This window comes from Aricia agestis, chromosome 11 (genome assembly GCF_905147365.1).
Source record: "Aricia agestis chromosome 11, ilAriAges1.1, whole genome shotgun sequence".
In the NCBI taxonomy this organism is placed as follows: Eukaryota; Metazoa; Arthropoda; class Insecta; order Lepidoptera; family Lycaenidae; genus Aricia; species Aricia agestis.
The window spans coordinates 14,434,593-15,533,527 of record NC_056416.1 but is presented as its reverse complement, the minus strand read 5'-3'; the positions used below and the strand labels follow the sequence as shown (position 1 = coordinate 15,533,527).

At 37.6% G+C, this 1,098,935-nt stretch overlaps 50 protein-coding genes and 9 long non-coding RNA genes across 95 annotated transcripts; 29 read left to right on the top strand and 30 right to left on the bottom strand.

The window, feature by feature from the left end:
- The first annotated feature begins 3,277 nt into the window (after nt 1-3,277).
- Nucleotides 3,278-21,171, top strand: LOC121731954 (E3 ubiquitin-protein ligase RNF185-like). The gene is made up of 4 exons (XM_042121666.1): nt 3,278-3,713; nt 12,490-12,628; nt 18,692-18,854; nt 20,681-21,171. The coding sequence occupies exons 1-4, from the start codon at nt 3,559-3,561 to the stop codon at nt 20,776-20,778; spliced, it is 555 nt and encodes a 184-aa protein (XP_041977600.1). The 5' UTR covers nt 3,278-3,558; the 3' UTR covers nt 20,779-21,171.
- A 1,865-nt stretch (nt 21,172-23,036) lies between these two features.
- LOC121731961 lies at nt 23,037-29,748 on the top strand. The gene is made up of 3 exons (XR_006036309.1): nt 23,037-23,225; nt 27,929-27,930; nt 29,729-29,748. It is a non-coding gene; the product is annotated as an uncharacterized LOC121731961 (long non-coding RNA).
- LOC121731945 (pre-mRNA-processing factor 19) lies at nt 27,080-32,439 on the bottom strand. The gene is made up of 8 exons (XM_042121649.1): nt 32,312-32,439; nt 31,940-32,089; nt 30,656-30,789; nt 30,128-30,268; nt 29,506-29,679; nt 28,903-29,144; nt 28,075-28,219; nt 27,080-27,742 (listed from the first exon to the last, which is right to left on the bottom strand). The coding sequence occupies exons 1-8, from the start codon at nt 32,328-32,330 to the stop codon at nt 27,257-27,259; spliced, it is 1,491 nt and encodes a 496-aa protein (XP_041977583.1). The 5' UTR covers nt 32,331-32,439; the 3' UTR covers nt 27,080-27,256.
- Nucleotides 32,440-45,015: 12,576 nt separating this feature from the next.
- On the bottom strand, nt 45,016-64,081 carry LOC121731934 (lethal(3)malignant brain tumor-like protein 3). 2 transcript variants are annotated; one of them, XM_042121634.1, is made up of 13 exons: nt 63,814-64,081; nt 63,313-63,537; nt 62,997-63,239; nt 62,448-62,738; nt 59,065-61,209; nt 57,692-57,905; nt 50,331-50,467; nt 48,459-48,630; nt 47,425-47,578; nt 46,882-46,947; nt 46,722-46,782; nt 46,277-46,423; nt 45,016-45,914 (listed from the first exon to the last, which is right to left on the bottom strand). In XM_042121634.1, exons 2-13 carry the CDS (start codon nt 63,463-63,465, stop codon nt 45,723-45,725), a joined length of 3,975 nt encoding a protein of 1,324 aa, XP_041977568.1. In that variant the 5' UTR covers nt 63,466-63,537; nt 63,814-64,081; the 3' UTR covers nt 45,016-45,722. The 2 variants fall into 2 exon arrangements, with proteins under 2 accessions (XP_041977568.1, XP_041977567.1); XM_042121633.1 differs by having other exon boundaries at nt 62,448-63,239.
- A 5,286-nt stretch (nt 64,082-69,367) lies between these two features.
- Nucleotides 69,368-90,323, bottom strand: LOC121731948 (GTP-binding protein 10 homolog). 2 transcript variants are annotated; one of them, XM_042121661.1, is made up of 3 exons: nt 89,097-90,323; nt 77,180-77,191; nt 69,368-69,378 (listed from the first exon to the last, which is right to left on the bottom strand). In XM_042121661.1, the coding sequence occupies exons 1-2, from the start codon at nt 90,201-90,203 to the stop codon at nt 77,186-77,188; spliced, it is 1,113 nt and encodes a 370-aa protein (XP_041977595.1). In that variant the 5' UTR covers nt 90,204-90,323; the 3' UTR covers nt 69,368-69,378; nt 77,180-77,185. The 2 variants fall into 2 exon arrangements, with proteins under 2 accessions (XP_041977595.1, XP_041977594.1); XM_042121660.1 differs by lacking the exons at nt 69,368-69,378; nt 77,180-77,191 and having other exon boundaries at nt 89,012-90,322.
- LOC121731940 (BTB/POZ domain-containing protein 9) lies at nt 73,973-88,170 on the top strand. Its single transcript, XM_042121639.1, has 16 exons — nt 73,973-74,162; nt 75,635-75,731; nt 76,116-76,279; nt 76,364-76,427; nt 76,966-77,122; nt 78,802-78,901; nt 79,288-79,416; nt 81,664-81,823; nt 82,610-82,826; nt 83,115-83,274; nt 84,156-84,283; nt 85,172-85,411; nt 85,594-85,672; nt 85,751-85,901; nt 86,315-86,533; nt 86,858-88,170. The coding sequence occupies exons 2-15, from the start codon at nt 75,659-75,661 to the stop codon at nt 86,467-86,469; spliced, it is 1,977 nt and encodes a 658-aa protein (XP_041977573.1). The 5' UTR covers nt 73,973-74,162; nt 75,635-75,658; the 3' UTR covers nt 86,470-86,533; nt 86,858-88,170.
- A 387-nt stretch (nt 90,324-90,710) lies between the features above and the next one.
- Nucleotides 90,711-94,425, top strand: LOC121731950 (post-GPI attachment to proteins factor 3). The gene is made up of 7 exons (XM_042121663.1): nt 90,711-90,932; nt 91,018-91,160; nt 91,378-91,533; nt 91,758-91,882; nt 92,744-92,877; nt 93,359-93,566; nt 94,065-94,425. Exons 1-7 carry the CDS (start codon nt 90,809-90,811, stop codon nt 94,135-94,137), a joined length of 963 nt encoding a protein of 320 aa, XP_041977597.1. The 5' UTR covers nt 90,711-90,808; the 3' UTR covers nt 94,138-94,425.
- Nucleotides 94,426-94,533: 108 nt separating this feature from the next.
- LOC121731938 lies at nt 94,534-97,399 on the bottom strand. The gene is made up of 3 exons (XM_042121637.1): nt 97,221-97,399; nt 95,185-97,079; nt 94,534-95,058 (listed from the first exon to the last, which is right to left on the bottom strand). The coding sequence occupies exons 1-3, from the start codon at nt 97,294-97,296 to the stop codon at nt 94,534-94,536; spliced, it is 2,496 nt and encodes an 831-aa protein (XP_041977571.1). The 5' UTR covers nt 97,297-97,399.
- Nucleotides 97,400-97,805: 406 nt separating this feature from the next.
- On the bottom strand, nt 97,806-101,266 carry LOC121731937 (uncharacterized protein DDB_G0283697-like). Its single transcript, XM_042121636.1, has 4 exons — nt 101,146-101,266; nt 100,848-100,961; nt 98,749-100,730; nt 97,806-98,674 (listed from the first exon to the last, which is right to left on the bottom strand). The coding sequence occupies exons 2-4, from the start codon at nt 100,939-100,941 to the stop codon at nt 97,895-97,897; spliced, it is 2,856 nt and encodes a 951-aa protein (XP_041977570.1). The 5' UTR covers nt 100,942-100,961; nt 101,146-101,266; the 3' UTR covers nt 97,806-97,894.
- Nucleotides 101,267-101,559: 293 nt separating this feature from the next.
- LOC121731956 lies at nt 101,560-108,319 on the top strand. Its single transcript, XM_042121668.1, has 2 exons — nt 101,560-101,859; nt 108,058-108,319. The coding sequence occupies exons 1-2, from the start codon at nt 101,638-101,640 to the stop codon at nt 108,229-108,231; spliced, it is 396 nt and encodes a 131-aa protein (XP_041977602.1). The 5' UTR covers nt 101,560-101,637; the 3' UTR covers nt 108,232-108,319.
- Nucleotides 108,320-114,487: 6,168 nt separating this feature from the next.
- Nucleotides 114,488-123,846, bottom strand: LOC121731942 (D-glucuronyl C5-epimerase). Of its 2 annotated transcripts, none has more exons than XM_042121641.1 (8): nt 123,623-123,846; nt 122,244-122,361; nt 121,157-121,290; nt 118,840-119,415; nt 118,480-118,614; nt 117,880-118,064; nt 116,103-116,267; nt 114,488-115,720 (listed from the first exon to the last, which is right to left on the bottom strand). In XM_042121641.1, the coding sequence occupies exons 2-8, from the start codon at nt 122,350-122,352 to the stop codon at nt 115,363-115,365; spliced, it is 1,662 nt and encodes a 553-aa protein (XP_041977575.1). In that variant the 5' UTR covers nt 122,353-122,361; nt 123,623-123,846; the 3' UTR covers nt 114,488-115,362. The 2 variants fall into 2 exon arrangements, with proteins under 2 accessions (XP_041977575.1, XP_041977576.1); XM_042121642.1 differs by having other exon boundaries at nt 121,157-121,287.
- A 1,009-nt stretch (nt 123,847-124,855) lies between these two features.
- LOC121731887 lies at nt 124,856-132,040 on the top strand. Its single transcript, XM_042121563.1, has 8 exons — nt 124,856-125,060; nt 125,172-125,260; nt 125,673-125,724; nt 125,813-125,911; nt 126,036-126,134; nt 126,297-126,359; nt 126,444-126,585; nt 131,841-132,040. The coding sequence occupies exons 2-8, from the start codon at nt 125,175-125,177 to the stop codon at nt 132,038-132,040; spliced, it is 741 nt and encodes a 246-aa protein (XP_041977497.1). The 5' UTR covers nt 124,856-125,060; nt 125,172-125,174.
- LOC121731946 lies at nt 132,004-152,367 on the top strand. 9 transcript variants are annotated; one of them, XM_042121655.1, is made up of 5 exons: nt 132,004-132,086; nt 146,302-146,383; nt 147,062-147,158; nt 149,021-149,194; nt 149,277-152,367. In XM_042121655.1, exons 2-5 carry the CDS (start codon nt 146,363-146,365, stop codon nt 150,203-150,205), a joined length of 1,221 nt encoding a protein of 406 aa, XP_041977589.1. In that variant the 5' UTR covers nt 132,004-132,086; nt 146,302-146,362; the 3' UTR covers nt 150,206-152,367. The 9 variants fall into 9 exon arrangements, with proteins under 9 accessions (XP_041977589.1, XP_041977585.1, XP_041977588.1 ...); XM_042121651.1 differs by having other exon boundaries at nt 145,766-146,383; XM_042121654.1 differs by having other exon boundaries at nt 132,004-132,154.
- A 6,790-nt stretch (nt 152,368-159,157) lies between these two features.
- On the top strand, nt 159,158-163,164 carry LOC121731949. The gene is made up of 7 exons (XM_042121662.1): nt 159,158-159,448; nt 160,216-160,436; nt 160,640-160,782; nt 160,865-161,030; nt 161,248-161,413; nt 161,853-162,184; nt 162,518-163,164. The coding sequence occupies exons 1-6, from the start codon at nt 159,315-159,317 to the stop codon at nt 162,172-162,174; spliced, it is 1,152 nt and encodes a 383-aa protein (XP_041977596.1). The 5' UTR covers nt 159,158-159,314; the 3' UTR covers nt 162,175-162,184; nt 162,518-163,164.
- A 2,030-nt stretch (nt 163,165-165,194) lies between these two features.
- LOC121731939 (probable elongator complex protein 2) lies at nt 165,195-178,151 on the bottom strand. Its single transcript, XM_042121638.1, has 13 exons — nt 177,633-178,151; nt 177,227-177,515; nt 176,575-176,787; nt 175,934-176,143; nt 174,725-174,939; nt 173,681-173,828; nt 172,373-172,564; nt 171,921-172,037; nt 168,449-168,614; nt 166,420-166,684; nt 166,171-166,234; nt 165,760-165,916; nt 165,195-165,324 (listed from the first exon to the last, which is right to left on the bottom strand). Exons 1-13 carry the CDS (start codon nt 177,879-177,881, stop codon nt 165,213-165,215), a joined length of 2,397 nt encoding a protein of 798 aa, XP_041977572.1. The 5' UTR covers nt 177,882-178,151; the 3' UTR covers nt 165,195-165,212.
- A 37,850-nt stretch (nt 178,152-216,001) lies between these two features.
- Nucleotides 216,002-219,108, top strand: LOC121731936 (regulator of telomere elongation helicase 1 homolog). Its single transcript, XM_042121635.1, has one exon. The coding sequence runs from the start codon at nt 216,172-216,174 to the stop codon at nt 219,106-219,108; it is 2,937 nt and encodes a 978-aa protein (XP_041977569.1). The 5' UTR covers nt 216,002-216,171.
- Nucleotides 219,109-219,223: 115 nt separating this feature from the next.
- On the bottom strand, nt 219,224-220,064 carry LOC121731955 (39S ribosomal protein L21, mitochondrial). The gene is made up of 2 exons (XM_042121667.1): nt 219,884-220,064; nt 219,224-219,752 (listed from the first exon to the last, which is right to left on the bottom strand). Exons 1-2 carry the CDS (start codon nt 219,939-219,941, stop codon nt 219,277-219,279), a joined length of 534 nt encoding a protein of 177 aa, XP_041977601.1. The 5' UTR covers nt 219,942-220,064; the 3' UTR covers nt 219,224-219,276.
- A 4,738-nt stretch (nt 220,065-224,802) lies between these two features.
- LOC121731886 lies at nt 224,803-225,459 on the top strand. Its single transcript, XM_042121562.1, has 2 exons — nt 224,803-224,839; nt 224,888-225,459. Exons 1-2 carry the CDS (start codon nt 224,803-224,805, stop codon nt 225,457-225,459), a joined length of 609 nt encoding a protein of 202 aa, XP_041977496.1.
- Nucleotides 225,460-226,383: 924 nt separating this feature from the next.
- Nucleotides 226,384-310,845, top strand: LOC121731960. The gene is made up of 3 exons (XR_006036308.1): nt 226,384-226,541; nt 266,171-266,230; nt 310,799-310,845. It is a non-coding gene; the product is annotated as an uncharacterized LOC121731960 (long non-coding RNA).
- Nucleotides 283,110-284,001, bottom strand: LOC121731959. The gene is made up of 3 exons (XR_006036307.1): nt 283,838-284,001; nt 283,279-283,713; nt 283,110-283,138 (listed from the first exon to the last, which is right to left on the bottom strand). It is a non-coding gene; the product is annotated as an uncharacterized LOC121731959 (long non-coding RNA).
- Nucleotides 293,414-294,294, bottom strand: LOC121731957. The gene has a single exon (XM_042121670.1). It carries the CDS (start codon nt 294,280-294,282, stop codon nt 293,449-293,451), a length of 834 nt encoding a protein of 277 aa, XP_041977604.1. The 5' UTR covers nt 294,283-294,294; the 3' UTR covers nt 293,414-293,448.
- Nucleotides 310,846-338,730: 27,885 nt separating the features above from the next.
- LOC121731885 lies at nt 338,731-344,525 on the bottom strand. The gene is made up of 3 exons (XM_042121561.1): nt 344,354-344,525; nt 343,856-344,009; nt 338,731-339,058 (listed from the first exon to the last, which is right to left on the bottom strand). Exons 1-3 carry the CDS (start codon nt 344,523-344,525, stop codon nt 338,731-338,733), a joined length of 654 nt encoding a protein of 217 aa, XP_041977495.1.
- Nucleotides 344,526-359,624: 15,099 nt separating this feature from the next.
- On the bottom strand, nt 359,625-360,786 carry LOC121731739. 2 transcript variants are annotated; one of them, XR_006036278.1, is made up of 4 exons: nt 360,588-360,786; nt 360,291-360,508; nt 359,985-360,062; nt 359,625-359,766 (listed from the first exon to the last, which is right to left on the bottom strand). It is a non-coding gene; the product is annotated as an uncharacterized LOC121731739 (long non-coding RNA). The 2 variants fall into 2 exon arrangements; XR_006036277.1 differs by having other exon boundaries at nt 360,306-360,508.
- Nucleotides 360,787-389,147: 28,361 nt separating this feature from the next.
- LOC121731844 (disintegrin and metalloproteinase domain-containing protein 11) lies at nt 389,148-692,885 on the top strand. Of its 8 annotated transcripts, XM_042121518.1 has the most exons (26): nt 389,148-389,216; nt 514,536-514,586; nt 544,112-544,260; nt 554,470-554,520; nt 581,360-581,439; nt 606,583-606,652; nt 620,904-621,050; nt 659,432-659,571; nt 668,350-668,563; nt 670,841-671,013; nt 674,177-674,325; nt 675,360-675,544; nt 677,356-677,523; nt 677,762-678,066; nt 678,865-678,984; nt 680,076-680,259; nt 685,501-685,654; nt 686,966-687,104; nt 688,724-688,873; nt 689,063-689,074; nt 689,384-689,458; nt 689,722-689,780; nt 689,868-690,070; nt 690,279-690,643; nt 690,958-691,182; nt 692,536-692,885. In XM_042121518.1, exons 3-26 carry the CDS (start codon nt 544,225-544,227, stop codon nt 692,708-692,710), a joined length of 3,579 nt encoding a protein of 1,192 aa, XP_041977452.1. In that variant the 5' UTR covers nt 389,148-389,216; nt 514,536-514,586; nt 544,112-544,224; the 3' UTR covers nt 692,711-692,885. The 8 variants fall into 8 exon arrangements, with proteins under 8 accessions (XP_041977452.1, XP_041977446.1, XP_041977445.1 ...); XM_042121512.1 differs by lacking the exons at nt 389,148-389,216; nt 514,536-514,586 and having other exon boundaries at nt 544,145-544,260; nt 686,966-687,065; XM_042121511.1 differs by lacking the exons at nt 389,148-389,216; nt 514,536-514,586; nt 686,966-687,104 and adding an exon at nt 686,684-686,789 and having other exon boundaries at nt 544,145-544,260.
- A 5,123-nt stretch (nt 692,886-698,008) lies between these two features.
- Nucleotides 698,009-699,547, bottom strand: LOC121731846 (dynein axonemal assembly factor 3 homolog). The gene has a single exon (XM_042121519.1). It carries the CDS (start codon nt 699,425-699,427, stop codon nt 698,048-698,050), a length of 1,380 nt encoding a protein of 459 aa, XP_041977453.1. The 5' UTR covers nt 699,428-699,547; the 3' UTR covers nt 698,009-698,047.
- A 7,310-nt stretch (nt 699,548-706,857) lies between these two features.
- Nucleotides 706,858-745,883, bottom strand: LOC121731843. 2 transcript variants are annotated; one of them, XM_042121508.1, is made up of 11 exons: nt 745,768-745,883; nt 717,887-717,949; nt 713,914-714,681; nt 713,656-713,828; nt 712,692-713,308; nt 711,750-711,877; nt 711,062-711,397; nt 710,452-710,550; nt 709,350-709,575; nt 708,703-708,902; nt 706,858-708,506 (listed from the first exon to the last, which is right to left on the bottom strand). In XM_042121508.1, the coding sequence occupies exons 3-11, from the start codon at nt 714,679-714,681 to the stop codon at nt 707,343-707,345; spliced, it is 3,711 nt and encodes a 1,236-aa protein (XP_041977442.1). In that variant the 5' UTR covers nt 717,887-717,949; nt 745,768-745,883; the 3' UTR covers nt 706,858-707,342. The 2 variants fall into 2 exon arrangements, with proteins under 2 accessions (XP_041977442.1, XP_041977443.1); XM_042121509.1 differs by lacking the exon at nt 711,062-711,397.
- A 5,876-nt stretch (nt 745,884-751,759) lies between these two features.
- On the bottom strand, nt 751,760-755,852 carry LOC121731884. Its single transcript, XM_042121560.1, has one exon. The coding sequence runs from the start codon at nt 754,784-754,786 to the stop codon at nt 751,760-751,762; it is 3,027 nt and encodes a 1,008-aa protein (XP_041977494.1). The 5' UTR covers nt 754,787-755,852.
- A 3,056-nt stretch (nt 755,853-758,908) lies between these two features.
- LOC121731847 lies at nt 758,909-759,484 on the top strand. Its single transcript, XM_042121520.1, has one exon. It carries the CDS (start codon nt 758,951-758,953, stop codon nt 759,482-759,484), a length of 534 nt encoding a protein of 177 aa, XP_041977454.1. The 5' UTR covers nt 758,909-758,950.
- Nucleotides 759,485-760,546: 1,062 nt separating this feature from the next.
- On the bottom strand, nt 760,547-762,405 carry LOC121731848. Its single transcript, XR_006036296.1, has 3 exons — nt 761,820-762,405; nt 761,128-761,414; nt 760,547-760,846 (listed from the first exon to the last, which is right to left on the bottom strand). It is a non-coding gene; the product is annotated as an uncharacterized LOC121731848 (long non-coding RNA).
- A 5,616-nt stretch (nt 762,406-768,021) lies between these two features.
- Nucleotides 768,022-783,794, top strand: LOC121731738 (E3 ubiquitin-protein ligase rififylin). The gene is made up of 7 exons (XM_042121330.1): nt 768,022-768,407; nt 770,370-770,552; nt 771,373-771,483; nt 779,151-779,321; nt 779,689-779,931; nt 780,322-780,498; nt 782,117-783,794. The coding sequence occupies exons 1-7, from the start codon at nt 768,143-768,145 to the stop codon at nt 782,290-782,292; spliced, it is 1,326 nt and encodes a 441-aa protein (XP_041977264.1). The 5' UTR covers nt 768,022-768,142; the 3' UTR covers nt 782,293-783,794.
- A 3,157-nt stretch (nt 783,795-786,951) lies between these two features.
- Nucleotides 786,952-792,743, bottom strand: LOC121731760 (ester hydrolase C11orf54 homolog). Of its 4 annotated transcripts, XM_042121359.1 has the most exons (9): nt 792,646-792,738; nt 792,501-792,561; nt 791,823-791,902; nt 790,702-790,800; nt 789,636-789,811; nt 789,099-789,278; nt 788,548-788,644; nt 787,863-788,029; nt 786,952-787,447 (listed from the first exon to the last, which is right to left on the bottom strand). In XM_042121359.1, the coding sequence occupies exons 3-9, from the start codon at nt 791,899-791,901 to the stop codon at nt 787,274-787,276; spliced, it is 972 nt and encodes a 323-aa protein (XP_041977293.1). In that variant the 5' UTR covers nt 791,902; nt 792,501-792,561; nt 792,646-792,738; the 3' UTR covers nt 786,952-787,273. The 4 variants fall into 4 exon arrangements, with proteins under 4 accessions (XP_041977293.1, XP_041977294.1, XP_041977292.1 ...); XM_042121360.1 differs by lacking the exon at nt 792,501-792,561 and having other exon boundaries at nt 792,646-792,743; XM_042121358.1 differs by lacking the exon at nt 792,646-792,738 and having other exon boundaries at nt 792,501-792,631.
- A 1,616-nt stretch (nt 792,744-794,359) lies between these two features.
- LOC121731759 (vacuolar protein sorting-associated protein 13D) lies at nt 794,360-854,627 on the bottom strand. Its single transcript, XM_042121357.1, has 59 exons — nt 854,308-854,627; nt 854,000-854,190; nt 853,555-853,734; nt 852,373-852,621; nt 850,696-850,863; nt 848,852-849,005; nt 848,376-848,557; nt 847,952-848,283; nt 847,416-847,739; nt 846,965-847,136; nt 846,495-846,678; nt 845,960-846,083; nt 845,453-845,576; nt 845,001-845,315; nt 844,554-844,732; nt 843,970-844,394; nt 843,746-843,882; nt 843,435-843,573; nt 843,025-843,249; nt 842,381-842,669; nt 841,976-842,138; nt 841,180-841,579; nt 840,823-840,959; nt 822,804-823,166; nt 822,487-822,625; nt 821,849-822,110; nt 821,392-821,554; nt 820,919-821,120; nt 820,473-820,643; nt 819,634-819,788; nt 819,070-819,374; nt 818,706-818,843; nt 818,217-818,373; nt 817,643-817,813; nt 815,880-815,982; nt 815,563-815,753; nt 814,479-814,577; nt 813,238-813,594; nt 812,935-813,062; nt 812,580-812,823; nt 812,163-812,307; nt 811,782-812,016; nt 809,571-809,751; nt 809,159-809,344; nt 808,597-808,800; nt 808,050-808,268; nt 807,370-807,599; nt 806,873-807,211; nt 806,544-806,657; nt 806,152-806,263; nt 805,663-805,843; nt 805,389-805,555; nt 805,073-805,294; nt 804,759-804,934; nt 804,360-804,519; nt 803,844-804,026; nt 803,437-803,604; nt 795,570-795,708; nt 794,360-795,420 (listed from the first exon to the last, which is right to left on the bottom strand). The coding sequence occupies exons 1-59, from the start codon at nt 854,402-854,404 to the stop codon at nt 794,771-794,773; spliced, it is 12,249 nt and encodes a 4,082-aa protein (XP_041977291.1). The 5' UTR covers nt 854,405-854,627; the 3' UTR covers nt 794,360-794,770.
- LOC121731763 lies at nt 826,256-840,688 on the top strand. Of its 2 annotated transcripts, XR_006036287.1 has the most exons (5): nt 826,256-826,268; nt 839,250-839,289; nt 839,719-839,795; nt 840,162-840,467; nt 840,674-840,688. It is a non-coding gene; the product is annotated as an uncharacterized LOC121731763 (long non-coding RNA). The 2 variants fall into 2 exon arrangements; XR_006036286.1 differs by lacking the exon at nt 826,256-826,268 and having other exon boundaries at nt 839,105-839,289.
- LOC121731764 lies at nt 830,759-831,933 on the bottom strand. Its single transcript, XR_006036288.1, has 2 exons — nt 831,510-831,933; nt 830,759-831,405 (listed from the first exon to the last, which is right to left on the bottom strand). It is a non-coding gene; the product is annotated as an uncharacterized LOC121731764 (long non-coding RNA).
- Nucleotides 835,953-837,160, bottom strand: LOC121731762. Of its 3 annotated transcripts, none has more exons than XM_042121362.1 (3): nt 837,000-837,155; nt 836,696-836,898; nt 835,953-836,374 (listed from the first exon to the last, which is right to left on the bottom strand). In XM_042121362.1, the coding sequence occupies exons 1-3, from the start codon at nt 837,063-837,065 to the stop codon at nt 836,026-836,028; spliced, it is 618 nt and encodes a 205-aa protein (XP_041977296.1). In that variant the 5' UTR covers nt 837,066-837,155; the 3' UTR covers nt 835,953-836,025. The 3 variants fall into 3 exon arrangements, 2 of the variants coding, with proteins under 2 accessions (XP_041977296.1, XP_041977297.1); XM_042121363.1 differs by having other exon boundaries at nt 835,954-836,374; nt 836,696-836,896; nt 836,984-837,153; XR_006036285.1 differs by having other exon boundaries at nt 836,159-836,374; nt 836,696-836,896; nt 836,980-837,160.
- Nucleotides 854,628-855,034: 407 nt separating the features above from the next.
- On the top strand, nt 855,035-861,927 carry LOC121731463. The gene is made up of 6 exons (XM_042120878.1): nt 855,035-855,459; nt 855,531-855,656; nt 856,652-856,693; nt 856,885-856,952; nt 860,022-860,225; nt 861,772-861,927. Exons 1-6 carry the CDS (start codon nt 855,129-855,131, stop codon nt 861,862-861,864), a joined length of 864 nt encoding a protein of 287 aa, XP_041976812.1. The 5' UTR covers nt 855,035-855,128; the 3' UTR covers nt 861,865-861,927.
- LOC121731462 lies at nt 861,481-877,205 on the top strand. Of its 2 annotated transcripts, XM_042120876.1 has the most exons (9): nt 861,481-861,491; nt 874,432-875,004; nt 875,097-875,289; nt 875,435-875,617; nt 875,701-875,802; nt 876,037-876,096; nt 876,234-876,317; nt 876,422-876,503; nt 876,888-877,205. In XM_042120876.1, the coding sequence occupies exons 2-9, from the start codon at nt 874,997-874,999 to the stop codon at nt 877,148-877,150; spliced, it is 975 nt and encodes a 324-aa protein (XP_041976810.1). In that variant the 5' UTR covers nt 861,481-861,491; nt 874,432-874,996; the 3' UTR covers nt 877,151-877,205. The 2 variants fall into 2 exon arrangements, with proteins under 2 accessions (XP_041976810.1, XP_041976811.1); XM_042120877.1 differs by lacking the exon at nt 875,435-875,617.
- On the bottom strand, nt 867,344-886,822 carry LOC121731461. Its single transcript, XM_042120875.1, has 5 exons — nt 886,401-886,822; nt 885,856-886,098; nt 885,492-885,605; nt 868,815-869,127; nt 867,344-868,691 (listed from the first exon to the last, which is right to left on the bottom strand). Exons 1-5 carry the CDS (start codon nt 886,536-886,538, stop codon nt 868,435-868,437), a joined length of 1,065 nt encoding a protein of 354 aa, XP_041976809.1. The 5' UTR covers nt 886,539-886,822; the 3' UTR covers nt 867,344-868,434.
- Nucleotides 877,452-879,835, bottom strand: LOC121731460 (putative nuclease HARBI1). Its single transcript, XM_042120874.1, has 6 exons — nt 879,495-879,835; nt 879,000-879,227; nt 878,575-878,771; nt 878,292-878,424; nt 878,065-878,206; nt 877,452-877,939 (listed from the first exon to the last, which is right to left on the bottom strand). Exons 2-6 carry the CDS (start codon nt 879,225-879,227, stop codon nt 877,539-877,541), a joined length of 1,101 nt encoding a protein of 366 aa, XP_041976808.1. The 5' UTR covers nt 879,495-879,835; the 3' UTR covers nt 877,452-877,538.
- A 1,683-nt stretch (nt 886,823-888,505) lies between the features above and the next one.
- Nucleotides 888,506-891,534, top strand: LOC121731459 (protein CNPPD1). The gene is made up of 5 exons (XM_042120873.1): nt 888,506-888,662; nt 889,530-889,626; nt 889,901-890,106; nt 890,208-890,336; nt 890,425-891,534. The coding sequence occupies exons 1-5, from the start codon at nt 888,612-888,614 to the stop codon at nt 891,067-891,069; spliced, it is 1,128 nt and encodes a 375-aa protein (XP_041976807.1). The 5' UTR covers nt 888,506-888,611; the 3' UTR covers nt 891,070-891,534.
- Nucleotides 891,535-896,467: 4,933 nt separating this feature from the next.
- LOC121731458 (caspase-3) lies at nt 896,468-900,571 on the top strand. The gene is made up of 6 exons (XM_042120872.1): nt 896,468-896,742; nt 897,152-897,326; nt 897,444-897,524; nt 898,622-898,741; nt 899,269-899,456; nt 899,817-900,571. Exons 1-6 carry the CDS (start codon nt 896,611-896,613, stop codon nt 900,456-900,458), a joined length of 1,338 nt encoding a protein of 445 aa, XP_041976806.1. The 5' UTR covers nt 896,468-896,610; the 3' UTR covers nt 900,459-900,571.
- Nucleotides 900,572-905,291: 4,720 nt separating this feature from the next.
- On the top strand, nt 905,292-914,290 carry LOC121731827 (zinc finger protein 888-like). The gene is made up of 15 exons (XM_042121492.1): nt 905,292-905,390; nt 905,478-905,542; nt 905,637-905,675; nt 905,834-905,926; nt 906,027-906,158; nt 906,442-906,710; nt 906,984-907,194; nt 909,134-909,264; nt 910,234-910,308; nt 910,402-910,540; nt 911,414-911,520; nt 912,373-912,466; nt 912,683-912,811; nt 913,325-913,522; nt 914,047-914,290. Exons 1-15 carry the CDS (start codon nt 905,345-905,347, stop codon nt 914,248-914,250), a joined length of 1,932 nt encoding a protein of 643 aa, XP_041977426.1. The 5' UTR covers nt 905,292-905,344; the 3' UTR covers nt 914,251-914,290.
- Nucleotides 914,291-921,962: 7,672 nt separating this feature from the next.
- On the top strand, nt 921,963-923,487 carry LOC121731658. Its single transcript, XR_006036268.1, has 3 exons — nt 921,963-922,051; nt 922,957-923,154; nt 923,326-923,487. It is a non-coding gene; the product is annotated as an uncharacterized LOC121731658 (long non-coding RNA).
- A 141-nt stretch (nt 923,488-923,628) lies between these two features.
- Nucleotides 923,629-925,605, top strand: LOC121731657. Its single transcript, XR_006036267.1, has 4 exons — nt 923,629-923,758; nt 924,169-924,395; nt 924,520-924,679; nt 925,489-925,605. It is a non-coding gene; the product is annotated as an uncharacterized LOC121731657 (long non-coding RNA).
- Nucleotides 925,606-931,622: 6,017 nt separating this feature from the next.
- LOC121731656 (zinc finger and BTB domain-containing protein 41-like) lies at nt 931,623-954,581 on the top strand. 5 transcript variants are annotated; one of them, XM_042121211.1, is made up of 18 exons: nt 931,623-931,953; nt 932,204-932,481; nt 932,620-932,784; nt 934,041-934,090; nt 934,946-935,038; nt 935,121-935,255; nt 938,130-938,467; nt 938,760-938,831; nt 941,015-941,225; nt 942,055-942,185; nt 942,989-943,063; nt 943,557-943,692; nt 943,927-944,036; nt 944,595-944,733; nt 945,085-945,213; nt 947,501-947,665; nt 947,926-948,100; nt 954,463-954,578. In XM_042121211.1, exons 1-18 carry the CDS (start codon nt 931,877-931,879, stop codon nt 954,507-954,509), a joined length of 2,526 nt encoding a protein of 841 aa, XP_041977145.1. In that variant the 5' UTR covers nt 931,623-931,876; the 3' UTR covers nt 954,510-954,578. The 5 variants fall into 5 exon arrangements, with proteins under 5 accessions (XP_041977145.1, XP_041977142.1, XP_041977143.1 ...); XM_042121208.1 differs by having other exon boundaries at nt 932,204-932,784; nt 954,463-954,579; XM_042121209.1 differs by having other exon boundaries at nt 932,204-932,784; nt 947,926-948,082.
- Nucleotides 954,582-955,425: 844 nt separating this feature from the next.
- LOC121732101 (ATP-dependent RNA helicase DHX8) lies at nt 955,426-973,297 on the bottom strand. The gene is made up of 12 exons (XM_042121890.1): nt 973,124-973,297; nt 972,015-972,859; nt 971,354-971,515; nt 968,376-968,480; nt 967,849-967,995; nt 966,658-967,170; nt 966,025-966,272; nt 965,122-965,929; nt 963,405-963,557; nt 959,061-959,386; nt 958,088-958,267; nt 955,426-955,684 (listed from the first exon to the last, which is right to left on the bottom strand). The coding sequence occupies exons 1-12, from the start codon at nt 973,215-973,217 to the stop codon at nt 955,462-955,464; spliced, it is 3,804 nt and encodes a 1,267-aa protein (XP_041977824.1). The 5' UTR covers nt 973,218-973,297; the 3' UTR covers nt 955,426-955,461.
- A 3,725-nt stretch (nt 973,298-977,022) lies between these two features.
- Nucleotides 977,023-978,132, top strand: LOC121732103 (mediator of RNA polymerase II transcription subunit 9). The gene is made up of 3 exons (XM_042121896.1): nt 977,023-977,362; nt 977,440-977,545; nt 977,780-978,132. The coding sequence occupies exons 1-3, from the start codon at nt 977,259-977,261 to the stop codon at nt 977,903-977,905; spliced, it is 336 nt and encodes a 111-aa protein (XP_041977830.1). The 5' UTR covers nt 977,023-977,258; the 3' UTR covers nt 977,906-978,132.
- LOC121732104 (protein NCBP2AS2 homolog) lies at nt 977,915-978,227 on the top strand. The gene has a single exon (XM_042121897.1). The coding sequence runs from the start codon at nt 977,915-977,917 to the stop codon at nt 978,152-978,154; it is 240 nt and encodes a 79-aa protein (XP_041977831.1). The 3' UTR covers nt 978,155-978,227.
- A 1,824-nt stretch (nt 978,228-980,051) lies between these two features.
- LOC121732102 (GTP-binding protein 1) lies at nt 980,052-1,001,922 on the bottom strand. Of its 4 annotated transcripts, none has more exons than XM_042121893.1 (13): nt 1,001,680-1,001,922; nt 1,001,451-1,001,598; nt 1,000,186-1,000,297; nt 999,758-999,932; nt 996,500-996,678; nt 995,900-996,063; nt 994,789-995,027; nt 993,262-993,421; nt 992,657-992,827; nt 988,516-988,651; nt 987,976-988,109; nt 984,462-984,563; nt 980,052-980,203 (listed from the first exon to the last, which is right to left on the bottom strand). In XM_042121893.1, the coding sequence occupies exons 2-13, from the start codon at nt 1,001,535-1,001,537 to the stop codon at nt 980,072-980,074; spliced, it is 1,791 nt and encodes a 596-aa protein (XP_041977827.1). In that variant the 5' UTR covers nt 1,001,538-1,001,598; nt 1,001,680-1,001,922; the 3' UTR covers nt 980,052-980,071. The 4 variants fall into 4 exon arrangements, with proteins under 4 accessions (XP_041977827.1, XP_041977826.1, XP_041977828.1 ...); XM_042121892.1 differs by having other exon boundaries at nt 1,001,700-1,001,922; XM_042121894.1 differs by having other exon boundaries at nt 980,052-980,200; nt 1,001,700-1,001,922.
- Nucleotides 1,001,923-1,006,674: 4,752 nt separating this feature from the next.
- On the top strand, nt 1,006,675-1,007,755 carry LOC121732010 (uncharacterized protein C05D11.13-like). The gene has a single exon (XM_042121748.1). The coding sequence runs from the start codon at nt 1,006,813-1,006,815 to the stop codon at nt 1,007,497-1,007,499; it is 687 nt and encodes a 228-aa protein (XP_041977682.1). The 5' UTR covers nt 1,006,675-1,006,812; the 3' UTR covers nt 1,007,500-1,007,755.
- Nucleotides 1,007,756-1,010,006: 2,251 nt separating this feature from the next.
- On the bottom strand, nt 1,010,007-1,023,725 carry LOC121732005 (E3 ubiquitin ligase Rnf157). 3 transcript variants are annotated; one of them, XM_042121742.1, is made up of 16 exons: nt 1,023,562-1,023,725; nt 1,023,281-1,023,399; nt 1,022,933-1,023,201; nt 1,019,197-1,019,384; nt 1,018,898-1,019,052; nt 1,018,339-1,018,596; nt 1,017,533-1,017,658; nt 1,016,937-1,017,041; nt 1,016,240-1,016,347; nt 1,015,016-1,015,183; nt 1,013,036-1,013,108; nt 1,012,183-1,012,283; nt 1,011,758-1,011,814; nt 1,011,381-1,011,450; nt 1,010,995-1,011,106; nt 1,010,007-1,010,845 (listed from the first exon to the last, which is right to left on the bottom strand). In XM_042121742.1, exons 1-16 carry the CDS (start codon nt 1,023,647-1,023,649, stop codon nt 1,010,842-1,010,844), a joined length of 2,001 nt encoding a protein of 666 aa, XP_041977676.1. In that variant the 5' UTR covers nt 1,023,650-1,023,725; the 3' UTR covers nt 1,010,007-1,010,841. The 3 variants fall into 3 exon arrangements, with proteins under 3 accessions (XP_041977676.1, XP_041977677.1, XP_041977678.1); XM_042121743.1 differs by lacking the exon at nt 1,011,758-1,011,814 and having other exon boundaries at nt 1,010,008-1,010,845; XM_042121744.1 differs by lacking the exons at nt 1,010,007-1,010,845; nt 1,010,995-1,011,106; nt 1,011,758-1,011,814; nt 1,012,183-1,012,283 and having other exon boundaries at nt 1,011,380-1,011,450; nt 1,023,562-1,023,724.
- A 2,384-nt stretch (nt 1,023,726-1,026,109) lies between these two features.
- Nucleotides 1,026,110-1,030,719, top strand: LOC121732011 (60S ribosomal protein L10). The gene is made up of 5 exons (XM_042121749.1): nt 1,026,110-1,026,188; nt 1,026,313-1,026,341; nt 1,026,432-1,026,737; nt 1,028,636-1,028,798; nt 1,030,520-1,030,719. Exons 2-5 carry the CDS (start codon nt 1,026,319-1,026,321, stop codon nt 1,030,685-1,030,687), a joined length of 660 nt encoding a protein of 219 aa, XP_041977683.1. The 5' UTR covers nt 1,026,110-1,026,188; nt 1,026,313-1,026,318; the 3' UTR covers nt 1,030,688-1,030,719.
- A 369-nt stretch (nt 1,030,720-1,031,088) lies between these two features.
- On the bottom strand, nt 1,031,089-1,039,471 carry LOC121732004 (DNApol-eta). The gene is made up of 8 exons (XM_042121741.1): nt 1,039,204-1,039,471; nt 1,038,794-1,038,928; nt 1,038,378-1,038,480; nt 1,033,660-1,033,873; nt 1,033,285-1,033,402; nt 1,032,998-1,033,138; nt 1,032,464-1,032,825; nt 1,031,089-1,032,352 (listed from the first exon to the last, which is right to left on the bottom strand). Exons 1-8 carry the CDS (start codon nt 1,039,335-1,039,337, stop codon nt 1,031,169-1,031,171), a joined length of 2,391 nt encoding a protein of 796 aa, XP_041977675.1. The 5' UTR covers nt 1,039,338-1,039,471; the 3' UTR covers nt 1,031,089-1,031,168.
- Nucleotides 1,039,472-1,041,286: 1,815 nt separating this feature from the next.
- On the bottom strand, nt 1,041,287-1,049,052 carry LOC121732006 (fidgetin-like protein 1). Its single transcript, XM_042121745.1, has 10 exons — nt 1,048,890-1,049,052; nt 1,048,589-1,048,747; nt 1,047,894-1,048,337; nt 1,047,641-1,047,759; nt 1,047,093-1,047,248; nt 1,046,549-1,046,682; nt 1,042,583-1,042,697; nt 1,042,277-1,042,389; nt 1,041,555-1,041,746; nt 1,041,287-1,041,464 (listed from the first exon to the last, which is right to left on the bottom strand). The coding sequence occupies exons 1-10, from the start codon at nt 1,048,976-1,048,978 to the stop codon at nt 1,041,345-1,041,347; spliced, it is 1,641 nt and encodes a 546-aa protein (XP_041977679.1). The 5' UTR covers nt 1,048,979-1,049,052; the 3' UTR covers nt 1,041,287-1,041,344.
- Nucleotides 1,049,053-1,050,222: 1,170 nt separating this feature from the next.
- On the top strand, nt 1,050,223-1,052,105 carry LOC121732008 (josephin-1). Its single transcript, XM_042121747.1, has 4 exons — nt 1,050,223-1,050,354; nt 1,050,467-1,050,639; nt 1,050,790-1,050,970; nt 1,051,099-1,052,105. Exons 1-4 carry the CDS (start codon nt 1,050,274-1,050,276, stop codon nt 1,051,537-1,051,539), a joined length of 876 nt encoding a protein of 291 aa, XP_041977681.1. The 5' UTR covers nt 1,050,223-1,050,273; the 3' UTR covers nt 1,051,540-1,052,105.
- A 3,037-nt stretch (nt 1,052,106-1,055,142) lies between these two features.
- On the bottom strand, nt 1,055,143-1,061,610 carry LOC121731883 (apolipoprotein D-like). The gene is made up of 4 exons (XM_042121559.1): nt 1,061,345-1,061,610; nt 1,056,560-1,056,690; nt 1,055,863-1,056,065; nt 1,055,143-1,055,324 (listed from the first exon to the last, which is right to left on the bottom strand). Exons 1-4 carry the CDS (start codon nt 1,061,477-1,061,479, stop codon nt 1,055,143-1,055,145), a joined length of 651 nt encoding a protein of 216 aa, XP_041977493.1. The 5' UTR covers nt 1,061,480-1,061,610.
- Nucleotides 1,061,611-1,062,610: 1,000 nt separating this feature from the next.
- Nucleotides 1,062,611-1,068,458, bottom strand: LOC121732007 (probable cytosolic Fe-S cluster assembly factor GL21135). The gene is made up of 8 exons (XM_042121746.1): nt 1,068,266-1,068,458; nt 1,067,849-1,068,063; nt 1,067,589-1,067,734; nt 1,067,171-1,067,329; nt 1,065,644-1,065,892; nt 1,064,946-1,065,150; nt 1,063,884-1,064,041; nt 1,062,611-1,063,332 (listed from the first exon to the last, which is right to left on the bottom strand). The coding sequence occupies exons 1-8, from the start codon at nt 1,068,329-1,068,331 to the stop codon at nt 1,063,100-1,063,102; spliced, it is 1,431 nt and encodes a 476-aa protein (XP_041977680.1). The 5' UTR covers nt 1,068,332-1,068,458; the 3' UTR covers nt 1,062,611-1,063,099.
- Nucleotides 1,068,459-1,077,943: 9,485 nt separating this feature from the next.
- Nucleotides 1,077,944-1,083,078, top strand: LOC121731724 (dynein axonemal light chain 4). The gene is made up of 2 exons (XM_042121312.1): nt 1,077,944-1,078,131; nt 1,082,467-1,083,078. The coding sequence occupies exons 1-2, from the start codon at nt 1,078,063-1,078,065 to the stop codon at nt 1,082,713-1,082,715; spliced, it is 318 nt and encodes a 105-aa protein (XP_041977246.1). The 5' UTR covers nt 1,077,944-1,078,062; the 3' UTR covers nt 1,082,716-1,083,078.
- Nucleotides 1,083,079-1,090,979: 7,901 nt separating this feature from the next.
- LOC121731882 (ARF GTPase-activating protein GIT2) lies at nt 1,090,980-1,096,624 on the bottom strand. Its single transcript, XM_042121558.1, has 11 exons — nt 1,096,454-1,096,624; nt 1,096,237-1,096,370; nt 1,096,049-1,096,161; nt 1,095,725-1,095,905; nt 1,095,157-1,095,287; nt 1,094,606-1,094,795; nt 1,094,454-1,094,526; nt 1,093,945-1,094,139; nt 1,093,347-1,093,468; nt 1,091,797-1,092,219; nt 1,090,980-1,091,414 (listed from the first exon to the last, which is right to left on the bottom strand). Exons 1-11 carry the CDS (start codon nt 1,096,515-1,096,517, stop codon nt 1,090,980-1,090,982), a joined length of 2,061 nt encoding a protein of 686 aa, XP_041977492.1. The 5' UTR covers nt 1,096,518-1,096,624.
- Between the last annotated feature and the right edge of the window lie 2,311 nt (nt 1,096,625-1,098,935).

Sequence of the window (1,098,935 nt, the reverse complement as noted above, 5' to 3'; positions counted from 1 at the left end):
CGCAGACAACTGGTTAAAATAGCCGTTCAATCAAACAACTAGCCGTTTGACTAAACGCCATTCAATCACACGCCTAGCTTTTTAATTGAATATTTCAGTCACTCAAAACGTTCAACACTACAGCTGATTCAAAAGCAGCCGTTTGATTGAATTAGTTTTTTCACCACCGCGACGCTAGGTGCCTTTTAGTTTACAATATGGCGTCAACTAGCCGGTGTTTTGTGATTGTATTAAGATATTAAATATACTTTACAAGTGTTATTAAAGTGGCAGAAATTATGGGGGCAGATACGAGTGAATCGAAATTTAAACAAATATTCGAGATTACGGGATTATGAAATGCATCACCAAGGTATTTATTGCAATTGTGTTCAAAATGAGTTAGAATACAATTTATTCTGCTTGTTATCATTGCGCTTGTGTACATAATAATAGCACTAAACTAATTGTCACCTTAGTTACTTTGTCATTTAACCAGTGTTAACTTCCTTGATATATATATATATATATATATATATATATATATATATATATATATATATATATATATATATATATATAATAATAACAAGGGAAACTCGTGACGCTCGGGCCCTTGCCCATACAAAAGTGCAAAAAAATTTTCGTCTTTCAGCGCTGCTACTTTCACAGTAAACTCTCTACAAGGAACACGTACATACCCTAAAGTATTATCACTTATTTTTGTTACACCCTGTATATATATATATATATATATATATATATATATATATATATATATATATATATATATATACATATATATATATAACATTATTCCTTGTTATATTTTATAATAAAACAACAAGATGAACACACACTAATTTTATTAGGATCACTTCACTGTACCAAAACACAACACAGAATGAATCTCTTGAGAAGGACTCTGCTCTCCCTCTATTTTCCCCTCTACTTCGACCACCTAAAATGGCGGTTGCTCCTGATTGGTCAAAATATTTGACCAATAGAAGAGCAGTTTCCTGTTCAAGAAAATCATTATACATATTACAAATTATAAATTAAAATATTCCAAATATCTCATAAAATATTATACATTTTAATATAAATAATAACAATATTAATCAATTTTTAGAATCATGTTAAATAGTTTATAAAGGTACCGGAAATTGACAAATATTTTAAGTGCATAATTATAATTCCTATAAAATATAATAATACTCAGTAACATTACACCAGTTAGCTAAGCGTCGTCTAGCTGTAGTGTTGAACGATGCAGTCTGTTAGTCGGCTAAACGATGAATAGCAACAAAATAAATAATAAAATGTGATTGAATGGCGTTGTTCAGTCAAAGGGCTAGCTGTTTGATTGAACGGCTATTTTAACCAGTGGCCTGCGACATATATACTTGCATTGCGGCGTTATTATCGCAGCACTCAGCAGTGTGTAACCATCAGTTTAAATAGAAGTCTTTGTGTGTAACTACATGACCATCCTAATTTACAAAATGTACTGAAAAGTGAAAACAGATATCGCAATAACGCATGCGTTATTATCGACCGATAATAACGCGCCTGTGTGCGGGAGCCTTATAAATCATAAATGTATGATCTCTGAGTGCCTGACAGACATACGAAATTAAAGTAAGTGGGTTTTAAGTTTGCGAACTTACTCAGCTCGCGTCGGTAATAGACGTACGAACTTTAAGTACGCGGGTTTTAAGTCCGCGACTCTCGGCTCGCGTCGCGTCGGTGACACACGAGTTCACTGGGTTACCATGTCGTAGACGGAGGAAGCTTTGTGTTATTTAGGAATAATATCATATTACGTTTTAAAACTAATAAGAAAAAACTAAATCGAAAAGTTTAAGTGTATACGTACGTACATATTTTTCACACAGATGAAAACCAATTTCGGTTTCGTTTCCACTTTGTATATTCCGCTAGGTATATTCACTTCATGGTACCAAGGAGATTTATAGTTTGGGCAATGAATTTTCTACGTCTACATATTGTAAGTACATCAGCAGCATCAGCTATCGATGAACACCAATAAATTAATATTTTGTTTGATAACATAAAATAAATTGAGATTTTGTTGATTATTAAAGATATAAAATTAAAAAACGTTTTATTTGACTGAGAAATGTTAGCATAATTTTTAGCATTAATTACAGTAAATTTTAACAGTAGCTTAGCAAATTTTGTATCAGTCGTATTGGCAGCACTGCCTGACGGCTCGCGGCTCGCGACTCGAAGTGCTGCCAGACGTACGAGCTACGAGTAAAATTCCAAGACGGCGAACTTACGCGGCAATCTTAAGTACGCGAACTTTAGGTGACACACAGGCACAGTATAGCAATATGACGGGACTAATATTGCTATACTGTGACACAGGCGAGTAAGGTCGTCGAGTCATAAGTCCGCGTACTTACTCGCGTGTCTGTCACCCCCAAAAACGAAAAAAATAGACTTATTTAAAAGGCCGTATACACGATCGGTTCCAACCACCAACAGAGGTCACCTTGTTTGGGTCAACAAAGTTGAATCTCTATCTACACGATCAACTCGTATATTGTCTTGGCTAGGCTGTGGAAAAGTGAACAATGGGTAGTAGTATCACCTCAAAAGACCGCAATAGCGCTGGCTTGTATATATGTATAGCTATATGTGATGAAAAAAAACGTAAATAAAGACGGTTGTAGATAAAACAGTGGTTAAAAGAAAGAAAAACATTGAGCCATTTAATCATTTTAAAAATATTGTGATCTGATGATTTTCTCAAATATTTTAGAATGGACGAAAATTCTTTCAACGAATTATTAGAAATGGTGCGACCCTTAATTACAAAACAAGACCTGTGTCTTGTTTTGTAATTAAGGGTTCATTAATTACTGTTGATGCGAAAAGCTGTGTCTGTGGAAGAACATTTAATAGCAACGTTAAGATTTTTGGCTAATGGCACTACACACCACATGCAACGCATCTGACGATCAATGTGCGACTGAGCGCCAATAAGCGTCTACACGGTTGCGTTTCAACTCAATGTTCTCTATTTGACATTGGTCGTGAGGGATGCGCTCACTACCAAGGTTATTGAAGGTTATTTGTTTGGTTAACCAAAAACAAGCGTCTACACGGTTGATTTTTGTTCCAACACTACCAAGGTGACCTCTGTTGGTGGTTGGAACCGATCGTGTATACGGCCTTTAAATACTGTTGTATTCTTGACAGGTTATAGCTTGACAATGACAAAATAGAAGTCAAAAGACAATTGACAGTTTGACAGTCTCATTGACACTCGTGAGGTCGTCGGACATGTCAAAACTCAAATTTCAGGATTAGATAGCAATTTATTTTGGAAAGTTCATTAATTTTATGTTATCGTGCGGTAATTTGGTTTAGAAGCTGTTTACAGTTATATTCCCTTGGTTAAGTTTATCGTACCATCAAATATTCGCATAAAAACATCGTAGTGCAGATTTTTTCGGACGTCATCTAATTGTGTTTTGATAAGTATTGTGAATATAAAGTGATTTGTGACGTAATAAAAGGTAATTTGCGTTAATTGATTCAATAAGAATGGCAGAAACGAGCGAGGCAAAGGCGAGCCCCTCGGCGCCTGGTGGAGATGCCGGGGGTGAGGAAGACAAGCGGGACGAACGTATGCTGGAGTGCAACATCTGCCTCGACACGGCGCGGGACGCTGTCGTCAGCATGTGCGGACACCTCTTCTGGTGAGTGTTGGCCCGCACAAACCAGTGGGACAAAGACCAAAACAGAACCTGATTTTAGACATGTAGTTGTGTCACATGATCATACATTGGCTTATTGCAGAACCTTTAACTTACTGTAGACCTGCAGTTATTGGCACTGTGCTCTTTGTATTACACTTCACTCTATAAACTACTATCAATGTCAAGCAAATTAATTAGTACTGTACGTCCAACAGTGTTTATAGACATCCCAAACAAATGTTACTTAGTCTGCTAATTAGTTGGTATGAGTTGTTGGCAAAGAATTTTCTGTACCCATTGCATGTATTAATTTGCTCTATGAGTGTCCAAACCAAAAGGCTAGTCATAAAACTTCATATTATATTTAAAAAATTATGGCATATTCCAACTAGCCTCATTTGGATAATAGATTTCCTTATTACAACTGCATGTGCAAATGTATAATTAAAACATTTGTATGTAGTTTTTCTGCAAGGAAAAAACATAATTGTCAAAATGTTACTTGTTACTTGCCTGGGTTCCCACTGATTGTCTTAAATATCAATTTATTTGAAACTATACACATAAAAACTTTGAAATAGGGATGATGACAAGGTCAAAGATTAGCAAATTTTGTTAATAAAATAAAGAAATCAAGGTAAAAAATAAGTGTTCCCAAAATTTCAGCTTGATAGCATTTGTATTTTTTTTGTTATGCGCCTTCAAAGTTGGATATTTAAGTTGATTTTTTTTTCAATTAAATTTCTTAATATTTGTATACAGTTTGTTAACTTATGCAATTAAAAGCAACTTTTGTTATGAAACCACTTTCATAAACGCAATATTTAATATACCTGTCAAACAAAGTTGTCTCCCGATGCGTACAAACTACGAAAGACTGACGTCATACTTTCGTAGCACTTTGTATGGAGCGTTTCGGGCAGGTTTTTTTTATGAGATATTTGAATTGTCATATCTTGGTGAATTTATAAGCTATCAGAGTCATTCTTTCAACGATGTTTCTATTTTTTAAGTGTCTTTCAATTACCGATAAGAAAAAAAAAATAGTCATCATGCCTATTGTTATAAATTTTCAGATAAAGACAGGTAGTTAGTGATACAATAAGAACCATTGAGGTACTATTATAGCCTGGAGAGAGCCTTATATCGGTGTATAAGCGTCAAAAGCGTGTAATATTATGTCCTACTTAGTAGGACATAACAAAGGAGTCGGTCTGCATATTTCATGTAATAAGTATTAATAAAGGTTTTTAGTGAACATTTAGTGCTAGATATTGTTGAGTTTTGTGGTTCCGCTAAATAATAAACCATAAGAATGGTCAAAGAATGCCACAAACACGTGGATTTAACATTAAATATGTAAGTTTTGAACAACGTTTTTTGGGCTTTTCAATCAGTATTTTTGTAAGCTAAAAAGATAATTTATAAGTTTATTAATCTCTTATTTGTGCTATGTAAGGCATTAGTGCTAAAAATGTCACATCAATTAATAATTTGGCTATAAAAATTGCATAGCTTTTTACTTGAACTATAGTTAATCGATATCATGAACTAATTGACTTTCTTTCCTGTATCATAATGTGCTTCGAAATAATCGACAAATAGAAATATTCCAGAAAATAAACGCACACTACTTGTATGAAAATAAGCACAAAATGGCCACGCGATGACAGGCTAAGACTACATCTATACTATAATACTTTATCTATGATAAGAACAATAATCTGCCATTTGAAACATAATATTTTAATGAATTTAAAATCATTTATTATGTACAAGGTAATAAAAATTGTACAAAATGTGTGTTTATTGAATTTAAATTATTAATGAAAATAGCTCAAGATCATAGAATGACTTTGTAACTATTTTAATGTATTATTTTATTATATTTAGCTTATTGTTTTTAAGCCAAACTACCATTTATTTTTAAATTCCTATTATTCATTAAATCTTAAATGAAGAATGTTTATTTAATCTTAAACAAAAAAAAAATAGTAATAATATACACTTTTCATGCACTTTTTCCACTTTTATACTATTATATATATTTATATTATTACTGTGAAACATGAATTTCCACCAAGAAGTTACGGTACATTCAATATCATATAAAAAAAAAATAAACAATCAACATTAAGTTTGTTGATAACTAATCTAATCAAATTCAGATGACGTATTAAATATTTTCCTTGTTGCTATCTTTTATTTTCATATATATATTACTTTAAAACAACTAGATTGTAATTGTTAGTCCCCGGTGACAATGGTGGTGTTTTTATTTAAAATCTTTTTACTTTTATTACAAAACCAGTCCAATAACTTCTTGACAATAACAGAGGTTTTAAATTACATTATTTAAATTGTGGTAACAAGCGTTTTATCCTCAAGAGAAACCTCTGCATTGGAATCAGGCTTCCACATTTCATTGTTTTGTACAGATGTTTATTATTATATTATGTAAAAGTCTGTCAGCACATTGTAGGTATTAAAACTACTATGGGACTTTGCTCTTAGTTTGAGTGTCGTCAACAAGCGTTTTTTTCTATTTTTGTTTTTATTTGTGATTTTTAGGATTAGAGGAGATTTTTTGTTCAACTGTTGATTTATCTTACGTATACTTTGTGTTGTCTATTATAATTTGTTTTTGTGGAGTAGTAAGTAAGTATTTAGTTTTTAGTCATTGTTTGTTTTTTAGGTTAGGTAGTTTTTTTAGGTTTTAAGATGGATCTGGACACAGATCCTCCTGACCCTGGTGGAGGTAACAGAAAAAGACCCAATAATGATGTTTCTGAGCCAGTGGCTAAAAAAATTAGTAGTAATGCACATTCAGTACCCTCTATTCAGCTTCACTATGTGAACCCTGAGTTTGCTGATAAAAAATTATATGGTTCCGATGATGCTGCGCCGTACATTGTACAAGTGTCAAAGCCAGAGACTGATTCCATCCTAAGTCCAATACTATTTGGCCAATTTTTGTTCAAAAACAATGTTCATAGCGTTAAAATGGACGGAATTAAGAGGATTGGACGTAATCGTATCTCCATCGAATTTGTCTCGACCATCGATGGTCTGGAAAAATATAAGAAGATTTCGGGGTTCATTAGAAAGCAATTACCAACAGTCTAATGACCCAACTGAGTGGATAGATGCATTTTCTCAAAAACTGGCACCACCGTCAGTTCCATCTTTTGACGAATGTCAGTTTTATGTATCTTCCAGTCCATCAACATCTTATTTAGATAGTCCATTTACTCAGGAGGAGTTTCAATTGGTTTTAGGTTCATTAAAGGATACTAGTCCAGGTAGTGATGGAATACCTTACTCCTTTATAGGCAACAGTGGTCCGATTACGCAAGAAGTATGCCTAAATGTTCTTAATCGTATTTTCCAATCTGAGATTCCTCCTGAGGAGTGGAGGACGCAAATAATCATACCTATACTTAAACCGGGAAAGCTTAGTAATGATCCATCTAGCTACAGACCCATTGCTTTATCTATAACTCTGGCAAAAATTTTGGAACACTTAATTAAGAATAGGTTGGAATGGTTTATAGAAAGCAAGGGCATTTTATCCAAAACACAGTTCGGTTTTCGAAAGGGCTATAGCACTATGGACAGTCTCCCCCCTTTATGATCTATACACCCATGACCTAGATTTATCTGTGTTAAGTTTTTGTGAGATCCTACAGTTTGCGGATGATTTGACAATTTACATTGCTTCCAAGGATATTACCGAATGTGCTGCCCGCCTTAACTCTGCCATTCTTTACCTTACAGAGTGGATGGATAGACACGGTCTAAGTATCTCGGTTCCCAAAAGTTCAGTGGTGGTGTTCTCCCGATCTAGAATTATACCTCAGGTTGATATACGTATTCAACAACAAGTGTTTCCGGTTAGTGATAAAGTGAAAATTTTAGGTGTCTATCTGGACTCAAGACTGACTGGCGCCTACCAGGTTGCTCATATTTCGCAGAAATGCGAAAAAAATATTAATGTTTTGCGATCTCTCAGTGGTGTATGGTGGGGTTCTCACCCTTCTACTCAGAAACTTTTGTATAATGCTCTTATCCGCAGTCACATGGATTATGGATCTTTCTTGCTGGAACCGTGTTATAAAGCTCCGTTAAAGGAGCTAGACAAAATCCAAGCCAAGTCTTTGAGGATAGTAGTGGGAGCAATGAAGTCAACACCAATCAACGCTCTTCAAGTTGAGTGTGTTGATCCTCCACTCAATATTAGACGGCAATATCTTGCAGATAGGTTCCTTTATAAAGCTTTTCAAAATTCTTCTCACCCCCTTTTAGGCAAACTACATATTCTAAATCAATTGACCTCTTCATCTAATTATTGGCTAAATAAAGATCCCCCTTGTCTTTTGGTTAGTTACCGTAAGATTACTCAAGTTCCTTGTCCAATTTTCCAGTGTAGACTTAATCCTCTCTATTCCATTCCGTATCATGCCTTAACAATCTCTCCAGACATAACTCTTGACCTCCCCATAGTTAAAGGTTCCTCACTAGCTAAGACTCAATTTAAACAGGTTATTGATTTGCACTATAGGGATTGGCTGCTTATTTTTACAGATGCATCTAAACTTTCAGTGGATGGTTGTGTTGGAGTAGCTGTCTGGATACCGAGAGTTAATGTGATCTTGAACTTTAAATTACCACCCATTACTTCAGTATTTACAGGTGAGGCACTTGCCATCTTTGAGGCACTTTCGTTTGTTGAGTCCCATGGCCTGAATAGATCACTTATTCTTTCGGATTCCAGAAGCGTTTTAGAGGGTATTTCAGCCAACCAGTTCCGCTCTAAGTCTAGATTTCCATTGATACTGAAAATAAGACAGTTACTCCTTAAGTGTCGTGTTCAAAATATTCAAGTTAAATTAGCATGGATTCCTGGTCATAGTGGAATTACTGGCAATGAGAGTGTAGACGCTTATGCCAAAGCCGCCATAACATCAGGTGCACTTAGTCATTATCAACTCTATTGCCATGACTTAATTCCAGTAGCAAAATTTCACCTTTCTAGCAATTGGAATACAGAATGGACCAGTTCAAGTACCACCAAAGGTAAACACTACTTTGATATTCAGGGTAGTGTACCTGTTAGACCATGGTTTTTTAAATACTTAAAATGTAGTAAACCAGTATGCTCGACAATTTGTCGTGCTAGGCTTGGACATTACTGTTCACCAGTGTTCCTTGCCAAAATTAGGGTTAGGGATAATTCTCTTTGTGAGTGTGGTTTAGATGAGGGGACCTTAGATCACATTTTCTTTTGTTGTCCTAGAAACCAATCATCCCTATATGACTATCTTCCCAAATCCATTCCTCGCCCTATCAATTTTAAATCGGTTTTATGTTATGTAAATACATCTTTTATCGAGATTTTGTGTACATATATTCGTGATAACAATATTAAATTTTGATGTCTTTATTAACACTTGTTTTTGTTTTAGGTAAATCAATTTGTAAATAATTATAATTCACGTAACTGTACCCTTGTTGCTTTACCAGACCTGCATTATAGAGCAAAGTCTTTCTAAACCACTCTGACATTGGCAACTCACAGAGCTAGCCATTAAAAAAGAAGAAGAACTACTATGGATAGTAAGACATAATATGCTTCTGTATTCTTCTCTTTCTTTCATTTTACTTAAATCAGGAAGTTATTGATAGTCAATCTAAGGGCATGTTAATATATTCTCAGAATGTTAATATTAATGATTTGTAAGGAGGCTCAAAACCAGCTCATACAAAGTTCAACCAGAAAAAAATATTGCTTAATTTTCATTTTATTAACCTTCGATTCTTCGATCGATTTGGTCGAATTCAAATTCGATCTTGTTTATGATACATAGTAATGTGTGATGGTTATTATGTAGTGTATATAGACGCCTCCGTGGTCTAGTGGTATAGAGCGCGGCTCTTGACTCGGAGGTCGTGGGTTCGATTCCCGCGTTGGAAACATGTTATTTCCAAGTTTGGTTAGGACAATGCAGGCTGATCACCTGATTGTCTGACAAGTAAGATGATCCATGCGTCGGATGGGCATGTAAAAAGTCGGTCCTGCGCCTGATCTCTCGCCAGTCGTGTCGGTCGTCCGTCCCACTGGGTTATGAGAGTAAAGGAATAGAGAGTGCTCTTGTGTACTGCGCACACACTTGGTCACTATAAAAGTTACTCCTGCGTAGCTGGCCTGGTTTCAATGAAACCGGCCACCGTCACCGAAACCGGTGTGGGAGCTATTATTATTATTAGTGTATATATATAAAGGTTTCCTTTGAAAATTATGTGTTTAAAAAGTATGTTTCAACTTGAATCACATAAAAATGTTTTTTAAAATGTAACCATTTAATTTTATTTGTAACTTATTTTTTGTGGTGTTTTTCATTTTAAATGATGTATTAATAAAATCATATCTTGTGCCAATGTCAAGATTGTAGGACAATATTTAACAAATATGAACTAAATGAAAAGCCATTAATAATATATATATAGCCATAAAAGAAGAAGAAGAATGAAACATTTACTACATATTATAATAATTATGCACATATACATTGTATATCTGTCATTACATTGACCTCAAAGTCTGTCAGTCCTCACCACAGATTACTAGTATATATTTGGTCCTCACAGTGTACGAGCTCCACTGGGGTTAGGATTGCCAGGCTATTTGATAGCCTGCCCGGCCAAAATTAAAGGGATCCCGACTTTTGTAGTGCTTTAAATCTATAATTTTGTATGAAAATACTACAAATTTTAGACGGCTTAGTGGAAAATTTTAGGTGTAAGCCTAATAAGATGTAAAATTGTATCTTGAAGATGATAAACTGTTTTAATAAAACAGAAAATTGTACACGCGTTGCCCAACGCGCAACGTATTGTCATACCGTACTGAGAGTTCGGATTCTAGGTACTAGATAGCAGGTGTTCCGACTTTTTTGTACAAATGTCCGACTAAGCTGACTGATTTGTTCGGCTTCTTGTTTTAACGACCTGGCAACCCTAGCTGGGGTTGCCACTTGCCAGGTCGCTAAACCAAATATTCACATTTGGGTATTCACCTTTGGACGATGAGACATAGTCTCTGCGTCATAGAAAGTTTTTGTTTACCTATACTTTAATTATGTAGGTCCCAAAGAGGTGAATGCAAACATGTGTCACACCACAGTGAGCTGTAGTCTTCACATTTGAATTATTTATTGAAAGTTGTGTTTAGCGCCACTCACAGCGCATACGTCGCGGCTGGATCTTGGTTCACTTTTAAATACATATATGATAATAAAAGTGTCTGTCTGTCTGTCAAAAAAGGAAGTAATTAAAAAGTGGCAACATCGTAGTGTCATCACTTTTTTCTTAGATTGATTTGAAAGGGATGACACTACGATGTTGCCACTTTTTAATTTCTTCACTTTTTTGACAGACTTTATATTATGCTAGTCATTAGTGTATATTCTGTCACCTCTTCAGGCTTCAGCCCCGATTCCCGAAACATCATGACGATCTTATGCACGTACGAAGTCGCTGGAATTTTTTTTTATTGCATTAAATCAATGTTAATAGAATTATATTTTCACATCCATACTATGTTGTTGTTTACGTGTCTTATCAACCTTATACATAGATATCAACATTGCTATTAGTTGTAGTTGTTTTACATTTTATTTTTAAGGCTTGATCTATGTTACATCTTTAAACCCTGATCAACATCCATTACGAGATGAAGTTTAAGTTCTTAAAACTTTAGGCTGTTATATTAAGTGTCCTCAAAACTATTATAAGTGTAAAGTAAATTAGATATTTCACAGATAAATTAGTCCACAAAAATAGCTTATAATCCTTTCCGTGGTCTACTTCTTATGTGTACCAAATAACAGAAAAATTGCTCCAGTAGTTCGTGAGATAAGCCCTTTCAAATAATTTCCCCCGTTTTTTCCACATTTTCCTCTATTTCTTCGCTCCTATTAGTCGTAGCGTGATAAAATATAACCTATAGCCTCTCTCAATGAATGAACTATTTAACACTGAAAGAATTTTTCAAATCGGACCAGTAGTTCCTGAGATTAGCGCGTTCAAATAAGCCCTTTCAAATAATTTTCTCCCGTCTTTTCAACATTTTCTTCTATTTCTTCGCTCCTATTAGTTGTAGTATGATAAAATATAGCCTTTCTCGATAAATGGACTATCTAACACTGAAATAATTTTTTAATCGGACCAGAAGTTCCTGAGATTAGCGCGTTCAAATAAGCCCTTTCAAATAATTTCTTCCTGTTTTTTCAACATGTCCTCTATTTCTTAGCTCCTATTAGTCGTGGCGTGATAAAATATAGCCTATGGCCGGCCTTTCTCAATAAATGGACTATCTAACACTGAAATAATTTTTCAAATCCGACCAGTAGTTCCTGAGATTAGGGGGTTCAAATAAGTTCAAAATATCCTTAAACCTCAGAACAGATTTTGTTAAACTTTCGTATGGAGATACTTTGAGCTCCAGAAAATAACAGTCGACAGTATTTAGAAATTAAATCAGTAAAGTTTAAGATTTCCGTTTTGTCTCTTGAATTTCTGCTGAAGCGTGAAGCGATGTTGCGGACAACTTGCATACCGAAGAGTTTGACAGATAATGCATGGGGCTTATGTCAAGATTTTGAATTATTTACATTTAAGTAATTAATGTTCCACTTTGAGTGCGGCTGTAATTCTTCCAAAATACCCAGATAATTTAAATTAATTGCAATTAATTTTATAATCGTAATTTCCACAGCTGGCCATGCCTTCATCAGTGGCTGGAGACGCGGCCGAGTCGCCAGGTGTGTCCGGTCTGCAAGGCCGCCATCAGCCGAGAGAAGGTCATCCCCCTGTACGGCAGGGGAAACACAAAACAAGAGGATCCTAGAACAAAGGTGAGCTAAGACTAGGGCCCTGATTCACAATCCATAACTCGAGTCGGATTCCGAAACTTCACCGCGTGACATCCAATAAACGCTTACCGCGCTACGCATTGACCAATAATAATAATAATAATATCTATGGACGCTTCACACCACGTCAGTCTGGCCCCGTGCTATTAGTACCTGAAGGACTTGTGTTACAGGTACCAGACAACGGAAATATATTTAATACTTTTATACTATACGTATATTTAAGATTTTTATTATATCATACACATATTTAATACACATCCAGACCCGGGAACATTGAAAAACTTTTTGTTCCGTCGGCGGGATTCGAACCCGCGACCCCCGGCTTGAGCTGCCACACACTCAACCAATTGAGCCACAGAGGTCGTCAATGACCGCACGGTAAAGTTTCCGAATCCGTGTCGAAACTCGAACAGAGGGGTTAGTGCGAGTTTTATTCGATCATACGCATCGAGCACGTAAACGCGAATTTATATGTGATCAAAGCAGCACCATCTACTGGCTAACGTGGATACTGCTTTTATCCCATATAAATTCGCGTTTACGCGCTCGATGCGTATGATCGAATAAAACTCGCACTAACCCCTCAGGAATCGTGAATTGCATGAATCGCACTGCTAGCCCACTAGCTCATAGGGTTGTCTAAATATTATAATACGGTACCTTAGCGAAGAATGAAGAGGGTAACATAATCTACAATAAACTACTACGGATGTTCAGTCTGTATACAGTGTACCACAGTCTACAGCTACGCCTTGAAACTGCTGAAACAATCCATACTAATATTATAAATGCGAAAGTGTGTCTGTCTGTCGGTCTGTTACCTCTTCACGATCAAACCGCTGAACCGATTTAGTGGAATTTGCTATGAGATACTTTGAGTCACGGGAAAGGACATAGGATACTACACCACCCTTTACTAAGCAAACACAAGGTCTGCTTCTCTTAGGGCTTACTTCACCAATTACATATTAAGTGCCGGATGGGCTATCCACAACTTATCTGATAGATTCCCCATACTCTATCTGTCAGATAAGTTGTGGATAGCCTATCCGGAACTTATCAGGAAGTGGTAAAGCAGGCCCTAAGTCTTGTATATTGGAAAAGTCACATGACAAATAAGGAAAACGAACCTTTAGGTTGGGTTGCACCAGAGGCGTGGTTAAAGTTAAATTCTGGTTATATTTATTTATGGTTATAGTTAAGGCAAATTTAACTTTAACCTTAACTTTGACCTGAGAAATTGACAGATGACAGCTGGTCCAACAAGGTTATAAATGAACGTGGGCGGGGGCGCTGCTGGTAAAGGAGAACTGTCAAAAATTGCGTTTTATGTATGATGACAGCGTTAGTTCCTTTTTGGCCACGTGCATTTAAAACCTTGTCGAGATCTATGGTTATGGTTAAATATGGCGTCTTGATGGCGTCCATTTTTAACTTTAACCAAAGATTTGACATTTTGCATTGTAGTTAAAGTTACAGGTATAGTTAAAGTTAGTTGGTGCAACCCAACCTTAGTAAAGGAAAAAGATAAAAGAATGTTGTATTTTAATAATTATTTAAAACGATTTTGCGGTTAGAGTAGGTACTAAAGCGGGGTCGTTGACTCCTAGTTTTAGACGTTGTAAGTCAATGTGTTTGTGACCTATGTAGGTGGGTTTGTCTGAAATTATTAGGTATTTTTAATGTTAGACTTTGGGCTTTTCAGACTTAACTTGGGGTAAATGATTCATTAAACAAAACTTTCAAATATTATACAACGAATAAATGTGTTGACTTGGACACACAAACGCAGCTTAGCACGTTTTAGGTTCACTCAGTTCAAAACCTAAGTTATGGCCGCGCATAACTTTAAGATCGTTCGACGAAACTTGAGGGCGCAATAGGCGCATGTATATGTTAAATGTATATAATATCTAATATCAACCAATAACGTGTTAGCGTCTGATCGCGATCTACCAATAACGATCCGTCTGAGCACTGATCTCCCAATAGGGTGTTACGTCCCGCTCACAAGGGGTGAGTGGGGTGGGAGTGGGACACTCTATTTCTACTCATCCTATTTTTTTGTCTAAAACGGTATTTTAGACTGTAATTTCCATAATGAGTGTACAAATAATTACCTACGGGAATGTTTCGTTTTGTTGTATGTTCGGATAGGACCACGTCATATGAGGCGAGCGTCACCAGCCACTTATTATTAATGCGGCAAACGACATTGTACAGTAATCGATAGGTTTATAAACGAGAGGACTAATGACCTGTAGTGCTAGCACGGCGACCAGCGGAAATGCGAAAGTATGGACAAACTGTGGAAATAAACCTAAGGTGGCGTTCCGATCTTTTTTCGTTCCGAAAAATTTAATTAAAATGCCACTTTATGACACACTATAGTATATGTCATAATGTAGGATATTATTTGAATTTTTAGAACTATAGTCTGTCATAAAGTGGCTTTTTAATTGAATTATTCGGAACTAAAAAAGATCGGAACGGCACCTTAAGTTCATCTCCACAGTTTGTGACTATAGTCTGTCATAAAGTGGCATTTTAATTGAATTTTTCGGAACGAAAAAAGATCGGAACGGCACCTTAGGTTTATTTCCACAGTTTGTCCATACTTTCGCATTTCCGCTGGTCGCCGTGCTAGCACTACTGATGGTAGGCGAATATCGCCGCCGATGGACGTTTCTCGGCGTTTACCCCGAAATCGCACCAGTTACGCATTTATTTTTATACTACCCGAGTGTGTGAGCAATACACAGGAACATATTCTGCACTGCCGTTATTTCAGGGTAATATAACAAAACACGATGGACGCAAAAACTATTTGATATTCCTTGCCGATACTTGAATTTTTGCCAGAAATTCTGGTGATTAGTCTATATAATATTTTCCTGAGCAAATGACACATTTTATGCGCTATATTATAATAATTTACAAAGTAGATACCTATTATTATAGTTCATGTCCGCATTTCCAATCTCTCTGCAAAAAATATAGAAAGACAGACAAATTAACACACTTTCTCGTTATTTATGTTCAAAATTGGTAGGAAACCTGTTGGATTGCTCCTAGAACTGACGCCAGTAACCCACTGACCAAAAACGGGGCTAATATTGGATATGGATACCTACGTATATTTAATTTTTATTGTATTATTGTATACTTGGAAATGGAAGAATTACTTATGGCCTGTTTCACCACTTCCTGATAAGGCTATCCACCAATTAACTTGAAAGATCAAGTATGGAGAATCTGTCAAAAAAGTTGTGAATAGTTTATTAGGCACTTTATCAGAAAGTGGTGAAACAGGCCCTTAGTCTTCCCTTTGTCGCTGAAAAATGTAGGGTATTATTAAGGTAACGCTTAGGTCACAAATCACAATAGTTAGACGAAATTACCTACTTAATAATGTTAGAATTTAATTATTAATAAACTAGATGACGCCTACGCCAAAATTCGTTTATCTCGCGGGAACCGTACATTTTTCCGGGATAAAAAGTATCCTATGTCCTTCCCCGGGACTCGACGTATCTCCATACCTCGTACTATTATCTATTCTGTGTCCATACCAAATTTCAGCAAACCCCTGAACCATCAGCGGTTTGGCCGTGAAGAGGTAACAGATAGACAGACAGACACACTTTCGCATTTATAATATTAGAATGGATGAATTTTATAAATAAAAAAGTTAAAAATTAAGTTCATAATGTTATTTGTACAGTCAATGAAATATTTAGGTTATGTTTCACCACTTCCTGATAAGTGACGAATAGGCTATCCACCAATTATCTTGACGGATCAAGTATGGAGAATCTGTCAAAAAAGTTGTGTATAGCCTATTCGGCACTTTATCAGAAAGTGGTGAAACAGGCCCTTAATGTTATAAGAATATTCCGTGGTGCAATGACACGCAATCATTAAATTAACAAATCAATGAAATTGCAGAAAGACCGACGCGATGATGCAAAAACCATGAAAGAAATGTAGACGTGGAGCGCTTTGTTCATTAAGACACCGCGACACGGTGGTGCTAAATAGGACAGATTGCTGCAATGTGGCAAAGGCAGCACAGCCTATACAGTAAGGGCTCCCACACATAACTGCGAATTCGCATCGCATCGCAAATATCTGCGACAAAACTCATACTAAAAATGACATTACCATGCGATTGTGTGGGAGCCCTAAATGGCAAAAGTCGTTCGAGTTTTGCCAACGTTTCTGCTTATATTCTGCAACATGTCCGATTTTGGTCGAATTTTTACTGTATTTTTTTTATAAAATAAGGGACCAAACGAGCAAACAGGTCACCTGATGGAAAGCATCTTCAGTCACCCATGGACGCTCTCAGCAGTCGCAGCATCAGAAGAGCTGCAGGTGCGTTGCCGGCCTTTTAAGAGGGAATAGGGTAAAAGGGGAGGGAAGGGAAAGGAATAGGGGAGGATAGGGAAGGGAATAGGGTAGGGGATTGGGCCTCCGGTAAACTCATTCACTCGGCGAAACACAGCGCAAGTGCTGTTTCACGCCGGATTTCTGTGAGAACGTGGTATGTGCTAGTAGCGCCCTCTGCTCCGATGTGCGTAATTTTAATTCCCTATTCTCATGTTTTATGCAGTATGTATGTACGTTTGTATAATTGTTTGGCACGCTCTATAGCCGGCTTAATGGATTTAGGCTGGAGAGGCTAGGTTAGGTTCTATTTTAGGAGTGTTCCATTTTTCTCGATCCAGCGCCACCGTTGTCCAGCCCGGCTGGTATGCCATTTTTTCCTTGGCCGGCGGTTGCAAAAGTAACTTTACTTGCTGTTTTTTTTTTTTTTTTTGCGATGTAACACTGTAACCTATAGGTTATGGTCGCAATAAAGGCCACAGACTCTCGATTTCTTTTTAAAAGGCAAAAACGAGTCAAAACTGGTACACCGCCAAACTTGTTCCGAAGTACCGTATGTGCCACTTACCATTTCGGACTTATTTTCCCTTTCACAGGACCTTAATGCTAATGAATTAAGGATCATTATTCTAAAAACAACTGAACGGACACAGCAAAGCAAATGTTTATATTCGTTAATAGTTGAATTAATATTTGTTTAAAAAAATATACTTCAGACCTTGCTCTCGACATCGCTCCGTATTTAGACGCAAAAAAATAGCCAAACAGTGGAAATTTATTTTAGAAGTCGGTGGACTTAGATGCCCCCTGTGACCCCCCCCCCCTTCGCACCGCGCCTGAGTTAAAATTAGTGTTTTTTGTTCCAAACTTCTAACGCCTTAACCGATTGTGAATAAGGTGTCACTAGATTTCGTAACAATGTTTTGGATAATATTAGCTATACAGCTACTTGAAAGCTATTTAGTTCTTAAGAGGGAACGCGGGTGCAGTAGAATTTAAACGAAGAAAATATTGCCATCACGCTTCATTCTGCACCGGCACGTGTATTGTGATAGAGACAGATACAGTAAATCGAGGTAACGTAATCCTCTGATTCCTCCTTCAAAATAGAGCCTATCTAATTATTATTCTTTAAATATCTTCCTGCCTATTAAATATATGCCTATAATAATCCCAAATAAACATATTTTTATACTTACTTCAATTAAGTACACATATTTATTTTGTGGAAATTAAGGTAGAAGCTAGTCTTTTTTTTATAAAATAAGGGGACAAACGAGCAAACGGGTCGTCTGATGGAAAGCAACTACTGTTGTCCATGGATACTCGCAATATTAAAATTGCTATAGATGCGTTGCCGGCTTTTTAAAAGATTATTCGCTCTCTTCTTGAAGGTTTGCAGGTCGTATTAGTCCAGAAATACTGCTGGTGACAGTTCGTTTCAGAGTTTTAGCCCGGGCGCGCACTAGCGGCCAAGCCGCGGCGGCCATCGAGATAGACGACGCGCACCTGGCCGCAACGCGACCTGCGGCCACACGATACTTTCGATGGCCGCCGCGGCCTGGCCGCTAGTGCGCGCCCGGGCATACAGTTTACACGTGGAACAACATAATTTCCCCAGTCGGCTTACATTTTAATCTTTTCACCAATCAGGTACCACCGCGGCCGGCCGGTCAGCGCACGGAGCCGGAGAGCGGGGGCGGATTCCCGGGCTTCGGCTTCGGCGAGGGCTTCCACATGTCATTCGGCATCGGCGCCTTCCCCTTCGGCGTCTTCACATCCACCTTCAACTTTGGCGACCCACGGCCTAGCGCAGGTAATTGTTACAGCCATCTCTAATTATCATAAATCTATATATATATATATTAAACTCAAAGGTGACTGACTGATTGACATAGTGATCTATCAACGCACAGCCCAAACCACAGGACGGAGTGGGCTGAAATTTGGCATGCAGTTAGATGTTATGACGTAGGCATCCGCTAAGAAAGGATTTTGATAAATTCCAACCCCAAGGGGTTCAAATAGGGGGTGAAAGTTTGTACATAATAATACTTCTTAACGCGAGCGAAGCCGCGGGCAAAAGCTCGTATTATTATAGTCTGATTAAGGTCCAATAAGGTCCAATAAGTCAGTCTCTTTTTTTATGAAATAAGGGGGCAAACGAGCAAACGGGTCACCTGATGGAAAGCAACTTCCGTCGCCCATGGACACTCGCAGCATCAGAAGAGCTGCAAGTGCGTTGCCGGCCTTTTAAGAGGGAATAGGGTAATAGGGGAGGGTAAAGAAGGGAATAGAGTAGGGGATTGGGGCTCCGGTAAACTCACTCACTCGGCGAAACACAGCGCAAGCGCTGTTTCACGCCGGTTTTCTGTGAGAACGTGGTATTTCTCCGGTCGAGCCGGCCCATTCGTGCCGAAGCATGGCTCTCCCACGTATAAAAGTCTGATAAAAGTCATCAACGACTTTTAAAGTTATTGCTCAAATTAGTATCACGCTACCTCTTTCGTTTTTCATATGAATAAAAGAGAAGACGTGACATTTGGAAGCTTAAATCACTCTCCTCTGTTGGCAATATTAGAATCACTGTTTTTATAGAGGTCTTTTTCATTAATTATTCTGTGTTATAAAAGTTCACCAATCGTGTTATGCTATGGGTAATTCAAAGATAAAGACATGATGAATACTGACAATGAACTTTAATTACTTAGCTTTAGTCATTGTTGAGAAAAGTCGATATCGCTGCAGCCAAATTATCAAGGCGTCACCGTAAAAGCAAATCCTTAAGTATAATGGGGTTTTGTAGAGGGTTATAGATCTCAACATTCATTCATTATTCTGTACGAACGATAAGAGAACATAATATACTAGACTAGATTATTTTTAGGAACCTTAAACCTCATTCATTAAGCAGCATCTAGGACAATAATAATATTTATATTATGTTTATACATTTAAAATTTGGCGACCGGTGTCATTATTTATTATAATATTATCTATCTACTTCAGCTACATGATATAAACTAGAGCTGAGAAAACTTTTTATAAAACTATAAATCATATTTATTTTATACTACAATAAATAATTATTAATTACTCATTGACATAAGTTTTATTATGGATAATGGAATTAAAAGATTGTAATAATTTATATTAAGAGTACACGTTGTTAATTATTAACAAGTTCTAGGTTAATTATTAATGCAAGCCAATTATTTTTCTCGATGCCCACACGAGAGAGAGTTTAACTATGGCTATTTATAAATGTTATGGGTTTCAGAAGCCCAATATAAATTATTTTATTTTATATTTTTATAAATACATAGGTAATTGGTCGTTTGTTGTAAAATTTTGAATGCGGTCTTGTTCTAAATCGTCTAAAGAACTTAACTGCAATCTGCATTCATAACTCAATACGTATTTTTTTTGTGAGCTAGTACACGAATGCTTAACAGCGTCCAATTATAATAAATCGTTATCGCACTCATTAGACAGGGTGTAACAAAATTAAGTGATCATCAAAAAAGTTGCTCTTTCAGCGCCTTTTTTTTAAGGGACACATACACATCCTAAAGTATTATCACTTAAGTTTTGTTACACATTTTTCCCATAATAAACTAAACTACACAATGTTAATTCCAGCGCCGCGCGGCACGGCGCAGTACGAGGAGGAGCAGTTCCTGTCGAAGATATTCCTGTGGGTGGCCATCCTGTTCGTGCTGTGGCTCATCTTCGCGTGACCGGCCGGGTTGGTGGGCTGGCGGGCGCTGTGTGCGGACTGCTCGCGAGACTAGTTGACCACCGTGTTGGGTAGTCGACCGACGTGCGGACTGCTCGCTTGTTGACCAACATATTGAGTAGTCGACCGACTCGTTGACTGATTGAGGTTGATGTACCATCCAGGAAATTGATTCCTAGGCAGTTGACAGACCTTATTTGGTCGGATCATGTCAATTCAATCACCGAAACTCTAAATCACTAGGTTTGTTAACATCGAAGATAAAGGGGGTGAGAAATAGCCGCGAACCGCTTCGAGAAAAGTATGGTACGGCCATGCCTTTGCTCCATCCTAAAAAGCTTGGATGGGGCACTGCCGTGCCCCCAGAATATTATGTTAATTGTGGCTGCATTTGACATAACTCGACCAAATTACTTAGGTCCGCCATCTGCCAAGGAATCTATTTCTCTGATAGTATATTGTAGGGTTGTTCAGTTAATTTGCATTGCTTGGCAAACTCGGATACTCCCATGGTTCAGCCGACCAGGGTAATTTAGAAAGAAAAGTGTAGTCGATAATTTCGAAAGCGATATCAGACGTTAAAAAATTGTATGGGATTTGTCGTAAGCATCTCCATGTTACTGAGCGATGCATTATGTCCAATTACATACATTTTTTTATTTCTAACTTCGCTGTCGAAATTATCGAATCCAAGTTACTTGGCGGCATGGCGATATCAAATCTATTGAAAAACAGACAGAATTTAATAGCATTCGTAGCAAAATAGTTCTTATTGTAAGTCAGCTAGGCCGAAGCACCGTGTACAAAGTACAAGCCATAAAGTTAATATACCTAGCGGAATAGAGAAACAAAGGCCCGAGCAAGCGAGATGTCACTATCAGTAACACTGCGTGGTAAAAAGAGACGTGTGATACATGACAGCAGCACTCTTTTTTTGACGTCCATTCGGCACTTATCGGCACGTTGACAATTTAATCTCATAGAATTCATGTTCAATCATGCTTGTGGTAGTGTATACGTACACATTTTTTTACACACAGATGTAAACCAATTTCGGTTTCGTTTGTCTAAAGTGTATAAACTCTAATGTCTTAATTTCTTGGCCATTTCCAGATGGATAACATTTTGGATGGACAAAGAACTATTTTGGATAGAAATAAATAACGATTAATAAGTTCTCCATCTTGGTTGCCTGAGCCACAACATAGTTATTTGTCTATTGGTCAACTGGTCGGTCGACTCGTCTGCAGACTGGTCGACGAACCGCGCATTTGTACTCGTGAACCCCGCACTATGAATGTATTTGAGGCAGTAAACTGGAGTGTGACTGGTGAGCTTGTTGGTAACGTCGGGCTAAAGATAAAATGATATTCGCATTGTCTGTGATTTTTTATGACAGAAAAATCAAACGAACACGTTATATCGGTTTATCGATTACTTATGTATAGTTTCCATATCACTTTAGATAATTAAACACAATCTTAACAGGTGTATTTCTAAACACTGTCAAAATTTTCAAAAGTGCAACATTTACTATAGGTCTACTTTTATTTTCCTGTTCTGAGGGTCTACCAGAATCTGATGGCAAAAAGTGAGAAAATAAATTGACTCTAGCAATACCGGGGTAAAAGGAATAAAACATTTTGATCCTTTTTTTCCTTTAGCGGCTTATTCTTTATGTGAAACATGCAAATATAAAAAATTATCCAATCATCAAGTATATTTTTTGAAAATCTGCTGTCAAAATTGCCATCAGATTCTGGTAGACCTATAATAAGCAAGTTTCTTCTTTGCCCACTGGATTTCTTTTTCGAGGAAATAAATTCTTTTTTTTCTATTCTATTCATACTAAGGAGCTAAGGTCTTTTGCATAGCTTAATAACAGCTGATTAATGATTATATTCATTAACTTCAGGTTTATACTGTTTAAAAAACACCATGTAAATATCATCGACAAATTAAAAAAAAACAGGATAGCTAAGTTAATAATAAGTTTTTATCGACAAAATTAGCAGAGTGAAGTCTATATCAGGTTTCGCGATATGTGCGATTTAATTAAATCTAAATATATGAACATTAACAAATTTCACTACAAATTGCTATTTAGGCGCAGCGCAGACGACAGACTATCCGTGACGCACTTTTCAGTCCGTGGAAATAGAACCTATGCAATTATATGCAGTAAGTAGTAACGCACACGACGCGCAGCGAAGACATGTGCGTTACTGCATTTAATTGCATAGGTTCTATTTCCACAGACTAAAAAGTGCGTCACGGATAGTCTGTCGTCTGCGCTGCGCCTTAAGCTTTCCTTATTTATCACCGTTATAGTGTCGTATTTGCGCAGTGTGTGAATCTGTAGTCGAAATATACATAAATTAAACAGACAATGCCTAATAATGTATTATCTTTAAGTCGGGGAATGGAGAATGAATTTTGAGGTTTACAGTTATACATTTGATAATGTATAGCGATTTCAATATTCATTCTTTAGTTAATGTGTCTTGGAGAGTATCAGGGGTCAAAGACTTTCTCAGAAAAGGTTGATGACTCCTGGTATTTTGGGAATGACGTCATCCTCCAGTATTTGTAGACTAGACGCTTAGCTTAAGTCAGAATAGTGTATGTATTCCAACGGTAATATTAGAGATAGTTAAATAAAAATATTTTCTCTACGCTTATAATTTATGTTGCTGTCGCCTGTCTCTGTCTGGTGCATTGGCAGAGCCACTTTACAAAGACAGAAAATTAAGCGTGTTGTAAATATTTTTGTTAAGAAGAAATGTGATCAATAGGTAAGTGTTAATTTTTTCGATGTTCACTTCAGGGGCAGTAATAGACAACATTTTTGGATAATCTTTCTGTCATACTCATATGTCCCGTCAGATTGTGATCTACCAATAACGGCCCGGCTGATGACTGATCTACCAATAGCGAGTCCCCGTGCGCGCATCCGCCCCTCTCACTCCTCCCATCAAAGTCAATTTCGCCAAGCGATACTAAAATGTGATTCTCCGATGCTCGCGAAAATTCAATTAAAATACCACTTTATGACCTAGGCCGTGTGTTCCCAATCTTTTTCAGCCTGCGGCGTGCGGCTACCTAGCTGTTAGAAAAAGATACATATATACAATAAATACATTTAATGATTACAGTTAGGTTAAGCAGGTAAATAGTAATAAATAAATATATATTTAATCATCTACCTGCTTTACATAATTAATATTATAATTTAAAATAATATTTGTGGTTTCGGATAGTGATAAAGGATCGAGTCACGGCGCCCCCCTTGCCTTTCCACGGCGCACCAGGGCGCCGCGGCGCACAGTTTTGGGAACCCCTGACTTAAGCTATATTTTTAGTAGGTTTGATCTTGCTCGACGCCACTACAAAGCAGCAGCGGCGTGAGTTACTAGACCAATGTCGGTGGAAAATTTAAGCTGTAGCCTAGGTTATAAAGTGGCATTCTATTTGAATTTTCGTCGGTCGCGATCGCTTGACGCGAGGCTCGGAAAGCTACAGTCTGTCAAAAAAGTCATGAAATTAAAAAGTAGCAACATCCTAGTGTCATCCCTTTTTTCTTAGATTGATTTGAAAGGGATGACACTACGATGTTGCCACGGAATTTATAACACTACAGGAAAGGGCAAATTGGCGTGGCCCGCGTGCCATAGTTATGTCCGGCTGGACATAACTCGCACGCAAAAGGAAATTCGTGAGTACGGATTTAAACCTTATAATAGTTGACGTAAGGTGTAAAATTGCGTACAACTTCAAGTCTTATCATATTTAGCTGTCAAGCGCCATCTAGCGTTGAATAACTGAACTCGGTAGTCAGAGCTGGTATTGCTAAATTTAAATTCTTCTTTATTTCAAAAGGGTTAGGGTTGTTTTTACGACATTGTATTTAAAAAAGAAATCACTTTGTGATTGGTTATTTCTTTTGTGTGCGTAAAATGTTACTGTGTGAGTTTGGCGACAGCAGTTTCAATGAAACTTACTTGCTATGGCCCTTCCTTTAGTGTTATATATTCCGTGGATGTTGCCACTTTTTAATTTCATGACTTTTTTGACAGACTGTACCATAAAGTTGCGAGCGGCCTACACTATTTATAAAATCATACTGAGGTCAAGTACAGAGCACTTCATTAACCTCGCCTATTGATCACGCTGTAGACTGTATTTATTAATTTAACGCGTTAAACGTTATTGTATATTGTGATTATAAATTATAATTTAAAATTATAGCGACACCACTATAGTTCGGCTCATTAAATTATATTAACGCAGATCACCATTGGACTCTTGTGTATCCATTTTGAAATATTTATTTTATAGCGAGGTTTTTTGTGATGATTGTGGTTTCTTATCTTTATTTTGTATTTAAAGTTGGTTTTGTGAATGCAAGATGCATTTAAATACAATTTTAACAGAACTTTTAGGGTCATAGGCATCTTTAGGCTTTCATACTTATACTCGGTCTTGATTTCTTTGAATAAAGTCTGTGATTATAAAATGCAAAAAAAATAAATTAGAAAATTTTGCCACTGGGAAACTTGAACATTTTATAGAACTCTTTACATACTTTTCGTCTATGTCCTTTGCATTTCTTGTTAAAATTTGTCGAATATAATATCGAGTATCGACATACTTAATTTTGTCCGTGTGAAATTTTCATAGGACATTACCATGGTATTGGTTGAAAATTCCTTGTTATTGTAATAATCTGGTTGCGATGGCTTTTATCTCGTAAAATTATCAATGTATGGAGATATTTCAAGACTATCTTTGTATGGCTAGATGGGGCATAACATAATAATAATTAATATAATATCAGATATGCGACGTAACTCTAAAAGGTCTTCACGGGTACTTGAATCTGATAATACTATAACATTGGACGCCGTCTCTATCTTAGAGGTCATATTAAGCCATCTTGCTCCATCTGACTGCAAAATTAATTAAAGCTTACACATAGTATATTGCATATTTAAAGAAATTTGAACAAAAAAATCAAGTGTGATATCTGACATGAATGAGCCCTTCGGCGATGAGCACAGGTGCATATTTGAAAGATCATTTTGTTCGTACTTAATTTTACATGTGCAGTAAATCATGTGCAGAAAATTTCTGTAAAAGTTTACGAAATATTACAATATAATTTATCATAACTGGAAATTGGAAGTCTAATATTCGAAAATCATAACTTTACATAATTATGTTGGTGAAAAATTACTTTAATTTGGCCACAACAGACAGATTATGGCTATTAATGTTTCTGTACGATAGATGTATATAATTGCTATTTTGCTGTAAATTATAAAATAAATAATATAAACGAAAACCTTTGAGTTCTAGTGTATTTTTCAACCCTTAAAAATAAATTGAGAGTGAATAGAAAATATGTTAAATAAAACTAAAAGTAAATAATAAAAGTCACTCGTTTATTTCCCTATTTAAATTTTAAATCATACAAACTACTTAACTGTAAACTTACCTAAATATGAGCTGAATTTCAATCTTCTGAATTCTGATAGGTATCAGAAAATAGTTCAAATGTTTTGTATTTGTCACTGTGAGAGAGTGGCTAAATATGTGAATAAATTGTCTGAAGATTGAAAATTCGGCCCCGAGTATGTAAATATAAAAAAATATTTCTTTAAAACTATCTATTTTATAGTCCAGCAGAATTACTTAAAATAACATTTTATACAAATAGTTGTTATTGAACTGAGAAGAAATTGTTTTGTTTTATTCCATGCATTCCATATTTGAATTTATCATAAAAAATTAATTAATCTTAACTCTTTACATAATTACCGAAATATCAAAGATACAGAAAAATTAACTAAACATTTATTTTGTCTGTGTTCAAAGATACATAATATTATAATAAGACGCTATTAAGCATTATCCCACAAAAAAATTATGTACTACTCAAGCCCCAAGCGGCACCCAGCTGTCGCCTAACAATTGAAAATCAATTGTGTCTGCAATTCACAAGATCGAGGTATTAACAGAGGGGTCACCAAATGGCGGACCGCGGTCCGTATGTGGGCCGCCGGCGCATTGTGTTCGGTCTCGACATACTTACTGATGAACATGTAGCAACAAAAATTCTCAATGATATAAATATATAATTTCCGTTATTACATTTGTTTACAATTTTTTTTATTGTGCGGACCGCGAAGATTATTTTGTTTCTTAAAACGGACCCCGAGCTAAACTAATTGGTGACCCCTGTATCAAGATATGAATGCAGTCATGTTTTTTAGATCATTTAGAACAAGACTATTTTTTTGGGTTAATACACAAATGCTTGACAGCGACCTTATAAAGGGAACATAATATTCATACTACCTGAAGGGGAAAAGCTATCATCATATAAGTTGATGGTCACTGAGACGGGAGAAAATCTGTATATTCCCTGACTACTATTCAAACTTTCTAGCAAATCAACTCAACTTATATCACTTCACTTACTCGAGTCCATACAGTTTGAGCGTGCGGTCCATACTGGTGGAGGCGAGGTAGTTAGCCCGCGCGCCGAACCGCACACCTGTCGCCGTCGCCGTGTGGTCGTTCAACAGCAGCAGCTGCTGCCACTGTCTACACAGGAACACTCTCACATCTGACCCGGCGACCGCCAGGTACGTCCCGCTCTGGTCGAAGCATAGCTCCTTGATCTGGTAGCCCTCCTCCAGTTGAATAGTCTTGAAGTTCTTCAGTTTCCGCAGATCCCACAGCTTCACGCAGGCGTCTTCAGCAGCTGTGGCCAAATAGTAACCATTCTCGGAGAATGATATGGACGTTACAGGACCGACGTGACCAGGGAAGTTGGCGACGTTGCTCTGCTCCTTGAGGTCCCAGATTTTGACTTGCGAGTTCTCGGTACCCGTGCCGAAGATCAGACCGTCAGGATGGAACTGCGCGGTCGTGAGGCTCACGCCGGAGGCATCGCTGACCTGAAATTTTCAAATGTAACTTACATTCTGAGATACTCGTAGTTATTGTTTTATTCAAAGTTAGACAAAGCCGCCAGCAGCCATGGTCCTATATTTTTAGAGGATCCTTGGGAAGAGTACCCACGACCACAAGGTTTGAGTGATGCAGGTAAAATGATTGTATTATACTGGACATAAATAGACAAGTGGTCATAATATACTTCAACAACAGCAAAAAAACAAGCAATTGTGTAGATTTCCAGCCTTTTAAAAGAGAAATCCCTCTTATCTTGAAGTTTCGCAGGCTATAATCTAGGAATTAATAAATGGGTTATCATAAAAAAATATTATACCTTAGTGAGCAGTTGTCCGGTGCGGATATCAGCAAAGGCCCAGTGCTGGTCAGCGGAGGTGGATAGCACATAGTCGCCGGCCGGGTGCAGCGACAGCCCAGTTACCGCACCGCTGTGCACGCGCAGCAGGCAGCTTGTCGACGAACTGAAATTATAATGTTGTAAATATAAGCACAAAGATAAACAGTCTTAGAAATGTTGTAGATGTCAGTGGATATTGGATATACGCAACAAGTTGCACTGGAAATCAAAACGCTTGTTTGAAACTCATTTTACCAATTATTGTCAACACGAAATTTTATAGTGGACCATAATTACTATTATGGAAATTCAATAAATGGCATGACATTTTGTAACAAGATTCTTTGTATTATTTAATGCAGGCCCTACACTCGCTTCGCGAAAGCCCGCGAACCGCGAGTGTGGAGGGTTCCACGGCGTTCGCGCTTCGCGGCTGTCCGCTATCGGTTTTTTGGCCCGCGACAAAGGGCTCGCGAAGCACGAACGCGAACATCATCCAAACTCGCTTTTATTCGCTGTCGCACACAATGCCAGCGCAGCAGCGTTTGAGTAAAATGGATGTTGAAGTCACTGCTTCAACGTCCATATTACTCAAATGCGCGAACGTAAATGCGAAGATTGCGAGTGTAGAGGGCCGTATTTATTCGCGTCGTATTCATTTCATCCGTGAATCGCGGCCGCAATTCGCGCCGCGAGTGTGGAGCCCGCATTACATGTCACGCAACGAACGGATAAACGATTAATCTGTAAGTCGCTTTTCGCAATGTACTCATTATGTAAACAACCTTAAACATGAACAAAACTCACGTGGGCACATTCCAAACGCGAATGGTGTGGTCGGGAGACGCAGTGATGACGGTATCTTCGTCCGGATGGTAGATAACTCGGGTCACCTTCTTCGTGTGACCCTTGAGTATAGCGACCACCTGTTCTGTGTCCTTGTTGAACACCGTCGCGTTCTTGTCGTTACCACCAGTCAACAAGCGGCTGTGGTCGGACGGGTTGATGTCCAGCGCTAAAATACCAGGCACACTGGCTGAGTGTAGACCCTGAAATAGTTATCATGTTAAGTTATAATATTATAAGCCACTTAAATTGTGTTTTTAACAGGCAATAGGTTTTGGCTTTGCTTTTTCTTTCCTTAAAAAAGCTATTCATAGTGCTGCTAAGCTAAGACGATGCGCCCATCAGGGCCTCTTTTCCTGGTCAGACAATTTATATGTGTACATGAGACAGGAGTTTCAGAGACAACAACTTCAGTTTACAAAAATTAATTAAAAGTAACTAATTCGTAGTTACTCTTTATTTGCCACTAGGGTCGCTATTACGATTCCATACAAATAATATTTTATGTCCTCCTGGTGACAATTGACAAAGGCTTAATTATCAATACAGCCTAAAAATACATACGGGATGCGAGGCGAGCGTGATGAAGGACTTGATCTGGTCGGCGCCGAGCAGCCCCTCGGGCACGGTGCGGCCGCGGCGCTTGCGCTCCTGCGTCAGCGCCGTCGCGCGCTCCTGCAGCCGCGACACCACCTCCGCCGACATGCCCACCGCCGCCGCCCCCGCGCCGGCCTCCGCCTGGTACATTTTAATATCTTTTAAAATATGTATGATCAAAAATCCATAGTACTATCAGAGAAATTTATTGAGAGCCAAGCTGTTATTTGATCACGCTCACAAGAAACATTAATGTCAAAGTCACAAGAAACATTAACTTAAAATATCAGTCAAATAATGCTTAAAAAGGTCCAAAATCTGACTATGAATCTATAAATAAATGTACAGAATGTGTTATATGTTATGAAGAGATAGGAAAAAATGTAACTTATTTATTAGCTCCCACACTGGTTTCGGTGACGATGGCCGGTTTTATTGAAACCAAATAAAAAAATCTTATTAGAACAACTAAAATAACACAGTGGTGGTGTCACAAAAGCAATGATTTATGATTATAATTTATAACAAAGGTAATATACTTACAGCAGACAGAAAAAAAAAATATTTTAAAAAGGTTGCCAAGTCTTACCACTTGTGCTGGCTGTGGAGCAGTAATGCCGGCCTGTGGCTTGAGTGTGGCCAAAGCTTCACGAGCAGCTGTAACCTCCTTTGTCAAACGAGCGATCACACGACAAGCAGCGTCGTGCTGATACAAGGCGTGACTTAATTCCTGTAATATGATAATATTATGACAATGAAATAAAGTTGAACAAGTTGTAGATTTATTTACTAAAATTCTGAGAAAAGTTTGATAAGTTTAGTCAGGAAATGAAAAATATATTTGTTTTTTTATTGTTGTTATTGAAAGCTGTTGGTCTTCCTTTCAAAATAAAATGAATAAACTTGACACAAAGAACTTTACAAATATGTTTTTAAAGTTACAGAGTACAGACTGTTAAACAAGAAACAATGGAAAGACACAGTGAAATTTTTTGATTGGGAGAAGTATATCCTCCAAATTGAAATATCAATTAATATGCATGCAATAATATCTAGTTTTCGAAAATTAAAATAAAATGTTTTAACCACTAAATGAATTATGTACACAACAACTTGCCTGTCTCGCTGTCTGCAGCTGCTGTCGCTGAGTAAATGTGTGCAGCATGAGAGCATCCCACTCATCTTGCATACTCTTCAAAGTAGCAGGAATAGAAGTGGCACTTGGAGGTTTTGGCTTGACTATTGGTGGAGCTGATAAAAGAAACAAGTACATTCGTACTAGTGTTGAAAATTTCGGAAAGTTTCCGAAACTTTGGAAAGTTTCAGGAACATTTGCGATTTTTTAAAAAATGGTTTTTCTTCTATAAAATAGTAATTTTTACCGACGAAAACAGATGAGGTACTCAATTCAATACGTAATTTTTTTATATGTATAAGTATTAGTAAGATCAAATCAGCTGATTGACTTTAGACTGATTGACTTTGAAGTTTAGCCGCTAATTCGACCCTTAATAGAGACACTTATACTTAAAAAAATGTTATTTTCTGTATTACTATTAGAAAACTATTCTAGTTTTTATTTAAAAAAATACAATTTTATATGTTTAAAAAAAAAATATACTTAATATAAAAAATCGAAAAGCGTAAAGCAAAGTCAATCCTGAGCAATATATGTTTGAAAATAATGTTATCTTAGATAAATATTTATATTAAAAAAGATCTAAATCATGGGACTGAATAATAAAGTAGACAAATCTGCTTTCATATCACATATTTTATACCTATAGTATGTTCAATTTAATCAAAACTATAAAAAGTACCTAATTTTAGTGTTATTTGCATTTAAAAATAAACGTCAAAACTGTCTTTATAAGATAAATGACAGTTTTCAAAACTTCCAAATTTGGAAGTTTTCAGGAAATATTCCTTAGAAATGGAAACTTTCCGTGGAATTTTCATCTCTAATTTGTACCTACATCATAAATTCAAAATTGTGAATGTCCTTCACTTTTAACAGGTGAATTTTATTATGATTATGAAGAAAGACACTAATCTATGAAGGTTCCTGTAATAAAGCATTTTTTTTATAATTAAGAAATTAAAGTACTGTTAGCATGCCAGTAAAGGATATTAAAATAGCAAAGTTGCAGTAATATAAAATCTCTATAATATCCCATCAATCCCCAGGCGGCAGCCGGCTGTCGCATAACTATTGAAAATCTATTGTGTCTGTGATACCCATGATGGAGGTGCTACTGTTTAAAGGTCTTGGAGCCCCATACGGTCACCGGTGACCGAGACACGGAATGACAGCGAAGATTTCGAGCATGGTGATTGGTCAATTCGGCACCGCTAAGCTCCACTCCGCTTCAGTTGAAACGCAGCCTTAAGTACCACTTACTCTTTATCTCAATAAGATCTTCCACTCTCAAGTCTTTGCCACTTATAGGGTCAACTCCATTTTCGATTATATATTTCTCTATTATTCTTTTTTCAAATACGGCTCCGGATGACGGTGATACGACTGGAACCTCAGGGACCTCATTTGATACTACAAACAAATTAGGTTACTTCATGTAAAGTTGCAATATTACTCTTTTTAACATTTGTCAGAATTATTGTAATAAATACTAAGTACAATGCTACTATGTTAAAGCAACGAAGATGTTTAAATAGCGCTTATAAACGTGTTACATGACAAAATCTATTGCAAAGCCGGCGAAGAGCGTGTGTACATAAAGGACTTAGATCTTTAACTATTTCGTTAACTTACTTGCGCAGTACAAAGCCATTTTAACTATTGTTGATAAACTAATACTTTCACATTCAAAACTTTTAATACAACACTGAAATAAAATAAAATTTGTTACAAATTCCCTCCGCTAATGTTTGACAGTTGACATTTGGTTATTTGACAGCTCTGCGCATACAAAAGATTTTTTTAAAGTGCCATAGTGTAGGTTACAGCTTACAGCATACAGCTACAAACTAACAATTTATATTGGAACAGTCAAGGAAAAGGCGGAAAATCAATGGAACTCAAAGCGGAAAATTGAAAATTTCTTACTTTGCCATTTGGTCCTGCTTTGGTGATTGGTCCTTAGTCTTTAGTCCTTACTATCAATAAAGTGATTTTTTTCGTTAGTTACAAGTGTACCTATCCAAAGCTTGTAGGGTGAACATGACTAATGATTGGACAGAGCACAAAAACACTATATTAATTAAGGTTGCTTTAAAAACTACCTATTTTTCTTTCAAATCAGGCATTCTATTACTTTGAAAATGTATGTAATACAGTAGTACTGTCCAATGACTAATCATTTACCCTATCCTACTTAGTACAGTTTGTGTCGACACTCGACATACATACTATAAAATATGCGAAATGCGAATGTGTGTCTGTCTGTCTGTTACCTCTTCACGTTGAACCGATTTTATTGAAATTTGATATGGAGGTCCCAGGAAAGGACAATATAATATAATAGGATAATTTTTATCCCGTAAAAATGTACGGTTCTCGCACGATAAATGAATTTTAGCGCAAAGGAGTTGCGGGTGTCATCTAGTTAACTGTCATAGCCATCGCTGTGTTGTGGAAATTATGTAATTATTATGTATTTATATTTACTAGAGATCGCCCAATCGTCGAAATTCGACCTTAGTTTTAACGACATTAGGACTACTACACGGTGTGTACATTTTGTAAAAAAAATATTGACATTAACATATTTTTTTCAACTCTTGTCTCTGGAACTCAGCTGATCTCAGGACTCAGACTGGCCGTGTAAGCCATAGACTTGTGTAAGCATTGTCTAAAGCCGGCGCCAGACGTGGGCTTCAAAGTTTAAGCAAACTTTGCACAAATAGGAAAATGCCAGCAATTAATTTGCACAAATAGGCAAATGTCAGTGCCACACTTGGCGAATTTGCGTATTTGATCACAATATGTCTGGCACCCGCCTAGTATCTAAGATTCAATAAAAAAAATATATGATCCATTCCAGTCAACAGACTTCAACCATAAATAAAAGAGTATAACGCGGGGTTTTAAAAATCGGGTACATCCCTATTGCATCACCAGGATCCATCCCTATAACACCTCCCCTCCCGCGCCTCGAACGCCGCGGACCGCTCCGGCGCCCGCGCGGGGTCCGCTGGCCAGTCAGTGCGATTTTGACAATCAAGCGGCGCGCTGTGAAAATCGCGCCTCTCCGATCACGCGATCCTCCGCGCCTCACTCAAACGGTCATACCAGCGATGTTTATGTTCCCGCTGGCCTCTTGTGATTGCTTATTTTTAATTGTTAACGTAAATGTGCTAATCTTGGTTAATGAATAAACGATTTTTTCAGTACAGAAGCGTTAAACTGGCGCCCAACGTGGGGCTCGAATCCCGCGGCTCGGACATTTTTACGTACATAATTACGTAAAATCGTGTAGGTAAATACCTAACCCGCTTGTGTGGCAGAAGCACGGACCTCCTACGTGATTATCCGTTCGCGTTTGGTTCGCGTACGATGACGAGAACACGGCAGGACGCGCTCCGGCATCGTCAACAAGATGGCGACGGCACGCCAACCGAGACCGGCGACGAAGACACTACCGGCGAGTTCGGCCGCGCTGAGCAACCTGCGGAAGGCACGAGACAACCGCAGGCACCAGCATACCAACTCCCCGAGCAATTTCTATCTATGCTGGTAGATAGCATCACACGCGCTCAAGCTGAAGCGAACAGAACCCTTATCAGCTCACTGATGACATCCGCCGGAGACTTCAGGGCTTCTACTCCGGTGGCGTCGACGTCATCAGCATGTGCGCCCGGCGGAAACTTCACGAAGTGCACCGCCAGATTCGACGGGTCATCCCATGACGGCGAAGTATTGGAGGCATTCCTCGACGCCGTCGAGATATTCAAGGACTGCGCAGCCGTCAGCGACGAGCATGCTCTCCGTGGATTACCAATGCTCCTGGAAGGCGACGCAGCGATATGGTGGAGAGGCGTCAAGTCGTCGGTCGCGACGTGGCACGACGCGCTCGCACGACTCCGCGCAATCTACGGCGTCGCTCAACCGGCATACAAAATATTTAGACAGATTTTCGCGTCCGAACAACAAGATAACGAACGCGCCGAAGTTATGTTGTGTAAAGTGCGCGCTCTATTCGCTAAGTTGCCCTATAAAGTAGACGAAGTTATGCAAGTAGATATGTGTTACGGTTTGTTATGTAATAGACTTAAGAAAAGAGTGCCCCGCGAGTCTGTAAGTAGTTTAGATGAGTTACTGTGTAACACGAGGATCGCGGAGGATAACATGAAGGAATATCAAGTAAGTCCCGATATTATTAAAACACGTAAGTCGCAAACTATACCTACTTCTACTGGCCAGCACCCCGCGCGATCCAATTCGCCTTGCACGAGTACTGTCGCTACGCGTAATAAAAACAGGCCGCGTTGCAGCTATTGTAGAGCTTTCGGTCATATTAGTGATGAGTGTCGTAATCGCGAGAAAACTTCCCAAATAGGTAATAAGGGTAACGACCCCAGTTATAGTTCACCTAAAGTTGTCCGATGTTATGGTTGCGGTAAGACTGGTGTCGTGAGGGCGAAATGTGATGTTTGTAACCCGGGAACGTCGACTTCGATGCCGGCGAAAAAAGAGGGGACGGGGCTCAATAGTGCGACATTTAATTATACCGACTCGAATAGGGATGTTACGTCGAGTCGCGATTTTTGTTATTGTTCCGATAAAGGTAGTGACACACATGTACACTTAGGTAGTACAGTCGCGTGCGAAAATTCATCGCACCCTATGGTGAATATTCGTGTTATGGGTCGTAACGGTGTGGCAATAGTCGACACGGGTGCTACACACTGCATCGCGAGTCCTATGTTGCACCGAATTTTAGTCGACGCGGGAGTACAATTTATCGAATCCCGCCGCGCTGTACGTTTGGCTGACGGGTCTCAGATGTTGCGGGACTTGTTGTCAGCTGAGGTCACAGTCACGATTGAAGGTCATGAGGTAACGAGTGAGTTCCTGGTACTGCCCGGGGACGAGACTAGAACACTATTGGGTGTCGAGTTCTTATCCCGGGCCGGTATGGTACTGGATGTTGCTCGAGGTAAGTGGATGTTCGCGGATGATCCCGAACTTTCGTATGACCTTGTGTATACCTACTCCCTTAGCCCAGCTGACACGGAGCTGTTGCGCGCCGACACCGCGCAGCTCTCGTTGCGCGAAGATGAAGGAACGAAGTTGTCAGTGGAGGAAAGGCGCACTCTCAACGAATTCATCAGTGACAGAACGGCCCAATTTGCGCCCCACGGTCCTGCCACGGAGTTCGCCACCCACCGTATAAAGGTGAGTCCAGACCAGGAGCCCATTGCTAACCCGCCGTACAAGATGTCCCAGAAACGGAAGGAGGCGTTGCAGAGGGAACTAGACAAGTTGCTACGTGACGACGTAATCGAGGAATGCGAGTCTCCTTGGGCCTCGAATGTCGTCCTCGTGGCCAAGAAAGATGGAAGCTTGAGGATGTGTGTGGATTACCGGAGGCTCAACGCGGTAACCGAGCCAGACCGTTATCCACTCCCGCGCATTGAGGACATCCTACACGCGGCCAAATCCAGTGAATACATGACAACCCTTGACCTGAGGTCAGGGTACCATCAGGTCAGCCTTTGCCCTGAGGACCAGGACAAGTCGGCGTTCACGACGCCGCTCGGAACCTTCAGATTCAAGCGGATGCCGATGGGCCTACGGAATTCCGGGGCCACTTTTCAAAGGTTGATGGACAGGTTCCGTTCAAACCTGAAGGGAGTAGAACTGCTGTCCTACTTGGATGACCTGGTCCTCCTGTCACCAGGTCCCTTCGAGAGGCACCTGGCGGACTTGAAGGCCGTCTTCGACCGGCTGGCCTTATTTAAGCTACGAGTCAATAGAGACAAGAGTCATTTCGCCCGAGAGTCGGTCAAGTTCCTGGGCCATGTTATCGCACCAGGCGGAATCCAGGTGGATCCGGACAAAACCGCGGCGGTAGATAACATGCTAGTGCCCACAAATGTGAAACACCTCAAGTGTTTTCTGCAAACGTCGAGTTGGTTCCGACGTTTTATACCGAATTACGCAGAGATTGCACGGCCCCTCACTAACCTCCTGAAGAAGACGAACGTTTGGCGATGGGACGCCGAGCAACAGGAGGCGTTCGAGCGCATTAAATCTCTCCTCGTATCCGCTCCCATATTGCGTCAGGCAGATGAGGCAAGGCCATTCATTCTCTGCACTGACAGTAGTGGATATTGCCTCGGGGCCGTTCTCATGCAGGGGGAGGGCTCCGATGAGAGGCCGATCGAGTACGCAAGCCGACTTCTCACCAGTGCCGAGAGGAATTACTCGACGACTGAGCGGGAGGCTCTCGCTGTCGTGTGGGCTTTGTGTAAGTTCCGCGGTTATGTGGAAACCGCGAAGGTTATTGTTAGAACGGATCATCAGCCCTTGCGTTGGCTGATGAGTCAGAGGTCACCTAGCGGCCGACTGGCCAGGTGGGCCCTAACTCTGCAAGAGTTCGACCTAAGTATTGAATACACACCCGGACGTTCAAATGTGGTCGCAGACACGCTTTCGCGGCCCGTTTGTTCGCAGGACCCGGTATGCGACATATGTCTCACCGTTGTTGATCTGCCGAAACGGAGCAGTGGTGACGTCCGTGACAATCAACTGATGGACCCAGAGGTTCGCAAGATTATTGAGGACTTGGAGTCCGACGAACCCTCTAGGGGGAGACCATGGTCCGACCGCGGATATACACTTTCCGACGGAATCCTTTATAGGTACAGTTTGGAGTCCGACGACGGAGAAGACGCATGTTTGGTTGTGCCCGAGCACGAACGCAGGCAAGTGATGGCTGACCTCCATGATGCACCTACAGCAGGTCACTTCGGAGTGGAACGCACCTTGAGCCGCGTTCGGTCTCGCTACTATTGGCCTGGCATGCGCACGTTCGTGACTAATTATATTAAAGAATGTGTGCCCTGCCAGAGGTATAAGGCCGACAATCGGAAACCAGCGGGGCTGCTGCAAACCCCTGCCGTATCGAGAAGATTCGAAGTTGTCTCGGTGGACCTATTCGGTCCATTGGTTGAGACCCCAAGGAGAAACAAGTGGATCCTGATCGTGGAGGACGTCTGCTCGCGCTGGGTGGAATTGTTTCCACTCGAGAATGCCACCAGCGTCGAGTGTGCGCAGACGTTAGCCAACGAGGTTTTCCTCAGGTATGGTGTGCCACGCCGCCTCATCAGTGACAACGGCGTGCAATTTGTGAGCGAGGTCATGCAGCAGGTATGTCATGTTTTAGGGATCAGCCAGTCGCTCACGCCATTCTACCATCCGGAGGCCAACCCGATCGAGCGCAAGAACAGGGATCTCAAGGCTCAACTTGCTATTCTTGTGGGCCAGGATCATGACACCTGGGATTTACACCTCGCTGCGGTAAGGTTCGCGATGAATTCCGCCGTTACCAGCAGTACAGGGTACTCGCCGGCGCAATTAACTTTTGGAAGAGAGCTGCGAGCTCCTTATGACTCCGCCACGGACATGAGGGCTATCTTGGAGGTGGATAACTTCGTCCCAGGTATCACTCCCTACTTAAAGAAAATGGCCGCGACCCTGGATGACGCCAGAGACACTCACGAGAGGGCTCAGGCCGTCCAGAAGGATAATGCTGACAAGAAGCGCAGGACGCCTCCAGACTATCAGGTAGGGGATCTTGTCCTTCTGAAGACTCACGGGCCAAACGATGCAGGGCGCGGACAATCCGCAAAGTTCATACCACGCCGTGACGGCCCATATCAAATCGGTAGTATTGCCAGCCCAACAACTTATATGTTGAAGAACGTTCAGACCGGGGGGGACGTGGGTAAATATCACGTTTCGCATCTCACGCCCTTCTCAGGCCAGGTAGAACCTCCCGTCCGGGAGAAACGTAAACGTGGAAGGCCACGTAGATACTTAGATAACTAGCCCAACGGCGAGGCGCCTAGTTAGGCTAGAGGGGGAGGATATAACGCGGGGTTTTAAAAATCGGGTACATCCCTATTGCATCACCAGGATCCATCCCTATAACACCTCCCCTCCCGCGCCTCGAACGCCGCGGACCGCTCCGGCGCCCGCGCGGGGTCCGCTGGCCAGTCAGTGCGATTTTGACAATCAAGCGGCGCGCTGTGAAAATCGCGCCTCTCCGATCACGCGATCCTCCGCGCCTCACTCAAACGGTCATACCAGCGATGTTTATGTTCCCGCTGGCCTCTTGTGATTGCTTATTTTTAATTGTTAACGTAAATGTGCTAATCTTGGTTAATGAATAAACGATTTTTTCAGTACAGAAGCGTTAAAAGAGTATAATTCGTATGTGTTGTAGTGTGTGTAATGTTTTATTTGTAAAAAAAATATATGATAAAAGCATAAATTCAAAATAATATTAGCTCGATGCACTCCTTCACCATGTAAACTATGGCTGTGTTCGTCGGCGTATTTTTGGACAAACCTTTTATTGCGCATGTCCGAAAGATGTCATGGCAACGCCATAACAAATATACAGGTTGTAACAAAAACAAGTGATAATACTTTAGGGTGTGTACGTGTTCCTTGTAGAGAGTTCACTGTGAAAGTAGCAGCGCTGAAAGACCAACATTTTTTTTCACTTTTGTATGAGGAAACTCGTGACGCTCGGGCCCTTGCCCATACAAAAGTGAAAAAAAAATTCGTCTTTCAGAGCAGCTACTTTCACAGTGAATTCTCTACAAGGAACATGTACACACCCTAAAGTATTATCACTAGTTTTTGTTACACACTGTATACTAGTAATCTGTGGCCATAACAAGTTGCTGGTCAAGTCGTAAACAACGTCACAGTATAGCATTGCTATACTGTGACAACGTATTAATTAATTGTTTATAGTATCATACAGTAGTATGATTAAAATAATAAAAGCTAAACATAAATACATAAGCCTCTAAAATAATTTATTTAACACTATGATAGTGTTTGATTATTTTATTATGGAAAATATGGATATGGATCACTTGGAAAATTAAAAAAAAAAAATTTTTATGAAACAAGAGGGCTAACGAGTAAACGGGTCACCTGATGGAATGCTATGCAATTTCCGTCTCCCATGGACACTCGCAGCATCAGAAGAGATGCAGTTGCGTTGCCGGCCTTTTAAGAGGGAATAGGGTACCTAACAAGGGGAGGGTAGGGATGGGAAGGGAATAGGGGAGGGTAGGGAAGGGAATAGGGTAGGGGTTTGGGCCTCCGGTAAACTCACTCACTCGGCGAAACACAGCGCAAGCGCTGTTTCACGCCGGTTTTCTGTGAAAACGTGGTAGGTGGTAGGTAGGTAGGTAACGGTCGAGCCGGCCCATTCGTGCCCAAGCATAGCTCTCCCACTGGTTTGTTCATTGCAACGCCAGCAACAAATTTGGCAACAAATTGCAATTGGGTTAATTGTCAAGTCGTAAACAGTTGTCGTTGCCATGGCATGACATGATTTAGACATGCGCATTAACTAGGTTTTGCAGCGAATGCGCTAAAAATTACGCCGACGAACACGGCCTATAACTGTGAAAAATTTCATTCACCTACGTTTCCCCATTTTTCGTAAAAAGGGTTACAAAGTTTTTGGCTCACGTATCTTATATCTTTAAACGAGCAATTCTTGTATATATATATATTTACTAGATGTCCCGCGCGGCTTCGCCCGCGTAAATTAGAAATTTTACAGAATCCGTAGGTACATTTTCCCATAAAAAATATTTCCCCCGTTTTTCCCACATTTTCCTGAGTTTCTTCTGTCGTATTAGTCTTAGAGTAATAATATAATATAACCTTCTCGATAAATGATGAGTCTTACTCGATAAATGATCTATCTAACACTGAGATAAGTTTTTAAATCGGACCTGTAGTTTCTGAGATTGACGCGTTCAAGCAAACATACTCTTCAGGTTTATAATATTAAGTAGATATAGATTTTTTTTAATTATCGCTTGACAAACTCGAGTCTCGATCTAAAAGACTATGAAATGGTATAATATGGTAGTGATGATGATGATGATGAATGTAATTTGTATAGTAGCATATGCTTTCTGTTCTTAAAACAACGCCGAAACTCCCAAACTTGTATCTATAAAGAATCAGGAATTCTCTCAGCACCTTCCGAACCACGGTATACCAGGTATATCTCGTTGCAAAATCTTACTTGTTGGTAGCATATGCTTAGAATACTTCTCACGAAACCGAAGTCACCATATGTTTCCCTATAAGTTTTGAGGAGTTCCCTCGATTACTTATGGATCCTTCATCAGATCACCACTTTTCTGAATATAATACCAAATTGGAATGATACCCTATATACCAAAAGAAAAATTTTGAAAATCGGTTAACAAACGGCGGAGTAATCGTTGAATATAAGAAAACGAACATCCCCCATTTTGAAAGTCGGTTAAAATTGTAGCCTATGTGTTATTTATTTAATATTTTAATCAGCACATGAATTGAATAACAAAATTTTTTTCAAATTAATCGTAGCACCATCTGTCAGGACAAACTAAAATTGAAATAGAATAATATTGAATGCGATGATAGCGCCGTCCGCCGGATCTAATGTAAAACATTCCAAAATCAACAACTCCTTATAAATAAGAAATTAATTGAAAAAACATTTTCCAGTAGACCAAACTGTAAATCTAAACCATTCTCGAATCTCCACGAACACACACAAAAAATTTCATCAAAATTGGTCCAGTCGTTTAGGAGGAGTTCAGTCACATACACACGCACACAAGAAATATATATATTAAGATAATTGGAATCTCGGAATCGGCTCCAACGATTTTCATGAAATTTAGTATATAGGGGGTTTCAGGGGCGATAAATCGATCTAGCTAGGAATCATTTTTAGAAAACGTCATTTTATTCGTGTTTTATTGAATACCGAGCAAAGCTCGGTCAAATAGTTAATATATAGAAAGAGAAGATACAAGTGGAAGGGAAAGAGACAAACGACCTGTCAAGGCCGAATTTCATATACCATCAAAAAAAAAGATACATACAGCCGAACGTATAACCTCCTCCTTTTTGGAAGTCGGTAAAAAGACGACTTTACAGGAGGAGAGTTTGAAGTTTCAAACTTGAACGACTTCATTTTTTAAGTCCTTTATATAAGATTGTGATGTCTCTACTAACATTTGTGTTTGTTTTAGGTTAATCAACTCCTGTAAATATGTAATTTTGTTTTGTAACCGTACACGTCTTGTTACTTCACCAGACCTTCGCTACATAGAGCAAAGTCCTTTAAGCCACTCTGACATTGGCAACTCACCGAGGCGGCCATTTTTAAAAGAAGAAGAAGAACCGAATGTTATATTGGCATGAGATCATAGAGACAAATAAACATATCATGAGATTCAATTAATAAACACGTAACATTTTGGAAAAGTTTTATTTAATTAGAACAACAGTTTAGAATAGATTGAGCCAGTAAATGGCACACTTTAGCACAAGACGTGTAAAAACTTACTTTATCTTCTAGTTTTGTACATGGCCACTGCAAAAATAGCATTGAATATATGTACACAATTATATATTCTATTTACAAATAACAAAAATAAGTAACAATTCCTAATATAAAGTGGCTTTCATAGTCTTAAATTGATACATTAGAAGTATACTATTCTAAAACATGGAAGAAATAACTATTTACAATGTTCTAAAGTTTAAACAAGACAATTATTATCAATAATTCATCTAGGTTATTAATTTCACAATTTGTATCTTCTGGCCCTCCAGAATCCAGATTGATACACCAAGATACATATCTAATAGTCTGTCAAAAAAGTGAAGAAAATAAAAAGTGGAAATATCATCGTAGTGTCATCCCTTTTTTAACCGACTTCCAAAAAACGAGGAGGTTATATATTCGGCTGTGGATATTTTTATTTTTCTTAGATTGATTTGAAATGGATGACACTACAATGTTGCCACTTTTTAATTTCTTCACTTTTGTGACAGACTATAGATGCATGAATCATGATACAAGTAAAAAATCTTACAAATCACAATGTTAGTAATTAATGTAAAGACCTGTGAATGGTATTTTTCTCTCTCTATTTTTTCCTACAATTACAGCACATCCTTCGCAATATTTCTTGTAATTCCTCCGAATTAGCGCAAGGTATAGTGTAGGATTCTTCAAATAGGTAAATCATTTTATAGTAATAAATATTATGGTACTTCTGTATACTTTCTTTTACTCAAATTTGATTTTGCTTATTATATTTTTATATAGCACAATATATTTTATTACACAATATATTACATGATATTACTGTGTTTAATATGAAATTTAGATAAACTGTTATAAATGAAAAATACGTAACCAATTAATCATTACCAAATAAGAATTTATTCTTGATAACTATCTAAACAAACATGTTTTTAATATTGATGAAACCAAAAGGCTTTCATTCTAAAATCTAAATAATATGATTAAGAGCATAGTGACTAAAATTCGATTCATAATAATATATTACTATGTAAGTATGTACAAAAGTCCTATCTAAATCTAATGTATTTAACTATTTACAAATTTACATTTCTTTGGTTTTGCATATTCATTGTAATTATATGGTTGTATTGTGTTGAATTAGCACAATATTAAAAGTGGCGGTATTCTAGAAATAAATTACAATATTTAAAAATATTGCTAATTTGTTGATCAAATTATTGATAATTATGATTCTCCAAAAACACAATCTTTATTAATTATTACAAAAAAGTGATGCTACATAAATGATGATTGATGAACTACACAAGAGTGATTAAAATGAACACTTATTTAACAGGGTGGTGGTGTTTTATATTCTATTAGGAAAATCTCTATTATTATTTAGAAAAATCATGTTAAGAGATCTTTTTCATTAACATCAAATCAGATTCTCGTACAAAAAAAAATATTCATTGATAATAATAGATATTGATTTTATGTTTTATGATTTATCACTTTAAAGGCAAAACATGATATAAGGAATTACGACTACATCACAACCACAATGGTGACTAATTTTGTGCTTTGGGCAAGCAGTTATGGAAAATCACTAATATTAATAATATTGTCTATATTTGACACACATTGCTTTAGAGTTTTTAAACTATAATTTTATAAAAAAAAATAGCAACAGCTGCATAAAAGGCCCCCGTTCGGCGCAGGAAAATCTTTGCTTGGGCTAAGTTCCCCAAAAAAGTTTTCGTGCAGAGCCCTTAGTTTGGTATCATGGATATGGCTAACCTAATGCAACCATTTAGTGAATAATTCTTGCAATAGCAAACTTAATATAAGTTGCTGAGTGACGGAAATTAGCATATAAACAATTTTATATTGCACTTAATTATAATAAACATACCTATTTATAATATAAACATAATGCTAATATTTTTGAAGATCATTTCATTTACTTAATTACTTAATATTGAAATAATTGCAACAACCAAAGAATGTTTTTTCCAGAGAGTCTAATCGAAAAAGATCAATATTTAAGATTTCTTAGGGCCTAGACAAGATGATAGGGATAATCGCTTACTACGGTAAGCGATTATCATAAACGCCCAACACCACAAAATGTATGGGATTTGTATTCGCTAGCGAAGGTCAAATCGCATATATTTTGTTAGCGTTTACGATAATCACTTGCCACTTGTCTTCCAGGGCTTATGTATGAAATTAAACCTGCATTGTCATTTTCTTTGAGAATTTAAATTAATTAAACTAAAACAGTTCAACATAACATTCTTTTTTTTTGCAATGTACAGATGAGCACCAAAAGAGTTTAAATAAAAATAAATTAATTAGTATTCATATTTTGGGTTCAATTTCATACAATTTCGGTTGTCCTATTCAAATGTAGACTGACTAGAAGGATACTAACTACTATAAACTAACCTAACGTGTAGTTTACTATGAGGTAAAAATAATATCTACTTACAAAATATACAGTAAAATATTTTTGAAATTGGCAATGTCTAAAAAAAGACAATATTCAAAAACTTCTCAATACATATTTACTAGCAGTGGAAAGTCCACTACATATTTTGTAAATAATAGTGGCAGAAACATAATTGATTTTACAAATCGAGCATCACTGCATCACGCAATAATAATCATTATTACTAACACCCTTAGTACATACTTGCTAACAAATCCACATTGTGTATACAGAAGTCTAATGCTAAGTACTCACATGCGGTTTTGCTCGATAGTTTTACTCCAAATCGAGTAATAGTTACTGTGTGGACCGCAAAACTCACAGCTCGAAGGCTCGCATCGAGCCGCTCGAAGGCTAGCATCGAGCCGGCTCGATGGAATTAAATATATCGATTTAGAATACAACTATCGAGCAATGCTGAATGTGTGGACGAAATCTCGAGCCGTGGGTTTTGCTCGATCGAGCAAAACTGTATGCAAGTACTTAGACATAGACAGCTGGTTTTCTCCTTTTCTATTCTGCTAGAAAATTAGCTTGACAGACAGGGGCAAATATCTAATAACTAGCATTTGTTTACGCAGTACTAAACTTTGTGTTAGCAAATAATATTCACAAATCTAAACTTGATAATTTATATTGTAAAACTGTACAAACACATTTAAGTTAAAATGTGAAATTTCAACCATCTTAAGGTTGTTAAGATTTAAAAGACAAAATTAAAATATTTACAAGTTATGAAAAATAACTGAACACTACATTAGAACATATTCACATAGTGAATATATTAACACTTATGGCAAAGCGGTGTATTCATAAATTCGCAGTAGGTTTATTACATGTCACGTCCAAAAACACAAAAACTAAAGTAAATTATGTCTGTTTCATTCTCTATTTACATTTTTGGCGCTAAGGACTATTAACATTTCTTTTGCTCATTCTAAGAGCGCACAGAATAATCACAACTATCGAAGATCCGCGTATGATAATGTTCATGATTTATTTACTTAAGCTCTGTTCACACGTATTTTCGCTATAACTGTTGCTGTCACACGATCTTGTTATATTCTTGCGGCGTATATCCAGGAGGCGAGCGCATCGGTGAGCGCGCGCAGGCGGGGTAGGCGGGGCAGGCGGGGGAGGGGCGGGAGGCGTCACGTGAGCCGGCGACGCAAGTGGCGCACGAGCGCGTGCACCTTCACCGCAGGGCCGAGCCGCAGCCGCAGGCATGCTACCAGCTCGTCGCATGATGCCATCAGCAGCTCCGCGCCCGATAGCCGCGCCGCCGCCGCCGCTGCGCCCGCGCCCGCACCGCCGAGACGACCCACCAGCGCCGCCGTCTCTTTCTGTTGGCAAATCAAATTGTTATAGTCGACGACTATATTCTATAAATAAAAAAACATATCGTTATGCTGAAGTAAAAATCATGATAATTACTTACAAATTACGGAGTGTAGCATAAAGTGGGGACTATGCGCAACGAAATACGTTGCAGAAGCAATAATTTTTCCCGCAATTCCGTCGCATAGTAACAACGCAAAGGTCATATAATGAATGTTTATATTCGTAGCAGAAAGGGCTGTCTGCACTGCCAATTTTAATCGCGCGAGTTTTTTTCGCACTTGTGTAACACTTTAAATCCGCACTTGCGGACAACTTAAAATTCGCAGTGCGGACAGTCCCTACATCATAATAATATTATGTTGACCTGTGACCAAAGCACGGGGTTGTCCGGCAGGTCGAGCTCGGCCATGTGTCGGGCGAGCACGGCGCGCGCGGGGGAGGGCGGGTCGCGCGGTGCGGGGGATCCCCGCCACCGCTTACCGCCACTGGATAGTGACTCATCATCGGAGCCCTGTAACGAAAGCTCAGCATTTATGGGCGATTCATAAGCTATATCGCTTCTTGTATTTATTTGATATATTCGCACAAATATCGCTCGAGTTGCATCCATAATTTATAAGTTTGTCTATTCTGTATTTTAATTTGAAATTCTAAAAATCAGTACTTTCACTTAATTACTTGATTTAGTTTAATTGTGACGGAAAGTACAAACAGCCGTACACCAAACTGGTCTAAAATGTCTTATGACTACTATTTATAAACATATTTGGAATGAGTACAATCAATTAACATAATATGGTTACACATACTGGGTCATTCTTAATGACTTCCTCCACTCGTTTATGCTTCGGTGGCCGTCCTCTCGGTAATCTGTAAAAAATTAAGTATTAGTAATAGAAGGAAAGAAATACATGTATTTGCTATACTTAAACAGCAAATTATCATAGTAATATGCTAGTGTGAACTTACTTTTCTCTCTGTGTATCACTTGTCGGGGTACTCGACTGTATAGGTTTAGGCGGTTTGCTTGGTGGCCTGAGAAAAGAAAAACAAAATTTTGCTGATCTGGATAGTACACTAAAAACGAGTTTTACTAAACCACTTGTTATTAGAAAGTTGAACAATCAACAGTTAAATCAACCTTTAGCGATATAACACAAGGAAGAAGATAATAATAAGACAAGCTTAATTTATGTCTGTCAATTGGATATTTTATTTATTTATGCTAATAGAGTATGTTCAAGTTTGCTGCGCGTCCACCAGGTCGGAATCGGGGCGTACGGTGCGGACGAAGCGTGATTTATAATTTGTCTGGAACGTCATTTCTGCGCCTGACAAATTATAAATAACGCTTCGTCCGCACCGTACGCTCCGATTCCGACTGCATACTCTGGAACTTCCAGTGTATGCAGTGCCTTAGAAATCAATACAAAGCAACAAATCTGTCCGCTACGTACGCTCCGATTCCGATCCGATGGACTCTCTAATCAGAATCTTGTAGTGTTTACTGACCTCGGCTGCAGGCGGTCGGAGCGCGTTGGCGGCGGCGCGCGGTAGGGGCAGGCGGCGGGCACGGCGTGCTGCTTGTTGGCCCCGCCCCGCACCGAGCCCAGCCCCCGGCATCCGCCCACGCCGCACGGGCCAGCTATACGCAGCTCCTCCGCCGCTGTAACGTTATACAAATTGTTGTAACAAGGAACTGTCGAAGCGCATACTTTATTAACACTTTCATTACCACTACGATTTTCACGATGTTTTCTCCGATGCCGCCAACATTTTACGTTGGACTCGCTAGGCGATTGAAGTCATTAAACTTCAACATGGCATCTTACACTTATAGAAAGTCTGCGATGCTGTCATAATTTTATCCTCTCATCTGTCAAGCGCCCAAAATGGGCGCCAAAAAAATATAAGCCAGCTTATATTGTTTCACTCCTTGTTACATTTCTTACAACGTAAACAATAATACAGAGATGGAAATAAAAAGCCGCTAACACATTAGTGTGGGGCGATATGTCAAGTGTAAACATAAACCATTTTTTGTGACGATTTTTAATGAGTAATTAGAAATTTAAAAAAAATCAAAAATGGCGTGACGGTTAAGCTATTTTTTTTTATGAAATAAGGGGGCAAACGAGCATTCGTGTCACCTGATGGAAAGCAACTGCCGTCGCCCATGGACACTCGCAGCATCAGAAGAGCTGCAGGTGAATTGCCGGCATTTTAAGAGGGAATAGGGTAATAGGGGAGGGTAGGGATGGGAAGGGAAGGGAATAGGGGAGGGTAGGGAAGGGAATAGGGTAGGGGATTGGGCCTCCGGTAAACTCACTCACTCGGCGAAACACAGCGCAAGCGCTGTTTCACGCCGGTTTTCTGTGAGAACGTGAGAAATTTCTCTGGTCGAGCCGGCCCGTTCGTGCCTAAACACTGGCTCTTATTATATCATTTTTAGTACAGTTTTTTTTTGATACGATAGAATACGAATCTCGTTCGTCCATCTTAGTCGACATGAATATGTATGGACTATGGAATAGAAAGCTACTCACTTAGCGGCGGCTCCAGCGGATGTCCGGTCTTGAGGCACCAGCCGACGGGGTGTATGTCGGGCGAGTCGTCGTCCAGCCAGCACGACAACTCGTCCGGCCAACCGTCGAACGACACTCGCACCCGGTGGCCGCGCACCGCGCTAACCGTCGCCACGCGAATAAGGAACGGCACCTGGGACAACACTTCTTTAGTACAGCAAGTTAACTTATTTTTTACCCAGGAATGAAACAATAATTTAGTAGATATACAAGTATAGCTCGACTTGTGCGGCACCTGTCACAAACCTTATAAATTATAAGTTATAACCCTAGTTGGACATATACAAGAATGTCCAAATAGTTCAACACATTTGTGCATGCTGTCTCTATTATATTTTACGTTCCTGTCACTTTTAGGAGACCCCGTCACTATCAAACGAGTTGAACCTGTTAAAACAATTATTATTTAATGTCTGCTAACTTGTATCATAAGGCTTTTTGTGGCGCTTAGTGATTCAGGGTAATAAAGCTTTTTAAAGCACACACGACGACCAACATTACATTAAAAAGGCGAAACTGCAGCGCTATTTTGCGCTTATTAATAGGACATTGCTTTATGGTACCAATCATCAAACATGACTCACATAAGGGTGCCAAATTAATATATTTATTCAACACCGAACTTCAAATCTACCTCGGTCGTGGGAAATCGAGACACAATAGATAATATTTAATTGCTACGCGGCCGCAGCGCCGGTGGCCGCTTGGGGCTTGATGGGTTAAAGTATGGCTTGTACACACTTTTTGTGAGTCAACTATTTGGAATTTGATATTGTAGTCAGTGTGCAGCACAAGACTGCAGCACTACTTTTGGATCGTCATATTAATGAAGTCGAAAGTAGTCAACCATCTGTAAACTGTACTTCCAGGATAATATTTGTCCATCAGTTATATAATGTTATCGTAAAATACTTTAGTTAGCAAGTTGTTGTAGAGAACTTACGAAGGCTTGTAGACTACCTTGTAGAAACCTTATTAGTCGTTACACGATAATATTCGATACGTAAGATATTTTCGCTAATCCGTTAAGTTATTGAATATTAATATATTTATTATTATGTAATATGTATCGTTGTATTTTTTGTAGTACACTTGCGTCAAACACGACAAAGATACTATAATATACTACCTTATCTTAAGATAAAATATGGTATCTTAAATCTTTTCCCCGTGTAATACGATTTCTAAGGATTTTTTCCCTTTTATAAGCGTACGAAAACCTTATACATACATAGAAAGAATTTAGGTCTAGTACTAAGGCATTAAAGTAACTGTGACCTTTCGACATGAAAATCAGGTTTGAGCAAACCTTGGCCCTAATTTCATTTGAAACTTGCTTTCATCGCTCGTTGCAACCCTTCGTGGAAATTGTTTAGTATTTTAGTTACAAAGGTTCGTATTATAATGACCGTAATGCCTGTTACTTTTTATCATTAAGCTGTAATTTTTTATTTTATGAACTAAACAGAAATGACTTCATTTTAAAAGCTTTTACTTTTAACAACATAGCACAAGAATATAAATAATTAAGTATTTATATTTATTATTATTAATTTCTTATCGTGAGAACAACGCTTTGTATGCCACATCTGCGTTGCGTGGCTGCGACAAGTGACAACGAGAGAAATAACAAATCACGTTTCTGCTAAAAAATGACCGCAGTCTGCACCAATACTAGCTGTGTACACACTAGGCATATCCTGAAACATATATTATGTGAAACAACGCAGCGGAGCTATTTGACTTCCCTTTAAATTGATGGGAGTATTCCTGTTTGCTGAAGCTTTGCCCTAAGGAGCTCCAGTATTACAAAATATCCTATAGATAACTCACCCTCTTATCAACAACTTCCAACTTCATGCCGGGTTTGAAGCCGACGGGCGCGCGGGTCTTGAACGCGCGGGGCGGCGCCGCCGTCGACATCGTTTCCGCCAGGTACGCCTCCCACGAGAACACCTCCTCCTTGTAGCCTGTGGGACAGAGATAGATTATAGAGTAGTTTGTGGGAAAGAGACGGCGTTCTGTGGGACTTATACCTTCCACGAGAACATCTCCTCCTTGTAGCCTGTGGGACAGAGATAGATTATAGAGATAGCGTTTGTGGGAAAGAGATGGCGTTCTGTGGGACTTATGCCTCCCACGAGAACACCTCCTCCTATAAGCCTGTGGGACAGAGATAGAGTATACAGATAGCATTTGAGGGAGAGAGACGGCGTTCTATGGGACTTATGCCTCCCACAAGAATACCTCCTCCTTGTAGCCTGTGGGACAGAGAGCGGCTTAGTGGGAAAAAGAGTATAGAGATAGCGTTTGTTTAAGACATAGTGTTCTGTGGGACTACATAGCACAATGCCTACATAGTAACTATGTATTTATTTTTCTGTGACACTGCAGTGGTAATGGATCACTAACAGTCTAGCAACTCTGTGCCTTGTTTCCCCACCCAGGCCCCCAACTATAGTTGGGGGCCTGGGTGTAAGACGACGTACAAGCAATAGGGCCTGAGGCCGTACCACGAAACCGTTTTGAGATTCAAACAATCGCACGAAAATGACGCGTCATACTCTAAGAAATGAGAAATTACGCTGTTAGAGCAGGACGCGGCATCCTCGTCCGAATGTTTGAGTCTCAAAACGGTTTCGTAGTAGGCCTACTGATTACACCTACCGAGTAGAGTGGCAATACAGTGCTTTTAGCCAATCAAATTGGTGAAATCATACCGAGTTCTCGGCCGAGAACACCGTCTATTGCTAGTGGGTCGTCTCATCGTAATTAAGGCATTAACATGATTCGAAGCTCTTGCTTTTTACTCTTTCGTGAAAGACTATAGAATCCTTATTCGTGACGTCTACTTGCCAATTTTCCGCTACCTCGCGGCGCCAATATGGGCAATATAGTATATAAAATATAGGCCGATCGCAACATTTAAATCACTAAGCAAGAATGCGCACTGCGCGGTGTTCCATTATTTGGTGGGTAATGTTTTACTCACTAACTTTAATTCTTTCTTTCTTATAAGACCTTACCTTCGTATTATAAATAATTGTTTACATTATTATGATAACGTAGAGACAGTGAATCAAAATAAATATTTTAATACAGATGGTTGAACTCTACCAAAACAAAAAAAAAATATAAATATCAGTTCACAAAATTACTGTAAAACCTTAAAAACATATTATTGTAAAAAGCTTCAAGAGTCCTTCAGACGCCATCGTTGGCAAACAATTCGGTTATCATGTGACCCACGCAAGTGCCAACTGGGGACGAATTGTATGCTAATTATTGTATGACTGTATGAAATTATATTTGACGGTCGAGTAATAAATGTACTTAACTGAATACTAATGAAGGAAATAACAGGTAAAATAAATAGGGTAACTCATACAAGGTTGGTGTCTCTATAAAGTGATTTTCTTACATAACAGACAAAAGAAAGACAACAGTATTTAGATGTTAGTGTCCATTTTGTAAATATATTTTTTAATAAATTAAAATGTGTTTGTCCTGAATCCTGAAAAGTTTTTATTAATTTTTAGTAAAGTTCATTAAATAAGCTAAAATTCTTCGATTTGTATATTTATCATCTTCGAATATCCCTGACAGATTTTAAGATATTTCATAAACTAGCCACATCTAGATCTCTACAGTCTACACTATGTAGTATGTTTGATTTGTCTTTCGGTGTAAAAAACAAAGTACTTATCTAATTTGGTAAAATTAGACACTTTGTTTTTTTTTTTTTGTAGATACTTGTGTCTTAAAAGTAATGGCACTTTCAACAATAGTACTAAAATAGGCGTTTAACACACGCGTACCACAACTAAAATTATTTGAAGCATGCGTCATTACCTCACAACTTGTATTTTAAAGTCATAATAATTATAACATCAAGGTTGGTGTTAATCACTTGGCCATTTAATTCGGCGAATAGAGTAAATTCAAAAGCGATGTGAAGACGTTTCGCTTTTAGGGTTCCTTTTTCGAAGAGTAAAATCGGGTACGAGTCAATGATTGTTGATAATGAAGAATTTTATTTACAACACGCATTTTATATTTATACACAGGGCCGTCTCTAGCCCATGTGGCGCCCGTGTGCAAACGTTACCCTAGCGCCCCCTAACAAGCGCGCGCGGGGTCAAATTAAATGGGTACAAAGTAAAAGTACAGTTTGTCCGGCCGCTTAAATATTTATAATTATTTTAGAGTTGGAAGATAATAATTAAAGACGACTTTGGATTGTAGAAGCATTTCCAGTTAAAGTCTGGTCGCCTAATACACACGCGCACAAAAATATTGGCATTCTTGCATAAGGCGTACGTGGAAAAGAGATACCAATATTATGTTCAGTGAAAGTAAAAAAAGTAAAAGAAGCAGTCAATGGCCGAAAGTACTGTCCTGCGCCCGGACTATAGTTTAGGTAAAATTAATTTCCGCAATTGAACCGGAAAGCATAATATATTTGAGGATAATATTTATTAATGCATTAATTTACTATTATTGGCTACAAAATATTTACCACAGAATAAATTCATTTGAAAACAACAGTACCTATGTGTACATTAAAAGCTAAATTAGATGGCTGATAGAGGGTAGAGTGGTAAATCCATGAATTGGGAATAATCCATACTATGCAAAATCTTAACATAGAGATAACATAAATCCAAAAGAGATTCCGAGACCGATTTTAATCATATCGTTTAGTAAAAACTTCTATTGTATGCACCTACAATAATACAAAACAATGATTATAAAATAAATGTGCAGGTTTTCATTATTCTCTTTTATGGTTTATAATTCGCATTACTGATGTATATACGTATTGAATGCGATGCCATTTCGAGCTATCATGTACAATAATTATTATTATACCTACATGCGAAATTAATTAATTGTTGGATAGCTACATACCTATTAGGTATGCGCTAGTAAAATATGCCGATAGAACCTAGAACTCTACGTCTTTCTTACATCTAAATTTGTATATAAATTCCACTAGATTACGCCTGTAACTCCGTCACGCTGAAAATCGTTTATCGCACGGGAACCGTACATTTTTCCGGGATAAAAGTGCCAAATTTCCTTTCCCGGCACTCGGAACTATCTCTATACCAAAAACATCACAATCGATTCAGCAGCTTAAGCATGTAGAGGTAACAGACATACTATTGTATTTATAATATTGGTATCGATATAATATTAATAGGAATACACGTAGATGAAACAAGTAACTGCTTATCAATCATATAAATGGAAATATTTTAAAACTAGTTATCCGAAGGTATAAGCATTAAAAATTGTATGCATTGTGGTTTGATATTATTATCGCTTATCTCCTTAAATATAAATAGTAAAAGTCGACCGCAACTTTTATTCAACACAAACACAAATGTCTTTAGATTGTACATAAACTGAATTCACATCACATTATAAACTTCGACTACGACGGTCATTTTAAATTACAAACAAAACGAGTTATTTAGTAGTTCTACATATTTATGCGATAATGTATTATCTAGCAAGTATCAAGATCGTTCAGACCTCGGGGACATCCAGTCGGCAGGTCGTCGCGACGTCGACTGTGTGATGTAATTCGTAAACAAGCGCCGATAATATTATCCTGCTGCGTTAAATATACCTCGTTTAATATCTCCGAGTGATCGGTTGGGAGCGTTTTAAAATAATCGAACTACAATCATTGTAAACGTCCTCTACGATCGGTGGGCGGGATTTCGACATTCCGAATTCGAATTATGACAGGCGCTTATTTTTTTAATTTCGTGACCGTGGCCAAGTGCACACGCGTGTGCTACCGTGCCCTCAATAACTGCATTTGTAATGTACAATTAGCAAAATATCTGTAGCAGCGGTGAAGTTGTCTTACAAATTAACTTGTCGACACACTGGCCCGCTATAGTAAGTAGGTCAAGTAGGCACGACTCGCGACTACTTATTTATAATCAGCTATTTATACAACTCGCTGAACCGACGCCTGCTTCTGTACAAAAAAAAATGTCCTGGTGGTGGCTGCCTAGAATCGACCACATTGTTATAAAAACAAAATTTTTATGACAACGTGAAAACTTTGAGTCCCGTGATAGCCTAGTAAACGAATGATTCTGCTTGGAAAAGTCGAAAGCAGAAATTTTGACTTTGGTACCTTATTTAGACTAGTTAGGAGATAAACATACAAAAAGTCCTGACCCCTGAAGAAGGTCCCGTTTTTTGGCTTTTTGCTTACTCATCAGAAACGGTGCGTCGTACGAAATTCTCTTGTACTACATGATAAAATATAATTAAATTCTCTACAACTTTGTCCTTTATACTAATCTAATCATTGCCTCGCTATGAGCTTCTAAAATTGGCCGAGTGTGTTTTTTAGGGTTTCGTACCCAAAGGGTAAAAACGGGACCCTATACTGAGACTTTAATGTCTGTCCATCTTCTTGACCGTCTGTCTGTCCATCTGTCTGTCCGTCTCTTTGTCTGTCCGTCTGTCTGTCCTTCTGTCTGTCCGTCTGTCTGTCCGTCTGTCTGTCCTTCTGTATGTCCGTCTGTCTGTCTCCGGCTGTAACTCAAGAACGATAATAGCTAGAGAGTTGAAATTTTCAGAGATTATGTCTAAACAAGGTACCAAAGTCAAAATTTCTGCTTTCGACTTTTCCAAGCAGAATCATTCGTTTACTAGGCTATCACGGGACTCAAAGTTTTCACGTTGTCCTAAGAAATAAAAAAACACCCTTTATTATTGCATCATGCGCTAGTTTTGGTAATTATAAACAATTTCTCCAAAGTGATATTAAGCGAAAAAATCAGGCAAAGGTTCGATATTCAACATTTAATTGCTTTTTGTATGAGAAAAATCAAGTTTGTTGTATACTAGGCTATGAAAGGACATAGGATACTTATTAGTCCGGAAAAATGTACGGGTCTCGCGCGATAAACAAATTTTGGCGCAACGGAGTTGCGTGCGTCATCTATAATATAATTGTTTAAACATTGCATCGATCAATGCCCAAGGATAGACTCTAACGATGACATTTCAATGGTTTAGTAAAAGGCTGATAAAGACGAACACAACAATTTGGATAGCGCGGTTACGAAACCATGGTTAAGACTTAAGTCAACGATACCTGATAAGATATTTAATTGGGGATGGGGCTCAAATTTCGTTTCCTGGTTTTAAGGAAAATTCTTACTCAATATTCATTGAATAGTTACAATCAAATATCTACTTATTTAGATTTAAATTAATTTCTTATTATTTCTGAATAGATTATTATTATTTATTCAATAACACTTTCAGAATGGTCATATTGGGTGTCTACCTTTAATACTACCAGCCGGAAACTACTATCCATTATGTAAAAGAATTTCTATTTTTATAGTTTTCTCGGTTTAGCATTGACATGTCGTTTCACATCATTGTCGCACTCGTCACAACCTGAGATTAGCTCAACAAAATGCTAAGTTTTACATACTTATCAGCAATATTTTGGACATGTGGCTTTGTTGAAATGGCTTATTCGTGCTGAAGCATGGCTAAACAATTTTGGCATTACTTAATATACCTAAAAATTAATACAGCAACCATAATAATATACGAAGAGTAAAGTTTATAGGGTCCTGCTGTAGGAGCCGCAATATAACAATTATAATTGTTATTACATACCCCATGGCTCAGGCTACAGACACAGAGGCGCCGAAAATTCGCAAAAAAAATATTGTAATGCAGTGTTAACTTTTTACGTGGATTGGCGCAATTGGGCCTAAGACTAGGGTTACACGGTCAGTCCAGCATCAGTTCAGTCCATCAGTCTCAGACTGACGCCAGAATGATGGTTGGAAAGTTCGTAATAAAAAAATTATCACTCCATCAGTCACACGGTTACTCAATCATTCTTTCTCAGTCTGGATCAGACTGATACCCAGTGTAACCCAGAGTTTCCCAAACCTATTTTGTCTAACTTTGAGAACAAAATATTGTTTTAGTGCCTCCATTGTTTCAATTTAAAATGCATCCAGATGAAATAAATCACCCGCCAACAATTCTTGATCCTAAACCCCCTTTAGACCTTCAGCGCCACGGAATATATAACACTAAAGGAAGGGGCATAGCAAGTAAGTTTCATTGAAACTGCTGTCGCCAAACTCACACAGTAACATTTTACGCACACAAAAGAAATAACCAATCACAAAGAGATTTCTTTCTTAAATACAATGTCGTAAAAACAGCCCTAACCCTTTTGAAATAAAGAAGAATTTAAATTTAGCAATACCGGCTCTGACTACCGAGTTCAGTTATTCAACGCTAGATGGCGCTTGACAGCTAAATATGATAAGGCTTGAAGTTGTACGCAATTTTACACCTTACGTCAACTAATGTAAGGTTTTAATCCGTACTCACGAATTTCCTTTTGTGTGCGAGTTATGTCCAGCTGGACATAACTATGGCACGCGGGCCACGCCCATATGCCCTTTCCTGTAGTGTTATATATTCCGTGTTCAGCGCCCACACGGTGGCGTTATCGCCCACTTTGGGAAAGGTTGGTGTAACCCTATTCCAACTGCCGCACTCAGTTTTTTGACATAAGCCTCATACATTATCTGTCAAACTCTTCATTAAATTGAAGATTAATCATCATTAAATTTCTCTGAGTGCGGCGGTTACTCAATAGGCGGGTCCATACAGAGCGAGCAGCCTCGCGAGGCATTCGGCGTAGTTTTTTTTTAAATGAAATAAGGGGGTAAACTAGCAAACGGGTCACCTGATGGAAAGCAACTTCCGTTGCCCATGGACACTCGCAGCATCAGAAGAGCTGCATGTGTGTTGCCGGCTTTTTAAGAGGGAATAGGGTAATAGGGGAGGGTAGGGAAGGGAAGGGATAGGGGAGGGTAAGAAAGGGAATAGGGTAGGGGATTGGGCCTCCGGTAAACTCACTCACTCGGCGAAACACAGCGCAAGCGCTGTTTCACGCCGGTTTTCTGTGAGAACGTGATATTTATCCGGTCGAGCCGGCCCATTCGTGCCGAAGCATGGCTCTCCCACGTATAAAGTATGGACGTGACTCGCCCAAGGTACGCACGCTTGTCTCGGGCGAGGCACGTCGACACTAACCGAGCTGCTTCGTGCGGCGAATGCCTCGCGAGGCTGCTCGCTCTGTGTGGATACGCCTATTAAATAGTGGTACTCACATTTGGGCGGGGTCAGCGCGGCGCCGTGCTCGTCGGCCCAGCCCACCGGGTGTATGTACGGGCAGGCGGGGTCCGCCCAGAAGTCCGCACCACCGTCGGGCCGCACCAGCACGCGTCCGTCCATCATGTCCGCCACCGTCGCCACGCGTAACGTGCCGCCACGCTCCTCCGCCTCCAACTTCATGCCCACGCGGAAGCTGTTCGGCTTCATATTCTAGGGAAAATAATGAGGGTTAATGAATATATGACATAAAACATGTTTGCCACTGTAATCTACATACCCATTTTAAGTAAAATGTGTTATAAAATCTATACATAAGCAAGTATGCAACTTAATGTGCTGGGTATAGAGCAGGGTTTCTCAAAGTGGGGGTTCGCCATGCGACGGCAAGGGGTTCGCGACAAAATTTACGTAATGGTGGCTTGATAATTGGGCTGGAAAAGATGGCTGGATTCGTAACCCGTTTGCGGTCACGAACGAGAGCATAATTTCTAGTTTGAGTGTCAAGCAACTGGAGTTACTATTAGAAATGCCTATAGAACTCTTCAAGCTGATTTCAAAGGATGTCTTTGATAGATTTTTGGGCAGCTAGACAGGTAGAGTATTTCAAAAAATCACACAAATCGGTGAATTTCCTATTTCCCTTTGCTACAAAATACTTATGTGAGAGTGGGGTTTCACACGGTCATGATAAAAACTAAAATACTTATTATAACTATTTAAGGAAGGATGAGGCAATATGGTAGGGGATTTTACCGTAGGCCTAATCCCCTCCCTATTTCCTTCCCTACCCTCCCCTATTCCCTTCCCTTCCCTCCCCTATTACACTGTTCCCTCTTAAAAGGCAGGCAACGCACTTGCAGCTCTTCTGATGCTGCGAGTGTCTATGGGCGACGGAAGTTGTTTTCCATCAGGTGACCCATTTGCTCGTTTGCCCACTTATTTCATAAAAAAAATATATACAGAAATCTACTTGTTACCGAGTCAGAATTAAGGCTAAAATTGTCTAAAATTACTCTTAACATTGATTCCATTTGCGACAAGTAACAAGCACACCCATCACATTAATATTAGAAAGACATTTCTTTTGGCACTTTATGTAAAACCGTTTATTCAAATAAAAACCTTCCATTAGTTAGTAAAGGGTTCGCTGTCACCTGGAAATTTTAACAGGGGTTCGTGGAGCCGAAAGTTTGAGAAACTCTGGTCTAGAGACTCCAGACTGGAGACTAATACCCTTCTGTGGCTGTAGCTGTAGTGACTAATCTTGCTTATCATAAGAAAATGTCATAGTCAGAACTCAGAAAGATTTTTTTAAACAATCGAAACCTTGTTATTCTGTAAAGAAATGTGAATGTATCAAAATACTTACTGTAGCTGTAATATGTGGAAACAACTGTCTTGGAGCTGCTATAGCGCGCATTTGTTTCAGGTACATCGGCCATGAGAATGTTGTATTCACATAACTAGCTGGCGGCTTGAGCGTGCGGCCATTCTTGTCGCACCAGCCTGGAGGGAAGATATCTACGGAGTCAGCATTCACCCAGAAGTCATACATGTCTGGATATTCATCAAAGTGCAACCTCATCCTGTATCCTTGCACTTCAGCAACGGAAACCACACAGAACATTGCTGGATGCTCCGGGTCTATTGCCTCCAAACGCATGCCCAACTTAAAACCATTTTTGCTGTACGGAAACGGATCTTTGAATAACTTTACTGGAGCTGCTTTGGCCTTGCAAACGTCTAAATAGCGCATCCAAGAGAATCCATTCTTGCCACACATCCATGGATACTTTTCATTTTCGACCATGTCTTCAGCCATCTTCACTAAGTTGGCATCTGATAGCTGACTGTCACTAGCAGCTGAATCGTACTGCTTAAGAGCTACTTTATCATCTTTGTTTTCTTGACCAATTTCAGCCTCCAATGTTTGTTTTCTCATGAGCAGCTTTTTCATTTTATTTCTCTTTTTAGTCATTTCAATCCTTTCCCTGTCCTTCTTTTTCTGCAACATCTTTTGATTTTCTGTTTGACAAGTCACACTGCAGAAGTTTGGAGTTATAAACTCTGCAGCCATACCGTGGCAACCGCAACCATCACAGCGGTATAAATCTTCAGGGGAAGTTGGTTTCTTGTCCCTGCTTCTTTCAATCCTCTGCTTTAAAGGTGTATGATACTTAGCACTTGGGTTGGTAAGATGATCCAAATCGTTTTCATTTTGGATTAAATCAATCATGCCAAACTCATTAGTTTGAAACTGAAGATCACTTCCCCTCAGTTGTGCTACTCCATTGATCCAAACCAGTCCTGGGGGATCCTCTTCTGTTACGGATTCGGAAAATTCTTTGCCGTCATCTTTATCATATTCACTGTCTTTGTGACTATACATGTTATTTTTGACACATTCTATTTTTTCCCTGTACTCCTCAGTGTCAGAATCTTCTAGCACAACCTTCGATTCCAAGTCCTTATCAAGTTTCTCATTACAAAAGAGGGAAGGAACTTTGTGATCATCATTACCATCAGTTTCAAGGGTACTGATAGCTTTGGAGTTTGGCAATGACAACCTGAAAGTCTTATTGGACATATTCTCCGCACACAGGGAAATACGACGTTTTACATTATTGTGATTGATGGTCTTCCTATCACTGTTGTCAGAGTAGGAGCGGCGAAGAATCGCCGGTGCTGCTACAGTTACTGGCCCCATGTCATTCCTATCAATTAAGTTCTTATTCAAAAGACTTTTACCCTTCTCTGGTATAGCCAATGTGAATGATTTCTCTGTTGTCTGTCCATCCTCTTCGTCGGCTATGGACACAGTGTAAATGTCATCATTCATTGAAGCATTTGTTTCTGGAATTGAGAGAGTGTACTCCCCTTGCTCACCGGTGGGCTCGGCCCTTGAACCTAAAATGGATGTGGCATACTTCTCAGCCTTCGGGCTTTGGGGTACAGATGATTCTTTACCATTTATAGACACTATCTTTTGCAGAGGCTGCAAGGGTGGCATATCTGAGGTTTCCACATTACCTGTGTCTCTCATTACGGTAATATTTCCTTGGGGATCATTTTGTATTTGACCATTTGCAATTTGGAGATTTATTATGGGGCCCTTAGATGCCATGGTCGCTGGAAGGGTTACTGGTAAAATAAACTTTGTATTCTGAATTTTTGGCATGTTCATGGGAGTTAAGAAAAGCTTTTGATTGTTTGAATTTACAGAATTAACGTTATTCTGATTGCTTGAAATTAGAATTGATTGGTTTTCAACATTTTTCACAGTCGGTTTCTTCACAGTGCTGAGGTAAGCTATTGCCTGCTTCCCTTGGTTACCAGCAGCAATGCTCACAGGAACAATCACTTTATCGCTGGCTTTCGGTTTCTGTATAACAATGGGCTGGACGGGGTTTGCCGGTGCCAATATTGAAGATTTGTTTGGCCCTTGAACCTTTGGAGCAATGTTAGGTTTCTGTCCAACATTTGAAATCAAATTAATATTTGAATTGCTTGTAACCTGCAAAGTATTAAACTCTTAATGTGTAAAATATAAGTTTTAATTAATTAACAAATAATAATCAGCAGTTTGTTAGTTCTAATCACCAACTGGTCACTTAAATGGTTAACCCATACATGTAACATAGAAATGTTAAAAGACAAAGCTCAAATAAATATTAAAATGATTATGATGAGGTTACTAAAATTTTCTATAGTTGTTAAATGGTATTATTTTTTTTGGTTTAATTCATCAAGCCCCATGCGTCTCAGTCACCGGTGACCGAGACACAATAGAAATTCTATTGTGTCTTGTTTTTCCACGATCGAAGGGTTAATGTAAACTGATGGTCATTTTATTATTTAGATGACTAATGAGTGTAATGAAAAAAAGCGGAAGAAACAAGCAAAAGCACAGAACAATAGCTTGCACTAAATTAATCATTCTATCAAAGAGTCTGTTTTGCAAGTTTTTACTATTTTTGTTTTTAAAAAGAAACAAATCATGTAATTTGTCTGATATTTATTAATTAGAAACTGGCCAAATATAATCCCTCTACTTTATCGAGTCAGACTACAAATCAATAAGAAAAATCTAATGTAAAACAAGGACGCAAATTGTAATATTATATTATATCTTTAAAGAGCAATTCTTGTATATATATATATATACATATATATATAATTGGAATCTCGGAATCGGCTCCAACGATTTTCATGAAAGTTTCGGGGGCTATAAATCGATCTAGCTAGGAATCATTTTCAGAAAATGTCTTTTTATTCGTGTTTTATCGATAATCGATAAACTGAAAAATATGACTCTTCCTGACATCTATTGGCAAATAATAATACTATTTTGTTAGCAACTAATTGTTTTAACGACCAGCAGATGGCGTTAATAAGTAACACAAAGTCAATGAGTGTTTGCTATACCGAGCAAAGCTCGGTCATCCAGGTACTTATTTTTAAATTATAAAACATAACATAACATCTTTCATTTTCCTTACATTATTGCAAAATATATAAATCGATATATTGGTATATATAAAAGAATTACAAATAAATAATAATAATATAATGACTGTATCCCTTCTTTTTTGTGACTAATAAAATATATAAAAGGTTTGGTATCTATGATAAAAAAGTTATTGATTCTAAAAAATAATATGCTAAAAATCTTTATTTAACAAAGGATGTTATATTTGATAATTAACCTAACTTTACACTTACTAATTACTAATGAAAATAAGAAATACTCACAGGTCTGCGCACAATGATTTGTGGAGGATTTCCACTTGTACTGGCTTGGCTGATGACATCAGTACTCGTAAAAGATTTCAGTCCAGTCGGAGTTTGTAAATAAACAACATGAGGGACCGGTCTCTGAGCACCTCTTAAATGTACAGCTCCCTGCCCTCCAGAGTTTGGCAAGGTCAGCTGTATTGAGTTGCTGGATGAATTGGGTATCTGTACAATCGTGGAGTTACTTCCCACTTGCACCTGCGACACTGGAGCTTGGCTCATCTTCATTTGTACCCCCTGGTCTTGCATCTGCAGTTGCCCAGAATTGTTCATTTCAGAACCTCCGTCCATGTTACTAGCCCGCGGATTAGAACCCATGTGCACATGAATAATGGAGTTATGAAGCGGTTGAGTAGTGTTTTGTAAGAGAGGCATAGATGGCAATGTGGGGCCTGCGAGTTGGATATTTTGGCTTGCGGGAATTTGGAGGGGAACATTAATAGTCTCTCCGGCGGGCAGCTGGACTGGGACGTTAGTAGTAGCCGATACTTGAATGGGAAGACTTACTGGTGCGATCTGTAAGGGCACACTACTCGTGGCCCCCGACAGCTGGACCGGCACGTTAATGTTGGACGTCGACCCAGGGATCTGCACCGGCACATGGACCGTAGACAGCTGAAGTGGGTAGTGGGAATTGTTCGCGTGAATTTTAACAGGAGCGATAGAGTGAGTGACGAGATTGTGAGTAATAGGCATCGAGCTCTGCGGCGCTTGCACCGAGGACACGAGCATGCTGCTCGATATGGGCGCCTGAAACATGGTAAACAATGTCATTGAGGGCGAACTATTCTCTCATTTAACTCTATCGTGATTCGTAACTCACGCGCAACGTATTCAATAGCACATTATTCTGCGAGTTGTTCTGTGTAAAATTGGCCGTGGCGGAAGCACTTGTCGCTTTCAATAATCTTTTTTTCAATATTTCTGATTTCGGATCGTCGAAGTTTTGAAGTAAATTAGACTGCTGCCTTTCCATTTCTCGCGTTGGGAAATGTTAGCGAATTCATAACAAATATTTTGTGATCATATAAAATTCATTACAGGTGACCTGCAACGCACATAAAAATAAAAAATGTAAAGTTAAAATTATCAAGGCGTAATGCATTCAAAATGTTTATCTCATGGCGAAAAGTCTCTATATGTGATAAGATTATTTTTAATTATGTTTAATAAGCAGTTTAATATTTTTAAAACATCGTTCACTGAAATTATTCATATTTTGCAAGTATCGCACTCTATCAATTATTGTGCAGCTACTTTTGCAGATCCGAACCTTATAAAAAGAAAAGTTCTGTAAACACTTAAACATCAATATAATGCTTACCTTTAATTACATCGTTAGAAATATTATCTTCAAAGATACGATTTTGCATAAAACAATATAAAGTTCGTTGTGAGAACCACTGAAGAAAAATAAATTTTATTCAGTAGCGACGAATTTTACCTGCCTACACAACTGGTTTCGTTCTGCCAACATAGCCGAATTGATAAAGTTACGTTCATAATGTTGGTACTTTCAAATTTTTCAACCAATAGCGAGCAAGCGTTTCCGACAGATTCCGTGACGAAGCTTTCGCGCCCGATTATTCAGCTAAAATGGAGAATTGAACAAATTCATATTTTCCTTCGAAATACAAATTAGGTTTTTTCATCATGTTCGAAGATACAAAAAAATAATGTACATATAATTTGTATATTTTTCGCCAAAAATCTTTCCCTATTATGCCACACATGTTTTTGGAATTTGGAGTTCTATTTTTTCTCATCTAAGATATGTAGTTTTATTATTGAAATATCTTCGGGCACTTTTCTTATTTTTTGTAATTTTTACTTAATAGTAATTATTCATAAAGTTAATATACCTAGCGGAATAGAGAAACAAAGGCCTGTGCAAGAGAGATGTCATTATCAGTAACAAAGCGTGGTAAAAAGAGACGTGTGATACATGACAGCAGCACTCTTTTTTTGACGTCCAGTCGGTACGTGCCGCACGTTGACAATTTATTCTCATAGAAATCATGTTCAATCATGCTTGTGTAAGTGTATACGTACACATCTTTTTACACACAGATGAAACCAATTTCGGTTTCATTTGATAGCTCGAGATTGTTGCTCTATTCCGCTAGGTATATTAACTTTATGGGGTTATTACTTATTTACATTGTCTTTCAAGCAGTTTTGAGAAACAAATAGGCAAAGAATTCAAAATCAAAAATTCTAATTCGAAAATTCTAATTCGAAATTCGAAATAAATATATTGTACTTAAATAAGATAATTAATGTAAATCATGTACATAGATATACGCTATTTTATAGTTTTTATTTTTAAATTATAAATAATTTAAAGGTAACCAAAGAATAAAGGTATATTTTTACAAAGAACTTTTCATGCTATCACGCTCGCTCCTTGTTCCTTCTTTGAATTTCCGATTGACCTAACCTGTTATTTAGAATAAGTTCGTACCAGCAATCTTTATAATTTTTAACTTTTCCCTTTGGTTTGCTTGCGCCTTGATAGCTATATTTTTACAAACATTTTCAATTTCTTTAAATTTAATGGATCGTGGTATAGCACTGATCTCCATTAAACAAGTAGCTGTACGCTGGATCTATGATACCCACTTTTTTTTGTGCCATTTGAAACGGAATCAGCGCCCCCATTATTAGGACCGAGAACTAAATTTGACGTAGGTAACCATTGGTAACCATGTATCATGTATGTGTTTTAATTCTCTATGGCTTAATCGTTCGAATTGTTTTTGTGTTTTTAAAGTGTTTTAAAAGGTTTTACGCGATTAAGTAATATATAAATAAGTGGTGGTAAATCATAGTTAAACTATGAAAGGGTGTATGTTATGTAAAACACGGTACAAAAAGGTACACTTCACGGTACATTTCACAAGTAAGAGATTTTAACGGCTCATTTCTACGATATTAAACTTTTATTGATAATATAGGCACTTAAAAATGTGGCACTAATCTTATTATACCGTATTCACCACATATTTACCTTTCTTTTACCGATTTTGATAAACAATAAAATTTAATAGTGCTGCAGTTTTCTGTCGATAAAACTTATCGATATCTATAATACTTAATTGTATTGAAATCTCCAATAACCGATTTTTATTATCAAATACATATTATGCTCTTAAAATAATTGACAGGTTTCCGTCTGACGAAGGAAGACTGGAATTATGGTTGAAAAAAATTTAAAAGCCTGGTTGGCGTCCGAAAATTGCTGCTACCGCTTGCCGTTACTATTTGAAGTGTACAAACGTTCTCTGTGAAAATACAAGGCGCAAAACTACCATTTGATCGTGATTATGTTTGGAAAATTAATTCAGCGTCTACTCTTTCTTGACAGACTGTAACTGTGTAACGGTAACTAGTAAAATATAATGTTAAAGTATCGCACATATATTTTTATAATTTATAAATACCTTACCTACTTCACCACAATAAAAAATGTATCCCCTTCCCCTCGGACATCGAAAGTGATCGGACGTGCATTTTGTTAAAAGTTTCTAAAAATATAAGATTAATTTTGCACAAATTCATCCATTTAAATTCCGTCAAGTACCAGGAGCGCATAAGTTGACTAGAGCTGTACGGCAGGACTGCAAGAAAAGGACAACAACAGCTGAGAAGGTACGAGTATCACAGCTACGCAGCGCACGCACAGGAGACCGGTCCTGACGTACGTAATACGTCACGCGCATACGTCATCTTGCGTGCTTGGCCCAAGTTATAAGCGGAGCGGATAGCGATTAACGATTGGCCCAAGTTTAAAATACTTACCACATAAAATAAACAAAAATGTCTCTTGCGAGGACACCGCCGAAGAGTGGCGGTAAGAAATCTACTCCGGTTCACTACGGATCCGACTCAGCGTTACATACACCAGAAAATCGTGACCAAATGGACCCTCATTATAGCAGAAGATCTAAAAGGAAATTAGAAGACAGTCCAGACTGTACAAAGATATCCTTGTTTGAACTGAAAAAAATATTCGACGAGTTTCAAACTAAGCAGGAGACAAAACTGGAGGCTCTAATATCTGCTATGGATGCTATTAAAATTCAGAATGAGGAGATAAAAACTTCTATAAATTTTTTGTCTGAGAAATATGATGAGATTACTTTGAATTTAAAAAAACTACAGCAAGATAACACCAAAAACGAAAATTATATTAAATTACTAGAGGCAAAACTGGAAATGATGGACAAAAAATCTCGTTCCAGCACGGTCGAAATCCGCAATATACCGAAACTAGAGTCAGAATCGAAGCAAAGTCTTGTTGAAATAGTAAAGAATATTGCAGAAACTATTAACTCACCAATACAAGACTCAGACATCTATGATATATATAGACTGAGAATAAAAGATAAGCAGAATGCTCCCATAATTGCCAATTTCACGTCAACTTTCACTAAAGAAAAAATAATAAAATCGACCATTATGTACAATAAACAGAAACCATCTGATAAAAAACTAAACACCACAATCTTGAAAATGCATGGACCTTCTAAGCCCATCTATATTTCTGAATCCCTTACGAAAAAAGATAAACACCTGCATTATTTGGCCAGAGTGTTTGCTAAGGACAACAATTATGACAGCTGCTGGACTTCCTATGGCAGCGTTTTCCTGAGACGCACCAAGAACGATCAGCGAATTCGCGTGAACAGTGAAGACCATCTGGTAAAACTGAAAAATATTCTGTGACTACCTATTATCTTATATATTTATCTATTTTTCTGCTGTTACTAAATTTTAATGCATGCAAATTAGCTTTTAAAATGATTCCCTATTTCGTAAACTACTTTTTCAAATGTTTAGATACCTTTCTTATGTATAGTGACCATAAGCCCTACTCTACACATAATTTACTAACTCACGTACACTATTATAGATATTTCCTAATTACAGTTAAGTCTATTCACAATATGCCTGAAAAACACATCCATTTCAAAACATCACACTATATCTTCATAATATCAATACTCTATAGGTGGTCTGTTGTCTGTAAGGATAATACGACTCAGTCTTGTTCCAATTCTGTACTGAAAATCCTACTGATAGCTTCGATATAACAATTCAATGAGATCAATGAAATACAAAATGAACTTGACTCTTTTAGTATAGCGGATTCTATCCTATGTTCAGTCGACGACTGTCGAAACTTTGTGTCCGGTTTTATCAATGGTTTTAACCTACTGCACCAGAATATAAGAAGTATAAAACGGAACATGGACGGGTTGTTTCCTTTAATAACTCGTAGTGGTATTAATTGGGACTGCATTGTTTTAACTGAGTGCTGGTTACCATCAAACCCTAATATTCCATCCATCGATGGATATAACTCGTTTAATACTACCAATAATTACACCCAAAACGAAGGTGTGGTAATATACTTTAGGAGCGACTTTGTCATATCCGTTGAAGAACCTCAACTATTAGAAGCAAACTGCCTGGTTTTTAGACCAAATGTCAATACAATGGTTCTAGCTATTTATCGTCCACCTGGATATAAAATTATTGATAACTTCGTTCAATCTCTAAATAGCTTACTAAATAAATTCGCTAATGTCCAAAATATTATCATAGTAGGAGATATTAATATTGATATTTCTACTGAAAGTTCCGACCCTTATGCTTCACAATACTTGGACATGCTCGCATTTCATGGAATACTACCTGCCCACACATATGCAACTCATGGTAAAACTTGTCTTGACCATGTTCTTATGAAAACTAAGTTAACAGCTAGTTGTCTTGTACTTACAACGTCTCTTACAGACCACTATAGTGTTACCCTCAGCGTTGATGCAAAACGATGTATTAAGCCGGCAAAGAAACTAAGCCGAATTAATTATGCAAATCTAGCTTCTGACTTAACAAAATTTGATTTTAGTCCATTGTATGCCATCAAAGACGCGGACACAGCTACTGACTATTTTTTAAATACTCTTAAATCGACTATAAAAGCTAATACCAAAGAAATTAAAATATCTACTCGGAACAGACTGATTAAGCCTTGGATTTCTTCTGGAATACTGAAATGTTTAAAAAATCGGGACAACCTATATAAAAAATTTAAAAAAGATCCTAATAATGATATTATAAATGCGACCTATAAGAGGTATAGAAACTTTTGTTCATCCTTAGTTAAAAAACTAAAACACAATTACGAAAAAACACAGCTGCAAAACGCGAACAACAATAATAAAAAATTATGGAAAGCCATTAAAGATATTACGTATACAAAAAAAGCTCAGGATACACCACATGAACTTATAAATACTTCCAACCCTACAGAATCTATAAATGCTATCAATAATTATTTTGCAAACATAGGAAAGTCTTTAGCTGAAAAAATCACAAGGCCAGACGAGGATATGCTCACTAATTCCTTAAGATCTTGCCCCAACTCTTTTGTTCTCTTGCCAACGGACGAAGAAGAGATCAAATCCTTGATTTGCAACCTTAAGAGTGACTGTGCTACTGGCTTGGATATGATATCTTCCGACATTCTTAAAGCGAATTCCAAATATTTAGTAAAACCTCTAACATATATATGTAATTTATCTCTATCAACTGGTATATTCCCACATGCTCTCAAAAAGTCTCGAATTTATCCTATCCACAAAAATGGAGATAGAGATCGTATCGATAACTACAGACCTATTTCCATTCTATCAGCCATATCTAAAATCCTAGAGCGAATAATTAATAAAAGATTAGTAAAATATTTAGAAGATAATAATCTACTTTCAAAAGCGCAATTTGGTTTTAGGTCTAAGAAATCTACCTCAAATGCAGTTCATGAATTAATTAGCTTTATTGTTAGTAACCTAGATAGTAAAAATAAATCAATAGCAATATTCTTGGACCTCGCAAAGGCCTTCGATACGGTCTCTATTCCGATATTATTAAGAAAATTGGAGTGCTTGGGAATTAGGGATATACAGTTAAGTCTCTTTAAAAGTTACTTATCCAAAAGAACACAGTGTGTAAAAATTGAGGACCTGAAAAGCGATGACCTGCCAATTTGTTTCGGAGTGCCCCAGGGTAGTATATTAGGCCCCACACTATTCCTGGTATATATTAATGACCTGTGTCAATTAACTATACCACATGCAAAAATTATAACCTTTGCCGATGACACAGTTTTACTTTTTAGCGGTAAAAATTGGACTGATGTTTACACGTATGCACAAAATGGTTTTAATATAGTAACAGAATGGCTACGATTAAATGTCCTAACTTTAAACACAAGTAAAACTAAATACATTACGTTCTCGTTAAGAAATAAAAAAGATAATAACGTGCATTACAATATAATATCTCATGAATGCTTCGAGTACAGCAACCGAGGCTGTGATTGTGAAAAAATTGAGAAGACCGACGAAATTAAATACCTAGGAATAATAATTGATAAAAACCTATCTTTCCGTGAACATATTAATTGTTTAGCAGCAAGAACACGCAAACTTATGTATATGATCAAAAACCTTCGTCACGTTGCCTCTAAGGAGCTTGTAAGATCTGTTTACCTTGCGCTGGTCCAATCACAGCTGAGCTACTGTATTTCTGCTTGGGGAGGTGCTGCAAAGAACCATATGATAAAACTTGAAAGAGCTCAGAGAGCAGTACTAAAAGTAGGCTTTTTCTTTTCCTTCTTCCACCCAACAAACGAGGCTTATAAAACAAGTAAAGTACTTACCGTTCGCCAGCTTTATGTCCTTCAGACTATACTTAAAAAACACTGCATTCACACCTTCGATCCTAATATAACGGCAATACGGCGCAGAAAAGATAGAGTTTTTAACTTACCACAATGCAATACCTCATTCGCTCAACGCTTCTTCGATTACCAGGGTTGTTATTTATATAATAAAATCAATAAGTGTCTAAAAATTTACCCCTTGACAAAACACAAATGTAAGTCTGTAGTGAGTCAATGGCTACAAAATTTGGAATACGGTCCTACGGAAAACTTACTTCACTAACTTCCATTGCATCCATCCATGTTCAGACCCTCGCATTGATGTATGCACATCGCACACACTGACATACACATGCACACACACACGCACACACACACACACAAACACACACACACACACAGAAACACACATACACACACACACACGCGCACGCACACACACACGCACGCACAGACAGACAGACACACACACACACATATATACATTCACGTGCACGCAAGCACACACACACACACACTTATGTTTTAAAGGGCATTTATTATTGTACTGATTTAATTTACTTTTGTTAAAAACATATACTTATAAAATATTTTATCTTCTCATAATGCTGTAACATGATTGTAAACTAGAATCTAACCTAAATAACTAAAATGTTCCTTGGGGTGAGGACCTGGTGATCTGTAATACAGGCATGACCTATAATGGACACCAGCTCCTTACAACTTCACCTGACTGTCAAAAATTCTGTTAATATTAGATACTACTTGAACTTGTATTGTGAGGAGAAAATAAAGATTATTATTATTATTATTATTATTATTCAAACGTTCCATATTTATTTATGGATCGCATTATCCATTTAGTTATTTCCCTCGCACTTCTGCAATCAGCGCCAAAATGGCGAAAATCAAATGAGATAAAGTAAATCGATAAAAATTGGCTTGCTAGATCCATAAATAAATAGGGAACTTTTATATTATTACTAGACTTTCCACGCGGCTTCTCCCACGTAAATATCTAATTACACAGACAAATTGATCCACAAAAAATAGCCTATATAATCCTTCACGTTATACATTTCCCCGCTTTTTCCACATTTTCCTCTATTTCTTATTAGTCTCAGCGTGATAAAATATATAAAATGGGCTGTCTAACACTGAAATAATTCAAATTGGACCAGCAGTTCTTGAGATTAGAGCTTTCAAACAAACAAACTCTTCCGCTTTATAATATTATATGATGAGATTAGTTAGGGTCTAATCACACAGAACACTTATTCAGCTTTGTTCAGCTTTAATACGATACACTGTAGCACTACTTTGATAATATTAGAATTTAGAAATGAAATTAGAAAATACAATTATTACAACAAAGTTTTCGTTAGAAGCTTATCTTCAGTTTTGTTTTCAATTTTTCGTAGTGCTAACTGGTAAAAATAAATGAATTATAGATAGGTACTGCTACTTCACGTTATCTACGTATGAAATCGTTGTTAATTTATTACGCCTATATTAGTAACGGAGATTAGGTCTGTAATCTTTAATGCGTTTGTATTATTTAATTTCATATTTTTGTCCTAATGGTCGACATTATCTGAATCTGGAAACATTTCATCGATAATAGAAAAGACAGTTGTAAATCACTAGTATTAGTTCCAAATACTCCCACTACTGCTATCAGCGCCAATATGACGACATGATGGCGACTTTCAAACGTCATTTTTACGTCAAATTTAGTTCCTATCCCTAATAATGGGGGAACTGATTCCGCTTCAAATAGGCACAAAAAATAGCTGTCATTTCAAAGGGTATCATCAGTCCAGCGTACTTGTATAATGGAGGTCAGTGTGGTATAGACTATAGTTTCTACAAAGGTTGTAAATTGTTGGATTTATATTTTTGTCGAGTTTGCTTTTCGTCCAAAGAAGTAGTAAAAAAATTCACGTCTGTAAAAAAAAAACTGTCAGGTCAGCTGTCAAAGTTGAGAGATTTTCGGCAGTGTTGCCAACTTAGCATATTTTATGCTAAATTTAGCATATTTTTACGTTCTTTAGCATATTTATTTGTTGTTTAGAATATAGCATATTTTTAAGCATATTATTATTTTATAAAAATTGAACCATGAAACAAACGATCCGACTTAATTACTACAGCGTGTGTTTTAAAACAGAGTAATAAAAATTGCTCTGACAAAAGTATTTATTACTCATTAATATCACTACCACATTGTAATGCCGAAATCAAACGCGTTTTCAGCCAAATTAATGTTAAAACCAAAATTCGCAACCGTTTGACGATGAAAACTGTAAATGCCATTTTATACATCAGATTCGGCCTAAGTACGCGTTCAGACGTGCGCGTTTTCTACTATAGCGTATGGGAAAACACGCGCGCCGCACGCGCTGAACTCGCGCAGAATCTGCGCGCAGGCCGCGCGCGTGTTTTCCCATGCGCCATAGTAGAACACGCGCACGTCTGAACGCGCCCTAAAGAGGACAGGGAAATGCTGTTATTCTTACTCAGTTCATAGGTACCAAGGAGAGTTATAGTTTGGACAATGAATCTTCTATGTCTACATGTAAAGTCTCTCAAAAAGGTGAAGAAATATTGCTATTGTAGCAGTACCTACGTTCGTTCGCCGATGAAACAAAGAAAACAACGCGTTCTGAAAAGAACGCACGCCGTCTTTGTATACGTTCGTTATAGAAGTTGAAACACAGAAGAAAATCGCTCTGCAAAGAACGTACGTTCGCAATGACGAGAGAAACTGTCCGTGTAATAATACCGGACATGAACCGGCCTTGAAAAAGGCATTTTTCTAATAAGAATTCTTCGCAACACTACACTACGCGTCTTCACATCGCGGCTACGTCGAGCGAGGGATCTTCGCAGCGTGGCTACGGTCTTCATGGCGTTTGCAGAGCTTCCATCTTCACAAAATGGCGGCACTACAATTATTACCGGCACGGCGGCGACCGGCAGCGAGACGTCGTCGGTATGGAATGCGCGCGCGGACTGAATTCGCGGCCCGCGAGAGCCCATATTTATACTCGGGCGATGCCAGCGCCGCGAGCCGCGGTGCGTCCAGCTCCAGTTTCCCGCGCGGCAATCGTGAAACCGTGTAAATATTTCTTATTCAATTTTTTTCCCTTTCTAATTTTTGTAAATGTTTTTATCCCTTTCTGTACATCTCTTTCTAATTGTAATAGCCAATCACAATCAATCTTTTAACCTTTGTACATTTTGTAATAATAATAATTAACTCATTTTTTTGTATATAAGCAGCGCATTTTTGTAAATAAATCACTTCAGTTCACCACAGTAAATCGAGTTTTACTCTTTACTCCTCCGACCTCTAGTGAACTCTTAGAGTGACCAACCAGTCCTCTAAACTATATTTCTTCACTTTTTTGAGAGCATCAGCTGCTATCGATGAAGACAAAGATATTAATATGTTGTTCGATAACGCAATTGATTAAAACATAAAATAAATTGAGATTTCGTTGATTATGAAAGATTTGAAACAAACCTACCAACACCTAAGCGGTTGAATTCGACCGCGATAACAATAGAATAACGATAGATTTCTAAGAATCTGCAATCGAGAGATTAAATAACGTTTTATTTGACTTTGAAAAATGTTAGCATAATTTTTTAGCATAATTTTATAGTAATTGGCATAATTTTGGCAAAATTTTAACAGCAGTTTAGCAAATTTTTTATTTTGTATTAGTCGTGTTGGCAACACTGATTTTCGGGCTGCGTTGCATTGTTTGCAAATAAATACATATAAATAAAAGGAAAAAAATAGTATAAAACTGTTAAAAACGTGTGCATGAAATATAATTTAGCCATTTTATTACAGCTCTACTTACGAGTTACGAGCATAGGCTTCCCAGGCTTCCGTGTGCGTAGTTCATAGGACATTATAGTTTTCCACGGTACGTGTGTAACCTTAGGAAATATATAATATTATATTTGGTACCGTAACACTTTCTTGTTGTTGAGTTGTTGTTCTAACTTTTAACGTAAAATAAGAATTTGAGTCAGCTAAGGCTCAAAGCATAGCTCAAAGGTATAATATTTTGCATTGTAGGTAAGTAATGAAAGTCATGTCATGTTGCATGGTCAAATATAGTAAACTTTTATATTCTAGTCCAGTTGTGCCAGTCCACCTAAAAGTTAATTTTTGTTTACATATCTTGTTGCCTCTTACATTCTTCGTATTTAGTCCGGGTGCCATCGCAGTTCTCATACAAACGTAATATCAAGAAAATTTCCCATACGAGAATATTTACTATATTTGAGTTATTATTCAGCTTAAGATAGTAATTACCTAGGTTCCTGTACAAATATTCACCACACAATATTTACATACCAAAAATATGAATGATTACAATATTTACATACTTACTAAATTCTAATACATAATTACGTAATTCGGTAAAAAAAGGTTCACTATTTATAATTTAAATAACTTATGTGTCACCAAATTTGATACCTAGGAAAAACCAATATTTTCATTATTTATTACCCTAATTATATTTGTGAAATAGCTTAAAAATATCAAATTATGCCAAGAATTTATGGATGTGGGAGAGCCATGCTTCGGCACGAATGGATCGGCTCGACCGGAGAAATAAACTCAAAAAATCTCAAACTCAATTTTTTTTATTAAGAATATTTTTTTGCAAATGTTCTCTGAACGTCGGGTCTACACTGGTGCCTAATACGGTTTCAGAAACTAACCCGGCGAGAAGAACCGGCGTAAGAAACTCGCACGGAGCCCACTTTATTTACCAAAATAAGTGAGAAAAAAATTAATATTTTAAAATAACATAATTGTGAGTCCTAAAATAATGTAGAAGCAGCCTTGCAAGCAGCCATCCTACTCCCAAGATGTGCCATCGCTTATGAAATCATTGACCATATAATACACTTTGGCACACAAATGTTCTTTGACTACTTTTTTAAATTTATTAATGGAAAGATTTTGAACGTTTTCTGGCGTTTAAATGAACTCAAACTCAAAATTTTTTATTCAGAATAAATTTTTTCAAATATTCTCTGAACGTTGGGTCTACGCTGCTCACAGATACCACCACGGGCTCACAGAAAACCGGAACCGGACCGGAAAAAAATAATCAATAATAATAATAATTAAATTTATTTTTGTTTGTAAACTTCTTGTTACTGCTACTTACAATACTTTGTAGGGTTCCTTACCTGAAGGGTAAAAACAGGATCCTATTACTAAGACTTCTTTCATTGTCTATCCGTCTGTCCATCTGTCTGTCTCCAGGCTGTATCTAAAGAACCGCTATAGATAGATTTCTGAAATTTTCACAGATTGTGTATATCTGATGCCACACTTGTGTATATCTGTACAGTTGAATTATTATTTTATTTACAGGGAAAATATTAATGGTTATGAAGAATGAGCAGCCAACACCAATATATGCCGGTGAACAAACCCTCGGGTCCCAGAGTAGGGGACATAGAACACATCAGTAAGTATAATAACCATACTAAAGTGTGTCTGTCTATCTGTCTGTCTGTTACCTCTTTACGCCCAAATAGCTGTATCGATTTTGCTGAAATTTGATATGGAGAGACTTTGAGTCCCGTGAAAGGACATAGACACTATTTATCCCGGAAAAATATATGTTTCCCGCGTTCAGATGTGCACATCTAAACGCGCCATAAGCTTAAACTGCTGAACTGATGAAATTTAGTATTAAGATTCTTTCCCAGGAAAGAACATCTTCTTTATTATCTCTAAAAAATGTTGCTAATGCCAATATTATAGTTCTGCATTTTAACAGCCTTTGTGTGTTTGCAACTTTTTTGACTTCTAAAAATGTTGATTCCCAGTATAAAATTCTTTGTTTTAGATCATTTATCTGAGCACATTGGGTCTCTGTGCTTATCATCAGAGTACTCGGATGTGACCTTAATCGTGGAGGGCCAATGCATTCCAGCACATAAGGTCATCTTGGCAGCAAGCAGCGATTACTTCAGAGCCCTGTTGTATGGCGGGATGCGTGAAGCTAATCAGGTAACTAAAATTTTTAATCTGCATTAATTTTTGCTTGGTTTTGTTTCAGATTATCTATGGAATATAATATGTTTTTTGTTTTAGGCTGAAGTAGAACTTCAAGCACCATTGCTTGCATTCAAAGCTCTTCTACGCTATGTGTACTCTGGTAAGTTGAATTCAAACTAGAGAACAACTATTGCTTAGTAACACTACAACAGTTTCACTGTCCGGTGATCGCACATTTATCAGCACGCACGCGTCGCTTTTTAGAATTTGTTGTATGAAAATATGATGTGTGACCTAGCACATTCGTCCGCACCGTATGAGCCGCATTTCGTGTACTATGCGGAGCGTTCGACGTGTACGGCGCGTACGGTGCGATCAGCTTTAAGTGCCTGATAGACGTACGAACTTAAAGTATGCGGGTTTTAAGTTCACGAACTTACTCGGCTCGCGTCGGTGACACACGAGAATCGCTCACATTGGATTACCAGGTCACCAGGCTCGCGGCTCTTTGCTGACACACAGGCGATTAAGATCGTCGAGCCATAAATCCGCGTACTTACTCGTACGTCTGTCACCCCTTTATATGTCACACGACAATGCGTTAAGACTTCTGTTGCATCTCTCTCTATCCGACATCCTATTCTCTTCTACAAAACTCTTTGCTCAACTGTGCAGCCTCTAAAGCTATTCTTCTCCAGGGCACATGGGTCTATCCCTTCTGCGTGAGGACACGGTACTGGACATGCTGGGTCTGGCCCACCAGTTCAACTTCCCCGAGTTGGAGGCTGCCATCTCCGACTACCTGCGCCAGGTGCTAGCTCTGAGGAACGTGTGCGCGGTGCTGGATGCGGCCAGGTATACCTATGCTATAGAACCAGACAGAACTGGATAAAAACAAGGAGTAATTGTAACCCTTTTTTAATCCTATTATTACTCTCTTGGTACATCCTACTTATATATATATATATATATATATATATATATATATATATATATATAAAAATGGATTTTCAATTGTGTTAGTAACGCTAAAACAGCTGAACGGATTAGGCTTATTTTAGTCTTAAAATATTCGTAGAAGTCCAGGGAAGGTTTTAAAGTGACACGAAGTTAACTGGGACAGCTAGTAATATTATAAAGGCGAAAGTTTGTTTGGATGTATAGATGTATGGATGTTTCTTACTCTTTCACGCAAAAACTACTGAACGGATTTTAATGAAACTTTACAATAATATAGCTTACACATCAGAATAACACATAGGCTTCAATTTTAACCGACTTTTAAAATGGGGAAGGTGTTATGATTTTTTTTTTATGTTCAACGATTACTCCGCCGTTTATTAACGGATTTTCAAACTTTTTCTTTTGGTATATAGGGTATCATCCCAATTTGGTATTATATTCACAAAGTGGTGATCTGATGAAGGATCCATAAGTAATCGGGGGAACTCCTCAAAATTTATAGGGAAAAATGTGGTGACTTCGGTTTCGTGAGAACTATTCTCAGCATATGCTACCAACAAGTAAGATTTTGCACCGAGGTATACCTGGTATACCGTGGTTCGGAAGGTGCTGAGAGAACTCCTGATTCTTTATAGATTCAAGTTTGGGAGTTTCGGCGTTGTTTTAAGAACGGAAAGCATATGCTACTATGCAAATTACATTCATCATCATCATCATCACTACCATATTACAACCATGCATCGTCCCATGATTATAAGCCTAATATGACCCTGCTATTGGTACTTTTCATAGTCTTTTAGATCAAGACTCGAGTTTGTCAAGCGATAATTTAAAAAATCTATACATAATAGTATAAACCTAAAGAGTATGTTTGCTTGAACGCGCTTTTCTCAGGAATTCCAATCCCCTACCCTATTCCCTTTCCTACCCTCCCCTATTCCCTTCCCTTCCCATCCCTACCCTCCCCTATTACCCTATTCCCTCTTAAAAGGCCGGCAACGCACATGCAGCTCTTCTGATGCTGCGAGTGTCCATGGGCGACGGAAGTTGCTTTCCATCAGGTGACCCGTTTGCTCGTTTGCCCCCTTATTTCATAAAAAAAGGAACTACAGGTCCGATTTAAAAACTTATTTCAGTGTTAGATAGCTCATTTATCGAGTAAGGCTATAGGCTTTATATTATCACGCTAAGTCTAATACGACCGGAGAAACTCAGGAAAATGTGGGAAAAACGGGGGAAATATTAGAAAGGATTTATCTCACGAACTACTGAAGCAATTTTTATGGCAATATTTGGCACAGATATAGAGTAGACCACGTGAAGGGAGTATATAGCTATTTTTTATGGCAAAATGTATGTTTTGGATTCCTAATTTACGCGGGCGAAGCCGCGCGGGACGTCGAGTATATTATAAAGGCGAATGTTTGTTACTTCATGTAAAAATTACTTCAGGGATTTTAGCAAGGTTATAGTTTAACCTCTGAATTAACGCATAGGCAACTTATATTCTGATAAAGTAAGTACAATATTCTCGTGGAACATTATATAAAAAAAAAACATTTTTTGTTTAGATTATATGGACTGCAGGCACTCATGGACTATTGCTACAACTTCTTGGACAGGAATGCCGAGGAGGTGCTCCATCATGACACATTCATACAGCTGTCCGTAGTAAGTAATAATTCACATATATAGCTTGTCAAGAAAGTGAAGAAATAAAAAAGTGGCGACATCGTAGTGTCATCCCTTTCAAATCAATCTAAGAAAAAAGGGATGACACGACGTTGTTGCCACTTTTTAATTTCTTCACTTTCTTGACAGACTATAAGTAAGGTGTGAAATCAGAAATTAATAGGATTTGAATGCCTAACATCTCAGTCCTTCTAAATTCGGTCGAATTTTGTGTTTACATTGGTATCTTAATAGAATCGAACAGAGTATAAAGAAAAAAGCATGTCTTGTGACAAGGTAAATTTGGTGATCGCGCCACTTTAGTCTTGTCATTTTGTATGAAGTCACCATTAGTTGTATTCTTGACCCCGTTGACATATTCGCAGGAGGCACTGCAGGGCCTGCTGGAGCGCGACTCGTTCTTCGCGCACGAGGTGGACATCTTCAAGGCGGTGTATCGCTGGTTCAACGCCAACCAGCAGTGGGTCAACACGGAAACGGGCCGCGCGCAGGCGGTATGTACTAACAGAGAAGTTGATTCCTAGGCAGATGGGGGACCTACGTAGTTTGGTCGCGTTATGTCAAACCCAGCCGACAGATCACAATTAACATTAAATTTACATGATCCGACCAAATGACGTTGGTCCGTCAACTGCCTAGGAATCAATTTCCTCGATGGTACATTGTACTATAGGCCTCAATCATTTTGTTTTCTCACTCTCTCAAATGTTTCTATTTTGTATTTAAAAAAAGTTGAAAACATTTTTTTAAGGTACCCTAATAGCTGATATATATAGTACATTGTATACATGTACCATCTATTTTCTACCGTCTGGGAATGAACTAAGTTTTATTGTTGTTTCAATTTCTTTACGTCTTGGTTAAAAGTAGAAATCCAAATACATAGAAATGCCGGCCAATCGTTATGTGACAAAATTGCAGCAACACTATAAAAATAGGATGTGAAGGTTAAATCTCAAGTAATTGATCTTTCAATTCAGTTTCGTGAATAGTACTCGTTCATACAATAGCAAGGATTTGTCTAGTCCATCTTCAAGTATGATTGTGTAAATATGTAAGTGGATGTTATTGGTAATAGTGGTATAACTACGCTTAGATATAATTTGATCAAAACTATTTTTGCTCTTTTTCGTTTCTATCATTTGAATGACGTAAATCTATTTTATTTTTCCTGTGTTTGTTCCTTTAAGGTGATTGCATATTTATCAGCAACGTACGCGCCGCACGCGCCTCATTTTAGAATGTGTTGTGAGCAGTGATAATATTATGAACCTCGCACATTCATCCGCACCGTTGCGGCGCGTACATTACTGACAAATGTGCGATCACCTCTATTATTTTAACTAGAGATCGCCCAGTGGTCGAAATTCGACCTTAGTTTCAACGACATTAGGACTACTATCTATATTTTGTAAAAAAATTATGACTATCATATTTTTTTCAACTCTTGTCTCTGAGACTTAGCTGATCTCAGACTGGCCGTGTACAAGCATTGTCTAATAGTAGCTTAGATTCAATAAAAAAAAACTATAATCCATTTTCAATTTGTCACCTTGTTGTCAACAGACTTCAACCATAAATAAAAGAGTATAATTAGTATGTATAGGCTTGTCACTCAAAAATCTGTCATTTTTCCTAGTGTGTGTGGCGGTACCCACAAACACAATTCGCCTAACATTCCTGCATCGCGCTATCGAAGTTTTCTGAGCGCGTCGGTATATATACGACAGCTGAAATGTATCACGTGGGCTCCGGCCTGACCGAGCATAACACCTCGCTCGGTCGGAAGTTCTTCCTTTGGCCACCACACGCACAAATTCCCACATTGGTGACCCTCGACAGAACACGCCTCCTTCATTATCATCACTCCCCGCCCCTCCGCACCATGCCAGCCAGCATATCGCCTCATCGGGTACCTCGTCCACTTGCCGCAATATACCGCGGCCTGGGCGGACTCCGCATCGGTATCATCGGGCTTTCTCACTACACGACCGGTCAGCAAGCAGAGCACATCTCTTCTGGTCAACACGTAGCATCGGCCCCGCACGGCAGCTTATCCGACTCACTGGATCCCGTGCAGCAGCTTACAGTTCCGACTCACTGGGACTCACTGCAACAGTTCCGACTCACTGGGACTCACTGGCACTGGGCAACTCAAGCGACAAGACTTTAAGATTCGACCTCCGGTCTTCGGGGGGGAGTGATGTGGCGGTACCCACAATTCGCCTAACATTCCTGCATCGCGCTATCGAAGTTTTCTGAGCGCGTCGGTATATATACGACAGCTGAAATGTATCACGTGGGCTCCGGCCTGACCGAGCATAACACCTCGCTCGGTCGGAAGTTCTTCCTTTGGCCACCACACGCACAAATTCCCACATGTGTGTGTTGTAGTGTGTGTAATGTTTTATTTGTTAAAAATATATGAGTAAAGGCTTAATTTCAAAATAATATTGGCTCGATGCACTCCTTCACCATGTAAACTATAACTGTGCAAAATTTCATTCACCTACGTTTCCCCGTTTTTCGTCAAAAGGGATACAAAGTTTTTGGCTCACGTATTAATATATAGATTTTTCCTCTGATTGTAATGTGTGTATCGTTGCTTTCCCTTTATATTTTGTGTCCTTTTCCTGTAACTCTGATGTATTAATTCTATCCGACTTTACACTTCTTGATGCACCATTATGTTTCTCAGATATCTCATGCCTCATTAACACTATAACTATGCGTGTGCGCAGGACAAGATCCTGTCGGGCGTCCGTCTGACGCTGATGAGCCTGGAGGAGCTGCTGGGCGTGGTGCGGCCGTTCTGGCTGGTGACTGCCGACGCGCTGCTCGACGCCATACACGACAAGACGCGCACGCGCTCCAGCGACCTGCCCCACAGAGGGTGCCTCGGTAAGTTTACAGACTAACACTTTAATGACAGGAATTAGTAATGAAGATTGTGTTAAAATGTGCTCTTAAATATTTAACATACATATTATAACAATATTTAACAATACATACAATGCTCCCAAAGTGATAATGCGCATAGAAATTTTCGTAATTTTTCGGCAACGGGCGTATTTCCCGAGCGTCGGAAGACGTCGCTGCAAGAGCTGTTTTAAACTTAACTTTAAGAAAAACAGCGCTTTGCAGCGATTTAGAGGCGCCTGACGTTGCTTGGACGTTACCATGGTAACGCCGCGATGGCTTTCCGGTGAGTTATATAGCCTCAGGTCATATTAGCACTTATTGACGGACCGGCGACAGCCGACAGCCACCGGCTATATGATAATTAATACTTCTATTGCCTTTGAATTGCCTTTTTATACGTAGGAGAGCCATGCTTCGGCACGAATGAGCCGGCTCGACCGGAGAAATACCACGTTCTCACAGAAAACCGGCGTGAAATAGCGCTTGCGCTGTGTTTCGCCGAGTGAGTGAGTTTACCGGAGGCCCAATCCCCTACCCTATTCCCTTTTCTACCTTCCCATATTCCCTTCCCTACCCTACCCTCCCCTATTACCCTATTCCCTCTTAAAAGGCCGGCAACGCACATGCAGCTCTTCTGATGCTGCGAGTGTCCATGGGCGATGAAAGTTATTTCATAAAAAAAAAGAACAAGGTGCAAAACGCTAGTGCATTGTTTGGGACTCACGATGTTGCAACGTGAATTTACCGTAAATGTTTATGTCGTAGTGCCCGAAGAGAACATAGCGACACCGAAGCGCGGCGCGCGCGTCATCACCGGCGACAACCGCGCCGTGCTGCTCGACGGCGACACCGACAACTACGACATGGAGAACGGCTACACGCGACACACCATCTGCGACGACAGCCCCGGCATCGTAGTGCGCCTCGCCGCCTATACCATCATCAACCACATCCGCCTGCTGCTGTGGGACAGGGACAACAGGTGAGCGCGCCGCGGGTGCGACAGAGACGGAGCTACACGCGACACACCATCTGCGACGACAGCCCCGGCATCGTGGTGGACCTCGCCGCCTATACCATCATCAACCACATCCGCCTGCTGCTGTGGGACAGGGACAACAGGTGAGCGCGCCGCGGGTGCGACAGAGACGGAATCAGGGACAAGGGATTTTGTTCATCATATCAAAATATATGTCGAGACACAGGAGATACAGTAGTGGGAATGTGTAGTGGACCAAGAGACCACACATAACAGTCAATCTCATTCCAGGTCGTATACTTACTATATCGAGGTGTCGGTGGACCAGCAGGACTGGGTGCGCGTGGTCGACCACAGCGGGTACTTCTGCCGCTCCTGGCAGAACCTGTACTTCGCGCCGCGCGTCGTCCAGTTCATACGCATTGTGGGCACCAGCAATACTGTTAATAAGGTACGCTATAGTTGCAAGAAAACATTACTTTGATTCGCGTCTAAATTATGTTGGCTATTGTAATTTGTAACACAATTCTGCTTCTAAATACAGAAGTGGCCAATGATATCTTAAAAGTTGACAAAATTAGTTTGAAGGATCATAATCGTATTTTCTTTTCTTTTTTTTTATGAAATAAGGGGGCAAACGAGCAAATGGGTCACATGATGGAAAGCAACTTCCGTTGCCCATGGACACTCGCAGCATCATAAGAGCTGCAAGAGCGTTGCCGGCCTTTTAAGAGGGAATAGGGTAATAGGGGAGGGTAGGGAAGGAAATAGAGTAGGGGATTGGGCCTCCGGTAAACTCACTCACTCGGCAAAACACAGCGCAAGCGCTATTTCAGGCCGGTTTTCTGTGAGAACGTGGCATTTCTCCGGTCAAACCGGCCCATTCGTGCCGAAGAATGGCTCTCCCACGTATAAAAATGTTTTGTTTCTTTCTAATTTTGTTCTTCTCAAGAAACTGTTACTGAGCGACATATTATTCATTATTGAAGAAGCTCATTAAATAAAGATAAAAAAGGTACGCTATAATGGCAATACTATCGAGTACTAGCTTTAGAAATATTTCCAGTAGAAACTAAAGTATGGTCGTAAACTCTACGACCACGCTTGATTCATACTGAACAAATTTCTACTTATTTTACGACGTAGAGTATGTAGAAATTTCACGCCAAAAGAACCGAAATTTTTAATTTAACCTACCTTGTCCACATGGATTTAGATTGTAGACTCCTTTAAATAAACGGTTTCAATATTACCCTTTGTAACAACAACGAAACTCGTGGGGAACTAAACTCTATGCTAATAGCATAGGCTACTTTAGTAAATACGTTTCAGGTGTTCCACGCGGTGGCGTTAGAGGCGATGCACACCGCGCGCGTGCCGCCGCTGCGGGACGGGCTCGTGGCGCCGCGGCACAACGTCGCTACCGTCGAACTGTCTGCCGTCGTCATCGAGGGCATCAGGTATAGTTTGTGACGTCCTAAGTCAGTAATAGAGCAGTGATGTCATAATAATTAAGTGTAGAGATTTGTCGTCATAACAGTAGATACAGAACTATGACGTCGTATAACTCAGTGTAAGTTTGATGTCTTGACTCAGTAGTCAGTACACAGCTGTGACATCATAAGTAAGTGTAAAGATGTGACATCACAACATTAAATACCGAGTCATGATGTCGTAACTCAATTACAAAGCTACTACAGTGCTGTGACGTCATAACTCAGTACAAAGCTGAGCTGCGACGCCACCTTGAATTGTCTGCAGAGCTGTGACGTCTATAACTCACTTACGGCCGTTCCCAATATTTGATCTATCTCTGGTTTTGCCCTACTAGAGATAGGAATAGCTCACAATTGACGTAAAATATATGTCTCTAATGTCTAATGTGAGCTTTTCCTATCTCTAGTAGGGCAAAACCAGAGATAGATGAAATATTGGGAACGGCCGTTAGTACAGAGTTGTAACATCATAGCTGAGTAAAAAACAGCTGTGTCGTCATAGCTTATTAAACATTGTACAGGGCAGCGACGTCATAACTTATTGAGCACAGAGCTGTGACGTCATAACTCAGCGCAAATTACAAATCTATAATGTCGCGTGACTTTTATGTTACTCCGTTGCGATTGTTTCTAATTATTACGTTAAAGCAGTGTTTCCTACCTGTCGTCCACGGATCCCTGGGAGTATGCGAGTATACACATTTATGGGGGTCCGCGGTGTCATCTCTGGACCATACATAATATGATTTTTATTTGCTATTTATTTTCTTTAGGAAGTCCGTGAAAACTGTGCTAGATTTCCTAAGGGTCCGTGGCTGAAAAACGCTATGTTAAAAAATGTGTACTATACAGTCGTACCCGTAACGCCCTGCTGAACGGCGACACGGAGCGCTACGACTGGGAGCAGGGCTACACGTGCCACCAGCTCGGCTCGGGCGCCATCGTGGTGCAGCTGGCCCAGCCCTATCTGCTGGGCTCCCTGCGTCTGCTGCTGTGGGACTGCGACTACCGCCACTACTCGTATTATGTCGAGGTCTCGCTCGATAACTGGCACTGGGACCTAGTGGCTGATAGGACGCGCGACGCGTGCAGGTATTGCCGTCTCTTTCTGAGTGTAGTCAAACCACTGACTCGTTTTGATAGTAGAACATTTCTGTTTAGTGATTATTAGGCCCATCTAATCATGGATCTTCATAACGTCCGACAATTTCAATTCGATTAATTGTATTGGAATACAAAACATACACTATAGATTATTACATCAACATTTTTAGGTCGTGGCAAGTGATTTACTTCCCTCCGCGTCCAGTCTCCATCATACGTATCGTCGGCACCAACAACTCCGTCAATGAGGTACGTAGGTCTCTATATACGCGGGTACGACATACAATAACTCATCTTTGGATATTAAACATTTTCTCTGGTGTGCAGGTGTTCCACCTGGTGCACTTGGAGTGTCCCGCGCAGGTGGAGGAGGGACGAGAGGACCCCGCTGCTAAGAAGCAGAAGCCCGACCCTCGTGCCCCCGCCGCGCCGCGTGCCCCGCCCAGCGCCGGCTCCAGCGACAGAGATAGCAGCAGAGGTGAGTTGTACTGTGTGAGCGAGACAGCATGACCCGCCGCCAAGAAGCAAAAGCCCGACCCACGTGCCCCCGCCCCGCCCAGCGCCGGCCCCAGCGACAGAGATAGCAGCAGAGGTGAGTGTACTGTATGAGCGAGACAAAAAAACTCGCCTGACCTTGATCTTTCACAGATCAATGACCGAATTTCCACTCGATTATTTAATTTTCACCAAAGTACTCGACCCATTTCAAGTCATCAAACTCATAGTTAATCATCAGCTATTGAAGTGACGTGCCGCTGTTTCTTTTAATCACTCGCGTAGAAATACTTTGATGATAGAAAATGAACTTTATGCTCATAACAATAAACTATAATATGATGTTATTATTTACTGTAATTTCATATTATATAACAATTGTTTTATGTCACACAGGCAACAGCACAGAGCGTCCGCGTTCCCCATCAGTATGCTCGGACGGGGGCGAGGTGGGCGCGGCGGGTGCGGGGGGTGCGGGCGGCGCAGGGGGTGCGGGGGGAGCGCGGCGCTCGCTGCCGCCCGCCGAGACCGCCACGGAGGCGGAGGAATGAACGTGCACGTGCGCCGCGTACGCCGTGCGACTGTGTCGCGCGCCGCTGACCGCGTCATTGGCCGGTGAGATATAATAATATAGTAATGCACAAGTTTATATAAAGTTGCTGTAAATGTTTAAAAAAAATACTGCGAGTTGAAATGGATTGAAACTAACATAAGTTGCCAACTTCATATTATAGTTGCTGGACTCAAATAAAGCTATTGTAGACTTGATATTGGCGTTTATAAAAATAGTCACTATGTTATATTGCTGCCTCCTAGAAAATTTCATATGCAACTGCGCTTAAACATTGTTAATTACTTTTTTACTTATTAGATTTATTTTTGAATTACTATAAGAGTTTGTGCGACTGTAAAACTTGTAATTTTTTTCTTTCTTTTCAGATTACATTAGGAATCTTTTCTAAATTCACCACAACTAGTGCTTTTAGAAAGAAGTTATGTAGTAGGTAGCGTCTATTATTTAGTTTGTAAGCATTAGTGTTATCTAGTCCTATTCGTTACGTTTTATTTTTAAAAGTTCTTAATTTTCTCTTGATCAATGATGATTGTTTTAAAAGACGCACTTTGCTTCTGTTAGAGACTGTTAAAGAATTAAGTGTATACGACAATTTTAAGTAGACTTGTGGAGTAAACTTTTGCCTCTTAGATGCGATTCTCTTTCTCGGGAGCTTTAAAAATCTATTTTTTACAGTTATTGCTAAATGTAGGTACTGCACAAAATATATTTTTCTATTTTGTACTTAGTAATTTTCCAAATGTAGGTGTATCTACTTGAAAGCACAGCTTTTCATGATATTAAATGTAAAATAATGTAAAAGTTGCGATCTAAAAAAAAGTATTCTAATGTAAAATTCTAAAGTTCAGTTTAAAATCATGCCGATACACGACACGACGCAGCGGTGTTTTTAGATGTATGCTACATCGCTGCGTCGAGTTAATATCGATTTAGTATCGTTCTAAGGGTCGAAATACACAACGCCAAAATCGGTTACAAAAACATCAAAAACCCGTAATGAAAAAAAACTAGTAGGCGATTATGTATTGGTCTAAAAGTGGAAAGCATTGTCTCTTGGCTGGGTTTGACTAACCCTAATACTATTTCTCTGCATTTACTTTACTGCTAAATGGAGAGCCTATTGCTACATATCAGCGAGTTGTGTTATTGTTGTGATAAAATTACTTTTTATGTTTATTATAATAAGTAGTTATGTCGGCATAATGGGTAGTAGGTAGTAATTTTTTTTCCTCATGATATTAATAATTTTATTTCAAGACTAAATATTTTAATTTCAAACTTTTATGATATAAAAAATAATTTTCATTTTGATTTAATCAAAGCAATCAGGCTTGTAATAATCTAATCTTATTCACAAAATATATTGCTTACCTGCAAAGTGCATAGGTAATTTTTACTTGTTACTTTGACTAAGACAAGGGAAAGTGTAAAACAAACTTTAATGGGACATGATGATCATGAAATATGGTGATGACGATGTTGATTTTGGATGCCTGCTTTAAAAATGTAAAATATGATCACCAAAAGCTTCCATGATCATTTTAGAAAAAAGTAAAAAAAGTGTACTGTGATAATTTGATTGACTCGAAATGTGGAAGGTTATTTCATTAAAGAGAAAATATATTTTAAGCAATTGTAACAAAACTGTATTTAGTGGTTTATGAATAAACATCTTCAAGGGTAATAGCTGTGTTTTTATTATGTCTATGTTGCCCGGCCAACCACACAACTTTTTACTTTAGCCTCCTTACTAATAAAATATTTAAAGTTTAATTCATGGCTGAGACATTGGAAAAGACACGTCTTGATAGACATGGACAAAATATTGAATAGCAAATTTTTGCGGTGGCGTTGGAGCGAGACAGATGGAAGACCTTGGGGTAGGGCCTTTGCCCAGCAGTGGGATAGTATAGACCAGCCTTTCTCAAAATGGGCGTAGTGTAGAGCCTTGGTTTTATCCGGATGCATTTTAAATTTAAAGTTTAAACAATGGGGGCACTTAGACATAATTTGTTCTCAAAAATCGGCCAAGTGCGAGATGGACTCGCGCACAAAGGGTTCCATACCACAATAGAGCAAAAATAGGCTGAAAATTATGTTTTTTGTATGGGAGCCCCCCTTCCTTATTTCATTTATTTACATTTTATTATATATTATTAAACTACAAATAAAACTGAGTATTTCGTGGATATTTCAAGAACCTATGTATTGCCGTTATTGATATCGAGCAAAAAAATCACATTTGTTGTATGGGAGCCCCCCTTAAATATTTAATTTATTTTGTTTTTAGTATTTGTTGTTATAGCGCGAGTGGCAACAGATATACACAATCTGTAAAAATTTAGGAAGTCTAGCTATAGCAGTTCTTGAGAGTTGAGTTACAGCCTCAAACATCAAAGTCTTAGTAATAGGGTCCCGTTTTTACCCTTTGGGTACGGAACCCTAAAAATTGTGTAACTATTTTATTAGTAAAGGAGTTGAGTTGAGTCTTTAGTTTTAAATTATAGTCAAAGACAAAATTTCCTATAGCAATTTATTAAAAATATTAAATTAAGTTATTTTTGGTCCTCTCTCTGTCATCATAGCTTTATGTCTTCGTGTAACCACAGCTGGGTCTTGAATTTCTGGGTTGTTCTCATCGGCAAAGTTGTCCAATCGCTTCCTCAAGAGGTGTTTCAAGCCCTCCACACCTTCCCCAGTTAAGGCCGATATGCCGACTATGTCCTCAAACTCAATTGGTGTTTCAGGTCTCACATCCTCTGCTACAGAACCAACAATTTGATTTACATTTGAAAATGCCTTTTTTATTTCTTTAAACTTTTCTTCAGCCCCTTCAGTGTCTAATTTGTTTACTGCTAAGATAGCTGGCTTCTGTAATAGCTCTGGATCATAAAGTTCCAACTCTTTGTTTAAAAGCAGTACAGTTTCTAGACATGACCTCATTGGATATTTGGGGCTCAATTGAAAACCATTGATGTCAGCAATGAAAAGTAGTAGCTTAGTCCTCTCCACATGCTTGAGAAATTTGTGTCCTAGACCAATATTGTTGTGGGCTCCTTCTATCAGCCCTGGAAGATCTGCTATGGATATAGTTCTTAGGTCTTGGAATTGGATAATGCCTTTATTAGGCTTAATAGTCGTGAATGGATAGTTTGCAATTCGCGGTTTGGCTCTCGATATCGACTTCAATAGCGAACTTTTTCCTGCGTTTGGGAAGCCAACCAAACCGATATCAGCAATCAGTTTAAGGTCTAATCTTATATGATGGGCCTGACCAAAGTGTCCCAGAAAGCTGTTTTCGGGCGTGCCTCCGGGGCCGCCTCGAGCAACTATCACAGTTTCGTCTTCTTTGTCTATGGAGCCTAACACTTGGCCATCTTCTCTGTAAATGGTTATACCGAGCGGGACTTCCAGTTTTAAGTCTGCTCCAGGAGTGCCGACTATTTTTGTTTTCCGGCTGTCTTCGCCGTGTCCCGCGACTATTGACTTGGCTCGATGTTTAGTCATTATGTTCCTTAGGTTGGCGTTCTCCTTACCCACGCAATATACGCAGCCGCCTTGGCCGCCTCGACCTCCATACTTAGGCAGACCGGTCCCACCAGTTCCACCTTTAACGTGTAGTCTCACAGTGTCTATAAATTTACTTCGAAGGTATTTCCGCGGTAACCTGATTTCTTTTGAGGTTAGAAATATTTTTGTAAGAAAAACCATTTTTAACTTGTTATTTGAGAAAATAGTTCAAGCACCATTTACTTATCTACGAATATATTATGTACAGATTAATTTTTTATTGTTATTTTTCATATAAAACTACACAGACAATTTGACATCACATATCTGCGATCCATTTCATGTTTGACATTTGGTTTGACATTGACGTAAAACAGCTTATTAGTATATTTTTTATGTAATCTTACAGGGACTATGAACTTTTTAGTTTATGTTTATCGTTACATTACATTCTTCTGATGATTCTGAATCGTCTTAACATTCTTTAACTTCAACTTATTTATTTTTGTAATGAATTAAATCACTGAAATAGCTTAAGCTTAACTTATGCCCCATGCAAACTTTGCATGGGGCATAAGTTAAGCTCGGATGCGCCTTTGCAATTATTGCAAAGGCGCATCCGAGCTCTTGGCAATTTGTAAGTCAGCAGCTAAACTGAAGTAGAAGAAGAAGAACCGGCTTCCTTGTAAATATTTATCGTCGACGAAAAGCAAAAAATAAATTGTATGAAAAATGCGTTTCAATCAAATATAAAAACATTAAAACAAAACTTTTAAGTTACCTCTGAGTACAAATTGTTTACAAGAATGGTACAAACAGAGATACTTTTATTTTTATCTTTGTTTTCATATGGTTTGTGCAGTGAGGGTGATAGATCTCCCTATTATCAGAACTGCTTGAGAGAATGTGTTAAGAATCGTTGTACTTCAGGTGACTAAACAATTAGTACTTAAGTATTCATATTATGAAATACATCTACAGATAATGTAGATAATGTTTTCAAATTTATTTGCAGGTGTAGTCAAAAAGGCTACAAAAGATATACCACCAATACCAGCGTTATGGAGTTGCGGAGATAATTGCCGCTATTATTGTATGTTCGATACAGTGGATCGCTTCGAAGAAAGAGGCTTCCAGATACCAAAATTCCACGGGAAAGTAAGCAATATGTATTTAGGTTTTGTTAATACTACTGCTCATTTTATTGACTACATCAAGCATAATTTGCTAATAATTATGACTTAATAAGTTGTCTTTCATAGTCAGACACTAGCAGCATTTGAAACAACAATACCATCTGAAATAAAAATAGAAGCTAAAATACATCCTAAATTGTCTTAATTTTTCCATTATCCTTTAATTTATGTGTTTCTAGTGGCCAATCAGAAGAGTATTTGGTATTCAAGAACCAGCCTCTGTGTTTGGATCGATACTTAACTTGGTGGCAAATGCGTACATGTACTCTAAGATGAGGAGTAAATTTCCAGTCCGTACCATGCCAGTTGTATTATTCTGGCATGCCTTTGCTTGGGTTTGTTATAAAACTTAATTTTTATATCATTTAGAAATAATTGTGTTAATTATATAGGAATAATTGTCTTATAATTGCTTACAACATTTCATGTAACTTCAAAAGATCTTGGGAGTGTGTGCTGTTTTATTGCAGTTAAGTTTAAAGTAACTTGTCTATGAACATTGTGTGTAAGCTCAATGCACATAGACTACTCATTTTACTAAATTAATCCTCTGTTTCAGATATGTATGAATGCCTGGGTATGGTCCATAGTGTTTCACACAAGAGATGTATACTTCACAGAGTTTATGGATTATGCCGGTGCCCTGTCCATGGTTATGAGTTTGTTTGTTGCAGCTGTGATAAGGTATATTCCTATATCATTAATATTATAAATGTGAAAGTGTGTCTGTCTGTCTGCTCGCTCTTCACCCTCAATCTTTATGCCAACATAATATGCACCACTCATAGAAAATGCAAAGAAAAATATTTTTTATTACACTGTAAACAATAAATTTCTGAAGAAATATTTAAAATGTCTATTTGTGACCAACATTTGAAAAAGAAGTAAAAACTGTGTCAAAATAATTCACCTGTTTAGGACATAAATTTAATATACCTAGCGGAATAGATAAACAAAGGCCTGAGCAAGCGAGAAGTCACTATCAGTAACACTGCATGGTAAAAAGAGATGTGTGATACATGACAGCGGAACCAATTTTTTAAATTTGTTTGATGTCTAGTTGGCACTTATCGGCACGTTGACAATTTGATCTCTTAAGAAGCGCTTACACGGGTAATAATTACGGCAATAATTGCTCGGCGACATGAATGGAGCAATATGGAGCAATATGGAGCCATTTAATTCATATCGCTCGATGTCATATCGCTCAAATATTCGATGGCCACATCACTCAATATTGTATTGCGCAATATTGCTGCTTATTGCCGCAAATTGCTTGATGTAGTCGTGACGTCAAAGTTGACGAGAATTGACTGGAGTTGAGCAATTTTAGTTGCCTGTATATAAGCACACCATTAGGAAGTTGTTATTTACAGTAAACAAATTTTTACACAGACGTAAATCAATTTCGGTTTCATTTGACAGCTCGAGATTGTTGTTTTATTTCGCTAGGTATAGGAGCCCTAATCCCAGAGAGAAACACAACAAAATTATTTGTTTGGTCGTTACACAGTTACTTAATATGTACCCTGTTTATATTTTTAGGGCCTTCTACAGAGCTAAGAAGCTGGTGACAGTAATAATATTAGCGACATTGCTGTACTATGCGGAGCACGTCAGATATCTGTACTCTGGCCGTATTGACTATGACTACAACATGCATGTCAATTTATTCTTTGGTACGAATTTTCTCATAATGATATTATCATATTTTAAAAGATATTCGTTAAACAGCTTTAAAGTGCAAAACGTTTACCGATATTATTTGCGTATTTTTAAACATAATATTATGACTTTTTTTTAATCTAGAAAAGAAAGGACATTATCGTAGAACGATAATCCTTTTACTATGATAATGCCGTCCTTGCATTTCAAAGATATATTTTAACCTGGTTATAATATTGCCTACGTATTTTATATTAAGGTAATAAAATAAATTGTACTAAGCTTGTTTTAGAATCGCCTATAGTATCGAGCAAGCTCTTTTTAAAGCTTCGTCAACACGTAACGCAAAAAAAACCTGATAACAATTACTAGGTAGATGACCTGGCAATTATTATCAGAATATTTTGAAACAGACAATTTAATTACACACTTTACGGTATTATGGAAGAAGATATCAATCAATCAACTGTGCCCGCTAACACCTTTAACTTGCAGGTGTTGTTGGCTCATTAATCTGGATATTGTGGGCGGGGCGCGAGTGGGCGGCGGGGCGGCGACACGCGTGGTGGCTGCTGGCGTTCACGGCGCTGTCGGCGGCGGCGCTCACGCTAGAGGTGTTTGACTTCCCGCCAAAATACTACGCGTGGGACGCGCATGCGCTCTGGCATTTAAGCACCGCGCCGCTGCCGCTGCTGTTCTATAGGTATCCTCTATTTTGGTTTTTAGGCCGCGTTGCCACTGACGCGGAGCGGAGCTTAGCGGTGCCGAATTGACCAATCACCATGATCGAAATCTTCGCTCCGCTTTGCTGTCATTCCGCTGAATAGCATGATTGGTAATTTCGGGCACCGCTTAACTCCTCTCCGCGTCAGTGGAAACGCACCCTTAAAACTGTTTCATGAACGAAGCGAAGCGTGATTGTGTAGCCAAGACGCGCGCTATAAAATAAATAATTTTCATTGCTCCGCTCCTTTTACTTTATTGTCATTAAAAATGAATAAAGGAAAGACGAAGATAGCAACTTCCACGTCGGTTTTTCTCTTATAGAGTTTTAATTTTCTGGTGAAATACCAGGAATAACATGTTTTATCAATTTAACAAAATATGTTTTTCATAGAATAAACAGATTTCCACTTAGAGTTGGTATGGTTGGACGTTAAACTCTAGAAGTTACATAATAATGTTTCTTTGTTGATTTCAGATTCGTTATCGACGACCTCAACTACATACGCACCTCGTCGTCTATTGAAAAGAGCAATATTAAGTTGCCGTAACACATTCCTGTAATATACTGGACTCAAACTTCGCCTCAATTGATGCAATTCAGGAGATTGAAAAGCGGAAGGGTAAACGGCAAGACAAAACATGCATCTTTCGATGAAGTGCTTAGCTTCGGTATGTAGATTTGATTACACTGTAATGGCATTTATTTTAAAAAAGCTGCTTATAAGGCATTATGTAAATAATTATTATCATCTCAAGCAATACTGACTTTTTTAAATTATACACTTCAAAATTGTTTATTGTTCAGCTAAATATTGTTGAGTGGGTAATCGCATATTGTATTTAGTTTTTATCGAATAAGTCTAGTTTTTAAATGGACAATAAATATTTATTCGTTAAAAATATTTTTATTTACATAACATTTACAAAATTTAATAACATAATATCTAGGACTCCATGATGAATTTCTTCCAATCTCTTCCACAACGCATTAACTTCGCGTTCTTTAGGTACGAAATTTTCTTTCTTCCTATTGGTAATCTACACATTTTATTTGCATTCTCATATTTGGGCCGATTCGGTATATAATAATTATAATTACGATTTGGTACCACAATTGCCGCTCTCGCTTCATAATCTCTACCATACACTGCTTTCGGGTAGGACTTGAAAGATTGCGTATTGTTTTTGGGAGCGTAATATCTGCTTTGTTCGTTCAACAACTCGTCTATCCACTGTTTTCTGCATTCCTCCTTTGACCTACGTTTGTTCTTGTTACGACTCGGTGGTACCCTAATGTTGATTCCAACAGGTCTTCTTATTTTGGGCGTGTTATTCGCCTTATCTGTATAGACAGTGTATACAGTCTCGTAGTCGTCTGTATCACTAATTTCTGTTTCTTCGTCTCTATTACTTTTGTTTTTCTTGAAAACGGATAGCATTTTTGCTAGAACACCAGTTTTCTTTGGAACCTGTAAAAATCATAGTAATAGGTAGGATGTCAGTATTTGATCCGATTAAATGAATAATGTATACGTTTGCTGGTGTCATACCCCGTGTATTATTATAATAATGTTATTTATAAAATAAATGATTACCTTAGTGCTTCCCGTTACATAGCTACTTGAAACAACTGTCTCAGTATATTCATCTTCTTCAGATATATCATCATGTTTGGTAAACCTATGAGCATCATTTTCTTTAACACCGAATCCAGATTTTGGAGCTATAGCAGTGCATACCACATTGCTGGCTGTGTAAGAAGTCAGACAGGATAATAGAGCTTCCACTTGCGCATCTTTTTTCACATTCGAAACATTCAGGCTTACATCTCTACACGTACGATTAATCTTTGTGTTTGATGTAGAATCGTTGGTGGCAGCTATTATTTCATCATTGCTAGATCCAGCATTACTTGGATTATCCGCGCTTGTCTTGATTGATTTATAAATTTCTTTTATAAGTTCACCTGTTTCTTTATTATCTGGTTTGATAATCTCTACATTATCTGTATTTGTAGATCGAGTAGTAGCAGATTTGGGGCATAGAGCACTTTGTGGTGCTTCTTTCGTGGGACATTTTATAGGCTGCAAAGGCATGTTTGAAAAACAGTACTGTGTTAAAGGTACTTGTCCTGTGAATGGCAAGAGATAGGGATTTGTGCAATAATTTGAGGTGTTGTACATAAAGCTATGGAGAAACGTCGAGCGTTGCATATCGTTACCGGAGGAATCGTTTTGAATCACAGCGTCTCTCTTCCTTTCGTCATCTTTGATATAACGAGTTTCAGTGTTAGTTTTTATTTCATTTAAGACTGTTCGTAACATCTTCTTTATTTCGTTCAACATAGCCTCTGTTTTGGTGCAGTCGCAGATAGCGGTTTTTATTTGGATACTTGAAATGTTTTCTTTTAAACTTTTCTCAACTTTATTTTTATGTATTTTTACAGGTGTGCATGACCCTTTGTAAATGTTTGTTGCCTCGCGATGTCCAGCTTTACTGTGTATAGTATGTTTTTGACATGTATTCTTACATTTGGTTTGTTTAGAAACTTTGAATTCTCTATTATTGTCTATTGCATAATTGTAGCAGTGCGTATGTTGAGTATCATGTTGTAGCGACCATTCCGCGTTGTTAATGTTGTAATGTATTTTTAATTTATTATCGTTTCTTGAATTAGGCTTCTTTTTAGTAGATCTCTCTTTAACAGGAAGTAAATCAACTATGCTTGGTTCATTTTTAACCTTTTCTGTTTTTTTAAGTGGGAAGACTGCTGCGTCACTTTTATCCTCATCGTTCATATAAATATCAACGTTTTGAAATCTACCGTGACAACATGAACATACCTCAGAGTCATATGGCACTGATTTTTTGCTGTGACTTAAATCCCTGCAAACTGGTTCAGAGAAGTGGCTCGTGTCTGAACACTCCCGTAGCACCAGTTTAGGATCATAGTGTTTTCGGAACACATCAGACAAGTACGAGTAGCTCAGTTTGTTCATTTCAGGTAAATTCGGCCCGTAATCTGTATGTGCATAGTACACGAATTGAGTCTGTCCCCTATTCTGTGTTTGTTTTTTCCGTTTTCTGAAAATGTTCTTTACGCATTTGTTGGCGTTGAACTTGCGTTTGTCCCATTTGGATTTCATGGTTTGTTCCGACATGGCTCGCTCGTATATCGCTTCAATGAGAGGTTTCGAGTGAGAAGATAATTCGGTAGTCACGTTCGAGAAATTTTGATCCAAAGTGTAGTCGAGAGACGGGCTATTGTCGCACTGGGAGATGGCTACAGACTGGTTTGCTGCTGATGAGTCATATATTACTCTTCTATCTAATCTATTGCAATCGATTTTGATTTTATGTTTAGCTGCACTTTTTTGTTTTTTGGCATCACTTAATTCTTTTTCCAGCAATAGTATTTTCTGTTGAAGATCGGTGACATCTATTGGTATACACGAGATTATTTTTACTTCCGTCTGGGATGGAGAGTTACCTAAAAAGCATGTGATAAGTATATGAATCTTTCTCCTCGTTTACATAATACATTATTATAAATTCCTATAAATTATAATACGTAAGTTGTTGCCGACAGGACAATAGATAATTTAAAATTTATTTATTTATCTTGTTTTACCTAAATTAAAAGCTATGCGTCGTAAGAAATTTTCAATGCCTTTAAATCTTGGTTTACAAGTATCTTCTTGGCTCATCTTGATTTCTTCATCGGTAGTTTGTACACTTTTTAAATTTTATTCAGTGTTAGCTTGCAAATCTTGACTCCAATATTCTTATTTTGTTTACTTTTAATATCACTTTTAAATTTATTTTGAACGAAACCGAAAGCAAAAAATTACAACAACAAATTGTCATTTTTGATCGACGATTTTTTCTGTCGGTAGTGGCAAAGCATTGGCAAAAAGTACAATAATTAAAAGTGTTGATCATAGATTTATTGAGGTAGCTATACTATGGCTATACTCAATTTATATGTAAGCATCGAATTAGCATTGTATTTCTATGCCTGTAGTACACAAAATTAAACAAAAATATCACGCACCTAAATATTCTGCTTCCAATTTTTATTACGGATAACTTGGAAGAAGTTTCTTAAAGTAGGGTATCAACTATCAACCCATTTCACTGCAATATTAGTGGAAGGAATGTTTGCAAAATAGAAACATAATGTTATTGTAGGAGCCCAACAAAAATTTGAAAAACATTTTGCATTTTCAAAATATATTTTTCGAAAAGAATGTACACTAAACATAAAACTGAACACATGTTTAACGGAAACCAATTCTGTTACACTTAAATGAAATATTTAGGTTTAATCAACTTAGGTGGATTACCATAACTAGATGGGTCGTTCCCTAGGAGCGTTTTGACTATGAGATTCCTTGGCGAAAAAGGATTTCTTTTGTAAAACAATTTTTTTATTAGTGCATTCTTCATCTTGGTATCTCCTTGTGCGAGCTGCTGTTGGGTTTTAAAAGTAAAATCTTTTGGAATAGCTCCAGTTTTGGCGCTCTCCTTCAATGTTTTCCAGTTAAAAATACCAGATTTGGTTTTAGCCGGTGGTTTACTTTTCTCCGATGGTTCGCTCGCTACTTTAACTTTCTTAGGAACTAGTAACTTTTTGAACAGGGACATTTTTCTCTCGCTTTGTGTCCCTGCACTTTTTACTTCTATTTCTTTAAGGCATAATGGGACTTGCGGCATGGGACCTTCGGGGTGGTAACGTTGGTAGGGAGGAGTTTGGGGGTTGTCGTGATAGTACGGAGGAATGTTTGGATGATCGGGATAGTATGGAGAGTGGTTTCTTGCAGTGTTACGAGGAGTAAAGCGTGGACTCGCCATTGGAGTGCTATGCTTCATAGTTTTGTATGGTTGACGTTTTATTGGAGGTGGGTGATAATATTCTTGACTGTACATAGCATAGTTTGTGATGTTCTGCCTGAAAGGAGGCGGCCTTTCTTCAATATCTTCTTCTATGATATCTTCACCCTCGCTTATCTCGTCTAAGACGTCATTCTTCTTTTTTCCCCATTTCCAAGGAGTGAAGATATCCTTCAGCTTGTTAGTTTTTATCTGAAAAAATAGTGCATTAAAATATAAAAATACATAACATCAATACATAGCCCAAATGTTAAGCAAGTACTCACTTCTCTTATTTCAAATGTGGGGTTGAAATCAGTTGTGGAACGCGTTGCTTCAACGCTAAACCTTTCGAGCGCTGTATCAGAGAAACTTGTATTAGAGTAGATATTACAGGAGTCCCCACGTCCAATAGCCTCGCAACTTTTGGATACGCATCTTTTCGTATTCATATATTTTTTATTGTAATTCGAAGCAATAGAACTGTCCCCAACACTTCTAGTTACAAAATATTGTCGGTGCTTTGATTTTAAGTCTTCCTTCTTATTGACTGTTATGGGATTTTGTGTAACAAAGTTATGAATTTCTTTGAGAAGCTCGTGAGTTTCGCTACTGCTATTACTTTCATGTTTATGATCACACGTAGATGAACTTCGTTTGGGTTGTTTAGAAGCCTTAGCACTTGAATTGCAGGTGTTACTGACATTAGGAAACAGATATCCGTTTTGTAAATAGTTGACTGGATAAATAGGCATTACAGGATAGCAGCAATTGTTGGGGAAAATTGGCATAACTGGTGGTACGTTATAGTGAGGGTAGGTATTTCCTATATTGGTATTATTAAGATTTGTAGTTGCATTTGCTTGATAGTTACTTGTGTCGGATAACCCGTGTAAGTTGTTATTGTTTGATGATAGTTTAGTATTGTTGCCGCCATGTGCCGAATTTTCGTTTATTACTGTTATAAAACTCTGTAGTAAATCTTTAATTTCAGCAAGGTTTCTGTCCGTATCAGTGCTTTGTTTACTTTCGTTTACATTCTCGTCATGCGACTCAATATTTCGAAATAAAAGGGTAGACATTCCTCTTCTTAAATTATTATTTTTCTCCGTACGGTTGTCAGATGTACCGTTAATTTCATCCTGGCTTTGATTTTTATTATGAAAACTTGTACTATGACTGATTCCATCACTTTCATCATACATTTTTGCCTGTAGATTTAATCGAGGTCGTAGAGTTCTCGGTGATGGACGTACTTCATTATATTTGTTGCTTGCAATCGAAGCATATTCAATTTTCTTCCTAGCTTTGGGGCTCGATTTTTCCTTGACTGGAATAAGATCATAAAGGTCAGCATTGTTGAAATCATTTAAACCTTTAGAATGACCATGATATCGACTTCTTTTTTTCGAACTGTATAAACGAGCGTCGCAAACGCTTCTCATATCACTGACATTGCTGTTAATCTTTTTGTAGTCATGTCTTTTCGGTTGATCAAAACAGCAGGAACATAAATCGTAGTCGTAACAAATTTTGTCTCGCATGGAATATTCTTTATCTCGACACACAGGCGCAGATAATTGACTCATATTAGAGTGTTGCACATCAAACATTTTGGTTGGTTTGTATTGTTTTTTTATGATACTAGAAATAAAGTCTTCGTCTACCACGGTACGGCGTCTGATCTTTTTCGAATTTGAAGACGAAGGGTCTAAATATCTAGTTTCGTTTTTGTGCGGCTGCTTATATTGCTTTTCTGTTTTGATTGCTCTCTGGTATTCTTTAATTGCACGTTTCTTTTTGCGTTCTTTGATAGTGTTTTGATTATATGCAAGATGTCGCGCAGTTAATTTCTTACAATGATCGAATTCATCTTCTTGTTGCCACATTTCACGAACTTTAGGTCGTTTAGATTTCTTTTCCTCATATTTAGTCTCTGATGTATCGTGTATCATAATATCATTGTTTTTCATTTTACGTCTTGATGTCTCGCTAGCATCGGTTTTTTCGTAATGACTACTTGTTGCTCTGTACAAAACTTTAGTTTCATTAGTATTTGAATGTCTATGAGATGCTCTATCACTCGTTTTACTTTCGGGTAAAGTTTGTTTGTTCCGATGGTCTGAACAATCGTTTATCTGTGTCGAGCTATAACAATGCTTGCTTATTTTGTTGAGTTGGGTTTCGAGGCTGCTTATCTTTTCTTTAAGGTCGGAGATGCTTATTTGAGGAGACGATTGGTTTTTGTTGTTTGTGTCTGATTTAGTATCTGCAAAAGAACTGACGGTTAAATGGTTGACTTAGCATACGTTTGTAACGAATGGTTGCCTTTAATCTTAACAAATAGGGAGAAGAAATTTAGTATAATATTTACAAATCGGCGTACTCAGTGCTTTGCAGAAGAAGTTTTTGATGTTGCGACAACGCTTTTTAGTGCGAGACGATATCCGACGGCGCGGGCGAGGCGTCGTTATCGTCATAACTTATTCATCAACTGAAACTAATGATATGTATGATGTAAATTAATGATTTAGTATGAGAGTAAGATATGGAACCAGTATCATTTTAGCAGAAGCTCCATGCTTATAATAATAGTCGGATGGAAGATTATGAAAGCGCCATTCTACATTACTAGCAACGATTGGGTCGATTCAGATTGCCATTGCGATCACGCTGTATCTTACCAAGGTCACGGATTACAGTAAATTTCGATCATTACACGCCAAAACAAAAGTAAGGAAGCTTTTTTCTTCTAAAATTTAACTTATGAGTAAATATCTCAAAAAATATCTAATTTATTTGACTTTTTAATTTCATTTATTGAAGTTTCGCATTGATTAATTTGATAGTAGGGATCAAATATTTTTTTAAATATCGACAGGATATAAGTAATCTTCATGGTCTGGTCTCGATACTTGATTACTAGTAAACGATTCTCTCGATAATGATTATCTTTTTCAGAGATTGCACCACAATGTTTAAACCACCACTTCATTTCGGATTCGAGTTTGTTGGAATCCCTAATAGGTTCAAATTGCAGAATTCACGTTCAAGTTTTTTGTCACCACTGCCCCGTGTATTATTTTTCTCTTTGGTCACCACCCAATAGTTGTCAATAGTAATCAACGTCAAACAATAATTTTATTTAAGTACGGTACACAAAATTTCCGTTCGAAATGTTCTCAAAGCTCAAACCCCTCACGCGGTTGATGCGCGTAGCAATAACACCAGTACGTAAGGCGTACTTACCTCCCACGCAGTACGATCAGCCGCTGCCGAAGAGACTCCACCTGGGTTACGTACTGCGGGTGTACTGGGAGACGGTGCCACTGTTCGCTGTGACGTGCGTCAGTCTTGGATGCATGTTCGCGTCTATCGCCTGGGCGTGTAAGCACAAGGTAACGTTCGGTTCTGAACATTAGCTACAGTACCTCAGGTAATGTTTTTAGACAATCAGTTTTGTTTTGAAATGAACACGATAACGAGCAGACACATCGCCTGATAATAAGGGAACGGGAAGGGACGACCTCTGTGGCTCAATTGGTTGAGTGTGTGGCAGCTCAAGCCGGGGGTCGCGGGTTCGAATCCCGCCGACGGAACAAAAAGATTTCAATGTTCCCGGGTCTGGATGTGTATTAAATAAAAACCTTAATATATGTATAGTATAAAAATATTAAGTATATTTCCGTTGTCTGGTACCTGTGACACAAGTCCTTCAGGTACTTAGCACGGGGCCAGACTGACGTGGTGTGAAGCGTCCATAGATATTATTATTATATTATAACTCCGTCGAACATCTGGAACACAGGAGGGGTCGCAAATATGCAGCCAGAAAACGGCAAGTGGTTTCTCCTTATTGAATATGCATACGAGGGCTGCTATTTATGTATCCGGAATTAAAAAAAGAAACAAACATATATCATTTAATATGGTTTTATTGCTTTTCAAAATATTCGCCGCGATGATCGACACACTTTTGCATACGCTGGAACCAATTTTCATAGCACTTTTTCCATTCTGATTGAGGTATCTCCAAAACGTGCATTTTGAACGCATCAACAGCCTCTTCGCGGCTCGAAAAACGTTGACCACGTAATTTGTTCTTCGCGTATGGAAATAAAAAGAAATCGTTAGGTGCCAAATCAGGGCTGTACGGCGGATGACCAGTCAATTCGATCTTTTGAACCTCCAAAAACTGAGTTGTTTCAGCTGAGGTGTGACAGCTAGCATTGTCGTGATGTAATATGATTCTGCGTTGTCGGTTGTCCTTTCTTATTTCTTCAAAGACTTCTGGTAAACAAATGGTCGTATACCATTCAGAATTAACCGTTTTACGATTCTCTAATGGCACTGTAGCCACATGTCCATTAATTCCAAAAAAACAGGCGATCATTTGCTTCAAAGTACTTTTTGCACGAGTAACTTTTGTTGGTTTCGGCTCATCTTGGAACACCCACACCGTTGACTGTTGTTTAGTTTCGGGGTCATATGCCGTCCAGACCGTCCAGGTTTAATTCATGTAGGATTGTCAAATATAATCGAAACCGAAATCTGGGTGAAGGCTGCAAAAAAGCAGCCTATTACCGTAAATAATCTAATTGATGCCGCCTCTGCATTAGAGAAGAATAATTCTACAGTTCGAATTAGAAAAGCCCTTTCCAAAAGCAATAAAACATTGTTGTGGCAGGCGCAGCAAAAACTTCGGCCAACGTTCAAGCACGTATGGTTTCAAGATGGAAAGGTCCTTGCTCGTACAGATGACGGTGGGAAGCCCTACGTTGCGAGATGTGAGGAAGACATCGACACGATACTTGAACAAGTAGCTACTATGAATCGGTAAAAGTAGACCCAGTTGGGCATGATTTATCATCGAGTCACTGTGAGTTACAAAATTGTTTTAATATTAATGACTTTAGAAAGAAATTTTCTTACATAAATTCGAAGATGATTAAACTTACGTTATTGCATGTTAATATAAGATCGCTTAAGAAAAATTTTTCTAGTTTACTGCAGTTTGTTATGTCATCTAAATTATGTATTGATGTATTAATATTGTCTGAGGTAAATATATCGCATGAACTTATAAATATGTATCAAATAAACGGATATAGATTGCACAGCGAGCTACGTAAAAACCGAAAAGGTGGAGGACTATTTGTTTACATTAAAAATTGTCATACATTTTCTAGATACGACCATGTTACTCTTACTCACTGTGAATCGATAATAGGTAAAATCAGCACGTCCTCCAATTATTCGTCAGTAATCTGTGCAATATATAGACCGCCGTCTGAGAGTAAGCACTTATATATTAATGAGATTAAGCATATACTAAATAACTCCTCGTTTACTAATATTGATGTATACTTGCTAGGGGACATAAATATTGACCTCAAACAAAGAAATAACATGTGTGATTATTATATGAATAAAATGTCCGGCTGTGGTCTAACGAGTGTTATATCTGACTATACTAGATTAGAAAAATTAAAAGATAAAATAACCAGATCTTGCTTAGATCATATTTTTGTTAAAACACACTCATTAGACGTTTACTCGGCTGCGTTGGGCTCTTGTCTAGCTGATCACCGCGCTGTAGTTATGTCATGCATAGATAAGGCGACGTCTTACATACAGGATGATACAAAATATACACAGTTAATTGATAATAATAAAATGAAGTCGTTACTGTCAGAAATAGATTTTGGTAATATACTTACTGCAGATTGTCCCTTAAAGATATATGACACTTTGAAAAATACATTTAATGAGTGCTATAATTCAGCCACATTCTACAAAAAAGTTAATTGCAATAGCAAAAGGAATAAAAACCCATGGATTACTAACAAAATTAATGAGATGTGTGTACAGCGAGATAAACTATTTATTCAGTTAAAAAAGGACTCAACTAATGCCGTGTTAAGAATTGAGTATAATAAATTCAGAAATAAAACACGTAAATTAATAGAAAAATCTAGAAACAGGTATTACATTGATCTGATAAACAAAAATAAAATGGACACACAAAAGCTATGGCAAACTCTTAATAATCTAACGGGGCGTTCTAAGATGTCTATAGAAGAAACAATATTAAAATCATTTAAAAATAAAATTAGCATTAAAGAAATTTCGTGAAAGTGTAAAGAAAATCTTGCCAAATTGTAGTAAATTCATCTTAAATAAATCAGATTACGAAGTTCCCGTAAATAAATCAATATTTTTTAAGAAAGCAACATATAAAGACGTTCTCAAAATTATACAAGGACTTAATGACAATAAATCTCCCGGAATTGATAGGATTCGATGTATAGATATTAAAAGTGTCGCTCATAAAATAATAAATGTGATAGTAAAATTAATTAATACAAGCGTGAGAAGTGGAATATATCCGCAGCAACTCAAAACAGGAATCGTAAGACCAATTTATAAGAGTGGTAGTCACATTGAATATAGCAACTATAGGCCTATAACTATATTGCCAGTTATTGACAAAATAGTAGAAAAGTTTGTGTGCTCTCAAATACAAAATTTCTATACTAAAAATGATATACTATCAGCTAACCAATATGGATTTCAACCTAAGAAATCGACCGGACAGTTATTATCCAAGTTTACAAACGAGGTAAATAAATGTTTAGATAACAAAAAACACGTACTACTACTTTTTATAGATTTTAGCAAAGCCTTTGATACTTTAAAACACAGTACACTACTGCAAAAACTAGACAATTCTGGAATTAGGGGTCACATATTAAAATGGTGCAAAAATTACTTATCAGGTCGAAAATATAAAGTAAAAATAGGAAATGAATTTAGTGATGATGTTGATATTGAAGATGGAACAGCTCAGGGGTCCGTGATCGGTCCAAAGCACTATCTCTCGTATGTTAATAACATGGAAAATGTAGTAAAGAATTGTCCTCTATTCCAGTTCGCAGATGACACCTGTCTGATGGCTGTTAGTGAAAATATTAGTAGGGCAGCTAAACTTTTGCAAGAAGACTTTACGCGGATTGCTAAATGGGCCCATGATGCTAACCTTGTAATAAATGCAAAAAAAACAAAAATAATACATGTTCACTCATCACATGTTAAAGATTCTCGTCCGTTTAATATCATTGCGCACGATCACAAGTGCTTACATGATGAAAAAGAATGTAAAGACACAATATGTATGAAAATTGAACAAGTGACACATCATAAGTATCTAGGACTAATTGTGGACAATAGATTTAACTGGTCATATCATGTAGATGCTGTTTGTGATAAGTTGAGGGCAATTCTAGTCAAATTCAAACTGATAAAAAGTAAAGTTCCATACCGCATCTTATTAAATATGTATGTGGCCCTAGCAGAGTCAGTTATCTCCTACGGGTTAACAAGTTATGGGAGAACATTTAACACCTACTTAAACAGAGTATATAAGTTACAATTAAGACTTTTAAAAACAATAATACCATCAAAATTAAGACACAAGTACGATGATACCTCATACTTATTTAAGTTATGTAAGGTATTACCTATTTTTGAAAAATTTAAACTATTATTACTATGTGAACAGTATTTAAATAAAAATCTACTGATGCCTACATATCACAGATGTACGACTAGAAAAGTATCTGATGGCATATTTGAAATACCGAAATTTAAAAATTACTATGGCAAAAGAACTGTGGAATATTTGCTACCATCTCTAATAAATAGCATCCCACAAAGTGTAAAAAGTAAATTTAAAGAAAATAATTATAGAAAATTATTAAAAAACTATTACTATGATATTATGGTGAGGCTGTGAAGGACCAAAATTAACATAATAATATTATGTTAATTGTGGTCTTTTTTGGCTTCACTATCTATATTATATACTGATAGTACATACTATATACAATACGCATGCATCCTAGTGGTATGAGTCATCGACCGATCCCAAGATATTATTTTATGTCGCAGGGCTAGGGCGCAATAGGGTATAAATACCTTTTTATTTAAAAGTGGCAACAATACATAAAAATAACTTGTAACACATGATCATAAAAATTAAAAAGGGGGAGAAGATCAGTTCATTAATACTCGGTGAATTTATATAATATTATTATGGTATACATCCATGCATGCACCCTAGTGGTATGAGCAATCTACCGACCCCAAGATATAATATTGTATCGTAGGGCTAGGGTACATAGCATAATAACTGCTCGTGTACCTAACAACAGCTAACCATATCCTAAAATGATAGATGTATTAATATTCTGTTAATACGAGTATTACATTTAAAATAAAACCAATAAATCAGTGTGTACACAAAGTAATGATAACATCCTGTATGTGAAGGGTCGATGCTTACGACAAAAACCGGTCCAGTCGCAGTCCGCAGTTCACAGCTGACACTATATTGTTATACTTACTGATAAGTGATGTAGTTTAGCAAATTAAATTGTAATAATGTTTTTATTTGCAACTGCAAAAATACATCATATTTAGTTTATACTACACTATATTTGTTATTAGCTGTACTTCCCCGTGAAGGATGAATAACTTTAGTCAATAGATTATTGGATAAGTTTATTTGTTTATTAGTTTCTTACTAGATTATAGTGATAAAATGTTGCGCGTGGTGAACTTTCTAAGCTGTACCAGACAAACCTTGCAGGTTTATGGTACACTCTCAATTAGACATAAGTTATAATTTGTATTACTTAAATAAATAAATAAATAAATGCATAGATCCAAGATTCATCGTGTAGATATTATAAACGGCTTTTGACGTACCACGGTTGTATTTTTTTATCATTTTTTTGCAGCAATCGACACGAGCCCGTTTTTGATCGATTGTCAAGTTGTGCGGAATCCAACGCGAACATATTTTTTTTACAGCCAAATGTTCGTGTAATATCTTATGTATGCTCGTCATACTTATGCCTAAGGACGCCTCTATCTCGCGATATGTAACATGACGATCACGCATTATTAGTTCCCGCACAGCATCTATATTTTGTGGGACAACAGCTGTTTTTGGGCGACCTTCTTTATTTTCATCCGTGAGCATAGACCGCCCACGATTAAACTCACTGTACCAGTGATAAACAGTGGTTTTTGATGGTGCTTCATCTCCAAAAGTTGCGGTGAGTTGAATAAAGCACTGTTGTTGATTTAGCCCACGCCGAAAATCGTAGTAAATCATTGCACGAAAATGTTCACGCGTTAAATCCATGGCAAATGAAGACACGCAATTTTCAAAATGACGCCACAATGGAAAAATAATTGACAGTCACATGAAACAAAATGTATTCTTCAACCAAAGAGTTCTATTTTCAAATGTTGTAATTACTTTTTAAATATTGTTCTTGTAAGTGGCCAGTTCCGGATACATAAATAGCAGCCCTCGTAATTTTGCCATATTTCTCCGTCAGCACTTTTTATATCGGTCCCTAGCTTTTCCTATATTTATCAGCTTCGGTTGCATTTTCATTCTGCAAAATACATCTGCGTCTGCTTAAAAATTCAGCTTTTTTAAAACTGTGTTCTAATAGTACATAAATTTTTTCGTGTGTTTCGGAGTGCCTGCACATCCTTATTATATCCCAAAACCTCCCCAGGTGGACGTAGTATTCACCAACTCCGGCGGCAGTATCTCCCGCACGATGGACCTGCGGAACCCCACCGTCCACAAAATGGTCCTCATCAACCAGTACTACGAGCCCTGGCCCGAGATGCAGGACGTATTGGACAAGATGGCCAGAGCGGAGGAGAGGCTGATGGAGGGTCAATGACGTCACGATATTATTTGGATTAAACTTTTAATTTGTATTTGTCTGACGGCATACTGAGCTATGACGTAAGGACTTTGAATTAAAAATTTTGATTTCTAGAATTTGGTTTCAATTCTAATACCTTCTAAATAGCTTGTCCGCTGTATATCAGGATTCGGAAGCGCATTTTTTAAAAGTTATACAAAATTGGAATGGCGCGTGTCTTTCTATGCTACACTCACATACTTACAGCTTAATTAGACATTGAGTTGTATTGGTATTAACAAAAAATTAAAACCGACTTCCAAGGTAAAAACAATAATAACATCCTTATAATATGAACTAAAAAGTATTAAATAATTTTTCCTAATAGTGCCTTTTTCCGAATTCGCCTAAACCTCAACTATTTCTGTACTCAATCTTCATCATTTTGAAGTCGGTACCAGATAGCTGAACCTTTAGTTCTCTGACAGAATATTTGAAACTTTTGGAACTGGCACCGACTTCAAAATTATGAAGATTGAGTACAGAAATAGTTGAGGTTTAGCCGAATTCGGAAAAAGGCACTATTAGATAGGAAAAATTATTTAATACTTTTTAGTTCATATTATAAGGATGTTATTATTGTTTTTACCTTGGAAGTCGGTTTTAATTTTTTGTTAAAAATAATAATTTCACTCTTTTTAGTTACCTACTAACCATCGCGTAAGAAAATACTTCAACCCCTTAATATTATCTTAATCTTGGTAAATGTTTACAAACCTACCCCAATTTATTTGACAAACTACTACAAAAGAAAGTCGACGGAGCCCCGCTACGCGGGGCACCTATATTATCTGGGTGTTGTGGTCTAAGTTCCAACCTAACCTACTTTTGGACTTTCTAGATTGTTTGTTTTTTTTTGGCTTTAATTGACGTAGGTTCCTAAAACTTAGCCAAATTTTTCTAAGTATTTTCGCCATAGTAACAAGGGTCACATTTCGGCCTGTCATTCGACAGGGGTTGATTTTTGAGAAAAGTTTATCTGAGCTTTTTTGCTTCCCTTGACGCCCCCTATCGATTGGTATAATAAAAAGGGGTGGTCATAGGGGGTTGTATTTTTGTCGTCAAAAATTTTCTAAGTATTTTCGCCATACTAACGAGGTTCGTATATCGGCCTGTATCTGGCCGGGGGTTGATTTTTGAGAAAAGTTTATTTGAGCTTTCTTACTCCCCTTGGCGCCCCCTATCGACTGGTGTATTCAAAAAGGGTGGTTATAAGAGGTTAAGTATTTTTTCCATAGTGCCCCGTTTCCTTCAGTCCAACCCAAATGTGTGCCTTACGGTCTGGAGTAAAGGTTGAATTTGTTACTTATGTTCAATTTTGTGGTACTTGAAATATTATGTATTTTGAAACAGCATTATGAAACAACATTAAGTATATTTTTTTATATTAAAATCACTTTGAAATATACCAAATAAATAAGGACATAACGTGATGACTGATGATATTTTATGGTGTAGTGTGTTTATTGTATCCATATACAACCATGTGAGTTGTGACATTGGTGACCCTGACATGGTAGTGATGATGATGATGATGATGAATGTAATTTGCATAGTAGCATATGCTTTCAGTTCTTAAAACACCGCCTAAACCCCCAAACTTGTATCTATAAGGAATCCGGAGTTCTCTTAGTATCTTCGGAACCATAGTATACCTTGGTGCAAAATCTTGCGTTTTGGTAGCATATGCTTAGGATGCTTCTCATAAAACCAAAATCACCATTTGTTTCCATATAAATTTTGAGGAGTTTCCTCGATTACTCATGGATCCCATCATCAGATCACCACTTTTGTGAAAATGGGACCAAATTGGAATGAAACCTAATATAACAAAACAAAAATTTTGAAAATCGGTTCACAAACGGCGGAGTAGTGGTCGAACATACAAAAAAAAATCCACAGCCGAATATATAACCTCCTCGTTTTTTGGAAGTCGGTTAATAAAATGAAGGGTAGGTATTATAAGTTGCGCACAGCATTAAGATTGCTTGGTAAAAAAGTAAAGAGATTTGTTAGTTTTTTGTTAGGTATGGTGAGGAGTAAGCACCAAGCGGAGGAGTGGTACTGGTAGACGTAAGGCTGTATACACACACGCCGCAGCGGCAGCGGCACCCCCACCGCGGCGGTGCCGCTGCAATACTCATCTGTATTTCTATGGGTCCTTACACGCACGTCGCAGCGGCACCGCCGTGGTGGCGGCGGCGGTGGCGGTGCTGCTGCGGCGTGTGTGTAAACAGCCTAAAACATGCGCCGATTGCCTCATCTAGTTATCCCAAGCAATCTTAAAATGCTGCGCGACCTATCACTGTTAAAATAATTAAAAAACCCACATTATCGGAGACGTTTATTGTCATTCACATGTGCATTCTAGTTCTACCTCTACCCATTCATCCAGAACAGATAACGAATTATTTACATTAAGGCCCGCACACTTTTAGCGTTGGAGACTATGTCTTATTTAGGACCGTTCTGTATTCGCCAATGCTAAAACTATTACAGGACCTTACAATTCCAGTTACTAATGAAAATATTTACTTAGCGAATTACAAGATCTGCTTGTCTCTATCTGGCATATATTGGAAACGTTAGGCGACAGATAAAGACAGCGGATTAAATTATACTCTGCGTAAATATTTTAAATAGTAAGATGGAATAAGTACAGAGTTGGCAATTAAAATGTCTTTTCATTTGTCTATGAAGTTAACAATTATCTTAAACAATATAAAGGTGGTACAGGCAAGTTCTGTGTTTACAATTTCATCAATGTATATTGGCATTATTTTTATTTCGCTACAAATAACAGTCAGTTTAATTTCGAATAAAACGAATAACAATGTTATATAAAAACAACACACAATTATAATAATTTATATGGCCTAAAATTGGAATGTACGCGAAAAAATATACAAAATCACTAGTACCTATAAAAGTACTGAACCGATAGGGAATATTACACAAAGGTACGGAGCAAAGGGCGCTACTAGCATATATACAGCATGACTGGTGAGACATGATAAATACTTAAGGAGAGTACTCGGTACTCGATTCTCATTATAATTATGTAATAAAATTAGGTACTTAATTTTTGACCCCCTTTAAATAAATGAATCATGGACGCTTAGTAAATTACTTTGCGGCTGGCGCGGCGGCGTGCGTCCCACGCCGCGCGCAACCCCTCCCGCGCGAGGTGTCCATGCGTTGGGTAAATAATAATTTAACTTAAAGCTACATTTACTCAGTGATCAATTGATATATTTTTTTATTTTTGTTTCAACGAATATAATAGCCAAATATCACGTCCTCGATTGAACATGTCTCACCAGTCATGCTGTACAGTAAACAATCCCAAAATCCGATATGTTGCAGACGGCATATGAGTCAATTTACAGAAACGTTGTTAAACTTTGAACAAAAGTTTTTGTTTACTGACTTTGCTGGAGCTGCCTCTAGAGTGAAAACATATTGCAGTAATATGTCCTACTTCTCTAATAGAATCATAGGCTGAGGGCGGGCCTACGTAATTTAGTCGGGTTAAGACGAGACCGCACTAGGCGTAACTACACTGCAGCGTAGCGATGCGACAGTATACGGCCTTATTTAATTAAATATTCTTTTAATTATTATAAATATTTTTGAACGAAATCGTATAAGATAAGCCGCACTACGCGGCAGCAGCACTTTGCGACACAAAACGTCAGTTGTATGGAACGTGAAGTGTTGCGTCGCCTGCTGCTGCGTATTATCGCCTAGTGTGGTCTTGCCTTAAATTTCTTTTTTTATGCGACAGTATCAATGTATAATTTAAAAATTATTCATATAAAATAACTTAGAATATTCTTAATTATGGTATAGTCCAAAACTCGAGACGAGTATAAAAAATGACAAAATTTGTATGTGTAAGCCTCATTGTTTGGACAAGATATACTCACAGCTAAACGTGTTATTAGCAAATTGTGGGATAACTGTTTGTGTTAGCGATGAAAATTATTCGTTGAAATTCGGAATTATAAAAGTTAGTGTTGTTTAGTGATGATAGTACTGAGTACTTATCAAATAATATCATGTGTAACACAATGATATTATTTGATAAGTACTCAGTACTCTCTCTCATGTACAAGCTATGTAGTAAGTACAAGTCGAATGTGATACGGTGCGCTTGTGTTAGAATATTAAATTATTTATACATATTTTTTACAAATATTATTTTAGGGTAAGTTATACACCTAAACGCGACGCAACGTAGCATGGAGGCTCCTTTTCGTATCTAAGTGTGATCGGACCCTCATAATATGCAGCATGAAAATTGACAACATTTCAAATTTTTTAAGCCTTAAAATAAAAAATACCGTTTCTTTAGTTTCTTCTCCTGATATAAAAAAAACATTTTTTTATTTTGCTTATTTACTGAGAAAATAAAGAAAAACTGAAAAATACGCTGTGACGTCATACGTACGGCATAATATCATACATTTTATTTGCCTGGTGTGAAATAGTTTAAAAAAAAAACAACATGAAGCATAAAAAAAAACCGTCACTGTCAACCACCTGTCAACAATGACATTTCTAAAAAATAACGTTACCTCATTGGTTACCTATCCTCCAGGTTGACGATGACATTGACAGACGTCCTAATAAACGTAACAAACTTACATTGACAGTTTTTTTCTTTTGTAAAGTGCAATGGAATTAACCGTTCAGACATAAGTATGACGTCACTTGGCGCTTACGTCTCTTTAGAATACGAAGGATTAAAATCTATTTTTTAGGTATAATAAAAACATAATTTTGAAAAAGCAAGAAACACGTGTCGCCTTATTTTAAGTCTACTTTCATATAAAACAATAAAAAAGCCATGTTAAAAATTTGAAATGTTGTCAATTGATAAAAACCTAACGTTACGATTATAATAATATTAATATGTTGTTATAACATCTATTTAAAAGTCAGGACAGCTTTATTTGAGAAAATTACGTTGCTTTAAGAAGGATATGTATAAATTGACCTTGGAAATTTTCTAATACACAATCCATTATTTGGAATAAGCATGCCCAATGCCCATCCTACGTATATTGTGCTACTCGATTACATAATATTCTACTAATTTAAATTCGCTTTCAATCTACTCTAAGTATCGGGCAAGCCTTATTAATCAATAATATTATTAAGCAGTATATAAATCAGTTCTTTATACATTTACAGATATATAGTGATTCTTTGTGAAGGCTGTAATATTGTCTTTTGAAATTGAGAGCATCGATTATGGTAAAATGATATTTTGGAACCAATGAAATCGATATTTAATCGAAAATTTATTCAAATGTGAAAATTTTGATAAATAGATAAATATTTGGTCTAAAAAGGTATTTTACAGCTCTCTTGGTAAGCAAAGACAGATATGAAGACACGAGTATGAGTATTTACTATTTAGGTTAAGTTTCTTCATATTATGAAATTTCAGCTAATTGCAATGTAAATCGTGTAGTGTGAAAGAACACGAACCAAACTTGTTATTTAATGGTCCCATTATATATGTTTTAAACTTTTATTTTGCAATTTACTAGGTTCTTACAATTTTAATTTTACAATTCGATTTTTAATTGAAAATGTAATATTAATACAAGCTGCAAAACCATGCAGATGTAGTGCAACAAGATAGTTCCGAATTATATGGAAAGTTTACGGATTAGTGAAAAAATATAGGTAAGTATATTATTGTGTACTCTCCTACTAAGATTAATAAAGTTATTTATATACACTGTACAGTTAACATGTTATATTTATGTCATTAAAACGCTTTTGTTAAATTAAGACACTGTTAAAACATTAACCCGTGAACTAATAAAAATACAAACAGCGATTAACTATGCAAGGTTTGCTCTTTGACATACCTTGAAAAGTTATACGTTGTGTAAATTATTAGTAGGTTAACTATTTTAAGTGTTAAATAAATACAAATAAAAAATCCTTACGCTACGCGTAGTCAAAGTAGAATAAAATAAGTGGCAAAAATATTTTTAACAACCTAAAAAGTAATTTTCAATGAGTTGCACAAGGTAAGACCGCACTAACGGCCGTTCCCAATATTTGATCTATCTCTGGTTTTGCCCTACTAGAGATAGGAATAGCTCACATTAGACATTAGAGACATACATTTTATGTCAATTGTGAGCTATTCCTATCTCTAGTAGGGCAAAACCAGAGATAGATCAAATATTGGGAACGGCCGTAAAGCGACACTGCGCGACACTTTACTTCCATTACAATTTACAACTGACGTTCGTAAAACGTCAGACTCACTCAATTCTATGGAAGTGAAGTGTCGCGCCGTGTCGTGTCGTTCTAGTGCGGTTTCACTTTTATAATCAATATCATATACTATCCAATCTAAAATATATAATATCAAAGGATATATTTGCAATTTAAAAAAAGCTTGTGCTTCAATTCTAAAGGAAATAGTACAACTCATTGACTAACAATAATCACCATATTTTCTGAGCGATTACATTTTCGCTCGTCACATAGGCGTTTTCAGGTACATATTTCAGTCAACTACAACCATGCTACATATCGAGTAGATAAACTACAGTCAGGCCGTAGCCCTACGACCTACCAAGCCAATTATATAGGACTTAAAATTGGAATCGGACCTTCGAAAGAGCTAACAATATTGCCATATAAAATCTTTTTTTAAACTTCAACGCCAGCATCGATATTTAAAAAGGTTTTGCCCGAACCGACAAGGGTCAGAACCGAAGAATCTTAGACCAGATTCGACAACTAATCACAGACCAAGGGCCTGATTCACAACGCGAAATTCGAATCGGATTCGACAACCATGTGCAACAGCTAGTAAACGCTTACTGCGTTGAACAATACCAACGTAGTAAGTTTCCGAAACAAATGGAAATTGTGCATCACTCAGCAAGTATGACCAGCCACGTAGTCAGGCACAGACAACCATAATATCACGGAACAATCTCCAAGAATCTGCCGCAATTATAAATCAACCAGTAGATTCAAGGACAAACCACAGAAGACCATAGGATCCACCAATCTCCAAGAATCGGCTCAGCCAGAGAATAATTTCTACCGAGTTCCAGCTCGATTTCAATTATGCGCGGCTCGTTTCCCGCTCATGTAGTTCTCCCATCGTTTCGCCGTGCTTAGCAATATCGGATCGGGATCCAACCCCGCTAGGAGGTATAGCTGGTTCACATGGGTAGCATGGTAGTCCCACCTGGCGATGTTGGGGCTGACTCCGAGTGTGAAATGCCGGAGGTCGTAGAAGCTTCCGCTGCCGGTGTCGAAGAGAGGCAGCAGCGCTTTCAGTGACGCCATGCCGTCGTCGAACATGTGCTTGGCGTCGCGGTCGCCGGCTATCGCGTGTAGGTCGTATAACCCGAGTAGGGTGTATATGAAACCGTTGAGCACGAAGAGCGGAGGCGTGGTGGGGTATTCTTCGTACCTGGAAAATGGTGGTATATCTTTAGGCTGCGTTTCAACCAGAGATGTGTTGCGAGGAATGTGTTTTTGTGAACTACAAGAATCGCTTCATTGAGGTGAGCTTGCCGTGACCTCGCTCAGCGCGGCGATGCTATTGGATCTTGAAAACACATTCAGTGAGAATCTTTTCTAAAGAAAAGAGCTTTTCTATTGTTATGCGGCACCCGGGTGCCGCTTGGGAGTTGATGGGTTAAAGTAAACCTTAGTTAAACATTATGTTATTTTTCTCCTTTCTCGTATTTATGATGTGAAAGACAAGACATTTTATCACTTAACTTTCCACATTGTACTATGCTATTGGCGCTAGTGGGAACATGAAGGTCATAGTTTGATTCGATACTCACCACACATGTTTATCCATGAACACAGCTCGCACGCCGCCCGCGCCGCTCGGCAGCCGCAGCACGCGGAGCGCGCGCCGCGCCGCTCGCAGGAACGCCGCGTCGCCGCTGCGGTAGTGGGCGCGGGCGAGCACAGAGATACCGTGACCTTGACTCATCGCCGAGTGCCTAAGGACAACACATTAGAAAAATAATAACTTTGTAAGAAACATAATATGATAAAGTGAAATATGTGCAAGAAAACTGTATAAATATTGAATAGAGCACATTAATCTTGCAAGAGTTTAGGGGTGATCGCACATTTATCAGCACGCACGCGCTGAACATGCCGCTTTTTAGAATTCATTATATGAAATGATGTGAAACCTCGCACATTCGTCCGCACCGCGTGCGCCATATTTCTTGTACTATGTGGTGCGTTCGACGCGTTTGCGGTGCTGACATGTGCGATCAGCTTTAGGGAATCCTAAAAAAACGTGGAATATTTTTTGTCATCGCCGTGTTCGTCTTTTTTTTTGATGGATCGTCTTCGTTTCCTAATAATGAGATATAAAATATAATATGTAACAATCAATTATGCATGTTGAATCTGAACAGAGCATAAAATTAAGACTTGGGTATTCTTAGAGCATGGCCATTCTTATCGAAAGGAGAAAAAACTGAAACAACTGCGACATAATTTACTTGCTTAATATTTATTAAGTATGTAATGCGCGTTTAATTGCCTTCACTAGTACCTAATCCTTAAGCAGATGACCTGCTATGCGCGCGCGCATGTTATAACCATAATTGGCACACTAGATACGATCTATTCGCTCGGTTAGCTTTTATTAGGTTAAATGTTGTTCTTATATCATTTGGAACAGCTATAAATAGTTTTATCTTCATAACTTGTGTTGTGAATAATAGACCTAATATTTATTGAGTAGATAGATGTTTGAATATGTTTGTTGAAATTGTCAAAATACAGATTAACTTATTTACTATGGAATAAGGAAATATACACAATATTAATTGTAACCATAATATTATGTAATTCCAACAAAGTTTAGTGTTAATATTTTATATAGAGGTTCCCATAAAATTGATCCTTATGAAATTGAAATAAGGTCCTTTCAGAGGCAAATTAATTCCGCATGAATTGTTACAAGTTGTTTTTGTGTTGAGTGAGAGCGCTCGATTGATGTGCGTCAAATGTCAATTCTACTTAATGCTCGTTAAGGGCATGATTATTCAATGAAGCAGCGAGTCTGCGATATAAATAATCATTATTCATTCAATGTCAAGTAGAATCGTATGTTGACAGCCCTCGGCAGTCATTGTTTTAAAATAACCAACTTATATAATATAATAATACAAGCTCATAAAAACAAATTCTCAAATCAACAAGATGATCTACATTCCTTGTAAATTCAAATAAAATATTATTCTTTGTACGGAAAGTTCAATATGACCACTCTTCTTACCAGCCATGCGTGAGATTCGGTACGTGCGGTGCAATGCGTCGTCTTGCGAGTGCGGGCCAGCCGCCGTTACGTCGCTGGGAGCGTACCTACCAGCGTGCGGCCGGCGGCCGCGTAAAAATGCCCCGTATGAGAATTTCAACTTTATACGTCATACATAAAGCTGTAAATAGTACTCACCAGCCAAGCGTAGCCATGGGTACAGCCCAGCCGACGTTGGGGCACTGTGAGCGAACCGGACAGTGTGCGGCCACACAGAAATACGGTATGTGCAAATTTCAACCTTATTCCTCCCACATAAAGTATAAAAAACTCACCAGCCAGGCGTAAGGTCTGGGACGTGCGGCGCGACGCGACGTCTTGCGGGTACGGGCCACCCGCCATTGGGACGCTGCGAGCGTACCAGCCAGCGTGCGGCCGCGTAGAAATGCGCAGTGTGCGCGCTTGTCGCCAACTGTGCTGAACCCAGTGACCCTGAGCCGCGCAGGATTATGCTCGATATCTACAAATAGATATGAAAGGTTTATAGGACATACACTTGTAATGTCATTAGGATAAATTAGTAGAAGAATTGCGTTAAGAGACATTCTCTTAACGCAATTCTACTAATTTCTCCTTTTTTATCTATGGACACGGTCTGCATGGTTAGTAGAGGAGTTACAAACAAATAACCACCATACTACAGTTACACAATAAGAAGAACAACTGTTATATTATATACTTATAAACCGAAGAAGAAAATAATATTACAAAAGAAATGCGCTATTTGGATTATATTGGATTTGCAGCAAGATTTTCTGTTTAATACAAAGGCATAAAAGTTCAACATAAACCCCACGACTTTATCCAACGTTCAACTTTTTACGTAGAATTTTATTATATTAGGCTTTTTAATATTAATTATTTTTTTATTGTACCTTAAACTTATTCCTTGGCGATTTCCTCTTGGGTCTGTCGAGAAGCTGCCAGCCCTTCTGCATGTCGACTATGAGATCTCGCGTCACGCGCCGCCACGCGCTCTCCTCGCCCACGCCGTAGAATATGTGATCGTCCTGAATTAAATATTTCCTTTAAAATCATGCTACAAACACCGCATTTAAATCTGTATCCAAAGGATAAAAGGGGACTCTACAATTGAGTACTAAAACTTCCGCCTGTCAGCCGTGCAATCGCCAATCGGCTAGGCTTGATAAAAACCAGCCAAATGACGTGAGTCCGCAGACTAATTTCTCATTCACACATACATGCCTAAATTCAGTTTTATAAAAAGCAATTACCAATGCGCTGATGAGCTGGTTGTTGAACACATAATGCAGATACACCGTCTCCTTCTTATCCTTGTTCTGTAGCACAACGGTCATCGAGGAGTTTGGCTTCAAAAGCAGGTCCATGGTCAACACAAAATCCTGAGCGATATCTAACTTCAACCACACCTGACTTGATGCATGATCGGTCGTCGCAAAACTTAGGACTTTCATTTTTAACTCCGGATCAAACTCTCTACTCATAACCGCATCTTTGCTGATAATCCAGTTCTGGGATATTTTGTCCCCATCCTCCAAAATTTTGACCCTCGGCTCTGGCTCAGTAATATTCTTGCTGTAGTGAGCTAGTCCAAACTGGGCGATTTGGGTGGGGTAAAAGAAGCCTTTTGGGTCCCATTGCGTGGACACCGGAACTCCTTCGACGCCGCTGATGCATTTAACCCTGTCTCGGACCTCGACATTGTAGTTCTCGAAGGTGGTGAAGGTACCGCGAGGATCGTACGTCTTCTTTGGATGGTATACCTTGCTGTAGCTATGGGACCACTCGAATCTCTCTACACCGTTCACAGTTGTCAGCTTTCCGTATACCTGAAAGAAAGAGTGGGTAAGTCTCGGAAACTAGTAGATGTATGAAAAGGTAAGTTTAGGTTAGCTTAGGAAAGAGTAGGTTTCTATTTTTTACTTTTTTTAGAGGCTTTTTACACTCAGGTTTATAGTTTAAAGTACGGTAATAAAGCAAGAGCGAACATCTGTGGAAGCGCGGCGTATTAGACAGCTTGGCAATGTGTAGCCAGATAGGCTTTGTAGCTTGAAATACAAGCCATTAAGCTGTTGTAGCATTCAATATAATTATCTGATTAAGCATGTAACTGACCGCCCTTGTAGCCATTATATTCATGCAGGTGCAGCAAGTATTTAAAATGTTGAAAATAAAGAATAAGCACGGCGAAACAAAACAAAAACGGTTTGACAAGTAAATTTTATGATGCATTATTAGATTTTAGAATTTAGATTAGTCACTTTGTTTAAGTAACACCTTGTACGCAATCATTTGCTGTATTCTTCTGTAATAAATTGAAATACAGACATGAAGTAGAACGCTCAAAGCTGATGCCAAACATAGACTAATTTATCCAGTGGCATACATGAAAACCTGTAGAAGTTGCATAAACATTTGTTCATATAAATATGAGTCTTATCTTGACATAATAGAGTTAAAACTCGCATGTAGGTCGTCTCAATTGGCTTTGTTTAAGTGATTGGCTATTACGTGTAATAACGTAAAAGCACCGGACCTGCGGGATCCGGCCTGTTTTCAACGTTGCAAAGTATAATGTAATTATTGTTAAAATCATTTTACTATATAAAATGAAATAAAATAATATTTATTTATTTATAAATTCTTTATTTGCATTATAAACAATATAAAATAACAAAAACAACATTAGGCAAGGAACATAGCAAATAGGCGACCTTACCGCTTTCAGCGGTTTCTTCCAGGCAACCAAAATATGGTGGCAGAAAATAATGTTAAAGTGCTAAACTTAAACAAAGAAAAAAAATATCCTCATATACAGTAACATATAGAAGAAATATCCTAATGGCGATTGAGCTCCAATTTTAAAATTCTAAATGATCAATAGGAAAATAGTTCTTAAAGTTTTGTAACTTTTATAAATACCTACAAGCGAGCCAGCGGAAAAATGACCAAATACCGGCAACATCGAAGCCGTTGTAAAGGCGTTGCTGGTCTTAAAATGGGAGATAGATTTGGAATTAAAATATTATGTAATAGTAAAAAAAAAAAACTAAAAAAACATGCTTTTCTCTTGAAAATGTTAATAAATTATTGCATTGTCGTTGGCCCTAATACGCATGTAATGTTCCGAATTAATTAGACGACCGAAGCTAGGTAAAAATCATTTTTATGAAATAAGGGGGCAAACGAGCAAACGGGTCACCTGATGGAAAGCAACTTCCGTCGCCCATGGACACTCGCAGCATCAGAAGAGCTGCAGGTGCGTTGCCGGTCTTTTAAGAGGAAATAGGGTAATAGGGGAGGGTAGGGAAGGGAATAGGGGAGGGTAGGGAAAGGAAAAGGGTAGCCTCCGGCAAACTCACTCACTCGGCGAAACACAGCGCAAGCGCTGTTTCACGCCGGTTTTCTGTGAGAACGTGGTATTTCTCCGGTCGAGCCGGCCCATTATTGCCGAAGCATAGCTCTCCCGCGTTAAACGTCCCACGTCTCCCACGTGCTCAAAGATTCCGTTACATACATACAGCCCAAGCTAATAAAAGCGTTTTAAAAAGGGGAGGACTATAAACACACCTCAAAGTACTTCTTAATGAAGGAGAACGGCAGATATAGCTGGTCGGCGTCACGGCGGCAGGCGACCGAGTACTCGCCGTTGATGCTGCACTCGATGGCCACGAACCGCTCCGCAGCCGGCGCCGCTGCACCTACTGTAGGGAACTTAGTTGAGGAAACTGCTATAGTCCGGTAGAAGGAGTTATACAGAGGAGTTGATCCATAGGCAGATGGCGGACCTATGTTGTTTAGCGTTATGTACGCTTCTAGTACACCAACGTTGAGAAAAAAAATGCGAAACTGTAATAGAGCGAGATGCAATATAACGCATTGTCGTGTGGCGGATGAGACAGTAAATCGGTTCGCCGCTGTTTCGCAGTTCGCAGCGTCGGTGGACTAGAGGCTTTAAAACCCAGACGAGTGACGACAGACCACAAATAACATTAAATTGACATGATCCGACCATATGACGTAGGTCTGTCAACTGCCTATGAATCAATTTCTTAGATAGTACAAATTCGTACATTAACCGCTTGTGGGAATACTGCTATAGATTGGCCGCGAAGCACATTGAAATTCGTGTACCTATCGTTTCTTTAGGGTCTTTCCTTTGGTCACGCAAGTGTATTAGTGGAAACGAGACAGCAAGATATTCGTGCGGGAAAGAGACAAGTATCGATGGGTCCATAGAGATACCGTTTGTTTCTGATATTTATGGATGGGTCCCAATGTACGAATTTCTATTTGTTCCACTGTGTGAGGAATGCACTTTAGTGATGCTTACAGAATAATGAGCATTGAAAAATACCTCCTCAAATAAATTGTGGCGGTACCCACAATTAGCCTAACATTCCTGCATCGCGCTATCGAAGTTTTCTAAGTGCGTCGGTATATATACGACAGATAAAATGTATCACGTTGGGGTCACCAATGTGGGACACACGCAATATTCCATAAAATGTTACTATTTTTGTCCATATCTGTCATATATTCATTTATTACAACATATTAGACAAGGTACACAACCTCACAAAGCCAGAGTAAACAGCGCAGATATTATTACTATAAAGAATAGTGTTTACTCAAATCATCATGAGACAGTACATACTGGGCTTGTGTCTGTCGTCGGTGCAGTGCGCCCAGTACAGCATCAGCAGCAACGCGACAGCGCACAGCGCCGCCAGCGCCAGCTTCATGTTCAGCCGCACCATCATCATTGCCCCCACCTGTGTATAATATATAGTCATATACTATTAGAGAAGTATATTCATAGGCAGATGGCGGAACTATGCAGATTGGTCGCGTTATGTCAAACCCAGCCTACAGATCAAAACAAATATTATATTGACATAGTCTGACCAAAAATAAGCATGATTTACATAATTCCTTCAATTGATAAAACTTATTATCCAGTATCAATTTAAGGTTTACATCTAGAAATAAATATTACTTCATGAAATGACGTCTTCCAACTTCTATTCTGCTGCTATTGGTATTGCCTATTTATTTTGCTCTACTTACTTACTTTTGTCCATTTCATAAGTACATTATTTGATCAAAGTTAATGCCTAAGCTTGTGTAAATGTTTAATCATCAATTTGAATTGAATACAATGTGTAAACTTATTAATTAATTCAGCTATATTATTGAAGCTATTATTTAAATTCATGTTAAGGAAAAGCAAATATTACTTAAAGATAATATTAGTATAGTAGTAGTTGGAAATGCTTATTTTTAACGTTAAATATCTTTATTTTATCTTTAAAAAATCTGCTCATCTTTGACCTTGGCAACGTCATAAATTCACAGTATCAGCACAAGATATTTTTATAATTTGCAATGATCCATTGTACACTAAACACATTTTGGCTGTAATAAAACGCAGAAATCTTGTACTATTTACTATTTTTACTGGACTACTACTATTTACTATTTTTGCAAAGTAGAAAAGGCAAAAGTAAGCATGATGATTTTCAATAATTTGATTTTTAATACATTTTTGTAAATTGGTCTTAAAAATCACTCTAAGCTATGTATTAATGCTTCAACTCCCAAGTGGTCACATTCGACTGCGATAACAATAGATTTCCACGAATCCACAATCATGGGATTAAAAGTTAAAATACCAGAGGATATGATTTTATCACAAAAACTTTGTTATTTAAAACTCAATTTTATTGTTTGATTTACAATAACATACAATAATTTAGAAAGAACAGTAACTAGTTAGACAAAAGTAAAGCAATAAGACTCGACATTTTAAACGTGTAATGTTAGAATGTTTTTAGAGCTGTTAGACCAAAGTTAGTCGCCGCTTGGTGAAAGTAAATAGTGAGATTGTTCAAACAATATTTACGTGGGTGTCAGCTGGCGCGTCAGACGCTGAGATGCAACTATTACTGCCCTGATCTACTATTATCCATCACACGGATTTATGATAGCACCGGTATGTCTAAAAATATCACGGGTTCATAAAATTTTACATACTTGTCGCCCTCCGGTCCATTCGTTAAATATTAATCGATGGATGCCGTTCTCCCAGACATTTTCATGTCCACGAACGCACTATTAACGTATAAACATCACATATTCTTTCACTACGCTCGGAATTAGATGAACATTTACACAACAAACGCTATATTTTCCTTATTTGTTACCGAATTGTATTTGTGCACATCAGATGCAGTTTTCAAGTTTTGTAATTTATTTTCGAATTTCGACTTTTGACATTCACAATATGACAATTGACAGCGGCCTGCGGCAGTAATTTTTTTTGACAATTTTGACATTTAATTTGACACTTTTCTCTTCATCTACTTTTTTGTGTAAAAATCCGTATGAATGACCAAAAAAAACCAGCCAAGTGCGTGTCGGGCCACGCGCAATATAGGGTTCCGTAGTACCGCTAGTGTTTGAAAATTTTTGTATGGTCAATGAATGTACATTTATTACGTGTTTTACACTACTAACAACATCATCTCAGTTACTTTCAAAGAAATTTGACCGAAAAATTCTTTTATAAGTACTTCGCAGAATACATTTTTTTTAGTATTTAGATTATTACTCAATAACTTGTGAAGTCGTCTGAGCCGTGATAGTTTTCCTTTTAATTTCAGCACACTCCCGTGAATTTTTCACATTTCCAGAAACAACCGTATAGAATTTAGCTGGTACAAGGCGGGGACACTGGATTCTAGCGATTTTTTCCACTTTAAGAGCCAGTTCGCAAAAATCGGTGGATATCTGCGCAATAGCTTAATTTTGGAGACGAAAATCTCAGCATTTAATGCAAAATTTTTAATTTTATTACTTGTATATGATATATCAACCTTTGAATTTGAATCATAATGAATTGAAATTTTGATTTATTTCTTGCGTTAACATATATTAATGTTTTCCTTAGCCGTGTTTTTCATGAAATGATCGAAATGAACAGTTTGAAGCCCTAATTCTCCGTAACCAAATGCTTGAACTTACTGGAAAAAATTTCGTGACACGTCAAATATGTTCTTGTTGAATCATAGTGAAGAATTTTTTCCATAAATATGTCCGTTGAGCCTTAATAAAATTTTAAAATTACGAATTTTTTTCAAAAAACAACAATTTTTAGAGTGTTGTTTTTCATTAAAAACTAAGAAATTACGGGAATCTATTTATACCATAATAATTTTACATTATTTGGGAACCTATAAAAAAATAATTGAAAATTGTAATTTTTTCCGTTACAAGCTTATAAATAAAATAAATCGTAGTATATAATACCGCGCACCGAAGAAAGAAATCAGTCGCTCGGAAGAGCTCTTCGAGGTTAGACCTTTGTCAAATTTTGCGTCTGCAGTTGTCTCTTTCTTTCATATCGGTCTGTCGCTCTCACGCGCATATACAGTGTTGGTATAGTGCGGCACACGGAATTTGATACTTTCACGTAAGTTGCACAAATATTTAATATGTTTTGAATTGTTTAAGTACATGTATTACATGTAGTACATGTATTACATGTAGTACATGTATTTTATATATTGTATTATGTTTTTAGGTAATGGGTCGAAACAAGTCAGCTTATCAGTGCATAAAAAAAAGGAAACGTAAAAACAATGACGCTTTACGTAAAGCAACACAGGCAAGGTGTGTATATATTTCATGTAGGTTTATTTATTTCTTATTAATTTAACTTTATGCACACATTTACATTGGCGGACGTTGGGTATTATGTACCAGTCTACCTTCAGGTGGTTAAGCGCGCGGAGGCGATTTTTTTCGGCGAAGGAATACAAGTTTACCAACTACAGTAAATTTTGCTTATAACGACGGCGGAGGGACCTCTTTAATGCCGTCACTATATCCGGAGGTCTCTATATCCGAAATAATAAAAAGTCATGTACATATTTATTTATATAATTTATTATGTACCTATTATTCAATTTTTTTTCAAAACTCCAAATTGTTTTAACTACTTAAATCCACTGTAGTTAAAATATAAACTTGAATACTACCCACAGAGGCCATATTGTGTTAATAATAATAACATCTTTTTCAGACTAGCACTATTAGCAGCCAGAAAATACGAATCAGAGAAGAAACCTGAAGAGGTAATTTTCTGGTCAATATTGTGTCAATATCGTAAAACCTTGGTCTGCTTTACCAACCATTTTTTATTTAATTTTTTAATGTTTTTAGGAACATGAGTTAGCATTAGCACCTGCTACCACATCGGACTGTATACACACAAAATATTCTATTTCTGATGACAATATGTCTTTTGAATCTAATTTACAGGTAATAATTATTCTAAAACATGCATTTTATCAAGTTATTAAGCAATAAAAGACTTACTTTTTTCGAAAATTGCAATACTCTTTTATATACCTATATTTTTTCATTTATTTCTTTAATGTTTCAGGAACATGAGTTAGCGTTAGCACCTCCTACAACATCGGACTTTACACATACCGAAAATTCGATTTCTGATGGCAATATATCACTGCAATCGAATGTACAGGTAATTGTTCTAAAACATGCACTTTATCAAATAAATAAGCAATTAATGACTGACTTTAAATTTTTCAAACGTTGCAATACTTCACTGTGTTTTCAACTTATTTTCAAGTTTTCTTTGAACTGTTTCTAAGACTTGATCATTCACATATTTTTTTTATTACAGGACGAAGATTCTGATTCATCTATTTTAGTTGAAACAGGAAATGCATCTAGTTTAAAAGAAATTGTAAGTATTTAATTTCCCTTCGTTTTTAATTTCGTTTTGTTTTTAAGTTCATTAAGTTTTATGATCTTTAATTGCTTTTTGCAGGTAGACGTAATAGACACTATTGTTGGAAACAGAATAATTAACTTCCGATATTTTTGGAAACAAATAATGACAATAGCTGAACATGGCGAGAAATTCAACTGTAAACTAAACTATCTTAAAATAGTCAAAGAAAAACAAATAGGTATTGTATCTACGTTTGAGCTGAAATGTGCATTATGTAGATCTAAATTTGTTATTAAAACCGAGGAAACTCAGCAGTCAAATTTCGACCTTAACGCTAAAACTGTTTCGGGTACAATCATGATAGGAATTGGGCTCTCCAATTTAAACGAGTTAATTGCGTCTATGGATTTACCTACGTTATCATTTAGGTTATACAGCAAGGTACATGATTCTGTCTCTGATATGTGGAAAGCTGCTGCCGAAGAGACAATGTTAAATGCGGCTAAGGATGAAATAGAAGCAGCAAAATTACGTGGCGACGTAAGTAAAGCTGGAATAGCTATGATTGCGGTTGAAGCTGACGCATGCTGGAGTAAACGCTCTTATAAAAAATAATTACTCTGCTCTTTCTGGTGTTGCTGCTATTATCGGGGAATACACTGGTAAAGTGTTACACATTGGAGTCCGAAACAAATTTTGTATGATTTGCACCCGAGCAAGTAAAAAAGAAGAAACACCACGTACACACAAGTGTACTAAAAATCATTCAGGGTCATCTACCAGTATGGAGCAGACAATACTAGTCGAGGGTTTTAAAAAGTCTATTAATGAAAAAAGTCTTATTTACAAGACATTGATTGCAGATGGTGATTCATCAACTTACAAAAGTATTTTAGAAAGCCGACCGTATGCTGATGTACCAATCCAAAAAATTGAGTGCACAAATCACTTGTTAAGAAATTATAATGGTAAAAATTTGCTTCTTCAAAAAGACACCACCGTTCCGCTAGCCGAACGAAAGCTTTTGACTAATGACCGTTTGACTAGATTGAGAACTGCAGTGCGTAGTGCAATCAAATTTAGAAAAGATGAAAATAAAACTATAGACAACAAAATTGAAAGTCTACAAAAAGATATTATTAACAGTCCTCGACACATCTTTGGCGATCACACGCAATGTGATGATTACTACTGTACCGAAGAAAGAAAAAATGAACCCAATTTAGTTCCTCAAGCTCAAACACTTATGCTGAAATTACAAAGAAATGCATCTCAACTTGCTTTTAACTCTCGCAGTCTGTTACACTGCTTTACAAACAACCGAGCAGAGCAGTTCAATAGTATCGTGGCTAAAATGGTGGGTGGTAAAAGAGTCAACTTTTCAATCAAAGACTCTTACACGACTCGGTGTTACGCAGCGGTCGTTGCCTTTAATACTGGTAAACCGCAATATGTATTGTATAAAAGTGCAATCAATAAAAGTCCTGGCAAATCGCTAAAAAGACTAGAAGCTCGAAGAAATGCTAAAAACTGTCGGGAAGTGAAAGCAAGGGCAAAAATGAGCCGAAAAAAATTACACTATGCCAAAGTAGATAAGGATTATGGTGTTGCTTGTGAGAGGCCAGACATGAGTGATGAAGATTTTGAGGGCGCTAAAAAAGCTTTTTTGGATAATTTAAAAGAACAGGCCTCAAATCGTCACCAAATAGAGAGATCTACAATACTGCAGGCAGAGAGTTCATTATGGCTTGAACTCAGAAGGTGCCTACTCACAGCGTCTACTTTTGGCAAATTTGCAAACGTAGACCCAACCAAAATTCAGCCCCACTTGTGAAAGCTCTTCTATATAGTTACGATTTAAGCAATATTGCTTCTGTGAAGCATGGGAAAGAGAATGAAGAAAAAGCGTTGCTCCAACTCAGTGTGCAAGAAAACATTCACATAAATAAATGTGGTTTATTTATCCACAAAGACTACTGCTTTTTGGGAGCTACGCCAGACGGAGTTTTCGACAACGGCATAGTTGAAATTAAATGCCCAAGCTCTGCATTTGGGGTAGATCCTGAAACTGCGTTGAAACAAAAAAAACTTAAATGCTTTAAATTAAATGAAAAAAATGAATATATTCTAAACCCTTAACAATGACTGGTTTTACCAAGTCCAGGGACAATTAAATGTAGCAGATAAACATGTCTGTTTATTTGCTGTGTGGACTGGTGCCGAGTTTCCTCTTAAAGTTGTAAGAGTTTATAGGGACGAGGAATTTTGGAGGCAAAAAATGTTGCCAAAATTAATTCAGTTTTATGATAAATGTATATTACCTGAATTGATTGACCCACGAAAAGCAAGATCAATGCAGCTTAGAGAATTTTTTTTGTAAAACTCGGACGCAATTAGCTCGTTTTAGCTCGTTAACGCAATTATCTGAGTATAATAAGTTCGTTATTTTAATGAATAACCCATTTATCTATCTATCTATTTGTCAAAGACGAACGGCAGCTCCAGTACCACTTTTCATTTCAATTGGCTGTAATATAAAAAATTGTTATTTTTTATATGTATAATAATGTAAAAAATGTTCATAAAAATGTCTAAATATTAATGCGAAATAATAAAATGATCAATATTAGAAACGTTGTATTATTTAAAATCATTATTTTCATTGTACCAATCACTCACATTTAAAATAAAATCGTAACAGTACATTTATTTATAAAAGGATCAAGATGATTTGTTATGCTTACGCACTATACTGACCAGCACGGATCACGCCGCGCGTCTTGCGCGCTACACAAATTTACCTAAACTTGAGTAGCGCAAAAATGTGAAATGGCTCTTAAAACTTAATATTTCACAAATGGATAACTTAATTTAGAAAATGATCTATAAATACTAGAGATGTTGACGACTGACTGACTATGACTAACGACTATTTGGCCACTTTTGTAGTCAGCGAATAGTCGGCAAAAAGAGCCGACTATCCGGCTAACAACAAATTAGGTAAGTATGTATTATTAACATTGAGGTACTATAAACGGGAGAGAGCCTTTTATCGGTGTATAAGCGTCAAAAGCGTGTAATGTTATGTCCTACTTACTAGGACATAACAAAGGAGTTGGTCTGCATATTTCATGTAATAAAAGTGTTAATAAAGGTTTTTAGTGAACATTTAATGCTAGATATTGTTGAGTTTTGTGGTTTCGCTAAATAATAAACCATAAAAATGGTCAAAGAATGCCTCAAACACGTGGATTTAACATAAAATACGTAAGTTTTGAAAAACGTTTTTTGGGCTTATCAATCGGTATTTTTGTAAGCTAAAAAGATAATTTATAAGTAAAATAATCCCATATTCGTGTTATATAAGGCATTAGTGCTAAAAATGTCACATCAATTAATAATTTGGCTATAAAAATTGCATAGCTTTTTACATGTGTTTACGGATTCTCATCACTTGACCTATAGTTAATCGATATCATGAACTAATTGACTTTTTTTCCTGTATCTTTGTGTGCTTGGAAATAATCGACAAATAGAAATATTCAAGAAAATAAACGCACACTACTTGTATGAAAATAAGCACAAAATGGCCACGCGATGACGGGCTAAGACTACATCTATACTATAATACTTTATATCTATGATTATTAAATCAAGATTGCATGTATTTATTGTATGTGTACATGAAATATTTCCTGAAAACCATGAACTGTATAATGTACTTAACATAAAAAAGGAAGTTGGTTAAAAAAAAGTACGCGAAGTAAGGCAGATCGCAGACGGCGCCCGCGCCATGCCGACTGTATGTGCGCCGCAGACTCGATCACACAAAAAGTGTGCCGTCTGCGATCTCCCTAAACATGACACGTCACACGATCCGACACGTTCGCAGGCGCGTGTGTGACTTACCCGCGAATCAGCAGTAAAAAAAAGCGTTACGGAAACTTCCGAAACCATGATCGGTTGGCCGACTAGTCGGCCGATTAGTCGGCTCCTTTGCAGCCGACTAATCGGCTAGTCGGCTAGTCGGCCAAAGTTATGATTGTGCGCATCTCTAATAAATACCCATAATATTTTAAAAAAATCTATCCAACGACACCCCATTCGATGGGGTGGGCGCGAAATAAAAAATCATTTCCGCTTGATGTGTAGGGGAGGTACCATAAAAAAATATTTTTTAAAGAATTTTCATTTTATGTACCATTTTGTCGGCGCCATTAATATGTGTATGAATCATGCCAAATTACAGCTTATTAGGTCCTATGGTTTCCGAGCAAAACCGCGGACAGATACAGACAGACAGACGGACAGACGGATAGACGGACAGACGGACGGACAGACCGAAACTATAATAAGGGTTCCTTGTTGCTAAAAAAAACAATGGACACTTTTTTGTTCTACTAGTAATAATTGTTGTGACATTAAGATAAAGGAAACACAAAGTCCCTCAGCCGGTTTTAGAACGGTACTACCAGCGCCCTGGGCGAGATTTAACTTTGGCGCCCAGGGTGCTGGCAGTGCTTTTTCTCTGCCTTCGGTGCCCCCTTTTTATCTGGCGCCCTGGGCGGTCGCCTAGCGTTAGTAGAACGTTAACATGTCCGATATATCTTCCCGTGACCTACTCTAAATCTGTAGAAGTTTCACCAAAATCGGATCGGATGAGAAATAATAATTATTGTTTATCAATAATTTGAAGCTTTATCAAATAAATACCAAGTATTTAGTTATACATCATTATAATATATAAATAATATTAATAATTGCTAAAATATATTACACAGATAAATAATAATAAAAGTAAAAATACTTTGATTTAGATAATCTAGCGATGCATTATAAAAAGCGATAATTTTAGTACGACCACTATGTATTTAATATCTAACAATTTCCAGGTATCTGACCATTGAGAAAATATAATAATAATTATGTATTTGAACGAGCTTCGCTCGGTATTCGGTATAACACGAATAAAATTACATTTTCTAGAAATGATACCTAGCTAGATCGATTTATCGCCCCCGAAACTCCCTATATTTCATGAAAATCGTTGGAGCCGATTCCGAATATAGATAAGTATTTTAATAGATTATAGAATACAACCCTATTCTTTAAATACAAACGCTATTGAAAGCATCTTAAATCCGATAAGAATTGATTACTGAACTCATAACATTATTTTAGCAGTCGGCGTGTAAAATAAACGCGGCCCGAGTTTGCTTTTATTTCACAGTTCGTTATTCATTGTTTGCTTTCCCAGCGTATAAATACTACATATAAATATAACTTATCATGCTGCCTTAACAGTGCAATGGATGGAGTCAAAACGCACTCCCCCACGAAGGTTACTAAAGCAGAGCAAATCTGTGCAGGGCGATACATGCTCTCCGCCGCGATAATAAGGGGGTGAATCGGGTGCGCGAGGTCGGAAGGGAACGGGCGGCCGCGGCGCGCACCGTGCATCGCATCCGAACGATTCGCTCCTCGCTCCATTAGAAGTGCGGAGAAGGAGGTCAGTGTGCGCGGAAAGTGGGTCAGGGCGGATGCATCGCGCTCGGCGGCGCTCGGGCGGGCTCGGGCGCGCTCGGGGGCGCATGCGCGCTCGCGCATCGATCGCCGCCCACGCGGCGCAGCGCGGAGTGCTGTGCGAGTTGCGAGCGAGTCCCGGGCTGTGCCCCTCGAAGATGGCGGCGTGAGCGCGCGCCCGCGGCCTCCGGCGGTCATGCCGCGATGGCCAGAGAGGTAACCGCGTCGGTCCGGCGCCGCCGCCGCCGCGCGTAACCGGCGGCCCCGCCTCGCCCGGAGACATGGTACACCGCCCCGGCCGACCGTCACCACCGGCAGCTGCAGGAGGAGCGGGCACTGCCGCAGCCGCCGTCCCGCTCCCTCGCGCCGCGGCCGTATGCGCGCGTCCCTCTCGCTCTATCGTAGTCCATGCACGGGAACCCTAGTCCGAGTGCCGTGTCGGGGCCCCCGTTTCGGCCCCGATGCCCTAGAATTGAGCTCGTTGAGGAGCACCGTCGAGATCGGTCGTTCATGATGTGCATTTAACGTAGTGGTGATTGGCTATACAGTCGTAAAGTTACGTAAATAAAGTAGGCGTATCTCTGCGACAGTTTTGGATGTCAAAATTGGAGATGGTTTCGCTAAATACTACAATATCCTAGCATTTTCCATGTCTTATTATTTTAACGACTACTGTCGATGTATGGTGTCTGAACTCTGACTATAGAGCCATAAACCAAGTCGAATCGATATAGAATGGCCTCAGTTATACACGTAGCTCTCATAATGTACTAGTCTTATATTATTATGTATGGTGCCGTCCACCGTAGCTCGTAGCGCTAGTAGCCCGTAGCGCCGCCCGTAGCACTCGCGTAGCACTCGCGTAGCACCCGCACAGCGCTCCGAAACTCCGAAGCATAAAAATAAACATGAGGTGCTCATTACAAAATGAAAAATACTGGGTAACAGTTATTAATATACTAGAGTAGATAAAATGAAAAATGCGACAAATATTGCAAACATACATATGGAAAAGCTATAACATGAGATCAATACGATAGTCGTAAAATACTTGAATATCTGTCTAGGGAGTAACGCGTTTTATTTACTATATTTTTGTATATTAGAAACATATTTTGCATAAATATAACCGCAAGATTAGAATTGCCTCGTCTTAAATTTTAAAACTACAAAGTGCATTAACATAAGCTTTTGAAATTATTATATTAACTGTATAATTTGAGGTTTTAAGTTAAGATATTTTAATTTTTCTAAAACAATTAATGTTGATTACAGGTTTGTATGTCTTAGTTGACGTTTTTGTAAATTTTTCTTACTAATTTAATACTATACTTTACTATATAATAAGGATTCCTCGCGTCATTTCCACTTACTTTCAAAAGATATTTGTTACATTTTTTTTTTGGTCTAGTCAATATTTTTTTGTATGTACAACGGTCACTTCGTTTTGGATATATTTTCTAAATTATTCATTTCTATTCGTCGACTTTTATCTGAGATGTAGCAAAATAAGTTCTGGCATCAATATTAAACTGAAAATATTAAGAGGTAGTTAAATTAAGATAAAAAACAACGCGTTGTACGAGTGTATGAAGAAGAGAAAAAGAAACAGAGAGAAGGCATTCATTTTCGTCCCGGTGTAGAAAGTGACGGAATATATTTCTTCACTGTACTCTCTCTCACTCTCCGCTGGCGAGCTCCATTCGTCTTACGATTTTTCTATCAGGTCCCATGACCTGGCGGAACTTTAACATTATTTACCTATTTTAAAAAGTACGCAACGCCGCTAAATAAGTTTACAATTCCAAAATTGTTAAGGAACTGTGTGATGTGTCATATTTTCAGAATTGCTCTTCATCTAAAAAAGGATTTTACGAACTTCGGTATTAGTACAGGTTCCCTAGAACATGTTTTCCATTTGATTACTATCGCTTATTTTTGGTGAGTAGCTTCATTTTGATGAGATGAACAACAATTTCCTCTGCGAAAATTCTGAAAGTGGTAGCTAACAGAGATAGATAGGATATATGGGAAAAAATTAACATTTTCAATTTCAATTTCTTTCGGTGTAAAATGTTTGTTAATTAGTAATAATAATATAATATCTATGGACGCTTCACACCACGTCAGTCTGGCCCCGTGGTAAGTACCTGATGGACTTGTGTTACAGGTACCAGACAACGGAAATATATTTAATACTTTTATACTATACATACTCGTATATTTAAGATTTTTATTATATCATACACATATTTAATACACATCCAGACCCGGGAACATTGAAAACTTTTTGTTCCGTCGGCGGGATTCGAATCCGCGACCCCCGGCTTGAGCTACCAACGCGCTCACCACTGAGCCACAGAGGTCGTCCAGTAATGTTTGAGGTTATAATAACATGCTTATTTACATTGATACAGCAGCAAACGCCAGTACGGTTCCGTCGTTCAGCAATGAATCATGGATACTGGGCTGCTGGCTATAATTAGCTCTAGATTTATGTATACTGCCTATAGGCAGTATAGACCATGGCCAGTGGCCTAATGACGGCAGCCTATGGCGTCCTAGGAGGAGAGGCAGCGTCCTAGGATGGCGGTAGAGTTTCGGCCGTCCGGACCTGGCTATAATAAAAAAAAAAAGTAGCTGATTCTGCAAGCGTTGTTTTGCCATAATAATATACGTTATTTAATCTATGGTTTATCGTATGATATATAAAAAATGCATGTTTATATATATTATTTAATGCCTTATCATTAAAAGTAAACATTGTTAAAAAAAATTACAAAAAGGTGGCCACCACAGATTTTAGAAGGTGGCCACTCATAACTTTTTTTTAATGAAAGAAGGGGGAAAACGAGCAAACGGGTCACCTGATGGAAAGCAACTTCCGTCGCCCATGGACACTCGCAGCATCAGAAGAGCTGCATGTGCGTTGCCGTCCTTTTAAGAGGGAATAGGGTAATAGGGGAGGGTAGGAAAGGGAAGGGAATAGGGGAGGGTAGAAAAGGGAATAGGGTAGGGGATTGGGCCTCCGGTAAACTCACTCACTCGGCGAAACACAGCGCAAGCGCTGTTTCACGCCGGTTTTCTGTGAGAACGTGGTATTTATCCGGTCGAGCCGGCCCATTCGTGCCGAAGCATGGCTCTCCCACTATAAATAACTTGGCCACTCTTAAAAATTAAGTATATGACAATAGATGTATATAATGTATATAATAGACGTATGTAGGCTGATCTCAGAACTACCCGATTAGGGCACAAAATGTCATTTAAGTTGGTCGGTTTGCCAACAAGCCCTGTGTCACAACTGTGGCAAATTTTTGTCATTTTATAAAAGATGAAAGTTCTTCTGTACACGGTATAGAGTTGAGAACGACCACCAACCTATAAGTTTCGGTCGCGGTTATTTCAAGAGGTACCCAAGTTCTGAAGAACCTTCGTTAAAATAAAAAGCTCATTTTTTATCTAACCTTCATACTTACATACATAGAAACCAGTTCTGCTGGCGGTTGCTACTGTATTAGTGTAAATAATGTAAACACAAACTTACAAAAGTGTACTTGTCTTATCAATGTAAAAAGAAAGATAATTATTATTTATGTATAAAAACGGCATTCACAAATTAATTTTAAATTAAGCAAAATTATTATGTTTTATGACAAAAGTTTGATTTTAAAAAGGACTATATTTTTAACCGACTTCCAAAAAACGAGGAGGCAGCTTTTTGAATGGCGATTATTACTTATCCGCATTCAACCGAACATTATGAAACATTGCACATATTTTTATCAGAAAATTTTACACTTTTATTAAATAAAATATTATTTCTCAATCGAAAATCAATATAAATTCATTACGTCCGCAACCAAGGCAAAAAATATGAATACGTAAGGAGATAATATAGTTAACGATAATACGTTACGTTTTCCAGGAATCCTACTTCGCACGGTCGTATTTGCGGAAAAAATTATACATTTTCCGTATCAAAGAAAATGTTGTAATTTCAAACTAACTACTACTTAATTACTATTTAGTAGTAAAGTAAAAGTAATTCTTACTTCTTCATAGTAATTAAAAGTAGTACTTACTTCAGTACAAATAATACTCAAGGGCGTCGCCAGGGGGGGCAGGGAGGGGCAGCTGCCCCCCCCTAGAGACTCTAAAAAACGTTGCCAAATATAATGCAAAAGCAACGACCACTATAATATTAAAATCTGGTAATAGATGTAAGGCTCGTAGTACAAGTGAAAAGTTTCATGTGCTGTCGACTTTACCTACAATTCATACCTACTTTTCTCATTTATAGAGAGTGAGTAAAGTATGAATTGTAGACTGTAGTAGGTAAAGTCAACTTGCCCCTCCCTGCGCCATCGGCTGGCGACGCTCTTGATAATACTTATTACTTACTACTGAATAGTAAAGTACAGTTATAGGCTATCATTGACATGATACATCAGATTAAAAAAATTATAATGGCCATACGTCCAACATAACTTGCAGGTCATTGCGCTGATGGTGGAGCACACTAACCCTTTCCTTGACACAATTACTCAAACTTATTCAAATGTACGTTATAGTGTCCGTCGTGTTAGCAGTAACGTGATCAGAGGCCCGTCGGCCCGCCGCCCCTGGCCTGCCGCCCCCGGCCTGCCGGCACTCATTCGATTAGCACAACAATTCCCCTTATTCGCGGGCACTAGCAACAGGCGTATGCAAATTAAAGTTTTTTAATACAATACTAACGAAATGAATTCAAAACTTCGTTTGAGCAAAATTCGAAATTTTGCTGCAATAAAAACTGTCCTTGCCACGTCTTAGTTTATTTATGAAAAAAGAATAAATAAAGAGATTTGAGACATTTCTCAACAATACAAATTATAAGAAAATGTTCTTGCTTCTCTCTAAGGTTTGGCTAAAACAAAATGTAATGATACATTTAGCCTACCTTTGTACCAAAGATTGCATAAGTTAAAATAATGTTACAATAATAATTAAAGTTTAAACCTCAATACATACACCTAAGTGTGTGGCGTGTTTCACTACTACCTGATAAGTGACAAATTATAGGCTATCCACCAATTAACTTGACAGATGAAGTATGGAGAATCTGTCCAAAAAGTTGTGAATAGCCTATTCGGCACTTTATCAGAAAGTGGTGAAACAGGCCCTTAGTATCTTAAAAACAATAGATAAATAAAATAATGGTAGAATAATTAAACCACAGATATATTTGTATCGTCAACTTAAGAATTACTTTTCATTAAAAATTGACTTAATGCTCAAGACTATGCATAAGACTGCAAATATTTTATATATGAACTTTACCTTGTGTCTTGGATTATTAGCCCACTTCCCACCCGTGGGCGGCCATATAAGCATATTCCCGTGTTTTGAGACATTTAGCCCACGCGCCACACCCGGATAAGCCGGAAAATTATTTGTGCCCCTAAATAGCCTGCAAAGTGAAACACACGCAATAAAACCTGTAAAATAAGTGCGGCCAAAGACGTGGGAATTAGTATGTTTTTTTTTTATGAAATAAGGGGGCAAACGAGCAAACGGGTCACCTGATGGCTCTCCCATGTATAGCCATGCTTATATATTTTTATTTTATGATATTTCTATATTTTTTATTTTACAATGAAACAAATAACTTATTAACTAGCATGCTACTGGTCCATTAGACTCTTCAAAGAGAAAATGATTGATGAAAAGTTTATTAGCGCGCATTATCTTTGAAATCAAATAATCACTAAGAATAATAGCAATTTAAAAAAAAAGTAAGAACTTCTTAGTCTCACTGACAAATCAGTCTGAATTAAATCCACCGTGTTTAATATCTCATTCTCTCTCTCATATTCCTGTTATGGAGGAGGCGATATATTTTGTTAAACGATTAGCGTTAACCTAGACTGATGTAAGTCTCTTTGTCTTCGCTATAATTTATAATACTTCCATAACTTAAAAAAAAAAAATAGAACTTTACGCGAAACAGAACGCATGCCTATGCGTACACTCACTCATTTACTTACAGCTTGAGGTTTATTTCGCGGAATATTGCTAAAAATAACAACATACTAAATTTTAAGCTATGGATTTCCGCAAAGTAACCGCCTGATTCTATTAACTATTTAGAATACAACGTAGCAATTCTACTACGTATTTCAATATACCCTAGTAGCTAAGGCGAAGCAGAGCTACAGTCTTCTAACTAGTCGTAGCACTATGCTACGTCGTAGCAGTGCTACAGTCTTCTAACTAGTCGTAGCACTATGCTACGTCGTAGCAGTGCTACAGTCTTCTAACTAGTCGTAGCACTATGCTACGTCGTAGCAGTGCTACAGTCTTCTAACTAGACGTAGCACTATGCTACGTCGTAGCAGTGCTACAGTCTTCTAACTAGTCGTAGCACTATGCTACGTCGTAGCAGTGCTACAGTCTTCTAACTAGTCGTAGAACTATGCTACGTCGTAGCAGTGCTACAGTCTTCTAACTAGTCGTAGCACTATGCTACGTCGTAGCAGTGCTACAGTCTTCTAACTAGACGTAGCACTATGCTACGTCGTAGCAGTGCTACAGTCTTCTAACTAGTCGTAGCACTATGCTACGTCGTAGCAGTGCTACAGTCTTCTAACTAGTCGTAGCACTATGCTACGTCGTAGCAGTGCTACAGTCTTCTAACTAGTCGTAGCACTATGCTACGTCGTAGCAGTGCTACAGTCTTCTAACTAGTCGTAGCACTATGCTACGTCGTAGCAGTGCTACAGTCTTCTAACTAGTCGTAGCACTATGCTACGTCGTAGCAGTGCTACAGTCTTCTAACTAGTCGTAGCACTATGCTACGTCGTAGCAGTGCTACAGTCTTCTAACTAGTCGTAGCACTATGCTACGTCGTAGCAGTGCTACAGTCTTCTAACTAGTCGTAGCACTATGCTACGTCGTAGCAGTGCTACAGTCTTCTAACTCACAACTTCTAACCGGTTTCAACAAAATCATCATCAGGTGTAGTCCTACATATTTTTACCATTACCAACGACTTAATTTGCATTCCGGAATTATCTCCAATCCCGGAATTCCGGTATTTTTGTTTAACAAAATATTAAATTCTAAGAAGTCTCCTCCAAAACTTGCTGGCCAAAACTTGAAAGGAATGTTAGGGAATAGATGCATTTAATTTAAAATGCATCCTGATGAAATGAAATTACAAATCAGCCCTGAAGTCTCTACCCAACGACCCCATTTTTTCTGAGTACCACACCCCCCCTTAGGCCTTCAGCGCTCACAGGGGGGCGTTATCGCCTACTTTGGGAAAGGCTGCGCTAGTCTCACGGAATTCCGAATATGGAAAACGTGCGTTTGCGGTCAGCCTAAAACTGTTTAATTGGGCAATAAAAATTAAAATTTGTCAAAAAATATATATTTTTACTTCTTTGACAATTCGCAGGAAATGCTAATTTCAACTTTAAATTAATAAAGATTTAAAGTTGGTAGTATAGGTTCGACGTATACACTTTATATACGTCGAACCTATTAGTTTAAATGTCTAGTACCGGTTCGGGAACTAGCCCGGCGAGTAGAACTGGCCCAAAGGTGGCTTTCGGATTTTTGCCGCGAGCGACCGCGACCGATGAAAATTCAAACGAAATGCCACTTTATGACATAGGCGATAGGTTTCATTTTACTCTGCCTACTAGCTTTTACGCCGCCCCCGGCGGCAGCGTGGGTCGCCACCAAAATGTCAGTAGAAAATGACACTTATATTCTATGTCATAAAGTAGCATTTTATTTGAATTTTCACCGGTCGCGGTCACTCGCGGCAAAGATCCGAAAGCCACCTTTAGAATCTCGTTCGCGACCACTGTTTATCGACTAGGTCAGCTATACTCAAAATGCGGCCCGCCGGGACTTTATCAGTGGCCCACGTCAAGTAAAACCCTTTCGAAATTTTCGTACCACCGGCAAAATAGTGCAAAGTCGTCGTGAAACTCGTGAATTCTTCCACTTAAATCGTTAATTTTGAAGAACGTTATTTTTTTAGCCTAAAAATTAAAATATTTGGTTGTGGCCCGCAACACGAAGCCCAAGGCTTGTGGGCCGTTTGAAAGAGGGTTGAGTACTACTGGACTAGGTATTCTAATTGCATTGCAAATATATATTCTTACAAAAAGTAATATTCACGATGGAAACCTATTTCCGTCGTCAAAGTGGCCTATGTCAGCGCTAATAGTTTCCGTCTTCAAACGACTCATAATTTTTTATTTCTTATGTGGTTTGCAGATCAATATTCCAGTGTTCTGGCTTAGTCAGTTATACAAGTACATCTATACATCTATACATACATACGAGTACATACATACATACATATAAATAAAATTGGAGTGTCTGTTTGTAATATTGAAAAAACCGTTTTTTATTAAATGCCTATGAATGTATATAGGGTACAGACACCAAAACAACATTTTTTACAATTTTTGTCTGTATGTCTGTCTGTCTGTTTGTTCCGGCTAATCTCTGAAATGGCTGGAGCGATTTTGACGGGACTTCTTTAGGCACATAGCTGATGTAGTAAGGAATAACTTAGGCTACTTTTTAACCGACTTCCGAAAAGGAGGAGGATTTTTTTATAAATGAACCAAGGGTTTTTTTATCTTTTTTATTATCTTTGTTATCTCATTTTGCTGATGCGGACGAAGTCGCGGGCAACAGCTAGTATTATATACATTTTAAAACACTGTTATTTCTTATACTTTAGCTACACAACATCACTTCGATTGAAGCTATTTAATATTTATATTATTCGCTTGTAACAATAATTTATGTAGTTGTGAATGTTACCGCAATAATGTTGTTGGTATATCTTTAATAAACAATTTAATTAATTGTAACGGAAACCATACGTGTTTAAGGTATATACATTACACCATTTCAGTATGTTATTATGGCCCCAGATTAAGACTGAATACAAAGATAATATTGACGATTCTTTTGCGGCGGTAACTTTTAATTTTGCAAAAGCCCCTTTTGCAAAATTAAATCCACCTTGGAATCACAATATTTTTCATATTTTAAAAACATAAATATAAAAAAGATACTGACGTATCCTTTAATACTCTATTGATATTCAAATCCCACCTCTTTTGATATACACATCCCACTTATCCGTACATTTTGCGAGCGATATACACGGGCCACTACACTTGGCATTGCCACGGGAGACAGCACTCGAGGAGCCTTGAACTCTCTTTGTTACGTGACAATACATGAGGCTGCCAGAGCGAAGGTCGCGAGTAGCAGTAGGCCTTGACAATTAAGCCATAGTATAGCTATACTATCACTATACTGCATATACTCTTTACTGTGGTATAGTAGCCTCAGCAGTAGCCAGTAGGCCTTGATAATTATGCCATAGTATAGCTAATAGCTATACTATCACTATACTGCATATACTCTTTACTGTGGTATAGTAGCCTCAGCAGTAGCCAGTAGGCCTTGATAATTATGCCATAGTATAGCTAATAGCTATACTATCACTATACTGCGTAATATACTCTTTACTGTGGTATAGTAGCCTCGGCTGTAGGCCTTGACAATTATGCCATAATATAGCTATAATAGCACTATTATACTAGTTTTTTTTTTTTTTTTTATGAAATAAGGGGGCAAACGAGCAAACGGGTCACCTGATGGAAAGCAACTTCCGTCGCCCATGGACACTCGCAGCATCATAAGAGCTGCAGGTGCGTTGCCGGCCTTTTGAGAGGGAATAGGGTAATAGGGAGGGTAGGGATGGGAAGGGAAGGGAATAAGGGAGGGTAGGGAAGGGATTAGGGTAGGGGATTGGGCCTCCGGTAAACTCACTCACTCGGCGAAACACAGCGCAAGCACTGTTTCACAGCGGTTTTCTGTGAGAACGTGGTATTTCTCCGGTCGAGCCGGCCCATTCGTGCGGAAGCATGGCTCTCCCACGTATATTATAGAAGATCATTTCTGTTTGATTATGTCAATCAAACAGAAATATGATCTTCTTACGAAAAAAGAAAAAAAGTCAATCTATTTAACCCGTTACTCAAAGCAGAAATCCATTTGTAACAAGGAAATTTTTGTTTATTCAAAAGTAAAAGATTTGGAGTCCAAAACTTCACGTTAAACTTTATTACAATTTAGATGAGTTACACATCAAATTGGCCAGCCAGAATCTGAATCTGAGGACACACAAGCAAACAACCTGTTTTTAGGTCTCAATTAATTCTTGTATCATTTTAATTTAGTAGCTTTGCAATAAAAGAGTGGTAGACACCTGCTGACATACATAAGCGTGTATTTTTTCGCACGTACACGCAAGACAAGAATTCTAAGGGTCAGATCCCACTGCTAACGTCGCGAAGCGTTGCGCGGTTGCGATGTATTTTAAAATGAGCCATTCCAAATTGAAATCTTAACACTTTTACAGTCCACGTGACAGAAAACGTGGTTACCGTGTAGTCCATGTATCCAAAAGAATGCATTGGCACTAAAAAAAGCATAGAAAAATAAGAGCATAGAAACATAACATAACATCTATACATCTATACATATAAATAAAATTGAAGTGTCTGTTTGTAATATTGAAAGAACCGTTTTTTACTACATGCATATGAATCTATATACGATACATACACCAAAACAACATTTTTTACAATTTTTGTCTGTCTGTCTGTCTGTCTGTCTGTTTGTTCCGGCTAATCTCTGAAACGGCTGGAGCTATTTTGCCAGGACTTTTTTTGGTAGATAACTGATGTAGTAAGGTGTAACTTAGGCTACTTTTTAACCGACTTCCAAAAAGGGGGAGGTTATATTTTACTTTTTTCATATTTATTAGCGGACTATACATCTTTGTTATTATACTATGTTAACGCGGACGAAGTCGCGGGCAACAGCTAGTTACTTAATAAAATAATAATCCTTATAACCCATTCTAAATAAACACTTTACAATAAATATTAGAGTAGACTTGAGGAACTAGATTTGGTTTTTGTATGGTGGACTGTGAAAGTGTTAATCTATACATCTATACATATAAATAAAATTGGAGTGTCTGTTTGTAATATTAAAATAACCGTTTTTTACTACATGCATATGAATATTTAGATGGTACTTACACCAAATTAACAATTTTTAGAATTTTTGTCTGTCTGTATGTCTGTCTGTTTGTTCCCGCTAATCTCCGAAATGGCTGGACAGATTTTGACGGGACTTTTATTGCCAGATAGCTGATGTAATAAGGAGTAACTTAGGCTACTTTTTAACCGACTTCCAAAAAGGAGGCGGACATATTTTTACTTTTTTTTTTTACCTATGTATTTTACATTTTGTTGACGCGGATGAAGTCGCGGGTAACAGCTTGTTATAAATAAAGTTTATATTAGTAAACTTCTCATTTACAAAAGTGATCAGAAAGTAGAAATCGATGAATACAATATATTTAATCGTATTTAGTGCTGAACGTCAAATGAAATGCATTCAAAACATTAATAACTATTATTTAAAATATTCAAAACATACAATTTTACTAGGAAAACTATGTATCTTTTCCATTTTTCAAAATATGAAAGTTTAAGTTGCAACTTTACTGAAAACTATTTTATTAGGTTTTCTTTTTAAAAGATCCGACAAATCTTTTTTATAATTACTATTATATTTTTAAGTACGTAGTACTTATATCTCAATGTTTTTTATTTATTTTTACGCTAAATAATAATATACTATTTGTAGCTCGATCGATTTTGATCGACACTTAGACTTTATACCTCTATACACGGGGCAGGAATTGCGATCATTTTAAATAGGGCGTATAAGTACGTGAAATTTGTTTACGGTACTTAACGGTCTCGATTTATTTACAAAAGTTTTTTTTTTTATAATTTGAGCTGTAATTGGCTTTTGTTTTTTTATGTTTTGCAAAAAAAATCCTATCCTTCATTTTTAAATCTGTCTACTAACTCTACGCAACTATGTCTCAATTTCTTTCCCGCAAGAAGATGCACAATATCTAATATACACGGTGCACACGGCTGTATAGCGAAGACGTCCAGGCTCTCGTGTGTAATTGGAGCGGGCGTAGTTGCCACTCCACCGCACGGACGTCGCTCATTACCTCCGCCGGTGACACTTTGTTTTTTTATTTTTTTCTTAATTTTAAAAAGCCATGGCGTACCACAAAAGGGTTGAGCACACCACGCTGAGTGTTATGTAATTTTCAATGTGGTATTTAAAACGTTTTTAAACAGTAATTTATTGTGACAAGTTAACTATTAATGGTATATTTTATCTTACGTACGTCGTTAATGGTCAAGTGTTTTAGAGCTTAGTAATTAAATAAACGTAAAAGGAGGTACTTAAAAATAATGATATTCAATAGAAAATATTCATTCCAAACTCTAAAGCAACGATTACGATATCTGTGAATTTCAGGTTTAGTTACTACCCAGATGCCAAACAACAAATACATATAGTCTTGCAAACAATATAGATTAATTAAGAGTAGGCTACATGTGACATTTTTATAAAACATCAGAAAAGCCATAAAAAACTGTTTACATAACCAGATGTCGCGTTGGTCACATTTCACAAACAACATCAAACTAGCCAGCCGGCCGCTTGCTATCTAGATTGCAATTTTATTCGCTGTCAATGCATTTCCTTTGCAAACATAATCTAAAACTGAACGGGGTCGCCATTAGAACTCGAAAATCTCTTATTGGGTCAGCTGTAGAGTCCATTTACTGTCGGGGGCCCAGGGGACAGGGCCTAAGCGGGGCACACTAACTGGGCCCCTAACAGGGCCAAACGGGGCCCCTCTAACAGGGGCACTAGAAGCGGGGCACTGGCCAAAGCCTGTCGATCCGCGAACGAGGCCACTCCTTACATAATTTATCCGCTCCGACCACACGAGATCCTGACACACGATTATCATCCTTAGCGCACTGTAATAGAGCTCAAAGGAGATAACCCTTTCGTTTGCTTAACCTGCTCGCGAGCTTTAATTTAAATGTGATAACATCTGTCATTTTTATTTTTAGATAATGTTAGGTCCAGGTTTAGACGTTATCTAGATAGTGCTTTTGTCGGCTTCTCTATCTACTGAAACATTAAAATACTAAGTTGTTTGAATGGCCTACTGCAGTCTAAACATATTTTTTACTTGTGAATAATTTACATCAATGCTTTAAAATGTAATCATTATGTTTAAGTACTTAGCACTAGACGGAAATTGTTTAGAAATTATTACACATTACAAGGTTTTATTATACTAACCCACAAAAAATTACGTGTTAAGTTATGAATGTAGTTATGTTCCTTAGATGATTTAGAAAAGACTGCATTCAAAAGTTTGCAACAAACAATTTTGTGGATTAGGACACAAATGCCTAACAGCGACATCTGATATGTTTAGCGTAGACCCTCAACCATAGACCGGAAAACATTAGTCGTAATGAAATGTTTGTTACAAAACATTTATGTATTATACCAGAAAATGTTATACAAAGTTACAGAATAAATTTGTAATTCCGATTCAATTCAAACTTTATCGGGTCATCTAAGGGCGCCTCCCTGAGCGGTCAAAAAGTGCATTATCGGCGGAGCTAATTTCGAAGATGTTACGGCATCGACTACGGGCCGGCGCTGCACTGCGGGCCGGGGCCGCGCGGGTTAGAGGGGTCGCCCTCCGCGTCCCGCCCCTCGCGCCCGCGGCTTGCGGGGGCGGGGGTGGGGCGGGGCGCGGGGGGAAGCAGGCCGCGACCCGGTCACGAATCACAAATCGCAAGCCGACAGTGCGGCCCGGCGCTCGCCGGCGCTGCGCCGCCAGTACTGAGCCTAACCTAAAACAAATTCGTCTATTATCAAATTAATGGTTACAGTGAGTTGTGACAGTGACAGTCGCTAGTGGTGTACAGGGTTACGTTGCCGTTGGACTTGTTAAAATGAAACAGCGAACGGTAAAAATTGATTTCGCTTTGAGTTCTTTTGTTTTACAAGACTTTATTTTTGATTGACGTCTACTTTAGTTTGTGATACACACTTCGATATTTTCTTGATTCTCCTCATTTTGTTTGGTTGGAGGGTAGGACAACTATAGGTATTACTTTTGTTTTTGCTTTAGTTAGTGCACTAGTATTTATTTCATTAAATTCAGTTGAAATAAGAAAACTAAGCTCAGGAAGATGGACTGGAATATGAACGTTAGCACTTATTAGTTATTAGCTTTACTTAGCTGCTATTCATATTATTATCCGTATCTTAGTTTGTCGTTTGCATAGTAAAAATGGCTAGGTATTTACTTTCGGAAAAGTTATTTTTTGTACGTTACTTTCTCAACAGGTGTCACTAATTGTTTTGCTGACGTTTTTTATCATTATCATTACTAACCAACCAGTAAATAATGATATTTTAACAGGGTTCTCTTAGCGATACTAAAAAAGTGAAAACATAAAGTGGACATTTTTGTGGTCGTCAATATGATTGTGGAAATACAAGAGGTAACTGTAGAACGTAGTCGCATCATCACTCGCGATCATACCACGCATGTTCCCCGCTCACCTGCGTGACCTTCGATCAGCTGGTGGTGGTGCTTTGCCTAACGCTGGGAAAGTGCAGGCGGGATTAAAGATTGTGCAGAGCGATGTCAGTAGGTCGACGCACAGTGCGTGCGGTGAGGGGCGTGCCGGGCGAGCGCGGGGCGGGTGCGGCGGGAGGGGGGGCGAGGCGGGGGGGAGGGGAGGGCAGCGGGTCGTTGGGGCGTTGCACCGCTGCATCTAGTGCGCCACGCCGGTTACGCTACGTAGACGGGCTACGGCGTAGCCCGTAGCTTGCATGTTCCGATGCTTGTATGAGTTGTAGCTCAACTCGACCATGAGTTTACATGACATTCATATAATATCATTATCGATGTAGAATTTTTCAAAATGATTTTCGCTTTGTTATTCAGTAAAAACATTTTTTACGTATTATTTTAAATTATTGATGTTTAAACTTTAAATATAGATGTCACATATATAACTAAGATACAGTTGCCACAAAAAAATATGATTTTGTTTTTTTAAAATATTTATTGAACCTTTATGTTCAAAAGATCTTTACGTATTTTACACATTACTTTGCTACATTATCCACAATGTTGTTGGTAAACTGTTGAGTACATGCTATGATATTTTCAGGAGGTTAGAGGGAAGAGGCCTTTTAAGATATGGGACAGCTCGAGGAGCGTGAGGAAGGGGTTGGTTGTGACTAGCTTCGAAGAGTTAATTCACAGAGGTAAGCTAATTTAGTCCTTATTATATTCAAAACTCATATTCGAAAGGTAAAATTTGCATGAAGTAGGTCCATTTGAATTGAATTGATTTTGATGAAATGTGAAAACGACATGGCACTTTAAAACTTTTTAATCGGGACTTAACTCGACTTATTCAAGTAGTAATGCTACTACGAATACATACTTTTTCTTGACGTTTCGGCCGTGTTGCAACGGCCGTGGTCACGAGGGGACTGCGTATGTATTCTTAGTAGACTAGTATGTATTCGTAGTAGCATTACTACTTGAATAAGTCGCGTTAAGTCCCGATTAAAAAGTTTTAATTATAATACAACGCGAAAGTTGAAAATGACATGTCACTTTATTAAGACACAAGTAGCGAACGGTCATTGTATGAATTTCTATGTTCCTTAAAAATTCCAAAAATTTGTAAACTGCTCTTTAGCACTTTTCCTTTTTCTAATAATTATTAGTTAATAATAATTAGAAAAAGGAAAAGTGTATTTGTATGCAACACGTGTTAGAACTATTAGATATATATTTATACCGATCGGACTGAAACTTTGATACCTAATTAACTACTTCTTAACGCGAGCAAAGCCGTGGGCAAAAGCTAGTTTAATATATGGATTGTAGTGGAGATTATTTACTGAATCTATTACTAAGTATAGTTTTCACAGAGCCAGTACTGGCTGCCAATAAGACTGGCAGCCAGTATTGGCTTGGTATATATGCCGCGTGTGAACAGTTTTTCAAGCCAGGCCAAACTGTTCGCACGCGGCATATACCTTGGTATCAATACCAATGGTACCAATACTGGCTGCCAGTCTTATTGGCAGCCAGTACTGGCTCTGTGAAAACTATACTTTAGACAAAAGAAAACAAATAAACTAACAATTATTAAAAGTTTATTCACTGGTTTTTACAAATATCATATAAAACCAAAATAATTACAAATATAACAGAAAAATAATAAACATATTAAATACAACTGAGACCGGCGGGCCCCGGTCAAGTACCTCAAAGATGGCGGCCGTGAAAAAAAATGTGTCACTTCTTAAAATTCGACGTGGGCGCGTTCAGTTACAGAATTATAATTTTTAAAGGTTCAAACAGAAGTTATTCCATAATTAATGTATTTATTCATAGTAATTTTTTTCTATGACTTTGGATCGTAATTTCCTGTTTTTATATTTAACGTACGTAAATTATTATTGCTTCGCGTCGGTTAAATATTGAACTAGGCTAATTGGTTTGTGTAAAGAACTTATTGATTTGTAGTTTTGTACTTACCGTCAGTCCCTGATCGCTGTAACCTCGTGGTCAATGTGACGGCCTTGATACTTCACTCGTATGCGGATATTTAAAGATATATCGACGCTCATTCTCGACAGAAGTATGCTTCTGTAGAGCTACAATATATGGGAGCTATCAAAAGTTCTCAATGTTTGGATAACAACTTTTTTACTTATGTTGAATACAAAAGTATTCAACATATTATTCGCAATAATATGCACAATGTACTCGTATATTATGATACTATGTGCTTAGTCTTCGATGACGATAATATCGTTATATTATTTACACGTCGGTATATTATATGCATAATCTTAAATGATCTAATTTTTAAAATCTATACCGATACTCAGATGGAGCTTCACTACTCATGAGTTTATAAATAGTAGTCGGTTTCATATGGTCTGATTTCTGAATCTGAATACGAATCTCAGAAGATAAACAAAAGATCGTTACGTAATAAATATTTACAAGTGCTATCAAACAAGTGATTAGAATAGTAAGCACAGTCCACACATAATTTGTAACAGCAATCGAATGTTAAGATTGAACATTGCTACTGTTCCAGGTAAGGAGAAGTTGTCAGTAGCGGCGAGCGAGCCCGTGCGGCTGGTGCTAGAGAGCGACGGCACACAGGTGGAGGACGGCGACTACTGGCGCACCCTCCCCCCCAACACCGTGCTTTTGCTGCTGCGGCCCGGCGAGAGATGGTACCCCACCGGCGTCGATGTCATCAAGGCCGGTGAGTCGCCGCGACACATCGCTAACTGAACTCCCCGTTAGGAGATAGACACGCGACTGACACATTACTTCTCTCTCCGCAGCGATCTCGGCGATCCCCAAGATAGTGTGCGAGACGATACACGCGCTCGAGCTCCACGATGAGACTCCCTCGTGGAAGATCATGGACAACAAGGGGCGCGTCACCGTGGTGTTGCACTGGGACCAGCGACCCGCCGCATCGCCGGCCGCGCGCTCGCCGTCGCGCCAGGCCAAGCCCGACCGCCGGCCCTCGCTCGTCATTCAGACCTCGCTGGACCGGCCGCAGCCGCCACCGCCGCACATCACCGTCGTCAACCACGACGAGCCCGGCCCGTCGCGCGCGCGCCTCTCCCGCGCGCCCTCCTCGCTAGACCACCACGTGCACACGGCTGAGTGCCGCGCCGCGCCCGCGCCGCCGCACACGCACGCGCCGCGCCAGCCGCCCGACGAGTGCGATTTCCACTGCTGCGCGCTGCACGAGGAGGGCCGCCGCATCGCCGTGCACAAGAACGTAGCCACCTCGCCCATCCAGGACGCGCAGCCGCGCGCCTCGCCACAGGGCCGCCCCAAGGGTCACGTGCGCTTCCTCGACGCCGAGTCCGCGCGCCGCGGCGACCGCGACTCCTCCGAGAGCGAGACCGAGAACACGCTCGTCGAGGAGGAATCAGGCACCTCCAACAAGTTCCTGCTGCTGATCGACCAGCTCAACGTCGAGCAGAAGCGCCACCTCACCATCAAGGACATCGGCATCATCCTCGAGCGGCTCAGCTCCAAGATCGTCGACGTGGAGCGGCTCGACCGCGAGACCGAGTCCGACGACTGCTTCAACTGGACGATCAAGGCGACGATCCGCGGCGAGGCGCTGCGCGAGCTAGGCGTCATCTACAACGGCAACTACTACGCCATCTGCGAGCACCCTGGCTACCGGGAGGAGAACGAGGAGGCCGGTGATGAGGGCGAGGAGGAGGAGGAGGAGGAGGACCGGCTCTGATCGGGTCTGTGCGGCGCCGCCGTGCCCGCCGCCGCCGTGCTGCGCCTGGCGCTGTGCCGCGTCGCCGCGCGCTGAGCGCCGCACTCCCGCCACTCGTGACGACACACCCGCCGCTGGGCTCGACCGCGCGGACCGCGCGCGCGGTGTCGGTAGCCAGCGGACCCGAGGAGCGATCTCTCCATCGCGACTAGAGACATTTATAAAATCGGGAGCGGCGGGCCGAGCCGCGCGACCGCCGGCCGGCGCCGAGCCATAGGTAATAAATAGCGGAATTTATTGTAAGTAAATTGACTTCCTATCGATTTCTAAGGTGACGTACCCTCGCGACGTGCGTCCCGGCGCCCGTGGCCCGAGGCGCGCGCGGCGGGCGAGCCCGCGCGGAGGCAGCACAAATATTCATCATCGACGTTACTCGTAATATAATAGGATAATAAATAGCTCACGTTTAGCACGGAGGACGGAGAACTTTTGCGAGCGAAAACTCGACTTTCGATCGTTCCGTTTATAGATTCGGTCGGCCATACCCGACGAGCGATCGCCGCCGCAACGTTACGAACGGTTCGGCCTAATGACACTGATATTTTCTAAATCGTAAACCGCGGGTCTCCGGCCGCGAAGTCCCCGCTCACTTGAGACTTATGAAACAATAAACGCGTAGCAGCTACTGGGTTACGCCGGCCGCGGGCGGGGGGCGCGGGCCGGCTGCGTGTTGTGCGAGGTCGGAGGTAGACTGACGAGCATCAGCTCCTGTATTTTATCGGATTTTGTAAGAGTGCGAGTCTGCGGTCCGCACGCGGACGCGGCGGCCGCCGGAGTGACGCCCTACAAGGTGTCCTCGTAATAAACTCGATAGTTATAAATTATAATAATAAATTGAATGTTGAAAAAGGTTGTAATAAAATACGATTATACCGTCGTCGCATCGTACCGGGAGGTATTTGGTAGGAGTAAGTCGATTCTTGTATTACTAAGCTCTATGATATCGTAGAATTATTGTAATGTTTTTAATTTTTGTATAGTACTATACGTGAAAGAGGTGTATGATATACTTATTGAGGTTCGACTAATTTTACCGGCCGTCGGGCTGGAGGTGTATAGTTATGTAAGGTGTAACGGACAACGGTAACGAGGCGTTATTTTACTATCGATAAGTTTCACATTTGTGATTTGTAACGTTGTTTCGTGTTGTACTTTTTTTGATTTATTTTCGATTGTTGTCTATAATTCACGGGAATAGGTTTTTTTCTCGAAATTCTGGGCTGTTTTTGAGTACTATGCGGCGGATTGGAGATTATTTTTCTTTTTCCTACCGATACTTCAAATTTAATAACGACTTCAGCAAAACAATAGTAATAAGCAGACATTTTAGTTTTCAAGGATCCAAAAAAAAACTATTTCCATGAATAATGCGTTTGGATGTTTCGTGAAATCTAGTCATTTTGTTTAATGTTTTGATATTGTGTCCTAAATTAATTAATTTTCATCGATTGAATCGCTCTTATTTCTAGGGTAAAGCTAATATATAATAACCATCGTCTAAGTTGTAGGGGGATTTTGAGAGGTTTTATTAAATCAAACGTTTTAAACAAAGTATAAATATTCGTTGTTTTGTACTTGATTAGTATTCGTGTAAGCTTAATTTAAATTATTTGACCAAAATCCACAAGAATGGAGAATCGTCGTTTTCGTGACACAAATGTTCTGTCGTTTCCCACTCCCCATAATTATACTGTGAATAGTTATTTTGTAACTCTTTATAGGTTTCATAAATTAGGAACACGGCATAGTTAAAAACATTTTATTGTGTCCAAGAGGAAATTGTGGGTTTTAATCATTGACATAAATTTAAAATAATAGATTATTCACAGTTGACTCCTAACGCTAGTAGCGGGGTAATTTTCGATTTGCTGGATTAATGCCATTATACCAGAAGCGTAACAAGAGCAGCAGTTGAGAGCTAAGTGTGAATCACTTATCATCAGGCTTTCTAATTTCCTGATACATATAATTGAAAAAAGTTTACCAATGGGTTAAGATACAGTTAGTGTACAGGTAGATGGTACGCACAATATCATAAATTATAACACCGGCGCGAACCAGCGATATAAATAGAGCCTTGTATTACCTATTCGTTTTAAATGATACCCAGACCCAGGCGATTTATCGCCAAAGACGGGCCAATTCTTAGAAACAGTTTCTAAGAATTGGTCCGTCACCCAGCGCATAGCAGGAACGCACGTTATTGACTTACTAAGGGTGGGTTGCGACAACTTACTTTAACTATAACTTTATCCTTAACAAAATGTCAAATGAACTGTCAAATCCCTAGTAAAATGATGTCCATAATGGACGCCATATTTGACGATAACCTTAACGTTAACTACGCCTCTGGTGCAACCCACCCTAAGATAAATTACTGTCTTAGCAACAAAACTATTAATAAATATGTTTAAAAAGCCACTCACATATTTACACAATGGAAAACTTATAAAACGTTTTATCATTGCCCGATACGTTGGAAAAGATTGACAGATAAAGACTATTGATGTTTACTTACGGGTTAAGTGTGTTCGTAGTAGGGTGTGTGATTACTTATCACGCGGGCCAAGGGAGTTAGAACCATTGTCCGTAAAGGCCCGCATACACGGCGAGGCCGATCAATTTGTGCATTCGATCAATTCAACCAGACGATCGGCCATCCCGTGTATCACGTATGGGGGATTTAATAATTATTGATTTATATGACGTAGGACTTGATCTCTGTTAAAATGTTCATAATTTTCACTATGTTATTGTTTTAAGTGTTTATTACATGTTCGATAATTATATCTTTATCCGAAGTGCCAATGTTATTCTTGTGCCAACATTGCTTAAGGCAGGATTGTCAATAGATACTAATTACATTTAGTTTTATAATACTCAAAGGCTCTATGTAAGGACCTGTTTAACGGCTCGCGAATTGGGAGATTCTGAAATTAAGTGGCGTTTGAGTATTCGAGGTTAATAAATGAAAATGGCAAATAACTGCTAATATTAGTAGCCATTCATTAACAGCAAATCCGTATTAATAATAATAGGGCTATAACTTTTTTTAATTCGTTTTAAGTCCAGGTTTAAGATTATCTTCTAGAAGATCAAGAAACATGAAAAAGTGTTTAGTGCCAATGCATATTGTATTAAAGTATATTTGTGTTAGGTTTGCAGTGAATATGAAGTGATATTGTCTACAACAATGATACTGCGTTGAAGCAAATGTGTGGATGTTAATGTGTGGTCGATTTTGTCGCACTGATGTTTCTTTGTAAACTTGACGCGGATGGAAAAGCTGTTGCAAACTGTTAGAGAGTTACAAAAGTCAAAGTCTGAACTGAATTTTAGGCTGTCCCTAAAGTATTTAGATGTATTATTTGTATGTTACATATAAGTAGATATAAACTTGGATTTTACAAAGCAGTTGAAGATGTATTCGATGTGATCGGAGGTATTTTGTCTCGAATTTTTCATTGGGGTGGTCCTTATGCCATTGGAATGAAAGTCCTAGGGGAAATTCTGAAAGTACTTTACGTAGAGAGATTATTGCGAACACACCTCAGATATATTTAATAAATCGTTTTAAACAAAAATGTGTCGAGTTTATGCCAAAATCTTTGTTAAACTAAAATAATTTAATCATTAAATCTTTCTGAGTTAGGCATCGGGGGTTTTCACATTGCACGGCGCGGTATCGTAATTCGTATAACGCAGCGATTATACAAAAATATAAGGGTAGAGACTTAGGTACCTCTTTACTAATATAAATATTATTGTATATAAGTATACAAGGCCCTGTAGCCATGACGTTTTCTTTATCGCTTATTTATAGAATCGCCGAATAAAAATGTATGAAATTGATATAACATGAGTCGAATTTCGAACTCATACTGTCGAACATATTCTATTTCATACATTTTGATCGGCGATTCTTTAAATAAGTGATAAAGAAAACGTCTTGGATAAAGGGCAAGGTCTGCATGTTGGCATGTTGGAAACACCATAATATGGCAGTTATAGACTACGGAACTTTAATTTATTACGCTGCGTGCCAATATCGGTAAAATATTTTGTTATGAAATACATATTATTAAGTAGGTACCTTAGAACTTTGTCATTATCTGTGCGATGTTGTACCTAATAATGTTGTACATGGTTGTACCTATAAGATTTAAGACAATTCACAATGCGATTTCATTCCAAGGGCATAATGACGATTGATCGCATGATATGAACTCTCTACGTGTAACTTCTACATTGGAAAACAGTCGTTAAGTAATTTATTTTGAATCGCAATAATTCTAGTCGTAATGTATGTGCCAAATCCTATTTCGTTGAGATAAGCATTAAGTTTTTCTGTATTTTATGATGGCAAATGTGTTTTCAGAATTTTCATCAGTGAACTATATTATACTGAACGGATTGTCATGCTAAAATACGTAATGCACATCTGTAAGGTTCACATTTTCCGTTTGAAAAACGTTAAGCCTTCTCTTACCAGTAAAGATACGCAGCGTATAAGTATTTTAGATCTATATCTTTGTCTATAGCTTAATGGAAACTTTACACGATGAACAAAGATAGCCAACCTTGTAAGTTATACGCTGCGTAAATATATTTTATTAGTAAGGATGGTGATTGGAACAGTTCAGTCGTTTAACACCTTTACCTTTTCTACAAAACATTCGTTGGATTATTATACATAATGATAATGAAAAGTGGTCAAGTAAAGTTTGTATAATATTATGCTTGTATTAAACCTGATTTTATAGGGTATAATTTGTTTTGTATGAAATTATAAGACGTGAATGTAAGTATGTAATTATTCATTTTCGCAAGTAGGTGGAGTGAAATGTGACATTTGTTTTAGAATATTCGATAATCAATGATGACTGTGCGAACCGTTTTTTGTTTGAAATCCCAACAAAACTTCACTGCCACTAATTTAAAATAAAATTATTGGAAATTGTAATGTGTTTTTATTACTGCATGTTTTTTAATCAGTTTCATCGTTAGTTCGGGTTCCCTAGAACATTTTTTTTATTACTTACTTACTATATCAGATCACCAATATGAAGCTACTGAGTAGCTTCATATTGGTGATCTGCAGGACAGGCTCTGCAGCCTAGTGCAGACATCAAAGAATCACAGTGGAAGTCAAATGTCTGTGATCTTAAAAAACTGCATAGTGTTATATTGTTACCTGTTTTTAACCGACTTCCAGAACGAGGAGGTTATACGTTCGGCTGTGGATATGTTTTTTTTATGTATGTTCAATGATTACTCCGCCGTTTGTAGACTGATTTTCAAAATTTTTGTTTTGTTATATTAGGTTTCACTCCAATTTGGTCCCATTTTCACAAAAGTGGTGACCTGATGATGGGATCCATGAGTAATCGAGGGAACTCCTCAAAATTCAAATGGAAACATATAGTTTTTTTGGTTTCATATGAAGTATTTCAGGCATATGTTACCAAAAAGTAAGATTTTGCACCAGGATACACCATGGTTCGAAGGTGGTGAACAGAACTCCTTACTCCTTATAGATACATATTTGGGGGTTTCGGCGTTGTCTTAAGAACTGAAAGCATATACTACTATGCAAATTTAATTAATCATCATCATCATCACCACTATTCCACCATACATCCATGAGTAATCGAGGGAACTTCTCAAATTTTTATGTAGAAACATATAGTGATTTCGATTATATGAGAAGTATCCTAAGCATACTCGTATGCTACCAAAAAGCAAGATTTTGCAATTAGATAATATACCATGGTTCCGAAGGTGCTAAGAGAATTCCGGATTCCTTATAAATACAAGTTTGCGGCTTTCGGAGTTGGTTTAAGAACTGAAAGCATATGCTACTATGCAAGTTACATTCATCATCATCATCATCATCTCTACCACCAGTCACCAGACCATGAATTATCTAATTATAACCATATTATTGGTACTTTTAATCGTCTTTAAGATCGAAACCCGAATTGGTCGAACGATTAAAAAAATTATAATGTTAATTCAATGTAAATGATTCGACCTTGGTGTTTAGGTTACCAAGTTAGCAATTCGATCATGAGATCTTTGAGGTATGCTTATCTCCTTAAAATTTATACGGACGATTATAGTTATATTTGAGCATAATATTATATTATGTTGAGCTGATGAGTTTTTATTAGTGTAATGATAGAAAGAAAGTCACTGAACAGAACTTTAAAGCCTTTAAAGACAGGCGTATGAATATTAATTTTATCATTGCTTGATTAATCAAGCAATGTATAATAAGCCAAGCATATTATACATTCAACATTGGTATATAATGCTTGGAGTTGCTTAAGCAATTCTGAAGTGGTAGTGATCTCAGACAATGAGTTTTCACATCATGAAAGTGTATCCTGGATCCAAAGTCACTAAGCATGTTAACATTAGTCTGTACAGGAAACCTTATAAATGACTAAAAAGAGTGAAATTATTATTTTTAACAAAAAATTAAAACCGACTTCCAGGGTAAAATCATTAATAATTTATACTTAATGAACAAAAAAGTATATAAAATAATTTAATAATTCATACTCTTTGAAGTGCCTTAGGCATAATTCTCCTAAACCTCAACTATTTCTGTACACAATATATTTTGAAGTCGGTACCAGTTTTAAATATTATAAAAAATATTTTGTCATAGAACTCAGTATTATTAGCTTATTTAAAATGTAATAAGCGTTCTCTGTGAAAATGCAAAGAAAAAAATACACATTTTAAGCGTGATTACTTTTAGAAAATTTTCCCGCTTCAAGTCATGACTTTCTTGACGCACTAATAACTACTATTCATACAGTTGTAACATCAGCTGCTAGTTTACGTAGCATCAGCACAGTAATTGTTGGTCGTAACATCTAATCTTTTATTCGCTGACGATGCCGCTTTTGTTGCCACATCACCTCACGAACTCCAAGCTATTATGGATCAATTTTCTCGTGCTTGTAGGCTCTTCTCCATGAGTATCAACGCCAGGAAAACTGTAGTACTTACACAGGGGTCACCAGAAAAACCAGTCATATCATTAGACGGATCCCCTTTAGAAGTTGTTGACAAGTTTTGCTATCTTGGTTCGACGGTTACGAGCAACCTTTCACTTGATGCAGAAATTGACATACGCATTGGTAAAGCAGCGACCTTGTTTGGAAAGCTTCGTGCAAGAGTATGGGACAATAATAACCTCACGGTCAGAACGAAAATATTAGTATATCAGGCCTGTATTCTCAGTGTACTCTTGTACGGAGCTGAAACATGGACTACGTATGCAAAACAAGAGCGACGACTTAATACATTTCACATGCGATGCGTACGCGGCATTCTTGGAATTAAGTGGGAGGATAGAGTCACGAACGAGGACGTCCTTGCTAAGGCACAGTTAGCTAGTGTAGCGGCTATACTCAAACAGCGAAGACTGCGTTGGCTTGGACATGTGCATCGCATGCCGACGTACAGGCTGCCGAGACAGGTTTTGTTGGGGGTGGTAGCGGATGCAAAGAGGGGCATTGGGCGTCCGAAACTACGTTTCAAAGATTGTATTAAACGTGACCTTGCCTCCTTCAACATCAAGCAGAATGCATGGGACGAGCTCGCCGAAGACAGAAACAGGTGGAGACAAAGTATAGCTCAGGGAGTCCGGTACCATGATCGAAAATGGTTCGACAGGTTGGCTGAAAGGCGTGTCAAAGCTAGCGATAATTCACAACCTCATCCATCAAACAATGCTCTCTTGTGCATAAGTTGCGGACGGTCTTGTCGATCGAGAATTGGACTCTATAGTCATCAAAAGAAGTGTCTGAAACAGAAGCTTGCAGTTTGCACCCATAATATGACCCCTACCTATTTAGGTAGGGGTCATATTATGGGTAATTACTGATGACCCCTACCTATTTAGGTAGGGGTCATCAGTAATTGATGAAGAGGCCAATGATGATGATGATGATTGTGATTCTGATCCAGTAGGAGTATAAGTGTTCTGTGTTCTGATCCCTCTTGATCCCAGAAAAGGATTATGATTTCACATTTGTAGTCCAGCGTAAATTTAATAAAAAAATATTCTCATTTCTGACGTGACCAGAGGACAGGGAATTTTGCCGGGAATGTTGTTTTTTTGTATTCTCTATTATATATTTTTTTGCGTATCCAAAATTAGAAAAGAAAAATAAAATTAGGTATAACCGCATCTTACAAAACTAATAACAATTATTATCTATTAATACTCACTTATGTAATACCAAATGTAGAAATAACTATTGTGTTGTTTTTGTATTATTTTCCAAAATTGTGTTATCTGAGTTTTTAATGTGTAATATTGGTAGGATATTGACCATTAGATATTCGTTATCGTGCACAAGTGTAGGAAAGTGATGCAATATCCAGAAACGTGCCTATTTTGTGTTCCATCCAAAACTCTATCGAGTGTTTCAGTAAAGCGTAGACGCTTTACTGAAACGACCGACTTGACTTCTTGACTGTATTGATTTTTACTTAGAGTTTGACTAGACTTTAGACCTGACAATATAGAAAAACGATGCTGAAAATTATTGTATTATGCTCGGGCCACACTAACGAGAAACGCCGTTGATTCTAAAACATGTTATAGCATTATCGCCTTTACATGCCACTAATTAAAGGCGATAATGCTTTAAAAAGTTTTAGCATTATCGCGATAATTAACGGCATTTCTCGTTAGTGTGGCCCGAGCATTATAGAGTATTGTTTTCCCGCCATAATATACTCGACACTAGCCATGGTTAAATAGCCGAAGTGCCATAATAAGAACAAAAAAACAGAGGCCAGCTGTCAAAAATTAAAATCAGAATATTATGTCAAACTTATGTCAAAACTAGTCAAAACCATTGGTCAAAACTCAAAAGTTTCGACTTGCGAGTTGCGAACTTTGTTAAAAAACAGCTAAAAAAACTGTTTTTTACTAAATAAGACTCATTTAAAGTAAACTATTTACTTTTACTAATTTTATTTCAACCAATTTTGAAATGAGTGCAGATAGGTATACAAATTATTAGGTAATGAGGTTTCCAAAATGAATTGTGATCAAGCAGTATTGGAAGCTTCTCTTTCGCTTCTCTCTGTTGAATCTCGTAATTTACTATCTTCCTTACTGAATACTAAAAAAGTGTTAACGCATGTAGGACCAGATGGGATAACCAGGCAAAGGTATGTTGACTATACAAAACATTTTAAATTTAAAATTAGGGTTCCATACCCAAAGGGTAAAAACGGGACCCTATTACTGAGACTTCGATGTCCGTCTGTCTCCAGGCTGTATCACAAGAACCGCTATAGCTAGACTTCTGAAATTTTCACAGATTGTGTATATCTGTTGCCGCTATAACAGCAAATACTAAAAACAAAATAAAATTAATATTTAACGGGGGCTCTCAGACTAACAAATGCGATTTCTTTGGCCTTTTTTGCTCCTAATCAATAATGGCAACAGGTAGGCCCTTGAATCATTCACAAAATCCTTAATTAAATATTTGTTCTTTTTGACTTGCACTTGGCCAACTTTTTTTTATTTACTATAATGTAGTGATGGAATTGCCTGTAACTGGTACTTATTTTCTTCGAAATATGAAAGTTGATCATTAACGTACAAAAGGTGGGTACAGACTACAGGAAGACCTTCATGCTTGTTTTGACTAAATTTATTTTTGACTTGCAACAACTTCAGTTGTTTACACTTCTCAGTAAGTCTTGTTTGTGTGTGTGTGTTGAGTCATATTCGGATAATATAATTTATAACAAAAATATGATATTTACATTTAAAGTTGGTATTATTTTACTCATTCCAATTTGTAAACAATGCGCTAAAAAGTTTGTCTAAGTACATACTATACAAATACTATAAAGTTTAGTTTGATAGTTTGCATTGAAGAGGCTTCAAAAGTACTGCCTGTTTAAAGTTCTTATTTATTTCACAGAGATTGGAGAGGGCTAGCATCATTAGCAAATATAACAAATGAACTGAAATTGAGCATCGACACACAATGCAAGGACAAAGTTGGCAAGGTTTTGGAGCTATGGATAGACATGAACGATGGGACAGCCACTGTCCAGAATTTACTCAAACACTTGGAACTTATTGATAGATTTGACGTACAAGATGACCTTAAGACTTTAGCTATTGAAGATAAATTATTAGGTACATTTCCATACTCTTTGATTTATCAAGTTTATTCGTTACATGATGCCTAAAAAAGTGAAGTTCATTTTTATTTATTAAGAAAAGTTTGCTATTACACCCACATATTTTGCACTTCAACAGGAAGAAATTGTGGTAAGGTAATTTAGGAATCTATTTTATTAAGTGAAATAAATCTTGTGGTAAATGTAAATGTTTTACAGATGATGTAGAAAGTGATATCATCACAGTAGAAGATAAAACGTTTGGGGCGCCACAGCAATACCATGCATATGTCCTGTATGCTCAAGAGGACAGAGAATTCTTTGAGAAGTTGCGAAAAAATGTGACAGATGAAGGTTTTAGTGTGAGTTTTAAATTCATCAGTAATCCTACAATTCATATTTCAGTTAAATAATATTATTTGTATGTTCTATTTTTGTTCTCAGGTATGTTCAGAAGACAATCTCCTTCCAGGCTATGCTTCGCGGTACCAGCCATTAAGTCGGCTTATGCTGTTGAGGTGCAGACATATAATACTTATCTATTCTCCAGACTTCTTAAGAACTCCGGCCCTCAAATTCTTTATGAATCTGGCACAGGCTGATGGAATTAGTGAGTATACCCTAAAGTATCATCAATTTGGTTTCTTACACCCTGTATATTGTACTTCATAGAGATTTTACTGATATAAAATGCTTTTTCTAAGTTTAACATAATGTGACAATGCTTTCTAGAATTTCTTTCATAACAGCAAGAGTATGAAGTTAATGAGACTATTTTCTTTAATGAACATAATGTGTAATTTTTTTTAAATTTTATTTGTTTCCAGCAAATAGGAAAAATCTCAAGTTAATTCCTGTGATGTTCAGAGAATGTGTATTGCCGGAACATTTGAGGTTCTACCATAACCTCCGTTATACATATCCAGAAGATAAGGCGCCTTTTAACTTCTGGAAGAAGCTTAACGATACTTTGGGACCTGTAGATCTTAATTCGTATGTATTTATTCTAGATTCTAGATTAAATGACGTCCGCAACTCCGATTTTCGCGCGGGAACATACATTTTTCTGGATTAAAAAGTTACTTTATGTCCTTTCTCGGGACTTAAAATCTCCATACCAAATTTCAGCAAAATCAGTTCAGCGGTTTGGGCGTGAAGAGGTAACAGACAGACTGACAGACACATTTTCGCATTTATAATATTAGCTTGGAAGTAAGGATGCTTCCCGCAATTTGTACCCTTAAAAATATCCAAAGAAACTGTACATTTGGCTACAAATAGAAGTAGTTTATTTATTTACCTGTGGTCTGATCTATATTTGTATCAATAATATGAATCTATTATTTTAGATCCAGTTCAGTACAAAAAACAATGTTATCAAATAACCAAAATTCTCCTAAGCAGTAAAATGAATTCTATAATTTTTTTTCAGAGACCAAACACAAATTACTACTGCATCTTCAGAAGTGATCTCAGAACTGACAAACGAAACGAATGGGTTCACACCAGTAAAACAATTGCATCCGAACGGAATCAATATGAATACTCTTACACTACCCAGCATTCCCAACGAATCCGTCTCACTCGGTGATCTCCGAATAGACATGAAACCGGAGGTGACATCCCTGAGTCATTCCAGCTTGGGAGGCAGAAAAAAGAAGTTGAAAAGTATAAAAAACTTTTTCTTTACGCCGTTAAAACCGTTCAGGAGATCAAAAGCAGAGAAGCAAAAGGAAATTGTTGTTGATAACTGATATACTCTAATCCAGGGGTTCCCAAACTGTGCGCCGCGGCGCCCTGGTGCTCCGTAGCAAGGCAAGAGGGGCGCCGTGAGTCGATCCTCCATCCCTATCCAAAGCCAGTATATTATAAAATAAAATTATAATATTATATGTGTTAGCAGATAGATGATTAAATATTTGTATTTTATTATTAACCTTATTTAGGTACCTGCTCAACCTAACTATACTCATTAAAGATGTTTATTGATGTATATTTTTCCAATAGCCAGGTAGAGTAGGGCGCCGTGACAAAAATATATTGCGACGTGTAAGTGCGCCGCAGGCTGAAAAAGATTGGGAACCCCTGCTTTAATCCTTCGCTAAGGGTTCCTCAAATACTTGATAGTGGTTTATGTTTAAGATTGGTGGCAGTGTCATAGTAGCTTACATTAGGGTGTGTCGGGTTATTTTAACATATAGGTTACACAATCTTAGATTGGATGGCTTAGAAATTGTTTGTGTGACTCGTCACAACATTTGTTTACAAATACATCACATAATTATGATTGTTCACATACAGTACTGTAAGTACACTCGTGAAATTTCACAGTCACAATCATGCCCAGAGATCTAGACGCACCTCTATGTCATTGTATAACTAGACTATGTTTATATGGATAAAGAAAACGAATTCAAAATGTGTGCCTGCATTTAAGATTTGTTTAATTTTTATAATAATACAATAATAATATTTAGTTAAATAAACTAAGTGCTTGATGTCTTGTGTGTTGCCTAACGAATGTTTGACAACTCGAAAATTGTGGTAGTCATATAGTACTAAGTATGTTAATGTTGAAAAAACGCAAGTAAAATGTAGGTATAAAATTATATAGGTATGTAATGTGTATGTTTACTAGTAAGCCCTCAATTAAAAGATCCATACTGCGTTATAGATGTTATGTTCCTGTATGACATGTAAAGGCGCAGCGCAGACGACAGACAATCCGTGACGCACTTTTTAGTCCGTGGAAATATAACCTATGCAATTATATGCAGTCAGTACCGGACACGTCTGCGCTGCGCGTCGTGTGCGTTACTGCATATAACTAAAAAGTGCGTCAAGGATAGTCTTTCGTCTGCGCAGCGTCATAAAAGTAGCAGGACAGACGAGGACAAAACATTGTAAAGTTATGTGTCTGTATAAATAGTATGGTTCTTTTTATTAGTAAGGATGAAGATTTTTGAAGCCTTAAATTTTTCGATTGAAGATATTTTGATGGTATTATGATTTAGAAATTGCGAATTTTGATAAGTTTTTGTATCTTTATTAGGAGATATATCTATAAGAGACTTAAAATTGTGCCTTATATCTTAAGACTTTATTAAATATTATATCTTGTTTATACAGGGTCATTTTTCTAAAGATTTGAACGATGTTACCATGTATTGTTATTAAAAATGCATAATTATATAAAATTATAATAATTGTTTACTATTTATAACAATAATAGCTGATATAAACTTATTTTACTGCTGTGCCCTGCGGTGTAACCGGCGGTTTATAATAAATTATGATATTTTCCCATAGCAAAAAGTAGCCTATGTTCTAATCCACGATATCAGCTATAACTCTATACCAGGAGTCACCAATTAGTTTCGCTCAGGGTCCATTTTAAGAAATGAAATGACCTTCGCGTTGTACAAAAAAATATTACGAAACAAAGGTAACTACGGTTACAAAGTTATTTACATTATCAATGAGAAAAATGTAATATTTTGTAGCTAATTATTATCTCTCTGATGTTTAGAGTGAAATTGGTGCAAGCTATTGACATTAAATCCTGGAGATGTTCATCAGTAAGTCGAGACCGAAATTTATTTTTAACGAAGTTCATCTTCGAAAATGCTCGGTCCGCACACAATGGGTCGGCGGTCCCGATGCGGACCGCGGTCCGCCATTTGGTGACCCCTGCTCTATACCATCAACATACAAACTTTCGCATTTATAATATTAGTGTGATGTTGTGTATATGTTTATACATGTTGTGTATAAGTTTTAAAATGCAATTATATGTACTCCGATTTACAATTTCAATGATGATCAAAATAAGTTTTTATGCAACTATGACAAGTAACTTAAAACAAAAAGAATGGAATTCAAATTTTATGTTACCATTAAAAAAACTTTGATACAATTGGAGCATATTGTTAAAAATAAAATGTTACTTGTGAAAATATATTTTATAAATAAAGTTCTATGTATATTTTATAATAAACTACGTACCTCGTTAAATTTGCTTAATTCTTATCTGTATTCCATTATCAGTTCTTCAAATATTCAAATATTACTTTTCCATAAGTACTTGTTTTTTTCCTCAAAAATGTTATTGAACTAAGCATACCTACTCGTACTCTAATGACCTACGACCTATACTATCTACTCTAGTAAACATAAACATTCGACGGTTTCAATTTTGTTAGTCTCGCTCTCGCATCAACTCCAGCACCCGTAGCATCCACAAATATTTTAAGACTAAAATTAGACAAATCTATTGAGCAGTTCAGCACCCGTAGCATGGCTACAGTAGAAATACGAAAGTACTATACTTTAGACAAACAGCGGAGATAAACTGAAGGTGCCATGCCGCACCTTCAGTTTATTAAAAATTCAATTAAGATGCCGCTTTATGACATGGAATATAGTCTATGTCATAAAGTTGAATTTTATTTGAATTTTTAGGACTATAGTCTATGTCATAAAGTGGCATTATATTTGATTTTTTTGTTGATCGCGGCTAGCCAATGCGATCGGAGCGGCACCTTCAGTTTATCTCCGCTTTTTGTCTATATTTTCGTATTTCTACTGTAGCCATGCTGAAAGGTACTGGACGGCTAAATATGTCTAATTAATAATAATTAAATAATGTCTAATTTTAGTCTTAAAATATTTGTGGAAGCCCAGGGAAGGTTTGTATACCGAAAAAATATATTAGGGGGAAGTGATGATCACAGGGTCATCTAATTACATATTATAAGATTGATATAAACAAGTATGAGTGTATAAAATATATTTACAAAGCAATAGAATATATTCGGACGAGGTGGTCGCTGCCGCAGCTCGCCAGCCAGGTGTCGTCGCCGGGGCGGAAACACAACCGCCGCACTGTCAGGTGGTGAGCAGCACTGAAATATACAAAAAGTTATTTAGGCCTTAATTCTACTAAGTTACGTAACGTCAATGTTTAATGGCATGTTCGATTCTAAAGTTACCCAAAAGCAAAAATAAATCTGAATATACAAACATTTTAAACAAAAAACGAATCTGTAAACTGCCCTATGTCCTTTTCAGGAACTAAAAGTATCTCTATACCAAATTTCGCCAAACGGTTGAATGGTTTAAGAGGTAAGAGGCAGGCAAACATACACACTTTCATGTTTAATTAATTTAAAATAATGGATGGATTTATCGATTTATAGATAAGGATGAATTTCGTTTTAAAACGTAACTTTTTCATCAGTGGAAACTTGTTATTGGCATTTTAAATTATTGTTTAAATAATTGTTTGTATGGTGTAAATCTTCCAAATAAAATAAAAAATGAGGTTTGAAAAGGTTTACCTATTATCCAGTTCAATCTTCAGCGACCAGTCGCCGTCGAAGCCGTATATCCGTATCCGGCCGGAGTCGAAGCCCACCGCTAGTATCCGCGACGCCGCGTCTCTCGGTGCAAAATCTAATGCTGTCACTGACTCCTTGGGTATTTCTAGCGGTGTTCCTGGAAATTAAATGTTATACTTTTTAGTTTTATTAATTGAAATTAACTTTATAATTATGTTAATTAAATTTAAAAATAGAAACAATTGAAATACAGTTAGCCCACGTAAACATAGTAACTCAGCTTAATTTAAAATTGGTGGTAATTTTTTAGGTAAATGTTGTCCTTTTCTTGCTACTTGAATAGACCCGACTCAACAATTTCGTTTTAATTTATTTAAATCTAAGAATGATGGTATTCTATAAAATATTTACCAAATAAGCCATAATCCTCTAGAGATGTTTCAGACATAGACCCTGTTTTTGACCATAGACAAACCTGAAAAAAAAATTAAACGATATATTTTTTCTTTTTCAGATACTAGAGAATAATTTATTTTTATTTTCTATCAACTATTTGGCTATCTATATTGAATATGGAAAATTGCCTGATCGCTTCAGACATTTACAGGCCTTTTGCACTTCTATATTATTTATTGTTATATTTGTCAAGCATGTAATTACCTTTCCATCCCTTGATCCAGTACCAAAGACCTGTCCATCGTGTGACCAGGCACAACACCAAATGATTCTTGTGTGTACTCCATTGGTCTTATCCGTGCAAGCTTCCAGGTCAAACAAATTTGAACCTTCCCGCCTCTTGAATATGGTCCATCTTCGGTCGCGCGACACTGACAGCAGTCTTTGACTGTCTGGTGAGAACGCTAGCTGTGTCACTGTAAGATTATGAGAAGGCAGCTTCTGTATTTGTTGCCAGTTCTCTGTCTCCCTAAAAAGAGATAATTTAAAAATTACTGTTATTCTGTTCATGTGATTCATTAGCGTGAGTGTCCAGTATGGGCATCCAAAATGCATTTCTGTGATGGTATCAAACATGCTGATTAAATACATTAAGGTATTTTATTTTATTTACACGGCAGGCGATGCTATCTATTAGTACCGTAAAGCCCAGCCGAGGGATTTCATTGACTTGATATAACTCGATTTAATTAAACATAATGGACAAGATGAAAATGTGTCGGCTAGGGACTCTGCTTTTTTTCTGTGAAGTGTGATCTTTGGTAGTATGTACGTCACCTTCCAATATAAAGGAGCATGGATTTCATCGAATTCGAAGCTATAGCCCATTCGCTTTAATGATATTTTGCGTGGCCTGTTATTCATATGAAATAACTAGCTTTTGCCTGCGGCTTCGCTCGCGTGGAATTCGAAAATCGTGTACAATACGAATATTCTTGCAAACTTCTTTAGAAACATACCCCATACCCCATAGCAGCTACCCCAAGTAGGGGCAGGGGTCTTTACCCACTCCCACATATTATTCAAACGACACGCAAAATCTGTATGTTTAGTTTTGGTTAGATTAATTTCATTTTTAATAAATAACTTAGTTTGTTTTAAAAGAAGAAGAACTAAAACTCAACACTAACGACGCAACACCAATTTGCTTAGCAACATTACCAGGAAGGGGGCTAAGGGCAAAGTCTCCCCGCATATTAATCCAATGACACTTGAAAACTGTATCTTTGGCTTCGGTTATAATAAATTCACTTTTAATTAATAAGTTACTTTGTTCCTAAAAAAGGAGAATTAAAACTCAACACTGATTAATATGCGGGGAGGCTATTTGAGGGGTGGGGGGGAACATTTTATAAACCAGATATGAAGTTGTAAGAAGACAAATATATCTGCGAAAACCATATTCAAATCGGATCAGTAGTTTTCATGTTAAAAAAAAAGTTTGGTACAATATCTGACCCCCTCTTCAGCCTCCTTTAAGGGGTGGGGGAAAAGTTTTATACACCAGATGTTAAATTGGAAAATACAGTTAATAATATAAAGTTAGTCCATTGAAGAAAAAAGTTTGATACAAAATTTGACCCCCTCTTTGGCCCTCTTTTAGGGGTGGGGGGAAAAATGTATGCACCAGATGTTAAGTTGGAAGAAGATAAATATATCTGCGAAAACCGTATTCAAATCGGATCAGTTGTTTTCGTGTTAAAGAAAAAAGTTTGGTACAAAATCTTACCCCCTCTTTTGACCCCTAGAGAGGCAGGGGGAAAATTTTTTGTACACCAGATGTTAAGTTGGAAGAAGACAAATACGAGTATATCTGCGAAAAACCATATTCAAATCGGATCAGTAGTTTTCGTGTGATGCTGGAACAAACATACAGACAGACAGACAAACAAAAAACTAACCACAGTTTTGGCTTCTATAGCGATGTAGTAACAGCCCCCGCTTATTATTTTTTGGATATCTGTAATGTACAGAATTGTCATTTCTACAGTTTTATTATATGTATAGATTTATTTGGTAATACCTCGATTGTGGGAATTGCAGACACAATAGATTTTCAATTGTTATGCAACACCCGGGTGCCGCTTGGGTATTGATGGGTTAATGGAGTGGATGGTGGTGGGTGGATGGGTGGATGGAGTTCTAAAAGTGTTAACTTTGTTAACCTATTTAGAAATAAATATTTTCATTTCATAAATTCTGTAGTAACCTGTTCAGTAGTTTGAAAACTGACCAAAGTATAACGGCTGCGTGTTCAACATTGGTAGCGCGGCAGGCGGACGCGAGCAAGCTGCCGTCGGCTGCGGCGGCGAGGCAGTGGACTTCGTACCCGTGACCGTACAGCTTGTGCGTCTCCGGCCAGAGAGTGTTTTGCATGAGGGTCTCCTCTGTAGGTGGAGCTGGGAAGAATAACGATGTAATTTTATTCCACCTTAATAAAATTAGAAACCCTAATTATGATCCTAAAAAGAAGACTAATTAGAAGCTTCTGATTCCACCAATTAGAAGCTTCTGATTCCACCAATCAGAAGCCACACTTCCTCTGATTTAGTACGCTAATTAGGATGTTAACTTTCTAAATGCTATTTCACTAGACTAAATTTAGTTACTGAATCAATTTAGACGTCCAAATTTAGTAAGGTGGAATAAGCCCGGCCCATTAGGCCGTGTTCAGACGACACGCGCCCGCCCCGCCCACGCCACGCGCTTCTGCACCAGCGTCAAACTCGCTTTGAAATTTGCTGATTTTATTTGAGTCTTTAGGCACATCAATAGATCTCAAATTGCATTTATCGAATTCCACCCGCGCACACCACGCACACGCCACGCGCCCGCCCTGCGCCCGCTTTGCGCTCACCCCGCATACGCGCTGCACATGCCTTGCGCCCGCGCTGTGGCTAGTCTATTGAACGAAGTAGTCCAGTCACTAGTAGTTTATGCGTGCGCGGGACGTGCGCGAGGCGAGCGCGGGTGTAATGCGGGCACAACGCGTGTGCGGCTCCTGCGCGTAGTCGACGCGCTTGTAGATACACTTTTATTACACACAAGAAAGGCACAAATTTTTCTTTTGTTGTGTTTGTACATTTCAGTTTACGTGTATTGGTTTTAAAAAAGGTTCTGATGCTTAGTATGGTTCGCGCGTTTTATAAGATAATTTTAAAATATCAAACAATTCATTTTATAACATAATTTTAGGATCTCTAATAAATATTATTATTGTCCTCTATTCCTATATTTTCCTACTAGCTGTTGCCCGCGACTTCGTCCGCGTGGACTTTAGTTTATAGCGCGCGGTGTCAACAAAATTTGTGTCAAATTTAAAAACTTTTTAAAACCCTGGTAAGTGGTACCCCTCTTAGGGCCGCGCTACACCGGAATGGCAACGCTGAAAGTGCTCGCCTCGCCGCTGCCATTCCGGTGTAGCGCGGCCCTTAATTAATCAAAATACCCAAAAACAGCTGTGCAGTGTGTACATAATCTATACTAATATTATAAATGAGAAAGTATCTCTGTCTGTCTGTCTGTCTGTCAGTCTCGCTTTCACGCCAAACGCCAAAACTACCGAACCGATTGTAATGAAATTTTGTATACAGATAGTCTAAAGCCTGAGAAAGGACATAGGCTACTTTTTTACTGGAAAAAAGGGTTGTCAGGGGGTGAAAATGCGTAAATTTGTTCAAATTAAGTTAGTTCCAAAAATTCATAATAGATGGCGCCGTGCGTCTTCTACATCGCGCTGACGCTTGCTCAAAAGTCTTTCTATAAGAGGTGGTATCATCTTACCAGTGTTCCCAACTTAGGGGTTTTCCCCCCAGATTTAGGAGCTAAATAAGTGAGATGGGGTTTTTTTAGGGGTCTGAAATTTTTAGGGGTATTTTCAGGGATTTATTTACTTTTTAATATTTTTAAATTGTTGATATTAATATTAATTATTTCTTGACCTAGCGACTTCTAGCGACATCTATTACGTAATTCTATGACCACTCTGTGGTGACTGGCGGCACCACTGATGGTCCGATTTACATTAAATCGTAATGATGTCACTTGTGCAACATTTAATCCAACAAATAAAATGTTGAATTTATTCAATAATAAGATGTACGACTTCAAAACATCTGAATCTTCAGATGAAGATGAAATATTTAACATATTAAATCAATTATTATAATAGAAATATTTTAAAACATATTTCAGTATATTATTTCTAAACTATTATACATTTATATATATATATATATATATATATATATATATATATATATATATATATATATATATATATATATATATATATATATATATATGCATATTTTAAGGGGAAAACAGAAAAATTAAGGCGATTTTAGGGGTTTTTGACACCAATTTAGGGATAAATATTTTTGAGAGGTGGTAACACTGCATCTTACATTTAAGTTTCGATTTTTTTCGATTGTTATATCTATTCTACGGTATTAAATAACTCAGCACTTTATCTGTGCAGTGACGTAACCTTAAACCTATCAATGATAAATAGTTTATGGGTAAAGTTGTGTGAATAAGCTTTAAAATTTGGCATAAAATATAAAGTTTAATATAAAAAAATTAAATACTTTTTGTGTGCACATTGGACAGCTGTATTGATTTAAGGGGTACCAGGGTTTTTTTATAAAAGCTTTTGACACCAATTTTGTTGACATCGCGCTTTATAAACTGTACGTGGGAGAGCCATGCTTCGGCACGAATGGGCCGGCTCGACCGGAGAAATACCACGTCCTCACAGAAAACCGGCGTGAAACAGCGCTTGCGCTGTGTTTCGCCGAGTGAGTGAGTTTACCGGAGGCCCAATCACCTACCCTATTCCTTTCCATACCCTCCCCTATTCCCTTCCCTTCTCTTCCCTACCCTCCCCTATTACCCTATTCCCTATTAAAAGTCCGGCAACGCACCTGCAGCTCTTCTGATGCTGCGAGTGTCCATGGGCGACGGAAGTTGCTTTCCATCAGGTGACCCGTTTGCTCGTTTGCCCCCTTATATTATAATAAAAAAAATAAAAAAAAAACTGAAGTCCACGCGGACGAAGTCGCGGGCAACAGCTAGTAACTAATAAGTATGATTAGTTCTATGTTACAATGAAGTAAAAAATAAAACGCCATCTGTTGAATCGTATTAGAACTAAAATGTTCATTGCATCGATGTATTTCTGGATTTTTATAATATTATACATAAAATATATTTAAGATTTTTGAAATTTTATTTTAATACACATCCAAGACCCAGGAACATTTAAAACTTTTTGTTCCGCCTGCGGGACTCGAACCCAGGACCCCCGGGATGAGCGCTGGCCACGCGTAATGCGAATTCATTTTCATCGATATTTTCATGGAAATAAGATATTTTCCCACATCAAAATGTAGCCTATGTCCTTTCTCAGACTCTAGAATAACTGTGTACAAAATTTCATTGCAATCGGTTCAGTAGTTTTTTTTTAGTAAAAGCGAGACAGACAGACAGACAGACAGACAGACAGAGATACTTTCGCATTTATAATATTAGTATGGATTCAGACAGTATACTTTTAATTATATAGCAGTCGTTTTCGGCTTATTACACCAGTCTGTCACCTTCTGACTTAACAATACCACAAAAGAAAAAAATGACACGACAAAAATCTACAGTAATTAACTTAAGTCTTTGCCTCACGTTGCCGTTTTTTTACATTGCCTTACCAGTTAATTCTATAGGTACGAAGTAGCCGTCGTTGTCATCGCCATTTTTCTGATCACCTTCACTGAAAACCGCCTTGTTTGATAGTCCTAGAGACGGCACTGACGCTCCTTCGGGTCCTGAAAATGTTTGTTGAAATAAATTCAATAATTTTAATAAATACAATAAATTAAGTTCGCTATTATTTAAATTTATGAAGCTATGAGGCTAAACTATTTTGCCTCAATATTTGCCGTAACACAATGACGAAAAAGTTTATTACCCTGTTCACCAGAATTAAAAGCGGACGTTAGACCCTCCACTTGGCTTGCCTTAAGTCCAGTCGAATTGTCTTTCTTTGAATATACGATATAATTTTTCGGTCGCTCTATATTGACGTTACCAAAAAACCTCGTTATTTAAAATCGCCGAGCCCCGAAATTTCCGCCAACGAATTTTAAAAAGTTTCACTCACCTGCTATAGCGTCCTCCAGCGTATCCCCCACGATATTCCTATAGTTGAGCAGGAAGTTGTTTGGTGCCCGGAACACCCTGATAACTTTCTCCTCAGCAGCGGACACGAGCGTTGTGGGCGACACCAGTACGAGCGCGGACAGGTCGTAGCCGTGGACTTGCGGGCGGGCGATCTCGTGCCAACGGGTCACACCTGGATGATAAACCATTGACTTTCCTAATTTAAATTTCGAATTAAGGCCCAACTCACACGTACCACAACCACACCACGTGGTGGAACGTATATTTTGTATTGTAAATGAATAAGACTGTTCACTCGTACCACATTTTGCATTCGTTGTCGACCGCGTGCGTGATGCCGACCACATCGCAACCACAACTTTGCGATGCAACAACAGTGCGCGCAAACCGCCCGCGCTCTCGCAAGGATAGCAATAATAAAAAAGTTTCCTCCTAGAATTTCACGAGTTTAGTCAGCACGTGTTTCCGCTATAAAAGCCGGAGTCGAACTATGTCTGCACACGACGTAATCACATCGCAACTACTGGCGACAACGCAACCACGTCGACATGTTGTCGATACCACAACGCAACTACAAAAAGCTGCAGCGACGCTATTCACACGTAACAACTGCTTGACGGCATTTTGTCGTTGCGACGTGGTGTGTTTGTGGTACGTGTGCGTTGGCCCTAACTATTCAATCCACACCGAACTTTTTATCTGTCTTGAGTAAAAATATGAGGCTGTCTTCGATTCTTCTACGCATAAAAAGTCGAAGCCTGGCATAAAATAGTTTTGTCAAGGCATAATTAAAGATTATCGCACAATATGCGAAATTCTGCAAAAAGAAGTTACGGGTAAAAGTAAAGAGTAATACACATTGTAAAGTGTCAGCCGCTTTGTAAGATTTTAAGTATGTAAATCGAAAACACATTATTAGCAGTAAAAAAATACATACACAAACTAAATATGTACTGCATATTTAGTTTGTGTATGCTATCAGGGAAGTTGATTCCTAGGCAGATGGGGAACCAACGTAGTTTGGTCGCGTTACGTCAAACCCAGCCGACAGATCACAATTAATATTGAATTGACATGATCCGACCAAATGACGTTGGTCTGTCAACTGCCTAGGAATGAATTTCCTCGATGGTACATTAAAGTTACAAAATAGAAGGTAAACAAATATAGCTTACCAAAATATAGTGGTTCTTTCCTCAAGATTATTTTTTTCATCATTAAAATATTATTGGTAATAGGCTAAATCTATGTGGAATTGTGTGAACGGTCTTGAATTATAGGTACTCACTGCCCTTGCGTCGCCACGGCGCATGCACACGCGTGGTCTGATCCAGCGCGGTGCTGGCGAGGTACCGCCCTCGCCCCTCCCACCGCACCTCCTCCGCGCCGCCGAAGTGCCCGCCCGCCACCACACTCGGAACCCACGAGTTGCTGCTCTGAAAAGTTATAAGAAAGATAAATAAGGACCAATTCCTCCAACGTCTGTTAGTGTTAACAGCTTGTTAGAATGTCATGTCATCTCTTTCATTCATAATATGAAAAACGAAAGAGTTAACGTGACAGGAATTCAAGCATTAATTACTTTAGTAGTCGTTGGTGAAGTCGGCCTAAAGATAACACTTTAAAGTCTTGCTTACTAGCTTGCTAGACCTAAAGATTATAAAGGTTGAAAATATAATTAATCAACAGAAACAAGTTAATGTTATATCACACTTATATGTATTATAAAGGCGAGAGTTTGGGACAGTGTACGTTTGTAACATTTCATGCAGAAACTACAAACAGATTCTGATGAAATTGGCATGTCAATTGTTTAGGTTCTGAATTTACATAGGGTCCTTTTTATCCCAAAAAAGTGCAGTGTCCCTGTGGTCTACTCTAATATGCAAGTTTTACTTTAATGAACCAAGTACTAATAAAATTCTTTATTCATATTTTTACACTGACCTCCATTATACAATTGCGCTGGACTTATGATACCCACCTGCTTTGTGTGCCTATTTGAAGCGGAATCAGCGCCCCCAATGCGGGGGAAGAGAACTAAATCTGACGTAACTTGCAAGTGGCCGCTTAATCGCTTTTGGTTGTAGAAACTAGTATTAGTTCCAAGTACTCCCACTACTGCTATCAGCGCCAATATGGCGACTTTCAAACGTCATTTTTACGTCAAATTTAGTTCTCTTCCCCCGCATTGGGGGCGCTGATTCCGATTCAAATAGGCACAAAAACCAGCAGTCATTTCAAAGGGTCTCGTAAGTCCAGCGTACTTGTATAATGGAGGTCAGTGTATTTCTAGGTCCTGATAAATTATTATAAAACATTGTTTTTTTACCTTATGTTCCCATATATGCAAAGATCCGTTGTAGCCATGTGCTAGGATTGAGTTTGGACCGAATCTGCTGCCGTAGAAGCCCAGTCCATTACCACCCACTTCTCCGACCCTCACTTTCTCCACCCATGCCCCACCCTGGTTATCAGTTTCCCAGATAATGAGGGTTTTGTCCAGGGAGGATGTTAGAATTCTGTAGCTGGACTGGCCATTGCTATCTGTAAATAAGAGCTATAATTAATAGTATGTAGAACGTTTTTGTGTCATTTTATAAAATAAAAAAATACAGATGTAATTGTAACAAACTCTGCAAACCAAGACATAACAGTCAATGACTACAAACTAGAATATGTCGAAAACTATACTTACCTTGGACAGATAATTTCCTTCGAGGACCAAATGACCAAAGAAATAGAAAAACAAATAGCACATGGTTGGAACAAATTTTGGTCACTAAAAGAGATTCTTAAAAGCAAAGACCTAAGCTTGCGTATAAAAAGCAAGACTTTTAATACATGTGTTCTTCCCTGCCTTACTTATTGCTCTGAAACATGGTCCCTTTCCTAAGCGCATAGAGAAAAACTAGCAAAATGACAGAGAACCATGGAGCGCAGCATGATGGGGTGCAAATTGCAAGACCGACAGCTTAGCCTAACAATCAGGATGAAAACTAAAGTAGTCGACATCCTCAGACAAATATGCTAAAATGGAGATGGGCAGGTCACACTGTACAATGCAAATGAAGTAAATGGAGTCAGAGAGTCATTATGTGGTATCCAAGAGATGGCAAAAGGACAAGAGGTCGACCCGCCATGAGATGGGAAGACTTAGATACTGATTAGGTATTTCATCGACTAATTGAGGAGATACTTAGAAATTGAGGGGACTGTTTTTTCAACTACTGCTGGACCCTACTGGACAAGAGTAGTACAGGATAGAAAATACTGGAAAGAGCTGATGGAGGCCTGTGCCAACCAAATTAAGAGACTATATTATACTGCAAAACAGATAATTCGGAAAAAAAAGGCTAAATAAAAATAAATTGTAACATTATTGATATTTATACTTACATAAATTATACACACCATTTTGGATTAACATATTAAAGCCACTGTTTATTCCAGGAAAGTGCTTCCATGGGATGCTGTTTTAGCACACAGGCTTATTATAGTGACTTGAACAAACGCAGCCCAGTATGCACAGAAGTCTCACCTTTAATTGATTGCCACTGCACCCCATACACCCAACCTTCGTGACCAGCCAGCACTGCATCAAGTTTCACTGACCAGTCTATGTTGTATGCATTAAAAACTTTCTGTTCAACTTTGATACCATGAGTGGTCTCTTCTATGTGCTTCTGTATTTTCCAAACACGAATGTATGTGTCTTGCGAGGCAGATGCGAGCATTATACATTCATTATCTGAAAATAATTTAAAAATGTTATGTTAAAAAAAAATATATAAATTATAGTTTTATAAATTACATAAATAGCCCATCCAACAGGGCTAGCCTAACAGTAGACATGAAAAAGAATCGACATACTAACAGATTTTATCGACAAAATGGCGGATTTCCATTGTCTAACTGTCACTTTGTCTTGTCTAACTGTCATTTTGTCCACCACTTCCATAGAAAGAAACTGTTTCTATTCTGACCATGCTACGCCTGCTGGACATTATAACAAACAAATTAACGAGTCAATTGGGATCAATTGCTTAGAATTAACATTGGAAGAAATATACTTAAAACATACAAAGGAGGAATCTTTATAGTTCCTTTTGGTTTTACTTTTTTTTTTAACTTTTTGTGGTGATACAGATAATGAAAACATAGTTATAATACCATACATGCCTAATTTCAAAACATCAAGTCCCCGAACCCAATCTTCATGTCCAATAAGCATGTGGACTCTGTGGTACTCGTCTATTTTAGCAAACACATGTATCTTGTGGTCATCCAGTGCACAGAACAAGAGTGGTTGGTTGGATATAGGTAGCAGAGCCGCATGTAATGTCAGACACAAGCCTGAGTGCAAGTTTATTGTCTGAGTCAGTGTTGCTACACCTGAAAAAATAGATTGAAATGTGAATTAGTCTTTGATAACCCTTCCATTAAACATACATAATAAAAAAGAGTTAAAGTCATATCTCTTAGCTCGTAAAGAAAGTAAGTAACACAATAGAATATAAGCTATGTTACATTGTCTGTGTCCTCTTCTATATTGTGATTTGTGACTAATCCAATGCTAGTTGAGGACAAAACACTATTTAATAAATTTTGAAACTACTTACAAGTCAATAATTGCCACTTTAAATGAATTTTTACTTTTAAACTTGTTACAAAAATTACTTGCTAGCAAAGTTACTTACTTAAGCAAAGAGACTAATATAGATAGATCCGTGTCCGATCCGATGATAGATCCAAGAATCCGCGATCAATGGATTATGTGACAAACTATTTTGTTTATTCAATAAAAAAATAAAAAACACAATTTGAACCACACCTTCTGTTCTTTCCCACACTCTGACAGATGAATCTATTGATCCTGAGAACACTATCAAACAATTTCCTGTATATAATCCATGTATGCAATTGACTCCTTCTTCATGCCCTTTCAAGACACTGGTGACCTTCCATAACCCATCACTTAACGTCCAGATAGCAGCAGTTTTATCGGCAGAACAGGATAACAACTCTGTACATGTGCCATCCTCTTTACGGACCCATTTAACAGAGTTTACTTTAGATGTGTGATGACTGAGAACTATTAGAGGATCTTCATCTTTAGAATTCTGAAAATTATGAACAGATAATTAGTTTCTAGTCTAATCTTGCAATATATAGACTTTTGATATAATAAATTCTATTTAATAATAAATAATTCTGAAATATTATAGTTTAATGCTTACCCTATCGTAAATAACCACTGCGTTTGTTGCTCCAAAACATATGAGTCCCTGTTCATTCCAATCGACTACTTCTGGGGTACGGTTACATGCGACCGATGTGTATATATGTTTTACTGATGTCTTCATGTTAAAGTTTATTAAAAACGAATAACTTTCATAACAATAACTCGATCTCCTTTTAACACAAAAACATGTGATTTCGGAATATTTTGTTATGATAATTGACAAATGACATGTGACAACTGACATTCGACAAACGACAAATGACAATTGGTTTGAGTATTTTTTTATTGGAGAGAGTCCATGAAACCATGAACTGAAGCATCATGAAGCATCATGAAGCATCATCAAGCATGTAACAGTAGTTAGAATATGCATTTCATTAACATTGTCGGCATCATTAATATATGCATTCATGCCAATTACAGCTTTGTAGATCTTATACTCTCTGAGCAAAAAAGCTTACAGACAAACAGACAGACGGACGGACGGACAGACCGAAACTAAAAGGGTTCCTTGCTGACTACGGAACCCTAAAACTGATCGATACTACCACAAACCTGAAACCCGTCCACCAGCGTAGCTAGCACGCGGTTTCCCAGTCGATTCTTCGGAAGAAAGTAATGGCAGTTTCTTTCCCATGTCTACATATCTTATTCCCGAGCATGGCACCACCCATCGACTTGAGTTTCAGTGGACAAAGACAAGAAACTTTTTCCATAGCAACCATTAAAGCAACGGCAATTATTATTTTTTGACATTTAGTTTCTTGGTTCTTTTTTTTTAATTATGGCACCTCGGCTATAAAAGCATGGCCAGTGTCGAGTAAATGGCGGCAAATTAAAAAAATCGACGTGTAGCAAGTAGCAACCTTGTCTATAGCCAGAATTATAGTTTTGATCTACGAAATACGAAAAATAAAAACTAAGTAACTTTATTATTCGTAGTTTGTAGATCATAACTGTAATTCCGGCTATAGACAGGGTTGCTATACATCGATTTTTTTAATTTGCCGCCATTTACTCGACACTAGCCATGGTTTTATAGCCAAGTGCCATAATAAAAATAAAAAAAGAATCAAGAAACTAAATGTCAAAAGCGGTTCGTCATGCTTGACTTATAGATTTTCAAAAGCGGAAGATATCGAGATACGAAAGAAACTTTTTCTCCAATGTTTTTCCGGTAAAACTGTCAAAATTTAGTTTCTTTCGTTTGTCTACGTGCTTGTGCTAGCTATGCTGCACCAGTGCTTAAACGACGCCCGCGCCCTCTGCCGGCCGCGCTGCATTATTATAATTTGTAGCACGCTCAAAAATCGACAGACGTTCGATTTTTCAGCATGCTCGAAATAGGCATGCTTATTTTGAGAAATGTATACAGTATACGTGCTCAAAAGCTGCAGCAACTGCTCAGTGCTCGGTTGAAACTTGAAGGAGTTGAAGGCTGAAGGCGGGCTGAAGCATGCTTTAGTAGTGGATATGTCGCAGGGAAATGAAGATATCAGGGATTTCACGAAATCCCAGTAGATGCCAAATATTCTTGCATATTACGTCTTCTTACTAAAAATATCTAGTGATGTGTCAATTCACTAGACGGGCCTGTTTCACCACTTTCTGATAAAGTGCCGAATAGGCTATTTACGACTTTTTTGACAGATTCTCCATACTTCATCTGTCAAGTTAAGTGGTAGATAGCCTATTCGGCACTTATCAGGAAGTGGTGAAACAGGCCCTAAATCTAGTGAAATGTCAGAAAAGCGGATACCGCTGAATAAAAATCGAGCTACGCATATTCTCTAGCTCGCTCCAGCACACGGCCATGACTAGTGGGAGTGAAACAAAGTATGCGTCGCTTGAGCTGGCGCGGCTCGTCTAGCTATAGCGGTTCTTGAAATACAGCCTAGAGACAGACGGAGAGACAGTTTTACCCTTTGGGTACGGAACCGTAATAATATTACAAAAAAATATTCTACTTGGTGGGCCGCTTCATTTGACGTCAAAAATCAAAGGTCTGAAGCACAATAAAGCAATATATGTATATATTTACCCTACAGTAGTGAAATAGTCCATTGAAATGTTACAATTTTAGGACCGAATATTGCATTATTTTATTAGAGGACGCGATTTTAATTTTGGAATATGTTGGGGGGGTCAATGTTGGGGGAAGCACCTCAAGTTTGTGGGATCGCCAGTCGCCACTCTTGTCCTCTGGCCGCCATCTTGAATAAAAGGGTAACAACACTATTTTCGTGATATCTCAGAAACTATAAGTCTTACAAAAAAAAATTTAGAACATAATTTGTTGCAAATTATTTTGCCTACAAATATGTTCATATAACTTTTTACCCTAAATTAAAAATTTAAAAAGTTATAACTTATAAGCAAAAAAGTGATATTTTTTTGAAAAGGTTTATTATCGCTCTTTAACAGACCAACCTTGTAGATGATCTTTTCAGAAAAAGATCCCCCAATCCCCCCGATAGTGGAGTCACTGAAGGTTTTCACCTCCGATTTCGTGGAACCTTCATCGATTTTCATGAAAATTGGTGAGTAGGTGAGGGATACCCTAAGAAACAAAAGTGACATAGTGCCAACTTGCGCTTTTGCCCTGGGGGTGGATGCCAAGTTGCCAACCTTCTCAGGGGTGAAATATTTTTAAATAATAAAAACCGCAAAAATCGATAAACAGACAAATTTTAAGCAAAATTTGTTGTATAAAGTTTTTGGAATAAATCAATACTTTCTGAGTAATTAAAGATCGAAGATTGTGATTTTTCGAGATAAAACTACATGTTTTAAAACGGTTTTTCATAAATAACTCAAAAACTAAACGTTTTTACGAAAAATGTGTTATAACCTAAATTAAAGTCAATAAAATAACAAATAACTGCCTAATTTTAATAACCTTCTAATTTTAATCTAAAGTGAAATATAGGTGATTATATGTATACTTTTTTTCGGCGAGTACTTTAATCTAAACATTCATACACAAATAACGGAAAATTTATGCATTTTATGACATATACTTCCTGAACACTTTTTAAAGTACTTAAAATTATCTTTCTATTGATTACTGTAAAAAGTTAATAGCATTAAAATTGAGCAAGTTATAATAAAAATAAGATGACACTTTCGAATTTTTTTTGGAAAAAACGAAAAATAAAACGTTCACCATTTCTACAATATCTCAAATTTATGGTTATCCTTAAAGGTTTTTCTTTATTTTAGCATAAGTTATGATCTCAAAAAATTAACCTGCTTTAGAATGCTTACTTTTGAAAAAAAAAAATTTCATAAAATTTTAATTTTTCAAATTTTCGTAAATTTAATTTTGTTTTGGATATAACTTTTAAAATATTGGATATTCGTAAAAAAACATAAAGAACAAAATTTGAGTTCGTTTCCTAAAAAAGCTTTTGGTTTCCTTTTTATTTTTGTAAGATGAAAAATAGCCAAGATAGAGACGTATAAAGCCTAACTTTTACTGCGATAACCACGTAACCACAGTTTCCTGATTTTCCCAGTGAAATGACAATGATCGACGACAGTGTGATCAGTTGATAATAATGGTTGTACACAAATATGTCAGAAAGAGTTGTTGTACTAATGTGGAAAAATCAATGTTTCTATCGTAATCAATCAGAACTAAATATTATGTCCGCTATAACACTAGCGTCATTATAAATATTATCAACAAACTTTTGTACACAATCATGACCTTGATATACTTACAATTAATTTTGACAGTGATTCATTATAGTTACAATGTTACATAAAATACTTAACTAAAACTACAAGGAACGTGATCTCGGTGTTCATGGGTACAATAAGTAGTTTTCAAATTATATTCATTTTTGTGAATTGATGACTAACATTTTTAAAACGTAAAATGTTATCAGTGATGGAGGGCAGCTCAATGAGAGCCTTATTACACCCAATTTTTTTCGTGAATTTACGTTTAACACGTTTCTTTTTTTCATCAACACCATACACATTCACTTTAATTTGCTTTAAAACTTCAAAGCGTTTAATTCCCTTCAAACTGACTGGTAACTGAATACCTTCCGTTTTAAATACAGTCAGGTATGAATGGTATGATGGATAAGAGGATGTCCGATCTGAAATCTGAATTGCTGTCTGTCGGATATAAGGCGCTCACCAGAGCCTAGAAAAAGCAAGCGTCGTCCTCGTTTTTCACATTTACACAAGCTTTCTTTCGTTGAATCCAATCAGGAAGTGGTAGGTACATAAAAGCCTCCTTTCATGAGATCCAACTTGTTGATGTTCACTTCTAAAAACTCGATCTTTTCCAAAGCCCATCCACTATCTCTCTCTTGAAATCGTTCACATTTTCGTAAAATTTTAGAACAAAAATTTTGATACAGTTCATATAAATCCGGTGAGAGGTGTTGTGGTTGTTGCTGCTGCTGTTGGAGACCTACAAACTCAAACTCAAACTCAAACTCAAATTTTTTTATTCAGAATAATTTTTTTCAAATATTCTCTGAACGTCGGGGCTACACAGATGCCTACCACCGGTTAGGGAACTAACCCGGCGAGAAGAACCGGCGTAAGAAACTCGCACGGGGCCATCTTTTTCTAAAAAGATGGAAAATTACAAAAAATATATTATAAAATAACAGTGTCATTATGACTAAATAAAATACAACGAATGTACAATTATTATACATATTATAATGAAACAGCTCTGCAGGGGGCGACCTTATTCCCATGGTGTACTATCATTCATGAAATCAGTAACTTTATAGTACGCTTTGGTACACAAACGTTCTTTAACAACTTTTTTAAATCTATTAATTGAGAGATTTTGAACGCTTTCTGGGATCTTATTATAAAGGCGTATACATTGACCTTTAAAAGAATTTTTGACTTTAGTAAGTCTAGTCACCGGAATTTCAAGCTTATGTTTATTACGAGTATTTCTCCCATGGGTAAGTATCACATTTTTTCGTGAATTGATATATATTCTTTTTAACATATAATACATTTGATAGGACATATTGAGAAGCAACAGTTAAGATTCCAGTTTCCTTAAATTTTTCTCTAAGTGAAGTATTACGGGCCAACTTGTAGATTGCCCGCACAGCTCGCTTCTGCAGCACAAAAATTGTATTTATATCTGCAGCATTGCCCCACAGCAAAATGCCGTAGGACATAATACTATGAAAGTAACTAAAATACACTAGACGTGCTGTTGTTTCATCTGAAAATTGTCTAATCTTACTTACTACATATGCTGCTGAACTGAGTCTGTCGGCCAACCCAGCAATATGAGGGCCCCACTGAAGCTTGGAGTCTAGTGTAATACCTAAAAAGATAATGTAATACCTACATTTTTCACATTGAAAGATTTCAAATCACTTACTACTTTATCGTCTTTTATGACGATGTACCTATGTGCAGAAAAGTTCCATATTGACTTTGATGATCTTTTTCCAGTTGCATCTTGAGTAACTGAACAACCTTATCTTTCGCTCCATTCAGATATATTTCCGGGTCTATAATATCGGAGGAGTTCACAACATAAGTGAATATTCACCCCATAAAGTTAATATTACCTATCGGATAGATAATATTAACTTTATGATTCACCCCCATCTTGTTTAGGAACACAGTAACTTGTGTACTAGGAAATGTTACAAAAAGGACACTGATATTTCGACACCATCTCGATACAGTGAACAAGTATTTCGACTAAATACACAAAACTTATTCACTTTCACATATTACTAGTATATTATATTGTTCACTTTACTATAAATTCATAGGTAGTTTTTATTTTATAAAGCCACGTTTTCACTAGGGGGAGACATGTTGCGTGGATGGTGGTGGCAAGCCGTCCGATATTCACATAGTTTACCCCTGCAATTTTGTCTGAGGGACAAACAGGGGTGAATCAAAAACTTCTATTATATGCTATAGGGGTGAATATGTATGCGTATGACTTGTTCACAGTCTAGTCCACAGGATACAAATTACTCACGGAGGTGGTGAACAGTATGTCCTCCTTGTGAGTATAGTATTCGTTGAGTATGTAATCTGTGGTTGAGTATGTCACGCACGACGACAAGACGTCACGCAACCTGTAAATGTCAAGTGTCCCCTAGACCCTAGTGAAATCGTTGCTTTATGGTTATCTGCTTGTGGTGAACTTATAGAAACCGGAAATTTTAATTGTCGTTAGACACTTAAGTATAAAATAAAAACAGGAAAACTTTTATTAATTGCTATATTTTATGTACAACATCATTATATTAAACATGAGCAAAATTATCTTTGAATTATAGGCCTCTTGGATATCGTTGCTAAGCTACGGCAACGCCGCGGGTCGGTTGACGGCGGAAACACGTGACCGCTTTTCTCATAATATGATTCTCATACAAGTCACTGCACTTTTTTGGTAATTGTTTATATTTTTAGCACAATAAAAAGTAATGAGCCAAATTACTATTAAGTTTGGATTTCAGAATATTTCCACAGACTTTTTCCGCGGAAAATCTGTATCGAAAGCTATATTTACTTAAATATACACGATCATGAAATATTCTTTCAAATTCATTGAATATGATTTTTTACTGTGTATTTATTTATTTGTAAGATCATCTTATTAGTTACCTATTACTTATTAGATATTACTAATTACAGGTTGTTTACCTAATTAAAAATTATAGGGCGCAAACTAATTCCAAAGCAATCATGTTCATGAGGTCTTCGAAATCCATGATGATGGAGAACGAATCATCCGTTTAAAAGTAATACCACAGACGAGTAGGTAATCGACTATACGACGTGAAAGTGGAGCTATGTATTAATTTGAAAATTAATTAATAGTTGAATAATGTAAACAAATATATTTTCAGCAACTATTCAACCGTACATGCAAAATAAAAATGGAAAATGAAAATTTTAATATGTAATAATATATTATACATATTTACTAGATGACGCCCGCAACTCCGTTGTGCCATAACTCTTGCACAACGGAGTAACCGCGCGGGATTCGGGAACCGTACATTTTCCCGAGACAAAAAGTATCCTATGTCCAGTGGCGTAAATATAGGGCTGGCAAAATGCCACGGGCCTCCGGCCCAAAAGGACAACATTTTTTTAAGTACATATTGTTTTATTATTAACGTGACGATTTTTACTGATAGAGCCCCATCAATTTGCCACGGGCCCCGGATCTTATAGTTACGCCACTGCCTATGTCCTTTTTCGGGACTCTTAAGTATATACAGGGTGTAACAAAAATAAGTGATAATACTTTAGGGTGTGTACGTGTTCCTTGTAGAGAGTTCACTGTGAAAGTAGCAGCGATGAAAGACCAAAAATTTTTTTCACTTTTGTATGGGGAAACTCGTGACGCTCGGGCCGTTGCCCATACAAAAGTGAAAATTTTTTTTCGTCTTTCAGCACTGCTACTTTCACAGTGAACTCTCTACAAGGAACACGTACACACCCTAAAGTATTATCACTTATTTTTGTTACACTCTGTATGGAGTTATCCATGCCAAATTTCAGCAAAATCTGTTCAGCAGTTTAGGCGTTAAGAGGTAACAGACAGACACACTTTCGCACTTATAATATTATTAGTAAATTAGTAATATCAGTAATTAGTATATTAGTATGATAGGGAATAGTATAAATGCAAAAGTGAATATTGAAGGAATAAGTATTGTTCTGAAATATTGAACCGACAATAATTTTATTTGTTAGGTATTTTTTATTACCTACATCGTTTTTTAAATTACAATATATTATTATACATAATGAAACAATGATATTAAAAATAACTTGCACGTGATATTTTAGAAATATTCGTGCGAGATTTAGATTTAAGCATGATTAATAATCGGCATGTTGATTTCGATACGTTTCCCAATTCCGTCTCAGAAACTTTCGAATTTTTGCACCCTACAACACAACAGTACTTCGTACCGCCCATATTTTCCTATTTCAGAGCATTTTTTAACGTTTTCAACGTGTTTTCATTAAAACTAGTAAACCGTATTTTACAACTGATCGCACTCTGACGGACACGTGTTGCCTGAATCTGCCACTCGCCGCGCCACTAGAGATATCCAAGAGCCCTATATCAACGTTGGCCTTCAACCACGTACCAAATGCTTCCACCTAAACCCCGCTGCAGTGACAATAAATTACTTCTCTCTGATGTTGGAGAGAAGTTGGTGTGGTGATTGCAGTTTGATGTTTTTGAATAATTATTACTATCCCACATCAACTCTGCCATCACCTTCTCCACTTTGGGCAACCAAACAATTCAATGTTTACATATCTGAAGCCCAACGATGACAATTTTTTTTTTCTACTTACCTCCCTTACAAGCCCATAAATATTCTTTGTATCTAGGGAGTGCAAAAACCCCACTAAATCCTCATGGGTTATGTCCCCATCGAAATAATTTCTGAATGACGTTGACGTTCACAGAATGTAATTGCCTTACTCTTTCTCTGGAGAAACCTGGAGAAATCTGGGAAGCCATCAATGTCGATAACATATCTAATATCAACCCCCATACTTCTCGACCTTGTGGCAAACACAGACTTAAAACACTTATATCAATACCTACTGTCTTCTTAAAACTACTTACTTATAAAAAAAAAATATTATATCGCATACAGTTCGACAAGGCTGTTTATGAACGTGGCGAGAAAAGGAACTAACGCTTCTATCATACAAAAACGTAATTTTTGACAGTTCTCCTTTACCAGCAGCGCCCATTGACACATTCATTTAAAGCCTTGGAATACTTTAGCTAATTATTATATCACACAGCTAATAATTATATCGCACAGTCTATACCAGTGGTCCCCAACCTTTTTTCATGCGGGCCACAAACATGTTTTGGTCTTGGTGTCGCGGGCTGCAACAAAAATTTTAGACTTAAAATATAAAATTCTTTAAAACTAACGATTTAAAAGTGAAAAAAATTTAACGAATATCACGTAGACTACGTTATTTTGCCGGTGGGCATGAATTTAAAAATTGTTTAACATCACGCGGGCCACAAATAAAGTCCTAGCGGGCCGCGGGTTGGGGATAGCGGGTCTATACCATAGTTGGCACTAATGACACATAATAATAAATAGTTCAAAAGTTCGCTAGTCAATTTACAGATTTGTAGCTAAAATAAAAAAAATCAAACTCCTGTGTGCAAGTGTCACAGAACACTAAATACTCCTACCGGAGGCAAGTGTTCTTAACTGGACTGTGATAAGCAGTAGCATGTTAACCTATAAAAATATATCAGGCATTGAGTTGTAAATATGCCGTCTTGTTCTTAAGATCTAAAGAACAAGACTACATTCATAACTCGATACCAATAATTTTTTGAGTATTAAGAGGATTCCACACCGCCGTTTTTCCATACAAACGCTGTCCCCTGTTTCCTCCCTGGATAATGCCGGTAGAGTTATGATTTTTTTCCTGAATATCTATGGTCACTATTAGCATATCCCTATGTTTTCTTTTTTTTCATAATTTAATTATTAAAAAAGATAAGAACGTCCAAAAACCCAAAAAAATGGCCAGATTTTCCTCTGCGTTCAAACACCCAGAAAACAAAACTGGCTAGAATATTACAAAAAAAACAAAACATAGTAACCCAGCTCAAGCCTTGCTTTAATTCTTAATGAAAAAATTACATAAATCGGTTAAGTTTTGGAGAAGGAATCAGCGGACAACGAATCGAAGTTTTACTGTTCTTTTATTTCAACTTTTGTCGTGTTGTCTCTATCGCGCTCTGCGGTGGGAGACTTGAGATTGGCGAGACAGCAATACATTTTCAAATACCTATTTTCAATTTCTCTCGCCCCTAGTGTATCCTCTTAACACACTAATGTTTATCAGCGTCTTTTATTTTCTGTATGTTTAGTAAAATGTGTATTTGTCAAGTGTTACTGTCGAGTGTGATGTGACTCAAAGCAGGTGAATACGCACAGTGCTACATTACACGCTTTGCAATAGGCATTTGTACGCTTTTTGCATACAACACACTATCGCGGTCGCCTCGTGCGGTCGGCTGATTTCCGGGCAGAAAGCCATACTGAGCTGGAACATGTAGCCCTGTCGGAACTGCTGAGGGTGAATGTGGTTTGTGTGCACTCACTCACTGTGCAGCAATCAAATCTTTTACTAAAGACTCACGGAATTTTCGGTGTGTAACCGTCTGCTGCTGTGAGCGGAGAAAAATGAACGCGTTCAGAACACTTGCACTCAGAACATTTGATTTTTTTTTATATTAAATGCGAGATCTCTGCCGTTCAATAGGGTTTGATCTATTCGATCAACTCCCCCCATGCACACATTGTAATCGGCAACAACACTCGGCTTTACTACCGTGCGGCACTTCACCGCTGCCATCCCATGGTACGTCGAGATAAGGGCGACTAGGTTCTTATCTCGCCATACCATGAGATCGACATCGCCGGAAGTGCAGCCTCGCATCTCACCGACTGTCAAGTCTCTTTTGGTTAAATTAGTCAATTCTGTTGGTACAAACTGGCGGTCCAAGCGAAGGGTTCCGACGCAGTCATAGCTCTGTACTTTTAGTTCCCGCGCAAGCGCAGGGCTATCCATACTAATATTATAAATGCGAAAGTATCTCTGTCTGTCTGTCTCGCTTTCACGCCAAAACTACTGAACCGATTGCGATGAAATTTTTTACACAGTTATTCTAGAGTCTGAGAAAGGACATAGGCTACATTTTGATGTGGGAAAATATCTTATTTCCATGAAAATATCGATGAAAATTAATTCGCATTGCGCGTGGGCAGCGCTCATCCCGGGGGTCCTGGACAAAAAGTTTTCAATGTTCCTGGGTCTTGGATGTGTATTAAAATAAAATTTCAAAAATCTTAAACATATTTTAGTAGTGGATATATGTACGTTCTGGCGCACTGATAGACCACTGTAAGAAGATCTCTCTGTTGTGTGTATATGTAATGTGAGTGGTGTTTCATGTTATGTTGGTGGTAGTATAAAATAGGTTGATTTTTAATGATCACTATCACCCTGACCAGGTGTATGTGTGTTTGTGGACTGCGGCGGGCGGTGCTGCGGCGGCCGGTGCCGCGGCGACGGCTGTGGTGTTGGTGCTGCGACCTCATGAGCGCTGTGTTGGTGGTTGGTTGTGTGGTAAGGAGGTGTCACGAGGGTGTTGCGTGATGAATAATTCAAGAAAACATCTTGAATTATTTTAATTAGGCAACCGGAGACTGCTTGTGAGGTATTGGACGGCGGCGGCGGGGGGAGGGGGTGGCGGGGGGGGGGGGGGGGGGAGGGGCTACGTCAGCGGGGCTCGGTGTGTTCTCGAATTATCACACACAATCAACAGTGTGAGGACATCACAGCGAAGGTCAATCATTTTCAAGAAATATTACGAAAAAATTTAAAAACCCCACCGGAAGTGAATTCTAAACCTCAAATAAATAAAAATCCCAAAAAGACATCTAATAATCCTCAAGAATCACCATTATCAACATCCTCGTCATCATCGTCGTTGTCGTCATCATCGTTGTCCTCACGTAAAAACTTCAAGACCTCTAAGGAAGTCAATTCTAAATCTCAAACAGCTCAAAATCCCAAGAAGAAAAACGTCTACAAACCTGAAGAAGATCAATCACATAATTTAACCAATTAACCGACGACAACACTCTAAAACCTAGTTATAAAGTAGTATAATAAAAATATTATGAGTTTAAAATGGCAGGTCGTTAAGGAAATTCATAAGAATGCTAACAAAAAGTTTCCAAGGAGACGATTCGTACAAAAAGGTCTCGATGACACCTGGCAGATTGATTTGATAGATATGCAAAAGTATTCAAAATATAACAAGGGTTTTAAGTACATTTTAGCGTGTATTGATACCTTTTCCAAATACGCGTGGGCTCAACCGGTGAAAAGTAAATCGGCTGAGGATGTAACACGAGCCATGCAAGCTCTACTCAACAACAATCTCAATAGAAAACCGAAAAATATTCAATCAGACGATGGACGTGAGTTTTTCAATGGGAAATTTCAAGCGCTGGGAAAGTTTGGTATACATCACTAATCTACATACAGCCCTATGAAAGCGTCTATTGTGGAGAGATTTATTAGAACTATTAAGAATTGGATTTGGCAACAATTTACTTTTAATGGTTCTTATACATGGATTGATCATGTACTACTTACTTTTTTTACGTCCGTGGTACTACTATACGATGTCATGAAAAAATATAACAACAAAATACATCGCACAATCGGGCTTGCCCCAGTGAATGTGAATCATACTAATGCCAATGCCTTATTATCTAATGTTTACAATTTTATCAAGGTTCGTGGTAAAGCTAAATTTAAATGTCACGATTATGTAAGAATTAGTAAATATAAATCGTGTTTTTCCAAAGGATACACTGGCAATTGGAGTTCGGAAATATTTCAAATTGTGAAAGTGAATAACACCAACCCAGTTACCTATCAGTTGCAAGATGACCAAAAGCAACCTATACTGGGTTCATTCTATGAAAAAGAACTACAAAAAGTTAAATATCCCGATGTATATCTAGTGGAGAAAGTGTTGAAGAAAAAAGGTGATAAAGTACTCGTGAAATGGTTCGGTTTGAATACAACTAGTTGGATCAATAAAGAAAACAAAATAAATTAATAACGTTTTATTATTTTATATTTTTAAAAGCACACGTACCTACTACATTAACCTACCCCACACAATATTATAATAATCATTTTCAATATACAATTATTAAAAACAAAAAAGGATATAATAATCATTTTTTTTCAATGCTTACACATTTTTTATTATTTTCTTTTTTACAACAATTACAATAATCTTTATCCTAGTACATTTTATTAAAGTTACCCACCCCAATTTTAACCTACTTTCACAATTATGTTTTATTAATAGACTACAATTTTTTTCTTAATCCTATTATTAAGTACATTTTATTAAAGTTACCCACCCCCAATTTTAACCTACTTTCACAATTATGTTTTATTAATAGACTACAATTTTTTTCTTAATCCTAATAATAATAAGTATTATATTTTTTTAACTTTATCAACATTGGTCTTTAGCCACATACCGAAAGCATCAACCTCAACCCCGCTGCAGTGACAACTTCTCTTTGATGAATGATGATTGATGAGTGATGACGCAGAATATGGTGAGAACTTGGTATGACGATTACAGTTTGTTAATTTTGGATAATTACCATACCGTATTAATTCTGCAATCACCATCTCCACTTTGGGGCAGCCGAATGTTTCGATGTTTATATGTCTAAAACCCAATGCTGATAATAATTGTTTTTCCACTGTGCCCCCCTTATACGCCCATAAATGCTCTTTATTTGGATCTAGGGTGTGCAAACGCTCCACTAAATCTTCCTTGGTTATATCCCCGTTAACATTTCGTTCACTCCGATATAGGTTATATCTTGGAAGTAGATCTAGAGTATCCGCACCACCTTCACGATTTACACAATGACTACTACCCCTTTTGCGCTGAAACAAAAAAAACACCTAATGGTATAACTAAAAAACTTTCACTCACATTAGAAAACAAATCAAACTACATCATTCACTACATAAACTTAAAACAATGCATCGTCAATGGTTTAATTTGCAAAAGGATCCATAGAATCCTATCTTTCCATCAATCTAAATGGCTCAAATCCTATATAGATTTAAACACAGTCAAAAGAACCGAAGCAACAAACTCTTTTGAAAAAGATTTCTATAAACTCATGAATAACGCTATTTTTGGTAAAACAATAGAGAATGTGGGTAAAAGAACTGATGTTAAACTTTGCACCACTTTTAAAGATGTGAAAACAAAAACTAAACCTAGTTTTGGTGCTGTGCGTTACATGTCTCGCCCCAATTTTCATAGTTTTAAGATGTTCACCGAAGATTTTGTAGCAGTACAAATGAATAAAACAAAAATACTCTACAACAAACCACTCTATGTTGGTTTCACTGTACTCGAACTCTCCAAATATGTCATGTACGATTTTCACTACTCTTACATGTTACCAAAATATAAAGAAAACGTACAGCTATTGTACACCGATACTGACTCTTTCATCTATCACATTAAAACCAAAAATTTTTACGAAGATATCAGAAACGATTTACCATACAAATTTGACACCTCTGATTTTCCCCAAAACAATGTATACAATCTACCTTTACTCAACAAAAAAGTTATCGGTCTAATGAAAGACGAGAGTAATGGTTGCATCATCAGAGAGTTTATTGGACTACGCTCCAAAATGTATAGCTATATCCTAGATAATGATAAAGTTGTAAAAAAAAATAAAGGCACCTCCGCTGCCATTGTGAGAAACCTACACTTTAAGAACTATTATAAGGCCCTTAATCGTAGCTATGAAAAATATGATGATATGCGTACATTTTGTAGTGATAAACATAATGTTTACACACAAATCAAAATAAAAAAGTTTTATGTGGTAAAGATGATAAAAGATACATCTGTCCAAACGATGGTGTTAGCACTTTAGCTTGGGGGCATTATAAAATAAAATAAAAAAACATTATTTTCAGACAACAGTGTTTTTTATTTCCTTAGTATATTTTCCCCCTTTATCGTCATCACCATTATCAACCTGTATCCCCCTCTCACTCACACTTTTATCATCATCATCACTATGGTTGATGTACTTTTTTTGTATGTAAGCACACTGACTAAACCATCGCGCGTGCTCCCGCCAAGGACAATCATCATCTTCCCAATCCTTTAAACCACCACCACAACAGAAACAAACGGTCCTATCTCCTCGACCCGTATAGAAGAAACCAGCATCCGCAAGTTGCTCCGCCGTCTGACGCATACGCTTCGGCCAGTCTTCAAAACTTCTCAATCGTTGCCATTTTGAACGGAAAATTGGAAATTCCACTCTCTCAAACACACCATCACGAAGTTCATTAATTATCGACTGTAACAACAATGATTCCCTTCCACACGTATCCATATTCATATTAAAACTAACATCTCTCACAACAATAATATTATAAAACTTTATTAATAGCACACACGTCATACCTTATCATACCAGATAAGAAAAACCACTATAAAATGTTACACTGCTAGCGCAACCTAATTATGATGTCATAGAAAACATTAAACTACATTAATAAAAAATACAGTACCTCACAAGGTCACACACAACCAGTCTCCGGTTGTCTAATTAACATAATTCGAGAACACACCGAGCCCCGCTGACGTAGCCCCTAAAGATTATGTTTAATAATATAATCACTTGGTATAATAATAATCAATCTATCTTATCTTATAGAACTCCTACTGCATTTCTAATATATGTGACAAGTTGACAACAGAAGGCGCTCTATTTTTTTTTTTTTTTTTTCGAAAGGGTCTAAGCTACTGGTCTGGTTAAGACCATAGTAGTTTAATCGTGGCTATAACTAGTCTAATCTAAACAATGAGGGGGGCCTGGCCCCCTCCCCTAAAGTCACACGTGTGACATTCTAGACGGGCAATATTGGGGAAAGCTACGAAAATAAGCTATTTTTATCTGACGTGGGGGAGGCGCTCTAAAATAAAGGAGTACGAGTGTACCGTGTTGGCCTATATTCCATCCAGAAAATATATCAATGCAATCAAAATTTTAATTCTAATATATGAAAACAGATGGCGTTTTATTTTTTACTTTATTATTGTAACAGAACTAATCATACCTACTTTACTATATAATATTGTTTTTATTCATAACTAGCTGTTGCCCGCGACTTCGTCCGCGTGGACTTCAGTTTATAGCACGCGGTGTCAATAAAATTGGTGTCAAAAGCTTTTTAAAACCCTGGTACCCCTTAAATCAAAATACCCAAAACAGCCGTGTAGTGTGCACATAATATGATTTTTTTAAATTAAACTTTTTTATACCTTTTAAAGCTTATTTAGCGGTACACAACTTAGCTGCATAATGCATTACACAACTTTAGCTTTGCCCAATAGCCAATACCCATAGGCCATAAACTATTTAGTATTTATTATTGGTAGACTGTTGTTTCTGATGTCTATGTTGGTACGTGAGTTATTTAATAACATGTATAACAATCGAAAGAATCGAAATATTAACTCAACATGGTACCACCTCTTATAGAAATACATATGAGCAAGCAATAGCGCGATCTAGGCGACTCTTGGCGCCATCTGTTCCAGTTTTTGGAACTAACTTAATTTGAACAAATTTACGCATAAACACCCCCTTATAACCCCTTTTTCCAGTAAGAAGTAGCCTATGTCCTTTCTCAGGCTTTAGACTATCTGTGTACAAAATTTCATTACAATCGGTTCAGTAGTTTTGGCGCTGTTATTTTTGAATTTGATATCTAATCTAAGTTGGTAGGTGAGTTCTTAGTCAATAACGTGTATAACAATCAAAAGAATCGAAAAACCTAACTTAACATGGTACCACCTCTTATAGAAATACGCATGAGCAAGCAATAGCGCGATCTAGGGGACTCTTGGTGCCATCTATTTTGAGTTTTTGGAACTAACTTAATTTGACCAAATTTACGCATTTTCACCCCCTTACAACCCCCTTTTCCAGTTAAAAAGTAGCCTATGTCCTTTCTCAAGCTTTAGACTATCTGTGTACAAAATTTCATTACAATCGGTTCAGTAGTTTTGGCGTGAAAGCGAGACAGACAGACAGACAGAGATACTTTCGCATTTATAATATTAGTATAGATAGCTGTTGCCCACGACTTCGTCCGCGTGGACTTTAGTTTATAGCGCGCGGTGTCAACAAAATTTGTGTCAAATTTAAAAACTTTTTAAAACCCTGGTAAGTGCTCACCTCGCCGCTGCCATTCCGGTGTAGCGCGGCCCTTAATTAATCAAAATACCCAAAAACAGCTGTGCAGTGTGCACATAATCTATACTAATATTATAAATGCGAAAGTATCTCTGTCTGTCTGTCTGTCAGTCTCGCTTTCACGCCAAACGCCAAAAGTATCTCTGTCTGTCTGTCTGTCAGTCTCGCTTTCACGCCAAACGCCAAAACTACCGAACCGATTGTAATGAAATTTTGTATACAGATAGTCTAAAGCCTGAGAAAGGACATAGGCTACTTTTTTACTGGAAAAAAGGGTTGTAAGGGGGTGAAAATGCGTAAATTTGTTCAAATTCAGTTAGTTCCAACAATTCATAATAGATGGCGCCGTGCGTCTTCTACATCGCGCTGACGCTTGCTCAAAAGTCTTTCTATAAGACGTGGTATCATCTTACATTTAAGTTTCGATTTTTTTCGATTGTTATATCTATTCTACGGTATTAAATAACTCAGTACATTATCTGTGCAGTGACGTAACCTTAAATCTATCAATGATAAATAGTTTATGGGTAAAGTTGTGTAATTGGAGGGCTAAATAAGCTTTAAAATTTGGCATAAAATATAAAGTTTAATATAAAAAAATGAAATACTTATTGTGTGCACACTGCACAGCTGTATTGATAACTGTATTGGTACCAGGTTTTTTTTATAAAAGCTTTTGACACCAATTTTGTTGACATCGCGCGCTATAAACTGAAGTCCACGCGGACGAAGTCGCGGGCAACAGCTAGTTATAAAATATATTAAAATTGTCCATCCAGACAGTGCTCAAGACCGTTAAGCAGTTTGAGGACCAGGTTCGACACTGTCCCAGACAATGGAGTGTCAATAGGAGGCAATTCGTGCCCCGCGTGGACCTCGAACCTCCATAAGTAGCCAGTCTTGGACTCGCATACTTCGTAGGTTTTGATACCCACTGAAGCTGCTTTGTTCCGGATGAATTGTCTAACTCAATGGAAGGGTTGGTTAGACATAAAAATGTCTAACCAACCCTTCCATTTCTCTCTGAACTCTCTTTCTTCTCTTCTTTCTTGACTTTCGTCAAGGTCTATATTTTGAGATAGTCTATATAGACTGGAAATTTTGTGATTTAAGTGAGCAATGATGGGTCGAATTTTAAAAAGTCTTGCTTTTGATCGCGTCATTTCGTTGGGGTTACAATTATTATTGTCGCTGAAATGTAGGCATTTTGACAAAAGCTGGAACCTATTGTAGCTCATCGCTGAAGCAAAACCTGGCGACGAAAGGAAGCTCTGGTCAGAGCTCCAATAGGTATCTATATGTGATTTCACCATAATCCCGGTCGCCAAGAAGCGGCTTCTTGGGGGCAAGGGAATCCCCGTGCAACATAGCCGTCAGCCCGTCACTACCTGTTGCGCGTACCGGTTTGTTTCAACGGCTATGTGCTCCATAATTTGGCGATCCCATATCGCCGTAAATGCCTCATATGGGCTGGTAAATTCTAATGTGGGACCACTATTGAGGCCACAGAAGGGTTCCCGCCTTACCTCAGGAAAGTTGACTGAAGAAAACCCTCTCCACCTAAAGTCAAATTTATTGACCGGTCCTATTTCGGCGCTGCTGGGTTCAGGCTCGCGTTCGACCCTGGGCTCGGGCTGGAGGAAAGTGGAAGGAAGAGGTGGCCAATCAAAACTGATGTTTACATCGGCTGACGGCAACACCTCCTGGGCCTCATTTTCCTCCGACATAAAAATCCTCGTAGCCCGGGGCACGAGCACTGGCTGCTGAGCTATGTCTTCCTCGCCGTCATCGTCGGACATTTCATCGTCACTGCCTGTGTCATTAATTAGCATATTACAGGCTTATTCCCCTTTACACGTAAAAGAGACTGAGGCGACCAAAAAAATTTTTAATTGTACGGTTTCGTTAAATTGTGTGGTTTTTGAAAGTTAAGAATGCTTTAGAATACACACGAGAGAAAAAGATCTAAAAGAAAAATTATGACTTACCAAAATTAACAAAAAAATTGATTTGTTCTTCTGACAGGGCGACCAAATGTGACGACGAAGGCCCGGCGACAGATGAAGTCCTGAGAAGAAAAAAATAGTAAAATAGTAATATTATAGGTAATATGACTAATGCATAGTTTACATGAAGCTAATACTGGCGGCCAATACGACAGGCGGCCAATACGACAGGCGGCCAGTGCTGGCTCAATATTGGCCTTATGTGAAAAGTTTTCCAAGCTGTAAGCCAGTGCTGGCTGCATGCAAACGTCTTAAAGAATAAACCGAATTTCGCTTATTTTTAAACTCACAAGCACCGCTTAGATGCCTGAGCCGAGACGGTATTCCCGTAATAACAAGCAGTATAATATAATGCTTATATTTTTCTCCTGCCATAACAGAATTTTAGAAACAAATAATAATATAAAAACTCACGCAGGTCGCTTTTCAGCTGCGTTACTGCGGGGTGTTAAGTGGCCACTTTCCGCCGCCGCCACCATCGTTAAACATTCAACATATCTGCAAATACAAGTACACAATATTATTTCATATTTTAATTTTTACAGCAGATAATTAATTGCTTAAATGTTAAAAAATAAGGCTGGAGGATTCTACCGACACTGGTGGGACACTTGTACCTTAATTTCAGTATGTGTGACTAATTTATGTGAATTGTATCAATGATATCAAACTGGTTTATATAAGAAATAACAAAATATTTTATATACTTTCATAGTTATATTGGGATAACACCGTGTAAAATTAAATCAAAATGACAGTGAATGTTTGCCACGGGTGGGACAAAAAATGGACATTCTTGTTACACATGAATCATATTCAATAAAACTCTGCTTTCTTATTAAACTTTTTAATGTAAACTACAATATTTGTTTGAAACAATAAACTGAACATAACATTCACTGTCATTAACCGACATCCAAAAAACGAGAAGGTTATATATTCGGCTGTGGATATTTTTTTATTTTTTTTTATTTTTGTATGTTCGTCCACTACTCCGCCGTTTGTGAACCGATTTTCAAAAATTTTTTGATTTAATTTTACACGGTGTTATCCCCGCCTCCAATATAACTATGAAAGTATATAAAATATTTTGTTATTTATATAAACCAGTTTGATATCATTAAAACAATTCGCATAAATTAGTCACACATACTGAAATTAAGGTACAAGTGTCCCACCAGTGTCGGTAGAATCTCCCAGCCTTATTTTTTAACATTTAAGCAATTAATTATCTGCGAAAATCGTTGGAGCCGATTCCGAGATTCCAATTATATATATACAGCCTTTGCGTGCCAACTCCAGCCGCACCACTCCCACGCCCTCGAGTGAGGCCCCTGTGGCCAAAACCACTGGGACGACCACGCGTGGCCCTTCTACCACCACCCAATGATCGACCGCCCAATCTCTAATATCCCAAGTCACACGTCAGCCACGTAGTTGTTGCCTTATATATATTTATATCTTTAATACCGACGCCCCCACCGAATAATCAGACAATGTGCTATTGTGGGGTTTTTGCTGTTATGCGATTTTTGGCATCTAGAAGTCAAAATACATCATGTGAATTTTTTTTAGATTTTTTCTCTGGATATTTACAAAGATATAAAAAATTACATGTTTATTCCATAACAATACTTAAAATTGTATGTTACACCAAAAACTGGGCAATAGGCTATTGCGAAAAAATATGTCAAAACAATTTGACGATAAACGACTATTACATGATTATTCGGGTAAATACATTGCTGCCTACTGCACACTTCCACTCCTGCACATCTCACTTTCACACTCCTTCCACTCAGGTAGCCGCTGATCACCCGCCTCAGGTTCCCCAGACACTTAACTTCAGCTAACCGAACCTTTACAGCCGGCCACCAAGCATTGTCGAAGGCCCCCTCTGTGTCCAGCGATACCACAAAAGAAATTTTGTCCTTCTCTCTTTTCTTTCTGATGTGGTTCACTAACCTATAGAGGGCGGTCTTCGGTGCACCTTTGGGGCATAAAGGCATATTGGTTGGGTTTTATTTCGGACAACTTGTAGAATCTGTGTCGGACGACCATCATATCGCGGTGATCATCTCAGTCCACTCACTTCCAGCTTCCAGTCTCAGACCAGTCATCGCAGAGGTTTACACAGGACTTAAGAGTCAGGAATCAGACTTTCTTCATTAAAAAAAATTGTATGTCTGACTGTCCCTGGCTAGCTTTTTTGGATGTCTTAAGTCGTCATAGACGTAAGAACGACCAGCAGTCGTTTTGGAAGACATCAAGTGGTAAAGTCCTTCCTAACATTCGTTAAATTATGTACATTGCTAATATTTTTATTTTATACTTCAAGGTTATTGTAGGAATTTTCAGTTTTCAGGATATATAATCATAATCTGTTTCGATTTTTGTAATCCACATACGGGTTTTCTCACAAACAAGGATGTATGGGCAATACTTTCTACAAAATATTATTATTATTATTATTATAAAATAAACTAATCGTGACCGATAAGCAGCGAGATCTGTTACAAATTAACAAAAACGTATTTAGATATTTTCTTCTTTCGCAAAGACTCCTAAGAAGTGCTTAAAACTGTCACGACAGCACTTGTTAGAGTTTCACGCCTGCAAGCAGCTGTCTTCGATTGCTAGCTACTATAAGATGTGCTGTTATAATGTGTTGTGTGAATATGGTATTGTATTGTAACTTGAGAAGTTTTTAACACTTTTTGATCCTGATTACATTGAACTGTATTACGATGTAGATAGAAGTCGACGATTAAAGCACCGTCATATAAGAAAGGCCTACGATGCTCTCGCAAGACTGTCTAAAGCAATTTCCTGCCATCATCATTCATTTTATTAGAACATAATTTGATTTTGATTATTGTGACACCAACTCTGGTGGCAATGAGGGTTATGATTAACATTTTAATTAACTGCAATGATTACAAGTACTATTAAAATGATAGAGCCAGCCTCCAGAGGTACTTTTTTTGAACCTAGAGCTGTTTCGATTGCACGAATGTCATTCATGTCATCAAATGAATGTATTAAAACAAAAATACATATTATTTTTATTTTACTTATAGTAGAAAATCATTGGAATAAACGACAATGACTATAATAATTATAAAGTGTACAATATTTTTTTATCACCAAATAGTAAAATAATAGGTGTTTACCAATATTCTTATCCCAAACAATTTCCCCGAATAACATTGCAATGAGATATTATATGTGCATTTTATTGCAAACGCAAAATTACCCGAATAATCATGCAATAGACAATAATGTTCAGAGTTTGACCTACTCCAGAACGATAAGTTGCGTTTTGCTTTATTTTAAAAAAACCTTCGGTGGTAATTAAATATTGTTAAGATAGCAAGATAGGCAAAAAATTAGCTTTCATTTGAGATATAAAAACTCTTTGATGCTTTTTTCTTTGACGGAGTTATTAACAAAAATCAATCGTTTTTCGGCTCTCCTGAACATTTTCATTTTTACGATTGTCCGATTATTCGGTGGGGGCGTCGATACTAACTTATTCTTTTGTTTAGCTTATTATTTATACTATCAAAATATAAGAATTAAATGTTATTTATGTATATAATATATTAAATATAATATTATTTTAACAATAAATGTATAATATATTTCAGTGTGACAACCGGAACTCTAGAGAGTCAGGAGCAGGTGCAGCCAGTTGAGAGGCCACTCCACGAAAGAAGGAAAAGATATGTGCCGGCCTCAAGGCCACCACCTGATGGGTATTTTTATTTTATTTTAAGTAAATAATAATTCTAGTACTTATTTATTTATTATACAGTAGGGCCTCGTTAATCCGGAGAGGCAAAAACAAGACCCTTTGCGAATTATCGAGGCGTACGGATTATAGTATCCAATATTTAATGTTAATAAAACACATGTTTAAACTAAGTTTCTTTAATAAATTTTAAAATTATATCAAAAGACAAAATGTACATGTTTTTTTTTTTTATTAAATAAGGGGGCAAACGAGCAAACTGGTCACCTGACGGTAAGCAACTACCGTCGCCCATGGACACTCGCAACATCAGAAGAGCTGCAGGTGCGTTGCCGGCCTCTTAAGAGGGAATACGCTCTTTTCTTGAAGGTTTGCAGGTCGTATAGGTCCGGAAATACTGCTGGTGACAGTTCGCCAAGTGCCAAGTGGTGACAGTGCCAACTCCAGCCGCACCACTCCCACGCCCTCGAGTGAGGCCCCTGTGGCCAAAACCACTGGCACGCCCACGCGTGGCCCTTCTACCACCACCCGATTATCGATTGTTAAAAAGTCACACGTCAGCCACGTAGTTGTTGCCTTATATATATATATATATATATATATATTTAAACGATTTAATTCTTGTATATAATACATATATAATTGGAATCTCGGAAAAACCGTGCTGTTGTTTCGGAATTACTTTGTATCTACTAAAGAAATTTCTAATGTGCTTTACTATAATTTTCTCCATCACTTTGCATACGACGCTAGTCAGGCTGATAGGCCTATAGTTAGCAGGTTCTAGTTTGTTTCCTTTTTTGAAGATTGGCGCCACTAGCCGTTTTCCAACTATCTGGTAGCGTTCCAGTATCGTACGACTTTTGCATTATTATGGCCAGGTGTTCGGCGACGTCGCAATTTTTTAATATTGCCACAGGGACTTCATCTGGTCCAGGTGAAGAGTCAGTTTTAAATTCCTTTATCACTTGACGAATTTTGTTTTGGGTAAATTGGATATCCTCGATTGAGTCCTCGATTCTAAGTTTAGGGTCTAGAATAGGCAGCTGGTTATCTGGTTCTATTTGCAAAACATTTGCAAACTGCTCTGCAAACACGTTGGCAATTTCACAGGGCTGAGTTACATTTTTGCCTTGTTTGTTGTGTAATGTGTAGTATAGCCGGTATGCTAACCTTGGATGTAACCTGTTGTCTCAAGTATGAATAAAATTTCTTAGGGCCGGCATTTAGAATGTTTTGTTCATAAATTTTGCGAGCATTTTTGATTTTATTAACTAGGCGATTGTTTGCCTCTCTGTACTCTTTATAGTTTTTGTCAAGTCCTGTTAATTTGTATTTTTTCCACAGTGTTAATTTGTTGTTGATCAAGTGCTTTATCTCTTTTGTTACCCATGGTTTGCTTTTACTGTCATAATTAATTTTGGTGTGCGGCACATAATTATTAATTGCCTCTCTTAAGGCATTTAAGAAACTGTCGTATTGATTTTTAACGCAATCTAGTACCTTCATACTTTCAGGGGTCATAGTAGAATGAACCTGTTCATTTATTTTTGTAAAGAAATTTTTGAAAGTTTTTGAAAGTCTTTATGAAAGTTTAGTCTGTATTTAACTTCAGTATTTTTGTTGTTAAAATTCCGGAGACTTTTGTTGAGAGAAATCCAACTTTTCAGCCAGGCAGCAATAAACGAAAGATAAAAACTCGCTAAGCATACATACTTTCTTTCTTCTTTGATCAAAATCAAGTACGATTTCAAGGTCTTAAGTTAATCAAATTTTTACAAATTTTTGTTGTAAAAATTGGGACGTAATAGTAGGTAAATAGTTTTTAATGGGTGTCTGGGGAAATAGACATATTTCGGCCAAATGTCCGGGATTTTTGTCGTGCTAGACCGGCGACGGCAACAAAGGTGATGGCAACCCTACCCATAGTTAGCATCCGAGAATTTCGAGAAACACGGATGACGGAGGTCAATGGCATCTCAACGGGACAATGGCCCATGTATTCTGTGCAATGGCCGCCTGTAAATGTCAACCATAGGCAGTGAGATCGTATTTCATTGAAATATAAACTTGTATGATTGAAATAAATCTTACTTTGTCTTAAATCTAACACCTTCTTACGTTTTCATTGAAATACGACGGCAATAAAATCACGTTCGCGGTTTGTCAGTTGATAATTTTACCGTCACATACATAATATTTTTATCGAATTTTAATAAAATATGGCATAATGAGTATAAATAATTAATCATTACTTACGCTTTCATCGTTTTTAACTTTCTTTACTGCGAAACACTGCGTAACCGCTGAAATTTTTCACATAGAGTTCGACTGCTTCGAGCCTTCGACAATACTGTTCACAGATTACTAGTATATATACTGTTTATGAACGTGGCGAGAAAAGGAACTAACCACAGATTACTAGTATTGGGAACTAACGCTTCTATCCATAGAGCATACATTATAGCAAGCTATAGATACTTCTAACAAGGTATGAACTGTAAGCACGAGTGTGAACATATTTTCCTATAAGCGTCAAACGATGGCGAATGGAACATCACTAGACATAGAGTATACATTATAGCAAGTTGCTAACCAGTAACCAGTTAACCACTGACCTCTCTTCTCTTCTCGAACTTGTATAAAGACAGTGACTAACGTCATTCAATGGTCATTCGATAGCCGTGTTCGTTTCATTTTTTCGCAGTTTGGCAGCTGACTGTCAACTTCATAATTGAGTGTCATGTTCAATAACATCCTAACAGTTCTGACAGAAATTGTTAGGATTTTAAAGGCCGTATACACGATCGGTTCCAACCACCAACAGAGGTCACCTTGGTAGGGTTGAAACAAAAATCTACCGTGTAGACGTTTGTTTTTGGTTGACCATCCAAATAACCTTGGTAGTGAGCGCATCCCTCACTACCAATGTCAAATGGAGAACATTGAGTTCAAACGCGACCGTGTACGAGTAGACGCTTGTTGGCCGTTGGGCGTTGGCGTTCAGTCGCACATTGATCGTCGGATGCGTTGCATGTGGTGTGTAGCGCCAGTAGCCAAAAATCTTAAATGTTATTCCACAGACACAGCTTTTCGCATCAACAGTGAACCCTTAATTACAAAACAAGACACAGATCTTGTTTTGTAATTAAGGGTCGCACCATCTATATCTATACGTATATATACGTATACGTGGGAGAGCCATGAGCCGGCTCGACCGGAGAAATATCACGTTCTCACAGAAAACCGGCGTGAAACAGCGCTTGCGCTGTGTTTCGCCGAGTGAGTGAGTTTACCGGAGGCCCAATACCCTACCCTATTCCCTTCCCTATCTTTTGCTATTCCCTTCTCTTCCCTACCCTCCCCTATTACCCTAATTCCTCTTAAAATGCCGGCACCGCACCTGCAGCTCTTCTGATGCTGCGAGTGTCCATGGGCGACGAAAGTTGCTTTCCATCAGGTGACCCGTTTGCTCGTTTGCCCCCATAATTTCATAAAAAAAAAAAACATTACATTATTATTTTTTAACAAAAAATTAAAACTATTTCTGTACTCAATCTTCGTACTTTTGAAGTCGCTACCAGCCCGGAAAAGTTCTGAGATCCTTGACCTGATAGAACTGACGCTAAGGTACGCTGGTACCGACTTCAAAAGCATGAAGATTGAGTACAGAAATAGTTGAGGTTTAGGCGAAGTCTGAAGACGGCACTATAATAAGGAATAAGAATTATTTGATTCTTTTTAGATTATTTTTCAGAATATTACTTTTTTTTACCTTGGAAGTCGGTTTTAATTTTTTGTTAGAAAATAATAACTTTACCCTTTTTAGTTACCTATGAGACCACAAGGATTTATTACTTATAGCTTGTTGTCTTAGAGTTGTACATAATATTATTACTAGCGGTCGCCCGCGGCTCCGCCCGCGTGGATGTCGGTTACGGCTGCAAAAAGCCTACCCAGGAAAGACTCGGTCAGCAAAATGATTCCCAGGTCAATTCACAAACTCCAACACTGACATCGACGACGCGGACGCAGTCATTGTTCGAAGGGATGCATATAGTGCACACTGCACAGATTGTCTTCCTCCCGCAGCGCACCCCCGCTTGGTGACGCCCACTATCGTTATATTTTCATTTCGCCATAATTTTAAAACTAAACGTCCAATTTTAATCATTCAAAGACCAAATGTTATCTATATAAACTGTACTTAGTGATGAAAGAATTTATTTTCTTAAGGATTAATAGCATACGTAATAAACGCGTTTAAATGTAGTCCAAAAAAAATTCAAGATTTTTAAATAAAAAAATGGTTATTGTGCCTTACTCGACATAGATGAGTATAGTGCTTCGCGGGCTTTTTTGTAGATATTTATAAGATCTACAATTACTTAAAACATTTTATGGTTCTATCTTTTATAGTTTCGGCAGCGTACGCAAAATAAGTAACTTTTCTGGTTGATTTTACATCTGGCGTCCGAAAAACCCAAATATCTTACGAAACCCAATTTTTTCCAAAATAAAATTTAGCCTATGTTCAGCAGCAATAATGTAGAATTCATTGGCTTTTACTTGGAGTAGTATAAATAAAGCCAAAATCCTCGAACTTGTATCTATAAGGATTCAAAAGTTCTGTTGGGTACCTTCGGAACCAGGGTACACCCTGATACAAAATCTTACATTTTGGTAGTATATGCCTGAAACACTTCAGAAAAAATTAAAATCACTTTATGTTTCCATACAAATTTCAAGGAGTCCCCTCGATTCCTCAGGGATCCCATCATCAGATCACCATTTTTGTGAACATGGTACCAACCTCGGATTTAACCCTGTACAACAACAAAATAATCATGAATATCGGTCCACGAACGGCGAAGTTATGGTTGAACATACAAAAAAAAAACAGACGAACGTATAATGTGGCGGTATTGACGCGGTTTGAAGGAAAGATTAACGGTAATCACGCCAATTCGTCACATTGGGACGAGGAATAGAGATTCCTCGACGTTACACACAACAATGAGCAACCAAAAACAACGAGCACTCACCAGATTTGCTGGAAGACGCCGTTGAGTGGGTTCAGTAGCTCCTCGATACGTCTGTTGGTTCTGTGGATGTCTGGGTAAATTCAGCTGGCCAGCTATCACGTTAGGATTTAGGATTCCAATGTACACACACGATTCACCAGTAATTTTGGTGGAACTCGCGATCGCGGTAATGTGCAATTAATTAGATGCACGCGTTACAAAGTCTTGAGACGCTCTCGGCGAGAGGCGGAAAGCGAATATGGCGACTCCCGCGCCAAACAGCGTCACAGGATCGTGTCTCGCACGTCATTGGCTACTATCGTTGTGTGCGTTAACAGGTGACAAGTTGACGCGCGGTAAATATGAATTTTGAATTATTGTAGAAACGATACATTCCGCCCACCAAAATACCAACTGGGATTTTCTTAAACTGATAAAAGAAACGATAAAGTATGAATAACTTACGATACTAAGCTTAAACTGCTAGGTTGCTACTAAAACTAAGCGGTAATTGATTCTATTTGTCATTCCATAGGAAGAGGACACAATTTGACCAGGGGTCGTTTGAGCAAATGATCATGACGAGTTCGTATAGTTGCCACCCGAACCACTCCATCTGGTCCAGGATGTAGTGATACTACGCGTCCCAGCGGCCAGTGGAGAGGAGGTCGATTGGTATCTTTAATCAACACGATAGAATTTATTGTTAATGGTTTTGAATCTTTGGTCCATTTCGCTCGCTGAGTTAAGCCATGTAAGTACTCATGCCTCCAACGTTTCCAAAACTGCTGTTGATAAGATTGAATCAGTTGCCACCGGTTCAATCGATGAATTTTAACGTTAGTGTAATCTAGATCCGGAACTGTGGTTAAGGGTTCCAACGTTAAAAAATGACCCGGGGTCAAAACGCTTAAATCGTTAGGATCCGAACTCAGTGGACACAAAGGTCTGGAATTCAAAACGGATTCGATTTGAGTAAAGAGCGTGGCAAGCTCTTCAAATGTCAAAGCTTGATCCCCAACGATACGATACAAATGTGTTTTTGCGGCTTTAATTTGGATTTCCCATGCTCCTCCGAAATGGGGGGCAGAAGGGGGATTAAATTTAAAAGAAATTCGCTCTGCTTGCGAGGCTTGTTCTACATGTGATGCGAGTTGTGCGCTCGCGCCTACGAAATTGGTACCGCAATCAGAATGGATTACGTTACATCGACCGCGGCGAGAAATGAATCGGCGCAATGCCGCGATAAAACCATCGGTCGATAAGGTAGATACTACTTCAAGATGCACGGCTTTTGTACTTAGGCACACGAACAAGCATAAATAGGCCTTATCTAGCTTAGCGCCCCTATGGGTACCTAATTTAATTCGAAAAGGCCCTCCGAAATCAACACCTACCTCTGAAAACGGTTTCGTTTGATTAACGCGAAAGGCAGGCAAATCACTCATAAACGGTTGTAAAGGTTTCGGGTTAAGACGATAACATCGTATACATTTCGAAAGTTGATTTCGAATTGCACGTTTTGCCGCAAATATCCAAAATTGTTGTAAAACTAAATAATGAGTCGTATTTAGACCTGGATGAAAGTTGTTTCGGTGAACAGATTCGATTACGGCTGTTGTAAGAACACACTTCCTTGGTAACAAGGCAGGGTGCTTATGTTCAAATTCTAGGCCTGAGTGAGCGAGACGTCCGCCCACCCTGAGAATACCTAAATTATCGATAAATGGACTCAGCTTTCGAAAACTTCGCGGTAATGATTTTCCATGTTTCAAGTTTGAAATTTCTAATGAAAAATAGCGATTTTGAAAATGTTTTACGATAATAAGTAGCGCACGATGACGCTCGACTTCGTTAATAAAATTAGTTTCGTACGATATGCCTGTGCGGCGCGCTTTATTAGCAAATCTAAAAATATAGGCTAGAATGCGACAAATTTTGTCAAGAGATGAATATTTCTCGAACATTTGATCGATAATGGACGGTTGTTGATCGGTATTGCGTTTGTCGATTACGAGAGCTACGCGACGTTGCTCAGATAAGACCACATCATTGTTAGCATGGGTCCTCGATCTGTCCTCTGGCCAATGAGAAGGTGATTGGGACAGCCAGTGAGGCCCCGCCCACCATAGTGAATTATTCAATAGATCGCTGGGTAATTGGCCACGTGAACAGACGTCTCCGGGATTCGTAGCAGAAGGAACGTACCTCCAACACTCGGTAGGTACGATATCCTGGATGTGACTGACACGATTTGCGATAAAAGTCGCCCATCGCGACGAAGGCGATCGCAACCAAGCCAGGGTAACAGTGGAGTCACACCAAAGGAAAATCTCATGTATGGGAATCCGTAAGGTATCCCTGACGAACTTCATGAGATCGGCGAGTAGAACGGCTCCACACAACTCTAAGCGAGGCAGCGATTGCTTCTTAAGAGGAGCAACGCGAGCTTTTGCACAGACGATAAAAACACGTATAGAACCGTCAGACAAGGTCACACGTAGATAAATGACAGCGCCATACGCTAATTCAGAACTATCGCAGAAACCATGTAATTGATACGATAAAGCGTTTTTACTAAAGAATTTACGTGGAATCTTTAGGTTCTTAATTAAAGAAAGCTGACGAGAGAAATTGTTCCATTGGGAAACAATTTCCGGTGGAGGAGTTTCATCCCACGACGAACCGATAATCCAAAGTTTTTGAATTAAAACCTTGGCAAGAATTGTTAAAGGGGACAAAAAACCTAAAGGGTCAAAGATTCTAGCCACCTCACTTAGAATCGTTCGTTTGGTGCAGGAATTGTTTGTCGGTTGAACGGTAAAAACGAACGAATCCGAGGCAGGCTCCCATTTGAGGCCTAAAACCTTGACAGTTGTGTCTGTCGCTTCGGTAAAAGTTCTAGATTCCGATAGACAAACCTCTGAGGGAAGATCACTCAGAAGTTCAGGGCAGTTACTTACCCATTTTCGCAGCTCAAAGGAACCACGACCAAGAAGAGCGATAACCTGTGATTTTATGTCACGTGCCTCCTCCAGCGAAAAACTTCCGGTAATGACGTCATCGACATATATATCGGAAGTTAGAACGGTTTTAGCCTTCGGGTACTCGTGACCTTCATCGTTGGCTAATTGCTGGATGACGCGACATGCAAGAAATGGAGCAGAAGAAACTCCGTACGTTACGGTATTCAAGATGTACTCTTGAAGGGGCTCATTTGGATGAGCACGCCAGAAAATACGCTGATAATTGCGATGATGAGGAACTAAATTAATTTGACGATACATTTGACGAACATCACACATAAAAACTACTTCATGTTCGCGATAACGAAGAAGGATTTCAACAATATTGGACTGCAACTTTGGACCAGTCAGTAGTGTGTCGTTTAGCGATTTGCCGGTAGCATCCTTGGCAGACGCATCGAAGACGACACGAAGCTTAGTCGTCGCGCTATCCGGTCGCAGAATGCAATGATGCGGTATATAATACCTTCCCTGTCCGACTTGTTTAGGAGACACTAATGACATATGCCCACTTTCGTTATAATCGGTCATAAAATCGATATATTGTTGTTTAAGATCCGAATCACGAGAGAGACGTCTTTCAATAGCATGAAAGCGTCGAAGAGCTATATCTCTAGAGCCTTCAAAAATTGGCTCTCCGTTATCCTTGAAAAGAAGAGAAACGAAATATCTACCTGTCTCGTCACGGTAGTGATTATTGGTGAAAGTACTTTCACACAATTGATCTTCTGGAGAAAGACGAGAGGAAGATGGAACGGTATCTATTTCCCAGAAACGTTGAACGATAGTATTTAAATTATTGTCAAGAGCCTGAGAAGCAGGCATACCTAACAAACACGAAGAAGCGAGTTTACTTTTACCTAGGAGAAGCCATCCGAAAATAGAATTGAACGCTTGTGGTTGAGAAGCGCTAGCCTTTATACGTTGCTCAAGAAGCGACTCAGCGAAAACATCGGCACCCAACAAAACGTCGATAGGACCAGGAATGTCAAAACCAGGATCAGCAAGCGGTAATGTTTTAACTTCCCACCCATTCGTGTTGAGCTTCGCTATCGGTTGCTCGCCGCATATGCTTGGAACAACGAACATATCAAGACGGAACTTATCGTTATTGTTAACACCTATATCGCAAGTAATCACGCCGCCCACCGCAGCAGGATTACTTCCTAGGCCAAGAATTTTGACGGAAGTAGCGATAGGCTGCAAGCGCAGCTGTTGTACAGCTCGAGCCGTTATAAAGTTATTTTGACTTCCGGTATCAAAAAGCGCGCGAAAACTATAAAAATCGCCGGATGCGTCGCGAATCTGTATTATGGCGGTCGCTAGTAACACCGTCGTCGGAGACGGAGAAGAAATTTCCTTCGATACTAAGGTCGTTGAACTTGACTTGTCATCGGATGACATGGAATTAGTTTTCGGTAACTCGCGATGCAGAAGAGTGTGATGTTTACGTTTACATTGTTTACACGCAAATATTGAAGTGCACTGTTGCACGGAATGTGACGCGTTCAAACAGTTGTAACACCATTTCCTGTCAGTGGCCACGGCCATACGTTCATCCGTCGATTTTGAAAGAAAAGATTGACAAGCCATTATGCTATGTTTATCGCCGCAATAAGAGCATTTACGACCAGGCGGTAATGTAGACGATACCTTAGTAGGGCTGCCGTTCCGTGCAGCGCCAGTACTAGTACGAGAAGAAACTAGTGTGACATTTTGTCGCTTCGATCTCAACGAATTTATCGGAAACTCTTTAGACAATGGCGCGGATTTGTTATTAACAGTGCGGTCGGTAAAATGAGTATCACGAATCAAAGCTTCACATTTCGAACGCAAAAAATCTTTAATTTGAATATAGGATGGAAGATCCACATCACTATGTTTTTCTTCTAATTCGCGTCTTAATTTAGGATCGAGCTTCGCTAAAATGTGATAACTAAGAACAAAATCCCACTGCTCGACAGGTAAACTTAATTGTTTCAATATAGTTAAGTTTTCTTCGATAGTATCAAGGGAGTTTCGAAAATCGTGAGCGTTACCTATTTTAAAATTAACTTCTAAAATGTCACGCCAACATGTAAAAGCTAGTTCGCGTTTATTCTCGTATCGATTTCTGAGCGCATCGTATGCACTATTATAATGCTCCGCCGCGACAGGAAACGTCCGAATTAACGATAAGGCATCACCGCGTAAAACGGAAACTAAATAATGAAATTTCTCAATATTAGTTAATTGAGAGCACTCGTGAATCAATGCGTTATAAGTTGAAATGAATTCCGGCCACGATTTTATAGCCCCTGAAAATGTAGGTAACGATATCTTCGGTAAACGTATGTTGCTACCCGGCGCAGCTGCGACTGAGTAACGCCGCGACCGCAAGTCATCCGGTTGAGAAGATGAACTCGGTTCATATTTACGTTGCAGCGTAACCACTTGAAAATACATGTCGTCGAACATCTCCTGAATCTCGTTATCTTTGTCGTCGACGTCATCCTTTAAAAGATCTAAAATTATAAAATGCGCCTCTTGAAAGTCGTTAGCAATAGATTTTAATTCTTGACAATATGAAAGAAATAACTCGACCTTTGATTGGTCAGACTGAGCCGAGTTCCCGACGTCCAAGGCTCTCGCTATACGATTATATGCGATAGTGCGTTTACGACGCAAACTAGGTAAATTATTAATCGTATAAGACGATTCGATACATTTCTTAACCGTAGGTTTAGATTTACGCCTCGCTAGATAAGACATAATTATAAATCACCACAACAGACGATAAGGTTAAGTTCGTTTCAATCGATAATAATAATTGAAAATGAATTTTAAAAATACGTAAACAACTATGCAAGTTCGAGGAATGTGACTTGATATAAATCTAAGCCACTGAAATAGACACTGCACTATTATAGAAATTATTTAATGTCTATGCAAGAATGTTTTACGAAAACTATTACGATATACTACTAATCGTTTGAAAATATCGATAAGAATATTGTTTAGTAGAAAATAAATTATTAACTTCACAATAATTAATTTATGAAGTGAAAAGTTCCAATCGTTACGTGCGATATGCGCATCTACTGTAATACATCGATGGCCTGAAGTTGCGTAAACAACTTGAAGTACCTAATATGCCTCGGTGCGTTCGGTACGGTGCGTTGCTAAGTTCACTCGATACGATATTATTTGCAATAATGCTAACTGCAAATTGTTAAGAAAAAAAGAACATGCAACATTGAAATAGAAATATCACTAGGCAAAATTAGGGTTTTTTAAGTTGGAACATTTAACCTTGAATAGAAGTTGCGAGAACGTTCGATAACTTTTTATGAAAATGAAATGCGGTAGTTGTGAAAAGAAATGGAGCAAAGATTATGCTTATTTTTCGTTAATTTGGAATCCTAAACTATGTTTGTAGGTATGATTACGAATGAATAAATCGGTATTTGGCAGGCTGAATGCATTTTTACCTAGAAATCCCTGGTTTCGGCACCAGAAGAATGTGGCGGTATTGACGCGGTTTGAAGGAAAGATTAACGGTAATCACGCCAATTCGTCACATTGGGACGAGGAATAGAGATTCCTCGACGTTACACACAACAATGAGCAACCAAAAACAACGAGCACTCACCAGATTTGCTGGAAGACGCCGTTGAGTGGGTTCAGTAGCTCCTCGATACGTCTGTTGGTTCTGTGGATGTCTGGGTAAATTCAGCTGGCCAGCTATCACGTTAGGATTTAGGATTCCAATGTACACACACGATTCACCAGTAATTTTGGTGGAACTCGCGATCGCGGTAATGTGCAATTAATTAGATGCACGCGTTACAAAGTCTTGAGACGCTCTCGGCGAGAGGCGGAAAGCGAATATGGCGACTCCCGCGCCAAACAGCGTCACAGGATCGTGTCTCGCACGTCATTGGCTACTATCGTTGTGTGCGTTAACAGGTGACAAGTTGACGCGCGGTAAATATGAATTTTGAATTATTGTAGAAACGATACATATAACCTCCTCCTTTTTGGAAGTCGGTTAAAAACAAAGTCGCTTTTTTCCATCAGTCCCTTTGTTCCCTTTAATCTTTAAAACTACGCAACGGATTTTGATGATTCTTTCAGTGTTAGATAGTACATTTACTGAGGAGGGCTATAGGCTATACGAGGGCTGCTATTTATGTATCCGGAATTAAAAAAAGAAACAAACATATATCATTTAATATGGTTTTATTGCTTTTCAAAATATTCGCCGCGATGATCGACACACTTTTGCATACGCTGGAACCAATTTTCATAGCACTTTTTCCATTCCGATTGAGGTATCTCCAAAACGTGCATTTTGAACGCATTAACAGCCTCTTCGCGGCTCGAAAAACGTTGACCACGTAATTTGTTCTTCGCGTATGGAAATAAAAAGAAATCGTTAGGTGCCAAATCAGGGCTGTACGGCGGATGACCAGTCAATTCGATCTTTTGACCCTCCAAAAACTAAGTTGTTTCAGCTGAGGTGTGACAGCTAGCATTGTCGTGATGTAATATGATTCTGCGTTGTCGGTTGTCCTTTCTTATTTCTTCAAAGACTTCTGGTAAACAAATGGTCGTATACCATTCAGAATTAACCGTTTTACGATTCTCTAATGGCACTGTAGCCACATGTCCATTAATTCCAAAAAAACAGGCGACCATTTGCTTCAAAGTACTTTTTGCACGAGTAACTTTTGTTGGTTTCGGCTCATCTTGGAACACCCACACCGTTGACTGTTGTTTAGTTTCGGGGTCATATGCATAGATCCAAGATTCATCACCTGTGTAGATATTATAAACGGCTTTTGACGTACCACGGTTGTATTTTTTTATCATTTTTTTGCACCAATCGACACGAGCCCGTTTTTGATCGATTGTCAAGTTGTGCGGAATCCAACGCGAACATATTTTTTTTACAGCCAAATGTTCGTGTAATATCTTATGTATGCTCGTCATACTTATGCCTAAGGACGCCTCTATCTCGCGATATGTAACATGACGATCACGCATTATTAGTTCCCGCACAGCATCTATATTTTGTGGGACAACAGCTGTTTTTGGGAGACCTTCTTTATTTTCATCCGTGAGCATAGACCGCCCACGATTAAACTCACTGTACCAGTGATAAACAGTGGTTTTTGATGGTGCTTCATCTCCAAAAGTTGCGGTGAGTTGAATAAAGCACTGTTGTTGATTTAGCCCACGCCGAAAATCGTAGTAAATCATTGCACGAAAATGTTCACGCGTTAAATCCATGGCAAATGAAGACACGCAATTTTCAAAATGACGCCACAATGGAAAAATAATTGACAGTCACATGAAACAAAATGTATTCTTCAACCAAAGAGTTCTATTTTCAAATGTTGTAATTACTTTTTAAATATTGTTCTTGTAAGTGGCCAGTTCCGGATACATAAATAGCAGCCCTCGTATTTTATCACGCTAAGACTAATAGGAGAATGTAGAAAAAACGGGGGAAATTATTTGAAAGGACTTATCTCGCGAACTACTGGAGCAATTTTTATTTTATTTGGCACAGATAAGAAGTAGACCACGTGAAGGATCATAGGCTATCAATTTTAATCATTTTTTCAGTGGCCATATATTTTATACCCGTGTGACTAGTTAGTCGCTAGTTTCTAATAATTCGTTGAAAGTATTTTCGTCCATTCTAAAATAATTGAGAAAATCATCAGAGTCCAATATTTTTAAAATGTTTAAATGACTCAACGTTTTTCTTTATTTTAACCACCGTTTCATCTACAACCGTCTTTTTTACGTTTTTTTCATCACATATAGCTATACAAGCCAGCGCTATTGCGGTCTTTTGAGGTTTAGATACAGGTCCCATTGTTCACTTTTCCACAGCCTAGCCAAGACAGACGATGAGTTGATTTACGTGTAGATAGAGATTCAACTTTGTTGACCCAACCAAGGTGACCTCTGTTGGTGGTTGGAACCGATCGTGTATACGGCCTTTTACAGTTCGACAAGGCTTTATTTGAACGTTTGTGACATTGACAGGAGCGCTGCTGGTAAAGGAGAACTGTCATGTCAAACACATGTCAAAAATGACGTTTTTGTATGATGGAAGCGTTTAGTAATTAGTTCCTTTTCTCGCCACGTTCAAATAAAGCCTTGTCGAACTGCTAAGTGCTAACTGCTACGAGACGATACCAGAGTAGACAGAATGATAGAGTATACCGACTTAGAACTGATGTTGAAATTTTTAAATTTGACGTATTATGACGAAAATCGTCGCTAGGGTTGTTAACTTGTTACCTACGAATTTAAAACTATGACATATTCGATGGACGTGTTCCTCTTTGGTCGTATTGTTGTTTGTGTTTTGGCACATGTGATTAAAATTGTCAGAATCCAATTTTGAAATCTTTATTTTAAATATTTAAATATAAATTATATCAGCCAGCGCGAGGCACATTCCGTTCATAATCCTAGTGAAACCCGACGAATTTGACAGATATTGAAACCTGTCCGTCTCTTTGCAGTTGAACTACTGGTCGTTATGTCTATTGTGACGATACTGTCTAATAGTATTGGTCTTATGGCTGGTTTACACGTATTAAGTAGATAAGTATTTAACTAAATTTTAACTAAATTTTAAGTTATTTATTGCATGTAAACAAAAAATTTAGTAGCAAGTAGTAAGTTAAAATTTAGTTAAGTACTAAACAAGGAAATTAGAATTTTGACTATTTTCTATAAGGTTGGCAGGCGGGGCTTGTCACTTAACACATTTCCGGCAGGCACTTCAAATTTAGTTAAAATTTAGTTACTACTTATCTACTTAATACGTGTAAACCAGCCCTTAATTATGCGGCCGCGGCAATCGTCCGAAGCTTCGTGCTACAAGACGATACTATTGGACGATACACGCAGATCGTCCAATAGTATCGGTTTTAGCGCGAAGCACTACGCATATATGCGGCCGCGGCATCGGATCATTGGAATACTGTACCTACTTGCAACTTGCAAGCAGGAAAAGTCTTCCTATCATGCCGCGGCCGCATACGCGTAGTGCTTCGCGCTAAAAACGATACTATTGGACGATCTGCGTGTATCATCCAATAGTATCGTCTCATAGCACGAAGCTTCGGATGATAGAAGCAGGTGCGGCCGGGCCGTCATCAAAGCAAAATTTGATATGGGAGTTTTGCCGGGAATGTGAAAGAGTGATGTTGGGTTTTTGTATTATTTTCCTACAATTGTGTTATACTGGGTTTTTAATGTGTAATATTGGTAGGATATTAACCATTAGATATTCGTTAACGTGCACTAGTGTAGGAAAGTGATGTAATAATCAGAAACGTGCTCTTTTGTGTTCCCTTCAAAACTCCATCGAAAGTTTCAGTAAAGCGTCTACCACTTTACTGAATCGACGGACTTGACTACTTGACTGTATCGACTCTTACTTAGACTTTGACTAGACTTTAGACCTGACGATATAGAAAAAAATTGCAATATTGTTTTCCCGCCATAATATTATATTCGTAACTGGCCATGGTTATAGCCGAAGTGCCATATAAAAAAAAATTGACATTGACATTTGACATTCTTAATATGTATTTTGTGATGCGGGATTCCGCGGGAAAATAATAAAAGTAATCTGTGATAATAAAAGGATCCGATAAAACGTAGTGATTACGGTATATATTCTCTTTGGGATCCGAAATCGCAAACAAAGTTTATTTTAGCATTATTTATACGCTTTCATATAAAATTTAAACACAAAATAATATTGCAGTGTTAATCTTCTTTGACTACTCCAAGTTTTCTTAATATTCAAAATGCCCGAGATCATGATACATGGAATACCCGTAAATTTTCCATTTGAACCTTACGATGTGCAAAAAGCATACATGGAAAGAGTTATTTTATGTTTGCAAAATAACACAAATGCATTACTAGAATCACCTACTGGAACTGGTAAAACTTTAAGTTTACTTTGTTCCTCCCTAGCGTGGCTACTGGTGAAGAAGGCACAGTTACAGATGAATGCACAAGTAGGTAACTTTTCTGAACATGGCGGCTTCAGTGGTAACTTAAAAGAAAATCTTAAATCTGGTGCAGGAAAGTCAAAAGATAGTACATCATGGGGTATGCCTAAAATAATTTATTCATCCCGGACCCATTCCCAACTGACACAAGCAATGCAGGAATTAAAAAGGTCTAGTTACAGACATGTGAAAGCAGCAGTCCTAGGATCTAGAGATCAAATGTGTATCCACCCAGAAGTATCAAAGGAATCAAATAATATGAACAAAGTTCACATGTGTCAATTAAAAGTAAAATCAAGAACATGCTATTTTTATAATAATGTTGAATCTAAGAAAGAAGACAGATCTGTAAAAGGGGATGATATATTAGACATAGAGGACTTAGTATCTGCAGGAAAGAAATTAAAGTGCTGTCCATATTATTTATCAAAAGAATTGAAGCAAGATGCTGACATTATTTTTATGCCGTACAATTATATTTTGGACCCAAAATCTAGGAAAGCAAATGGTGTGGATCTTTTAAACAATATTGTTATTCTTGATGAGGCCCACAATGTTGAAAAAATGTGTGAAGAATCTGCATCTCTGCAGATCCGGACAACTGATGTAGCTTTATGCATAGATGACATAACTCATGTTATGAAATCTTTCAGTGAGACTAGTGAGGAGCAAATAGATGTCACTATTGATAATAATCAGCCAAAAGACTTCACATGTGAGGACCTCTGTGTTTTAAAAGAAATGATGTTGGCATTTGAAAAGACTTTGGATGGAATTGATGTTGGTTCCGAGGGTTCTACATTTCCTGGTGGCTACATATTTGAGCTACTTTCCATGGCAGAAATCAAAGATCACAATCAGTTGTCAGTTATAACATTAATGGAAAACCTAATTCAGTTCCTTTCCACATCAAGTGCATCACCTTTTCAAAGAAAGGGACTTGGAATTCAGAAGATTGTAGATTTGCTAAATGTTGTCTTTAGTGGTACAACCCATACATACAAAGAAAGAGTTAAAATGTGTTACAAAGTACATGTTCAAATTGAAGACAAAAAGAATAACAAGAAGACAGATAGTTGGGGTGCTTTGAAAACTTCAAACAGTAAAACAGCTGAAAGAGTTCTCAGTTACTGGTGTTTTAGTCCTGGTTTTGGAATGAAGCAACTCGTTGACCAGAATGTAAGGAGTGTTATATTAACAAGTGGTACCCTAGCTCCTTTGAAGCCACTCATATCTGAACTGGGAATCCCCATTGGAGTACAATTAGAAAACCCTCATATTGTAAAATCAAATCAAATTTGTGTGAAAATCATTCCTCAAGGTCCAGATTCCGAGCCCCTCAATTCTAATTATCAGAATAGAGATAATCCTAAATATATTTCATCATTAGGCAGAACTATCTTAAGTTTTAGTCGAGTGGTTCCAGATGGTCTTTTAGTATTCTTCCCATCATATCCTATTATGACAAAATGTCAGGAAGCTTGGCAATCTGATGGAATATGGTCTAGTATAAGTAACATCAAACCAATATTTGTGGAGCCCCAGCGAAAGGACACATTTAATTCTATTATTAGTGAATATTATAGCAAAATAAATGATCCTAATACAAAAGGAGCATGCTTTATGGCTGTATGTAGAGGAAAAGTATCCGAAGGTCTTGATTTTGCAGACATGAATGGAAGAGCTGTAATTATAACTGGCTTACCATTCCCACCACTAAAGGATCCAAGAATAATTTTGAAGAAAAAATATTTGGAAGAGCTTAGAGCGAAAGAAAAAGACTTTCTATCTGGTGATGAATGGTATTCATTGGAAGCTACAAGAGCAGTTAACCAAGCTATTGGAAGAGTAATAAGACATCAGAATGACTATGGTGCAATTTTGTTATGTGATAGTAGGTTCAATAGTCCCAAATTAAAATCACAGCTATCAGCATGGTTGAGAGATCACATTAAAGTTTCTAATAGATTTGGAGAGACTGTTAGTGAAATATGTAGATTTTTCAAGAATGCAGAAACATCTTTACCAGCCCCTAGGCTAAAACCACTGCTCCCCGAGGAAGCTAATATTAGTACACATGACTACAAAACAGTTAATCCAACAGGTGTGTCCTTTCCCACTACAAATGCCAGGGTTGTCGCTAAATCCTCCAACAGAAAATCAGTAAGCCAGTATCCTAATTCCAATGAGGTATATGCAGATTTTTCAATAGATTTTTACAAAAATGCACAATCATCAGCTTATGTTAATGAATTTAGACCAAGAGAAACTAGAGATTTATTTAGTGCCCTCGATAAAGTTAATGATACAACAGTCCAGCCAATATCACAATCGTTGGTGACTATTCACAAGAGAAATGCTGACAGTGTAAGTGCAAGTGCAGTGACCAAAAAGAAGAAATTAAAAATAAAGTCATTTGGTTTTGAAGAAAATTTAGAAAGTGGGGGTGACATAAATGAAAATCATAAGGAAGAGAGAACTGCACCAACATCGTTAATTGATTTTGTCAAAGAACTTAAAGCACTCCTTGATGCTGAAAAATATAAAAAATTTCAATCATCTATTTCTGCATACAAAAAAGAAGGAGATTATACTTTGTTTTTACAAACCATGTCCGAATTACTGCAAAATAAAAGACTTTTTTATTTGTTTAAAGGAATGAAAAGATTTTTGCTTGATGATCATAAAAATATGTTTCAAGAATACTGTGATAATGTTAAATTATAATAAATAAAATAGGTGATTAATATGTATTGTGAGTAGTTTAATTATAAATTATATTGTATTTAAATATTCAATTTAATATAATTTTTTATGAATGTAATAAAATAAAAGAAGAGTATATTATGATTGTGTTTTATTCTAAAGTACTATGTTATCACTTCTACTTTAATATTAAAAAACATTACTTTTATTAGGTTCATTAATTTTGTTAGCAATTTCAACCGAGTTAATTCTTAATATAGTTTGTTGTGCTCTTTGGAAGTTGATTCTCATAAACTGCTTCCTTCTCTTTTTCTTGAAGTGTGTTCTGGTGTGGGATAGTCCCTTGGAAATTACGGTTGCAGTTACATTTACCAAACCTGGCTGTACAAGAGGTCTTCCAATTAGAGAGAAATCTTTTGAGGCAGCAAGTAGTACTTTATCTAAGGATATTTTATCTCCAATGTTTGGTGGCCAATATCCTTCAACAACTAGCAAATCTCCGTCACTAACTCTCCACTGCTTTCCCAATAGATGTACAATAGCAAAATTACGAGATGATTTATCTTCGATTAGTTTGTTGCAAGTGGCAATAACATTCTTGGTTACCTCCGGTGCTTGCGTCTGTGTGCTTGGCTGACTTGTTATAAATCTAGACAATACACCAGCTGAAATAAAAAAAAATTACAATGGTACCAAGTACCAAGCATTGTTTTTAAAATAACTGTATTAAAGTACAGGACTTAATTTACATATAAAAAATTGACATTAACAAATGTAAACAAAAAAGTAATTTCACCTTGTCCAGTAGTGAAGAGGTTTGTGAGTTTTTGGAAGCCAGTTCTAAACATTGCCATCTTTTTAATATCTTGATATTACGAGTGGAATAAAATCATAACAAGTTTAGAAATCCATTTGTATCGAATAATATTCTCAACATATTACGAAATAACCTCAAAATATAACCATTAGCTTGAGAGTGTTATGTCAATGTCAACTGTCAACTGTCAATTGGTAGCTTTTTTTTCATAAATGGCACCTCGGCAATAGCCGAGGTGCCATTTATGAAAAAAATTAATTATATAATAATATAATAATATTATATCAGTGTCGTGAAAATATTATGGCGGGAAACAATATTCTTTACAATAAACTTTCACCATCGTTTTTCTAAATCGTCATGTCCGTCAGGTCTTATGTCTAGTCTATAAAGTATACATAGCTTGCACACAGCCGCGATTTTGTCGACAGATATTTCTTACGAGAGAGCGCCGCGCTCGAAAATTTGTTGGAATTTTTGTTGGGTTTGAAGGAATCGATTGTTTATGAAGTTAAACCGATTGTTTAACTTCATAAACAATCGAACACAATCGAAAACAATTTTTTTTTTGTATCGATTATACAAAAAAAAAACAAGAAACTGTCAAAAATATGATTACCAGTTTACGAATCATAATATGATCATAATATTATGATGATAATATGAATCATAATACGAATCACAATATGATTCACAATATAAATCATAATATGATTCACAATATGATTCATGATAAGAATCAAATTATGAATCATAATATGAATCATAATATGATTCATAATATGATTCACAATACGAATCAAATTATGAATCATAATACGAATCATAATATGATTCACAATATGATTCATAATATAATTCACAATATGAATCATAACATGATTCACAATATGATTCATAATATGCATCATAATTCGAATCATAATATGAATCGTAATACGAATCTTTATATGATTTATAATATGAATCATAATATGTATCATAATGCGAATAATAATATGATTCACAATATGCATCATTATATGAATCATAATACGAATCACTATATGATTCACAATATAAATCATAATATGATTCACAATATGATTCATAATAAGAATCAAATTATGAATCATAATACTAATCATAATATGATTCATAATATGATTCACAATATGATTCATAATATGTATCATGATTCGAATTATAATATGAATCGTAATACGAATCATAATATGATTCATAATATGATTTATAATATGAATCATAATATGAATAAATTTTTTAAATCGCAAAATATTTGCGATTTAAAAAATTGACTCTGCTTATTCATGTCTAGTAATTCTAAAGTCTACTAATTTGACATAATTATTTTGTCAGTTTGACAGTTTAGACAATTCATTTGCTGAATTGATTGGGAAGAATTGCTAAATGTGACCATTTTAGATAAACTTCTCAGTTTTTATCTAGTGATAATAGCTGACAATTTACATAATTAAGACGTCTTCTCACACGTCTTAATCATGTCAATTTATTGTCAGCTTAATACAAACAAAAAGAACTAACTAGCAGACAGCCGCGATTTTATCGACCGATATTTCTTACGAGAGAGCGCTGCGCCGCGACCTATGTTGCCAACTCTTCAAAAAATTTTCTCCTAAAGCATCTTTTAAACAGGGACTGTATACCGGTATTTTAATTTTACCTATATTTTCCTTAAAATATCGATTCATGTATCGATATCACTCGAAAATATTGATATTTCAAAGGGTATCTTAATATTAAGTCCAGAGTACTTGTTTATTGGAGGTCAGTGTTTAACACCCACCCACAAATTTCGAAAAAAACTTACCAAAATATAAATTTATAATATTTAATTTATCAATTTGGGATACGTTCCCCAAAATTATCAATGACGTCATTATTTTTGCTTATGCAATTTTCAAAATGACCTAAAAGATGGGTCGAAGTGGACTTTTTTACATATTATGCAAAATAATTCGTTCATTTGAATTTGAACAATAATAATAATAAAATAATCTCTAATTATTATACTAAAATATGATTATATTATAACAATAAAAATGATAATAGTAGTTCTAAAAACGAAATAAATATTATATATTTAAGCTGTAAAAAATTTACTTCCAAAAACATTCCCAAAAAATGTTAGCCCCTAAAAACCCACAATATTTATTTTTTCCCACTAAATAAAAAAAAAATCGTACATCTGGCAATACTGCGTTCTTGCGCTAACTTCCATTGCGGCGTTATTATCGCAGCAGTGTGTACTGTGTAACTATATGAGCGTCCTCATACAAAATATATCTTGCCGTTCTCCGAAACTTTGATAGCGCGATGCAGGAATGTTAGGCGAATTGTGGTTGCGTACCGCCACAGTTTTATATCTAACACCCATTTTTAAAGCTTATGACGATTAATGAAAAAAAATGCACCAGGTTTTTTAAACATAGTTCGCACTGAATTAAAATTGAATAAGCTTGGTGCGAATACCAGGTCTTGATTTGTAGGCCTGGTAGCCGCACTGAGCGGGCGAGGGGCGTGTGCGCCGCGGCTAGTGCTGTCAAATGCTTTGTTTGTTGTCGATGTTTTCAGTTGTGATATTTACGTTTTAATCGCGTGGAAAATATTAAAGTGTTATGAAATGGCGTCAAATAATATTGTATCGAGTAGTGACACAGTCTTTGATATATTTCCCGTTAGACCTGTTATTAAGCCAAAAAAATCGAAAAGAAAAATTCAGCTCGAGAAAATTAAGCATCAGCTCAGCATTGAATCAGTTTTTTCTTATCATTATCCGTACTAATATTATAAAATATGCGAAAGTGTGTCTATCTGGCTGTCTGTTACCCCTTCACGCCCAAACCGATTTTGCTGAAATATTATTATGGAGATACTCTGATTCCCGGGAAAAGACATAGGATAGTTTTCATCTTGGAAAAACGTACGGTTTCGGCGCAATAAACTAGTTTTGGCACAACGGAGTTGCGTGCGTCATCTAGTTTAAAAAAAATTGTCGATATGATGCATTTGTTTTACTGTCCCATCCCTATTATTATATCTTTGTAGTGCTTGAACAGGTCTGGTAAACCTGGTATCTCTTTTTTTAAAAAAGGGCATCGAGTTTCTGTCCAATTCCCGGGCGAAGGTAGTTTCAAATAACACTAATGAACTTTATACACGCAAAATTTGATTTATTCAATCCTAGCCTTGTTGATCCTGGGTTCATATTTCTATGAACGACTTTAAACAGGCTATTAAAACCTCGTTCGCATACGATGAAAACTTACTACCAGATCGAAAATACCTGGTATCGCATGGTATTCTAGGTACAAAAAATCAGTCTCGCACCTTAACTGCGAGACTGATTTTTTGACTGTTAATGCCGCGGCCACATATGCGTAGTGCTTCGCGCTAAAACCGATACTAATGGACGATCTGCGTGTGTCGTCCAATAGTATCGTCTCATAGCACGAAGCTTCGTTCGATAGACGCAGGTGCGTCATCCCTTTTTTATTTGAAAGGGCACTACGATGTTGCCGCTTTTTAAGTAATTTCTTCACTTTTTTGACAGACTATACAAATTCGCGCAAAAAAGTAATTTTGGCGGCATATTTGAAACGAGCTATGAAAAAAATTCTATTAAATTTCTTAATATTTGTATACCATTCGATAACTTATGCAATTAAAAACAACTTTTGTTATGAAACCACTTTCATAAACGCAATATTTATATACCTATAGAACAAAGTTATCTCCCGATGCGTACAAACTACGAAAGAGTGACGTCATACTTTCGCAGCACTTTGTATGGAGCGTTTCGGGCAGATCTATTTTATGAGATGTTTGTATTGTCATATCTTGGTGAATTTTTAAGCTATTAGAGTCATTCTTTCAGCGATGTTTCTATTTTTAAGGGTCTTTCAATTACCAATAAGAAAAAAAATTGTCATCATGCCTATTAGGTTCCTTGCCTTTGATAATCTGCAAAATACCTTGTTAATCTGCAGCCTAACTGGTTTACACACATTAATGGTTACATAAAGACAAAGCAGGGTAGGTAAAGCCCTACCCTTTTTTGTTTATAGGTTAACAAGGTATTCTGCAGATTATCTGCATGAGTCAGTTAAAGTGCAAAAAGTTAATTGTATTCTCATTAAATTACATAAAACAGGTTCTTGTTTGAATAAAATATGTTATTTAGTTGTAGATAATAATTATAATATATTTTTTTGGACACAAACAAAGGAATAAATTATTAAATTTTAAGTAAAATGTTAAGGTGTCCATACGCGGCACAATTTGTCGTTTCGATCGATCGTCAAGAAAATCGTCCAATCGATCTTTTGAACGTAAAATCGTTTGCGATATTGCTGCACACTCACAATTTGTCGTTCGATTTTAACATCGAGGAGATAAATCGTTACGATAATTGTCCCGTGTTTGGCCACCTTTACTCCACTCATAAAATATAACAGATCGTATCAACTAGAAAGAAATCAATCAAAACAACAAAAGTCTTCAGGTGGCCATACACGGGACAATTATCGTAACGATTTATCTCCTCGATGTTAAAATCGAACGACAAATTGTGCGTGTGTAGCAATATCGCAAACGATTTTACGTACCTTTAGGTTGACAAGCTTATTAAGTCAAAGTTTTTAGAACTTTTAGTAAGGAAGAGAATGCAAACTAACTAAGTTAGGGTCAATGCAGACCACAACCAACGATGCGAGGCAAGGCGTGGCATAAATTAGTATGGATTTGACAGATTTCAATTGTGTGAGACGTCTTGCGAATCAGTCAAATCCTTATAACTTTGGAAATGCATCTACGCGTCGCGTTGCGGTCTGAATTAATAAGCTTTTTTATTTAAAAATTTAACACTTTAACGTCGGATGGTATCAGGGAATCTGCATTCTGCAGATTCTCCAGGTAACGTTAACATATTCTGCATTCTAACGGTAACATAAATAAGCTCAGACTACGTCGTAGACGCTCGTAGCTCAGACTACGTCGTAGACGCTCCTAGCTCAGACTACGTCTTAGACGCTCCTAGCTCAGACTACGTCGTAGAAGCTTGTAGCTCAGACTTCGGCGTAGACGCTCGTAGCTCAGACTACGGCGTAGACGCTCGTAGCTCAGACTTCGGCGTAGACGCTCGTAGCTCAGACTACGGCGTAGACGCTCGTAGCTCAGACTTCGGCGTAGACGCTCGTAGCTCAGACTACGGCGTAGACGCTCGTAGCTCAGACTTCGGCGTAGACGCTCGTAGCTCAGACTACGGCGTAGACGCTCCTAGCTCAGACTACGTCTTAGACGCTCCTAGCTCAGACTACGTCGTAGACGCTTGTAGCTCAGATTTCGGCGTAGACGCTCGTAGCTCAGACTTCGGCGTAGACGCTCGTAGCTCAGACTACGGCGTAGACGCTCGTAGCTCAGACTTCGGCGTAGACGCTCGTAGCTCAGACTACGGCGTAGACGCTCGTAGCTCAGACTTCGGCGTAGACGCTCGTAGCTCAGATTACGTCATAGACGCTCGTAGCTCAGACTAGAGATTTTACTACGACGGCACTCGATAAAAATACTTACTTATTCGAGTCTTAAATAAAATCCTTATTCTGTCTGCAGACAATGTATCGGTATTGAAAATAAAATCTGTAGTAGTTCGGGAGGCGGTAAAATGTTAGCGGAGGTCTTCAACTTTATAGTTTATTCGAATTGTGGCAAACGGAAGTTACATCAAGAATTTATGTTTTGAAGACCTGTATTGATATATCAATTTAATAAGATCGTTTTAAAATAAAAATTATCGTAATTATTTCGCTAAATTATTATCTTTACTGAAATGTTTCATATAAGTCGATACGTCCTAAAATTTATTATGAAGTATAATTAAGAAAATAAGATTTCGAAAAAGTAGTAATTTGGTTGTCTAATTATAATGTTGGTGCAGGCCAGCCATTACATTATTTAAATAGTACACGGATACGGAGGTCAACAGACTCGGGGCAAATGAATCTCCCGATCCCGCCTCCAGGTGATCATCTAAAGTATGGCCAAAATCAGGTGGCCCCGGGCTCGGGCCCGCTCGGGCGGGCTCGGGCGAGCTCGGCGGCGTCTGGGGCGCGTTGCCATGCCGACGGCCGCACGCCAGCCCGCGCCCGCCGCCGCCGAAAATAAACACGGGAGCCTCCATTACGCCACGAGGTAGGCGCTGGCTTCGGATCCCGCATGCTTTCAGATAAAATCCGACCTCAGCTCTAGGGCGAGCCCGGCTACACTAGGATCTTCAGGCGCTCCGGAGGTCTCGGAGTAGCGCCAGCGATTTCGAGAGATTTTAGGAGAAAGTTGCGGGAGGCTGTTTGCTCTGTAGGGCGCGGGCCAGAGCGGGCTGGCGCGGGCGCGGGGCCGGGGGCGCGGCGCGGGGGGTGCGGTGCGCGCGCAGGGCTCGCGCGTCAGTCGCTGGGCGGCGCGGGCCGGCGGACGGTCGATAGTGCCGGGCTCGGGCGGCCATGTTGCGCGATTGCACGCGCCGCACGCCTGCACGCGCCGAGTGAGTGCTGTGTGGACGCTCCGTGCTGCGTGCTCGACGCTCGTGCCATGCGCGCCCGCCGCCACTGACGTATGGGCTCAGGTAATACCGCGCGCTGATCCTGATGATTTGTGTCCGTTCCGATTGATAACACGATCCGGATCGCCGGACCGATGTATACAGAGCGAACGGAACGGACGCTGCAGCTGGAAAATACGAAAGGCGCGTGACATAATATTGAGGTTAAGATGAGAAATGTTCGGTCGGTATGAGCGCAAAAAGTCGTTCGTATTACCCGGGTAAATAGGAGATTTTTATAAACGCCCAAATGCGAGAGGCTGTCACGTAAGCGCGAAGTAAGGTTATACGGGGAATATTAATTTGTACGAGTAATGTACGAGACATAATGAGGAGCTTAGAGTGAAATTGAAATCCTACTCGACGTCAAAGCTCTCTAGCTCTCTTCGCCGTACTATACTGAGGTATTTGCTGCTATTAATTAATACTTGACGAGTTTGAACTTTGAAGATAAGCTCACCGAAAGCTCGTAATAAGTAAGGCATGTCAAAAGATAATTTCTAGGATGCTAGCTCGGACGTTATTACGAAAGGCATTCTTAAGACATAAAAGAGGTTGTTTGTGCTGCACAACATTATATTAGCTATCTTTAGTATAACATGGAGATATAATTTTAATATAAAATGATGCTGCTTGATGTTCAGATGACTTTACTTCTTAATATAGTATTCTGGTAATTTACTTTTAAGTATTTATAACTATTTGCTGTTGCAGGCAATGGTAATTTAGTTTCTTATCACTTAAACGGTTATGGGAAACCTGCATATAAATAAGGTTCCGTAGCACGAAAATACCACGTTGCCAATGCCTTTCGAGAGTGGTCGTATTTGATACATCATCTATGATTCTCATCGTCTGTTACTTGCCGAGAGTAATTAGTTGAACTGCTACTGTAGCCGAGACGTTTTCTTTATCGAATCGGCAATAGAAATGTCTGGAATTGACATTAGAAGAGTCGAACGTCAACGTCATATTAACAAACAAACAAACGCTTATGTCAATTCCATACATTTTGATCGGCGATTCTATGAAGAAGCGATAAAGAAATCTTGGCTAAAAGGTCTGGACCCCGATTCTCGAAACTTTCAAATTACTGTCATTGAATCCCAAACGAATCTTATTGATAATTATCGTTTTGATGCTATAGTCTGAATTCTGGAGTTTCGAATAAACCTTTGGATGTAAGTTTGTCATTTCATATATGAATACCATTTGTTGTTTTATCAAGAGAGAAGAAGGGATCGAAATCATATTAAAACTGTAATATTGTAACTGTAATCCAAACTAATATTATAAATACAAAAGCATGTCTGTTTGCATGTTACTTCTTCACGCCCAAATCGCTGAACCGATTTTGCTGAAAATTGGTATGGATATGCTATGCTTCACACCACTTTATAATTATAATACTTTATATCCATACCAATTTTCAGTAAAAGTATTGCGTTACGCGAGAGTGCATAGGTTATTATTTTCCCGTAAAAATGTACGTTTTTGCAAATTTTGGCGCAAAAGAGTTGCGTCTAGTATTTTATACTACTAATAATATTATTAAGACTACCTCTGTGGCTTTGTGGTTGAGCGCTTGTTCAGCGCTCAAGCCGGGAGCAAGAGCAAAACGTTTTCTATGATCGTAGGTCATGGATGTGTTTTAATATGTATGTTATATAATAAAAATCTTAAATATATGTAAATTATTAAATATATTTCCGTTGTTTGGTACCCGTAACACAACTCCTAGGTACTTAGCACGGGGCCAGACTGACGTGGTGTGAAGTATCCATAGATACATTACAAGATGACGCCTGAAACTCTGTTGTGCAACAATTAGTTAATCGCGCGGGAACCGTACATTTTTGCGGGATAAAAAGTTTCCTATGTACTTTACAGGGACTCAAAGTATCTTCATACCAAATTTCAGCAAAATCGGTTCAGCGGTTTGGACGTGAAGAGGTAACAGACAGACACACTTTCGAATTTATAATGTTAGTATGGATATTAGTATGGAAGTATCGATCTGGATTATTACTATACTATACTATTCTCGAACCAGTGGTAGGCACCATGTGGGACATAAAACAATTTTGATTTTGATTTTTTTGATTTACTAAGCAGAATCGATGTACAGATTGTCAATTCCCGTCGTTTACAAGTGGATGCAAGTCCCGACGTCTCGGAACGTAGTTAGACGTAATTTGCACATGAAATGCGGCGATTACGTCTTGTATGATGTATCTACGGACTGTTTGTACAGTTACTGTGGGATATGTATGAATGCAGAAGTAAATGATGTTGATGTGTAATGTGGGCGAGTCTAGGCACTTGAAATTTTCACAAAATCCTTAATTGTATTTGTACTTTAATAATTAATAATACAATTAAAATAAAATAAACATTTAAGGGGGGCTCCCGCATCCCATACAAAATACACAATTTTTTGTCTACTTTCGCTCTATACCGGTACGGGACCCATCGTGCGCGAGTCCGACTCGCACTTGGCCGAATTGTGATGAATTGTATTTTGAGAATATTTAAAGTACTTATCTGTAGCCATTATAATTATTGATATCGAGAAAAATATGCCAGAAAAATTATTTTTAATAGCTATGTCCACACTATGCGCTTTCGTCTTCAATTTTCGTCATTAAATGTGTCAACGCACGCAACGCCAACATTGTCATTTTTGTTTTTTGGATGTGGTCAGAGGGCATGCGTCGCGGGCATGCCTCACGTTCGCTGTTGACTGCGCTATAACGCATGCCCTTGACGAACAGAAAACGGCACAGTGTGGACAAAGCTATTGGATGGGACTGCGTTACTACAAGGCATTGCACAGGCATTTTGAACGTCAAAATACTTGTAAATTATTGTTTGGTCCATTTGATAAAGCGGGACAGTTTCGGCCTCGCGGGGGACACCGGGACAGACTGCCTGAAAGCGGGACTGTCACGCCCAAAGCGAGACATCACGTTAAGCATGACCCCTATAAAAGTCAGAACGACCAGGCAACTATGGAGTTCCGGTAGCGGTTACTTTAGGAGGTATCCAGTTCTAATGCTCTACATGAACCAAGTTAAAAATCTATAAAGAGTTAAGCTCAATTTTTTAACTTATTTTCTTCTGAATAACTTAGGAATCTCACAGATAAACTTTCAGCTTTTATAAAATGACAAAAGTCTGGCTGTCGCTGACTCGTGGGTTACATGTGACAGGAATTATCTTTCGTGCCTAAACCACTCCACGTATTATAATGCTTGATACAAAATATTAAATTATCTTGAAAACAGCCTAGGCCGTTTTTTTTTTAACAACAAAGTGTGCGGTTATTATACAGGGTGTAACAAAAATAAGTGATAATACTTTAGGGTGTGTACGTGGTCCTTGTAAAGAGTTCACTGTGAAAGTAGCAGCACTGAAAGACCAAATTTTTTTTTCACTTTTGTATGGGGAAACTCGTGACGCTCGGCCTTGCCCATACAAAAGTGAAAAAAAAATTTCGTCTTTCAGCGCTGCTACTTTCACAGTAAACTTTCTACAAGGAACATGTACACACCCTAAAGTATTATCACTTATTTTTGTTACACACTGTATAATTTATGGCTAATGAAATAGCGACTAATCTAGCTTAGGGTACATAATGATAATTACTTCTTTACTTCATTACATACACCTATAATAATCTTTATAAATATATTTTGCTATGTTTTTTCCAAAAGAGATTCTAAGTAAAGACCTATAGGTATATAAATGGTACGTTTTTCTCATAAGAGATGCTGAAAAGGGTCCAATGAGTACAAAAGAGATTATTTTCTAATCCTTCTGGTAATGAGGAAGCTCAGAATAAGATGTTCATTAGGAACATAGATTAGTGCAAGTTACGGATAGAGTCGTTAACTACACGCCACGTGGTGTAGCCATTTGCCATTTGTGCCATTAATGGTACATGAGGGAAGAAGTGAAAAATGCACTATTGGCCACATTCATTCAATTAATGATTGCTTAGTTAAATGAAGACTAGACGATGCCCGCAATTTTGTTGCACCGAAATTCGTTAATCGCGCAGAAACCGTACACTTTTCCGGTATAAAAATATCCTATGTCCTTTCCCAGGACTCAAAGTATCCATAACCAGCAAAATCGGTTCTGCGGTTTGACCGTGAACAGATAACATACAGATGGACAGACACACTCTCGCACTCTTTAAGTACGAGTATATCATAAAATTTTTCTGAACGCGGCAGTTTTTGGAACGCCTTATCGCGCGTTGCGAAAGGGGGCTAGACACAAAAATGTTGTAGCGACAACACAAAAGTGTCGGTATATTACAACTAGAGCAAACATACTATAGTTGTAAGCCGTGCGGTAGCACGTGTTTCTCTCTCTCTCTTTGTTTTTTTTATAACTTCATTCCATCTGGGTGTCCCTTGACACCTCTCAAGTTTTTTTAATAATTGTAATTTTTTAAGATTTAACTTTAGAAGTTTGTCAATATACAGTTTATAGAAGCAGTGGCTGCCATGAACTTTTTTCACGCTGAGTTAAACCCGAATTTTCACTCTCATAATGGATTACACAAAGTTTTCTGGCATAAAAACGAGCGTTAAAGCTAAAAAAATATTTTTTTGCTACTTTTTACTCAAAGCTACCATGACGGAGTCAAATTGGAGGGCTTTTTTTTTTAAATAAAATAAGGGGGCAAACGAGCAAACGGGTCACCTGATGGAAAGTAACTTCCGTCGCCCATGGACACTCGCAGCATCAGAAGAGCTGCAGGTGCGTTGCCGGCCTTTAAGAGGGAATAGGGTAATAGGGGAGGGTAGGGATGGGAGGGGAAGGGAATAGGGGAGGGGATTAGGCCTCCGGTAAACTCACTCACTCGGCGAAACACAGCGTAAGCGCTGTTTCACGCCGCTTTTCTGTGAGAACGTGGTATTTCTCCGGTCGAGCCGGCCCATTCGTGCCGAAGCATGGCTCTCCCACGTATATTTTAATAATACACCATTTATTTCAGACTAAGTCCATAATTTGTTAGTAGATACAATACTTTAAAAACTCTTAGTAGATATAATAATAAAATTCAATCAAGATTCAATCAATTTAAATACATATCTATTTGGTCTGTTTGCGGCATATGCTTTTAATGTCAAGTAAAATGTATAATCCATGCTAATATGAAAGTGTGTCTGTCTGTCTATTTCTGTCTGTTACCTCTTCACCCAAACCACAGAACCGATTTGGCTGAAATTTGCTATGAAGATACTTTGAGTCCCGAGAAATTTGTCCTGGAAAAATGTACGGTTCCCGCGCGATATAATAATTTTGGCACAACGGAGCTGCGGGCGTCGTCTAGTAATATAAAAATATGTTTTATTTTGTTATCTGTAGTGATCGTATGTGTGAGTTTAGGCACTACAACACACATTCTATTGCAGCATCTTTTTATACGAGGTTCTGCATAGCATTAAACTTTTGCGTCAAAAATAAATTTAAAGACAGACAGACAAACACGTTTTCGCCTTAACAATAGTAAATATTTTACGTTTAATCCCCTTTAATATGTGGATAAGTCTATTGACAATTTAACAATTCGTATAGATATCGTCTCATTAGGTTTTACGAAGTCAGAGCGATAAAATTATATGTAATTTTTGCCCTCGCGTATATTAAACCCTTTTATTGTCCTTTTATGTTATTGTCCACCGTAATTTTTATCTTATTACATACCAGACGAGGGCCGTATATCATACCTTTATTGTGCTGCTGTATGAGTCTATAAATTAACGAGAAAATTAATTAATTTGGCAACACACGTAATGTTAAAACACCATAATAAATGTTTGTTTTGAGTAGGTGATGTGTGTAAATGTGTAAAACAAACATTGTTGTTGTACACTTTTGTGACACTTACATGGTCGTGTGATTTTTTAAAGGACATCATCCAACGCCCATACAATTTTGGACTAATTTTAAAAGTGCCGGCCAATGCAAATAAACCCATTATTTGAATAGAATATACTATATGGAATATTTTTAGTACTACACCAAAGTTCTAATTGTGTGTGATACAGAAGAGAGCCATTAAATTTCAAGTTTTTAGTAATCGGTGATCATTACTAATTTGAATTGGTTATTTTTGAGCTGTTAAAGATAATACTATAAGTACCAATATACGGACTGATATCAAGTGATCTAAGTATTACTGTCAATGAACGAGAAATGTGGAGTAATATTTTTACCAGAAGGAGTAGCACATTTAATGGTTTTCCTATTGAGCGATTTCATATCAAAGAGAGTGAAAAGAAGTGTATTGATCTTATGATGTCACAAATAAATGCACTAGGTTTCCAGCTTTAACTGATTTTGGTATTACGACCGGAAATGATATACACCTACATGTTATAGTCTTACTACGATATATTTTGCGGTGCTAATGTGCCGCGCGATTCGCGAAAATATTAATTAATTAGATAATTATGATAAAACCATAAAGTTAATATACCTAGCGGAATAGAGAAACAAAGGCCTGAGCAAGAGAGATGTCACTATCAGTAACACTGCGTGGTAAAGAGAGACGTGTGATATAAATAGAAATATAAAGAGATAGAAATCATGTTCAATCATGCCTGTGTAGGTGTATACGTACACATATATTTCACACAGATTTTCATCTGTTACGTTTGATAGCTCGAGATTGTTTCTCTATTCCGCTAGGTATATTAACTTTATGGATAAAACCAACTTTAAAGTAGTACGCAATTAAATTAAAAATAAAATCTAAAACTACTGAACCGAATGAAACTTGTAGTATTCCCAGAGTTGAACAATACCTAGTACTTGTAGGACTTATAGTTTCAGAGATATTCGAACACAAACATAAAAACATACATACATACACTTTTGAAATTTGGCACATCTGTTAAGACACTGATAATAGACCAACATTATATTATTATACGAAAATTGGGCAGTTCTGGAAATATTCCATACTTACATACGATTCAAATTTATAACCTCCTTTTTTTGACCCCAGTTAAATAAATATTGTTAGTCTCGCTAAAAGTCGAGAACGACTGATCAGATTTTGCTAATTTTAAACTTAAAACATTTATGGAAGATTTTTGCGGTAGAAAATTTAAGAGTTAAGTGATACGAAGTGCAAGCCATCTTGTATTTTCTTTCACGAAAACTGCTCTACCGATCAACATAAAACTTTTAACACAGGCTAAGTTGGGTAAACCTTGTTGCGTATATTTTTAAAAGATACAGGTTCCACCAAAATAATTATGAGTATCGTGCGACAGATGTCGCCATCGTGCAGATTATGTTAAACAGATAAGAGTGACGTGCGATTACAATTTCTGGCCACAGTTCAATTTATGCAGCCTCCGTGTTGTTTTTAATTAAACACTGAATAAAAATTTTCCTCTCGACTGTTTCTAAAAAGTTGTTTATATTAATTAAGTGCGATTTAATTATACGCGGTTTTAATATCCCATTTTACCATTTTAAATTATGGAACGATTCGGCGGGCCGGTGGCACTAGCCGGAAAACCTTTTAATTTTTAAACGTATTTAGACCTTGGTTAACGAGTTTTTAAAAACCACAAATAAATGGTGCTAGTACTTTTTATGTATCATCCAGTGAATTTTTGATTAGTGATTAGCTAATGCGTGTTGAATATATCTATGAGGCTTTTTAATTAAATATTTAATTCAAAAGATTATTTTTTGATTGGCTGTTGGCGATTTGACATTAAAACAGTTAACCATTAACCAATCAACAAAACTATTGATATGATAAACTCCTGTCAAAGAAGAGTCAGAAAGTAGGTAGTAGGTAATTTTCGAAATATCAAACCGTCCACTAAGTAAATGCATAAACATTTTTTTGACGTTTAGGTTAGGTTCACACGGCACAATCCTGCACGTTTCCTGCACGTTTTTTGCAGTATACGTCACAGTGGCGCATTCAATATATAATGACACACAACAAATCGTGCAGTACAATCGACGTGTGAATGGTTCTATATTATATACATTGTATGCGCCACTATTTATTCTGCAAAAAAACGTGCAGGAAACGTGCAGGATTGTGCCGTGTGAAACTAGTCTAGCTCACGTAAGCAGATGTCTAGCACGTTCTACTTATGTTTCGCAAAATTTAAATTTTGTACACGTTAAATGTAAGTGCAATCACCGAATGCACGATATTAACTAGTTATCACAGGATTCATACAAATGCCATGCAAACTCCACGTTAAGCCGCACTTGCACAATCCTTCAATACAACGCGATACGAGTAGCATCTCTAATCCGAGTACATAATAACAAGATATAGAATAATAAAGCCGGGCACTCCGACATGATTGAGTCGCGCGCCTCAATAGGAATCGAATGAAACGGGAAATATTCTGCAGCGGACGAGCTGTACGTGGCCGACAAGCTGTGTACAGTCGGGGAAATATTCAGTAGCGAACAAGCTGTAGCCTGTACGTGGCCGACAAGCTGTGTACAGTTGTGGAAATGTGTTGTTGATAATTTGTTGGTTTATGTGTTAGTCACCACCAGGGAAACCTTATCAGATGATAGCTATGACCTGGAATTTGCATTTGGATTATCATTACTAATATTACAAATGTGAAAGTCTGTCTGTCTGTCTCTAAACAGATCTATAAACAAAAAGTTTGTAAATACCTCTTTAGATAGACTACTAGCCATAATATTGTTGATCTTGGTAAGAACGTCCATAAATAACCAGCTAAGCCAGCTAAACCTTAATAAAATGTGACCTTATAATGTCTTATTTTTAATTTTATGGCCTCATTGATATAGGGTCGCCAGTCCCCGGCGTCGTAAAATAACATATAAAATAATATATAATTGACACGAGAGGATGAAGTGGGTAACTAATATTTTACAACTTCAGAGCAATTACTCATTTTTCCCTTATAATTTGAACAAACCTTGTAACTCACCTCCATATCATATCTGGCTTATATATCTAGCTATACATATTTTTATCCACATTTATAAATTTCAAATAATTTTCCCGGTCTTGAAGCCTTCATTTATGCAACAATTACAGTTTTAACATTGTTAGTTACCCACTTCATCTCATATCTTCAATTTAGAAGTCAAAGTTTATGTAATTGTGCCATAAAATGCAAACAGACCTCGTCAGCTGGTAGACCGATCCTATTACCATTCTAATGACAGATCTAAACGTATCTCATTTTGTATGGTCGAGTATTCTAGCGTTTATGCTTAGATTTAGTAGCTTGATTTTGCCAAAATACAGTTTTCTTGGCTAAGTGAAAAATGTTTTATTTTTCTCTTAAAATGTTTTCTTTTAAATATTCGATATTTTTAATGTTTGCTAACCTTTAGGGAGAAGCTAGTTAATATGGGAATACTGTATGAACCTTTAATGAAATGCCCATATTATGTCAAATCAGAGTACTAGCGTACTAGATTTGATCGAAATTAGTTAAGTGGTATTAGGAAGTAATAAAACACATACACAAACTATCTATCGCCTGTTCGTAAAATAGTAGTAGTTAAATATTAATAGGATAAAGTCATTTGTCGTTTGTCGTCTTTCCACTGTTGATCCTATATAACTGCTCAAAATTTTTTGATACGATGATAATACGACAAAACAAGATTTGCCGGGTGAGCTCGTTAATTAAAACAATACTTTATCGAAAGGCCGGCAACGCACCTGCAATTCTTCGAATGTTGCGAGTGTCTATGGGCGACAGTAGCTCTTTCCATCAGGTGACGATTGCCTGTTTGCCTCCAATTTTATAAAAGAAATACCAATATATTGAAATTCGAGTAAGAACTCAAAGCCGAATCTTTAAAATCGGAACCGAGGATATAAGCACTTAAAATCTCGCAATTTTATGTGCCTGCAGTTCCAACAAGTTTATAGCCACTTGAAAATCAAGACCTGTATAGAGGCAATATCCAACTGATACGGTCAAGGCTTTGGATTAGTTTTATGATGGTTGTTTACGCGCGGAAATAAACGTGTTGCTGGAGCGCTAAGGTAATTCTGACGAGAAGCGCTTTGAACTATAACAGTCTTGATGTCAGCAACTTTGATGGCGTAAAACTTCGCGCAGAAACCTAAAATTTTGCAAGTATAAAAACTATCATAAATGCCCTTTTCTGGGATTCATAGTTATATATATAGCTCCATACCAATTATGTATACCATAATTTTATTTAAGATAGCGTCGCGTCAGGTAAGTTTAATTTATACTGGTGGTAGCCCACATATAAAAGTTCTAAAAGTGTATGTTTTTAACCTTTTTAGAAATCTGGGGGCACGGGAGTGCCCCCGCCAAGATGAGCCAAGCGAAGCGCGCAAGGCCACTACCTACCTTTTCTCGAAACGTTTCGTCGTATTTTTGAACCCTCGTAACTTTGGTTTGAATGATGACAGATAGTTGACATTTTTAAGATATAATGACATGGGTATATTTATTAAATGCGCAAATTTTGAATATCGTAGCTATTATACTTTAGATTTTATAGGTGTCCAAAAATCCACAATTTGGTCACTGACTCACCGATCATCAAAACTGTTAGGGTACTTCCTGAAGTCTTAGAAAGCTGAAATTTGGTATGTAACATTTTTAGTACTGAAACAACATAAAAATTATCAAACCCAACTTAACCTATGTCCGTACCATTATAGAGCAAAATTAGGCAAAAAATTGTGTTTTTTGTATGGAAGCCCCCCTTAATTTTTTATTTTATTTTATTATTATTATTAAATATTAAAGTAGACATATAACTAAGGACTTTGAGAAAAATTCAAGTACCTATCTTTTGCCATTATTGATATAGAGCAAAAAAGGCCAAAAAAATCACGTTTGTTGTATGGGAGCCCCCCTTAAATATAAATTTCATTTTGTTTTTAGTATTTGTTGTTACAGCGGCAACAGATATACATAATCTGTGAAAATTTCAACTCTCTAGCTATTACCGTTCTTGAGTTACAGCCTGGAGACAGACAGACGGACAGACATCGAAGTCTTAGTAATAGGGTCCCGTTTCTACCCTATGGGTACGGAACCCTAAAAAATGAACTTGAAGAAAAAACAACGTAAACCAGCTTATAAAAATAAATGAAATCCCACCAAAAACATGTTCCTGTAAAAATGTTGCCAAGATGAGAACATAATATTATAGTTCGTCGTGTCAAAAAGTAGTGAGATCTCATGTAGAGCCAAGTTTCTAACCTTACATACTCAACCCTAAATCTAAAAACCTTAATTTTACCCTAAAGCGCGGCAAAATATTTGATAATAATATTATAATGTGTCAGCTGCACGAGAAGAATCTAAAAACTCTACACATTAGTCAAAATAGGTGGCTTGGCCATTTTGTTATTCGCCAGGGCTTTGAACTGAATATACAGTAATGATAAATGGCCAGGCCACCGATTTTGACTAATGTAGAGTTTATTGATTCTCCTCGTGCGGCTGACACATTATAATATTATTATCAAATATTTTGCCGCGCTTTAGGGTAAAATTAAGGTTTTTAGATTTAGGGTTGAGTATGTAAGGTTAGAAACTTGGCTCTACATGAGATCTCGCTACTTTTTGACACGACGAACTATAATATTATGTTCTCATCTTGGCAACATTTTTACATGAAAATGTTTTTGGTGGGATAAACATTTTTTATTTCCATATTCATATAGCAATGATAAGAGATGCATTTCTAAATGAGCCATACAAAATAAAAATAGGCAATACCGCGGCCAGCAAGTTACTCAATTCAATGTTTATCTTCTTGTGTATTAAATAATTTCAGTTTTTGCCTCATTACGTTGACGTGAAATGGCCATAAAACCCTGCTTCTTCTTCTTCAAATAGTCGATACTCGAGGATGCAGTAATAAATGTGTATTTAAAATTTAACCTCAGTAATAATAAACCACGTTAACTACGTCCCCGGGGCCGCAGTAAAAACGTTTAATGTACCTCTAATTTGTTTATCAACCAGGTACCGTCCGCAATGTTTAACTACGCTCAGCTTACTGCACTAAACTCGGGTTACTTTAATATTCACTTTAAGAGATATTTGTCCGATATTTTATTGTTCATAAAAGAAGCGTTTATTTCATTTGGGAGCTAAGTGGTGCAAAATGAAACTGTGAACTCTTCCGAAATAAAAACTATCCTTTTCGGGAGACAAATCATCTCTATAACTTAATCAACGTCGATCCTGGGAATACAGGATATGCAAGGATAGAAATATAGTAATAGAAAATAGTTTATTAACAACTTTACATCTGTTACATAATATAGCAAGTACAGTACAAATTGTGTGTATTTTCAGTTAAGTAACAGATTTTTTTTCAGGTATTGCGTTACATTGGCGCCTGCACTAGGCTGAGCAGGTCCTGCACAATATATGGTCAAAGTCCATTAAAAATAATTTCATCAAAACAGGTTCATCAGTTAAAAGTGTTACGTGGGAGAGCCATGCTTCGGCATGAATGGGCCGGCTCGACCGGAGAAATACCACGTTCTCACAGAAAACCGGCGTGAAACAGCGCTTGCGCTATGATTCGCCGAGTGAGTGAGTTTACCGGAGGCCCAATCCCCTACCCTTCCCTACCCTCCCCTATTACCCTATTCCCTCTTAAAAGGCCGGCAACGCACTAGCAGCTCTTCTGATGCTGCGAGTGTCCATGGGCGACGGAAGTTGCTTTCCATCAGGTGACCCGTTTGCTCGTTTGCCCCCTTATTTCATTAAAAAAAAAAGTTACAAAAAGTGGCAAGCACTTTCGCATTTAAAATAGAGGTATATATTATTTTCCTGCCTTTTGTTACTAAAGTTAATTTAATATACGTAGTCTACTCAAATCATAATTCTTTTGATTTCACGTTAGAGTTTACACTGAGAGATTACACTGCAACGACACGAGGCTATGATTGATATACAGTCTGATGTATTTTAAAATGAGCAAAGCAAAAAAAATTAAAGTATATTTTCTTGTGTAGAAAAGTTCAGTTTAGAAGGCGAACTGAAAAATTTATCGTATAGCAACCTCGTCACGATGTTATATGAATTGAACCTTAGTCGTGTATCGACTTATTGCATAAAATTATTTCAAACTATTACAAGTAATTTGCACATAAAATATTATTGTAAATTAGCCGTACCAATTTACATTGGCTCCCGAGAGTAACGATAATCCACAGTTTATACCCCGAAGATTGGTTAATACAATCGCAACATTTGTAATTCCGAAGTCCGAACGGCTAACTCGCTATCAAATTCCAATGACCGGCCCAATTATAACTGTTCAGAACGATGTTAATGTCAATAAAGAGCTAATATAATGCTACAAATTTAAATGCTACTTACTTATCGGGAAATAAAAAAAATTGACAGATCAATTTGGCCACAGTTATATAAGTAGGATTTAGGTGATAGAGATAGGCCTCACATAAAACTGGCGTAATTTAGCAGCCTGCCCTGGCTCTGTTCAATTACGGTGCTGGTGTTAATAAATAGTATTTTGAGTATCGTAGTTGGACGCTGTTAAGTATTCGTGTACTAACCCACAAAAATTACGTATTGAGTTATGAATGCTTTCCATAGATGATTTAGAACAAGACTGCATTCAAAATTTAACAAAAATGTGTGCCTAATTATAATTACAACAAAACTTTCTCTTGAATCACTCAGTACATTAGACAGTCAAACACACTTTCGCATTTATAATATTAGCATGGATACTTTAAGCGTTCCATGACTGTAGTCATGGTCGTGTCCAGTCTGCGCTGGGCCTAATTCGCTATCAAATTCCAATAGCCTGCCAATTATGGCCTCTGTCGAGTCTTGTTAGCGCTGCGAGATTAAATTTACATGTTGGACTCCCCCGCCCAAGACAATCTCAGTCCTTTGCCGAAATCACATTAAACCTTCTTTTACTGAGGAAATTAAGCTGCACTTACATAGATATTCTGTTGCCTACTTACGATTATTTTTACGACTTTATAAAAAGACGTAGACATAATATTATGATAATATGTGGGAATTAAAAAGGAGCTCCGCCTGTGATATAACCGGTAGATATTTTGTAACCGACTACTTCTTTTCTTACTTCGAAGCCAAAAGGCTAATGGTTTTGACAGTAATTTATGTTTGCTATATTAATAAACATAATATAATGATAATGTCTATCAAGCACATGGGGAACGTGCAGGGACTATAGGTAGCACATATCGAGTAAATATATACTACACGAATTACGTATATTTTGTGATCTTGATATAATATATGCAACACTTTCGTTGCATTCTCGATAGCACACGATTCCCATAGACCTTTTTTTTATGAAATAAGGGGGCAAACGAGCAAACGGGTCACCTGATGGAAAGCAACTTCTGTCGCCCATGGACACTCGCAGCGTCAGAAGAGCTGCAGGTGCGTTGCCGGCCTTTTAAGAGGTAATAAGGTAATAGGGGAGGGTAGGGAAGGGAATAGGTTAGGGGATTGGGCCTCCGGTAAGCTCACTCACTCGGTGAAACACAGCGCAAGCGCTGTTTCACGCCGGTTTTCTGTGAGAACGTGGTATTTCTCCGGTCGTGCCGGCCCATACGTGCAGAAGTATGGCTCTCCCACGTATGACCTGTCTTACTAAACCCACTTAGGATGTATTTTGTGCAAAATTAACTGCATTTACCGCAATTTGAGTAAACTTATATCACAGCAGAACATTTTCAACAAACTTGTTAAATTAATCATCGCAAATCACGTCAGTGTCAGGAGATTAAGAAATAAAACGTAATTAAAGGTTAGGTTTAGCGTTAACGATCTCAAGTTTGGCACTTTAAGTTTGATATCCAGCTTGTACAGGAATTTGCATACGAGAGGCGACAATATAATGAGGGATTCGAGTTTATGTTTTACGACTTTAGAGTCATATGAGAAGTTCGAGATTATCATGTAATTGGTAATGTTTGATGATCCTTCACACATACTCAACTTAATATCCCAAGAGTGTTACTTGAAATCTTCGTTTTAAATTATAAGTTCAGCAGATGCCGAGTGGCGTAGAAACAAGGTATTTATGATTCATAAGAAGAAGTGTAAGTCTAAACAATTCTGCGGACTACTCCATGTGATAATATATCAGTAGATATTTTAACCCGACTACGTGCTTCGCCAAGCGAAAGGGAATTTTTGGAGTTTATTTGTGGGATCTTGTTGTGGCCAACCAACTAGCTATGTCCACACTGTACACTTTCATCTTCAATTTTCGTCATCAACTTTCATATTGGCGCATCCAATAATTGAATGCGTCAAGGAACGCAACGCCATTATTGTCATTTTTGAAGTTTTGGATACAGTCAGAGGACATGCGTCGCGGGCATGCCTCACGTTCGCTGTTGACTGTGCTATAACGCATGTCCTTGACGAACAGAAAAAGGCCAAGGCACAGTGTGGACAAAGCTAATGAGGTGTTATTAATAAGTTATCATGCCACAAGTGACGTAGGCCAGATTTGATTAAAAAATTTATTTTTAATGTAATAATGTATTCGGGTTATAGTTTCTTAAAATGACTTGTATTTCAACATGTTGTGTTCGTAATCTCGCATAAAACTTTTTTTTTGAACGGGCTTTGGCCCACCACACATTACACCACTGTATCTCCTGTGTCACCAGGATCGACAGCAGTATCCAATCACGAAAGCTGTTTAATATGATTTCAGGGAGCCCGAGGGACATACTAAAGCTGTCTTGGGACCCGCAAGGAAATTAATCAGAAAAAGATAGGAGTAGCAAATATACTCGTATATGACATAAAACTCGCTGAAGTTATAGCCTTTTAGTACGTGCATCAAATATATTTAATTGCAACCTTGGAGTATCAATCCCGTGACGGTGAATGCGCCCTGCACCGCGGCTGTGCGGTCGGCGTGCTATTTCCGTGAGCCGTGACGTCAGTCTGACGCAGAGCTTTTTATACGCTTTGACCCTGTTTTAGTTTAGGGATGGGGTGATGCTGCGTTGATTTATACGATAGGGAGTGAGACTTAAGCGTAGCTGTCATAGCTTTGTGGATGTGATGTCAACGGTTGATATTTTTATTTTAGTTTGAATTTAAATGTTGCGAATGTAGGGAAATTATTTAAAAATATTAATAAAATCAGCATCTTTTTAGACTTGCCAACAAGGACGCGGAAGGCATAATAATATATTATGCACGCCAGTGCAATTAAAATACATTTGAGAGTAAAAAGATACTTTATTTGGTAAAACAATAAAATAAGTACAATACAAAATAATCAAAAACATTTCAAATACAAGTCTTACCAGTTCAATAATTTTGAAGATGATTTTGAAGTACCTAAATAAAATCCTTCCCACTGTTCACTTCTTTGTTTGCGCTTTTAGGTGGATGGAGCCATTTTTTTTTTCTATTGACTCTTTTCTTACAATAAAATTTTTTTAGAGGGATTTGTTTCCCATTTTTTTACAATAATTAAAATGTTTATCGAGTATTTTATTGCCCTTCACTAGTTCGGCTCGCGGTGGCCTGGACTTGTTTACTGAAAGCCCAACTCGATTGAGTGCGGGGTTTTTCTATGCGTCGCTAGACACTGCGGCCTCATAATTGAGTTATTGCATCACTACGAGTAAGGCGCTTCAAATTTTAGTGACGTGAATATATTAATATCGCGGTATTATCAGGTTTTATTTACTATATTACATTTGGTTGGAACATTAGTTATGTTAGAACAAAATCAGAGTAATAATAAAGAAAAATTATATTTGTATTTTCTATGTAACTTTCAAATGTATTGCTAGTAAAAATAATTACATAAGATTAGTGATCTTAGATCAATAAATGTATGTAATACATAAATTCTTATTATTTTAAATTTAATATTTCAAGCCATCTTTAAATCGCAGAGTGGGACTAACGTAAGAAAGTTACGATCGGTGTAGGCTGTTCAGGAATAGAGCCACTTTCACTCTCACGTGAGGCTATTTCTGAACGGTTTCCTGAAGATATTTTTACCTCCGTATAGCCTTGTGATATCTTACTAGATACAGTTACTAGATAGTATTAAGAGATTTAGTTTAAACTGATTGTTTATAAGGCAAAAAAATGTATTAAAGAATATAAAGAATTTTAAAGAATATTATGAGTATATCTGAGCTGTCTCGAAATTCAATTTGAACTTGAATTTCGAAAAAAAGACTCACTTGATGCTTAACATTATAAACGTGAAACTGTTTGTCACCTCTTTACGTTTAATTGGAAGGAATTCAATATGGATATTGCATATATTTTAATTCCTGAGTATTTTAAAGTTTTACTTTAATAAATACGGTGTCTATAGCATAATGTTAGATGCGAACAATGTTGCCGGTATCGTTTGGTATACTTTAAAATATCTTATAATATGATAATAGTTATTGGTTGGGGCGTATACTTTTTTTGCGTTGGGGGAATGCCTTTATGCATCCTCATGACAGACGTAGGAACTTAAAGCACGCGGGTTTAAAGTTCGTGAACTTACTCGGCTCGACGTCGGTGACACACGAGAATGGCTCACACTAGATTACCACGTCCCCAGGCTCGAGGCTCGCGGCCCACGGCTCGCGGCTCGTGGCCTCGCGGCTCGCAGTGTTGATAGACGTACGAGTTAAATTCCAAGAAGGCGAACTTGCGCGGCAATCTTTAGGTACGCGGTTTTTAGGTGACACACGATTAAGATCGTCGAGCCATAAGTCCGCGTATTTACTCGCATGTCTATCACCCCTTTAAGATCCGCACCCGGGACTACTTACTAAACCCTAACGGTGTTCCTGCTCCTGAAGGTGGAACTACGGGAAACGCGCGATACACGACCGCAGTGGAGCGTATACTGAACAGTATAATTAACGATATATGACGTCACGTGCTGAGGTGTTAGCCGCTGATTACAGAGCACAAGCTGACAGTTGACACACCTGATAGCGCTCATTACCGATACTATAATTGCCCGCCGACGGTAAATAGTACAAATTAGCCCCTCAAGTATGTAATGTGTTTGTTAATTGGGTAATTAGAGGGTAATCATTGAACGTTTGGAGGTTGTAAATATTGTTGTTATGTTAGAATATTATGGACTAGTTTTTTTCTGCGGTTTCGATCGCCTAAGTTACTATCAGGTAGCAAACTTTAAAATTCCACTTAGAGGTGTAATTTTTGGAAATCTATGTATAGTGATTTCTTTTAAGTGTATTTTGATATTTTTTGTTATATAGGATGTAGTGTTAAATCAAAATTTAGTTAATAGTTAGTAAAGGCTAGTCAAGAATCTAAATCATTGTATGATTTAGATTCTTGACTAGCCTTTACGTTTAGTTTGCTTCGTCCATATTGACAGTTCCGCGTAGCTTTGGCGTAGTCAGCGCTACGCGCGTAGCAGCGAGCTACGAGACGCGTAGCAACACGCTACGCGGTGCGTAGTGGCATCTACGAACCGCGTAGCAGCTAGCTACGAGGAACGTAGCAGCCGGCTACGAGGCACATAAGCAAGAGTTACGATTTACTAAAGATGAAAAATATAATATAATAATGTTGAGTTTTAGAAAATGTACATAAGTGAGATCTACATTAAGGGTATGAAAATACGTCTGCTTTCAAATTTTTAACTGTAAAAACAATTTTACTTTTGCAACACAAAAATAAATCCTTCTGATTAGTATCTACAAAACTGCCATTCCTTTCAATGTACGAAATGAAAACGTAAGCAAAACATAAAAAGGCCATTTCCTAGCTGTTTTAAGGTACACAGATTGGCTCGGGGACGCGAGAATCCCCCACAATGAAACTACGGCATAGTTTTAATTCCGAGTATCTGCGATGGTATAACGTGATTTACATAAAAAGGGCTTTTACGGTAGTACATTTTAAAATAAAAGCTTTTAAAAGAATGAATCAAAACACAATAGTTTGTGTTATCTGTGCCGTGCTAATTAGTTCATTAGTACGCGTCGATGCGCCGAGAACAGAGCGCTGCGTCGAGCACTGCGTGATCATCATCACTCCTCACACAGTCAAACAATAGCTCGTAATTAATAAAAAATATAATAGTGAAAGTAAGCCAAATTGCGTTCGTCATTATAGCTCTAGGGCACTTAAAATCGCTCTTTGGATTTATTGCTATTTATCTTTTCAACATACGCAAAAATATCGCTATCGCACTTCTATCGCATATCAGTGGAAACAATAGTTAGCTCATAAAAGTTACAGAATGCATGAGCTATACTATGTTCCGTCTCCTTCTTTCGTGCGACCATTATATTCGTACGTGTCCTAGTGGATTGTGTTTAGTTCTATAATATTAATATTATTACTAGCTAAAAGCCGGGCTTTGTGAGGGCTCGCGTCGTCACACCTTGACTGATGATAACACATCTATATATAAATAAAAAATTACTATGTTAAAGCACAAATGTAGCCGTGATAATTTTTCCGTAAAGTGTACCACAAGATGTTTAGATTGTGGGATATACTTAGACTAATCGTAAAAAATATGGATTTCCTGGAGCCTTTACCGAACATGCATAAATAATCCCCATAAACTCGAGCCTACGGGGGCATAAATTAAAAAATTAGCTAGTTACTGCGGAGTCTCGGCGCAGATTTACACGATAAAACTCCGCGCGAATCTCGGGATAATATTTTTACGCCAACTTGCCAACTTCTTGGCCGGAGATAATAAATTTACTTTTATCTTTTACATATTAATGGCGGTACCTGCGTGAACGTGCTCTCGTTATCGGGGAAACAAAATGGCGGACGAAAACAATGTTTTTTAATTGTGACGGCTTCCTTAAATTGCGTTTGATATAATCTTATTGCAAGTTTTAGGACTTTATCGAGCATAACTTTTTGTTAAAAATGTAACATCACACTGTTAAACTAAGCTTCTTCCTTCAGTCTCTCCCTACGTATCTTAAAAACTATGCAACGCATTTCGATGCGGTTTTGGTTCATAGATAGATCAATCCAAGAAAAAGGTGTGTAACACAGGTTTTTTTTATAAAATAATATACAATGACATAACAAAAAAATTGCCGGTCAACTAGTTTAAAATAAAAAGACAATGACTTCTTAAAAACACATTGATGAGATAATATAATAATTCACTTACTTGTTCATAACAAATCACACATACACTAGGGCCGGTATAAAAAGTCAGTACTCAAGATGCATCTCGGTCTCAAGACACGATTCAGGCTCTGTGATTGGTTGGCTGTCAAAATTTTGACCAATCACAGAGCCGAACTGCGTCTTGAGACCGGGTCACATCTTAAGTACTGACTATTTATACCGGCCTAGAAAACAAAACGTTATAAGGAATGGTAAAAGAATAAGACGATAACAATGTTCATGATGGATTCGTAGTCTGCGAGTTACATTTGCGATCAGAATGCAGCGCGCGCGAAATTGCACGTGTCCCGATCAAACAAAACGTTCATAGACTAATTGCCGATACGTGCCCCGATGTGGGCCCCGCGAGGCCCCGCGCCCCGAGGCCCCGCGGTGGGGCCTTCTTGTTGCTTCAATCGTTTCCGTTACAATCTAGCCTTAAGTGAAAATATTTCCAATTGGAAGTTGCAACTAATAGAGATATAACAACGAACAATACAATGTTCATTTTTGATTGGCTACGTACACGATTTATTACTTTAGCTTCTATCACTTCCATAGTTAAACCATATTTTCTAACTAGGCTTAATTTTGACAGGGTCATAATTCCATTATAATAACTACGAATAATAAAAACTAAGGAAGAGTAATTGTGTCAAAAATTTTGTTCGCGAGTCTACAAAATGTGACCCGAATACATGCATACTTTATGCATGTATTCGGTACACAATTTTGTGTTTTTATACACAGAATAATAATAAATTAAGAACCAAATTCAAAACGGTTCAAGTATAGAAGTTACGTTTCCTTAGTTTTTATTATTCGCAGCATAATAAACATTAAATATAACGTCAATTTATAACACGCCTAATAAATATTAAGATAAAATTTAAAATATTTTTTATCATTGGTATTTTTTTACGAATGTTCGGTCTGCAACATTATTTTAGAAAGAAAAAATTGAATAAATTGCATGCAAGTTGTCATATTTTGCAAATTGCAAACAAAGTAGGCAAGATGGCCGCTCACACGTTAAACACGTTAACTGGAAAACTGCGGCTGCCTTAGCAGTTAAAAATATTTTATTAGCTCCCACACCGAGATCTCCACGGGAGGCAAAGTTGAAAATAACTTCTTCTACGTGCAACGTAAGAAATATTATGTCCGCGTGACTAATAACTTAATTAACTGAATGTGCACAAATACTTTTATAGCTTTAGTTAATATTCATTAAAATAATTGCAGAAACTGTAGTTCATGCTTCCATTCGTAGGTTATTGAGGAAGTAAACTATTGCACTTGATCAGTCGTTTGTTTTTTAGTAAAATGAAATAAATATTTTAATATAAGATTGAGTTACGGATTTACGCTTGATGTACATTTAATAAACAGAGCAAACCGTCGTTGGTAAATCTCTAACATATAATTAATATTGTAAAAATGTCACGAACTAGAATAAAATATAAAACCCATCAAACGACTTCAAGTTGCTAACGGCCTTTAATGAACCAGAGAACCCTGATTGTCCAGCACTGAGCAGGTCTATGATGATAAATTATAGCTAAGATCACTCTCGATCATGTCAGCTTTCAAACAAAAAAAAAACTAGATCAAAATCGGTCCACCCGTTTGGATGCTACGAAGCCACGGACTGATACACACACAGACAAACAGACAGACAGACACGTCAAACACCCTTCTTTTTTGTCGGGGGTTAAAAAGAAAAGAAAGTAAGAAATAATTGTTATTTCCTTAGACTTTTGAAAAATATTCCAATGATATAATTTTTCGTAGTACAATCAGTCTTCAAGTGCATTAAATAAATAAATCCTGTTGTGTATGCTGTGTTTGATTTTTGAAAATTTACTAATACTTTAAACTGGTATAATTACAGTAATATATTTGAGAATTACGTGTTATCAATTATTGAACAACGAAGTAAAATAAATAAAACAATAAAGTGAAAGCTATTGGCCAATATGATACGAGTAATATATTCAAATAAAAATAATATGAAACAATTAAAAATATAATACAATTTAAAAAACCGGATTAACACTACAAAACTACTCTGCTGCAAGTCAACGAATGCACCTTTAATTAAGTTTGTCTATTCCCTTTCGTATCTATACTAGTTATGATCCGACGCTCTAACTAGTTAGACAGATTAATTGAGGGGCCGTCAAAGAAACCGACTGCATAAGTTACCCTTTACAGTCGCACTAATTTAACTTATTAGGTATTCGACAGGAACCCGCCATAATGCGATTTACGGACACAGACGCTGAAAACGTTTTAAATTGTATTGATTTGTGCACTATAGTGTTAAGCTGCGTCGGACTCATTTATCGGTTTGTATGGTTTTTTGACTGGAGTTTTTCTATTCGCTAACTCTTTTGATTGGTGTGAGAATATTCAGGAATTAATGAAGCTGTTGATTAGATAAATTTCTGTTAAGAAACCTCAGATATCGGGCATTTATTTTAAAATAACCTTTTGATAATTGTCTTTATGATTTATATAAATACATTTTGCATTATAAAATAGTTGGAGCAGAATAAATTACGAAAATTTATTAAACACGAAACTATAATTATTAATGAATTCGCAACTTAAAATATAATATCAAATCACAGCAATAAAATAGCATCATTGATATAAAATCAATTCGAAGCGTATTGCTTCGAGTGCTTTTGAAGCCGTATCGACAATTTTAAAAGCGCCGTCACTATATCTAAACCTGAAGCATGGTTACACTGCACTTACGTGTGAGGCAAGTGAAATCGTTTTGGGAAATGCAAATTGGATCAATTTTTCGTGCGAAATTGTTTCCATTTCGAGGAGGGAAAACGTAAAGACTTCTAAACGCGCGACAAATTGCTGCGATTTATCGGTTAAGGATGTTCGATGTTTTTGTCGATATTTTCGATAGCATTTTATGATTGCGTGCTCTCGAGGGCTTGGATCTCGATGGCCTGTTTGTTTTATTAATTGAATTCGAATGAAAGTTAAAGAATATGTATTTGGTTGCTATAGTCGATTCTTCCAACTGGGCTAGTTCCCGAACTGAAGCGGCGGTAAGCACCAAGTTGCACTATCTTGTAAATATGATTAGTAGAACTATTTAGATTTAAAAATAATATTTTTTTGAATTTTTAATTTTGAGGGCCTGTTTCTATTATTAAGTAGGGAATGTTGATGAAAGTTTGAGTGATGAAATGAAAGTTTGAGATAAAAAATAAAATATACATTTTTGATGGCTGTAAGAGCTTAATAATTGTACTCTTGCTGTCTTCTTTTTTCTAAGTATACTGTGTCTGTCTACTTAGAAATGTTTTAGCTCTATAATGTGAAATGTTACACAGAAACACGATAATCTGATAGCAACAACGTATATTTGTTATTGCTTACTTGAAGATCCATATTACGTGGATGATTCGATAATGCATATTGTGAGACTTGAGAACAATTAGATTGGATGAAACTTAAATCCAATTTTGTATCGCGTATAATCTTTATTCTGTTACCTACTTCTGCGCCATATCATATTTACTACTTTAGCGCCAAGGAATTCATATACAAAATATTTTTAAAATTAATTTGCATAATATGGATGTGAAAACTAGCGACGACTGGTACTGGTAGTATTAGCCATAATGCATAATATTAGAGTTCTGTACCCAAAGGGTAAAAAACGGAACCCTAATACAAAGACTTCGTTGTCTGTCCGTCTGTCTGTCTCCAGGCTGTATCTCAAGAACCGCTACAGCTAGACTTCTAAAATTTTAACAAATTGTGTATATCTATTGCCGCTATTACAACAAATACTGAAAATAAAATAAAAATTAATATTTATGGGGGCCTCCCATACAACAAACGTGATTTTTTCGGCCTTTTTCGCTCTATATCAATAATGGCAAGAGATAGGCACTTAAATTTTTCACACATTCACAATAATATCAAAATAAAATAAAAATTTAAGGGATTTCCTATACAAAAAACACAATTTGTAGCCTATTTTTGCTCTTGTATGGGTACGGAACCCTTCGTGCGCGAGTCCGACTCGCACTTGGCCGATTGTTTATGATTCTTTGCGATTTGCAAGTTTTGATCGAAAAATATAGCAACATGAAAATATAAAGATGTTACATGCGATAGCTAAAATCGTCAGTGGGCGGGGAGCCTTAAAGTTTGCAGGCGACATGTGAAGTCGGAAGTTAATATGTCAGTAGTAATCCAAGTCGTTTGTACGACGGATTTAGATTTACGTACTCGTACCACTCAGGATGTGGACTGTCAAACTCGGATTAAAATATAGGAAATAATCTTGTATTCACGTGAAATAAATGTAGATTTTCTGAATTTGTTGAATGTCATAGCAATCGTTCGTTTTAAGAAAGTATTTGAATGTAAATATTTAATAGTAACTAGGAGTATATAAAATCAAATTAAAAATGTCTTCTACCAAACATATTTACTATCGTTTGGTGTAAAGTAGTTATAAGCCCAAACCCGAAAGTGCGATAGTTTTCCCGTGAAGAGTACCACAAGAGCCCAAAGAGTTTAAAACATCACTCAATGGCATTTTATTCGATTAAAGTATTACGTTTATTCGGAAATTCCCCCGAAAAATAGTGAAACAAACTTAAATTGGCGCAGACATATCAAATAGTGGATTGTCACTGTGTGGGGCGACGCGGGGGTGAGGCGGTGCAGGGGGAGGGAGAGATGTGACCGGAATTTCTAAACTGTGTCCCCAGCAATATTCTCATTATTGCAGACTCAAAACTTTGATTGCACTGTTTTGTCTCGTTAGCAACCTGGATGGCGCTTATAGAGAGCTGAGAAAAACCGAATTTTTTGGCACCCTCTATACTCAGATGCGCTTTGTTATACGATTTTTTTTATTTTTTAAGGACACAATAAAATACTTTGATGTCTTTTTTAATTACTCTAATATTATAAATGGGGAAGTGTCTGTCCGTTATGCATTTAGACTTAATCCGCTGAACCGATTTTGATAAAAAGTAGAGTTTAAAAAAACGTAGGAAGAGTATAAGTTATTTCTTCCTTTTTCTCTAAAGTAAGAAAAGTAGTAATCTCTTTATGTTATTATCGTCTCGGCAATATTTTACAAGAATTTTGTGGGACTATATAACGCTAAAGTACTTCAAATATAAAATAACTCGATACTAAAACTTTCCACCCTCTAAAACAAGTTACGACGAACGATGTATTTTCAATAGAATCTATTTAAATTTTAAACTGTCAATGAAGTTGAACCTTCGTATTTCTAAAAGTGGCCTAAGCGTTATTCTTTCCCTGGGGAGCGTGCGTCGAGTGTTTTATCTACTCCTTTGTCGAGGCGAGTCTTTGACAGTACCGTGTAGTCAAAGACTTATATTTTTACATCGTAACGAGTTTAAAAGTCGAGATGATTGTCGATATACTTTTTGATGTTGCTGTATATTTTAATTAAAGAACGAACCCATGTTTTGCTCTCTTATGTTGTGATTGTATAATTTTTGCAGTGTAACATATAAAATAATTATAACAACGTTTTTACAAATTCATCGAAGTTTATCTGAATGTTGTAGGTTCTTAAATGAGTTATGGTTATAATGACAGAAATTAAGTATTTTCGCAAAGTCCGAATATCCCCCTTTATTAAATTCTACACTCTTCATCATATTTACAAATCATAAAATAATGTTATAAAAATAATAAGTCAGTGTTATTCTTGAAAGGCGAGAAGCTTAACTATTATTTGTATTCGGTATTTAATACACTAGGTGAATAGATTTTGTCTATCCACCTAGTGCACAAACACATACATGCAAATGCTATTAAATATGAAATACATTGGCGTATAGAGTCACAAATTACACGGAACGACATTATTGGGTTAGTTCAACTCCATTATAAGCGAGTGCATAGAACACTGGATACTATTATTCCATTTTAAGGCGTAACTCAAACGAGCGACTGGCCACTGCGACAGATATAATTTCTCGCTACACAATATTTTGAAGTGTAAATTTTTTAGCGACATTGTGCACTTTTTTGGATGTTAATTTTTAACTGTCGTCAGAACATATGAACTAATACTATCACATGCAGGGAATAATCCGACAAAATCTGTTGCACACGTGATATTGAAGGGAAATGTTGTTCAACGTCGAACAAAATATTTTGTTAACTGCATCTATGTTGGTGCCGCCTTTAGCGTGATAACATTGCAGTAATAATATACTCTATTGAAAAATTATGGCGATCTTGTGTAAAATCACTTTGTATTGTGGCACATAACGAACAATAGTTATTATTATTAAATTTTATTCGCAGTATTTATGAGTTAAAATAAGAAAAAAAAAATCCACAGCCGAACATATTATAACCTCCTCGTTTTTTGGAAGTCGGTTAAAAAGTTAATAAGGGAGTTCGTACAATATTTAGGAAACTCGTACATGTATTATACATCCAAATTATCATATAAATGAGGGTTCTTGTCTGTCGCGTATGTATGTCATCTGCAAAGTCAGAATATTGAAGGGAACTCGAGGAATGAGAGCTGATCGAGATTTTGAATAATAAAGCAGTTGTCTATTCTTAAGTTCAGAATTAATTACTCATCTGACTTAATATAAGCACGTTTGAATAGACTGAGTTCCTCTCTAAATGCAGTTCTTGTTTGTGAAATCCGTATTAGAAACTTTGCATTCATAATCTTATATATAAAATTCTCGTGTCACAATGTTAGGCCGCGTACTCCTCCGAAACGGCTTTACTGATTTTAACCAAATTTTATATGCATACTAGCTGTCCCGGTGAACTTCGTGTCACTTTAAAACGTTCCCTGGACTTCTACGAATATTTTAAGACTAAAATTAGCCCAATCCGTTCAGTCGTTTTCGAGTTTTAGCGTTACTAACACAATTGAAAATCCATTTTTATATATACAGGTTCAGTGGGTCTGAGAATCGGCTACTGGGTACTTTTTATATTGATAGGTGCATTTGTTGAATAAGTAATAGTAAATTATTACAACTCGAGACTGACGGCGACCATTGTTTGTGCGACGGGATAGCGATGGACGTTGCCATGGTGACATACTTATTCAGTCACTTCAATAAAATAATTCGGGCGAAATACTTTATATGGCAAAGAAACGTTTGCCGGGACAGCTAGTATTAATATAGATGTGAAAGTTTATGTCTCGTTTCCGTTTTTAAAAAGGTGTAAAGCCTGCTGTGAAGCTCTTTTGAGTCATGGGAAAGGACAAATAACTTTCCCCGAATTACGTTTCCTGCGCGATAAACAAATCTCGGCACAGCGAAATTGTAGATAAGTGGGCCTCTAGAGTTTAGAGGATCAATTTTATTATGCAATATCATTATTGCACCATGAAAATAGTATTCAACAATAGTATTGAACAATTTATTTGACAATAAGATTGAAAATCAACCTTAGACGGTCAATAATATTGCTTGATACGTGATATTGCACAATAAAATTGATCGTCTAGGGGCCCGCTTACATACTGAGGTAAATACTTTTACAGACATTAAAACTATACAACAACAAAAAAGTCTTTGAAGTGTTAAAATAAGTTTAAAACATTTTCTTTATAACAGCTATAAAACATAAAATTAGTGAGACAAAATTCAGTAATCGGACGCATATTATTATAATATTATCATCTTCCTAGTCAAACTTATCAATCAGCCAGTAATGCAAGCTTTGGTAACGACATCCCAACATTTGCAATCGATCCCACTACCTCTACGAGTCAACAGGACTATAGGTCAAGATGCATTACACATAATTTATGGCGACAACGAAATGTTAAATTAATAATAAAATTACACAAAATGTAACGTTTCCTCGCCAATTAGGGCGGCCAGACTGGGCGGCTGGGCGGCTAGGGCGGGCGTGATTTATCTCCGAACAGTTAAGTAATGGCCCGGTAATTGTGTATTAATTATTTTATTACCGCGCAGATATTGTTTATTGTGATTTATCGGCGAAGTTCTTTCCGATCGTCATGCCACCTGTTCCCGCGCCTAAACTGCCCAAAAGTAATAATTATTAATAATAAATTATTTGAATTCTCTCTCCCGAAGGGCATGAAAATGATAACAAACAAAAATGTTCAATATTATTACCATTAACATTTTTCTAACTTATTTGTTTTGATTTCCTCTGTAAAGACTTGAAAATTATAGTGACTAAAAAGAAAATAACTATTCTGATTTTCTGGGAGGGATTTCATATTATCTATTTGATAAATTGAGTTTCATTTCTATAAAGTTAAAAAAGACGTTTGTCATAGTAGCTGTGAAGAAATAACTGATTTTTATCCCGAAGAAAAATAAATACATATATATTATCGTCTTTAATTCATAATATTATTAGAATTTCGTAGCAGCTCTTTGTCGTTTCGTAGCAGCGCTAAAATCAGTGACAAATGTAAGAAAATATTATATAATAATATTATTTAACCGGAAATTCGGTTTGTAGAAAAAATAAAATAATAATAACTCTTTATTTCACACCAAAATACAGTACATAATACGAAAGATACATTTAATAAATATTACTAATAGTACTAATTGATGTACAAAAGGCGAAATTATTGCTACTAAGGAATCTCTTCCAGTTAACTTTTTGACCTTTTGAAATTATTATTTGCAAAGAAAAATACACACAAAGGGTGTAAAAAAAAAGCGACAACACTGTATATTGTCATATTGTGCGAGTTTATATAGTACTAGATGACGCCCGCAACTCCGTTGCGCCAAAACTCGTTTATCGCGCAGGAACCGTACCTTTTTCCGGGACAAAAAGTATCCTGTGTGCTTTCCCGGGACTCAAAGTATCTCCATGCTAAATTTCAGCAAAATCGGTTCAGCGGTTTGAGCGTGAAGAGGTAACAGACAGACAGACAAACAGACAGACAGACAAACAGACAGACAGACAGACAGACAAACAGACAGACAGACAGACAGACGGATGGACAAACAGACAGACAGACAGACGGACAGACAGACAGATACACTTTCGCATTTATAATATTGGTACATGGATAAGGATATCCCTTGTACCTCTATAGTTTACTGTCAAAGTAGCAGCGCTAAAAAAGTTGTCGTTATCGAAAAAATCGATTATAATGAAACTCATGTTATGGAGATACTTTCGATCCTAGTTAATATATAATAATAAGTAAGATTTTATTCTAATATAATATTATTATGAGTATGCTGTTTGCACCTTGGATGTTTATTAATAATAATTAATTATAATTATCGAGTAAGCACCTTAACAAGCAATTCACAGTTAAATTAGCTAAACAAATTAAACTAACAACACGTCGGCGATATTTCACTCACATAAATTCCCGTTAGTCAACACTTAATTAAAGTCAGCCGGAATGAAATACTGCTGTCCTGCTCTCACACCATCAAACATGTTACTTACCTGTTATATTTTATACTTATTATTATATTTAAACTTAGAAATAAATTGTATTAAAATCAGTTCGTTTATTACATAGAGTATAGAAATAATGATAAGACTACCAAACTATTGGAATTTTGGACTCTTAATTAAAGGCTTAGGATGTAACCTTTAAGGAAAGCTTGAACCTTTTACACAGGCAAAATGTTCGTTACCTAAATTACAAAGTCGCAGAAAACATTTACTAATAATTAATAAAACAAATTATATTGAAATGTTAAATAATTTTATCGTCTTTAATGAATATTCGTCGAGACCGGCCTTAATTCGGAGATAACGAATTGCCTCGTCGTAAATCTTGTTTTAAGTCTGACCTCCGAGCCAAAGGCTAATTTAGTACCGGCGAAAGTGATCCAAACTTAGCTTAGACTTAGAGTCCAAGTTCACTGCACTTTCCGTTTTAGTGTTGCCATAAATATTTTAAAAGCAGATGCGAGCGCCGTTAAAAACTTGAGTAAACAACGTTTTTATAGCTTTCAGTTTTTGCGTCTCACGATGAGCGATTTAAAATGCAAACAATTGTCTTAACTTTTTTCTAATTTTTTTTAACTTTTTAATCTTTATTTAGTTCGTTCTTTTTTTTTTTATTTCACATTTTTTAAATCACACGAGGCACACTGTGTCTAAAGAACACTTTGTGAATATGGACTCTTAATTTACAAGTTATGTTGTGTTGACTGCTATAATATTCAATCGCTGAATCTAGTACCTGCCATGGAAATAAAGTGTAAGCTAAATCGTTCGAATCTGTGAGCATAGCGGATGGAACTACGAATAAAGTTAAGAATTTAACGCAGAGATTGGCCGGGTTAATGTATTCAGGTGAGGAAATAACTTGTTTTGTTTATATTATACCTTTCCCTCTGCTTTCCTCTCGGCCCTCTAGGGCTATTTTAGGGATAGCCTTCCGGACCACGTGGTTTTACTTATACACTAGTTGTTTATTTTCAAAGTTAAATATTAGTACTCTACGGGCTAAGACAGTGCCGTTAAACTACGTAGAATACAAAAGATTTGTTTTAAAAACTACTTAAGGGGGCGATTAACCCAAAATTGACGTTATTTTAATTTATTTTTATACTTGAAAATAAGCCCTGAATTGTTTCGTATTCTAAAATTAGAAACACGATATCTTAAAGTTTTCTCGATAGAAAAAATCACAAAGATGCATCTAATTTTCACTATTTTTGCATTTATTGCCATAACCGTGCATAGAACTAAGTTAATATTTAAACACATTGTATAAAACTCTATCATTCAGAAACCGACCTAGCGGATTTTTAAAATGTTGCATATTTATCGAGTTATTGAGAAAATACTAATTTGGCGATGAATCCGCGTCGTCATTTTTCACCTGGCACCTCTTTCATAAAAGACGGGCGTGAGCGTGAAGAGAGAAGGACGATGTTTGATTTTTTGGGTTAGTCGCCCTCTTATGAGATATAATGTTATATCCTGTTTTTTTCGTGTCAAGCATTAAAAGTGGTAAGCTTATGGCTTTTAGTAAGGTACTTATAATTTGCAGATTTAGGTCTCCAAACAATAAACGGTGATAGGCTGATGATGATAGCTCTATTAGCTTCCCAACGCTTCCGTGGTCTAGTGGTATAGAGCGCGGCTCTTGACTCGGAGGTCGTGGGTTCGATTCCTGCGTTGGAAACATGTTATTTCCAAGATTGGTTAGGACAATGCAGGCTGATCACCTGATTGTCTGATAAGTAAGATGATCCATGCGTCGGATGGGCATGTAAAAAGTCGGTCCTGCGCCTGATCTCTCGCCGGTCGTGTCGGTCTTTCGTCCCACTGGGTTATGAGAGTAAAGGAATAGAGAGTGCTCTTGTGTACTGCGCACACACTTGGGCACTGTAAAATTACTCCTGCGTAGCTGGCCTGGTTTCACTGGAACAGGCCACCGTCACCGAAACCGGTGTGGGAGCTATTATTATTAGCTTCCCGAAATCCACTCGCAGTCTCTTAGCCTCGGAATCCTGCGTCGACTTTATTCCAGCAACAAAAAAGTTATAATACAACCAATAGGAAATGAAATATGTATAATATGTACGTGCCAATTTGCCTCAACTCCATAAACAAGATCTAGTTACACAGTTTCTGTGCGTTTCGACGCCGGATAGACATTTTATGTGTGCGTTAGACATGGCCATTTTGTTGGTGAAAAATGTCGCGTAGTTGTCGTTGTAAATGGTTAATATGTGGGTGTGACATGCCACGGAATCGCGAGGGCTGGATGTGGTTTCTGAATTTGTTACACGGTATGTTCGTATTCGGTATTATAATTTCTATGGAATAAGCAGTTCATTTGAGTACAAATATAGATATTTGACATGTGTACTAAAATGAACTGCTTAAATCTTAATGCTTATGTGGTTTCTGATTTTGTTACATGGTATATGACGTATTATTAACTCTATGGAATAAGCAGTTTATTTGAGTACACATATCTATGACTTAATAACTCAGAAATTATGATGATGCATACACTTTCAGATTTACTATTGTATATCTCATAGACAAAACTGTCATAAAACGTTTCGTTCATTGTAACGAAATACTAATTGTAAATCTATCTGTGCAAACAATTTGTTGTAAGACTAAATTAAAAGAAAAAATTCAAAATCTATGTAAACCAAGATAATACAAGAAACCTCTTCATCCTATCCGATATAAACATTTATTAACATGCTGCGGACTTAAATTATTCCAATTCAGTGATCGAATCAAGTATTCCCGCTGGCGCTGGATTGCTACTGGAATAATGAAAATGGGCTCTGGAATTCACTGAAATGCATCATCAATGTAAGCCCGTTATCTTATATATAAAATTCTCGTGTCACAATGTTAGTTACCGTACTCCTCCGAAACGGCTTTACTGATTTTTACCAAATTTTATATGCATATTCAATAGCTCTGAGAATTGGCTACTGCGTACTTTTTAAATTGAGAAGTGCATTTGTTGAATAAATAATAGTAAATTATTACAACTCGAGACTGACGGCCACCATTGTTTGTGCGACGGGATAGCGATGGACGTTGCCATGGTGCCATATTTATTTAGTCACTTCAATAAAATAATATGGGCGAAATACTTTATATATGGCAAAACAGCGTTTGCCGGGACAGCTGCTAGTAAAGTGATAAAAATTCAACTGAAGGTAGTTATCAAATCATCGAATCAGATGTCACGTCCATTTCGCGGCTGAGTGTCAAGGAAGCGATCAATCATCCGCCGGCGCTGAAATAATAACCCGCTGTCTTCACACTCGACACGCCGAAATTGTTCAGAACAATGGCGGTAATGCGCTTTTGTTGTTACAATTAATGGCGCCCATTTAATACACTGTAATTTTGCCGTTAATTATTTTTTGAAAAATCCTTTTTTTTGTCCGTTGATAGATGACGGTGAGCGTCCGTGGCCTAATGGGTAGCCCTTCGGTTCGCACTCCTGGAGAGTGCAGGTTCGAACCCGGGTGGAGGCGTGTACCTATGAGACATTTTCTGATCTCAAGTACATAATACGGACGCTCGTACGGTGAAGGAAAACATCGTGAGGAAACCCGCACATAGTTAGTCCCAGACGTATTGACTAGTTCTTTCCTCTGGACTAGGCCGACTATGATGCGAGAATGCCGTATGCGCTTGGGCAACCATACGGACATTTAAAAATCTTGTCCCAGGCACTACTATTATATTTGAGGAGTGGTTACTTCGCTCTGAAAAATACTGTATAAATCATCCACAACGGATGTAAAGGCCTAGTTTAGATGACGGTGGAGTGCGAATAATGGATGTGGTGGTTACTGTGTGCCTGCGGCTTTGTCTGCGTAGAACAATCATATAAAGGTGCACACTTAGCCGAACCGAACGAAACGAATTCCACAAGTCCTTTCTGGGGTCATTTTCCTTCCTTTCGTCGACCTTATTCGACCGATTCGACGCGGGCAAATGTGCGAGGTTTCATAGGATTTCATATAAAGAATTCTAAAATTCGTTTCTTTCGGCTCGTTCCATTCTTTCGGCTCCGATAAGTGTGCGTTCACCTTTATTGTAACGTGGTAACAGTCATCGCATCAATGTACTTATGTACCATCAGGAAAATTGATTTGTAGGCACATGATAGTGGACATACGTTATTTGTTAGTATCGAGTATTTGGTAGTGTCAAGTCAATGTTAGCCGGGATCTGTCGGATGAGTTTTATATAACGCGACCAAAATACGTAGGTCCATCTGCTAAATACTGCCATATTGTAGGTACTATCAGTAAAGTTGATTTCTAGGCAGATGGGGGACCTACGTAGTTACTAGTTTGGTAGCGTTACGTCAAACCCAGCCGACAGATCACAATTATTATGAATTAAGTATAATTAACATTGAATTGACACGATCCGTCCAAATAACGTTGGTCTGTCAACTGCCTAGGAATTAATTTCCTCGATAGTACATACGTATATAGGTCATGATGCCTTTTCGAAACACTCGACAATCCTACAAGCTTTCAATCTACGTAAATTGTATACAATCTTGAAGAAGTTGACAAAAGTTTCCATTTCGGTCGCGTATCCGTCTTGCGACCTTCAGGGTATAAATAACACTAGTGCGGGCCGGCCGTGAACACTGGAACAATATGCATTACGCTGCTAAGTGCTTAATACTTAAGCTCTTTTGGACGGAGGCCAACTGATGCTTTTTTTTGAGTTAAGACTTTCGCCAGCCATTATAAGGTACAGGCTTCTCGCGCGATTTTATTCGTCCAGTTTTGACTTATGCACCACGAATAATAAAAACTAAGGAAAAGTAACTCCGTCAAAAAACATGCTCTACAATTATACTTGTCAAAATTTAGGTTCATTACATTTGCAATATTTAGGTGGCCTTGAGCGGTATCAGGCTGACGTTACATGACAGTTCGAAAGGAACCTTTAAAACGGTAATAGTATGGGAGTTACGTTTCCTTAGTTTTTATTATTCGTAGCTTATGCAGCATACTAAATTAAGTAAAATTGAACCTATTTAATACACTACACACAGTATGTCTGTACTGTGGCTTCATCACATCAGGCTTACATCACTGAAACGATTTTGAGGAGTCTAAAGATTAAAGACTAGCTGTCCCGGCAAACGTTGTTTTGCCATATAAAGTATTTCTCCCATTTCATCAAAATGGATTGAATAGTTTAAGCGAAAATCATAAAAGTTTATTGTGCGGGAACCGTACATTTTCCGGGACAAAAAGTATCCCTTGTCCTTTCCCGAGACTCAAAGTATCTCCACACCAAAATTCATCAAAATCAATTGAATAGTTTACACGCAAATAGTATATTGTGCAGTAACGGTACATTTTTCAGGGACAAAATATATCCTATGTTCGTCTTCGGGACTCAAAGTATCTCTATGCCAAATTTTAGTAAAATCGGTCCAGCCGCTTACGCGTGATGTCGTGACCACGCGAAAATGGATTCATTTTTATACTGTCACGCCATTTTCGAAAATTTTTCAATTTCTACTTACTCTCATTAAAAATCGTCACAAAAAATGGTTTATGTTTACACTTGACATATCGGGCCACACTAATGTTTTTTATTTCCATCTCTGTATTATTGTTTACGTTGTAAGAAATGTAACAAGGAGAGAAACAATATCTATATGTATAAAAATGGATTTTCAATTGTGTTAGTCGCGCTAAAACTCGAAAACGGCTGAACGGATTGGGCTGATTTCTTAAAATATTCATAGAAGTCCAGGGAAGGTTTTAAAGTGACAAGAAGTTCACCGGGACAGCTAGTAAATCAATAAATAAATAATATCTATGGACGCTTCACACCACGTCAGTCTGGCCCCGTGCTAAGTACCTAAAAGACTTGTGTTACAGGTACCAGACAACGGAAATATATTTAATACTTTTATACTATACATATATTTAAGATTTTTATTATATCATACACATATTTAATACACATCCAGACCCGGGAACATTGAAAACTTTTTTGTTCCGTCGGCGGGATTCGATCCCGCGACCCCCGGCTTGAGTTACCAATGCGCTCACCACTGAGCCACAGAGGTCGTCATAAGCTGGCTTATATTTTTTTGGCGCCCATTTTAAAGGTTACATAGCTTAGATACGATGATGGTTCGGTGAACTTCCCATCACTTTCCTCCTAGTACTAATCTTCCTCTACTTCCACAAACATAAAAGACTAAAATGAGTCAAATCGGTTCAGCCGTTCTCGAGTTCTAGCATGACTAACAAAATTTTAAATTATAAATATTTATGTAGATGAACTGCGTATTATTAATATCTATAAACTTATAATTTTATAACTAACGTAGACAATGCCTTTTGCTAGAATAATACCTAGTGATATCATGACCTTGGTTAGGGGTGATTTTTGTGATTTGGCAACACTGAAGCTAGTTATTATTCCGCATACGTGAAGGGCACTTCTCATCTTGCTGTATCAGCCTCCGCAGTCATAATCGTCGATCAGTTACATTGCCACTCAGAATAAAATTACATGTAATTTTTTTATGTATGTTTTTAAGGTACTCGATTGATCTTTTTTAAGGCAAGAATTGATCCATGCCTAGATTCGAAAGCAAAGCAAAGTTTCTGTGAGAAAATTTTCCCTAAGGCCTCAGCCTCGAATTTTGCGGGCAGTGGGGCGGGAGCGGTGGCGGCGGCGCGGGTAGCCGTCTAGTATGCAGCGCGCCGTTCGCTGCGAAACTGTTTTCGAGAACCAGGGCCTGTAGACAAGTGTCAAAGCTCTAACGCTAACGCTAGCGTTACAAAATGTATGCGATTTGACATAAGTCATCGCTTCGCTAGCGAATACTAATGTCAACTCTATACATTTTGTAGCGCTAGCGTTAGCGTTAGCGTTTTGCCACTTGTCTACGGGGGCAGGGTATTTAGCCGAAACTTTTTCGTTTTCACTTCGTTATAGAATCGCCGATCAAAATGTATGACATAAGACGAGTCGAACGTCAACGTCATATTAACGAAAGCTTATGTCAATTCCATACACTTTCATCGGCGACTTTAGAACGAAGCGAAAACGAAAAGATTTTTGCTCACCCCCTAGTCCATATAAATCTATACAGTGGAACGCGCCGCTCCCACGCCGCGCTGCCGCTGCTACCGCTCCACTGCCTGCTGATTTCGAGGCAGAGGCCTAATATCCTCAAAAATCTATATTAGAATGCTGTCTTACAAAAAGCAGTGTTAAATAAAACTTAATATTATTGTCGTCAAATATCTAATTATGAAAAGATGAATAAATATACATAAACGAGCTTATGCCCGCGGCTTCGCTCGCGTTAAGAAGTATTATTATATGCAAACTTTCATCCCCTATTTTAACCCCTTGGGGTTGAGATTTATCTAAATCCTTTCTTAGCGGATGCCTACGTCATAACATCTACCTGCATGCAAAATTTCAGCCCGATCCATCCAGTGGTTTGGGCTGTGCGTTGATAGATCACCATGTCAGTCAGTCACCTTTGAGTTTTATATATAAAGAAGAAGAAGAAGATTAGTGTGTCTGTAGGTCTACCTATTTTACTCATGTTGAGATACACATGTGTTTGGAAAACTATAATGCCCGTAGACATGCACGTTCGTATATAACCTTGTAAATTCAGATCCTACTATACGGTAAACTTTGATGAATATTCGTAAAATAAAGAGGGCACGTTGGCGCGGAGTTGATGGCTTACAAGTTGTAAAACACGTGTACGCGCCATTTTATGGCGGGAAATTTTAAGTCGCAGCCGTTAATGTCAATGACACGCCGCCATGACACATGACCGTTAACATGTCAAACAGGTTGCCTGCCCAGGATTCTTGGCAACATAGTTTTTAGTGTCATGGAAATATGTTTGCTCAGATTGGTATTTATTACAATAAGGATTTTATATACCTTACATAAAATATGTAACATAATTTAAACCTGCTTAGACGCTATTATTTAAAAATTTAAAATTTGAATTTGTAAGTTGAACGACTGGTTATCGATCTCATCTAGATCTTCCAAATATGCTGCAGAGATGATAGTGCCTAAATGTGCGGGGAATACAGAAAGTACTGACGAAGGACTGACTGTTTTGCAGGCCCATGTAACGAAGTTCGCGGAGTCAAGTTGTTCTTAAAAATTTCTACATTTTAGGACACTTACGTACCACCACAGCCTTTGTTGACATGAAAAATTGAGATTAGTATTTATTAGATTAATTATTCAAAAGCAGTCTTCTTCATCCGAGATTTTCTCTGATCCATTGTGGTATTTAAATAGCATTTTAGACATTATTTTTGGGAATTATGTCACTATTTCATAATGTGAGTAAATCTTTATGTTTGTTGCCTACCTGCTTAATAGCAAAATGCCAAGAAAGTCTGGCTTTATTGCGGCTACTAGTCACCAAATCGCAAAACCATGAAAAATACGATAAATAAATAAAAAAATATATTTTTTTATTTATTTTTTTATTTATTTAGGTTTTTGTTGGCACATGTCATTATATACATACATATTTTTTTTTTTTGTTTAGTTAATTTATGTTATGCCATCAAAAAGTCAACAAAATGGTGTTGGTAATAATTTTTAATTTCAATGTTTTAAGTAAGTTTTCATTTCGGATGAAACTTTGATTTTCCGAATTATTTAAATCATAAGAAATGTTTAGTATTTTCATACGTACATTGTTTTTACGTTTTATTTGACAGAAGTCCATAAAACTATTCTCTTTCTTTAAATTGTGGTCGTTTTTGTTGGTAATTTCTACATGCGACATATTTTTAAATTAACAGTTATCACTTAACAATGACGTAAATGCCACTTCCGACAAGCAATCGTCGATTTTCTACAAGCAACAATGTCGGTTCTCGCACTTCCGACAAATCAGCATTACTCGTACCCCGTTAAAAAGGTCAGAAGTGACTTTTCTCATATTTAGGCATAAAATACGAGATACTCATAATATCATCAAACGTAAATAACTTTGTTTAGTATTACCCTGAAATTTCATGATCCTACTTGAAATAAGTAAAAAGTTATGCACAATTTAGACTTTAAATCGCTCTCCTGTAAAGTTGTCGTTTTTCACATCCGACATTGTTAATAGTCATGGGCGAATTATATCAAGCTGTTTTAAATACCGCTGGAGAAATATTCTTTACCCATATATTTGTCATTTACTAAATATAACACTCTAGCATCCCAATCCTTCAGAGACACTAAAACTTTCAGCATATACAAATTTAACATAAAATATTACAACCAAAATGTATCCTACAAGCTTTGAAACAAAATCCAGATGGTATCCTTGCTGCTTAAACATTTATTCCCAGTCCAAATATTGTGATCTAATTTAGTTTTTACTGCATCTGGAGTGCGTCGGGATTCGAGGGGGCAGCTAGGAGAGGGGGTTAGTTGGAGGGGGTTGGTAAAAAGGGGGTTAGAAAAGGGGTTTCCAGCTGCGTCGAGCCGCTGACTAGCTGACTACAACCTAATAACCTTTATCCATGTAAAACATGTTCCTAAAACTTTGGAAACAGAATTTACAAATTTAATTTGGCGAGTTCAAATAATTATAATTGGGTTATGAAGTTTTAATTCGATTAAACATTTAAATATATATTTGTGATCGTGGAAAATGGTTTGGGCTAATGGAGTCTCTGGTTTTGGTTACGATATTAACTTGTTATTTTAATTCAAACCTAAATTGTGTAGGCCTTGTACAGGTCTGTATATTATTATACCTTGCTTTAGAAACTTTATATGAGACTTTATGTTCTTTATAATAATTTTGGCAGCTAAACAATAATTAACATCTTAATAACTAAGTACACATTGGAAGATTGTGTCGCGTCAGCCTTTTTCGCCGTTGCAATGCCCAACCTAAGCATGCTAAGGTGTATTATTTATTTGTTTCAGGATTTGGTTTTCAATAATGCGGTAACCCAATGGACCCTAGCTTCAGTGGGAAGAAAGCCGGTAAGCTATTTTTTGTCTTCCCCCCTCAGTCGCCCTAGCCTCGCAGTCTCGTAGGGCCTCGGTAAATCAACACATACAATAGCAGTGCGACGTTGATGGATTGATGTATGAAACACGGCGCTACTAATGCCGATCTAAGATTTGTACGAAGATTTCCCCTTGACGTTTATGATAAAGAATGTTACAATTCATTTGAAAGCTTTTATTTATAGAATGTGTTTCGTATGTGATGTGTTTTGTGACGAGAATGATATCTCAATATCACGTCATGTAACTATTGTAGCATCCCCATGTTGGCCAGTGATGGACTACAAACAAGTAAAAATAATATATAATAAAACACAATATAGGATTACAAACGAGAGGATATTATACTCGTCAATGATTGCCTAATAATCGACGTCGACTGTACATGCTTTACATAGGTGCAAGATTAAAAGCTCCCACTCCGAAGTGAAAAAAAAATAATAATTTTATAATAATCATATACAATTTGCTTTCATTTATTTAGTTTACTTTAGAAAGTTCACAAAATCGGCCAAGTGCAAGTTGGGCTCGCGCATGAAGGGTTCCGTACCACAATAGAGCAAAAATAGGCTGAAAATTGTGTTTTTTGTATAGGATTTATTATCTTATTATATTTTAATATTATAAATTATTAAATTACAAATAAAACTAATTATTACGTGAATATTTAAAGTGCCTATGTATTGCCGTTATCGATATCAAGAAAAAAAAATGCAATAAAATCACGTTTGTTGTATGGGAGCCCCCCTTAAATATTAAATTTATTTTGTTTTTAGTATTTTTTATTATAGCGGTAACAGATATACACAATTCGTGAAAATTTCAGAAGTCTAGCTATAGTAGTTCTTGAGTTACAGTGTCTATCTGTGAGTCTGGAGACACACAGACAGACAGACGAACAGACGGACAGACATCGAAATTTTTGTAATTGGGTTCCGTTTTTATCCTTTGGGTACGGAACCCTAAAAACGATGAGAGATTATGCTGCGTGGGTGCATCTCAAAAAAGGGGAATAAACTTTATTATTATTAAATTATTATTAGTGTATGGTCCGTGTCTTCTATCTTTCGAAAATTACTTTTTAATCGTCTGTCCATGTAAAATACCAAACGTATAGCCTTAAGCATGGCATCTTGGCTTAAAAGCTTAGGTTACATGTTTTAAAATGTACGCAATTTCTATTTTAATTACACACTTCTAATCATAACGACTCCCCCGTTTTAATACCGCACTAAATTACGAATGCACAAGTAAGAGTAACGTAAACCGTCGACTTTATAAAGTTTTTTACTTGTGCTGTTAAAAAATATTTCTTTTTATACGAGCACCGCACTCAACACGGATCGGTTGTAAATTCTCAAACTTAAAAAAGTTGTAAACGGAAAAAATAATGTATGAATTTCTTTATAAATTACTTTCTTGAATATATACCCAATATATTACTATCGAACAAATCATCAGCCCAAGTAGACAAGTGGCAAGCGATTATCGTAAACGCTAACAAAATGTATGCGATTTGACATAAGTCATCGCTTCGCTAGCTAATTCTAATGTCAAATCCCATACATTTTGTGGCGTTGGCGTTGGCGTTTACGATAATCGCTTGCCGCTTGTCTAGGCCCTCAGATTTACGTCATTCGGAAGACTTACCGTACGTCAATACAGTCGTGATCATTCGGCTGGGTTTGACGCAACCAAATTAAGTTAGCCCGCCATGATCTGTCTATGAATCAATTTCTCAGATTTTAACCTTTACTAAATTGTCCAAAATAGTTTTGCGCTTAAAGCATGAAATTTTTGTCACACAAAAACAAACATACTTTAAGATGAACAAACATATAAACGAACATACTAACATATGAATAGTATGGTCTATGGATTGGTTTTGCGTCTTTGAAATGACTATATCTAGTAATTATGACTACTAGTAAAATATGACTATGAGTAGTATTTTTTCATTTTCATAAAATCAGGCTTCTATTTAGGCGGCTCAACTATAGGCTCAACGAATCAGACCGGACTGACCGCAGGCTAACCTAACCGGACTCGTGCACACTCACGAGGATTCACCAAACGAGTCCAGTCACGTCAGTCCGACCGGATTCGATCTGCCTACCCCTACGTATATGGGGACCTTTATTGAGAATTACACCTCACAAAAGTATTGGACAAAATTGGAAACCTCTGTTGCATGATATTGCAATCGTCAAACAGAGGTCATGTATAAAGGTCACATGCTTCAAAGGTCATTGCCTAAATCTGCCCACATCACGTATCACATGCCGGCTGCACCAGTTCGGCCGTCATGTATGAAGTTCGCAACTGTGTACAGTGGCCATAAGTTACAGAAAAATGGGATGTTGAATTTTAGTGCACTGATATTTTAAGCCGTACTTTTTGTGTGATCTAATCTTGAAAATCAGAGTCCCTATTATATTAGTGCAATATCGATGAAGGTATCCGTGTTTGTTCCATTCGGTTTCTTATTAAACTACAAAATGGTATTCATGGAATGTCAATATCAATAGCATTTCATGAGAATATCATTTTGCTATTCGATAGGAAACAGACTTGATAGAAGACAGAGCATAGCGACAATAATGTTGCTCAAAATAGTAAAATTACTGATTTAAGCAACACCATTGCGGCTTAAGAAGATTTTAATAGATAAAGGGTTACATAAAGGTTTCAAAGTCAAAGTCAAGTCAGTTCAAAACAAATGCTTTTCAAAACTACTTAACTACAATTTTAAGATTACCCGCAGATTCATACTAGATAACTACACACAACTTACTTCAGTTAAAACTTATTCTAGTTAACTATCATAGGGGCAAGACGTGATAGCAAGTGCCCTTCAAGCCGTGCCAAATTCTAACTCGAACGGGACTGTCTCTCGCAGTACGTGAAGTATGGTCCCATTGTGAACTTTTGCGGTATTGGCGAAGTGAGTACCGAGTTCTGAACGCTGCCAAGCCAATCTATACGTCTCTGGCACAGTGTAAATTATATATTATGGTAGATTAACTCCGTACTAGGTAGAATCGTGCGCACGCACCTTGTGTAAGCTTGATTTTAGATTTAGAGAATAAAACATTACGGTATTAGTCATATTGCTACGTGATAAGATGTGTAAAAACTCAACTTCATTTACTACATGCGATAGTCGATACACATTGAATTGACGGACATGCTGCCCTTTGTGTTAGGATGCCTATTTAAAATTTAAATGGCTCACTTTTATGAAATAAGGGGGCTTAAAAATAATATGTACCCGTCACCTCGTCACGTTGTAATGCGAACCGAATCAGTAGTGTCTATGAATGGCACGAATTCGATTTTAACAACACAGTTACGTTACTGTATACATTTATATTATGTCTCTAGTTTAGCCGTTGCATAATATTATTAGGTGCACGTACTATAAGTGACATCGCAGGATTCAAAATGCACTGCACGTAGACTCTATTGAATCCCATTATCATTATCCTGTCGCAGACCGGTTTAATTTGTTTTGTCATCAAAAATGTCTGGTCTAATTTTAGAGCTGGTTAATGAGGATCTCGTTGCTTTAGAAAAAAGGTAATAGATACCTACCTACTGAATAAAATCTAACCTTCAACGGCTAGTTACACGAGATAATCTTACCCTCAGGTCGGGGACTTACACCATCACCCACGCGTGGATCTGGACAACATGGCGTGATGCGCGCAAGACAGGACGAACATCTAAGAAATGATAGGATGCGGGTAGGGAATGAAATCCCGCAGGATAATTTCAATCCCGGTATTTGCGGGACTGAACCATCACAATCCCGCTGGATCCCGGTATTTGCGGGATCCCGCAGGGTGGACTTAAACTTTTAAAATAAATCGTTATAATGACTTTACTTGATAGCCCCCCTTTTATTCTTAGAAACATAAATAAAACAAATTTTGTCGGACAATTTTTTACAAGGGTTTATTTAATACCTTTAGATATATAAATACTAAATAACTAAACTTTTTTTGGAAATGGCTACGTAAAAAAATAATAAAAAAAAAACAACTAAAAAACCTTTTTTTAACAAACTTATAATATAAAAGTATGTTAAAAAAGTTAAGGTATTAATTGTGTCGTCTGTCAAACGGCTCCTGATATTCAACACAAGGTAGCCAGCAGCTGAAAAAAATCGCACAACTTCCGCGCTGGTTGGTACAATTGTCATTTAAACTGAATTATAGGTGAATCGAAGGTAAATTGTTTAGTGGGCTGTGGTCACACGTATGAATTACGCTATTTTGTAATCCCGCCAGTCCCGCGGGATCCCGCTAAATTTTAGACGGGGATTCACGGTATTTCGGGATCCCGGTATTGCATTCCCTAGATGCGGGCAACTTGCATGCGGACCAGATCCGAGCGCAGGCCATGACGTACATGACAGGAAAAACGCCCTTGCATTACATTAGCTTTTATAGACATAGTCTCATACATTAAATTAGTTTAGCAGTGCTAAGCGCATATCATCCATAATATCTGGTAACTGGTGTGTCTACAATAATAATAAACGTGGGAGCGATTCATCCCCAGATCGTGTCCGGTCACAGTTCTACACTCTTAAACGTATTATCCAGCTTTATAGGATTACCTCAATTAGTGTCTGTCACGGTACATTAGCATGTTCAGTTTTTAATTTGGGCCGCAGCCGATCAATCATTGGGCTGCGATGACGTCATCCATTATCAATTACCGGCTCCTCCAGGGCTGGCGCTGGCCTATCGCTCATCCGCTCCTGTTTATTTTGTCTGATGCGTGGAACTTTCGAGACTTTGTATTAGTTTGAAAGTCGATTTATGTTTCGACCCTACAGCGAATAAATTCAGAAGATATTATTGTGTCACACTCGTGAAGTTGTTTATACTTACACGCTATTTTAGTTGCTGATTTATTGTTGAATATCATGAAGAGTGAGCTGATTGTGAATAATAGAAGTCGCGTTTTTTTGGTGGGAAGAGATTTGGTAATTGAATTTATATACCTTCTTAAAAGACCGGCAACGCATCTGCAGCTCTTCTGATGTTGCGAGTGTCCATGGGCGACGGTAATTGCTTTTCATCACATGACCCGTTTGCTCGTTTTGGTATTTTATAAAAAAAAAATTGTTCGGATTGACAGCTTGAACATCATTTCACTGCACGGGTACATTACGTGCGTGCACACATGATAGAAGATGACACGTGCACATTTATACTTGTAGCCTACGAATAATAAAAACTAAGGAAACGTAACTCCCATACTATTACTGTTTTAAAGGTTCCTTTCGAACTGTTATGTAACGTCAGCCTGATACCGCTCAAGGTCACCTAAATATTGCAAATGTATTGAAAATGTGTACCTAAGGTACACATTTTTGACAAGTATTGTAGAACACGTTTTTTGCCGAGTTACTTTTCCTTAGTTTTCATTATTCTTAGCTTGTAGCAGTGCAATCAAATTGACATTGTTTAGATATTTATCAGATTGGCAAAGTTGAGATACCCTCGTCCCGTGACAGTCTCATTCAAATACCACAAGATCAAAATTGTTTTATTTCTGAATAAATGTTTTCAGAATGTCCTACATGGTGGTAGGCACCTGTTCAGGAACTAACCCGGCGAGAAGAACCGGCGTAAGAAACTCGCACGGAGCTCACTTTTTTCTATAGTAATATGATATATTATCAAGATCCTTGTAAACAAGTCAAAAATTACGTCAGTCAATTCAACTCGTATGTTAAATTACATTTAACAATGTTAAAATGTCACAGTGTTACCGGAAAGTTTTTATGAAACATCCATCTAGGTGCTTGACAATTAAACTGCATGACGCTCCAAAGTTTTATCCGACAGCGCTCACAACTTGTCATGTTTTAATTTAATTAGAATGCCATTATGATTTTACATTTCGTGTCGCTAAATACAGCTTTTAGTAGTAACAGAAATTGTTTGCTTTACAGAACCAGCTCGTAGATAGCGTCATAGATTTTGTTGATTAACATTTGTAAAAAGTTTATCTAAATTACTTGATTAAAATGAGATACATATAGATTAAAAATGTGACAGCGAAATTACTCGATTAAGGTTATTATTTTCATCTACCAATAATAAAAAATAAGGAAACGTAGCACTCATAAGCTTTGTCCACATTGCGCCTTTTTCTGTTCATCAAGGGCATACCTTATAGCGCAGTCAACAGCGAACGTGAGGCATGCCCGTGACGCGCGTTGAAATCGTAGCGCGCGCTATGACACTTTTCTTTCAACGCGGGTGGAAACGACGCGCGTCATGGGCATGCCAAATCTTCGCTGTGGACTGCGCTATAACGCATGCCCTTGTTGAACAAAAAAAGGCACAATGTGGACAAAGCTATACTTCAACCGTTTTGAATTTTGTTCCTTTTCGCACACTAGAAGATGACAATAGCTACGAAACACTAACACTCACGAAATAAAGCCGTTGACATTAATTGTCACTTTTATATTTACACAAAATTGTGTACCGAATACATGCATAAAGTATGCATGTATTCGGGTCACATTTTGTAGACTCGGGTTGGTACTACTAATATTGGTACTACTAATATATTCTGTGACTCGGGGACAAATTTTTTGACACATTCACTCTTCCTTAGTTTTTATTATTCGTAGATTTTCATGTAGGTATATTTTGGGGTAAATGTTGTCATAAGATGCAAAGTAGCTGACACTCAAAATGTCTATTTCGTTTAAAATAAAATCACAATTATTTTGCATATTGTGGCCTATTTGTAAATTATCGTTGCTAGACAGCAATATGCAAAATGATTATGATTTTATTTTATACGACAAAATAACATCATATGCAGTAGGATTGTATTGCTACTCGCGTTAAGACCCTAGTGCCCCATTCTATAAATAGAAAAAAGAAAAATTGTGTGTCAACCCTACATCCATCGCGATGGCTGCCCATTCGATCATACTAACTAGTGGATCCTTTGTGCTGAGCAATTTATTACCGCGCGGATCATTTTTAACCGAGACACTCACTTATCGTATATTTAACGCGGTGGGTATAAAATGAATAGCGGGATTAGGTTTGGATATAGAGCTCAAAATATTGGCTAAGTTATAGCTTGTAGCCAACCTGCAGAGTTGGCTACAAGGTTTATAATATGATAGTATAAGTAATCCGTATAGCTGTAAGCTGTATATAAGCTGTGGCGTTACCCACACTTCGTCTAACATTCTTGTATCGCGCTATCGAAGTTTTCTGCGTCGATATAAATACGACAGCTGAATTGTATCACCTGGGCTCCGGCCTGACCGAGCATAACACCTCGCTCGGTTAGAAGATCTTCCCTTTTCGGCCGCCACGCTGTTCCCACAAAGCTATATGATTACGTATTTTGCGAGAGGTAAGCAGGTAAGCAGATATTGCATTATGGTATCAAACAGTGTTCGCTTACCTGTCGCAAGATACGTTATCACTTAGTCGATTTGGCTACTTCACAAAATACAGCCTTATCAGAGGCTTCAGAGGCTATAAGCCAAGCCAAACAGCTACTTATGTTTGTGGAGGTTTGTAGAGTATGCCACACGTGTAAGCGTACCATCACGATAACTCATTATGTGGTATATAATTATTTTAAAAGCAACAGGCATGTTTCCTTTCCGCATTCGCATTAAGCCCCGACTAATGGGTTCCGATATATCGCGACCTATGTACCGGGACCGAAAAACCTCAAAGGTCAAGGGTTATTGTAACCGGTTGACGCTGGGCGGTTACGCCGATGGGTTAACTCGTAATGTACCTGTTGAAGTTACACAAGATTTCAGAGTTAACCTGTGTAGACTTTATTATGCTTAAAGGATAGAGTAAGGAATGTACGTGTAGTATGCTCATCTATACACCAGTCTATACGAATATTATAATAGGCATGATGACAATTTTTTTTTCTTATTGGTAATTGAAAGACCCTTAAAACATAGAAACATCGCTGAAGTAATGACTCTGATAGCTTGAAAATTTACCAAGATATGACAATTCAAACATCTTATAAAATAGACCTGCCCGAAACGCTTCATACAAAGTGCTACGAAAGTATGACGTCACTCTTTCGTAGTTTGTTCGCATCGGAAGAGAACTTTGTTCGATAGGTATATTAAATATTGCGTTTATGAAAGTGGTTTCATAATAAAAGTGGCTTTTAATTGCATAAGTTATCGAATGTCGAATGGTATACAAATATTAATAAATTTAATTGAAAAAAAATTCTACTTGAATATCCAACTTTGAAGGCGCATAGCAAAAAATATACAAATGCTATCAAGCTGAAATTTTGGGGACACTTATTTTTTAACGCGATTTCTTTATTTGATTAACAAAATTTGCTAATATTTGACCTTGTCATCATTTTTTTTATGAAATAAGGGGGCACACGAGCAAACGGGTCACCTGATGGAAAGCAACTTCCGTCGCCCATGGACACTCGCAGCATCAGAAGAGCTGCAGGTGCGTTGCCGGCCTTTTAAGAGGGAATAGTGTAATAGGGGCGGGTAGGGATGGGAAGGGAAGGGAAAAGGGGAGGATAGGGAAGGGAATTGGGCCTCCGGTAAACTTACTCACTCGGCAAAACACAGCACAAGCGCTGTTTCACGCCGGTTTTCTGTGAGAACGTGGTATTTCTCCGGTCGAGCCGGCCCATTCGTGCCAAAGCATGGCTCTCCCACGTATGAACAACGGAGTTGCGTGCGTCTTTTAGTAATGTAATAAATTCTAATTAAATGTATTTTTAAACTGGTGAATTACACATTTAAGATAGTTTCAAGATAGAGATCATAAAAACCGAGGTACATTTTTATTAATTAAAAACTAGCGACCCGCCCCGGCGTCGCAAGGGTATAAAATATATAGTCATTAAAAAAATGATTAAAATCGATAGCCTATGATCCTTCACGTGGTCTACTTCTTATCTGTGCCAAATAACATAAAAATTGCTCTAGTAGTTCGCGAGATAAGCCCTTTCAAATAATTTCCCCCGTTTTTTCTTTCCCGTTTAGTCTTAGCGTGATAAAATATAGCCTATAGCCTTCCTCAACGATTGGGCTATCTAACACTGAAATAATTTTTCAAATCGGACCAGTAGTTCCTGAGATTAGCGCGTTCAATTGAGCCCTTTCAAATAATTTTCCCCGTTTTTTCCCCATTTTCCTCTATTTCTTCGCTGCTATTAGTCATAGCGTGATAAAATATAGCCTATAGCCTTCCTCGATAAATGGGCTATCTAACACTGAAAGAATCATCAAAATCGGTTGCGTAGTTTTAAAGATTAAAGGGGACAAAGGGACATGAGGGAAAAAAAGTGACTTTGTTTTTAACCGACTTCCAAAAAACGAGGAGGTTATTAATTCGGCTTCGGATATTTTTTTAATTTTTGTATGTCCGACCACTACTCCGCCGTTTGTGAACTGATTTTCAAAATTTTTATTTTGTTATATTAGGTTTCACTCCAATTTGGTCCCATTTTCACAAAAGTGGTGATCTGATGATGGGATCCATGAGTAATCGAGGGAAATCCTCAAAATTTATATGGAAACATATGGTGATTTTGGTTTTATGAGAAGCATCCTAAGCATATGCTACCAAAACGCAAGATTTTGCACCAAGGTATACTATGGTTCCGAAGATACTAAGAGAACTCCGGATTCCTTATAGATACAAGTTTGAGGGTTTAGGCGTTGTTTTAAGAACTGAAAGCATATGCTACTATGCAAATTACATTCTTCATCATCATCATCATCATCACTACCATGTCAGGGTCACCAATGTCACAACTCACATGGTTGTATGTGGATACAATATACACACAACACCATAAAATATCATCAGTCATCACGTTATGTCCTTATTTATTTGGTATATTTCAAAGCGATTTTAATATAAAAAAATACAATTAATGTTGTTTCATAATGTTGTTTCAAAATACATAATATTTCAAGTACCACAAAATTGAACATAAGTAACAAATTCAACCTTTACTCCAGAGCGTAAGGCACACATTTGGGTTGGACTGAAGGAAACGGGGCACTATGGAAAAAATACTTAGAAAAATTTTTCGCAGCCCCCCGCCAAAACAAAAACAAACACAATCTAGAAAGTCCAAAAGTAGGTTAAGTAAGTCGGTGCCAGTTCCAAAAGTTTCAAATATTCTGTCAGAGAACTAAAGATTCAGCTATCTGGTACCGACTTCAAAATTATGAAGATTGAGTACAGAAATAGTTGAGGTTTAGCCGAATTCGGAAAAAGGCACTATTAGATAGGAAAAATTATTTAATACTTTTTAGTTCATATTATAAGGATGCTATTATTGTTTTTACCTTGGAAGTCGGTTTTAATTTTTTGTTAAAAATAATAATATAATATGTATAGATATAGATTTCCCTCAAACGGTAAAGTTCAAGCGTCGATTACAATTTACACCTACGGATCTGAAAAACACTTTTAATTTACCGCACCCACACTGCGTACTAGGAAATACAATTTTGATTACTTTGTAGCTTGTATTTCATCAGAACACTTTGTGTAAAATGATGCTGTTAAGTGCGCTTGTTTTTATTTGGGGCCACATTTTCTGTACAAAATGAGGTTCTTCATAAAATATAACTTGAAGCTTTATTTTACTACACAATAGATTTTTAACAGTCCATGCGAAGTGCTGGTTAGGTAGTAGGTAGAGGCAATTCACATTGCACAAATACATATTATCTTTATAAATGACACATACCCATGGGCGTACCCAGGTAGGCAGCGGCCCCCCCTTCTAGAAGATAAAATAAACGTCAATTTTCCTGGCAAGTGGAAATTAAAAACGTGTTACCTGCGCTGCGCAAAATGAAGTGCTGGAAACAAAATAAAGTCAATTTTCATGATTTTTTGTTTCAATATATCAGACCGACCATCTTCTCGAAACAGGTATGCTGCCCTCCCCTAGCTCCTGGGTACGCCCATGCTGACATACCTATAAAAGAACCTAAAAACTTTATTGCTTTCATCTGTTTCCTTCTTTTTCAATTCTGAAACAAAAGATCTATCTAAACTGAATCCCGTCACCAAAGATGCTGATAGCCACTTTCTATGATACACAGATTCCCCGAAATCTATTGACGACCAAAACGGTTTTGTTTTTATTTCATTATGTGCGTTTGAACAAAGTGTCATCGACGCTGACCCAGTGTTTGTAGATTTTTGGAAAGAATGGAAAAAAAACGGAACCCTTATAGATTCTTCATGTCTGTCTGTCTGTCTGTCCGTCCGTATGTTACAGCCACTTTTCTCCGAAACATAAAAATAAACCAAAAACCTTTTAATTTCATAAAAAATAAACTTTATTTTTGCTGCGGAACCCTTCATGGGCGAGTCCAACTTGCACTTGGCCGGTATTTTCATTTACATCCAAGAAATTTTCACGAATGATGAAAAAGCTGTTTTTAGGGTTTCGTAGCCAAATGGCAAAAAACGGAACCCTTATAGATTCGTCATGTCTGTCTGTCTGTCCGTCCGTATGTCATAGCCACTTTTCTCCGCAACTATATTTCTATCGAGCAGAATTTTTCAAATTGTGTACTGATATACCTTTGCGTATAGGAAATTTTCTCAATTTTAAAACGGTACTTATTTTATACTTAAATAATGACATTTCCTTTACTAAAACGTGTTTAAAAAAAACCATTTTACGTAGTTGCAACAACCACAGCGCCTTAAGTCTGAAGTTCGTAGTTTTAGTGCGCACCGCAAGTTAGCAGCAAAACATGTTTACTAGACGCGAACCTTTGTAACTCACGAGATTTTCGCTTTCTGCTCCAGTGCGTTTAAAAACTTACCCACTTGAAGGTTCCTATGAGCCCCTGGTACACGGTAGTGCTTCGAGAGGACTTAGCCTTAAAACGTCGCTGAAAGACAGAAGGAAGTATTGCGTGCAATTATACTTGAAAATTTAGTTCCATATTTTAGAGCGAATAGCTTTAAATACGAAAAAAATAAATTCCTTTTTAGTTTCCGTACCTAAAATCTGACTACGTAATAGCTTACGTTTTCAGGTTTTAGGTACTCCTAAAACAGGATTATATGATTACCGACGCGTTGCTGTCTGCCCATGTGTTCGCCGTCCGTCTGTCGGCCGCTTGATTTTTACTCGATATGAATAAATGGTACGACTTTTTAAAATTTTAAATCACTGTTAGTAGAGCACCTACGGATATTCAAAGACTCTAACAAGGTATAAACTATACATGGCATGGAATAATACATAATATTATGTAGTCCATGCATCAGCTAGCATGTACGGAGCTCGGACGGGCGTGATGCGCGGTAATTTATACCACAGCGAAGACAATGGACGCGGATTAGGGACGTGCACCGCCCGATAACACTTCACTAGGGCTGTCAATCAAATAAAATATGGCTAAGTATTGTGGAAAGCCGAAAATATGATGTTTTAAGACCTCCATACACGGGAAGACTGTAGTGACTAGTGAACGTAAGTATGCGACGACCGGTTAACATTGACCTAGGGATGTCACCACTAGAAAAAAAATATCGCTAGGTAGCCTGGAGAGCCCCAAATATGTTGTTTACGGGCCACCGTACCTATTAATAAAACTGACATAGGATTGTCGTTGTCAAAATAAAAGATCGCTAAGTAGCCTGAAAAGCCCAAAATAAGATATTTACGTTAAGGTTCCATATGCGGTTGGAACGGATCGGTCGGACTGACGTAGGCTGACATGACCGAACTCGTTTTGTGCACACCCGCGTATGTGCACGAGTGAGATCAGATCAGGGCCTAGACAAGTAGCAAGCGATTATCGTAAACGCCAACAAAATGTATAGGATTTGACATTAGTATTCGCTAGCGAAGCGATGACTTATGTCAAATCGCATACATTTTGTTGGCGTTTGCGATAATCGCTTTCCACTTGTCTACTAGGACAGCCAAGAATCCAGATCAGTCCGTCCAAAATCGGTCGACCTCTCCGTATATGACGGGCTTTATAGAATTTCAATGCTTTCATCATTCATTTAAGTAGGAAGTATTATATTATCTCTTTAATTCTGAGTATTTATAATAGGTAGACTATCCATTGCTCATAGATATGGTTAAATAATCCATATAAATTCAGTCAGTAGACTATAACTGTTGCTTGCCGTTCGATATTTCAGCAGAACAGCGGGGTACAAGTTAAAGCCGGCGCTATGAAAATTTTCCGCATTTTTTGCGGATTACGCCGAGCGGACGGCACAATGCTTTTCGGTTTTTTCAGCAAGACAAGCATTAATTTATAATCCTATTAAATGCATTTTCGTTTTTTACACAATATGCGCGGGTCGGGTTGTGTTAAGTGGTTTTAATATCGACAATTTTAACGACACGTTAACGTTTTTCGTTCCTGTAAATTATGTGTCAGTGTTTCAATTCAAGATTAAAAGTGAATAGCTGAATGTGTTGCTAAGCGCAAATCTGGAGAGCAGCTGAACAGATTTGTTAATGCCGGAGGAAAGTACTTGGGAAAAAAATGTGTGGAAATTATAAAATTTAAGAGACCAGTTACCACCTTATAGAATTATTTCTGATGTCGTAACTTTGAAGGGGACACCGTCTATGTGGCCCACTAGTTATAAATAAAACAGTGTCTTGGAGTTTATTCTTGGGTAAGCGTTATACATTCGATAGTCGATACTGACATTTTCAATTTAAGCACGAAGTTTTCGCGCCAAGCCGAGACAAGATGGCCGACTGACAGCATCACGTGCATAAGTGAAAATATTTATCGATGTGCTCGGAACACGTACGGTGGACGTGTACTGTGTAGTGCCATCACAACGCCGTTTTACAGTATTATTTACGATTCTTCGTACGGTTCTACACTCCTTCAATATCGTTAAATATTTAGAATAGAATTGTACTGAAACTATGTTCAAACCATAGACTTATTTATATACTGTCGTATAGGCCACCTGACAATTAGAAAATGCGTGACGATTTTCGATCTGTCAATGTGTGCGTGTGCTAGTGATGTATCTTTTACTATCGATAGTATAGTCCGCTCGAGTTATTATTCCTGAGTTTCTATGAGAAATAAATAATAAATAAGCAACGTTGACAGATTTTATATTTCAAATTAGTTATCATATATTTTATTTGGCAGAACAAAGGTGACGATTGAAAAGTAGATACACATTTTGGTTTGGGGTGATTTTTCAATCATCGGATATGTTATGACATTTCTTATAAGGGTAAATAATATAAACATTATAAAGTTACTTATTTATTACTCAGGTAAAAGCTCTCTGACAAATCAGCCCTTACATTAATAGAAATGCAAATATGATGTTGAAAGTAAACAACACACATTGTATATTTAATATTATTTATTCTTAAATGAAATACAAGCAGCTAGTGTTATTGTTAAATACCGATAGGCATATCGATAAATTTGATTCAAGCACTAGCGTATATGTACAAAATTTTGATGAAAAATTTTTCTTCAAAAATTGTGTAATTTAAGAACAATAGTACCTTTACTTACGCAAAATATGGAAGTAAAAGGGAGGATTATTTATCAATATTTTATTTGAAATAAAGAACTAAAGACAGAATATTAGCAAAAATAAACACGTCGTAGCAATTAGGACATGAAGATTAATTACCTGTGAAATGCATATTTTTCAGGATTATTCTTATGATTTACACTGCAATCACTCACAGAACAAGTTATTATTGTTATATATAATAGTATTTGTTGAAAATAACAAACGATTTAAATAATAAATTGCAAATACCGAAAGGGCATAAAAACGGGTGTCGAGTTGTGACGACGTGTCAAATAAAAGTGGTCACAGTTCACATTACACTACCTCTCTCTTTTCATCTTGTTATAATTCCATAGATCCATAGCCCGGAGATTCTTAGCACCCCTCGCAGTGCCGTTACCATGGCCGCTACCGTGGCCAGGAATAGTACCGCTACCGGGAACTAGGGGCCATCTTTTTCTGGTGCGTTTCATAAGAGGCATTTGCTCATAATTGCCACGCGGAGCACGCGGATTGGCAATCTGACAGGGGGCCAATGAATCAAACCATCAATGCTGCAGCCCATTGATGACCATGGATTTCTTCACTGACCCTATCGATGATGGTTTTACCGCCATCCTTCGGTTGACTAACTGCGCTTGATGTTAGATCTATCCCACACTAAGTATTGTGAGACAGAACTACCATCAGGCGGGCGGTGGGGTCGTCACATCCCTACGCCTAATCTCGCTTAGTTGCAGGCCCATGTTGGATGCGAGTAGCAGGAGATCGGTCATCTTGGCGTTCATTGAGAGAGGCCTATGTCCAGCAGTGGACGACTATAGGCTGATATGATAATTCCATAAAAGATTTTCTTCTCTCTCGCACTCTTTGTTGGTATAGACAAATGCATAGGCATTATAAGTTTATTTCAAACCGTTCAAATAGGTCGTCATAATTAAACGTTAAGTCGGAATATAACCATTTGTAAATGTAGATTTTTCATGTTCTGTGTAGGTATACAGTGCATACTGCGACTATATAGTGTCGCAAAAAGTAGTGCGAACAGAAAAACATACTAACTAAATATTTTGTTGAATTGATGTAGACGTTTTCACGTGTTGAATTTGTATGATTAGAAATTTAACTTATCCGTAAGTTAAAGGCTCCAAAGTAAGTTAAAGACGCCAAGACAATGTGAGAATTGATTTTATACGTCCGGAGTCCGGACCTAATACATTATATTATCCCCTTATCTGTCAGCTGTCACAATTTACATTTTTTCTACATGTCAAACCATTTCCCGGTATGCGTAACAGACCGGGTTTGACAGGACATGTTTTGAGATAGAATTTGATACTAATTAGATTTTTTCAGATTCTAATTGGAATAATGCTAATTCACTATTACAATTTTAAAGTATATTAAATATTCTTTATTTTAGTCGAACATTGTGTATGCATTAATTTATTAATGAATTAGAACGACCACTTTCAAAATACGGTACGTAGAAATCAAAATTTCGATCTCTAATAACTTTTATTTATAGAAGCAGAACATTCTCACTTACCATTTAGTTAACGGCTCAATACGTTTCATAACATAAACACTTCTGATCACACGTGCCACCATATCACTTTTTTAAACAACACTTGTTTATAATTAGTAGGTACGCCGTGGGCGGCCACTTGACACTTCTGAAGTGAGTGTCGTATTTTAACAAAAACATAAACGACGCATGACGTTATGGTCACAGATGTTTTGTTTTTATTAACTTGACTTTATCCGTTTAATTAATATGACTACAGATAACGAAAACATTACAAGCTTCATAGATTATAAATATTGACTACCAGATGAAAAAAGAAAACATTTTTCAAATTTGGCGCCAAAACTGGATATTCAAAAATACGTTGTTTTTAGTGAACCTATAATTACTACAAGAATTATAATACATTTTCTAAAATAAAGATAGATAAGAGTATCAAAACAAATTAACAGAATAATATAGTTCTAAGAAAAAACAAAAGATTTATGTTGTTAAAAGTAGTCAGCTAATGGTCATTTTTCCAAAAACATTTTCCCTTATTATTTACCAAAGCTGCGTGAGTAATTTACATCACTGGGTTGCTACATTAATTTACTTTATGATTGAAATCTGTTCTATGAGGTTAATCACTTAAAAGCACGTTAATTTGTTCGGGGACCGGGAGCCGGCCGCCGAACCATATCCCGGTATAGGTGACATGCGCTATAATACCGGGACCCGGTATTCGTGACAGACAATTATATGTCTTTCCTCTTAGTGTTTGATGAGAATCTTATATATAAAAATGGATTTTCAAATGTGTTAGTCGCGCTAAAACTCGAAAACGGCTGAACAGATTGGGCTGATTTTAGTCTTAAAATATTCGTAGAAGTCCAGGGAAGGTTTTAAAGTAACACGAAGTTCGCCGGGACAGCTAGTACTATATATTTTAGGAAAACCAACATGTTTAGCGTGAACATAAGTGGAATTGAAACTGCACCTACTCAGGCGGAGACCATAAGTAAATTATAAATGAGGTTTCTATTTCCTTCTAACACTGCAGTCTCACTTCGGACTCCGGACTTGGCGGATTAAATAAATTACTCGCTGCAAGACACTGAGCTGCATTAAAAAGAAACGTTTCACTGAATCGGTCATTAATCAACAGAAAAAGAAAATACAGAGGAGATTGTACTGAACCCTAATTAGCTTTACAAATCTGTTGTCGAACCTTCGGCGGTGAAAAATCTCCAGACGCTGCATGCGCTCGAAAATCGAATTCGTTCTCGCCCGCGTATATTTTACCTGCCGCCATTTTTCATCTTCTCCTTCTTCTCCACATCTTCAGCTTACAAATTTGCCTTACTCTACACATAGACAAACGGTATCTCTTAATCTTTTAATAATTTTGCGTCAAAATAATTGAAGAAAACTCATTTGTTCATATAATCAATCAGATACATTTCATTTTAATAAAGTCAATTCTTCTACCATAAAACCTTTTTCACATGTATGTTTACTTTAATTATTATTCATTGGTTTATGGCAGTTAGGTCCAATCGTTTCCCCGTCTCGTCCGTCTACTCTCCGAATACCAAATACTTACGGTCCCTCGGGTCCGCCAACTTCTAAATAGAAAAACTTGCGTCGTTAGCGCCGCCGTCAAATTGTACACAATTTCACTTTTTATTTATGGCGCCAATTACACATGTTTTATGGAGGCAATTACGTTTAAGGTCAGTGAACATTTGAACGTGACGAAGCATTGTGATTCTTTTTTAAATGAGCCATTCAAAATTGGAAGTGACTGCCCGCCGCGGCGAGTTTATCCAACCAAGTTGTATCTTTTTGAGCATTAAGTATAATAATAAGTACCTGGATGACCGAGCTTTGCTCGGTATAGCAAACACTCATTGACTTTGTGTTACTTAATAACGCCATCTACTGGTCGTTAAAACAATTAGTTGCCAACAAAATAGTATTATTATTCACCAATAGATGTCAGGAAGAGTCATATTTTTCAGTTAATCCATTATCGATAAAACACGAATAAAAAGACATTTTCTGAAAATGATTCCTAGCTAGATCGATTTATCGTCCCCGAAACCCCCTATATACTAAATTTCATGAAAATCGTTGGAGCCGATTCCGAGATTCCAATTATATATACATATATACAAGAATTGCTCGTTTAAAGATATAACTAGCTATTTGACCGAGCTTCGCTCGGTATTCGATAAAACACGAATAAAATGACATTTTCTAGAAATTATTCCTAGCTAGATCGATTTATCGCCCCCCAAACCCCCTATATACTAAATTTCATGAAAATCGTTGGAGCCGATTCCGAGATCCCAATACAAGAATTGCTCGTTTAAAGATATAAAATTAATCAATAATTGCTCAATCAATATTCTGCGCTAATTTTTATCGTCTCTACTCTCTATAGTCAAATGTTGTCTTTAAATCCATCCATCATCCAATAATGTTATTATCAGATTTTGTTGAGCCAGGCTTTTTGGTTAGGACAGTTAACTATAATAATAGAATAGTAATATCAATGGACGCTTCACACCACGTCAGTCTGGCCCCTTGCTAAGTGCCTGAAGGACTTGTGTTACAGGTACCAGACAACGCAAATACCTATATTTATTACTTTTATACTATACTTACATATATTTAAGATGTTTATTATAATTATCATTCAGAGCCGGGAATATTAAAAACTTTTTTGTTTTCAAAATGCGAAGGGATTCGTACCCGCGACCCCCGGCTTGAGCTGCCACACACTCAACCAATTGAGCCACAGAGGTCGTCACTGTCAACTGGCAAATAAATGGTTGTTACAGCTTTAACCTGCACAAGTCTGTCAATGAAATCGTTACTAGTTACGGGGTGTGGCCCGTGTGGCAGGGTCTATACTAAATAATAACAAGGTAATAACTGTCGATAAGTTTTAACGAGCTAGCCCTGTGACGGCCGGCGCCGGCTCCTGAACTTTGCCGCTTGCAGTTTCCACATTATGTACATTGTATGTACTGTCGGAGAAATTGATTCATAGGTAGATGGCGGATCTACGTAATTTGGTCAGATTGTAAGATTTGTAACTTACATTACTTACTTATTTAAATTATTTTGAAGAAGACCTAATAAAATAAGGGCGAAGCCAAACGAGCGTAATTTTGTGAGTCGTAATTTGTATGAAAAATATTCTGCCCGGCAGAAATTCTGCGGCTCACGACTCACAAATTACGCTCTTTTGGCTTCGCCCTAAGTCTTTCATCTGCCAATAGCTTTGTCCACACTGTGCCTTTTTTTGTTCATCAAGGGCATGCGTCATAGCGCATTCAACAGCGTGGGCATGCCCGCGATGCACGCGCTCTGACCGTATCCAAAACTTTCGCTTAGTTCTATTTTTCTGGATTTTTTATGACCAAATAAGCCACACATATTCCACCCAGTAAAACGTTCTTGTCGCACATGTTACAAAGCTGACAGACACTGCAACTGAACAAAAATGACAATGTTGGTATTGCGTTCGTTAAAGCATTCAATTACTGAAATCGCCAAACGAAAGTTAAATACAAAGAAGATAGCGAAAATTGAAGACGAAAGTGTGGACATAGCGTATGATCGATTCCTCTGACGGTACTATCGATAAAGGTCTCTGTAGCGCCGTGAAATGACGTGCACACACGTATACGTACGTACACGTAGATCATGCAACAAAAACAGGTTTTATCTGAATTCATTTTTATTGTATTTTTGTCTACTTATATTGTGAAAACATTAGACCCACTTGCTCCTGTTTATATTTTATTAATGTGGTTTACGTATATATTATGGGCATGATATTTTAATAAAGAGTTAACCTCCTTTTAGTAAAGGCCCAACAAAACCACTGGCACTACACTAAAAGCTGCAGTTGCTATTTAGTAATCTGTAATAGTTCTAGTAACTTTAACGTCTCTTGCTTTTGCTGGCTCTAGAAGCTCTTTGACCGTCTTCAAAAGCGTCAAAAACTTTAGGCCCGTGATCTTATCAATTCCCCTCTCAATTTTCTCCGAAATCAGAATGAATAGATTCACGACTCGCGAAAATTGAAAAACATTTTCAATAATCGTTACGAACTTACGCAGTTTACAAAAAATAATAATTCTTACCATCAGAGAAATTGTTTAAAAGGTTGGTGATCTACGTTATTTGGTCGGAGTGTATCAAACTGACAGATCACGCCTACGGGCTAACATTATTAATGAAATAACCCGGTCAAATAACGTAGGTTTGTGTATGAATCAACTTGATGGTACTCAACGATAGAAATAGAAATAGAAATAGAAATCATTTATTTGCTGAAATAAGGTACAATATGATGTTAAAGTAATATGATCAAGCTCTCTTATTTTGCCTTTGGGTGGCGTGCAAATTTTATACATTCTAATTTATAATTTATTTACTTATACTAATACTACTTATAATTATTTATCCTCTTATCTTATTATATTTTCAAGTATACTATTTCTAATACTTAAATAATTATTATAAAGAACTTAATACAATAATATTATGTCAATTTGTGCTTTTTTTTACATAAACAATTTAAATTTTAGATAATGAACAATATTTATGTCATGAATTATCATCTTATTTTATTTCGATATGATTATTATTATTATATTCTAATATAGATATTAATATGTCAATAAATTAATTAGCATTTATGGTTTCAAAGTCAATGTCACTTGTTACTTGTTATAACGCACTTGTCAATAATAACCATATAGTTTGCTCTGAAATAATATTATTATTTTTAACTCTACAAAGGACTTTCAAATATGTAGCGAAGACTTGTATATTATAAACTACTAGCTGTCCCGGCAAACGTTGTTTGCCATAAAATGATTTTCCCTGTTTTCCTGCTTTTCTCTTGAAGTTTTTTCAGATTTTTTTTAAAGAATTCACGGAGCTCGAGACCTTTCCAACGAATGCAAAACCGTGGAAATCGGTTCGTGCGTTCTGGAGTTGTAGCGTCAGGAAGGAAAACCCGATTTATTTTTATATATTAGAATATTTTCGATTCTTTAATATATTATTATAACATCGAATTGTAGTGTGCATAATATAAATACACACAAGTTTTTGCAGTGAAAACTTTTTTAGCGGCATTGTGCACCTTTTTGAAAGGGTTAAAATTAACTGGACTTTATCTATCCAAAAGTTTCTACGGCGTTTCATAATCGTTAAACCAAAACGTCCAAAATCTTAACATTAAAAATAACTGCCGGCGTTCATAATTGAAATCTTATTTGGTTTTATGAAGCGCCTTAATAAAATATACTCCCTAATGAACACTTGGTGAAGTTCGGTCTAAGTCAAAGTTTACCTTGCATTAGGTAGGATGAAATTTTAACGCAACCCCGAGCTCGTCCGCTAACTTTGTACAGTTAAAAGTTAATTAATCGGCAAGTTAAAGACGCTGTCTTTTCAATCAACCGATACGAGTTTCGAAAGTTATAGCCGTGCAATGAACTGAAAACTTTTAAAGTTTTTTTACAATATTTTACATAAACATTTTCTTTAGGGTTCCGTACCCGAAGGGTGAAAACGGAATCCCATTACTGAGACTTCGTTGTCTGTCCGTCCGTCTGTCTGTCTCCAGGCTTCTAGGTATCTCAAGAACCGCTATAGCTAGACTTCTGAAAAATACTGTATAAATCATCCATAACGGACGTAAAGGCATAGTTTTATATCAAAAAAATAAAATAAAAATAATAATAAAGGGGAGCTTCCATGCAAAAAACGCAATTTTTGGCTTATTTATGCTCTGTAACGGTATAGAACTTTTCGTGCGCGAGTGCAGACTCGCACTTGGTCGTTTATTTAATGTCGTACAGTTCTATAATAAATTGATTCATAGGCAGCCCTACGTAAAGTCGGGTTTTTCCCAGCCTGTCGGCTGGATCACGCCTTATCTTCAATTGAGATAATCCTAACAGCGGCCCTCTGTCTGCCTCTGATGATACGTTCATTCTTTCAATAAATAAATTTCGCTGATGGTACATTATAAATTATTGTAGTTCAAGACATTGTATTTGACTGTGAAGAATAGAAGAAAAAGTCACTCTTCAGCCTTGCCAAAAATATCATTATTTGAAGGCACAAAATATATTATTCGGGTGTAGAGAGCCAACACCGCTCATATTAGAGTAACAAAAACTTGCCACTCATGCAATATTTAAGAGAACGTAACACGCGAGTAATCACTTAGGCGTGCGGCTGTCAAGTGATACATGCAGAATTAATGGTCCGAAACAACATGCAGTATTGCCCGCCCCCCTCCCATACCCACCCCCACCTTTGTCCGTAGAAATGTAACTACCCGCAAACGTATTATAATATATTAATAACTTGTTCAAGCCGCTTTACACTTTTTGGTATGTTATTTCGACTTCTGTAATGTCGGCACTACATATAGGCGAACGCGTTGGCCGACGCGTTCGCGTTCGCGCGTTGGCGGTAGGTGTTACAACCTGTTCTACACATTGGGCCAGCGCGCCGGCCAACGCGTCGGCCAACGCGTTCGCCTATATGTACAAAGGTTTTTAGTAACTCTCTTTTAATCAAAGACAGAGCGGGATTTTGGTTATATTTTGAAATAATAAAATCCTTGTCTCGTTTTATTACAATTACTATAAAATTAAGAAAAAGTTCCGCCTAAAATATTACATTACAATTGCACATATTGTACTGATTACAAAATTATTTTCGAAAGCACAATTTTTATTCAAGTCAATTTCTAGATAAACTAGTAAGTACATTCCGTTTTGACACTTACTTTTAGTAGATTGGCTTCATTTAGTGGAAATTTTATTTTACGGTCCTCATACGAATTTTATTGAACTAATAAATATACTCAATATGCTCGCTATAAAGTGAAGATAATAAAGCGTTGGTACTTAAACCAACTATAGTACAATATCATGCCGCTCAAGTCGGTCTAGTAATAAAATGTACTTGTAAGTTAAAATAATAGGTAGGTAAATATATTTTTTTGGGGTTTCGTTGTCAACAAGGAACCCTTATAGTTTTGGTCTATCTGCCCGTCTATGTCTGTCTGTCTGTCCATCTGTCTGTCCGTCTGTCTGTTCGTGGTTTTACTCAGAGACTATAAGACCTACAAAGTTGTAATTCGGTATAAATACAGATACTAATGACGCCGATAAAATAGTATATTATTTAAAGATTTAAAAAAATATATTTTGTTATGGTACCTCGCCTACACATCAAGCGGGGATGATATTTTTTTTCGCGTCCACCTTACTGTGTGGGGTGTCGTTGGATAGGTTTTTTAAAAATATTATGAGTATTCATAGATCATTTTCCGATTTAGGGATCCATTTGTGGAATTTGAAGTTTCAAAGCGGAAAAAATCGTCAAAGTCCAGTGTCCCCCCTTCTACCAGCTAAACGGTTGCTTTGGAAACGTGAAAAAATTCACAGGAGTAGGAAATATGCTGAATTTAAAAGGAAAATTATGACGGCTAAGAAGACTTCATAAGTTATTGAGTAATAGTCGATCAACTAAAAAAAAATATTTGGCGAAGTATAAAGGAACTTTTCGTTCAAATTCCTTTGAACGTAGCTGAGATGATGTTGTTAGTAGTGTAAACAGTTATAAATGTATATTCATTGACCATACAAAAATTATCAAAAACTAGCGGTACTACGGAACCCTATATTGCACGTGGCCCGACACGCATTTGGCCGGTTTTTTAATAAATTAGGGGGCAAACAAGGAAACGGGTCACCTGGAAGGCAACAACCGACGACCATGGAGAGTTGCTAGTACGTTGCCGGCCATTTAAGAGAGAATACGCTCTCTTTTTGAAGGTTTGCATCTCATCAGGTCCTGCAATACTGCTGGCGTTTTTCACGTAAAGCCCTCCCTGAAGTTTTTCCATCTCTTTCCTTCATTTTGTAATTTTAGATTTATCTAAAATTACAAAATGAAGGAAAGAGATGGATTCTAATTCAATTGTGATTAAAAACTTTAGTTTTTAATCACAATCATTGAATTAGCTATAAATTGATTGGAGTTAGTGTTTGTTTGAGCTGACCTGTCCGCCATTTTGTAAATACCTTTCAGCTGGAACATTCTGGACTCAGTTACAGTTGAGAAGTGGTCAACCGCGGCTCCGCTCCACTGATTGTGTTACTTTTGTCTGCTTATATTAACTGAAAGGAGTCGTTGACAACTAAAATGCAGCTGTGGAATTTAACATTTATAAGTTTTCACCGCTTTCTGATAAAGTGCCGAATAGGATATTTACAACTTTTTTGACAGATTCTCCATACTTGACCTATCAAGCTATTTGGTGGATAGCCTATTCGTCACTTATCAGGAAGTGATGAAACAGGCCGTTAATCAAATTATTCTGTATTTAATAATTTGTAATTATCGATCTCTTTTTAAAGGAAAAATTAATTATCAGGCTGGATTTTTAAGCGGCGGCGCGAACGCGCGGTTCGAATGTCAAAACATGTATGTAAATTACAGCGCGACCGCGCCGCTATTTAATTCAATTTGCTTAAAATAGTTTTAATTATTTTCAGTAGATATAATTACTAAGACCTACAAGGCTTGGCTCCAAAGTTATGTTGTTTACAGCTTTTTTAAGTGAGTAGTTTTCAGTCATAACATAATAAGAAATAATGACTAACAGCAAAACAGACACACTCAATTATACTTGAAGCGTGAAAACTACCGATTCTTCACGTTTAATATGAAGAACGCGTACCGACAGAAAATCTATTGACATTGTTTTCTTCATCAAACAATGTTCTTGCACAATTTTAGCCTTAATAACTATACATAATGGTATATAGGCTTAAAATACTCTAGGCTATTTGTTGAAAATCTTAATAATGCCCAAATGTAGTAGTATATTTTTATTGACTGTTTAGTAAATTAAGGCATACAAAATATGGGTGTTAAAAAATAATTATGAGCATAAAATAATAAACTATTCATAAGTAGAGCATATTATGCTGGGATGGAATTTGAACTTCATTACTTCCGGTACTGACCGATTGAACTTTGACTTCAGTCTGCAATAGAAATTGAACCTTTAAATTATTGTCAACTGTAGAGGAAATTCTAGGCTCCCGACTCAAATATATCTAATATTTGATTTATTATTATATTTTAATTGCTAGATATTTTAGTTACTACCCTATATTTTTAACTTAATCAACCTTTATAGCAAAATTCTTGTTCCCTGAGGTCTGTATTTGAACTTTTTTGGACTTTACTTATACCTATCTATATATAAAAACTATAGGTCTCTAGTATCTTGAGTTTTCAATCTTAGCAGTTGATTCGTTATTATCATCTATAGTCTGACCGGATACACACGTTTTTCATGTTCGTTTTCCGTATTCGGAAATCCGAATGCATGGAATCAGTAGAAAATATTATATTATTAACTGTGTGTAACGTGTGCGCACGTTCGATTTTTTCCGAACGGAACAAATTCAGCACGTACATATAAGCCATTGCGTTCGCGCGTAAAAAAACGAACGTTTGTGCTAGGAATTTTATTAGGAAATCGAATACGGAAAACGTAATATGTAGGCGGCCATCTTAAATAGCAGAAATGTTTGGCTATTAAAAATTTAACATAAAAAATATTTAAATGGCTTCTTCACGCTGCCGACCGTACCCAACAAGTGACGTTTGGCGACTGTAAAAATGTTTACGACTGCTTCAACCCTGTAACGCTTAAGGGAATTTCAATTTATGTCGTTATTCTAGTTGATGTAGTTTTTATTGCGTATTACATTTTTCCCACGTCCGCCCTAACTGTCCGCATCCGCATCCGCATACTGTATTCATGATCAACCGTACTCATATAAACATGTCAAACTAGTACCAGTTGACCAATAGATATAGTAATAAATACAATTTTATGTCTTCCTTATCTCATCTGGGTTTTCTGTTTCATGTTGTGTAAGGACTTATTTGCATTCGTTTCGATTCATTGAGTATGAATTGTATGGGAGTTTTTCATATTTTTGCTTTTATAAAACCGATTGATTGGTATCATCTGGTTTCTAGCTAGTAATATAACAGGTGATCATACTTGTTAACATGAGTACCAGATCGAAACGATTGATCGCAAATGAATGGCCGCCCTTATAACTAAATTTAAAATATAAATATACTTATAGTATGTTGGGTATTTTTTTGGATAACCAATTAGTTTATACTAGATGACGCCCGCAACTCCGTTGCGCCAAAATTAGTTTATCGCGGGGAACCGCACATTCTCCGGGATAAAAAGTATCCTATGTCCTTTCCCGGGACTCAAAGTATCTCCATACCCAGCAAGATCGGTTCAGCGGTTTGAGCGTGAAGAGGTAACAGACAGACAGACAAACAGACACACTTTCGCATTAATAAAATTAGTATGGATATGGTTTTTTTTTAAAGAAAAAGCAAATGACACAGAGGTTTTAAGAAATTATATCTTGTAACTTTCTATACGATTCATAAATTATTGGATTCGATTCTTAGCCACTATCAGCTTGGATTATACTTTGATTATATTACTGATATAACGTCATGACGTTATAATAAATCATGATTTATCCGGTAATCTTACTGATAATAATATTTTTCTGTAGATCTTTATTACACTTTTTCTAACTTATATAGTATCGGACTACTGTACTATGATGCTGATGATTTCGGTCGTGCTTAGATCTTATAATATCTTATCAATATAGATCTAGCTTATCACTAGATCATATGATTAGTATGATAAATATAAATCAGGTCAATATATGTGATTCTGATAAGGATTTATATTTTTACATAACAGGAGCAATAAATAGTGTACGTAAAACACAAAATATGTAGGTACTTATGAAATATAATGTTAGTAAATAATATATTATAGAAGTGTATTAAAAATATCGAGACTAGTTAAAACACAATACTATAGAGCATGTAATGTTAAGAATAGGTGCTACTGCAAATTAATTCAAACTAAACGTAATATTCGCAATTCACTGCACAGTCCCACCAAATGTTAATGTTGATCACACAGTAGTTACTTCAACATAGGGATCTCCGTTCCAAGGCATCACATTAAAGTTGCTCCACACGAAATTACCTTTTATAGTCAATGGCGCTTCCAGAGCCAGGTATAATATAGCGTTAGCTCCATTCTCAAACACTTTCACTGTCTTCCTGTCTTCTCGACTACTGATATCACCCGGGTTTACACAATTTATCACGATACCTCTATCCGACCATTCTCTGTGCTGTAAAAATGTGACGGCATTAAGAGCTACTTTGCTCACCGCCTGCACTTTGACTCCCCAACCTTCCGTTTTCTCGGAACCTCTTCTGACCGCTTCCTCATATTCTTGCATGATCGCTACCAATTCATCTTCTGTTAGTGTGGGATCACTGATTCTCGCCCTCTTTTCCTCACTTTCAATAGTCGCTAGAAGCCCTGCCGCTCCCGAGACATTAACTACTCTCGCGTTATCAGTCAGCAGAGGGTAAATGAGTTTACCGAAATTTATGTACCCGTAGAACGTCACACTCAGAATCCTTCGCACCTTCTCCGCATACGGGACCTTCTTCTCTTTCGACGTATAATCTGTTATATTTATCAGCAATTCTATTCTCTCGTCTAGATCCTGTATGTGGTGTCTAAAATTTATGATACTTTTTGTGTACGTCACGTCAACTCTGTAGTGTTCGAGGTTCGCGTGTTTGCTTCTGAGATTTTCGTATATTTGATATCCCGCCGCGTCGTCCTCGGTGGTGAAGTAGATTTTTCCATTGTACTTCTTGATGAGTTTCTTGAGCACGTGAAAGCCGAGGTTGCTCGCGGCCCCGACCACGACGGCTACGTTGTTCATAGCTGGTAGAACACTGGCGCTGGATACTATCGTTATCAGCGGCCATCGCATCCCGCGTTATCAGTGTTTGACGAGTGCGAAGATAAGTGCTCAAACAATGTACGAATTTTTGCACAGATTAGCAGATGCTGCGACTGAAAATACTCTGCAGATTAGTCTTCTAGATGTTCTCATTTCAAATAATGCATGGATTAAAATATTTTGAGTAATATCTCCAGTTGATCGAATAATTTTGACCATCATATTTACAGTATACACTCGTAATTTTATACTATGAAAACTAATAACATTGATTTTACTGTAACAAATATAAATAAATAATTTCTTTATCTGTGGAATTTAGTAATCTTATCATAATTACGTGTCTGTACTACTATTTAAAATGATTAATCGGAGAGATAATTTAACACGCCTTTGAGGATAAAAATAACTACTAGTCACAAAAATATAGTATTAATGACATAAAAAGATCGACTGAAACTTGTTTAAAAGTTACATTTTGTCATCTGCCTTTAAAATCATTTAACAAAGATAAAGAGTCATTAGTATGGATGAAATACGCTTAATTGTTCTTTTAAGAGCAAATGTAACGCAAAAGCAAGGTGTTAATGTAATATATAATAATATCTATAATTGCAAATAATATTTAAATGTGCTGAGAAAACATAACGTGCTGCAAAACTGCAAACATAATTCCCCGCACTCCACTGGGATACCAAAGTCTGTTTGCCACTGGGCAAGTTTTTCAATAAACCGAATTGACCGGTCACCTCGATAATGCTAATAACCGCGGTATTGATTCATCGCCAATTATTGCGAGTCACGTCTCACTGGGCAAAGGGCTAGTTAACAAGTTACGTAGACGGTGGGCCCTCAATCAGTTGAGTGGGCACTATCGATAAAATTTATATTCCTATTTTTAATAATATAGGAATATTTATATTTATTTTTTGTCCACTAGAATGATGTCAAAGTTAATTTACAAATATACCTGCTATAATATTATTGTATTTCCTAGACACGTACACTTTAAAGTGTTATGGCTGGTCCCATGGCTCGTACCATAGGCAAAATATGAAATGAATTCATAATTTTTAATCACTCGCCTTTGCGCTATAAGTTTCTTTTAGTAGCGTAGTTACTCGGTTTCCCTTTGTGCAATATTTAAAAATTGGTCAGTGATTTTATTCGTTCCGCTGGTAATTCATTTTAAAATGAGAATCTAGAAATGAGAAAGACAAAAAGATGCTGCATATTATAATAATCACGACTAAACGGCTGAACCGATTAGGCTGAAATTTGGTACAGAGATACTTTGAGTCCCGGGAAAGGACATAGGATACGTTTTATCCTGGAAAAATGTACGGTTCCTACGCGATAAACTAATTTTGGCGCAACGGAGTTGCGGGCGGCATCTAGTTAATAATATATTGTAAAAGTATTCTTCTACTGTCTACTATTTATAATTTTGTTACCAAACAAATGAAGTTTCAAAAACAAGATCTTGCCAAAGTAGATATATACAATTTATACACTCACATATACTCAAGTGATAAACACAATATACTTATGCTCTATTCAATCGATTCGATTTTTTAAACTCTGTAAACGTAAGTACAATTTGTGGGATAATGAGTGGTGGCCACAAAGGAAGATCTTCCGACCGAGCGAGGTGTTATGCTCGGTCAGGCCGAAGCCCACGTGCTATATTTCAGATGTCGTATAAATACCGACGCGCTTAGAAAACTTCCTTGTGAATTGTGGGTACCGCCACATCACTCCCCCTAACTCCACTAAGACCGGAGGTCGAATCTTGAAGTCTTGTCGCTTGAGTCGCCAGTGCTAGAGAGTTCCAGTGAGTCGGAACTGTTGCAGTGAGTCCCAGTGAGTCGGAACTGTGAAGCTGCTGCACGGGATCCAGTGAGTCGGATAGCTGCCGTGCGGGGCCGATGCTACGTGCTGACCAGGAGAGATGTGCTCTGACCGGTCGGTGTAGTGAGAAAGCCCGATGATGCCGATGCGGAGTCGCCCAGAATATATATGAATTTAAACAATCAGATAGATCCTTATCGGTAAGCGATAGTGATACCTCTAGGGGCTATGTAAAACTTTTTTAGTGTTGCGAGTTTTTTCCTTAAAATCCCTAGCTCCTTAGGCTAAGTTATGGTACACCGTGCGATACTGTTTACGGACGTTTCCCTTCCGAATTTATAGGGGTTTATGTATGTTTACGGCGTGTAAAGCCGCTATTACACACGAGAACAAGCTTTGTGGAATATTGCCAGTCGTGGTGACAAAAATAACCTCCTACAGTGGCTTTGTAGTTACAAGTGACAACTTTTATTGATGGTCCATAAGTAAGTTTAATCCATACTAATATTATAAATGCGAAAGTGTGTCTGTCTGTCCGTTACCCCTTCACGCCCAAACCGCTGAACCAATATTGATGGGTATGTAGATATTTGGTGTCCCGGGACATATAATAGTTTTTAGGGTTCCGTAGTCAACAAGGAACCCTTATAGTTTCGGTCTGTTCCGTCCGTCTGTCTGTCCGTCTGTCCGTCCGTCCGTCTGTCTTTCCGCGGTTTTTCTCAGAGACTATAGGACCTAAAAAGCTTTAATTTGGCAGGAATGCACATATTAATGATGCCGAAAAAACGATACATGAAATTTAAAAAAAAAAATAATTATGGTACCTTCCCTACACATCAACGATGAATTTTTTTGCGCGTCCACCCCATCATGTGGGGTGTCATTGGATACCTTTTTACAAATATTATGAGTATTCATAGATTATTTTTCGATTTAGGGATCCGTTTGTGAAATATTAAGTTTTAAAGTGGAAAAAATATACCAGCTAAACGGTTGCTTCTGGTAGTGTGAAAAAATTCACAGGAGTAAGAAATATGCTGAATTTAAAAGGAAAACTATCACGGTTAAGAAAACTTTATAAGTTTTTGAGTTATAGTCGGTCAACTAAAAAAAATGAATTCGGCGAAGTATAAAGGAACTTCATTTAATTCAAATTCTTTTGAACGTAACTTAGATGATGTTGTTAGTAGTGTACACCACGTAATAAATGTACATTTATTGACCATGCAAAAATTATCAAAAACTAGCGGTACTACGGAACCCTACATTGCGCCTGGCCTGACACGCACTTGGCCGGTTTTTATCCCAGGAAATGGTTCCCGCACGATAAACAAATGTATGCGGAGTTGCGGGAATCAAGTAGTGTAGTCGTAAGTCATAACTGAGCTCGTATCTTCGTTAGCGGTTATATTAGCAAGGTTTCTCTTCTCCGGTCTCGGCGTGTGTTTGCGCAGTTTTAATGAGAAGCTCGCACATTTTGCGGGTGCCGTGGGAATCTTAAGTTGCAAGAACAGTCGTTCTGAGAATAGATTTCATAATGTGCTAATTTGTAGCTTCTCGTAATGTTATGGTACATTCGCAACGCTGGTAGAGTACGTAGAAATACTAAGAAAATAGAAAAACATACTCATCTGTATTAGGTTTCTCCTACACGCACTCTGTACATACAATGATAATATCGATTCATTGGCATTTGGCACGTATTAATGGACCTTCGTAATTTGGTCGAGTTACGTCAATCTGAGCCGTCTCACTAGCTTGGCATAACGAAATCAAATTAATTTGGTTATGCCGAGTTGGTAAGAATTTATACTGTTGCAATTTCACAGAAAGAGAGATACAAGCAGTGATAGTTAATAGAATCAGGCGTTACTTTACGGAAATCCATAGCTTAAAATTCAGTAAGTTATAATTTTAGCAATATTCCGCGAAATATATCTCACCCTGTAAGTAAATGAGTGAGTGTGTAGTGTGTACGCATACCTTACAAGCACCTTTTCCACACTGCCTATGCGTCTACGAGCTTTTTTTTTTTTTTTTTTTTATTAAATAAGGGGGCAAACGAGCAAACGGGTCACCTGATGGTAAGCAACTACCGTCGCCCATGGACACTCGCAACATCAGAAGAGCTGCAGGTGCGTTGCCGGCCTTTAAAGCCTTTAAAGAGCTACGTACAATGTCCGTCAAGTTGAAGGACGTTGTTCGTAGAGTCCACATCCTGAGGTTGTTTCGGTGTTGAGGTTTTCAACTTGCATGGTGGTTAGAGGTCTTGCATGAATTTGCTAACATTATTGCTTGTATGGTGCTGTATGTTCTTGCATGCAAGTGTATGGCAAATGTACAAACTACGCTCTCCACGACCAAGCTAAGTATATTTAATTTTAAGATTACAATATGTACAAATTATGATTACTTTCTACGTATAAAAACTTCTACAATTATAGAACTAGCGTAGCTGTATTTATAACTAGTATTCCAGAATAATAAAACCTTAAAGACTGGTCTTAAGAACAATATACAGTAACCTATAGAAGACCGTCTTTGTTATTGTCAAGTTTTATATGAGAAATTGTGTTATAATTAAATACACGTTCGCCACAATATATTACGAGCTTTGTTAAGCTTTCGAAGGCTCGGTAAATAGGGGACGCTTAATAGCTCTGATAACGCAAGTGAGAGCGAGTGTACAATAGATATATGGGGCGTATAAAACTCTGTATCTGCGTGACAAATCAATTCACTTTACGACAATGTTTTGTCAAGAATCGTAATGGTTTCCTTTGGAAGTGCTGTACTGTGTTTTTGTGGAATTTCGGTAGAGTATATTTAGCGTCTTTTTTGTGTAACCGTTGATTTTTAAGGTTCCGTACCCAAAGGGTAAAAACGGGACCATATTACTAAGACTTCGTTGTTTGTCCGTCTGTCTCTCTCCAGGCTGTAACTCAAGAACGGCTATAGCTAGACTTCTGAAATTTTCACAGATTATGTATATCTGTTGCCGCTATAACAACAAATACTAAAGATAAAGTTAATATTTAAGGAGGGCTCCCATACAAGAAAAGTAATTTTTTGGCGTTTTTAGCTCGTAATCAATAATGGTAACAGCTAGGCACTTGAAATTTTCACAAAGTCCTTAATTATATTTGTACTTAGCTAGCAATGAGTCACGCGCGTTGCTTCATAAATAATACCTTTTATTTATTTGTTATTTTATTTTCATAATTTGATATCATCGTATTATGTAACTTTATAGAATGTATAATAATAATTATATAAGTAATATTTAAAATACATTGTTTTAGGTTAAAAGTTAACGCTGAATGCATATCTGTCACTATTTCTAGATGACTGTTATTAGGAACCACATAACACCAGGCACTGTGGTGTACACCACGGTAATAAGCCTGAGTGGTTTCCTTTTCTAAAATAGACATAACAATACACTACTCGTATGGCTGACCCATAAGCACTATGGGGATGTCCCCATAGTTTACGTCCTTACGTTATGCATACCTACTGTCTTATCACCGTGTCTCATGTATTATTCCTTCTTTTTTATTTTCTCTTTTTTTATAATTTTGTGTCTTTTGCGTAAGTATGTGATGTTTTTAATTTCCTTTCTTTGTATTGTAACGTGTAATTTATCATTGTAGTGTAATGCAGTGTCATATTGTAGAATAAACATTATTAATATTATTATTATTATGTTTGTGTAAGGTATTCCTTGCTCACGGGCAATTAAATCCCGGACCTTTGGAAGGCATGCGTGGGGCCGAAGCCAACACGTAGAGGCCCGTTACACAGTTTTAATCTAAACGTAGTAACGTAACTTTTACTCACGTAGCACGATGGTGGTGGGCATAGGACTCATACGGCAACTACGACTCGAGAAACTCTGACGGATCTTGGTCAGAGACAGAATACGAGCGTCTACGCCCCGGCATAGAAAAAAGCCCAGTACCTGCGACAGTGAGCAGGAGTGAGGCGGAGCGCCGTCTACGGTCACCGACGCAGTCAGTGGCCTCATTTTAAATGTTATGTGACACTGGCCGGCGACTCTCCCTGTCCGCACTATGGGAGTACAACCAAGGAGAGCCAGCGGCCAGTGTAGGACTATTACAGGGAATGGATATTAGAAATGATACCAGGCTATGGGGTGAGGTGCTAGTGGACTGGGTAACTGGAACTGTGGAAGGACTATGGCGTCTGCCGATACAACGTGGAAACATGTATCATAAAGTTGGCAGACGGTGACTCGCCAACTCTTTGAATGGGCCCCTCAAAATGGTCGCACGCATGCTGCACCGAGGCGGCAACATTGACAGAGCGGCTTGAGGCAGGAGAAGTGTCGCTGGACTTTAAACGCCGATCATTTGCACCCTCAGAGGGTCCCATCACGTCGCCCACTCGCCACTTACGCTTGACATCCTTCCTCCGAGTCGAAGCTCTTGCGACTCCACTCTGACCGGCCGGTTAAGGCAAGGCAGAACTAGGGCCTGATTCTCCGTCAGTGTTCACTCCGGCCGGCCGGTGAAGGCAAGCCGGAGATGGAGAACAGGGGCTTCCCTGGGAGCACTCGGGTTCGTGGGGTCGCTACTCCCCAACAGCTCGCCACAAGCTGCCCTGCGGGCTTATTATTATTATTATTATTACTTTAATAATTAATAATAAAATTAAAAAAAGTAAATATTTAAGGGGGGCTCCCATACACAATTTTTTGTGTTAATTATCGGTACGGAACCCTTCGTGTGCGAGTCCGACTCGCACTTGGCCGATTGTTTTAAAAACATGAATGCCATCCATCTTTATATAACACGAGATTATTCGGTGAACTTCGATGAACTCTTTCCTCCTAATTTCCACGAATATTTCAAGACTAAAAATTGGTGCAGCCGTTATCCAGTTTTACCGAGACTGACAAAATTTAAGTAAGTTTTTATTTATACAGTGTGTGACAAAAATAAGTAATGATAATTTAGGGTGTGTACATGTTCCTTGTAGAGAATTCACTGTGAAAGTAGCAGCGCTGAAAGACCAAATTTTTTTTCAATTTTGTATGGGCAAGATCCCCAGCGCCACGAGTATATCCATACAAAAGGTAAAAAAAAATTGGTCTTTCAGTGCTGCTACTTTCACAGTGAACTCTCTACAAGGAATACGTGCACACCCTAAAGTATTATCACTTATTTTTGTTACACGCTGTATAAATGAGTACTTCGGTAAACTGGATATGGCTGTTTTCATCCCAAAAAGTACAATGTTTCTATATCATTAAATTGATGTGAATAGTGGTTATTTTGTATTAATTACCTTAACGCTACAATTATAATTTTGTTAGAAACGCACATATTTTTTCAGCCCTAAAGTACACCGTGTGTTTTCATCAGACAAGTATCAGCCATCAATCAGGTCTAGCTCGTGCATTATTCAGGCGGGCATCAGAAGTGGGATCGGCGCATTCATTTTACACGTTACAAACACGATGGATAAGGAGACTTGAGGAGCATAATATTGTATTGAAACTGATGCTACAGCTTACGTTGTAAGGATGCGTGGATTTTGTCGTATTTTTTAACATGCTTTTATTAGCTTGGGCTATTATATACTGTCAGATTTATTCATTATATTATTACTAGCTGTCCCGGCAAACGCTGTTTTGCCATCTAAAGTATTTCGCCCAGTGATATTTTATGATAAAAAACATCATTGATTACGCCCATATTATTTTATTGAAGTGACTAAATAAGTATGACAATCATGGCAACGTCCATCGCTATCCCGTCGCACAAGCAATGGTCGTCGTCGGTCTCGAGTTGTAATAATTTACTATTATTTATTCAACAAATGCACTTATCAATATAAAAAGTAGCTAGTAGCCGATTCTCAGACCTACTGAATATGCATATTTAAAATAATATTTGGTAAAAATCGGTGAAGCCGTTTCGGAGGAGTACGGTGACTAACATTGTCACGCGAGAATTTTATGTATAAGATTAAGAAATTTAATTTGATCAATGTTAGTGCCGACCGGGCATGATATAAATCTGCCTATGATTTGAATTCTTTGATAGGATATTCAGATTACGTTCTCCAACCGTTTCGGGTGCTCACGCTAATGAGCGCTCGAATACATCACAAAAACTATTAACAATAAAGGCGGGCTCTCGGAAAATATTAGCACAATACAAATATTTTTGACATTAGCCCCCCGGGGCCGGGAAGGGCTAAGGTCGAGAGGGATCCACGAGATTTATTCGAAGAAGAAATAATAAAATATATCCCTCAAGCGGCGTATTAAAAATAAATAGGTGAGTTTTCTCGAGTGTACCCATAAATATCAAGTGCTCTCAAATATTGCGCTAGTTATCATGTATGATATAATATGTACACCGCTGAGGTAACGAATTTCCTTTCTAATATGAGCACTAGGTTATTGTGTCTACTCTGTTATGCCGTCTTCGACTATATTAATGCAAGATATCGAACGTGCAAAGCAAATTTGCTTATGTTGATCGATCGTCGGCTGTGTATGTTATAGACCAAGACTGTTCAACCCTTTGAACATCCCGGCCAAACTATGGATTCAGTCGTATCGACAAGTCAGTAGTTTTAGGAAAAGCTCAATAAAAACTCAATTATTAGGGCCGGTATAAATAGTTAGTACTCAAGATGCATCTCGGTCTCAAGACACGGTTCAGGCTCTGTGATTGGTTGGCTGTCTAAATTTGGACCAATCATAGAGCCGAACCGTGCCTTGAAACCGAGATGCATCTTGAGTACTGACTATTTATACCGGCCTTCGAAAGTAAAACTGAATTATTGTTTAGCAAGAAAGAGTATCTTTGCCACTTAGAATTCTTTCGCGGGCACACTGTGGCCCGCGAGCCTGGGGTTGGGAGGCTTAGTGACAGTTCTTCAATCAATCTGAAATATCAAAAATACACCTTTGCCCGACTACTGTCTCGCTCGCCACTCTTATACTTGTCTGGTCCATCAGGCCATCTGTCCTTCTGCAGACATGGCCGGTTCACCTTCACTTCATAATTCAATGAAAAATATTAGCCAATACAAAAAACTAAACTGAGGCCGTAGACAAAGTCCCTTTCGTTAAAAACGATGATGAAAAACGTTATCAAAATGTATGGGATTTGACATTAGTCAAATATCATTTATTAAAAACGATGAAGAAATTCGTTACCAAAATGTATGCGGTTTGACATAAGTCTTCGCTAAATGACATTTCGCTTGCGTCGCATCGTTTTTACCGAAAGGGACTTTGTCTACGGCCTCAGTTTAGTTTTTAGGGTTCCGTACCCAAAGGATAAAAACGGGACCCTATTACTGAGACTTCGATGTCTGTCCGTCTGCCTGTTTGTCTTCAGGCTGTAACTCAAAAACGGTAATAGCTAGGAGTTGAAATTTTCACAAATAATGTATATCTATTGCCGCTATAACAACAAATACTAAAAACAAAATAAACTTAATATTTAAGAGGGGCTCCCATACAACAAACGTGATTTTTTTGGCCTTTTTTGCTCTATATCAATAATGGCAACAGGTAGCTATTTGAATTTTTATCAAAGTCCTTAGTTATATGTGTTATTTAATATTTAATAATAGTATTAAAATGAAATAAAAAATAAGGGGGGGCTCCCATACAAAAAACACAATTTTTGGCCTAATTTTGCTCTATATTGGTACGGAACCCTTCGAGCGCGAGTCCGACTCGCACTTGGCCGATTATTTGTGAATTGAATTTTCCGCCAATGAAATTATAGGCAACATGTAGTATTGTTTAATATCGTCCTTTGTTCGACTACGCTCTTATTACGCTAGTGATATATTTTTCTTTGCACTGTCTGGTTTTTTATTCGAGAACTATATTCCTTTGTTGGAACACTAATTAAATAACTGAATAGCGTTGCTAGAATACCACTGAGAATAATTTAGCAAGCATAAGTTGTGTGTGTGTGTGTGGTCCATAAGTAGAATAGCATGCGTTTGTAATTAAGTGACTTCTTTATCGCCATTTATAGATCGCTGTTAATAATTAATTAATACTACAAACTACTCAGATCTCTTGAACTTTCTTTTTTTAATAATATTCAAACCACGTTAGTCTGGCCCCGTGCTAAGTACCTGAAGGACATTGTGTTACGGGTACCAGACAACGAAAATTATACCAGTGCAGCAAGCTTGCTTGCTGCGTATAGCTGAGCTGGGGCCAATTTTTGACATCACATAACATATACCTATAATTATAATTGTACATAGCTTAAGTCCTTTTTACTTTTTATTTTCTATTCTGTATATGTTGTGTGTTGGAAAAAATAAACGTATTCTATTCTAAAATATATTTAACACTTTTATACTTTACATAATATTCTACTAGCTGTGTGACCGAGCTTTGCTCGGTATTCAATAAATCACGAATAAAATGACATTTTGTAATATATATATATATATATATATATATATATATATATATATATATATATATATATATATATATATATATATATATATATAAGTTGAGTTGGAGAGCCTATCCATTATATTATTAAGTTTTTATTATATCATATAAATATTGAATGCACATTTCGTTGGTAAAATTCGAACCCCCGATCCCCGGCTCGAGCCGCCACATGCTCAACCATTACAATATTACCAAGCATTAAAACGATGTATACATAGTCGTAAACGAAACTCGCAACCCGCAAAAAGTACGCTAAAAGCAATAACAAATCCACAAATCTTCCGAGTTTTAGATTACGTTCATAACTGTTGAGCTGGATGTGATTTAGGTCTCGGTAATTAGACTATCGATTAGAGCTAGACTACACCCCGAGCTGGGATTAAGCGCTCCGATATGATTGCTTACTTTGGATACTTTATCTGCAATTCGTTTGACTCCATTTCGGTTATTAGTTTTGTTAGATTCAGCTTTTGGTCGTAGATCGGTTGTGATGAGAAATTAGATTGCTTTGGTAAGCTGATAGCGTTGATTAGCACCTAAAATCGACGCGTTTTTTTATTACGAATTTTTGATACCTCATAGATCTTTAAGTCATTTACTACAAGATCTTCAATTCATTTAAATACAATAATGTTGTACATGACATACTGTTGTACATGAAAATCTATATTATTATGTTATTTAATGTTAGTAACGATAACTGTACAGGCACTACGACAACTCTATAAGTGGTTATGAAAATAGTACTTGTGTCTACGGGGACTGTACAGGTCTCTACAAAAACTGTACAAGTCTCTACGAAAAATGGGCAAGCAGCTACGAGAACTATAGATCTATACAATTATTTCCGAGAACTGCGAGGCTAAAATGGTTTGGAGAATCACATTATGAATCATAATATGATTGAGTTTTTTTTAATCGCAATTGGTCACTCTGCTTGCAATTCATCCACACCAAATTTTAATAAAATCTGGTTAGCCGTTTGGGCGCGAAGAGAGAACAGACATACACACTTTTGCAGTTATAATATTAGTAAGGATATGAAACTTTTTATTTTTAAGCCGAAACCATACTATATAACAGTCGAACCATACTATAACAGTCGGTTAGGCCTGCGAATCTTGAGTTTATCACTTCACGCCACTTTTACGGCCTGCTAGATGCTGCTGGCCCCGACTAAAATAAATAAAACATGAAAGGGATTCGCGCCTAATTTAATGGAACCCATTGCATCGGCATGCGTGAATAACTATTTTTAATTATTCTATCCTATAACTCGTCCTTTTTAGGGTTTTACGTGATAGTCATTTTCATATTAATTATTTGATTTATAACATAATCACTATCTTCTTATACTTTCATAAGTAGTAGTTTTATAATATTTTTTTCATAGTTGTGTAACTATAGTCTGGATAAATGAAAAGGATAGTCCGATATCTTCCATCCATGCAAAATCGTCACTTTTCAAACTCAAGTTTACGAAAACGTAATGAATGAATGAATGAATGAAAATGAATGAAATGATTTTTTCAATGCATATCCTCAATCCTCATTGCTAAACACTACCCATATTCTAGTATTCTGCACAATACAATATTGTGTAGCAACAGAGCATACAAATATAAGATTTGAATTTCTGACCCAACTTTATTAAAGTCCATTTGAAACGATACTGAAGGAATGAAAGCCTATTTCTAACAATATACGTTTCAGAGCGATTCTAGATCAGTCGGCTGCGAGCGTTCAGCTGGATTAGAGATAATAAGAGCGACGATATCTCAGACTATCTCTTATTTATCTCTTATTTACCGAGGCTATAATATTGTACTTTTATAAAAGCAGGTCCTCTATCTTTGAATCATTTTTATTCTCCTTTAAAATTTTACCCTCAACAATACTTGTGTTTGTCTGCAATTTTTTGCACAGAATGTTGCGCGTTAACCGTACATTTTCTGCAATCCAAACTGTATTCAGTTGTTCGCGTTTCCACACCAAACTTCACTACCTAATGTAAAGGGGGTTTTAGGGTTTTAAGAGGCTGGGTACCATCGAAATTCTCATACATACGTAATACCAAAATCATTTTCTCATGCGAAAATATTTAATATGTTTGAGTTATTTTTAAGCTTAAAATAGAAAATAAATAATGTTAAAAATATTTTTTAGTAAATTTACTATTTATTTATATATATATTTTTAGTGTTTTACCATATTTTTTTTGTGTTTAAATATTTTGTAGTAAATTGACTGCAAGATATTTAAACACTAAAAATATTATTTAGTGTTTAAATATTTTGTAGTAATTTTTTACGCAGGAACCTAGGTAATTACTATTTTTAGCTGAAAAATAACTCAAACATGTTAAATTTTTTCGTATGAGAAAATGATTTTATTACGTATGTTTCGATGGCATTCGGCCCCTTAAGAATCATAATATTAATTATCTAATTTATTACCTATAATATACTTTGTACATAAATAAGTTAGAGCCTGTCCACACGGCGCGTTGCGTCGACGCAGCGCTGCTGTTTGACTTACTTCACATCAAGCACTCAGTATTGCTACCTTATAAATAAAAATCTTACTACATAATATCAAGAGATTCATTTGAAGATGCATCTTAAATAGAAACTGGAGCAGCGTACTCCTGTGTATACATTTTAATAGGATTAAAAAATATACAGCGATTTTAATATGTTGCTATTTATGTCTTAAAACTTAGTGGAAACAATTGATTTAAAATTTTATTAAAGTGGGCACTTATGATGCTGTTGTTCCAAGACTTAGAATGTCTATAACGTGTCAATATTTCTATTCGAATTGTGCAGAGCAGTATATTATTCTATATCTATTTATTTTGAATAATGTTTGCACTTATTTAGTGTAAGGAGTCTTGCTGGTTCATTGAAATCCATAAACATTTAATAATTACAATATTGCAATGCAACGTAGCTACACAGTATAAATGTCATAGAGTAGTCATAATATTTTACCAGTCATAATTAAACCGTTTCTTTGAAATTTCAAGGAATGTCGTTAGGCCTATCGAAGAAATGTTTGAAAAAATAGTTTCATTGGCAGATAGTGGTATGTTATTTTGTGGGGCTATAACAAGTTGAAGTTCGCCGATATCTATATCGACTGGGCTTAGCATAACTCGACCAAATTATGTAAGTCCGCCTGCTTATGATTTAATTTATTTATTAAAGTTTCGTCTTCAGACAAGCAAATATAAAGTTTGATGATGATACTGTATGATATTTTTTCTGTGGCAGGTAGTCGGGAGTAACAATATGCCGTCAGTTGCAATTGTTTTACACTCGAGTCGCGGGGTCGGTTTTAATCTCCTGGAGTTTTGCCAGGGAATTATGAAATGATAATGGACAAAACAAGCGCTCGGCTCGTTCTTTTGCACTATTGAACACCGCAATATTCCTCTAAGCCCGTAATCCCGGCCTTCGATTCGCAGTAATTCTATTTATGTTAATATACCGTAGCTCTCGCTTAATTGTGGTGTGAGACTACTCAGAGAATGTAGTTTTGGTTTAAGATCTTATGAGAAAATGTAGGGGCACTTTTGGTTATTCCACTTGGTTTAAGGATTTCCAAAAAAATTATAGAGTTTTTATTTTGTTAATTTACTAGATAATACCCACAACTCCGTTGCACTGAAATTCATTTATCGCGCATAAACCGTACATTTTTTCGGGATAAATAGTATGCTATGTCCTTTCCCGGGACTCAAAGTATCTGCATACCAAATTTAATCGAAATCGGTTCAGTGGTTTAAGGTAACAGCAGACCGACATACGGACACACTTTCGCGTTTATAGTATTAGTTAGGAATTAGTATGGATATGATAGAGAATTAATCTCTCGTCTAATTTTCGATCAGTAGCTCTACCATGAGTTTAAAGCTATAGCATTGATCGATACTCGATACAGACTACGTAAATATTTAGTATGGTGATTTTAGCTCCGCAAGTGACCGCTAGAGGCGCTGTAAAATTGGCCATACTAAAAATTTACGGTAGTCGGTATCGAATATCGAAAAATACTATAGCTTTAAACTCATGGTAGAGCTACTGGTCATGTATTTCGACGCGAGTTTACTATTTTTAAATCCCCAAGAAGTGCCCAACGCCGCTAAAGAAGTTTTCACTATGTTCATACGGTCAGGCTCAATATGAAGTTACATAAGACCAGGGAAGGTCACTCGGCCGGAGTCACGTAGCAATATCGGCCAGGAATAGACATTATATATTCGATTTAAATGCATGACCACCTGGACACCTTAAATATCTTTTGCTTTGGAAATAGCTTCCTTGGTAAGCAATTTCAAAGTGCCATTGCAGTTACTGGTAACAATGAAGGAGGCAAAATAGTTGTTACATAAAGGCCATAAAGACCCGTAAATTTATCCCGAAAAAAAGGAAGTCTAATATGGTTGCAAATGCATCTGAACTTATTTTTTTTTTAAATAATTGTGGCAGGCACACAAAATTATAGCTAGGTCTGTAAAATTTCCATTCCATTTTTCGTTTGCCGGGTCAGCTAGATCCATACTTCATATTATAAATGCGAAAGTGCGTTTTTCTGTCTGTCTGTCTGTTACCTCTTCACGGCCAAACCGCTGAATCGATTTTGCTGAATTTTGGTCTGAGTCTCGGTAAAGGACATAGTATACTTTTTATCCCGAGCAAAATATGCGGTTCCCGCGTTCCACAAACAATTTTTGCAACGGAGTTGTAGGCGTCATAATATATACGAGTAGTTTCTGCTTCAGCATAGAATATAAGGGGCTGCACGCGCCGTTCGGTCATTGAAGGCCGTGATATAAAGCTTCCTTATAGCATTTCACATGACCTATTCGACCAGACCTCATACTATCGTAAAAAATCTCTTTATACCAACCCAAAATAATCCAATATCTCTCATATTTATTCAAAGCTTACATCAAAGAAGGAAATAAAAATTTGTTGAGCTGAAAGGAATGGCGGCGGTGCGGGCTCGTTATGGGATGCGAATTTGTTTATGAGGTCTGAGGCCTCGGAGTCGGTTATACCGGAGTAATGTTTCTCCAGGGATAAGTATGAAGTGTACACGGTTTACTACAGACAATTAAAATTAGGTGGATCGAGAATGTTTTTTGGCTTGAATTATGAAATTGGTGGTTGTGTTTCGATCGTCGTATGTCAACAACTATCCAATTTTATTCATAGGCAGTTGAGCCTGACGGACGTACGTTATTTGGTCAGATTATTATGTGAATTGAACACAACGCGACCAAACTACGCAGGTCCACCATTTGACCATGATTCAACTTCGCTGATAGTACTAACTATCCCAATTTTAGGCAGCCCTCATCTAATTGCTACCTGTCATGCTCATTTGTCTGAAACTGTATGACTGCTAGATTGCTCAGCAGATTGTCTATAGGGTGCTGGCGTTTACTTAGATTGTCGAACAAAACCTTGATCTAAAAATAAAATGACACAGCGAATTCTTATATATTTATTAGGTTCTATTTCAAATGGCACTTGTTCAAGTTTTAATGTAAGCCGTAGGCAGCCTCGCGTGATATTAAGAAGGAGTTTACCGCCTACACTCTAGATTCCGCTTAGAATTTCCTGATGATCCTTATGTCGTCAGCGTAAGGATCACGTCGGCGGCAAAATAACTCTGAACGCAGTAACGCTTAGTACTGTCTACTGCCCGGCTAGACGCAAGTCCGAGACTGTCGAGACTAAATCGACGTAACGGCACCTATTATAAACGGCAACGCCGATCCATCCGATCGGAATGATCGTAGGCTGACTGGTAGGTATACAGATTTGTACGAAACAAGTCCGGTCAGGTTGGTACCGTCGATTGGCCTCTCCATAATATATTATAGGGCTGAGGCCCGCGAGATGATTTATTTATTTATTTATATAAATAAATAAATCATAAATTTATTTATTTATTTAAATAAATAAATAATCTTGGGGGCCTCACCCCTATATATTATGGGGAGGCCAATCGACAGTAGAGCAAGACGTAGAGTTTTTGGTAAAACATCTCATTGACAGATAAAGATAAGGTGATGAAAATGGTTGAGACCTATCTCTACAATTTCGATAACCGCATAAATTTTTGCCGTTTATTAACTGTTTTTTTTCTTTTCAGATTCATGTCTTGCGCTGCACCCATACGCTATGCTTTTTGACACATGTAAGTAGAACTACAATGTATTAACTACTAACTATTCTGCTACGGTTTTGTTGGGGTAAAACAAGTCATGGGAAAAAAGTTTAATCGCTTGGCACTGCGATACCAATTATTATTAAGACACTCCCCCTAAGGAGATGCCGTAATTTACCGTTTTTAGAGCCTTATTAACTCATAATTTCAAAAGGTACAAAATTGAATCAAAAATACAGCAATAATCTTCAGCATACGAACATTCCTTTCTCTATTATTAATTTCCAATTTTTGTTTATTATATTCATGATCATCTTCCAAAGTAGTACCAATTTTGAACTAAGATAATTAAAAAAAAAGGATTTTGGTGCGATCTCGGCAACGCGGCAAATGTATGGTCAAGGTCGTTTGCTCACGGGATGGCCTTAATATAACGACAAAAACAATTTGAAATTACCCGCATTTATAATTTTACTCTGGGACATTATGAATCTGATTTAGGGTCGCAATTTGACCATAAACAATCAGAGAACAATATCACGGCTATCGGCGGACGACACTCCATTGTTTCAAGTGAGTCAAAGATTAAAGAAACTTCGGCAGTTTAAGGTCCCGCACTTGCTATTATGAGCTCTGCGCTCGAGGTTCTAAAACACACTTTCTTCTGTAGTAGTTTCGCAACTTTTGATTCCTACAGTTGTTTAATTGTGACCGACTGAAGAATAGTCTGTTTCCTTATCTTCACCCGTATCCGACTTCGGAACGGCCAAGATGGCCGGCCAGTGCCTCGATAAATATTTGCTATTTTCCTCTATCTTGCCGGTCTATATTAATAAGTTTTAAAATTCATTAGCTTACTTGATCTGGAACAAAAACTGAGAAAAATAAGAGATTGTTAAGCTTTGTTTGTGTCTCCTAAATAGTGTGGTAGTCAGGTAGTTTGATAAATTGTAGCGCAAATATTATTATAATATTGATAATATAGCTAATTTAACCTTGTTCTTCTTAATTCTAACTTTTTAAATAAGAAGAATTAACATCTTTACACGTGTGTCTAAAACACTTTACTAAGTATACCTCAATTGAAACAACAAAATTTCAATCTTATTCTTTCGAAACAAAAATCCTTTTTAATAATAAGAACATTGTAACCAATTTCATGGAAATAAAGACTTACTTACTTACTTACATATTTGATTATATTGTAAACAGGTCTCGGTAAGGAAATTTTTCGTTGCCGCGCTAAGTAACTGTTTACTAATAGTTGTGTTTATTTAGGAAGGGTCTAGGTTTGTTTAAAATTGATGAGAATTTTGTTTCAGCGTCCAACGTTTTAATTGGCGCTCCTCGTTAATCAAGCTTTAATTAAGTTTTATAGAATGATGGACTAGAGTGGAGTGTGTAGGCGAAAAAATATTTTTATGAGATATTTTTTAACTTATTGTAAGCGGAAAATTTCTGGGTAATTTCCTCCCCCACCGGCAGCCTTAGGAATGAATGAAACCTGCACCATAATTGATATGAGAAATTGATTGGAACTGTTAAGCAAACGCCGGTATATTGCTGATTCAGAGCTATTTAATTTTTGTTTGTAAATAAAATACAAAAGTGTATTTCCGTTTCAAAGGCTAGTGAATATGCTTTTAAGTAGATGGGTGACTATGTCCTGAATCTTATTATTGTGTTTAATATATATTATTATGTTTACTAAGTCGTAGAATCTTTACATCCTGATAGACTTTTATAATAATTTATTATACCAATGTCAGTATAAAAATAGCAAAAATACTCTTCTGCCCAGGTTCACCTTTAATTTACAAGTCAGTGTTATTTAACTCGGCGGGGTCGGAAGATAAACAGCGCTCAATCCCTAGTTTATTTTCTGGAATACATCAAACGAAATTAAAATAACGTTTTAGTATTTTCCCGCTGAATTTGCGTATGTACATAAGAAAATTCTTATAAGCTCCGCAAACAACTAATGAAGGTTTGAATGTTTGCGCTCACAGCCGAGCGCGCCCGCCTCATGATTGCAGCGAGCACAGATTTTGCGTTAAAAATAAACTATTTTTCAATATTAAGTATTCGAATATTCAGTACGAGTAACCAGCATATGGCGCAGGTGTTGCTTTATTTAAATTCTTGGCTGAGCGGTAGCTCGTATGATTTAGATCCTAAGCAAATTTATATGCTATAATTTAAATATTGGGTTAAAAAATATTAAAAAATATAGAATTAAATAAACTGAAAAGCAGTTGTCTTTAAAACTCTGGAAATATTTGACTCTTATCGATAGGAAGAAGTTGTAGTGGACGTAGTAGTTTTTTTAAATTAATTAAGGGGGCAAACGAGCAAACGGGTCACCTGATGGTAAGCAACTACCGTCGCCCATGGACACTCGCAACATCAGAAGAGCTGTAGGTGCGTTGTCGGCCTTTTAAGAGGGAATACGCTCTTTTCTTGAGGGTTTGCAGGTCGTATAGGTCCGGAAATACTGCTGGTGACAGTTCGTTCCAGAGTTTTACAGTGTGCGGCAGAAAGTTACGCGAAAAACGCACGGTGGAAGACTGCCACTCATCAAGGTGATGAGAATGGTATGTTTTTCGCGTGGGACGATGGCGAAAAGTGGCAGGTGGTATGATTCCGAACAATTCGTCAGAGCACTCCCCAGTAGTTGTGATTTCGGGTTCACATCCGTAGCCATAAAATTAGATACTACTTTTTGTTTTTTAAAATGTACAACAGCAAACAAGCACTCGCGAAAGGTGACCATGGCTCCGAATATTAAATAACTCATCTTTTTGTTTTTCCCCATCGAAATTGAGGACTTGCAAGGATTTCCTTCGCAAATTTCCCCCGTAACATTTGCGCGGGAAACCCTTGAAGGAAATACCCAATATGGCGGACGGGGTGTGAGCATCTACATAATGTATTTATCAATAATATTTATTGACGATCAAGACGAAATACCCCGAATATGATGTTGTTTCTGTAGGGTAGATGGGGTGTTAACTGTTGACTAGCTTGTCCTATGCGATTGAGACTAAGCTAGACTAGAAGGGGCCAGTATGATCAAAATAGATCATCAGCTAGATAACTATTTGTTTCGGGTAGCTGTTCCTTAATTTGGTTGGTAATGAAAATTAATAATACTATCTATATCAGACATACATAAATCCAATGTAATGTATGTTACATGCAATTGCAATTAACAATAATATTATGATAACGCTATTTTTTAACAAATCTACCTATTCTACGAAACAAGGAACTAACTCTGTCATCATACAAAAACGTCATTTTTGACAGTTCTCCTTTACCAGCAGCGCCCCCGTCCACGTTCATATTTTATAACCTTATTCCCCGTCCACGTTCATATTTTATAACCTTGTTGGACCAGCTATCATCTGTCAATTTCTCCGGTCAATGTTAAGAAGTTAAATAAGTTAAAGCTAAATTTAGCCTTAACTACAACCATACCTTTAACCTTAACTTTAACCACGCCTTTGGTGCAACCCGCCCTAGGAATAACGTAATTACAAACTTCTGTAGGATAATATTATTATCTTAAAGTGCCAACAATTGTATGTTTACCAGACCAACGCGTCTCAGACAAGGTCTGTACTACTGTGGCGGTATCCACAACCATCGCCACAATCCTGCATCGCGCTATCAAAGTTTTTGAGAACAATAGACATAGGAAACGTCTTAAACGACGGTTCTGGGCTACGGCCTGGCCCTGCATACTATCTCGCTCGCTCGGAAGATCATTCTTTGGGGAAGTCATATCCTCACAATACAAAGATAGTTCACGTTGCAAATCCTTAACCCTATCGATAGCCCCACCTCGTCCCATAAACAAGTTATTTAAGCTTAATACGCGTTATCGTGTGTAAGCGGCCTTATCATATCGAGTTATCGATCACGAGGCACGAGGGGGCGATCTAATAAGGCGGTCGCAGGCTTTGTGCACATTGTCCCTCGCAGCACACTTCATTTAAGTACCAGTGAAAAGATCGTGAAGAAATAAATGGCTGCGATGATACTTTGGCCCATAAAAATGCGCCGCAACCGGAATTAAACTTTAAAGTCGACGCGGTAAGGTGCGTTTCGCAACAGCGTGGGAATTAATAAAACATTTTTTTTAACTTTATACTGTTATTTTATTCATTTTATGTCTCATTTAATAAATTTTGCTTTATCGCGTTCCGGCTTTGTTTTGGACTTTGGTAACATCTTTGAAAAAGGCCAAGAAATGGTTACCTAACTGTTTTCTTTTTCTTTGGGAGTTTGACTGTTTTTTTTAATTGTTCAATTAAAAAAAAACCTGTAGTTAAACTTCAAGTTTCTGAAAATTCGATTTTAAAAAGTCTTATTTTTTTATAATTATATATTTTGCTGTAAAAATTATGAACGCACTATGTTAATTAATTCACAAACAAATTCAGGATTTTAAAATAGAACAAAACACAACGAAAATGGACTCTTTCGCTAGAATAAAGAAATTCTTTTTAATAATCTAAAGCTAAATAAAAGCTGTTAGTTCATTTTGGAGATGAATTCAGTGTTTCAATCCATTTTCTTTTGGAGACGCCTTTGTTTTAATGTAAGTAGCATTTATAATGGTCTTGTGCTGCCATGTTTTGAATCTGGTATACGATTTTGTGTTCAATTAATGGAGATTGTCGGTTTCTTGGGGAAATTTTGACAGAAAAAGAACACGTCATGTAAAAACTTTGCAGGTTTTGCCTTATAATGATAATAATTTAAAGCAAGTAAAAGGATAGGGCAACCTTCTTTCCCAATACAATAATCGAGAGTTAATATACTTTTTCGTCTATTCCCGACATATGTCCCGTTCGTTACGCTGCGTGGCGTCACGCTGGGGAGAATCACGTAGCCTACAGCGGCTGACAAAATACGAAAGTACCCACATATATTATGCAGTTTTATTAATGCCGATGCGTGTGATTCGTGTGTGAGTGATGCTCCAGTTGTGGGTTTTTTAATAAAATAAGGGGGAAAACGAGCAAATTGGTCACCTGATGGAAAACAACTACCGTAAGACGGATGGACACTCGCAACAATACAAGAGCTGCCGGTGCGTTGTCGGTTTTTTAAGAGAGAATACGCCCTCTTCTTGAAGGTTTGCAGGTCGTATTGGTTCGAAAATACTGCTGGAAACAGTTCGTTCCAGAGTTGTACATTGCGCGGCAGAATATACGCGAAAAACGTACGATGGAAGACTGCCACTCATCAAGGTGAGCATGGTGGTACTGGTTTCTCTTTGACATAAATATTTTTATATTTTTTTAGCGGCATTGTGCCCTTTTTTGGATGATTGGTATATGAATGTAACATGTTAAGCTTGCGTCAGAACACGTCGCTTGATGGAAAAATTCGTAAGACAGAGGCCGAGTAATCCTCTTTGTAATGTCTGTACTCATGAACTTAAAACTTTTTTTCATAAAGTGAGTCTTGAACCCTTGTTTACTGACGTAACGAACAAATGTCGTAACAAAAGATTTGGTAAAAAGGGATGTTCTTGATATGTTTACCAAAATAATAATGAGTATTATGAAAAGAACTGAAAAATAATTCGGATTTATTGGAATAAATTGTCAATTTCGGCGAATGTTTACAACGCTTAATTATTACAATGTTTACAATATATTGAAGTATTTTTGATAGTTATCAAAAATTGATTTATTGAGTGATTTTGCATCAAAACAATTGAATAAATATGAGACGTATTGACAAAACGTTGTTAGTTTCAGCTCAACAAATAAAAAACTATATCGAACCTATTGATAGCTGAATGTTCTATTGACTTTAGGATTTGATTGAAATATAAATTATATTTTGTTTATGCAATATTACGTGTAGATAATATATTCTCTAGCAATTGTTGGTAGATACTTGTTCCTTTAACTTTGTGCTCCTATGATATACTTACTATCAAAACAGCATATTTTAAGATAGCACGAAAAAAAATTAAACTAAAATTGTTTTAATTTTTTTATCAAAAACTCATAACTCAAAATCAACTGTTATAATCATTGCTTAGGCTTTTTAGGTGAAAACTATTTACGAGACGTTGTACTCTTTTTTGGATTGGTAAAAAATGTGAACTCGCGTCAGGACACGTAGCCTGATCGGAAATTCGTAAGACGGAGTGAGAATAGGAGAGGAAGTAATATCCCCATTCATCCTCGCGCCTAAAATACATGCCCGCTCTGCTAAGGTAACTTTGATGTCTTACAATAATTATATACTAGTTAAAAGCCGAGCTTTGTGAGGGCTCACGTCGTTTTTCTGCGTGGTAATAATCTTTAAGGCAATTTTTTTTAATAGTAACGAAACCTTCACAGACTGATAATAACACATCTACATATAAATAAAAATTACTATGTTAAAGCACAAGTCAATTAATTATAGGCGTGATAGTTTTTTCCGTAAAGTGTACCACAAAAGTGCTCAGGTTTTAGGATATACTAGGATATTTTATATGCTACCAAGATCTTAGTTTTATTTGCTATCTTATTACCGTTATAAAAATACAAATTCTTTTAAAAGCTTGTATTCTCAACATAATTTCCAATCAAGTAAATTAATAGATCATAACCGCAAAATTCAATAACGATTCTTTTATAATTAAAAACATTTAATGAAAATTTGCGTAAATAAATATAGCACGTTCGATTTTAATTATAATATTAAAATTTTATAACATTTTAAACGATTCTCATTATATTAATTGACCAGTTAAATTACCTACAAACACCGCGTTCGTTTTACCGGTACGGTGTTTTGATGTTTGCTGTTAAAAAAAAGATATATATTTTTTTGATTAAAGAACCTCATTTCTTGGAAGCAGGTAGTAAGAGAACTGCGGTAATTTATTATTAATTAATTTATTCTTGGCTAAAAAAATATAATTTTCTATTCGCCGAATTGAAAATTATATTCCGGAAAGCAAATATGGGCTCGTATTCGCTTTCCGGAATTCACTTTAGAATTAAAAATGTTTTCATAGTACCATTATAAAATAAAGTTAATTATTCTTTACTCTTTTTATTGGATTATACCTTTTTAAATATATTATTTTCTCTAGAGGGCCAGAGGGGCTAAAATGGTCGCTTTGGAGAATCATATTAAGGATGCATACTATGATCCATTTTTTAAAAATCGCAAAATATTCACTCTGCTTGCAATTCATGTCTAATAAATTCATATTAATTTGACATTCGTCAGTTTGACAGTTTTGACAATTCATTTGCTGGATTGATTGAGAGAAATTGCTAAATGTGACCATTTTAGCCCCGCAGGGATCTGATTCGCGATATGCAATATATGCAATTAGGCTTGGATTCGGAAACTCCACCGCGCGTCATCCAATCAAAGCTCGCCGCGCTAAGCATTGACCAATGATCGCACGTAAATTTTCCGAATCCGTGTCGAACGGAAATCGTGATTCAGCCCGCTGGCTAAAATGCTAGTAATAAAATAAAACAAAAATAAATTAATAACACCTGGCTCATGACCAACAAACAGATTGCATTTTATATTCAATTATAATTATGGAAATTAATGGCATACAATTTGTAGTTTATTTTAATAAATAAAGTAATTATGTTTATTACTGGTCGAGCCGATGCCTGCTTGTTTATGTAGTAAGTTATTATTTTAAACGAGTTATTCTTAATTAAAAAAAAAAAGAAATCTTTATAAATAAGTTTATTATTAAATTATAATAAAATGAGTCCTTTTCGTGAGAGAAGATACTTATTTTTATCAACAAAAATATACTCATTTTATAATTTCCGTAGTGATCAAATCTACCAGTCATAAGCATCCGCCACATAAAGGTATATGTTGCTCTCTATTTCTTTTAGTATTTGGTTTTTGGCTATAGACTATAGAGGATATAAAATTTAGATAATACGGCCGCGGTCATAGAGATTAATGGTTAATTACTTTGTATAATATGATATTAAATGTAAGCTGTAACTTTTTGGCGGAAATTCATGTTTCACAGTAATAATTACGAGTAATATACATTTTCCATTCATTTGTTCCACTTTATTAATATATTTTGTTACAATTTTGATGTTTAACACAACCAGTTTCGATAAACTAAAACAATAACCTGAGGATGATTTTAACAAAACCGCGGGGCTAAAATGGTCGCTTTGGAGAATCATATAATTAATCATATTATGATTAATTTTTAAACTCCACTTTGAGTGCAATTCATATAGTGATTCACTTAGATTAATGATTGATCCCGCGAGCGGCGCTCGCGCGCGGATACCAATCATTAATCGATGCGAATCACTTTTAAACTCCACTTTGCGTGCAATTCATATAGTGATTCGCTTACATCAATGATTGGTCTCTCGCGCGGCGCTCGCGCGCGGCGACCAATCATTAATTGAAGCGAATCATTATATGAATCGCACGCAAAGTGGAGTTTAAAAATGAATCATATTATGATTCAATATATGATTCTCCAAAGCGACCATTTTAGCCCCGCAGGTCGTGTAAAAGGTTGTCGTGTAAATTGTATATTTATTACTATTTAACTTGAATTTATTGAAATATTTTAAAGTTAAGTTACCATTAAATATCTCTGAGTGCGGACATTAGATTGACAAAGCTATAGGTTGTGCAGATGAAGATAAGCAGTATTATCGTAATCCCAAAGGATGATATCCCGTGAACAGTTGATGAAATACATCACCTGTACATAATTAGGGCCGTAACGAGCGGTTAGCGTGACGGACGCAATGTCCCTTACCTCTGTATAGCTTCAAATTGCATACGGATTAAGGATTCTTGTCTTGTTGTTTTGGTCAGATTTGAATATATTATAATGGACGTAACGTCTAATATATAAAATTCTCGTATCACGGTGTGCGTAATTAAACTCCTCTGAAACGGCTCGACCGATTTTCGTGAATCTTAGCGAGCATATCGGCTAGGGTTGAGAATCGGACAAAATCTAATTTTTGTAACGATAAGTGTATTTGTTGAAAAAAATCCGTTTGTTTCTGATATTATCTATGAATAAAATATATTAGTAAATTTTTACAACTCGAGACTGACGGCGACCATTGTTTGCAAGACGGGATAGCGATGGACGTTGCCATGGTGACATACTTATTTAGTCACTTCAATAAAATAACACGGATGAAATACTTTATATATGAAAACAACGTTTGCCGGAACAGCTAGTGTTAATATAAATATTGGGCTGTTACGGTGTTTTACAGCCATTTTGACTTTAAAGTAAGATTGACGTGGTGTAATCTTTTCTTGCATTAAGTAATATTTTATCAAATAGCTAGTGGCTTCAAATCCTGAGTTTACAACAAACAAAATTTACAACTATGTAGATTTGTATTATCTCATTCATCTAATGCGATATTATTGATATGAAAATCACGAATGGTGATATTTAAATATTATGCTTTATTCGATTATTCTTTTCTGTAAGTTGTGTGCAAGGTTTTGGCTTAAGGTGATATTGATAATGTTATTATGAACGTAATAATATTGATGTTGAAATTAATTTCACGTAGACTGCCTCGTCGGAAAGTTACGGGGCTTCAAGTAAGTTTATGAGTTACTTACACTGTTAAAACTTATAATGTACTGTCAGCAAAAAATATATATAGAGATGAAATTGTTGTTACTTTGATCGGATCGACAATATTGTCCGAAATCGTTGTTACTTTGATCGGATCGACAATACTTGTATATAATTAAATAAAATTTATTTTAATACTGGTTAATCCGGAGAAACTAAGATTTAAATGCGTATAGTAGTTTTCATGAAGAAAAAGTATAACACTCTCAAACTTTCACCTTTATTATTATGATGTGTTCACTAGAAAAATATTTAATTTTAAATCAGCATCATTAAGGTCACTCTCAGATTTAGTATTCTTTTTCATCTCCAGACTTCAAGGTGGAAAAGACTTGTGCAAAACAAAACAAAATTCGGATAACACTTCTAGAGACGGCGTTGGGCGGTGCGTTGCCTCGAACTCATTACAGACTCTGTAAAGGGACGCCTTACAATAGAAACATCTTAAGACTTATTCTGTGAGATTTCATTATTTTACACTGAATTTTTGGTGCTGCAAACCAGTAGCGACCTTCGACACTGGTAGTAAGGTTTCTATTTATGTGACAAAACCTCCCCTTCTGATGGAGGCGATGACGCTTGCTCTGACTGGACATGTAACGGATCAGTTGTTGTTGTATCGACTGGAAATCATCTAATAATACACCAATTGCCTGCTAAGTTTTCGCTTTTTAAATTGAAAAATTTTAACTTTGGAACTTTTGTAAATGGACACCTTTTCGAAGTTTGAAATTTGTAAACGCGATGAAAAGGCAAGGAGTTTCACAAAAAAATGAATCGACTTCGATCTGTTTTGATTTTATTAAATTTTTATTTAAAAGCAATTAATGAACCTGTGTGAATTATTTACGTACTAGATTTTTAAAATGAAATAAGGGGGCAAACGAGCAAATGGGTCACCTGATGGAAAGCAACTTCCGTCGCCCATGGACACTCGCGGCATCAGAAGAGCTGCAAGTGCGTTGCCGACCTTTTAAGAGAGAATAGGGTAATAGGGGAGGGTAGGGATGGGAAGGGAAGGGAATAGGGGAGGATAGGGGGTCCCCACGTAGACGTGTCTGCCAACGACCAGGCAGACGCCCGCTGATAGAACTGCGGTGGCCCTACATTTCCCGCGGATCTGTCAGTAGCGGCGCAGAAAGGAACACGGTCGGGTTTTAGTGGGTAGAGCTGCGGCCACATCGGTCGCAGCGAGTCCCACATACCCCGGTTGTCCCCCCAGCACTGCCGGGGATGCATAATGGCAATGGCAAATCCCGACCCAAAAAAAAAAAAAGGGGAGGATAGGGAAGGGAATTGGGCCTCCGGTAAACTCACTCACTCGGTTTTCTGTGAGAACGTGGTATTTCTCCGGTCGAGCCGTCCCATTCGTGCCGAAGCATGACTCTCATACGTATAAAGTTGGCTCTCCCACGTAAAAGATGTTTTTCACAACTTCGTTGCACAGAAATGCATATTATTTTCGCGAAGAGAGTCAATTTTTTTAAAGCATTCATCCTATCATATAGTACTCTCCCGCGGCTGTATCTCCGTAATAAATATCTAAGTTTGAAAGATATTAACATGACTGAAAAGCAGGCGGACACTCTTCCGAATTCATAATGATATTAAAAAAATATCGATATCGATATGAAGTTTTTTAATTCAGTGACGTCTCTAGTAAAATCCGCCATTCTAGTCCACAAATTTTGAATCCAAAAGACCTATTAGGTTTTTTCCTTTACTATTATTTGGAAAAGTATCGATATCGATATTTTTTTATTATTCAGTGACATCTCTAGTAAAATCCGCCATTTTTAGTTTACAGATTTTGAAGGCAGGCGTCTTTCGTGGTTATTTCTCGTCCATTTAGCTTCATAAGTCGATGGTATTTACATATAAATCCGGGCCCTAGATATTAGTATGAATATTGAATAGTGCCGTAGAAAATCTTATTATGTATAGTGTAATTTGCAAAAAAAACTTTATTAATTAATATCACTAAGATCTAACATTACCGAAATTCACTAACTAACCAGATCCACCCATTACCTCAATCTGTGGCGAACATGAAATCACAGAATGCAAACATTAGTTCGACCCGATCTTGAAATGCAATGAGCGTATATACCTCGAATATGATTCCGTGTCGGGGCCAGGTGTCCACGCTCGCCGACTTCCATTTCCGCCCCTCCTCCCTTTTCCCCCACGCCCCTCTTTTCACCCCCTACTGCACCGCACAAATGAACAGCCCAATAGATTTAGGATTTGGAAAATTCATGTACCGCTGTAGATGTATGCGCGTTGTTTACGTGACAGTTACGCGTGTAAACGAGTCCATTCAGTGCGTAGATACGGTTAGCTGTGCAAATCAGTTTAACGTCGGTTCGCCTGGATATTTTCACACTATTTTGTAGAGGTTCTTGATAAGATAATAGCTAAATAATATACTACTATATCAATTAATTATTATAATTAGGGATTGCGGTGTAGGTACTATGCCGCGATCATCACCTGAGTGGGGTTCTTTTAGGCAGCACTCGCATTACACTACATTGTGTTTTGTACCCAAATTAAAAATACGTATTATAATGTCCGTTGGATTGTTTTTTTCTTTGTTTTTTTTTGCTATGTTCTGTTTGATTTTTGATTTCATTTGCTTATAGCTTTTTGCCCTTGCGTTATCTTTATTGTAATATGTTTACATGTTAAATGAATGTTTATTATTATTATTATTATTATTATTATTAATATAGCTTGATCTCTATGATTCCCATACTTACGTTGCCTATTGAGTATAGACAACGTAAGTTAACTAGAGAGTAAAAATATGTCTACCATAATTGTTATCCTTTTTTCCTTTAATGTTATCGCAGTTCTTTTAAGTCATTGTAAATCATAGTTTTACTGTGTGAGATTGAAATCTGTCGTGTGATCGAAAGTTCTAAGTTGCGGTAAAACATAGGCGGTAAGATAGTTATACTAAAGGCTTGTTACTAAAGAGAAAAAAAAAACGACTTTTTTGCTTTTGTAGATATATTGTGTAGTATTCCAAAATAAAAATAAAAAGCGCACAAAAAATGGCCTTAGGCGGGTCCACACCAAGCGAGCCGCCTCGGCCGCGGCCCGCCTCGCGTGGCACGCGCCGTACGCTCGCTTGGTGAGGACGTTGCTCGGGCGAGCGCGCGCGCGTCCGAGCCGAGCGGTGTCGGTTTTTTTAAATGCTCAAAGGCGCCTCAGTCTTTTGCCGCGCGCAGTGTGGACGTTACATGTTTTGGTACCATCGTGTCTTTGTGCTCAACTGAGCGGCTCGGGCTGTTCGAGCGAGGCAACCTTGCTGTGTACGCCCGTCCGCCTCGCCCTCGGCAAGCATGCCTCGGCCGCGGCTGCTCGCTTGTCACGCGCGGCGGGCATCGGCCGCGGCGGCTCGCTTGGTGTGGACCCGCCTATTTAGTTTTGCATACGATAAGGGAGCTAGATATACCAATATTTTTGTGCGGTTGTATATCTTTACCTGTGTTTAATAACCTATTTATTTTTTTATTTATTTATACACAATTTATGTAAATATTAAGTTGATAGCTTTGGTTTACAAGTGTAAATCCTTAAAACTTCCTGCAATAGCGTGTTAAGCGCTATATTCCCAACACTTCCAACACGTGGTCACACGCGTCGGTTTACGTGTTACAGGCATTTTTAGCGTTACACGTCGTGCGTGCCCCACGTGTAAACAAATTACCTTCAAGTACACGAAAATAACATTTGGTGTCGCTCACAAGTGCTTCACGGTCAACTCAGAGACATTCAACATGTGTTTGTTTTAAATATAATGAATATACCTCTTTGGCTCAAAACAATTGAGCCACAGAGGTTTTTGACGACCTCTGTGGCTAAATTGAGTGGGTGGCAGCTCAAGCCGGGGGTCACGGGTTTGAATCCCGCCAATGGAACAAAAAGTTTTTAATGTTCCCGGGTCTGGATATTTATTGTGTATGATATAATAAAAATCTTAAATATATGTATATTGTATAGTATAAAAGTATTAAATATATATCCGTTGTCTGGTTCCTGTAACACAAGCCCTTAAGGTACGTAGCACGGGGCCAGACTGACGTGGCGTGAAGCGTCCATAGATATTATAAAAATGAGCCTTTAATACACTTTAAGGTGCCTTTCCGAACTTTGCCGACAGCGACCGCGACAGTCATTGAAATAAGCTAACCGTCTTCTTTTTTTAAGTTTTTAAAGTTTAGGGGGCAAACGAGCAAACGGGTTACCTGATGGAAAGCAACTTCCGTCACCCATGGACACTCGCAGCATCAGAAGAGCTGCGGGTGCGTTGCCGGCCTTTTAAGAGGGAATATGGTAATAGGGGAGGGTAGGGATGGGAAGGGAAGGGAATAGGGGAGGGTAGAGAAGGGAATAGCTTGGGGGATTGGGCCTCCGGTAAACTCACTCACCCGGCGAAACACAGCGCAAGCGCTTTTTCACGCCGGTTTTCTGTGAGAACGTGGTATTTCTCCGATCGAGCCGGCCCATTCATGCCGAAGCATGGCTCTCCCACGTCTTACTTAATTTATTTTAATTATACATATATTATTATCATTGGAGGCTATTAACATTTTTTCGAGACTGGAGACTTGATGCACATGGATGATAATATAAAATCAATAGCGTCTGTAGTTTTGAATTTCCGCCGATCTCTTGAGTCAGGTAGCGTGGGCGTTCATTACGAATTCAGGAATCAAAATAAATAAAATAATAAGAAATAACAAAGCCTATTTCCAGTGATCCTCTAAACGTCCCCCTGCCGTCCACTCCACCACCGCTCGCTCCCCTGTCCCCTTGTTTTGTACGTATCATATTGTGTACTTAAGTCGTCAATTATCGTATTTTACATCGTTATAAACGAATTAATGAATAATTGGAAGAGTGATATTTATGAGTTTTGTTTTGTATATTTTTTTGTGTACAATTATCTGAAGGCCGCGTGCAACTTTTACATCGACAATGCAAAAGGCACCCGCGCCGCTAATTCCTTATTTTGCCAATAAGATCCTAAAACCAAGTTATCATTTTTGCTAATGTTTATATAGTTTTGTATTAAATGAAGTCACCTCCACCTATTCCGTGGCAGTTTAACAGCCCCACTAAAAATCACAAGTAATTGTGATCTCGCATCACATAAAATTTGCTTGTGATGTTGTGATGTAGCAGAACCTTAGAGTTTGACAAAAAATGTACAAGTTTATGTTAAAATCTTCATTGTGTGGCGGTACCCACAATTCGCCTAACATTCCTGCATCGCGCTATCGAAGTTTTCTGAGCGCGTCGGTATATATACGACAGCTGAAATGTATCACGTGGGCTTCGGCCTGACGGAGCACAACACCTCGCTCGGTCGGAGGATCTTCCTTTGGCCACCACACATATCCCACATTGGTGACCCTCGACAGAACACGCCTCCTTCATCATCATCACTCCCCGCCCCTCCGCACCGCGCCAGCCAGCATCGCCTCATCGGGTACATCGTCCACTAGCCGCAATGTACCGCGGCCTGGGCGACTCCGCATCGGCATCATCGGGCTTTCTCACTACACCGACCGGTCAGCAAGCAGAGCACATCTCTCCTGGTTAGCACGTAGCATCGGCCCGCACGGCAGCTATCCGACTCACTGGATCCCGTGCAGCAGCTTACAGTTCCGACTCACTGGGACTCACTGCAACAGTTCCGACTCACTGGAACTCACTGGCACTGGCGATTCAAGCGACAAGACTTCAAGATTCGACCTCCGGTCTTCGGAGGGGAGTGATGTGGCGGTACCCACAATTCGCCTAACATTCCTGCATCGCGCTATCGAAGTTTTCTGAGCGCGTCGGTATATATACGACAGCTGAAATGTATCACGTGGGCTTCGGCCTGACCGAGCACAACACCTCGCTCGACACATAATATCCCACAATTGTATTAAAGTCAAGTAAATACCAATTCTCTCAGAGTGCGACCGTGAGATTATAATTATACAAAAATATATTTTTTTTATCTAAAATGTCGACCTCTGTGGCTCAGTGGTGAGCGCGTCGGTAGCTCAAGCCGGGGGTCGCGGGTTCGAATCCCGCCGACGGAACAAAAAGTTTTCAATGTTCCCGGGTCTGGATGTGTATTAAATATGTGTATGATATAATAAAAATCTTAAATATATGTATAGTATAAAAGTATTAAATATATTTCCGTTGTCTGGTACCTGTAACACAAGTCCTTCAGGTACTTAGCACGGGGCCAGACTGACGTGGTGTGAAGTGTCCATAGATATTATAGATATTATTATTATTATTATATTATTATATCTAGAAAAAGAAAGAACTTTATCGTGTAACGATAATACCGTCCTTATAGGTATACAAATTATTTATAAATTGAAATTCAACAAATAAATCAACTTCATTTTAAACATAATAATATATCCTAAGCATCCCAGAGAATTTTTTGAGTGGAATAAGAGCAAGGAAAGTGTATAAGTATCGAATTTATTAAAAAATCGTCCACGGTGTACCGGACGTAACAAGTCGAAATGTCGTAATCACAACGGTATACAAATATTAATTCCGCACACAAGATTATATTAAAAGGTGGTTCGTTGTGTTTTTATTTTTTGTTAATTAAACAGGACTGAATAAATAAAATCGTTTCAATTGGTCGTTTTAACAAAGGCTCCGATATATTTTTAACCACCTTTGTTGGTAGTGATTTATTGTTTAATTACTGGCCGCGCTGGTATAGAATATACTATCGCAAAAAATAAACTTTTTTTTTCAATTAAATGCCATGTAAATGAATCTGTCCACGAGTTTCGCATTTATGCATCACAGTTTCATTTTAATGCAGTATTAATGCAGCTTTATTTTTTCCATTCGATCTAGGTTATATTTGTCAAGTCGTGTTTGATTTGGTATCGAATTAGGAAAAAAATAGTAGAATTAGGGAAATAGATTTCCACCTTCGCACAAGGTGTCAAAATGACAATATTATAGTTGACTGCCTATAACGTTTCTAACATATTTTTCAATAGCTTTATATTATACATTGTAAAAGTTTTGTTTGTATAAAACGCGTACACATGTAACATGGCAGTCAAAGTTTAAAAGCAATTACTTGTACGGCCCCGATACAGCCTCCGCGGCCTGCCGCTGACACTCTTATCGAGTGCGCCGGATTGACAGAAGTGCCAGACGCTGGTGCCAAGTCGGTGATCCAGCTGTCAGATTGGGTAACATGTGGAGCACATAATGTGATAGATTTTTGTGATCATTTCTTTTTCGTAAGGTATGTCAACTTAAGCTATGTAATGTATATGCCATAGTTATGGCTAAATTTCATTTAAAATTATAGTGATACAACTTTTGAGTAATGAATATCAATATGCGCCAATAGAAATTATTTAATTTCATTCATATTTGACAGATAATAAATGAACGAAATTATCAAATAGGACATTGAATGTTATGTAACAAAAAGGATAAAATTACTGGAAATTATTAATGTTATTTTTTTAAAGTTCGTCTATTTATTTCGAAGGGACTAAAAATAAGCGTAAGTAAAGTTATGTATCGGTCAGTTTAACTCGTAGAGGTGCTACGGACATCGGCTACGCTGTCCGTAGCACTGCTACGCGCTGAGTACTACCAGCTACGCTCTCTACACTCCTAGTGGACTCGTGCGAACGTACTTCCTTGATACTTCCTATTTTTGTTCATATTTTGTTTCAGTAAATCTGTAATTCAACATGAGTAATTTGTTATATTTTATATGCTTCAACGACCATTTTGAAAAAGTATTTTCTTTAAAAAATAATTTTATATTTTATAATAATAATAACGTTTATTTAACATAAGACATCACATTACTCTACCATAAGACAATACACATTACAATACATAAAGAAAAGTAAAAGAAAAATAATTACAAAAATAATAGCATAATAATATCATGAAGAACGGTACAAGTAGTGCATTGTCATGTCTACGGCCAAAAAGGACACCACTCAGGCGTATAATATGCAAATTATTAAAATCTACAAAAATGCGACTTTCAATTCGCCCCAGATATGGGAGTTTATGATTTTATTTGTCGGCCTGTCATCCAATTTCTGAAGTTGGAGTTAGTTCTCGTTTAAAGTTGTAAGTGCGAGCCCGGGAGGGCGCGGCCGCGCGCCTGCGCCCCGCGCGCCGCCCAGCTTTTTCCCAGAATTCCAGGGAGATGTTCCAAATTTAGATAATGGGAGTAATAATTACAAGTCCGCAAATAAATTATAATTTTTATTTAGCCCCATAATTCGAATTTCCACTATTTTAGTCGTGAGAATGTCTCAAAAAATTAACTGGTAAATTTTTCGTTTCAAGTTTGAAACTAATGTTCAAACTTAAATTCTATACGATAGGTTTTGTAAATTCGTCGTATGTGATATTGAAAAAAAATATTTTTTGCCAAGAAAAAATATTAAAATTTTATGATTAGTATTAACCGAGCCATAGAAATATTTTCTAAATTTTTAAGACAAATAATTTTCCCCCGCTTGTGGTTACGCAATTCGCGCACGTGGTGTGGCAACACCGGGGGCCGGGGCCGCGCGGCAGTGCCCACCAGTACGCGGCAGTGTGCGGCAGTACACGGCAGCGCGCGGCAGTACGCGGCAGTCGGGTGGCGGGTGTCGCGGGCGCGACGCGACGTGATGGATGACTAACACAGTGACAGTGCGCGAGCGTGACACACACCGCCAGCTGGACTATGTGTACCGTGTTTATGATTTTATAGTGATCATTGGTGAGTCTTATTAATTGTTTTTTTTTACACAGGGCGATGAATTAAAATAAAAAATGGGTTAAGGTATTTTTTTGATGTGTGATGTAAATGGTCATAAAATAAAATATGAAACGCAAACAAATTAAAAAAAAAGGTTTTAATATATTTGAAAATATATTTCACAATAATTTTATACAATACGCTAGAGTTACAACATCACTTAAAATATATATTTAAATCTGAAATTAAATTCGAGATGACATAAATGTAAAACATATCACATAGTAAATGTATTTTAATTTAATATTAAAGTTCCCACATTCATACGGCATTATGAAGACGGAGCGTGTGGGTCGCACCAATTAACCCAGGTCTTTAGCGTTCGTAGCGCCTCTACGAGCTGCGTAGCAATTAGTGCTACGACGTAGCAAATTTGTCATTATAATTATGTATATTCTAGCAGTAATGTGTTTCATTTTAGCATTATTTTGTGTTAGAAATAGAACTTGCTTGACGCATTTATTCTTGTTTCGATTCATAATTACATTACTCATTAGAATTTGAAAAATGTAATTTATATTAGTAATTTATATAATGTAGTTTCATATTTATGATAAAACGTCATATTTTCTGGTAAAATATCAGATCTTTATAAAACCGATTTTATTAAAAAAAGGTTTCCATAAATAAAGCCGCAAAAAATGCAGGTTCAGTAAAAGGATGTAAATTATTACATAATTCGATAGCTACAATAAAGTGCTACGCCGTAGCGCCGTAGCTCCGTAGTGCCGTAGCTCGTAGCTCGTAGCGCCGTAGCACTAATCGCTACGGATATTAGGTCCCGGGGCGGCGCGTGATTGTTTCGTCTCGAACTACTCACGAAATTTACTTACGATGTAACAAGTGTTGGCACTTCTCTTATATTTATGACGCCTTATGAAATAAAGTTATGAATTTGTTGTAGAGTGAGTAATATTGCTAAAAATTATGTAACATTACTTGATTTTGCGAATTAGAATTCACAGACGAATAGCTTTTTTTGTATCATTTGGTTTTTATTACTTTACATATTATTATCTGGTTAGTCACGTTAAACTTGTAACTAGCGCTTAAGATGATCAGACCGCATTACATCGGAAACAATCCTTTTTGGTCTAACGCCAAAATAAAAAAAAAAAGTTTAAAATTAAACGCCCACTTTCAGAGTCAACTTTTAAACCACACCACAGAGGTTCTAAAAAAACTTTAATAATCTAGGTACAGCGTCAAAATACCTACGTATTTGCGCATGTATTTTATTAAATATTTCAGCGAAGCCGGTATCGGTGAAGTTTCAAAAAACCTTTATTGCAAAATAAAATGCCGTTTAATAAATGATATTACTATTTTGCGTTTCACGAGGACTCTTTTATCTTTGCAATATTAAATTGAGAGGGTCCGCCGGCGGAGACAATTTTATTTCTTATTTGAATTGTTCCTACCACGCGCGATGATTTATACGAATGATAAAATCATCTGAATATGATTTACGCAAAAAATAATGCGACGTTTTGATTTATTCTGATTACCATATAATATGTGTCGTTTTCAAGAGTTATAATCGTTTATCAATTGGTAGCTATACACAGACTAAGGGCATGTTTCACCACTTTCTGATAAAGTGCTGAATAGGCTATTCACAACTTTTTTGACTTATTCTCCATACTTGATCTGTCAAGTTAATTGGTGGATTGCCTATTCGTCCCTTATCAGGAAGTGGTAAAACAGGCCCTTAATGTTAAAAACTATTCTATACAATCTAGCTTAGTAATACTGCCGTTGAATTTAGCGCTATTTCTATAATCTCTAAGTATTAGCTATTAAAGTTATCGCTTAAAACTAGCTTTATATACTAAGTCCTTAGAACTAGTGAAATGCTGTATTTTTACTAGTTCTAGAAATACAGCATTTTACTAGATCTAAGGATGCAAGAATATAGGCATGTGCGTACCCAGGTAGAGGCAGGGGGGGCCAGCTGCCCCCCCTTGGAAGTCAAGTCAAGTCAGAAATAAACGTCAATTTTCCTGGCAAATGGGAATTAGAAACGTGTTACCTACTCTGCGTAAAATGAAGTGTTGGAAACAAAATATATTTTCAGTCAGATTATAAAAGTCAATTTTCATGATTTTTTGTTTCAATATACCAGACAGACCATCTTCTCGAAACAGGTATGCTCCCCCCCCCTAGCTAAAATCCTGGGTACGCCCATGCATAACGAAAGAATCAACATATGAAAATGACTAGCCTACATCATTTCGAAATTAACTTTTCAATACACGTGCCCCGAAATGAAACGAAACTACGTTCTTGTAGCGACAATGTACTCGCACGGCGTCGAGAGTTTCCGCAAATGAAAAAAGGCATATTCGCGATAATGGTACGTAATAAATAATATTTTGCATGATGAATTTTTTCCATTATTTGCCACGGAATGTGGGCTACATGTTTTTTGTTGAATGAAAAGTGTATTTGGTTTCCTTATTGCGTACATTCGTCGTCACGTCAAAGTGTTTTTGGATGAGGACCATCCGTTTCTGTTGGAACGTTTTGTGTGTGACGTATATAAAATACGCTTCGTATTTTCTGAGACTACATCTTATATTAGATAAAAGTAATTGTTCTTCACTCCTCAGTATACTTTTGCTACAATCAAAATAGTTTGGCACAGAATTTTCTATATTTATCATGGAAATTTTTGACATTTTGTGTAAAGTTTTGTGCCTCAAACGCCGTTTAAAGTTTATGAAAAATTCATATTTTTATTTTTTGATTTTCCAACTTGGAAGCACGCACACACACAAGCATCACACACATGAAGTAAGTTTATTTGTTCCAAAATAAAATTACTTTTTTTATTTATGTCGGGTTAAAACAAATACAATTGAAAATTACTATTGTAAATAACGACTACAGGTATAAAGCAGTTTTGTCCTAATAATAATTAACTGTTAAGATCTTTATTGTTGTTACACAATAACTATATCACAATGTTCAGGAATATTCCCGTACCTCATTATACCCCATATCCCTGAGTACCCCATGTCCTTAAATAGGACGCACGCAGGTTTAATTATAGATGTATGAATATACGGATATGGTTTCCGAGACCAACACCTATTGTTCCCATCGTCCAATCAGTGTGATGTATGAGGCTTACGTTGTTTGGAAATATAAGCTTTGGAACAATGTTCCACTTATACAGTGTGAAACAAAAATAAGTGATAATACTTTAGGGTTTGTACGTATTCCTTGTAGAGAGTTCACTGTGAAAGTAACAGCGCTGAAAGACGAATTTTTTTTTCACTTTTGTATGAGCAAGCCGGGCCTGAGCGTCACGAGTTTCCCCATACAAAAGTGAAAAAATTTTTTGGGCTTTCAGCGCTGCTACTTTCAGAGTGAACTCTCTACAAGGAACACGTACACACCCTAAAGTATTATCACTTATTTTTTGTTACACCCTGTATAATTGAACTATTGATATTTTAGAAGTAAAATAATAAGTAGATTTTTTTTAAAAAACCTATATTTATATATTTTTGCCCAGATTCTAACGAATAGATAAATTTCAGCCAAAAACTGGACATTATTAAAATGATCAGTAGACTTTATATCAGTCACTTTTACTTTGATTTCTTTCATATTTTTTTAATGTAACATAAGTCAATATAAAGATTCAACATCATATTCATAAATAATTATGAATATGATGTTGAATCGTAACATAAAGGTAAGAAATAATTCTTACCTTTATGGAAGACAATGTTTTCGTTTGAGCTGACAAAAGCGCCTAAAATCACATTTTCCGGCAGTGAGGTCCCTCGGGCGGGAGGATCTGTTTACTCTCTCAAAATCTCTCTTAAACACACTCAAATGTACGAAAATATTACATTGTATATAAAATGTGAGTAGACAAATTGATACAAAAGTACCTTGCTCGTGTTTTACGTGTTTTGTGGCTGTTGTTACTATGTTTTTATATGTTTTCCTGGAGACAGTTTAAAAGTAGGAAATTGTAAAGACGCTAATAGATTATAAAGACCATAGAGTCAACCTGTTGCCTTCACGTCCACGCGGGAACTCTTTCGTCACAAGCAAATCCTAGGCTGTTAACAGCTTAGTTTTTAATCCTTACGTTGTCACGCCTAGACTTATAATTACTGCTTTGGAGCCCATAGCTTTAATGCCAAAACTAATGTCTATTTGAGATGACGAAGTTAAAAAACAAAGATGTACGGTATTAACGTATCGCTCGCTATTACTTACAGACCTAAGAACTTCTCTCCTCATTGGGAGGTAATGGTTAACCGTTATTGCTAAGCCATGTAATTTTGCAAGATCGACGGTTATCATTGGAATCTCATACTAGTATGTCTCACTACATATTAAAAGCCTGGTATTGGCTGGTCATAGGCCCCAACGTGAAGAATCAAGAAGCCCCTTTAGGCCAGGTTATTCCTAAATTAGCAGGTCGATGTCTGTCAGTGCGAATATCGACGTAAATTACATTAAAATAACATTCATATCAGCGCTCCTTGTACGGTGGTGGTTACGACGCTCGCCGCGTCCATGAGAGGGCGTAATAGGAGAAAAAACCTTTTTACTTAGATAAAAAACATTTTTTGATTGTCCTATAAAGTTTTATATTGTTTTTAAAATCTAGGTTGTTTCGGATTTCTTTTTATCGAATAAAATTATCTGTATTGTGTTTCTAACCAAAAAAGTCACTAGTTAAAAGATGTATCTAAACATGTATATATTTTTTTTGAATGACGCTTTCTTTAAAAATTACTCATTCTAGAAACGTGAATTTGGAATAACCTGCCCTTAATGACATTTTAGGCGTCATCGCAACAAAGAGAGCTAAGCTCTGATAGGCCTCACCATTTTAGCGGTTATAACATTTTTAGCTTTCAGAGTGCAGCTCAAACGTAGTTACATTCTGTGCACGAAACAAACGCAGCATATATTTTTAGTAGCAGCGTATTCAATAAGCTGAGGTCGGGGAATGGAAAGTGCATTTGTTGGGTACATAGAATTTCGCTTTACGTCCGGCCTTGGTTGCTCAGTGTGTTTATTTTGAGCGTGACAGTTATACGAGGTGACGTGCAGCGTGACGACTAGCGTGACGTGTGGCACGCGACCTGTTGAGTGTTTACAAATAGCTGCTGGTAGAATCATGTTTTGATGGCTTTATAAAACACTTAATAGAATATGTCACGCAATGTTAAAGTTTTCTAGACTTGATATCACAAGTTTACGTATAATTTACGCTTAAACCACATAGCTACGAATAATATAAACTAAGGAAACGTAGCTCCCATTAGTTTTTATTATTCGTAGCCACGTAGAGTATAAATATAGAGCAATGTTGGTTGTAAAAAGCTTATTGTTAAGCGTTTTTTATCAATAAAAGTTTACCGTTACTACTTAGTACTTAGCTATTAAACTTAAATAATTCCTTTGGAATATTTTCAGATATCATTTCTTTTTGATTTAATATTGACGAGTATGTGAGCTATTTTTTAACACGTGCGTCGTTACAGGCTCACCGCCCGCGGTCAGACAGCGACGACTATTTTGTCTTGTTACATTACAAGTTTGTCGTGTTCCATGTCATACAAGATATTGTTTATATGTAAAGACGTATGTGTAATAAGTACACATTTTATAAATATATTCGGTCTCATTATTTTTGCCGCAACAAAATATTGCCATTTTTATTACATATATTTTCCAAATTTAATCGACACTGGGTTAGTAAGGCAAACAGAAATTTATATTATAATTCCTCATTATAAACTTTATTACCACTTTTTAACATTTCTTCGTAGATATACTGCAGTGTAGGTCCAAAAAATTTGAACAAAATTATTTTAATTTTGTTTATACTTTTTCAAGTCATAAATATAAAAATTGTTTTGGCATGTGATTTGCTCTTCAGAGCCAGCGTTTTCCGCGAGCACCCACCGTTAAATTAAAATAATGATTTGCCACAAAAACTCGTTTCACACGTTTAGTTTATTGAATTAAAAAAAAAGTGAAAATTTTAACGATATGCACAAGAGAAAAAGTAATAAAAAGGGTTTATGGAAAATCACTTTTCGAATGTGTGAAATGTTGTGGTGCATAGCATCGGTCATTTTAAGTATACAGTTTACGAATGGTGCACGCCTGCGGCATTTTATTGACATAGTCAGCCCTGGCCAGAAAATAAGAGATGGCTAGTAAGCCTAGGACTAACTGAACTGAATTTGCGGGTTTCCTATCGACGTTTTGCACTCGCGGCAATTTAACTATTGAAAACTGAGTCTTCTTTTGGAACGAAATATTTATCACCTATTTATTGGCCCTCGCATTTTCGCTTCAAGGTAGTAATTCACCTGTAACTATTGCGCTTTCATTTTCTATTAAAATATTCAATTCAGATTAAACAATTCTAGTATAATATAGGTATAATTAAAACAAGGACATTCTTCAGATTTTCAGTGTCAGACGTGTCTGTTAAGGTGGGTGACCAACGTTATACCAATTACGCCTCGTAACGTTAGTCAGCAGCCAGTACAGTACACTTAAACGAGCTCCATGAGCTACCAAAAATTTGTCAAAAAAAAAAAAAATCTACTCTTACGGCCGCACACGAGACGATGATGATTGAACTTAAATTTAATGAAGAGTTTGATAAAGGTAAGAATAATGTATGGCTAATGTCTAAATATTCATTTAATTACAGCTGACTAACTAATATTCTACCTAGCTTTTATAATCTTATATATAAAATTCTCGTGTCACAATATATTTAGGCCGCGTACTCCTCCGAAACGGCTTTACTGATTTAAAAAAAAATTTATATGCATATTCAGTAGGTATGAGAATCGGCTACTGGGTACTTTTTATATTGATAAGTGCATTTGTTGAATAAATAATAGTAAATTATTACAACTCGAGACTGACGACGACCATTGTTTGTGCGACGGGATAGCGATGGACGTTGCCATGGTGACATACTTATTTAGTCACTTCAATAAAATAATACGGGCGAAATACTTTATATGGCAAAGAAACGTTTGCCGGGACAGCTAGTATTGTATATTTAAATAAGGAATTTGAATTCGTCTCTGAGTGCGGCAGTTACTCTCTCAAAAAAGCAAATCTGTAAGAAGAGAGCGTCTTAACAAGCCAGCAACGCACATGCAGATTTTCTGATGTTGCGAGTGTCCATGGGCGACGGTAGCTGCTTTCCGTCAGGTGACTGGTTTCACCTCTTATTTTATAAAAAAAAAGTATAGGCCCCACCCTCTAAGTCTAGCTACGCCACTGTTGATTAACACCCTACGGCCCCGCTGAAATTGATGTGTGCGTAGCCTTAAATCGCGCGTAATTTGATTTGGCCGCTTTCACGTGCGTAAATTTGTTCCGTCAGGAGCGATCTCGGCGTAATCACGTTTGTGCCAGGTGGACTCGCGCATACTCATTGCCTATATTTAGACGACATAAACAGATAGGGGTTCTTCACAAGGCAACGCTGTGTTTTAAGCTACAGATACAAAGTTTAATTTACGAATTGAAGCTTAAAGTAGAGAAGTATGGCATTTAAAAGTTTAAACCTTAAGACAAATGAAAACTAACTCTGGTATAAATGTATCTATCTCAAAAAGCAGCTGCCGGTGTCCATAAGCGATGGTAATGTTTGTCATCAGTTGATAATATGCTCGTTTACTTTCTGATTAAAAAAATAACTCTAACAAGGATTATGTTGTTCGCATTTATTCCATCAGGATCTTCTGAATAAATCATTTTATTTTCTTGTTTACCTCCTGATTAAAAAAAATACGTGTAGCACTCAGGGATTGCTGCGGTAAAGCTTGCAGTTAGGTCTGCAGCTAGTCTACACGCATACGTCACACGCACACAAACACCGTGCCGAAGTCTGCCGAACTGAAACGACGTTAGACGAATGTTAGGTTTATTTTCGTTACGGAATTTCTTGAGTCGGTTGTCGCACTCAAAGCCAGCGATAAAAAATTGTAACAAGGATTATATTGTTCGCCGAGTTTCGAGGTTCATACGTCCGATGTGCATTTGATCAGTGCTAAGTAAGACACATCAGCAGTTATTGAATTAGGCTGTTAGTGCTAATTAATAGAATTACGCCAGTGGCTCCTGATACATTCAATTTGCCCGAACACAGCCTAAACGCTAATGTACTAAACCCATTAAGACAGGAAGTATCAGCATAATGGCCGCGACTAGCAACATTTTATTATTACTATTTAGTAGTTTTGAAATAAAATTAGTTATCAGGCTTAGAAATGATTGTATTATAAATCATGCTAATAATGTTCATAGAAAATATTGCATAATAAATAATTAAGTCTGTTGTGAGCCTTAGGCCCGATTTGACCAAACTTGAAGTTACACGAGTATAACTATCATGAGAATAATTTTACTTCTTTAATTTACTCTAGGGTATTATCGTTTGCATTTTACCAAGTTACTCAAAGAGTATGAAATAAAATGTCAATTATAGTTCACAATGACGCCGACCGTGACAGTTGAACCAGAGTAGACAGAATGATAGAGTATGCCGACTTAGAACTGATGTTGAAATTTTTAAATTTGACGTATTGTGACGAAAATCGTCGCTAGGGTTGTTAACTTGTTACCTACGAATTTAACAATATGACATATTCGATGGACGTGTTCCTCTTTGGTCGCATTGTTGTTTGTGTTTTGGCACATGCGATTAAAATTGTCAGAATCCAATTTTGAAATCTTTATTTTAAATATTTAAAAATAAATTATATCAGCCAGCGCGAGGCACATTCCGTTCATAATCCTAGTGAAACCCGACGAATTTGACAGATATTGAAACCTGTCCGTTTCTTTGCAGTCGAACTACTGGTCGTTATGTCTATTGTGGTTGAACCCTGTTGTGCAACTATTCTCAGTTTAATATTTACTCCACCAAAATAGCCCGTGTAATTACCTCATTCTTGGATTAGAAGTTGGAAAAACGCAAAACCAGCTTACTCTTAGATTAGGAGACAGTTATACTCGAGTAAAATTTTATTCCAGTTTGGTCGAATCCGCCCTTAAAGTTTTATTGCTTGAACTGAGTAGGTAGTAAGCATTCCCCCAACGAAAAAAAAAAAAAAAAAAAAAGGTTACTACCTTTTTTTTTTTTTCTCTACTGAGCAGTGATTATTATTTTTAGAGTAACATTGAGTTAGATTAGAAAGGAATTGTGACTGATTTAAATAAATTTTAGGTATAGGTCTACCAGAATCTGATGGCAAAAAGTGAGAAAATAAATCGACTCTAGCAATATCGGGGTAAGTACTTACTTACTTACTTCCTGCGGCGCAGCGACCCAAATTGAGTCTTGGCCTCTGACACAAGCACACGCCATTTATTTCGATCCTGTGCGACATCTTGCCATGATCCGGCTCATAACGCCTTCAGGTCCTTTTCTACCTCATCCCTCCAGCGGTATCTGGGACGGCCTACCGGTCGTTTGCCAGTCATTTGCCCCACATACGCTTTTTTAGCCGCTCGGTCATCATTCATTCTTTCTACGTGATCGAGCCAGCGGATTCGGTGAGATTTGTATTCCCCGATAATATTGGGCATTGCCACGAGTTCTTCAATCTCAAGGTTTTTCCGTGGCCTCCAACTGCCATCTTCATCCCTCGTCGGTCCGAGAATCTTGCGCAGGATTTTTCTCTCAGCTACTAACAGCTTTGTTTCCTCCTTTTGAGTTAGGGTCCAAGTTTCACTGCCGTATAAGAGTATAGGTCGAATTACAGTTTCATATATTCGTATCTTCGTACCTCTACTTAGGATCTTGGACACTAAAATTCTATGGAGTGCCGCACTACACCGAAGAGCACTTTGGATTCGGATGTCGATCTCATCTACTCTAGAATTTGTGTCGGTTATAGTGCAACCTAGGTACTTAAACTTAGCTGTTCCTAATAATATCCTATCCTAATATATAATAAAATATAAAAAAGGATATGGACGAACAGTCTATAGACGGCCCCAATTTTATAATTAAAAAAAAAAAAAACTTAGCTGTTCCTGTGTATGAGATGTTATCTACTACAAGATCTTCAGGTGGTCGTCGTTTATCTTTGTATCTCCGCATGTGCAAGTATTCAGTTTTGCCATGATTGATTTTAAGTCCGACTTTATTGGGTTCCTTCTCAAGGGTCCTTACCATATCCACGACATCAGACTTTTTCTCACTCATGAGAGCCAGATCATCTGCATAGCCTATTACTTGATGTTTTCCATTAAGCTGGACGCCCCTGTCAAGGTCTGTTACTTTCCTTATTATGTATTCTAACGCTAGGTTAAATAACATTGGTGAGAGAGCATCCCCCTGTTTTAGTGCAGTCTCTATGTTAAATAAACTCGTATATGACCTGCCTACCCGTACCACCGCATTACTCTTACTCGTAGCTGTCTTGATCAAGTTAATAAGTTTCTCAGGGATTTGGAAATTCCTTAATATCGTGTATAGGGAAGCACGATCTATACTATCATATGCCTTAGCAAAATCTACAAATAGCACATGGATGTTCTGTGCATATTCCCATTTTTTCTCCATCAACTGCTTAAGTAGAAAGATCTGATCTACTGTACTACGGTTTCGCCTAAATCCGCATTGATAGTCCCCTAACAGATTCTCAGCATATGGTTCTAATCGCTTTACGAAAGGATCTTGTATGCTGTTGGCAATAGTGCAATTCCTCGGTAATTTGCACATTTCTTCCTCGAACCTTTCTTAAGTATGGGGCAGATAATGGCAGTGTTCCATTTAGTAGGTAGAACTTCATTATTCCAGATTTTACTTAGTAGGTCATATATCCTTAACTGTAACATCTCACCACCATATTTCTAGATCTCAGAGGGGATGTTGTCAATACCTGGTGACTTGTTATTTTTTAGTTTGGAGATTGCTTGCTTCACTTCATCAAATTACAGTGGTGGTATATCTGACATATTAAGGGCATCACTCTCCTGTATATGTTGGTCCGGGACAGCACAATTTAAAAGCTGCTTGAAATAATCTCTCCATGTATCTTGGATTTCATTCTCTGCAGTTATTAAATTTCCACTTTTATCTTCCATTAAGTTTGCTGTTGCTTGATATCCCTTTTTAACTGACTTAACTTCCTTATAAATTTTTCTAGACTCGTTGGCCTTTATTAGGTTTTCCATATTTTGTACCATATTTTCCATGTGTTGTCTTTTAGCGAACCTTAACATTATTTTTGTTTCCTTTCTTTTCTCTAAATAAATTGCTTTAAAATTTTCGTCCTTCTCAATTCTAAAATTTTTAGTTTTCTTCTATCCTCTATCATAGCTTTACATTCTTCCGTTAGCCACTTAGTCCTTCCCTTATTTTTCTTTTTTCCTAATACACTTATTCCAATTTCTTTTACTGTATTTTGTATCGTATTCCACGTCTCATCTACGCTCTCTTCGTTATCTAGTTCTTTGAATCTATTATTTAATTGCAGTTGAAACTCGTTTCTGATTTTCTCTACTTTGAGATTTTCTACGTTAGTGTCATCCGGATTTTTCTGTTTTTTATTTTTTTTTTGTTTTTTGATCCAATCGGGGTAAGTAATAGAATAAAACATTTTGATTCTTATTTCCTTTAACGGCTTATTCTGTATGTAAATATAAAAATGTATCCAATAAATAAGGTTATTTTTTGAAAATCTACTGCCATCAGATTCTGGTAGACATAACTTTAATAATGAATAATAAACACAGAAAAATAAAGATTCTAATTTCGAAAATTCGAAAATATACAATTTGAATAGCGTTTTCCAAGAATGAACAAAATATCTCGGTTTCACTTTGAGACAGCGAAATACGTTCAGGGTTAAATGATTATCTGCGCTGATACGGACGTTTCGCAGCGTAGCAAAATACAGAGGGCCAACATACAAAATATTGAAAATAATTTATTTTTAAAATAAAATCTTTTAAGCTATTTCGCGATAGATACGGTGGTTCCCAGTTTGGATGCCGGCCAAGAAGCGCCCTAACCGACCAGCGTAGCGCGACCCGTGGCTACCTTTCGATTCGTCTCGAGACGAACTCGTGACGGAGCACCCGGCGGTCAAGTTATGATGGTCGTGAATAGATAAACTGCAGCGGAAAAATAATTTATTTCACGAAGAATACAAGTTGAAAAAAGCAATTCCAAATCGATTCGAATCTGCATTATATCAGCAACATCAGTAGAACAAAATACTGCAAAACTTTCATTAAAGTAATTGCTATTTTCGAAAATTAGTGAAGTATTTTCATGTAAAAAGGGAAATGCTAAAAATGAGTCAACGCTTGACAGGTACAAATACGAACTAGTTAAAAATATTAAATAAGCGGGTTAACAGTTGAATATCTTATCTTATATCTTTAAACGAGCAATTCTTGTATATAAATATATAATTGGAATCTCGGAATCGGCTCCAACGATTTTCATGAAATTTAGTATATAGGGGGTTTCAGGGGCGATAAATCAATCTAGCTAGGAATCATTTTTAGAAAATGTCATTTTATTCGTGTTTTATCGATAATCGATAAACTGAAAAATATGACTCTTCCTGACATCTATTGGCGAATAATAATACTATTATGTGAGCAACTAATTGTATTAACTACCAGCAGATGGCGTTATTAAGTAACACGAAGTCAATGAGTGTTTGCTATACCAAGCAAAGCTCGGTCATCCAGGTACTAGTCATATTATATTAGTAATAATAGAGGTATTAAATAATACAGTACATCTTATAAGCCTCCCTTATCCAGATCCTCATGATTTGGATGCGGCATACCAAGGTGTTAAAGAAATTAGTTTTATGGAACCATAAAAAATGATTCAGAGGCAGATCCATGTTATTTGGTTGGCTTATAGCTTGTCAGTATTAGTTGTGATCTGCCCCGTTAGCTTGACTTAACCCATTTAAATTAGATATTATACTAGCTGTCCCGGCAAATGTTGTTTTTCCATAAAATGATTTTCCCTGTTTTCCTGCTTTTCTTTTGAATTTTTTTTTCTATAGACCTCACGGAGCCCGAGACCTTTCCAGCGAATGCAAAACCGTGGAAATCTGTTTGTGCGTTCTGAGCGTCAGGAAGGAAAACCCGACTTATTTTTTTATATATTAGATTATGTTCGTCATCTGCCTATGGATAAATTTCTCTAATGGTAGTTAAGACATATTATTGTCGTCCTGTGCATGAAGAAGAGAAGGGGCTATAACATACATACAATTTCAATTGTTGTTTTCAGTTAATCGTTTTTTGTATATAGAACTAAATAATGTAAATTAACTCTATTGCAGACAAAAGTCGCACACATTATAAAATTTGTCTATATACCTATTCAGTTTTAACACTGTAAACCTGGACGTTTTGGTGATAATATGACATTCGTTCTTTTAAGGGTTCCGTACCCAAAGGGTAAAAACGGGACCCTATCACTAAGACTTCAATGTCTGTCCGTCTGTCTCCAGGATGTAACTCAAGAACCGCTGTATCTTGACCTCTGAAAATTTCACAGATTGTGTATATCTGTTGCTGTAATAACAACTAATTCTAAAAACCAAATTTGCTCTGTAATGGTACGGAACCCTTCGTGCGTGAGTGCAACTCGCACTTGGCCGATTTTTTTATATCCGGATAAACGATTACTGTATTATGTAGCAATTATATCCATTAAGTAATTTTAAACATCGAGTAAATACAAAATTAAATTTCTGAAATAAAGTTTTTAATCGTTACTCTTAACTGTCGTTGAATGCTTTCCAATTTAAATATTTAATAACGGCAAAAATTAATTTCAAATACATGGGTAAAACTTTTAAATAAAATTCCCTTTGTACTTATTGTAACAAATATTACATTTTAATATCTAAGTATAAAGGACTCATTGTCCCGCGTGGGCTTTGAAGGTTTTTAATCTAGGCTAGAGTCTAGCATCTGAGAATGCATTAAATATAGACGCTAGATCCCACAATGGCGGCTATAAACACTATTATTTCTTTTTGTGGACTTTGGTACAGTGGGGGAAAAAGTTGTTTACAATGCATGGGCTACAGTGCTGCAATCATCCTTGAGATGCGACTTAACGCATAAGCGGTAGTCCTATTGCTTTTATAACATTCACATTATATAATATTATTGACTTCTTTTCGCCATGAAGTCTTTATAACTCCGAGCTAATAATTTTAGTACTCAGCCCTGGAACTTTTTTTTGATTACTATCAAGCTAATTTTTTGTGAGTAGGTTCATTTTGATAATAATAATAATAATAATAATAAATCTTTATTTCAACCCAACAGGTCATATTTTTAAATTACAATTAAATTTAACTAAGTATTATATTTTCAAATTAAAATACTTAATAATATTACGATTGAATTAAATATAGAATTATCAAAAGTAGACTTTGAGCATAAGAACCACCGCTCAACGATTCACATGCGCAAGGTAGTGACTTTACGCATATGAATCATCGAACAATTATTCATATACTCAAAGTCAAACCTATTTGCTAACACTTTTAGAATGGTGTTGTCGCTGCCCCTCACCCTGCGCGCCAGAGATGTGCACCGCTTCCGCATGGTCGTATAAAAACAATCCACGCGGGCGTCGGCAAACATCCCCGACGCGCTGCAGTACCGCGGCAGCGCCAGCAGCACTCTAAAAGCGTTATTATACTGTATGCGAAGAGAGCCCACAGGCTACACGTGTAGAAGCTGGTGCAGAAAGCCCTGAATAGAGTTAATTTAACTTCTGTTGTGCAGCACGCGAACCTGCGGGCGATCATATTTGCTCTCACAGACAACGCTCTTCGCTCTCGTTCTATGTCTACATTGTCTTTCAGGTCAAAGGTTAGCCAGTGTCCAAGATATTTAAATTGTTCCACTCTTTTAAGACATTTATTGTTCAAATAAATGTTTGGAACTTTATCCGGACGTCTCCCCTTGGCCTGAAATACCATGTATACACTTTTATCTATGTTATATAAGAGTCCATGCTCACTGGCGAATTTTTCGCATATTTTTAATAGTTTGTTCAGTCCGCAGATCGAGGCGCTGAGCAGCACCATATCGTCTGCGTAACTTAAATTATTAACATTAACTCCATCAATATGGCAGCCGACATGGGTGCTACTCAGCTCCTCGATCAGGGAGTCCACATACAGGTTAAACATCCTAGGCGAAGTTAACCCCCCCTGCCTCAAGCCGCATTCCAGTTTATAGGGTTCAGAAAAGGAGTTTGACCATTTCACTACATTTACTTGATGTGCATACCAGTATTTAAACAGGCTAAGAATTTCAGGAGGTACTTTACTGTATTCTAGCTTTTTCCACAGCTTTTCATAGCGAACAAGATCAAAAGCCTTGGAAAGATCCAGAAAACACCCAAAAACCGGGGTTTTGCGGCTTGTGTAGTACTTGATAGTTTGTTTAACTGATAGAACAACAGCTTCCGTGGAAAGACCCGAACGAAAACCAAATTGGTTGTCGTGTACTTTTATATAGTTATCCAAACGTTTATTCAACAAACTATCGAGAACTTTTGCCAATATCGTCGCCAGTGAGATGGGTCTATAATTACACTTATCGCTTATATCTCCTGTTTTATTCTTAACAATTGGTACAACTACCGTTTTCATCATTTCAATCGGCAGGTAGGAGTGTCCCATACAATGATAAGACTTACAACATTTTTATTTGCGAAAAATCTTGAAAGTGGTAGCTAACAGAAATAGAAAGGATTTCATACAGAGACTTAATGGTCCTAAAATATGGATTGTTCAATTTGTAGGACAATGTTACTCTTAAATTATATAACTATTAACCTATCAATATACAAAACATCAGATTGTTAGAGTTCCGTTGTAGTTTTTGGGGTTTAGTAGTCAACCAACTTTTGTTGATTACAGAACCCTATAAAGGAACTCTAAATTTTGCATCGAGTAAGGTCAAGGACCGTTGTTGCCGCGTCTTCCTAGATCGTCTGTAGATAAAGATAAATTTGACCATTAATTTGAATCTTAAATTTAATAAAACCATTGTTGCTTTATTTGTAAAGGTTAATTTTTGAATGTTTTGTTTTAGGAGGCTATGTTATCATAAAAATAATTCTAAATGTTTTCTGTTTACAAACAAAAAGCTTGTTAAGAAAATAGTCACAAAAATCATGCCAATTCGAACACATTGTGGTCTGAAATAGAACACAATAACACAAAGCAAAACACAAAAATAACAGCTCCATAAAGTACATAAATATACTGTCGTACGGCCTTATGAGGTTGTCGATAAATATTTATTAGATGTATTTTATTGAACTAAACCTATATCATGTGCGGACATAGAAGACAACTTGTTATGAAGAAGATATATCGGTCTGAATGTACAGATTGTTACTGTATATTCAAGCTGAAATTATGAAAATTTGAATAGTAAAATTGCTTTAATCACTATCCCAGCCCTCGACAAAGTCATCGCTAAATAACATTTCGCTTTCGAAGACTAATGTCAAATCCCATACATTTTGATAACAAATTTTGTCATCGTTTTTAACGAAAGGGATTTTGGTTACGGCCTTTTTGCAATTTCAATCGAAATTGATACATCTTCGATTTGGTTCCATGCATCTCGGTGTGATAAAAACCAAAATGGTATTTTCATAACGTATCTAAATAATATTTTTTGATTAGTCAAAACTCGGAAACTCTAAAAAGTAGAATTATTTTGCTGTTTTATAAGATCCGTACTGAATTTAAGATATCCATTGATTGCTCCATTGGATTCAAATAAAGATGACGAAGAAAAGAAGACGAAGAAAAGAAGACGCCGATTCTTCTCGCCGGGTTAGTTCCCGAACCGGTGGTAGGCACCATGTAGGACCTTCTGAAAATATTTATTTTAAATTTATTCAGTAATAAAACAATTTTGATTTTGAACTCCAACTTTCAACAGCAAAAAAACTAAATCTGTCCCGACCAGAGACTCAAGACAGATTTAATATAAACGATTAACTCTAAACTTAATCCTAAGCGTCTCGGAGTGTTTTTGTCAATACAAGACAAATGGTTCCGAAGTTATTGACCTAAATAGTTTGAGTCGGGCTTTAGCAATCTGTCCGCTGTCCCTTGTTTTGGCTGCGGTTTTATCCACTAAGTCTCGGCCGTGATAAATTTTATCCTAAGCAATGTTGATAACCTCTATTGTTTTAGGGCTTACCCTACCTTAGAGGGTAATAGACACATTATTGTAAATTTGTACTATCAGGGAAATCTATTCGAAGGCAGTTGACCTACGTATTTCAGTCGGGTTTTATTTACTCCCACCATCATATTAGTAGGAGTAGAGTATAAGAATATCTTTTTGATTTCCTAAAGATGGAATTGACCTGGTCAGCTTTGTTGACTTCACGAAAATATTTAAAAATACATTTTAGTTTTTATTTCCAGTATGTAATAAATCGCCTCCGTGGTCCAGTGGTTAAGAGCGTGGCTCTTGACTCGGAGGTCGTGGATTAGATTCCCACGTTGGAAACATATGTTATTTCCAAGTTTAGTTAGGAAAATGCAGGCTGATCACCTGATTGTCTGATAAGTAAGATGATTCATGCGTCGGATAGGCATGTAAAAAGTCGGTCCTGCGCCTGATCTCTCGCCAGTCGTGTCGGTCGTCCGTCCCACTGGGTTATGGGAGTAAAGGAATAGAGAGTGCTCTTGTGTACCGCACACACACTTGGGCACTATAAAATCACTCCTGTGTAACTGGCCTGGTTTCAATGAAACCGGCCACCGTCACTGAAAATCGGCGGGGAATAAACTCACTAACTGTAACTCTGTATTACTAAAATACTCAGATGTAAATATGTTAACATAAAATTACTCATTAATGATTGGTTGGGCTAACCTAACTTGTTTTTTTATAAATGGGCAAACGAGCAAACGGGTCACCTGATGGAAAGCGACTACCGTCGCCCATGGACACTTGTAACATCAGAAGAGCTGCAGGTGCGTTGCCGGCCTAATTAGGCTAGAATGAAATACCTTTACGTAATCAAAAAATTTCTAGGTTATATTCTCTTCCGCTTCTGACTTGCACCACCGCTAGGGAGAGTCGGCCGTTGATTGCGTTTGTACTAGAATTTTAAGGCGCGTGTTTTACATTACAGCGGAGAATTCATTAGGGACCCCCGAGCTAACACAGGCTGAGTTGTCGCTCGCGTCAATTTCCTCTACAGTCGGGGTAATAAACATTATTACCCCGACTGTAGAGGCAACATATTATGTACCTATACGTGACAAATGTTTATGACTTTTGAAAAAAAAAATCTATAACGCTGTACCAAAAATAATTTTGAAAATAGCTATAGAAATGGAATAATCGTTGATGATCTAAAAATTACGCTTAATACATAATATTAACTATTATTGGAAGTCAACTAAAATGAGTAACAATAAAAAATATACAGCGAATTTTTAAGGTAGAGGTAAGGCGAGATCTAACAAAATATTGTGTGAAAATAGAAAGTATTTGGTAAGTCCGAAATAAAGAATCAGAAGGGTTAGTCCTTTTGATAAATATAGCATGTTAAAACACCGTGTACCTGCAAGGATATAACGAAACGAATGGTATTAACAATTCAGTGATCTAAAAGCTGCAAACCGCAGAAATAAATCAACCCTTACAAAGTTGTGTGCATTCGTAAGCAGCTCGCTCCCATGAGGTGCGGTACTGTGATGGCTAGGGTCGACGTACATTTTAAATTGTAAAACTTGTATATACATGGGTACTATCGCCCAAGCTGTTGCTCAACCGGCAGGTAAATGGCCACTATGAGCTAATGAAGGAAGTTCCTCCACAGAAACTTCAATTAACAAAATTTATGTTTCATACGGAATACCCCATCTTACGTTGGTCGTTTTATGAAAGAGGCCACTTTTGACCCCAAGATATGAATTCGCTTTACAATGCCGACAGATAGGAGATCTAAAATAGAAGCAATTTTCTCGCTTAGCACCAAACTGTAATGCAAAATTTTGCCTAAACGCGGAAAACTACTTGAAATAATAAAGCCAACTTGATTTTAACGGCTACGTCCAAGAACACGAGCAATTTGTGATGAATGTGAATGCCACGGCCGCAGCCCGCATACATGAATACTAATCCCGCTGACAGCGCAGAGCAGCGCTTAGCAGCGCAGCGGTGTGCAGTGCAGCGATATGAAGCGCAGCGAAATGCAGCAATATGCATCGAGCGCTGCGAATCCTCTTGAAGAGCATTTAAATTTCATGACATGAGTGTTTTATTTATATCGCGATAAAAATAGAACGTTTATGATGGATGACTTTGAAACTAGTGCTTAAAGTTTTTTTACGTGTTTGTAAAATATAATATAAAAAATATTGTAACGGAACGTTCAGAAGTTAAATAATTGAAATACGTTATAACTTAAAAATGAAATAGCTGAATGATCATAGCAGAGAGGTCTTGGCTCAATCCGTAAAAAAATACCGACTTATTAGAACTACTTTTCTTCTCTAAGGACTTGTTACAAGATACACTCGAATAAAAACAATAAGGGGGTGGAATATTCCATATCAACCCACGCGAGGAGTTATTGCCTTATTTCAATATACAAATCAAACATCACAAACAAAGTTACACAACTTGTATCGATTCCACGAAATCCGAAGGTCCGTTTTGATTGGATATTCCAGGATACCTTGAGCTGGTTACGCTGATTACTGGCTGAAATCAGGGAGAGGGGGCTAGGGGTGGTGGGGGGAGGGAGGAAATTGAACGAGGTGGAAGGGCTGTCGTGAGCGTCAATTTAGATGGCTCGCGTTTGATGTGATAGTTGTACGAGCTATGAAGTTAACTGTGCCCTTTTGATATGGATATGTAGATAAAGGGTTAAGAATAGACTTAGGTCCCCAGGAAAATATATTTCGTGGAAAATTCTGAATTATATGTGCGGGGAACATATTTCTGTTGAAAAAGGTGGTGAATATATTATTATAATTATGATCAAACTACAGGATATTTCACTTTTTTAGTTCTCCGTGAAAACAGAGGGGGTGTTTTAATTTTGACGTGTCTGTCTATGTATCTCTGTCCGTGGCATGTTAGCATCCAGTTTTTCGTTTGAAAGTTTGCATTCTGAAACCAGACACTTATTAGGGTGCGTTCAGACGTGCGCGTTTTCGGCGCGTACGCGGTATAAATTGCTATAGCTTGTGGGATAACACGCGACGCGCGCTGAATCCGCGCGAACAGAACCCGTCTTTATGCTAAGTACTCACATGCGGTTTTGATCGATAGTTTTACTCCAAATTGAATAATAATTAATGTGTGGACCGCAAAACTCACCGCTCGAAGGCTCGCATCGAGCCGGCTCGATGGAATTAAATATATCGATTTAGAATAAAACTATCGAGCAATGCTGAATGTGTGGACGAAATCTCGAGCCGCGGGCTTTGCTCGACGTTATTGCTCGATCGAGCAAAACCGTATGAGTACTTAGCATTAGAGTTTTGAATCGAGGTTGTCAAGCTTCTCAATTTAACATTAAAGGGCTTTTCAGTAGATAATAATACAGCTATACGTCTGTCAGTCGGGTCGTGGACGAGGTGTTTGTGCCGTAATCAAGTGGGTGTCGCTAATCTGGTGTACGTGCTCGGGCATAATTTGACTGATGCACTTCATCAGCGCCAGCCTGTCCAAGTCCCAGAATCAATTAATTTGTCAATTTAGGTATTTGAATAAGTAGTGAATATTAAAAAATAATTAAATCAGAGTAATTAGAGCATAGATAATGGAGACATCAAAGAATTATGTAAACATATCACAGGGCTTAGCAAAAACGTTTTCTTTAACGCTTTTTTATCGAATCGCCATTAAAAATGTATGGAATTGACACTTAATAATGCAAAGTCGATGTTCAACTCATGTCAATTCCATACATTTTGATCGGCGTTTTTTATAAAGAAGCGATAAAGAACCACCTGTTAGCTATAGGGGCTTTGCTGACACTGTAATTTACCTATGGATGCTACTACAATTATATCAGTTACATTTCTATGAATTTTTAAAGATTAAAGGGAACAAAGGGACATGAGGGAAAAAAGCGACTTTGTTTTATAATATGTAGTGAAGCAGCTGTCAACTTACACGCAAGGAGATGATGATTACATAATTGTATGAAACACGGCACCTCCATTTAGCCGTGCACAATTAAGCAACTCCGGCGAAGTCATTAGCGAGCCGAATAAGAAACTAAGATTTATCAAACTTTAAGGTGTAGCGCTTACTCCGAATAAATTGTTTGCTACAACTAAGTGAATAGTGCGAAGTTCCGTGAATCCAATTAATACTTTATCTGCCGTTTATCAGCTTTTCAATAAGATTTTTCCTATAAAATATAATTATGAAAAAACTTTCAAAGTTAGCATCTAAATTTGTCATTATTTATTTCTGAGGAACCGAGAAAAAAATTTGAAATATTATTGCCCCAGATAAGGCGAGATGCATTTTGTAAACATATTAAAAAACATAATACTATACATTAAATAACTGCATTGTAACTGCAAAGAATTGAAAATGTATCGCATCGCATAGCCTCGTCACGACTCAATGTGAATTAATACTTAATATTAAAAGATCAATATTATTCAGTGTGGTATGGAGAGCAGCTTCATTCACTCTTGGAGAGCAATTATATGAGGTTTTGGTCACAAAGACTTCACTTAGACCCTCTAGTAACTTAGTGAAAGTGAAGGGATGGTGGCCCATAAGGTATGGCCATACGGTATGGCCCTACGGTATGGCCATAGCCTCACTTTCACTAATAGCAAGAACGAAAGAGGTTACAAGTTACCAATCAATTCCACGATTAGCTTAAACACAGACTAGCATAATCACTAATCAGGACTAAGTTTCTTTTTATATTTTTGTCAATTATTTACATTAACGTTGGTTTATTATGTAATTCATAACTTGTCTGTTTGTACGCTCCAAACTCGAAACTTCCTTATCGTTGTTTGAGTATTGTTTCCATTCGCCAATGAATTATAAAATTATCACAATAAACATCTTTGCGTTAGAGTGTGTAAAACAAACCGATAGATTCAAGGATAATTTTGAAATATTTTTACTTGAAACAGAATGAATTCTTTGTTTCTATAAAAAATGTTCCAACGTTATAAATTAACTCTTTTAACGCTGCTACTTTCGCAGTGAACTCTATACAAATAAATACGTGTCGTAAAGTATTATCACTTTGTTTTGTTACACCTTGCATACCGGTAACTGGTAAGTTCGCTCTCTATGATTATAGGGTTGTCGAATTTAAGTTTATAACTATGTTATGTTATTTATAGACGTTTATGGTTTGCTTACTCTGGCATTTGTAATTATAATAATAATAATATCTATGGACGCTTCACACTACGTTAGTCTGGCCCCGTGCTAAGTACCTGAAGGACTTGTGTTAAAGGTACCAGACAACGGAAATATATTTAATACTTTTATACTATACATAATATATTAAGATTTTTATTATATCATACACATATTTAATACACATCCGGACCCGGGAACATTGAAAACTTTTTGTTCCGTCGGCGGGATTCGAACCTGCGACCCCCGGATTGAGCTGCCACACACTGAACCAATTAAGCCACAGAGGTCGTCTTAATCTAATCTAATAAATAAATTAAGAAGACTTAATCAAGCTCACTCAAGCAGAGCTTAAGTTTTTCATAAAAGTTTGATCTCATTTGAGATTAAAAGTAAACAAGCATCATTATCATACAAAGTCAATACTCATGGATCAGAGTTATACTCGGTTTTAGTTCATTTTGATCTTATTTTAAACAAAATGTACTATAGGAGGCTATTAATACTCTCTAATGCTAAGTACTCACATGCGGTTTTACTTGATAGTTTTACTCCAAATCGAGTAATAATTACTGTGTGGACCGCAAAACTCACAGCTCGAAGGCTCGCATCGAGCCACTTGAAGGCACGATGGAATTAAATATATCGATTTAGAATAAAACTATCGAGCAATGCTGAATGTGTGGACAAAATCTCGAGCCACGGGTTTTACTCGACGTTATTGCTCGATCGAGCAAAACCGTATGTGAGTACTTAGCATGAGGCTCTCTATTTAAAATGTCATTGTACCTCGCAATAATGAAACATATTACCATTTTACTTAAGTCGAGCTTTTTGTTAACATTTGAATAAAATGTACTAAACGGAGCACAGTTAATCGTGGTACAATGTACTTGTAGTTAAGCTAAGATGAAGTTCAAAATCCTATAAATTCCAAGAACTAACCTAAAATGAACTTTCTAATAAACTGAGTTTGATTAAGCATACCAGAGATATCTTCGTAGTTAATAACTGGAGTTTATTGATACTGGCTGCCGCTTGTGGGTTTGTCCGCATCCTGAGATTCCTGACGTATGTTTAGTTTATGTTATTTCGAATTGTGTTATATTTTGGTAACACAAACGTTCATTTTTATAAATTTGAAGTGATGCAACGCACCGCTGCAATGCAGGTACGCTGAGTGTGGTCTCGAGTTTTTAGAGCAGTCACTTACAGCAATGATTGTTCCGCTGCGATTACAGTGCAGCACCGCAACCGCATCCCGACGCGACGTTTAACATAAGAAATCTAATATATAAAAATAAGTCGGGTTTTCCTTCCTGACGCTATAACTCCAGAACGTACTAACCAATTTCCACGGTTTTGCATTCGTTGGAAAGGTCTCGGGCTTCGCGAGATCTATAGAAAAAAAAAACAGAAAAAACTTCAAGAGAAAAGCAGGAAAACAGGGAAAATCATTAAAGATAAAACAACGGATTTAGTCATTGTGTTGACGTACGTTGTTGCAACCTTATACCTTATGGCGTCCGTTATGGCGACACAACGTATCCACAACGACACGTGTGGCCTTTCGTAATTGCCACGAAAAATATAAACCGAACTTACATCTTAAACTGTGATTACATTATGTCCGACAGACGGCGCTAGATTGTCCCCCGTGATTGATTAACCCTGTAATTGAGTTAGCGAGTGTTTGTGGACGTCGGTACACTTGTAAATTCTTATTTGGGCTTACTGCTGAGACGATTGATTTGGGAGCCCTTGATAATTATCACAGTAATAGGAGTAAGGATCAGTTGAAACAGAATAAACGAGGCGAATTCATTAAAGCAGTACAAAATTAGAAAGCCAATAGGCGTGTGATGTTGCTTCAATTTTGTATCATTATTACGGACTCGGATTTTAATTGTCTACATAAACCACTGAATCGATTTTATTGACATTTAATATGGAGATAGACGATAGTTTGAGTTCACGGAAAAAAAACCGTCTTCGTACCCATACAAATTGCTAATCCGGGCGTCCGTATGGGTATGAAGACGGCATTTTTTTGAGTTCCCAGCATTGTTCTCATAGAAAAAGTTCATTATGACGGGCCCATTTGATGGTTTCAAGGATAACGGTGTTTACACTAACGAACTGTAGTGTGTGAGAGAGAGAAAAAGTCAGAGCAATATATTATGAGGATGGTGATTAAAATCTCGATGTCTTTTAATTAAAAGGACTAAAACGTAAGCTATACTAACACTGTACTAAAAAAAACTAATTGAAATCAATCTAAAATAAAAAACAATTTTCACTTTAATGGCAACACATTTCCGTACCAATTTGTTAAACATTCTATCGGTATAAAACGTAAAGCTTTGGCCGTAAATGGTGACCGCGGTGATATATTCCGGTATTTGGTGACGTCAGGTATTCGGTGACGGGCTTTGTCGCCGAATAGTCGGTAGTAATCTAACGGATTGCGTTCGCGTGCGGCGGTTTCAGTGTTAAATACATTTAATTACACTACTGCGGTCAAAACTTTTAGGAGGGTAACAAATGGTAGTAATGATAAACCTTTTATTTCCTTTTAGTTCTTTGACATTTTTTGTTATAGCAACTTCTGATTGGAACAGGAAACTAAAAAACTTTCCACTCCTCTAATCTTTAGTCTGAATAATTTAATGGGAATGTGTGGAGGGCTAATTTACCCTTTAAAAAAATTAACGACAATGCCGGCAGTAAGCGATTGTTTTGTACAAAGTTTTTTGTAACTTTTACAAAAAATATCTTGATAATATTATGATTTTTGACCAACTTCCAAAAAGGAGGAGGTAATACGTTCGGCTGTATGTTTTTTTTATGTATTGTAGCCGTAACCCGGGCGGAGCCGCGGGTGACTGCTAGTAATAATATGTACAACTCTAAGATAACAAGCTTTAAGTAATATAGCCTTGTGGTCTCATAGGTTTAATATTTTGTTAAAAAATAATAATAGTTTATAAGAACGAAAAAAATAGTTCAGGGTTGTCACTCGTCAGCATAAAATAATTACGCGGTGAACATCAGATAGCGCGGCAAAAACTGCGACCCTCATAATATATTATCGCCCCGTAATGATAAGTGATTAATGACATCACGTCACAGATAGTAAAAACGGCACCGGTATTAGTTTGACCTACATAAGCACCGTGTAATGTCTTGTCACCGTCATTTTGTTTCATTGTGACAAACAACAGGACTTACCTTTTATTTTACTAAGGCCCAATTTCACCAACGACTGTTAAAGTTAATGCTGAATTAGTATCACGTTACCTCTTTCGTTTTTATATGAATTAAAGAGAAGACATGACATTTTAACATGCTGCTAATACTAACAGGCGTTGGTGAAATTGGGCCTTAATCTTTATTTATTTAAAAATAATTGATGTACAATCTGCAACAGAATAAGTTCAATTAAAATACAACTTAGTTAAGTTTATTTATTCCAATTAGAATATTTTCCAGTGTTTCTGTTATAAGTAATAAAAAAAGAGTAGCAAAATTACAATCGTCGATCACTATAGTGCATATTTAATAAAGATAATATATTTATTTGAAATAAGAAGCATGTTAAGCCTTTGTGTATCGGAGCTATAAAAAGTTATCAGTTACATAACATTTGACTGTAACTTGTGACATCCCTACTGTTAGCACCTATAACGTGCTACGTGACGTTTAATTAAATTTGCAATACCGAATACAATTGACACGTACACTCATCACCATGTTTTGGAAGGATTTACCTGGATTTACCTGTGTAAAACTAGGTAAAAAAGGATATTTTATAATAGAAAATTGTTTTTTTTCACGCAAGTTTATATTATATTGTATAATTTGTGCGTAAACGCATAAACATGAAGTGGTCTTATAGGCCAAGACTAGATTTGAACATTTTGATGACCGTTGATATTTAGAAAGACATTCCAACGTAATGTAATTCTAACATAATTTCTATCCAAAGTCCAAACGGACGCACATCTTTTTACTTACATTGACCAGGCTTTTGTTCGAATGGACGTACCGTCAATGCACACTCTTATATTTACCATAAAAATTCTATGACACCTATTAATTTTTCAATAAAATATTGACAGGCGTGGAGGACGCGTCGCACTGTACGGGGCTCATAAAACCGAGACACGTCCTCGACATAAACACGCTAAATCAACATCTCGTTCTCTCGCGTCAAATAAATTTAAACATCCATGATGTTGGCTCTCCGACTATATCGTACCGCGATTTTTATCGGTGCGATTTAATGGCCGTTATCATGAATGTTTCATGAAATAAATTGTATTTGAATGTTTAAGGTATTGTTTTATAATGGAGGTGTAGTTAAGAATGAAGTAGGAAAAGATTTTAGGAGGTAATCGGTCTCAGTGATTGCTAAATCACTAAAATAATGCTTGTTCGATACAGTCTTAGTAGATACAATTTACTAAAAAATTAAATAACACAAATTGTCAAACAAATTCTGATGGGTTACGGTCAAACAATCAACCGCTTGAGATTTGTTTTACTCTGTCTGATCGGCCTGGGGATCGTTAGCGCATATCCACCAGTTTTTTTAAATAATAGAATCAGGGTAATGTTTACAAAGTTGACGCCAGCCTTGTATATACAGATATAGTACAAGAGTTTGAGGCCAGCGTTGTATATACATATATAGAACAAGAGTTTGACGCCAGCGTTGTATATACAGATATAATACAAGAGTTGACGCCAGCGTTGCATATACAGATATAGCACAAGAGTTTGACGCCAGCGTTGCATATACAGATATAGTACAAGAGTTGACGCCAGCGTTGCATATACAGATATAGTACAAGAGTTGACGCCAGCGTTGCATATACAGATATAGTACAAGAGTTTGACGCCAGCGTTGCATATTATACAGATATAGTACTAGAGTTGACGCCAGCGTTGCATATACAGATATAGTACAAGAGTTTGACGCCAGCGTTGCATATACAGATATAGTACAAGAGTTGACGCCAGCGTTGCATATACAGATATAGTACAAGAGTTTGACGCCAGCGTTGCATATTATACAGATATAGTACTAGAGTTGACGCCAGCGTTGCATATACAGATATAGTACAAGAGTTTGACGCCAGCGTTGCATATTATACAGATATAGTACTAGAGTTGACGCCAGCGTTGCATATACAGATATAGTACAAGAGTTTGACGCCATCGTTGCATATACCGATACAGTAAATGAGCCCACTCGCTTTTAAACTTTCCCTCGAAAGCATGTATACACCTGATCCTCCTATCTATTACCCGTCTGGTGGAGCATTAATTATTCGGCTCAGGTGCCGGTCCGCGATAAATATATCTTCACCATCAATCAGAGCGTCGAAGTTTTCTAACTTCAATTGTTTATTACCACATAAATTAAAGTTATGCACTTTTAGCTATTCTAGGCTCTTTGTGGAATCTTGATTCATGTATATTGTTGTGTAGGTCATTTACCGTATACTTAAGTTGGGTAAAGTCTTAGGTATTTTCTGCTTTGTGTACCATCCAATTTCTCCAACTGATACATAGGCAAATGGCGGATTGAAGCTATTGGGCCGGATTATGTGAAGTCAATGGTAGTCGTGATCTGGCAGTGGCCTTGACATAACTTAATCAAAACACAGATATCCGCTATTTGCCTATAACTCAATTCCTCTCATAATACTTGCTACTTTTAAAAATTATTTCCTTAACTCCTGTAAGTTATCAAGTCATTTTGATATTATGCGTTAACTAGCTTTACTGTAATTCAATTGATATTTTAAGGATCTTACCTTGTAGTAAAAAATTGCAGCTACACCACAGATCCGCTGGGCTATCACGTATCTCGCGAAAGCAAAACGATAGCAAAAATTGTGCAAAAATTGCGCAAAAATCGCAATTTCGTATTATGTATCAGCAAAAACAATACGATTGCAATCGAGCGACAGTACTCCCTCTGCCGAACAATCAAGGAACTATAATTGCATTACAATCGCTAAATCTCCATACTTTTGCAATATATTTCGTATGAATCGTATCACGTAAGGCTTTTGACAGCAATGCGATCGCGATCGGCGAGCAATTTGAACTGTCAAATAGCGATCACAACAAAGGTGATTTTTTACCGATTGCTTGTTTATCGCTGAGAGGTTAGTTGTGTTTTGCGTCAATATTTAAACTGTAAAACGTATTTTTATAACATTGGCGCATACAGTGCTCATATTAGAAGCCATTCTTGAAGGAGAAACAAGAGATGTAGCCAGAAATACAGCTAAATAAGACCTCGCAATCTCGACCGAGCCCAGGCACTGGAACTGTCTGACTCTGAGTTTAAAACCCATTACAAGGGTTGAATAAGGAGCTGTTTGTGACGAGTTAAACACATTGACAAGAAAAATAACAATTAACACATGTGCTGTGTTGTTGCGAAACATCTGCAACAACTATCACGTCGCCTGCCAGTACGACGACTTCCAAGTGCTTCAACAAGTTTAGGACCACACTTAAGCCATTGCAGGATGTTACAGTTTCTTTGAAAAAGTGAGAACCAGCTTTTAGTGAGTGGCAGACCGCAAAGAACTTGCAGAGGTTGTGATCTTTATGAAGTGAAAAATAAAGCAGTAAAACAGTGTTACTTGTTTCATTTGCATGTAGTTTACTATTAAGTTATTGTTATTTATCTTCATGTAAGTAGAATTAAATGGAATAAGTACTTTTAAACATACATCAGAAATAAGGTTTATTTTTTAGTAAGTAAAACATTTTCTTTATGACTAATTATTTTATGCATAATCTCCAATATAATGAAATGTGCAACAATAAATAAAAGATTTAGTCTTGTATTATTTAATAATAACAGAAATATATTATAACCAATGTTAAAAAGGTTTATTAAAATCAGAATACTGCTTAAAACCTATCAATCCCCAAGCGGCAGCTGGCTGCCGCATAACAATTGAAAATTTATTGTCTGGGGTCTGCGATACATACGATGGAGGTGCTACAAGCTCTTATGAATAATGTTAATTTCTTTATTAGGCTGGTTTTACAGTCACGCGTTTCGGCAGCGCCGTCGGAGCGCCGCGCGTTCGAAGGTGTATGGGGGTAGTAGTAGCGTTTTAAAGTCGCGCGCTTGAGCAGCGTCGTTCGTCCATACGTTTGTTACAGCTTCGAACGCGCGCGCTCCAACGGCGCTGCGAAACGCTCTACTATAAAACCAGCCTTAGTGTTTTATCCTGATGTTTTAAATATCAATATTGTAAATATTAACATGTAGGTACTATAAGTATATTAAAATAAAAATACAACTATTATTTTTATTACAAATTGATTTAATACTTACAAAGTAAAGTTTTTATCAATTATGTACCTACTTATGTAAATTTATCAATATCACTCAATTCCTTCAGTATAGTCTATAACTCTATATACTTAGTCTTTAAAGTTGTTACTTTGCATTTGTTAATAATTAACAATTATAGTAACTCTATTAATAGCTGTATTCTGTTTAGTATTCCTAATAATCAATTACATATATTTTAATACTAATGTGGGTTTCTGAACCAAAAACAAAATTACATTCAAATTATTAAAGGTTTTTTATTGTATTCTCACTAAAATATGTTTTGTTAACAGTTAATAATTATTATCAGTACCTACATATCAGTTATATAATGTTATAAAATGTCAATTTACAAAATAAAGAAATAAAGTACATACAAAGTGAGATTTTTTATTTAATATAAACCCCAAACTATAGGTAACACTGTATATGACAACTTTTATTATAATTTTAATATGACAAAGTATAATATGTAGTTTCACACAGTCATCTATTTTAACACAAAGTTTTTCATTTTAAAATGATTTTAACAATAATAAATATTTGTTATAACTAATAAGACAAGTCAAATATTGTTGATTCAGCAGCACTCCGTAGTTTGTCATCGGTATGGTACTTTGAATCAGACAGCCCAGCTTCCATGAAATCCATATCTGCAAAATAAAGTTAATTTAATAAAAAATACTTATTTTTTTGTATAGTTTAAAACTTATTTAAAATTTACTGTAAGAAACAACTACTTCCACAGAAATCATCCGATAATATTGTATTGGATGGTTTGGCTTTTCAGCCTCACTGTATAAAGTCACTAATAAAAATATAGGTATTAAGTTTATGTTTTTAATAAGTTAGATAGAAATTGTATACTTACAGAGTATAATAAAAGCAATATTATTCAAATTACTCGTAGTTGAAGCAGACGGCCCAGTTTCAATGAAATCCATAATATCTGCAAAATAAAGTTATTTTAAGAAAAAATATTTACTTCTGCCTATAATTCAACACTAATGTAAAATTTACTGTAAGGAACAACTACTTTCACAGAAATCATCCAATAATATTGTATTGGATGGTTTGGCATTTCAGCCTCACTATATAAACTCACTTATCTAATAAAAATATAGGTAATTATTAAGATTATGTTTTTAATAGGTTAGTTAGAAATTGTAGAACTTACCTACTTAGTACTTACAGAGTATAATAAAATTCTATGTTCACCATCACCAAATACTAGTGCTCTGCGATGAAAGCCAAGACTTCATTGTCGACTTTGTTTATTGGTAAACCATATCATCATCTTTGATTACCAGCAGCATCAGCAGGCCCCAAAGTACCACCTCTGTTAGCCATAGCTTCATCTTGCTATTGCTTTTAACTTTTAAGGTCAGCCCAGTACTACAAAAATAGAAAAGTGTTATGAAAAGGCAAAAAAGGGATAAGTAACATCAGGAAAGTACAAATTAAGGATGCTTACCTTTTTCTATTGTTCTCAAGATTTTGTTGATCTAGATTCTAGAGCTTTAGGCTCATGGGCAAGATTATTCTACGGTTTTCAACATTTTCTTTTCAGATTGACCCAAGATCTACTCCTTTGGCTATTTCACAAGGAAATCCAGCTAATACATTGGTGAAATACCAAAGATTTTACATTTTAAAGTATTGTACTTGTATAATCTCGCTCACTTGTTATTTTGTTCACGAAACAATCACAACTAAAGCGAACGCAGAGCACTTTTGTATACATTAGAAACGTGAACACTTGTAAACATTGTCGAAGTTTGTTTGATTTGACATTCCAATAATAGTTCCTTTGATTGCTACTAAATTGTTTTTGGCGCTAGTGTACTCGCAAAAGTGCATTGAAACGATAAGCGAGCGATCCGCGAGCGATCGCTTACATGATACCATTTTTTTTTATACCCAGCAATCGATCGCGCGATCATCGCGCGATTTTTGCTGATGGTTTGTTAATCGCTATTTTTACGTGATAGCCTTGCCGTTTTGTTTCGTTGTCAATATAATCCTAAATTATGATGATTTCTGGTGGCCCAAGAGCCTTATTCTATAGGTTTATATGTCGAAACTGATGAAATAGTAGATAATATAATAGTTGCACCCGCAACTCCATTGTGTAGAAATAATTTTATCGCGCGGGACAATTTTTTGCAAGATGAAAAATAGCCTATGTCATTTCCCGGGGTTCGAAGCGGTTTAAGAGTGAGGTAACAGATAGACACAGTTTCGAATATGTGGGGGTTTTGCTAATGATGCCAAATGTGTTCCCGAGCATATGATTTTTATTTATTGTCCCACATAAGATTGATATTATAAAGGTGCACGCGCGGTGCTTACTGATTATGAACGCGTACTGACGGTAAAATGCATTGTTAAGTGAAAAATGCTACGGTGTGATTTATGACACCGTACAGAATACATACTACTATTATAAATGCAAAAGTATGTTTGTCTGTCTGTCTGTCTGTCCGTCTGTCCGTCTGTCTGTCCGTTACATCTTCACGCTCAAACCGCTGAACCGATTTTGCTCAAAGGTATAATAATAGCTCCCACACCGGTTTCGGTGACGGTGGCCGGTTTCATTGAAACCAGGCCAGCTATGCAGGAGCAATTTTATAGTGCCCAAGTGTGTGCTCAGTACACAAGAGCACTCTCTATTCCTTTACTCTCATAACCCAGTGGGACGGCAGACCGACACGACCGGCGAGAGATCAGGCGCAGGACTGACTTTTTACATGCCCATCCGATAGATCATCTTACTTGTCAGACAATCAGGTGATCAGCCTGCATTGTCCTAACCAAACTTGGAAATAACATGTTTCCAACGCGGGAATCGAACCCACGACCTCCGAAGAGCCGCGCTCTGTACCACTAGATCACGGAGGCGTCAAAGGTATGGAGATACTTTGAGTCCCGAGGAAGGACATAGGATACTTTTTATCCCGGAAAAATGTACGGTTCTTACGCGATAAACGAATTTTGGCGCTACGGAGTTGCGGGCAGCATCTTGTTAACAATATTAATATGGGTTTATGGATTTATCGAGAAACTTGTCAACCTGAAATCTAATAATGTGGGATATGCGGCAACGATTTATCTCGAGTGTTCGATGTTGTTTGATAAAATCCACTGCAATATCCGATGCGGTTTGGCAATTATACCACAAATTATCGCAGCCAGGGTATTCGGGACTTAATGGCTCATGTAATAAAGTAAAGTATCGATCGGTAGCCGGTGGCTATTTACTACAATAAACCATTTAAATTTACCTTTCGCCGGCTGGATTACTTGCGGGCCACTAAACACTTTAAGAAATGGCGTTTTAGACAACTGCTGAAATATTTTGATTTTTTTTTAAGTCCTGTTGTATATTTATTCATATAACCAGGGGGGTGAGCAAAAATCTTTTCGTTTTCGCTTCGTTATACAAGGTGTAACAAAAACAAGTGATAATACTTTAGGGTGTGTATGTGTTCCTTATAGAGAGTTCACTGTGAAAGTAGCAGCTCTGAAAGACCAAATTTCTTTTTCACTTTTGTATGGGGAAACTCGTAACGTTCGGGCGCTTGCCCATACAAAAGTGAAAAAGTTGTTTGGTCTTTCAGCGCTGCTACTTTCACAGTGAACTCTCTATAAGGAAAACATACACACCCTAAAGTATTATCACTTGTTTTTGTTACACCCTGTAGAATCGCTGATGAAAATGTATGGAATTGACATAAGCGTTCGTTAATATGACGTTGACGTTCGACTCGTCTTGTGTCAGTTGCATACATTTTCGTCTAAATGATCAAAAGTTTCGGCTAAATGACCTGATTTCTCAATTCCCAGGCTTCAAATTATCTTCAAAACAAATTTTAGCAAAATCGGTTCAGCGGTTTAGGCGTGAAGAGGTAACAGACAGACAGAAACACTTTTGCATTATTTAGTTTTAGTATGGAATTTCTTCATATAGTCCTGTCGTCAATATTAATTAAAAAAATAAGAGCTGGGATCTGTTTCTTTGGAGATACAAATTATTATCTCTTATATATAAAATTCTCGTGACAAAATGTTAGGCCGCGTACTCCTCCGAAACGGCTTTACTGATTTTAACCAAATTTTATATGCATATTCAGTGGGTCTGAGAACCGGCTACTGGGTACTTTACTAACATTGATAAGTGCATTTGTTGAATAAATAATAGTAAATTATTACAACTCGAGACTGACGGCGACCATTGTTTGTGCGACGGGATAGCGGTAGATGTTGCCATGTTGACATACTTATTTAGTCACTTCAATAAAATAATACGGGCGAAATACTTTAATTATGGCAAAGAGACGTTTGCCGGGACAGCTAGTAGTTACTATAAATCTACTGATGTGAAAAAGTTTCTTAAAAGAGTTTGTGTTAGCAGTTTTTGCTACGCAAAGAAACGATTATTTGCCGATGATCGATTACCCAAAAGGTAAAAGTTTTAAGATAATAATATTATTTACTCAATTGTGTTCAGAGAAAACAGAAAGTAAACATATCAGATCGCCCGAGGGACCCCACAGCCGGAAATGTGATTTTAGGCCCTTTCTGTACATTAACCGTCAAAAAAGTAACAAAGTTGATATACTGTTTTTAACAGTCACTTTGACATAGGTTGGTTGAAACAAGGATAGTTTGTTTTTGGTTTACAACAATATAGGTCAATACTGAGTGGTATAATTATTGTGATGCATCTTATAATAGCTCCCACACCGGTTTCGGTGACGGTGGCCGGTTTCATTGAAACCAGGCCAGCTACGCAGGAGTAATCTTATAGTGCCCAAGTGTGTGCGCAGTACACAAGAGCACTCGCTATTCCTTTACTCTCATAACCTAGTGGGACGGAAGACCGACACGACCGGCGAGAGATCAGGCGCAGGACCGACTTTTTACATGCCCATCCGACGCATGGATCATCTTACTCTACAGAAAATCAGGTGATCAGCCTGCTATCGTCCTAACCAAACTTGGAAATAACATGTTTCCAACGCGGGAATCGAACCCACGATCTCCGGGTCAAGAGCCGCGCTCTATACAACTAGACCATGGAGGCGTTTGCATCTTAAAATGAGATGAAAGGGTGAATTTCAACAAATGACCTTTTTTTTATCATATCGGTGAACTTTTTTATTTATACATATTTTATATATTTTTCAGGTTGTATGTATTCTTTAGGATACAAAATGTTCCCAAATTTAATATCATTAACGTATCGTTTAAGACTAAGGAGAAAGTTCAGTTTGAATTCTGGTTTCCACCGATATGATAAACCGGCACCGATTTTTATTTCTGTGCACCGATATGATAAGCTTAACCACCGAAATGACATACTAATCCAGCGATATGATAATATTACCTTTATAATATTATATTTATGTATTTATTTTGATCAAGAATAGAGTACTTAAAATAAAATTAAAACATTTTTAAAATGTTTTACAATATTTGAGTGGATTTCAACAACTTGCATTTTTATATAATTTTGGTAGAATTTTTTGTTTCCCCCAAAATTGGAGATTAGGTGTTTACGGGAAACTGGTACGACAACCACCACCTAGATGAAGAACGAAGTGAATGCGTATTTTTTATGCTTCAAGAATCAATGGTATTTTGTAAAAATAATGTTTTACACACCCTCTTACCCACCAAAATTAGAATTTGCGAGAAAAATAATCATTAAAAAAAACTACATGCACTAAAGTTATGGCACATTAACTTAACTATAAACAAACCAAAACTCTACCGTTATTCAAAATAACTACATGATATTATTGCCACAAGTAGGATAATTTACACCAAAATTGCATAAAATCGGAGGTTTTGTGATAAAACTGTTTTCTTTCATTTCTGGCTGGAAACTGGTACGACCCAGCCCACAGCCACCTCCTAAACTAGTTAGCGTGTGGCTGAATGAAGTAAATGCCGTATTTTTATGCTTAAGGGATCAATGGTATTTTTTAGAAACAACGTTTCGTAAATCCCACCAAAATTTAAAAATTCTCCGCGACAGACCTAAACTGTGTCATAAAAACTCAACTACAGAAGTTAGCACAATAAAATTGATATATTATTATGTCAACTATATAAAACGACTACATAAAAATAAAAATCTAATCCAGTATCAAGTTTTCTGTTAATCAGTCTAGATATTGAGTAAAATTGTTCGGCGACAAGCTACCAAAATTGGAAATCGCCTATTTATATTTTCTTGGAAAATAATTATTATTTTAAAAAATAAAGATAGGCCCAAATTATAAGCGTTATGTTTTACTTTTAAAATCAAAAATGAAAACGATATTTTGAAAAAACAAGATAGTTTTCAGCCTTGCCGCGCGAAAAAGCGGTTTGGGAAATCCAGGCATTTGATGTAGGGATATAGAATAAAAAAAAAGTTATCATCGTTGCCTTTATTAAAATGAACTAGATGTGAAAAGAAAAATAAAATAAAAACTTTTAATGGCCCATACATCCTTACATCCGTTTTTTTTACTATCATGCGCATTTGTAATTTCTTTGTATACTTAACGAAATACCACTAGATCAACCGATATGATAAAACAATTCACCGATATGGTAAAATTATCAACCGATATGATAAAGCAATCCACCGATGTGACAAAACTGTACGTTGGTCATGATTCTGAACACCGATATTAGATTTAAGACACCGATTCGTTTTTTCTTATAATTTCGGTGTAAATTATCATATCGGTGGTTAAAATGACCACCGATTACACCGATGTGAGAGCAGCGACGTGAGAAAAAACGCACTTTTTAGGAAATTATAAAAAATGCATTAGGTATATCTAAGATATTTTTTTTACAGATAATGAAGCTTAATCACTTATATATTCATTAGAACCAAACAACAATTTTAAAACTATTAATTACATAAAAAAAATTCAATCACCGATATTATAAAATTATTGTCCGAGAGCATTTTAATGGCATACTTATATTGTTGGCACGAATATGCAGCGGTTTGACGCAAATCTATCTTGACTGCGTGGAAGCACACACTAAGGAGTAAATTAAAATTGGGGTGGGGAGACTGCCCGACTCGTCGATGAAAAGTAATGCTCAAATTTCTTTTATCCAGCGATATGAGGAAAATTCTCAGGACAAGTACATTTGTGCCTCTAAGTAACTATAATCGTTAATTATATAATAAAATATGGTATATAATAATAGATTAACTAATATTCTACGAAATAATATATGTTATACCCTTAAATTATTCATATTTTCTAGTATGTAAGCGTTTTTGTTTGTAAAAAAAGTAGAGGGACAGCACCGATTTGATAAAAATAGATCTTTAAGTTTTTTTTTTTTTTTTTTTTTTTTTTATTTATTATGGTTACCAACAGCATATGCATTTAAAAAATTACAGTTGATAGTGTAGTACTAGAGTCGAATACCTGATGCACACACCTTTATAGGCAACACAACATTCATTAGTATAGTGTTAACAACAACATGCAAAATTACATTAAATAGTATTTAAAAACAATTATAAATTATATTATGAACATAAATTAGAAATAAATTACAATTTAAAATCTGATCGAATTACATATTATTAATAACATTTTAAGAGCAACACAAAATTGACTCAGGTAGTAATATTATGTATACAAATTATTCAAATATACAACAACAATTTTATATTATATTACATTGATTAATTGTTTAATTGATTTAAGAATATCTCTTATGTACGGGATATTGAATTAATTATTGGTGGGTAACTCAAAGCACTTTAGGACTTTTTTTATGAAAACATTAAAGTTGTCATGAAAAATGTCGACACTATTGTCCTTTGCACATGTGTAGCTGTATAAGTCACACATACGCTGTGGTGGGGCATGCTTCCCCACGTTTGTTCTCCAAGGAGGCCCACGCAAGATTTTAGTTATAGGGTGTCGTGGTCGATTATAAGGGACAGACAGTGAAAACAGTTCCAGAAAATCACAGCAAGACACCTTTCCATTCATAATTTTGTAGAGCATGGCAAGATCGTGGATTTTTCTCCGAACACTCAGTGGTATAATCTTGTAGAAATTTAGGCGCTGCTCGTATGGACTCCTATGTGAAATGCCTCTGTCTGAAAAGGCCAAGTGTCTGGTGAAGTGTCTTTGAATTTTTTCAATTCTCTGAGATGGTTGAGAATAGGAAGGACTCCATACAGAGCTTGCGTACTCGACGTGACTGCGTACTAACGAGTTAAAGAGCAGTATTTTTGTAGCTGGTTTGAAACCTATTGTGTTTCGCTTAATGAAACCCAGCATACTAAGAGATTTGTTAACGACCGAGTTGATGTGGTTATTGAATTTCAGCTTGCCATCCAACACAACGCCTAGATCTCGAACCTCGTTTACCTCGTCCAATTTCGTACCCTCTACGTGATAACAGGACGCGTGGGGTTGGCGTTTCTTAGTGAACCTGATGTAGACACATTTTTTAGGGTTTAAGGCCATGCCATTAAGAGCGCACCAACGACTTAAGGAGTCAAGGTCATGTTGCAGAAGAAGACTATCAGCATAAGAGGACACGAGTCTGTACAGTTTAAGATCGTCCGCGTACATCGAAGCTTCGCAATATCTTATGAAAGTTAAAATATCGTTGATAAATGCGGAAAACAAGATAGGGCCGACGTGGGATCCTTGGGGAATGCCAGAAGTTACGGCGTATACATATGAATCGTAACCATTCACTGAAACCACCTGGAATCTGTCCCTTAAGTACGAGGCGAGCCAGGACAATAGACGACCGTGGATTCCAAACGACTCCAACTTGCGTATCAATAAGACGTGATTGACTCTATCAAAAGCGCTGCTGAGATCGGTGTAAACAGCATCCACCTGCAATCCAGAGTCAACAGCCTGGGATATGGAAGACACGAAAGGCAGAAGGTTAGACTCAGTTGAGCGGTTCCGACGAAAGCCATGTTGCTTGTCACTTAGAGTAATTTCAATATGCCCTGCAATTGTGGGACACACTACTGATTCAAAGATTTTGGAGAAACACGACAAGATAGAGATTGGCCTATAATTATTAATAATATTCTTGTCCCCTTTCTTGTGAATAGGAGTGACTCGCGCTGTCTTCCATTTTTGTGGAAAGATGCCAGACTGCAGGGAATTATTGAAGATTATAAATAATGGCAGAATTAGGTGCTCGCCACACTTTTGAATAAATATAGGGGGAATGCCGTCAGGACCAGCACTTTTAGAGGTATCGAGACGTTTAATTATTTGATGGATTTGGTCTTTTGACACACAAAGTTGGCTTATCGTTTCCACATTCATAGTTGGCGCACAGGGAAGTGGTAAATTGATGTCAGGAGGTAAGTATGTAGAGCGGAAATGGTCGGCGAATAAGTTGGCGATTTCAGGACCAGTGTCGGCTTGACTGTCACGAAGAAACATTTGAGCGGGTATCAGGGAGTTGCCTCTACGTTTGTCCTTTATGTGTCTCCAGAATGATTTGGGATTTGAGATAATGTTATTTTCAAGTTTATGTTTGTACTCTACGTAGCACTTATGGGATTGGTTTTTAAAACGATTACGAAGTATATCGTATTCGAATTTGTCGCGGGGATTGCCGTATTTACGAAACCTATCCCTCAATTTGTCCCGTTCAGTTTTAAGTTTAGTCAGAGCTTGCGTGAACCACGGAGGCTTATTAACCTTTTGTAACTTGCGCTTAGGAACATGAGCGTCGACAATATTCATGATTGTACCGTAAAATGACTCGACCTGTTCATCGACACTGCGGTGTAGGAGTTTTCTTTCCCAGTTTGTGGCGCTTAACTCGCTCTGAATGCTATTGTAGTCAGCTTTGAAGTAATTGTAATCTGAACGCGATTTGGAGCATAGAGTCGAGACATTCGAGACATTTTGCAGTAAAAAAGATAAACTAGGATGTTTTGGATCTAATTTGCTTAACTCATTACACTGTTCAGACACGTTCGCGATACATAAAGTACTTAAAATTAAGTCCAGTATTCTGTTATCACAATTTTTGATGTTGTTATATTGGTGAATATTGTTAGAGTATAAGAAATCAATTAACTCGTATCCTAGAGCTGAATTGTTCAAATTATTGGGCATCATGTAGTCATTATAATGATCTTTTGTCCAATCTATAAAATTTAGGTTGAAGTCTCCTATAATAATTAAATCGTCTACATGGTTAAGAACGTTGCTGGCGTTGTTTAAAAATTTTGACAACAGGTTGGTTGATAGTGGTGGCGGGAGGTACACTGTACATATAGCGATCTTTTTACAGCTACGATTATTGTAAGTATTAATTAAAACCCATACTTCTTCGCAGTCGGTCTCCCAGGACTGCATACGTGTGGAATGGATGTCGCGTGAGATGGCGATCATAACGCCTCCTCCCTCGGATTTTAAGCTCGACGAAGAACAACGATCTCTACGATATACCGTGTACCTCTCGTCAACGAGCTCGCCATCGAAAATATTTGGATTGAGCCATGTTTCAGTAAACCCGATTATATCGTAGCTAGCATGAGCAATATTTAAGTATACGTCGTTTGTTTTGGTTCTCAGACCTCTTACATTTTGATAATATATATTAAACATACTTAACTAAACAGAAACCGCAAAGAATATTATCTAATTTAAAGACAGTTAAATATAAACTAAAATAAATAACAGAGCTTGGGGTCGCGGGGGTCTATTTGATTTTGTGCAGGCTTTCCAAATTATGTATGTGTATAGCTGGATACGTTTCATCTTTGCGTACATATATTCTGCCATTTCGTACCCACACATATTTGTATTTTGCATCCCTGGATTTCTGACGAGCAGCCGCGTGAAGGGATTTGAGGGTTGGCGACAGATGTTCTGTGACGTAAACTGGTTTAATGGTGCTCTCGAGACCCAGGTGACTAGTATTAAGTTTATTACTGGGGTTCTTTTTATTGTAAGTCGCGACTGCCGCAAGAAGTTCATCACGACGACGAGCACTATTAAGTTTTAGGATCACAGAGCGGGGACGATCGCTGTCTTTGTTCAGTTTTGCCACTCTGGTTACATTTAGCATCTCGTTACTCTGGTTACATTTAGCATCAAGTTATTTATTTCTACCTTTGTAATAGTCCTAGGCATATTATATTTTTGCTACAATCCTATAGCTAACCATTGAATAGTAAAACAAATAATTTACAACAATATTCCCTTTTTTTAATAGCAATTTCAACGAAGACAAAAAAAAAGCCGTTTGGGAAATTCACCCAAAATCAATATAAAGTCATCACTCACGCAACCGAGTTTTCTCGTTGTGGTTCTCGTAGAACACGTTACAACTTACATATATAATCGTATCTCAATGTATACAAAAATTGATTTTGATGCCAGTTTGACATTTGATAGTTTGAAAGCCAATTAATTAACGCTGAAGGCTGTCGCGAAGTTCAGTGTCGACGTGAGTTCGTGATGTGACGATGCCAGTTCAGTCAGTTACGTAAACTCATTTGGTTTGTACTAAAATTTTCTATGTATTATATTATACCTACTACTTATAATATGAGATTTTATCATAAAGTTAATAAAAAAAATATATACATAGCGGAATAGAGCAACAATCCCGAGCTGTCAAACGATACCGAAATTGGTTTCATCTGTGTGTAAAAATATGTGTACGTATACCAGTGTATACGTACACATATTTTACACAAGCATGATTGAACATGATTTCTATGAGATTAAATTGTCAACGTGTGGCACGTGCCGACTGGACGTCAAAAAAAGAGTGCTGCTATCACACGTCTCTTTTTACCACGCAGTGTTCCTGATAGTGAGTCTCTTGCTCAGTCTTTTGTTTCTCTATTCCGCTAGGTATATTAACTTTATGGATTTATTTATTGCACGACTTTGAAATTGATTTTGATGTAACTAGAGGTACCAGTTGGCAGCGGGTGACATGAAGAAACCGCAGACGACGTGTCGTCGCGACACTACTGGTTTCTATGTATTTCTATGCCCCGCAGCTAGCGACACGAAGCTAGCGACACTTTTCATAGAAATACATAGAAACCAGTAGTGTCGCGATGACACGTCGTCTGCTGCAATGTAGCCGGCTTACAACTTGTACCGTAAGGTGAATATTATATTCCGTTTCGAGATTCCCTCTATTATATCTTAGCCCAAAATTAATCGATAACTACAGCCACATAAATATCAGAAAGCTACGAATAAAACATAAATATAATTACATTATAATCGAAAATTAGCAAAGTAATAAAAACTCGGCCATAAGCTGATACTTAAAAAACCGCTTTACTCATGGCCCCGTAATCTCGGGCCTGAGCCTATTAAGACGTCGCCAGCAAAGATTGCTTTAATTCTATAAATGACTCGCTTTATTCCCAGCTATACTTCCCTTTGAATATAAACGGGTATAAATACTACTATTATACTGTACAACGGCTTCGTAATTCCATTTGGAGCCCTCAATTTTACTGGCAAGTAGTAATTGTGAATCAGATCTGGTTGACTAAATTAAAAAGTTTGCTATGTAATAGTTATTGCATACAATTTGGTGTAAAAATTTCTTACAATAATGTGGGTATCCAAAAATATTATCTATTTTGTCATCATAAAGTTTAAAACAATTTACGGAAATTTTTATGTTACTCATTTCATCCCCTCATGTCTTTAATAGGCATGATGACTATTTTTTTCTTATCGGTAATTGAAAGACACTTAAAAAATAGAAACATCGTTGAAAGAATGACTCTGATAGCTTAAAAATTCACCAAGATATGACAATTCAAATATCTCATGAAAAAAAGACCTGCCTGAAACGCTCCATACAAAGTGCTACGAAAGTATGACGTCAGTCTTTCGTAGTTTGTACGCAACGGGAGACAATTTTGTTCGACAGGTATATTAAATATTGCGTTTATGAAAGTGGTTTCATAACAAAAGTTGCTTTTAATTGCATAAGTTATCGAATTGTATACAAATATTAAGAAATTTTATTGAAAAAAAATTCGACTTGAATATCCAACTTTGAAGGCGCATAACAAAAAAAATACAAATGCTATCAAGCTGAAATTTTGGGAACACTTATTTTTTACCGCGATTTCTTTATTTTATTAACAAAATTCGCTAATCTTTGACCTTGTCATCATCCCTATTATTGTAATGTTAAGTCTGCTTTCGGTCGAATTGGCTTCGAACGATTTAACGTTTCACGGATTACAGGTTTACGATGTAATACGCTATATTCGTATCAAGAGCCATCAATCGCCAATTCCAATTGAAGTCCATTGAAATAGCCACGCTGGTGCATATTTCCCGATTTTTGCGGTAAAATTGAATCAAAACTGACGAACAAAAAGGTTCGAATTTTGTAAACGAAGTTGTTTTATTGAATTTTGCTTTGAAATTACGTATAGTCCGGTCACCGAAAATACATGTTCGGGATAAAACATGTATTATTTCTTTCATGCGTTAAAATATCGCTAATTCTATCATCTGTGGAAACGAGATAGCTAAGAAGAGAAAGCGAAAGAGTAGCGATGCCTGCTGATGAGTAGCTGCAGCAGAAGTGTTTTCACTTCTAACGTCACTCCTGGAGTGCAGCCTTAATTTTTTTAGATTTATAACATAGTCATTAGTCATTATTGTATAATTTAAATAATAAAACTTAAGAGGTGTCAAGGGTCACCCGAATGGAACGAAGTTATTTGTTATGTTCAAAAAACTTGTATGTACCATATTATACATTCAAATTTTTTTTATAAAAAACGCCATCTATAGACGCCCAGGAATACTAACAACGCGTCGCTGTTTATTTTCAAAATTCCGAAAACGCCATCTATTTAACGCACAGGAATACTATCAACGCCCTCTGCCCCTACTATGCAGGTACTAATAAAAAGTGTCGAGGTCAAATATCGTTCTGTCTAGCCTCCTTTACGCCGAACGCGCGATAAGGAACTTCGTTCCAATAATATGACTTATAAATTAACTCGGATAAACATTAAGCATACATCTCATGAATAACCCCGCTGATAGATTGTTTTGTAACTGAAGCGTGCACGTTGAATATTTACTGTATGTTAGAAAATTCTTTCACAGAACGCTTCGACACATAGTTTACGTACTTTACTGAATTGCAAATTATTTTAAACGTTTTGCATTTGAATTTTGATGTTTAGAACTTTAAGTCAATATTTTAATGGCTTTATTCAGGAAATGGTATCACGACAGTGTGATTTGGTGGGATAGACACATTTTGAAGGCAAAAGTTTGTGACTGTAGGTATGTAGTTATGTACCCCCAGTTAAAATTATGAAATTAGTAATATTATTGGAAGATTTCTATAGCAAAGGATTTTTTATTGATCTAAAAGTAAGTCTTCCAGTAGAATACAATATTATTTTTCTCATAGGATACGCGCGGGTGGAGTCTTAGTGGAAATTTACTAATGGCCTGACCAAATCTCCTAAATAATAATTGTTACCGAAGCTCGACAAACTCAACAATCAACACTAAAGTCGACAAAAGTAGCCTTAATTAATTAATATATTATAATATCTGCCCGGCTGATCGAAGCCCTGCTAATTGGGGATTAAAATTTAATAATCACATCAAACGGAAAGGTTTCCCTTTGCCTTACTTAATTTTAGAATCCCGATACTTTGTCTACTCGTGCGGAGAGTATTTTTTTAGTTGGTTAATAACGAGTTTGTTTTGTTAAAGATGACCGGGTACCAATATTTGCTGAAATTATGTATGGAAATATAATAATTTGAGTGTCAGAACGGACCTTTTTTATCCCAGAAAAATGTACGGTTCCCCCGCGATAATCGAAATTTGGCGCAATGAAGTCGCGGGCGTCATCTAGTAATATCACAAATGCGAAAGTGTGTCTGTCTATTGTCCCTTCAGTCTTCACACCCAAACCGTTGATCCGATATTGCTGACATTTGCCATCTAAACTTTTGAGTCCCGGGAATATTACCTACAGGATACTTTTTAGCTCGAAAAAAATTTACGGCCAGTAGCTCTATCATGCGTTTAAAGCTATAGTTTTTATTGATACTCGATACCGACTACGTAAATATTTAGTATGGTAAATTTTACAGCGCCTCTAGCTCGGTATCGGGTATCGATAAATACTATACATAGCTTTAAACTCATGGTAGAGCCACTGTTCTCGCTCGATAAACGTATTTTTGCACAACATTGCGCTATCTAGTAAAGAGATAGAGATCTAATTTCTCTCTATCCTAACCGGATATCTTCAATATAGTCAGACTTAATATGCATTCTGACGCGTCAAGCCGAAATCCGTTAGCACGTTAGCGGACGTGCACATCGAGTCAACTTTATAATATTAAAAGTTAGCGCGCAATGAATAGAAAACACCGACTCGATAACGTGCTCTCGGATTTTCATGACACGAACTTTCTCACTAGTACCTAACTACACTTATTATGTGGTTCCCGGTAAAGTTGGACATATAGGAGGGTTGTTAAGAATTTAAATTGACAACTAGAACAAGAGAACACCAGCAAGGCAGCTACTTTACCAGTTACCTTTATCTAAATCAAAGGTGACTGACTGACATAGTGATCTATAAACGCACAGCTCAAAACTACTGGACGGATCGGGCTGGTCATGAAGTCAAATCAAATCAAATCATTTATTCACAGAATGCAGTACATTTAAAACGGTGTTATCTTATTTATGTGATACTTCCATTCTACTATTAAAATGGTGTGTGAAACTTATTTATTATACATTAATTTTATTTTATCAGCATCAATTCAGTTATCTTTTAAATTAAAATATTATTAATTATAAGTCAATAATAACATAATAAATCAAAGTAAATAATTCGTCAAATAAAATAAAAAATAATCGATACAAAATATAAAATCCATCAAATAATAATAAATTAATTCATCTAAAATGTAATTAAGCCCTACAATAAATTACAATAATTCATCAACATATTATACAAGTCATACAAATAACAATACATCGATTAAATTATATTCATAAAATTGATAATATAATATAATAAAAAATAATAATTAAATCAGTCAAAGAATTCATCTTAATTATAATTACATTTACTAAGGAGCCACAATTTAAGTGTATATTTAAATTTGTTTAAAGGCAACTCTCTGATATTCTTTGGTACGCTATTATACATTTTTATGGCCATAAAATTACAATCTTTTTGAAACAAAGAACTGTTACAGATTGGCACCTTGAGTCTGGTTGGATCCCTAGACATGTATTTTCTATCCTCGTCATTTGCCGGAAAGAGGTCAATATGTTTTTTTACAAACACACAGCATTCTAATATGTATAGATCTATAACAGTCAGTATTTTATATTGTCCAAAATAAGGTTTGCATGTATCTAAAGGTCCGATTCCGCTGATGGCTCTAATGCATTTCTTTTGAGCTATCAAGACTCGACTTATTTCTGTGGTGTTGCCCCATAGAATTATGCCATACCGTAACAAAGATGCTACGTATCCATGGTAGGCAGTTAGAGCCGCTTCGCGACTAACTGTTTTCCTAATATTTCTAAGAGCGTAAACAAATTTGTTTATCCTTTTAGTTATGAAATCAGCATGCGCCTTCCAATTGCAATTGCTATCTAATATAATACCTAAAAATTTAATCTCATTTACTTGTTCAATAATCTCATTTTTATACTCTATCATTAAGTCGGGACGTCTGTTTTTATAGTTGTAAAATGGTATTATTTTCGTTTTGTTTAAATTAAGTTTTAATTCATTTTTGTCAAGCCACTCTTTCACAATACGTAATATGTTTTTAAGTATATCCTCATAAATAGTGTTGTCGTCAGTATCAGGTATTACAATGGATATGTCATCAGCAAATAAATTATTAGTATATTTTATTATTCTTGGTAAATCGTTAGTAAAAATGATGAATAGTAGTGGTCCCAATATGCTTCCCTGGGGAACTCCTCTATAATTATATTTAAATTTAGATCTAAACGTTTTTTGCTCATTTTCAATGAGACGTGTAATTTCGACACATTGCTTACGGTTTTTTATGTAGCTAGCGATCCACTTGAGGGGTTTTCCTCTTATACCATAGCGTTCGCATTTTTTTAAAAGTATTTTGTGATTAACACAGTCGAACGCTTTTGTCAAATCAAATAAAATAGCTGCTACTCTTTTTTTATTATCAATACATCTTAGCACATCACTAATTAAACGGTAGGAAGCTAGAGTTGTAGTTTTTTTTTTCTGAAATCCATCATTGTTCTTTGGCTATAATTTTAAATTTATCTAAATATGAAGTAATTCCACTATTCATCACCTTTTCAAATATCTTTGAAAATATTGGGACTAAAGTAATCGGTCTATAATTATTTGGATCGGCTTTGTTTCCTTTTTTGTAGAGGGGTTTTACAATAGATATCTTAAGTAGCTCAGGAAATGTACCTTCTTCAAAAGAAATATTTACTATATAGGCAATAATACTAGAAATATTTTTTGCACACTTTTTTAATATGTGAGTTGAGATCATATCAAACCCTACAGCATTGGTATTATTCAGGCTAAATATAGTTTTTGTTATTTCCTCCATTGTTGACGGACGTAAAAACAACGTGTTACATATATTATCTATATTATATTTCAATTCATTTTTACTAGATATGTCAACTTGATCTTTTAGAAAATAGTCATTAAAATGTTCAGCAATTTTTAAAGCATCAGTCACTTGTACTTCGTCTATATCTATATATTCTATGTTTCTATGTGTTTTTGAGTTTTTGTTATGATTAATAATGTTCCATGTCGCCTTGCATTTATTTCGAGCCTTATTAATAAATATGCTATTTATATTTCTCTTTGAATGCAAAATACATTTCTTGAAAATTCTTGTGTAGTCTAAATATTTCATTTTGTGTATGTAACTTTTGTTTTTAAAGTAGTCATATTTTAGCAACCTTTTCTTACGCGACGCAATCTTTATTCCCGTTGTAATCCATTTAGGAGACTTATTATCGTATTTGTTCTTGACTCTTATCATAGGGAAGCATAAATTATAAAATAATATAAATATTTCATGGAACTTTTGAAATGCATTGTTACACCCTAACTCTCCATATACTTCATTCCACGACAAATTAGATAGGCAGTCATTAAACTTCATTAAGTTCTCTTCGCTATAATCTCGTTTATAGGTATACCAAAATGTTGATGTTTTTTCACTTTGAGCATTTATACGGATAGCTTGCGCCGTTTCGTGATCGGATAGATAAAGATAGTGAACTTCTCCTTTTGCTTCTTGTATATTACTATAAATGTGATCATTGCATGAGTTTTGGCGTGTAGGTAAATTTATATGCGAGCGTATATTGTAATTATCCAATAAATCTAAAAGTCGTTTCCTATTCTTATCTTTGATTTGTAATAAATCTATATTAAAATCACCTAATATTATAATCTTTTTTATTAAAATTAAATAGTAATTTATTAAGTAATATATCTAACTTTTCCATTAAAATTGATACATTCGAATTAGGAATTCTATAAATGCATAATATAATACAGCGCCACGAGGGCACATATATTCCACAACACTCAAAATGAAGTTCAATTGAAATGTCACTACAAAAATGTATTGGTTCACTAACGATATTTTCTTTCATTAATATGCAAACACCTCCTCGTTTTTCATTTGCTCTAGAAAATGAGGATGCCATATAAAATTGTTTAAGTTGAATTAAATTTTCTTCTCCTGATTTTATAAAAGTTTCTGAGCAACACAATACTGATAGAGGCGTTTTGCGTTCAGCGAATACTTTTATACATATTTCTATTTGATCCTGCTTATTTATAAGTCCCGATATATTTTGATGTAATATGTAATGAACCGTATCAGATTTTAGAGTTTTGCTAACGAAAAAAAGACGTTTTCTTAAAATAATAGGGTATTGTACCTTTTTTTGGAGTTCTCAAATTATTGTCAATATGTATAACTTTACTATTAGACGTCTTAATATTTCTAAAATAGAACGGAATCGTACCTTTTTTGGGGTATGTGCCGTAGGTTCTGTATAATTTGGCGTAATACACTTTGATAGTTTTATAATGTCTTTTGGATGCAAAAATTTTTTTGCGTAATCATTACAATCAATAGCATAATTAATCAAATTACAAAAATTGTCTAAACTCGAGTCCCTAGAATAAATAAATTTACAATTGTTATATCTATTACATAATTTTCTTATCTCTAAATTAATTTGCTTAACATCTAAACTACTATAATTATGATTGACACTTAAAACTAAAATTACATTATTTGGAAAGCTGTTAATTACATATTTTAAGTTTGTTAGGATTGTTATAATATCAGAGTCATTTTCTCCTACACTTAATACTAATACATCTTCCGTACTGAGAGTCAGATTTCTACAGTTTTTGGTTGCTTGATAAGACCCTGCATAGGAATTAATTTCACCGTAGATAGCATACTTGTCGTACTTTGCCTCAATTCTGGAGTGATGTAGAGACGTTGTGAGGCCTGCGCATTGCTGGGCACCGAAGACATAAATGGTTTTTGCGCTTTTATTTATGTTCATTTCTGGTGTCATAGAGCTTAACTCTCTATCTGGAAACGTATTTTTTTGTCGAATTCCGAGGGATTTTTTATTTAATCGGTGTGTGATATGCTGGTTTTCTCCATATTTTGGTTCTTCAACGTCAATAATTAATTCTTTGTTTAAGTCACAATTTTCATATGTCATATTTAAAGGAATGGGTGAGGACGATATTGTGTTCGTGGCAGCAAAGGAACTACGCTTCTTTTTATAATCGGTTTTTGGGCTTTTAGCCTCTATCGGTGACTGACAAGGTTTTTTTAAGAAGGTATTTTCTGTCTTAAGTTTGTTTATTTGTTTATTAAGGTTATTATTTTCAAGAATTAAATTTTCTAGTTCATTTTGCGTACTATTAAGCGTAGCGGTTAGTTGTTCGATCATATCCTTCATTTCTAAAACATTAGTGAAGGAAGGAAGATGTTATGACGTAGGCATCCGCTAAGAAAGGATTTTAATCAATTCAACCCCCAAGGGGATAAAATAAGGGATAAAATTTGTATGAAACTTTATAAATTCTCAACGATCGGGCTGAGACTTTGATACCTAATTAATAATAATACTTCTTAACGCGAGTGAAGCTGCGGGCAAAAGCTAGTATACATTATACAAGAAAACGCGCAGTTGGATCGCTTGACTGCTATCACCTCAGAACAGGAAAATAAGGCTATCACACACGTCTTGGCAAAACAGCGTAAGATATATTTCACGACGATTTACAGCTGTAAAGCTGTGATATTTTTGGATCGCAATTTTCGCCGGTACATAATCAAGGCTCTCCCACGCGGAAATAGTAATAACTTAAGGTAAACTAAAACTGATCTTTGGTTGTGTAGGCCGACATAACGATTAATATTATTATTAGTATCTGGAATATGTGGGAAGGAAGTAGTATTTATACCGTGATTACCAATGGTAATTTAAGAATATCTCAAAATAGTATACTGCCGTGGTATGACTATAATGCCGTTATCTACCAAAACCTACTTTTGAGTTATGAGTAAAAAACGCGGTAAAACTTTAAACCTATGTAACTCCTCAATGACAAAACCGATTTGAGATCGAAAAGCACCAGAACATACATAAAAGAGATACTTATTATCTATTAATATGCGATCTTCTAGAATTTATTTATGAATTAAAAAAACCCCTTTTTCGTTTTAGTTCAACATTAATGTTTCTTTCTTTCATCTATAATTTGACTTAAGTGCCGTTACGTATACCTTAACGGCATTTTAGTGTTTCTATTCCTAATAAAAACGTTGTCTATTAAAACACTACAAACATTTTCTCATATGTTTAGCTAAAATGTCGTTATAGTACATAACCCTGATTTAGCTTAATATCAAGTAATACAGAAGTAACTTATGTTAGTCTTTAGTGCTGTTATTGGTATTTTACCGCATTTAAGTCTAGTAAACTACAAAATGTATATGAATAACTCCACTCATTGTTCCGCTAAAACGCCGTTACACTATTTACTTTTTACGTTAACGGCGTTATAGCGACAAAAAGCGAAAAATATTGCATTGTGATATTTAACTATACGGAGTTAAAGTATTAAATAGGGATCATATTTTGTAATAAATTAAAACCCATCCACCCACCCATTGAGCATCTTAGATAGCTCTATAGTATATCTGGGAGCATGGCAGTGCTCCAGCCAAGCTTTTTATCAAAGGCACGGCCGTAGCATACTTTTCTCGAAGCAGTTCGCGGCTTTTTCACACCCTCTTTATCTTCGATGTTAACAAAGCTAGGGATTTAGAATTTCGGTGACTAGGAGCAAGTATTAAAACTAGCTTAACCTCCAAATTACATAACATTTCGATAATAGTTTAATAATTAGTTACGGATGTTCGAATTTACTACATTTTGTCACACACTGTCTGACAGATCATCAAAATTCTAAGGTAGAAGTACCTTAGAATTTTGATGACTTAGATTTGCAGACGTAGAACCTTGAAATTTGGCAACAAGGTTGGTCGTTATCCACAGTGAAAGGAAAAATTATGAAACTGGCCAAGTGCGAGTCGGACTGGCGTACATAGGGTTCTGTACCGTAATTGCCGAGCCACTATAATAATTATAAAATAAAGAAAACTATTGATAAATTCACTTAATGTTGGTTTAAATTACAAAATAAGTGGAAGGCTTGACTTGAATGTGATCTGAAAACTTTTTACGATAAATATATTGCATGGCTATGCAATATTTTGCTTGGCTCCTTTTTACATTGAATGTTTTGGTGGGATTATACTTACAACTGATTTGTATGGACGTTTAGCTCAGTGTACTTAATACAAATATCACATTAATTAGGTGGGTAAGAGGCACGATAACATTTCTACATAATAATATTATAATAGGGATGATGACAAGGTCAAAGATTAGCGAATTTTGGTAATGAAATAAAGAAATCACGGTAAAAAATAAGTGTTCTCAAAATTTCATCTTGATAGCATTTGTATTTTTTTTTTGTTATGCGCCTTCAAAGTTGGATATTCAAGTCGAATCTTTTTTCAATTAAATTTCTTAATATTTGTATACAATTCGATAACTTATGCAATTAAAAGCAACTTTTGTTATGAAATCACTTTCATAAACGCAATATTTAATATACCTGTCGAACAAAGTTGCCTCCCGATGCGTACAAACTACGAAAGACTGACGTCATACTTTCGTAGCACTTTGTATGAAGCGTTTCGGGCAGGTCTTTTTTATGAAATATTTGAATTGTCATATCTTGGTGAATTTTTAAGCTATCAGAGTCATTCTTTCAACGATGTTTCTATTTTTTAAGTGTCTTTCAACTACCGTTAAGAAAAAAAAATTGTCATCATGCCTATTATTGCATGCTCTTAAGACGGCCGCTTTTAAGTCTTTGTGTCTCAAATAAAAACAACACAACTAAATAAAATAAAACTTAATTAAACTACAAAATACAAATCAAGTCTAATGTTATTTTTAACATAAAATTATATTTTTAACCGACTTCAAAAAAGGAGGTTATCAATTCGACGCGTACAATGTACATGTATGTAATATTTATTTCCAGAACTGCCCAGTTTTTGTATAATATAAAATATTATATCAATCTATGACAGCTTCTGAACAGATGTGCCAAATTTCAAAAGTGTATGTATGTATGTAGGTATGTATGTATGTATGTTTTTATGTTTGTGCACGCATATCTCCGGAACCACAAGTCCGATTTTAGTGATACTTTTTTTATTCTAGTAGGTATTGTTCAACTTAGTTTATTATTAAGTATTATTAGGAATACTGCAAGTTTGTTTTTTGAGATAGGGAATTTTAATTCTTAATTACGTAAGCGCATTCGGTAAGCGCCTGCGACGCACTGAAATCTGAATACTGATTTCACCCCTGACCCCTGACCGCGGAACTAGGATCTCACCGGGCGAGATTATTTAACGGCATTATAGCGTATTATTGTGAGATAGCGACACTTAAATCTAATATTTAATTTAAAACATGTTTTATTTTACTTTATAAATGCCGTTACTGGCTCGTAGCGTTCATTGAGTAAAAATATAAATGTACTAAATGCTAAGCTATAATGCCGTTAAGACTCGTTAGTCACATTTAAGTCTATTTTTTTCACTTTACGGCATTATTGTTTAGCAAACTTAAAATCCTGCATTAAAAAAGAGTTACAATAAAATAGTTAAAGTACTTTAATCACTTTACAGTGTACAAAATATCGTATAACGGCAATCTAGTGAAACAATCACAAGAAAAGAGTATAATAAAAATACAAGTTAATGAACATTAGCGGCTATATTGACTCCCAATATGACTTAACGTCATTTAAGCGTATTACATGCGCAAAAAAGGGTAATATAACGGCATTTTCATTAATATTATTTCCGAAACTATTCAACATATCAAAAAACCGTTTATGTAGGTCGATAGAGAATTTTTTTCTTATTCATGTACAGTCAAAACCTGAAAATCGACCAAATGTCACTTAACGGCATTTTTGTTATACCACGGCAGTATAGTACATAATATTATAAGTAATATACATACAAATATCAAGACGATTCCAAATAATACATCACGTAAGAGAAATGTTATGCAGTCGGGGGTTTTCGGATCACAATAAATAGCTCGTACATCAGCGAGGTAATTTTGTATTTACATATTTTCATGTTTATTATGAATATTTTGTTTCCACGCGAGCCGTTTCGGGTATTCAGAATGTTCTCATCAGAATACCTTCGTCAGATGTGGTCTTAATATCGCGAAACTCGCACAACGACGACCACGATACGGCGCTGCGGTTGAAACTTCACAGAAATCACAAAACTACATTTACACATAAACGAGGCGTCATGAGCATTTTTCTGTTTGTGTAAACAGACTTTTCCGTGCGTTATATACGATTATTCGTTCATAATGGTCAGTTTGCATTGGAGACGAGGAGTGACTTTGGTGTGAAAGTTTAGAATTTCAAAATTTAGAATTTTGTGTTGTCGTGCCTTTACCCACTAAAACCACCTGCGGTTTGCCTTCAGCCGTATATGGAGGGATATCCTGGATCTGTCTAATACGACCGGCCGGTCTGCCTCAAAAGGGACCGGACTTCCACCAAAGTTAGGGAACGCTTCGGAAAACTTAAGCGTTCCCCTCGGCACCAGGACTAGCTAAGCCGGGCAGGTTGTCATCCTGACCCAGAGCCCCGTGGGACGGAAGTTATTGGAGGTTCGCAAAGCGACGCCTCCGCACTCCCGTCCTACGCCGGCGCAGTGGAATACGGAGGATGGATCATCCTCTCTGTTCCGCTCCGCGGTCTCTTTCTGTGAAAGGACGGTTTCACAGAAAGAGATCGCCATCTGCCAGGCCTCATCATCGCAGCGTACCATGTTTGGGAGCGAGAGGTCTCCACCTAGCACTGCCACGAGATCGTGGCGCTGCACGGCCCAACGATCGCACACCTCAAGGGTATGCTGGGCCGTGTCCTCTGCAGCGCCACATTCATGGCAGGCTGGCATTGGCTTGTGTGTTGTCGTGCCTGGTCTGGTCCCGTTTAGGTATTGACTAGGTTATATAATATTTATACCGTACCTACTTTCATAAAATATGCTTGTTATTATTTATTATTAATTATTTTTAACTGACTTCAAAAAAGGAGGTTATCAATTCGACTCGTCCTTACTATGTATGTAATATTTCCAGAACTGCCCAGTTTGTATAATGTTAGTCTATTTCAGCGTCTAAACAAATGTGCCAAATTTCAAAAGTGTACATGTATATTGTATGTATGTGTTTTTATGTTTGTGTTCGCATATCTCCAGAACTCTAAGTCTGATTTAAGTCATTCTTTTTTTGTTGTTTAGTACAACGTATTGTTCAACTAGGGAATGCTGCAAGTTTCATCAAAATTGGTTCAGTAGTTTTTGACATAGGGAATTTTAATTCTTAATAATTACGTACAATTTCGAAGTCGATTACACCATTTTTAGCAAATTACGATTTGATTATTATATTTTGGCATTTATTAATCTTAAATTAACATATGTCAACGAAAACAGTCCATGGAAGAATAAATAAAACGAAACGAAGTCACTGGGAAAAATTATCAGAATTCCATACCATTTAAGGGGATTACTCGACAAATTGCTGTATCCGCATCATTTGGGATCATAATATCAATATTCGATTCCGTCCTTGGAAGTTGGACCTTTTTGTCGGTTTATCGCGCGTCAGAGAATCTCCTTAACAACTTTTTCTCGGCCGGCCGTCGCCATTTTTGTCGCAATCGAATCTGTAACACTTTAGTATGATTTATGCTGAGAATGACAGACAATAACGTGTTTCATGGTCAATGACGAAAGTTTGATACTGTTAAATACTACTTTTCTGTAGTTTATCCAAAAAATATGCAAAATATGCGACTATACGTATGCCTTTAAATGTATAGTTGATAATAGTATATTTGCCATAACTTCATAGAGTGATGATTCGTTTACTGCTCGCTAATCGTAAATTTTTCCGTTATTAAAACTGTCATATTAAATGTCCATTCCGGTGCCCAAGTCCTAGTCCGAAAGTTAACTTAATGCATTACCCCTGATTATGATTTTATCGGACACGGTAAAAAATTATATAATACTAGATGTCCCGCGCGGCTTCGCCCGCGTAAATTAGAAATTTTACAGAATCCGTAGGTACATTTTCCCATAAAAAATATTTCCCCCGTTTTTCCCACATTTTCCTGAGTTTCTTCTGTCGTATTAGTCTTAGAGTAATAATATAATATAACCTTCTCGATAAATGATGAGTCTTACTCGATAAATGATCTATCTAACACTGAGATAAGTTTTAAATCGGACCTGTAGTTTCTGAGATTGACGCGTTCAAGCAAACATACTCTTCAGGTTTATAATATTAGGTAGATATAGATTTTTTTTAATTATCGCTTGACAAACTCGAGTCTCGATCTAAAAGACTATGAAATGGTATAATATGGTAGTGATGATGATGATGATGAAGAATGTAATTTGCATAGTAGCATATGCTTTCTGTTCTTAAAACAACGCCGAAACTCCCAAACTTGTATCTATAAAGAATCAGGAATTCTCTCAGCACCTTCCGAACCACGGTATACCAGGTATATCTCGGTGCAAAATCTTACTTGTTGGTAGCATATGCTTAGAATACTTCTCACGAAACCGAAGTCACCATATGTTTCCCTATAAGTTTTGAGGAGTTCCCTCGATTACTTATGGATCCTTCATCAGATCACCACTTTTCTGAATATAATACCAAATTGGGATGATACCCTATATACCAAAAGAAAAATTTTGAAAATCGGTTAACAAACGGTGGAGTAATCGTTGAATATAAGAAAACGAACACAACACCTCCCCCATTTTGAAAGTCGGTTAAAATTGTAGCCTATGTGTTATTTATTTAATATTTTAATCAGCACATGAATTGAATAACAAAATTTTTTTCAAATTAATCGTAGCACCATCTGTCAGGACAAACTAAAATTGAAATAGAATAATATTGAATGCGATGATAGCGCCGTCCGCCGGATCTAATGTAAAACATTCCAAAATCAACAACTCCTTATAAATAAGAAATTAATTGAAAAAACATTTTCCAGTAGACCAAACTGTAAATCTAAACCATTCTCGAATCTCCACGAACACACACAAAAAATTTCATCAAAATTGGTCCAGTCGTTTAGGAGGAGTTCAGTCACATACACACGCACACAAGAAATATATATATTAAGATACAAAAAGTACATGAAATCAGTGGATAGGTTCTTGGTGGAAATTATTGACGAATGACATTTCAAGTTTGTTAGTCATAGCTGATTATCTCTCATCCGTAAAGCATAAAAACCCTCGCGAACGCAGTAGCGAGTACTTAATCTCGAGATCAGACTCCAATCTAAAGTAGTTGTAACTGAACAGGTTTATACAAAGGCTTGTTCTGTAATTAAATCTAGTATACCGTTGCATTAGCGATTTTATTAGCTGGGAACTTCTGTTTCTCTATCTTATTTTGTCCGCTCGACTTCATGCAACTCGCGATTTTAATTACAGACAAATAAGATTTAGAAGAGTTCACTTATTATTCCCTCTTATGTAATCCTATAAGGTCTGGAAAATAAATCAATTGATAATGTAAGCCTATAAGGTCTGGAAAATAAATCAATATGATATGGAGCTGCTTAGACAAGAAAAATTTCATACTCGAAAGAGTGTCCATAAGTGGGAATTCGAATGACTCTAAGTATCTCCTGAAAAGAAACATCTAATCGGATTAAAACCTGAATACTCTACATACTAAAATGTCTACTATAATGTAAAACATTAAAGCATTTAACTCCTATTCTGCTATAGCTTTCATTCAACACGGTTTCAAACTCATTTCCTAGCTCATGAATTATACCGAACCGAAGATCGGTCAGTGAATGCACTGCGAATGAATAATATTCACTTTATGGCGACTATCGGGGTCGAGCCCGTCGTTTGTCACACTGTCCACTGTCTGTTCGTGTATCGGGTGCACTGATTTGGGACTAGATGGACATCGAGCAAACAATACTAGAATACTCTATGCCCCTTTTGCTGCGGCTGTTGCATTTTGCCTCACTCTCTAACTGAGCTTTGTCTTATCTTGATAGGGAATCACACTTATGTCTGACAAGTCTGGTTTGGTTCTAGGTGGGCAGCGAGTAAACAATACTAAAATACTCTATGCCCCTTTTGCTGCGGCTGTTGCCTTTTGCGTCAGTCTATAGATGTGTTTTGTCTTGATTGTCTTGATAGGGACTCACACTTATGTCTGACAAATCTGATTTGGTTCTAGATGGGCAGCGAGTAAACTACTAGCTTTGTCTTGATTGTCCTGATGATTACTTGGCAGGAAATCACTCTAATATTAGTGATTTTTTTTTGGTTCTAGATGGGAATAGAGCGGGAAACAATACTAAAATACTCTATGCGGCTTTTTTCTATCCACGGTGCTTTAAGACAAAGGGCAAGCCCGTGTAAATTACTTCCGTCACCTGACAGATAATCATCAAGTGGAATAACCGAACTATCAAACAAAAAATAAACATTAAACACCCAGAAATCATCGGACATGAACAAACAAAAGTAAAAAGATGCTCTATGCGACTTTTTAAGATATACTCTATACTTGGTCTTACCATGCTTTGCCTGAAAATCTTGTCTCTTAAGATTTCTTTGACTTGTTAGAGAAACCTTCATGTCAGCAAAATTTTATTTACTGATGTTTAATAAAATGTTGATTAAAATTTCTTCATACTAAAACCAACAAAACACACGTGGTTATAATGAATTTCACGATAATGTTATTAATATTAATACCACCCCACGTACTATTAAAATATCAGGCTTTATTAAAAATATTCACTACTTTGAATAGAGTAACCAATTTTATTTGGAGCCGTTCGAGCAGAAATCGCTTTTAACGGTTTTGCTTAGAGTCGAATATCGAATGCTGGGATGCTTTAAAACAATCTGTTCCATAGATCTGAAATGCTTATCGAATGAAAATTTTTATTGGAGCGTAAACATTTTTATTATTCTTCTTAATGGTAATACGATGTAGCTCGTTTGTATAATGGTTCTTATATGTTGCATACATGCATTGCCTTTGTAAATAGAGCACGAGTTGGCTGAGTCCATGAAAATATTAAATAATGATCATCAAATGTTGCAGTCTCAAATAGAATCGAGTTTTGCTGAATAAAACAAAAGATGTATTTGATCTTTATTGTTACTGTATTCTAAGCATCTGTATCGTGTATGCTCTTAAATACATACATAGTAAATATGTTATTATTGTAAAAATATTTTAAAAAGGCCGCTTATTCGTGGGTAGAAGATAAACTTGAAATTTCTCGTGTATTAAACTATTTTAGGCTGATAAAACATGTGTCTCAAGTTGAGTCTATTAAGTTGAAACTTTAAATGTTCGTTGTATCTAAATTATTGTGATAATTCTAAGATCACAATCAATTATTCCTAAATTTTTTCCACCGACATTATTAATTTTAACTTCAAGTACTATGTCTAGACCATAAAGTATACCTAGCGGAATAGAGAAACAATCTCGAGCTGTCAAACGAAACCGAAATTGGTTTCTGTGTGTGAAAATTTGTTTACATACACTTACACAACCATCTTTTTAAGAGATTAAATTGTCACCGCGCCGATAAGTGCCGACTGGACAACAAACAGATGAAAAAAATTGGTTCTGCTGTCATATTCTATCATACGTCTCTTTTTACCACGCAGTGTTACTGATAGTATCATCTCGCTTGATCAGGCCTTTGTATCTTTATTCCACTAGGTATATTAACCTTATGTAATTGTTAATAAAGTAATTAAAGAACGTTTGTGTGCCAAAGCCATATATACGGTCAACGATTTCCTAAACGATAGCACATCTTGGGAGTAGGATGGCTGCTTGCAAGGCTGCTTCTACATTTATTATATGTGACTTACAATTGTGTATTCATATTGTATAGATTAAGTTATTTACATTGTAAATTCTATTTTTTTAAAAGACAAATTTTCCACTTTTTTTACTAAAAAGTGGCCCCGTGCGAGTTTCTTACGCCGGTTCTTCTCGCCGGGTTAGTTCCCGAACCGGTGGTAGGCAACATGTAGTTCAACGTTCTGAAAATATTTAATTCAAATTTATTCAGAAATAAAACAATTTTTATTTATTTTTATTTTATTTATTTATTTATGGTCCAGACACGAGTGCTAAGTACGCCACTGTTGCAGGTGTGGGCGAGCCCGGCGGCGCGCGGCGGCGGCGCGGGGGCGCGGTGCGCGGCATGCGGCGCCGCCCGCTGCTGCTGTTGCTGCTGGCGTTGCTCCGCGCGCATGGCCTGCTCGCCGCTTCCGGAGGTAAGTACACTTATTTTATCTGATTCCCGTACTTATACAAGTGTTACACATAGGTAGGGGTAGTTGTAAAAAAAAAACATAATTTCATGTAATATTCAAAATATATAATATAGATCAATAAATTATAAGCACCTCATAGTTCATACTGCAGAAAATTATTAGGGCTAAAATTGGCGACAAATATTTAAAACTTATGAGTTTTATTATCATAAAATCTCAAGAATTCCGCTATTTTTGGCGTTGTGGTGCCGCAACGCGGCTATTTATTTCTGCCCTTAATATTTACATTCATTATCTTTTTCAAATTAATAAATTATGAGGTGTCAAATGCTAATAATAGGATGACTGCTACATAGGGTAGTTTTCCCCAAGTATTTGAAGTGACTTCATAACTCTACGTCCCTTCGATTCGAGCTCCTTTTTTGCAGCTGTTTAAAATTCCCTAACCGATTACATCTGACTGAAACGTCCGGTAAAGACTTGTTCTCTATTAGAATTTTATTCATATACTTATAAAGTACTTTGAAAGCGACTTACGTAACATAAGTTTATAGTTGTGTATAAAGTCGATAGCTTGCTAGCGTACTATTTACTAACTTACAAAGCTCCTTTGGACGTACGTTTCCTTGGAGAACAAATTTATGTATATTCTTGTGAGTCAAGGAAACGCCCTATTTGTCAAGCCCTGCGGATGTTGAAGGGGCACAATTAATAACGGCTCGCAGACGCCCTCGCCCCCCGGGTGGCCCTCGCTTGACTACGCTCCTTCCATTTGATCTTAATCGATGTGAGCCAGAATCGTAATCGAAAAGTTTTAATCGTAAAAGCATTTAAACTTGATTTAATACACCATCAAATAAACAAAGCTAAGAATTTGGTTTGACGACATGAAAGAAGATCACACACATAAACGACGGAGCTGATTTTGTTAAAGTACACAAAAAGTAGACCACGTGACACATACAGAAAATGCACTATCACAGGATTTTACCTTCCGTGGGATATAGGTATATAAATAAAACATGTTTGATCCTATTTATATATTTTTTAATAAAAGTGTATTAAACAAAAGCAAATCGCGAACTTAAATCATAACCAAGACATTGTTATAGTAAAGTTTAAAGCGATATAATAGCAATCAGAAAGCAATTACTCACACAATCAGTACCAATATTCAGGAGTTAGTTGAGATTATGGCAGTCAATATGGCTGTAGTAACTATCGCATTAATTTATTAAGTTGGGAATTGATTTATTGAAAACTATTATTATCAACAGAGTCCCTACTATATGCATTCTATTAAATTAAAACTATGCAAAGTCTTAAAATCACAAAACATAGGGAAAAGTGTGTCAGTAACATTTTTTAAATAGCAAATTAAAAAAACTTATTGTGACCCAAATATAAGAAATTAATTATGTAGCGTATTGCAGTAATTTTTGACACTAGAGACAGAGTTCTGATCTTTTTATTAATATATTTAGGAATAAAAATAGTGTATATTGTGCATATAGGTACAGTTTAACCCCTAGGATGCCGGAGATTGTCGATTTTCGTTTTGATTGAGACTGTCTGGGTGTAAGTTTGTTAGTTACAAATTGCAAGTTACGTGAAAATCTAAAAAATAACCTTCATTTCTTTTAAGGCGAGGACAAACCCCATTTTGTTATTTATTGACTCCCGGTTTACCTAGTTCCAATATAATAACGAAATGTAAAAAATATTAGATATAAAGCACAATATTTAAAAGGGTTTAAATCATAAATATACGTGGGAGAGCCATGCTTCGGCACGAATGGGCCGGCTCGACCGGAGAAATACCACGTTCTCACAGAAGAGAAGAGTGAGTGAGTTTACCGGAGGCCGAATCCCCTACCCTATTCCCTTCCCTACCCTCCCCTATTCCCATCCCATCCCTACCCTCCTCTATTACCCTATTCCCCCTTAAAAGGACGACAACGCACCTGCAGCTCTTCTGATGCTGCGAGTGTCCATGGGTGACGGAAGTTGCTTTCCATCAGGTGACCCGTTTGCTCGTTTGCCCCCTTATTTCATAAAAAAATATATATTTTAATAAAACGTAATACTTTGGCTGTAATTAATTTACAAACTCACCTCCGACAAAAATCTTTATCATCGAAATATAAGTATTAACTATTAACTAGGATAACATACATTTTATTTAAATAAATTGTTAGTGAATCTTTATAAAAAAGGCCTGAACCGAACATTTTTTTTTAATATTTATTTCCAAAGATATTTAAAAAACACATGAAAAGTAACATAGAGAAGATCCGCCCCTCGAAACTACAATTTTATGATAAGCTAAAATGAATCTTATTGCGATGCGTACACGACTTGGAATTGGGGTAAGTGCTCGCCTTAAGCCTTTTACAAAGAGTTTTTAACCATTCAATAAAAGGTTGGTAGTATTGGAAGGTTGGGTTGAAAACTCTAAAATCTACATTATAGAAAATATTCGTTTTTTCCAACAACTGTCACCCCTACGTTTTTGTATTTGGGCTATTAAATGGCGACCAGTTCTGTCAAACACTCGTCAATCAGTACCAATGAGTACACGAGCTAATGGGCGGACAGCTTGTGGAGTGCTGTTGAAAACTCTTCAACATTTTACATCGAAATATTATTTTCACAACAGTATCGAATGTAGTATTTTTTATTCTTTTTCATATTCTGTTAACTTTTAAATACCTCAGGACCTGAAAATAATCTCCAAAAATATATTTCTTAATAAAACACACGTTTGTTTTCGGGTGGGCGTAATTGAGTGGAATGCCGACGTATAACTCATATTCCAAATTTGAAAATATTCAAATAGTAATAACAGCCACAGATTGACATTAAAAAACTAAATACTTATCTGTTTTGCGAATTCCAACGCTAAAGGGGACCCGGTTGAGCGGAACCGCCGAAAATGTAACATGTCAATGTAACATTTCCCAAGCATTTTCTGTACATCAACGTCAAACATCAAAGGAAACATTTAAATAAGCCGCGACGTTTCCCCCCGAAGAAAGGTTCCACGTTAGTTTCGCAATTTTCCTCCGACGAATTTCGTAGAGTGATTGTCGAAATTTAAAAAACCCGACCGAAGCGTGCATGTAACGGGGGTTCCGTATAAAATTTACTAACCTCCTTAGACAAAGAACCTTTCATTAAAAACGATGACGAAATTCGTTATTAAAATGTATGCGGTTTGACATAAGTCATCGCTAAATGACATTTCGCTTGCGAAGACTAATGTCAAATCCCATACATTTTGATAACGAATTTCGTCATGATTTTTAACGAAAGCGACTTTGGCTACGGCCTCAGGAATATTTATACATTGGATACGCTGTAGAATATGTGTTGTCTTACATTAGAAAAGTCACTCGAAAGACAAGACAGAACTTTGTAAAGCTTATTCAGTTTGTAATTTCTTATTATTAAGAGAGTTAGATATTTTCTTGTGATAAAACTTTTATAACCTTTGCGTAAACTTTTTCTTTAAAAGCTTACATTAGCTGCAAAGGTATAACAAAGATTTTATAACAATTTTGACTTGATACCTTCACGCGCTGAAAAACGAGTCTTGACAGAGAGACGGGCAATAACACGATCTCTTGACGCTTCTGTTTTAACAAGTAGTATGGATCCCTAAAAAGGGTACAGGAGACCCTTCAGGGCGTAATAAAATGTGACATCCCCTTTGTAATGTCATCATAACTATCACTGTAATATGAAACGTAAATAGTTTTTACGACTTTTGACTTCTTAATGGCGCGAAATTGCCATTACATTGCTTATAGTACATCTAAGGGTTGATTCAGGCCGCAACGTGACGCGTAGATGCATTTCTAAATTTATATGGATTTGACAGATTCGCAAGACGTCTCACGCAATCTGTCAAATCCATACAAATTTATGCCGCCCCACGCCTCGCCTTGCCTCGTCGCGTTGCGGTCTGAATTGACCCTTAGGGTCGTAACGTGACGCATAGCTGTCGTGAGCTGTATTTCTTAATTTTATATGGAATTGACAGATTTCAATGTATCTTGCACGACGACTCACGGAATTGAAGTCTGTCAAATCCATACAGAAATACATCTCACGACAGCTACGCGTCGCGTTGCGTCTGAATTGACCTTTATTTTAGCAACTTTTTATTTTTTATTTTTAAATATGGGTCAATTTAGGTGAAATCACACTAGGCGTTACCCAAAAACCCCATTACTAATTATACTTCGCTGCCTGTCCGTCAATCTCTTCGTCACCAGGTTGTCACAAATACTTTAATGGACTGTAAAAATATACAATATCAATTTATATCTGCAAGTATCAGCTAGGGGAAGTTTTCTATCAGTCCCTCCCCCCCACTTCCCTTCCCCGGGTCACCCGATCCGCGGATCTTAGCCTGGAAGTTTGCCAGGTCATGCCCTTCGCCTGTAACAATCATCCCCAATCATATTTATAACGGAGATATTCAATATATTGCGATTAGTAGGTAATTAGTACTCTTTGTTGGACTTGGAATGTTTTAGTAAGGATTGCTAGAAAGTTATGTCGGTGACTGTACAACGTTCATTATATACAGGGTGTAACAAAAATAAGTGATAATACTTTAGGGTGTGTACGTGTTCCTTGTAGAGAGTTCATTGTGAAAGTTGCAGTGCTGAAAGACTAAATTTTTTTTTCACTTTTGTATGGGCAAGCGCCCGAACGTCACGAGTTTTCCCATACAAAAGTGAAAAAAAATTTTGGTCTTTCAGCGCTGCTACTTTCACAGTGTACTCTCTATAAGGAACACATACACATCCTAAAGTATTATCACTTATTTTTGTTACACCTTGTATACTACGCACAAGTGAGTTGATAATTGATATTTGTCGAACGCGTTGTTGGACCCTTTTTAAAAATGTCCGTCCCGTTGCGTTGCACCATAAAAAGGCTGTAAAACAATAATATTATGACAATTCACTAGCCGACTTTCATAATAACTATGTTAACCAATCAAAAATCAAAAACTCCTGTTAAAAACCTCTGATTCCGGGCATTAATATTGCATTGTTATTTTTAATTACGCAATACGCTACATATAATTTATACTAGTACTTATTATTCACTCGCACGTTTCATGACAAGTTCAGTATTTATCGCGTTAATTGTCGCGCGGATGTGTCCGCCGCGTGATCGGAATTGATGCGTCTCATTATACGGATTCGAAGATATTCGGAATTTCGGTGATTATTGATTCCGATTCGTTTGTCTAAGGGTGCTTCCACTCGTTATACTTTAGGGTTGTCAATTATGGGAAAAATAAAAATGTATAAAAAATATGAAGTTCGTATGAATAATGTTGTTTTGACAATGCCGTTTTTTTGGTGTCATTGTATTATATGAAACCTTTATTATTTATAAATTTTCATACAGTTAATACTTCGTATTACTGAAATTACTGAAAAAGTCCAAAGTTTGTGTTGCGCATGAAAGTAATGTATGCTTTAAGAGCTCACCTGACTCTAAAAATCAAACATCGTCCTTCTCTCTTCACACTCACGCCCGTCTTTCATATGCCAGGTGAAAAAGGACGGCGCGGAATCATCGCCGAGTTAGTTTTACTTGAATAAAAGACGAACTATAATGATTATGAAAAAAGTGTTTTGAGCAAATTTAGGTTTTATCAATACCTTTTTAGATATTAAAAAATATTAAAGAAAAGACAGCAAACTTCGAAGATCCAAGCAAAAATGTGTCTAAAACAAGGTTTTTTGTAAAAAAAGAAACTATCGAGCATTTTTTGAGTAATCGTGTTTTCGTCTTGAGCATTTAATCTTTATGAACTGAAGTTACTTGTGTCAAAAAATCAGTTTTCTAGCCCTTACAGATTTTGAGATCTAGGTTAAAGTATGTAGTCAAGTTAGGGTCATATGGGCTCTTAATAAAAAAATAGCACTGATTTCGTATTACACAATATTTTTAACAGCGATCTAAAAATAAAATCATTCACAATGAATATGTTATTGAAAGCTAATAAATTCAATGCGCTATTCTAATATTTGCATCCGCAACACAGATTATACTCCAACAATATCAAAATATAGGTCACCCATAAAAAGTTTTGTACAAGCGAAACATAAAAAGTATTGACGCGAAAATAAATTCCAATAGCCTATAAAATACCACGTATAAAGATTCTATCGGCTCTTTCCATCTTCGAGCCGATTATTCAGTTGCCGAAGCATCTCGACATTATACAGTTCCCGAAGCATCTCGAACGCGGCGATTTGCATAATTTTTCCGACGAAATTTCAGTTTTACTCAGTTAAGTTCGTCGCCTCCGTCCCATCGGTAATAAGGTGCCTAACGCTCACCGTAGGCATATTTAATTCGATTCTTTCACGTTTTCCCCCAAACGTTTTCACCTAACTTTTAAATGAGAATTACGGTTCGCGTTTGATTGTCCTAACGACTTTTATTACATAATGGCTGTTGTTTTCGTCCTTTTAATTTTGTGTCACAATTCCCTGCGATGGCATTTTATCCTTTTCTGTCGCTATAAATTGTGATCAGCAAAAGTATTATTATGATCTAATGATAACTTTATAGTTCATAGTAACCAAAATCGATGTTAGTACCCACTGTAATATTATAAAATAAATTACTGTCCAATGAAAGTGAAAAACTTTCATAAACAAAGGGGAAACTTAAAAATACTCTCATTTATTTTCCTAACAGGTTTGTCATCCGCCAGCTTGCTCCTTAAATAGAAATAGTTAAAAGTTTCGCAAGCATCTAGCTGTCGGTGAAAAAAGTTACGTCATTATACGACCGATTTGAAGTTAGTCGAGTTCGGTGCGAGTTTATCCGATCACTGGACCGGTGGCTTAGTGGTTATACAGGGTGTTTGGAAAATGCAAAGAGCGTCCGTGGCCTAATGGGTAGACCTTCGGTTCGCACTCCTAGAGGGTGCAGGTTCGAACCCGGGTGGAGGCGTGTACCTATAAGACATTTCCTGATCTCAAGTACATAATACGGACGCTCGTACGGTGAAGGAAAATATCGTGAGGAAACCCGCACATAGTAATTGGTCCCAGACGTATTGACTAGTTCTTTCCTCTGATCTAGGTCGACTATGATGCGAGAATGCCGTATGCGCTTGGGCAACCATACGGACATTTAAAATTCTTGTCCCAGGCACTACAGTATTTGAGGAGTGGTTACTTCGCTCTGAAAAATACTATACAGGATGTAACAAAAATAAGTGATAATACTTTAGGGTGTGTACATGTTCCTTGTAGAGAGTTCACTGTGAAAGTAGCAGCGCTGAAAGACCAAATTTTTTTTACACTTTTGTATGGGGAAACTCCGTCTTTCAGAGCTGCTACTTTCACAGTGAACTCTCTACAAGGAAGACGTACACAGCCTAAAGTATTATCATCTATTTTTGTAACACACTGTATAAATCATCCACAACGGATGTTAAGGCCTAGTCTTTTTTTTTTTTAATGCTTTTTTATTTTTTATTATGATTGAAAAATACAATGTAGAGAGGCTTAAGGTTAAAATACTTTGTGAGGAAGTCCCAGTGCATAAGAATTACAGTAAATTATAGTTTGTTGCGACTTTGAATTATTAATGTACATTTGAGATTGTTAGATGATCCTTCAGTGTATCTGACGTGTCTATGTAAATTGCTCGCGAGCTTCAATGGATTGTTTAAGAAGTGTTGGGGGCAAGTGCGGTCGTATTTTTGTTAAACTTATCCAACTGTAAATAATTACAAGTGATATCATATTTTCGAACTTTTCACTGATAGGTACTCAAAATTCGGAGGCATGCTGTTAACTACAATGATATTCCCAAAACTGGCATTTATATTATGATTTATGTATAAATATTCGTCTCTCGCCTCATGATATGGACCATGGGATATTTTTACCTGGCGTCACGTCAGTCACGTCCTCGTTACTGTGGCCGTGACGCGTGACAAGACTGACGTCGACGCCGCGCCGGTCACGCGCCTACAAAATACGTCACATCACTTCCATGTCCTCACTTTTGTTAATAATAAAATGTAGAAATCTCCTTACTATTTTATTAACCTGTTACTTCTAAAAATATCCATGCAAAGTGTCAGTCTATCAGTTACCTTTTGAAATGCATGGACAGACTGTGAGTTCCATGAAAGAACATAATATGTTTTTTCCCGGGAAAATATGGTCAATATACCGCTCGAAAAAGAAAAGATTTCTGTGTGAACGAAATTGCGGGAATCATTATACTTAACCCCCCTCAATAATTAAAATATTCACACATTGAAATGCATCAAAGATTTGCTTGATTTTGTCTGAAAAGTTTTAAAGTTACCTGACAGACATAGAAATCGGTATTTGAATATTACGGTTCGCAAAAAACTTAGTTAATAAAGGGGGTAGTATTCTAAACGTATGTATCAATCTTCATAGTCCCTATTATTTCAGTTTTATTGCTTAATCCAGTTAATCCAAGAATATAACTACCTAATCATAATCAATAACTTTAACCTGATAATGATGATCAAACGCTTTCGGATCGGCGATAAAGTCGAAATGAACCAATTATATACCTAACATCTGCGCCTTAATTATCAATTAGTACTGTTAATTAAGCGTAAGTTGTCATCGGTACAGTCGGAATATAATATAATATTAATAACATCAAAAGGCCGGGTAATGATGTTATTGTTGTATTTCATTTCTCACATAATGTAGGGTTAAATACGCATTTTGTGAAATTCGACCTCAAATAAAAAAAATAATTTTTAGTTTCCAACGCTTTTCTATTGATATTCTATTGTCAAAATATTGACTTTATTATTTTTAGACATAATTCCTGCGACAGTCTCAGATTAAAGTCAAATGATGACAGACTGGTCTGTCTAACAGTATTTAAAAAAAATAAAAAACTTTTTTCAATTATTTGACAACAGACTTCAACCATAAATAAAGAGTAAAAAATAATTCGTGTGCATAAGCTTGTCAATCAAAATCTCCTAGTGTGTGTGTTGTAGTGTGTGTAATGTTATATTTGTTCAAAAAATGTATGATAGAGTCTGGCTAGCGAAAGATGAGACTGGAAAAAGGCGGCAAATTCAAAAAATCTACGTATGGCAACCTTGTCTATAGTCGGAATTATAGTTTTGATACTTGATTATTTATGACAATAATATTATAATATTTTATTATAATATATTACAATAATATTATAATATATTATTTGGATAACTTATTTCAAGAAAAATAAGTTTATTGTTGTTGTTTACTTAAATTTTATTTTGCAATACATTTCATGATGTTTTGTTTTTGAAGAAAACTCTTGCATGTTTTTGTCGGAGTATTAAACTTCTTCTTTAATACTTACCGTACATCATGAAATATATTACAAAATATAATTTAACCAAACAATTATCTTCATTTTCTTACATTAAATTGCCCTACTGTTTCTAAGTTTGAATATAATTATTTAATTTAAATGTGAAACAATTTCCTATATTAAGTATATTATTATGCAATTAAAAGTGTATTAGCACAAATTCTCGCAAGCATCATAGATGGTATTGATTATACTCAAATATGTTTATTGAATACATACTTGTAAAATGTACATGCCTGAAACTAATAGTTGATTGACCCTCATGCAAGTTGATTAAAAACCAAGGATTAAGGGGAGATGAAAAAACAACACAGGAAATCAAAGGTTGCGGAAATTTATTTCGCATTTTATATAAACATTCGAAAGGTTTTTTTTTATAAAGTTTATTTACAAAGTATATAGGTGTCATTTTGTTTGACAACTTTTTGCTATCTTGTTGGTAGGGACACGATCCCATTGCTATAAAAATTTTGGGGCTTTTGATGAAAAAACTGCGACAAGTTGTTTTGGCAGTCTTCTTGTGATGTCAACCTGACACTGCCTAAGGAATCCTGCAGCGACCGAAACAGGTGGAAATCTGAAGGTGCAAGGTCAGGACTGTACGGCGGATGCATTAACACCTCCCAGCCAAACTCCCGTAACCACACGCCTTTATTAATTTGGCCTTCTTTTTTAATCCTTTTTAGGGTACAAACACTGACATCTGAAAATAAGTTCATAAATAAAGTTAGCATTCAAGTTGCTTTCAGGTATTTTTTTTGTAACGTTAGGGTCTTACCGGTCAAAGAAGAAATCTGATCAAGGAACTGATTTTGTCTTTAAACACTCTTCTTGGAACATATCTCTTAATTTATTTATGCTTGATATTATTATAACTTGCATAACTGAATCCTTTGCACCATCCATGTTACCTGCAAAACTATAAATTCAATTACATGATAAATAATAATGATTTTAATTAATTGTAATTGAAAGTATCAAAATCTTTTACCTGTACTTACCAATGCACTGGGATATTTCATGTAAACAATCTTGTTTTTGTTTAAAAATTGCATCCTTTTCACTTCTTTTTTGTTCGTATTTACTAATCATAGCTAAAAGCAGTTTTCGCAAATCTCTTTTCAAAGTTTTCGTCATGTTTAAATTAGAAAATCCCGTAAACCATAGAAATATTTTTACAATGATATTCTATGTTACTAAGTATTTTAGAAACTCATTGTATTTTTAACTTTGACACATAAACAACAGAATCGTTGTATTTTATTTAGTCATAATGACACTGTTATTTTATAATATATTTTTTGTAATTTTCCATCTTTTTAGAAAAAGATAGCCCCGTGCGAGTTTCTTACGCCGGTTCTTCTCGCCGGGTTAGTTCCCGAACCGGTGGTAGGCATCTGTGTAGCCCCGACGTTCAGAGAATATTTGAAAAAAATTATTCTGAATAAAAAAATTTGAGTTTGAGTTTGAGATGCTATAGGTGACAATGACGTCAGTGCCAGTGTTACCATAATCATTTTTGGAATAAAAAGCCAGTCTCATCTTTCGCTAGCCAGACTCTAAAAGCATAATTTCAAAATAATAATATATAACTCGATGCACTCCTTTACCATAATATTATAAACTCTGTGCAAAATTTCAATCACCTACGTTTCCGCATTTTTCGTCCAAAGGGATCCAAAGTTTTTCGCCCGCGTATTAATATATAGATATGGTTAGAGTTACTCACTAACTGCCGCACTCAGAGACAATGATGATAAAAATTTGCTTCAATGATGAGTTTCACAGATAATATTTTATAGAGTTTATGTGAAAATTTTCATTTAGACTTACTGTAGTATTTTTAAAAGAATTCATGAAACAATTTTGTGAAGCAGAAGGTAGGTTAAGGCATTAAGTACAGTTCAAAAGCGTTTTTTTACTCCAATCTAACTCTGTAAGAAACGATATCGTAGTCGACTCAAATATTATGTTCTAGAAATTTTTATACGTTACAAAGATTAATAAAATAGTTTTTTTGTTAAGTTTTGAAACGTGACGTCACGGAATCACAAAGTGCAACGTCACGAAATTACATCGGCGCTGTAACCTCAGGGCTCGGGCGGGCTGCATATGGAAATTGAAATATTTAGGGCCTGTTTCACCACTTTCTGATAAAGTGCCGGATAGGCTATCCTTTTTTGACAGATCCTCCATACTCTATCTGTCAAGTTAAGTGATTATCAGGAAATGGTGAAACAGGCCCTTAGGACCTATTTCACCACTTCCTGATAAGTGCCGAATAGGCTATCCATCACTTAACTTAACAGTTGAACTATGGAGAATCTATCAAAAAAGTTGTGAATAGTCTATTCGGCACTTTATCAGAAAGTGGTGAATCAGGCCCTTAGAGTCGCAAAACGTTTTCAAATTCGATGGATTTTGATCGTTTTATATGAAAATAAAAATATTTTTTCAATGCCTTTTGCTCTCTCGAAAGTTTTTAAAGATTAAGGGCTTGTTTCACCGAGGAACCGGTGAACACAGGCCCTTACCTTTATTGAATTGTCTAAATATTTTATTTACTTTCTTACTATAAGGTTTTTAAGATTCCTATTTCATTTAGTATTTTAACACCAAGTTAATAATAATAATAGAGGGCAGCACTCAGAGACATATTTTTATAACCTAACTTTAATTTAATGAAGTGTTCGATAGAAAAAGTATGGAGATTATATCAAAGTCATCATTAAATTAAAGCTAATCATTAAATCCATATCCACATCCATACTAATTTTATAAATAAAGATAATATTATTATTATTAAATATATGCAAAAGTGTGTCTATCTGTATGTCTGTTTGTTACCTCTTCAACCCTAAACCGCTGAGCCGGTTTTGCTGTTTAATAATATTATGGAGATACTTTAGTTAATCCCGGGGAAGGACATAACTTTTTATACCCAAAAAATGAAATGTTCTGATAACCGATTTTTGTAGCAACGGAATTGCGGATATCATCTAGTTATTCATAAGTTGTATGGAATATATTAATTAAATTCATTCAAATGAACAATCACTCGAATAAACCGTCTAATAGCAGCTTAAGTAAATAATTTTTTCATTCACTATTACAGTATTAAAGTATTTATAACCCGTTCGCGCCGAACGCTCCGCCCGCGCCAGGCGGCTAGGGCCGGTCCCTCGAGAGGAATTAAAATTCAATCACAATCAAGGTACACTTGTTGTTCGCGAAATTAAGATGTTTGTTGTTGAACTTCTCGACTACTTTTCGTGGATTATTGTTGTATGCGAGGATATATCAGAGGACTTAGCCAACACGTTTCCTTTGTCGCTTCTTTATAGAATAGCCGATAAAAATGTATGGAATCGACATGACATTTCAAATTGAATCAAGATATACTCGTTGTTCGCGAAATTAAGACGTTTGTTGTTGAATTTCTCTCCTGCTGTTTCGTGAATTATTGTTACAATTAAGGGTGTGACAAAACAAAGGGATAATACTTTTGTGTCTAAACACACTAGGCCGAAAATACGTGACCGAAGTTCTGCATGATTACCCTTCTTTAGCATAAATAAGAATTAAGTGATTAAATAACACACGATGCGCGAACATCAGCTCGTCAGAAAAGTTGTGTAAAAATGAAAATGATAAAGGAAGTCATTAAGCCGGACCGATCGGGGATTCCCCTGAATCGCCCAAAAGTTAAATTGAATTCTCTGTTGCAAAGCTGATTTGTACTTTGAGACTCAAGTGTTATGGGCTAGGGAGTTAAAATGTATATTTCTTTGTATAGTTTCTGAATAAAGTAAAGAAAGTTGTCATTGAATGTTTCCAAATAATTAAATATAATATGGATTTAAAATATTTATCTTCATATTTACGAAAAAATATTCATCAAAAGCTTAAAGCAAAAGCACGCAACTAAAATGTTTTTTTTTTCATGAATTAGTGGTGCGAATTGAAAAAAAATTAAAAAATATATTTTTTACTGGTTTGTCGTCTAAAGGACCATTCACTTTATGCTATGAAGAAGATGGCACATATATAACATTATACAGAAATGCGATGATTAACAAACTATCAATGCAGTAGATTCATACATTTCTAAGCTTAGCGTTAATTCACAGTCGAAAGCGACGCCACAGCCGCCATACCGATTCTCGCAATAATCACGCCGAATACCTATTGTGCCAACTTTAAAGCGATTTAATCGAAGTTTCGGATCTGATTTCACTTGTACTGACTAATCGAATTCGACTTGCCGACTAATTGTTAGCCACTCACTAAGAATCCGAATTTAATTCTCCGAAAGTTGATAAAGTATCACAATGGCCTTTATATTGGTTTACGGTGGTCGAGTCCGCTATTGAGTCTAAAAATATGATAAGATAGAGTTTTGAATGTTTTCATTCTTTTATATTATCTGTTGTTTTTTTTACTTTTGTAACAATGTTCTAGGCGGTATTGTTGCCTATCTCCACTGGGGCTAACTTGTCGCTAGCGGTCATTGACTCCCTGTCAAAAACTTGTCATTTTCCATTTTTTTTCCACGATTGACAATATCTGACACTTCATTGTCAATCGCGGTTTATATGGAAAATGACAAGTTTTTGACAGGGAGTCAACGACCACTAGCGACAAGTTAGCCCGAGTGGAGTATAATATTGTACTCGGCGAAATATGGCGGTAGCGGTCATTGACTCCCTGTCAAAAACATGTCATTTTCTATATAAACCGCAATTGACAATTAAGTGTCAGATGTTGTCAATTGCGGCTTTGTATAGAAAATGACAAGTTTTTGACAGGGAGTCAAATACCGCTTCCGCCATGTTTCGCCGAGTAAAACAATACGGGTTCCGTAAGGGTCGCTCGGCTGGTGATCTCTTGGCATACCTGACTCATCGTTGGGCTCAGGCAATTGAGTCGAAGGGAGAGGCATTGGCTGTTAGTTTGGACATTGCGAAGGCCTTTGATTGGGTTTGGCATAAAGCGCTGCTATCAAAGCTTCCATCATACGGGCTGCCCGAGAAATTATGTAAGTGGGTCACTAGTTTCTTAGCAGACAGAAGCATAAAGGTCGTAGTTGACGGCGAATGCTCGGAAACTCAGTCTGTTAATGCTGGTGTCTCAGGGCTGTGTGCTATCGCCTACTCTATTCATACTGCATATCAATGACATGTTACAAACCAACGGCATTCATTGCTATGCGGATGATAGTACAGGTGATGCTGTATATACCGGCTCCCCTAATATTTCTCGGCAAAATATCACTGAGAGTCGAAACGAACTTGTGTCTAAGGTGGAGAATTCATTGGAGAAGGTCTCTGAATGGGGTAGACGTAACTTAGTCCAATTCAACCCCACCAAGACACAAGTCTGCGCGTTCACCACTAAAAAGTCACCAATGGTCGTTTATTCTCGTTTCGAGGGCACATCTTTAACCATCTCCCCTAGCATTGAGATACTTGGCGTCAACATATCGAGCGAAGTCCAGTTCCGATATCATCTTGAGGGTAAGGCCAAATTAGCCTCGAAGAAGCTTGGTGTTCTTAACAGAGCGAGACAGTACTTCAGCCCGGACCAACGCCTACAACTCTACTAGGTGCAGGTTCGGCCTCATATGAAATATTATTCTCATCTCTGGGCAGGGGCGCCAAAATACCAACTGCTCCCTCTGGATCGTATCCAACGAAGGGTTGCCCGAATTGTTGACTGCCATAGTGTTTCAAACAGCTTGGACCCCCTGGAATTACGCCGAGATGTAGCTTCACTCTGCATCCTCTATCAGTTGTATCACGGGGAGTGCTCTGAGGAATTGTTCGGAATCATACCACCTGCAACTTTTCGCTATCGTCCCACGCGAAAAACATACCATCCTCATCACCTTGATGAGTGGCAGTCTTCCACAGTGCGTTTTTCGCGTAACTTTCTGCCGCGCACTGTAAAACTCTGGAATAAACTGTCACCAGCAGTACTTCCAGACCGATACGACCTGCAAACCTTCAAGAAAAGAGCGTATTCCCTCTTAAAAGGCCGGCAACGCACCTGCAGCTCTTCTGATGTTGCGAGTGTCCATGGGCGACGGTAGTTGCTTACCATCAGGTGACCCGTTTGCTCGTTTGCCCCCTTATTTAATAAAAAAATAAATAATGGAATTGATAAAAGAGTATGACTTTATAGCAACATGAGAGTGTCATAGATTTTGCAAGATAGCGGTGATAGTTCTAATTTCTGCCGCGCACCAAAACATTTGTCATACTCGAACATGGGTAATTCACTAACGGCCGTTCCCAATATTTGATCTATCTCTGGTTCTGCCCTACTAGAGATAGTAATAGCTCACAATTGACATAAAATATACGAGTATGTCTCTAATGTCTAATGTGAGCTATTTCTATCTCTAATAGGGCAAAACCAGAGATAGATCAAATATTGGGAACCGCCGTTAGAAGCCATTAAAAAAAAAAGAAAACATACTTCTTTTCGATGCTAAAATGCAATAGAATCTTCAATGTCTACAATTTTTTTTTTTATGAAATAAGGGGGCAAACGAGCAAACGGGTCACCTGATGGAAAGCAACTTCCGTCGCCCATGGACACTCGCAGCATCAGAAGAGCTGCAGGTGCGTTGCCGGCCTTTTAAGAGGGAATAGGGTAATAGGGGTAGGTGGGGATGGAAAGGGAACGGAATAAGGGGGGGTAGGGAAGGGAATAGGGTAGGGGATTGGGCCTCCGGTAAACTCACTCACTCGGCGAAACACAGCGCAAGCGCTGTTTCACGCCGGTTTTCTGTGAGGATGTGGTATTTCTCCGGTCGAGCCGGCCCATTCGTGCCAAAGCATGGCTCTCCCACGTCTAATAAATAGTAGCAGTTATCTTATTGTATGGTAAATATTAACTGTGAGAGCCGGCACATGTGTGTAAGTTGTAACACTACGCCATATTTGCCAGGGAATATTCATTTCCGCGGCACAGTCCATTACCGGAGCTCAAGTGGCTACAATTTTACTTCTACCCACACATCACAGGAATTTAATCATAATATTTCACAACTATCTCCTGAATATGCTTCAAATTACGTTAGTTATGTCGCCGCTAAAGGCCATATTTTGTTATATTCCATTGATTCTTTTTCTGTCTAATTGTAAAGATGTTTAGGTAATTTTACTTCTACCTGCATATCATATTCACCATAATTTTTAGGGTTCCGTACCCAAAGGGTAAATACGGAACCCTAAAACGGGACCCTATTACTGAGACTTCGATGTCTGTCCGTCTGTCTGTCTGTCCGTCTGTCTGTCCGTCTGTCTGTCCTTCTGTCTGTCTGTTTGTTTCCAGGCTGTATCTCAAGAACCTTTATAGCTAGACTTTTGAAATTTTCACAGATTGTGTGTTTCTGTTGCCGCTATAACAACAAATACTAAAAACAAAATAAAGTTAATATTTAAGGCGGCTCCCATTCAACAAACGTGATTTTTTGGCCTTTTTGGCTCGTAATCAATACTGGCAACATGTAGATTGTAGACACTTGAAATTTTCACAAAATCCTTATTTATATATTGTGTGCTTTAATATTTAATAATAAAATAAAAATAAAATATAATAAACAACAAAAAACATATAAAAAACAATTTTTTCCCTACATTCGATACTCTATAAAGGTACCTTCGTGCGCGAGTCCGTCTCGCACTAGGCCGATTTTTAGAATTCGTAGGGCATGGTATTATAAACGAATGTACGCGTACTGTGCCGCTTAAAAATATCTAAGCGGCCCAAAAAACTCTCGTCAAAAGTTTCCACATCAAGACGCAGTCCGCGCAATTAAAAGAATTACTCTCACGTGGCAAAAGTTGGTCACTTAAGAGATCGCGGGCAGATGATGAAGATTAAACAATATCGAAGTGCTCACGGAGGTTGAAGCGGCCATCGTTACGCGGCTGCAAAAAAATTACGCGAGTAATCGCGTTATGAGCCTAATGCCCCTGTAATTACGGACTAATGTCCCAAAAACCGACCAACTTTTTACGGCGCGTAAACGCGGACCGGAAAAATGTACGCCAGTAGATTTGATACCTTATTAGGGTGGCCATTGTTGATGTGTTTATGGGGAAAGTTCCCGAGTTATAAATTGGGTTAACGAGCGCGCGTTGTAAACATTGATTAAAGTTTTATTATGTTGCCAACTTTTTAATCTAATGTTCGAATATACTTTTGTAATTACTTTGTAGGATTAATGCTTTTCTTTTCGTTTGGATTATAATTTGTTATAAAAAATGCATTGTGCTTTTAGGCGTATCTTCTTAAAAGTCGTGACAATAACTATGATTTCTGATGCTCATGCTCTGTAGGGGTTGTCCCCAACAGATGATGGGTGCTGGATGTTAGTGCTGATGCTGATGCTGATAGTGGAGTCAAATGATACACTCTTGATGCTTAATGATCTGCCTTTATTCTGATATGATTGCTTAAATTTATACAAATATTATTGATGATACGGCAAAACGTGCGAGTTCATCGACACGCTGAACCGTACATGATCTCAATAGGCAAAATATTCCACAACATATTCACTTTATGTAGTGAGTCAGGTAAAAATGTCCTCTTAAAAAGTTCTGTCCTGAAAATTATCTTTAAAGCGACTCATAAAAAGCATATTATTAAAATAAATATATTTGGCATAAAATTAGAAGCTTCAAACTTGCAAACTAAACTCGTTATATTAACGATAATAATACCAATAAGTAGTAATTATCTGTCCCAAATCTTGGTACAGAGCGGTCACCGTAGTCGTAAAGGGCGCTCGTTAGTCGGAATCGTGTACTATCCCTTATAGTCGACGGTTAACAATAATGTTGTGAGGATAAACAGGGAGCAACTAGTGTCATTATCGCCAGCTTTTTACAGCTTTTTTGAGTGGCCGTTGAAGCTTTCAGAGGGGGAGAGTGCACGCTATTTCCGCCCTTATCTATTTTTAATAAACGCTCTCGCGAGCTTTCTTAATGACCTGCTAATTACAGCTTACAAAGCTCACTTCTTAATATATTTTACTCTTTATTTTTGTTTAATCTTTATGCAATGAGTGCTTTCAACGCCGTGTTAAATAATGTTAGTATTAAAACTTTTTCTCGTAATAATAAACTTGGGAAAACCCACTGAATGTTTTGAACTTTAAAGTTCCGTTTTTTGCTTTTAAATATAATAAAACATGCAGTCTACGAATAATAAAAACTAAAGAAACGAAACTCCCACACTATTTGGGAGCAGTCAGTGAATGACAAAATGTACCTAAGGTACACATTTTCGACAAGTATAATTGTAGAGCATGTCTTTTGACGGAGTTACTTTTCCTTATATTTATAGCATGCAGTATTATTTGTCAATTTACTATATTATTATTTATAACTAGATGACCCGGTAAACTTTGTATCACTTTTCTCTTGATATTAACCTTACCTCTACTTTCATAAACATTTCAAGACTAAAATTAGCCAAATTTGTTCAGAAGTCCTCGAATTTTAGGGAGCCCGAAAACATTTTAAAAAAGCATTGTTTTACATAGAAGATAATAAATAATATATAATATTCTTCTTATCACCTCAGGCTTCCAGATTCTCTGAATCTCGTACACCAGTGTCTTCCAGTAACAGCTTTCTATAGAACTCATCACAGATAATGAAGCCAGATCTCAATTTATATCGTAGCTCCTAAACAAACTATGAGTATTCTTTCAAGACAATGCAGTATATCGGGCCAGTTATCGTGACCCCCGGCTCCTACTGGTGGGTACGGGGAGACAGGTCACTTTTTGAGCGCGGCTGGTCGTTGAGCTCAAACAATGAAAAACATTAATAACCTCCTTTGTTTCTCTTGAAATGGATTAATCGATATTAAAATCTCGTATTTGTTAATTGTGTTCCAGCTGGAAATTGTTCATTTATACCCTTGTATTAATAAACACATTTATAAACATGACGCCCGCAAATCCGTTGCGCCAAAATTCGTTTATCGCGTGAAAACCGTACATTTTTGAGGGGTAAAAAGTATCCCATGGTCCTTTCCCGGGGCTTAATGTATCTCATAGCGAGGCAATGATTGGAGATAGATACAAAGTGTAGAAGACGAAGTTGTAGAGAATTTAATTAGTTTTTATTATGTAGTAGAAGAGAATTTCGTACGAAGCATCGTTTTTGATGAGTAAGCAAAAAACCAAAAAACGGGACCTTCTTTAGCTCACCTCGGAGGGTCAGGACTTTTAGTATGTTTATCTCCTAACTACTCTAAACAAAGTAACAAAGTTAAAATTTCTGCTTTCGATTTTTCCAAGCAGACCCCCATTTTGGGCATTCGTTTACTAGGCTATTTAGCAATAGTAGATAATAATATTATCAGCTTAAACTCTATAACATAATATATTTTATAGTTTATTTAGTTTATAATTTTTTTTGTAATTCTCTCTCAGTGAAATTTTGTTTGGAATTGATTTTCTTTAGAACCACAATATCTATAGTACAAACTAGCTGTCCCGGCAAACGTTTCCTTGCCCGATGAAGTATTTCGCCCGTATTATTTTATTGAAGTGGCTAAATAAGTATGTCACCATGGCAACGTCCATCGCTATCCCGTCGCACAAACAATGGTTGTCGTCAGTCTCGAGTTGTAATAATTTACTATTATTTATTCAACAAATGCACTTATCATTAATATAATAAGTACCCAGTAGCCGATTCTCAGACCCACTGAATATGCATATAAAATTTGGTTAAAATCAGTAAAGCCGTTTCGGAGGAGTACGCGGCCTAACATTGTGACACGAGAATTTTATAATATATAAGAAGATTATGTATGTCACCCCCTCGACCGAGCTATTTAATAAATAATGAAATGTATTGACTATTGAGTATGTATGATACCAAATAAATTGTATCGAAATAAACATGATTCTTACCGTACGGACGTTTTACATGTAGTGAAATAGGGTTGACAGTTAACACTTAGAAGGTTCTTTGTACGTAAAGTAAATTCCATAGTTTACTTGTTATTCAATAGTCATTTATCAGTCCATGCTGATTTAGAATATTATAATATTCCTATTATATAAGAAACCCATTACTTGCTTAGTACGTAATTTATAATTAAGTCAATTCAGCTTCTTCAGCAGACTTCCTTCTATAGATGGAAAGATTTATGAGGAGGGTTATTATTAAGTAACTATCCGTCTTTTCCCACATCGATGTTCTCTAGATTACATTAATTTTCAAATTAGTTACAGTCCTCCGAAAATGATAATGCTCATAGAAATTTTCGTCATTGTTCGCCAACGATCGTTTTTCCCGAGCGTCGGAAGATGATGCCACAAAACCTTTTAATGCACATGTCCAAATCATGTCATGCCAGGGCAACGCCAACTGTTTATGACTTGACCGTAACCAAATATAAGCAACTTGTTGGTGGCGTTGCCATGGCATGACATGATTTGGACATGAGCAATAAAGGTTTTATGGCGCATGCGCCAAAAATAGAGACGAATGACGGACCAGCGACAGCCATCAAGTACCTAGCGAGCACCGACCATAATAGGATATTTACTTCTGTTTCTTTCGAACAAGGTGCAAAATGCAAAATCATTGTTTGGGGCTCTTACGTTTCATAGATTCGGGTGTTTCCGTGATTACGACAATTAGCGAAGATTTTCATGCGCATTATTAATTTGGGCGTACTGTATTTTAGATAATGTGATAAAATAAATTTAATTTTATGTTGCCACTATCTTTTAATCAATTCAAAATTAAAAATAAATAATGGGAAATGTTGACAACCCTACCCAACATGAATAAGTCAATTGGGATCACGTGTTCCAGACAAAAATATAACATTTAAATAATGTCGAACACAATGCCAACAGGTAACGACGCGGGCGGCTGTATTATGTATTAAGAGGATACACCAGGGGCTAGAGAAATGAAAAAAAAGTACGTGTAATATCTATAGCTGTCTTCCCTTACCTTAAGCCTATACCGCAGAACGCGAAAGAGACAACTGCAGAAAATCAACGATTCGTTGTCCCCTGATTCCTTCTCCAAAACTTAACCGATTTAAGTACTTTTTTCATTAATGATTAAAGAAAGGCTTGAGCTGTGTTCACTTTGTGTTTTATTTTTTTTTGTATAACCTAGTCAAATCTGTTTTCTGGATGTTTGAACACAGCGGAAAATCTGGCCATTTTTTTGGGTTTTTGAACGTTCGTATCTTATTTAATAATTAAATTATGAAAAAAAAAGAAAACATAGGGACATTGTATTAGTGGCCGTAGATATTCATAAAAAAAAAAATATAACTCTACTAGCATTATCCAGGGGGGAAACAGGGGACAACGTTTGTATGGAAAAAAGGGCGGTGTGGACTCCTCTTTAACATTGATACGACAACCCATATAAGCCCTACATGAGAACTAAAATATTATTACACGTTTGAGAATCATGACTACTATTATATATGAGAAAGTGTGTCTGTACCATACTATGGTTACACCCCGTAACCTGTAGTTAGGGAGGGGAAGAGGGAATTTCGCGACAAGCTTGAGCGTGTCAGATTAAGGTTGTATAGGTTTCCGATGTGTCTAGTTAACATGGTATAGAAATCAGATTTGTCACGTGGTGGATTAAAAAAAGTTATTTTCGAATATTCAAATGTCATCGGATCTGTCAGTTATATTTTACAGATCTTTATTATACCCCAAAGAATCTTCCATATAAAGTACTGACGATTCAAAGGTTAGGTAAGGTAGGGACATTTTAAAATATAAAAATAAAGCTTCATAATATTTTCCTAACTAAGCTTCGCAGATATTTTATGTTGCACTAAACTAAATAATTTAGTCCTTGTTGTCTAAAAATTTACCTACATAAGCAATTTTCTGAATATTTTTTTTTCATAACTTTAAAATGGCTGCAGTTTCTGAACCCACCGCTAAAATAAAAAAAACGCTCTTATTATTTTTTATCAGTTTTATCTAATGTAAAAAACTTACAAGGTCTCCATGACGCTCGAGTGACTACACGAATAGCACCCTCCCCTCCCCTACTACTGGCTGTAGCGGTCATTGACCTTCTTTCAAAAAACTTAATATTATGAAGTATATATCACCTCAAACCTCCTCAAACATATAAAAAGTTATAGATTATAATTATAATTCTTACTGCCGTACTTAGAGTGGAACATTAATTACTTAATTACGAATAATAAAAAGTAAAGAAACGTAACTTCCATACTATTACCGTTTTAAATTTGGTTCCTTTCGAACCAAACGAAGTTTGATTCGTTGGAATCAAATGATAACGATACCTGATACCGCTCAAGGCCACCTAAATATTGCAAATGTATTGAAAATATGTACCTAAGTACACTTTTTTGACAAGTATTGTAGAAGATGTTTTTTGACGGAGTTACTTTTCCTTAGTTTTTATTATTCGTAGCTTAAATATAATTGATTTAAAGCCTGTTTCACCACTTTCTGATAAAGTGCCGAATAGGCTATTCACAACTTTTTTGACAGATTCTCCATATTTGATCTGTCAAGTTAATTGGTGGATAGCCTATTCGTCACTTATCAGGAGGTGGTGAAACAGGCCCTTAGAAATTTGAGCCCTATACATATTATCTGTCAAACTCTTCAATAAAATGTCACTGAGTGCGGCAGTTATAGCACAATAGACATAACTACCAGTAGTTCGACTGCAAAGAAATGGACAGGTTTCAATATCTGTCAAATTCGTCGGGTTTCACTAGGATTATGAACGGAATGTGCCTCGCACTGGCTGATATAATTTATTTTTAAATATTTAAAATAAAGATTTCAAAATTGGAATCTGTCAATTTTAATCGCATGTGCCAAAACACAAACAACAATACGACCAAAGAGAAACACGTCCAGCGAATACTTATGTCATAGTTTTAAATTCGTAGGTAACAATTTAACAACCCTAGCGACGATTTTCGTCATAATACGTCAAATTTAAAAATTTCAACATCAGTTCTAAGTCGGTATACTCTATCATTCTGTCTACTCTGGTTATAGTTACCAAGAGGTGAAAACTGTATAGATTAATCTAAATTCTAAAGTAAGTATAAGATTTATATTGCTTTTCTAATGCTCACCGAATGCAGTGCGAACATTTTTCGTGGCCTTTATAAAAATTCAAATTCAAATCATTTATTTCGGGCATCAGTGGCCCATATAACAAATACTTTAATTAAAACTAACATACATATCAATTAAGTATATAATAAATACCTTAAAACTAACATACATATTTTATAATTATAGATTCTTAAAAACTAACACTGTCACGTTTTGCCGGCGACGTGATTCGCTTCGTTCCGGAGTCTCCCCCGGAACCTCAAAATATAAGTAACTTTTGTTTTATGAAATAAGGGGGCAAACGAGCAATTGAGTCACCTGAATATGGAAAGCAACTTCCGTCGCCCATGGACACTCGTAACATTAGAAGAACTGCAGGTGCGTTGCCGGGAATAGGGTAATAGGGGAGGGTAGAGAAGGGAAGGAAATAGGGGAGGGAAGGGAATAGGGTAGGGGATTGGGTGACCCCGTGGTATTCCTCCAGTCGAGCCGGCCCATTCGTGCCGAAGCATGGCTCTCCCACGACCAATGTACTTAATGACAAAACAATAAATAATTAGCCGGGTTTATTCAGAATTACAAATACCTACTTACGTAAGGAATGTTACCTAAGTTTTCAGAATTCGTTTGCATTAGAACTCAGAGGAACTTAACCCAAAAACATTGTTTTTGTTAAGAATTGTAAACACGGGGTGGGCCAAACTTGTCCCTTAATAATCTCCGACAGCCCTCTCCAAGAGGGGGGAAAGAGAGGAAGAGTTCTTCTCTTTCCCCCTGTCGAAGACTTCTTAATTAAAACGTAAATGACTTTCCAATAGGTTACGTTTCGTAAGGATAGCTTTTCGATATTTGTCGCAAGCGATCGCGACCGATAAAACTAAAAAAAAGGCACTTTTTAGGGTTCCGTACCCAAAGGGCAAAACGGGACCCTATTACTAAGACTTCGTTGTCTGTCCATCTGTTCGTCTGTCCGTCTGTATGTCACCAGGCAGTAACTCAAGAACGGTAATAGCTAGAGAGTTGAAATTTTCAAAGATTGTGTATGTCCGTTACCGCTATAATAGAACATACTAAAATCAAAATAAAATTAATATTTAAGTCCCATACAACAAATGTGATTTTTTTGGCCTTTTTTGCTCCATATCAATAATAACAACAGGTAGGTACTTGAATTTTTAACACAATCCTTAATTTTATGTATTCTTTAATATTTAATAATAATATTATTATAAAATAAAACAAATTAAAAAGGGCTCCCATACAAAAAAAAAAACACAAATTTTGGCCTTCCCTATTTTTTTTCCCTATTATTTTTCCCTATTATTTTTCCCTATCATAGTACGGAACCCTTTGTGCGCGAGTCTGACTCGCACTTGGCCGATTATTTACAGGTTTAATTTTCTACCGACATTGGCCTAACGACCTATCCCGCCACTACTTTGTAATGGCGCAGACCAAAATGAAACCTACAGCCTAAATCATAAAGTGGCATTTTATTTGAATTTTTGTGCGTCGCTGTCGCTTGCCGCGTTAATCGGAACGGTACCTTTAGCTTCGATGAGCATTTGGACGGTGAATTGCGTTTTTCTGATTACTTGAGATAAATGGTGGTCTGTCATCCCGCATCCGTCAGAAGTTACACGAAAGTTCTTAGGAGGCTGTAATGGTTTATCAGAAGGAACGAAAAAAAAATGAAAAATTCAATGCATTCCAGTACCCGTTTACATTATTCCAGCGCTGGATTAATGTAAATATATCCGCTATAACTTAGAGAGAGTACTAACTACTTCAAGGTATTTGCACATGTGGCGGTACCCACAATTCGCCTAACATTCCTGCATCGCGCTATCGAAGTTTCGGAGAACAGCAAGATATATACAACGTCTGAAATGACGTCAGTGGGCTTCGGCCTGACCGAGCATGCTATCTCGCTCGGTCGGAAGATCTTCCTTTTCGGCCGCCACGAACAACGTCAAACACATTTTATGCGCTGTGCAGCTATTGCTACTGGATGATGCCCGCCATCCTGATCACGCAGAAAATCGGTAATCGCACGGGAACCGTATATTATATCGTATAAAAAAGTATTCATATAAATGTTTTTCTCATTATCTCTAAGTATTTTTCACACTCAACGAGGGTTGTATGGTGCTGTAGCCGTAGGGTCTATCGTGTTAAATTTCGTGTCAGACATACATGTGGAAACTATATTATGTGACATATAACAACTGTTTGACACGACAATTGACACGATATACCCTATGACTACATAGCGCCATACAACCCTCATTTCATCAAAAAAAAAACTTTTCTTCTACCTGTTTTTACCTACCCGCGTTCTCTGGTTGCTCCTAAACTTGCTACAATACTAAAAGTAAAACAAATATCTGAGTACTATATAGTTGTCAGGTTTATCGTTGCATCTTACTACGCACATAAACATCACTTACCTGACTTAAGCCGTAAAACCAAATCAGGAGACACCGAAAACTTACGGATTCCCGATAGACGTTTCAACAACATATTTAAATTCCAAAAGAAATGTATTCGTAAGCCGCATATCTCTAACGTGTTAGAAATAAAAAATTCAGCCGACAACCCCGGAATAAATCCAGGGTAGCGCGGGACACGAGTTGGGGAATAGCAAATGAGTTGAGTGTTTACTGCGTGACGCGCAAACGGGCCGTGAGGGACCGCGACCGTCAAAGATGTAGCTTACAAAAAGCCTCCGTGGTCTAGTAGTATAGAGCGCGTCTCTTGACTTGGAGGTCGTGGGTTCGATTCCCGCATTGGAAACTTGTTATTTCTAATTTTGGTGAGGACAATGCAGGCTGATCACCTAATTGTCTGACAAGTTAGATGATCCATGCGTCGGATGGGCATGTAAAAAGACGGTCCCGCGCCTGATCGCCGGTCGTGTCGGTCTTCCGTCCCACTGGGTTATGAGAGTAAAGGAATAGAGAGTGCTCTTGCGTACTGCGCACACACTTGGGCACTATAAAATTACTCCTGCGTAGCTGGCCTGGTTTCATTGAAATCGGCCACCGTCACCGAAACCGATGTGGGAGCTATTATTATTAGTACAAAAAAAAAATCAAAGAGTAAAACAGAAAATCACAATATGTAAAGGATAATTATAATTAGTAGTATAAGGTTGTATAAGGCTAAAATATAGCTATCAGCTTTGTCCGATGTAGGATACCTTGGACAAAGCTGGCCAGCTGTACAAAGCTCATAGTAATTAAGTGCTCATAATTTGTTTAATTTCAGATGATTAGAAACCTCAACATGAAAATTAAAATAATAATATCAAATTCGATAGTTTTTCTGTGAAATTGATTAAAAATAAGACCATTTTGTATAAGCGCCAGTTTTAGTATGACCTAATGCCATACCATTCATTAATAATATCAAATTTCATAATATTATTATGGCACAATGTATGAAAAGCGTATCAACGTATTGTGTCCTTTGTGGCCAGTCTACGTCAGCCCTAAGAAAAGTTCCATCGAAATATTTTAAAGGGAATCCTTTACAAAACGGCTAAGATGTTTCGTATTGGTCGGGATTTCAGGTAACAGGTTTTTGAACCTTCTTTTGATTGTGAATTGTATAGTGACCTTTTTTACCTAGGGGCCAAAAGAGTTAGTTGATTATGTTTTTACTGTTGTATATATTTTATAGTTGCGGTAATTTCTTTATATAGAAATATCTTTTCTTTGAATATATTTTCTTTTGCTTAAGTGGATAATAGCTGTTTCGAGGTATGCCATTTCGCACAGATAGAGAAACACAAAGAAGTATATAGGCTATTTTATTAAAGATGGAAAGTATATGGTTTCCGCATGCTTTTAATAGATTATGGAGTAGCAATAGTAAGTTCAACAATAAATAAAAGTAAGAAAGAAATATTATAATAATCAGGGTGTGCGAAGTGAGCCCTATAGTATATCCCCACATATATATCCCCACAAGCCACAACCATGAGCGCTTTTGTGATACACTTTACGGAAAAAAAACTATCATGCCTATTGATTTGTGCTTTAACATCGTTTTTAAAAGCTTTTTTATTTATATTATGTAAATGTGTTATCATCGGTTAGTCAAGGTTTGTTTACTATTAAAAGTTCGGCTTTTAGTTAGTTTAAAAAATATATTTTACTTGACTGTATCCTACATAAATGATGTATGTTTCATAAAATAAACATAAAATAACAAAGTGAATGAAACTGACACGAGTATTATCTTATATATGAAATTCTCGTGTCACAATGTTAGGCCGCGTACTCCCCCGAAACGGCTTTACTGATTTTAACCAAATTTTATATGCATATTCAGTGGGTCTGAGAATCGGCTACTAGGTACTTATTATATTGATAAGTGCATTTGTTGAATAAATAATAGTAAATTATTACAACTCGAGACTGACGGCGACCATTGTTTGTGCGACGGGATAGCGATGGACGTTGGCATGGTGACATACTTATTTAGTCACTTCAATAAAATAAAACGGGCGAAATACTTTATATGGCAAAGAAACGTTTGCCAGGACAGCTAGTTAGAATATAATTATTAAATGAATGTTTAATAACAAATGTTTTCTGTTATTAAATAGACACAGAAATAATAATTTTACTACAATAGTTTCGATATCTAACCCACGGGATTAATATCACAATTCACGCTACAATGAAACGTCAAAGCTAATCAGATTTTAATTAACTATTTCATTTGGCAGTTCGAAATAATACGCCATAGTTTAACGTCATCAATTGCGGCTAATTTTAGGTGTCATATTTCGGTATAATTATACATACCGAAATATGACACTTAAATCTAAATCAATAGATGATTATAATCTCTGACTGCTCATGTTCAGTCCGAGAATATAACTTGGAGTAGTTTGATAGTTTTTTTAACGGGTATTGGCCCACCACACATTCCAATTGCTGTATCTTCTGTGTCGCCAGGATCGACAGCGTTATCCAACCACGAAAACTTTTTGATATGATCTCAGGGAACCCGTAGGACCTGCAAAAATGTCATTGGGAACGGCAAAGACATTAATTAAAACAAGATAGGTATAGGAAATGTCCAATTTTGCCTCCCTGTAATAAGCAGTTTTCTAAATACTATCAGTTGCTCGGAACTTCGTTCAAATTCATCCTCATCTATAATATGTCGGCATGCAAGTTTTTCATTCGCGTTTTTTCGGATATTCCTGTAGGTGTAGACAAAGCAATAATGGAATTGGCTCAAAGTATTTTCTTTGTCTATGATTTGGTTGAAATAATGAATAGGAAGGAATATGTTTTAAATCTCAGGCAAGGATATAGTTAATTTTTTTCCCCAAAATGTACCAGTATGATAAACGAATTTTAGCGCCACGAGTTGGAGATAATCTTATATATAAAATTCTCGTGTCACAATGTTAGTCACCGTACTCCTCCGAAACGGCTTTACCGATTTTTACCAAATTTTATATGCATATTCAGTAGGTCTGAGAATCGGCTACTGGCTACTTTTACTGACCGTTGTTTGTGCGAGGGGATAGCGATGGACGTTGCCATGGTGACATACTTATTTAGTTACTTCAATAAAATAATGGGCGAAATACTCAATATGGCAAAACAACGTTCGCCGGGACAGCTAGTAATAATATAATAAAAAGAGTTTTAAATTAAAAATATCATAATGTTTTTCGACGATATAGAAATGGTTTACTTTTCCATCTAAAAGATCATAAGTTGGAATTTTCTCAGTACAATAAAAGTGAGTGCAATCGCTAGAAAAATATATAGCGGAGTTGTGTAGAGCCCTCACGTGAACATGTAGGACACTTAATGAAAAAGGGTTATCTTTTCATGAGCAAGTCGATGGGAGAGTCTCTTGTGATTTTACAGGTGGATTTCGTGCTATATTCTTATCCTATGACGTGGTTTCCTATATTGATAGTAATTAAAATAAAAGTACTTTTAAACATTGAAATATTTTAGGTACTTTAGTTTTATTAGAAATAATGAAAAAATATAGTTAACGCCTAGGTTTATAATTTTAAGTTAGGTTTTAGAGTTAATAGTTTATTTAGTTAAGTTTAGGCGTAAAAAAGGATAGATATCGTAAGATTATATTTTGCAGCGAAATAATTACTATAATGCCATGTCTTGTATTCTACGCAAGTCATATACTTGATGTCAGGTAGGCAGGCAATTTATAATATTGCCTGCCTACCTGACAGGTAATGCGTTATTTATTCTACAACTTTTACATGAAAAGTATAAGAATAAATAGGGTTTTATAGCAAAGATGTGCTACAAAGACCCTACAAAATGTCCATTATTAAGTCAAACAAATGGTGTCTTTAATTATATGTTAAGACAGTGCAGTGTACCCTGTGGAGTGGGTGCAATAAGTCTGCGCGGCGCTCTTACATCAACGTCGGGTGGCCAAATATCCTGCACTAATTTATTAGCGTCTTAAACTGTATGATTTATTGCATATTATATGCAAACATCACCTAAAGTTGGTTTTAATGTTCACAATTTTAATAGCATTTCCTTATGATGTTGGAAAACTGCTAATAAACTCATTTTAAAATTGTGATTATGTAATAAGTGGTGGCTTACCTATAGCATTACATTTCGGACAAGCTTGAATGGATTGTTTTTGTTATGAAAAAAAAATGACTTATATTGTAATAAGTTTAAAATAGGAGTTTGGTCATGAAGTTTTTACAACACATTTCCTAATACTAGTGAGACATTTCACTTTGTTGCATCGTGCATTCAATTTATAATATCATGATGATAGTTTAAATCATATCAATAAATTTTAATCAAAATTTTATTAAAATTTATTGATATACTATTTAATAGTCTAATGAAAACTTTGGTCGTCAAAATATTGACTACTAACTTAGACAATAGCTTACATATTCATAGCGAATCTTAGCTCCACCTCCGAGCATACATCAAACATTGAGCGTACGCTAATGCATTCTCAGACTTCGATCCCGACCGATCAAGAACTCAAATTATAGTCGTGTAGATCGGCATTAACTCAAACACTAATTGCTCAAGTTCCACCGCGCTCGTGCCGCCGCATCCACACCGAGTATTATCTATGCATTTGTGATGATGAGTTTAGTGTTCTGGACAATTTGATGTTTTATAACAAGGTACTTAAAAGCTAGAGGGATATTTGAATCAATCTCTATTAATGATATTTTCCATCAACGGTTTCAGCATACTATGCTACGAATTATGATACTCAAAATACAGTCCTGTATGCTTATACAGGCAAGGGCGGATCCAGGGGGGGTCATGGGGGTTATGACCCCCCCCCCCCCCCCGGGCTGGGTCCAGGTCCTAGACGAACCACTAAGTAAAATTGTTAAACATACTGATTTTATATATTTTTCATAGATATTATTTAAGTACTTTCAAATTTCAATATTTAAATAATTAAATATACCTAATACTTTGTTTGACGATGACGGCAAACGCATGACTCGGGATCGATTCATACATTTACGCCCTACCAAGAACGCGGCGAACGTCATAACCGCCACTGTACAAGGCGCGCTGATATTGAATGTTATTTTAATGTCCTTAACGTCGATATTCGTACTGACCTGCTAATTTTTGTAATAATTTTTGTGATAGCGTCCTTAACATAAAAAAAAAATTTTCTTTAAACATAATTTCCAGGGAACGCACTAAAAGTCGCGACCTTAAAGTAATAAAATAAATCGAAAAGCAAAGCTCGGGCTGCGGGCATAAACTATAACGGTTAAACGGGACAAAGAAATAAATAATATAAGATAAGGACATAAAAATATATCCCGGTGATAAAATTTTAGTGGGCCCTCGTAGTGCGCACTAAACAAACCGGGATGAGAGGCTCCGGGTTCATAAAACGGACCGCCGTATTTACGGCACGACTAATTTTCGACCTATTTAGTCCCTTACGCAGGCTCTATGTCATTTTTGCTGCTACCCGAGTATGGATTGTACTCAATTGATAGGTAAAAAATATCAGTTGGTCGTTGGTCAGTCGTAAAAAATCTATTTTAAACGCCGAACTTGAAAGATCATGACTTTCAAGGTTATAGAAAGTATCGTTAACGTCTGTTATTAGAGCTTAAATTTTTCGGATCCCTTAAATCATTTTAGCCTTCAAGCGGTCGCGCGACGTCGAATCGACTCCCCTCAATACATTTTCGTTAATATTATCGATATTACTCGTTAAATCCGTATCATTCTCTCAGTAGCTTTTCATAATTTATCTATCTACCAAATAAATAGCTTACACTTACTCGCCGCACCCCCTTTGAAGCGAAGAGCTCAAAAATGTTAAGTGAAAAGTGTTTTGTTTCTCAAATTTACCTACGATGTCTTTTAGGCTACGCGCAACCACTGCCGTTACAAAATAGCGCGCGCCCGCTTGAAGGTTAATAAACCATAAAAAAACTGCGCAACAACCCATGAAGAAGTATAATAAAATGAAGCACATAAACATAACTAATGCATTCAACAGATTTGACCGATCGATTACGTAGCCGGTGTCGAGAGCGAGTCCTGTCGACTTGTCGACAGATTTACAGACTGGCTTGCCAGCAGAAATGCCAACTTGCTGTAGAATTGTCTTGCATCGGTTTCGAAGTCAGTGATTAAACCTTGCAAGATCTTAAGGTTTGAGGTGGAGCTTACATTATACAGTTAGAGATTCTGTTAAGGGTCCAGATTTCAGCTTACATTATGTATTAGGTTCAGACTTTGTGCTGTTATAACAGCAGGTCTTTAAATAATGTTACATAATATTATATGATGTTATTGAAATACATGATGTTAAATAGTGTTGAAATGTCTAAAATGTTTGTTACTTTTGTTTCAGGTAAGCGATCGCACAATATTATAATATGGTTAAAATAGCCAAGGTATGTGTTAAAATTTTCTGTAAAAATTATATTGAAATCATTATACATTTGCATGTTTATTGTGTATTGAGGAAGTAAGGGAAGACTGTGTATTTTTAGTATATTACTATATTAACAAATAATTATACTACCAAATATAAAACACGACTTAAGATGCTACAAATTGATCTCAAGTATTCCAAGGAGTCCACTTAAAAATTTATCCATTTTAAAATCCTCCAAAACGCCAGAAGAGCAATAGAATTTGAGTCGGACAAATTTATTTTGTATGGCTCCGATTGAAAAGAGGATCGGAGCAGATTTACGAATGTATTTGAAATACGGTCCACAATACAACTTGTGATCTCACAACTTTCGGGTTATACGCAAACTTCATTTCTTACTTTTCTTGGTTTATTACATAAACTAGTTACTAGACGTTGCCTGCAACCAGTTGTGACAAAATTGTTTTTAATGTGGTATTACCATTTTGCAGGATAAAAACTATTCAATATTATCCTTTTCCGCGACTCAAAGTATTTTTAATTCAACATTTTTCAATATTCATGTATCTACGAATTCACCAAATCCATTAGAAAGTTTTATTGATAGAGAAATAATATCAGCAGTAATGAATTATAAACAAAAAACTTTTTGAGGACAAGCTTTTATTTAAACACTCTAAAATGAAGAAAATAAATTTCTCCTTAAAATGTTAAACTATTAAGTTATAACTTATAACCTCAATATATTATACAATTTTCATGATAATAAAAGCTTGTCGCGCGATTTGTGTATAAACTAGTACCAATTTAACTAGGAGTAAATATTTTTTTTATTTTAATAAAATTAAATACTGACAGATTGTTAAGTCTCGCGACAAGCTTTTATTGTCATGCAAATTTTATAATATATTGAGGTTATAAGTTATAACTTAATAGTTAAACATTTTAAGGAGAAATTTATTTTCTTCATTTTAGAGTGTTTAAATAAAAGCTTTTTCTCAAAAAGTTTTTTGTTTATAATTTATTTTTTGTTTTTTAGTTATCTCTGGCTAGATTTCTTAGTCTGTTTGATTGTAGTTTGTTTTGTTTAAAAAATTTGTTAAAATCTGATTAACTTAAGTCCAAAAAATCCGAGGTACTTGATTTTGATCAGTGAAAAACCGTGACTATATTTAGCGAGTTCCGTTTAGTTTCGTTTATAGATATAAACGGAACTAAACGGATGCGTGACTAAAAAATTAAATTTCACTTACCAAAAGTGACCGAATTCAACTGGGCATTTTCTAAAACCCAGCTGGATTTGACCTCACATTTAAACACGACACGACACGACACGATAAGTCACATCATGACACGATACGACACGACATTACATTCGTTTCCGACTTACTCTCAACGAGCCTTTTCATTTGATACCCATATTGCAGAAGTGCATTAACAATAACTATTTCCGTGTCTTGGATGAGCCGCCATATTTGATGTAGAGTGACATTCTGTTCGCTTTCATGTTACTCTCAATAAGCCCTTTCGTTTAATATCCATATTGTAGGACTGCATAGAAAATAACTATTTCGCCATCTTGGATGGTCGGCCATATTGGATTTAGAGTGATGTCACATACCACATCGTGCATTGTCATCCAAACTACACGTGTATGCAAAATTTCAGCTCAATCGGTTAAATATATCTACTTCAAAATTGAGTTGCAAGTTTTCACCCGAACATACATACTTACATACATACAGAGCAAGTTAAATAAAAGCTTTTAAAAATTTGCATCTTACATAAAATGAAAATAATATTATATCGCAGTTCTTTTTCGCAGTTTTATTTGGCCAATAATATTATTATAGTAAAGTGTAACTATCGCACTCAATTTAATGAAGAGTTTCAAAGACAGGAATTGTGTTAAAATCCACATTAATTGTTATAATAATTCGTCTCTGAGTGCGGCGCGGCGGGCTTGAACAGGACATTGCATTTGCTACGCCGTAGCACACCGCGTAGCGTGTAGTATGTCGTAGAACTGCTGCTGCTACGAAAAAGCAGAATAGTATTATTATAGCTACGAGTTTATCTTAATATATCTTTAAACGAGCAATTCTTGTATATACACAGTGTGTAACAAAAATAAGTGATAATACTTTAGGGTGTGTACGTGTTCCTTGTAGAGAGTTCACTGTGAAAGTAGCATCGCTGAAAGACGAAAATTTTTTTTCACTTTTGTATGGGCAAGGGCCCGGGTGTCACGATTTTCCCCATACAAAAGTGAAAAAAAAAATATTATCACTTATTTTTGTTACACTCTGTATATACAGGGTATAACCAAAATAAGTGATAATACTTTAGGATGTGTACGTGTTCCTTGTAGAGAGTTCACTGTGAAAGTAGCAGCTCTGAAAGACGAACAATTTTTTTCACTTTTGTATGGGCAAGGGCCCGAGCGTCACGAGTTTTCCCATACAAAAGTGAAAAAAAATTTTGGTCTTTCAGCGCTGCTACTTTCACAGTGAACTCTCTACACGGAACATGTACACACCCTAAAGTATTATCACTTATTTTTGTTACACACTGTATAATTGGAATCTCGGAATCGGCTCCAACGATTTTCATGAAATTTAGTATATAGGGAGTTTCGGGGGCGATAAATCGATCTAGCTAGGAATCATTTTCAGAAAGTGTCTTTTTATTCGTGTTTTATCGATAATCGATAAACTGAAAAATATGACTCTTCCTGACATCTATTGGCGAATAATAATACTATTATGAGAGCAACTAATTGTTTTAACGCCCAGCAGATGGCGTTATTAAGTAACACAAGTAACAGTTTGCTATACCGAGCAAAGCTCCGGTCATCCAGGTACTTATTATTATAGCAACATATTTTGTATGTACCATCGAGGAAGTTGATTCCTATGCAATTGACAGACCAACGTTATTTGGTCGAATATGTCAATTCAATGTTAATTGTGATCTGTCAGCTGGGTTTGACGTAACGCAACCAAACTACTTAGGTCCCCGATTTGCATAGGAATCAACTTCTCTGATAGTACATTACATTCATTCATTCATTATATATTATGAGAACGTAGCAATACACTTATTTTTTTATCTGGACCAAAACATATTATTATTATAATACTAAGTACTCACATACGGTTTTGCTCGATAGTTTTACTCGAAATCGAACAAAAACCACCGTGTGGACCGCAAAACTCACAGCTCGAAGGCTCGCATCGTGCCAGTTTGAAGGCTCGAACCGAGCCGGCTTGACAATTTTTTTGACACTAGTTTTTATTATTCGTAGCTAATTTCCTTCAAACAGGAGAAAAACTATCGAGTAATGCTGAATGTGTGGACGAAAGCCCGAGCCGTGGTTTCTACTCTACATGATTGCTCGAGCGAGCAAAACCGTATGTGAGTACTTACACTTAGACATTTTAAGCAAAATTTACCATAGCATCTTCTTACGTTGTCATTTTATTTCTTTTCAAAATCCTTCCATTTTCATACGGAATTTTTGCGTTTTTAAAATACCGACTGTAAAAGTTGCATTGCGGAAAATGGGCGTCCTTACTTTTGAATAGTTTTATTTCAATAGCTAGTTCAGACTCTGTCGTCACAATTTTGAAGAAAATGTCGAATAACAAAACTTAATATTAAATTTTTCAATATTTTTTAAATATTGAAAAATTTTATATTTAATATTGGTCGTTTGTTGAAATACTAAAAAATATGTTTATTTATTCAAACAATTAGATTAGATCGATTAGTGATAAATAATGAGATATTTTTTCTATAAAGAGCAAGGTAATAATTAAATACCACACCACAAACAAGTTTTTATAAAGATACCCACAGTTCTCTTGATTGTCAAGCTGCTTGCCCAGCATGTACGTGCACCATTTGCCCAGTTCGCAATCAATACAGCCATTTGGTTTGTTTGTGTTGTAAAAAGGTACGGGCGTGATTGATGGTTCCGGCGCGGAATGGAAAGACAACAGTTCTCGGCGGCCGCTGCCAAAGACAATATGGACACTTTTTATGGAAAAACTTTTTTGGGGCCAATAAAACAGCCTCGGATAGCGTTTGAAAACATTTTTGACATTTAATGCCTTTACAAGTAATATTTGCTGGCATTCGCGTGTGCGAATAAAGATTTACCATAAAACGTATCAAATATTGAAGCTGTATAAACTGTTCGTTGTCAAACTTCCTTTTAATAATCTATTTCCAGAGTACGAACAACAGATAATAGATAAGGAAATTCACACACGTTGCTTAGAAAATATAAAGCTAAGAAAATAAAGAAAAGAAAAGAGAATCCGATTGAACAACAAAATATACACCTGATGATGATTTGTTTCGAAACCTGTCGTGTAATGTGTTAAAAGTTGTAATAATATCTTAATATAGTGGAAAAAGTGCACGAAAAGTTGTGTTTTATTAGTGTTCAATATGAATTTCCACCAAGAACTGACAGTACAATCAATAACATATAACAAAATATACTTTGAATAAGCGAATTCTTTTTAGAATAGACCAGCGCTAAGTTCCGCTCGGGGCGTCGAGTGTGAAATTGTGTGGCAGCTCAAGATATTTTATTTCAGTAACAAGATAACAACCGCAATTCCATCGCGCTTAAATTCGTTTATCGCGCGGGAACCGTACATTTTTCCGGGATAAAAAGTAACCTAAGTTCTCTTCCCGGACTCCATTAAGTATCTCCTTACCCAGCAAAATCGGTTCTGTGGTTTGGGCGTGAATTGGTAACAGACAGACAGATATACAGACAGACAGACATAAGATGGACGGACAGACATACCTTCGCATTTATAATATTAGTATGGATTGTACATAGTATGGATTCATCGTGGTTTTGCGGTTGTTTCCCGTTCGCGCTGGCGCCCCGACATCCCCGGTAAAGCGCTCCGCGGAGACCAAGCTCGTGTGGTGTTAATATTTGATCACTTGTAACGCTGTTGGGGAGGTCGGGCTAAATGTTCCACTTGTAATGAATCGTATTACCCGACGAATTTACTCGCTACCATTACTTTCGTATGGGGGAGTAATAAAGAAATAAGGAATGGGAAGTTGTTTACTGCAAAGAGGAATAATATACCCTAATTATATAACAAACTAGCTGTCCCGGTGAACTTCGTGTCACTTAAAAACCTTCCCTGGACTTCTACGAATATTTTAAGACTAAAATTAGCCCAATCCGTTCAGCCGTTCTCGAGTTTTGCGCTTAGCAACACATTCAGCGACTAATTTTTATATTATAGATAACCCACAAATGAAATTGTAACAGGATAGTAATCATAAATCCATTCTATAAGTAACATTATAAATGCTAAAGGCTCAGTATGTGTGTTAGTTTACCTTTTTACCCTTACAACTACTAATTATTTTAATAAAATTTGGTGGGAGGATACTTAGAGTCCTAGGAAAAGAAATGTGATATTTTATGGAAAATGAATGATTACCGAATTTATCTGCAAAAAACTATAATATTCTAATAGTATTGTTGAATAAAGATGATTGCACATTTATCAGCAACGCCGCCGCCGAACGCGCCGTATATTAGAACAATATTATTATGATGTGAAACCTCGCACATTCGTCCGCACCGTATTATATTTATATTTCGTGTATACTATGCAGTGCGTTTGGCGCGTAGGGTGCTCACAAATGTGCAATCAGCTTAAAAGTAATATATACATAATTTCTGAACGTTTTAATAAAGCAGCAACATCAATGCAACGAAAGCAACTACTAAAATAATTATTACACGGTTCAAACATGTTTCACACTAAAATAAACAAATCCCCGGAGTGAATTTAGACATAAAATATATTGAAATGTGAACCTTTATGATCTCGGTGTAAATGGTTTACCACCTCGTTTGTTCGCTTTCGTGAATCATATTTGAATTGCAAACAATGTAACATAATATTTTCCGAAAAAAATTGAATAAACTATTGACACGAGGCGATCGTTCATAATACAATATTCAAATGCAACGGAATTATTTGGCGCGAACCCAGCACTAAATCCATAGACAAAAAATATGGCTAAAGTGAATCATGTTAAGCAATTGAATTATACGTAAGTGTTGTCTAGCGAAAACAATTTGGAATATTTTATCGAATTTTAAAGTTGATAGGCAGCCAACACTAACAATATTATAATTTATAATAGACAAAGTTGCAATTATTTATAAACTACTATAGTTTGTGCGTTTTAAGATGATATGGGTGACAGTTTTTATATTCCTTGCTAAGAGTTTTTTTTTACAAGAAAACAAAAAAAAAACAAAATGTAATAAATTATATTCCATCTACAAAAACAAAAATGTTTTCTATAATTGTAAATGAATAAAAATGAAAAGTTGTTTAATGCTAACTTATTAATATAAAATTATAAATATTAACTGTGAAATAGGAGTATAAAACTATTGTTACGAAAACATTTGAAAAATGTCAGATGCATGAAACGGAACTTATGTCAATAGAGATTGACTCTGTTGAACCGAAATCAAATCGATAAAAAAGGGCGGCCATCTTAAATCACCGGAACCACTGAAATGTCAGTACGATATCGATAATTTCGATTGCAATTCCTTTACGAAGTGATTCGATATTTTTAAATTATCGATTAATTTGTTAGGTAACTTCCCTACTATTCTCAATTATAATGTGTCACGCATATCATCATAAAACGCACAAACTATAGCTGTCCCGGCAAACGTTTCTTTGCCATATATATAGTATTTCACCTTTCACCCATATTATTTTATTGAAGTGATTAAATAAGTATGTCACCATGGCAACGTCCATCGCTATCCCGTCGCAGAAACAATGGTCGCCGTCAGTCTCGAGTAGTAATAATTTACTATTATTTATTTAAAAAGTGCACTTATACATTTAAAATGTACCCAGTAACCGATTCTCAGACCCACTGAATATGCATATAAAATTTGGTTAAAATCAGTAAAGCCGTTTTGGAGGAGTACGCGGCCTAACATTGTGACACGAGAATTTTATATATAAGATAAGTTATAACTCATATAAAACAACTAAGTAGTTACCTTAATTATTATTTAACATACCTTTCATTACGAGACATTTCAAAATTGGAACAACAGTTCCTTATTTTCATTCATGCGCGGACAAATTCCATAGAGTAAAAAAAGTGTCTGAAATTAGGAGTAAATTGAATCGCATGCGTAAGTGCTGCCCTCACCTGCAAAAGCCCGCCAAAATATAAAAAAGATTGCTCGGGAAATTGAATGGACATACCCGCGCGGGAATGTTAGAATATAGAGTTTAGAATAGACAACAGGGCTATTAACGTAATTGGGATATCTTTTATATCACCGTATCAATGGCCGGAGGCCATGTTGGAAATTGATTGCTATTGGCCATTGTTGAAACGTTTTTTGGTGACATTTAATCACGGCCTTTTTAAAAACAGAATTTGAATATACATGGAATTTTGAATTGCAAATAGCAATAAAATTATTTTAAATGACTTAAAAAAAGCTAAAAAATTGTAACATACAAGTACAACCAAGTAAAAAATATATACTTATGGTAATTTTCAGGGTTCCGTACCCAAAGGATGAAAACGGGACCCTATTAGTAAGACTTCGTTGTCTGTGCGTCTGTTCGTCCGTCCGTTCGTCCGTTCTTCCGTCCGTCAGTCCGTCTGTCTGTGTGTCTCCAGGCTGTATCTCAAGAACCGCTAAAGTTAGACTTCTAAAATTTTCACAGATTGTGTATATCTGTTGCCGCTATAACAACAAATATTAAAAACAAAATAAAATTAATATCTAAAGGGGGCTCCCATATAACAAACGTGTTTTTTTTTACTTTTTTTGCTCGTTATCAATAATGGTAACAGGTATGCACTTGAAATTTTCAAAAAAGACTTAATTATATTATAATAATATTCAAATAAAATAAAAATTTAGGGCGGCTCCTATAATACAAAAGACACAATTTTTGGCCTATTTTTGCTCTATAACGGTACGGAACCCATCGTGCGCGAGTCCGACTCGTACTTGGTCGATTATTTTAATAAAACGTGTAATATTCTTATCTCTTGAATAGTTATACTACATAATGATAATTTTTTCCAAAAAAATCTGTCGCTCGTTAACTATAAATAAATACGAGTAACCTTTATTTTGGCTGAGGTTTTTTCAGTTTGCAATTCCACACCTGCAGAATGGAAATGATTTTTGAAAACCGATTTCTGTCCTTTGTGAAGTCGTACAGTTACGTTTGACGCAAAAAGTAAATTTAAAATGAATACCGGACCTTTGGATAAGGGAAACGTCAATGGTCGCGCGATTGTGGCGCCGTCACGCGGACAACAATGTAATGTTTTATTTAATTAGGACCGCCACGGGTGACTGAATTTGAACAATTTTTGTTCCATAGCTTTTTATACTGTCAAATGTCAGCTATAGTTTGTAAGTCGCAATTTTAGATGGGCGTTTTGGGAACTCCTTAGAATTTATTAGATTACTTGTGAGTATTTACTTTTCGGTTCTAAGTAATCCATATCCATATCCATACTTCCATACTAATATTATAAATGCGAAAGTGTGTCTGTCTGTCCGTCTGTCTGTCTGTAACCTCTTCACGCTCAAACCGCTGAACCGATTTTGCTGAAATTTGGCATGGAGATACTTTGAGTCCCGAGAAAGGACATAGGATACTTTTTATCCCGGAAAAATGTACGGTTCCCGTGCAATAAACGAATTTTGGCGCAACGGACCTGCGGGCATCATCTAGTATTTCAAATAGAATGGTAACATCGCTTCAAAAGTTATAAACATTTATATAAATTTTTCTACTATTTAATTCATCGAAACGACACCTCGCCGATATCTCGTCAATCGACCCGAATTTCATTCCGAATTTCATTATCGTTAACGCTCGCGTTAATTTTCATTTTTAACTAACCCCCGAAAAAAAAGAGCGCTGCTATAAGTTTGGCGTGTCTGTCTGTCTGTGTGCCTGTCCGTGGCATCGTAGCATCCAAACTGCTGGACCGATTATGATCATATTTTATCGTACGAAAGCTGATAGTTCATCATCAGCCGGCTCAGTGCTGAATAATTCGGTTTATCTACTTGAAATTAATGAATCGGGGGTTGCTTAAAATTTCTTACTATCTTAAAGATTTTTTACGAAAACAAGCGTTTTAGTGAAGAATGAATTTTAATGGCGCCTCATCCAATATACTGATATTAAATATTCATATTGCTGCGCTAAAAATTTTTGAATTTAAAATGTATGCAAAGAGAATAGATAATGTTTTCGCATTTCTTATTCTTCAGCTTCCTCGTTTATGGGGATTTTCAATCGTTGTAAAGGCTTTGGCTTTGTGCTGGTGACTTCGTTCACGAAGGAAGAATCACTTATCTCGGGGGTACATTAAAATATATTATCTAACAGTCAACTTACTATGAGAGTCCTGAAATACAAATTCAGCTGGGTACCTATTTGCCAATATATTTTGTATTTTGAGGTTTTTATCTATTTTTTATATTGATACTAGAAATAATTTATATGGCAAAACAATCTTTGCCGGGTCAGCTAGTACTACATAAAAATACCAAAATTCGTTAATTTACAGAGCAGTTTATTAAAGTTCGACCAAAAAAGCCACAGTTTCGAAGTTGAGGTTGGTCTGAGATGAAGTTTTTTGTCGAAATTCCAAAGTATCTGAATGGAATGCTGGGCGCTGGAAGCTTGCAATTTTGTAATTTTTAACACCTTGTTTCGTATACTTTTTCCTTACTTTGATAAATATAAGAGACGATTTTCCATTAAATAGGCTATATTAGTTGCGTAGCGTATTAAAGTAAAAGGTCCCACACCTTCTTATAATGCCCTTAATAATATTATGAAGTTTGTGTCACATAATCATTTTGTATAAACACTAACAAGAAAATTACGGATTGCGCACCTGAAGGGGAAACGAAACAGCAGAAGCGAAGCGGGCGTACAATTCGACCGCGTGGTAGAAATAAATTAGGGCCTTATCACACTGGCGATTAGCGAGCGACTTGAAAGCGACGCGACTGCGCAGCGCACACGCCGCGATGACGCCGCGATTGCGCGGCGTGCAAACAGCTAGCCTTCGGCGTTTCGGACACTCAGCAGCAAAATGGATTCTGACGTCACTCCCTAGTCGATAATGATAATCTGTGTAGACGAGTGTACAAAATGGCGTCCACGCCACGCCGCGACGACGCTGCCCTGTCGCGACGTGCACGCCGCGCAATCGCGGCGTGTGCGCTGCGCAGTCGCGTCGCTTTCAAATCGCTCGCTAATCGCCAGTGTGATAAGTGATAAGACACTTATAGTTCCTTTTCTACGACGCGCTGGTGGTCTACTCTTCTTCAGTCTCAGGAAGTTTCGATCAGCAATTTACGCTGTCATTTTTGACTCATCTAAAAGAGTGCACATTTGCACTTCCCGCTTAAGGCAGAGTTTCGGGTACGGCAGAACCTATCGCAACAGAGAAGTTTTGGTCTAAAAATGGAAAAAATGTATTACCGATAGTGCTATTTCACGTCGATATTAAATTCCAATTAGAGTACCGCTGCGGGCTCCACGCGATTACAAATCAATTTATAACGTTTCGATTATCACGAGCACTTTTGTGGTTATTGCGTTTTGTGCAAATTAAATAACTCTTCAGGCATTGTTTGATTTATCGGTCAATTTCACAAATTAAATTTGAAAATTTATTAAAAGGTGATTATGTGCCGTAAGACTTTTATGCATAACTAGCTGTCCCGGCGAATGTTGCCTTATGAAGTATTTCGCCCATATTATTTGATTGAAGTGACTAAATAAGTATGTTACCATGACAACGTCCATCGCTATCCCGTCCCACAAACAATGGTCACCGTCAGTCTCGTGTTGTAATAATTTACTATTATTTATTCAACAAATGCACTTTTCAATATAATAAGTAGCCAGTAGCCGATTCTCAGACCTACTGAATATGCACATAGGTAAACATTGTGACACGAGAATTTTATATATGTATAATATATTTTATACTGACTTCACGGAAACGTGGTCGAACGGGATAAAAAGTATCCTATGTCCGTCTCCTGGTTCTAAGCTACCTCTCCCCCAATTTTCAGCCAAATCGGTTCATCCGTTCTTGAGTTATAAGTAGTGTAACTAACACCACATTATTTTATATAATCTAATATATAAAATTCTCGTGTCACAGTTTTCGTTGCCATACTCCTCCGAAACGGCTTGACCGATTCTCATGAAATTTTGTGAGCATATTGAGTAGGTCTGAGAATCGGCCAACATCTATTTTTCATACCAAAAATTATTTATATGGCAAAACAACGTTTGCCGGGACAGCTAGTATAGATATAGATTTTTAAGTGCAAATAGTAAAATAGTGTTTGTTGACTGTTTGTTTTCTGTGTAAATGTTGAACCGATTTAGTATTGAAACTTTGCTGTCTGGTAAAAGGTATAGGATATTTTATTCTGGAAAAATGCGCGATAAACTAGACGAAATTAAAATACATGTTCTACTAGATAGAAGACAAGAATTATAATATTAAAACCAATAGTTGAAATACGAAAGCCTAAAGTATCTTCGTAGAAAAGTTTTTGTAAACACAAAGGGTCCATCTTATTTAGTTTTTCAACATCCCACGTAACCTAGAAACCTTTTTGTGTAAAATTTTCTAGAATTAAATTAACTCCTGGAGAAGGGTTTACAAGTCGAGTTTTTGTTTGAATTTGATTTAGAAGTGGGCGACGTCGTCGGCCGGATTTCCGGAGGCTTCAGACTTCGACATGAAAAGGTGAACGCAGTTTTGTGAGCCTCGAGGGGTTTTCTTTATGACATTTTTTCAGTTCTACCCCATTCTTGGGAAGTGAAGTATTCTTAACTTTTGATGCCAAAATTTCATTGTAAAAAATCGGGTCTACAGTATGTACTACAGTTTATAATATAAAGTGACTTATTATGATAAGAGTTATTAGTAAAATAATAAGGAATGAATATAATAGGATTTTGGATAAATCTAATGGCTGTTTTGACCTTTTCTGATTTTTATAATTTTGAACTATGTTGTAAAGTATCTCTTGAGAAATAAGTAGCTCTATGACACACTCACTCCTGTCAATGTAATACAAGTTGTGGCTGAAATTAATAATACTGGTGTCATTTTATGCGACAGATGGTTCGTGTTCTTGTCTACATATCATCAAGTAATGCTAGATCCACGTTGGTCAGTAATTTTTGGTTACGGTATCTGTGCCATAGACACACAAATAAAGACTTTATGGTACAGTTCTACAGTCTATACTCTATGGTACAAACGCAATAGTCTATGGTCGGGGACCCGGCACAGATAGTGTCGCGGAAGCGGCGTCGACAGCATCCTGCCCGCAGTACCAAGAGGTCATATTATAATGCTGTTAGAATTTAAAATTGTTTGAAGGTGAAATATAGAAAATTTGATCAATGAGAATTTTATATTGCATCGTTAAATATTTTATGCGATTATGAAATATATTTTTAATCAAGATTTCATAATTAATCTTGTATAGACGCCCGTGAATTTTAGAAGTAACAACTATTAAAGTGTCACGTGACTTGTTGCATACAAAATTATACGAAATATTATTATACAATAGATGTCACTTCATAAAAAAAAAATGAAGCCTCCAATTTTAAAATGGCAACACTATAATGTTCGATTTATATGGGTCCAAGAAAACGTATCTATATATTAATACGTGAGTCAAAAACTTTGTATCCCTTTTGACGAAAATGGGGCAAACGTAGGTGAATGAAATTTTGCACAGTTATAGTTTATATGCTGAAGGAGTGCATCGAGCTAATATTATTTTGAAATTATGCTTTTGTCATACATTTTTTTAACAAATAAAACATTACACACACTACAACGCACACACTAGGAAAAATGACAGATTTTTGAGTGACAATCCTATACATACGAATTATACTCTTTTATTTATGGTTGAAGTCTGTTGACAACGAGGTGATTTATAGAATCTTAGATACTATTAGACGATGCTTACACGGCCAGTCCGAGATCAGCTGAGTCCCAGAGACAAGAGTTGAAAAAAATATGATAAAGTTAATATTTTTTACAAAATATAGGTGGTAGTCCAATGTCGTTGAAACTAAGTTCAAATTTCGACCATTGGGCGATCTCTAGTTCAAATGAATATGCGTCCGCCTAACTGCGCGGCTTAGCAGCTACAACGCGAGATCACAAGTGATTGTATGTGATGATTTATTTAAATAGCAACGCAGTCGCGCCGTCATTTACGTACAATCGCTTGTGATCAGGGCCCGCCGTTACCATATTATGTGCAATGTGTACAATGCACACGGGCGCCATCTTATAGGGGCGCCAAATCGCCATCTTTAGGGGCGCCAAAATCAAGGACCCAAAAAATTTGCCTTTAGGGGTGCCAAAATCCTTTTCTAGCACACAGGCGCCAGTAGCCCATACGGGGGCCCTGCTTGTGATTTCACGATGTAGCTGCCATACGTATACATACATATGGAGCCTAAAAGTAGGTAGTATAATTTACTTCGTCACGCTTTTTTACTTCAACATGATATAGTACCGTCGAAAATTATTCAATGTTCTAAATTATAAATTACTTGTGTTTATTATGTATCTGGTACATACGCGACATTGTGTACGAATATTCTTAGGGGCACAATTTCACAAACATCCATCATTACAAGCTCTGGGGAAATCCATTGAATACCTTCTACTCGCGTAATGTTTTCCATATTTCGTGTAAAGCGTATTAAAAATATATAATATTATTACTAAAAGTTGCTCGTGACTTTGTTGTATCGAAATTTGTAGTGTGGGAACCAATGATATTCTATGTTACTAACGTAACTAACTAGATTGGAAGTTTACGGTAGCAACGCGTTTCCACTTCGAAGATGCCTGCAGGCATATCTCACATACATAATGACATAACGAATATATGACTTGACATTGTCTTTTGAACAAAAAAGTGGTTACGCATTTCTGAGAATCTTTTGTAAGACATTGCTACTCTAGTATTTTAGAAACTCATTGGTGGGAACCGTACATACGTGGTAGAATAAAAAATACCCTAAATGCTTTTCTGGGACTCTTCGTATCTCCATCTCTATTAAAATTTATCTAAATCAGATCAGTGATTATCCAGTAAATGTTTAACAAACATACGGATACGAGATAGATATATTTACATTTAGGATTGATTCAGACTGCAACGCGACGCGTAGATGCATTTCTAAATTTATATGGATTTGACAGATTCGCAAGACGTCTCACGCACACGAAATCTGTCAAATCCATACAAATGTATGCCGCGCCGCACCTCGGCTCGCTTCGTCGCGTTGTGGTCTGAATTGACCCTTATAAGTAATAAGACTTATTAAAAATACATGATAGCCGGTTAGTATTATTCGAATCCAGTAATGTAAACCACCAAGCCTTATTTTTATATAGATGCTACTAGTTTATTCTAATTTGTTAATTTATTTTCCGATATTGTTATTATTCTACAATTTGTTTTTAATATGTACCGCTTATATCTGTTATCTACGCACCCGTAAATAAATTACAAAACGAGGCCTGATAAAGATCGAAACTAAAATGAATTATTAGGTTAGTTCGTAATCCGAGATTAAATCGGACCCGTGTTATGGATTTATTACGTATTAAAAACGGCCATAAATTCTAACTTTTATTAGTGCGATTAATAAATTACTTGTAACAAATTGTACTTACTGATAAAATCTATCGCAACCCGTGTACACAGATTCCTTAGGGTTCACTACGATCGGGTGCAAAGACAACAGGGAAGATGCGATATTTTTATTTTTGAGTTTATTTTAATGAACTCCATGTAGAAAAGACCACAAGTATATTAAAAAAAAATCATAAATATTATATTAATTGCATGTTCCCTATTATTGTGCTTTGGGGACTGAGCTACCTTATCCTCAATCTTAGGGAACAATAAGTTTTTTATTTAAAGTAGCGCAACAGATAGCAGTTGTATTTTTTGTTGTGTACTTAATTTTAAATAATTTTTAAAACCTTGTATCCCAAGCGGTGTTTTCGTAACATGGCGCTGACATATTATGCCTTCTAAGACATTTTATGTCAGTATTTTTGCATCCAGCGTTGCAACGTGGTCGCAACCATACAATTAACTAACCCTCTTTATTGTATGAGTATAACATATTAATACTACGGTGGCATCACATTACAGGGTCGATTTATATGCGTCTGCCCAAACGGCAGCTACACCGCTAAATGAATGTTATGGACACACAAAAATGGGGTGGAATGTATTTAACGATTTATCGTGTCATTTAAATACAATAGGCATGATGACTTTTTTTTCTTATTGGTGATTGAAAGACCTCACAAAAATAGAAACATCGGTGAAAGAATGATCCTGACAGCTTAAAAATCCACCAACATAATTATGACGATTCAAACATTTCATAAAATAGACCTGTCCGAAATGCTCCATACAAAGTGCTACTCAATTATGACGTCACCTTAGAGTTGCTTACAGGCATCGCGGGAGAACTTTGTTCGGTAGCTATATTAACTAATTTCTGCGTTTATGATAGTGGTTTCATAACAAAAGTTGCTTTAAATTACACCAAACCGCACTTCGGACGGAGTACGGACGCATATAAAATATCCCTTATTATAACGAGCCTCGTAGCCGGATTCGTAAAACGTCAAGTAAGCTCTCCTAAGTCTTAGCACACACGAGAAGAAAATAATACATTCAGCTGACAAAGCACTTTCTGTCTTGTTAAGCGGAAACGATTTTATAATGATGTTGCTTTTCTGCTTTACGATTGACTTAACATAATAAAAACATTCCTTAGCATCTTCATTTAATTATATTTACACAAGATGTACCATCAAAGAAATTCTATAGGACATAGGCAGATGGCGGACGTATGCTATTTAGTCTTCATCATTGACCTTTTGGCTGAGTTTGTGCTTTGTCATAATGCGACCATATACCTTAGGTCCACCACCTGCCTATACGCGGCTCTAAAGTATATTCCGACACTATGTATGAAAGAAAACGTTAGCCGGTCACCTAGTTTTTTTAATTAATCGCATAATGTGTGTAAGCGCTAATCTCGAGAATGACTGAACTGATTTCGCTAAATAATTTTTATTGTTTTTGCCAACATAGGAGGATCGTTGTAACGACGAGAAAAGAATAAAAAAAAATACTTAAAAAAATTATAAGTTAGCATTTTACCTCCACTGACGTAACCTCAGCGCTTTTAACGGAAATACGTCCATCGGGTTCACTACTATAATACAAATAAGTGATTTTAGTTAAAACTCACGACGAATACCACCATTTGTTAAACTTCATTAACCTTCTAACAAATTGTTGCGCTTCCGGTGGTAATGTCTCATTAGAGCTCGCCCTGACATTGACAGATGTGACGTCACACGTTAATGCGCGTGATAATTTACAACGTGCAGTGACGATCATCTAATCTAGTTGATCTGGGAGAGATGAATTCCATACATATTATATTGATTAGCTATAATCCATATCCATACTAAGATTATAAATGCGAAAGTGTGTCTATCTGTCCGTCTGTCTGTCTATCTGTCTGTCTGTTACCTCTTCACGCTCAAACCGCTGAACCAATTTTGCTGAAATCTATCATGAATATAAAGGACATAGGATAGTTTTTATCCCGGAAAAATGTACGGTTCCCGCGAGATAAACGAGTTTTGGCGCAACGGAGTTGCGGGCGTCATCTAGTATAATGTATATATGCGTTATTACGTGTATGACAATGTCAATAAATTCAAAAATTTACAAAACTTCTGTTAAAAAGCTGTAGCTACATAGATAAACAAATTTTCCAGTGAGCAAGCTGACGATGATGAACTATTTCTTAGGACGCTCTTGATCATATCGGCTTTCAAACAAAAACCGACATCAAAATAGGTCCACCCGTTTGGATGCTACAGGCCATGGTCGGACACATATACACACACACAGACAGGCAGTCCCATCAAACCTATAAAATTTGTTTTCGTCCAAGCAATAGTTGTTGGCCGACCGAAAAATTTTCACTAAAAAAACACACGAGAAGTTTAGCAACAACCACCGCTACATGATAAAAAATATATTGGGATTTAGTATATCAGATAAAAAACTAGGCCTTTACATCCGTTATGGATGATTTATACAGTATTTTTCAGAGCGAAGTAACCACTCCTCAAATACTGTAGTGCCTGGGACAAGATTTTTAAATGTCCGTATGGTTGCCCAAGCGCATACGGCATTCTCGCAACATAGTCGGCCTACTCCAGATAAAAGAACTAGTCAATACGTCTGGGACCAACTATGTGCGGGTTTCCTTACGATGTTTTCCTTCACCGTACGAGCGTCCGTATTATGTACTTGTGATTAGAAAATGTCTCATAGGTACACGCCTCCACCCGGGTTCGAACGTGCACTCTCTAGGAGTGCGAACCAAAGGTCTACCCATTAGGCCATGAACGCTCTTCATATCAGATAACTATAATATTATTATACATAGCAAAGTACAGAATTCCTAATATCATTAGTGAGTAGACTTCGAGACTACGGCGATCGACATAGCTAAGTCGTTGTAATCCCGCCCCAAGCCCCGCAAGCGTCGGAGACGGAACGTCCGTTTACTTGGCATACATTAATATCTCAAGTCCCATAGTAGCTACAGCTGATCGCTTTTATTTTACTTTTTAACGATTCAAAAAGTAGGATTTTTTTGTCTTGTTATTTCATCAAAAAATGGTGACACTCGATAGCCTGGCTTCGCACGAGTGCAAACTTCTAAAACGATCAGTATTTTTCTACAGCGCTAGGAGCACTCTCAATCATCTTTTGAACAAAAAAAAACTTGAGAGGTGTCAAGGGACACCCGAATGGAACGAAGTTATTTCTAATGTTCGAAAAACCTGTATACATAATAATACGAGTATACCTACGCTCAAAAAATTATTTAAAAAAACGTCATCTATTTACGCCCAGGAATACTAACAACGCGTCGCTGTTTATTAAAAAAAAAAAATCTCCATCTAGTTGATGCACAGGAATACTTACTATCAACGCCTTCTGCCCCTAACAGGGGACTCCCCTCGGGGACTGCCACAGTAAAGCTATTGCATAGCATTTTTTTACCAACTTATGCAATTATAAACTAGTCACACGCACACAAACTCCGTGCCAAAGTCTGAAAACGCCGCACCACTGTTCCGTCGGAGTGTGTTAGTTTTTTTCGTTACAGAACTTCTTGATTCGGTTGCCGCGCTTAAAGCCTATGCTAAAGCCATGCAATAGCTTCAAAATTATTAAAGTTGCTTCACCCATTTGGGAGCAATGCAACAAACTTTACAAACAACGGTGGTAATAAGAAAATGCTAATAGCACAAAGTCTTAGCATTCTATCAGTGATGATGATGATGTCCAACTCCGCAACGGCATCAATTAAATCACATTCAAAAACAATCCAATTAAAATTGAAATGCGATTAGAAGTTTATTTTTTATTTTTAGCGGAGTTCTCTAGCGGCAGTGATCTTTACGGGTCGACTTTGATTATGCACCTTGCGCCGTGGGATTAGAGTCTCTTTCGTCTCGGCCCCGCTCTCTATGTCACATCTTCACGTCTCTCCATTGCCAACATCACGTCTAACAGTTTTTGTGTCAAGGATGACGTGTACCTGGGTCACTTGTACAGCCAGCAAAGCAACAAGCCTTTTAATTTCTAGGTGTTAACTACCGGCTACCACGCTCAGAGAAAATGCATGGAATGTATGTCACAATCATTATTAAATCACTAGCTGACCCGGCAAATGTTGTTTAGCCATATAAAGTATTTCGTAATTTCGTCCATATTATTTTATTGAAGTTACTAAATAAGTTTGGCACCATGGCAACGTCCATCGCTATACCGTCGCACAAACAATGGTCGCCGTCAGTCTCGAGTTGTAATAATTTAGTATTATTTATTTAACAAATTATGCACTTATCAATATAAAAAGCAGCCGGTAGCCGATTCTCAGACCTACTGAATATGCATATAAAATTTAATAAAAATCAGTAAAACCGTTTCGGAGGAGTACGGTAACTAACATTGTGACACGAAAATTATCTATATAAGAATAAGGTTTTTTGTTTGAGACCGATAAGTATTGATTAAATAATTTATGTGTTACACTGATACAATAACAAATAACGCTTACAACTTAGTTAAGTTCGCGTTAAGTTACACGTTAACAAATTGATTAAAATATACACATTACACAATATCATCTCACACGAACGGTTCCTTAAGAAACGGTTCGAAATGCTCTCATTACCTTTGTAAATTAACGTAATGAAGTTTTTTACCAATTAAGTACATCAAAGTGGGAGATCTCGAGAGAAAACCGGTGGAATCGGCTCATAACTTCATACAAATTACAGTATCAAGGTGCTCGCCGGGTCCCGAAATAGGATAATAAATGAGATAAGTCGACGATGAAACTTTCCTGCGCGAGATAATTCGGCGCAGATTTATCTGCTGTCGGTACCGCCGCGCGCCCCGCCTCGATCACGGACTTTGACGCTTTTTGTCTTATTTTCAGTGTGAAGTTTTTGGGGTCACATAATTTTTAATACCTTACACAATGGGTCGGGTAAAATAATAAAAAAAAGTGATACGTAATCTCGGTATGGGCGTTGTTTAGTTTAATTTACACGAGCGTTAAGTTTTTACTTTACCGAATGTAATTGAAAAAAAAAGTGATATATTATATGGGAAAAGGTGTAAAAAAATATATAAAAAGGTGTTGTTTTGTAATTGATTGACATGAGTAGAGCTGAGGGGCTAAAATGGTCGCTTTGGAGAAAAATATGTTTCATTTCTTTTATTTATGATTTAAATCGCAAAATGGTCACTCTGTTTGCAATTCATGTCTAGTAATTCGTACTAATTTGACATTCGTCAGTTTACAGTTTTGACAATTCATTTGCTGAATTGATTGAGAGGAATTGCTAAATGTGACCATTTAGCCCCGCTGAACTCGTAGCACCTCTACGCGGCGTAGCTACGTCGTAGCGTAGCTCCTCTACGCTAGTCGTAGCTTCTCAGCACAAAAAGCGTTTTCTACAAAATTACAAGTGAAACATACATTGAAATGTATGAAATTTTCACAGCATTCTCTGCTACTATGAACGTTTTATTTTCAGTCTCAAAAATAACTAATTTTTTGAGACTGAAATAGTTCATAACGTTACACGGGAGATTCATACGAATCCATTTTAAAGTTCAAATAGACTCGAAAGTGTTTGGAACTAGCGGCGTGGCATGTTTATTTATAATTGGCAGTTAAATCTCCGGCTCTGTCGACAGATGCCCGGAGTTATTTTTCTTCATTACCTTTATTAAGAGGATTCTCTAAGGTGCAAAGTTCTCTCGAAGCTGAATTAAATGTTTTATTCAAGCTTAATACTTTATTAAGCACTACACGAACTTCGCGTTTGATCCGTTCTCTACAAAATAAACGGACGGAGGGTATATTCAAGATGTTTCTCAGAGATCAGCATTTGTTATTCAATGAAGTTTATCCGTTTTAAAATGATCTCTCTAGTTACTTAGTATATTAAACTGGTAGTTAAATGTTATAACATCTTTTGGTATTCATTTACTTGTTAAATTATTTATTAAAGTAAGATACATACTATAAAGTAAACATACATACAAAATAATTCTAAAATTTTAAACTTAACATTTTTTTTCTCCCATACAATAATGCTATAACCCAATCTTTTTACTTTTAAAATATATATTTAAGCTCTTATGATGCTTTAGTATTCCCATTTAAGGGCCTTCAGAGGGAATCTCAAAAATCCAATGCCATTTTATATTATCTGTATGATATTCCCCGGGAATCGCGGATTAGTCTCGTCAGCGGGATACGCCGGGATAAATTGCCGTCTGTGTTTTATTGCGATCCAGTGCCGAGATTCGCGGTTTTATATTTAAATTATACAATGTGGACCACCGTCCCCGGGGCCGCACACTTAAGGCGTCGATTCCCGTAATATATGGACGCGCCTTTATTGAGTTCGCGCTTATCTCGGGCATTAGCTCTGTTTCGCGTTATCAATTCCCACTCTCAAACTGTTGGTCTCAATTCCTTTAAATTGAGTGAGATATTATCCACTTTACTGTTTTTTATTTATTTATTAAAACATTTTAAGCAATTTACAACGGGCTTACGTTTATTTTGTTTGAATTATATTAAATTATGTAATTTATGATACACTAATTTTAATAACATTGCCTAGTAAAAGCACCTAAAATATAAACTATAATATTTTACGGTTCATATTCTGATAATGAGAAATTTGAATAATTAATTACACAAAAACATAATCCGGAAATCAATAGTAGCGTTGATAATTTGACTAATTGAGTTGTTGGCTGGCTTCCGGCCAGGGCTCTTCGCGGGGATTCCCGGCCTGTTACATAATTTCAATACAACGTCTATGGATTTTAGATTGATATAAAATATTGTATTAATTTATGTGCTATTTAAATCTATCAATTTCAACATAGTAGATATTATGACGCTTGCAACTATTTTGCGATGTTTGTTTGGCGCGCGAGAAGCGTGTTTTTCAACAAAAACTGTCCTTCCTGTCTCTCAATGTATATGTATATCCTGATCATCTACAATATATTTGATGAAAATCGATTCAACCGTTAAATCCTGAAGATAGACAGGGACACTTTCGCATTTATAATATTAGTAAGGATGATGTAAAACCGTAGTACTTAGCATAATAATATTTAGGGCCTCTTCACCACTTCCTGATAAGTGCTGGATAGGTTATCTACAACTTATCTGGCAGATGCTCCACACTCATCTATAAAGTTAAGCTGTGGAAAGCCTATCCGGTACTTATCAGGAAGTGGTGAAACAGGCCCTTAAAATAGTTTTACCCAAATTAAGTGCTAAATAGGTTTACTTAACATTCCCATTGAGATAATACCCAAATCAATGCATTGAGTCCTTTACAATACTCGTTAAAAGTATTGTTCGAACAGAATTAGAGACAATGGCCAACACGAATCGATGCATAATATCGATTATAAAGATTATTCGATTCGGAATGATGCTGAACAAGGCTTGGCTGGGAGCCAGCGGCAATTAGGAACAGTAACGAGCCCCCTCAGCCCCCTGCAGCCCTCCGCAGCCCTCAGCGAACAACACATTTATTAGACTAGAATCTATCGAAAACAAGTAGTGATGAGATTTTACAGGCGCGCAAGAAAAAGTACATTTTGATTGCGAAGTACTTGCATCGATGTTTTAAATACCGGAAGATAGAGTAGATTGACTGTAAGAGTTTACCATAATATTATATTATGACACATTATGCGATGCGATTTCTTATTAGGGATTTTGAATGCACAAGTTTATTGTCGGTGTATTCTGTATATCTTCATCTCGGCTAAGCTGCTGAAGTAGTAGTGATAAAGCGTGAAGATATTTTGAGCTTTAGGAAATGACGTATGAGGAATAATGATATAATAATATAATATTATATACTCATTCCTATTATATAGTGTTAAAACGGAAAAATATACGAAACCCGCATGATAAGGCATAAATCAGAATAAACGAATTTGCGGGCAGTAAGTTATTTAATGACTCATGAACTTCTAGACTGAAAAAAAATATTTACAGCTGAATACTAAACCTCTTTATAAAGTTGGTTAAAATAGACATAAATCTAAATCCGACAGAAGTGACGTCACACGTGCACGTCAATCTAACAGAATGCGGTCCCGTTAGTGGCGTTGGCTCGCTCGCTGAGCTCTGCGACCAAATCGCAATAAAACAGACTGATGCACGTGATCGACACACCCTCAAATCTAAATCGTTAACGGATTTTGGACTTAATGTCCAGTGGTTATCACTGATATTATGGACTAATTTGATTTGATAGACGGATCATATCATGATAGAATATGATACGTGGCAAATCGAGGGGAAAAGATTCGAACAAAAGTGGACGATTTCAGTTTTTTTGGGTTCCGTAACCATAGGGTAAAAACGGGACCCTATTACTAAGACTTCGTTGTCTGTCCGCCTGCTTGCCTGTCTCCAGGCTGTATCTGAAGAACCGCTCCAGCTAGACTTCTGAAATTTTCACAGATTGTGTATATCTGTTGCCGCTATAACGATAAATACAGAAAACAAAATAAAATGTATATTTAAGGGGAGCTTCCCATACATCAAACATAATTTTTTCGGCCTTTTTTGCTCTATATCAAAAATGGCAAAAGTAAAGCACTTGAATACCCCCAATAACCCATACAAAAAACACAATTTTTGGTCTATTTTTTCTCCATAACTCGCTCTTTACCGATTCTTTGGAGCTATTTTGCATTGAATTTGTTGATAAAGTTATCAAAATTGATAAGACATAACTACTTAGCCACAGACTGACACAGACCAAAAATGAGCTTGATAATTTGTACATAGTATTTAGTTACTCATTACATCTTCCTAATTATGAAGGTCATTATTTTTGTGAATAAAATAATATAATTTAAATTCTTGATGATTCATTATAAATCGCAAAAGTTTTGTATTTTTAACTTTTCCCTTCGAAATGACTTTTCAAATTTGTTATGAAATATTGTGTAATTATAATGTTGAAGTTGTCGCTAAAGTATAATTCGGTCTAATTAATTTTATTTTATGTAACTCGGAGTAATATTTATTACGTTTAATGTCGCCGCTGAGAAATATGTTCGAACGAATTTATTTGGCTGCGTAATTTATTATGAACTAGATGTTCCGCGCGGCTTCGCCCGCGTAAATTAGGAATTTTACAGAAACCGTCCATTTTCCCATAAAAAATATTTCCCCCGTTTTTCCCACATTTTCCTGAGTTTCTTCTGTCGTATTAGTCTTAGCGTGATAATATAATATAGCCTATAATCTTACTCGATAAATGATCTATCTAACACTGAGATAAGTTTGTAAATCGGACCTGTAGTTCCTGAGATTGACGCGTTCAAGCAAACATACTCTTCAGGTTTATAATATTAGGTAGGTATAGATTTTTTTAATTATCGCTTGACAAACTCGAGTCTCGATCTAAAAGACTATGAAATGGTATAATATGGTAGTGATGATGATGATGATGAATGTAATTTGCATAGTAGCATATGCTTTCTGTTCTTAAAACAACGCCGAAACTCCCAAACTTGTATCTATAAAAAATCAGGAGTTCTCTCAGCACCTTCCGAACCACGGTATACCTCTATACAGTGTGTAACAAAAATAAGTGATAATACTTTAGGGTGTGTACGTGTTCCTTGTAGAGAGTTCACTGTGAAAGTAGCAGCTCTGAAAGACGAACAATTTTTGTCACTTTTGTATGGGCAAGGGCCCGAGCGTCACGAGTTTCCCCATACAAAAGTGAAAAAAATTTTTGGTCTTTCAGCGCTGCTACTTTCACAGTGAACTCTCTACAAGAAACACGTACACACCCTAAAGTATTATCACTTATTTTTGTTACACCCTGTATATATCTCGGTGCAAAATCTTACTTGTTGGTAGCATAAGCTTAGAATACTTCTCACGAAACCAAAGTCACCACATGTTTCCCTATAAGTTTTGAGGAGTTCCCTCGATTACTTATGGATCCTTCATCAGATCACCACTTTTGTGAATATAATACCAAATTGGGATGATACCCTATATACCAAAAGAAAAATTTTGAATATCGGTTAACAAACGGCGGAGTAATCGTTGAATAAAAGTAAACGAACATAACACCTCCCCCATTTTGAAAGTTGGTTAAAATTGTAGCCTATGTGTTATTCTGATGTATAAGCTATATTATTGTAAAGTTTCATTAAAATCCGTTCAGAGTTTTTGCGTGAAAGAGTAACAAACATCCATACATCCACACATCCACACATCCTTACATCCATACATCCAAACAAACTTTCGCCTTTATAATATTAGTAGGACTAGCTATTTGACCGAGCTTTCTGACTTCGCAGTCCCTAAAACTGTTTGATTTGTATTAAAATACGATTAATGATGGTCATTTAGTTAGCATTTGGGCCGGTTACACTAAACATGTGCAACTACTGAGCAAATTAATTTAAACACTTTCTTTTATGATCTATAATAATATAATATATCTATGGACGCTTCACGCCACGTCAGTTTGGCCCCGTGGTTACTTACCAGTCTTCAGGTACTACCTGAAGACTTGTGTTACAGGTACCAGACAATGGAAATATATTCAATACTTTTATACTATACACATATTTAAAATATTTATTATATGATACACGTCATATTAATTTAATACACATCCATGACCAAGAAACTTTAAAACTTTTTATTCCGTCAGCGGGATTCGAACTTGCGACCCCCGGTTTAAGCTACCAACGCGCTCACCCACTGAGCCACAGAGGTCGATCTACTTACATTTTGCCCGGAACAGCACCAGACCCGGACAAGCGTGGCGTCAGACTTGCACGACCAAGCAATCGGCTTACCAGCTAGGCTATTCTTAACACTAACAATTCGTCCAACTTACTGGAAAGGCCAAGTATTCGACTTACCAGCACGACCAATGCTTACCGGTCCATGCTGCCCTAGTAGACAAGTGGCAAGCAATTATCGTAAACGCTAACAAAATGTATACTATTTTACATAAGTCATCGCTTCGCTAGCGAATACTAATGTCAAATCCCATACATTTTGTGGCGTTGGCGTTTACGATAATCGCTTGCCGCTTATCTAGGCCCTCAGGTCAACTATGCTCGTATTAGCTCCGTTTCATTGTACGTCCAATTATTTCCGTATTTTACGAGGGGAAAGGACAAATTCGATAATTGTTTTTGTAGAATCGTCGGTAACTTCTCGATATTTCAGGTTGTATAATCGAAAGTTATTCGATTGGACTGGAAGTTTATTTAAGCCTTTTACAGTTTTATTGGCCTCGTAGGCCGCCGGTGCTGGCAATATCGTTTATTGACTTTTGACATTATTCTGTACGTTCCGCTGGAATTACAGATGCCTGTAAGCGTTATTTTCATCCTATTTTTGTACTGTAACATCCATTGTCCTACATCTGTGATAAAATTTAGTTAGTGCGGTTCATAGAAAATACAAATTTACAAGGATATTCCGCCTCTAAATGACAAGCTATTTAGTAAAGTACTAGCTGTCCCGGTGAACTTCGTGTCACTTTAACCTTCCCTGGACTTCTACGAATATTTTAACACTAAAATCAGCCCAATCCGTGTATCCGTGCAATTTATACGTGGGAGAGCCATTCGGCATGAATGGGCCGGCTCGACCGGAGAAATATCACGTTCTCACAGAAAACCGGCGTGAAACAGCGCTTGCGCTGTGTTTCGCTGAGTGAGTGAGTTTACCGGAGGCCCAATTCCCTTTCCTATCCTTCCCTATTCCTTTCCCTTCCCATCCCTACCCTCTCCTATTACCCTATTCCCTCTTAAAAGGCCAGCAACGCACCTGCAGCTCTTCTGATGCTGCGAGTGTCCATGGGCGACGGAAGTTGCTTTCCATCAGGTGACCCGTTTGCTCGTTTGCCCCCTTCTTTCATTAAAAAAAAACCGGTTTTCGAGTTTTAGCGCGACTAACACATTTGAAAATCCATTTTTATATATTATATAGATATAGATTGGTGAAAGACAACGGATTCACACACGCCCTAGCATTTTCAATGTTATACGTGGATAACTACCTGATTACATGAAATCAATGATTTTATTATTATTACATGGTTGTGTGTGTCGAAAATTGAATTTATGATGTTGTATGATTACTATGATTACTGGGCCTTTGTATCCGTTGTGGACGATTTATACAATATTTTCAGAGCAAAATAACCACTTCTCAAATGTTGCAGAGTGTAGTGCCTGGGACAAGATTTAAATGTCCCTATGATTGCCCAAGAAAAAAACTAGGCCTTTACATGCGTTGTGGATGATTTATACAGTATTTTTCAGAGCGAAATAACCAGATTATTATTCGAGCGAGTTCAGATTATTATTTTTAACAAAAAATTAAAACCGACTTCCAAGGTAAAAAAAATAATAATATGAACTAAAAAGTATTAAATAACTCCTACTCTGTAATAGTGCCTTTTTCAGAATTCGTCTAAATCTCAACTATTTCTGTACATAATACAGTCTTCATTATTTGAAGTCGGTACCAGCTAATTTTATCGTGAGTTCAGTCAATGTCAGAATATCTGAAGCTTTTGGGACTGGTACCGACTTCAAATTAATGAAGACTGTAGTATGTACAGAAATAGTTGAGATTTAGACGAATTCTGAAAAAGGCACTATTACAGAGTAAGAGTTATTTAATACTTTTTAGTTCATATTATTATTGTTTTTACCTTGGAAGTCGGTTTTAATTTTTTGTTAAAAATAATAATTTCACTCTTTTTAGTTATCTACAAGATAAGGCTTTATGCGTAAATAACCACTACGAATGTTAACTATTCACATTATGTTACTGTAAGCGAAATTGTGGTAAATGCTTGCAGTTATTTAAACGATGCTGCAATTTAAAAACTTTTATCTTTAAAGGTTCAGGAGTTCTGTTTAGTGCCTTTGGACCAAGAAACACCTTCGTATGAACTTTCTCTTATTCGTAACATATGTTTAAGTTACTAGAAACAACATTTTAACCACTATGTGTCTTTTGACAAATTTCAAGGATTTCCCTCGATTGCTCATAGATCCCATCATCAGCTCACCACTTTCGTAATTATTACACAAAATCAAGATTACATCCTATACAACAACACAAGAATTTTGAAAATCGGCCCACAAACAGCGAAATAATCATCAAAAACATCTGCTTCGATGCAAAATATCACGAAAAGCATCAATAATTGGGTCATAATGTGATGACCCATGGCATTATTATAATTTTGATGATGATGATCAAATAAATTGATGTGTTGGCTTATACTTTCAGTTGTTTAAACAACGCCGAAATCCCTGAACCTGTATCTATAAGGATTCAAAAGTTCTGTTGGGTACCTTCGGATCCAGGGTATAACCTGGTGCGAAATCTTACTTTTTGGTAGCATTTACCTCTAATGCTTCAGAAAAAATTAAAATCACTATATGTTTCCATACAAATTTTAAGAAGTCCCCTCGATTCCACCAGGATTACATCATCAGATCACCACTTTTGTGAACATGGTACCAAATTCGAGTTAATCCCTATTCAACACAAAAAGAATTTTGAAAATCGGATCACAAACGGCTGAGTTATCGTTGAACATACAATTAAAAAAAAAAAGATACATACAGCCGAACGTATAACCTCCTCCTTTTTGGAAGTCGGTAAAAATGTATCATTGGTATAACACGCCTCCACCCGGGATCGAACCTGCACCCTCAACGAGTGCGAACCAAAGGTCTACCCATTAGGCCACGGACGCTCTATAATTTACTACTACTTTAAATGACACGAAAATCATCCGTATACCAAAACGCCCTTTAGCCACTTTCAATGCCATTAAGTCCTATCAAGGGCATTTAACGGCAGACGTAATGAACACAGAACAACCGCGTCTCTAACACTGCGGTCGAAGCTAAGAGCAATGTAATTACCAGCGACTGGGGCGGCCCCGAACTTCTAACTTCGGTCCTGACGTTCCTAACATTTAGGGAGGCAACACGTGGCGTTCGTTAGGTGCGTTAAAAGTTAGAAAATAAATAAACAATGTCATTATATAGTTGGTAACTTGCTTTTTATATGAGACTAGATGACCCGGTAAACTTCGTGTCACTTTCCTTCTAACATAAAACCTTCCTCAAACTTCTACCAATAATACAAGATGATTAGCCAATAGGAGAAGAATGTAGTAAAGGTTTTTTATATTTATTTTTGCATATTTGCCCGCGCCCGCGTTATTATCTTGCTACAGGATAATAACCCGCGTTATTATCCTGTGGGAACTCTGTTATAATAATTTATGAATGCTGTACACTTTTTTGTCACCATTTGACAATGTCACAAAGTTTTAGACAGCAAATAACATTAATTACAATAAATACAAAATAAGAATACACGAGAACGCCCCGTTCCTCCCGAGGCCGGGTACGTTAGCATTTCCATCGCGATAAACTCGGCAACATTAAAATACACTTTTCAATTGAAACTGCAGGTACACTTTAAACGGCTCTATATTTTGCTTTATTCCCATTTCCGCTCCGTTTATTTCGTATTTAATATAAACATTTTTATAATATTCAAGAACTTGAATGAGTTTCAACTGCCCTGGCTTTGCAACACGTAATGGAAACTTTAATCTTACCTATTAAGTCGGCTACTTGTTGCTACTAAGTTACCATAAAGTTACTGATTTACACAGTAAAACATCGCCACTGTTTGTTTTGATGTTTTAATTAGTATCGCAGTTATCAGAAATAGACATAAATTAAAAAAAAAAATAACCAAGCTTACATCCGCACTCAGTAGCTCTACCACGAGTTTAAAGCTATAGTATTTATCGATACTCGATACCGACTTCGTAAATTTTTCATATGGCAAATTTTACAGTGCCTCTAACGGTTACTTGCGGAACTAAAATCGCTATACTAAATATTTACGTACTCATGGTAGAGCTACAGTCATTTAATAATGATTATAAACTTCAATTTCATGTAGAGTTTGATATTAAACTGTTATTAATATTCGTATCTGAATCAGTTAGTATTTAAACAGACGTATAAAATAATAATTCTTCTTGTTTAGTCCAATCATAGCTCAGAAAAGCGTGGAACAATATTGGAGCTTGCCGGTTGTGACATTCAATAACCAGGAACTTTTTTCAAGTATTTCATTTCGCTACATAATTTTCGCGAGGCGTCGTCGTGTAACAATGAAACGACAATTACTGCCGGATCCGTCCGTATTAAACTGTTTGTTCGAAAAACTGGGTCCTGAATTGTACAATACATAATAATTGATACCCGTGCCATTTGATTTCGCACAATGGCGCTGAAACACAATATTTTGGCGCAACCTAATTTCCGTTCACCTCGTGTTTTTGTTTTGGCTTGTTTTTTTTTTAATATCATAATCGTAATGTGAAACCACTCTAGATTTTGGTACTTTGTAGCAGAGTGACGTGACACGCGGCGGCTGAATATTGTTTGTATGAAATTGTTTATTATTAAGGTAATAAATACCTACCTACTGCGCGGCAACGGTCGCGGCGCTAAGCAACACGGAACTCCAGTCGCATGGAAAGTGAAGTCTTTATAATTTCACTCAACTATGGTACCGTCATATTAAAACCTGTATAAAAATATAATGAAATTAGGTATATATATAGGAGATAATATCTCATATGACACTACCTGTTTTTGTAGAAGAAAGAAAATATTCGTGAGAATCCTACCAAAACTTCGAAGGTGATATCGATAAGTTGCGTTGCTATTTTAAAGAAAATAATTATGAATATAAAATATGAAATATTGTGTATAAAAAACAATATTGTTACCTACGATGTGTCATTCATACTTTACCATTTCATGGAACAAACAAATTGGCCCCTAAAACACGTCAGCGGAAAACTCATCAAGCACAGCGGGATTATAAATTAGCGGCATAGGCCTTGTTTAATTAATTTCGTGCAAGCCAGCAACCGCCCAGATATCATATTTACGTGATGTGATTGTTTCATTAGCCATTTGCCGTTCTCATTTAAAATGTTTTGTAAGCAGCGCCGTTTTTATTAATCTTCTACCTGTCCGTAATTTTTAAAAGGATGGTATTTACGTATGTTCGGTAGTCCTGGCTAAGCATTCGTTTTAGTAGGCATATTTTATGACCAACTAGCGATCCGCCCCGGCTCCACCAGTGGTAAATACATAGCCTATAGCACTCACTACTCAGGGACATCTTAGCTATAATATATTGGTAAAGTATTTTTTAAATTGGTCCAGTAGTTCCCGAGATTATCGCGTTCAAACAAACAAACAAACTTTTCAGATTTATTATATTAGTAAGTATAGATGATGATGATGGACAACAATTAGTGGTCTCATCTGAGGGCCTAGACAAGCGGCAAGCGATTATCGTAAACGCCAACGCCACAAAATGTATGGGATTTGACATTAGTATTCGCTAGCGAAGCGATGGCTTATGTCAAATCGCATGTCATTTTGTTAGCGTTTACGATAATCGCTTGCCACTTGTCTACTAGGGCTGGAGAGCTTTGTAATCATAGTCATGATCCAACATGCGATAATCATGGTTATTCATCATCGCTTAATGTGGAGCCTTTAAGTACATGTTTGCGATTGTATCATCAAATAAATCGACTTATAATCAAATGGCAAAACTACGTAATTTAGTCCGGCTATGTCAATCCCGGCCGAAAGATATAATTAATAAATAACACTAACTATAACCCGACCACATTACATAGACCTTCCATCGGCTGCCTATAATTGAATTTTTCTGATTGTACCATCGAAGAAAGTGATTCATGGACCTACGTCATTTGGTCGGGTTATGTCAATTCAACGTTGGTTATAATTTGTCGGCTAGATTAGACATAAAGCGACTAAATATATTCGCCACTGCCTATGTTGTCAACTTCTTTAATAGTACATACAAACTACAATATTATGTATTTCAAACTTTTTATTACGTATCACGCTGATAGTGTTAACACGTAATATATTCTTAATTTCGTCGCCCCATTCTGTCACAATTACGATTCTTGACGTTCGAAAGGTTCCATCTTGGCCGTTCAAAGGAGCCGCCCGCGGCGAGCCATCTCCTGTGTTGGCTTACCCTCTTTCTGTGACCAAGATCTTTAGGATTTTTCTACGATATTTTCTGACATATTGACAAGGAATCTTCAGCGTTTCAATGCATTATGTCATATTTTGGGTTGTCTGTGCTATTATGAAGAATACATTCACTTATTTTTATTACGTTCGTATCAAGCTTTATGAAATTAAAAAGTAGATAATGACGTTATCTACGTCCAATAACAAACTCATTTATCTTATTCACTAACAGCAAAATAAATAATAACCGTTAACTCTCCCCAGTTCAATAAGACTATGATCTTTATCTACCAGCTCTATAAAAATCCAGTCATGTAGTAAAACATAACTTCAAGAAAACTTTATATACTTCTTGAGGAAATCTGATTCAGGTTCTTGAATTCAGTACGTCGGATTCACACCCAATTCTCATACGAAATGTACGTTCTGGAGGGGTCATTACGTATCTGCTTGAGGTGTTGGATCCGCGCCAGGAGTTCGCCTGATATTGGTCACGTGATTAAAGCCTGATCGATGGATACTTTGGTGGTTTCTAGAATTTAACTGAAATGTACTTAGAATATGCTATAGCCATTTTGGATCTTCGGACGGAGACCAGTGCTCTGATCCAACGATTATAATGAGCCATTAATGCAGATCTAGACCGATTCCTACTTATTTGCTACAATAGCCGATTTAAAGCAGAACTTTGAAAGCATTTTACATTTGTTACAGATCTAAAACGCTCGCATATTTTCGTAAATTGGTTTTTACTATAAAAGACGAGCTCAAACCCTTCTAGTGACTCAATATGATTTTAAACCCAGTCTTCCCAGACCCCAGTTATGAAGGTTATGTAATATTGGTATTTCTTGAATCTGTAACAATGTAACATATCTCCGTGTTCCGGCGATCTTATACAATAAAGAATCAGAGCTCGTTTGTGGGACGATCGCTGGGGGAAATCAACGGGATTTTACCTAATTTTCTATAAAATATCTCCAACGATACGCTCGATGTAGAACAAATAAGTAGAACCACGGGATACGAATTGAGCAAAGAATTCTACTGCTTCATTGTTATTGATTTTTATAATTGAAATGTATGTAATTATGGTATGCATAAGTGAGTTTTTTAGGGTTCCCTACCCAAAGGGTAAAACGGGACCCTATTACTAAGACTTCGATGTCTGTCCGTCTGTGAGTCTGTCCGTCTGTCTCAAGAACCGCTATAGCTAGACTTCTGATATTTTCACAGATTGTGTATTTCTGCTGCCGCTATAACAAAAAATACTATAAATAAGATGAAATAAATATTTAAGGGGGTCTCCCATCCATACAACAAACGTGATTTTTTTTGCCTTTTTTGCTCGTAATCAATAACAGTAGCAGCTAGACACTTGAAATACTCACAATATTCTTAATTATATTTTTACTTTAATAATTAATAATAAAATTAAAATTAAATAAATATTTAAATTCCCATACAAAAAAACAATTTTTTTGGCAGCTTTCGCTCAAACGGTACGGAACCGTACGTGCACGAGACCGACTCGCACTTGGCCGATTTTTATTTTATTTATGCATAAAACTGCGTAAGTTAATTAAATTTCAGTGATTCAAAAATTGTTACGTCAATCGAAAATTAAATCTAACACAGATTTCCAAAACTTAGTGTTCTTTGAAATTTCATGATCAATATTATTCTTCGTCAATGTTTACCTTAAATGTCAAAATGGCCCCAAAAAGCTCTGAGTTAGGGCCTTTTAGGTGAGGATGATTTTTCTTTGGCTGTCTAATAAACGTCTATAGAATCTCATAATTTTTAAAGTTACAACTATAACTACAGTAGCAACTCTTTTAACCGGACTAATTATTGTTATTTCATTCTGATAATCGAAAATCCGGATAATCGAATGTATGAAGAAAAGTGTGTTTGGTGTTGCGGGTTTGTTAAAAAAAAAACACAGAAATAAAACTAGTTTATAAAGAAATAAAGAAGGTATAATACATTTTGTGACGGCTGTCCGTATAATCGCGAATCTGTACAACCAATAGCCGGATAATCGAGTTTCTATAGTACTGTAAGCATATTATCTGCATACGTGGGAGAGCCATGCTTCGGCACGAATGGGCCGGCTCGACCGGATAAATACCACGTTCTCACAGAAAACCGGCGGGAACAGCGCTTGCGCTGTGTTTCGCCGAGTGAGTGAGTTTACCGGAGGCCCGACCCCCTAACCCCTACCCTATTCCCTTCCCTACCCTCAACTATTCCCTTCCCTTCCCCACCCTCCCCTATTACCCTATTCCCTCTTAAAAGGCCGGCAATGCACTTGCAGCTCTTCTGATGCTGCTTTTTGCCCCGTTTGCTCGTTTGCCCCCTTATTTCATAAAAAAAAAAAAAAAAACGCACTAGCCACTTAAGCCGAGTGCCCAAGATTGTGAAAGCAACATAATGTGATGAGCCATTAGTGTGGCGTACTCTTAAATCACGCGATCAGGTGTGGGCCCTGCTGATTTCCCTCGGGCAGTGATCATACATAATTTCTTTTCGCTATCGATTTATGTACTAACAAGACAAGATAGGTACGGTAAAAACGTTACGGCAAAATTTTCAGGATTTCATAAAATTAACATTTATTATGAAAATGATCTAGCAGGGTATTTTTTTGCGAAAGTGTGTCTGACTGTCTGTGCGTTACCTATTTACGCTCAGTAGAGTACATCAAGTCCCGGGAAAGGACATAGGATTATTTTCATCACGGAAAAATGCGCGGTTTCCGCACGTTAAGGGGGCGACTAACCCAAAATTGTTGATTTTATAATTCATATTTATACTTGAAAATAAGCAACGAATTGTTTCAATTTTTAAACATAGACTACTACTAGATACTACTATTATTTATTTATATATTTCCAAGAATTTAATCCTAGCGAAAACACGATATCTTATCTTCTTGATAGAAAAAAATCACAAAGATGCATCTAATTTTCACGAATATTTCATATAATATTGCCATTACCGTGCATTAAACTAAGTTAATATTTTAACACATTATATACAATTCTGCTATTGAGACACTGACCTGGCGGATTTTTAAATGTTGTATACCTATTTATTGTGTTATTAAGAAAAAACTTACTTGGCGATAATTCCGCGTCGTCCTTTTTCACCTGGCATAATAAAGACGGGCGTGAGAGTGAAGAGAGAAGGACGATGTTTGATTTTTTTGGGTTAGTCACCCTCTATTGGCGCATTGGAGTTGCGGGCGTCATCTTGTAGCTATTATAGCCTTTAAAAGGTCATAATCAAACTTTTTATCATTCTTGCTTATTTATTTTTACTATTGCAAATTGGACGTTACTGCCTAGGTAACACGGGTGAAGGTCGTTTAGTTTCAAAACAGCCAGCACGATTCGTCGGATGTGCGCATAATGAGCGGCTGAAAAACTCATATCCTCGTGAATGCCTCACGAATGACTTATTGTTTTAAGATAAAAACAATATGGCGGCTACCAATTCCCGCGTTTTTATGTTTTAAAATAAATCCTCGTACCGAATATGTTATTACGCCCTGCGGGTGAATTTAATCAATATTTACGTCTTTCATCTTTTTCCCGATTCGTAATCTAAGCTAAGAAGGGTTTATATGTAAGCTACTTTTATTGTAGCGCGCTTAGACTACAAATGGAAGTTGCACGAAGTGTTAATCTTGGATATTTCATAAATTAAGTATATATTATCTATATAATTATCTATCTATCGTCTATACTACTTCCCTCAGATACGAGATTTTTACCGGAGGCCCAATCCCCTATCCTCCCCTATTACCCCATTCCCTCTTAAAAGGCCGGTCACGCACCTGCAGCTCTTCTGATGCTGCGAGTGTCTATGGGCGACGGAAGTGGCTTTCCATCAGGTGACCCGTTTGCTCGTTTGCCCCCTTATTTCGAAAAATCGCATTTTTGTCTAGATGAGTCTACATCACAACAACAGGGAAGTAAATAGGCTAGTTAAAATTTCTTTTCGTTTCTTGCCAGAATCGCGGGGAACAGCTAAGTAATTTAGAGGTTTTTGTATTTATAATATTAAAAGGGAAATGTTCCAGCGATATCCCTACTCAATATTATTAATGCGAAAGCGTGTAAGTCTGTCTGTCTGGCTATTACGACTTCACTGCTGAGATTTGGTATGGAGACCATTTGAGGCCCGGGAAATTATACAAGATACTTTTTATCCCAGAAGAATGTGCAGTTCCCAAGCAATAAACAATTTTTTGGCAACGGAGCTATATACATAATCTACTTTTACTTTACAATTGCGTGTTATATAACAGATCGAGGATCTAATATTTTCCGGTCGACCCGAGTGTTGAACAATCAATTTACGAACTCGGACCGTTTTATTTTTCATCGAATTTGAAGCCATAAACAGCGATGCCATTAGGTTAACGAGTGTCGTACATCATGTGTGACGGCACGGAATCGTTGCCCAAATTAACTGATTACCATATCGATTATGCAATAAATATCGCCAAAACTGAGCGCAATAATGGCAGTGCGTTCAGAGAGATAACACATGCTTTGGGCCCCTAATATATACTCGGCCTGAAAAACCAAGTAAAAGTATGCTTTTGTGTGCATTATGTAAAACTATTGTTTGGACTCAGTTATTGATTCCATAGATGGGTATTTAATGGTCGTTAAAATAAAGACATACTACACATAGCGGGTCGCTATCGAATCCGCCGACTTGCGTCATTTGATCGGGTAGTGTCAGTTCCATGTTATAGGTGTACCAGAATCTAATGAAAAAAAGTGAGAAAATATATTGACTCTAGCAATATCGGGGTAATTCGAATAAAACATTTTGATCCTTTTTTTCTTTATAGCGCCCTTATTCTGTGTGTGAAACATTTATCCAATAATCAAGGATATTTTTTGAAAATCTGCCATCAAATTGCCATCAAATTCTGGTAGACCTATATCTGATCTGTCAGGTGGGTTTGACACAATGCGTTATGCGATCAAATTACATAGGTCAACTTCTCTGATATTACACGTGAAAATTGTACATAATATTTCATAACACATTCCCATAATTTACGTGCTAAGTTCTCTACCTAAGTTTATCTCTATCAACTTTTATTTAATTTCATAAAACACCGAGAAAGCGGTCAAGGTTTTTGTATAGCAAACACCAAACTCCTGCATACAATATCAGATTTAATCAGTGCAGTGCGGCCCCATTCCTTTCAGGTTGAAAGTTAACAAAGACAATTAGCGCCGGCCAACCGAGTTAGAAGTTTAACCGGTCAGCTAATGTATCGGCTAACGTTTAGTTACAATTGAACTTCGGTTTAGTTTTTATTGAATCAGATATTGAATATTGAAATTTTGTTTCAATATGGATATTGGATTTTTAGCGGTTTAGTTGTGCTTATGTTTGTATTATGGTAAGGTTACACCGAGGCGTGCCTAATGCGAAGAAAAACTTGATATCTAGTCAAAATCCATTTGGTAATTTCAAAAGCGAAACTTCTCATTTGAAGTTATTAATTACTAGATGATGCTTACAACTCCGTTGTGCCAAAATTAGTTAATGCACTGGAACTGTAAACTCTGGGATAAAAAGTATGTATTTTTTCCCACCGACTCTCAAAAGTATATCCATACAAAATTTAAGTAAAATCACTTTAGCGGTTTGGGCGTGAACGGGTAACCTATAGACAGTTAGACACACTTTCGAATTTATAATATTAATATGGATTGATTCAAATAATATGATATCTTATATATAAAAATAAGTCGGGTTTTCCTTCCTGATGCTATAACTCCAGAACGCACGCATCGATTTCCACGGTTTTGCATTAGTTGGAAAGGTCTCGGGCTCCGTGAAGTCTACAGAAAAAAAAATATTCAGAAAAAACTTCAAGAGAAAAGCAGGAAAACAGGGAAAAACATTTTATTGCAGAACAACATTTGCCGGGACAGCTAGTGCCTAATGCTAGTATTATTATATCGATCATCGCGGCTAAGAACTTGCCGGGGCATTTTCTCAAATCCCTTACATTTAATTTCTAACTTTACTGTCAAATTCAATTATAAAAAAGTACTACTAAACCTAGCCTTATAATAACATTAATCACTAGTAAACTAGACACATTATCTTTAACATAGCAGTAGGATAATAAGTACGACATAGCACAGGATACGTAAAATAATATTTACACAGTACAGTAACATAGTCCGCGTAACACTGTTAGTGTCAAATAATATTTGTCGTTATTGGATCACACGCCGGACGCTCTGCAGGTCGTGACAAACATTTCATGTTATATGTTAGGAATGTCGAAAAACTTTGTTTGCGTTTGCAATTTGTTGATTGACTAGAAAGATTTAATCTTTTTAACTATTATTGTTGACTTTGTTGGGCTTAAAATTGTTTAATATAATATATTCTAGGTTTCCGCGTCGCAAAAAATGGTGTATCCAAGATTGGTTAAGGCACTGTAACTAAACTGATTACATTGTCTGACAAGAAAGATTTTTACATGTCCATCCGATGCATGGATCATCTTACTTGTCACACATTCAGGTGATCAGTCTGCATTGTTCTAAACCTGGAACGTTTCACGTTTCCAACGCGGGAATCGAACCCACGACCTCCAAGCCAAGAGCCACGCTTAAAACCATCGGACCATAGAGGCGTGGGAGGCATATAGGTGAAATTTAGTTTGTTATTATTTTTAATAATATTCCGCGAAATAAACTTCCACCTTTAAGTAAATGAGTGAGTGTACGCATAGGCATGCGTACAGCATGGTGGTGTACGGCATGGTGGTGAGGGGCCTGCACGGATTTGCCAACATTATTGCTTGTGTGTGGTGGTGGTGTTTGCAGGTTCTTGCATGCGAGTGTACGCATAGGCAGTGTGGAAGAGGAGGGCGGTGCTGTACGCATGCCTATGCGTACACTCACTTATTTACTTAAAGGTGGAAGTTTATTTCGCCGAATATTACTAAAAATAATAACAAACTAAATTTTAAACTATGGATTTCCGCAAAGTAACGCCTGATTCCATTAACTATGGCATATAGGTAGTTAAAGTCAACGAGGAAAAATCTACGCAACGTCTCGAGTATTACATTATCATAATAGTATGAGCTCATCCGCAGCTATTGTTGCTCAGGAGTCAGATAATCCCGTAATCCCATACAAACCCCATAATTACCCGGCCTCCCCGACGTTGATGAAACGAACTAACGATTAATGGGCTCCATCAAACCCAAAGACGTCAATTTATTTATTTCCCCAGTTGTTAAGCCGCTGCGAATAAAGTGATTTTCTTATCGTTATCATCAGCTTCAATGATTTTTCATTTATCTCTTAGCTAGAAGCTTATTAGTATATTTTTATATCAATATATTACTAGCTGACCCGGCGAACTTCGTATCGCCTAACAGTCGATTCTTTAACTTTTGTATGAGAGTATAGAAAAGTGTTGTTTTTAGACTTTTTCAGGAAATTTAAATTTTTTTTTAGAATTTTTCTCTTCGTAAGAACCATCCTCGTACTTCAAGGAATATTTTAAAAAAAGAATTAGCGAAATCAGTCCAACCGTTCTCGAGTTTTGCGCTTAGCAACACATTCAGCGACTCATTTTTATATTATAGATGTAACTTAGCTTGTTGTTAACATCAGATATTAACAATTTAGAATTATTCTAGATGATTTCTTACACGTCTTCTGATCTACCTACGTACAAAATTATAATATTAGTAATATAGAAACGTAATAATATAAGTTTTATAAGCCCATGGCATCAAATCAAGAAGCCAAAAATTCAATTCACTTAGTACCAAAAAAGTTTACATACAAAAATTACCTCATTTATTTTCAACTAAAAGATTTCCAACATTTGTACAGCGAATGCAGACATGCATTCGACCGCGTGAACCGGCGAATTAAAATCTTGCGAGAAAATAACTTACCTCCAGCGTGGAACAGCTCGGGCGGGGATAATGAAATACACCAGCAAAACGAGCACCATAATGCTTCCGTGGTCCAATAGTTTAGAATACCTTACTCTTGACTCGGAGGTCGTGGGTTCGATTCCCGCGTTGGAAATATGTTATTTCCAAGTTTGGTTAGGACAATGCAGACGGATCACCTGATTGTCTGACAAGTAAGATGATCCATGCATCGGAGGGGCATGTAAAAAGTCGGTCTTGCGCCTGATCTCTCACCAGTCGTGTCGGTCTTCCGTCCCACTGCACTGGGTAATGAGGGTAAAGAGTGCTCTTGTGTACTGCGCTTATACTTAAGCATCACAAAATCACTCCTGAGTAACTCGTCTGGTTTCAATGAAACCGGCCACCGTCACCGAAACCGATGTGGGAGTTATTTTAATGCTTCCGACACCATTTCAGTGATAGTGGCCAGTTTCATTTATATTAGCCCAAGTACATTACGCAAGAACAGGCTCTCTTCTTTTACTCTCATAACTTAGGGACGGATGAAATAATGATAGAGTATACAGTTTATGGCATAACTCTTTCTGTTACGTGGTGCTTGAGACTCCTTCTGTTGAATTTAAAAAAATGATCTTAAGCAACTGGACTGAACTGCTTTGGTTAGAAAACACGAGATCTAAGGTAATATTATGAAAAGAATTTCCCACTGACCACAAAACTTTGCGTAAGGTACGTTCAAAAAAGGTCTGCGATTCAAATTCTTTCGACCGAAACTTCTCCTATACATCAACCGGGTTCACTCCAGATTTAAACCCTCAACCCTCCCCCGTTCCCCTTCTACCCCACAACTTCACACAATTATCATAAAACACTCGGTGGGGTATTTAAAGTAGGTCCAATGGCCGAAAGGAAATGGTAACATGAATTTTTTGAGAAACTTCGCTTCAGTTTAACTTTCTAGTAGAAAGTTCTCGAACGTATAAACTTTGATTTAACGTTTTTATCCAAGGAAACTTTAGGTTTCTTATAATAAAAAACTCGTACCCACTAATAAAAAGATTCACATGATTATACAGATATTACAATCATACAATGTTTTGTCGTTATTTGATAGATTGAAAAACCACTTGAGTGAAAAATTCAAATTAATTATTATAACACTGTGTAACACTGTGTATCTTTGTTTAAGGTAAGTAGATTTATGTATATTATAATTTAAAGCTGAATTTGTTAGTTGTTGTGTTGTATTGTTAAAAAATCAGTGAAAAGACAAACTTTGTAAAAATATACTTTACGATCGACCGAAGTTGGGAACTCTGGAAATTGCGGCCTGTATCATAAAAATATTATTGCAAAACTTTGGATACCAATTATAGAGTTAGGGATAAACAATTATTTCACTTTCTAATAAAACACAAACTGGCGCGATTCATGAAAAAATAGATAACAGTAAATATTATACTTTTTATTTATTTGCAAAATGTGTAACACGCTTGTCACTGATATCTTTTTTCCCGATATTGCGGCCCACTTTTCACCACAATTCACGTTAGCCAAAATTCAAGTGATTTTAGACGTGGGAGAGCCATGCTTCGGCTCGACCGGAGAAATACCACGTTCTCACAAAAAACGTGAAACAGCGCTTGCGCTGTGTTTCGCCGAGTGAGTGAGTTTACCGGAGGCCCAATCCCCTACCCTATTCCCTTCCCTACCCTCCGCTATTGCCTTCTCTTTCCATCCCTACCCTCCCCTATTACCCTATTCCCTCTTAAAAGGCTGGCAACGCACCTGCAGCTCTTCTGTTGCTGCGAGTGTCCATGGGCGACGGAAGATGCTTTCCATCAGGTGACCCGTTTGATCGTTTGTCCCCTTATTTCGTAAAAAAAACGAACTTGGGAAATATGTTCCATATTTGTCTATGTTTATTGTTTGCCCTCTATCGAGCGTCTGGGTATTGGGTAGACCTTTGGCCTACTGGGTGAACCTTTTTCGCAGAGGGTGCAGGTTCGATCGCGGGTGAAGGCGTGGACCAATGAGACATTTTCTGATCTCAAGTACACGTACTCGTACGAGTGAAGAAAAACATCGTGAGGAAATCAGCACATGGTTGGTCCCAGACGTATTGACCCGTTCTATCATCTTGGCTGGGCCGACCATGTTGCGAGAATGCCGTACTATGTGCTTGGGCAACCGCACAGGCATTTAACAATCTTGTCCCAGGCACTGCAGTATTTGAGTGCTTCGTTCAAAAAATAATGTATACATCACCCACAACGGATGCAAAGGCCTCATGTGCCAAAGAAGTTTACGTGGGAGAGCCATGCTTCAGCACGAATAGGCCGGCTCGACCAGAGAAATACCACGTTCTCACAGAAAACCAGCGTGAAACAGCGCTTACGCTGTGTTTCGCCGAGTGAGTGAGTTTACCGGAGGCCCAATTCCCTTCCCTATCCTCCCCTATTCCCTTCCCTTCCCATCCCTACCCTCCCCTATTACCCTATTTTCTCTTAAAAGGCCGGCAACGCACCTGCAGCTCTTCTGATGCTGCGAGTGTCCATGGGCGACGGAAGTTGCTTTCCATCAGGTGACCCGTTTGCTCGTTTGCCCCCGTTTTAAAAAAAAAAAAAAGAAGCAAGGGGAAAAAAGAAGACATAACATTTCAAAAGTGCGCGTCCCACATTTTCCAACTTTGTTCTTTATTTTTCAAATCTTGGGGCTTATTTTAGGGAAGGGTTCGCCCTTTTAGAGTAAATTCTAGTTACGTGATATGAACATATTGTGTGCGCGAGTGCGGTAATAGGAGGTATTTGTGAGGGCCGCGACGTGACGCCAATGGCAATTGTACGAGGTGACAATATTATTTGGTCAACTTAATATTGTTACGGCAAACGTGACTTAATTCGTAATTATTATTGGGCAATTGTAGAATACAGGGCTCGTGAAGGAAAATGTGGCTAAGTGACTGTAGTTGTGATGTTTTTCTAGATCAGTTAATTAATTATTAAAACCTACAGAACAATTAAGACTTTTTTAATAAAGAAATATTTATGATCTCCTGATTTCTAAGTTTTTATACAGGCTTATAAATTTTTACCTGACTATTCCAATAAGGGTAAATTCAGACTGCAACGCGACGCGTAGATGCCTTTCTAAAGTATGGATTTGACAGATTTGCAAGACGTCTCACGAAATCTGTCAATTCAGTATAGAAATACATCTACGCATCGCGTTGTGGTCTGAATTAACCTGGCATCGCATGGACCGTAAAACACCAACCTCATATTATCACAACTAGCTATTTGACCGAGCTTTGCTCGGTATTTGATAAAACACGAATAAAATTACATTTTCTAAAAATGATTCCTAGCTAGATCGATTTATCGCCTCCGAAACCCTCTATATACTAAATTTCATGAAGATCGTTGGAGCCGATTCCGAGAGTCCAATTTTATATAATATACATATATACAAGAATTGCTCGTTTAAAGATATAAGATGAACCAACCTGATAAGTATTTGACCTACTTCCAGTATGCGTTTCGTTTAATGTATGCCCTCCTCTCACGTCAGGTATGACAGAGACATTCACCCTACTTAGTACCGAAATAACAAGGGCTTAGCTAATCCCCATCGTTGGACCCGGATAATCTCGTATCGTTAAACTAATATGTCTGTTACCCTAATCTTCTCACTCGAACCGCACCGAAGACACTGGTATTACTTATTCATATTAACCCCCGGGCGTGAAATGACATGAGCATGCATCAAGACGTCCGCCCGGCCGCTCCGACCCCGCTGTATAAATGATCGGTACGGGGTCAGTTTGTCCCATATTTACATATAGATGGCGGTTTGTAAATAATACACATCTGAGACAATAATTCTCTGGAGAGAGATCGACGTGTTTGACGATGGTTTTCACTTATCTCTTTTGTTCGATAGGTAAAAATAGAAACTAAAAATGTTTGTCGTTGCATACTTTTATTTTTCTATTGTGCTAATTAAAGATTTTATTGTTCCAGGTAAATACGTAACAGTATATTTTGCTGATGATGTAGAGGTAATTTAGGATAAAAACCTTTTACAGATAAATGATTGCACGGTACGGAATACGTGTAGGGTTAACTGTAGTCGGAAACATTTTATTTACCCGATGTATTTTTTGATCTATTTAATTAAGAACGACCGAACCAAGAACAAAAGGATCTGAAGCTACACGTCGGATTGTGCTCAAGATGAAGACGTCGAAGCAGTGTTTTTGTTTTAGAATTCCTACGCTTTACCGTTGCCAGGCCGCTGGGCAAAGCGTTTGGATTCTAAAACGAAATAGCTTGCTACTCGCCGAATGTCTTTGGATTTTTCGAGATCATTTGAAGTCTTAGTCTGGATTTTATAAGGTAATTAATTACTTTGTAGTTTAAATTGAATGTGTGAGTGTGTCAAATTTTGGAAGGTTGAATTGTGTTTTCTAGCGGTTTAGTCCTAACTCCTAATGTTCTAACGGCTTAAAATATAATCGTGGCACAAAACTTCTTCGTGTCAAATTTTGAAACGTGAAAATTTGCTGTTTTGTTATTTTGATAATTAAGAATTTAGATAATAAAAAGTAAAACTAACAATTTTTTCTCGCTGAACCTTGTGTCTTAAACCTCCAAGACATACTATGTTACATAATATTCATTATTTCCATAATGGAATTGAATGAATTTCAATTTCAATTGACAAAATATCGACAAAAAGCAGCAAGGAACATTTATTTTCACAAACATAATTTAGCGAGAAATACTGCCTACTGCGATATTTAACGATACCAAATATCGCAGTAGGCAGTATTTAATACCAGCTGACATTATGATAAATATTTCAAAACTTCAAATATTTTCACTGTAGATTTAAGAGTTGAATACTAGGTGATATTTATAGTGTTTAGTGAGTTCGTAATCCCGAGTAGCGTGCGGCTGACACGCTGACGGCGACGGGTGACGACGGTTCGGATTTGGCGGTTGCGGCTCTGATAGCTAGATAACTAGATACATATTTATTTTGGGGGTACGGCTAGAGCTACATTTGTAGGTTGCGTTAAATATACAGAGTGGAACAAAACAAAGTGATAATATTTCAGATTGTGTGCGAGTTCCTCTTTTACAGTGAAAATAGCAGCGCTGAAAGACTCAATTGTTTTTGTGATTTATATGGGCAAGCGCCCCAGCGGTGCGAGTTTTCCCATACAAAAGTGAAAAAAAATTTGGTCTTACAGTGCTGCTACTTTCACAGTGAACTCTGTACAAGCAACACATACACACCCTAAAGTATTATCACTTAGGTTTGGTACACGCTGTATAGTAGATGCAGCCCAGTAATTTATTGAGTTTTTGAGTTGTTTTAAAATATTATTAGATTCTGCCCCTGTAATTTATTGCGGTTTTGCTTTTTTTTTGTTTGGAATTTGGAATGCAGTAAACAGGTAACAGACAGACCGACTTACTTTAATTATAGAAAAGTATACTGATTATAAAAAGTTTACGGATATCATGATTTAGAAGCAGACGCCATCACTATTCATATTCCAGAGCTCGAACAGCATTGTATCTATGTTTTCCAATATGTATTGTTTACATTTTGATACAGTGATAAAGTGGTGATCCGGAGCCGATACTGAGTGATGACAGATGCCTGTATCTGTATGCAACAGCCAGCAATTATTTTCAAGCCTAATGATCAGTCAATATTATTTGAAGTGGAAGAGCCATGCTTCGGCACGAATGGGCCGACTCGACCGAAGAAATACCACGAGCTCACAAAAAACCGGAGTGAAACAGCGCTTGCGCTGTTTCACGCCGAGTGAGTGAGCTTACCGGAGGCCCAATCCCCTACCCTTTTCCCTTCCCTACCCTATTAGGGTATACCCTATTCCCTCTTAAAAGGTCGGCAATGCACCTGCAGCTGCTCTTCTGATGCTGCGAGCGTCCATGGGCGACGAAAGTAGCTTTTCATCAGGTGACCCGTTTGCTCGTTTGCCCCCTTATTTCATTAAAAAAATATATTATTGTAAATGTTTCCGAGAGGTGTTGGATATGAATTGTATCGTGAACTAATATTATTATTAATATTTACTAATTATTATGAATATAAATTCATAATAATTAATAAATATCTGTGGATTTAGAAGAGTTGAAAATAGTTATAATGAGTATATTTTGTAACAAGACAGTATGTACTAGAATTTTGCACTCCAAGTTCAAAGACCGCTGCTGCCTAGTCTGGTCATTTTGACTATAATATTTCCTGTCTTTATGATCTTGAATATTAACTAAGCATTTACGAAATGGATAATCTCAATCTTATAGCCTGTTGCTCGTCCGGTCGTCCACTAGACGATCAATTAGTGGTCATAACGGCGACCACTAGGCCACTAACGGCTACTATCAGCCGCGGTATGAATATTACATGCTGTAGATAAAGATGTTAGTGGTTAGTTGTCGGAGCTGCCAAATTGTTTATTAATACTGCTAAAACATTTAACCTAAGAGTTACGATTATGTTCTCCAGCCCACTATACTCGAATAAAATTCAATCATGTTTTATTCAAAGGTATAATATACATCATTCCTTTGAATATACACGTATACCTTTGAACAAATTACAAAAAAAAAATATTCAAAGTTTAAATTACTTTATATTACTGACAAGCTGACTTGTGTCCAATATCCATCGTTGGGCGTTAAAACTGAAATGATGATAATATAAAAAATGAATAAGGGTGGGTTGCGCCAACTTACTTTAACTATAACTGTAACTTTAACCATAACTTTAACTACAATGCAAAATGTCGTCAAATCTTTGGTTAAAGTAAAAAATGGTCGCCATATTTAAACATAACCATAGAGCTCAACAAGGCTTTAAATGCACGTGGCGAAAAAAGGAACTAACGCTGTCTCATACAAAAACGCCTTTTTTGACAGTTCTCCTTTACCAGCATCCCCACCCACGTTCATTTAAAGCCTTGTCGGACCAGCAACGTCTTCTGTCAAATTCTGTTGTCAAAGTTAAGGTTAAATTTAAATTAGCTTTTACTATAACCATAACTTTGAACATAACTTTAACTTTAACCACGCCTCTGGTGCAACCTACCCTAATGGAACATTCTAATTCTGACACTGTAAATTACCAAAACTCAATCGAAATAATTCAATTCCTGAATATTTTGTCATGCAAGAAAAAACATACATAAATATTTCCTCTTTTTACCATTAATAGATGATTCAGGTTATGTAAGTACGCATTCAACTTACCTAGTTCCAACACGAAACATAATGGAGTCATATTACCTTTCATCGTAACATTAGATGCAGATAACAAGTATCATCTTTGTAGGCGCATAACGACGTCGCCCGCTGAATCTTTTACTTTCTGCCGCGCACTGTAAAACTCTGGAATGGGCTGTCACCAGCAGTATTTCCGGACCGATACGACCTGCAAACCTTCAAGAAAAGAGCGTATACCCTCTTAAAAGGCCGGCAACGCACCTGCAGCTCTTCTGATGTTGCGAGTGTCCATGGGCGACGGTAGTTGCTTACCATCAGGTGACCCGTTTGCTCGTTTGCCCCCTTATTTAATAAAAAAAAAAAAAAAAAAAAAAAAATCAGCAACATTTAAATGCATTAGGTCTTTTCGATTACTTCTCCCGTTGGTTATGGTCCATTCCACTGAACGGGGTGAGGATATTATGATTAAAGCCAGGATAAAACAATGTAATGTTTTTCTTTTTGAGACAGAAAAGTGTTGGCTAAAAAAAATAAATTGCCACCAATCGTGCCTGAACACTGATGTAATGATTGTATAAGTTTTCTGTGTAAGGCGCTATACCTCTGAAGCGTTTATGGTGAACAAATTTTGATAAAAACCTGTTCAATGTCCTTTTCAACTTTTTTTTTTCAACTCTAAGTATCTCCGAGTTGAAAAAAGGACATAAGCTTTGTCCACACTGTGCCTTTTTCTGTTCGTCAAGGGCATGCGTTATAGCGTAATCAACAGCGAACGTGAGGCATGCCCGCGACGCATGCCCTCTGACCGTATCCAAAGAAACAAAAATGACAATGTTGGCGTTGTGTTCGTTGACGTGGACACTGGACATAGCTATTGAACAGGTTTCCAGGATCCGAGTGTGTTCCCTGTCCCTCATAATGTTTCACATTACCAATTTCGTTACTTTTAAATTTAAAATAATTATTACACTCTTAAAGTATTACTTATAACGTAGGTAGTAACAATAGTTTAGCTACTTCTTTAATCTGCTTAAGACACCAACTTTACAAGACAAAACGTCGTCGCCCGTCGGTCCTTTCAGGTGCCGAACTATTAATTAAGGCTATTCAGCTTTAGGACACAGAGTTGTGTATAAGTTGTTGTTGTGTTTAAAGTTGTTGTGTATAATATACACTGTATAATGTAATATACTCTGTATACACCTTAACAACGTTATTGCCTTAATATCGTCGTTACAGCCGGAGATACCACTTTATGGTCGTTTTTGAAGCTTTTAATAACAAGAACATTTCTAAGTTTATTTCCTCGCTCGCTCGATAAATCTTGAAGTTATTATGACGTTTAAAACCTCTCCGGAAAAGTCATTTGTGGGTTTTGAATGTGTTTAGTTATTATAAATGTTTAAAAGAATTAAAATATTTGTCGGTATGCATCAGCCCCGTTACTATTTTTTTCTATTTTAATTTTAACTTTATTGTACTTTTTTATATTGTAGAGGCATAGTGGTCAATGATCATATTATAGGTACACTCTTATCAGGTATCAGGATAGTTTACTCGCGGCACTTCTCATCTCAATAGGATAAAGGTATTACAGCAATGTTTTCACGCTTGAGGCAGTAAACAAAAGTTTTGTTCGACGTTTGACAACGTTTCTGTCAATATTCTGATATGCCGTGGCAACATGTCGGATTTTGGTTGGATTGGTATGGACTATGGTAGCGCCCCCTGCTCCGACCACGGAGCTAATATAGAGGCTCCGACCTTGGCCTAATATTCCCTATTATGCGCGGACTTCAAGCCAGAAGGGCGTATAAAAAACGCGTTTTTCTAAGAAGAAAAAAATTTGATCAAAATCGGTCCACCCGTTTGGATGCTACGATGCCACAGACAGACAGACAGACAAACAGACAGATACGTCAAACTTATAGCACCCCTCTTATTTATCGGGGGTTAAAAATAGATTAAAGTGCAATATTGAGAGTTCTGGAAATGATAAAATAGAAAAGATCATTTCACGTAATTATGAAAACACTTTCAAAGACACATGCAAATTTTCAGTTGTAAAGATAAATTGAACAAAAACTTATGAAGTTTTTGTTGCTTCTTGTAATCGCTTAAACGTCCTTCTAGTTTGAAGCCCACGACGTATCATCTCGTCTCATCTCGTGAACTCACCCTGACTGAACATAGTCAACATTACTTGTATCGTCTCATCTCGTTTCTGTTTGAACTTACCCTGACTGAAGTTAACATTACATAACACACATCCGCAACAGTCACGACCGACGGTTGCGGAGACGGGAACACTTTGCTTAATTAAAAACCAATATTAAACATTTAATTAAAAGCAAGCTTTGAAATAGTGTTTGTATTTTCTTGTTTTTTTCCCCTTCAGCGGAAGGCATGAACAGAGTTCAATCTTTTTAATAGCTTAATCATTTTCATTACTGAGTACTTGCTGAGTCCATGTAGTCGTTTTAATTTTAATTATACTTTGATCATAAAATATACCATGTCCAAGTCCCTTGCCGTTGGTGAACATAGTGTCAGACCTCGCCTCGCGCGAGTAAATACGTGCTTTTTCTGAACGAAGTTTAAAGAAAAAAAGTAGGGAGTGCCTCCGCTGCCGGCGCCGGTTGCCGAAATGGCTGCCGGCGCCATTTTCCAAAGTTTGCCGAAGTCACGCAATGTTTGCCGAATAGGCTGCCGGCGCCTATTCGGCAAACATTGCTTGTCAAATGACAGAATAATGATCAAAAACATCAGTCTTGAGCTAAAGGACTATGACAAGTACAAAATAAAATAAGGTCATAATGTGAGGATTCATATTTAGTAGTTATGATGATGATGATAAAATATAATGATCTGCATAGTAGCATAATACATAATATAAGTACCTTTGCTTTTTTAAACAACTGAAACTCTAATTATTTCTTTTTAAAATTTGTTTACGGGCACTAGAAGCTAGCATACTGAACCAAAAATAAACATAAAATAAAATGCGTAAGCATTTTCTCCGGTTCCCATTACTGATATTTTTGGTAGCCGGCGCCGGCAGCGGAGGCGCTTCCAAAAAAGTTTTGTACCTAAGGCATTATAAACCCAGGATCACTAAAAGTATTTACGAAGCGTATAACTTTCAACAACAATCTTTGTCATATTATTGTAACGTTTCTAATAATATGCAAAACAATGACAACAGACATTGTAGAGTTATTTGTAGTGTAAATATTTTTATAAGTATTATTATGTCAAGTGGTAAGTAGGTATGACACTTCTGTCTCGTTGTCGGCAAATGTGCAAATGAGAATAAAATATGTTTCTCAAAGATTTCTTTTGTATTAGCCTGAGAAACGTAGTAAATAACAAATCCTTACTCTAGAATAGTCAGCATCTTTGTTAAAAAGCATCTCTTTGTATCATCAAATGCTTATGGAATTCCTTTTGCGCTGATTTAAGGCTGCTCTGCTCAATGGCTGCGCATACGAGCAATTGAGAGCTATACAAATGCCGCAACTAGATACACTACGATAACCACCTTTTGTGAAATGCGGTTTTTTTTTTCATCTCAGATATATCATATCAAAAGTGTATCAAATAAAATGGATACTTTATACAAAATCTGCACCTCTGAAACTGAGCTTCAGTGAAGTTGAAATTAAGGAAAAACATAAATAATGCTCGGTTTCGTAGGAATAATACCAAACTATACTGTATTCGGTGAAACATGGCGGTAGCGGTCATTGACTCCCTGTCAAAAACTTGTAATTTTCTATATAAACCATGATTGACAATGAAGTGTCAAATGTTGTCAATCGCGGCTTTGTATAGAAAATGACAAGTTTTTGACAGGGATCAATGACCGCAATCGCCATGTTTCGCCGATTACAGTATATATTATATTTTTGTTGAAAGCCTCACTAATACTTACTTGAATTTATATAAATATTCAGTCATGATTAGATCATTTGAAGTGGAAAACTGTAGCCCTACAGCGACACCCAGGCGCTCGTCTGCACCCAAACTTCGCAATACGAGTACTCTGTGTAAATTAATTCACATTCTTAAAACAGAATGTTTTTGGGAAATAATAACTGAGCAATGCTATTCCCCTGTTTCGTGTTATTTCAGCCGGTGTACGAGAGTAGGATGAAAATCATTTCAAAATTGAATTTTTAGCAAGTTTTAGAATATGTGTGTTTTTGTAAGTTTTCGGAAAATTATGTTATTTGAATTTCTTGAAACTTCATTTGTAATACCAAATATTATGACGGAAAGGAATTTATGTAGGAAACTGAGTACAATATTATAAGGGAATATAAAAAATTAAAACAACATCTTCCTTGTGAAATAACGGCTGACGATTTCTTCACGCCGGCTTGGTTTTACAGGAGTAACTTTACGGAGCTTAGCCAGGAATGCGTGCTAAAATGTCTAGCTAGAAAATATGAAAACTTAGCTCAACTTTTTACACCGTTTTACATAATCTTCTAAAACTTTGTGTGAAAAATTCTCAGGTTTTACTTCGTAATTTCATTTTAAAGTACACTTGATTTGCAGAATTGTCAACTTTAATAAACTAGCTATGAATAAAATTTAATTTTAATATTTATTTACTTACAAAAATATTTTTAATGTAATATTTCTTTGTAATAAAATAGCAAGGCTAATTTACTGATGGATGGATGGATACAGGACTAAGAAACTAGCACCGTGCCTTCGCTGCCTGCTTTAATAATGATTTAAAAATCTGCCAAGTGGGAGTAAGACCCTTCGGACAGACGGACAGACGGACGGACAGACGGACGGACGGACATCGAAGTCTCAGTAATAGGGTCCCGTTTTTACCCTTTGGGTACGGAACCCTAAAAACGCAAAAATCAAAGCCATTTACTCTATTCGAGCACCATCAATACTGCTAACTAAAAGCAAACAAAACCTCGAGTTATGGCCATTGAAATACCAAATTATTTATGTTGGGCAAACATAAAAATAGCCCGGTATCAATTAGTACGAGCTCGTTAGCCGAGGAATTGGCACGGGGATGTTTGTTACCCACTAATTGTGCGCCCCGGCGTCGCTCGATTTGTCCATACATCGATTTTTTTTTACTTTCAACGAAAAACAGACAAATACTTCAAACATTATTAAGTTTGAGGTGTTTGTATGTCTGTGTAAATGTGTTTCCTGCGGTATTCATTCAAACGGGTAAATTGATTTTGGTCTAGTTTTGAGATATAAGATGAATAATTTTCCCTGATCTTTTATTGATTCTTCGCTACTATCATAATATTTTAGCTAGAAGCCCTCCTTTATAAATGGACTATCCAACAAACAAAAAAGTATGAACCAGCCAATAGTTTCTGAGATTAGCTGAGATCAAACAAACCCACAAACTCTTCAGCTTTATGATAGAAGTTATATAAGTACATTAAAATATATTATATTCATTTTTTTATTATACATTTTTATTATAGTTACATAACACGTGGGATAATCTCCTACATAATACGTGGGAGAGCCATGCTTCGGCACGAATGGGCCGGCTCGACCGGATAAATACCACGTTCTCACAGAAAACCGGCGTGAAACAACCGGAGTGAGTTTACCGGAGGCCCAATCCCCTAACCCCTACACTATTCCCTTCACTTCCCTACCCTCCCCTATTACCCTATGCCCTCTTAAAAGGCCGGCAACGCACTTGCAGCTCTTCTGATGCTGCGAGTGTCCATGGGCAACGGAAGTTGCTTTCCATCAGGTGACCCGTTTGCTCGTTTGCCCCCTTATTTTATAAAAAAAAAAACCACAAAATTATGCGCTTGCAACTGTCTGACCATTTACTTGATAATATGTTTGATGGTCTATACAGCATGCACCTACTAATATTGTAATCTATACAATATTCACGTCAACACTGCATGTGAATGGAGAATTTACGCGTTGAAGTTTAGTTATTATAGTCTGATATATACAACGTATAACATTGTTAGATTAACAAAGCTATGAGCAAATTCTTGTCTATAGTTATAGAAAGGCAAAATTGATTGACTGATCATCCTCTCCTTAAAATTTCGCACACGTAAACCTCTTTTCATGTGAAATGATCATGATCAATGAGTAAAATAAATCCTTTAATTTTTTAATCAGTAGTTACGATGTAGCTGAAGAACTGGGGATTGATCACAAAATGGTTTTGGCGCATTTGAAAAAGCTGGGTACACAAAAAAGCTCGATATTTGGTTGCCCCATGAGCTCACTGAAAGAAACCTAACGTGTACTCATTTGTGATTCTTTATAACGACGTAATGAAACCGAACCATTGTTGAAGAAGCTGATAACTGGTGATGAAAAGTGGATCACGTACGACAAGAACGTGCGAAAAAGATCGTGGTCAAAGGCCGGTCAGGCTTCACAGACTGGCGAAATCCGGGTTAACTCGCAACAAGGTGATGCTGTGTGTGTGGTGGTATTGGAAGGGCATTATTCATTATGAGCTGTTATCCATTTACTAATAAAATAGTAAAACCATTGATTCTGAACTGTACTGCAAACAACTGATGAGATTAAAGCGAGACGTCGAGAGAAAGCGGTCGGAATAAATCTACAGAAGGGGTGTGATTTTTCACCATGATACCGCTAGACCTCACACATTTTTAGCCACTCAGAAAAAATTACGGGAGTTTGGCTTGGAGGTGCTTATGCATCCTCCGTGCAGTCCTGACTTTGCACCTTTAGATTTCCACCTGTTTTCATCAGAAGCCCCAACATTTTTTATATTACTGGAATCATGTCCCTGCCAACAAGATGGCAAAAAGTTATCTAACAAAAAGGCACCTCAATACTTTAGTCATTTGTAAATAAACTTTATAAAAAAAACCTTTTGAATTTTTATATAAAATGCGAAGAAACTTTTTCCCAACCTAATATGTAGGTGTGTGATGATAACACAAGGTGTGACGACGCGAGCCCTTACAAAGCTCGGCTTTCAGCTAGTAAGTAAGACATAATTACCAGTAAATATACAATGAGTACCTAGTTATAACGTAAACATATAGAGGTATAAATTGATTTTCGCACCTAGCGGCACGCGATTTACGGATGCCCCGGGCGGGTTAACGATACGTACTAACATTTTCATAACGCCGCCTCGTCTTTTAGCTTATTACGCGTACCAATTAATTTACGATGACGTTAATTTAGTTTTATTACCCGCGGCCCTGGGCGAGGCGTCGGGCGCCGGAGGGCGCCGGGGCGAGGGCCTGAATATTAACCGGAATTTGCGCCCTTATCATTAATGTAAGTAGGCTTAGCTAGCCGTTTGTTTTAGCTTCTATTGAGTGGGTTCATTCTTGTTATTGCTTTTCTGTTATGTTGTGTAAAAGTTCAGGTACGAGTAGCGTATTTTAGATTCTCATACACACATTGACACAATGCGAGAGATCAGGCCCATTACTTTTTCTGAGGTCTGATCACGTACTTGGGAACTATAAAAATTACTCCTGTGTGGCTTGATTTTAATGATACCGACCACCGTCAGTGGTCACCAAAAATGAAGTGGGAGGAATTCTATTATTTTCACAACGTTTCTCACATCGCATTTTTTTACCTTCTGATATCAGAGGGAAACTGGTAAGATTTTCAAACCTTAAATGTCGCTTCGATCGCAAGCTCATTCTTACGTGTGAGGCAGTCTGTCCACATAATATAGGTATCAGCCTCAGGTATGATCGATCAAAGAGACAGAGGTATGAGAATCGCACCCAACTCTCGCCACCTGCCTAACACGAATGGCAATCCTAAATCCGGCTAAAAATATCAAAAGAAATTCTCAAATAGAATGACACTTCTAAAAATAAATATTTTTATGTTTATTTGTTGTTGTTTATTCAATCGTGGTGGTTTTGTAGCGGGGAAGTGTTGGTGCGGTCCGGTTGTCCGTACCGAACCCCCGCGATCCCCCAATCAGATCGGATTACGTTCAGTCGCAGCCGGTTTTGATGACGATATCACTTTCGCTATGAATCTAAATTCGGAATACCATAGAAATAGTTTTATATATTCTTTTAGCTTTTGCGAAGTACACAGCTCATTTTAATAATATTAATGTAGAAATTGTGCAATCTATACTTGTGATATTATAAATGCGAAAGTCTGTCTGTCTCTTACCTCTTTACGCTCAAATCGCTGAACTGATTTTGCTGTAATTGGGTATGGAAATACTTTGAGTCCCGGTAAAGGACATCCCGAATATTACATTTATACCGAAAAAATGTACTGATCCCGAACGATAAATAAATTTTGGCGCAACGGAGTTGTCATCTAGTATATATTATAAATCGATAATTTTAATTTTAATCACAAAATAAATGCATTCTAGGAATTTTAAAATTTCTACTTTTAAGCTCACCTGTAGATACAACGTTTTCTCGGTATAATATAAATGAGTGGGTTGAGCAGTGTATTTCCCTGTATCGCGTAATATTCCGTCCGTCCGGCATTCCGGGCGCGCCTGCCTCGACTTTCGCATTCCTTCACAAAATATGTCACTCTGAAAATATTTGATATTGGCCAGCTCCGTTCAGGAATAAATCTCTGAGCCACTTGAGATAATGTTTAAAGGCAATTTTCTATTTAACCCTTTTTGATGTTAAATGACCGTCTACGAGACATCGTAGTTGATATTATGAGGGTATATTAGGTCCAACATTAATATGTTAAATATTCGATTTCATTCAAAGTGTAGAGAATGCAATAGTGAATAGACCAAAGCGACATCTCAACTTCGGTTTTAGAAGCAATAAATTAGTTGTTAAACGCATCAAAGTATGCGACCATAAAACGCATCGTAATGTGTCGAATAAAACTCGAGTAGAACCAATTGGGGCGATAAAACTTGGAAATTGATTTTCAGAGATAAATCGACGATGAAAAGAGCAAAAATCCAGTGCGAGGGGAATCTAAGAAAGCGATTATTTTAGGCGGAGGCGTTCGTTATGAGGGCTGCATCCGATCAATATCGAGCACTATTAACATATCAATGAGCGTCCTGGCGGTCTGCCAGACCGAGTGCCACCTATGGGGTTCTAATACGTCGCATCGCCGCTGAAGGGTTTACACTGCGGAGGGCTTTCTTAGATATAATCTGGGTTAAAAGTGTGCAATAAGCGTACTTGATTATCGAGATTTTAAAATGCCCTTTACTTGAGCAAGGTCGAGTCAGTTTTATGTTACGCGGAGGGCCCTCATGACTTTGCTCCTAGCCTAGATATTATCTTATAATGCCTCGACGCAGTGAAAGTTTATAGTTTTAAGTTTTAGCATTCGGCTAAAAAGAAAGTGGCAAAGCTCTATTTAAAAGGTCTTAAATTCAAAACTTACGTTTTCACTGGTTATGAATGAATTCGAACTATAAAGTATTTTTTTAAATAATAACAATAATTTAATACCCACCACAATAATATAATATTAATATTATAACATGCAAAATTAATGTAAAAATAAAGTAAATTAAAACACAACGAGTCTCATTTTAATAACCGGTAGCACTTTGTAAGATATAAAATAATTACGTTTTACAATTATTATTTTGATGATTGACCGGTGAACCCCAAAGCCTGTATCTTGGTGGTCCTAATTATACAGTACGTAATTAATTTCACCAGCAGGAATTAGACGCGCTTTCGGATAAAAGGACAAATCCAAATTGGTCTAGTAGCGTAGGTTTTTTTTAAATATAGTTTTGGTTATATTCGATGCCTATCCACTTTTCCAAACACCTCTCTCAACAAATTGATTTTCCGCCCAAGTTTCATAGAAACCAAAAAAAAGTTTGTATGTCAAGGAGTATTTAAAAATACCGCGACGAGTACAGTAACCCACATCTAACCGAGTTGCCTTCAGCTGATTGCTGCGAACAAAAGGCTGGCTGGCGAGGCTCCAGGCGCTTTGACGAACATTGGAATTTTCACTCCGCATCGCTGATATTATTCCTCGTGTTACGAACAATTCACAACTAAAGCCGTAAGAGATTGAATTGGATTTGTTAATTTTTTACAATTTTATTGATATATTTTTCTATTATTTTTCTTTTGTTTAACAAGATTTCTTTAAAATATTAACTAGAATGTTATATGTGAAAACATGTTAATGGTTTCCTTGTAATATTTCTAGATATATGTATTATGTAACTGTTTGTTTCCCAAATAAAATAAAATAAAAATAGCTGAAATAAATAGTTATCACATATCAGAACTCCGTCACATGGAGATGGGGCTATATTTCACCGTGTCAATATAATATACCGACGCGACCAATCGCTGCTACCTACAAATTGTAAAGATACACTTAAGTGTGGAGACTATCTAAGTTACTTGTACCTGGTGTCCAACGTGGCAATCGAACATTGCTCTCTCATTCTATACTGTAGATTTTCGTTGGTAGCGCAGGCTACTGGTTGGGCCGCTATTATAGTTAGTTGATGATTATTGTCAGTATATTAGTATCAGATTCATTCATTGACCGTACAAAAAATTTCAAAAATTAGCGGTACTACGGAACGGAAACGGAAAGATTTTCTATCTTAATTATAAAATTCCAAGAATAATAATAACAGGAATAGAATAAAATTATAATACGAGGAAATGTGGGAACAGGCACAATTAATACGGAAGAGAAAAGATAAAACGAGGGTAGAGTGAAAACTAACTAAAACCTCGTTTGTATGACAAAACGACCGAGACAGCATAGTTAATGTAAAAAATCTCAAAGAATTCTTTCAAGTCAAAGCTGGTATAAAATAGTACGTACAAAATGAAAGAGATTGTTTTTCAGAAAATGTTCGTCCAGATTTCTGATGCAATATTTTTCTATTCTAAAATGAGTCTATGATTGAAAATAGTTTATAGTACTTATATGAGTTATTTTGGAGTATGGCGGAGTGATGCAACAATGAATTACACAAAATAATCCCGATGTTTCACATCTGGCGGGCGTCCTCATTTTTTCCTGAGCAACAATAGAAATACGGGGTGGAATAATTTGTAGGCTCATTGTGCTAGTATCAAAATCTGGTCTAAAGTGAAAATTTCAAATTGATAGAAGTAAATCTGGCGGACGGCCAACTCCTTGTGGAGAGTGCGCTTTTGTCAGCCGACGTGCTTACGTTACTGAAAGACCACGGTTAGTCTATAGTGGAAATATATAAACTAATGTTTTAGCCTACCTGGATGCAGGCGGAAATACTGCAACCAGCGTAGCGGATCTTTTATAAGTACAGACAATGATAGAAATGTAACGAACTTGCAGACTTCAACTTGTTTTCAAAAATATGGTTCATAATTATGTTAAAGCAATGAATGCAATTAAATTATGTTATACAGTCAAATCTCCATTTATCAAGAGATAAGACGTAAGTAAGGCTTATTAGAAAGTAACTTTACTATGAAAAAAAAAATTGAAACGAAGTTACTTATCGCGCGTTCGGCGTAAAGAAGGCTAGACGGAACGATATTTGACGTCGACACTTTTTTATTAGTACCTGCATGGTAGGGGCAGAGGGCATTGATAGTATTCCTGTGCGTCAACTAGATGGCATTTTTGAGAATAATTAATAGTGACGCGTTGTTAGTATTCCTGGGCGTCGCCGTAGATATAATAGATGACGTTTTTTTTATTTTTTGTGTTTACAGGTTTTTGAACATAAGAAATTCGTTCCATTTGGGTGTCCCTTGACACCTCTCAAGTTTTTTTTATAATATACCAAATGAGAGTGTTACACGTGACAACTAAATTATTCTGTCTCCATTTCTTTACCTTAGAAAATGTGTAAGGATTTCGTTTACGTACTTTTTCCTTAACATTTAAATTATCCGGTTCCTTTTTTTGGCCTTGACTGTCGTCGTAATATCAGGTATCCTAGTCTAATGTAGTTTCCCAAGTTCAATTGCCAAGAGCTCGCGAGTGGAGTTCATCCCTATAGCCTATACTCAATACTCATCCTCGCTCTCCACAACCCCTTTGACTCGGAACTCGCGCGGAGAGTCCCGGTCAAATGCCGCCTGCAAACGATAATGATGACCTCCGAATTCCGGCGTATAATCAGGGGGTTTGTGTCTGTTGCATTTTATATTCACCATCCGGCATGGCCTAGTTCAAATTAACCGGTTATTCATAACAAATGTGGGCCAGGCCCCCGTAGATTATGAATGAATGAATAATGGGATAATTACAAAGACATGGGCTGCTACCAATTAGGATTTGGAGGTTATATTTTCTGAGAATGAATTGTGTGAAACGGTTTACCTTTTTCGGATAACGCCATATAATATTATTATCTCTATTATTTTATATAATTTGTATGCTTTTTTCTGTTCTTTATTTAACAATTTTTACTGGATATTTTCATTAGCAGTCTACACGTGTAGAGTAAGAAGTACTTTTGATCATTTTATTTTAAAAACGGCCAACGATAATTTTCACAGAAATCCACTACATTGAAAACGGTAGTGAATGAGAGCCATTATTAATTACAGAGATTACGGCGGTAACGATCAGACATTAGAATTTCATTTGAATTCAAAATCTAAAGCAGTTAAATGGAAACTTGAAGATCTTAAATATCAGTTTACCGAGACTCTCGTGATAAAGACATATTCAGCTTCATTAACGGATTCACAATTAAATTTGATTCCTGAATCTTATTTAAGTTATTTTAAGCACGGTTGGCTGCGAATTGAAATTTGGAAATTTGAACAAGCGAGAATTTGCTGACAAACTCCAATTTGGTTAGATTTCTATTTTGGTTGACGAGTTATACATAATATACTTATCAGGATTATTATTAATAATAGCCGATGGTGTCCCACTGCTGGCCTTTTCTTCCACATATCTCCTCTATCCTTTGCTGTATTTGGCCACTCTTTATCTACAGCGTCTAGTTCGTCACGCCACATTTTCTTGGGTCTGTCCTTGTTATGATACTTACTATATTTTTTTTAAATATATATTTAGCATTTTCAACGATTACAAGTATTATTATGAATACCAAGCAAGAAGTTTTTTGTGTTGACAACAATCGTAAGTTCTGGGTTCTCGTCATCAATGTCCCGCTAGGTTAGATGAATTTTCTTTCATTTATATTATTTCGTTATATTTTTATCATGATTCATATTACCAAAACTTCGAGTAAAACTCAGTTTCTCAGGTAATATAAATTATAAGTAGTTACACAACACCTAATTTTATTGCAAGTGGTACCAGCAGACTCTACAAAAAGACTCGCAAATGAGAAAATATTTGATACTCAATAAAAGTAAAAGTTACATGTTTTTACTATTTTTCTATTCAAAGGAAAGCTAAGCATCGAGGACAAATAAATAAATGAGCTTTAAAAGGCTTTACTTGAAAATGCTTGCCAACTGATACTCGCTCACTTAGGAAACGTTAATATAGAAAACATTTAAATTGCTTACAAGAGTAGTATCAAAACGGAAGTGTACAGCAATAGCAATAAAACTAAGGAATCACGGAATAGCACCCCAGCAGTTTAAAACATCTTATTTAGGATTCCTCGTGGCTCTTAGATTGCATCGCAGGGTGGTATTCCGAAAGCGTTCGATATCAAAACGACTTGGGATTTATTTTTCGTTTTTTTTTTAACCTCGCAAACATTAAATGTTCCTTCATATTATACATTTCAAATAATCAAAACTATTAATGATGTTAGTAAAATTTAATTTTTAGAAATGCATGTTACAGAAATTTTACTTTCGATGTAAAATAATATTGTCTATTAATTTATAAAATGTATAATATTATGCTTAAAATACAAGATTTAAATGTTTTGAAACCCAAAAAAAAAAAAAATTAATTACCTATTACATTACCTTTGTAATAGGTAATTAAAAATTATTTACATTACCTAGTACATATTTTGAAGCTAAAAATATTTTATTTTTTTATCCATTTTTTTAAATTAAGTTTCTCGTTGATCTTGAATTGAGAAACTCTAGTTGATGTTATTTTAAGTCTGTTTTTTGCATGACATTAGAATAGTAGTGAATGCTGATCACGTCCTCAAGTGCTGGCTGGCTTCCAGCCTCCAGGTCCACATCTATATCTGCGTTTGCGGACATGAATCTGATTTGGGAACTTGAAGATGTTTGCATTTCTCGGCCAGTTCCTTAATACGTGCTCTTAACTTTATATTACGAATAACGGCACTCTTTTTATATTTTACAAAACCGTAACTATTAAGTCAAATAAAACTTTTTATTGTTTTTTAGAAACAAAGCATTGGAAACTTAATATATGATATTTAAAAAGGCGCACATTTATAGTAACAACCAACAATTACATTTCAGTTAAAGCATCTAAACTAACAAACCAGCAAAAAAAAATACAACAATGTACAAAATCTTTCAATATTTGTATACATTTTTCATGAGAAAGGGTCATATTCGTGAATGATATTTCATATTAAATGAAATGTGATATCTTTATAACATGAAAAATTATGTTTTGTCGAAGGGCATCTCGCAGACCTTTCCTGATTGTTCGTGAAGGTGACAAAGGTATTATGAAGGGACATGGCAGCCATTTTGCCGAAAGAAATCTGTCCTATTTTATTAATTCGAATTTGATACGAGATACCAGAGATGTGTCAACTTAAACAGCTATATGTATTTAGAAAATATTTTTTTTGTTTCGAGAATATACTCCTCTTTTTTAATACTTTAATATTATTATGTTCTAAACATACAATGATTATATTATTACAAACGACTAAGTTTGTGGTTAAGAATAGACCCAAAAGTTTTCCATAATTTTTATTAGCTTTACTCTGGTCTATTTGTCGTCATACCTAATGAAGAAATATCTATGCAATTATTTCACTAACGAAGAGTGCTGTAACCTAATGACCGTAATATTGTTATTTAAACGCAAATATGAGAGTATTTAGTGATTATACCGTAGCTGTCGTGTACATCAGATATAATACCAATTGTTATTTTAGTTGTAAGTAAAAAATGTATACGATGTGGTTGTACTTTATAAATAAATAAAAAAAACCTGTGGAGCGCGAGTCTATTTATATTTTCGCGTTAATCGCCTATTATTATTTTGTATTTATTATTTTAAATTCGCATTTGTATTGAATAAATCATTGATTCAAACAAGTTGTACAGTGGTTTGTGTTTATTTTTAATGTATGCTCATTAAATACTATTTAACATAAATTCAACTTATTTTATTATCATTTCAAGGGAAAAACATGTTTTGTAACTATTTGAATCCTTTTATTATCTTTTTTTTACCTATATCTATCTTTTCATAGCACAATCAAAACTATTATCGACGCATGGATCATTGGAATGATGTGTTAAACCAGCCCCAAGCTGTATCTTGAGCATAAGCCGTAAGTGAGAGTCAGAGACATTCGAACGATGATCAAACTTAAATTTAATGAAAAATTTGACAGATAATAATGATTAATGTATGGGGTACTTTATATCAAAATCTTCATTTAATTACAATAATAATAAATAATAATCAATCAATCAAAGTAATAAATATTCGTCTCTGAGTAAGGCCGCGGCAGTAAAAGTATTATTTTGCAAGCTCAAAAACGAGTTACAAAACGTCAACACCGTTGCACTCCGGTTGTAAACAGTCACAGACTTGGCTTCCCGCCACCGCCAGTTTGGAAGTTATTTAATAATTTCACGTTTAAACCCCTGATCCTCGGTTTTAATCGTGCAGGTGTTTGGGAGATTACGAAGTGTCATAGTTTGAAGCCTCATTATTTTTGCATGTGCATTTCGCTCGCAAATTCATTGTGAATCAACTATTTATTAAATACTATGCGGCATGCGCGAACACTGTATAATGCTAAGTTCTCACATACGGTTTTGCTCGATCGAGCAATAACGTCGAGCAAAACCCGCGGCTCGGGAATTCTTCTACACATTCAGCATTGCTCGATAGTTTTATTCTAAATCGATATATTTAATTCCATCGAGCCGGCTCGATACGGGCCTTCGAGCGGCTCGATGCGAGACTTCGAGCTGTGAGTTTTGCGGTCCACACGGTAATTATTACTCGATTTGGAGTAAAACTATCGAGCAAAACCGCATGTCAGTACTTAGCACTACACTATACTCATTTTATACATAAATATGCACTATTACTTTTTGCTACAACTTGAAGTTGTTACTTGTATAAAATAACAGAGCGCCTAGACAAGCGGCAAGCGATTATCGTAAACCGCGCCAACGCTAACGCCACAAAGTATATATTATGGGATCTGACATTAGTATTCGCTAGCGAAGCGATGACTTATGTCAAATCGCATACATTTTGTTAGCGTTTACGATAATCGCCTGCCACTTGTCTACTATGGCAGGTTTATAGCATTAAGATCGTAAAACCTAAATTACTGTCTATGTAGTCTGGGAAAATTAAGGAATTCAGACCAAATAATTCATGTAGGTTTGAAAGTTGCTACAGTTATTTTTAAAGATGTCCAGATGAAAATACTAATAGCCCCCGAGGGAGAGACACACGACGGCGGTGGGGGAGGGAAAGGGTCTCTTTTTCAAGGTTTTTGCTTGTGAGTCGAAAATTATTTATAATACCTCTTTAGTGACTTCTACGTTAATAATTATCTACATTTTTCCCGTAAATTCCGTCTAAACATTTTACTGTACGATTAAAACTTCGTATCGTGCTCGTGACGCTCGTATCTCTCCCTCGTCCCTCTTAGTATATTCATGTGGTCACCTTCATAAATTACTGTGCCAACTTTGAAAACTACAGGAACTATTTGGTCTGATCGACGATTCTGAAACTAATTTTCTTAAACGTACGTTTTATCATCCATCGTAGACAACAAAATTACCAAAATTATTTGTTTTTAAAATGTTGTATTTACAGAGTGACTGTTAAAAGTTTTAAAACCAAAAAGGTTTTTCTCGTAGAAGCTAAGCTTCCATAAACGAAGAATTACTTTAAACATTATAACTTGGATGGCCAGAGCGTTGGTTAGGATCCCGTTAAACTTGCTTTAGTTTAGCAAACTTTTAAAATAAAGCGCTTTAAGCACTATTCATAATCTTCAAAGCTTGGCAACGGTTATTCTACTAAATTAATTAAGACTGCTCATGAGAATAACTTATTTGTAGTAAAGTAAGGGTCCTCCAGTTTCTAGTCAAGTCTTTTTACCTTTAATGTGTTATTACTTCTTTCAATGTTATTAGGGTTCCGTACCAAAAAAAGTAAAAACGGGACCCTATTACTAAGACTTCGTTGTCTGTCTGTTCGTCTGTATGTCAGCGGGCTGTATCTCAAAAACCGATATAGCTAGACTTCTGAAATTTCACAGATTGTGTATTTCTGTTGCCGCTATAACGAAGTTGATTGACAAAAATCTGGATATCTTGATTTTTGCTTCATGCAACCATCAGTCACGAATTTTGAGTGAGTGTTGTCACATCTGACAAAATAGGAAAAACATTAGCAACGTATACCTTTGAAAATTTTGACTTTGACTGACATAAAACTGAAGAGAATTGAGTGACCGTCTAATACCATTCGTCAGTCTATCAGTCACCATCAGTCAAGCATAATTCATGATTGACGGAATTGACTGTCGGTTGCGTGAGCGTGTAATGGACGTATTTTTTGAGAAATTCAGTGGTTTACGAACGTCATCTGAAAGTGAAATCAGAAAGTATTGAAGTTCCCAGTTCGAGTTGGAATCAATCGGTAAATCAAGCCGCAGCGAAGGCAGCTAGTCGTAACATCGCTCAACCGGCCGGCCAAAATTCCGCCATAGGTTTACTCAGTAACGTTTAGGATCTGGCCCCTTAACAAAGTGTCTATCGTTAACAACGATGATGAAATTCGTTATCAAAATGTATGCGGTTTGACATATTAAGTCATCGCTAAATGATATTTCGCTTGCGAAGACTTATGTCAAATCCCATACATTTTGATAACGAATTTCGTTATCGTTTTTGTCAAAAGGGACCTTGGTTACGACACCAGGGTAACGTGATGAGACTTAGCGATGAATAAGTGCAATTATTTTGTATTTTTAAATTATTCAAAAAAATCACATGATTATATTTTTGATTTCTGATAAAATTTTAGATAGAGAAACACATGAAAAACCCCGTAACAGGCCATTACCCGTTTTTTTTTTATTAAATAAGGGGGCAAACGAGCAAACGGGTCACCTGATGGTAAGCAACTACCGTCGCCCATGGACACTCGAAACATCAGAAGAGCTGCAGGTGCGTTGCCGGCCTTTTAAGAGGGAATACGCTCTTTTCTTGAAGGTTTGCAGGTCGTATCGGTCCGGAAATACTGCTGGTGACAGTTCATTCCAGAGTTTTACAGTACGCGGCAGAAAGTTACGCGAAAAACGCACTGTGGAAGACTGCCACTCATCAAGGTGGATGGTATGTTTTTCGCGTGGGACGATAGCAAAAAGTTGCAGGTGGTATGATTCCGAATAATTCCTCAGAGCACTCGTGATACAACCGATAAAGGATGCAGAGTGAAGCTACATCTCGGCGTAATTCCAGGGGGTCCAAGCTGTTTGAAACACTAACGTTTATTCGCGGGGGCATCAAAATGTCAAATAGCGTGTCGCATTAGAAATCTGTAACGCGCCGCATTTTAGAATTCGTTGGAAGAAATTATGTTAAACCTCGCACATTCGTCCGCAGCCCGCACCATACGCGCCGCATTTCGTGTACTAGTATGCGGTGCGTTCGACGCGTACGGTGCTGACAAAATAATATATGCGACCAGCTTTTATCGTCGTTTGGCTGCTTAGGGCTTGTCCTTTCGGTTTGCATTGAGCCTTACAACACGACTACCCCAGACTATACAAATAGTCAGTTGCACAAAAAATATCGTTAGAAAGTATTGAAAAAAAAAAGATGTGAGCTATCTGCGATCAAATTACAGCAAAATGTCACGTTAATCCACGTGACATTTTGCTGTAATTTTTGTTATTATTACTTACAGACTAGAGGTTTTAGAAAGTAAGTCAAATGTATGTATTATTATTATTATGCATTTTACAAAACGTTTTTCACTAAACAAGGCCCATGCAATACACCTACAAATAAAAGAGATATTCAAAAAGGCATGTAAAATAAAAGAATATTATAAAAGTCATAGAGAACAAAAAGTCCGAATCATTATGTATAATGAATGCGATGGGTTTGGAGGATTTTTACATCTTCCATTCATGTGTTTACTTTTTTTTACGCTTCAAAGCTCAGAGTCTCAAACAAAGCTGTGTACGCATTCAGCATTATACTTACGTTTTTACCGTCAGAAAAAAATCTGTAATACGAGTACATATTATTTTAGTAATTATTTTGTCTCAAAATCGATTCAGGCCTCATAATAAAGGGCTTTTAGAAATTAATTTACCAATACACTTATAAGTTAGGTTAGGTTACGTTAGCTTTAACAATATTGGTAAGTGAGTTTAACAATATTTAATTCGTAAAGTTTGTATAATATGTACTGTATACCGAAACTACACTACCGAGGTTTCAGGTGATACTTAGATACAAGTAATTTTTTAGTAAACTAGCTGTCCCGGCAAACGTTTCTTTGCCATATAAAGTATTTCGCCCGTATTATTTTATTGAAGTGACTAAATAAGTAAATCACCATGGCAACGTCGATCGCTATCCCGTCACACAAACAATGGTCGCCGTCAGTCTCGAGTTGTAATAATTTACTATTATTTATTCAACAAATGCACTTATCAATATAAAAAGTACCCAGTAGCCGATTCACAGACCCACTGATTATGCATATAAAATTTGGTTAAAATCAGTAAAGCCGTTTCGGAGGAGTACGCGGCCTAACATTATGACACGAGAATTTTATATATAAGATTAAAATTACACAAATTCTGTGATTAATTAAAACACGTAGGTTTGTGGTAGTCGTGTACGTACCCTGTTTACACCAAGATAGGTCATTTCTAGAATAGCGACTAAAGTCATGGGCTTTATTCACTATACAGAATTATACACGTCGCAACTTTTTTTTTATTAAATAAGGGGGCAAACAAGCAAACGGGTCACCTGATGGAAAGCAACTACCGTCGCCCATGGACACTCGCAACATCAAAAGAGCTGCAGGTGCGTTGCCGGCCTTTTAAGAGGGAATACGCTCTCTTCTTGAAGGTTTGCAGGTCGTATAGGTCCGGAAATACTGCTGGTGACAGTTCGTTCCAGAGTTTTACAGTGCGCGGCAGAAAGTTACGCGAGAAATGCACTGCAACTCACAATTCATAGGACTTACAAAAATAACAATGTGCTTGCTACATTATACATACATAAATTATAACGCTATTCATGTATTTTCTTTTTATGAAAGTTAATAAAATGTAATTATTTAATGAACTTCCCAAAAAGCTAAAATTGTGAAAACTTTTCTAAAAAATTTGCTTCTAAAACCGAATTTTTCTTTTCGCGTCAGAAACCGACAAAACGAACTGCAAAAAATCGACTAACAAATTGATATCTGCATCATTAACTCAACTTGGCCATCTCACTGAGTTTCGGCGAAAACATAGCACTAACCGCGTTTAATATCGCACCCTATCCCCTTTAAATAGAGTACGTTATTCGGCGCACGAGAAATTCAGGTCAATCTCTATCATACATAGCCCGTATTAAAATAGGGGAAGCGGGTCTATCGCAAGCAATTCCTAAATTATGCTGTCAAAAAAAGCTTCGTCGGTCTGAGTCGACGGAATCTTAACTACGACTTTAACATAATACCGCATCGCTATCTCACTAATTAACTAGCCGTTTCTAATAATAACGTAGTGATCCGACTAGGGACCTCCGTCCGTGTGATTATGACATTTTTATTTCGGTTCCAACCCCCAGGGAAACGGGGTAAACATCAGTAATATTATCCGTAAACGATATTGTTATGATTGCAAGAAAGTGTGACATTGTAGTTCTGATACTGTGATAACACGAAAATACTTTATCTTGTTGCCCGCTACTTCATACGCGCAAAATGAAATCTCAATGAAAACGTACATTTTCCTCAGTAAAATGGTAGATATTCCAAATTTTATTGCAATTTGTTATTTGTAAAAATGTATTAAAATAATATTAATTGGCAGTAATTTATATTGCTCCGATAAAAAAACATTCATCATCATCATCATCATAATATCAGCCTATATTCGTCCACAGCAGTGGACATAGGCCTCTCTCAATGAACGCCAAGATGACCGATCTCCTGCTACTCGCATTCAACATGAGCCTGCAACTAAACGGAGATCGTCGTCCCATCTAGTTGGAGGTCAACCTACACCCCGATTTCCCAGCCTTGGTCTCCATTCAAAAAAATAACACCAATCTTATTGCGAGTATTACTACATACTGCATATTATTTAGTAGGTATAATACAATTCGATGTGATCATTTGATCAACACTGTGCTGTCAATAGCGCCGCAAACAATTATTGTTTCAATTGTTTGTTTGAATAATTGTTTGCTCATTGAACTAATGTCATAATTATTGACTAGCATCATTATGTAAAGGTACTTGAAACAGTAGTTACATTGTATTCATTGAATTACCAAAACTTGTGTAATATTGAATGAAATTCCTGATTGATACGGTAAGGTAGCGATAACTATTCCCAACTTGAGAGGAGTTGAGACCACTTCTTAAATTGACACGATAATTTCACAAGATTATTATCTTTCTTTCATTATTAAAATATAATGAAAGTGATCATTACCGTACATAAAAATTTTAATAAAAATAATAAATTTAGCAAGTAGCAACATACACCATATACATCCACATACCCATGATCTTTTGTTGTTGCCTTAGAAATCTTATCTAGGCTAGTTGTTATTTTTGAACAACAAAAATTATACTTTTTTATATTTTTGAATTGGCTCTTGAAATCAGAAATCACACCGTACATTTTTGTTATCAATGAATTTACGTATTGTTCTCGTGAACTCTCATTTACGAAAAGGTGAAATCTGTGAAAGAGACAACAGGGGCAATCGGCCTCTCGATATCCAGACCGAACGTCTCCACGGCTTATTGGAACGTTTATTAAAACAATACTCATATTTCCGACTTTAATATCTTGTTCATAATATCTACGGAAAGTTTCAAAAGTCCGGCGGCCCGGTCTCATCGGCGCGGATTACCCATTGTGCTCCTATCCCTTTGTGAAAACAAAAAAAGGCCAATTCATTACGGCCTTTGTTTTTATCTCGAGGTATCGGGATATTTTCAGAGGGCCATAATTATCGGCATCAAAATAACCGATAAAAATGATTGTTCATTTTCCCTTAATGAAACGTTACGCTTATCTTTTTTTTCTTTGTTTAAATACAGCACAACAGATTTTCTATTTTAGAGTTCGCTGTTTTTAATTAAATCCGTTGCGTATTCTAAAATATGTAATTTCTGCTCCTGACAGTTTGTAATTGAATCGAAAATGCTGACTTCAATCATTGGAGTTTAGTTTATTTTTTATTCCTACTAAAATTATAATGGACCATGGTCCAAACTTTATTAATTATGTGTATAAATTAGTCAGTCCAGTTATAACGAAACATTTACATAATATTATCAGTCCATTTTGTTATTTGTTTATTTTATTCAATTTAAAGTTCATAATTCTGATATTTATTGTGAAATAATATACTTCACAAAATAAACATCCTAAGTCTGAATTTGATGAAAAAATACAGCTCGTATCAGTCTAAAATAAAATATGGCGAACAATGCACGTCACGTACACGTAGCGTTTGGATCATCGATACCACTCCATTGTCCGCTTGATTAGTTTTCTTTCATAAAACATATTAAACCCAAGTCATACGCACGTCATACCAGAGGTATTGTTTCAGTGAAATGTATGGAAATTCCTATCAATGAGTTAATAATAAAAACATTTCAATAGTTCCTCAGCATCGTAAAAAAATGAGAAGAAACTGATCCAAATGCAGATTACTGACCTACGTTATTTAGTCAATGATCATGTGAGTCGTGATCAGTCAGTTGACCCTGTGATTTATTTTTCTTAGAACAAAAAAAAACTATACTTAGTCATATATTATAATGTGTTCATAACTACCGTAGCGAAACAAAGTAAGATGTAGTACGACGTAGCAGAAGTGGTAGGCCGAGAAGTGTAGTGCGACGTAGCAAGGTATAGTGGTACGCAGTGAAGTGTAGCGCGACGTAGCAGAAGTGACACGCCGAGAAGTGTGGTGTGACGTAGCAAAGCATAGTGGTACGCAGTGAAGCATAGCGCGACGCAGCAGAAGTGATACGGAGCGAAGTGTAGCGCGACGTAGCAAGCCGTAGTAGTACGCAGCGAAGTGTAGCGCGACGTAGCAAACCTTAGTAGTACGCAGCGAAGGGTAGCGCGACGTGACAAAGCAAGCCGTAGTGTAGTAGAAGCGATATTGTGGAGGTTTCAGTCAAAATCTCCAGGGGTGAAAGTTGTTCGAAGGTGATCATTAAAAAATTATTTATCGATACTTAGTAATTTATTGTCTGAGATATTAACGAGCACTGGGAGTTGTTTCGATAAATTTTTATTTCCCTCGTTATTGGATCATTTATCTTGTTTATTAATTTGCTGAATTGGTACTTCAGTGGCGTCTAAATTTTAAAAATATAAGTTGATTAGTTTATTAAGAGAACTTACAACGTGCACTTGGAATAAATAGCCAAATTTCAATTTTAATTCCATCCCTAAAAGTAATTTTAAACAAGTAAACACTAGTCAAGTTTTAATGACAATTTACACGATATTAGCAAAACGAAATTGAAACATGAATCGTGTCCATTAAAATTATGAAATAGAGTTTACATTAGCATCACGAGAACGACCATAAATCGCTCTATTTCCAAAACTACTAAATGCATTTAGCAGCTCGTGCCACGCGAAAGTTTAAGCCATATTAAACATATTCTCAACCGGTCGAGTGGGGGGTAATTTCATTGAAACATGTCCCAGATTTAAATGCAAAAGGTGATGCCTCTAAAAGCGCAGCTTTGGCAGCGTTTAAGTGATAACATGAAAATATTTCCACGAATTTATAATATGTACTATATTTTTTTATTTCTTTTTGCGTGCATCTAATATGTAATGGTAAAAGTCAAATAAGTATTGATTTGCCAAGGTATAATGTAATTTTCAAAATTATTCCTTACTTCTACTGCAAAATAAATTGCTTTAAATATTTCGAAGTTATTATAAAATTTCGTAAACATTTCCACTTTACTTCATCTCCGATACATAAATCGTCCGTAATTTCCCTCCGTCCTGTCCGCGCCCGTCAAAGTTATGGAGTTTCAAAGAAAGGCCCAATAAATTTATTCCTTTTCACGTCAAGATCGGCAGAAGTAGTCCTATCGATTGGGAATCGAATTACTATCCTTCCTGTAGTTATATTGGTTCGTTTTGTTGGTACAATTGTATCAATATTGGACATCGTAACTCGATTTCCGCGCGGAGTCGCCGTCAAGCTGACGTCACTGACAAAATGGCGGACCTTTCATTATTATTAATAACTTTTAATGATACTTCAATATTATGATTTGGTCATAAATTGCTCCGATATCGTACTCGCTGTAGCAAAAAAAAGTTTTGACTTTAGTTTTTTTTCGGGCCGCGATTTGACTTTAATAAGACTTTAAGAGGATACACCAGGGGTGAGAGAAATTGACAATAGGTATTTGAAAATGTATTGCTGTCTCACCAATCTCAAGTCTTCCACCGCAGAGCGCGATAGAGACAACACGACAAAAGTTTTAATAAAAGAACAGAAAATCTTCTATTCCTTGTCCGCTGTTTCCTTCTCCAAAACTTAACCGATTTAAGTACTTTTTTCATAAAAGATTAAAGAAAGGCTTGAGCTGTGTTCCTATGTTTTATTTTTTTTGTATATTCTAGCCAGTTTTGTTTTCTGGGTGTTTGAACACAGACGAAAATCTGGCCATTTTTTTGGGTTTTTGGACGTTCGACGAATACAATTATGAAAAAAAAACATAGAGACATGCTAATGGTGGCCATACATATTCATGAAAAAAATCATAACTCTATCGGCATTATCCAGGGAGGAAACAGGGGACAACGTTTGTATGGGAAAACGGCGGTGTGGACTCCTCTTAATACCGTAAAGGCTGGCTTTACAGCTATCCGGGACACCCGTGTCCCGTACGTATTGGCAATACGGGCGCCCGGAGCGCGAGCACATAATATGAGACACTAGCTAGAGCATCGTTTCACAGCAAAGCCAGTCTTATTCTTCTTTTCTTTCGTACAGACGCAAATATATCAACGAGGGTCGAGGCAAGCCACAGACAAAGAATAGAATTGAAGAGTTTGGACTTGTAGAGTTATTAAATAAAAACGACTTGTCTCCTCCGATGCATCTTTATTAATAATTAATCTCACTTAAAATTATTACTTAGCTTATTCTACTTGGGTGGTACAATAATTATTAAGAAGTTACGCCACAATATTCGGAACAACGTTGGACGCATTGGGAAATAAGCATAAAGTTAATATCATACATTAAGCTATACCAATACTATATACTATAATATATTATAGCATAGTATTAGAATATACTAAGATATAATTATCAGAATTCAGAATAGTGGCAGAAAATATTAAACGTTTGCTTTCCATCCGCACCTCCAGTCGGGCTGATCTTCTCGCTTGAATAAAACCGGTGTCGGATCTAACGGTATTCGTAACTCGAGTTAGGCTTACTCGCATGAAAAGGTGTATATTTCTGACAGAGTTACTCGAATAATCCTATCGTGATATATTATTCGAGTTTTATGATAATTGGATTTGATTCTACTCTTTTGTTCATAAAACACATAATATAATCATAAAACACACTACTTTGTTATAAGACTTTTAATGGCGTACGAAATCTGTGAACAATAGAAAACGTAAAACATTTGCACGTGGGAGAGCCATGCTTCGGCAGGAATGGGCCGGCTTGAGCGGAGAAATACCACGGGCTCACAGAAAACCGGCTTGAAACAGCGCTTGCGCTGTGTTTCGCCGAGTGAGTGAGTTTACCGGATGCCCAATCCCCTACCCTTTTCCCTTCCCTACCCTCTCCTATTCCTTCCCTATCCTCCCCTATTTCCTTCCCTACCCTCCCCTATTACCCTATTCCCTCTTAAAAAACCAGCAACGCACCTGCAGCTCTTCTGATGCTGCGAGTGTCCATGGGCGACGGAAGTTGCTTTCCATCAGGTGACCCGTTTGCTCGTTTGCCCCCTTATTTCATTTTAAAAAAATTAAGTTACTCTGAATCGAACCCATGACGGGTTCGATTCCCGAGTAACTAAACTCCCAGTCGAAAGCCAAGCTCTAAACGAAAACATAATATCAATTATGCAAGTGTATTTTATAGAAGTAGGTGATGTATTCGAAATCAGATGACCAACGATTTTGAATGCGAAATGAGTAAGCGTTTGCGTTACATTGATCCTATAATGTACCACCGCGCGGATTAGGCGAACCCCGTTTATGCAAAATATTACTCCCTCCCTCCCCCTGCCTGATACCCCGCGCCCTGTCCAAATCCATCTGTCGACCTAATGATCGGATCCCTTTGTGTTAAATTATTTCATACTATTCGAAGCCCGAAAATCCATTGCACTGAAATTCTTTTTTCGTGCGGAAACCGTACATATATTATTATGTCTTTTCCTTAGGACTCAAAGCATCCATAACAGTTTTTTTTAAAACGGCTCAGCGCTTAAGCCGTGAAGAAGTAACAGACAGATAGATACATTCGTATTTATAATATTATTAGTATGAATAACCCGGTTTTTCTAAAAGCCACATCCGTCGTGTCTTGAATTCTTGATCGGTATAGCAAAAACCGTATGTTAGAAATTGTTTAAATAATAATTGTTTACAATCATGATCAATATTTTATTTACTCAGTTTAATTCTCAAATGTTAATTTGATTGCCAACAGTCAAACGAAATGTTAAGCTTAATTATTGATTGTAAAGTCTAGATATTATTTTAAATTTTTATCAAATATTTATAAGGTAGTTCTAAAACTGTTATATTTAAATGATTTATATCCGAAAGGTATAAATAGGATAGTCGCCATATTGGCGCGGTCATTACTGTTCCAAACGTCGAACTGACAAAGTGTAATAATTAGTTACCAAAGTGTTCGTGTATAATAAAAGTATTGATCTGATTTGGGTTTTACTTTTTCAAATCAGAAGTGTTGGATAATGATCGCCTACGGGCTACGGCCTAAATCTGTTGATGTAGTGATAGCGCGCAAAAGTTGGTAAGTCGCAATTATATGACATTATTACAGTTATAAATTCGAAATTATTAACGGCTTACTTCAAAACCTATGCATGCTGTGTTGAAATTGCATTGCTATAAAATATGAGTTTACTGTATAAAATTTTAAACTGATATTTGAGTAAAATACAAAGAATTTTCTAGGGATATTGTTTTACTGTTAATATTCAATATTATACTATGTCCATTTGGTTTTACGAATACGATATTTTATTAGATTACAAATGTACATAACTGAGAAAACGGATATATTATTTTTTTTTTCTAAGTACCTGCTTGTTTTTTTTTAAAGCAATAACAAAGCGACTATTTTCAGATATTTGTGCTATTGTTTTTTTTAGCTGTGTCTCGGCTCGCTTTAGCCATTTATTACATTAGTAATATAATGTAAGCCTGCAATATTTTCCGTTCTATTTTTCTAAATACCTACATTTTCGTATTAATTTTAGATAATAGCCGGTGATAATATCATTGTAAAGATATTCATTTGCACAAGTTTTAGTTATTCACAAAAGTAATATGTCAGACCGTGAAGGCACACCGACTGGTCCTACACCTTGTTCTAGAAAACGTTCAAATAATTTGAATGGATCGACTCGAAAAAGCCGTAAGCGACATCGTAACCCGTCTACTGGCAGTTCCTCTTCTGGTAGTGTCAGTTCAGATCGTCACCGTCGATATTTAAGACGTCGCTACAGTCGTTCTCGTACAAGATACTCGTGTCGTAGATCTCTAGTTAGTGACTCTGCTTCGACACGTCATAGTTTACGATCAGGTTCGCGCGGGACGCCTGTACGTGACCGTGCACGTACTTCTCATCGTCGTTCTCGTTCGCGATATCGTAGGTCACGAGTAGATTCATTAACGCCTCGACATCGACAAAAGTCTCGTTCTGGTGCACGGCGGAATGATCGCGATAAACCATGTGGAAGTGCAGACTTGACTGAAACCCCTAATTTGCAAGATAATTCAAATAATATTCTTAACCAATTGATTAGTGCATTACGGGGTGGAAATAATTTACGTAATAATAATCCTAGTCATGTGCAGGGATCGCAAAATATAATAACTGAGTTTGACCCAGCCTCAAAATGTCAAACCATAAACGATTGGATCGCTAAAATTAATGAATCTGCAGAAATTTACGGATGGTCAGAACAGCAAACTATATTTTATGCTTTACCAAAACTCTCCGGTTTAGCAAAAAAGTGGTACGATGGGCTTACAAGCGTTAAATTTAGCTGGGTAGAATGGCAACAAAAATTGTTGAAAACATTCCCGAGTGATCACAACTATGCTGATCTTTTGGTTGAAATGCTTAACAGAAAAAGTCGACGTAATGAAACATTAGTTGAATATTTTTATGATAAAATTATGTTGATTAATCGGTGTCAACTAAAAGGTCGGCAAGCTGTAGACTGTTTAAGCCACGGAGTTTACGACAGTAATACTAGAATGAATATAGAAGGAGCACAATTCAGTGATCCTGATCAAGTACTTAATTACTTTCAGAATATTTCTCATATAAAAGAGGACACAATAACAATCAAAAAGAATTATTTTAAAGATCGTAGCCATTTTGATAACTTACGTAAAATTTCCGATTCACAAGACAGTAAATTTAAAAATAATTTTGAGAGTACCAGTAATAAAAAAGTTATACATGGAGTTACCTGTTACAATTGCAAAGAAACTGGTCATACAGTAGCAAATTGCACAAAAGAGATTCTGAAATGTATCAAATGTAAGCGTTACGGTCATTTAGAGCTTAATTGTAAAGTTAGTTTGACTAATAAATATAAATCCAATAATAATATTGAAAATCTGAAAGTTGCTGATCCTAAACAAAACTCAAAACAGGTCATGACTATCGATGAAACTTTTGGCAACACTAATAATAAATATTTTAAACAGGTTAACGTTGATGGAATAAATATATCTGGTTATGTAGATCTTGGAAGTGAATGTACACTGATAAGCGATAAAGTTAAAAACATTCTAAAATTGGAAGTAAATAATACTAATCTGCCAACTTTGAAAGGATTTGGAAACAGCGCTATTACTCCTGAAGGGAGAATAAACATTCACATAAAATTAGACATGGTTGAATTGCAAGTACCAGCGTTCGTAGTTCCTGCATTATATTTACCCGCGGATATATTAATAGGACAGACTCTCACAGAACATCCTTCAGTCCGAGTATTTAAATCGGACAAAGATCTGATTCTTTACCAAGTTTCTCCAAATAAATCTAATGTGATCACCCTCAAATCTAAAGAGGACGCTACAGTTAGTCATAATTGTTCAATAGAAGTATATAGTAATACGGAATTCACTGGATTTGTTAGTGTTACACCCGATCTTAGGCTAAATCCAGAAACCGAATATTTAATTTTGCCTGGCACATATTCTGTAACCAATGGCTTAGGGAATATTGTGTTGATTCCACTTAACTTTAAGGATATACAGATAGCTAAAGATACAATTTTGGTTCGAGGTATAGGTATTCCTAATCAAATATTTCCTAAAAATATTAAAAATAGTTGTATTGTGAATGTTAGGCATGTGTCTCACGACAGTGCCCAAATTTCACATAATGACCTCAACATTGATAAAACGCTATTACCTGAGGCTATTAATAAATTACTCGGTTTATTAAATGAATACAGAGACTGTTTCGCGTTCTCAACTGGTGAGTTAGGTAAAACATCGGTAGCAGAAATGACAATCAATTTGCATGACAAATGCCCTGTTACATACCGTCCGTATAGGCTGTCACTAGCAGAGCGCGAAAAAGTTTCTCAAATTATATCCGAACTTTTGGAAAGTGACATAATTCGAGAATCTAATTCAGAGTATGCGAGCCCGATAATATTAGTGCCAAAGAAAAATGGTGAACTGCGTCTTTGCGTCGATTATCGGGCGCTTAATCGTAAAACCGTCAAGGACAAATATCCTATGCCTTTAATTGACGATCAAATAGATAGTCTTCACGGACAAAAATATTTTAGTACCTTGGACTTGACCCAAGGTTATCATCAGATTCCCATGTCAGAGAACTCCAAACATTATACAGCGTTCGTCACACCTGACGGACATTACGAATATAACCGTATGCCGTTTGGTCTGACGAACGCTCCAGCGGTATTCCAAAGAATGGTACATAAACTATTATTTAAGCATAAAATACCGGCTGTTCTTGCATACATGGATGACATAGTAATAGGATCTAGTTCAGTAGACGAAGGGATACATAAATTGAAATTGGTACTAGATATATTGCGTGAAGCTAATCTGTCTTTGAATTTAAAGAAATGCCATTTTTTTTAAGGAATCAATAGAATATTTAGGATTTGAAATATCACGAAATGGAGTTAGGCCTGGTTCTCGAAAAATAGATGCGGTATTGGCATTTCCGGCTCCTAAAAACCCACACGAGATACGTCAGTTTATTGGCCTAGCTAGCTTTTTCCGTAAGTTTATTTATAATTTTGCAACTGTAGCTAGGCCTCTAACTATGTTAACTAGAGCAAATATTCCTTGGAGGTGGGGTGAAGAACAAATTAATGCATTTTCTAAAATTAAGGAATCCCTAACGTCAAGACCAGTACTTAGTATTTACAATCCCAGTCATCTCACTGAGCTTCATACTGACGCTAGTCAACATGGCATTGGTGGAATTTTATTGCAAAGGGAAAACGAAAACTCATCTCTTCGAGCTGTTGCTTACTACAGCCGACAAACCTCTCCAGAGGAACAACATCTTCACTCGTACGAATTGGAGACGTTGGCTGTAGTAATGTCGTTAAATCGCTTCAGAGTTTATTTAATTGGTATTCAGTTTAAGGTGGTGACTGATTGTAATGCGCTAAGAACAACATTAACAAAACGAGACCTAATTCCGCGCATTGCACGATGGTGGCTCCTTATACAAGATTACGATTTCACCGTAGAATATAGACCAGGTAGTCAGCTCCAACACGCAGATGCATTGAGTCGCAATTCTTTACCTTTTACTGACGAAGACAGACCTGAAGTTAACGTGTTTAAAATAAATTTAGATGCCCAGACTTTACTTTCTATACAATTAGCTGATCCCAAATTAAAACTTATTAAATGTATTCTTGATAAGAATTGTGCAGAAGCGAATGATGTTATGAATAATTATTGTTTAAAAGACGGGAAAATTTACAGAAAAGTTGGGGATTCGTTGAGATGGGCAGTGCCACGTGATGCTAGATGGAAGGTTTGTCTTTTGTGTCATGATGAAAGTGGTCATTTTTCCTTTGAAAAGACCTTAGATAAAATGCGGAGAGATTACTGGTTTTCGGGCATGACACGTTTTGTTAAAAAGTATGTACGATCATGTATTCAATGTGCCTACGCGAAAGAACCTTCTGGAAAGAAGCAAGGTATGTTGCATCCCATACCCAAACCTACAACGCCATTCGAGTGTATACATATAGATCATGTGGGTCCTTTTGTCCGCAGTAAGAAAGGAAATACTTACATATTAGGAATTATTGATGCGTTTACAAAGTTTATTGTGTTACGGCCTGTTCGGAATACTAAAAGTAAAACTTCGATTCAGGTCTTACAGGAATTCATAGGGTTATTTGGCTCTCCTAAGGTTGTAGTTTCTGATAGTGGTACTAGCTTTACCTCAGCAGAGTTTAAACAGTTTATGGAATCCAACCAAATAAAACACGTTAAAAACGCGGTAGCAACACCTAGAGCAAACGGTCAAATCGAGCGTTATAACCGTTCTATTCTTGGCTCATTGACTGCTCTTAACTTTACCGAAGACGATCGCAACTGGGACAGAGAACTAAACAAAGTACAATGGAGTTTAAATAACACTATTAATAAAGGTATAGGCAAAACTCCAGCTGAGATCGTTTTCGGTAAGCAGACTGTAAATATTGCAGAAAGTCATCTGCATGAGACTTCAATGAATTTAGAGCAAAACGAAAACATTCAAGAAACTCGGGAAGAAGTAGCTTCTCACATACGTAAGGAACAGAATGCGATGAAAGCCCGATTCGATAAAAAACGTTGTACTGCTCACGTGTATAAAGTAGGAGATCTAGTTATGGTGTTAAAAAACGTAAATAATGTCGGTAATAGCAACAAACTGGTTCCCCCATACAGTGGACCCTACAAGGTTTCTGCTGTGCTAGGAAACGATCGTTACGAAGTCTGCAGTATAGACGGTTTTTCGAGCAGAAAATATAAAAACGTGTACTCGGCGGATAAAATGAAGCAGTGGATAAGGTTGGGACCTCTCGGTAGTAGCTCCGATAATGATGATTCAAATGACTCAAGTGCTGAATGATACTTTACCATGAACTTTGTTAACTACTCTATATATAATAAATATTATAATTTAAAAACTATACTTTAACTATACATAAATATATTATACATTATACATGAATCAAATTTTACAACGAAATTATTTCAGTTTATTTATATTAATCAACTTAATTCTGGATTATTTATATATTTTATGATTACTATTTTTGAAATGGTCTTAATGAAATTATGTTACTATTACATGTCTTAAGCGACTCGAAATATCAGTGGAATTTACAATTGCATTCTATTGCGGATAACATAACAAAAGTACATCCTGTGTGTGTTCATTACACCTGCTGCAAGGCCGAAACACCCTGTGCGTGTACGCGGTAGTGTGGCTCACGGTTTAGTACACCTTGTGCGTGTACATTACGTCCAATGCTGCAAGGCCGAAACACCCTGTGCGTGTACGCGGTAGTGTGGCTCATGATTTAGTACACCTTGTGCGTGTACGTTACGTCCAATGCTGCAAGGCCGAAACAGCCTGTGCGTGTACGCGGTAGTGTGGCTCACGATTTAGTACACCTTGTGCGTGTACATTACATCTATTGCTGCAAGGCCGAAACACCCTGTGCGTGTAAGCGGTAGTGTGGTTTACAACTTCGGTACACCCTGTGTGTGTACGCTACATCCATTGCTGCAAGGCCAATACATCTTGTGTATGTACGCGGTAGTGTGGCTTACAACTTCGGTACACCCTGTGTGTGTACGCTACATCCATTGCTGCAAGGCCAATACATCTTGTGTATGTACGCGGTAGTGTGGCTTACAACTTCGGTACACCAGCTTGCTACAATGCCGCTACACCCCGTGTTGGTACGTGGTGGTGCGGCCTACGACCCCGTTGCACCCCGTGTGTGCTATATTGCTATGCCTGCAGCCTGTTCTAGTGATTTCCTAGAAAAGTGCGCGTTTTGTATATGCGAAAATTAGCTCAGAGTTAAGTGAACCACAAAGTGAAGTGAAATTATAAAGTGCTAATTAAATAATAGAGTGCAGTGTGAAGAAAGCTACAAAATGAAGTGAAACTATCAAGAAAATAATATAGTGCTAAAAATATTCAAAATGAAGTGAAATGAATATTGTAATGTTAATCAAAATTGAATGGGGCCATTCAATAATCATAATAGGATGGCCGAAAATAAAATGAACATTTATACAATCTGTTAAAATGTTAGTGTGCTCGCATAATAATAATTATAATAAAATATTATATTGTTGGTTTCTCATAAATAGTCAATCTGTTAAATGTTAGTGTGCTTGCATATTATATTATAAAATATTATATTGTTAGTTTCTCATAAATATCAACCTGTTAAAATGTTAGTGTGCTTGCATACTATATTATAAAATATTATATTGTCAGTTTCTTATAAGTAAATAGTATAATAAGAAAGTAACTAAACATTTTTTTTCTCTTCTGCCTGAGGCCAGGCATTGATTCAGGATGGCCGAATGTTAGAAATTGTTTAAATAATAATTGTTTACAATCATGATCAATATTTTATTTACTCAGTTTAATTCTCAAATGTTAATTTGATTGCCAACAGTCAAACGAAATGTTAAGCTTAATTATTGATTGTAAAGTCTAGATATTATTTTAAATTTTTATCAAATATTTATAAGGTAGTTCTAAAACTGTTATATTTAAATGATTTATATCCGAAAGGTATAAATAGGATAGTCGCCATATTGGCGCGGTCATTACTGTTCCAAACGTCGAACTGACAAAGTGTAATAATTAGTTACCAAAGTGTTCGTGTATAATAAAAGTATTGATCTGATTTGGGTTTTACTTTTTCACGTAATTATTATTTACCGCTCGGCTCAGTCCCAATCAATCAAATTTCTACTTGTTACGGAAAGAACCAAAACATAATCAAGCTACACATAAGTTATTTATTTGATTTATTTCATATTAGGAATACTTTACTAGTGTATGTAGATACTTAGCTTTTGGTACTATTGTCGTAATATTGTAGTTTCTTGTCGTTTTGTCTACAAAGTACAAGGGCATTAGTTCTAAATCAGTCGTCGTGGAGAGCGGTCGTGCGTTTTGGAACTTGTGTGTTTTGACTGGTGGGCGGTGTCTGTGTGCTCTGTGTCTTGTGTCGGTGCGGCCACGGTGGGGCTTTGACTTTTTCGGGCCTTCGCCCCCTCAAGGTGCTCCCCGGCTGTTGCCCGGCCGTCGCCGGTGCGATTTTCGAGTTTGGCGCCGGCTGGATTCGATCACGGGTCCCTTGGCGTTCGTGTCGGGGCGCTGAGCCGCTAGGCTACCAGGACGTGAGCCGCTGCCGCGAATTTGTTTATCGGTTTCTACATTCACGCAGTGATCCTTGGATCTGCTTAGTGAAGCTAGTTGCTAAGAGATGGCGCTACATGTTTCGATAACAACTTTTTGAAACTTCTGGATTTTTGGTTGTAAGTTGGAAAATAATCACATTTACAATGTCGTCCAAAACTGTTAAGTGTGCAAGTTGTAACGTTGTCATCAATGAACTCCTCGCGTATATTGCGAATAAAATTGATGTTATGGATCAAGAAAGTCTGTTGCGAATCTGCGCTTCAGCTTTTAAAGTGGAAGAAGTTGAAAAATCGAAAAATCTTCTGTTTGAGTCGGTCACGACAAATATTAAGAAGGTTACGAGAAAAGGTAAAAATGAAGGCAAGATACAAAGGGATCTTGAGGATATTATATCCGTCTTCAAAAGTATAGACCCGGATTTGATTCCAATTTTTGTTGCGAAGGACTTGCATAGATTACCAGCCTTAACTTTTGATCATTGTGATGTCTCTGCTATACTCAAAGACATTGTAAAACTGAAATCGCAGGTAGAAATGATTAGAGACACTTACGTGACAAGAGATAATTTTCAAGAGCTTGAGGCAAAAATACAGAGCTATAAAGTTGATGAAAACAACCTTTTAAACACACCTATGAAAGATAGATTTGAGGCAATGAACTTTGTAAATGCTCGATCTCGTGTGCCACATTTTTATGACAGCGGACCTATGGCTATTGGCTCACTGGTAGAGTCGAAAGAGCAGCAATCAGAGGCAGAGGCAGAGGTATTAAATGAAAGTGATCAGTTACCCGTTGAGTTTGTTGCGGACAATAGATATAGTGTCTCGCCCTTAACACCTCGAAATCTTGAGCCAGTTCCAACGAACAATAAAGTGTCAACAGAAACTACCACTTTAAGGCCTTCTTATGCAGATGTAGGTAAACGACCAGGCGCATGGTCTATACCTAAAATAAATGAAAATGATGAGTGGCATTTAGTGCAGAAAAAGAGGATTAAAAATAAATTTGTTTCTATCAAAGGGAAAGCTGCGTTAGAAGAGAACTGTAAGTTTAAGGCTGCTGAAAGTAAGATTCCGCTTTTTATTACCAACGTACACAAGGAAGTATCAAGTGATGACATTATAGATTATATTTATACTAGGACAAATCTAAAAGTATCTCCTATTAAAATAAAAATGAACAAAGAGAGAAATTATAACGCGTTTAAAATCTTTGTACATGAACAGAGCATTGAAACTTTTCTTGACAGCAGCCTGTGGCCAAAAGGTATCGCTTTCAGGCGTTTTGTGAATTTTAATAGTGGCAACAACAAACGCACAGGTGACCAGAACGATCAGCGGCAATCTTGACTACAATAAAATGGATAATAATTATAATAACATTAACTTCGTAACATTCAATTGCAAATCGTTAAAGCGATCTCTACATGGGATTAGATGTCTTTGCAAGAATGCAAGCATTGTTGCACTACAGGAGCATTGGTTGTTGCCGCATGATTTATCGCTGTTAGACGTAGTAGATTCCGACTTTGCCGCGACGGGCACATCGGCTGTAGATACCGAGGCGGGCTTGTTGAAGGGTAGACCCTATGGAGGTGTGGCCATTTTATGGCGTAAAAGTGTTTTTCAGTCGGTTACCGTTATCGAGTGTAGTGATCCGCGCATAGCTGCGATAAAGGCAAGACTTGGTGATAAAACTTTAATATTGTTTAGTATATACATGCCCACAGACTGTTATGAGAACTTACCAGAATTTACTCAGTGTTTAAGTAAAATAAATTCGGTTATCGACGAACATATAGACACTGAAGTTTTCTACATGCTGGGTGACTTTAATGCACATATAGGACAACTTTTTCATAATGAATTGGTAAACTTTTGTATCGATCAGGAGTGGACATGTGTTGATGTGGAAATGCTAGGCCACGACTCTGAAACTTTTACTTTTATAAGTGAAGCCCATGGTAGTGTGAGATGGCTTGATCACTGCCTAGTTACGCGTGGTGCTCGCCCATCGGTTAAACGTATATGGGTTGATTATGACGTGCAGTGGTCTGACCATCTTCCGCTGTTTGTGGAGTGTGCTCTGGGTAGAATTAATCATCAGTCTCTCTCTGAGCATGTCCAAGCACTTCAGAGTGGCGTAGTATGGGGAAGACGTTCAAAAGACCAAATTTTAAAATATCAGAATATTTGCGATTCAAAATTGAGGAATATACATTTTCCGGATGAGTTATCACACTGCTGTGATGGGATGTGCTCGGATCAGAATCATAGAAATGTTATAGCTAAGATGTACCTCGAGATTGTCTCTACTCTCTCAAGTGCTGCGATCGTTACTGGTAAGCGTGGTAAAACCCGTAGGAGGGGCGGTTACATAGCTGGTTGGAACAAACACGTAGCCTATTTCCACAGACAGGCCAGGTTAAAGTTCTTGGCTTGGGTGGAAGCTGGTAAACCAGCTCAAGGCCGTTCCTATTTTGATATGTGTAATAGCAGAAAAGAGTTTAAACAAAAGCTCAAATGGTGTCAAGATAGGCAAGAGCAAATTAAAATGGATAATCTAGCCTATCATCACACAGCCAAAAGCTTTAATCAGTTTTGGAACGAAACCAAAAAAATGAATTGTAAGCCTGGCCTGCCTGTGAGTATTAATAATGCAAATGATCCCAAAAAGATCTCAGAATTATTTAAAGAACATTTTAGAGTGAAACCAGCGTGCAAAAGCCCTTCTGTTCGTGGATTTTCTAGAGTGATGCCCTATCCTGAGACTGATCATGTAATAAGAAAAGTGAGGTTTACAGCTAAACAGGTGCGTAAAGTTATACTTAGCATTCAAAACGGAAAATCATCGGGACATGACGGTCTAAGTGTTGAGCATTTAAAATATGCAGGTGTACATCTTCCACGACTACTGTCAATGTTTTACAACTTGTGTGTTTGTCACGGCTATTTGCCTGAACAGCTTACTAGAACGATAGTGGTACCGATTTTAAAGTCTAGGTCAAGTGATGCGTCGGAGAAGACTAATTACAGACCTATCTCGCTTGCAACTATTTTTGCTAAGGTGCTTGACAGTATGCTTAATGTCGAACTGCTTTCGCATTTGAAACTGAACGATGCACAATTTGGCTTTAGAGCGGGCTTATCGACAGAAAGTGCAATCTTAAGTCTTAAGCATACTGTCTCGTACTACACGAGCAGAAAGACAGCAGTTTATGCCTGTTTCCTGGATTTGTCCAAAGCTTTTGACTCAATTTTATATGAAAAACTTTGGGAAAAGCTATTCAGGGCAGGTGTACCTGTTGAACTTATATCTGTACTTAAATATTGGTATGGTCAGCAGCGCAATTATGTAAGGTGGGCTGGGGTATTTTCCGATGCGTATGGCTTAGATTGTGGCGTTCGACAGGGGGGGATCACATCACCCGTTTTGTTTAACTGGTACATAAACGATCTCATCTGTGAGCTCAGCAGTACACATACTGGATGTATCATTGATGGAGTTTCTGTTAATAACCTTAGCTATGCCGATGATATGGTACTGCTGGGCCCATCAGTTGGGTCAGTTAGAAAGCTTTTATCGTTGTGTGAGGCATACGCGGAGAACCATGGGCTCAAGTATAACTCCAAGAAGAGCAAAGTCCTTGTCTTTAAAAGCAGTGGAGATAAAATAGCTCATAACCTGCCAATAAGGTTGAATAATGTTGCATTAGAGTTTGTAAAAACTTTTAGATACTTAGGACATATAGTTGCAGATGATTTGTCAGATGACGATGATATAGAGCGGGAGCGAAGGGCTCTGGCTGTTCGAGGCAACATGCTGGCACGCAGATTTGCGCGCTGCTCGTGTGAAGTTAAGATAACCCTTTTCAAGGCCTATTGTCAATCCTTTTATTCGAGTAGCTTGTGGTTTCGTCATCGGCGTCGGACAGCCAGTGCCCTTCGTGTACAGTATAATGACATTTTCAGGGTGTTGTTGCGGCTGCCTCGCTTCTGTAGTGCTTCTTCAATGTTTTGTGAAGCACGTACGGACGATTTTTATGCGATTATTCGCAAAAAAGTAGCGTCTATGCGTCAGCGCTTACGTGAAAGCAGCAACAGCATCCTGCAAATGATATATGCAAGATTTGACTGTCCCATTCAAGATAAATGGATGAAAATCTTAATGGGACTAAAAATAGGATAGGTTTGTCATAATTTTAATGTGAACCGTAAAATTAATAACATTTGAAGTGATGATTTGTATGTGATGATGATTTGTTCTGATAATGTTTGGTAACGTAATGACTTAAAAAAAAAAATTCTATGGATGTTAATCTGAAAATAAAATGATTATTATTATTATTATTATTATTAGAATAGTAACTATATTGTTACCATAAATATATGGTGAGCCAAAATGATGCTATTGAAATTAAAAAAAAAAATGTACTCTAGCCGTATATGTCTAGTTTAGTTTCAACAAAGTTTTGTTGCTTGTTGGCTTGTACCACCACAAAAATCTTTTTGAAATGTAGAATTTATTATAAAACTTAGCAGCAATAACATACTTTATTTATTACTCTGTTAAATACTTCAGAGCTGATTAACAATGAATTAACAACTCCGAATTTCGACCACTTGACGTCCTCCACTCGATATATTTTCATCCGCACTAGTACAATTTCATAATTATCCAAATAAACCGCAAATCAATGTGTATAATTAATTAGAATCAAAAATAACCGATAACAAAATGAAAGTTTCAATAAACATTTTCCGCGTGTAACGAAATATAATATGGCAGCGACCACAATTAAATATACACAATGGTTGGATACCGCAATTATTGAGAGAATCTATTTGTGTGGTGGGTGCGCCGTGCGTACATTATACGATTTGTCTTTACGATATCGAAACATCGGAAGTTGTCGAAGACAACTTCTTATCGCATTTTTTTTCCGGAAGCGGCTAACAAAATAAGCCTACCGCTCGGAACTATTTTGCTATTTCTTATCCAAATGTTGATAAGATCGTTTGGGTCACCGTCATACATGTTACAATTAATACGCAAGTCTAAGTTTTAACCACTGATTTTACATAATGAGTTAATGACTCTTCTTCAAGATTATTATTGCACATTGTGTGAACTTTTCTAAATGTTTTGGTAACACCATGACTGCTCAAAAGCATGTAAATAAACTATGCGCAAACGTGATCGTCACGGAGTTGTATCGTGTGTGTCGTGTCGTACGTGTGTGTAGCCCGAAACTAGTCGGTCGTGACTCGTGATTGTAATTACGGAACCGAACGTTGGAGCTGCACAGCCCACGGTATATTTAGCGCCAGTTTTTAGCTTCATAACCGTTCATTATTGAAACACTCCAGCCCATTTAATTTGATATTTAAGCTTTATTTTCTATTTCCAATAAATACTAACTTAAATCAAAATCATATTTTCTATTGAAATAGTTTACTTAAATCTAATTCTTATGAACAGTCTCGGGAATGAAAAACTCAAATACTTATTATAGTATAATATACGTGCCATGCTTCGGCACGAATGGGCCGGCTCGACCGGAGATAATACCACGTTCTCACAGAAAACCGGCGTGAAACAGCGCTTGCGCTGTGTTTCGCCGAGTGAGTGAGTTTACCGGAGGCCCAATCCCCTACCCTATTCCCTTCCTTGCCCTCCCCTATTCCCTTCCCTTCCCATCCCTACCCTCCCCTATTATCCTATATCCCTCCTAAAAGGCCGGCAACGCACCTGCAGCTCTTCTGATGCTGCGAGTGTCCATGGGCGACGGTAGTTGCTTTCCATCAGGTGACCCGTTTGCTCGTTTGCCCCCTGCTTTCAAAAAAAAAAAATTAGTATTAGTAGAAGTAGTAGTTATGTTTAAAACATAGTATATAATATTATGTGTGGATGTAAATATAGTGAACTCTATTATTAATAATACAACAAAACTACACAAACGTTGTTTACACATAATTACCGCAACTTAGACAGTTTACACACAAAATGTATACCGTACAAACAGACCTTATTTATACTGAGTCAATATGCGTTGAGTTACAGTCCGCCAAGATATTAAATATTATGTTTGAAAGTTTACGAGGATGGTTGATGGATGGATGGATGGCTTTTTATCCGACTACGAACCCAAAAGGTAGGGTATAATGATTTTGGCACTATCTGTATGTATCATGTATGTACAGAGATAAATCAAGATAGAACGGCTAAGCGGGTGGAGTACGCGTGTTTCAATCTTGCTCTGTCGTGCAAGAGTCGTTGAACTTTCATTCAGTCACTGCGCACGTCTCAACTTCATTACACCGGAGTGGTTGTGCAAAAATGCCTCATTGTGCAGAGTCTAATTGTAAAAACAGAAGTACGAAAGTGAATCGGTCAAAAGGAGATATTTTTTGCCACGGGTAATTTATTTGTTTTAACTAAAAGCAAAGGAAAAATTGACACGAGCGATTCCTTAGCAACACACGCGCGCCGCCGTCTATTGTGCCACCGTTCTATCTTGATTTATTTCTGCGTATGTACCTATGTACCCGTAGCGACGGAACTACAGTCCAATTTAAAAAAAAGGTGTTTCAATAATAATAATATCTATGGACGCTGCACGTCAGTTTGGCCCCGTGCTAAGTACCTGAAGGACTTATATTTAATACTTTTATACTATACATATTTAATAGACATCCAGGACCCAGGAACATTGAAAACTTTTTGTTCCGTCGGCGGGATTTGAACCCGCGACCCCCGGCTGGAGCTACCAACTCGCCCACCAACTGAGCCACGGAGGTCGTCAACATATTAGTAATGTATGTCGCGGGTGTCCTAGGCTATTTTTACAATATTTTGTGTTTTTATACGTAAGGCGCTTCGCTAGATCAATGTCGGTTGAAAATGAAACCTTTAGCCTAGGTCAGGGGTTCACCAATCTTTTTCAGCCTGCGGGCGCAGTTCCACGTCGCAATAATTTTCACGGCGCCCTATTCTAACTAGCTATTGGAAAAGATACATTAACATAAATAAACACCTTCACTGGTTCTAGTTAGGTTAAGCAAGTAAATGACAATACAACTACCTAAACGTCTATCTGCTTTACATATTGTATTTATTGATATTAAATTTTAATCTTATAATATTTGTGGTTTCGGATAATGATGGGGATCGGCTCACGGCGCCCCTCTTGCCTTTCCACGGTACGCGAGGGCGCCGCGGCGCACACTTTGGGAGCCCCTGGCCTAGGTCATAAATTGGCATTTTATTTAAATTTCAGCGAGTATCGGAGAGTCCATAAAACAAATTCCGGCAAATTTAGGCATTATCAAATTTAAAACATGATTTAGGGATTATCAAATTTAAAAGGGCACTAAAGCACCCTTACATGGATGAATACCTCGTCGCCTTCACGCCATCGTCCCAAATGAAGTATAATTACAATAATGCCGGGCATAACGACCCATCTCGGACCCGAGAGTCTCTAATTAATACTAATTGCACGTCGCGGCCTGTCGCGAAAGCGTTCTGTCCGGTTCGCATTAGACAATATAATATCTATCAATTATGCAGTTAAAAACTGGTAAGTGCAAAATCTAAGGCTTTACAATGTGAGTCTAGGTGTTACTAGAAATCTATAATATAAATAAAATCAATTTTAAATTTGGTTAGTCTCGCTAAAATTTGAGAACTAGATTTAGCTAATTTTAGTCTTGAAATATCGCGGAAGATTTGGGGAAAGTGATGCGAAGTTCACCGGGTCATTTAGTATGCAATAACAGTAAATGAAAATGCTATCTAGAATAACATAGCCTAACCTTTGTCGCAACAAAATGCTGTTCACGCGTTACTACATTTTTTGTACACAATTTTGTATGTTTTGAGTAACGGAAACATCTTGTGTTGAAAATAAAACAATAGCAACTTGAAAGCTTAGAAAATATTTTTAAATTTAAAAGATGAATTACCCGTTTCAATATTTTTCCAAGGGGCGATTGTTTTCCGATAGAGAATCAATAGTTTGCGGCCCCACGTCGGGCGCCATCGCGCTAAATTACTTCCGGTGTCCTGCAACAATGGCGGAACTTCCGTTCTCACAAAACCTGCCAATTGCCACCATTAATTATCTCACATTGTTTAAACATAAACGTTTTTTGTTCGCTAGTTTCACTGTCACAAAGAAAATGTATCGAATATTTCGCTTTCGGTATTTTTAATCAAAAGCACCGACGCAAAGTTATTAAAGCGATAGATTTAATTTTGGAGGTAGCGTGCAATTTTAAAATGTGGATGTAAATATATGAACGTTTTAATGTATACGTGCTGAGTCATTGTAATGATTTTGGTGTAGAGATAAGCATGTTTTTTATGAAATAGCAAACGAGCAAACGGGTCACCTGATGGAAAGCAACTTCCGTCACCCATGGACATTCGCAGCATCAGAAGAGCTGCAGGTGCGTTGCCGGCCTTTTAAGAGGAAATAGGGCATTAGAGGAGGGTAGGGATGGGAAGGGAAGGGAAAGGAAGGGAATAGGGGAGGGTAGGGAAGGGAATAGGGTAGGGGATTGGGCCTCCGGTAAATTCACTCACTCACTCACTTTCACACCGGTTTTCTGTGAGAACGTAGTATTTCTCCGGTAGAGCCGGTCCATTCGTGCCGAAACATGGCTCTCCCACGCTTTACAATATGTCTGCATTTAATAAATGCTTGCTTTTTTATTATAACAGAAAGACGCGGTTTGCTGTTGCGTCGTTTTTAGGGTTCCGTATTCTGTTTTACCCTCCTGTGTTCACGGTCTCGCAATAATATTGTGTAAGCCTAATTCTTGATACTTATAGTAATTTCTACAGTCTATTACGATCATATCAAAGTCCTACTTAATTTGTTTACGCTTCGAACGTATGTAGAAGCCGTCTATAAACATGAACGTTTTTTCTCATTTGTCGAAAAGGAGCGGAAGTATAAACAGAGCTGTGGCTGAGCAAACACGCTGTACCAATATTGAGAGAAAATGAACGAACGCACAAACATTTGACGTCAGTAATTTTGAATCTGCCGTCTGCACGGTTTCGTATTTAATGTAGTTTGAAGCTCTATTAGGTAACGAATACGGTTTATGGAAAAAAAGTTGAGATTTTTGCCCTAATTCTACCAAATTGTTCAATTAGCCAAACAAAATCACATCGTAGAGTTTATATGTAACAGCTGTTGATTTGTTAGAAAAACAGAAAATAATTCATGAAGCCCTAAGCGGCCGCATCCGGCCCCGATAACAATAGATTAGCTATTGTGTCTCGTTATTCCAAGATCGATGGGTTAAATTCAGGAGTTGTCCAAAATTCAAAATCTGGAAATGCTACAACATAAAATATTTGATAGAAATCTCATAAGTAAAAAAGTTACACCATCAACTTCCATTTAAAACCTCAAATTTCAAGGTGGCCCGAAAACATCCAGGTGACAACGCAAATTACCTCAAAAATACCATCTCTATTATAATATACTAGATGTTCCGCGCGGCTTCGCCCGCGTAATTTAGGAATTTCACGGAAACCGTACATTTTTCCGCAAAAATAGCCTATGTCCCTTAATGTGGTCTATTCTTCATGTATGCCAAATAACATAAAAATTGCTCCAGTAGTTCTTATGATAATAAGCAATTTCATATAATTTTCCCTGTTTTTTTACACATTTGCCTCTATTTCTTCGCTCCTCTTAGTCTTAGCGAGAAAAAACATAGCCTATAGCCTTCCTCGATAAATGGGCTATCTAAATCTGATAGAATTTTTCAATTCGGACCAGCAGTTCCTGAGATTAGCGCGTTCAAACAAACAAACAAACACACTCTTCCGCTTTATAATAATATAATTAGTAATAATTAGTAATATTAGTACTTAATTAGTATAGATTACTCATACAAACTCTTCTAATAAAATTCGGTACAGAAACCGAACAACATATTTTTAAATCTTATTCCGTGAATTTCCGACCCGATCGTATTGTTAGCGAATATTTTTCACAAAAAAAATTCTTGGTGTTTCGTTTTGTATGGTTTTATTAATGGAATCAAATTAAAATGAACTTGAATTTCAAACCAATATGAAAGGGCTTTTGAAAGGGATATGTATGGAATCCGCAGCCGTTATTATCGACAATAATCATACGTTTTTGATTAGATATTTGATATACTCTAGAATAGGGGTCACCAATTAGTTTCGCTCGGGGTCCGTTTGAAATAAAATGACGTTCGCGGTGCGCACATTTCAAAAAAATTAAACAAATAATAATTACGCAAATCACAAAGGTATTTGTATCAATGAGAAAAGTGAAAATTTTTGTTGCTACATGTTCATCAGTATGTTGAGACCAAAATTATTTTTTAACGAAGTTCATCTTCGAACATGCTTGGTCCGCACACAATGGGTCGGCGGTCCGGATGCGGACCGCGGTCCGCCATTTGGTGACCCCTGCTCTATACCGTATGTTATAATATAAAATAATAAACATACATAATATTATAATATAGTTATACTTATATTATTTGTTTTCTTTGTTTTAGAAGCTGATTACACGCTGGATGATTCGTTTTGGAATGAAGAGAGCCCTGTCGGTAAGTCTTGGAACTTGTAATCTTTAGTACCTACTCAGTTGCTATTGAGCAATTTGAAAAACAGGTTTTTTGCATCGATGGAAGCGTATGTAAATGGTAAACAATTTCAACACCCAATTAAAAAATTACGTACTATCAGGCGCTTTGCAGACGACGCGACGGAGCGGTGCGGGCCGATCAATTTCGCCGCGTACGCCCGTCGATGTCCCCAAAGCACACGCCGTCTGCTTTACTGCATGTAAACTGGTTTGTGTGATCCACGACGGGTAGCCGCGGACATGCGCCTCCAGTGCCCGCCGGGCACCTGCGGCGCGGTCTTTTTGCCCGCCGTGAGCGTTGGTACTTGGTAATATAGGATTCCCTTTGTACGATCGTTCGCGGCGAAATTGACCAGCCCGCCCCGCCCCGTCGTCTGCAAAGCGCCTTAAGGCACTGCTTCACGTTCAGTCACAGAATATATATTAGGTTCAGTTAAGAATTGAGATGGATAACTACTATGCTACTGTGATTGCGTTAGTTTTTGCTTCTATGGATTTATTGCCAACGTGTAGAGGCGTTATAATAATAGTAAAGTAATAACATAAAGATATCAAAACACATCGTGAAATATAACAATCGAACTTCGTATTTTGTCCAGATGATGCACACTTGAACTGAAAAGGCCATAACTGTAAAAGCTTTTAAAAATATGTTGCCCCAACACAATGTAAAAAATCGCTTCCCCGTCCTGCGGGCCGCAGCCCGTACATCAGGAAACGCCGCCATAACCGTTTCCATGCCGACATTATTTAATACTTTCGGCGGTTTGGCTTTTCCGTGAGATTTTTCGGCGAGCTTAACTTTAACCTGATGGAGGGTCGAATTTGTATAACGTTTTTCAAAGTGCCAGACCCTTTGTGTTTAGAGTTATGGAGCTATTGACTTAATTTTTTTGGAGAATTTACATAAGGTTCGGAAATGTTGTACTTTATAATTTTGCTTATATTTTGATGATTAGAACTGAATTTCGTGATGTTTAAGCATCTTTGTTGATTAAAAATACGTGGTGAAAAGTTTTTTTTAATTAGTTCCTATGTTTATTTACTTTTTGAGACACTCTCCACTAAAATTTCAAGAGGACGTACAGAACTTGAAAAAGCTGTTTCCAACCGCGCGCGCTACATGTTATGTACTCTCTTGAAGATGCTGGGACTTTGGCCAATACGTGCGTAGAGATCAACATTCCTTCGTTTAATTCACTCAACCCACATTCATTCAATTAGGGCTTTCCCCTAAAAAGAACCAATCTTCGCCACTAATTATTTTTTATTTTTTTATCGTTATTCGACAAGAGTAAAATATAGCTTTTTCCATGAAATTCCAATAAGCGCGACTTTATACGGTATTGCGACCGCCGCAAACAAATCTGCACTCATTCTCTTTGATGTGGGACATCTGGTGATGCAGGTACGCCTGCGTGAGCAGCCTTTGTCTCGTCGGGCTTCGGTCTTGCGCAATAATTGGCGTTTTGACTTTTATTACATTTTTATGTTCAGAAAATGAAATAATGGCATAAGAATTATTTTCGTTCAAAAGTTGATGTTCCTACTTTTGCTTCCTATTTTTTGATGAGAGGAACCAAAGGAAGACCTTCTTATCGAGAGGAGGCTCTGCCAGGTTATAAAGCCCACTGTCGTCTTCTCAGATGTTGTAGATTATTATGCCGCGCCGATCTCAGAAATTAGAAAATTCGAAAGTTTGATGCAAAATTGTGTGCTGCTTGGTCTACTAAAAACACTATACTTCTATATTTAAGGGGGCGACTAACCCAAAATTTTCGATTTTATAATTCATTTTTATACTTGAAAATAAGCCTTGAATTGTTTCATTTTCTAAAATTAGGTACTACATTATATTTCCAAGAATTCGATCTGAGCAAAAACACGATATCTTAAAATTTTCTCGATAGAAAAAAATCACAAAGATGCATCTAATTTTTCATTTATTGCCATAACCGTGTATTGAACTAAGTTAATATTTTAAACACATTGTATAACATTATATCATTGAGAAACCGACCTAGCGGATTTTTAAAATGTTTGAAAGTATATTTATCGAGTTATCGAGAAAAAACTAATTTGGCGATGAATCCGCGTCGTCCTTTTTCACCTGGCAAATGAAAGACGGGCGTGAGTGTGAAGAGAGAATGACGATGTTTGATTTTTTGGGTTAGTCGCCCTCTTAACCACTTTGGTACACCAAAACAAGTCCTAAAATTATTACGCTTAATAAAAGTTAAAACAATATTATAACATATCAAATGTACGAGTGAATCGTTCTCGAAGTTTGAGAACTAACGCTTCAAATCCGAAACCTACACGTCCCGAGTCCCGACACAAACTTTCCCAATTATTTGTGACGTTTCACAAACATGTACATTGTAAAAACTACCGCCTCGAGAGCACATCGAACTCTGTTTTAGATGGAACTTGGAATAGAAGGCAAGATTGTTCGACTTATCAACATAGTATTGAGGCGCGTGCACCGCATTACCATGTGAATGCATTCGACATGTAAATTTAAACGCTCGTGCCTCCGCCTGTGCCCCGCCCGGGGCCTCCCGCTCGGGGCCCGGGGCCTCGTGAATTTAAGATTCTATAAATATATTTTCGATGACCTCCTGGGATGATAGATTTGCTTTAGTTTATTCAGTCAATTTACTGGTCGATTATTTGATAAGGATATTTGAAGTTTCTCTTAAGAAATTCGATTGCAGTATAGATATTTATTCGACGCCAGTGATATTCAGGTCATTTCAGGTACGTAAATAGCAAATACTTATTTTTATTGTAATGAGTATTGAGTAACATTTTATGGACCTAAAACTTTTATTACTCACCCCAAAATTATAACGATAGAAGTCGCAAATAGAAGTCATATATTACGGTGGTAATAATGTAGTGTCGTAAATTACGGGATACGATGCGTGTGCGGTGTGATCCAAGCGTGAAACGCGTGAGATGCGCGCGATTTACAAGGCGTGAGATTCATATGATTCACAAATAGGGTTGTCATCCGTACTTTATGATAAAGTATAATATTGTACGTTATTTCAGGCAATTGTATTTTGTACTTTACGAAAATAATAAAGTACGCAAAAATACTTTATTTCAAACTAGATGACCCGATGAACCTCGTATCACCTATCTCTCGAGTTTTAAAGAAACTAAAAAAGTACAGAATTCAATTTCATTTATACAGATAATTTTATAAATATTACTTTATTTTTATACTGTGTACTGTTTTTTTCTTACCTAAAGTAGCCAATGTAGTTTATTTGCAAAAAATAAAGGTGGCAACCCTATTTACAAATCACAATGCGTGAAACGCGCGTCGTATGATTCGTATAATCCTTCACCTTACATAATTATTGACGTAGGAGCAGGCACTGTGAAGATATAATATAACGTAAAAATTACGATAATTATCTTCAAAACGAACGCCCTACTGAGGCCAACCCAACTTTTCATTGTCCGCTGCGCACTACAAATATACTAATCAAAGCATTGTAAGTTTACATCTTGTAATAAACTATCTTAGTAAACGCGAACGCAAAGTGTTGTAAGTGCTTAGCCTGACTTCGCCTGCGACCCTCGAGGCGTGTCGTGCGTGCATGCGTGGTTTACGACTGTGTTCCCGCGGCTTTAGTTTATATTACCTCCCCCTCGCCTCTTCACAAGAGCATGTGCTTCGCGAAACTTTTAATCTGAGATTGCGTGTTTTGCTCTTTTCAGTCTTTTCTATTTTGCAAGAAAACTCCCGCTCGCTTTTTAAAAGAAACACGCAAGGAAATTATTTTTTTAATGTGAAAGAAAATGGAATTTTGTTATAATCATTATCACGATAGTAAAAGTAAAATAGACTAAGGGTGGGTTGCACTAACTTACTTTAGCTATAACTGTAACTTTAACTATTACTACAATGCACAATGTCAAATCTTTGGTTAAAGTCAAAAATGGACGCCATATTTAACCATAACCTTGAGCTCGACAAAGCTTTAAATGAATGTGGCGAGAAAACGAACTAACGCTGTCATACTAAAACGCCATTTTTGACACTACCCCTTTACCAGCAGCGCCCCCGCCCACGTTCATTTCAAGCCTTGTCGGACCAGCTGTCATCTGTGGTCAAAATTATGGTTAAAGTTAAAGTTAGCCTTAAATATAACCATAACTTTGACCATAACTTTAACTTCAACCACGCCTCTGGTGTAACCAACTATAATAGTTACATCGGAATTGTTGTTGCGTTAATGCAGTACTTGGTGTCGAATACGCACGTAGCGCAGCCATTCTCATTTTTTTTTATTAAAATATATTTCCTTCCTTTTGAACCACGAAATTAAATCAAATCCATTGCGTTATTTTAAGGGCAGTCGGAAGTGATTTTGTTGTACATTATGAAGTGATGATAAAATCTTAAAGTGACAATGAACGTGAAAATAAGAGAGAGCACACATTAGAGACACGACAGTTTTTAGACAATCTTGTTTCACATAGACGAGTCAGCTTTACGATTAAAGAAAAACAGTAGTGTCTACCACGCGGCGCATACTCGAAACTGTTTTGTCTACGACGACGCAACACATACATCAGACTAGATACACCACTAGAGAGTTTTGTCGTTGATGTGCGCGCTCGCATACATTTCAAAGGGAAGCCGACAGTCGTTAGACAGACTTGTCGCGGTGCAGTTCTTGTACGCATTAGACAATTTTGTCTATGAGACTTTTTGTTTCAAATGTGCGCGTCTAGTACTTTTTATTATGCGATAGTCTGTCTAAGAACTGTCGTGTCTCCAATGTGCGGTCGCCCTAAACATTATCTAAGTTGGCCGTCTGCGTGCGAGTGACAGCCGCTGTGCTGCTGTAATGAAGCTCGTTTAAACTTTGATACAACCTAATAGCTTAGCTGGCTTATTCTTAGATAAACTAGGTAAGCTATTTAAGAGTACTTTTCTATCTTAAGATACTGCCTTAACTTAAATCCATTTATAGTATGAGCAAGCTATCTAAATTCACTTGTAAGTTGTACCTTTCATAACTCTCATTGATTTAGTTGCTGGTAGCATGATGAAATCATGATGATTACGACTGTGATGATAATGTCATTTCATCAAAGGGCTGTCGGGTTTGGGGTACGCGCGGGGACTGCTATTTGTCCGGGCCAATCCGAGCGCGAACTCATACAGACTACATTACACTCCATATTGATTTCCGATACGCGATATACAAATCTTAACACGGTTCGCTTTGCATACACACATAAAAAGTTATTATTTTTACGCATAATTATACTTGAGTAGGGTGAACATGACTAGTGATTGGACAGTACTAGTCATTGGACAGAGCACAAAAACACTATATTTATTAAGGTTGCTTTAAAAACCACCTGTTTTTCTTAAAAATTAGGCGTTCTATTACTTAAAAAACAGGCAGTCCAATGTACTAGTCATTTACCCTAGTGCCCGGTTTCTTAATTTTAAGCTATTGCATAGCTTTTATCGCGGGCTTTGAGCCCGGCGACCGAATCAAGAAATTCCGTAACGAGAATAAACCTAACATATCGTCTAACGTCGTTTCAGTTCGGCAAACTTCGGTACGGTGTTTATGTGCGTACGAGTAGACTAGCTATTTCTATGCAAAAGTTTTACCGCGACAGTTTTTGAGTGCCAAACGTATTTTTTTTTTTTTCAAATTGCGCTTTATCTATTCACTAGCTCTTTTGATTGGCTAGTGTCAAACTCGAAGCGCTGTTGAAAAAATAAACTCCTTATAAAATATCTCCAAATTCCGCGTAAAAATGTGGATATGCATATTATTATAGTTACTAGATGTCGCCCGCAACTCCGTTGCGCCAAAACTTGTTTATCGCGTTGGAACATTTTTTTGGGACAAAAAAAAAATTATATGTCCTTTCCCGGAACTTTCAGCAAAATTGGTTCAGCGGTTTGGGCGTGAAGAGGTAACAGACAGACAGACAGACAGACAGACAGACAGACAGACAGACGAACAGATAGACGGACAGACAGTCTTCCACCGTGCGTTTCTCGCGTAACTTTCTGCCGCGCACTGTAAAACTCTGGAACAAACTGTCACCGGCAGTATTTCCAGCCCTATACGACCTGCAAACCCTCAGGAAAAGAGCGTATTCCCTCATAAAAGGCCGGCAACGCACCTGCAGCTCTTCTGATGTTGCGAGTGTCCATGGGCGACGGTAGTTGCTTTCCATCAGGCGACCCGTTTGCTCGTTTTCCCCCTTATTTAATAAAAAAAAAGACAGATGGACATACAGACTAAAATACACACTTTTGCATTTATAATATTGGTATGGATTCGAACTCACGTTGACATGGTTTGGAGCAGGAACCTTACGTTTTTGCAGTGATAAAATTGCTGTCCATTTCCTTTTGTTGGAAATATAATCTGGGAGTATTATATTCTCATGCAATTTCTTTAGAATCAGTTAAGTGGTCTAAGCGGGAAGATACTAAGATACAGTAAAAAAAGCTTTTGCATTTATAATGTAAGTATTGCTAACAAATTCGTTGTTCATTTTGTTTCACAATAAATCAAAGTATTAAATTGTTGAACTCGAAAGCGTAAACAAGGGCGGAAGCGGGTCAAAAGTCGCATTATTTGATGAAATCGGTCGGAATTGACACTATTAAGTTTGAGTTTTATCGTCGCAGTCATGAGCGATGGCTTCCGATACCATAAAGAAAATTGGCGCCGTCTATGCTGTGGTCGTATGCTTACAGCAGGTACCACGTAGATCCGTTACAGAGTTGTATAGTGTATAGTAAGTTTAAATAGTAGAACGTTGAGTGACCGCATTCAAGGAAAATTGATTGCTAAACTTTTATTAATTGCAGAGTTTGACAGAAAACGTATTAAGTTTATGTTAACATCTTTATTGAATTAAATCCTCAAATCTCTCTAAATTCGTCCGTAAGACCCCGTAAGACCTTTTTCACAAAATATCACAAATTAAGACGCGTGTAAGGGACCTATCAGACAGAGAGCGGTCAAGCATTCAAGCGTTCTAGCGGTCAGTTTTGCGTTCTTTGTGTTGTATTACGTTACATAGATATAGTCACACAGGAGACGTTCAGGATGGGTTAGAATTTCTCTGTGTAAATGACCGCTCGAACGCAGAACGCATGACCGCTCTCTATCTGATAGGTCCCTAATACTTGCGAGTCTGTCTGGAATTCTTCCTACTCCTCCTATTTTCTTCTGATTAATTTCGTTGCGGGTCCCAAGACAGCTTTAGCATGTCCCTCGGGCTCCCTGAGATCATATCAAAGGGTTTTCGTGGTTGGATGCCACTGTCGATCCTGGCGACACAGGAGATACAGTGGTGGGAATGTGTGGTGGGCCAAAGCCCGTTTAAAAAAATAATACTTGCGAGTGAGTTGAAGTCTTTCAGCCAACGCATTATGTCCAGAAAACAAGTATTCAGATTTTAAGTTATATCCAAGAGATGGTAAATAAATGATCTATTCTTTTATTTTTATTTTATACTTACATTTATAACTACAGCATGGTTACAGTACGAATTAATATCTACCGAGCTACGGCGTAGCCAATCGCTACGTTGTACTTACAATGACTTATATTATGGCTTTAACTGCTAGTGTCTTACGAAAATTTAAGTACCATAAATAGTTTTAACATACTATGTAAATCATAGTCAATTAATATTCTATCATCTATGTAAACAATCACTTAACTCAAATAAACTAAATGTTTGTTTGTCTCCACTAATTAATCCGAATAGAAACAAAAATTGTTTTGAATAAAAAAATATTTACAGAAATTCTCGGACACAATCCCGATAACAAAGAATACACGAAAATAGATTATCAAGATTCAACGTAAAATGTTCTTTTTGCGTCATTTCACCCTTCAGAGCAGATCAAACAATACAATTCATTAATATCTTTAGCGAGAAATATCGAAACTGTAAACCCTTTGGGGACCTCAGAAGCTTTTCAGGGTGAGGCTCGAGAATGAGTTTTTTCTTAAATAATGAATATTATCTCTCATTTTTCGGTGTATTTAATTCAGATTTTGACCCCTCTCAGTAATCGCTTTCTGTGTTTAAAATTCTCATTCATTATATTTTTCTCGTTAATTTTCATAATTATTTCGCTCCAAGAGTTATAACAATATTTAAATTTTATTCACGAAAATTTCGAGTTATATTTTGTATGATTTGTTGGAATGTTTCTTGCAGTAATTTTATTTTTTAAGCCAATGCTAATTACTGGTTCTCTTTTTAGTTGGAGTAAGCTTTTCAGTCAACTTATTCAAAAGGAGCACTAATTATTTATGGATCTACAGGGATCTTGTGTCTCTTGGTTGACAGTATTAATAGGATTTAAGCAGATGGTACTGAAAATAACACCATAATGACCATATTTGTTTTTATTTCAGACACAGTCTAAACGGCGGGGCCAAAATGGTCGCTTTGGTGAATCATAATATGATTCTTTTTTTTTAATCGCAAAATGTAAGTCTGCTTGCAATTCATGTCTAGAACTCGGCTTTATATTATGAACGTGGCGTAAAAAGGCACTAACGCTGTCATCATACAAAAACGTCATTTTTGACAGTTCTTCTTTACCAGCAGCGCCCTCCGAGGACGCTGCTGGTAAAGAAGCGAGTCGCCCACGTTAATTTAAAGCTTCCGAGGGCGCTGCTGGTAAAGAAGCGAGTCGCCCACGTTCATTTAAAGCTTCCGAGGGCGCTGCTGGTAAAGAAGCGAGTCGCCCACGTTCATTTAAAGCATTCGAGGGCGCTGCTGGTAAAGAAGCGAGTCGCCCACGTTCATTTAAAGCCTTGTCGCACTTTAGTAATTCGTACTAATTTGACATTTGTCAGTTTGACAGTTTGCTGTCATTGCTGAATTGATTTGAGAGGAATTACTAAATGTGACCATTTTAGCCCCGCGGTTCTTGGGCGACACTGTGTCTCTAATACTTTTTATTTTAGTCACGCTCCAAACGAGCCTTGCAGTCCTGTCTGTTGCATCATCATAAGACACACTTTATATCACTGTTCCACATATAAAATAAACATTAAAATGTTGCCATGTAGTGCTCTTTTTAAATCAGTAAAAAGCGCTTTTCTTATCTATGATAAAATTGAATAGAGCTTTCAAGTATCAAAATCATTGTCTTTTTCAACATGCAGACCTTTTTTATGTTCAGGCTTATAAAGCATAAACTGTACGAGAAAATCTAAAGAGCCCTTGACCGGGGAGTCCGGAGAAACATATTTCGGTTCTTATCATTAGTGCCGTAAGGCTTAAAATCGTGTAACGCCACTCGTAACTATGTTACAAGGCTGTCTTTGAAGTCTTTGTTCGATTACATAGAGCTGGTCTTTGATGTAAGATGGCGACGTATTGTGAACTTTATACAATTACTAGTTTTTAGTCGAGACATTTTGTGCGTCAACAAAGGTGGTTAAAAAGGGTTAAGGTACAATTCCGTGCATCGCGACAGTCGTAAGCCGCGCGCGACCTACGACTGTCGTAGGCCGCTCGCGACAATAGTTATTGTATGAAAATGTATGGAACCATTTCTAACTTTGACAGACGCGCGCGGCCGACGACAGTCGTAGGCCGCGCGCGGCTTACGACTGTCGCGATGCACGAAATTGTACCTTTAGTGAAATACTATATACTTGAATTTAATACTAATATTATAAATGCGAAAGTTGTCTGTCTGTCTGTCTCTGTCTGTCTGTTACCTCTTCGAGCACTTCACTTTGAGTATCCGGTAAGGACATAGGATACTTTTATCCCGGAAAAAAAATACAGTTCTCGTGCGATAAAGGAAAGTTGCGGGCGACATCTAGTTTGATATAATAATATATTTCAAAAACTATACAGATTACTCGAAACTTGCGCACACAGTGTTAATAGAAAAGTGTTTGTCGTAACAAAATGTACTGTACAGTAGCTCTACCACGACTTTAAAGCTATACTATATATCGATATTCGATACCGACTACGTAAATATTTAGTATGACAAATTTTACAGCGCCTCTAGCGATTACTTGCGGAACTAAAATCGCCATACTTACTAAATATTCACGTAGTCGGTATCGAGTATCGATAAATACTATAGCTTTACATATTATCATTAATTGTTGTGAGCGAAATCTGCCTACAAACTGTTGTACAGTTTGGCAGATAAAAATGTATGATAGCTGTATCTGTTTATTGAATAAACCTTTTTTTCATTTATTTCATTTTTCATTCATTTTAAACTCATTGTAGAGCTACAGCTGTACAGTTCCCATAAATTTCGTGGTGTTTAAGACTAATTTAGTTTTTAGCACTCGTGTAAGTTAGCGCTAGACGCTAGTCAAGTTATGTGGTCACTGCAGCGCTCGACGGTTTATTAAACATCATTTTAATATGGACGTTAGCTGAATTTTGCTACCGGATCACACACTCATTTTAAATACAAATAAAAATACTAACGCAGGGGTTCATAGGAGACTGATACAATTTTTTTAATCCTGAAAAAAAGAGTAATTAACAAGAAACATTAACTTATGGACATTTTCTTTAAACTCCTAATTAAATTTAAGTTGAATTATAATTAAATATACTTAAGAGCGGCCACAACAAACCTATAAACTAATAACAAAGAAATCGTCTAAGGGATTGATCCAGTTGTGAACGACTAAAGCTTGACCGCTGTAAAGTCGACCCTCGTAGCATACATTTAGTATGCTACGAGGGGCGACTTTACATCGGTCAAGCTATAATGATAAATGTGCAGACCATAACGCGACACGTAGATGCATTTCTGTATGGATTTGGAAAATTTGCAAGACGTCTCAACTCTCACGCAATTGAATTAACTGTCAATTCAGTGCAAAAGAATTGCGGTCTGAATATTTATCATTAGTCGTTCACAACTGATAAGTCTCTTACAGGCAATATAAGAGGTATTTCTAACCCCAGTATGCCTGCAAAGCTCTGAATGTTTCCATTGAAACACGTCAATTATTGAAATGGCTGGAAACGTGCAGTCCAATCTGGCCCGATGGCCGAATAATCTGACTGTTTATCCGCAAACACGATGCTTTGCTTCTGCCGATATACCGTGATGACAGCATTTCAAAATTTAACGACGAGGTGGGGTTATTATTAGTATAGTCATCGTAAAGGTGTATTATAATGTGGCTATCTTCATCGTAGTATTGCGTTTTAAGGCTAATGATACCTATCTATCAATTATTTCAATTTAAAGCTGGTTGGGGTTTTCTAATATAATACTATTTTCTTCACTATCCATCTTAGTAACCACTTAGTATTAGATGTTTTTTTTTTAAATTGCAATAGATCGAAACGTTTAATCTAGAATTCGATCAAAAACTAGAGGATGTTTATATTTTTTGTTACGTTCCTTTAAGTCATGGTCTTTACTATCGTCGATATTTTAGTTATTAATCTACAATATGGATAAACCGTTCACGTCACCAAAAGAAATCACAACACTAAAGAAAATCCAATGGTAAATATATGAAATGATTTCCGAAGCATTTCACGGTTCTAGTTGAATTGACGTATTCCAACTTTTCTCGATGATTTTCCTATGAAAACGTACGAGAAAATTCCCGTGAATTTTCTCGTGTCTGACTGAATCGACTGGATGTTTCGTGATAAAACAAGCTACGAGTTCGCGCCCGCCATGTAATGCTAAATTGTCTTCGATAAGAGTTGAAACGCGAGTCGACTTGCTTGTGGATATTATTTAAAAAAACCGGCCAAGTGCGTGTCGTGCCACACGTTCCGTAGTACCGCTAGATTGGAAATTGATCTTTGAATACTTACTCATAATATTAAAAAAAAACCTATCCAACAACACCCCACAGGCTGGAATGAACGCGAAAAAAATAATTCATCCCCGCTTGATATGTTATAGGGGAGGTACCATTTTTTTTTTGTAAGATTGTATGTACCATTTTGTCGCCATCATTAATATGTGCATTCATACCAAATTATAGCTTTGTAGGTCCTATAGTCTTTGAGCAAAACCGCGAACAGACAGACTGACGGACAGACAGACGGACAGACGGACGGACAGACCGAAACTATAAGGGTTCCTTGTTGACTACGGAACCCTAAAAACGTCGATATATTTTCGTATATTACTAGCCAACACTACCAATAAGTTCAGGTAATAAATGTGTTTATACTTCCCGTTATAATACTTCAGTAGAAAGTTTATTAAATAAATGAACGAGCTACGTGGATCTCAGGAAATATAAATTATTGACAAAACTTTATTCAAACAGAAGTTATATTTTAAATTAACTCTATTGCTAAATTAAATGTTTTAATGGTCCCTTTTCCTAGCATTAATTCCATATTATTATTATAAATGCGAAAGTGTGTATGTCTTTCTCTTCTTACCGCTTAACGCTTAAACCACTGAACCGATTTTGATGAAATTTGGCATAGATATAGTTTGAGTCTCGGAAATTGACATATTAGGATATTTTTATCCCTGAAAAATGTACGATTACCGAGCGATAAAGCAATATCTGTGCAACGGAGTAGCGAGCGTCATCTAGTTTTTAACCCCCGACAAAAAAGAGGGGTGTTATAAGTTTGACGTGTCTGTCTGTCGGTCTGTCTGTCGGTCTGTCTGTCTGTCTGTCTGTCTGTCTGTCTGTCTGTGGCATCGTAGCATCCAAACGGGTGGACCGATTTTGATCTAGTTTTTTTGTTTGAAGCTGACTTAATTGAGAGTGTTCTTAGCTGTAGTTCATCATCAATAGCCCGCTCCGTGCTGAAAAATCGCAGTTCATCTGGTTCGTGAAGGGCCGATTAGCAACTTGCAGTCGTTTGGTGGGCTTTATTGCATTCTAGGTCGTGACATTCATGAATATTTACACATTAATGGAAAGTTGACCTGGTGCTGCAGCATCACCTGGTAATCAATAGGATACCCAACTCCTCACCAACTTAGAGCAATGGTTTCGTGTTTGGGCTCATTTTAATTGCGACAACTAGTAAGACGTAGATAAAAAGTAAATTTTTGCATGCTGCTGCTGCAGCATCACCTGGATTCTATAGGAGCTGAGCTCCATATAAACCCAAAGTGGAGGTTTCATGTTTGGACTCATATTGACGCGTGACGGCCTCATCCAAAAGGACATTCCTAGATGGTATTCATTGGGATATAATATGATCCTGTTGATAGGAATTATTTTGCACTATAACCAACACAAGTTTAAAAAGCATGAAATTAAATTAAGAAATTTAAAAAAACTCCCGCCAAACAACTTTAAAAAGTAATGAAATAATAATATTTTACTGACTTTAAGTTTAAATAATTCCTAAGTGTAAAGTTATATTTTAGTCCATAATTGTTGTCAAGGTGTGTCGGGGGACCGCTAATGTAGATGTTTGATTTCACAAAACATTATAGTATCGAGACAATCAGTGACATGGCGATACAAAATGCAAAATACACTGTTGGCGGTCCCCCGACACACTGTGACAACAATTATTGACTAAAATATCACTTTACACTTAGGAATTATTTAAACTTAAAGTCAGTAAAATATTATTATTTCATTACTTTTTAAAGTTGTTTGGCGGGGTTTTTTTTAAATTTCTTAATTTAATTTTCTTCATAAATTGTTATACGGCGCCAATATATTAACATAAATTATGAGCGAGTGTGCTTTACCAAGATGAAGTTCCTTCAATAGTCATCAAGTAACATTATTAGCTGCATATGGGTGGTGTGCGCGACCCACTATCGCTAAATGCAGCCCATGCATAATGCAGGCATCATCTGTACAATGCTTCGGGCGATAGGTGGTGCCGCGCTAGTGACAGCGAGTAGCGGAGCGGAGGCACAAGCGGAAGCGTATATGCATACGGGTGAGACAAATATCACTACCAGCTGTAATTACAACATGCAACTACATTTGCTTGATAAAGAAATTTTGTGGATTCTCTCAGAATAAATGCATCAGTATCTTTTTTTTGTTCCATTTCCACAACTACATTTAACTAATACAATAATTTTGCTATTTGCCTTTAGTCTCTTAAACCATAAATTATTTGAAACTAATGTTCGGATTATTGTCTAATCTAATTAATCTTATCACATAAAACGAGAACTCTACATAAAATTGTTCTTCTTCTATTATATTATCTTTCTATTTAGGAGAAAGGCCCCTGTCGATGGAGCTGTGACCACTTTTCCCTGTCCTCTCCCAACAATTACATTTCTCTATATTGAAATGACATAAACATTCTCTCATAATATATAGTTACATGACATATCTGAAACGAAAATATGAAACGCTATAAAAGGGCCCGAACCTTAACTGCTGAACACCTTGCACCACACGTCTTACAGTACGATCCAGTTTATGCTCCATCTTACAAATATTTAGGTGGCACTAAAAATATGAAATTCTCGCTGCTGTCTTCTGGAGGTATCTTATTAATAAATAAGCGTAAAATTTCGAAATTGAACACTAAAACTTAAAATAGGTTTCCATAACCAGTGGATGAGGTGTCACCTAAATTATGATTAGTCAATTTTTATCGTTATATTCAGCGGGGCTAAAATGGTCGCTCATAATATGATTCATTTTTTTAAAATCGCAAACCGTCACTTTGCTTGCAATTCATGTTATTCGTACTAAAGTCAGTTTGACAGTTTTGACAATTCATTTGCTGAATTGATTGAAAGGAATTGCTAAATCAAAAATTTAAGACATTTGCCTGGATAAAAGCGAAAAAATGTATTCATAGGCACCGAAACTATTTGATTGAATTTAACCGGCACATAGAGTATGCCAAGAAAATATCCATACTAATTGCAAAAGTGTGTTATGTCTGTTACCTCTTCACGCCCAAACCACTACCACTACCAGAGAAAGGACATAGGATATATTTAAGCAATAATATTTTATTTGGGAAAAATGTAAGGCTCCTACAACATTTTGCGCACAATAAGTGCACACTCTTGTCATTTATATTGTTCGACTCAATCCCAACATTTGCGACAGAAATACATTATTTGTATGAATATTCCATTTTTTCTCTTTAATTGAATACCTCAAACATACAAACCTCAACGTGTACCACAAAACGTATGAAACCTTTCTGAGGACGTGTGCAAAGTGTCTAACTCTAAAACCGACCTTATGGCACTCGAAACACGCTCCAGAGTCCCGTGCACGGTGCTAATTAACAGTATTTTTAAGTACAGAATTGTTTATTAATTACTGCAAACCCTAAAATGTGGCGTGAAACGAATTTTTTTATTTTAGATTGTTGCGTGTTTAAAAAGAGAGGGCACTTTCACATTATTATCTTTAAAAATACTTTATTATAGTATCTCACAGTTTTTAAATGAATGGAATTACCGTGTAAGAAGTGTTTGTTTATCCTGAGTTAAAATAATATTAAATTGAATTCAAAATATGAAAAATATATTGTGTAACTTAAATTCTAATATTATCCTATGATAGCATCTAGACTAGAGAACTAGTCAAGCTCCAGCAATTAGTCCTCACAGAAAACACGAGCAACTGAATTTCGTACTTAATTAACATCGAATAATGCTCACGTAACGCACGTCAAGACCGCCAGCGTACCGTGACCCCTCAAGATGTAGAACGTAGTTTCGTTAGTGGGAAATTTCAGATCGTATAATGGAGGAGAGGGATCAAGCTCTCTGGTTATAATTTCTAAACTTACAATCATGGCTTGGGTACGAAATTAATGATACAGTGCTCGGTGTAGAGGAAATTATTACTTGTCAATACATTACATACTCCATTTACTCAATTAATTTACTGATTGACACAAAGACAATGTTCTTGTTATTCGATCAAAGATATCCTTTGATTTGGTCGATCCATCTAAGTTTATTGGGGAAGATTTTTCTGTGAGTAAATGGTATAAGGATTCTTTTAAACTATCGACAATATTTTACGAATAAAATGTTTCGTCTTATTCTTTGTTATCAAATTTCTATAAAATATCTTTAAAAATAATAAAATGGAAATGAATTAGTAGTTATCATGTTCTTTACAGTGGTAGATACCTCAGGTTAGAAGTGTATTGTGTAACATGGGCTACTTTTCATCATCATTAGGGAGATCGCAGCCGGGAGGGCGCCGCAGACTCGATCGCACAAAAAGTCTGTCGTCTGCGATCTCCCATATTATGTTTGATATTCCAGTTCATAGTTAAGTCAGATTCTTAGAGTATCATGAAATATCATGTCAGATATTATATGCACAGTACCAGAGACAGCAATATTATGCAATATGAGTAACTTTTTCAAAAAGTATAAGAAGTGCGCAATCATGAACAAAATGGGCATAAGATCTCAATTTAATTGCATCGTAACAAAGTCCCCATTACCTAATATCGCGGAGTACTTAATCCTTAGTACAGCCGGCTTGTACCGGCTTTGAGAGTAAAAAAAATGCTCGGATTTGACGCTGAAATTGAGGTTTGTAATTTAGGTGCTGGTTTGGGAATCAAAGGTTAAAAACTGGTTTATTCATATTGTAACGAGGGTAATTGATGTTGATTGGACCTGTTAGTAAAATGTATATGGTTGTACCTTTACAGTTTACGCTGACCCATCATGGACAAATAAAAGCTATTACGAACGAGTAGAGATGAAGAGAAGCTATCACTGGCTAAGATGGCCAATGATTGACGTGGCTTTTACGTTATTAATTTCGCAATAATGGTTATCCAACATGTCCCAAAATGAAGAGGGGCCTTTACGAGTATATTGACTTCTATTTAGATTAATTTTTCCTTAGTAGTATATAATTATTAAAAAATTTCTGAATCCTCCATCCCTTTCTAGTAATTTAATTCGAACTTAAATATCATAAAATGCAGATACTACACCATAATAATTGTAATAAACAATAATACTACAGCAATACGTAGAATGTAGAATCACATTTGTGTAAACACTCGCAATGCAATATCAGCTGGGTACAATTTCGTATATATTCAAGTGCGACATTTCTCCGGGAATCGAAATATGGTTTTCCTAAATGCATTTCATACCAAGATGGCGGCTCTAACGCGGGATCCGTTTAGCACGTACGACGCAGACCCGACGGCGCGCGGCGCGGCGGTGTAACTTTCCCTTGACTAATTCTCAACTGCAATTACATTCTGATTGGTTCTTGCTTTTGCACGTTGAATGTAATTAGAGATCATCTAAAGTACTATCAGAGAAAATTCACAGGCAGTTTTTTTTTTTTAAATGAAAGAAGGGGGCAAACGAGCAAACGGGTCACCTGATGGAATGCAACTTCCGTCGCCCATGGACACTCGCAGCATCAGAAGAGCTGCAGGTGCGTTGCTGGCCGTTTAAGAGGTAATAGGGGAGGGCAGGGATGGGAAGGGGAGGGAATAGGGGAGAGAAGGGAATAGGGTAGGGGATTGGGCCTCCGGTAAACTCACTCACTCGGCGAAACACAGCGCAGGCGCTGTTTCACGCCGGTTTTCTGTGAGAAAAAAAAAATGTGCCGAAGCATGGCTCTCCCACGTCTAAATGACAGATGGCAGACCTATGTAATTTGGTCGCGTCACGTCAAACTCAGGCGACATATCGTCACAAACATCGAATTGACATGACTCGACCAAATGAGGTAGGTCCGCTATATGCCTATATTCATAGGCCATTCCATTATAGTTATATAGGCCATTATAGTTCCATTCGGAACATAACATGCTTTCAGCTTTATTTTAGGACCAGTTTTTGTATGGATTCGATTCGACGATTAAACTAAATAATTATCCTTCATAATCGCATTTACCCCAAATTAAAACTAATGCAGATAGCCTACTTATGAAAAGATACTGCTGTCCAAACCCAAGCAAGCAAGGCAAGCATACGTCATCCATGAATTGAAATGCTCCCATGACAATATCGTTCAGAAGTAGTAGAGTTCGTTAGGTTTGTTCAGATATAGAGTTATAAGGATAGCCCACACTTTTCATCGTTTCGTTCATTTGAGATAAAAAAATATTAGCATAATTATTTAAAATCTGAAATTGTTTCAAAATGAATTACTCTACTTTAACTCAGACCTTGTAGATAGATACTCTATCAAATTAATGCTATCTCATGCAAATCTTATTATTCTAAAACTTCGTTATACTGTTTGCTCTCGATCCTAAATCAATAGAGATCATAGGTACCTGATCCAAAACTTTAACTAAAACCGCAGGCTCGTAGGCGAATAAATATTTAATCGTGGGTCTCCGGTCGTTTAAGGTCAGGCTACAACACTGCGTTGCGGCGTCGCATCGTAAAATCTACGAGGCTGCAGAACGCATCGTGGAAATTTCCGATGCGACAGCGCGTCATAAGGGCTCGACACAAAACTGCCATGCGACGTCGCAACGCAAATATCGGCGGCAAAAACATTCCATTCTCATAATAACTTTAAAAATTCGCAAATATTTAAGTAAGTTTTGTGTACGAGCCCTAAAGTATGTTATGTTGTATCGTATGAAATTTTTGCGTTGCGACTTGCATCGTATATTTCTGTGCCATGTTGTATTTGCGATCGACGCCACAACGCAGTGTCGTGCGGTGTGCCCCTAGCTGGCCCTGAGAATACAGCCAGAAATATGCTAACCCCCGCCGAACAAGTAATAAAACCGCCCTCAAAATCGCTTCAAACTAATAAATAACTCGCTTAAGCCGAAACTTCTGAATATCATCCAGCGTTTGTGCGGATCGGAAACGAAATACAACGTTCGAAACTTTTAAGACGCATAGTTTGTACTTAGTTGAAAATATTGCGGGTTGCTGCAGCGTGATACGGTTAAAGGGATTTAGCTTTATAATCCGAGAGGAGCGCGATTTATTTTATGTTTCGCTGAAAGGACTCCTAATACAACGTTAATAGTGATCAAAATCGATTGAACGGTAATTTCACAAGTAAATATAAAATATTAATGAAATACAAACACTACTAGTACTGAAATCAAAATAAATTTGATGCATCTGCAATTTAAATCAAAACCGATTGTAATGTCTTAATGACCAGCGCCCGCCATTAATTGTCGTCCCGTTCGAAATCTGTTAAAAAGTAACACATTTTTGGAGCCAACTCCTGGCCATGGTGAGTGGAACTAAATTGCTTTTCCTTGCCAAGTTCATTAGCCATTGGCCGTGCGCTTTTCCAAATTATTTTCTACAACCATGGGGGTTTAATTGTACCCGTAGCTGCTGGTTACTGGAAAATATTTTGTAAAATACGTGCAATATTCTGACTGTTTCTTTTGTTGTTATTTGTTTGTTTGTTGAACAAATAGTATACGTCATGTATATACTATTTTTCTCATCGACGGAGGCGGAAAACGGCAGCATCGGTAAGCGCAGCGGGAAGAAAGTTGACGTTTTCCGCCCGGAGGTGAGAAAAGCATATTCTATCACCAAAGTTCAGCAAAATCGGTGCAGTGGTTAGGGCGTGAAAAGGTAACAGACATACACACTTTTGCCTTTATATTATATAGTATTAATAATGGATGGAAATGAAAAGTGAAACGCATTATCTAACAATTCAGCCTTGAATTAGAAATACGACCTGATGCAGTGCTCTGTCGAGAACTAAATATTCTCTCTGTACCACCGCGAAACGCTCGGAACACGGCAGCCATTAAATTTTAAATCGCTACAGCCCGTGACACCTTATAAGGCTTATTAAGGAGGCGACTAACCCTAAATTATCGATTTTATAATTCATTTTTATACTTGAAAATAAGCCCCGAATTGTTTCATTTTCTAAATATAGATACTAATTCTACATTATATTTCCGATGATCCGACCTAGCGAAAACACGATATCTTAAAATTTTCTCGATAGAAAAAAATCACAAAGGTGCATCAAATTTTCACGAATTTTTCATAACATATTGCCATAACCGTGCATTAAACTAATTGAATATTTTAACACATTGTATAAAATTCTATCATTGAGAATCAGACCAAGCTAATTTTTAAAATGTTGTATATTTATCGAGTTATAGAATCCGCGTCGTCCTTTTTCACCTGGCATATTATGAAAGACGTGTGCACACACACACACACACACACACACGTGCGTGAGTGTGAAGAGAGAAGGACGATGTTTGAACTTTGATTTTTTGCGTTAGTCGCCCTCTTAAAATTTCAAATTGACACCTTTCATAGTAAAAGGAGGGGAAGTAAGTTATCTTCATACAAAGGCACCGCGCGCGGCTTGTATGTGTGCGTCATAGTATCAATGCGTCGCCACGTACGGCACACAACAAAATCTCGGACAATATTTCGGCATAACCAGTCGGGGCTAACACTTTACGCTGCACGCTCGCGCCGCGCTGCGCCACGGCTAAACGAATCGAAAATGTCCGATCATATTATAATCGCAGGAGTAATAGATATTGCTGTGTGCTTGGGTGTTTTAATAGTAATGCAACAATTCCAGAATTGTCTTTGTTTAAATTACCTGTTGAACAGGAAAGGTCAGTACTACGCACTTATTCTAGCATAATATAATAATTTTTACATGATGATCAGATACCTACTTACTTCTTTTTTGTTGTATTAGTTTTCTATCACACAAAGGAAGTAGGTAGGTAGGTAGATCTTCTTTCCCACTAGAACATAATATAAATAAGATAATGTTTTATGTACTTTTAATCCGTCAACTAATGGGTCCTTCCCGTTTCATACCACAAATTTTTCATACCGCGGTATGAAACAGCGAAGTATTGTTTTTGAATTGCCTGTTTCATACCGGCGTTCGAAACAGCGAAGACCTTTTTTGAATTAGTCGATTCGTACCGCAGTGCAGATTTTAGTACAGTCAAGCTCAAAATATCTATACATATTATATAAATTATAAAATAATAAATTATTTAATTTAATTTTATTATTATTATTTTTTTAAGAAATAAGGGGGCAAACGAGTAAACGGGTCACCAGATGGAAAGCAACTTCCGTCGCCCACGGAAACTCGCAACATCAGAAGAGCTGCAGTTGCGTTGCCGTCCTTTCAAGAGGGAATAGGGTAATAGGGCAGGGGAGAGTAGGGAAGAGAGTAGGGTAGGGGATTGGACGGTGGGCCTCCGGTAAACTCACTCACTCGGCGAAACGCAGCGCAAGCGCTGTTTCACGCCGGTTTTCTGTGAGCCCGTGGTATTTCTCCGATCGAGCCCGCCCATTCGTGCCGAAGCATGGCTCTCCCACATCACAACCATACAAAATTTTTAAAAAACTAGCTACGCTAGCTAACTAGTACTACGGAATCCTACCTATATTGCGCATGGCCCGACACGCACTTGACCGGTTTTTTTATTTGTATTTTCTAAACTATCTATTTTCATCAAAAAAATCAATGCACACTACGAGGGCACTTTTGAGATTGACAGCTCCCGGACCATAAGTACATTTATATTCTTTTTGATAATTTAAAATTAATGATATAGTGTTAGATTAATTTTAAAGTTCTATTACGCATAGATCAAGCTGTGATTCTATTGTTAGAAGTCTGATAGTATATAATATATTTTTTGATTTTGAAAGAAATGACATTTCTTTATACAAAATATTTTTTTATTTCTTCTTGTTACCACTTTTCTATACGCTAGTATAAATAAGTGGTTTGACTAAAAATATTTAATAAAATTCATGGTACGAATCCAAATCCAAAAAAGAATTCGTCGTTTCATACCACTCCAAGCACCGCGGTACGAAACATTCAATTCAAAAACAGTACTTCGTGGTTTCATACCGCGGTATGAAAAATAAGTGGTATGAAACGGGAAGGACCCCAACTAATTTGCCGCTATTGCTTTGTTTACGTAATAGTAATTTGCCGATTTCTCTGTGTTGTAGACCGTATATTAACTAACTACTTACAGTCAATTACTTATTTTAAATCGTAATTAAAAATAAGTAATTGACTAATTATTGTAAATCACAATACACATAAAGCAAAGTTCGAATCATAACAACAGATTTGTTTATAGTAAGTATAAGAGACAGGCGTTAGTTTTTAATGTTGTTTTACAGGGTATTTTTATAATTTTCTTTAGACATCGGATTATATGCACGATCAAAGTGCCGAAATATGCATGCAAATATGCACGAAAAATGGCCGAAATATGCACAATAAAGATTTACTTTTTATTAAAAGTCGGGAGACCACGACGTTGCCGCTGTTCATGCGGTTGCGCGAACGAAGCGCGGACGACCGCTTCCACACCAACCCGCCGCGCCTCCGCGCCGCCTAAAATTGACAACCCTAAGACAGTAGGTAATTATATCGCGGATTGGGCCGGAGTTATCCTACTTCCCCTCCTTTTACTAAGTATGCACCTTTGAGGGTGGCGCGCTCAATACATAATATAAATAATGTACAGTAGACCAACATAGGAGATGGCCAAAATCGGACGCATGCAATTTAATGTGTAATAATGTTTCATAAAACTTGTATCTGTGTGAGCGAGTTTGAATTTACGAATACGGCAAAGTTGCTATACTGTGTGAATTGTGATAGTAGGGTGTTAAAATGTGTACAAGCACATTTGTATCAGTGAAAAGAACGCTCGTGAATTATAGCACTTGATACATTTGCATGTACACTCGATAAATTATATTTAACATTTTATGAAGTATCTCCTCCATTATTTATTTATTTATTTATTTTATTTATTTATTCTTCATGCACAAGGTTACAAAGACACATTTAAACGTTTGTAATAATGCATCGGCGTACTTATCTCTTAAAAGAGATCTCTTCCAGCAAACCTTATAATTTTGTGGATGTATTGTAATAGAGGGGGCATGTACACATAGAGACAAAAAAAAGAAATCAAACAATCATAAACCTATACTAACTAATACTAACTTAATCTAAATTAAAATATAAATTATACTAATAAAAATATTTACTTAGTACTTACATAAATACGCAAAATACATAATATTATACTAATACTATACACATATAACTACTATAAATAATATAATAAGATAATACATAATAATATATAAATACTTAAATATAACAAAAACGGCAGATAGTGTGAAGACAAATGCACATTGGTTAAATACATAATGAAATTTAGTAAAAGAGAGAAAATAATAATAAAATAATAATAATAAGAAAGGATTCATTTAAATTCATTCAGGACATTCATTTAAAGTAGCCAATCAAGGTAATGCCAAAAAGTAACGCTTTAATCTAGACTTGAAAGTGTTGACAGTTGGGGCTTCACGAACGTGGTCCGGCAGACCATTCCAGAGACGTGCTGCGACTGCCGAAAATGAGCTCTCATAGAATATAGTGTTGCAGTGTGGTATTTCTAGAGGCTTCTTCACTGTGCACGATCGAATAGGCCTCTCACTTGGTGGAGTAAAGCTAAACCTTTCATAAAGGTATGGGGGAGAACGAAAGCGAAGAATCTTGAAGAGGAGCGTGAGAATATGCGAATTTCGACGCAATCGTATCGGGAGCCAGTTTAAGCGCTTGCGAAAATCCGAAATATGGTCGTATTTACGCAAACCAAAAACGTACCGAATGCACATGTTCTGTAGTCGTTCCAGTTTGTTAAGCAACGCTTCAGACAGATCCAAATAAACGACATCAGCGTAGTCAATAAGAGGGAGAATGAGAGATTGCACCAGTAACAGCTTAGTTGGGATAGGGAGGAAATTCTGTAAGCGTTTAAGCGCATGCATAGCTCCATTTACACGCCTACTGACATTGTTAACATGAACTGTCCATGTTAGGTTTGAGTCAAAATAAACTCCCAAATTTTTAACCTCATTCGTAAAATGAATGATATTACCATTATACGTAATGTTATCTAAGTTTGCAAAGTCTATTCTACCGCACAACTGTCTATTACCTATAATGATCGCCTGAGATTTTTTGGGATTTACAAGTAAGCCGAATGTTTCAGCGAACTCCTGAATTCTCTCTAGGTCTTCATTGAGCTGGAGTACTGCATTGTTTATGTCATTTAACGCAGCGTGCTTGTAAATTTGTAAATCATCGGCATAAAGATGAAAAAAAGAACTTATAACGCGTGAGATTTCATTAATAAACAATGAAAAAAGTGTTGGAGATAAGACTCCACCCTGAGGAACGCCAGCATCCAGGTTCATCCAGTCAGATATGGAGTCGGGTATAAAAATGCGCTGTTGCCGACCTCTTAGATAAGAGTTAAGCCACGCTAGAGCCGAAGCCGATACACCTAACGAGCGGAGAATACCAAGTAATACGTCATAATCTACTGAGTTAAATGCACAGCTAAAATCGAGGAGAACAATGATTGTCAGTAGTTTATTATCCATGGCCTGGCGAATGTCTTCAGTCACCTTCAGTAGTGCAGTAGAGGTGCTATGATCCGTGCGAAAACCAGACTGGAAGTGATTCAGCAACTGATTCTCATTCAAATATTCTGTCAGTTGCTTATTAACCGCTTGCTCTAGGATCTTGGACAGGATGGGTAAAATCGAAATAGGACGGTAGTGTGAGGGAGAATTAGGAATGGGGACCTTAGGTAAAGGAATGATATGGGCTTTTTTCCAGGATAACGGAAAAGTGTTAGTAGAGAGAGAGAAATTAAGTATATGTGTAATGATAGGAGTAACTAAGTCTGCTACTGGTACAAGCATATCTCTGCTGAGCTCGTCGCTTCCAAACGCCTTTGTGGAAATGTTTAGTAGATTATTGAAAACTTCGTCTTCAGTTATATTCACAAAAGAGAAAGGTACGTGATCTCTGATGTTGCGCTCAGATAATAGCTGAAGGCATTTAGATTTGCTTTGAGGACTCAACAGCAAAGGGGGATCAGCAAAATATTTATTTAATGCATTGACATCTTTAAAGTTTAAGGTGGAATCTTTAGAGCTAGATGATTTTCCAAACCCAAGAGAACCAAGGAATTTCCAAGTAAGGGGTGGAGGTAGGTGTTCTATTGAAGAGTGAATATGACGACGTTTGGCATCGCGACATTTCCTGTTACATAAATTGCGCAGTTTTTTATAACTATCAATGTTGGAGGCAGAAGGAAATCGCTTACATTTCGATTTGGCCTTGTCTCTTTTCGTCATTAAACTCTTAATTTCTGAATTGAGCCAGGGGGCCGGCAAATGCTTAGTTCGAATAGCTTTGACGGGCGCATGTTTATCATAAATTTTAGTCATGACAGAGGTAAAGATGTCAACCTTAGCATCGATTGTGCTCGCTTCACGTAGAAGAGACCAATCAATATTAGTAACGTCATCACGAAGTGCTTCCACGTTCAAGCGAACAAAACTACGCTGCATCCTCACTTTACTTATCCGCCTCAGTTTACGTAAGTTGTATGATAAGTAAATAAGATCATGATAAGAAAAGGGGGAGGTCAGTTGCCCATGTTTAATTACCTTAGATGGCTGAGAGACAAACATCAAGTCAAGGAGTGATGGATCATGGTTAGGAGAGAAATGTGTGGCAGAAAGGGGTAAAATTTGACAATTAAAAGATGATATAAGAGACTGTAATTTATGAGATCTTAAGTTTTGTTTAATCAAGCAGGTGTTCAGGTCACCCATTAAAATTATGTGATCGTAACAAGGATAGTATTCATATAGTAATGACTCTAAATCAGCGAAATAGTCGACAGAGGCGGAAGGACTGTACAAAACCCCAAGAAGTACTTTGTTATGAGACACGCATATCTCCAGTAATAAGTATTCCAGGCAGTCACGGCAAGTGTTTGGAGATTGAGATATAATGTTATATGAAAAGTCCCTTTTTTAAGTCATTATTTAAATGCCATATTTTATATTAATTTTTATTTGCATTGAAAGTACGTCCATTGAACTAAAATGCGGTCGTTAACACTTCAAAGATGTATGTACTATCAGTATCAGTAGCAATGTAAGTACTATCAGGGAAATTTATTTATAATTATTATGCAGATGGGTCATGGGGTACCTTATTAATTCGGTCGCATTATGTCAAACTAAAGCCGACAGATCATGACCTACTTATATTATACTGAATTGACATAATCCGACCAAATGACGTAGGTATATAATAATACGTCCGTTTAAATGGAAGCCGGCTCTATTACATTTCGTTGGAATCTTCTCAACGGCTGTTCCATCAATGCACACCATTAAACTTGTATCTGACAACTTAATCTTTCCTACATACCTCAGTGTCAACTGATCAATCTTCATATTTGAAAGTAATCAGCCTATAAAGATTATCAAAATGACGAACGCGGCGTAATTACCTACTCATTGTTTGCACTTCCGGGGCCCCCTGCCCCCCGAGCCCACTCATAACTTAGCGATACGCCGGCTAATTACGCCCCTGATTGACAGATTCGGGGCGGGCCTTTCGTAGTTTATTAATACCCGATACGGATATGAGACGAGGATATTCCTATTGACAGCCCATAAAATTGGGTTTTTTTGCCGATCCTAATATCGAGGCGTGTTTTCAATATGTTTTGTGATGGCTGCGGGGCGGTGTTTTTTATGTTTGCGTATTTTAATTAAGGTATTGAAAGGTTGGAATAAAAATGTCGCCGTAATTAGGTTCGGCATTGTTGTCTCGGCTCGTAATATTACAAAATGACTAGCTAAAAACAAATTTCTGTCTTTTTAAGATCTAATTTAACTAGCACGGAGGATTTGTAAGGAATATTGCATTATTATTGGTAACATTCACTGCTCTTTTGTAAGAATCCTACCAGCCTAATTTTTCCTTAGGTCCCTCTCTTTATAAAAATAATTTCGTACAAACATTTCAATCCCCGTTTTACCCTCTTAGTAAGTAGAATTTCATAAAATTCGTTCTAATTGAAAATTAGAACGAATTTTATGAAATTCTATATAAGAAATCCACTCACCATATTTCAAGTTTGTGGTAGTTTCTGATATTTTGTAGGTTATAGGACGACCTCTGTCATGGCTTAGTGGAAAAGCACGTTGGTAGCTCAAGCCGGGGGTCGCGGCATCGAATCCCGCCGACGGAACAAAAAATTTTCAAAGTCCCTGGGTCATGGAATATTTGTATCATATTACATTATATTATTATTAACAGTGAGTGGTAGATTTCAGCTTTTTACTTCCATCTTCGTTGTATTACTTTTATCAATCTTATATCACCTCAAGCAAAATAAACAAGTTTTCTAAAGGGAAACATTGCTATTCTCGTTCAAGGAAATACAAACACCAGGTCTTTATCCAGCTTAAAACGCCGTAATGTCACAATAGACCGGATCGAAAGTTGTTTAGATCATAATACCAGCCGTAGTCTCGGATTAGCATTACAGTGCTTGAGATTGGCTTCAGGTGGCTTATCTTAATGTAAACCTGATCTTATTCCGGTGTATGTTATTAATGAAATGTTGCTTATGCCTTCAGTGTAAGGTATATTTTATGATGTATGTTTTTACTTTTTAGGTCTTTGACAGGAGTTCTCTATTGAATGAACACAGTTCGGTCGAATTATGTATCCTAAAAGGTTTATAAAAGATACCAACGACAATATAATGCATTTATTAGATGTCAGTTAGCTAGTTCAAAAATAGGGATTGTAATAGCAACATGTATAAGTCAATAAATATAGTTTTTAAAGCATTACAGCCTTTATGATTTTGAGACGACTTTGAGAAGGCTTAAAAGGATACACCAGGGGCTAGAGAAATGAAAAAAACTACGTGTAATATCTATAGCTGTCTCCCTTACCTCAAGCCTATAACGCCGCAGAACGCGATAGAGACAACTGCAGAAAATCAACAATTCGTTGTCCCCTGATTCCTTCACCAAAACTTAACCGATTTAAGTACTTTTTTCATTAAAGATTAAAGAAAGGCTTGAGATGTGTTCCTATGTTTTATTTTTTTTTGTATAATCTAGCCAAATCTGTTTTCTGGATGTCTGAACACAGCGGAAAATCTGGCAATTTTTTTGGGTTTTTGAACGTTCATATCTTATTTAATAATTAAATTATGAAAAAAAAGGGACATTATATTAGTGGCCGTAGATATTCGGGAAAAAAATTATAACTCTACTAGCATTATCCAGGGAGGAAACAGGGGACAACGTTTTTATGGAAAAAAGGGCTGTGTGGACTCCTCTTAACAAAAACTATTGCGTTGCAGCTGGTTGGCTAATTTTTGTCGATAGCCAATCAGAAAAGCTAGTGAATATTTAAAATTAGGTTGTCTAAACCTTAGTAGCCGGCGGGCAGAAGAGGTGAGAAGATAACACACAATATTATATCACAAAAACGCATCGATATCCGTTGTGTAGTTTTAAAACCCAAATATTTATATTTGGGTTTTAAAGATCTTTAGATCTAGACAAAGATCTTTAAAAACAGACGTGGGAGAGAGTGGGAGAGAAGACAGACGTGGGAGAGCCATGCTTCGGCACGAATGGGCCGGCTCGACCGGAGAAATACCACGTTCTCACAGAAAACCGGCGTGAAACAGCGCTTGCGCTGTGTTTCGCTGAGTGAATGAGTTTACTGGAGGCCCAATCCCCTACCCTATTCCTTTCCCTACCCTCCCCTATTCCCTTCCCTTCCTATCCCTACCCTCCCATATTACCCTATTCGCTCTTAGAAGGCCGGAAACGCACCTGCAGCTCTTCTGATGCTGCGAGTGTCCATAGGCGATGGAAGTTGCTTTCCATCAGGTGACCCGTTTGCTCGTTTGCCCCCTTATTTCATAAAAAAAAAAGCGTGAAGTAATTTGGCTATGCTATGTAAGGATGCTATGCCATATAGTCATTATTTGATGACCGAGACAGATATTTACTTATAATGGTATTAAAAAATATTTTTATAAACTCTCTGAAGGATTTCGTGTGTTGTTCACCACGCCAGTGGTACCGGTGGTAGGCATTGTAGTCCCGATGTTCATAAAGTGTATATTTTATAATTTAACGCCTCCGTGGTCCAGCGGTTCAGAGCTCGGCTCTTGACTCGGAGGTCGTGGGTTCGATTCCCGCGTTGGAAACATGTTATTTCCAAGTTTGGTTAGGATAATGCAGGCTGATCACCTGATTGTCTGACAAGTAAGATGATCCATGCGTCGGATGGGCATGTAAAAAAGTCGGTCCTGCGCCTGATCTCTCGCCAGTCGTGTCGGTCTGCCGTCCCACCGGGTTATGAGAGTAAAGGAATAGAGAGTGCTCTTGTGTACTGCGCACACACTTGGGCACTATAAAATTACTCCTGCGTAGCTGGCCTGGTTTCCATGAAACCGGCCACCGTCACCGAAACCGGTGTGGGAGCTATTATTTTATAATACCTATTTTAAGTAAAAATATATTTTATTTATTTATTAATGTATATCTAACAATGATGATAAAAATATTGGTGATGAAGATGATGTTATCAATGGTGATACTTATAATGACTTCTCTTGCAGGCGAGGTGGAGCGGCTCCTGCGCGAATACCGCCAAAACCAGGAGCTGGTGCGGAACATCGGCGCCCACTACTACCAGATCATCTACCCCGTGCAGCTGCGACACCACGAGAAGATGGGCATCTCCACCAGGGAGGTCAACACGCAGAAGGTGAGAGATAGAGGAGAGTGTGACTTTTATGTAGATGTATTATACGTGGGAGAGCCATGCTTCGGCACGAATGGGCCGGCTCGACCGGAGTAATACCACGTTCTCACAGAAAACCGGCGTGAAACAGCGCTTGCGCTGTGTTTCGCCGAGTGAGTGAGTTTACCGGAGGCCCAATTCCCTTCCCTATCCTCCCCTATTCCCTTCCCTTCCCATCCCTACCCTCCCCTATTACCCTATTCTCTCTTAAAAGGCCGGCAACGCACCTGCAGCTCTTCTGATGCTGCGAGTGTCCATGGGCGACGGAAGTTGCTTTCCATCAGGTGACCCGTTTGCTCGTTTGCCCCCTTCTTTCATAAAAAAAAAATGCATGTCGACGATGCATAGATCTGACGGACTACGCATCTGTTAGTAGCTTGATGCGCAATGTTGGGCAGTTGTTATTCGCTAAGTAATTAGGCGATGCGATATGCATGTTTTAATGAGCCATCCATCCAATTCTTTCACGGTTTCTTCTCGTCCGATTAGTTCTTACATACCCGTCCTGGGTGTAGGTCAGTCAAGATCATCAGCCAACGTTTAATTTCTTCAGTTCCAGTAAAACATTTTTTTACTCTTACTACTATTATCAAGATCATCAGCCAACGTTTAATTTCTTCAGTTCCAGTAAAACATTTTTTTACTCTTACTACTATTAATCTTGAACTGCTGCTTAAAGACTCGTGTTCCTCGCTGAGCATTTGTGTATTAAATCACTTTTTTTTTGGAGTTATGAATGCAGTCTTATTCTAAGCGATCTAAAGAACATACATTCATAACTCAACATGTAATTATTGTGGGATGATACACAATTAATGCTTAAATCGTCCATTATCAACAATACGCGCCTATCAACTAAAACTTGAAATCGGTCTAATCTTTCCGCGAATAGCAATTAGTTTTCACATGTCCCTACAGTGCAGGTTCCCGCAGAGCTCCGCAACCGGCAATCCGTTTCCAGGGTAATTTAGTGTTGGGTAACAATAAAATTACTCACTGCACCGAAACTTCGTTATTTGAATGCCTTTGTGCCTTTTGGGGATTTATAAAAGAAGTTTAATTCAAACTAGACTGTAATCTACGTATATTCAAATTGCATCGAAACAATTTCAGAGCTAATTTAAATAATTACAAAAGCACATAATATAATTCATGATCCGTCTAATGTGTTTTTTATTTGATATAATATATATATTGTATATAAATGAAAAATATTTTTTAATTTTGTTAGTCTCGCTAAAACCCGTTTGATCTTAATCTTGAAATATTCGTGGAACTTGGAAGTCCAGGGAATGTTAATATTATGGAAAGTGACACGAAGTTCATCTAGTTTTATATGTATAATAATAGGAATCACTTAAGTACCTCCATAATTTTGCAACATCAAAATTAAAAAAATAATAATAATAAGCATTTTTTTAATATTCTCTTGTTTTATTACCACTTTCATAGAACAAATCAAAGCACAAGATCAAAAGAGTTTATTTCTCATTTAATCGCATGCACCATGCTGTTCCCAAAGCATACTAACATATCATTTGTGTGTCAAAGAGAAGGGTTCATCACAAAGCCTCTGTTCTAATTAACAAGTATGAATTATTCCCAGCTCTTGGTGCGATTCATGTGGCCCAGAAAAAAGTTTCTATTACGCCTAACTCCTGAAGCACTTTTTGTTTACCAGACGGTTTATGGGATGTTTAAAATGCCTGTAAATACGAGTGTTATACCTGGAGTTTGAAACATACTAATATTATAGATATGCGAAATAAAATATATTATCATTTGCTTTTATTTCTTTTGAAAAATTCTTAGCTGTTTCATTTGAATATTACGTTTAAAATGTGGGTAGGTATTTTTATGTCTTTTTTAGCTTTGATTGATGTCTTAATAATTATTGAATTCAGCTACTATACCTAGCCAGCCACATTATGTTTCTTCATACTGACTGTCACAGCTGTCACCAAAATCTTCACAACATAAAATTTTATAATGATACTAGCTGTCCCGGCAAACGTTGTTTTGCCATATAATTTTTTATTTTTTTTGTATGAAAAATAGATGTTGGCCGATTCTCAGACCTACTCAACATGCTCACAAAATTTCATGAAAATCGGTCAAGCTGTTTCGGAGGAGTATGGCAACGAAAACTGTGACACGAGAATTTTATATATTAGATAGCAACCTAATATGCGTCACACAGGTCGCAGACTTCGCATTTCCCTCAACGATCTTATTTTCGAATTTAGATGTTCCCGCACGAAGATCGAACTTCGCAGTTTCTGATCGAAAAGAATTAATTACAAAGTTCTCGTGTGCAGAATATTTATTACCTGCAAAAGACGCGGCGAGTGATCGCCGGAGTTCCGCGCAAGTTTAATTGGCTCAGATATTGTGTTTGCTGAGCCGTTTACGTGCCGTTAAGGGGGCGACTAACCCTAAAGCTTAGGCCAAACCTACGCGACTAGGCGACTGCGAAGCGGAGCGTCAAGTTGTCAAATGTGTGTATTGTATACAAAAAACACATTTGACAACTTGACGCTCCGTCACTGACGCGTAGGTTTGTTCTAAGCTAAGTTTGGTACAACTACTCGTAATATATATTCTGTGGCTAAGTGTCGATTTTATAATTCATTTTTATACTTGAAAATAAGCCCCGAATCGTTTCATTTTCTAAAATTAGATACTACATTATAAATTTCCGAGAATTCGATCTGAGCAAAAACACGATATCTTAAAATTTTCTCGATAGAAAAAAATCACAAAGATGCATCTAATTTTCACAAATTTTTCATATATTGCCATAACCGTCCATTGAACTAAGTTAATATTTTAACACATTGTATAAAATTCTATCATTGAGAGATCGACCTAGCGGATTTTTAAAATGTTGTATATTTATCGAGTTATTGAGAAAAAACTAATTTGGCGAAGAATCCGCGTCGTTCTTTTTCACCTGGCATATGAAAGACGGGCGTGAGTGTGAAGAGAGAAGGACGATGTTTGATTTTTGGGGTTAGTCGCCCTCTTAAATCTCGGCTTACGCTGATATGGGACAGTAGCTTGCATTGGTTACTGACTTCAGAAGCTGTGATCCATTCTAATATTATAAATGCGAAAGTGTGTCAGTCTATCTGGCTGTCTCTATGTCTGTTGGCCTGTTACCTCTTGACGTCTAAACCGCTGAACTGATTTTGCTGAAATTTGGTATGCTGATACTTTGAGTCCAGAGAAAGGACGTAAAATACTTTCAATCTCAGAATTACGTACGGTTCCCGCGCGATAAAAGTATTTTGACGAAATGGAGTATCGGGCGTCATCTAGTCATAAATAATTTTCTTTTTACAAATCTCGTCTTGTATCTTAAACAGATTTATCCGTGCAGATGTCTACAGAATCGTATGCAGTAGTGCAGGAGCCGTAAAATTCGCGGCACTAAAAACTATCTACATCCTTGCTCGGGGCTCAAAGTAGCTCACATATAAATTGATTTAGCGGTTGTATCTAACACCTCTTTACGCTTAGTAAAGAGGTTTTTTGGTATTTATAATAGAAGAAGATGAAATAATTTTAAACTTAAACTGAAATAGTTTTATACGTGGGAGAGCCATGCTTAGGCACGAATGGGCCGGCCCGACCGGAGAAATACCACGTTCTCACAGAAAACCGGCGTGAAACAGCGCTTGCGCTGTGTTTCGCCGAGTGAGTGAGTTTACCGGAGGCCCAATCCCCTACCCTATTCCCTTCCCTACCCTCCCCTATTCCCTTCCCTTCCCTACCCTCCCCTATTCCCTTCCCTTCCCTACCCTCCCCTATTCCCTTCCCTTCCCTACCCTCCCCTATTCCCTTCCCTTCCCTACCCTCCCCTATTCCCTTCCCTTCCCTACCCTCCCCTATTACCCTATTCCCTCTTAAAAAGCCGGCAACGCACCTGCAGCTCTTCTGATGCTGCGAGTGTCCATGGGCGACGGAAGTTGCTTTCCATCAGGTGACCCGTTTGCTCGTTTGCCTCTTTATTTCATTTTAAAAAAAACTTTTAGTTGGCTTATGACTACATAACACCACACAATGCAATAATTGTTAGTAGATAATACTACGTGTTACTACTCAAACTCGGTTTTATTTGAGTACGCTATAACAAAACATAGTATTTATAGCGGCTTAAAGAGGCGTGGATCTTTTCATTATCGATCTGTTTATGTTTCTTTATTGTAAAAGCTATTGAGGTTTACACCACTCTCACCATCGCTGCCATGTACATACTTGTCACCAATTAGTATAGACAGTTCTAATTGTTATACTTTCATTGTATCCCCGCTGGGACCAGCTGCTGGCGTCCGACGCACTCCAACAATTACCTATTAGCTGAGCAAACATCTGCTGGACAGCGCTCAGCAAACAACAGGAGAGGTTTATACATATAAATTACTTGTATAGTGTATACAGTGTATACTCATGAGACATGCATCTAACGGCTTCACTAATGATTATTTAACTTTAATATTTCACAGAATATGTAAATGGAGTTTATGTGAAATCTTTATGAAAGTTAAATCATCAAGAAATCTCTCCAGGTAAATGGAAATTGAATTTACTAAATTCGATATTTAAAAGTAAGTGGAATTTAGTTTAAATATTTTTAGATCAAAAGACAGTAACGCGACATTATCTACGCATAAGCAGCAAAATTACTTACTAAGGGGCTGTTTCACCACTTCCTGATAAGTTCCGGATAGGCTATCCACAATTTTTCTGACAGATATAATATAATTATATTTTATTTGATATCATAGTAGGCTATATCTGTCAAATAAACTTATTTCCACAACTGGATAGCCTATCCGGCAATTATCAGGAAGTGGTGAAACAGCCCCTTAGTTTTATAAATATTTTGTAGTTTCTATACCTGGAGCATTTCCGTAGGTAACTTCTTCATAGATACATCAAGTATCTACTTGAAATATCCCGAGAGATGTCATCCGTCTTGGATTCCAACTTTATGTAACTGATGTCCAAATCCCAACTTACCTACGTATTAGCCATATAACTCTATTTTATTTCGTCTTCGATGAGAGTTTATTTGACTTGAAAGGCATCTTTTCCCTATTGAATAAGTGAAAAACTGTGCAGGTAAAATCGTCAAAATTTGGTTAGTGCTAAAACTTTGATCTGTCGTAAAATTTAAAAGCAAAAAAGTGACCGCGACAACTGTACATTTGTTTGAATTACCAATTAAGTGATTGGATGATTTAACAGAGCTAAGTGATTACATTTATTATTCCTTTTTTAATTGCGATGAACTACTAACAACAATTTTCCACCTCAAAATTAAACATTTTATACTAAAAATAGGTTCTGTATAAAATATAACACAAAAAGAGCCATCAATATCAATATAGAGCGATCACATCAATATACGATACTCAAATAGTAGGAAACAAGTGAGTGAGGATATTATATGAAAATCCTTGCGAGCGATGTCGAAAAAACCATGTCATCCGGGGATAAAGATAGTTTATAATACAGGATCGTGGTACACTGAGCGCGAGGCGACGAGCCAAGCAACTTTGCAACCTATGATTTTAATTTACAGTCAACATATTTACACTTCCAAGCATATTTTCTGAGAAAAAGTTGTGGTGACTAGTATAGTAACAGTAAGCCAGTGGTCAGGAAAAAAACTTTTTTTTTATTTACACTTACACTTACAGACTTTTTTATTTGCACCGAAATTTTCATTGTGATAATTATCATGATGATAATTGACAACAATACGTAAATGAAAGCATTAACAAATCTATGTTTTTGACTGTTACGAGTACGTAGCGTTCAGAAAGAGATAAACAATCAGTAATTACTGTATGTACTGATATAGTTTGATAAGTATTATGTATGGTAGTAATTATATTGAGCATTTGAAGATGGATGCACCGGTGTACGGACAAACCCATCAGGTTTTTGTGACACCGAGTTTTGTTCAATAGATAAATAAAACAGTTTCCTGGCTAAGAAAATAAATTGTTGAACACGAGTTTAGCGTGAATCGAGCCTTACGTTCAAATATTACAAGTGTCGCAGGAGGATTATTGTGCAAACATAAAACATTATAAGAACATAAAACATTACAAAAACATAAAACATTATAATAACATAAAACTCCCGCGGAGTAACTCATAACGGTAGAACAGCGTTACGTTAATGTAATACAAAAGTTACTTTTCCCCTTAATTTGCTCATGATGTGTCTTAAGTGTAACGTTTTTTTGTATATTTTGAATTCTTTATGACAGATCTATATTGTATATACAGATGATATTATGGCTATACATACAATATTCTTGTCTCTCAAGCTACTTTTCTAACATACTTTTTTTATTATTAATGTTAAGTATTTAAAAATATACACATTTCATTGACGTTTTAGTATATTCAAAAATTCGTGATTTTAACTGGGGCATTTCAATTTTGGCTGGAATACTAAATTTAAAAAAAAACGTATAAAAAGAAACGACAAAAACAAATTACAAGGCACAATTTTTCCATTACGTCCCAAAGCTCATTTCTTGGCTCTGGCCGGAGACTGACGATCCAATTTCAATATATTTTTCTTCAAAGTAAAGCATTAAGTTAGTATTCTCAGGTTTGCCTGCGACGCATTTTTCTGTTATTAAAATCTGAACAGAATCTTTAGCCGGAGCGAGCTCATGAAATAATTACCCGGAGAGAATATCATTTCCAATTCTTTTGAACTTTCCAAATGAAAGTGAATATTGTGGATTCAATGTGACTTTGTGAATAAAGTCGGATTGTTTTATGTTTAATGAATAAGTAACTGTTTAACGAATAACATTGTTATGTTAGAACACCGTATTGTGTATAAACTGTAAACGAGTTTTATGTATAAACCCCACCGTCACCTATCTGTCGATTTAATAAGTATCTTCATTCTTCTCGTTAATTAGTGAAGTTCAGTTTGAATGGCTCATTTAAAAATGCAACTTATCACATCGTTTTGCACTCACGTTGCACTGTAAACAGACTCTAAGCAGCCTTAATAGTGGTAACATAACGTCATAATATTATCTTACTCCGCACTCAGAGACGAATATTTATTACTTAACTGAATTTAATGAAGATTTTAACGTAAGTCCCAATATGTACCGGGTTTAATAATAGTTAAACATCAATTTAATAAAGAGTTTGACAGATAATATTATCTATCAAACTCTTGTCATTGAAGTTTAATAATCATTCAAAGTCACTTAGTGCGGCCGTCTTCACGTTATCAGACGTTATGTGCACCATTAAATATGCCATTTTAACTTAGAAGTGATATAGAACATTAGAATTGATTTCGAACGATCAAATGATCGTTCGAAATCAATTCTAATGTTCCATTTGTAAATACAAATGGAAACTACATCCCTTAAGAAAGCATTATCTAGCAATACGTCATACTTCAGTACGTACGTCGTTAATCATCCGCCAAGGCTGAATTGATAACTCAAATATTATTTGGTTTTTACAAGTTTTGGCGCCATTCCAAAGTCTTTGTTGTACAAAATAAACAAATAAATAGTCATACGATCACAAATGGACTATGTGAGAAGTTATCGGTCAGCCGGTTGGCGAAGCGTTCGTAAAAATATGATGGCTACGACAAACAAAATTATTCAATTCTTGCGTTTAGCTCTTATCGCATACTTATTGAATAGAGAAATTGTTACATTATTTCTATTCTATCTCATACCATAAAGTTGTCTTTTAAGTTTTAACACTTTATATTAACTAGCTATTTGACCGAGTTTTGCTCGGTATTCGATAAAACACGAATAAAATTACATTTTCTAAAAATGATTCCTAGTTAGAACGATTTATCGCCCCCGAAACCCCATACTAAATTTCATGAAAATCGTTGGAGCCGATTCCGAGATTCCAATTATATGTAATATACAAGAATTGCTCGTTTAAAGATATAAGATTAATAATATATCAATTTTGAAGAGAGTTGTCATAATATTATTATAAAGAGTTTGATTTCAATAATAAGAATTCCGGAAAACTCGTTTTGTTGCAAATTTAGTTTTCTTTAAAATAATTCTTAGTGACTTCTACCATTAAACAGGTAAAAAATGGCAAAAAATGATAATTGATCAAAAATTTAATGGTTTCACATGAATTTTACAATGTTCAGGTGGAAAAATTATAATTGTCATTACCACGTCCTCATTACATATTTGATGCAAGTGAAGACACCTTTTATTGTACGATTTCCATAGACTAAGTCCACAGAACAGTTTTAATAACTTGCAATATATTAATTATTTCTACGCCTACGAAAAGTGCAAAAAATCAATGTAGGTACATAAAAATAATATGTAAAAAGTTGAAATGTCAAAATAATAACAAAGGTCAATCAAAGAGCTAAGCTTGGTGTTATTTTTCTGAACCGTGCAATTTTACTTTTTAGTATTCCTAAGTGTTCCAAGCCGTACGTCGTACATGGCCGCACTATCGCGCCCGCAGCTGGCGACCGTGTCCCGGTGCTGGCGCGGCGGATTTCACTTCTTCCCCAAATGTATTTGCTAATTCTCCGCAAATACCGACGAAACGTGCTTATACATATAAGCATTCACATGAATGCGCTCCATAAAGGATACGGTGCCATATGCTGGTTCACCGCGTGCCAAACGTGTTTCTTCTTTTCTTTAAATAATCCTGCAGATAAAAAAGAGTAGTTGTAAAAAGTCAACGTCGATCTAAAAGGTTTAAAAGTATACGCCTTGAATATTCACACAGTTAAAGTTGCAAGAAACAACCGAAACTAAGCAGTATTTAAAGTGAAGCTTAAAACAATTCCAAGTTCTTTAAGGTTATGCCTAAATGAATTCCGAAATAATGACCGCGGCAGTCGGCGGAGTTGGGAAGTTTGCGCGGCGATTCTTACCGTGCTACTGAAGCCGGGGAGCTCGCATAAATTATCCAACACGGAATAGTTTACGGTTTATGTTTACAAACTTACTAACCGCTATTTTCTTTGTAAAAGTTTGCTCAGATTCAATTACTGATCCGCCGGAGCCGGTCCCGACGAAGTTTCACTTAACCGTGTTACGACAGGACGGTTGAATTTCTGGGTTTACGAGTTCGCCAAAGATTATTAGGGTGAGCGTTCAAGACGGCGTTACGCCTTATTAGGACTTAAGTTTTTGCATGGAGCGTTATGATATAAACTAACTCGAGCGACGCGAGGCAAACAAAAGGTCGGCTGAGTGCTGCTGCTCGATTTGATTAAATTTGTTTTGAATCGCAAGGTAATTTCGTTTTAAGTAAGTCTCGACTTCAAAGTAAATCAGACGAGACATAAGAACCATTGAGAGAAGTTAGTCTCGCGCATCTCGCGCCCGATATTCGCTGATTTAGTTGACGAGGTCCATTTTGTAGAATCGAATAAATTCAAATACGACGAGGCTTTTCAAAGTTCGTCTAAAGGAGAAAAAGACGTTGACACCGAATTTCATATTTAAATAGTAAACATACAACGCACCTGCAGCTCTTCTGATGCTATGAGTGTCCATGGGCAACGGAAGTTGCTTTCAAACAGGTGACCCGTTTGCTCGTTTGCCCCCTTATTTCCTAAAAAAAATTAAACAATAAAGAAATTTAAACAGATGCACAACAACATACACATTGCAATTTCTCGTAGTATGATGAGTTAAAAAAAAAGTAGGAATTAATTTTCAGGGCAACCAAGTCCTCAAATAATTAACATAAGCTCCATAAATCTAAAACAATTGACGTAATAAACAGGTAATAAAATGTTATAAATAGCCAATAAATGTACGATAATGCCAATGATGTATGAAATCGGCGGCATTAACACGTTGAGTCACATCGTCGGAAGGCGCGCGTCGCGGCCGTGCGGTGCGGTCTGCGGTACCTGCATCTCTTTGAGTTTCCAGATTAGTTGCCGAGTTAACGTTGTTTGATTAAGTTTGTTTAACGCGGTTTACTGCTGGGAATAAATAACAACAATATTCGTGTTATTCCACGTATCCGTAGTATGTACTCAATACTCATGTTATAGAAGCCTATTTATTGGGGATTATTACACAGGGCTAGTTTTGCCTCGGGACGGCGACTGTTAAACCTTAAAGTTTATAATGTAATCTTGTTGCAGGGCAGAGGATACGGACCGGACTACCAGCAGGGAACGAGATCCAGAGCAAGGGTGAGCTTTACAAAATAATTACGATATTTTTGACCCGTCGTCTCCAGTTATCAAACTACATGAGACATCTGTGGCTTCTGTCTTGGCTTATACTAACAATTAAATTATATGTTAAATGAAAAGACAGCATAATTATTAATTTTCCGTCGTCTAGTACATCTGCAACCTAACTAGGCCGGCAACGCACGCTCTTTTAGGCTGGTATAAATAGTCAGTACTCAAGATGCATCTCGGTCTCAAGACACGGTTCAAGCTCTGTGATTGGTTGGCTGTCAACATTTGGACCAATTACAGAGCCGAACCGCTTCTTGAGACCGGATCGCATCTTAAGTACTGACTATTTATACCAGCCCTAATGTTGCGAGTGTCCATGGGCGACGGTAGTTGCTTACAATCAGGGGACTCGTTTGCTCATTTGCCCCCTTATTTTATAAAAAAAAATACAAGTCCTTTAGGTACTTACCCGAGCCGGACTGACGTTGTGTTATCATTATTATTCCAGCGCCAATATCAGAAACACTAATAAAATTAGTACGATAGTGGTAAGGGGTAATAAAATTTGCAACATGTTAACATAATACGTCACGTACTGGCAGCAAATTGTCTTGGCAAGAGACAGAAGCCCAAACAAATTGGCTGCGGCCCCGCACGAGACCGCCCGTGCTTTAATTAGGAACCAGATTAAAGGCGTCGCGGTGATGTATGAGAAATTTCCAGATATCATTCCGGTTGGCCCTTGACGCTTTGAAATGTAATTTTGAGAGCAATTTTGTTTGCTTTTGATTCATGACTCATTACTGGATAATTAAGATGAGATTCTGCGACTTGTTCGGGTGTGAATAATTATACACCTTACAGGTTTCTTGAGCTTAATTCGGTTCAATGAAGCTCGTTATAGCGATTTTTTTAACTTCAATCAATTAATACTTTCGCTCTTTGCCTTAGCTACTACGGCTATATTAACCTTGTATTTTATTACCATATTAGTGATCGAAGACCATTTTATATTTTTTTATTAAAATAGCAAATGTATGACGTACGATTATCCCCTAAAGGCTAAAGCTATTTGGTACAGTTGAAGCCTGAAATGTAAACTCATGTTCAAAAAGTAATTGAGAAAGGGTAGGTGTTGCCATGCTTCTAAGAAGCAATACGACTTCTGAGTCACATTTCAATTGACATATTGGAAGCGAGAAACTGACTGGAGCCTATAAGTCAAGTTAATTAACCACCAAATCCCTTAATCCCAGCTCTTCAACGCCTCACGTTGGCATTATGATATGGATTTAATTCAAAGCGCGCCAACGGTTTAAATCACACCTGGCAACGTTGGCACACGTGTACCAACTTACATACCTCATTTGCCTTCACCTGATGAACTACAGGCTAATACGGCTCCTAAATCCAATCACTTAGGATCGCTTTCGCCTGAACCGCCTGGAACAAATATCGCTCGTAAGAAGATATTGGTTACTTACAGAATTAATTTAGCAAAGTTGCGACATCGTACTCGGAAATCCAGTATTACGCCATAATGAATTTTATTAATACGGCAATAAAGTTCGTGTAGCTCAGCTGGAGTGTACCACGATGTCATGTACAGTATTTAGGTGACTGCTTCTTGTTACAATATATTGTGTCGGACACAAATATCCGCCATCTTGGCCGAGTCCAGCCATGCATTAATTTGAGATACATAGTGTCTGTAGAACATGAACAATCGTCGTAATAAACCTTTATACATCTAGTACTACTGAACGAAGAATATACTTTTCAGAAGCCGATCCTGGCCAATAGTTCCATCTATCGAAAATTGTATTTTCGCTGTCCCGGATTAAATGTTTAAGTCGTATAGAATCGGTGTGGATACAATATAGAGCGCGCTTAGTATTCGAAGAAGCGATACCGGTTAAGCCCCGTGTCTCAGGGCTTTGAATTGACGAAGCAATTCCGAGGGGATACGACTTAGATACGATTCTATAGCGGGACGCGGGGCGCTGCGGGGCAAATAGAGACTTCATGCCTCGACGCCCATGCAATTCATGAAAATGGCTCCTTGGGAAGCGCAGCAACAGTTTTCACTCGAATCAAATTTCTTTGCTAACTGATAACTATTGAAGGATCTATTCCCCTTGCGATTGAAAATAGATCTTTCTACAGTGCAATCTAAATGTATTTTTTTTGGAAAATGTATTTTCAGTACTTAGTAGTGAAAAAATCATAAGCAAAAAATATAAAAACTTGTGCCTTTCTATCTGTTTGTTATCTCTTCAGCCGCTGCACCGAGTTTGATTTTATTAAGGGTGGGTTGCACCAGAGGCGTAGTTATAGTTAAGGTTAAGATTATTGACAAATATGGCGTCCATTATGGACTTTTACTAGGGATTTGACAGTTTATTTGACATTTTGTTATGGTTAAAGTTAAAGTGGTGCAACCCACCCTAAGTGTAGAAATACCTGCATCCCGGGTAAAGATAAAAAAAGTATGAAATATAAACGAATTGCTATATACAATAGCGCTGCAGACAACATCTAGTAAAATAATCTCGGGGGGCACGGTAGTCGCGTAAAGACGAGCCAAGCGAAGCGCAAAGGCACTACCTACCGTTTCTGGAAACGTTTCGTCGTAGTTTTAAACTCTCGTAAGTCGTAACTTTGGTTTGGATAATGCCAGATAGTTCAAATTTTCAAGATATTTTAGTGATTTCATTTTCCAATAACATCTAAAACAATTACGCACTTGTAATAATGAATGAATGGATGAAAATTCTTTATTGCACCAAAAATACTAAACTAAACCCATAGTAAAATGCCAAAACTAATAAACCAAAACCTTAGACGCAATGAAGCGTAATGATAACAGTTTACATAATCGAATGGAGAACATCAGGAAATCCTCACCAAGCCCATAGTTGCAAGTAGTAAGATAAAATGAAGAAGGCCGGTCTTAATTACGTACGTGATGGGGCGCGGCTCCTCCGTAATTATTTCAGCCTTTATATTTTCCTCTTATTGGAAAAAAGCGGGAATCCAATCGTTGGCGTCTATGACGTGAATAATTTTCAAACAGGCTTTGACGGTTTTAATTATGGACTCTTAATTATGCCGCTGAAATCCGCGCAAATATCGGTAAATATTATTCGATGCTTTTAAATTTGTGTTTTTTTGGAATGTTTTATTACTGTCCGCCTTTTCCTGGTTCGTGTATACAACGTTTGTCTGTGTTTACTGTTATTAGCTATATTTTTAAAAATTCAATTACTTACTGGGAATTGTTATCATACAGTGTTATCCATACAAATATTATAAATGCAAAAGAGTACCGGTCTGTATGACTGTTTATTACCTTTTCACGATCAAACCGCTGAACCGATTTTTCTGAAATTCTGCATCTATATACTAGATACTTTGAGTCCCGAGAAAGGACATAGGACACTTTTTATCCAAAATAGTTAAGGGGGCGACTAACCCTATTCGTGTCGATTTTATAATTCATTTTTATACTTGAAAATAATCCCCGAATTGTTTCATTTTCTAAAATTAGATACTACATTATATTTTCGAGAATTCGATCTGAGCAAAAACAACCTTAAAATTTTCTCGATAGAAAAAATTCACAAAGATGCATCTAATTTTCACGAATTTTTCATTTATTGCCAAATCCGTGCATTGACTAAGTTTAAAATTTTAACACATTGTATAAAATTCCATCATTGAGAGATCGACCTAGCTGATTTTAAAATATTTTCTATTTATCGAGTTATTGAGAAAAAACTAATTTGGCGATGAATCCGCGTCATCCTTTTTCACCTGGCATAATATGAAAGACGGGCGTGAGTGTGAAGAGAGAAGGACGATGTTTGATTTTTTGGGTTACTTTCCCTCTTATGATTTATTTTAATCTCAATGCTAATAAAATAATAACCAAACTCGTCACTCGACCATATTATTAATGTGCCATATTGTTTGTCGTTGCGCGATTATTAAATGATGTGATACTTAAATTGAAGAAGTTGACGGGCAGTGCATGGATGGAGGGTTCCGCTAAACGGACAGCGATAGGCTGGTAATGATTTACAAAATGACTATACCTGCTGTACACTGTACCTGCTGTACCCTGTTAGAGCTCAACAGGTATATTCATACCTGTTGTTGAGCTCTAACAATAATACAGAAATGCATCCATTATGCTGTATGCACTAAAGTTCATAAATTGATGGAACGGTCTTTTTAAAAGCAAACTCTTGTATACGGTGAAAATATTGTCACGTGAATCGTGAGTGACGGGTGGTAAAGCATGATATATCGACAGCAGTTTGACAAAAGGAAAAGGCTTTCGGAGATAAGACCGACGTCGGCGGGGCTAGTGATCGCCATTTGTATGTCTTCTGTCCCACCCATTCGTTTGAGCCCCAAAGTGATTGTGTTCCTATATTACAGTAGTCTCTACACCATTTTATTTCAATTTGTTATTTTTTACTTTTTATTTAGCATGTGAAATGCTATGCTATAAACTTCATAAATATTATTGTCTTTTCTCTGATGTTGTTTGACTGCAGCACTGTTATTTAACAGCGTTGACGTTTGGTAAGTCCGCTTAAACGAGCGTTTTGCCGCTACATCGCGAGATCACAAGCTGCAGGTAACGATTTATTTAAAAGGGCGACTAACGCAAAAATTAAAAAATCAAACATCCTTCTCTCTTCACACTCACGTCCGTCTTTCATATGCCAGGTGAAAAAGGACGACGCGGAATCATCGCCAAGTTAGTTTTTTCTTAATAACTCGATAAATATACAAAATTTTAAAAATCCACCATCAATGTCTCTATGATAGCATTTTATACAACGTGTTCAAATATTAACTTAGTTTATTGCACGGTTATGGGAATATATGAAACATTCTTGAAAATTAGATGCAGGTGATTTTTTTCTATTGAGAAAATTTTAAGATATTGTGTTTTCGCTTAGATTAAATTCTCGAAAATATAATGACGACCTCTGTGGCTCAGTTGGTTAGTTGTTGGTAGCCGGGGGTCGCGGGTTCGAATCCCGCCGACGGAACAAGAAAAGTTTTCAAAGTTCCTGGGTCATGGATGTGTATTAAATATGTGTATTATATAATAAAAATCTTAAATATATGTATAGTATAAAAGTATTAAATATATTTCCATTGTCTGGTACCCGTAACACAAGTCCTTCAGGTACTTAGCACGGGGCTAGACTGACGTGGTATGAAAATCTTATGCACCCTCTATATACCCTAAGTAACTTTCTATTAGTAAGAGGGGTATGTTTATAAAATGAAACAATTTGGAGCTTATTTACAAGTATAAAAATGAATTATAAAATCTACAATTTGGGTTAGTCACCCCCTAAATAGTGGCGCGTTCGTGCCGTCATTGCTTGTGAATTGTGATCATGCGGTGTAGCCGCCATACCGCGCGTTCGGGAGGAAGCATATAAACCGAAATTATGTAGTTTAATACTTTCAGTATACAAATCAACCTGCTATAAATAAACCAATACTATCAAGTAACGTTAGCTAGTATAAGGTTAACGTATAGAATAGCACTTGGATCGAATTAGTTATCCAGATTCAATCGTCACCCGATCCGGCATATCAGATGACACTATCCCGTAACAAATATCGGGCTTTCATCACAGAAATCAATATACTATTTATAGTATATATTTTGTCATCAACACCAGAACATCAGATAGTATGTTGCTCAATTACTAGACGTTTTCGTTTAAGTCTACAGTATATAATATGATATAATATAACGTTACTAAGGATCGCCCAATGGTCGAAATTCGACCTTAGTTTCAACGACAATAGGGCTACTAATTACTACCTCTATTTTGTAAAACAATATTGACTTTATCATATTTTTTTTCAACTCTTGTCTCTGGGCCTCAGCTGATCTCAGGCTGGCCGTATAAGCATTGTCTAATAGTATCTAAGATTCAATAAAAAAAAAACTACAATCCATTTTCAATTTGTCAACTTGTTGTCAACAGACTTCAACCATAAATAAGTATAATTCGTTCATATAGGCTTGTCACTCAAAAATCTGTCATTTATTATGTGTGTGTGTGTGTGTGTGTTGTAGTATGTGTAATGTTTTATTTGTTAAAAAAATATACGATAAAAGCATAATTTCAAAACAATATTAGCTCGATGCACTTCTTCACCATATAAACTATAACTGTGCAAAATTTAATTCACCTACGTTTCCCCATTTTTCGTCAAACCCTTTTGACAACAAATTTTTGGCTTACGTATTAATATATAGATTATAGTTAAACCAGGTCTTGAATGTAATTAATAGTAAATGTCTGTATAGACCCTGTGAAACGTGTGTGTAACTTAAACAACTTGTCTAACTATTCATACGTTAAACGCATGTATAAGAAGATTTTAATAGTAGAACCAATATATTATTTAAAATCTTAAATCAATCATACACATATTTTATACACACCAAAGACCAAGGAACATTGAAAAGTCTTTGTTCCATTGGTGGGGTTCGAACCCGCGACCCCGGCTCTAGCTGCCACACGCTGAACCACAGAGACACAGGTCGCCAATATTCGACCGTTATTTATGCAAAATACACGTAAACGTACAATTTCGCCCGCAAATAGTTCGTAATTTAATAAATCGGTGCCGTGTTCATAAAATAAAACCGCTAATGGTGTACATTAGTACTTCATGGCTCGCGATTAATGTCGGTCAATTATTGAAGCCGACGGCCCGGCTCCATTAGCTAGACAACTGTGAAATCATTTAGAAAATTCCTACGATTTACGCGAGTGACTCCGCTAATGACTTCATCGGGGTGTTTTTGTGGATTTCCATAGTCACTAATCAGCAGATCCGGTGGTTTTTTAAATTGGGTGTAATGGCTCATTTTTAACCGACTTCCAAAAATTTTGAGGTTATATGTTCGGCTGCGGATATTTTTGGTTCATAGGTAGATGACCGTTATTTATCGGGTCATGCCAATTCAATGCTAATTCTGATCTGTCGGCTAGGTTTGACATAAAACGACCATGCAAATTCTCTGATAGTGAGAAATTGATCGCTGTAAGTCGGGTCATGCCAAGTCAATGTTAATCAGTAATCGTGACCTGTCAGCTAGATGGCTGACATAACGCGACCATAGCACGTAGGTCAGCAAACTGGCTGTTTTTCTTATCTCTACCAACCAAACCTCTACTAACCAAACTTGGAAATAACATATTTCCAACGCGGGAATCGAACCCATGACCCATGATATAATGTAACGCATTACTCTGCGCCACACGACTATGGTAGACAAATCGCAAAAAGTTTTTTTACATCACCATTAAAAACAACTGGCTCACTAACTCCACACGGGTGAATTCTTTTATTCCAAATAGTTCTTCAAAAAACAAAAGGCTATTTATACGTATGGAAAAACAACAGAACGAACCATTCATATCAATTGATTTGCGATGGGCTGGTCGAACGGTAATCTACCGATATTTGGTACAATTAACATAATTTATTTGCTCAATATAATTAACCAATGTAATATTTCACGATCGCAATCATTCACTTCATTTTAAAATTCATTTCAACACAACATCAGATAATTATTTTTGTATCTGAAACCTTTGTTTGTTTACAAAGCATTTACAGATATTTTTGTAAAGTGTATAAATCATTACAGTATCGCTAAAAGTGTTGATGCAATGAAAACAAGACTTTTATAAAAAAACACCATTGACAAATGAATCTGTTTCCTACTGATGCATCTCTAATGCCTAAAAGTACATGTAAAATAAAATAAAAGTTACATAAAGACATGTCCTTGCTCCAGATCCGGCACGATTTCGTTAAGTGACCCATTTCAGCGTGTAACAAGTTAAACTCTAAAACATTTAACCCAATTACTCGAAACTGCACAAGAAATTTAAAAATGACTGAAACATCTAGCCCAATTATGTTCACAAAGAGTAAACGCTCGCTGAGTCTTAGATTATTAACATAGGGGAGAGCTGCCTCTAATTACGTCTCCATTCTTCTCTGATGAATACTTCGCTGACATTAAATTAAGAAGTTTCATCGTTCGCTACATTTATTTTGTCATTTTATGGACCACTTTTATTATCGTCTCTAAAAGTGCTCGCCGTTTTTCATTTTGTAACGTTTATCGTCTCGGACTAGCTGCAATTAATAAGGTATCGTGGAAAATAAACGTTTGCGTGATGGGGAACTGTGTATAGATATCGACCCGTTTATATTTAAAATGCATAAAGGACACCATTAAAAATTAACTTGTCGTTTTGTTAGTAATCTGTATTTTAAGCAAAAACAGTAGGTAGTTTTAGAAGCTATAGTTTTTGTTACCAGTGGATTGGTCCATCGAAACATCGAAAATAAGAAAATTAATCTGCCTCAAAATCCGTAAGTGCATAAACAATATTCGCGTAAACCTAAAAATCACTAAGCAAAATACTCATCTAAAATCAATTCGAGATTCCGCTCTCTCTAATTCGATTGTACCTGATGGAACACTCGGCGTCGGCTGTCAGTTCCAAAGTGGTTCTATTAAATATTAATCCCGAAATTAACCATCTTACCCTTGACAATGGCGGGCAGGGGTTATTATTCATAATAAGCGACAGGAGAGATCAATTCACCCGGAGCTGCGGCGGACCGCATGAATGATTGTCCGCCGTCAGATGCAATAATGAAAATGCCGACGTCGGCAGTCGAGGATTCCGGGATCTTGGCATCGCATTCTATAGGTACGAGTCAATCGAAAATTGAAACATTTTTGTGTTGGGTCACCCTACCTAGTATACCCAAGTTTGAAACTTAAAGTTTTATTCGACAGTATGTTTGCCTGCATTAGATGAGCATGACAGTTGAAATGCGAAAAATAGAAATATTGGCAGATTTTTGGGACAAAATGACGGATTTCGTTAGTCGATCTATTACTTCCTCTATTCATTTTTCCAGTACAAAGCGAGCTGGAAAATTTTTTTTTTCGCCAAAAACAAAAAGTTTTTGTTCTCCGATGAGAATGATTTACTTTGATATCACGAGAGAAATAAATCAAAACTAATCGTGGACAAAATCTGGCTACTTGATGGTAGTCTTAATAAATTGTCGCTAATATTTAAGCTAATCTGTCCAGGGTTCACGCGCGCTGGCGCTACATCACTCGTATTTCGTCACTAGACCTCCAGTAGGCGCCCCTATGATTTGTGATCTCGTGAAGCCATTTTTCATCCGCCCTGTCTTCACTAAATCACGCAGCTACTCCTTGTGGTCCAACTATTGGTACCCCTTTAATCCCGCCGATCCATTCTCGACCCTACGCCGTCGACTCAAGACGTATCTTCTCGAGTCTTCGTCGAACATCTTAAGCATTGTTAATCTTATTTAGTGGGATATTGAGTCTAATTTATTACGTTGTAAGGTGGATTTCTCGATGGCTGAATGGTTTTAAATTGGCGCTGGGGTCTAGCAATATTTTTTAGTTGTTTACCTTACTTTTGTGTAATAAAATTGCTTCAAGGTTTATTCATGTCCTTGCACCATGGTGAATTTAAGTTATAATTTATGTTGTAGATAAATGCTTCTAACGGCCTTCGAACGCTGAGGCTATTTATAACATTATTTTGTATCAAAATGTGCAAACTTATTTTGTGCTTTCATATAAATTAAATTTATCCTGTCACTGTTGTCGCCAATGAAAAAGGTTTATCCCACCAAAAACATAAATGTAAAAGTGGAAAGCCAAGTTCCATACAAAAGTTATTCTTGTCTACGGACTTCGCCGTAAAAAGGATGGAGATATATAATGAGTGCCAAGTTCTATGGAAAATTGAAATATGTATGTATAGGAACCAAATAACATTATGAACAAATAATAGACTATATTTCTTTGCTTTATTGAATGTCTATAACAATTGATGTCATTTAAATAATGTGAGATCCTAAACTAGATTAGATTTGACATGTCTAGTTTTCATCAGAATTAAAATTTTCAATAACTTTATAAAATGACTGACATAAAAGTAAAATAAAACAAATATATAAGGGGGGTCTCCATACAAGAAACACATTTTTTGCCCGGTTTGCACTTAACCGATTTTTTTTTGTTTTTTGATTTTTCCCTACGCTTACACAATTACCGAGCTGGATTCCATATATCAGCCTTCTAGATCATCTAGAACTGGGTTAGGATTTTGATCTATAGGTCAGTCAGTCAGTGATGAAAATGTAGATTTTGCGACGTTAATATCTTAACAACCGTTTGAGCTGTGCTTATAAAATTTAGATCATATTATAAGTTTATCTTGCAAGTCTCATTATATGAGCCAAATTTGAAACGTTTATGTGAAATAATTTCTGAATAATTATGAGGGGGTCAAAAGTAGCTGCAAATGCAGGTTCATGTAATATTACACACGGTGCTGCTCGCCAGTTCTGTTATAATGGAACTTGGCTTGACACGCTACCGCGTGTCTAGATACTGATTGGGTTATAGAGGATTAAAATCAGAGTTGTAATGTAGTTTCAAAGATATAACCTGTTTACTGACGGTATTTACCGAAGGGCTGCTCACATCTACCCTTTGCACACCAACAGCTGTAACCGATTTTGTTGAGCAAACGTAAACACGTGTAATGTCAACATGGATCCCGGACAGTTGAAGTGGCTGAAGGTTGTGGTGGGTGGACCGTGGAAGGTTATTTTAATCTAAATGAAAATGTATTACTTTAATCCCGAGAAGCTAGAGTGTTCTCCAAACAAACTCTACATGACATATTACATATATTATTGCAATGTTGCCCTGACAAAGTGTGCATTGAGTAGAATTACGGACCAAATCTTGATTAATTTCCTAATTTAAGGTGCAAATTACTTATATTAGTACTATGAAGTCTGCTTTTGATCATAATAATATTACAAACACTAAAGATTTTGATTGATTTGACTTAGGTCCGAAATTACTGGACTATAACGCAAAAATATAAAAGTGACTACAGACTAGGGGTACTTTCGGCAAATGTACCATTACTTTGGCATTTCCGTCTGCATGTACATCTCAGGCATCGTGTAGTAAATAAAACATTGGGAAAATAGCGAAAACAAACAGTGGAATATTTATTTCTTCCGAGTGTAGGCATTAACAGAAACCTTTTAAATTGTGATCACGGTATCCACATTCTGGAGTTCCGTTAAATTTGTTGTGCACTTCAACGTCTTCCTTTTCATTACAATTGAAATGTATTCTTTTTGGAGATGAATACATTTTTTCTAAAAAAAAATATTTTTTGGTAATTACACACTTGATCAAATTGGTCGAAAAATGCAATTTAAATTCAATACAACCGTCACTAAAATGAGATAGCACCGGGTAGAGTGCTATCTCATTTTAGTCTTTGAAATTAAATTTCCCGATGAAACAATATTTTCGGATAAACATGTTACATGGCTGGCGCCTGGCACTTACATCTTTATGGTCATACCCACGCTCGAAGTTATAGGTCACTGGTTTGGAAATAATTGTCAACGTAAGCAAAGAAACGCCGCTTACTTTTCCGTAACATAATGATATTCGCTTATATAGACATTATTCATGATGTCTTGAATGTATAAGTAATCATTATTTGAATATGTATTAATGAGCTTAGCGAATATATTATTTCGTATCAGCATTTTCCGTAAAATGCGAGGGACTTACGAGGGGAGGCTTTTTTGTGGTTTGTTATGTAAACCGATTACGTAAGGGCTTATTTAACTGGGACACCATGGCACCAACAATCGTTGGTAGCGGTGACTCATGGTTGTGCAGCCATGGTGTCCCAGAAAAATATACGTATAGCCTTTACAATGTACATAGTTTAACCCACGGAAATAAATCAAGATAGAAAGGCTAAGCGGGTGGAGTACGCGTGTTTCAATCTTGCTCTGTCGTGCAAGATTCATTTAACGTTCATTCAGTCAGCGCGCACGTCTCGACTTGATTACATCGGAGCGGTTGTGCAAAAATGCCTCATTGTGCAGTGTCTAATTGTAAAAACAGAAGTACGAAAGTGAATCAATCAAAAGGAGGCATTTCTTGCCACGGGTAAGTTATTTGTTTTAACTAAAAGCAAAGCAAAAATTGACACGAGCGATACCTTAGCAACGGACGCGCGTCGCCGTTCTATCTTGATTTATTTCTATGGTTTAACTCATCAATTCCCAAGCGGCAGCCGGCTGTCGCATAACAATTGAAAATCTATTGTGTCTGCGATACCCACGACGATGTAGGTGCTACAGACTATGTAAGTACGTACTAAACGTACGTCCACACTTTGTACGTAGTTCACGATACATAGCTTATAGAAACATAACCAAACGCCGCCAAACGGACACTGTCTATACAGCTGTATAGAAACAATTAGACCACGGAAGCGTTATGATAATGGTGATGATGAATGTACATAATCATATTAATAACAACGCCGGGTCGGTCGATGCAAATCATAACGCGTTCTAATTCGCAAATTTAGTTTTGCAAATTCAAAATTGGCGCGCCATATTGGGATTTGGGAATTCAGTACTACCAAGTGTTGATTCGCCTAAATATGTTATTATAATTACCAATGCTGGACTGAAATTTAGTATACATGAGTTAGTAGTTCGGCGTATTATGATATGGAATGGGATAAAAAATCGGTTCAGCTGTTTTTTTTTTATGAAATAAGGGGCAAACGAGCAAACGGCTCACCTAATGGAAAGCAACTTCTGTCGCCCATGGACACACAGGTGCAGGTGCGTTGCCGGCCTTTTAAGAGGGAATAGGAGGCAGGGTAGGGGAGGCAAGGAAGGGAATAGGGAAGGGAAGGGTAGGGAATTGGGCCTCCGGTAAACTCACTCACTCGGCGAAACACAGCGCAAGCGCTATTTCACGCTGTGAGCCCGTGGTATTTCTCCGGTCGAGCCGGCCCATTCATGCCGAAACATGGCTGTACCACGTAAGAAGTTGTTTGGGTGTAAAGAGGTAACAGACAGTCACACTTCTTTCACAGTGAACTCTATGTAGGGGAATGTGAGGTAAAACGATCCCTACGGGTCAAATGATCCCTCCCCTTAAATCAGATTAAACCAGAGGCATCTTTCCAAATGCACGTGAAACGGGTTGCCCATAACCCTGCCAGTTGCCACTTATAGTATCATGGCGATCAGAGCGCTTGGCGAAATTTTATTTAATTTTTTAAAAAAAGTGTTGCTCTGATCTAAATTAAGCCTGTTTTTGGACTTTCATAGCTTTTTACGAATTCGTGTTTATTTAAATGTTACTTTGTTATAGGGTATTAATAGCAGTTACCTAATATTTAAACAGTTTTAGATCACCCCACGTGGTATTTGATGGTCGTGTTTTGATCGATTTCATGGAATTTGGTATATGGGGTGAAATGATCCCTATTTGTGTGCATAAAATGATCCCTGGATATAAAGTAGAAATTGGCGAATATTTTTCTTTTGATGAAATTGTTATTTTATTTTAATTTAATTATTGAAGAACAAATATATTATCAAAGATATCGATTTCAGAAGTCACTACTATCGTGTTTTGCCTTGAGACGGACCGATAAACCGACAGACAGCAAGATCTTAATAAATTTGCTCCCCTTTTTATCCTTTGGCTACCGAAGCCTAAAAAACTTGCTAAAAAACTAAAAGATGCGTGTTTCTTACTTATATGCTTAAATTGGTCATCAATAATAAATATTATCTCTGGGATTGTTTTACCCCAACTCAAGGGATCATTTTATACATAAGGGTGTATAAAATGATCCTTTAGTTAAACTTTTACAAAAACCTCTAGTACAAAAAAAGTACGTACATATGATAAATAAAATTAAATTAAGAAATTTAAAAAAAACCCCGCCAAACAACTTTAAAAAGTAATGAAATAATATTAACTGCCTTTAAGTTCAAATAATTCCTAACTTGTGTAAAGTAATATTTTAGTCCATAATTGTTGTCACGGTGTGTCGGGGGACCGCCAAGTAAATTACAACCTACAACCGCCAAGTCGCTGATTACCTATCTCGATTCAGATCGCTGTGAATTGATCCTTAAACTTGTTATGCGAAATCAAACATCTATTTACATTAGCGGTCCCCCGACACACCTTGACAATAATTATGGACTAAAATATTACTTTACACAAGTTATGAATTATTTGAACTTAAAGGCAGTTAATATTATTTCATTACTTTTTAAAGTTGTTTGGCGGGGTTTTTTTTAAATTTCTTAATTTTATTTTATTTCATACTTTTTAAACTTCTGTTGGTTATAAGTAGTGCAGAATAATTCCTATCAACAGAATCATATTCTCATGATTACCATCTATCAATGTCCTTTTCGATGAGGCCGTTGATATGAGCCCAAACATGAAACCTCCACTTTGGGTTCATAAGAAGCTCGGTTCCTATAGAATCCAGGTGATGCTGCAGCAGCAGCATGTAAATATTTACTGTTTATACTTTATCTACTTCTTAGTGGCTGTCGCAATTAGAATGAGCCCAAACACGAAACCTCTGCTCTAAGTTGGCGAGGAATTGGATATCCTATTGATTAATTACCAGGTGATGCTGCAGCACCAGGTCAACTTTCCATTATTATGTGTATACGTATATTGTATATTTACAAATGTCACGAACTAGAATGAAATATAAAACCCATCTAACGACTACAAGTTGCTAACGGCCTTTCATTAACCAGATAAACCCTGATTGTCCAGCACTGAGCAGGCTGATGATGATGAACTATAGCTAAGAACACTCTCGATCATGTCAGCTTTCAAACAAAAAAACTAGATCAAAATCGGTCCACCCGTTTGGATGCTACGATGCCACGGACAGATACACACACAGACAAACAGACAGACAGACAGACAGACAGACAGACAGACAGACAGACACGTTAAACTTATAACACCCCTATTTTTTGTCGGGGGTTAAAAATAAGTATGCTATCACGAAGTTTGGTAAATTCACTACATCCAGCCATATTGTGATTTTTCCTTCAACTTTAGCCATACTTAAGATTTTTCCCTTTAGGGGATCATTTTACCTCACCTTCCCCTAAGTTACACAGTATCTACACAGTACACACACACCTTAAAGTATTATTTATCACTTAGTATTGTTACACACTATAGAATATTATGCATTCGATGATGCTTTTGCGGCCTTACTCTTCTGAGCCACCGGAACGCAGTGTTGTAGCCTAGCCCTAAAATTTCTGATACACCATTACCAAGTTAAACTTGAATGAATAAAGTCGTTCCACCATCCATCGCTTCTAGAGCGAAAGCATGTTATTCTGTCTCTTACCTCTTCACGCCAAAACCACTGAACATATTTTGCTTATTAAGGACATATCACATACTTTGAGTCCCAGGAAGGGACATAAGATACTTTTTATCCTGAAAAATGCACAGTTCTCGCACAAACGATTTTCTGCTCAACGGAGCTGCGGGCATCGAATAGTGTATTTTATAATAATTTTCAAAGCAAGTCTTCATCACTCAAAGTTTCTTTGTCCCTAATCAAGCTTGTGCATCCATTAAATTTGAAGTAGACCACGATAGTTTTTTATTAAAAGTTCGCGGAGCATTTAAAATCTCTCTTAAATACAGTTTTGTTCCGCACTACGAATAGCTTTTTCGTAGTTAACGAAAAGTTGCTGTAACCGTATTTTTACCGACCACGGGCGTGCGGTGAAATGTTTACCTGTTTTGGTTAAAACGCTTCCTCTGTACGGGGCTGCACGGGGCCGTTCTGGGCTGGCACGTATTCGGAAATGACGGGCCCCGGGAGACGCGCCATTTAACGCGCCCCGCGTGTTTATTGTTTCAATATTTCGAATTTAGAACTTTTTTCTAGGTGGCTATGAGGAAAATTGTTTTTGTTTTTTTTTTACTGCGATCAAGGTCTTCTTCTTCTTTTTTTATTTTTTAGAGCAGGCATTTTTCCCTGCTTCCTGCCAGCATTTTCATATCGCTATAAGACATGACAAAGATAAGAATACTAATAAATGATTATCTTCATATATATAAAATTCTCGTGTCACAATGTTAGTTACTGTTCTCCTCCAAAACGGCTCTACTAATTTTTACCAAATTTTATATGCAAATGCTTATAAATTAATGTCAATAATAAAAGATAACCACATTTTTTTTGTTAAATTGAGTACTTGAATTATCGAAGCGCATTTTCATATTATCTAAACAAATAAACTTAATGCTGGAACATGTTGTCCTTGTAAACATTAGAGAGGCCGATGTATCTCGTAACTACGCCTTGGCTCATTATTTAGAAGCTCACAAACGCTCACCGACATTTTTATTTCCTTGGAGTAAGGTTGAAAATTCAAAAGCCACTCTCTCACACATATATCTCAAGTAGAAGTGTAACATCGCCTTAGCACTTATCTGGAAACAGAGCTGTTTTAATACGAATAAAGTGTTTTTACGGTGTGTTCTTTAATGTTTTGTTTTTATTGACTTCGCCATTTTTGTGTTTTACGAAAAGTGAAAATTCCACCATATTAATGGCTCTAATACTCCGCTACAAAAACGCATGCTCTCTGGATACTTAGTTTTCATTTTGCTCCTATATTTTGGTTTTACCTGAAACCTACTTCACTTTCAGTTCTAAAAAATTTGGTGTAAAACCTGCCTCATGCTTCTCCGTTCGGACCGGATTAATATCAAGTATTTTTTTTTTATGAAACAAGGGGGCAAACGAGCAAACGGGTCACCTGATGGAAAGCAACTTCCGTCGCCCATGGACACTCGCAGCATCAGAAGAGCTGAAGGTGCGTTGCAGGCCTTTTAAGAGGGAATAGGGTAATAGGGGAGGGTAGGGATGGGAAGGGAAGGGAATAGGGGAGGGTAGGGAAGGGAATAGGGTAGGGGATTGGGCCTCCGGTAAACTCACTCACTCGGCGAAACACAGCGCAAGCGCTGTTTCACGCCGGTTTTCTGTGAGAACGTGGTATTTCTCCGGTCGAGCCGGCCCATTCGTGCCGAAGCATGGCTCTCCCACGTATAAATAATCAATACCACTAGATGAATATCACTAATATCACTAGGTAGGTACTCATAATAATCAGTAAATAGTCAACATGGCTTCAAAGAAAACCAGTGTGAAATAAGTAACACAGCTTATATTTTGTTGTAGATAAAGTAATTTAATGGCCAAAGGAGATTTTGAGCTGGACCTTGCAGCTCCATTGGTACTTCAAGTGGTTGTGGGCAGTCACTATTATCACTTAAAATTTAAACAGACAAATCAGCAACACAAAATATTATAACTTGAAATGTTTCTTCTTCTTGATTGATGGATACCAAATCAAGACTGTTATCAGGACCGTTCATCCCGTACGAGTACGTAACACTTGCATTTTTTATGTGTACAAATGAAGGGTACGATATACGAGGTACGAAATCTGAACCATTATTCATGGATCCACTCTTGTTCCTACGCAAACTCGTATTCAAATATTCGAATAATATTTGTTCCCCTTTCGGCGCCAAGACGCGGACAATAGGCCGACGAATTTATATGCTCGTCAAATTTGTTTCAGCGTTTTTTGTTGTCTAGTCAATGGAATGCGTTGACAAGTGTACAGCGGTTTTATTCTAAAGACATTGTGAAATGGAATATTTTCATAATAGTTATTAATGCTCATTGAAAGATATTACATAGTTGCGAAGTATTTTTATTACTAGAGAAAATTATTATTATTACTAGAGATCGCCCAATTGTATTCGACCTTAGTTTCAACGACATTAGGACTACTACCGTTATTTTGTAAAAAAAATATTGACTTTATTTATATACATATTTTTTTCAAATGTCTCGGGGACTCAGCTTATCTCAGACTGGCCGTGTAGTCATTGTCTTACGGCCGTTCCCAATATTTGATCTATCTATGGTTTTGCTCTACTAGAGATAGGAATAGCTCACAATTGACATTAGACTAATGTCTAATGTGAGCTATTCCTATCTCTAGTAAGGCAAAACCAGAGATAGATCAAATATTGGGAACGGCCGTTATAGTATCTAAGATTCAATAAAAAAAACTATAATCCATTTTCAATTTGTCACCTTGTTGTCAACAGACTTCAACCATAAATAAAAGAGTATAATTCGTAAGTAAAGGCTTGTCACTCAAAAATATGTCATTTTTCCTAGTGTGTGTGTTGTAGTGTGTGTAAAGTTTTATTTGTAAAAAAATGTATGATAAAAGCATAATTTTAAAATAATATTAGCTCGATGCACTCCTTTACCATATAAACTATAACTGTGCAAAATTTCATTCACCTATGTTTCCCCATTTTTCGTCAAAAGGGATACAAAGTTTTTGGCCCACGTATTAATATATAGATTATTATATCTTTGCTTCTTATCTTCCCCTAGTATGACGACTAAAGAAAGGGGATTAATTTATAATGTCATAAACAAAGCTTGTCACTTATCCCCAAAAAATTTGCGAGTATTTCTATTATTTTTATGTGGTCCTGTTTAGTCTTGTAGTGTCCTAGAAGGCTTGTTTTTAATTTTCCTGATTTCAGTGTACCTTTAGTACATACGGTGCAACAAGTGCGATGTCAAAATCCCGAGTTATACAGAACGTAGAGAGCATTACAAATGTCCATTATAGCACCATTACAGAACAATAAAACGGTAGTTTGTTCGGAATAAGTCACATGTGCCGCCTCGAAGCAACTTTTGCGTGATTTATACAGGGCAGTCCACAGACGTGCTCCAAAACTGTGCACGGAATAAGAAAGGAAACGAGCACGGTACAGAATGATGTGCGGTTTCCATCTAGCACTTCACTACACAGTGGCATTTTAATCTTAGGATTCTATAATTGAATAGAGACAAAGTAATACTAAATAGAGACAAAGTAGTACTAAATTTTTCAAGTTTTTACACACGAATACTTCTTAAATAATTTCCTTTCATGTTAATTTCACGATTTCATTCTACGGGCCTTGTAATTCTTATTAACTATAAAATTACTAGAAACAATGTCTTAAAAATCCACTATCTTCAATAGACAAATCTCTTAGATAGGTCCAACCGCGGCAAGGCTTCTCACAACATTTCTTACAAACATTGACATATAACTCACCTCGCGGTTTTGACCAAGTATCCCCTTGGTCTCAGTGACTGCATCGGACCCCAAATCAATCCTTAGTACCTCCTGAATATTTTGTAGAAATATTTCACAAGCGAACAGAGTCGTAATGGCGGGCAGTAAACAACCCGGGAGCGTCCACAATGCGTCGGCAAACAATCCCAAGTTTTCCTATTCTGATTACTGTTTGGGCCGGGATTTTTGTGTTCTCAAATAATATTTTTTCGCATTGATATCTATTTAAGAGATTTTATCGAAAATTACCTCTTGAGATATTTTGCTGCCTTTTTTAAAAATGTTGTCCCAATTTATGTAATCCATTTTGATTCAGAACGCCTCCGTGGTCACGTAGTTAAGACTAGAACATGGCTCTTGACTAAGAGGTTGTGGCTTCGATTATTGCGTTGTAAACGTGTTATTTTCAAGTTTGGTTAGGTCTATGCATGCTGATCACCTGATTGTCTGACAAGTAAAATGATCCATGCGTTGGATGGGTATGTAAAAAGTCGGTCCTGCGCCTAACTGGCCTGGTTTAATTAAAATTAGCCATCGTCACCGAAACCAGCGTGGGGTTATTCTTATTATTACACTAAACAGCTACTTACTATGCTATTGTCACATGATGTTCAAGTATTGTCGCGAATTTTCTCGGCATGATTACGCTTGCAATGCTCTATGCATGCAGTATAACGCGATGTGATTTAAAATACATTGCAAGCGTTATCATGCCGAACTTTGGCCGCGTTTTTTCGGCCTAGTGTGTTTGGACACGACTACAGTGGCGCACTGGTGTATAATCGGTGTGTAATTAAACCGGACGATTACACAAGATGCAATATGCCCAGCAGCTGTGCAATTCGCAGCTTGCTCCCAGTGCGCTAATCGACGAATAACTCATATATAAGCAATCAGAAAGTGAGAAAGAGATATCTCTTAATCTTTTTCTCACATCCTGATTTTTTTTATAGGATCACAGCAATAATAATACACTTTTCTTGCACTTATTCCATTTGATTATATTATATATCTCTTATAATAATATTAATATTTTACACGACACCGTAAAATAAGAGCTGTGAAACATGAATATCCACCAAAAAGTTACAGTACATTCAATATAATATTGTAAAGGATCACTTTTTCCAAAAGATACTAAAGATTTAGTTGGTTAATATACGTCGATCGTAGGAATTACAGACACAATAGATCTACGAATAATAAATTATTATTCGTAGCAATAGATATTCAATTGTTACGCAGTCGCCTGTGGCCGCTTGAGGCTTGATGAGGTAAAATCATAAATTACTTAATATTAATTTCATAAGTATAAAAGTTTGATCATTAAATAGGTTATTGATATTTTAAGGGTAATCTAAAATATTAGTATGCAAACACTAAACAGGTCTCAGGGTGAATTGGTATTCGTACGTTTTTCGCCAACAAAATATATTATTATATTTCACAAATATTATAATTCTACTAATATTTTATCAAAAAGGTATTTAAATATTTTTATGCTATACTAAGGTGGTGATTATAATAATCGGAGGAGAAATGGCAAACAAAACTAGATATAATAATTATTATTAAAGACGCAGAAAGATTAAGTGGGTAACTTTCTATTTGAAAATTGATATTTTTTGCATAAATTGAGGCTTTAGGGCCGGGGAAATGATAAGAAATGAAAAAGTATGGATTGGATGTATAACCTGACGTATGCCTGATGATAAAGTGTGTAAGTTACAAGGTTTGTTCAAATTATAAGGGTAAAAATTGAGTGAATTCATCAATTGAGCCCTTCTAATTTGAACTGTAAAATGTTAGTTATCCAGAAGACATCCACTTACGTCTTTGTTATTAAAACTTGCGACGACTTCAAAATCCTATTGGTTGTGGACATCACTTCAACTGGGATGCAAATTGGACGTGCTTGAGTGTTACAAAGAAGCGAGTGCTTGTCGTTTGTTAACAGACTTGTAAGTTCGATAAATTCCTCTTGGCGTAACAAAAGTGTTTACAACTTAATATTGTTCGATGGTATTGGATATCAAAGTGAAACATTTGTAATTATTACAAACTATTTTGATTCTGTTCGCCGCCATCAGTATCAACTTTTGATTGAAGACGAATTTAGAATTGTTTGTTAATAATGAAGTGCAGTTGGTCAGTAAAATTAATTAATTTCCAATTAATACGCATTTTACTAAGGGCCTGTTTCACCACTTTATGATAAGCTATCCACCACTTAACTTGACAGATAGAGCATGGAGAATTTGGATGTGAACAGGCCCTAAGTGGACGTACATAAAATAATAATTGGGAATAAATAATCCCACCAAAAACATTTTCATGTAAAAATGTTGCCAAGATGAGAACATATAGTTCGTGGTGTCAAAAAGTAGTGAGATCTCATGTAGAGCCAAGTTTCTAACGTTACAGACTCAGCCCTAAATTTAAAAACCTTAATTTTACACTATAGCGCGGCAAAATATGTGATAGTATATAATGTGAGTTTTTAGATTCTTCTCGTATATATAATATTATATATAATAGTATGGTGAAGTTGGGTTATTAGGTGCGTACGTGTCTCTAACAACTTTTAGCTCTATGCGAATTCTTCCTAGATTACAATTTTCTTTTGCCTCTAATTGGACCGGACTATTTGTTTTCACATTCTGTTAATTGAGTCAAAATCAAATAAAACCTCTTTAGGGGCTTAATTTGAGTAAATACAAAAATAATTATCAAAGGGAATCCGGATCAGAAGTTCACTTATACAGCATTACCCACCAAATTGCATTAGGGTCCTGTCGATCTCCGGGGCCCTGCGCGCCCCCGAGGGCCCCTAATTCAATAAGGGCTCACAAGGCGACAGAATTAGTGCGTGTTGTCAACACGGCTAGATTTTGTTAATGAATCTTATAAACACAAAGTATGCCGATTGGCGTCACTTTTAAATAGTCGTAAGGCTTACTTGCGCGAATCAACGTTATAGTTAATCTTGGGGTAAAAGATCTGCCCTTTTGTAAATACGAGGAATGACAGATATAACATAATTAATTTTATTTAATTGTAACACTACATACCACGGATAAAAATGGTAAATAGTTGTCTTGGCACTAAGACTACAAAAACTTTTTTATATGAGGCATGATTCTAGTTTTAATTAATTTTATTTATTTGTAACTCTACATACCATAGATAAAATGGTAAATAGTTGTCTTGGCACTAAGACTACAATTATTTTTTTTTATAAGAGGCATGGTTCTATTGAGTTTTTTTATTGACAAAGTATAGTGTTCTCACGAGAAAAGCTGCCTCGTAGTAAGACAGTATAGTTATAACATCTTACAGCTCTTATTTACCTATCTGGAGTATGAAATTATTCTGAATATATAACCAAATATAACTACTAATTTTATTCGAATTTATTTAAACAACATCAAATTATATAAAAGTTAGTAAAGTCTCATGTAGTTGTAATGTAAGGAATATTCATTAGGCCTCAACTTAAAGTAAATTGAATTTACGAAGTTCGTCTAACTCGAGGGGGGGCTTCGACTCATTTAGTTGGAAAATAATTTCTTATAAGTATTAAAACTTTATGTTTTGTCTCCCCCTCCGATCTCAGAACTTACGTCGCTTAAACGAAACTTGTATTGAATAACTTTATATTATTATGTTTTTGTAGACTTTGAGCTACATTCGAAACCACTGAAGCTACGCAAAAATATTGTAATTTCCAAGCAGTCCAAGAAGTCTTTGAATCGCCTTGTGGTTTGAAGTTTTTCTTTTTATGAAATAAGGGGGCAAACGAGCAAACGGGTCACCTGATGGAAAGCAACATCCGTCGCCCATGGACACTCGCAGCGCCAGAAGAGCTGCAAGTGCGTTGCCAGCCTTTTAAGAGGGAATAGGGTAATAGGGGAGGGTAGGGATGGGAAGGGAAGGGAATAGGGGAGGGTAGGGAAGGGAATAGGGTAGGGGATTGGGCCTCCGGTAAACTCACTCACTCGGCGAAACACAGCGCAAGCGCTGTTTCACGCCGGTTTTCTGTGAGAACGTGGTATTTCTCCGGTCGAGCCAGCCCATTCATGCCGAAGCATGGCTCTCCCACGTATAAAAAGTTTACCCGGGAACAAACTCTCTCTCCTCACATTTATATTTTTTAATCCGCAAGTGCCAGCATTACACACAAAAAACCCTAAAAAGTCCTACGATTCTAAGGAAACTACAAAACGTCTTAAAGTCAACTTTTACCATGCAAATTTCAAATACGGTTACGGTAAATGAACACGTCTTCGCAAATTAATTATTCCGTGCCTAGTTCTAGTCACATTGTCTGGTTGTGTGCACTGCGGCATTGTGTACGGTGGCCTGTTGATACACTACCCCTCCTTGACGAGAAGGGGAGAGGGGGGGAGTTGATGACGTCATCGCTGAAATTTAATAACCACCGCTCCGGGCCACGCGCCCATTTATACAGCAGATCAGGTGGCACTGTGATCTCAAATTAGTGATGCTAAATTGTTTCGCGTTTAGAGGCTGGCGGTAAATACGGTTTCGGTTATAATCATCAAATTGTTACGGTCTCTTATTTCAATTATAATATCAATAGTATCGGAATTTCATTAGTTGTAACTCAAATTGAATTAATATTTAATTTCAGCTTCGCTTTGGTGTGTTATACATTATAATTTGAAACTAGGATACCTTTTATTAGCTACTCAATACAGGTTTTAATACATAGGTCATAGTATATCACTGTAAAAAAAAAATCGAAAAATAAAGACGAAATTATTACCATACAAAATTATTTAGTCATATTATACTCTCACAAACCTTGCCTTATGATTAACGAAATGACGTCCGCAACTCAGTTGCACAAACATTCATATCTTTGCGAGAAAACCGTAGGTACATTTTTATTCGAAAAAAGTCTCGGGACTAAGAGCACCTTCATACAAAATTTCAGCAAAATCGGTTCAACGGCTTGGGCTTGAAAAAGTAACAGACCGACAGACACACTTTCGCATAAATTATAATATTTATCTATTTAAGTATATTGTATTTAATTCATGATAAAAATTACTTTACGTTCGCTGCCTCGTATAGTCGTACTGCAGTTTAATGAATCAGTGACTTCAAAGTCATTCTCGGCTGACGTCCAACAGAATTCAACATCACAAAGCGGAATTGAAGGAGAACGCGGAAACAGCCCTCCGCTACTTGAGATTAAAATTACAAAATCGTCACTGTCAAGTGTATGAAAAATGGAAGGCTGTTGCCGACCCTCGCAAATTGTTCCTCCTATTATCCTTAATTGTTAATGACGTTTATAATGATTTCATACAAAAATATTAAGGATCAAGGCTGCTTGAAGAATTACTGTGTAAATTTAAATTAGAAAATTCTTAAGAACTGCAAGAGATTGCGAATAAGATTTTACATACCTGCTTATAATCTTTGATCGGGTTTTGTTTCTGAAAAATTATTTATTTATAATACCGTATAATAGTGTAAACATAACAAAAAACGTTTAATGACTCTGCATGAAAGCAAATAAAAAAGTTGTACAAAGAAAGTACAAATGAAGTAATAATTACTCCACAAGTAGAAGAAAATCGTCCAGAAGTAGGGTAACCATATCATGAGAATAATGATTATTATTTAATAAGGTAATTAAATTATAACTAAACTGGACATTAATTAACAAGTACAAAAGGTTGTCTGGATTTAATCGAGAGTGAATTAGAAATTGGAAAAATATTACATGTCAAAAATATTAAATTCCTGTAACTTTAGTTTGGCCCACTTGCATAAAACTCAGATTAATGGGGATTGTCCATTTTTTTTTTAATTTTGCTCATTACAAAAATATTTCGAGGAATAGGGTCAGTGATCGTTTTTCTGTATATAAACGAAAAAAATACCCATTAGTTACTTATATTTTTGAACAAATATGTTTAACCTTTGTTTGACCTTCAATGGCGTTAAATTAGCAATAAATTCGACCAACATTACGTTTCGAACTTTTGGTAAGCTTCTCGTATCAGCTTTCACATAATGAGAACTTGCATTTGAAGAACCAGCCATTATAAGATTGAAAGGAAAAAACATACTGCAGAGGTCAATTATTGGCCGCCGATGATGACGTCAGAGCGAAACTTTAAAAATTTATTGAGAAAAAACTAGCCAATGAATTTCAAAATTATTTAATTTATATTCTTAAAATACCCTATTTTAACGGAAAAAAATATAAAAAATACATCTGATTTTTTTTTGACAATGCCCATTGGCCTTCGCCTAAATATCATTATATATGTCTTAATAAAATGAAGGACAAAAGAGATATCATTATATTTACCTCAGGGTCAACTTTAGCTCATATTTTCGCAAAGGGTCATAGAGGCGATAAGATGTTAGCCATAATTTTGTCAACGCCGCGCTAGCTTATGCAACGTCTTTCCAGCTCTCTCGAGCTCAGAACAAAAGTCACTTGAGCGCACTTACTCAGGCAACGCGAGTCCGTCAAAGAATGCATTCATGGTCACCGTAAATATAACCGTCTCACTCCGCCAAAACCATTGACCTATATCGCAAACTTGTTTTTGCTTTTCAGGCCAAGAGGGCGAGCGCGGGGTGTTCGCGGGTCGCGGGCGGGAGGGGAGTCCACACGCCTCTAAGCTTTCTTGAAATTACTACCATTAGTCTGAACTTTGACGCTCGAAATCTGAATGTATTGATTGCTTTAAAAACAAGACGCGGCCTAATTGGATGGCGGTTGAAGCGTTTCTTTCAGACGCGTTTTTACATACGACTAGAGCATTGCAAGCTTTCATCGAAGATATTTTCGTTGCCATTCAGTAACTAATTTAAATTATAGGTGTTATGCTGTTAAATGAATAAGGTTGTTAGTGCTCTGTACAGAATTTTGATATCTGAAACCTTTCTTTTTATTTATTTTTAAAATATGCATATAAGAAATAATAAGCTAAGTATAATGCATATCAAAATATTAAAACGTCCGTTCACTTTTGAAAATCTTCACATTATAGTAAAATATAAAATTATTAAGGTAATTGCTTCTTAACTCTGTTTTTTATTTTGTCGTGCGCAGTGAGCATTATTCATGTTAAAATTTCCACACAGCACAGATTATTCGAAATTATTTGGTTGTAATAACTCAGATTTGATAAGCCGGCGGCGGCCGAAGCCGCAGCGGCCGATATTTACGCACGTCGATAATCCCAGATTTGCCGGGATTCGAATTAGCACCCAACTGAGACTGGAAGCAACTTATTGCAACGTTTATTTTGTATTGTAGGAAGTATGGATTTTTTAAAGATAAGTTTACGATTACAACTGAGAATAATAATTTATACGTTGGGGTGTTTTGGATCGAATTGTCTGCCCACTAAATATTTTTGTCAATCTCGTACTTTTTATTCAAAATTAGTATTCTGTTATAGGTACTCTTTCTGAATATTTAGTCTAAAATCATTATGCCCACAACCATTTATATAAAAAAAGCTATAGAACTAAATATATATTTGAAATATTTTTTAAGAGTCTGATCTAACCATTTTTGAACTAGGATAAAAATGATTATAATGTTCTACCTCTATTGTTCCAGACCGGCAAGCACTTCCACCGCACATCGCTCCTCATCAAAGCCTTCAACCACAAGTTCCGCCTCGACCTCGAGCTTAACACGTGAGTTTCTTTTTATTTATTTTTTTACAGTAACCTACTTAAATATTATTATATATATATATATATATATATATATATATATATATATATATATATATATATATATATATATATATATATATATATATATATATATATATATATATTCGTTTACTTATTATAACTGCGAAACTGTAATAGAGCGAGATGCGAAAATAAGTAAGTAAGTAAGGCGGATGAGACAGTAAATCGGTTCGCCGCTGTTTCGCAGTTCGCAGCATCGGTGTACTAGAGGCTTTAACTGGCGTGCTACGAAAAAACACATTTTTGTAGTGAATACTACGAACACCGTAGACTTTCGTAGCAGATACTACAAACGCTGAAGACTTTGGTAGCAGATACTACGAACGCCGTAGAATTTCGTAGCAGATACTACAAACTCTGAAGACCTTTGTAGCAGATACTACAAACGCTGAAGACTTTTGTAGCTGATACTACGAACGCCGTAGACTTTCGTAGCAGATACTACGAACGCTGAAGACTTTTGTAGCAGATACTACGAACGCCGCGCCGTAGACTTTCGTAGCAGATACTACGAACGCCGTACACTTTCGTAGCAGATATAATTCTGTCTACTCTGCGGATACTACGGACGACTTTCGTGGCAATAGTGTTGCGTGTCTTTTTCAATACTTATTAAGACTCTATATAAATTTTAGCGTGCAAATTTGGTGAACTATTAAAAAAACTAAATTGACAACTTATAAAGTACAATTTTGTAGTTAAAAATGTATATTCCCTGCAATAGTACAAAACCAGTGCTGGCTGAGTTAATAATTCTGCGGACGCAATTTCGGAGCCTCAATCACGTTATCAGGGATTTCGTGCACACGGTCTTTGAATACTGCTGATTGCAATACGACAAAAATCTCTTATGAATCGTGTTTCTGTTTTAGCAGCCAATTCTGCATTCATAGATTACTGTATGAATATTTCAGCAGAAAATTAAAGATACTCTTTAGTATGTAAAAGTCTGAATGTGTAGTATGTATTAGTCTTTTAATGTTTTTTTCTACTTTTGCATACTCACAAAACCTAATTTCTTGACTATATATTCATTTAAATTCGGTCATTTTAGACCTAGTCCCTTGGTACTATCAGAGAAGTTGATTCCTAAGCAGATGGCGGACCTAAGTATTTTGGTCGCGAAGTCAAATTCTCCGACTGATCACAGCTAGTATATTGAATTGACATAAGCTGATCAAATGACGTAAGTCTGTCAACTGCCTAGGAAGTAGAAACCAATTTTTTCGATGGTACTTCAATTAAAAATTGACACCCAAAAAAATATTATCTGTAAATTTTAAGTAAGGTTTATTTTCGCTTGTCGATTTTATTTCGTATTGAAAGTAGGGATTTAACTATTGGCAGTACATAAAATAGTGATTTTATTCACTTGTAAGTGATCATAAACTGTAATAAGATCATTTTCCAGTTGGCAAGCTGTAAAAGGGACATAAAACAAGGGATAAACTCTTGCTTTGAATAAGCTCTAAGTACGTAAATAAAAGGTGTTTGACCTTCGTGCGTTTGGAAACCTTGTTATTGAAAAGATTTAAAATAACCTTCTTACTGACAAAAATTTTAACACTAATAATTACGTCATAATTATTACAAACAATATAAATTATGTAGTTATTAGCCTCCGTAGTCTAGTGGTTTAGAGCGTGGCTCTTGATTTACAGGTCTTGGGTTCGATTCCCGCGTTGGTAACATCCTATTTCCAAGTTTGGTTTGGACAAAGCAGGCTGAACACCTGATTGCCTGACAAGTAAGATGATCCATGCTTCGGACGGGCATGTAGAAAGTCGGTCCAGCGATTGATCCCTCGCCAGTCGTGTCTTCCGTCCCACTAAGTTATGAGAGTAAAGGAACAGATAGTGCTCTTGTGTACTACGCACACACTTAGGCACTATAAAATTACTCCTGCCTAATTGACCTGGTATCAATGAAACCAGTCACCGTCACTGAAACTGCGGTGGTAGTTATTATTATATAGAAGGTCCAGCGGGGATAAAATGGTCCCTTTGGAGAATCATATATTATGAATCATGATATGATTCATTTTTTTTAAATTACAAATTGGTCACTCTCCTTGAAATTCATGTCTTGTAATCCGTACTAATTTGACATGAATCGTCAGTTTGACAGTTTTGACAATTTATTTACTGAATTGTCCATTTTAACCCCGTAGTAGTTTTTATTATTCGTAGCCTGCAGTACATATAACTCTTCCCTTCTTCGTTTCTTATTGCACATTCATACATTTGTATTTCAGACAACGACAGTGAACTATAAATGGGTCTCTCAAAATAGGTAAGAACGACCAGCAGCTATAGAGTTTCTGTTGCGGTTACCTAAGGAGGTTTCCAGTTTACCTGACCTTCCAGAAAGAGTAAAGCTCAATTTCATAACTTATATTCTTTACGATTAGGAAGGTCTGGCCATCGCAGGCTCTTACTCTAAATGGCCCCATATTGAAATAATATTATAAAAACTCAGGTAATATTACATTTCCTCATCATATAATGTCGCAAAAGATGTATTTAATCAGGCCGATTAACAAGTATCTCAAAGATAGCAATAAGTTATTTTCACCCCATAATATGATAAGTCCCGTCGCGCTGCTCGTAAACCATGTAAGAGTTAGTGAATATGAAATCCATAAATTCGCGAGACGCGCCGTTCGCGACGATAATAATATATCGTAAACATAAGAGCACTTAGCCCAACCTCACGCGCTCCCTCAGCTTATCATAAAACCTTAAGGAAATCCTAACAAATGGCCGTCTAAATCTTGAATACGCCTATCCCTTTCCCACCCACACGTTTCCCTATATCCGTTTCACTCGCGCACTCGTATCATTTTGTTTTTACGTTCGCCAAATAGCATTCGAGGGTCTGTAACGTGGAGCTAATATAATATCCGTTGTCCACCATTACGATATTAAAACTAAAAACTGGAGACTTTAATGTCCTCTAAGTGTAGTTCTTGTTCTTAAATGTTTTTATGACCATTTTATGGAGCCTTTCGAATACGGGTAGTCTCAGATGATCATTAATTAAAATTTAGTTTTAGTTTAATTTCTAATAAAATTTTACCACCAGTATAATTCGAAGACCGTTAAAATAAATAAGATTTAAAAAAATATCAGAAACAGAACTTAGTTGGAAAAAAATTTGAAAATATACGATAATCAAAAGGGTGTTAAAAATATATTTAATTCGACCATTTTAGACCGCTCACGGGTAAACCATTACGCAAATTTATAAAGGAAATTCCACGAACAAATCGCGGAAAATATTGTAAACCCACTCTGTAATTCAAAACAAATTCAAATAAAAACTCAAATGAATTATACATGCAACGATTTTGTAGCGATAAAATTCCGAAAATCTCTCTAAGCTCCTATTTAAATAAACCTATTAAAATACATAACTTTTATAATTTGCTCAAATATTTAAAGTCCGGGAAGAAAATATACGAGCATGATTAAAAGTTGAAGTTTTGTGTTCTGGAGTTCCCCGCGGGGGGTTCCCCTGTGGTCAAGGTACAAGATTATTAAACTTCGAGGAGCTCAGTACAACACCGGGTTAAGGTTTCGGAATAAATTGAAAGTCTGTACATTTAATAACGGCTCCATGGTTCACTGGGATTAAACACGGATTAAAACTAATGGTTATTACATTGTTTTAATGACGTCGGTAATGGTATCGGTTTGGCCTACTTCTTTTGTAACCGTTATTTCAAATTTCATTACTGTAATAGTCTACTGTCTATGTTATCTCTGTTGGTTTTTTTTAAGTTACTTCTATTTATTTTATTGTTTATAGTAAATATCAAAGTAAACTTTATCACATTGACTACATTTCTAAAATTATTAAATCCGGGAGCAAAACATTTTGTCATTCAATAATTTCAAGAAATACGCTTGATTTGTATACTATTTAACAAATCACAGCGCTAACTGAAGGAAATAAAACGTAAAAGGAAAGTTTACAGTCGTATAACGAATTTGTCTGTTGTGTGCATGCATTACAACCGCGCTCCCAAATCGAGTTTTTCATTCTTTACTGAGTCCGAAATTTTTCGGTCCGACGCCAAAGTTAAATATGATTTCAACGCAAAATCCAGCTTAGAACATGGTACGGTGAATTTGCTCATGAAAGGAAAAAAGCAGAGCGTACAGGGCGGGTTTTTGTGAGTGAAAAAATTTGATTGGCACACAAAGCGCGCAGTGTTTACTGCCCGCGCGCTTCTAATGAAGTTGTCGCGACGTAACCGCCCGTGGTGCAAGGCAAAGGATATAACGTGCCGTTAAAAATCGAAATAAAATTGCAGTGCAGGAATTGCCCTTACAAACGAGTTCATATTTTAATTGTAGCTTATCCTGCGGTTTCGCCCTACATATTTTGGCTTAGTATCCTGGCATACAAACTTCTATTCCCAATATTTTAACTAAACTTCTAGCTTAGAAACTTGTGATTAAAATTAGTATGTCGTACCTTACAAATAACCTAAAGTTTTCCTACTATTTTTATAATAATTGTGACAAGCAATTCTTTTGCAGTATAATATTATTAGGTTCATTTGGGCCGCACTCGAACAATGTCAGGTACGGAATGAGATGCATACAATTTGAGCGCTGAATGGGAAAATCGCGGCCCGTTCCAGCGCCGGGCTTAGTGGGAAGTGGGAAGTGGAACTATTGTCCCCGCTCGGCAGCCACATGAGTCGATAACGTCCTAACTCAGTTCTAGGCTCTAGTACTACCTTGTCTTAGTAAACCTCGTTTAGATTTTACACCTTCTGGTTTAAGGCGACGCCTTGATCGTTTGGCTGTAGCGATATCGATTTTTCTCAGAATTTACTAAAGCTAAGAAATTAAAGTTCATTGTCAGTATTCATCATGTCTTTGTCTTTGAATTACCAATAGCATAACACGATTGGTCAACTTTAATAACATAGAATAATCAATCAAAAAGACCTCTGTAAAAAAAGGGATTCTAATTTTGCTAATAGAGGAGATAGTGATTTAAGCTTCAAAAATTTGTACATAGATTGGTTCAAGCATACACTTTAATTTACCGATAGCTTATATGAAATAAATTTATAGTTTTGAAATTACTTGACAAAAACCATCGGCCACTCATAGAAAACAAGCAATCTAAAACATATCCAACACGGTTTTTTACTTTAACGCGGCGTTACCTTAACTGGGTATACGGCGCCGACTGAGGGCCAATTCAGACTGCAATGCAACGCGTAGGTACATTTCTATATTTGTATTGAATTGGCAGATTTGCATGATGTCTCAAGCAATTGAAGTCGGTCAAATCCATACAAATTAGACATGCATCTTCGCGTCGCGTTGCGGTCTGAATTGACCCTAACCGGTGGCGAAATATACAAAGCCAGTATGTATGAAAACGCATATACATGAACATGTATTTTGCCGTGGTATTAACTGTGGTGGTGAGCACTTAGCATTAGAAAAATCAATAAAATAGTTTTGTTCATTAGAACAAAACTAATAAAACGCATATACATGAACATGTATTTTGCCGTGGTATTAACTGTGGTGGTGAGCACTTAGCATTAGAAAAATCAATAAAATAGTTTTGTTCTAATGAACAAAACTATTTTATTGATTTTTCTAATGCTATTTTCTAATGTAGATTTTTTAAAGACCTAATGGACTTTAAAAAATCTACATCTAAACACTAAAACCTTCTCCATTTTGGAAGTAAGTTAAAAAAGTCCAGTTGTGCAGTCCACTTACTTGGGTCTTCTTCAGTCTTCTTACTGGGACCTCTACTAAGGAAAGCTGTCGATCATTATTGCTATCTCTATTTTAGAAACATTTGGTTCTTTAAAAAGACCACGGTTTTCCTGCTCCTGAAAAAATAATAAGCGATTAACAATAATTGCTTATTCGTATTCATGAATCTCGATATTAATAATTGATACAATACAATCGACGTGAAATTATTATTACAATATCCAATTTATAAAAATATTAAAATACTGCCATCACTCAGCCCATTAAAATAATATGCTGCGAAATTTATAACGCCATCGACACTGACAAATTATTATTGACAGGGCAAGGTGTCGACGCATGATACTCCCCACTCCCCACTCCCCAGCTCTCAGTCCCCCTGCTCCCCTCTTACCGGCGTGTAATATCCGATATTGTAACATTAATACGATATTTTACCACGTCGCTCAATTATTCGAATGTAACTTAAATATTAAATGCATTTTATGGTGACATGCATCGTATCTTTATGAAATTTAAAAATAAAGTCAAAACGGTTAAGAGCCTGCTGCCAAAAATATCAAATCACACTAGCCCCGCCTACACTCCCCGCTATCCTCCAATCGTGATATAATGAGTCCATGAAACGTGCCCCCGAGCAATGTGCTTTACGCTGCAGCTAATAGTGAACAATATCTCGTAACAACAGTTTCCGCATTATAGCACGAAAGTAAAAGTCGTAAGTGCCAAAACTTATTTTGATGATTACTTAAAAATTAAATACAATACTTTTGGCCATTATTTTATAAAGTGTGTGATTGTAGTAGTGCAAGTTATTTAATGATAGTAACTCAATAAGTGTAATGCCCGTTGCAGACGATGCACAGTAGCTTGCGCGAGTACTTGCGCAGGTACTTGCGCCAGCGTTCAAACGTATCGCACTTTCACTAAGCAAAATGTGTTCACACGATGAAAATATATGCTTAGTATTAGTACTTGCGCAAGCTACTGCGCATCGTCTGCAACGGGCATAACAGATATTTGTTGAAAAGCCCAGAAAGATTCATAATTTTGAAAAATATAACTATCGAGTCAAAATAAGTGAATCGTGTTTTCCTTTAAGCAAATATCAGATAAATATACATTATAATATTATAATGATTAAATCTCAATTTCGTTTAAGTCAATCGTCTTCCGGGATCGTAATACTTATTAGAAAATACAGAAAAAGGCAGCCCGCTCTTAAGAGCCATCCATATGTCCATACTAAAATTATAAATGCGAAAGTCTGTTACCTCTTCGCGCCTAAACGGCTGAACCGATTTTGATAAAATTTGTTTTATTGAAATGTACGGTTCTCGCGCAATATGAATTTTATTGCAACGATGTTGCGGGCGACATCCAGTAGCTAATATTCCTTTCTTATGGTATTCTTGAACGTTAATACGTTGTAAGTACTTTAATAAGCACGACAAAACGTAATTTATAAAATTGGAACTGTAACGTCTGTATACTACTATTGCGTGGATTTTTTATTAGTAAAAGGACTAGTGTTTAAATCTTGACGCTTTAATTGCCTCATTAAAATGTAAAGTGGCAAAAGTGGCCACTTTTATTATGAAGTAGCCACTTTTACACTTCACTTTGTATTATAGTTCTATGGCCTTCGACAAATCAAGGTTCTTTGATCCATGCTAATTATAAAGAGGGAACTTTCACTTATTCGATGCAAACTATTTGCTTGCATCGAATAGGTTTCAAAACTACTGATCCGATCCTGATGAAATTTGGCATGGTTAAATAGTAATATATTATGTAACGATTCATTTAAAATATAGCTGCGCGGGCGCGCCGTCATCATAATATATAAATTTATTAATACGCGAGCGAAAAACTTTGGATCCCTTTTGACAAAAAATGCGGAAACGTCGGTGAACGAAATTTTGCACAGTTATAGTTTATATATTATGATGAAGGAGAACATCGAGTTAATACTATATTTTTGAAATTCTGCTTTTATCATACAAATAAAACATTACACACACTACAATGTGCATACTACCATATTTTAATGACAAGAGTATAATTCGTTTGTATAATACGAATTATACTCTTTTGTTTATGGTTGAAGTTGTCAAATTACAAATGGATTGTTATTTTTTTTTTATTAAATCGGAAATAGTCAATACATTAAACGAGGAGCCAAAAGAAGAAGACAATTAAATTTAAGGTCGAATTTCGACCACTGGGCGATCTTTACATACATATTTTGCTTGTGATCTCGCGGTGCTGCCGCCAAACCGCGCGTTAGGGCGGACGCATATAAATCCAGCCTACAAAAACCCGTTTTCTTTCTAAAAAAGGATATTGAATCATTTAATGACACTAACCGCTTTTAAAACGGGACGAGGACGATAATTTAATTTTCCACCTGGCACCTGCACGTCGATAAAATGGGACATGCGTCCCCTTAATAGCTTCAAATTTGAATAATCACTTCGTTTGTTTGAATTTTTATTCGTTTTTGGTAATAATAATATTGATAACCGTTCCCGAACCAAAACAAAAATGTCGCAATTTGCTCAACACCATCCGTAATAAAAGTATCTAAGGGTTAAATTAGTTTTTATTATTCGTAGGGCTACGAATAACATAGGGTCAAATTGTCATACGATATTTTAAGTATTTATTTGCCTTTAATATATTATTATGAGACTGGTAACATTTTATTACCTTGAGTCCTTCAGTTTGCACCTTTAACAAAATAACAATAAGTGTCGATTATATTTTAAGAAATCATGGGGCATTCTACGGCATTCTAGTAGTCCTATCATTTTTTTTTTCGGGCGTGGCCCACCACACATAATACTACCACTGCATATTCTCCTGTGTTTCCAGGATCGACAGCGGTATCCAACCCTTTGATATGATCTCAGGGAGCCCGAGGGACATGCTAAAGCTGTCTTGGGATCCGCAACGAAATTAATCAGAAGAAAATAGGAGGAGTAGGAAGAATTCCAATTTGCCTCTCATACTATGCGGGTCCTATCATATCTTGTTCTAGATTCCGATAGTCTTAATAAGTACTCAAACTCTGTCGTAGCCCAAAATGGTTGACATTTCTAGAAACCTAGCAAGGACGGAAAACGAAAACTTTTCAAAAGAACTCATTATCTCTTAGACTAATAAAATCAGTTTGAAAATAGTTTCCTAGATAACCTAGGGCCACGATTTAGGTCAGGCGAGTCTTTAGCTAAATAAACCTCAGCTCTTGTTTTATTTCTGATTTAACTCAATAGATGGCGCAAGTTAATGTTGCGGGCTCCAGTTCCAATTTTAAACTTACCTGCAGGATTGTCATTTTTTTATTTGCTTACTTAATATTGCGACGCGACGGTTGATACTGAGCAGGATTATTCAATTTGTAATTTTCAGAAATTTACATTATATTTTTGTTGGGTCAGAAAAATTATAATAATAATATTATACCTTTTGAGTTCGACTCATGAAGCTTGATTTGGGATAACTTGCGTAGACTACAGTTACTAATTTTATATTTCGTTCTTCTTGATCAGTAAGAGATGCAGGTTACATTATATTTACTCCAGCATGAAAATTTAAACTACATTTGTGCAAGTGGGCCTGGTAATTTCCGGTGTTATACTATCAATACGGTATAATTTTTATTTAAAACTCAATAAATATATATACTAACATTCCAAAGTAGTGTAGGCCACAACTTAAATCGGGATATCACGTCATTGGGGCATACACAGCTGCATTGGGGGCAAAAGTCGGGGCCACGCCGGGGCAAAAATCGGGGCACATTGGCTTGTTTGCCCGCCGCGTCGACCGCGGAATCGAAACCGATCTAATTTAACGCGGCGTAATTCGCCTCGCACTTGATCAAACAGACTAATCCAAAATTAGAGGAAGAAATTCAAAATAAATTGGAACGTTTTAATTTTTTCTCGGATTTCCATTTGGGGCAATAATATGACGTATTTTTCAAAGAAGAATGTTATTTTCTTGAATAAAATTAGGGAGCAAACCTGATAGAAAGCAACTACCGTTGCCCATGGACACTCGCAACATCAGAGGAGTTGTAGCTAGGTGCGCAGGTCTTTATTATTTAAGAATAATAAAGACCTAAGAGTTTGGACTTTATTAGTTTGTACAGTACGTGCCCTTAGCTGCAAACGTACAGGAATAATTCTTAGTGCTGGAAACTTAATTTTATACACACGTGTTTTCCTTATGATGATAAAGATGTGTATAAAAATAACAGTAATCGAACATTTTCCGGGATAAAAAGTGTCCTATGTCCTTTCCTGGGACTCAAAGTATCTCTATACCAAACTTAAGTTCAGCGGTTTGGGCATAAATATGTAACAGACAGAATACAGACAAACATTTTTTCGCATTTATAATATTAGTATGGATATAATACTACCTGCTTCATGAAAGCGAAGCCGCGAGCAATAAAATACGAAAGAATAAAAGCGTCATAAAAACCAGTAGGTACCTACTGTTAAATGTTTCTTTTATTCTACTTCTGAGCTGAGAACGTTAGGAAACCCGGAAGCGAATAAAACTATCGCTAATATAAGTTATTATGCCTTTACTCCGCGAATTCCTTTCAATAATTTCAACCCTGACCATTCATCACATATTCCGCTGCGGTAAAGAAACTCAGGTGTTCATAAATCTCGAAAATGAGCTTATTCAAATTCATATCAAGGGTAAAACCATTACTAATATCCCTCGCAGTCAAAGTCCAGTCCGGCGGCCACTTACAGATTCGAACTTTGCGAAGTTTTTTGTAAGTGATTTCCCAAATAGTTGTTCTTCGGGCCCTTTTTGGATCGTTCGAAGTTGAGGCTGCTGGGAGTTAGGACCGACTGAAAATTAGTTTTGTTTATACCTTGTAGCATAGATTAGAGTGTTTTTGTGAATTTCGGGTTGGTCAATTTGAAATAACGGTTAATAGGGATTTATATCACCAATCCATACTATTATTATAAACGCCAGTTTGTCTGTTTTTTACCTCTTCATACCCAAACCGCTGAACCGATTTTGCTGAAATTTAGTATGGAGATACTTGGAATCCCATGAAAGGACATAGAACACTTTTATCCTGGAAAATGCGCGGTTACCACGTGATAACAGAATTTGGTGCCACGGGAATGCAGACGTCATCTAGTAAATACAATAATAATTGCTATATAGATAGACTAACGATCTGTATCTTCTATACTAAATATTATAAAGCGGAAGAGTTTGTTTGTTTGTTTGTTTGTTTGAACGCGCTAATCTCAGGAACTACTGGTCCGATTTAAAAAATTATTTCAGTATTAGATAGCCCATTTATCGAGGAAAGCTATATTTTATCACGCTAAGACTAATAGGAGCAAAAAAATAGAGGTAAATGTGGAAAAAACGGAGGGAAATTACTTGAAAGGGCTTATCTCACGAACTGCTGGAGTATTTTTTTTATTATTTGGCACAGATAAGAAATAGACCACGTGAAAGATCATAGGCTATTTTTTGTGGACTAATTTTCCTGTGAAATATCAAATTTACGCATGCGAAGCCGCGCGGAACGTCTAGTATAATATACGTTCTCTCGTACTCAGTAAAACCTAAGGTAAACGTTTTGGTTGCAACGTTAGTAGAATTTAATGTAGATGCATTTGCGAGCGCAATATTTCATGGTAAGCCCGACGAGGTCTGAAGCTCCAAGTCCAGTCACTCAAAGAAACAGATTAAGCAAATACACTACTTAGAATTGGACGCTGTTAAGCATTCGTGTACTAACCCACATAAAAATTACGTATTGAGTTATGAATGCAGTTATGTTCTTTAGATGATTTAGAACAAGACTGCATTCAAAATTTATCAACAAAAAAAATTGTGGGTTAGGACACTAATGCTTAACAGCGACCAAATAATATTAAATGTTCTATCTCGTCTCGCAGCTGTCTGGTTCTTGACGTACAGTACATAATTCACAACAGCTCCTAATTTATTTAAGCTTAGATATGATGTTAGACATAGAGAAATAGTAGGAGGGATAATGATGGTGAGAGTTTTTGTACACAATAATCCTGTTAATCTAGCCTCATCAGACCCTTAAGTAGTTTTTAGCGGAAAATGTGGGGGAAAACGGGGGAAATATTAGAAAGGGTTTATCTCACGAACTACTCAAGCAATTTTTATGGCAATATTTGGCACAGATATAGAGTAGACCACGTGAAGGGAGTAAAGCTATTTTTTATGGGAAAATGTACGGTTTCCGTAAAATTCCTAATTTACGCGGGCGAAGCCGCGCGGAACATCTAGTAATTTATATACGTTGAATTAAACCCGACCAAATGACGCAGGTCCACCATAATATTGTGCCTGTGAATCAATTTCTTCGATGTTACTACACGTGTTATTTTTTGTTTGCGAGTCTACTATAATGTCAACAAGACGTGTACAGAAAGAACTACGTAGCTTTTTAACTGCTATACGGAGTCTTAATAGGTGGCACCAAAATATCCAATCTTCGCTATTCAGATGACACCACGCTACTGGCCGCAAGTGCACAAGAAATGGCAGAGCTTCTCGACAGAATGAGAAAAATAAGCTTAGAACTAGGCCTCAAGATTAACAACGCAAAAACCAAGCTAATGGTGGTTGATCGCACTGGAACATTAGATCTTGCATCCCTACTCGATTTCGAAATAGTCTCCGACTTTGTGTACCTGGGATCCAACATCAACAACACAGGATCATGCGAAAAGGAGATCAGAAGACGTATAGGTATGGCCAAAAATGCAATGTCGCAGCTCCAAAAAATATGGAAAGATCGTAACATCTCCCGGAAGACAAAAATCAAACTTGTCCAGTCTTTAGTATTTACCATATTTACCTACGGAGCGGAGACGTGGACTCTAAAGAAAACGGATCGCGATCGAATTGACGCCTTCGAGATGTGGTGCTGGCGAAAAATGCTCCAAATATCAATGACCGCCTTTCGTACCAACGTCTCCATCCTTAGTGACTTAAAGATAAAAACAAGACTGTCGTCAATCTGCCTACGTAGAGTTTTGGATTTCTTTGGTCACATCGCAAGAAAGGATGGCCATAACCTCGAACAGCTTGTGGTTACAGCCAAAGTTGACGGTCGCCGCCCAAGAGGCCGAAGCCCTATTAGATGGTCTGATCAAATGCGCACAACTCTAGACACCGGCCTCCATGATGCTCTCCATTCTGCCAAGGATCGCCACAGATGGCGTAAGTGTGGTCGTCACTAAACTCCAAAGGGGGAATCACGACCCTCAGCAATAAGGAACACGACGCGAGGAGGACGGCATGTTTTCGTGCAAATAATATTTCGTGCAAAATCGCACTTTACTAACGGGTTTTAAAAATATAGCTATTCTTATTATGCACGTAGATGTCTTGCCCTGTTTAGTTACTGCTCCCATGAGAGCTTTTCCAGATGAAACGTAAGCCGTGGCCTATGAGTTATGAGCTATTACAAATGAGACCTACATCACAATTCACAACCTTGGCTTTTATCACGATTCGTTTTACTTTCTTATCCGACTGCACCAGAGAGGGGTGCAGGTGAGGATAATTTAATGACTTAGTATGCTCAAAAGAAAAACGAATCTTGGAACCAATTTAAGCATACATTACAAACAAATACACCTTTCTTTTTTATAATAGTCGTTCAATGTAAACTAGCTATTTGACCGAGCTTTGCTCGGTACCTATTCGATAAGACACGAATAAAATGACATATTTTTCTAAAAATCATTCCTAGCTAGATCGATTTATCGCCCCCGAAACCCCCTATATACTAAATTTCATGAAAGTCGTTGGAGCCGATTCCGAGATTTCAATTATATATATACATATATATACAAGAATTGCTCGTTTAAAGATCTAGTGGCTTTAGATTATAAGTGGCTTTAGAGACTAGCTGATCTTATAATACCTAATCAAATGAAGGCCAGATATCCAGGACGAGCTCAATTTTCAAACAACATACAACATACAGAGACGAGTAAAAATAGATGTGTAAGTGACCGTTGGTGACTGCAAATCACATTACAAGCCGCTCGGATGCGGTGATCCAATTTCTACCGCATCTGGTTCGGTTAATTATATCTGAGGGATGTATGAATTTTCATTCCCTTCCATACCTTTCCCTCTTATATATACCTTTTTGAGGTTAGATCACAAGTTTGAGAAAACGCCCTTGATAATGGCTTATTATCCCCTCTATGATTCTGTCCAGAATGAGCTCATAGATATATTAAGAGATTACTAATAGTTGCAATCTAATAATTATATGAAATAATAGCTGTCTCGGTGAACTTCGTGTCGCTTTAAAACTTTCCCTGGACTTCTACGAATATTTTGAGACTAAAATTAGCCCAATCCATTCAGCCGTTTTCGACTTTTAGCGTCACTAACACAATTTGAAATCCATTTTTATATATATATAGATTATTTAGTATACCGAGTATCTACATCTAAGCTTGCCTTATGTAGCAAATAGCAATTTTTTCGCCGATTCTGTATGTACCAAGGCGTCGTCAGGCAAATTTAATTAGATGGACTGCCTTTGTCGTTTGCTATTTATAATTTATAATACTCGCCAAAATAGAACAAAACTTTTCCACGGCCTAGACGAAATATATTAATATAAAAATTCATAAAACAGCGCGTCACATATTTGATGTACGAGTACAAATAAAAATGTATTGCAGCCTTCGCGAGGCGACATCCAGAAAATAATTCATCTCGACCCTCGCTCCTCCTTATTCCCTTTACGTCCAAAAATATTAAGGCACAATAATATATTAAAATATGATCTGGTATTCGGAAATGAAATAAATGCATTTCACGAAACCGGGACGCGTTTTGCTTCGTCAGTACCGTTACCCATAAAAATTATATTAGAATACCTTTTTATGAAATTGAAAAAAGTGGAGGCTCTTAAATGGACCGAAAGCGGGAAAATTGTTAAAACCATCGCCTCTTCGAAGGGGTTCCGACGTTTTATTTTGTTAAATAATACCTCTGCCGCTGTGATATTTTAAACGAAAACTAATTTGTTTCTTTGCGTTCCCTTTTCGGGTATCGATAATATCATGAAACGAGAGGAGAAATTATTTCCTTCGAATATTCATTCTGAACCGAATCACACGAGAAATTCGATTCGAAAGGATATTTGATATATAACCTTTTTTACCCAATATGCGACATTTACCCATCATATAACTAATAAAACGCGGTGATCCGTGACAAACGTAATAGGGGGCGTGATGAACCATTATGAAAAAATCCGTATCGATGATGTGTGAGCGATCCGTCCGCTCGAGCTGGCGGCAATCAGCCTTCGGATTACTTTAACAATGTTTGACGACAGACAGACCACGCCACACCACACCCCGTACCACCCCGCGACCCTCCCCCGAACCGCCAAATTAAATATTATAATACCTTTTCCCGTTAGGATCAAATCTTTAAGGATTTCCATTAGTGGAATCATTTGGAGGTAACGTTCGACAGAATTAGGATAATGCTACGTTAGGAGCTTAATTAAACATTGGATTCGGTAGCATCATGTTAACGAGCTTCCTATTGTAACAGTAATTGAAATAAAAGCTACAGAATGACAGCGACTGCGAAGAAACTACAAGCATTCTCAGGTTAACTCTCGCAATAAGTGAGTTTATTCGTTGGGGCACTTTTTATATCTCTGTTGGCTGTTTATGAGTTATTCGCTTCGCTACCATTACATAGGTAAATTATTTATTTTATTGCATGAATTCTTTTGTAACTACAAAATTATTTCGTTATTTACTACGACTATTAGTACAAGAAGGCAGTATTATGATCGCGTTGAATACTAAAGATAATAAAAATTATATATGAGTAAATGTATATATTATTCGTAGAACGTAGTAAAATGGAACTGTTTGTTTGAAATTAATGTTAGCAATAACGCCTAAGATAACTCGACGCCGTTCAATGTTTGTTCTGTCGGTGCAGGCTCAATGCAGCCAGCTCTGTAGACAGAACCGCCTCTATACAATATTCATGTGATTTACAAAGGCAGTGATGTAAAAGCGCCCCGTATCAACATGCGACCTCACGCACCAGGACTTCGATACTTTAAAAATACTGACGATATTTTCAACTACCATTGTTCAAGATTCTACCGTACTCACTCAACGGCTTGGATTTTTCTCTTCATTCTTCGAGAGGATTCTAAAACAAACTTATGTAAGCTAAAATAAAAGTGAAATATTGTCAGCTATAGAAATGAAACCATAAATTGGCAGATATACAGAAATATACGATCGAATATATTCACGCATACACTTGATGGGATCAACACGCCACTACAAATTTAAGCTGCAACGGCCGAGTGACAAGCTGAAAAAAGTACACCAGAAAATGCAACTGCACTCGCGTGAAATCCGGACAAAATTCTTTGCTAACATTTGACAAAACTAGTCTCCGGGGAATTTTTCGAGTACAAACATAAGTGACGCGGCTGATGGGATACGAGCTCGATTTGTCCGAAAATCTGTGCCGTTGGGGAGGAATTGCTGGCGTAGGTGTTTAAATAAGAAAAATATTTTGAGACTGCAATTAATTTGTACTTTTACTCACGTAGCTTATCAGAAGAAGTTGAATGGATGCCTCGAGTAATGCATGATTTGTAAGAGATAAATAAATTGGATGAAAATGTAGACTACAAACCTCATGAAGTTATTCAGTCAAATACCTTTCCAATAACAACGTCCAATTACAAAGCTATGAGAAAAAGTAATTGTAGCGTATTGCGTTGTCAAGCAATCACAAACGATTATCCCGAAGCGTTGTATCTAATAAGAAGGTCTCTCTTGATGTACGCTGGGGATTTGAACCACTTGCGTGTCCTTGTTAGAGAGATTACATTTCGCCTTGCTCTTATTTGAAAGTATCATAGTTTCGCCATGTATTCGATTTTGACGTGCGTAGCTTTGCCGAAGACGATAAATCACGACGAACTAATAAAAATTGCCGTGGTTGGACTGGGATTTCGGGAATTTTGACCGCACCTCTAAAAAGAAATATGCGACCCAAATAGAATGACTGGCTGCAATCACTGGCTCAAAGCATTCCAACTTTCCTGCTACAGTACTTTGATGCTACGAGTCCAACTATTGAATCAAACGGAATGCAGATGGCTATATGGCATTTGACAACTTATTTGGTCGTCCAATTTCCCCGGACAGAAAATAATTCATGTTCGGCTGAGGTGTCTCTATCGAATTTTATGATATTATGATAAAATACTTAAGGGAGCGACTAACCCTAAAGTGTCGATTTTATTATTCATTTTTAAACTTGAAAATAAGCCCCGAATTGTTTCATTTTCTAAAATTAGACACTACATTATATTTTCGAGAATTCGATCTGAGTTTTAAAAACACGATATCTTAAAATTTTCTCGATAGAAAAAAATCACAAAGATGCATCAAATTTTGACGAATTTTTAATTTATTGCCATAAACGTGCATTGAACTAAGTTAATATTTTAACACATTGTACCTATAAAATTCTATCATTGAGAGATCGACCTAGTGGATTTTTAAAATGTTGTATATTTATCGAGTTATTGAGAAAAAACTAATTTGACGATGAATCCGCGTCGTTCTTTTTCACCAGGCATATGAAAGACGGGCGTGAGTGTGATGAGAGAAGGACGATATTTGATTTTTGGGGTTAGTCGCCCTCTTAAGTATTCTATAATATTATAATAATGCTAGTATTATGTCAGGAAACTAAAAAAATAATAATTTAGAATCGCTTGATAAAGTGAAAAAAGCGGTGTGTATATTGAATTTCATACTTAGAAATACCGAGAAAAGAAATCAACACACGAGCTGTCACACAATCCATCTTAATAAGGCGCGTGAAAAAATATTTTCGTTAGCAGCTGTACCTAAATAAGATTTTAGAAGGCGAGTGCCGAGTGCGAGATGAAACACGCTGCAAACTCCGGGTGATGTGACGAAATGTGTATAAAGTTTAATTGGCTCTCTCGAGCGGACCTGCGGGATGTTTCCCCGACAACTTGGATTTCTTCAGAGACTTTTGTAGTGTTAGTAATTGCTCTAAAACTTTAGATAATATTAGCACTTTTGAAGTAAGAAATAAATAGGAAGTACTAAAGATATAGTATTATAACAAAATATTGTCTAATAATTTGGAAAACAAGTTTTTAAGATACTAAACTATCTAATTGGAAAATAACAAGTACAAATATTATGACTTGTTAACACAATAGAATAAATTATGTAACACGTATAGACTTATAGCAAACTTAATAGCTTAAAAACTAAAATTGGCAACAGTTCTGGATCTTTTTACACTTTATCTGCCAGATGCTTAATTATATCAGCGACTGTAATGAACCAGTCTCGTATTTATACCTACCTCGTTTTATCTCGTATTTCCTCGAGACTATCAAAGAATTGCCTCGGTCGCGCACAATGCAATTGTCGTGAATACATTTTAAGACGAAATGAAAAATAGACCTAATGGAAACGTTTGTTTGGCTCTGTCCACTCGTTTCTCAGTTCGCTTGATATCAAAGTCTGCTGGAACTCATTCGCCTCCCACCGAGCATCACTAACGCACCACGGTAGACTAGACACAGGAGGAGCACAATGGATATAACAATGCCATTTGATACATCACGGGAAGAAAGGGTATATTAAAGGACGCAATTAATGTAAGAGATTTTAATATAAGGATGTACAATGTACTATCAGAGAAGTTGATAAACAGGCAGATGGCGGACCTACGTAATTTTGTTGCGTTATGCCAAACCCAGCCAACAGGATACGACTTTACATTGAATTGACACGATCCGACCGAAAGACGTAGGTCTGCCTATGAATCAATTTTTCGATTGCACAATGTACAATGACACAACTGTAGCGAGTGCTTCCTGCAGTGCTGGTCTGTGCAGCAGACATGATTCCATTTAGCCCAGTTACTAGTCTAACTACTATTAATTAGTATTTCTACGTGAGATTCTATGACGCGACGTTGTGCCGTATATTTTGGCACGTCACGATGTCGCGTCGTAGTTTTTTACGATGCTCGTCGTGGATTCCCACGACACGACGTCGCATCGTGTTTTTGTGTCCCGGCCCTTACACTTGAATCAAAAGTTTAACCACTTAATTCTTGTATATTGTATTATTACCTCATCACATATTATATTACAAATAGTAAAATTATTAGCATCACTTTATTTTTAAAACTTTTGTGTGAATCAATACTGTCCATAAGCAATTTTTGGATTCCACGTGTAACATCATTGTCCCATACCCATAATAACGTGTCGAGGATTAGATAGAAAATATTTTTGTTTATCAGTTTCTTAGAATCTAGAGCATAGATTGTCTTAAAATATTCCATGAAAGGATACAGAAACACGTGTAAACAATGGAAATCTTTAAGTATGTCATTATATTAAAGCTTCCATATAAATTTTGCGTAGCCTCTGGGAGAACGCTTATCACGAGGCGCAATATATGCTCGCTTCATTAGAGAGACGGAGACGTCAGATTTCGTCGTCCCAAGTCACGGCCTCCAGCGATTTGAATATTTTACACTGAGTATACGCCGACTTCGGCGAGCGGAAGTCGACGATCTAATATTAAATTACTTGTCTGTTTGTATCGAGGACAATGGGAAATGGAGGATGATTTGATGAATGCGATTTGTGAAATGATACATGGGTTTGATTGTACAATAGGTATATTCTAATATAAATTTTGACAATTCACAAAATTACCTGCACAATTTCTTAGGTTTGTATCATGATTGTAACTTCAATTGGTGAGTGATTTGGTCAATAATTAGATCTCATACCTACTGTAGTTAATGCTTCTATTAATTCACGGACTATATTAGCACACATTAAAGATCTCCGATATAAAAATGTTCAAAACGAAAAAAAAAACTCAAAAAAACTAAAAGTGTCAATTCGTGTTACCATTCGACCTTTATCGAATTTTTGTCCGGACCGTTTCCGGCACCCCCATTGTTATTATTAATAGAAGTCTGCCGGTGACTTGTAAGTTGTACCCCACCTGTATCCGGCCTCCGTCACAGGCCGTTGAATAATCACTTTGACGTAACATGATTAAATTTGTCCCAAATATTGGATCACGGCGGCGGGCGGCGAGCCTATAGTAATTGAAACGGAATAATACCAGCGACGGTGGAGCTTGTCCCCCGATTGTTTCGAGTGGCTTAGGTGATTCTATAATAAACTAGCTGCCCCAGCAAGCACTATAATGCCATTGTTTAGTGAATGAAGATATTTTAAAGCTCTAAATTTATATATCAGTGCTGGGGACGATGGTGGCTCAATTAGGACAACGTGAAAGAATAACCAACATTTTATTATCATTTAGCATAAAAGTACATTAAAGTTATCTAGCACAGTTATCTAGAACCTTTTGACAGCTCCGGAGAAGTGCCGAGAAAAAAGGCGGCAAGCCAGTGACAGTTGTCAAAATATCCCGCGCTCCGTTCTTCTTCTTCTTCGACAATCAGTGAAATTAACGATATCAACAAAGATTTTTCGAAAAAAAAAAAACATGACATATTTAACTCAATTCTATTCTGAGGTTTCACTCATTTGCACTTACCGCGGCGATTTTGCTTTAAAGTAAGTAACTCTAGTGCAGAGTTATGTGTGACAGTTGGCAAAACGGCATATTATTACGATCGAGTCCAGCCGGACTGATGCAGGCCGATCTGCTACCCGTATAATATTGTAAGGGCCTTAAGAGCCCATATGACCCTAACTTGACTACATACTTTAACCTAGATCTCAAAATCTGTAAGGTCTAGAAAACTGATTTTTTGACACAAGTAACTTCAGTTCATAAAGATTAAATGCTCAAGACGAAAACACGATTACTCAAAAAATGCTCGATAGTTTATTTTTTACAAAAAACCTTGTTTTAGACACATTTTTGCTTGGATCTTCGAAGTTTGCTGTCTTTTCTTTAATATTTTTTAATATCTAAAAAGGTATTGATAAAACCTACATTTGCTCAAAACACTTTTTTCATAATCATTATAGTTCGTCTTTTATTCAAGTAAAACTAACTCGGCGATGATTCCGCGCCGTCCTTTTTCACCTGGCATATGAAAGACGGGCGTGAGTGTGAAGAGAGAAGGACGATGTTTGATTTTTAGAGTCAGGTGAGCTCTTAAACTACAATAGTTACATAATGCGTGTAACTGTTACAAACGCCGTTAAGCGTGACGTCATGTTCTAATCCAGCTAAGTCTGACGCGACAGACGTATGTTAATTCCCATAAGTTGATCGGATGTAATGGTACCTAAATAGCATGTATTGAGAATAAATCAATCGATTATAGTTTATGTATCGAAACTTATCTATTTAAAATCAATTGGCTTAAGTGTTCAGCGTAGTAACTAGTATGTTTAACTATTTGAAAAGTAACCTGGCTGAGTACGACCAATCTATAGTATTACTATCTGTCCCGGCAAACGTTGTTTTGCCATTTATTTATTTTTTGTATGAAAAATAGATGTTGGCCGATTCTCAGACCTACTCAACATGCTCACAAAATTTTTACAAATCAAGTATTTCACCCATATTATTTTATTGAAGTGACTAAAGTATGTTACCATGACAACGTCCATCGCTATCCCGTTATACAAACAATGGTCGCCGTCAGTCTCGAGTTGTAATAATTTACTATTATTTATTCAACAAATGCACTTATCAATATAAAAAGTACCCAGTAGCCGATTCTCATACCTACTGAATATGCATATAAAATTTGGTTAAAATCAGTAAAGCCGTTTCGGAGGAGTACGCGGCCTAACATTGTGACATGAGAATTTTATATATTAGATTGTGTATAGCCAGAAGATTTAATTTGAACTATGCGAAAATATAATAATTTTAGTTGTTTTTACAGTTAAGTATCAACATTTTTCCAACCACTTAAACCTCTGTAAACAGACGTTGCGCTTGTCCCAGCTTGTGCAAATACAAAATGTATGCAGCTTTAACTTTGGAGATTAATAATTCAGGCAGCTAGAAAGCTTTTAAAGTCTCAAAAAGTTAATATAAACTGTAATGTTGTTGATGGGATTAACATGACACACAGCGAGCGGCAGGCATTATTGCGCAAGTTGAGACAAGTTTCGACAAGTCGTTAGATTATTATTTATGGCCCCGCTAATGAGAGGAGCATGAGATTTGAATTAAAGCTCGAAATAAGGCCATTAACGCGCAGACCACAGAACGGGGTTGCTTCGCCTTAATCTGGATTAAGAATTTTAAAACTCAGGCACTTCAGACAATTTTTTGACAGGGTAATTTTTCAAATAAGAATGTTACGCTATAGGGAGATCGCAGTCGACACACTCTTTGCAGCTCTTTGTGTGATCGAGTCTGCGGCGCCCATATAGGTCAAAATATCTTTAAAAATATAGATTCGTTATGCCAAGTCTATAATATTACTAGCTACTATGCATTACACGTCTTTCGAACGATTTTTAAAATGACATCAAAAGCACGGACTTCACACGGCTCAAGCCTCGAAGGTACAAAGCGCAGACTTGTCATGTACCATCGAGAAAATTGATTCCTAGGCGATTGACGGACCTACGTCAATTGGTCGGCTTATGTCAATTCAATGTTAGCTGTGATCGGTCGGATGAGTTTGACTTAACGCGACCAAATTACTTAGGTCCGCCATCTGCCTAGGAATGAACTTCTCTGATAGTACACAGTTTTAGAACCAAATATCAGGGAGTTTTCGGTTTATTGAACACTCTTGATACTTGAGGTAAATGATTTGCCGGCTTCGGATAAAGTATACAAGCGGAAGCGTGTTTCAAATGCAATGTGCAAGTTTCTTTCCAGAAGTTTGTTCATCAGAGAGAGAGCTTTACCAACTACGTCGGTCCTGACGTAGACACAACTCGTATGTTATTTCAATTTAATCAGCTAATGTGATGTATGTTTATTGTCAGACATATTTGCTGTCAGATTCGTAAAGTTTGGGGTAGGGGTAATCTTTGAAATGTGGAATATTTGAATATTCATATTAAGGTGTCTGAACGTGGGACCCGAAAATTGTTTGATAAATGTGTTAGTAAATAACTAAATCGTGATAAGTAATCGCTATAAAATTGATTTCAAGACTCGGCCTGCACGACGTACGTTTTACAGAAAAAAATATGTCAATGTCAAAATGGCCGTCGAAGTTTTGACAACGTTAGCCGTTTAGAAATGGCAAGTCTATTATATACTACGTCTTTATATATTTACATGGTTTGTAAATGTTGTATTTCGTATTTATATTACGCCCCTTATTATTCTACTGACGGGAGAATTAATTATACAGATTTTGAATTTGAAATGTATACTTAATACAAAATATACTCAAAATTATTTAAATTTTTAAATAACATAATAATAATTAATAACCAATAGGCTGATCCCAGCCAGCTACTTTCCAAAGCCCCGAAAAATACTGTTTTACTTAAACTGATATCATATCGTATGTTAGTATAAAAAAAACCTCTAAAATCGATATTCAACAACAAAAGCCTCGAGTATTGTTCCAACGGTACACGCGCACAACGTAAATGAACACCCATTGAAAAATCTCGTTCAAATATTTGCCCGGGAATTTTAGTCGAATATTTAAAAAATGATCCGAAACGAAATTTCCTTTTCGTTATAAAGTCTGTTAAAATCCGCCCTAACCTGTCCCCGGGCTACAAGGAGCACGTGAAATATGCCACACAAAAATGTTCGGCCCAAGTCACAAGCGACGTGCCTGCCAGTATTTTTTTCACATCTTTTTAAAACATTTTCTCGGAGTGTAGATGGAAAAGATTTTCGTAAAAACTTCGTATAGTTTGGTAACTAGTTATGTTTTTGTATATTTAGCTGCTATTCTATTGCTCTCTGAATTATTTTATTGGGATTTAATAATTATAAAGCAAATTAAAACCATACTAATTTTGTCCAAAATTATTCTGTCTGTTTTCTCTTCAAAGAGTGTTAAATTATTTTGATGAAATTTGGTACCGATACACTTTTTACCGGGAAAGAATTGCTTTCATATCGGAGACATTACAGTCTCTGTAAAATAGACATTAATCAGAATCAGTGCTGAAACAAAATCTTTCAACAAAATTTTTAGTAGCTTAATAATAAGAAAATAATCGCTACAATCACTTGCCCCACACCAAGCGTCCCAAATATGGCCGCAAGGAAAATTATTTATTGGCGAAATTTGTTTACCGCGAAATTTCCGTTCGGCGGCAGTGTGATGGCGGCCGATCCGATCGCAGATTTACCTTACGAGCACGATATCGAGTGTATTGGGCGTTTACGACAAGTAACACCTTGGGAACAAGGTGATGGATTTACAAACTTTTACGTTTGTATATTGAAAATTTATTGTATGGACTATAGACAAATGACCTTCCACATTTATTGTATGGACATTGGGCACATTAAAAATACATAACTGGCTTTTTGAGGTTTTTTGGCAGAAGTTTAGCTATTCAACATTTGATTGGTTAATAATTTGACGTTAGCCAACTAAGGGCGGATTCGACCAAACTGGAGTAAAATTTTACTCGAGTATAACTGTTTCCTGATCTAAGAGTAAGCTGGTTTTGCGTTTTTCCAACTTCTAATTACACGGGAGTAAATATTTACACGGTCTATTTTAGGGTGTCAACTGTCACGGTCGGTGTCATTGTGAACTATAATTGACATTTTATTTCATACTCTTTGAGTAACTTGGTAAAATGCAAACGATAATATTCTAGAGTAAATTAAAGGAGTAAAATTATTCTCATGATAGTTATACTCGTGTAACTTCAAGTTTGGTCGAATCGGGCCTAAAAGCGCTAGTGAATTTAATATTTACCCTAAAATAAAAACTCAGAAACCGGGCGTAAAAAAGTTATAAATAAGTATTTTATAAGTTGACGTAAAAATAGTATTATCAGAGTATTATTATGATCCAAACTCCAAGTTACCTATAGTCACAAAATTTATTTTATTATTACTTATTTATTATTTACTTACTTAAAAGATTTACAATGTTCTCTTACGCTTTATTTTGAGAGATTTATCGAATTGTTAATTTGGGACGGCCAAAATGAATGGGCTTAAACCATTAAGAGCTAATAGCGTTAGGCAATTTTTCAGCGGCGTGTGTCACTAATGTGTTTCTGTTGTTCCAGCCAACTGTTGGCGCCCAACCTCAAACAGATCCAGTTCCTCGCGAACGGCGCCGAGAGCGAAGTCAGGACGGTGAGTCGCGTTTTATTTCTCTTTACTTTTTATTAATATTAATATCATTTTTTGGTGTAAGTTTTTTTAGCGGCGTTGTGCACTTTTTGGGCTGGATAAAATGTTTAACTCGCGTTAGGACACGTGAACTGATCGTAAGACGGAGGGAGATAAGACCGCCGGTTCGGCGAAAACTAATACCTTTTTTTCGTTTCGAAAGGGTTTTGCAAGCCTTTGTTTAATTATTTGAGTTTTATTTTAAAAAAAATTATCGCATTTCACTAAATTTTATTTTGTTGTGCCATGTTGGTTACCGGTAAAAGTAACCAACATGGCACAACAAAATAAAACAATTATAATAAAATAAATCTAATCATGTTGTGTGCTAGTTATTTTTTTTAATTTGCTCTTAAATATTAGCTTGCTTCTTGCAAAAGTGCAAAAGAAAATATCCTCTGTAAAGTAGTTTGTATTGTATAAATGACGTTTTGATAACCAACCGGTGCACAAGATTGCAGTTAAAAGATGGTTAAAAGCAAGAAACCAGACGTATTCCGTTTCGTTGTTATGCCTTTAACTACCTGCTTTACTAATAGTTTTGTTTTCAAATTTTATTAAATGCAAAAAGTAATTACTAGCACATTTTATGCAAGTTTAAATTTTCGGCGATCCAGTTACACGCTTTTACTTCGTATTTATCACAATATTTCATAACGAAAACATTTTTCCGCTGTCATCTCAAAGTTGGTACGAATAATAGTGACAAAAAAACTGTGACTTGGTGCAATTTAATTTAAATTATGTCGCAAGTACTGCGCGGAGTTTCATTTGGAAACTTTTAATCGTCGCAAAGAGCGGCGGGCGAGGGCGGAGGTGAGGCGGGGATCGGCGGGGCGGGGGATTAAGGGCGAGGCCATTCGCTCGCGCAAATGCGCTTTCAAAACGGACTGTATGCCACAAAGATACGTTACGGCGACGCATGGCAGCACAATACAAGACGGTGACATCGCAACGCGTCATTCACTCTCCCACTTTTGCTCCTGTACGTATTTCGTCAAACACCACATCCAGTACAATTTTTCATACGTTTGTCACATCAATATAACGTAAGTATGTATGATGTTATAAGGTTGAAACACTTATGGATTTTTGTCGTGGAGCACTTTTATTAAAATCCTTCACCCTGACCACGGCCGCTGTGAAGCAGCAGAAACGTCAGGATTAGTAAAAGTGCTCCGCGACAAAAATCCGTAACCAGCAACCTTATAATATCATGAATGATACTCGTGTAAACTTAAGAAATCATTATAAGTATACAGTATGTTAAAACGTCGCAGCAGCACTGCGCCGCTGCGGCGACGCAACTCAACAGAACAATGTGGCCAAAGTGTTGCGAACGAAACGGCCCTCATAAAGTGCAGAGATGACGTCAGAGCGGAAATGGGAGCCAGTAGTTTGTTTACTTTGCTTTCTGGCCCCGAGCTGCCGAATTTCAGCCGCTCCGTCGCCGTTGTAAATCCATTTGTATGTTTGTCTGCGGTTTTAATTTACATGTTGAATCTGGTTATTATATAAGAGAACTAAATATGGAACCTCACGGTGCTGAAGTGTATGTCTTAAAGATATTTATAGTAATTAATAAGATATCTAATTTCCAAAACCTAAGCATTACAGGAGACGCTCGTAGAATGATGAAATAGTAGATAAACCATATCAATATTGAAAGATCAATATGTTAAGAGAGAAAATGTTTACCTAATAATAGTTTTTTTTCTAGCCTATGCTGTTCCACTGCTGGGCAAAGGCCTCCCCCAGGCTGCGATCAGACGTGCGCGTGTTCTGCGCGGGTTGTACTATAGCGTAACGGAAACCACACGCGCGGGCTCTGCGCGGGTTCAGCGCGTGCTGCGCGCGTGTTTTCCCATACGCTATAGTAGAACACGCGCAGAACACGCGCACATCTGATCGCGACCTCAAGGTCTTCCATTGTGCTCGCTCTTGCGTCACCGCTTTTCGAATAACTTACTAAAGAATAAATATTACATACTGCTGAAGTAGTCAGTATACTTTTTAAAATAAATATTAAAATAAACACAAACATGAATCGTTAATAGTTAAAAACGCAGAGTTATTTTAGACATCCATTTTATTCTCGTATTGGTTATTTTCATATAGGCATGTATGTAATTGAATACTTCTGAATTCATCCAATTCACATTTCATACCCAATACAAAAATTTACCTTCGTGAATTTATCAAAATAAAATGTATTTTATGTAAAACAAAGTACATTTTTATTTGCGCGAACTTTTAATTAAATCTAATTATTTTGTTCCATCGCGATGAATTCAATTGCATTTAAAATAAAACCGGCCAAGTGCGAGTTGGACTCACCCATGAAGGGTTCCGCAGCAACAATAAGGTTTATTTTGAGGAAATTAAGAGGGTTTTGATTTATTTTCATATTTCAGTTGATTTAATGAAAGTTAAATTAAGGTTTACTCTTTATGACGTATAAAAAGAACTACTGGCTAGATCACGTTCGAATCAATTTTCGTTGGTAGTTTTTGTAATAATGTACATCATATATTTTTTTTAGACTTATCAATTATCATGCCCCTACTTTAGAAGTTAGAAGGGCGGGGGACACACATTTTGCCACTTTGGAAGAGTCTCGCAAACTATTCAGGTTAGAAAAAAATGATGTTAGAAACCTCAATATTATGATTCTTGAAGACCTATCCATAGATACCCCACACGCATAGGTTAGATGATTTTTTTTTGTTTCAGTTGTACCTATCGATCGGGACCCCTCAAATTTTTAATAATTTTTCCATTTTTGTATCAAAATCTTAAAGCGGTTCACAGACTACATCTACTTACTAAGTTTCAATAGTATAGCTCTGGTAGTTTCAGAGAAAAGTGGCTGTGACATACAGACGGACAGATAGACAGACAGACATGACGAATCTATAAGGGTTCCGTTTTTTGCCATTTGGCTACGAAACCCTAAAAAGAGATTACAAGTTATAACTGAAGACGATATTATACTCATAATTATTTTTGTTCAACTCAAGCACATAGTTTCGGCATCGCAGAAAAGAAAGTATACATACTAATATGTGCTGATTTAGTTATTTATTACACAAACAGTATATTTATAGTATTTACAATATAATATATATGTCATTTCACTACGGACGTTCTAGCTACTACCACAGAAATAAATCAAGATAGAACGGCGACGCGCGTGCGTTGCTAAGGAATCGATCGTGTCAATTTTTGCTTTGCATTTAGAACAAATAACTTACCCGTGGAAAGAAATACCTCCTTTTGACCGATTCACTTTCGTACTTCTGTTTTTACAATTAGACACTGCACAATGAGGCATTTTTGCACAATCAAGTCGAAACGTGCGCGCTGACTAAATGAACATTCAACAAACCGGGAGTTGACAGTATGTTTAAAATTTTAAAATAATTATTAAATTTTATAGATTTATTGATAAAAACTCTAAAAAAATACCAACAATGAAAAAATAATTATTGATTTATTTTATTTTACATTGAAAAAAAAATGGATTTATTAACAGTAAGTCACGTGATTGGAAACGCTAATCTGAAGCAGTGACGTCATTGTTCAGTGTCAAACAAAATTGACAGTTGTTAGGTTAAACAGTTTACTCACTTTTGCTCTGTCTACGATTGTTTTGTTTCATGAATAATGACGTCACACATCACGTGACCATAATGCCGCGTTTTTGTGACATATTTTGAATTCAGTATTTAAAATAATTTTTAACTCATTCTAGGGCATAATAATGAATAAAATATTAATTTACAGGTATTATTGATAAACAACTGAAGCGCTTAAAACTATTTTTAAAAAGTTGTCAACTCCCGGAATCTTGCTCACTTGTGCAAGATTGAAACACGCGTACTCCACCCGCTTAGCCGTTCTATCTTGATTTATTTCTGTGGCTACTACTTTCCGGCGGCTGCAAAACTGTAGGAACAAGAAAAGTGCTTCGCGACATTAACATCTTTAAGGTCTCATTAATAATCGAAGAATGTAAGAAAGTTCTGCATTTCTATATCTATATATTATCTTTTCCAACGTATGAGATAAACACTTTCGTATCTTGAAGTAAAAAAAGAATGTGCCGTTGTTTTAAAATTCTAATACTTATTATGATAAAAAATTTCACTTAGAAGGTTTCTGCTTACTCTATACAATTTGTAATGGGAGCTTTTATACCCACGATTGAGCTTATAAATAAAATATCAGCACCGGAACTATCCTGGGATGAAGGGATTTGTCAGGGGTACATGATACCCCCGATGTTCAAGACATGGCTCTCTTTTAATGTCCTTTAAAATCTTTGCTATAGGTTATCCTACTTAAATTGTTATTTGATGTAGGTCGCTGTATTTTAAGATATTAAGATATGAATTATAATTGGGAAGTAGCTTGTTCACAAAGTGACATTATGTTATTTTCAAAATTTGTAAGTAGTTTTTAATAAGGGTTTAGGGTTCCGTACCCAAAGGGTAAAAACAGGACCCAGCTATTACTGAGACTTCGATGTTTGTCCGTCTGTCTGTCTCCAGGCTGTATCTCAAGAACCGCTATAGATAGAATTCTGAAACACCGATTGTGTATTCCTGTTGCCGCTATAACAACAAAATAAAATAAAATAAAATTATTAATTAAGGGGATCACCCATACAACAAACGTGATTTTTTGGCCTTTTGTGCTCGTAGCCAATAACGGTGACAGGTTTAGGCACTTGAAATATTTAATTATATTCGTTCTTTAATAATTCATTATAAAAATGAAGTAAAAAACATATTTTTAGTTTTTTGTATGTTCCCATACTTACAAAAAACAATTTTTGCCTGCTTTCGCTATTTAACGGTACGGAACCTTTCGTGCGCGAGTCCGACTCGCACTTAGTCGATTTTTATTAATTTTATTATCTATTTTAATGAACGTAATTCATAACAGGTAATGAAATTAAAATAATGAAGTTCAACTTTTTAAGTCAATATTCAATGTCTATCAAATTAAGAACTTTAGTCAGTGTCGACCCCGTCATAATTAGTGTCTAGATTAAAATCGATTTTTAATCAATTGATTGTAATTAGTTTGAACCTCTTCGTTCAAAGTTATGGTTAAAAGTTAAGATCAAATTTCATTAAATGTCAATACGACGAACTTCAATTTGGGATAAAAAATGTCCTTTCGCGTCATGCGTAAAGAGATACAGACAGACAGATTTCAGAAAACACAGACTCTAACATACTTCTTATAAATTTTTTTTTAAATCTTTGAGTGTAATATTTGTTCCTTTTCCTCTACCTACATATTCCCCTTAACTGAGTAACCGAAGTTCAGAGAAGCCGCATCGCTTTAGCCTGTTCCGGCTGACAAGTCAAAGCCCACCTTTGATCGCTTCTTAGTAACCGTAGAATACATGTTTCTAAGTATATCACCGTATACAGTGTGTAACAAAACTAAGTGATAATACTTTAGGGTGTGTACGTATTCCTTGTAGAGAGTTCACTGTGAACACACAGCACTGATAGACCAATTTTTTTTTTTACTTTTGTATGGGCAAGGGCCCGAGCCTCACGAGTTTCCCCATAGGCCATACAAAAGTATTATCACTTAGTTTTGTTACACCCTGTAGACAGTTGTCTTTCAAAAGTCTACACTCTACATACCCGAATAAATTACTTCCTAGAGGTTTATGAGGCTTTATTTTGAAAAAAGAAAGTAAAGTTTTAAAAGTACCTAAAGCAAATCTTAAGCCGCACTGGATAAAAAAATTCTCCGCCGTCAAATGCAACGAACGGCCTACAAATCAATATTGTAATACACAAGATAGGAGAAATAAATTGCTCGATCCTCGGCGGGGAAGCGCGGGGCATGACGCGAGGGGGGCTTCAAATTGGATTGGAGGAAGTTAGATTAGATTGAATTTCTTGCCACCTTGTTTAATTTAGTAAGGGCGAGACACCAATCGTGTAGGCAAAGAAATCATCGAACGTTTTAAAATTCGCAAGTGTCGTTTTCGGTTCAGGCATGGGCTCGGGCGGCTGGGCGGCTTGGGCGGCTGTCTTTAGGATAATTGGGGATTATGGCGGCTCGGGGCGGAATTTATTGGTTATGAGTTATTTTTAGATTCAATATCAGCATCGACTGATACAACGTATACCTTCCATTTTTATGACACTTCTCGCAGCTAGATGTTTCCCGAAATTTTGTAAATTATGTAGAAAATTTTGAAACAAAAACTATTGTTATTTATTTTTGCCCGAAAAATTAAAGATTTCTATTGAGTCTCGTTGTACCAAATTCTATTAAAAACAGTTTATCTATACAACCTAGTTATTGTTAAAATATACTTATCTAATCGAAGCAGCTTTACTAGATACTCGAATCGTACCCATGACACTTCTAACCACTGTCGACGAATACAAGAGGTATGTTAGAGTGACTTGATGGAGTGCGGAATTATTAGGTTCAGTAGCCCTCCGGCCCCGCCGAGGTCCTCTGAAGCCCTCTTAGGAAATTCGTGCGGAAATCGACCGCACTTCATCTGCACCGATGCGGATTTATTCCTTCCGATCGGGAGGCCCGGCAGAAATCGTGTTTTTCGCTTTGCCAAACATATTCGCGTTTTGTGACGTGAAATAGATATTATGTTTTCCGATAGTGTTAAGGTTTTTTCATATCGATACGAGACGAGATGCTCGACTTAAAGAAACCGCAACCATCCGCAGTAAGGGTGGGTTGCACCAATTTACTTTAACTATAACTTTAACCATAATAAAATTTCAAACGAACTAGCCTAGCAAAAGTCAATAATGGACGCCATATTTGATAATAACTTTAATCTTAACTATAACTACGCCTCTGGTGCAACCCACCTTAAGATGATCGATATAATTATAAAATCTATCGTTAACTTTATTGAAATTACAGTACGATGGATAATAATATGGAATAATTATAGTGTATTATACTAAATGACAAAAGTACATTTTCCGAGATAAGAAATATCCTATAATATGTCCTTTCCCGGGACTCCAAGTATCTTCGTACCTTAGCAAAAACGTTTCAGCGGTTTGGTCGTAAATAGGTAACAAACGAACAGACTTTCGCCTTTATGTTATTAGTAGCATATGCATAAAAAATTCCTAGCGTGTAATCGAGATCTCGCGAGATTGGATTCCCAACGTTGTCTTCTTGATTACTATAGTTAGGATGTGTCTCATCTTCATCACTGAAGTACTGATCTCCAGCATGTACCGTTCTCTTATTGTAAACTAGATGACGCCAACAACTCCGTTGCGCCAAGATTCGTTAATCGCGCGGGAACCGTACAATTTTTCCGGGATAAAAGTATCTCCATATCAATTTTCATCAGGTAATAGTATAGACTATGGATGGATACCACAATAATTGCTTCGAAAACCGAAATAGTAGCCGCAGTTTATTCGCCGTGCTGTGCAATGTTTATCGCAGCCGCAGCCGCTGGTTCACTGACCCCGATTCATTAAAGCTACTCTCTGACTTTGGCCCGCAGTTGTATTTACATCGAGGTTACAATGAGTCGTCATGGTAAACAAGTCTTAACTCAGGGATGATATTGTATTTACATTGTTTTACTAATGAAAGTGAAACTATTCTAAACGCCTAAATATGCATTTTACTCCTAACTTTTTTATAACTAAAAATTTATCTATTAGCGCTATATTAGAGCTATAATTAATAAAATTTAAATAATTAAGGGGGGCTCTCATTCAAAAAAATACAATTTTCAGCCTATTTTTGCTCTTCATTTTGTCGCAGATATTTGCGATGCGATGCGAGTCCGCAGTTATGTGTCTTATAACGAAAACATCCAAGCAAGTTACGAAAAACATCTGTGTCACCCGAGAGCATACATCAGCGTAATCGCATCATACATTTGAGCCGGCAAAAGTCCAAATAAACAAGTACAGTTCATCTGTTCCCATAATGGGCTGTCATGTCCCCGGTGTGTCCGCCGTCTGTCCCCAATGTCCCATGTCGAAATATTACAAGGACCAGCGACCCCAGCATGCCCACAGTAGAAATGCGAAAGTATAGAATAACTGTGGAAATAAAATGAAGGTACCGCTCCGATCTTTACCGCGACTGGCCGCGACCGACAAAAATTCAAATAAAATGCCACTTTACGACATGGACTATTTAAGTCATAAATCTTATATATAAAATTCTCGTGTCACAATGTTCGTTCCCGTACTCCTCCGAAACGGCTTGACCGATTCTCATGAAATTTTGTGAGCATATTGAGTAGGTCTGAGAATCGGCCAACATCTATTTTTCATACCCCTAAGTAATAAGGGTTGTTCACCCTTAAATATATTTTTTTAATTTTTGGACGAAATTTTTTGTTTTTATTTTTTTATAATGTGGCATTAAAAAATACATACAACCCTAATTTTTTACTTTTTTATCACCAACCCTATAATTATTAATACTCGACTCGACTGACGGCGACCATTGTTTGTGCGACGGGATAGCCGCGATGGTCGTTGCCATGGTGACATACTTATTTAGTCACTTTAATAAAATAATATGGGCGAAATACTTTATAAAGCAAAACAACGTTTGCCGGGACAGCTAGTATATTATATTACTAGCTGTCCCGGTGAACTTCGTGTCACTTTAAAACCTTCTACGAATATTTTGAGACTAAAATGCCCAATCCGTTCAGCCGTTTTCGAGTATTATTGGAAATCCATTTATATATATATATATATATATATATATATATATATATATATATATATATATATATATATATATATATATATATATATAGATTATCTAATATGTCATAAATAGGATTTTATTTGATTTTTTCGGACTATATAGTCTATGTCATAAAGTGGCATTATATTTGAATTTTTGTCGGTCGTGGCTAGCCGCGGTAAAGTTCGGAATGGTACGAGTACCTTCAGTTTTTCTATACTTTCGCATTTCTATTGTGGCCATGCTAGAGTCACTGTGGGTTATACCGCATTATCCCAAGATGATGATTGTTATTGTTATTATAATATTCGTAAATGTTATAACACGTAACCCTCATTTTGCAACAGTATCCTGTATCGTTTACCTGGACCCAGTTCAGGGGTTTCAGCGTGAAAATTTAATAAACATACAGACTGACTCGGTTTAAATAGTAGGAATAAAGATTAGACGTATTAATAAATGTTGACATACTAGGATTTACTTATAATATATTATGTAATTCAGGCCGGCAACGCACCTACAACTCTTCTAATGTTGTGAGTGTCCATGGGCGATGGTAGTTGCTTTCCATCAGGACCCATTTGCTCGTTTGCTCATTAATTTTATTAAAAAAACACTGTCACACCATGTAGTTTATTTACCTAACGTCTCACATAGTCAGGGAGCCCTAGAACATTATTTTTTATTACTATCAATAATTACTATCAAAATTATAATATAACTACTAGTACTAACCTACCAATGTACAAAAAATCAGCTGGTTAGGGTTCCGTTTTATGGTACCGTAGTTATCCAAGTTAACCAGCTGATTTTTTGTATATTGGTAGGTTAATACTCAGACAGGGTTGCACCAACTAACTTTGACTTTAACCTTAACTATAACCGGAAAAATTGACAGATGTCGTATGAGAATGTGGGGTGTTTGGACGCCATATTTAACTTTAACTATAACCACGCCTCTGGTGCAACCCAACCTTAATAGTTATAATATAATTTAAGAGTAACATTGTCCTACAAATAGAACAATCCATATTTTAGGACCATCATGTCAAAGTATGAAATCCTTTCTATCTATGTTAGCTACCACTTTCAAGATGTTTCGCAGATAAAAATTTTGTTTGTCTTATCAAAATGAAGCTACTCACAAAAATTAGCTTGATACTAATCAAAAGTTTGCTCTAGGGCTCCCTGACTAACAGCTCTGTGATCCTCTACAATTATGGCCTTTATAAAATAAATATTAAAAAAAAATGTTTCTATCTTTTTCCTTATGCTTTCGTATCCTGTAAGCTTCAAACGTTTCAAAACACCCAATCTAATGATTGTTGACACAAGTTGTTTGCCGTCGAATCAAATTAAAAACTTTCCTGCCTCGACGTTGCGTAAAAATTCCAGGTTTTTTTTAATTACGCACCTGTCACTGGGCAATGGTTGCCATGGCAACGTACTTTTCCCCGATGACTCCATATTGTTTCCACGAGAAAACGATCGCCAACAAAACGCTGAAGACACGTCGCGTCGGTACGAATATTCATGACGCCATTTTTATTTAAAAAAAAATTGTTTTGTAGATACACGTGCTTGAAAACAAGTTAAAATTATATAATTCACACTTAATGTTTGCAACTTTTGATATAAAAGGTGAAATATTTTATCTTTCATTTGAAAATGTTTACAAATAATTCAAAATAACTTGATGAGTAATGAAAATGCTATTTTGTAAATTATTTTCCCAAAAAATATATTTTTCGTGCTATTGCGCGGTATCTACGAATAATAAATACGCTAAAATATTTATAACCCGCGCGTCAGTTTAATTTATCGCCTATCAACAATTTAAAAATAAATTATTCCTTCTTACAGCATTTTTGGCGTACATTTATAATGGTTTTAACAATCTCAGAATAATTAGTTCAATACCTCATCCAAGCTAATTTAGTTCGCAGTTGGGTTTTAGTGACAGTATATTATATCTCGTTCCGCCAAATTATATCATTAAAAGCATTCTAATGAAAAACTCTAAAGTAAATCAGCGCGTGCTAAATATATGCCAGTCACATTCGGTCCCATGGGGCCTGTTTAACCCATCAATCCCCAAGCGGCAGCCGGCTGCCGCATAACAATTCAAAATCTGTTGTGTCTGCTATACCCTCGATGGAGGTGCTACAGGTACAACTTGGAAGCCGGCTACATGAAGTTGCAGCAGAAGACGTGTCGTCGCGACGCTACTGGTTTCTATGTATTCCTATGAATAAGTGTCCCTAGCTTCCTGTCGCTAGCTGCGGAGGGTATTTCATATAAATACATACAAACCAGTAGTGTCGTTGCGATACGTCGTCTGCGGTTACTTCATGTCGCCCGCTGCCAACCAGCACCTTAATTCTTACACAAGCGAATATTTTCTTTATGTTATTCGTACAGATACATTTTAACAGCATAACAACCACTCAAGTGGCAAGCCCGCGGAAACACAAACAAACTCGCATCTCCACGTTACATGAGCCAAGATAATTATGATATTCCCCTTGATGATAATTAAAATTATCAAACCGAAAGTTAGGTCCTAAAACAAGCGTAAAATGAGAATCAACGCACTCGAGGCGTAATTTTCTTACAAATATTAGCTTAGGAAACTCGGGGTATTAATAATTCATCGCTGAAGTTACAGGTAAAAAGTGTTAAGTAAACTGACTGTGTAATGTTCATATTCCGGAGTACGCCATCTTGCCCTTTTTATCTAGCTTGGAGTTTAATGTTTACTCATAAAGTTAATATACCTAGCGGAATAGAGAAACAAAGGCCTGAGCAAGAGAGATGTCACTATCAGTAACACTGCGTGGTAAAAAGAGACGTGTTATACATGACAGCAGCACTCTTTTTTTGACGTCCAGTCGGCACTTGCCGCACGTTGACAATTTAATCTCATAGAAATCAAGTTCCATCATGCTTGTGTAAGCGTATACGTTCACATATTTTTAAACACAGATGAAACCAATTTCGGTTTCGTTTGACAGCTCGAGATTGTTGCTCTATTCCGCTAGGTATACGTGGGAGAGCCATGCTTCTGCACGAATGGGCCGGCTCGACTGGAGAAATACCACGTTCTCACAGAAAACCGGCGTGAAACAGCGCTTACGCTGTGTTTCGCCGAGTGAGTGAGTTTACCGGAGGCCCAATCCCCTACCCTACCCTTCCCTTCCCATCCCTACCCTCTCCTATTACCCTATTCCCTCTTTAAAGGCCGGCAACGCACCAGCAGCTCTTCTGATGCTGCGAGTGTCCATGGGCGACGGAAGTTGCTTTCCATCAGGTGACCCGTTTGCTCGTTTGCCCCCTTATTTCATAAAAAAAAAAGGTATATTAGGTAACTTTATGTGTTTATATCTCAAGGATTTTTTTTACAATTGGCTGAGTTTGGTATCATTATGAGCTTGAGCTAAATTGTCGCGGTGGTAGTGGTACTACTGTACTTGCTTATAGCGTGGTTCTTAAATCGAAAGACACGATTTTTATTCCATGTTTATATAGGAGTTAGGACAATGCAGGATGTGCACCTGATCGACAAAATAGATCCATGCGTAGGATAGGCATCTAAAAGTCCGATCCGAGTCCGAGAGTCCTTGCGTCTGATCTCCCCTCAGTCGTGTCAGTCATATTGCGTCTATCTCAGTTACGAGAATAAAGAAAGAGTGCGAACTCTTTAGAGAAGAAAGAATTCATGATTATACCCAAACACGTAGGCGACTACGTGTTTGGGTATAATCATGAATTCTTCTTTTTTCCTATCTTTGAGGAGTAATAAACTCGAGAAAGATGTAGGACTTCTTCACAAGCAACTATTCCTCTTTGAATATTTAAATATATTATCAAAATCAATTACCTAATCATTCAGTACTTTTACGATTTGAATCAATGTAATTGATAGCAAATTCGAACATTGTCAATTTTTCATTCGACGAAACACGTAATGTGAATGAAATATATTGGAGAAATGTATCGGTTTTGTGTACCGTCTGAATGGGATTCCGCTTTCTCGTCGGCCCACCGCAAAAACTCCCTCTAATTGCGATTGGGGCTTTTACCGCGGGCCATGAGATGGGCGACAAACCCTATTTATTTTTTTAACAAAATATATTTAAAAAATGTGATACTACAATCTAGAGGAACCTATTATGCTACAATTTACAATTCTAAAAACGAAAGTGAGTTTCAGTCATTTATTGATAGTTGTTAATTATTTTCCAAGAGAAAATTAAAAGCATTCAGTTATTACTGCTTTTACTAATACAAAAATATGAGATAAAATTTTGTAAGGAAATTAAATTATGAGCTAGTACGGTTTAAAGTTTAAATATCTAGACGAAATTACTAGATTATTTATATTATAATCTTGTAATTTCGTCCCACTCAGACATATATTTTAATGATTATTTAAATTTAATGTAATCGTCAAATCACTCTAAGTTCGGTCATTAGAGATCATTCTATATACATCATATCAAGTTTCGTGGCCCTCGTGAATTAAAAACCGCCGATGCTCGCGGATGACAAATTGTAAGGAGGAAGAAGAAAAGTTCCAGAAATATTCATCATTGAATTGGGCTTATGATTAGCTGTACTGTGTCACCATTCACCGTAAACCTATAAAAATAATCATATTATTATATTGCTGAATAGTACTTACTATATTTTACAATATTAATATTGACTGTAGGTACCCACTTTTTAGTAATGTTCTGACGTAGGATAAACAATATTCTAATATTAATATTATAACCAATTAACATATCTATATATAATTATAAATAGATAATTATATATATATATATATATATATATATATATATATATATATATATATATATATATATATATATATATAAATGGATTTTCAAATGTGTTAGTCGCGCTAAAACTCGAAAACGGCTGGACGGATTGTGCTGATTTTAGTCTTAAAATATTCGTAGAAGTCCAGGGAAGGTTTTAAAGTGACACGAAGTTCACCGGGACAGCTAGTTATTAATATTATTATCATTTTGTAGCTAAATATTACTTTTTTTTATTTTAGCTCTATCAGTTTGGACTGTGTCTACAAGACAGAGCAGCTGTCCATAGGATCTTCATTGTTCGGTTCTAATTTCGCGATGACAAAGTCATGAGAGTGAAGGGTAACAATTTAGACCATGCCATAAGGCATTTTATGGCATTATCTACCAGTCAACTTTTGGGAGATAGAAGAACAAAGTTGTATAGGTGCCAGTCGAGTTGAAAGAGGAAAAGTAACTTGCCAAAAGAAAATTAAATGGGCTGCAATCAATCTAACCAAGAATAGCGCACTGCTGATTTTTTTTTGATTTCCACTATAAACGTTTTTCTAGTATAACTTTTTTTCTTCTTCTTGTAGCTCCCGAAAAATTGATTTTTTTTTTTAAATTTTTACATTTTTTTTTGTTGTTTTTTTTAGGAGATTGAGCAGTGCTACTACCACGGCACGGTGAAGGACTACCCGGGCGCGTCGGCCGCCTTCCACACGTGCAACGGCGTGTCCGGCGTCATCCACATCGGCAACGAGACCTTCGTCATCCATCCATTCTACGGCGGCGATCTATCGGTCAGACTTTCTTACTTATTTCAGTAGAAGTACTTATTTCAGTAGTGACGTGGGCGAGTCATGCTTTGGCACGAATGGGCCGGCTCAACTAGAGAAGGGCTCACAGAAACAGCGCTTGCGCTGTGTTTCGCCGAGTGAGTGAGTTTACCGGAGGCCCAATCCCCTACCCTTTTCCCTTCCCTACCCTCCCATGTTTCCTTCTCTTCCCTCCCCTATTCCCTTCCCTATTCTCCCCTATTACCCTATTCCCTGTAAAAAGCCGGCAACGCTAAACTTTTCTCTACAAAAAGTAGAGAAAAGAAAATTCTATGGATAGAAAAAATTTCGAAAAACGATTTTACAGTACGCAGTCGAAATAATGTGCAGTAACTTTTTTAAGCTCATGATTAAGTTGCATTTCCGATTTGTGTGAGATTCGTTTACAAGCTCGAGGCGATATAGGCCTATCCGTTTTCGAGTTGATATTGTGTGCTGTAATCATAAAACAAAATATTAAATACAGTAGACCCCCGCTTATCCGGCCCCTATCTAATCCGGCGCCCCTTGTAATCCGACATGCGTATTACCGGTTAATTTAGGTATATAAACATTAACTAGCCCAATCTTTATTAAGGTACTTTTTTTGTTACAATGCCTGCAACATACGGTTACAGCTTGCTGATAGGAACCTAGCTTTAGGAAAATGATTTGTAGTTCAGATAAACCCTTAACATTATGATTTTAAGGTATTGTAATGTGTAAAAATGTATGGAGTACTCTATAATCCGACAAATCCGCTAATCCGACACGGCCGTGCAAAACGTTTATCAAATTAACGCAGGTCTAAGGCCGTAGCCAAAGTCCCTTTCGTTAAAAACGATGACGAAATTCGTTATCAAAATGTATGGGATTTGAAATGTCAAATCCCATACATTATCCCATATATTATTATCAACCAAGACTAATGAGTCTTCGCAAGCGAAATGTCATTTAGCGATGACTTATGTCAAACCGCATACATTTTGATAACGAATTTCGTCATTGGTTTTAACGAAAGATACTTTGTCTATTGCCTCTGTAATATTATCTATCCGGCCATCTCGCAACGCACGGCGCACCGCTTTATGACAGTGCTACGACTGACTACGGGCTTACGCTGTTTTTTTTTTTCATCACAAAGCTCTTCATAGTGATACTATGAAAGTAATATAACAGTAATTTGGTTTATTCAGTTTTTCACATAATATTATTGTATGAACTACGTAATTGACATTACAAAGAGGTGTTAAATAATGGGATTATAATGTGCTTAAACAAAAATTTACATTAACCTCTAGTCTGAAATGCGAAACCTTTGATGAAAGTTAATTAAGCACTTTACACTCAATTAAGTTTTATTTGAAAACTTTTGACCCGGGGCTTTTGGACAATCATTGCTACTTTTTCCATTTCACGGAATCACTCTATCACCTTTTGACTTCATAATGAGATTATCTGGTTCTCGATTTTATGATCTTTTTAACTGAAAAAAACTGGGTATTAGAAACCGCAGATTTTTAGCATTGACATATAAATAAGTAAACGTAAACAAAAGTCGTAATTAAATTATTAAAATCTAAATATATATAACTTAAAGGTGACTGACTGACTGACATAGTGATCTATCAACGCACAGCCAAACCACTGGACGGATCGGGCTGAAATTTAGCATCCAGGTAGATGTTATATAACGTAGTCATCCGCTAAGAACGGATTTTGACCAATTCTAACCCCAAGGGGTTAAAATAGGGGATGAAAGATTGTATGAAACTACCAAATTTAAGCCGAGCCTGAACTGAATTAATAATAATACTTCTTAACGCGAGCGAAGCCGCGGGCAAAAGCTCGTATTCTATAAGTCAATTATTGTATGCGTAAGTCGCGACCTTATTGCATAGATATTAGATTATTTTTTAATACTTACATAACCATCTTAGTTCTTAATAATAATATTATTATCTACCAAGACAGCATTAACACATTAATAATAATTATTATGTAATAATTAGATTTTAATTGAGCGCCGAGAAGCCGTGATTGAGATCAATAATATTAATCATGATCAGCCATTAATTATTAATTACGTTTCGATATTTGCGTATTTAATTAGGTGGAGTTCGTGTTACTAATTAAGTGAAATATAATTATTTAGTATGTGGGGCTTCACGCGACGGAGGTCGCGTTGTGATATTATTTAATTTATTGATGATATAATATTTGATTGATCAAAGTTTCATTTGGTACATTTCTTGGGCCTATATCTATACGAATGCAAAAAACAAAGGTTGGCACATGTAGCAACGACGATCTGGAAATATTTGATTAAAAGTTATTCCGTTACTACATAATTGCAGGGCAAGTTATATCATTATTATTAAATTGTACTTCTATGTAACTGATGTGTATGTTATAACTGTATATTATATTCGTGGTGTACAATAAAGATTATTATTATTATTATTATTATTTCTTTTTTCTTTTTTTTTATGAGACAAGGGGGCAAACGAGCAAACGGGTCACCTGATGGAAAGCAACTTCCGTCGCCCATGGACACTTGCAGCATCAGAAGGGTAATAGGGGAGGGTAGGGATGGGAAGGGAAGGGAATAGGGGAGGGTAGGGAAGGGAATAGTGTAGGGGATTGGGCCTCCGGTAAACTCACTCACTCGGCGAAACACAGCGCAAGCGCTGTTTCACGCCGGTTTTCTGTGAGAACGTGGTATTTCTCCGGTCGAGCCGGCCCATTCATGCCGAAGCATGGCTCTCCCACGTGTAAAATATATTATTATTATTATTCTATACTAATGTTATACCTTGCCCTGTAAGGAATGTGTGACGTGATTTGAAATTAGAAACATCGCGATCCGTTTAACAGTCTTTTGGGGGACAGTTATACCCAGGCCCTTCCGTTAGTGTATTTCAAGTATTATTTTAAATGAGAACGAATTATAAACCAGTATCATTTTGAGAAGAAGCAGTTCTGCATCTACGCTACTATGTTTACGCACCAAAACTTCATTGTCTTTATACGTGGGAGAGCCATGCTTCGGCACGAATGGGCCGGCTCGACCGGAGAAATACCACGTTCTCACAGAAAACCGGCGTGAAACAGCGCTTGCGGTGTGTTTCGCCGAGTGAGTGAGTTTACCGGAGGCCCAATTCCCTTCCCTACACTCCACTATTCCCTTCCTTTCCAATCCCTACCCTCCCCTATTACCCTATTCCCTCTTAAAAGGCCGGCAACGCACCTGCAGCTCTTCTGATGCTGCGAGTGTCCATGGGCGACGGAAGTTGCTTTCCATCAGGTGACCCGTTTGCTCGTTTGCCCTCTTCTTTCATAAAAAAAAAATTGTCGCCTGGTCGCAAAGAAATTCATTCAAAGATTTATGACTTACGTTAGGGCCGGGATACATTAACACGATACGACGTGGTGTCGTACCGTGATGCGGCGTCGTTCACGATGCGACGTCGCGTCGTGGGAATCTTCGACGAGCATCGTAATACGTCGTCGATACAATGCAGAGTGAATTGTCGCAATTAATTTTTTTGAATTTTGAATAAAACGCATCGTGAGTTTCTACGACGCGACGTCGTGCCGTGTCGTGGCACTTTACGATGTCGCGACGTAGTTTTTTTACGATGTTCGTCGAAGATTCCCACGACGCGACGTCTAATCGTGAAACGACGCCGCGTCGCATCGTGAAACGACGCCGCATTGTGGTACGACACGACATCGTATCGTGTTATTGTGTCCCGGTGTAATATACCAAAACCCAACCACCATAGGAGCGCCGTCTACTTATGAATCAGTTGATCTCAAGCCGGGTCCAGACGAGTGTAACGTGTAATGTAAGATTAAGTGTAATTTAGCGTCAACAGTGTGGACGGCCCACGAACTTAAAGCGAATTGTCCAAACGAGCCTTTGTGCTCGCGCGAAAACCGACAGCCGATGGTTATCCAACGGCTGTCCGTTTTCGCGAGCGTTACATGTGATGCTCGTAGTGCCGTCCACACGTAGAATTCGTGTTACATTACACGGTGATTTACAATACACGTTACACTCGTCTCTACCTGGCTTTACGGTACAACGAGTTTGTTTAAAATGTTTACGACACTCCGGACTAAGTAAACCGGCCAGCACTCGAAACAGTCGGATTCCGTACAATAGGTATTGATAAATGTCGGGCGGGGCATGTCGCCCTTTGTGGGCCCTGGGCACCTCGATAAGGGCCATTGTGGCCCTGCGACAATATTAACTCGAACAATCGTCCCTTTTATGTCCCCTTAATTAATAGTTTTATCTTAAATTTCGAGGAAATTAGACCGGAATCGCTAGTGACTTCTGATCTATAGCATGATGTTTGGTGTGAAATAAAAATATTTTTTCAAACTTACCCATTCTAGATTTATCATTGTATATGAAACCCCACACACAAAAATAGACCAGTATTTTTAGCTCTATAATACTTAAACAAGCACTTGTTTCAAGCAAAATATTCTTTGCACCCTTTGTATTACTGAAAATTTAAAGAAAACACGTATATTTTTAATGCACGGTCCTATAAACAGTGAGTAAAATTGTAATTTAAATTTAGAACGAGTCCAAATCAGGTAGGTCACGGACGTCTCGTGACGTCACAGTTGCGGCGGACAGGACCCTACTCCTGCGTACCCGTCCGACGCGCGACGCAGCCGGCCGAGACGGAACCCTGCCCACTTTTAGAGCAGGCATTGTGTAGAATTTAGTATGTAAAATATGAGGACCTTAACTAGAGTTGAGTAGACTTGGTTGGGTACACGGTACACCCCGCACACGCTCTATCTATCTATATATTAATACGTGAGCCAAAAACTTTGTATCCCTTTTGACGAAAAATTGGGAAACGTAGGTGAAAGAAATTTTGCACAGTTATAGTTTACATAGTGAAGGAGTGCATCGAGCTAATATTATTTTGAAATTATGCTTTTATCATACATTTTTTTAACAAATAAAACATTACACACACTACAACACACACACTAGGAAAAATGACAGATTTTTGAGTGACAAGCCTATACATACGAATTATACTCTTTTATAAATTATGATTTAAGTCTGTTGACAACAAGGTGACAAATTGAAAATGGATTATAGTTTTTTTTATCGAATCTTTGGTACTGACTGAGACTGGCCGTGTAAGCATTGTCTAATAGTAGTTATTAGACAATGCTTACACGGCCAGTCTGAGATCAGCTAAGTCCCAGAGACAAGAATTGAAAAAAATATGATAAAGTTTACAAAATATAGGTAGTAGTCCTAATGTCGTTGAAACTAAGGTTGAATTTCGACCATTATGCGATCTCATGTTAGAATTAATTCACATTGCCACGTCTCGAGGCATTGCGATGATTTTTTATAATGTTCCATTCAAATTTGGACCAAGCAGCAAGATATTACGTGTTGCGAGTGTGTAAATTCAATAATATGTATCTGTTTATTTTGTAGTAAAGGTACACATGCTCGAAAATAGCATGATAATTATCTTGCTTAAAACAAGCATGCTTTTTGAACTCGATACAGTTGCTTCTATTAAGCATGCTTATTATAAGAGAGAAACTAATCGATACTACTACAAACCTGCCCACACGTGCTCAAACCACGCTTCCCGCCACCCGCGCCGCAGGTAGCATGCTCAAAAATCGCACGCCTGTCGATTTTTGAAGCATGCTTTCGTGTTTGAAATAAGCATGTGTAACTGTACCTTAAATGAAGCTCCGATTACCCACGACACAATCGCGAATCGAATTGATTCCATCCCAATAGCTTTCGATGCTCTCTAGACCTACACGTAAAATTATAATTAACGGTAAGAGAAGTACGCACGTGGTGTCGATTTCGATGCAGTTTGTGAATACTACTCATTCTCATACGTAGAAGAGCCATGCTTCGGCACGAATGGGCCGGCTCGACTGGAGAAATACCACATTCTCACAGAAAACCGGCGTGAAACAGCGCTTGCGCTGTGTTTCGCCGAGTGAGTGAGTTTACCGGAGGCCCAATTCCCTTCATAGGGAAGGAAATTGGCCTTCCCTTATTCCCTTCCCTTGCCATCCCTACCCTCCCCTTTTACCCTATTCCCTCTTAAAAGACCGGCAACGCACCTGCAGCTCTTCTGATGCTGCGAATGTCCATGGGCGTCGGAAGTTGCTTTCCATCAGGTGACCCGTATGCTCGTTTGCCCCCTTCTTTCATTAAAAAAAAACTCATCTAGATTAAAACTGTATCAAAAACAATATCATACTCGTAAATCATAATCGAAATGTCGGGAATAAGGCTTCGGTACGTAATTCTCCACGTACACACCTTCCGAATCAGGGCTCAGCGATCTTATTATAACGCCAAAATATAAATTTGTTAAATATTTCAACTAATTCTTCATAACTGGGATCATCGGATCGGAATACGTAAAATTCACTTTCAAATTGGCTTCAAGGATAAAATAATATCGAGCTCAGATTATTTTGCCTATCTAGATTTTAATTGCTTAAGTTTCTATTTAAAACCTTGTTTAAGAAATAATTTAAAATGGCTCACCCATTTAAAGAAAGAAATAACGTTTCATATTTCATCGATAATACGCCTAAACTAAACAAAACTGAATTTGAAAATATTCCTAAGTATATTTTTAAATTAAAACTTTTCGAAAAACTTGACGGATTGTTAAGCAAATGTTTGAGGGGCTTCCGGCGAGAAGATATCGGCTGATTGACTTAGATTTCTTAGGATTTAATTAATAAAATTATTGCCCACTCCATTTGTTCGGTATCGCCTTTCATACGACTCCTGAATATTAATCAACTTTAAAGTGATTAATGTTCGTTTTCGGCGCTTTAACAATGTTTCGGCCTATTGAGAACGTACGAAAATATAAATTATTATCATTTTCAAAGACTTTGCAGACAATTGAAAATAATTAGTTCATTATTATTGTCTAACGGGTTTTGTGGGTAGTGCTATATACAAAAACCAAGGTATTATTTATCTTCTTTTATTTAACCTACATTAGAATATAATATTCTTCTAAATTCAAATTAACTTTTTGAAACCAAAGTTAATTTGAACTTGTTTACCAAAAATGTACCATTGAATAAATAGATTAAAGGCAGTTGGCGCACCTGCGTCATTAGGTTGGGTTATATCAATTCTATGTTTGTCGCAATCTTTCGGCTGTTTTTGTCATAGAGCAACCAAATTACATAGGTACGTAAAATCGACCTTTACCGATTCCACAGTGTATACAACTCAAAGTATACTTGGCACATTCAAAGCCATCAAATGTTAGCACCCACCATTAGCGTCACCCTCCTCCCGTTATCTTTTGTTCCTTCCTACTAATATATTTCCCCACAAAAAAATGTTTTGAACCCAAAACAATGGTATAATAAAGTCATAGTATATATTATATATAAAGCACATATAAAGTCATAGTAGAGTTTAAGCGAATAAATTATTTATTTACGATTCATGCATTGGTTCGTGTCACAACTGCGTAGTTTGATTGCAAACGTCACAAAAACATTTCGAAAGTTGCATACTTTATTTAAAAAAAATAAGGTTTGCAAAACTTTAATTTTCAGTTTTAAGATATTCATCATAATTTACTTTTAATTCGATATAATGCAATGTAGATGTAGTGTTTATTGCAATTTAGACTATCAAAATTCAGTTTAAATTCCGCACTATTAAAAAGCCCTAAATCAAAGAAGATCGCTTTAATCTCGAGCCTAATATTAATGTTAATTGTTATCCCGCGTGGGTGGTATAGTCTGGAATTAAATATGAAACACGTTCGGTTTCCATTATTTAGCACTCAGAAGCAGGTTTAGTATTATCTGTGGTATTATTTAGCGCTCAGAATCACATTAGGTCCGCTCTATTACTCTGTAATTCGCTTAGCCATCGGCATATCGGATTTGTTACATTATATGACACTTGACATGAGCAGTTCCAATTATTCATAATAATATAATATGTTGCCGTTATGAATAATAGTTGTAACTCCCTTTACTTTTATAGATAAATTTTGTCGGTACCGAATAAGGTCGAGCCTATTAGGTATAAATATACTAATAGGCTCGACTTTATTTGTACTTAATTATTAGTTTAATTCTATGTAACATAATAAGTAGTTATTGAAAAATATTATGTTACATGCGTTTTGTGTAATTTATGTTACAAATATTGATTTTGTTATTTTGTTTTACTTCCTCCTAGGAAGTATGTATATTTTGTGATATTGCATCTACCAAATACTCAAACTGCTAATAAACTGTATACTATATATTTTCAAAGGATGTTTATTGATATTTGATAATAAATAAAAAATTATTATTATTAAAATTTTAAGTTACAATTGTAAATTTTATTATTTATTAAACGTGAAATCACTTAGCAGTAAAAAGTACAGTGTATAAATTTTCTAAAGCGTCGTTAATTTCCCGGCGGTTGTCATTAAACCTGCCCCAGGTATCTCATTAGTATTTAACGGAATCACTTAAGGATCTCATGCAATCGAGCTAATAAGCTTAGCATAATACCGTGCTCCCCGCAACTTTATTGAATAATAAAAGTCCCGCTTAATTACGTAGCGTGGCCACACCACGAGCGGGACTGCTACGGTAACCAGGCTTTATAACTATAAGAGGATAACTTATTATTGAGTTGTTACTTCTATACGTATCTTTGTTAAAGTAGCAATTATATTTTTTAATCCTAGTGTAAAAACTTCCTCGTGCAAGATTTTTTTTTAATTTTCTAATACTCTAAATTTCTCTTATATTTTGTACTATTTCAATTTAAAACTACATTAAAAAATATTTATTTTAGTTATTTTATTATCCTTAGGAAACTTGAAGTACAGTTTAGATATAAATCTTTTATCCATTATTGTTTCTAGATACAGGTGAAGTAGTTTGTTGTATTTAACAAGACTCGTTTGACACTCGCGTAACCTCCGGTTTTTGATAACATCTCTGACCATTGCGCTACAGACACGTACAAAATAGAGACAATTTTAAAGATATTCTCCTTCACTGATAAAAATATTATTTACACAGCGAATAACTGGTCAAGTATATTTATCTGTCATGTGACTTTTCCAATGTGCCAAACAAAGACAAGCAGACCAAAGTAATTTGTTTCGTAGGGTACCTAATCGCTTCAACTCGGATGGCGATACGGTACCGGCTGATGATTGTTGACTTGAAAAACTTGTTATGTCCTTAACACCTACTAAAATAATGGCTGATCGCCCAAGGCCTTTCTTATTCACCACGAGGGAATTCGTGATCCGAAGTACCTACTACTTCGGATCACGAATTCCCGAAGTTGGCTTTCATCGCGCGCGGCCATCGTGACCGAAGTCGGTAGTTCAACTGCACCGTGTACAACTACGAAGTTGGGACTTACCAGTTCTAATTAACTTCGAAGACAATGACGAGAACTCGCGTCGGACTCGGTACAGCTGGAGTTGGAAACCAAATGGTTGTTTAATGTCCAATTTATTCATTTGGTTAACATCATCAGCATTTCATTGGGTTAACATTTTAAACTTTCGCGTTGCATTATAATTAAACTTTTTAATCGGGACTTAACGCGAGTTAAGTCCCGATTAAAAAGTTTAAGTCCCGAAAAAAAAGAGTGAAAGAGCACATAGCCGCAGTGAAAAATCGCCAGACAAATAAATCCGCGGTAGCAGAACATCTGCTTGATATGGGGACTAATCACTGGATGGAGCTACACGACCCTAAAATCCTCTCTACGGATCGTCATTACCACACGAGAGTAATACGTGAAGCAATTGAAATTAAAAAGTACAAAAATTTCAATCGTGAGGACGGATTTAAATTGTCGCCCGCCTGGAATCCAGTGATCAATAAGTGCAAACCGCGTGTGTCACCTCTGTCTATAAGTGTAAACCCGGATACAGTTAGTGTTGTGTGTCGCAGTGAACCTACTGACTTTCAGTGTATTGGAACACAAATATTGGACAATTCGAGGGTAGTCGTAGAACCGATCGCCCGGTGCAAACGAAGACGTCGCGCTCCTGCAGTCCCCTCGTGACCACGGCCGTTGCAACACGGCCGAAACGTCGAGAAAAAGTATGTACTCGTAGTAGCATTACTACTTAAATAAGTCGCGTTAAGTCCCGATTAAAAAGTTTAATTTCATTGGGTTTCTGGTTGTTTATCCTAAAACTAAACAATTGAAAGTTTGGTTGGCAACCGCGGCTGTAAACATTTTTGAGTAGGGGGTTTGAGCGAAAAATCAATCAAGCTGGGTTGGAATTTATTAGCCCGAAGAACCGAACATAATATTATAATTAGTGACTAATATTCTTTTCTTTGAACTCCGAAGAAAACTCCGCATTTCCTGCATACTATGTCGTAGAAGAATGTAGTGAAACAGTCCCAATCACAAAGTTAAATGTACCTTAGCACAAACAAGACTGTAAGTTTGAAACTTTCGCCGCTGCCTTTTGCTCGAACACTACTGCAACCTCTATTAAATTTATTGCGTCTATAAAAGTGATTTTCTTATTGTAAAAAGTACTTACCTAAAGGTGCTACATAATAATTGCGTTATCAGTGTTTACAAGAGCTAAGCTTTTAAGTAACAATAGTTTGTTTTTAATTTCGCCTTGGTCAGATAAAAAAAACTAGGCCTTTACATCCGTTGTAAATGAATTTATACAGTATTTTTCAGAGCGAAGTAATCACTCCTCAAATACTGTAGTGCCTGGGACAAGATTTTTAAATGTCCGTATGGTTGCCCAAGCGCATACGGCATTCTCGCAATATAGTCGCCTAGTCCAGAGGAAAGAACTAGTCAATACGTCTGGGACCAATTATGTGCGGGTTTCCTCACGATGTTTTCCTTCACCGTGAAGGTCAGATAAAAACCTTATAAAAATAATCTCTGTATACATACATGTTCATGAAACCTTCGCAACCTATCCAGTTGAGTGTATTTAAAACAAAAATGTTGAATGTTCAATGGCACCTTCCTTTAGAGTGTGTCATAAAAGTGTTCATAAAAGCGGTAATGTTTCATAAGCAGCCTCTCCAATAAAGTAATGCCTACTCCGACGCTGCGTCATTCACCCTTTGATTTATAATAGCAAGTCATTGCACTCTTAAAATAATTGTCATTTATCACAGAACAGCGGCGTCACGCGTGCGCCGCCGGCCGCGTGAACACGGACAAAACACGAACATCCATCATCTTTCTGCACTTTTATTAATATTGTTTAACGGTTATTTGATAAAGAGAAAGTAGGAAGTAAAGTAACAGCTTGAATTTCCAAAGTAGTGTAAATTGATATGAAAGGTTCGGAAAAATAAGTGGTTAGGTTTTTTTTAGTCCTGAAGGCAGGTCATTGTAGCCACGAACACGATGTCACTGCGACCCTTGAGGATCTATTGTGGTGGTTAGGGTAGGTTATTGCTATGAGTATGTAAGAGTACATTGTACCATTAGAAGGTTCATCTCTGTATACTTTTATTATTATAGTTTAACGCTTATTTGATAGGAACAAAATTATCAGAAATACAGCTTAAATGGCTAAAGTATCGTAAACGAATAGAAAACTTACTAAAATCCAGGTCAGTTCTGTAAGTTTTCTATTGTCAGAACATAGGTCGAAACGGATCTGATCTATGTTATAGGAACGTCATAGACTGCGTAGGTTCGAATATATTGACATTTAAGGCCTCCATACTTAAAGAGGAAGGCAGATCGATCCGACTGGACTGAACGAAGGCCGACCTGACCGCACCCGTACATACACGGAAATGCACAAAACGGGACCTTTACGGAGAAATGTATAAGACCTGGGGATATAGAGCGCAATCTTTCTGCACATACGAACATTTTGAACGATTTCCATATTTATATTTCCTGTTCCTCGGTAATATTCGTGAAGTACAATACTAATATTTCCTCGCTTATGCCACAAACGCGAAACAATGAAAGAACTAATTCGGGAAATAATATTCCGCGTTCGTTCTCCTGATCCTCTTACCGAATAATCTCTTTGTGGACAAAACATCGCCGTAATATAACAGCATTTTCGTTCGTCCCAACTCTATTATCTCTTTGAAATGTGTCTGAGTATTATGTGATGTTCATTATTGTAGCTATACGTTAATTGTGAACTATAATTAATAGACAAAATGGTGGATATATAATTCTAATTTTCCAAAAGCCTAAAATCAAGTTTTTGTTATTCGTAGCAGCTAAAATCTAATTTATTGTTACGTATCTATTAAATATTATATCACTTCTGTGTTCGGTTGGTAATTATAGATTAATTTAATTTAAAATATTACAATTATAATTAATATAATCGAGATTCGAGAGTAATACAGATTGTTTATTGTTAGAAAAGTTGCTTAGTAGTTACACTTGGGCTTTTCTAAAGAATATAAAATGGACTGTCTTAGAAGACTATTTGGGTATTTCAAAAGATAAGACAAAATTTAATTTTCATCAAACGAAATTTAATTAAATGGCGAGAATTGTGTTAATTGTTAACCAATTATTTTATAATTATTCAACACAAAGACAGTAACTCGATATATCGAGTTAGGAATATAACTAATATACATATAAATGGTCGTGCTAATGACTGTGCATCATTAATCACGCTATTCAACACAGTCGGAGAGCCTGCGTGCGACGCACTGAGCCGCAATCAGCAGACTTCAAACGCTGTAAAAGACATTCAGCCACATTATACTACGAGTGCAGGCGAGACGTGTAAGTGCAGGAATTTAATCAACTGTCTTCGTGATATCAAGTCTCATTGGTAAACTAATTGAAGAGTTTCAAATTGGGGCGGACCATGTGGGTACAGAGTATTAGATTGGATTTATATGCGCCGAACACACGGTTTGGCCGCTACATCGTGTGATCACAAGCAAATGTATGTAACGATTTATTTAAAAAGTGGCGAGGTCCCTCTGTCATGTACATACAATTGCTTGAGATCTCGCTGTGTAACCGCCAAACCGCGCGTTCGGGCAGATGCATATTATTAAGGTGACGCCGCATTAAAGTAAAAAATCGTTTTGGATATGTTTTATATCGCTTGTTTTCTAAAACAAGAAATGGAACAGCAAGAAATGGAAAGGGCGTAAGCGACAAAATGGTTTTTGTCGCGTAATTTAAAAACCATAAATATATTTCATATATGCTATGGGCAAATTATAGTGTATGTTTGAACTAATCTACTATGTACAAATTTTGGATGCTTAAATCACACTCCTCTGTTGGCAAAATTAGAATCCCTGTTTTCATAGAGGTTTTTTGATTAATTATTCTGTGTTATAAAAGTTGACCAATCGTGTTATGCTATGGGTAATTCAAAGATAAAGACATGATGAATACTGACAATGAACTTTAGTCATTGTTGAGAAAAATCGATATCGCTGCAGCCAAATTATCAAGGCGTCACTTTAATCGAACCTTAGCCGTATCAAAAATAATTGATAAGTAATAAAAATAGCTCTCATAAACCGGGGGGGGGGGGGTTTGCCTGCCCTTGGTGTGAGGGCTACTTAATATAATTATTTGTATCAGGAAAAAACATAATATGTAGGCTATGAATGAGTCAATTATAGAATTTTATTGCATTCTCTGAAAGTTCGCTGCCACTGTTTTTAATTTTCAATATAAAACCTGAGATAGGTTAAATATTTCATAATATCTTGAAAATTCAAACCACAAAACCTCTTTGCCAGCCCATAAGCAGAATTAAAACTTTTATTTCCTTTCTGAAATGTGATGAAACCGGCGTAAAATTTATTTGCTCTTATTTTCCTCTGAATATCATATAAATGTAATTAAAATATTTTCTGCAATGAACGAAAAAGTGGTACAAGTTTAAATATGATTCGTTGACAGCATCAGACACCATATCAATTTACACAAGTACAGTCAGATCGAAAAAAATATTGGAACTAAAAATATTATGTTAATAATATTATGAAGGCACGGTGTCTGTTGACACAGAATGGTTTTTTGGTAAATTAGAAGGTTTTTCATCCATTCGACAAATCATAATGTATGAGCAAAAGACGGCAATTCGTCATGAAAAAGTGATTTTGACCCACTGACCAGTCCGGCAGACGTGTTCCTGCCAAAGTATGATCATTCATATTAAATTTCCTCCTTCCTCCTCCTTCTTCTTCCAGCCGGTTAAAAATATTTAATTTACGGCTTTATTTAAACTGTTATAAGTCGCACAATTTCTAATTCGGAATTGACTTAGCAAGTTTGCTCATGTGTTAAGTAATTCCGGTGGAACTTGTTAAAAACTTCTTGAGTGAACGACTTTTCTATTTCTTTTCTACTTTGACTATTCCTGGTGTATTTTGTAGGTTTTGTAGCTACGATAAAAGTATAGGTTAAAATAGATTGTTTTAATATTCGCTGCATAGTTACGGGCTCACAAAAATAATATTATGATTTATGATAAGACATAACGTACAAAAAAATGGAAAAGTTTATTTATGAGTTGTAACTTACATACTATGTCCCTCTGTCTGTCTGTCTGTTACCTTTTCACGCCCATTCGACTGATCCAATTTTGCTGTAATTATTTTTGGTATAGTTAGATATGCTTTGAGTCTGGGGAAAGGACATATTTTTCATCCCGGGATACTTTTTATACCACTTGATAAATGAATTTTGGCGCAACGGAATTGCGGGCGTTATATAGTATTGTGGATCAGCTGATCCAGGGGTTCCCAAAGTGTGCGCCGCGGTGCCCTGGAGCGCCGTGGAAAGGCAAGAGGGGCGCCAGAAGTCGATCCCCCATCATTATCCGAAACCACAAATATTATAAGATTAAAATATCAATAAATATATTATGTAAAGCAGATAAACAATTATTTAGATAGTTGTATTATCATTTACCTGCTTAACCTAACTATAATCATTGAAGATGTTTATTTGATATGTATCTTTTCCAATAGCTAGGTTGGGCGCCGTGAAAATTATTGCGACATGTAAGTGCGCCGCAGGCTGAAAAAGATTGGGAACCCCTGAGCTGTACGATTTAAAAATTAAGAAGTTTATTCTTGGCGACTGTACCGCCGCGCTGCAGCGACAAGTCCCGCGCTCCCGGAACAATTTTCATGAATTTTCGCCGTCAACTTTTCATATAAGTATGCGTTTTTCGATACAAAGTACGTACTGCTCGTGAACCTCTGTATGTAGAGAATTTAATATTTTATCAAAAAGTCATTAATACTGTTAACCGTAGTTCAGATATAATATATTTTTTATTACATTAATAATAATTGTATGTTATCATAATATATAATTTTAATTACTTTAGGGCCTGTTTCACCACTTTCTGATAAGTGCTGAATAGGCTCTCCACCACTTAACTTGACAGATCAGTGATCTGATATGCAGAATCTGCCAAATAAGTTGTGGATAGCCTATCCGGCACTTTATCAGGAAGTGGTGAAACGGGCACTTAAATAGTAATTGAGTAATTATAATGTAATATGGAAACTTAAAATTTCAATACTTTGTTATAAGAGACGTGAGCGGTGAGACATTAAAAACAGTCTATTCCGACATATTTATCCAATATTTATCTATAATATAAAAATCAGTCACTGAATGTGTTGCTAAGCGCAAAACTCGAGAACGGTTGGACCGATTTCGCTAATTCTTTTTTTTAAATATTCCTTGAAGTACGAGGATGGTTCTTACGGAGAGAAAAATTCTAAAAAAAAAATCTTGAAAAGTCTAAAAACAACACTTTTCTATACTCCCATACAAAAGATAAAAATGGATTTTCAATTATGTTCGTAACGCTAAAACTCGAAAACGGCTGAACGGGTTGGGCTAATTTTTGTCTTAAAATATTCGTAGAAGTCCAGGTAAGGTTTTAAAGTGACACGAAGCTCACCGGGACAGCTAGTGTTAGATAAAATTGTTATATTGAAAATAAACCAAATAGGCTCCAGTAGTATTAAATCATTCAAAATTATTGATAAATTTGCACCTATAGCTCCTCTACAACTCAACTCGGATAGTTTTAAAATCAGATTTACAGCTCAATATAAATAAGCTGTCTTTACTGTTTTTTTTAATTTTCTGGCAGTTAGATCGGCCTTAAAATCCGCAAACCTTACTAGTAAGACAATAAAGTTGAAAACCGCGGAACACATACTAACAAGTCCCCGGGCTCCGTCTGAGCTTGTAATTTATGTGCGTCAAACTCAGTGAAAGTTATAATTGCTTCTCCGCTGATAACCGCCGACAGGTGGGTATCGACCGACGAGTTACTCACACTATAACCCGTCATGTAGTAAGTGGATAATATTATGTTCTAGTAGATATCACGTTCATAGATTATGATGATTTAACTGTCACTAGAAGTTTAATAAACAAAAAACGCCTCCGTGGTCTGGTGGTATAGAGCGCGGCTCCTGACTCGGAGGTCGTGGGTTCGATTCCCGCGTTGGAAACATGTTATTTCCAAGTTTGATTAGGACAATGCAGGCTGATCACCTGATTATCTGACAAGTAAGATGATGCATGCGTCGGATGGGCATGTAAAAAGTCGGTCCTGCACCTGATCTCTCGCCGGTCATGTCGGTCTTCCGTCCCGCTGGGTGCTCTTGTGTACTGCGCACACACTTGGGCACTATAATTACTTCCACAAAATTACTCTATAATATATTCCTACAAAATTACGCTATATATACTATAAAATTACTCCTGTGTAGCTGGCCTGGTTTCAATGAAACCGGCCACCGTCACCGAAATCGGTGTGGGAGATATTATCTATATATTATTACGTGCGAGAAAAACTTTGTAACCCTTTTTACGAAAAATGGGGAAACGTAGGTGCATGAAATTTCGCACAGTTATAGTTTATATCGTGAAGGAGTGCATCGAGCTAATATTATTTTAAAATTATGCTTTTATCATATATATTTTTAACAAATAAAACGTTACACACACTACAACACTACTACTAGGAAAAATGACAGATTTTTGAGTGACAAGTAAATACATACGAATTTTCTCTACTACTCTTTTATTTATGGTTGAAGTCTGTTGACAACAAGTTGACAAATTGAAAATGGATTATCGTTTTTTTATTCAATTTTAGATACTATTAGACAATGCTTAAACGGCCAGTCTGAGATCAGCTGAGTCCCAGAGACAAGAATTGAAAAAAACTATGATGAAGTCAATATTTTTTACAAAATATAGGTAGTAGTCCTAATGTCGTTGCAAGTATGGTCGAATTTCGACCATTGGGCGGTTTCTAGTTATTATTAATAAACAAAAAAACAAAAAGTTTTTTGTTTTATTTTGATAATAAAATTTAGATTTTTCACAGAAAACTTGTACCTCTTTGACGACAAACATAGATTAGAATAAAAATTGTCCCAACTTGTAGGTAAGTGATTACAGACTAGATTATATTAGGCTGTCGCCAAAATCAGAACAAACGCTGCCATAATATTGTTCAATGCTCTCGCTTGAGAGACCACTGATGCAGTCGATCTTCTCCATGCTACTCAAATATAATATTGAATGTGACTGAAAAACGCTTAATATTAATTGCATCAAATTATATAACAAAAAATATAAATTAGTGTGACTTATATAAATACATACAATTTTGTCATAATTTTAACTTCGTCAAACATCCTTTTCCACGATTTATGTTACTTACATATTTCTGAACTCAACTCTCCAATCAGTTCAGGCATGCGGCCCAGTGACCTGCTACCTGCAAGTCGGTTTAATTCCGGGCTATCACCCGGCGGCCTGCGGTCCCCATTGAATTAGACGCAGGGTGAGGTGCAAACGAAGCTGCGGTCACAATTACTATCTGCGGACTTTGTGATGTGATTTTGGAAAGTTTTTGGTGAATGTAAATGAACCTTAATATTAATTTTCATTTCGAGGGTGAAAAAGAACAGCATACTGGTAAAGTAATAAATGGTTGTGTCTTCAACTATAGTCTGAAATAGAGGCGAGTTACGAACTTTTTGTCGATTGGATGTAAAATTTTCATTGTTAAAAAAACAGGAAACAATTGAAAAATTACAATTTCCCGTCCGATATCAAAAGTAATTGTTTGGACGCTCTTTCGTAAAGCTAAACAGATTAAAATTAAATAATAACAAAATGGATAATTAAGCAAACAAACTTTGCAAACATTGATTCTAAATTTTAAATTTTCGGCGACAAAAACCGAACCCAGGGTCGGGGTCGAAAAATTTAGGCGGCTCGTTAACCGGGAGAACTTTTGGGTTGGCCAAAAACGATTGGGGTGCTAACTACGAATTACAAGTTCGGAGCGGACCGCACTTGTCTCCGTCTAGAATCAATTAGGCCGGAGTGGGGCGAGTTGATTAGTTGCGGATAGAGATAGATTTTGTTTCCGGATATCCCTTATGGTTATTCTCATTGGTGGTTAGTAATGGTGGTCCACAACGTTTGTTTCCAACGGCCTATAAGTTACTTGCAATATTGAAAGTTGTGGAGAAAAGGGTCAAAATGGTGAGTTGGAAATTCTATTAGATATGAGAATTAAAGCATCAAAACTTGTAAAGAAACAATGTGACATCAATGATCAAAATTCTGATAAATACTAATTCGAAGCTTAAAGAACTGTGTAAAACGTGACCGAAATTACAATTCGTACTCGTTAATTCTGTTGTGACACCCCAGGTAATTCACCCAACCAGTTAACAAACGAACAATAGTCGCAATATAACATCAGCAAATTGGATACACAATATAGGGTCATATAATAACTACGACATCTTATTCGGAATAATGAAATTTGTCGTACAATACATTTCGGACCTTCGTAGCTGATAACATCGCGATATGTCGGGGCCGCTCGGCCGCTCTATCTCCCGGAGCCCACCTTCCAACAGACGCTTAAACAATTTATTTTATCGCGACGATCCCCCCACTATCTCTCGTAATAAATCTTCGGAAAAAAGAGGAGAGACGTCGCGATACTCGGTGGGCGCGCTAAGTGGAGTTTAACGCCTCGCCGCGCGCTGCCCGATGATTGTCAATATTGGCCGATTTATGGATCTCGCAAAGTGCGTTTTAGAGTGCCCATTTCAGCAATTGGGCTGATTCAGTAATTCGTGTTTTTCAGCCGTGACTATTCGGTAATTGTGATACAATCGGTGGAGCGTTTTGGCCACGCATTTCAACTAGTTAGTTGGGCCTGGGACAGAATACTGATATTATTATTATTTATTATCTCTGCTTTTTATACAAACTATTATTTTAATTGAATAATTTAAATAATACAAATTTTCATACAAATAACCGATAAAAGACCCCAAAAATTGTATTCCGTATCCACTGAGTTTTACTATCGCATCTAACTGGCGTTCGACCTCATCGCCGCAGTTACACTCAATATTCCTTCGTCTTGTGATTAAATTTCCACGGCAAAAATTCTAAATAGAATTGTTAATCAGTTGCTGAATGCTGGTGCGGCGTATGCATAATTCCGACCAGGTAGCGGGGCCTTATTAATTCAGCAGTGAACCAGTAATACACGGATTGAGATGGAGCTCATTTCAATTTCAATGCCATCTTTACATGCACTTTACTTGTTCTGCTTATTATTCTTCCGTGGCTTACACTTTCATTTGTGAGTACTTAGACATCTTAAAGTCGATAATTTTATCTAGACAACAAGTCAATGGAAGTTCGCTTCGCTACGTGTGGCGCGATACGTTATGTCAAATCTAGAGATTTTAAATAATATTTTTGTTTTCTAACTTTGCTATTGAAATTATTGATTTGAGTACACGTAAGCTCTATTATTATTTATCTATTTTTTAAAAGACTGACAATGTCACTATTTTTGCTTACTTCTTGGTTAGTGGTTATTATCATTTGTCAGCATAAAATTATTATGCAGACTCGGCTATGTTTAAATGACAAAGGTTATTCACGGCCAAACGGATTTACCAAACTGAACTGTAAATATGCCATATATTTTACAATACATGTTTCACAAAACTCCATTAAAACCCACACCATACAACCTGTAGCGGCCATTAAAGCCTACCTATTTAAAAATGGAACGCGACAAACAAAATGGCCGAACGAATTTACTTCTTTTGTAATATATTTCTTTGTTTTAACGGTCTACTACGGCCATTTGAGCTGTATAATACAATAACCATTTTCAGACATAAAATGCCAGAATAATGGGTCGAGCATTATCGTCCACTTCATAAAAAATAACACGTAAATAATTTGTAGGGCCGACTTAGCAGGGCGGGGGGCGGGCGCGGCCGTACGTCATACGTGCTTGACGGTTTTTATTATTTTGCTATCGATCTTGTTTTGTTGTTGTTGCAATAAAACAACATCTTACTCGAGATTTACAAGATGTTTGGGATTTTCCTCGAGGATTTATTTTACTGCACGATGACCTTTTACTTTTTATTGGACATGGGCGGTTTAATGTTTACAAGCTTTGGTACTATTACATATTGCTTTAAAAATTTTACTATTAAGGACGGTGTTTACTTTGAAGCATTTTTATTTATATAAATAATAATATTATTGTTCGCGTCACGCGTCGTTATATATATAATATGCATATTATGACAGCGAAGTTCGAACTCAATAATCAAATTTGACACCTAGTCATCGCCGAGTGACAAGTTGATTGCAATGTATTTCATGTAAGATATTCTGTTTTTGAACTTCGCGTTCGAAATTCATCGACATGCATCTTGACTAGGCAACCTTGTTAGAATTCCTACTCGTCTCAACTCAAGTTCAATACTAAAGGCGAGACCGCTCTCGAGCGACACCAGTGCCGTAAATAGGGCGGTGCCACCGGTGCCCAGGCACAGGGCGTAGACTCTGAGGGGGCGCAAAAATGGCCAAAGCAGGCAGGAGTATTATTTTTTCAGTTTGCTCCCGATAATAGTTCCCGCTTCGCCCCTAGAGCACGATTCCAACAGTAAAATAGACCTATACGATATACATTGCTTTGGGTAATATAATATCTAAAAAAGCAAGGGTGCAGTTGTAGAAGCTCGCACAGGGCGCAAAAAAGACTGTTTACGGCACTGAGCGACACGACACGTCGCGACACTTCACGTTCCATTCTACGCCAGATTCACGTTTGTAAAACGACAGTTCTGTAGAAACTTTACGTTGTACGCGTTTGTCGTGTCGTGTCGCTGCCGCGTAGTGTCGTATAGTAGGTGAAATCGTTTCAAGTCACAACTTCACAAGACAATACATATAAGTATATGAAAATCCTTAGGCACTCAAGGTTTACGCACGAAACATAATAGGGAATACAACACACGTCATTTTCTTTTTAACCATATTTTACGCGTGTAATATGCAAATGGCCGCCTGAAGCCATGTTCCTTCGCCGATCGCCGTAAATCTTCGTTTTCGCGTTTTTTTACCACCATAAGCATACCTTTACTTATTTATAACCTCGCTGAGGAAGGGATTTGGCCCCTCGACGATAAATTTAATTAAAACGCCATAAATTGTTTACGTTTTACCGGTCGGATAAAAACATCTGTGAATTTTTGGCCGCTTAATACGTTTATCCCATTTAAAAGGTTATTTAATCGTTACAAGATTGACCTTCGGGATGGGGTATTTTTAACCGAAATTCTTATTTACTTTTGATAACGGGTTTACGTTAAGAAGATTCGAAATATTTCATAATTAATTTTGTTATCAAACTTAACTTGTTATTGGTTAATGGTTTGCATATCCTTAAAAGTCTTGGTCGTGTGGATAATAATTTTTGAAAAAATATCTTGCAGATTTTAAACTATATGTGTACTTACGTTAAAAATAATACATTCTACTTCATACTTTAAAAATCAAAAACATAATATACCAAGACCTTAAATCACTACAAAGCAATAACACTTTGTCCACACTGTGCCTTTTTCTGTTCGTCAAGTGCATGCGTTATAGCGCAGTCAACAGCGAACTTGAGGCATGCCCTCTGACGGTATCCAAAACTTCAAAAATGACAATATTGGCGTTGCATTCCTTGACGCATATAATTGAATACGCCAATATGAAAGTTGATGACGAAAATTGAAGATGAAAGTGCACAGTGTGGACATAGCTATTGACTTGGTGGCGTTACAACTTTTTTGTTTAATTCAAATATTACGGTTTGGAGTTTGGACAGAGCATGACCCTACATGATTTTAAAGTTGCTACTCGCAAATATGTAAGGTTATATTACGTTATCAGGCAACGCACGCGACAGGCGGCTTCAACTTTCAACCAACATCAGACGATGATTGTTATTCTGAAATATTTTCTACATGAACAATATTTAATATTTTAACTTTTTCATGGATTTACTTGTTTACAGTATCAAAATTGAGCCTTCGTTGTTTTGCCTCGCTCGCGCCCCGGCTAAACTAATATTTGCCGACTCATCCGGTTAATTATTATTGTTTGAATTAGAAAAAATACTGTAGACTCGGTTCACTTTCAGCATGATCATCATTTTTGTAGGGTTATTGCCACTAAGTGAACACAACACAAGTTTAGGTAATAATTAGCTAAAAGTAAAGTGATCATAATATAATTGAGTTAAACAAGTCATCTGAATGACAAGCTTTGAAAATTGAAATAGAATACAGCATAGAACGATTAGCCTCATACTTTTGACCGCTCAAATATGGCTCTAGGTACTATTCCAAAAACGAAGGTAGAACAGCGAAAATTGTATGAACGACCCAAGTATGACATCCAACGCGACGCGACGCCTAGACATACCGTGGAACCGTGGAACTCTTTACAATTATTCTTCACAGAAAGAAGCACATAAAAATATTGTCTAAACGTGCTACACGTGTTGAGCGTGATTGCAGCCTAGGAAGCCTGACATAAATCAACATGGCGACCGACAGTCGGACAGACCCTACAGCGACCATTGTCACTTGTAAAAATCATGATTCATCACAAACGTCCCCAATATTCATATATCACGACAGCTGACACTAAATTATGGGCCATAAAAGCGAATCAAAAGTAGGCTTTGCGAGTTAACAGCCTTTTAACTCTGTAAGGCGCACTTGTGACGGCCCGGGTTATTGCCAGTCGTTTGTCAAATTGCTCCTATTTCATAAATATGAAAAACGAGAGAGATAACATGATTTTGAATCTACGATTAACATTTTATGTGCTATACCGTGTATCATATTATATGATCGATGGCGAAAAGTTCCTCAAAATTTTTCCTTCCATTGCGGAGTTGAAATTTAAACAAGTATTAGGAATAGTAAGACAAATATAATTTTCCGTTTCGAAATCGTTGGTATAATAAGATAAATTAATTAAATAATTAATAAGTATACAATAAAATTGCTCGTTAAATGTATTCGATATGTTTTCCGTTTACTATGTAAAATATTAGTCACGAATCTTTATGCACTGGTTTTAGTCGAATCAGTACACGCTGGTTCAGGGCGTAAATTCAATTCCGTCGCTCATCACGCCCCATTGATTGTCCACAACGTGTATATTGCACAATCATCCTATATTAGGTACTAACTAAAATATACAAGCTGCGAATCGTAAATAACCCATAAGGTATTAAATTAAGCCTTGTAAATGAATTAAAATAATTTTTTCGACTTATTATCATAATTGTTACGACTTATTCAATTTCCTAGCTTCCTCACGATTCACGCTGCATTCCTCACTGCTAAGGGTCATGATTCACCTATAGCATTCTAATGGTGTTCGCCATTTATGGCGGTATGTGGTTCCGGCCGGCAGATAAGACCTCTGGGTCAGCAATCGTCAACTTTGCTTGCTTTAGTGTGTCGCCACATCTGCAGAAAGTTCGGCGCCGAACGTTCGGCTCAATACGCTCGCAATGTTTTTCAAGTTCTCTATGACAAATCAGCGTAAATTACGCCGCGTTTGGCTAGCGCGTAACCTTCCGTCGGAGGAACATTCGGTGCCGTACAACAGAAAATATAATAGTACTCCGTAGCCGTACGTTCGGCAGAAACAGTCAATTTACAAGCAATTGTTTATAATGTTATAGTATTTCGTTCAATATGTTCTATAATAGCAACTAGCATAAACGTCTGTGACGAGCTCTTAAATTGTAATGCATAAATCTCAAGGCGCGATTTACTATCCATTAATAATTTAAGTAACTACCGTTTGAAGTTTAAGCTAATAACGTAACACCTGCGCAATTAATATTATATGATATATCGCGGGGGAGCCGGCGATGAACCCGCGATGAACTCACGATAAACTAGAGATAAGTGTTATCGCGGTAAGTTATCGCGGATTACGATCTCCGCCAAACGCCAAGTAACTACTTCGTAATCCCCCGAAGACGGCGCTTGATACCTCACAAGTACAAATATAGTGACGTAGCTCAGTGTTCGTGAAATCGAATTGCAACACAGACAAGTTTTCTGGTTATCTAATATCTCGCGTTTGTGTGCGTGCGCCCGATTCGAGTCTAGTAGGACGGGTATACCGTCTACACTCTACTGCGTGTTATGATATTAGTATTTTTATTGTGCACAATGCACATGGTCTCTAGTGGTTTAACATAATAATTAGATGTTTTTAATTCTAATTTCTATATAATTTCTATAATATAAATAAAAGTGTTTACGGATCCTCGTATACACCTCGATTGTGGGAATCGCAGACATAACTACCAAATAATTGAACAATGTAGCTAAAATGATATCGTCGGACTGAGCGAGCCTGTCACCCGATTTCACGAGCCACTGCCGCAGAACAACTGTCCACAGCGCGACTGTCCACAACTCGATTATAGGACAGTATAAATACAGTAAACCATTTCATATTATTAGTCCGCCCTAATTAGACACACGCAAACATAAGCGTGACTTTAGATGACTTTAGGCTTCTTACAGACGAACGGTACTTGTCGACGACATGCGTCGACGGCTGCCGTCAACAAGTGCCGTTCGTTTGTAAGAAGCCTTAGAACGCCGAATAATGGCAGGGTCACGTCACGCGCGCGATAAACTTATAATATGTAGTGTATCGCGCGTTTATTTTCAAGAACACGGAAAACAAAACAAAACAAACAAATTCTCTGACCTGCGGTAGCCCTTTCAAATACCACAACCACATTACAAAATTGCTAAATGTATAAATTACTCGGTACGATGCATAGCCCATAAACATGAAACTTTATAATATAAAGTTTATAATATTATTTTAACCTTATTCTTCTATGGTCAATAGACGTTTTGACTAATCCTCTGGGACTGGATAGCATAATATCTATATCTATACATATTATTATAAAACAAAGTCGCTTTTTTCCCTCATGTCCCTTTGTTCCCTTTAATCTTTAAAACTACGCAACGGATTTTGATGATTATTTCAGTGTTAGATAGCCCATTTATCGAGAAAGGTTATAGGCTATATTTTATCACGCTAAGACTAATAATAGCTTATCTCGCGAACTACTGGAGCAATTTTTATGTTATTTGGCACAGATAAGAAGTAGACCACGTAAAGAATCATAGGCTATCGATTTTAATCATTTTTTCAGTGGCTATATATTTTATACCCGTGCGACGCCGCACTTAGCAATAAAACATAACGCAATAGAGACCTCTCACTTCCCAGTGACCCCTTTCTTGCGCCGCGTTGTGTGACGTAAGATGCGTTGTTTTATGTTTCTCATGCGGGGCGCTGTCAGGAGCGATTTCTCTCACGTCCAAACTGTTTCAGTGCCGATCCCAGACAAATGCCGCCTTCGTAATGGCCGCTAAAATATTGCTGGTGCGTGAAACTGAGAAGCTACACGATATTTTCCTGCAAGATTTTAGGATATTAGGATTTAAAAAGTTCAAGAAGTGGTCGAATATTGGCTAAATTTGCCTTAGGTGTCGCCCTTGACCCTCGTTACCAATTTGGTACTGCGATTTGGATACTTCAGCAAGTGATTTTAATGTTTTGCGTGGCCTATATCATCTTTTAAGTGTCTAAACACACTATGCCGAAGTTCTACGTCGGAAATTCCGTATGATTACGTCAGCAATGTCAAGCGCATACAATATAACACGACGGAATTCGGCATGGTGTGTAATAGGTAATTTAAAATACATCTCAGGCGGAATCAAGCCGAACTTCCGCCGCGGAAATTCGGCATAGTGTGTTTAGACACATACGAGTAGTTTATCACTTTGTAAATTGTGACCCAATTTTTTGGTGATGAACCGAGTTTGATGAAATTAGGAATTAAGATACTTTGAGCATTGGCAAATGACATACAATAGTTTTTTTACGGATCCTGCGTGATAAACGATATAAGGATATTTTCGGCGCCAAGAAGTCGCAGGCAACATCTAGTTTTATACAAGTTTTAATGCTGGTAATTGGAACATTCGCGAACATTTGAGGATATACGCAGTAAAGTATCCGACTCGACTCGCTCTAGTTTTATTTAAATCCGGATTTGAAACTAAAATTTCTATATACACTCGACAAATAATTTTCAGTACAAAATTGGATTTCATTAGAGCGTGGCATTGCGATTTATTTTCTGAATTTGTTTCTATTTAGTGTTTGTATGTATATGAGCCAAATTTATTATATACGCTTATAATATGGCACAAATGCACAATAGGAGATAACTATCAATTTTAACTTACTTACTACCTAATTAACTATATTATTACAATCAAGATAGTATATTTTCTAGTAAAAGGCAAATTTGATGTAGACCAGTGTTATATGAGTACTCATAGTGACAACAGAGTTAGCAGTAAATTCTAGAGTAAGTTTATTTGGAATCCAATACACAGTATAACTACAGTAACACAAAGTGCTGACTGCGATTGTTAGCAGAACAAACGGCCGGGCGATTTGTCATCGCCCGGAATTAGTTTACTCAAAATTAGCTTACTTTATGAGCGTTTTGTTCTTATTATATACGAAATTTTGCCGATTTCGCTGATTAACAGACGTGATTTAACAGTTAAAATACAGTATTTCTATAAGTTTTAATGCACAAAATGTAAGATCATTTCAATTATAATCTAATATTGGAGCTAGATTTTTGTTTTTTTTAAGTATTTTTAAATAATCCAACTCAAACCCGCGACAGTTTTGTGATTTTTGCTGTAAAAGGTTTAGAATATCACCTGTTTATGGATTGTATTGACGTCTTAACGGTATGAAAAAAATACAATGTACTGTTGAGAAAGTCGTCCATACAATGTTGGAATTACTTTTTACCACTTTAATATGAAATAGTTGAGTAAAAAATATGTAACTCGGCAAAATTTTAGAGAAAATGGGCAAAGAATTGCTGTTAATTTCGGCAACTTGGAGCTGTAATTCATAAAAAGAAAACGACAGAAATAATCTATAGACAAAATTCTATCCAATTCGAGAAAAAAGAAAAAAAAAAGAAAAGCAAATTGTGCCAAAAAACACGATTCAAAACAACCTAAATCTCACATTAGCCTTGCGGCGAGTAATATAATGTGAGATTTAGGTTGTTTTGAATCGTGTTTTTGGCACAATTTGTTTTTTTTTTTTCTTTTTTCTCGAATTGGATAGAATTTTATCTATATAGATTATTTCTGTCGTTTTCTTCAAAATTTCGGCAAAATTTCGTATACGGACTCTTAAAGTAAATGTTACTTCTTTAGCTTACTTACGTACTATAAGAGGCCTCCTTTGTATAATTTCTTCTATATTCAGATTTATGCAGTATGTGTATAGCAAAAATCTTATACGTCATGATGATTTTGATTCATTTTCTACTTATATTTATAGTCACAGATTTAAGATGCAAATTGACAAAAATAAACAAAATTCATGGATAGAAAGAAACCCTTTCTATAGTGGCGATGTTAAGCTGTCTAGGTTATTATAAAATATAAATCAATTACCTACTGAGGTAATCAACTAATTATTTTAGCTTGAAATTACGAATGATGTAGCTTATTGATTATTGAAGACGCCTTTTATACCGGCTGCCTATTGTCATCGCTTTATATAATATCAGTAATACACTTAACGTTGCCTTTATCTCTCTACTTTCAATCTATAAACACCGTAAATCTATCGGGAATGTGACGATATTGGAATAAAGGAACCTCCTGATAATATATTCGGTAAATCGAGGCGACATATTGAGGTAATGATGTGAGTTCCCGCGCGATCCCAGCATGTCAGGTACCGTAACGAACCTTTGAATTGTGTTAAGAGGGCGACTAACGCAAAAAATCAAACATCGTCCTTCTCTCTTCACACTCACGCCTGTCTCTCATATGCCGTGTGAAAAAGGACGACGCGGAATCATCGCCAAGTTAGTTTTTTCTAAATAACTCTATAAATATACAACATTTTCAAAATCCGCAGGTCAATGTCTCAAAGATAGAATTTTATACAACGTGTTAAAATATTAACTTAGTTTAATGCACGGTTACGGCAATATATGAAAAATTCGTGAAAATTAGATGCAACTTTTTGATTTGTCTCGATTTAGAAAATGAAACAATTCAAGGCTTTCAAGTTCAAAAATGAATCATAAAATCATCAATTTTGGACTAGTCGCCCCCTTAAACTAGCATTCCACTATTTTTTTATGAAATAAGGGAGCAAACGAGCAAACGAGTCCCCTGATGGAAAGCAACTTCCTTCGCCCATAGACACTCGCAGCATCAGAAGATCTGTAGGTGCGTTGCCGGCCTTTTAAGAGGGAATAGGGTAATAGGGGAGGGTAGATATGGGAAGGGAAGGAAATAGGGGAGGGTAGGGACTTAGGTAGGGGATTGGGCCTACGGTAAACTCACTCACTCGGCGAAACACAGCGCAAGCGCTGTTTCACGTCGGTTTTCTGTGAGAACGTGGTATTTCTCCGGTCGAGCCGGCCCATTCGTGCCGAAGCATGGCTCTCCCACGTATAAAGTTTAGGCGTAAAGAGGTAATGGACAGACACGGTTTCGCATTTAAAATAATGTATCTCTGGAACATATCCTAGACTCAGTCTGTATCCAACTGCATAACATAATTTATAATAATAATAATCAACATAATAGATGACAAAAAGGCCATGGAATGTTATATATCGAACTCTAAAAATTCGCTGAAAAACTCGTAAGTTTTTTGTGCCGGTGTTTATTCTGCTGTTGTGAATGTAAAAGAGAATGGACTGAAAAAACACTCCGTTTTTGTATGCATCCAGACTATAAAATATGAAAAAAAATATTTCCTTTAAAAAAAATCGTATTTTAGCACAAAACTTAACTAAAAATCTACGATATTGGATTTTCATTACGATATTGCTGGGGGTACAAAATTTTATTACTGGAGCACAATGGAAACAGAGCTATTGTTTACTGGTATTTTTGAAATTGTTAGCTGTATGGAGGTGGTTGAAATTTCATCACCTAAATGCCACGACTATTTCCATAGCAGCGATAGTCGGTACGAACATTAAAAGGTTTTGCATAATATTATTTAAAAGTTTTAAAATATGGTTATAAAATGTAGGCACTACATTGTTATGTAATGCGAATTTTATACATTAGTAAATTTATATTTCGAGCTAGAAAAACATCTTTATAACCCGAAATTTAAAACTGCATCAATTCAAATAAGTTACGAACTAACTTTCTTTAAGTTTGAATATTTTACTCGAATCCATTAAATATTGCTTGTACAAAAATAATCCGTTACAAACTTTTTCGAACTGCAATGAATTTTCTCGGACAGGGGCGTAGTCTGGGGCGAGTTGGCCCCGGTTGCCCGGGTGGTGTTGGCCCCAGTTTTGCCCCGGGTGGTGTACTCCCAGTTTTGCCCTGGGCGTAATCTATGGGGCGCAGTTCCCGCGCGGCCCGGGACGACATAACTTGTTCGTGTTTATCGCGCGTTTATTGTTTGCATTGACATTATGGGCCGAAGTTTTTGTTGTTCGCGATTTGTTCTCTGCGGTTTATAATGCGTCAAAACAAAACAATAATTTATTATTATGGTCCACCTGGGTGAAGCGACGAGTTGTGTGAAATCGTATATCCGCTGTAAACGCATGGTTTGATCTAATGCTAACATTGTTATATTTTTGACTGGACTTCCCAAACCGCTTTTTTGCGCGGTAAGGCTGAAAACTATCCTTTTTTTTCAAGATATCGTTTTCATTTTTGATTTTAAAAGTAAGACATAACGCTTATAATTTGGGCCTATCCTTATTTTTTAAAAATAATAATTATTTTCCAAGAAAATAAACATAAACAGGCGATTTCCGATTTTGGTGGCTTGTCGCCGACCCATTTTACTCAATATCTTGATTGATTAACAGAAAACTTGATACTGGATAAGATTTTTATTTTTATGTAAGTAGTCGTTTTATATAGTTACTCTTCATAATATATGAATTTTATTTTACTAACTTCTGTAGTTGAGTTTTTATGACACAGTTTAGGTCTGTCGCGGAGAATTTTTAAATTTTGATGGGATTTACGAAACGTTGTTTCTACAAAATACCATTGATCCCTTAAGCATAAAAAACGCAATTCACTTCATTCAGCCACACGCTTACTAGTTTAGGAGGTGGCTGTGGGCTGGGTCGTACCAGTTTCCAGCCAGAAATTAAAGAAAACCGTTTTATCACAAAACCCCCGATTTTATGCAGTTTTGGTGTACTTAAATTATCCTATCGTTCGTTATTCGTTGTTATCTTGAATATCAGTAGAGTTTTGGTTTGTTTAAAGTTAAGTTAATGTGCTATAACTTTAGTGCACGTAGTTTCTCGCAAAATCCAATTGTGGTGGGTAAATTTTGGTGGACGTAAGAGGGTGTGTAAAACATTGTTTTTATAAAATACCATTGATTCTTGAAGCATAAAAATACTCCATTCACTTCATTCTGTCACAAACTAACTCTTCTAGGTGGTGGTTGTCGTACCAGTTTCCCGTAAACATCTAATCCCCAATTTTGGTGGAAACAAAAATTTCCACCAAAATTATATAAGAAATGCAAGTTGTTGAAATCCAGTTTTATGACGATTAGCTCAATACAAAAAAAAATATCTACAGCAGAACATAATATAACCTCCTCGTTTTTTGGAAGTCGGTTAAAAATACAATATAATATATAGTAGCGTTTCTCTGCAGTGTTCTTTAAATCAATGCTTAGGGCCAACATGTGAGTACGACTTTATACTGTATTATTCTGCATTATATTATCTGAAATCACGAATAAGAAGCATGTTTATGCAATATGCACTTGTAGCAATGTTTTAGCTGGTATAAATTATAAAGCGACCAGTTTATGCGCGACCTTCGTAGCATATTAAATGTATGCTACGAGAGTCACGCTTTAAGTAGTCTAGTACTAGCCATCGGAAGCTCACCGCACGTTTGATCTAAAGCAATCTTGTGTTTGAAAATGCTCTATCAATTTGGACGAATTCGACATGATTGGTATCGGACAAGAATTCGCTTTGAGTGAACCGTGGGGCAGGCGAAAAGTAATTTGCACGGGGCACACCGCAGACCGCTGCCGAACCAGATTGCTCGTTTATGCCGTCTGTACAACGCGAATTTATTGAACCGAAAACTGCAATAAAAAACTAAAGTGACTTTTAAATTATGTATCTTAAAAACTACCGAACTGATTTTGATGAAAGTTGCAGTATTCTCTAAGTTGAACAATACCTACTACAGCAAAAAAGAATTACAACTACAAATACAAATTCTTTATTAAGCATACAATAATATACAAAGGTATAAAAGTTAGGTAGCGTACATCACATCGTCTAATCCCTCAACATCTCCGATAAACGAACTTTGGCGCAACGGTAGTCATCTTGAAAAAAAAATATCTTTATATTGAAAGAAGTTGTGTCACTATTCCTTTCCCTAAATCACGTTTGACTGAATCGCGCGAGCTCATATTCTTTAGTGACGTTGAGAAAAGGGTTCGCCGGATATATATTGCTAAAATGACGCCATACTTACATACCATACATGTTAGGCTTCAAAGAATGGCAGAACTATTAATGTGTGTAAGAAATGTGTCGTTGTTGGAGTGCAAACAAAAAAATATAATATTATTGATATCTTGAGACGGCGGTTTATTATTAACGAGCTTTTTCCCGCGGCTTCGCTCGCGTTAAGAAGTATTATTATATACAAACTTTCATCCCCTATTTTAACCCCTTGGAGGTGGAATTGATCAAACTCCTTTCTTAGCGGATGCTTACGTCATAATATGTACCTGCATGCCAAATTTCAGCCCTATCGGTCCAGTGGTTTGGGCTGTGCGTTGATAGATCACCATGTCAGTCAGACACCTTTGAGTTTTATATACCTATATAGATTTATTAAAATTTTAATACTAGGTTTGAAATAATATAATCTCAACAATAAGTAACTGCCGCACTCAGAATGGAACATTAATTACTTAAATGTAGCTTAAATGTAATTAACCCATCGATCGTGGAATAACGAGACACAATAGCTTATCTATTGTTATCGCGGCCGGATGCGGCCGCTTAGGGCTTCATGAATTAATTCAAAATTTTTACATAAGCCCCATGCATATTATGTCTCTGAGTACAGTGCTATAAAGACACAGAAACAGATAAATATTGTCCGTTTTCAAAAGTAACGTGAAATGTGATACTATTGTACTATCAGAGAAGTTGATTCCTAGGCAGATGGCGGACCTAAGTAATTTGGTCGCGCCCATCCGAACGATCACATTTAAATTGACATAAGCCGACCACATGACGTGGATCCGCCATCTGTCTAGGAGTCGACTTCTCTGAATATACATAATACTTACATTATAGGTTTTTTACAATACCCTCTTTCGTTGTATGGAAAACAGAGAAAATCTACGATGTATAATCTATAAAATTTATATGAAATTCTGGTGAACAGGTTTGGGAAATCTGAAAAAGAGAATTGGGCTAGAGCCGTTACAAGCAAAACAGAGTTCGACATGATTTGTAAACAATAATGCACCTTCCGCTGTAGAAATTCGGTTGAAATTCGACTGGCTCTTTCCAGGTGTTTATAGGGAAATATCGCCAACATTAGATGTCATAATATGGAACATATTTACGGCGGTACGTATGTTTCTCCACCGCCTTTATTATGAATGGCCTTAAACGAACATTATTTTCGGAGCTGATGAATTAGACGAGTTTCCTGCCTTGAACTTTAACTGGCAAAAATTTTACACCAGCAAGTGTGAATTCAAATAAATTTTTACGAGCGACTGTAATGTACATACCTAGTACAAAAATGTTCTCAGAATGTCAATATTATTATCATTACTGACAGCGCTAGATTATAATTCCTCACTAGATTTTAAATTTAAATTGTCTATAATAAATTAAATATTTTAAATCTTATAGTACGGGAGCCCTAGAACATTTTTTTTATTACTATCAAGCTAATTTTTTGTGAGTTGCTTCATTTTGATAAGACGAACAACATTTTTATTTGCGAAAAATCTCAAAAGTGGTAGCTAACAGAGATAGAGAGGATTTCATACTTTGAATTGATGGTCCTAAAATATGGACTGTTTTATTTGTAGGACAATGTTACTCAATATATGACTATTAATTTATCAATATACAAAAAATCAGCTCGTTAGTGTTCCGTTATAGGGTTCAGTCTGTAATCAACAAAACTTGGTTGACTACTGAACCCTAAGACGGAACCCTAACAAGCTAAGGAAACGTGTAAAACTAGGCTTTTATATCGGTTATGGATGATTTATACAGTATTTTTCAGAGCGAAGTAACCACTCCTTAAAAACTGGAGTGGACAAGATTTTTAAATATCCGTATGGTTGCCCAAGCGCATACGGCATTCTCGCATCATAGGCGGCCTAGCCCAGAGGGAAGAACTAGTCAATACGTCTGGGGACCAACTATGTGCGGGTTTCCTCACGATGTTTTTCTTCACCGTACAAGCGTCCGTATTATGTACTTGAGATCGGAAAATGTCTCATAGGTACACACCTCCACCCGGGTTCGAACCTGCACCCTCTAAGAGTGCGAACCAAAGGTCTACCCATTAGGCCACGGAAACGTGTAAGACCTCACTAAATGTAGAAAGTTTACACGTGGATACGAATAAGTTTGCTGTTGATACAAATTAGTTCAAACCGATTGCAACGCTATCGTACAAAAATGACCTACTGTAGTGTCCTACAGTATAAAAACAGTAGGACATTGTTAGTGTCGATGGCGCTCCATTAAGGCGACGCCTTGATAATTTGATTGTAGTGATATCGATTTTTCTCAGCAATGGCTAAAGCTAAGAAATTAAAGTTCATTGTCAGTATTTACCATATCTTTGTCTTTAAATTACCCATAGCATAACACGATTGGTCAACCTGGCACCCGGCGCATACGTATTCGTTCAAACCGATTGCAAAGCTTTTGTACAAAAATGTCCTACTGTGACATTTTTGTGGACATTTTTAGTGTCGATGGCGCTCCATTAACGGCAACAGTTTTAAAACAGTTGGGCAATCGTGTGGCGAAATCGCGGGTGGGTGCGAGAAATGTCCAATTTCCCGCGCTTTCTCGGGCTCGCCCGCCAAATTGGCGCCATTTCTCTTCCCGATGACCGCCATCGTTCGGAGCGCGTTTCACTTTTCAGTTGGAGTAATAATATATACCGCTAAAATTCGACAAGGCTTTAAATGAACGTGAACGGGGGTGCTGCTGGTAAAGAAGAACTATCAAAAATGACGTTTTTGTATGAAAACAGAGTTAGTTCCATTTTTCGCCACGTTCATTTAAACTTTAAAGCCTTGTCGAGCTGTATATTGTACTAGCTGTGCCCGCGGCGTTACCCGCGGATTAAGTGATATACAAGGTGTAACAAAACAAAGTGATAAGATAATACTTAAGGGTGTGTACCTACGTGTTCCTTGTAGAGAGGTCAGTGTGAAGGTGCAGCGCTGAAAAACCAAGTTTTTTTTTTCACTTTTATATGGGGTAACTCGCGACACTGGTGCGCTTGCCCATACAAAAGTGAAAAAAAGATTAATATTTGAGTAGGATAATGTCAAATAATATGATGTATTTTGTAGGTATTTTATCGTAAACTGAAACAAACGAATATTAACAAACGAATCCGCGAACTGAGCTACAGGTTATAATATTATTCCGGTCATTATGTTAATTAAACTTTATATTGCATTTGTATTGAATTTTATTTTTACTGATGGATGAAGTGTTCAGGTACAGTTAATGATTTTTAGATTTTCGCGTTTGTTACGCATATTTAAATCACTAAGAGCGGGTACACATTGGGCGTTTTAAAGCGCGCGTTAGGCGCGCGTTTTGAGAACCCCAGATTCTATTGAAGCGTACACACGCAAGCACGCGTTTAATGCGCTAACGCTATAAATGGAACGCGGGGATTGTAATACTTTGGACGCCTGTCACCCCAGTCCACCCGTGAGGCTATGACCACGCTGGAAAACAGCCGAAACGTCGGGATTAACAAAAGTGCTTCGCGACAAAACCCGTAAAGGATTAAAAGATGATGAAGATATAAATAATAATAACTATCATTGTTTACGCCCGAGCGCTATGAAATCGTTTATCGAGAGCGGCACAAATGGAAATAGTACAAAACGACTTTTTCTCCCTTTCGTTTTTAAAAATTGGACGTATCAGCGAAAAAAAATCTAAGCTGAAATAAAAATTCTCGGTCAGTACTTCAATAAGATCGCGTTCGGGGAACCGCATTTTTCCATGAAAACGTCGTTATTATTCTATGTTTGTACAGAATTTTTTCACCACTCAACCTCTTTATCCTCTTTCATGCATTGAAATTTTAGCAATCATAGAATAAATTCCGGGACCGCGGCGGGTGGTGCCTCACTCAATCACTAACGCGGCTTTTGTACCTACTACCACCTCCCCGCTCCGCGCGCCCGCCCCGCGCCCGCCCGGCCGCCGCTCCACGCAAAACCGAACGTGATTGGGCCTTTAATTCGATTTATAGATTACCTTCACCTGGCAACACTGAATGGGAAGCGGGTTCGTGTTCGGCCTTTCATCACTCCGGCTCCGCTCACATGCCTATATTTTATTCATTATCTGCGGTGGAACGCCGAAATCAAATTATATCGGAATTGATTATGTTTGTTCTATCAATAAAAGAAAATTATGTTTTTCAATTTTTTCCGCGCCTACTTTTTGTATTTACCCAAAAAATTATGTTGCTTGCGACTGAAGACAGTTTGTCAGTCAATAAATTGCTTTCAATAGCTTCGACAGCGAAGGTAGAAATTAAAAAGTTTGACGTAAAGCATACACGTTATGACTTATGTCAAATTTTGACAGCGAAGTCACAAATGTAAAATGTACGACACATTTTTCATTTGTGACTTCGCTGTAAAAATTGTGGATAAAATAGAACAAAAAAGTACATCACTGATGCCGGTTATTCGCCAAGGAAGGCCATTTTTAAAGAAGAATAAGAAGAACAAGACCCTCTTGTTTTTCTTATTCTTAGGTTAAACATTTTGTGACGTCAGAAAATACTTGGATATTCCAACCGTCCTAGCACTATCTCTTGCTCACTAAAATATTGAGCGTTAAATGTTTGCGGAACTTGTTGAATTTATAGCTTAGCCAATAGAAGCAAAAGTTTTATATAAAATACTTCACAAACAAGTTGCGAATTTCGGAGTTTCTATATTCGTTACATTGCAAGCGATTGCTGAATATGTAAAGTTGTTGATCAATATTCAATTCATGTTAAGGTGTTGTGAAAATATTGAGAGAAAATAATGTTACCGATGTAAAGAGAACGCCTCTTTAGACTGGGTTTCCACGAGAGATGTGTTGCGAGAGATGCGTTTTTACGATCAAAGCTCAAGTTAATGAAGCCATTCTATTGGTTTTTTTTTTTTATGAAATAAGGGGGCAAACGAGCAAACGGGTCACCTGATGGAAAGCAACTTCCGTCGCCCATGGACACTCGCAGCATCAGAACAGCTGCAGGTGCGTTGCCGGCGTTTAAAGAGGGAATAGGGTAATAGGGGAGGGTAGGGAAGGCAATAGGGAAGGGGATTGGGCCTCCAGTAAACTCACTCACTCGACGAAACACAGTGCAAGCGCTGTTTCACGCCGGTTTTCTGTGAGAACGTGGTATTTCTCCGGTCGATCCGGCCCATTCATGCCGAAGCATGGCTCTCCCACGTTTATTGGTTCTCAAAAACACATTCCTCGCAAGTCGCAAAAAATCTCTGGTTGTAACGCAGCCTTACGTTGGTCTGTGACGGACAATTACCTATACAGGCGACTGCGAACATAAGGAGCATAATATTCGTGTTTAATTGCCCATTGTGCATACTATAAGCACCTTGCGTCATCTTGGTTATCCATCATAGACGTGGCGGAGTGCCATATTATAATATTTTATATTAATTAAATTATTATATTATTAGATCGTATCCGCCTTAATGAAATTCACTCATCAACTTCCAGCAATAAATTGTAAACAGCCAAAGCTGCATTAGATCTAGGCATGTGCAAACAACTCAGAATCCATCCCACATATTATTAGGTATAATATTAGATTTTATATTAAGATACACAAACCAAGATTTTAAATAGTCGTAGGTACTATTACGAACTTGTCATGCGTAATTTGTAAAACAATAATCCTTAAAGGATTCCTTACTCATCAAAGGCCAGTATTCCGGCCTAATAACTCTAACAAACAGCTCCTATTTTGCCAATAAACATTGATATTTGCTTATTCTGATACAAATATTAATTAACTCTCTACACGAGTTCCAATTAGCGAATAGCTTCTGATTATTTTTATAACGACGCAGAATTAATAAGGATTTGATAATATTATGTGTGATTGGCAAAGATGGCAGTAGCATATGAGATACTTTCTTTAAGAAGCGCCGAGAAATGCAAACGCACACGTATATTAAAACAATTTTATTCATAATTGAATAGTGCATTTTGTGCGGGGACTGCCTTTTTATATTTTGAGGCTAGTGCAAATGCAATCTTTTGGACAAGTTGTCGATATTGTCCATGGGATCAACGCGTCATATTGCATTCTTAACCCATCAATCCCCAAGCGCCAAGCGGCAGCCGGCTGCCGCAAAACAATTGAAAATCTATTGAATGAGATTATATTGTGTCTGCCATATCCACGATGGAGGTGTTAACTGACCATAAAATTATACAGTTTATCTTTTCTGTTTGCGTTAACCGGCAGTGTTTAACACACATCTCGCCTTGTTTCAGCAGAAGCACCCACATGTGATATTCGAGGCGCGGACCAAGGCGAACAAGGGCTGTGCTAACAAGCTGGAGTTCAGGCCGAAGAGCAGGCGGACTAAGCACGTCTCCTACCTCGAAACACCGCTCGCTGATGACCCTAAGCACATGTAAGTTAACAATGATACTAGCAGGGCTAGCAGGCTGCATGGCAGTATTAAATGGTCGAATAGAAATGCTAACAGATTGCAGAGACAAAGAGAAAGGACAAGAAACTCTTTGTCTAGTCTACCGTAGAAAAAACAAATTGATATCTAAAAGGTACAGTAATTATTATAAATACAAATGATACGTAGGTGCTAGTTTAATTTGTAAGCAAAATGTGTAGTGTTGATGCGCAATTAAAGGGAAAATGTTATTATAGTCAATAAAAAAATCAAAGGTATTCGACCTTTGATAATAATTATTATTATCTTACTACTTTTTTAAAACTTGTTAAAGTAGGTTACTAATGGTATTAGTACGTTTCCCTGAAAATAAATAATATTAACTAATACAGATACCATATTATAATTTATAGGCACAGGTACCGTACCTAATATTAAAAGATAGAATCGGACAGCTAACATTGTAGAATTAGGACATTCTGATAAATTGGTTCCGATATTTCACAATGATGTTAGTATTTTTTTATGTTGGTACCATTTCACCCGCCACATGTCACGCACAATGCACATTCCATTTTCAAAATATATCACTTTGGAACGTTTTAATAATGGTCTGAAAATGGAACCGAAAATTTAAAACTTTGTTTTTTTTTGTGAAATAATGAGTGTTAGTGGCTGCTATGCCGTAAATAAGTGAAACAATAGATATAGTCAGTCAAAAAAGTGAAGAAATTAAAAAGTGGTAACATCGTAGTGTCATCCCTTTCAAATCAATATACTTAAGGAAAAAGGGATGACACTATGATGTTGCCACTTGACAGACTATAAATACTAAAACAAAAAAAATAATTAAATTATTATAAAGCAAGAAATATTCTAATATCTCAGTTAACAAGAAAACATATTTGCAAACATCCGTATAAAATTGAGTAAAAAATTTCTCAGTGACTTTTAAACAAATTTCTTGAATAATGCAGTTAGAAAAAGTTTTTCGCGAACAGTTTATTTTTGGAATGTCCAAGCGCTAACAAAAACTTTCCCTGATGAATCCGGCGCATAGAAAAATTGTTTGCGATTGTTTTATAACTTCAACAAGCATCGGAATATGTTTGAATTTTTAGTTCTCGGCTCTTTTATTTTATTTAACTCTAGTTTTTTCCTTTGAAATTGAAAATATATTCCCCGAATTTGATACGCAGAATAAATTCAAATTAGACTATGGTAATGACGGGATCAAAAATACTGGCTGAAAATAAAAACTCTTTGTCTATTATTATGAATATTTCATGGAATCGCGTTTTGATTGAAGATTTAAAAAAAAAGAAAGTGCTGGTACCATAGACATAATATATACTGTCGTAAAGACCACCTGACAACTCGAAAATGCGTGACCATTTTTGATCTGTCAATGTGTGCGTGTGCTAGTGATGTATATTTTACTATCGATAGTATAGTATTTTGCTATCGATAGTTTAGTCCGTTCGAGTTATTTTACCTGAGTTTCTATAAGAAATAAATAATATGCAACTTTGATAGATTTGTATTTCAAATTAGGTATCATAAATTTTAATTGGCAAAAAAAGGTGACGATTGAAAAGTCGATACACATTTTTTTTTTGGAATGATTTTTCAATCGTCGGATATGTTATGACATGAGGTTCTTATATGGGTAAATAATTTACACATATCACATTATAAAGTTACTTATTTATTACTCAGGTAAAATCTATCTGGTAAATCAGTCCTTACATTGAAAGTAAACGTTGAAAGTAAACAACACACATAGTATATTATATTTTATTCTTAAATTAAATACATATTATAAAATATCATAATATTTTATTACAATTATTTTGAACAGACTTCCAAACAGGAGGAGTCTAGACGTTCGCCTGTGGATATATTTTTATGTATGTTCAACGATTACTCCGCCGTTTATGAACCGATTTTCAAATTTTTTCTTTTGCTGTACATTGTATTGTTTCGAGTAGGTATCATGTTCACAAAAGTGGTGGTCTGGTGATGGAAACAATGAGAAATCGAAGTGACTCCTTGATATTCAAATTGGAACATGTGGTCCCAGAAAACGTTCAAAATCTTTCGATTAATAAATTTAAAAAAGTAGTCAAAGAACGTTTTGTGCCAAAGCCAAAATGATTTCATAATTGATGGCACATCTTGGGAGTAGAATGCTGAATGACTGCTTGCAAGGCTACTTCTACATGACTTACAATTATTATGTATCTATCTATGTTTACATTGTATAATTTTTAGTTACAGCATTGTAAATTTTGTTTTAAAAGATAATTTTTTTTCTCACTTTTTTTGGTAAAAAGTGGGCGTGCGAGTTTCTTACGCCGGTTCTTCTCGTCGACTTAGTTACCGAACCGGTGGTAGGCACCATGTATTCTGAAAATATATTTTATTTTAGATTTGTTCAGAAATAAAGCAATTTTGATTTTGATTTTTTAAAACACCAACTGTAAGTATAGAAAACGTTAAGGACAGCTAAAATGAGTAAAATTATTATTTTTAAACAAAAAATTAAAACCGACTTCCAAGGCAATGACAATAGTAATATTATACTTAAATGAACTAAAAAGTATTAAATAATTCTTATTCTGTACTCAGTATAATTCTATTCTCAATCTTCATTATTTTGCAATCGGTACCAGCTAACCTAATCGCCAGTTCTCTGACAGAATAGGTATAACAGCAACTTATATACTTAGGACTGGTACCGACTTCAAAATTATGAAGATTGAGTACAGAATAAGGATTATTTAATACTTTTTAGTTCATATAAGTATAATCTTAAATAAACTAAAAAGCATTAATTGCTTATAATTGCTTATTTTTAATAATTGCTTCAGTAACAAGTGCAACAGTATGTCAAACTTACTGGCACAAATAAAGTTGGGATAGCTCCTTTAACCAAAATAGTATTTATTCTACTTTTTCTTTAAAAATTTTCAATGAAATGTTTGCTACATATTGTTGAATTTTTCTTGGGATTCCAACCAACACGCCCAATTAATTTCAGCCATTTTCCTCTTATTAGAGGATCTTGAGGGAATCTGTAAAACAAATGATTATGATATATAAATATAAACCTTCCTCTAGTTTTAGAGTCACTCTATATTATAGTAGTTATATTATATTAGCTATATTATAATATACTATTAGTTAAAATAAGATAATATGTCCCTTTAGTCCGGCCGCACATTATCCGAATTTGTGATCACTAAAATTCGGTCGCCCCGCCCCGCTCATACATTTTGACACGTCAGAAATTCTTTTAGTATGATGGGTCTACAACAAAATGTATGAACAGAGTGCGTTCCGCCGGGCGTCCGAATTTTTCTGATCAGAAATTTCGGATAATGTGCGGCCGGGCTTAAGGTGATAAATATAAAGGTAAATGATTTTTATTTTAGATTTATGTCATTGTAAAATATCGATAAGCATATCGATAAATTTGATTCAAGCACTAGCGTATATGTAAGAAATTTTGATGAAAAATTTTTCTTCAAAATTTGTGTAATATAGGAACAATAGTACCTTTAGTTACGCAAAATATGAAAGTAAAAGGGAGGATTCACAATATTTTATTTGAAATAGAGAACTAAAGACCAGAATATAGCAAAAATAAACACATCGTAGCAATTAGGACATGAAGATTAATTACGGGTGAAATGTATATTTTTCAGGATTATTCCTATGATTTACACTGCAATCACTCACAGCACAAGTTATTATTGTTATATATAATAGTATTTGTTGAAAATAACATACGATTTAAATAATAAATTGCAAATACCGAAAGGGCATAAAAACGATTGACGACTTTTGACGACCTGTCAAATAAAAGTTGTTACAATTTTCATTAGACTGCCTCTCTCTTTTCATCTTGTTATAATTCCATAAAGGATTTTCTTCTCTCTCGCACTCTTTGTTGGTCTTTAGGTATATATTATGTCTATGGCTGGTACAGTGTTTAATTTTTACATGTAGTAGTGTCCAAAGTATTATATTGTAGCAAATGAATTTGTACAACTTTTATTTTGGACTTTGTATTTTTTCTTTTAAAGGGATGATTATTGGAAAACTGATAAGACTAGTAAATTAATAAATATTACAAATTCTATTTTTGAAGAGTCCCCCATTTCATTCAACAGAAAAGATCAAGTTGTAATTACGAGACTTCGCATTGGACACACTAACTTCTCACACATACATTTAATAACAAAAGATGAAAAGAATAAATGTAAGTGTGGGCAAGATATGAGTGTCTCTCATCTTTTAGTGGAATGCTCAGGTTACAATGGAGAAAAACAATTATGTTGTTTACCAAAGTGTCTTAAAAAATGTTGAAGTAAAAATGGCTGTGATCAGACCTTAAAATTTTTGAAAATGATTGATGTTTATAAATTAGTTTAGATGTACCTATTTGTTACATTTTAAGTTCTATTGTCTTCTACTGTTAATTATTGTGGTCGTTAATGACCTTTGTTGTTAAAAAGCGACCTTAAATATTATATAAATTAAAAAAATATTAAATTCCCGTTATATTAAAACGGAGAAACGTAACAAATATTTTCATAGTCAAACTGATATTTCAAAATAAGATTTCCAACAACATTTAGCAAAGTCAACGAGTCCATTTCAATAGTCTATAATATATCCAAAATAACTCACAATAAAGGGTAATACGTTTAGGGATCGCAGGTTGAATATGAAAGCCCTTTCATCCCGCTAACAAATTGGGTTCCGCTGAATGATTTACGCGGGGCGCCGCACAAAGCCGGGATGAAACTGGGATGAGGATACACCGGCGTGTCCGATACTGTGACGTCACACGTCATACGTAATAGTTATCATAATGTCCTCTTTGTTACATTCGTCACTCCGATACAGTGTCCAGTGTAACCTATTTCGTTTTTTTATTTTTCTGGCTTTCCATGCAGGACATTAACGTTATAAACATAAAGAAGTCGCGATCCTTGTTCGAGGGCATCTTGTCTGCGCCACAAGACGTGTACTTGACGGCGCGTATTGAAAAAAACTATGCAGTGTCGTTTGACAAACCGTTCAAACCGAGGTCAAACGGTAGCATCAAACGCGTAAGGTTTTTTTTTATTTTTTATTATAAAATTGTGGCGGTCTATGGACTGTTCGTCCATATCCTTTTTTTGTTATTTTATTATTTAGATTTTTCGCACCAAGGATAATTGAAATAATATTATGAATTTTGATTAATTGTGGTCCATCACGCCATGGACACTTTTTTTTTTTTTTTAATATTTAAAGTAATATATATACTTAGTAGAATAGACTATAATATATTATGCATATAATAAATAAATATATATTTATTGTTTTATAAATTACATGTTTTATAAATTACATAATAATAATATTAATGTTTTGAACGGTGAGGTCCTAGTCGGTGTGGCGGCCAGGTTTAACGGTTTGATTCAAACGCGTAAGGTTTGAATCAAACCGTTTAACCGTTTCGGGGCCCCTTAAGCTACAACTATTCTATGGTGTGCTGCATTGAATGCATGTTATTAGGTGAAATTGATTCATAGTCAGGCAAACCTACGTTATTTAGTCTGATTATATCAAGTAAACATTAAACTCCTCATTTATGGGGCTGATCGATTGAACTGATGCGAGAGCCTATTTCAAACAAACACATTTTTCACACACACACACACACACACACAATTACTTATCACATTATATTTTTTAGCTTTAACCAGTTACTTCCATTACTTTTCTGTTTAGCTAAAAGCACTATTTAGCACGTTATACAAAACTTTAACCAGGCTAAAATAATTGGAGCTTTTACCCTCCTAGTTTGTGCCATAAATAGTTGTTGGTACTGTAACAGTAATTAGTTGTAATGGCATGCAAATCAGTGTAACAACTTGTTGAATACATTTTATCGGAGGGTGTTTCGTTATATGAATTGAGTAGCTATTAGCATACTGCTGATGGGCTATATTGTTTGTTCTTTCGCAAATTTATGTTGATTTTAAAACAGTTTAACGCATTTTCATTTGTTGGGAATGGTTTTGAGTTTAAAGATGAGTTTAAAAGTTAAATTACGTAAATACTTTTGAATACTTATTTATTTTCCGAAAACATGGGTTTTTGGTAGATTGGATTATAAGTAGGATGAATTTTTCATTCCGTTTCGATATTTTGCAGGATGGAAGCTCTTTTTTTATACTGCTTCAATGGGTAAACTCCTCAGGCAATTAGGTGTTTTAGTATTTTTTATTTATTTAGAAAATTTACGACTACCTTAGAAAAAAAATGCTTGTAATCAAGAAAGTATTCATTCTTGGAAATGTCGAAATGAAATAAATGTTTAACTTTTTAGCCACGAGGCTCATCAGTAAAGCTTCGTAGCTTTTTGAGATGAGAAGTTTAGTCATATATCTTGCTTCTAACTTCACATAAATATAATGTAACATAATTTATATACAGTTACAATAAACCTCTGTAAATTCTTGGCCGGTGGTTACTGGAGCATAAGACGTCTCGGTCGGTCAACTCGGAGACAACCTCCATTGTCCCTGGTCCCCGAACCCAATTTAACGTACATTTTAATCATAATTTCCCTCACAATGGACCGGAGTGTGTGGTATAACTTAATGCGAGGTATTAATTCCCAGGACTAAGGTCTGCCCGTCCCTTGTATCTCGCGTTTTTCGACCCTTTGTTTTTCAAGATTTATTTGTGTAATATCTAGAAAATTAGTTACATTGTATGAGTAAATTACTCGCTAGCTTAGATGTATGATACTTCGCTTATTCTTTCAATATATTTTAACTTCTATTAACAGTACTATCCGCAAAACATGATATATTTATTGTTTTTCCCCGAAAAATGTTGTCCTGCAAAATCTTGCTGAACACGTCCCTACATTGGCAAGATACTACTCTAAAGAAACTGTAATAAAATGCTTAGTATACAGGATAATTATATCCAATAAAATATTATTATTTAAGATAATAAAAAATTGTCGTTAATTTACAATACCTTTATATAATTTTGCCGATTAAATTGATGGAACTTACGAAAGTTCCATCAATGTCGACCGCATGTTTTCCAACACCTCATATAAGTGGTGTTCATAATGTTTTGTCGCTGTCGCTCGTCAGTTTTTTGCAAGCTTCCCATTCTCTTCCCCTCTTTCCCCCCTCTTTCTCTCTCTCCTCATACGTCGGCCCTCGCGCGACATAATTTATTAAGGATCGCAGTGACAAATGAAGTGAGCAGCCGGTCTAAACGGTTCCAGAGATGACAAAAACAATGTGACTCTAAACAGACGTGGACAGTCGTTATGTTTTGTCACTCGTCCGCTTCTTTAAATGAAATAAACAATTGTTATAAAGCTACTTGTATACGATCCTGTAATATTTCGTAAAAAAATTGTTAATGCGTTTCCTCATTAAGAGGTTTGTAATTGACCTCACCAGCACATTCAGTTTACCACCATTTAAATACATAAGTCTGTTATTAGCTGTAGCTTTCGGTAAATAGATATGGACTAGTATACTAGCACTCATTTTTAGGTTTTAGCTTTATGACACTGTAAAGACGAGAGCTTATCTCACACCATCTTATTGTTAAATTTCGTCGCCTGTTTAAAACTCTTTCAAGTTTAACGGCTAGCTATTTCTCGCCTCTTAAGTCATCAAGACATAAACATACATAGTCACTATTAAACGTATTTCTTCGTGCTACTGTATCATAATATGCTATATATATATATATATATATATATATATATATATACATACAGCAGCACGTATATATACTATATATTAAAATAATGCAACAAAACATAAAAAAATATCAGTGTTTATTTTCAGAGACGTAGCTTATGATAGTTTTATTATATCGAGACTTGAAGTCAAAAAATCTTACAGATTATTTTGCCGAATCTACCAAACACGATCCAGTACATTTTAATTCAAATATGTCCCTCCATTAGTATGTCATTTCCGAAAGATTGAAGCGGCGTTAATTTTAATGCCTATTGGCACTCCTCTAATGAGGGGCAGGTTAGGACGTGGATTTGGAGTTATGGCTGATAAGTGATAACGTTAAGCTGGGTTTTCTAAGCCCGAAAGCCCAGTGCACATTGTTCCCGAATTCACAGATAATAAAATCGTCGGACACTAAGTAATTAGGAGGGGAAATGACCCTGTTATGGTGATTAATGATACTTTGGCGCAGTTATATGCGGAAATTTAAAAGTACCTTATAATTTGTATAGAATTTCAATTGCTTTAGGTGGTTAATATTTCAATAATCGTTTATAATATACTAGCTAACCCAGTAAACGTTGTTTGCCATATTATATATAAAAAGTAGTTAAAACCTATTTTCAGGCCATACAAAATTTCATTACAATCGGTTGATCCGTTTTGGAGTTCGCGCTAAACACCGTGACACGAGAATATAAAATTCTCGTGTCACGGTGTTTAGCGCAAACATTAATATAAGATTTTGTCTTTATATTATAACTGTAATCTTACCTCACTAACACAAAGTTGCAATTTTTACTCTCTAACATTGCAAAGGCCTTGAGGAGTGTTAAATGAACTTTTGGTTTCTTGAGTTTTTTTTCTTCTTGGAACAAAATTTCCCCTACCCCTGTAAATATTGGGGTCTGCATAAAGCAGTTTTTAGGGAGCCGGACACCTAAATAAAAATGAAATTTACCATCTCTCTTACCTACCCACCCATCTTTGTTACCAGGAACCCATCAAAAGTGAAGGAGGAGCGCGCGTGGCGGTGGTGGCAGCACGCGGGTCTGCGCACACTGCGGCGGCGGCGGCGCGACGTGCGGGAGACCACCAAGTACATAGAGACCGCACTCGTCATAGACAAGGCGATGTTCGACCGCCGCAACGGCAGCTCCAGAGCGGAGGTCGTCCATGACGCGATACAGGTCGCCAATATCGCGGATTTGGTGAGTTTCTTCAAGTTACATTTTAACAAGTTTTACTTGTCCAAAGATGAAGCACGCAATAAGCTATTTAGCTTAGGAATAGTTTAAGTTACATTCTTACTTATTAGGTCTCAGTGCGGCGTCAATAACGGAGGCAATAAGTCATCAAAAAAATCTACCCTAACGTTTCGAAGGATCTGTTGATATTATCAATTTTTAGTTCTTTATCGTTGCTAGGATGAGTATGATAACATTAAACTGTAGTCTTGTATTAGCCTACTAAGTTGGTGGGTAGACTGTTTATATACGAGAGTTTGACTGATAGTAATCAATTCTCGTATAACAACAGCCCATATTTCGCTACGAATGTAGATCTAACCAGAATATATATGAAATAATATGTAGTAGCTGCATAAATCAATATAATAGTTAGACAGTACTTGTTTTACTTGCTGCGATCCCAGTACTCTAGAATTTAGATGTTTGATACAAGTTCTGACCAGCTGATGATGCTGAAATTCGCGCGAATATAATTAACTATTTTAGTACAAAGCGGCACGGAGCACGTACCGCGCGACCTTCTGCTGTCCAATTACCTCCGTTATTCCACTCACCCGCTGAATATCAAACAGAAGGGATTTTTTACTGCGACCCGTTTATCGCTAGCTCCATCGCGAGACTTTATCGCGGACAGAATCTGTATCCGACTTCTCATAAAATGCTCTGGGCGCAGGTTTATGCTGTATTTACGGGATTCAGCTCGAAATGTTTTAGTGGTCGGGTGATTTGCGATGGTTGAGTTGAGAAAGTCATATAGCTAGATGTAACTGACACATCGTACGTTTTACCGTGGTTATCAAAGCGAGTTGCAAGTTGCTTCTCAGATGGACTTTTATCAGGATATGAAATAATAATATACAATATTTACCTCCATAAAGTCAGAATCGTGTGTTAGTGTAAACACCGTTATCCTTGAAACGTGCTTGAAACCGTCAAAAATCTTCATACCCATACAAATTGCCGATCCGGGCATCCGTATGGGTATGAAGACGGCATTTTTTTTTTGAGTTCCCAGCATTGTTCTCATAGAAAAAGTTGTTAATTTTGACGGATTGTACAACTAACACACTGTATTTAACTTATGTAACGGCCGTTCCCAATATTTGATCTATCTCTGGTTTTGCCCTACTAGAGATAGGAATAACTCACATTAGACATTAGAGACATATATTTTATGTCAATTGTGAGCTATTCCTATCTCTAGTAGGGCAAAACCAGAGATAGACCAAATATTGGGAACGGCCATTAGTCTTCGTCGGACAATCTTTGACGTAAATAATAATAACAAAATACAAAATTAATCCATAAGGGCTTACAGAAAAAAACAATTTCAATAAACTTCTCTCAAGATTAGTAGTTTTTTCTCGTTTCAAAAATGGAAAAGATGTTTAAAGAAGCTATAACTTAATAAATCTGACTGAAGAAACTATTAAGGGACTTAATAATTTGGCAAGTTAATAGTAAAATATCACGTGCGGCCGATTACCGTACTTTACAATCAGTTAATGCATGCGGGCGTCGGCGAGCCGAGTGCGGATTGAACTTCACACATTATCTACTTATAAATTTTCAAACTCCTGCCTTATATCGCCGAAACTTCTACGTACGATGTTAACAGCATAAAGGTAGTCGAAGTGCGCCTTATCTTACGGTTAATACCATAGTAGGTTTAACTTTCCTTAATATAAATTAAGCTTTTAATTAAGAGTTTGATAGCAAGTGCATACATTTTATTTTAAAGTCTTAATGACTAGATAGTACCTAGGTACTGTTATTACTAATTAGGGCTTACGCTTACTTGAGACGCGACAGTGTTTAGAGTTAAGACAGATTATTATTGCTACACAAAACACATGAAGATCTGTGTATAATTAATATTTTGTATACTAATAATATGTCTTGAGACTGTCATATCTACAGTAAGCGCGAGCTCTTAGAATCAATCAATGCCTCTAAGTGCAGCTGTTACCTAATGCATTGACAACCTCTGTGGCTCAGTAATTGGTTGGTAGCTCAAGCCGGGGGTGGCAGGTTCGAATCCCGCCTACGGAACAAAAAGTTTTCAATGTTCTTGGGTCTTGGATGTGTATTAAATATTATATGTATAATATAATAGTAATCTTAAATATATGTATAGTATAAAAGTATTAAATATATTTCCGTTGTGTGGTACCCGCGACACAAGTCCTTTAGGTACTTACGAGGCCATAGATATTATTATTATTACTGATATTCCAGTACTTCCGGACCCTCAACACGCGCGTGTCTCTGGTGTACATCGAGTCGTGGCAGGGCGCGGACCAGGCGGACATCGACAGGCGACAGGACATCACGCGCGCCATACAGAAGTTCAGCGACTACTCCGCCAGGAAACTCTTCAAGGTCGAGAAGGATACCACGCAGCTGCTCACGTGAGTATACGGCAAGATGGAACAAGTGCAAATGCAGAAGGTTGTTTATGATTGGTCATGATTAGCTTTGTACTTTGTACTACAACGTGTAGCTTTTAATTTTAGTCTCAAGTTTACGAACACCTTAGGGCGCGTTCAGACGTGTGCGTGTGCTGCGCGTGTTCTACTATAGCGTATGGGAAAACACGCGCTGAACCCGCGCAGAGTCCGCGCGCGTTTCGCACGCTATAATACAACCCGCGCAGAACACGCGAAGAAAACGCGCACGTCTGATCGCGCCCTAACGTTAATCGCAAATAAATTTGAGCCTATAGTGTGTTATAGACAAGGTAAAGAGTAGCAAAAGACCCCACCCAAATTAGCAATCGAAAGCGTTTGGGTAACATAAATTTTGCCAATTTTAAAAATTAACTTGTCTCCATAAAGTTACGATTTCGTAGCAGCAGCTACGGCGTAGCAGCAGCTACGGCGTAGCTCTCTACGCCGCTACGGACGCGTAGCTGCTACGCGTTCGTAGCGGCGTAGAGTGCTACGTTAGACTGGCGTAGCTTGCTACGCTGCAGCTGTTCACAATTCACATGCACAAAATTTACTGTTGTAGTTTTTATTATTCGTAGTGTAGGATGGGGCTAAAAATAAGATGGGGCGAGAACCATTTAGATATACAACAAGTGTAAAACCTTGATAGCATGATGACAAGCTACATCTGAAGTTATTACTGACTCGACTTATCTAATATAAAAAATTCTCGTGTCATGGTGTGCGTAATTAAACTCCTCTCAAACGGCTTGCCTGATTTTCGTTTATCTTAGCGAGCATATCGGCTAGGGTTAAGAATCGAACATCATCTATTTTTTATGTTGATGAGTGCATTTGTTGAATAAATAATAGTAAATTATTACAACTCGAGACTGACGGCGACCATTGTTTGTGTGACGGGATAGCGATGGAGGTCGCCATGGTGTCATACTTATTTAGTCACTTCAATAAAATAATATTGGCGAAATACTTTATATGGCAAAACAACATTTGCCGGAACAGCTAGTTTAAAAAGAAAACTCACTGAATAAAATGTTAAGCGTTGTTTTACGCTAGCCAAGTTTTATTTCTCTTCGTAGCCACTAAATCATGACAAGATTCCCTCTGATCTACAAAATACTTTATCTGAAAAAGCTATTCTAAAAACATTTACTTTACGATTCAAATTTAATTAAGCAGATATAAAGTAGTTTCATAAAGAGTCCACTCACGTATAATATCTAAATGCCCCTCGTCTTAATTGGATGAAAAACGAGATTCTTGTAAATGAATAATGTAAGCTTCAAACGACGCCGCCATGGATCCACTCTAATTATGCCGTTTGCATTTGTATACAAACTCGCAAATCTGCTTACGATTAAAACTTCAACAAAATTGCAAGATACACCACCGTTTTAGCTCCACATAAACTGCGCTCCCAGTAATTGCGCTGTTTGTTCTATTCATTACATTGTTTTGTAGAATTTCGTTAACACTGCTATAGAAATTTGTGTTGAAACCTAAATCAAATAGCATTCAGTAGTAAAATAGAACAAAACAAACTTAATGACATGTGGATCTGAGATGATATACCTACACGTATTGTATTTGAAATAGTTGATTTCAACCTGCGTCATACTGCAAGTGAAATTAGTTCATAATCCGAAGTAGCGGAGAGAAATTCGCGACAAAAAGAAAAAAGAAAAAACAAAAGTGTCGTGAAAACATTTAGAAAGAAGCTAAGTAGTTTATTATGGAGATGTGTCACTCGAGCTGCGTCAGTTAGACTTCAGAGCCTATTTTTTGTTCCATTGTGCCGGCGTGACCTAGATGTGTCAGCTCTGTGACGAGCCTCGCGAGGGTTAGGGGAGTATTAACACGGTTTCATCTGCGAACGCTAAGAATATGACGATTGTTCATTACTTCTTGCCGACACGTTCAGGCATTGTCGAACTATTCCGTTATGTAATCAATCAAAAAGGCTCTGGGATATAATGTATTTTTGCTTTACTGTAGTGAGCCCTGAATTTATGTAGGTGCCATGATAAGTCAAGATTAGAAAAACTAATGCAGAATTTGTGTTATTAGGTCCGGTAAATGTAAAGTTCATGATTCTAGATTCAGAACTTTTAGAAGAAGATTTGTTAGCTTTTACGCAGCGCCAGCTATTTTCTTAGTTTATTTTACACGATCATGTTATCTGTCTTATTCCTCGTGAATTTCCATGAAACAGAAATCTTGATACTTGAATACATTATCATTGTTAGCGATAACCCAGAATTAGTTCCAAACTGATCTTTGACAGTGGAAATAAAAGAGCATAAAAATGTTTTGCAATTAAAGTAAAAGTGAAAAGCGATGATCAGTAGCATGACGCCTGACTCGTGGACGTTGCACCTCAAACGGAAAATATATTTTGTAAAATCATTCTTTGTAGTCAACTTTGCTGCCACGTCAATAAACGACAATGTTACACATCAAAAGCTTTATTTACTGACCTGCGGACAGGCCAAAAGGAAGTTAAATAGTGTGTTCGTTCTATATTCTATAATATTAATAAACTAAAAACATTGAGTATACAATATATTATTATATTAAGCGTTTAAAGTTAAAAAAAACGTATGTTACTAGTGTGTAAATAATGCTGTCATACTCGTAGTTTAACAACGACTTGAGAACAATGCCAACTGCAAAATATGTAATGCTATCCGGGCTGTTTAAAAGCAGACGATTCACTATCAAATAGTGAAGCGTCTTATGAGTCAGAACACAAAATATTTGTGTTCACATGCTTTACTTAGACTAACGAAGCCTAATGAAAATTAACAAAAATAAGTAGTTGGACACTTTTATTAAAATCATCGGGGTAACAAACAAACATCAACACGTAGACATCTTGAAAAAAATAGTTCCGCTAAGAAATAAAACTATCCATACTAATATTATAATTGCGAAAGTGTGTCTGTATGTTACCGCTTCACGACCAAATCGCTGAATCGATTTGGTATGGAGTATGAGTCCCGGGAAAGGACATAAGGTACTTTTAATCCCGGAAAAATGTACGCTTCCCGTTCAATAATCGAATTTTGGCGCAAAGGACATCGCGCATCGTCTAGTCTTATTACATTTTATTGTCTCCTTTCAGCGGTCTGACGTTCCCCGGCGGCGAATCCGGCATCTCGGTGCCGGACACGATGTGCACGCCCAAGTCGGTGGGCATCTCCGTCGACACCAACACCTACGAGCCGCACCTGCTGGCGGGGACTATGGCGCACATGATCGGACACAACATCGGTAAGTGCCCACCTCAACGCCGTGCTTGGTGGAGGTCGTGGGTTTCGTTCACGCTTTGGTATTACAAAGAATGTTCTTTCCAAGTTTAGTAAAGACAAGGTAGACCAATAGTTATTAGTTACCTAACAACATAACATCAACACATCCTTTAAAAATTACTAATGAATTTGACTGCGCTTAGATGAACCCATTACTAACAACTAAAGTTAGCTACCAACTATATTAATTACTTACGCACATAAACAAAAGTAACTATATTTGCAAAAAGTAGTGTATAACAAAATTACGGTCTGCCTGCTTTTTGGAATTAAGTTTCTGTCCACTCAATATTCTTTAAAAACAGACATAACCATAAGGTAAGTCCGTATTTAGCACAATACGATAAATATTGCACGTAACAAGATGTTTATCCACCAGGAGCACTGCACACTGCACAGTGCTTCAGCGACCGTAATATCGAGCCGACTGATAAATCCTCTTACCGAGTCTATCGCGCCGTCTGTAAACTACATAAGCCCCAGAACCGTTTGAATGCATTTGTTGCGTCTGTAGGCGCCAGGATAGCTTTAGAATAATATTTACTAATAGAATATGATAATGCCAGCTTAGAATTGCTAATACACGGCATTAAGCGATGAAAGCGATAATGGGGAAGGTTATCCGAATATCCTAGAAGCTATTATGTGAGTAAGTGACGGATAAGTTTCTTGCAATTAGTAGGAATTTCTTACTTCTTTTGTTAGCAAGTCGATTGTAAATTTTAAAGTGATAAAGTTTTAGCGATGTTGGCAACGTTTTCGGGTAAGATAGACATTATTTTTTAAACCCGTGATCTAATCTTAAGATGATAATAACATTATTTATCAAATTTTATAGTAATTATTAGAAAAACGACGCTTTGTTGATCTTTTTAATTCAGCGACGTGTTTCCTTCACCGCTGCGCCTTTTTTGTTTAATTCCTCAGCCCCCGATATATTGTTCTTATAATATTATAATTGATGATTTCAAAGTCTCCTTCTCTCTCTTTCTCCAGGTATGGGTCATGACGACGGTCGCGAGCAGTGCTTCTGCCGGGACTGGCACGGCTGCATCATGGCGCAGTCCATAGTCGGCCTGGAGAACGTCCAGCCGTACAAGTTCTCCGACTGCTCGCGCAACGACTACAGCAACGAGCTCAAGATAGGCCAGGGACTATGTCTGCTGAATAAGCCTAACGAGGTGAGTATTTACTATGTAAATTGTGGAGTGTAGAGACAATATCTAATAAGAGGTGTTAAACGATTAAAGAACTCACGAAGAATGTAGAATTTTGTAAATTGACCTATCGCTATTTTGTTTCTTTGAATGTCGCAATTACGCATCTGCAATACTGTCTATAATCATTTACTTACTACGAAATATAATATGCTCCTGCTTTGTGATAATAAATCCTGCTGTTTTTTAAGTGTCTAAGACCAGGAGGCATCATCGCATTCAACAAATTTACGTCTAAATGAGTTACATTTTCAAAATTTTATAAAGTAGCAAACTTAACAAGTTAAAGTTAATAATATTAGTCCTTATAGGAGTAACACGTTAGCGCTTTAATAAAGAGCGGCGGCAAGCGCTGACATAATCTAAGCTCGCCAGCATCCGCGCTATGCCCGCCTCACACCGCGCCGGCTAAAATTCCCAAACATCGCCCGAGTTCCAGCGGTGCGAGCTAAATTATGGCGAACTAACTCTAATACACACCTCAACATTCACTACGCTACAGCGATAATGTTAAGGCGACGCCTTGATAATTTGGCTGTAGCGATATAAATTTTTCTCAGCAATGACTAAAGCTAAGAAATTATAGTCCATTGTCAGTATTCATCATGTCTTTGTCTTTGAATTACCCATAGCATAACACGATTGGTCAACTTTTATAACACAGAATAATCAATCAAAAAGACCTCTGTAAAAAAAGGGATTCCTATTTTACCAACAGAGGAGAGTGATTTAAGCTTCCAAAATTTGTACATAAATTGGTTCAAGCATACACTTTAATTTGCCCATAGCTTATATTATGAAATGTATTTATGGTAAATTACGCGACAAAAACCATTTTGTCGCTACGCACTTTCCATTTTTTTCTGTTCCATTGCCCGGCCTCTCATAGAAAACAAGCAATCTAAAACATATCCATCCAACACGGTTTTTTACTTTAACGCGGCGTCACCTTAATGTACTGGCTTTACAAAGATTCTACGGAATCAGAAAGTGAAAGAAGGAAATACCGAAGATTGCGAACTCGAGTCCGTTGTCCGTCACAATAAGCAATTTGTCTCAATTAGCGCCGTAAACTATTCAATTATAGTCGACTCGAAGTCTTCTGTCATTAAAAAAATAATAATTACCGACGACGCGCCAGACAATGGAGAGGTGTATGCAAAAGAGATCCACGGTCGAAATTAATCACTACCGCATTGTTTGTCGTCTCGGGACACTCCTTTTAATAAAAGTTATGTTAATACCGGCTACCCGCGCAGAATTATCTCCCGTTTGAGAATATATAATAGAACCTACCCGGGCCCAGTTTATTGGAATAAATTTACATAGCACCGGTGGCGTTCTCGATCCCGTTTACATATTTATCGCGGGCCGATTGACGGTTTTTTTCATTCCGACTGTACTGTTTGACGGGTGCGATCATTTTATGACGGGTTTTATTGTTTTAATTAAGTTTGCGAGATGAGATGAGGATTTATAATTCTTTTAGGCTCGCTTTATAAAGTTCATTTAATGAACTTTATAAAGCGACCCTAAAAGAATCTCATCCAGGCCTCATAAGACCAAAAAGATTATGAATATGGTTAGCCAAGCATTTTTTTATGAGTACAATCTGGTACAATGTAACAAACACTATATCCACCAACATTTTTTAAAGGAATTGAAACAATATAATACTTACGGTTAACCACAAAATACTATGGGAATTGCTCAAACTTCCTCTGGTATATAATTATTGTCACTGGCAATAGCATTCTAAAGCCAATACATTATAGCTGGTGGTCCACCGACAATGCGGAAACGGGAAGCTGGATGAGGGCGAGGAGTGCGACTGCGGCACCATCTCCGAGTGCCAGAGCCTCAACCCCTGCTGCGACCCCTTCACCTGCCGACTCACCAAGGAGGCCCAGTGCGCTTCGGGAGAGTGCTGCGAGAGATGCCAGGTAAGGCTAAGGAGATTGGAAAAAGCTGGTCATAATTAATTATATTATTATTATAATAATTTGCTGCCTGTAAAGAAACACCTAACCGAGGGCTTTTTGTTACCTAAATGATTGTTTGACATGCTAAATAACTGCTGTAAAACACAAAAATATTATAAGCCAACACACTTTCTACCCTAATATTGTGCTTTGACATCCATCTATTCAATTTTTATAACACCGTCCTTTCTCCTTACAGTTAAAACCTCGCGGCGTGATCTGCCGGGACGCGACCAATGAGTGTGATCTGGAGGAGACGTGCACGGGCCTGTCCGGCGCGTGTCCAGTCGACGCGCACCGGAAGAACGGAGAGGCGTGCGAGTCCGGCAAGGGCTATTGCTTCGCCGGACAGTGCCCCACGCTGGCGCTGCAGTGCGAGAAGATCTGGGGCACCGGCTCCATCGGCGCGGACAAGGAGTGCTTCGAACAGTTCAACTCGAAGGGTGCGGTTACCGGACACTGCGGGAAGGACAGCAGCGGACATTATATCAAATGCGACGTAGAGTGAGTATTACAAAATTCTAATGAACATTATTGTTTTTGTACGTTTATAATAATAGGAATATACAATGTGGATTCATGACAAAATTGTGTAAAAATAATATTTGTCGTGTAAATTTAGTTTGTCACTCGCTAAGAAGGTAACTTCTCATTAGCTTGGCAACTTCTGTCACACCCATCTTGTTTACGTACGTAGATTAGACTTAAATTAGGGAAGTCAGCAAAATAATGTTTATTGGCTAAATCTGAGGGCGCTGATGATCCCAATCAACGCGTGAAGTTGGGAACTTTATGATTATGTCAAGTGGAAAATTCCACTCATTTATATGAGCATAGAAGTTTCCAGATGGAATTTTCAAGTCGCATCGTACTTTACGTCATGTCTGAAAACTTGTTATTGGCCCGGAGCGTGCTCCTTAACTTTTACTTTTGTCTCAGTTTCGCACTCCGAAGCAACTAATGCCATTGTTTACACCTGCAAGATGTATCACAGTAAACTTTAACTTTAGTCTTCTATTTCATTTTAAAATGTTTGATAAAGTCCCTCTATTTTTTTAACGTTTTGTTAATCAATAGAATATGTAGTCCGTAGCTTTGTTGCGCGAATTCGCTTCGCAACGCAAAAACTATGATATTATATACTTTTCATCAGGACTCAAATCGTCCTTCATCAAAATTGGTTCAGCGGCTTAGGCGTGAAAAGATTGTCTCTTTGTTCACAACTTTTATGTCTTTTGACAGTCAGACTGACAAACTCGTTATATAGGAAACACAGTATAAGTAATGGCTCGTGATTCTCAGGAACGTACGCTGCGGCTCGCTGCAGTGCCAGGCCGGCAACAGGTACCCGGTGGTGCCGGGCATGGACGAGTACTACACGCGGACAGTCATCACGATCAAAGGCAACGAATACGACTGCAAGTGAGTATAATACTAAGGTAGCCCCTAAACCTACAATAATTTTGAACAATTTATTTGACAATAAGATTGTAGGGCGGGCGCGTTCTATTTTAACCCTTGACCGTCAATAATATTGCACAATACGTGATATTGCACAATAAAAAAATTAAACTTATCATCTAGGCCTCTAGGGGCCCGCTAATAATGCCTCCCAAACTGATTTTGGTGACGGTGGCCAGCTCACGACTAATTTTATTCTGCCCAAGTCACAGTATCCAAAGGCATTCTCTCCTCCTTAACTCCCATAACCCAGTGGGAATGGACGGCTACGACTGACGCGAGTTCAGACGCAGGGCCGATATGTTACACGGCCATGGCATGAGTCATCTTTCTTATCAAATCAGACAATTACGTGATCAGCCTGCGTATCCTAACCAAACTTGGAAACAATATTTTTGCAACACGAGAATCAAATTCACGACCTGTGATTCCAAGTATGCATCTGTAGTACAATCGCCTGTCGATCCTTTCCCCCAGCTCGTGACGTGCTTTGTAGCGAGCTTCATTCTTTATTTACAAATCTATTTCCTTTAACGTTGGAACAGCACTATAGTATTCCAGTATGTTCGACAACAGAGAACGACTAGAAAACGCAATAGAAAATGTTTTTAGAATTCATGTTATAAGGTTCTTTTAATTATAATCGAAAGAAGCTTTTGATATCATCGTGATCGGTGACATTTTATCGATTACTACTTCTACTTTATTATTGTTTCACTGAGCTAGGTTTTCTGAGAATCTGTCAAAAAAGTTGTGGATAGCCTGTCCGGCACTTTATCAGGAAGTGGTGAAACAGGCCTAAATAAATAAACTTTAATTTGGCACAGTAGGACATTACACTATACCACAAATACAATGTGAAATACACTAATGCCGTGGCCGCACATGCGTGGTGCTTCGAGCTTAAAACGATACCATTGGACGATCTGCGTGTGTCGTCCAATGGTATCGTCTCATAGCACGAAGCTTCGTACGATATACGCATGTGCGTCCGCGGCATAACAAATACAACAGCTTTGATCGAGTTTCAGTCCCTCGTACACGTATTCTAGGGCGATCACCGGTCTGGCGGACAACTCGGACTCTCCCGTGGGTCCGCTGGGCCTGGTGCGCGACGGCACGCCGTGCGGCGACAACCTCATCTGCGTCAACCAGACCTGCACCTCCATCTTCCCCTACATCGACCACACCAAGTGCCCCTCCGACCACAACAACAACGAGTGCTCCGCCCGAGGAGTGAGTATTCGCTTTTTTTATAACTGGTATTTTTTTCGTATCATTGACACGCCAAGCGGTATAGACCGTCAAGGCTTTAAATGAACGTGGCGAAAAAAGGTACCAACGCCGCCATCATACAAAAACCCCATATTTGACATATTTTTCGCATTTCTCCTTAACCGACAGCGCCCCCGCCTACGTTCATTTAAAGCCTTGTCGGTCATAACCAAACTTTACCATTACCACCTACAGTGGAGTCAGCCGTGATATTGTTCAATACAGACAAGAGCATAACGCGCGCGCCGTTATAATACATTATTTTGCTCGAAGTTATCTGAAGATGATTGCATGTTGATGCCTGCATCAATTTTTCTACTAGTCACCAAAATCAATCTGACATCAATAATTGTTTATTCATCAATTGTTGCATCAATTGTTTCTATGTAGTTACTGCTCATTATGATAAGTAAGAATTTAATCCGATTTATTTAATATATTTTGTTTACAACAACCGTAATATTTGAAGAGATTAATAATTTCAACACCAAATTCACCTAAGCAATCTCAGAATTTATACAAGCATTCGGTGCTTATTTGTCTAGCTCAGAACTGGCAATTAGATCAATAAAGATATCTACCGTCGGCGGGAAAGTTTGGAGCTTAAGAAATAGTTATCTGTGATATACCCGGGCCCGGCGACGGCGTTTAGTTGAATTTGCTTTAATCGGCGGTAGTCGGTTCGGACATCATTAGTTATAACTTGTCCCGAGTCCGGCGGAGTGGTACAATGTATAGGATGAGGCGAGAGAACTATAGCTTTAGTTTTTTTTTTGTATAAGTAAAACACCCCTTTGGACACGATGAACCAATATTAGACTACGATCGAGATGGGCATCTAAGTCTATGATTGTCCATGATTGACGTCAATTGTAATTTATGTATGATAAGGTAGATGATAAGACATCTTTGCAATTATCATGGTCCAACATGGAGACATACTGGAATGAAATTCGCGACTACTTTAACTTTTCATTAAAGATTTACGTTCTAGTACTAGTATCATCTAGTCTCCAAAATGTTCATTCACTTTGACGACCAAGTTCATATACTAGTTTAATTCTATCAGTTGAATGTTTGGCCCACACGTATTGTCCCACGCGGTAATTAGCACCTCCTAGACTCTAGGGGATCAGGCGTACTAACTTCCCCCGGCTTAACAAATTACTCCAAACCGTGTTTGTTCACTACAGCACGATTGTGGAACTTTCATGTGGGACTGGTATTACTTATATTTGTTAGAAACTACCAAGAAACACGCTACGTCCTTTGTTGTATTCGAGATTGTTAATATTGTTTATAGAATGTGACATGAATTTCAATTACTATATTTTAAGATAATCGACAATTTTATACTCGTACCATTTCTGAGTCTTTCGTTTAACGTCAACCCTCAGTGGCTGATCATTATTTTAGAGTAAGAACAGTTGCACTTAAAACGACCTGCGTTTTAAGTTTAGGCTTCGAAATTAATACTTGGATCAGAGAGCAGAAAATACGACATAATAGGCATGATGACCCTTAAAAAATAGAAGGATTGGTGAAAGAATGACTCTGATAGCTTAAAAATTCACCAAGATATGACAATTCAAACATCTCATAAAATGGACCTGCCCGAAATGCTCCATACAAAATGTTACTCGATTATGACGTCACCTTAGAGTTGTTGTTGTAGGCATCGCGGGAGATTTATGTTCGGTAGCTACGGTAGCTATATTAATTATTGCGTTAATGAAAGTGGTTTTATAACAATAGTCGCTTTAAAGTACGTAAGTTATCGAATGGTATACAAATATTATGAAAAATTGAAAAAAATTTCGACTTGAATATCCAACTTTGAAGGCGTGCATAACAAAAATAATACAAAAGCTATCAAGCTGAAATTTTGGAAACACTTATTTTTTACCGTTATTTCTTTACTTTTAATAACAAAATTCGCTAATCTTTGACTATAGAAGTAGTACTTTGATTGTAGAACTTAAATGCATTATTATTTTTGAAACAATGCTACGTTCTATAATTTGGAATATTAGAAGTCTAATATTCCAAGTTTCCAACTTACCCCGAAAATCTGAATCAAGCTCGTTTGCTGCACTTCCCCGACAAAGACAATGCGACACGAAACAGCGCGAGTCGAGACTCGAGGAGCGTTAATCCGAAAACTTGCCGACTCCGTCCAATTCGCCCGCTACTACCGCTACATTATCAACGCGTCCATTACCGTAACTGACTATTGTGCGGATCGCTTCGACCGTGCACTTGAATTAGGAAGTCGACCAACTAAATAACGTACTCCACAGACTACTAATCTTTAGCATATTGTGGTTCCGTTGTGTCCGTGCCTTTCGAAAAGCGTTAATTTTTAACCTATTTGGAAATAAAAGGAATTTGGCGACCTCTGTGGCTCAGTGGTGAGGGCGTTGGTAGCTCAAGGCGGGGGTCGCGGGTTCGAATCCCGCCGACGGAACAAAAAGTTTTCAAAGTTCCTGGGTCATGGAGGTGTATTAAATATGTGTATCATATAATAAAAATCTTAAATATATGTATAGTATAAAAGTATTAAATATATTTCCGTTGTCTGGTACCTGTAACACAAGTCCTTCAGGTACTTACCACGGCGCCAGACTGACGTGGTGTGAAGCGTCCATAGATATTATTATTATTATTTTATTTTGATTTTTATTTTTTATTTTATTTTATTTTTATTTATTTAGGAAAACTTACAGCTAGAGTAACAAGTAGTTTTAAAATAACACAGGAAGGCCAATTACAAGTTTTCACACACATAAAATACGCTAGAGAAGTCAAACAAAGAAACAAACAGCAAACAAAGAACATAACATAGAAATTTTCTCGGCTTTCACCGGTAAACTGATATGTACGGGCCGAAGCCAAGTACACACCAGGTAAGTAGTTTGTGTTTAGCTGTTGGTATGATGCAGGTTGGTATGATCGGTTTCTAACATATTGTATGATGTATGAGTATGTAGGTTTGATTGAGATGTATGTAGAGTAGTAGCTTCGTCATCAGTCTGTAAGAATTTTCTTACAATGCGGCAAGTATTTAAAACTACTGCTTTTTTCAATAAATATACTAAGTTTAGGGGTAATTGGAGGGTATTTAGAGAGTTATGTAGTTGTTTAGGGATGACACCTGTGGTCGATAGGACTATGGGAACTATAGTTACTTTTTGCAGGTTCCAGAGGCGAGCTATTTCATCCTTGATATCTATATATTTAGTGAGTTTCTCGGCTATTGTACTTTGTAAATTGTGTGTGTTCGGTACAGCTATATCAATCAGGTATGCAGTTTTGTTAATTTTATCCACTAAGGTTATGTCAGGTCTATTGTAGTGTATAGTTCTGTCAGTCAGTATGGTTCGGTCAAAATATAGTTTGGTAGAGGCGTTATCCAGGACATTTTCAGGTTTGTATTTGTAATAAGGTTCAATGTCAGTTATGAAGTGTCTTTGCTTAGCAAGTCTCTCATGAATTATACCAGCAACTTGGTCATGTCGATGCTTGTAGTCAGTTTTACATGCTCCAGTAATATGCTGTATGGTTTCCGGGCAACTTTGGCACTTTCTGCCACTGTCAGCGGTTCGAGTTTTAGTGATGTGTCTCTGGTAGTTTCTGGTTATTATTATTATTATTATTATTTTCGTTGTAGTCGACTTTTTGTTATATGTGAGGCGTATACTTGTTGCAAACTAAGTATGTTGGTCATAACATATTCATGGTAATGCCATTAATGCAAGCTTGTGAACTCTTTAAATCGCAAAACCAATTTGGAAGAAATTTGCATTAGATACTGGACCTTGAAGACCGGTTATTGTTACTATAGGCTTTAACCGAAAAATATACGGTCGATAAACGAATTTGTACGCAATCGAAGTTGCAGAAAAAATGTAAATCAAAAGGATCATTAGTTCACAATGATTACGATACGAACCTGCACTAAGTAGGTAAACTTCAGCGAAATGACATTGGATTTGGTATATCTAAACACAATATTAGAAAGGCACACTCTTAACAGAAATAATTATAAAGTTTTAAAGCGATGCACAAGTTATTACGATATTGTAATACACTGAAGCCGCGAAAGCTGTAACAATGTAGGGACGCAAAGAAGTTTGTGAACAATTTAAATTATTTGCTTTATACGAACTTGGGTTTTGTTGTTCAGGTGCCGCGAGTTTTAACTAAATTTGTATCGCGACAGTCTACAAATTGAATGGAGGAACCCTAGGGGACAATATTGTTCAAATTCTGTTTAACATTCTATCGTATTATTTGAATGGGAGACTTTAATTCGTTTTGGTCATAAACATCATCTTACACGATTATGTTTGACGCAACGTCTTTATTTACTATTGAGAATGTTGTACAAATAGTAATACTGTGTCTGATAAGGTACAATGAGGTAATGTAAAAACTAAGATGCGCTTTGTTTATAAGAAACTTTAGAAACTCGAAAATAGTGCTTTGTTCTGCTGGTTCTCAAATATATATTGTGTTAGCAAACCTCACTTTCCCTCATCTATTATATGTATCTATTTATCAACGTCTGACATCTTTCCCAACTTATATCATAATAATCTTTTTCTCACCAGTATACTTACCTAACCTAACCCGTAACAATCACACCTTCCAGGTGAGCTCGAAATCGAATAAGTGCTTGTTTCATCTTCAGATCTCTTTCCCAAAATATCACCAACTTACATTTTGTTATCGCCAGTATATTGATCCTCCATGATCGCATCCTTCAGGTGTGCTCCAAATCTTACATTAAATGCTTGTTCCATTTTCAGATCTCTTTCCTAAATAATTTTTTTATCGCCATTATATTGAACCTCTATGATCGCATCTTTCAGGTGTGTTCCAAATTCTTACATTTAATGCTTGTTTCATCTTCAGGTCTTTTCCCCAATAATTGTCACCAACCGACATTTTGTTATCGCCAGTATATTGATCCTCCATGATCGCATCTTTCAGGTGTGCTCCAAATCTTACATTAACTCATCAATCCCCAAGCGGCAACCGGCTGCCGCATAACAATTAAAAATCTATTGTGTCTGTGATACCCACGATGAAGGTGCTACATGCTTGTTCCATCTTCAGATCTCCTTACAAATTATTATCACCAACCTACCATTATTTTTTCTCAACATTATACTCACCCTTAATGAACGCATCTTCCAGGTGTGTTCCAACTCCAACAAGTGCGTGTGTAACCGCGGCTGGACGGGGCCGGACTGCTCGCAGCCGGACGCCCTGCCGCCTTCGCCCACGCCTTGGGTGCCGGAGAACGTCACCAAGGCCGCCTACAACATGACCAAAAAGGAGACGCCATATGGTGAGTCGATCCCAGTAGCGGACCCCGATTCTGCTTAAGCTAGTTCCAATTTATTTACGTGTTGTAGACCCTTGTATATTGTATATTTTTGATAGACTTCTGATGATTATGAGAGAAAGAAATCTTTATTTTATGTGTAATCACAATCTTGTATGTTTAACCTTCTTGATGTTGAAAACAATACGAAATTAAAGTTATATCGTAAGCCAAATTGGGTCACTGCAGATACGTTCCAAGTGGTAATGTATGCTCAACTTAGATTTTTGAAAACTTACCGCCAATTAAAATATTAAAGCACATAATAATATTATTATGTGATGTTAACAAATCAGACATTCACTTCATACTTTAATAAATGAACTTACCAATTTATGAAATGCAGTTCCTATTATTTCTTGTAAGAAAAGAGCTGTGACAGTGGCTTTATAAAAGTAAAATTGTTTTTTAACTGAGAAGAACAGATGATTATTAACTTCAAAGAAGTTTAAGCTTCTCTGTTACCTGTAAATATGTTAGTAGCTGCTTCGCTTCTTGTGTTTTAGTTACGTTGTCTTATGTCCTACTGTGTACTAATGTGCTGTTGGTTTATGTTCACAGGTATCCTATCTACTTGTATAAAATTGCTATATTCTATTTTCGTTCACTGTATTACAATAATTGGCCTTACGAACTCGAGCACTGCTCTTCAAAATCTAAACTCAAAACTTCAAAATGTTGAAGCGCGTTCAATGAATTTTGAAATCACGATCAATTTTAGTTGACGTTTTCTTCGTATTCAGTTACGTCAATAATATTTACTATTGCAATTTTTTGTACGTACGTAAGCGTTTTTTGTAAATATTTACTACATTTAAAGTATATACTAGTTTAAAATTGACAAGAGACGCAAAGTCGTAACTCGATAGCCACGGAGTCACGACCGGTTGTGGGCTAGTCGTGGCGTTGATGTGAGTGATGTAGGAGAGCACTGTTCGACGGGCGTGGTACCGCGGGCGGCGCCGTCTAACGCGCGGGACCCCTCTCTTGCAGGTGAGCACGAGGGCAATAAGATGAGCACCATGAACATGGTGTTGTTATTACTCGCTGTCGTGCTCTCGGTGTTCGTGGGTTTCGCCTGGATGGCGTACTGCTTCAGGTAACCCCGGTAGCCCCGGTAACTCGGTGTTGTCGCACTGTGTCGCTCGTGCCTGCCGTGTCGTGTCTGTGTGTCGGGTCCCGACGGCGCCGCTCGCGCCGCCCCCCCCTCGCGTCGCGCCGGGGGGGCGGCCCCGCCTCGGCCCGCGCGTGACGTATTTTTCTCTTTGGGCGCAGAGAACTACCACGGCTCGAACACGGTATTCCTCGTGGCGGTCCTCATGTCTGTGGTAGGGGGGGTATTCATAGTATTTGCCCTGAGCGCTCTCTGCTACAGGTCAGTCGTAGTACACAAAAACTTCTCCCTGTGCCTAAGGTTAGTGAGCAGAAAACAGACCAAAGGTAGTCTTTAAGGAGAAATTTAAATCGTCACCTTCGTATACTTGTATGTTTAATATAGACGTTAGCGTTGGTGTTTCCGTTTTCAAAGTCGGCGATTGATTTTTATTTGTTCTTGTTTTCCGTTGTTTTGGTGATTTTTATGTCGTTTCCGTTGTGGTCGTAGAGCTAGCTGGCGGGTGTGGCGCCTCAACTGCATTTGATCTGTGGTTCTGTGGCTCTGTGCTCGCGGCGGCCGGCCCGCGGCCGCTCGCTCGTGTCGGTGACGTCACCGCCCCGCCCCCGGCCCGGCCCCGCGCCCCGCCCCGCGCGCTCCGCCCCCCGCGCCGAGCGAGGGCCGCCGTCCGGCCGCCCCGCTGCATGCCGACGAGGCTTTCCACGTTGTACTCGAGCGACACCTCGATTCAAACCCTTAAGATTCTGGGCTCTTGGATGTATGCATTGGCTTATGTGAACTGTGAATCGTTTTCGTTTCCTTTCTTGGTCGGAGATCGTAGCGCCGGGCGCCACCGACAGCGACTCGACGCCGCGATCGCCTCTATATCTTTCTCCGTAGTCGATAATAACACGAAAGCATAAACCGTAGGTATGCTCTCATCGTAGTGTCATTGCCATCGTATACGAGTAACTCTATACGACGAACTAAATTGTAAAATACGAACCTCGAATAGAGAAGATATAGTTGGCTCGACTACACCACCGATCATTCTCATTTCCACTAATTCTATATAAACTTTTGCACGAAAAGCGAATGTGCGATGCACGGAAACTTCTTTCAAGCAGCTGTCTATATAGCTAGAACCGCCTACTGTTATATTTAAGCGAGCGTGGTCTGTCCATTAAAAATCGACGCTCTATTTTGGAACACGTTCACCTAAGACACGGGAAACATTTTTAATGGAGGGAGCACCTAAGTTAAGCTAAGATTGACCTAAATATGTAATTTGATAACGATTAATAATTATATCATAAACATTTTCTATGAGGAATGAAACGAAAAAATTAAATTTAAAGTAACATCTCATAAAATATCCAAAAGCACCAGCGAGTAACTCCTAATGATAAACATAAATAGAATTGGGTTTCGTTCATTCATTAATCAGTAAATTAAAGTAACTAATATCAGTCTAGTCGACATTACTCATGTTGTTAAATTTAACTCACTGTTTGGATGAAAGCTGACAGCTTTGTACTATAGCTTCGGAATCAAATGTCGGTTTAGCTAAACGAGTAAGCTACAGTAAACTATCTAGAGAAGTATTGAATGGTCACAATGTATCCGCTACAAGTAGGCAAATATAGCTCCTGCACTCGCTACAGTACGCTTAATCTACGAGTAGTGCTACTGTATAATAGCATCAACGGCTCCTTTGAAAAAATTAAAAGGAAATAGCATACCATCTCGGGCTATCATCAGGTTTCATGAGAGTCACTGTAAGCTTTCATTCATACATCGATATAACCATTCGGAAACGAAAACACGCAATCAAAATTGTACCCGTGAGGTGTTCTCGATTCCGTTAAGTTAGAACCCCCCGAGTTTGTAAACGTAATCGATTTATCTGAGTGTGCGTTCCCACGCCACGCCTGCATCAGGAAAAAGAGTACCCTGCCGAAGTACGACCCGCCCTACGTGAAGAAACCCATCGCCAAGAGCTTCCCCGCCGGCTCCACCACCTCCAACAACTCCCAGGAGGACATCTCCATGGACGGCGGCAAGCTCCACTCCTTCAACAACACTTTTAGGTGCGTATACCACACCTAATACACGACCCTCGCTGTCTCTTCTTACACTACCTGTGCTCTAGGTCCGATACTAAAAATGACGTTTATTTTAGCATCGACTACTGACACTGTAGAAGTATCTAAAGCACTTATGTATATTCTCTACATTAAGACTATGTTTCCTTTTCTAAACGGATCCGGTGTTAACAGAAACCTGCTCAGGTACGTCCGCCGCTTGGCGCCGCGCCGCCTCACCGCTAACTATCGCTCACGAATTCGCTTTTTCACGTTCAGCTTGATCGCGGTAACGCTTGAGGAGTGTGTTCGAATGAGACGAGAAACACATCGACGACACGCTTGATCTAGCTCCTGTGAAACACGATAGACATGCACCTATATCTTTTATAGTTTAGAATATTTGATCCCGTATAGACGGATTTGACATACTCAGATTAGACACTAAAGTTACGCGGCCGATCCCAAAACGAGAGATGATTATACTAGTTTAAACAATATTTACAAATTCCTCAGCCGCGGAGACTCCCAGCGCGTTATCTTCAGACATGGCAATCACATGTCGGGCGCAGGCAATACGAGCAGATATCCGTGAGTTCACTATCACTTCTCTTCCGAAGTCCTCCTCTACTCTGAGTCCGATAGCCTCTAGCTGTATGGCCTCTCTACGAACGCAAGCTCACTAGTCCTATTTCTAGACTATTCGAGTAGAATAGAATCTACAACTATAAGAATAAACGACATGCCTTTTTAGATTTTCATCAGCATGTATGCAGATCATTTTTGCTGAAGATTTTAAATTATGTCTTATTTTGTAAAAAAAATTGTATAACACCAACTCAATTTAATTTCAGAGACCATAAACAAATGAAACGTGTACACTCTGGCAGCGAAGATGAACCAACGCACTCAGGTAATAAAAGTTCTACACCTTTCTGTTCTTTGAGCGATTACTAAATAAAGGAACACATTCTAAAAAGACAATCGCTTTACCTTCCAGGGGAAGAAGATATAGCATTTATAGACGTGCCTTCAAACTCCATGTCGAAGCTGCCGGAGAAGGGCATCCTGAAGAAGCACGGGTACGGCGCCGTAGACGGCAAGGACAAGTGGGGCGACGACTCCGAGCAGCTGGAGGCTGGCTCGCAGTCCGACGGACAGGAGCCCGGCCAGGCCGTCGCCGATATGGAGTATAAGTTTAAGGTACACCATCCGTTTTGACTCTTGATATAACTATTATGTGATGTCTTAAGTAATGTAATTAACGTAGTGATTGAAAGCAAAGATTAATTTAATGAAATCGAAACCAAGATGCTAAGGGGTTCACGAATAGTTTGATTTCGATTTGACAAAACTGAGAGTTCATATTTACTAAAAATATTGAAATAATTAACTTTATTCTCAATTTCAGGATTTAAATGGTTATCACGAGAATATCATAGTGGCTTTAAAGACGGCCGCGGCGCACCGGGCGAGCGCCGGCACCGCGGTCGGGTCCGGCGACCTTCGGGCGCTGCAGGAGTACGAGTACAACAGGGAGCGAGCGCCGAGCGCAGACAAGATCCACGAAGCGGAACTGCGCCGCCAGCGGGGGGAGGAGGAGGAGGACGAGGTGCCGCAGTGCGGGCCCATCCGGATACGGAACCTCGAGGACCTCATCCGGCAGCTGGAGCACCACTCCAGCCGCCACATGAGCCCGTCCGGCAGCGAGGACATCCGGATGTCGGAGACGGAGGCCGACCGACACTACCGCGGCGAGCCCGGTGAAGTGCCACCGTAAGTTCATATTTACTTGTAAAATATTTTTTACGTATTTAGTAATTCTATGTACCTTCTGAAATAAGTTTAAGTCGATATCAACTACCATTTATAATCTTATTTACACTCGATCATCGGTTAAATTTCAAGAATTCGATTTGTTTCTTAAAAGATACTTTCATCCTAATGGCCACGCATATTGTTATTTATTTTATGTGTTGACTTCAGTGAATTTGTCGCCAACAAACTCCTTTGTAGTTTAGTGATTTCTAATGTTTCAGGAAATGTAAAATTGTGAATAAATAAAATAAAAAATGCGCTTTAAATTCAAGGAGAGGACGCGGGCGGATGGTCGGGGGAGAGGAGTTCGGTTACCCGCGGTACCGCACGGGCAGCGCGCGGCACCACGGCGGGCTGTTCCCCGCGCACGCGCCGCACGCGCCGCACGCCGCGCTCGCCCCGCCGCTCGCGAGCATGCACGCGCGCGTGCCCGACGACGACGCGCTGTACGAGACGGCGGATGCGGAGCGGCTGCGCGACGCGCCCGACAGCGAGAGGTGAGACGCTCGCTTCACACGACACGCCCGATCATAATTGATACAGTTGTACAGTTTTTTGTACGGATACTATCAAAGAAACTGATTCATACGCAGTTGGCATACCTACGTTTTTTAGTCGGTTGCGTTTAGCCTAGCCACATCATTAGTAACCGTGACTTGACTTGACATAGCCCGATCGAATAACGCAGGTCTGTCACATGTCTATGAAAAAATTTCTCTGATGGTATTTCGGAAACTTTCACATCAAGTATGACCGTTGTTTATGACGGACAATTAATAGTAACGTTCTAGTTTAGTGTGAACATAGCATAGTGAATTTGCCTTAAAGTCTGCATTTTGGATTGTACTGAATCCAAGTGCACGGACCTATAGTATTGAAAATCTTTTCTCAGACCCTTATTCGATATACAGCTGTATAAATTATAGTGACTGCTCTTTTCTATTACGAGATGAATAAAGGGTCGGCAAACCTTTTCTCTGGGACAACGCAATCGAATACTGGTACCCCTTGCAAAATAGAGGTCAACAGAAATAACATGACTGTTGTAAGCAGTTTCAAGAAGCCTTGTTATAAAATAGTCTGATAGGAGATGATATTTTAGTCCAGAAGTCTTATTCTGACTTGGCTGGAATTTTAGTTCGCTTCTGCTAAGGTAGCTCAAAGCAATCACAGTTATTACCACATTGCTAGTCTCTGCTACAGTCACGCCATATCTCTCCTATAATCATGCTACTAGCTGGTCGTTTGCCGATCCCTGTTCATCTGCTTCTCACTGTCCACACACGGTCACTGTCACTACACGGTCACTTTTCTTTCATTTCCTTTCAGTTTTATGTTGAGCTTTCACTAGCAATTGTTTTGTTTTTAGCGATCACTCGAAAACGTGTGATTTTGCACTCGATAGGTAGCTAGTTCGATGGCACCTAGTACGAACGATGCATCATGCATTATATCATTTGTTTTATTTCATGTTGTTTTGCTTACTTGCTATCTTGGGTATTGAATAATGATGCACTAGGCACCAGCTGAAATGATATATTAAGATGGTACCCAATGTCTCATACGAAAATAATTTTATGACTAACGAAACATCGTCAATGTTTCTCAGTCCGAGTGGATTATATTGAGTTGGATTGTTTTTATTAACTATTGTTTTAATAACACATTTTATTACAGCATCACACATTTTCAACTCGGCGCGGACTCCCCCACCCGATACTTCCAAATTTTCACTCACTAAATTAAAAAGATCACCACCATCGCCCGATCGGCCCAACCCATCGGCGGCGGGGGGAGTCCGCCGCAAGACGCTCCTAGACTCTCCGTTTCTCTTCTCTATCATTTTCTAGTGATGAATTTATTCAAGCTCAACAACAGTTAGCCCGGTGGGCGAGTGAAGAGGCCGTGCCGACTGCGCGCGACTACTTCCCCTCGCCGCGCGCCGCGCACTCCCCGCGCTCCCCGCGCTCGCCCGCCAGCTCCGAGAGCGAGCGGCCGGCCACCTTCCCCGAGTACACGCACTGACCCCCGCCCCGGGTCGCTCCCGCGCATGTGAATACGTAACGTTACGAGTAGCCGTCGAGTGTATATATTTCATTGCACAGTATGTTAATGGATACGACTGACCTACGATAGGATATAGAGTCGAGTCGCGCGCCGGGCCGCCGCCGCCGCCTCGCCTCGTGTTTATATTCGTTTTAAATCGATACGCTTTATAATTGTATCCGACCGAGCGCGCGGCGGCCCGGCGCCGAGTAGTGTTAACGTGAGTCGTCGTCCGGACTCGGGCGTGCCGGCGCCGAGGTCCCGGCCTCCCCGGCCCCGCGCGCCGAGCTCGCCGGCGCGGCGCGATGCGGCGCGGTGCAGCGCCCTGCAGCGCGGCTCGGTAGCTCGCATTTAGATAGGCGTAACAAATTGAGCTGACAAACTGTTAAGCTTTAATACTTAGTTCGGACGTCGTCGCGCGAGCTCGGCGCGGCCAGCGTTGAGTTTGTTGCGTTAGTGAGTGTGGTGCGAAGGCGGGCATCGCTACCGTCCCGGAGAGAACACGGTCTCATACTACATGCACCTCTCCGAATAACGCCCAACTTCATGATACATGTTGCAGCTTGCGCCTCCGTTCCGACGAACGTACGCCGACGTTGACGCCACTCGTCCTTGTCTCTCTCTCTCGCTGATGCTACGTTGAGCGCCGCTAACCGTTTTGTAATTTCTGATCCACGAGTCTAAAGTTCAACGTTAGTGTACTTTGTCGTCGTGTAAACGTCGTCTCGAGCGGGCCGAAGTTAGGTGTTGTCTGCGCAGAAACATGCGAACTATCTCGTGCCCAGACACGCAGCTAACTTCACCCCGCCGCTGCCGCGATGCAATGCCGCGGCGGCGGAGCGTGCTGTTAACACAATATAGCGTACTTTAGTGGAAACGAACACCAATGTGTATGAATAAATGTCGGAAAATGTTGATAAAAAATTTTCGTTGTTAGATTTATCGTAAAGCTAGTTCGGAGATCTCGAGCCGTGCACGTATAACGTTTTTGTATCTAGATCCATAAATACACATATTCTAAAATAGCGACATTAATGTGAATATAAGTTATTTCAAATTTTATCAGAATATATATGATATATATTATATTGAAACGAATTTAAACAGTTGTACCTACTAGGGAACGATGTGTGTTAAGTACTTAGGACCCTCGCCCGCGGTGCGGCGCGCGTGCGCTCGACGTCCAAGCAGCGTCGCGACTCGCGCGGCGTCGCGGGCGGGTCGTGGATGTTACAGTTACATGTTTCTGTTTATTTTATTGTGACAATTTAGGAGGTTATCGTTTCATTCGGATTACGCTAGGCTAGGCGGCGTCGCCGCGAATGTAACTGGTAGGGTGAAGTTAAAATATTGAATAGTTAATATTCGTCTAGAGGAGGTGGGCCGACCCGGGGACCGTCCCCACCTTATGTTCGCCGATTACACGTTTAGACTACTTCCGTCGAGTTTATTTTACGAGGACGACCCTCGGAGCCGCGGCCGTCCCCGCGTCGGTACACGAGCACGATGTTCGGCCGCACGGCCAATTTTAAGTAATTAATCTAATAGATAAACGTTATTATGTACGAGTAAGTTATTATAGATCAAACAGGGTAGCCACGATTGCAGCACTCTGTATCTGGACGAGACACTCGCGCGCCGCCCGCGGGCCCCGCGCGCTCCCGCCGACCCCCACGCAGTAGGATAAAATATGTCGTCTACTCTAGCGTTCACACGATAATCTAGCTCGTTCATTTTGTCGCACAGCTCGCGCTCGATACTCTACATAGTTTTAAAAATTTACGAATAGTTCGCCTAAAGCACATACGGATTCTCAAGCACGACTAAGGAGGCGGGGCCTCCGTCGCGTAGCTCTAGCCCCAACGGGACGGCGTCGGTCCCGGGCGGCGGCGGCCCGGCGGCGGCGGGTGTCGGGTCCAGAGGGCGTCGCGTGCGCGCGCGCACGTGCACACACGCGGTAGACGCCTGCGCAGCCGCCACGAGTACGAGCAGCCGAAACATAGTGAAACAGTAGCGACGATGATACTATAAAGTAAATAGTGGTAGTCGAAGCCGAAGCCCCGGTGTAGAGGCTCGGCGGGCTGCCCGAGGGCCGAGGCGCGTCTACCGCGTGCGTGGCGACGCGCAGGCCTAATTCGTCAATTGACGGCGCCGTACTCGGCAATTGCTCACGGTAGCGCTCTGGTGTGTTGGGAATTTTCGTAATCGTCCGTGTGGCAACACTGAATGTTTATGCGATTCTGAGGCGCGTCTGAATTTGTACATACGCAGCGTACCGCAATTTTGTTAGGACTAATTTTGTTTTACCTAGGTACTTGCGTGATTATTATCAACAAAGGCAATAAAACTCGTGACTGTCTACGACGCACAGAACAGTATTAATTATGTTACAATATAACGCACAGCTGTTTTTGTGTTAACGCCTGCTCGGTCACAAGAGATATTTTTCTGTTGACAGTTAACCTATTATAAATGCTAGCATATTGTCTCTCAGTAAATGAACTCCTCCTGCTATAAAAAGTTAGTCGTAACTTATGATTATAGCAATACCGAGTCGCGTCCGCCTGGCGCAACGGACTATGGCGTAGCAACACCGGTAGCAGTTAGCTGTCTATTAATGTTCTAAATTTAAATTAAGGTGAACCATGTTAAGACTAAGATAATTAGATGCCTCATTGTAAATGAATAGGACCGAAATATAAATATTTAGGTGGTCGAGAGTCGAGACGGATGAATGAATAGTTAATCGAATTGTCTATTAGTATTACTAGAGTCGATGTGGTTCAGTGTACGTTATGAGTGTCATTATGTGAGTAAATATTAATGATCGTACGAGAGTGTTGCCATTACAAAAATTTTCAAACACTACCACTACCGAATTCCTGATTTAGGTAATCTATTGATAAGTGATATTATGTAATATAAATACGAATTTTAAACGATACAAACGTTAAGACGTTGAATGGTTCTGTTTTGATTTTTGTCCTTGTAAATACATTTGCTATATAATTTACTAAATGAATGTAACATATTATTAATGAAAGAAAATAGATGAAACAAATTTTTTTTCTTGTTTTATTTCATCTACCCACAAACACTTCTTAACTCTACCCTAAAAACACAAACTGGCGCCTGGCAGGAACAAGTAAGTACCATTTGAAGGTGTAAGACTGGACCTACATTACTTACAGCTAAAAAGCTTGCTTTACAGACCGTCAATAGGCAAATGCATAATTGCGATCTGTAAAGCAATTATGCAAATGCAAGCAGTCAATAAAGTTGACTAACTAACTACTACATTAACTTAGATCTTAAAAGCACCAGGGGATGGTGCTTTCCCTTCAGTTCAGTGACTTTCGGTCATTGCAACTTTGTGATGTCTCCCACTTTTTTATGGGGAGGGAAAACTGTATACTTCCTACTATCTTCTTCTGATTAAATTCGTTGCGGGTCCCAAGCCAGCTTTAGCATGTCCCTCGGGCTCCCTGAGATCATATCAAGGGGTTTTCGTGGTTGGATACCACTGTCGATCCTGGCGACACAGGAGACACAGTGGTGGGAACGTGTGGTGGGCCAAAGCCCGATTTAAAAAAAAGGTTGACTAACTAATTTTGACTATTATTATTTTTAACAAAAATTAAAACTGAATTTCGCTTACAGTAACATAATGTAAATAGTTAACATTCGTAGTGGTTATTTACGCAAAAAGTAGATAACTAAAAAAAATGTAAAATTATTATTTTTAACAAAAAATTAAAACCGACTTCCAAGGTAAAAACAATAATAATATGAACTAAAAAGTATTAAATAACTCTTACTCTATAATAGTGCCTTTTTCAGAATTCGTCTAAATATCTACTATTTCTGTACATGCTACAGTCTTCATTATTTTGAAGTCGGTACTAGCTAATTTTATCGTGAGTTCAGTCAATGTCAGAATATCTGAAGCTTTTGGGACTGGTACCGACTTCAAAGTAATGAAGACTAGTATTATATCCTATACAACACCAGAAGAATTTTGAAAATCGGTCCACAAACAGCGAAATAATCATCAAAAACATCTGCTTCGATGCATAATATCACGAAAAGCATCAATAATTGGGTCATAATGTGATGACCCATGGCATAATTATGATTGTGATGATGATGATCAATTAAATTGATGTGTTGGCTTATGCTTTCAGTTGTTTAAACAACGCTGAAATCCCCGAACCTGTATCTATAAGGATTCAAAAGTTCTGTTGGGTACATTCGGATCCAGGGTATAACCTGGTGCGAAACGAAATACTTTTTGATAGCATTTACCTCGAATGCTTCAGAAAAAATTGAAATCACTATATGTTTCCATACAAATTTCAAGGAGTCCCCTCGATTCCTCCAAGATCCCATCATCCGATCACAACTTTTGTGAACATGGTACCAAATTCGAGTTTAACCCTATACAACACAAAAATAATTTTGAAAATCGGATCACAAACGGCTAAGTTATCGTTGAACACACAAAAAAAAAGATACATACAGCCGAACGTATTACCTCCTCTTTTTTGGAAGTCGGTAAAAAACAACCATCTTGCTATAATAGCTGTTGGTTACGCTACCACTTGGTGTACTGCCGCTTATATTCTGGAAAAGTATACAAAAGATGTATAAGTTTTTGAATTATGAAACCTAGACTTGGCTTTCCATCCCTTTGAACCATGATAGATGATCATGACAAGCGCTATCATTACGACAACTGCTGTTATTGCTGTACAGCATCCTAGTAAGCCCAGCCCAATAGGATTATGCGTTTTACGGATAAGTAGTTTTTGTGTGAAATAATAGAGCGTAATCGCTTGTTTGTATTTACAATATAATATTATGTTATGTAACAATTAATTAAATACTACGAATATTAAGAACAAGTTATTTATAGATATATAACACAGAGTGTATAACAAAGTGATAATACTGTATGTTATATAAATTATATTGTAGTGTGTATAGATTTTTAATTAATGTATGAGCAAATAAGATGAGAAACAGAAAAGCAATTATTTCATCACGGCAATTACCTTCACAGTGAACCCTATACATGGGTTACCATTTACAAACAATATACCTACATACGCTAAGTATATTGTTTGTAACCCTTGTAACTTGTATAGAGACTGGAGTCCACCTTAAAGTAGTATCACTTTGTTTTGTAACACTTCGTATTATAATGTATACGCAAACGATTAAAGTAAGTATGTAGGTAAACGTAACAAAATATTTTAAACTACAACTTTAGCTTTAACAACACTATAAAAAGAAAATTACACTTTTAAGCAAAAATTATACAGGTAAATCTATACTCTCACTCCTTCGACGTATGACGAACTTGGCGAAGTCGTCCTTCTCCGGGCAGAAGGCGGCGACGGGCTTGCACTGGGCCGCCGCGGCCGCTTGCTGGATCTGCTCGCCGAAACCGCGCACCTCCTCCCGCTTCAGCTCCACCATGTACTTGCGCGACTCCATCACCACCGTCGCGTCGTCTCGCGCCATCGACCACACGCTCGGCTTCAGCCGCGGCAGCAGGTTGTGCCCCACGAACACCCCGTGGAACAACCCCTGGAAATGCGGCTTATGCGGGTAGTGGTCCAGCGCCGACAGCGACAGGAAGTGCACCTTGCCGAAGTCCACGTTGATGTACGTCTCGCGGTCCTCCCTCAGTAGCAGCGGCGCCTCCGGGCCCGCTTCCGAGATCCTCACGTCCAGGGAGGTCAGGACGGCCGCCCCGAGGCTCCGATTTTCAATTGTCATCGCTTCCGCGTCGAAACTCCGGCGATTTTCGAGCTCGTACAGCATGCGCATCACGTTCCGCTCGGCGACGTCCGTGGCGCGCTCGCGGTTGACCCCGTGCGACGACTTCAGCATTTCCTCGTCCTCGCAGTCCAGGCCGAAGCCGACGAAGGGCGACGTGACCAGGTCGCCCAGGTACCCGCGGTGCAGGTACCGCTCTCCGCACTTGTACACGCCCGCCGCGAACGACACGTTGGGCCGGCACACCTCCGTCTCCAGCCACGTGTACGCCACGCCGTGCTCGCGGAAGTGTTTGTACTCCTGGAAACAGATCTGCCCGGCCACCTCCTTCAGCCGCATGTGGTAGTCCCAGTCGAACACGCCGGCCCGGCTGTCGTACCTTACCCCCAGGCCGTGCCTCAGCCGGTGCTCCCACAGCTCGCAGGCGTTGAATTGATTAGTGTTGCCCGTCGTCCAGAAGCAGAACAGATTCTCTAGGTAGTCCCTCTCGCGGTACTTGAGCTGATCCACGGAGACGCACGGCAGGAGGCAGCTCATATAATCCGGGTTGGAGATCATCCCCACCAGCTGCCTCGCCTTGGCGATCGTGTACCTGGACGTCGAGGGCCGGAGGAGGATGTTGCCGTACACCTCGAGAAATCTTCGCGTCTTCTCGAGGAGGCCGCATCGCGTGGTCTTCTCGAGAGCCAAGCTGAGCAGGAGAAGCTGTCTGGCAACGAGCTCCGGGCAGCCGTCCACGACGAATAGATTCATGTAGCGGCGCTTGTGCCGGTACGCCTGCGACAGCGTCTTGATGAGGTGGCGCGCGTCGCAGCCGCCGATCACGAGAAAATTCAATTCGAAGGCATTTCGGTCCCCCTGGCGGAGGTACTCCTGCTGCAGGTCCAGCGCCGGACTCACTCCCCAGAACATCGCGTCGATCGGGCCGGGGTGCGGTGTGAAAATGACTCGCCTGTCAATGTCATGGCAACCGAGATATAATTGTCTACTGAAGCGCGCTTGTTAATAGGGCGTTACCATGGCAACTGGCTATTCGCGGTAGGTACCGATTTATTTTCATACCCAACCTTCGATTGATTAACGAAACCCTCATATGGTGTGATTTTTTATAAGCCCAATAAATGATAAAATGAATTATTATTATTTGAATATACAATATAATTAATTGTAATATTGTTTTATTAGATTCATGCATAGGCTTGAGTGATTGTTTGTTACCTTGTAAAGTTTGTTATCAATGATGTTTTAATAAAGATGGCGTATGCCAATGATATTCTTGGCGTATGCTCATACAAAGCGGTCCTCAGAATTTGTTCCTTTACGACATATAAATACCTACCTCTGGTATATATCTACAACGATGTCAATACTTGGATATGGCATACGCCATCAAAACTGTAGCAATGTTTTTGCATGCAAAATGTGAATCGAGAAAATATTGTCGTCCTTTTTGTCTTACAGTAATAGCATAAACTACTTTCTCTTTCACTCATTTTACGCTTTCAATGCATATTTTACATAATCAATGTCACCGCGTCTATGGCACACTCTCAGATGACTGATGAGTGAGCTCACTCATTTCGAGGGTGACACATTTTCGCGTTGACGATTGTATGGAATGCCTTTTCTAAAGGTTATAATTCTATGTATTTCTATAAATTACAACAATGAATGCGACAGACAATACGTAACGAATGATATAGATAAAAGGATTGCTATATATTTTGAGTTGCACTTGACAGCGAATGCGCGACATACTAGATCAAGAGAATACTGTTATTGTTGAACAGAAGAGACATTTAATAAAACAAATTGTTTGTTCTATAATTTTTTATTATTCTATATATATTATAATATAATAAAGTCGGTCGTAACTCGTAGGAAAACAAAAGTGTACCCAATATACATAATATTTTAAAAAATCCTAATACATGGGGCGTTTAACGTGTAATTTTTTTTCTCTTTGTCTGTATACAGAATGTAACAAAAATAAGTGATAATACTTTAGAGTATGTACGTGTTCCCTGTGGAGAGTTCACTGTGAAAGTAGCAACGCTGAAAGACCAAAAATTTTTTTCACTTTTGTATGGGAAAACTCGTGACGCTCGGGCCTTTGCCCATACAAAAGTGAAAAAAAAATTTCGTCTTTCAGAGCTGCTACTTTCACAGTGAACTCTCTACAGGGAACACGTGCATACTCTAAAGTATAATCACTTATTTTTGTTACACACTGTATAGGTACCTACATAATATAAAGTTACTTTAGGAGTTTAGTCCGGATATACGTCCGAGCTGAACTCCGTCAGTCAGTCAGGACCATATTGAAATATTGTTCGAAGATATTCGTCAACACGGAGGGTATAATAACAATCCAGATACAATTCAGTTCAAGGGCATTTATAAAAAAATATTTAACCACCTGGAACTGCGGTCTTCTTTTACAGAAAATTGTATACTTACCGGTGGAACATTTTTAACCGACTTCCAAAAAGGAGGAGGTAATATGTTCGGCCGTGGATATATATATATATATATATATATATATATATATTTTTCCAATACATAATTGCTCATCAGCAGTTAATAATATAAATAACACTTGTGGTGGACGCATTTATGGTTAAGAAGATCTAACCGAGGATGATAATATATTTTTACCAAGTGATAAAAAATCTCAAGATAATGTTACAGTTTTAACTGATATCCTTTACGAGGAAAACGATTTATGTAACGTGGAACAAATCGTTGGATATATTTCAGGTTGGGTTTCCAGAAAACTTTGCGAACGTTTGAAATGTGAAACGTGTCGTTCATCTTTGTTTACCGATGAAAAATTATGGTTTCACAAACTGGTCACATTGAAAGATATCTAGGAGGTTTATGTTTTGCTTCACCCAATGTTTTTTTAGTCTACTTATCAGAAAAATTATCAAAAAATTCATTTAAAAGAACGGTCCCTTTTTCGGTAATTCTCGAGACATTCATCAGTTACAATATACTATTCTGAAATTTTTTAATCATTTATTTTATTTATTTATTTTGTTCAATACTGTATAAAATAATATTACAAAATACAAGAAATCTTGCCGCAAAAACTACAATGAGTTTATCTGGACAAGATATGGTCGCATTAGTTAACTTTACACAATAGAATAGATGTTTTTTTAAATAGAATAAATGTTTTAGGGTTCTGTACCCAAAGGGTAAAAACGGGACCCTATTACTGAGACTTTGATGTCTGTCCGTCTGTCCGTCAATTGATAACCTCCTTTTTTTGAAGTCGGTTAAAAATTGTGCTCTCTTGCCGATGAAACCACAGGCACCGCAAATTTTCTCATCCTTTTGGCGTAGTATATTTGTCTTGGGCTTCAAATTGTACTATTTTTTTCAGGCATCCAATCATTCTTACTTCTAAAGGCATATTACTTCTGTTTTATAATAATTATAAAAATACTTACTTATAAAATGTATACATTTATAATATAATCCTATAGACCCACCCCGGAAACCGAGCGGCGCATGGCGTACTAGACAGCTTACCTATCCATATTTTAATTTATAAAATAATTAATCTAACATGGTTTGGGCTAAATGTTAAAAGGGAAAACGCATGTGTAGTTTTAAATTAAAAAATATTAAAACGAAAAGATGTTTACAATATTACGCAATTAGTTGATGCCTACGTGTTGGTGCCTACGCAATCGCTTCTGATTATTTCAATTGATTATTCTATTATCTGTCCTTATCACGCTGCAGTTGTCGTCCGTATTTTCTATCCTTTTTTTAGTTTAATTTTTTGCATTGAATAATTTGTCGATAATTTTGGAAAATATCCAAATAAAAATTAATTACTAGATGTTTTCATGTACTTACTTGTGGTACGTAATTTTTTCATCCTTTTTTACATTATAAGTATAATTTTTGCATTTCCTAAAAACGCAGCTTGGCATTCTAAATCAAAAACGTGACACCTCGTCGCTCACTCGCTGCCAACATGCAACTAATTCAAAAGAAGGGACTTAGCTTCATTTGGCCGTATCAGACTGTACGCGCTAGTGCGATATCTACCTTTTTTTTATAATAGAAAATCATAATTTGTTATGCATTGAACGATCGTCTTTATAAAATATAAATAAAATTTCTTATTCAAAATAGTTATCATGAATTCACTTTTAAGTCAGAAGAAAGATAAAGTTTTAAAAATGGTAAAAATCGTTAGAGTCCGGTGTCCCCCTTCTACCAGCTAAAATATTGCTTCTGGAAATGTGAAAAAATTCACGAGAGTAGGAAATATGCAGAATTTAAAAGGAAATCTATCACGACTAAGAAGACTTCATAAGTTATTGAGTATAGTCGATCAACTAAATAAAATGTATTCGGAGGAACTTTTAGTTCAAATTCCTTTGAATGTAACTGAGATGATGTTGTTAATAATGTAAAACACGTTATAAAATTATCAAAAACTAGCGTTACTAGTTACTACGGAACCCTGTATTGCGCGCGGCCCGAAACGTATTTGACCGGTTTCCATTTTGCTATACGGTTCCCATAATTATACGGTATACCTACTTAGAGCTTTTTTTATAATTTACAAAATATGTTCTAGATCAATGCAGAATTTCAGGACTTGATTCATTGAATACAAATAATTTTCATTTGTTATTGTTATTTAGTATTTATTGAAGTACTATTATGTGCGAGTTTCTTACGCCGGTTCTTCTCGCCGGGATAGTTCCCGAACCGGTGGTAGGCACCATCATCATCTTCTGATGCTGCGAGTGTCCATGGGCGACGGAAGTTGACCCGTTTGCTCGTTTGCCCCCTTATTTCATAAAAAAAACGTTCTGAAAGTATTTGTTACAAATCTATTCGGAAATAAAACAATTTTTATTTTATTTATTTATTATTTATTTATACCACATAACGTATGAAGACGCGTTAGCGTTCAATTTTTCGACTTACCCACTATTATTCTAAGATTTTTCTTATGTCTACCCCTAATATTTTGTTTTAATTCTTGTGAATTGACTAATTAATAGAGGGATCCATTTGTTTTTAACTATGAAGGACCAGGAGCGCATAATGTAATGAAGAGGTATTTCCGTTAATTTTTTTCGACCTACCCACTAATTCTAAGATTTTTCTTGTGACTACCCCCAAAATCACATATTCAGTCATTAAAATAAAGCAACTTTGTGCATAATTTATGTATTTCGAATCAGTAAATACAAAAATTTTGAAACTGATATAAATAAATACATACTATCTAATTATATTTAATATAGTATAAACGAAATGCAATTGAAGCTTGACGTGGCGAAGCACATTAGTCTATCCGGATGCGAACGCCACTACCATACACATTAAGTCGGCACTACATTATATAGGCGAACGCGTTGGCCGACGCGTTGGCCGGCGCGCTGGCCCATTGTGTAGAACAGGCGAAATACCTACCGCAAACGCGCGAACGCCCGTTCTACGCATTGGGCCAGCGCGCCGGCCAACGCGTCGGCCAACGCGTTCGCCTATATGTAGTGCCGATATAAACACGTATACACTATAATAAGGCGTAACGTAACATAAATTAGTGATAACACGTTAGGGTGTGTGTTCCATATATAGAATTCACTGTAAATGTTGCAGCGCAGAAAAAGTGGCATTTCGTCATTGCAGAATTACTTTTTGCCTATTTGCCACTACGTTAGTCACTTTTTGCCTATTTTGACTTTTTCATGCAATTCGCTAGAAAATCGGAAGACGTGTCGTTTTAGCCAATCGGAACACGTGTCGGCCAACAAAACTCGTAAAATAGTTAAAAAGTAAATCTGAACCAAGTACTATGGAATCTGTACAAAATTTAATTCATTTTTCTCTCTCCGGAAAAGTTGCTACTTTTGACTTACGTGGTGTTAGAACTTCAACGACGATTTGTCTTAATATAAACAGTTATAGTCAAAAGTTACTATTTCAGCACTGCTGCATTTACAGTGAGCTCATATTATAAGGGACACAAATCACAATACACATCAAGTATACTTATGCCCCCTTACTAATAAACGCTGTATAAGCTTTGAATAGTTATACAGTGTTTTGTCTTCTTCAATCCAAATTAAAATGTCACTTGTATGACAGGAACAAAACACTGTATAACTATTCAAAGCTTATACAACGTTTATTAGTAAGGGGGTAAGTGTGTAACCACTTTGTTTATTAATAGCCTCTCAAGTCTTAATCTACTTACTTTGACTATTTAGTCTGTGCTATAACTATGACCCACCACAGAACCAAATATAATCATTACAGGACGTATTGGTCGCGTATAATTTTACGATTGCTCGAAGAAAATGGAAGGCAGTTCGATTTTCAGGGCTCTTTGGTGCGGTGAGGAGCGAAAGGGCTGATTGCGCTATTGGTAGATTCAGACGCGTCGTTATTGGCAACTTTCGTTCATGTAAGCCTCGTCCACTTTCGCCGGGCGATTTTACACTTGTGCGCGGCCTATACCTGCTTAATTAAATAATAATTATTATGATGACTTATTGCAGCTTTTTCTGTGATCACTAATATTATAAACTATGTCTAAACATACAAGCACAGAACAAAACTTTCGTACAGATAAAGCAATAATTATTATGAAGAGCTACATAGTGATCGCCAAAATCTTTTCACTACTACAAGCATACACAAACTCCTTTTGTGTTTACGTTTACTCAAAAGTGTTTACTTTTACTATAGGGGAGCCCTAGAACAATTTTATTTTATTACAATCAAGTAAATTTTTTGTGAGTAGCTTCGTTTTGATAAGAAGAACAACATTTTTATTTGCGAAAAATTTTGAAAGTGGTAGCTAACAGAGATATATAAAGGATTTCATACTTTGAATTGATGGTCCTAAAATATGGACTATTTTATTTTTAGGACTATGTTACTTTTAAATTATGTGACTATTAATCTAACAATATACAAAAAAATCTGCTCGTTCGGGTTCCGTTATGGGGTTTTGTAATCAACAAAACTTGGTTGACTACTGAACCCTAAAACGGAACCTTAACAAACTGCTTTTTTGTATATTGATAGGTTAATAGTTATATAATTTCAGAGTAACATTGTCCTATAAATAGAACAATCCATATTTTAGGACCATCAAGTCAAAGTATGAAATCCTTTCTATTTCTGTAAGTCAAGATTTTTCGCAGATAAAAATGTTGTTCATCTTTAAATCAAAACGAAGCTGCTCACAAAAAATGAGCTTGATAGTAATAAAAAAAATGTTCCAGGGCTCCCGTACTATAGTGTCTACTTCTAACGGTCAAGTATAGTAGAGTCGATTGCAAAATCATGCTATCTCTATATAAATATAGAAATAACAAGACACGAGCACAATTGTCATGTTTGTACGGTATCTATATCAATAATAAAAATGTTACCAATAGAATGACAAAAAAAGAGGTAAAGAAACCGTGCGTTCCTATTTATTTCAAAACAATGTAACTTTAGGCAACATGTTCACAATAAATGCCTATAATTACAATACTGAATGTTTACGGTACAAACGTTGTACCAAAGGAACTTAATAACGCCTGACGTACCTACATTAATTTATTAATTAAAATATAATGATAATTAATTCAAGTAGATACGATATGTACACAATTATTATATCACTGGAACTTTAGGAAACTTTTATGTTATATTATAAGAGTACCTATGTTGTGCTACTTAAAGTGAAAATAAAATACGACAGTTATAAATTAAATTAATATGAAAGATTCTATAGCTTTTCGACTATTTACACATTATTAGTTATTACTCATTGATAAAGATATTTTAAATCCAGCGTTACTTAACAAACACGAGTAGGCCTTGTAAAGTTACTCGCTGTGTTAATATTTTTATTAGAAGGGGTTAGAAAACAAGAAATCTGACACCATACTGTTTAAAGTACCCACAATATAACTGTCTCTATCTGTATTTCACTCTATCTTTCTTATTTCATACCTTTTTATACACAGAACACAAACTCACAAAATAAAACTTTTTTTGGGATTCATAAAGGTCGTAAAATTTTATAATGTACTCAAACTTTTTCGACCTCAAAATTCGATGGGAATGTAAAATACTTTTGTTGCTTTTTAACAATATAGCATATCTTAAAATTTAGTTTGATATTATTTTTAGCAATATTCCGCGAAATATTGCTAAAAATAATATCAAATTAAACTTTAAACTATGGATTTCCGCAAAGTAACGACTGATTCAATTAACTATCTAATATAGCATATATCAAAGCATATTATGATATGAAAAGAATATCAGAATAATACATTACTAACGTAGCATAAAGCATCTAGTCCTAAAATTACAAAAGTAGAGTAAAGACTTGAACAGCTTCTCTATACGTTCGAATTGTAGTATACTTACTACAAAAACGTTGGCATTAAGGCTTAACAACTTATAATATACGTTACATAGACTGGACTAGAGAAAACTAAACAGTAAACATTATAAATAACAATAAGGAGGTTGCAAAAATACCTATAATATTTTTATCATCAACTGCACCAACTCAATTAAAACAGATTCACATTTTTGATTAAGAACAATCTAAAAATGTGATGATAAACTATTTACATCTAATATAAATATTACAACAAACAGTCAATAATTCGGAGTCGCAATAATAATATTATATAGGTATCTAAGATATTTGGTGACAATAAAATAATTAATAAACAATAGAGGTCAAAGTGTTCACACAATTGAACAAGTCCCGGCCGGCGCGCCGCAATAATATTCCAGATTCACTGATCGCTTTCTTTGGCTCATGTCAAGAGAATCTAGTTTCGTCCTTAGACGCGAGGACTTTCGGTTTCGAGACCTTCGCCTCGAGAGCGGCTGGCGCGTTGGCGGCGCGCCACTCGGCGCTGCGGTTGGTGTACGTGGAAGACGTCACGGGCACCTTGCGCGTCTGCTTGATGTGCAGCTTGTTCAGCCACAGGTCGCGCGTCTTCTTGTTCCCTATCACGAAAAACACGAACAGAATGAATCCTTGGAACGTCGCAGTCAACGTGAACAGATAGGCCGCGACCACGTTGCTGGCGAACAGACCGAAGATCCACGGCAACCCGAAGAGGAACACCAGCATACAACTCACCGAGGCGCACCGAAGCGCCTCGTTGTTCTCACCGTGCCTCTGGATCCTCCTCGAGACAAACACGGAACGGACTATCAACGCGAATAGTATCCAGTTTGTAAGAAGAATGGCCGATATCGGCGCGTAAACGGTCAGCCAGAAACCCACGCCGGTGGGGTAGCAGAAGGTCCCGCTGGGGGTCATCTCCTCGAATGTTCTCCCGTAAGAGTCTCGGGAGACAGACAGGAGGACGCCGACGACGACGCAGGGCGCGCCCCACGAGAACGTCGCCGCCTTCAGCAGCTTGTGGGAGGCGTCGCGCGAGAACACCAGCACCAGCCGCCGGTACGCCAGCACCGCTGCCACCAGCATCCAGCAGAACGACGCCAGCACAGCGTAGTGGAGAAGTACACCGACCAGCAGGCACAACATATCCTGCTGGTCGAAGTGCACGAATATAACTAGTAGGAAGCTCAGAACCGTAATAAATATCGCCATGCACAGTTGAAGCCAGATCTTGTTGCTGTACTCTCGCCGCCAGGATCTGAAGAGGAGGGCGGTGACGCCGATCATGATGAGTCCCAGTATAGACAGAAAGCAGCCGACGATCGATATAATTTCTAAAGCGCTTTCGTCGGCTTCGGAGAACACCGCTTTCGGCGCTAGAACCTCGGCGAAATGTGTCAGATGGTTGCACCTGCACGTGTCCAACATCCCCTCCTCGGTCGCGCGGATAAAGGTGCACCCCTCCTGGGACCAGTAGCCGGTGCGGTTCTCGAGGAAGTGCCAGTACGCGCACGACCGGCTCTCGTTCCGCGCCAGCGTCGTAACTATCGGGCTGAGATGAATGTCTATAACCTGTGAAAAGATCTATACTAAGTACTCGTTCTCACCAAAGATACATAACTTGCGATTGGTATTAATTTCATTTTTCACATTCACATTTTTAATATTTGTTTCTGTTTTTCAAGCTCATATTTCTTATCGTTGGTCACGAAGCTCGTATACAGAACAATTTTATAACACTTTTATAGTTTATAAAATTATTCCTCACCTCTCCTCCGTGGAAGTGAGTGACGTTTTCAACGTTGACGCTGAGCACGCGGCTGTTGACGGCGAAGCCCTGGGAATGGAACGCGCGGTCGTTGCGGAAGACCACGAAGCTGACGCGCCGCTCCGACTCCGACACCGACGGGGGCAGGTTCACCACCACCTCACTCTCTCCCGCGTTCAGGACCGTCGAGTTTGGTGCCTCTAAAAACGGAAGGTTCTTAATTCAAAAACATCTTTTTGTTAACCTTAAATTGATTGCGGCCAAATGTGGGCCATTTTATTGCAACTTTTCTATCGCCAGGATCAACAGTCATGTTGGACACAACACAACTATGGACACCTTTTGATTTATCATACCGAGGTATGATTTCCGAGGAGGAAACTAAATCTTGAGATCAAAATTAGAAAAAAAAAAAAGTTTCGGAAATATTCTAATAAATCGTAAGATAACTTAACTTACAATATCTTTGCTTTTTTGAAAGCAAAGATATTGCTTGATATTGCTTAATATTTGTTCTCGACAACCATCTATTTCCATTGCAAGATTTAAGAAAGCAAAGATATTGCTTGATATTGCGTAATATTTTTGCTCGACAACCATCTATTTCCATTGCCTAAATTCATTCATATTATTATTAAAGTAGGTACCGGATATAAACTCAAAATCGTGTTCCTCGAAGGTGTCATTGACGACGGCGATGCGGAAGCCACGGATGGGGTTCTGGGGGCGCGCGTCGGCCATCAGCAGCGCGATGTTGGGCCGGACGATCTGCTCGGTGTCGTTCAGCACCACGGTGTTGCCCAGCTGCTCCAGCAGGTCCAGCAGCTGCCCGGGGATCTCCAGGTCGTCGTCCTCGTTCAGAATAGCGTCCACCTGGAAGAGCATCGTTATCTATTTATTTATTTTATTAAAAAAATTTAGAGCTACATAATTATTATTAATATTATACTTGTAACTTGAATTACTGGAAAACAAAGAGCCGATACCAAGTTTTCACTAAAGAAAATTCATTACAAAAATAATGCAATGATTTTTGACTAAGTAAATAAAATAAATAAAATAAAAAACTCTTTATTCAAACCATTAATGAAACAAATCAGATACAAAGAGGGAAAGAAAAACAGTTTGAAATGGCGGCCTTACTGCTGGAAGCAGTTTCTTCCAGGCAACCGTAAACTTAATTGCTTAGCAAAACAAATACTTAACTGAAAATATTAATTATAAACATAGATATAAAAAATAACAAAATGACAAAATGAGATACAATATATAATAAGATAAATAAATATTATACACAAATAAATATAATAGATACAATTTCTATTAATAAACATACTTTAAGTAAGTACTTAGTTTAAAGATAGCAGCCACTTAAAAGATCTACATTGTGCCTGCGGGCTTTGTAGTTATACAAGTATCAGACAAATACAGGGACGTCGAATAAGCAAAACGTATAAATACATAGAGAAAATATTTTTGTTTAGTGGATAACTACCAAGGTTTATCGTTGGCATTTTGAAACAGCGGATCAATAACTACAGACGTCTTGGTCGTGATTCGTGACACTCTTGTAATCCATAGTGCTTAGTCATATTGCATTCGCTTGTTTGGACAACGAAGTTAGAAGTCGAATCCCAAGGCTCTATCTAACTTCTATCTAACTTCTATCGATCTATATAACTTCGCCATCGAAACTAGCGAAAGCATTTGAACTAAGGACCCTTAAAGGTTCCTATTCAAAGCACTTACATTAGTAAATACATCATCGATGTCACCAACGGTGAGGTTCCCCTCGTTTGACAGGAGGCCTTCCAGTTCATTGATAACTTCCTGCACCTGTTGATCACGCTGCAACAAACACAACATCATTCAAGGTGCCAGAACATTAGGGTCATACACGGGCCACTATAATTCTGTTGCTATAAAATTGCCAGGCCGGTTTTGCTATAAAATTGATTCAGGCACTGCCACCCGACTCTATTGTTCCTAATAAAAATATAGAATGTGTGGATCGGGGGGGTGAGCCAAGATCTTTTCGTTTTCGCTTCGTTAATATGACGTTGACGTTCGACTCGTCTTATGTCAATTCCAAACATTTTGATCGGCGATTTTATAACGAAGCGAAAACGAAAAGATCTTGGCTCACCCCTCTGGTCTGGAAGCACGCCAATGCCCCAGGCAAGTCTCGATCAAAGGATATTTTTGTTAGTGAGAAGTAAATAAAAAGACTTAGGTACACATAGTCTTCTTCTTTATATAGCTAAGTTATGAAACATACAGTATTATATTCTTTCTGCATAGATGCAAAAACACCAAACAAGAAAAAAAAAATACGTTGGAAGCACGGCACCAATCTTACCGGAACTTCCGTTGTGGCAGGTAAGTCTGTGGTCATGGGCGGAGGGGTAGTAGTTGGCTTCTTCGTAGTGGTGGGCTTAGGCGGGCGGGGAGGCACCACCATGGTGACCGTCGCAGTCGTCTCCTCTATGGGGTCCGAACACGGCTCCGAGGAGGACTCTGAGGAGGGTTCCGGAATTGGCTCCAAGAAGGGTTCCGAAACGGGCTCCGTGGAGGGATCCGGGGCGGGCTCCCAGGTAGGCAACATCTCCGTGGTTAACGGTAGCGTTATGTTAGGCGCAAACTCTGTAGACTCCTCCGAGCTCTCGCCGCTCCACGTTCTAGTATCGTTCGCCGTCTACGAGTGTTAGCTGTTAGTACTTAATTCGTGCATTATTATTAGTTACTAATAAATAAATATGATAAATATTAATAAGATAAATATCATTAGATTGGCCTCATGCTAGCTAAACGCTTCAGTCGATTCAGTGACGTATTTAACCCTTCAAAGGAGCCAAGCCGACGCTCGCATCCTTGGTGTTTTGTGCGCCTGCTGCCGCTCGATCGGCAAATGGCTGAAGCGCCAAATCGTTAAATTACGCCTCTGGGCCGATTATTAGATTTAAAGGCAGTAGCCGTGCAAGAAAGCAGATATTAATATTATTAGCACTTTCAAAAGTAAAGTCTTGCGAGATGACACCAGAACTGACCTGTGTGGTCACTGCCTCCACGTTGGGAGCTTTGCAGCCCTCCCTTTTCGTTTCAACCGAACTCACTCCCTCCATGTAGTCTCCGACGCACGATCGCGTCTTACACACGCTCGAGTTAACAGAGCCTCCTGTTGAGAAGAACACGAGTGAAAATATAATAATCTTATATTATTTTATCAGGTAGACCAACAGCTATCAATAAAAGCAGTAAATAACTTACACTAGAAAATAGGAAGCCAATTACGAGCCTCACAAATAAAATATTATATACAGGACTAGCTGTTTCCCGCGACTTCGTCCGCGTCAACATAGTATAATAAGTAATAACAAAGATGGATAGTCCACTAACAAATATGAAAAAAGTAATATGTAACCTCCTCCTTTTTGGAAGTCGGTTAAAAAGTAGCCTAAGTTACACCTTACTACATCAGCTATCTACAAAAAAAGTCCCGGGAAAATAGCTCCAGCCGTTTCAGAGACTAGCCGGAACAAACAGACAGACAGACATACAGACAAAAATTGTAAAAAATGTAGTTTTAGTGTATGTAGCGTATAATATATAGATTCATATACATGTAATAAAAAACGGTTCTTTCAATATTAGAAACAGACACTCCAATTTTATTTATATGTATGTATGTATAGATGTATATATGTGTAGATGTATAAATGTTACATAGATGTATAGATAAGTAATAAGTTCAAACATAGCAAGCGCCACATACTACTAAGTAATATGTAATATTGCAAACATTTTGTGGCAATTGGGTCATAGGTGACATTGTGATGGAGCCGTGAACTTTGTATACAACGGCTGTCAATCATGTTTACAAGTTTGGGCTGCGTTTTTACCGGGGCTACCTATAATGTGATTTTAAGATCCTATAGAGTGCTCGCACTAAGCGGAGTAGGGCAAATGAAGTTAAGATATACAAACGATACCTAAAGGTGTGTCGATCCCGTCGTCCGTGCAGAAGTACACGGGCTTGACGTACACAATCCGCATGCCCTCCCACGTGCCCGGGGATACTTTGCCCATGTTGGGCGGTTCCAGTAGGACGTGGACCAGCACCGTCCGCATGTCTAGGTACAATCGCTTCACATCGCTTCGCACGTCCTCGGTATAGTTCTCTTTTTTCTCATTCATGTATTTCCTCAACACTCCCTCCTCACTTGGTCCGTTCAGCTTTCCGTACTTATTCTCGTATTGGTATTTGAAGTATAGATACCTGAGCACTTTATATTTCCATATATATTTAAACTTCTTCTGGAACCCGCTCGGGGTGTACGCTTCGCCTAGCTGAATCTTGATCGCAAAAACGTTTTTCACGGCCTCTGGTTTTTTAATGTATAAAATCTTATTGGACTCGCTGGGTGCGTAGGTCGTCAAGTCTTTGTGTGAGCACCAGTAGTAGCCATTTTCATTTAATCGGTACCAGTATTTGCCTCCCGTAACCTTTGAGACTGGTTCCGGGTATCTTACGATCGAGTCGGTGTAGCACGTGATGTCGTCCGGATCTATTGTGTCGTTTATCGCCAGTTTCATCAGTTTTTTGTCACTGTAAAAATAAATCAATGACACTTTGAGAAGATGAATTTGATTCAAATTTTAGGATGTTCAGAATGATAAGTCATTAAGAACGTTTAGTTGTATCATGTGAATTGTACATGAGTTTGCCACACGGCAAACGTCCGCCGCCTATATGGCAAGGTAATTTCGATTGAAAATCGACTCCTTTGCAATTCTCTGTGTGTCGAAAATTGAAAATTAGATACTTAAAATTTTGTCTGTTTTGACCGTATATCAGAAACTGTGCAATTTAAGAGAGCATCAGGACCCATTCCCAATCATTTGTTAAGTTTCTTAAATTAAACAATGAGATTCTTGCTGAAACAAAAAACTTACTAGTCTATGGTGAGGTGCAGGCCGAGGTTTCTAAGCGGTACCGCGCGCTCGCAGGCCACGTTGTAGAATACGTAGGAGCTGTTTACCAGGTACCAGTACACCTCCTGCTGGGCCCCAAACGACTCGTCGTATTTGCTCCCGTTCTCCTTAAAATGCCGCTTCGATTGTGGAACCTATGTAGAAACCACATTTTGTGATCTTAATCTCAATCGACATCAACGTCTCTAACGTTTGTATAAGCATAAGAATATTTTTTACCTCTGAATGGTCATCGAGCGCGTCGTATCGGAGCGAGTCGTCGTTCATCTTGACTCCCAGCGGCAGTATTCTGTTAATGGTCTTGGAGCTGCTGGCGTACACCCTGTTGGCGTATCTCCAGCCCCTGTAGAGCAGCGAGCCTCCCCGGGCGGCGCACAGGTCGCGCGCCTGGCTCCAGGTCGCGCGCACGGAGCCGCCGCCCGCGCCTTCCACCGCCGCCACGCACGTCGATATTGGGCTCCGAAACCTCATCGAGCCCTCGAAACCCTCGCACCCCTCGTTCGTCACCTCGTCGGCGTCCGGGTAGGCATCGACGAAGCAGTACCTGTAGTGCTTCTCCGAGCATTTCACGAGGGTGAAGTTGGTGTGCGGATCGAGGACGGCGCACCACTCCTCGTCTATGTTTATGTCGCGATCGATCGACTCGATCGACGCGGGCGCGAGTTCATCTCCGAAGTGACTCGTGCGCGACGTGTCCACGGGGAGTCCACCCGGGTAGAACGACTTGTACTCCGTCCAGATCTTGTGTTTCGGAGGCTCGATTTTGTCGAGTTTTAGTTCGCGGTACAGCTTGACGCTGAACATGTTTCCGATGCAGTCCTCGTAGACGTCCTCGAAGGCCTCGGGGCCCTTGAGTCTGTGACATATCGGGCGATTTCCTTTTGTGTAGGACACTTCGAAACCGATCGGACAAATCTCCGCCTCATCTTCGTGACTGGGTAGCGTCTGGTACAACAGCAAAAGCACTACAAACTGGCAGCAGCGCATCTGAAAATATCAAAACTGATATTTTTTTATGTTTTATAAAAATTAAATAATTACAAAAGCATTAACTTAAGTAGGAAAACAGTGACGCACTGTGGCAAAAATTGCTATTGGGTATTTATTTAATTTAGATGACATCCTGCTGCTGCTGATAACTATAATCTCTCTCTGGGTGAGTAACCATACATTTTAAATAAGTTTTTTTAAATAAAATTTTTAATGGTTGGATTTTTATGAAGCACCCAGAAGCCTAGGACAACATGAAGGAAGCCGCCATCCTTTTGGATGGTACTTTTGATGACATATAAAAACATTATCGAGTGTATTGCTGTTCCAGTGAGTGGTCGGCTCGCGACTGGCCACTAAACGCGCGGTAATCGGCGTGGAGTGGCCGAGTGTCGCACAGATTATATACTGCGGCTGATAAAGCTATATGGCTTTATAGTCGCTCCCACTGAAATACCGATTTCATGAGTCTCGTTAAATAACATCATCGTTTTAAATATTTATAAGTACAAGTCACAACGCTAACATAGTTCAGACAACAAACCTACATTTACACATCGTACTTTGGACCATAGGAAATAGGAATAAATTAAACTAAGATTGCTTTATTTGCTTTTTTACCTCCCCCTTCTACTACAGTAAACGCAAAAATTGTGATAAAAATATATTTTTGCGCTTAAGCCCAAAAACGTAGAGCCGCATCGCGCTCTGTGAGCTGACCCTTAGAACTCGCTACTGTGAAATGAAGCGTATAATGACGGAGGTGAAGATATGCACGGGGCGTGGTGGACCGTAGCAGTTGACCTCAGGGCGCTACGCACCGCCCGCCCCCTGCCGCCCGCCGCCCGCACCGCGTGACTCATGGCGGGCCACGCACACAGCGATTCGCGCTTATGCCTTATACATCTACAGACTACAGAGTAGTGAGGGGGACTAGCTATCTCGGTACTGTATTCTGTAGGTGTAGTCTGTAGATACTCTGATTATGGTATTAGTATGTTTCGATTGCTTTTCATTTCTTTTCTATCTATAACTGAATAATATTATGTTTATAATACAACTATAATACTCTGATAAAATGAAGGATGAGTGTTTGTAAGTTTTATGCGTAGCTTTCAATGTTTTATATTATGTAACATATTTTGGTAAGAATTAAGATTGAGGAGGTAAGATTGTCTGGAAAAATCGATTGCCACTTACGAGCCAGCAAAAAACATACAGCATCAGATTTAAGTCGACTATTATACAATATTATTAAGCCTTATAATCATACCAACGTGTTATTTCAAAGCTTCATAATATTAATTAAATGTTTTATAAATTAATAAAACATTTCAATAAAAGGCTATGCTTAATTTTATTTTTATGCAGACTCTGACTTTAACATATAAAGTGATCATTGTCTTTAGAGTACAATAATCACGTCTTTTTGTAAAATGTTAGCTTTTTTAAACTCTTAATTGAAATCAAATGATTATTAAATGTTTGTAAGTTTAATGACCGATCTCCTGCTACTCGCATTCAACATGGGCCTGCAACTATCGAAGATCGGTCATCTCGACGTTCATCGTGAGAGGCCTAAGTCCAGCAGTGGACGACTATAGGCTGATATGATGACGATGATGAAGTAATGTAATGTATCATATCAAGTTTCATATCGCATTTTTGCAATGTAATACTTAAATCATAATAATTATGATACTGTGAAGAAACGCCCTTTTCGTGGCCGGCAGTCGGTGAGAACATTCAGCGTAACTAATTGGGTGCAAGTGGCGACCTCGGCTACGGCCAAATCCGCGCCATTACGGTGAGTGGTTCTCACAGCTCGTAGTAATGGTACTACGAGCGCCAACGACTTACCCGGCTATTGCACATTATTATTAATTTAAGAATGTTCATTGCCGCGTTTAAATTATTATCATATTTAAATGTAATTAATTTTTTACGAACTAAGTAATTCTTTAAATGTTGTTTGGTTATTAAAAAAACAAGACATTCGTTACACATACATACATAATATATCAGCTGTATCCAATTCTAAAGAGTGATAGTTTCGAATTTATTTATCTTATAAATGATGAGTTTCTGAGATTTTTCATCTATACAACGATCTTATAGGATACTTTAGTTAAAAACATTAAAAACTGTGTATGAAACAAGTTTTAGATATAGACAGTAGACACTTTTAAAAACATAACTTTTTTTCAACATTTAGAATGTATTGCTCTCTACAATTTGCCTACCACCGATATGTAGCTGTGGTAGATTAACAAGGGGTGGGTTGCACCAACTTACTTTGATGTTCGGGCCACACTAACGAGAAACGCCGTTAATTATCGCGTTAATTCTAAAACATGTTATAGCATTATCGCCTTTACATGCCACTAATTAAAGGCGATAATGCTATAACATGTTTTAGAATTAACGCGATAATTAACGGCGTTTCTCGTTAGTGTGGCCCGAACATCACTATAACTGTAACTTTAACTATAACTTTAACTACAATGCAAAATGTCAAATCTTTGTTTAAGTCAATAATGGACGCCATATTTAACGATGTCCTTGAGCTCGACAAGGCTTTAAATGAACGTCGCGAAAAAAGGAACTTACGCCGTCATCATACAAAAACGCTATTTTTGACAGTTCTCCTTTACCAGCAGCGCCCCCGCCCACGTTCATTTAAAGCCTTGTCGGACCAGCTGTCATCTGTCAAATTCTGTGGTCAAAGTTAAGGTTAAAGATGTTAAAGTTAGCCTTAACTATAACCATAACTTTGACCATAACTGTAACTATAACCACGCCTCTGGTGCAACCCACCCTAAGTAGGTAATAAAAATAACAGAACCTAGAAAACTCACAATTTAAAAAACATTTATTTACTCTACATTTGGAATGTTATTGCTTTCTACAATTTGTTTACGAGTAGTGAATATGTGTATATGCGGCTATGTAACAAATATATAACAAAAATTACAATAATTATAAGGGTGAACCCAAACGAGTGTAATTTGTGAGTTGTGACTTGTGAGTCGCAGAATTTCGGTCGCGTAAATAATATCTTTTCATACAAATCAATACTCACAAAATTACGCTCGTGCGAATCAAACAGCACTTTTGTATGAAACTGAATGCGACAGAATTTCTGCCAACCGAAATTCTGCGACTCACAATTCACAAATTACGCTCGTTTGGCTTCAAATACCTTGTCTGGGCCGTCAGGTGGCAGGCGCAGCGCACATCTCTACGAAACTCCTGAGAGCCGCTCCTGAAACCAACGAAGCGCTTGAGACCACGGTAGGAGTTATGACTCTGTACACTTTGACATAAAGCATTCGATAGGCGTAATCCAAAGCACCCATAAAAATGCTGCGAAATTGTGTCAATCCGAAACTTGTTGGAAAGAAATTCCTTATCGCGCGTTGCGAAACTCGAAAGAGGACTAGACGGAACGACACTTGTTAACCGACACTTATTTTTTTGATATGGCGATGACGTCAACTGGCGGGAAATTTAGAACTTCCATCCCGGTGTCCCTTGACACTTCTCAAGTTTTTCCTATTATTTACTTGTTGTTGTTGCTATCCATAACTGCAGTTCCTCCATATTCTCTTATGGCCGGATTACATATTTCCAGTAGCAATCCAGCTGTCTATAATATTACTGGATTGGAATAATGACAATTGGCCATCATACAAGTAATTATAGTTTCTGCATGGTCAATATAAAACTATTCAAAAAGTATTCTTTAGAACCCGTTATAAGAAGTAAATCCTACGGGATTGCGCTGTCTCGATTTACATTCTACTTCCGGACAAAAGGGCTAGACGCATTTCCGTGTTTTAGCGATCAATTAAGTCCCCCGATACGAGGATAGTGAAAGGTCAATACACTTTAATTTATCAATAATTAAAATATAATTTGGACGTCAACTTTAAATTGGAGCGACGAATATAAAAACAAGTCAAAGGACAACTGGGCGATAAGGGCATGCCAGGTAGCGGTGCGGCTAGCTGCATATTTATATATGTTACGCTCAAAGATCGAAAACGCTCAGTGAGGGAAATTATTATTTTTTAACAAAAAATTTAAACCGACTTCCAAGGTAAAAACAAAAGTAATATTCTTAAAAATAATCTAAAAGGAATCAAATAATTCTTATTCGTTATTATAGTGCCGTCTTCAGACTTCGCCTAAACCTCAACTATTTCTGTACTCAATCTTCGTACTTTTGAAGTCGCTACCAGCCCGGAAAAGTTCTGAGATCCTTGATATATTAGAACTTACGCTAAGGTAAGCTGGTACCGACTTGGAAGTCGGTTTTAATTTTTTGTTAAAAATAATAATTTTACCCTTTTTAGTTACCTATGAGACCACAAGGCTATATTACTTATAGCTTGTTGCCTTAGAGTTGTACATATTATTACTAGCGGTCGCCCGCGGCTCCGCCCGCGTGGATGTCGGTTACGGCTGCAAAAAGCGTACCCAGGAAACAGTCGGTCAGCAAACTGATTCTCAGGTCAATTCACAGACTGCAACACTGACATTGACGTCGCGGACGCAGTCATTATCCGAAGGGATGCATATAGTGCACACTGCACAGATTGTCTTCCTCCCGCACGCGCACCCCCGCTTGGTGACGCCCACTATCGTTATATTTTCATTTTGCCATAATTTCAAAACTAAACGTCCAATTTTAATCATTCAAAGACCAAATGTTATCTACATAAACCGTACTTACTGATGAAATAATTTATTTTCATAAGGATTAATAAATAAAAATAAACGCGTTTAAATGTTGTCCAAAATTGTTATTGTGCCTTACTCGACATAGATAAGTATAGTGTGTCTCGGGGACTTTTTTGTAGGTATTTGTAAGATCTACAATTATTTAGAACATTTTATGGTTCTATCTTATATAGTTTCGGCAGCGTACGCAAAATAAGTAACTTTTCTGGTTGATTTTACACCTAGCGTCCGAAAAACACAAATATCTTACGAAACCCAATTTTTTCCACAATAAAATTTAGCCTTTGTTCAGCAGAAATAATGTAGAATTTATTGGCTTTTGCTTGGAGTAGTATAAATAAAGCCAAAATTCTCGAACTTGTATCTATAAGGATTCAAAAGTTCTGTTGGGTACCTTCGGAACCAGGGTACATCCTGGTGCAAAATCTTACTTTTTGGTAGTATATGCCTGAAACACTTCAGAAAAAATTGAAATCACTATATGTTTTCATACAAATTTCAAGGAGTCCCCTCAATTCCTTGTAGATCCCATCATCAGATCACCATTTTTATGAACGTGGTACCAACCTCGGATTTAACCCTGTACAACAACAAAGAATCATGAAGATCGGTCCACGAACGGCGAAGTTATGGTTGAACATAAAAAAAAATATATAAACAGACGAACGTATAACCTTCTCCTTTTTGGAAGTCGGTTAAAAATAGCTCACAACGCGGTGTGGTCATAGTGAAACGGCCACGACGCGTTCTGGTAATCACAGAAACACCACATAGTGAAATTCGTGTCGTGGCTGACGTGCTATTCGACCACAACTCATTGTGGTAATCGAGTAAAACCATGACGCGTTCTGAGCATTTAAAAACAGCCACGACGCGAATCCGTGTTGTGGCCCTAATGAAAACGGCCACGACGCGTTCTGAAACCAGGCCGTGTTACGCAGAAGTAATTTTATAGCGCCCAAGTGTGTGCGCAATACATAAGAGCACATTACGCAGGAGTAGTTTTATAGTGCCCAAGTGGGTGCGCAATACACAAGAGCACTCTGGTTTCAATGAAACCAGGCCAGTTACGCAGGAGTAATTTTATAGTGCCCAAGTATGTGCGCAATACACAAGAGCACTCTGGTTTCAATGAAACCAGGCCAGGATAAAAAAAGTCATATTATATTAAAATATTATAATGTGCAGTCAGATGTATCGAACTATTCAGTGACGTACAAGTAAAAGATAACATATACATACATACGTACATTGAATATAATCTAAATAATTATAAATAATCCAACATTGACTGGGCCAGCCCAGTCAATGTTGGGTTATTTATAATTATTAAGCCCAGGCTTATCCAAAGTTGACGCAGCTATGTGCTTTTTGCCTCATAATATTATGAATCAATGCATAATTATTAATAACTAACTAATAAATTTTGAAAAATAATAACAATCATATGTCGTTTTTCTCTACATTATATTAGTTTAACTTTAGATAAGGTTTTTGGTGATAAAATGCGCGCTTTTATAATTTCGGGCGTCACGTTATCCGTTATCGTGGACGCCGACTTCCACAAAAAACGTTGGGTACGTTAAATGCCCTTTTGATTTTACGCACCGCGGGCGTTTTGTGCGGTTCAGAAGAGTGTAGACGTCATGATGTCCTCTAACGTGCACGTAAAAAGTTATCGTCGACGGAAATTTAAAAGCGTCTTCATATATACATTTTACTTCCCTATGTTATCGTTTTACCGCGGACGTCCACGATATTATCGCCACGTCCAAAATTATAAAAGCGCACAATATGTTTGTGACTATGACAATGTTGTTATTATTAACTTTCAATTCTTTAACTAAGCTACGATCTAAGAAGTTAAAAAAAGGATCAAAATGTTTTATTCCAATTACCCCGATATTGCTAGATTCAATTTATTTTCTCACTTTTTGCCATCAGATTCTAGTAAACCTATAGATCATTAATTATTATAGTCATCTTAAACGGGCTAATGACAGTACAAATTCTGACAGGTGTATTTTAATGACCTGCTTCTAATATATATAATTATTATATACTCATTAATTCATCTGAATGGGAGGCAAAACTCCGAAACGGTGCTAATGAATATTCAAGACTACCTACTGATGACTAACAAGAAAAACTTTTAAAGTAGCTTAATATAATATATTCAGAAGTCAATTATTAGCAATAGGCATGTCATTCAAATAGCCAAACAAATTTTTTATTAAGAAAAATTTGTTCTTTATTCATTTAATTTAATTTTAACTCAGGTGTCAGGAGCCTAGTAGTTAAGATAATTTTAGTACTTATAATATTGTCATCTAATTTCAATAACGTTAACGCAATGTGCCCCTTAATTTAGGTTCCGTTAATTTCTTGCAATATACTCCTAAATATTATGAACATTTTCGTATGAAATGTTCGCACGTTCGCTATTTCAAGTATTACATAACATTATCCTCGACAACAACAGCTGAGTATCGCGAGCTAGAGGAGGTAATTACACATTTCTATAAAACCGGCGTAATTAGCGGACACTTCCGCGAACCGGCCGTGACAGAATCGATCGCGTGGTTCGGCTAATTATGATAAAAGTGAGAGCGAGGCCCGTGCGCGATCATCGCCGTAAGCTCGTAACCAGTAGCTCGTAGTCTCGAAACCAGCGGGCAGCGCGGCGGGCTTGGATAAGCCGTCTAGTACACCGCGCGCCGCCGGTTTTCGGGGCCTGTCCATAGAAATATTTACATTGTCACGCGCCGCCGCGCCGCTCCCGCCCCGCTGCACGCTGGTTTCGAGACTGAAGCCTTACTGACGAGAGTGCGGGCCGTGATTTACGGTTAATCATTATAGTAAACAGTCAGTACTTAGTAAGGTGTCGAAGACGCGAAATCGTAATATAATTAACACTAACTGCAGCACTCAGAAACGAATAGTTTAATAATATTTCCTTCCCTGTAGGGTTGCCTGTAGACCTAGTATAGATAAACTGTGGAGACTATAATCTATGTCATAAAGTGGCATTTTGATTGAATTTTTGTCAGTCGCGGCTTTGGTCGCGGCTAGCCGCGATAAAGTTCGCATCGGATACTATAAGTACTTTCGTATTTCTACTGTGGCCTTGATTGTTTTATCTTTTCTCCGGGTTAGTTCCCGAACCGGTGGTAGGCCTCATGCAGACGTTCTAAAAGTGTTAACTTTGTTAACCTATTTAGAAATAAATATTTTGGTTTTTGATTTTGGCCATGCTAGGGCTACTGGAAGAGATCGCTTATAGCGATAAAGCTGTCCTTGACCACATTTACGTTTCTCCTTTAGTTTTAGTAACATAATTGTAATTGAAAATGTGAACAATCAAGTGTTTATCTATCTATTCTTACTATAAAAAGGGAGATAGATTTTTAATTCAGTTGGAAACCAATCATTAACAGAAGGATATTATAATTTCTATAAATTATAGCAAACGATTGGCTTGCTATTTATGGAAATTATAATTTTAATAAAGTAACATTATTTAAATATTTTAACGATTCGACGTCTACAACAAGAATATATCCTGCAAGACCTGTTCAAAGGACGCGTTTTAATAAGCTATCATAGGTATATATGTACATTTCATAAATACGTATACGTTTTTTTTTATCATATTTATTTCACTCCATTAATATTTATTTATAAAATATAACAGCTGTTTATATATTCCATTTTAGGGTGATTGACCTCTGCGACGGATTTCACATAATATAACATAAATAAACACAAATAAAACACAATACTACATGCACTTTTCCACTATAATTATTCATTATTTACTACAAATTTAACTTTAACACGACCGGTTTCGATATAAATCATTATCAGGTGTACATAACGTCGGTAGTTTTAAATAATTAAATATAATCAAATAGTAGTTAATAGGTAGTTTTAAATAAAATTCAAAACTACCTACGTTATACTTAACGTAGAGGTGTACTCACCTGATGATAATTTATATCAAAACCGACAGTACAATCAATTATATATTATATAACATAATTATAATAACTCGGAAGAGTGATGAACTGATGACTGATGAGTGATGCTGATGACCCAAACGCATTCGGAGTAATTTCATACCGAAATGAGACGAGACGAGGCAATGCTTAGCGTGGCCACCATATAAAGGTTTATTATTACCGTAAAGTAGACAAAGTGATGGAAAAACAAAGGAAAACTTTTTGTTTTCCGAAAAGTTTGTCCGTCAAAACTGACAGCGTTTCTATTATTTTTCATATCTACTGTGGCCGTACTAAGCCTGCAGACTACGAATAATAAAAACTATAGCTTACTAACTAATAACTATATTAACCTAACCTAACTGCATCCGTAAAGTCGGATACTTGACAGACGTTCGCAGAGTCCACATCCTGAGGATGCTCCGGTGTTGGGGCGAAACGCGCGTCGAGGTTTTCAACCTGCATAGTGGTGCATCTTGCATGAATTTGCTAACATTATTGCTGATGTGGTGGTGGTGTTTGCACGTTCTTGCATGCGAGTGTACGCATAGGCAAAGTGAGAAAGAAGGGAAGTGCTGTAACGCATGCCTATGCTTACAGCCTACAGGTTGAGCCTATTCTTACCCAAATTATAAATTTTAATTAAGTATAGTAAATATTTAAATTATTACACAGTTATTATTAATTTTATATTAAAGTTAATAAATCTCCATTTAAGTCCGAATTATTGCTTAATCAGATTAATAACCAAAACGTACAATATATAACAACATAGCTAATATATAAAAACATAGCAGTAAGGTCCCTCCTAAATCAGCTGATTTGGTGATTCGTGAGTCGTGACATACGTATGTGTTGAATCACATATACAAATAAAGAGGGTAACGGTAGATAAGATACGGACAGACAAACAGACGTGATGTACAAACATACAGCGTCATATTAACTACGAGACAATGAAACAGAGAGACGAGAGTAATTAAACAAGTTTAATATTTTGCAGTATGCACTGTAATACTTTAGGAGCATTACTAATAACTAGTTATTTGACCGGGCTTTGCTCGGTATGCGAAAAAACGAATAAAATTACATTTTCTAAAAATGATTCCTAGCTAGATCGATTTATCGCCTCCGAAACCCCCTATATACTAAATTTCATGAAAATCTTTGGAGTTGATTCCGAGATTCAGAGAGAGATATACAACATATACAGGGTGTATCAAAAATAAGTGATAATACTTTAGGGTGTGTACGTGTTCCTTGATATATATATATATATATATATATATATATATATATATATATATATATATATATATATATATATATATATATATATATATATATATATATATATATATATATATATATATATATATATATATACAAGAATTGCTCGTTCAAAGATATAAGATATGCAACCCTACCAAACCTACTAAAACATACTAACAAATTATTATCATCTAAACCACGCACGCACAAAAGCACTCTCTATTACTTCTACTCTCATAACCCAGTGGGACGAACGACAGACACGACAGGAGAAAGATCAGGCGCAGGCTTTTTACATGCACATCCGACTAATTGTCAGACAATCAGCAGTTTAATGACATGCTTCCAACGAGGTAATCGAACCCATGACCTCCGAGTCAAGAGCCACGCTCAAAACCATTTAACCACTGAGGATTTTTTGCCATCATAGTCATTAGTCAATTATGTAACTGGCCCTTAGTAGAGTAGGTACGCCAAAAATCGCCTCATTTGTATGTATCGTTGTAACGTGACCGGCGATCGTGTAATATCTCGCTGGAGATCAAGTAGCGTCATTTCGTCGTTTATGTTTCCTCCGCCGGTTAATAAATTACGTTCGACACTAACCAGGCTTAGGAAATAGCAAATAGGAAGCTTTAATGTAATAGCTCTGGTGATCTAATCAGGTGGTTATGGGGTATAAAGGTGGTGATGGTGACTGCTTTGGTTCGAACTTCGAACGGCTATTTAATTGGCCATCGTATAAGAAAGAACTAAGGGGCTGGTAATAATATTGTTTTGCCATACGTGTTGTTGGTATATACTTGAGAGACTCAAAAGAAGTTTTTAGACGTGGGAGAGCCATGCTTCGGCACGAATGGGCCGGCTCGACCGGAGAAATACCACGTTCTCACAGAAAACCGGCGTGAAACAGCGCTTGCGCTGTGTTTCGCCGAGTGAGTGAGTTTACCGAAGGCCCACTCCCCTACCCTATTCCCTTCCCTACCCTCCCCTATTCCCTTCCCTTCCCATCCCTACCCTCCCCTATTACCCAATCCCCTTTTAAAAGGCCGGCAACCTTGCCGGCAACCGACAAGCAAAAACCAGAGCACCTGCAGCTCTTCTGATGCTGCGAGTGTCCATGGGTGACGGAAGTTGCCTTCCATCAGGTGACCTGTTTGCTCGTTTGCCCCCTTATTTCATTAAAAAAAACCGTGTGAGGGCTGAGGGGTTATCTTTTCAGAGTTCAGACCTTTACCAGACCTTAATCTCAAAAACTTTTAAAGACACAATCCGGGACTGTACGCTGTTTGGTCCGCTACATTATTATGGATCACTAGCTGTTGCCCGCGACTTCGTCCGCGTGGACTTCAGTTTATAGCGCGCGATGTCAACAAAATTGGTGTCAAAAGCTTTTATAAAAAAAACCCTGGTACCCCTTAAATCAATACAGCTGTGCAGTGTGCAAACAATAAGTACTTCATTTTTGTATGTTAAACTTTATATATTATGCCAAATTTTAAAGCTTATTTAGCCCCCCCAATTACACAACTTTACCCATAAACTATTTATCATTGATAGGTTTAGCCCCAATTTCACCAACGTCTGTTAGTGTTAACAGCTTGTTAAAATATCCTGTCTTCTCTTTCATTCATATGAAAAACAAAACAGCTAACGTGATACTAATTCGAGCATTAACTTTAACAGTCGTTGGTGAAATTTGGTCTTAAGGTTACGTCACTGCCTGCACAGATAAAGTACTGAGTTATTTAATACCGTAGAATAGATATAACAATCGAAAAAAATCGAGACTTAAATGTAAGATGATACCACCGCTTATAGAAAGACTTTTGAGCAAGCGTCAGCGCGATGTAGAAGACGCACGGCGCCATCTATTATGAATTTTTTGAACAAATTTACGACCCTTACAACCCTTTTTTCCAGTAAAAAAGTAGCCTATGTCCTTTCTCAGGCTTTAGACTATCAGTATACAAAATTTCATTACAATCGGTTCGGTAGTTTTGGCGTTTGGCGTGAAAGCGAGACTGACAGACAGACAGACAGACAGAGATACTTTCGCATTCATAATATTAGTACAGATTATGTGCACACTGCACAGCTGTTTTTGGGTATTTTGATTAATTAAGGGCCGCGCTACACCGGAATGGCAGCGGCGAGGCGAGCACTTTCAGCGCTGCCATTCCGGTGTAGCGCGGCCCTAAGAGGGGTACCACTTACCAGGGTTTTAAAAAGTTTTTAAATTTGACACAAATTTTGTTGACACCGCGCGCTATAAACTAAAGTCCACGCGGACGAAGTCGCGGGCAACAGCTAGTTATGAATAAAAACAATAATATATAATAAAGTAGGTACCGTATGAGTAGTTCTGTTATAATAATGAAGTAAAAAATAAAGCGCCATCTGTTTTCATATATTAGAATTAAAATGTTGATTGCATTGATATATTTTCTGGATGGAATATAGGCCAACACAACACAATCGAACTCCTTAGAAATGCAGTAGGAGTTCTATAAGATAAGATAGATTGATTATTATTATAGCAAGTGATAATATTATTACACATAATATTCTAACGTATTAAAAACTATAAACAAAAACATAATAACTAATAAGTATGATTAGTTTTATGTTCCAACGAAGTAAAAAAAAGCGCCATCTGTTGAATCGTATTAGAACTAAAATGTTCATTGCATCGCGTCGATATATTTCTGGATTTTTTATAATATTATACATAAAATATATTTAAGATTTTTGAAATATTATTTTAATACACATCCAAGACCCAGGAACATTGAAAACTTTTTGTTCCGCCTGCGGGTCTCGAACCCAGGACCCCCGGGATGAGCGCTGGCCACGCGCAATGCGAATTCATTTTCATCGATATTTTCATGGAAATAAGATATTTTCCCACATCAAAATGTAGCCTATGTCCTTTCTCAGACTCTAGAATAACTGTGTACAAAATTTCATTGCAATCGGTTCAGTAGTTTTGGCGTGAAAGCGAGACAGACAGACAGACAGACAGAGATACTTTCGCATTTATAATATTAGTTTTTGGCGTGAAAGTGAGACAGACAGACAGACAGACAGACAGACAGAGATACTTTCGCATTTATAATATTAGTATGGATTAGTATAGAAGTATAGATACATAAAATATATTTAAGTAAAAAATAAAACGCCATCTGTTGAATCGTATTAGAACTAAAATAAAATAAAACGCCATCTGTTGAATCGTATTAGAACTAAATTGCATCGATATATTTCTGGATTTTTTATAATATTATACATAAAATATATTTAAGATTTTTGAAATATTATTTTAATACACATCCAAGACCCAGGAACATTGAAAACTTGTTCCGCCTGCGGGACTCGAACCCAGGACCCCCGGGATGAGCGCTGGCCTGCGCAATGCGAATAAATTTTCATCGATATTTTCATGGAAATAAGATATTTTCCCACATCAAAATGTAGCCTATGTCCTTTCTCAGACTCTAGAATAACTGTGTACAAAATTTCATTGCAATCGGTTCAGTAGTTTTGGCGTGAAAGCGAGACAGACAGACAGACAGACAGACAGACAGACAGACAGAGATACTTTCGCATTTATAATATTAGTATAGATTTATGAAAATTGGATGTGAGCACACAAAATTTTGGTTAAGGCTTTTTGAAGAAGTTTGACACTAGAGCCTTGCATATTATTTATATTAGAAAACATATAATATAGACAAAAAAACCCTTGATCATTGTGAAATTTCTAAATTGAAATCAACAGTGAAAAATTATGTCGTAAAGAAATTAATCCTTTAAAAAGGCACTTTGTACGCAATTTCAAATTAAAGTATGTGGAATTGATCTTTTGTATATCCTTTGTATAAAAACGATTTTTTTTCACTTTTGTATGGGCAAGGGCCCGAGCGTCACAAGTTTCCCTATACAAAAGTGAAAAAAAATGTTGGTCTTTCAGCGCTGCTACTTTCACAGTGAACTCTCTACAAGGAACACGTACACACCCCAAAGTATTATCACTTATTTTTGTTACACCCTGTATAACATTTTAAATGTAACTGACGGAATTAAAATACAATTTAAGTAATCTTTATTACAAGTAAGCATTTAAATTAATCAATTATATTGATTGTTATGTATAATTATCGTCAAGTGATTTTGTAATTTTCCTCTTCATCTATAACATCTGGTCAATAATTAACAAGATACACTAATTAGTGTAACCTGCAATTTTGTCTGCGAGAAGGAGCAAAAACTAGATCACCTCCAGGCAGACTTTAAAGATACTCGTAGGCTACTAAAGGGTGGAACTGTTTTTAAGTTAAGTGCTTTCAGAGGTCATTTAACTTATATTGCAATCACATTCCAAGGAAGTACAAAAATACGTTTATTGATTTCTATACGTTAATGTTGGGGATAATGACTTAATAGTTACGTTCGGCCAAGCGAAATTATGAAATTGTTTTTAACTTAAGCAAGGTTAAAAAAATCAACCGAGAACTCAATGTCTTTCAACAATAATCGTCTTTCACGCTTCGTCTGACATTCCCAGAGAAAAATGATAATTTCCGAGGTTCATTAGCGAGCTTACTGTACTGTTAGCGTAACAAGACTAAGTAAAATGCTTAGTATCAAATTATTATCAATACACACATAAAATCGGACATTCTTATTTAAGAAATTGTAAGATTAACAACTAACATGATAAAGTATATAAGATGATGGAGTTCGGAAGGGCCCAAGTACACAACATTTGAATATCAGTCTGTCACAAATAAGGTCACAACTAAGGTCACAACTACTTCAACTCTAAAAACGAGAACTCGTCGCACTCTTGGAGTATAAAGGCCTATTCAAACCGGAGAGTTATCCGCTATACCGCCGCGCCGCCGTGGGTAGCGGTAATACCCAAGTGGTATCCGGCGAGGTGTTTAGTATGGGATTTTGGATATTTAGTATGGAATCGCGTACCCATCGGGATCGGCCTCGCAAGGTTTTTTTTCGTAAGACAAAGGGCCTCGCAAAGACCTGCCGCCCAGGGCCTCGTAAAGACCTTCCGCCCGGGGCCTCGCAATGGGTAAGGTCGCCACTGGATCATCCTCTCTGTTCCGCTCCGCGGCCTCTTTCTGTGACAGGATGGTAACAAAGGCCTCGTCACTCTTGAGCATGTAGTAAACCATGCTCGAAAGCGAGGCGACTTCCAAGCACCGCCATGAGATCATGGCGCTGCATGACCCAACGAGGACAGGTGCTGGGCCGTGTCCTCCGCAGCGCTACTGCACTCATGGCAGGCGAGCGTAGACTCTCTAATCCTGAAAATAATCCTAGATCCACCCTAGCTTATTATTATGATACTTGATATACTATTATGATGACCGCTATCAGTGTATCGTTTGATACGCGTTAATATTTTTATCATAACATTATCATCCGTATCTGCGTAATCAGACGTCAAACTCCTAATATTGCCTATACACTTATTTTTTCTCGCTGTATGTGGTGGTTTTCGTCAATATATTTTTATTACTTTTAATAGGAAGCAGAGGGAAACAATAATATATCTATAGACGTTTTATTTTAGGTAACTTCACCAGCAGCAGGTGATAATAGCAGCAGCTTCTAATTTTATCGATGAAATTGAATTACCGATCGGAATTCGTAAATAAGAAATGAAAAAATCCGCAACAATAATTATATTCTTACAATGCGCATTGAATGTCGAGCAATCCGCAGACAAAAAGATTGCGTGCAACAAACATTTTAATAGTAACAAATAACAATACAATGGAATTCTATAATGTTATCATAACAGCGCTGTCAGACATGAGTGCTGGTGCTGAAACAACGCGGGCAGATTGGCATCTTCTGAATCTCATAACTAATGTTGTATATGTAATTAATCATAAACTACCATTTAGCATCTATTACTTCTTAATTCTTATTAAAACGAGTACTATGATATAAATTGATTCATAGACAGCTTTCGCTTTCCCGTAGATGTTGGTTGCGATCAATTTGGGGATTGGCAAATTATTAATATTGATTATTGATCAAACTACGTAGGACCGCCGCGCGTGTGGCTTTGAATTAAATTATTTTAATTTTAAGAAATAACAAAAGATTTGGCTTCAGCGTAATTAAGAGGGCTACTGATCCAAAAAATCAAACATTGTCCTTTTCTTTTCACACTCACTTCTTCATTCTTCTTTCTTCATTCGTCTTTCATATAATGCCAGGTGAAAAAGGACGACGCGGAATCATTGCCAAGTTAGTTTTACTATGAATAAAAGACGAACTATAATGATTATGAAAAAAGTATTTTGAGCAAATTTAGGTTTTATGGTTCTAAGCCTAAATCTTCATGAACTGAAGTTACTTGTGTAAAAAAATCGGTTTTCTAGACCTTACAGATTTTTAGATCTAGGTTTAAGTATGTATTCAAGTTAGGGTCAGCTGCATTCTTAAATACCTAATTTATTTCTAGGATAGTTAACATAACGGAAAATGCACGGTTTTCGACCAAATTCTGTGAGAAATTGCGGGCAAAGTCTAGTACAGCTTAACAAAAAAAAATGCGTTTTCGAGGGCGCTTTTCTTATGTCAAAGGCATTAGGCAACCCCACGCTACGCTTGAAAGCACTTTCGACGCAAAATGTCAAAAAAATCAGCCAAGTGCGAGTTAGACCCGCGCACAAAGGGTTCCGTACCACAATAAGAGAAAAAAAATAGGCTGAAAATTGTATTTTTTGTGTGGGAGCCCCCTTAATTATTTAATTTATTCAAATTTTATTATTTATTATTAAAACATAAACACAACTGAGTATTTCGTGAATATTTCAAGTGCCTATGTGTTGCTGTTATTGATATCGAGCAAAAAAGGCCAAAAAAGTCACGTTTGTTGTATGGGAGCCCCCTTTAAATATTAATTTTATTTTGTTTTTAGTATTTGTTGTTATAGCGGCAACAGATATACACAATTTGTGAAAATTTCAGAACTCTAGCTATAGCGGTTCTTAAGATACAGCCTGGTGACACACAGACAGACTCTGAATCTGGCGTCAATCTCAGATTGATGGACTGAACTGATGCCAGATTGAGCGTGTAACCTATGGCTATTGGCTTTGTCTACGTACGTGACATGTGTAGTGTAGACCATATAATAGTCTCATGACTTCCTCACCCCCGAAGATAACTACTTACCCGAGTGGGTTTTTTCATCTTAACTTAGTCATACTGTTATTTATAGGGTTAGGACTTAGGTACTATAAGCGATCAATGTTGCAATACTGCACTTAATGTAATTATTATTAATAATTTATTTGTATTGAATGTTAATTATAATTATTGCTTCATGAGGAACATTATTCACTGTTTATTATAGACTTTACAGAATATTGATTGACGAAATGTATATTTAAATAAAAATTCGAGACAAAATTTCACGACCTTCTATGAGACAAAGGTCGCCTGTAATTTTATTCAGTAAGAAACCAGACATATTAATGTCTGGTAAACACAGCTGCTCAGGTGCTTGAATAATTTGCAGTTCGACAAGGCTTTATATGAACGCGGCGAGAAAAGGAACTAACACTGGCATCATACAAAACGTCATTTTTAACAGCTCTCCTTTACCAGCAGCGCCCATTTAAAGCCTTGGAGCACTATAAATTGACGATATTTCTTAAACTGTTTCTGAAACGGGACAATGTTTTACAAGTTCTCGAAGCATCGTTAATTATGTTGACATTGGCGCTACGCCACTAGAACTCTTTCGACACCCATCGCCATGTTTCGCGTCGCGCTTATTGTTTATTACTAAATGTTGTCTGCAATTTCAAAACTATTAATAAATAAAATAACCTCAAGAGACGTCAGACAGTTCGCACTTAGTTTTAGTTAGGATGATGGTTCCCGCAACTCCGTTGCGCCAAAATCCGTTTATCGCGCGGGGATAATTTTCTTCGGGATGAAAAATATTTTATGTCCTTTGCCGGGAGTCACAGTATTCCCATACCAAATTTCATCAAAATCGATTCAGCAGTTTGGGCGTGAAAAGGTTTCAGACAGACAGACACACTTTTGCATATAAAATACTAGCTGTCCCGGCAAACGTTGTTTTGCCATAAAATGATTTTCCCTGTTTCCTGCTTTTCTCTTGAAGATTTTCTGTTTTTTTTTATATAGACCTCGAGACCTTTCCAATGAATGCAAAGCCATGGAAATCGGTTCGTGCGTTCTGGAGTTATAGCGTCAGGAAGGAAAACCCGACTTACTTTTATATATTAGATTATTTAGTACGGATAATATTATCCTCTAAATCGGTTCACTTCAGGGGTCTAAGCGTCAAGAGAGGCATCTCTTCTTCTCTGACAAGACAACTACACTTCCACATCTACACCATTAGTATGGACGTATGCATAGCAATTGAGAGGACTAAGGGACTGTTTCACCACTTACTGATAAGTGCCGGATAGGCTATCCACAACTTAACTTGACAAATAGAGGGCCTGTTTCACCTCTTTCTGATAAAGTGCCGGATAGGCTATTCACCACTTTTTGACAGATTCTCCATACTTCATTCCTATTCGGCACTTGTCAGGAAGTGGTGAAACAGGTCCATAGTATGCAACATCTGCCAAATAAGTTGTGGAAAGCCTATCCGGAACCTTATCAGGAAGTGATGAAACAGAAATTGCACAATTCGGCCGTGACTTTGATTTCCCTGTAGATTTGCGGCGTCTCCGGTTGCGCAACCGGTGACGTCCACGACCATCTTCATTATCCACGTGAGACGCCGGCACGTGTCGCGATAATGACTTTTGAGACTAAGCTAACATTCAGCGCTGGTATTTTCACGGCGAATTTCTGTAGGGGACTCATACACACCCTAAAGTATTATCACTTAGGTTTGATACAATTTGTACATTCTCTAGCCTTCCAGATTCCAAATACTAAGGGCCTGTTTCACCACTTCCTGATATAGAACCGGATAGGCTATCCACAACTATTTTGACAGATTCAGGATTCTCCATACTCTATCTGTCAAGTTGAGTAGTGGATAGCCTATCCGGCACTTATCAGGAAATGGTGAAACAGGCCCTTAGTATCCGGAAGGCTAAAGAATATACAAATTGTCACAAAACTAAGTGATAATACTTCAGGGTGTGTATAAGTCCCCTATAAAAAGTTCGCTGAAAGATCTATTTTTCTTTTGAGATTTGTATGGTCAAGCGCCCCAGCGTCATGAATTAGCTCATTTGCTCATACAAATCACAAAAAATGTGCTCTTTTAGCGCTGCTACTTTGACAATGAACTCTATACAAGGAACACATTACACACCCTAAACTCTAAAGCATTGATTCCCAAAGTGGTCCAGGTGGACCCCCAGGGGTCCACGAGAGCCCAACAGGGGTCTAGGGGTCTACGCTTGCGTGGAAAAAAATGGGGGTCCACAAGTCGTTAACGGGGGTCTATAAAAATGTATTAGGTGACCCGACTTGACTTCTCCTATATACATAATATAGGCAGCCAATGTCATAAGAAGGTCAGAAATCAGAAATTAATTTTGAAAGAACTTGCATATTCCATAAGAGTGTTTCCAGACTCGCCGATGCCGCGCTGCCCGCCCGTCTAGTCAAAGTCGTGTCTGAACCATAAAGTTAATATACCTAGCGGAATAGAGAAACAAAGGCCTGAGCAAGCGAGATGCCACTACCAGTAACACTGCGTGGTAAAAAGAGACGTATGATACATGACAGCAGCACTCTTTTTTTGACGTCCAGTCGGTACGTGCCGCACGTTGACAATTTAATCTCATAGAAATCATGTTCAATCATGCTTGTGTAAGTGTGTATACGTACACATATTTTTACACACAGATGAAACCCATTTCGGTTTCGTTTGACAGCTCGAGATTGTTGCTCTATTCCACTAGGTATATTAACTTTATGGTCTGAACTGAATTAGCCTTGATTTGAAAAGCACAGCGACTGTTACAAAAAAAAAGGGGGGGGGGGGGGGGGGTACATGAAACAAAGTTTGGGAACCTCTGCTCTAAAGTATGATCACTTTTGTTACACCTTGTAGAACTCGGGCGAATATGATACAGTAGAATATAAAACTCGGCAACACGAAATAGGTACCCTGTGTCTTTGGTACGGTTTAGGTTTTCTAGTCTAAGCTTAATAGATTTTAACAGATTTTGTCTTCATGGCAAGAACAAACTGTATGAAAAACATTGAATAAATTGAAACACTGCTAGTTGCTACAACATGAATAGTTTTGAAGAAACTGGCCTTAATTCCTCGTTCGTATGAAATGGCCTGAACCAGATCTAGCGTGACGTCCCCGCACCTCGCCTACGTCAAGGCCGAAGGCTTCATCGCTAATTTACCAAAAAACGGCCAAGAGCGAGTCGGACTCGTGCGTGATGTGTTCCGTGCTAGTAGTTACCATTCATTGATTTTGAGCAAAAAATGGCGAATGTTTATGGCGGCATGTTGTTACAGCAGCAACAGAAATACATTATATTTTGTAAAAAACAAAATGTCTAGTAAATAGCGGTTCTTGAGATAAAGCCTGGTGGTAAACAGACAGACAACAAAGCCTTATCATTAGGATTTGTTATTACCATTTGCATGCGGAGCCCTAAAAACCGTCAAATGTTTCTTTGCAATTGTTTAGCGGTAATATAGATGATTTAGTATGGCAAAGAACTTCAGAGGTCAGCTGTCAAGGTCACCGCTAAATATGACGTCAAAAATGGCCACCGTGGCTTTTGTCTGTGCATTTGCAAGACAATCAATTTACCATTTTAGGAAAATTTACGCTAAATATGGAATGGACGTGTGAACTGGACGATAACTGGTAGAGATTGCGTAGAGTTTTTTTGTGTTGAGTGAGTTGAATCTTAAAATAGTGTTTTGAATAAACAGTATATTAAAATAAACTGCATGAAGTTCATGAATTACTACTCTTGTTGTGTGTACACAAAATTGTCGGGAAAACTAAAATCAAGACTTGGCGGGGCAATGCCTTAGATCCCAACTAGATTAAATCTAGTAGTCTAAAGTAAATGTACTTTTAGTTTTGCCAAAAATATTTTAGGGTAAAGACTAGAAAGAAAAGTTATTGATAAACATCAGTTAAATAATAACACGAAATAACGTTAATATTGCACAACATTTTTCCTAAGCACCGTGGAAAATTTAAATTAACGATGAATCAGCGTGTACCTAACTTACGTATCGTTTTTAACTTGTAAACAATTTAAAAAGTAAAATAATTGGTACTTGGCGTAAACGGTAGAGTGATACCGCAGCCGGCACGTTTTAAGTAGCAGCTACCAGCAGTTACCTCACCCCACCTGTTGCAAAGATGTAACAAAACATAGTGATAATAGTGTAGGGTGTGTATTATGTGATCCTTGTATAGAGTTGAAATGTACACGCTAGAGCTCCAAAAAATCAACCATGACGACCGAAACGTTCCGCCATAGCCTGGGAGCTCGGGGCATCGGTGTGGGGACGCCGATGTCAATTACACAGAGCCCCCGAGCGGGTATATGTTCCAGTGCATCCCGACGTAAACGCAGAGGGATGGCCTAGACAAGCCCTAGTGGCTAGTAGCTGTACGGCCTGGAGGGTGTCTGAACTCCCTCACTCAGACGTGTCTGCCGATGACCAGGCAGACGCCCGCTGGTAGAACTGCGGTGGCCCCACATTTCCCGTGAATCTGTTAGTAGCGGCGCAGACTTGGCGGCAAAGGCCGTGCGGCGTGGGTTTTAGTGGGTAGAGCTGCGGGTAGAGCTGCGGCCACTTACCATCTCATCGGTCTGCCGGGGACGCATAATGGCATTTCCCGACCCAAAAAAGACACTACATCTCCCCCACAGTCACTGTGAGAGTGCAGCGCTTAGTATTTTTTTTACATTTTATGTCGTGTTGTCGCCAATTGCCAAACTTCTCCAAAATCTCTGGACCGAACTGAAATGTGGGTGCATATCGGGTAGATCGGAGAATGTTGAGGCAGGCCAAAATTTATTTCTCGCACCTTAATTATCCGTATAGCGGACCAAACAATGCATAATCCTGATTAACGCTATCAAAATCTGTACAAAAGTTGAAGGTTTTAAAGGGGCATCTTACAACTGAAACGACAAAATATGCTCGCTCGGTCCGAAGATCTTTCTATGAGGTATATTCTACAGGCCACAACCTATAGCAAAACAATGGTGGTAGGCACCGAAGCACCCGAAGTCACGACGTTCAAAAAGTATAATATACTTGTAAAAAGTATAACATTTGCCGGGACAGCTAGTAAATATATTATATTTACTAGCTGTCCCGGCAAATGTCGTTTTGCCATATAAAGTATTTCGCCCATATTATTTTATTGAAGTGACTAAATAAGTATGTCACCATGGCAACGTTCATCGCTATCCCGTCGCACCAACAATTGTCGCCGACAGTCTCGACTTGTAATAATTTACTATTATTTATTGAACAAATGCACTTATCAATATAAAAAGTACTCAGTAGCCGATTCTCAGACCTACTGAATATGCATTTAAAATTTGGTAAAAATCAGTAAAGCCGTTTCAGAGGAGTACGGAAACTAACATTATGACACGAGAATTTTATATATAAGAAGATAATACCTATTTTGAATAAAAATATATTTTATTTATTTTATTATTTTAATGAACAGTCATTATGACGTCACAAGTATTTCCGTTTGTCGCATATCTTTGTCTAAATAGCCGCATAGCTCGACTTTCTAGCGGAATGTACGCCAGATACGCGTAACGCGACTGATATCGCTCGATTTACATACCATGGCGTGACGACTCGTCATCTCTATGATCATAATATGACGGTCCCTTGAAAGTCATTTTAATATACTACACCACATCTGTTTGATTCCGTGGTAGGTGCATATCGCTGGCCCCGGGCAATAAAGGCGTAATATCAAAAATCGTTTTGTTCAGGAGAGACAAAATAAGCTATTTTGTTTATAGTGCAGCGTACAGTGGTCCAGAACAAATGTGTGATGTCTCATATGAAAGTTAATTTTTTTACCTATTCAAAGTAATTGTAATAGTATAAAAAATATTGAAATAATTGAAAAAAGTATAACATAACTAATAAGCGATATTGTTTCAATTGTAACATTGTTTATTGACTTTTTATAAACACCAAACCGCTTGAGATTTACTGCTGTAAGAACATAATACGACGTATTTTTAGCTTTAGATTTCGAGCGTACCAGCCGATTACTCCGTTCTTCTGGGGAATCTTACAGCGAAAGCTTAGTTGTATCGTATCTTCACCAGTTTTTTTAATTATGTTGTAATGCAAGAATAAAGTTTTAGTTGTAAGAGAATTTTCGATTCAATAAAGCTTTTGTCATTTATTATACCCAAAATATTATTTTAAAAATATGAAATAAATAGGGGTGATAGACAAATACTCAGAGAAGCCAAAAATCAAATAACATTAAAAAGGGCGTAACCGGTGTTTACTACTTTGTTGCCCGAGGCCAGCGATATGTATTTTTACTAAAAAGTTACTACGATAAAGTCACGGACTTAGCTATAATTATATTATATATTAATATACCGTACTATAATATATATTATAGTAGCTACCAGAAATATAATATATTTATAGCTTAGTGTGCGGTCACGTGAAAATTAGAATAGAAAATATATAGTAATATACTAATAGCTATAAAAATATTAATATATATTATAGCTAAGTCTGCGGCGCATACTTTGCCGAAGTTCTGCGGATGATTTTAAGTTCGGAATATTTGGCGGATATGTTATAAGTTATAACTTATATCATTATATGATAATTGATACACCATAAGTACCAAAGCTACTCATAGGTACTTACTTTACAAAATAAGAGCAACGCATTTTCTTTATCGCTTCTTTATAGATTCGCACTCGCCGATCATAATCTATACATCTATACATATAGATAAAATTGGAGTGTCTGTTTGTAATATTGAAAGAACCGTTTTTTACTACATGTATAATGTATATGAATCTATATACGCTATATACACCAAAACAACATTTTTTACAATTTTTGTCTGTATACCTGTCTGTTTGTTCCGGCTAATCTCTGAAACGGCTAGAGCTATTTTGCCGGGACTTTTTTTGGTAGATAGCTGATGTAGTAAGGTGTAACTTAGGCTATTTTTTAACCGACTTCCAAAAAGGAGGAGGTTATATTTTACTATTTTCATATTTGTTAGCGGACTATCCCATCTTTGTTATTATATTATGTTGACGCGGACGAAGTCGCGGGCAACAGCTAGTACATAATATAATATGGAATTGACATGACATGAGTCGAATCTTGACTTCAAGTTATCGAAAGCTTATCAGAAATGATCGGCAATTCTATAAAGAAGCGATAAAGAAAACGTCTTGACTTTTTAGTCATGGGCGTAGTAAGTAGTAATTACTGAGGTATTTCTCAGTTACTATAGCGTCTACCAGAATCTGATGGCAAATTTTCAAAAAATATCCTTAATCATTTCATAAATTTTTATATTTGCATGTTTCACACACAGAATAATCCGCTATAAGGAAAAAAAAGGATCAAAATGTTTTATTCTAATTACCCCGGCATTGCTAGAGTCAATTTAATTTCTCACTTTTTGCCATCAGATTCTGGTAGACCTACACTTACTACTTACTAGTTACTACTAAGGAAAGGCATGATGACTATCAAACTGCTACGAAAGTATGACGTCAGTCTTTCGTAGTTTGTACGCATCGGGAGAGAACTTTGTTCGACAGGTATATTAGATATTGCGTTTATGAAAGTGGTTTCATAACAAAAGTTGCTTTTAACTGCATAAGTTATCGAATTGTATACAAATATTAAGAAATTTAATTGAAAAAAAAATCGACTTGAATATCCAACTTTGAAGGCGCATAACAAAAAAAATACAAATGCTATCAAGCTGAAATTTTGGGAACACTTATTTTTTACCGTGATTTCTTTATTTTATTTACAAAATTCGCTAATCTTTGACCTTGTCATCATCCCTATTGTGTTGGGTGGATGTTGATGAAGATAAGCGAAGACACTTAGGTGTGACACCCAATAATTTTTTATTATGACAAATTGGAATGTTTTTTTGAGATTTTGCTTTGAACACACGACATATAACAATATAGTTCTTAACATTTTCATCGACACCAAAACTATAAACGATAGTCAGAATATATGAAAATAAGTGTAAAGATATTTATCTAATCGGTTATCGCTAGTCATATGAATAGTAGGTAGGTATAGATTCCAAAATATGAAAGCGTCATAAATTATAATAGACGAATCATCAAACATTGATAATATTAACTAGATGACGTTCACAACTCCGTTGCGCCAAAATTCGTTTATCGTACGGGAACCGTCACATACTTATTATATAATATGTCCTTATCCGAGTCTCAAAGTATCTTCATCCAAATTTCAGTAAAATCGGTTTATCCGGATTAGTCATTTGGACGTGAAGAGGTAACAGATAGACAGACTTTTGTATTTAAAATATTAGTATGGATATCTCATATTATGTGGTTCTTTTTGTTGTAGACAGAAACACCTTAAGTATTAACTTGATCCGGCTACAAAAGTAGCAATCTATTAAACCATAATTATAAAAACTTCAGTACAATAATTAAGTTACAATAACGAGAATTCCGATCTGCGTCAGCCGAGACCACATAACCCGAGTAATCGTTGTAATGTAATCGAGATAGCATGTCCTCACAGATTAACGAATTAAATAATAATATAAGAATACATAATAATTGTACCATCGATGAAATTGTTTATATGACCTACGTCTTTTGGACGGGTTAAATATATCAATTCAATGTTATTTTTTTTAAATAAGGGGGCAAACGAGCAAACGGGTCACCTGATGGAAAGCAACTTCCGTCGCCCATGGACACTCACAGGATCATAGGAGCTGCAGGTGCGTTGCCGGCCTTTTAAGAGGGAATAGGGTAATAGGGGAAGGTAGGGATGGGAAGGGAAGGGAATAGGGGAGGGTAGGGAAGGGAATAGGGTAGGGGATTGGGCCTCCGGTAAAATCACTCACTCGGCGAAACCCAGCTTAAGCGCTGTTTCACGCCGGTTTTCTGTGAGAACGTGGTATTTCTCCGGTCGAGCCGGCCCATTCGTGCCGAAGCATGGCTCTCCCACGTTTAATTGGGCCGGGTTTGACATAACGCGAACAAATTACGTAGGTGCCTATATGAATCAATTCTTCGATGGTACATAAAAAAGTAAATAAATGGTAAGTGCGTAGCGTCTTCGGCCAAGTGCATTAAACTCACAACCTCCAACAATGAGGAGTCATTCTCAAGGAAGTTATGTCGAAATGTTGTTGCCCTAGGGCCTAGGTTGTTGCAAGCTCATAGACACACCGGAAAATGTTTTTCATACAAACAGTTAAATATCGGACAGCTATTGTTTTAACTTTTTATTGTTGTTGATATTATGAACTTTATATAAAGGTTAATCGATTTACTTTTATGAAAACTACTTTTGCAAGTACCAGCTAAGAAGCTGTCAATTTTTTGGCTCGCGGTGACTTTTGAAAATGATTAGGGCCTGATTATACCTACCGAGTAGAATGGCGGGACAGTGCTCCGTCAAGGGGGTGACAGACGTGCGAGTAAGTACGCGGACTTATGGCTCGACGATCTTAATCGCCTGTGTGTCAGCAAAGAGCCGCGAGCCGCGAGCCTGGGGGCATGGTAATCCAGATTCCAGTGTGAGCGATTCTCGTGTGTCACCGACGCGAGCCAAGTAAGTTCGCGAACTTAAAACCCGCGTACTTTAAGTTCGTACGTCTATCAGGCACTTCAGGACTCAGGACACTGTCTCGCCACTCTACATTCTCGGTAGATGTAATGAGGCCCTAATAAATAAATACTATTCTACAAAATCCGAGTCTTTTATATATTTAGGTAGTCATTTCAGAAACAGTTCATTAATCAAGGTTTTTCTAAAATGTTATTTCAATAATAGTAAAATAATAAAAAGCCGGATAGTCGGTGGTTTCTGCCGACTAGTAGCCGACTACAAAAGTGGCCGGATAGTCGGCTTTACCGACGAGTGGGCACATCTCTAATAAATATTTTTTTAAGAGAAACAAAAAAGGGCGTAAAAACCATAGACGGCCTAATTCTTGCTATAAAAATATAAAATAACCTCATAGAACAAAAAATTACACGATAATAATAATATTACAGAGCCACATAATTTAAACTTGTGATAAAGAAGAGTGGAATTTTATTATATTTCGTGCATTACGCCAGCGAGCGTCACATGAAGAAAAGTGCAATAATGTGGTGCAGCACGCGACGAGTAGAAAACAGCGCGACAGGGAAAGTTGCTGCGCTCACTTTCGGGGGTCAAGGTATGGGAGTGTACACATGACTCGGGGGCGCATTCCATGACCCAAAAGTGCCACTTATTTTATTTAAAAAAATGTGTCCGTCTGCCAATCTATCTGTTATAGGTTGGGGAAATAGTTTCTTCGCATTTTGTATAAAAATTCAAAAGGTTTTTTTTATAAAGTTTATTTACAATTTAATAACGTATATAGGTGACATTTTGTTCGATAACTTTTTGCTATCTTGTTTTTTATCAGAAGCCTCAAAAATTTTATAGATCATGCTATAAAATTTTTGAGGCTTCTGATAAAAAAACAAGATCACCAAGATCATGACCATGCTATAAATTTTTTGAGGCTTCTGATGAAAAAACTGCGACAAGTGGTTTTGGTAGTCCTCTTGCGATATCACCCTGATACTGCCTAAGGAATTCTGCAGCGACCGAAACAGGTGGAAATCTGAAGGTGCAAGGTCAGAACTATACGGCGGATGCATTAACATTTAACACCTCCCAGCCAAAGTCCCGTAATTTTTGCTGAGTGGCTAAAGATGTGTGAGGTCTAGCGTTATCATGGTGAAAAACCACACCTCTTCGTTGATTAATTCCGGCCGCTTTCTCTCAACCTCTTGTTTTAATCTCATCAGTTGTTCGCAGTACAGTTCAGAATCGATGGTCCTGCCTGGCGGTAACAGCTCATAATGAATAATGCCCTTCCAATCCCACCACACACACAGCATCACCTTGTTGCGAGTTAACCCGGGTTTCGCCACAGTCTGTGAAGCCTAAACGGCCTTTGACCACGATCTTTTTTGCACGTTCTTGTCGTTCGTGATCCACTTTTCATCACCAGTTATCAGCTTCTTCAAAAATGGTTCGGTTTCATTACGTCGTATTAAAGAATCACAAATGAGTACACGGTTCATAATTCATTAGGTTTCTTTCAGTGAGCTCATACTGAGGCACACGTCGAATATAATATTATACCACTGTTTTTAAAAGTGTATTAAAAATGAAAAACTCTTCTGACAGTTTCAAGAACTACTTGGAATAACATCTGAAACTGTAGCGCCTTTTATCATCCGAGTGACACAATCACACAAAGCCGTAAACAATTTAGCCGCAGAAGGAAAGATAAAACACATACTCGTAGATAAATCTAAAACAAGTGACTAATAATATTTTGTATGAGGATGTCAATCTACAACAATGATGAATTATGTACGTCACTATGCAGATTGCTGTTTACGTGACCTATATCATTTTATACGAGTTGGAAATTGGAATATATTATATACACTTTTATCTCCTAAATAAGACATTTTCAAAGTGTGTTCCGCGGAGCCCTAGGGGAGCCCCTGCAGGATTCAAAGACCTTTTAGTGACACCGCGAAAATAATTGTTGGTTAAATGAGAAAAATACTTTGCTGCCAATTTAGTTTCTTATCAATTCGATTATGTTCAAATAACTATGCAAAAGTTGACTGAACCATAATTGATAAAATTATCAGAGAATGCACATATAACTTCTATATTTTGGGGTGCCGTCATAAATTTCGCTTTTCTAAAAACTTTCAAAAGTGCTGCCCTGTATGAACGGTTGGACAATTTCAAGAAGCGAGCTTTTAGTTAATGACTGAAAACGAACTAGATCGAATAAGAACCGAAACGTAATCAAATTTCAAATATTAGAATCGAAATGCTAAATTGTATAACGTGATGACTGATGAACCTTCTATAGCTATACAATAACTTAAAATGCACCTAAACTACAAAGGAACACTATAAAATAATAAACCCTATTATAGAGATGAACCAAATAAGAGATTTACATTATATTATATTATGATCTACGTTACAAATTTGGAAATATCAACATTATATGCTACATTATTATGCTGTACGTTACATATTTGGAAATACTATTAATTTTTTTTAGATTTTTTAGTAATTGAGAAAATAAAATGGATATTTATACGTGGGAGAGCTATGCTTCGGCACGAATGGGCCGGCTCGACCGGATAAATACCACGTTCTCACAGAAAACCGGCGTGAAACAGCGCTTGCGCTGTGTTTCGCCGAGTGAGTGAGTTTACCGGAGGCCCAATCCCCTAACCCCTACCCTATTCCCTTCTCTACCCTCAACTATTCCCTTCCCTTCCCTTCCCTACCCTCCCCTATTACCCTATTCCCTCTTAAAAGACCGGCAACGCACTTGCAGCTCTTCTGATGCTGCGAGTGTCCATGGGCGACGGAAGTTGCTTTCCATCAGGTGACCCGTTTGCTCGTTTGCCCCCTTATTTCATAAAAAAAAATTGGGTTATTTTATATTATTTTTTTATCTGAATTGAACAGTTTTTCCTCATGATTCTAGTGAAATGAGTAACGTAGATATAAAAATACTCGATGGCGATATTTCTTTACTGGATGACGTCCGCAACTCTGTTGCGCCAAATTTCGTTTTTTGGTGCAACGGAGTAACCCTAGATTTTTTCGGGATAAGAAGTATCCCTATGTCCTTTCCCGGGACTCAAAGTATATCCATACATAATTTCGGCAAAATCGGTTCAGTGGTTTGGGCGTGAAAACGTAACAGACAGACAGACAGACACTTTCGCATTTATAATATTAAGTACCTATGTATCTGAGTATATCTCGACGTCCGTTTTTACTGGAAAACCACAAGTATTTACTTAGGTGCACTCGAGAATGTACAGTAGGCGAAAAACTCTACATTTTGTGACTTCCACGACAATATTGTGAATCTAACAAAAAATGTACTTATTATTTTTTTAGTAAGTCAATAAGTTAAAAATACTACCTTAAGAGGGCTACTGACCCAAAAAATCAAACATCGTCCTTTTCTCTGCCATGCCAGGTGAAAAAGGACGACGCGGAATCATCGCCAAGTTAGTTTTACTACAGGTTTTAAATAAAAGACGAACTATAATGATTATGAAAAAAGTATTTTGAGCAGGTTTTATCAATGCTTTTTTAGATATTAAAAAATAAGAAAAGACAGCAAACTTCTAAGATCCAAGCTAAAATGTGTCTAAAAGCATTTTTTTGAACTGAAGTTACTTGTGTAAAAAATCAGTTTTCTGGACCTTACAGATTTTGAGATCTAGGTTATGTAGTCAAGTTAGGGTCAGGTGCATTCTTATTTCTTAATACTACGTTTTAGACCCAATATCCTGCATACTATACTCTTAATACTTATAATAAATGCGAAAGTATATCTATCTGTCTGTTACCTCTTCACGCTCAAACCGCTGAACCGATTTTGCTGAAATTTGGCATGGAGATACTTTAAGTACCGGGAAAATACATAGGATACTTTGTTTCCTGGAAAAATGTATAGTTACGCGATAAACGAATTTTGGCGCAACGGAGTTGCGGGCGACATCTAGTACCTAATAAGTAAGTAGGTACATACTTTTTACAAATTGTTGCTAGAAGCAAGTCACGTTATATATTATTAAAAGTACATACTTACTGAAAATTGTTTATTCAATTTTTATAGCTATTAAAATGTCAACAATTGCTATCACTTATTTATTCTTATCTTATCTAGCTTTGCAAAAATAGGATTTAGGGCTATTTAACTCAAAAACCGTCTTACCTATTTGAAATTAATCTTTTAAATCCAATAACAACCACTTCAACACTTTCACAGTCGAAAACTTCGTACGAATTCGTAATTAATTTTGCCAACAACAAACACGCACTCCGCGCGCCTCGCGGGACCAGACTGAATGAGATAAAGATCACAATCGTCCGTGGCGTATACACTATACAGTCGCCGGCGCAAGAGCAGCCTGAAAACTTACACAATAATCCCTACTAATATTATAAATTTATACGAAATATCAGTCTGCCTGTCCGTCGGTCTGCCTGTCTGTTATCTATTCAAGGCCATGCCGCTGAACCGATTTTGATGAACATTGGTATGGAGATACTTTTAGTCAGGGGCGTAGCTACCGCCATATCAGCAGTAGAATTTACGGCCCCCGGTCTACGAGGGCCCCGTTAAGCAAAAATTAATAAAAACTTCTAAAATTTTTTAAATTTCAGAAATGGGAAAAGTAAAAAAATGCAAATTCTTTTTTCCCGAGTAAAGCGTGCGTTCATACGAGTATAAGAACTTCTATGGGACAGAAACGCCTGTCAGACCTATCACTATTGTCCATAGAGGCAGAAACTTCAGAAAAACTAAAGTCTGCATCATCAGCTATGAATGATTTAATTAATCAGTTTGCCGAAAATAAGGCATTTAGGAGAGTAAATATTTAATTTCTTTTAATTTCATGCAAACATTTTTTTCTTTTTTGAGAAATCTTTACCCTTCCTTTTATTTAATGATAAATGTAACTGGCCAATTCTGGCCCGTTATTGTTAATGTTTAGTTAACAATTAATGCTAAAATAATAACCTAATCTAGTTGTTGTTGGGCTGATTACACCTATCGAGTAGAGTGGCGAGACAGTGTTCTCGACCAAAAAAAATTGCCGAGATTACTGTCTCGAAACTTTACTCGGTATTGTGGAATTGCTCTTGAAGCGCCCTTCACATAATATTATACTTAGGGTGGGTTGCACCAGAGGCGTAGTTATAGTTAAGGTTATCGTCAAATATGGCGTCCATTATAATGGACTTTTAGAGTGCGCGCACGATAACTCTGCGCGTGACAGCGTAGGGATTCATTAAAAAAATGGGTAATCCCAATGATAATTTATTGGTAGTTTTACTATAATATCCTTATTGACTTATTTAAATTATGTATAGGAAAAGGCGTATCGATTAATAAGTAAATATGGCGGCCCGACGAAAAGTTATCTTTCAGCCGCGCGCAAAATTATCGTGCGCGCACTTTACTAGGGATTTGACAGTTCATTTGACATTTTGTTATGGTTAAAGTTAAAGTTAAAGTAAGTTGGTGCAACCCACCCTTATACTCTTCGGCCCGGTGCTGGCACTCACATTGTCATGTGTGCACTGTGGCCCTTGGCCAGTAAAGTGTGACGACCGCTGGTCTATCTGGTTACTCTTCAGACTTAAACAGCTGAACTCATTCATCTATTATATACTAATATTATAAAGCGGAAGAGTTTGTTAGTTAGTTTGTTTGTTTGTTTGAACGCGCTAATCTCAGGAAGTACTATATATAATATAGGTCCAAGAAAAGATAATATAGGTTTTTGTTGGGGAAAATTGTACAGTTCTCGCGCGATAAACGAAGCAGGCAATCAAAATTTATTGTATCTAAAATAACCATAATGTTGGTTTTTGTACCAAACCTTGTACAAAAACTCTACCGTTGATTTTAATCACCTACCATTAAAGCGCTTTTGTACCATTAGCTTAGCTTAGTAGATGTCACAAAAATATTCAGACAGTCTTGTTGTTTGTCCCGACTCCCGTTCTTTCAGGTTTCTGTTTTATTTTATTCTTATTTTATCGTTCTTGACTATTTAGGTACCTATTAAAAACAAAAAAATAGACTAACATATATGAAAACTGGGCAGTTCTGGAAATATTACATACATACAGGTCAAATTGAATATTGATAACCTCCTTTTCTTGAAGTCGGTTAAAATAGCCAGTGCAAATCATATAGGTAAATAAATAGTTATTTACCTATAATTTGCACTCCATAAACTCTTATCCTTACTAATATTATAAATGCGAAAGTGTGTCTGCCTATCTTTCTGTTACCTCTTCACGCACAAACACAACCGATTTTGCTGTAATTGAGCATCAGAGATACTTTGAGTCCCGGTAAAGGAGATAGGATACTTTTCATCCCGAAAAAATTAACGGTTCTTGCGCGCGCCGCGCTACGGCCGTCATCTTATAGGAGGTAGATATTAAGTTGTACCTAACAAGGTAACTACCCAAGTGGGTTGAATTTTAAAAAAATGCGTCCCTATCGTGGACGGGCTTTTTTAAATAGAACTCAAAAAACTTTCAAATTATTCATTCTCAAGTCACGATAGAAGTTGATATTATATTTATATCATCAAAGAACAATATTCATATTATGTTTCTTGGAACTACTTAAATACATACAGTAGTCGAGATAGACGTTGGTAGACAACTATGAGCTATCACGTAAATAATATACATACTTAGTACCTATACTAACTCTATATTTTCATTCATGTAAAAAAATACTTCTCATTATAAAAATAATAGTATTTTTTTAAAGATAAAACCGACTTCAAAATTGTACGTACCTAATTGAGAATTAAAATTCCCTATCTCGAAAACTACAAAACCGATATTGATGAAACTTGCAGCATTCCCTAAGTTGAACCATACGTAGTACAACAAAAAAGAATTGGGCTGGCTTGGCTGGGCAGTTCTGCAAATATTACATACATACGCGTCGAATTGATAACCTCCTTTTTTTGAAGTCGGTTAAAAAGTGGGCTGTTATTTAGTATACCTAACTAAAACCAAAGCAAAAGGGAAGAATTTAATACTTTTCCTGATAGGTATATTTTGCAATTTCTTCAGAACACTCAAATAAAATTATTTCCCAATCCAACTTGTCGCGATGATAACTCTATCTTCTTATAAGATGATTTTCACTGATATATAAACTGAAAGTGTGTGAGAATGACGTTACCAAATGGTGCGGTCGGGATAAGATGGCCGATTTTAATATGGCCGTGTCTGGCGATTTGCGGAAATGTCTTTACTTTATTAAGCAAAGAATTAATTTAGGGTTTAGGTGGACTGTATTTCGAAGGAGAACTGGTAATCGCCAGCTCTTAATATGAGCGATATTGCTGGAAGAAGGAAAGGAGAAAGCACGCTACCTGAGAGTGGATGGCGCCGACCTCGTCCCTTCTTCAATTGTCTTCGGATGTGGTTTTACTGCACTTCACAAATCACTTTCACTCATCTATAGTTTATAGTTATTAGCGAGCGCGCTCGATGCGGATAAAAGCACAGGATTAAAGTTATTAGCGGATATATCGCCCGAGGAGCGAGCGGACGCGGCTAGCGACGATTTTCAAGAGTCAATGCATAATGCATTCTCCTCGGGGGTTGATTCGTCAGCGCAGGAGCTTGCAGATCACGCCACTTGTCTTGACCAATCAGTAGCGTGCATACGGCGTCAGTGGAAAAGGATGGGGAATATCGCTCAATTTGAATTAAAATGTATAAGACATAATAGCGGAATACAGATGGCGCTAACATTCCCCCGGCCTTAAAGGGTTACCTTTAAAAAAGACTGAAAAATAGTAGTATATTTCTTAAGTAAGTAAACTATCGCATTACCGTCAATTTACTGAATTATAACTAACCTACAAACTAAAGGAAGGAGATCTAGGTTACAACTAGATCTCACTGGGTAGGTAATGGACAGAGACGTACAACAGGGCGCACGTAGCTTCCCTTCGCGGTCTTAACAGTCACAACGCGAGTTGTACCATCTTTAGCGGTATGTAACCTTTCGATGACACCTAGTGGCCACGAAAGCGGTGGTGAATTGTCATTAATGATAATAACTAACGTTCCTTCCCGTATAGGCGAAGCAGGACTACTCCACTTATATCTAGTCTGCAGCTTATGTAAGTACTCTAAACGCCAGCGCCGCCAAAATGACTGCACGAGCTTGTCGAGCAGTGTATGTCTTTGAAGCATGTTAGATGAATGTGCTTCAGGAGCGGGTAGTGACAACAATGGCACTGTGTTTAGGAAGTGCGCAGGAGTTAAAGCAGAAGGCTCAGCGGGATCGCTGCTCAACGTAGTAAGCGGACGCGAGTTTATCAATGCCTCGACTTGAGCAAGGACAGTTAAAAGTTCCTCGTAAGAAAGAATTTGTTGACCTATAACCTTAAAGAGGTGCGTTTTTATTACCTTAACCATGCTCTCCCAGCATCCCCCGAAATGTGGAGAGGCAGGCGGAATAAATTTCCAATCAATGTGATTGGTCAAAAGTTCGTCTTGAAGACGTGTGCGGTATTCTTCATTTAGAAATTTATATAAATCGCGTAAGTACGAATTAGCGCCCACGAAACAAGTGCCGTTATCAGAGTACAAGCACTGTATAGGGCCGCGGCGCGAAAGAAAACGTTTTAGTGCGGCTAGAAAAGACACCGTGCTCAAATCCGTCGCAATCTCAATATGCGTAGCGCGCGTTGTTAGGCATGTGAATATGCATAACCAAGCCTTACGACCTTTAACACCTCGACCACGTATCGGAGTGTACTGTAGAGGTCCAGCATAATCGCAACCGGTAAATGTGAACGCCTTATCTACCTGGTTCACGCGTTGGCTAGGAAGGTCTGCCATAAGAGGATAAGTTGGACGCGGACGAAATCTAAAACACGTGTTACATTTATGTATTATCTGGCGAATGGTTCGCCGAGCAGCTAAAATCCAGTACTTTTGCCTGAGTAAGGACATAAGTAGCTCTGGACCGGCATGAAGATGCCTTTTGTGATAAAATTCTACAAGAAGATCGACTACATGATCATGACGCGGAAGAATGCACGGATGCTTATAGTTATAAGGCTCGTCTGAATTTGACAAACGACCACCGACGCGTATTATACCGTTCTCATCGAGAAACGGTTTAAGTTTAAGAAGAGCGGGGGAAACATGTAAGTTATTTTTTAAACTTTGAATATCATTATTAAAATGAACAGCCTGTACGGATAATAATAATTTGCGTTCTGCGTATTCCAGATCGGATATTGAAACAAAAGTTCCTTTAGGTAGTTTCCTAAGAAACCTGCAGACATAAACGATGACGCGTAACAACTTAGACCAAGATGATATGCGCTGTGCGAGTGTATAAAACGGGGAATGCGCAACATCAACGACCACGGGATGAGAGACAATTTTTTGCTCGGGTACGTCCTCAACTTCTGTATTCTCTCTATAGGGTTCAATGGGCCACTCTGACGGATCATGGCTAATCCAGGGTGGACCACGTTTCCATAAGGGATGATCGAGAAGGGCCATTGGAGGGATTCCACGAGACAGGCAGTCAGCGGGGTTTTCAATACCCGGGACGTGATTAAAACAAGTGGGGGGAACAAACTCTATAAGTTTGGTAATGCGATTGGCGACAAAAGTCTGCCAGCGATGCGGAGAAGAATAAATCCAAGCAAGTACTATCTTGGAGTCAGTGAAAGCGAAAATATTATTAATGGGGTAGTGGGCTGAAACTGTGTCCTTGACCTTGCGAAGCAATTGTGACAGCAGAAGGGCTGCACACAATTCAAGTCTTGCAATCGAAATGGTTTTGACTGGCGAGACTTTAGACTTGGCACAAACTAATTGCACAGAATAATTACAGCCATTGCGGACTTGCATATACACTACTCCGCCGTAAGCGCTTTCGCTAGCGTCAGCGAAACCTATTAAATTAACACTGCATCCATCCACTAATCCTAAGTGACGCGGTATAATAATTTGATTGAGCTTGGGAAGCTCGCTGCAAAACTGCTTCCAGGCTGCGACTATATGTTTAGGAGGTGCGTCATCCCACTCACACTTTGCCAACCAAAGCTCTTTTATCAAGAGCTTGGCGTACAAAATGGTGGGAGCCACAAAACCCATTATGTCCCAAAGTCGAGCTATTGTGGACAGCATTATGCGTTTGGTACACTTCGCATCAGGCAGTGCGACGTCAAAGCGAAAACTATCTTGCGATCTGTCCCAGCGCAAGCCTTATGCGGAATGGACTTATCGAACTCAATGTCCGGTGAAGCCTTATGAGAATCAGATAAGTGTGCGAGAACCTCCTTTGAATTACTCGTCCATTTGACAAGATCAAATTGGCCTCGCTTGAAAAGCTGAATAAGCTCTTCACAAAGCGAAATTGCGCGCGGAGTGTCTATAACGCTACAAACGATATCGTCCATAAATAAAGACTTAGAAGCTGCTAACGCAGCAGCGGGAAAATCATCGCCTTCATCAGCAATCAGTTGACGCACAACTCGTAAGGCGTGATATGGACTGGACCTAAGTCCGAAACAAACGCGGTTAAATTGGTAAACCGTTATAGGTTCATCATTACTAAAGCGGTAAAATATACGCTGGAATCTACGGTCAGATTCGTGAACGCCTATATTAAGAAACATTTGTCGACAATCAGCTGACAAAGCAATTTTGAAAAGACGAAAATTTATTATTATGTTAAATAAATCACCCTGTAGATTCGGTCCAGTATGCAAAATATCATTGATAGACTGGCCCGATGTAGTCCGACAGCTAGCGTCTAAAACTACGCGGAGTTTAGTGGAAATTTTATCTTCGCGAACTACACCGTGATGCGGAATATAATATGCGGGAACGCAGTCAGCGTTATCACTCACAACTGGGCTCAAAAAATATTTATCGATGTAGTCACGAATAACGTCATTATAAGCGCGGCGTAAGTTAGGTGACGAATTCAGTTTTCGTTCTAAACAATGAAAACGTCTGAGAGCGACGGCGTACGAATCGCCTAGCGAATAAGGGTCACCACAAAATGGTAACGCGACTATATACCTACCACTGTTATCGCGAACAGTAGTAGCGCGGAAATGTTCTTCACACTCGAGGTCCTTATGACTCATCGAGGGCGGCGCGGAAATCTCTTCAAGCTCCCAAAATCGCTTTACGAGAGAATTAATGTTATTTTCTTGAAGAACAGAACAGCAAGACGTAGTATAACGAGAACTATGTGACGTAGGCACGGCGCCCATAATCACATAACCGAAAACCGTCTCAATAGCGGGAGGTAAATTTTCTTGCTCACTGCGTACTATGTTAGGTAGCAGTAAGTGCGGGAATACTGCAGCTCCGATCAAAATATCGATATTACCCGGAAGCGCAAAATCTAAATCTGCGAGAGGCAATTTCTCGAGATGAGTAAGTGCGGATACGTCCACATGAGCGTTCGGCAACATGTCCGTAATACTATCCACTATAAGCGAGGAAACATTAAAATTAATATTATTATTAAGGCGCGAATATATTCTAATATCTACGGAACCCTTACACGGTTTTTCCGAGCCACCGATTCCTGTTACTATTAAATTACAATTTTTCATTTTATTCCATAGTCCGAGACGTCGGAAACAATGGGAAGTAATAAAACTACTTTGCGACGCGCTATCTAGTAAACAACGCACGATTATCGGTGATCCACTCGTATCGTAAACAATAGCTTGCGCGGTGGCTAGAAGTATAGTACTGTTTGTGGTCTGCCGCGCGGTCACGTGCGTGCGCGCCGGCAGCGCGACGAATGTGCTACACAAAGATACTTCCGGCTGGGAATTTCTATCACTAGGCGCAGTGCACCCGGGTGCAGCGTTATCGCGATGACCTTGACCGCTAGAAACTGGATTGTTATTTATGTTGCTCGGCGAATTTTTATTAAAATGCAGTAATGTATGGTGACGCTGGTTACACACACGACACTTGGATGTGCTTGAACAATTGCTTATCTTATGTTTTAAACTTAAACAATTAACACAAGCTTCATTATCCTTAACATATTTAAATCGAGCGGTCGGAGTCAAGTTATTAAAAGCGGGACATTTAAAAAAGTGATCGTGCACAATGTTGTTGCACATACATTTATGTAAACTATTATTATTATTGATAGATTCTGAACATGTTACGTACGACTGCGGATTTGGAGCGGAATTACCGCCTCGTAGTTTATTCGAACTATGTTTACCGATATTACGAGATGAAATATTATATGAAATATTTTGTGTATTAAGAAATATTCGAGACTGATCTCTTATAAAAGAAATGAAACTATCGAGTGTAGGTATTTTGTTATTACGCTCCGTCATTTCGAACGCACGTATAGTGTCTCGGTCGAACTTTTTCAAAGCGAGTTGTAGCAATATGAAATCTGAAAGGTCGTCTAATTTTAAGTTTTTTAAAGAGTTTACTGCAGTGACAAAGTTATTCATAAATAATTGGAAACTAGAAACTGACGCGGGTCCAGACAATTTAAGATTTAAAGCTTGATCTAAGTACGTAGATGCGAGGATGCGAGTATCCTGATACCTATCAAGAAGCGATTGGAATATTATTTGATAATTCTCAGCATTTGGTGTAACTCCTGCGAACACGGTCCGCGCCTTCGGCGACAGTTTACCTAATAAATAGTACAATCTGTCAGCGTCGGTCAGAGAGCCATTATCGTGCACAGTAGATTTAAAACTTGCATAAAAAAGCGGCCAATTGCATATATCACCGTCGAATGACACGAGCTCGATCGCAGGCAGCCTCGGCTGCATACGTACTGTATCGATGCGTGCCGCGTCGCTGGGCTTAGCGTAGTTACATTCCAAACGTGATTGTACGCGTTTAATAACGCAATACAGTTCTTCAAATGACATGTATGCTTGATAGTCTAGTTGGGAATCAGGATTTAAAGAAAGTAATTCGGCGTTATAGTCGTCCAACAATTTATGAAAATTAGTTCTAATTTCCTCTATCGTCATGCAAGAACTGAGAAATAATTCCTTATCAGCTTCGCATGACTCAGCGGTTTTCGAGCGATCGTAAATGTTTTGAATGCGCTCAAATAAAACGTTACGCTTAGCTAATAACATCGCTAACTCTTTGTTATTCAAAATAGACTGTTTGTCTTGTTTCGACACTTTCGACATTTTTAAATGTTAATATTCTATCAACGACCTTGTGAAACAAAATCTAAGTATTTAAGTACCTAAGTATTTATTTAAATGTGCGAAAAGATTAAATACTTGAGATTGCGGGAGTATAAACAAATATTATGCGGTTTGTAAATACGTACAAATTACAGCGAGCAATTTGGCGGTAAAATATTAAGTACCTACTTGTATGGAAGTAAGGTACGCGATGCGGTGCGGGGTATAATATAATCCTGTGACTTTAAATGCGGGAAAAGATAATGCGGAAAAATAATAGATGCGGGGAAATATTTAAAGTAAATTGCGGTAATGCGTAATGCGATAGGTATGCGGTATGCGGTAATTGTAATTTATTAATTATAAAAGGCAACACTTTAGGCGGTTTAAATGAAGCGCTTGAAATACGGAATTTGCTAGCGACACTATAATGTTGAATTAATATTATGGATGTCCGGCTCGTAATGGACCAAAATTATGTGTGAGAATGACGTTACCAAATGGTGCGGTCGGGATAAGATGGCCGATTTTAATATGGCCGTGTCTGGCGATTTGCGGAAATGTCTTTACTTTATTAAGCAAAGAATTAATTTAGGGTTTAGGTGGACTGTATTTCGAAGGAGAACTGGTAATCGCCAGCTCTTAATATGAGCGATATTGCTGGAAGAAGGAAAGGAGAAAGCACGCTACCTGAGAGTGGATGGCGCCGACCTCGTCCCTTCTTCAATTGTCTTCGGATGTGGTTTTACTGCACTTCACAAATCACTTTCACTCATCTATAGTTTATAGTTATTAGCGAGCGCGCTCGATGCGGATAAAAGCACAGGATTAAAGTTATTAGCGGATATATCGCCCGAGGAGCGAGCGGACGCGGCTAGCGACGATTTTCAAGAGTCAATGCATAATGCATTCTCCTCGGGGGTTGATTCGTCAGCGCAGGAGCTTGCAGATCACGCCACTTGTCTTGACCAATCAGTAGCGTGCATACGGCGTCAGTGGAAAAGGATGGGGAATATCGCTCAATTTGAATTAAAATGTATAAGACATAATAGCGGAATACAGATGGCGCTAACAGAAAGAATACTTGATAATGATAACATTTCCACGAAAACTGTTACGAAAATTCCGATCTGCTATCAATTTGTTCGTTGTGTGAATAATTTCTTATTTACTAATTTGTTTATTGGTACGGCTTTATTATGATCCAGTGGTTTAAACGTGTGCTCTTGGCTCGGATGTCGTAGATTCGATTAAATTGGAACAATGTTATTTCCAAGTTGGTTTAAGATAATGCAGGCTGATCAACAGATTGTCTGACAAAAAAGGTGAACCATCTGATGGGCATGCAAAAGTCGGTCCTGCCGTCATGCGTGATTGTTACGTACTTAATATCCTCTTTGTGCGTGATAACTATTTAGCACTTACCGTATTTAGTTATATCTATGGCCCTGATGGTCCTGACTCCTGCGCCTGATGTTGGTCATTCCGCATTCATCTGGTCGGGATATGAGAGTAAAAGAAGAGATAGAACTCGTGTGTACTGCGCAACGCTTGGGCACTATGAATAATAAAATATGATACTTACTTAGTTTAAAAAGAAACTAAAAAACACGCTTTTAAAAATATATTTTTTTCAAAATTGTAACACATTATTGCATTGTCATTTATTGGCTCTTAACACATATGCAAAGTTTCGAATTAATTAGACAACTGAAGATAGTAAAGAATCGTGCTCAAAGATTCCGTTACAATACATATTTTATACAGCCCAAGCTATATAATACGAGTAAAAGCGTGTTAAAAATTATTATTTTTAACAAAAAATTAAAACCGACTTCCAAGGTAAAAACAATAATAATATGAACTAAAAAGTATTAAACAACTCTTACTCTGTAATAGTGCCTTTTTCAGAATTCGTCTAAATCTCAACTATTTCTGTACATACTACAGTCTTCATTATTTGAAGTCGGTACCAGCAAATTTTATCGTGAGTTCAGTCAATGTCAGAATATCTGAAGCTTTTGGGACTGGTACCGACTTCAAAGTAATGAAGACTGTAGTATGTACAGAAATAGTTGAGATTTAGACGAATTCTGAAAAAGGCACTATTACAGAGTAAGAGTTATTTACTTAATACTTTTTAGTTCATATTATTATTGTTTTTACCTTGAAAGTCGGTTTTAATTTTTTCTCTCTTTTTAGTTACCTACAAGATCTTTATGCGTAAATAACCACTACGAATGTTAACTATTCACATTATGTTACTGTAAGCGAAATTATTGTGGTAAATGCTTGCATCTAAGCGATGCTGCAATTTATAAACTTTTATCTTTAAAGGTTCAGGAGTTCTGTTCAGTGCCTTTGGACCAAGAGACACCTTCGTATGAACTTTCTCTTATTCGTAACATATGTTTAAGTTACTAGAAACAACATTTTAACCACTATGATTATTTTGATAAATTTCAAGCATTTCCCTCGATTGCTCATAAATACCATCATCAGCTCACCACTTTCGTAATTATTATACAAAATCAAGATTATATCCTATACAACAACACAATAATTTTGAAAATCGGTCCACAAACAGCGAAATAATCATCAAAAATATCTGCTTCGATGCAAAATATCACGAAAAGCATCAATTATTAGGTCATAATGTGATGACCCATGGCATAATTATGATTTTGATGATGATGATCAAATAAATTGATGAATTGACTTATGCTTTCAGTTGTTTAAACAACGCCGAAATCCGCGAACCTGTATCTATAAGGATTCAAAAGTTCTGTTGGGTACCTTCGAATCCAGGGTATAACCTGGTGCGAAATCTTACTTTTTGGCAGCATTTACCTCGAATGCTTCAGAAAAAATTGAAATCACTATATATTTCCATACAAATTTCAAGGAGTCCCCTCGATTCCTCCAGGATTCCATCATCAGATCACCACTTTTGTGAACATTGTACCAAATTCAAGTTAAACCCTATACAACACAAAAATAGAGGTCGCTAGTCGCCAAGGCAAGATCAGCTCCGCGTTTATTATTGAATTAAAAATAGTTAAACATCGATTTAAGTTTTAACTTAAGTTTCAATTTATACTTTAATACTCAAAGTTTGCGTGACAATGTTATCCAAAGTATCTACGAGTGATAAGGTGCTTTAAACTGTAATACAGAAAGTGACTGTGACTCTCAGTGATTGTGAACAAGATAGTGGCCCAGAAAATAATAGATTCCGTGAGTTAAGCTTGGAACATACAATATATAACTCTTAGTGCATCAAGCTCTATCAAACCGCTGTTAATATTCGACTCCATAATAATTATTACATGGACAAAAGTTTCAATTAATAACTCGATAATATTTATTATAATAAAAAATGTGGGTGGTATGTGAAAACAATACGCATTCAAATTCAATATCCTGACATCCAACAACGTTCAAACTATCTACATACTAGTACAACGTTTTTCGAAGCAACGTCATAACACGGGTGACCGAAGCGGAAGACTCTAAGGACAGTGAACGAATAGTACTGGGTTCGAGCCTAGCTTGCCGGCTGGTCTTTTTTCGATTTTCTGTTCCTTAAAATAAATATTCACGCTAATTATGGCTTCAAAGAATTGTTCGGGCTGTTTAGCTGCGATAAAAAACCGTGATTATCTGCAATGTCCCAAATGCAACTTAACATACGATCTTGAATGCGCTGGCATATCTTCCAACGCATTCCGCTCAATGACGAGCGAAAACAGACGCAGTTGGAAATGCCCAAAATGTGTCATAAAGAACCGACAGGGTGGCGATAACTCGAACACACCGATACGCCAACCTAATTCGACGGCCAGCCCCTCGAGTACACATACCACTGACTATGATGAGCATTCTAATAACATTACTATGCGTGCAAAAAACCCGACTCCTAAGCCTACCTCGCCGTATGTTACCGAAGAGCGCCTACGAGATATAATAAAACAGGAACTTGATAATTCGTTCAAATCAGCTATGCGTGAACTTATCACAAAAGAATTGATTAATATTAACCAGCAGCTATCAACCTTCCATGAGTCATTCTCCTTTTTCAATGAATCCTTTGAAAATCTTAAAAAGGATTTGGAACAGAAATCAACCATAATAAAAAATCTACAATCGGAAAATGCGGCCTTGATGTCTACTGTAAGTGACCTGTCCGATAGGTTGTGTAGTATGGAACAAAGCACACGTGAAAATAACGTCGAAATTAACGGGATTCCGGAGCGAAAATCTGAAAACCTCCTCAAGGTATTTACACAGATTACAAAAACAATTAACCATGACATCCCTGAGGATGACGTGTCAAATATTACTCGTGTCGCTAAGATTAACCGCGACAACACACGCCCTCGCACAGTGATAGTCAAACTCAGAACTACACGCCATAGAGATGCCCTTCTAGCTGCGGTCATTACATACAACAAAAAAAATGCCAAGAATAAGTTAAGTACATCTCACTTGGGGCTCGATGGTGCCAGTACACCTATATTTGTTGCGGAACACTTGTCACCATCCAACAAATCACTCCACGCCGCAGCGCGCAAGAAGGCAAAAGAAGCTGGCTACAAGTTCGTTTGGGTGCGGGGTGGCCGCATCTATGCACGCAGGGATGAACAAAGTCAAGCCATTCTTATACGTAACGTTGAGAGTTTAAAAAAAATGTCGTGACTTATGTAGTTTTAAATATTGCTTAAATTAGTTATTGCTAATGTTATTTTTAAGGCATGTTTATTTTAATCAATTAATGGATATTTATTACCAAAATGTAAGAGGTCTTCGGACCAAGACCAACGATGTTTATTTAAATATTTTACAGTCAAATTATCAAATTATTGCGTTGACCGAAACTTGGCTGAATGCGGGAGTGAGCACAGGTGAGCTATTTAATGAAGACTACATTGTGTATCGTCGTGATCGCAGCTCTACCTCTAGCACTAAATCAGATGGCGGAGGTGTCTTGATAGCTGTGTCACGCCATATACAATCTATACGTATGAAAGATTGGGAGACAGATTGCGAGGACCTGTGGCTCCTTTTGAATATTACAATAAATAATACTCGTAGGAAACTTGCCTTGTGCGTCGTATATCTCCCGCCTCCAGTCAAATCCGATAAACTGGTTAATTTTTTTAATAACGCTTGTAATGTAATAGATCTTGTAGACGACATTGTTATGCTGGGCGATTTTAATATTGGTCTTCTTGGCTGGTCAGAGGTGGACGGTACCAACTATTTGACGCCGAATAATTGCAACAATACTCTTGGGAGTACCCTAATCAATTTTATGTGCACTAATGACTTATCTCAATTTAATTGCATTCGTAATTGTGACAATAAGCTTCTTGACTTAATATTAACAAACCTGAAAGATTCTTCTGTTAAACAACCCCCCTTCCCTCTTAGTAAGTTAGACCCTAAACATCCTTGTTTACTTTTGAGTCTTCAGCTTTTTGGTACAGAGTTATTGCAATCAAAATGTCGCAGAGATTATAACTTCTATAGGGCTGATTACACAGCCATTAATGGACACCTTAGTACGATCAAATGGGCCGATAATTTAACATGCTGTGATGATGTTGACGATATGGTCGAGTTTATTAATAAAACATTATACGAGGTATTTGAAACACACGTTCCTAAGCGTAAAAGGGCGCAGTCACACAATCCGCCGTGGTTCACCCAGCCCCTCATAAAACTCAGAAATGAGAAAAATAAAATTAGGCGCCGCTACTTAAGATACAACAATCCCAGAGATAAGATTGAATTTGACATTATAAGAAACCGTTGTCATAAACTTTTAAACAAATGTTACATGGATTACAAGTACAAATTAGATCTTAACATACAAAACAATCCAAAGGCCTTCTGGAGCTATGTTAAGGCCAAAAGGAAGGGTAAATCGAATATACCTGCTCAAATGTTTCTCGGTCAAAAATGCGCTAACTCTGGTCCCGAAATTGCTAATTTATTCGCATCTCATTTTTCCTCTGTGTACGTCCCTAGTACTGATCTCGCGCAGCGACCGATTCCCTGTAATGGTCAGACGTTAGGTAAAATTATCATATCCGAAGCTCAGGTGCTTGCACAAATTAAGAAGCTTGATATACACAAAGGTTCTGGGCCTGACGGTATACCACCGATATTTATCAAAAAGTGCGGTAAAAACTTGAGTTCCCCACTTACTACTGTTTTCAATCGCTCATTGTGCACTGGGAAGTTTCCATCACTTTGGAAAAAGGCTCGTGTAATCCCAGTTCACAAGAAGGGTGATGAAAGCAATATTTGCAACTATCGACCTATCTGTATCTTACCGTGTTTCTCCAAGCTCTTTGAATGCATAATTTATCAAACGTTTTCACTTCACATCGAACCCATTCTTAATGACTTCCAACATGGTTTTAGGAAAAACCGATCAACTGAGACCAATCTCCTCGCTTATACTTCACACATCGCTAGTGTAGTTGATTCAGGCTCACAGGTCGATGCTATTTATACCGACTTTTCCTCAGCGTTTGATAAGGTAGATCACGTCTTGCTGTTGTCTAAATTAGAGGCGTGTGGTATATTTGGTACACTTCTCACCTGGTTTGCTTCATATCTTGAAGGAAGAATACAATTTGTAAGTGTCAATGGATTTGAGTCATTGCTTTACGATGCTCCATCAGGCGTGCCCCAGGGATCGCACCTAGGACCTGTGCTCTTCTCTATATTTATCAATGATATTGCTCTTGTAATAAGATACTGCCTTTTATCTATGTTTGCAGATGATTTAAAATTATATTTGACCGTTAACTCACTAAGAGAATCAACACTTTTACAAGCTGATTTAGATAGCTTATGCAGATGGTGTTCTCTGAACAAAATGTTTATGAACCCAAAAAAGTGCTTTTATATTAAATTTACAAAAAGGAAATTGCCTCATTGCTCAAATTATGTACTAGATGGTTTTGCACTCAAAGAAGTAAAAGAAATACGTGATCTTGGTGTCACACTGGACACTAACCTCAGTTTTAACACTCACGTCGACAATGTCGTCAAAAAGGCGTCGCAAGCTCTAGGATTTGTAAAGCGCAACAGCAAGGGGTTTTCTATAAGCACAAAAATTTGTCTATACAACACATTAGTAAGAAGCCATCTTGAATATGCTAGTACTGTTTGGAACCCTAAAACCACTATTCTTTCGCAAAGAATTGAGGGGATACAAAGGTCTTTTACTAGACACCTGGCCTTTACTTGCAGCGGCATTTCACATAGGGCCCCTTATTCTTATCGCCTTGCCTTCTTTGATATGGCTTGCCTTAGGACTAGAAGAATAGTGCATGGTATTCTATTACTTCACAAAATAGTAAATGGCCATATAGGTTGCTGCGAACTTTTAGAATATTTTTCAGTGTTTGTACCGTATCACCTGCCTCGACGACCGATAAGTAAGATCCTACGCGGTCCTCCTTGCAAAACTAATCTAGGTCTTAACGCACCAATCCTTAGAATGAGTAACGAATATAATATTGTTAATAATGATTTAGCTGACATAGACATTTTTCACGACTCATTCAACCAATTTAAAAAGAAAATTTTTAGTCACTTTTATGTTAAATGAAATGCAATATTATTTTTATTTTATTTATTTTATTAATTCTATATTTTAAAGTAATATATATTTATACATTGTCACAATATTTTTTAATTTTTCACATGTTTTATTAATTTAAATATCAATGTAATAATTTATGAATTTTATATATTGTCATTTTAGATTTTAGATTTTATTCATTTTAATCATTAATTAGTATACTTTTAACTATTTATATGTTTGATTATATCCTATGTGACTGCTGTTTATTTTATTTTGTGTTTTTTACTATTGAATTGCTATTATAATTTTTGTTTCTTGTAATTAAGTATAAATTAATTTTACTGTTAGTTTTAGTTAAATTAATTATTGTGATGTTATAATATTCTGCCTGAACTTGCTATTGTAAACGCTGTGTCACCTACTAAGGTACATGCATCAGCTCTTCTTGACTATTTATGATCATTTCTATAAGTTTTTAATGTATGTACTGTTTGGTGTCCTTACAACAATAAACAATAAACAATAAACACAAAAAAAATTTTGAAAATCGGATCACAAATGGCTGAGTTATCGTTGAACATACAAAAAAAAAAAAAAGATACATATAGCCGAACGTATAACCTCCTTCTTTTTGGAAGTCGGTAATGACTTCTGCATAGCTGGTTTGCCGACCACCGTCACCGATGCACCGATATACCTACCATCAGTATTTACTCCACCAACAACAACAACCTCACAACCTCCTCAACTGCAACACAGGTATACATACAGCTGTGTAACCTGATTAATTGTGATGTCAAGGACCTAGGTAGTACCAAATCATAAAGTTAATATACCTAGAGGAATAGATCAACAATCTCGAGCTGTCAAACGAAACCAAAATTGGTTTTCATCTGTGTAAAAAATATGTGTACGTATAGGCCTCTTGGATATCTCTAGTGGCGCGGCGAGTGGCAGATTCAGGTGGGTGTCAGAGTGCGATCAGCTGTAAAATACGGTTTACTAGTTTTAATGAAAACACGTTGAAAACGTTAAAAGTGCTCTGAATAAGGAAAATATGGGCGGTACAAAGTACTGTTATGTTGTAGGGTGCAAAAATTCCCAATCTTGGATTCGTGAATTAACGTTTTATTCGTTTCTGAGACGGAATTGGGAAACGTATCGAAATCAACATGCCGATTATTAATCATGCTTAAATCTAAATCTCGCATGAATATTTCTAAAATATCACGTGCAAGTTATTTTTAATATCATTGTTTTATGTACAATAATATATTGTAATTGAAAAAACGATATTATCTATCTTATATATTATATAAAAGAAAGTCGTGTTTGTTACAACACTTATAACTCGAGAACGGCTGGACCGATTGCCATGGTTTTTGATTTGTTGGATTTGTTTCCGTCCCGAATAGCAGAATACATCTTAAAAACAATGAAAACTCGATATGTGTAATGAATAATGATTAATGAATACTTTATCATTTCAATAGATGCTGATTTGTTTATTACATGTCAAACATTTGTTGTCCAATCCTGTCAAATAGTGTAACAACTATTTTTTTTGGAGCTTATGGCCTGGTTGCTGAGACCTTTAGCCCGGCCGCACATTGTCCGAAATTTCTGATACGAAACATTTGAACGTCGGCCGGACCGCCACCGCACACTACGTTGGAAGCTGGCTGAACCGGCAAGACTAGACGATAAAGTACGAGACGTCATCTTGCAGGAGTCAAAGGGCGAAGAAGGTCATGACAAATTTACCGGCGAAAATTACCAGCAGAGTCACCGGGAATTTTTATAATTTTGTAATTTAGAAGACAAGACTTATTTTATTACTTATTGATTATGTTTATTTTTATGAAGCATTTTTGAAATAGGTTTTGATGATTATTGCGCACATGTAGCCTCCCCCGGGAGTGTATTTATTTTTTGTAAAATGTCTACAAAGTTCAGGTACTGTTATATTTGTTTGTTTTAGACATTAATTTTCGAAAATTTTTTATTAACCGAAAATAATACCTAAGATTGCCATTATTGGTTCCGCCACCAGAGCCATTGTGTGCTTTATGGCGAAACACTAGAATCACGACATTTTCCTTCGGTTTTCCTTCCTGGCGCTATAACTCCAGAACGCACGAACCGATTTCCACGGTTTTGCATTCGTTGGAAAGGTCTCGGGCTCCGTGAGGTCTATAGAAAAAAAAATCAGAAAAACCTTCAAGAGAAAAGCAGGAAAATAGGGAAAATAATTTTATGGCAAAACAACGTTTGCCGGGACAGCTAGTAAGTATATAAAATTATTGTCGGTTCAATATTTATTACTAATTCCTTCAATATTCACTTTCGCATTTATAATATTATCATACTAATATACTAATTACTGATATTACTAATTTACAAATAATATTACAAGTGCGAAAGTGTGTCTGTCTGTTACCTCTTAACGCCTAAACTGCTGAACATATTTTGCTGAAATTTGGCATGGATAACTCCATAACGTATTCTTAAGAGTCCCGAAAAAGGACATAGACAGTGGCGTAACTATAAGATCCGGGGCCCGTGGCAAATTGATGGGGCTCTATCAGTAAAAATCGTCACGTTTGTAATAAACAATATTATGTACTTACTTAAAAATGTTTGCCCATTTGGGTCGGGGGCCCGTGGCATTTTGCCAGCCCTATATTTACGCCACTGGACATAGGATACTTTTTGTCTCGCGAAAATGTACGGTTCCCGAATCCCGCGCGGTTACTCCGTTGTGCAAGAGTTATGGCACAACGGAGTTGCGGGCGTCATCTAGTAAATTTATTATATTACATATTAATCATAAAAATCAAAGAAAAATTTCTTTGATAATGAAATACATCTGCATTTTCCATTTTTATTTTGCATGTATGGTTGAAAAATTGCTGAAAATATATTTGTCTAGATTATTTAATACATAGCTCCACTTTCACGTCGTACAGTCGATTACCTACTCTGGTCTGTGGTATTACTTTTACACGGATGATTCGTTCTCCATCATCATGGATTTCGAAGACTTCATGAACATGATTGCTTTGGAATTATGCTCTATAATTTTTAATTAGGTAAACAACCTGTTTTTAGTAATAAGTAATAACTAAGAAGATGATCTTACAAATAAATAAATACAAAGTAAAAAATCATATTCAACGAATTTGAAAGAATATTTCATGATCGTGTATATTTAATTAAATATAGCTTTCGATAAGTACTGATTTTCCGCGGAAAAAGTCTGCGGAAGTATTATGAAGTCCACAATCAATAATAATTTGGCTCATTACTTTTTATTGTGCTAAAAATATAAACAATTAGGTAAAGTGCAGTGACTTTTATGAGAATCATATGAGAAAAGCGCCCGTGAGTTTCCGCCGTCAACCGACCTGCGGCGTTGCCGTAGCTTAGCAACGATACCCAAGAGGCCTATACAGTTACACAAACATGATTGAACATGATTTCTATGGGATTAAATTGTCAACGTGCGGCACGTGCCAACTGGACGTCAAAAAAAGAGTGCTGCTGTCATGTATCACACGTCTCTTTTTACCACGCAGTGTTACTGACAGTGACATCTCTCTTGATCAGGCCTTTGTTTCTCTATTCCGCTAGGTATATTAACTTTATGTACCAAATACAAATGAAACAAGTATCCATCCAATTTTCGAATTTGGTTTCAAAATAATTATTTTACTGACAGAGGTTCGCCGACTATAGAAACTATAGTACAAAGATGTAATGTTTCAGTCTCGGGCAGCTGCTGATTTCAAGACTGAAGCCTAAAGTGTACCTTTATTTCAAAAAAGACTTCAACTTTGTTCTGCGGAAATTCGTTTATCTATACAGGGTGTAACAGATTAACTACGTAATAATACTTTAGCTTTGTCCACACTGGGCCTCTATCATGAGCTCTTAAATCCATTTACTTTACGTCCTTATACAGTAAGTATAAGGACGTAAAGTGAATGGATTTAAGAGCTCATGATAGAGGCCCTGTGCCTTTTTCTGTATTGCGTTATAGCGCAGCTCAGTCAACAGCGAACGTGAGGCATGCCGCAGGGCAGTAGCAGCGGGGGGCGGGGGGTGGGGCGACCGGCGTCGCCACCCCGCCCTAACGCCGAAAGAGGCGCTGAAGTCAAACAAAAGGGGCGCCAAATTTTTTCAACACTATCAGCATTCAGCACCCTGGGCGCCGAGTGAAATCTCGCCCAGGGCACTGGTAGTGCTAAAAGCGGCCCATGGGCAGATTAAGAAAATCCTAGACTTCGAATTCGTGATTTTTAACAAAATATGAGCGAGCGAACTGGGATTGAATGCCTCTCCTCTCACCTCGCATCTCTCTCCGCTCCACGTTTAGGTATGAAACTCGTGAGCATTAGCGAATTAGCGACCGATCGGTCTTGTAGGGGGGGGCAGCCCCCCCCCCCCCCCCCCTGCCTGTACCTCGCTACGCCCATGTCCAATGTGTTGTAATATATACTGGTTTTAAACTTAACTTTAATTAAAAAGTTTTGCAGCGACGTGAGGTTGCGTAGAGGTGCCTGAGTCCTGACGTTGCTTAGACGTTACCATGGTAACGTGTAGTAGGTACTTATTAATCTGTGGTACTTATTGACGGACGGGTAACAGCGGACAGTCACCGGCAATGTGATATTTACTTATATATCGCTGGCCCCGGGCAACAAAGCGGTAAACGCCGGTTACGCCCTTTTTAATGTTATTTGATTTTTGGCTTCTCTGAGCATTAATCTATCACAATCAGCATTAATCTATCACAATCAGTTAAAATAATATTTTGGGTATAATAAATGACAAAAGCTTTATTGAATACTATGTTATTAAATCGAAAATTCTCTTACGACTTTATAAACTGTATTCTTGCATTACTCTATGAAACATAACTAAAAAAACCGGTGAAGATACGATACAACTAAGCTTTCGCTGTAAGATTCCCCAGAAGAACGGAGTAATCGGCTGGTACGCTTGAAATCTAAAGCGAAAAATACGTCGTATTATGTTCTTACAGCCGTAAATCTCAAGCGGTTTGGGGTTTTTATAAAGTCAATAATTTTATAAACAATATCGCTTATTAGTTGTATTATACTTTTTTTCAATTATTTCAATAATTGTTTATACTATTACAATTATTTTGATATGGTTAAATAGGTAAAAAAATTAACTTTCATATGAGACATCACACATTTGTTTTGGACGACTGTACGCTGCACTATAAACAAAATAGCTTATTTTGTCTCTCCTGAACAAAACGATTTATGATATTACGCCGTTATTGCCCGGGGCCAGCGATATACAAAATGCAAGTACATTGTTTGGGGCTCTTACGTTTCATAGATATGGGTGTTTTCGTGGTTACGACAATTTAGCGAAGATTTACATGCGCATTATTAATTTGGGAGTATACTAACATATTTATTAAGTCTATGTATACTAATTATTATTATTATAATCTCATATTTTTGGCAAAAAAAAATACGCGATCTTGTATGCACTATGGTTATAAAATGTCACTGTCACGCTACTGTCAACTGTCAAGTCACAAATGTCATGTGAATGTCATAGTTTATTACAAATTTCGTTTTACATTTTATCAAAGTTTTTTGTAGTAATTTTGTTTTACAACAAATACTATTATTATGTTCTAACGAAAGCTATGCGATAGCTCGGGAATAGTACTTAACGTATAGAAGTGGTGTGGGCGATTATGTCTAATGTTTGTGCGAGGACGCGGATTTTCTAAGATGCCGTGCGAAAGTTGTGCCGTGCAGTTCAGTGTATTTAGACGAAAGCGGGCATGTTCGGAGTGCGAGAGACACTACTGCAGTGACTGTCTTCGCAGGGGAGGTGGGACTATGTGCGGGCCGTGCAGAGTTCTGTCTACCCGTCCCCTGTCTCGTCAAACTATATCACACCTGAAAGTTCGAGACCTTCAGTGCTTCCTACAACGACAGAATATCTCCACCAGAGGATGTGTCGGTACGAATAGATCTCCTTTACAAAACCATGATTTTCATGAATAGTTTTGGCTGGTGACACATTGGTTTGTTTATTTTCAGTTGTTTATTTTCTGGGTTTCCCTGTTAATAACAGGATATTCTCCAATAGGTACTTTTACTTAGCCTATTTTGTATATTAGTATTATCACATGATTAATGTGTTTAAGGTGTAGTTTTGGGTGTTACTTAAATGGACCAACACAATAATTGTGTTGGTCCATTTATGTAACACCTTCAATTATTGAAGACATGAGTAGAAGAACACAATAACTAACAGTAAAAAATTGCAGTTTTTTTTGCATAAATAGAGTCTTTGGAGCCGGAAAAATTATTTGAAATAAAAAAATTGTGCATTTATGTATGAACAGATACATTAGCCAAGTGATGAAGTAGGTAAGTTACAAGGTTTGTTAAAATTATAAGGGAAAAATTAGTATAATAATAATAATATAATATCTATGGACGCTTCACACCACATCAGTCTGGCCCCATGCTAAGTACCTACCTAAAGGACTTGTGTTACAGGTACCAGACAACGGAAATAAGTTTATTTAATACTTTTATACTATACATATATTTAAGATTTTTATTATATCATACACATATTTAATATACATCCAGACCCGGGAACATTGAAAACTTTTTGTTCTGTTGGCGGGAATCGAACCCGAGACCCCCGGCTTGAGCTACCAACGCGCTCACCACTGAGCCACAGAGGTCGTCTTATATAATATATATGTCCTTATGTTACAAAATCTTAGTTATCATGTTCTTTGTTCAACTCACATCTACAATAATTATCCCTAACTAATTAAAAACCCTCACTTTGTGTACCAATGTTATGCTTTCATATATTATGTTTTGTCCGTGACTGATAATTGAGAAAAGTTGCTTTTGTCTTGAAAGACAAGTTTAACAAAGAAGTTCTTTCTTATCAATAATTATAACAAAAGTACATATCAACATGTAGTAGGCAGACCTGCCTACTACATGTTGATAATGTAATAATATATTAATTTGTCTAATAATTAATAATGTAATAATAAATTGATAATGATAATCAATTGTCTACCTGTAGACAATAACATGTATTTCATGTTAATATGTTTAAGATTTAATGTTTGTCTTCTAATTACCATAATTTTAAAGATAAAATATACATGAGATTTAACTCTCAGGGTATTGTTTCTTTATTTTTTATTAAATACATAATTAGATTTTCCAAAACAGTAAAGTTGGAAGTACCTAAAAAAAATAATTGCTATTGTTATCATTCCATTTATATATTACAAACAAAAAAACAATATTATACTTAGTATCTTTATATAGAACAGTATATTTGCGTTAAATGTTGGCATTGGCCAGGGATGGCAAACCTTACCATATCAACATGCCACTTTTTGAAGAATTCTTTGGTGATGTCATGGATGTGCCATAAAGTATTATTTTTATTTGTAATATATTTATTTAAAATTCTGGTGCGTATTTAAAAATATAATGCCCCAAGCCTAAGTTGGTGCTTTTGTACAATAATAATAATAATAATAATATCTATGGACGCTTCACACCACGTTAGTCTGGCCCCATGTTAAGTACCTAAAGGACTTGTGTTACAGGTACCAGACAACGGAAATATATTTAATACTTTTATACTATACATATATTTAAGATTTTTATTATATCATACACATATTTAATACACATCCAGACCCGGGAACATTGAAAACTTTTTGTTCCGTCGGTGGGATTCGAACCCGTGACCCCCGGCTTGAGCTACCAACGCGCTCACCACTGAGCCACAGAGGTCGTCCAACAATAATCACTATGATAATTTTGTGATCAGTAGCATGCTCAAAATTGTATGTCGCGGGCCACTTCTGGCACCCGTGCCATTCTTTCATTATCCGTAGCATAGACTATAAAATTATAAACTATTTTACAGAGAAGGAGGAACTTGTGAGCCTGTGTGTATCGCATGTGAACAGCGGCTCATACCGACGGCGCGGAGCGAGGACGGGCACCTTCACTGGCACACTCAAGGGACTCACCAACAACATCAATGAACTGATCAACTCCGCCTTCGACATACGACCCACTGCACAGCCCGCACCACCACCTTCCAGAAGTGAGTATTAAAATATGCTTTGGTGTATAATACTTAGTAATCACAGATATTTTATTATAAATTTAAAGAAATTCAAAACTTTAATATAAATATATCTATTGTTCAGGTATATTCATATAGATAGATCATAGATCATATTGGGATAATAATTAATATTATCATATTTATTATTTATGAATGATGTTTGTTTGTGGATTTTCAGCACACAAGCAAAACCTATAATATCATGTTACTTTTATGTTAGTAAGTAAACCGTCAAAAATCGGCCAAGAGCGAGTCGGGCTCGCGCTCGAATGGTTCCGTAACGATACAGAGCAAAAATAGGCTAAAAATTGTGTTCTTGTATGGGAGACCCTTTTAAATTTTTATTTTATTTTAATACTATTATTAAATATTAAAGTACACATATAACAAAAGAATTCGTGAAATATTCAAGTGCCTACCTCCATTATTGATATAGAGCGAAAAAATCATGTTTGTTGTATGAGAAAATATAAATTTTATTTTGTTTTCAGTACATATTTGTCGTTATAGCGGCAATAGAACTGTGAAAATTTCAGAAGTCCTACTATAGAGCTTCTTGAGATACAGCCTGGAGACAGACATACGGACAGACAACAAAGTCTTAGTTTTTACCCTTTGGGTACAGAACCCTAAAAAGTATTTCCTACTCAAGCAAGGCTGGAGTCTATACATCATACAACTTTGTGTTATGCACAGAAATAATTTTATATGAAGATCACATGATATCACATACATTGAGAATATATGCCTTTATTCAGTATTCTCTAATCATCATTGATTGTATATAAATTTTCAGGTAGTTGCTTCAACTCCATGCATGATCATGTCAGCAGAGCTCAGCCAAGGTCACCACAACAGCCAACACACAGGACAACAATACCTGACAACAGGTTTACAACAAGACCTGGTATGTATTTTTTATTAATATTTATTCAAAAATCTGTGATTATTAAAAATATTTTTTATTAAATCATGTGATTATAATCTAATGTGAATTTACCCTATATATCACGCGTCGCACATGCATAAATCAGGCTGTAGGGGCGAGGACCCCTACACTACAACGATGGGCAGAAAGGAAACTGGGGTTACCTGGTGGCTGAGGTAGCTGGGCAGATGAGCTGATAGGGCTGATGTGCTGATGCTCGTAGTCACACGACACTGTCACCTTCTATTTCACTGAGCTGAGGATTTATCGCGAATCACGGGAACGGCTAGCCGATATTTTTCGTATGTAACGATCGCGCGCCGGTAATGGACTGTGTCACTTGTCAAACGTATGACAGCTGACAGCGCAGACTCATGCGCAGTGTTGCCAACTGCCACATTCGTCGCGCTAAAGTTTGGCGCGAACATCCTGGGGGGGCCCGGCAATGGGCGTGAGCTGATCCCCATCTTGAGCTGAATCCAGTGGGAGCCGGGAAATCTTGCCGACAGGTCTCCGCAGCTGGCCTTGTGAGGTGGCCAAGTCCACAACTCTGATGACTCCATCCTTCCCAGGTAGTAGGCGTGTGATTCTTCCAATCTTCCATTGGAGCGGAGGCAGATTGTCTTCTTTGAGCAGAACCAGTTCCCCAATTTTGGGTGGAGAGGAAGAGGAAAGCCATTTGGAGCGGATTTGAAGGGTATGGAGGTAGGACTTGGTCCAGAGAGCCCAAAAACGCTGAGAGAGAGATTGAATGAGCTGAAAGCGCTTAAGGGGGGAGATGACTCTGTCATCTATTGTGTGCTCGGGAAGAGCTGTGAGCGGACGGCCTATGAGGAAATGGCCGGCTGTGAGGGGCTGATAGTCTGTAGGATCGGACGATAGTGGGCTGATAGGCCGAGAATTTAATACGGCCTCAATTCTAGCGAGCAGAGTTGAAAATTCCTCAAATGTGAGGCGTTGTTCACCGATTACACGGTAGAGGAGTTGCTTTGTTGATTTGACATTAATCTCGTGGATGCCTCCCATCCACGGGGCCTTGGGCGGATTAAGTAACCAAGTTATATTTTGAGCCGAGAGTTTATGGGAAATGGCGTCATTATTGTCATTGAGAAATTGTTGAACTTCTAGGAGCTGATTCCTAGCACCTACATAGTTTGTGCCGCAATCGGAACGTATTAAAACGGGAACACCGCGACGTGAGCAAAATCTTTGTAACGTGGCAATAAATGCATCTGTAGAAAGTGCGGATACGGGTTCCAAGTGAACCGCCTTTGTAGTGAGACAAACGAATATACAAAAGTAACCTTTTATTAACTTAGCATTTCGTAGTTGACTCGATTTAAGTAAAAATGGGCCGGCAAAATCTGTAGACACGTGACTAAATACGGGCTGAGGTATAACTCTGTCGGCTGGAAGGTCAGCCATGACAGGCATTTCGGGCTGAGCGCGGCAACGGAAACATCTTATACATTTATACGTTTTATGTCGAATGATGCGGCGTGCTGATAATATCCAGAATTGTTGACGTAATATAGCGTGTAACGTATCGGTGCCAGGGTGACAATGAATACGATGATAGTGATCGATGATAAGGTCTGTGAGCGGACTAGAACTAGGCAGTATGAATGGATGCTGTGCATCGTATGTGAGTTCCGAGCGAGTGAGTCTACCACCTACTCGTAGGAGACCGTCCTGCATAAAAGGTGATAATCGTTGTAACCTAACTGTGCAGAGTTTGTTAATTTGCAGGCGGTGAATGTCTTCTGCGAATGAGTTCTGTTGAACAGAGCGGATCCAGAAGAGCAGAGCTTGTCTACGTTCATTTACAGTTAGCGGACCTAGTTCTCGCGAGTGTGTAGGTAATTTACAGTTAGAAATAAATCGTCGCATGTACGCTGTGACGCCGATAAGTTTATCTAATGAGCTGAATCGTGTAAGAAGATCACTATCTATACCGGGGATTGTGAAATGACATGGAACTTGTTTAGGTTTGAGTCCAGGTAATTCCTGTCGAGTGTGAGCTGAAGGCATCTTGGGCCAGGTATCCTCTGGCAGTTTGAGCCAAGGAGGAGACCACCATAAACTATGCGAAAGAAGAGAATGTGCTGAGATTCCTCTGCTGGCACAATCAGCAGAGTTTAAGTGTGTAGGTACATGACGCCAGATGAGTGAGAGAGAGTTATTAGTAATTTTGGTTACTCTGTTAGCTTCAAATGTTTGTAAACGATGAGTAGGAGTTTTAATCCACGCCAGTACAATGGTGCTGTCTGACCAACAGACGTGTTGAGATATTGTTAGATGAGCGGAGAGATGTTGAGAGACACGAGACATGAGTTGAGATAAAAGTGTAGCCGCGGATAATTCTAATTTTGGAATTGTGAGTTTATTTTTAATAGGGGCTACCTTAGATTTAGCAATTATGAGTTGAACGTTAGCTGATCCATCGTGATTTAATTCGTGTAAATATACGACTGCAGCAAAACCATTTTCTGAGGCGTCTGCGAAACCGTGAAGTGAGTATGTAGAAGTTAATTTGTGCGGAGCTACGTGTCTGGGAACATGTATGTTTGAGATGTGCGGAAGATCATGAGAAATGCGCTGCCAGTCTTGTGTAATGTTATCTGGAGTGGGGTCGTCCCAATCCAATTTGAGCAACCATAATTTTTGTAGAAGTAACTTTGCGCGGAATATGACAGGAGTGATCCAACCGTTTGGATCATAAAGAGAAGCTACAGTGCTGAGTATGGATCGTTTCGTTATGTGAGGAATTGGCGGTAGTGAAATGTGATATGTAAATTCATCAGACTGCGGAATCCATCTAATACCTAAAACCTTAACAGAGGGAGAATCTGAGCTGATGTCAAAGTCCTTAGGCATTTCGCATTGATCATCTGGGAAACGTTGTAAGAGTTGAGGAGTGTTAGATTTCCATTTACTGAGCTGGAAACCACCAAGCGATAATAAATTAATGAGCTGAGATTGAAGAGCTGAAGCTTCTTCTATGGAGTCATGACCACAGAGAATGTCATCTACGAATATGGAGTTACGTAATACATGAGCAGCTTGGGGATAGCGATGACCTTCATCATCAGCTAGTTGTAATAATGTGCGGATAGCATGATAAGGACTTGAACGTAATCCGTATGTAACAGTGTTGAGCGCATATGTGAGTAAAGGTCGATCAGGAGACGATCTCCAGAGTATGAGCTGATAATGACGTTGATCTGGATTGATAATAATATTTCTAAACATCATTTTTATATCTGTGGTAAAGACTACACGATGTGTCCTGAATGTCAGAATTATATCGACAATATCACGCTGAAGGGCGGGGCCTGTATGTAGGCAATCATTAAGGCTGACACCATTGGATGACTTACAACTGCCATCGAATACTGTGCGGAGTTTATCAGTACCTGATTTAAATATACCATGATGAGGAATATAATAATGAGGTTTATGGGTAAAAGTAGAAGGATGACAAGGTGTCATGTGGCCTAAGTTTATGTATTCGTTCATAAATTCTATGTATTTTGAGCGGAATGAATGGTCGGATTGTAATCGCTTTTCTAAGTTGAGAAATCTACGGAGAGCAATAGCATGTGTACTACCTAATTGCGGAGCATTCGATAAAAATGGAAGAGTTACGATATAACGTCCCGATCGGTTACGAGTAGTAGTTGAGCGGAATAAGTCTTCACATTGTTCATGTAATGGGTTTGAGTGAGTTGGACGCGGCTGGGGTTCTTCTGACTCCCAGAATCGTTCTAGACTTTTATTTATATCTTGATGAGAATGAGAATGAGCAGAATGAGCGGATTGGGCGGAATGAGTCGAATGAGCGATATGAGCGGAGTTAACTTGAACTACTGAGTTATCATATAATTGTTTAATAGGACCTATGAGTGCAAAATCAAAAATCGTGCCGAAGGCTATGGGCTTCCCCGGGCCCAAAGTCACCTTAGTACCATCTAACACATGGCCTAAAACATCTGAGCCTAAAATGAGATCGATGGGCGCAGGAGTATGATAATTGTGATCCGCTAAAGGAATAAGCTGACTTTCCGAGTCATGTACTACATCGGGAATTTTTTGCATAGGTAGGTAACCTGTGACATCCTTCAAAATATGAGCGGAAGTTGTGATAGAAGGCGTGTCACTACGTGTGGGCCGAAAAGTAATCGAAACATGACCTTTAGAATTTTGTATGTGCTGATCTCCAACGCCTGTAATTTTTAATGAGCAATGTTTCGTTTGTAAATTAAGTGTTTTTACTAAGCGTTGAGTTATTAAAGTTATCATACTACCACAATCAAGTAATGCGCGTGCTTTATGATAGTTACCATATTTATCTGAAATTTTCAAAACAACTGTAGGTAATAATATGGGAGTTTGTAATGAGTTATTATTATGCTGAGTAGTATTAACTTGAGCGGAATCATTATGAGCTGAATTATGAGCTGAGTTATGAGCGGATTTATGATGAGAAAAATTATTATTTAAATTATTGGGCTGATTTTCTAACTCTGAATGCTCCGTGATGGTAGGTAGTCATTGTTTGTTATTATTATTATTATGAGGCGAAGATGAATGCGACTGATGAGATGTAGATGGTTGATGATGAACGATCGTATGGTTAGTATTAGATGTGTAGGTATGAGCATTATTATTATTATCACGACGACGGGGCTGCGCGCGCAGGTGAGCAGGAAGTAAATGAGCTGATGATGTTGGCGAGCGTGGTGCATCATGACGATGAAGAGAAGTGTGATGATTAGGACTACCACAATCCTTACAGACACCAGTCGACCTTTATTCGTTTTCGTAGTGCGGACCTAAACATTTACGACATCTACCTTTTGACTCGATAAAGTCCCAACGTCCTTGAATGGGCTGATGGTTATACTTGGGACAAGCTATTAATTTGTGCTCTGTGGACCTACAATATGGGCAGTAAAACTTAGATTTAAAACTGGCTTGAGCTGAGTATACGTGCTGAACTTGTCGGGGGGGAGCTGGGCTGACATGCGGGGTACGCATGGTATGTGCTGAAGGCGAGCGCTGATACGCGGGGCTGATGGGTCTAAAGCGGAGACTGCGCGGAGAACGGGGGGAGGGGGGTTGTTGACGGGAAGGTCCCGCTTGACCTTGAGACTCAGTGCGCGCTGGCGTCGGACATTCTGTCTCGATGCAGCGCGCGTGCTCTTCTAAAAAAGTGATTAAATTATCTAATGTGGGCAGGACATCAGAGGCGCCGTATCTCCTCTCGAATAATGTGCGGAGCTCCCCCTGTAGTTTACGGACTACAATGGAGACAAAAACATAGTTGCTGTCCATAGGCAAGTTTAAGTTTTTTAATGCGCTTTGAGCCGAGATGAGCGGAGTGAGAAAAGTAGCTCGGATACTCGAGCGTATATGAATATTGGGCAGACCGAGTATAATATCGACAAACCTGTCGATCAACACGCGACGGTTTTCATATCGACGCGTTAGTATGTCGAGCGCAACACTATAATTCTCGTTAGTGATTTTTAGATGAGAAACCATGGATAATGCCTCCCCCGACAGGCATGAGAGCAGGTAATGTAATTTTACCGCGTCCGACAACGTTGCCATGTCGTCCATCAGACTACGGAAAATCGTAATAAAAGAAGGCCATTCTTCAACCAACGAATTAAACTTCGGAAGCTCAATTTTAGGCAAAACGGAAGAAGTGAGCTGAGGAGACTCCGAAGTACTTTGTGTGTTTTCCGCCGCCGTTAAAATAAAATAATAGTCCGAAATCGCACTGTCGTAATTGGACGTATATAGTTTTTCGTTATCTTGGGATAAGTTTGGGTCGTCTAGAATCTCATGATAAATATTTTCGAGTCTTGTTTTTTGATAGGAAACTTCCTTGAATCGCGCATTAAATTCCTTTCTTAATGTTTGAGAAGACTCCTTGGAGTCGCCACTAGAAAGTGCTGTCGCAATTTCTTTGAGCCGACTGAAAGCTTTGACGGCCTCTCTGAAAACGGCAGCTTGCGATTTAGTAGGCATGCTAGTGTAAAGGAACCTTAACGAGCTGATAAAAATGTATATAAGTAGTTAATAAACTATGTTGAAAAAATAGTAAAGTGTTATAGTAATGTGCTGAGTCAGTATATCTGAATTCTAACGCAAGTATAACTCGGTAACAGCAATAGGTATTATGTAATGAGCGGAGACATAAAACGTTTAAATGCGATACCTAAGACGCTTGTTATTGTAATAGTTAAAAACAATTAACAGATGTTTCCTATCGGAGCGGAGGTGCTGAGGTATGCGCGCGCGACGAAAGATCGATCGCGATAAGGCGAGTAATTAAGTCAAAGTACCTAAGTGCTAAGTTAACTTAAACAACTGTAAATATTTCAATGAGCTGAACAATAATAACACTTAATGTAATAGGCACAAACTATGTGATGTATGAAAGTTTCTTTGTTCCTACAACCCGACGGAATTATGTTGAAGATATTTTTATATTGGTATTTGGGCTGAAATATATTCGGGAATTTAATTTAAATGCAATATAGACGCAATATATGGGCTGAAAATAATGCGATTACAATTACACAATAAGATGATAGGGGATTAAATTACCTATGCAAATTATTACTTAATATGGCGGACGAACAAAATCGTATTTGGCAAACTTGCAAAAATATTGCCGTAAGGGGGTAAAAAATGGGCGGAGGCTACTTTATTCGATAGAATATTAGTAATAAAATGGGATTCTAATAAGATAAGGCAGAAATATGAGCAGAATGAACTGTAGTTTTAATTTTCGCCGGGCGGGGCATTAAAGCGGGTGGGTGAAAAAAAAATATTCCTAGGCTCGCTATGGACCAGGGAGTGTGCTGAAAGGCTCGAGATGACCAGAAAGGTCACTGGACGGCTCGAAAGGACCAGAAAATGTAGGGGCGAGGACCCCTACACTACAACGATGGGCAGAAAGGAAACTGGGGTTACCTGGTGGCTGAGGTAGCTGGGCAGATGAGCTGATAGGGCTGATGTGCTGATGCTCGTAGTCACACGACACTGTCACCTTCTATTTCACTGAGCTGAGGATTTATCGCGAATCACGGGAACGGCTAGCCGATATTTTTCGTATGTAACGATCGCGCGCCGGTAATGGACTGTGTCACTTGTCAAACGTATGACAGCTGACAGCGCAGACTCATGCGCAGTGTTGCCAACTGCCACATTCGTCGCGCTAAAGTTTGGCGCGAACACAGGCTTAAGTTGTTAGCCTGCTTACTAAGCTTAGGAATCATTATCCTATGCCTCCTGGGCTTCTAGATTGAATCAGTGGCGGGGCAAGACCTAAATTTGATGTGGACAAGATATATTTTGCGGGGCCCCCTGATGGATTACGCAAGAGGACGGATTTTGTTTTTGTGTTGAGAGAAACTTTTTTTATACTCTTAAACTTTTTTAAATATTATTATTTATAAAAATTTGAGTATCAACCACTCTTTAATCCTTTAAAAATTCGCTGTCCAAAAATAGCGGTCTATGGGGCGCGCTCGAGTACTTATCGTATACACCGCGAGGCCGTGGGCGGTCGCCCACATCGCCTACGACTTACGCCGCCTCTGGCTCGAATCAAAACGCATCATTTATAGGCGGAGAGCCGGACATCGAGGTGCCGCTGCCGACGCCGGAAACGCCGGAGACGCCGAGCAGCGCGAGCGCGGGCTCCCCGCGCGTCGACACACACGACTGCTACGAGATTGAGGACGAGGATGACGCCGGCTGGGAGTTCGTCACGCGCCCCGCCGACCCGCTGCCCAATGGTACTGACGGACCTACGTAAACTGGTCGCGTTATGTCAAACCCATCCGACAGATCACAGCTAGGGGATTGGCCTTCACCCAATATAGAAATAATGCGATTGTCTAACGTGTCTGTTTAAACAATTACCTATCAAACAACAGAGAAGTATTCTCACACAAATGTTAAACTTACCTTAGTTTGACGATTTCATGACGTATTTGTAGGTCTTAATCAGTCCATCTGACTAGATCGAACAAGAAACAAGGTGATACACAGGCCAAAAAGATGCCGATCTGCCACTGGTCTCATTACCAGTCATCACATCAGTTCTCATCATTAACAATTTTTTATTTACGTAATTTAATTGTGTTAACACTCCAATAACAGACTCTGAGGACCTGTTGACGGCGGCCAGCTCACCCCCGCGCCGCGCGACGTCCGAACTGGAGCTGCGGTCGCTGGGGGCGGAGCCGCGCTCGGCCTCGCCCCTCTCCCCGGCCTCGCCGCGCTCCCCGCCCGCCGCCTCCTCCAGCGGCAGCCTGCAGAGCGACCTGGCGCCCCCGGCGCCGCCGCCCCGCGCGCGTTCCGCCTCGCACAGTGATCTCAGTTTTGACGCGCCTCAACCCGCCGGTAAGGGATCAAGGTTATTCAGCGAATGCGTATTTGCTATTCATAAACTATTTACATACTAACACTCCTATTTACTATTCAGTGAACTCTTTGTCGCTTCTTACCGTGAGGACGTAAACTATAATTTGTATGGGAACAAAACAGCGCCCGCTATAATATGAATTCGATGTCATATAAAATCCCCTAAAGGTGAGAGGTGACAAAAGCTCGCAGGGATCAGAAGCTATTTAATAACACCACTGTAGTTACTATTTGGTTGTAAAACTACGTTTCTACATTGTGTAGTAAATACGCCCAGTCATTTTCGAATGTATGTGTAATAAAAACAGTATATCTGTCTAGTTTACTATAATATATTTACCAATACTTCTATTCACATTATTCCTTCAGGTGGAAGCACGAACCTGGAACAGATGCGGTCTCCAGAGGAGCTGGAGGCGCTCAGCGTGCGGCAGCTGAAGGAGCTGCTGGCGCGGAACCGCGTGGAGTACCGCGGCGCCGTCGAGCGAGCTGACCTGCTGCAGCGCGCGCGCCTGCTGTACGCTGACCACCATAAGTACAGGAGCGGTGAGTACTGTCTATAACAGTGTTCCGCAAACGTTTTTGTGTTCAAGATAGGTATATCTAAGATAAAAATATTTGGAGGTAAGCATGGGCGTACCCAGGTTCTGAGCCAGGGGGGGGCAAATTGGCAAATTACCCAGTTTCTGGTGCCAGGGGGGGGCAAATTACCCAGGTTCTGGGTCAGGGGGGGCAAATCAGATTTTTCATAAACAAGGTGTTTATAAAGAATAAAAAATTAATAATTTTTAGTTGTAAAAATATTGTATTGCAAACAAATGGCAAAAATTCGTTTTCTTAATTTTTAATTTTTATAGATAAAAGTACGAGATAATATACTTAGTAGGGAAAACGTCGACGTTTGTGTACAGTTCTTACTCTAAGCTCCCACCCCTTCGTCGATATATAATGCAACTTGAGTCGAGGGGGGCAGCTGCCGGCGACCGCCAAAAAACACGCCTCAGAATTTTTTATTTTTACTTATTGCATTAAACTTTTGGTCACCCCTTAAACTTAATCCGAGAATAATCTTTCAATAAAATACAAAAAGTTTTCCTATTCTCCCAAATTACATATTAAGCTAATGGTCGCCCTAGTTAATTTGCCATTAAACCAGTTGGCTAAGCGTCGTCTAGCTGTAGTGTTGAACGTTGTAGTCAACAAGTCGGCTAAACGACGTATAGCCATGTGATTGAATGGCGTTGTTCAGTCAAAGGGCTAGCTGTTTGATTGAACGGCTATTTAAACCAGTCGGTTGCGACATATATAATACTAAAATAAAAATAAATAAAAGTAATATAAAAACTATCCTAATTAAATAAAATAACATAATACTTACACTATTCATAACATTATGCACGACGTCAATTAAACTATTACGTGCCGTGCCGTACCGTTGTCGAGAAACGTAGTGTGGAACCGCGCACGACAAGTGACCGCGGTGACGTCAATGAGACGGAGCATACGAGTGCAAGGAGCGCGTCCGAGAACCGGCTAGTCGCTGCGCCGACGCTCGCCGCCGGCCGCGCCCGCTCGCTTGACGATCAGTCTGCTTTTTCACGCTTTGCGACGCGGATGCTATGCTAGTTTTTGGCTTAATTTTCTTTTCTATACTGTTACTTCTGACTTTCTTCTACTCTCCTGTGCTTGCTATCCTATTATTCCATCTGTGCTTTTAAACAATAGTGTATGTGTGTGGACAGTAAACGGATTATTATCGACGTCTAAGTGAGTTATTTACACATCACATCTACATTCCTTTTTCGGAACTTAGCACTAGAACTAAGTGCGATGACTTTTTCCGAGGCACGCCAATAATTACTGCTGACCACGGTACACTAGTGTGCCGCGGCACACACTTTGCAAATAACTTGAAAAATTTGGTCAAAATGTGGTCTACTGTTTGTATGTAATAACGTTTAGTAAACGTATGACGTTATAAGCAGAGAAGAGTCGTCGCAAAAAAATTTTTAATCGTGTTTGACGAAATTAAATTAATGATGATGCATTGTTTTTTTTATTTGGAGTTAGATATAATTAAATAAAAACTCAAACAAAAGATCATTATATCATACCTTCGGTAAGACAACGGTTTTCGTGATAATCTATATGTAACCGCCCACAGAAATCGAGAACCTACCCCTGGAGGAGTGCTGCAAGATCTGCATGGCGGCGCCGCTTGAATGCGTGCTGCTCGAGTGCGGGCACATAGCCGCTTGCACCGAATGCTCGCGCCAGCTCGCCGAGTGCCCCATCTGCCGGCAGTATATAGTGCGAGCTGTACGATTCTTCCGCTCCTGAGGCTGAAGTTAAGTGTTTGTGAGGTGTTATGGCAAGTAAAGTGTTTAAGCGCGTTTGGTGGGGCCTAAAAGGCGTTTTGTGGTTATATAATTGTGCTCTATGAGTCATTTTGTGGCGTGTGGGTCGTTTTGAGGCCCGTGGGCATTTTGTGCCCCGTAAGGCGTGCCCAGTGAGGTGTTATGTAGGTATATTACATAGCCGATGTACAGTACCGTACGAGGCTAAATACGAATGCGTAGAGGCCTCCAGACTCTTGTCTTATCACCTATGACACAAATATAATATCAACTTTGATTATGTCTTTTGAGAATGATCTCTCTCTCATTCATTCAGTTTATACAATAGAAATGCGATGACTACTGAGATACATTAACAAGGTGGTAAGTATATCAATATTGTCGTAACTAACGTGAACAGAGTATTGAAAATACACAAAGCCAACCATATTTTATGACAGTGTTGCTTACCTTTTGACAATTCTAACTCGCTTAGAACATTAAGGTGATTCAAAAGTAAACACGATGTAACAACTATATAAAACTAGTGCAAAACCGCTTTTACGCTTGCTTATATTATGCAAAATGTAAGGAAGTATGATAGACAGTATATATTATACTGTATACATAAATTAAGACAATTAACTAGCCGACCTTGCCATTGTGTCACGGGTGACAGTCTGTGGCTTAAGTTTGAGCAGCATTTGAGAATTATTATTGGTTTTATGCCATGTAGACAATAGTTTAATTCTTTCTACACTCTATTCCAATTCCAAGTAAATTTAAAAAAGCGGAAATGCTACTAATTTAAATGTAATTTATTTAACATGCCTAAAAGAATTTCTATGACTCAAAATATGTTTTTTACGTTTAATTGGAACAGAGTATAGACTATATTACAGGGTTTAATTATTGTATGATAATAGTGGGAATAATACTGTTTAGTGTTTGCTAAAATTCTTTCATTCTTTCAGACTTTGTAAGATTAAAAGATAGACCGCACTACGCGACAGCGACGCGACGCGACACTTCGTCACACACAATCGTCAGATTCACGTTTGTAAAACTGACGACCGAAAACGTTGAATCTGACGTTTTCGGTTTTACGAACGTCAGTTCTATGGAACGTGAAGTGTCGCGTAGTGTTGTGTACTTGTGTCGCTTTAGTGCGGTCTCGCCTTCAATGGCCTTCAACCTTTTCCTATGTTACACCTTTTAATATCCAAGTTTAATAATATTACTCACTTTACATCTTTACTGAAGCTGGCCATACAAGTGCCGTCTATTCAGAATGGTTTCACATCACATGTTCTAAGTAAAATGGGTTAAATGGGATTTCAGTCGATGGACAGCTTGTGTATGACCTGCTTTCAATAAATATAACCTTTCTATTAATGTTTATATCATACAGTAGACTGCAAATCGACGCGTAGATGCAGTTCTAAAATTGTACTCAATTGACAGATTTCAATTGCGTCAGGCCTGTCCCACTCGCGCCTTTAGGTATCGAGCTGTAAGTACCCCTTTAAAGGGGCAGATCACAAGGGACTCACAAGCGAGCGGTGACGCGCGCGCAAGATTTTTTCGTCGCATATATCTACGTACTGATTTAACCGCTGTGACATAATCGTTATTAATCTGATAAATATGAACAATTGAAAAAAGTCAAAGAAATATTTCAATAAAGTAATTTAAGACTTTAAAATACAAAAAAAGATTAAAAAAAAACACAAACATAGCAAATAAACCAATTTGTTACAAACAAACCGCATACTACACATAAATAAACACAAGTTACTATGTTTAAGTTGTAAAAAATTCCTGACCAGCTCATACACTATAATCGAATATAAAACTATTATAAAATATACGTTGGGTTACTAAAATTTGATTATTACTATAAAAAAGTTTGCTATTAGTAGCTATAGCAATTAAAAGAAGATTATTTTATTTTCTAAAAGGTGACAATCTTGATTTCGTCAGAAAGAATATCTCTTACGAGATAGAAAGAGAGCGCACATGTAGGCAAATATAATTGTAGGCACCTGGCACTGCGCGGTCGGAATTTGAACTTTATAGTATCGCAGCAAGAGTTGTTATTTTTTTAAACGGGTTTCACGAGTTGGACTTCTGTTGGTACTACTAATATATATTCTGTGATTGCGTGAGACGTCTTGCAATTCTGTCAAATCCATACATATTTAGAAATGCATCTACGCGACCCTAAGTCTAATGGCAATAAATTATAGTAATACACATGTAAATAATGTAAGTTCTCCGTTGCCATGTAACATAGTAAGGCTAGAAACAATGACCATATTATGCAATAACATTATTTTTTTTGGATAATATGGGTAAAAGAGTGTGATTGTATTTTTTGTTTTAACTACAGATGTCTATCTAAAAGATTGCGAGGTATGAAATCGCAGTACATAATACAACGATTGCGAGGTATGAAATCGCAGTACATAATACAAAGATGCGAGGTATGAAATCGCAGTACATAATACAAAGATTGCGAGGTATGAAATCGCAGTACATAATACAACGATTGCGAGGTATGAAATCGCAGTACATAATACAACGATTGCGAGGTATGAAATCGCAGTACATAATACAAAGATTGCGAGGTATGAAATCGCAGTACATAATACAACGATTGCGAGGTATGAAATCGCAGTACATAATACAACTGTATTGCACTTATTTCTGTAATTTTTCCTAAGATATATTCTATTTATTTAGATCTATCTCCTCACTAATTAATCTTAAAATTACATTTGGGCCCTCAAACCCTTTTCTGATGTATCTATTTATATCAAAAGATGAGTTCTTGCTGCTTTCTAGAATGTTACTAGATTTTTTTGACTCGTCCAACTCAATCTTGACTGAGTTTTGTAAATGCTAGAATCCTAGACTTTAGACTAGAGACTTGTATAATACGTTTTCTTGTTATAATACTTAAAACTTTGAGAAACTATTTTCGTATAATTGTTACTTATTAAGGTAATAGAGGAAAGAAAGAAATTGTACTTGCAGGCATTTTCAAGGTTAGGTCTACACACATACTAGTTACAAAAATGTATGGGCCACATACATTTTTGTAACTAGTATGTGACAGGTCATCAAAACTTATATTAGAAAACGCAGCCCAACATATTGTGCGCGTACCTTTAATGCTGAAATTATTTTCAAAGCCAAATGAAATGTCGAATAACTCCAAAGGCGATGTATGATAATCTAATAAACTCTTACGAGTTTTTTTTTAAATTGTTCATAATAATTTGTGGTACATAAATGCTTTGTAAATATTACGTAGGTAGGTGTAACTTAGAACGATGTCCGACGAATAGAAACGTGTATAGTCCGCGCAATCCACGAAGACGCGCCCCACTACTCCCCCTAATCGTTTATAGTATATGTGTGCAAGCTTTCGCCAATGTTTGAGTGTTATCGGTACACACTAATTACCTATGAGTGCACGCTCACACTACAATAAATAGACCAATTAAGAAAAAACGTCACGGTCAAAGGGAAAAAGGCTCACCCAAAAAATGGTGGGGCGCGTCTTCGTAGATTGCACGGACTATATGTAACAGCACGGGATAGTCAGATGTGATAGAAATATAATGATTAGGCCCAGTTTATGTAAAAAGGCTAGAGATTTTAGATGTGCATTTCTAGTGCAATTCGCCAAGCTGGAAAAGAAGGGATGCTATTAAAATAGCTTAGCAGCGCCGTTTAATCGGGCGCACGCATACACACTTTAGACAAAAATTGTTGCTGGTTTTAAGGCGAGACCGCACTAGAGCGACACAATATTTCGCGTTGCGACACTTCACATTCCATACAACTGACGTTTCTGAAACATCAGTTCTATAGAACGTGAAGTGTCTTGCCGCGTTGTCGCGTTGTGCTGTCCCACTACGCGACTACGCGGCAAGACGCGACGCGACAACCTTTAAACTCTTATAATACTAATCTATGCGATGGCGAATTGGGCTAGCGTAGGCATTCTTATTTAACTATTTTTGGCTAAAAATATTCCATTTATAATATTTCCTTTTGTCAGTAAATTTTTGAGAAGCGAATAAATGTTTGGGACTGGGTGTATTGAATAGTCAATATTTATGTATTGCGTTTGCTTGAGCTCATTTTTATAATATTTTTAAATTGAATTGAATGTTGATCAAATAATGATATGTAATAACTGGCCAAACTTCAGAAAATAGTCAATTTTTGACGTGCTAGAGTCAACAAACATACTTATTTGATATTTTCATCTATAGCCTGCTATTTTTTTCATCACAAACCTTATTTTAAAATTAATTTGATTTAATGTGATATCGCTTTTATATTTGTGTGTATGGTGTAAGTACAATTTATATTGTTGTAATATTTAAACTTCGAAGTTATAAAAGTTATAGTATATTTTAATGTAATAAAAATATTAAATCGACATATTGTGCTTATTCTACATTTCCAATTTATTATTTTCAAAGATACGTTATATTTAGCACTTTCATGTAAAGTTGGCTATTATAAAAATATTATATTCGAGAGATATAATTATTCGATGATATAAATGCAATAAAAATCTGGTGGTAGTAATTAAATTTTTATTAACAAAATAATTTGTAAAAATAAAGATCTATTGGTCCATGGACCATGGGGCATATTTACAAAAGTTTGTATAAAGTTTCACAAAAAAGTCAAACTACAAACCTAACGGTTCATCATGAGCCGAACTGTGCAGTAAGCAGAATCGTGGCGATTTCTCGGAACGATGAACATACGATTTTATAACAAGGTGTAAGCTGGTGTGTAGCTGCCTGACGATTCTACCCTTGACTTTATAGTACGGCAAATCTTTGCGATTTGTTGTAACTATTTAATGCGTTCCGATAAAACATTGGGTGTGTAGCTGACGATTTAATAATAATTGCCTTGCGATTTTATGCATTCCGATAAGTTGTTGGGCGTGGCTAATCGCGTCCGATGGCGTGCGTGTCGGCGGGCGGGTCTATACGCACGACGGCGGCGGCGAGCGCGAGGTACGCCTCGTAGTGCGCCTGTTCCGGTGTCACGTCGTAGTGGTAGTGGCCGCCGTCGCCGTGCGCGCTAAAACCGTGGAAGTGCTGCACGCGGAGGTCCAAGCCCTGTGAGAAAGAGACACAGGTATATTTTGATTCCCGTAAGTACCGTACTAAGTACTCTTATTTTTTTATTTTTAAATATTTCAAAGATTACAAAAGGATAAATTTACGTTTACGCTATGTTTTAGATCTTCGCTGCCACGCTTCAGCGTATAGAACTCCGAAGCCTGGGCCCTGGCAACACATCAGTCGGACTGAACGCTGAGCAGGCCAGTTGAATACCCGTTAGCGGAAATGCTGCCACGTTTAGACCGTGCACTCCACAGTCTATGCATATCGCTTTTCCTTAATCGCTATAGTCTATACAATAAACATGGCTTTATTGTAACTAGTTTGGGTTTTTCCAAAATCCTTTATTTAAATTATACCTTCTCCCTCATCCCTTAGAACGAAAGAGACAACAATAAACATTTCTTACCATATCGCCGGTGACGAGCGTGCCGACGTGGACGATGGGCGCGCGCATCTCGAAGAAGTGTAGCCAGTTGTCGACGTCGGCGTCGGAGCACAGCGGCGTCCCGGAGAAGTCCGGCATCACGTGGTGCTTCACGCTACCCTCGCGCAGCAGGAACGTGCCGCCTAGACCTGGATGACACACGGTACTTTCACATTTTTTATACTTTCACTAGCTGTCCCGGTGAACTTCGTGTCACTTCAAAACCTTCCCTGGACTTCTATGAATATTTTTAGACTAAAATCAGCCCAATCCGTTCAGCCGTTTTCGAGTTTTAGCGCGACTAACGCATTTGGAAATCCATTTTTAAATATAAGATATAGAAGAATCTCTATCAGATTACAGTAGCCAAAAGTCGTGCTGTCTCGTAAGACCTAAATGGCATCATGCTTATTTTTATTTTTTATTTATTAATTATAATTAGCAAAACCAACATTCTGTGAGTCATAACTCATAACAGCTAAATGACAAAGAAGCCGAGTGGGTTAAAGTTCCCATAATGTTGTAGGAATTTACGACGACTTAACTAATAAAAATATATAGACAGCGAATAATTAATTATATGCAAGGTCTTCTTGTCTATGTCTGGCTCGTGTCAAAAGTCATCAGTCAATATATATTATTATAATATTATATTGTTTTAACTCACCTACAACTTTATCCCCGTAGTGCTGCTTGAGAGTCTCCCTGATGGCGGTGATGAAGTTAGCGGGCCCAATCCGCTTCTTGGCCACCACCTTTATCACCTGCAAGCGAAATTATTATGATCACAAAGGATTCAGTCCCGTCGCTTTTGTTTCATTAAGCTTATTTGAGTTATGATCACTGTGATCACGTGTTTAACTTTTTTATTTAAATTTTTCGGTTGACACAATATTATTTCAAATAATTAAGGAGAACCCAACAAAGTCGCAGGCGCATAAGGTTTGTCTACTTGTGATGCTTTCCTGCTTGTCTTGTGCTGTCACTTATATTGCTTTCCTACATCGCGCTATCGAAGTTTTCTAAGCGCGTCGGTATATAATATACGACTGCTGAAATCGATCACGCGGGCTTCGGCCTGACCGAGCATATTATCACCTCGTTCGGTCTGAAGATCTTCCTTTGCGGCCTCCACGCATATTCCCACACTTGTCTTGTACTGCATGGATTTTTATTTACGTACAAGACGACTACGCTACTGTTAATGTATTGTCTGACCTTGCCCGGCGCGCCGTCGGACAGCAGGTAGTTGCCGAGCAGCGCGGTGCGGGTCTCGGTGTGCGGCAGCCCCTGCTGCTTGTACCCGCTGCTGCCCTTCGCCGCGCCCGCCGGCTGCACCGACACGATGCGCGTGCCCTGCTCCACCACGCCGTCCTTCAGGGATAGGTTGATGATGCCCTAGGGGGGGGGAGGGAACGTTTTTATTTGCGATATTGGCCACATCACTACAACTATAAACTACTTTCATAATGTTTCTCGGCCATCATCATTTTTCATGATGAGGCATGACATTTCACGAAACACAATGAGAAGTTCGTTGTTTTTTAAAAACTTTGACTTCATTCAATAATGTTATCATAATTGTCGTTGACCAATGCTGAATGTTACTAAAAAATCAGAAGAATTAGCAAAGTTCAGTGAATAAGTCTTATTAAAGATAATTTTTCATTAGGTACCGTGTCTCTCTCTTTCTTTTATTCTTCTTATTTATGAAAGAGAAGGCAAGAAATATATCAGTAAACCAGGCTAACCTACCTCACAATTAACCCCAAGATAAGGCCAGGGTCCAGCGCCGGCACCGACGAGCAGCGCGGGGTCGCGGCGCAGGTGGCGCAGCAGCTCTGCCAGGTCGTACAACTTGTCGCGGCGCACCGTCGGCACCAGGTACGGTGGACCGCCCAGCTCCACCAGCTTAGCGTTACCGGTCAGACCTGGCGACGTGGAGATGAGACTTAATAACTATAGGAAGCAAACGAATCGAAACTAGAAAATGACTACGCAAATTATTATGTAGCCTAACCTGCCCCGGCTTTTCTCACGAATTTATTGAAATTTTATTCTTTAAAATCATATTTTAGGCGGTTAACAAATATAATGTGTAAGAAAGACGATCAAATAATTTTCCTTCCTTTTGGTTTTGCCGTAGTTGGGTAAATATAAAAATAAACGATAGTTTTATTAAAAAAATATAAGTATCGCATTATTATACTGCATACTCTAAATTATTCAAGACGGACGGACGTAGATACCTATAGTGATGTTTTATGTTTGTACTTAAAGAAACAAATGTTTGGTATGCCGATAAGAAATTTTAAAATATTCTACAAAAAACAAACCGAAGATAACTAACAACAGCATCATCATCACACTACACTACTATTTACTTATGGGTTAGTACAGCAAACTAGATAAGAGCTATCAACCCCCGCGCGTTACAGAGTCAACACTTGAGATAACATCTTGCGTCAATTACACAATTATAAAAATTAAACAACAATTAGTTAATTGGACATGGGCGTACCCAGGATTTTAGCTAGGGGGGGCAGCATACCTGTTTCGAGAAGATGGTCGGTCTGGTATTATATTGAAACAAAAATCATGAAAATTGACTTTTATTAATCTGACTGAAAATTATTTTGTTTCCAACATTTCATTTGCGCAGAGTAGGTAAGTGGTAACACGTTCTTAATTCCCACTTGCCAGGAAAATTGACGTTTATTTTATCTTCTAGAGGGGGGGAGGGGCAGCTGCTGGTACATACTACATACAAAGTGTACCTCAAGTGTCAAGTCAGAATAAAATAGTATTAGTTACTACTTACCAGGCGCGCTGAGGTTGTAGGGCGGCTGCGTGAGGTCCGGGCTAACCTCCGCCGACACCGACACGTCCTCGAAGTTCGACACCAGCCCTTTGGACAGCACTGCAAAAAAATATATAAGACTTTAACGAGCAAAGGTATCAAAACGCATCACCGTGTGAAACCGCCACCGTGTGAAACACCGCACAAAGTGATTCCGTGACCACAGTTAAAATTTTAGAAAAACTGTAATTATTGTTATGGTTCAGACCGAATTTTGTGACCAACCTTTTTTTTTGGACTACATACTGTGTTTGTGCGTACAGTTGGTCTACCACTTTAGACCTTTTGCTATGGCATTAACATCGAAATTAGTGGTTATCGTCTACCTTATCGCGACCGTGTATAAATGTTATTATAATACGTACTATCAGGAAGTTGACTGCTAGGCAGATGGCGGACCTATCACCTAAGTAAATTGGTCGCGTTAAGTCAAACCCATCCGACCGATCACAGCTAACATTGAATAGGCATGATGACTATTTTTTTTTCTTATCGGTAATTGAAGGACACTTAAAAAATAGAAACATCGTTGAAAGAATGACTCTGATAGCTTAAAAATTCATCAAGATATGACAATTCAAATATCTCATAAAAAAGACCTGCCCGAAACGCTCCATACAAAGTGCTACGAAAGTCTGACGTCAGTCTTTCGTAGTTTGTACGCGTCGGGAGACAACTTTGTTCGACAGGTATATTAAATATTGCGTTTATGAAAGTGGTTCCATAACAAAAGTCGCTTTTAATTGCATAAGATATCGAATTGTATACAAATATTATGAAATTTAATTGAAAAAAAAATCGACTTGAATATCCAACTTTAAAGGCCCATAACAAAAAAAATACAAATGCTATCAAGCTGAAATTTTGGGAACACTTATTTTTTACCGTGATTTCTTTATTTTATTAACAAAATTCGCTAATCTTTGACCTTGTCATCATCCCTATTGACATAAGCCGACCACATGACGTAGGTCCGTCAACTGCCTAGGAATCAATTTCCTCGATGGTACATACATAAGTGGTTTAATCTACCCTTTCGACGACCGTACATATTATAATATGGCTTTAATCGTGCTTTTTACCTTCGACTATCTCCTCCAGTGGTGGCTGGTGGAGGGGTTTCTCCGTGATTGGAACCTTGGAGTAGTCTACAGACGCCATCCTGAAATCATAACATTGGTATGATGTATTCACATTCATATTTTAAGTATTTACTACCTGGTTTTATTAGGTAGTTGGGTACTTACTTTTAAGTGCCTTATAAGTATGACTCGTTTACCTATCTATCTCACTATTGTAAGCTACTACCTCGATATCGTTGTTTATAATAACAATTGTTGGTAGGTATTATAAACTTGCGAAATATTTTATGGAGCAAACAAATTTCAAATTAACGTGCTGAAACCGTTAATAAAATCTGTGAGTGAGAACCTCACTCCCACTTCCCAGATTTTAGCAATGGTTATTATTTGTAAGATAAAAATACTTATTGTAGGTTTATGGTTCAATAAAATTAATTCAGTAGTTTTATTAAAACTTCAAATTTGCCAAAATATGGGAAAGGACGAATATGATATTGATTTTATAACGTTTAACCGTATTGTATGGTTCCCGCCTAAACCAGCATAAACCAACAATCTAAATACAACTTTTCGATAATCCAAAAACACTGGTACTCATATAAATGTAGCACGAGCTATCTGCTACCTACACTAATAAATGATGCAAAACAAAAACCGGCCGATCAGCTGTTAACTTACTTGTCAATGTCAGTGTCCACCAAGGCCGACCCTTCCACACCGCTCGGCGAATGCTGCAACACTGCACACAGACACAACGACAAAAAAACTATACCCATACTTACCCCGTCAACTATCTACAGGTTAAAAGTCAGATAATACGTACGTTATGATTGTGGAATTGTTATAGGTATAAAATGTAAAAGCGAGCGCGGAGAAAAAAACGTGCTACCGCGTCGCGCGCCGGCCACAAGTGACCTTCTACTCATTTGTGAACCGAACTTGTTTCATTGTAAAATCGTAAACGATAAACAACGGTACTTTAGTACTTTATACTCGAAACACATCTTACGATTTACTTACCAGATAATAGATATGTATTATTTTCCTCTATGGATTTACATACCTTATTCAAAGTGGTGGTCAATGGACAATGTTACCTTTTTGAAGAAAACATACTGATACGATCACCGGTTTTACTAGTAAGATATAAAAGAATAAAATTAATAAGTACATATTTTGTTTATATTTTGAATGCTGATACCCACTGTTTGATAGAGGGATCATCATTATAGGTACAGGCCGATAGTAGAATAAATGAAATGCTAAAGAATTTTTGTAACAAAACTTTATTGCTCTCATATATTACAATTTACACTTAAAATAATGTCTTTTAACAAATAAATAAGATCTACACAAATAAATAAAACCCGAATAAAACTACAAAAACAATTATTTATATGCAAGATAACATATTTTGTGATGTATCTAAACGATCATTATGATCATCATAAATGAAACATAAAATACGTTCGTTTTTAATAATAAACATACAACTGTAGGTACACAATCACATATACAAAATATTTCTTCACACGACTGAAATACAGTAGTATGACAAGTAACTTTTGTAACGTAGCTCACATAGACATCAGTATGGACTAGCGTATAGGTGCGCGTCCACTGGACCGGAATCGCGTTTGTACTGCATGCACTGAAACGTAATTTTTGCGCCTGACAAATTATAAATGACGACGCTCCGTCCGCACCGTACGCTCCGTTTCTGACCCAGGGGACGCGCAGTTTTAACGTGGTAGAAATAAGCAGTATGTTAATAAACCAATCGCTCAATAGAACAACACACCGCTCCACTACTGGTTTATATGCTCTTAACTCTATGAATAATGTTTAAAAATAAGCTCACTTAAACTGGAAACGCTAGTCTAGTACCAGCTAGTACTTAGGAAAAACTGTCTAAAATAAGAGCCCACGAACGAACAAAAACTAGTTTAGGGTCTTCCGTTCAAACACGCGACGGTCAAAATATATCGTCGTTCGTCATACAGATTATTAAAAAAAATGTGTGCATCCAAACTAATAATATTATTTAGCCACATAAAGGTTATATATTTACAAGAAGTACCACAGCCCCTGTATCACTACACTGCTCACTAGGTATTTGAAAAGAATCCTTAACGCAGTCGGATAAAAATAACGTTAAAATAATGTTCTAAGCTAAAAACTTATAAATAAAACTGAATTAATAATATATAAAATCTTTTAAACATTTATTAAGTAGGCGATTATGATCGAAACTATTCAGTCAAAGTAGCGATAAAACTTTACGCGTTATCCTAACCTTATACGAACAATAAAGTAACATATTCTCTGCAATAATATTACAGGTATTTGACGACCTCTGTGGCTCAGTGGTGAGCGCGTTGGTAGCTCAAGCCGGGGGTCGCATGTTCGAGTCCCGCCGACGGAACAAAAAGTTTGCAAAGTTCCTGGGTCATGGACGTGTATTAAATATGTGTATCATATAATAAAAATCTTAAATATATATGTATAGTATAAAAGTATTAAATATATTTCCGTTGTCTGGTACCTGTAACACAAGTCCTTCAGGTACTTATTATTATGAAACAACTACCTGTAATATTATTGCAGAGAATATGTTACTTTATTGTTCGTAAATTGAAACATTAGATAAGTAATAAAATTATGACATTTTTAGCTACTTGTTTTAGTTTATGGTAGCTGGTACTAAATTCATGTGCGTTACATATTTTAATTTACGTATTATCAACGGCAGTTTTGATTATAAAACTTGGTAAACCACCAAGGAGTTTGGGCAGCTGCTATAGGCCTTAGTTACAATTATTAAAGTGCACTAAATACTTGAAAACACTTTCTTAAATTTAGCCTCTGTATCGATATAACCGAAATTGAATACCATTAGGATCGATTCAGTCTCCAATGTCAAGGTATTTGGCATCACAATACTAGAGCTAGGCGTGTCGGGGCGGCAGCGTGTGCTGCTTGTCGCGGTGCAGGCGGCGCGCGTGAGCGGCGTGCGTGGCCAGCCACTGCGCCAGCTGCTGCGTGTCGCACTGCACGCGCGGCCGCCGCAGCCCCCCCTCCCCCGCCGCGCCGCCGCCGCCCCCGCGTACGCCCAGCTCCACGAACCACGCGCCGCCCGAGTCGACCGCGCTGCACGCCGCCAGCGCGCCCAGCCCCGCCTCCAGCACGAGCTGCGGCGCGCCGTGCTTGCACGTGAAGATGCGCAGGTGCGTGTCGGATAGGATGGCGCGGATGTCGTGTGGCGTGTCGCGAACTATACGGTACGCGAGGAACCGCTCGTCCGCGTCCCGCGCCAGAGCTCGCAGCAGCTCCGCGCCCTCGGCGGCGCGCGGGCAGTAGCGCGCGAGCGGCGCGTCCGCAGCCACGGGGCGGGGCGGTCGTGCCCGTTGCGGCTCCGCGCCGGCGCGTCGCGACGTGTCACGCAGCGCCGCCGCCGTTTCCGCCGCCAAATCCAACACGCCGATCACGGGCTTGGTCACCGTACCCACGAGACCCTTGCCCACGCCCGTTATGAACCCGGGCAAGCCCTCCGACGCCGCGCCCTCGTAGCTGTGTTTCACCAGCGATGTCACACCGCCTGCGAAATAAATGTTGAGTAGTAATATTTTACGACATAAAATATGTAGCTTTCATTTATTAATTAAAGCTATTTTATAGTGTGTAATTGCAAAATAAAGCTATATCACTTAAACAATTATTTAAAAGACAGAGTTTATATTTAAATACCTAGCAGGCCGAGGCCGAAGCCGCGCAGGCCGGCGGCGAGGTGCGCACCGGCTGCGGCAGCGCGGATGCGGCGGCGCGTCTCCTCGTGCGCCTCGTCCGCCACGACGCGCTCCAGCCCGTCGCCCAGCGTCTCCGACACCTTTTATTTTTTATTTTCTTTATTCAGAACATATACAGTAATTTACAGCATTGATACATACAAATATATAAACTCCTACAGACTATAAAATTGCGTTTATATACAAAGTTTGGATACCAGGGCATGGATCACATCACATGAGTGTCTGTGTGGTGTATGTCTAGTATGTGATGTGTATGTCAGTTGTTCCAATTGTCAGAAGTTCCACTAGAACTCGTGTTTGTGTGTTTGTGTGTGTGTGTGTGTTTGTGTGTGTGTGTGTGTTTGTGTGTGTGTGTGTGTATGTGTTTAAATCTTATATATAAAAATGGATTTTCAAATGTGTTAGTCCGCTAAAACTCGAAAACGGCTGAACGGATTGGGCTGATTTTAGTTGTTCGGGGTTGGGATAGATAAACAAGAGATCAAGAAAGGATATTCCTGTATTGCATAGATCTATTACTATAACTAAAATGGGATATGAGATCGAGTCACGCGCTCGGTGAGATGTCGCGACGTGAACTAAACTTTATTACATTATTCAAAAGTAATAATTAAAGATGCAGAGTTGCATTATTACCTAAGTTGCATAGTAGGTAATAGGCAACACATGCTGTACGGGCGTTGACCCGTACATGCTCCCGGGGGAGAAAAAAGGGGTTAGTAGAGGTCTAGGATAATGAAAGATGAGGTTACAAGGTGATAAACAATTTTGCTTATAACTAATTAATAAACTAGGGTTAGTATAACAAGTTGTACAAAGTAGTAGGATTTAAAATTAAACATAACTAGTAGAATTAAGGTCTTTAAGTGAGAAAACACGAAAGATCGGGGACGAAGCCCTGTCCTGTTTATACAAGCACTCACTAGATTTAACTTTAAGATCATTTGTCACAGATTTGCCCTTAACGCTAAGATCACTCACACTTACACTTTTCATTTTAGCTAAAGATTGCCCATTTTCCCTAACTACACAACACTCACTTAACTCAGTTCCTTCGGGGGGCGTGGAGGAAGACGCTCTAGCCGGCTGCGCCTCTAGAGGTCTCGAAGACTCCCGACGCTGAAGCCTCTGCCGCCGTCTTCAGTACAGCACTACAGCAGCAAATACGGATCATTCGTCTTTAGAGCATCAACACTTTTCTCAACAGAGTCGAACTGTCTTAAGATTTTGAGTTATTATTGGGATCAATCTCAGCGGGTAAATCAGTATCTAAAAGAAATATAATATATACAACTTAGCCTATAACTTCATCTATTAAGCCTCGGCGCCGGCGCTTCTGTGCGTTTCCAATTACAAATGATTCATTCATCGTAATAATATTATTATAATGTTTTAATTCTTCGAACTCGTGCCCGAGTTGCAATGTGATATCTTCGCACGGTGTCTATATGTTTTATTTCTAAACAAATTATTGTTTCGAGGTAATTAATATTAATATATTTTTTAAGTGCCAATTCTGAGATTTTAGAATATGAGATACGATTGGACTTCGTTTAATTTGAGTTTTTCTCTTGTTCCTTATCCGGGGAAGGATCGGAGGTTTCATTCACTGGCAATAACGCGAGCTTGACAATGGCTCGTTTTAATAAACCGTTCTTAGTTTTTAGGGTGACGACTCTGACTAGGCCGTCTGTTCCGGGATGAATCTCTACTACTCGACCTAGAGCCCATTTTCCGGGAGGGAGATTTTCATCTTTTATGATGACGATATCATTGAGGTTAAGATTCTTTTGAGATTTTCTCCATTTTGCTCTAGTCGATAGCTGTGTGAGATATTCATTTTTCCACTGAGTCCAAATATCATTGTAGATTTTTTGTACTAAGTACCAACGAGTTCTGAGATCACTTTCCGTATCATATAAGGTCAAATTGGGCCCGCTTGCCAAAAAGTGAGCCGGGGTTAGAAAATTTATGTCCTCAGGATCTTCTGATAAGGGGCAGAGTGGTCGCGAGTTTAAACAGGCTTCAAGTTGGGATAATAGTGTACTGTACTCTTCGTATGTCAATTTCTGCTCTCCGACGACCCTCTTTAAATGATGTTTTAAGCTCTTTACAGCGGCTTCCCACAGCCCGCCTGCAGATGGCCAGGATGGGGCGTTGAAATGCCACTCGATGTTCATCTCAGAGATAGCGGCGAGGTTGTCCTGGCTTGATAAGATTCTGGAGATTTCGGAGTACTCTTGTCTAAGGATTTTATTAGCTCCTATAAAGTTCGTTCCTTGATCACTGTAGAGGTGACCAGGAAGACCCTTTCTTGCCGACATACGTCTGAGCGCTGCAATAAACGCTGACGCAGTAAGGTCGGACACTAACTCCAGGTGTATGGCCTTAGTTACCATACAGACAAATACTGCGACATATCCTTTGGTTGTTTTTATGCCACGACCCTTATTAGCTTTTACTAAAATATGTCCAGTATAGTCTAATCCTGTATGGTAGAAAGGTCGACTGGGAATTATTCGGGATGGGGGTAAGTCTCCCATCAGCTGATTTTTCAGTATGGGTTCGTTTTTACGACACTTGACGCACATTCTTAGCCGCTTCTTGGTAGCTCTGTTGCCGCCGAGTATCCAATATTTTTGCCTAATAAATCCCGCCGTCATCTTAACTCCGCCGTGGAAGACAAGCTTGTGAGATTCATCTATAATGAGATCTGCCAGTTTTGACTGATTTGGGATGATGATGGGATGTTTAATATCGGGACTCAAATGCGAATGTTTCAGCCGTCCACCGACACGTAATATTCCGTCGGCGTCTAAAATAGGATTAAGATTTAAGATCTGGCTTTTATTATTTAGAGATTCGCCGTTCTGGAGATGTGAGATTTCTTTAAAAAAGTACTCCTGTTGCACTTGTTTTATTAACATATTTGTTGCGCGTTTGAGATCTTGCAATGTAAGGTAAGTCACATTATTATTTCGGTGTAAATATATGTCAATGAATTTGTTAACGTAGGCTATAACTCGTATTACAGTTCTCAGTTTACTAATTTTATTTAATAATTGTTTAATTATAGAGGTATTGAAGTTTGTAGTGGCGATGTTTACTAACTTCTTTTTCCTGAGATCTTCCGTCGTGTCATAGGATACATCGACAGGATAATTTTCGGGATCGAAGGAAGGTAGCCAGCTGGGTCCTTTCCACCAAAGAGAATGTTCAGCTAATTGGGCTGCTGATAAACTGCGGCTTGCGCAGTCAGCAGAATTTTCTTTAGATTTGACGTATCGCCAGTTATCTCTAGGGATTACGTCACATATTTTTCTCACCCTTGTCGCTACAAAGGGTTTCCATTTTTCGGGATCGCCTTTTAGCCATCCAAGCACTGCCATAGAATCTACCCAGCCATAAACTTGAACCTGATAGCTTGATAATGAAGATATAATTTTTTCCATAAGCTTAGTCAGTAAGAGAGCTCCGCAGAGTTCTAATCGTGGGATTGATTGAGATTTTTTCAGAGGTACAACTCTTGATTTTCCCGCAACTAAGGATATTTGCGCTATATCGTTTCTTAGGATCCTGCAATATACAACGCATGCGTAGGCTTTTGTGCTGGCGTCGCAAAAACCGTGAAGTTCGATGACATCCGACTCTTGAGTTCGAATCCAGCGGGGTATCTTAAATTGAGATATATGGGGTAAATCCGCCTTGATGTTGTTCCATTCTAGGGCAATATCCCGTGGAACGGTTTGGTCCCAAGTCAGCTCGGTTTTCCATGTTTCTTGGAATAGGATTTTGAGCTTTATAGTGACCGGAGATAGCCAGCCTAAGGGATCGAAGATTTTTGAGATTTCCGAAAGCAGTTGTCGTTTGGTTGGGGCGTCGTCGGTTCTTATCTCTATTGGATGAAAAATAAAAATATCACTTTTGGGATTCCACCGAAGGCCCAAAGCTTTCGTAGATTCAGGCTGCTTGAAATAAAATTCTTCTTTTTGCAGATCAATAGGGATATCGGACAGTTCAAGTAAGTTTGAACGCCATTTTCTTAAGTTAAAACCACCAGCCTTGAGAAGAGTGGTCATTTCTTCTTTAATTTTTCTTGCAGACTCAGCAGAATGTGCCCCATACATAAGGTCATCCATATAAAATGATTTTTCTAAAATATCCGGGGCACAGCTGTTAAGGTAATTAGGCCGTTCATCCGAAGCGAGCTGCTTAAGGGTCATCATAGCGAGAAAAGGTGCCGCCTTAGTCCCGTAGGTTACAGTCGCTAGTTGGTATTCCTGTAGAGGTTGAGATCGATGACTTCTCCATATGATTTTCTGAAGGTTCTGATGGTCAGGATGTAGCCATATATTACGAAACATTTTTTCAACATCGCTGGTTAAAGCATATTTAAATTGCCGCCATTTTAGTATAAGGCTAAGGAGATCTTGTTGGAGATTCGGCCCTCTGTGCATGAGATCATTGAGGCTTAGTCCAGATGTTGTAGCTGCTGATGCATTAAAAACTACTCTAAGTTTTGTGCTTAGTGATTCATCACGAAGTACACAATGGTGTGATAGGTAACAACCTGGAGTTATGTCAGCGTTAGCCGCGACGGGGGTCATATGTCCGAGTTCAATATACTCAGACATAAACAATTTGTAATCATGTGCTAGGTCAGGTTTTCTAATTAATTTATTTTCAATTTGAAAGAATTGCCTTTGTTTTCGATTCACCTAAGTTTTCCTGGAAATTATCTTTTAAGGGTAATTTTACTACGTAGCTGCCATCCTCGCGCCTTGAGGTTGTAGATTTGAAAAGGTCGATGCATTTTTGGTCTTCTTCAGATATCGATGAAGGGTCTTGAATATCCTCGATTTCCCAAAACTGCTGGATCTCGGAGATATTATTTAGGATGAGGTTGCATTGAAAGGTTTTGGAACTTTTGCAGCTACCGCTTAAGATCCAGCCCAGCTGAGTTTGCTGAGCCATAGGTAGGTTACCTTGGGGTCGGCAGATGCCATCTAATAGGATAAGAGAGTAGACATCAGCGCCAAATAGGATATCGACCGGCCGACTTTTATAAAATTCAGGATCAGCTAGGGTTATTTGATTAAGGGTTGACCAGTCGGGCTTAGTAAAAGTAGAACTCGGCAAGTTGGTTACCAAGCGCTTCATAATAAACACGTCGGTTTCAAAGGTAAAATCATTTATAAGTGACATGCACTTAATAGAGATCATGCCTTTACAAATATTCTCAATGTTCCCGACTCCTGAAATATAGCCGCTGCATTTTTTACGGGGTAATTTTAAGATCTGAGCAGCCCTTTCGGTAATGATTGAGGTTTGGGATCCTTGATCCAAAAGGACTCTCATTTTATGATAAGATCCATCAGCTGCTTGTACTTTAATAATTGCTGTGGCAAGTAATATTTCTGCAGGGTTATTGTCCGATGACTTCAAGTCTTGATCAAGCAATTTAGTAATCGTGGCTGTATACTTTGGCCCCGATCCGGCGTCCGGCGTAGTATTCGCTGAGTTGTATGATTCGTGAAGTATGGTATTATGCGCCTTATTGCATTCTCTACATTTTAACTCGGAAAGGCATTTTCTAGTTCCATGATTATGTAAACAATTGACACAAAGGTTCAAATTATAAATAGCATTTTTGCGTTCAGAAGGTTGAATTTTTAATAACTCCGGACAATTATGAATGCGATGACTTGACGAAAAGCAAAAATTACACGTCTTGCGGCTATGATTTTCAGAATTCGACGATTGCATAAGATTAATTTTATTTGTAGAATAATTATTACTATAATTAAGTTTTAAGTTGGGGTTAAAATATTTATTATAAGATTTTTGGTCATTTATATGACCTTTAGATGACGTTGGAAATTGTTGAGTAGAAGGATAAGATCGAGATGAGGGTCCTTGACTGGAACTTTCTTGTTTCTTCCTTGAGGTTTCTAAGGACATGAATTTATTTTCTATAAATTGTAGGAATTGTTCCAGTACAGGCAATTCTCTAGGCGATTTTAGGGAATCGATATAATCTTCATTGGTTTCAGGATCTAATTTTTCCGCTAAAATACACACTAGGAATGGATCCCACGTAGAGACGTCGATCCCGAGATTTTTTATGGCATTCACGCTCTCGTTGGTCGTGTCGTGGATGCGCTTGAGATGATAGATAGACCTATGCTGGCTCACAGGGATATTTAGGATGTTCTTGAGATGAGATGTAAAGATACGTCGCTTATTGTCGTAGCGATGCGTGAGGATGTTCCAGCACACGGGATAATTACTGGGACTGATTTGGAGATGCTGAATCAGCTTTTCAGGCTCGCCTTTCACCTTGCTCTTCAGGAACTGCATCTTCTGGGCGCAGGAAAGCGAAGGATTGCTGTGAATAGTCTCCGTGAAGAGATCCTTAAAGGAGACCCATTCAGTGTAGTTTCTTCGGAGTAGATTTTTCTATATGCGCCACGGACCACATTTTTTGATTAATATCTCTTTTGAGATTTTTATAATATTTTTCGTAGGATGTGAATTGTTCTTCATATTGGGTGTTTGAGCCGTTGAGCTCATTGTCCAGCTCCCAGTGCAAGGAATCAATGGCAGACCAACGGTTTTTGAGGTTTACTAAGATATCCTCAAACTCCCATTTTTCCGTGATAAGATTGAGATCGATAGCTTGCGCTTCTCGTGAAAAGGCTCTAAAATTAGTAGCTTGCTTCCTCAGCAAGTCTTCTACATTGCTCGCGTCGGAGCTGACCTTCTGAGGTGGATTTGAGGATGAAAAGCCTGCAGGAGCAGTTGAAGGCGTGGTATGAAACGCAGGTGGTTTTAAAACCGGGGTTTGCGGCCTATCAATTTTAGGATTGTAGTTTTGAATAGCCGCTTTTATTTTATTATATTTAATTTTTAATTGTTCGTACTGATTAGACGTAAAATACGCATGAGATTGATCACCGAAAGACAGCAAATTCATATGATTATTATGAAACTCTGTAAAGTATTGCTCTAAGGTATCTAACCGCCGACGAAGATAGTCGGGGGTTTTCCTATCTGCTCCATCCTTTTTAAAGTTGGAGTACAGTGAATCCACTGCATCGATGATTTGCTGCTGTGTCGCTAAGATGTCTTCCATCTTCGCCAGGATAATAAAAAAGGAAAGATCTTACTTGTGAGTTCAGCAAACCGCTAGCTCGTCGATTGCCCTTCCGCGGCACAGAGGTTACAGGATACACGGTGAGCTGGTAGCGCGCTGAGGATCCGGGAGCACCGGACCGCGAGATGATGGCACCGTCAGAACACCGGAGTCACACGGGATCAGAGTTCAGTGGCACCCTTCCAGGTACCGGGATTGCACGAGATCACGAGATAAACTGTTCTCCTAAGATACTGAGTTCGTACGCGAAACCACGAAGTGCACTCACAGGATAGTCAACTGGATACACTCGCGTAGGGTCCCGCTTTTTCGCTCGAAGGACCAATGTTCGGGGTTGGGATAGATAAACAAGAGATCAAGAAAGGATATTCCTGTATTGCATAGATCTATTACTATAACTAAAATGGGATATGAGATCGAGTCACGCGCTCGGTGAGATGTCGCGACGTGAACTAAACTTTATTACATTATTCAAAAGTAATAATTAAAGATGCAGAGTTGCATTATTACCTAAGTTGCATAGTAGGTAATAGGCAACACATGCTGTACGGGCGTTGACCCGTACATTAGTCTTAAAATATTCTTAGAAGTCCAGGGAAGGTTTTAAAGTGACACGAAGTTCACCGGGACAGCTAGTAGTACAAAAAACCTTAGCGGCGGAGTTGGATATGCCGTGCGTGACGTTCTTCAGCAGTGCGCCCACGTTGCCCTCCAGCAGCAGGCCCGACACGCCCTCCGACACGTCCGCCACGAACCCCAGCGGGTTGCCCAGGAAGTCCACTGAGCCCAGGATCTTGGCCGCCTGCCACTTCAGCTCCTACAGGACAATATTGTAAGGATACGCTTTTGTATAAAAAATAAAATTTCTTAATAAATGAAGAATGGAAAGAGTTAATTCTAACTACACCAGAAGACCCATGTGTCCTTAAGTGTACTTAGTATGTTGAAAATTTCTTTTATTTTGATTCAATATCTGAGCTTGCGAGATGTTACTTTTCTTAGACGTTTCACAAAATGGTTATTATTATAAAAACGTATCTTCCAACTCCCACTTACGTCCTTGAAGTGTTGCAGCATCTGTCGCGCGAGCGTGGCGGCGGTGTCGAAGGCGTGCGCGCGCACGAACGGCTCCAACTCGACAGCTGCGTCCTCGAATCGAATGAGCGTCAGTCCCAGACGCCTCTTGAGCACGCTCAGTGACCCCTCCAGCTTATTCGCCGTGAACATCGACAGCCGGATCTGTATTAAAGAACCGTAAGAGCGAGGCCATATTGATTTGGTGCGTCGCATCATCGGAGTAAAATAACCAGCTATGCCATAAACTGCATTGCGGTGATGCGGGCTTTAACATGTGTTACGTTACGACATATTAATATAATTTCCGAGCGATGCATTAAGAAACCGTGTGACTGGACACACGGTTTCTTAATGCATCGCTCGGAAATTATATTCCAGTCACTTACTGTAACGTCACGCTTATCTAGACGCACTCTTAGAATATACTTTTTAACTACTGCTAAATATAATTGCGAAATTTTAATAAAATTACTTAAAAATCGCTTCACAACCTACCTGTCCGGGTATAACTTTCACGAGCGCGAAGTAATACCGCGTGGCGTGCAGCGCCGTGAGCTCGAGCAGCACGCGCCGCGTCTCAAACTCCGCCTCGTCCGCCTGCTCCGCCCCCTCCTCCACGCCGCCCCCGGCCCACGCCCACAGCAGCAGAATTAATCTGATATAACCGAACATCGCATTATTGCTTTGAATCAATTAAGTCACAACAACGCATACATTTACTTACGTCTAAACGAAAATACACGCGCTTTTTTACAGAGCGACCTTAAAATTCCGCGCGGTCTTTAGTTTTATTTTAATTTAAGGCTCATGGAAAACTTACTGCTGCAGATAAAGCTAAATTTAAAAACAGAATACATAGTTTATGCGCCAAATAAAAGTCAAGTCGAAGCTTACCTCTCCTCCAAGCGTACGGCTAGCGGGCGCAGCGCCAGCACTAGGTGGTTGCAGTAGACGGCATTGTAGCTACGCGGCGGCGCGTGCTGCAGCTCAAGCGCCGCGTGAAGCGCCGCACCCGACGCGCTCGACCCGCCCCAGCTGTGCAGCAGCACCGGGCTCGGTGTGCCCGTCAGCTGCACAGTTATATAAGATTAAGTGTTAATGTATGGAATTATTATGTTACATAATATTAAGTTTCATTACGTTTCATTAAAATTTTTCCTCTTTCTGCAATGAACTTATAATTGAAAATCAGTCTGTAATAAACTAACCTGGTTATCCCACTGCATGTCACGTATGGTGAGTGCAGCGCGCGCGGTGCGAGGCCGGCGCGCAAGCTCCATCCGCAGCCCCAGTAGCTGGGCGTAAACGAGCTCGGTGGGCGGCGACCGGCCGACTAGCGACACGCCTACCCCCGCCAGTGACACGCCCGCACACCACTCGCGCCCGCCTACTACCTCCTCCGCGCCACCGTCTAGCGCCCGCTGCGCCTCCTGTTTGTAAGTTTTAGAATTAATGTGATATCGTGTTTGTCTATCTGTTACTACGCAGCATAAGGTCGGAGGATATACTTATTGTGCTACATACCGGATCGTTCTGGTCGTATATGCGCACGAGTCGCGTGGGTCCGTCCGTGCTGAGCGCGACGGTGAGACGGCCGGAGCCGGGCCGCAGCGTGTGCCACTCCACCGCCTGCTCCGGCGGCGTCGCACCCGCGCGCGGGGAACCCGGCATGCCCAGCACCACTCTGTTACCTGCTCATATACAAAATAAATAAAATACATTGCTGCTTAGTCTTGTTTTTGTAGGAACTTGGCAAATAATCTAACTCAATCACAAAGAAATTCAATGTAAAGCAGACCTGGAGTGAGACCCAGTAGTCCATTGTCGGGCTGTACGCACAAGTTGGCGTGCGCACACGCCATGCGCGCACCCGGTAATAGACGCCACGCCTGCGTGGAGGCGCGACGCGGGTCCGCCCGCCGCAGGACCAGCGGCGCCGCCCGCCCCGGCCGCGGCGCCGCTTCCTCTATGTCCAGGACCTGTTGCGAATATTTATTACTGCGGTGTGTCGATATAAAAAAATTGAAAGTTTAGATGGAGTTTGTAATACTTAAATAAGTTATTATTTATGTATTAATTAACATACATTTAAATAAATAAATAAAATAAATAAACGTTTATTCCCCTTTTTTGACCTTTACACCACAGTCCACAAGACATTATAAAGAAGAAAAAAACTAAAAAAACCAAAAAAATAGAATACATACAGCAATTTTTTTCAGCAAATTTGCCCATATCCTACTTTCACAGTATAGATTCTATGCAGGGGACTCAAAGTGAGATTTACCATGGCGTGGGGCGAGAGCGGAGCGTCATCGGACAGCGCATCGGTGGGCTGCGGGGGGGAGCTGCCTTCGTGCACCAGCTGCTCGTTAGGCCCGCGCCGCCACAGCTGTGACCTGACATATACACAATACGCATTCAAAACGGAACTTTATTTACTATACAAGATGACAACATTTAATTATTATCAGCTGTGCCGCTTAAAAAATAAATACAGTTAGGGCCTGTTTCACCATTTTCTGATAAATTTCCGAATAGGCTATTCACACCTTTTTTGACAGATTCTTCATACTTGATCTGTCAAGTTAATTAGTGGATAGCCTATTTGTCATTTGCCATTAACTGGTGAAACAGGCCCTTATGAGACAATGCAACTGTCAATGTTTTGCCCATTACCTGTCACCGTATCGTTTACGCGCGAGCACAACGCGCGTGGAGCCCATCGGCACCTCCAACACCAGGACGTTGTCGTCCGTCGCGCTCGACTGCGAATCCGTTAGAGAACTCTCCCTAATAGATACAAAATATATATTAAAACAATATATAGAAAATAAATATTTATAGAACAGTTAAACTATTCAAGGTTAACTGTTTCTGTATGTCAGGTGACTTTTTTGATATGCCAAACATTCAAATTTAATACAATAAATACAGCGAACAAGTTTATTGTTCTCTAATCGCTGCATTTTTATTTATAAGTAAGGGGGTAACTTTTTAATAGTTACCTGGACCGCGTGAAGGCGACGTAGAGGAAGTTCTGATAGAGCAGCGTATGCGCGTGGTGAAGAGCATCGAGAGGCAGGGTAAGGCGCGGACCGCCGGGCGCTCGGAGTGCTAGCGCCTGCGCGCCCTCGGGCTCCGGCAGCGCCCAGTGCGGCGCCGCACCCGCACCCGCGACGCACTCCTCAGCACCTCCCGCTTGGCCAAACACCACGGCGACGCGCGAGCGGTTGTCCACACGCAGAGGGGGCGGCGCGCGCTCCGCGTCCGTCAGCACCACCAGTAGCGCCGCACCCGCCGGTACCACCTCGACGCGTAGTACTTGGTACGACCCGCCCTTCTCCCTGTTGAGAAATAAATAGGATTTTATTTATTTTTATTTCATTTTGAGATACATGAAATAGTTACAGAATAATAAAAAGAGATAAATGCAAAAGTTAAAGATACAGCAGAATTTACTTAATGCGAACGCACTATTAATACCAAAGATAAAAATTTAAACCTGCACGCGATGTGTAGACTGCGCGTTTTGTCTATCCGGAAACCACCAGACCAGGCGGTGAGCGGCTCGGGACTGGCTGTATTGGTGGTGGTGGTGGGGCCGTTTGTGGGAGGGGGCGGGGCCAGCACGCGCACGCACAGCAGCTGCTCGCGCTCCCACCGCGCCCAGTGCCACGGCAGGTAGCAGCCCGCCACTGCTGACACGTGCGTCGCCACCGCGCCCGGGTCGTTCTGGATGATAGGGAAAATTTAAATAAAGTATATTAAAAGCGATGAAGCCTTAGATACATTAATAGTTTTGAGATGAACCTTTGAATTAAAATAACTACTAATTATTGCAAAAATGGAACTAATGGGGCCGTTACAATCATAAAGGTTACTTTCCGATCTTTGCCGCGAGCGACCGCGACCGACAAAAATTCAAATGAAATTCCACTTTATAACGTAGACTCTGTATCCATCTATGGTAATGGTATCATTTTCTACTGACATGTGTGGCGAACCATGCTGCCGCTGCTTGTGGCGAAAAAGCTATTGGCGTAGAGTAAAATGAAACCTATAGCCTATGTCATAAAATGGCATAATATTTGAATTTTTGTCGGTCGCGGTCGCTCGCGGCTAAGATCCGAAAGCCACCTTTAGGATGAAAATCATTAAAAAAATGTAAGCAGTAATACTAACGAGCGTGGTAGCAGTACACTTCTGCGCGAACTGCAAGCATCGCGACGTGTTGTTGTGGAGCTGGTAGCGCGGCGTGAGGGTGACCACGTTTGTCCGGCGATGGCGGCCGCGGCCGGCGCGCACGTGCACGCCCACCGCGTACGAGCGCTCCTCCCCTGCGCCCGCGCTCTCTAACCGCTTCACCGTCACACCCGGGCCCAAGCCGAATGGCGAGCACCACTGGGAACGAGTAGTTTTATTTTTATTTGCTTTTATATGCTATAAGTTTAACAACAAACAAGCCAATCACAACTATCCAGTTACATATGAGTATTAAGTTTAATATAAAATTAACGAGGTATAATTAATAAACAAACACTAGTTTGTTCACTTCATGTTTTACATTTATTCATTGGTTTTTAAATAACACGAGCCAAATATGTATTACAAGTTCGACTTGTTTTTTTTTTTATTGCTCCATTGTGTATTTAGGTATTTATAACGATATCATACTCAATACTCATAGTATTATAATAAAGACATTTAAGTTTATAAACTTCAGGTTTACCTCCGGCCTCGGTGAGAGCGCGTTGCCCAGACGTGCGGAGATTGTAGGACCGTCGCCGTCAGCGAAGGCGAAGGGCAGCGGCGCCACCATGCGCGCCAGCTCGTGCTCGGCGAACTGCCCCGCCGCCTCCGCCCCACCCTCCGCTCGGAACACCAGCGGCAGCCCCGTCCGGTTCACCAGCCAGTACGCCGCTGATACCGACACCTGAGTGCGTATTTTACTTTTAAAATAAGGAAATAAAAAAAGAAGACAATAAAATCTAAAAAAAACGGAATATAATAAAAACATATACGCAATTTGAAAAATATTAAAGTTTGTTATTTAGTAAATAAGTCGTAAGTATTTGCATGCAAAGTTTATTTATTTATTTTTGTTGAGTAGGCTTACAGACTAATAAGTAATAACTTAATATAGCTAATACAGCTAAGATAAACATAAAGCTAATAAGTAATAACAAGTCTCCATGTATGTGCAACAAAGATATTACAAGCCAGCAAAACGTGTCCAAGTGCGATTTTTTTTGTGTATTTATGGACGCTTGTTATTGTTACAAGCGACTTACTTTGATACCATCCGTCTTCTTCACAGTGACGCGCGCGTTCAGATATAGGCGGCGACCGCGTTGGTCTCGTAGCTTAAGCCGCGCGGAGAAGGAGCCGGTCGAACCCGCCCCGCCCACCACAAGTGGGCTGGACCATCCGAACCCCTCCAGCTTCACGCTCACTTCGACTCCTTCTTCCACATTCACCTGCAAAACATAGACGTAACAGGAAAGACATGACATGTATATAGTAGAAATGAAAAGCGTATCACCTAAAATGTCGAATTTTGAGATTGTTTTGTAGTGGTCTGAAATTAAGGAAATTGATATAATATACGTCATAATCCTAAGTTTATATGTTGTGGCATGTAAAAAGCTTCTTAAATAATTAAATCTTTAATTGACTTTACCAAATCTTATACAATAATCGTACCTGGTGAAACGGATGCGTATGCGCAGGCGGCAGCGCCCCAGTATCGGAGGCGGCACGGTACTGCAGCTCTAGCGGCAACAGGTTCTCTAAACGCAGCGCCGGCAGCAGCGTCAGCGTGTGCCCCGCTAGCGGCTCGCCGCGCTCCATGGGGAACCGCTCACGAACCACCGCACAGCTGAATCTACGTGCCGACAAACATTATTTTAATTTTATTTATTTGGAAAACATACAGTGGTTTTAGTTAAAAACCTTATATACGATATAAACTCTAAACAATATTTACTAGTTTTTTCTTCGATCACTAATATACAAGATTCACAGTCCGAGGCAAAAAACGACCTCACTAAAAGAGCATCAAACGCAACATTCTGGTGGACTTTCGATTTAGTAGTGCTCGAACGCTCCGCTGGGAAGCATGTCCCAGTGCTCGTTCAACAATTGTAAAAATCATACGTTTAAAACGCAAAAAAGGATGGAATTTCATATTTCCGGTAAGTATTAATTTTATCCTAATATATTTCATACAATTGTATTATAAATATTGGTATTTCGTTAAGAAATCAACAAAAAAGTTTTAAAATTAAGTTGTAAATAAATCAACACGAGGTATAAACCATCTCAATTGCGAATACTCATACTAAAGGTACTTATCGTAGTTTATCATGCCCACTTGAAATGTTCGGGTATACACTGTGTTTCTGTTCATTTGGTGGAGTCGCTATTAATTATTATTTTATTGAGGAATATATTTTTTTTAGGTTTCCTCGAGATCCAGTTAGATGTGGAGATTGGATATCAGTTATAGCACGGCAAAGATGCGAACAATTTTTCAAGCCGACTTTAGCGAGCGTTGTATGTTCTAAGCATTTATATTCAATGTATACACGTATATTTTAGTTAACTATAAAATTAAACATATTAGAACAACATAATATTACAAGTAAAAATAATTACTCCACACTTTATACATTAAACTTTGGAAAAATTAAAAAATGGACTATTAAAATTATAACAATCAACAAAAAATTTTGAACAGTTCGACTCCACTCATACTTTACTTCACCCTGTTCCAGCGGCGAAGTGCGGCCGGAAAATTATTGAAGTGCTTTATTGGAATTGTAATAATTTAAACTTTAAGACATATGGACGATGGTTGAATTTAGTTTGAAGCGTGCGTCGTTCGTAAAAATTTATTGCTTTGTAAACACACATTGTACATTGTTTTAAAAAAAGATCTTTAATAACTATTATTAAAGTTGATTTAAATGTATACTTTTTTAAACACTTTTACTTGGCGACAGATTTTCGAGAGGTTTTGTATGGGGCTGTGTATCTTATATATTAGTGATCGAAGAGTTTTTTAGTTATTTAAACAAATCTATCTTTTTTAGGGTTGCGTAGCCAAATGGCAAAAAACAGAACCCTTATAGATTCGTCATGTCTGTCTGTCTGTCTGTCTGTCCGTCCGTATGTCACAGCCACTTTTCTCCGAAACTATAAGAGCTATACTATTGAAACTTAGTAAGTAGATCTAGTCTGTGAACCGCATTAAGATTTTGATACAAAAATGGAAAAATTATCAAAAATTATAGGTACAACTGAGACAAAAAAGAATTTTTTTCGTCTAACCTATGCGTGTGGGGTATCTATGGATAGGTCTTCAAAAATCATATTGAGGTTTCTAATATCATTTTTTTCTATCCTGAATAGTTTGCGAGAGAGACTCTTACAAAGTGGTAAAATGTGTGTCCCCCCCCCCCCTCTAACTTCTAAAGTAGGGGCATGATAATTCTAAAAAAAATATATGATGTACCATCGAGGAAGTTGATTCCTATGCAATTGACAGACCAACGTTATTTGGTCGAAAGTCGCAACCAAAATACTTAGGTCCCCGATTTGCATAGGAATCAACTTCAAAACTACCAACGAAAATTGGTTTGAACGAGATCTAGCAAGTAGTTGTTTTTATACGTCATAATTAATTTAACTTTCATTAAATCAACCAAAATATAAAAATAAATCAAAAACCTTTAAATTTCATAGAAATATACCTTATTGCTGCTGCGGAACCCTTCATGGGCGAGTCCAACTCGCACTTAGCCGGTTTTATTAACTACATATAGTCAAATTTGTCATTTGAGAAGAATAGGAAAAAAACATGTAGGATCGTCCAGAGAAATAATAAAGTTATATGGAACAAAATGCACATACCTGTAGGACTGGTCGTTCGCAGTGCGGCACTCGTGGTGCAACAGCACTGCATGGTCGGGCGCGGCGGAGGCGGCACGCCAGTCAATAGCAGCGGGGGGCGGAGCAGGGCGCGCACGCAGCACCGGCCGCGCCCACACCGCACCCGCGCGCGCCACCAGCGGCGCCGCCCACCGCGCGCCCGCCTCCACCACCGTTCCCGCGCTTGCAGATCCCCCGCTCGCTCCTCCCCAAGCTCCTAAACAAAATAATGTTTTTTTTTTTTATTTTACAAATATGTTATAAACTTTGTCCATTCCTTCAAAAAAATTCAATTGTTAGTAACTCGGCAGAACGATTTATATCGTATTAATTGTTGATGTTTTTTGTAAGTTTGTTGAGTACCGGGTGCTTGCGAGCGGTCGAGCCGCAGCTCGACAGGGTGCGGCAGACGGTTGTGCAGCAGCAGCGCCGAGCGCACCGTCACCAGCTTGCGAGCTGACCCCTCCAGCGACACCTCCAGCACGACGCGTGCCACGCCGCCCGATTGCTGTGTTTTAATATAAGTTTTTTTTTAATTTAGGACCTCTAAGGACTAACAGCATATTTTATAACAGCTAAAATAAAAACACACTTTGTACAGCCAACAATATTTAAGTCTCAACACAAAAGTTTTAATTAGCTATACCCTATGAATTTTTTATTTACATTACGGCCATATTTTGGTTTAATATTAGTTTTACTTATTTTTGGATTCATATGATGCCTTTATCAACATTCACATAACTATATCAAATGTTAACTAGAAGCCTTATTACTTACAATGTGCGTGATGTCTCGAAAGAAAACACCGACGCGATCGACGCAAACGGGATCGGGCGGCGTCCAGTGATCGAGGCGCAGGACTAGGCGGTGGAGCGGCGCTGGCGTAGCCGCAGCGGGGGCGGCGGCCGGCGCGCGTGATCTCCGCCCACCGAACGAAAACGGTTCCGTTTCACCAGCGCGCACCATCACCCACGTGTCGTCCGGCCCGCCCCACTTCTCCGTCTCGCCACTGTCTCTCACCCTGGTAAGTTTTATTTTATTTAAAGATACATGAAAATGGTCTACAGATACAGCAGAATTGAAAAATAGAATATAGTTTACATTAATGAAAATAATAAAATAATCAACTTACTCATCCACGGCGGTTGTAAGAGTCGTAAACCAGAGCCGCTGGCCGGTGAGGTTGTGAAGAGCGTAAGGAACGAACGGTGAGCGCCGTCGGTGCCCGGCGGGGCTGCCTTTAGGAGACCCTCGAGGAGCCTGCCATTTATTACAAAGATACATAAATTTATTCTCATAGTGGGTCGCCTCGCCAGTCTAACTCCAAGGTTTCACAAGTAAAAATATGTGTTGATTACTATTTACTCCTAATTTGAAAAAAAATTTTTTTTTTCTATTACACAGCATGAGTAAAAAGTATTATCATAATTCATACCTGGGGTGCATAATAGTCAGCCGTCCAGTTGGTACGCACGAGTGCGAGTAAATCGACGAGCGCGGACGTGATGTTGATGTTGAGCAAATCGGCGGAACTGAGCTCCAGCTGCAGGCGCGCGCGCGTCAGCGACGAGCATAACGTGTACTCCCACCAGGCGTCAGCCCGCCACGGCTCGACTACTGGCTCCCAGCCCGACAGTGCTCGATTGTAGTAGTCAACGCTCAGTACGCCGCGCACGCGCCCGCCGCCCGCACCGCGCCGCGCCACCTCAACGCCCGGCAAGGCGCCGCCGCCGCCGCTCGGCGTCGACACCAGCAACGGGTCCTCAAACGACTCCTCCGCTTTCCGCAGGTCCTGTCAATTTGAAATGCCACTAATGTCAGACTTTGACCTCGGCTGAATATTTTGGTTATAACTGACAAGTTTTTGGTTCTTGAACTTTAGGAAAAAGTCTTACACTATACGACTGTAGCAGGCCTGTGCCACTCGCGAGAATAGGCATCGAACTGTAAGTACTACCCGCGGGTGGCCAATCAGTAGGGACTCACAAGCGAGCGGTGACGCACGCGCAAGATTTTTCGTCGCGTATCTACTGTTTACTGATGATAGAGGAATTTTATTCATGATACTGATTTAACCGCTGTGACAAAATCGTTATAAATCTTATAAAAATGAACAATTAAAAAATTAAAAAAGGCCTATGAAATGTGTATTTGAATAAGGTATTTAAATACAAAAAGTAGATAAAAACTATACAAACATAGCAAATAAACTAATTTCATACAAAGAAACACACAAACTACACAGAAATAAACACAAGTTACTATGTTTACATTGCAAAAGTTTCCTGCACTATAATCGAGTATATAAAAGTACTATAAAATATAGGTTGGATTCCTAAAATTTTATATTACTATAAAAAGGTTTGCTATTCGTACCAATAGTAATTAAAAAAGATTATTTTGTTTTCTAAAAGGCGAAAACCTTGGTTTCGTCAGAAAAGGTACGAGTTATGCGATAGACAGAGAGCGGACATGTAGGTGAATATAATTGTAGGCACTAGGCACCTACCACTGCGCGGTTGGAATTTGAACTTTATAGTATCGTAACATGAGTCGTTATTTCTTTAAACGGGTTTCGCCAGTGGGAATTCTGTTGGTACTACTAATATATATTCTGTGACTGTAGTAACTTTAAACTACATAAGAACGCACGCGAACAGTAATGTGACCACTCACCTGGTCGAGATGCAGGTCAGCGAGCGTCACCTCCAAAAGCGGCACGTCAGAGTCCAGGCAGTCGTCAATTACGCACAGAGTCACACACTCCGCGCTCACCTGAACAAGTGTAAATATATTGCAGGAATTTAAAATATTACTAAGCAGATTAAGTCCTTAAGGAGGCTTAAATTTCATTACTTGTTATAATTAAGAAATTTAAAAAAACCCCGCCAAAAACTTTAAAAAGTAATAAAATAACATTTACTGACTTTAAGTTTCAATAATGTTATGTGAAATCAAGCATGTACATTTAGCGGTCCCCCGACACACCTTGACAACAATTATGGACTAAAATATTACTTTACACTTAGGAATTATTGAAACTCAATGTCAGTAAATGTTATTTTATTACTTTTTAAAGTTTTTTGGCGGGGGTTTTTTTAAATTTCTTAATTTAATTTTATTTCATGCTTTTTAAACTTTTGTTGGTTATAGTGCAGAATGCGAGAATAGCGTCTATGAATGTCCTCTTGTTTGAGCCCGTCAATATGAGCCCAAACATGAAACCTCCACTTTATATACGGAGCTCGGTTCCTATAGAATCCAGGTGATGTTGCAGCAGTAGCATGCAAATATTTACTGTTTATCTATGTCTTACTAATTGTCGTAATTAAAACGAGCCCAAACACGAAACCTCTGCTCTAAGTTGGTGAGGAGTTGGTTATCCTATTGTTTACCAGGTGATGCTGCAGTACCAGGCCAACTTTAGTGTGTATGACGTATGTTATTCATAAATATCACGAACCAGAATGCAAAATATAAAACTCATCAAACGACTGCAAATTGCCAACGGCCTTTCACGAACCAGATAAACCGTGATTTTCCAACACTGAGTAGGCTGATGATGATGAACTATAGCTAAGAACACTCTCGATCATGTCAGCTTTCAAACAAAAAAACTAGATCAAAATCGGTCCACCCGTTTAAATGCTACGATGCCACGGACAGATACACACACAGACAAACAGACAGACAGACAGACAGACAGACAGACACGTCAAACTTATAACACCCCTCTTTTTTTGTCGGGGGTTAAAAATACCTGCACTAATCGCAAAGATCGAGACGTCGGCTCCGGCGGCGGGCGTACTTGTGTGGGCGCGTCTCTCGCCCAGCGGGCCAGGCCCAGCCCCGCCCCCTTGTTAAATCCTACCCCCGCCTCCATCCCCGCGCCCGCCTGCATGTGAACGCTGTTGGCGGGCTTGTTCGCCGGCGGTTCTTCCTCAGATTTACCTTTAAAAATAACATTTATCATATATTTTATAGAAAAGATATGCACTGTAAAAATACTACGATCATATTATATTATTGTGTGTGTTTTAAAAAGAATTTTGTATTTGTTTATATTTCCACACTCACCCGACAACGCCAACCGCGCTTGGACCGGGAGTGACTGCAGGATGGCGGCGAACATGCGCATGTCGTGGTACGACAAACGGAGATTCAAAGCACCCATTGCTATCTACGATTGTAAAAATATCTAATTAAACACAATATTGGATACATTCTAATTATAGGTGAAATTATTCTGAAAGTAAATTCGTTTCTCACCGTGAGGATGATTCAATGGCATCAAAGCAGCGTGTATTAAGATTTTTTTTTTTTGACTCAATAATAAACATAGCCTTATTCAAGAATCTGTTCTTTCGCTGAGGGTTTTCGATATTTCATTTGCCGCTAGGCGCTAGGGGACAAATCCGACACACCCGAAGCGCCGCCTGGTTGACTCGTGCTTCAAAAACTGTCAATAACAATTTTTACACACTTTTTACCTACCACCGTTTCTTTCTACGGTGGTACAACGGTTTCTTTCTACGGAAGAATAGACAAAGTGACAGATAGACAAAGGTAATCCGTCATTTTATCACTAAAATCTGTAGTATGTCGATTCTTACCCGTTTCTAGTGTTATTATGCTAAGCTTGCTGGCGGAGCGATGTAGCTATAAGGGTATTTAGTGTCAATCCTACTATCCTACTAATATTATAACGGCGAAAGTTTGTTTGGATGTATAGATGTATGGATGTATGGATGTTTGTTACTCTTTCACGCAAAAAGTACTGAACGGATTCTAATGAAACTTTACAATAATTTATTTATTTATTTATTAAAGTTAATTAAAACGGGTTACCCCAATTACAATAATATAGCTTATACATCAGAATAACACATAGGCTACAATTTTAACCGATTTTCAAAATGAGGGAGGTGTTATGTTCGTTTTCTTATGTTCAACGATTACTCCGCCGTTTGTTAACCGATTTCCAAAATTTTTCTATTGGTATATAGGGTATCATCCCAATTTGGTATTATATTTACAAAAGTGGTGATCTGATGAAGGATCCATAAGTAATCGAGGGAACTCCTCAAAATTTATAGGGAAACATGCGGTGACTTCGGATTCGTGAGAAGTATTCTAAGCATATTATGCTACCAACAAGTAAGATTTTGCACCGAGGTATACCTGGTATACCGTGGTTCGGAAGGTGCTGAGAGAACTCTTGATTCTTTATAGATACAAGTTTTGAGTTTCGGCGTTGTTTTAAGAACGGAAAGCATATGCTACTATGCAAATTACATTCATCATCATCATCATCATCACTACCATATTATACCATGCATCGTCCCATGGTTATGACTTATGAGCCTATAATGACCCAGTTATTGGTACTTTTCATAGTGTTTTAGATCGAGACTCGAGTTTGTCAAGCGATAATAAAAAAAAATCTATACCTACCTAATATTATAAACCTGAAGAGTATATTTGCTTGAACGCGTTTATCTCAGGAAGGAGGTCCGATTTAAAAACTTAATTCAGTGTTAGATAGCTCATTTATCGCTAAGACTAATACGACCGAAGAAACTCAGGAAAATGTGGGAAAAACGGGGGAAGTATTAGAAATTACGAACTACTGGAGCAATTTTTATGGCAATATTAAGCACAGATATAGAGTAGACCAAGTAAAGAGAGTAGGGACATAAGCTATAGCATATAGCTATGGAAAAATGTACGGTTTCTGTAAAATTCCTAATTTACGCGGGCGAAGCCACGCGGGACATCTAGTTGTCGTATAAAACAGCTGTCATATGTCACAAATAAATAGAAATTTTCAGTCTGCCTACCTGCAGCTGGTTGTCAGCAGTGAGCGCGAGGTGCGCGGCGGCGGGGTCGAGGATGGCCAGCGCCGTCTCCTCCTCCAAGCCGAGCACGCACGAGAACAGCTCCAACTCGCTGAGCTCACACACCACCGGCCGCGCCGTGTCCGCCGCACGGTATGTCACTACTGTGCTGCACTGTAACACCGTTCACACATTAACCTCCTTTTTAATAACAACCGAAAATCAGCGTTGCATTAATTCTCTCTCAGTATATGTTGTTGAGTTAGAACCATTTTGTAACTTCGTCATTTATTTGAAGTCCTTTTTTACTAAATAATTAATATTTTTCGGTTCTTTAATAAAAATCCCACAATGTGTTTACAAACTTGTTTATCTGAAAGGAAAGCTTACAGCTTACTTTTTACATAAAAAAATACTGTGTTTAAACTGTAAACCACGCAATGCTATGTCACGTTAGCGTCATCAATTTTGGATAGGATGCCCCAAAGAAAGGTTTTCGAGGGAAACGGTATGCTCAGTCAGGCCGAAGCCCAGTAGCTATAGTCATTTCTGATAAACAATTTGTGCGCTACAATACCTTGAGTATGACGGCGTTGGTGTCCCACACGGCGGTGTCCTCTACTAGTACGAGCTGCGAGTCGGTCACGTTGAGCTTGAGCTCGAAGGGCGGAGCTCGCTCGCCCCCGCTCCCCGCCAACATCCCGCCCTCCCCGCAACCCGAGCTGATCTCCTCTCTGACACGACACATTTTTAATAAATATTTTGTAAAAAAACATTAATAAGTGACTAATCGTTATCCTGAAAGAGTAAATGCTGGTCAAGTTTGTGTGTAATAATTTTTAATGTATTAAAAAACTAGATCAAAATCGGTCTACCCGTTTGGATGATACGATGCCACGGACACAAACACATACACACAGACAAAAAGACAAACACGTGAATCTTATAACAACCCTCTTTTTTCGTCGGGGGTTAACAATAAGTCTTACATGATTATACGTTATGAGGATGACATTAAAACGTGTTAAAAACCTCTATAAAAAGATACAAATTACAGAGTACTCACAGGTGCTGCAGGTCAGGGTCAGAGGCGGGTAGGGGCGCCTGCATGATGAACTGGTTGGCCGCCTCCCACCAGTCCAGGATCGCCATCAGCCGCATATTGTTGATGAGAATCGTGTACGCAGACGAATCCGGTCGCTTCCTGGGTAAGACAGGAAACCCATTTGAGTTAATAAGGTAACTAAGGCTGTGCAAACTAATTAAAGAGAGGTGAGTGCACAAATCATAAGTTAAGTGCAATAATAGTTATTACGACCATTACCAAATCATAACCATCATTTATTTGCCTACAAATTATAATGTAGGTTACAAAATATTACACGAAATAAACTAAGTAAAATTTTTACTTAAAGCTTTCGAATCCTCACCTCGCATGCACCTCGGCCTGTACACTGTGGCGTTGCTCGGGCAGCGGCGCGACAATATGGCTGAACACGTTCGCGCGGCGGTTGGCGGGCTCGGCGGCGTACCGCGTGTCGCTCACCAGGATCTCAGCTGACACCAGGTCGATGTCCTGACTGAGGTCAGAGTATGACTCCACGAGGAGGCGTGACTTGATGAAGTTGACACACGCGAGCGCCGCCTCCCCCTCCGCCCCGCTCCCGCCCGCGCCCGCCCGCAGCTGCACGATCACGTCCTGCAGCTCTAATTTCAATGACCACGTCGTCCATACCTATGACATTATTTATTTAATAAATAGTAGCTATAATCGTGTCACAGTTCGCATTAGCCCACCATGACAATAAAAATATTTATATAGTGGAAAACTTAATATTTTTTGTCTTTTTCGATAGGACAGAAATTGTAACATAATGACTAAAAGATAGTGGTGACACTTTGGAACAGTTTGAGGGCCACCACAAAAAGTTCGAATGAAGACAAATTAATTTCACAACTTTTTTGTGTTTTTAATTTGTCTGCACTGTATTTACCTGATCGTGTTGCATGGGTCTCGGCGGAGGAGGGAGCAACTCATCGCACGGCTCGGCGAGATTGTGCGCCAACACGCCCCGCACTAGCCGGTACTGCGCCGCGTCCAGCGCCAGCCGCAGCGTCGACAGTCGCCCGTGCACGCTCATATCCGCCACTGGCGGCATACGGTTAATGACAGTTAAACGTATTTTTAAAATTAGAATACGAGTTGTAATATGGGCTTTTCACCCACATCCTTTTTTGTTCTAAACTTTAATGCTTATCTTAATCTAATTATAGTTTATCGCGCGTCAGGACCTACCAATAAATGTAGCTAGACTTTCGCCTACACTGTACTGTATTATTATTATTATTACTGGATCAGAAATGTCGAGTTTCATTAATGCAGTACAATAAGGTTTTGTCTATGTCGTGAGTTATTTAACACCAGCCTGCTTAGACACATTAATCCTTCGATCGTGGATTCCTGGAAATCTATTGTTATTCTATTGTGTCTCGCTCACCGGTGAACTTGATGGGTTAAATAGCTTTTAGTGACGGTGCTACAAGTATATAATATCTATAACTATTTTATCATTGTTAAGTATATTGATGAGGTTAAAAAAACATTAGAAATACAAATAAAACCGATCGCTATAGTTGCTAATTTTTACAATAGGCATAATAACTATTTTTTTTATTCTCGTCGGTAAAGGACCATTCAAAAATAGAAACATCGGTGAGAGAATTATTCTGGTTTAAATAATTTCCAAGATATCACAATTCAAAAATCTCATAAAATAGACCTTCCCGAAATGCTCCATTCGAACTATATTGATCATAATTTGAGGAAAAGTACCGTTATGCGTGTCGCTGCAGTTGCGTTCAATCTGCAGGCAGAGCTCGGCGGGCGCGGGCAGGAGCGGCGCGCCACACCGCCGCAGCGAGCCGCCCGACGCACCGCCGCGCACGCACCATAACGACAGACCCTCCGCGCGCACGCTCCGCACGTCCAGTAGCTCGCGGTACTCTGATGTTACACAACAAATTTTTGTATCGTAATAAATTTAACACATTTCAATTTCTTCGATTTAATTGTTTTTTTAACACATGAAAAATATTATACAGCTTACTAAGTTAGATTTTATTTTAATTGAAGATATATTAAAACTGGTAGCTATTAAAACAGAATAGAAGAACGACTTAAAAGTTTCCACTAATATTAAGTATTAGTTAAACTAGAGTAAAAGACAAAATCGATAGCTAGAAGGAAACAGAATATAACATAATTTGAAAAATACATACCGCAAGTGGGATCTCTCAGGGTGCTTATAGTGTCAGGGTCGTCAGCGTAACAGAATCTGTTGGTGAGCGTTAGCAGCTGTAGTTCAGCTGCGAGCGCGGCGCGGCTGCGGCCCGACACCGGTAGTACTATGAGCGGCGCCGTACAACGCAGCGACAACGACATGCGCTGTGGCGCGCTTGACCGACGGACTGCACGTGAAACCTAAAATGAGAAACTTCTATAATCTATAGGTCGTTTTCAGTAAAAAATGACATGTTTTATTATTTTATTTTATTTTTGATCGGTTGGCTGTTTACCATTACACAAGTTTAACTTTGCATGGAAATAGACGACGTAATGTACTACACTGCCTGCTTTACGATTTACACTTCCTGCTTTACGTAACTATCAATGTGTAAAACATGCTAGGTTATTCAAATTCCAGTATAACTGTATGACTTTCTTCGAGTGAGAGAGAGCGAGCAATTGTTACCTTGCGGCGCGCCTGGGCGATCACTCGCCTCAGCAGACTAAAGTCCGTGGCGAAGGCCTGCAACTCCAACACAAAGCGTCGCGTATGCACGTACGTCAGCGGACCCATCTCCAGCGACAAGCTTGTCTCGTAGCCCGCCGCCGCCGCCTCCGATGGACTCAGCCTAGATCATTGACACAAATCATTACAGTATTTTGTTTTGAGTAAACACATTTTAGTTTATTTTAGAAAAAGTTCTTTGAAAAGTGGAAATGGTGTGAGGAATGAAATTACTATCAGAGAAGCCGATTCACAGGCAAGCGGAACAACGTCATTTGGCCTGGTCAATTCAATGTAAGTTTTTATCTGTTGGCTGGGTTTGATATAACGCGACCAAATTACTAACATGGGTCTACTATCCGCCTACAAAGCAACTTCTCTGATAGAACTTAAAAGAATGGAGCAAACGTTACCTTACCTGTGGTAGTTCAACGTAAGGGCATCTGCGGTGCGTGTACGCAGACGGTCACGCCACAGCACGGCGCGCGGCGCGAGGTCAGAGAGCGTGAGCGCACCCAAACGCGCCCGTACTAGCCGACTGGCGCCAGTGGTGGTGGAGCATACGCGAACGCGCGACACGTGAGCTCGGCAGGCGTCCCCCCGCGCCCCCACCACCACCACCCACAGCGAGCGAACACACACCTCCAGCTCGCCCGCCTCGCTCGACGACTCGCTGGGAACTAAACGCCAGAACATTAAAATATACATGAACTAGTTCCAACATACGTACTCGTTTATTTATAAGCTAGCGGGCCTAATAGACGTTGTCCCGTCATTCATAACTATGATTTTTTTATTGACGATTTAATGAGTTTAGATTGTCACAAGCATTAAGAAGTGACGCTACGTCATTTGAACTAAATAATTCTATACAGTGGGATAGTATTCTTAAATTTTCTAAATTTCCACGTAATTTTCCTGTAATATGGACCTCCGACATTAACAAACACAACAAAAAGCAATAAGGAAAATTGATTCAGCTATTCTCGAGATTAGAGCTCAGCAAAACATTCATCTGTTCATTTTTATATTTTAGATAGATAAGTACGTACGTACCAGGCTGGGAGCCATCGGCAGGTCTCTCGGGCTCGGCGTCATCGCCGGCCACACCGAAGAAGTCCAAAACTGCGACCCAGCTGTCGATGCTCAGTACCAACTTGAGACAGTTGAAATCTACTTTTGTCGTTTTAGACACCTGGATAATTGAATAAAACATTAAGATTTATATATTTATTTTTTAAGTCTACAGCATATATGCATCATGTAAAAACTTAACATTTTAAACAAGACAAATTAAAGTGCACATACATTACAAGCCAGATATTAAAAGCCATAAAATATTACAAGTTTATTGCACGAGTAAACTTTTTCACCTTTGCTTCAGCGTCAGTAGCGTCGTGTCGCGGCAGGCGCGTGTGCACGCAGACCCACACGAGGTTATCATCTGAAGAACGCACAGGCGAGCTGGGCGGAGTCGGGCCGCAGCGCTGCTCGGTGGGCGAGGCCGTGGGCGAGGGACGCGCGACGGGGGCGGGGTGACCGGGTTGGGCGGGCAGGGAACGGGCGCGGACGCGGCGCGGCGGTCGCACACGCAACTCGCTCACGAAGTCCGGGCAAGACGCCGATACGTACACGGCCTTACGCGGTGCCGGCGGCGAATGCGACACCATTAGCATGCGGTGCGTCGACTCCGGTGGCTGCGTTAGGTCTTCCATCGTGATGGAGTGCAATGACACCTATGCACACAAATATTTTTTTTACTTGAGAGCTCTCGATAAATGAATGAATGAATGAATGAATATTCTTATAAACTAAATAAATTTTATGTGTGTGTGTTATTATCGTGACCGCCACCGTTACGACAATCACGTTTATTGTTATTCCTCCGATAACATATTAAAATATTTTTAACACAGATCGTTTCTCTTAAAACATTTTTTTCATTATAATAAAATTGTCATCTTACTTCAAAATCAAATAAATCATACTTTCTCTTTGGAACTTATACCAGCCTACTCTATAACAAGAGTAGGGAGTTATTGGGCATTCTGTCCCACCTCCGTTCGCTCGCGCGCTCGCTCACTTTGGTGAAGGTGGGACAGAATGCCCAATAACTCCTGTTCGTTTATGCATCAACTGATGGTAAATGAAATGACATGCTCACGACATGCACCTCTGTCCGCTCGCGCCCTCGCTCACTTTGGTGTGTCAGTGTGCCACTTACGTTTATGCATCAACTGATGGTAAATGAAATGACACGCTCATGACATGCACCTCTGTTCGCTCGCGCCCTCGCTCTCTTCGGTGTGTCAGAATACCCAATAACTTCTGTTCGTTCATGCATCAAGTGATCAAAAATCGCTTCTCATCGATGATTGGACGGCTGAAAAATCTAGAGAGCTATTATAGGAACATTGAATTTCGTATGTTTGAAGCTATCTGTTTATATGAGTCAACACACTGCATGATTATCATTTTGTCATAATCCACTAATCACAGTGGTCGATTGGATTAAACAGATATGAAATTTCTGAAACAAAAAGAATCACTTAAATTAGAATGTGTCTGTCCTGCAGTTAAAAATGAAGTTAAGCGACATGGAAATTTACTACCAAATACCATTCGCAGTATTGTTTGTGGTCCCTCAAACTGTGGGAAAACAAATTTAGTAATCAGTTTGTTACTACACCCGAATGGTCCACGATTCAGAAACCTTTATGTGTATTCAAAGTCTTTGTATCAACCTAAATACGTCTTTTTAGAAAAAGTATTGGAAAAAGTTGAGGATACATCGTATCACAAGTATAATCATAACAGTGAAATTTTAAGTCCACAAGAAGCCTTACCTAATTCTATCATAATATTTGACGATGTTGCATGCGAAAATCAAAATAATATACGTGATTATTTTGCTATGGGTCGTCACAAAAATATTGATTGCTTTTATCTTAACCAAACTTATACTAAAATACCGAAACAACTAGTAAGAGATAATGCCAATCTCATCATATTGTTTAAACAAGACGAGATTAATCTAAGACACATCTACGATGAACATGTAGGGTCTGATATGACGTGGTCGCAATTCCGTGAAATGTGTTCAACTGTGTGGAGTAAACCGTACAGTTATGTGGTAATCAATAAGGATTGTGAACGAAATAATGGTTGTTACAGAATGAAATTTGATACATTTATAATAGTGGATTAATTTATTCTATAAAGCTTATACGTACCCCACTACGTAGTAGTATAACTTGAGACATCAATCAGAGTAGAATTCTTAACATGGAGCGGAATCTTAAGGAACAAATTGTGAAATCAGCGTCTGCAGTGAAAAGAAAGGTAGAAATGATAAAAAATACTAAAAACACAAATGACATGGCACTGGAGACGATATTTCAACCGATCGTCAGTCCGCTAAAATTATTAGCAAGCAAAACTGAAAAAAAACGTCATGAAGAAGACGAAGAAGAATCTTCAAATCGTTCACATGAAAAATTTGAAGAATCTGAGACGGATCTTGATGATGAAGAAAATTCAGATAATGACGACTTTAGTTCTAAAACACCTGACAAAACGCTTACTACATCACCTTCTGAGGATAATGATATCCATGAGAACTCATTTAAATCTATTCAATCATCACCGAGTATCGCAAACGATTCTTTGTCTTGGTCTGTATCGTCTGAAGCGCTGAAAGAAGATATACCATATGGAGTAAGAAGTGAACGAGGAAAACTTTGGCTAGGCAAAACCCGTTTACATGATGATGGAAAAGTTCTGAAAATTAGAAGCCGCTCTTTAAAAAAAACTTCTGGTCTGGCAGAATTGTTGTACAAAAAAAAACCTAATTTAGATATTATTACAGAGGAAGACTTACAAAATTATAAATTGCTACTCATCGACACAAATGCACATAAACGTAACTGGAAACCATCGAACCAAATAAATGGTAATAAAGGGTTCAAATATACTCACGTGATAAAGCCACTATTTAAATTCGCTAGAAATAATACCAGTAGCGTAGAAAGTCTTCAGCGAGGTGAAGGAATCAACATTTTGAAAGAAGTTAAGAAAGACACTGATTTAGTATACTGGAATGATCCTAATGAGTTAGTTGAGAGACTAAAAATATTACTTGCATCTCGGGCAGCTGGTAATACGGGATTAGATAATGAAGTTAATGCCATACTTGAAGAAATGAAGGAAGCTGGTATCATTAAAAAAATGAAATATATAAGGCTGCCATCAGGAAAATTTAGCAGTTCTATTACACTGCAGAACCCAGCAAGACGGCAATGAATATAGACAAATTTGGTCATCACGTTCATAAGCGTTTACGATTATCTGAATTTTCTGAAATTCTTAGCGATACATTGGTAAGGTCCGATACAGGGGAATTCGATTTAAAGTCATCGAAATTAAAAGGGGTGCAAATTCCAGAAAAAGACGACGACGCTGTGAATAAAGAATACGTAGATAAAAGTGTCCAAGCCCTTAAAAATGAAATGATGAAAATCCAAAGTAATGTCAGAAACTTTCTTCATAGTTTAGAAAAAATTACTACTACAAATTTTAGTAAAATCTACTACACAAAACAAGAAATCGATAACATGATTGCAGCAAAATCTGTTCAGAATGAGTAAACAAGATATAGTGAATGAACTACACAGAGGAGCGAGACGAAACTTCGCTCGTCGACATACAGTCATTAAAGGTCTGGATGATTTATGGCAAGCTGACCTAGTGGACTTACAAAAATATTCGTCGATTAATAAAGGATTTAAATATGTTCTCATAGTAATTGATGTTTTATCAAAATACGTGTGGGTTAGACCGTTAAAATCAAAATCTAAAAAATTTGTATCAAGTGCTATGTGCAGTATATTATCAGAATCCACACGAAAACCTAAAAACTTACAAACAGATCTAGGTAAAGAGTTTTATAACGATTCTTTTAAGCATTTAATGAAAACTTATAACATAAATCATTATTCCACATGTTCTGTAAAAAAAGCTTCTATCGTCGAACGAGTGATAAGAACTATAAAATTACGTCTTTACAAATTATTTAGTTTATGTGGAAAATATGAATGGTATAAAAATAATTTGAAGTCCGTTGTGCAGAATTATAACAATACTCTGCACCGCATTACAAAACATAAACCAATAGACGTTAACAGTTCAAATCAAAATACAGTTCGATTGAATATTATCAAAAGCCAACAGCCAAAAAAAGTACGCAAAGAATCGTCTTTTCGAGTTGGCGATTTTGTTCGTATAAGTAAATACAAAGGAGATTTTTATAAAGGCTACACCCCTAATTGGTCAACGGAAATATTTCGCATCATAAAAGTCAACGAAACTAGTCCTCAAACGTATCAATTACAAGACAAACATAAACAAAACATTGTTGGTTGTTTTTATGGAAAAGAATTACAAAAAACTAAATTTCCTGATATTTATCTTATCGAAAAAGTTCTAAAGAAAAAAGGCAACAAACTTTTTGTGAAGTGGTTAGGATTGAGTGCCGAAGAAAACAGTTGGATAGATAAAAGTGAATTAGTTATTTAGATATATAAAGCACATAATCAGTGCTATATCACAATACATACTTATCAATGAAGGAAGGTAGTGGTGTAATCAATAACTTGATAGACCATTTACCGTTTGAGTTGCATTTACCTGGATATCAATTTTGCGGTCCTGGGACGAAACTTCAAAAACGAATACTACAAGGCGATCGAGGAGTTAACAAATTGGATGAAGCTTGCATGCATCACGATATTGCTTATATAAATAAAGATCCTAGTGCTCGACGTAAAGCTGATTTAGAACTTTTGAGTATGGCAAAGAAGAGGTTGAAATCAAAAGATGCTGGTAAGGGAGAAAAGATTGCCTCGTGGATAGTAAAAAATGCTATGAAAACAAAAATCAGAGCTGGAAGTGGTATTAAATCATTTAAGAAAGGTATTAAAAAAATACATGCCCATTTAAAAAAACTTAAATCCAAGGATCATCACTCTGCTATAAAATATGCGTATGCAGCTGCGAAAAAACTGTTCAGCAAAAAGAAAGGAATATGTTTACCACGTATAATTCCACTTCCAAAATGTGGTGGACTTTTACCGCTTATTCCTATTTTTGCGGGATTGTCGGCGTTAGGTTCATTAGCAGGAGGTGCGGCAGGTATAGCCAAAGCCGTAAACGATTCTAAAGCGGCACAAAAGAGTCTCCAAGAATCTGAAAGACACAACAGAATGATGGAAGCGGTCGCTCTTGGAAAAGGATTATATATTAAACCTCATAAAAAAGGAGCAGGGTTATATTTGAACCCATCAAAAAACTAATTAGGCGGCTGCCCAGGCGTGCGCTCACGAATTTAGACATATTGGATTATGCTAGTGATATTCCATACTTTCGCGGCGTTTACATGAGAGATAAGTTGCCTTTAAAACCTAGAAAAATAGAATGTGGAATTGTAAATTTAGATAGTAACGTGAATCCTGGCACACATTGGGTAGCCTATGTAAAACAAAACAGCTACGTAGAATACTATGATAGCTTTGGTAATTTAAAACCACCATTAGAACTGATGAAATATATGTATAATTTGCCCATAAACTATAATTATAACAGACATCAAGCATTTGGAACAACAAACTGTGGTCATCTATGTATTAAATTTTTAAAAAAATATTGGAAGAAACATTTAAATAATATTAAAAATAAATAAACGTGTCAGTATCAAAATGTCTTTCACTGTATCTATAACCGGGAGCGGAGCCTCTTTGACGACAAACTATTCTCCGACGTTGGAACTTCTTGGAGACTATGAATGTGGTCTTTTGCACTTTTCAACTTTCAACTCTATACCTAATATTGATGGACGAAACAACAAGTTTTATTACGGTGATAATGAAATGATCGAAATTCCTGAAGGGTCCTACGAGCTTCAAGATATTTGTGATTATTTGAAAACTAACATAAAAAATACACTGCTTAAACTAAGATGCAATAATAACACATTGAAAACAAATATATTTTGTTCTAAAGACGTTCATTTTAATAAAGATGATTCAATTGGCAACATACTAGGCTTTGGAATGGAAACAATAAAAGCTAATATAAGCACTGATTCACAGTATCCTGTCAGCATTCTATCAACAACTATCGTGAGGATTGAATGTGATGTAGTTAGTGGTTCATTTGTGAACGGAAAAGCAAGCCATATTATTTACGAATTTGTACCTAATGTACCTCCTGGTTATCGAATAATAGAAATACCAAAAAATTTAATTTATTTTCCAGTCAATCAAACTTCTATTAGTTCCATCAATATACGACTGTTAGACGCTGATAACAAAGAAATAAATTTACGAGGTGAAGAGGTACAATTGTATTTACATTTTAGAAAAAAATGATAAATTTTCATAAAACCCCTGCCTTATCAAATGTCCAAGTCAGTCCTAAAAGATCTTCTCACAAAGACACACGACAGCAGTTAAAAAAGAAGCTTACCAAAAGCAATAAAGAATACCTCAAGCTAATTGGTTTAATAAAATGAATATTTTAAACATATCTCAACAAACCTCATACGACAACAGCATCGAAAGTTTTGAGTATCATTCGTACAGACCGTATGTAACAAGTTTCAACAAGAATGATGAAATACGAATCCCCATCAATCAACAAGACCTATATGTGCTGCCTTCGCTCAGCAGTTTGTATATCGAAGGCAAAGTAATTGTCTACAACAGGACAACTAAAGAAAAGGTTTCAAATGTACATTTCGTTAATAATCCAGCGTTATTTCTATTTCAAGACATAAGATATGAATTAAATGGAGTAGAAATAGATAAAATAAAAAACGCAGGTGTAACTACGACCATAAAGTCTTATCTGTCCTTAAATGAAAACGAATCAAAATATGCTCGAGTTTGGGGGTGGTCGCCAGAAGGTATAAATAATACAAGTGGTGGAGAATTTTCTGTATCCATTCCTCTAAACAAGATTTTAGGATTTGCGGAAGATTATGAAAAAATTATCATTAACTGCAAACATGAGTTAGTGTTGCTTAGATGTAACACTAACCTTAATGCAATCAAGTTGAAAACAGGAGAAGTTTTGGAAGATATTGTTATAAGTAAAATTATCTGGAGAGTACCTCATATTAAAGTATCTGACCGCGAAAGAATAAATTTACTAAAACAATTAGAAAAAGATCGAGCTATTCCATTAGCATATCGTAACTGGGATTTATACGAGTATCCATTATTACCCAAAACTCGTAAACATACTTGGTCCATTAAAACTTCATCTCAAATAGAAAAACCGCGATTTGTTGTATTAGCTTTACAAACCAACCGCAAAAACAACAGTGAATTGTCGATGGCGGAGTTTGATCACTGTCACGTACGTGATGTGAGAGTGTTTTTAAATTCGTCATACTATCCATATGAGGGATTAAACGTCAGTTTTACAGAAGACAAATTTACTTTATTATACGAACAGTATGCCAGATTTCAACAGTCGTATCACGGACGTCGGTCAGAGCCGTTGATGAGTTTGAAAGAATTCAGAGACGTTGCTCCCTTATTCGTTATCGACTGTTCGCGACAGCACGAAACGTTAAAAGGCTCAATCGACGTGAGAGTAGAAATCGAAACAGACCAAGAAATACCTGATCAGACAGCTGCATATTGTCTGATTTTAAACGACTGCATATTTGAGTATAAGCCTTTGAGTAATATCGTTAAGAAAATATCATGAATAGTAATACAATAATCGTTGACTTACAAGGATTTAAAAATAATAATAACGACTTTTTAGTAAAAGAATTATGTATAGCCACTCGACAGCATACACATACATTTTATGTTAAACCACCATACCCATTCTCAGCGCTAACCGATGATGAAAAAAAGAATGTTCGGTGGTTAGAAAGAAATAGAGGGTTTCGATGGAGCGAAGGCTATATCGATTACAGAGAATTCAGAAGAATTATTAAACCTTACTTAAAAGACCGAAACATTATCGTAAAAGGTGAAGAGAAAGTGAAATGGGTGAAAGAACTGTGTGATCATAATAATATTGTAGATATAAGTTACAAAGACATTCCAAGATTTAACATTCTGTACGATCTGTATTGTAAGGAAGAATCGTATAACTGTTTTATTCATAAGAAGTATTGTGCATTAAAAAATGTATTATGTTTAAAAAAATGGTGTTTAGAAAATAATGTACACTTTCAATAAAAAATAACTTATATTTATTGCTTTTTATTTAAATAATTAAAGTTGAATGAAATAGAAATAAAACAAATATATTCACATCACACATACAATTTATTTAAGCAATAATTACGTACACATTAATTTACAAAACAAACCCTAACTTATATTATTTTCATACAAATTATATATCTTGCAATTTTATCGACTTATTATTCATTCTAAAGTCTATTGCGACCCTACAGCTAAAACAAATACTTAATACCAAAGTAAACTAAAACCAACTCGTATAACTGTAATTACATATTTTTTTTGATATATTACTGACTAACTTCTCGGTTTGGTCCATTATTTCATCACCGTTTTCATTCACAACATATTGTGCGGATAACAAAAAATTATCATCGTCTATACTGTCACAATGTTGCTGGGATCCATCTAAATCAAACACTGAGATCTTTATCAGACGGAAACCTTTTTTGGGAACGCTGTTTACCACAAACGAATGAACTGGGATATTATGTAGTTTACTTAGTGCACTTTTAGAAACACATTTTTTTCTTAATTTTGCTGGACGACGTTCCCGAATCTCAGCGTTCGGCTTTTGCTGAGCTTTCATTTTTAAAAACTCTTCAGTAAATCCTTCCAAAGGATCTTGAGCATACTGGAAAGTATCCCCATATTCATGTCGGTAGACATTGTCTTCGGATGTAGCAGTCAAATCTTCTACGCGTTCCATTATCTGTAAAAAAAGAAAATATTTAACACCAAATCAGCAATCTTTGGAATTAACGATTATTTTTTAAATGTATTTTAATGACTTAAATCAATAATAAATCAACTTACCGTTGTGTAGTCAGGTCCAAGACTCTATTACCAAAAAATACGTAAATTATGTACACGTGAGTAACTATAATATAAGTTAAGTTTTGTTTTGTAAATTATGTAGACGTGAGTAACTAATTACAGTGCTTATCGACGCAAGAATGAATACTAAAACAAAGTCTTCACATTATTATAGTGATTGCATCATGTAGGTGGCATTATTATGAATGAGGACTCATGTTACAAACAGTACCGCGCGCTCATATATACGTAGCGTAGGTTGTACTACCTGTAGCCCTAGCATGGCCACCAGTAGAAACGCGAAAGTATAGACAAACTGTGGACTTGAGGTGCCATTCCGATCTTTAACGCGACTAATTGCGACCGACAAAAATTCAATTATAATGCCACTTTATGACAGATTATAGCCTATGTCATAAAGTAGGATATTATTTGAATTTTTAGGACTATAGTCTGTCATAAAGTGGCATTTTAATTGAATTTTTCGGAACGAAAAAAGATCGGAATGACACCTCAAGTCCACAGTTTGTCTATACTTTCGTATTTGTACTGGCGGCCATGCTAGGGATATTGGCATGCGCGCGCGGCACGTGTGGATTCAGATTACTCAAGTAAAGCATGTTTCAACTTGATAAAACTTTACGTTACTTGAATTTAGCATCAGCCTGCAGGTTTGCTTGCAAAATCTATGTAGTTGAGAAATAATAAATAAAACAAATTTATTTAGTAAATGATATTTTATTTCTAAATCTACATAATATACATACTAAATACACAGGTTATGCTAAGAAAGTAAATAATACAAAGAATTTCTTAATTAGGTACAGCTTATTAAATCTAGTTAAAAGTTAAATATACTAGTATGTCCCCATGATTTAGTTGAAATTTTATCTTTAGATATGACTCTCTTGTCATCATCACCAGACAGAGCAACTTTCTTCACAGCACATGTGTACAACTCGTGTTTTATTGACTTAAATAAAACATTTGTTTTATGAACAATGTTGCCTTCGTACAGAGTTTTTTGGTAATCAGTAACATTGAAATTGCTGACAATATTTTTCTTAATTCCTTTCGCTTTTTTGATTGTGCTATTTATGGTTTTAATACAATATAACTTTGAACGAAGGCCTACAAATTCACTTATGATTTTACCCGCCATTTCATCCTTGAACAAACCAGGAACTTTTTTATTTTGAATGGGTAAATCATATTGATTAGTATTACAAAAATTACTAGTATCAAAGTAAGGCAAAAAATGTTTTTTTATGTCATCATAAAAATCATGGGTCCGTATATGATATACAAAACTATCAGTGTCCGTGTAACACATCTGTACATTATTTTTATAAAAAGGTTTAATAACAGAGTAATGAAAGTTATACATATGACTTTTTGACAATTCTAGTACGGTAAAACCAATGTATATTGGTTTATCCAAAATTATTTGATCAGAGTTTAATTGTACCGCAACTAGATTTTCACTAAAAATTGTCACGCTATGGAAATTTGGACGAGCGATAAGCTTTTGTGCACATTGCCTTTTCTTAGTCACATTATTATTATCAACCCACTGATTAACTAAATGCACATTGACCCTCTTCTCATTATTTTCTAAAGTTTTTCCAAACACACTGTTATTCAAGAGTTTGAAAAAGTCTTGTTCAAATGTTGAGGAACTTTTTTGTCTCAGAGCAGTATTCAAATCAATGTATTGTTTCAAATACGGGCTTTGTCGAAAACTAATCACTCGATGAATTTTCTTTAATATTAAACCATGTTTTAAACATGTTTGCAAGTGAATGTAATGTATAACATACTTAAATTTATCATATAAATTTGGAACTAGTTTGAAAGTTTTCCCCCCGGGTGGAATGCATTTTTCAGAACAAAATGGTAAATCATTATGTAAGTTATGTAAATGTTTAGGATATTGTAAATCCACTTCTAGAATATAACCACACTCTGCATCAATCGGTATTTCGGTTACATTTAATTTGTTGATTTCTTGTTCATTGAGAAATCTGAAATCTGATAATGGTAAATATTGACACATACTATATCCATATAAATTATTACAATCAATATAAGTGACGTAGGAAGGAGATTCTGATGGTTTGTAATTTTCTAAGTAAGGATTATTTGCTTTTGCATGTCTATGAGAGCACAGACATACTCCTCCCCTGATACCACTCTGTAACATGCGCACCATCGACAAGTCATCGATAAGTTCCAATTGTATTCCTGTTTTTAATAACATCGCATCAAAAGATAAACTGGGTGCTGTTAAGTAAAAAGCTGGGTCTAATTGATAGTGTTGCTTGCAAGTCTGTCTAAAATTTTCAAAGATATCTGCCAGTAAAAGCACATCAGTTTTTAGATATAAATCCGTATAACTACCTAAATCTTTGATTTGAAATGTTGACCAAATTAAGCACGCGTGCTGGTAATCCTCATCAGAAATATCATGATCAGTTAGGGAACTATAAAAGCATTCTTTTGGGGGTAGACTTTTTTCGTCATACCGCTTCCACGAGTTCATATATTCGTATGGATAAATGCCTTTACGAGTGAGTAACTGAAATTCATCTTCATCGGGGAAATGATTTTGTAAGTTTTTAAACATTTCCGGTTTTAATGTCTCTGACAATTTACTTAAGCTTGTTCCCAAAAACTTAAATGAATCCACGAATCGAAGTTGAAAAAACTGATTATTCGTAACTGGTACAAATTTGGTAAATGAGATGTAGTTTTCTTTTGTTTTAGGTATTATTTTAATATTACCAGGAACCTCACCTAACGCTTTTATAAAAAGATGACAATCATAACCAGCTAAGTTATGAAAAAAAATGGGGACGAATGAAGGGCGTTTATACTGTAAATTACAAAACGGATGCGCAGCTCCGCGGTAACGACCAGTAACGTGGCAATGGTCACGGACTTTGTCCGAAAAAATAAAATTTTCACAAATATGACAACGTGTGGCATTATCAAAATCAGACTTATCCGCCGTAGAAAATATCATAGGGACTGGTGTACTAAGTATATCAAATATTTTTTGTACGTCTTTAAGAATCGAATCTACAAACTGCTTATCACAACCAGGTCCTCGATATGATACGTACCGATTGTAACTAGGGTCATCACGACAAACAATATAATAACCAAAAGCTATAGGTAAATGTTGGTGCAATGTAGTCGTATTTTTGCTAGAAGAACAGTTAGCTTCAGTATTGGTTTGTAGCATCGACTCAAAATCTGCGTAAATACAAAAAGGCATGTTTTGTTTTCGAGCATAGTTTTTAAATTTAATTACTGAGCCCTTATTTGGGAGGACAGTTACAACGCCTCCACATAAATGGTTTTCAACTTCCTTAGAAGTACTGAAAAATATCAAGCACAAATCACAGAAGTACAATTTGCTGTGATGAGATGTAACTTGGCTTCTAAACAGTCTAGAAGGTTCTTTGATCAAACAATAATGAGAAGTGTTATTATTTTCTAGATACAACAAATGTATAATTTTCTCGTTGCATGTTTTATTAATGTCTGATTTATACAACGGCCCAACAATAGTTTTACTTTTTTTTAAACCATAAATTATGAACTTAATATTAGGATTATTTTTTTCAAAAATTTTAATGTCATGGAAAGTTACAGGAAAAAACATTCCATTTATATTAAATAATTCACGAAAATTAGGATATGATGAAATTCTTTCAGGGTGATTTTTAGCTGGATATAAGGCTGCTGTCACACTCCATAGAAAGCAATGCTGATCTTTATTCATAATATTTAAACACGCCTTTTTAGCCTGAATTGATTTGGGTAAACTGATAAAACTCGAACCGCTAAGTGGTTGATATTTATTGATATTAATCTCAATGTATAAATTATTTAAAAATGTCCACCCACTGTCACGATCCTCAAATTCCTCTATACTAGTTTTTAAATAACTAACTGTTTCCAAATATATTTTTTCAAAATCATAATTACTATGTAATATTTTATTCTTGGTTCCAAAAGATTTTATTTCTTGTGAATTATTGTTGAACTTCAAAAACGTCCCAAATAGTTCGAAATTAACCTTAACACATGAATGTTTAATAAGGTTTTCATCTAAAAGAGATTTTAACTTGTTACGAATTTCGAAAAAAAATATATCTACTGAAGCTAACTGAAGTTGATCAAGAGGTAATATCTTATAAGTTACAATACGATTACGAAATGCAGAGCTGACGATTTCTACACCATCACTGTATTCTATTGTCTTACTACTTTTTCTATGTGAATTACTTCGCAAATGACCTACCCATGATTTACTATGTACAGATACGTTACACGTCGTACAGAAAGGCATTTTTTTATATTAAAAAAGGCAATGCTATCAAAACAATAATACAGTAACCGATATTAATGTAAAAAAAATAAAAAGGTTATAAATCTATTCTAGTATAATAAAAAGAAAATTAATATCTACTATAAATTGATTAACTGTAAACCTACTTAGTAAATTTTATTTTTTGTCACTGTAATGGACGGGCTCTGACTCCTCAAACTCGGTAAAAGCTTGTCCTAAGAAGCCTTGCAGTGCCTCCCAAGACGATGATGACTCGTCGCACTGGAGCTTCACACTTACCAGCGCCGTCTTGTATCGCACATTAGCAGCGTGAGACACGTAGTCCGATTTTTTGTAGATCTTGAGGTCCACAAAATATTCGCCACCGGTCTTCGCAGTCCGACGAGACGTTCCCGTAGAAACTCGGCTGGAGAAGCTTGATATTATTTCCCCGCCACGAGATTTGGGTTCACTGCAACTAGCTTCCTCAGCCCGCAAGATATTGAATAAGTCCGGTCTCCTTGTTCTGTAAAAATACAAAATTAACATATCATTAAAATACAATAATCGAGAAAAAATATTAGTAAAAAAACAAACAAAATAGGAATAAGTGTATTGCACATTCACTTTTGACTGTAAACAATTAGGTGCCTAGTTTTATCAGACTTCAACAGGATACTGAACTAAGTTTTGATAAATAATAAAAAGTAGGAAATCATTGTATGCAAACTGAATTATGGTGGTTGGGACTGTGTTGACTATTACAGACACTTTGTAAGTAATTAAAAACCAGCAGAATCAGAAATAGAATTTCAGCAAACGTAAAGTATATAATAATCGAACTTACCGTGTAGTTATAACTTCGTGCGGCGAGGAGTATTTTCGCTTTCGTTGAGCACTTTTGTCTGATGAGGTGCGGGTCAACTCCAGCGGAGGCGATGAGTCGCGTTGCTTTTCGGGGCCGGCCTTGCGTTTGCTGCTTGACGCCTTTGACTTCTTTTTCGGTGCTACCGACACCACAGATGGGGCCTCAAACTCTGAATCGGACCTATTAAAGAAGAAATATAAATTATTTTCCCATCTTGATGAATTAATCACAAAAAAGAATAATAATATTAATTCTATACTCACTGACATTTTATATTCTTTTATTTCTCGTTGAAATTGAAGACTGGTGCGAAGCCACTTGAAAAATTGTGACTTGTTCCAACGTGCATCGCCTTTTATGTTGGAAAAAGGTCTTTGTCATCAAAAATGTGTAAAAGTTATCAAGCGCGAGTTGATACGTATGTGCGTATGTTTGTCCGTTTTAATGTTATATAATTTTGCTTGATTTTAAATAACAATTACTTAATAATAATTAATCCGTTTTTCGTTTAATTAATGTTTAGTAAAGTTTTTTATTTATTGTTATTTATTCTACATAATATAGTTTATTCTACATTTTTAGGAAATATACTAATATTAATTATATATTATAAGATTTATAAGCAATTCTTAGTTGTTTACTAACGTTATATGGAATGTAAATTTTCTGAAATAAATGGTTTGATTTGATTTGACTGATCATGCATCCAAATTTTCAAAATCTAGATAAGTATCTTTATACATCTGTGCATTTTTTTAAGCATGTTAAATGTTGCATACTTTTATAGCGAATTTAATCTTGAACCAATACCTAATTCCCAAGAAGAGATTAAATTAAATAAATTATTTTGTTTAAACAAGCAAGTAAATCCGAATATTTAATGTGTGTATGTGAATTGTGATAATATGGTAATTATGAAATATAAACGCTTCATAAACGTTATTTAAACTAATGATGCCTTAAGTACAACTTTCGACCTTATTATTGATCAATGTAGCTGAATATGGAATAAAATTGAATAAAGACGAATCTACGTGGCGCGCTCGCTGCGGCGTTTCATTGAAATGCTTTGTAATTGTATCTCTGCCGCTGTCCATAGTAGGGAGGCGAGCAAGCTAATTTTGTAGTTACTCGAGTGACATGGGGACCTAGTAGATTTCGTAGATTAAGTAATGAGGAGAAAAAAATATTATGACAGTGGGGCAATGACAAAATGCAGCTATTTAGAAGTTAAAAAAGTAATTATATATAAAAATTGTCTTAAAAGGGAATTTATTATTCAATTTAAGGAAACAAACATGTAATCGTCAAGCAGGATTAAAAAAATAAATCAAGAAGGCTTTGTTTTTTAAATATGGACTTTAATTTTTGAAAATTTCAAATCTTTATATCTTTCCCTTTACTTTAAGTGCTTTAAATAAAAGCTTATTTGGGGTCTACACAACGTTCTCTATTTTAATCTGACAATTTGATACTTAAAAATATTTTTTTTAACGCCCCACTCAGATAAGCTGATTTCTATACCACGTTAACTAGAGACATGTGGGAAGCATACACAAGCTTAATATAATTAGCTTAATTAAATAAGCTGACGCGCTCGAGCAACTGCAGAAATCCTCTCTTCGGCTCCCCTACCGTAAAACGAGTGTTGGTTTTACAGTATGTATGTGTAATATTATATTCTTGTTTGACAGCTTGCACTTTTTTCCAGATCAGGGATGTGAACTAGAAGCGAGAACTCGATTAAAGAGATAATTTAAGAGGCGATCAGTTTTTACCCTATAAATCCAATAAATTATAAATGAATATTGTGGGTAATAAACATGATTATTTTACCTCCAATCAAATTATGAAAATTATCATCCTTTAAATTCATTTACGCATATATAATATGCGTAACGACATCAATGTGACAATTATTTGTTTCAAAAATTATTTACAAGCACGGTCTATCGATGTTTATAATTCCTTATTTTACTTAGTTATGAATTTGACGCATGGTTTAATTTTTATTGGATAAATCTTATCGAATTTATTCATGTCTTACTGATTATTTGTATAACTATTAATTTGAATTATCGCAACACTATGTTGGGATGGATAACTTCACGTTTCAACACAGGAACATCGTGTGTGCATGTATTTGCGTGCGACTAATAGAGTTACCAACTTTTTTCTATAATACTTATTTATCATATATAGTTATCAACTTAAAAAATATAGTAGATGACAAAAAAAGAAAAAATAAAATAATCACGTGGCACGCACACAATACAATACAACGTTTTTTGGAATAAGATTCATTTTAGCTTGACTGCGTTCTGCTTTACGCAAAATATAGTAGTTTTGCCTACTATTTTTTAGAAATATAGTATTTGATCACTTAAAATAGTAGGATACTATAATATTATATAGTAGGTTTGACAACCCTAGCGACTCAGTCGTTCTGCAGTTCCTATGATTTCCCGTCTTGGCTGATGGCTCATTCATTTGCAACGCAGTGCGCAGAGGTATCATCGTGGTTTCAGCTCAGTACATCAAAAGTGTATGGGAAGATAAAGGAATAGTTAAAAGTAAGTGTAGTAGTTATTGTATTCATTATAGATTTAATTCATTACACAATTATTTAAGTTTTGATTTAAATTGATAATATTTTAGTTTTTGAAATAGATTCATTATTAATAAATAATATTAATAATGTATCAATGTAATAACATTGATACATTTTAAAATTAAATAATTACCAATATATTTATTCGTTACCCATCAAATATTTAAATCTAATGTGGTAGTCTTATTGAATAGTATTTTCCTATATTAGCTTCATGATTTTATTGCATTAACTTTTTTACAGAGTAGGTATGGCAGGGATGAGTTATAAATTTAATTGAATAATGTAATATGATATAAATATCTTACCTTATTCATAAAACACTATTATACTTTTACGTGTGTTGTTTGATGGAAAAAAAAATATATATTTATTTTTTTCATTTTTTCAGATGCTTGAAAATTAGAGAAGTTCATCAAAAATCACAGCGGAACGCAGAAAAAGGATTAGACCAGGCATTATTTAATTGTAAGTAAATTTGAATCTAAATGTATCTAGTTTATTGAATGAGGTTTATGTAGTAGATACCATATTAGAGGTAATTATTTAATCAGAATAATAATTAATAACCGATAGTTATTTTAATAATAACAAATTTAAATATAAAAATTCATAATATATTTCCTGTAAAACTGTTATTGCATAATATAACGTTAAAATTTTCGAGATTATTTGAATGCCAATAAGTCAAAGAAACATAATTAATCCATAATTTTTAGATGAAACATTACTCAAACATCCTTAATCGTCGTCGTAGTTTTAAAGTACTCGTGACTCTAAATGGTGATTTTATGTAAGTGTGGATGTACATAACATTCGGTTTTCTTTTTCCAGATCGGATGATCAATGACGAAGAATTCTACATGACACAAACGAAGACATTATTTTGTTTATTTGTATAAATGCATAAAAAACTGGTGTTTAATTATTGATAAGATCCTAAATTCCTATCCCCTGAAATGTAAGCTTAAACATACTAAACATCATAGTGTGTTAGTATATTTAAGCCGAGGTATGTTTTTTGGTAAAAAAGTAGGTGATCTTACCATGGGCCGTAACCGATCACGAGTTAGGAGTATGATCGGTACGTGATCTTACCCACGGTAAATGGCACACTGACACACCGAAGTTAGCGAGGGCGTGAGCGAACAGAGGTGTATGTCATGAGCATGTCAATTCATTTACCATCAGTTGATGCATAAACGTAAGTGGCACACTGACACACCAAAGTGAGCGAGGGCGCGAGCGGACAGAGGTGCATGTCGTGAGCATGTCATTTCATTTACCATCAGTTGATGCATAAACGAACAGGAGTTATTGGGCATTCTGTCCCACCTTCACCAAAGTGAGCGAGCGCGCGAGCGAACGGAGGTGGGACAGAATGCCCAATAACTCCCTACTAACAAGAAACACCTAAGAGGTAAACCTACATATTATAAACTAATTTTACAATGTCACTAAAAGAAAACTATCAAGAACAAATTAGGTGAGCTACCTGCAGCGTAGTCTCATGCGGCAGGAGATGATCGTGTCGCAGCGTGAACTCGCGGCAGGTGAGCGCCACGAGGCTGCGCTCGCCGCCGCCCAGGTCCGCGCGCAGCTCCACCGTAAAGCTGGCCACCTCGAACGTCACTGCGACAAAATTACAATTACAATAAATATAAATCTTAAAAATACTTGTAATAAAAATATTGAAACAGGGTCTAATTCTGACATTGGAAAAGTCACATAGGGAGGTTAGTATGTTATTTGTATGGTTATTAAGTTTTTTTCTTATTTAAAAATACAAACAGTACAGAATAAAATATAATATTTCTAAGGAATAATATATCATTGTTTTGCGCATTTATACCTAGAAGCGGCGAGTGCTTGGGCGGGAGCGGAGCGGGCAGCGGCGGCGGCTGCAGAGCAGCGCGGAGGGCGGGCTCCAGGCGCAGTGTGGGTACCGCGCCTTCAGCCAACGAACCGGCCTCCACGGGCTGGGGTGGCGGCGGCGCGGGGGGCTCGCCTGGCGCGTCCGACATCCAACGTAGCGTCTCCAGCAGTTGTTCGTACTGCTCCCGACTGGCGGTTACGTGCAGGCCACCCACCACCGCGCCCGCCAGTACGTGCGGGCCGCCCGACGCGCGCGACAGCGACAACCGCAGCGCCGCCTCGTGCAGCACCGCCCGGCCGCGCGACACGTCGTAGATCTCCGACATGCCGTCCGTTGCTGATAGCGCGCCGCCCACCAGCTTGTCGCTTATGTCGAGCTGCACAACATAGTTTCCTATTAGTTATGATGCGTTGCTATTGTTGCACTTACATAAATTTTATATTTCACTAGTAGTGGTCCAGACGGACATCGTCCCGTCTTGTCTGTGAAGTTTAAATTCTCAAAAGTGGTTACGTGATCGAAATTTATTCTATACCAAGGTGAAATATTCTTAGGTATCCAGGTAATTTTTAAAATTTTTCGCTCCGTAATTCTTCCTCCGCCATTAAAAAACACAATATATAGAATTTGCGAAATCGGCTCAATCGTACTCTAGATTATCCATTTAGCAATCAACACATAGCGATTCATTTTTCTATTAGAGAAAGAATCATGGAATGGTTATGAATTATTAGAGGAAAAACAAAAATTTTAATATGTAGTAAGTACCAACCGCCACAAGCGAGATATCGCGCACGTGCACGTTGTACTCGGTATCGCGCGGCGGGCCAGGCCGGTTGGCCAGACTCATGCGGCCGAGGTGGGCCACCGCCACTTGCGCGCTCCGGGCCGCGCGCGGTAGCACCACCACCGGTGACTCGAGCTCCACGCTCACGCTGTTACACACAATAGTATTTAAATACCATATAATAAAAAAAAACAGTTACATTAAAATATTGACTTTTGTCTGCTTGTCTTTGAATGGCACATTATAAAAGTCACAATATGGAGTAAAAAAATTTCCTGTCTTATATAAAATATATATACACTGCGTATATTGTTTATAACTTAATTTATCTCTGCATGAGTTTACAACTAAGTTTATTAAAATCCTAACCTTAATAAGTCATGTCCTAACCTTAGTACGATGGCAGGTGGCGGCGGTTCGTCGTCGAGGCTTAGACTAGCGAAGCGGCGGCGCGGCTCCAACGCGTCAAGCGAGTGCGCCAAACGCGCCGAAGCGTACAGGGGGTCGCGCGGCTGCACCAGACCCAGCGCCATGTCCGCGGCAGCCGCGCGCACCGACCGCGCCAGCTCCGCCAGGTAGCGGCGGAACTGCGCCGCGCATGAACGCAGCTCGCGCAGCAGCGGCCCCGAGTGCGTGTACCACACGGACGCCACGTGCACGCTCACGCGCACCTCCACCTCTGGTGTCACAATAATTTGTCTTTTAGTTTTGAGAAAATATGTATGAGTTATTTTTAATTCCTATGGAATAATATAAGTTTTATTATTTTTTTAATAAACCATATAATCAATCTCGTTATAAGACATTAAAGCTGTACAGTTAGAAAAAGAGAACCGATGGATAACCGTGACGTCATATTTAAGGCACTGCATAATAACTACATTTTGTTTTGCGAGAAAGAGATAGTTGTAAAACTTTAATCGCAAATATGTTATTATATTTTCTACACTACAACAATATTTTTCAGTATAATATCATATTAGTTTGCAAGTTAGGTAAATTTTACCTTACTGTTATTATTCAACATTATATACCTGCATCGTCATCTTCGTCCGCTTCAGTGACGGATCTAGCAATGGTGAACTGCAGCGCCTTCTCATCGTGGGCGTGTTGAGGGGGCGGGGCGGAGGCGGCGGGGGCGGCGGGCGCCGGTGGCACGCGCCCCGCCTGCAGCACGCGCGAGTGTACGCCCGCGCCTTCGCAAAGGGACACCACCTGCACGCCACCTAGGGATCCTACAACTTCCACGCGCTCTCCGTCTATATAGGAATTAAAATACGTATATTAATGCCGAATTTAGATTGCGAAACTAGTGTATTGAAATTAGTTTCATCAATAAATTTACGTCATAAAGCACGACGACACAGCGTCAGTCGTCGCACACAATAAAGTTTTAATGAATGGGGCTGGGGTTTTAAATAATATATAACACAATGTGCCCAACCTAACGTCGCCTGTATGCGCGCATCTCCGACGGTGGCGGTGGCGAGTTTGTGCGCGGCCGGCGCGGCGTCCCGCACGCTCGCCCGCAGTAGAAGCACGCCAAGCCGGTGGAAGTCGAACGTAATCTCCGTACGAGTACGCTACGAACATAAATCAAATCAAATCCAAACAACCACCTAGCCAACCACCACTACCAAGAAGATGCACACCATATTATGCATCGTTCAATGAATTAATTAAAAATAATAATATATGTTTTTATTTTATCTAGCAAATAAAATAAAAATAAAACATATTCTATTATTTCAATACCTTGAGATTGCGCGGCGGCGGTGTGGAGGGTGCGTCCGGCACGTCGGTAGGCCCCGCCGCAGCATCCGCCTGGGCCGGCGCCGCGCCGCACACGCGGTGACCGAAACCGATCAGCTCCACTATCGTCTCCTGATTGGCTGTGTGATTACAAAATAATTTATAGTATGCAAAAGCAGCGTGAACAGATAAATTAAGCAAAGGTACGTAAAAGTAACAATAATTACCAATAACATCCAAATTATTGAATAAAATGTTGGCAATTCTGAGATCTTCGGAATTCCCTTCTCCTTTCACCAAACAAAGCTCGACCGCAATGAGCGCCTCCGTGTCTACAAGGCCGGGGGCGCTCCAGCCGCCTCCGTCGGGCCCAGCCCCGGAAGCCCACTGGATATCGTAGGAGGACCAGGCGTCTGGGCCGCCCCAGCAGAACACGTCCGGGCCCCAGATGGAGTCAGCCCCGGGCCCGCTCCAATCCCCGGGCGGCCAGGCGGGACCGGGGCTAGTGCGCTCGCTCTCGTGCTCGTGCGCGTGCAGCGAGTGCAAGGCGCGGTGCAACGCCAGCGGCGACGGCGCGCGCGCGCCCGGCGACGACGGCGACGTGGGCGACGTCGGCTCCGACCCGCGGATGCTGCCCGATGCCGTGTCCATTCTGTACACAGACTCAAAACGGTAAAACATGTTATATAAAAAAATGTACTATGTATAATATCATAATGCATCTAGCTAAGTAATTATTTATTGTATAATTTACTTGTTAACGATAGCTATTCTACCAAACAAAAAAAAAACAGTGCGGTTCATAAAGTACCCGAGATGCCTATGTGAGGCGACGAGTAGCTCGAAATCGGGGCCGAAAGTCTGGAGTGCGTCGACGAGCAGGAGCGAGTGTACGGACAGCGACAGCGCCACGTCCGCCGGCCGCGCCGACATCGCCGCGCGCACGCCGCACACCTGCACTTCTGCGATGCTGCGACCGCGAGACTGCACCTGCGGTTATTTACGTTTATATTTTCAAATATTCGTCGATGATAAGTTCCGCTTTAATTCATTTATTAGACGATTGGCACACTACACATAAAGAAAAACTACTAATAACTCTACAAATAAACAATAATTTGCTTATATAATGAATGTAGCAATGATCTGATTTGTTTCTTATTTTGTCATACCTATTATAATATTGATTGCGACTCAATAATTAGATAAGTACAGCAGCAATAGAAGTTTCGTCGTCTATTGCGACCGACGTACTTACCTCGAGCGACATCTGGTCGATGGCGAACTGTAGTATGAACAGCGTGGCGTTGTGGTGGTGCGAGAGGTCGGTGGGTTCGGTGACGTCGCTGCTGCTGTCGTCGTCGTCAGCAGCGTCGCACTCGTCGGTGTGTGCGGGCCGGGGGGCGGGACTAGGTGCAGGGTCAGGCGAGGCGGCGGGGAGCGCGCGCGCCAGCACGGCCCGCACCGCCGCCAGCTTGTGCTCGCTGAGGTGCGCTACGAGCGCGGGCAGCGAGCCGCACAGCGCCGCGCCCGGGTACTGCGGGTCGCTCGTCTGAACCACGCGCCGCTCCGCCTGATACACGGAAATTTTACCCTTATTAATTATGCCAAAAAGAGACATTTTTGCGAAATATGGAAAATAAAAGTAAAAACCATTTTTTCTAGCTTATACTTAATCATGAATATTTAGTAAAAATAAACATAACGAACCTGAAGGGAAATGCTGAACCTGTCGAGCAGGTGCAGGGCAGACGTGGCCTTAGTGTGTGCGTACTTCCAATTGTCTCGCGCGCGCCCCACTAAGATCTGAAGGTCGCTTAGCTCAATTTTATACCTGATGAACATTTTAATGTCATACGATTACGAACGTCACAAAAACGTGATGAGAAACCATCGATAGTAAAATAATCATTTTGCTATAAGTAAAATAATGAATCCATACTTAATATTATAATGCGAAAGTGTGTCTGTCTGTCTGTCTGTTACCTCTTCACGCCCAAACCGCTGAACCGATTTTGCTGAAATTTGGTATGGAGATGCTTTCAGTCCCGGGACATAGGATACTTCACGAATTTTGGCGCAACTGATTTGCGGGCGTCATTCTTTCATATTTATGACAAATCCCTTAGTTATACATAGATCTATTGTTACGCGTAATAATAAATGAAAAAAAAATGTCAACGACCGTTTTATAGTAGTTACAAGTACGTAGGGTACCTTTCATAGAGGCTGGTATGTAAGTGGGCGGGGTCGAGCGGATGCGACGGCGGCGGCGGCGCGGGCGGCGACCCGGGCGATAGCAAGCTGCCCGGCGGCGTCGAACACGGCGTCATGAACATCTCTGCGTACGATTACATTGTTTAATTGCCAGTAACTTTATTGTATTCTATTTCAAGGCAAAGCATGAAGCTCATTTAAATTAAGATATAGCAGTAGTTAACAAATCTTAACGAACATCTTCCAACATTGACAAAATAAATCATGTGCACCTAAAATAAATTAGTCCAAAGATCAAACAAACAATAAACAGTTAATTAAAAGTCGTTAACGTGAAAAGGAATTAAAGAAACTCTAAGTGTCAAAAGATATTTGTATCCATATTATGTATCTTTAATTAAGTTATTAAGGGACGCACATAAAAAAGATATAACTCGGAGTCTAGTGAGAATTAAATGTGAAATGGATCCCTCCATGTATCACCCCATTCAAATAGCGAGAAGCCTTATATATTTTATTGAGCACAAAAAAAAACCTTCATCGTCATCCTTGTCACTCGGTCGGTCGGTAGGGGGCGGGGCGGCGGCGGCGGCGGGCGCGAGACGCAAGCGGCCGAAGTCGAGCACGAGCACGGCGCCGTCGCGCTCCGCCAGCTGCTCCGCCAGCAGCAGCGTCGGCGCGCTCACGTCCAGCTCCACGTGGCACGATCCGCGCTCGCCCTTTTAAATACGATACTTATAGAGTTCAAATGGCATATCGAGGTACATAACTTCATATAAAATCAATCTGTATGTAATTCTGTGACTCTTTAGTTTGTTTATAGTGAGTATAATAAAAATAGTATCACAATGGATACGCTATACAATGCTTTGTGCTTTTATGATACTTTGAAAAAAGACTTTTGACAAAATACTTAAAATTGTATAGCCTGTTTCATTGCGTATCATTTTTTACTAAGGAAAAAGCACATGTTTGAGCCAAAATACGTTGTATTGTAATACTCACCGTCCTAGTCGGCGCGTGCAACATTCGGCCCCAATGTGACAGAGTCGCGCGCGTACGTGTGCGTACGGTCTGCAGCGCTCCGCTAGCGCCGCCCGTCGACGCCCAGCGCCGCGCCCACTGCGCCACCGCCGGACACCATACTACCTCTAGCGACGTGCAGCGCACGCGCAGTCTAGGACATACGGTAATTGTCAACATTAGGAGTACAATACAATAGGGAACGTTCATAAAAAATATAATTGACATAATGTTATAATACTTATAATATTGGACAGTGGACTATATAATATGGAAATTATATGCAGTGCATGCTACGAATAATAAGAGTTCATGACATATTATGACGTGACAACTTTGATATTTTTCAATTTATTAAAATTTGACTGATAGACTAATTGAAATAAATAAAAAGTCGAGCATTCCCTGATGTTAACGAAGAGCAAATACTGACTTGTAGTCGCAGCTGTGACCGGCGGGGCGGCGCTCGTAGCTGAGCTGGAAGAGCGGCTCGGCGGGCGCGGGCGTGGGCGGGGGGCGGCGCTGGCCGGCGGCGGCGGAGGCGGCGTTGCTGAGCCCGTCGCGGATGAGCCCCTGCGGCGCCACCAGCACCGGGAACAGCGTGCGCGGCGTGACACGCTCGCGCAGCGCCAGCCCGCCCAGCGACACGTGCAACGAGTGCGCGCCGGCGCGCGGCCTCGACTCCACGCGCGCACGCACCAGTGAGAACTGCAGCTCCACGCCAGTGCCGCGCGCCTCCCCGTCCGACACCTCACCTCTGCATGTGGATAAAATCGATTACTACCCTTTAATTTATAAAGTCATCATTATTATAACACTTTTTAAATTAATTATGTTTTGTGTCGTCATGATGCCTGATGATTCAATTAACTCTCATCAACTAAGTATTCTGTTTTTAAATTAACTGTATCTGTAGCTGTAAGTTTTTCATGTATTCAAGTAAATAAATAATATAAGAACAAAACTTACACTGGAGCATCGTCGTCGCAGAGATCAAGCGAGCCGCGGTGCAGCGTGAACTCGAACAGGCCGAACAGCGCGTCGCGGCGCAGCAGCGTGTTGTCGTCCAGCGAGTCCGCGATCACATCTAGGATTTCATCCTCGAGGCGAGGCGTGGTGGGGGCGGGCGCCGACGCGGGGGCGGGTTCTCCGGGCGGCGGAGCGGCGGGGGCGGGTTCCCCAGGAGGCGGGGCGTACCAGCCCCACCACTGCGGGAACCAGCGCACCAGCACGCTGCGACCCGAGCTCGCCTGCTCCGGGGTGGACGCCGGAGTCGAAACCGGCACTTTCCTCATGGCGATCTGATTTTGAACAGCCGAGTTAAATGCTTAAGCTTATAACAGTGTAATAACAACTAGACTGTTCCGCAATATAGCGTCGTGTCATCATTCACCTCTCTGAGCGGTTTGAGTATGGCGAGGGGCGTGGTCCACTCGAAGTCGTCCTTGGCGGCCTTGCGGTCGGCGGGCAGCGTGCCGGCGGGGTTGCACAGCGTCTCGTAGCAGATGTCCACGTACTGTCGGACGCGGCGCGCGCGCTCCCCGCACGACTCCCATGTCGGCTTCGGGTCCATCCCTGAGGCAAGGAACTCACACTTACTCGATGTTGATCCCGTTTTAGGCGTCGTGTACGACATTTAAATTGTTGTTTCTATGATATAAGACTGGAAACTGGCATAGTTCTACGTTACGTTAAATAAAAAGCAATATTCATTGTTATCTAATAACTTAACGCTAAGCATTCACCACGAAGTGTGTTTAGTTTTGCATTAAGTAATGGTACTTTAGGCTTGTTTGTTAACTTGATGTTAATTATATACCTACATATAATAGCTGTCCGTTACCTAAATAAAATAAAGGAATTGCTTACATGTGTGATGCGGCGCATGCGCCTTGAGTGCGTACCGCCACCAGACGCGCGCGTGTCCTCGCACGGGGACGGGCGGGCGCAGCGCGCGCACCTCCCGCAGCCGCGCCACGCGCTCCAGCCCGCGCGCGCACCCGCATACTTCACCGTACTGTCGCTGTAAATAACCGACAATGCAAAAAATAACTACATGCCGATATTTACATAGTAATGTGATCTTGTGATGTAGCGGCCAAACCCCTCGTTCGCGCGGAAGCATATAAATCCGGCCTTACAATAAGCTAGTATTGCGTTCATGTGTCATTTGGTGTTATAAACTTTTTTACTGTCTTACTGTAAGTTTGTCGTGTTTTTTTAACCGACTTCCAAAAAACGAAGAGGTTATATATTCGGCTGTGGATATTTTTTTTATTTTTGTATGTTCAACGATTACTCCGCCGTTTGTGAACTAATTTTCGAAATTTTTGTTTTGTTGTATTAGGTTTCACTCCAATTTGGTACCATGTTCACAAAAGTGGTGACCTGATGATGGGATCCATGAGTAATCGAGGGAACTGCTCGAAATTTATATGGAAACATATGGTGATTTTGGTTTTATAAGAAGCATCCTAAGCATGTGCTACCAAAACGCAAGATTTTGCACCGAGGTATACTATGGTTCCGAAGATACTAAGAGAACTCCGGATTCCTTATAAATACTAGTTTGGGGGTTTAGACGCTGTTTTAAGAACTGAAAGCATATGCTACTATGCAAATTAAATTCATCATCATCATCATCATTACCACGTCAGGGTCACCAATGTCACCAAAATTGGACATAACAAATTCAGCCTTAACTCCAGAGCATAAGGCACACATTTGACATTACTTCTGAGAAGTAAGCTGCTTCAATAATACAAGTAACATTAATTAAATAATTAATGTTACTTGTATCTCTCAATTAAATAATTATATATTATATAATTATTTAATTGAGATATAATTAAATAATTATATATAAGTGCCTTGTAATTTAATACAATAAATAAGTACATCTTCTTATCTTCATAAATTATTTAAAATTCTCGTCTCACAATGTTAGTTACCTTACTCCTCCGAAACGGTTTTCCTGATATACTCCTATTAATCCTTCGATCGTGGATTCTTGGAAATCTATTGTTATTCTATTGAGTCTCGCTCACCGGTGAGCTTGTAATAAGATACGTAGAATAATATACAGGTGTATTAATTATTCTACGTATTGTACGCGATAGTTTACTAGGTAACTAAAAAGAGTGAAATTATTATTTTTAACAAAAAATTAAAACCGACTTCCAAGGTAAAAACAATAATAACATCCTTATAATATGAACTAAAAAGTATTAAATAATTTTTCCTATCTAATAGTGCCTTTTTCCGTATTCGGCTAAAACTCAACTAGGTATTTCTGTACTCAATCTTCATCATTTTGAAGTCGGTGCCAGTTACAAAAGTTTCAAATATTCTGGCAGACTGAAGATTCAGCTATATCTGGTACCAACTTCAAAATGATGAAGATTGAGTACAGAAATACCTAGTTGAGTTTTAGCCGAATACGGAAAAAGGCACTATTAGATAGGAAAAATTATTTAATACTTTTTAGTTCATATTATAAGGATGTTATTATTGTTTTTACCTTGGAAGTCGGTTTTAATTTTTTGTTAAAAATAATTGTTAATTTCTGTTGTTGGCTTATGTTCAAGGTTGAATCTCAACAATGCATGTTATAATCGACTGCATGGGCTCCACAATTACTGGTTTTGCGAGATGCAAGTTTTCCGAACAAAAATAATATAAATAAATATAGTTAATTTTAGTTTGATTCTTACCGAGGTGAGCCTCAGCTGCACTTTGGCGAGCGTGAGGTGAGCGGCGAGGCGCGGGCGGTGGCGGTCCCGCAGCGGCTGGTCGGTACGCTCCCGTCGAACGCGCGCGCTCGCACCCGCCGGCGACAGCACGTACGAGTGCGAGTTCTTCCACGTGCCACACATGCGATCCTTACAAAAAAAATATGATTTCACACCATTTTTATAACAATGTACTATCATGGAAAAATTCATAGGCCATAGGATGGTAGACCGGGACGTACAGTGCTCCCAAAGTGATAATGCGCATGGAAATTTTCGTAATTTTTCGGCAACGGTCGTATTTCCCGAGCGTCGGAAGACGTCGCTGCAAGCGCTGTTTTCAACTTAACGTTAAGAAAAACGGCGCTTTGCAGCGACGTAGAGGCGCCTGACGTTGCTTGGACGTTACCGTAACGCTGCGATGGCTTCCCGGTGAGTTAGCGACAGCGGACAGCCACCGGCCACCGATATTTTCTTCTATTTCCTTTGAACAAGGTGCAAAATGCAAGTTTCATAGATTCGAGTGTTTTCGTGTTTACGACAATAAGCGAATATCTCCATGCGCATTATTAATTTGGGAGTACTTTACTATCATGACTTATATCGACTTGACGCAACCTGACCAAATAGTGTCGATCCGCTACTGCCTAGGGGGCGTCCACAAATTACGTAAAATGTTTTTTTTTCTGACCCTGTCTCCCCGCCTGGTGAGATTTTGTGGGATTTTATCTAACCCCTCCCCAGCCCCCCAATCTCACGTGAGATTTTTCAAAATGTGGGTTTCTGACGTAACGCGTTGGATTGTTTGACAGTCTGTAGATGTATTACAAAATATGAATTGAATTTAAAAAAAGATATTTCATTCCAAGTTTCAAAAATCTCGCATTTTAGAATCACATTGCAGTTGAAAGTATTCGTTTTTATTAGTTTTGATAAAATATGTATGCCAGAGGGAGACACTTCTTATTGAGAATGTAACTTGTTTCAATGAGTTATGACTAATTTCCCCAATGTTATGACGGTTTTCAAAATGCTTTACCTAGCTCATACTATGTGGAGTAACAATTTTTGTATGAAAAAAGAAAGTTTAGTTTACAACTCTCTTAATAAAAAAATATAATATGCAATTTAAATTGAGATCTAAATAATAGATATTGTTTATATTTACTAAACATATTTTATCAAAACTCATGAAAATAAATTATTTCAATATTTAATGTAAAGCGATTCTGAAATAGACTAAAATTTGAGATTCTTGAAACTTTGGAATGAAATATCTTAAAAACCTGAGCTGATAGAAAGAAAATTTCTTAGAAACATGTGATCGGGGCACAAAGTTCTTACAGAAACAGCTTTTAGATTTCAGGCACCAAATTTACTGTTGACCAGTGTTATCAATGAATGATCTTAATCGTATTACGTTTACGCTTATGACTAAAACTTAAGCATACATACAATCTGGATAAAATGGAACAAAATAGTTTTTTTTTTTGTAACAATGAGAAAAAAATTACGTGAAATTTACCCAACGTAAGATTAGATCAGATTTGACTCGACACCCTCCCCCTTTAAACTTTACTAATGGATTGGTGGATGCCCCCCTATCATTTTCTCTGATAGTACTAAATCAACTTGACTTAAAACCAAATATTTACGTACAGTAAGTTCAGCGATGGTACAATCCGACATCATTCCCGTAGGCACTTGCATAGGATCCCAGTATATCGCGAGATTTTGTAGCTCCAGCAGCTTGAATGTGCAGGGATCGTCGAGCGGCGTGAAGCCCCGCTGCCACGACGCGTCACACGACTCCGCCACCAGGGACTCCACAGTGAGACCACAGGCGAAGGCATGGCCCGGACAAGTGAGAGCATCTTCGTAACGAATATGGACATCATTAAGTTTGAGCTGAAATTAAAACTTGAGTTGTAGATAAGATGAAAAAAGCTATTAAGGCGAAAAGAGCTGCCAATTCGACATATTTGTGCAGTTTTCTAGACATATATATTTCATTGATTGACACAAAAAAATATATTATGTGATTTTTTGATTATATTTGGAAAAGTTTTTTTTATTTTAAATAATAAAATAATGTACTCCTACTGGATGAAAAAAAATACCAAAGTCACATCTTCCAGGAACTTTAAACAGTTCTAACTAAAATAATATACAAGCTATGCTTTAAAAATTTGTTTATTTGATACCTTTTACAAAAATCCAAAGCTTGTAAGATGTAATTTTCAGTTCTGACAGCTAGATTTCCCATAATATTTATTTTTTCCTCTAACAAACGAAAAATGTAGCCACATTTTTCGTTTGTGAGTGAACATTTCACATATCTCTCTCTCTCGCATGAAAATCGACAGTGATGCGAGAGTGCTGCGATATATGCGAATCCTCAAGGTTATTCACAGTTATCAGCGTCTTAACAACAAACAAATTGTATTGCACTGACAAGCAGCTATAATACACACAGTGTAACAAAACAAAGTGATGATACTTTGTGTGTATGTGGGACCCTTATATTGAGTTCACTGTGAAAGTAGCAGTGCTGAAAGAGCAAAATTTTTTGGTAATTTGTATGGGCAAATGCATCAGCATCATAAATTTGCCCATACAAAACTTTAAAAAGTTACTCTTCACAGTGAACTCTGCATATACAGGGGACTCATACACACTCTAAAGTATTATACTTTGTTTTTTTACAACCAATATAATGTTTCTTTATATGTACTTTAATGTTTAGATATGGTATGCACCTTTACAAGATAAACCATTCTAGAACACATCTCCAAAAACAAGATAAGTATTAACTGATATGGTTTCAAATGATACACATACCTGTAAATTTTCTACAATATTTGCAAGTAGGCCTGTTCCATAGCTGAGCCAGGAGGAGTATGAGGTAGCATAGTATCCTGCATCATTAGCTTCATGCTCGGCCCGCCACTGTGCTTCCAGAGCATCAAGCAAGGCCACTTTCCGCTCATGAGCGTATGTTGCTTCCACTGCACTGTCCCACTAGAAACACAAGAAGTTGATTCAGTTTCAATTCCAACAATTTTGTAAAACAAAATACATCAGACTTTGAGCAATCATAAAATATTAAAAATTACAAATCATTTTTGCTATGCAGTTTACAGTATGGAAGGAAATATCTGATCATCTCAGGAGCTTAATTTTTGTCAAATATTTTAAAATATTATTAAACATTATTGACCTTTGCCTTTTTCATTTTACATTACTTTTTTTCAAATAAATAGAAAATAACAACAAAGTAGCTTACCTCATCTAAGTTTACAGGTGCTGCAACTAAATACAATTTCTCAATAGCTATAATCCATGGAGCTGAGCGTATCTGTCGCACAGGGACGTGCAACTGAACCTTGCCAATAAAACCAGCTCGGATTTCCACTGGCAGTCCCAGGTGGCGAAGTGCATCCTTTTTAAGAGGCAAATTTTCAAGTTCTACTTTGCCTATAAAAATTGACATTATATTATGAGATACTCCAAGGCAAACTGAGGTATAGTAAAGTTGTTATTTTTATGAGACATCTATCTATACTACTTTGTACAGATTTCAGACAAACTTACCAGATAGTAAAGCCACACTCAGCTGATCGGTGTTCAAGTTCTCCACGTATTTTCCGAGGTAATTGTTGAGCACCCAAGCAACGAGTCCTTCCAACATCGTGCATCGTTTTATTTACAGAAATTATCACGCACTGTTTACTTCACTAGGACAGACTTCTACAGTTACTATACCTTGTTATAGTACTCTAATAGGACAAGAACCTTTATAAAGACACTTAACCGTATTTCTTATATTACCTCTAAGCATAAATTACAAGGGAATCGTAATATCAGTTTATTTACGGCAATTTCAATACATTTTCTTCTTCGGTCATTTTCATTTTTCGTCGGAAATGACATAATCTTGAAGTTTGAACTTTTGACGTTCTGGTCAATGGGTCGTTCGCTTTTAAGTTTCATTTTACGCTTTGTTGTACAATTAATAACTTTCAACATGTTTTATTTATTCAAAATATTGAGGTTATTAAATTATAATTGCAAATAAAACTTCATATTTTAATTCAAAACTACCTAAAATTGAATAATGTTACATTTTCCACTGTCTTTTTAGTAATTTACTGTTTGAGACAGATATTGTAAACAAAGCGTAAAATGAGACGCTCCTTGTTCTTAAATCGTAGCAGTATATAATCGTACTAGCCTAGGAGATTTTATTGGCTAGCATGACGTCAAATCTCACTGACAGGATACTGATAAGACTTTAGGAAAACACCTATCATTTTGAGGAATTTTATCAATGAAATGAGAAATATGATTTTTGAAACGTAAAAAATTGTTAATTCCTGTATTAAAAAGTGTAATAAACCATCAATATCTCTAAGATGAAGACGGTGCGATATATAAATAAACAGCTGTACAGTATTGCGACAGCGAACGTAAATAATCATTTACGAAATTCGACTCTTCATGTTCGACAGAGTGCTACTGTGGTATGTGAGAATTACAAGAAAATTGTTCCACTTCTTATAAATGTTCGCCAATTGGGGTTGGGCCCAACCTCTAAGGACTTCGAGGAGCCTCCACAAATAACAGGCCCATTGACAAAGGCACACGCAACAGAGCTCGTCCTGCACCTCAATGATGAGGAGAGGAAAATGTTATTTACCGCTCTACAGGAATACGAGTCCAACCGTATCAAGGAGGAGTTCGAAGGTATGTTCACAAACTCCTTGTTTTTGTATCAGTTTGTATCAATTAAAACTCATTTTGTTGCTTTATTTTAGATAAACTAGCTGGACAGCGTTGGAGAAGTAAACTAGGGAGGCCTAGCAAAGTACCTACACTAGGGGATGTCGACCCAACTGGCTCATACTGTCCTGTACCCGAGGACTGGCTCAAGAAAAAATATGGTAAGTGTTAAGCACTCTAAGTCTAGTGATGATGTCATTCCTAGTTGGAACTACAAGTAGTCTTAGTCATTATAATGATGGGATTTTCATTATTGATACTTAATATAAAAAAAATAATATGTATAGATTATTCATTATCTCAACTTATTAAATCAATTCTTTATATTTGATGTAATTTTTGGAATCCTTGTTTACATTATAATAATTTAGTTTCTTGGAAACTAACCTCTACTTGGAGTTAAGGGAGAGAATAAAACTCAAAATATGGAACCCCTTTGAGTAGATAAACTATTCTTTTTTTAATAGCAGGAATGTATTTTCAGTCCCTAAACCCATTTCCATGAAAATACTTTCAGCCATAAAAGAGGAATTGATTTTTAGTAAAATTGATGTGGCCCGCAACTCCCTTATGCCAAAATTGTTGAACCGTACATTTTTCCGCGACAAAAACTATGTTTTTTCCCAGGACCCCAGTATCTGCATACCAAATTTTATTAAAATCGGCTTACCTGTTTAAAAGTAACAGACAGACAGTAAAACTTTCGCAATGTATATAATATTAGTATTTAGATAAAGAATTTTGTTGTTTAAAGTTTAACGCTTAAGAATAAGAGAAATATATTTTTTTATCTCCTTTATGTCCTGCGATCTGTCTTTATGACATTGAGCTGGATTTTATGTGTTTCATTCTTGGCGTTTATGGAGTGATATGTCCATACACGCCAAGTGATATGTCCATTTCGGTGCTAGCTCTGTTTATATTAACATGTCTTGAGGGGCTCGTCTTTTGAGCCTTTTGAATGTAGCATTAGGCTCTTTGCTCATTAGGTTTTTAGCCAGGAGGTTGGGATGATTTTGCATTCTTTTGGAGTATTTTTGTAGGGTGCTTTTTATTTCCTCTTTAATAGTTTCTACTTTCAGGTCCGGTGGAGGTGAGTGTTTGAAGAGAAATATGAAATAAAATTATTCTACAATAATTATGTTTTTATTTTCAGCTGCCACAGTACCAAAGCCTACAACAAAGGAGCTGTTACACTGTAAGATACTTAACTAATACCTTACTTAATTTACAGTTTTACAACTACATAATTATGTATTTTGATATCTCAGCTTTGCAATTGTTAAGAAAAATTCTTATCAAGACATAGAATATTTGCATTTATTCTTTAAAATTTTATCTAAGCTTAACCAATATACTTAATCATTAATCATATTTTGTTTTTTTTAGTATCACTGGCAAATTCCATCCCGTTTATTGGATTTGGATTTCTGGACAACTTCATAATGATAATTGCTGTAAGTATTATCTTTTAAGTGTGTATTACAAGTTACAACATTAAATTGCAAAGCAAAACGTCATTTAAAATTAATATTTAATGTCATATTTGTAAATATTAAAGATATATTATTGTTGGTTTTGCTAACTGCTAACTGTTCTTGTTGTAAGAGTGCCAAAACTGAATAACTAAATATAAAAATTACTTATTGTAGCTGTTGCGTACACAGAGAAAAAGAAGTGTACGCATGCCCATGCGTACACTCACTCATTTACTTAAAGGTGGAAGTTTATTTCGCGGAATATTGCTAAAAATAATAACAAACTAAATTTTAAGCTATGGATTTCCGCAAAGTAACGCCGGATTTCCGCAAAGTAACGCATTAACTATGTGAAGAAAATACCAGTTACACTTCCATAAACCTTTATTAACATCCAATCGTACAATCTCTATCACTTCCAAATCACATCTGCCTTGATGACAGCGTCTGTCATCTAATTAGTCTATAACTAGATTCTACATACCGCCCACCATGAATGTATGTAATAAATACATTCGTAACCTTGATAAAACCGCCCACCGTGAAACAGTACCGAGGGCCGGTGACATAACAGTGCTAATAACAATCATTATAATATTGTTATAACAATTTTCAACTAAATTTCTCCCTGCACAAACACTCTAAAATAAACTGTTCATAATATACTACCAAATGTAAAAATACACAATGCCATTCTCTTTAATAAATGTTCTCCAAAATCAAATTATAAATAACATTAATCTATCCTACCTTACATTCTTGCGACATCACTGGGACCCTACCAGATAATATCCATCCAAAATGAGTATTTTGCGCCGTTAAATTGTATGACGTATCTCGAAGAATACCATTTCTTAAAATACGTCCATAAATTTCAGCACCTAATATAACATCTATTTTACCAGGCTTGTCAAAACGAGGATCTGCTAATTGATAACTCTGGCCAATCAACGATGTGTGTAACTTCTACCGCGGGGATTGACGGTAGATCACTCAGAACATAGGCTTGTACGTTACAATTAAAATCACTAGCAGTGGACTGTATATTAAATTCTACCATTTCTTTGATAGCCACGTTCTGATCCTCTCCCCCTACACCAGTTACAGCTCCTTCTACCGGTATCCTTTGAAGACTTAAAATTTCTGCCATTCTTTCAGTGACAATTGAAGCTTGAGAGCTCTGATCGAGTAATGCTTTCAAGGTCGTACTGGAATTCTCAGTGTTCACCTTAACTAGGGCTGTGGGCAACATTACCTGGGGCAATTGTCGGTTTTTGACCTCGTCATTGTTATAATAATTACTCTCTCCGTGAACCTCATCCAAAGGCCATATACCCGTCTTTGGTAAACCACACCTGGCAATCGTCTCTCGGTGTAATAATGTGTGGTGTCGACCATTACAACGCTGACATGCCCTAAGCCGTCTGCATGATGATGCTTTATGATACGTGCTAAAGCAATTAAAGCATAAATTATTATTTCTTATAAATTGTAATCTAGTGTCAAAATCTTCTTTATAAAACAATGTACACTGGTCCAACGTATGGTTCATCTTACAGTATGAACATTGCATAATCACGGCAGTTGCGGCAAAGGCATGTGTCTTTTGTCTCTGATCTACAATCGTCTTCCGCTCTCTCAGCTCTAAAAATTCTAAAGCTCTAAATCTATTTTCCAAAAATGTATAAAATTCATCTAAAGTTGGTAAATTCTCTAAATCATTACTAATATTGTGCTCCCACAGTTTTCTAGACTCTCCGTCCAACTTCTGTTGAACTAAGTAAATAATTAAAAGATCCCACGTCGAAATATCTATTTCTAAATTAGAGAGAGCACTTAAACACTCATTCGTGGTATCGAGTATTCCCTTTATTCCGCAACTCTCCTCTGAAGTTAAATTCTTTTGACCGAACAGGCGATTCAATGTATGATTTGCTATGAACCTTTTGTTGCTGTACCTTTTCCTCATTAATTTCCAACAATCTTCATAACTAGCTTCTGTGATAGGTACATGACGTAACAATTGCTCAGCTTCACCGGTGATGTGACTTTTTAAATAGTAAAGTTTCTCAATATTATGTAAATTTGGATTTTTATGTATTAATGTTTCAAATAAATTACGGAAAGATGGCCATTCTGTATACCTTCCAGAAAACGTTGGTAAGTTAATGGTAGGCAGATTAATTGACAGTGTGTCTCTTACTTTAGTCGAAGAAACGGTGGGGTCAATAACTTTCTTTAAAAGAATATCCTCTAGCTCTCCTTTATATTCATAGTACACTTCTTTAATTTTATCAAATACTTTGTCTGTTAGGTACTCAGAATCGTGTGGTAATTCCCCCATTTCTATCAACTCGTAATTATTGTCTTCGAAACGAGACCATGCCTTCTCTAAACTTTCGAGCCTTACTTTAATATGAGATCGTGTAACTTTACCTTTATTAGACCCTTGGAAATTTTCATAATCAGTCAAAATTTGAATTTTAATATGTTTTTGTACTCGAATAATTCCTTCCATTGTATACAAATATATCTTCTACTTTATCCAATACTATGATATTATATTATAAACATTGATCCAATATTCTCAACTCTTGTTTACTTGTTGCCAAGGTGACCCGGCAAATATTTCCTTAAATTTTAATAACAACAATTCTTACATCATTTTTTTCATTCTTACTCATGTAACTCCGCTTACAATATTTCCATAGTATAGGCCAGCTCATCTGTTATCCGGCTCCTGATGGACCATGAAGAAAATACCAGTTACACTTCCATAAACCTTTATTAACATCCAATCGTACAATCTCTATCACTTCCAAATCACATCTGCCTTGATGACAGCGTCTGTCATCTAATTAGTCTATAACTAGATTCTACACGTAATCAGAGAAATTGATTCCTAAGCGGAATTTCATATTTGATATTTAGCAGGGTTATGTATTGTCAAAGTTAGTCATGAATCATGATCTATTGATTAGGCCTGACACAACCCGACAAAATTATTAGGCCTATGAATTTTCTTTGATGGTATTTTTATTGGCGCAGGGTGACCGCATCGAAAGCAGCATGAGCGCGTACATAACTCTGTCGACGATGGCTGCAGCGGCGCTCGGCAACACGTTCAGTGATATCGTGGGCATCGGCTCGTCGTACTACGTGGAGCGCGCGGCCGCGTTGCTCGGTTTTGCACCACCGCCGCTGTCGCCCGTGCAGCTAGATATGCCTGCTAGCCGACGCGCCGCTAATATGGTACGTATTTATGTTGTTAAGCTGAAGGTGGTGTGCAGTGGCGGCCTTACCCATTGCGAGGCCCTGGGCGGAAGGTATTTGCTAGGCTCTGGGCGGCAGGTCTTGGGCCTCCCCAAGACCTGCCGCCCAGAGCCCTTTGTCTTACGAAAAAATACCTTGCAAGAGCGAGGCCCCGGGCGATTGCACTGTCCGCCACCCACTTGAGCCGCCACTGGACTGGTGTGTAAGGTGGTGAGGCAAAATGGAACAAATTTTCACGATCATATCTGCCAATAGCGTGTTCCGTGCTCGCGCATGGGCTCCAAAGAAGATCTTAAAATCGATCATTAAATTCAAATTCTGTACCATTGTATGACAAAAATTTGATTGAGTGGATATGCAGGCATGAAACAGGCTATCAGTAGTGATCAGACTATATGCCGCACTTTTGATTACTATTGGCAGATATACAGTATACACATCCCCAGATTGCATTGCTGAGTTTTGCAAACGACCAGGTTTTGCGCGGCCTATGCATACTAATATTGTTACGGACACAACAGCCATCTAGCGTCAAGGCGAAACTTATCGAGGGGACACTTTACACAGACAACATAAATCCCCATACTCGATACTAGATGGCGCTAGGTGCGCGAGTGCCCGAACTTTGTAGAAACAACCCACACTTGTTTACGCGAATCGTGAAATGTTCTCGTAAAACCCAGAACTCGTCTCGACCCATATAAATACCCGCAGGTAGAGGAGCCTGCAATTCAGTTTCGTCTGAGCGATCTTCGAGGCGATTTCGGAGTGAAAACAAGTGATCAATAGTGAGTGATTGGGATAGTGAACCTACGACTCGGCTACGACCTAGGACAGTGATAGTGCTTAGTGTTTGGACCTAGTGATTTGTGTAAGACCTAGTGTTGGTGAATAAAGTCTTCAAGAGAGTCGGCAGGTCTTTCTCTCCAAATCCTCGAACCCTAGCACGTAACAAATTAACAATATTTTAAATGCGAAAGTGTGTCTGTATGTCTGTTCCTTTTCACACCTTAACCGATTTTGCTGAAATTTGGTATGGAGATAATTTGAGTCCCGGGAAAGGACATAGGACTTTTTATCCCAGAAAAACGCATGGTTTCCTCGCGATAAACGAACTTTGGCGAACGGAGTTGCGAACGTCATGTTTTTTTTTTATGAAATAAGGGGGCAAACGAGCAAACGGGTCACCTGATGGTAAGCAACTTCCGTCGCCCATGGACACTCGCAGCATCAGAAGAGCTGCAGGTGCGTTGCCGGCCTTTTAGAGGGAATAGGGTAATAGGAGAGGGTAGGGATGGGAAGGGAAGGGAATAGGGGAGGGTAGGAAAGGGAATAGGGTAGGGGATTGGGCCTTCGGTAAACTCACTCACTCGGCGAAACACAGCGCAAGCGCTGTTTCACGCCGGTTTTCTGTGAGAACGTGGTATTTCTCCGGTCGAGCCGGCCCATTCGTGCCGAAGCATGGCTCTCCCACGTATAATGTATCATAATGACAAAATATGATGGCGTATCAACTGTGTTACAGGGTCGCGTACTGGGCATCACTCTGGGCTGCTTCCTCGGCATGACTCCGCTGCTATTCAAAGACGACGAGAAGAAGGACGCCAAGGACAGTTAGTGTGTCCCCGTCCTTATGTAACTTAGAGCCTGGAGGCCTACTACGAAACGAGAATGCCGTACACTATTACAATTATTACAACGTAATTTCACGTTTGTTAGAGTAGGACGCGGCATTCCGATTCGTTCGATTGAGTCTCAAAACGGTTTCGTGGTACAGCCCTTGTTTCACAATAAGAGACGAAAAGTAACAAATGTCTGACATGGGCAATCTATGCTTGCAATATTACTATCATAGCATTCTATATTTCGCTATCAAAAAGACTAATATTTATCATAAGATGGTAGATTTATCGTTGTTTAAAATTTCACTTTGAATTACAAACTATTTATTGATGCAACCTTTGTTGCTGCATCTTGCCAATTTCGCCAGCCTGGACTGTCGACTAATCATCTCAAAAATAATAAGAAAAATAATTGTATAATATGACTACATTTTATTGCACAAATATAATTAAATTATAGGATTTATAACACGATCAGTATCATGTAACTATGGTGGAAATACACACAGGTACTTATTCTTTAAGTTAAGGATATTCTATATTCTACAAAACCGTAGATCTTTTTAACTTAACTTTACTATGAAGAGGTAAAGTTTGTGAGATTGTAGAGATAATATACTTTGGATCTATTGGACTCGGTTTAAAATTGTATATGTATTAGTGATAGAAATGCGAGTAGGTATGTAGCTTGTGCAGATTATCATAGGCTATTATATGGCCTAATATAAAGCAGGCATAGCCGCAAATGTTGGTAGTTAATGTATCGATATTACTCTTACGTAAGAGTATGAAGTAACGCGGACAGAATATCTGTAGATAAGCGCATTGATTCACAATTTTAGTTTTAATTTCGAAAACTAACTGCGCTCTTATTGGTCAACTCATTGGCAGTTGCTGGCGTGCATGAAGTTGTCAAATACTTGTCCAATTGCACATTCTGAGACGGGCCCATAAAGTTAATATACCTAGCGGAATAGAGCAACAATCTCGAGCCAACGATACCGAAATTGGTTTCATCTGTGTGTAAAAATATGTGTACACACACAGCATGATTGAACATGAATTCTATGAGAATAAATTGTCACGTGCGGCACGTGCCGGCTGGACGTGAAAAAAAGAGTGCTGCTGTCATGTATCACACGTCTCTTTTTACCGCGCAGTGTTACATCTCTCTTGCTCAGGCCTTTGTTTCTCTATTCCGGTAGGTATATTAACTTTATGGTCGGGCCTAAGATTTGATTAGTTTATTACTAGTCTACAGATATTTTGACTGAAATATTCCTATTGGCTATTGCTATGAAATTTTATATATATTCACAATTTTTCTATTTACGTACATATGCGTAGAATGCACAAATATATAAATATATTTTACGAAGGCTTTCTGCAAGTCTAATAATTATTAAATATGTATTTTGTATACATTTACTATTTATAAACTTCTACTTTACTGGGTAGTTTTAAGGTAATCTTTATATGTATAACGACGAGGCATCTTTTTTCACTCTGTTTACATCATTAAGAGGATACACCAGGGGCTAGAGAAATGAAAAAAAAGTACGTGTAATATCTATAGCTGTCTCCCTTACCTCAAGCCTATACCGCAGAATGCGATAGAGACAACTGCAGAAAATCAACGATTCATTGTCCTCTGATTCCTTCTCCAAAACTTAACCGATTTAAGTAGTTTTTTCATTAAAGATTAAAAAAAGGATTGAGCTGTGTTCCTATGTTTTGCTTTTTTTTGTATAATTTGAACGCAGCGGAAAATCTGGCCATTTTTTTGGGTTTTTGAACGTTCATATCTTATTTAATAATTAAATTATGAAAAAAAACAAAAACATAGGGACATTGTATTAGTGGCCGTAGATATTCAGGAAAAAAATTATAACTCTACTAGCATTATCCAGGGAGGAAACAGGGGACAACGTTTGTATGGAAAAAAGGGCGGTGTGGACTCCTCTTAATAAAATTTTAGATCAAATACTCATTACGTGTAGCATAATTTTTAAAAAATCATATCGGCAAATACGCCAAATTCAAATAGTATTAGCTCAGACTACAATAGTTACTGTATTAGTAATATTGCCAACCGGCTTAGGGTTAGATGATCAGGGATAACCTTAATAATTATTCTAAGTGATAAGTATTTTTGCTGTTAAAGTTTACGTCTGTTTTGTCATTCTAAAATCTAAACTAATATACCTAATGGCAGCTTCTTGGTGCCTATTCTAAGTATTCATAACGTAATCACATAATATGTAAAGAGAATATTTCTTGATGTTATAATCGCGTTTTAAAGTTGACTTGCATGTGCGAGGTCCTAGGGGGTCCTACACTCACACTACACTCACACCCATATTCTTGGTAATTTCCTCCGCTCGACTCAACCTCAATCCTCAAAAATCATGCCATTAGTTCAATAAAATCTTCCTTATCCGAGGCAAATAATGCACTGTCAAACGATAATGTTTTAACAAATGCACTGACCACAAATGACATAATTTTTGAGGATTGAGGTTGCGTCGAGAGGAAGTCTCGAGAAAGCTAATGATGCGGTCGGTAGTCACGGCAAATGTCACATGGCAACTCCCCCCCAACATCTTTTATTTTGACATAAGAATTGAGCCTAATAATTACTATCAGTGATCCCCAAAAAATTGACGCTAGGACCGCGCCTGTGCACATTTTTGATGAATTGCACTGTTTGATCTTATGATATTGTGTTGAATGTTATATTTTGTGTGGTTATTAATCTAAAGCAATATGTAATTATGTTCAAATGTTTGGCTAGTCATTGTTTTGTGGATGTATTTTGCATTTATTTGAATTTTTATGTTTTTATCATGGTGTTAATCGTTTTACCATTAGGATGTGACCGCACCAGGCGAAACTATACATTGTAGTTACGCCTACGCCAGGTGAAACTATACATTGAAGTTACGTTATGTGCGGTCTCACCTTTTGTGCAAGATATCTGAATTCATTATCTGTATTGATAATTAAATAACTTAATGAAATTACAATGTGTTTAAAATTTTATGTAATTTATTACTACCGCCAATCACCAATGCATGTTTAGCTAGTTGTGTCATACTTCTGACTTGCAGTTAGTTGGGTTATCTCAATAATTTTAACCAGTCCTTACCTATAAATGGGTAGGGCATATCAATAAAACAGGGTCTGAATCTAAATTTATTTAATAAATTATGACTCACTTGATGTTTAGATATGCGCAGTTGAAGCGTTTCTTTACAAAACCCCTAACTAATACTGACGACTACTCGTAAATTGTACGTTTATTGTGCTGACTGTCCCGTGTCAACGCGCCTGGAGCGATTTGCCAAACGAACTAGCAAAAGTACATGTATATTGGTAGAAAGGTTTCTTATTTTCAACATAATATTGTCTTAGTGCTTGTTCAGACACAGCGGAAACCGCGCTGTTTGGACCGTGCGTTACCGCTCGCAACTTGCAAAGGCGTTGTATTACAACGTTCACACTTAACCGCTCGGTTTGTACACGGGAAACGCGCGGTTCCCGCTGTGTCTGAACAACCACTTAGGCTGATTCTAACGCCCGCACGCGCACCGTCGCCGCTATTGGCCCGAGATATATATTCTAGAAAGCGTTTTTGAACGCGTAGCGGTCTGCGCTGATATATACATTTCGGTGTCGGCGCAGACGGTCAGCGTGTGGCTAAAATCAGCCTGGGTGTGCATTGACGGTACATCCATTCAATCAAATGGTCGTTCACCACACTCTAAAAACGTACATACGTCTATATAGATGGAAGACGCCTATGTTTGTATGGTATTACATCGAAAAGTCTTCTCTAATGGTCGTTCCGTCAATACAGAACATTATATCTGCTACACACATTCAAATATCTTGGATCTAACTTCAAAATTAATAAAACACGAAATTTTATTATGGTTTAAGCTATCTACTACGTGTTATTTTTGTCTGAACATTCTAGAATCTAGACAATTTGATCAAAATATTTGAATGTATGTGCAGAGTACAAAACAAGTTATTTCCATAACAAGCAATTGAGTATTGCTTAGGCTCATAACATAAACATAAATACATGGTAAGTGTAAGTATACAAAAAAGACATAACAATTACACGAAATTAATTTAAGTTTGCTTTTAATAAGGACGAAAGGTTTAGAACTTGTTTTCATAATTATATTTACTTTATAAAATGAATATTATGCCTTAAGTATAATTATTATTTTTATATTCACGTAATTGGTGTTGCTAGTATAAGGCCACAACAATAATTGTATAATTTAGTAAACATTATTTTAGTAACCGGTTTCATACATAACATTATTATTATCATAAAAGTAGGTTATTGCAATTTAATCAATGTTTATATTATCATTTATTATCTATGGTAAGTGACATAGCTATGAATAAGAATTCATGGAATCGGCAAATCGCTCTTCGCAAATTACAAAATGACTATACTATCGAGTATATAAATTATAATTATTAATATAATAATTTACGAAAACATTATACAAGTTATCACAAGGGACGTGGGATTAAGTAACTAACAGCCGTATTTTGAGACATTTAACAATGACATTTAATTTAATGTTATTTTTTACATAATCTCCATACATTTTCTGTAAGTTTTCATTAAATTAACATTAAGTAAACATTAAATGTCTCTAAATGTAGCCGTTTAATGCTGGACGCAGTCAAGCTTAATTAAAAAATAAAATAATTACATATTGTGTAGAAATACTTTTAAGGTGCTCCTACACGTGCAAGTAAATTGCACCATTAAAAAAAACTTGTCAATACAGTACAAGAATTTTACCCTCCTACTGATAAATATATATTTCCGCGTTTATTCAAGGTCCCGATCTTTGTCTGTCATATTACCTACTTTTCCAATATGGCAAACAGAGATAAGGATCTTTTCTGTTAATGACTCGCTATTCAAATATTTGTTTATCTTTTGACAAATCTTAGTGACTGTAACGAGTAAAATATTTTATATTATACATTTTAATACCCAAAATTATTGCACGAACATTTGCATCGTGTAGGAGCTCATATTACAAAATGTGCTCGGAAAAGTTCCCAATATTAATGTTTTAAGGAATCCATCACACGATCGACATAATAAATAATAATATACAATACTGCTGCCGTAACAATCGATCGTGTTTAAACTCTAGGCTAAAATAATATTTTTCGTAGCAAAAGATTACAAAAAACTGTACAACCAAACGTTGTTCATACATTATGCAATCACCTTATATTCTATTATTAATTTAAATTACAACATATTGCCAAAATTATGTTTGCTAGATAAAATTGCTGATCACAAGGAAGAGTTGGGTTGGGTTATGTCAAACTCAGCCGACTACGACTAACATTGATTAGACATAGCTCGACCAAATGCCGTAGGTTCGCAAGCAACCTATAAATCAATTTCTTCGATGGTACACAGTCATGTTTATTTTGGACAAAACTTAATCAGTGATCAGTAATAACAAACGCGATCAACGCATTAGAAGACAATATGTATTATTCATATGTCTGCAATTGAATGTCAAAAATTATGTTATTACAGAATAATGTAACAGAAATATTACGTATTTTTCAGTCGGCGAAATTGATTTGTTCAGCTAAGTAGACAATTAAAATAAAATCTTTTGATCGTTACATCTAAGTTAGAGCTAATAATTATTGTGAGATCATTCATTACGCTAAGTCGTCTCGTTACTGCGACGTTACGACGAACACCGTCACGAATAAATAAGAACCGAAACTAATATTTTAATACACCACTATAGCTATGCTTTTAAAATAATCGTGGGAAAATTACGCTACACAATGTAAAATAATTTCTAAATAATATTATGCCCGAATTTGCGAGTATACAATATGAAGTAATTTATAGTATTAAAAATTCGAATTCGATCTTAACTCCTACGCCTAACTTTACCTAGAAATTTGTGCAAAAATGTTCCTAAATAATATTTGGTTCAGAGTAAGCACGCGTCGCCCTCCGCGACCGGCCGCGGGCAGCGTCTGTCTCGCGAGTCGCCCGGTATATACAAACGTGTCCGACACACAAAATAACGTTCTACGCCAACGAAACGAAAATTTACATACAAACCTACGGAAACGTCACTCTCGGTCACATCACGAGGGACGATAATTAACTACTGCTCATATTATGCGTATAACACAGCCGACAACGACTCACAGTCATTATACTGATACAAAAATATCGTACAAATAAATAAATACGAACTAACTAAAGCGGGCCGGCGGGCGGCGCGCGCCGGCTACGCTATATGTACAGGGCGCGCGCCGCCGCCGGGGCACTGGGCACTGGGGAAGCCGGGAGCTCGGGGAGACGTCGCTCGCAAGCGAACAACCGAAGATATCGTGTAAAGACAGTAGACAACGTTTGAAAAGATACAACGCTTCACAAAATATAGCCGTAAAGAGACTTACAAAATTATGAGACCTTTAGAATATAGCGGATCAGGGGGCTGGCGGGGGAGAGGGTAGAGGCGAGGGGAGCGGTGCGCTCAGAGCGGGTCGGGGTCGGTGCGGGCGTCGGGCGCGTGCGGCGTGGTGGTGTTGCGCTCGAGGCCGGCCAGCAGCGCGCGCGCGGCCCCGTCCGCCACGCGGCGCCACGGCGGCGCGCCCCGCACCGTGTATGCGCCCTCCTCGAACCCCGATCGCAGCCCCAGGATGATGCTCAGCGCCGACGCGTCCTGCCCGTGGCACCCCGAGTACCGGTACTGCGGCTTCTTGTCGAACTTGCACCCACCGGACTGCGCACCTGGGAGAAGCCGCAAAATAATATTAAAGTAGGTCCCGCCACATAAAAAATTAATACTCTGTCTATAACTTATGATTTCTAAATCGAATGCGAACGCTTATACTACGGACACGTTATACATACCGATGGGCATGATGCAGTCGAGCGCGAGCGCGCACCGGACCCAGGCGCGCATGACGTCGACGGTGGCGGGGCGCGCGCGTAGCAGCAGGCGCTCGGCGTCGAGCTGCTGCACGAACAGGAAGTCCTCGAGCGTGGCGTGCAGGTGGCGGAACATGCGCGGGTGCGTCAGCGACGTGACGGCGGCGCGGCGCGGCCAGGCGCGCACGCCGAGCGGCCCCGCCCCCGACCACGCCCGCGCCAGCCCCGCGCCCGTGCCCGTCCACCGCCACCCCGCCTCGCTGTACACCACGCCGCCCACCCGGCTCAGCGCGTGCTGCAAAACACACGTCCTACGTTACACCTCATACATCCTTTTATAATAATAATCTATGATCGGATACTCGTGTCCTTGTTTAATGAACAATAAAGGCTACGAGATAAACGGTGCTAAACATAGCTGGTTATCAATTATTCCAAACATGATGTTACATAATTTTATCTAAGTACACGAGTTAAAATATTTATAACGTTTATGTCACCAAATTTTATTGCAAATATTATGAAGTAGTTAATGGAATCAGGCGTTACTTTGCGGAAATCCATAGATAAAATTTAGTTTGTTATTATTTTTAGCAATATTCCGCGAAAACAACTTCCACCTTTAAGTAAATGAGTGAGTGTACGCATACGAGAGGAGGGAGGTGCTGTACGCATGCCTATGCGTACACTCACTCATTTACTTAAAGGTGGAAGTTGTTTTCGCGGAATATTGCTAAAAATAATAACAAACTAAATTTAAAATATTATGAAGTACAAGTGGGACTTCCGAAATTAAATGAGCAAACAAAACGTTAGTCATACACCAGACACCTAGATAAAATTTGCTTTGGGAACGCAGGCTTCGTCCATAGACTGCCATATGCATCTGGGGGCACAGGAGTGCCCCCGCCAAGATGAGCTACTGTTTATCTTGAAAAGCTAAATGGTCTCATAGCGATGTTTGTGGCGACTGGCGGCCGAAAAGGAATATTTTCCGACCCACGGGGATAGCATGCTCGGTCAGGCTTCGGCCCATCATTTCAGATGTTGTGTAATATAATATCTTGCCGCGATGCAGGATTGTACAGGCTTATAGTGGGTACCGCTACAGTCTTATAAATATGTATTGGCAAGGTTTTCCCACAGAATGTGTGCCTGTAGGTCGGCAGATGCGACGCCGGGGCGAAAGGTCGGCGCTGAGAACTGTGCCGCGCCGCCCGCGCCAGACGCGCCGTATTATTTACGAGCGCGCTACATTACCAGACCTATATAGTTCATTTAGTGTCACGAACTTTGCTCTATTACATTTGATGGCCTCCACTAATTACTTTTATGACTTTTTTAGTGTCAGGTCAAAATAGGTGGCCTACATAGTACAAATAATGATACAAGCTCAGGTTTATAACTGAAACAAGTACGCAATTACGTCGAAATCGTGATGAAGGAGAGTAGATGCTTATGCCTTTGACGTAAAATATGCCGTTTCCTGCGCCTAACGCGGGCTCTCAAGAGTCTCAAGTATCGGGATTCAGGGGTTGAGGTGAGTGAGCGCGGCAAGCGCGTGAAAAAAAAATACCCTAACCTAATCCTCCTCTGAGCAGGACTTACGTAATTTTTCTTATATATTTTCCGTAAAAATCTGTATCAAATAGTGCTTACTAAAGCACTAACAATAATTGTTAGTGCTTTAGTAAGCACTATTTGATACTGATCTTTGGAATGCGACAATGATAGAATCATAATTATTATGATTCTATCATTGTCGCATTCCAAAGATAGAAATATTGTAATCTGAAATCAATATTTGTCACTCAACGTCGCGCCTGTACCTTATCGACGAAATCGCTCGAAATGCGATCATCGACCGATTTAAACCTCGTACATAAAGTTATATAGATAACTGGGCCAGAACTTCACCTCGCTCTTTGATGAATCATTTCCGACGCTCCTTACTACCAAAAACTGTTTGCTATGAGTTCACTGTTCACTGATCGTACCTACACCAAAAATGGAAAGAAGACGGAACAAATACTACAAAAATATAAAATGTTACATGTATTTAATTCCATTTTTAAAGCACAAAATATACAGTGGGGGGTGCCAGCATTACCGGCGTTCTGGCCCTAGGTCAACACCACTCACTACTATGCAGGAATGTAATGAAATGGATTTTAAATATAGAAACTTAAGGGTCCCACACATTAACAGTCCGCCTGTAGGCTCTGGTCGGCAGGCTGCCTGACAGTCATTGACCGTCGATATAAAATCTATAAAATCGTCCGGGGAACTGTGAGTCTGTGGTCTTTTCCGATTAAGACCGACGGCCGGGCCTGCCGGCGAACTGTTAATGTGCGGGGCCCTTTAGAGCTGGAATGAAAGTTTCAATTTGAAACATATTTACATATAATTAAAAATCAAAAAACCCGACTGCAAAAAAATGTTAACTAAAAAGAACGAAACAAGACCTAATTCTGCCGGAGGCATCGAATCCATGTTTTAATTGATACTACTCTTGCTTACGAGTTTTATGCCAGGATAAATAGAAGATTACATAGAAAAATGAAGAAGAAGAAAGTGGATTATAAAATGCAGTTTATTCATTCAAAGACCAAATATTATCTACATAAACTGTACTTAATGATGGAATAATTTATTTTGGTAAGAATTAAAAAAATGAGTAAAATAAACGCGTTTAAATGTAGTCCAAAAAAATTCAAGATTTTTAAATAAAAAAATGGTTATTGTGCCTCACTCGACATAGATACGTATAGTGTGTCGCGGACTTTTTTGTAGATATTTATAAGTTCTACAAATACTTAGAACATTTTATGGTTCTATCTTTTATAGTTTAGGCAGCGTACGTAAAATAAGTAGGTAACTTTTCTGGTTGATTTTTTACACCTTGCGTCCGAAGAACCCAAATATCTTATGGAACCCTATTTTTTTCGAAAATAAAATTCAGCCTTTGTTCAGCAAAAATAATGTAGAATTCCAATGGTACAAGAATTTTTCAAATCGGTCCAGTAGTTTCGGAGCCAAACAAACAAAAAATCAAATCTTTCCACTTTATAATATTAGTGTAGATTTATCGTTCCATTTAATATTAAAACTGCAAGTTATATACATATTTAGAATCAGTGTTTAAAATCCTTTATTTTGATACCCCACTCGATATGCTTGGTAGAATTTTTATTTTTTTTACCTCACAATATGGCGTCAAACATCTGCCATTTTGTTTTTTTTTAAATGTCACCTATCTAAGAACACTTGGGTCATTAAGACAAATCTAACGATACCTCAATTGTGAAAATCCGTTTAGCGGTTCTGGAGATACAAGGTAATAAAGAATATTACAAACATACAAGATACGCGCCAATACACATAACCCTCCTGGCAGTCGGGTAAAAATACAGCTTACTAAAGCCGAAACCCAGTGATGTTCGCAAAAGCAACCTTATCATCTATAAACTTTTCCTCTTTATTATTAGTACTTATATTATTCTATTTCTATATATTCTAATTAATAATAAAGAGGAAAAGTTTGTTTGCATCGAATTGGCATTGAAGCTACTGGGTGGATTTTGTTAAATTTGGCATATACAATAATTATACAGAGTAGTCAGTAGACCACGGGAAAGGTCATGGAAGACTTTTTATCGCCAGAAAATTAACGATTTACGCGAGTTACTGTTTTTAAAAGCTTTTATTTAACTTGCTCTGTATGTGTGTAAGTATGTATGTTCGGGTGAAATTTTGGAACTCAATTTTATTAATTGTGAATAAGGCTAGTCAATCAGTTGACAGGTAGACAGGGCCCCCGCTACCAATTACCATATGTCCATTGTCCAATGAGTGCAATGCACACGGGCGCCACCCTCTAGGGGCGCCAAATCGCCATCCTTAATCGCCCTGCAGGTAGAAAAAACTTTTTTTTAATACATCCATGACAAAAGTCAGCAATTCTTGCTCGTTTACCCACTCGGTTTATTTATGGACATACATATACATACAGCAACACTAGGTCGAGTTCTGTAATAATTACAGATTACGGTGTTATCAGTAGATACATCGGGCTGCTGATATCGACAGGTAATTATTATCTACGGCGTGTAGTACGTTAGGTGAACTTATCAGTTTGTATGGACGTTCAAGATATTATGAACTAACTAACCTAACCTAACCTAACCTAACCTAACCCTCCTGGCAGTCGGGTAAAAATACAGCTTACTAAAGCCGAAACCCAGTGATGTTCGCAAAAGCAACCTTATCATCTATAAACTTTTCCTCTTTATTATTAGTACTTATATTATTCTATTTCTATATATTCTAATTAATAATAAAGAGGAAAAGTTTGTTTGCATCGAATTGGCATTGAAGCTACTGGGTGGATTTTGTTAAATTTGGCATATACAATAATTATACAGAGTAGTCAGTAGACCACGGGAAAGGTCATGGAAGACTTTTTATCGCCAGAAAATTAACGATTTACGCGAGTTACTGTTTTTAAAAGCTTTTATTTAACTTGCTCTGTATGTGTGTAAGTATGTATGTTCGGGTGAAATTTTGGAACTCAATTTTATTAATTGTGAATAAGGCTAGTCAATCAGTTGACAGGTAGACAGGGCCCCCGCTACCAATTACCATATGTCCATTGTCCAATGAGTGCAATGCACACGGGCGCCACCCTCTAGGGGCGCCAAATCGCCATCCTTAATCGCCCTGCAGGTAGAAAAAACTTTTTTTTAATACATCCATGACAAAAGTCAGCAATTCTTGCTCGTTTACCCACTCGGTTTATTTATGGACATACATATACATACAGCAACACTAGGTCGAGTTCTGTAATAATTACAGATTACGGTGTTATCAGTAGATACATCGGGCTGCTGATATCGACAGGTAATTATTATCTACGGCGTGTAGTACGTTAGGTGAACTTATCAGTTTGTATGGACGTTCAAGATATTATGAGGATCTTGTCACACTCAGAGATTTTTGACGATAACTTATCTTTGAATTACATACTTAATGAAAAAAATGATAGAAAATGTATGGTACTAAATAATAATGAATTTAAGTTAAGTAAGTCTCTTAATGCAGCCGTTAGACCTTTTAAAATTTGGTCCTTGAGGGCTACAACATTTTTGGAAAGGTTTATGTAATTAGCTTACTCGACTTTTGCATTATAGGAATTTTCACGCATAACTCATAAGTCATGTCCCTAGTCTGTCGTCTTGACGTGAATAGCCTGTAATGTCAACAGTCACAGCTCAAGCCCTGAGCTTTAGCTGCCTTGCAACAAGCCTGACTCAGTTCGGGAGGTATTATAGGTCTACCAGAATCTCATGGATGGGAGATTTTTTTTTATTTGCATACAGAATCATAAGGAAAAAAAAGTATCAAACGTTTTGCTCCAATTTCCCCAGTAGGCAGTATTGGTAGCGTCAATTTCTTTTTTCCATTTTTTGCCATCAGATTCTGGTAGACCTCTATATGTCGTCAAATTAAAAAAAAAACAGTCACAGCTCAACAGCGAATCAATATCACGCGAAGTTCCACAAGTCACAACATTTCACAACTGAGCCAAGGATACCTGCAGTGCTATTCTGAAACCCAAAAAATTCCGTTCGAATGTCACTTCGAATTTCACTCTCGCTTCACTTCTCATCTCACCTGAAGTTTGTTTGGTATTCTGAAATACGAATCCGAAAACTTCAAGGCCAGGCGAAGTGAAGTGACAATTGGAAACTTGAGTGAGTTTTGTCTATGGTGCTAGTGCGGAATATCTTCATATCGATAGTAAAATATTTATTTTCAAAGCATATTTTGGTATTATAACTACTTAAAAATAATGAATATATGCCAAAGCAATGCCGTATATTCCATTTGAACATTGATTTCTATTCTTAAATATAATTTAGCTAAGATTTTATTAACTCAAACGAGTATTAAACGTTGCCAACCATTGCTGTTACGTGTCAGAAAAAAAAAACATTAGTTAGTAAACATTATCAAGCGGCAAGCGCTCTTGAAATTTGAAAGTTTTATTTTCAAAAGCTTCGTGTTTTCAAGTGGTTGTGTCGTGTTCACGGTGTTTTCTCAGCTCTATTTTATTAAATAATCGTTAGCAAACTTCGTACCTAAAATAAATCACCACAATAGTAATGGAAAGGTAAGTGATAACTAATATTTACTTACTTACACATAATATATTTAACTAAAGCATATTATTATTTACTTAAACCAAGCTTTCTAAACATTTAGAGTACGGACTTCCCATCCCTCTCCTGCGCAGTTGGAAGCTTTAGTACAGTTTCTGGAGAGAAAACCTAGTTTAGCGAAAGGGTTTTCAAAATCACTGGGAGCCAAGCAATTAGCTCATAAAGAGTGGTCTAGATTGGCCACTACTTTAAATAGTATGGGGGGGTGCATTAAAAATGACAAAAAATGGATAAAAGTAAGTTGTATTTTATTATTGCTACCTGAGACTAACAATATGAATATAAGCGGGGCTTGGAATAATACCTAATCTTTGTAACTCGAATTACTGCCTAAGGTATATAGCTAAAACTTCGTTAAAAATTGCTAATTATTATTTTCAGTACTGGAATGACAAAAAAAGTTTCATAAAAAAAAAGGCTGCTGCTCGAGCTCGAGCTAGACGTCAAACTGGTGGTGGAAATGTTGAAGTCCCCGAATTGACCGAAGTCGAGGAAAGGATTTTGACATTGATGGGTGGTGAAGGTTTTGCAGTTGGTGATACACATTTAAGAATAGAACCTTTTGTAAGCAATGATAAGATTGAATCATTAAAGTATCTACTCTGAGTGCGACTTGCAGTATTTATTGTTGTTATTTTTAATTCCAGCAATCAGAAAATCAAGAAAGTGAAAGTCCATCTATTTTGGCAAGAGGGCTCTACGAAGAGCCAATACCTGGGACATCCGGCGTTCTTTTAGAACAACCAATGGTAAGAAATTTGCTTTTTTTTAAATATGTTTATCAATTATCAAACCTCTACAATTCCAGAGTAGGCTATTCTTAGGTATAAGTACCTATTTCATTTTTCTGCCAAATTAAACAGTGTTTTTTTTTTTTTTAAAATAGATACTCTATTAAATCAAAGTTATATCCGACATGCAGAGCTTATTTCAACAGTCGCCTTTTCTTTACAATCAATTAGAAAGTGTTATTTTAATTGCAGGATTATACACCTAATGAAATAGTAATAGACAATGCTGAGAGAAATAATTTGAACGCTATTGTAAGTACAAACTAAGTATACCTATGCCTATCTACCTTTCTTAAGAAATGAAAAATAAAGTTGTTGGCTAAATGAAAAAATATAATAAATAAATGAAAAGTAAATCAGAATCTACTGAACTCATATTTTATTTTTAGATGGATCATGAATTGGAGAATGAAAACATTACGTTGCAAAATCAAGAAATGTCTCCAGAAACTGTACCAGTAGCCTATAATACTGTAAGTTATTATGTTTCAGTTAACCTTGTAATTTACCCTGTGTTTTTATATAAAATATTTAAAAACCATCAAAAGTGATTCAATCTCTTTTTTTTTTCTTTCAGGAGAATGCTGATAGTGTGCAAGTAAATGTGTCAGAACGCATTCCATTACGTCGAAGTCGTCAACCGCCATCTGTTACATCAAGTGAGTATAGTTTTTTATCAGCACCCACTTGACTCAGAGGCAACCCAACTAAACAAGATTTGTTTGGTCGGATCGGCGCTCATTAATTTAACTACCTGAGACATAAGGTTCATACTTTAGGAAAGTTTTTTATTGCTTTGTGCCAGCTTATTAATTATGATAAAAAAGGTTTTGCCAACTTGATTGCAATGCATTTCAAGATCCAAAAAAATGGTTTTGCCCTTTTGCGTTTTTTGTATTTCACGGTTGGTCATAAACGAATAGAAAATTAAAAAATAAAAAGTAGGTATTTCCCTATTGGTATTTTGCGTTTTTGGTCACATGTGTCGAAAGGGTAGTATTTAGTAAGTACCAGCTACTTAACACAATTTAAAATGTTTCCAGCCCCTAGACGCCCTCGATGCCGAAGAAGACTCGTGCAAAATAGAGTGTTGCCGTCCTCACCTCCGGCACAAAGGAGGACGCAACTCGTTGGTGTCACTCATAAGTTCCTCGAGTTGGAAACTCGACGCGTCAATTTGGAAGAAAAATTAGTTTCCGTCATGGAACATTTTATGGAGTACCAACGCGATATAATCGATGCTGTTGGGAAATTAGGCGCGGGCATGAGTTCTTTGGCAGATGCCATAAATAGAACCAACACTTAGTTACTTTAAGTAGGTAGATTATAATAGGTAAGTCATAACTCATAGTCATAGTAATGTGTAAATTCAAAGAATAGGATAATAGTCATTAGGTTACAGGCACAAAAAAAATATATTTGTGTACTTATTGTATAATATTATTGTTTTAATTAGTTAAGTTTCTATAATGTTAGTACAAGACTAAAATTAGAAGACTGTTATGTTAACACATAGATACTTAAAAATTAATAATTATTTACTGTTTAATTTAGAATTAAAAATGTATATTGTAAAAATATCACTATCAAGTATAGCTATTTAACTTAAAAAAATACTTAGCTTAATTTAAATAAATACATATTTTAAAGGAGTTATTTTTATATTTTTAAACCTTTCGCACCTACAAAATAAACTATCTCCGCCCTCGCCATAAAACATTGACTAAGTCATTACGTGCTGCCCTACCCATGTTTAGGTCTTGAAGAAGGGAATCTGCCACCTGTTCCCTTTCTTGCATTGAAATCTCCCTTCTGGCCTCTTCTACACTGAGAACTGGTGCAGGCATACCAGCTCTATTACACATGTTGTGCAAAACACAACATGCTGTAATAATTCTCCCAGCCACATCAGGAGCGTAATGTAAGACCCTATGTGCAAGAAGACATCTGAAACGACCTTTCAGAACACCAATAGCACGTTCGACACTGTTTCGAGCTGTTGCATGCAATTTGTTGTAGTGCTCTTCGGGACTGTTGTCTTCTGCATTGGCTATCGGGATCATTAAATAGGGCCGTTGAAGATAACCTGAATCACCTAAAACAAATAACTTCTATGAAACTAGAAGGCACTGAGTACTGGGTACTATAATGATACTCAATTAAGAAAGTTGATTAAGAAAGTTTTGGAGGTTAAGAAACTAGTGGTTCTAGTACTAGTACCTAGTAAGTATGCAGTCTCTCCAGAATTTATTAGTTGCTCGAGGTGAGATTTTATTGGCGAGTTATTAAATATGTGGCTATCGTGTGAAGCTCCACCAAACGAAGAATCCACATGCAATATATTTAAATCCGCATCTGTGATCTGAAATACACAAAAACTGAAAACATTAAGTAAGTAGGTAATTGGTAGGATACTTACTTTAATGAAATTCATAAGCAGAACTTACCAATAAAACATTTCTTGCATGAAAGCCTTTACGGCAGTAAAACCTATCCTCATTTTGTCGCGGTCTTATTATTGCAACAAATGTCCCATCGATACAACCTATGACACCTGGTATGCCAAACTTTTCATAAAACCTGTAAGAGAAAAAAGATTTTAGCGAGATTTATTTAAGAACTTGGTGAACAAACTGTTGTGTGTGTCTAGATACCATAATTTGTTGCTAAAGTATTTGCTTTATGTAGAATTACTTAATTAAAGTAGGTATCTTATACCTGAAGACTTACTTTTCTTTGAGTCTTGTCCTTTCAGCTGAATTTTGGGGAAAGCGTATATACTTCCGTACTATACTCGGCTGACTTAGCAATCTTACTATCTCATCAATAGATCTTGATATTGATGGTTGGGACATAAAGGTACCTATATTCCTTCCTATAATCCTTTGGTAGCTCCCAGTGGCTAAGAAAGCAAGAGTGCACAGTAACTGAAAAGAAGGTGTAATGTTATTATGTTATGTGTAGGCAGCTGCAGGTATATAATATAGGCAGTTATCACCTAGGTATGTATAAAGGTGAAATTAGTAGGAAATCTATATTATATGTTATTTACAAGTTTAAACTATAATGAGTTAGACAAGTAAGAAAGTAACTACCTATTTATTATGCACCTACAATAAATTAGTAAGTTGGATGTCTTATCATTAAATACTTACTTTTAACCTAATGCTCAAACTTCCTCTAGTCCTAGTACTGACGAGATTAGATAATTCTTCCTGCAACTCCTCTATCATGTCCTCGCTAAGGCGGTATTGGCGCACATAGTCATCTCCTCTATTCAGCAGGGGCAGATTTCTGACACGCCGAGCTTGGCGTCGAGATGCAAATAAATCCAAATCATTGGCTTCCCTTAATAAATACAGAAGAAGAAAGGAGCGTGACATCTGAAAAAATAGGTATTAAGTAGTTTCAGGCTTTGTAATTCGGCACATAGTTATTTCGGCACATAGTTATTTTATTGTAAATAGTAATTATTTTAAATTTTACTATTAACGAAAAGATAATAAACTTAAGTGTAAATTGTTGGATAAAAATACAAACAAAATTTTGATAAAAACAAAAGTTTTGTCAAGTTATTTTAGTAGTTTATGAAGCTATAAGTTTGCAAAATGAATAACATAATCAATAATAGTTAAAAAGTCGTCACTTACGTTTATAAAACGATGAAAATCCAAACACAAACACCAACCAATACAAGATTTCACTAGAAATTTAGTAACCTAAAATCTGACAGATGAATTCGTAAGTGGATTCGAAGCGACTGCTGAAATAGCGGCGGAATTTGTTTCTGAATACCAAATCCTCATAACAACTGTCAAGTTCTCACTTTATCTAGTTCACTTCACCTGCGTTTCCGCCCGGGCGGCGCTAGTGTCGATTTCACGTTGTTTCTGAATACCGATTGTTCATGTAGCGCTAATTCCGCTGCGAATTCACAGGCGACTTCGCTTGTGACTATTTCAGAATAGCTATGCTGAACCGCTGTTTTTGTTTGTTTTCAACGTTCTAAGATGGGTTTTAAGCAATGGCATATGAAACAGTAAGATCTTTGGTTTTAACTTTTAAGCAGTTTTCTATGTGAGTAACTATATGTTTAATGAAGTTAATGAAGGAGGTTTAAGATTTAAGAATGTAAAGCTTTATAATGAATGATAAGCTTGATAATGTCTTTGAGTCCCAGGACGTTTCCTGGGACTCAAAGACATTATCAAGCAACACTAATTTAACCGATTCAGTGCGGATGACACGGGAGCCGTGTCATACGCGTTTTTAACGTATGGCGTATGACACGGGAGCCGTGTCGTTTGAAAAACGATTGTATCTCCCTCAAATTACACTTTAGAAGGTTCTACTCTGAACAAAATCATCTTAATTTTCCACGTAGAACAAGCCTATAGGCTTCGCCTCTGAATATTCTGTGAATTGAAAAAAAGTAGGGGCCGTCAACCTTTTTTAAAAGGTGCATTCATTGCGGATTATACGGCAGCCGCGTCTTATGGGTTTTTAACGTGTGGCGTATGACACGTGAGCCGTGTCATTTAAAAAGCGATTGTATCTCCCTCAAATTACACTTTAGAAGGTTCTACTCCGAACAAAACCGTCTAAATTTTCTACGTAAAACAAGGTTATAGGCTTCCTCTCTGAATATTCTGTGAACTGAAAAAAGTAGGTGCAGTCTCCTTTTTTAGCCCACCGTACATTATCCGAAATTTCTGATCACAAAAATTCGGACGCCCGCCGGCTAACTAGCCGCCAGCTAACCTAATCGCCAGGTCTATGACAGAATAATGTAACTGCAACTTATAGGACTGGTACTGACTTCAAAATTATGCAGATTGAGAACAGAAATACTGAGTACAGAATAAGAATTATTGTTTAATACTTTTTAGTTCAGTTTAGAAAATTACTATTGTTTTTACCTAGGAAGTCGGTTTTAATTTTTTTGTTTAAAAACAATAATTTTACTCCTTTTAGTTATTCTTAATGTTTTCTTCACAGTTTTGGCGTTTTTTATTAACATAATTGTCACCAACACACCTTGGTAGCCATAACATCAAATTCGAATAATAGTATTATGCTTTAAAATAACAAAATAATATTAAATCATTAGACAAACTACAGAATAATGATCAGAAACATCAGTCTCGATCTATAAGACTATGAAAAGTACTAATAACAGGGTCATAATTTGATGATGCATGGTGTAGTGTTGATGATGATGATTAATGTAATCAGCATAGTAGCTTATGATTTTGGTATTTTAAACAACAGCGAAACTCCCAAACACGTGTCTATAAGGAATCAGGAGTTCTGTTCAGCACCTTCGGGACCGTGGTATACCATGGTGCAAAATTTTACTTTTTGGTAGCATAATATGATCAAAACACATCCCATAAAACCAAAATAACCATATGTTCCCATTTGATTTTCAAGAAGTCCCCTGGATTCCTCATGGTTCCCATCATCAGATCGCCACTTTTGTGAACATGGTACCAACTCGGAACCGGATCAATCGGAACAAATACCCCATACAACAAAAGAAAAATTTTGAAAATCGGTTCACAAACGGCGGAGTAATCGTTGAACACACCTCCTCTTTTTTGGAAGTCGGTTAAAAAAACTTAACAACGAACTTCTTTAAATTTATCTACGAACGTATTATTTACTTTGGAAACCCAGATCTATTTAATATAGGTAGGTACTCATTTTTCTAACTTTGAAACCTACAAAAGGTTTGCAACATCTGAATAAAAAAATCGCTTACCTGTCATTTTCAGGTTTACACTTAGTAAAACTACTCGAAATCAACTCAAAACAACGTAGCCTTCCGTCAACAACAATAGTTTTAGCTCAACTAAATAAATCAAGTTAATACAAACGTAAAAACCAAAAAAAACCATAAAGCTTTTTGAACGTGGCGGATGACACGGTAGCCGTGTCATCTACTTCTATGGCGTATGACACGGCTCACGTGTCACGGGAAAATTGTATGCCGCCACGACTGAAAGTCTTCAAAAATGTGCGCCGCATTGAATCGGTTAACTGTCTATTCATTGCACAATTCGAATACCTATTAAGTACGAACTAAGCTAGGGAGGCCGCGAGTGCTAGGCACATAATTGTATTGTAACAGTCAACTATAATTCGTTAATCCATACTAATTATTATAAATGCGAAAATGTGTCCGTCTGTCGGTCTGTTATCTCTTCACGCCTAAACAGCTAAAGCTATTTTGATGGGTATGGAGATGCGGGCGTCATTTTTTTTAATGAAGGGGGCAAACGAGCAAACGGGTCACCTGATGGAAAGCAACTTCCGTCGCCCATGGACACTCGTAGCATTAGAAGAGCTGCAGGTGCGTTGCCGGCCTTTTAAAAGGGAATAGGGTAGTAGGGGAGGGTAGGGAATGGAATAGGGTAGGGGATTGGGCCTCCGGTAAACTCACTCACTCGGCGAAACACAGCGCAAGCGCTGTTTCACACCGATATTCTGTGAGCCCGTGGTATTTCTGCGATCGAGCCGGCCCATTCGTGCCGAAGCACGGCTCTCCCACGTCAATCTAGTTTTTTATATAATATTTTATATTACTAGATGACGATATCAAAGTGTTTTCGTGGTTGGACACCGCTGTCGATCCTGGCGACACAGCCACAGGAGGTACAGTGCCCAGTGGTGGGAATGTGTGGTGACTGGTGGGCCAAAGTCCGTTAAAAAAAATGTACTAGATGGCGCCCGCAAAAAATTGTTGGGCGTGAAAAGATAACAGGCAGACAGACAGGCTATCGCATTTATAATAATATTATTAGTATGGATGAATCTTATGTCTTTGACATAACGATCATAAAGCCTAAAAGGGTTAGTGATTGCACGACGTGCGTCTTCTTACGCCCACCGTCCTTGTTAACATCATGAATCATCCCACACATAAACCGACAGATCTAGATTCTTGAGTCTAGATCTAACGGATCTTGTGACATTGAATGCTATTCGGCACAAATGGAGCGGCTAGACCGTACCACGACACCACCAGTTCTGAAAAACGTTTGGACTTCTTTGGCCGACTCGATTCCATCAACCCATAAGAACATTGAACATTCGCTACAAAGACTAATAGAGGTAGAATGCATACAAAGTAAGAATTATATTATAAGTTGATGTATCCAATGACCCACAAAAAACCTGACACTCTAAGGATCAAGGTTATGCTCAACACACACTGGGGCAGAGTCGAAGCGACGCGAGACGCGTCACGTTTTTCGCCAAACCATATTCATCTCTATTTTTCTACAATTTAAGTACAAATTTCTGCTATGAAAATATTAAAACGTCAAAGAACGTTTGCGTCGGCGCATCGACACACGCTAGTATATTTTCTTAGCAGGAACTTAAAGTTTAAAATATCCATACTTACTAATATTATACATAAATGCTAAAGTGTGTCTGTCTGTCTGTCTGTCTGTTACCTTTTCACGCTCAAACCACTGAACCGATTTTGCTGAAATTTGGCATGGAGATCGAGTCCCGGGAAAGGACATAGGCTACTTTTTATCCTGGAAAAATATACGGTTCCCGCGCGATAAACGAGTTTTGGCGCAACGTCATCTAGATTCTAGTAGAACAATAAAGATGCAGAATATGCTGTAATGAGTGCAGTCGAAAACATGACGCGTCGCGACGCTTCCCCGGTGTGAGTTGAGCCTAAGACTGACGCTGTGATTTTCCTCCTACAAGAGTAAAGACCCTTAACAAGTAAGCTAACCTTTAGGGCGGCTATATTCAACCTACGGCCCGCGAGCCGCATGTGGCCAGTCGGAACTTTATCACTTACCCGCGCGAAGTTAATCAATTAAATATTTTTAGTGATGTCGCCTAGAATTTTTAGTTTATTTGTAATTTGTTACCTACTACTTTGTTTTTGACCAATAATAATTTGCAAATTTTGAGCTACGTTATTTTTTTACCTACGAATAATAAAAACTAAGGAAAAGTAACTCCGTCAAAAAACATGCTCTACAATAGTACTGCTTGTCAAAAATGTGTTCCTTAGGTACACATTTCAATACGTTTGCAATATTTAGGTGGCCTTGAGCGGTACCAGGCTGACGTTACAATACTAATAATATTACAGTTCGAAAGGAACCAAATTTAAAACGTAGTAATAGTATGGGAGTTACGTTTCCTTAGTTTTTATTATTCGTCGTTATTTACCTACAAATATACCACATTCACAATCAAAAGATTGTGAATGTGGCCCGCGACACCACGATTGAAACGTGTTCGTATGACATGACGTGGCAGCTGTGTGGAAAAAAAGGTTGAGTACCGCTGCTTTAGGTCGTATGTGTCGCAAGATCCGGTTTTAAACTATATTATTAATTGTACTATACCATTTGACAATACCCTTTTTAAATTGAAGCCAATGATATTCTATGTTACTAACGTAACTAGATTGGAAGTTTACGGTAGCAACGCGTTGCCACTTCGAAGATGCCTGCAGGCATATCTCACATACATAATGACATAACGAATATATGACTTGACATTGTCTTTTGAACAAAAAAGTGGTTACGCATTTATGAGAATCTTTTGTAAGACATTGCTACTCTAGTATTTTAGAAACTCATTGATTGAAGCTATTAGAGTAAGAGCCTGCGATGGCCAGACCTGTTTACCTGATTGTGGCCTTTACAGAGGTAAGTACGACCAGCGACTATGGAGTTTCGGTCGCGGTTACTTTAGGAGGCATCCAGTTCTGAAGGTCTACGTGACCTTCCAGAAAGAGCTCAAATTCATAGCTTATATTATTCGCGGTTAGTGGAGGAATCTCGTCTTCCAGTGCCTTTCAGCTTTACGAAACTGAGTAAGGTCTGGCCGTCACAGGCTCTTGGTCAATAAATACAATATAAAAAATTAAAGTGCCATTTAATCTCCTCATTGCGCGGTTAATAAATATGAATATGATTGTAGCCATTCATACTGAGCTGTTTACATCTAGATTAAAATGAATAAAAACAGAGTAAAGATAGCACTATTGAAGTAGGATCTTTACATTCATTTACGATTATATAATCGCATTAGAATAACAATAGGTTGTGTTATTTACTTATTAATATGTAAGTTACAACTTACATATTAATAAGTAAATATTATTATGAGTTACAACTCATAAGTCATAATACACTGCAGGACTATCGCCAAATTAGCATAAAATCAGGCACCTGTTAAATATTGCTATTAACAGCGCACAGCCCCGTTAAAATGCATGCATACGCATAATATTATTGCGCCTTCAACTCTATCTCTGCAGTTGTTGCGGTCACAGTATGATATATTTTCAATACATATTTTGAGGCGTTCTCGTTCAATCGCAAACTATAGTGGATTGGTTGGGCGCCAACTTTGTTAATATTGCTCACATTATGTATTTTATAGGTTCATCGACGCCATAATAATAAGATCAAAATGTGGTTTTGTGATTGGATGTTTTGATAATAATAATATTGTTTAGTGCGCATCCATTGTTGCCATAACACAAGTTTAACTTAGCATGGGATTAGACATTACATTACTTGCTTTAGAACTATTGTATGTTATTATGTGTGTTCAATATAAATAATTTTTTTATATGTATATTATTTATCTGTTACCTGTATGACAAGAGGGCGATAGGCAGTGATGCTCTCATCACTGACGTGCGAGGGGAAAACGCTCAGATCAAAGTCAATCACCGCACACTTAGACGAGTTGCAGTAGTTGGACACCTGTACACAAAATATAATTTTTAAGTAAATACCCGATTTGTACACATAATGATTAATAACATACTAGACCTTTGACAGTCTCAATTTTTGGACTCTGTTCAGCAATGCATGCCTACATTGTCCTTTAACACTTGGACACCTACATGCTTATTCTGCCATTACCTAAAAAAGATCTTTGTAATCAGGCTTGTTTAACGCAAGAAATGCCTACGTACAATATCAAAGTAAATAAATTGTAAAATGTACTAACCACAGCTAAGGAGTAGGGCTTCAGGCCAATATTGTACACAAGCACAGTATACGGCAGGTGGGCGGCGGCGCGGACAAAGGCCACGACGCGAGCATGCTGGTCCCCCCTTGCCACTGTCACAATGACAGGTACCGTGGTATTATGCCAGGCCTCCACTCCCGAAAATCCTACAGCCGCCAGCCAGCGTGCCTCTGCCTCCGGACCTGGTTCCTCCTCCCGCTGCTGCTCACCGGACAGGGCCACCTAGATTTAATTTCAATTATTGTATGAACACTATAAATTCTACAAAAATATACCACAGATCATATTTGTTATTGACCATATTATGGTCTTTGTCAAAATTGATAAAACAGGGAATATTATAATATTTTTGCATGTATTATATTGTCATATTAGGTGCAACACCTTGCATATCACAGTATTTTATTTTAAGTTAATTAATTGTTTAAACTATTTTGTTTTTTATAAACATAGTTAGCTATTATATACTATGGAAAGTTGACTAATGATGTCTTCTAATAACAACGAAACATAATAAAATTTACCTGAAAGTCCTTGATATGTTGATGCGTTTGTGTAACAATAGTTTGGAAGGACTGCGGCGGCTGAGAGTGGAATATTATGAGGAAAATACTAACAGCAAAAACTGTCGTCGAAAATAATAGAAAGCTTTTAGTCTTCATTTTTGTTACATTATCGCATATATTTATTTTATATCAAAATCTTTCTGTATTACTTGTGGGTTGAGCGTTTTTAATGTTTCGATCGCAGAGTAAAACAAATCAATAGTACACTGACATTGTAGTTACACACCCAAAATTGTAAATAATCTTCCTACTAGAAATATAAATTCAAACTTTTTTGTAGGTTTATTAAAAGGAAACATACTTAAATGTTTATTTTAGTATTTACACAACCACACAATAAATAAATCTTTCACAAATCAATCACAAAACACGATCGAGCGTCGGCGGATGGCAACTGAAAATTCTGAAACTTTAACAGTCAACTTGACATAGGTATTTTGACAGATTAAATCTGACGTTTAAGCCAATGTTGCCAAAATAATAATCTCTATGGTAAAGACAGAAAGACGTATAGTCCGTCAAGAAAGTGAAGAAATTAAAAAGTGGCAACATCGTACTCATCGTAGTGTCATCCTTTTTTTCTTAGATTGATTTGAAAGGGATGACACTACGATGTTGCCTTTATTAAGTATTTTATAATATTTTATAAAGTATTGTCCATAGATAGTACATTATACAATATCTATATTCTATTATCTTTGATTGGTGGCTGTATGGGCAACGCTCCCTTTGCCTGTCCCGACCGGCAGTGTTGTCACATCTACCAACTTTGTGGTAGATCTACCTATTTCACCGCCCTTCTACCTATTCTACCACTTCGGTACACGAATTGTACCAAAATGGTATCCGAGTCGTCTTGGTACAATACTTCCTTCAGCAATTGTCATTTAAAAACAAAAACGGACCGCAACTACACGAGCTGCAGCTGTTCTGAGGCGTTCGCTCACTTTTGAACCCAGATTAGGCAGTGAACGGTCCGAAACTTTACAAGAGTGAGAGTTTAACATTTTGGAATGAAAAGGCGGATTTACACGGTTCAATCACATTGAAAGTAATTTCGTTAAAAACCACTAAGCAATTAAAATATTCAATACCTACGTAATAATACGTAATAAATAATAATATTATGTAAGTTTAATACGTGTACACTATAAGTACGTGCATTCAATACGTGACAATGCCAGGAAAATAATGAAATTGAAAGCAATATTGAAAAGAAATTGCTAAAAAATTTACTGATATGAGGGTGGTAGATCATATGTAGTATCCCTTAGTAGTCTGTGGGTAGATCTACCAACTTTTAGTTCTAAATTCTAATCTAACATCTACCTAATTCTACCAATTTTTGATCATGACGTCTACTGGTTTTCTAAAATTAGATGTGGTAACACTGCCGACCGGGACAAATTAAAAAAAAAAAGGTCCATGGTTGGCGGCAGCGTTGCCAGAATGTTACTTTTGTAACATTTTACGTTACTTTTGACCCTTGCATGTTACATTCATGTGACATGACTAGAGATGTTACTTTTACGTTACTTTTGGTAATTGAAAAAAAAAGATGTTTGAAACCAAAAATACGAAAACAAAACACACTTAGTTTTATTGAGTTTAGTCGTTACAGCTGACAATGCTTTGAATGAACGTGGCGAAAAAAGCTGCCATCATACAAAAACAAATTTTTGACAGTTCTCCTTTATCAGCAGCGCCCCCGCCCACGAGTCTGACTCGCTCATAAAGGGTTCCGTACCGTGATAGAGCAAAAATAGGCCAAAAATTGTGTTTTTTTTTGTATAAGAGCTTATGTTATTATATTTTCATTTTAATAGGTATATGTATAAATAATTTTAATAATAAAATAATTATACGGAATCCAAAAAATCACTTCATCTCTATATATGTATAGTATGTTTTATGTTTTCGTGCATTCTGGATACCCCCCCCCCCCCCCCCCGGCATTTAAAATATTATATAAGTAATGCGAAATGTTACTTTTCCCCACAAAATGTTACTTTTTGCATGACATTAAGTAACTTTGGAACATACAGCACTGGCAACACTGGTTGGCGGTGGAGTTGGGCATGTTTGCAGAATTTTTTATCAAAAAATATAAAGTGTTTTGATTTCAGCACCATTACGAATATCGTTTTCAGCTTTCGACATTCCCTAAAAATGTCTAGTGTTTCGAAACGCAAGAAAGAAGGCTATCGTGGAAAATTTAAGGTACGAGTTATGAGGTCAATACGTTTCACATTATAAACTTTTCTTTTTTTTATTATCTAATTACAACTCACAAATTATTTTGTAATTATGCGACACATCGGGCCTCAGGTAGATAAAATGTATCTAAATAATTAACCTAACACTATTATTCCTGCCACGACATCTTATTACAAATTGGTGACATATCTACAAAATCAACAAAAGCATGTAAACAGGTGGTTGAATGTTAACAATATACAAAGAATTATCCCTTTCTTTCGTTCTTGAAAAGGCGAGGTATTCTTCCAAAATTTTGTTTAAATATTTACCTCTAACTACAAAAATATTTACTCATTATTATGCTATGTATTCATACTATTCAATGTTTTGTGTTGGTGAAATATTGAAAAAATACAACATAAAACATTGTCTCGGTCAGGCTACTTTTTCATTCATTGTGTAACTTTTTTATTAGATAGTATAATAATAATAATAATAATATCTATGGACGCTTCACACCACATCAGTCTGGCCCCGTGCTAAGTACCTAAAGGACTTGTGTTACAGGTACCAGACAACGGAAATATATTTAATACTTTTATACTATACATATATTTAAGATTTTTATTATATCATACACATATTTAATACACATCCAGACCCGGGAACATTGAAAACTTTTTGTTCTGTCAGCGGGATTTGAACCCGCGACCCCCGGCTTGAGCTACTAACGCGCTCACCACTGAGCCACAGAGGTTGTCAAAACTTTCTAGTTTAAGTTTATACTGTACTTGTATAGTTGACTCGGTAAACTTCATATCAGAAATTTCTATAAAAAGCAAGTAGAGCATCTTCTGGAGATAATAATTGTTTCTTTTGTATGTGCAGACAATGGGAGATCACAAGGAGTTTCTGAAACGAATAACTAAGACATTGTATTATGGACAACTGCCAACTCTGCCGTGCTTGAGCCTCCCCGTCACAGGTTTGTTATGACTTATGAAATACATCTAACGGCCGTTCCCAATATTTGATCTATCTCTGGTTTTGCCCTACTAGAGATAGGAATAGCTCACATTAGACATTAGAGACATATATTTTATGTCGATTCAATGTTAGCTGCGATCGGTTGTATGTCAAACCAGAGATAGATTGAATATTGGGAACGGCCGTAAATCTTTAAATTTGAATAGAATTGGTTTTGTCAAATCTCATTGTCTAATCCCCTAAATTTGAAACGTTATGTGTGGTAATTTCAGAGATAGCCTGTGAGGTGTGGTCGTCGGCGCAGCGCGGGCGTTCACTGCGGCGGCTACGCACAGACGCGGCCGCGGCGACGGCGCGCGCGGCCTGCGTGTCACCGTGCGCGCTCGTGCTGGCTCTACTGTATGTGGAGCGGCTGCAGCGCTGCAACCCCGACTACCTCGCAGCCTCTGACCCTGATCAACTCTTTCTTGTCTCCTTGGTAAATTTTTATAAATACAAAAATATGCTCTATCATTCTGTAAAGAGCTCACTTTATGTATTAATCAATTTAAGACGTGATTAATATAATGTTTGTTGCAGATGGTTAGCAACAAGTTTTTGCAAGATGATGGTGAAGATGATGAAGTTATATGCTCGGAGTGGGCTACTTCAGGGGGCCTAACACTGAGCCAACTAAAAAAACTTGAACTAGAATTCCTGAATGCTATTGTAAGTTCAATTTTATATAAGATGGTTTGTATAATTTTTAATTATAAGTTGTAATCAACTTATTAAAAAAATTATGTGTTTCTATCAGGATTGGAATGTGTATGTGAGTGCTCGATCGTTTTCGGCGGGGCTGGCGCGGCTGGAACGACGTGTGGCACTGCGGCAGGGGCGCGCACGCGGCTGGTTTACATACGGCGACCTCACTGCGGCCGCGCCCGCAGCGCTGCCCGCCGCAGCTCTCGCCTCTCTCGCCGCTGCCGCCGCCCTACTCGCCTCCGCGCTGCTCGTCGCCCACTCCTCGTCCCTCGCACCGACCCAGCCCGCCACGCCTCGTCAAACAACCACTCTGCATGCAGATGTAGCGCCGCCCGCTTCGAACGCCACCACCGACGATCGCACCGAACCGCTCGCGAAGAGACTAGCGGATGAGACGCGCTGCTGCCCGGCGTGGCTGCAGTACGATCGGCAGGAAACCGCGCTGCCGTGGTTGCGACATGTGCCTCTGCCGGAGCCCGAGACGTCTGGCGGCGCGGCGGAATGGCTTTACCGCAGCGCGTTGCTGAATCCGTTGCTGCGCTGGTTGGAACAAATGTCGCGTTACTCGGAACTGCTTCTGCCGCGAGTCGCTAACCACTCGACAAATCGCTGCGCCGCCCCGTATGACCGTTGCCCTCATAGCTGGCTAAACTTTAGTCGGTTGAGTCTATACACGGCTACCGTGTCGGAGCGGTAGACTCTGCGCTTTTGTTAAGTCTATTGCAACGACCTCTAGATTGCTCAAATATTGGAAATTGACATGCTATGTGTTTCTATTAACAATATTCAACTGAATACTTCATAATTTGTCCTATAATATTGTGAATAACAATTTTGTTATAAAATAGTAGGAGTCAGAGTTATAGGTAAGTATACATATTATTAAAAATTACTGTATTTTTTTGCTCAAAACATTGTGGGATGGGTATGTTAAAAACTTACAACATGCTCAAATCAGGAGCAATAATATTTTGTCGTTATAGGGCATCAAATACCAGTGCAGTGATAAACAAAATTTTAGTAGATAATAATTAATGGCTAGTAATTACTAATTACACATAAAAAAACTAATTAATCTCCCAAGAACTACAATACCTAACTAAATTATTATTCTCATGACTTTTAACCTATTTATTTAATCTAATAAAATCTAGATTAATAATATGTATTTTTATATGTCCTGTTTATGTATATTGTGCAATAAAAAAATTCCCTTGTTAAATTGTTTTTTTTTCTTACATTTTATTCATTTCTAAATTAAACATAAATCAGCCTTCTTTCTTACTACGCGTAGTACATATTAATTCCATGCAATGATATTCTATGTTACTAACGTAACTAGATTGGAAGTTTACGGTAGCAACGCGTTGCCACTTCGAAGATGCCTGCAGGCATATCAAAGAGAATATAATCACTAGGCATATCTCACATACATAATGACATAACGAATATATGACTTGACATTGTCTTTTGAACAAAAAAGTGGTTACGCATTTCTGAGAATCTTTTGTAAGACATTGCTACTCTAGTATTTTAGAAACTCTGATTCCATGGCCTACATATACGGACTATAGGCCTCTTGGATATCGTTGCCTAGCTACGGCAACGCCGCGGGTCGGTTGACGGCGGAAACTCACGGGCGCTTTTCTCATATGATTCTCATACAAGTCACTGCACTTTTTTGGTAATTGTTTATATTTTAGCTCAATAAAAAGTAATGAGCCAAATTATTATAATTGATTGTGGACTTCATAATATTTCCGCAGACTTTTTCCGCGGAAAATCAGTACTTATCGAAAGCTATATTTACTTAAATATACACGATCATGAAATATTCTTTCAAATTAATTGAATATGATTTTTTACTTTGTATTTATTTATTTGTAAGATCATCTTCTTAGTTATTACTTATTACTAAAAACAGGTTGTTTACCTAATTAAAAATTATAGAGCACAAACTAATTCCAAAGCAATCATGTTCATGAAGTCTTCGAAATCCATGATGATGGAGAACGAATCATCCGTGTAAAAGTAATACCTACCACAGACCAGAGTAGGTAATCGACTGTACGACGTGAAAGTGGGGCTATGTATTGAATAATCTAAACAAATATAATATTATTTTCAGCAACTTTTCAGCCATACATGCAAAATAAAAATGGAAAATGCAGATGTATTTCATTATCAAAGAAATTTTTCTTTGATTTTTATGATTAATATGTAATATAATAAATTTACTAGATGACGCCCGCAACTCCGTTGTGCCATGACTCTTGCACAACGGAGTAACCGCGCGAGATTCGGGAACCGTACATTTTCCCGAGAGAAAAAGTATCCTATGTCCAGTGGCGTAAATATAGGGCTGGCAAAATGCCACGGGCCCCCGACCCAAATGGGTAAAAATTTTTAAGTAGGGTGACCTGTCCAACAATGAACCACCAAAATTTCCAACCATCATAACTTCAATTTTTTTTTCAATAAAGTATGCTTATGTGTTTAAGTGAGAATAGTAACTATTTGGCTAAGTATTGGAATATGGTAAATTATTATTTAATTACTATTAACGGAGAAAAATAGCCTTTTTTAAAAAAAATATTTGGTTCATTGTGTCCATCCCATAGGACACAATGAACCGGGGGGGTGTACTACAATGAACCATAAAGTACACATTGAACCATATAGTAATTTACTATTATTAAAAAGGATATATTAAAACAAAACGTTAAACAATCAGTCTTTATTTTCTTAGGAAAGTGTTTTTTATCAAAATAGAGTATACCTAATAACATTTTAAACTTTGTAATGAAAACAAGTTTCAATAAATTTTAGATTTCTGAATAAAAACATAACAAAACCTTATTCTTAATGGTTACAAAACATAATATCTTAATTCTAAATTATTATTAAAAGAGATTGATTGGTCTTACTTAAAAGTTTTTTAGTGTTGGCACGTTAATCAGTCTTGTCATGATTTTATTATCTTTAGATGCTGATGTATGCTTAATAAAATGTTTCATAACATCTAAAAATAGTTCAGCATTCATCCACCCTGAAGGTGCAGCCAAACCCAACGTGCCCGATGGTGCACCAGATAACATATGCGGCTGGAATTTCTTTCGTGGGAAAACCATTGCTGGTGGTAAAGATTGTCCCGTCGCGCTTACAATAAAGCATGTTGTAACTAAAGTTCCCTTTCACCACTAGTAACTTTTCCGACGTTCATGCCTTTACGTGCCAAAACTTTTCCTGGCCTTTGTACAGTTGTGGTTGATGTTTCGTCTAAATTATATAGTCTAGTGCCATCAGAAAAGCTAGGATGTCTCTGCATTACAGATTTTAAATTGCTAAAAAACTTTCCTACGGTGTGTTTGTTAAAAGCAGTAGCTCGAGCAATGCTACAGGCTTCTGGTTTTCTCAAAGATAACTCTGGATGTCTTTTTTTGAATGATCGAAGCCATTCAACTCCTGCCATTTCTGCAGCAGTCCATGATGGAGGTATGTTTTTTTTATTGATTTTAGCCATTTGATATGCGACACGACGACAGTCTTTTGAAGAGAGGCCATAAAATATTTGAGCACAATAATCAATGTATTCTTTTAAATAACCTTCTTCTTCTCGTGTAAAAATTGCATTAACCTCGTAATTTGGAGTTACTCGCTGTATTTCTTGGTTTAATTTGCTCATAGCAACATATCTTCGTACTGTTGGGTAACTGAGGTGGCATTCTTTACTTGCATTTCTAATGCTCATACCTGCCTTAACTAAGTCTATGGCTTTCCTCATTGATTCTTCACCATGTCCTCCCTTTTTTCGTGAATTTACTTTAACTCAACCCATCTAAAGAAACAAAATTTGATATCAGCTACTCCAATCATGTATGTACACAATGAGCCAATAGCTGGTACACAATGAACCGTGGTTCATTGTTGAACATATGAACATGGTTAACTGTAGAACACCCTAGCGTCAATATTTATAAGTTATGAAAACGTTATGAAAAAATATCACTACGAGATCACTTTTATTATCAAAAGCAAGCCAATGAACATAGCTATATAGCTAACTTATTAATAATTTTGCAATATGCAACAGAAATATGTAAAACTAAATAATACTTACTTTTTTTTTCAACTTTTGCCACTAGTTTATGACGAATTGCTCGTCACGCAGCCGTCTTGCGCGTGAGCTCCAATTATAAGAATGTACTCTATGGTGAGCTCGCCGCCGACTGGTGCGGGGGAGAGGGGTGTCGGTCGGCTTTCAGTGTGACCAGTGAGCGCGTTCGAATAACGTTTAAATTTAAAAATATAGCGGTGGTTAACTGTGTACTACTGGTTCATTGTTGAATATTTGACCCTACATAATATTATTGTTTATTATAAACGTGACGATTTTTATTGATAGAGCCCCATCAATTTGCCACGGGCCCCGGATCTTATAGTTACGCCACTGTCTATGTCCTTTTTCGGGACTCTTAAGAATATGTTATGGAGTTATCCATGCCAAATTTCAGCAAAATCTGTTCAGCAGTTTAGGAGTTAAGAGGTAACAGACAGACACACTTTCGCACTTATAGTATTATTAGTAAATTAGTAATATCAGTAATTAGTATATTAGTATGATAATATTTTAAATGCGAAAGTGAATATCGAAGGAAATAGTAATAAATATTGAACCGACAATAATTTTATTTATATCGTTTTTTTTCAATTACAATATATTATTATACACAAAACAATGATATTGAAAATAACTTGCACGTGATATTTTAGAAATATTCATGCGAGATTTAGATTTAAGCATGATTAACAATCGGCATGTTGATTTCGATACGTTTCCCAATTCCGTCTCAGAAACGAATAAAACGTTAATTCACGAATCCGAGATTGGGAATTTTTGCACCCTACAAGACAACAGTACCTCGTACCGCCCATATTTTCCTTATTCAGAGCACTTTTTAACGTTTTCAACGTGTTTTAATTTTTAACTAGTAAACCGTATTTCACAGCTGATCGCACTCTGACACCCACGTGTTGCCTGAATCTGCCGCACGCCGCTCCACTAGAGATATCCAAGAGGCCTATACAGTGTGAGTCGCCGGCACTGTAATATAAATTGAATCGACTCAACATTCTGCAATGCCTTGAACTACACAGGTGAGTTCACGGACATAGATCCTCATACTGTAAATATGTACATGTTAGAAAACGACGTCAACATAATTGCATGGACTTAGGGATGGGTAAGGCAGTAAAAACTGAGTCAGAGTAAAACCTCAAATTCAGTAAATACTGAGTATTTACTTTATTGTATGAGTATTTACTCACTGGACACAGTAAAAACGATTTATTCAATATTTTAGGTTCTGATTACACTTAAACAAATCAAGAACATTACAGTATAATAAAAAATACTTTTAACAGATTCATAATTTTAATATTCTTTTCACAATACATACACTTTGAAAATTATATTTCTGACTGTTTCACTACAAATAAATTAATATTTTGTTATAATCTACATGACGGGACCCTAATGTAGACCCTTGTATAAACAATTCATCGTAACAACTTGAGATGTTTCTAAAAACAGCTGTGATTTACGACCCGAAAAAAATTGGTTTCGTATAACCCACAAGCAAACTTCGTCTGCATAGCTCTCGTAGGTACATGTTTCTTCCAATTTAATTGTTTGTCTATTTCTAGACCTAAGAATCGCGTTGTACCTGCTTCTTCTATTTTGTTATTATTATAATGTAGATTAATTTATATCCAATGAATTTGAATCTCTTTGACTGAAGTGTACTATTTTTGTTTTATTTAAATTAAATTATAATTATTATACTTACTTATAGAAGAGAAGAAGAACCCAGTTTTATAGAAGAGTGATCACTGAGATCAGTGAAGACTTGAGAGTTTAGAGTTTAGACTTTAGACTCGTGAAATGGTGAAAGTATGGCATAGACTATAGACCATAGTATAAGGCAAAACTTAGATGAATATTTATTTCAAAAGAAGAAGGCAAATAACTTGTCAGATGTCATTGTCAAATTCAGTCAAATTTGTTAAAAAAATTTAGCAAAACAAACAAATTTTGTTGTAAATTACATACAATTTACAATATTTTTTGTTACTTTTCGGTAATGCGTGACTCACTGATGGATTATATTATACTGTCGTAGATTGATAGTAAAGTTATACTTTTGCTATTGATGTTGTGTTGTTGTATTCATTTAACATGGAAGAGGAACACAGAAAAGCAATTATTAAAAATTTTGTATCCCTTGTGGAGCAAACGGATTTAAAGAAAATGGTATCTGCATTATACGAAAAGGGAGTGTTCTCCGAGCAAATGATAGAACCATTTAATGTAAGTTACGCGAATTGATGAGCTACTATTTACTAACAACTAGACTATAGTATTTCATTAGTATTCAACATGAATTTCCACCAAGAACCGACAGTACAATCAATTACATATAGAGTATTTCCCATTAATTCAAAATGTGGTACTGCTGGTTTCTATTGGGTGATTGCAGTTGTTTTTTCATGATAATATAATTATCTTGTTGTATCAACGGTCCTTCCCACATAAACCTGATACTTAATTATTACATAAGTTTGTTTAAATAAACCAATAAACCAATCCCATAGTAACAATTATAACAATAACACTCATAAAAATAAATACCATACTAGTCGATATATACTTATTCAATATCTATATATGTACTTTTATTTGAAATTGAATTTTAATCACTCCAACTTATTTGCCCTAGGATACAAATAAAGATGAACGCAGCCGCAAGAGGTTGTTGTATTCAAACATTACAAGACGTGGACCTCGGGCTTTTGGCCACCTCCTGGATGCCCTCTCGGAGTCAGGATACTGGGATCTGGTGAGAGATTTGGACCCTAACAGTCATCTCCATAAAAGGCCACGAAGTACTTTCAGTAAGTATTACATTGGTTTATTTAAATATGTAATTATACTTCCCCATGTAAGTCAATCATCTTTCTTACTTTAAATTGCAATAATTACCCTACTATAATAAAATAAATTTCTTTCAGGTAGTAAATCCGATGAAAACCAATATGTTAGTATTAAAAATGAAAAAAAGAAGACCAAGACTGTAGTTGAACAAAGCAAAGGTACTTAAAAACCAAATACCAACAAATTGCAATTATAGTTTGTGCATTCTAAGATGATATGGGTGACAGTTTTTATGTTCCTTGCTACGGGTTTTTTTTACAAGAAAACAAAAAAAATCAAAATGTAATAAATTATATTCCATCTACAAAAACAAATGTTTCCCATAATTGTAAATGAATAAAAATGAAAAGATGCTAAATGCTAACTTATTAATAAAAATTATAAATATTAACTGTGAAATAGGAGTATAAAATTATTGTTACAAAAGCATTTGAAAAATGTCATATGCATGAAACGGAACTTATGTCAATAGAGATTGAATCTGTTGAATCGAAATCAAATCGATAAAAAAGGGTGGCTACCTTAAATCGCCGGCACCACTGAAATGTCAGTACGAAATCGATAATTTCGATTGCAATTCCTTTACAAAGTGATTCGATATTTTTAAACTATTGATTAATTTTTGCTAGGTAACTTCCCTACTATTGTCAATTGTAATGTGTCACACATATCATCATAAAACGCACAAACTATAGATAATGTTTTATTTAAATATATATATTTTTTAATGATTCAATACAGCTTAAGGAAATATTTCTGTAAATGATGTAAAATTTTGTAAAGTTAAGTTAATCCTTGTTTAAACTTTGAAGGGTTGTAGTTCCTAACTCTTGCAATATTTTTCAATGAAATCTATTTTCTGAAAAATTATTATTTTATAATAATTTAGATCAAAATTAGATTAGCTTATAACCCTGTATCTCTCAAAAAATTAAATTGTATTTTTTACAGTATATTAGTTATTGGTGGCGCGACGAACTAGATGCGTTTGATAAAGAGTGGCCAACAACTTCACAGGATCGTGAACTTTGGAAAGAGAGAGGGGAGGCCTTTGCCCAGCAGTGGGACACTGTAGGCTGATAATAATAATAATAATAATAATAATAATTAGTTATTAGATATTCAGTTTAATTCTTTGAATTGGCTTCAAATAATTTCATTCATTGTGCCCCGTGTATTATTTTTCTCTATTATTCTATGCTTATCGTGCAATGTCACTAAAATATTATGCAATATTAATTTTTTTTTCCCACAGATATAGTCAATGATTGGCCAACTCCTGCTCCTCGAGAGGTTGCTGAAGTATCAGATCCACCTGCAATACCCAAGTTCAATGTTATAAAGTCAACACATTTCATGGAAGAAACTGACGAGGGTAAGTCATATTATAATTTCTTTTATCAAAATGTTTGTTTATTCCACTGATTTTGTTAATTGAAACTGATTTCTTGAAAAACAATATATATAATGTATAAGATACCCTCATTACAAACCAACAGGGTGTTTTTGTATCTTGCAATAATTACAGTAATGCAATAGGGAAAAATTATATGATTATATTTTGTTGTGAATTAGAATTTTTAATACAATTTTTTTTTCATAGTCACTGCAGTTTTTAGTAGTTATGTAATTTCAAATTTGCAATGTAATCGTTTCGATCACATATAAGTGGCAGACCAGCTTACCAATATGTTGTCTAATTTCACTGCCCACTTTCCGCTTTCTTAACCCTTTTGATGCCAGATTGATGGCTAAAAAGTACAAAATAAAAAAATTATTAGTCCATCAATCCGTGGGTTACACATTCAGTTTCGGGTCAATCTTTACCAGATTCTCATCAATCTGATCCATACGATCAGATTGATGTGAAACTGAATGTGTAATTCAGGGGTTTCGGTACAGGTTCCAAGATCAAGCTGTACCGCACGCGCGGGCCCAACCGCGGCTACCTGGTGGTGTTCAGTTACATCGACTTCCGCAACAACACCGACCAGTACCGCGCCGGCGCCGACGTCGACTGCCAAAACCTCAAGTACCTGTTCATCGAGCTCGGCTTCCGGGTAGCCTCATATCAGAACCTCAGTAAAGAGGTGAGTGTGGTAGTCATAAGGGATTTTCAATGTGAGTTTTGCGGAACCCTAAGTTGTCATCAGTCATAAATGTGAACCGCACTAAAGAGGTGAGTGTGGTAGTTATAAGGGATTTTCAATATGGGTTTTGCATTGATAAAGCCTACATTAGGTTACTATTTACTTTAAGGATAGTTATGTTAAGCAGTTAACATAACAAAAACCGATTAGGTATATTTTGTCCATGTCTTCAAAGCTCGAGAACTTTGGTTATTATAGGTTAGGTTAGAGTAGGTTATAGTGACCATGTAACATGATAGTACCTAAACGATGTTTCGAAGTTAGAGACTTCGGTTCTCAGACGGATTGCATCGCCCGCAGGAGACGCTGCAGACGTTGAAGTCGCTGCAGGACAGCTGCGTGTCGAAGTGCGAGTGCCTGTTCATCGTGGTGTCGTCGCACGGCTACCCGCGGCGCGGCACGGCCGACACCGACGTGCGCGTGTCCGACGGCGGCCACATCAGCGTGTTCGGCTTCATCGACCACTTCAACGACAAGAACTTCCCGGCGCTGCGCGGCGTGCCCAAGGTGTTCATATTCCAGGTGTGCCGCGGCGCCAACAGCGACTGGGTGGACGCGCGCGCGCTGACGGACGGCCTCGGCCGCTACCCGCCCCCCGCGCCCGCCGCGCCGCCGCCGCCGCGCCGCGACCGCGTCTACAGCGACATCCTGGTGGCGCACTCCACGCTGCCCGGCTACGTGTCGCACCGCGACCCGCGCGACGGCTCGTGGTTCATCCAGGCGTTGTGCAAGGTGTTCGCGGCGCACGCGCACAACACCGACGTCGAGAAGCTGTTCGCGCTCGTCGACGACGCTCTGCGCGACGAGTACCACGTGCAGACTTCCGAGCGCAACAACTGGGGGTTCAACCGCCGCCTCTACCTGCACCCCGGCCTGGTGGAGGGCCCGCCCCCCGCCGCGCACCCCGCGACCCCCGCACCCGCCGCCGCGACCGACACGTGACCTGCGGCGCGCCGTCTCCGTATCGAACTGAATAGCGCCACTTTTCTTCCAACAGCTGACGCGTAATCGTGACAGGCGCAATAGTAGCAAGGACTGGAAAGTTGGAAACATTCCGCTAGAAGTTGTAATATTGTAGTAATTAATAACGTGATACCTAGGTACCGTCTAAAATGTTAATTTTAACTTTAAAACATTTAACATGTCTCAATTTATATTTGTATGTAAGTTACTATACTTAATTAAATGTGGCTCGTTAGGTAGGTGCTTACTAATCCATACCAATATTGCGAAATAATAATATAGGCATTTATAATATTAGTATAATATGAAATGGTATGGACTATGGATGATATACCTAGTTTTATTGTAAATGTAGGTATAGGGTGTTTTCCAATAAGAGCATTATAGTGCATTATGTGGTATACCTAATGCTTAACGTTGAATGTTTCAACAACAACACCTGCACCGCTTCGCACAATCGAGCACTATCAATAGTAGTGCTTTCGCTTGATGCGTGCAATGGATACCAACTCTGACAGAAAAGTAGTTTCAGCATAATTCGACATTAAGCGCTTAAGCGCCACTGAGTCGCATTATGCTCTCTAGTTGGAAAACTAGGAAAATTTAAAAATATAATGTCCGTCGCTAACGATAACAAAATATTTGCTTGTGAGTTGTTGTGTTTGTGAGTGCATATTTAAATGCTCATTGGTCAAGCCAAATGAAATATAAAAAAATCTTCTAACTCTGGTGCTATTTCGTACTGACTCTGGTGCTATTATCATGCAATGTGCTAAAAAACCGTTGACAGCTGCTGTGTTATGATATTATGCTCTGTGTGCAAGCTATTCCTTTGCGCTTAAGGTGACGCCGCGTTAAAGTAAAAAACCGTGTTGGATATGTTTTAGATGGCCGCCCCGGCCTCTCATAGAAAACAAGAAATGGAACAGTAAGAAATGGAAAGGGCGTAACAAAATGGTTTATGTCGCGTATTTTAAAAACCATAAATATATTTTATATAAGCTATGAGCAAATTAAAGTGTATGCTTGAACCAATCTATGTACAAATTTTGGAAGCTTATAAATCACTCTCCTCTGTTGGCAAAATTAGAATCCCTTTTTTTACAGAGGTCTTTTTGATTGATTATTCTGTGTTATAAAAGTTGACCAATCGTGTTATGCTATGGGTAATTCAAAGACAAAGACATGATGAATACTGACAATGAACTTTTATTTCTTAGCTTTAGTCATTGCTGAGAAAAATCGATATCGCTACAGCCAAATTATCAAGGCGTCGCCTTAAATTTAGCGCGATTACTGCGAGAGCCGATACTTCTTCCATGATAAAAATTATTCCATATCAATTATCAAAATTGGTTCAGCGGCCTTGCTAACTGATTAATTTTTTGTTAGCTTTCAGTAGTGGTGGCATAAAATTTTCTCGTGACACGTTAGCCGTGTCATACGCCATCATACGCCATAGAAGTTGTATATGTCTCGCCACAGATGTTGCAAACCTTTTGTAGGTTTCAAAGTTAGGAAAATGACAGCCCCTACTTTTTATTCAGAAACGAAGCCTTGTTTTACGTGGAAAATTAAGATGGTTTTGTTCAGAGTAGAACCTTCTAACTTGTAATTAGAGGGACGTACAATCGTTTTATAAAATAGGTACTGAATGACCGCAACTTCGTTGCGCCAAAACTCGTTTATCGGGCGGGAACAGTACATTTTTCCGGGACAAAATACTTTTTGTCCCGGTAAAGGACATAGGATACTTCCTAATTCCTATGTCCTTTCCCGGGACTCAAAGTATCTCCATGGCAAATTTCAGTAAAATCGGTTTAGCAGTTTTGGCGTGAAGAGGTAACAGATAGACAGACAGACGAACGGACGGATAGACAGACAGACAGACAAACTTTCCATTTATAATATTAGTATAGATGGTATGGATGGCAGACTTGAGATGATGATTGATGAGAACCTCTGATCTCTGAAAATCTAAATAAATTAAAGTCCGATAAAGCTTTTATCGGACTTTAATTTATTTAGATTTTAGTGACAGTCTTCATACGTCCGTTCTCGGACTCAAATTCCTCCGGGCTCGCGCGTAGAGTATACTTTGATCTAATCTTGTATTCATCATGTTAATGATTTTGTTAAATTTATAAATGCAGTATTTTGCGGTATTCTGCCTTCTGGTTGTATTAATATTCAACTGTGCGACCGCGAAAAAATATAATCGCCAAAAACTGTTAGCAATGTGGTTGTGTGTAGGTACACCGTACCACAGTATGTTTGGCCATAAACATTTTATGATGATACGTAAATATTTTTATAGATCAAATTAATAGTCAGGGTCCAGGGAGCCCTAGAACAATTTTTTTATTACTATCAAGCAAATTTTTTGTGAGTTGACTAATGTTATCAATGTCAGGGAGCCCTAGAACAAATTAGATTATAGATAATATAGATTTTGTAAGAAAGTAGAAATCACATAATATTGTTTTATATTTAAATTAAAATGTATTAAATAAGACTAATAACTTGTTTTTATTTTTTGCCTATAATAAGTACATAAATCGAGCTGTTTATTATGAGATGGAGTGAATAGCGATTAACCGATTCAATGCGGCGCACCTTTTTGAAGACTTTCAGTCGTGGCGGCATACAATTTTCCCGTGACACGTGAGCCGTGTCATACGCCATAGGAGTAGATGACACGGCTACCGTGTCATCCGCCACGTTCAAAAAGCTTTATGGTTTTTTTTGGTTTTTACGCTTGTATTAACTTAATTTATTTAATTGAACCCAAACTATTGTTGTTGACGGAAGGCTACGTTGTTTTAAGTTGATTTCGAGTAGTTTTACTAAGTGTAAACCTGAAAATGGCAGGTAAGCGATTTTTTTATTCAGATGTTGCAAACCTTTTGTAGGTTTCAAAGTTAGAAACATGAGTACCTACCTATATTAAATAGATCTGGGTTTCCAAAGTAAATTATACGTTCGTAGATAAATTTAAAGAAGTTCGTAGTTAATATTTTTTATCCGACTTCCAAAAAAGAGGAGGTTATACGTTTGGCTGTGGATATTTTTTTATGTGTGTTCAACGATTACTCCGCTGTTTGTGAACGGATTTTCAAAATTTTTCTTTTGTTGTATAGGGTATTTGTTCCATTGATCCGGTTCCGAGTTGGTACCATGTTCACAAAAGTGGTGATCTGATGATGGGAACCATGAAGACTCCCAATATTACTTCTTTATTTTCTTAAAAGTTTACTATTAAAAAGCCCGGCCGCACATTATCCGAATTTATTATCAGAAAAAGTCGGACGCTCATACATTTTGACACGTCAGAATTCTGATAGTATGCGGGGTCCACAATAAAATGTATGAACAGAGTACGTTCCGGCGGGCGTCCGAATTTTAGTGATCAGAAATTTTGGATAATGTACGGTGGGCTAAAAAAGGAGACAGCACCTACTTTTTTCAATTCACAGAACATTCAGAGAGGAAGCCTATAAGCTTGTTTTACGTAGAAAATTTAGATGGTTTTGTTCGGAGCAGAACCTTCTAAAGTGTAATTTGAGGGAGATACAATCGCTTTTTAAATGACACGGCTCACGTGTCATACGCCACACGTTAAAAACCCATAAGACGCGGCTGCCGTATAATCCGCAATGAATGCACCTTTTAAAAAAGGTGGACGGCCCCTACTTTTTTTCAATTCACAGAATATTCAGAGGCCAAGCCTATAGGCTTGTTCTACGTGGAAAATTAAGATGATTTTGTTCAGAGTAGAACCTTCTAAAGTGTAATTTGAGGGAGATACAATCGTTTTTCAAATGACACGGCTCCCGTGTCATACGCCACGTTAAAAACGCGTATGACACGGCTCCCGTGTCATCCACACTGAATCGGTTAAAAGGCGTATCATTAGGTGAACATCTGCTCGTTTGCTTTTCTGCTTACACATACTCTGCCTTACCGTGACAGCCTAGACCTTAGGGGTCTTTTTCGCTGTCAAAATTTGCACGTCTTCTCTAAGCTCCCTGAAAGCCCCAATTGCCATCTCTGGGTTCCATTGAAAATAATTTTTACTCTTTATGACAGTACCTATACCTTGTTCCTTGGTCTCCAAGGACCAAGGTATACTGTCTGAATAATAGGTCTTAGAACATTTACGATGTTTTAAATCATCCTCAAAAACACCTATCCTCTTCATGTACCGTGGTCCGTGGCATTCAGATGACGCCAAGGTTTTCTTCAAGTTGTCTCGGTAGTCGGTCGTGCTTCGAGTTTTTGGAGCATAGGCCGCGTATGTAAGTTACAATCATAGAGAAAAATAAACATATATCGAATTATATAATACATAATACACATTATACAACCTTGTGAGTCGTGGGCCCGTGGCCCGTTTCCAGTATATAATAAAGTACTCTGTGCCCGTGGCTCGTATGCTGTCAAAAATACTATCCTTTGTCTGTGGTCAAAAAAAGAAGAAGTTGGACATTTGTGACAGTGACTGTTACGTTTCTTTGACAGTGACAATCAATCGATTTGAAAATATTTGTAAACAATTTTTGTGTTGAAAATTATTATTTTAATTAAAATGTATAACAAAACTGAGCCACAATTCAGTAGAAAAACGATATTTATTGTTATAAATGCATAAGTATCAAAGTGCTTAAAAGAACAGCAATTGGTACGCATATAATTAGTAAAAATGGAGATTATTATTTAGCTATTCTTGCTTCATGTCTTCATCTATGACTTTTTATTTGGTCTGAGCTATTACCTAAAATTTTACTATATAAGAATACATAACATACAATGTGAGTATTGTATAAAACACTAAAGTGAAGAAATCTATATATCCTGTATCCACCATGCTCTTACCTGAAGATGATGACAGCTTGCACCTACATTGTGAAGGTACATATTATATAGCAGTTATTGTAGATGTAAAATCTATTTAACTACTTATATCAGCTTTTAAATAAAAATTGTTTTAATTTTCAGATACAAAAATATTTACACAGCAGCTGAAAGCAAATGGCACTGAATTGTTTTTTCCAATGGACATTGTAAGTTTCTATTTAAAATAAGAATGTTCTAAATGTTGTTGAGTACTATTATAATTATATTATAACTATCTATATTTTTCTTCTTTGTTTTAAGGTTTCAAATGAAAACTTCCAAGCTTCTGTATTAACACAGGTAAGTCAGTTAACATAAACAATGTAATGATCATAATTTATATGAACATTCACATGGGCATAGGATTCTATATGAAGGGGGCAGATTATGAAAATCCTAGACCGATCACTCTTTGAGGGGGGGGGGGTTATGATGCATACATATTCTCTTGATTCTAGGTTTGTCGCATTTGTCTAGCAGTTGATGTCAAAGTATACCACATTGGAGACTACAAACTTAATCAGTATTATCAAAATGTAACTGGGATTGTGGTAAGCACATTTTGCTCAACATTTTACAATTTTAGACTGCAATTTACAATTGATCCCACTCTCATATTTAACATTGAATGAGCAACAAATATAATTGCAGTCAAGTCTAGAAGACAACTTACCAAAAGTGCTGTGTTGGGAATGCGTCGCGAGATTAAAAACTGCTAATAGTTTCCGGGAGAAAGCACTAAGATCATATAATCTGTTGTTGAGCAGTGTCAAAGACAATTCCGTAAGTAATCCACAGTCTTTAACATTACATAACATAAATAATAGCCATAATAGAAATAAAATGTTTATTAAATTATTTAGAGTCATCTCATCATTCTGTCCTAGTCATTTTGTCAAGCTGAATAAGCTGAAAGCCGAAAATCTTTCGCGCCCGGGCTAATTGCTATTTAATTTTTTGACAATCAATGCCACTTCATAAAAATATGCTAAGAGTATTGGGACCTACTATATTAAATTAAAAACTTATTACTGACGAAAACAATGAAACACTGTATTTGATTCAGATATTGCTGAGAAATGTGAAATCAATAGACAGAGTTGCTAACAAACTACGTTCGCCGCTAGTGTTGCAACATTTCGACGGCGATGGAAGTCTCCAGTCAACTAAATGTAGTGATCCTGTCAATGTCGACACTCTTGACGACGATGAAGTTATTGTACCAGAAGAAGTGGTCGAAATTGAACATGCTGACTTTAATCAAGATGAGAGTGATGATAACAGCAAAGATGCATTAGAAGAACAATGTGATGATCCAACTATCACTACAAAAAGGTAACACCAGCTTTTACTGTCCTAAAGGACAGAGACACAATACATGTCTTATACCATTGAAGAAATTTATTTATAGGCAGATGGACTTATGCCATTTATGAAATCACATCGTGAGGCATCCATCACGTGACAGTGTCGCGTCGCGTCGCTGCCGCGTAGTGTCGCGTTATGTGGTCTCGACTTTACATAATCTACGGAACCAAACGTCGTAGGTCCACCACCTGCCTATATTAATCAACTAACAACTTCTCTAATAGTAAAAGTGTTTAACAGGAGTAAAAGAAGCAGCAAGCCTATGAAGTGGGGTTCTCTGGACGAGTCCAAGTTCACGATCCGGCGGCTGAGCGCGGCGGAGCAGTTGGAGGAGCTGGCGCGGCGGCAGGAGTCGGCCGCGTACCGCGCTGCGCGATACCGCTGCAACATCTGCTACCGCGTGTTCGTGTCGCAGGCCCAGCAGGACAAACACAGCATTAAGCACAGCGACGTAAGTCATACACGAGAACCCTTTTTTAACATGGGGAAATGAAACGCATCCTTGGCGAACTGGCGATATCGGCCGGGGTATGTGGGATTCCCCAGGTCTACCCACTAAAACCCCATGGTGCTCCACTCCTCGCTTAAGGCAGAGTTGGGTACGATGTAACCTACCGCAACTTTACCAGATACACAGAGAATAAGCATGTCATCGTTCTTGGGATGGTATTTTTAATAATTTTTATTGGAACATAGTTAAGTAGTGCGCTTATGTTTGACTGCACAGTCAAGTATTATATAATAATATCTATGGACGCTTCACACCACGTCAGCCTGGCCCCGTGGTAAGTACCTGAAGGACTTGTGTTACAGGTACCAGACAACGGAAATATATTTAATACTTTTATACTATACATATATTTAAGATTTTTATTATATTATATATTTAATACACATCCATGACCCAGGAACTTTGAAAACTTTTTGTTCCGTCGGCGGGATTCGAACCCGCGACCCCCGGCTTAAACTACCAACGCGCTCACCACTGAGCCACCGAGGTCGTCATGTTGGCGTGTAAAGTGGCGAATTATGTTAACTTTCAATTAGTTGACGTCACAATAAGTATGATTCATTAATTTCTGCCAGACCGCCCCTCGTGGCCGCTCCGCCCCTTAGGCTTCTTACAGACGAATGGCACGTGTCGGCGGCAGTCGACGGCAGCCGTTGACTTGTATAGATTTATATGGAAGTGGCGTCGAAAGCAGCGGCTCGCGGCATAAAAGACGGCTTTCCGCGCAGCCGCCACCGCTTCCGCCCCTCTGATTTCGAGACGGGTGCCTTATCAGCCAGGACACGAATTTCGCTATTTGGTCTCTTTGTGATTGCCAGAACCCATCGTGGCCGTTTTCATTAGAACCATAGCGCGAATTTCTAAATGAAATAAAATCTTGCTGTGATTCTAATAACATGACGCTTAACGCAAATAAATGTTTCCACATAAAATTTTCGCGAAAATTAAAACCTGTAGCTTCTAAATATGATATCGATGGCAACACTGTAAAAGAGGTAGGCGAAATTAAAGACCTAGGCGTAATTGTGGATAGCAAATTAAAATTTATTAAACATTATGATAGCATCTTAGCAAAAGCAGCCCGCATGCTTGGTTTTGTTAAGAGAAATTCTAAAAATTTTAAGCAGCCTCAAACTAAAGTCCTATTATACAATGCTCTGGTCCGTAGCCACCTTATAGTCTGGAGTCCTTATTATGTAGTGCATTCTCAGAGAATTGAAAATATACAGCGAGCTTTTACTAGATATCTAGCATATGGCACTAGCGGATTTTCACATCGGCAACCATATGAACAACGTTTGCATAAATTTGCTATGACCACCTTAAAAAATAGAAGAACATTATTGGACTTATGCTTTCTGTATAAAATTATCAATGGGAAAATTAAATGCAATAGTCTTCATGATCGTATAACACTGAATGTACCATACAAATATCCTAGAAAAAAAATAACTAAGACTTTCTATATACCTCCCTGCAAAACCAATCTTGGGTTACAATCTCCGATGGCTAAAATATTTACTCAATATAATAAAATAAATAGTATCAAAGATCTAGATGTGTATAATGATAAATACTTTGTATTTACTAAAAAGGTAACAGATTCATTTGTTTAAGTTTAAACTATTTTGTTGAAATTTTAATATTGTTATTAATGCTATGTACACCATAGCTGTCGTGTACATCAGATATAATACCAATTGTTATTTTAGTTGTAAGTAAAAAATGTATACGATGTGGTTGTACTTTATAAATAAATAAATTTCGCGATGTGGAGATTTTACTGTGACCACAGTCCACAACGCGTTGTGAGATATTTTTCTGCTCACTGCAGAGCGTTTTCGATCTTTGACCGTACATAAACATGACATTCGTACAGAGCCGGGGGAAGCTGGAGTGCGATATCTGCAAGAGCCGGTTGCGGTCGTCGAGGATGCTCCGCCACCACATAGCCAGCTGTCACACCACCAGCTTCGCCTGCAAAGCCTGCCCCTTCTGGACCAAGAATAGGTATAAAAAGTAGTAGGACTAGATGCAAGCTGTTATCGAGGCAATTAGGGCATTCGCTGCGTTATGCGTGCGCCCGGCGCGGCCACCCGCGAGGCGTGCTTGTTTCATGTCATACTATAGAGCAGCGCGGCGTTGAGCGGGTCAGCCGTCGCACGTTTACCATGGCGCGGGCGCCCGCGACGGGCAGCCGCGGCGGGCACACGCTCAACGCAGCGAACGACCTTAGACTAAGAGTCCTCTATTCTGAGTAAAAAAAGGTAGGCTATGTATTTGAAAATGAGGCAAATGAATATAATCGGCCAAGTGCGAGTCGGACTCGCGCACGTAGGGTTCTGTACCACTATAGAGCAAAAGGAAGAAAAAAATTCCTCCTTTATTAATAATTTTATTTAAAGTTAATTATGAATTATTAAAGTACATAAAACTGAGTCATATACTAAATACTCACATACGGTTTTGCTCGATAGTTTTACTCCGAATCGAAGGAAATGACATATTTGACATATTTAATTCCATCGAGCCGGCTCGAAGCAAGCCTTCGAGCTGTCAGTTTAGCGGTCCACACGGTGGTTATTGCTCAATTTGGAGTAAATCTATCGAGCAAAACCGTATGTCAGTACTTAGCATTAGGTGAATATCTCAGGTGGCTACCTGTTATCACCATTAATAACGAGCAAAAATGTTTAAAAAATCACGTTTGTTGTACGGTAGCCCCCCTTAAATATTAAATTTATTTTGTTTTTAGTATTTGTTGTTATAGCGGCAATAGAAATACATAATCGATAAAAATTTCAACTCTCTAGCTACAACCGTTCTTGAGTTACAGCCTGGAGACACACATACAGAAATCGAAGTCTCAGTAATAGGGTCTCGTTTTTAAACTTTGGGTACGGAACCCTAAAATGGAAGTTAAATAAATATGCATTATTAATAAATATTGCTTATTAAAACATGAGTCTCACTTTTCAGTTCTGTTGCAAAGAAGCACCAACTGTTCCATGCTGGAATGACATTCAAGTGTCCACATTGTCCTTTAGAGTTTGAGTAAGTCTATTTGAGCTACTCCTTATGAATAGACATTAAACCGAAAGTTGAAAATATAGCTCAAACTGTGAATCTTTCGCGTTTTGTTCCTAGGAGACAGACGAAGTATTTCAATCACATCCGGCGGCAGCACGTGTCGAAGTTCGTGTGCGAGTACTGCGGACAGACCTTCATCAGTCAGAAAGGCGCCGACGCACATAAAACTAAATCGCACAAACCGGCTGACTTTGAGGTATATTTGATAATAGCATAATAAACTGACGAATCGGCGCGCGACGCGGGTATCGCTGTAAGCATGCTAGGAACGGACGAGCAAAGCAGGTCACGGCGGGCGACGACCGATGCGACATACTAGGGTGAACATGACTTGTGATTGTACAGTACTAGTCATTGGACAGAGCACAAAAAGACTATATTTATTAAGGTTGCTTTAAAAATACCAGTTTTTCTTTAAAACGAGGCGTTCTAATACTTTAAAAACAGGCAGTTTTAAAAGCAACCTGTCCAATGACTGTTACTGTCCAATCACTGATCAAACACTTAAATAAATAACACGTATAAAATTCGAGAATACTTCTAAGTCTATCGTCATAATAGTGAAGATTCATATTGAATATTTTATTTATTTTGCAAATACTATGTAAAACGCGAAAAAATTTGCATTTAAGCTGATCGCACATTAATTGTCCGCAAACTGTGACGTCACACTTGTTTTATAAAAATACAAGAGTGACGTCACGTTTCCCTTTGAAACAGTCAGTTCAAAACCATCTGCATCAATTCAATTCAATATCTTTATTAATTTCACAAAACATGATAAAAAGATTTAACAAATTTCCGTAAAATAGTTCATGTTTTGCCGTTTTAATGGCATGCAAATATTACAATAATAGGATCCTAAAGTAACAGCCAAAATATATAATTGGATTTGATATTAATTCAAATGTATTTTTTTAACATCTTGTTTCTCCTTCTTAGATGAAATTAATTAATTTAAGCGATAATAAAAATAATGCGTCTTCCCCATGCTGCTGCATCATATGAGGGGCATTTATTACCCTCATATGCACTAGTGACGTCACATGTGTAATATAAACTGCGGTAGGCGGAGCTGACGGGCCCGTACTGCGCGGAGTGCGACGTGCGGTTCGCCACCGACGACGCGCACGACCGTCACCTGCAGCAGTCGGCGGCGCACTGCAGAGATGATACGTGAGTTTGCTTGTCTTTGTTCTTATAACTCAACTGGCGACCCGCCTCGACGTCGCACTGGTATGAAATATATAGCCACTGAAGAAATGATTAAAATCGATAGCCTATGATCCTTCACGTGATCTATTTCTTATCTGTGCCAAATAACATAAAAATTGCTCCAGTAGTTCGCGAGATAAGCCCTTTCAAATAATTTCCCCCGTTTTTTCCACATTCTCCTTTTAGTCTTAGCGTGATAAAATATAGCCTATAGCCTTCCTCAATAAATGGGCTATCTAGCACTGAAAGAATTTTTCAAATTTGACCAGTAGTTCCTGAGATTAGCGCGTTCAAGTTAGCCCTTTCAAATAATTTTCCCCGTTTTTTCCACATCTTTCTCTATTTCTTCGCTCCTATTAGTTTTAGCGTGATGAAATATAGCCTATAACCTTCCTCGATAAATAAAAAATCCGTAGCGTAGTTTTAAAGATTAAAGGGAACAAAGGGACATGAGGGAAAAAGCGACTGTTTTATAATAATATGTATACTGTATTGATACTAAAATACCACAGTATGACTATACGGGTTGTTGCCAACCGTACAAAAAACATGCTTTTACTTCATCATTTCATACTGTCGCGAATCAAGACTATTTGTACGGGAAATTATTAATAAAGTCAGATGTCATTGAACAATCAAAGGGAGCGGTTTTATTTTATCATTCTCGATCGTTCACCCTTAATTTAACATTTTTATCATACATCTTTATAATTTTGGAGTAAGGCAGGCTGCAGCACAATGATATATAATATTATAATGTCGTTAATAAATATAATGTTATGTAATATTATAAACAAGCTTAATATTGACTAGTGTACTGGCGGAAAGACGACTGCGGCTGCTGCTGCGGGGCCGCGGCCGCGTCAACCGTCAGCCAGCCACCTCCGACACGGTGCGGTGCGAGCAAGTCAGTCGCACACAGTTTTTGCTACTTCCTTTTCCTCGTAGTTCACATATTATGTATTGGTTTTGAATATAGTTTTTTTTAATTATTAGTACTTTCCATATTTATAAATATTGCTCGTATTTTAAAGAAATAAAATTTCTCGTCATGCCTAATTAGTGTGGCCATACTATGTAGTACTATTTCAGTGAATCATGATTTAATTTTATGCATTTACAGTGCGGCATAGAGTGCGACAATTTTCGAGCGTACGCGCAGCACTTCAGGTTCCAGCACCCCGGCTGCAACCGCACGCTGTACAGCGGCACCGACCCCGCCATGTGCGAGCACTGCGGCAAGATCTTCCAGGTATTAGCTTTTTTTAGGTAATAGCTTGCAACTTACCTTATCGTGTAAGAGGTAGGGTGTTCGGTGAAACAAGGCATAATATGTTAACGTATTCGCTATGCTTCACGGAACACCCTAGTAACCCGAATATACAGCCAAAGCTGTCGGTGAGTAAAGCCACTGACGGAGCGATTACGATTACTTGCGACAGGTGAACAACATGTAGATCTTTTGCTACGTAAATGTCAAAAGTCGTAAGCTCACCTCTACCAATCACCTAGGCGATTTTGTCTTAGCAGAGAACTAGATGATATTGTATTGGACGCTCTGTGTATATACCTAATATTTAATTATTTCTGGCCCGCACTGATGTTTGAAACATCAGTGCGGGCACAACGCAGCTCTTCTAATGTTGCGAATGCCCATGGGCGACGGTAGTTGCTTTCCGTCATGTGATTTTTTTTATAAAACAAGGGTCAAACGGGTTTGCTCATTTGCCCCTTATTTTATAAAAATAAACGTGGTCGTATTCAGAACAAGGGCCAGTTGCGGAGCCACATGGCGCTGCACACGGGCGGCAAGTTCGAGTGCGCGGAGTGTGGCAAGAGCTTCGCGCACTACACAACGCTGTGCTACCACCGCCGCAAGCACGAGCCCGACGGCGGCTTCGACTGCCCCGTCTGCGGGAAGCGGTTCACGTGCTACAGCAACCGACACCGACACATCAAACACGTACGTATAGTGGCAGCGACAAAGCTTTAAATGAACGTGGCGAATAAGAACAAACGCCGCCACCATACGAAACGTCAGTTTTGACAGTTCCCCATTACCAGCAGCGCCCCCGCCCACGTTCATTTATAGCGTTGTCACTTGTCGCATTTTACACGTACCCGAACCGGTGGTACGTCAACACGTAGACATGAGAATATTTATTTCATTTGTTCAGATTTTTTCCATATTTATTTTTTGTTACGTTATTGCATATCCGCAGGGTGATTACGTTTCTGTCTAAAAAATGTTCAACCGTTAATCGCTGAAAAATATCATTAAAAAATATAAATATATTTATATTTTTTAAAGAGTTATTCCTTAGCTATAGCGAAAAGTAAGCAACAAGCGTTTGTCAGTTTGTGTAGATATTTTCGACAGATGCGATATTGCGCAGTTTGCTGTGATTGCTGTAAAACGCCTATTGCAAAATACGTAACGTACCTGTCGGTCAGCATGTCGCTAATGTGTGTATTCGCTCTGTCCAGGCGCACGGCGGCGAGGAGAAGCGATTCAAGTGCGATACTTGTGATAAGCGGTTCGGGCAACGGAGTACGCTGCAGTCGCACGTCGATCACGTGCACCTCAACGTCCCGTGGCCGAAACGCGTACGCGCGCCCCGGCCCCGCCCAACTCTCGCGGGCGCGAACGCCGCCCACCCGTCGAACAGCATTGTAGCTAATGAAGGCTGATATAAAGACAACAACTCATAAATAAATTATTTGCGACTATTATAATTCTTTTTTTAAATACATGCCCATGAAGTAATTAGAAAATTTAGATTCAACTTTGAGCATTACATTACAATACTACCTCGCTGAGTCCTGACTGACGAGCATTCGCATGTATTATATATTTCGATTATCTACTTATTATATAATAATACATTATATCAGTGGTCCCCAACCTTTTTTTCACGCGGGCCACAAACATGTTTTGGTCTTGGTGTCACGGGCCGCTAAAAATTTTTTTAGGTTTAAAAATAACGTTCTTCGAAATAAAAAAATTTAAAAGTGAAAAAAAATTCACGACTTTCACGATGGCTTTACATTATTTTGCCGGTAGGCGTGAATTTCAAAATGGTTTAGGGAGATCGCAGACGACAGACTTTTTGGTCATTGACACATGGCCGCGCCATGCCGACTGTATGGGCGCCGCAGACTCGATCGCACAAAAAGTCTGTCATCTGCGATCTCCCTTAAGAGGGCGACTAACCCCAAAAATCAAACATCGTCCTTCTCTCTTCACACTCACGCTCGTCTTTCATATGCCAGGTGAAACAGAACGACGCGGATTCATCGCCAAATTAGTTTTTTCTCAATAACTCGATAAATATACAACATTTTAAAAATCCGCTAGGTCGATCTCTCAATGATAGAATTTTATACAATGTGTTAAAATATTAACTTAGTTCAATGCACGGTTACGGCAATAAATGAAAAATTCGTGAAAATTAGATGCATCTTTGTGATTTTTTTTTCTATCGAGAAAATTTTAGGATATCGTGTTTTTGCTCAGATCGAATTCTCGGAAATATAATTTAGTATTTAATTTCAGAAAATGAAACAATTCGGGGCTTATTTTCAAGTATAAAAATGAATTATAAAATTTAGGGTTAGTCGCCCCCTTAACATCACGGGGGCACAAATAAAGTCCCGGCGGGCCGCGGATTGGGGGATAGATGCATTATATAATACTAGCTGTTGCCCGCGACTTCGTCCGCGTGGACTTCTTTTTTCTAACTTTATAAATAAAACAACCCTGGTACCCCTTAAAAACAGCTGTGCAGTGTGCACATAATATTTCAATTTTTTAAATTAAACTTTATATTTTATGCCAAATTTTTAAGCTTATTTAGCCCCTCAATTACACAACTTTACCCATAAACTATTTATCAATGAAAGGTTTAAGGTTACGTCACTGCATAGATAAAGTAATGATTAATTAAATAACGTAAAATAGAAATAACAATCGAAAAAAAATCGAAAATCGAATGCAAGATAATATCACCTCTTATAGAAAGACTTTTGGGCAAGCGTTAGCGCGATGTAGAAGACGCACGGCGCCATCTATTATAGATTTTCGGAACTAAATTAATTTGAACAAATTTACGCATTTTCACCCCCTTACAACGCTTTTTTTCAGAAAAAAAGTAGCCTATGTCCTTTCTCAGGCTTTAGACTGTCTGTATACAAAATTTCATTACAATCGGTTCAGTAGTTTTGGCGTGAAAGCGAGACAGACAGACAGAGATACTTTCGCATTTATAATATTAAGTATAGATTATGAATTATTTAAACAGATTACAGTGCATTTGACTTTGATCATTCCATAGCATATAAAAATTGTGCAAGGTGATAATCAGCGTTCTCTGTGTAAATACAAAGAGATAAACATAGACATAATATTTTATATTATGTCTATGATCATAATCAATAATAATAAATCGACTCGCATCGACATTGCATCCGCATTCCGCACGGATCAAAATCTTTTGATTTGACTATAATGAACCAACTCACGCACACAGTCGCACTTGCTTCTGCGTGAATAAAAGTGCACTGAATTACATGAAACTTGAAATTATGCGTACGACGTAAACGCTCTTAAATATGATTAGATGCTTATCTGGTGTTTGGTGGGGATCTCATCCATTTACAATGAAATTGATTTATAATGCAGTAATAAGGAGTGCCCTGGATTATGGCACTTTTCTTTTGGAACCGTGTAACGTAACTGCTATCCAAAAGTTGGACAAAAGCGAAAGCCTTACGTATAATTTGTGGAGCCATGAGATCCTCTCCAATAAACGCACTCCACTTGGAATGTTGCGAACCTCCCCTTCAACTCCGTCGACAATATCTGGCGGACAAATATTTCGTTCGCTGCTACCAATTAAAATCTCATCCGTTAATTCCGAAACTTAAAATTTTATTTCGTCTCTGTTTTAGTAATAACAAATATTGGCATCATAAATCCCACCCCTTACTTCTATCGAGTTATCGTAAATTTTTGATTCTTGACGCTCCTACTTTCCGTGCTCCAACCTTTCCATTATTTAATTCTGCATATGAAGCTCTAACGCATGTACCGGATATTAGGTATGATATTGGCATTAAAAAAACTGATATGTATTTTTCTCAGTATATATTTAAATACATAACGAATAATAATTGACAGGGGTGGCACCATATATATACAGATGCATCTAAGAATAGAGATAGTTCCCTAGTAGCACACTCCGTTGGCCAACGATTGCCAACGGTTGGTAAACTGTCGGGGAATGGTGTGAGAAAATCCCAACAAAGGGCCTACAAAAAGCCAATCGTAAATTCCTACACTAAAATTCCGAACGAAGAGCCAACAATGGCCCAACATAAATTTTACGTTCCGCCGCCAACAGTAAAATGCCAACGAAGGCCCTACTGCGGCTTTTTGTTGTGTAGCCTACAGAACATCTATACAAATACTCAACATAGACCCAACATTGATTTTACGTTCTGCTGCCAACAGTGAAATTCAACAATCTGCCAACGAAGGCCCTTTAAGTGTTTTTGGTTGTGTAGCCTACAACACATATGTACAAATACCCAACATAGGCCCAACAAATATTTTGTTTTATTTTCCCAACAGTGATTGGTGATAACCTGCCAACGAAGGCCCTACAGTGGCTTTTGGTTGTGTAGTCTACAGAACATCTATACAAGTACTCAACATAGGCCCAACATTGATTTTACGTTCTGCTGCCAACAGTGAAATTCAACAATCTGCCAACGAAGGCCCTTTAAGTCTTTTTGGTTGTGTAGCCTACAATACATATGTACAAATACCCAACATAGGCCCAACATATATTTTGTATTATTTTCCCAACAGTGATTGGTGATAACCTGCCAACGAAGGCCCTACTGTGGCTTTTGGTTGTGTAGCCTACAGGACATCTGTACAAATACCCAACATAGGCCCAACATATATTTTGTTATAGTTTTCCAACAGTGATTGGTGACAACCAGTCAACGAAGGCCCTACTGTGGCTTTCTGTTGTGTAGCCTACAACACATATGTACAAATACCCAACATAGGCCCAACATATATTTTGTTTTATTTTCCCAACTGTGATTGGTGATAACCTGCCAACGAAGGCCCTACTGTGGCTTTTGGTTGTCTAGCCTACAGGACATCTGTACAAATACCCAACATAGGCCCAACATATATTTTGTTATAGTTTTCCAACAGTGATTGGTGACAACAGGCCAACGAAGGCCCTACTGTGGCTTTTGGTTGTGTAGCCTACAGGACATCTGTACAAATACCCACCATAGGCCCAACATATATTTTATTTTATTTTCCCAACTGTGATTGGTGATAACCTGCCAACGAAGGCCCTACTGCGGCTTTTGGTTGTGTAGCCTACAGGACATCTGTACAAATACCCAACATAGGCCCAACATATATTTTGTTATAGTTTTCCAACAGTGATTGGTGACAACCAGTCAACGAAGGCCCTACTGTGGCTTTTGGTTGTGTAGCCTACAGGACATCTGTACAAATACCCAACATAGGCCCAACATATATTTTGTATTATTTTCCCAACAGTGATTGGTGATAACCTGCCAACGAAGGCCCTACTGTGGCTTTTGGTTGTGTAGCCTACAGGACATCTGTACAAATACCCAACATAGGCCCAACATATATTTTGTTATAGTTTTCCAACAGTGATTGGTGACAACCAGTCAACGAAGGCCCTACTGTGGCTTTCTGTTGTGTAGCCTACAACACATATGTACAAATACCCAACATAGGCCCAACATATATTTTGTTTTATTTTTCCAACTGTGATTGGTGATAACCTGCCAACGAAGGCCCTACTGTGGCTTTTGGTTGTCTAGCCTACAGGACATCTGTACAAATACCCAACATAGGCCCAACATATATTTTGTTATAGTTTTCCAACAGTGATTGGTGACAACAGGCCAACGAAGGCCCTACTGTGGCTTTTGGTTGTGTAGCCTACAGGACATCTGTACAAATACCCAACGTAGGCCCAACATATATTTTATTTTATTTTCCCAACTGTGATTGGTGATAACCTGCCAACGAAGGCCCTACTGCGGCTTTTTGTTGTGTAGCCTACAGGACATCTATACAAATACTCAACATAGGCCCAACATTGATTTTACGTTCTGCTGCCAACAGTGAAATTCAACAATCTGCCAACGAAGGCCCTTTAAGTGTTTTTGGTTGTGTAGCCTACAACACATATGTACAAATACCCAACATAGGCCCAACAAATATTTTGTTTTATTTTCCCAACAGTGATTGGTGATAACCTGCCAACGAAGGCCCTACAGTGGCTTTTGGTTGTGTAGTCTACAGAACATCTATACAAGTACTCAACATAGGCCCAACATTGATTTTACGTTCTGCTGCCAACAGTGAAATTCAACAATCTGCCAACGAAGGCCCTTTAAGTGTTTTTGGTTGTGTAGCCTACAATACATATGTACAAATACCCAACATAGGCCCAACATATATTTTGTATTATTTTCCCAACAGTGATTGGTGATAACCTGCCAACGAAGGCCCTACAGTGGCTTTTGGTTGTGTAGTCTACAGAACATCTATACAAGTACTCAACATAGGCCCAACATTGATTTTACGTTCTGCTGCCAACAGTGAAATTCAACAATCTGCCAACGAAGGCCCTTTAAGTGTTTTTGGTTGTGTAGCCTACAATACATATGTACAAATACCCAACATAGGCCCAACATATATTTTGTATTATTTTCCCAACAGTGATTGGTGATAACCTGCCAACGAAGGCCCTACTGTGGCTTTTGGTTGTGTAGCCTACAGGACATCTGTACAAATACCCAACGTAGGCCCAACATATATTTTGTTATAGTTTTCCAACAGTGATTGGTGACAACCGGCCAACGAAGGCCCTACTGTGGCTTTCTGTTGTGTAGCCTACAACACATATGTACAAATACCCAACATAGGCCCAACATTGATTTTACGTTCTGCTGCCAACAGTGAAATTCAACAATCTGCCAACGAAGGCCCTTTAAGTGTTTTTGGTTGTGTAGCCTACAACACATATGTACAAATACCCAACATAGGCCCAACATATATTTTGTTTTATTTTCCCAACTGTGATTGGTGATAACCTGCCAACGAAGGCCCTACTGTGGCTTTTGGTTGTCTAGCCTACAGGACATCTGTACAAATACCCAACGTAGGCCCAACATATATTTTGTTATAGTTTTCCAACAGTGATTGGTGACAACCGGCCAACGAAGGCCCTACTGTGGCTTTCTGTCGTGTAGCCTACAACACATATGTACAAATACCCAACATAGGCCCAACATTGATTTTACGTTCTGCTGCCAACAGTGAAATTCAACAATCTGCCAACGAAGGCCCTTTAAGTGTTTTTGGTTGTGTAGCCTACAACACATATGTACAAATACCCAACATAGGCCCAACGAGATCGCATAATCTGTGGAAGCCACGCCCCCCAGTATCGCGTGGATTTCAAGAATCTCTGATAAAAAATCATGATTAATAAAAAAAAAATTTCTTACACAAGTTGTTATATTAAGTTTTTAATAACATCTATTTAAGATTGTAATAAGTGAACAACTATTATTGGCCCTACTTCCTACTGTTAAGTATAGCTTATAATTGCCTAAAATGTATTATAGCTTACAAAATAATATTAGCTATACCTACAAGTGTCATTAGTGATATAAGAATGATGGCTGTTGTTGTTCCTAATAAAAATAAATAAATAAATTCTGCGATTCGGCCGCTTACACCATCAATATTATCACGGAATCGTGATTATATTGATGGTGTAATTCATGCCATTAAGGTTATGAAAGAATCTCCGTGAATAATTTTAGTCCCATTATAAAAAAAACAAAATGTCAAAATCAACGCGGTTATATGGCACAAGCACATCTTTTCACTATGGAAGAGCGCTGTGAGCTGTCTGATGCGTTAGCTAGGGATGGGCAAATGGAAAAAATATATCGATATATATCGTATCGATACTTTTCAAATGTATCGATATATATTTTTTAAAAATATCGATATTCTGATATATCGATATTTTTTGCTTAAGCCTCGAGCCTCGAGAAGGTTATCTATATAGTACGGAAGCACAGACTAATTAGAAATACTCGTATTACGGAAGCCCTAGAACAAATTTTTTTGTGATTACTAACAAGCAAATTTTCTGTGAGTAGCTACATTTTGATAAGACGAACAACATTTTTATTTTCGAAAAATCTCGAAAGTGGTAGCTAACAGAGATAGAAAGTATTTCATACTTTGACTTGATGGTCCTAAAATATGGATTGTTTTATTTGTAAGACAAGGTTTTAGGGTTCTGTAATCAACAAAACTTGGTTGACTACTGTACCCTAAAACGGAACCCTGACCAGCAGATTTTTTGTATAATATTTGTAGGTTAATAGTTATATAAATTAAAAGTAACCTTGTCCTTGTCCTTGACCTAAAATAAAAATGTTGTTCATCTTAAATATCAAAATGTAGCTATTCACAAAAAATTAGCTTGTTAGTAATCACAAAAAAAATTGTTCTAGGGCTCCCTCACTAATACAAGCTGCAATTAAACCTTCCTGCCAAATTTTGATATATTTATTGATCCTTGTCAAAAATAAAAATACACGTATTTTTTCTTTTATAATCACTCAGTACTAAAATGTTGAGAAATGGCTTCCGAAAGTTATCCTAAAAACACTACAACGGACACTACGGCCGGTATAAATAGTCAGTACTCAAGATGCATCTCGGTCTCAAGACACGGTTCAGGCTCTGTGATGTTGGCTGTCAAAATTTGGGCCAATCACAGAGCCGAACCGCGTCTTGAGACCGGGTCGCATCTTAAGTACTGACTATTTATACCGGCCTACGAGTCGCCCGCGCGTGACGTGCCCCCGCGCGCGCGCCTCGCCCCGCGTCACCCCCGATCACACCCACCGCCGCGAGTGAGCATTCTGCAACGATTTTAAATGGGATAAAATATGTCATTAACAAAAAAATAACACCCAATTTTTTTTGGTTAAATGGATTCTCCTAATGATACCTAAGCCCTGGAAAAAATTTGGCAGGAAGGTTTAATTGCACCCTGTATAGTTGGCAATCTCAAAAATTATATAATAAAAAATGAAAATTCGAAGCGAAATAATATCGTTTTTGATATCCGAAAATAAATATCGAAAATCGATATATAAAAGAATAAAAAATCGCCGATATAATATATCGATTATTTTCTGAAAAAATATCGATATTTTGATATATATATTTTTTTTACCCAAGCCTAGCGTTAGCATTCTTTCTAACGTAGTGATTATAATATTCTCTTTGTTCTTTCTATTTTGTGCTCGTAGTGTTTGGATGCAGAAAAGAAAATACCTGTAATTTCATGGTTTCAAGAGGATAAAAAACGGAATATCTATTCCTAAAGTAAGTAGAAAGTAATATTTTTAAGATTAGCTACGTTTACAGTGTGTATCAAACAAAGAGAGATTATTGTACTAGGAAAGAAAGTACAACTCGGGCGAGTTAACTTGACACCTGACTTAAATTTTACCCCTCCCTCGCTTCCCGGCGCAGCACCCCGATCTCGTCGTACGCGTCCAGTAGCGTTAGCATATTATATCTGTTACCGTTACACGTGTGTTATTGAGTTTGAGTTTCGGAGTTATTTGTTAGTAGTTAATGGTTATTGTTTTTGGATTTTTGTTGAGTTTTGTTGTGTTATTTGTTAGTTGTTACGTTTGAACGTTAAATTTGTTAAGTTTTTGTTATTCGTATTAACGTTTGAACATTGCCGTGCGTCTGTGGTATGAATTAGCTACTCACGGAATATATTAATATGAAGCTAGATACAAATTATCGGACGCATCCATAAACCTCGTATTCCTGCTGGGGAACCCTTGGGCGAGTCCAACTCGTACTTGGTTAATACTGTGGTTAGTGTAGCCCTATAAAAATAACTAGTTCCGGTAACGTAATTTTTTTTTGAAATAACTTAAAATAAAAAAACTTTTTTTGCACTCAGTACTTAAGAGAAACGTCAATTGAACCAGGTGTCATGTTAATTCGCCCGAGTTGTAGGTAGTGAAAGAGAGACGCTAAGGCGGGGGACGCCGAACCGCAATGTTCTTTAAAATTTTCTAACAAAATCGTGACAAAACCTCAAAAACTTATGTAAGGACCTAACTGAAATAAGTATTATACTTACGGGGTAGTCAATACAATAATATTATATAATATATCATATTAATCATTGTAATAGCCCGATTTACGTTCATTTCCCAAGATAGATAGGTACCTACTAGGTTAGGTAATTGGTTTACTCATTTCAGAAATGTATAGCGTCGTTGAATTTAGTGAGGATGACAGCGTCGCTATTGTGCGCTCGTCTTGGATTTCACCCACTAAGAAACATAGTGCTTGGCCTCCATTTAAAAATTCCGAAAAGATCAAGAAATGTCTTACGGGCACAATTTTAGATGATGACACGTGGAATGTTTTTGGAATTCGACGCATTTTTTATGTAACTGGTAAGTCAGTAATGTAATGATACTAGGTATGTAAGGGAGTTTTCTAAAGTCCCAAATACCTACCTTTGGATAAGTAAGCAGGCAAACAGACACAGTAGGTACCTAGCTCTGCTTCCATTTCTATTATAGATTTTCCATGAAATAAAATATGTTTTATTCGTATGATTTTAGATGACCTTCTCAGTGCTAGAAAGAAATGTAAAGAAGCCGAACTTAATTCCGAAGTAGAACTAGACATTAAGCTAAAAAGAAAACACAAAAAAACTACAAGATATCTGTCAGTATCCAGTGAAGAAGAAGATGATGGCCATTGAATGAATTTTCCAAAACCACCAAAAGGCAAGTATTTTTGTTGATATCTAGTATATCAGTGTTCAATAGAGGGAACATTAATTTCCCCTATTGTGCCCCATCTACATAATGAAGCACTTATTGGGAAAACTAGTTAAGTACATGTTTATTTGTTACAGAGCCCGGCAGAAAACAAATAGCGGAGGAGACTGAGGCAGAGATGGATAACACTTAACAACACCACATCAATTTCCAGGTGTACTTGTACGACAAACTTCAGATATTTCGACATCTTCTGTGGTTGCATCAAATGGTGAGCATTAATACATGAGGTCTCTCTTGTTGCTCGTGACTTCGGCCGCATAGTAACCCTTTTACATTAACACCATGGACACCAGTAAAAATAGCCTCTTTTTATCCCTGAGTGCCAAACTATCTCGATACCAAATTTCATCAAAATTGGTTCAGCTGTTCGCTTTCCCTACTTTATTTATTTATATATAATAATTTTATTTATAATATTAGTAGGGAAAGCGCCTTATTTTAGAGAGACCAGGAGCTCTAAAATATGGTATTAATAATTTTATAAAACATCTAACCCTACCTTAATCCCTAACCGCCATTAACTCGTTGGCATATTGTGTAGTTACAAATAGTCACATATATAGATAGATATAAGCTTTATCAGTAGGTAATGTTAATCGATATTTTTCACAATTTTAGCTGTGATTGCTCGACACCTTGCCAAACTCGAGGAAGGCATCAAGGAACTGCAATTAAACCAAAAAGAAATATTGGAAAGACTACGCTCTGGAGCAACTGCGACGGCTGTAGCTGTTGGTTATCAAGCCCTGTCCCTGCCAGAAGGAGTCAATTTACCATGCACCCAGATCGAAGAGATTAAAAAGATTGATGTCTGGCTAACAGTGGACGAAAATTACATGCTACTTGTAAGCTTTTTAATTATTTTTATAATGACTGACTACACTAGGCAGTACCTATTACGCTATTTATCTTTTGGCTGTCTGGAATGTATGTATGTGCAAGCACTATGTGCAAAATATTTTGTTGTAGGTTAACCACTTGAGCTATGTAGGCGGTAACAAAACATCAGCAATATTAAGGAGGATTCTTGAAAAACTGTTTTCAAACAAACTTGCGGAAATCTGTAATTGGTCAGGCAAAAATGGAAAACATAAGCTACAAGATCACCTTTTAATTAAAGTTGTTACTGGTAAGTAAGCCTCTTCTAAAAACGTAAGTAATATAACTACCTATATAAAGTTTAAATAACAGGTTACCTTTCTAACTCTGCTAACATATATGTATTAATTTTTTGGTTAAATATTGTATGTATAATTTTTTTATTTGAAGGACATTTGGTTTTGGTTGATTTGTAATGACTCATGACAATCTGTGAAAGAGTAACAGCTAAAAATAAGTATATTTTTTAGTTATTCTATTTATATGTATAACTACAAAAATATTTTAATTCTAACTATGATTATGATAATCACAAATAAAAATATTTGTTTTAATGAAAATTCTCCTGTGACTTATCTGGTTGCGGTTGGTCTGTTGTGTATGTAACCGTGTAATTTCTCTAATATAAATTTCTTGTATTTGCACCTGTGAGTCCACATCTGTACAACCCGCAATACCGTTTGTCTTTAATTTCAATTTCTTTTCTTTGCATCCTTGAATGCCATGACAGGTCTTATAAAAAATATTAAACAAAAGTTAACCAAATGAGAAGTGGACCAAATTTTTTTTGTAGTGGACCAAATGCGACTAAAGTCACATTTTGTAATGTTATCTAAACTTCGTTTTTTTTTAACATTAGAAAAGTTATACAAACTTTATTTGCTTTCCTTAAAAGAGGTATTCAATCGCGGTGACGTCGACAGTATTTGCAAAAAGCAAGGTTGTAGAGCTAACTTGTTTTTACAGTTAATTATTTAAGTTTGTAACTCTCTAATGTTAAATAAAATAGGGTATAGTAGGATAAAAGCGCGTCTAAAATCGATAAATTTGTTATTTTAGAAGCTCTCCGTCGGCACAAAGTCGCCGAAACGGCTACAGAAAACGAGATAAAGACCGTGGTTAGCAACTGGTTCCGCTTCTCCAAAGATAGAGATGGAGGTCGAGAAAGCAGACGCAGGACAAACAGTTACACAGGGCTGTCAACTAGAAATAAGAAAAGACATTTAGCCTTAAAGATACAAGAAATATCTGTAGAGTTAAACGGGCTCAGTGGGGAAACTAGTCCACCTAATCAACCATATACTGTAGATGTCGGTAACAGTAATTTTACTCGTGAATCAAACTATACAAATAATATGCTCGGTGACAGTGACGATGACGTCACTATCAATGTTAATTTGCCAAACAGTCCCCTTCTGTTTGACACAAATGACAGTGTTTTAAAATCATTTCTAGTTTCTTGGTCTAAACGGTACAATATTTCACACTCCGCACTCAATCATCTACTGGAAGGATTGCAAGTATACCATCCAAGTTTGCCAAAAGATGCTCGCGTTTTGTTACAGACACCAAGGAGTATTAATGTTGTCCAATGTGCAGGAGGCTCGTATGTGTATTTTGGGCTTGAAAATCAGTAAAAGAAAAGAGCTTCTGCTGGTTTATGTTCAAATTACTATCCTCTGATGCAAAGAAAACTGTCACAATTTGGAAGTACTTTTTACATAACTATAACTCTTAATGTTGATGGTTTACCAGTGCATTCCAGTAGCAGCAATTCATTTTGGCCTATTTTAAGCATTTTAGATCAGTCCATTGATAAAGAACCAATTATTGTAGGAATTTATTATGGCTCTTCAAAACCTAACGATGCCAATGATTATCTTAGACCTTTTGTCGATGAATGTCTCCATTTAGAAAAGCATGGGTTGGTTGTTAATGGACAACATTATAACTTCCGAGTGAGTTGCATAATAGCAGATGCACCAGCGCGATCTTTTTTGAAAAGTATTAAGTCATTCAATTCACTGTATGGGTGTGAGAAATGCGAGCAAGAAGGTACATATCTGGGGAGGACTGTTTGGTTATACACATCAGATATGCGCCTTAGAACTGATGCTGGATTTTCAAATCAATTGTATGGCGACGAGCACCAGCAATCAAAAAGTATATTATCTGAACTTGATGTAGGGTTAATAACCCAAGTACCTTTAGATTACATGCACTTGGTGTGTCTGGGGGTTGTAAAAAAACTGATAAGGTGTTGGTTAGAAAATGGACCAAAAAAATGCAGAATGCCTGCTTCGAAAATAGGCGAAATATCAGAACGTTTACGGGTGATATGGGATAAATATCCCACTGAATTTTCCAGACGTCCTAGACCTATCAATATGTTCAAATATTGGAAAGCTACGGAGTTCAGAGCTTTCATTTTGTATTTAGGCCCTGTTGTTTTACGTGGTGTGTTAAGCAAAACACTGTACGCGCATTTTCTTTTATTGCACTGTGCAATTTACATATTATGCACTGCAAATATTTGTAAACATGATGAATGGCGACAGTACGCCGGCGACTTGCTACATTGTTTTGTTCTATACATGTCAGATTTGTACAGCAACGAATTTCTTGTATATAACGTCCACAATCTGCTCCATTTGGCAGATGACGCATATAACTTTGGCCATCTTGATAACTTTTCGGCATTTCCCTTTGAGAATTTTATGTCTAAAATAAAGAACATGGTTCGTGGTCATAACATGCCATTAGAGCAGGTTGCTAAAAGAATGGGTGAGAATTGTAACTCTGAAAAAAAGAATATTACTAGTAATATTCTTTTTTTCAGAGTTAGTAATATTACTAGATAAGAAAAATACCTACATTACAATGATTACGTTATTGGTACCTCACAAAGAGAGAAAAATTCCTGTTTTGTTACTTCAAATGGTGATATTGTTATTGTTAAATCTATTGTGGAAACTGATGTAAGTTCCTATACTTTGAGGTGCAACTGCTTTGTAAACAAAACTGACTTTTACAAAGAACCCATTCATAGCAGCAAGTTGGGTATATATATGGTCAGTAATTGCGTACAAAGCGTGAATCTTAGTCCTTCTGATATAAGTAGAAAATGTTTACTACTGCCCAGTTTCAATAATGACGAACAATTCATCTGTTTCCCTTTCGTTAGCATGGTGTTGCACCACTAACAATACGGTTAGTGGTGCAACACCATGCAGCAAGAGATTGTAATGCATCAACATTACAATCTCTTGCTTACTTTCTGCTGTATCAGTTTGTTCATTTGTCTCCTGTCTGGCTAAAAAGGTATTATGCTAGGGTCACTTTCATTGACCAGTTGCAAATAAGAGATAATATTTTGTTTATGCCTGTCCTATCTTCAGTGCCTTTATATCTCTAGGCGTCAGAGGAAATTATTCCTTTGGCCACTATTTGTTTAGTATGTCTACTTGGTTTAATTGTAGTTTATGACTTCGAAGTTTTTATACTTAGGCATAATAATTCAAATAAATTACTGTAACCATTATATTTTTTGTTTTTTTTTTTTAAATACATTTGTTTATGTGTGAGGCCAAGTTGTATTGTCAATCGACTATTAATTTAATTCGTAATGAAGCATTTTGTCAATTTATTTACTTTCTCTTTAATTGTATGTAGGACTAACGTAATGCTTATAATGTGGGGCCAACTTTATTTTCAGAACCATAGCCTCACTGCAGGTTAAAGGTTGGGTTACAATACAGAGCACAATACCGGACCACAGCATTTTGTATGGGATGACAGCAATGTCCGGTATTATGATCCAACCCTTAACCTGCAGTGGGAATATGGTTCTGAACATAAAGTTGGCCCCACATTATGAGCATTACGTTAGCCCTACATACAATTTCTTCGATAGGCCCTACGTCAATGAACAATGTTGGCCTTACACATATTAATTTTCAGTTGGCCCTTCGTTAAACTATATCTAGTAGGCCCTACGTGGGACTATGCAGAGTAAGCCCAACGTGGAACCATATCTAGTAGGCCCTACGTGGGACTATCCAGTAGGCCCAACGTGGAACCATATCTAGTAGGCCCTACGTGGGACTATCCAGTAGGCCCAACGTAGAACCATATCTAGTAGGCCCTACGTGGGACTATCCAGTAGGCCCAACGTAGAACCATATCTAGTAGGCCCTATTTGGGACTGTCCAGTAGGCCCAACGTAGAACCATATCTAGTAGGCCCAACGTAGAACCATATCTAGTAGGCCCAACGTAGAACCATATCTAGTAGGCCCTACGTGGGACTATCCAGTAGGCCCAACGTAGAACCATATATAGTAGGCCCAACGTAGAACCATATCTAGTAGGCCCAACGAACCATATTATCTAGTAGGCCCTACGTGGGACTATCCAGTAGGCCCTACGTTAACCTAACAATGTTGGTCCTACACAAGTAAGCATGAAATATACCAACCGTAGGCCTTTTGACGGCCTTTATGTTGGCCCATTGTTGGCCAGCATCGTTCGCTGCTTTGCAATCAGGTGTGCCAAATCTAACTGTTGGCCAACCATGCGGCAGGCCCAACAAACTACCTTCATAAAATGCTACGTAGGCCCAACAAAAGAAAACAATGATGGGCCAACCATTAGGCCATCGTTGGCCGCCATCGTTGGCTGCTTTGCAATCAGGTGTGCCAAATCTAACTGTTGGCCAACCGAGCCAATAACCGAGGCCCAACCATGGACCAATGTAAATGTGCTATTAGGGTTGTTGTCTACCCTTTGCAATATAAAATTACACAAAAAGTAAAGTTTCCTCCTGAAACTTCTGTTTTTACTGGGGAGTGTTACGGCCTTTTCAAGGCTGTTGAGTATATTTTACTTGGCAGGCTTGAAAGGTCATTAATATTTACAGATTCTTTAAGCGCTTTACAAGCTCTCAGCAAATTTCTGTTTAAATTAAAAAATTGCTATCCGATTATTATTCAACTTAGAAACCTTTTATATCAATGTAAGCTTCGAGGCTTTTCAGTGACTTTTATATGGATTCCAAGTCATTGTGGCATAGTCGGTAATGAGTTGGCTGACAAATTGGCGAAAGATGCTGTTTCCAGTGGTGATGTGTTCCCTTTTAATAATTACGCGCATGATTTGGCTGCTCTTGCACGGAGCTCCCTTTTGAAAGCCTGGAATAAGTCATGGTCCTTGAGTTGCCAAACAAGAGCGATACAATATCGGAAGATTCAACCGGAGATACCCACTAAGCCCTGGTTTTTTTAAATTTTGCTATCTAAAAATATTACATCGTCTATTATTTGGATGAGATTGGGTCATATGTGCATTCCAACGCATCTTAAGAGAATCGGTGTTAGAAATGACGAGATAAGTGACTGTGGAGAGGTTGGTGACTTGAACCACATTATCCTTTCGTGTCCCCTCCATGATCATTCCCATTTGTATCATAACTTATCTTTAATCCCTATCCCATTTCCTACTTCTGTAAATATTCTACTTAGTTCTAACGATAAAAGTGTATATAATTGTATATCTAACTACTTAACCTTAAATAGTATTAATATTTAGAATATTATAATATATATATATATATATATATATATATATATATATATATATATATATATATATATATATATATATATATATATATATATATATATATATATATATATATATATATATATATATATATATATATATATATATATATATATATATATATATATATATATATATATATATATATATATATATATATATATATATTCCGCCGTTCCTTACTTTTTTACCTCGTCTGTGGCACAACATACGCATCCCTTCACCCTTGTGTCAAGTTGCCAAAACAGAAAAAAAAAAACAACAAAAAAAACTAAAAATGGAAAATTCTACGAAAGACGGGCGATATGGTCGAAAGACTATAGCCTGCGCCTTGGGCGCAAAAAAAAATCATAAGAAAATAGCAAGAAAATAAACATTGTGTTTTCTTGCTATGTGAATAGCTCCTGCAATAACTACAATACAACCATATACTAGTAATCTGTGAATACAACTATATCAGCTACCCAATAAGTACTATCCAAACATCATTTTGAGGTACCTAAGTATACCTAGCTTATATTTTAAAGTCAGTAAGTACGGTATCTCGCTTGATGGATGTTTTTCATACTGTGATATTCTGGGAGCACGGTAGTGCACCCGCCGAGACGACTGACGAGCTAAGCGAAGTGCAAAGGCACAGCCGCACTAGGCACTACTTATATACCCTTTCTCGCGTCGTTTTTTGAGCCCTCATAAAATTGGTTTCCGATGTACCAGATAGTTCATATTCTCAGGATATGATGTCAATAATAGACTAATTAAACAAACAAAGTCTCAATTGAATAACTCTAATACTTTAGATTTTATTGATATCTAAAATACACCGATTTCGTCACTAACACACTCATACACTGAGTACTGACACACTGATGATAATCATTCATCAGAATGTGAAGTGAAGTTCTACTTCCTGAAGTGCTAGAAAGCTGAGATTTGGTACCTATGTAATCTATGTTTACTATACAACCAAAAAAAATTAATAAACTTAATTTTCGCCCCCCATCCCCAGAATTGTGGGGGGTGGAGGTTTATATGAAACTTTCACCAATTTTATGAATTGGGACATAAGAGTTTACACTGGACTGAAAAGTAACTTAAAGGTTTTTCTTTAAATAAATACTTACAAGAACCATTAAGTTTTAACTTACAAAAAGAACTGAATTCTGAAATCCCATCAAAATCATTTCTTGTAAAATATTACCGAGATTTTCACAGGGACATCTTTTTCACAGGGTAAAGCTTATGTGGTTGTCTTGGCAACATTACATTTTACCAGAAACGTTTTTGGTGGAATATATTATGATATTAAATAGATACTTGAAACACTTTTGTTGATGCTACTTGTGAACTATTTAAGCAAATGATATAAATATAATTTATAAGAAAAGTTATTAGAGTGGTTCCTCAGTGCGCTAAGTGGTTTAAAATTGCAAGGCGAAGTCCAAATCTCTAGGGACAAGTATTTTCTTGAATATCTATATTTTCTTAAAATTTAATGGTCAGCTACAAGCCCCATCATTAGGAGGATATATTATATATTATAAATAACATTTATCATATTTTTTTCTGGTTGCCAAAAGGTTATTGTGTACAGGGTGAAACAAATTGTATCCCAGTTTGAGACAAAACCTCAGTATAATTCTGTATGAATAAAACAATCATCATGACTTCAAACATAATCTTAACAATATAAAATGATCTGTCTATTGCTGGTGCTCTAATGAGGTAGTGCATCAATATCAGCATGCTGGAAAAATTTGATGACCAGACACATTTTTCATATGAATAAACTAATAATCTGAAGAAAAAAACTAGTAATTTGAAGAAAAATGCCAGCGTGCGCAATTAAACACTGTAATAATAAATCATCAGTAAATAACAAGGCCTCTGGGATAACATATCATCGGTAAGTATTCCATTATTTCAAATTTAACAAAGATTGACATACCTAGAATGCACTTAGTACCCTTATGTAAGGAAATTCTCTCTGTCCATAGCAGCCTTCAATAATCCTTATGGGAAAAGTTGATTGTATTTTATAAAGTCATTTACCTACCTTACCTAATTATTATACTAGTTGATTTTTTTAATTTTCTTTTTATAAAATCTTACTGTCAGCTAAAGAAATAATATTATGTTGTGTTTACTTGATACAGATTTCCCACGGATCCTTTTATGTATGACCAATGGTTGCATATAGTGCGACTCCTTCAAGAAGAGAGTTACTGGAAACCACCAACAAAATACACTGTGATATGTTCCATACACTTTAAAGAGAGTGATTTATTTATAGATAATGGTGGTGCAAAAAGATTGCATAAGACGGCTGTACCAATGAGACCAATGAGTGAATTATTTTTATCATCTACACTGCTTAAAAATAATTATATAACTACAGAATTAAGCACATCAGTTTCACCTGACAAAACTGCTGGTAATGAAACTTCACCACCAGATAACTTTTCTGGTATTGATTGTATTAGTGTAGACAGTAGTAGCGATATAGACATGGAGCAGAAAGTAAGCACCTTAGACATGGAGTACAATGAGCTCACAACTGACAAAACTGCTGGTAATGAAACTTCACCACCAGATAACTTTTCTGGTGTTGATTGTATTAGTGTAGACAGTACTAGTGATATAGACACGGAGCAGAAAGTAAGCACCTTAGACATGGAGTACAATGAGCTCACAACTGAAGACTACAACAACTACAATATTAGTTTTAATACTGAAGGTATATTTTATTTTCTATGATTTATGATTTTTCTATGATTAAAATCAGGGCCCCCGTAAGGGCTACTGGCGCCTGTGTGCAAAAAAAGGATTTTGGCGCCCCTTTAGGCAAATTTTTTGGGTCCTTGGTTTTGACACCCCTAAAGATGGCAATTTGGCGCCCCTAGAGGGTGGCGCCCGTGTGCATTGCACACATTGCACATATGGTAGCGGGGGCCCTGATTAAAATATAAATTTATTATGTAGTTCTGTATTTTGGTAGGGCCTATTTTAACTAGATGACGCTCTCAACTCAGTTGTGCCATTTGTTTAATGTGCGGGAACTGCATTTGTCCGGGGAAAAAAGGTAGTCTTTGTCCTTTCCCAGGACTCAAAGTATAGTCCGTCAAGAAAGTGAAGAAATTAAAAAGTGGCAACATCGTAGTGTCTTCCCTTTTTTTCTTAGATTGATTTGAAAGCTGGTTGAGGAAGCGCTTGTGCGATGTAGGTTACGCAGGGCGACACCTATTATGAATTTTTGGAACTAACTTAATTTGAACAAATTTATATAATAGCATAAACACCCCCTTACAACCCCTTTTTCCAGTTATAAAGTAGCCTATGTGCTTTCTTAGGCTTTAGACTATCTGTGTACAAAATTTCATTACAATCGGTTTAGTAGTTTTGGCGTGAAAGCGAGACAGACAGACAGAGATACTTTCGCATTTATAATATTAGTATAGAGTATCAGTGGCGGATTTACCAATAGGCTAAGTAGGCTGGAGCCTAGGGCGGCAAATTTAGCCCCATTTTTTTATCTTACAGAAATAAAAAATCCCACCGAAAACATTCCTTGTAAAATATTGCCGAGACGACCACATATAAGGTTTACGGTTTACCCTGTACAAAAGATATGAGATCTCATTTAGAGCCAAGCTTTTGAATCTACACGGCCTAACTCTACAGTCTACTGACCCTAACTTAACAAATTCTACATACCAGTAGATATGTATGGCTTCGCCGTTTCGCTACCGCACAGGGCGAAACCTTGTGTGGTCGTCTCAGCAAAAATGTTTTTGGTGGGATATTATGATTATGAACTAAACTAACGTTGAATTTCAAAGGTCAGTTTTAGGGGCGGCAAAAATTGAATAGCCTACAGGCGGCAAATTTGTAAATCCGCCACTGTAGAGTATAGATCTATGTTATAAATAATTATTAATCCAACTCCTATAGGCTAAATACTCAATCAATTAGTAATTAAAATTGTATTTTTAGATTCAAAAATATTCAGATTAGACCAATGGAATTCAAAGGTGTCTGCTAAAGTAAGTAATAAAATATTTGTCTTTTTTTTATGAAATAAGGGGGCAAACGAGCAAACGGGTCACCTGATGGAAAGCAACTTCCGTCGCCCATGGACACTCGCAGCATCAGAAGAGCTGCAAGTGCGTTGCCGGCCATTTAGAGGGAATAGGGGAGGGAAGGGAAGGGAAGGGAATAGTTGAGGGTAGGGAAGGGAATAGGGTAGGGGTTGGGGGATTGGGCCTCCGGTAAACTCACTCACTCGGCGAAACACAGCGCAAGCGCCGTTTCACGTCTGTTTTCTGTGAGAACGTGGTATTTCTCCGGTCGAGCCGGCCCATTCGTGCCGAAGCATGGCTCTCCCACGTATAAATCCCACGTATAAATCTTTAAGCACACTTCAATTTATTTAACTAAACTTTATGAAATTACATTAATTCCAGAATTTATAAATTTTTGTATTTGGTACTGTCATAATTATAGGTAGTCGCAGCGCACACACGACGACAGACTATCCGTGGACCGTGACGCACTTTTTAGTCCCTGGAAATAGAACCTATGCAATTATAATATTATGCAGTAACGCACACGTCTGCGCTGCGTGTCGTGTGCGTTACTGCATATAATTGCATTATGCATAGGTTCTATTTCCACGGACTAAAAAGTGCGTCACGGATAGTCTGTCGTCTGCGCTTTGCCGTACATTCTCTAACAGTTTTTAAGCACAAAATGTATGTTGAAAACATTAAACATACTATATACATTTGAGATTACCTAACTAATCAAGATATTTAGGCAATTATTCACTGTGATGTGTGTGTATACTGTATATGTACATTGTACCTATGACAAAATATAATTTGGATTAATATTTCCAGGTCTGTCGTACTTGCCTCGCAGTTGATGTGAAAATGTTTAACATTGGACACTATAAACTAAAACAATACTACCAAAACCTGACTGGTATACTGGTAAGTAATTTAATACTTAATTTACGTAAATGTGAAGTGTCGAAACAACAACGACTTAACCGGAGCAATTTATAATTTGCAGTTCATTCAAGAAGACGTGTTACCAAAGATGATGTGTTGGGAGTGCGTAGCGAGGTTACAAAACGCTAACAGTTTCAGGGAGAAAGCACTGAGATCTTATGATCTGTTACTGAAAAATATCAAGAGCAAAACCACTGTAAGTAGCATGTTTTGAACGCGCAAAGAAATATGATAATTACAAATAATGGTTCAATAATATATTATCCCTATTTATGATTTTAAAAAAAAGCAGCTTATCCAAGGACTTGTCTTCGTCTGCCGTTTCCTTCCTTTGCTTTATATTAATTTTCTTACTGAAAAGAAATTAAAACGATGCCTAAGCTACGAGTATATCTTATCTAATATCTTATATCTTTAAACGAGCAATTCGGGTGGTGCTAAACGGGTAAAAACATGGGGGCTTGTGCGCGGAAATAGGCTGCGGAGTTACATTGTGGGGGCGGTCTCGCGCAGCCATTACATGGCCGTTGTGGTAACGTCTCTGCAGTGTGGCTCCGCACCGTAGTTCTGAGTACAAGCCTTCATGTCAAGAACAACGCCGAGTCTCAGGCGGCGGTCAAGTAACCTGATCAACCAGCACAACCAGCTGGGCTGTTAGTGTAGGTAGGAAATGACCAGCACAACCCGTTAACTCATGGTCATGTTTCGCGAGACCGCAGGCCTTGGCTTAACCGCCCTGGCCGAGAGGTAGAAAGCCTCAATAAAAATTTACTCCAATCCTACGGTGAGTTACGCGCCAATAGGATGCATGGCTGGCGGAAGGTTCAGTCACTAGCGGACAACCTCGGTGGACCTGGCAAACACCGTTGAACTGCTTTCTTGGGGGAAAGGGCGTCACCCTCCTAGCGACCATATACTTTGACCCTACTCGTGGGAACAACATGATGAAAGAAACTAATGAACAAACAAAACCCCCAGAAAAAGCACTTGTGCAACAAATATTTCACCCAGCACTTTTCACTCGACCTCGGTCCTCCTCTCTTAGCAACATCTCATCAACCAGACCTGAAAATGAACACAACCCTCGCAGTGAAATTATTGACTGCGACAATGATGATCCACAAACTACTACAGCAAATATTGACAATTTACCACCACCATGGCAAAGAGTGCCAACTATAAGAGGCACAAAAAGTAAGAAAGTCTCAACCCCATCCCCTGAAAAAATAGACCTGTCAAATAGCTTCAGTGGACTTCCAACAGATGAAAAAGAAGTCACGGAAGATATCAAGAAAATTCCAAAACCTCCACCCATAATCTTATATGGCATAGAAGATCTTAAGAAACTTACAGAAGTCCTAGAAAATGTCTTTAGAAAAACTGACTTTACTTACAGAATAGTAAACAAAACTCAACTCCGGATTTCCTGCACTAACGTAGAAACTTACAAGAAAGTTATAGATACTGTTAGAGAAAAGGGCCTTATAGGACACACATTTAACAGAATATATAAGCGACCATACAGGATAGTGATTAGAAACCTACATTACACAACACCTCTTAGCATTATCAAGGATGCACTAGAAAGCACAGGCAATACTGTTGTTGGAGAAATCATAAACGCCAAGTATGGCCCTGAAAAGAAACCGACCTCTACTTTCTTTGCCAACTTAGCTCAAGGACCGAATAACAAGCTAGTAAAAAAACCTGAGATACATATATCACCAATCCATAATAATAGAAGATTCACGTAAACAAAAGGCAGTTGTTCAATGTCAAAGATGCCAGCAATATGGCCATACAAAAAATTACTTTATGAGACCGTATCGATGTGTGAAGTGTGCACAACCTCATAAAACTGCAGACTGCCCAAAAATTGATCGCAACTCTCCAGCTTAATGTGCTCTGTGCCTTGGTGATCATCCAGCAAATTATAAGAGTTGTGAGGTATATAAAGAAATACTATACAGAAAATCCATCAAAACTGGCATTAACCGAAAAACAAATCTCACAAGACCTGCTATCCCGAATATTGAAACATTTGCTAACCCGAATATTGAGACATTTGAAAAAAATGTCTCTACAGACGACAATAACGACAAAAACCGACGACACTATAATGAAGTCTTGAGAGGAAACAAAACCGCAGAACGCGAAGGCGAACCCTACAATTGAAAAAATGTTCCTGAAGCAAACTGAAAAAATGGACCTTATCCTTCAACAAATGAGTACTTTAATTAGCCTCATAACAACACTAGTCTCGAAAGTCAACAAAGTGACTCAAAATAGCAACCTGGAACATGGGCGGGTTGTCACCGAATAAAGACACTTGCACACACATGACATTGACATATTACTTGTTGCAGAGACCCATTTCACGTCTAACAGCAGTGTCAAAATAAAGAACTACCAAATATATGCCACCAACCATCCAGATGGCACGGCACATGCAGGTGCAGCAGTGATAATAAAATCTAACATCAAACACAGCGAACATCTGCAGTTCAAAAAAGCACAGATTCAAGCTGCTACTGTTGAAATAAAAGATCGAAATGAAACATTCAATGTCTTCGCTGTCTACTGCCCCCCCCAAACATGCAATAGCTGAAGAACAGCATGAGGAACTATTCAATCACCTTGGACCGCGATTCATAAATGGGGGTGACTGGAATGCAAAAAATGTACACTGGGGCTCCCGAGTCCCGACTAACAAATACTAGAGGAAGATTCCTAAAGAAAAAACCATCAAAATATTCTAGCTGGACAGCTAACAATCCCAGTATATAATTGGAATCTCGGAATCGGCTCCGATTTTATGAAATTTAGTATATAGGGGGTTTCGGGGGCGATAAATCGATCTAGCTAGGTAGGAATCATTTTTAGAAAATGTAATTTTATTCGTGTTTTATCGAATATCGAACAAAGCTCGGTCAAACAGCTACTTATAGTAATACAAGAACAAGACATAGGGTATCTGAAGTACAAGTACATATACATATAAGAATTTGAAAGGGGTTATATTTATATTTTGATGGTGGCAAAAAAACCTAATAGCAGCATGTTATTTCAGGTATCGATAACTGATGTCCTATCTATAAACAGAGTGGGGAACGGACTGACGTCGGCGCTCGCGGTCGCTCACATGAGTGACGTCAGCTGCGGGACGCACAGTGATGACGTCACGACGATAGAGGTGAAGGAGGAGGTAGACATGTGGTCGGAGACAGAGGTCGTTGACAGCGAAGACCAGGAACAAACGGACCAAGAAGACCCTTTGAAAAATCCCGAACAACAGGATCAAGAAGACCGCTTGGAAGACCACAAACAACAGGATCAAAAAAACCATGAAGACCATGAAAAACACGATAAAGAAGGCCAAGAAGACGCCTTAGATACGCGGTTGGCTCGGTAAGGATGTAGCTTGTGGGATATAGTGAGTGGAGGCCACAAGGGAAGATAATATTCCGACCGAGCGAGGTTGTCATGCTCGGTCAGGCCGGAGCCCTCGTGATTGTGATGCATTTCAGATGTCGTATTGAATTGTTAGACTTGCTGCTCGTGGTGTCGAGCTGCTAATGAAAAACATATTTTTTTATACGGCCTTCTGGCTTGAAGCCCGCGATTTGCAGTAGGTAGTCAGTTGTTTCTTTGTTTGAGCTTTTCATCTTTAATTATATTAATATCATACATCTTATTGCAGGCGATTGTCGTCATCATTCCAAACATGCGACCCCGAGCGGCCAGCCCCAGCGAAAAAGACAACAAAAAGGAGGTACGATTAGTGCATTTTTTTATCTTATGTATAATATGTCGCAGCCAACTTGTTAAAATATCATAATACAATCACAAAACACCGGCTGTTTTGTGATTGTATTATGATATTTTTCGTAAATATACGTTAAAAGTGATATTAAAGTGACAGAAATTATGGGGGCACATACGAGTGAATCAAAATTTAAACAAATATTTGTGGAGAAATTACGGGATTATGAAATGCATCATCAAGGTATTTATTGCAATTGTGTTCAAAATGAGTTATAATACAATTTATACTGCTTGTTATCATTGCACTTGTGTAATAATAACCCTAAACTAATGGTCACCTTAGTTAATTTGCAATTTAACCAGTTAGTTAAGCGTCGTCTAGCTGTAGTGTTGAACGTTGCAATCAACAAGTCGGCTTGCAATCAACAAGTCGGCTAAACGACGTATGGCCGTGTGATTGAATGGCGTTGTCCAGTCAAAGGGCTAGCTGTTTGATTGACCGGCTATTTTAACCAGTGGACTGCGTAATAATATTAATGGATCTAAAGATACATACTAGTTTTTAGGGATCCGTAGCCAAATGGCAAAAAACGGAACCCTTATAGATTCGTCATGTCTGTCTGTCTGTCTGACCGTCCGTATGTCACAGCCACTTTTCTCCGAAACTATAAGAGCTATACTATTGAAACTTGGTAAGTAGATGTAGTCTGTGAACCGCTTTAAGATTTTGATACAAAAATGGAAAAATTATTAAAAATTTTAGGATAGATAGATGGATAGATAGACAACTGAAACAAAAAAAAAACATCTAACCTATGCGTGTGGGGTATTTATGGATGGGTCTTCAAAAATCATATTGAGGTTTCTAATATAATTTTTTTCTAACCTGAATAGTTTGTGAGAGACACTCTTCCAAAGTGGTAAAATGTGTGTCCCCCCCCCCCTCTAACTTCTAAAGTAGGGGCATGATAAATCTAATAAAAATATATGATGTACATTACTACAAAAACTACCAACGAAAATCGGTTCGAACGAGATCTAGCCAGTAGTTTTTTTAATACGTCATAAATGGTAAACCTTAATTTAACTTTCATTAAATCAACTGAAATATGAAAACATATCAAAAACCTCTTAATTTCATGAAAATAAACCTTATTGCTGCTGCGGAACCCTTCATGGGCGAGTCCAACTCGCACTTGGCCGGTTTTTAATTGTATATTGTAATTACAACAAAAAGCTTTAAAGCAGTCATCGATGTCGATGCGTGACGAGTGATGACAGACGATGATGACGATTTAATAATTTAGCTATATAAAATTAAAAATATGTATTTTTATTATGTATCTCACAATTCACGGCTCATGGCTCCCACACAAAACTCATGCAAACACAAAATCGTAATGTCATGAGTTTTATCGCAAATATTTGCGATGCAATGCGAATTCACAGTTAGTGTGAGAACTGGGAGCCCTTACTACGGACAGCAATATAATTGTAATTCTTAATCTCATCGAATATCAAATGTCAAACCTGAGGGAGCTAAAAAAATCTCATGCATACATCATGAATGAGGGACAAATGACGCTATGTAGCCTATAAAGTTAATATACCTAGCGGAATAGAGAAACAAAGGCCTGAGCAAGAGAGATGTCACTATCAGTGACATTGCGTGGTAAAAAGAGACGAGTTATACATGACAGCAGCACTCTTTTTTTGACGCCCAGTCGGCACGTGCCGCACGTTGACAATTTAATCTCATAGAAATCATGTTTAATCATGCTTACATTACGTACACATATTTTTACACACAGATGAAACCAATTTCGGTTTCGTTTGACAGCTCGAGATTGTTGCTCTATTCCGCTAGGTATATTAAGTTTATGATGAAGCCGTAGGGTTAAATCTCGAGTAAAATTCGAGTCAATTGTCGTGTCAAACATATGTCACGAGATAGCTTCGACATGTCCCTCTGCAAGCTTAGCACCGTCACCAAAGAAATGGTTTTAATTCTTTCTACAAAAGAATAGACAAATTAACAGATAAACCAACAGCCATTTTGTTACTAAAATCTGTCAGTATGTTTATTCGTTTCTGTTTCTTATGCTGTCATGCTAACTGCTAAGCTTGCATGTGGCAAATGATATATCAACAACCCTCATTCATAGATGGTCTTTATGGCGGTGTGTGCAGGGCGCGGGGGGCGGGGCGAGCGGCGCAGAGGGCGGAGCTGGACAGCTCCATCTTCAAGGTGGTGGCGGTGCCGATGGAACGCGCGCTGGCGGAGGCGGCGAAGCGGGCGACACGCCCTCAGTACCGCGCCGCGCAGTACCGCTGCGACGTTTGCTACAAGACATTCACCACGCCCACCGCAGAGGAGGAGCACGCTCTGCGGCACAGTGACGTTAGTACCACATTGAAAATCTGTTTTAAAGTGCGACAAGGCTTTATATTAACGTGAGCGAGAACGCTGCTGGTAAAGGAGAACTGTTGGCAGCGTTAGTTACTTTTTTCGCCACGTTCATTTAAAGCTTTGTCGAGCGGGTGTTTGGTCTGGGCCACGCGCCGCCCGGTGAAAAAAAAGCACGTGCTCCCAAATTTGGTTTTAATATATTATAAAGAACTAGCGACCCGCCCTGGCTTCGCACGGATTCAAAGTACTATAGCTTGACCGCTGTAAAGTCGACCCTCGTAGCATACTCGTAGCATACTAAATGTATGCTACGAGGGTCGACGAGGTACCGCCACATATGAATGATTAGTTGATGGCCACAACTCGGTTGCACAAAAATTTGTAAGTAAATCGTGAGGGAACCGTATATTTTCGGAAATGTCATAAAGAAGATAAATATTAATAAAAAAGTATCTTATGTCCTTTCCCAGGACTAAGGGTGAAGCCAAACGAGCGTAATTTGTGAGTTGTGAGTCGCAGAATTTCGGTCACTTAAATATCTTTGCATACAAATCATGACTCACAAAATTACGCTCGTGTGAATTAACCAGGACTTTTGTATGAAACTGAACGCAGCAGAATTTCTGCCAGCCGAAATTCTACGACTCACAATTCACAAATTACGCTCGTTTGGCTTCACCTTAAGATACATCTCCACACTAAATTTCAGCAAAATCGCGTTCAGCGGTTTGGGCGTGAAGAGGTAACAGACAGACAGACAGGCAGACTTTCGCATATTTTATAATATTAGTATGGATTAGTAAAGTTGTCAGGTGCGTAGGTGATGGGCTTGTTCGAGTGTGCGGTGTGTCGGGGCCGGTGGCGCACGCGCAACGCGCTCGTCAAACACTTCACCGCTAGCCACAAGATGGACCACATCTGTAAGCTGTGCCCCTTCACCTCGAGACACAGGTAATTAGGGCAGGATTTATATTTTTTAAGAGTACAGGCCCTTTAATTTTGCCGCCCCTATGTAGGAACTCGTACACGACACAATTTGGTAAATGTAAGTATTTCTGAAAATACGACGATTTTTTCGAACATTTACCATTACAATTCGGTATATGCTAGGTTTTACTACTGTCAACTGGTAAATGTTGGGTTTAGGAATAAAACAATGAGTAAGTAATTCTTAATTATTAACCTTAATGAACTATTAGACAAAACAAGTAGGTACATATACATAGTTAGGTATAATAAGTAATATCATAACCTATGATCATTTTCATACAACATGCAACATCTCTGAATATCTCATTCGTGCCGAAGCATGGCTATCCTACGGTTAATACAACTTTGTTATTATTATAAGCACTAAGCAGCCTGCAGTGTCCCACTGGAGGGCAGTATCACTTTAAAAATTTTAATAATAATAAAATATAGATTTAAGGGGGCCTTCAATACCAAAAACACAATTTCTGGCCTGTTTTTGCTCCATAACAATATTCGTGCGTGAGTCCGACTCGCACGTGGCCTTTTTTTTTCAACATGTACCGTGCTTTTAACGTAAATCCTAAGATTTACCAACTATATAGTGGCAAAAGTTCGTATCGCAAACCTTTTTGGACATTTACCATTAGGAGTTGGTAGATCTTAGGTTTTACTAGAAAATATTAAAATTTACTGCAGTTCGAAGTTTTACAGTAACAAACACTATATACACTTTGTTTTGTTATATCCTGTAAAAAAAAACAATGATAGTTAATACATTTCAGGACAGCCGCGCGAGCACACGAGCGGTTTCACAAGGGCGTGAAGTTCCAGTGCTCGTTATGCCCCAAGGAGTTCGTGTGAGTAAATAATGTGTCACGTACATTGTTACCAACTATAAGTTTCACGGACAATACATGGCGTAATATGTATGTTAATATCATTGGCTGTAAATAATAAATAAATAAAACTTGACAGGTGTCAAGGGACACCCGGATGCAATGAATTTATAAAATTATAAAAAAAAATCGTTCCAAAAACGCCATCTAGTTGACGCACAAGGCCTCTATCCTGAGCTCTTAAATCCATTCTTTTTACGTCCTTATCTGACTGTATAAGGACGTAAAGTGAATGGATTTAAGAATAGGGCCCCAGGAATACTATAAACGCCATCTGCCCCTACTATGCAGGTACTAATAAAAAAGTGTCGAGGTCAAGTGTCGTTCAGTCTAGCCACCTTTCGCAACGCCGAACGCGCCATAAGAAACTTCGTGTTCCAAAAACTGTTTTCAGAAAAACGCGCTGGTTCGGGCTGTTTCTCTCTCACTCTAACGCGCAGTCTCACTCTCGCAGGTCTAATTCGGCGTACCTGACCCACTTGCGGCTGAAGCACGTGTGCCGCCACCCGTGCGCGCTGTGCGGGTTCACCTTCCTCACGCGCCGTGGCGTCGAAATGCACAGACTCAGGAATCACAAGCGCCATAAGGATGTACGTTCAACTCGATAATAATTATTATTTCTTGTTGTTTTGTTCGTTAATGTCTGAGAAAGGTTGTTATGAAAAAAAAATTACGAAGAAAATATGAAAATTTTAGAATAAGACACTTTATAGAATGATTTCAAATGACGTAATCTTGCCGCTTATGACATTTTAGACTTCATAATGACAGGACGACGTCCGTCGGGCGCGCTAATTGAATATATAATTGTGTGGGGTGTGCAGGTGGAGCTGACGGGCCCGTACTGCGCGGAGTGCGACGTGCGGTTCGCCAATGACGACGCGCACGACCGTCACCTGCAGCTCAGCGCTGTTCACCGCCGAGAGGACGTACAGTGAGTGACGTCATGTTAATTATGAATTTCGAAAGAACTGTACATTTTCTCACAAATAAAATAGCCTATGTCCTTCTCAGTGGTCTTCTTGTTTTAGCCAAATTACACAAAAATCGGTCCTGTAGTTCATGAGAGATAGACACGAAATAAACTCTTGAGGCGTCCCCCACATTAGGCGTGCGCATACCTCGGACGTGTGAGCGAGAGAACGCCGCGAGTGCGCTGCGTCGGGACTCGCGTGTAGCGTGTGTGGAGAGTGCACGCGGCGCTCGCGATGTGTTTTTACCCCTTTCACCGCTATTCTCGCCGCCCGCTATTGGTTTAAATGCCAGTAGGGGGTTAATTCCGAGGCGAGCGTGAAGTGCTGCACACACGTCACGGCACGGCCGCGGCAACACGCGACGCTTGTGCAATGCGCTCGCGGCATGCATGCGGCGCTCGCGTCGCTTATGCGCACGCCTAAAGTGGGGTCAGTCTTAGCTTTATGTATTAGTATATTATACAAACGATTTTTAATGGATTATGATAAAAATTTAGAGAAGAAAAACTATATCACAGGAATTCCAGCCAGCCCTTCTACAATAACTACTGTGACGCTGAAGAGAGGAAGTATAGAGGGAAGAATCAGATGAAATCCGAGCACACAAGGACCAAGCGAGCTAAACCCAAGCAACGCGCTCTGATTTGCTGTGAGCAAGTGAGTTATGTTTGACATAATGGTCGTTTACTTCGTTACTTATTTTTTCTATAAATTTATAAAACACTAGCTGACCCGGCATCTTTGACTTTAGATCAGTAAATGATTCCAGGTTTTTGTTGTGTTGCCGCAATAAAAAATTAAGCACCCTCGTTGCAGGTTATTTTACTGTTTCGATAGAATTTTACTGATAAATAATAAAACAGCAAGTCCCCGGTTTCTTAGTTTATTTTAGTTATCTATTCAACGGCTTCGTTGACTGAATTAAGTCAGCCAATCAAAAGCATTCGTGAAAAGATAAAACTACAGTCAACACTCAACAAACCTCAAAAACTGGATATATGTACGCAGTGCGGCGAAAAATGCGAGGGTTACCGGGGGTACGTGCAACACTTCCGCCGCCAGCACCCCGGCTGCAACCGCACGCAGTACAGCGGCCCCGACCCAGTCATGTGCGAGCACTGCGGCAGGGTCTTCCAGGTGAAATTATTGCCTTTCAAAATCATAATTATTTAAACTGTCATTTGAAGGGTCTACTGAAATAATCATAGATGTTTTCAGTGTTTCGTTTTATGTAAGAGTTCCAAAATTAAAAAGTTAACTAACTTTTCAATTTTAGAACTCTGTAACCGAGACAGAGAGAGAGAGATATTATTTTGCAGTAAACACCTTTAACGTTTGTCGTTCTAGCCGTGTAGCTAAATTATTAATAACATATTTACCATGGAATAAGGAGCGATATTGCTAAATTTGTAAATAAATATTATGCTGGCATTTCACATGGCTATTTGTATTTGCGTATTTGATGTATAGTTGTTCCTTTTCTCGCCACGTTCATAAACAGCCGTCCATTGTCGAACTGTACTCGTAATATAATACTGGCGTGATATTGGCATAAATAGAACACACCATGTGATAAGTTAATGTTGCCACTTTTCAAGTGCCAAATCTGTTATTGCCAGTGCTAACTGCTACGCTACGAACTCTAATGCTGGCACTTCACATGGCTATTTGTATTTGCGTATTTGATGTATTCGCCAAACAATCACGGTCACCATGTGTAGACGGTATGTTTGATAAAGTATTGGCCTTATTTGCTTATTTGACAAATATGACCAATACCAAAATATACACGTAATCGTACCTTTGTCGGTTTTTAACGCACATCAAAAGAGTCAAATAGTAAACAAAATCAAGTAAGTAAGTAAAAATTTGGTATTTGACATCCATGTGTGGAAGGTGAAAGGTCGTATTTGCCTTTATTTGCTTGTACTTTGTGTAATACGTCAATAATTTTTCCAAATGCAACAAATAGCCAATAGCAAATACCAATAGCCATGTGTAGTGCCACCAGTATAAATATTATTTCAAATGACCGAAATTAGCATTACTTGTTAGGATTAAACTTAGTTATTAGAATCCTGAATCAGGCGTTACTTTGCGGAAATCCATAGCTTAAAATTTAGTATGTTATTATTTTTAGCAATACTGCGCGAAAACTGCGCGAAATAAACCTCAACCTGTAAGTAAGTGAGTGTACGCATTGACATGCGTTACAGCACCTCCCTCCTTTCCCACCACCAAGAGCCAAGAACGTGCGTACCACCACCATGCAATCAATAATATTAGCAAATTAAGACAAGGCCTCTCACCACCATGAAATTTGAAAGGTTTTCAACTTATTTCTCGGAATATTGCTAAAAATAATAACATACCAAAATTTTAAGGACGTTTTGAACATTCATCATTATTGCAGTGGACCATTCATTTGGTAAACTCGTATTAATTACTTGACCTTGCATATCTAAACTCCGATTTTTAATTCAAGATCAAAAAAACTACTACAATATTGCCACTGCAATAAAATATTTGTGCAGTAGTATATTCCTTTTTTCTAAAAAACAAGGCTTAGATAATTTAATTATTAATAATTTTAATCAGATGATTTAAATAAGTAATCTGAGTTATTTTATTTTACATAAATACAAAACGCCGTACTAAATTTTAAACATCCGTAATTTTTGGTAGTATATTTGGTATTTTACTGGTAACACTTCAGGTATTCATAACATTTGGTGCAATAATTTACAGGCTAAAGTAACATACTTAATATAATTTAAATATGCATGTACCTAATTTACAAAATAGCAGAAAAACTGTGTGTAGCTATTATATACGTACGGTATATAATAGCTACACACAATTTTTCTGCTATTTGGTATGGTTGTAATCTTATCGCTGCCATTTTTTTTGGCCATGACACCATGATATTGTTTATCCTGTCATTATATCCTTAGTATTAAAATGATAAAATTATGTCTTATATTATGTTTTACAGCAGCATTTGTCCTATACTGTAAACTATGTAAGTGCGAGAGGGACTAATGCTATTCAAACATAAAAGACGTCCTATTTAGACTAAGATGTAAGAGTGTCATCTGGGTTCTAGTAAAATCCATAAATACTAATATAAAAGCTTGTATCAATAAGGATTATTTGACAAAAACCTTGTTTAATTATTATGTTGACCAGTAATGCCAATAATAAATAAAGTAACATATTGCAAAAAGGTTAGCGAAACCTGAAATATTCACTTGACAATGACATTTATGTCACTTTGACACCTTTGACAGTGACGTACTGTAGTAGCTTTTTTGATCTTGAATTAAAAATCGGAGTTTAGTCATCATAATTATTATGAACATAATGTAAACTCGTCTATAATTTGCAGCTCGTCCTTAACTAAGCTAATTACAATGTGTCATAGCACCCGTGCCTGCTGCGAGTGCACGCGGCCGAGCTCGTGGCCGGTAAGCTGTGCGGCGCGGGACGTGCGGGCGGACGAACGGACGCGTCGCGACGCTTGTACTCCTGTCCGATATGCCCCAAGCGCTTCACTGCGAAGAGCAACCGCTCCAGACACATCGTTAGCGTACGTATACCGCGAAAAGTAACCTAAGTAAGTCTTGCGGCAAAAATAGAAGATTACGCCCTTTTTAGTTATTTTTGGTAAGTTTGGCTCTACTTACCCCATCAAAAAGTCCAAAGAATAAAACAGGGCCAAGGCAGGCCGGTTGCGCCCCCATGACGACTCGCCCATAACATCAGACGGGACGTTATTGGTAGATCGTAATCATAAGAAGTGACATCTGAGCTACCAACGTCGAGATACAAAGGATGAATGCGTTGCAGATTCACCATGGAGCGGAGCGGCGTTTTCAATGTTCCGTATGCGACAAGCGGTTCTGGGAGCGCGGCGGGCTGCAGTCGCACTACGACCACGTGCACCTCAAGAAGCCGTGGCCGCAACGCACGCGCCCGCCGCGGCCCTGCCCCTCGCCCGCTACCGGTGAGACAACACTACACCATACGAAATAGTAATATTTATTCATAATTTGATTTGATAAAATATCCTGGAAAAGATGGCTTGTGGCCTTTGCTCACGTTTTTTTTTATGAAATAAAGGGGGCAAACGAGCAAACGGGTCACCTGATGGAAAGCAACTTCCGTCGCCCATGGACACTCGCAGCATCAGAAGAGATGGAGGTGCGTTGCCGGCCTTTTAAGAGGGAATAGGATAATAGGGGAGGGTAGGGAAGGGAAGGGAATAGGGTAGGGGATCGGGCCTTCGGTAAACTCACTCACTCGACGAAACACAGCGCAAGCGCTGTTTCACGCCGGTTTTCTGTGAGAACGTGGTATTTCTCCGGTCGAGCCGGCCCATTCGTGCCGAAGCATGGCTCTCCCACGTATGAATATATTATAGATAGATAAAATAACTAACTAATATCGATTTTATTGTCTCATTTAGTTAATGACTTAAGGTAATGTTCATGAACTTTACGTTTGAACAATTCTTTACTTTTGGACATCCTAATTTCTTTTGGAAGTGAATTCCAAAGGAGAATTGATTGAATATTAAAGGAGGAGTGGACGAGAGTGGAACTATGGGGAGGACATTGGAGGCGTAAATTATTGGTGGAACGGAGATTTCTGTCATGGTTGCTGCCCAGGTATTCGAAATGAGGAGTTAGGTAGCTGGGAGCGAAAGGGGGAATTATAGTATGGAATAGAGCATGCACACTGCCCGCTGGGCTCGGCGTTGGCGAACTGGGAGCCAGCGTAATTTTGTGCGGTAGGAGGAGACGTGATCGTACTTGCGGAGGCTGAAAACAAATCTAATGCAGCTATTCAGGAGACGATCTAGTTTGTTAAGGAGGTCCTCATTAAGGTCAAGATAGCAAACGTCACAGCAATCAATGATCGGGAGTATAAGAGTCTGAACTAGCATCAATTTTATACACGATGGTAAGAAATTTTTAAGTCGGTATAGTGCTCGCAAAGAGTAGGTGACTTTATTACTGACGTTAGCAATTTGTGTGTGCCAGTCTAAGTTAGCGTCGATGTGCAAACCGAGGTCCTTAACACAAGAGCTATAGGGTATAATACTGCTGTTAAACATTAGAGGCGGAATAGATCTAGTGTCGACTCTTCTTAGAACTCTCGGACTTCCTATTAAGATGGCCTGACACTTAGCCGCATTTACTGACAGTCCGAAATTGGCAGACCAGGTTTTTATAGCAATAAGATCCCGGTTTAAAGCATCGATGGCCGTGAAGAGATTTTCAATTGTTTCTTGTCTATATAGCTGAAAATCATCAGCATATAAATGATGCGCACTGCTAATTATATAGACTAATAAATTAATAAATAAGGAAAATAAAAGGGAGAAAGTATACCACCTTGAGGAACCCCATCCTCGAGAAGGACCCAATCAGAGAAGGACCCGTCGACGCGTACACGTTGCGGGCGCCCTTTGAGGTAGGAGGAGAACCAGTTTACTACTTCAGCCGAGATATTGAGGTGGGACAGGATGGACAAGAGGATATCGTGGTTCACATTATTAAAAGCATTAGAAAAATCAATCAGCACTAGGACAGTGACTTTCGATTCCTCCATGCCAGCCCTAATGTCACTGGTAATTTTTAACAAGGCGGTAGCGGTACTATGCCCAGGCTTGAATCCAGATTGTAGTGGAGAAAGAAGGTTGTTATGGAATACAAACCTGGACAATTGCTTGTGAACACACGCCTCGATTATTTTAGAGAGAAAAGGGAGTATTGAAATGGGACGGAAATGGGAGGGTTGTGCAGGATTTGGAACTTTTGGTAAGGGACAGACGTAAGCCTTACGCCAAAGGTCGGGGTAGGTAGAGGACTCGAGGGAGAAGTTAATAATATGGGAAATTGCAGGCAAGAGACTGTCAAGAATGGTGGTAATCATTTGACGACTGATGTCGTCGTAACCAACAGCCTTAGAGCTCAAAGATTTAATTATAGTTTTGGTCTCGTCTGCAGAAACAGGTTCAAATTGAAACAGATGTTTAGCAGCACGTGGTAATCCGTTTACGTAACTAATAGTTGAGGACTTTGTACTTGCATCTAGATTTATGACAGAAGAGAAATGGGTGTTGAGGTCATTCAAACTAATAGTACTCGGCAGTACCGTGTGATGGGACTTACCTACGCCTAAGGTACCTAGGAACTTCCATAAGTTAGCTGAGGAAGATAAGTTGCAAGTTTAAGAAAATATGTCGACGTTTAGCATTTCTGACGATTTGATTACATCTATTCCTGGCTGCTTTAGGGGCGATTTCACCAAAGAAATGGAACGCGTTCAAAGCACTCTGAACCGGTTCAAAACGTATAAACGCGATTATAACATCGAAATGCATTTCACCAGCATAAACCGAAAGCGTTCACAGAAAATCCGAGTTTTATCTTCTGAACGTCCAAAGTCCGAAGTTTAACGTCATAAAACCCGTTCAAGCCCTGTGTCATGGCGGAACGAAAAACATAGACAAAAGAAATGTGAAGATGGCAGTTTTGACACATGCGTTTGTTTGTTTATGTATTGCTTCTTGCTATTTTGTAGTTAAATTATCGTGAAAAGGCTTTAAAATGATGAAAACATATAAAATAATCGCGTGACGTCACGTAAACTTAGATTTAATAATCGCGATCAAAAGAAGTTTGTGAAATCCAATCGAAACAAAACGAGATTTACGTCGCAGGATGAACTCGTTCAATGGGAACTAAGTTTTATAAAACTAAGTTTTATGTGTGTTTGGTGAAATCCCACCTTAAAGTTCACCCAATTACTGTCACTACGATTCTTTCTAAATTTACGATCGGCACGGTCCCTAAGTCTCATGGCTACTTTTATGTCGGGGGTCAACCAAGGCGCTGGAACGCTCTTTATTTTAACTTTCCTAATAGGTGCATGGACGTCATAAAGAGCATGAATCCTATTGTTAAAAACTTGGACTTTGTGATCGATACAAGAAGCAGCAATAAGTGGATCCCAATCGATATTCGCAGCATCTGATTTAAGCTTATCAATGTACATACGGGAAAAGCAACGCTTATGAATAATCTTTGGTTTTATTTTAGGGGGCTTTAAAACATACCTAAGATATATAAGGTCGTGCAATGAAAAACTAGGGGCATGATATTGTCCGTGAGAATAAACCAGTGAACGGTTTGACGTTAAAATTAGGTCCAACCAGGTATCATCGCCATTGATGTTATGGTGTGTGGCTTGCAAAGGTAACTGTTGCAAACTAGTTGACTCCAGAATGTGTAGTAATCTGCGTGCGCGCGAAGAAGATGCGTCAAGTTTTGTATTGAAGTCGCCCATAATAATGTGGTGTTTATAATCAGCACTCAACGAGTCCAGAACGGACTCTAATTGGCTAAAGTAATCGATGGAAGGAGGGCAATATACAACTCCAAGAACAGCTTTCGTTCCCCATAATGCAGACTTCTAGAAACAGAAATTCAGCGGAGGCGGAATAATGTGGAGGCGAGCTAGCAATCATTTTATATGAGAGGTCACTCCGCAGGTAGATACCTACACCACCACCACGTCGGTCGCAACGATCATTACGAATTAAAACAAACCCGGGCAAACTGTAAATTGTGGAAGGTAGGTTAGGTTTAAGCCAGGTCTCTGAAATCAAAAGTCCGTGGATATTGTTACCTGCAAAAGTGTCCAAAATGTCGTTAAAGTGACTAGGCACACTTTGTGCGTTGATATGAGACACGTTTAGTAAGATTACACACATATATATATCTCTGCACCACCCGCCAGCCGACAGTTACAATATAAATAATCAAAATTTAACACCACAGAATGATGACAATATCAGCTCGTGTCTAAGTTATACATTAATTGTAACAATTATTAAAATAGTGAATGTGAATAAAGTTAAAAAAAATATCTTAAACTTTTCTTCTTTAAAAAGAAGAAAAGTACGTGTATTGGAACGCAATTGACATCGACATATTATTATTGATATTGAAAATGTTGGAAACCGTGTACCCTTTTGTAAAACTTACTGAAATTACCCTTGAATTAAATCATGTAACCTATTACATAACAAATAAAATGGCAAAGTGTACGACAGGACAAAGTTATCGACATAATCTTTCATAAAACAGAGTAATATGGGCACATACTTAATACATATTACAACTAATTAATATTGTTGTCTAAGTAACCTAACAGTAATTATGATAATGTTTGTGAGCATAGTAATATGAACCTATTGATATTATTTTCCGGCATTAGAGGAATTTGTTGCCTTCTGATACTGCTGCATAAGTGGCTGGAGCTCCTCCATTGACGTTACCTTGTGGCGTTTACCGTCAGTGCTTTTAATAATGACTGCACCATCCAATGTCCAACAGCCCCTCAAACCGAAGTGCATTCTTGCCTTACTAAACACTGACTGTCGTACTTTAGTCAGAAACTCTCTCAATGAGAATGGTGTACCTTTTAACTTGGTTTTAGCCCGAAAAAGCTTTGATGTCAATAGTGGAGAACTTGACTAACAACGGCCGGTATTTGTGGGGACTACTAGGATTGGACTGACTACCCAGTCTATGACATACCTTGATTGAGGCAGCTGTTATATCTTTCATAGCAAGCTTATGATGCACAATGTCCAGAACCAATGATATACAGTTTTCGCTGCATTGCTCGGGAACTCCAGTGAGAAGTAAAAACTTTCTACGATCCCTGGTTTCCATTATGTCAGCAGCCTTGGAGCATTCTGCGATTTGTTTTCGAAGCAAGCTAAGCATAGAGAAAGTGAGCTCACGAAAAGTGCGGAACTCTTCAGCCACTTTGGCCACGGTATCCTTCGCGGCAGCTCCGCATTGCAACTGTGCCTGAAGCTCCTCCATCTTCTTCATTACTCATTCCTCTAAGCTCTGTTGTGCTTTTTGAATGTCGTCTAATTGTGACATTTTGTTGTGCGTGGTAGAAGTTGCAAGTAATTGCTAAATCAATCAGCTGGCAGGTGGTGTCTCAGTTAGGAGGTCTGCTTCTTACATAGAAGACCAATAACATGAAACTTCGCGAAATCTGTATGTATTGCACTCAATTTATTACAAATAGTTATTGAAAATTAATGCAAACTCAATTATTTAAATATTATAAATATAGAGACTTCTATTTACTTTATTTACACCTACCCGAAGAAACGAAAAAATTTCGTTATAAGATGACATGACGGTTTGTCTTACTAGTTAGTACATAGTAGTAAAGCCATTAAGAGGGCGACTAACCCAAAAAATCAAACATCGTCCTTCTCTCTTCACACTCACGCCCGTCTTTCATATGCCAGGTGAAAAAGGACGACGCGGATTAGTTTTTTCTCAATAACTCGATAAATATACGACATTTAAAAAATCCGCTAGGTTGGTTTCTCAATGATAGAATTTTATACAATATGTTAAAATGTTAACCTAGTTCAATGCACGGTAATGGCAATAAATGAAAAATTCGTGAAAATTTTAAGATATCGTGTTTTTGCTCAGATAATTCTTGGAAATATAACGTAGTTAGTATCTAATTTTAGAAAATGAAACAATGGGGCTTATTTTCAAGTATAAAAATGAATTATAAAATCGAAAATTTTGGGTTAGTCGCCCCCTTAAGATAGCAATAAAGAGTTCTATTATCTATTTATTTATTTAAAGAGAATTGTAGCCTCATTTTGTCTATTCTGTAAACAGTTGTTTAAAATTCTATTGCCAACATTTTAATTTATTTAATATTAAGGTAGTAGTTGGGGAGGGGAAGAGGGGATTTCGGGAGTAGCTCGAGCGTGTCAGATTAAGCTTGCATAGGCTTCCGACATGTCTCTAGTTATAATGGTATAGAAATCAATTTCTCACATGGTGGGTCAAAAAAATTTTTTTTTTTTAATATTGAAATGTCGGATCTGTCAGATTAAGAAAGATGATGTTTAGTATACCCCAAAGAAGCTTCCATTAAAACCACTGATGATTCAAAGGTTAGGTAAGCCTGTAGGGACATTTTAAAATATAAAAAATAAAGCCTCATATTTTGTTAACTAAGCTTCGCAGATATTTTATTTTGCTCTAAACTAAATGATTTAGTCCTTGTTGTCTAATTTATATTTATAATTTACCTAAATAAGCAATTTTCTGAATATATTTTCTTTTTCAAAACTTTAAAATGGCTGCAATTTCTGAACCCACCGCTAAAATAAAAAAACGCTCTTATTTTTTTTATCAGCTTTACCTAGTGTATAAAACCTACTAGGTCTCCATGACGCTCGAGTGACTACACAAATAGCACCCTCCCCTCCTCTACTCTAATTTTACAAATAATGTTTCTATTTGTAAAATTTGACAGGACAAGAGCTGGAATCAGCCAGGAAGGACGCGAACGCCGAGATTTAGTACTAGACGCATTGTAATATTTTTGTAATTTAACTAAGTATATTTAACAGGATTATCAAAGTATTATTTCAAATAATACTTTGATAATCCTGTTACTGATAAATTAAAATATTTGATTACAATTAATTGCCAGAGCCTGAATAAAATAAATTATAAGTAGCCAATTTGAAGTTTTTATTTAGTAAAGAGTTTAAATAATTACGATTTATAAATATTTTCAACTTCAGACATAAATGTCTGAAGTTGAAAATATTAGTTGTCATATGTATTTTAAAAAATACATATTTAAGTCCATCCATCGATGGATTGAACAGAGTGGCGTCCAGTCATGTTTATACATGACCGATATTTCGCATTTAAGTGGTGAAAAAAACAAAACTAAGGCTCTGTCCTCATCAGACACGGCGCGGCGCCGGCACCGTGTTACGGCACGACGCCGTAACCGTGATACGGTACGGCGCCGCACCGTGTCACCGTTCCGCGTACGGTGCGTCCCTATTCAGTCGATGTTTGCGCTCGAACGAGAGTGCTTGTCTGGATAATGGATATGGCTCGCGAAAAAATTATTCTCTTGTTGTTACTAAGACGAAGATTGAAAAAGAATCATTAATTTTTTTTTTAAGTCTGTTAAAAAGAAACAGAGGAAATTTTATCTATTATTTATTATCGATAAAATTTCCTCGGTATACATGACAATATTTGCATTACGCGACTTTGATATATATTTTCATATTATGCCTCGTTTAAGTTTGGACACAAATTTTGTTCGGAAGTTTCACCAGAATAGGGGCACGCGGTGCACCGTACACGGCACCGTGTCACGGTGCGGCGCCGTACCGTATCACGGTGGCGGCGTCGTGCCGTAACACAGTGGCGGCGCCGTGCCGTGTCTGATGGGGACGCAGCCTGAAATGCGCTTACTGTTACATAATTTATTATACAAATATCGAAGTTAATTCCGTCGTCTGCGCACGCGCGAGATTCGCCAGGCGTTGGGCTCTTCATACTTGTTGTATAGCGGCTCGAGGCGCTGGTTCTTCTTGAATCGCGACAGCTTGGTGGGGTCGGAGAACTTGAAGAAGGCGGGCGCGAACTCTACCAGCCACTTGGGGTCGATGGTGGTCACCTCGCGCATGTACTCCTTCGTCGTCTGCACCAGCTCGTGGTAGATCACCCTGTTAATAAAATATTGAGTTTTAATTGACACTATATCACTTTACACTACAATATTGATAGATTATACAGAAGCAGTTACATATTGCTTGTGAAAACCAACAAAACATCAGTTTTTAGAGTTCCGTAGTCAATAAGGAACCCTTATAGTTTCGTTCAGTCCGTCCGTCTGTCTATCTGTCTGTCTGTCTGTCCGCGGTTTTGCTAGACCTACAAAGCTATAATTTGGCATGAATGCACATAATATCATTTGTGTAAATTTAAAAGAATGTTGAGGGAGTTTTTGTTGGGGACGCTTTAGTTTTGTATAAAAAGTACTTTATTCATATATTATGTAGCAAAATCAATTTTTTAACATTATAATATATATTTAACCCTTAATTGGTCGCATGGGGTCAGATCACTTTCAAACCGAAAAAAAATGTCCTAGAGTTCCAGGAATGCAACGACGCTTTTGGTAGTTTCCTAACTCCTATTGAGGTATTCTAATAAGTGGTAGCCGGCATGGTGCATGTGTCGCTACCCTCTTGAGCGCTGACCCCATGCGACCACTTACGTAACTTCTTTTGTCACAAGACAAGTTTAAAATTTTGTAATATTATGTTTAATTGTTAAGTTATTTTTGATATAATTTAGGATGATTTATAAATATATGAGTATATCATTCTATTGACAACATGTTTTTATATAATTGCTCTGTAAAAATGTCAGTATAGATCAAGACAGTGAAATACGCTGGCGGCTGGAAGGTTTCTGAAGATAAAAGAGATTTTGCGAGCCTATAGCCTCCGAACTTCAAAACTATGCACCTATTTGTAACGGACATGAATCGGTAAACAAGATTTTAGAGCCCAGAGATGCCTAAAATAATCCCTGACCACTGGATGGTGATGATGATGCTGATGAGGGGGTGATGACCACAAGATCATACAAATGAGGAAAATATGTTTGTCAGTATTATCTTAGGACCGATACTTCCTTCGGTGCTGCAAAAAAAATCTGACCATCACAATGAATAATAGATTTTTTTAAATCTCGATCTCAATTCTCAACCATAGTGATATTTATGAGATTTTGAGACAGAGCAGTAATTGATGGATTTTTTAGTTGTATAGAGGCAAATGAAGGTTTTTGATATTTAGATTAATTATCATAAAGCACTCTAACAATTCGCATAATTAATTCTTCGTTTTATTCATTTCTTCAACTTAATTTTCATTTTTTGTTTGGGGTCAGTGGAGATCCCATGCGACTACTTGTGTGACTTTTTTGAGGCGCCTAATTAATGGTTAAACATTTAAAGAGAGTGTAACTTGCAGTCAAACTGCGTAAGAAGTGTATAACTGTTATGTATATTATAAGATTAAATGAAATAAATAAAATGAAAAAAAAATTAAATTAAAAATTAATGATGCCGACAAAATGGTACATGAAATATTAAACAAATATTATTATTTTTTATGGTACCATTCCCACACATCAAGCGGGGACGAATTATTTTTTTCGCATCTACCCCATCGTGTGGTGTTGGATAGGTTTTTTTTTTTTTAATATTATGAGTATTTATAGAATCATTCTCCGTTTGTGAAATATTAAATTTTAAAGTGGAAAAAATCGTTAGTCCAGTGTCCCACCAGCTAAACAGTTGCTTCTGGAAATCTGAAAAAATTCACGGAAGTAGGAAATATGGTGAATTTAAAAGGAAAACTATCACGGCTAAGACTTCATAAGCTATTAAGACTTAATATGCATAATATTATTATATTGAGTCTGTAATAGTCGATCAACTAAAAAAATATATTTGGCGAAGTATAAAGGAACTTTTCGTTCAAATTCCTTTGAAAGTAACTAAGATGATATTGTTAGTGGTGTAAAACACGAATGAAAATGTACCATCGAGGAAGTTGATTCCTATGCAATTGACAGACCAACGTTATTTGGTCGAATATGTCAATTCAATGATAATCGTGATCTGTCGGCTGGGTTTGACGTAACTCCGGCCTGCCGGCAACGCACCTGCAGCTCTTCTGATGTTGCGAGTGTCCATGGGCGACGGTAGTTGCTTACCATCAGGTGACCCGTTTGCTTGTTTGCCCCCTTATTTAATAAAAAAAAAAAACTATTTAGGTCCCCGATTTGCATAGAAATCAACTTCTCTGATAGTACATTCATTGACCATACAAAAATTTAAAAAAAGCGGTACTACGGAGTACGGAACCCTATATTGCGCGTGGCCTGACACGCACTTGGCCCGTTTAATACACTCACAATTTCGATGTATAGTGTAGTCGAAAACTTTTTTAACGTCAGCCCTTATAGTTGTTTTCGATTATGCTTTCCAATGGCTCGAAAACTATTACGGTAGGAAGAACCGACTTAAAAAACTTAAAATTAAAATGACGTACCATTCGGGTTGGCGGTTGAAGAGCGCGCTCGAAGGATGTATGTAGACGACTTGACTGTCGACGAGCGTGCGGTATCCCTCTTGTGGATCCTTCTTGGCGGCGTTGCGGAAGAAACCCGAGCATATCGTCTTCTGAATGCGCACAGTATTCTTACCCGCCGACACCACGTCCAACTTGTGCCTGGAATGTATAGGAGTATAGGTAAATTTGAAAAGTAATTTTAAAGAAAGGGCTTGATTGTAGTCAGTAGCGGCGTTAGGGGGGCGTGGGGCGACACTGGGCGACCACCCGGGGCGTTGGGTAAAATGGGGCGCCGCACGCCATATAAAAGGGCGCCTGGTCGATTTTTTTCGTATATATTTGAATCGAAGTTAGCCCAGAATTTCGCCCAGGGCGCTGGTAAGGCTAACGCCGGCCCTGATTGCAGTCTTGTATGTTTGTATCAAGTTGCGTACTTAAATGCTACCTAAACTACATTTTAAACTGATTTTAAAGAATCAGGCGAGAATCGTAAAATATTAACCTAAAGGCGAGACCGCACTAAAGTGACACGATAAATCGCGAAACTTTACATAAACACGTTCCATAGAATTGACGTTTGTAAAACGTCAGCAAGACTTTTTCCAAAGACAATTGTAATTTGTATGGAACGTGAAGTGTCGTGTCGCGTAGTGCAGTCTCACCTCAAGCCGTAACACAGGTAATCATTTAACACAGGCAGAGTCATATTATAGCTTCTAAGTTGGTAGCGAATTACTTTCCTTTTGCAATCAAGCGGAATTCACGACGCCAGCGACGAATGGCGCGTGCGGTTTAACTAAAAAATTTGTGACGAAAGTTTGTATCCTGCTTCCTGAGTAAACAGGATCAAACAGACATAATATGAATTTCTTGTGCTTCGCATCTGTTTTTTTTTTCGTTGTCTGAAATATTGTAAAGTGTAACATATTTTAACAGAATTTGAATCACTCACCTGTCCATAATGCCGAGCAACTGTTTCCGCACGTCCTGCGCGCGCTTGAGCGTGCGGATCTGTACGAAGTTCTCGTAGCACCACGCGTTGGAGAATTTATTGTTCTTCCAGCTGTTGAAGACGGCCAGAAGTGTGAGGTGGTCGCCCTCCGGCTGGTTGAACTTGGCCTTCTTCTGGTCAGCTAGCGCCTGCTTGTCCTTGGGCCGATAGAACACGTTTTGGACGCTCAGCATGGAGACGACTGTGAGGATCTCGTCGGAACACTGCAGTGCCACCGACATGATCAGGATCTTGGACAGGTTCGGCTCCAGAGGGAACTCTGCCATCTGTGGAAATATTCGTTAATTGCATATCTATCAATATGTACGTAACGTAACTATTCCGGAAACGAGCTATGTAGAAAGCAGTCGAATTGATTTTATAATTGCGAGCATAAACACTGGGCAGTCGGCACATGACACTGACTACAACAGGTACGATTTTTTATTATTCGTAGGCTGTTAGCTTATCAACCGCATTTGCTGTCTACCAGCTATTAGTATAGGAGGTAGCAATGTTTTCGAGAAAGTATTTCAGGACGGCTGATTTTGTGATATGTCGTCATTCTTGCTCTTCTGGTTACAGACTGGGCGGTCTGGCTGCTGGTAGTGGTTGCGTTCATTAGTGCACATTTCATTTATCCAGGTGATGCTATTAATTTAACCCCTCACCAGTGGCATGCAAAATGGCCGATTTGGCGTGTCTGTGGCACCCTGAGCGGGTTTTACCACAGGCAGAGGTTTCTACACGCCCAGCAACACTAAAACTGCAATTTCATGTTCCTTGGTCTTGCGGAAGCCCTTATAAGGATCTAAATCATTTTTAAATTAAATTTTCTGCCTAGAAATGGATAGAATTTAATCGAGTGACTGTAAATTACAGTTTTAGGTGTCAAAATTACTAAATTTGGGTTACATAATTACTATTTGAGCGACAGAGTGAGTGACGAGAAATGAACAGAACAGCTACTTAGAAATTATTTATTGGAATTTGGAGTTACGTGTTGGAGTATTTTAAATACAAAATGAGCAGCTTTATAATTTTTGATCGACCTAATATCTGTTTGAGTGTCAACGTTACGTCCTGCATTTTTTTCAATATTTGGCAAATGTAATTTTTATACTGAGCGGCATTTTATATTAAATGAAGTGTTTCGAATACCAAAAACCACTTTGAAAAATACACTAATGAGCAGAGTAGGTATAATGAGCACACATTAAAACAAAAAAAATGAATATGAAATAACTATTTGATGAAACACTTTTATTCAGGGACTACTACGGACAGGGATAGAAATTTTTTTTTTATTACTATCAAGCAAATTTTTTGTGAGTAGCTTTATTTGGATAAGAGGAACAACAATTTTATATGTGAAAAAAAGTGGTAGCTAACAGAGATAGAAAGGATTTCATACTTAGATTTGATGATCCCGAAACATGTATTTGTAGGAACTTAAATTATATAACGGTAAAATTTTAATAAAAAATAATACTTTCGCTGTAATTAATTTACAAACTCACCTCCGAAAAAAACTCTTTGTCATCGAAATGTAAGTATTAACATGGAGTAAATAGTATTAACAAGAATAACTTACATTTTATTTGAATAAATTGTTAGTGAATTTATTTTAAAAAGGTCTGAACCGAACAATCTTTTTTCTTAATATTTATTTAGAAAAATATTAAAAATAGAGAAGATCCGCCCTAGAAACTAAAATTTTATGCTAAGCTAAAATTAATCTTATAGAGATGCGTACAAGCTTGGTCTTTGGTTGTGTGCAAGGTTAACGTTTTGGATTGAGATAAGACCTCGCCTTAATCTCAACCAAAAACGATAACCTTGCACACAACCAAAGACCAAGCGTATACGCATCGCAATAAGATTCATTTTAGCTTAGCATAAAACTGTAACTACTCTGCGGCTCTTCTCTATTTTTCATGTTTTTTTTAAATATCTTTGGAAATAAATATTAAGAAACAAAATTGTTCGGTTAAAGAGATTTTAATATAGATTTGCTAACAATTTATTCAAATAAAATGTATAATTAATTGAATTGAAATATTCTTTATTGTGCACACTTATAAAGATACAAATTAAGGAGTACAGGAAAAAGGACAAAATATTCAGGTGTCACAATGGCGGCCTTATTACTAGGTAGCAATCTCTTCCAGGCAACCACCACGGGCAAAGGTGAGATTGCAGTAAAGAAGAGAAACGTGCATGTGCAAACAAAAGAATACAAAAAAAAAAAAAAAACACAACATGCATAATAAAAATATACAATAATACTATACATATATATTATAAATATAATAGAATGATACTATACTTAAATTACTAATAGATATAATAATTATAGCAGACACGGATAGTAATTAATAATTTAAAGTGTAATTTAACTCACAACAAATGCATGGATTATGATTAAGTATTATTTTTACAGATAGCTAAGTAATGCGACTTGACGAGACTTTTGAAAGCATTCAATGTTTTTGCAAGTCTGATATGCTTTGGCAACGAATTCCAGAGCCTTATACCAGTAACAACGAAGGAGGAACCGTAAAATTTTGTTTGATGCACGGGCATTTCTAGTTGATGATTCGACGCAGATCTGAGCTCCTTAACAGTAGCTTGACGAAATATAAATTTTTCTTTTAAGTAAATAGGTGTCGTAGGATCATTTATAATGTTGTAAACGAGTGATAGTATACGAGCATCTCGTCGAAAGCGTATGGGCAGCCACTTCAAACTCGTACGAAATTCAGACACGTGGTCGAATTTTTTTAGCCCGAATATAAATCTGATCGCAAGGTTTTGAAGTCTCTCTAGCTTATTTATTTGATCATCGGTCATATTCGTCAAACAAGCGTCAGCATAGTCGAGGATTGATAGGAATAGGGACTCAGCGATCTTAATTTTGGTTGGGATAGGCAAGAGGTAACGAAGGCGACAAACAGAGTACCAGGTTGCAAAAATCTTTTTACTAGTTTCTTTTATGTGTTGAGACCAGGATAATGTGTCATCAAAATACACACCCAAGTTTTTAATACATTTACTAAAAGGGATCACTACGTTGTTTAGGCACACGGGAGGTAAGCTGTTCCAGTCAATCCTAGATACAAGCCCAGGACTGCCGATAATAATTAGCTGGGTTTTAGATGGATTGATTACCAGGCCGTGGCGCTTACTCCAGTCATTAATTAGTTCCAATTCCGTGTTGAGAGAGCCAATAGTACTACATAGATCAAACAAGGAGGTATGAGTATATACTTGAAAGTCATCGGCATATAAATGTGACAAGAGAGAAGTGGATTTAGTGATGGAATTGATAAAAATCGCAAATAGAAGAGGTGACAAGACCCCACCCTGAGGAACACCGGCTAAGATGTCACTCCAATCCGAAAAAGATTCATTCAATTTGACTCTCTGACGACGACCAATGAGGTAGCTGCGAATTAAGGCAACCACTGCCGGAGATATGTTGATAGACCTTAGCAAACTCAGCAAAATATCATGATCGACTGTGTTAAATGCGTTGCTAAAGTCTAACAATGTCAATATAGTGAGTAGTTTGTTGTCCATACCATGACGAATGATTATGATAATTATCCTAGTTAATACTTATATTTCGATGAAATAGAATTTTTTCGGAGGTGAGTTTGTAAATTAATTACTGCCAAAGCAATACGTTTTATTAAAATGTTTATGGTTTAAGGTATTTTAAATATTGTGCTTTATATCTCATATTTTTTAACACTTCGTTATTATATTGGAACTAGGTAAACCGGGAGTCACGGAATAACAAATTGGGGTTTATCCTCGCCTTAAGGCCAGGCTTTAACAATTATTATTATTACTGTCGTAATTATTACGTTTGTGTTAAGCACTCCTCATTCTAGTAAGCAACTAAAATGATTTTAAAATCACTTAAAATCATTAAAGTATATATACTAAAATGATTTTAAAATCCAGGATTATAACCTGGACAAAAAGGTTGTGCACTAATGAACGCAACTAGTACTAGCAACCAGACCGCCCAGACTGTAACCAGAAGAGCAAGAATGACGACATATCACAAAATCAGCCGTCCTGAAATACGTTTTTTCAAACGTTGCTAGCTCCCGTACCATATAAACACATTAGGGTCGCGTTCAGACGTGCGAGTTTTTTCCTAAACGTTATTTAAGCTCATCAACAAACTCTTCAGCAGAAAACATGCAAAAAATGTGCACGTACGCGCCGGAAATGTTGCTAATATTAGATTATTATTGAGATACTAGTAACAATTTTAAATGAGCAACATACCCGACGGCCTAGCCGCGTGAGCAGGCCCTCGGCGTCGAGCGCGGAGAGCGAGTGCAGCTGCTCCAGCGCCATGATGAGCGACTCCACCGGCGGCGCGTCCATGAAGTCGAAGTGCAGCAGGTCGTTGATGCCCATCGTCTTCAGCTGCAACACCTGCACAGATATTCCGTGTTAGTCATGTAAGATGAGAAGCATCGAGTTCTATTATGCTAATAGGGAATAAGCATAGTAAATAAAATTTACTGCAAAATAATATCTTATTGGAAAAACAGATCATGATCAACATGTTGAAAAACACTTGATATCTGTTGAACATATTATGTATTTGGGTTTAAAGCTTTCTATCTCTTTCTAACAAAACGAAATTTGTATGCAGTGGTCACATGCACATGGTCTTTGTACGCAGTGCCTGTGATATGACGTCAAGGTCACAAAGCTCTCTTTTTTTCATTTTATTCAAACCTATTTCCACATGGTTTATATATATATATATATATATATATATATATATATATATATATATATATATATATAAATATATCTTAATATATATATTTCTTGTGTGCGTGTGTATGTGACTGAACTCCTCCTAAACGACTGGACCAATTTTGATGAAATTTTTTGTGTGTGTTCGTGGAGATTCGAGAATGGTTTAGATTTACAGTTTGGTCTACTGGAAAATGTTTTTTCAATTAATTTCTTATTTATAAGGAGTTGTTGATTTTGGAATGTTTTACATTAGATCCGGCGGACGGCGCTATCATCGCATTCAATATTATTCTATTTCAATTTTAGTTTGTCCTGACAGATGGTGCTACGATTAATTTGAAAAAAAATTTGTTATTCAATTCATGTGCTGATTAAAATATTAAATAAATAACACATAGGCTACAATTTTAACCGACTTTCAAAATGGGGGAGGTGTTATGTTCGTTTTCTTATATTCAACGATTACTCCGCCGTTTGTTAACCGATTTTCAAAATTTTTCTTTTGGTATATAGGGTATCATCCCAATTTGGTATTATATTCAGAAAAGTGGTGATCTGATGAAGGATCCATAAGTAATCGAGGGAACTCCTCAAAACTTATAGGGAAACATATGGTGACTTCGGTTTCGTGAGAAGTATTCTAAGCATATGCTACCAACAAGTAAGATTTTGCACCGAGATATACCTGGTATATCGTGGTTCGGAAGGTGCTGAGAGAATTCCTGATTCTTTATAGATACAAGTTTGGGAGTTTCGGCGTTGTTTTAAGAACAGAAAGCATATGCTACTATGCAAATTACATTCTTCATCATCATCATCATCATCATCACTACCATATTATACCATTTCATAGTCTTTTAGATCGAGACTCGAGTTTGTCAAGCGATAATTAAAAAAAATCTATATCTACCTAATATTATAAACCTGAAGAGTATGTTTGCTTGAACGCGTCAATCTCAGAAACTACAGGTCCGATTTAAAAACTTATCTCAGTGTTAGATGATCATTTATCGAGTAAGACTCATCATTTATCGAGAAGGTTATATTATATTATTACTCTAAGACTAATACGACAGAAGAAACTCAGGAAAATGTGGGAAAAACGGGGGAAATATTTTTTATGGGAAAATGTACCTACGGATTCTGTAAAATTTCTAATTTACGCGGGCGAAGCCGCGCGGGACATCTAGTATATATATATACGATGCTACTCTGTAGCGTTACTCACTGTGGTGGCGAGGTTGGTGCGCTGTATCTCGGGCACGGGCGTGGGCAGCATCTCGTCGCGGTAGGCGCGCTCGGTGTACAGGCGGTAGGTCTTGCCGGGCCCCGTGCGGCCGGCGCGTCCCGCCCGCTGCTTCGCCGCCGCCTGCGAGATCGGCGTCACCACCAGTGAGTCCATGCCCGTCTTCGAGTTGTACACCTTCTGCTTGACGAAGCCGGGGTCCACTACGTAGTAGATGCCGTCTATCGTCAGCGAGGTCTCCGCGATGTTGGTCGCGATGACGACCTTGCGCGAGCCGGGCGGCGCGGGCTCGAAGATGCGCGTCTGCATCTCGGACGGCAGCGCCGAGTACACGGGCAGGATGATGAGCTCGGGCACGTCGGGGCCAAGCGACTTCATGCGCTCATAGAGGATCTCGCACGCGGTGTCGATCTCTTCTTGACCGGTTAAAAACAGCAGAACGTCGCCGGGCGGCTCGCGCAGGTGGATCTGCATCACGGTGATGAGCGACGCGTCTAGGTAGTCCGTCTCCGGCTCCTTCGTGTACAGCACCTCCACCGGGAACGTGCGCCCGGGGATCGTGAAAATGGGAGCCTCGAAGAAGTACTGCGAGAACTTGACGGCGTCCAGCGTCGCCGACGTAACTATCAACTTCAGCTCGGGCCGCTTCTGCACCGCCTGCTTCAGCAGACCGAACAGCACGTCCGTGTGGATGGTGCGCTCGTGCGCCTCGTCCAACATGATCACCGAGTAGCTCTTGAGGTCCAGGTCCATGAGGCACTCCCGCAGCAACATACCGTCTGTCATGTATCTGAAATAAGAGAACGATTGTCGATTTTATTATAAGGGACCGATTGAATAATAAATACAATGTCGATGTGAAAAAAAACATTTGTGAGTATATACTTGATGATGGTGTCAGGTCCGGTGCAGTCCTCGAAACGGATGGTGTATCCGACTTCCTGGCCGAGCCGGCAACCGAACTCCTCGGCGACGCGCTTGGCGACGGACATGGCGGCGACGCGACGCGGCTGCGTGCACGCCACGCGCCCGCGCGCCGCCAGCCCGCTCTCGCACACGTACTGCGTGATCTGCGTCGTCTTGCCCGACCCCGTCTCGCCGATCACTATCAGGATCTGGTTGTCCGATATCGCCTACACAAAACAATTTATAAAAATAATTAGGATCTGTGACTTTTTGATCTCAGACACATAAAGACATAATATTATGTAATTCTTTTGTGTACTATGTACAAATTCTCTATTTTTCTTAATGTCTTGTTGTAGGTCTGCTGGCTCTTTTGAAGACACACCTATGTACTCTATAATGTATATTATTTTTATGTACAATTTTCTAAAACTAGCTTAAAATATACTCTATATTTTAAGCTAGTTTTAGAAAATTGTACATAAAAAATAAATAGATAAAAGAAATAAAGGACAGAAAGGCTTTTTTTTAATTATAGCCGTCTAACGGCATAACACTTAACAATACAACATAAATAAACTAAATAGCTCAAAATAAGTAAGCAGTACATACCTTAGTCAGCTCATCACGCAGTTTATAAATGGGCAGCGACTGCCTCTGCTCCAATAGCGATAGATTAGTTTTCTTTCCAAACGATGACTTCTTCCCACCAATGACGTGTTTCTTCCACTCGGGGAGGTCCTGCGGCGCGACACCGGTGCCGCGCACGTTGGCGGCGAGCGCGCGCCCGTCCGACTCCGGCAGTGGGTCTATCCAATTCTTGTTCAAGCCTGTCGGCAGACTCTCCATTTCCTGCTCCCGTTGCAACATCTTCTGCTCCCGTCTTTCCTTAGCCAGTGCCGATTGCATCATTGCGGCTTGGGCTAGAGAGCCATCCGGATTTTTAACGATCCTCACAGGAGACAGGTCATGTAAAGCCCTCCCGTGACCTTGAAGGAACGGGGGCTCGTCCTCGACGAGTTCTATCTCTATGTCCGCCTCGCCGTCCTCGTCCTTCGGTAGAAGACCGGTCTCCTCGTCGAAGTCCGGCAACTCGCTCTTGTCTATGACCCCCGATGAAATCATCTAAAAAACAAGAAGATTATATCATTACAAATATAATTTAATAACCTTACTGATAAATTATAATTATACAGACGAAAATAGCTACCAAAAGTAGTTGGCCGATTGAATTGAAATTTGGCATCAGATATACAGTGTGTAACAAAAACTAGTGATAATACTTTAGGGTGTGTACATGTTCCTTGTAGAGAATTCACTGTGAAAGTAGCTGCTCTGAAAGACGAATTTTTTTTTTCACTTTTGTATGGGCAAGGGCCCGAGCGTCACGAGTTTCCCCATACAAAAGTGAAAAAAAATGTTAGTCTTTCAGCGCTGCTACTTTCACAGTGAACTCTCTACAAGAAACACGTACACACCCTAAAGTATTATCACTTGTTTTTGTTACACCCTGTAGAGCAAACATTGAATAATAATTAATGGTTACCGAGGGATGTAAGATGTTTTTACAAACGAAGTATACTTGCGAGTTGCATGCGACTTTGTTTGTAAGAACATTCCTCGGTAATCGTAAATTATTATTCAATGTCTGCTACAAAAACTCTCTGTTTACTTTTACGACTACACTGTAGTCTACAGATTTGTCATTAACAACTGTCATAAAACTTAGCTCAGTATTACTATAACACTCTTATTTACTTTTTTTAGTTAACGGCAGAAACTTATAATATAGAAAGAAATTACCTGTTTAATTTCCCACCGCTCGGGGCTGGAGATCCTGGTGACGCGCTTCCGGCTGGAGTCCTCGTCGGGGTCGATGCCGCCCTGCAGCCCCGCCAGCACCGTCGCTGCCGGCGGCGGACGATCCGGGTTGCGACCTTCGCGCTCAGCCTACAAGACAAAATTGTGTTACTATTTGAAGTGGTTTCTGGAGTTTAATCGTATTTTCACGCCGGTTTTTCTTGCCGGGTTAGTTACCGAACCGGTAGTAAGCATCATTGTAGACTCGACGTTCAAAAAGTGTATGTTTATACCAACATTGAATAAGAAATTACTTACTATTGATTATTATTGACTTATCAATTACTACAGTTAGCTTTATAATAACTATGAATAAAATAATTAAAAATTAAATAAGTACCTATGTATGTATCTAAACTTAATCCATTGACAAAAGACATGTATCATTATTGCACTGTTCAAAGTAAAAAATTGTTTTACATTTTACATCAAAACCTAACAAAGTATTTTAGGAAATAAACCTTATATACCTCTAACTGTGCTGGTAAAGTTGGATTGAGATCTTTGCCAGTCTCTTGGCATACATCCTTCATGGTGAGCGAGACTTTTTGCCCAGTCATTGATAGCACTTTGACCTGTCAATAAAAATATTGTTTATTAGAATTAGAATATATATTAAAACGCAAGCGAAAAACTTTGTATCCCTTTTGACGAAAAATGCGGAAACCTAGGTGAGTGAAATTTTGCACAGTTAAGGAGTGAGCACACTAAGACGCCTCCGTGGTCTAGTGGTACAGAGCGCGGCTCTTGACTCGGAGGTCGTGGGTTCGATTCCCGCGTTGGAAACATGTCATTTCCAAGTTTGGTTAGGACAATGCAGGCTGATCACCTGATTGTCTGACAAGTAAGATGATCCATGCGTCGGATGGGCATGTAAAAAGTCGGTCCTGCGCCTGATCTCTCGCCGGTCGTGTCGGTCTTCCGTCCCATGTATGATCCCATCCCATCCCATCCCATGTCCTGTGTTATGAGAGTAAAGGAATAGAGAGTGCTCTTGTGTACTGCGCACACACTTGGGCACTATAAAATTACTCCTGCGTAGCTGGCCTGGTTTCAATGAAACCGGCCACCGTCACTGAAATCGGTGTGGGAGCTATTATTATCATTATTATTATTACACTGAGACGGGCCGTGCCGGGGCTCATCGCAAAAATCCGCCTCCATACAATTTGTATGGAAGCGGAAATCCGCTGCGCCCCGACACAGTGTGCGATACGCGCATCCGCTTCTATACAAATTGTATGGAGGCGGATTCTTGTGATGAACCCCGGTACGCTGAGCCCCGGCACGGCCCGTCTCAGTGTGCTCACTCCTTTATCTATACTAATATTATAAATGCGAAAGTATCTCTGTCTGTCTGTCTGTCTGTCTATCTGTCTCGCTTTCACGCCAAAACTACTGAACCGATTGCAATGAAATTTTGTACACAGTTATTCTAGAGTCTGAGAAAGGACATAGGCTACATTTTGATGTGGGAAAATATCTTATTTCCATGAAAATATCGATGAAAATTAATTCGCATTGCGCGTGGCCAGCGCTCATCCCGGGGGTCCTGGGTTCGAGTCCCGCAGGTGGAACAAAAAGTTTTCAATGTTCCTGGGTCTTGGATGTGTATTAAAATAATATTTTAAAAATCTTAAATATATTTTATGTATAATATTATAAAAAATCCAGAAATATATCGATGCAATGAACATTTTAGTTCTAATACAATTCAACAGATGGCGTTTTACTTCATTGTAACATAGAACTAATCATACTTATTAGTTATTATGTTTTTGTTTATAGTTTTTAATACGTTAGAATATTATGTTTAATAATATTATCACTTGGTATAATAATAATCAATATATCTTATCTTATAGAACTCCTACTGCATTTCTAAGGAGTTCGAGTGTACCGTGTTGGCCTATATTCCATCCAGAAAATATATCAATGCAATCAACATTTTAATTCTAATATATGAAAACAGATGGCGCTTTATTTTTTACTTCATTATTGTAACAGAACTAATCATACCTACTTTATTATATATTATTGTTTTTATTCATAACTAGCTGTTGCCCGCGACTTCGTCCGCGTGGACTTTAGTTTATAGCGCGCGGTGTCAACAAAATTTGTGTCAAATTTAAAAACTTTTTAAAACCCTGGTAAGTGGTACCCCTCTTAGGGCCGCGCAGCGCGCTACACCGGAATGGCAGCGCTGAAAGTGCTCGCCTCGCCGCTGCCATTCCGGTGTAGCACGGCCCTTAATTAATCAAAATACCCAAAAACAGCTGTGCAGTGTGCACATAATCTATACTTATATTATAAATGCGAAAGTATCTCTGTCTGTCTGTCTGTCAGTTTCGCTTTTACGCCAAACGCCAAAACTACCGAACCGATTGTAATGAAATTTTGTATACAGATAGTCTAAAGCCTGAGAAAGGACATAGGCTACTTTTTTTACTGGAAAAAAGGGTTGTAAGGGTCATAAATTTGTTCAAAAAATTCATAATAGATGGCGCCGTGCGTCTTCTACATCGCGCTGACGCTTGCTCAAAAGTCTTTCTATAAGAGGTGGTATCATCTTACATTTAAGTCTCGATTTTTTTCGATTGTTATATCTATTCTACGGTATTAAATAACTCAGTACTTTATCTGTGCAGGCAGTGACGTTTCGTTTTTCATATGAATGAAAGAGAAGACAGGATATTTTAACAAGCTGTTAACACTAACAGACGTTGGTGAAATTGGGGCTAAGCCTATCAATGATAAATAGTTTATGGGTAAAGTTGTGTAATTGGGGGGCTAAATAAGCTTTAAAATTTGGCATAAAATATAAAGTTTAATATACAAAAATGAAGTACTTATTGTGTGCACACTGCACAGCTGTATTGATTTAAGGGGTACCAGGGTTTTTTAAAAGTAAATTTAATTTGGAAGAGAAAAGGTCTCTACAATCTTTTGCCTAACACTGATCATTCTCGAGATATCGAATTAAACGTGTTTCCATCGAAATGACCTTGAGCTGACCTCAGTAGAACCCCTCAAATTGGAATTTATGCTCTGAATACACCCCCCTATCGATCCTTAAAATCCCCAAACTGTGATCGTTCATGTTTATTTATTTCGTAATTTGATTGGACTATGTCTAAAAAATAATAAAGTCAATATTTTGATTTTTGACAATAGAATATCAATAGAAAAGCGTGGAATTTTTATTATTTAAGGTCGAATTTCGACCATTGGGCGATCTCTAGTTGAAATAATATTATATACCCATAATAATATATTGATTAAAAATACAATTACATCAATTAAAAAACAACTTAGAAAATGTTACATTAATATTATAACTTTGAATAACAAGGTAATAGAAGAATTTAATTTAAAAAGAAATAAATAGAACTTCATATAAAGAATTTACTGGAAGCACAAGTCTTTTCCCCATATTCTTCACACTTACTTTGACTTTGTCCCCTCTGGAGACAACATCTGACACGTTGGTGACACGGCCCTCGGCCCGCAGCTGTGAGATGTGCACCAGACCCTCCCATCTCTTCTTAAGCCCTTCCATTTGCACAAAACATCCAAACGGCACAATGTTGGCCACTCTGCCGTTGTAAATCTGAAAATTTGTAAATAATGGTTTACACATAGTTTCAATTTAATCAAACAGTGATTGAAAAATACTATGATTATTATAATCATTTCAACTTTTACAAATTTATTGTTTGTTGGATATGTTGGCTTATCAATCCCACTGGGATATGCAGGGCCCCCGTAAGAGTTACTGGCGCCTGCATGCAAAAAAGGATTTTGGCGCCCCTTTAGGCAAATTTTTTTTGGCGCCCCTAGAGGAAGGCGCCTGTGTGCATTGCAAACATAATTGCACTTATGGTAGCATCCCCTGGGGATATGGGAGTAATAAAGTAAGTACTCTCATATACGAGTTAACTACCTTGTCTATAGTGTACAATAATGAATTAGGCCTATCTGACCAAGAGAGCTTAAAAGCAAGCTAGTTTAAAATAAAATAGCTACAGCACTTAAATTGATGTGGAAGTTATAATTACTGTACTAACAATAAAATAATGTACATGAAATAATGAGCTTTTTATAAATACCTTTCCAGGTTCGGGATCCTCACTCATTGGCACTTCAGGACTTCTGTTTCTTTGTCCTTTATTATATTTGCTATCTCTGTGCCTCCCCCTATCATCCCTATCAGGAGAGTAGCCTCTTGACTTTGATCTTCTTTCTCTAGATCTAGATCTACGCCGCCTGTCTCTAGACCTGGACCTATGATGTCTATTCCTCGATTTTGATCGCTGAGATCTGTCTCTTGATTTAGACCTGTGCCGACTTCTTGACCTTTTCCTTCTATCTCTGCCACGACTTCTACTTCTTCTGTCTTTACTTTTGCCTCTTCTTCCTCTACTGCGACTTCTTTCTCTACTCCGATGTTTACTGCGACTTCTCCTATCTCTACTTCTTTCTCTTCTATCTCTTGAGTAGTCTTTCTTTGCTTTGGTATCTACAGATTCTTTGACTTCTTCATTTTTTTTACAATTTGATGGGGCTAGTGCTTCAAATGCAGCCATAGCATCATCCACGACGCTATTGCCCTTATCCTTAGCCTTTGGTTTTTCATCATCTTGAAACATTTGTTTGCTTGTTACTCTTTTATGTTTAGTATCTTTGGAATCATCATCACTGTCATCATCCGAGGAAAACTTATGTGGTTTATCATTGGGAATTGCCAAGCCGGGAAATTTTGCAGCTAATGGATTCGAGCTTCCAGCATTTTTTTCATCTTTTTGATTTTCTGTTTTTGAAGGTTTCATGTGATGGATGATACGTAATAAATTAGAAGTAAATGAATCTGAGAATTCTGCACCATTTTCAACAAGAGCATTCTTAAAGTTTTCAAATTCTGGATTTTTTTCTGCCAAATCTATGATAAATTCAGCTGAAAATAAATAACATTTAATTAATTATTATGATATTAAAATCCTACCTAATATCTAAGCTAAAAACCCATTTAACTTATTAGTTAGGTACCCAAGGTTTTAAAATATTGCAAGCATACAAGCTACCTACTATCATGTAGCTTCTTGAGTGATTTTTAATAATTAATTAACCACATGGATAACTAATTTCAGTAAATACGATCATTTTAATAATTACAAATATTTACAGGAACGAAATTACATAGAAACATCAAGAAACATACCCAAATCTTTATCGTTTAGTCCTAAGTGGTTATCTAATTCTGTACAGATTTTAGATACGAGGGATAGGTGCTCTAGTTTGCGAACTTCATCCATGGTCAAAATTAAGTTTCACTTATTATTAAAAGCATTACTTTTCCACATTTATGCTAGTAAACACATTAAACGATGGTCGTATCACGTATGACGTTTTTTGTAACCAAACATGAAGCAACCACAGATGACAGATGACAATTGACAGCAGGCAGCAGTGTTGTCACACCGAATTTTAGGAAATCAGTAGACGTCATGACACATGCCAAAAATTAGTAGAATTAGGTAGATGAAGCCGTGTTCGATTCATTTTTTCGCAGTTTGGCAGCTGACTGTCAACTTCATAATTGCGTGTCATGTTCAATAAAATCCTAACAATTTCTGTCAGAACTATTATGCCGGCGCCAGACATGGGCTTCAAAGTTTGAGCAAACTTTGCACAAATAGGCAAATGTCAGTGCCACAATGACATTCGCCTATTTGTGCAAAGTTAATTGCTGGCATTTTCCTATTTGTGCAAAGTTTGCTCAAACTTTGAAGCCTATGTCTGGCGCCGGCTTTAGGATGTTATTGAACATGACACCATCATTCATTTTCACAAAAAAACTAATAATTTAATATTTTACACAGTAGAAACCCATAAAAATGCTGATTGAAAAATATGCCTTATAAATGGCGCCGAATTCCGAAAACACTGTCCGCCACAGTGTGACGTCATACGTTTTGTATTTTAAACTCTTTTTAATGGACATTTTTTATGTGCTAAATGTACGAGTCTAAAAGTGCCCAAAAATTATAAAATAATTAAATAATAAGAAATTAGAAATCATTTGTAATGTTGAAAACTTTTGGAGAAAAGTTTTGGCCATTTCATTTCCCGTCTACATTAAATGGAGATAATACAGGGTTACCTCGTAAGTCGACCTAGATCCTTTAAGGGGCTATAGTTAAGATAATTTCTGACTGATTTGACTATGAAACACCCTATCCTAAATCCAATGGTTTTCGAGATAATCTAATTTTAAGTATTTTTCATAAACAGTCTATTTTTTGCCTTTTGTTGTATCTCCTTGTTTTATTCTGAGGCTCTGGTATGTTTGTTTATACGTTTTATTTTAGAAAATGAATTGCTCTATCCATAACAATAAAAAAAAATACAATTTCAGAATAAAATGAGTCGTAAAAGATGGTGAAAAGTGAAAAATCAAACAAAAATAAAACCTAAGATGTGTCTTTCTTTAAGCGATACTTAAAAAAAATCTATGGAAGTCTGTTTGCAGATAAGCTTAAAAACATCTCCATTTTGTCAGCTATCCAAAAAGGTATAACATTATAGGGTAACATCAAAACCTCATAAAAAAAACTTTGTTAAAAGGCCCACAGGTAGCAAAAATTCCGGTCTTTTGTTAAGTATCCTTGTTTGAAATAGGATACGTGCGAGCGAGATGAGATACGTTTTGTGTATGTGGGAGTGAGAAAAAGATAGTTTGAGTTACTTTGGAGTTTGGATGACTAAACAAAAGATTTAGCTTAGTCTGCTCATGCGATTCGTCCGTGGTAGGTGCGATTCTTGCTCTGTGCTCTCTCTGTTTTTTGACTCGGCTTGTATTTCTGGACTGATCCCGTTTTATCTTCGTGACTACCTGTGCTTGCTTTGTGGACTTTGTTTTGTGCTTCTGATTTGGAACTGTTGAAAATGGCGGCCTATACGAACGAGGAATATGCTGACATGTTATTGTGTTACGGATATTGCGATGGTGTATCATCAAGAGCTCGTGCCGAATACACACGACGGTTTCCTAACCGCCGCGCCCCAGATGTCAGTGTGTTTGATGGAGTTTACCGACGAATTAGAGAGACTGGTTCAGTTTCAAGACGACGGTCTGACCTGGGTCGTCCACGTGTTAATGATGACGACGAACAAGATAACGATATAGTACAACGATTTAGATCAGATCCAACTACAACAACGAGTGTTGTTGCCCGAGATCTTGGATGCTCGCAGTGGAAAGTGTGGTCCACCGTCCATACAGCTGGCTTATACCCATACCATTACACGCCCGTACAAGTCATCGAAGAAGGCGATCCTGTGAGGAGATTGGATTTCTGCAGATTTATGCTGCATGCCGATTTAGAAGACCCAAATTTTTTTAAACGCATTTTGTGGACTGATGAGTCCAAATTTGACAAAGATGGTATAACAAATTACCACAATGCTCACTATTGGGCCTCAAAGGCAGACGGAAATCCAAAAAAGAAAAGAGCAAAGGGATCCCAGAGGCGATTTAGTTTGAATGTGTGGATGGGTATAGTTTGTAACCATTTAATTGGCCCATATTTTCTACCCGAAAATTTAAATGGAGAAACATATGAAAACTTTTTGACTGAAGAATTACCACAACTATTGCAGGACTTACCGGCGGAAATCACCCAAAATATGTGGTTTCAACACGACGGTTGTCCTGCACATTACCGAAGATCAGTCCGACAATTGCTAGATACGACGTATCCCAATAAGTGGATTGGGAGAGGTGGACCTACACCATGGCCAGCCAGAAGTACCGACTTAACCCCCATGGACTATTACGTATGGGGACACATGAAGACTTTGGTGTATGACGACCCCAATCCCATAACGAGTGTAGAAGTTTTACGCCAAAAGATTATTGATGCAGCCGATAAAATGCGAACTACACTAACAACTGGAGTAGTTAAAAGTGCTTTGAGAAAAAGAATGCGAATTTGTGTCCGAAACAGAGGCGGACACGTAGAAAATGAACTGTAAAAACAAAATTTAATAAATATTTACTGTTTACATTTTTTTGTTTAATTTTTAGAACTAACTAATATTTTTATTTCAATGCCCGGGGAGGCTATCATCTGAGTTTTTTGTAATAAAAACTGCTATTACCCTATAATGTTATACCTTTTTGGATAGCTGACAAAACGGAGATGTTTTTAAGCTCATCTGCAAACAGACTTCCATAGATTTTTTTTAAGTATCGCTTAAAGAAAGACACATCTTAGGTTTTTTTCTTGTTTGATTTTTCACTTTTCTCCATCTTTTACGACTCATTTTATTCTGCAATTGTATTTTTTTTTTATTGTAATGGATAAAGCAATTTATCTTCTAAAATAAAACGTATAAACAAACATACCAGAGCCTCAGATTACAAAAAGGAGATACAACAAAAGGCAAAAAATGGACTTTTTATGAAAAATACTTAAAATTAGTTTATCTCGAAAACCATTGGATTTAGGATAGGGTGTTTCATAGTCAAATCAGTCAGAAATGATCTAAATTATAGCCCCTTAAAGGATCTAGGTCGACTTACGAGGTAACCCTGTATATAAAACTGATGTTTTATTCGAATTATTCGAGAAAATACATTTTAGAAATCTTTCTAGGCTTATTCTTATTATTTATGTACAAATAAACTTACATATAACGAGCGCGATAAATAAAAGATATTAAATTTGGAGTCTGATGACGTCACATCCAAATCGGAAGTACCGCAAAAGCGTTTTCGTCAGTACAAATCCTACTTTCATAAAATCATATTTTCAAATCGACTTTATTTATCAATCATAAGCTTTTATTTGATGATAAGGGTGAAATACCCTTTCCTAGGCCAAGTTCTACTAGAAATATGCATTTGTTCAATGAAATTGAATAATTCAAGTAGCCTATTACTACCTCAATGCCGAACTCCGAAGTCTTTACCCACAGCCCACTGTTCTTCTGAATATTAAAAAAAATTGACAATTGACAACTGACGTAATTTGTATTCTGATTTCTGTGCAACTGACAAGTGAGTGTGCACGTAGTGATTATATTCTCTTTGTGAGTGTGTGATGGTGTGGTGCGTTTATTATTTATTTCCAAATTTCCAATTTATTTTCATTTTCCATAATAAATTGTCATTAAAAATCAACAGTAAAATAGTAATTGATAGCATGTGAAATATAAATGAGTATTCTCTTGATATAGATTTGCTAATGTGCGCTGAGAGCATTTGGCCCGCCTGAAAGTAGCCTAGGAATAGACCCATATCTTTTGTGATAATATGTTTTTTACCAATAATTTCTGAATATTTTATAAAAATGGAAAACAACAATGATCATTCTGATCAAAATAATTTTAGCCCGCTTTCTGTTGAAGACGTTGATGTAGATTTTTTACCCATTGTGTACGAAATTATACGCAGGTATATTTTGGTTGTTTAAATTTTATTTATAGACATATTATGTGATAACAGTTGTCAATAAGTAATTTTTTGCGTAGTTTCGAGAGGGAGTATGTGGATATATCAGCAAGGGCACGCGAATCCCAAGACTGCAGTCTAAAAGTGTTGGAATTGCAAAAGAAACTGGAAGGTGCTAGAGCACAGGTAACTATTATGCTTATCCCCATTTTACATCATCATCGAGCATCCCCATCGATGACAAATACTACTTTTGTTCATGTATTACCATAAAACATTAAGTTGCACAATAATAAACAACATTCTTAATAGAAAGTAAAATTACTTTTTGCTGAAAAAAAGATTTGTAATTAATACGGGTACCAATTGTAAAACTATAGCAAATAAAGTTTATGTACTTATTAATTTTGTATTTTTCAGATAAAGAGGTTGCCTGGCATAGAGTATAACAAACAGGACCAACTTAAGCAGTTTGAGATATTGAGAACTCAACTACAGCTAAAGCAGGAACTGTTACAAAAGTATCGTAATATGTGCTCATTTTAAAAAACAAAAATGCCTCTACGTACACTTCTAAGGTATCTTGCAAACAACGAAAGGCTCGTTCAGAAGATTGCAGAATCTTATCCAGTGCGAAGGGCGGCCCAACTAGCTGTTTCTGTGTTCTTCAGGAGCAAGGAGAAACTAGCAGATGTCGATCCTCAAAAAATTAATAGAATAATGTCGTTTATAAATAAATTTCGCCAAAACATCAGAGAGGGAATCGAAGATGCTAAGAAACAAATAAAAAAGTAGCATCCATGTGAGTCATACTAAAATTAGTTATTTGGTGTAATGTAGTTAAATAAAAGTAATTTTTAATTGAAAATTTTGTTTTATTTTCACATAATCAATAAAAATATCCCTCTTACTTACACTAGAAATCACATTGCAATGGTAGAACTAAATACTGAAGTCACAATATAATATAATGTACTGAGTGATAGCAGTAGCACAACTAAATAGGCCTCCTAGTGCTATGGAGATTGTAAATATCGCAGCCAATTATTACTAGTTTAAATAGCCAATCAATCAAAAAGCTAGCCCTTTGACTGAACAACGCTATTCAATCACACGTCTTGTTTTTTAATTGAATATTTAAGTCTCTCAAAACATTCAACACTACAGCTGATTCAAAAGCCGCCGTTTGATTGAATTAGTTCAGCGCTCACTACCGTGACGCTAGGTGCGTTTTGTTTGCAATATTATGGCGTCAACTAAGCGTGTTTACACACGCGCCGCAGCGGCAGCGGCACCGCCACCGCTGCATACTTATCCTTATATTTCTATAGGCCCTTCTCACACGGCGGCGAGCGGTGCCGCAGTTTTCAACAACATACGAGACTAGTCGGACCCATGATCGCACTGCAGCGCGCGCGGCGGCGGAAAACTCTGCCGCTGCGGCGTCGTGTGTAAACAGCCTTACCTGTGTTTTGTGGTTGTATTAAGATATTTTTCGTAAATATACGTTACAAGTATTATTATAGAGACAGAAATTATAGGGCACATACCAAAATTTAAACTAATATTCGAGGAGAAATTACGGGATTATGAAATGCATCACCAATGTATTTATTGCAGTTGTGTTGAAAATGAGTTAGAATACAATAATTAATCTTCTTGTTATCATTACGCTTGTGTAATAATACCACTAAACGAATGGTCACCTTAGTTAATTTACCATTTAACCAGTTGGCAAAGCGTCATCTAGCTGTAGTGTTGAACGTTGCAGTCAACAAGTCGGCTAAACGACGTATAGGCGTGTGATTTAATGGCGTTGTTCAGTCAAAGGGCTAGCTGTTTGAATCAATGGCTTTTTAACCAATCGACTGCGACATAAAATACTATAGTATGCAGTATGTACAAGTATTATAATATTTAGGAAGCTTACCTACTTTTAATAAAACAATGCTGAATTTGCATCTTATTTTGTGCATAACTGCACATTTAGTAAAAAGTAATAAAAGATCAGAAATAAGAAATCATAATTGCGCACAAAGGCAGCACTGCAACTGCAAATTAGCTCAGTGTAAGACAAGTGTTAAAATTTTAATGAAGATTCTTTAAGACATTTCACAAAAACAAACAACTTCAAAATAAAGAAGTAACCAAGAGTTACACTAAATTACACATCAATTCAAAGTTTCAACAACAAATAACTCTACTTACATTATTTTTTTTATAATATTTTTCATTTTAAGACAATATGAATATTTAACCACTTCCTGATAAGTGCCAGATAATAGTAAAATATATATTTTTTTATATTTTGTCTAGTTCAAACTACATCCATCTATTGATAAAAACGCTTGTTATTACTTATTAAATAACTAATATCCCGAAAAGCACTCCAGCTTCTTTCTAGGAGCTAGTTGGCAATATATTATGTACAACGTCTTTTACCATATTACGCTAGATCAATTCAACTTAAAACCATAAATATAAGTAAGTAAATAAAATTATAGAAAATATAAAAATATTTTTATCGGTATTTAAACTATTTAGGACTGATCAAAATCATAGCTATGTTCTATATTTCTTCATCTCGTCGAGTCTGTAAGTTTTAAGAACATAAAAGATTCAATCTCTACAATTATTGCGTTTTTAATTTTTATTGTTGTTTCAACAACAGTTGTGTTAATTAGAATGTTGATATAATTAAAGTGTGTGAAGTTATGTGGCGCTCTGTACGGCGAGCTGCGGCGGCGGCGGCGGCTTGTCGTGTCGCTTGCGGCCGCGACGCTGCTGGCCGCGCTTGTCCCCGCCCTCCGCCCCGCCCTCCCCGCCCTCGCCCTCCTGCACCTGCTGCGAGTTGCCACCATTAACCCCCTTACTTATAAATATATTTATAAGCAATAAAAAATAAAAATATTTACACAGCGAACAACTATACAAGGTCTGTTCTTCGCAGGAAATGCCATACGACAGATAAAGAAAGTGGCCTTGCATAGTTAACGCAGCGTTTCAATATATTTATATACATAATCTTATATATATATATATATCAACGCGAATAGCGAAGCCGCGGGCAAAAGCTCGTATTTTTATAAGTATGATAGAAGAGATGATAATGCGCTTTCCCACGGTAAAATCATCAAAGCCAGCATGTTGCCTGTGCATTGTAAATATAGGATTATTATGAGTGAACTGCGGGGCTAAAATGGTCGCTTTGGAGAATCATATTATGAATCATAATATGATTAATTTTTTTTAAACCGCAAAATGCAAGTCTGCTTGCAATTCATGTCATTCATGTTCATTCGTACCTACTAATTTGACAAATGTCAGTTTGACAGTTTTGACAATTCATTTGCTGGATTGATTATGAGGAATTGCTTAATGTGACCATTTTAGCCCTGCTGCACAATTCGTTAAACATTAAAGTTATTTAGAAGTCATTGATCCTTTGCAGCCGACTGGCGTTCTAATATAAAGATTATCGTTGCTTAGCTGGGTTTAGGTTAGGTTAGTGATCCTTTGCAGCTCTTTGATATGAGGCGTCTAGTTCCAGAAACCGCCAACTCCATTTTTTTAAGTTTTTTGACATTTGAATGTGGTTTAAAAGAAAAAAAAAAGTAGTTTACTTGTCTCTAAGTACTCAGATCCATACCTCGCCAAATCCAATACAAAAAGCTGCCTAAATTAAACGGTGAATTTCAAAATCCGCCAGCTCCAATTCCGAGTTAGTTTCAGACCCCGCCACCTCCTGTCGACCAATCAGTGAGCTGCTTTTTTAATACAAATCATTATGGCGGAGGAGCGTCTTGCGTGTGTTTAGTAGTGTAATTTTATTTTGATTTTGGCGAAAATAATGTGTGATTTAGTAAAAAATGTGGAAAAAGCTGAACCTAATAAAGGCAGAAAAAGGAAAAAGCAACCAGAATTATGGGAAACGACCAAAAAGCGTGAGAAAAGGTAAGAGAAAGTACCACGATTTGTATGGCTAATCGTTTGAGATGACAGTTGGAATAATATACAGGTTGTTTTTTGTTTCTAATGTTATATGATTATGGCATGTTTTTTTTTATCCCGAATGAAACTACGGCGGATCGCTCAATGAATGAAAAAGATTTTTTAATAAAAATTTTGAACATGTTGGGTGCTGACTGCTGTTACTGCTGTATCGATGCCTTTTCAGGCAACCATTCTTGAAAATTCTAATAATGAAAAATTAATAAATTAGTAGAATGTGCCTCCACAAAGAGACTGAACCTAAATAATTATTGAGTTAAATCGGCCAAGTGCGAGTCGGACTCACGCACGAAGGGTTCCGTACCGTAATAGACCAAACATAGGCAAAAAATTGTGTTTTTGTATGGAAGCAGGGCTTCCATACAAAAACACAAAAAATATATAAATATTAATATATTATTTTTATTTTATTAATAATTTATTTATTTAGGACCAAAAACAGTTTTGCATTAATTACAACAATAGGTTTGGATATTTAAAAATACTAGCTACATGCAATAACTAATTACAATTGGTCACAACATGCAATTAACATCATAAAGTAAACAGTAAACACAATTTGAAATAAAAATAAACATATCGATAAAAATACAGATTTTAAAATAACAAAAAATATACAATTCATTAAGTTTAAATAACAATAATAAAATAATAAAAATAACAATAATAAGGGTTCAATTGTAAAATAAATTATAAAACGATTTTTAAATATAAATTATGTAAAATTTAAGTTAAAAATGCTTACTAAAATACTAATTAAAGCGGCAAGAGATATACACAATCTGTGAAAATTTCAGAAATCTAGCTATAGCGGTTCGACAACAACAACATTTTATTCTTGCCAAATGGGTAGGCAGAAACCATTGAACCTTACTGCCATATACATAATTAATACATCTTTTATTCCAGGTATACGCCTACTGATTTACCTACACCACCGACGTGCAGACATAATACAAAATCACTTAAATGTGGTAAATTTACAATGGCAGACTTAGGAAAAATTCACGCAGTATTTTATGCCCAAAAGAAAAAAATCTACCAAGATAATTTTATTTTGCAACATTGCATCCACAAAAACGTCAACCGACATCGGCCTAAGAATTCGTCACGTGTACCAAAAAAGATGAGCGTGGAGTACATACTACCAAAACCAACGAGTGGAGGTCAAGTGCGTGTTTGTAAAGCAGCATTTCTGTCTATATTAGGCATTAAGAAAGACAGAGTATCCGGAGTTTTAAAAAGGTCATTTAAATCATCTGGAGCTCCTGCTAAAGAAAACAGAGGAGGAGACCGAAGATCTCAAGCAAATGCAGAAAAGTGTCTTGCTATTTGCTCATTCATCGAATCACTTAAGGGCTCTGAGTCTCATTATTGTAGAGGAAAATCTTCTAGTCGTATTTACCTGTCGAGTGAACTCAACATAAAAAAGTTATGGCGGATTTATAATGAAAGTGCAGAAGAGACAAAAAAAGTGAAGCAGTCATATTTCCGAAACATATTTAACACAAAATACAATATTGGGTTTGGATCACCTCGAACTGACGTATGCTCTCTGAGTTAAATGAAAGGATAAAAACTTCTAAAGATCCTATGCAAAAACAAGAGTTAATAACGCAGAAAAGAATTCACTCTTTGAGAGCGAAAGCCTTTTATAATATGTTAAAAACAGCAGAGGACAACGTGACAACAATTTCATTTGACTGTCAAAAGAACATGATGCTGCCTAAATTACCAAACCAATCCGCTTATTTTAGCCGACAAATAAATTTTTATAATTTTACGGTTGTTGTTGGTACCTCAAAAAATCAATTATTAAAGGGAAATGTTTTCATGTATTACTGGAATGAGTCAGAAAGTCCCAAAGGATCGAATGAAATAGCGAGTGCCGTATTTCACGCATTGAAATCGATTGATATTCAGCAAAATATCGATACAATTCGATTGTTTGCAGATGGTTGTGGAGGGCAAAATAAGAACAGTACAATGATTGCCATGTGTAGCAAATGGCTATTTACTCATGCTCCTCGACACGTCAAAAAAGTCGAGATTATTTTCCCCGTAGTTGGGCACTCCTTTTTACCTCCAGATAGAGTTTTTTCCAAAATCGAAAAAGAGTTACGTAGAGTTGAAGTCATTACTAACCCGAAACAATACCTTAATATTTTAAAAACTCATGGAACGCCATATCATTTAAGTCAAGATGTGCCCATATATGATTTTAAAACACAATGCACCAATATCCTTAAGCCTCCAGGAACATGGCATTTTAAATTTAATTTATCAAAGAGATTTTTTATCACTCGTGGTCAAACCAATGTATTCGTGCAAGGAGAAGAGAATTATAGAACAGAATTAAATGAGCGAAAAATTATAACTAAAAAATCAAAAACCATTTCCAATATAGACCCAATACCTGTCCCATATGGAAATATTTTGAAAAAGGAGAAAGTTAATGATGTTACAAAACTGTTGGCCAAACATTATGGATCAGCATGGAAGGAATTGGAAGATCTTAAATTTTATGTGGACATTTTGAACCGTAATAGCGGCGATGTTGAGGCAGACGTACACGATCTCGAGTGTGAGCCCGTCGAGGAAAATGAAAATTTCATTTAGCATTGAAATTGTTTTGTTTACGTGAGACATGTCATGCAGTCTTTAATTACATATTTTGCTAACAAATAAACTGTTCTTTATTTAGAAAATAACTTTTATTCGATAGATAATACACTCAACAAATAGAACACTCTGTATATTTTTTATATTTATATCAATCACCGCCATCTCCAATATGATTGAGTTCCAGAAACCGATAACTCCGTCGGTAAGTTTCGAATTGCGCTATCTCCAAATTTCAATGCCGTTTTTTGCTAGTTTCGAAAGTTATATGACATTTTTTTTATAACATTAATATTAAAAAAGTAATGCGAATATAGATAAAAAGACACTAAACTCCCTAAGCTCATAAAAAAGCCTTAGTACTATTTTCATAAATACTGAAACCTACTTGCGTGCGGAGCTGACGGCTTTTGAAACTAGACGCCTCATATTATAAAGAATATCGTTGTTATGCGGGGTTTAGACTCACATTGCGGGCGTGGTCGTGTCGGGCGTGTCGGGGCGGCGGGCGTGCGGCGGGCTCGGGCCGCAGCACGTTGCCCACAGCCTTCGTGCGACCCTCCCGGAACACCTGAACAGTCAAGTATAAAAACAACAATGAAAATAACCAACACAAGTTTAAAAAGCATGAAATAAAATTTAATTAAGAACTTAAAAAAAAAACCCGCCAAACAACTTTAAAAAGTAATGAAATAATATTTACTGACTATAAGTCCGATTAAATGCGGCACACATTTTTGAAGGCTTTCAGTGAGTGTCACCCGTCACGTTCAAAAAGGTTCATTGTTTTTCTTGGGTTTTACGCTTGTATTAACTTGATTTATTTAGTTGAGCCCAAACCATTGATGTTAACGGAAGGCTACGTTGTTTTGAGTTGATTTCGAGTAGTTTTACTAAGTGTTACCCTGAAAATGGCAGGTAAGCGATTTTTTTATTCAGATATTGCAAACCTTTCGTAGGTTTCAAAGTTAGAAAAATGAGTATATTAAATAGATCTGGGTTTCCGATGTAAATTATACGTTCGTAGATAAATTTAAAGAAGTTCGTTGTTAAGTTTTTTTAACCGACTTCCAAAAAGGAGGAGGTTATACGTTCGGCTGTGGATATTTTTTTGTGTGTTCAACGATTACTCCGCCGTTTGTGAACCGATTTTCAAATTTTTCTTTTGTTGTATAGGGTATTTGTTCCGATTGATCCGGTTGAAATGACACGGCTCACGTGTCATTTAAAGACACGTGAGCCGGGGACGGACGTGTGGCGTATGACTCATACACCACACGTTAAAAACCCATAAGACGCGGCTGCCGTGTAATCTGCAATGAATGCACCTTTAAAAAAGGTTGACGGTCCCTACTTTTTTTAAATTCACAGAATATTCAGAGGCGTAGCCTACGTAGGCTTGTTCTACGTGGAAAATTAAGACGATTTTGTTCAGAGTAAAACCTTCTAAAGTGTAACTTAGAGGGAGATACAATAGTTTTTTATATGACACGGCTCACGTATGCTCACGTATAATCGGTTAAATGATTCCTACTTAGGAATTTACACTTGTAAAGTGATATAATCCATAATTATTGTTGTCACGGTGTGTCGGGGGACCACCAACAGCGACTTTTGCATTTTTTATCGCCAAGTCACTGATTGTCTCGATTCGGTTCGCTGTGAACTGACCCTTAAACTACATAATATAATGTTATGTATGTGAAATCAAATATCTACATTAGCGGTCCCCCGATACACCTTGACAACAATTACGGATTAAAATATCACTTTACTCATAGGAATCATTTGAACTTAAAGTCAGTAAATATTATGATCATTACTTTTTAAAGTTGTTTGGCGGGGTATTTTTTAAATTTGTTAATTTAATTTTATTTCATGCTTTTTAAACTTGTGTTGGTTATAGTACAGAATAATTTCTATCAAGAGGATCATATCCCAATGAATACCATCTATAAAATATGTCCTCTTGGATGAGGCCGTTAATATGAGCCCAAACATAAAACCTCCACTTTGGGACATATGGAGCTCGGCTCCCATAGAATCTATGTGATGCTGCAGGAGCAGCATGCAAAAATTTACTGTTTATCTAGTTGTCGCAATTAAAATGAGCCCAAACACGAAACCCTAAGTTGATGAGGAGTTGGGTATCCTATTGATTACCAGGTGATGCTGCAGCACCAGGTCAACTTTCCACTAATCATCATTAATGTGTATATTCACAAATGTCACGAACTAGAATGCAAAATATAAAGCCCACTAAACGACTGCAAGTTGCTGATCGGCCCTACACGAACCAGATAAACCGCGATTTTCTGGCACTGAGCAGGCTAATTATGATGAACTATAGCTAAGAACACTCTCGATCATGTCAGCTTTCAAAGAAAAAAAAACTAGATCAAAATCAGTCCACCCGTTTAAATGCTGCCACAGACAGATAGACCGACAGACACGTCAAACTTAAGAGGATTCCACACCGCCCTTTTTTCCATACAAACGTTGTCCCCTGTTTCCTCCCTGGATAATGCTAGTAGAGTTATAATTTTTTTCCTGAATATCTACGGCCACTAATACAATGTCCCTATGTTTTCTTTTTTTTCATAATTTAATTATTAAATAAGATATGAACGTTCAAAAACCCAAAAAAATGGCCAGATTTTCCGCTGTGTTCAAACGTCCAGAAAACAGATTTGGCTAGATTATACAAAAAAGCAAAACATAGGAACACAGCTCAAGCCTTTTTTTAATCTTTAATGAAAAAAGTACTTAAATCGGTTAAGTTTTGGAGAAGGAATCAGGGGACAACGAATCGTTGATTTTCTGGATTTTCTGCAGTTGTCTCTATCGCGTTCTGCGGTATAGGCTTGAGGTAAGGGAGACAGCTATAGATATTACACGTACGTTTTTTTCATTTCTCTAGCCCCTGTTGTATCCTCTTAATAACACCCTCTTTTTTGTCGAGGGTTAACAAGAGAGCTGCTGTTTAAAAAAATGATGAATGCGTGGGATGAATTTATACGTGGGAGAGCCATGCTTCGGCACGAATGGGCCGGCTCGACCGGATAAATACCACGTTCTCACAGAATACCGGCGTGAAACAGCGCTTGCGCTGTGTTTCGCCGAGTGAGTGAGTTTACCGGAGGCCCAATCCCCTAACCCCTACCCTATTCCCTTCCCTACCCTCAACTATTCCCTTCCCTTCCCTCCCCTCCCCTATTACCCTATTCCCTCTTAAAAGGTCGGCAACGCACTTGCAGCTCTTCTGATGCTGCGAGTGTCCATGGGCGATGGAAGTTGCTTTCCATCAGGTGACCCGTTTGCTCGTTTGCCCCCTTATTTCATAAAAAAAAAAGAATGAGTGAAAGAGAGATCTTTGCCTTTTTCTGAGGTTGTGCCCGTTTTAGAGTTTATAACAGTCTTCTAGGCTTCTACCCTATGCTGTTGCGTGTTTATGGGCCAACCTACACGTTCCACAACCACACGACAACTACAACCACACCACGTAGTCGGGCGTATATTTCGTATTGAAAACGAACTGGACCATTCACACGTACCACATTTTGCAGTCGTTGTCGACCACTTGTGTGATACCGACCACATCGCGACCACGGCCGACCAAATCGCAACCACAACGTTGCGTCGATGCAACAATAGTGCGCACACACCGCCCGCGTTCTCCCCCCCCCCCCCCCCCCTCCGTTTCATTGACTTTCGTACGTAACCACATCACAACCACTGGCGACAACGCAACCACGTCGGCATTTTGTCGGTACCACAACGCAACTACAAAAAGCTGCAGCGACACCATTCACACGTAACCACTGCTCGACGACATTTTGTCGTTGCGATGTCGTGTGGGTGTAGTACGTGTCGGTTGGCAATATGGGCGACGATAGTTGTTTTCCATCAGGTGACCCGTTTGCTCGTTGGCCCTGTTATTTAAAAATAAATGCTATATTACGTTACTCTGAAGTTGTACTCACCATCCGCTGTCCACGGCGCAGGTACTCCGGGTGCTTGATGAACCGGAACCGCACTAGCGCCTTGTCGCCCGTCCGCAGGCAGTCGCGCGACATCGACATTATCGACGCCGTCTGCCGGATGCTGCCGCAGTGTACTGCAATAATGGTGTGTTCTTAAAGTGATATTATACTGTCCAGTTTTTGTGAAGGCTCGGTAGCGAACAAAACTTGGTTGGAACCCTAACAAGCTGATTTTTTGTATATTGATAGGTTAATAGTTATATAATTTAAAAGTAACATTGTCCTACAAATAGAACAATTCATATTTTAGGACCATCATGTCATAGTATGAAATTCTTTCTATTTCTGTTAGCTACCACTTTCAAGATTTTTCGCAGATAAAAATGTTATTCGTCTTATCAAAGTGAAGCTACTCACAAAGAATTAGCTTGATAGTAATAAAAAAGAATTGTTCTAGGGCTCCCGTAATTATAGTTCAATGGATAGAACCTAGTTTTTATTGTTCGTAGGATAGAACACAAGTATTAGCGGTCGTCATACCCATGGCCTGGTATCTCTCGGAGATGGTGGTGGGGTGGTGGAGCACCAGGATCTCGCCCTCGAACTGCCAGCACGCCTGCGGGTTCAGCGCCGGCGACACCAGCACCATGCCCTTGCGGATCGCCGACCGCTTGATCTGCGAGAGAATCACAATTCACATCACTACTATGATTATAGTGTGGCGGTACCCACACTATAATCATAGTAGTGATGCGCCACATTGCTGCATCGCGCTATCGAAGTTTTCTAAGTGCGTCGGTATATAACGACATCTGAGATCAATCTCGTGGGTTTCGGGCTGACCGAGCATACCACCTCGCTCAGTCGGAAGATCTTCCTTTGCGGCCTCCACCGTCCACGAATATTCCCACAATAGTAAATGTGTATGCGTCCTAAGAATATAATATGCATTATGTCGTATGCGTGATATATATTTTAATACTAGCTGTTGCCCGCGACTTCGTCCGCGTGGACTTCAATTTATAGCGCGCGGTGTCAATAAAATTGGTGTCAAAAGCTTTTTAAAACCCTGGTACCCCTTAAATCAAAATACCCAAAACAGCCGTGTAGTGTGCACATAATGTTTTTTTTTTAAATTAAACTTTTTTATACCTAAAGCTTATTTAGCGCTACACAACTTAGCTGCATAATGCATTACACAACTTTAGCTTTGCCCAATAGTCAATACCCATAAACTATTTAGTATTTATTTTTGGTAGACTGTTGTTTCTCATATCTATGTTGGTACGTGAGTTAATTAATAACATGTATAATAATCGAAATATTAATTCAACATGGTACCACCTCTTATAGAAATACATATGAGCAAGCGATAGCGCAATCTAGGCGACTCTTGGCGCCATCTGTTCCAGTTTTTGAAACTAACTTAATTTGAACAAATTTACGCATAAACACCCCCTTACAACCCCTTTTTCCAGTAAGCAGTAGACTATGTCCTTTCTCAGGCTTTAGACTATCTGTGTACAAAATTTCATTACAATCGGTTCAGTAGTTTTGGCGCTGTTGTTTTTGAATTTGATATCTAAGTTGGTAGGTGAGTTATTAGTTAATATTAACGTGTATAACAATCGAAAGAATCGTAAAACCTGCCTCAACATGGTACCACCTCTTATAGAAATACGCATGAGCAAGCAATAGCGCGATCTAGGGGACTCTTGGCGCCATCTGTTTTGAGTTTTTTGGAACTAAGTTAATTTAACCAAATTTACGCATTTTCACCCCCTTACAACCCCTTTTTCCAGTTAAAAAGTAGCTTATGTCCTTTCTCAAGCTTTAGACTATCTGTGTACAAAATTTCATTACAATCGGTTCAGTAGTTTTGGCGCTGTTGTTTTTGAATTTGATGTCTAAGTTGGTAGGTGAGTTATTAGTTAATAACGTGTATAACAATCGAAAGAATCAAAAATCTAGCTCAATATGGTACCACCTCTTATAGAAATACGCATGAGCAAGCAATAGCGCGATCTAGGGGACTCTTGGCGCCATCTGTTTTAAGTTTTTGGAACTAAGTTAATTTGACCAAATTTACGCATTTTCACCCCCTTACAACCCCTTTTTCCAGTTAAAAAGTAGCCTATGTCCTTTCTCAGGCTTTAGACTATCTGTGTACAAAATTTCATTACTATCGGTTCAGTAGTTATGGCGTGAAAGCGAGACAGACAGACAGACAGACAGACAGAGATACTTTCGCATTTATAATATTAGTATGGATTAGTATGGATAGTATGGATTAGAAATGCAGTAGGAGTTCTATAAGATAAGATAGATTGATTATTATTATACCAAGTGATTATATTATTAAACATAATATTCTAACGTATTAAAAACTATAAACAAAAACATACTAACTAATAAGTATGATTAGTTCTATGTTACAATAAAGTAAAAAATAAAACGCCATCTGTTGAATCGTATTAGAACTAAAATGTTCATTCCATCGATATATTTCTGGATTTTTTATAATATTATACATAAAATATGTTTAAGATTTTTGAAATTTTATTTTAATACACATCCAAGACCCAGGAACATTAAAAACTTTTTGTTCCGCCTGCGGGACTCGAACCCAGGACCCCCGGGATGAGCGCTGGCCACGCGCAATGCGAATTCATTTTCATCGAAATTTTCATGGAAATAAGATATTTTCCCACATCAAAATGTAGCCTATGTCCTTTCTCAGACTCTAGAATAACTGTGTAAAAAATTTCATTGCAATCGGTTCAGTAGTTTTGGCGTGAAAGCAAGACAGACAGACAGACAGACAGACAGACAGACAGACAGAGATACTTTCGCATTTATAATATTAGTATGGATTACAATAATTGACAATAGTAGTGAAGTTACCTCTAGAATTTTAATTTTTCTTTTTTTTAACCAAACTTTGACAGTTATTATAATATTTTAAAGTAAATATGTAATAGAAACAAAACCGGCCAAGTGCGAGTTGGACCCGCCCATGAAGGGTTCCGCAGCAGCCATAAGGTTTATTTTTATGAAATTAAAAAGATTTTGATTTATTTAATATTTCAGTTGATTTAATGAAAGTTTATTAAATGTTTACCATTTATGACGTAAAAAAACTACTTGCTAGATCTCGTTCAAACCAATTTTAGTTGGTAGTTTTTATAGTAATGTACATCATATATTTTTTTAGATTTATCAGATTTACTTTAGAAGTTAGAGGGGGGGCGACACACATTTTACCACTTTGCAAGAGTCTCTCTCGCAAAGTATTCAGATTAGAAAAAAAATATATTAGAAACTTCAATATGATTTTTGAAGATAGGCATTATATATACCCCACACGCATAGGTAAGATGATTTTTTTTTTGTTTCAGTTGTACCTATGGGGACCCCTAATTTTTTTTATGGTTTTTATTTTTATATCAAAATCTTAATGCGGTTCACAGTCTACATTTACTTACCAAGTTTCAATAATATAGCTCTTATAGTTTCGGAGAAAAGTGGCTGTAACATACGGACGGACAGACATACAGACAGACATGACGAATCTATAAGGTTTCCGTTTTTCGCCTTTTGGCTACGGAACCCTAAAAATGGTTCTCAACTTCTCATTTAAGAAATTTGCGTAGCATGGAGTGTGACAACTATCATGCATATAAATTATCTTCTTGAAACACATAAGGTAAAGGCGGCATATTCTATCTAATATCAGGCGTACACAAGTCTACGTCCACGATTTAATGTACGCGTTTGCGTTGAGTGAAGTGACATAAAATTTCGGGGATCCTGTATCGAGTTCGGTGGCGCAGCGGCGGGACGCTCCGCGTAGTGATTCCTGCAGGTATAGGGTTCGAATCCCGAAGACGTAGCGGTGTAACGAGAAGTTTTGTTTGGTGCCAAAATTCGTTTAATTTTTTTTTATTTCGTCGAATGGGCCCTAATTATTGTCAGTGTCCTTAAAGGTTCTTTTACACACAGATTCTGTGATAGTTTCTAACGTACAGACTTATTTATATTATTAATGAAGTATGAACATTTAAAACAATATAAAAAGATTCCCATCAATTTTTAATTATTGAATTTAAAAAAAAAATATATGTAATGAGATCGAGATAAAATGGGATCAAAGCAGCGCCCCTAAGTGGCAAACAATGGTAACTAAATAGTTCGAATTAGTTTCCTGTGTACAAGTACATATTTTGAGCTATGACAGTCTTAAGAAAACCTATTGCTGCACAAAAGATATAAAGATGCCCAATGCCCATACGGCATACACTAACATTTTGTATTGCAATAGGCTCAAAACACACCGGAATGGCATGGCGAGGCGAGCAGTTTCAGTGTCATATGATTTTAAACTTTATCTTCATTATTGTAATACATAGTATCGCTTGAGAAATCGCCGCCGCCGGCGGCCGCCAGAGGCTACGAGCGGCCACGAGCATCCACGGGCGGCCGTAGATTTCTCAAGCGATACTACGTATAATGAAGATAAAGTTTAAAATCATATGACACTGAAACTGCTCGCCTCGCCTCTGCCATTCCGGTGTAGATCGGCCCTTAGTATGTCTTGAGACTTCAAGACTCAGTAATCATGCCGAACTTCGGCCGCGTAACTTCGGCATGGTGTTTTAGACACTCAGCGAGATCTTCGTACCTTCTTGAGCGCGAAGCTGGCTGTCTGTCCGGCGCGCACCTCGCTGACGCTCATGCGCTTGCGGTGTATGCTCTTGACGAGTATGGGCGTGAAGCGGGCGAGCGGGTCCGGGCCCAGCAGCAGCGTGTCCCCGAGACGGATGCGCCCCGCCAGCGCCGTGCCCGACACCACCTGACAATACATTTATATTAGCCTTACTACATATAATAAGAACAAAGACAAAACTGAAAACACGTCACCTTACATTACTTCTATACATTTATTTTTACCATTAGAGCGCTTACAGACGAACGGTCTGCTGTCGACAAGTACCTACCATTAATTGTCTGTAAGAAGCCTTAGCCTTCAATCAATCACTCAATCTCTCAATCATCTATTTTTCCCGAGAAATTTGTTACAATGTTGTCGTTTTATATTTCTGTAGATCACAATTTGTGCCTCCACTGGGTATAAAACATTTTAAATATCAAAATAGCCATTATTTTACTTGAAATGCATTGAAAGCGCCTTAACGATGTATCTCATACATTTATGACACGTCGCTTCGTTGTCGAAGTCAACGAATTCAACATGAAAGAGAACTCAGAGGCTACAGACTACAGTACCGTGCCGACACCGGGAACGCTGTAGGTGTCGTCGATCTGGAACTCGGCGGGGCGCGCGACGCTGCCGGCCTCGCCGCGCGTCTTCAGCAGGTTGAGGAACGACGTCAGCAGCGGCAGGTTCTCGCCCGTCACGTTCGACACCTGGAAGATCGGGCACAGCCTACCAAACAAAATATTTATGTCAATTGTAAGTATATTAACAACAATTCCCTTTGCTTACAAATAATTATGTACGTACATAGCGAATAATTTACAGAATTTAAAGTTGATTCATGTAGGAAAATTCACTTCAGTTACGATAATTTATTTAACCATTTAATTATATTTTAGATAATTTATCGCAGGCATCTTGGCCTATATTTTAAGTACCTTACGGCTTACAGACTAACATAAATACAGACATTAATGACAAAGACCGCATTTAGATTTTTTAAACTATATTAAATATATTTTTATTGTGTTAAAGTCGTTAAAAAAATTAAACAACTCTTCAAACACAGTTACTAAAATATATAAAGTAAACTGACATTGTCTTAACACTTTGATACATTAGCTATGTCCACACTATGCACTTTCATCTTCAATTTTCGTCATCTTCTTTCATTCAAGTTTCGTTTTGGCACATTCAATAATGGGCATTGTCCATTTTTTTTAAATTTTGCTCATTACAAAAACATTTCGAGGAATAAGGTCAGTGATCGTTTTTTTGTATATAAACGAAAAAAATACCCATTAGTTACTTATATTTTTGAACAAATATGTTTAACCTTTGTTTGACCTTCAATGGCGTTAAATTAGCAATAAATTCGACCAACAGTACGTTTTAAACTTTTGGTAAGAATCTCGTATCAGCTTTCACATAATGAGAACTTTCACGAATGCGTTTGACGAACCAGCCATTATAAATAAGATTGAAAGGAAAAAAACATACTGCAGAGGTCAATTATTGGCCGCCGACGATGACGTCAGAGCGAAACTTTAAAAATTTATTTAGAAAAAACTAGCCAATGAATTTCAAAATTATTTAATTTATATTCTTAAAATACCCTATTTTAACGAAAAAAAAATATAAAAAGTACATGTGATTTTTTTTGGACAATGCCCATTGTATGCGTCAACGAACGCAACGCCAACATTGTCATTTTTGTTCAGTTGCAGCGTCTCTCAACTTATTGTAACATGTGCGACGAGAACATTTTACTGGGTGGAATATGTGCGACTTATTTGGTCATAAGTGATAAGAAATTCCAGAAAAAAAGAACCAAGCGAAAGTTTTGGAAACGGTCAGAGCGCATGCGTCGCGGGCATGCCTCACGTGCGCTGTTGACTGCGCTATACCGCATGCTCTTGATGAAAAAAAAGGCTCAGTGTGGACATAGCTAATGGGTGGACACTGTCATCACAATGTAAGCAACTATTTTTTTTTTCTCCATTTAGATCAACGTCTCTGAGTGCAGCTTTTACAGCTACGTTTTGATAACATGCACTAGTCTCCCATACTTTCAAGGACGTTCCCGCCGTACTCACCGTTGCGACACGAAATTAGTGGCGCTGACAATGACGTCATCGTTGGTCTTCACCATAACCGGGACTTTCCGGCAGCCGGAGGACCTCAGCACCCGGACCAGCAGCTTGAGGTTGTCCTGCAGCACATTCGGCGGGCACATGTCCACCTTGGTGACCACCACGAAGACGGGCACCGACAGCGCCAGCGCTAGCCCCAGGTGCTCCTTAGTCATGCCGACGATGCCAGCGTTCGCTCCGATCTGACCGACATTTTCATTTTAATAATAACTTTCTTGATTTTGAAAAAAAAAACATGTCAGTTGATAACATTATGAAGTTTTTTTTTTAACAATTCCTCGTGCTAAGCATGAGTGATGACAGTTGGTTATCTATACATATTATAAAACAAAGTCGCTTTCTTTTCCCTCATGTCCCTTTGTTCCCTTTAATCTTTACCTACGCAACGGATTTTGATGATTCTTACAGTGTTAGATAGCCCATTTATCGAGGAAGGCTATATAGGCTATATTTTATCACGCTTAGACTAATAGGAGCGAAGAAATAGATGAAAATATGGAGAAAACGGGGAAAATTATTTAAAAGGGCTAACTTGAACGCGCCAATCTCAGGAACTACTGGTCTGATTTGAAAAATTCTTTCAGCATTAGATAGCCCATTTATTGAGGAAGGCTATGCTTTATCACGCTATGGCTAATAGGAGAATGTGGAAAAAACGGGGGAAATTATTTGAAGGGGCTAATCTTGCGAAGTACTGGAGCAATTTTTATGTTATTTGGCACAGATAAGAAGTAGACCACGTGAAGAATCATAGGCTACCGATATTAATCATTTTTTCAGTGGCTATATATTTTATACACGTGCGACGCCGGGGCGGGTCGCTAGTAACTTATAAGTAACTGAATTTTGCGCTTAATAACAGAGTTATAAGTAACTGATTTTTTAAATTATATTTTCTTAATTATTACATACTTACTTAATGTTAATAAACAGAAAAAAAAAACATATCTCCTATTACGGGTCTTGAAGTATCTCGATGTAAACTACACACATACTATAATATACTTTATGATAAGATGCACAAACACTAAACAAAGTATATAGTTGCACCCACCATGAGCATGCCAAAGTCAGGCGCGTGTCCGGTCATACCGAACACGGTAGTCTTGAGGTAGCGCTCATGGCCGGCCAGGTCTATGAATGTGATGACCTTGGAGGAGCGCTCGCAGATCTTCACCCAGTCCAGCGTCCCGTGCTCCGGCTTGTTCACCACATTGCCTGCGGACGGGATGTTCGTTAACAACGTTGGGGAAGTATTCGAGTATAATGTGGGAGGGTCTTATAATTCGTTACGATGTTTACGAAGAGAACGCGAGAGGGCTCAATTGTGTTACGTAATATAATCTATTTTCAATAAAAAGCAGTGTGCAATAAAATGTTACTGTTATTGGAGAAGATTGATGATGCACGAAAAAAGGATGATTGCCGAATTATTTGTTCGGAACAAGGAAGTTGGAATGGTAAAGAATAAAGGTACAAGTTGGAACCGAGCGACACGTCGCAACTGCAGACGACCTGTAGTCACGACACTACGGTTCCAACTTGTACCTTCAAAGGTTATCTTTTGGGTCGCAATAGAAAATATTCAAAATTCAATTCTATTACTGTATAACAGAATCATTAAACCTTAGTTACCATACCATACTATACACACCCATGCTGTCAAATCCGAGTATGTCGTTGCCGACGGAGGACGTCCGCCCGCTCTCCTGCTCGTGCTTGTGTCGGAACAGGCGCTGCCGGGCGTGCCCGCGCCCGTTGTCGAGCTCGCCGTGCGTCAGAACCCCCAGCAGCGTAGACTTGCCCGCGTCCACGTTGCCCACCACCGCCACTCTGGGATAATATCTCTGTTATGCTAGTGCAGACTGCAGAAATATGAGAGTCCCAAAGAAAGTTATGTCTTTTATGAGTGTCAAAAAGGAATTACATTCAAAACAAAGAAATTATGTTTCCTTGCATTTATATTTCGTAGCATAACAATCATGCACATCATTTCAAGAAGTAAGTTTATAATCTATAGCTTTCTTTCCAATTTTTATCTCTTTATTTTTAGGGTTCCATACCCAAAGGGTAAAACGGGACCCTATTACTAAGACTTTGTTGTCTGTCCGCCTGTATGTCACCAGGGTGTAACTCAAGAACGGTAATAGCTGGAGAGTTGAAATTTTCACAGATTGTGTATATCCGTTGCCGCTATAACAACAAATACTAAAAACAAAATCTATACTAATATTATTATAATTAGGAAGAGTTTGTTTGATTGTTTGTTTGAACGCGCTAATCTCAGGAACTACTGGTCCGATTTGAAAAATTCTTTCAGTGTTAGATAGTCCATTTATCGAGGAAGGCTATAGGCTATATTTTATCACGCTAATACTAATAGGAGCGAAGAAATAGAGGAAAGTGTGAAAAAACGGGGGGAAATTATTTGAAAGGGCTTTATTGAACGCGCTAATCTCAGGAACTACTGATCCTATTTGAAAAATTCTTTCAGTGTTAGATATCCTATTTATCGAGAAAGGCTTCAGACTATATTTTATTGCGCTAACACTAATAAGGGCGAAGAAATAGAGGAAAGTGTGGAAAAAACGGGATCAATTATTTGAAATGGCTTATTTGAACGCGCTAATCTCAGGAAGTACTGGTCCGATTTGCAAAATTCTTTCAGTGTTATATAGCCCATTTATCAAGAAAGGCTATTGGCTATATTTTATCACGCTAAGACTAAAGGGAGCGAAGAAATAGAGGAAAATGTGGGGAAAAAGGGGAAATTATTTGAAAGGGCTTATTTGTACGCGCTAATCTCAGGAACTACTGGTCCGATTTGAAAAAATCTTTCAGTGTTAGATAGTCCATTTATTGAAGAAGGCTATAAACTATATTTTATCACGCTAAGACTAATAGTAGCGAAGAAATAGAGGAAAATGTGAAAAAAAGGGGAAATTATTTGAAGGGGCTTATCTCACGAACTACTGGAGCAATTTTTCTGTTATTTGGCACAGATAAGAAATAGACCACGTGAAGGATTATAGGCTATTTTTTGTGGACTAATTTGTCTGTGAAATATCTAATTTACGCGGGCGAAGCTGCGCGGAACGTTATATTTCGCGTGGTCACGACATCACGCCTAAACGGCTGGACCCATTTTGCTAAAAATTTGGTATAAAGATACTTTGAGTCCCAAAAAAGAACATAGGATACATTTTGTCCCGGAAAAATATACGGTTACTGCACAATATACTTTTACGATTTGCGCGTAAACTATTCAATCTATTTTGATGGAATTTGGTATGGAGATACTTTGAGTCTCGGGAAAGGACAAGGAATACTAATTTTGTCCCGGAAAATGTACGGTTCCCGCACAATAAACTTTTATGATTATCGCCTAAACTATTCAATCTATTTTGATGAAATTTGATATGGCAATACTTTCAATCTCGGGAAAGGACAAGGGATACTTTTTATCCCGGAAAATATACGGTTCCCGTAATTTGGCATTTAGATTGGAGATTTTTTTTTTAATGAAATAAGGGGGCAAACGAGCGAACGGGTCACCTGATGGAAAGCAACTTCCGTCGCCCATGGACACTCGCAGCATCAGAAGAGCTGCAGGTGCGTTGCCAGCCTTTTAAGGGGTAATAGGGGAGGGTAGGGAAGGGAATAGGGGAGGGTACGGAAGGGAATAGGGGAGGGTACGGAAGGAAATAGGGGAGGGTAGGGAAAGAAAAAGGGTAGGGGATCGGGCCTCCGGTAAACTCACTCACTCGGCGAAACACAGCGGAAGCGCTGTTTCACGCCGGTTTTCAAAGGTCGGAGATACGCAATACCTATTTTTTAACTTTTCTGATTTTTTCGTAAACGACTTAATTACGGGAACAACTATAAACTAAAGTCCACGCGGACGAAGTCGCGGGCAACAGCAAGTAAAATTAATATTACAGGGGGGCTCCCATACAACAAACGTGATTTTTTGGCCTTTTTTGCTCTATATCAATAATAGCAACAGGTAGGTACTTGATTTTTTTACACAATCCTTAGCTTTATCTTTACTTTAATATTTAATAATAATATTAACATAAAATAAAAAATTAAGAGGGGCTCCCATACAAAAAACACAAATTTTGCCCTACATTTTCTATTTAGGCCGCGTTCAAATGACACGCGTCGACCACGCGCAGGACCCGTACACGCGTTGTGCCCGCATTACACCCGCGCTCGCCTCGCGCACGTCGCGTGCACGCATAAACTACTAGTGACTGGACTACTTCATTCAGTAGACTAGCCACAGCGCGGGCGCAAGGCATGTGCAGCGCGTATACGGGGTGAGCGCAAAGCGGGCGCAGGGCGGCCGCGTGGCGTGTGCGTGGCGTGCGCGGGTGTAATGCGGGCACAACGCGTGTACGGGTCCTGCGCGTGGTCGACGCGTGTCATTTGGACGCGGCCTAAATAGAAAATTTAGGGCAAAATTTGAGATCTATTGATGTGCCTAAAGACTCAAATAAAATCAGCAAATTTCAAAGCTAGTTTGACGCTGGTGCAGAAGCGCGTGGCGTGGGTGGGGCGGGCGCGTGTCGTCTGAACACGGCCTTAATGGTACAGAAACCTTCGTGCGCGAGTCCGACTCGCACTTGGCCGATTATTTTATTCACTTTAATTCCAACCAAGAGATAGTATATATTTGGCCAGCTGAGATATATAATATTAACTACATAAAACTGATCTCTATGATTTTTTAATTTCAATGAAATAGGTTAGAAACTTAACTCTGCCTGTAAGAAGTTACTACATAAAAATCCCTAACCAACTAGAGTTTTCTGTAAGGCCTTTCAGATAAATTATCTTATTTTTACTAATTCTCCCTTACTTACACAGAATAACATTTAATAGTGCTCAGAAACCTGATAACGGATACCTGATTTCCATAAAGTCATTAGTATCAAGCTCAGTCCGCAGTAGGTACTGCCCCATAAGCCCCGTTCCGCAGTCCCAGCGGCGCAGCTCCACGCACGACACGCGGTCGCCGCTCACCAGCGACTGCAGCGTCGCCACTGACGCCTTGTACTCCTCCTCCGTCAGACCACGACCGTCTACAACACAACGAGATATCTAATTATTTGTAACAATTTTAGCAAATAATTTTTAATCTTTTTAACAAATAATTATAAACAATTAGGATGAAACTTTTTTTGAAACTTGAATAATTGACTAAACTTACTATAATATTATGTGTTCGTTTAAGGAAATTCTTCATGAATGAATAAATAAATCATTATTTTCATTATTATGTCATTTCATTTTGAAACATAAGTGATGTTAAATATTTAAGGTAACAAGTAATACCTTCTCCTTGGCCAATGTCATAAATAATTTCTCCGTTCCCAGCCTCTAGCCTCTCTAGTAGCTCCTTCCGCAGCAGGTCATATTCCTCTGTGGTCGGGCTCACCAGTATCATCTGAAAACCAACCATTATTGTTTACATTCTAAATCGAGTCTTTGGCCACATTTGGGGCTTTGGTGACTGACTGTTTACTCTTTTGCTACATTTCTATTTCATTAACTTTGATAATCTTGAGACAGCTAAACAAATACAAAATACAAAATCTTTATCGTCAATAGTAATTAAAATGTTACAAAAATATCAGTCCCGCAAGCTAGGTGCAGCCTGTGCTATGGAGGAATTCTTAGCGAATACCAATATATACATAGAGTGCGGCTAACAAACAATAAATAATTCTATTCATAACTTTTTTAGCTGACAGCTCTTTTAGGGTTCCATATCCAAAGGGCAGAAACGGGACCCTATTACTGAGACTTTGATGTCTGTCTGAATCCTTCATGTGTGAGTCTAACTCACACTTGGCCGATTTTATCTGGTTCAGTCTACTTAATACGTTTGCACTACAAGCATAATATCCTTTTTAGGGAGATCGCAGACGGCACACTTTTTGTGTGATCAAGTCTGCGATCTTCCTTATAGTAATTAGCTTTTGTGTTTTACATACAGCAGATTACATTATTTACCAATTAAATTAAACTTTACTTATAATCATTATTACTTGTTCAACTGTATTTTAAAAGTGTTTGATTATTTTTATTGTTTTTAATGGCTTCTTGCTATAAAGGAATAATTGTTATTGTATAATACTAGAAAATGCTTTTATTATGTTACATTGCATCAATTTGTATGTTATTATTGCATAATAAATTATTATCGGTGATATTTCATAATAGTAGATTATATTGCAAACAATTACTGTTATGTGGTGAAATAGGTACATCAGATTGTTGCATTAAATGTGAAATTATTTAATAATTACCTAGTTTTTCTATTTGTATTTCTATCTAGTTAAATGAATTATTATTATCATAAGAAATTGAAAACATTCACTATATCCTAATACTCAAACAAAACTTTTGCATGATTTTTTATTCTCATTTTTATCCTCCATCCATTGTATTAACAATATGTGTTATTTAGATACAATTATGTATCATTGCATCATGCCCACCTTTACTTTGACATCATTATGGCACTAACATGTTACTGTTTTACCTAATGGATAGGAGATTGTAGAAGTAACACAACAGTATAATTAAATTCTTACCTTCCCTCTGATACTGGAGTAGTCTGTTTCATTGATAACTGGCTGCTCCGCCTCAGGCAGAGGGCTCGTCGCTGTCGGTGATTCCATGGTTAAACTCTTGTACTCACTCGCAGAGCTTACACCATTATGAGCTTTGAAGCAATATTCCCTTCAAAATAATAAATATGTATTATTAACAATTTTTTATCACATTAAACGTCGCTAATAAGAAATAGAGACAAAATCTTACGTTTTGGTTGATATCGCTGCGTTTTGGATGTGGTTTTGGCACCACTCTCCGCTCAAAAAATTCAAGTTTTAGATTATGTAGATGCACTGCACAAAATCACAACGTAAATGTGTAGACTTTATTACAGTTGAAGAAGCTGTTTTATCTCATTTATGATAGAAATAAATAATATTTCGAACAAGTCACAACAAACAGATGGATGAAATTAAAAATTCAATATTGGCATTTCTTCAGATTTGACAGTAAATTGACACTTGCACGAAATCGTCATCCGTCGACCGTAGTAATCTGTGTCGACCGTCGTGTTGACCATCATAGACTTAATACACATGTAGTCTGTGACTTAAATCTTAATATCACAGATTACTAGTATATATTCTTATTAAATAAGTTTATAGGTTTAAGTTGACCATTGTCTTTTATAAGGTGTTGACGTAAATCGGTATGACAGTCTTTTTTTACGAAAATATGGATAATAGTCACCCATTTAAAACTTTAATCTGTGACACGTCAACTTGACATCAACTTGAAATTTGAGTTTTGTCGGGAATGTGAAAGAGCAATGATGTGTTTTTGTATTATTTTACTAAAATTGTGTTAAAATTGGGGTTTTTAATGTGTATTATTGGTAGGATTTTAACCATTAGATATTCCTTATCGACTATCGTGCACAAGTGTAGGAAAGTGATGCAATAATATCCAGAAACGAGCTGTTTTGTGTTCCCTCCAAAACTCCATCGAAAGTTTCAGTAAAGCGTCTACCACTTTGCTGAATCGACCGACTTCACTCCTTGACTTATTGACTTTTTACTTCGACTTTGACTAGACAAAGACTTGTCGATATAAAGAAACGATGCTGAAAATTGTATGCAACAACTTTACTTGTATGTACTGTTTTCCCGCCATTTATCAGGGCTTCAAATACCGGTATTTTTTCATAACGTTATTGCTTCAAGGGCATAGATAACGGTATGAAAATTTACCCGATACTAGAAATAACGGTAAAAATTGGAATTAATACCGGTAAATGTTATAACGGTAAATAGGATTTATAACGGTAAATATATGTTCTTTGATAACGTTACCTTTTGTAAAATAAGTACTTAATTTAATCAATCAATTCAGTATGCAGTATGCACAAAATTAAACTAGACGTGTCTGGTGACCAGTAGGTATATATTATAGGAAAAATGACGTCTAATGAGAATGACATGGTCAGTACTCAGTAGTTCAGTGCTCAGTATCTTTGTTCAAATATTACTAATCTATGGTTTGTATAGTAAATTATTGTATTGTCAGAACGTGCACCGTGCGCTGGCTGCCGGACGGACTCTGTTGTTTTGCAGATGGGGCGGGATAGACAGAATAGAGCTAGCTGCCGCCTCGCGCTGCCGCGCCGCCGTCTGCGTTACTGCATGTAAACTGGTTTGTGTGATCCACGGCGGGCAGCCACGGACATGCCACGCCGCCAGAGCCCGCCGCGGACCTGCGGAGCGGTCTTTTTGCCCTTGGTGTGCGTTGGTAATACATATTGTAGAATTCCCTTTGTGCTATCGTTCGCGGCGAAATTCACCGGTCCACCCCACCCCGTCGTGTGCAAAGTGCCTCTGATCCGACGGGATACGCTCCTTAAAATATTCTCCGTATTATAATACCTACATATTTTGTAAATGCTATCATATAATTTTGTGCTTCCTTTTTTAAATGTGTTGATATTTTTAACTACAGTCTACAAAATATATATGTATTAAACTTAGAATTCTAGTAATAAATACTAAGAAATTACAAATAATTATCCATATTTTGCCAATCCCCCACATTCGCCACAATTAAAACAAGTAAATAAATATGGACTTATGTACCTTGCATAATTTTCTGCATTCATTGACTAAACAAATTGCAGCACCATCTTGACTTGTTAAGTCAAAGTTTTTTTTTAATGAAAATAAGGTGGCGAACGAGCGAACGGGTCACCTGATGGAAAGCAACTTCCGTCGCCCATGGACACTCGCAGCATCAGAAGAGCTGCCGTCGTCGTAACTTCCCACACGCCGGTACCTGCGAAGAGGTCCCGGGTGGGAAACCATGGTCAGGGGCTATACCCCTCTACATGGGAAAATACAAGTTTTTAAAATACCGTTTTAGGAAAAACCCCCGCGACAAAACGCGGGGAAAACCATGAATAAGCGACCAATACCACGCCTGACCAGGCCACAATCGAGCATCAGACGCAGCAGGTTAACCAAGTGGTGCGTGCGGGCCCCGGCCGGGACCAAGGGAACGTGTATGGGTCCACTCCCGCACACACCACTACTACCGCGCCTGCGGACCAAAGCGACCTGGGAAATAATAAGGGGGAATACTTCCATCCCCGGCCTTTTTTATTATTGGCGGACGGGGGGAAGTGACTAGGAGCGGAGGTGGAAAAAGCTTCCGAACCCGGCCTTTTTTATTTTTGGCGGACGGGGGGAAGTTGTGCCGTGGGGTCGACGGTTACGACAATAGGGCTGCCGCGACCGTCAGGCCCCAGGCGGAAAAGAAAATATACGCCGGCATGTAAATTGCCGGCGCAGGGATAGGAGGGGGGAGACAATCCCACGGTGATAGTGGGCGCCGCGGCTAAGTGCCGCGGCGCAATCTCCTCCTCTTCAGTGATTGGGGGGCGGATGTTCCGCGGTGTCCTCTGGGACGGCGTCGCGGGGGAGTCGGTGTCTGTCCGGCGGCCGTGCATGCCACGGCGCCAGGTTGGCCAACTCAGGTAGGCGCGAGGCGTCCGCTCGCACGAAAAGACTCTTGCAGAGTTGCGCTACGAACGCCTCAACGCTCTCCACGCGCAGATCTCTCGCGATGGTGTCGTTCCTCACGTACCACGGCGCTCCGGAGATTCGGCGTAGCACCTTGTTCTGCACTCTCTGAAGCGTTCGCTTGTGCGAGTCAGAGAGCAGATGGTGCCACGCTGGGGCTGCGTACGTGAGGCGGCTGCGGACATATAGCTTATAAAGCGCTATGCGCATGTTGAGCGGGATCTGCGGTGATGAGTATGCCGGGTGCAGCTGGGCTACCGCTGCCTTGGCACCGTTCACCGCTGCCTGGCACTGGGCTGACATGGAGAGGGACCGGTCGATGATCACCCCCAGGTATTTCGCCGTTCTGCCCCACGGGATCTCGGCGTCACCAATCTTCAGGGGGGCCGGAAAACCTCGACTCCTGGTGACGGCGAGCGCTTGGGACTTGGCTGCATTGACAGCCAGTCGCCATTTGCTCAGCCAGTCTGGGAGGAGGTCCAGCGTCCTCTGGATCTTGATGGCCGCATGATCTACCGTGAGGGAGGAGGCGAAGTACGCCGTGTCATCGGCATACAGCGCCGCTAGAGGGCCCGGATCTTTGGGCACATCACTACCATAGTGCTTATAAAGATCCGGGGAAAGAACACCCCCTTGGGGGACACCTGCGTAAATGGGGTGCTCTGGTGAGAGGACCCCGTCGACACGGACTTGAAAGGTCCGGTCGGAAAGAAAGGATGCCAGTAGCCTTACAAGGAAAAGGGGGACGCCTGCTCGGATGAGCTTGCAGAGCAAGCCATCGTGCCACACGCTGTCGAACGCCTTCTCCATATCGAGGAAAACTGCGACCGTGGACTCCTTCTTGTTGGCCGCAACGGAAAGATGGTTGACCACGTGCACAAGCTGGAGAGTAGTACTCAGCCCGGAACGAAAACCGAACTGATCTTCTCGAGGAGGAAGGTAGGGGGACAAGTGCTTCTTAAGAAGGACCTCAAAGGTCTTAGAAAGAGTGGATAACAAAGTTATGGGCCGGTAGCCCTCGGCCCGTTTGAGGTCCTTATGGGGCTTTGGGATTGTGATTATGATCCCCTTCTTCCAGGCGGGGGGGAATTGGCCGGTCCTTACTATCCCGTTGTAAAGGCGGGTCAGGGCGGCCACTTTCCTGAAGGGGAGATGGCGCAGGGCGGAATTGGGAATACCATCCGCCCCGGGAGCCTTGCGAGGCTTCAGCCGAGAGAGTACCTTCTGTACCTCTCTCGGGGAAAAGCTAAAGTTGGGGGGGCCTGCGGGGGAGAGGAGGGTTGTTCTTACCTCCTCAGAAACAGCCTTTTTTTTTTTTTTTTTTTTTTTTGACGTGGTCCGTTGCGGTAGTCGACAGTGGGGAAAATTGGCGTTCGAGATGACTAGCGTGGATCTCCGCTCTGTCCTCGGCACGGTATCGCAGGTTACCGTCCGGATGCAGGAGAGGTCTAACAGGGGGAGTGGCGTTTGTAAAGCTACGGCAGAAACGATGCAGGGACGGCCAGTCCTCACCTGCCTCCTGGATGCGCTGGGTCCAGTCTGCCGCCTTCAGGTCATGGAGCGCTAGGCTGACCTGCTCGTTCAGCCGGTTAACAGAAGAGCTGCGGGTGCGTTGCCGGCCTTTTAAGAGGGAATAGGGTAATAGGGGAGGGTAGGGAAGAGAAGGGAAGGGAATAGGGGAAGGGATTATGCCTCCGGTAAACTCACTCACTCGGCGAAACACAGTGCAAGCGCTGTTTCACGCCGGTTTTCTGTGAGAACGTGGTATTTCTCCGGTCGAGCCGGCCCATTCGTGCCAAAGCATGGCTCTCCCACGTATATAAAAACTGGTGCTCGATAGTTGGAAGTTGGGCTGCGAGTGAGATTTGGTGCACGATGCATACCGCATACCTGATACCAGAAAATATCGTATTATTTACCGGTATTTTTATAACGATTTTTTTTGGTTATGTTACTAGATATCGATAAAAAAAATACCGTTAAATGGCTACCATTATGAAAATACCGGTACGTAACGATATTTTTTCGGGTATTCGATAACGTTATGAAGCCCTGCCATTTATTAATACTTGAGTCATGACACTGGCCATCGTTATATAGCCGAAGTGCCATAATAAGAAAAAAAACTTGACATTTCAAAACTGCCAAAAGTCAAAACAGAGTTTGTACTATCTCTGTCATAGATCTCTGTGGTTTTGGTTTTGGTTTCGGTGAAATTTCAGGTTCCGAAGTATTAACTATTACACATTACAATGCATTAAAAGTAATTTATTTTAAAAATAGCATATAGCAATGATTTTATGGATGGTCTTATCGCTAAATAATCAATATGGGTGATCTTTCTGGCTCCGACGGTTCACGGAACAAAATGGTAATAGTAAAATCAAACAAGAAGTGGATATTGAAAGTTAAAGACCCATTAGATACAGAAGGGTTTGAAATTACAGTAAGGGATGGAAGCTGTACATCTGCAGAAGAAAATAAACAAGAAATAAATAATTGGGATCAACATTGGAAGATTGGTGAGGACAGCGACCACTCCGCCTCTGATGAGAAAATGTTATTAGTCGCGAGACCCAAACTTTTACGTAAAAAAAGGAATTCGAAGTCTGACTCTGTAGATTCCAACATTGATGGGTCTTTAACAAAACGTAAACAGCACAGGAAGCCAAATCCAAAGTCTAAAATAGAGACTCCAGAAGAAAGGGCCGAACGACTCGCTAAGATGTCGGCTTACGCAGCACGACGATTGGCAAATGAAACCCCCGAGCAACGATCTATCAGATTAAAACGCATGTCAGAATATGCTGCCAAAAGACTATCCCGAGAGACACCACAAGAGAGGTTCCAACGTCTCTCCCGTATGTCTGCATACGCCGCTCAAAGGTTGGCCAATGAAACACCCGAGCAAAGAAATATGAGGCTGTCTAGGATGTCAGCATATGCAGCAAAAAGGCAAGCTATGCGGAAAACTGCAAAAATCACAACAGACAACTTGAATCCTGACCAAAGTTGAGACCTGGAATTTCAAACATACACAATACAAATCTCATAAAAGGACTGACCTTTACTTTATTGAGTTTATTGCTGTAAGCTAATATAGGTTAATTATTTTCTATTTTAGGATTCTTCTTCTATAGTTAAAATCAATTTGATTATAAACATTTGGCATAGTTGTATATATTCCTTTTATTTGGTATCTAGACATCAAATAATATAGTCATGTAATTTAATCACTATTATTAGTTAAGCAAGATTTACTATTTTTTTCAATGTGAGAAAATACATATAAATAAACCTTTATTGTTTTATTAAATGCCTCGGATTATGTTCTGTGAGACCTTATCAAATTGTTATTAACTCATATAGAAGTCATCATATAGTTCGCAACAAACATTAACTTAATCCAACCAAATTACATGTATAATGTATATTCCTTTTATTTGGCATCTAGACTGAATATTTTTAAGCAATATTTACTTTTTTTTTTCAATGTGAATAAAGGAAATATAAATAAACCTTCATTGTTTTATTAAATGGCTCGGATTAAGTTATGTTCTATAAGACCTTAATCCTTATTGAATTGTTATTAACTCTTGTAGAAGTCATCATATAATTTGCAACAAACAACTTAACGCAACCAAATTACACAGGTCCTTAATCTGCTCATGAATGAATTTCCTGATACTGTGTAAGTACTTCTTTACTATGTGCAAGTTATTTTCAGTACCAGTTAGTCATATTTCACTGTGAGATGATAAAAATATGTATTTACTTTTAATTAACTGCTTTCAACCTAAATAATACCTACACCTAAAATTAAAGTTTCAGGTCCATGCCCAACAACTTTGAGATACTAAGAAAATATATTATTATCACTTTAATTCGATGTTTATTAGTCTTCCTGATTAATAAATTTCGAATTAAATTAAGATAGGTCAATAAAACACTGTTTTGATTATAGTATGTGTGTATATTTCATAATTGAAATAATGTTTTGAGATACATGCAATTAATACAGCGGAATGTTCATATCAGTCTGTGCTATAAATATTAATTTAAATATACATATAGCTTTACATTTATAGACACATTAACATAGTTTATAAATTTATAAGTTTTAAAGGGTATTTTGCATCACTAAATTTTGCATAGTTTATTTACAACATGAAATTGTATCAATCATAATGATTCTAAAAAAGCTTAGATTCATAACCAGAATGGAAAGAAAGAAACCATACGTAAATGTAAAAGCTTTTTCCTCATAATTATTTATGCTGTGATAAAAGAAATTAATGTTTACAGAGGGATCAATTAACATAATATATAGGGTATTATAATATAATACCTTTCAAAACTTAATTAAATAATACTTAATTGACATTGCTAAAATACTACTTATATACAACCAAGGTACAATCAGAGAAATTATATCATAGGCAAATTTCACACTTATGTAATTTTATCGCGTTATATCAAGCCCGGCTAATGAATCATATTAATAACCAATGTTGACTTGGCAAAACTCAAGTATATTGACTAGGTCCTTCATTTGCCTATGATTGAATTTCTCTCATAGTAGGTACAAACTAAAAAGTATAAACCATTCCCAAGGAGTTATATTCAAGGTGAAGCCAAACGAGCGTAATTTTGTGGGTCGTGAGTCGCAAAATTTCGGTCGTCGTAATCATGACTCACAAAATTACGCTCGTGTGAATGAAGTAGGAATTTTCTATGAAACTGAATGCAGCAGAATTTCTGCCAACCGAAATTCTGCGACTCACGACTCACAAAATTACGCTCGTTTGGCTTCACCCTAAAGACTCCATATTATTACTAATACAGTCTGTAGCAAGGGCTAAACATGTTGTAACTTGTACCCTTTTCAAAGGCTGAAGAAAATTTGTTATGGAAATGGCAACTCCATAACATTGTTTATAGGCGGAGAGCAGCTTAGTTCTTTTTGTTTATAATTTCAAACGAATTATACAGCTAATAAAGTATATCTTTTGTAGAATATCTGGCAGCTTAGAGAGATTACGCGAGTCCCAAAATCCGTGAAACGTGATTTTGTACCGAATGGTTCATCAATGAGGCGGCGCCAACGATAGGTGAGCTTGCGGGAGAATCGAGGAGCAGACCTACCACGTTGTGACGTTACGACAAAGAGGCGGAACAACGCTAAGTAGGCGACGTAGAGCGGAGCTACCACGTAAGGTGGTTTTATACGTGGGAGAGCCATGCTTCGGCAAGAATGGGCCGGCTCGACCGGAGAAATATCACGTTCTCACAGAAAACCGGCGTGAAACAGCGCTAGCGCTGTGTTTCGCCGAGTGAGTGAGTTTACCGGAGGCCCAATGCCCTACCCTATTCCCTTTCCTACCCTCCCCTATTCCCTTCCCATCCCTACCCTCCCTTATTACCCTATTCCCTCTTAAAAGGCCGGCAACGCACCTGCAGCTCTTCTGATGCTGTGAGTGTCCATGGGCGACGGAAGTTGCTTTCCATCAGGTGACCCGTTTGCTCGTTTGCCCCCTTATTTCATAAAAAAAAAAAGTTACTAGCTAGCACGATGCCGGCGCGGGAGTTGTGGGACGAAAATATCGAGGGTCGGAGCTACCACGTAGGGTTACAAGCTAGCATGACGCCGTCGCGGGAGTTGTGGGACGAAACTATCCAGGGGCGGAGCTACCACGTAGGGTAACAAGACGACGCCGGCGCGGGAGTTGTGGGACGAAACTATCGAGGGGCGGAGATACCACGTAGGGTTACAAGCTAGCACGACGCGCACGCGGGAGTCGTGGGACGAAACTAACTAGGGGCGGGGCTACCACGTAAGGTTACAAGCTAGCACGACGCCGGCGCGGGAGTTGTGGGACGAAACTATCGAGGGGAAGATCCACCACGTAGGGTTACAAGCTAGCACGACGCGCACGCGGGAGTCGTGGGACGAAACTAACTAGGGGCGGGGCTACCACGTAAGGTTACAAGCTAGCACGACGCCGGCGCGGGAGTTGTGGGACGAAACTATCGAGGGGAAGATCCACCACGTAGGGTTACAAGCTAGCACGACGCGCACGCGGGAGTCGTGGGACGAAACTAACTAGGGGCGGGCTACCACGTAAGGTTACAAGCTAGCACGACGCCGGCGCGGGAGTTGTGGAACGAAACTATCGAGGGGCGGAGCTACCACGTTGGGTTACAAGCTAGCACGACGCGCACGCGGGAGTCGTGGGACGAAACTAAATAGGGGCGGGGCTACTACGTAAGGTTGCAAGCTAGCACGACGCCGGCGCGGGAGTTGTGGGACGAAACTATCAGGGCGCGGAGCTACCACGCTGGCATTCACGTTGCGACGCTAAAGCAGCCTCTACACGTTGGCCGTGTTTGCCGAACAGAAGAGGACGGCGCTGTACTAAAAAAAGAGATTGAATTATTTGCGTCTTTCTTTCTGGTATAGCGCCGTCACCTTCTGTTCGACAAACACGGCCAACGTGTAGAGCGGCCTTAACAAGGTGCGTGCGCGGTGAGCGGCGCGCCGGCGGCCAGCAGCTGGCGCGTGGAGGACGTCGAGCCGTACGAGTCGCCGCTCGACCGCACGCTCGCCTGCGACAGCGGCGTGCCTGCCGAACGAACAAATTGCTATTAGCATAGAATATAGATAATATGTATACCTACACTGTAGATTTTAAAATTTAATGTAGGTCGGGTTTGTTAGATATATGTCTTTTGTATACTAATTATTATGTCGCTAAACCAGTTCTAAAAAAAGTATTAAGTATAATAAGTAGTTAAAAAGGATAATTTGTTGATAGACTAGGCCTATTAATTACACAAAAAGTACACTCAGTTTACTTTAGAAACGTGGCATAATAGATATGTGTGTAGAAGTAATACCAGGTAGGGAGGTGACGTGGTGCGGCAGGGCCCAGCGCTGCGGCGCGGCCTCCGCCCCGCCCGCCGGCTCCTGCAACAATGTCGTCTCATGTACTGCCTGCATGTCGCTAGCTCGACGACCCGCGACGCTACGACTAGGGTGCGAACAACGACTACACTAGATGACGTCACGCCCACTAATGACGGTGTCAGCCCTTTCCCGTGTACAACTAAAATGTCGACGATACAAAGCTGCAAACGGCATGGGAGTGAAAAAACGCAAAACAAAGTATGGGTATGACTTGAGTGATCTCTAATTCTAGCGGTAGCGATTGGTCCCTACTCCCTAGTGACTAGTACCTACTGAGTCCAAGCTAATAAACATAGTAATACTGTACCCCGGGGGCGGCATGCACTGTGCACTTGTGAGCGAACGCGCGTCTCACGAGCTGCAGCTTAAAATTAGAAAGCAAATAATTACTCCTAAGTCCTAGTGCTACTAACTCCTAAAACATCCAACTTACTCGAATGTTCTACGTTACTTTTACCGTTAGAGAATCCTATAATAGTTTTTTAAAACTGTATTTATTCCTTTACTAAAAAGTTAAGTTTTTATCTTCGGAATGAAAGTTTTGAATGTCCTTGCGACTCGTAGCAATAACTACTTAATATGTCGTAGTTTATTTATTGACACTTCATTCTATCAGTTGCAAAACAGGTTTTTTTTTACTTTTGGCTAAAAAACTTCCTTATAAGGAATCAAATAAGTAACCGATACGTGCGGCGGCGATGAAAGGGCTGACTGCACACACAGGCAACTTACGGGCTGGGAGGGCGCGGGCGTCACCGCGGCTGACTCCTCCGGCGTCAAATAGTCCGCGTCCTCCAGCGGCGGCGAGCCGGCGTCCGCGCCGCCAGCGTCCGCTGCGTGCGAGCGAGAGGCAAAACGTCACGACCGCGGGCCCAAGCGAGACGAAGATACCCAGTAAAATATACACTATACAGTATTAACCGACTCGACTCTTTCGCATCGGGCCCACGCTCGAAACCACCGAGGACCCAGAGCGAGACGAATAGAATGACCTGTCTCCCTCGCACTGGGCCAGTTTGCGTACTTTATGTATTTCCCTCTCGTAATTTTTCCTAAAGTTTTCAATTACGATAACGCAATGTAACCTATTAATGTCAAAGCTAAGATATGACGCTTGCTATAATCAAAAATTAATACCGTACATAGAGATAGAAGTAGTCGTAGCAAAACTGACTAAAATTAAATTACAAGTAACACATCAACTAAAGATTTCAGTGGAATGTTCAATTGCTCACAGCGTGAGAGCCAGTCCACACGGCGCGTTGCGTCGGCTTATCGCTGTTGTTGCGTTGTTTTACCTACAAATAACCAAGGTTTTGACACGGCGCGCTGCGTCGTGACAGCAGCGCGCAACGCACACATGACTGACAGCAGCCCCCGAGACAAACAGGAGGGGGTGTTGACGTTAAGACTGCTTCGTAATAACGCTCCGATGACACAGCGCCCGTGTGCGTACCTATGCGTCAAATGGCAGCGCTTCGTCGACGCAACGCCCGTGTGGACAGGCTCTTAGGATGTTGTCAGGTCCGAGTTTCAATAAATCTATGCTCTACAGCTGTATAAAAAAAAGAAAAACATAACTTACATTGCACATGCGCGTCCACGTCGTCGATATGCGGAAGCGAGCGCGCGCCCTCCGCGCTGCCTTTACGCGCCACCTAATAACAGAAAAATTGTTCTATAATATTTTATGGAACAAATATTATTTTAATTCATCCAATATTAAACATTGGATTGAATAAAAAAATAAAAAGTTTTGTGAATGTCAAATATAAAAAAAAGTAAAATGAAGCTGTTGCATAGCTTTCATTGCAGGCTTTGAGCGTGGCGACCGAATCAAGAAATTCTGTAACGAATATAAACCTAACCATGCAATGGAGAGAGGTCTCCGATCGGTACAGCGGTGCGGCGTTGGAAGATGTTCATCGTCTAACGTCGTTTCAGTTCGGCAGACTTCGGCGGGTATTTTTCCCTTACCGTAGTGGCATGGTTCCGTAGTTATTTGTGTAATCGCAAACAACGTGTTGTGGTCGAGGATGACGCCTCAAAATGGTCAAACACTCATGGATGGAGTCCCTCAGGGCGGCGTTTTATCACCTTTATTGTTTAGCATCTTTATTAACAGCATAATCAAAATAATTAACTTCTCCTGCTCTCACATGTATGCCGACGACCTGCAAATTTACCTTCACACACCTCTTATTGTCTGGCCATCAGCTATTGCAAGAACCAATGAAGACCTTAAAAGTATCTGTGCTTGGTGTAAGTCTCGTGGGTTGGTTATAAATCCTGTCAAATCCCAAACAATTATAATTGGCAGTCCAAATCTTCTGACGAGAGCTCAAGTTTCACCTTTGTCCTGTAATGGTTGATGGTAAAATCATTCCTTTCTCGCAAACTGTCAAAAACCTTGGGATTCATCTCGACTCAACGTTGTCTTGGAACAAGCACATTAGTGAGACCAGTAGAAGAGTTTTTGGTGCGTGGAGTGCGTTAAGGCGCTTCCAAAATTTTTTGCCGATTCCGACTAAAATCCTGCTTGCAGAATCGCTCTTATTGCCCATACTCGATTACGCTGACAATTGTTTCACAAATATTACAGAGGAGCAGCTAAATAAACTTGAGCGCCTCCAAAACCTCTGCATACGATTTATTTTCGATTTGCGAAAATATGATCACATTTCCCAATTTCGTGTCAAACTCAAGTGGCTGCCAATCCGACTTCGGCGGAATGCTCACATACTGTCGTGTCTGTATCATATTATGTATGACCCTAAGACACCACCCTACTTAAAAGAAAGGTTTACATTTTTAGATGACAGTGTTAAAACATTTCGAAACACTAATATGTCACTAATACCACCCACTCGTAATACAAAATTTTATGACTCTTCATTCACAGCTCGTGCTGTCAATCTGTGGAACAAATTACCCACATCTTTGAGACGTGCTCAGTCCTCGTACGTTTTTAAAAATGGCGTCGAGGAACATTTTTTGTCACAATTAGTCCATAATAACTGTAAATTACCCTGTATTGTATTATTCCTATTTATTTATGTTTGTATGTATATTTATAATTATTTGTATGTATTCTTTAGTATGTATGTATGTATTTGTAATATACTTATATATTTTAAAAAAGTTTACTCCTAGCTGTCTATGTAGTCACCTACCATCTATTACTACTGTTACGCCATAGGTTATAGGTTTACAATAAAGGTTGTCTGGAAGAAATCGCTTGTAGCGATAAGGCCGCCTTTTGTACTTCTTACTTAGTTACTAAGTTTTGTATGTCATATTTGCTTTGGTGCAATAAAGTATTTTCATTCATTCATTTATTCATATGTGTGCGTACGACTAGACGTATGCGACTTATAGTTGCATAAGTCGATAAAAATGCTAGGCAATAGCTTTACCTCAGGAGTCCCCGAGCGCCACACGTATTGTTTATATATTTTATATATTAATTTATATTTTTTAAAGTCAATAGTTTCGAACCTCTCTTAAAAAACCTTATCATTTATTTAAAATAAGACAGCATTCTATAACTACACTACAAACGAACCCCGTTCTGCGCGAGCAGCGGGCTGCGACGCTCGGCGTCGCTGTCGGGCTCGGGGGCGGCGGGGGGCGTGTCCTCGCCGCTCCCCTCCCCGCCCTCGCCGCACTCGCCCACGTCCGCCTGCACCGTCTCGTCCTCAGACTGCGACGCCGCCTCCGAGTTCAGCGAACTCTGCATAAACAATAGTTTGTAATTACAAAAACATGTTGTATGACGCGAATTGATTTGCTATTTGCACTTCACTAGGTGTATACGTGTTTGGCGACTGGACCGTAGTCGTAGCCGGGATAAAATTGTTTACTTACTTAAACTCTCTTTACTTTTTAGGGTTCCGTACCTCAAAAGGAAAAAACGGAACCCTTATAGGATCACTTTGTTGTCCGTCTGTCCGTCCGTCCGTCTGTCAAGACCCTTTTTCTCAGGAACACGTGGAGGTATGAAGCTGAAATTTATATCAATTACTCAGGTCTACTGTCCCTTGAAGCTGTGAAAAAATCAAACTTCTAAGCCAACGCAATCAAAAGATACAGCCGTTTATGCCGCAAATTTTCGACACTTGCAAGGGAATCAAAACCTACAGGGTGCTTCCCGTGAACTCAGAATCTTGAAATTTGGTACGAAGCAACGTCTTATAGCATAGATAAAGGAAAAATTACGAAAACTATAAATTTTTAGTTACATCACATAATATATTTTTTTTTAATAATTTTAAACTTACTACCCATTTCCTCATAAACGCGTAGAGGTATTAAATTGAAATTCATACCAAATACTCAGGTCTATAATACCTTTAAGCTGTAACAAAATCAAACTTCTATGTCAACGCAATCAAAAGAAACAGCAATTTAAGCTGCATATTTTGAAACTCGCAAGTACTCGCAAGGGAATCAAAACCTAAAGGGTACTTCCAGTCGACCTAGAATCTTGAAATTTGGCATGAAGCAACGTTTTATAGCACACATAAAGGAAAAATTCCGAAAACCTTAAATTTTTAGTTACATTACAAAATATATATTTTTTAATAAATATAAACTTATTACTTTTTTCCTCATGAACGCGTAGAGCTATCAAGTTGAAATTCATATCAAATACTTAGATCTTTGTACGGAACCCTCGGTGCGCGAGTCCGACTCGCACTTGGCCGGTTTTTATAACTTAGATGGAAAAGCTTTCTAAGATAGCTATGGTAAACATGGCGAAAATACAATATGATGGTCAGTACTATACCTTGGAGACGCGCAGTGTGTTGAGGCTGGCGCGCTCGTGCAGCAGCGGGCTGGCGGCACGCTCCGAGCGCTGCGCCTCCTCCCGCGCCAGCAGGACAGACATACGGAACTGCACCAAATACAATTAGTGGTTTATTTTAAAAAAAGATAGAACCAGAAACAAATTAAATAGAATTTTTGTGTTTTTCTCTCTCAACAAAAGCGCTGAGAGAGTAACTTTTTTGTAATCATGTATAGGAAAATCCACGACGCTCAGGCGGTTGCCTATACAAATCACAAAAAAAAATACTCTTTCAGCCCTGCTACTTTCATAGTGAACTCAATACATGTGACTCCTAGACGTAGGTTACACGATCAGTTTCTCATCAATCTGATCCATCAATCCCGAACCGGTGGTAGGCAACGTAGTTTCTTCGTTCGACCAGATTATTTATTTATTTATTTACAATCTGTGATTGACGGTATACTGATGGTTATAAAAAGTACATATTAAAAAATTATCAGTCCATCAAACCATGGGTTAGACGATTAGTTTTAAATCAGTTTTCCGTCAATCTTTACCAGATTGATGGATCAAATTGATGAGAAACTGATCGTGTAACCTACGTCATACGGACCCTAAAATATTATCACTTTGTTTAGTTACATTGAATATTCTGTATACATATTCGTAAACTTAGTATTAAAATATAGTTTACCTCCGGCGTAAGCGGACGCGTACGCTTGTCATGCTGTCGCTTGCTGCCGCCGCTGCTGGTGGACGAGCTGCGTTCCAGACCGCGGTTCAACGCCTCGGCTGCCTGCTGCAATGTCAGACATACTCATATTATTGATGTGATATGTTTGTAGGTCTCTTTGTTACGTCAGTGTTAACCAATAAACCGAATAAGATGATGTGAAGATACTTTAAGTCCTAATACATATAGATTTTTAATGTCTAAAGTAAAATAAGTATTTACTTATTACAAAATAAGCCACATACTAAAGATATCTATATTTTGTATGTTAACTGACGAATAACATCTAGTTTTTAGGTAAATGAAGATTTGAAAGAAAGTGTATAGGGTTTATGTCAAAATATTTATAAAGTTAAAGTAACTGAATTTTTCCGAATGCGGCCTTTAGTCCGCAAAGCATCAATTTTATTGTGCAATATCATTGAATAATATTATTGAACAATTTATTTGACAATAAGATTGAAAGGCGGCGCACGTTCAATATCAGCTTTAGACGGTCAACAATATTGATCGTCTAGGCCCTAGGCGCCCGCTAACGAACAATATCTAGAGAGTACCTGCGAGGCAGTGTCAGTGTCGGGGCTGGCCATGGCGGGTGCGGGGGGGCGGCGCGGGGCGGGGCCGTTCAGCGCCTCGATCAGCGACACGCACTCGTACCCCGCCGGGATGTTCTCCATGCTGCCCTGTAGCGGTAAAGTAATTCAGTGCTTCAATCTAAGCCAAATGCCTATTTTTTTTAACTCAACAAGTGTCGTTAGAATCGTCATGGGCGTACCCAGGTAAAAGGTGCAGGGAATGAAATGTTGGAAACAAAAATGTAACTTTTCAGTCAGATAAAATAAAAGTCAATTTTGACAATTTTTTGTTTCAATATACCAGTGACCCGTCACCTTTTCGAAACAGGTATGCTGCCCCCGCCCTAGCTGAAATCCTGGGTACGCCCATGAGAATCGTGTTTATGTTTTCGTAGAATACAGTTAGCATTTTATGTTTTTTATCATATTAACTTTTTTAATAACAAATTCTTCTTTCAGGTTTCTACGGAAGGCTTCACATATAAACAATCTTTACTTTTTATTTAATGTAAAAAAGACTAACAACTATCAACAACAAAAGTTATTCAACAAGATACTGGAAATCTAATAACAAAATAAGCAAGTACAGTAAAGTACCTGTCCACACTGCGAGTTTTAACCGCGCGGATTTTTTCTCACGATTTTGTAACACATATTTAAATCTTTTAAGAGTATCCGCCCTACCATCTGAACAAAATATGAATAAATTCGCGAGAATAAAATATATCGCGCGGTGAAAATTCGCAGTGCGGAGTGCGGACAGGGCCATTATTGTCATTAACACTGACATCAGCGGGCGCGGCGTTGTGTGCGGGGTGGGGTGCGTGCGGCGCGTGCGGCGCGCGACGCTGCAGCGCACGGATCTGCAGCAACGCGCGGAACGGCGCGCGGCAGATGGGGCAGTTGTTCGCCTGGTAACGCAGCGAGTCGGCGCACGAGTTGCACAGGCAGAGATGGCGGCACGGCAGGATGAGCGTGTCGCGAACGTCGCACATGCAGATCACGCACTCCGACCCGCCCTCCTCCGTCTCCGAGTCTGAGTGTGGCTGTCATATTTTTTTATGTTAAGAAAAACTAGTAGCTAAAAACAATTAAACATAAAGCCTTGATGTGCTTACAAGTTTAATGTTTCTTTTACTCAGACATTACGATTTCTTAAATAAACTTTCATGTAACTTAACTTGAATTTCCTCACTCCTCACACATAACTTATCTTGATTATATGCCACCACTATCAAGATTTTAGAGCTTAGATATAATTATGACTATTACAAATGTTAAATGTACTGCAACTAAAGTTATATTCAATGTAGTTTCTATAAAATTAATTCATGTTAACAAAATTACCTTTGTGTCCAAGTTCTTGTTTTCAATGCCGTATATTTCTTGTAAAAGATAGCAGAGACCATCTACAAAGAGTTTCTGTTTCAGAGCTTTCAGTACATATGTGCCATCCGTATGCTTCTCTATCACAGCTACAGTTGTGTGTGATTGCCTTATTTCTGAAATATTTTATAATATTATAATATAATTTAACTGTTGTTATTACTGATAACATTTCAGTAATAATTTATAGCCCAATCATGTTCCTAGAAAATATGCAAAAATATTGCTTTTATAACAGAATAAAGTATAAGAAGACCGACCTTCTTGGCCCTCGTCTACAACACAGTATATGGCCACTGGAATAATCTCGCGGTCCATGCTATACAAGAGATCTTCCTCAGGATACTTGGAGGGATCAAACACATGTGATATTTGACAAAACTGTTGGTTTGCTCCCTTCTTATAGTGATATGTCTGTGATGTCATTGCTGAATCTCGTGGGTAATACCTGAAAAACATGGTGTAATTTTACTTTGCACTATGCACTAACTCAATTTATTTGCTTGCACCAACTGAGCCACAGAGGTCGTCATTAATAACACATTTAGTGTTATTAATGACGACCTCTGTGGCTCAGTTGGTGGGTGTTGGCAGCTCAAGCCGGGGGTCGCAGGTTCGAATCCCGCCGACGGAACAAAAAGTTTTCAAAGTTCCTGGGTCTTGGATGTGTATTAAATATGTGTATTATATAATAAAAATCTTAAATACGAGGGCTGCTATTTATGTATCCGGAATTAAAAAAAGAAACAAACATATATCATTTAATATGGTTTTATTGCTTTTCAAAATATTCGCCGCGATGATCGACACACTTTTGCATACGCTGGAACCAATTTTCATAGCACTTTTTCCATTCTGATTGAGGTATCTCCAAAACGTGCATTTTGAACGCATCAACAGCCTCTTCGCGGCTCGAAAAACGTTGACCACGTAATTTGTTCTTCGCGTATGGAAATAAAAAGAAATCGTTAGGTGCCAAATCAGGGCTGTACGGCGGATGACCAGTCAATTCGATCTTTTGACCCTCCAAAAACTGAGTTGTTTCAGCTGAGGTGTGACAGCTAGCATTGTCGTGATGTAATATGATTCTGCGTTGTCGGTTGTCCTTTCTTATTTCTTCAAAGACTTCTGGTAAACAAATGGTCGTATACCATTCAGAATTAACCGTTTTACGATTCTCTAATGGCACTGTAGCCACATGTCCATTAATTCCAAAAAAACAGGCGACCATTTGCTTCAAAGTACTTTTTGCACGAGTAACTTTTGTTGGTTTCGGCTCATCTTGGAACACCCACACCGTTGACTGTTGTTTAGTTTCGGGGTCATATGCATAGATCCAAGATTCATCACCTGTGTAGATATTATAAACGGCTTTTGACGTACCACGGTTGTATTTTTTTATCATTTTTTTGCACCAATCGACACGAGCCCGTTTTTGATCGATTGTCAAGTTGTGCGGAATCCAACGCGAACATATTTTTTTTACAGCCAAATGTTCGTGTAATATCTTATGTATGCTCGTCATACTTATGCCTAAGGACGCCTCTATCTCGCGATATGTAACATGACGATCACGCATTATTAGTTCCCGCACAGCATCTATATTTTGTGGGACAACAGCTGTTTTTGGGCGACCTTCTTTATTTTCATCCGTGAGCATAGACCGCCCACGATTAAACTCACTGTACCAGTGATAAACAGTGGTTTTTGATGGTGCTTCATCTCCAAAAGTTGCGGTGAGTTGAATAAAGCACTGTTGTTGATTTAGCCCACGCCGAAAATCGTAGTAAATCATTGCACGAAAATGTTCACGCGTTAAATCCATGGCAAATGAAGACACGCAATTTTCAAAATGACGCCACAATGGAAAAATAATTGACAGTCACATGAAACAAAATGTATTCTTCAACCAAAGAGTTCTATTTTCAAATGTTGTAATTACTTTTTAAATATTGTTCTTGTAAGTGGCCAGTTCCGGATACATAAATAGCAGCCCTCGTATATGTATAGTATAACAGTATTAAATATATTTCCGTTGTCTGGTACCTGTAATACAAGTCCTTCAGGCACTTAGCACGGGGCCAGACTGACGTGGTGTGAAGCTTTCATAGATATTATTATTATAACACAATCTTCAGTATACAATATCCAGGTTCTTTATTCTGTCAATTATTACTTGTTGTAAAGACAATTAATTGATTGTTAACATAATTATAATTACCTCGATTGTGGAAATCACAGACACAATAGCTTTTCAATTGTTATGTGGCACCCGGGTGCTGCTCAGGGATGGATGGGTTAATTATGTAAAGACTAGCTGTTGCCCGCGACTTCGTCCGCGTGGACTTCAGTTTATAGCGCGCGATGTCAACAAAATTGGTGTCAAAAGCTTTTATAAAAAAACCCTGGTACCCCTTAAATCAATACAGCTGTGCACACTGCACAGCTGTATTGAACGTCTGTTAGTGTTAACAGCTTGTTAAAATGTCCTGTCTTCTCTTTCATTCATATGAAAAACGAAACAGCTAACGTGATACTAATTCGAGCATTAACTTTAACAGTCGTTGGTGAAATTTGGTCTTAAGGTTACGTCACTGCCTGCACAGATAAAGTACTGCGTTATTTAATACCGTAGAATAGATATAACAATCGAAAAAAATCGAGACTTAAATGTAAGATGATACCACCTCTTATAGAAAGACTTTTGAGCAAGCGTCAGCGCGATGTAGAAGACGCAAGGCGCCATCTATTATGAATTTTTGGAACAAATTTACGATCCTTACAACCCTTTTTTCCAGTAAAAAAGTAGCCTATGTCCTTTCTCAGGCTTTAGACTATCTCTATACAAAATTTCATTACAATCGGTTCGGTAGTTTTGGCGTTTGGCGTGAAAGCGAGACTGACAGACAGACAGACAGAGATACTTTCGCATTTATAATATTAGTATAGATTATGTGCACACTGCACAGCTGTTTTTGGGTATTTTGATTAATTAAGGGCCGCGCTACACCGGAATGGCAGCGGCGAGGCGAGCACTTTCAGCGCTGCCATTCCGGTGTAGCGCGGCCCTAAGAGGGGTACCACTTACCAGGGTTTTAAAAAGTTTTTAAATTTGACACAAATTTTGTTGACACCGCGCGCTATAAACTAAAGTCCACGCGGACGAAGTCGCGGGCAACTAGCTGTTGCCCGCGACTAAGAATAAAAACTATAAAATAAGTATGATTTGTTCTGTTACAATAATGAAGTAAAAAATAAAACGCCATCTGTTTTCATATATTAGAATTAAAATGTTGATTGCATTGATATATTTTCTGGATGGAATATAGGCCAACACGGTACACTCGAACTCCTTAGAAATGCAGTAGGAGTTCTATAAGATAAGATAGATTGATTATTATTATACCAAGTGATAATATTATTAAACATAATATTCGAACGTATTAAAAACTATAAACAAAAACATAATAACTAATAAGTATGATTAGTTCTATGTTACAATGAAGTAAAATATAAAACGCCATCTGTTGAATCGTATTAGAACTAAAATGTTCATTGCATCGATATATTTCTGGATTTTTTATAATATTATACATAAAATATATTTAAGATTTTTGAAATATAATTTTAATACACATCCAAGACCCAGGAACATTGAAAATTTTTTGTTCCGCCTGCGGGACTCGAACCCAGGACCACCGGGATGAGCGCGCCACGCGCAATGCAAATTAATTTTCATCGATATTTTCATGGAAATAAGATATTTTCCCACATCAAAATGTAGCCTATGTCCTTTCTCAGACTCTAGAATAACTGTGTACAAAGTTTCATTGCAATCGGTTCAGTAGTTTTGGCGTGAAAGCGAGACAGACAGACAGACAGAGATACTTTCGCATTTATAATATTAGTATAGATTACAGCTGGCAAATAGCTATTAATATAAAGTATACTGTGTGTATAGCCAGTACATGAAGTGAAATAATAAAAATAACTTACACAACACCTGTTGGTGTGACTTCTTCTGTACAAAAGTAATAAATAGTTATGGCACATCTGACATCACAGTCGAAAGTGAATTCAATATTGTAGTAAGTCCCTTTTCCATTAGACTCTGCTGACTTTACTACACCATCTCCAATTTTACTGTCATTCAACTTGCCCACAGGTTCTGGACAGCGAACAAATCTGAGAGATTCTTTGCGTATATTGACTAAACTCTTTAAAGTCTTCGTAGGCTCATTTGACTGCGGCGGCGGATAGGGAAACTAAAAAAATGCCTTATTTTCACTACAGTTATGTTAGCAGTCATTGTCATTGTAATCACAAAAACTTATTTCAACTTACAGGGGTAGGTCTGCTCCCAAGAAAATTAAGATCAGCATTTTCTCCAAATAAATATGCTTCCGGTTGTGGAGTATCAAACCTCTCTCCGCCCATAATGAAGTGACTTCCAAAGTAGTTGCCTGTTTTTAAATAAACTTTGCATTAACTACAAAACATTAACATGCATTACAACGTTGCATCACAACGTTATAAGAGAAATTAAAGTTACGATCATTATTCATCCTGTTAATCCTTGTGTAGGAAAAAATTCAGAAAAATAACAATAACAAAGGTCAACTAACCAGATCTGGGAGGATATTTATATGCATGATTTGATATCACATCGGCCTCCTCTACACCAGCATGTTGTCTGCTTGTTAGAGCACCCATAATTTATACCATTAAATAAATAAAAAATGAGAAATATCGATTTTTAATATTTAAATAATTTTTATTTGATATTTATGAGCTGTCTCACAAATGTCACAATTTGACGGTACAGTTTTGACAGTTTGACATTGACATTTTTTTTTCTTATAATGGCACTTCGGCTATAACCATGGTCAGTGTCGAGTTCCTATAAATATTATGGCCGGGAAAACCATAAACCTATAATGCTACAGTATATATTATATCTATGGGGAAAACAATATTAATACAATTTTTTCGATATATATCGTCAGGTCAGTGAGGTCTAAAGTCTGGTCAAAGTCTAAGTATAAAGTCAATACAGTCAAGAAGTCGAAGATAACGAATATCTAATGGATAATATCCTACCAATATTACACATTAAAAACCCAGATAATACAAAAACAAAACATCACTCTTTCACATTCCCGGCAAAACTCCGACATTGACATTCGCTGCCACTCCTCGATCACTTTTTTTTCTTATTATGGCACTTCGGCTACTTAACCATGGCCACAGGCCAGTGTCAACTTGTCAAGTATTATAAATGGTGGGAAAACAGTATTCTTGCATACAATTTTCAGCATCGTTTCTTTATATCGTCAGGTCAAAAGTCTAGTCAAAGTCGAAGTAAAAAGTCAATACAGTCAAGGAGTCAAGTCGGTCGATTCAGTAAAGTGGTAGACGCTTTACTGAAACTTTCGATGGAGTTTTGGAGGGAACACAAAATAGCGTTGGCCGGCGTTCTGGACCAATGTGTATATATATATACGTTCGCGCGTTGGCGGCGGTGTATAAGCGTCAAAAGCGTGTAATGTTATGTCCTACTTACTAGGACATAACAAAGGAGTCGGTCTGCATATTTCATGTAATGGCGGCTCTCGACATAGGCGAACGCGTTGGCCAACGCGTCTGCAGACGCGTTGGCAGTGCGCTTGCAACGGCGTTTGTGAGTAATCCACACATAGGAAGGTCGTTCAGTATGCTTTGGATCGCGCCAATGTGCGGACGGATTCAAAATGGATGTTGAGTCGCTAACAGCTGCAGCTGTATATTTATTCACAGCTTATAATTACTTTGTAAATGTGGACAAGAAAAAGTTTTAAAAGGGTATTCTCGAATTAAATAAGTAAAAGGCGAGAAAACGTAACAAACAAAGAAATAAACTCACTTTTACATATTTTATACCTAATATTAAAATAATTTAATTTTTTTATTACTTATTATTTATTATATATAAAAATTATTATCTACTTATTACTTATTATAATTATCATGATTAATAATTAATAATATATATTTATTATTTATTAAATATTTAATTTATTTTGTTCTTAGTATATTTTGTTGTTATAGCGACAACAGATATAGGTACATTATCTGCGAAAATTTCAGAAATCTAGCTAAGTATAGCGGTTCTTGAGATACAGCCTGGAGACAGACAGACGGACAGACAGATGGACAGACAGACAGACGGACAGACAGAAATGCAGACAGACGTTGAAGTCTTAGTAATAGGGTCCCGTTTTTACCCGTTGGGTACGGAACCCTAAAAACATCGTGAGGAAAATAGAATGTCCAATAACCTTATTTTTTTTTTTTGCAACTTTTGATACGATTTTTGGTTCCACAGGCAGTTTTTACTCTGATAGGGTCTATACAGACGGACCGCATTTCAACTGCAATCCAACCGCAAATTGCAGTTCAAGTGCAGTTTGAATGCAGTTGACATGACTGCAATAAAACTGCAAACCAAATGCGCAGTAGGATTGCAGTTTAGTTGCAGTTGGCGTGCAGTCGTGTGAACCGCATACCGACTGCATCCAAACTGCACTGCTACTGATTCCATGCGCGGGAGAGTGGAGCGTGCGGGTGGGTGGGATAGTGCATTTTGGATGCAGTCGGTATGAAGTTCACACGACTGCAGTCAACTGCAATCCGACTGCGCGTTTGGTTTGCAGTTCTATTGCAGTCGTGTCAACTGCATTCAAACTGCACTTCAACTGCAATTTGCGGTTGGATTGCAGTTGAAATGCGGTCCGTCTGTATAGACCCATAGGGCCCAATAAATTTAAATGTTTTCTCGATACTCATATTGTTCGCCATTTCGTCAAGTTAGATGTTAATTCGCCACAAGAAGGAAACGTGCACTCTTCATCGCCGCTCCGGGCGAACTGATCGCGCGGCCTATGTGTGGATGGAGCGCGAAGCTTGCGACAAATGTCCTTTGATCTTTTGCCGGCATTTCCGACCCGCGCGGCAAGCTCGCAGACGCGTCGGCCAACGTCTAAATACCTACGGCCAACGCGCGAACTCCCGTTCTACACATTGGGCCAACGCGTCTGCAGACGCGTTGGCCAACGCGTTCGCCTATGTCGAGAGCCGCCATAATAAAAGTGTTAACAGCTTCGCACGCTCCGAATAATACTTTATCTATGGATGTCCGAAATCCGAATTCTGATTGTCATTTTGACAGCTAGTCAGTGTCATTCTTTCGAAGTTGTGGTGTCACTTTGTGAAGGTGCATATCGTGTTTTTCGAAAATTTATCCATAAAAATCCATGTCAGAATAACTCAAATTGCATTATTTTTGTAGCATATAGCATTGTGAGAAGGGACTAAAGTAGATTTCGTTTATATTTCAGGTCACAATGGGGCGCCGTCCAGCTCGATGGTAAGTTTTCACCGCTAACTTTTTTGGCCTTATTTAAGGTATTACTCTACAATTTGTCCCCAACTAATGATAATATGGCAATCATTTCAGCTACCGGTACTGTAAAAACAAACCGTACCCTAAATCACGGTTTTGCCGTGGTGTACCCGACCCCAAGATCCGTATCTTCGACTTGGGTAAGAAGAAGGCGGCCGTAGACGACTTCCCCCTGTGCGTGCACTTGGTGTCGGACGAGTATGAACAGCTCAGCTCGGAAGCCCTGGAAGCGGGCCGTATTTGCTGCAACAAATACTTGGTGAAGAACTGTGGCAAGGACCAGTTCCATATTCGCATGAGGTTGCATCCATTCCACGTTATCCGCATCAACAAAATGTTATCGTGCGCTGGAGCTGATAGGTGAGTTCATGAGATAAATAACGTTTTTTTTTTTTTGTAAGGTTATGTTGTACACAAGAATTAAGTCTGTGGCTTGACTCACAAAACTACTTAACTGAGGAGAATGATCTAATGTCCAAATGTCCACCACTAACGAGACCCATATAGACTTATTATCCATTTAATATAGAGTAAATTTCAGTATGAGACAAATTTAAAATAAGCTGTCAGCACTGAGGTAGTAAGTACTACGTACTAGAGCAGCTATTGCGAACAAAAAACATGTTGCACTTGAGGCATGAGCGGGGTGGGAGGCGGGGCGGTAATTGCGTTAGATCAGTACCGCAGAAGTGACACAGTTTTCTGCCTACACTCGAATGAATGCAGAATCTATTTGAGTAAGTGGATAAAATAAAAATAAAAATTCACTTTTTTATAAAATTTATAATTAATATGGATCCATAGTCCACTATAGCTAATTACCTTATTTAAATTACTTAAATATTTTCAAATATGTACCATAAAATTATTATAATGTATGTAATATTTTAAATACATATTACCAAAATACGAACTAGTCTACGTGAGTAAGTACTTCATTCATCATCGTCTTATCATTGATCTGTATTCTGCCTACATTACACTCTGAATCTACAACTCTATGACAATAATTGAATGTTCGTATTTTAATTGAAAATAATTAAATAAGAATGCTAATACCGATGAAATGTTATTCCGTTGCATTTAGAAGTGTTACTGGAATCATTTTTGCAGTATCTTAACCCACAACTAGGCATTTTTGCGACTTTTTTTGGTTTCGTTTTTGATTGTGGTACGTCTGGCGCGCAGAAGAGCTCGCGGGCGACTAAGTGCACTGCTGCTATATAGATTATGTTGAATGTGCCCAAGCATTGCGTTGCATTGTCGAGTCTAATACGTAGTACATACTATGTCAGTGGCTGTCAGTAAAAAGTTATGACCAAGGACAATGTGTGGAAGTGCGTCTGGGAAGTAAGTCCGTCTAGCGGCAATAACTTCCATATTTGAACGATTAGTTTCATATGGCTCAGTGGGTAAAACCATATTGAAGTTTGCACCAAACTCAAACATTTTTATTACATCAACAGTATTTTTCATAAAAATGGTAAAAAACATGACTTTTTATTCAACCATAACTTTTCACTGACAGAGTATTATTGATTGTGTTCTGGTTATAATGATTCAGTATTTAATAGACAATTTTACTATATTATAATAGGTCTCTTTGTGGTGGAAATTTGGACCAAACATTTTATGTATGGAGTTTGGTCCAAATTTCCACCTCCTTTGCATGATTAACCATTATTCATAATATTATGCCATTATGCCAAAGCCTGGGCTTCAGATGGACATCTAGATATTGTATACAACTTATATGAAATAGTTAAGAATAGTTTGCAGTGTTCTTTCTCAATAAATTAAAACAACTTCCTGTTCAAACTAGAAATCATAATAAACATTGTCAACAGGACATTGTTAAATATTGTGAAATAATAACTTGTATATTTGTCATTTTTCAGTAATCTAGTGCTAAAACATACATAGTATGATGTTACAAAATTCTTATCTAGATACAATTTTGATAATGACTTGCAAAGTTAAAGCCAAAACTCAGTACTGATAAATTTTGTTTCTCTAGTTATCTATAATGAAACCTCTAAAAATGAGTGATTTTTTCCTTTGATTAACATATCATTTTAGGAAACATAAGAATACCTAACTGCTATGTTTTTGCATTAGTATTGGAGGATAATCTCGAACAATATTTAGATCTTTCGTATTTCTTAATTCTTGTATTACAACTTTTTAAGTACCATAATATTTTCATAAAAATCACGAAGAAAATGTCATAAACTAATCATATTGTCATGAAATTCCAGGCTCCAGACTGGGATGCGTGGTGCCTTCGGTAAGCCCCAAGGTACTGTTGCCAGAGTCCGCATTGGCCAGCCCATCATGTCGGTGCGCTCCAGTGACAGATGGAAGGCGCAGGTGATTGAGGCTCTGCGTCGTGCCAAGTTCAAGTTCCCTGGTCGCCAGAAGGTAATGTTCCTTTTTAAAGCTTTTTTAAAAAAGGTAAATCATTGTTCATACATTTATTAAGAGTCCGTATACGAAATTATGCCGATTTCGCTGATTTAACAGACGTGATTTAAAGTATTTTTAAATGATCCAACTCAAACCCGTGACAGTTTTGTGATTTTTGCTGTAAAAGGTTTCTGAATATCACCTGTTTATGGATTGTACTGACGTCTTAACGGTATGAAAAAAATACAATGTACTGTTGAGAAAGTCGTCTATACAATGTTGGAATTACTTTTTACCACTTTAATAGGAAATAGTTAAGTAAAAAAATATGTAACTCGGCAAAATTTTAGAGAAAATGGGCAAAGGGTTTAAATTGGATAGAATTTTATCTATAGATTATTTCTGTCGTTTTCTTTTTATGAATTACAGCTCCAAGTTGCCGAAATTAACAGCAATTCTTTGCCCATTTTCTCTAAAATTTTGCCGAGTTACATATTTTTTTACTCAACTATTTCATATTAAAGTGGTAAAAGTAATTCCAACATTGTATAGACGACTTTCTCAACAGTACATTGTATTTTTTTCGTACCGTTAAGACGTCAATACAATCCATAAACAGGTAATATTCTAAACCTTTTACAGCAAAAATCACAAAACTGTCGCGGGTTTGACTTTTGAGTTGGATTATTTAAAAATACTTTAAAAAAAAACAAAAATCTAGCTCCAACATTAGATTATAATTGAAATGATCTTACATGTTGTGCATTAAAACTTATAGAAATACTGTATCACGTCTGTTAAATCAGCGAAATCGGCAAAATTTCGTATACGGACTCTTAACAGATTAAAAATATTTATGTACGGATCCTTCTGAATACTTAAATGAGCAAGCTAACTACACACTTGACGTGACATATTTTATGATCTACCATGTATAGTTTTTATTTTCGAAAAATCTCGAAAGTGGTAGCTAACAGAGATAGAATGGATTTCATACTTTGACTTTATAGTTTTAAAAAATAAAAATGTTTGTCTTATCAAAATGAAGCTATCCACAAAAAATTAGCTTGTTAGTTATCAAAAAAAAATTGTTTTAGGGCTCCTGTACTATAGTCCAGAAGGGATATTTTCGTAACTTAATCCTGTATGGATATTATGTAATATTTAGTTGTAATTAAAAATACCTATTTTTGCAACACAAGCTACCAATACTATTTGAACATGAATTTATTATATTTATGCCCAATTTCACCATCATCTGTTAGTGTTAACAGCTTGTTAAAATGTTATGTCTTCTCTTTCATTCATATGAAAAACGAAAAAGGTAATGTGATACTAATTCGAGTATTAACTTAAACAGTTGGTGAACTCATGACATGTTAGCCATAGAAGTTGTATATGTCTCACCATAGATGTTGCAAACCTTTTTTAGGTTTCAAAGTTAGAAAAATGACAGCCCCTACTTTTTTTCAATCCACAGAATATTCAGAAACGAAGCCTATAGGCTTGTTTTACGTAAAAAATTAAGATGGTTTTGTTCAGAGTAGAACCTTCTAAAGTGTAATTTGAGGGAGATGCAATCGTTTTCCAAATGACACGGCTCCCGTGTCATACGCTACACGTTAAAAATATATGACACGGCTGCCGTGTCATCCGCACTGAATCGGTAAACCTCCCAAGTAGTAGTCAAAAGCCTTAACCAAGTCCTGACTTATTAAAATGTAATTTGATTTCAGATCTACGTCTCCAAGAAGTGGGGCTTCACCAAGTACGAGCGCGAGGAGTACGAGCGACTCCGTGACGATAACCGCCTCGCCTATGACGGCTGCAACGTCAAGTACCGCCCTGAGCATGGACCCCTGGATGCTTGGAGGAAGGTCCAGACTGAGCTCGCTAACATGTAATTCTGTGTACAGAATATATATTGTATAAAATCCTAATTTGTGACTTTTATTTGCTGAATATTTTCTGGTAAAATATCCAACTTGAATGTTCTTAGTTCTTACAGATAGTATTGATTTCTCTATTAAATAAAATCCAATCTGTATTTTTAGCTATAATGTCTTGTTACCTTGTCGCGCTAAAACCACTAAACCAATTTTGGCGAAATTTAACATGACATATTTTTTGCTAATGTTTGATACCTACTCAACTGATAGTAAAACAATATACTTATTGTTTGCACAGGTGTAGATTTTAATTTTTAATGTATTCGGTCTCTTAACTAGTTCTCTGTTTTTCTGTCCCGGCATTTTAAAGATAAAGGAAATCCCTATTTAAACTGATAACTGAATAATACACATTATTAAACATAAATACATTTCATTATTATATTTATATTAAACATTATGTACAGATCTAAATTCATTAGAGACTAGTTTGGGGTCATGATTTAAAGAACGAGTTTATTGATTTACATGGAACTTTTGGTTTCTTGGTTGGCGATTCTGATTTTCTTTTTCTTTTAATACTACTACCACTACTACTAGTAGTTTTGCTAACAATATTAGCAACTTTTTTGTTTATTTGTCTACTTAACTTTTGAGCTTCGTGATAATCTAAATGCTCCATAAACTTGTCATTTGCTATTCTTTTCCCGCATTCTGAACATATTTTAGTTGGAACTGTGGTATCTACTTTCGTAAGAAAGTTCGTAATGGACAAAATTGTTTGAGGCTTCGTCGTCTCGGTTGGCTTTTTCTTCTTTGTGTCTCTATCCACTACTTCTTTTAGTATAGATTTTTCTTTAATTTCGTTTCGGGCCTGTTGCCTATATTCATCTCGTAGTTTCAGAGCGAGATGGTAGTCTGAGTGAACATCAAGCGCGTCCATTGCAATCATTTTGCGACACTCACTACATTCAATACATTCTTCTTTTGAATAGTGAGGTTGCTCATCCTGATGTGATTCTTTTGTTTCAACAGTTTGAATATCGTTTTCTTTTCCCGTGGAGCTGAGAAGTTGTCGCATTTTGCTCACTCTGTCTACGCCGTCAGCGTCTTCCTTAAAAAGTGCAATGCTTTTGTTAATCTCCTCTTCGATGGTAGACCCTGAGCAGTAGGTGTCGTTGCTGTCATCCTTACAAGTATCAACACCACCTGCTACTTTGACTTCTTCAGTAGTAATCTCGGCTTCTTCACTAGAATTAGTGACGTTGTTCTGGCCTCTACTAGACGCGGGTGATTGATTTAAACCACCTTCTATGTTTTCTTTATTTAAGAACTTTGCAAAAAACGATTCCTGCTTATCTAACAATGATTCTAAATGCGGTTTGTAGTTTGACTCTGACCTTGGATTGATCCTATCGTCTTTTAAATCTTTCGATTCGCATTTTTGGAGAAATTTTCGCATAATTTCATCTTTACCACTTTTAGAGGACGTGTTTTTCTCTATTTTAGTAAATACTTCTTTTGGCTCTTTAGAATCGCATTGAACTTCTTTAGATGGTCCAGCGGCGAAATAATCTTTAATTTTCTTTGTTTTCTTGCTTTCCGAATGATCCTCGAATTTCCCAACACTGATGCCAAGGAATTTGATTGGATATTTTAATTGTCTGTTGCTTTCGCCATCTAAAATATGACCTTCTATTTACATTTTTTGCATAAATAATATTCAAATATGTTGTTGCGTGATGCGTCATTATCGACAAGAAACAAAATCAAAACCACTAGGATATTTACCTTCATATTTACTTCCTTCCATACCGTCCAGGACCAACTCTAGTGCCTTGCTGGAGAACAGTTCTCCGCACAGGTCATCGTCTGTACTAAAGTTATAGGATCTGGAACTGCTAATGTCACGGTCAACTTCGACGGAGTAGCTCACCACCATCTGGCGTGGGCTGCGGTTGTTTTCCAGGGCGTCCTTCTCCAATCTATCGTCTATTTCCTCCCCCAAGTCTTTGAGCCACCTAATCAGACTGTGCAAATCGCGGAGAGCACTCTTGCCTCTGAACTGCTTGCAGCACCCTATACTCTTGGGATTGTATCGAGCTTGAACCGCTTCTGTGTCTATCCCACGAGCTATGTTGTACAACCATGATCTGTAATAGCAAAAGCTAACTAACTATGGAAACAGGCTAAACTGCAGAGGTGGAAGTTTTTTAAAAAGAGTTTGGAAATGCGATAGAGTTATAAATATTACAAGCCAATGACGTGTCAGTAATAGTGACAGCCAGTATAATATGCAGAAAATCATAGTCCTCATTTCCTTACCCGTTTTTCTCGTCGAATTTAGCCTGAAGGTCTTTCTCGCTGAACTGTTGCAGCTCAGCCATGTGCTTGATCCTCAACAACGCGCACACCGTGTCCCCGAACTTTCCGCCTAAATGCTTTACCTTTTTGACTGGTAGTGTTCTAAAAAATACACAGATAAATAAGGTATTTGAATGGCTGCTGCATCATTCATTAGCAATTCTACAACTCTACAACATTCAAAACATCAAACTTCAACTAGGAGCTAAGCCTAACATAAGGAGACAATGGACGTTGGACATACTTACTGATACAGGGTGTTGACTGAGTGTTTGGGCAGTACAGTCTGCTTGTCTGGCTTGTTCATGCCGCACACCAGCTTCGCCAGTATCTTGTTGTGGGCGATGCCTGCAGAGCACCTGTAACCTAAGCTTCATTTATTATCTGCTTTGAAATTTTTAGGACCTTGTCACGCCGGCCGTTACTAGACCATAGACATTGGACCGCAAGATTGTTGATCACTACATATATGCCCGCCGCGCCACCGCTCCGCCCGCAAACCGGCAGTGTGAAGCTCTTAGACTTAAAACACTTGAAAGGCCAATTAATAATGCTTTACAATTATGATCCTACGTAAAGACACATCACATTTTAATATAAATTTGATATTATAGGCCTAGTACCTGTTTCATTGTATACAGCTGCCCTTATTTCAGAGACCACTAGTGCTCCAACGAGCAGCCGGGTAGCGTGCTCATGATCAAAATCCATGTCCTCCCCACAGCCATGCACATCTGACACGAAATCTGCCATGCTGTTATATCCCAAGGCAAAGCAGTTTGGAGTCATCTCACTGGTCACAGTGTTAATATTTATGTTCTGAAGACGTTCTTGTACCTAGAAGTAATTTGTATTTACATTGAGATTTACCAGTAATAAATACAGGCTGTAATAAGACCACTTCCGATAACTTTGGGGTATATGATATTGAATGTACCGTAACTTCTTGGTGGAAATTCATGTTTCACCGTAATAATACACTTTTCATGCACTTTTTCCACTTTTATTAATAACAATTATGTTTTACACGACCGGTTTCGATAAAATCATCATCAGGTGTATGATTTTACTACTTACTTTGGGGTATGATTATACTTCATTTTCTGATTACGAATATGTATTTTTTTATTTTTTATTCTTTATTTTTTTATAATTAAAACCCTTTAAACATATAATAATCCACATAGCAAAATATTTTAAAATATTTTTTTTAATTTTATTATTTTTACCCCAATAAGCATTTGCAAGCGCGCGGTCAACGTTCTCGTGTTCCGAGTACAAACCCGAGAACGTTGACCGCGTTAATCAGCTGTTAGCTCCGGCCTACGTACGCTAAGTCGAAAGGTCGTATGCGACGAATGACGATACACTACGAGTTACGACAGAACACACAGAAACCCTAATGTATGTGGTGTCTTTTCAATTTCAAACCCATGAAGGTCACCATGACGTGAAACTTAGAACTCTGACCTCTCATCTAAGCTACTTGCAGTGTTAAGAGTTTAATCTTAGCTCATGTAGAAAACTGTAAGTAACTGTCTGTGCATGTGTAACAACTTACGACAGTGTGGCAAACTTCTAAGATTATTAGACTAGTTAAAAAGTTCATCGTAAGTAACGAAACCTATGCGGATGAACTGTTTATCCGCAATCGTCACTTATCAATCGAAATAACAGATTATACACGAAAAAACCTCATACATAAAACTGGCAATTAACTTACGTGAAAAATGTTGAGTTCAAGTGTTCTTACTTCTTTATGCATTTTGAAAATAGTCCTTAACACCAAGCAATAAGACCAGTCACCACCAAGAACGTCAAAAACACTTCTCGTTAACGAAATGTATCACACCACAAAGTATTTTATTACAACTGACATAATAATCAATAATTATTAACACTTTACACAATACTACCACGTTTTGATACTTGAAGTAATTGTTAAAAAATCAAACTTATCTCCTAACAACTCTAACAACCTATTACCTCAATGCTCAAATGGCTACTAAATTAAAAAATCTATTTTAATTTTTGAAATAATGTTCGTTGTGTATCGACTTTCGGAAGTAGTCAAAAGACACCGAACGGCGGCTTGCTTTGATCGCGGCGCCGACAAAGCGCGCCGCTCTGCAAAATTTCTTCAATTTTGTTCAGTCGGCTGTCTAACACGCGCCGTGCTGGTGTAGGTACTGTGACGTTTTTGTTTAAGTTTTGTAATTTTACGTTTAGATGTTGTCATATTGCTTGTTTTGTGTATTGTTAACTATTTTTTTTATGTTTGTAATTAATAACGGGCCGTGACAAGATACGTCCGATCATAGACATAATATATACTATATTATGTCTATGCGTCCGATGAATGTGCGATGCTTTAAGGAACAGGTGAACATCGTCGTCGATAGACGATAGTGCGGTTTACGGCCGTTCCCAATATTTGATCTATCTCTGGTTTTGCCCTACTAGAGATAGGAATAGCTCACATTAGACATTAGAGACATAATAATTATATTTTATGTCAATTGTGAGTTATTCCTATCTCTAGTAGAGCAAAACCAGAGATAGATCAAATATTGGGAATGGCCGTTAAACAGTGCAATAAAAAGTGTTTAAAGAATTGGAATGTCTCCTGTAATTACTTTTGTTAAGTGTTGAATAACTCTGCAATCTACATCGAGTTAGATGGATCATGGAGCACAGTTCAAACTGCATTTCATAAAAGCAGACAGCTGATCACAGGTCAGTGAACATGTTATCACGTATGTTTTCCATTGATAGGTATTGATAGGTGCATTAGGTAACTGTGTATCTATTTTTACAGATGTGTAAATCGGATGATGATCGGATGTGAATTATGATTTCTTTTCCTTTTTGGCCGGAAGTAAAAACTGAGTATTTTTGAGTAAAAACCTGAGAAACGGTAATTAATAAATTGTAACATTTTGTTAAATCGTGAAAACTATTGTAATTTAATAATCATTACAATATTGGTGGTTTATTCACTACCTACGGGCTAGGGTATAGGGCACACCACGATTGACAATCAGCTGTTTTGTCTTAACTCATGACTAGCGCAGAGCCGCGCGCGCGGTATTCGGCGCGGGCGGCGCGGGGGGGCCCGGGCCCGGGGTTTCATTCATCGGTGGCGGGCGATATTATCACGCATTAACTGCATGCATTATACATTGCGTGTTGAAAATTTTGACTATTTTAAAAACTGGCGATTACATGAAAATTTCTTGCACCAATGGATATATCTCATGCCCTATAATAACCCCACGAAGTTATCGGAAGCGGTCTTTTGACACCCTGTATAATGGCCAAATGACAATGTAGTAAACTTATTCCAAAGAAATAATGTGATAGTAATAATTATTTATTTATTAATTGTTAATGATCTAGCAGCATTTAGCTGATAGTGACCATATCACACAGTGTTGTAATTCACACACTCGTTATTAATTTCTTTTGCGGGACTTATTTGTCATCAACCATTTGTCAAGTCTATTTTTAAAGCTGTTAACAGTTGGTGCAGATACAATATCATCGTTTATGGGAAACTTTTTCGAAGGCACATTCAAAATCCAGGTATATGATATCAACAGAGTGTTTATTATCAAGTTCATTGCACCAAGAACGTACACATGTCAGTAGATTGGTTATGGTTGATCTTTTCCTGACAAATCCATGTTGCTTGGCAGAGATCACTCCCTCCTTATGCCAATAATAATTTTATAAAGGGGCTACAAATAATAAAAACTACAAGGGGGCCTTCTTGCCTGTGTTAGGAAGATTGCAGACGGCACATTGCCGACTATTGCCCGGTTCCTATATCTAACGAATCGTCACTGTACATCAGCTACCAAACGTTTTTCACTTACGGGTAACGAACCGTTAAAGGCGTTTCACAAAGTTATTTTAGCTTCTACCTGCTACGAACAGTCGTTAGTAACGCGCTAACCGAAGCCCTCCCGACGGTAATACTGCGTTTTGATATTAAAGACCTACTCATTTCAAATTTATGGTAACCAATGTTTATTAACGGCTCGATCACCTAATAATCACTTAAATAATCCGCGTTTTATTTAATTTGGTTTGTTACGGTGAAGAAAAAAAACATTTTAGTAGAAAATGTAGTTTTACCAAGTTTTACCCATTATTGCTGAAGAGAACAAAACGCAAAATACCTATTATATTCTGTGATCATTGATTTGACATTTAAAATAATATTTAAAATTTAAAATGCTTAAAATAATGAAAAACTAAAATTAATAAATAAATTAACATATCCCTACTTGATCACAGTAGGTTAACCAAATTTGGAAAAAAGTATAGTATTAAGTGCTTATTCAATTGGTATAAACAAAAATAATGTTACTTGATTAGTTTTTTTTTTAATTAAATTTTAATGCAAATTAATGACCCGGATAAGGCCAACTTTGACTCGCTTTAAATAAAACTACAAATAATATCGATCTCGGAGTTTCACTGTAATGTTTATATAGCTATCAACTATAGTATTTAGAAAGAAAAACAAGGTGAAACAAAATTGAGGTTTTTATCACATTGTGCATACGATGCACAATGTGAATGTAGGTTCCTTTCCAGGCACCAAAAGTAAAATAATTTTGATCATTCTATTTTTTAAGCAACAAATTAAAACAGTCACTACATACATACCTGCAAGTTCCCTTCACTTTTAAGTAAGGGTATATTATATTTTCAGCAAGTAAGCTTTCAACGCACGGTTTATCCTGTCGAAATTTAAGCTGAAAATCTGAATGATCCTATGATTGTTACCACTATCTTCGTCGAAATCAGATCCATTCCAGTGTGATAAAATTTCTAGATCACTAAGATCAGTCTGATCATTGTCTGAATGAGACATAATGAGTATTTCTCACAATATTAAAGAACACAACAACGTTCAACCGCCTGATTTCGCGCGGTATGTAAACAACTAACGTCTAGTAAACTTGGACGTAACAAAATAATTTATAGAAACACCACATGCTTCCATGCCCATACAAAAACCTAACGGTCCGTTATAAAAGCCCTCCCTACCGCCTACCATCCGCAGGTACCAAGCATACGGTAACTTTGCTTACGAAACGTTTTTTATAGAAACACTTTCAGGTTACGCCTCGTCCTCGAATCTACCATCTGTAAGCAAAACGATTCGTTTTGTGTATATTGGAACCGGGCATATATGTGCACCGCAGACTTGATCACACCAAAAGTGTGCCGTCTGCGATCTCCCTTAACAGTATAAACTATTAAAAATTTACAAAAAATACCACCCCTGCCTTTCCGTACAGAAAATAAAACTGAAAAGAATTCTTACTGTCATAGTAATATCTAGATAGGCTTCATCTATGGAGGCTCGCTCCATCAGTGGAGTGAATCTTTGTAACACTTTAGCCACCTCTTTGCCTGCATCTCTATACCTATAAAGATAAAAGAAGTCTGAGCTTTAAAATCATTAGAAAATTGTAAACCAAATTTTTTTTGCTGTATGTATAATGTAACTAACATTTGGCAAAAAAAAATTGAAAAGAAATCTTGACATTCTTGAGCTCACTATTATGGATATGATTGTTCACATTGTATCAATTAAATAAACTTATGGACACTTTCCAGGGCACAATACTGACAGTATCATAGGTAAGAATTTAAGCTGTACTAAAACAAATAAAAAGGTATTACAATAATTACTATGGTATATGCAGAGCCCTTGTTATAATATGTTATTTTATTTACTTTGTTATATCCGCTTTTCCTCGCTGACATGGTACAGATGGCAACTGGATATCTGGACATTTTGCTTTTGCTTCATCACCTCGCATGTGTCTCGTGACTCCCCTTGCTCTGGCTACATAGTTTACGGCTATTATTCTGCAAGCATAATGTTCAACAGTACTACATATACTTACATAACAATCATAAAAAAAGTTTTCAATATTGTCCTGGTAATATTTCTCGTGGAACCATTTTAATTTGATTTATGATAACTTAATTTATGTATAAAATTAAGAACAACTGCACATTCCAAAATCTAAGTTGACAAAGTACTTTGGAATTAATGAACTTGGTTCAGTTGGTTGAAGTCTTATTGAAATGTTTATGAACTTTCAACTAGGGTTGGATAAACTACAGTTACTGATACTGACCCTCCGCCTTTCCACGGATTATACTGCACAACTGCAATAGGTTTTCCTTTTAGCTCTGGATTAAGTTTCTCCTCCACTTGACAATAAAAACAATCCATATCTATCAATACAACAATTCGATTTTCTTTGTCCATTTTAATTAGCCGATTTTACATATTCCTATAGTAGAGCTTTCGTTTAACACGGAATGGATAATAATAAATTTAAAATAATAATATTTTAATTTACATATTTTCCCCGAACCGAGTTCTTCTTCTCGAATTAGAAAAGCACCGCCAAAATTATAACAGAAAATCGACATTCGACAATTTCGACATTGAAAATATGTCACTGTCAAAAAGGTAATGTTGTGACATTTGCTTTTTTTTTGTACAAACGGTACAAACATCATTGCCAGTGGCAAGTGAATGGCGGGAAAACAAAATCCCACCAAAAATATGAATGGCAAAGCTATATATTACTTCTAAAGGGTATGTGAAATAGCCTGGAACCGCTTCAAGAAAAGTATGGTACGGCCGTGCCTTTGCTAAAAAGCTTTGCTGGGGCACTGCCGTGCCCCCAGATAATTGTAAAATCTGCACACTTTTTCAATAATTTTAAGCAGCTTTTTACATGGGGCTTGATGGGTTAATATGGGTAATATTAACCCATCGAGCCCCATAAGCTCACCGGTGAGCATAGTAACTTATTGTATATGTTACGCTTAAAGACCGAAATCGCTCAATGAGCGAAAAAATGGCTCACAACGCGTTGTGGTCACAGTGAAACAACCACGACGCGAAATTCGCGTCGTGGTTCTAATGAAAACGCCCACGACGCGTTCTGGCAATCACAAAAAGACCATAACGCGAAATTCGTGTTCTATTCGTTCTTCTTGATTGATTAATCGTCCATAGGTATGGAAGATTATATTTGAATTACCACGCGTACTACAAAATATTTTTTCTTTTACTAAATCACTGCATAACGTGTTTATCATTATTATTTATAAAATATCCATAATTCCATACTATACGTACTAATATTATTACTGTATGTCTGGCGCAACGTAGTTGCGGGCATCGACTAGTAGTATTATTATTTAAATTATAAAAATAAAGCAAAATTTGTATAATTTATTAAGATCAGATTACCTTATATTTATAAAAAACAACAACAACAAACAGATAACACGTTGCGCCAGACAGATAGACAGTAATAATATTAGCACGTATATTATGGAACTATGGATATTTTCAAATAATAATGATTATTTTTCCGACCCAAATTTCGACCAATAGAATTGCACCATTCGACGTCACGTGGTACAACCTACATGGTATTATACTGATAATTTTTTGAAAATTTTCTCTGGTAGTTGCTATATATAAAAGACAAACACGTCAAACTGACAGGTTGAATTCAATTGTGTCTCATGGTGCAATTATATTGGCCGACATTTGGGACGGAAAAATAATCCCCCGAATACCACACGAGCTTCAAAATTATCTGGCATTTCCCTCAAGGTTCCCTGCAAACAAATAAAGTCGTCAAGTTTTTCAGGAAAAATCACTCGCGCTTCGCGCTCGTGATTTTTTTACCTGAAAAACTTGAATCCTTCATTTGTTTGCAACGAACCTATCGGGAAATATCCGATTTTGAAGCTCTTGTGGTATTATAAGTGAAAAACACGTTATGCAGTGATTTAGTAAAAAAAAATATTTTGTTGTACGCGTGGTAATTTAAATACGTATAATCTTCCATACCTATGGACGATTAATCAATCAAGAACAAATCCAGAATAAAAACGAATAGCATATCAGCCACAACACGAATTTCGCGTTATGGTCTTTTTGTGATTGCCAGAACGCGTCGTGGCCGTTTTCATTAGAGCCACGACGCGAATTTGTTTCACTGTGACCACACCGCGTTATGAGCCATTTTTTCGCTCATTGAGCGATTTCGGTCTTTGAGCGTAATATATATACTGAAACCGGTGAGCGAGACACAATAGAATAACAATAGATTTCCAAGAATCCACGATCGAATGATTAATAAGAAATAATTAATGATAAATGATGATTAGATTTAAAATAAAGATCTATAAACCAATGAAATTGTATTATAAAAATTTACAAAAACAAACTGAGTTGTAGGAGCAACTATAATCCCTGTCCATATGTGGAGTTCCACTTCACATATTGTCCGAGGTCGTCCTGCGACACACTAGGTCGTACTCTTTGTAAAGCTGTTTTGAAATCTTCTATATTTACCGGCCGCACCTTAAACAGAGATTTTTTTGTTTAAATTCGTTTTTCAGAACTATCAGTATCTTTAAGTACAAACTCCAGGTAATAATAAAAATGTAATACCTTGTCTCTGTCGATGTTAACAATTTGCGACATAGGGAAAGATCGTATGGGTCCCATGGCCGCCTCCGAACACAGGGACTTCATGTCAGCGCCAGAAAACCCCTCCGTCAGGTGGGCTATCTCTCTGACATTGGCTGCTGATAACTCGTTAGCTTCATTCTTGAGGAGGTTGGTGATAATTTGCTCTCGAGCCTGGCAATAAATAAATGAAACATAATTTATATGAACCCCTGAATATTTAAACAACGTAGTTAAATAGACGAGTAAAATATATTTTTATCATTGAGATATGGAACTATAATTTTTATAGATAATAATTATAATATGTATGTTCCATTGTAAAACGCCTAAACCTCCGATCTGATCGAGCGACGTGCCAAAATTAAATTCGTAAAAAGTAACCATTGGGGTGAATAACACCAGAGTAGAGAGAATTATGTATATGTTAAGTGATAACACATGCTAATTAATAATATATTCGTAATTTGCTTAGTCTGAGAACCCAGTTTTCGTATGAACTAAAATGTAACAGAAATCAATTTATATGTATATCTAGTGGGCGGAATTATATTATTTGGTCGGGTTATGTTAAGTCAATGTTAGGCTTAATAAACGGCAGACACAACTGCAGTCGGCTGCCGTTGGCAAGTGCCGTTCGTCTGTAAGAAGCCTTAGTCGTAAAAATGTCATAAACCGAGCAAATCTCTAATAGTTCGACAGACCGGCGCGTCCGGCAGCGGTATGTAGAGGCGCTTGACGAGCCTCCGTCGCGCCGCCTCGTCCAGCTCCTGCGGCCGGTTCGTCGCACCTACGATTAGTAGCCGGTCATCCTCGCCTGTAAATAACACTCAATAAGTGACAATAGCGAGGGTTAGTGGCAAGCATTTTATGGTTATATTGCAATATATGAAATCAATGTATGTATGGATTAAAGGTGAGACAGCACTAAGCGTACACTACGCGGCAACGGAGTGACGAGCGCGTAGTAATTCGGCTTACCTAATAGTGATAAAAAAGGAATATCTTACCGATGGCTGCGCCGTCAAACTGCACTAAGAACTCAGTCTTGATGCGGCGCGTAGCTTCGTGCTCGCCGTCGCTCCGCGCACACAGCAAAGAGTCGATCTCATCTATGAATACCACCTGCGAACATAACACTCATATGTAGAGTCCTATTCAGATAATTTGATTCAAAGGACTTAGGTAATTTGGTCGGGTTATATCAAGCCCTCAGCCAGCACGACAAACCCAATCAAATAACCTAGGTCCACCTCTGATTATGAATGAATTAAATAGTATATAATTTTATAGCATACTGCATAATAAATAATAATAAGTTAGCTAATTAGTATTATTCCTGGAGGACTTACTTTATACTCGCATACGTATGACGACGAAGCAAGCAAGCGCGGGCCGTAAACGGGTCAGTAAGCAAATAAGCATGCGCGTATTCAAGTGCTAGCAAGCGTATGTGTGAGTACGATGTGCATATACAGGCAAGTGAAAGCATGTACTATCAGAGAAGTTGATTCCTATGCAAATCGGGGACCTAAGTAGTTTGGTTGCGTTACGTCAAACCCAGCTGATAGATCACAATTATAGTTTGTGCGTTTTAAGATGATATGGGTGACAGTTTTCATATTCCTTGCTACGGGTTTTTTTACAAGAAAACAAAAAAAATGTAATAAATTATATTCCATCTACAAAAACTAATGTTTCCTATAATTGTAAATGAATAAAAACGAAAAGTTGCTAAATGCTAACTTATTAATATAAAATTATAAATATTAACTGTGAAAAATTATTGTTACGAAAACATTTGAAAAATTTCAGATGCATGAAACGGAACTTATGTCAATAGAGATTGACTCTGTTGAATCGAAATAAAGTCGATAAAAAAGGGCGGCCATCTTAAATCGCCGGCACCGCTGAAAATATGTCAGTACGAAATCGATAATTTCGATTGCAATTCCTTTACGAAATGATTCGATATTTTTAAATTATCGATTAATTTTTGTTAGGTAACTTCCCTACTATTGTCAATTATAATGTGTCACGCACTCACGCATATGATAAACCATAGATTAAGGATATAAGTAGGTGGATTCTTAGCTCGCCAGCGCGTGGCCATTTTATGCTTGTGTGCAATTTCCATAGTGTGCGTGTAGGGATGGGCGTATATCGATAAAAATATAAAATTAGACTACAGCCATCGACCAATAGTCGACCATAATTTTATTTTATAGATTTTTATCACGTTATAGATTTTTAGGACATCAAAAAAAGGAGGTTATCAATTCGACCCGCATGTTCAAAAGTATATGAAAAATGAAAATACTTTTATATAAATAAAATATTTAATTATATAATTACACAAATTGTTAAAAATATACATAATATGTATACTCCATAAGCCACAAAGGCTTGTCCGGAGTGTAATATCAATAAAATCAACAGTTTTTATAAGAAAACAACAGAAGAACAAAAATACTTTATTATACTTACTTAATTCCTAATAAACAGCAATTTTGTAAAATAACAATTAATATGTATTATCGAAGAAATAAAGACGTTAAAGCATTGGATACTCGTGACGGGACACATAATAATATAATGTGTCCACTGTCCCAACACCAGTGTCCGATCTTTCAGTCAATACAATATGCCATACATCATTATACGTGGGAGAGCCATGCTTCGGCACGAATGGACCGGCTCGACCGGAGAAATACCACGTTCTCACAGAAAACCAGTGTGAAACAATGCTTGCGCTGTGTTTCGCCGAGTGAGTGAGTTTACCGGAGGCCCAATCCCCTACCCTATTCCCTTCCCTACCCTCCCCTATTCCCTTCCCTTCCCTTCCTATCCCTACCCTCCCCTATTACCCTATTCCCTCTTAAAAGGCCGGCAACGCACATGCAGCTCTTCTGATGCTGCGAGTGTCCATGGGCGACGGAAGTTGCTTTCCATCAGGTGACCCGTTTGCTCGTTTGCCCCCTTATTTCATAAAAAAAAAAACATGTAAGGATCGGACACCGGTGTTAGGACACATTGTATAATATTACACAGTACACACATATTAAAAATTAGAAATTAAATGAAAATGAAAAATATTCAAACATAAGGTTTAATTGAATATGTTCTTAGTCGCAGCTTTTGAAGTAAATATAATATTAACTTCCATATAGGTTCCCAATTGTCATCATCATCACATTGACCTCTTCTCTAGGAGCATTTCTTTAACCTAAAAATAATTTGTTTATTAGTATCAATATTCAAAAAGTATTTATTCCATTTTTTGCACATTACAAAATTTGGACATGTCAAGATTTAAATGAAAAAATATGAAATTAGCAATTTTTAAATATGGATTACGGGGAAGGTTGTCTGCTTTATAATTATTGGACTCTGTTTAATTACTGCATTTGTGTATCATGCTACAAAAAATTACGTATTGCGATATGAATGCAGTCATGTTCTTTAGATCATTTAAAATGGCATCCATAACTTAAAAAATGTGGGTTGATCAACAATTAATGACTGCGAGTACATACGAGTATTGAATACTTAAATCCATATTATAAAAATATAAACTTTAGCTAACCTTAGTATGCCTCGAGAATTATACTGAAAACAGTTGACAACAGTCTCCTTAACGGGGGGGGGGGGGGGGGGGGGGGTCTCCTGAGGGTGGTAGTGATAAGGGGGATTTTCCTCACTTAAACCATCCCTCCTCACTCCATCTCACTTCATTATAGGTCCCTCCGTCATCACCATCATACTGAACTTTTCTTTAGAAGCATTCCAAAAACCTAAAAAAAAAAGTTGGTTTAGTGACATTAAATGAACTTAATACTATAAAATATATACATATTATAATATTGTATATGGGGCAATATGTTTTATGTAAGTTTTCCATACTTAACCCATCAAGCCCCAAGCAGAACCCAGGTGCTGCATAACAACTGAATATCTATTGTGTCTGGTATTTATTAAAAAAAAGAGTAATGCCAGGATAAAATTTCAAAAATTAAATCCAAGTAACGATTTGAGTACTTACAGGGGGAAGGTGTAAGAGCTGTTGATCATTTTACTCTCCGTTAGAACTTTTTTATTTCAATAAAATCATTGTTTCAAACTTACGTTTGAAATGATAATCCCAATATTGTGATGCCTTCATAAGGGAGTAAGGATTAAAAACTTGCATGAAACTTGCGTCTAAATATTTCTGTTCGTCGTCTATTTTGAAGCATTTTCAAATCCTGAAAAAAAAAACATTTAGTCCATGACAATATTTTTATCGATATAAATTTATACTTCAAGCAAGGTGCATCCCTAAAGCACACGTAAAAATCTATGCCATATTTGTAGCCAAATTATTACTTGATGTGACATTTTTATCACTAATGGCATAAACGGCATGATTAAGCGATTATTAAACTTATAAATTTTCTTTTTAACTTATAAGCCCAAAAAACGTTGTTGAAAACTTGCGTATGTTATGTTAAATCCACGTGTTTGAGGCATTCCTTGGCCGTTTTTATGGTTTATTATTTAGCGGAAGCACAAAACCCAACAAGATATTGCATTTAACGTTCACTAAACACTTTTATTACTACTTTTAAAACATGAAATATGCAGACCGACTCCTTTGTTATGTTCTACTCGGTCGGACATAACATTACAGGCTTTTGACGTTTATACACCGATATGAGCTTTCTCTTTCACTCAACTTACTGCATCGTTAGTAAGAAAGAGTAACATTATCAACTGTCAAAATATAAGGTCCAATAGTATTATACCTTCATGTCATAAACGCACAAACAGAATCATATTCGACCAAATGACGTTGGTCTGTCAATTGCATAGGAATCAACTTCCTCGATGGTACAAACCTCAGAACAGGAAAATAAGGTACAAACAATAGCATCTAAGCGGTAGCGTATGTGTGCGTGGGGATTGGTGGACGTGAGTGAGTATGTGTGCGTACGTACAGCGGGCTGGCGTGCTCGCGCGACGGCGAAAAGCGCACGGACCATCTTCTCGCCGTCACCGATCCACTTGGAGGTGAGCGACGACGCCGATATACTGAAGAAGGTCGCACGGCACTGCGCCGCCACGCACCTGCCTGTTACATGAGAAGGCATAATCATAACCATATTTTGCCCGTTTTTATCTTAAAAATGCAGATTGGTCATACATATATCATAACATCGACCCGCTTATTACAATTGAATAAAGACTGTGAATGTAAGGAATAAAGACTAATATAAGTGATGTCAATATGCATTAGTAGACATTGGATTATATGCACGATCAAAGTGCCGAAATATGCAATTATTCAAATATTTTACTTATGTTGCCAACTAATATAATATGAAATCTGATAAAATATGATAATACCCGGTCTCATAGCAAGTAAACAGTAAAAATATTATAGCACTTGTTATTGGCTGAGTAAGACTTCTTGAAGAAGACATGTTAAATATATTTCAAAGTATTTTTTGTCTTAAAAATGGGACAAGTTTTATTTTTTACCAATCAACGTTTTTCCTGTTCCGGGTGGGCCAAACAGCAGCACTCCTTTAGGTGGTCGCCTAAGGCCTGTGAAGATATCTGGCCGCAGCAGGGGCCACACTACAGCCTCTTGGATCACCGACTTGGCCAATTGTAAGCCAGCAATGTCTTCCCAACCTAATATTATTAAACTCTATATAATTTTAGTATAGTAAAAAATTTAATAGTATACCAGACATAGCCTACTTTTACAAGCAAAAGAATCTAGTCAAGGGACCATACATATTATTATGATACATTATGCTTCAAAATAAGTAGCCTTTTCTCTCCCCTATAGTTGACATAATGATTGTAATAATTTGTTTAATTAAAATTAAGTTTTTCTTTTTTATTACCCCTTAGAAATAAAATACCCACACTGTATACACAAAAACTATACTAATTTTTGTCTTGCCCATCAAACAACTTTTTAACACACCAACTAGAACAAAACTTGTATAATATAATATCTGTAAAATCAGTACACAAATTGAGGATATTTTCATTAGTATGGGGGCAAAAGTACCTACCAATAGGAACTCCTCGGTCTATGATTTCACTCTCTATAAGCTCCACCATTTTTGGGTCTAGGTGCTTCAGTCTGTCATCGGAGACTGTGTTAGCAGTGTTAATTTCTTCCTCCTTGTCCCTGAAAAAGGTTATAACTTTAACAATATCTCAATTAACTTTTCACGGTTATTAATATATGATTAATATCAATATTTACGCCACGTAAATGTTGTTATTAGTCCGAAACATTGTAGTTAACATCAAGAATCTTACTGTGCTCCCAGCATTGGTGACACAAATTTTCCTTGAGCTTTTCTGGAGGTGCCTAGAGTTCTTTTAGCAGCCGGATTTGAAGCCAGCAGCTGCTCTTTGGCTGTTTTAAATGTTATCTTTGCCACTAAACTTTTCTGGGCTTTGCTGTCCAACTCCTCTACATCCATTTCATTTTGATTGAAAGGACAGAAGTCTTTATTTGAGTTTTCTAGTGCTATTTTCTTACTGGACCTATTTCTTGTGAATACTGGTTTAAATAGTCTAGTACTTTCATGTTCTGAGCTTAGAGGTTTTCTGCTGTGCTTTTCTACTGGTGAACTTTTAAAGTTGATGTTACATTGGCACACGTTATTTGCTAAATCACTTACTTTATATTCCATAGACATGCATTTTTCACATTTAGGTGATGTTTTTTCCAAGTAGGATATGGGATCTGTAAATTTGCTGAAAAAGGGTTGTTTCATGTTACTCAATTTTTATATTGTAGTTATTCAAATCAGTGCTGGTCCGAGGTTTAATTTTAGGTTGGATAGAAATTGGCATCGTTTGGCATGCTTGAATAGGACTACCAGTAAGGCCCCCTTTATTTTACCATCAACCCGTCGATCGTGGGAAAACGAGATACAATAGATATTCTATTGTGTCTCGTTCACCAGTGAGCGTATGGGGCTTGATGAATTAATGTACCTACTTACTTTAATGAAGATTTCCATGCTGTCGTATTAGTGTTGTCAGAATTGGGACTAAGTTTACTAGCTGCAGCTGTAATTTCTTCTATGGTTTTCTCGTTAACCACTTTAGCATGGTCTTGTAATACATTTTTAAGTAAAATATTGGATGTAAGGTTTGAAGATCTAAAATGCAGAACAGTCGGGTATTAAAAATTAAAATATTGAAACTAGTACATAAAAAAAAAACTGCTAGGAAACAGAGATGAAGGCTAGTGAACAGTGAACATAAAATAGTGCTGTTTTCATTTAATTAATAAATACGTACCCTTGGTGAGAAAGTTTATAAGCCAAGAACAAAGTTTTGTCCACGGTTAGAGCTTTCTTGTCGGTGCTATTTGTACTAAACTTTCGCATTGTGTTTTTACAAAAACCAATTTAGGTGATATGCGTGGTTGTGTCATGTGTGTTAAAATCACAGATTACTAGTTACACAGCACAGATTACTAGTATATATTTGTAGATTACACAGATTACTAGTTTAAATTTGTACTAGTTAAAATAAACGCGTAAATTATTTTATTTTTAAGTTTTTTGACACTTCTTCTTTTTTTTTCTTATTATGGTACTTCGGCTATATAACCATGGCCAGTGTCAAGTATTATAAATGGCGGGAAAACAGTATTATTGCATACAATTTTCAGCATCGTTTCTTTATATCGTCAGGTCAAGGAGTAAAGTCAATACACTATACAGTCAAGGAGTCAAGTCGGTCGATTCAGTAAAGTGGTAGACGCTTTACTGAAACTATCGATGGAGTTTTGGAGGGAAAACAAAATAGCTCGTTTCTGGATATTGCATCACTTTCCTACATTTGTGCACGATAAAGAATATATCTAATGGTTAATATCCTACCAATATTACACATTAGAAACCCCATTAACACAATTTTAGGAAAATAATACAAAAACACAACATCACTCTTTCATATTCCCGACAAAACTCCAACACTTCTTCTTCATAATAAATACTTTTTAACCCCCGACAAAAAAGAGGGGTGTTATAAGTTTGACGTGTCTGTCTGTCTGTTTGTTTGTCTGTGTGTGTATCTGTCCGTGGCATCGTAGCATCCAAACGGATGGACCGATTTTGATCTAGTTTTTTTTTTGTTTGAAAGCTGACATGATCAAAAGTGTTCTTAGCTATAATTCATCATCATCAGCCTGCTCAATGCTGGACAATCAGGGTTTATCTGGTTCATGAAAGGCCGTTAGCAACTTGTAGTCGCTTGGTGGGTTTTATGTTTAATTCTAGCTCGTGACATTTGTGAATATACAATATACGTATACACATATTAATGGAAATTTAACCTGGTGCTATAGCATCACCTGGTAATCAATAGGATATCCGACTCCTCGCCAACTTAGAGCAGAAGGTCGAACTGTAGAATATCGTTTTCCCGCTATAATAATATACTCGACACTGGCCGTTGTGCTGGCCATGGTTAAATAGCCGAAGTGCCATAATAAGAAAAAAAAAATGACGTTTGAATTTTATTTTGACACAAAGACACAAACGCCAAAATCGAAATATTTTTGGTTGGATTTGGTGCATTGTAATTTGTAAAACGCTTATAACAAATTATAGCAAGTACCTATTATAATTCTGTGATAGAATTAATACATACAAAATATGTATTAAAAATAAACGACATGGGTTCTAAACCTCAGATTTATCACGAAAAACAAGTTAAAGAGCTGTGCGCATTGCATGCATTGAACAACCTTTTTCAGGTACTATTTATCACTATTTAGAGCTCTAAATAATAACTAGCTAACTTCTATATGCTTCCTTGCATTATAATCGATATAAATAGAGTAAAATAATCTTGTAACGTATTTGCAGACTCGGAATACATTCTCCCAATCAGAACTAGACTCAATATGCAGCCAGCTCTCGCCAAACGTCTGGATCAATCCACACAGGTCCATGCTGGGCTTGGGAAACTACGACATCAATGTAATAATGGCCGCTTTACAGAGAAAAGGATGTGAAGCTGTTTGGTTTGACAAAAGAAAGTAAGAAGTATTTCAATACTTAACTTACTATATTATTAGTTCTGTATCCCTGTAGCTGTACCCTGCATTAAAAACAATGTTTACTATTTGGCAATATTGTTTTGTATTAATTGCTTAGTTTACATTAGTATAAAATTTTAATTATTGCAGAGATCCAGGTTGCTTAGATTTATCAAATATATGCGGGTTTATACTAAATGTACCTTCAGACTACAAATTGGGGTTTGTCATGTTGCCACTGCACAGGAGACATTGGATAGCGATACGTCAAATACAGGGAAACTTCTACAACTTAGATTCAAAATTAGACTCCCCGCAACTAATAGGGAGGGTAAGTCTTCCTTAACAATTTCATATGCCGTATCATTTGGAAGTGGTCAGAACAAAATATTATTATTCCCATACGGTTCTGTGTCCTAGTTTCTAAATATTTTGTAATGTAATTTTCTTTTATTTCAGAGTAGTGACTTGATAGTGTACTTGAAAGAACAATTAGAGTGTAAAGAGAAAGAACTATTTGTGGTGGTAAGTAAAGAGGTGGAGGAAAAGCAGTTGTGGATAAACCAGTACACCAGTGACCGCATAGAACCCACTCCTAACAATCGTGTGGACCCATCAGACAACAATCACCACGCAACGAGAGAACCCTTGGACCATGTGTCCAACAATCACACATCGAGCAATAGACTGGAACATGGGCGAGATAATCACCACACATTGAGTGACCATGCCGACCCCATTGACAACAATCATCATAACAACCACTGCTTAGAGTATTTCTCCAATAACCACCACACATCAAGCAACCATGTGAACGGCACAAATAAACACCACAAACCAGAATGGGAAAAAATAGATGACCGAGACTATGATGAATTTCTTGATGATGAGTCTTATTAAGCTCTTTCGTATGGTCTTCTCTTCCTCCAATGGAGGATTTAGCATTGATGTTAAGCTGCAACTGCTAGCAATATTAATTTAATTGAGTAATATATTTTGTATATACTGTAGACATACTTGACGTACATTATTTTAATGTGCATGTTTTGGAAATTGAATGGTATAGATATAATTACTGTAAGTGGATAATAAGAATCACAGGTTAACACTGATCTCTATAAGTATATTAATGTATCTGATATTAGATGTTATTGGAATATTTCCTTGACCTTCAAATTTTATGCATGCCTAATCAAGTCTTTCAATCAAATCGAAATACGAAACTTTCAATTATTTATTATAGTGTACATGAGCTTGTTGGCCATTTAATGTAGTTTAAAGGGGATGCGTACATCATAGTCAGATATGAATAAATGGGTATTTGTTAAACCATCAATGTACAAAGATGTGGCATTTATAGTACTCTCGTCCCATCTGTATTTTACAGTAATTTTATTACAACCTGTATATATGTCGTAGTCGTCATAATATTAGTAATGAAACTGAAATTATCATGTCTACAAGGATTTCAAATCAGATTTTTTTATAAGCTAGGTGTTTATAAAGAATAAAAAATTAATAATTTTTAGTTGTGAAAATATTGTATTGCCAACAAATAGCAAAAATTCGTTTTCTTAATTTTTAATTGTTATAGATGAAAGTACTAGATAATATACTCAGTAGGGACGTCAACATTATCCGGGGGGGGCGGCAGCAGTCCCCCCCTGCCCCCCCTCGGTACGCCCATGCCCTAAACTATGCAATGTAATAAAATATCAAACAGCTGATCTTCCAATAGAAACATTACAATAGATAGGTATTTATATACCATAGTTTAAATCATCATAATAATAATTAATATATCATTGATGTCTGTAAACTAAATTAACATTTAACTCCATATTATAATGTCTATGATTAGTGAATACTTTTTCTGTGATTGATTTTATATACACAATATGTAAGTTTGTATTATATTATTATTATTTAAATTGCAATTAGGTTATACTTCTGGAAACTTTTTAAACATTTTATACTTAAACTAAATAGATTTAAAAATTTGATCTATATTTATAAAGCTGAAGAGATTGTTGGTTTAAATGTGCTTATCTCTTAAAGTTCTTTACCGATTTTTATGTAATTTGGCACAGATATAGTGTAGACACTAAAAAGGGACATATCCTTTTTTTGCGGGAAAATGTATGATACGGTAAATTCTCACTAGACCATTTTTTGGTGTAATTTTGTAAATTATTCAAAAATGTAGTTAACTTAATATGAACCTGTTTCATAGTTATCTTACTAGCCTTTATATTTGAAGAGGCCCTATTAGTTAATGGATTAATCGGTTTCATTAAGTCTGCTCTTGCTCAAACAATATGAAGTATTTTAAAGATACTATATAAATATATTTTGATTAATAAACTTACGGAGAATTCCAACACGATAAGCACTGGACCCATGTTCTGTAAAATCCGATCGCGAAGCGTAATGTACAAATTCGTACATCGATTTATCGCTACGTGTCTCTTTTATTCAGGTACGAAGTATACAAGCAATATGCTTGTGCGGTCGCGTCAAGCACCAATAGAAACGCGATAGCAATATTTTATTCTTGTAATGCTCAAATCACACCGAAATGGCAGCGCAGCGGCCACTGAAAATGCTCGCCGCTGCGCCGCCATTTCGATGTGATATGAGCCTTAGGGATATTTTGTGATCTATATAGGAATTTCTACATGATCCGCCACCAGTTTTTATTATTATTATAAAATTCATTTGTTGAAAAGTAAACTTCATAGTATCATCGTAAATTGAAACTCGATGGAAGAATGCCCATGTAGATCTATGATCCATATGTTGCAAGGGAACGAGAAATATCTGTAATGCCCCGGCCGCACATGCGTCTATCGTACGAAGCTTCGTGCTATGAGACGATACCATTGGACGATACACGCAGATCGTCCAATGGTATCGTTTTAAGCTCGAAGCACTACGCAGGTGCGGCCGCAGCATAAGAATTCTGTGTGCAGCAGAAAGAGAATATTTTTGAAGTGCTGCACTTTACTTCAACTGTGTATGAACTGTACGAAATGTTTTATTTTTTGTTGTACTTAATAGTTTGTTAATATATTTGTTTTTGTTAATTAATTTCGTTTTTATTAGAGTTTTTAAGTCGTTCGGGGTACCCAGCCATACCATCTGTTGATAAGATAAGGATTGGTGATACTGTTGTAATATTTTAGCGTTATATTTTCAGGTTAATTAAAAAAAATCAAGCGAAGTTTTTTAATAAAGTCTTGTTAATTTTGCATTTACTCTTCGTCGTGTCTGTATTTATTAGTACTTACTTATATTTCAACCAAATAAAAGGCCTAAAACTTTTTAAAATGTGAACTACATATTATATGTTGACTCGTTAACGACCATTAAATTGTAAGTACTGAAGTCATGTGTGTTATTGAGTTGACTACTCCCCTATACTCGAAGACATCCATCAACAGACAATTCGAGCAGCCCTTCGTTGGATCGTATCCAACGAAGGGCTGCTCGAATTGTTGACTGCCATAGTGTTTCAAACAGCTTGGACCCCCTGGAATTACGCCGAGATGTTGCTTCACTCTGCATCCTGTATCGGTTGTATCACGGGGAGTGTTCTGAGGAATTGTTCGGAATCATACCACTCCGGCGAAAACCGGCGTGAAACAGCGCTTGCGTTGTGTTTCGCCGAGTGAGTGAGTTTACCGGAGGCCCAATCCCCTATCTTATTCCCTTCCCTTCCTTTCCCTACCCTCCCCTATTCCCTCTTAAAAGGCCGGCAACGCACTTGCAGCTCTTCTGATGTTGCGAGTGTCCATGGGCGACGGTAGTTGCTTACCATCAGGTGACCCGTTTGCTCGTTTGCCCCCTTATTTAATAAAAAAAAAAAAAAAAAACATCCAAAGCGACAAAGTACAGAAACTGAAAGTGAAAATCACCCTCTTAGTAATGCCTGGTTTTATTTTCATCGTAAAATAGAGTTGGGACGTTTTAACCGAGTCGTATCTAAAAATTTCATTTAGAAGTGCGACTCAAGTTTGTACGGCGCGGCGCTTGCGCTTACCATGCTACGGGGACTTGCTTGCCGCTTGCGCCTATCTAGGTTATAATTAGTAACTCCGTGTTAAATTTATAAAGTTAATATACCTAGCGGAATAGAGCAACAATCTCGAGCTGTCAAACGAAACCGAAATTGGTTTCATCCGTGTGTAAAAATATGTGTACGTATACACTTACACAAGCATGATTAAACATGATTTCTTTGAGATTAAATTGTCAACGTGCGGCAAGTGCCGACTGGACGTCAAAAAAAAGAGTGCTGCTGTCATGTATCACACCTCTCTTTTTACCACGCAGTGTTACTGATATCTCTCTTGCTCAGGCCTTTGTTTCTCTATTCTGCTAGGTATATTAACTTTTATAATGGTTAAATTATCGTGGCTTGTCTTTCAAGTACCCGAAGTACGAGAGAGCTAAGATGATATTTAAGCAAGGATCAAAAACCCAGACTGGCGCAAGAGAGCCCTATTTTTCCGACTGAAACACAAAATAGTCATAGGTGTTTATTTCTGTGGGCGCTGTGCAGTTGTCGTTTTTGGCGAGTATGAGGCGGTCGGGGTCTAGCTTGAACTGCGTGAGGATGGTGTAGATGCGCGCGCGCAGACCCGCCTCGATGTCGCGCTGCCGGCCCAGGATCCAGATGCGATCTGAAAATACAAACAAATTAATCAAATAAGGGATGAGTAACTTTATGAAAAAAAAAATGCTGTGTTGTCGCTTTATATCGTAGATTTATATTTATTTTTACCTATAAACAAAAATGTTAGTTGACAATTATTAGCTGGTATATTAACTTTATGGGTGGGACAGGCAACCCACCCATAAAGCTAATATACCTAGCGGAATAGAGCAACAATCTCAAGCTGTCAAACGAAACCGAAATTTGTTTTCATCTGTATGAAAAATATGTGTACGTGGTACGTATACACTTACACAAATATGATTGAACATGAATTCTATGAGATTAAATTGTCAACCCGCGGCACGTGCCGACTGGACGTAAAAAAAAGGCCTGCTGTCATGTATCATAAGTCTCTTTTTACCACGCAGTGTTACTGATAGTGACATCTCTCTTGCTCAGGCCTTTGTTTCTCTATTCCGCTAGGTATATTAACTTTCTGGTCCCACCGCGCTGCCCCATATAAATCTAGTGAGTTCTAACTGTGTAGTAACATTGGTGTTTACCGGAGTGCGCGATGCTGTAGTTGGTGCAGGACCAGACGACGGCGAACTGCGTGTAGTCGGTCGCGAGGACGAGGTACTGTCCGGCACCGGGCAGCATGCGGCCGATGATGTAGGGCATGCGGTTGTTGAGCCGGTACCGGAACGCCGACGACCCGCTGTGGCTCGGGATGCCTAGCCCGTAGCTCGTTGTCTGCCCGCGCGTCCTGAAAACCAGAATGCACCTATTTTATATTTATTATTTGAGTAGCTTTGAAAATTAAATATTTATGTTTAGAGACTGTGGTGGTCTAAAACGTTTATTTCGTTGCTGCTTAATTAGATCTTTTCTGTAAGCTGACTAGCTTAAAAGAACGATATCGGTGACGACATGTTTTTTTAAAGACATAAACATACAAACAGAGTCGGTTTTAGTTACTACCATAGCGCCCTGGGCGAGATTCCTTTAGCGCCCAGGGTGCTGGTAGAGCAACAAACGCCCTGCTACCTAAAGACGCTAACCTATAGCCTAACGCCGTTATTGCCTACGATCTTCCACAGGATTGCCAAAGACATCTGGGTGCGTCATTTAAGTAGGTACAACATAACGACTTGGGGACACGAGAATATTCAAAAGAAATGTACTTATATCTAAATTTGTACCCACTAGGTGTACTTACCTACATAAAGGTGTCCTGCAGTTTCTCTGCAGCTGACTTACCAGCGGTTAAGAGTGTTTACGGTGATGAGCAGCTGCTGTCGGTCGTTGAGCTCGACTCGCAGCTCCGTGCAGCTCGCAGAGATCTCCATCAGGTGAAACGACCGCTCCACCTCGTACCACGTGCCCGTCATCTGTAACCGAAATACGTGGCATAAACGTAGCTTATGATGTTTTAGTGGCGAGGTGACGACCGCAGTCAGAGACATTTAATTGTTACTTAACTTTTACATAATGAAACATTAAGAACATGTACGGAGTTTATGTCAAAAAATTTCATAATATTAATGTTAAGTTAGTATTCATTAAATATCATTATTTGTGACCCGGGCTATGCGGCCGATCAAATAGGAATTAATTTTATTAATGCTAATGTTTACTTCCCTGGCAAGTAGAGCTATTTCATATTTTATGGTGAGGATAATGAAGAGGTGCAATTTGCACTTGACAGAGCTATATAATCGACGTACATAATATTTTCTTAGATTGTAGGTGTTTAAAAAACGATACAATTAGTAAATAATTATTATGTACATAGATTAAGGTGCTAGGCGTGTGTTAACCGGAGTTATTTGTAACACTTAACCTTGTTCGAATAGATTTTAAGTGTGACGTGAACTCGGAATTTCCAAAGCTATCCACTATTTAGGTAGACAATAGATTCGTTATGTAATAATAACTAGCGACGATTTGGCATTTGATAACAAATTACTAAATCAGTTTAAAGTTTCTAAAGGTCATTTCCTGAAATACAAACACTACAGTGTGAAATACTGAAAGTTTTACAGTATTCAGGTGATATTCGTCTTGAAAAGCCACATACCCAAAGGCCTTAAAGACTCTTGTAAAACTCTACGAAATATCTTAAGACAACACATGTTATTGTGAAATTTTAATTAAAAAAAAAACTCTTGAATCCGGAAATAGAGCTTGCCAACCATGAGACTCGTACTTTTGCGATATCTGTTGCCTGCAGGGGCTGCAGGTACCTATCGAGTAATCTGCCTCTATATTCAGTTTTCGGTTTGATGCTATTGATTTGGGCCAAGGTCTCAAGAGTCAAGGGCAGGAAGTGATATTACAGTTTGAATGGAAATGTACAGGCTAATATCTAATATACAGTGTGTAACAAAAATAAGTGATAATACTTCAGGGTGTGTACGTGTTCCTTGTAGAGAGTTCACTGTGAAAGTAGCAGCTCTGAAAGACGCAAAAATTTTTTCACTTTTGTATGGGCAAGGGACCGAGCGTCACGAGTTTCCCCATACAAAAGTAAAAAAAAATTTTCGTCTTTCAGCGCTGCTACTTTCACAGTGAACTCTCTACAAGAAACACGTACACACCCTAAAGTATTATCACTTATTTTTGTTACACCCTGTATATAAAACTCAAGGGTGACTGACTGATTGACATAGTGATCTATCAACGCACAGCCCAAACCACTAGACGGATCGGGCTGAAATTTGGCATGCAGGTAGATGTTATGACGTAGGCATCCGCTAAGAAAGGATTTTGACAAATTCCAACACCAAGGGGTTAAAATAGGGGATGAAAGTTTGTATATAATAATCCTTCTTAACGCGAGCGAAGCCGCGGGCAGAAGCTCGTTATGTTATAATAGTATAAGGACATTATGCATTAGGTATAATAGTATGAGAACTAGCTAAAAGGCAAAAGCCCAGCTTTGTGAGGGCTCGCGTCGTCACCCTTGACTGACTGATGATAACACATAGGCTGCAATTTTAACCGAGTTTCAAAATGAAGAAGGTGTTATGTTCATTTTTTTATGTTCAACGATTACTCCGCCGTTTGTTAACTGATTTTCAATTTTTTTCTTTTGGTATAATATAGGGTATCATTTTAATTTGGTATTGTATTCACAAAAGTGGTGGATCCATAAGTAATCGAGGGAACTCAAAATTTATAGGGAAACATATGGTGACTTCGGTTTCGTGAGAAGTATTCTAAGCATATGCAAGTAAGTAACCAACAAGTAAGATTTTGCACCGAGGTATACCTGGTATACCGTGGTTCGGAAGGCAAGCAGCAAGAACTCCTGATCTTTATAAATACAGCGTTGTTTTAAGAACGGACAGCATATGCTACTATGCAAATTACATTAATCATCATCATCACTACCATATTATACCATGCATCGTCCCATGATTATGAGTCTATTATGACCCTATTATTGGTACTTTTCATAGTCTTTTAGATCAAGACTCGAGTTTGTAAGCGATAATTTAAAAAATCTATACTTTAATATTATAAACCTTAAGAGTTTGTTTGCTTAAGAGGAGTCCACACCGCCGTTTTTCCATACAAACGTTGTCCCCTGTTTCCTCCCTGGATAATGCCGGTAGAGTTATGATTTTTTTCCTTAATATCTATGGCCACTATTAGCATGTCCCTATGTTTTCTTTTGTTTCATAATTTTATTTGCCAGATTTTCCTCTGCGTTCAAACACCCAGAAAACAAAACTGGCTAGAATATACAATTAATAATAAAATAAAACATAGGAACACAGTTCAAGCCTTGCTTTAATTCTTAATGAAAAAAGTACTGCAATCGGTTAAGTTTTGAAGAAGGAATCAGCGGACAACGAACGAAGATTTTCTGTTCTTTTATTAGAACTTTTGTCGTATTGTCTCTATCGCGCTCTGAGGTGGGAGACGTGAGATTGGTGCGACAGCAATACATTTTCAAATACCTATTTTCAATTTCTCTCGCCCCAGGTGTATCCTCTTAAACGCGCTAATCTAAGTATTAAGGGGTTTAAGGAAATACAGGTCCGATTTAAAAACTTATTTCAGTGTTAGATAGCTCATTTATCGAGTAAGTAAGGCTATAGGCCAATATATTATCACTCAGGAAGAAACTCAGGAAAATGTGGAAAAAACGGGGGAAAATATTAGGAAGGGTTTATCACACGAACTACTGGAGCAATTTTTATGGAAATATTTGGCATAGATATAGAGTAGACCACGTGAAGGTACATAAACTATTTTTTGTAGTAAAATGTACGGTTTCCGTAAAATTCCTAATTTACGCGGGCGAAGCGGCGCGACATATTATAGTAGGTATATACCTATAACTTTAATCTGTGGTACAGGTTGTGGGATATACTAGGGCTCGCTTGATTCAGTCTAGTCGTGGGAATTTACGAACCGAATGTACCTATCTCGAAAATCGTCTTGTATGTTCCAGCTAATTCCTAATACAGATAAACATACAGATATATAACATTAATTGCTCACAAATTAAAGTATTTTTCATGCGGATTGAAGGGGCCAGAGTTAGTTAGTTCACCTACGTGAATTTAAAATTAAACGAACATAACACTCTTTTGGACTTGGATCACAGCCGCAGTGACCTCTGAATTCACTATTCAATAGTGCATCCAGTGAAGGCGAATACAGTAAACAACTGCGTCACCTTACAGTTGTAACTTTATGCATTTCGGGCGTGTGCATGAGTGGCTAATGGATAAGCAGCTTATATTTTGCTACTGCTCAGGGCCCCCGTTACTATATGTGCAATGCACACGGGCGCCATCCTCTAGGGGCGCCAAATCACCATATTTAGGGGCACCAAAACCAAGGACCCAAAAAATTTGCCTAAAAGGGCGCCAAAATCCTTTTTTTGCACACAGGCGCCAGTAGCCCTTACGGGGGCCCTGCTACTGCTTAAGAGGATACACCAGGGGCTAGAGAAATAAATAAAAAGTACGTGTAATATCTATAGCTGTCTCCCTTACCTCAAGCCTATACCGCAGAACGCGATAGAGACAACTGCAGAAAATCCAGAAAATCAACGATTCGTTGTCCCCTGATTCCTTCTCCAAAACTTAACCGATTTAAGTACTTTTTTCACTAAAGATTAAAGAAATTTTTCCTTTTTTTTATATTTTATATTTATATAATTTAAAATTTCCTATGTTTTACTTTTTTTTGTATAATCTAGCCAAATCTGTTTTCTGGACGTTTGAACACAGCGGAAAATCTGGCCATTTTTTTGGGTTTTTGAACGTTCATATCTTATTTAATAATTAAATTATGAAAAAAATGAAAACATAGGGACATTGTATTAGTGGCCGTAGATATTCAGGAAAAAAATTATAACTCTACTAGCATTATCCAGGGAGGAAACAGGGGACAACGTTTGTATGGAAAAAGAGCGGTGTGAACTCCTCGTAAGTCTGACCATAAAGCCAAAAGAATTTCGAAACGACCAAAACCTACAATATGTGTTTTAGGCGCAATATATTGTTATCGTTAACCCGTGTAATATGCGACACCAATACAATCTCATCCACAAGTTTATAAATATACTTGCGACTTGCGAGTAAATTGGCTTTGATTTGCTTTTGAAAAATGATTTGATCTAAACCAGCCTTTCACAAAGTGGACGATAACGCCCCCTTGTGGGGGCTGAAGGTCTAAAGGCGGGCGGTGAGCCGTGAGGAACCCAGAAAAAAATGGGGGGGGGGGGGGGGGTGATTTATAATTTAATTTCCTCTGGATGCTATATTGAAACAATGGGGGGCACTAAGACATAATTTATTTTCAAAATGGGCAGTAGACAAAATAAGTTTGGTAACCCCTGATCTAAATCCTAATGCAACGCCAAGACAAACAGATTCGATGCAGCAATGAAAAGTAGAGCGACATCATCCTTTGCAAAATCTACGCCGTTTATTTTACCTGTGACATGATTTTAAGGGTCAACTCACGGGTCACACTTACGGAAGTTCGCTTAAAAAAGAAATTATAATTGGAAACACTTACCCGTGTTATGTCATAATCGGGGAACTGTGGGTAGATGGGGCACTTGCCGAGCCCTGTGCATGTGGCGCGGCCGGCCAACGCACATAGCAACATCAAACTTAACTTATGCGTCCACAGAACACGAGACACCTTCATCACAGTACACTAATTATCCTATAAGTCCTTATGCTATGTAATATGTTTTGTAAACTTATTTTTGTAAACAACGTGCGACTGAATTTTAACTGCACGCGCGGCGGGCGGTCTACACACTGACCGTACGAATTGATTGGGTGACTTAATTCATTTAAATTTTATTTAACGACGGCGTGGCGATTCCGATATAATATAACGTATATAATATTATCCAAATGACACTTGAGTCCTGAGTCCTAACGTCTAATACGTATATAGTCCCAGCCACAAGCAGTGCCTCAAAAAGAACGTAAGTGATCAAAATACTCAGTTTGGACTTTGGGGTAACTGACTTATGCATAATAATATCCATGGGTCAAACTCAGTATTTTGCCGACTACTTTTATTTGAATTTTGAATTATTTTTAAAGCTTACTCATATGACTGACGGCTGACCATTTTCAATCAGCTTGAACCGACTTATATCGATTCAAGTTTACTGAAAACATTTGGTTTGTTATGTAAGCATGATGCACTGACCGTTTTTAGAAATGATACTTGTAATTTCTCTTTCAACATACTTATCATATACTAACAAGCTATAACAAGTCTAAAATTGATGGAAAGAGTAGTCGTATCGTTCCCGCACGGCGATCGGATCGCGGCGGTAGTTTCAGTGGAAATCTGCATAAAAAGCATGTAAATGTCAAATCGAGTGCACAAGTCACCGCAATGTCGCCGCCCGCGCCCCGCCCCCCGCCGCGCCCCGCCCCGCGCCTCGCAGTGACGTCGTGCTACTTAACATTTATAATGCGATACGTTAATTACTGCTATTGCGTGCTACTTACTCGGTAGCGCCTAGAACTTTCCACATCTGGGTCCCATACCTTTCTCCCAATCTTTAAAAAAAATTCTTTATACGCATAACGCACCAGCAAAACCTGGCCATCGGCCTGATGTTTACTTTTCCATTAATTTTTACTATTTATTTATAGAAAGCTTTAATGTTTGTATGTGCAATTAATTATTTCTACAACCTAATTAATAGTGTAAGCTACCTGCTGAAAACGGAATGCAATATAAATAAAAATATGTTGCAATAAAACCATTTAATAGTCCCCTGTTGCTAACAAATATGTACAACATATATAATTTTTTCGTAGAATATATTAATATTTACAATAGTCATTCACAGTGTTATAGAAGCCTGGGGGCCTGCCCGCGTTTAAGCCGGAAAACGACATTCGGTAACAGAAACAGTTTCCACAACTAACTTTGTTTACGAGGAGGTAAATCCCGTATAGGTGGATTGACAAGACAACTTATAGAGTATACAGGGCATTACAAAACAAAGTGATGGTGTCTTTTGTTGAAAAAGTTACTTTTGACTTCTATGTTTCTATTAGAAATGCCCCAACGCCAAGAATTTGAATTATTTTTAAAAGTTTATCTTTCAACACTTCTACACACTTTCAAAGTATTATCACTTTGTTTTGTTCCATCTGCATAAAGTCTACGCACTATTATAAGCCGGCCAATAATATTACGCAATAGGTGATATTCACAATAAAATTGCTAGTCAAGGGCCGGCTAAAGCCTGTCTCATTATCGTCCCTATTTAGTAATGAATCTAGCACCTGACTACCACTTGAGATTAAGCGCGGTGTCGGCTGGCGGCAGCGCGCGGTACGTGGTGTGCAGCAGCGCGCGCGCCTTGTCCGAGCCGGCGCCGTGCAGCCAGTCCCGCACGACCGCAACGGCAGCGGGCGACGTCGCGGGCGGCAACGCGCGGTACCGCTCCTCCAGCCGCGACACCAGCTCGCGCCCGCTCTCCCCCGCCCCCGCCCGCACCTGCGCGCCGCCGTTCAGGCAACCTACGGGGAATAAATAGATCTTAAAGTGTTGAATAATATTTGGTAACTATGTAAATAAAATAAATGTAAATAAAAGTGTTAATCCAGAGATAGTAAGGGTATCACAATTCACACTCAACTATGTATATAGGGGCAATTAAATATTCCTGTCAATTTTTTTCCAAGGCTTAGGTATCATTTTTTGGGAGAGTCCATTTAAGCAAAAATTGGGTGTTATTTTTTTAATGACATTTTATCCCATTTAAAATCTTTGCAGAACGGTCACTCGCGGCGGTGGGTATGAGCGGGGGTGACGCGGGGGGAGGCGCGCGCGCGGGCGCACGTCACGCGCGAGCGACGACGCGTAGCTATTTCTCAACATTTTAGTACTTACTGAGTGATGATAAACGAAAAAATACGTGCATTTTTATTTTTAACAAAGATTAATATTTGGCAGAAAAGTTTAATTGCACCCTGTATGACGCAAGTAAAATCCATACTTCCATACGTTTATACCTATAGGCTCTAATGTTAGAAAGGGTTTCAGTCAGCAAAATGATTAATGATATTACCTCCGGGGCAGGCCATGACTTCAACGTAGTGGTAGGGCGAGGCGCGGCGCTTGAGCTTCTGCACGAGGTTCTGTATGTTGCGGAACCCGTTGGCGATTGCGAACCGTAGCAGCACCGCCCCGTCCCGCTCCAGCGTCACTTCGCGGAAGTCCGGGTTCCTAAATATCACGGTGGAAATATGTTTGTTTGACTTATGTTAGTGGGGACTACTAGAACAGTAATAATTTACAACTGCGAATAAAATCCATTTCGGCTCAAATTAGTATTATTTGCTGAAAATGTCACTTAGATCATAGACTAAGGAAAATGTCTGGTCTTTGCTTATATCAATCTGGTTATAATGTATTTATAATTTGCTAGTTTAATGGAAACTATTACGCCTCAGGTACACCGACGCTGCGAAACGCGAGAAATCTGCGAAACAGGAATAGAGCGAGATGCAATATAAGACATTGTCGTGTGGCGGGTGAGACAGTATGTCCGGTCCCCGCTTTTCAGTATTATGTGAACATCAAACTACGAATAAACATCATAGTACTTGTAATAGTTTCCTCCTGACCCGGCGGTTGCATAACCCATTGACTACTTTTGAGAAGATTTTACAACGCTATTGTCTATTAGACTTTTAAACCTTTGCCACCTGTGTCAAGTTCAGGAATTAGCATTAACAGTAGCCAACCGTCCCGGCTCGCACGGGCGCAATGCTGATTTGTACAATCCCCCATTTAAAATTAATAAGTGTCAGTTTTTTTTTTTATCAGGAGCCCTACAACGAAACCGTTTTAAGACTTAAACTATCGAATCAGAAAGGCATTTAAAAATTGTTAGAGTAGGACGCGGCATTCCGATTTATTTGTTTGAGTCTCAAAACGGTTTCGTAGTACGGCCCCAGGATGCAAAATATTGAACCGATCAAATCATTGGCTAATGACTTTTTATGGAATAGATAAATCCAAATTTTGCAGCACTGAGCGGGCTGACAAAAATACCACGGAAGATGCCACGGAACACTCAACACATCAAATTTATACCACCCAAAATGGTCGGAAGGTTAAAACCTACCTGAGGTTCTTATACACGAGTGGAGCGTCGCTCTCGCCGAAGAGCTGTTCTGCAGCATGCGCGAACACGTGGTCAGCCCAGCCACCGGAGCCCGAGCCGGGCCGGCCGTGCAGTCCCGCCGCGCCGCCCCACGCCGCGTCCAGAGCCGCTGAGGTGCAGTCAGCTAGAGATAGCCCACTGTTGTCCAGCATCTGTTCCAGCTCGACTGTTCATACAAATAACATATTGTTAGCAAGAACTAAAGATCATAAGGCCGTATTCGTAGACACCTACACAGTTTTCGAAGACACCTGTCACCTGTACAGTTTTCGTAGGCATCTACACAGTTTTCGTTGACACCTGTACGGTTTTGTAGATACCTATACAGTTTTCGTAGACACCTGTGACCTGTACGGTTTCCGTAGACATCTATACCATTTTCGTAGATACTTGTACGGTTTTCGTAGACATCTACACAGTTTTCGAAGACGCCTGTACAATTTTTGTAGACATTTAAAAAAAATTCGTAGGTACCTGCACCCTGCACAGTCTTTGTAGACACTCTGTAGGTACTGTTTTCATAGGTTTTTTCACAATGTTTGCACCCTTTACATTTTTCACCCTGACACATCTTTAAAAAAAAAGTTTTTTAAATATATTTTACGTGGCTTAAATATTCGGCGTACATTTTTTAAACGCGCTATTAGCCTATTACTCACTTGCGGTGATGACACAGTCCACATCCTGGCAGTTGAGTATCTCGCTGTAGAAGTCTTCCCTAGAGGCCTCCAGCTTCTTGTCGTAGCAGGGCATGAGGGTCACGTGGTATACAGAGGCCGGGTCCAGCTGGCGAGTGGGAGAAAGGTGGGTCTTCACTAGGGAACCCTGGATCTGCTGCGGGGACTTCGTGGTGGATATGTACGGTAGGATGAAGTTGCCGTGCGTCTTCTCGGCGTAGCACACCCAGCCTGATATGGATGAAACGTTTAATACTATAACCAAATTACGCATTTGTGTTTTCATTTACTATATTTTCATGAATGTAAGTAATTTTCAAACTTTTAAAGACTAAAGCGTAAGAAACTCCCATGGGGCCCACTATTTACAAAAACGGTTTTCAAAGTCCAGCAATAAGGTGGATAAACTTTGATGAATATTTTTAGCTAAAAGTGAAATATATTTGTGTGTATGTGGCTTTATTATTTCAATGTTATAAGTACATAATTTAAAATTTATAGTAGTATTTATAGTAGTAAATTTATACTTAGTAGTTTATTTACAGTATTTTTTTTTATTTGAATTAATTCATCAAGCCCCATACGGCCACCGGTGGGCGGTGACCGAGACACAATAGAAATTCTATTGTGTCTCGTTTTTCCACGATCAACGGGTTAAGGACACAGTACATATGTTACGCTCAAAGACCGAAATCGCTCAATGAGCGAAAAAACGGCTCACAACGCGTTGTGATCACAATGAAACAGCCACGACGCGAAATTCACGTCGTGGCTCTAATGAAAACGGCCACGACGCGTTCTGGCAATCACAAAAAGACCATAACGCGAAATACGTGTCGTGGCTGATAATTATATGCTATTCGTTTTTCTTGATTTGGTCTTGATTGATTAATCGTCCATAGGTATGGAAGATTATATTTGAATTACCAGAAGTACTACAAAATATTTTTTAAAATAATATAATAATATTATTACTGTGTGTCTGGCGCAACGTAGTTGCGGGCATCAACTAGTAGTATTATAATATTTAAATACTTAAATAAAAATAAAACGAAATTTTTATAATTTATTAAGATCAGATTACCTTATATTAAAAAAACAACAACAAACAATAACACGTTACGCCAAACAGACAGACAGTAATAATATTAGCACGGATATCATGGAACTATGGATATTTTCAAATATAATGAAAAACACTTTATGCAGTGATTTAGTAAAAGAAAAAATATTTTGAAGTACGCGTGGTAATTCATTGAGCGATATCGGTCTTTGAGCGTAACACATACATTAAAAATCTTTTTAAAATAAACAATAATAGTAATTTGTACCGATGCATTCACGATTATACCTCTACAAATATAATATAAAAATTAACTACTTAACAAAACAAAATTGTTTAATGATTATGAATTTTATTTAGTACTAACAGCATTAAAAGGATTGATTTGAAAAAGCCTCTTAACTCCCAGTCCCAAGTGAGGCATTCTTTGATACAAGTATTCATACCTGGGCAGGAGCTGGCCAGCATTGGCAGATGTTCTCCCGGTGCATTTGCTTGCTGCTCTCGGTAACGCTGCAGAAACTCCTGCTGGGCCTCCATTAGTGACAGGTCCTCGGCAACAGTCATATCCACAACCAAATCTGCACCGAGCTTCTTGAAATAGCCTAGAAATATTTGACAATTTTTGAATAAAGCAAATGGAGGATCCACAACAATAATTGTAAATGTCCAAAATTATTTAAATCTAACAAGTAAATCCATTCGGTCAATAGAAATAGTATTGATAAACTTTAGTTATGCTAAGATTTTAACAAAACAAAGTGATAATACTATGGTTCCCTGTGAAATTTGCAGTTCTAAAAGAGTTTTAGCCCCTGTAAAATATTAGAAGCTATTATTGCTATAACTGATATTATAGTCTACCTGCTAACTTGTTAGTAGCCTCTTCTGTGGTAAGTTTATACCGGTCTGCCAGAGACAGAGTGGGTTGTGGGGAGAGAGACACAACTATCAGACTTATGTCCTGTATCTCACCCTTCTTAGTTGTGTACTTCCTTTCTAAGAATACCCTATAAAGAGAAATAGAAAGAAATGTATAAAAATAATAGAAAATCCTTTTGAAAAAACACAATTTCAATATTCTTTATTCTAAGACATTACTTAAAAATAAAATAAAACACCACCTTAATAGTTCTTCTTGGCTCTGTTTAGTAACTAGAACACTCTCAGCAGAGGTAATGCAACCACTGCAAGCTAGGCAGTCTGCCAGTGTTATTTCTACCTTCTTGAGTTTCTGCTCCTTTCCACTAGATATATCAAAGTATCCATCTTCGCCAATTTTAATTTTTGCACCTGTCTTAGTTTTGCTCTTCTCAATTTTCACTGGTTTTATACATTCCTGTAATATAATAAAAAATGCAGTGATACTTATCATCCCATCACTTAAATATCTCGGCAATTAAAGATCCACATTTAAAAACGTACTTATTGTTTTTCAGCCCTCAAAATCTCTGATCTAAAATTTCTTTACGGCACGCATAGCCCATTACACAATATTATTATTGTCCAAATAAAAATGAAAAACAGGTTAAGTTGTCTACCTGCGAGGGAGTTATGAAGTCGTCAAGGTCCGTTAACTGTAAAGCACCACTAAATCTCGAAGCCATTCTGTAATCTTTTCTTATTATAACATAGATATTGCTAATTATTGGTTTAAATCCTATAATATTTGCACAGATAGCAGTTGGAAGTTGGAACGCAGTTCCTAGCAGCTGACACAGATTACTAGTTTATATGCAGCTGATGATGATGATTGTTTTGACTTTTGAGTTTTGACAACCATGACAGTTGACATTTTACTTTTTTTTTTTATGTATGGCACTTCGGCTATAACCATGGCCAGTGTCGAGTATAATATTATGGCGGGAAAACAATATTCTTTATACAATTTTTTCTATATTATCGTCAGGTCAGTCAGGTCTAAGTCTAGTCAAAGTCTAAGTATAAAGTCAATACAGTCAAGAAGTCAAGTCGGTCGATTCAGTAAAGTGGTAGGACGCTTTACTGAAACTTTTGATGGAGTTTTGGAGGGAACACAAAAGAGCACGTTTCTGGTTATTATATCACTTTCCCACACTTGTGCACGATAACGAATATTTAATGGTTAATATCCTACCAATATTACACATTAAAAACCCAGATAACACAATTTTAGGAAAATAATATAAAAACCATTCTCTCACATTCTTTCAAAAACTCCGACATTTTACTTGACAAGCAGGTGACAGCAGCATGACGATAATGGCTGCCAAATGGCTGCGTTCCAGATGACGTTAATTTTGACCAAAACGCTCAAAACGTCCCCTTCTGCCGTTCCCTTTGGCGACCGGGGTCGTTTTGATCGCGGCTATGACGTCACTCATGACGTCATCATTTTCGCTCAAAACGACCCTTGACGAAGATGGGTCAAAGTGGGCGTTCTAGTTTTTTTTTTTAAATTTTAACGTAACTATATCGCGAAAGCCATGTTCGGAAAATTTTCACGAGAGAGTAGAGACAAAAAAACTTTATATTATTTCATTACAAATAATATTTTAATTAAATAACATTTAATGAAATATTTTGATTGGCAAATAAATTGTTTTAAATAAAAGGTCAAATTATTTCTTATAAAATATAATATTTAATACTAATTTTCATCTCTCCTATACCTGTTGACTTACTCGTACTTGACTAAGCATTAAGCGGTATTGTTACCTAACGTTTATATTATGTATATTGTGACAATAGTCAATATTCAAAGTATGTGGTTTTGTTATTAAAATATGATTCAATGTGAAAACTCAAATATAATAAAAGTTTAACTATATTAAAATATGATTACTTAAGTAAAAAAATGTAATACTAAAAACGAAACAAATATAATATTATGCATTTTATTTGTAAAATAAAAGTAACTATAAACAATAAAATTACTTTTATTTACGACTTAAAGAAAAGGATCGTAATATCCAAGTTCGGTTCAATGTACCTATGTATAAAAAAATATAGTTCTTTTTTTAAACTTTTCTCAAAACGCTCAAAACGATCCATAATCCGTTCCACTTGGGTTTGTATCACTGACGCTCACAAGCTAGTGGAACGGGAAAAACTACGGTCTTGAGCGTGAGCGTTTCTAACGTCATCTGGAACGCGGGGAATATACCATCGATAATTTTTTTTTAATTCGTCCCCGTCGGGACAGGCAAAGGGAGCGTTGCCCATACAGCCATTTCTATGTTTTCTCTATTTAATGAATTTAGTGAAGGCCGAAGCCAATTCTTTTATAAACCATCCATCACCACCATCACCATAACCATCTGAAATAGTATACCATCGATAATACAGTTCGACAAGGCTTTATTTGAACGTGGGTGACATTGACGGGGGCGCTGCTGGTAAAGGAGAACTGTCAAACACATATCAAAAATGACTTTTTTCCATAGACTTATAATATATATGCTTTTTTCCATAGACATAATATATACTTTTTTCTATAATAAAAGCGTTTAGTTACTTTTCTCGCCACGTTCAAATAAAGCCTTGTCGAACTGAATTTTTATTTTCATATAAAATACAATAATTTATTACTAGAAGTACAATCTAAAAATATTTAAACTAGTATATTATTATATAATTATACAACCTTAAAAAAATCTATAAACAGAAAAACTTCCCCAGGTCGTCCCCACCAGGGCAGAGTGCCCAGCAGGCTGACAGCATTGCCATGTTGGATGGCAATTGCTATCCGCTGTGCCAGGTAGTTCCCGGCTCTGGGGTCTCGGGTGGCTTCAATAAGCTTTTTAGATATTTGTCTAAAAAGTCTATGTGCCGCCGGACCCCATGACCCTAGGGTTTCTACCCCAAACGATTCAAATATGAGATCTCCGCTGAGGTTCTCATATTTGCGCCGCTTGAGGTTCTCGGGTGTACTATCATTCATGAAATGAACCTTTGGTACACAAACGTTCTTTAACAACTTTTTTAAATTTATTAATTGACAGATTTTGAAAGTTTTCTGGGATCTTATTATAAAGGCGTATACAAGTAACATAGAATATCATTGCATTGACCTTTAAAAGAATTTTTGACTTTAGTAAGTCTAGTCACCGGAATTTCAAGCTTATGTTTATTACGAGTATTTCTCCCATGGGTATCACATTTTTTCTTGAATTCATATACCTATATTCTTTTTAACATATAATACATTTGATAGGACATATTGAGAAGCAACAGTTAAGAGGAGTCCACACCGCCCTTTTTTCCATACAAACGTTGTCCCCTGTTTCCTCCCTGGATAATGTTAGTAGAATTATAATTTTTTTCCTGAATATCTACGGCCACTAATACAATGTCCCTATGTTTTCTTTTTTTCATAATTTAATTATTAAATAAGATATGAACGTTCAAAAACCCAAAAAAATGGCCAGATTTTTCGCTATGTTCAAACGTCCAGAAAACAGATTTGGCTAGATTAAGTATACAAAAAAAAGCAAAACATAGGAACACAGCTCAAGGCTTTTTTTAATCTTTAATGAAAAAAGTACTTAAATCGGCTAAGTTTTGGAGAAGGAATCAGGGGACAACGAATTCTTGATTTTCTGGATTTTCTGCAGTTGTCTCTATCGCGTTCTGCGGTATAGGCTTGAGGTAAGGGAGACAGCTATAGATATTATACGTACTTTTTTTCATTTCTCCAGCCCCTGGTGTATCCTCTTAAGATTCCAGTTTCGTTAAATTTTTCTCTAGGTGAAGTATTACGGGCTAGCTTATAGATTGCCCGAACAGCTCGCTTCTGCAGCACAACAATTGTATTTATATCTGCAGCATTGCCCCACAGCAAAATGCCGTAGGACATAATACTATGAAAGTAACTAAAATACACTAGACGTGCAGCTGTTGTTTAATCTGAAAATTGTCTATTCTTACTTACTGCATATGCTGCTGAACTGAGTCTGTCGGCCAACCCAGCAATATGAGGGCCCCACTGAAGCTTGGAATCTAGTGTTATACCTAAAAATACAGCTGTATCCACTAGATCCACAGTATCACCATTTAAAAGCACATTGGTTTCCGTTTGCCCTACATTGGGCAGTGTGAATTTAATACATTTGGTGTTTTTACTATTGAGTAAAATATTATTAACGCTGAACCAATGTACAATCTTTGAAAGAGCATTATTTACTTTGTCATAACACGCATTAAGCCGTTTGATATTGAATGTAAGCGATGTATCATCAGCAAATAATACTATCCCATGTTTATCTTTGATTAAGAATGGCAGGCCATTTATATAAATAAGAAATAGGAAGGGTCCTAAAATAGACCCCTGTGGGACCCCCATTTCAATTTTAGCACCAGCAGATTTTTACCATTTATGTCAACCCTCTGAGTTCTATTTGACAAGTACGATTTTAAGAGGGCGAGTGCTGTGCCTTTTATGCCATAGTGACAGAGTTTCCTGACCAATGTTTTGTGTTGCACGCAGTCAAAAGCCCTTGAGAGATCGCAAAAAACTCCTGGAGCATCCTGCGACGTTTCCCAGGCATTAAAAATACTACTGATCAATTCAACGCCTGCGTCTGTAGTAGACCGTCCCTTTGTAAATCCAAATTGTTTATCTATACTTATAATAAAATCGTAGAGGTAAAATTTTTGTACATTGAAAATAAACTTGAAAACACGAGTCAGGGGCATGTTAGAAGAGTAATAGAACACATTTTAACTGTTTTTGAAATTTTTGTTTCTCTGTCTGTTTGTCTGTTTGTACAGGCTAATTAATCTCTGAATCCGCTGGACCGATTTTAATGAAATTTGGCGTGATGATACCTTACATCCCTGGTCAACATCTTAGATACTTTTTTAACCGACTTTCAAAAAAGGAGGAGTTAATGTTTACTTTGCTGTTTGTGGACAGATTTTCAAAATTATTTTTTTGTTGTATAGATTGCAAAAATTTGATACGATTTCTACAATAAAATCGGCCAAGTGCGAGTTGGACTCGCGTACGAAGGGTTCCGTACCGCTATAGAGCAAAAATAGGCCAAAAGTTGTGTTTTTGTATGGGAGCCCCCCTTAAACTTTAATTATATTCAATTGTATTATTAATTGTTAAAGTACACATATAATTATGGATTCTGTGAAAATTTCAACTGCCTGCCTGTTGTCATCATTACTGATATCGAGCAAAAAAGGCCAAAAAAATCATGTTAGTTTTATGGGAGCCCTCCTTAAATATTGATTTTATTTTGTTTTCAGTATTTGTTGTTATAGCGGCAACAAATATACACAATCTGTAAAAATTTTAGAACTCTAGCTATAAAGGTTCTTGAGATACAGCCTGGAGAAGACAGACGGACAGACAACGAAGTCTTAGTAATAGGGTCCCATTTTTACCATTTGGGTACGGAACCCCAAAAACGGTGACTTAATAAGTAATGGAATTGAAATCCTCGAAATTTACAACGACAACCAAAGTAATTACCAATTCTAGCAAAGGTCGATCTTTAAAACTTTTCTTAATATTCGTAAACGATTATCGAAACCATGGATGGATATTGACCACTGTGTATCTTAATTCGTTACCGGCCATGGAAATTTTAAAGTCAAACTTTACGGATCTAAGTTAGTAGCATCGGTCGAGCACATAGGTAGAAATGGTAGAATATGTACGACCGAAGGCAGTATGTTTGAATAAACATCTCATCATGTTCTCTGGGAGAGTTTTTTCTGCCAAGACGAAAGAACTACAATGCTAGAAAACCTACAGTGTAAATCTGATGTCGCATACTACGGTGATATCGTGGACAGCGCTATAGGAACTTAATCCGTGCCTTCAAGCGTTTTTGTCACAATAGGGATGATGGCAAGGTCAAAGATTAGCGAATTTTGTTAATAAATTAAAGAAATCACGGTAAAAAATAAGTGTTCCAAAAATTTCAGCTCGATAGCATTTTTATTTTTTTTATTATGCGCCTTTTTTTATGAAATAAGGGGGCAAACGAGCAAGCGGGTCACCTGATGGAAAGCAACTTCCGTCGCCCATGGACACTCGCAGCATCAGAAGATCTGCAAGTGCGTTGCCGGCCTTTTAAGAGGGAATAGGGCCTTCAAAGTTGGATAATCAGGTCGATTTTTTTTTCAATTAAATTTTTTAATATTTGTATACCATTCGATAACTTATGGAATTAAAAGCAACTTTTGTTATGAAACCACTTTCATAAACGCAATCTATACTAATATTATAAATGCGAAAGTATCTCTGTCTGTCTGTCTGTCTCGCTTTCACGCCAAAACTACCGAACCGATTGTAATGAAATGTTGTACCTATACAAATAGTCTAAAGCCTGAGAAAGGACATAGGCTACTTTTTTACTGGAAAAAAGGGTTGTAAGGGGGTGAAAATACAAAAATTTGTTCAAATTAAGTTAGTTCCAAAAATTCATACTAGACAGCGCTGTGCGTCTCTTACATCGCGCTAACGCTTGCCCAACATCTTTCTATAAGAGGTGGTATCATCATTCATTTGAGTTTCGATTTAATCGATTGTTATTTCTATTTTACGTTATTTAATAAGTCAGTACTTTATCCTACTATCCTACTTCCTACTAATATTATAAAGGCGAAGGTTTGTTTGGATGTGTGGATGTGTGTATGTGTGGATGTGTGGAATATGGATTTTTGTTACTCTTTCACGCAAAAACTACTCAACGGATTTTAATGAAACTTTATAATAATATAGCTTATACATCAGAATAACACATAGGCTACAATTTTAACCGACTTTCAAAATGGAGGAGGTGTTATGTTCGTTTTCTTATATTCAACGATTACTCCGCCATTTGTTAACCGATTTTCAAAATTTTTCTTTTGGTATATAGGGTATCATCCCAATTTGGTATTATATTCACAAAAGTGGTGATCTGATGAAGGATCCATAAGTAATCGAGGGAACTCCTCAAAACTTATACCACATGTTTCCCATGTGGTGACTTCGGTTTCGTGAGAAGTATGATTTTGCACCGAGATATACCTGGTATACCGTGGTTCGGAAGGTGCTGAGAGAACTCCTGAATCTTTATAGATACAAGTTTGGGAGTTTCGGCGTTGTTTTAAGAACAGAAAGCATATGCTACTATGAAAATTACATTCATCATCATCATCATCACTACCATATTATACCATTTCATAGTCTTTTAGATCGAGACTCGAGTTTGTCAAGCGATAATTAAAAAAAATCTATACCTACCTAATATTATAAACCTGAAGAGTATGTTTGCTTGAACGTGTCAATCTCAGGGACTACAGGTCCGATTTAAAAACTTATCTCAGTGTTAGATAGATCATTTATCGAATAAGACTATAGGCTTTATTATATTATCACGCTAAGACTAATACGACCGAAGAAACTCAGGAAAATGTGGGAAAAACGGGGGAAATATTTTTTATGGGAAAATGTACGGTTTCTGTAAAATTCCTAATTTACGCGGGCGAAGCCGCGCGGGACATCTAGTATTTAATAATTTGAAAGTTTTTATAATGTCTTGAGGACCTACTTCTTTAAATCTAAAATCGGTATCACATTCATTTACATTTTCTTTAAGTAACAATATAGCATCATCAGGAGAGTCCTTTAAGTTTCTTGTAATTGAAACTGGAATGTCAGCAAAAAAATTCTCAAAAGCAGTCGCAACATCATCGTCGGAAGTTATATTTTTGTTATCTACTTATATTTAATTTAAAATCTGAGTTGTGACTCTTCCAGTTTCACTTGCTATTATTTGCCATGTTGTTAAAATTTAGTTAACTACTAATTATCAATTAATACGTGTAAACCAGCCATAAACCAGCCATTATGGCTGGTACACGTATTAAGTAGGTAGATAAGTAGTAACTAAATTCCAATTGTCATCTAGTTTAGTACTTACTAAATTTTAACTTGCTACTAAATTTTGTCTTTACCAATGATGAAATACTCAAACCAGATATGTTACTACCGCGCGCGTTGTGAAGCTTCAAATACGGCCCAATTGGGCCGTCTGTTGTTTAGTCTGCATCGAGCGCAGTCACGAACGTGCCGCGTTTTGTCTTACCTAAATAAATTGAAAATGACGTCGTGCGAGTTTCGAAAATGTACCAATTATGACTCAAAAGTAAACAAAACACATGGAATCTCTTACCACATGTCTTGACTCTTGATTGCAATAAATACCTCGATTATTTACATTTTCAATTATTTTTTCGAACAATAACAATAGCCCAGGCGAAGAAAGAGACAGCGATACGATTCGACGTTTAAAAATAGAACTGTCTCTTTTATGTAAATGGTTTTTCGTATCTTTTGTTTCACTTATCTGTCAAATTTGTCAATGTTTGCAATTTTGAATTTGAAAATTGTTCGGAAGAGATTTAAGCCGGAAAATAGTATGGACGTAACATATCTGTATAAGTAGAATATCATTGGTGTTTACAAATAAACATGCAATCAACAACTTAAAATTAAGTTAAAATTTAGTTACTAGTACTACTTATCAATACGTGAAACCAGCCATTAATAATGTTGCCCTGAGTTTATTCTCACGCTTATCCTTATTATTTTCCACGTTTTGAAGATTTAAATTGTTCAATTTTAGACAAAAGTTCAAAATATAGTTTATCCCACGCGTTAGGTACTTACCTTGAAGGTCAAAGTTACTCTACATGACAAATACGCTTGAGTAAGGTCAGCAATAAATTAGTTTGTACTTTGTTGGGTACTTACCTATTTTCTTTCCAGTAGCTAATTATTATTTATTAGTTTAACTATAACCATATTCGTACTACATAAATCTATATATATAAAAGAAAGTCGTGTTTGTTACAACACTTATAACTCGAGAACGGCTGGACCAATTGCCATGGTTTTTGATTTGTTGGATTTGTTTCCGTCCCGAATAGCAGAATACATCTTAAAAACAATGAAAACTCGATATGTGTAATGATTAATGAATACTTTATCATTTCAATAGATGCTGATTTGTTTGGATGTGGGGGAGTCCCCAATTCCCCCGGGATGCGTCAATGCATTTCCCGTCGAAAAAAAAAAAAAAAAAAAAAAAAAAGATGCTGATTTGTTTATTACATGTCAAACATTTGTTGTCCAATCCTGTCAAAATTTTAGTGTAACAACTATTTTTTTTTTTTGGAGCTTATGGCCTGGTTGCTGAGACATTTAGCCCGGCCGCACATTGTCCGAAATTTCTGATACGAAACATTTGAACGTCGGCCGGACCGCCACACTGCACACGGCACACTACGTCGGAAGCTGGCTGAACCGGCAAGACTAGACGATAAAGTAAGAGACGTCATCTTGCAGGAGTTAAAGGGCGAAGAAGGTTATGACAAATTTACCGGCGAAAATTACCAGCAGAGTCACCGGGAATTTTTATAATTTTGTAATTTAGAAGACATGTATAATATATTCTGTGGTATAACTAGCTTGTCGAGCTTTGTGAGGACTGAGGGCTCGCGTCGTTTTTCTCCGTGGTAATTTTTTAGGGTTCCGTACCCAAAGGGTAAAAACGAGACCCTATTACTAAGACTTCGTTGTATGTCCGTCTGTCCGTCCGTCCGTCCGTCTAGGTGTGTCTTCAGGTTGTATCTCAAGAACCGCTAAAGCTAGACATCTGAAATTTTCATAGATTGTGTAAGTAATAAGTATATCTGATTGCCGCTATAACAACAAATACTAAAAACAAAATAAATCTAAGTAAGGCCATAATATAAATAAAAATTACTAAAGCACAAATCAATTATAGGCGTGAATTTGTCAATAGTTTTTCCGTAGTGTACCACAAAAAGTGCGTGTGGTACCGGATATATTGAATATTGAAATTATTTACTTGTTCAGTTACTTCTTTACGATTTCGACTTTAATTATAGTGTGCTATTAACATATAGTACTTATTTAATATTATTATTTATTTGTTTTAAAGAATCCGTTGTATGCTCCTTGATAATTTTTTGGGCTAGTTAATTCTAGTTAACTACTAAATTATAAAACTTACTTTAGTAATAATTGTAGAAGTCTGGGAAAACATTAGAACATTACATTAACTATAAAATAGGAAATTGTAAGCAACATGGAAAACGCTTCACACTTTATAGCATTAAATTGCGCTTTTGGCAGAGACGTTTATGCTGGCTGTATGTTTGCACGAGAAAAATCAATCGCATCTTCCCACCGACGTCGACGGGCGGCGCGGCGGCGGGCGGCGTCCAGTTGTCAAGGCGACGGGTAAACAGCGCGCAGCTCGCGTCGCGGAGTCTCGTGTGTTGTTTTCCGGATTTTCACGTGTTTGTTTTGGATCTAAGGGAGAGAATGGCTGAAGACGGCCAGGGTGGAGGCGGCGCGGGGGACAAAGTAATTCACACGTACCCCTTAATTCGGGTAAGTACTATATTATAAGATGACTACTTATAAGATATTATTTTGTAAACTTTAGATTTTAGTAGATTTTTTAATAGAAACCCAACTAGAAACCATAGAAACGGTACAATATATTGATAATATTGACATGGGCGTACCCAGGTTCTGGGCCAGGGGGGGGCAAATTACCCAGGTTCTGGTGCCAGGGGGGGGGCAAACCACCCAGGTTCTGGGCCAGGGGGGGGGCAAATCAGATTTTTCATAAGCTAGGTGTTTATAAAGAATAAAAAATTAGTAATTTTTAGTTGTAAAAATATTGTATTGCAAACAAATGGCAAAAATTCGTTCTTAATTTTTTATTTTTATAGATAAAAGTACTAGATAATATACTTAGTAGGAACGTCAACATGATCCAGGGGGGGCAGCTGCCCCCCCTGCCCCCCCCCCCCTCGGTACGCCCATGAATATTGATACTGCAGACGATGGTACGAGGAGAACTCATTAATATGCTTTTACTACGTCGTATTCGGATTTAGGTGTTTGTATAATGTATTGATTGATGAATCCTTAATCATTCTTCGTTAGATTACCAATTTTCTGAAAGCATCCTTCTCAAGACAATTACGTCTACATTATATCCTTCATGGCTGGTTAAATATTTGATCTATCTCTGGTTTTGCCCTACTAGAGATAGTAATAGCTCACAATCACTGACCTCCAATAAACAAGTACGCTGGACTGATGATACCCTTTGAAATGACAGCTATTTTTTGTGCCTATTTGAAGTGGAATCAGCTCCCCCATTATTAGGGATAGGAACTAAATTTGACGTAAAAATGACGTTTGAAAGTCGCCATCATGTCGCCATATTGGCGCTGATAGCAGTAGTGGGAGTATTTGGAACTAATACTAGTGATGTACAACTGTCTTTTCTGTTATCGATGAAATGTTTCCAGATTCAGATAATTAATGTCGACCATTAGGACAATAATATTAAATTGAATAATACAAACGCTACATATTTGTATTAAAGATTACAGACTTCCTCTCCGTAATTTAGATAGGCGTAATAAATTAACAACGATTTCATACGTAGATAACGTGAAGTAGTACCTATCTATAATCCATTTATTTTTAGCAGTTAGGACTACGAAAAACTAAAAACAAAACTGAAGATAAGCTTCTAACGAAAACTTTGTTGTATTGTATTTTCTAATTTCATTTCTTATATTATCAAAGTAGTGCTACAGTGTATCGTATTAAAGCTGAACAAAGCTAAATAAGTGTTCTGTGTGATTAGACCCTAACTAATCTCATTATATTATAAAGCGGAAGAGTTTGTTTGTTTGAACGCTCTAATCTCAGGAACTGCTGGTCCAATTTGAACAATTATTTCAGTGTTAGACAGCCCATTTTATATATTTTATCACGCTGAGACTAATAGGAGCTAAGAAATAGAGGAAAATGTGGAAAAAGCGGGGGAATGTATAACGTGAAGGATTATATAGGCTATTTTTTGTGGACCAATTTGTCTGTGTAATTAGATATTTACGTGGAAGAAGCCGCGCGGAAAGTCTAGTAATAATATAAAAGTTTCTTATTTATTTATGGATCTAGCAAGCCAATTTTTATCTCATTTGATTTTCGCCATTTTGGCGCTGATTGCAGAAGTGCGAGGGAAATTAACTAATTGGATAATGCGATCCATAAATAAATATGGAACGTTTGAATACATTTTTTTATTCGGGTGGAGTAGGTAAGGTATTTATAAATAATAAAAATATATGTGCGATACTTTAACATTATATTTTATTAGTTACCGTTACACAGTTACAGTCTGTCAAGAAAGACTAGACGCTGCAATAAATTTTCCAAACATAATCACGATCAAATGGTAGTTTTGCGCCTTGTATTTTCACAGAGAACGTTTGTACACTTCAAATAGTAACGGCAAGCGGTAGTAGCAATTTTCGGACGCCAACCAGGCTTTTTAATTTTTTTCAACCATAATTCCAGTCTTCCTTCGTCAGACGGAAACCTGTCAATTATTTTAAGAGCATAATATGTATTTGATAATAAAAATCGGTTATCGGAGATTACAATACAATTATTACAGATATCGATAAGTTTTATCGACAGAAAACTCCAGCACTATTGAATTTTATTGTTTATCAAAAATCGGTAAAGCAAAGGTAAATATGTGGCGAATACGGTATAATAAGATTAGTGCCACATTTTTAAGTGCCTATATTATCAATAAAAGTTTAATATCGTAGAAATGAGCTGTTAAAATCACTTACTTGTGAAATGTAACCCCACATCCCTTTTTGTACCGTGTTTTACATAACATACACCCTTTCATAGTTGAACTATGAACTACCACCACTTATATATATATATATATATATATATATATATATATATATATATATATATATATATATATATATATATATATATATATATGTGGTGGTAGTAATGGCACACAAAAAAAGTGGGTATCATAGAACCAGCGTACTTGTATAATGGAGATCAGTGCTCACAATTGACATAAAATATATGTCTCTAATGTCTAATCACTCTAATGTGAGCTATTCCTATCTCTAGTAGGGCCAAACCAGAGATAGATCAAATATTGGGAACCGCCGTAAGCCATTTATGGGTAAACGTGAAATGTTTCCCATAGCATCCATATCCCTTACTTTCTGAATCTCACGAAAGATTACCAATCTTCCAATCCAAACCAACCAAAAGCAAAAGTGCATCCATATCACTTATATGCTTCACATTTAACACATGCGTGAATCTGATCATCTTGATTCCTTGTCAATACACCGGCCTCGTGTCACCAAGTTTGAGTAACACAATAATATTTGATTAAATTGACCACCAACTCAAATCTGAAATCCGATATTCGACCGATGGTTCTAATAAAGAGGTGTCGAGTTTCCGCCGCGGGTCCATCCTAGGCCGTGTCAGTGGAGCAGCCCGATGGTGCATGTCGGATGTCTGAGAGATCGCGACATGCTGACCGTGACAACTCCAATTTCAGCACTTCTTCATGTCATATCATATCAAATAAGTAATATTATGTTTGTAGTCCGTCGTAGAATATATTCATATCAGCAGACAGGCATTAATTCTGGCAGGTTCTCTCCGGCAATGACGAATTGCAAACCTGCAACTCTTCTGATGTTGCGAGTGTTTGCCTCTAATTTTTTTTTAAACTGATAAAGATTTAAGTACACGCATAGTAATCCAGGGGTAAAATAACTCTAAACATACTACTCGTTACACATTTTCAGAGCGCGGTCTGTTACTACTGCTATCATATAGGTAGGTACTGCAATATGGGACCCGATTCTCATTTCTCCAATGCCACCTTTAATCGATTTCAGACTGTCTTACTCGCTCTGTGCGTGCCATAGAAATATGGGTCGTGTTTCGGAGTACGCGGCCATGTTTATTTTGGCAGCTGGTGCGGGCTGCGGGCTCAGGGAAGATGAACAACTGCTTGCACTAGCCGTTATCCAAATAAACGTCATAAGATTGATGGCAACGCATACGAGTACTAAACACATTATAATGCACAAACTGGCCGATATAACCTGTGCTTAAACATAAGGATCGAAAATAGTCTTAATTATAATTTTTACAAAGGAGACGAATTAATAGCACGTTATAATCGGTGGATCATCTAGGATAGTTAATTTGAATTGACCATTTAAGAAACTAGTTTGTGGGCAGCGGCGTTTTACCAAATCTAACGTTTTCGACTGGTTTGTCACCACCTGTTTATGGATTTATGCACGTACCTAAGTCATGTAATGCGAAGACCGAAGTTAGTTAGGATATAGTTATAACTTATGTTATATCTTCTTTAAATTAAACGAGCAATTCTTGTATATATATTTATAATTGGAATCTCGGAATCGGCTCCAACGATTTTCATGAAATTTAGTAAATAGGGGGTTTCGGGGGCGATAAATCGATCTAGCTAGAAATCGTTTTTAGAAAATGACTTTTTATTCGTATTTTATCGAATACCGAGCAAAGCTCTGTTGATGTAAAAGATAGTAAAATATAATAGAGATTGGAGAAAGGAAAACACTCGGTGACAAATCCATAAAAATGGTGACAAACCAGTCAGTTTTAATAGTCTGGCTAGCTCTACCTACTCAAAATCTCGCTAAATAGTTAACTTTAAAAAGTGTGTTGAAATGCGTAGAATAGATTTCCAAAATCATTATTCTTCCTTCGCTACAAATTGTAACGAATCGGATGAAAATTAAAAGTACCACATATGGTCCAACCAACCAACCAACATCCATATGTTATGTCAATATGTTGTTGCAGCACTCGGACATGTCGGAGGAGATGCGAACAGAAGCGATGGAGCTGTCGGTGACGGCGTGCGAGAAGTACTCGCAGAACAACGAGCTCGCCGCGCGCATGGTCAAGGAGTCTATGGACAAGAAGTTCGGCCCCGCCTTCCACGTGGTCGTCGGTGAGAGCTACGGCTTCGAGATCACGTACGAGACGACCACCATCTGCTACATGTACTTTGGGGGAAACCAGGCGATTTGCATCTGGAAGTGCTCGTGAGTGAGATGGAAAGTTTTATAAGCGCGAGCTCCGAGGAATATTAAGCAATTTCGTATGCTTCTCCTATTATATGATTGGTGAAGAGTGCGGGATAATATTATGTCATAGTCAGATCAATATCAGCCCCCAATTCCTCGGAGCTCGCGCGCGGAGTCAGAGGGAGAATTGTCAATTATTGTGCCCAAGTGCAAAGTGTCTGTTCGTATTAAGAAGATGTACCATCGAGGAAATTGATTCCTAGGCAGTTGACAGACCAACGTCATTTGATCGGATCAAACGGTTCGAATCGGTCGGTTGGCTTTGCCGTTTGACGTAACGCGTCCAAACTACATAGGTCCATCTGTCTAGGAATCAACTTCTCTGATAGTATTAGGTACTATATTGCCTGTGTAAGCGTAGTCCACAAGTTTAGCTATCAAATGAGACCTTTTTTTATCTTCATAGGATATTTACATGAGAAGTACCGGTCAGATTAGTGTGAAAGCCCGGGAAAAACTAAAATGGTTGCCATTTTACAACCGTGAGAGAGATAAAAAATTTGAGAGCCAATTTGTCGATAAAATATGCCATAGATCATGACATTAAAGGATCGGACACCGGTGTCGGGACACATTGTATATTTGTAGTATATGATGCTATTGTAGTATAGTGCCTTCTTGTCGCGAACAGACAAATGGAATGGAATGATAGCAGTCACAGAATTTTAATGGCTGTATGTACTTTTAATTTTTTGTTACTATTATGATAAGGTCTAGTCGAGTAGGTTGATATATCTACTCGGAATTCTCAGGGTTGTTACTTGTTGCATGTTATGCAAGTTTTGGAAAATGTTTTTTTGTATAAACTTATGTTTGGAAAAGATCCATCTATATAAAAAGTAAGAACAGAAACTGTGCTGACCATCCCCTGAAAATACAAGTACAAAGTCTTAAAATAGGTTAAAGTAGGTATGTAAATAGGAATTAATATTTAATTTACCTTCAATACTAGAGACAATGCTTCTATTTTTATTTATTAAAAACTTGCCCGTCGATATGTATGTGCCTATATTAATATTAATAAAAAACAAGCAATATTTTTAAATGTAATAATTTCGTTCATGTTAAAGGAGAATTTATTATAACTTTGTGATAATAATGCAAATTATGTACTGATGTGAAAATGTTGTACAATAAAAACAACGAATACGTAAGTCTTTTTATGAAAGCCTTTACGACCACATTATTTGTACACGTTTTGCAAATAATGTTTGTTTAGCCTCTATTAGGTAACGATAGTGTGCGGACTGTTCGCTAATCTATAGAACCGGTACATACCTATGTATGTTTATTCATCTCGTCTGGAGTGCTTTGAGCTTTCCGCCCCAAGTGAAATGTTATCGATCTCTGAGGGTAGTTGATCGCATTGGCGTTGCCCACCCTTTGAACCTATATCAGCTGTATTCAAATATTCTAGGTAGTAAGTAAGTCACGGTACACAAATATACTATTGCTAGTTGCGTCTATATTTATTATATTATAAGTACCTGAGGTGTAAGTTTTAGTTCTGTATATACTTAATAATTAGTCTTTGATTTGAGGACATGCATTTTCATCATACGTAATCTGTATGCAAGATTCCATACTTTTTTTAAATCTTAGGTACTTATACTTACTTACATAAGACGAATCGGTGTTTTTATTATATTAACTCTGTATTTATTGGCGACTAGGTCATAAAGGGGTAAAAGTTAAAACATGTCTGTCTATACGTCTATTGTGTCTAGTTGTTACTAGTCGTTACCTCTACACTGGGTTACCTATAAATACAAAATGTGTGGTACTTATTTGGCATGTGATGATCGCCAGCTCGACGGAGGATTTTAATTACACATACTTACATAGCTACACTTATTGTAATCGTGTATGTTTTTGTGAGCCACAAAAAATGTTCTCACAGACTGGCGGATGATGAATGAAGCGGCAAAAATAAAAAAATTGTTTCCAAACGCGACCTTAACCACCAGGTACTAAAGTTTTTCTGTACCGCGACCTCGGCCGGCGCGTTCTACTGATACTTATCTGATTATGTAAGCAACAAGTCACAACAGCCAATGTAACAAACATTTTTGTAACAATTGACCTGTAGTAGTAGTAGGCTGACGTATTACGTACGGAGGAAATAAAAAAAAAACAAGTCACAACAAACACTTCAATTACTTGCTTGACCGCCGTACTTACTTTATTTGGTACTTATAGTACTTTCCTTAGCTCTACCACTCAGTAGCAGAGTAAGAGAAGTTCTATCTATAAGTATGTAAAACTCTCTAAAGCTGCGGTACTCAAACTTTTTTTGGTAACGGAACCCTTTTAGGAAGTGATTTTTTTGACGGACCCACAAAAAATGTTTTGTCTTTGAATAAATTGTCTCCATGCTAGTAATGATATTTCTAAAAACAATAATTAAATATTATGTATCGCTCGCGGTACCAGGACTACTGCTGCGGCTGCTCTAAAGGATAACTATACGATTGTAAACGTTATTACGAAATATCTACTAATAGTGTTTCAAACAGCTTGGACCCTTTGGAATTACGCCGAGATGTAGCTTCACTCTGCATCCTCTATCGGTTGTACGGTTGTACCACGGAGTCACGGGGAGTGCTCTGAGGAATTGTTTGGAATCATACCACCTGCAACTTTTCGCCATCGTCCCACGCGAAAAATATACCATCCTCATCACCTTGATGAGTGGCAGGTCTTCCACCGTGCGTTTCTCGCGTAACTTTATGCCGCGCACTGTAAAACTCTCGAACAAATTGTCACGCAGTATTTCCGTACCTGTACCACAAACCTTCAAGAAAAGAGCGAATTCCCTCTTAAAAGGCCGGCAACGCACCTGCAGCTCTTCTGATGTTGCGAGTGTCCATGGGCGATAGTAGTTGCTTTCCATCAGGCGACCCGTTTGCTTGTTTGCCCCCTTATTTCATTAAAAAAAAATTGAAATCGCGCATAGGCATAGGCATCATAGTCCTCCCCTACATCTACACGTTTATAAATAGGCCAACGTGAAGAAACCACATAATATGATGCTATACATACTAGGAAGTTCAAGAATAGCTATTTTAAACATGTGTGAGTGATTTTTTTTAAACAATAGGACGTCCAAGTATTGTTTAGTGAACAGCGCAATACTAATGTTACCACATTACAGTAATACGTTTGGTTTCACCAAAACAATATTTCGACCCTGAACGCGAGTTTGCATATTTGCCATTTTCCATGAATTTTGAATTTATGAAACTCAGTTGTATTGGCGTGTTAAATATTTTTTAAAGGAATCATGATCGCAAAAGTCGCATGATACACTTATGTTACAGCTTACAATAAGGTTCAACAGAGACACAAAATGAAATAGATTTATAATAATCAATAGTAATAATATATTTTAAACGTTATAAATTTTCACAAAATGTACGAATCAATATACCCATTACATGTTCCTGTTTCCTTCAAATGATTTTAATGTAGGTCTAGGTAACCTATACTGTTATTACAATCGACATCCGCCGATTTCGTCCTAGGAATTAGTGTATAATTGCCAAATGCTAACTATCTGTAGATTAAATAGAACAACATAATACCTACATCAATTACTTACAATAGAAGTTTGGATTTTCACATAATATGTAAGTAATAATAATTATTATTATAATTAATCAGCATTCAATCAAGAAGATTAAAGTAAATAATAATTATTGTGAAACAACCAAAAATAGAGACCTATCAAATAGCCGTGAGAAGGGTATTTCATTTTAACATAATATTTATATTACAAACACACTTTTTGGTAATTGCAAATACCTACTTAGGAATAATCGGCACAATTTTTGTATACGTACTTCAACTAGGAAACAGGCTGTTTAAACCTTTTACAAAAGCATTTGCTTCCTACACATACAGTCTCGAGGAAATAACGCGTATACATGACCCCGCTTATTTATTGAAAAAAAAATTAACTCCAGCATTCATGCTTATATTCTACATAGTACATAAGTACCTACTCTTTATTGTGGCTGTCATTTTCGGTCACAGACGGACATTAATATAGAATAGCGTTAGCGCAAAGTAATATTTTTATTCATAAACGCCCCGCGTTAGAGGGTACTGAACTGTTGAGGAAGAAAAAACAACATAGCTGTCATGGGCGTATATAAGAGGGGTGTCCTGGGGGTCCGGACCCCCCCCCATTACTATCCATCTTACTTGTCCAATTTCGACAATAATATCATAGTAAAAGGAGGGGAAGTAAGTTATCTTCATACAAAGGCACCGCGCGCAATGTGTGCGCCATAATATCAATGCGTCGCCACACGGCACACAACAAAATCTCGGACAATATTTCGGCATAACCAGTCGGGGCTAACACTTTACGCTGCACGCTCGCGCCGCGCCGCGCCTCGGTTAAACGAATCAAAAATGTCCGATCATAATCGCAGGAGTAATAGATATTGCTGTGTGTTTGGGTGTTTTAATAGTAATGCAACAATTCCAGAATTGTCTTTGTTTAAATTAGGTATATGTTGAACAGGAAAAGTCAGTAATACTCAATTATTCTAGCATAATATAATAATTTTTACTTGATGATCAGATACCTACTTACTTCTTTTTTATTGTATTAGTTTTCTATCACACAAAGGAAGTAGGTAGGTAGGTAGATCTACTTTTCCACTAGAACATAGTATAAATAAGATAATGTACTTTTGATCCGTCAACTAATTTGCCGCTATTGCTTTGTTTACGTAATAGTAATTTGCCGATTTTTCTGTGTTGTAGACCGTATATTAACTACTTACAGTCAATTACTTATTTTAAATCGTAATTAAAAATAAGTAATTGACTAATTGTAAATCACAAATAATATTCACAATACACATAAAGCAAAGTTCGAATCATAACAACAGATTTGTTTATAGTATAAGAGACATGCGTTAGTTTTTAATGTTGTTTAACATGGTATTTTTATAATTTTATATTGCACCAACTAACTTTAACTTTGACTACAGTGCAAAATGTCAATTCTTTGGGTAAAGTTAAAAATGGACGCCATCAAGACGCCAATTTAACTATAACCATAGAGCTGTCATCATACAAAAACCGCAATTTTTGACAGTTCTCCTTTACCAGCAGCGGCCCCGCCCACGCGCATGTATAACCTTGTTGGATCAGCTGTCATCTGTCAATTTCTCCGGGCAAAGTTAAGGGTAAAGTTAAAGTTAAATTTACCTTAACTATAACTTTAACTTTACCCACACCTCTGGTGCAACCCAGTCTTAGACATCGGATTATATGCACGATTAAAGTGCCGAAATATGCATGCAAATATGCACGAAAAATGGCTGAAATATGCACAAAATATGCACAATAAAGATTTACTTTTTATTAAAAGTCGGGAGACCGCGACGTTGCCGCTGTTCATGCGGTTGCGCGAACGAAGCGCGGACGGCCGCTCCCACACCAACCGGCCGCGCCTCCGCGCCGCCTAAAATTGACAACCCTAAGACAGTAGGTAATTATATCGCGGATTGGGCCGGAGTTATCCTACTTCCCCTCCTTTTACTATGATAATATATGTACCTCGCCGATTAAAATCGGTGCGGTACATGTATAAAAAAAATATTTTTGATTTCCTAAACACGTTGCCTATTTGCTGCTGCGGAACCCTTCATGGGCGATTCCAACTCACACTTGGCCGCTTTTTTACGTTAGGGTTACCCCCTTATCAAAGCTATAATATATACGCCCGTGACTGCTGTGCTGTTTTGTGTTTAAGTATGTTGAATGTGAAATACCTCAATACCCCCTCTGCATTTAAACACGTTACAACCTCGATATTGGCACATAACAGCGACCACGCTTCAAGACGCTTGATTGCGGCGCGGACGCTCAGTGCGGGCGCAGTGCGTGCAACATGCGTAGAAATCTATTTAATTATTTTTATTATCAATCTATATTTACTCTTTAATATTATGTATCTTCATAAATTATTTGATAATCGAAATGTTGCAAAGAGTAATTATGAAAGTAATTTGTTAAGTTATTATCGGAATATTATTAGTCAAATAGATTTATCTGTTCCACACACGGCACGGCACAGCGTCCCATATTTTTTGCACAATTTCGTTGCTTGTTCACAAGATTCAATATAAGTTACGTAGAACGTAAGTAAAGCATTCAATACTGAAAAATATCACTAACCTTTAACTGATGACAACTTAAGGATATAATATATAACTTATAGTATAAAATATGTTCTTAAAAAATGAAAATGGATGGGAAAAATGGAAACATGAAATGAATATAAGTAGAAGATCATAAATTCTGAATCTCGTGTCCCAAGCTACTCCGGCACAACTACATACATTAACACATACTACCAACAGGATTAGGGAACGACGTATAAAATCTACAACTGATATAATATACTCTAACTAGTCTACTCTAAACATTTGGGAGTAACTAACATTGTCAGGCACGATTTTATCAAGTTTACTGCAGACACCAAGTTACCTACGGCAGTGAACATTTTTATAATTGATAGTCATGGTACGTTCATAGTTATTCTTCCTCAGATACCCCTACCTTATCACGTAAAAATAGCGATCAAAAATTTTGGCTGATACGTGATACGAAATTGCGATTTTGGAGCAATTATCGCGCAATAATTGCTATCGCATTGCTCTCGCAATGGCCGACGGGGGCCGTTTTGTTTACGAATTTTGTCACGGAGCACTTAAATTATCCCCGAAGTTTCGGCTAGAGGTAGATCAGCACACCTATAACCATTGCTGTTGGAAAAAAAACTAAAACGACAGACACAAGAAAAGCGCTCCGCGACAGGAGTCTTGGATGATTATACTCATGACATAAGGATCACTCATACAAGCTCCAAGATCGAATAACTCTGAACGAAAGAAGTCAAAGAAAGAAAATCTGATCAAATAACTTTCAACAAAAAGTTTTTTCACACTGAAATTAGCAATTTGAAGCTCAGCTTTCTATATATTTATGAATTATGGCACATCAAAATGCTGGGTGATATATTCACCGACGTAGTTCCTACTACAGTCTCGTCCTAAAACTTAACGACGATATTATTATTTAATTTAAATACATGAGCGACATCTAATATTTTCTATAACATATCGTATAAAAATGTTAATTTTATGTTAAGTATTCTAATAATAATACAGTAAAACGGAAAATATTTAGTTTCACAACAGAACACTCGTTAAACAAATTGAAACACAACCATTACTTTCGTAGGAACACACAAAATCAACTGTTGATCCTTTGCTGCTGATAATGACATTTAACTCATCAGTCGTCATACAACAAACATAATTTATTGAGCTCACACTCCAGACTTTCGGTTTAAAATTTTGTTCAAGAAAGCCTAGAGTCTTTAATTAAGTCATATGATAAATAATATTATTATATTACCTAATACAAATTTTGCCGCTACGTGGGTAAAAGCGATCGCAAAATATTTTTGTAATTATTGAAAAATTATTCTAGCCTACGCGAGATACATTTACATAAATTATCTACTTGTGACGAAGCTACACCACGGACCACGGCAGTCAACGCTGACAGGTCATCGGAAAAGCCACACCTTAGCTTATCATCATAATATAACACGATAACATTGTGACAAAAGCCGCAAGTCCCCCCCACGCGAGCCCAGTTAAAGCCACAGTAAATATGTAAATAATAGTGTTTTACTATCTAGCAGTAGTTATAAAAAATATAAAGCTATATATTTTAACTATTCACCTATATTATTTATCTTGCCTATTCTAATGAATAAAGTTGTGGGTTGTGATAGAAATAGTTAATTATGTTACATCTCACTTACATAGGAATATAAAAACGGGTTCAAAACTTTCATACTCGTGGTATAGACCTACACAAAACGGAATTACATCAAAGAGTAGTAACATTTTTCAAAATTCATACACTAAATGCTCGAAATAAAGTATATAATACTCCGTCCATACACTGGAGACGAACACTATTGAAGTTACCATACTAACTACTAGTACACAACGATGACACTTTCCAATACAATGTTTTCTAAAACAGTCAGTAGTAGTCGGCGAGCAGGGCCTGCGAGCTGGCCCACTGCGTCACCTCGCACAGCACCTCGAGCGGCGCGCGGGGGGCGGTGCGAGGGGCGGGGCGGGCGACGCGGCGGGCACGGGGCGGCGGCGCGCGCGCGGGCCGCTAGGGGGGCGGGTACCGCGTCAACAGCAGCTTCACCGCCTTGGCCAGGTCGTAGGCGGAGGCGCGCACGCGCTCGATGGGCGCCCGCGAGCCGCACGCCGCCGCCGCCGCGTCGCCCGCCGCGCGCAGCTCATCCAGCACGTGCTGCAGGCCGGCGTCGGTGCCGCTCGGCGGGAACAGCGCCAGCAGCGCGTCCACCGCGCGCTCGATGTTGGCGGCGCAGTCGGGCAGGCGGGCGCGGGAGGTGCGGGCGCACGCCCACAGCTCCTGGATGCAGCGGGTCACGGCCTCTGCGCGCACCTGCACCTCGCCCGCCTCCGCCCCGCCCTCGCCGCCCGCTGCGGCTCCGCCCGCCCCACCGCCCCCTCCGCCACGCGCCCCGCCCTCTAGGACGCTCTGCGTCAGCGACCGCTCCAGCACGGGGATAGTCGTCAGCTGCAACGATATCGGGCTCAGTATACGTTACGTCTATGAGCAAACGGTTAAAACAGTAGTCTCACTGCAGGATTATGATCTGCTTGAAATATACTATCAGCTTCGAGTAGTTGTAATCAATATTCAATGGGGGTCATTTACTAATTACTAGTTACTACTATCGTAAAAGGCTTTCAATTCTAATACCCAACAGTCTCTACTTCACCATTTTAATAATTTCTAATCTGTTAGTCTACTTTAAAAAATTGTATAGGGTAACAGTGATTGTTTTTTTGTCGTAGAAGAAAAAAATAGCTGAAACATATTGACATTACCAAAATTATATTACAAAAAACAAAACAATCACCGCTACGAGTAAATTAGTGTAATTAATGATTAGTACCTGGTGTTTAGTAACCTGCCAGTTATTCTTTGGTCCCTCTCTAGCCTCAAACATACTGACCGGGCGCTGGGGAGCGCGCGGGGTGGGCGGGGCCGCGGCGGGGGCGGGCGCGGGGGGCTCGCGGTCGGGCGACAGGTCGAGGTCGGCGCTGTCAGACGTGTGTGACGCGACGCTGTGCTCGTCGTCCACACTGCTGGTCTTCAGCACGCTGTTCTCTTTGGTCAGCTGCTCCACGATGGTCTGCAAGCTCTTCAGCTGGTTCTTGAGCTCGTTGATGGTGGAGTTCCGGCTGTCCAGCTCCTTTCTCAGCGTCTCGATCTCGTCTGTGGTTGGGGGTGCGTCTTGAGTTTGTACGCTGGTGGAATGTTCTGTTGGCGGAGCGTCTGTCGTGTTCAGATCGAGGCTTGTCAGTTGCAGTTGCTGCTAACATTATAACACATATATTACTTCATTACAAGCATAACAATATTTACTATTAGAAAATCAACATTTTTTTATTTTTATGAAATAAAGGGGGCAAACGAGCAAACGGGTCACCTGATGGAAAGCAACTTCCGTCGCCCATGGACACTCGCACCATCAGAAGAGCTGCATGTGCGTTGCCGGCCTTTTAAGAGGGAACAGGGTAATAGGGGAGGGTAAGGAAGGAAAGGGAAGGGAATAGGGGAGGGTAGAGAAGGGAAGGGAAGGGAATAGGGGAGGGTAGGGAAGGGAATAGGGGAGGGTAAGGAAGGGAATAGGGTAGGGGATTGGGCCTTCGGTAAACTCACTCACTCGGCGAAACACAGCGCAAGCGCTGTTTCACGCCGGTTTTCTGTGAGAACGTGGTATTTCTCCGGTCGAGCCGGCCCATTCGTGCCGAAGCATGGCTCTCCCACGTATAAATGGCTCTCTAACACACGTACAACATGGTGAATGGTAAAAAAAATATGTTTATTTTCTCTGAATACACTAATACTAGTATTTATGTTTGAATTTCAAATTACTTACAAATGATTATAAATTGTCTCGACAGCATAAATTAATTTAAGGTTTATGGACCATACGTGTCTGTCCACCTTGGTTTCTCATGAGAATACTCATATTTAAGACCCCATGCTAACAAGATAGAAAGTGTCCAAGGGCGTCGCCAGCCGATGGCGCAGGGGGGGGCAAGTTTACTTTACCTACAACAGTTCATATTTTTCTCATTCTCTTCATATGAGAAAAGTAGGTATGAATTGTAGGTAAAGTCGACAGCACATGAAGCTTTTCACTTGTACTACGAGCCTTCAATCTATTACCAAATTTTAATATTATAGTGGTCGTTGTTTGCATTATATTTAATTTTGGCAACTTTTTCAGAATCTCTAGGGGGGGGGCAGCTGCCCCTCCCTGCCCCCCCCTGGCGACGCCCTTGAAAGTGTCTACTATTAAGATTTAAGCTATACTTAGACTGCTTCTAGGTAGACTATTGTAAGCCACAAAATGGCAAATTTCAGTTTATTGCGAAAATGCATAGAATATTAGATCTTTTGATAGAATAAAAGTGTCACGTGATTAGTACTCACGTTGAGGTCAACGGGCGCGAGCGAGGCGTAGTCGTCGTCAGACGCCACGGAGTCGTACAGCGGCTCGTCGTCCGACACCTGCGAGATGTGCTTCAGCGCACCCGCCGCTGGGTTCAGCAGACCTGCAAGCAGCTTTGGATGTATAGGCAGATAGGCCATGGCCTATGGTAGGCAACGCAAGTAATCACACTAATATTATAAACCCTAAAGTTTGTGGCTTTGTATGTTTGTTACTTCTTCACTTCTAAACGGCTGGGGCGATTTTAATAAAATTTGGCATGGAGTTACTTAGGAGTATGGTGATATTTTCCGATACTTTGTAGTATGGGAAAATATCAAAATTTATTTTCCCTAATAAACCGCGGGTTATACCGCGGGGCACAGCTAGTACTTAATAACGCAATGCAATGGTGAATTTCCGACTAGTTTAATAGTGCTTTTAATTGGTGGGTATGAGGTAGGTATCGATATTTTTCTAACAAAAGAACGAACGAACTGGTAAAGCGAATTGCCAAATAATAATCTCCAAAAGTAAATATAAAGTCGGGAGAAAGACAGGCAAGAGAAAGGTCTGTTTCCGTATGCTGTGTGCACTTACCGCGTGGGCGCAGCTCAGCGAGGCGCTGGCGTCGCGCCGCATCGAGCAGCACGTCGCGAGCGAGCGCGGCCAACTCGGGCGCCAGCAGCCGCGCCAACTTCTGCCTGCCCTGGTTGCGCGGCGCCGACAGCGCGGGGTTCACCGGCAGAAACGCCACGCCCACTCGCTCTAAACCCACTGCACTCGTCTGCCAGACTGTAAATAATATAAGTGTTAGTAAAATGCGAATAATAATGCAGTTGAAGAATAAATGTTAGGTAGGTATGTAAGACATTTAACTAACAAGATGTTGTTCGCAATCCCGCGGAAAATCGTTTATCGCGCGTAAGTAAATGTTTCCTGGCCAATTTCAAAATCTATTCAGATGCTTTAAGGATCAAAAGGTAAAAGACAGAGCACAGACACATTTGTAATTGTTTTTTTAAGAACTGTAAAAATGTTTCGTTATGATGAATAATGTGTAAAACTACTTCTAGACATTACATTTTTTATAGCTTATGTTTACTAACTTGCTTCTGTTTCGCGTCGATCCACCTCATCATAGATGTCCATCACCAACTCCTCAAATAGGTGATTTGGAAGCTGCAAAAATATTTCTTATTAAGAAACACATAAATTAATGTCTTTCAAAAATTTCAATGTAATGCCCTAATACACTTACTAATTGTAGCTTGCCTCTGGCTGCTTTGGCAACATCTGTCATCTCATGGGTGTCATGTGTGCGTGGTATGATGTAGTGCCTCCCTGAAGCATGGTCGGGCTTCTCCCCACTCAGAAAGTGGATCAGACGGTCTGTCGCTTCATACACCAACTCCACCATTCGTTCAGCTAGTTCTGTATGTCCACCTTGTCTGTAATAACAAAATTTTGTTAGTTGATTGATGCATAAATAATCTTTAAAATACTTTAAATAAAGTATTTTACTTTCACCAAAATTCATACTATGTATTAACAAAAATTTTAAAGTATTTCTGTTTGCGTCTGTCAAATCCTGTATGTGTTTTTAGTAAAATTTTCAGGGGTAAACAATAAACTATTTTATTTAATGATGGTTGGACTTAAAAAATGCAGTATGGTGGCAAATCTAATTAGTTGTTATGTAAGAAATAAGACCTTTAATTTATTGATAAATCCATCAATCATTCAATAAAATAGTTCAATAAAATAGGCGCAACAACGATAAAGTATTTGTTATAAATGAACTTATTGTACCTAGCACACTCTGCTGGTGTGTTTCCACTGCTGTCCTTTGCAGTGGGGTCGGCTCCCCATGCCACCAGCAGCTCAGCTTGGGCAGGCTGACCCGCTCTACATGCTACATGTAAACATGTGCTGCCTTTTTCCTAATAAAAAATAATAATATATTATATGTAAGTATCATTTTACATTATTATTTTTTATTTTATTCAGAAATCTTACAAGTTTAAAGATAATAATAAAGATTAAAATTGTGGAAGTTAATATTATAGTCAATTTTTTTTAAGTATAGAATGAATATAAAATTACATTGTTTAGTTTTTAAAAAAAGACTTTTTTGAAGACACTTTGTTGCATATATTTACAGTGCTCCCAAAGTTTCGGCAATGATTGTATTTCCAGAGCGACTGTATTGCATTTTCTAATTGAATTGCATTTAAGATACATGTATTAGTCAAAGTTCATTGTGATATTCCTGTAGCTTTTGTAACATGGCCATTATTTACTCGCATTATTCATGTGCATTATTAATTTTGGAGTACTGTAAACATTTTAGGATTAATATAACAGCTGATTTACTAACTGGATTGTAGTAATTGGGGTCAGCTCCTTGAGCCAGTAGCCTCATTGCGGTATCAAGAGAGAAGCTTCGGACCGCACTGTGTAGTTGTCTGCCCAATTCACTGGCGGGCTCATCTCTTCTCGCTCGTAGGACATAAGTCAGCCTCAAATGCTTTGCTAGGATAAACTCTGATTTTACGGGGCTAAAATATAAAATAAGTTGTAATAGAAAGTAGAATAAATTTACCTCATAAGCTTACAAGATAGTTGTATTTGAAGCTAGTTTTTTGAATCACTAAAAATCAGACTATACATTTCTATTGTTTACCGAGTAATTAAGACTTACTGTAATGGGTCTTTAGGTTGTGGTTTCTTCCGCAAATGTTTATGGGATGTAGCATCTAATAAAGAGTATTCCCAAATACTGTTTACATTCTGTGCAGTCAGGGCCTGCACCATCTGCAATTTAGCAAAATTATTAACCGTGTATAAGCCATTGGCTTGATAATTAAAATTATTAAGCTCTGTACTTACAGCTAACAGTGAAGGAGGCCAGGATCCCTGCCTTAGGGATTTAACGTGAGATATGTGCCTGCCCATACTTCTGTGTACACTGCAGCACTCGGCACATAAAAGCAAACCTCTATTTATAGACGCCCAAGATGGATCTGGAATCATAACAGTCTCACTAATTAAGGTTCCTAATTAATGTGGCACTAAAGTTGATATAATATTCACAGATAATATTGACCTGAGGCTCCGCAATCGGAGCATATCTCTACCGACGAGCGGTGTTTTGACCGTGATATCATCATTGTGTATATTTTGTTGGAAGACCGATATCGAGTAAAACCTATAAAAGCACAACATTAGATGGAAAAACAACTTAGAACATAATTAAAATATGATACAAAAATAAAACATTCTAATTTTATGTCAATAAAAATGAATAACACATGAATGATGAATGACGTGCTTTGACAAATGTCACTATTGACAAATGACAGTTCACCAAAGGCAATAATTTTTTTCTCGACTTAGGTTAGACCATTGAGGTACTCCAGACTGGAGAGAGCCTTATATCGGTGTATAAGCGTCAAAAGCGTGTAATGTTATGTCCTACTTACTAGGACATAACAAAGGAGTCGGTCTGCATATTTTATGTAATAAAAGTGTTAATAAAGGTTTTTAGTGAACATTTAATGCTAGATATTGTTGAGTTTTGTTGTTCCGCTAAATAATAAACCATAAGAATGGTCAAAGAATACCTCAAACACGTGGATTTAACATTAAATACGTAAGTTTTGAATAACGTTTTTTGGGCTTTTCAATTGGTATTTTTGTCCCTTATCCGTGCTATATAAGGCATGTCACATCAATTAATAATTTGGCTTAAAAATTGCATAGCTTTTAACGTGTGTTTACGGATTCTCATCACTTGAACTATAGTTAATCGATATCATGAACTAATTGACTTTCTTCCCTGTATCATAATGTGCTTCGAAATAATCGACAAATAGAAATATTCAAGAAAATAAACGCACACTACTTGTATGAAAATAAGCACAAAATGGCCACGCGATGACGGGCTAAGACCACATCTATACTATAATACTTTATCTATGGGTTAGACGCTCTAGACTAAATCGGATCATCTCACATCTGTTCCTACTTCCTTTATAGTACACAAGATTCAAGAGGTAATGGTAATATACAATGTGTCCCGCATAAATTTATAATATACTGTCGTAAAGTTTATGGTGTCCCATAAACTTATAATATACTGTCGTATAGACCACCTGACAACCCGAAAATGCGTGACCATTTTTGATCTGTCAATATGTGCGTGTGCTAGTGATGTATATTTTACTATCGACAGTATAGTATTTTGCTATCGATAGTTTAGTCCGTTCGAGTTATTTAACCTGAGTTTCTATAAGAAATAAATAATATGCAAATTTGACAGATTTTGTATTTCAAATTAGGTATCATAAATTTTAATTGGCAAAAAAAGAGACGATTGAAAAGTAGATACACATTTTCGTTTGGAATGATTTTTCAATCGTCATTCGTCGGATATGTTATGACTTATGACATTAGGTTCTTATAGGGGTAAATAATATACACATAACACATTATAAAGTTACTTAGTTATTACTCAGGTAAAATCTATCTGGTAAATCAGCCCTTACATTGCTGCATTGAAAGTAAACGTTGAAAGTAAACAACACACATAGTATTTTATATTTTATTCTTAAATTAAATACATATCATAAAATATCATAATACTTTTGGGAGTGCCTCCGCTGCCGGCGCCGGCTCCCAAAAATATCAGTTATGGGAACTACGGTAAGTATACTGCCGGCAGCCCAGATATAAAACAACGACTGCCGGCGCTGGCACTCAAAATGGGAGCCGGTGATAATGCGTAAAGCACCAAAAACTGCACCACAGCTGCAGTTATAAACTCCGTGGTATACTTCCGAAGGTACTGAACAGAACTTCAGATTCTTTATACATGTTAGAGAGTTTCAGCGTTGTCTTTAAATGCTACTATGCAGATCACATTTATCAGCATCTTCATCATCACCACCATTAACCCATCCAAGATTCAAGCCCCATACGAGCACCGGTGATCGCGACAACAATAGAATACAATAGCATTTCCGAGAATCCCCAATCAAAGGATTCAAATAATTATGCATCCTTACAATTATTATGACCTTATTATTTGTACTTTTCATAGTCATTTAGCTCAAGTCTGATGTTTTTGATCATTATTCTGTTTGACAAGCGATATTTGCCGAATAGGCGCCGGCAGCCTATTCGGCAAACATCGCGTGACTTTGGCAAACTTCGGAGTTCGGAAAACGGCGCCGGCAGCCATTTTGGCAACCGGCGCCGGCAGCGGAGGCACTCCCAAATACTTTTTATTACAATCATTTTTAACCGACTTTAAGGAGGAGGTTAGACGTTCGGCTGTAGATATAATATTTTATTACAATCATTTTTAACCGACTTTAAGGAGGAGGTTAGACGTTCGGCTGTGGATATAATATTTTAATGTCATATCCACAGCCGATATAATATTTTATGTATGTTCAACGATTACTCCGCCGTTTGTGAACCGATTTGAAGGTAAAGACAATAGTAATATTATACTTAAATGAACTAAAAAGTATTAAATAATCCTTATTCTGTATTCAGTATTTCTGTTCTCAATCTTCATAATT

What these genes read in the sequence shown, in the direction of transcription:
- LOC121731954 (XM_042121666.1), top strand. Translation starts at nt 3,559, where the DNA reads ATGGCAGAAACGAGCGAGGCAAAGGCGAGCCCCTCGGCGCCTGGTGGA. An exon ending in ATGTGCGGACACCTCTTCTG is followed by an intron (nt 3,714 to 12,489) that starts GTGAGTGTTGGC and finishes TAATTTCCACAG; the next exon opens with CTGGCCATGCCTTCATCAGT. An exon ending in AAGAGGATCCTAGAACAAAG is followed by an intron (nt 12,629 to 18,691) that starts GTGAGCTAAGAC and finishes TTCACCAATCAG; the next exon opens with GTACCACCGCGGCCGGCCGG.
- LOC121731945 (XM_042121649.1), bottom strand. An exon ending in CGCGTTTGGAATGTGCCCAC is followed by an intron (nt 28,220 to 28,902) that starts GTGAGTTTTGTT and finishes TTATAATTTCAG; the next exon opens with TTCGTCGACAAGCTGCCTGC. An exon ending in CCGGACAACTGCTCACTAAG is followed by an intron (nt 27,743 to 28,074) that starts GTATAATATTTT and finishes TGAAAATTTCAG; the next exon opens with GTCAGCGATGCCTCCGGCGT.
- LOC121731934 (XM_042121633.1), bottom strand. Translation starts at nt 63,465, where the DNA reads ATGGAAAGGCAGCAGTCTAATTTACTTCAAAACTTCGACGATCCGAAA. An exon ending in TGGAAGTTGTTGATAAGAGG is followed by an intron (nt 48,631 to 50,330) that starts GTGAGTTATCTA and finishes GTGTTGTCCCAG; the next exon opens with GTGCCGTTCCTTATTCGCGT. An exon ending in AAGTCATTAAGAATGACCCA is followed by an intron (nt 46,424 to 46,721) that starts GTATGTGTAACC and finishes CTTTCGTTACAG; the next exon opens with GGCTCCGATGATGAGTCACT.
- LOC121731940 (XM_042121639.1), top strand. Translation starts at nt 75,659, where the DNA reads ATGAGCAGCCAACACCAATATATGCCGGTGAACAAACCCTCGGGTCCC. An exon ending in AGGGGACATAGAACACATCA is followed by an intron (nt 75,732 to 76,115) that starts GTAAGTATAATA and finishes TCTTTGTTTTAG; the next exon opens with ATCATTTATCTGAGCACATT. An exon ending in AGGACGCGCGACGCGTGCAG is followed by an intron (nt 85,412 to 85,593) that starts GTATTGCCGTCT and finishes CAACATTTTTAG; the next exon opens with GTCGTGGCAAGTGATTTACT.
- LOC121731948 (XM_042121660.1), bottom strand. Translation starts at nt 90,203, where the DNA reads ATGGTTTTTCTTACAAAAATATTTCTAACCTCAAAAGAAATCAGGTTA.
- LOC121731950 (XM_042121663.1), top strand. Translation starts at nt 90,809, where the DNA reads ATGGTACAAACAGAGATACTTTTATTTTTATCTTTGTTTTCATATGGT. An exon ending in TACCAAAATTCCACGGGAAA is followed by an intron (nt 91,161 to 91,377) that starts GTAAGCAATATG and finishes ATGTGTTTCTAG; the next exon opens with TGGCCAATCAGAAGAGTATT. An exon ending in CTGCCGCTGCTGTTCTATAG is followed by an intron (nt 93,567 to 94,064) that starts GTATCCTCTATT and finishes TGTTGATTTCAG; the next exon opens with ATTCGTTATCGACGACCTCA.
- LOC121731938 (XM_042121637.1), bottom strand. Translation starts at nt 97,296, where the DNA reads ATGAGCCAAGAAGATACTTGTAAACCAAGATTTAAAGGCATTGAAAAT. An exon ending in ACGCATAGCTTTTAATTTAG is followed by an intron (nt 97,080 to 97,220) that starts GTAAAACAAGAT and finishes CATGCTTTTTAG; the next exon opens with GTAACTCTCCATCCCAGACG. An exon ending in ATGTAACGGGAAGCACTAAG is followed by an intron (nt 95,059 to 95,184) that starts GTAATCATTTAT and finishes TGATTTTTACAG; the next exon opens with GTTCCAAAGAAAACTGGTGT.
- LOC121731937 (XM_042121636.1), bottom strand. Translation starts at nt 100,941, where the DNA reads ATGACGATAACGACGCCTCGCCCGCGCCGTCGGATATCGTCTCGCACT. An exon ending in CTTCTTCTGCAAAGCACTGA is followed by an intron (nt 100,731 to 100,847) that starts GTACGCCGATTT and finishes GTTCTTTTGCAG; the next exon opens with ATACTAAATCAGACACAAAC. An exon ending in CCACATTTGAAATAAGAGAA is followed by an intron (nt 98,675 to 98,748) that starts GTGAGTACTTGC and finishes CTATTTTTTCAG; the next exon opens with ATAAAAACTAACAAGCTGAA.
- LOC121731956 (XM_042121668.1), top strand. Translation starts at nt 101,638, where the DNA reads ATGTTCTCAAAGCTCAAACCCCTCACGCGGTTGATGCGCGTAGCAATA. An exon ending in CCTGGGCGTGTAAGCACAAG is followed by an intron (nt 101,860 to 108,057) that starts GTAACGTTCGGT and finishes AAACCTCCCCAG; the next exon opens with GTGGACGTAGTATTCACCAA.
- LOC121731942 (XM_042121641.1), bottom strand. Translation starts at nt 122,352, where the DNA reads ATGATGATGGTGCGGCTGAACATGAAGCTGGCGCTGGCGGCGCTGTGC. An exon ending in TCATTAAGAAGTACTTTGAG is followed by an intron (nt 119,416 to 121,156) that starts GTGTGTTTATAG and finishes TCTTTCTTTCAG; the next exon opens with GTATACGGAAAGCTGACAAC. An exon ending in TTCATGGATAAACATGTGTG is followed by an intron (nt 115,721 to 116,102) that starts GTGAGTATCGAA and finishes ACCATTTTCCAG; the next exon opens with GTACGAAGAATACCCCACCA.
- LOC121731887 (XM_042121563.1), top strand. Translation starts at nt 125,175, where the DNA reads ATGGGTCGAAACAAGTCAGCTTATCAGTGCATAAAAAAAAGGAAACGT. An exon ending in CACTGCAATCGAATGTACAG is followed by an intron (nt 126,135 to 126,296) that starts GTAATTGTTCTA and finishes TTTTTATTACAG; the next exon opens with GACGAAGATTCTGATTCATC. An exon ending in AGTCAAAGAAAAACAAATAG is followed by an intron (nt 126,586 to 131,840) that starts GTATTGTATCTA and finishes TCGCTCCATTAG; the next exon opens with AAGTGCGGAGAAGGAGGTCA.
- LOC121731946 (XM_042121655.1), top strand. Translation starts at nt 146,363, where the DNA reads ATGATTGTGGAAATACAAGAG. An exon ending in TGATTGTGGAAATACAAGAG is followed by an intron (nt 146,384 to 147,061) that starts GTAACTGTAGAA and finishes TGATATTTTCAG; the next exon opens with GAGGTTAGAGGGAAGAGGCC. An exon ending in CGTCGATGTCATCAAGGCCG is followed by an intron (nt 149,195 to 149,276) that starts GTGAGTCGCCGC and finishes CTCTCTCCGCAG; the next exon opens with CGATCTCGGCGATCCCCAAG.
- LOC121731949 (XM_042121662.1), top strand. Translation starts at nt 159,315, where the DNA reads ATGAATTGTGATCAAGCAGTATTGGAAGCTTCTCTTTCGCTTCTCTCT. An exon ending in GATGGGATAACCAGGCAAAG is followed by an intron (nt 159,449 to 160,215) that starts GTATGTTGACTA and finishes TTTATTTCACAG; the next exon opens with AGATTGGAGAGGGCTAGCAT. An exon ending in TGACAGATGAAGGTTTTAGT is followed by an intron (nt 160,783 to 160,864) that starts GTGAGTTTTAAA and finishes TTTTGTTCTCAG; the next exon opens with GTATGTTCAGAAGACAATCT.
- LOC121731939 (XM_042121638.1), bottom strand. Translation starts at nt 177,881, where the DNA reads ATGTCAGTTGTCACATGTCATTTGTCAATTATCATAACAAAATATTCC. An exon ending in ACTTGATGTTTTGAAATTAG is followed by an intron (nt 176,144 to 176,574) that starts GCATGTATGGTA and finishes AATTATTTTCAG; the next exon opens with ATAATGAATGTATAATGCTC. An exon ending in GCAGTGGCAATCAATTAAAG is followed by an intron (nt 174,940 to 175,933) that starts GTGAGACTTCTG and finishes TCTTATTTACAG; the next exon opens with ATAGCAATGGCCAGTCCAGC.
- LOC121731936 (XM_042121635.1), top strand. Translation starts at nt 216,172, where the DNA reads ATGCCCGAGATCATGATACATGGAATACCCGTAAATTTTCCATTTGAA.
- LOC121731955 (XM_042121667.1), bottom strand. Translation starts at nt 219,941, where the DNA reads ATGGCAATGTTTAGAACTGGCTTCCAAAAACTCACAAACCTCTTCACT. An exon ending in CCTCTTCACTACTGGACAAG is followed by an intron (nt 219,753 to 219,883) that starts GTGAAATTACTT and finishes TTTTTATTTCAG; the next exon opens with CTGGTGTATTGTCTAGATTT.
- LOC121731886 (XM_042121562.1), top strand. Translation starts at nt 224,803, where the DNA reads ATGGTATCAGGGAATCTGCATTCTGCAGATTCTCCAG. An exon ending in GCATTCTGCAGATTCTCCAG is followed by an intron (nt 224,840 to 224,887) that starts GTAACGTTAACA and finishes AAATAAGCTCAG; the next exon opens with ACTACGTCGTAGACGCTCGT.
- LOC121731957 (XM_042121670.1), bottom strand. Translation starts at nt 294,282, where the DNA reads ATGAACAACGTAGCCGTCGTGGTCGGGGCCGCGAGCAACCTCGGCTTT.
- LOC121731885 (XM_042121561.1), bottom strand. Translation starts at nt 344,525, where the DNA reads ATGTTTAACCTGTATGTGGACTCCCTGATCGAGGAGCTGAGTAGCACC. An exon ending in AATATGCGAAAAATTCGCCA is followed by an intron (nt 344,010 to 344,353) that starts GTGAGCATGGAC and finishes ACGCTTTTAGAG; the next exon opens with TGCTGCTGGCGCTGCCGCGG. An exon ending in CTAAAAGTGTTAGCAAATAG is followed by an intron (nt 339,059 to 343,855) that starts GTTTGACTTTGA and finishes CTTATACGGCAG; the next exon opens with TGAAACTTGGACCCTAACTC.
- LOC121731844 (XM_042121518.1), top strand. Translation starts at nt 544,225, where the DNA reads ATGGGCATCTCCACCAGGGAGGTCAACACGCAGAAG. An exon ending in CTCGACCTCGAGCTTAACAC is followed by an intron (nt 581,440 to 606,582) that starts GTGAGTTTCTTT and finishes CTGTTGTTCCAG; the next exon opens with CCAACTGTTGGCGCCCAACC. An exon ending in GACGCGCCCGACAGCGAGAG is followed by an intron (nt 691,183 to 692,535) that starts GTGAGACGCTCG and finishes ATCATTTTCTAG; the next exon opens with TGATGAATTTATTCAAGCTC.
- LOC121731846 (XM_042121519.1), bottom strand. Translation starts at nt 699,427, where the DNA reads ATGTTCTGGGGAGTGAGTCCGGCGCTGGACCTGCAGCAGGAGTACCTC.
- LOC121731843 (XM_042121508.1), bottom strand. Translation starts at nt 714,681, where the DNA reads ATGCGCTGCTGCCAGTTTGTAGTGCTTTTGCTGTTGTACCAGACGCTA. An exon ending in CTGCACCTCACCATAGACTA is followed by an intron (nt 713,309 to 713,655) that starts GTAAGTTTTTTG and finishes TTATTTTTACAG; the next exon opens with TGACAAAAAACTGATGAAAC. An exon ending in CTGCCACAACGGAAGTTCCG is followed by an intron (nt 710,551 to 711,061) that starts GTAAGATTGGTG and finishes TGTTTGTTGCAG; the next exon opens with CGTGATCAACAGGTGCAGGA.
- LOC121731884 (XM_042121560.1), bottom strand. Translation starts at nt 754,786, where the DNA reads ATGTCGAAAGTGTCGAAACAAGACAAACAGTCTATTTTGAATAACAAA.
- LOC121731847 (XM_042121520.1), top strand. Translation starts at nt 758,951, where the DNA reads ATGTCTACTGTAAGTGACCTGTCCGATAGGTTGTGTAGTATGGAACAA.
- LOC121731738 (XM_042121330.1), top strand. Translation starts at nt 768,143, where the DNA reads ATGTTTGTGCGAGGACGCGGATTTTCTAAGATGCCGTGCGAAAGTTGT. An exon ending in CGCACCACCACCTTCCAGAA is followed by an intron (nt 770,553 to 771,372) that starts GTGAGTATTAAA and finishes ATAAATTTTCAG; the next exon opens with GTAGTTGCTTCAACTCCATG. An exon ending in CAGGTTTACAACAAGACCTG is followed by an intron (nt 771,484 to 779,150) that starts GTATGTATTTTT and finishes CATCATTTATAG; the next exon opens with GCGGAGAGCCGGACATCGAG.
- LOC121731760 (XM_042121358.1), bottom strand. Translation starts at nt 792,598, where the DNA reads ATGGGTATAGTTTTTTTGTCGTTGTGTCTGTGTGCAGTGTTGCAGCAT. An exon ending in ACTGGAGGAGATAGTCGAAG is followed by an intron (nt 790,801 to 791,822) that starts GTAAAAAGCACG and finishes ATTTTTTTGCAG; the next exon opens with TGCTGTCCAAAGGGCTGGTG. An exon ending in CTACGGGGATAAAGTTGTAG is followed by an intron (nt 788,030 to 788,547) that starts GTGAGTTAAAAC and finishes TGTGTCATCCAG; the next exon opens with GTCTAGGCGGCACGTTCCTG.
- LOC121731762 (XM_042121362.1), bottom strand. Translation starts at nt 837,065, where the DNA reads ATGCACGTTGGAACAAGTCACAATTTTTCAAGTGGCTTCGCACCAGTC. An exon ending in TCTTCAATTTCAACGAGAAA is followed by an intron (nt 836,899 to 836,999) that starts TAAAAGAATATA and finishes TTCTTCTTTAAT; the next exon opens with AGGTCCGATTCAGAGTTTGA. An exon ending in CACGAAGTTATAACTACACG is followed by an intron (nt 836,375 to 836,695) that starts GTAAGTTCGATT and finishes GTATTTTTACAG; the next exon opens with AACAAGGAGACCGGACTTAT.
- LOC121731759 (XM_042121357.1), bottom strand. Translation starts at nt 854,404, where the DNA reads ATGTTGGAAGGACTCGTTGCTTGGGTGCTCAACAATTACCTCGGAAAA. An exon ending in CGCCGCCGCGCAATCTCAAG is followed by an intron (nt 843,574 to 843,745) that starts GTATTGAAATAA and finishes TTATGTTCGTAG; the next exon opens with CGTACTCGTACGGAGATTAC. An exon ending in CTTACAACCGCCGTGGATGA is followed by an intron (nt 812,824 to 812,934) that starts GTAAGTTGATTA and finishes AAAACTTACCAG; the next exon opens with GGTGAGAGACAGTGGCGAGA.
- LOC121731463 (XM_042120878.1), top strand. Translation starts at nt 855,129, where the DNA reads ATGAAGACGGTGCGATATATAAATAAACAGCTGTACAGTATTGCGACA. An exon ending in CTGGCTCAAGAAAAAATATG is followed by an intron (nt 855,657 to 856,651) that starts GTAAGTGTTAAG and finishes TTTTATTTTCAG; the next exon opens with CTGCCACAGTACCAAAGCCT. An exon ending in GCCGACGCGCCGCTAATATG is followed by an intron (nt 860,226 to 861,771) that starts GTACGTATTTAT and finishes ACTGTGTTACAG; the next exon opens with GGTCGCGTACTGGGCATCAC.
- LOC121731462 (XM_042120876.1), top strand. An exon ending in TTCTTTTAGAACAACCAATG is followed by an intron (nt 875,803 to 876,036) that starts GTAAGAAATTTG and finishes TTTTAATTGCAG; the next exon opens with GATTATACACCTAATGAAAT. An exon ending in TACCAGTAGCCTATAATACT is followed by an intron (nt 876,318 to 876,421) that starts GTAAGTTATTAT and finishes TTTTTCTTTCAG; the next exon opens with GAGAATGCTGATAGTGTGCA.
- LOC121731460 (XM_042120874.1), bottom strand. Translation starts at nt 879,227, where the DNA reads ATGTCACGCTCCTTTCTTCTTCTGTATTTATTAAGGGAAGCCAATGAT. An exon ending in ATGCAAGAAATGTTTTATTG is followed by an intron (nt 878,207 to 878,291) that starts GTAAGTTCTGCT and finishes TGTGTATTTCAG; the next exon opens with ATCACAGATGCGGATTTAAA. An exon ending in AGAGACTGCATACTTACTAG is followed by an intron (nt 877,940 to 878,064) that starts GTACTAGTACTA and finishes TATTTGTTTTAG; the next exon opens with GTGATTCAGGTTATCTTCAA.
- LOC121731461 (XM_042120875.1), bottom strand. Translation starts at nt 886,538, where the DNA reads ATGAAGACTAAAAGCTTTCTATTATTTTCGACGACAGTTTTTGCTGTT. An exon ending in AACATATCAAGGACTTTCAG is followed by an intron (nt 886,099 to 886,400) that starts GTAAATTTTATT and finishes AATTAAATCTAG; the next exon opens with GTGGCCCTGTCCGGTGAGCA. An exon ending in CGACTGCATCATGCCCATCG is followed by an intron (nt 868,692 to 868,814) that starts GTATGTATAACG and finishes GGCTTCTCCCAG; the next exon opens with GTGCGCAGTCCGGTGGGTGC.
- LOC121731459 (XM_042120873.1), top strand. Translation starts at nt 888,612, where the DNA reads ATGTCTAGTGTTTCGAAACGCAAGAAAGAAGGCTATCGTGGAAAATTT. An exon ending in GCTATCGTGGAAAATTTAAG is followed by an intron (nt 888,663 to 889,529) that starts GTACGAGTTATG and finishes TTGTATGTGCAG; the next exon opens with ACAATGGGAGATCACAAGGA. An exon ending in AACTCTTTCTTGTCTCCTTG is followed by an intron (nt 890,107 to 890,207) that starts GTAAATTTTTAT and finishes TGTTTGTTGCAG; the next exon opens with ATGGTTAGCAACAAGTTTTT.
- LOC121731458 (XM_042120872.1), top strand. Translation starts at nt 896,611, where the DNA reads ATGGAAGAGGAACACAGAAAAGCAATTATTAAAAATTTTGTATCCCTT. An exon ending in AAATGATAGAACCATTTAAT is followed by an intron (nt 896,743 to 897,151) that starts GTAAGTTACGCG and finishes TATTTGCCCTAG; the next exon opens with GATACAAATAAAGATGAACG. An exon ending in AAGGCCACGAAGTACTTTCA is followed by an intron (nt 897,327 to 897,443) that starts GTAAGTATTACA and finishes AATTTCTTTCAG; the next exon opens with GTAGTAAATCCGATGAAAAC.
- LOC121731827 (XM_042121492.1), top strand. Translation starts at nt 905,345, where the DNA reads ATGCTCTTACCTGAAGATGATGACAGCTTGCACCTACATTGTGAAG. An exon ending in GCAGTGTCAAAGACAATTCC is followed by an intron (nt 906,159 to 906,441) that starts GTAAGTAATCCA and finishes TATTTGATTCAG; the next exon opens with ATATTGCTGAGAAATGTGAA. An exon ending in CCAACTATCACTACAAAAAG is followed by an intron (nt 906,711 to 906,983) that starts GTAACACCAGCT and finishes AGTGTTTAACAG; the next exon opens with GAGTAAAAGAAGCAGCAAGC.
- LOC121731656 (XM_042121208.1), top strand. Translation starts at nt 931,877, where the DNA reads ATGCCAGCGTGCGCAATTAAACACTGTAATAATAAATCATCAGTAAAT. An exon ending in AAAACCTGACTGGTATACTG is followed by an intron (nt 935,039 to 935,120) that starts GTAAGTAATTTA and finishes TATAATTTGCAG; the next exon opens with TTCATTCAAGAAGACGTGTT. An exon ending in TTATGCCCCAAGGAGTTCGT is followed by an intron (nt 943,064 to 943,556) that starts GTGAGTAAATAA and finishes TCACTCTCGCAG; the next exon opens with GTCTAATTCGGCGTACCTGA.
- LOC121732101 (XM_042121890.1), bottom strand. Translation starts at nt 973,217, where the DNA reads ATGGATGAAGTTCGCAAACTAGAGCACCTATCCCTCGTATCTAAAATC. An exon ending in CTTTACCAGCACAGTTAGAG is followed by an intron (nt 967,996 to 968,375) that starts GTATATAAGGTT and finishes TTTGTCTTGTAG; the next exon opens with GCTGAGCGCGAAGGTCGCAA. An exon ending in TGCGTGATGAGCTGACTAAG is followed by an intron (nt 966,273 to 966,657) that starts GTATGTACTGCT and finishes TGTTTTGTGTAG; the next exon opens with GCGATATCGGACAACCAGAT.
- LOC121732103 (XM_042121896.1), top strand. Translation starts at nt 977,259, where the DNA reads ATGGAAAACAACAATGATCATTCTGATCAAAATAATTTTAGCCCGCTT. An exon ending in GTGTACGAAATTATACGCAG is followed by an intron (nt 977,363 to 977,439) that starts GTATATTTTGGT and finishes TTTTTTGCGTAG; the next exon opens with TTTCGAGAGGGAGTATGTGG. An exon ending in TGGAAGGTGCTAGAGCACAG is followed by an intron (nt 977,546 to 977,779) that starts GTAACTATTATG and finishes TGTATTTTTCAG; the next exon opens with ATAAAGAGGTTGCCTGGCAT.
- LOC121732104 (XM_042121897.1), top strand. Translation starts at nt 977,915, where the DNA reads ATGCCTCTACGTACACTTCTAAGGTATCTTGCAAACAACGAAAGGCTC.
- LOC121732102 (XM_042121893.1), bottom strand. Translation starts at nt 1,001,537, where the DNA reads ATGGAATCACCGACAGCGACGAGCCCTCTGCCTGAGGCGGAGCAGCCA. An exon ending in AATGACTTTATGGAAATCAG is followed by an intron (nt 996,679 to 999,757) that starts GTATCCGTTATC and finishes ATATTATCCCAG; the next exon opens with AGTGGCGGTGGTGGGCAACG. An exon ending in ACTAATTTCGTGTCGCAACG is followed by an intron (nt 993,422 to 994,788) that starts GTGAGTACGGCG and finishes TTTGTTTGGTAG; the next exon opens with GCTGTGCCCGATCTTCCAGG.
- LOC121732010 (XM_042121748.1), top strand. Translation starts at nt 1,006,813, where the DNA reads ATGGGTGATCTTTCTGGCTCCGACGGTTCACGGAACAAAATGGTAATA.
- LOC121732005 (XM_042121742.1), bottom strand. Translation starts at nt 1,023,649, where the DNA reads ATGGGTGCTCTAACAAGCAGACAACATGCTGGTGTAGAGGAGGCCGAT. An exon ending in CGCGTCCGCTTACGCCGGAG is followed by an intron (nt 1,016,348 to 1,016,936) that starts GTAAACTATATT and finishes TATTTGGTGCAG; the next exon opens with TTCCGTATGTCTGTCCTGCT. An exon ending in CGCTGCTCGCGCAGAACGGG is followed by an intron (nt 1,013,109 to 1,015,015) that starts GTTCGTTTGTAG and finishes TTCTGTTATTAG; the next exon opens with GTGGCGCGTAAAGGCAGCGC.
- LOC121732011 (XM_042121749.1), top strand. Translation starts at nt 1,026,319, where the DNA reads ATGGGGCGCCGTCCAGCTCGATG. An exon ending in TCGTGCGCTGGAGCTGATAG is followed by an intron (nt 1,026,738 to 1,028,635) that starts GTGAGTTCATGA and finishes ATGAAATTCCAG; the next exon opens with GCTCCAGACTGGGATGCGTG. An exon ending in AGTTCCCTGGTCGCCAGAAG is followed by an intron (nt 1,028,799 to 1,030,519) that starts GTAATGTTCCTT and finishes ATTTGATTTCAG; the next exon opens with ATCTACGTCTCCAAGAAGTG.
- LOC121732004 (XM_042121741.1), bottom strand. Translation starts at nt 1,039,337, where the DNA reads ATGGACAAAGAAAATCGAATTGTTGTATTGATAGATATGGATTGTTTT. An exon ending in ATCTAGATATTACTATGACA is followed by an intron (nt 1,033,874 to 1,038,377) that starts GTAAGAATTCTT and finishes AATTACTTCTAG; the next exon opens with GTACAAGAACGTCTTCAGAA. An exon ending in GGAAGGAAGTAAATATGAAG is followed by an intron (nt 1,032,353 to 1,032,463) that starts GTAAATATCCTA and finishes GTCATATTTTAG; the next exon opens with ATGGCGAAAGCAACAGACAA.
- LOC121732006 (XM_042121745.1), bottom strand. Translation starts at nt 1,048,978, where the DNA reads ATGCGAAAGTTTAGTACAAATAGCACCGACAAGAAAGCTCTAACCGTG. An exon ending in TATAAACTTTCTCACCAAGG is followed by an intron (nt 1,048,748 to 1,048,889) that starts GTACGTATTTAT and finishes TCTGCATTTTAG; the next exon opens with ATCTTCAAACCTTACATCCA. An exon ending in TTAACATCGACAGAGACAAG is followed by an intron (nt 1,041,465 to 1,041,554) that starts GTATTACATTTT and finishes TCTCTGTTTAAG; the next exon opens with GTGCGGCCGGTAAATATAGA.
- LOC121732008 (XM_042121747.1), top strand. Translation starts at nt 1,050,274, where the DNA reads ATGGGTTCTAAACCTCAGATTTATCACGAAAAACAAGTTAAAGAGCTG. An exon ending in CATTGAACAACCTTTTTCAG is followed by an intron (nt 1,050,355 to 1,050,466) that starts GTACTATTTATC and finishes ACGTATTTGCAG; the next exon opens with ACTCGGAATACATTCTCCCA. An exon ending in CCCCGCAACTAATAGGGAGG is followed by an intron (nt 1,050,971 to 1,051,098) that starts GTAAGTCTTCCT and finishes CTTTTATTTCAG; the next exon opens with AGTAGTGACTTGATAGTGTA.
- LOC121731883 (XM_042121559.1), bottom strand. Translation starts at nt 1,061,479, where the DNA reads ATGAAGGTGTCTCGTGTTCTGTGGACGCATAAGTTAAGTTTGATGTTG. An exon ending in CCGATTATGACATAACACGG is followed by an intron (nt 1,056,691 to 1,061,344) that starts GTAAGTGTTTCC and finishes TTTCGGTTACAG; the next exon opens with ATGACGGGCACGTGGTACGA. An exon ending in GTAAACACTCTTAACCGCTG is followed by an intron (nt 1,056,066 to 1,056,559) that starts GTAAGTCAGCTG and finishes TCTGGTTTTCAG; the next exon opens with GACGCGCGGGCAGACAACGA.
- LOC121732007 (XM_042121746.1), bottom strand. Translation starts at nt 1,068,331, where the DNA reads ATGGCTTCGAGATTTAGTGGTGCTTTACAGTTAACGGACCTTGACGAC. An exon ending in ACTTCATAACTCCCTCGCAG is followed by an intron (nt 1,068,064 to 1,068,265) that starts GTAGACAACTTA and finishes ATTATATTACAG; the next exon opens with GAATGTATAAAACCAGTGAA. An exon ending in GCTGGCCAGCTCCTGCCCAG is followed by an intron (nt 1,065,893 to 1,067,170) that starts GTATGAATACTT and finishes CATCCATATCAG; the next exon opens with GCTGGGTGTGCTACGCCGAG.
- LOC121731724 (XM_042121312.1), top strand. Translation starts at nt 1,078,063, where the DNA reads ATGGCTGAAGACGGCCAGGGTGGAGGCGGCGCGGGGGACAAAGTAATT. An exon ending in ACACGTACCCCTTAATTCGG is followed by an intron (nt 1,078,132 to 1,082,466) that starts GTAAGTACTATA and finishes ATGTTGTTGCAG; the next exon opens with CACTCGGACATGTCGGAGGA.
- LOC121731882 (XM_042121558.1), bottom strand. Translation starts at nt 1,096,517, where the DNA reads ATGATGATATCACGGTCAAAACACCGCTCGTCGGTAGAGATATGCTCC. An exon ending in CTCCGATTGCGGAGCCTCAG is followed by an intron (nt 1,096,371 to 1,096,453) that starts GTCAATATTATC and finishes TTATGATTCCAG; the next exon opens with ATCCATCTTGGGCGTCTATA. An exon ending in CCAGAGGCAAGCTACAATTA is followed by an intron (nt 1,094,527 to 1,094,605) that starts GTAAGTGTATTA and finishes ATATTTTTGCAG; the next exon opens with CTTCCAAATCACCTATTTGA.